At 37.9% G+C, this 973698-nt stretch overlaps 6 protein-coding genes and 3 long non-coding RNA genes across 35 annotated transcripts; 6 read left to right on the plus strand and 3 right to left on the minus strand.

The window, feature by feature from the left end:
• The first annotated feature begins 54644 nt into the window (after positions 1-54644).
• LOC127518817 (uncharacterized) lies at positions 54645-100832 on the plus strand. The gene is made up of 5 exons (XR_007931669.1): positions 54645-54765; positions 57140-57228; positions 96794-96845; positions 98500-98593; positions 100541-100832. It is a non-coding gene; the product is annotated as an uncharacterized LOC127518817 (long non-coding RNA).
• Positions 100833-105881: 5049 nt separating this feature from the next.
• On the minus strand, positions 105882-232454 carry epha3 (eph receptor A3). Of its 3 annotated transcripts, XM_051905926.1 has the most exons (18): positions 232178-232451; positions 223175-223239; positions 214420-215077; positions 164683-164838; positions 158260-158595; positions 150230-150354; positions 141283-141445; positions 138389-138491; positions 137839-137903; positions 135541-135666; positions 133252-133437; positions 129176-129237; positions 125371-125580; positions 121542-121691; positions 119850-120043; positions 115110-115265; positions 111575-111667; positions 105882-109386 (listed from the first exon to the last, which is right to left on the minus strand). In XM_051905926.1, exons 1-17 carry the CDS (start codon positions 232260-232262, stop codon positions 111592-111594), a joined length of 2916 nt encoding a protein of 971 aa, XP_051761886.1. In that variant the 5' UTR covers positions 232263-232451; the 3' UTR covers positions 105882-109386; positions 111575-111591. The 3 variants fall into 3 exon arrangements, with proteins under 3 accessions (XP_051761886.1, XP_051761885.1, XP_051761884.1); XM_051905925.1 differs by lacking the exon at positions 111575-111667 and having other exon boundaries at positions 141283-141442; positions 232178-232454; XM_051905924.1 differs by lacking the exon at positions 111575-111667.
• A 141253-nt stretch (positions 232455-373707) lies between these two features.
• c9h3orf38 (chromosome 9 C3orf38 homolog) lies at positions 373708-378018 on the minus strand. Of its 2 annotated transcripts, none has more exons than XM_051905986.1 (3): positions 377779-378018; positions 377566-377627; positions 373708-375084 (listed from the first exon to the last, which is right to left on the minus strand). In XM_051905986.1, exons 1-3 carry the CDS (start codon positions 377903-377905, stop codon positions 374530-374532), a joined length of 744 nt encoding a protein of 247 aa, XP_051761946.1. In that variant the 5' UTR covers positions 377906-378018; the 3' UTR covers positions 373708-374529. The 2 variants fall into 2 exon arrangements, with proteins under 2 accessions (XP_051761946.1, XP_051761945.1); XM_051905985.1 differs by having other exon boundaries at positions 377452-377627; positions 377779-378017.
• A 2039-nt stretch (positions 378019-380057) lies between these two features.
• Positions 380058-464845, plus strand: myo1b (myosin IB). Of its 5 annotated transcripts, XM_051905892.1 has the most exons (32): positions 380058-380340; positions 389244-389384; positions 393667-393782; positions 417053-417147; positions 419288-419392; positions 421231-421277; positions 425396-425459; positions 431470-431568; positions 434176-434279; positions 436805-436952; positions 438495-438613; positions 439385-439471; positions 439883-439948; positions 442258-442362; positions 444234-444296; positions 444642-444842; positions 445493-445719; positions 446498-446698; positions 447714-447807; positions 451120-451269; positions 451397-451465; positions 452262-452348; positions 452587-452673; positions 455195-455281; positions 456418-456504; positions 458704-458778; positions 460709-460843; positions 460959-461065; positions 461172-461304; positions 462349-462501; positions 462579-462709; positions 462782-464845. In XM_051905892.1, the coding sequence occupies exons 2-32, from the start codon at positions 389259-389261 to the stop codon at positions 462909-462911; spliced, it is 3498 nt and encodes a 1165-aa protein (XP_051761852.1). In that variant the 5' UTR covers positions 380058-380340; positions 389244-389258; the 3' UTR covers positions 462912-464845. The 5 variants fall into 5 exon arrangements, with proteins under 5 accessions (XP_051761852.1, XP_051761853.1, XP_051761855.1 ...); XM_051905893.1 differs by lacking the exon at positions 455195-455281; XM_051905895.1 differs by lacking the exons at positions 455195-455281; positions 456418-456504 and having other exon boundaries at positions 380059-380340.
• Positions 464846-468892: 4047 nt separating this feature from the next.
• upp2 (uridine phosphorylase 2) lies at positions 468893-476143 on the plus strand. Of its 2 annotated transcripts, none has more exons than XM_051905982.1 (8): positions 468893-469079; positions 469167-469238; positions 469669-469783; positions 471145-471303; positions 471968-472082; positions 472325-472534; positions 473781-473927; positions 475761-476143. In XM_051905982.1, the coding sequence occupies exons 2-8, from the start codon at positions 469186-469188 to the stop codon at positions 475901-475903; spliced, it is 942 nt and encodes a 313-aa protein (XP_051761942.1). In that variant the 5' UTR covers positions 468893-469079; positions 469167-469185; the 3' UTR covers positions 475904-476143. The 2 variants fall into 2 exon arrangements, with proteins under 2 accessions (XP_051761942.1, XP_051761943.1); XM_051905983.1 differs by having other exon boundaries at positions 468895-469079; positions 469622-469783.
• On the minus strand, positions 475974-615069 carry LOC127518799 (coiled-coil domain-containing protein 148-like). Of its 3 annotated transcripts, XM_051905959.1 has the most exons (15): positions 615000-615068; positions 614206-614260; positions 605974-606095; positions 586744-586847; positions 545841-545935; positions 545381-545526; positions 544631-544726; positions 542166-542353; positions 540132-540270; positions 521454-521660; positions 503884-504024; positions 503112-503230; positions 492217-492334; positions 491946-492080; positions 475974-479346 (listed from the first exon to the last, which is right to left on the minus strand). In XM_051905959.1, the coding sequence occupies exons 2-15, from the start codon at positions 614258-614260 to the stop codon at positions 479200-479202; spliced, it is 1812 nt and encodes a 603-aa protein (XP_051761919.1). In that variant the 5' UTR covers positions 615000-615068; the 3' UTR covers positions 475974-479199. The 3 variants fall into 3 exon arrangements, with proteins under 3 accessions (XP_051761919.1, XP_051761921.1, XP_051761920.1); XM_051905961.1 differs by lacking the exon at positions 521454-521660 and having other exon boundaries at positions 615000-615069; XM_051905960.1 differs by lacking the exons at positions 614206-614260; positions 615000-615068 and adding an exon at positions 606216-606277.
• On the plus strand, positions 481333-486579 carry LOC127518819 (uncharacterized). The gene is made up of 2 exons (XR_007931670.1): positions 481333-482547; positions 486207-486579. It is a non-coding gene; the product is annotated as an uncharacterized LOC127518819 (long non-coding RNA).
• A 130-nt stretch (positions 615070-615199) lies between the features above and the next one.
• On the plus strand, positions 615200-878693 carry LOC127518793 (plakophilin-4-like). Of its 17 annotated transcripts, none has more exons than XM_051905907.1 (21): positions 615200-615362; positions 679178-679293; positions 691536-691648; positions 726734-726768; positions 741333-741526; positions 761057-761537; positions 784491-784682; positions 791351-791549; positions 793758-793890; positions 819562-819775; positions 827103-827286; positions 845397-845514; positions 845613-845792; positions 858406-858579; positions 863040-863190; positions 863391-863583; positions 863719-863803; positions 863880-863997; positions 876013-876138; positions 876327-876400; positions 877176-878693. In XM_051905907.1, exons 2-21 carry the CDS (start codon positions 679183-679185, stop codon positions 877410-877412), a joined length of 3312 nt encoding a protein of 1103 aa, XP_051761867.1. In that variant the 5' UTR covers positions 615200-615362; positions 679178-679182; the 3' UTR covers positions 877413-878693. The 17 variants fall into 17 exon arrangements, with proteins under 17 accessions (XP_051761867.1, XP_051761868.1, XP_051761865.1 ...); XM_051905905.1 differs by lacking the exon at positions 615200-615362 and adding an exon at positions 655989-656093; XM_051905911.1 differs by lacking the exon at positions 615200-615362 and adding an exon at positions 689853-689963 and having other exon boundaries at positions 679188-679293.
• A 23642-nt stretch (positions 878694-902335) lies between these two features.
• On the plus strand, positions 902336-903619 carry LOC127518815 (uncharacterized). The gene is made up of 3 exons (XR_007931667.1): positions 902336-902555; positions 902986-903107; positions 903227-903619. It is a non-coding gene; the product is annotated as an uncharacterized LOC127518815 (long non-coding RNA).
• Positions 903620-973698: the final 70079 nt, after the last annotated feature.

Here is a 973698-nt window from a genome sequence, read left to right on the forward strand (position 1 = left end):
ATTCAGTGTCTTTCCATCACTAAGAATGTACCCACTCACCCCCAATCTTTTGGAAACCATGAGAGGATCATGAAAGATTATGTGTATTTTCAGTCATCTTTAGTCAGATGCATTTATATTGTGACTCAGGGTGCTTTCACAGTAGCACTTTTGGTGCGCACCCGGGTTCGACTGACGTCAGAGTTTGGTTTGTTTGGATGATGTGAACGCCGTCTTCCGAACTTGGGTGCGCATCTGCGTACCAGAGTTCGCTTAAAAAGGGTGGTCTGAGGTACGGTTCACTTCTGATATGAATGCAATTGTGAAACAGGGACTTAATTACAGTTACAATGTTGCATTTTCTTCTTGGTTCGGTTCACTTTCACAAGGGTACATTTCAAAGCGTACCAAAATGTTTTTATGCAAATCACATGCGAGTAAAACCGTCCTCTTATTAGTCAGAGATTCCCATGCGTCATCCATCAAGATGATTGACAAGTTAGCTTCATGAGCTTATTGTGGCTTTATTTGGAACTGTCGAGACACACAGAAACACTACACTAATGTAGCCGTCATTCCAGCTGTTAAATTATATACTACATTCATATACATATTAATGCTGCAGCAAATTCAAACGTGCTCTCTCTGGATCTCCCAGCACTGTCTAGTAGGCTAACTGTGTCGAGACACATGCAACCACTATATGAATGTTATAATACAGCAGAGCGGGAATCAAGGCTTCGTCAGGACAGCATTCTTGCACAGAGAAGCGTGATTACACAACATTTAAAGATGAAGCTTTAAGAAAAAAAAAAAGTATTAAAGTGAGGCGAGCACAACGCTATGCATTTTGCCACCTTCTCCTGCGGCGTCATTACCAAGCAATGGGGTAAACAGCTGTTGCTTTGAGGACGCAAACTCACCGTGGTTCGGACCCAAATAATATAATATGAACACAGTCCAGCGGGGCAGGGGGAGGGAGGAGCAATCGAACTCGGGTATGGACCAGGCAATCAAACCAAGTGTGAAAGCACCCTCAGATGCAATCAACTCTTTCTGTGTCTGTAAATGTGTGAACCAAATGGCCCATATAAACTGATTGGTGTGAATAACAAAGAAACAGCTTTTCTCCTAACAGTTTTCTATTGTTTGTAGTCCATTTGTCTTCATGTATAAAATTCTGTCCCACAGACAGAACTTTGGGTTAAGATTCTTGAAGGCTGACATGCTAACATCGCTGCTGAAGAACTGTGCTACACTACTACCTTCAATAAATCCACAAGAACTCTGATCAAGCTTACTTATTTTGTGTATTAGAGAAATATAATACATTGGCAAGCCACCCAAACAACTGCCAAATACAGCAAAATCTAACAATCAGTAAACTTGGAACATGCAAGGGGTTCTTTACCCTCACTTTATCCACTTTCTGGAAACAAGGAGTGCAAGCAGCCCGCTTAGCATCTGTAAGAAAGGCAGTGCAGATGACTGAATAATCACGTATGCGCATCTCTGGTGCATATTGATGAGCTCCAACACTTCCTGAAGGCACACGATGACCACGAGCAGCGCTCTGTTGCGCGTAGATTCACTAAAAATGGAGAAGTGAGTGTGTGACATGGGACTGTGCTGCTGAGAGAATCCACCGTGTTCTGAGAGTTTTATACTTGTATTGTGTGTGTCAATGCTGGATAATAAGGGTTTCTACCTTCATCTGTTAGTTATTAATTAAGATAATCATGTTTGTGTGTTATATTTTGATATTTATTGCTAATGTCTGACTGAGTTATTGTGCTAATCCCCTTGTTTATCTTCATTACTCTCCAGTCAGGTCAAGTCAAGTCACCTTTATTTATATAGCGCTTTTTACAATACAGATTGTGTCAAAGCAGCTTTACAGTGATAACTGGTAAATAATATTGGCTGCACAGCAGCTCTAGAAGAAAATGGTGTCATTGTCCAGCTTAAATAAATTCAGTACTGATTCATTCCTTTGTAAAAATCAATAGTTATTAATTTAGTTCATTTATCTACACATTGACAAAACATTGATGTCATCGTCCAGCTCAGTTCAGTTTGTATACAATGGTGTCAATTCAGGCAAATCTAAAACGTTCAATATCAAGTGTCCCCAACTAAGAAAGCCAAAGGCTACAGCGGCAAGGAACCCAAACTCCCACCAGGGGACAAAATGGAGAAAAAACCTTTGGAGAAACCAGGCTCATTTGGGGGGCCAGTTCTCCTCTGGCCAACAACAAACATGCATGATTATGATTCAGGCAGCATTACAGGTCATAAGTCAGATTGGGATCGCAACAGTCAAAATATTTAATCCAGTTCCATCTAGTTGAAGATCGGATTTATCACGCCGGTATGGAAACGGTTTGTTGGGGATCTGTGCCACTGGCTGTCATGTCGATGAGGCCTTCAGAGGGTATGGTCTAATTGACAATCTCTGCTGACACTTCAGGGATGCGTTGTGGTTGTGTCTAGGCACAGGTCATCCATCCGATCTGGATATGGCCCGGATCCGACTGACTACGGCAAACCTCGGGATAAACAGAGAGACTAATATTAGCGTAGATGCCATTCTTCTTCTGATGTAATGAGTATACTGGTGTTATAGGAAGAGGTCCTAGTTCCGGTTGACCTAATTTATGCAGCCTAACAATCTTTTAACGAATGTGAAAATATAAATTGATAATGTGTTATGTGTATGCCAGGTTAAAGAGATGCGTTTTTAGTCTAGATTTAAATTGACAGAGTGTGTCTGCTTCCTGAACAATGCTATGAAGATTGTTCCAAAGTTTACGTACCAAATAGGAGAAGGATCTACCACCTGCGGTTGATATTGATATTCCAGGTATTATCAACTGGCCAGAATTCTGCAATCGTAATAGACGTTGAGAACTATAATACGTTAAGAGCTCGCTCAGGTACTGGGGAGCTAAACCATTTAGTGCTTTGTAAGTAATGAGCAAGATTTTAATTGGGTAACCACCCAGTAGATCATTACAGTAATCTAGCCTTGAGGTCATGAACGCATGAATTGTTCCGCATTTGTCATTGAGAGCATATGTCGCAGTTTAGATATATTTTTAAGATGGAAGAATGCGGTTTTACAGATGCTAGAAATGTGGCTTTTCAAATGAAAGATTGGTATCAAAGAGCACACCCAGGTTCCTAACTGACGACGAATACTTAACAGAGCAGCCATCAAGTGTTAGACACTATATTCTAGGTTATTACGTGCAGAGGTTTTTGGTCCAATAATTAGAATCTCAGTTTTTTCTGAATTTAGTAGTAGGAAATTACTAGTCATCCAATTTTTTTTTAACAGCTATGCATTCCGTTAATTTTGTGAATTGGTATGTTTCGTCAGGGCGCGAAGAAATATAGAGCTGAGTATCATCAGCGTAACAGTGAAAACTAACGCCATGCTTTCTAATATGATATCTCCCAAGGGTACTACTCTGTGTATATTTACATGTTATAGATAAATAATATCTGCATTAGATGCATATCAGTGGTCACCAACCTTTTTAAGCCCAAGATCCCTGACCTCAACCTTTATGAAAGACAAGCTCTACCTATTTAAGAATTGATAGAAAAAGACAGCCCAGATTGTATTAATATTTTTTCATGGCCAATTCATATTCTGATTTATTTATTTTTACAAGCAAATTGGCCGATTCAGATACTGGTTGCAGATGTTTTTATTATTATTATTATTATTATTATTGTTTATTTGCTCTATAACAAGCAAACTGGCCTTAAAAATATCTAGCCATTTCAAATTAGAGGTAACCACTGCATTTTAATCTCGATCCAAACAAAGATGCTACACACGTTGCATGAGCAGTTGTTTTTGATTCGAATTAGATTTAATTTCAAGATTTAAAGCAAAAACAGAACGGTCTGACTTTATCTTTGTGAAATTATATGCTACACACACAAAAAAGCATGAAACAAAAACAGTAGACAGGCTGAATGAGACACAAATTCACTCTCTGACAGCAGGTGCCGCTTATGAAAGAGCAGCAATACAGCATTTCCTTGGTTACTGTTGTAAACAAAGCAGCACTGTGCTTATAAAAACAGGCCTACTATTTTATTCGGAGGTAAGATCGACAGGTTGGTGACCACTGATCTATATTGTGGATTATATCGTTTGAAACTTGGAATCTTTTGAGCAGTTATATTCAGAATAATCTGTTACACGTGTATTATCGCCAGTCACACTTATGTACACGTGACACCACGGCAGTTCGTATGCTTCTGACTGTGTTAATAGTTAATTTCATCTGCTACTGTTTAGTTATTGGAATGTGTATGGATATTTATTTAATAATGCTGTTATTCATACTTGTTATTTGTTTGTTTCAGAACCACACATGCATATAAGTATATACATATTGAAAGACTGTATTGCCCATGCCTACTGCAACAGTTTATTAAACGCCCTCAATTCAGTTATTGGTCTGGTTCCTGTGTTCTGACAGACACCCGGGAGTAATTGCCACACAACAGTAGATCCATCAATAGAAGTCAAGTACAGTCCTTTTAAGTCTCCCCAATATTTGTGGTCCTTCGAGCGGGATCTGTGCATTTTCTCTTTAGAAGATGGATGATAGTTTCAACCAGACATAAGTATCAGACTTATCCACCATGCCATTATGATGAGTATGAGATGGGATATGTGCTGCCGCCACGATATTCGTCTGAAGCAAGGATCAGTAGGCATGAGGAAGAAGAAGTTATATTATCATGAGAAGGGAGCAACCAAGATGACACCCTCCCCTTTTGGCCTCCCAAACAGATCCTTCCTTAGCAGAGAAGAGCAGTTGAGTGCCACCTTAGCAAAAATCCAAGAGACCAGATCAGAGTTTAAGTTACTCGCCGAGGCAAAAGTCTTCACCAGACTCCTCAATCTGCTATAACGCACTCTCAGTCTAGTACATCTGATCCACTTATGCCTGCTCAATCCCCATTATTCCCTCTAGACCATGGATTTGTGTCTCCGCCCTGTGCAGAGCTGGTCAGCGGTGAAGAAGTCAGAGAATGCGACAAAGTAGACTGGCCTGACCCTCCCCCCTGGCCAGAGCCAGAGGAGCCACAGCCATGCGCCTATCATTGGCCTTCTGGAGAAGATGATTAGTGAACTTCAAGTATTAAAGCAAGCTTCCATCCATCCAAGTAGACCTTCTACAGCCCCACCAGTGAGCTTTCCTGTCAGAGACTCCAGCCCTTCAGACCCCCAAAAAAAGCAGAATGAAAAAAAGCAAGGATAATAGCAGATTTTTATCAGAACTCCCCCACAACCTTACAGCGATACCATGGCAGTTCTAAATCAGAAGTTCGGCCAGCCCCATCAGATGGCATTGAACAAAATAGTGTTATGAACTCACCTGATATTCAACGGGGTGATCAAGCTGCTTTTGAGAGGTTCGCCCTACAGGTCCAGGCACTTGTGGGCATGCTTAAATCCCTTGCACCCCCAGGAGAGATAGAGCTAGCACCTGTTGAGTAAGTTACCGAAAGAAATGAGAGCTGAATTCAGGCGCAGTAAGTTCATCCAGAACAACCTATACCCTGACTGATCTCTCCGAGTGGCTGCAATATGAGTCCTGGTGCCAGGAATGAGACGGTTCATCACCAGTAAAGACCACCAAGGAGAGACAAGGGCCTAGAAAGGTGCCTTGACAGAAGAGGTGGACCACTACTGTGTTGCATGGAGCCAAAGTGGTGATGGAGAGACAAGCTTCACCAGTGCATGTGAATCCTCCCTCAAAGAACAGAGTTAAGCCATACTGCACATTCTGTAACAACTCCGACCACTTCTTGAGCCAATGCACAGAGGTTGTAAAACTGACCAGAGGCCAGTTATCAGAGTGGGTCCATACCAACAGAAGGTGCTGGCGATGTGCTAGATCCCACCAAGCTGCGCAGTGCAACTTGCGGAAACCTTACCAGTGCTGCACGATCTTAATTCCAGGACATCTAAGACTGTGGTCAAGTCAACTAAAGAGAAGAGCTGTCTAGTGAATATACCCTCTGAAGTGCTGTATGTGGACAGACCAGTGGATGGCAGTTGTGTGCTATTAAAAGGATATTAAAGTACTAATCCACCATGGCAAGTGCACCCTGAGCACCTATGCCAACCTGGACAATGGCTCAGAACGGACTATGCTCTTACCGGCTGCAGCACGCCACCTGGGCCTCCGAGGGGAGCCAGAAGACCTTGCCCTGTGGACTATATGACAGGACATTCAAATCCTTCACTGGTCCATGGTGTCATTCTGTATTTCCCCTGCTGATAATCCTCAGCACAGCTTCCTCATCACCAGTGCCTTTACTGCAGAACAGCTTGGTCTTGACCAGCCTCACTTGTTTATTCCCATTAAGCGAGCGAGGTTAGGATCCCCAAGAGGACCTGTGGCCCTTAAGACACGGTTAGGATGGACATTACATAGTCCAAATAGACTTGAGCAGTCCATTCGCCTGCAGCAGTGTTTACTGATCTCCACCATTCCCCAAATGTCAGATCTCTTCAGGAACGTCGAGAAACTGTGGCAAGCTGACATACTTGCCTTCAGGAATGAGAAAGAGGTCACCAGGTCCTGATAAGACCAAGGGGCTTGAATCAAAAACCATCCAAGCTGAAGTAGACGCGGAGTCTTGTGTTACACCACCCCTCTGCTTAGGCGCAAAAATATGCCACATTTCCAAGCCCCAAAGGAAATGGTAATGCCCAGCCTCTGGAACACTGACATTCTGAAACTGACCCAAGCAGAAACGGTCAAGAAGTTGAATTCCCACGAGGTGACAGTCTGGCGAATCATGGTACATCTTACATCACATAGTGGCCCACAACAATAAGAACTGCATCGTGTTCAACTGTTCTTATCAGAATCGAGGTTTGAACCTAAATGAGTGGCTGTTACCGGTTACCCACATTAGGACCTTCACTCCTAGGTGTGCTGTTACGGTTCCAGGAACACACCGTAGCCATAAGTGGGGATGTGAAAGCTATGTTCCATTAGGTCCGCCTGCTCCCTGAATATCGTCCCTTTCTGAGATTTGTCTGGCGAGACATGGAGGAAGACCGAACTCAATCAGTGTTTGAGTGGCAAGACCTGCCTTTTGGTACCACATGTAGCCTGTGCTGTGCCACTTATGCCATGCAGCACCACATTATCAGTCACAGCCAGCCAGAGGATGTTGTGAGGTTTTCCATTGAGAGATGCTTCGACGTCGATAATTGTCTGCAAAGCCTTTCCTCACCTGACCAAGCCCGAACACTGGTAGATAAGCTAAGGGAGACTCTAGCCTCTGGTGGATTTGAACTCCACCAATGGGCCAGCAATAAGCCAGAGGTCATCAGCCCTCTACCCAAAGAGGCCTAATCAGACAATCTGGAACTATGGCTCGCTCACAACCAAATAGATAATCCTGAATTTGCTCTGGGCCTCTGCTGGCACTGTTCTACGGATACACGGAGATACAAACATCGACCGATAAATTATGATGCTCCTACCATGCATAACATCTACAAGGTTTTAGCCAGCCAGTACGACCCCCTCGATTTTATCCTGCCATACACCACCCATGCCAAAATACTAGTGAGACAGCTTTGTGACAAACACAGAGACTGGAACGATCTCCTACTGCCCCATGATTTTCTACAAGCCTGGAGAGACTGGGAAGGAGAGTTACAAGTCCTGCCAAGAATCACCTTCCCCTGAGCATACATACCTCCTGCCATGGATGAGAGAAGCATTACTCGTGAGATACAAGTGTTCTGCGACGCCTCAGAGCAAGCCTATGGAGCAGTCACTTACCTGAGGACAGTAGACAAAGTCAGCCTTATCTCTCCTTTGTTGTGGTCCGTTTAAGAATTGCACCTAAATGACTGCACTCAATGCCTAGAATGGAGCTATGTGCTGTCCTCACAGGAGCCCAACTCACTAGATTGCTGGAGCAAGAGCTTACCCTTCCAATCAGCCAATCAGTACCCTCTGGACTGACTCAACCACGGTGTTGTCCTGGCTACAATCTGAGTCATGCGATTTAAGGTCTGTGTTGGCACCTGAGTGGCAGAAATTCATGAGCTCACGGATCGACTTTCATGGTGATATGTTGATTCAGAGAACAATCCTGCAGATGACCTCACCAGAGGTAAGAAGCTAGAAAAACTGGCTGAGCCTAACCGGTGGTGCCATGGACCACCCTTTCTCCATGAAAGCCCAGACAAATGGCTGACCCCGCCAGCACCAGTAGTGGACGAGTGTCATTCAGAAATTCATAAGTCTGTATTTTGTGGAGTTGCAACATCCATACCTGATAATAAGCCTCACCTACCAGATGTGCAGCAGTACACCACTTGGAAGGAACTTCTACAGGCCACAGTGCAGATGCTTCACGGGGCGGCAAGTCAGAGTAGGACCCCTAATGCTGACAACTACCGTACAGCCGAGATTCTTATCCTGAGAGGGGCACAACAGAATAGCTTTTTTTTGCAGAAAAGTTGAGACTACTGCGTAATGGGAAACCAGTCCCATGAAGTAGCCATCTACTTGCACTGTCTCCAGAGCTGGACTGAGGAACTTAGGTTGGTGGAAGATTGCGCCGATCTGAAGACTTGGACCCAGCTGCTGTGCATCCCATCATCTTGGATCATCGCCATCCCGTCACTAAGCTTCTGATTGAAGACCATGATTCCCGACTCTGCCACCCTGACCCTGAGAGAGTGTTTGCAGAGATCCGCTGCAAGTTTTGGATCTTACGAGGTAGAGAAGCCGTTCACTGGTATCAACATACTGTTCTCCTGGAAGTAGAAGGCATGTTGAATGCTAAGCCATTGGGATATGTGTCCTATAACCTTAAAGACCTCGGTGACACCCAATGTTGGGGCGTAAGGATCAATGATAGAACCTACACTAGACCTGTAGCCAGGCTGATTGTTCTACCAGAGGTTCCAGATGAAGAGGAGAACTAAGCCCTTATACCTGTCCCTGGTTACTGAACTGAACATCTATTCAGTTACAATTTTTTACATTTGGGGGCAGCTGTAAGAAAGGCACCGCAGATGACTGAATAATCATGTATGCGCATCTCTGGCGCATATTGATGCACTCCAACACTTCCGGAGCGCACACGACAATCACAAGCAGTGCTCTGTTGCACGCAGATTCACTAAAGATGGAGAAGTGAGTGTGTGACATGGGACTGCGCTGCTGAGAGAATCCACCGTGTTCTGAGAGTTTTATACTTGTATTGTGTGTGTCAATGCTGGATAATAAGGGTTTCTACCTTCATCTGTTAGTTATTAATTAAGATAATCATGTTTGTGTGTTATATTTTGATTTTTATCACTAATGTCTGATTGACGTGATACTTGAGTTATTGTGCTAATCCCCTTGTTTATCTTCATTACTCTCTGTATATTTACATTATGCATCTAATGCAGATATTATTTATCTACATTGTGGATTATATCGTTTGAAACTTGGAATCTTTTGAGCAGTTATATTCAGTATAATCTGTTATATGTGTATTATCACCAGTCACATTTATGTACACGTGACACAGCGGCAGTTCGTATGCTCCTGTCTGTGTTAATAGTTAATTTCATCTGCTAATCTCATCTTCTTACCGTTTAGTTATTGGAATGAATGTGTATGGATATTTATTTAATAATGCTGTTATTCACAGTTGTTATTTGTTTGATTCAGAACCACACATGCATATAAGTATATACATATTGAAAGACTGTATGCCCATGTCTACAGCAACAGTTTACTAAACACACTCAGTTTGGTTATTGGTCTGGTTCCTGTGTTCTGACCGACACCCAGGAGTGATTGCCACACAACAGTAGATCCAGCAATAGAAGTCAAATACAGTCCTTTTAAGTCTCCCCAACAGCATCAGTGTACATTTTGTGTTGTAGCCGCATAACCCTTCGGCAAACAGTCATGTCAGTTGGCTGGTGAGCAGGAGCAGACGGCGAAATAGACAGCCTTGTGCACATTTGACTGCCATAGTTGAGCTGAAAGGGTGCATACCAGTTGAAGCATGTGGAGTGGTAAGGAGCACCTGCAAAAGTCAGTTACCATAGGTTTCCATGGCTGATGTTGCTGGATGGCCATTTGGACAGTGTGTTTGAGCACATGGTTGAAGTTCTCTGCAGCACCATTAGCTGCTGGGTAATAGAAAGAGGAACGGTGATTCCTTCCTTCCTTTTGCTGTAATAGTCAGTTAATGTTATAGCAAACCTGCAGTTGGATGCAGCAGTGTCAAATGGGCCGGATATATCCACATCCACTTTCTGCCATGGTCCATCTGCCAGCAGCTCCAGAAAGGCTGTATGCCCATGCCTACTGCAACTGTTTATTAAACAACCTCTATTCAGTTATTGGTCTGGTTCCTGTGTTCTGACCAACACCTGGGAGTGAGTGCCATACAACAGTAGATCCAGCAATAGAAGTCAAATACAGTCCTTTTAAGTCTCCCCAACATTTGTGGCCCTTCGAGCCAGATTTGTGCACTTTCTCTTTAGAAGATGGATGATAGAGTTTCAACCAGACCCAAGCATCAGACTTATCTGCCAAGCTATTATGAAGAGTATGAGATGGGATACGGGCTGACGCCACAATATTCGTCTGAAGCAAGGATCGGTAGGCATGGGCAAGAAGAGGAGTTATATTCTCATGAGGAGGGAACAGCCAAGATGACACCCTCCGCTTTAAATGGCAATCAGACACTGAGAGATAATGGATATACAGAGGAAGATCCATATGCTGAAACGAGACACTGCAGATACAGACCTGGTCCTGAGAGTCAGCTAGCTGATCAGTACCCAAAGGGAACACATTCCGAGGGAAGTGGAGAATTCACTCCACATGTTTGGTCTACAATGGGGCGAAGTCTGCCTCCAGCTTCCCAAATGGATCCTTTGCATAGCAGAGAAGAGCAGTTGAGTGCCACCTTAGCAGATATCTGAGAGACTAGATCAGAGTTAAAGTTACTTGCCGAGACAGTACGCAGTCTTCAGCAGAATCCTCAATCAGCTATAACGCACCCTCAGTCCAGTACATCTGACCCACTCATGCCTGCTTAATCCCCATTATTCCCTCTAGACCATGGATTTGTGCCTCCTCCCTGTGCAGAGCTGGTCAGTGGTGAAGAAGTCAGCGAATGCAACAAAGTAGACTGGTCTGACCCTCCCCCCTGGCCAGAGCCAGAGGAGCCACAGCCACGGCCTATTAGCGATGTGCCTATCGTTGGCCTTCTGGAGAAGATGATGAGTGAACTTCAAGTATTAAAGCAAGCTTCCATCCATCCATTCAAGTAGACCTCCTACAGCCCCACCAGTGAGCTTTCCTGTCAGAGACTCCAGCCCTTCAGACCCCCAAAAAAAGCAGGATGCTTCCGGGCCATTCGAGTCAACGACGAAGCCTTCATCCTCAGCCACCACCCTAAACACCCTCGGTTTGGTTATTGGTCTGGTTCCTGTGTTCTGACCGACACCCGGGAATGATTGCCACACAACAGTAGATCCAGCAATAGAAGACAAGTACAGTCCTTTTAAGTCTCCCCAACAGCATCAGTGTACATTTTGTGTTGTAGCCGCGTAACCCTTCGGCAAACAGTCATTTCAGTTGGCTGGTGCGCAGGAGCAGACAGCAAAATAGACAGCCTTGTGCACATTTGACTGCCATAGTTGAGCTGAAAGGGTGAAGTACCAGCTGAAGCATGTGGAGTGGTAAGGAACACCTGCAAAAGTCAGTTACCATAGGTTTCCATGGCTGATGTTGCTGGATGGCCATTTCACATGTGTTTGAGCACACAGTTGAAGTTCTCTGCAGCACCATTAGCTGCTGAGTAATAGAAAGAGGAACAGTGAGTCCTTCCTTCCTTCCTTTTGCTGTAATAGTCAGTTAATGTTATAGCAAACCTGCAGTTGGATGCAGCAGTGTCAAATGGTCCGACTATATCCACATCCACTTTCTGCCATGGTCCATCTGCCAGCAGCACCGGTTGGAGAGGAGCAGGATGTGACTTGATAGTTTTGTCATTGAGTTGACACACATGGCAGGAACGTACAGCATCATGAACCTGATCATCCATCCCTGGCCACCAATAGAGATCATGAAGGCGTTGTTTGGTTCTCAACTCTCCCTGAAGTACTTTATGAGCTATGGAGACCAGCACATATCGAAGAGCAACAGGTGCAATCAGCCGTGAGCCTTGGAAAATGAAGTTGTCCTTAACAGACAGTTCTAGACATAGTTTATAGTATGGCAACAACTCAACATCCAGTCCCTTGGGTGAAGGAGGCAAACCATTGGAAATCGGTGTACGTTTGTTTACTTAGAGCAGGACAAGAAACATATGCAGCATCAACATCAGCAGCAGACAGAGAATTACGAGCAGCAAATAGAAAAGCAACAAGCTCCTTATCAACATCATAAACAGGAGCTGGAGCAACAGCATTATCTGTAGCAGAAGCATGCAAGGGAAAATGTGACAGATAATCAGCAGGGACATTTTAAATCCCCTGTACACATCAGGAAGAAGACCTTCCGGTGAAACAGTATGACCTAAGAACAGCAGGCTGGTTTGCCGGAAGCGATACTTGTCTGTATTGAGCTGCAAGCCAGCAGCTTCTAGTCATGGATGATAATGTCGTCCAGGTAATTTTCAACCCCTGACAAGCCAGTCAGGATGATGGTCATCAACTTCTGAAATGCTGCAGGCGCTGAAGCCAATCCATAAGGAGCATAACAAAAATGTAACAGTCCGTCATGAGTAATAAAGGCTGTGAGGTCAAGACTGTCCTCACACAGAGGCACTTGGTAGTAAGCATTAGTCAGGTCAAAAGTAGAGAAAATAGAGTCCATAATCACCATTTTAATTGGCTCTCTCAAGTCAATGCACATCCTCATTTTACCTGACATTTTCTGTGTAACAACAAGTGGTGACGATGCGTTCTATCACCCCAACTGCTTGCAAGTGATTTAATTCCTATGACAAAGTGTGTGGAGTGAGTGGCAGATGCCAAAATTTTTGGCACACAAGTGTGACAGTTTCATCCAGCTTTATGTGGTGTATAAAATTTTTAGCACATCTAAACTTGACTCAGCAACAGTGCACTGAAAGACTGGTATAGGAGATGCAGGCACAGGAAGGGCATTAGGAGGCAGGACCTGACTGTTGTCAATCTTCACATGCAGTGCAGCCATTAGGTCCTTCCCCATGAGTTGTCCTTTTGTCCACAATGAAGAACGTAGCAGGAACTGAGTGGTCATGTAGGGAAACGTTCTTTGACAAACATCCAACCACCGGAATTTGGCCTTTTGAATACGTCACAAGTCAGGCTGTGGGTTGCGACAGCACAACGTTACTGAAATGGCATGCTTAAGTCCTGTAGGACAGGATAGATTCAGAAGACCCAGTGTCAACCGTCAACCAACCAAGTCTGTGAGACAGAAGTAGATATATTCACCGTGCTTGGAATATTTAGCTTGTACTGTAAGCATTATAGTACAGTAACTTCTGGTAATTCAATTTCACAGAGCTTGTGCATATTTGCAAGTGCAGATCGGCACAGTTTAGCATAATGTCCAATCTTTTTACACTTTATACTGTATGTTGCAGTTGCATCTGGGCAGTTTGCAGCGTTAGCTAAGTGTACCTCCAATCCACAGCGAAAACATGACTTCCTCTTCCCCACCTGAGCAGAATTAAGAAGTGCATGTGACGGTTTCCCCGTTGTTCTGCATTTTACTGTGCTGCGCCGCTTGTACAGGGGTGGTAACTTGGCAGGGATTTGAAATGGATTTAGCCTGATCGGCAGCAGATTCCGTGCACTCAGATTTGTAAACCGTACCTTCGGTTTTTCAGTCTGTAGCCACAAATTAACAATCCATGCCCACTCTTTCACAATTCATTCCCACAGTTTTGCAAACTGTACTCACAAAATTTTTGTCCCTCATTTTAGAAATCTGTTGTCTACTGACACAAGATAGACCTCCCACTTTTTCTATGTAATGTGTTACATTTTGTTCACTTTTTTGTACACTGTCACTCAGTGACTTCTTATATTTAAATTTAGGCTACAAATTTTAATAGTTCTAAGCACATTTGTTTTATGATCTTTCCTAACAGTGATTATTTTTTATTTCACAAATAATTAAGATGAGATGAGTTAGGCCTATGTAATATTAAACTGTTTCTTTGCATTTATTTTGGATTTATTGTCAGTACTGGGCATGCAGTTCACATGGGTAGGGTACTTTGTACTGTGTGTGGATGACCATATTCGTCCACCACCACCAAAGACCATTTTTGAACGAAACCCTAACATTATTATTATTATTATTTTAATACATTACTATGTAAACATACTGCAAAAGCAGTCAATGTAACCGATTGAGCCATAGTCGAATCAGTCAGCATAGATTTCTAAAATGAGGGATGGTCACAAATCTGTGAGTACAGTTCGCAAAATTGTGGGAATGGATTGTGAAAGCATGGATTTTTAATTGGGCACGGATTGAAAAACCGAAGGTATGGTTTACAAATCGGAGAGCACGTATTGGAAATTCGTGGGTACGGTTTATTAATCTGTGGGTACAATTTAATAAACTGTGGGAATAACTGAAGAATCTGTGACTATGATTTATAAACTGAGGGGACGACTTGCAAAACTGTGGTCTTGTTTTTTTCTCCTACAGCTGACTTCCTGGGCTCTGTAGTAAGTGCCTACCCTACCTTTAAACAGCAAGTTTAAACATATTGGACAACATTGCCATCTGTTGACAAATAATTGAAGTACAAGTCAATCTGGATATTGGTCGGTCATATACTATTATTGGTCCTGTGAACACACATTTGTTTCACTACTTTAGTGAGGACATCTAGACCAGTGGTTCTCAAACCTGCCCTGGAGGACCCCAGCCCTGCACATTTTGTGTCTTCCTATTTCTGATACACCCATTTCAGGTCTTGCTGTCTCTACTAATGAGCACATGAGTTGAATCAGGTGTGATATATCAGGGAGACATACAAAATGTGCAGAGCTGGGGGTCCTCCAGGACAGGTTCGAGAACCACTGGTCTAGACATATGAACTACCCCTAAACACGACCCCCACAGAAAACTTTCAAAAACATAATTTAATATGATTTATAAGTTATCTTCATGGGGACCAAAAAATGACATTTTTTTTCCCACAACGTAAGAATAACTGAACCACACACACACACACACACACTTGGCCTTGAACAAACAACATCCCATGTGGTTCTATGTCATTGTAAAAAAAAAATGTCCCTGATTTTCATTTGACCTAAAAAGTCAGGTCTATTTTCGAGAAGTCAATGTGGGACATCATCACTGAACAGGTAATGTCATAGAAGTTAAGTCATAATTATGTTGAAGACTACAAAGGCTTTATAATAGGCCTGATTCTTCTAATTAATTCTTATATTATTATGGTTTGTACTCACCGCGTCCACAGAAGCGCGGAAAAAACATCATCGTTGTCTGGGAGGTCCAGCGCTTTGAGTGCGCTTGCCCTCATTTCGCGTGATGGTATGCACGGCAATTTTTGTAACCTTGAGCACTGCTCCGCTTCCGAAGATGCAGGGAGCAGAGCGAGAGTTTTCAAGTAATCCCTATGGAAGTTGAGCTTCACGCTCGCGCGGTGAATTGTGGGTACCAAGCGAAAAACGGAGAAACGAGGGCAGCAGCCACTCGCTGTGAGGTTCAGGTAGTGACGTCTGTTTAAAAATATACAGGTTGTGCCGGAGTTTATGCTGGATTTGCTGCCTTCACGTGCTCTCGGAATTATCGTAAATACGAGTTTCTTAGGTAAAATTGCACATGAATGCCCTCCCATTTCGAAACTTGAATGCAATGAGCTCATAGTCATGACTTCAGTGGCAATTATCAAATTTCCATAGCACGTGAAGGCAGACTTGTTGCGTAAATCATATTGTTTACACATTGGACGCCTTGTAGTTTTTATAAGCCTATGTTACCTTTAATGTAAGGTTAAAAAAAAAAAAAAAAAAAAAAAAAAAATACAAACAGGATAGGAACAAATTTCTTAAAATTCCTGTTAACTCCTAAAAGCTAAGAAAAAAATCATTTTAATTTTCTTTTAAATTATGTATATCCATCCAGTGAATTTGTACGACAAAGATTTGGAATTGATACTATGTATATGTTGTGATAATACTGAAACTACTGATCATTTATTTTTCCATTGCTTTATGGCTTGATATTCATGACTGGCTTTACCCAAAAGTTCTTGGAGTCTGTTGTTATGAACAGCAACAAAGATGATTTTCTGGTTAATAATAGCCTATCCTTATTCAGAGAACATTTTATATACACAAATCAATATTTGAAAGTGAAACGTTTTGTGTATTTCACGATGAGCTTCTTTACAAATGCCCTTAAAATGATAAAAAATTAAACTGCAAAAAAAGTTTCACTATAATAGAAGAATATGATTTACAATATAAACCCTTTAATTTAATATTTAATTCATATTAATTTATCATATATATAGGGTGAATTCAGGTTGATCGGGACACTTTTTTCAATTCATCTCAATGGCAAAAAGTGTCCCAATCACCCCCATATATAGTTAAATGAAGGCTTTTTTTTTTTTTTTTTAAATGAAGGTTTATTTTCATAAAATGTGTGTGCGTGTGCGTGTGTGTGTGTGTGTTTGTGTGGTCTTACATCTTTCGCAGACGTAACGTTACGACTTTTTTTCAAGCTTCATGTCACTGCATGGTGATGGACAGTAGATGGTGCTACTGTACAACAGAAGAGTTTGAATCAACCATCACAACACTGATGCAGCGCAATGAGTTTCATCTAAAAAAAAAAAAAAAATTCCTGAAAACATTGTTTGAGTTTGAATATATAGTAACATATCTATGAACATTTCTTCTAATGAACATCTAGCCTACAATTTATATGACTGTATCAGGGAATATGTATACAAAATATCCATAAAAGTAATGAATGCTCATGTTTCAGTACTTAAAGGTGGATTTTAATCAGTTGTCATTTATATTCTACAAACAAGATTTTATATATTTATTTGTCCTTATATATTGATTTCAATTTAGTCTTTTGAGTGATAGTATAGTAATCAGCTGTTCACTAGTGGAAAACATAAGGAAATGCTAAAGAAACATCACAGTGTTCTCTGCAATAATAATAATAATAATAATAATAATGACACTGATTATAAATAAAATTATTATATTATATTATATTATATCACTGTCTGATGAAAAAACTGTCTGTAAATCACTGTCTGTAAAAATTGTTCAAGAGCATAGAAAAACTCCTAAACACAAGAGTGCTTCTCCTAAACAGTTTTAAATATTCAGAATTCTGTCATTACACACATGTTAGTGAATTGTTCTGTTATAATAAAAAAGAAAAGTCAAAGTTGGAAATAGCTATGCATTTCATTGGACAATGGTATTATATTATATTATATTATATTATATTATGCCATATAAAACTGTGTAATTTTTTTTTTTTTTTTTCAATTTTATTATATAAAATATTGTCAGTCTGATCCTGTTTGATGAATTATTTTATGGTTCCAACTGCAGTTTTAGCTGCAGTGACGTTTTCATTCGGGTTTTAAAAGTTCATCTGGACTGATAGCTGTATAATATGATTAATACACTCAGATAAAAAGATTACACACCCCAATGGCTATATCATGCTATTTGTCCAATTGAATAACTGCTGGGATTTTGTTAGCGGCAGTGTGTTGAGAAAACTCAGCAGTTTTTTCTTTTTCTTTTTTTGCTTGCACAATCACAACTGCAATCTTCAGAGAGTTTGTACTTTGTAAGGATGAAACTACATCCTATTAATTCTTCAAGAGGACAATAAACACCTCTGTTCCAGAGGTTACTTTTAAACAAATACATTTAAAAAATGAAAAATGAAAAAAGAAAGATTTGCTGCAAAAGATGAATGTGCACAGTTCTGAAAAAGCTGGCTGGTTGTTTTTCAGGCCAATTATAACAATGAATTGACCCGTACTGTGATGTAAAGTATACATTACATGTGTAATGCGTAATAACATTATCTCAAGGCATTGATATAAAACCAAGTAGGAAGCAGAAAAGGTCAAAAGTAAATTTGCTCATCCTTAACCATGAATTACATCAGTGATTCAGCTTTTAAAATATCACATCAGTGGTTTAATAAACTTTCACAACCCGACCACTTCGGAAACGAGTGAATAGAGCTCTTTGTTCCCTGGTCCCGGTCTGTAATATTTTGGCTTGAACCACCGGGTCCCGATGTGGTTCATCAGCTCGGCAGACTGCAGTGTACCTGGAAGAGTCTTTCACTGCCTCAGGAAACACTTGCACTCAATAGGAGCCACCCCAGCCCCAGCTGGCCCGTCTAATTTACCGCCACTGGTGACACTCATCCTCTGAACCGTGAATATTTGGAGGGCTAGACTTCCCAAATACTTCTTTATTTTGCTGCCTCATTAGATGAACAGAGCTCCAGGGATGAACTCACTCTCAGTAAGGAGTGAGTTTAGTGGTGGATCATTTAGTAAATGTCACTCAGGTGATGGTTTTCCCACAGTGCTCAAAAGTGTTTTCTAGAAATCATTTTTCAGGAAATAAAAAGGTCAGTTATGAGATTTTAAACTGAAGTGACAAAGAGTGATGGTTCAACCTTAATAATATGGTTACGATAGCATGTAAAATAATATTTATGTATTTATGTGTAATTGATGTGAAATACTTTTGGGAAGATGTCCCGTGACAGGCTTAACCATCTACAAATATTTTGAACTGCATTTTTCTGATTATTTTGCATGAAGTAAACCTTGTGAAAAAGAAGTGCGCTTAATTGTATTGAATTCAAGATTGTACTTCAAATCTTACAAGTATATTAAAAAAAACTGTACTAGCAGATGGTAAAGCACATGTAAAGTACTTAATTATAATTTTAACTGGATAGTGTGTGATTGATCGTTAATTTAATTCCAACGTACTAAATTTCAACTTCATTACACGTGTAATTAAAAATATATTTAAATACATGACATGCAAGTTTCAATAGAAATGACATTAAAGTATATTTTAGTTTACTATAAATGTTTGTAATTTGACAGCACACTTCAATTTCAAAGACAATAGAATTATGAAATTACATACAAAGATGTACTCAAGTGGGTAAAAAAGTGCTCTAAAGTTCAGCAAATTTCATTTATTATAAATTAAACTATAATACATTTTCATTTCATTGGAATTAACATTCAATTAATTCAATTAAGTGTCCAGCATTCAAGTAAGTAATAATTCATAATATGGACACTTAATTAGATGTTAAATCTAATTAAATGAATCCATATTCATTACATTTAGTTTGCACTTAAGTATATTCATTTTAAGTATATTTTCTCTGTAATAAGTAATCTGTTTAAAAATACGCTAAAGTGTACTTTTTTTTGGTAGTTTTTTCACAAGGGTAGAGTGACAGTTATAGCACCTAAAATATTCTCCTAATATAATTCTTAATCTTAATTTAATATTCCTTAAATATCTTATATCAATTTTAACATAAAATCTTGATTTTGATCAAAAAAAAAAAAAAAAATGTGTTAACAAAATCCTTATAGTAAATATATTTTAGCTAGGTTTCTCTGAATAATAAAAGCTCAATTTCCATAGAAATTGCTCCATTTGTGCATTAGGGAGGATAAAAAATCAGAGAGTGACAGTGAGAGATGAGAAAGATCCGTGACATATTACTTTCACTGTGAGATTGATATGATGGCACCAAAAATGAGAGTGAAAAATGCTAATCAGGAAATTGATTCAACCTAAACCATGTGGTGAAGACATTTTATTTACAATGCATCATTTACGCCTTTGCTAAAGTTAATGAGATTTCAAATAATCCAAACTGAACAGCATTTAAACTGTTATTTGGTCTGGAAGCAAGCCTTGCTGGAGATTCGGGAAGGCGACAGATATCCATTATGGCGTGAAATGCCTTCAGTCGATAGCAGGAGTTTTGGCAAAGCAATCAGGAGAAATGTTGTGGTGAAGAGAACATTAGACATTTGGTCGCCAGGAGAAGAGGCCTTCACGAATCTGAAGGTTTGTGATTGGTGGTGGGGAGTGTGGCTTCAGTGGGGTTTGCTCAGTGAGGCCTTAGATCTCCGCCATACTGACAAACTGGGAAGACAGTGAAAATCTTGAGTTGACGTTACAATTTGACAACTCTCTTAGGTGCAGGAGAGCATCAGGAATTTTAATGAGCAGCCAGCAGCTTTTGATAGGACTGTCAGGGCTCAAGGAACGTTTGTCACGTCACACCAAGACCTTAGAGGTTTGCACTGCTGAAAACCCCAAACTTTGTAATTATTCTTGAATAGATAAGAAGGATGAGGACTGTATGGTTTTCATTTGTTTAAATACAGCTGCAAAATGCTTTTTTTTAGTACTTTACTATATATATAATTTAAATAGAATTGAAAATAAACCATCATTTGTAATAGAAGTTTATAATTAATTTTGAAATAATATATAAGCAGATTTTTAAAATTTCACTAGGTAAAGGTACACCTGTTCAACTGCTCAGTTGAATCACATGGCAGCAACTCAATGCATTTAGGCATGGAGACATATGATCTACTGAATTTCAAACTGAGCATCAGAATGGAGAAGAAAGATGATTTAAGTGACTTTGAATGTGGCATGGTTGTTGGTGCCAGACGGGCTAGTCTGAGTATTTCAGAAACTGCTGATCTACAGGGATGTTCACGCACAACCATCTCTAGGGTTTACAGTGAATGGCCCGAAAAAGAATAAAATTTCCAGTGAGTGGCAGTTCTGTGGGCGAAAATGTTTTGTTGATACCAGAGGTCAGAGGAGAATGACCAGACTGGTTCGAGCTGACAGAAAGACAACAGTAACTCAAATAACCACTCGTTACAACCAATGTCTGCAGAAGAGCATCTCTGAATGCACAACACGTCGAACCTTGAAGCAGATGGGCTACAGCAGCAGAAGATCACACCGGTGACACTCATGTCAGCTAACAAACAGGAAACTGAGGCTTCATATGGGCTCACCAAACTTGGATAATAGAAGATTGGAAAAACGTTGCTGGTCTGATGAGTCTCGATTTCTGCTGCAACATTCAGATGGTAGGGTCAGAATTTGGTGTAAACAACATGAAAGCATGGATCCATCCTGCCTTGGATCAATGGTTCAGGCTGGTGGTGTAATAGTGTGTGGGATATTTTCTTGGCACACTTTGGGCCCATTAGTACCAATTGAGCATTGTTTAAATGCCACAGCCTACCTGAGTATTGTTGCTGATCATGTCCATCCCTTTATGAACACAGTGTACCCATCTTCTGATGGCTACTTCAGGATAACGCACCATGTCACAAAGCTCAAATCATCTCAAACTGGTTTCTCGAAGATGACAATGAGTTCACTATACTGAAACCAACTCCACATTCACCAGATCTCAACTGCGTGAGGCAATCATGTCAGTATGGACCAAAATCTCTGAAGAATGTTTCCAGCACCTTGTTGAATCTATGCCACGAAGAACATTTCACGAGTTCACGCTTACAAATAATTAGATAGAGTAAAAGATCATGCGTATTTGGTGTGCTGTCCGGGGGAGGGCTCCGAGCTAGGAATGTGGCCCGAACCCAGAGTTCTCCCCCGAATCCCTGGCTGGGATATAACTAGAAAGAGTGAGGAGTCAGGAGCAGAGGGATGCAGAAAAGACTGTCGAGGAACAAAGGTGCATCGGCTATATATATAGGCCTTCAATCGTACTGATTGGGTAGATCATTTGAACGTGCTCCTCCCGAACTTTGTTAATAAAACATAATTTTGCCACATGTGACATTTTCTTTCAGAAGAGGCAGGTTTGACAAACATTCATGAAATATCCACCCTGTCACATAAAAAAAAAAAACCTACAATTTGACAAGGAAAGTTATATTTATTGACTCTTGAATGATAATCAGAACCCATAACACTGATCACAGGGAAACCGTTTTGTTAAAAACCACTTATTTTCTTTGTCTGATGGAATATTACAGAAATTTATAAAAACCTGTTTTATAGCATGACTTCTAAATGCATCTGAAGGGCCAACCTTTAATCCTGGAAACAGATGAAAAAGTAATCCATTTGCTGAGAGCACAAGAGAACGCCTTGTTATCAGCGCTATAACAGGTCTAATGCACATGGATATTACTCTCACTCCACCCCTTGCTGTTCTCAGACCTGTTTCTTTGCTCACACTGCAGGACATATCAGCACCTGCCCCGAAAACTCAGGATCTGCTAAAGTGCCACATCTCTTTTCCCAAGGTGCCCCAGTCCTATGGCAGTCTGAGGCACTCGGGTGCTGTTCTGTCAGTCCCGGTTTGGGAGAGAGATGGATCCTGGCTTCCAAAGTGAAACCGATACTCGTGAATTCCAAGGTGCAGGCTGAAGAGGACCGTGGCTGTGACATTTTGATGTCACAGCTGCCACAGTTGTACTTCTTGAATTTCTTATTTGAGTAACACTCATAAATATTGCCAGACACTTTAACATACCAACAGCTGTTTTTCTACATCAGCCACATTCTTCCCCAAATGATTTTAAAGTTTGTATACAGACACAGCTTTCATGTGCAGATATTTACAGCAAAAAGGTTAAAGATTGCAAGCAACAAAAAAAAAAAAAAAAAAAGCACTTCCTAAGAACATAGGGATGTCCTCAGTATACTCAGTATATTTAACATTTTTAATATATTGTTAAAATATTGTTTAACATATTGTTTTATTTTCATATTTAAATTCTGAGCTCTGTTTTCATAATCAAAGCATTCCAAATCATTAAATCTGTCTGGTTCATAAATCTTTCTGATATTACAAGGAAAATAAGAAAAGATATTAGCTTAAACATAATTAAATCTATTTTTAGGATTCTTTTGCATCGTGACATAATTTCTAGATAATTAAACACCCCCTCCTCTAAATTCCCAAATGTTAAAATCTCATTACTGTAATGTGAAAAAATAATTATTTAAATATATTTATACAGCATGTAGTACTTGTTGTACTGCCTCTAATTTATGGTGATGTAGATAAAAAAAAAATCCCTTTACATTATTCTTCTACTCTACATAAAATATTGTATAAAAAGAACCATATTATAATAATGTGAATGTAGTGGGATTCAACATTGAGAGGGAATTTTTAATGGAATTAACGGATTAATGGATTTTTTAACGGATTAATGGAAAATTAAAAATATACATAAATACACATTATTGTAACTGGGATAAAGAAGTTTATAGAAGTATGGTTTGATAGTTCAGATAGAAAAGAAAAGAAAAGAAAAGAAAAGAAAAGAAAAGAAAAGAAAAGAAAAGAAAAGAAAAGAAAACAAAACAAAACAAAACAAAACAAAACAAAACAAAACAAAGAAAAAAGAAAAGAAAAGTGAGTCAATGAATTGTGATTTATTTTTTTGTAATATTTAATTACACGTTTACACTTGAATTTCACACAGTGCAGTTCCACAATTTATCATAAACTACACCTTAGACTAGATCCACATTATGACTATTCTGAGGGCCATAATTGCTAAACATACTTACACTGATGAGTTTAGACTAGTTTTATGCAATTCTGCTTATATATCATTCTGCTAAAAGTATATTGCTGCTATAAAATGAAAAACATATCAATATACATATAGATAAAGATTAGAATAAAGACTGCAGTAAGAGGGAAGGTGGGGATCTACTACGGTCTTACAGTGTGGGATAAATTCTTGAGAGTTGGGGAGATCTGAAGAAGAAAAAACACAAAAATAAAAGCTAGAGAATCTGCAGGGTGTCCAATGTGAAGGCCATGTTTTGGTCTGATCCTCTGGCAGCCAGTATTCTGAATCGGATGGACATCCTTTACGCTGACAACCCTCACTGACATCTGTTTGCCAACAGTGTCCACCCAAACATCGATCTGCCACCAGCTTGCGTCCAAATATTTTACAATGTTGTATATCAAACTTGAATCATTCTAACTCAACACAATTACTTATTTATGGCCCTATAAATTATTCTCCCTGATATGAGCCTCAGTCACGTAAAGCTAATTTGGAGTTTGTGCTGTTTGGTCTGGCAGTGCGTAGCTGCTTCTATTCATGACACATACACGCACAAAGTTCTGGCTTTTCTCTATCCTTAATGGCTAAATGCACAAGGGAATGTTTTACTGTTAATTTAGGTCACAATAGAGATGACTGCGCTCTTCGTGGAGTGTGGTCACATTCAGTCTGTATTCGTGTTTTAACTCGTTCCCATGCTTATTAGCTATCTGAAATAGTACCAGGGCTTTGAAAATGTACTCATGCTGCCTTTTTTTTTTTTTTCATTTTATTTTAGGGTTGATTTTATTTTGGGGTTTGATGTAAACAGCTCATAAGAATAAAAATCAAGAGAAACCATATGTTTTACTTTATGCACTACTGTTTGAATCAGATGAAGGATATCTTCCCACATAGCATTAAAATTGCCATCAAACATGTTCAGTTACTGAAATTCATGGTCAGAAAAAAAAAAGCAATTCATGCAGAACTGTTTAATATGTTCTGCAATATTAAAACAATAAGCCATGCAATAAGCCAACACATTTTACCATGTGAAAAGGGTGTATTTAGGGAGGTGAAGCCTGTATACCCTTATGAAAAAGAAGTGTGCTTAATTGTATAGAATGTGCATTTGTAGTGTACTTCAAATCTAACTGCTAATTGTTCACACTAGTTCTTAAGACACAATCTTAAAGGGTTAGTTCACTGAAAAATTAAAATTCTGCCATTAATTACTCACCCTCATGTCGTTCCACACCCATAAGACCTTCGTTCATCTTCGGAACACAAATTAAGATATTTTTGATGAAATCTGAGAGGTATATGACTCGTCCATAGACAGCAATTTAACCAACACTTTCAAGGTCCAGAAAGGTGCTAAAGACATTGTTAAAACAGTCGACGTGACTACAGTGGTTCAACCTTAATTTTACGAAGCGACAAGAATACTTTTTGTGCGCAAAAACAAAACAAAAATAATGCATTTATTCAACAATATCTTCTCTTCTGTGTCATTTTCATGCGTTGTTTACGTCCAGCGCTTCCAGGTTCTACGTCAGAACGCAGACTCATTATTGTCCGGCTACTGCTACAGCATCACATGCATGCGTCGTGCTGCTCACGTGATCAGCTTTGGCCAATACTGAGCCGGCATTCGGACATAAACACGATGACAGGGAAGAGAAGAGATTGTTGAATAAAGTCGTCATTTTTGTTTTATTTTTGTGCACGAAAAGTATTCTTGTCGCTTCATAAATTTAAGTTTGAACCAGTGTAGTCATGTCGACTGTTTTAATGATGTCTTTACTACCTGGACCTTGAAAGTGGTGGTTAAATTGCTGTCTATGGACGAGTCATAAACCTCTCGGATTTCATCAAAAATATCTTAATTTGTGTTCTGAAGATGAAGGAAAGTCTTACGGGCGTGGAACGACATGAGGGTGAGTAATTAATGACAAAATTCTCATTTTTGGGTGAACTAGCCCTTTAAGGGGATTGTTCACACAAAAAAGAAAATTCTGTCATCATTTACTCACCCTCAAGTTGTTCCAAACCTGTATGAAGCTCTTTCTTCTTTTGAACACAAAGGAGGATATTTTGAAGAATGTTGGTAATACAGGTTTGGAACAACTTGAGGGTGAGTAAATGATGACAGAATTTTCATTTTTGGGTGAACTATCCATTTAACATTATGGCTCTTTTTATGCAACTGGCCCCTTTTCTTAATCTTACATGTTTCTAATGTGTGAAATATCATTCTGTTTATTTACTTTGGCAGGAGAATGAGGAGTTACAAGTAAATAAAAGCGTCCATAAAATCTTTAACATCCAGCGAGGCCTTTAAAACCTCTCCCGTCTCTCTCAGATAGGATGGCAGCTCTCCTGAACTGAGTCAGACGCAAAGTTAAAATCCTTCCTCAATGTCGAGAAAATCCTTAGGCATTGTAAAAAGGTTGAAAACTTTCTAAAATTGCAGCATGACAAAGTTTGATATTATGTGATTGATTTGATTTTACATTCGTATTTATGTATTAAGAACCATTATTTTTTCCATCAAGCAAAGCTCACTGAAGCTGATTTCATGAAGACTGCCAGACAGGTTTCTTAGTTGCGTTATTTTGGAAGGAAGGCACACTGAGAAAGGTTTTAGTTTTAAATCTTTCATCACAAAGGCTGTACAACACATTTACTGCTATTCTGTGCCTTTTTTCAATCCAGTTACTGCATTACATTAAACCCTCTGACAACGCTCACCTGAAAATCCATTTCATCCGGCTTCAAATTATAATATCATCTACATTTTTGGCAGGGGGTGATAAGCAATCATCTCCCAGATAACATAGACTTTCCAAACCCTCATTGTATGAGGAAATGGCTGCACATTTCATTACCGTTTCATGCATTTCATCAGCATTAGTGATGTCATTGTCAGCTTAAAATGTGAGTCTGCACTGATATGTGTTACAGCCGACAAAATTAGTGGTGCATTTGTTTCAGTTATGGCTGTTTCTTCAACTATGGGCACTTTTGACCCTCTGGACTTTTTAAAAAGAAGCTCACTTGCTTTTCACTATCTCACTCATTTATTTTGTCAGCTAAACATTGTCCACCGTGAATTTACAAATTTGTTTTTTTTCTAAATGTGATAAACATTTCCACAATAATGGCATTTCCAGCACCAGCATAACTCAAATTATGTAGTGTGTTTAATAGCATTCTGTTATGGAAATTTTGAAAAAAAAAAAAAAAAAAAAAAATATATATATATATATATATGTGTGTGTGTGTGTGTGTGTGTATATATATATATATATATATATATATATATATATTATATGTACAGTGGGTACAGAAAGTATTCAGACCCCCTTAAATTTTTCACTCTTTGTTATATTGCAGCCATTTGCTAAAATCATTTAAGTTCTTTTTTTCCCTCATTAATGTACACACAGCACCCCATATTGACAGAAAAACACAAAATTGTTGACATTTTTGCAGATTTATTAAAAAAGAAAAACTGAAATATCACATGGTCCTAAGTATTCAGACCCTTTGCTGTGACACTCATATATTTAACTCAGGTGCTGTCCATTGCTTCTGATCATCCTTGAGATGGTTCTACACCTTCATTTGAGTCCAGCTGTGTTTGATTATACTGATTGGACTTGATTAGGAAAGCCACACACCTGTCTATATAAGACCTTACAGCTCACAGTGCATGTCAGAGCAAATGAGAATCATGAGGTCAAAGGAACTGCCTGAAGAGCTCAGAGACAGAATTGTGGCAAGGCACAGATCTGGCCAAGGTTACAAAAAAATTTCTGCTGCACTTAAGGTTCCTAAGAGCACAGTGGCCTCCATAATCCTTAAATGGAAGACATTTGGGATGACCAGAACCCTTCCTAGAGCTGGCCGTCTGTCCAAACTGAGCTATCGGGGGAGAAGAGCCTTGGTGAGAGAGGTAAAGAAGAACCCAAAGATCACTGTGGCTGAGCTCCAGAGATGCAGTCGGGAGATGGGAGAAAGTTGTAGAAAGTCAACCATCACTGCAGCCCTCCACCAGTTGCGGCTTTATGGCAGAGTGGCCCGACGGAAGCCTCTCCTCAGTGCAAGACACATGAAAAAACATCTGAAGGACTCCAAGATGGTGAGAAATAAGATTCTCTGGTCTGATGAGACCAAGATAGAACTTTTTGGCCTTAATTCTAAGCGGTATGTGTGGAGAAATCCAGGCACTGCTCATCACCTGTCCAATACAGTCCCAACAGTGAAGCATGGTAGTGGCAGCATCATGCTGTGGGGGTGTTTTTCAGCTGCAGGGACAGGACGACTGGTTGCAATCGAGGGAAAGATGAATGCGGCCAAGTACAGGGATATCCTGGACGAAAACCTTCTCCAGAGTGCTCAGGACCTCAGACTGGGCCGAAGGTTTACCTTCCAACAAGACAATGACCCTAAGCACACAGCTAAAATAACGAAGGAGTGGCTTCACAACAACTCCGTGACTGTTCTTGAATGGCCCAGCCAGAGCCCTGACTTAAACCCAATTAAGCATCTCAGGAGAGACCTAAAAATGGCTGTCCACCAATGTTTACCATCCAACCTGACAGAACTGGAGAGGATCTGCAAGGAGGAATGGCAGAGGATCCCCAAATCCAGGTGTGAAAAACTTGTTGCATCTTTCCCAAAAAGACTCATGGCTGTATTAGATCAAAAGGGTGCTTCTACTAAATACTGAGCAAAGGGTCTGAATACTTAGGACCATGTGATATTTCAGTTTTCTTTTTTAATAAATCTGCAAAAATGTCAACAATTCTGTGTTTTTCTGTCAATATGGGGTGCTATGTGTACATTAATGAGGAAAAAAAATGAACTTAAATGATTTTAGCAAATGGATGCAATATAACAAAGAGTGAAAAATTTAAGGGGGTCTGAATACTTTCCGTACCCACTGTATGTATTAGACATACTAAATTTCTCCACCTATACGATAGCCTACTATTCAGAGCGATATCTGCGATACCGATAATGATACCGATAGTTTGGGGGTTCTGCCTTTTATACCTTCTTTTAAATTAATAATAATTTCATTATAATTAATAATTAATCTTTATATTTTTAATTATTATATTTTGAAAAAAAAATGCAAATAAAAACTTTATTCTTTCCATTTCATCAACTTGTTTCAGAGAAACTGCTACCAGTAAACATAAACACATTACTCAAATTAACTAAATTATGAAGATTAAATTAATATTTCTTAACTTTCTGAATGTTATTAATTCAAATAATTACTATTAATATTGAACATCAAATTGGTTTCTTAGAATTTTCCACCCTCAGCATGTGGTTTTCTGCTCACACCATGGATTTTCATTGTTCAAGACTGAATGTCTGGGTCTGGGACATGGGTAAAACAAATAACATTAATATAAAACAACATTTGAAAAGTAGCAAAAATATATGATAAAGGGATTGTAAAATGTCTTAAATGTGGCCTTTAAAAAAAAAAAATCTGTTAGTGTTAATAAAAAAATCAACCCATGGCAAATAAAAGATCCCAAAGTCCACTCAAATTAAAAAAAATTTATCTTGCTATTTTTTGATGTTTCAAAAGAGATGAGATGGAACATAATGGCATTCCTTACATAGCATTTTTTCATTGCGGTCAGCATTATGTATTTTGAGCAATATATACCAACTGGATGTGCATCAAGCAGGCTCGTCTGGGCTGAATTTGAATTGAGACTTTAGAAAACTATTTAAACTGTGGCTCTGAATCATGATTGAGTCATTCTCTTGTCTATTGCAGACTGAAGTGCTTTCATGTAGACTGTGATTGGGATCATGCTGGGTGACCAGTGGAATCACTCAAACAGTGAGGAAAGCGCCGCCAACACATAAGCAAACCATTTCTCAAAGCCACGACTGTCATCATAAGAAAAGGGAGAGCTGAAAGAAAACCAACATTTTAGAAGTATCCAGGCTTTACAGCTAAATGTTTGAGTTCCTGTGGATATTCTGGACTTGGTTATGACCTCATTATGTCATATGAATGATACATGTCTCACAACAACTCCTCTATTAACAGGAGAGGAACTACAGAGATTTCATGTGGAGACGTTTTGCGCCAATCATTTTTTTCCAGCGGTGTAAAAAGTATAACTCAGCATGCTCACTTCCTTGGTATGAGTGACTAAGCCAAACGGTGCAAACGTGGTAACAGATGCTGAACTAAATTCATGTTCTCAACAGTAACACATTGATTACCAATAATACATTTGGATCTCATATAGAGAATGTGTCACTTGAATCGTGGATATATATCATGTGAATGTTGATAGCTTAAAAACATGTTTTCATATTCCTTGTGATGACTGTTTGATTATAAGTATTTTTCCAATGATCTGACAGTGATATATAAGGGAGGTCAAATATGACCTACAACCCTTAAAAATTTACCACCAAACTCTGTCATTTACTCTAAATATAAAATGAATTCAATTATCATTCCATAAGCTCATTACTGTAGCAGGGAATATAGGGCTCATGGTGTGAGCAGAAAACCACATCTATGCTGAGGGTGGAAAACTCTTAGTACTAGTAAAACTAAATGGGTAAAAACTTCATAATGCCTGTCTGCTTAAATAACATGTGGCCTGATGTTTTTTAAAGAAAGACTATATATTTTCCTTTTTCACTAGAAATTACAGCTCTGAAAGAAAGCTACACATATTCTCAAACATTTGAACATCTCAAACATGCCAAAGCGTAACCAATTTAAACCATGCATATATAAAAGGTCAGGTTTTGCAATAACATTCACAGAACAGTATTTCAATCATGCAAACTTTTGAAATAGATTTTAGCAGCTTTTATTGATAAGAATGTAGTGTTGGTAAGTTTAATCATGGCAAACTAGATTTGCATACTCAGATTTATAGGGATTTGGATACATGCAGCTGCTGCAAGGTAATGTAGAAAAAAACAACATAGCAGATCTAGACAGGTGGTGCTGGGGAGGAGGAGGGCTAAAGAAAATTGAAATTGTCATGGCGCACAGTACTGAGCTGAACCAGGTTGCATAGATTGGAAAGAGAGAACTATTCATTAGGCCTATATAGTATAGTGTGAGGACATTTTCAATGCTATCCTCAATGAAAGGAAGCCATAATCCAAGTGTTTGAATGTAAATGGGCCATTGAGGATGTAGTGCCGGTGTGTGCCACTCAAGAATTATGAACTGTGTACTTTAGACCTTCAGTCAACAGCTGAGAATGTAATGAGATGGTCTGGACCACAGGCTAGCCCACTTTATCATATGCCACAACATGAAAATGACACTGAAGCCCCATATATCACCAGTCTATCCAAATAATACCCTCACACATAAAGTGAGACAGTCTAATAGCAGGGGGTCACGGAGGCTGGGCAAGAACTCTTTTGCAGTTTAAAATCCCATTACTGCTGTTTACAAACCCACCTTACCAAATTTATCATGCTTCAGAGTAACTTGTTTACTGACAGATGGTTTGCCACACAATTCGATTCTTTCCAATACCTTTCTTGCGACTGAGAGCCGGTCACTCTCCAGCCTTGGGCAACATATTGGACATCTGAGGTTAATTCATTTTATTTATCAGCCTGACAGTCAACATAAAGCAGAGAAATCAGCTGGATTTGAAGCTGTGCTCTAGAAAGAACAATAAAAATGCACAGAAACAATAAAAAAGTGTGTCTGACAGGAAGCATGCATAAAGTGTCATGTTTTTGGCTTAGGGATCTTTTTGACATTTCCAAATTCTTTATTGATGGATGACCCACAAACGGGATTCATGACTTTCGAACACAATGTTTGAGTGCCTTTGTATGTCATAAATTAAGCAGGTTAGATATATTGAATAGCATGTCCCTCTCCTCATATTGCAACCAGATGTCACTGCATTTCAATTAAATTCAAAGACAGAACTACGTGTTTCATAAAAGTCGAGTTTCCCGAGCAGATGCAGGATGATCAGAGTGTTGAACAATGCACTGGAGATGTGTGTGTGATCTGTGTGGATCACTGATGACTGCAGACACAGTTCTCTCTGACTCAACATCTCCAGTTCAGACACACATTCTCCACTTTTTGTCTCAAAACTTCTCTGGCGTTTGATTTATTTGTGCTTGTGTCACCTCCAGTTGCTCTGTGATGGACTGGCCATCTATCCAGGGGACAGAGACGCTGGGTAGGCTCCAGCATCCCGGTGACCTTACATAGGAGCAGACTGGAGAATGGATGGATCAGTTTTACTGAAGAGGAAATGTCTCCTTCACATTTCAAAAATCTCAGTTATAAATTGGCTTTCTATAAATATATGTGTCATGGAGAGAGCAGGCAAGCAGATGAGTGGTGGATCCAAATGTAGCAAAACGTGATTTATTTAACAACAAAACAAAAATGGGTATCCAAAGGCAGAACGAACGCAACACCTTTGCAAATGTAAAGAAAATACATGACAAGGAAGTGAGGAAGATTGTGGGCTTAAAAACACATAACAAAGCAGACTAGAAACAGGTGCGCAACTAAATCAGTAATAACCATGGTAACATATGAAGAGCGGGAAAGTGGGGAAGAAAGGAAAACAAGATGATACAAACTAAAAGTCCATGAAAACAGAACATAAACCTGACATTATGAATATAAAATTTCAGCTTGGTTAATTTGGTGCTGCTAATAAGTATGCCTTTGTGATAAAATAAGTGTAGTTCTTTAAAGCATAACAAAAGATTATTAATTTATTACAAGTCAACATTCAATACAATTAAGCACACTTTTTATTTAAGTGATGACTAACATACTAAAACACATGAAAACTTGACTATAATTTTAACTGTAGTGTGTCATCCGATATTACATTTAAAATATGCTAAATTACAACATCATCATTACAAATGTGTAACTACAAATATATTTAAATAAATGACATACCATAAAGAATATATTAGTTGTCCATAAATGCTTGTCAGTACATTTGGCAGTATACTTTAACCATATTACAAAAACAATAGTTTTGGTGATAATGAAATTACATTGCATTTAATAAAATTTCATTTTCATTTAGTTTAAATATGAACTTAATTGAAAATATTACATTCAATTCACACTCAAGTATATTATTTAAAAGCATATTTTTCCATATTAAGTACTCTTAAAAGTATTCTAAGTGTACTTGGGTAAATAAAAAATGTAAAAAAAAAGAAGAAAAAAAAGATTTAGATTTAGATTTTTTAGACAGTTTAAAATATTTTATTTGTTTGCAGCCATGTCCAAGTTGTCAGCATCCGTGCTTCAGTCTGTCTCTCCATCAGACCTTTATCTGTAGCTTGTTAGTGACTTTGTCCCATGACCCTTTTCTTCATGACAGATCAAACCTGGAATAAATCAAGTCAATGAAAATTCCATTATGCTCTCACACCAATGCCCTATAACTCAATAAGCAAATGTGAGCCGTGCCCTTGCTGTTCTGGGGGGAAGGCACGTGGGTGCAGCTTGTTGCAAGTGATGTACACTCACACATGGACGCATACAAATGGGTAATTGCGAGAGTGCTGTAGGCAATGTCATCAAGGACTCTCGGCTGGCCACCTCCTTGCTGAAAATATTACACAAAAAATACATAAACGTGATGGGAAAAAAACAGCCAGTTATTTAAATCCCACAGTCTTTCACACATGCAGATAACCTCCCACTGGTGAAGTGGAAATAAAGTGCACTTTCACTTGCTCATACATAATATGGGATTACCATTTCCAAACCATATATCACTCCAGTGGAGTCATTCAGGGAGCAAGACCCATCCAATCATGCAAGCATCCCTGCCAAAAGCTGTAGATTAAAACCTGCAACTGAGAATCCATACAAAATACTTCAGAAGAAGTGCCACTGTACATTGATTGTTTGTGCATACATGACGTCATACCAGCCCTACATGTTAGAAGCACATGCAGCTGTTCAAATCAAAGACCAAAGTAAACTGATTGAATAAACTGATTAAAAATGTTTATGCATTGTACACAAGCAAGTCATTTTTCTTTTGCCACCTCACTTTGACCTCCAGCTCATTGTTGTCTTTGATCAGTGGTCTCAAAGTATCAGGTTCATGAAAGTCTTATAAGGAAGTAATTATCAGAGTTGCACAGAAGACTTCCCTTGATCTCAAATCTTGTTCACTTCCTTACATTCAAATCAGCAACACTGACAATACATGCAATAACCAATGAAGTTTGTGTGAGTTTTCTGCTTCTCCAGGTGCGAGAGCCATCCGTTCCTGTGGGTGTTCTCGTAGAGCACGAGGGCATGGAGTGGAACCCCGCCAAAGTCCCTTTCAAGGAAAGTCTGTTCACTCGGCAGCCATATTTGCAACTCCTCCGGGCAGCTATTTCGGGCATCCAAGACCAAGTCCTATCTATTTGAATGGGGAAATCCTGAAATCTCAAAACCTGCTTGGTGAACTCACAATTAAATAACATATTTCAAATCAGCAACAAAAATCTGACATGAACTGTCCCATAAATGTTGTTTCTTATGCTCAAATAGCATTAAAAAAGCTTCTTTTTCAGGCTAGACCAGCCAATGCGCATGTGCAGTTCTAAGTGCGAGCCTCAGGTTTCTATGGGAACCGGAGCTTCTAACGGTAGCTGCAGTGACGCAATGACCAATCAGCGATTGGCTCTTTTACTACTCTTTTAAGGTGGGACGTATTCTGCAATATTGCGTGTTGCAGTTTCTCCCATTCATAACCAATAGCAGTGAACCGTCTTTCTATATCTATAGTCTTTGACCCCGTCCATGCTCCTTCCGCTGAGGGTGTACTGTGCCTGGTTTCCATTGCCACTGGTCCTGCCCAGCTCCAAGTCTCCTTCATTGCTGCTGGTCCTAGTCTACTTCGTCAATGATAGTCCCACCCAGCCTCCATCTCCCGCCTCCTTCTGCCTAAACCATCCAGTTCCTTGGCCTCGCCTCTGCTGGCTCTCTTCAGTCCCTCGGCTTCTCCTTTGGTGGCTCTGCTGTTTGGATGTGCCTTAGGCCTTCTGGTCTTCAGCTCCACCTTGTTGCGTGGATTCCCTTGCTCCACCTCGTGCCGCAGAGCCCGTTACTTCACCTCAACCCGTTGACCAGTCGGATCCACCTTTCCACCTCGCTCCCTCGGCTCCACCTGAGACCGTCGCCTTACGGCTCCACCTTGGTCAGTCGTCACTCTCCCTATGCCATGGACCTCTGAGCCTTCGACTGCATCTCCTTCCAGCCCTTTGGCTCTGTCGGGCTCCTCCTTTCCTCCGGCTCCGCCTCAGTCCTCTGGCACCCTGGCTCCACCTCAGCCGCTTGTTGCTCCGTCTTGGCCTCCAGGTCCTACTGTTTCACCCAGCTCTGCCTGGGTCTCCAGCTCTCCTGGCTCCACCACTGTCAGGCCCCGTGTACACTAGTGCATTTTCGTTTTAAAGCACATAACTTTTGCTACAGTTACGCCTATCATTTACACTACTCTGGAGTTTTCGACCCTCGAAAATGGAGACTTTCGAAAATGCTGCAGAGCCCGTTTTAGTTTGAAAATGCTGGGGTTGTGTTTCAGTGTAAATGGACTAAAACAGAGAATTTTGAAATGATGGCATGGCTGCCTATGTTTGCTCTGCGTATCCTTGATGACTGTATAAACAGTAACATGGAAACTGAACTGCAATCTTTGCATGCTTTGTTGTAATTTTTAGCAGCCACTGTGCAATTAAACTCTGCATTTTTTAATACTGCAGATACCTACATGCGCAAGAGGCAACTGTTTACACTTGTATGCGCATGCCCAGTGTGCATGAACGGTCATGTGTGTATTCTGGTCGTGTAGTGTAGACGGAGATTGTTTTTTAAAAGGCAGTGGAGACGCCAGTGTAGATGAAGATCATTTTCATTTAAAAAAAAAAAAAAGGGTTTTAAAACAAAAACACGCTAGTGTAAATGGGGCCTCAGTCAGGTTACATGTTTGATTTCTATGCTTATTTTTCCTGTGATCTTCTGCGTGTTCCCAGTTAGATTTATGATTAAAGACTGTTTTTGTTTAATTCTCCGTCATCATGCAATTACTACAGATACTACCAGGGGCATGAGAAGATGTTTTAGGTTAGGGGTGCTTTGTTTAACTCTTCATTATTCAACAAACAGGAAAACTGAAAGAACATATGCAGTCTTTCTATTGTCAATGGATTGCATGAAAAAACAAACAAAAGCAAAGCAAAACAAAACCGATAACCACTGTTTTTGATGAAGCAAGAAGTTTTGCCATCCTATCATCAAAAAAAAATAAAAAAAGTGTCAGGTGAAAGCAGAGGCAGATGACCTCCTCATGGGAGAGCACAGCCTGTGATTAGCAGCATTAGATCTATGTTATTATATTAGATTAATTGCAGGGGGCTGCGCTGCACCCAGCACACGCATCATTCTTAGCTCTCCTCCAGCCACCTGCTCCCCACGGTTCAGCTCACGCCTCATGAGTCCAGTGCAGCCATGAGAGTTCCAGCAAGGTCAGCCAGATACATCTGCCCCAAAGCTGAACGTCAAATTGCAAATAGGTAGGGTCCAGGTTGAAAAATGGAAAGAGGGAAAACAATCATTTTCTTCTCATGCAATAGGACAATGAGGTAAATGTCTGGCTTTCGACTGCGGAAAACAAGATCTGAATCAAACATACTTCAGCAGATTTAAGCTGTAAGGAAGCTCTTTTCCATGATGAAACCCATTCAATTGGCAATTATTGCTGCTGTGATTTAAAAGTCTCCACAGTTCTTCTGATTAAAAGATCAAATGGCTCATTTAAGCTTCCAGGTTCAATATTTGGCAAGAATTCTTATGTCATACTTATTAAAACAAACATAAAATGCTTTGACACATTTGGATCAATGACCTGACACTCATCTTTTATTGTTCAAACTATTAATTAATTTCTTGATTTATCTTACATGCAATGAAATGTGACTTGAATACATATCTTCTTTGATAAACATGTTTTATATTTCTGAAATAGAGAAAGGAAAATTAACAATTGTATTTTTACTAACATTAAAGGGTTAGTTCACCCAAATTTATTTGAGTAATAAATGACATGAAAATTTTATTTTTATTTATTACTACTGAAATCACGTGACTTTGGCGCTCCGAACCACTGATTCGAAACAAAAGATTCGTAAAGCTTCAAAGCTTCATGAAGCAGTGTTTTAAAATCGCCCATCACTAGATATTGTTGAAAAGTTATTTTGTTTTGTTTTTTGGCGCAAAAGAAGTATTCTCGTCGCTTCATAACATTAAGGTTAAACCACTGTAGTCATATGAACTGTTTTAAATACGTTTTTAGTAGCTTTCTGGGCACTGAAAGTGTTTATTGACTTGCTGGCAATAAAGGCCTCACTGAGCCATTGGATTTCATCAAAAATATAGATGAACAAAGGTCTTACGGGTGTAGAACGACATGAGGGTGAGGAATTTTCATTTTTGGGTGAACTAACCCTTTAACGAAGATTAATAAATGCTGCAAAATATATTGCTCATTATAGTTCATGTTAGCTAAAGCATTTACTAATGTGTTACCAACATATTTTACCAATTTTGTTTGATTATTTTTAATTAATTATTGTTATACATGCAATCAATGAATATATGAACCTAGCATGAATAAAAAGATTACATTTCATCTCTAACTTGTCTGCACATTTAGAGATTAATTATATATGTTTATAGATTAACACCAAATTTCATGTTGTGGCTTTTACAATATTCCCAATGTCACAATAATAATATTGCAAAGCTGGGGGAAAGTCAGTGTGTTTGTCACATTGTCAGAGCATTGGAGGATGTATCAGGCCAGTGGCAGTGCAAGGTCAGCATCCCCTGGTATCGCATGTGCACATGCACCAGTTTCCCTATGCAGGGGCCAGAATTGGGGGCCTCCAGAGGCAGGCCTGAGCGCAGATGCTTTAGCTGATGTCACTGCTGGCCATGCATGAATGGATGCAAGGTTAGGAGGTGGTGCTTTGCCTTTCCCATTGCTGGGAGAGAAAGATGCAGAAGAGACAAAGCTGCTGACAGTGATGGCACAGCAAATGGAGGAGTGAGCCAGGAGACAGACTGACGCTGTGCTGTGAAAAAAAGAAAACCCTACTATGCTCATGTATGTGTCCTTTTATAAAGTTTTAGGAGAGTATCTGAAGTGACATAAATGCCCACAAGGCTATTGGCTCAGACAGTATTACCAATTTTTTGACAGTTCCTGAATATGCAGTTTTGATTTTGTGCTTACAATATTGTTTTGGGAAAATGAAGTATCATTTGAGGAAAAGCATCATTAGCGAAAACTGTAAAAACTGTAAAAACGAGATATTTCAAAAACAAAACACTTCTCAAACATGCAACCAAAATTTTTATAAAGAATCTGAGGTCACACTTTGTCTTTAACTACACTGGGTTAAATGCTGGGTTAAAAACAATCCAAGTTGGGTTAAATTGTTGGACAAACTTAGCGTTTGGGCTGTTTTGACCCAGTGGTTGGGTTAAATGTTTGACTAACCTGCTGGGCAGTTTTATTTAACTCAACTATTGTCTAAAAATACTATATGCCTGGCTTAAAATGAACCAGGCATAGTGAATGGGAATTAAAAATCAGTTTTTACAGTGTACTGTGTACTAACATTTAAATACAGCTGTAATTAATTTATGTAATTACATCTACCCAGATGTTGACCCTTCCCTTACCTTAACCCACCCTTAAACCTACCCATACCACCAAACCTGTCCTATCCTTCCCCATATCCCATCTAAATAGCAGCCAAAGTGTTATACAACATGAACACACAATAACTACATTGTACCTAACATTTTTTTTATATAAGTACATAGTAGTTAAAGACAGTTAATATAAATGTGAAATACAGCATCATTAATGTGGAATATAGCTTTTGAAAAGGAGTCTTTCTTTTAGAAAACGTGTTTAGCATTAAATGGATCTAAATGTTGAAAAACAAAAATGTTTTTACAACAGCTTCTAACGTGGCTCATCCAATCAGAACAATGAACTATCCTTTTACACAAAACACTGTAATGTGAGTTAAGGTGATAAAACACTTTGATTAAAGCACCCTGCAGAGAAGATCTGTGCTGACACTCCCGGTTCATGAAAAAACATTTGCATGGTTATTCTTTATTTTCCTTTCTTGTATTTTAGAGCTTTTTTACCAGAAGACAAGATGGATACAAAGCTTCTGCACTTGGCCAATAGAGGGTGATCTAATAGCATGAGTGTAACCGAAAAGGTTGTTTCTGTCATTCAGAACAGTCACATCAAAATAAAAAGATCAAGTGTGAGAGCAGTTATTACTGTAAGCTTGATTGAGTTTCATTTATTTTAGATCAGACATACAACAGGGTATTGTTTGATAGAAACCACAAAAACAAAACAAAAAAAACATAAGTAACAAATTCTTTTTAATCTGGTTTATAATGTATATATTGAATGCTTTCATTGAATTCACAGATAAAATCTTTGGACTTTGCAATTAGAACCTTCATGGCCGCTGTTGTAAAGTTTTCCCTTTTGTGTGAAGGAAAATTGTGTGTTGAAATTCCATGGTAATTACTACCTTGACATCGTATCTCATTTATACTTCATTTTCTTTCCTATTCTGTGCTCTTGCATTGGGCCATATTTTTTTGCTGAAAGGTCTGCATGTGAAATTAATAGTCTTGGGTAAGAAAGAATAAGAATGATATGCATTTTTTTTTCAATGTAATAGCCTTGAGCCTTGAGCTCACACCATATCTATTCATTACTGCATCAAAGAGACCTCTCCTCCACCAGCAAAGGTAAATAGTTGACTGGCTTGCCCCTTTGAAAAGAAAAATTGAATAATTTCTCCACTCTTTGATTTTATTTTTTTCTTTTGCCAGCACTAGAACCTCTTACCCTGGTTTTATCTAACAGTAATGGTGTCATTTTGCTTTTCTGAAATAGAATTCAGCAGGGGTCATATGTCTAGACTGGATTTTGATGAGGAAATTAATAAGACTTAGGGAATGCATTTGGTGGTCACCGACCATTATGATTTTGTCAAATAGCCTCTCATTTTCTTTATGGAGATATAATTTTAGATTACCACTTTGAGTGAGGCTACATTAGCAGACCTGAATTATTCGAATCCACTGGATAAAATATACGGTCGGACACTTTTGTTACAGGAAATACATAGCCATCTATAACATAACAACTTATTGCGTGAAGCCACCTGAATTCATGCTCTGAACAGCCATTTTCCTGACTGCTTTCATCTTTTAGAATACCTCACTTTCTTTTTTTTCTTTTCTTTAAAAAAAAAAAAAAGAAAAAAGAAGAAGGTTGAGAACAGAGCACCTGTCAAAATAGGCTAATTTTGTTGTTTATTCAGCAATATTTAATCATTTCCATTTTCATTCCCAAACACTAAAACTAGAATAGCAAAGAAAAGAAAAAAAAAAAAAAAAGATTTGAAAAATATGTGCAAATGTTGGGCTTTTTTAACTGTAATAAGCAATAATGTTGCATGAACGGTAAGGTCAACATGCATATGCAGTCGAAAGAAAGTAGAATCTTGTTGTTTGAACTCTGTGGCTGTCTGTTAACTAGGTCATCGCTGGCTGAGTGTATTTAATAGACTCTCTTGCCTGTTGCCTCTCTGTGACGAGAGAGAAGAGAGGACACCTGACCGGTTTTGCTCTCTAAGTGCATAATAGACAAAAATTCAGCTTTGCATCACAGGAATTACATTACATTACATTATTCCTGTAATGTAATTTACATTTAATACTTTAATAAAATATATTTAAATAGAAAACAGTTTTTTTTTTTTTTTTTTACGTTTAAATAATACTTATTACTAATTTTGGTTTAGAAGAATGTGATCAATTTAACTTAATGAAATCTGAGAACAGTTGTGATGGTGATGTGCTCAAACATTAGAGTAAACGTGTTTAACAAAAGTCTCTATTTGTTTGACACTGAATCACATTGCTGTCTAGGAGCAAAAATTGAGATACTGAAGATATACATGTATTTGCTATACCTAAAAGAGAAAAACATGAAAAAGAAGAAAAAAAAAAGAAATAAATAATACACATTTAATCTGTGAATTGTAAGAAAATGTGAGTCACAATAATAATTGTTATCTGTGGAATTACAGCAAGTTTTATTATCAGTGTACAGTGTGTAAGCTTTGTCCTTTATCACATAATGTGATAACTACAAACAGCAGAGGTGACATTCATGTGGGATTTACAGCTCAGGTATCTCATGTTTAAAGTGTAGCCTGAACTCTCTGGAGGGGAATAGCTGTGACTTGTCTTGTACAATCTTAAGAAAGGTAAGCCTCCGTGACTTTCATTACTGGCCCCCCGATTAAAGCTCTGCTCACATCGGATGGAAGATTAGCCCTCAATCTGGATCCTGTGTGATGTCAAAAAATAGACGAATGTGAACGTCAGGATTAAGCTGAATCAGAAGTGAGGGAAAAGGAGAGAAAGGAAAAGAAAGTGGGAGGAAAAAACACTATGTCTCTGTTCTTCAGTTACTGTGTTTTCATGGGTGTAGAGTAGAGCCTTGCAAAACCAAGGGCCAGAGAGCCACGAGTTCTGGCTCCAAAAGTATCAACGGCACAAACAAAGATCCATTTTTGGATCCACTCAAAGTAGTGGTGCAACGAATCACTAAACTCATGGTTCGATCATATTGCGGTTTTTGAGTCAAGATACTAAATAAATAAAAAATAAATAAAAGGGTGGTGGGGAGTTAATGTAACTTTGATTTTCAATTATTACTTAAAGCTCACTTTAAGTACTTCGATACGTTGATACCACAGCAAAAATCTATAGCTTTTAATAATTAAAAATTATTAAGGACAAGTGAACAGTCAGTAATAAAATAAGAACAAATACACAAGCAAAAGCATAGATAAATACAATATAACAAAGTTACAAATGAAGTGAAGTCCAACAGTAGTATTCAGGTACATAAATAACGGCTTTATCTAACTCTACGAACATGGAAAGCAATAATAGATGGATCTCTCAAGTTAAGGTGAAAATCCATCACAAATGTGAATGGACCAAGCAAAACATGATTGTATTTCTGCTAAGCTAGTGACATTGGACATCAACCACACGACAAACGCTAATACTTTTTCATATACTGTCTTTCTTTGTATAACAGTTCTATCTAATAACATATTAGACAGGCTTTTAAACAAATCATAAACTAATGAAGACGGAGAATGTGAGCGCTATGTGCTCAGGCTCTGGTGTTCTCAGCGCTGTCACAATAATGGTCCGCTGTGCCGTCAAAATAAAAGTCACAGCAACAAGCGTGTCTTACATCACTTCATAGTTCCTACTAGTGGTGCGAATGGGTGCGAATGCAACCAGGAAAATGGCCTTAGGGGAACTATTAGTTCATTTTTAACTATTAAAGCCCCTATAGATTAATCTTTGTTAAAGCTGTGTTTTGTTGTTTGATTAACATTAATTACTTATTTATAGGTTGCTTTCACTAATGAACCGATCCAATATAATGATACACATCTGATTTCTTTCTCAACTGTTTACGTTCACGTAAGACATAACCAACTGTGTTTAAGAGAATACTTGCTAAGATGTGTATTTTAATAATTTTGTGTGCATGTTCAAGCGCAAGGAGAAGCAAAAGAGGAATCAATTTGGTATTCGTGTGCTATCTGAAACAAGCCTCTTTGTGTGTGCGGCTGTGCGCTCAGATAATAGCGTATGATTGAGTTCTCTTTCGCCTCTTCTTGCACTTGAATGGTTTAAAATCGCATGACTGCAAATTGTCAAGAAAAAACATGCAAATGATAAACTTTCACTCTATGATTGTTAAGCTTAGCAAATTAATCTGTGAATCACATGTGTACAGAACCGTGGGGCCTGGTCCGTATATGGATCACAGATCAACTGCGATCCATTGCACCCCTAAGTACTGAGTGTGCGATAAACACAAGGGCAACAACCTGTTCAGTAGACCTGTCATTATAAAAGTGTTAATACTGAAATTTTCAATTCTACCCTCTAAAATCTCATGATGGTGAGCGTAACATATGGCAACTATTCAAGCCCTGAGGACAGATGAGTAGTCTAGGGGAAGTGCCACCTACAGATGAAAAAAAAAAAAAAAAATTATAATTTTTTTTGAATAATTTGGTCTAATTTGATTATGGTTCTGGTCTCTTTAGATTTGTCATACAGGGATACAGGGAGAATACAAGATAGTATTTGTTTGTTTTCAAAGTGAACCATGGGACTATGCCCTGTTGGTCAAATTATGTTTACATACTGTATGCTTATATTTTCAGAAGATTATCCTGAAGTCTACAAATTTTAACTATCATACATTTTTATTTAATTGCAATTAACATGCAATTAAGTGCCCAAAAACATTACATCCAGTTCACAATTAAGTTCTTTATTATATTTTAATATTGATGTTATATTTTAAAGTATATTATATTTTTTTGTAAATAGATACTCTTTTTAAAAGTAGCTATGTAAAAGTATTCCTTTTTCTTTAATCAAAAACAAGGATAACATATGTCATTAGTAAGGTGTTGTAATCAAATAAGTCTGACCATGATTCCAGTAAATTACCCCAACACTGTGGTATTTCTCTCGCAACTGCACTCTTCACCTCCTGCATTGTTTCATGCAGCTGAGAGAAGGACATCTCTATGCCAAGCGTGATTATATCCCCATGCAGCTGCCTGTGTTCACAACAAATTTAATGGCCTCCTTCCCTGACTAATGAGCATAGCTGTCTTATGAGCATGGACATTAAGATGTTGTAATTTTGGAGATAATTAGTTTGCTTGTCAGTTTTATGTCCTGTACCTCTGTGGCATCTGAACATGGCCTCGGAGGTGTTCTTTGTTGTTAAGCACTGGGGAATTTAAACTTTTATTTAATTAACAAAATCCATTCTTTTAGTTACCTTCCATGTCTGTGACTGTTAGTTCTTTGGACAAAGTCTTTTCAAACTTAATTTGATTTACAGAAGGAAAAAAGTTATTCGTTCTATGTTAGACATAACCATATAGTTCATGTTTACTGGCTATACAGCAACCATTAGCAAGAGAGTAGTGCAACAAAAATCCTTTGGGCATATTTGACCGGGAATAAAAGGGAGCAAAACAAACAATATATAAAGAATAATCCATAGTATATATAAGGAATTTAAAAAATACTGTGCACTGCATAGATCTAGAATATCTAATTACGGTCATTGCATGTGATCTGTAAAAGGTTGAATTTATTTTCAAAAAATCATTATGTTCTGTATATAAATAATAATGTTCAAGTTATAGTTGAATAAATAATGACAAATAGACTTATAAAGCATCATGCTCTATTTTAAAGAGCAGAACAGAAAATGCCCTGAAAACAAAGCAAGCAACTGGAAATTCCTTTTGGGAATTCCTAGTATACTCTAATAAGAGTTCACAGTGCATACCAGTCATAGCATAAGAGACACATGGATAGTCACTGGGACTGCATAATCTAACCCAACATGTCTCTTGCTGTGTTCCCTACCACAGCCAGCTGTCACAGTGGAAGTCTGCAAGTTTTAGTTTGCTTTTCAAAACAATACTGCAATTACAGCAATTGCATTGAAAGCCCATTATTTGGTATTACAATATGTCTGAGGGGTTCCTTAAAAAGTTGTGCCTCTTTTACACATAGTACTTCAATGACAATCTAGCTTAACCGGGCAGTTGTCTTTCTTCCTTTGATGTATTTCTTATTGAAAGTTTGCATGTGTCATGGCTTGTCCCTAATTCTTAAAATATCCAATAGGCTTAAGTTTGTGTCCACAGCCATGAAGCATGATTTGTTACTTGCTATTGTCAGCGGTAAGTGGAGGAAGAGACATCCCTTTATTCTAGAGAGCATTTCACTGGACAATTGGATAAAAATTGAACATGTCTCTGAATGAAAATGAATCATTAATATTTCTGTTCTGCAGGTTTTCTAAACTAAAGTTGAAAACCATTTGTTAAAGGGATAGTTCACCCAAAAATGAAAATTATCCCACGATTTACTCACCCTCAAGCCATCCTAGGTGTATATGACTATCTTCTTTCAGACAAACACAATCCGAGATATATTAAAAATATCCTTAGTCCTCCAAGGTTTATAATGGCTGTGAATTGTAGGCCAAATTCTGAAGACAGAAAAAATGCATCCATCCATAAAAAAATGAATCCATATGACTCAGGAGGGTTAATAAAGGCCTTTTGAAGCAAAGGGATGCGTTTTTGTAAGAAAAATATCCACATTTAAACCTTTATAAATTCAAATAACAAGCTTCCAGTGGATGACTGTATGCATACTGCGCACGTCAATTTGGGCGGAAGAGCAACCTTTGACCTGATGCGATGACACAATGACGCACGCGGCGGCGCAGAGGAGAGAGCAAAACAAAACACTAGTCACGAATTAGAAGTTTAAAATGAGAAATTTTAAAGAGAAATGTCAGAGGATTTCAATATAATAGAAGAGGAGCTTGAGTTGCCCAGCTGTATTTGTTTGAACCGTGAGAGGCGTCTAAGCTTATGATACCTCTACATCCTGCATCATACATGGCGTCAGAGGATTACTCATTTGGTGCAAGTCGACTTGCGCATTCTGCGTGCGGTCTTTCGCCGGAAGCTAGTTGTTTGAATATATAAAGTTTTAAATATGGATATTTTTCTTACAAAAACGCATCCCTTCGCTTCAAAAGGCCTTTATTAACCCTCAGGAGTCGTATGGATTTATTTTTTTTATGGATGGATGTATTTTTTCTGTCTTCAGAATTTGGCCTACTATTCACAACCATTATAAATCTTGGAGGACTAAGGATATTTTTAAATATATCTCGGATTGTTTTCGTCTGAAAGAAGATAGTCATATATAGGATAGCTTGAGGGTGAGTAAATCATAGAATAATTTTCATTTTTGGGTGAACTATCCCTTTAAGATACTGTATGATCAATTTATTTCCCTCTTGTACCTCCCCCCACTCCAGAACCACAACACAATCGTTGCTCGTCTCCAAGCAACAGACAGTGGTGTTTTATTCCTGAAGTAATCATGTTTTGAACGAATCAGTTAAATGAATGATTCAGTGACCCATTCATGAAGTCAGTCACTTGCTTCGATCCTGAATTGACCAGTTATGAACAAATCGTTGTGAATGATTCAATTATTCAGTCTCATAACATTATTTATTCAATTGCAATTGCACCGTAAATGCATTCATAGCACCTCTGAGCTGCATTAAACAGGCTGTGTAAATACAATTAAATTTCACTTCACTTCGAAGACTTTAGATATACAAAGTGGGGCACTCATATTACTTATGAAAAAGAGAAAGTGCAACACTCAGTATGGTGGAATAAATCCCTCCTTCTAAATAAAAGACCCAATCGCTGATTGATAAAGTCATCACTGAAGCTGCTGTCAGAAGTGAAACAGTTATTGTTCTGAGACGCGAGCTTACGACTGTACATGCGCACTGGTGGATCTAGCTTTACAAAATATGCTTTTTAAATGTTTTTTGTGCACAAGAAACAACATTTATAAGACAGTTGTTGTCAGCTTTCATTGGTGATTTTAAATATAAAATTTAACCTTAAAAGGGGACTCAGTAGTATTTCAAATACACTGTTTGGAAGTTAGTCAGGCCGATACCAACAACAAATGTCTAACCAATCAGCATTAGGGGGTGTATGACGGTCGAGGAGAGAGAACGAGCAAGAGGGATATTTGAAAATAAGAAAGAAAAAAAAACTTCAGAACAAGAAATGGGACACAATACAAAAGAGCTCAAAAGAATATCACTGAAATGAAGGTTTATGAAGCACTTTAGGACCTGCGTTTATATTAGAAAAGCTTTCTAGTGCTGGAGAGAGCTAAGTGGGAAGGCCTGAAAATAGATGCAGAGGCTGCTTTGATCCCGCTTCTCATGTAAGTAACGCTGGGTTTTGATTGTCTGGAGCTGCTGTGCTGTTTGCGACTAACAACAAACGCTTTGTATTTACTCTTGTGTACTGTACGTTCATTTTTTGTGCTTGCTTGTAGTTCGTTCATCAACTGCGCTTTATTTTTTGTGAAGCATTTTGTTGCGCGTCAGCTGTGATAAACAGACATCCACTCGCATTGCGTGTGTCACAGTGGCCAGATAGTGAGAGTTTTGCTGTTAAACTACTGCACACTGACAACCGCTAAAAAATGCGGTGTTTAGCGTCATTGATAGTGCACTCGCCTCGCATGCCAGAAGCAGACAGGCTGGGGTTTGAGACTGACTCGGAGCAGGGTGGTTAGGATTGGAGAATGAGTTTTGGAGGCGGAGCAATGAAGAGAGGGGTGGGTTTGTTTGAGTTGATTTCAAATATCAACAATGTCCAACAGCATTGTTCAAATTCTACTTAGAGCAGCTTTAAGCTTGGTGAACAGCTTTAGAGAATTAGATTTTCCCCATTCGGAGAGATAGGAGCTGTACTTGCATGACTGAAATAGCTGCCGAGAGGCATTTCAAAGATGGCCGCTGAGTGAAATGAGTTGACTTAAAGGGACTTTGCTTCAGATGCAGCCTCTCTGCCACCTCAGTATTGCAAAAAATGGACTTTGTTGTTACTGATTTCATTTGGTTGGTAACAGGCATTTATTCCTATAATTCTAATTGAATGTATTGATTAAATTTAAGAATATGACATAAAAGACACGTACACATTTAGAAAAAAAATTGTCCTTATAAGGAAAAAAGTCCCTGGAAATCAATTTAAGGAGCAAATATTTTGCCTTAAAAGAAGAGGTAATTTCTGTCATAGTGCAGGCATATTTGCATTATTACCTGATGTGCATAATTCCTTCAGTAAATTGTGTGCTAAAACAACAGAGAAAGTGCATACAAGTAAATGACAACACTATCATTAAGAGCAAATCATTCTTAATAATTCCCCTCCTGAGTTTTCTCTTTGTGAGAAAAAAAATAAATCAGTAAATCTATTATTCCTCAATGCCAGTGTAAAACACTGTTTACTGGCACTAATCCATTAACAAGTTAAAGCTGCTATTATTCATTACGTTATAAAAGGAAACAAAGCTAATTAAATTAGCTTTGATATGCACATAATAATTTAAGAGGATAGAAATTGAGGTCTAACCAGAACATTGTTTCCTCTTTTCTGTTTGTTTAAACTGCATGCTAGATGAAGACCCTTGTGAAAAAGCATATTTATACACTTGAGCATATTTTTAAAAAGAGCATAATATATTTAAAATGTTAACTTTAAATGTGTTATTAAATAATACACTTCAATAACACTAAGTTAAAATTATAATCAAGTACTTTGTGATTTAGTGTGTTAGTCAACACATCAAAATACTTTAAAGCATGACAAAAGACTATTAAAACATGATGATTTAAAATGTACTTTAAAGTAAAACTTTTAATTTGACATCATTATTTTTAAAAGTTTATTAAGTGTAAGCAACAGAAAGTGTACTCTCTTTAAAGGGTTAGTTCACCCAAAAATGAAATTTCTGTCATTAATTACTCACTCTTATATCGTTCCAAACCCGTAAGACCTTCATTCATCTTCAGAACACAAATTAAGATATTTTTGATGAAATCTGAGAGGTTTTTTTTATCTCCCATAGAAAGCAACGAAATTACCACATTCAAGGTCTAGAAAAGTAGTAAAGACAATGTTAAAATAGTCAACATGACTACGGTGGTTCAGTGCAGCGCTTCTGTGTTTACATCAGAAAGCTGGCTCATTATTGGCCAACTCCTGCGTCAGCATCACACGCAAGCGTCATGCTGCTTACGTGAACAGCGTCGGCCAGTACTGAGCCGGCGTTCTGACATAAACACGGAAGCGCTGCACTGCATCAACTACGTAGGAGAATGCATGGTAGAGAAGAAATTGTTGAATAAAGTCGTTATTTTTGTTTTGTTTTTGCACACAAAAAGTATTCTCATGGCTTCATAACATTAAGGTTGAAACACTGCAGTCATGTTGACTACTTTAACGATGTCTTTACTTTTGACTTTTCAACAATATCTAGTGATAGGCGATTTCGAAACACTGCTTCCAAGCTTTACGAATCTTTTGTTTCGAGTCAGTGGTTTGGAGCACCAAAGTCACGTGATTTCAGTAAATGAGACTTCGTTTACACCATCCGAACCACTGATTCGAAACAAAAGATTCATAAAGCTTCGAAGCAGTGTTTCGAAATCGGCCGTCACTAGATACTGTTGAAAAGTCCTTATTTTGTTTTTTTGGCATACAAAAAGTATTATATATAATATATAATATTAAGGTAGAACCACTGTACTCACATGAACTTTTAAATATGTCTTTAGTACCTTTCTGGATCTTGAGAGGTTCAGTGACATTACTGGCAATAGAGGCCTCACTGAGCAATTGGATCTTAATTTGTGTTCTGAAGATGAATAAAGGCCTTATAGGTGTAGAACGACATGAGGGTGAGTAATAAATGACATTATTTTCATTTTTGGGTGAACTAACCCTTTAATGGTTAATCAATTAATCATTTATCTATAGATTTCTATAGATACAGATTCTATAGATATAGTTTCTACTTTTTTTTTTTTTTTTTTGCAATTTCTGATACGGATAACTAAAAGTAATTAATTCTTTTTACATTATAAGTGATTTATCTTAGATTATAATCACTATGTTCAAAGTGCGTGTGTGTGTGACAGAGAGATTTGCAATTTGTGAACATAGAGCAGGATAGAGTACAAGGGAAAACAGGAAAACAGTCAGTGACTATATAACATCAGATTGATCAGAGATACATCAGAAGAAGAGAGAAAGATGGCATCAAATACAACATTTAACATAACAGTATGCCATGTGATACTGTAAACAGATTACCATGAGACTGCCACATTACTTACTAAACTCACTCTTTTAAAGGTCAACTACAGTACAGATTCTTGCATTGTTTGCTATTGAATGAATTGATTGTTAAAAGAATTAAACTGAAAGAAGATCGTACTGTTGTGTTTCCGTGATTAAACCAAATGTTCTCATTACACAATGATCTTGTGTTTTGAAACAGTGTTTATGTAGAATGAAAATAACTAGAATGAAAGCATGAGATCAGGTTTTTAAGAATGACTAGCTGTGTTACAAGTGTGATCAGTCTGGATTTTTGTAAGAGTTTTGAAAATGTACACCTTACATGTGTGAATAAAAAAAAACGGTAATGACAAATTTCATTTTTGGGAGAACTAACCCTTTATTTCATTATCTACAAGTAATTTTTTTTTTTTTTTTAAATATACTTTTAAGATTTGAAGTACACATTAAATACAATTAAGCATACTTCTTGTTCATAAGGTGTGATGTGATCCTAGACTTGTTTTGACTGCAAAGTATTTGCTTATTTGCAGTGTTAAAGGACAGATGTGCTTGCTGAGGAGCAGTGCATTAGCACACATCAAAATCAACATTTCAAATCTTTTCTCTCCAAGAGAATCAGCTCACTTTTATAAGCAAAAAAAAAAAAAAAAAAAAAACTAAGAAAATACTGAGATGTCTTTAAAATTGGCAAAAATAGATTTCTTAGTCATTTTCAACATAATGTATAGCTTTTGTGGTATGCTATTTATAAATCATTTTAATTCACAGTTCATATAAACCTATATAGGAAACAAGTATATTAAATATGTTTTTTTAACTTAAGTGATACAAATTAGTATTTTTTCTTTTACATAAATGATAGATACATAAAAGATAGATAGATTTATAAAGAAACTGCTTCCATCAAATGTAGCCATGTGACAATAAAACAAAATTTGAAAACAGTTGGTATATGTTGTAAACAATGGTTACTTATGTTAAAAGAACTTTCACCACACTGAACCAACTACTGGACCCACAAACTGAGCCCAAGGGGTTTCTTTGTCCCAACCAACCAAGGTCTCACTGACCTGTTTCGAGCCAAGGAAACCACACTGATTAAGGTGCTCACCTTTCTGCAGACCCTCTGTCCTTTACAACATATGGCAAACCTTGGAGTTCAAGGACACCACAGTTTCACAGATAATGGCTGATTCATTACCAGCACTGACATCAATCTTTCAACAGCCCCCTCGCTACACCCGCCCCCCTCATTGTCACCCCCACCAGGAGCAGAGGGGACCTCCTCTCCACAATAATCCACTCTTGCATTTTACTATCTGTGTGAAAAGTGTTTCAGTATGCTGCATGATGGCGCTCAAATTATTCCTACAAAATATAGTCAGTGTTTTTCTTGCAGGGAGATTTAAATGTACAGATGTGTATTTTAACTGTGCCTAAGATATTTAAGAGTATTTTTGAAAGGGTGTCTGGGATAAGGTTAAATGTTTTGCTTTAATGGAGACCAGTCCTCCCTCCCTCTTTATCTTTTTTAACTGTCCTGTTTCTAGACCACCCCAATAGACCAAGGGAGACAAAGATACAGTTAGTAAATGCAAATGATAAGTGTGACATCCATTTATCCAGCAACTGCAGGGAGACCAGGTAGTGTTTTATTTCAACATCTGTAACTGTCATAAACATTTATCTAATGCTAATTTTTTCTTCGAATTTTTCAAAAGTTCTTTCAAAATCTACTAACTACACCTAAAATGTGTATCATGTAAAATACAAAGAGGTCGACTGCAACATTAATAGAAAACACAGGCATCAGTTTGCACATGTGCAACTGAGTTCATGATTTTGTCCTCACTGTAGAACTTGGAAATAACACAAAGATTATCGGAGTATGTTTATATTATAAGAACATACTTTCAGTCATTGTACAACAAAATTTGACACTTAATTGTGTTACTTGCCATTTATTTTAATTAATTGTGAAATTTACTAGTGAAAACTTACTAGAGTTTCTACACCATTTTCTTTTTTTTTTTAGTGTGATAAAATGATTTGTTAAGCTTGTAAAATCTGATTATAGATTATATTTAAAATGTTTGTAAATGTAATCTGATTGTGAATAAAATCATTTAATTTGTAAAATTAGTTAGTTCCAGTCCTTAAATTTGATTGGAATTTATCAAACACAAATAAGGCTGATGTTAGGTCCAAAAGCACTGGTACTTGTTTCTATTTGTATCCCTCTGTATGTGTTTGCACATTTCCATACAGGCTGTCAGTCTGTGCATTGGATACGATATTTTGTTCTGCCGGGTTGCATAATTATGGTAGTAGTAGGTAGATGTCAGATGTCAATCTTTTATAAGTCATTGAATAATTCACTCAACCAGGTTGTTAAAATGCACTGATTTAATTTAGGAATGCTGTATAATTTAGGAATGCTCATTCTGTAATTCAATAATTTATTATCTTTACAGAGTTTTGCAACTTCTGTTACCTCAGGTGGTCGTGATTTCATCCCTGCAGCTCATTATAATTGATTAAACTGATGGCATTAAAGGGGTAGTTCACCCAAAAAATGAAAATTATTCCATGATTTATTCACCCTCAAGCCATCCTAGGTGTATATGACCATCTTCTTTCAGACGAACACAATCGGAGATATTTAAAAATATCCTTGCTCCTCAAAGCTTTATAATGGTTGTGAATGGGGACCACATTTTGAAGCAAAAAAAAAAAAAAAAAAAAAAAATTGCATCCATCCAAAATCAAAGTAATCCATACGGCTTCAGGGGGTTAATAAAGGCCTTCTGAAATGAAGCGATGCGTATTTGTAAGAAAAATATCCATATTTAAAACTTAATAAATTCAAATAACTAGCTTCCGGTGGATGACCGCACACATAATGCACATGCGCAAGCTGATTTGCTCCAAATGAGTAACCTCTGATGTGATGTACGACGCAGGATGTAGGAGTAGCGTAAGCTTAGATGTAGAAGCTTAGCTTAGGTTCAAACAAATAGGGCTGTGCAACTAACTCAAGCTCCTCTTCTCTTATATCAAAATCCTTCGACATTTCTCTTTACAGTTTCTCGTTTTAAACTTCTAATTCATGACCAGTGTTTGTTTTGCTCTATCCTCTGCGCTTCTGTGTTCGTCATTGCGTCTAGCGTCGGGTCAGAGGTTGCTCTTCCGCTGCAAATTGATGCATACGGCCCTTTGCCGAAAGCTATGTATTATTACGTTTTAAATATGGATATTTTTCTTACAAAAACCCATTGCTTCACTTCAGAAGGCCTTTATTAACCCACTTGAGCCGTATGGATTACTTTTATTATGAATGGATGCATTTCTTTTTGCTTCAAAGTGTGGCCCCCCATTCACAACCATTATAAAGCTCTGAGGAGCAAGGATATCTCCAATAGTGTTCGTCTGAAAGAAGATATACACCTATCATATACACCTAGGATGGCTTGAGCAAATCATGGGATAATTTTCATTTTTGGGTGAACTAACCCTTTAAGGCCAATTCATACAGCACCGACAGATGCTGACCAATGTGGACAATCACCAGATTAAGTTACAGTATTTCACTTCTCAGACATTCCACGACCCGACAAACATGGTCAATTGGCGAAAAGAAGCACAAACCAATGGCAACAGATGCCAACAGGAGATCACACACTGATCAGACAACACCTGACAAAGGCTACACTGTCAATTTTTGGAATTGACAACCGCATTTACTTACAGATGAGTCTCGAAATGTCCCGTTCACACAGCAACTTGCAGTAGCGTCTCGAATAGGGGTTATGCGCAATCTAACTTCCGTATTCTGTAAAACAGATCAGATCCCTTCCAGTTTAGGTCTTTTGTATGTGCCTCATGAAAAAATTATCTGTTTTATTTAAGATAACTTGAAAGGAGCGAGCAAAGATGAGCATAATTGATGTCCCCCACATATGCAAATTTATATTTAAAAGCTTTTTTCATTTTTCTTCTTTACACTAACGTTTAGATATTTAATAGAATAACAATGTGAACTAGGTAGTTTCGCTGATTACCTTAAAAGTCTATAGATATGCCGTCATAGTTCATACTGCTGTTAACGCTTTCTCTGACAAGCGGATGCAATGAGACCATTTTCCGGTTTGGTCATGTGACGTTCGACATAGAGAAACAAGCGCGCCGCCATCTTTATAATTTTAGGTGTGTCCCAATTTGCATACTTATGCACTATTCTATGACGTTTTTAAGTACAAATAGTGCGTTCACACAGAAAATTCCAAAAAGAAAAAGTGCACTTTAAATACCCGGATGATGCACTAAATTAACGGAAAAAACGAAGTGTGGAATGTTGGACACTTCATGCACTCACCTGTCGCAGCTTTACGTAGCGGAGGGAGAGTATCGGACTCCGTTGTTAAATGACAAAATAACCTTATACAATTCACGCACTACATGGATGAGTACATAGTGCATAAGTACATAGTGTATAAGTGCATAGTGTATAGTGCGTCATTTGGGACGCAACTATTGTCTTTGAACTTTCGTTTTTGCGGTAGCTCTGTATATTTCTATGGCATCGCTGTCAAAGAATATTTAGCTGGTGAAGTGGATTTACTTGTTGTAGAGTTAATAAAAGTTATCATGAGCATTGTAATGTTTAAAGCAGATGTCTTAACAAATGTCAGTAGAACGGGAAGATTTTAAAACGAGCAGTTCATCCATAAATACGTAAGATCACTGTGGAAATACAAACCGGAAGACAAAAGACAACTAGCGCAGTTGTCTTTTATTTTCGGGTTTGTATTTCCATAGCGACATTAGGTATTTATGAATGAACTGCACGCTTTAAAATCTTCTGGGTCTACTGACATTTCATTAATCTTCATTAACAGACAGAAGCTTCGATGTAAATACGCGCCAGCCGGACGCATTTAACCGTTGCACTCGCGTCTCACGTCCTTTGCAGCAGTGTCTCGCGCATGACACGGTATTTGAGTCGCGCAATAAACAAACTGACGGGAGCCGCTTCGCTGGAGAACAGTGACAGGCTCTAAAACCTTCAGATGACACACAGCTCATATCACCGTCGCTGTAAGTTACCGAAAGTGAAACCACACACACGAAACCTCTTAGCATATTGACTCTCTTGCACTGTATGACGTAACAAACAGCGAGTTGTCCAGTGCGGTTGCGTTGACACATCGCGGGTTTTCCGAGAATACGGCTGTGAGTCCTAAAAATTTGCTGATGTGAGTTCAGTTATAGAATGCGGTTGTCACTCCAGTGTGAACGAAACCGCATTAAGGACTCAAATACAGGACTGACAACCATATTCTACTGCTGTGTGAACGTGGCGTGTCTGTTGCAGTTGATCGTCGTCTGTCAGTGCAGTGTGATTGGCCTTTATTGTTACTTCTCTCCCCTACATACCTCTGGAGTAAGACAAAAACAGCATAAATGCTGGTTGCTTTGGGATTTGGGTCACTGCATTCTAGGGCTGATTATGAACTGCTACTGAGAGGGCTTCAAATTTGAGAGTTCAATTTAGAGATTGATATTTTATACTCGTGCTTTCCCAAAAACGACCTTCTCCCTTGAGAAACATAATTAACCTATGTCTATTTGTTTGCCTCAAGACACAACAAACAGACATGAAGTGAGGGAGATGGTGGTGATTTGGGGGAGGGGTGGCTCTACACCATAATACCAAACACCGAAGGAATTTGCTTATTTTAAAAACAGTCTGTTCGCTCCAGGCAGCTAACACAACCTTATTAAGAGTGGTCAACTGATGGAGGTCATCAAACAATCAGCTGAGAGCCTTTCTTTCTACTCCCACGCACTGTGAGTTGAATGAACCATTTAACCTCATCAAATTTCATGCTATTTATGTAATATCACTCTACAATGCAGTGATTTTGATGGTTATGGGATGTTGTTAAATGGTCCTGTAGGTTTTTACTTTATCTTAGTCAAACAAATCAGTGCGCTGGGACATAGAAGCCTTTTTGGTTTTCGTTATTTGTCAAAGGACACTGCGTCCCCAGTCTAGGATGTTTGTAGAAGAAGATACACTCACCTTATCAGCATGCCATTTACATGAAGGATCTTGTGAACTGGCGGACTATCTGTTTAGTAGAATAATACATTCAAAGTAACATCAACAATGGGCCTATGAGTGATGAGCTGTACATGGATGGCTGAAAGGTGAATGGGATGTCACATTCTTATTTTTTTTTCTTTCTCTATTGCTCTCAACTTTGTTTTTTTTCTTCTTCACACTCTGTCTGAGGCCATCTGGACTCTGGCGGTGTCTGCTCACTCAAGGTGAAAGTAAACTACAGCCTGGGCACTTGTACCACCAAGGCCGCTGCAGTAGAATGAATAAATGTATGTGTTTTATGACAAACAAAAGAGGAAAAAAAATCATTTGTATAATTTTTAAATGATACTATTATGGCAATATTTTAGTATTAATATACAGTGGCCACCCAAACGTATTTGGACTGTCACACTTAAAAATGTATGAATTTCATTGCATTAGAATCGGCAAACAAATGTTTTGAGACATTTACTTAGAACTAACTTTTTTTTTTTTTTGGCATTATATAAATTTGTAACAAAGTGTCACAAAGAATCTCCTATTTTCTCCAAAACACACAAAGATTCACACGCACACACACATAGAGTAAGACAGGCATCCTCCTGCAGAGGTGTAAATAGGCTGTAGGTGTTGTTTCTCAGATGGATGATGAGAAAATGGCTTATTTTGTCTTGAGGGCACCATCTGTTTTTCCTTTTTTAATTTTGATCTGAACACTCTGGGTGTTTATTTGTGTTACTCTGTGAATACCGAGAAGATGACAACAAGCTCAAACATGTTGCATGACAATTTGTTGGATAAAAAAGATATATAAGACTCTTTGAGACTCTTTGACTCTTTTCTGCTAAAATTTCTGTGGGATTATTGAACAAAAGACTGTATAAAAAAATAAAAAAAAAGAAGAAAAAAAAAATAGAAAGGAGCTGGGAGTTCCAGGAAATAATAATAATAACAACAACAATAATTTAATGTAATTTTTAGGAACATCCCTTTTACTGTTTTTCATTACAAATTGCAGTTTGTTTGTTTGTTTGTTTTGTTTTTACAATCGCATAACTGAAGGGTGTGCACGTGAAATCAGGTACCCATGTAACCAGTGAGCACTCATCAGTGGCACCTCCAGGAAATTTTTAAATGGGATGGTCAGAGGGGCATAGTCAAAATCATTGGGTGGCACACTAATACATACACAGGAAAAAAGTGGCAACCTGCAATTGTAATTTCAAAGATTTACTTCTACATTATGTAGCTGAAAAAAGTACTTCTGTTGACCTGATGTAGTCAGATTAAATGACATTTTTGACTTGCATGAAACCAGTTAATTTTTATTTTTTTATTTCTTTGTGTCAACCTCTTTTTTAGGCTGCTGATTTCCTGTATTATCTAGTTCAGACCCCCCGACCCCAACTTTCATATGTGAGCTGCAGCTGTACGACTCCGTCTAGCATTGGGTGAGTGAATTTTTTGCATTAATAAGGAATAAGATAAGGTGAGGATATAATGTTTGTTGATTAGGGTTAAAATGGAACATCATTTCTGTGTGCGCACTCCGAGACAGAGTGGAACACCTACAAGTAGGCTATACTTTTGGCTTAACTCGGTCGCGCGGCTAAACAATCAAATACACACAAAAAATATGACGCAATCCGAGTTTTCACATAAACACAGTTGGTTTATGTCTTAAGTAAAGGTAAACACTTGGGAGAAGCGGATGTGTATCAATAGGCCTTATATGGTCTATGCATTAGCTCTTAAGGTGACAGCAGCCTAATATACCTGCTGCATTCTGTCATTATCAGTTTTTTTTTTTTTTAATTGCTTTGGTCAAATTTTCACAAGCAATTGGTACATTTTTAAAATTCTTAGTACTAATATCACAACAGATCATCAAATGTGTATTTTTTTCAAACATTTCAGCATGTTTTCAAACATTTCAGCATCGTGAACGAGTCACGGCTGAAGGGCGTTGTGTGCAACCCCTTCAGCTGTGACTTATTTACGATTGTATTTATGTGTTAATACAATACACAAAATCACAAAGTATCCTTTTTCACAACACAAGTGTTGTGAAAAACTGTCTTTCATAATGCTATTACTATCAAACTTTTCATTTGCACCTCTTTTTGTTCAGTTTATTACATTTGTCTATTAAATCCAAATGATCTTAATGGTTAATCAATAAATAATTTGGTACATCTATAGATTTCTATAGATACAGATTCTATAGTTTTTATTTTGTTTGCAATTTCCGATAAAGATAACCAAAAGTAATGATTTCTTTTTACATTATAAGTGATTTATCTTAGATTATAAAACGGTTAGTTCCTGTCCTTGATTCTGATTGGTCAATAGCTGCGTTTTATTCACAATAAAACACGACTATAACCGCTTCACCCAGCGGTTCTGTGTATCACTACACAATACCTTTAGCAAGCACTCTTAGCAACGTAAACTGTATGTTCTCAATTTATATTGTTCATTGAAGCTTACTGTATTATGTAGAAGAGTGTTGTGAGAAAAAGAGCAAGTGAGCAAGTTTATTACCTGCATTCAGATTTAGCATTTTCCTTCAGGTCAGTCCTATGTTCTGTTTAAATGTCTGCTGTATCATCTTGTCCTTTTAACATTTAAGGGGTTTTCATGTGACTGACAGTCGGTAGTCAAAGCATTTGTCAGTTGCGTCTTGTTCCGCAATTCAATCTTTTCAATATAAAAGTCTTCGCTACTGACTGACACACTTATAAAGACTCATAAAGAAAATAATTATTTCAGCAAGGGTGATTTGAAACATTTATCTTGCATTGTTTAATATTGAATGAACTGATTGTTAAAAGTACTAAACTGAAAGAAGATCATACTTTTGTGTTTCAGTGATTAAACCAAATGTTCACATTACATATCACAATGTTCTTGTGTTTTGAAACCGTGATTACGTAGAATGAAAATATGTACAACTAGAATGAAAGCATGAGATAAGGTTTTGAAAGAATGACTAGCTGTGTTACTTTTTTTTTTTTTTTTTTTTTTTTTTTTTTTTTTTTTTTGCTTTGGTACTTTTTTCACAGGTAAGGTGTACATTTTCAAAACTCTTAGTACAAAAATCCAAACTGATCACACTTGTAACACAGCTAGTCATTCTTTCAAAACCTGATCTCATGCTTTCATTCTAGTTGTACATATTTTCATTCTACATAATAGGTCCAGATAGATTTCCACTTCGCTGAATGGCCAATTTTGATAAATTTTAACTGAGGTATTTTATATTTTAAATACATTTCCATGTATTTATGCCCATCTCTGTTGCTAGGACCCATTTTTTGAGATGAAATTGAAAGACTATCACCTATCAGCTACTTCTAATTGCTTTGATATTATTTGATTTTTTTAGATTTAAAATATATTTCAATATGGTTTTACTGAGTAAAGCAAGGCAATTTATACTTTATACTACAGATTACAGTCTAACTATATAATATCATTTTCATCATGGAAAAGTAATGGACAATTAACAAATTAATAGTTTTTTTTTTTTAACTGCAGTATTTTTACTTTTTTTTTTTTTTTTTCAATTAAAATTACTGAGAAGCTGATTCTGAATAATTACACTGAACTCAGATGGCTTCTCCACTAAGTAAACCCATATCAACAAGCTCTCCATGCAGAGAAAACATGGGATAGATATTTGAGGTGTCTGACAGATGTTCCCATAGAGGAACAATCAGTCTTACAATCCATTACTGTCAACCATCTATAGAAGTTTATTATCTCTGTGCAGTCATTGTAGACACATGGACAACATTCAGAACAACATTCAGGCAACATGATAGGTGTTTTTGAAGAGACTGTACAAATGTTTTCAAAGTTCTCCACTCTGTTGTGGACACACTCACTCTGTGATTGTAAAAATTAAGGTTGTATTATGTGTTAGAACCCACACAGTTCAATGTTTTATTAGTCACTGCATGTCTGGTAAAATGTCACTGAAATGTGAAACTGAAATACACGAAAATGTACTGCACAATGTGGAGTAAGTAGACAATGACAACGTTTACAGCAATAATGCGATTATTTATCATAATCAGAGTAAGGTCTTGATTGCAGTAAGATGTTTACATGACACAAGCAGAACTCTTCACTCCAATTTTACATGCAATTTTCATTACTCTGATTATTCACTAATAAGTATGGTTATACCACACTTAGATAGGCATACAGTGTGCATGTTACCGGCCATTGTTTTAATCTATTCACATCAAATTCGAAATACATTTTTTGCCGAGATGAACATTGCAATGGCGGGTTTGCCTATGCTGCCATCACGTTCTACTTTGTGCCATCTCGATGAAGATATGGAGCAGAGACTGTGTGTCGAGTTGTTTTGACAGAGTTTAGCAATTTGGAGAAAAGAAAACTTCAGAATAATGTCACGGAGTTCATTCATGAAGTTGTGCACATGCGCATTTTGGTCAGAGCGTTAATAATACGATTAAGGTGTTTACATGCCTGTTTATTGCGATTTAAAATCGGCATAAACCACCTAGTTTAATGTGATAGTTACTATGATTATGAGCTCAATCACATTCGTTTGTTTGAAGTATTGCGTTTACATGAGGTAAAGTTTAATCGCAATATTGCCAAAATCGCATTATGAGTGTGCATGTAAACGCACTGTATGTGTGTTAAATCCTGGCAGTCTATCCATCAAGTCAATAAAATGTTCAAATTCTGATATTACATTTAGTTAATTTATTACATTGGAAATAGAACGTCAGATCAAATGCATTGCATTGTGGGATACAATACTCTGTGTACTGTACCTTGTGAACAAGATGCCTAATTGTATTGAATGCACATTTGTAGTGTACTTCAAATCTTAAAAGTATATTTTAAAAACAAACTACTTCATGTACTTCATCATGACTATCTTTCTTATCCTTCAGTACTACATATTAGTCTTAGTATGAATAACATAGTATGCTTTTCTAAACATAACATAGCCTTTATCAGCTTTCATTAGCGTCACATTTCAAATCAGCCCATTTTGTTAACGAGCAACACAAGTCCGAGCAGGACACATTAGCAATCAATGTTGTTCAGACAGGGCTGTAACTCTGTCCTTGTGGCCTACTGAGGAGTATAACCCTACTCAGTAGCCTTTCACATGCAATTAAGCTGTTTGTTTTACATGCATTTGTGGGTCCTGGAGGTCTGACAGACACAGGGCAGACCCTGCTCCCTATTGAGAACCATCTGCCGTACAGCCAATTAATATTCAGTAGGCCTTCTGGTAGAGCTTATATTCACATAACCTGCTCAGAGAGCAGCTGATGAAGGGGAGGTGCCTCTGAGAATCACAGGTTTCTTGTGTGGACAGGCTGTGACAATGTCAGTGCTATTCAACTTCCTGTACGTGTGAGATGTGTTAAACTGCAAAGGAGCAAACAGGTTTTCTCTTGCAGGTTCATGGGGTTCCACTTTTAGCCTGGTGGATTGTCTTTGATTTACTCAGCAGTTCGTATGAGTTAAAGGGTTAGTTCACCCAAAAATGAAAATTCTGTCATTAATTACTCACCCTCACCCATAAGAAAAACAAAAATAATGACTTTATTCAACAATATCTAGTGATGGGCGATTTCAAAACACTGCTTCATGAAGCTTCAAAGCTTTACGAATCTTTTTTTTCGAATCAGTGGTTCGGAGCGTGTATCAAACTGCCAAAGTCACGACCCCCAGTGGTGAACCATTGAAATGTCAAAACACTTATGACGTAACAAAGCCTCGTTTACTGAAATCACGTGACTTTGGCAGTTTGATACATGCTCCGAACCACTGATTCGAAACAAATGATTCATAAAGCTTTGAATCTTCATGAAGCAGTGTTTTGAAATCGCCCATTACTAGATATTTTTGAATAAAGTCATTATTTTGTCTTTTTGGCGAACAAAAAGTATTCTCGTCACTTCATAACATTAAAGTTGAACCACTGTACTCACATGAACTGTTTTAAATATGTCTTTAGTAGCTTTCTGGGCATCTGAAAGTGTTAATTTTCTTGCTGGCAATGGAGGCCTCACTGAGCCATCGGATTTTATCAAAAATATCTTAATTTGTGTTCCGAAGATGAACGAAGGTCTTATGGGTATGGAATGACATGAAGATAAGTAATTAATGACAGAATTTTCATTTTTGGGTGAACTAACCCTTTAAGCAATAATGTAATCACAACATAGTATAGTAAAACCATAGGGTCAAGGTTTGGCTGGTTAGCATGGTCCAGTTAGCCTCTGCTAGAAGATACCGTAACTTGGTCCAAAAACCATCTTCTCCATTGACGGCTATTCACAAGCAACATATACAGTGCTGTTTAAAAGTTGGGATGCATTGAGACATTTTTTGGAAGGAAATTAATACATTTATTCAGTAAGAACACATGGAATTGATCAAAACTGACAGTGAAGACATTTATAAAGTCTTATGATAATTCTTATTTCAAATAAATGTTTCTATTCATCAAAGAATCCTGAAAAAGGTATCATAGTTTCCACAAAAATATTACAGTAAGCACCACAACTGTTTTTAAGATTGATAATTGTTCACTGAGCAGCAAATCAGCATATTAGAATGATTTCTGAAGGATCATGTGATGCTGAAGACTGGAGTAATGATGCTGAAAATTCAGCTTTGACATCACAGGAATAAATTACATTTTAAAATATATTAAAATATAAAACAGTTCAATTTTAATAACATTTTTACAATATTACTGTTTAACTGTATTTTATCAAATAATGCAGCCTAAAGAGCATACTGTCCTTACTGACTTTTTAACGGTAGAACAAATCAATTACAAATCAGCGACGAGAATACTTTTTGTGTGAAAAAACAAAATAAAAATAATGACTTTATTCAACAATTTCTTCTCTCCCCTGTCATTTTCCTAAACAGTTGAAGCAGTGCAGTGCGTTTGTTTATGTCAGAATGCCGGCTCAGTGTTTGCTGACTCCTGCGTCAGCATCACAAGCATGCGTCGTGGTGTTCACGTGAACAGCTTCGGCCAACACTGATCCGGCGTTCTGACGTAAACACAAAAGCGCTGCTCTGCGTCAACTGCTTAGGAGAATGACAGGAGAATAATATATATATATATATATATATATCTCCTTGTGGAAAACAGGCTTTCGAATACCTTCAACTGCATAATCTGTTATCCCATATTAAATTGATATGAATGCCAGGAATTATACACAGACAGTGATTCATTTAAAAACTATTATGTAGAAATGAATTTATGACATGCCCCCTCTGTTTTTTATCAATCTCACTTTATTTCTATGATACGTAACATTAAACACTTGGTAATAAGCAAATCAAAGTATAACATATTTAATCAATCATTTTAAGTATGCAATATATTTTAATAATGCATGCCTCTTTAAGTAGATATAGATACTATAATGAAAAATAGGAGCCATATTCTTTGTGCTTTGAAAAGAGCGAGTTAAAATACAAAAAAGACAAGCATAACACAGGCCCCTCTAAGCTTCTTCTCGCTTGACCGACCTTGAATGAAGCCTCTGATGAGAAGAAAAGCTATTTTCACTTACCTCACCATGCAGACGTGCCAGTCCTGGAGGCCTGTGATCTTCACTGCTCAGCTGGGCTGTTTTCACCTGCCTCTATTTTCCAGTGGATCTGTAACTATAAAACACTGTTAAATTAATATTGTCCCTTCACAATCACACACAGGGCTTGTGTTGTATTAGAGAGCTGATATTACAGCAGGCATGGTACTTAACAAGCAACGGTGGGGAAAAAAGGTGTAAGAATAGCGCATTTAGTGTAGCAATAGAGTTTGATTTCAGTTTATAATTCACAATGCAGTGATGTTCAGGTCCGTAGGCTTTGAAATTGTGATTTGGCAATCATGTTAGTAGAGAATAATGTACAGCAAACTGGTCATTATTGCAGAATACACACTTGATGCGAAGCGGATAAGTTTGGTATGACCTTGAAAGGGGTTTGTTTTGTGATAATGACCGGCTAACTACACGTTATCTGGATTATTACATGGCTAGCTGCTAAATACATGGTTGGCAAATACTGATTTGAGTTATGAGAGAAGACAGAGAATGATAGAGTGATACAAGCAACATGAAACTAACACAGCCATTGTATGAGAAAAGGCAATATTATAGTATTTTTGCTAAAACATACCTATACATACAATTCACTGCAGTTTCCAACTGAAATAAACAATAAAACACCAAGAACTTTTATTCCTTTTCACACAAATTATGATTACAGGGTCAGATTATTGATTAATAGCATTTTTCTGCACTTCCTATTCCTTGCACAATACTGTTATTATGACCTCAAAACACTTTTACCATAATGAATGACTTGTAAACTAATACATTTTGACATTTGCATCACATAACCAGCTCCACATGTATGGCTTTTCTGAAATCAAAATTGATTTTTTTTTTTTTTGGAATATTTCAGTATTTATTATAAATGATGTATCTGTGCACTTCATTATTTTTTAAAATTCATGTGCCCTTGTAATCTTTTATCAAAATAACTTCCCCTCCCTCTTGCGGCAACATCTCTTCTCTTCTCTCTCTTCTCTAAAGACTTGTTTTTTGGTGCAAGGGCAGGACAACCTGAGATCACAGTAATAGCAAACGACAATGATCCAACCATCCGATCAATTCCTGAAGGACTCGGATATGTGTCACAATAAGGAGGAAAAGACTATTGCAACTTCAGTTTCATGCTGACTTTAAACTCGCTCAGTAGCTCATCTGGTACATCATCACAGGGACGAGTCCCGTGAAAGTCATGATAAAAGAAATGAAAGACTTGTAGAAGCAAGCTAAAATGTGTTTGCTTTTGTTAACACTATCGGATAGGTTTACGGTTGGGTTTAGGGTTTAGCGCCACTCACCGAACATATCCAATCCATTCATATCCAAACTGCCGAGATATGTGAAACAACAAACATAATAAAACATTGGCAGATTCACGTTCATCTGTTTCAGATGAAAGTGAACACTCTTTTAGTCCCACACATCGGACATTTCACTTTGAGAGTGTAGTGAAACATTCAAGAAGCAGCATGCTCATTTCCCAATGAGCATGTTTTCAGAAAATACCTGGGATAACAGTCAGTTATACAGTTTGGGATGATTAAACAACAATATTTTATTGTAGAAAGATTCAACTGACCAATCAAAATCATATTTTCTAGAAAACTAAACTGCATTTATTGAGTTCACATTAGCTGTTCTAACATGCACTTTACTTATATTTTTCCTAATGATCTAATAGACTTTACAAACTAAAAAAACATTATCAAGGAAATCAAACATGGATGATTTGACTTATTTCTGCTTTCAAAAATAAGAACAACTATCAGATATGGGCTTTTTATATTGATGAGAAAAAAGTGAAGCATGAACATCTTTTTGGGAAGGGTTCAAGATCCTTGACTTGTCTCTTGCAAATACTTTTGAAATGTGTAGTCACAGCTATAAAATGGACTGTGAAGAGAGAAAGTTGTAAAACAGAGCAATGGGTTGTGTTTCAGAGAGGATGTTGATGTACAAAGTATACCTCCCAGTGTCCTAGTCCTTATAGTCTGCCGGCTATTTACAACCTTGTGGCCAGATCTATCACATCATTTGTGCAGCATCTCAGGGCCCTCATCCCTACAGGCCCAACCTTTGGACCTCTGGGTCCCTCCCTCCCTTTTCCGACCGCCCCATTGTTGCTGTCTTGGAAAATCATCAGCTGACAGATTTACTGGTGTGAGCATTAGCTGAACTCAGGAGAGGGTACAGCCTCATAGAGTTACACTCCAAGATGGCTCACCTCCTCTTTGGAGGCTCAATAATTTACTGTACTGGCATCTCTGTGAATGTAGCAGTAAATGTACTGTTACTGTTAAAGGAGATATGAATCGGACAGCTGCTCTGAGCAGATTCATTGCAGTACAGTCACCCTAATGACTCTGTTTGATGATATATAACAAAGACAGATTGAACTGCTGTTTTTAAGACATCCTGAGAACTTGATTTTCTCTCCTGCCCCTAATCATGATGGGTCTGTGAAAACCATCTTGTTCTTTTCTCTGTTTTTCTTTGATTTTCAGATATTGCATTTTATACAGTGCATCCGGAAAGTATTCACAGCACTTCACTTTTTCCACATTTTGTTATGTTACAGCATTATTCCAAAAGGGATTAAATTCATTATTTTCCTCAAAATTCTACAAACAGTACCCCATAATGAAACATAAAAGAAGTTTGTTTGAAATCATTGCAAATTTATTAAAAATAAAAAACGGAAAAAATCACATGTACAAAAGTATTCACAGCCTTTGCTCAATACTTTGTTGAAGCACCTTTGGCACCAATTACAGCCTCAAGTCTTTTTGAGTATGATGCTACAAGCTTGGCACATCTATTTTTGGGCAGTTTCTCCTGTTCTTCTTTGCAGGACCTCTCAAGCTCCATCAGGTTGGATGGGGAGCGTCAGCGCACAGCCGTTTTCAGATCTCTCCAGAGATGTTCAATCGGGTCTGGGCTCTGGCTGGGCCACTCAAAGACATTCACAGAGTTAGCCCATAGCCACTCCTTTGTTATCTTGGCTGTGCGCTTAGAGTCGTTGTCCTGTTGGAAGATGAACCTTCGCCCCAGTCTGAGGTCCAGAGCACTCTGGAGCAGGTTTTCATCAAGGATGTCTCTGTACATTGCTGGATTCATCTTTTCATCTACTCTACCATACAGGCTTGATTGGTGGAGTGCTGCAGAGATGGTTGTTCTTCTGGAAGGTTCTTCTCCACAGAGAAACTCTAGAGCTCTGTCAGAGTGACCATCGGGTTCTTGATCACCTCCCTGGCTAAGGCCCTTCTCCCCCAATCACTCAGTTTGGCCGGGCGGCCCGCTTTAGAAAGAGTCCTGGTGGTTCCAAACTTCTTCCATTTATGGATGATGGAGGCCACTGTGCTCATTGGGACATTCAATGCTGCAGACATTTTTCTGTAACCTTCCCCAGATCTGTGCCTAGATACAATCCTGTCTCGGAGGTCTACAGACAATTCCTTGGACTTCATGGCTTGGTTTGTGCTCTGACATGCACTGTTAACTGTGTGACCTTATATAGGCAGGAGCTAATGTTAATGGTCTGGGCATTTATATTTTCTGTCAGTCATCTTCTGTTATATCATCTAATAGTCTTTAAACAATGTCAAACATTTATTTTAATTTGTTTCATTAGATTTGCCATCCACCATTAAAGTGAGGCATTATACAAATACTGAGGGTCAGTGAGATTTTTTTTTTTTTTTTTAAATAAATTATTACTTTGGTAACAATTTTTAGAATACTGTTCAGCAATAATGAATAACTACGCAGGAACAAATCAGTAATGCAATATTAACATTCCAGTTAATGCTATTAACTAAGAAGAAACTCTGATTAATGAATTGGTAAGTAATGCTCAGTTGAATGAAGTAGTTCACCATTAACTATGGTCACACTTTAGATTAGGGTTCAATTCTCACTATTTGACAATTCTCCAACTTTTGCCTCAGTAAACTCCTAATTACTGTTTATTAATAGTTAGTAAGTTTTTTTTAATTTTAGGAATTGAGTAGGATTAAGGGATGTAGAATATGGTCATGCAGAATAATGTGCTTTATAGGCACTAATAAACAGCCAATATAGTAATATGCATGCTAATAAGGGTTTGGATAGTAATTGCTTTAGAAGGATGTAGTAACACTTGAGTCATTACTAACCAAAACCTTACAAAAATCTCAAACGCTTACAAAGACTTCAGTTATAGAGAGTTACCATCACTTTATAATAGTGATCCAAATAATTAGTAATTCTTTCTGAAGGATTTGGTAATACTTGAGTCATTACTAGTAGGTTACCATGATCTTTACCTTAGATTTAATTATACATTGTGCATTACTCTCATTAATTTTGAACCTGTTAGTAGTCCTCTGGGAGGTATGAAAAAAATAGTACTGATTAGTACCACATAATAGTGAAGTACCACTGAAGTAACTGTGCACTATTACTTACTAATTCATTAATCAGAGTTTTTTTGCTTGCTAGTTAATAGTACAGTAGTTACTGGGGTGTAACGGTACACAAAAATGATGGTTCGTTATATACCTCGGATTTGAAGTTACTGTTCGGTATGGGTTCGGTACAGCAGGAGAGGAAAAAACTAAACATATATATTCTTTTTTTATTAAACAGTGGTTTACTAAACAAATTGTTTCTCAGTCTTTAAATAAATTCAATTATAATTAAAATTTTCTTAAGGATAAAAAAATCTATCTCTTCTAATGCTGTAAACTAGCCTATATATGGAGCCCTTACTTACACATTACAATAAATATTAAAGGTTACAATTAACAACAGAGCCCAAACTATTTTAAATTCAGTTGCTATTTATTTTTAGATATAATAATCAACACTCACATAGAAATTGTATGCAAACATGTAAATTGCATATAAAGCAGTTTTTGCATTAACTTCTAAATCTTATTATAAAATTACGTTTCTACTCCAATTCGTTGTTATAATATATTCATTTACACAGTGGCCATCATAACTTGTTTTCTTGACAGATTTATTTAAATGTAGGCCTACATGAAACGTATACATTGAATAATCAAGACAGGTTAAGTAAAATATATTGAATATAATGGCTAATATAGTGCATATATTTAGCGAAAGAGTTCACTTCTCTAGTGAGCTAACGTGCTGTGGACACTGAATGACTTGCCTCAGAAACATTTACCTCAGAAATATAATGCTACGTGACATTGTTCACAAGCTGTTTTATTTGAGAGATGAGACTTTGTTTCTTATAGAAAGTAACAAAACACCAGAGCTTATTGCTATTATTGGTGGTTAAAAGTGGTTGATGGGCTACAACTCTGTATTCATTGGTACACGTGTACTGAACCGAAAGACATGTACCAAAAATTCTTTGTACGCATACGTGTACCGTTACACCCCTAGTAGTTACTATAAATGTTAATATTATGTTACTCATTTGTTCCTGTGTAATTATTCATTAATAACTGAACAGTATTCTAAAGTACTTTTTTCAGAAAGGAAGCTTTAAATTGATCAAAAGTAAAAGTAAAGACATTTATAATATTACAAAAGATTTATGCTAGTCTTTTGAACTTTGTTCATCAAAGAATCAACAAATTCAGCTATGCCATCACAGGAATATAGTTTATTATAGTTTATATATACATTTTAAAATGTATTAAAGAAATTTTATTGTATTTGAAATTGTAATAGCATTTCAAAATATCACTTTTCTTATCGTGTGTGTGTGTGTGTGTGTGTGTGTGTGTGTGTGTATAAACTTACCGATCCCCAACTTTTGAATAGTAGTGTGCATATATACATAGAAAAACCAGGTGCTTTAAAGTTGTATCATTTAAGCCTCTAAAACAACAGAGAGTATAGCAAGGAAATTTGAATTTGAACTAACAGCCTTTTTTTTTTTTTTTTTCTTTCTCAGTCAGCAATGTTGCTTTACGGGGAAACCATCTCATTTCTGTTCCAACCTCCTTGTGTTCAGCTAAGTCATAAATAAAATGCATTACGCAAAGGCCTGGATTACAGTATTGAGAGCTTTGATTAAAATTCATAGGAGTTTGATTTGGCAATTCAGTCTTTGAGGGAATAATGGGAAATTAATGTTTAATCCTATTAAGATAAGGATGTGTTCTTGGACGCGTCACTTTCTATATCTCCACAGCGACCATCCACCATAAATTGAATTCCTTCTATGACTGCAGAAGTCTCTGGCTTCCCTCAAGTCATTACCAAATCCATGACCAGCTCAAAACATACAATATTGTTATGATAGGGTGCTTATCTGATTTCCAAATGGAAATCATGTGTGAACTAAATCACTCTGAATAACAGCTCTGATGGTATTAAAGGGATTTTGCCTGACACTGATAAGTAAAAGCAGAAATATGTTTAGATGACATGACTGCCCTTGGTGATATCATCCATGCACATTACATCAAAACTGCTTCTTTGATTCTTAAAAGGGAATTTTTCACAGATTAAAGCAGGACATGTTCACATAAGTTTGTATGTGGTTGAACTGAGAGAAGTTGTTTTGTCAGTTCTTTTGTCAGCATCAGAAGTTGAAAAACAGTCAACAAAATTGTAGAACTGAATTCTAAAGCGTTAAACTGCTTAAATAATATTTCATTCAAATGACCTAAAATAAATATAAAGGATGGATTTACATGGGTTAGCTGTGTGGATCTTGTTTATGGAAAAGTAGTCATGTGTCACATTTATAAACTTGATCTCGGTTATTTGACCATAAAAGTAGCTTCACAGTACTACCTGATTTTCTGGTGGTTCCCGAGTCATTAGTCACATGGCATTTACGGCTTAGTTGTTCGTCTCAAAAAACAAATGTGTACAGAACTGAGCATCCATGAGTAAAGACGGCAAAATTTAAATTACGTACCTCCAGCTGAGCAACTGCCATTGAGATGAATGGGAATACTAACAAATAGCTTTCTCCAGTGGCCTGTTGCATGAAGCTAGTTGAACAAACTCAGAGTATCAGAGTAGGTTTGGAGTTGACAAATCCAGATAAATCCAACCTGGTTTAGATCAGGATCAACTGTTGCACAACACTTGGTATAAACTTTGTCAACTCGGGTTTAATCCAGAGTTTGCAAAGCGCATGCACCTAAAAGTGTGACACGTGCGGCAAAGAGCCAATCGCACGGAACAAGGAGAACGTCAGTTTGATTTACTTCTCGCGAGAGAGCCGCGCAATTCATGTCTCTTCCGAAGATTAAGAGATCGTTATGAAAAATATGATATACATATTAATATAATAGGCCTAATTATATGAATATGTCATGAATTATTCATAATTTTAATTTATTTAATATAAATATAATGAATAATTAACAGCAAATGTTGAGCAATTTTGTCTCTAAAATGTTTTCACTATAAACGGATTTAATTTGGAGCGAGAAATACAGGGGGAATGGCTTTATCGCATCAGATACATGTCACTTTACTCACAGCTGATTGGTCGAGTTTGAGTTTGTGATCTCTAACTCAGAATAAAACCTGCTCCGGAGCAGGTTATCTGTGAAGCGTAAATTACCATAGCAATGAACCCCGCTAAAAACCAATCTACCTTCATAAGCCCAAAAAACCAGAGTTTGGTCAAACTAATCTTGAACTTACCTGGGTAGCAACTGAAACTGGCTTTGTGCAATAGGCCACAGGTATTATCGACCTCCTTGAAAATAACATACCTGTGAAGTGAATCTATAAAAATTTCACTCCACTGCCAATGGCACATTTCTGCATGTGTTTTATGACAGCAATCAATGAACAGAAAATCATCATCATTCCATAAAGGCTTTTATCTCTTCTCACACCACTTCCCACTCTCATTGTTCAACCTTCAGCCTAATCCATCAAGCTCATGGCTTGGATCCTCTCTCTTTATCTGGAAACTTCTATTGCAATACGGTCCATAAAACTCAGCAACAGTTATTACCATCTCACAATAGCATGGCTGAAGATCCCACCCTGTAATTAAAGAGTGAACTAGGAAATTTATTAGCCCTTTTAGACACAGTAGCTTTCATACATAATGAAGCATATCCCAAAACTTAAGTAAAGGACTGTCTGGAATGTTGAGATTGAAATAATGAAGGATAACAATGTGCTGTTACTGTGGAATAATAGGGTGATTAATTGCAATAGATGCAATGCATTTTCATAGACAAATCCGGATAAGTACTTGAAAGTTATTCTGTTTATAGTAAAATTATTTGCACATATGCATGTATAAAAGAAGAATTAAGTATGTTGGTAAGTCTTGATTACGGAATGGACAGGTATCTTTTAAATAAATAGCACATCGTCTATGTTGTTGTCTTCTGTAGTGTAAATGAAGTGGCCTTATTTGCATGTTACACAACTCATGCTCTACACAACTGCAGTGGATGATTTCAAAGCCTGAATAATAAACAAGGATTGTTTAAAAACATACCATATACAATACAGAAACCTGAAACCTTAACTTTAAAAGAATCATTAAGAATAAAAAGGTGTGTTTTTTTTTTTTTTTTTTTTTTTTTTTCATTAAGAAAAAAAAATCCACCAAACCTTGCATTGTTTCTGTTTGTAGCAGCCCTTCATATTTCCTAAAGCATCCCAACTTTGAAAATTGTGGGACATTTTTGCATGGATCATTTTTAAATTTATTAATAAAAGTGCAAAGTTTTATCCAATCTTTTAACATGTGTCATGCAAACAACACCAGTAAACCTATTAACTTTTACATGTCAAAAGCTAATCAACATAGAAAAGTAGGCCCGCCATACAGTAAAGTGAACTCCACATAGTGGAAACCCAAATAATAATCACATTTTACTACTTTAACAAAAAAATTCTAACTTGACCTTTATGCTTTTGAACCCTTTGGAATGCTGACCTGGTGGTAAGTGCCTTACTGTACTCTGAATTATTATTAAAAATAGAACTGAGGTGCGTGTCAAAATATTTTCTGTGGTAATTGACAGCATGTCACAGATGGTGTCAAAAGAGCTTATCTTGTATTGAACCTGGAACATTCCTTGATCATTTTCACACACTATACTAGCTCTTCTTCTGTTTCAACACTTCCTATGGCTCACACTTAAGGTCAGACTTCTTGAACTATCTCACCTGTCACACTTTGTCACCAACTAAATTTGAGCATAGCAAGGGAAGGAACTAACCTCACTTTATGGAATACATTAACAACTAGAACGACTCTGCTAAATGCCACTGGGGCCGAAAATCCACCGCGGCTTGGCGTGACTTATTGAAACGTAGTCCAGCATGAAATACCACCCACCATGCATTTCCCCTCTGTGCGGGCCATGTTCGTAGCTACTGTAATTTCTGGCCGCCAATGGCCTATGACTGCTTTCTGAAGACATTTAGACCAAAACAAAATGGAGAAGAATGCACAATCATTGGAACATAAAGTCCCATTATGGTGTTTTTTTTTTTTTTTTTTTGTATGCTTGATTAGCTTATTGTTTATTCTCATCCCAGAGTTTTGCTACATACTCATGACTTTACACATTGTAGTAAATGTGCATTGTATTGTATTAAATGTGCACTTTCTGAAAAACTGGACATGCAGGTAATATAATATTAATGAATTAAAAGGACACTTAAATGTAGAGAGTACATTTAAGTGTACATTTAAGTATGCATCTTAATACCATGTGTAAACAGGGCCTATAAGTACTCTTTGTACTGTGTCAAGACATGCAACGTGTAACTACATCACCTTAAAATAAAGTGTCACCCAATTATGTTAATGTATTTAGTTTATGGCCCTGTTTAGACCTGGTATTAAGATGTGTTTTGGTTGATCGGATCACAAGTGGACAAGGGAGACATACCGGTTTACACCCGGTATTTTAACTCCTCTCTTTTGTCCACTTTCAACCACTTCTGTCCTAATTTCTTAGAGGGGAGGGTCTATGGGCGGGTAAATGTTTGGGTTTTTTCAGATCTTTCAATCTAATGGACAAAATAAGCTCACGCAATTTACATATGAATGCGCACAGAGACAACGGAAAAACATACAGAGAGCAGCAGCTTTCGTTTCTGCTCTGATAGCCGCAAGACCACGCCAAACACTGTGAGTGTGTGTTAGAAATCAGGAATGGTAAGAGAACATTGTGCTTGGTACTTTTTTCATCTTCTAACTAAACTTGTGTCTTCAGCTGACAAAGTTTAAATCCCGTCTGGCTAACGCGCTTTCCATAATGTTTACGTATTAAGTCAGTAGGCGGAGAGTAGGTGGTCTTTTGCGCAGTTTGAACGCATTCTACCGCATGAACGTTTACACTACGAAAGCAGTCCAGTCGAATGTGTTTTCAACTACCTCTGGAAGTGGTCGAAAGTGAACAAGCTCAAAATGTTTTAGACCCTGTTTACACCTGTATTTAGCTTCATACACTTGTGATCCAATCGACCAAAATGCATCTTAATACCATGTGTAAACAGGGCCTATAAGTACTCTTTGTACTGTGTCAAGTATGCTAAAATGTACTAGTAGTTGCAGTTTGCTGGTTTTTTTTCATATCGCACTTATGAAGTACAAATGATCCTGCCCTTTTAGATGACTAACTAACGTTAATAATTTTAAAATTTCAAACATTTTACAGGTTCTGAAAGGGAAATGCAAACATATGAGTATCTATAACAGAAGTGATAGATGGTGAGTTAATGCAGGGTTGCAGAAGATTTGGATTTCTTTGTCGGGATGAATAGGTTGAGGAATCCATCAGATGACATGCAGCTTTTCTGGCCTTGCTGTGTGGGGGAAAGTGGCAGAACCCAGTTGACCTCCCCAGTGGTAGTCCCCTCTTTTGTTTACCCACAACATCCCACCCTCCACAAACCCACAAGCCCGCAGTGCTGAGCTGACCCTCTACCACCACTTGACTTCTACCCAATTAAACCAATTTGTGTCAGGGAACCGGGGTGATCTGTCAACATCCTGAATCAAAGTGTTGTGTGAGAAAGCCAGCCAGAAGAGAGTGCCCTGGAGCGTGTGAATGCCTTGGGATCATGCTGATGAATGTTAGAGTGTTCGGACTAACTCAAGTGGTTACAGTGGCCTCAGAGCAACAGTCCATATGGAACATTCCCATACTGTCAGAACCCTGTGACTGATTTTGGAGTCGTTTCACAGAATGGATTTCTGATTTGCTATGAAATAATAACAAACTATTCTTTGAGTCAACCATTTCCAGTTGGTCATCCAGAAAAATGCCTGCTTTTCATTATTTTTTCTTCTTTCCTTCTTGAGAATACATTCAATAAGTTAGCGTTTAGGGAGCGGAATCATTTGAGCCAAAAAACACAGTAACAGGATTTATCCTGTCATCTTCACTGGGACATTCCCTATTTGCTGTCATCACTTACGTAAAATCTCAGCATTCTACCTTAAGCATTGACGTATCAATCCCATCATTCCAGTGTGCTGACCCACTGTGAACTGTTGGGTTGATCTGTGGGGCCAATTTCGGAGCCCTTTATTGTGCAGCCAGTTGTTTGCGGAAAACATCCATAAAAAGCGCTGCATAATCCCTAGTTGTTTTTATCTTAAGGGAAACAATCGTTTACAGAAGTACAGCAGTGCTTTGTCTTTGTGATGAATCACTCAGCCGCTGTGTAAATGCCGGGCTTTAAAATGGCCCCTGCTGACTGATGAGAGGGCCCACAACTGTATTTTAAAAGGCTGGGACTGATCCTCGGCCACTAATGGAGGGAATACTTAGTCATCTCAGCGGAAGAGAAGAGCAAATGGAAGTGGGTAGAAGTGTTGCTCAGATCTGTGCGGTGTGAGTAGGTACCAGTGGTGCATACTGCCAGGTGATAAAGAGAGTGTAGCAAAGTCATTTTTCATTGAGAGTTGTGGCTTAAAATTAAGAAACAGGCTAGATTACAGTGATAAATGAATGGGCCAGGCTTGATCTTTATCTAAAGAGTGGAATTCAACCTTGTCCTGAATCCTTCAGATGATTCCAAATAAAAAAATAAGACTAAATGTGTGTGGATTGTGTCCTTTGAAATTAATGGTTTCCAAAAACCTGGAATATTTTCGAAGTGAAATTTAGGAGTTGTAACTTTGCAGTTCCTTTAACAGGTGCTGTTAAAAGTGTATGTGTGTGTGTGTGTGTGTGTGTGTGTATATATAAAATATATATATATATATATATATATATATATATATAAAACTGATAACTCCAACTATAAATTTTGTTTGGATCACCCGAGTTCAAAGGCATAAAATGCTGATAAATGCACACCTATGACCATATAGTCTATATTAATGAGCTCAGTTGCAATGTTACTTGGCAGCTGCAAACAGTCTACAGTTATTATTGGATTATGTGACTTGAAAAAGAATAGCTTATTCAGAATATTATACTTAAAGGATTAGTTCACTTTCAAATGAAAATTATCCCAAACTTTACTCACCTTCAAGCCATCCTGGATATGACTTTCTTCTTTCTGATGAACACACTCAGAAATATTAATAAATATCCTGACGCATCCGAGCTTTATAATGGCAGTGTTACCAAATGAGTATGAGCTGAAGAAAGTGTCTCCATCCACATCCATCCATCATAAACATATTCCACACTGCTACGGGAGGTTAATAAAGGCCTTCTGAAGTGAAGCGATGCGTTTGTGTAAAAAAACAAAAAAAACAACAACCCATATTTAACAAGTTATGAAGTAAAATATGTAGCTTCCACCAGACTGCCTTCCGTATTCAACGTACGAAGAAAGTGTAAAACTCTAGCAGTTCATAAAGCTTACGCTACGTCCTACGCCTTCCCTATTCAACTTACGGAATTGAGGCGACGCCAGTTCCGTTTTTTCCGTAATTTATAATTTGTTAAATATGGATTTTTTTTTTTTTTTTTTTGTACACAAACACATTGCATCGCTTCGCTTCAGAAGGCCTTTATTAACCCCCCTGGAGCCATGTGTAGTATGTTTATGATGGATGGATGTGGATGGAGACACTTTCTTCACCTCATACTTGTTTGGTAAGACTTATTACCATTATAAAGCTTGCATGCATCTGGATATTTATTAATATTTCTCTGATTGTGTTCATCACAAAGAAGAAAGTCATATACACTGAGGATTACTTGAGGGGTGAGTAAAGCTTGGGGTAATTTTCATTTGAAAGTGAACTAATCCTTTAATACATTTAATTGTTAAACATTTTGCAGTATGTTCACTTTTAGTCTTTTATCATATTGCCATTGCCATTGCCACAGTTTTATATAAGCAAAAAAGTCTGGTGGAGACTCGCCACAGCTGCTTCTTTGGGCAAACTGAGTTTGAGTCCTAGCTTGAGGTCCTTTCCTGGTTCTGTTCCAATCTGCACTGTTCTGTCCATAAAACCAAAAATGCAACATAAAAAAGCCCCTCTAAGATGTGCATTACAGTGATTTTAAGGGCGTACCGTATACAGTAAGAACATTGTTTACCTGTGATAAAATTATTGCCTCTTGTTGCTTATTCTTTGATACTCTTGTAATAAAAAGTTGAATTGCTTAATTGCATTAATTGTGCTCAATTGTATTTATTTGTATTGTATTTGCACTTGTAGTGTAGATCTTAACTTTCTTTAAATGTAATGTAAATATATTTAAATGAAATACATGTTTAATTAGAAATGACATTAAATAGGCTATAGTATATTTTAGTTTACATTCAGCAGTACACTTTCACCATATTTCAAAGAACATAGAAGTACTTGTGAAATTACATAAACTTAAATCCTACATAAGTGGGTCAAAAAACACTCTGTTAAGCTAATTGCAATCCATAAAAAATTTAAACTAATACTTAAATTTTCATTTCATTGCAATTGACTTTCAATTAAATGTCAGAAAACATTACGTTCATTTTGCACTTAAGTATATTCTTTTAAAGTATTTCATTTACATAATTAAACATTTACGTAAGTAAACAATGCTTAAGTCTACTTATTTTATAATACTTTTTTTCCATGGCCCTTATTAACAAAGCAGAGATACATTTTTGGATCTTTATAATATGTTTTTAAGAGTTTAATGGATAGAAATTTTGGATGAATGACTGCAGACTCAAATTACTTCATCACAGTTTCCTTCCAGTTATAAATATTAGTTTTCCATTCATGTAGGGCTCCTCTAATTATTTCTGAAATACAATCCAATACTAAAAAGTTTTGACTTGAAACTAATTAAATTCTAAGCAAAAGTTTCCATTTTGAGAACATTTTTAAATGTAAAAACTGAAACTCAACTTAATTAAGGCTCTAATGCTCACATTAATACTACAAATAGCATCATATCGTATTTACAGTAGAATACATTGAAATAAAACACTAAATATATCATGTTTAAGACAGAAAGCTCATTCAGAAGAAAGATGTAGTAAACCACTGCTGGCGACAGTCCAGCAATGCTGTTCTTGTTTAACTGGCTGAATTACACTGTATTGCTCTGTCATATTGCTGCTCAGCTAAATCCACTGATGTTATTAGCTAAATGATGGTGACTGATGCTGGTTGTCTTATGAGGAACAGATTGCAGGGCAGCAGTGCAGCGCTCTAATATAAACCATTGATACTTCTTTTGATGTCAGTACTCTCTCTATAGTCATTAGATTGTGCACAGGATTTGTCTGTTCATGAAAGTGTTCATCCACAAACAAAGCCAATCCATCTCAGTGCATCAGAAACACCTGTTCCATTTGATGCTGGTGAATGAAAGCTCTGTTCAAGATCTCTCCTCTCATGAGTTCAGGTGAGGCTCTGCTCCTTTGTTCTGACTGACATGAAGGTCAGTTCAACACAAGTAGCAGCTGGCTAAGAGTTCACTCGCTGTTTTTAAAGGAGAAAGTATGATATCATGTCAGGTTGCTTGCATTAGGGTAGACCAGAGAGTGTTGAAACATTTTGTCTGTAACTGTTTTTTTTTTTTTTTTTTTTTTTTTTGGAGAAAGTCTCTCAAATTTTGATTCTTTTGAAATTTTATTCTCACTTGTCAACCACTATGCCAACCACTCTAAAAACATAACACACTGTGTTACACAGAGACTTTTACTTCTAATGTCCCTTGAGGAGTGTGGTGGTCATACTGTATAACTCTTGTGAAAAAGAAGTACACTTTTAAAAAGTACTTATTATGGAAATAATAGACTTTAACAGAATATAAATGTGCAAACTGAATGTAATATTTTCAGACACTCAATTGCATGTTAATTGTATTATAGTTTAAATTTATAGTAAATGCAGTTAGCTGAGCTTTAGAGAGCTTTTTTGACCCCCGTAAGTACATCTTTATATGTAAATTACATTGTAATTTACAATCTAGGCAGAAGCTAATTTTACTTTATAACTGTTTAAGTATAGATATTTTTCTTACACAAATGCATCGCTTCACTTCAGAAGACCTTTATTAACCCCCAGAGCCATGTGGAGTATGTTTATGATGGATGGATGCGCTTTTTTTTCGAGCTTTAAACATGTGGTTTCTGTGCACTGCCATTATAAAGCTTTGGAGCGTCAGGGTGATTATTATAACTCTGATTGTATTCGTCTGAAAGAAGAAAGTCATACACACAATGGCTTCTGGGTGAGTAAATCATGGGGTAATTTTCATTTTAAGGTGAACTAATCCTTTAAGAGGCCCTTTTTTTTTTTTTTTTTTTTTTTTTTTACATTTAATATTATATTATCTGCAAGTAAAGTTAAATATACTTTTAAGATCTGAAGTGCACAAGTGCACATTCCATACAATTAAAAGGTTAGTTGACCCAAAAATGAAATTTCTGTCAGTAATTACTCATCCTCATGTTGTTAAACACCTATAAGACATTTGTTCATCTTTGGAACACAAATTAAGATATTTTGATGAAATCCGAGAGGTTTTTTAATCCTCCGTTGAAAGCAATGAAATTACCATCATTCAAGGTCCAGAAAAGTAGTAAAAACATCGTTAAAATGTGCTCCGAAGATGAATGAAGGTCTTACGGGTGTGGAATGTCATGAGGGTGAGTGTATAATGACAGAAATTTCATTTTTGGGTCAACCTACCCTTTAAGCACACTTCTTTTTCACAAGGGAAGCTAATGATTTCACTCCTGTAGTTCACCACTACATAATGCTCTTTTCTGAAGAAACGGCTTCTAACAGATGCATAAAAATGCTTGGACATCCGATGAATAACCCAAAACACAAATCTTAGTGCTAAATTCTGAGTGCTAAACATTTTGAAGATTTTGTAATGAGGCCTATAACCTTGTAGGCACAGAATGTTTCTTTTCGCTTTCAGCAGGGCAATCATGCCGCACACATATGTTGCCCTTTGCTCGTGGCATTACGGTTACAGTCTGCAATCCCCCAAGATTCAGTTCTGTACTTTATTCCACTCATTTATCTCTGATCGTGAGCCATACCCACCCACATGACAGATATTGTTTACACAAGCCTTTCTCCTTCATTTCTGCAATCTTTCCATAGTCCTGTAGAATTGAGCTAATTATTGTCATTCCGGCTTACATGTGATTTTAATTCCAGAGCACATTTGCCCAAAGAAACAGGCACAGATTCATAATTTCTCCAAATACATTATGATGTCACTGACATTTAGCCTCCCTTGAGTCAGCTGTTAAATGTAAAGTTTGATAAATTCTCATTTTGGATATTAATGCTCTAAATTTAAGTGTAAGTTGGTTGTTAGACAATCTCAAGGGACGTCTGTTTTCAAACTTGGTAGGAAAACATAATTTAAGGAGAGAGTTAGAACAGTTCTGTTTCCTTATAGGTGTGACCAAAGAAAACAGACCTCGTCCTAATTTGTAGAAAATATTTTCCCAGGTTACAAATAAGCCTCATGCATTATTTCAATGTCTTTGATTAATTATATGCAAGTACACGTCTAGAAGCATTCTATGAGCCGTTTAGAAACATATGCACCAATGAAAGCCTTCATTGACTTGACCAGAGTTTCTTTTTCCAAGCAAAGTGACTTACCACACTGCAATCAGTCTTTCAGGGGAAAATAAATTGCAAGTTCCGAAGGTAAAACTGTGCCTACATCAAAGTCAGCTCAGTCTAAATTGAAAAGGCATCTGCAGGCTGATGGTTTAAAATGATAGGAAAACATCTGCATGGGGAACAGAACCAAACTTGCATTTTCATTTTCTAATGGTTCAGCAATTTAGCTTCAAGCCCATATCCAAAAGTGATTAGAGAATATAATGATGATGATTGTTTTAAATTGATTATTTGAAAGTAGGCTGTGGGCCACATTATGACTCTTTATTTTAAAGCTCAGTAATTCTTTGAAGAATCTCTCTGTTGATTTGGTCAGGAGCTTGTGAGCAGCCGCATATCTTTTCTCGTCTCTCATCCTACACTCTGAAATAAATTAGCGCTTCAGGCACGCAGGTGCATGAGATCGGCATTTACGGTGTGAGTGCCTTCTGTCACTGGCCTTCTGTCACAGGTGTGATCCACACCACCTCTTACACTAATCTACATGTGAGGGAGCAGACATCACGGAAGCTGCCGTTGCTGTGACTACACCTCTGGTATGATTGCAAACCCCCATGTTGACACTCTAATTCAAGGTGGTTTTCAGTTCTGGTGATGCAGGGTCGCCATCTAAAATTAGACACAGTTTGTGAAATCAAGGTATGCTGCACATCAGCATTGAGTTCCTGATGGTGTAACTGAATGTCCTAAATGCAATTTCTTCATATGTATTTTTTTTCCCCTCTGGACAGGGTTGTGCAGCATTCTGAATATCTCAAGGGCATTTGAGGGGGGTATATTTAGTTATTTAGTAATGTTTCTTAGCACACTTATGTACACTTTTAAAAAGTGCACTTTGTAATAGTCAAATTAAGTTTTACTTTAAAGAGATAGGGACCACTCAGGTAGCAGCCTCTCCATCGAATGAACAAAACAGAGACAGGGGAATCAAAATTTTATGGGGAGTAAGATTTCGGTACAACACCAGCAAGCAATGGTGTTTTGCTTCAGGAGGTTGGGCAGAAGGTGCTCCCCGTTCATTCCAATGTTGCCAACTTGGCGAATTTGTCTTTTCAGTCCCCTTATCGCCCTTTTTTCCAAAAAGCGCCTAGCAACAAATCTAGCGACTTTTGGGCAAACCCCAGTACCTTTTTAAATGTCGCTAGTACTGTCCTGCGTGAGCATGAGGTCTTGCTTTCCCGCTGCAGACACATTTCTCTGCGTCTGTTGCTCTGTTCAGTGAGTGGCAGTGAGAGGAGCAGCAGCACATTCCGTTGACAGCATGGCAGATGACAGACGTGTACGCAGAGTTGCCATGCATCAATCACTTAGTTGCTTCTCCTTTGTTTAATATTTAAATCATTTAGTTTTGATTTACATTCTTTTTGTGTGCGTATCCCTTATATTACTCACTATCACAGGGCTATAGTTAATTCCAGTTTTAGAGACTGCACATATTCAAACACAATAATACATTTTAAACTTTAATTAAACTTGCACATATAAAAAAAAAATAGTCATTACTTTTGTCATATTCGTTCTGTTGTCTGACAGAATATATGTAAATGAGAACAGCTTTATTGGACATTTGTCTATATGTGAGCACGAATTAGAAGAGGCGTGATGACATCACGGATATGCTAATTGACGCATGACATCATTTAGCGACATTTAGCGACTTTTTGGGCCGGCTTTAGCTACCCAAGCATTGCTACTCTGACGCAGTGCGAGTTCCCTCGAAAGGGAACGTCTCAGGTTACGACTGTAACCATTGTTCCCTTTCAAGGGGGTGCTGTGTCAGAGTAGAGATGCTATTGGGACACCCCATAGCATTGCTACTCTGACACAGCGCAAGTTCCCTCGAAAGGGAACGTCTCAAGTTACGACTGTAGCTACTGTTCCCTGAGAAGGGAACGAGATGCACAGCGCAAATTCGCTTGAAAAGGAACAATGGTTACAGTCGTAAACTGAGACATTTTCTTTCTAAAAAACTGAGAGAATGGCAGTTTCAGTTTACCCCTGCGTTTGGCCTAAAACACTGTTTTCATCGTCATCCAGTTTGAAATGGAGACCTCAAACATGGAGGTTTTTCAACTTTTTCGTCACTGTGTTCTCTCCATATTTATGATTCTTTGTAGCCTTTAGCCGCTGGCTACAATGCACTGGATCCTTTGCCAGCAGTGATGGGAATAACGGCGTTATAAATAAACGGCATTACTAACGCCGTTACTTTTTTCAGTAACGATCAATAAAATGAATTACTTTTTCCCCTGTTACAGCGGCGTTACTATAATTGAGCTCACTGAAGCGGGTTTCATCTGAGTAGCCAAAGGACCTGCAAAGTTTTTTCTCTTGTGTGTATGTTGGGGTGGGACACATAGGTTAAAATAGTACAGGTTAGTCATAAACAAATATAATTTTAAACTGATAATAATGTACGATGCTCTGTCAGAGCATGTGAGCGGAGCGTGAGCTCAAACCAGATAAACCGTTGTAACATGCAGGATTGAAAATATGTGAAATAAGTTTTTTTTTTTTTCTAGTCGACTGGTAGTTGTTCATTTAAGCCATTAGTTGACTAATCACATTTATATTAATTTAATTTCTTAAATACTGGAGAGAATAAACCATAATAATGAGTGTTTACGTAATATAGGCTAGTATATATCACTCAAGCGCACTCCTAAAGCTTGCCATAAAGAACTGGCAAAAGTAATGATTATAAATGTGACAAAAAAATAGAAAGGAGACATTTTAATTGTTTATTAATTAACTAATGTTTTCTGAATCCGTGTCGGCTGCAAAGTTAAAGTGGACATTGCTGACTCATCATTTCTGCATAGTGGACGCACCTAGAGAGAGAATGCACATTTCATTCGGATTACATAATCAGAGAGTAGCCTATTTCTTTTTGTTTTGAAGTTTTGTTTAAAGGTAGACATTTCAAGCTTTCTATAGATATATTTCTCATGTCTGTGAGGCAAGCAGCCTATTCGCTGAGTTTCGGTTCATTTAGCCTATAAGACACGCTCCAGTTCACGTTCCAGTGATCGCGCCGGCGCCTCCATGTCATGATTATATTTGCTTCTTATTTATTAAATCCAGGCAATTGGTTGATTAAACATTGATTCAAATTAAGATACAATTTTTACAAAACGAAATTCACTCTAAAGAAAGGCTTTCTACAAAACAAAACTTAATGAAGTGGTCAAAATCATGTCTGACCCACTCCATGTCTCCCGATATATCTTATGATATTCTCTTACTCACTTTTCATAATCAAACAGATGAAATTAAAAAATAACATTATAATAGGCCTATTTATAAATAATATGAAACTAAATACATTTTCTTTAAAGGCTACCAATACGTAGTACAGTACAGAGAAAATTAATGCGAGCAAGAGCGGATCATGAGTCGAGTCGGATCAAGCATGATTTATTTTTAGACTTATTTGTTGGCCATTTGTGGTCTGCAATAAATATTAAAAGTTCTAAACCATCTTTTGTGTTTTATTTTTTTCCAATATAGTAATGATGATATTTACAATAATATATTGAATTTGATAGGTGTCTCTCACATTGTCCCACAGCAACATTAAAATAGTGTAGATTAGTGTACAATGTTTTATAATAATAATAAAAAAAAATTATATTTCGTGTCCATTTCATTAATTTAACATATTTGATATTGGGGGCATCCAAGTTATTTGACATTATTTTTTTTTTAAGTAATGCAATAGTTACTTTCCCTGGTAATTATTACTTTTATAATGATGTAACTCAGTTACTAACTCAGTTACTATTTGTGAGAAGTAACTAGTAACTATAACTAATTACTTTTTTAAAGTAACGTGCCCAACACTGTTTGCCGGAAACCCAAAATCACTCCCGCTAAATGTTTACTGTTTGAATTCTTTCACCTAGGAAAAATACAAGTCGACACCATTGTGACTAAATGTTTGCTAAGAAGTATTTCCTACTAAACCAAGGCAGTATTTGACTGTTCAGACCTATTCAATAGGAGCAGAATGGGAGTGGCTTTGGGTGTTGAAGTTTTCCCTTTTGGAAACCGTGGAGATGAAAGCCCCTTTTCTCAGTTTTTTTTTTTTTTTTTTTTTTTTTCTTTTTTTTTCTTCTGGTCAGGTAGCACCAATTTCAATTTTTTTTCACCTTTCTGCTACATAGGCAGTCAACTTCACCCTTAACTCTTTCCCCGCCATTGACAAGTTATCTCATCTTTATGAGAAAACGCTTTGCTCATCATTCTGACTTGAATGAAGATGACTTGACTTGACTTGATTCAAGTGTTGATAAAAAAAGAATGCATGAAGCTAGATTAAAACAGGTTTGTTTGTTTGTTTGTATGTTTAAAAGCAGAGGGTCTGTTCTTTCTTTTAATATATTGCATGTTCAGATATTTATACAACAAATGTTTTTGGGGGGCCATGACATTTTTGTGAAAATGATCAAAAACGCTGGCGGTGGCTGGCAACTTTTTAAAAAAACGCTGGCGGGGAAAGAGTTAAGTATATTGTTTTAGGGTAATATTCTTTTCCGTGATATGCATGTAGATATATGCATAAAGATATATTTTTAAAAGAATGCTACAGTGTAGGCTACTTCTTTTTCACAAGGCTTTGTCTCTAATAAGACAAAGTAGTACAATTAAAAGACTATCCAGAAGGTAACACTATTTCAAACATATTGGAACAATCTAAACATCCCATCATATTAAGCTAAGCTTCCGGACGTGAGCAGCATGCTTTTCAAACCACTGTAAACAAAAGGATTCCATATGTAGAGTACTTTCAACTGTTATAGTAAGTTTTCTGATTGGTTGCACTCTAAACGGAACTGACAAACCAAGGGTATGATTACGGTGTCAATACCTGCTGTGCAGACCATTTGACTTGTTTACATCTTGCATGAGTGAGGCCTCAAAAACGCTGGTTGCACTCCAGGAGCAGATTTCAATAAGGATTCAGTATTATCAGCTAGCTCAGATGTATTTGAACCTAATTCAAAGGGCCACACATTGGACTCATATTGTTTTGCAAATGAAAGCCACTTCCAGATAAGATTGAATGATAACAAACCAGATTGCTTTTTGTCCAAGTACAACTTCTATGATGAGTTAATTCTATGATAAATTAGCAGATTTTTTTTTTGTCTTGTTAATTGTAAATTTAATAACTACCACATCCCACATACACACATAATATTTCTCCATATATATATATATATATATATATATATATATAACAAGAAACATGTTATGTCCCATTTCCATTCAAGGTGTAATATTGTCAAATTATGCAAAAAAAAAAAAAAAAGAGAAATTTTTTATATATATATATATATATATATATTTTTTATATATGATATAATATAATATAATATATAGTTCAGTCATGAAGCTCTTCCGAGCAGCTGATTGGTTAAATTAAAGACAATGGGTCATCCAGTCATTCCGTTTGTTCAATTTACGCAACCTATTTATTCCTGACTTCGAATTGGATCAGTTCATTGTAGCGCACCATGGGATTTCGCTTGCCCTCCACCTTCCCCAGCACCATCTGCCTAGATCTGCTCTAGGGGGGCTCTACCTATGTTTCCCTGCAGCAGCCTAAATTCACTTCAATGTGTTCATGTGCATTTTAGATGTCACTCATCCAGCAGCAGCAGCGTAGCAGATCTAGTCCGTCAAGACCAAACCTATGTACATTCCATGTATATTAATAAATGCTGTTTAAATTAATTCAGAGAGTTTTCATGATTGGAAAAAAAATAAAATAAAATATATTATATATATATATATATATAAGTTAGGACATCCTATTGAATTCCATGGTTTTCTGTATCAGGGCATAATAAAAAAATCATCTGGTCCTTGGCAGGTCTTAAAATTTGGAAAATAAAACCTCTGATGAATAACAACGCATGACATGCTGGTGGAGGGCTGATGATTTTGAGCTTGTTTTGTAGCCATGGGCCCTGGGCCATCTCAGTCATTGAGTCGACCATGAACTCCTCTGTATACCAAAGTTTTCTAGAGTCAAATGTGAGGCCATACGTCTGACAGCTAAAGCTTGGCCAAAATTGGGTCATGTAACTGGACAATGATCCAGATATCACCAGCAAATCTACAACAGAATGGCTGAAAAAGAAAAGAATCAAGGTGTTGCACTGGCCCAGTCAAAGTCCAGACCTCATCCTGAATAAAATGCTGTGGCAAGAGCTGTGCATAGACAAATGCTCACAAACCTCAATAAACTGAAGCAATGTTGTAAAGAGTGGGCCAAATTCCTCCAGAAAGATGTAAAGACAGAAAGACTGATAAAGTCATACAGAAAATGATTACTTTGTTATTTCTGCTAAAAGTGGATCCACAAGCAATTGAATCATAGGGTGTCCTAACTTTGCCACCCATGGCTTTTCCATCTTGGCTTTATTTTTGTTAAATAAATGATGACGCGGTGTGATATGCCATGTGTTTTGTTCATCTGAGTTTTTATTTTCCAAATTTTAAGATCTGCCAAGCACAATTTTTCATAATGCCCTGATACAGAAAAGCATGGAATGCAATAGGATGTCCTAACTTTTTCACGTGTGTGTGTGTGTGTGTGTGTGTGTGTGTGTGTGTGTACAAACCCGATTCCAAAAAAGTTGGGACACTGTACAAATAGTGAATATAAAAGGAATGCGATGATGTGGAAGTTTCAAATTTCAATATTTTATTCAGGATACAACATAGATGACATATCAAATGTTTAAACTGAGAAAATGTATCATTTTAAGGGAAAAATAAGTTGATTTTAAATTTCCTGGCATCAACACATCTCAAAAAAGTTGGGACAAGGCCATGTTTACCACTGTGTGGCATCCCCTCTTCTTTTCATAACAGTCTGCAAACGTCTGGGGACTGAGGAGACAAGTTGCTCAAGTTTAGGAATAGGAATGTTGTCCCATTCTTGTCTAATACAGGCTTCTAGTTGCTCAACTGTCTTAGGTCTTCTTTGTCGCATCTTCCTCTTTATGATGCGCCAAATGTTTTCTATGGGTGAAAGATCTGGACTGCAGGCTGGCCATTTCAGTACCCGGATCCTTCTTCTACGCAGCCATGATGTTGTAATTGATGCAGTATGTGGTCTGGCATTGTCATGTTAGAAAATGCAAGGTCTTCCCTGAAAGAGACGACGTCTGGATGGGAGCATATGTTGTTCTAGAACTTGGATATACCTTTCAGCATTGATGGTGCCTTTCCAGATGTGTAAGCTGCCCATGCCACACGCACTCATGCAACCCCATACCATCAGAGATGCAGGCTTCTGAACTGAGCGCTGATAACAACTTAGGTTGTCCTTGTCCTCTTTAGTCCAGATGACATGGCGTCCCAGTTTTCCAAAAAGAACTTCAAATTTTGATTCGTCTGACCACAGAACAGTTTTTCACTTTGCCACAGTCCATTTTAAATGAGCCTTGGCCCAGAGAAAACGCCTGCGCTTCTGGATCATGTTTAGATATGGCTTCTTTTTTGACCTATAGAGTTTTAGCCGGCAACGGCGAATGGCACAGTGGATTGTGTTCACCGACAATGTTTTCTGGAAGTATTCCTGAGCCCATGTTGTGATTTCCATTACAGTAGCATTCCTGTATGTGATGCAGTACCGTCTAAGGGCCCGAAGATCACGGGCATCCAGTATGGTTTTCCGGCCTTGACCCTTACGCACAGAGATTGTTCCAGATTCTCTGAATCTTTGGATGATATTATGCACTGTAGATGATGATAACTTCAAACTCTTTGCAATTTTTCTCTGAGAAACTCCTTTCTGATATTGCTCTACTATTTTTCACCGAAGCATTGGGGGAATTGGTGATCCTCTGCCCATCTTGACTTCTGAGAGACACTGCCACTCTGAGAGGCTCTTTTTATACCCAATCATGTTGCCAATTGACCTAATAAGTTGCAAATTGGTCCTCCAACTGTTCCTTATATTTACATTTAACTTTTCCGGCCTCTTATTGCTACCTGTCCCAACTTTTTTGGAATGTGTAGCTCTCATGAAATCCAAAATGAGCCAATATTTGGCATGACATTTCAAAATGTCTCAATTTCAACATTTGATATGTTATCTATATTCTATTGTGAATAAAATATAAGTTTATGAGATTTGTAAATTATTGCATTCCTTTTTTTATTCACAATTTGTACAGTGTCCCAACTTTTTTGGAATCGGGTTTGTATATATGTATATGTGATCTTGAGTGAAAATTTCTATGAATTATTTTTAAACATTAAATAACAAAATTGTTTGTTAATCTTTAAAAAATGTAGCAATGATTTTATGTATTTTCATATAGTTCAAGATTGAAAGTCTAAGGTTAAACAATTAATTATATGCATTTGAAAAACAACAAAAACTAAAGGATGAAGATAAATTAAAATGATTCCAGTTTTTATTTTTTATATAACAAAAAGAAAATCAACCCCTGACACATTAAAGTGACTGTAGTTAAAGAAACACTCTTTAACAAACACCTATGCCTATACACATAAAATATTTTAATGATAAAATGAATTAACAGTGAATATAAAATAAACAGTTTTATAAAAATAGACTTTAGTTGCAGATGTATTTGGCCTGTAATGACTTTATTCCTCATACTGATTTTGGGGCTCACTACTCCTTTCTGAGTGATGAATATCTCACACAATGTGGACCATCTATTGTTCATGGTAAATCTGCATAAAAGGTCTAGTTGAAAGACAAAAATTGAATATTTTAGCTGACTGTATAAGTTATCTCCTCTGTTAACGTTTGCAAAAGTGTTAGTGGACCATCACACAATTAAGAGTCATACCTCTTTTCAAAGAGTAGCATGGCATGTTTGTTTGAAAGGGCCTGCCACAAGAAATCCTTCTGAAGCTGAGATCGGAGAGAGACATCTCACTTCAGATGAGACAGGTTAATCTAATTGCTGCAGTTTCTGACCCCAAAAAACAAATCCTGTTTCCATTCACCACTCTCGTCTTCCCCATGCATGCAGCTCATCTTTTCCCTTCCCATTTGTGGTTGCCGCTGAAGAGCTGAGAGTAAAGATCTGTATTTACAATGGGTTCATCATTGCAACATCTATATTTTGGTAAGCCAATTTAAGAATCCAAGCAGTGATCTGCTTATGACATTAATAGAAAACTGAGAAGCTTTGGCAACATGGCAAAACATGCTTGTAAAGGCCTCTGTGCACACTGTCCCCATAAAGCCCTCCGTGATCTAAGCACTCCTAACAGTGTTTGACAATCCAAAGCACTAGTGAAAGAGTCACGGCCAGAATCCAAATGGTCAGTAATTGTAAATGTCAGGCATAATTAAGAGGGGAATAAATAGCTTTACCTTTGTGCTGGGGATCAACAATGCAGAATCCATGAAAAACACGCTCTCTCTTCCCGACGGGAGGCTTTTGTCTGGCAGTGCACTCTGAGCGAACAAACCCTGTTGTGACAGCGCCTAATTGGAGAAACATGTTACACTTAATGAACAATAGCATAATAAGTGGTTTGTGATTCATGAAAGAGTTTATCGCCACAACATCTGTTTCATCCAAGAAGCAAACATGAAATCATTTCTCACTTTCCCATGAGATAAAGCGACCGTGTCTCAACGCTTTTTTAAATCTCAAAAAATTACTACAGAACCAATATGTTATATGTTTACCAGTATGCAGAGTTAAGAATATTATCACGATTCCAAGAAATTGCACAGATGCATAAAATGGACATAAAAGGAAAGAAAACGAGGTTGCAAAAATGGAAAAATTCCCTTCAGATAAAAATAAATAAGAAAAACAGCTTAGAATGTAATTTGAAAGTTAGTGGTATTAACTCAATGGATTTAATGAAATTCCTTTGAACTTATAATGCATGACTGTTAAAAAGAGTCGCATTTTATGAAACATTCATTTTCTAACAATGTATTATTCAGTATTACTCTGCAGTGTTTTCAAAGAAAACATATTTTTTCTTGCATAAACTTTTGATTTCAGGTGAAAAAGATGATACATTTTCATACTCAGCAATATGTGTGCAAAATCCAGTCCCAAAGGTATCTGTGAGATATGGGAAAGAGGCTAAATATATTGTACAAGTATTTTTGAGACAAATATATGTAATAGATAAAAAAAAAAGTAAATATCATCATCTGCAAAAGCTTTACTTGAAAGTCGATATTTTTTTGTTTTGTTTTTTTAAATGTTTTTTTTTTTTTCTCTTTAAAAAAACTGTTTATAAAATATTTGTAATAGCCTTGACCTCCTGCTTACCAACATTTTATGAAAGTAAAATATCTCCTTTTAACAACCACTTATTGAGAAAAAAAGAGACCATTTTACATAAAGTGCTACAAAAATAGAAAAGAAAAGAAAACAAATAAATAAATGATAGGCCTACGTACATTAAATAATCTCATCTTGGAAGGACATTGTCTTGACCAGATATGAAAAGCCTTATTTGAAATCAGTCCAGCAATGAGATTAGGGTTTCAAAATTCCCAAGGAATTACTATGTTTAAGGCTGGACCGGATTTCATGGTGGAAGGCGGAAAGGATTGGTCATGTCTGAAGAGCATGGAAACATACTGCACATCCAGGGGGAGGCAAGACAAGCTAACGAAAGGAATTAAATTAAAACACGAAAACAAGTGCATTCTTCAAGATTAGTGGATTTGGAAGCCTCAAAGCAGACATTATAGCAGTTCTTCAGTGAATAGTAGCACGTAGGGCCGCATGAACCTCAATGTCGAGAACCTTTAGGTCAAAACAGTCACAGCTTCGTGTTGTTTTACTAGTGAGTTATGGCCTGCATATAGCCGATTCCCCCTGCTCTTCTCGGGCTGGTTAATAGCTCTGCTCTTGTGGGCTCTCCTCCCAGCATGCAGCTTCCAGGCAGCTCTGTAGTGTCTTTGTTTGTTGGCCGCTGCTGTCCACGGGGAGCCTCGTCCATGCCGTCCCCCTGGTGTCCAGATGTTGCCTGGTCAACTGGCCCTTGGTATGACAGCCTGACCTGCTCCAGCACAGTTTACCTCGCAATCCAACCAAACATACTGTAGCATTTTCTGAAATAGAAACATCTGTTTCAATTCAAATTAATATTTAAATAATTGTCTACTTCAAGATCATGTCAAAACTGTCTAGGTTGATTAGTCTTAAAAGTAAAGTGTGCAATGTCTGTCATTAGCATCATCAAATACAATATAAAATACAATATAAAAGCAGCTATATATTTTAAGACTCATTTATACTGTGAGAAGAAAAAAATTATGTGATAAATTAAACATATTCATTCAATGTAATTAATTGGTTAAATATTATTATTAATAATAAAATAGTTATTAATACTTCAAATTTATTCAGCCCTTTTCAAATTAATTTTTTTTTTTTCCATGAAATGTTTCCTAGATCCCAGTTTGAAATCCCTTGGTGTATTTATTTATTTATTTATTATGCTGGTATAATTTATTTGATTGTATTTTTTGGTATATATATATATATATATATATATATATATATATATATATATATATATATATATATAAGATAACATACATAGAAACTGTAAGTATTGTAAGTGAATTTTGCAATTTTCTATAATTGTAGTCACCATAAACTTCAGTAGTCAAATTTAATTATATAATTTTTTTATATATATAATATATATATATATATATATATATATATATATATATATATATATATATATATATATATATATATATATATATATATCTATAAATCTACATTGTTTATCCTTTTGATCTTTGATTTGATTGATCTTTAAAATTTTAACCTATCATTAAAAGTAAAACAGTGGAAAGTGGGAGAAAACTCACACTATGAAATAAATGTTTTTCTCCATGTTGGATGCAATTATTGGCACCCAATTATTGCAACGTCCTTTTCCCAAGATAACAGTCGTCTTCTGTAATGTCTGAGGAGTTGTAGAACTCAAGAGATTAGAGACCATTCCTCCCTATAGAATCTCTCCAGATCCTTCATTTTCCCAGCTCCATGTTGGTGCTTCTTCTCTTTAGTTCACCCCACTCATTTTCTATAGGGTTTAGATCAGGGGACTGGGATGGTCATGGCAGAAGCTTCATTTTGTGCTCAGTGACACATTTTTGTTTTGATTTTGATGTTTGTTTTGGATCATTGTCCTGATGGAAGATCCAGCCACGGTCCATTATAAGATTTCTAGCGGAAGTGGTCAGGTTTTGATTTTTTTTTTTTTTTTTTTTTTTTTTAATCTGTTTTGCTAGAATCCATGATACCATGTATCTGAACAAGATGTCCAGAACCTCCGGCAGAAAAATAGGCCCACAACATTAAATATCCAGCAGTATATTTAACCGTGGACATGGGGTACTTTTTATCCCTGAAAATGCTCTTTTTTTTAATTTATTATTTATTTATTTATTTATTTATTTTTTATAAAGTTTCAACTGACCAGGTCCCTTTTTGAAGTTCCGGTCGTGTCTGACAACTGAATTTGATGGAGTTTGTTTTTGGATGAGCGAGGAGGATTTTTCTGAAAAGCCTCCCGAATGGTGATGTAGGTGCTGTTTGATCATTTTTTTTTAGCCTTTCTGACCCCAAGACTCAACTAATTTCTGCAATTCTCAGCTGTGATCCTTGGAGAGTTTTTGGCCACTTAAACTCTCCTCGCTACTGTGCATTAGGACGCTATAGACACGTCCTCTTCCAGGCAGATTTGTATAAGTTCCAATATCTAGTTGATTGGAACTTCTTAATTATTGCCCTGATGTTGGAAATGGGGATTTTCAATGCTTTAGCTATCTTCTTACAGCCATTTTCTATTTTGTGAAGCTCAACAATCTTTTGCTGCACATCAGAATTATATTTTTTGGTTTTATGCATTGCGATTTAATGATTAAGGGAATTTGGCCTTTTGTGTTTCCTCTTATTTATACTCCTGTGGAACAAGTCATGGCTGAACAATTTCATGCTCCTAGTCACCCTGGTGTGCTTAAAAAAACATAAATATGAATGAGAAGATACTTCAGAGATATTTTACTCATAAGAATTTCTAGGGTTGCCAGTAATTGTGGCCAACATGCATTGGAGAAAAACATGTATTTCATAATGCAAGTTTTCCCCCATTTTCAATTGTTTTACTTCAATGAAAGGTTAGAATTTTCAGAATTTTTTGAATGAAAGATCAAAAGGATAAATGATGCAGATTTATTTTCACAAGGGTGCCAATTATTCTGGAGTTGACTGTATCTTGTGCTCTGTTTACAGAAAGTCCATCCATCCATCAAACCGCTTGTCCCTGTAGGGTCACGGGGACTTGTTAACCGGTTAACTTAATTTTTACCACATGAATTTTTAGTGTAGCTGTGTCTGCATTTTAAGCAGAGATTGGAAAAAATATTTGAACATACCCTTTAAAAAAATAAAATAATAAAGTTGAAGGACAAGCATGCTGAAACAAAGATCAATTGCCAACCAAAATGTCTAAACTCAAGCTACACTCTTAAACTAGTGTCCAGATAATGAATATCATGCTTATTAAAGGGATAGCTGGTAAAATGCGGGAAACAGTCAAGAGCTATGGATCACTGCAGTCACACCTCTAAGTGTCACATTCAGGGTCAGCGGGGAAGTTTTGAGAGATCAGTCAGCAAAAGGGCACTTCATCACCAGCCTCTAGTCCATACCATAAAAGTCAAAGGGGAAAGATGATGATTGTTAGAGGCCTGTAAATCTTCTATAGGGTTCAGTTAACTGCTTTTGATCTGTGGCAGCACTGTATGAAATATATCTCCAATATGAGATCAGAGAGTGGGAGCTTTGGACGGGGGGCCAATTGTAAAGGCTGAACTGCAGTAGCTTCTACGGCGCCAATGAAATGTCATAATCAGGAATATCTTGCTCAGAGACTAGTTTGAGCTGTGGTAGACGGGCTTGGCTATTGTGTGATGAGCAGCCTCTTCAAATCACTCATCCTTTATCTGAAATCAATTATCATTGTGAAGATGGAGGCTGTGCTTGCGATAGACATCACAGACCCAGCTGTTGCCCTCTGTACTTATTAGCCTCACTCTGAAGACAACCATAGTATTAATCTGCAAACTCAGGACAAATGTAATTACACGTTCATTCAATAGCTGTCACACTTAAAACCCTCGTGATGATGTATTGTTGTGGGATGTACAGATTAGAGTTTCATAATTAGTTCATGTCGACATGCATATTGCAAAACAGCAGTGATGTAATGGACCCAGGCTAATTCTCCAAAATGGGGAAGGATGCCTGCTCTGGACCATGGAAATGAAGACGTCTGTTCTTCATCTCCGTGGCAAATGTTTGGAAATGAGTAAGTGTGCTTGAGTGGTTTTCAGTTGTCCCACTTCAGACGATTCAACACAATCAATCATAGGATCATCTGGTAAATCTTTAAGACATGAAAAGAAAAATAAATAAATAAATAAATAAATAAATAAGAATAATAACATCTGCTTAAATCAAGGAGGTCTGAATAAAGCATTTTCATTTATCTCCTGCTCTGAAGGTACACAACCTGTTTGCTGCCATCTTTGCTCATGGGCACTTTGGAAACAAAGAACATGACAACTTCATTGAGACTACACTGGTGTGTACACAAAGGCAGCAGACAAAGAAAAATTTATCTATTTGAATAACCCTCATAATGCATTCAAAATCTGCATCCAATCTTTTCATTTGCAGGGTCTGTTTGGACAACTAAAAGCATATTGTATCTGATCAATAACTTCTTATTAATGTGAATTAATAATGTGAACGCTCAAAATTGTCTGTTTTGATTGTTCCTATGTTATTACCATGTTGTTATGTTATTACTACATTTACTTTTTATTAATTAGAAAATTAGAATTTTTTAGAAATTTCAAATTTTACATGAACTACAGAAAAAACACTTTCATACAAGAAAAAAACTTTTTCATTATTCATGAGAAATTGTATTTGAATATTATATAAAATATTTAAGAACATGTACTGTCATTTGACAATTACCAGTATTAACTTAATGGATTAAATTAAATTAATTGAACATATAACTTAAAAAATAAATAAATAAATAAATAAATAAATATATAAATATATATATATATATATATATATATATATATATATATATATATATATATATATATATATATATATATATATATAATATATTTCTTTCTTTCTTTCTTTCTAGCAAAATTAAATTTCAAATCAGTCTAAACTATGGTACTCTACAGTGTTTTCCAAGATGTGTGTTATGTGGGTCTTCAAAAAATGGTTATACTGTGTCTCATAAAAAGGTGTTTGTACTAAGAAGATTGCATGTTTTAGAAATCTTCACGGTTCTGAATGGACCTGAATGCATTATAAGGGTAAAGAGCCTTTTAAAAAAAATTAAAATACATCTATAAATCAGGTGCTAATTTAGCAATTTATATATTTTTTCTACAAATTATTTAGCCAGAGTACTCTGCTACTTTTGAGTAGTCATTAATAGATAAAAAAAAAAAAAAAAAAAAAAAAAAAATGCTTTTTGCATCTAGAATGATGCAGTTACTGCCTCTACCAGCAGGGGCTAACCGGGCCATGCTAACCAGCCAAACAACAAATAAAATTCTGAGTTTCACAGAAGTGATCCTTTGATTACATCAAGGATTCACATTTTTGTGGTGCAAGAAAAAACAAGCCATCAGAGTGATTAATATGCTTCCCAAAGATGCAATATTAATTGTGCAGTAGAATGTCACAGGGTAATATTCATTACCTGGAGATTTGTATGAAATAGAGATGGAGAGAAAATATTCTTTCCTCTGCAGTAAGTGGAAAAACCTCATTCTCGAGCATTTGTGATGATAATTTCCCCTGCGCATCCGACAGATCATTTGTTAAGCAGACAAGAACAGAGAAGCGTGTTTAATCCCCCGACCTGTTTCCTACTTGGAGTGACATTGACTTTTCCCTTGGTTCCAGTGAGATTGACGAGCCAGTCCAGCCACAGTACCACAGAGACTCCCTCCTCAATGTATGTCTCAGCCATCATCCATTCTGGCACATACAGCGCACGTCTTCTCCAGCCCATGCAGCGTGCGTGATGAAACACTGTTAGGGCAGTGCTCTGGCCCTGAAGCCATGCTTTCAGTTATTCATGCCACCAACCGACAGATTTAATTGTTTTTTTGTTTTTTTTGTTTTTTTTAGTTGTCTTTGCTTTCATTTGTATGTTGCTGAATAATTTTTGAACACACGACAAAAGCTTTCTCACTAATCAGCATTTTGTCTCCTGTTGCAGGTAAAATATCCTTAAAGCAAGTTTTATTTGAGAAGCAAGAGATGTGTATTCAGTGAGTATGATTATTTTTTTCTGCTGAATCCTTTAGCATTTTATTTTCTTATTTAAACATAAATCTAACAAAGTGTATATTTAAAACAAGAACCAAATTATTTGCAAACAAACTCAGATACAGTATATTCTGGAACAAGTCTTAAGGCCCATTCACAAAGAAAGATAGCTATAATGATAACTATATTAAAGTCCACACCAATGCACAAGAACTATAATGCACATTCTGTTTATAATAAGCATGTGCTGCTCTGTCATCTGCTACTTGAAATGCTCTTTAAACTCTTTAAAGCAGGATGGATTCTGATTGGCTATCAATGATTTTATCATTCATCATCTGGAAAAAATAAATTGTTTTGAAAGTGATTCCAATGTTATTGTTCCTTTGTAGCATTATCATTATAGTTTTGGTGTGGATGTCCCTATTTTTTTTAAATTTAGAACTATTTTTAAAAATATATCTTCATTGTTATCATTATAGTTCTCATCCTTGGTGTAAACAGGCCTTTATCCTACACAATTATTATTTATTATTTATATTATTATTAACTTGTTATAAGAATGTTTAAATATTTGGTTACACTTTATTTTACAGTGCTGTAGTTACATTGTAATTACTCAAATAAGTACTGAGTACTATTAATTAACTACTTACTATAGAGTTACAGTTAGGGTTAGGTTTAGGGTTAGTTACTTGTAATTATGAATAATTTACTGTTATTACTATAGTAAGTACATGTAGTAGTGTGTAACTACGGCACTGTAAAATAAAGTGTTACCAAATATTTTGCTAAAAATCCACCACAAAAATAAAAAGTTAAAAACATACTTTTCAGCACGATTATTAAGCATCTATTGAAGCAGAGCTTTTTGCATCGATCCTTCTCCACATTTTTCTTCTTGAAACCCAGTGTCTTTGAGGACAGAAAAACAACAGTAAATGATAAACACATGACATGCCAACTTTATTACTGACCCAAGACCCTTTCCAGGAAGTGACCTATGTGGACAACGCTCAATCAGGCCCGAGACTGCCAAAAGAAAGGCTGCTTATGGCTTTGCAAGGTGCTGTTCTGCTTTGTGCTACAGCTGCAAACAGCTGGAGGCTTTTGAAAGAGCTTGAGTTTTTTTCAAGGAAACTCAGCTGTCTTGTTTGTCATTCTCGTCATCTGATCCGTTGCACATGAGTGGAAGTTTAGAGGTTGTTTGACTTCAAAGTCTTGCCACCTACTTTGTCTCGGTGGAGCGCCCCTAATCCCCCTACTTGTAACCACGCTGTTGAGGACAGTGGACTCTTTTGCAATTTGTTTTGAAATTCATGACAAAGACTACACAAAACCTTCTAAAATTTCACCACTTTGAACTGTAACTTACCATAGCATGGGATTATTATGACCTACTCACACAACCCCGCTGGAATGAAGCCAGCTATGAAATCAGACTGTAATCATTAGAGTTGAACTCTACGACATGTACTGTGAAGTCCAAACTGGTCCGAGACCCTATACTGGAATCCCTCCCCCCACCCCCACCCCCTATTCTAACCTTTACAAAATCCTGAAATGTTTGTTTTAAAAGTTGAACAAAAAGAAAAGGTAAATTGAAAAGAAAAATATTCAAGATGTGAGATTGACCACGTGAACTCTTTTGTACAGATGGACAGATGTTCTTGCAAGGTTCTCAAACTGTTCTGGACAACATGATCTTCAGGTTTTGTTCTGCTGTCATTACAGTTTCATCCAGTGTTTGGTAAGTTACTCTAAAAAAGTAATTAATTACTAGCTACTAAATACATCTTCAACAGTGTAAATACATTACTGTACTAATTACTCTCTCTAAAAAGTATTAAATTACTTATTACTAATTACTTTCTAAATTCCATATCAACCTCGACCAGTTGAACAATACAAGGATAAACACAAAACTGCTCTTTTAATTCTTTCAAATAAATAAAATTGCATAAATTATTTTTGAACTGACCAAAGTATTAAAAGAGAGAATTAAAAACATACATTTTATCATTAGATGTTTAATGTTAAGTCCACTATTGTTTTATACAGAATTGTTCTATGTATACAATATTTAATGCAATTACATCAGAAGTAACTGTAATTAAATTACAGAAAAATGCCTATCTATCTATCTATCTATCTATCTTATCATCTACAGTCAAACCAAAATTTATTTAGACACCTTGAACATTTCATTCATTAATACAGTTTATTCACTATATTAAAAAAAATAAAAAATAAATAAATAAATGGTAATAAAATATGACAAGATCTCGGAGTTAAACTGTATCAGAAAAAAAAAAACTTAATTAAGTCAGATAACTTAAGCAAAACATGGTCAGGTCAAAGTGTCTGAATATTTTTTGATTCCAAATTTTTATCAATTTTACTAGTAGTCAACTGTATGAAGAATTTCTTTGGGTGTAATTTGTGACAGTTTATCAAATGTCTTTATTTATTAATGTCTGAATAAGTTTTGGTTTGACTGTATCTGTCTATCTGTTTGTCTGTCTCTCTGTCTGTCTGTCTCTGTCCATCTATAATAGTATTATAGTATCTGTCTGTATTATAGTATCTTTCTGTCTGTCTATAGATATCGATAGATAGATATAAACTTTTACAAATATCATAAATTACACCACATTACACCTGAACTAACCAAATCTTTTTAGTCACACTATTTATTTAAGCAGAAAAACAGTTTTGTTAAAATATTATTGTCAGGTTTATGTTGTTTTCATGGACTTTTTCAAATTGGCCGCATCTGAAATTGCATACTTCCCTACTATATAGTAGGTGAAAAACAGTATGTAACAAAAGAAGTATGTCCAAATTCACAGCACTCATAAAATAGTAGGCAAAATGACCTACTACTGCTGCCGAGATTCTGAAGTGTGCATTTGACACTTTACGATTGATCCTCTCCTTCATTTCTTTGGACCACGCCGTAACAATTATATAGCTTTTTTTCTTTCTAGGAAACTGTAATTACTGCCAAACTACTACAGTACTACTACTACTACTACTACTACTACTACTACTACTACTACTGGGCTTGATGAGGCTTAATGAGGCTTTTTGTCTTCATTGTGATGTAAGGGTAGTTGTATCACAAAGTTTTGACTTTATACCCCAAAATATCTTCCCCAAAAATATAACTTCCCTAAAAATACTGAAATTTTTAATTAACAAAATAAAGTGAATTAAGCAAATACACGTTAATCATTGTATGTATTCAAATCTTATGTATGAATTGCATTTTTTAATGTGTAATTTAAGTGTTGTGCCATTGACTTGCATAACAAATGCAAGAAAAAATTCAATTTCAACTCTTTTTACTTATGCTAATAAATTTAATTTGTAATAAATACATCTGTATTAAATAAAAAAGAAAAGAAGTAGTATTTTCACTAGAGGCCTTTTGGACCTGCCTTAGCTCAAATCCCTGTACTAGGTGTTTCTCTAACAGTCCTCATAAGGAGTCGCAGCTCTGTATCTGAGGACCACATAAAAGAGCCCATCTCAAATGACTAATGTAGTTTGCCTACCCTGTCTGACCATATTATCACACACAGCACTCCTGTGGCCTTGTTATACTTATGTGGGAAAGATACATTGAGTCAAAGGCGTTGACTCGGTGCTTATACCTGCTTGTCTGCTTTACATTTCATTTCATTATCCTCAGCCCACATGAGTCCTTCTGGAGCAGAGCGGCAGTAGATCACCTGCTGAACAAATTGAGCAGCATCCCACATACTGAATTCATTGCCTCTGAACCAAGGAGGAACGGCCTGATCTCCCCCACTCTTCCTGTGCCTGTGAACATCAGGCACATCTGCACCAGCACATCTGCTCCTTCTCAAGCTCTCTAGGTAGAGCAGAGCCAGCATCATTCATCCTGGGAACAGCCATGTTTGACTGCCTTGGAATTCTAAAGATAGGTTGAATTAAAAACGCACTATAAATTACTCCCCTAACTATATCTGTAAGTGTATGAAATGTTTTATCGACAGCGGGCTGTAACATGGCCTTCTTAGACTATCCATAATGTTCTGAGAACAGAAGCCTGCAAACTAGTGGAGCTGCTAACCATATGTGCAATCCTAAAACTATACAAACCTTCAGTGTGCATCACCTTAGGAAGCCTTCGCTTTGCCAAAAAGTGTTGTCACTTTTCCCAAACACTCTTCTTCATTGTCAGATTAACTGTGGGAATTTTTTTTCATATTACGTTCCAAAAATGTCACTTTTAAAGGATTAGTCCACTTTCAAATAAAAATTTCCTGATAATTTACTCACCCCCATGTCATCCAAGATGTCCGTGTCCTTCTTTCTTCAGTCGAAAAGAAATTAAGGTTTTTGATGAAAACATTCCAGGATTATTCTCCTTATAGTGGACTTCAATGGCCTCCAAACAGTTGAAGGTCAAAATTACAGTTTTAGTGCAGCTTCAAAGGGCTTTAAACGATACCAGATGAGGAATAAGGGTCTTATCTAATGAAACGATTGGTCATTTTCAAAAAAAAAAAAAAAATCAAAATGTATATGCTTTATAGGCACAAATGATCGGAATCTGCTTCCACCAGAACGCGATTCCGTATTCTTCAAAAAGTTTACGCTAAATGTCCTACGCCTTCCTTATTCAACTTACGGGAAAAACAGAACTGGCGCCGCGTTCGTTCCGTAAGTTGAATAAGGAAGGCGTAAGGACATTCAGCGTAAGCTTTTTGAAGAATAAGGAATCGTGTTCTGGTGGAAGCACTTGTGATGTGATCATTTGATTTTTTTTATTTTTTTATTTATTTATTTATTTTTTTAGAAAATGCCCGATCATTTCGCTAGATAAGACCCTTATTCCTCGTCTGGTATCGTTTAAAGCCCTTTGAAGCTGCACTAAAACTGTAATTTTGACCTTCAACCATTTGGAGACCATTGAAGTCCACTATAAGGAGAATAATCCTGGAATGTTTTCATTAAAAACCTTAATTTAATTTCGACTGAAGAAAGAAGGACATGGACATCTTGGATGATATGGGTGTGAGTAAATTATCAGGAAATTTTTATTTGAAAGTGAACTATTCCTTTAAATACTATAGTTTATTCCAAACAATGTCTTCTTTGTTAAAATAGGCCTCCATTTCAACAAATAAGCCAATGAGTGGAAGACTGCAATGCTAATGGAAAGAGGAGGAAAAAGCAGAGTTTCTTTTTTTTTTTTTTAATTGCACACTGAAAACTACAGGAGTCTTAGACATACCGCTGACGGATGGCAAAAATTACATCCTCTAATTAAATCCTTTCTTTGTGGCTGTCAATGGGTACAGCGTGTGCCAAATATCTTGGTGATTTGCAGGTTATTTTAGTTTGTTTGGAATGGAACAGTGGTAAGACAGAAAACTTACAGAGCAGTTAAATCCCACAAATTAGATAGTGCCTCCGAATGTTGACTGTTAATAATAATCCGATGCCTAGAAAAAGATTTATTTCAAAAAGAGAGAAAGTAAGAAAGAAATGACATGTATACAGTGCATGCAGAATTATTAGTCACGTCAATTTTCTGATCATGTTTTTTTTTTTTTCCATCTTACCAATTCCAAACCACATTAATCTTAATAACTATTATTAATTTTGTATTTAGTCATTTATAAGTGGTATATAATTGTTCATGAAGGCTGGAAATGAAAAACGCCTTATATTCAGGTGTGCAGAATTATTAGGTATGTTTTCTTTTCCAGATAAAATGAGCCAAAAAAGACATTTAACTCAGACTGAAAAGTAAAAAATTATTAAATGCCCATGAGAAGGATGCAATACTAATGAAATACTAGAAATTGGGGGTTAAAGCATGACCATTGGACAGTGAAATGCTCAGTAGGGTCAGACAAAAACAGGTGGAGGAGAAAAGACACATGTTAACTGCAAAAGAATTAAGAATTAAGGTGAAGAATTAAGTGTGAAACCATCAGGGACCCTTTAGTCTCCAGCGCCACCATTTTCCAGAACTGAACCTACCTGGAGTCTCCAGAAGTGCAAGATGTCAGGATCTCAGAGAGTTAGGTTAGGTATAAAATCCTTAAAAATTATCCCTACTTAATACGAATCAAAAGCCAAAGTGTTGAAAAATACATGAATACTGTTTTTTTTATTTTTTATTTATTTTTTTTTTTTTATATAGGCTTTGTAGACAGACAGATTGAGAGTGACTCTTGAAGGACCAGCACCACATCCTCTTGTACCACTGTTTGAAGAATTCATCTTCCAGAATCTGGCAGTAAGTTTTGGGAGTTCATTTGTCATTTATGATCAGAAAATCAACGTGCCTAATAATTCTGCACGCACTATAGTATGTCATTGATTTAGGTCAATGGGAAAATCTTTACAAAATCTGTTTGGGAAATTAATAATTAAATCTTTGTATTTATGTTGGTTTTATATACTACTGTTAAAAAGTTTAGGGTCTGAGATTTTTTTAAGGATTTTGAAAGAAGTCTTTTATGCTCAACAAGGCTGCATTTATTTATTCACAAATACAGTAAAAAGCATAATTAATTTTCAGCATCATTACTCCAGTCTTTAGTGTCACATGATCCTTCAGAAATCATTCTAATATGCTGATTTGCTGCTCAAAAACACATTTTATTTTCAGGATTCTTTGATAAATAGAAAGTTCAAAAGAACAGCATTTATTGGAAATGGATTTTTTTTTTTTTTTTTGGTGCAATGTTAACATCTTTACTGTCACTTTTGATCAATTTAATGCATCCTTACTGAATAAAAGTATTCATTTATAACAAACAAAATCTTTTTGACCCCAAATCATTTCAAACAAGTGATTTCAGACTAATTGACTAATCAAGTGAAAAGTAATAAAATATTTTCCATACAACATAACTTTAAAAATAATATTTCAGGTGTGCATTTAACTTTTTTTTTTTTTTTATTATTTATATTAATATGTATAATTGGAAGGAACAAGAATAAATAAATAAACAAACAAACAAACATATATAAAAAATTCATGGCCTGTATGAATTGAATTTTTATAAAAAAGTTTAACGACTTATGAGGAAAAAAAATAGAAAAGACCTACACATCATATACTTATGCTTTCATTGTAAATTCATTTCATTGTTTTTTTGTACTTTTCAATGTAAATACATTAATTTGTGCACACTCTTCATCAACACCGTAACAGTGTGAATATCAGCACAATATCCTGCTATGTTTTGGGGCAATGCATGTGAATCCTCTCACCAGGTGTTAAGGAGGACGCTGGCAGGCAGTCTGATCTGGGTCACAGATTCTGCTAGGCTCAGATAAGACTGAAACACACTATTATGTCTAGGCCTCAGGGAGCCCCACATGGCTGCTCTTTAGATGGTGCTCTGCACTCAGAGGGCTGGACACATGCACTATACACTGGGTGGCTAATAGATTTATTAAGGTCATCTCTGTGGTGCACGGACCGTAAATGAACACCTGCTGATGTACCACCCACCTTGGACAAACAGTTATTATAGGGTCAATGATAAATAAGGATGCCTGAGATAATGAATAAGAAAAATACTTGTAAAATCCATATAAGTTCTTAGAAATATAAAATGCCAAGTAAGCCTACTCAGTTATTAATAATGGTAGCCTACTTATTATTATCATTGTTGAAATGTCTGGAAAACATGATACTTTTTTTTCATGATAGTTTGATGAATAGAAGTTAAAAAAGCAGCATTTATTTAAAATAGAAATATTTTATAACATTATAAAAGTCTTTACTATCACTTTTGAGCAATTTAGTATGCCCTTGCTGAATAAAAGTATTAAAAACATAGCTTTTGAATGGCCATGGTTAAGCTGAATTTGTTAAGCCAGCAAAATTGTTAAGCTGCACTTTTTTTTTTTAACATTGATAATAATAAATGTTTATTAGAATGATTTCTGAAGGATCATGTGACACTGAAGACTGGATTATGGATGCTGAAAATTCAGCTTTGCATCACAGGAATAAATTACATTTTTAAATATATTCAAATGGAAAAGTTATTTTAAATTGTAATAATATTTTGCAATATTAGTGTTTTAGTGTATTTTTAATCAAATAAATGCAGCCTTGGTGAGCATAAGAGATTTCAACACCTTGACGTTTTAAAGTCATTTAACAATTTTTGTTACAATATATAAAAATATGGTTTTCTTGTGTATTACAATCTGCAGACAGTGACAGCTACTTTTTCTTTAGGCCATATATTAAAAAATCTATCAAAATTAATTTAAATGAATTAAAAATCTTAATCATAAAAGTGATCAAGAAGGATTTTTTTTGCAGCCCTTTTCAAATATTTTTGAATGTCTAATTTTTGTACGTCTTTTCAGAATGTGTGTGGGTGTGGGTGTGTGGTTCAGGTAAACCCTATGTTATGGGGACAAAATGTCCCCACAAAGATGCCATTATCCAAAATTCTTGTCATTGTGGGGACATTTTTTGCTCCCCACGAGGAAAACAGTTTGTAAATCATACTAAGTGATGTTTTTTAAAAATGTAAAAATGCAGAAAGATTTCTGTGATGGGTAGGATTAGGGGTAGGGAGAATATACAGTTTGTACAGTATAACAATCATTATATCTATGGAATATCTCCATAAAACATGGAATCCCAACATGTGTGTGAGTGTGCACAAAACAAGCACCAAACGAGACACTTTCTTATTAGCATTCATTCTTTAGAAAATATTTTGAGAATGTTTGTTTATTATAAAAATATAAATGTTTCCACTACAAATCATTTTACATTAGTAGACAAGGCCATCTACACACTCACACACATACACACACATCAATCTAAAGAAGGGGAACAGGACGTAAAACAGTATTGCTTTTCAAAACATCTTCTTCAACAAAGTAAAATATAAAAACACTGATAAGGTTGAAACATAACCATGTCATAACTTACTGAATTCTATGGAGGGAAAAAAAAAAAAAAAAAAAAATCTGCACTGTGTATGGTGGTTTGTTGTTAAGAAATAAATAAGTCATTATAATTGTTTTTATGTAAAAACAAATACAATACAAAATAACATAAAATATAATACAATGGAATTCTGTAAAGGTTGTACAGATATTTTGTTCATTCTTTTATACATACATACAGACATTTGTACAGGGATGGCCAGGTAAATGATAGAGTACCTCTAGAGTAACCATTGCTATCATCACAGGTCCGGTTCACATACTGTATGTACATGCTAACAGCAGGGGTAAAGCAACATTTACAGGCAGAATGAAAGGGGCGTAGAGGAAAAATGGACTGTTCCTTCATAAGGTAGTGCAGTACATGGTCAGACCGGCATGTGCACCATTGATTTTACGACGAGGATGTCTTAAGAAAATATTCAGATGATGATTTGCGATTGTTGAGCCACTTAGAAGTGCATTAGGCCTAATGCCAATATTCAGTCTCAAAATAATAAACAACCAGGAACCTTGTATTTTAAAGATGAGGGCTATGAATCCTGAGTGTTCATGATCAGATAGCCACTGTCCTTTCAGAATACCCCTTTACATGAACCTTCTGGAAGATTTCATAGTCCTGGGGCCTCATTTATAAAATGTGCGTACAAATTTGATTGTAGAGTGTGCTAAAATCCACGCCAATGTTCATATTTGAAAAATGAAAAATGGTCTTTGACGTGGAAAAATGCTTAGCATCATGTCAGGTTCTAAACAGACGTACGCACTTTTCCTTGTGGCAGAGAGTCGGAGTATTGCAGGTATTTGGAAATCTAAGCAAATTTTGCTGCTTATCATTCTCAAGTAAAGTATTTGGATGTTGACTGGTGTTCTTTTATGTGTTAATGCAATGCAATCTCATAGCAATTCGTAAGTATTTGACGAGGTGGCTAATTCGTACAAATTCGGACGACCTCACTCCTCGTCCGAATTTGTCTAGACCTCACTTTTGTCTCGACCCCAGTGATGGGTAGGTTTAGGGGCAGTCCTTCCTGGTGATCCTTTTTGAAGTGAGGTCCTACTAATTCATACGAATTAGCCACCTCGTAAAATACATACAAATTGCTGTGAGATCGGGTTGGTTAATGAAATGAATTAGGTAGCGTTTACAAGGCGGAGATCTGAAACCATTCACCAGCACAGAATTTCAAGATCATTTGCAATTTATAGACTTCACATCTGGAAGAGAGGCGTACACACTTTCTTTTTGTGTGTGTGTGTGTGTGTGCGCGTGCGTGCGTGCGTGCGTGCGTTCTCTGAATCACACATACGCACATTTGAGAAATGATCGTACGATCAAATGTAGGATGGTTTCTACGCAACATTTTATAAACGAGGTCCCTGATCTCAAAATGAACTTTACTACAGGAAACTACAGAGAATGGGTATGTTCGGAATAGCACACTACCATACTACTATTGCTATTTTTAAAGTATACAGTGTATACTGTGCACAGAATGCATATGTTCTGTGTGGAATATCCAAGTGATATACTACTGTATACTAACAGAGTACACGGCACACAGTACTATATGCCACAATGCAACACGCTTGATTTAAACTTCCATTTCCTGTGTGACGCATTGCTGGAAGTAGCAGTGATATTTGCACTATTCGTTTCCCTAAACCAGTTCAGCACACACTCCACCCAGCAGATTTCATTGGTCATGTCAGCAGCATCAGTCATGTCTTGACAGGTGACTGCCTGATTGAGCTGACCAATGAAATCAGCTCTGGGGTGGGGTTTGTGTTTAAAGGGAGTGTTCACCCAAAAAACAGAAATCCTGTCACCATTTACTCACCCTCATGTAATTCCAAACCTGTATGACTTTCTTTCATCTGCAGAACACAAAAGATATTTTGAAAAGTTTTAGTAACTAATCTGTTTTGGGGCTCATTGACAAAAAAAAAAAAAAAAAAAATATTCTCAGTATATCTTATTTATGTTCCACAGAAGATCCATACAGACATACAGGTTTGGAACAACATGAGGTTGAGTAAATGATGACAGAATATTCATTTTGGGTGAACTATCCTTTAAGTGGTTTGGGGAAAAAAAAAAAAAAAAATCATGTGACATTTAATTGTCTTTCTTGACTCATTATTTGATTGGCTGCCAAATGTGAAAAAAATGAGGGCTGGGACTTTAATCAATTGAGAACTGATTGGATTGTAAAAAAAAAATAGTGTTGCCAGAATGCATTCAGGTGATTGGAATGAAGTAGCTGAAAAATAAGAGGGATTTGTGGCGACAAACGAAAAGAGTAGTAGTTTCTGAGGTGGAGCGAGTCAGTGATATCAAGTCAACATCATTTCAATATGAATTTTGCACATATTTGGATTAAAAAGGCAAAGGAACCATATTACTGGATGCTGTTGAATTAAACAAGCAGCGTGATTAGGTCATGTGACAACACTATAATTTGAAATCTTGTTGCAAAATCCTTTGTTTCACCCACTAAACAGGCAGTATGTAGTAAGCTAGTATTTTATTTCGAACATAGCCCATGTCCCTTAACATATCTGAGATCAACACACTGCTGGTATTCTGTCTGGTTTTCTTATGTGATGCAACCATAAAAATGATTCAGTACATTATGATTTACTGACTGTTACTGATTCTAGTAAACATTTTTTTTCTTTGTAGTGTATTGTTTTTATTTGATAATGAATTCATATATCATCTGAACACAGTGGTACAAACAAACATATGTCATGGGCTACATTAACAAATAAACCTTTTAAATGGCAAGTTTACCAAACGCCTCCTCTACTCCATCCCTGATTCTCGAGAATGGCTCTCTGCACTTGCAGATTAATGGTTTATTATCAAATATATAGCCAAATGTGTCAGATCCTAACAAGCATTACCAGATTGCTCTAACAGTAACCAGCTGTATTTCTCCTGCTTTTCTCCAGAAGAATTAAAGGGGGCTTTTCCACAAGTGGCCCAAAACCACCAAAACTATTGCCTCTCTGAAGTGCTACCTTCCAAAAGGAAGACAAATGCTTTTGCAAAGTTTTTCCTGAAGGCTTTTTAATGCTCCCCTGCCACATGTGAAGAGCTTTTCATTAAATCCATTCAGATCGGACCAGCTTCCATCCTCTAGGAGGCTTTTGTCTATAAGAGCCATGTAAGCATGAGCGTAGACTCCTAAACATGAGGCCTACGCTCACCCGCCTCTCCCGTGTCTCACCGATAAGGCAACCTGTCAATCGCTGAGAGACGCGCTCCTTGTCTTTGCACCTCGTGCCCGGGAAGACGTGATCATTCTCCAGGAAGGCTGTTCTGCTTCGCACATGTATTCAAGAATTCTAGTTCCACTTCCTCTTTTCATTTAATGTCTATTTCTGGTCTGTTAAAGCCAAAGCAGCATCAATCTCATTTAAGTATCTTTCTTTTCCATCACTCGTTTTTAATTTTACACAGGAACTGGACCGTTCTTTGAGTGTGTTTCAAGTGTTGTTAGGCTGCTCACGATCTTCTTCTGAGGTCCAACAATCGTCACACCGACTTTCTTGAAGTCCCTGTGTGTCAAAGTGGAGAGAGAGACAGTGAGTATGGGTAAAATAAAGCTCTCACTGTTTGACATATGGTGACATTAATGACAAGCCCGCAGCACCGCTCTGCCTCAGACTGCATGTGTCAGTCATGTAGGACAAAGTATTCCAAGCGGACACCATGCTGCCATACGCATACAAGTCGAGGAGCTGCTCTCTGGACTCATGACAGACCTTTTGTTATAACTTAAAAAAAGGGCTGATTTACAGCTTACAGTGATGAGAAATTGGAGAAGCTGCTTCATTTTCTGAGTTGGTTATTTCTACCGTAATTTGAAAGGAACAGCACTGTCAGTGTTACCCCGGAGGGAAAAAGAACGACATTTTTCATTTAATGAGATCCATGCAACAGCTGACAGAAGCTTGCATTATTTACAATCGTGGATAGACTCTCCAGACTTACCATATGGATGAGTTCATCCTGTGCGCACATATCCTACCTGGTCTCATAGGAAAAACGTGACTGTACATGCGGTTTTGCACAACGTAAAATACGTTGCTGTAGGTAAAGTAGCTGTAGTTCAGGGGTGTCCAGACTTGGTCCTGGAGGGCCACTGTCCTGCAGAGTTTCACTCCAACCAGCTCCAAAACACCTGCCATTAAGTGTCTAGTATGCCTAGTTAGACCTTGATTAGCTGGTTCAGGTGTGTTTAATTGGGGTTGGAGCTAAACTCTGCAGGACAGTGGTCAGTAAAATGTTTTTGAAAGAAGTCTCTTATGCTCACCAAGACTGCATTTACAGTATTTGATCAAAAATACAGTAAAAACAGTAATATTGAATAAAAATACTGTTTTATATTTGAATTTTATTCCTGTGACGCAAAGCTGAATTTGCATTACTCCAGTCTTCAGTGTCACATGATCCTTTAGAAATCATTGTAATATGCTGATTTGCTGCTCAAGAAACATTTATTATTATCAATGTTGACAATAGTTGTGCTGCTTCATTTTTGTGGATTTTTTTTATTTTATTTTATTTATTTATTTATTTTTTGATGAATAGTGTTCAAATTTTCAGGATTGTTGATGAATAAAGTTCAAAAGAACAGCATTTATTTGAAACAGAATTTTTGTAACATTAATTTTAATGTTACTTTCCATTTAATACACCCTGGCTAAAAATAAGTTTTATTTCTTTTAAAAAATCTTATTGACCCCACACTTTTGAATGGTAGTGTAGTTCAGGACTCAACAATAAGGACAGCCTGATGTCTTACAAACTTTATAAAAAAAAAAAAAAAAAAAATAAAAAAAAAATGGTTTTCTGTGTTAAAATAATGAATATTGTTGTTGCAAATTTGGTTATTTTAAATATGTCATCAAGCTGGCTGACATTTTTGTGTAAAATTTCTAACAAAGAATTACATTGTAGCTTTAAAAAAAGAACAATAAATATATAATACATAATAATAATAATAATGAGAAAAATGTAGTTTACACAAAAAATATTTTGTGTAAAAATAACTATATGGGCCAGGCCAGTGATAATGTTGGCAGAAAAGGCAAAATTTGAAAGAGATTTTTAATTTTGCACCAACTATCCATAAACATATTACTGAATTAAATGCATCGGAAAATACAATGCTCTATTCTCAGGTTGAATTTTGGGTCTATAATTACATTTAATTGAAACATCTATTCCTGTGGGTGATACTGACTGATTTAAAGTCACTAGAACATTATTTGGTGATATTCTTGTTAACCTTATTAAAGCCTCATCTGTATAAAAAATAAAATTCCACTTAATGGACATTTCACCTGGAAACTGCAGCTATTTGTACAGCGTATTTTAGGTTTTACAAAAACCTTTGTCAAGTCAATGTTTTTCCCATTAGATCAGACTGCACATTGCAAACATATGACAAACCAATCACTTTCATGAGCTCAAGTACAGGAGTTTTTGCAAAAAAACAAAAAATAAATTCTTAGTATTGTCAGATCAGGGGATGCAAAAGCTGTGCAGTAAACATCATTATAGCAGATTAGTGCAAGCAAGTTTGTCACAACCTAGGTTAGGCTACACACACCTCAGGCATGAGTTCTGTTAGAAACACTTGTACAAAGTGCAGTGTCGATTTAGTCCCGAAATGGACATGAGCGCAAGCAAAAGCTTGAGGGAGCAGCCAGCAATAGAAAAGCTATGATCGAAACCCACCATCCAGTCTATAAGCTTTAAAGTGTTGTAATTCCCATGGACGGCTCCCACTCAGGGCAAGTGGCTGCTGGTCTGACTTCAGTCAGACAGATTCTATGGGCAAAATAAAGCTTTAGATCGACTGACACAGGCTGTTTATTGTCAATGCACTGCTAATGCACTGACATCAGCCAAACAAATGCTCACAATGTCAATCAAGGCAGGCCTGCAACATTTCTGTGTGACAAAACTTTAACTAATCTGTCGTCTGCAGTGCAAATGAAAATGTTAAGATACATTGTGATCAGACTGAAACAGCTGAAATCAAGGAGTTACTGTTATACCATTTTAACAGCTGTAAAACATCTTTACTGCTGAAGGAATCAAATCATTTTCATTTTAAAGCATCCCTTACAAAAAAAAGAAGTATACTTTAAGTAGTAAATACACTAGAATCAATGCACTAGTATATATATTTGTAAGTGTACTTTTTCAATACTTTATTGGGACTATAATTGGTCCACTTTTTAGTTTATAAAATTATACATTTAAGTGTATATTACACATAAAAGTAGTAGACTTTGAGTTTTCTTTAAGAAAAAGGCTTGTTTCCACTACTCAATAAAAAATTAAAAAAGGTAATTTTTATTTCAAACTTTTTATTTTTTCCCCCCTCAGAATTACGAGACGTAAACTCGCAATTGCTTATAAAGTCAGAATAGTAGCATTAACATATTTATATATTTTATAACACTAGCCAAGCATATTTAGAATGTTAAATTATACTTCTCTTAAGTATATCTCGATCAAAAGATTAAGTACAAGTATTGGCCAAACTTTTCCATGTATTTGTCAGTATAAGCAAAGTTTACTTAAGTATAGTTTTTTTCTGTATCTCTGATAAGTACATCAAAAGCAAACAGAAAGTAAAGAGAAAGTTTTTTTTCTTTTTTTTTTTAAGAATACTAATAGCACAGTTGTATTTTATGTAAATGATATCTCGGTGGAACTTTGTTATTTATTGTTATTTAAAACAATTTACAACTTATTTACTATATATAAAAAAGTGTCACTATTAACTACCATTTTTCAAACAAAAACACAAGAAGGTATAACCATTGAATACTGCTTGCCACATAAATTTATATTTGTCTACAGTCTAATGCGACTCGTGCCAAATAAGGTAAAACTTTCAATGATAGATTAAAAGCACAACATTCTGTTCAGTTTAACATAAAATTGTAATAAGAGGCCAAACATCTGGTAAACTAACTACAGCTTCATCAACAACAAAAACCAGAGGCATACAATCAAGGTAAAGTGATAAGTGAATAAATCATCAATAATGATCTATCTCTTACGATTCTTTGTGTTTCTGGCAGATCCATTACACTGCAGTAGCTTTCATGGCTTATTTAAGTTTGAACAATTTTATAAAGCAATTTATTTTGGGTGCAAACGTTGATCTTTATGATCACAGATTTGTCTAGAACTCTCAATTTGGTGCACTCCTTAAACATTCTGCTGAAAAGACCAATATAAATCCCCATGCCGATGTAGAGCTGGTCTCTGATGTTGACTTTTTGCTCATTTTGTGGTTTTTGTACTTGTTAGTGCTGACTTGTAGCTGATTAGCACTGATGAGTGGTAGTTAATGTTGGTGTGATTTTACTTTGTTGCTGGTTTATGTTGTTTAATGCTGGTTTGATGCTGACATGGTTCATGCTAATACAACTGGGGTTACACTTTATTTCGATAGTCCACTTTAGACATTCCACTAACTATAAGTAACTTTGCAACTACATAGCCTATCAGCTAACTCTCATTAATTTGAAACTACATGTCAACTAACTCTCATTAGAGGATTAGTAGACTGTTAAGCTAGGGTTATTGTTGGGGTTTGTAGAATAAGGTGACATGTACTTGCAAAGTTACTTAAAGTCAGTAGAATGTCAGTTAGGGGACCATCAAAATAAAAAGTGTTAGCAGATATTGAATAGACAGTCTCCTAAAAAGTGTTACCTAATTTGGTACAGCTTTTAGCCTGGTTAGTAGTGGTTTATTCTGGTGTAGTTTTATCTGTGGTACTGGTTAGTGATGGTTGTTGTTTATTAGCAAAACTTAGTGAAGCTGATTGTTCTTGCATGGTCTTGCTGGTTGGTGGTTTTGCTGGTCAAGCTAATGAGGCAGCAGAAGGTTAGTGCAGTTGACTATGGTTAAACATTCTGTATAGGCCTGGTTTCACAGACGGCTTAAATTAAGCCAGGATTAGGCCTTAGTTTAATTAGGACATTTAAGTAGCTTTTAACGTGCCTTTTTTAAACATTACTGATCTGCATCTTGAGACAAAACAGAGGCACTGACATATTTTAAGATATGTCAGTGCAAGTTGCTTTCAGTTAAAACAGCTCAAACATGCATTTTAGTCTGGGACTAGGCTTAAGCCTTAAACCTAGTCTGTAAAATGATGTAAATGGTGATCCTGGTCTTTTCAGCAGGTCAGACATATAAATGAACACATTTGACTTTAAAATTCACAAAAATTATAAACGCACACGATTCTGTGGTCAGCCGAAGAGTGGTGTTGTCCACTCACTACAGAAGGCCAAACAAACTGGGGAGACAAACTGCATATTAAATAACCCAATCTAGGTCATGGATGAGGGCTGCTATTTGCATGTGATTATTTACGCTGACATCTGAACAAAATATAAAGACAAGCAAACTTAATTACAGACTGCTCAGTGTTTAGATGTTTAGTCCTGAGGGTACCATGCAGCACAGTACTGCCACTGTTCCAAGACCGGGCCTTTGATCATTTTGAAGTTATGAATGTCAAATTATTTACATTGTCAAATGCCTCGTCATTTGAATCGAAAAGTGGTCTCAGGAGATGCTAACCAGGCTAGGCAAGGTTCCTAATCAACATCTACAAGCATTTCCCATAAAAGCAGATCCACATCGTGGAGCAGAATAGGGTCTTTATTATTAGAATTTTGTTTGACTCAGCTCAGAGCATCCAATACTGGGGATTATGGGAGGGCGGCACTTTTACTTTTGGCAAGAGGTGTTTTTCTTTCTATGATCCATTCCTGTGATGGAAAAGCTGAATTTTCAGCTGACATTCCTTCAATGTCACATGATCCTTTAGAAATTATTCTAAAATCCTGACCTGGTGTTTAAGAAGCATTTCTTATCAATGTTGAAAGGTTTTTGCCACTTAATATTTTTGTGGAAACCATAATATACATAAGTTTGGGCTAAGTTTCAACATTGATGATAATAATAAGAACAATTATTAAAAATTGAGTACTAATAATAACTGATTAATAACAATTAAGTACCAAATCAGCATATTAGAATGATTTCTGAAGGATCATGTGACACTGAAGACTGGAGCTTTGCCATCACAATTACATTTTATATTTACATTTTGAAAATAAATGCAGCCTTAGTAATCATAACCATAAAATAACCAAAAAAACAAAATTAGTAACTTTTGACTGGTATAGTGCAGATTTTAGTTATATAATACAAAAACCTGAAAGGCTCTTACTCTGCTGATGTTTTGGCCAGTGTATCACAGGAGCTATAGCTGACACCACTGAACGCATCTTTACAGGGCAACGTCCTTGCACTCTCCAGCCAATCGCCCATCGTGTGAAAGGAAGTGATATCAGTGCTGGTCCTGTCCAGAAGCAGATTTACTGGTCTAGGGAGAGATGAAAAACACAGAGGAAGTATTGTTAGTTGTATTGTGAACATTAAAGATGAATTGTTTAATTTCTGCACCAGTAGCAGTACTAAATGGTACTGGAAAGTTTTTGGTTGAGCAGGCCAAAAGAAATTACAAACTTCACCCTAATGATGCTGATGCACAACAACTTTTTATGAGAACACACCCCATGACCGTTCCTCTAACTTGCTGACTCTGAAAAAATACAACACTGAAGTTGTGGTCGTCTGCAATTCCCATCACGTTTGACAAATGTCATTTATGGAGAAAACAAGCTTATAAAAGTGCAAGCAGAGGGTACAATAACAACACAAAGGCCTTCAAATCCGATATGCAAGCTTTGCCTTCAGGGTCTCCATAAGGAAATACCTGCAGAGAAGTGGGACTGATTCTCTCCATCTGTGTTATGGCAAGCATTCCCCAGGAAGAAACCAATACATTTAGGAATGTTTATTCGAATACACAGACATCTCTGTTTCTGATGACTTCCCATTGTTCACATTCCAATGCTTGTTTCCATTGTTTATTGGGTAAAAGGCTAATTCATTAACCAAAACCTTTATAAACCTACACGAGAATATGTATTATATGTATTATTGTATAATTAGCTTCTCAAACAAACATTACTTTTAACATGTTACTGGCATATACAGTATGCACATTTTTATATGCAATCTGACAAATACTAAATGGACATTTTATAATGTAAACAGACAACATTATGAAAATAATTCCAGATCACATTGTGAAAGTGAGGAAAAAATATTTCAATAAATCCTTTCAAATATGTTAATTAAAAAATAACAACTGAATTAAATTAAATTAAAAAAATGCATAAATATGTTCTTATCTTTGTTAATTCAGGTGAGACTCTAAAAATGTATGTCGTGTCAAAGCATCTGAAACCCACAATTCAAGGCCAAGAGCACCTGATCAGAACCAGGGGAACAGACAGAAAGGAGATCACAATCCCTGTGGGGACTGATGTTTATGGTCATGTAAATAAACAAATTAGAATACCAGGAAGTCCACTCAGATCCACATGTTCCCAGTGTTCCATTACTGTGTGATGAAAATAAAAGAATAATGTACGCTGAGTTGACTGGAAAAGAATGCTGAATGGATCCAACTTACTTGGCAAAGGGGATCAGTAAGTGCTGACACAGCTCATTGAATAGAGCTGTCTGCAAGTACTGCACTGATGTGCTGAGGATCTTTAGAAATCATTTCCTAATGTCAGGAAAGAGTGGCTGAAGTTTATTTTTAAGAATATCTCTGATGATTTTAGTCTGACCTTCACAGTTTGAGAAGCACATTTATGTGCCGATTGTTTTATGAACCTGTCTCAATGTGATTCGACTTTGTAAAAAGGCTGTTATTTAAGGATGTGACAGTGAAGATTACATTGGACTCAACATCAAACATGCAGCTTAAATTTGTGCACAACAGTGCTGTATCTAATTTTACATGCAAAGAGGGTGTTTACATTTACTCTTAGGCCCCATTTACACTGAAGGTCTTGATGCCCAATTCCGATTTGTTAACTATATCCGATTTTTTTTGATGACCAGCTTACATCTTATTAAAGTGACCCATAGCTGATATCTGCATACTGTATATATATATATATATATATATATATACACACACACACACTGCCCGGCCAAAAAAAAAGTGTTTGGATTTTAAGAGGCAAATACGTAATAGTCTATGGATGGATCATTATTACAGTGATTATACTTTTTCTAGCATGTCATATGTTTGGCAATGGTTCTTAAAAGATGAAGTGTGTAGCTTTTCATTTCTTAAACAACCATGTATTAAGATGTATCATGGCCATATTCCAGGATGACAATGTCAAGATTCATCAGGCTCAAATTGTGAATGAATTGTTGGGAGGGAGCATGAAGAATCATTTTTACTCATGAATTGGCACGGACCTTAACCTCAGTGTAAGTTTTTGGGATGTGCTGGAGTAGACTTTACAGAGTGCTCACCTCTTGCATTGTCAATACAAGATTTTGACCAAAAAATGATGCATCTCTCGATGGAAATAAATGGTGTGATGTTATTTCCATCAAGAGGTGCATCAATTTTTGGTCAAGATCTTGTATTGACAATGCAAGAGGTGAGCACTCTGTAAAGTCTACAGAGTGCTCACACTTTATTTTGACATTCTAAAAGCTATAAGTAACTTTGCGACTATATGTCAACTAACTCTCATTAGAGTATTATTTAGGTTGGTTAGGTCAGCGTAAATAAATAACAATTAAGTTAACGTTAAGTTAACATTAAGTTAATAAGTTGACGTATTAAAATGTATCGAAGTATCACAGAACCCTCAGAGCTGACTGGAAATGAGCAAAGCCAATTATGTACACAATGTGTGGGGAAAAAAATGTTTTATTATTGAACTACTGTTTCACATTTATAGCATAAATTTATGCTTGTGTGGTGTCACCCACACAAATTGCAGAACCTAATAATTACTGTATCAGTGGGCCTATAGTTTTCTTTCATTAAAAAGGAACTGACACATTCACTAACATGTTAACTGTGGAGACATATTAAAACAGCTGATATATTAATGGATTGACAGGACTACTTAAATTATATGTGCATGTAAGCCTACTGCATTAATATTATAAATATGTACATCTTAATCATAATGGCCAACATGGTGGAAGAAAGCAGAGATTTGATAATATGATCTATACTAGTGAAAACATTGACTTGAATCTCTGAAGCAAAATAGTGATAACAAACAGAGAGTCCTCTGTTGTGTGTTGTAGCTACATTCTTATCAAAACTCAGGTGAAAAAGCAGTTGACGAGGAGAAAAATCCTTGTTGTTGGGTATAGAAGTGATAGCATAAACTCTGGTGTGTACACGCTGCATTTGACCGCATCAGCTGCTGGCGTCAGAGATCTGAGCCGTCACTCGACAGGAGCACAACAGGCCAGAGGGTGAGGAAGAAGAGAGGTAAACACTTGGGCTCTCTGCTGGTTCCCTCTCTTTTCTTTTGCTTTCCTCTTTCCCCTCTGGTGTAGTGACCTCTAAATAACCGAGGCTGCTTAGTATCATGTTTTTAAAGTTCTCTTGGGATAGGAAAGGAGGGAGGATGTTCCTCATGGAGAAACATCTGGGTAGCTTCGTCACGGACAAAAATGCATCTCTTGCTGTGAGGAGGCTCTGAGATTGTGCACCTACTCTTGTCCTAAGAGTGCCGACATTTTACTTCCGAGCATCTGCATGCCATCTTTCCAGCTTAAAGGGGTCTGGCCTTTATGTCTAGGGCTCATCTATGAGAATAGCAGGAGTGCTGCCCCATTAGCATGCAGGGCATGTAGATAAATGAGGTGCAAGGGCTTGGATGCAGCTGTGGCTGCAGGCCGGCGGCAGCGGAACCTCAGACTGTGTCTCGCTCAGAGAGCCATAAATCACCTGGGCGCAGTGCCGGTCCCCGATCAGCCATGTTAAAAGCCAATCAGGAAAATTACATGCAAACTCCCTGGGACCCATTTTCACTTTCTTAAGAAACCATTAGTCACTGTTACATACTTCATAATAATAAAGCTCCTGGTCATAGCACTTACGTCCACACCCGTGCCGGACGAACCCTCTGGTCAGTTGAGTCTTATTGCAATAAAGAGAGGAAAATAGGGTAGGATAGAGATCTAAAAACAAGAGCTTTTTTAGGCTAAAGACTCTTTAGTGAACAGAGAGATGGATATATAAAACTTTAAGTTTGGCCTATAATACCATGATATTCACTAATTCAATATACTATTATGGTATTATATACTATACTTTTTATTAATATTATTCAATGTATTTTTTTAGATGACTAATAATTTAAAAAAGCCACCTCCAGAGTCTTGGATTATCGTTCATAAAAATTTCAGAGAATATTTTGTTGTAATATCTGAGCATGTAACATATATATATATATATATATATACACATTTCTTTTCTAGCTTCATGCATTCTTTTTTATCAACACTTGATTGTGGGTAAGTTTCATAAAAAAAGCAACATTTTGAATAAAGTACACAAATCTAGAATGCCATGTGCAAGATTTCACTGGAATCAGGGGCCCTTCCCAAACCCGTTACCCAGAAGGAGTTATCTACTGTATACTTCTGACCATGTTGTGTATAATACTTTGAAAAACATTAGTACTGCATTCTGGATACTGGAGAAACAGGATGTCAGCAAATGTTTATCACAAACACTGCCTGTCTGAGGACTGTTTCTGCAAACTGGCTCCAAAAATAAACTGATTTTGTCTAGTAAAATAATCAGTAGAAAATACTGAGGTCTTATGTACATCTCAATCATAACTCTATGTGACCAGCTGTAGGAGTGTGTGATTATTCTAGACCTGAGGGGGAAGACACAAATTAGAGAGAAACATTTCCTCTCATTATAGGGATCATGAGAAGATGATCTGAGCGTGACATAAAGCAGAAGAAAGAGCAGAAGGCAATTTGGGATCAGAACAAGCATTTAGAACTCGGTCCAAAGGCAGTCCTCCTGGGTACGACAACAGTGACGTACCTGGATGCAGTGCTGGCCGTGATTTTGAGACTGCTGGGGTTGCGGATGAGCTTGTCCAAGATGCTGACAATCTGCTCAAACTTTGGCCGGTTGTTTCGGTCCTTCTGCCAGCAGTCCAACATCAGCTGGTAAAGGGTGGCAGGGCATTCCATGGGTGGGGGAAGACGATAGCCCTCATCCACTGCTTTTATCACCTGAGGCACATAAGAAAATATCATCAAGCTGAAGTTCTGTCTAAAGGCATAGTCACATTAGTGAAATGTTGCTGAAATTTTGTCTATTCATCATCGAGATTCATTGTCTATTGTCAATAGTGTATCGATGTATGAAGCACAGCTCACACAGAAGTCACTTTCAAACCAAGCAGCTTTCTGTTGGTCAATGCAGCAAACTCATGTGACCCCATTGAGAAATCTGCATGGGGAAATCTTTCGCCCTCATGCGAAATTCCTGTTTTCATGAATTCCCATTAAAAATGACTGGATTTCACCCAAGAAAATTTGCTGAACAATGGTAAATGTGACCACACCTTAACATCTCCTCACTCCTTTCACAAGATCGGAAAAAACATATACAGTGGGTGAGTAAATGAAGTCAAAATTTCCATTTTTGGGTGAACTATTCCTTGAAAAGATGAGGCACTGTAATTTGCTGAAATATTTTCTTCAATTTCCTGTCTTTTGAGTGATTCAGTCAGGACATATTTCCTCTTCCCCAAATGTCACCATCCAGTACGATAAACAAAAACAGAGCATATCCGTTCATGCAACTACACAAAATCAGCTGCCTCAGAACTGTTACTCCCTTTTGCTTTTCATCACTTGATCATAGGCACTGCCACAATCCAGTTCAAATAAACTCTCAGGGCCTCATTTGCTCAGGGTTAAGTTACTGAACTGCAGCAATTAGGCCACTGCTCAGGGTCAGTGCTAAAGAACTATAACAATATCAACACAACAAGATTTCATAACAAAACACTACACATTCACCACAATTCCACACATGACTCTTTTTCTTATCTTTCTGTAAAAGCTATAGCATTTCTCTCTGCCTGTGAATCAAAAAGCAGGTTTTCACCATCGGCCGCTTAGTGTGTGTTCGGTTTGATGTCTTTGTGAAGCTGACTGTAGCTAGCTAAGGTATGTTTTTTATTTTTTTATTTTTTATTTTTTTTTATTATTATTTACTACATAAGAGCAGTTTAGAGCAGCATGAATGGTCTAGCCATGCTGTTCACCAGCAAAACTAGCTTGCTTGCTGGTTTATCAAAGAAAATCTTGCTGGTTTAATTAAATTGTTCACCCAGAAAGGAAAATTCTGTCATTATTTATTCACTCCCAACTCAGTCATTTCAAACTCGTAGTAGCTATTCACACAGAGCATGTTTTTGCAGCCTACGGCACTGTTTTTCCTGTTGTTTTTCTGCAAACATTGCCTAGATCAGGGGTTCCCAAGTTTTTTTTTTTTTTTTTTTTTTGTGAGCCGAATTTCATAGATACAAAACATTTACTACCCCTTGAGATTTTAAGTTAATATTTCCATGTTCTGTGTGAATGGCCTCTTATGCTGTATTTTATTTTATTTTTTCTGTGGAAGACTCTTGAAATCAAATCAAACATTGAACATATGCCACACTGATCTATTTTGGCAGGGAATACATTGGATTGCTTTGCTGACAGCCGCTCTACTCACGTCCTGATTGGACATCTCCCAATAAGGCCTTTCTCCGTAAGACATGACCTCCCACAGCACAATCCCATAGCTCCATACGTCACTGGCCGAGGTAAACTTACGATAGGCGATGGCCTCTGGTGCGGTCCATCGGATTGGAATCTTGCCACCCTATAAACAGACAAAATCCATCTGTCAAGGAAACATATTGCCATCTGTGACAATATCCAAACACATATTTTGGAATAACAAGCATATACTCTAACTTTCATATGCCAAATCGTGTAATCTGTATGAATGGTGTTTAAAACAGGCCATATGTAAGGTGTCAGAGATGGTGGAGGAGGGGGGATTTTTGAGAGTGCCATGCATCTAATAAATGAGCGTTTGAAACAAGCTCTGAGCTACCATTAGGATTTGATCATGTTTGAAATGGAATTGATAATATAACATCAGTGTTAAGCCTAAAGTATACTTTGTATAGTGTATGCGTAGAGTCGAACGCGTAGCCTTATTTATACTCAAAGTATACCTAATTTGATAGCGTGCGTAAACGCAGGTGGCCGACACATGTGCTCTAGAAAGTTTCATCTTTGGCCAGCATCTGAGCTGTTTTTCTCCAGAAGTTATGACTGATAAATATGTCATTGTATTCTTTTAAACTAAAGTTACGGCTATCTCATAACCCCCTCATACAAGTGCTTATCAATGCAGGCGTCTGTTGTTGTTGCAGTCTCTGGTATTTTGTTGTTGTTTCGTCTCTTTAGTTTCATTTTCTACTGTGAAACAATGGCCGGGGCCAGTGTTGCCACCTTGTGGAACAACTGATCAGTGCAAAACAAATTCAATGCGCATGGGCAACCTGCGCATGGGAATGAAAGCGATGCTGTGAGGGATACTACATCTCTTCAGTGGGTTGTACTGATATTTAATGTGTTTTTTCATTGTTCTGCTGACGAAACACTACAAAAATATCTTTCCAAGAAATTTCAGTAGACAAAAAACTCCAGACAACATGAGCTGTGGAAAATTATAAGTGATCAAGGAGCTTTATACAGCTTTTTTACAGCAGATGCCATTGAAAACACGGTAAGTCTATCCCTCACAGCCTTGCTTTCATAACTGTCATGGTGCTGCTCTGAATAAGGTCTATTCTGGTGACAAAATTTGTGTCACCACACTGTACGCAGACCCTCGCATACTCTTAAAAACCGAAGTAGGTTTTATTATATAGGTTTTATAGTAGGTTTAATGTGATTTAGTCTCTTTTAAGAACTGTTAAGAACTGTTCACTGAAAGATTCTTTGAGGAAACTGGAATGGAACATTTTGGAACCTTTATATTTAATAGTGTATATATGTGTGTTGATCAATGTTGATATGTGAATAAACATCTAAATTAAATCTGTTCATCATATAAAGCAAGACTTGGAACTGTCAATTCATATGGATTACTTTTTTACTGTCTTTATGAAGCCTCAAGTTTTGGTGGAATGGACTTTCAATGGAGGGACAAGTTTCAAGTTTTATTAAAATGTCTTCATTTGTTTCGAAGATGTACAAATGTCTTATGGGTTTGGAACCACATGTGTGTAAGTAACAGATAACATAATTTCCAGCTGAACTATTCCTTTGAGGTAAAAAAAAAAAACCAAACATAAAAAAAAACAAACAAACATAAAAAAAAACTCAATCAAAGAGTCAACTGGCTCTTTTAAAAGTTGGGACTTTCAAAAATCACCATATTGAGCGTTACGATTTTCAATTATTTTTTCTATAAGTGGTCCATTTACTCCTAGGCTATATAAAATACAACAAAGATTACTGGAATATGTTTTACAAGAAAATACTATTTCAATTTCTGTACTTCACATTTTCACATTTATTTTTCAATGTGTTACTTTCCGTTTCTTTGCATTTGTGAAAATTGTTTCTATACACCAACTTTGGTCATGGTTTGTGGTAGACCACCACCTTCATCGATCCTGTCCTCAGCTCTGAAAGCTGGCTGCATGGGCTTGTTTCATGTGCTCAGGTCCTCTTCCTCAGAGGACATTGCGTAGTATTTACCCAGCTCGGCTGCTGGGGTAACTCTACACTCAACCTTCATGAAGGAGGTAGACTGAGAGAGAACAGGGTAGAGCCAAAGCCAACCAGCAACCTGGCCAAGTCACACAATTCCTACCCACATTCTCCAAACACAAGGCCTTTAAAAAATAAACCCACTTGTGCACAGGCCTCCCCATTGAGTGCGTACAAACAGTCCCTGCAAGATCACTGCTAATGAATGTAAAATGTGACACAATGTATCCTTTTGCTTTAATAGAAGTAGAAGGTGAAAGTTGCCAGCATTCTTGTGGGTTTGAGGTTCTCATAGCCGCACAATGATGCAGTGGGGGGTCTGGTTGTAACGGTGAAAACACACATTTACATTGGCTGTCGGACACAAGTACAACCCAAGCAATTTGGGTTTATCTAACTAATAACATGTTGGACTTCCCCTCCCCAGCATATGCCATATATCAGTGTAACACTTATGTTAGGTGACACTTGTATTGGTAATTTAGGCAGCAATATCTCTTCAAGACTCACATGCTGTGGATTTATGCCCGACTCTAAGTGTATTTATGCATTAGTTATCTCTTCTGAGAATGAATGCTGCTCTTAAGGATGAGAGTGACGAATATGGTTATTAATCCCGGGGAATAACGATCAGACATGCTGGCTGAGAGGTGACAGTGAGCTACATTGGTCAACCATGGCCTGGCCCACACAGAATATGCTCTGCAGATTTCTGCCCATCATTTACAAAGTTCTACACATACCTTGTCCCTTGCGTGTCATGTTGATGCTTTCAGCTACTAAAAGAGTGTAGTCCTCTCAACTCTGTTTAACACATTTTACCTTGTTTGAAATCTTTCCACAGATTCAGCGCAGAGTCTAACCACGGCTGACAGAACCTTCGGTTTAAGGCGTAAAACAATGCACTAAAACATGTTCCTTCCCCAAATCTAACCTCAATCAATCAATCAATCAAATATGTATCTATGTATCTATCTATCTATCTATCTATGTTTTTCACTCTGACCATCCATCCATCCATCCATGTTTAAAAGTTTGAGGTCAGCAAGTTTTTTTTTTTAAGAATTATAAATACTTCATTATTTATACAGAATTTTATTTAGCAGGGATATATTAATTGATAAAAATGACGGTAACACTTTATTTTTAGGGACTTTTAACTAGTTGCTTATTAGCATGCATATTAATAGAATATTGGCTGTTTATTAGTACTTATTAAGCACATATTAATGCCTTATTCTGCATGACCTTATTCTACATTCTTAATCCTACCCAATACCTAAACTTAACAACTACCTTACTAACTATTAATAAGCAGTAAATTAGGAGTTTATTGAGGGAAAAGTCGTAGTTAATGGTTTATATGTGTTCCCTATACTAAAGTGTTACCAAAATGACAGTAAATCACAATGTTAAAAAAAGATTTCTAGGCTGTTATTGTAAAATTTCTATACATCAAAGAATACAATTTTACTGACTTTTGAATGTCACTGCACTGTTTATAGAGCATCTCTCTATCCTCTCAGGTCAACTTAAAATCACTAATAAATATGGTGAAAATAAATTCACCAGACTTATCCTTTGAGCTAGTCAAGAAGGAAACTGGAGTATATTTAAATTTCCAAAAAATGTCAAGTTAAAGTATTATGGGACATGACATCTAAACAGATAAAACATGTAAATCCATTGGGTAACATTTGTTATTGCTTATTGTTTAATTTGACTGCTGAACTGACTAAAAAAAAAAAAAAAAAGTGAGTGTGACTTACTCTTGTTGTGTAGGCAGCTTCTGGGTCATCCTCCAGAACTCTGGACAAGCCGAAGTCTGACACTTTACACACTAGGTTGCTGTTGACCAGGATGTTCCGAGCGGCCAAGTCTCTGTGCACGTAACCCATATCCGACAGATACTTCATACCAGATGCAATGCCACGTAGCATGCCCACCAGCTGAATCACTGTGAACTGGGCGTCGTGTTTCTGAAAGAGATGGGAAGAAGGGAAAAGTCAAATATGTGTTTTATATTGACTGTATAAACAGAAGTCATGCTATGGGTTATAAAACAAAATGGAACATTGGTGACTCATATCTCAAAACACTGCCTGACATTTACAAAGACATCTGTCTTGAGCTAACTCCATCTCACGACTCATGAAATGGTTTTGCTGAGAGTAGCAGATCCTTGACTTAATAAATATGAACATTTGACTGTCTTTTCTGGTTCTATCCACGGTGTGCAGCAACTTGTTGAAGAATATAAATAGGATGTACAGAAGAACACATCGCTGACTGCATATCTGAACTGAAGCCCACTGGCAGGCTCACAGTGTTTACACTGCTGCGTGTGAATAGGCCTTTTATACGAAGAATGATATGCTCAGGACTTGGAGATAAACACCATGGGAGGAAGCGCTTCAGTAGGAGAGGGAGAGACTGGCCGGATGAGTGAGATAGCATTGATTTGTCAGGGAGCTCTGGAGAAATGGCTTTCTATACCAAAGACAGGCAAACTGCAGTCATAAAGAAATAGTTCTTCCAAAAATGTTTTACTCATCTTCATGTAGCTTACTGTAGTTCCAAATGGGTATGACTTTATATCTTCTGAAAAAACATAAAAGGCGAAAATTTGAAGAATGTTCTGGTCAACCTTTTCCAAGCAGTTACAATAAATACAAACCATAAACTATTACATTTTTTGGTTAATTTTTTGAATTAGATTTTTTTTTATTTTAATTAAAGTTTAGTCATTTTGTTGTGTATTTTTATCTTTTTTTTTTTTTTTTTTTTAATATGTCTATATCGTTTTTATAAATGTTTAGTTTTTGGTTTTAGTTATTTTAGTACTTAAAGTGAAACTAAACAAAAATAAGAAATGCCTTGGCAACTATCTGACATAAAATAAGTATATATATATATATATATATATATATATATATATATATGATAGATAGATAGATAGATAGATAGATAAAAGGATTTTTCACTGGATCAAATATTTCGATCTTTGGAGTCATTTTTGCAGCTTGACATCTCCAGTCCCCATTCAGTTTTTCACTTTTGTGTTCCACAGAACAAAGAAAATCATACAGGTCTGGAACGACATGAGAAGCAAACAATGCCCAATCTTTATTATTGTTTGAACTATTCCTCTAGTTGCAAATTTCAAGTTTTTCTCTTTCTTCCTCTTGTTCCTTGTCTCTGTCCACCCTATTTTAACTTTCTTTCTATGTCAGTGTTTATGTACTGCATACAAACTAAGTTTGGATGAAAATAAACCCTGGACCACCTGGAAGAGAAAGGAGCTCTGAGAGGTTCAAAGGCTTGCTAATAATAGTGACATGAGCAGTGGCAAGGAAGCGCGTTCGAGGGAGGATGACAGATCTCTTTGATAGAGTGCAGGCCAGGCTGCAGTGTGCAGGAAATTGCTGCAGAACACTGCAACTTTTCTCTCATTTCTGGGAGTGGGATCCTGTGCAGACACACACGGAACACAGTTCATACAGGTCCTGCTAACTCCATGCCTTGTTTGCTCAGATTGTTTTAATAATCTGCCTTTGCATACTCATTCGGTAGAGTGTAACAGTTAGTGTCCACTTTTTCGATGCTCTTGATTTCGGATGTATTTTTCTAGTTCACTTTCCCCCCACCCCTATAGAACAACTAGCTTTGAGATGACTTACAATAAAAGTATATGAAAATCAGGCTGTGTACTTATGTTCATTGGTCTTATATTGACAAGAATTTAAGTCAGTGATTAGTTTATTGTAAAATATTCTAATATACACAAACACTCATAAGGGTCAGTAAGATTTTTTTTTTAAATTAATATTTAATATTTATTCAGCAATGATGTATTAAATTAATCAAGTGACAGTAAAGACATTTACAATGTTACAACAGATTTACAATAGATAGGATGTTACAAATCCTGTTCTTTTAAACTTTGTTCATCAAAGAATCCTGAAAAATAAATAAATAAATATCAAATCAACATATTAGAATGATTTTTGAAGGGTCACTTGATCATGTGAAAACGACAGTAATGGCTGCTGAGAATTCAGCTTTGCCACCATAAGAAATTGCATTAGAAAATATTTTCAAATAGAAAAAAGTTATTTTAAATTATAATAATATTTCACAATATTGCCATTTTTACTGTGTTTTTGATCAAATAAATGCAGCCTTGGTGAACATATAAGAGACTTATGATTAAAAATCTTTTTAAAAAATCACACCGACCCCACACTTTTGTACAGTAGTGTATACAAATACTGTATAGAAGTGCCACAGGAGTGGGTGGTCAGTGCTGAGCTTGGTCCATGGTAACAGAGACTTCTCTGATTGGTGGATCTCTCTTCACGATTGTGGGTAGTGTAGTTCTCCACTAGGCTCTTTTTAACACAACTTTTTAAAAATGAAGTTTGGCTTCTATATCACGCTGGAGTTCATGTTAAAAGTTCTAAGTAAAGGTTTACACATTCTGGCTAGAAATTAATCTCTTAATGGAGAAAATGAATAGGATTTTTACTTGCATAACCCGAATGATGTACTCCCTGATCACACCGTATATTTATTATTCATTGTAGTGCCCAAGTCTACAGCAATGGACATTTAGAAACTCTACATTGAACCTCTAAATAAACGGTTGGACACCTGAATAAAGATGAATTTGTTCCCAATTTTCAGTTATTTTTATGAGTGCAAGCTCCATCCAATGCATCAAATTCTGGCGTGTTCATTTTGTTCTACAAATAGCAGATTGTCTGGCACGCCCTGCTGGTGGTAAACTGTTGAAAAATGACACAAGGCTGATAAATTCATATGTCAGGTGTATCAGAGCCAAGGCAGGATGGCCACAGCCAAAGGTTAAGCTGACCCATTTAATGAGCTCATTAGCGCATTTATCAGCACTTTTCAGATGGGCCATCCCACAGCCTGTTGTTTGCTTGTTTATTTTCGCAGTGCGAGCGATGGGCTAAGAGGAAGTCATCTGAAGGACAGAGCATGCCCAGTCCGTTTAACTGGCACGGATGGGCTGGCAGGCGGCGAGCCAGTCTCCCCAGTGCTGTTTCAGTCTGCGCACAAGCGAATCCGTGCTCTCTATGAGCGTTTCTTCTGAGCACAAGCCTGGTCTGTTCTGTATGAGAGAATGAGGCCATTGTGCATATAGGCTCAAGTGAAATTCTGACACTACAAAGCGTTTGAAACACAGGTAGTGTCAGTGTCTATTTAAAGAGGCCTGCGCCTCAGCAATGAATGCGAATGTGATGAATTTGTGCGACGTTACGAACACAAAGGCACCGTCAAAAAAAAAAAAACTAATCTCTCTGCAGCAAATAGAGACATAGGTGAGGCAGGGGAGAGCAATTAGTGTCTATTTGTATAAATGAGAATAAAATGTTCAGAGAGCTTGGGAGAATTTAAGGCATGCTGTGATAAGCAGGTACTGTGAGAATGCAGGAGAAGCTAAGATGCAGATGGGTTTTTAAATGATTTTAGGATGAGCCCTCTGTGCCTTTCCTCTGATCATACATAATGGAGTCTCATTAAATGTGCTCAGTGTGTCACACTCACTCGCAGGAAGCCATCCAAGGAGCCGTTCTCCATGTACTCGGTCACTATCATCACGGGTTTACCTGAGGAGAGAGAGAATTCAGACATGTCTTAGTCTAATCGAGAAAAGATGTGCCAAATCTGAGCTGTGCTTTTCTGCAATGCTGTCATTTCTATTGGAAGGTTAAATTACCCAATTTGCAAACTAATGAGCTTATGTTGGACAAAAGAAAACATCTTCAAAGACAGAATCTTCAAGAAAAAAAATAATACATTCAAAGGCATGGATAAGTTTGACCTTAAGTTTAGATATATATGCTCAGCATGACGACTTTCAAAGTTATTTCAATGACGACACTGAATCCATCTAGAAGGGATTTATGAGTACGGGTCATGAAACCTGTCAAGAACTTTTTTTTTTTCATCATGATAATTAAGCAAATTTCTCTACAAAAAGATTTTTTGAAAGAAGTCTCTTATGTTCACCAAGGCTACAGTTACTTGATTAACATATTGTGATATATTATTACAATTTAAGACAACTGATACATTAATATACTTTAAAATGTCATTTATTTCTATGTTGGATTCTCAGCAACCATTACTTCAGACTTCAGTGTCACACGATCCTTCAGTAATCATTCATATATGCTGATTTGGTGCTCATGCAATTAACATTTCTTATTATTAAAACATTATTTTATTTCAGGGTTCTTGGATGTATAGAAAGTTCAAAAGACCAAATAATTATATATTATTGAAATGCTTGAATACAGGTAAAGTGTAACAACTGGTAAAGCTTTTATTCATCTTTTATGTGTAAACTCTTCCATTACTAAAAGTTCTATACTATACTAAAATAAAAGAAATGACACTTTAACAGAAAATATTTTGCTTTACCTGTATAATATGGTTGGTAGTATTTGATGTCTGTTTTTATGTCTGTATTTTTTAATTACAGTAATGAAAATCAGTATTGATATTAATGGGAATTAAATAAAGAAAAGGAAATATGCTTAATTGCCATGAAAATGAGGAAAATCTTAGTAGGCTAAGCATTAAAACATAATTTGTTTCATTTGATTTTGGGCTGAAATGTGACCTGGATGAGTTCCTGACAGGTTTCACAAGATTCACTCGTACAGTTCTCAGCGCTACATGTGGGTGTTATAAAAGGCCCCGGGTTAAGCAGCTGAATCTTTTTTTATAGAGTTTGAGAGGGTGAACAGATCAGGCTGTTGGCTACACACCAGGTTTTCAACACATCACAGAAATTGTCTGAAGCCCATAACAAAAGCAGGGCTGTCGGATCAGAGGTGCACCTCTTCACATGACACCTCTGACACCACGAGGTCAGCAATCATAACCATGACTTACAGTGACTTCAGGTAAATGAGAGTTTCCTGCAGGATGAAAAGAGTCTTGGGCTGAACTTGGAAGGACCACAAGGTCAACTGTCATTGTCTGACAGCTTTATTTTCTCTGTCCTGCTGCTCGTAAATCACTGGTTTTATCATCTGCACTTTATCTGCGCCTTATTTCAAAGCCTGTACATAAAACGGCTTTATATCAATAATAGCCTGATGACCAGCCTGTGTTGTCACAATATGTATGTGCAGTAGTCATAATTTAGTCTTTTTTTCCTCTCAGAGTTCCAACAACTGACAGCACAGCACTGTGATGAATGAAATTTATGAAATGTGTGTAATTAAAATGAGTGGAGAAGAGTAACACTGCATAGCTTATGAATATAACAGTCTTGCTTACATCAAGTTTATTCCACAGAGTGGATGAACACAGCAAAATTATTTTTGATCAGTATTTGCATCCTAAAAGGAGATTAATTTACTTGGAAAACAAAATTGTGTAAAATAATAAGACTATGAATTCATGTGCCCTCATAATCTTTAATCAAATTAACTTGCATATTCTTGCAGCTCATCTCTCTCTGATGATGCGTTTACTGCTGCAAGGGCGGGACACCCTGTCACTCACATGAGATCATAGCAAACCACAATGATTCAACAATCCAATTAATTCCCAATGGACAAAATCAAGTCCCGCCCTACATTTTTTCTTGTTCAAAAAGAAAATAGGAAACTTAAGTAAAGATATTTTCTCTATAATATTCTCAAAATTCTCTGTTTTCTATAAATAAGCGCTATAAAAAGAAAAAGCAAAAAAAAACAACAAAAAAAAACAAGACGAAATGCAGATTTTTTTAATAAATAAATAAATAATTAGTTTTAATGCAGTGCAATACTTTCAGTGTTTTACTGCACACAGTTAAAACATTAGACAATCTGTAATGGCCAGTCTTTAGATTTAAGTTGAGTTGTTTTATGGTTTCTGATAGCAAAAAAATCCCTCCTCCTTAAACCACACATCTATCCTGTAAACTTTTGATCCTGAAATCCCGCTCGTAATCAGTATCCCGGCCCCTTCGTCTCTGTGAAGCAGCAATTGCTGCTCCGCAAATATTTTGCCTAACACAGGGCCAAAATCAGCAGGTTAAATGGGGTGTGAAAGTCTCTGGATTATTAAGAATTAACAGGGCAGAGTTAATAAATCACGTCACGTCAGAGGCTACAGCAGACACATGCCAACCTCCTCTGGCCCCACGTCCCAAACTCGGCACCCCAGACTTACTTTCAAACGCACGCAAAGTGCACCACCTCCCTAAAAACACACACACACACACACACACACACACACACACACACACACACACACACACACACACACACACACACACACACAGTTCCTTCCCAGGAACAGCCACATTTGACAGTCATTTACAATGAAGTTTCCCATTATTTACAGTCAAAAACTCTAGAGCGTGAGCACAGTAAGATTTACTCAACCAACATAATCCTCATTTTATGAGGAATTATGGACATGAAAGGAAACTGTTACATTCCTTTCTGAATACTACTTAAAACAGAATGAAACAAAACTTGGCTGGGAAACAGAATGTTTTTCATTACTTATTTAAAAAAAAAAAAAGTTTGCCTGAATGAAAAACAAGTAATACTAAAATGAAACATTTGATTTTGCTTAAAAATTATCAAGCAAAATCAAAGTTCAAGTTCTTATATATATATATATATATATATATATATATATATATATATATATATATATATACTTTTTATATTTAAAATATAACATACGTGTAATTTATTTTTTTTTTGGATAAAAAAAATGCTGTTAATGATTACTTCAACAAATGCTTTTGAACAATAGACATTATATTGCGAAATGCCCTATTTAAACATGAATTGTTTTTATGGTGCTATAATTTTTTTGGGTAAAAAATTTGAATATCTAGAGACTATAAGTAACACACACAAAAATCAGGCTGCGCACATCACTTGTGTTTTTGTGAGCGATGGAATGCTCAAATATCAAATATATTGAAGACGTCAAATATATAACGAAAACGTCATCTGTGCTCTCCATCAATAGAGTGTACTTCGAAGGCTTGCACACTCAAGACGGAGCAAAATGTGGAAAATTAAATATACCCAGGCCTTAGCAGTCAGAAGGTAAAGTGTGAACATTTTTTTCCTATTTTCTCATATATCATGAAAAAGAGTCCCTGAAGAGGATTGTGGAATGGATTAGAGAATTTCGCTTTGATCATGCTACATAATAGAGACTGATCTAGGGAGATTTACAACCATAGGTGATTTACAGCCCTATGTGAATTGTCTCTCATGCTGGACATTGGCCCAACGTTACAAGAAAGAGGTCAATAAAACAGTGGCTTTCTGTGCAACGGATTTGCCAACTTCATGACATTCACTAATATTCCATAACTGGAAACAGCTAATGTTTTACATGAGATACTCCCAAAAGGACGAGCTCTGAACTAACATATCTGAAAATCTAAACATGATAAATGAATCTTCTGAATAGATTCAACTTACTGTACAGCACAGGAGAATTATCACATGCTTTTCATACAGATGCAGCAGCAAAAAAAAAAAAAAAAAAAAAACCTAATTCATCTTTCTCCTTTTAACGTGGAATAATAATAATAAAAAAATGGTACTGGAACTAAATTTAAAACAGGTGAGTGCAATGTTACTTACTTCGTGTGACTACACCCTCCAACCTGATGATGTTGGGGTGATCAAACTGTCCCATGATGCTCGCTTCACTGAGGAAGTCCCGCCTCTGTTTCTCTGTGTATCCGGCTTTGAGAGTCTTGATGGCCACACAGATCTCCTTCTTAGACGGTAGCTTCAGTCGGCCACTGCACACCTCTCCAAACTCCCCTGGTGAGAGATGCTTATTTTAGAGAAAATTAAGGCTAACAGGAGAAGCATCGATTTCTCTTCTAATTAAACTGTATTCATGTTAATTACCTCTCCTTTCTGCATTTGATAGATTTAAGAATTACATCTAAGCTTTGTCTGTCTAAGAAACAAGACAATCATCTGTGGGAAAATGGGACAAAACATCCAATAGGAATGTACTGGAAATTTCCATGAACATTTTTTGGTACAATATGCTCATAAAGTGGGTTCTTTATGTGGGTTAGAACATTGTTATCTGCCATTTTTATTTTAGATTATTAAATGCAGCAATGTGATTAAACTGTTGAGACTGCATCTCAGAATAGAGGCAAATGAGTCACTAAAAAGGGAAATGTGCTAAGTTAGCAACATTAATAATCTCCACAGTAAAATAATTAAAACGTATATATATAAAGAAAGAATGCGTGAATTTGGTCAAAAATGACAGTAAAGACATTTGTAATGTTACAAAAGATTTATATTCCAAATAAATGCTATTCTTTCGAATTTTCTATTCTTTAAAAAAATCCTGAAAAAAAAAGTATGATGGTTAAGCAGCACAACAGTTTTTCAAAACTGATAATAATGAGAAATGTTTCTTGAACACTAAATTAGCATATTAGAATAATTTCTGAAGGAACGTGTGACACTGAAGACTAGAGTAAACCAGCTTTGCCATCACATAAAGTACATTTTAAAATATATTAAAATAGAAAAGAGCTCTTTTAAATTATAATATTTCACAGTATTACTGTTTTTACTGTATTTATACACTGTAAAAAATATGATCAATAAGTTATGACAACATATGTTTTTACATTGCTTTAACTCATCAAAATAAGTTAAGCAATTTTCAACTTTTTTATAAGTTATACAAGATTATTATTTTTAGTCATTATAAGTAATTATAAGTCAGTTTAATGTAAGTTTAAGTTGAAATGACTTAAACATCCAAATTGATTGTACTTACTTTCTCTTTTAAGGAAGCAACTTTTTTTTTACAGTGCGGTTAGGACAGGTAGGACTGGTCAGTAATGTTTTAAGGTGGAGCATAATGATGAAAAGATACTTAAATTGATTTCCAGGGCACATAAGCAGGTGTAGGGCAAACTTCAAAGTGCTCAGCAGGAGTTCAGATCTCCACAATGGACGATATTGACAGAGACTTGGATGGACATTTGGGTAAAGATGATGTCACTACCTAGACATCCAGGCCAGGGCCGTGTCTTGTTTGCGTAATTCGATGTGCAATTACTTTATTTCCCATGCAAGTTTAGAGAGATGGGTGAAATCCAGGTTTGCTGTCTGGAAAAAGTTAGCCGGAACAATTGCAAGCTGTCTAAACAACAGCCATGCTGGACTTGGCCAGTGCTCAGATGATGTTGACCATCTTAAATATCAACCTGGCTTAATCCTCAGCAGTGATCGCTCTGATAAGCTATGCAGATAAATGAAGGTCTACCAAAACCACGCTAATACAGTAGATCATGTTCCAGGTCACCTTTTTGCACCTTGCCAAAGTGTATGAAAGCTGTAAAATGCAGATTTATAATAGAAGTGACATTTGAACCAGGGAACGTGCTTATTTGTGGTGCGTAAGCCCTGATGTTTGTATGCCGACATTATGGTGGTGCATCAAAAGTGAACGGTTCCTTTATTTGTTGGCCGCTGCTGCATTATCTATAGAGCCATGAATCACAAGGCATTATCTTGATTTGTGCTTCGCTGTTTAAGACATCAGGGATGCGGGGAGAGGGAGAGAGAGAGAGAGAGAGAGAGAGAGAGAGAGAGAGAGAGAGAGAGAGAGAGCTGTGGGGAGTGAAATATAATATCCCAGCCGGAGGTGTGCTCTGCTTACCCATGCTCCTCTGCTCCGGCAGCAGGCAGTCTATTAAAGGCATTGAGGCAGTGAGGATGAGCACTGGGAGGGACCCTTTCCCCATCTCAAAGCCACACACCTCCAGCTGTGGTGCTAAATGATTCTCATTTACACCACCTGCCATGTTTGTTACAAGTGTAGTTTTGTCCCGGGCAGGTAACTTTGTTTCATTGCACCAAAGAGTGAGGGATGACACTGCATACCTGCCCCAACGACTTTGTCAATGGCAATACAAGACGCTTCCAATTCCTTGGCGAATTCGTGCACGGCTTGACTCGGGTCTTCATAAGTATGTGGGTCCACATAGGTCTTGATGCCAGGCAGTCTCACTGAAAATAAAACAAAATAAACTAGATTTAAGGAAATGCCAGCATTTACGAGGCAGGGGGTTACTGATTCAGTTCTGTGTAGCTTTGCTGTTGTTGTGACATTTATTGCTTTTTTCTCCTGCCTGCTACATGTTAGTATCAATAAACAGCGACCATTTGCAGTGTCAAGATGACTATATGGTCAAATAGATACAAGAAAGAAAAGACCAGTAATAGTTTGGCATGCAAATATATGTAGAAATGGTGAACATTCTATTAATGAAATAGGAGATTTTCTTATTAAATAATTATAAAGCTCACAAGACCAAAACAGCACACCTAAAGGTATGGTCATTTTTGCCATTGCTCAGCGAAATTTTGCAGGTGAAAGAATGCGGGAACTGGGGCCGGTTGCATAAACTTAGCCACTAATCTAGTTTGACCAACTTGCAGTTAACCAAGGGGTAATCAATGTTATTTTTCCAATTCCAATTAGACCAATCTAGCTTTTTATGTTACGGACTTTAAAAAATTAGGAGCACTCTTCATGAAAAAAATTTGAGTCTTAACTTTTAAGATGCAACTGGCCACAGATGTGATAAAATACAGTGAATGATGCAGAAATAATAACAACAAAACCAACTCTAAATAACTGCTTTCCAAAAGCCTCTTTTTATTGACCATTTTATAATACTGAAGTGTACTGTTATACAAAACTGGAAGAGTAGATACCACCAGAATGAGTGCCTCGTCCATTTTGGATCTTCAGTTTTGCTTTACACCTAGTATTAAGATTTCTAACCCTAACCCTAACGTTTTGGTCGATCGGATTACAAGTGGACGACGCTAAACACAGGTGTAAATGAGCTTATTTTGTCCATTAGATCGAAAGATCTGAAAAATGCCATATATTTACCCACCCATAGACCATCCCCTCGAATAAATCAGGACAGAAGTGGTTGAAATTGAACAAAAGGCACGGATTAAAACATCAGGTGTAAACGGGTATGTGTCTCCATCGTCTACTTGTGATCCGATCGACCCAAACGCATCTTAATACCAAGTGTAAACGGCCTAAGTTACGAATCTCCGCCCATACAGCGGTCACTGCTGAATCAAGAGGCTTGCTGTTGGTTGGCACTGCGAATTTATGTATCACCAAAGTTGAGTCGAAAGCAAAATTCGCTTATGCAAATTTCTTCGCCACCAGATGTCCATCAGCCGAAATTCTTCATCATGCCAATTAGAATAGAAATGGCTGGATTTTGCTTATGAAATTTTGCCGAGCAATGATAAAATGCAACTGTACCTTAAAGTTGACATGAAATGGAAATTGTGATCGTCTTTTCTTCTGTATTGTGACATATATTTGAGTGAAACAGCTTCTTGAATGAGAAAAAGTAGGGGAGAACTTGATTTTGTTCATCAGGAATTAATTGGGTCATTGTCATTATGGATTATTGGCCAGCCAATGCACTGGTGCACACGTCATCAGAAAAGAGATGTTTTTCCATTAAAGATTACAAGATTATGGTGACTTTACTGAAGCTATATCTACAAATTTTTGTTTGTATGTTTATTAATTCAGGCTGAATTAATTGCAGAAGTTTGACGTTGTGGGTAAGGGTGTTAGAAAAAACCCTAACTAGAATGTGTGAGCAGTGTCAATACATCACTGCTTTGCACTGTAAAATACTGATGCTTGTGAGCAGCATTTGCTGTGCTTGGGAGGTCCAGTGGAAAAAATACCATATTCCGTCACATAGGTTGTTGATTTGAATCTAAACGATAGAAAGCTAAGGTTGTCAAGAAACGCAATTTGCTGGGTTTCAAGATGGATAGGTCTATTATGGATGACCTAATCAGTTACCTAAGCTATAGTCCTACAGGGCAGCTCATGCAGGTTAATCTAAGAGAAATTGTGTGGGCCTCCATTAAATTTCCTTCCTGATACCTCTGCCAGTGTGAAAAATGGTAGCATATGGACAATTGGCTTGCTGTAACTCGGGAGCAAAGGGATATTATAAAAACCTTAGTTGTTACTAGGTTCTTGTGGGCTGTCTGACATTTAAAAATAAATACCACAGCAAAACTTTGTTTTTATTTTTACTATTTGTAAGGAATGAGTAAATCCTTGGAAAGATCCTGAATACTTGCAGGACTGAAGAATTATTGAGATTTATATATACTCACAGTGGCCGTTGCCAAAGGGCAGCCTCTTTTCATCTGGATGTTTGGACTTGCTATATCTACACAACCTGTCAATTAAAGTGATGAAAAGCGTTAATTATTCAGCTTTAATTGGAACATTTTTCTTCTCTAAATGATGTACAAAGGGACTTAAAACCTGAACAGACAAAATTCAGAGCCAGGAACAACTTGACTGTTTTGCTTTGCTATGAGGCATGACAGTATTCTGGGGTCTTATAATAAGCCATAGATTCATGCACTTTCAATGGTGCAGTCTGCCAAAATCAGCCCCTCTGCATGACATGACACTTGACTCTCAGGGTGCCCGTTACATTCGGCAAAGCAGGGGCAGGAAAAATAACAAAGCTTCTGCCAAGTGAATCGTCTACAACTATATATAGGCAACAGACATGAAGGGCCACACATTTTCATACTCATATCTGAAGGGAGGGAGATCAAGGGTCCTGGGGAGAGACTTGAGACAGCAAAGTGACAGCTTCAAGATGGGCACACTTAAACCCCTGTGTGACTGTGGTTTGAGTGACAGACAGACCTGCTAATCACAATGTAGAGCACCACAGTGAGGAGGATGATGGCCACAGCGGAGGAGATAGCGATCAGCACTACCTGACTGTTCTCACTGGAGATGGAAAAGGCTGGGAGATAGAAAGAGAGAGAGAGAAAGGGAGATTATTATGTACACACTGGACAGATAATGTAGCTTTTCAAGGGCTTTCTTTGCTGCTCAATGTCAATTAACACAAATATATAATTTCATTAGATTGTTTTTCTTTATTTGATCAAAATAATGACATTATCTGCCATTAACCCTAAAACCCCCTGTCCACAGATCATAACTCAATACTTCATACAGACTGAAATACAAAAAAAAAAAAAAAAAAAAGTCTTAATTGTATAGAATAGAAAAATATAGAAAATGTATAGAAAAAAAGAGCTTAATTGTATTGAATGTGCACTTGAAGGGTACTTCAAATCTTAAAAGTATATTTAAAAAAAAATGTACATGGAGATTATACAATATTAATATAAAAGGCCACTTAAGTGTATACTTAAAGAGAGTACACTTTCATGTTTTTTGTAACAATTACGTACACTTTTTAAAAATGCATTTTTGCAATAATGTCAAATTAAAAGTTTTACTTGAAGTAGTTTTTAAAATCCTATTTTAATAAACTTTTTTTCGTGTTTTATGTGTAGACTAACATACTAAACAACATGGAACGTATAATTTTAAGTGTAGTGTGTTATTCAATATTACATTAAAGTTAATATTTTGTAAATGTATTAAATTGCACCTTCATCATTTCAACTGTGAAATTACAAATATATTTAAACAACAGATATACAGCTTTCAGTAGAAATGACATTACAGTATATTTTAGTTTACCATAAATGCTTGTCAGTATTTTCAGCAGTGCACTTTAACCATATTTCAATGACAATAGAAGTAATTATGAAATTGCATAAAGTACATAAAGATGTACTTAAGTGGGTAAGAAAAGCACCATAAAGTTCAGATAATTGCATTTAAAATAAATTTAAACTATTTTACTTTTTCAATTAATTGCAATTAACATGTAATTAAGTGCCCGAAACCATTACATTCAGTTCACACTAGTATAATATTTTCAATTATATTATTTCTGTAATATTTACTCTTTCAAAAAATAAGCTAGGTCAATTTCACCTGTCATGAGTTTAACAGGGTCACAGTGAATTTAAATTTTAAGTAATTGTGTGAATATTTTCGTTCACAACAATATGTTAACACAACAATATGTTAACAATATGTTTTTTTTTTAGACTTTTTAGGTAATTTTCCACATGTAGCTAAAACACCAGAAAAAATGTGTAAAATGTGTAATGTGAAAAATACAGTTATTTTGTTAGCTTTATAAACACTGTCTGTTTTCTTTCAGGAGATGACAGTAAGTTTGAAACAATCCTGTATCCTCAATCCATTCTTAATCAAAGCTGAATGCAAGATTTTAAATATTTATCATAAATATGTGACATGACAGCACAGGGTTTTCTTTGTATGGATGGTGTTGACACATATCAATACCTCTGGATATATACTGAACAGATTAATCCAAAATCATTTATATTTTTAGATCTGTAGCTTTTTGTCCCAGTACTCAATAATCAAGATATCAGATTAATTAATAAATCAATGTTGAGAAATAAACTTCTGCCAATCATTATGATGCTACTCATTTCCAACAGATGATTATTTTACACACAACAACATGTTCTCCAACCAATAAGCCTATATAGGTTGTTTGTCACTTCCCTGAAATACGACCCATAGGAGCGTTTATTAAAGTTGCACCCCTATCGACAACAGGACACTTTCATTTTAATTCATGAAATACGACCCATAGGAGCGTTTGCTAAAATTGCGCCCCTTATCAACAACAGGACACTTACATTTTAATGCATTGTTCCCTTTTATCTGCATCATATTTCGGGTTTCGTGTAGCTCAGTTGGCAGAGCATTGCAATATATAACAATATGCAATCATGTGATCATGCGATCGTGGGTTCGATTCCAGGGAACACATGTGCTCATAAAGTGTATATGCACTATAAATCACTAAGGGTAGGTTTAGGGATGGGGTAGGTATAGTATGGAAATAGGACAAATGGTGTAAAAAGTCCACACATTGCATTTAAATGAACACGCATTTTGATTGTTAACGACAGTCATACGTCATTTCATGACAACAGACGTAACACGACACTGTCATTATTTTTACGCCAGCTAAAGGGCACATGACTTTAAAACGTAAATATAGGTCGTAATAAGGTGCTTGAAAAATGACCTATAGGGACGTTTTTTTTTTTTTGGAGGACAGTCTGTTTACACAATATATGCACACTTCGTACACATTTATCTCTTCATTAAAACATTTTCTTTCATTATGGAATATGGTGACTGAGAAACATATTCATATTCAGACCTTTTCTGCATATATTATGATCTCAGTTGTGCCTTGGTGTACATTTCACACCAGCTATATGTGTAGAGGCGCCTATAGATCTCTGATCATGCCCAGAAACCTGTGGAGAGCCACTCACAGTATCATTTCATTATATGAGTGTGCATTGATTTCCTATAAATGTTTCATTAGATAAAAAGGCCTTCAGCAATGCTGCTCCACAATATAGGGTTTACAAGTGCTTAATAGTGTTGCAGACAACAGCTGCCAGCCATCACGGGACAAAAGATGCAGCATGTATCCTTTTAACCATGCGGTTTACTGTGTGAATGACTTGCTAGACAGTGTATGAGTTGAGAAATCAAGAGAATTGCGACGATATTGTCTGTATTGTTCTGTGTTCTGCACAGCTGTGAATGGATTGAATTCGGCATGGTGACTGGTAAATAGAGAACATTATGACAGGAAGTAAGTAAATGCTTACAGTCTGGACTGGTCTCAAACTCAAACTTGCGACTGCTACCACCGTAACCGGCAGCGGTGCGTGCTCTGATCTGCAGCAGGTAGGTGGTGTCGGGTTTTAGTCCGTTCAGTGTAACATTTGTGCCCTTCGACCTCAGGATGGTGTAGCTGGTTTCTTGTTCCTGCTGTAGGAAATAAACCAAGAGGAAAACAGAAAGGAGATAAATTAGTTTCAGCATAAACATCTGAGCATCTGCAATAACAATGCTAGATTAATGATTCAGATTAATGGTGACACAAATACATCTTTTATGATATTTTTGGTTATTATAATATACAGTATAATATTAACTTGAAGTGCTTTTAACAACATATTTTACTTCATAATCTCATATACACTACTGTTCAGACATTTGGGGTTGGTAAGGGTTTTCAATGTTTTTGATAGAAGTCTCTTATGCTCACCAAGGCTGCATTTATTTGATAAAATAAAAAAAACTTTTTGAAGTTGTAAATGAAGCAAAGATTATTGAGTATATTTTGCAAGAAAATACTATTTGTCGTTCTACTTAAAAATTCAATGTGTTACTTGCCACTTTCTGAAATTTACTAGCAATTTCTAAGTAAATTTTTTTAAGAGATCATAACTCTTTTTTTTAAAGTTTACAGTAAAAAAAAAAAGTTTTCTAAAGTTTTCAGTTTTCTATTTCAATATATTTTAAAATGTAATATATTTCTGTGAAGCTGAATTTTCAGCGTCAGTACTCCACGTGATCCTTCAGAAATCATTCTAATATGCTGATTTAGTGCTTGAGAAACATTTCCTATTATTTTTAATGTTGTGCTGCTTAATATTTTTGTGAAAGCCATGACACATTTTAGGATTCTTTCATGAATAGAAAGTTCAAAAGAATAGCATTCATTTTAAATAGAAATGTTTGTGAGTTTATCAGTGTCTTTACTGTCACTTTTAATCAATTTGATCCACCCTTGCAGAATAAAAGTATTATTTAAAAAAAAAAAAAAACAACTTACTGACCCCAAACCTTTGAACAATAGTGTATTTCTGAGTAACAGGATATTTAATAAGAAAATGTAGGCCGGGAATTTGAATTGATTAAGTGGGCGTATTTTTATTTTGATTGAAGATTAAGAATCAAGATTTTTTTTTTAATAATTTCATATTCCAGTAGATGCATGTTTAGCATCTACACTGAAAAAAGCTGCAGGGATTGGTACTAATATGGATTGACTTGCCTTAAAGGGACTTCGGAGCAACTCAAGGCCACTTACGCAAAGCCTTGTCTTAAACATGACTAGTGAGCATTTGAAGTAAATCATATCTCATTAGAGACATACAAAGATATCCGTCTGTCTGAGATCCGACCAGTCGAGCGGACAGGAAAGGGACATCCCGCTCGGATGGGAAAATGCATGCTCATCAGGAGCTACTTGGGACAGTGCCAGCTCATCTTAATATACCACCACCTTCATTTCACATTTTTATGGCTTTCCTAAAGATTTCTGTGGTACGTTGATCCTCTCTACAAGCAAAAAAACCCTAACTGATTTATGGGGCGTCTTTGCTTTCAAACCATTGTTTCCAGATGTTTCTCTGACTGGAAAAAGAGGCAAGAGTGGAATGAGAAAAAAAACGGAGGTTTCAGTTGTTTATTGTAGGAGTCCAGAAAAGGGGGAAAACATCCCACAAACAGAGGGATCACTCATTTGCCGGTATTATCCAGCACATTCATCCATGTAACTTATCAGTCTTCAGTCATAGCTAGTGTTATGGCAAAACTTCAAAAGTTCATTTGTATTTTGCTCCATCAATGACCTCTAAGAATAGCTCACTTGTCCACACTGTAGATATTGAATTTCCCCACGCTGAACTAATTAATGGCAAATCAGATTTGAGAGCATCTTTTCGAGGGTCGGAAAACACGTAACAGATTAAGCTCTATTGGGTTTCATGTCTAGACTACACATGGGATTCTTGATGCGCTCTGGTATGGACCATAATTGTCAGACGTCACTATATGAGAGATGTAGTGTACAGTTACATACGCTGGATTTCTTTGAATATCCTCTGCTTATCCACTAATCAGAAACAAATAAAACAGCAATAAAAGCGCAGCCACATTTATAACAATGTGATGGCAAAAAGACAAGAAACAAGGCTTATAAAATGCTAAAACAGATGTAAAATGGATGACACTATCAATTGATCAAAAGTGACATTAAAGACTTTTACATTGTTATAAAACATTTCAAAAATATTAAGCAGCACAACCATTTTGAACACTGATAATAAGAAATGTTTCTGAAGGAGCAAATCAGCATATTAGAATGATTTCTGAAGGATCATGTGACAATGAAAAATAGTAAGTAATGGATGCTTAAAAAAATTATTACATTTAAAATTACATTTTAATAAAAAAAAAAATATCACAACAGAAAATAATAATATTTCACAATATCACAATGTTTTTTTGATCAAATAAATGCAGCCTTGGTGAACATGAGACCCCAAACCATAGAAAGGAAGTGTTTTAATTTTGAGAAAATATGATTAATGTTAATAGAATGTTGGCATATAAATGATTGTGAAATTATAGTTATGTAATAAATATACAATATAAAATTATATAGTTTATTACATAGTAATAATATAGTATTAATTACAAAAAAAAAAAAAAAAAAGTCTTTTAATCATTTGGCTAAAATGCTGAAATCATGACCTCAAATGTATTTAACATTTCTAAAGCCTAAGAAATGTGATAAGCAAAAAATAAAAGTAACAAATATGCAAACACAATATGCGTCTTTACTGTGCAAACGCAATATGCGTCTTTACTGCTTAAATACACATTTCACCACATAAGTAATAATATTTGATGTTGACCAGACTTATACAATGAAAACCAGACTGCTGGTTTAGTTTGAACATGTTACTTAGAACATTAAAAACAAATGAAAAGCCATATTTTATCAGCATTGCATGGTTTTTATTCACATGTCCTTTCACAAAAAGCCAGCATGTGCTGTGATGACGGCGTTAGATTATAGATGGTCTTGTACTTAGCCTTACATCTGTCAGTGCGGATGAGCTTTGGAAGTTTTGCGATAATGTTGATATTACAGAAAACTAACTTAGAATCCTATATCTTTTTAGCAACTATTGCAATTTCAGGAAGGAAATGGACCTTTTTTAAATCTTAAGTCAAGAATTAAGATAGGATGTTTCTATAATACAGACACAGAAGCCTAAATCTCCAGCAATATTTTGGAAACGGGGTATTTCGACTCCTCTCACAGCACTTTTTGAATGAAGAACTAATCCAAAACAGCTCTTTCCTGGGGTGCCCGAAGAGCCTGTAAGTGTCACCAGTGTATATTTGTTTGTAAAAACTGATTTCATCTGTATATCTAGCAGTTCTATAAATGTGGTAGGACGTCTACTGACACAACCCATGATGGAAAGAAACATCCATATGATGTAGCGGGACTCTAGTGGAAACCCAGTGACTAATGCAAACATCACATTTGATCTGGATCTGAAGACAATTATTTCTACTTCTTTCCCGAATGCAGCACAGAAACCATTTCAAATCTTTGGACTCTGAATGCAAAGCCACAAATGGAGCGCATCAGGTTTTATGGTTTGAGGAGGCCTCGAATATAAATTCACTCTGCCACGGAAGACGAAACCAATACCTTGCGTCGTATTGTATCCGTCTCTGTTTGAGTCATAAATCTTTTCACAGGTTGTCACCGTTCACTGCTCACGACATCATGTGATCAGCTGGAAATCATACACAGGTGTGTCTAAATTTTCGCTGCAAAAAATATATTCTTACCATATGTCCTAGGTCCGCATCAGCCACCTCCCAGCTCTGGGGTTTGACAAGGCGTGCAATTGTTACTTTTCGACAAGTGCGCTATTGGTGGAATTTAATATGCTTGTCATGTTCTACTTTGACAGTCTAAATATTGCAATCTGGGCTTACAGCCTTCCTCTCCACTAAAGAAGAAATTCTGTAAATATGAAATGGCTTTTCCAAAGCATTCCCTCCATTTCAGTTTGAGGAGAAATAAACATTCTCAAATACACTGCGAGATCAATACGATAAATGGACAAAATAATCAAAAATGTGAACCATTTCACATGAAGAACATTAAAAACGGCGCTTTCAGAGTGTTGCCAAAAAGACGAGAGCGATCGGGATGCTGTAACGTCAGGGAAACATGAGCCAGAGCGCTCAAGTATTTAGAGATGCTTGAACTGTAAGGCTCTTTCCTCTTTCATAGCATTGTTAATTTGATATATACACACAAAGAGCAGAGTTTTTCCCCTCTGGCATATAATCAAAAAGAGATTTATTTTAAGTGAAGCAACATGGACCTTTTGGACCTCCGGATTGGATGACGCTTTCTCACAGGAGCTGCATCACTTCGGTTACCACGCATCCCGATGCCTTTTTGAGAATCCATTAAGCGCAGTTTGTTTGATTTTGCGCTATACAACATTATGCAGTGTAAACATCATGGTGTTTTTGAACTCTGCCCGTTGATGCCACATTTCCTTTGAAAAGTCACTTAGCGATTCTGGCTCTCTTTTATGAGGTTTATATGTTCAAGTCTGCGGCCAGTGTGTCAGTGAATCCGGTAAGAAGATTTGGGGCCCCCTTTCCTTCTCAATGTGTGTTTTGTGAGGGTGAAGGTGGCTTGTTATCCTCTGCCAGCCTAGATCAAGGGGCACCAAGGGTCTTACCGAGGGTGTCCCTGGCTTTTCCACATGGCAGCACCAGTTGTGTAGGATTTGGGCGACTCCAGCTATGCCTGATGAAGCAATGCCTCACAAGGTTGTGTAATTAACAGGAATCAATGGAGAGAAGGACTAGATTTTATTGTGAACGGGGAACACTGTGCCACCCAGGGTCAAATGAGACATGGAGGATTTCAGGAGCCCCCGAGTGTACCTGTGCCAGACGGTGAAAATAGCCCACGATGAGCTGCCTTTTGCTTGCAAATAAGGGGATTAGGGCCAAGCGAAAGCATTTCCACAGGCAGAGATTTGGGCCTCACTGATCTCACTGAAAGGCACATCACAAAGGTCCTCTGTAGGAAGCACAGAGTACAACAAATCTAACCAATAGTCCTTTTTTGCTAGCAGATGGAAAAGCAATATCACCATATTTGGATTTAATGTAAATGTTGAATGCATTCTGAGTTTGTAACTCCTCAAAAGGTCAACTCATAAAGTTTGCCCATTCAAAAAATGCAAGTGAAACATGCAGGCCCAACTTTCTTCAAGTAGTTCAAGCTGTTTCTATGGCTAACATATTAGCTCATTCTGCAGAAGCTTAGGTTACATAACAGTTGTTTTTTGTTCAGTGTTAATCTTCATACGGTAAATCTGAGGCCGTGATAAACCCTGTTTGGAAATAAATCCACCATTAACTCTGAGAGCCCTGTCAAAATTACTTAACAGATAATGCTTACTGTAAAATATCCTTTTATTACAACTGGGTGATATATTTAAAATTTATAATATAGTGCCGTTCAAAAGTTTGAGTCAGTATGATTAAAAAAACAAATACTTTTATTCAGAAAGGACACATTAAATTGATAAAAAATGACAGTAAAGACTTTTACGTTGTAACAAAAATAATTTGATTTCACATTCATGCTGTTCATTTGAACGTTCTATTCCTGATAATAATCCTGAAAAAAAAAATCATCATGGTTTTAATATCAAAAAATATTAAGCAGCACAACTGTTTTCAACATATTAATAATAAGAAAATGTGTTTCAGCATATTAGAATGACTTCTGATCATGTAACAATGAAGACTGAAGTAAGGGCTGCTGAAAAATCTTTTTTTTTTTCTTTGCATCACATGAATAAATTACATTTTTAAATATATTGAAAAAGAAAATACTTGTGATAATACTTGTAATAATATTTTACAATTTTACTGTATTTTTTAAATCAAATATATACAGCCTTGGTGAGCATAAGAGACTTTTTAAAAAACATTTTTAAAAATCTTACCGACCCCAAACTTTTGAAGAATATTATTTTGCTGCAATATAAAATGAAGCAACACTGTGCATATTATGTACTTTTTTGGGCCATTAAGTTTCATAAAAAGCATGTGTTTGCATGAATCAGTTAAACTGTTTGTTTTAATGAATCTATTCAATAAACTTGTGTCAACACATACAATTTAAAATAAACAAACAAATAAATAAACAAACATAAAAATCTTAAACATATATCTTTTTAAAAATTTATTTTAACTGTTTTAGTTTGAACATTTTGTTCATATTTGGCCACAATGACTGCTAGGTTGAAAAATTATATATATATATATATAAATTCATTTGAAATCAGCCACCTCAAAGTAAACACATAAATGTTAAAAGTCAGAAGGTTGATAAATATCTAGATATAATTTTTCTTTTTGCTACATCACTCAGCCATAGTATTTGGAGAGTGGAAAGCGCAGACTGAAATGAGCTGCTTGTCTACAATATTGGCATGAGCTTTCAATTTTGAACTTGTAAGACCTTTTTGTCATGATGAAGATGAACCATGTCTTGGAGACAACCAAATCCTGTCTACAATTTCACTATGTGCGTCTCTGTGTGGTCATACAGTCAAGCCATTTACCCACAAAGCTACGGAATGTTTTTGCTGCGGGAAGAATTCTGGATGGTTGCCATTGGAGACTGTTCTAGGGCTTTCTTTCACACCCTCAGATCCCCTGCCAGTTCGGGAGAAGAGTCTCCCACAATGTCAGGACCCAGTTAAGTTCCAAACCCAGAGTCGCGCTTTCTTTAGAGTGAGGGAGACATTACCCACTTCACCTAGGAGCAGAAGACATCACAAGATCTGACAGCATGAAAGAGCCCTCTGAAAACTGACCCTAAAAGAGCAGTGCTGATGTGGCACAACAATACTGACCCTCAATCAAGACTACGGCTCATTAATCATATGGCATCTGTAGGAAACCAGTGGAAGGGCCGACTGGAGTGGGTTGTGACAGGAGAGGAGAGATCGTGTTAAGGCTTTTTTTTTTAGATGGGCAAGCATGGGCTTGCAGCCCACAAGGGCTTTAATGGGCAGGTGGTGTTTAGATCAGTGCCTCCAGTGTTACAAGACCAAAGCCGAGATCATCTGGCACTTTCACAGATTGTTAAGAAGGCTTAAAATGAACTGACCTGGTCAGTGACTACTAAGCAATGTTTCCTCTAAACTGCCTGTGCACTTCCCACACAGACTGAAAGAAATCTGTGCAGAAGGCAGACTCAGAAAGAATAGAGGGGAAAAAAAAGAATAGTCACAAATTACACTGGAGTACATCTGCACGTTCTTATTCGTTGATTTCGAATATGGAACTGAAGCTATGAGAAACTGTGTGCATAAATACACAATGCTGATTAATTGTAAGCCCGCAGAGGCCATGCATTATTATTATAATTATATAATTAATTATTATTTTCTGTCTTGCTCTTTGAACATTGTTACTTTTTTTCCATGATCTATCCATCCATCCATCCATATTTAGACAGTTTATATATTTAGACAGACACACCATTTGTCTACAGTCTAAAGTTAACAAACTGTGGACTGCACAATTCAAGTAGTTGACTATTATTTTGTATAATTTTTTAGATTTAATAATATTAATATTATGAACAACAACCATAATAATAATAATAATAATAATTATTATTTTAATTTGATGAATTATTGATGCTATTATTGTATAATATTAATAAAACTATTATTGATATCATTAAAACAGCTATATATATATATATATATATATATATATAATTTCTGTGTTTTACTTATGGTATAAAACCGAAGGGGGTATAAAAAAAAGTCTAATATAGAAATTAACTGCGCTTTATATAGTTTTCTTTTAAATGTTATATTTATAAGAATTTATATGATATTTTTATACAGAATATATAACAGTTTATTACATTATTACATTTGTGTTATTATATAGCAGTGGTGAGGCTACAAAAGGGCCAGGGTGGCACTGACCCACTCATATTGACGGCTAGTCCACCCAATCAAATGAGACACAAAATATATAAAAAACAAAAGATTTATTCAAATTCTGAATTGATTATATATCGCCTAGAAAGTGCGCAAAGAGTGGCCCCTTTATAATCACTAAAAACTTGTCTCTCATATAACAAGTTCTGTTATAATAAATGAAGCTGTCTACACTGCACAATGAATCCGGTGTTTTGAGTGGTGAGTGGATTCTAACTCAAACACCACTGATTGGCCACTGTGAAAATTCCACACTAGTCTCATGTCCATGGCCAGGGGAAGGCTAAGCCTCACCCAGCCTTACACAAGCTCCACCTATGATTATCTATCTTTGTTTATTGTTCTTATTCTGTTTATGTATGAATAGATTTTGTTATTTTCATGAAACTGTTGGCTGACAATAAATCACATTTAACTAATCTTAATTGTCAAATTATTTGTATTGTAAAATTATATAATTTGAGAGGTCCACCCTATTCAAACAGGTCCACTCACTTTAAAATTTCTGGCCTCGCCACTGGTTTATAGAGTTCCAATAGAGTTTCATAGTAAAGAACGTCACAGTGAACAGTTGGATGATTCTGTTCAGGTGGCTGAAGGGTCTGTCCAACAGAAATAGGTTTTGCTCAGCAAAAACAAAAATAAAGAGAACATTAGTACCTGGTTAAAAATTTCATTTCAGGCAGCAGAGCAGACAGACTCTATTTCACCTCGAACAATCAAATTAAGCCACATAAACTAATGACTTGAAATGCTTCCAGGTATATGGATGTGCACTCTGGACCAAGATTCCTAACAAGGCCTAATAAAAAAGGACAAAGTGATGACTTTAAATTAAAATGTTAATGCAGTGAGTGCCCACAGCGAGTCAAAATTAAACTGCCCCCACCTTCTCATAGTATTTGACCTCGTAGTCCAAAATGATCCCATTGGGTCTCTCTGGCTCCATCCAAGACAGTGAGATGCTGTTCCTTGATGTTCGGTCCTTCCTGATGACAGTCACTGCAGATGGAGCTGCAGAGAGAAACATTACGGATTAGCTGTTTCCACTCTGTATCACAATCACACAAAGCCAAAGGTCACAGGAAGTTCAGCTGACATTTTCATTCAACAATTTGCATCCTGTGAACTGGTTCCTGTTGACCTAATCGAGTTTGCTCTCCACTGGGGGGTCGGTTTCAAAGTTGGGAAAGTTGGAGGACTGAAAGACAAATTGAGTAATCGGGCAATGGCTGGTCCCTGCAAACAGTGGCCACTGTTATGTCAAGTGAATACCTTAAAGTTTAAGGCATGGCTCATTATTTCAGTGTTTTTTTTTTTTTTTTAATGCCAAGGACCCCCAAATGTCATGTGATTCAAATTTGGGATTTTTTTTTTTTTTTTTGGTCTCTTACCAAGTCTGCTCACCAAGGCTGCTGTTATTTGATCAAAATATTATTTTTTTTTAGGAAGTCTCTTACCAAGTCTGCTCACCAAGGCTGCTGTTAATATCAAAATATTACAGTAATACTATGAAATATTATCAAAATGTCTTTACTGTACCTTTGGATCAATTTAATGTGTCCTTGCTAAATAAGAGAATTAATTTCTTAAAAGAAAGAAGAAAAAACTTACGGAGCCCCCTCACATGACGTAGGAAAAAAATAGTAGGCTAAATTGTGGGCACGATTTGCTAATTTGTTCCCTCGATTTATAAATCGAGGGAACGAAATAGTAAATCAGGAGCATGATTTAGTAAATGGAGGGAACAAAATAGTAAATCATGAGCACGATTTAGCAAATGGAGGGGACGAAATAGTAAATCGTCCGCACGATTTAGTAATTCAAGGGAATGAATTAATAAATATTGTGCAAGATTTGCTTTTTTTTTTCTTGCAAGTCATGTGCTCTGTAAAAACTCAATATTTGAGCGATTTATTTATTTATATATGAATTTCTTTTTACAGTTTTAACACATTTTTTTTTTTTTACAGATTTTTTTATCCACGGACCCACCTGCAGATTCCATTTTAAAGAGACTAGATAAGTTGAATCTTTAAATTAATCCCTTTTAATTAATCCCCACTGTAACACGTTTTTTTGATGATCCCACAATGAGCATTGCATTTTTAAGAGGCTATATGAAGTTTTAGCTTGTACAAATGTGTCTCAAAACTCTTCCATTGTGTTCCTTTTAGCTGTTTTCTCACGTAAACACCCCTAAGAAACATATCTGAACAGGGTTAGGTGAACCAGAATAATTATTCACAGCATCCTTGAGACATATTAGCCATCTAGTAGTCGTTTACTGTATGTAACCCACCAATTAGTCTTTTACTTATTTGTAAAAATTTTGCACATCTATAATTGTGCTACATGCATCCGGCTCAAAAGTCTCCCTCCACTCTGGCACTTCACATGGTCACAATCTGTGATCGTAATTCAAGTCAGAGATTGGCCCTGCTCTCCTCCTGCCTGGCACTCATGTTCTTTTTCAAGTTTACAGCTCTGTAATTGCGAGGCAGCAATGAGGCCATTGAGGCATCTGACTTGCCTGTGTTTTAATTTTATTAGACCACAGGAAAAAACATGTTGTTCTTTCAAATGTTCAAGCTTTCCTTGATTGTGATTATACAGTCTTGAAATGCTTCTTTTCCCTTGGAACTTTTTTTTGTTTTGTTTTTTTTTTGTTCCCCATCTATTTCTATTTGTTAATGAATCCAGATGGGCTCAGTCTGTTTCAGTTTGCAGCCCCCATACACAACACTCTTCCTTACGGCACTCTGATAGAGGAGGTATTATTGAAGTTTTAGTGGCCACAGTTTATGGAAGCTATGATTTATAATGTCTGGACAGCAGGCTCATTTGACACTGTGTATCTTTCTCAGGGTTCACAGTGTGAACAGAATGACTTTGTCTTAAAATCACAAGAACACCATTGGTTCCTACAAACCTTCCAAATGAAAGCGACAGTAAAGAGCTATAAGTTTATGGCTTCTAAAATAAGGAGAGCTGCCCAAGTAGGGTCCATCATATGTACAATCTTGAGCAGTGTCTAATATTAATATTATGAATTAGTTTTTATTTTTTATATTTTCTGTTTTCACTTTAATTTTAGTTAAAGTTTTAGTAATTTTGTTGTGTGTTTTTAATATCTCTATATAGTTTTTATTAAGTTTTATTTATTGGTTTACTTAATTCTTGTTAGTACTTTAAGCTAAACTAAATGAAATTGTTTTAGTTTTAGTTATTGTTAATAACCCTGGTGTAAAACTACCCCCAATACCTTTATATAGTGCACTATTAGAGGGGACAGCCATTTGTAGTGGTATCTGGAACCATAGTGGACATCAGGAATCCCACAATGCACCTCAATAGCAAGTATACAAACAATGTACCCTCAACAGATAGCCGCTAGAGCAAACCCATGCACTGTGAGCATCGAATCCCATATCCAGCAAGAAGATGGCATCTGCAGCATATCTGGCACACACAGTGTCTGAATTCACCCACTGGTTTTTATTCAGTCATTCAGTGGACTATATTAGTGCAGTAATTTAAGGAATAGTATATAAAGGCATGGGGGCAGCAATCCAGATAGGCATACAGCCTCGACATGAAGACTTCAAAACATCATCAACATGATTACTCTGCTGTCTAAGATAGAGTACCTTCTTTTGACCAAATTCTAAGACAACATTGCATGTACCATTAACAGAGGAGCAAATCACAGAATTATTTCTGTGATTGTGACAAGCTAAATGAAAAAAATAAAATAAAATGGCGGAGGAAGTGAAAGGAATGTTGAATATAATTTATTCAATAGTGGTACGTATTGATAAAACACTTCAAATAATTTGACTTTTATCTAATACTGTGTATTTTAATGATTTTTCAATTTTGAGTTGTTAGCTTAGCATCATGCTAATGCCAAACTGAATTGAAAACAATTGTGAGTTGTGTCTCTTATGCGTATCAAGTGAGAAGTGCTAATTGTGCGGCAGCAGATCTTTCAACAGGATGTTCACTAGGTTTTGGAACTGTGTATATTTCTTGGCTTTCTCCTTGTGAACAGATCACCTCTAACTTAAAGCCAAAGGAAATCATCAGTTCCCACAAACCTTCCAGAAGAAAGCAACAGCAAAAAGAACCACACCATTATGTATGTGGGATACTGCAAGAATATTCAGTTACGAAAATTGCAGAAGGGAGGAACCTTGCTGTTCTGCTACATTCTGATTGAACCCACAACCTCAGAAAAGGATTGCATTCAGAGCTCTATATTTACAGGTGTGGCTGGCAATATTCTCCAGCACTTATGCTGTATGGTGCAGTGGAGACATAAGCATTTATAAACAATCCTAGTGAAGTGCTGTTGAGATCATGACATGCTGCAGAACACAGTCTCAAAATGTCCTCCACATGGCTCTGCAGATGTGGGACAGAGGCATGGCATTAATGTGGGTACATGCCCATGCCTGAGCTAGACCCTCCTTTTCTTTCTCCCTGCCCTTTCCCCCCAAAAAACTCCACACGCCAAATAGAAGCAACCGCAACAACGTATTTCTGGAATGCATGAATGAGTCATGGAAAACCTTCTGTAATGCCATGATCCAGCTAAACACTTCAATGCAGATCAGGGTCCAAAATCAGCATCTGCCAAGTGCCAAACTGAAGTAAAAATTGGCTTCGGCTGTTGACCAGTAACATTATGAGTAACTGCAACATTTCATGGTTTAAATTGAATTGTTGGAATGATAATCTGACCCTCTCTGATGTTACATGAGCAATTCTAATGAAAAATAAACTGTCTGGTAAAGTCCATTGTGACTTTAATGTCTTCTAATAACTTTCATTATAAATATAATACCTTATTAAAATAATATATATATATATATATATATAGCAATTCTAATGAAAAATAAACTGGTAAACTTTGGCACAGTAGTATGAGACTTGTATTGCCAAAAGTTATGTTGCATGCTCCTCTGGCTTTGTTTCTCTTTGCTGAAAATCTCTGCTGCCCTGACCTGGGTGAATCGGCCTGTTAAAAAGGCAGAACAGTCAGGTCTCAGCACAAATGTTTTACAGCTCTGATGAGGTTGAGAGCCAAGCAGAGAGCACCGTCCTGACATGCAGGGCAGCTTACGTGTTCTGTCTCCCTTGGGCTGCGGAGCACACGCTGGCTGTGTTTAGATGGATTGGGCTGCGCTGACAACCCTCTGAGCCCCTCGTAAATGTGCTCTCTGCAGGCCCGACTCACTGGATTGGCCGTTCACACATCCATCTTCCTTGTTCTGGCTGTGTTTTATAGGACAGTAAAGGAAGCTGGATTACTTGTGTAAGAGCAAGAGTAGAGAAGAACGGAGAGGGGTCACGATCTTCCAGGGTTTGGTTTCTGAAACAGCCCGAACTAAAAAACTGAACTGAAAAGACAGAAAGTGAGGGCGTAGTGCAGTCTCTTTGCTCGGAAATGAATACCATTAAACTAGAGCGCCTACGTCAAGCTATGCTTCTTTGTACTGTGTCGTTTGAAAGCAAGTGAGAATTGTGAGTGGGAGTGTGTATGTCTAATGGGATTAATAAATTGTTAGAGAGTAGTAAGGATATGCAAAGCAACCGACAATAACAAAAACAAATGACCTTAATATGCGAAAATAAAAACATAAAAAGAATGCAATTTAAGGTTTTTAAAATGTTCCTCCAAGACAGCACTGAAGGACTAGGGGAGAGAAGCGTAAAATCCATATTTACTGCCCATCGTTCTGTGGGGCCACAAATCTGTCACCTGAAATCCTTGTCTGAGGAAAAAAAAACCACACCTTTAATGGAGCTGTGTAGCAGCAACACCAAAAAAAAAAAAAAAAAAAATCTGGTGCTTATGGTCAGGGTCATTCCAACAATGCAATACATTTTTATGACCTCATCTTCTGTATGTCTTTATATATTGGAAAAATATCAAACCCAGATTTCTTTTCAGGTGCTATGCACTAAATTTAAAATGAAAAAATGTGTTAATTAATATAATGTATTAATATTAGTCATATATGAATAATTATTTCAGTTTTTATTGCTTCATTTTCCCCCTTCTCTAAGTGAATTTTTTTTTTTGTTTGTTTTTTTTTGGATTTTTCCTGTGTCCTTAATATCACTTTCCATCCTTTTAATTTTTTGTAACATCCCAAAAGCCAGTTTCTTAATGTTATCATCCTCCAGGACTAAAATTATTTGTGTGGGAAAACAACAGCTCAAATACACATAACAATTTGATGAATTTTGATTAATTATTTTAATTATTTATTTATTTTTTTTAGCAATTGCAAAGTTGGTTTAGTTTACAATAAATATATCCCGTGTTGTCCAAAACCCTATAATGTCAAAAATGGCAGAAAATGAGTAATGACTAAATGAATGGTAACACTTTACAATAAAGTTCATTAGTTAACATTAGTTAACTAGGTAACACTTTATTTTACATTTTTTAACTAGTTGCTTATTAGCCAGTTATTGGCATGCATATTACTAGAATATTGGCTATTTATTAGTACTTAGTAAGCACATATTAATGCCTTATTCTGCATGACCTTATTCTACATTCTTAATCCTACCCAATACCTAAACTTAACAACTATTTTACTAACAGTTTATTGAGGGAAAAGTCATAGTTAATAGATTATATGTTCCCTATACTAAAGTGTTACCATTAACTACTTTAGTTAACATGAACTAATAATGAACTGCACTTCTACAGCATTTATTAATCTTTGTTAATGTTAATTTCAAAATGTACTAATACATTATTAAAATCAAAGTTGTTTTTGTTAACATTAGTTAATGCACTGTGAACTAATATGAACAAACAATGAACTGCTGTATTTTTATTAACTAATGTTAACAAAAATTGACAAATACAGTAACAGATGAACTTATTGCTCATGGTTAGTTCATGTTAGTTAATGCATTAACTAATGTTCACAAAATGAACCTTATTGTAAAGTGTTACCAAATAAACAATACACACTATAATTCAAAAGCTTTTGAACAAAGTTTTGATAGAAGTCTCTCATGTTCACCAAGGCTGCATTTATTTGATCAAAAATAAAGAAAAACTGTAATAATTGTGAAATATCATTACAATTTAAAATAACTGTTTTCTATTTTAATATATTTTAAAATGTAACTTGTTCCTGTGATTACATTATATATATTTTGTAACATTATAAATGTCTTAATAGTCTCATTTGATCAATTTAATGCATCATTGCTGAATAAAGGTATACAGTTTTAGTTAGTCATTGCTCATTTTCTTTAATTATTAACATTTAATAGGATTTAATGATTTACTGTAGTTAAAGTCTGAATGTCTGGCTTATATTAATTTTCAAAAGTTACAGAATTTTAAAGGCACTGCATAACAGGAATGACCAACAAATACTGAAAATATTGAAGAAAACATGAATGTTCAGGGAATACAATGTAGCATTGATGGTCAGTACATTTAGCCCTGTAGCGCTGTATCATTCTGAAAGAAGATGCCTTTCTTCACAGATAAATCAGCATCTGCTCTACGACAGAAGATGAAAGATCTACTGAGTGAAATCGCAGTCCTCTCACAATGACAGTAAGGATTTTATGAGGTCTCAGGCAAAGTCAACTGCTCCCTCTGGTAAAAGGGTGCAAAACTATCAATCCCCAGGCTTTGAACCTCTAGTAGTCCAAGTAGTCTTCTGCCTACTATTTCATGACACCAGACCCCAAAGCCTGTAAGCTGTGGACCAAAGCCTACTTTAAATCATCCGGCAGAACCTGTACCTATCACTCCACAGACAGCACTGAACTGACAGTGGCCTGAGCCCCACAGGGCTAAAGAACAGAAACACTAGTCTTCACAAAGGAAGCTTGCATGGAATGAGAGGCAGATGGCCTGCCGTTCAGCATCCCTTTGCTTTAGTAACCTGAGGAGTCGTGACCTTCAGTTAGCCGTACTAGAGGCCAGCACCTGCAGAATGATATGCTCACAGACAGCTGTGATAGCGGGGTGAGCAATAGGCTTGCGGAGGCATTAAACGGTTCTTTTCTTCCTTCCAAATGGAATTTTGAGCTTTGTTGCACATCGCAGAGAGGAAATTGAATTGTCATGTGAATACGATCTTGGGGGACCATTAAAACATTTCACTCAATCAATGGAAACCTTTGAATACATTTTTCTTTTAAGACATGGCTTTGAATGAAGTGTAATTCTTGGGAATATTGTGTTAATATCCCATTAGAAGACCTGGGAGAATTAAACAGATAGTTCACACATTCATTCTCATGTTGTTCTGAACCTCTATGATATGACGTGACAGTAACAATATGGTGGATGTAGTACATCCGAAATTTCATTCATACGACCCATATTCATACTATATAGAACATACTTTTTGAACAGTCGCAAAGTAAGTTAAAAATCAAATGTAGTACCTATTCAGACAGTATGCGATTTCAGACGCAACAAAGGTCTTACTAGGCATACTAGAAACTTGCAGGCAGGTGTGTTGAGGCAAGTTGGAGCTAAACTCTGCAGGACAATTGCCCTCCAGGAGCAGGCTTGGACACCCCTGCTATATATAATGACAAAAGAATTGAAACAATGACAAATTGATGCCATTTGCGGTAAAACACCACTGGTACTGATTTAAAAAATATTTGTATTTAATTCCTTTCCTCACACAAAGGGATGGCTTCAGAAGACTTGGAGTACAGCACTGGAATCATATGTACCTAATACGTATAGACTTTTATAATACATTTAGGGTGCTTTTTGTCATTTTGAAGCTTTTGTGTTTTGTGTTTCACGGCTGAGAGAACATCATAGGGGTTCAGAACAAGATGATGACAGAAGATTTGTGAACTGAACTATTCCTTTAACAATAAGATCAGCTAGGATGAGAGACTCACCTGCTTGGTTGGTAGTGATGGTAACAGCAGCATACTGGCGGATCGTGGGGGCCTGGGAGGACACTCCGTTTTGGGCCTCAATCTCAAAGGTGTAGTTGGTGTGTGCCAGGAGGTCTGCCATGGTTACTGTCGTGTTAGTGAGGCCAGAGGCACGGGGCAGGAAGCGCACAGCCCCTCTGCAGGGTTCGCATTGTCTGGGACCCGGCCAACATCGCTTACAGACTACATTAAATGTCACGTCCTTCCTGCCTCCACTGTCGGCCGGCCAGTTCCAGTCTAGAATCACTGAAGTCTCATTAATGGCAGAGATCACATTGCGTGGGGCAGATGGGGGTCCTGTGGAAAAAAGATATATGATATATTTACTCATCGTTTTTATCAAGCTATAAATATATAGTACAACACAATTAAAATCTATTTGTGCTGTACTGAAATGCATATCCATCATTGACACTGTGAACTAATTATGGAAACCATCTAACTTAAAGAGATTAAAGTCACCATGATATCAAAAATGACAATTCTTATATTTTTATGGAATATCGTGGTGTTTATTATAAATGATTTTTTCATGCAAACTGTCATGTGCCCATGTAATCTTTAATTAAAATAACCGCCCTCCTTCTTGCTTCTTCTCTGACGAGGGCGGGACAACCTGTCACTCATGTGAGATCACAGCAATAGCCAATGACAATGATCCAACGATCCAATCAATTCCCAACGGACAAAATCAAGTCCCGCCCCATATTTTTTTGTTTTTTTTTTGTTTGAGAAGCCGCTTTACTTGGATATACACTATATTGCCAAAAGTATTGGGACAATCATTGAATTCAGGTGTTCCAATCACTTCCATGGCCACAGGTGTATGAAATCAAGCACCTAGGCATGCAGACTGCTTCTACAAACGTTTGTGAAAGAATGGGTCGCTCTCAGGAGCTTAGTGAATTCAAGCATGGTACCGTGATAGATTGCCACCTGTGCAATAAGTCCATTCGTGAAATTTCCTCACTACTAAATATTCCACGGTCAACTGTTAGTGGTATCATAACAAAGTGGAAGCAATTGGGAACAACAGCAACTCAACCACGAAGTGGTAGGCCACGTAAAATCACAGAGCGGGGTCAGCTCATGCTGAGGCACACAGTATGCAGAAGTCGCCAACTTTCTGCAGAGTCAATAGCTACAGACCTCAGATTAGCTCAAGAACAGTGTGTAGAGAGCTTCATGGGTTTCCATGGCCGAGCCGCTGCATCCAAGCCTTACATCACCAAGTGCAATGCAAAGTGTCGGATGCAGTGGCGTAATGCACGCTGCCACTGGACTCTAGAGCAGTGGAGACGTGTTCTCTGGAGTGACGAATCATGCTTCTCTGTCTGGCAATCCCATGGACGAGTCTGGGTTTGGCGGTTGCCAGGAGAACAGTACTTGCCTGACTGCATTGTGCCAAGTGTAAAGTTTAGTGGAGGGGGGATTATAGTGTGGGTTTTTTTTCAGGGCTCCTTAGTTCCAGTGAAAGGAACTCTTAATGCTTCAGTATACCAAGACATTTTGGACAATTTCATGCTTCCAACTTTGTGGGAACAGTTTGAGGATGGCTCTTTCCTGTTCCAACATGACTGCGCACCAGTGCACAATGTAAGGTCCATAAAGACATGGATGAGCGAGTTTGGTGTGGAGGAACTTGACTGGCCTGCACAGAGTCCTGACCTCAACCTGATAGAACGGGATGAACTTTGGGATGAATTAGAGCTGCAAGCCAGGCCTTCTTGTCCAACATCAGTGCCTGACCTCACAAATGCGCTCCTAGAAGAATGGTCAAACATTCCCATAAACACACTCCTAAACCTTGTGGAAAGCCTTCCCAGAAGAGTTGAAGCTGTAATAGCTGCAAAGGGTGGGCCAACTACATATTAAACCCTACGGATTAAGAATGGGATGTCATTAAAGTTCATGTGCACGTAAAGGCAGGCGTCCCAAAACTTTTGGCAATATAGTGTATGCCACATTAGGGAAGCAAGACTATCTTCCGTTTCATGCCAACTTTAAATGGAGACATTCATTTATTGTATTGTTCATTTACAAAAAAAAAAAAAAAATTGCCTAAGCAACTGTCTCATTTTGTCTCTTTTCCTAAGGGATGACAGGAGAAACATCTGGGACAAAGTTTATACTTAAATGAAACACAACTGAGAACTCCATTAAATCTCATGAGCTATGAAAGAGCAATAAAACATCCCTCTGGTGAAGTACGTTTACTTTAAAAAGTGTGGGTTTAATCGTTAAAGTCATCAGTTATGGATGGATACGGAATTTAGGCAGGCATGTCCTTCCCCTTGTTAAAATGTTGGCAAAGCCTCTAGAATTATTCCAGAGTTCAGAAGTGTCCTTACTGGATTGTTATATTAACTTTAAAGATTGTCCCGATAAAAAATGGGGTATGAAGTACGGCCAGCAGGCTCTATACTGATTGAAATAGCAGGCCTACACATCAAGTGACGACTTCTCCATATATGTGTACAAGAGTGAAATCTCAGATTCAAGTAAGGAGATGGACACCAGATCAAAGCCAGATTGTAATAAATAACAATTAGAATATTCTGAGAATTTAATATCTGACCTCTGGGTATTATTAAATAAAATTCCTCCTAGATCTGCCTTAAAGATGGTGGTAAAGTAAGAAATTGAGAGCACAATGTTTGGTTGGTTTGATTTGACATGAATTCACACACTGAAGCCCTGGAGCTCAGAGAAGGTTTCCTGCTTCTTGAACTTGAGAATCATTTTGACAGACATTTTGTCTGAGAAGGAAAGTGGGGGAGAGATAGGATTTGATACTACATTAAGAAATAGAACATTACACAAAGGAATCTCCCCCACAAATTCGCTCTGGAACATTCCAGAACACTCCCTGTTGCTTTCCCTTGATTCTGACATGACAATAAATCAGACGTTTAGCTTCAAGGTCAAATACAGGATTCACCACACTGGCCTTTTTAAAAGCACTTTTAGAAAGAAGAGCAAAAATCCTTAAGGAATAATTCACTCAAAAATGTAATTTTAAAAATTATAATCATATTTGCCAGCTCCTGCGGAGGAAAAGACTTTAAGTGAATGTCTTAAATATCAGTCTGGTCCTCACATGTAACTATGGTATAACTTTAAAAGACATATATCACATAAGTCTTAAAGGATTAGCTCACTTTAAAATTAAAATTACCCCATGATTTACTCGCCCTAAAGCCATCCTAGATGTATATGACTTTTTTCTTTCTGATGAACACAATCGGAGTTATATTAATAAATATCCTAATGTGTCCAAGATTTATAATGGCAGTGAATGGGGGCTACAAGTTTGAAGCTCAAAAAAGTGCATCCATACATCATAAACATACTCCACATGGCTCTGGGGGTTTAATAAAGGACTTCTGAAGCGAAGCGATGTATTTGTGTAAGAAAAATATCCATATTTAACACACCATAAAGTAAAATATCTAGCTTCTGCCAGACCACCTTCCGTATTCAACTTACGAAGAAAGCGTGACGCCTCTTGCAGTTCAAAACGCTTACGCTACGTCCTACGCCTTCCATATTCAACTTATTTAAACAAATACATCACTGCGCTTCAGAAGACCTTTATTAACGCCCCGGAGCTGTGTGGAGAATGTTTATGATGTATGGATGCACTTTCTTGAGCTTCAAACTTGTAGCCCCCGTTTACTGCCATTATAAAGCTTGGATGCATCAGGATATTTATTAATATAACTCTGAGTGTGTTCATCAGAAAGAAGAAAGTCATATACACCTAGGATGGCTTGAAGGGTGAATAAATCTTGGGGTAATTTTCATTTTAAAGTGAACTAATTCTTTAATTACCAGTGGTTCTCAACCTTTTTGATTTGAAAGCCCCTTACTGTCCAACACAATATTTGAAGGCCCCCCAAATACTATATTTCTTCTAGTATTTATGTGTTTATGACAAAGCAGCTTGTTTTCTAACTTGTATATAACATGAACTATGAGTGTTGATGTATTAAATTAATTAACCAAGATTATTTTAAAATCTCAGATTTTGAAAATCTGATTGCATCCTTGGTTGGAAACAACTCTTATAGACTACTTTTTTTGTCCTTTTTTGGAGCTTGGCCATGTGAATTGCCAGACGTTTTAATTTTACAAAGAGCAGCAATGAGGTTATTACCTAAAATTATTAATAATAATTTTGAGAAATAGCAATATAGATGTAATAAAATAAAATCTAAATAACGAGTAAGTAAATGATGACAAAATTTTCATATTTGGTTGAACAACCCCTTTTACCATTTTAAATTATAGTGGACTTTCAATTTTACAACTCATCCCTGATCGTTCGTTCATATAAAAAATGAATATTATAAAAAAGGAGGCTTTCCAGTACAGATTTAAAAAAAAAAATGCATTACATAAAACAAAGTCTCTTTTTATAGGATGGAGGAAAAAGTAGTTATATGTCACTAGGTAACATCTTTGCCAGAGCAAGGCGTCCTTTGATCCTGACATTTAATAGAAATCACAGTGAGCAGGTAATGTTAACAGACTGGCTCGGCTGTTAGCGGGAGGATGTGAGGTGTGCCAGGGTAAGCCATCCGTTACACAGACAGTTCAGTCTGACAAGCAGCTCGCGGAAGTGTGACTACAGCCTTCATATTAAAGCGGACCTGAACAATCACCACCACAACATGACAAACCCATGAAATTCTCTCCATGACATATGGTAGATGTTTGCATTGCTTTTGATAAGTGGTACAATTATATAACATGTCCGGTGTTGGCATTTTCCTCACGTCAAGGATTTACACTGCAGAATATCGCCTTTATGAGGTCATAAAAAAGGAGACAGGCAGAAATAAACAAGTCCATTTATACGTACTAAAAACAGGCATAAATATGTATGCCTTTGAAATGTTCAACAGTGATTAAATGCCGACCTTCACTGACACGACATAGAATGCAACATAAACTGTAAATTTTACAAAGCAATAATTCACGGAACAACTGTGCGTATAATGCAGCCATGACCTGAATACATTCAAAACAGTGAGAAAAACCATCTCTGAAGAACTCAGAATGACCTTCCGCAATTATTTCAGATAATATCATGCATCGTCTTCTTTTAATTGCAGTTCCGCTCTCAGAGCTGCACTTAAAGCGTATCTGTTCCACTGCCTGCATCTGAGCAGATTCTATCAAGATAAATGTATAAACTCGAGGGCTATGACAGTATGAAGTGGAGAAATTAAAGTCGCACACTCTGTTCAAGCGTTTTTCCTCTCACTGTACCCATCAAAGTCTTAAACTAACATTGGCAATGAGTGCTAAAGTGGAAATGAAGACTCAGTATTGCTTTTGACAGCCAAAATAAAATGCGACTCGTATGAGCGTGGTATGATCCGACGTGCTGACTACTTCGGATGTCACGTAAGATACACCCTATTAAACTTGGCCGCAGAATTCAATAAGGCTCTTGGTGGTTTTATGTGATATGAATCAGCACTGATAGCAATGCAATGATTTATGGATAATGTGTTTTGGAATGCTTGGCAGTCGCTGCATGCATCTGTCTACCATCTGCGTGCTTCTCCATAAAAGAGAATGGGTTAGCTTGCTCCGCTGCGCAAACCCGAGGAGGCCCATCGGTTGAAACGGTTAAAAATAAGCAAACACGGACTATTCTCGGTGGGATAGCTTGAAGGCCGCAGAGGGGGTATCGGAAGCTTTGTCAGAATGAGCCAACACAAATTCATCAATCCTTGAACAAACATCATCCTTCAAAAAGCTCCGGCGCTTCTGAGGGCTGCGTGGCGAACAGGAACGCTGTGTTTCAAGTAAATAGTTATCTGTACAATAACATAACTTGTAAATGCTTGTAGATATTTTGCTATTTGCCATCCTATACCTAAATAAAATTCTGTCATTTTCTCTCTTTTGCTGAACACAAAATATGACGTGTATTTTGAAGAATGCTGGTAACTAAACAGTTTCGCTTCCCATTGGACTTACATTGACAAAAAATACAATGGGAACTGAAACATTTTGGTTATCAACATTGTTCAAAATATTTCCTTTTGAAATGACAGAAGACATTTTGAAGAATGTTGATAATCGAATGTTGTTAACTGTTTTGGTTCCCATTGACTTCCATTGATTTTCTGTCCATATAGTGGAAGTCAATGGGAACTGAAACTGTTTAATTTCCAATGTTCTTTAAAATATCTTTTTTTGTGTGTTTGTGTTACATAGAAGAAAGTACTGCAAGTTTGGAATGACACGAGAGTGAGTAAATGATGACAGAAATTACTTTTTTGGGGGGCGAACTATCTCTTTAAATGTGAAGTTAAACCTATAGAATCTGGAGTAAATGTACGTATGTAGGTTAGCAACACTTACGGGAGCAGGCCATAGAGGCGGGATCTTCTTCCGCACGGAAGTAGTTTTTCTCGCAGCCGCAGTGGACGGAGCCCTCCTGGTGCGTGTAGCTGTGCGGAGGACACTTGGAGCACTTGACGTTCCCGGAGGAGGCCTTATAAAAGCCAGGCCGGCAGGCTGTGAAGACAACAACAGGAGGGAAGACAAATTAGGATGCTGGGAGACTCTAGCCAACAGGACCATTCATTACCCCATTACTATGCTGCCACTTTTAATGGAGCGAATCATTTCACATGACCATATGCATCGGCGGACACAATGGAAAGACATTTAATCATCTGTATGGACTTATACTTATACAAACTAATAGCTGTACCAACAGTGCTGAGATGTGCGTACGGTCGGCCACACGCATATACGAGTGTACGTTATGACCTCATAGGAAAGAAATATTGTTTCTAGACGGCAACAAGATTAAATGGAGAGCAAATGGAGACTGCTTCTCAACGATGTCTTGAACTTTGTTCAGATTTGCCAAGATATCAAAGTCTGAAGTGTCAATATGAACTCAAATATTTCTCATTAAATTTTATGAATAAATTATCTAAGCTGTGCTAAATTATCTAAGCTGTGCTGTGCCCCAAATTCACTGTATTGCTCCATACTATAAGACTCTACTTTCATCAGATGTAATTTGTTCAGGAATGCATAAAATGGAATTTATCCATAACATGACTTGAATACACATTTTCTATGATGAACTTTTTAAAAAATTATTGTTATTTTTTAGATTTTTAATAAAGTGTCAGGGTGATATAATTGTCCTGATGTCAAAATGAAGAATAAATAACTGCTTACATGTGTAAACGCCACAATAAAAACAAACAAATTTATAATTACATAGAATAAGTAACAAGTAATACGATCCTGGTTGATGATTGTGTGATGATTGGAACGTTGGAAATGTTCCAACATTCCAAAATTGTTGGAAAACACTGCATCATCATCGCAACGTGATCGGATACTGGAAGTCTTATTGCTTTAGCTAAGCAGCATGTCATACCGCTCCATGAGGATTTTCTCAAGATCTATGAATCGTGTTATGTTGTGTGGGCTCATTTGAATCGAGAAAACCTGCTCTAAATAAAGATGTTAAACTGATTTACAATGGTTTACTAATGCTTTGTGTTACAAGGCAAACCGCGGCGCTAACTGTTTACATGCACATTGGCGGCAGCTTTTCATACAAATATTTGATAGTTTTGGTCACAAACTGAAACATATATGCTTTTTGTATTCTACTAATTGAGACCTTTTTAACTATATATGACAAAAGACTGTAGGCCCTATTTTAACGATCTAAGCGCATGGTCTGAAGCACATGGCGCTGGTGCACTTAGGGCGTGTCCAAAATGAAAATGGTCAGCGCACCAGGCGCATGGTCCGAAAGAGTTGTACCTACTCTCTTAATGAGTCATAGGTGTGTTTTGGGCGTAACGTGCAATAAACCATAGTCTCATCACCCATTTCTTTTAAAATCCAGTTGTGCTTGCCTCAAAATAGCAATGCGCCAACAATGCACCTGAATACACCTCGTTTTCAGACCAGTTTCAGAACAGATGGCCGCGAGTGCATTTGCTATTTAAACAACGTGGCGCTGGACTTGAAAATGATAACTGTGTCAGGCTGAAACTAGCAAAAAACACTTGCGTCACACCTGCCGTCGCATTGTGCTGGGTGTATGATAGGGCCCTATATGTTATGTACTATGATGCTCTTAAAACATATCATTTTATGATAGCAATAGTTCAGGTTGTAAAATGTCATGTGGTGTGATATTACAGTATATATAAGATATATACTGTAATGTATACATATATACTGCATATGTATATATGAATATTATATATATACTGTAATGTATACATTAGATGTGTTCTGTACGTTGAATGTTGTTACGTTTTACCACATCACATTTTTAGAGTTTTTAAATTAAAACCTTTCTTGAATATGGAATACATTTTTTCAAAACAACATGACTAGAGTAGTCCTATTCTAAGGAATTTTAGGAGGAACATTCTTACGTTTAAAGTTTAAGTTTGACTGAAATATGAAACTGTGAAATCTATTTTCCTCAGGGAGGAGACAAATTTGGGAGGCTAAAGTCATAGATATGTGATAAAGTATGTTTAAAAATACTTTTAAAGTCTCCTTTAATGTCATATTCAGTGGCTGTTTCATGAATTATGCAAATACAAAAAAAATATCTCTGCTATTAAAGTGTACTCATCAGCTCATCCATCCCTATTCATGAGAATCCCATTCCATTACCCATAATGAAGAGGGAAAATCATGATGAGCTGGCTAATTACTAGGGCTCACACACATCTGTATTCCACTCCCCTTTTTTGCAGGTTCAATACCTGATACAGTTGCTGAACCAAAGCTTCAAGTCAGCACCATCTTCCTAGAATCAATTGAATTCTACTTCAGGGCAAGAAAACCGAAGGGGCTTTATTATTATAGAACCAGCAAGGTCAGGTTCTTCCCTGGGAATACAGCAGAAGACCATCTTACCATTTAATAAGGCTTTCTTGGGAGGGATGTGTGCATCCACTTCCAACATATCAGTGATGTTTATTATGTATATTATCTCACAGTCGACATTCCCACCACTTCAGCACACCTATGCCTGTTGTTGTTTTTCCTGAGAGGTTTTCTTATGCATAGTGTGAGCAGAAGAAGGCATGGAGAGTACCTGTGATGCATGAGAATGCAAGTTTATCTTAACCTGTTTCTCCTCTGAGGCCCTCCATTTGGGACTGCACAAAATGAGGCTGATGAAAGAAAAAAAAAAAATCAGGTGCTCTTAATAGCATTTGTTACAGGAAATCTAATCCGACATACTGTTACCTCTGCAAATCAGAAAACATTGAGTCCCAGATGTGATAAAAACATTGTGTGGTCAAAAGAGATCTGAGGACCGACCACAGAGGAACATTTTATAGCTCAGAGGTGTCTTTTTCAGACACCCAGAAAATGAATTCATTACCCTTAATTTATTTGACAAAATTTTTTACACACAATGTAATTTATTCCATTCAAATTAAGTTATCATTGGGTCAACACAATTTAGTTGGATTAGGTCAAATTAATGTTGATTTAAATGTAAATTATCTTTCCAATTAAACTAAATCTTCTTATGCCAGACCAACTTAATTTAATTAATTTACTAAGGTATATTTAATTTGTTTTATTTTTTGGGCGCTATTTAATTTAAGTAAATTTACTATTATTTAATTGTCTTAGGTTGGTTTGATTTATATGGTTGATGACATTTTTTATAATTATATAATGTTTATACGTGGTATAGGTAACATGTAACTTCAACTAACGTATCCACAAATCTAAAACTAAAGCTAAAACTATTAAAACAAATTGATAAAACTGAAAGAAAATAAGGTATAAATATTTGATAAAAAAATTAAGCATTTAAGTTGAAGTACAAAAAATACTAAAACAAAAATAAACTAAAGCTGAATAGAAATATGAAAAAAAAAACTAATAAAAATGATAAACTATATTAGTTAACTATATTAATTATATTAGCTATATTAGCTATATTAACTATAATAGTATAATATTAAAATAACACTGGTGAGAATTACAATAGACCTAAATGGTAGAATTGTTGACATCCAGTAAGAATACAGCTTAAATGGACAGTGTCTCACATAATTTGGTCCTGGAGGACATTAATGAGAAATGTTTTGATTGCAGACTTCAGTTGGCAAATCTGAGCACAGTATGAGACATTGTTGAGATCTCTTCTGTTAGATTACTGTTTTTTGTTTTTTTCAGGAAAATTTGTAATAAGCAAACATTTTCCATTTGCTCTCTAGGAGAAACATTTGAGATCTCAATTGTGATTTTCTTTTCTATGTGGATGGTCAGAGAACAAAAAAATCTTATTTTCATCCAATCAGCCTTGATTTTGCGACGCCCTTGACAAGTGATAAGCATTACTTATAAATAGAAATAAATTACACAGGCCAAAAATAAGCAAAGGAGATGCAAGACAAAGAGTCGCTTGGGTCAGTGAAGCAGGTGATGATAAAGAGCAAGGTGCCCCACTTTCCGTCATGAGAGCTCTTGCACTTGACAGCTCTTTAATAGAAGCCTGGGAAGCCAATGGCTCACGACGACATCATCCTCTCATCTCTCCAAACTCTCATACTGCGGTAAAAGGCTATGAAAGACATTACCCAAAGCTGTGCCTGTGCTTCCTCCACGTAATCCAAACACCTCAGATGTTCAGGGGAGCGCTGAGTGTGGGATGATGTATAAGTTTGTGTGTCTAACACGACGTGCTGAGGTGGAAGCGCTTTGTGTATGTGAGCGAGACTGAGCTCGGGGGCTGTTATTGATTACACGTGTGCTGCGAGGAGACGTTGGGGCTCACTCCCGGGCTAACAGGCACGGGAAGGGAGTGAGACCGCTACAGAGGGGCGCGGAGGTGATTTCTCATCCAGGCCTCCCAGCACACGCTCCATACGCACTTGATCTTAACAAGAACACACACATGCTCTCCCTAGAGTGACCCTTAATAAGGATATGAGAGATGATCTTATTACTTTGTCGATCTTTTCTTTGCTATCTTGACGATGTTTGATGGTGGGGCGGTCGAGTAAAAACAAAGAACTGTGAAAGAAACCTTACCATAGGATAGAAAAATCAATTGTTTTAACAATGAAATGAAGAGTAAATGGGCCAACATTTTCAGAAGAGATCTCAACAATAGCCACTTTTCCACCGTCGGGCCAAACCGTTCTTATTGCTTAACCATTTCAATTTCAACTGTGGGGCTGATAACAGAGCTCTTTTGAATGCGTTACAAATGCGTCAGTCATTGCAAGAGTTTAATCAAGTCAAGTCACCTTCATTTATATAATGCTTTATACAATACAGATTGTTTCAAAGCTTTACAGTGATAACAAGAAAATGATTCAATGATGCAAACTGTTATTTTCGGCTGTAAAAGAAAATAGTGTCATTGTCCAGATGAAGTCAGTTCAGCTTTGTCAAAAAAGCATGATGCAGATATGTTGGACAGATTTATAATAAGCGAGATGCTCGCGTTCCCTCTAGACAAGAATGTTACCTTACTGTAATGACACACAGCAACACAGCTAAAAGTTTCCTAATATGTTGGATCTTATATTGAAAGTAGCTTACATTTACCTGTTGAGAGGTGCCTTCACAAGCACCCGTAAGACTGTGATGTTTGAGTTGAGGGAGGCGCGACGCTTGAAAGGGGTGTTTGCAAAATATGCTGTATTTTTGTAATTCTGCTAGGTGCCACTAGTGTCGCAGAAACTACATACTTCATCTTAAGACTCAGATCTAAGACCCTGTTTACACCTGGAATTAAGATGATTAAGATGAAATCCCCCATATGCCAGCAAACCAATGAGAACGCGGGACAGTGATGACAATAAATAACAACAAAGTCTAGGCGGCAAAGCTGCTGTGGATCTGTGCTGTGGAACATCGTTTGGCAAATAAATAAATGAAGGACAGTTACATACGTATTGATAAAATTTTATTATGTGAGCTTTATGTTACACCTCAAACAAGGGAATTTATAGTAATATATAGAGTTATTAATTAGTGAGTCCATGAGTGGCTTGGGTATGCAGAGCATCCATAGCTTATATGGACCGCACACCCCTGATATACAGCAACTCTGGAGAAAACAGTGATGTCTCCATCCAGCTCAGTTCAGTTCTCATCCAATAGTGTCAGTGCAGTCGAGTCAATAATATTGTCCCCAACTAAGCAAGCGAAAAGGCGACAGTGGCAATGAACCCAAACTCCATCAGGTGACAGAATGGAGGAAAAAGCCTTGGGACAAACCAGGCGCAGTTGTGGGGTGGAGAGGGGAGCAGTTCTCCTCTGGCCAATGAATGAACACGGTGTGATTATGATTCAGGCTGCATCACATGTCAGAAAGTCATTATAAGTTTACCGTGAGCTTGGTCAGCTACAGAAGCTGTGTCTCAATTCAGAGGCTGCATTTTTCAAGGCTGCATTCGAAGGCCAATTGTGCCACAGCAGCGCAAAGAAGGCTGTCCCAATACAAAGGCTCGAGATGCGGCCTTTATTTTCCGGGCAACGAAGGATACAACAGATGGATCCTTCACGGCCTGTCCAAACCCCAGAATTAATTGTGCACCGGTGACAATCTTTTTTTAGAGAAATTGCCGGATTACACTTTTAAATGTAAGTATTAGGTTTCAACTTACTCAAATATCTAATTATACAAATGTAATATATATACATATTTTATGTAGATAAAATTTTATGTAGTGTATTCTCTTTATATGTACAGAAATGGACCAAGGTGAACATATTTAGACAGGTTGTGAACCCTGTTTTCTTTTCAGAAAGTTGAATATAACTTTCAAAAAAGTCCAATACAAATGTTACTGCCACTCATCAACAGCAGCTGTCACAGTTGCTAGGCGACAAGACCAATCTAGGCTAGAACGTTCCATTTAACAATGCTCGATCCAAACTTCATGGCCCTTTGAAGTCTGTGTCCTTTGAAGGATGCAGCCTCTGAATTGGGACACAGCTAGAGTAACTGGTAGCCAGGCAACAGACAAGTGACCAATCCTGAGTGGTGACATCACTTCATGCATTCTACCGAAATGCATGTAGTGATGTAAACGGTTTGTAATCGTGCCAAACCAAGCTCAAGTGGAAATATGAACTGTTCCTTACCATTCTTAGAACCGTTTAGCCTGACGGTGGAAAAGCGGCTACTGTCTCAAAGGCTACGTTCAGACTGTCAGTCCAAATCTGATTTTTGTGCATATCCGATTGAAATCCGATCAGATTTAGCAAGTCTGAACGGCCAAAAATCACACGAAATGCGATTTTTACAAATCTGTTTCAAACTACATTCATATGTGGTTTGAAATCCTATTCAAATCGCATTTCTGGAAATCCGTTTCAGTCTGACCGCTCTGATCGGATTTCGCGTGGTTTATGTGACTTTCTCATGCAACGTAAAACGTAAACATCAGATGTTGTTATAGGAAACATGCTGAAAGTCGTTGCAGAAACAAGGCTGTGTTGTAAAGTAAAAAGTTGCAAAGTACCGGACGAGCAGAAATTAGCAATATAACTGAGACATGTTTTGAGACTGGCAGAGACGACAGCACGGAATAAAGAGCGGCGGCTACAAATTGTCATGTTGTAAATAAGACAACATCTGTACTGCAAACCCCTCCATGTTGCAGTTCTTGTTGTTTTTGGCCAACCTACCAACATAACATCATTGCCATAGAAACCAATGCAGATATTCCTGAAAACAAAAAAGCACCGCAGACGCACAAATCGGATCTGAACAGTTGCAATACACAGTGTGGACGTCAATAATTTTAGATCAGATTCCAATCGGATTTGGAATGACAGTCTGAATGTAGCCAAACTGTGCTCAGATATGCCAAGATACCAAAATGTACACTTAACAGTCATCTTAATATTAAATTTTAATTTAGAAATTGTAAACATTTGTAATAGAAGAGGCGTGTTTAACATTGTCATGGATCCAAACAGTTTTAGGGATTTTTTTCTTCTTCTAGTATTAAGCAAAAACCCATTTAATTTTGGTAAAATTTTCAAAAAATAAGACATAATTTTTATTTTGCTTCTCAAATAAATGTAACTTGATTTAAGAATGATTAGATATTTGTACTGGAAAACAAGACAAAAAATACTGATAATACTAAAATACTACGTTTATTGTTGTTGTTGTTGTTGTTTTTATAGCCTGCCAACAGTTTCAAATCTCAAATGTATTTTGTATTTCAAATGTTAACAAATGTATTTCAAATCTCAAATGTAGTCTATTTTTAATTTTCCATAATTTTTTTCAACGCAGAAATATCTGACATAAAGGTGATGCTTAAGTGAAACAAAATTGATATCTCCATTAAATTACCTGAACAATGAAAGTTTCCTGTGGGAAGGGGTAGCTATGTGATAAAATAGAATTTAAAAAATGAAATGTTCCTCTGGGCTACAGGATAGAAACCTGAAAAGAATCTTATGTCATTGGTAACTAGTGATATGATATGAGCACAGACCTCCTTGTGACTAAACAGGATCCTATCAATCAATAGAAGCATAATGTGATGACATGACGGTAAGTGCTGGCTAGATTCACTTACGGTAGTGTCTTTATACAGTAGCTGGCAGTGAGGGAGAGGATACAAGGAACAAATGCATTCATTCAGCACTCCCTGTTCAAACTAATTGCCTGTGAAACTGTATCTGACTCACTGGCTCTCAAAAGAAAAGCCCACAGTAGATGTCCTTCCTCTGGGGAAACGAGAACAAGTCCTCAAAGGTCAGAATCTCATTCCTGTTATCACTTACAAAATTTCTGATGTAAAAGTCTAAAATTAAGACTGTATGAGATAATGGGAAATCTTATAGTTTACAACATGTATAGTAAAAACACCTTTCTTACACCTTAAATAATAATAATAATAATAATAATAATCAGTGTTGGGGATAGTACATTTCAAGTAATGTAAGTTATATAATCAGATTACTTTAAGTAACTAGTAAAGTAAAACATACTTTTAAATTTACAACAAAACATCTCCGTTTTTCAAAACATTACAGTTTTTCAAATAAGTAATGCAAGTTACTTTATTTTCCCTTGTCCCCATGTTGAGAGAAATCAGGAGTAAGTGCAGAGGTGTTGTGTTGTAATGCATTACTTTTAAAAGTAACTTTCCCCAACACTGATGATGATGATGATGGTGTCTTCAGAGTTCCTCTTTTTGATATAACTTCCTGCTTTTGTTGTCACACGACAACAAAATGGCTTCCTGTTTTTTTTTTTTTAATTTGACAGATGAGTCAAATATTCAAAATATATATATATAAAAAAAACAAATGTATATTTAATTCTAATATAATTCTACTTATAATACATGAAATATTAATACTAATCACGAGACTTATAAAACTGTAATAAATGAATTTACTGTATATTAGATTTAAATGTAAAAACTTACATCAAATAGATTTATTTATGAAATCAATTATAAAGCAATTATCAAGTAGTGCATCTTTAACATTGAATATTTATGCAACAGCACAAATAACATCATGTATAATTAAAGTAAAAATCCAGCACACATCAGATGATGATTTGTCCCTTTCTACTTGGAAAGCAGAGCTTGGTTCATTTCCAGGAGAGTTTCATGTATAAAGTTTAAAATGAAGGTTATCGCTAGATGTTGAGTTGAGAACCACTAAGCGAGCATCATGGGAAAAGCCCCAAACCTAATTAAAGTGAATGCATGGGTTTCATTTCCACTGCTAATTCAATCACTGCCAACACTGACACCTCTAGAGCTCTCCGTTCAAATGACCTCTGACCTTGATCAATGCCTGCCTGGCACTCCTGCACAGCCAGAGGCCTGACAGTGCCTCTCTAAGCATATTCACATTGCATGACAAATCTAGTTTGTGGTCCGAAAGTTTCAAGCCACAACGGACTAAATAAAGTTTCAAAGTTTATACATCTTCTAAACATGCTAACAAGTTACATGTGATCATGTGTTGAGGATAAACAAACAGAGGAATACACAAACAAATTCCTCAGCACAAATGCACAATTAAACACACATTCATAAATCACAGATTCACATATGTGTCCGAATTGTGTTCACATAAGCAACCTCTCTTCACTCAGTGGTCCATTTGTAACCGCGGGCACTTAGGAGAGCTCAGCTGTAGCACTCAGAGAGGCCTGAAATGTGATCAGTGCTCCTCTGTTTGTCCTGGAACCTCTACAATGGCGCTCTCAGAGGAGAATAAGGCCACCTCTCCTTGAATCAATACATGCTGCCTTGTAAACAACACCAATGACACCACCAAAACACCCCATTTTTATAAGCCTTTTTATTTTAAAAAAGGACTCAAGAACACAAATGTGGCCAAGGACATCAATGTCACATCATCGCCTGCATAGTTTCATGACCCATATTTTACATACAAAAACAAGCACATTTCAGCCCAATATCAATTTATTTATTTATTTTTTTGCTAGTTTTTTTTGCTAGTTTTTTTGCTAGTAAACCTTTTTTTTTTTTTTTTTGAATGCGACTGGACGTTTCTAAATGGTTAGTGGATAAATTTATGTAGTTGCTGTGGAGTTGATTCAACTCATCGACTAGCATGTGCTGTCATGTAAATCTTTTGTGCAAATCCAGCGTTGAATTGACCCTCATTTGTGAAGCAGTCCAGCGTAAAAAGACGGCATGGCAACAACTCTTCCTCTTCCAACTCTTCCTCTTCTCTAAAGCAGCCTGACATGGCCTCACCCCCTTTGTTGCATGTTCCCGGGGGCTGGGTTTATGTAAATTTTGGGGTTTGTGATGTCACCAACCCGGGAAGAAGCTCGTAGACTCTACCCGTGGTTTGTTGTAGTCCTTAAAAAGCGATTTCTATAAAAGAAAATATCTCCTTTGCTGAACTTTGAGCATTGTAACTTTGCAGATGTTTGTTATGCTCAAACAGCAACATTACACACTAACTAAAGTTAAAAAAGTGAAATCATAATCAAGGACCCCTTTAATAATAAATACTGTAATAGTATAAAAACAATGGTAACACTTTACAATAAGGTCTCATTTGTTAACCTTAGTTAATGTATTAACTAACATGAACTAACAATGAATGAGCAATATATTTGTTACAGTATTTATTAATGTTTGTTAATGTTTGTTAATAAAAATCCAGAACATTGTTTGTTCATGTCAGTTCACAGTACATTAACTAATGTTAACAAATACAGCTTTTGATTTTAGTAAATGTGGAAATTAACATAAATTAAGATTATTAAATGCTGTAAAAGTATTGTTAATTCTTAGTTCATGTTAACTAAAGTAGTTAACTAATGTCAACTTATGAAACCTTATAACACTGATCTTGACAGTTTTCACGACATTCATAGTCAGGAAACAGATGAGGCTGACTGTTTCTCTCCCAACCTTCCCAATCTGAGCATAATATAATATTGCAGAACCTATATGGGACCTAAAGTGCAACTTTTTCATAATTTTCCTGTTCTGAGAACCAAACCCTAACATTCCCTGAACATTCTGGGAACCAATAATTGGAAAAACTATGCAGTTCACAAAGCGGATAAATGTGTTGTGGAGAGGGAGCCAGGCTCTCCATCAGCTCTCTCAGAGTGAAAGGAAAGGTCAGTGAAGGTTTCGCTCCACTTCGATGGTGCCAGCGGTAAACAGAGCGAGTAGTTGAGAGTGTTGACTAAACAAATGATTTCCTGGTTCCATAGACCAGCTCCCACCCCTTCCATTCCACAAGGTCAAAGGGACTCTCGCCCCCCTCCTACTCTCCTCTTCGCGTCTCCTCTCACTCTCCCACCCCAGCTCTGGGTAAAATTAGATTTGATCAGGCATCCTGCGGGACAGCTATTCTTCTGCGTTAGAAATGGCAGAGCGAAGCCCCCGCTGGAGCCCATTGCACTGAAGATGGATATTAGCATTGTAATGCGTGCCGCGCTTCTGGGACTGTTTACAGTTCCAAACATGTGTTTCCACCCTGCTTTTGCAGCACAGCTATAATGCCTCCAGTGTGCCCGCACCTTCCCAATCCGCTCATCAGCGGGCTTTCTCATTCAAATCAGCTTGAGATCAGACCGCTTAATTAGGCCGCACATTTCCCAAAGTGAAGCTCCAATGTGAGGAGCCTCTTTAAGACCCTTTTGAAATGAATGAGCCTCCACTCCAGAAACATTACCTTGTAGTTACCAGCACAAACACCAACAGAGGCCCGAGAAAGCTGATATGAATTAGTGTCGTAGAAAGTGCCAGCTCGGCAGCTCCCTCATGCATCTGCTGGCAAGCTAACAGAGTGAATTTGTAATTTGTTTTGGGGGGTTCGTTTTGATTAGTTCTGGCTGTGATGAATGCACTGCATCAAAGGTAACAATAAACATTTTGCTCTGACATTACTGCAACTTAGTGATGCTCGCTAGTTCCTTGGCGTTGGGTTCCAAACACCATTGACGCACTGTGATATGTTACAAATGTACTCTGCGAGGCTAATGAATAGCTTTGCAGGCACTCCGATAGGAATGAGAAACAGCGACGCCATTTTAATACAATTATCACACAGCAAATGACCACATTGGGTAATGCATTTGCCTTTAAAGATCCTTATAAATTAATTACAGACCTCTGTGGTTGATTCCTCTTTGTAAATCTGTCAAAGAGAATCATAATATTGTGCTTGCGCTAAAAGTGCTCTAATTATGATTCAGTAATGACTCAGAGCAGAGCGGGTCACTCATTGTGAGGGCCCTGTACCATCTAACTGGCATATTTCATAATTAGAGAGCTAGCAAACGAAGGATTTCGAAGCATTTCGTCTGTGAAGTGGGATAGAGATGCAGCTGCACCTCATTAAAAGCAGCATTTCATTCCTGTTCAATGGCATAATCCTGTCGCTACGGACAACAACGTTGTGTCTCACCGCTCTATTAACTTCCTATTTACACACTGTCAGGGCAGCCCGTAGCCCTGCCGCAGGATGGACACACAAGTGCGTGCAAACACACATACTCATCTGCATTAATGTGCCGTCTCATGCGAGCCCTTCAGGCTTGATCCCTCGTCTTGCCCATCATTGTGAGGCCAAGAGCACCTCTGAAAATGAATCCGAATCCAGCCACCAAAAGCTAATTAGAATATATGCCGAGTGAGAAATGTAAAACTCTGAAGTGGGAGAAAACTCTGGCTTTACTACTTTTAAAAAGTGTGTATACTATACATGTACTAATTCGGTAACTCTTTACAATGAGGTATAATTTGGTCTAACATTCGTTAATGCAATAACTAACATTAACAATGAGAAATATATTTTACAGCAGTTTTTTAAAATTACTAGAAAAATTAAGAATTACTAGAAGTTAGCTGAGAGAATACCAATAAATGCAAGTCTTAGGGTTGCAACATTTTTTAATATAAAAAGGAAATAAAAATATGTTATTTTGGCATTTTTTGTTTTGTAAAATAATAATAATAATAATAATACATTTGTACATTTGCAGCACTACAATAAGGTTTGATTTGTTAACATTAATAATCAATAATCACACATTAGTTTGACACTACTAATGTTAATCTAATTACTAATAAGATCAAAAGTTGTATCTGTTAACATTAATGCAGTGTGAACTAACATGAACATTTTTATTAAGTAATGTATTGATTTTAATTGACTAACATTAACAATGTTACTCAATAAAAATCTCATGTTCATGTTAGCCATTAAATCTAAGAAATAAAAATAAAAGTATGATTTTTTTTTTAAAAAAAGGATAAACAAATCAAAGCTTATATATATATATTTGTCTTACTAAAACGTTGCACCCCTAAAACTTGCATGTTGGACATGGACAAACTTCTCTTTCCCCTAAAAATCAGCACTGAAAAAAAAAAAAAAAAGTCCACAGATTCGATCAGGGCCTCTTTATGTGGGACTGTTTTGGTGCACTGCCTGGGCAGTATATGTTATAGAGATGCTATAGGACCACAGATTTATTGAACTCATGGTGATGGACCACCTTTGCAGGGACTGTTGTTTCCAAGGCTTAACTCTACATCAGTGTTCTTGTCAGCAGTTAAGGTCAGTGTGTGCTGTGTGTGTGAAGGAAAGCTTAGCTCTATGTTCACAGCTGGACGCATGTGTACAGATTATAAACTAACGCAGGGAACAGCTGGGAGCCCCAATAGCATCTGCGGATGGCTACATGCATGAGTATGTTGGGGCCGTTAAACAGTTCCTGATATCCACAAACATAAACAAATACACAGTGAACACAGTCATACAGAAACACTATTAAAATAAAGACAGTTTTAGTGATGTGATCCTATCCTATTCCTATTCCTCGATGTCTGATCAAAACGTAGGTATCTTTTTCTAATTAAAAGTGTTTTACAATACTTAATCACTAATCTTAGTGCTATGCAGACTAAGCTTTTAGCTTGCAAATGGATGGTTAACTGAAATCACAAAGAATGAAATGTTTAATTTGATCATTTTAAGCTTTGGTATGCAATTACATGCAATTTTGAATAAATTAATGAACATTTTTCATGATCAAGAGTCAAGACTAAATACATGGAAAAGTTTTTGTTTATTATTTCTAATCAGGCACTATATAGAACACCCATAACAAAGTTGTCTCAGGAATGAAATGCCTTTGTGACTCTAAAATCTGTACTGAATTGAAAAGTCAATATGTCAGACATTCATATAATGACCATAAAATATATTCAATGAAAGATAAATATTTAATTGTGGTTATTATATTACAACTCATGTGATAAGTGATTAATAGAAATATTTATTGGGGTCTTTTATAGCCGTTGCCGCATTTGCATTATGCCTAACAACTCATGGCACATTGATGTCTTTTATTATATTGCTGTTTTATATAAAAAAGTAAACCACAAGATATTACTGTGTTAATATATTACATGAATATTGCTTTAATATAGCATACGAACACATGCAAAACTGAGTGAGACATATGCAAAAATGTTCCAGCATCTTTCTTGCTAAGGCGCTACATGGGACTGGGTCAGTCAGTAATTTTAGGACATCATTTCGCCAAAATCCCCTGACACGTCTCAATAAGCCACCATGATGCCTGTAGCAAATTGAGAGCAGGAGAAGAAGAAAGAGGGAAGAAAAAGAGAGAAAGTAGCTTTGAAACAACTAAGCCTATTAGCATAATTTTCAAAGCTTCTCAGAATGCGAGTCCTCCTGTCGGAGCCATCCCTCTTCCTTGGTGCCATTGTACTGAATGTACTGCTCTGCTACAGAAGCCAGCACAATGGGAGCCCTGCATCGGCCACCACCTAATCCCCTATTGTGGCAGGTTTATGGCCGCCTCTTTTTCGGGGGCCCCTTAGGACCCTCCATTCCTCTGGAGCTGCTGGACCACACGGAATCGGCTGCCAGTGATAAATCTCCACTGCAGACAAAGAGATGGCGGGTCAGCCAAGGGTTCAGGGATTGTGCTGGCCACTTTTAATGTACGCTGACTGTCAGCCACAGGCATGACTGATAACAGAGGTATTATTTTCACAGAGGAGCAGTGCCCAACACCAGCCATAAAACCTCCTATTCTAATCCAAATGACCTCCCTCTGGCTATTGTGGAGAGGACGCGCTTCCGTGCAGAGCTCAAGTGCGATAACCGTGGCCAACACAGCCGTAGAGAGAGGAGGGATCCATCCGCAGAAGAATTACTGTCTATCTCTATTGTGTCCCTGTGTGGGAGGACTAGCTGCCAACAGCCGACAACAAGGAGGTGTTCCATTTGCCCACCTCCGTGACGCTGACAGAACATAAAAATTCAGGTGGCAGAGATCTGCTCAGCGTAGGTCCCTTTCTTCCCCATTGCGTTTCCCCATCTCTGGTGATAAAAAAAAGAGTGAAACACCTAGAAATCTAATGGGCCGAAGAAATTATTCAAATGCTTATGCTATTACATCACCCACGTCATCAATGAATACATGCATATGGGATTCGTATGAGAGTGCATACGCTTTTTGGCTCTGTTCCAAAACCTCTACTGTCTATGTAGACATTTGTTTTTTAAAGCCAGGGACACAGTTAACGACTATTTCCTTTGACTGAAGCAGATTTAAATATTTACACACAGAATTTAAACACCGACTGTAATCGCCAACTGAACGCAACTGGCTCTGACTGGACGCTTTTGAGCGTGATCAGTCATAAGTATCAAATTACAATTATAATCGGCCTTACAATTGTTAAGTGTGTCCCTGGCTTAAGGCAGCATCCTAACCTCCTAATTGACTGTTTTGGAACACTCTACACTCTGTATGGAAGATGCAACTTACAACTCATTCAAATAGAGTGTGATGTTAGCATGTTGCTAAGCTAGCAATGCAACAGTACAATAAGCATAAAAATACACCATACAAACAAATATGAAATGTTGGTATTAATAATCCACATTTCTGCCACGTCCTCCACCATATTGTTTTTTCTTTCTTCTTTCTTCACAGAGCTGGATGGGACAATATCACACTGTCACAATGCATTACAGGAGTGCTTTCTTCACAAAGGATGTATAAGGATGTCTTAGATTTTGGCTAAATTTAGGTATCTTAGGAGGCAGCGTAATTAATGTTATTATCATAATTACCTTTTGGAACAGTCTCTGCAATGGGGACCATTCATTTCAATGCCTACAGTGGGTACGGAAAGTATTCAGACCCCCTTAAATTTTTCACTCTTTGTTATATTGCAGCCATTTGCTAAAATCATTTAAGTTCATTTTTTTCCTCATTAATGTACACACAGCACCCCATATTGACAGAAAAACACAGAATTGTTGACATTTTTGCAGATTTATTAAAAAAGAAAAACTGAAATATCACATGGTCCTAAGTATTCAGACCCTTTGCTCAGTATTTAGTAGAAGCACCCTTTTGATCTAATACAACCATGAGTCTTTTGGGGAAAGATGCAACAAATTTTTCACACCTGGATTTGGGGATCCTCTGCCATTCCTCCTTGCAGATCCTCTCCAGTTCTGTCAGGTTGGATGGTAAACGTTGGTGGACAGCCATTTTTAGGTCTCTCCAGAGATGCTCAATTGGGTTTAAGTCAGGGCTCTGGCTGGGCCATTCAAGAACAGTCACGGAGTTGTTGTGAAGCCACTCCTTCGTTATTTTAGCTGTGTGCGTAGGGTCATTGTCTTGTTGGAAGGTAAACCTTCGGCCCAGTCTGAGGTACTGAGCACTCTGGAGAAGGTTTTCGTCCAGGATATCCCTGTACTTGGCCGCATTCATCTTTCCCTCGATTGCAACCAGTCGTCCTGTCCCTGCAGCTGAAAAACACCCCCACAGCATAATGCTGCCACCACTGTATTGGACAGGTGATGAGCAGTGCCTGGATTTCTCCACACATACCGCTTAGAATTAAGGCCAAAAAGTTCTATCTTGGTCTCATCAGACCAGAGAATCTTATTTCTCACCATCTTTAGCAAACTCCATGCGGGCTTTCATGTGTCTTGCACTGAGGAGAGGCTTCCGTCGGGCCACTCTGCCATAAAGCCCTGACTGGTGGAGGGCTGCAGTGATGGTTGACTTTCTACAACTTTCTCCCATCTCCCGACTGCATCTCTGGAGCTCAGCCACAGTGATCTTTGGGTTCTTCTTTACCTCTCTCACCAAGGCTCTTCTCCCCCGATAGCTCAGTTTGGCCGGACGGCCAGCTCTAGGAAGGGTTCTGGTCGTCCCAAACGTCTTCCATTTAAGGATTATGGAGGCCACTGTGCTCTTAGGAACTTTAAGTGCAGCAGAATTTTTTTTGTAACCTTGGCCAGATCTGTGCCTTGCCACAATTCTGTCTCTGAGCTCTTCAGGCAGTTCCTTTGACCTCATGATTCTCATTTGCTCTGACATGCACTGTGAGCTGTAAGGTCTTATATAGACAGGTGTGTGGCTTTCCTAATCAAGTCCAATCAGTATAATCAAACACAGCTGGACTCAAATGAAGGTGTAGAACCATCTCAAGGATGATCAGAAGAAATAAACAGCGCCTGAGTTAAATATATGAGTGTCACAGCAAAGGGTCTGAATACTTAGGACCATGTGATATTTCAGTTTTTCTTTTTTAATAAATCTGCAAAAATGTCAACAATTCTGTGTTTTTCTGTCAATATGGGGTGCTGTGTGTACATTAATGAGGAAAAAAAAATGAACTTAAATGATTTTAGCGAATGGCTGCAATATAACAAAGAGTGAAAAATTTAAGGGGGTCTGAATACTTTCCGTACCCACTGTATGTAGGCAGTTCACTAGGTTTTGGAGCACAAAGTTTCAGTGTGTTTGTGTGTGTACGTGTGTGTGTGTGTGTGTGTGTGTGTGTGTGTGTGTGTGTGTGTGTGTGTGTGTGTACTGTATGCTAGGTAATGGAGGAGAGAGCACTCAAAACAAAAGCCTGCACGAATGACCAGCATGTGTGAGGAATAAGTGTCCTCCTTTCAAGAGTGCTAAAATAGGTCATCTCCAACACTTCATAAAAACAACACTGAGCTCCAAGTGAGGACAGCTCACTTCCTCTTTCACCAGCTCCTGACCAAAAATATATTAGCATTCCATGCACAGGAAACAAAATACCAGGATTGTCAGACCTAAGATAATTAAAGGCACAGTTAACTCAAAAATGAAAATTTCTGTCATCATTTACTCACCCTCATGTTTTGAACCGGGATCACTTTCTGTGAAATACAAAAAGTGTATTTAAAGAACATTTTAGCTGTTCCTTTTTTTTATATGAAATTCAACGGGGATGACTGCTGTCAAGCTCTGAAAGTCATACGCTTTGGAACGACATGAGGCTGAGTAAATGATGACAGTATTTTTTAATAGCCAAAAATGTGTAAATGTGATTTCACAAATCCCAGTTTTATACATCATAACCTTGATTAATACCCATTCTTACAAAGAGTGACATGTAATTTTATTTTCGCGATTTATTTACACAGCTGAAGTCTTGCTTGGCCAGTGTGTGTTCAGTAACTTTATCAAGGGAACTAAAGTAATGCTCGGCAAGAGGATGTCAACCACTGCGCTAGAATCTGTTGAATTTCTAGAAAGTCATTGCCAAACCACAACTTTTCATTGTAACCATATGGCCAGTCCCCATGGTCACCTTCCCGCTTACTTCACACCTGCTGTTCCAGCCCAAACATGAAGCTATTCAAATAGCAGATGAGTGATCACTCATTTACTGGAGATCATTATCAAGAACCCGTTTAGTTTCCAAATGACCTATGGACCCTGGTAACCCACACTCAACGTTCTGACCAAATCATTAATAAAACTACATTTGCCTTTCCTGAAGGAAATACCAGTGCTTGCAAGGTAGAAAAAAAAAGATAGTATTTTAGTTTCAAGTTTTAGGCGTTGGTTCCGTGCGAATAAAATGCTGCATCAGAGCAGCTTTGCCATTGTCACAGTATGACAATCAGCCCGCATTTCATTTTAAAGTTCAATACTTAATATGTAGAACAAACTGTAACCTGATAGTTGCTGGAACCGTATGAGCCTCAAGTCTTACCGAATTTCATAGTTCTACAGCAGGGTGTCCAATCCTGCTCCTGGAGGGCCAACGTCCTGCAGAGTTCAGCTCCAACCTCCCCAAAATATACTTGGCTGAAAGTTTCTAGTGATCCAGGCTTGATTAGCTTCAGCTGTGTTTAATTGAGGTTGGAACTAAACTCTGCAGGACTGTAGATTGGACACCCCTGTTCTACAGTGATACAAATTCTTGCAATGATGATTTGTCACTTGCTCATAATGAAGCTGTAAGCATGAAAGCTCCTTAGGAGGCCTTGGCTGCCTGAATATAAAATATCCGGAGAAAAGATCAGGTTCTTTAGTGATCAGCAGCTCCTGCGAGGGTCAGGAAGGGGTCTGACGCCCATGCCGTTACGGGTAGCTAACAGAGCGAGGATGCTATTTACTGTAGATTCCTTCGGCAGGTGCCCCGTTCCAGCCTGGGCAGAGGGGCCCACAAATCAATCTTCTGTGTCGAGCCACTCCGCAGGGTGTCCGCACATTTGTTAAGGCTTGCCTGCCAGCCAGTCCCCATTTGTCTCTCTGAGGGGGCCACTCTAGGGGAAAGGCTGTCTCACCAGGGGCCGCGCCGTGCAGGCTGGGTACAGGGAGCAGCGCTGCCATAAATCAGAGGTCCCCTGCACAGAGCTACGCTGTGAGGCTGTCAGGGTCGGAGGAGACATGCCACCGCAGGTGATCCACAGACACCGTGGCAGGACGGCACCGAAACATCAAGAGTCTCTTCTTACCTACCCTCAGACAGCTGTTGAGAATGTCCCTCTCTTTCTTCATAAATACCCATGCTCGCACTGACAGGCGCTCACGCTATGCTCTTCTGTTTGTTAACAGTGTGTTACATAAAATGCCCTCCTGCGGCTCGGTTCCTGAGCCACGGATATTTTCTGATGACACAGCAGAGCGGTAGAATTTATGAGACTAGAATAAACCTTTTCTGAAAAGCACAAGTGCTTGCAAACAACCTCAGGCTTTGTCAGAGATTAAATGTGAATGCGGCGGGTTGCTTGATGCCTGCGCTTTGACAGTGAGAGAAGAGGGGGGAAAAATGCAGAGGTTTTGAAATGAGCCAAACACCAAGGGACCCTCTCTGAGACGAGCGAGCTCCTCTGGGTCCTCCTTAGATATCTTGAGTGCACCAAGAAAGGGAATGCTTGAGGAGGGCTGACATTTCACATAAAACCCCCTCTTTATACAAGGAGAGGGGCAATTATCAGACTGTTTGCACCAGTCAGGGGGGCAATTACCTGAGAGAAAGGTCAGAAGCAGTGTTCTGCTCTGGGTCCTCCTCCAAAGGATTGATTGCTCACCTGGGTTCATCACTGGTGCTGATACGCATGGTCTCACGCGATTTTGTCTCCTTGGACTCACTGAGATATCCTGACACAGTTCTCTGACAGATCTGTGTTTCCACCAACTGAGGTCTTAACATGAATAGTCAGCTGGATGGACTTTCATATGTTGTTATTTAGTTGCTCTGGCATAAAACATTTTAATAAATAAATATTAAAAAATATTTCATATTATAAAATAATAAGATTCATTTTTATTTTATTTTATTTCTTCTATTCTTTTCTAAATAATACTTACAATTCTAATACTAAATAATACAGTCATTTTCATTTTCAAAAGTTACAAAGCACTGTACTTGTAACGTAGACTCGCTTGCTGTCAGGATAATCCTTTATGCAAAATGTAAATACTTATATGAATTTGTAAAATTTACAATGTAATATATAAGTTGTGCGCTAAGGAAAAGCATCTCAAATGCATTAATGCATTAGTTTGAAGCACTTAATATAATGATTTAGCTTTAAGCACTTAATATAATGTACATCTCATGTTTAAAGGCACAATATGTAGAATTTATGGATTAAAATATCCAAACACCACTAGAACAGTGTTATATATTTTGTTGACTTTTTTGTTTAAATCCAGAGAAATAAGCAATTTTTAACCAGGACATTGTCCAGGACAGTGTCCGACTGTCTGATTTTATTTTGTAGAAACCATATTTTGTAGAAACCAGACTCATGTATTACATGTTTTATTAGACAGGTGAGCAACTGTTTGGTTACATTTATAGAGAGAAAACGAATTATTGTTATATAGGTCAACACTTTAAGTCATATTGTTTAAATCTAGTTTTCTTGATTTTCTACGAGTATCATGCTTTTACCATGCCTCAGAGAAAAACATAGTATAATCAGATGCAGCTTTATTTTTAGTAACAGTTTAATACAGCATTTTCTTCATCATACAATACGTTTGTATTAATCACATGCCATTTATCAGCACAAGCCATCCAGCATTTATTAATATGATTTTCTAAAATTGATCTAGCTTACTGCAGTGTGCAACAAGTGTCTCACTGCGTTCGCTCGGCAGCAACTCACTCAAATGTATCTAATATGATAAAACAGTGCTCCGTTATCTCATTCGCTTGACCGGAAGAAGCGGCGCCGGCAACTGTGGCATAATAAAAGTTCCTCTGCTGTCGAGGCGTATGTCGCACTCGTCTCGCTCCAGCGGCCTCGTTCAGCTCCCACAGCACTTGGCCCTGCTTTGCTTCATACTACAGTAACGTTAATAATCTCATCCACGAGCATGATTTCTGTGAGGTGAAGACGACATATCCCAAGATTCCGTGCTCAAACTCGGCGTCATCAAGCTATGCCTTTGTTTTGAATAAGCGACCTCTAGTGGCGAAAATTCTACATACTGTGCCTTTAAGACAACTTGTGCACTTTCGTTTTTTTTTTGTTTTTTCAGATGTGTTCGCAACATCAGAGTATATAGATAGAAATGATATTGTCCCATCCTAAGGGGGAAACATGGAGTTTGAAATTACATTCTGCACATGGTTAAAAGAACACTGTATTCGTTCGGTACACATGTGTACCGAACTGAAAGACCCTTACCGAAAATTTTAGGTACGAATACACGTACGTTACACCCCAATGTATGTATGATCAGAGTTGACATTTTGATTTATAATAAGTCTTGAAACAGTAGCAAGGAAGCCCACTGAAGACAAAACTTCAGACTTCAGTTCTTTCTAAATTTGATCTGGGTTTTTAATATAAAGGGGGACATGAGGCTATGCCTCTTATCACAAAACCCAGTGTTCAGCTTGTTTCTGCTCACACTTCAATCTAACCACCGTGTAGTGCAGAGAGAAAACCTCACACCTCAAGACAGTCCTCGCTAAATTAGTGTTATAAACTCACACATCTCCCAGATTCAATCTCACAACCTACCTAGACTCAAAATTTCTCTTTCTGTCTCTCTCACACACTCTTCCTGTATCCTCAGGGTTACTGCTACTCGAAGAAATGCTCATACAGCAGAACACAACTTTAGATAAAGAATCATTTTGCTAGAAGTTTTGAGACGTCGGCATAAACTCGGATCGAGTGGGAAACAATGGCTTAATCTTCACTGTTACAATACATCATGGCTTCTTCTGTAAAACAGAACAAACGCATTGACAATTTTCAGTTCTTCTCAGTACACAACAACTGTGCACTGACATTAATCAAGACATTTATGAAGACCATGTTTAATTGGCATTGACCAGTCTGCCAGGAAACAATATTGTGGTTACAAGTTAAAGGGTTTGCACAATAAGTGCTTTTGAGGAAGAAATATTCAGTACATCAGACCTACTTTGATTGAAGTACAATTTTGTATATTTATAAAAATATAATAGGCCTATACAAAATTTTCTTCACATGATGTGCAATAATATGTGCATGCATGAGATCACAAAAATCATGTTTTCTGTTAAGAGTGGACATAATACAATAGCTGATATGATCCTGTTATCAGCATGCTCACAGAGGGTTTTTTCTTTTATCTCACAGATTTGAGAATCATAGTGACCAGCTATTGGCCCACACTGGACTGCATGCATACTGACATTTATTTTGTCATTGCATTCTTTCTTAGTAACATTCCTGACTGAATGGCTCATTATGCGGCTCATTAGGGGCAGGGTCTTAATCTCCTCAGGTGTGAATCACAGCATTATTCATGAAGATTCACGCCTCTTCGCATACGGCCTGTGTAAACAAAAAGTGTCTTAGAAATGTAAAATCAATACATTGTTTTTTGTGTCCGAGTAGGCAGGATAATTTCCACATCATTTTGAAGCAAAAACTCTAGACTAAAATATACAGTTCCCAAAAGTCTTGTGAAAAAAAATATTTAGTGTGTATTTTGAGGCCTTATTTCAGTGACTTATTTTTTTAGTTTTTTCAAAAACCACGCATATACATAATTCTCTCAAAAATACAAACATTCACAAACTTGTTGCTCACATATTATTGTAGCCTAGTTTCTGCTGAATACAGTGTAATGAGACTTTTGTCATTAATGTGTTTATAAACAACTGAAAAAAGCACAATGTCAGGGCATGTCAAAACTACACCAAGACCCCAAATCAGCCTCAGATTACATGGGTTAAGTTGCAAACAATAATTTGTTGAGTTCTGTTGACATAATGATGTTGATCATTACATCAACTTAATATCGTTTGTAATTTAAACTCAAATTTCTGTGTTAATTGGCTTTTTTAAATTAAGTTGTTGTTAATGATATTTTCTTGCTAACTTCAGAAATTAGGCATGTGGATTTCTATTTCCCAGCATGCTTTGCATAAGACTGGATAAGGAGAATAAATGTTGAAATTAAGTGTTAATTTATTTGTTTTTAGTGACGGGAAAGACCTGTTGGTGTTTAATGCAGTTATGATTACATATGACATTTAAAAGAGTTTCTGTAATGTTGAAGTTTTTGTGGTTGAAATTATGCCGAAGAGTAGATACATGAAGGCAAACACTACTGACTCTATAAGCAATGACTGCACTAATGCCAGGAACAAGTAATCTTACTTGTTTATTAAATATACATGTCAAATAAGCTATGATAGCTGTTGATTTGAACTGAAATAGATAAGATTAATTGGTTCCAGCGCTCTGGTACTCTGGTAGTCGGATCGACTTAATTTTTTAACTTAACTTAAAAATTTGTGTTTATGCTACAAATTATTAAGTTCCTCTAACTCAATGTAGCTTGTTGGTTGAATGTAAATTCACTCAAAATTGTCATAAAAAAAAAAAAAAACGATATAAAAACTTTCTGTTCATCAAAGAATCATTAAAAAAATACCAGACTTCTTTGCTACACTTCATTATGCACATAACAAATATATAACAAATTTATAACAAATTTCAACTATCATTATAGTAAGAAAGGTTTTACCAAATCAGCAAATTAGAATTATTTCTGAAGGATCACTGAACATAAGAATCTTACTTATCTTTGCCAGATCAGATTTTCACTTTTAAGGCAAAAAAGAGGGACCAGTAAAAAATATTTTCTGTAATAACTGACATCATGCCACAAATGCAATCAAACAGAGCTTGAACAGAGACTGAAACATTCCTTCAACTCATCTGACAACCAACCATCTGGTGGGAGTGTGTGAGGTTTGTAAAGTCGAGAAGCAAGGGGGATTTTATAGATGGAGGCCTATCAAGGGAGCAGCCTTGGTCTCTGGCCTTTAGCAACTCACTATTAGTTACACTGATAGATCTCTTAAGACATCAGAGGGGAGATTAGAACACACTTTACTGTGAAAAACAATCCCTTCAGCGGGCCCCTCTACCACAGCCTGATCGATGCACACTCAAACAGGCCTTGTCAGGCCTGGGCCACTTTGATTGGCTGGCGCTGAGGAACAGACAGCAGACAAGCTGACAGCGACCCTCCCTATAAGCCTCCCATCGATCTTCTGAAGGCCCGGCTGCCGCACACACAGAGATGCTGTCTGTCCCCCGCTGCCGAGCGGCCACTGTGGAGAGCACACAGCATGTCACCCTGGCGTGACACATACATGCCAACACATGCTCACATACACACGTGCACACAGGCTGTCTTTCCCACATGTGTGTTGAGGGAAGAAAGAGAATGAAATGCTGCATAAATGGGCATTAGGCTGCCTGAAAGGCTGTTTTGTTTGGAAAATTCCTTCCATTTTCACACAGATGATGATTGCAGACTAAGATATTACTTTCTACAAAGGCAGAGATCTTAGTGGGTTATAAATTGATATTACAGAAAAGTATTAAAACTAAATGTATGTATGGTGCATTTAAAGTTACATTATACTGTATATTTTATTAATACGTCTTGCAAAACTATCACGCTTCTACTCATTTTACTGAATTACAAATAATACTCTAGTGAAATAGTTTCTAGTGAAATATGCCATTTGCATAAGCACGCACTTAAAGTTTACACAGATGAGAAACTAACAAGGGCACAATTGCCTTATAATTGGTCCCTATACCAGTGAATCATTAAAATAACTACCATATTTTGGATCATTATGAGAGACAGCTGTGAAAATGAACACTAAAGATCATTCCAAAGAAGACCTTTGCATTAAATTAGCTTATTACAACAAGTGTTTGGGTGTCCCAGTGGGGTCTGTTCAATTATCAGAAAGTAGACTGAACTCTAGGGCTGGGCAGCATGATGGTGTAAATCATGTGACAGTAAAAATGGGTTAGCCCGTAGAGATTTTCACGGTACCTTTTATGCCATTGATAGAACTGCATAAACATGGAGTAATATGGAAATACAGAGCAGGACATGTCCTAAACAAGTCAAGTGAAGCTGGATTTGGCTCATCATGCCAAATTAATATAAAATTCAATTTATATTAATTTGAATCCGTCAAATCTTTTAAAGTTATACATATCCAACACAATCTCATGGCAGTTTGTAGCTATGTTACATTATGAAAAACTGGTAACTAATGCATATGAATTGGTACAATCTTATTCGTATGTTTTTGTATGACCTGCTTACACCCCAGTGATAGTTAGTAGGGCTGCACGATTTATCGCACGATACGAAAAATAACATTGAAATCGCGCTTAAACGTGATTCTTGGTGCGGTTATTAAATCACAAAATCTGTGAAAAAAATAAATAAAAAAAATACTTTTTTTTATGCGCAGCTTGTCAATGAAATATGGCTCCAAATGTTAAGATTGAACCACTGTAGTCACATGAACTGTTTTAAATATGTTTTGAGTACCTTTCTGGATCTTGAGAAGTTCAATGACATTGCTGTCTATAGAGGCTTCACTGAGCCGTTGGATTTATTCAAAAATAACCTAATTTGTGTTCCGAAGATGAACGAATACCTCACGGGTGTAGAACTACATGAGGGTGAGTAATAAATGACATTATTTTCATTTTTGGGTGAACTAACCCTTTAACATCTTGTCCAACAAAAGACAACATTTAATAACATGTTTTTACTCCAAACTTCATAACGAGAGTTGAGCATCCTTCTGTGAGATGATGTGGCTTCTTACACAGAATAAGGCAGTCGTATGTTTATTAGTCATGTTTAATCAATCAAAGCGTTTCAATCTTTTGTTTATTTAGCTACAGCGATAGTACGGAATTTCTTGGAATGACGCGTGTTATCTACTTCTGCGGCAGGGCATATTTGTAGTTTCTGCGTGAGAGTGCCCTCTGATTATGAGAGCACATGAATTAAAAAAAGAAAAAAAGAAAAAAAAGATGTGCATGGATAAATAATTTATAATAAAATCTGCAATGTTCCATGAAAAAAAAAAAAAAAAAAAAAAGAATTGTCAATTTCATGGTGACTTTGGTGTACTATGGAGTTCCGATCTCCCTATCGCCATCTGTGGCTGAAATATGAAACTGAAAATTATTTGCAGAGAAACATTTTTTACATTAGTTGCACTTCCACACTGCTCTTCATCATATGAGATTACCATATGAGAGTAGAAGAACACTAAAAAAAGTTACAAGACGTGCATTTGAAAAATATGTTTGTTGTTTGAGCAAATAAGCATCTGCCACCAAATTAGCTGGGCCTTCTTTTCTTTGTTTGCCAAATCGAACTCGATAGATATGAATTAAAACCATTGTTGTAAGCTTAATCTAGTTGCTCTGATCACAATTTATTATGTATTATTTTTTAAGGGTTCGGTTAAGGGTTTGTTTTTTAAACAAAAATCTGTGGTTTACCTTAAAAATTTTGGCTAATTAAAAATAAACGCGTAGTACTTTCCACATTTTAATAATCCATTCTGCATATTTCTTCTGTTCCCTGCAGTTTCCATCTGGCCCTGCATAACAGTCATTTCAGAGGTGTTATGCGGAAAGGAATTGTTGATACAGTGATGGACCCACAACATTTCTGTTCTTTCACAATGTAACATGGGTGGTGGAGTCGACATGCTTCTGATGAGGGGGTTTGTTAGGGGGCTAAGGCCCAGAACAATGCGATTACAGTGGGGCTTCCAGAGAACGAATGTGATGAGGAAATCATAGGATTGGAGGAATGTCCCCCTACTGGGCACACACATGGTATTTCGCTCTGTTCCACCTCTCCTCGCTCACCGCTGTGGCTTGGACAATGAGCCCTGCAAAGCCCATGACCACTCTCGCTGGTGCAGGATTGCAAAAACCGTGTCAGAGAGCCAGTGGGCCCCATAACTCTGCCTGGAGAGCCTTTATGCCATGCAGATATTTGGCGTCCACACATTCCTTTCAGCAGGACAAAACAACAAAGGCTCAATCTGGATGGTTTTTCAGCCAACCGATGCTTATATTTAACATGCATAATGAACATGCATGTAAATGGCTTTTACGCCATCATAAATAGAGCCTGGTGCAGATTCACTGACCCTACGGCTGAACTGGTGTAAGAGTGGGCAATGATGATAAATGGCTTCTATTTATTGGCATGAATCTCACTTGGCAAAAATATTGGCTTTGGATGAACTTCCCTCCGCTCTGTTAATGTATTTCGAGACCTCCTCTGGCATTGATTTATCCTAAATACAGCAGCAATCATAATTAGCCCAATTAAAGTGATGAGTAATAACCATGCCGATTCTTCATACACCTGGAGACAATTTTCTGATGCTCTACACTATGGTGCATTAATTACCATTGATCCACAGCATGCAATTTCCATTTGCACATTGTTCTATAAATCTCGGCTGTAATTTACACTGAGCAAACAATTATACAAGATTAGTATTCCTTTAGTGACGGTTGCACAGAGCTGGTGTGTGTCAAAAACGTATATGTGCAATGCCACTGTGGGAATCTACAGGAAACACATTGTATGTGTCATACTAAACAAAGTAAAGTTTGCATAAAGATATTAAAACATCTGAAAACCCCATGTTTTATGTATGATACTGTGATTAACACCTAATGTTCAACAATCATATGCAGTGTGATCAGATCACTATGAAACACTCATTTGCATAATAACTACATGCAAATGACACTTAACAAGCAGTCATATCTATTTAAATGTAAATCAATGCATTCATAGGTCTGTCCTCATTAAACATGGCAGGCTGTTAATGCTGACGTCAATACCCAGACGAAAGAAATATCATTAATTTCTCAATTGTTTCTCCAAGACAGAAGTGAGATTAAAAAGACCGCAAATGGTCAATGGCTAAAGTCTCTAAATTTGAATTTTTTTTTTTCCTCAGGAGAAAGAGACTCCATTGTGTGTGTGTGTGTGTGTGTGTGTGTGTGTGTGTGTATACTTATTTTTAATATATATTTTTCTTTTGCTTCATATTGAGAGTTGATTCTTAAATGAAACATACATGAAAACTCCATTATGTCCCCTGAGTTCTGAAAGAGGAAACTTTGAGCAATATAATTTTCTTCTGGGTAGGTCTGCCATCACAAAATGATATTACTTTCTAAATTGTGACTGTGCAAAACAGAAAAAAAACTTAGTGTCTGAAAATGGTTAATAGTGCTCTGTTTCAGATATACACAACCTCATAATCTGTTTTCCATTTCTTATTAGAGTCATTGTACTCCGCTGTTGTGGTTTCTAGTCATCCATCTGAATGTACTGTTAAGTCTTAATGTATGGTGAGTGTCAAAACACAGATATAATGCGCAATTAAACATGACTATTACTTGTTTCATAGACATGACTCTCTATAACACAAGTCTGTTTCAGCTGTGTAAACGTTGCAAGTCTTTTTTTTTTTTACTGGGAAATGAAGAGATTCTGATGTCATGGTTTTACTGCTCTGCTCTGGGAGTGAGTCTTTTCTTTGGCATCATAATCTCTGAAGAGCACAATAAATGAGCACAGTCTTTATGCTTTAATTGTGTAACACTGACTCGGTGTGTGACCTTTGGCAACGGGGTTGGCATTCCACTGGCAAGCCCAGAGAATCAAGGGAGGTTAAAGACGGATAAAATATGCATCTCATCAGTTCAAGAGATTTCAGTGGTGATTAAAGATCTACCCTGTCAGTCAAGAGAAGTTTTTGAAGTTTAACAAGTTTTAACAAGGAGCCAGTACTGCTTTTGTGTGATATTGCTTTTATATACATCCACAGTTCAATGAGCAAGACTATATTATTGAGTAACTTGAATTTTAGAGACATTCACTCAGTCAATGTAAATAGTTCTAAATAAACCCAAAGAAGAAACACTGCAACACTGAGCAAAACACAGTAGAGAATGAATCAGAATGAATCAGCATTTTTGAATGGCTCAATTGAATCAATGAGTCAATGACTCACTCATGAAGACAGTCATGAGTCTGATGAGTCTGTGTGTTTTTGATCATTTAAATGAATAATTCAGTGACTCATTCTTAAAGACAGTCATTTGTTTAGTTCCTAAATGAACCAGCATTTCTGAATGAATGTGCTGAATAAATGTCATTATGACTTGTTCATAAAAAAATGACTTGTTTTGTTCCTGAATGAATAGGTGTTTTTGAACAAATTGGTTGAGTGAATAATTTAAATGACTCAATCATAAAGACATTCACTTGTTTAGTTCCTGAATGAATCAGGATTTATGAATGAATCTGTAAATAAATTATGCAATGACTCATTCATAAAGACAGTCACTTGTTTAGTTACTGAATGAATCAGTGTTTTTGAATAAATCAGTTGAATTGAATGAGTCAAATTACTCGCAAAGTCACTTGGTTCATTCGTGAATTAATAAGCTTTTATGAATGAATCTGTTGAATATCATAATAACTCATTCATAAAAACAGTCAATTATTTTATTTATGAATGAATCTGCGTTTTTGAACAAATTGGTTGAGTGAGTGAATAATTCCAGTGACACACACACACCATAAAGGCAACTACTGGCATAATAATGTAACCCAGAGAAAGAGTCACCAAATATCCCAACCACTAATACTAATACACAGAAAATCTGTCTGAACAAGCAAACAAGTGGAGTGATACAAACAGTGAAAAGTCCAAATGCTGTTGGACTTTTATTTCAGAACCTATGGAATGATGTATGACCAATCAGATTTGAGGACTGGAACTAACATTATACATGTGGAATTGACTTTGACAGATTTTTTTCGGCCAGTAGGCAGTTCTTGGTCAAAATAAGCAGCATTGTGGACCAGACTTTACACTGTTAGTCAAAGGTCTGGCTACATGAGAACTAAAACTCAACCAAGACGGCTCAGGAAACCAGTTGGTAGATCATCACCCCTTAAAAACCAATTACCGAACCCTTTATGGGTTCGGTTTCATTCCATTTGACAAATACCTCAACAGGGGAATCTTAGCGGGAAAACGTCTGCAGATTAAAAAGAGAAAACAAGGTTGGAAATGTCTGCCGGTCAATTTTCCATGATGGGTATATTAATCTTAGTGGACTGCTCTCTGTGGCATTTGGAGTCTCTCTCCACGGTCCCTAGCATCAGCCGTATGTGTTTAAAGACACGGCTCACAGACAGTGGCTTCCTGAAAGGTCAATGCACATCTCAAAGGCATCCCACAACCTTTAAAGGTCTTCTCTTTTGTCCCCTCTTTAAGAGCCAGATGCATCAAAGAGCGGTCCATGCTGTTTGGAGCTTTTCGCAACAGATGGATTACAAGTTCAGATGTGCTGGATAAATTAAAGTGCAAAATGACGCCTCGGGGCTGTACTTTACAGCTTTAGCTGCCGATAGCATCTCCACTGAACATCCTAAATGAAAAAAAAGTCTCTCTGTTGAGTCTCTGCTTGGATTCAAGCTCCCGGCTTTCATCATTCTAAGCCTGAGAGTGCAACGTTTTTTCCGGGTAGCTATTGTAGCCTCCACGCACTGCTGCTCTGGAATATCCAGTGTTATGCTTGGCATTCAAGGTGGAGAGCAGACTCAAAGGTTGGAGAGCAGTACAAGTGCACTGGAGCTTGAAATGCTTTAATAAGCTGAGGGTGCAGAAATTGTGGTCTCTCTGGAATGATGCATGGACTCACCAGACTGATCCACACTATGGTGTAAAAGGAAGTGTGTGTGTTTGTCTCTCTGATGTCGACCTCTCTACTTCTCCAGCTGGTGGGGGCGATGCAAAACCATCCTGTGTGAACTTTGGACCTGGTTTCCTCCTGTATTTCTCATCTTTGCTGTGTTTGTCCTGAAACGTATGCTTTTCAGGGCTGGTGGAGGACATAGTGGACAGCTTCACCTCATTGGACAAACTTGTGTCCTTGTGCATTAGAGGTAACTGTAATCAGCATATTGTAGATTGAACTGTTATGCCCTTTGGGCAAGTTCAGAGATATGTGTGAACGCCATCTGTGCACATTTCATTGGGTTTCATTGGGATTCATAGGGATTTGAAAAAGCTCTTAACCTAACTTTTTTGTGTAACTTTTGTGGCAATTTATGTGGCTGGTCTAGGAAAGGTGTCCTAATATAAAAAAAAATTACTTAAATGAAGGAGAGTCATATTTAGGGATTCCTGCAAAATCGAAATATCTAAAAAATAAAATATCTATAAATAAATAATTTGTTATTTATCTATTACACAAAAGTAACAAGTATATCAAAACTATAAAATAAAAAACGATTTTCAGGAGCAAACATAGGTGGAGCATGAGCAAGTCTTAGCCTTCCTCTGCCTGCTGCTGCTTCTGATTGCTTCTGATTTTAGAGGGAAAAACTGCCCACAACTGCTTGTCTAGGATCAGTTTTCTCTGTAATAGCAGCATATTGGCAAAACAGATTTGGCAAGCGATCTAGTGTGTATCCATGTTTGTGCTCTGGAGAGCGTCAAAGGTTTCTATTTACAACACGTTTTTGCAACGTTGAGCAATGTAGCCAATCCCAAACATATCTGTTGGTTTCTTGAATACAATGGCCAATCAGAGGTGTTTAAGTTAGAATCCATGTGAGTGGGAGCGGGAGAAAGTAACATTTTTTTTTTTTTTTTGCGGGAGTGTGACTGAAAAATCCGTCCGCCAAAGTTTGGGGTGAATAAGATTTTTCTTTTTAAAAGAAATTAATATTTTTTAATTTAATTTTTAGCAAGGACGCATTGAAATTGATGTGACAGTAAAGACATTCAGAATAAGAAATATATATATATATATATATATATATATATATCAAATAAATGCTGTTCTTTTGGACATTCAATTCATCATAATCCTGAAAAAAAAAAAAAAAAAATGTATCACGGTTTCCACAAAAATATTAAACAGCACAACTTTGATAGTAGTAAGAAAAGTTTCTTGAGCATCAAATCAGCATATCAGAATGATTTCTGAAGTATCATGTGACACTGAAGACTGGAGTAATGATGCTGAAAAATCAGCTTTGCCAACACAGGAATAAATTATATTTTAAAATATATAAAAATTCCCTTTGTTTACATTGGTTAACTACATTAGTTAACATGAACTACCAATAAACAATATTTATACAGCATTTAATAATCATAGATAATGTTAATTTCTACATTTACTAATGAATTATTTAAATCAAAAGTAGTATCTGTTAACATTAGTTAATGCACTGTGAACTACTGTAACATGAACAAACAATGAGCAGTTGTATTTTTAACTAACATTAACAAAGGTTAATAGATGCTGTAAAAATATACTGCTCACTGTTAGTTCATGTTGACTAATGCATTAGATAATGTGAACAAATGAGACCATATTGTAAAGTTTTACCAAAATCTTTTACGATCTCAAATGTTTGAACGGTAGTGTAACGTTCACCAAGAACCCTCTTAGAAATTGCATAACAATGTGCCTTAGCAACCGCACAGCAACACACTGGTATCATGGCAGCAACGTTTGCACAGGTGATCATCAGTTTTTGTCAGTTTTGTCAGAAAATGTATTTATTTTGAAAAAAATAGTATCCCTCAAAACGTCTTTGAAAATACAGCTTTATTGAGGATAAAGTATTTTGGGAAACTCTGGTTGTTGGATGCCTGCCTCGTTCTTGCAGGAGAGGGGTGGAGCACAGCATGCCCACTTCATCACATGGACACCCGAGGCTATCCCAGGAGGCAATGGTCTATAGCAACCAATATAACTGGGAGGGGACATGTCCTCCTTACTTTTTGGGAGATAATTATTATATTTTAAAAGTTTAATTCTACTTGGCCATAGTTCAAAGAAAAAATAATGCAACCATTAAATCTGCTTCAAACAAAAATGTTATAAATCTGCAGAAATCTGTGGACTCTATATGTAGGTATATACTTTCCAATACTACAGGGTGAACATCACAAAATTAATATTCATGTGCAAAGCAGATAAATTTTATATTGTGTCCCTCCACTTTTCAGACAATACCAATACCCTTGCCAAGATGCCTGAAAAACAAAAGCATGTGGAGACCCATGGGATACTGCCGTATGCGCTCATTTACAAAAGCAACAAACATGTGCAGGACAATGCAGGTGTAGTATTAAGCACTTTTAGTACCTAAAGCATAAACAATGTATATAAAGTGATTACGGTGCAGGATAATTGCCAGAAACAGTTCCGCTGAAAGAAACAGTCTGGGTCAGGATATAAAGAGTGTAATAGTACTGTAAATGTCTGTGGTGTAAATGGAAGTGCACTTTAAGACCTAATGAGAGACAAAGGTTATGCTGTCATGTGCATTACATCTGCACGCTTCTCTCTGGTTAACTGTAACGATCCGACTGAATCGACGACGCTGCTGAGGCGCCACACAAATGAATCCCCGGCAGACATGCTGAGGTCTCATTGCCTAGTGCTGTGATTAAGATGAAGCACTCAAACACAAACAAAGCAAACCCACATCTAACATCAAAGAGCACAGTCAAGGACTTTGGTGCGCTCGTCCGAGTGCTCCACTATGGGAGCTCAGGCGACATGAATGACAGAGCGAACACAAGGTCTGACTTAGAAATACCAGCGTGGCCTCGGATTGTTTTAAAATAAACTTCTCTCCAGGAGAAGTGTCAGAGGATGTCACAGTAGGAGAATTCAGAGAATGGCCCACTTGTATTTGCCCTCACTGTATAGCCATGTTTCTCGCAATCTGATTGGACAAATTGCATGGGCCACTGACATTGCAATATATACATAAATGTTAAAAAATATACAAATATTTATGTAAATACAAATAAAAAATATACATTTTTTTTCTAAAAGTTTTACAAAACATTTTACAAGAAAATACTATTTCAGTCGTTCTACCTAAAAAATCAATTTAATTCAATATGTAAATGCTTTTTCTTTGTAACGTGACCTCTCTAAAATTTTCTAGCAATTTCTGAGTGAAAATTGCTTCTTCTCCAAGTTTTTCAGTGTAAATTAAAAAAATGCATATTATACATACATGCATATATAAATTTTTTATCTTGTAAAAAAATCTAGACTGAAAAACAAAGAGAGATTAACAATTTACAATGAAAAGCATATCAATATTAAATGATTAATATTAATAATTATTTTCAGAGAATATTTCCTAATTAAGTTTATTTGTTTATTTTAGAAGTCTTATTATTGCAATTTTGCTTCTCAAGTAAATGTGTTTTATTAGGATAGCTTGGATACTGTTTGAAAGTTTGGGGTCTGTAATTTTTATTTTAGAAACAGTAAAAACAATAATATTGTGACATATTATTATTGTATTATGTATCTTAAAATGTAATTTATTCCTGTGATGGCAAAGCTGAATTTTCAGCATCATGACTCCAGTCTTCAGTGTCACATGATCCTTCGGAAATCATTCTAATATGCTGATTTGGTGCTCAAGAAATATCTATTATTGCATAACATTTACTATTATTATCAATGTTTAAAACATTGCTGCTTAATATGTTTATTAAAAAATCAATTTTTTCAGGATTCCTTGATGAATAGGAAGTTCAAAATAACATGATTTATTTGAAATTAAAATCTTTTGTAACATTCTAAATGTTTTTACAGTATCTTTTGAAAGATTCATTTCTTTCAATAAAAAAAAATATATATATTTCTGACCCCAGACTTTTGAAGAGAAGTTAAGGATGAATATTTTTACAGGAAAACAGAACAAAAACACCAAGAAACATGTGAGCGCTTTCCTGAAACATGTGAGAGCAATAAAGGACCATAGCCTTCGTCAGGAACTCATTATTAACAGTGCTGTCAAAATTCAAGTATGATTTCAGAAAAACAGACATGCAGCACTGAGAGAGGCTTCCATTGTGTTTGCCCTTGTGAATGGTGTGCTTCCCCCTGTGTGGGAAGAGAGAGAGAGAGAGAGAGAGAGAGAGAGAGAGAGAGAGAGAGAGAGAGGGAGAGAGAGAGAGAGGGAAAGAGGGGGCGAAGTCCGAAGCAGGCCTGGAACAGTGGTTGTCAGAAAGGCCTTGTCCTGCTGTCAGACCAGCACCACGCTCATCGATCACAGTCACACCCCCTTCCAGCCCATGTCCCATCCACCACTGGGGGGTCCATGCCGCATAAACAGCCCTATCCGCCGCTTGCATCTGCTGCCTGGGGCCTGCATTCCAGGGCCTGCAGAAACCATCTTTGAAGTGAAAAGCACTGGGTCTGCTTTAGAAAGAGTCCTCTTACCCTTCGGACTGCCTCTTACTCCAGCGCTTTGGAAGGTGAGGCCATAAAGGAACAGTTGGAAAAGCAAACAAGCTTTGACGCCCTGAAAAGACTCATGCACACAGAGCGCCAGAACAGCCCTGGCACTGTAGAACTTGTCTTGGGCATTGTGATTTGTGTCTTTCTTCGTTTTAATTAATTCTTGGGTCAGGACTTCAGAACGGTGTCTTCAATACAAATGCTGCGTCTGTAAACCCACGCAGGTTATTTAGACGGCTGCTTTCCCACAAGATTCCTGCTCAGCTGATGTTTGGTGGAAACATCATTATTGCTACAGGGGTTTCTGAGATTTAATTAGTTTTTGTTATGGAAAGTGGAATGATGGGATTTTCAAAAGTCAAATATCTCCTTGGGTGTTTACTCTGATGCATCAGGAAAAATGCAGCTGGAAGACTACACAAATAACTCGCTGCTGAATTGATTTGTTTGCAGGATTAATTGACTTTTTGCACTGTAACAACATCCTTTTGGTTTCAGAATTGGATTATACGGACAACACTATTGACCTGGAAAAATAAACAGCATTTCTACTAGGACTGGGCCTGAGACGATATATGATGATATATATTGTGGTGACAATGTAAAGCGTCTGTCGTTAGAGATTTTGCTATATCATATCACGGTATGCAGTGTTGGGAGTAACGCATTACGAGTAAGGCGGGTTATGTAATCAAATTACTTTTTTCAAGTAACTAGTACAATAATGCATTATTTTTAAATGTTCAACAAAATATCTGAGCTACTTTTTAAAATATGAAACATGAGTTACTTTGTTTTCCCATTTATTGACTAAAACCTCTCTTGTACCTTATGTTGAGAGAAAACAGGAGTAAGAGCAGAGGTGTTGTGTGTGCTATGTAAACATGATGGTTATTGTAGTTTTAGACTAAATGTGAACATGCATTTACTCATCTCACTTGCACAAAAACAGATTCAGTATCAAAATGAAGGAAATATAAACTCAGAATATTATGCAAACCTGCAATAATTAAATATGTTTATGTACACAAATATACTTTATATATTTATTCTCAAAATTAATCTAAAAAATTACTTTAGATAAGCATCTCATTTGTGTTTATTTATTTATTTATTTATTTATTTTTATAAAAGTATATTATTTTTTATTATGAAGTAAGAGCGTTGAACTTTCTTCTCCTGCATCCTATTCTTCTTCAATCTAGAATGGCAGCACAGCTAGTTTGTTTGAGCTGCGCCCTCTACTGTACAGGCATGAATTTGCATTTCCTTCAGCCTGAGGCTTTTTCATTTCACTTTTGGTGTAAAAGGGCTTTTACATTTGCCAAGAATTAAATTTTTCTTTTGTTATAAAAAAAAAACAAGCAGAGAAAAAGTAATGTAATGTTCTATTAAAAGTAACTAAGTAACACAATTACTGACACACACCCAAAGCACACAGAAGATTCAGAATTCATTTCTTTTTCAGCTTATTGTGCTGGAATGGTCAAATACACACAATTATGTCAAAATGCCCATTGTGTGGAGTATTTACATAAACACAGTTGGTTATGTCTCAAGAGAATGTAAAGAAATGGGTGAAAATCTAATGTGTGTCAGTATATTAGACACGTGCATTAGGTCTTAAAGTGACAGCAGCCTAATATACCTTCTGCCATCTGTGTCATTAAACAACAACTGACAAATAGAAAATCACTCACTGTTCTTTTTTATAATACATAGTGAAGTCTATGTATTTGATTATTCAATTTCTGTAGTATTTCTTATTACATTTTAAACTGTACCTGTTCTCGTTTTTACTAACAAAAATAAAATAAAACAACTATATTGTGATTTTATATATATATATTTGTTATCAGGAAATACAATTTCTTTTATTGTGAAATAAGATTTTGTTCATCCCACCCCTAATTTCTACTATGTTTCACTATCGTCTGCTGTCAGCAGAACTGCTCTTTTTCATGTCTTGACCATTTGGACGAGTAACCTCTCACGGTTTATATGTTGCAAGCACATCCCGAAGTAATCTCACATCATTTGGCTATGGAAAATGTCAAGACTGAGACTTTATGGTGGAAAATGCTTTGGGGTCACATATTCGTTGGAAAAAACAGCTAAAAAAAATACTCAGGGAGTGAATGTCCCCTCGCTTGAAATTGATAGAAAAACCAAATGCAATGAGTCAGAGGTACAATAATAGCTTCCATCTGGGACCTGACCCTAGTTTACGAAGGATAATTCCAGCATGAAAGGCCCACAGCAAACGTGAAAATGACAGCGCTCTTAAGAACAAAGCTTCAGTCGTGTGTGCGAGAAGCCAATCTGTCCTGCGAAGGTGTTAAACGATTACCAGACCAGGTGAAACCACAAAAACCCAAGGACAAGTCTTATTATTTGTCTTATTTTAAAAGATAAAACAAACCACTAATGCTACATAGATTCTCTGAGTTACTTTGAGTTCTCTGATCAGCTTTGTTCATTGGGCTTCCCTCACCAAACAGATAGACATGCTTCTGAGTTAGCTATTTTTTAACTATGCTTATTTAGTGGATCTGACACTCTGTCATTGTGAATTATAGCACAAACCACTGCCCTCCTGTTTCAAAAGGAGACAATGTCAAGGGCACAATCCCATGAGCTGCGTCCGAAGAAAATACCCAGGTTACATAATGCACACTACACACATATTTTAAAATTACACAAGGTGTTTTAAATGAACATATAGTGCTTAAGGAGAAACTGTGTTATAGTAACTAACAAAGATTCCAATCAGATGCCCTAAAACCCTTCTCTCTTCTCTTCTACCTAAACAACTGTGCTGTAACTATGCACACGTGACCTGATCAATATGAGATTTAAGGGGCGTTATTATATCAGAGCCCCAATGATCATGTGCAGTGCATTTTCTGATGCCTGAGCAAATCCAAGTCCTTTCTGAAACCCATTTTGCCCACTCATTACTGCCAATGGCTCTAACAAAGACCCAAAAGAAGTGAGCCAAAAAGCAGCACATCAGGAACACTGTTTCTCATTTCAAGTAGGGGAGATTTGGTCAGTGCAACCTACAATATCCATTATTTTGGGAACACTGCTGTGGATTGCAGGGTGGTGACTAGGGATCTCAAAATCTCATTCAGAGAAAGGTTAAAGAGTGATGTAAAACACGTGGTATGAGATCGTCAGACAGGCACACAAATACTGCCTTTGATCCACCAGCCAGCACAATCATGCACCGAGACGGCGGCACTAACTTACGGTGAATCAGTCAGAATCCAGTGGTGGAAAAACAACACTCTGGCCTCCCTGTACTACCGTTATTACTGCTTACGATTAGCGTGTACTAATTGTGCAACGAAATGAAAAATCTGCACAGATGAAGATCTATTAAAGTCCCATCATCTGCTTGAGTGAGAGAGCATGACCCTTGAAGGAGGCCTCACTGCTGTTTTAAGCTTTTTCAGGAGTGTTTTTAATTGTCCATCGAGGTGAGCACAAACTATCCTAACTGACTGAACGCTCTTTAGGGACTTTCAGTCTTAGCAATCAGTGCATAAAATTAATGAGCTGTCCTGCTGCTGTGATTTGAAACAAAGCCGGGCAAGCGAACACGTTCCCCATCTGAGCCTCATGCTTTGGGTATTGCAAAACTCAGCCTCATTATCACCACTACCGACTCTAAGGAAACTCAACATTCAGAACACACAAACAACACAACCGCAGCAAGAGACGTTGTTTTTGAGATACTATTCAGAAAGGAACAAACAGTCTATAAATTCATTCCCTTTAAAGCATCCTGCTACAGCCATCAAAGTGCTTTTGTAACAAATCCACCGTCTTCAACAGTGCATTTCAAGATGTTTTTGTCAAATTTAAATTGTCTAAAGTGAGGTGTATACAGTTGAGCTCAAAAGTTTACATACCCCTTGCAGAATACCCCTTTTAACAAAATAAGAAGGATCATGAAAATTGCATGTTATTTTTTATTTAGTACTGTCCTTAATAAACTATTTCACATAACAGTTGTTTACATAAAGTCCACAAGACAAAAAAATAGCTGAATTTATAAAAATGACCCCATTCAAAAGTACCCTTGATACCCTTGATTCTTAATACTGTGTGCCATTATCTGGATGATCCACGACTGTTTTTTTGTTTTGTGATGGTTGTTCATGAGTCCCTTGTTTGTTCTGAGCAGTTAAACTGAGCTCTGTTCTTCAGAAAAATCCTTCAGGTCCTGCAGATTCTTCAGTTTTCCAGCACCTTCTGCATATTTGAACCCTTTCCGGCAGTGACTATATGATTTTGAGATCCATCTTTTCACACTGAGGACAACTGAGGGACTCAGACAAAACTATTACAAAAGCTGCAAACATTCACTGATGCTCCAGAAGGAAACACGATGCGTTAAGAGTCAGGGGTGAAAACTTTTGAACAAGAAGTTGATGTGCAAGTTTTTTTTAAATTTTGTTTAAAGAACATATTTTTTCATTTAGTTCTGCCCTTTGTAAGCTACAAAAGATACTTACATGTTTCCCAGAAGACAAAAAAAGTACAATTTATTATGTTCATCCAATTCAAAAAGTTCACATCCCCGACTCTTTATGCGTCGTGCTTCCTTCTGGAGCATCAGTGAATGTTTAAACCTTGTTTAATACTTGTGTTTGAGGCCCTCAGTTGTCCTTAGTGTGAAAAGATAGATCTCAGAATCATACAGTCACTGCTGAAAAGGGTTCAAATATGCAAAAGATGCTGGAAAACCAAAGAATCTGCAGGACCTGGAGGATTTTTCTGAAGAACAGAGCTCAGATTAACTGCTCAGAACAAACAAGGGACTCATAAACAACAATCACAAAACAAAAAAACAGTCGTGGATTATCCAGGTAACAACACAGTATTAAGAATCAAAGGTATGTAAACTTTTGAACAGGGTCATTTTTATATATTCTGCTATTTTTTTGTCTTGTGGACTTTATGTAAACAACTGTTATGTGAAATAGTTTATTCTGGACAGTACTAAATAAAAAACAACATGCAATTTTCATGATCCTTCTTATTTTGTTAAAATGATTAACATTTTTCTAGATTTTGCAAGGGGTATGTAAACTTTTGAGCTCAACTGTATATAAAATATAAAAATAACATGTAAAAATAAAATAAAATAAAATAAAATAAAATAAAATACAAGAGAACACGTTCCCCTGTGATTTTGCCAAGTAAGACATATTCATGGATAAACATATTTTGTTGATCCTGGAACAATATTCCTGACTGAAAATTTAGTCCTAACGCTAACCCTGGTTGTAAGCCTAACCTTGACATAAACTGTAAACTTGTCCCTCAAATATGATTGGTTGATTGGAATGTTGTTCCAGGATCAACAAAGATATTGATCCAGGAACATGTTGTACTTGGTGAAATCACGTTCACCCAAGAGTTTTTTGGTTTGTAAGATTTTTTTTTTTAAAGAAATTAATACTTTTATTCAGCAAGGATGCGTTAATTGATCGAAATGCTGTTCTTTTGAACTTTTTATTCAGCAAGTAATCCTGAAAACAAATGTATCACTTTTTTTTTTTTTTTTTTTTTTTTTAAGTTGATAATAATAAGAAATGTGTCTTTAGCAGCAAATCAGCATATTAGAATGATTTCCGAAGGATCATGTGACACTGAAGACTGGAGTAATGATCCTGAAAATTTGCAGGAATAAATTACATTTTTAACAGTTATTTTAAACTGTAATAATATTTCACAATATTACTGTTTTTACTGTATTTTTGATCAAATAAATGCAGCCTTGTTGAGCAGAAGAGACTTCAAGACTTGTTGCCGATATTCCATTTGGTGTCAATGTCAATATAAATGCTCAAATCCTAATGTGACTGTTCTTTACGATTGACTATTTATTGAAAAGTGTAAACAAATTGCAAAATTGTACATTGCTAAACCGATTTTTGGTTTGTAGCATAAGAAGTATTCTTTTCAAAGTGAGGGACACCAGTAGAACTACATCAGGACAGAAGTACAGCTACTTTGAGGTGGTGCATCACTAAACCATATCAACCCCCAAATCTGCCTGAAAACCAAGAATAGCCTCCGTCAGGCTGTATTAAATCCAGCTTTTGGCTCAGAGATTTCCATCCAGCGTTAAGGGCTTGTTAAAATAACTCATTGCACTTTCTGCCGCCGCATTAATAAGATCTGATAACTAATCAGGGATAGCGAGCACAGGGATTGTATATCTTAGTAAATCCAGCCGGAATGTAAACCATTGCCACTCTCAAAGGAGCCCCGTGGCAGCTGCGAACATGGGAAGCTTCGCAAAACAGACAGACATCCGGCTCAAATACTCCTTTTATTTGCTGTTTTAAGATCAAATTATGGTTAGAAGAATTTCACACAGATTTTGGATCACTGACTCGCTCCATTTCATTATCATAATGGGCTGTAATTTTCAATCCTGGACCAATTTAACTAAACAGTGCAATACAGCAGCCATACGGCAAAACTTGGATAAAGAATGTGCGAATAACAGCGCAAAGGTTATGATATGGTGCAATATTTCTACACTCTTAGTGCTGACAACGTTACAGTGGAGTCTTTCTGTTAGCGATAATGAACATGTGAAAATCCACTTAAGAATCACCCCTGGGTCTACGGCTCTACCGATGCTGATAATTAAAGTAACCTTCATTTCATCTGTTGGAAATATATCACTTCTTTCCACAAGTTCACACATATTAACACACAAAATCACACTCATTCACACACAAGCTCACACCCACACGTGCAGATGCATACATACATTAGAGAAATGGTTCATTTGCATTCAGAAAGCAAATATTAAAAAAAAAAATATTACAGGCACATTAAGGTTCTCGATTTTTTTTTACGGCTAGCCATACAATAGTACTAAAAGCACCTTAATATTTTTAAGCCTTCAAGGCACAAAATGTAAGATTTTTGAATTAAAATATCCCAAAATCACTAGAACATTGTTATATATTTAGTTGGCTTGTGTACTATTCCAAATATCCAATAATGTTTAAATCCAGAGAAATTTTAACCCGTCTTAACCAGTGTAACAGCCTGTGTCATTGCGTCACCTGTCAATGGACGTCATATCCGTGTTACCCTCAAATTCCGGTTTTACTTCCGTAGAAACCATGGAAACACTAAAGACGCTTTAATATATTATGTGTTTTATTAGACAGGTGAGCAACTGTTTGGATATCTTTAGCCATATTGTTTAAATCTCTTGTTTTCTTGAATCAGAAAACAGCTTTATTTGTAGTAACAGTAATCCCCCTAATGCACTAATATTTCTGATAAAAGTTGTCATTTAAAATCCCCAGCACAGGTTTTGAAAAAAAAAAAAGTCATTATATATCAATTTGACTATAAAATGACAATAACGGCGACCCGAGCTGCTCTGAAACACTGAAAACACCACTCACATGTATTAAAGTGCCCCTATTATGGATTTTTGAAAATTACCTTTCATGCAGTGTGTATTGTAGCTGTATGTGAATGTAAACAGTCTGCAAAATTGTAAAGCTGAAAGTGCATCATAAATAAAGTTATTGTCTCTCAAAAGAAGGAGTCGACCGCTTAAACGAGTCGTTTGTAATTCGAATCCCATTTCCGCAAAGTTCATACGTCACAAGTTAATACATTTGCATAATGCCCGACTATGTTCTGTATGGACATCCCGTGAAAACTTTAACCTCTCTCAAATGCTGTAGCTTGTTAGTGTGGATAACATGTCGACAAGACACTGTGCTCAACGCTATGAAAGGAAATTCGGTTTATTTTCACTTCCAAAGTGTGAGGCTGTGAAGAATCAGTGGTTGAAGATGGGAAAGTACCTGCTTTATTTGGACCAATTTGCTCCTCAGAATCACAACCTGTAAGTGTGATTAATTATTGATGTATTTTATATTGAGTGTTCAAAATACATAGTTTTGTGTTTTAGCTATATTGTGTAGGTCTCTGGCTAACCGGTTAACTCACGTTATTACTGTCTTACTAAAATACTTCTACTAATCAGCTGTTGGCCACTATTACCTAAAATTGTGTCCATTAATTTAGAATGTCTTTCGTTCTTACTATTTTGAGTAATAATAAAGGATGGAGCAAGATTTGTTTTACAAACTTTAATGTTACATCAGTCATTCACATTGCTCGGCTAACATATGCAACGTTACTGGTACTGTAAATAATACAGTTCTTACATTCCTTGCAATGGAGGTTTGGGTTGAATAACTAGTTCTTCCAATATTTCATCATTGGACTGCGCTTGGATTGATATGGTAAAATTGATGCCATCGTTACTGTCTTTACAGTGTGTACAACTGCTGAGATTTAGGAAGCCTCCAGAGCTGTAATGGTAGACCAATCGCAACAGACTGGGCCATCTGGTCAATCAGAGCAAAGCAGGTTCGCGAAAAGGGGGAATTTAGAGAGACTGATTAATCCGATGAGTCGTTTGAGAATCATTGAAAAATGTTTTTTTTTTTTTTTTTTTTTTTTTTTTTTTTTTTACCTTTGATCCATGTTGTAGAAGAACTCCTAAACAGAAATAGGAACCTTTCAAATAGCATAATAGGGGCACTTAAAATGAATACAGTGCGATGCTTTATTCTGAAATAGCAAATATATTTATTAAATCGCAGCCTTTGCAATTTGATAATCACACTAGGCTAATCACACTTCTCACACTACGATTGTGATTCTTCTTTTTATTATTTTAATTAATCATGCAACCCTAAAGGTGATGATACAAAAAGGTCTAATGCTTTTATTTATTTATTTTAAATGTTAAACATCAAAATAATCTCAATCTTCTTCTGAATCCTTGTTTTTTTCTAAGATAAATTGTGTGCTATGTACTATTCACTTCCAGTTCAGATACTGTAATCCAACACCCAAAATTTAACTCTTCTGCATCTCAAGTAAAACTTCTCAATCCAAACATTTACAAAGGCATTACCCAGGAAACTGCATGCAGCAGTTGTACTCCACAAAGACAAATAGCTATTAATTATTTAAGAGGGGCTCCCTCAGTGAAGCATCAAAACCCGCTATATGACTCATCCACACTTGAAGTGTTGAAATGGAGGTCTGCACACCTCAAAATATCTCTGTCAGAGTCACACTCGGGCTCCCTGCCGTAATCAATCCGTTAGCACAGCGGGCCTGCCGAGAGATTTGTGACTTAGACCCTTCCTCTGCACAAGAGTGTACGATGCAGCAGCTGTCTCGCTCTGGTAATATAAGCCCTTATTAGTGTCCATTAGGCTGCACTGAAACTAATAAGAGATTGTCAAATACATCCAAACATTCACACAACTCTTCAGAAAACAGAAGGGCATGGTGAAACATGCTCTTAATGCAAAGCTCGTCAACATGACCACTTCTATTACAGGGTGATCAGGAGGAGGAACAGTAGAGATTTATTGACAAGATAAAATTCATTCACTCAATCATTCATTAACTCACTGAATCAATCAATCAATCAATCAATCAATACGTCACATACTCGATAAATCATGTTATTTTAGTATCATTTATATACTATAATAGTTTACTAAGTATACTATTTACATTTATTTTAGTTTCAATTTTAGTTATTTATTTCCAGTTAGTAATTGTAGTGCTTATGCTTAAGCTTGTTTCAGATAGATGCCAAGGCAATGAATGAACACTGAGCGAACGAACGAACGAACGAACGAACGAACGATAGATAGATAGATAGATAGATAGATAGATAGATAGATAGATAGAAAATCCTGGTGCACTCATTCTTTTAATCACTCACTCAAAATCAAAATAATTTGCTCATTCATCTCATTTACTCTTTCATTACATCACTTGTTTATTCATCACTCCTTCACTAGTTTATTCACTCATGTACTTATCAAAGACCTCCCAATGCCGTCATTATCATTTACATCCTAGAGACACACTGAATCACTTGACAGGCGTCTGGTTCTACACACCACAAATGGGTGTTTGGATTGATAAATTGTATGGAGCAGTCACCTTCAGAGGCATCAGTCCTACACTTCTCCTGCCAAACCACAAGCTAGAAAACTAGCCAGCAAAAATGCATGACCACGCACAACTATTTGAAATGTATGGTCAGGCCTCAGACATCAGCATTTGTATTCAGTTTCATCGTGTTTTGGCTGATCCCACGTTTCATTCCACTCATGGGGTAAAACGAGAAATGCCAAAATCACATGTGTTTCATATAAATCACTTTTGATGAACAAGGAATTAGGAGAGAAATATTGTCTGCTTATGCATATTAATGAGGAACTTTCCAAAAACATATTCTCAAATACTGATGTTAAATCTATGTTAAATCTTTAAATCTAGTCATCAGTTGTTATAGGTAAATATTTATTTATGTGATTTAATGTCACCATTCAGATTTACATATAGCATTATCATTTCAAGGCATCTTTATTTATATTGTTTCATTCTGTTATTCAATGAAGAATTATTTATATATTTTACAGTAATACTTGTTAAAAGTAAATGTTAATACAGTATATAAAATTAGAACTGACCAAACATGCACTACAGTCCATCTGATGCCCTCAAATCCATATTACCTAATGTAGTGGCACATTTTAAGTATTATAAATCATTGTTAATGCTTAATTTAATTAGTTAATAGTAATAGTTCAATTAAATTTTGTGAGAGAAGAAAAAAAACAGTACTTTTTTTTTCCAACAGCTTGTTGAATATAACTAAGTAGCACTGACTGACAATCAAAATAACCACATTGGAATGATGTTAATTTATCTGCAGTTTCATTGGCCATTTAACAAATTTAAAGTGTAATAATTACAAGCAGAGTGTGATGATAATCAGTGATGAAAGGTCTTTGATCTTCAAAGGGAAGGATGTCATCCCTAAACTTAAAGCACCAGGTCAGAGGTCACAGTTCCTTAATGATTTAACCACTATCCTCCGAGTACACAGTAACAATACTAGAACAAGAAGTCAAGTTTAGCCTATCATCTTCCTTTTTCTTAGAGCAGGGAAAACTGTAGTGTGACCTTGTTTTCCTCATCACTTCGCCAATGGCACGCAAGTCTCAGATGCATCTTGATGTAAACACCCTCATGACCGATTTTGCAGCTGTTCCACATATAGTATTCCATAACAGACACAAAAATACACACAAACACAGACGCCTAACTGAACACAAGCCGGCAATCAGGGATACTCTCACATCAAGAGTACAGTTAGACAGAGAACATGGTGAAAATATCAAACATCTCTCAGTAGTGCTGAAGTACAGAGGATAGACACAGAGCATTTTATGAAGAGCAGAAGTGATTTCTCCAGGGAGACTGCGTAACTCAAGTAATACCATGGGCAGGACTGAAGTGCTCAAACCAGCTGCCAGCCAATCTATTATCAGCTCCCTCAACCACAGCAAAACTCACACCTACACACACTTAGTGCACTTTCACATTAAAGCTTAATATGCTTTTTGGGATGAAAACAGATTTCCAAGCTTGGGTGTCCATTTAAAAAGTACAGAAGAATTCATTATTGGTAAAACTGCAATAACAGCTTAACTTGTGCAACTGAACCACTATTGATCACATACCCATTCCCGACCATGTTCCTGACCATTTCTCATGACTGCTTCTCTCTGAATAAATTGTATTTTAGAGCAGCTCTGTATTCTTTCAATGGATCTGTGACAGACAAATGCAAATGTGGTTTTGTGCGTATAAAGTTTAGTAAATTCAAAGGGCCAAATACATAGTAACAGTGAAACAGACTACTGTACTCATGTTAATGATGCAAAAGCAAATAATGTAACTGGACCTGCAGTAGTGGTTCAGAAAAGGCAAGCTGCCTTTCAGGACGTATTCTTGCATTCAAAAAATCAAAATAGAACCCAAAATGGAGAGAAACGCAGGGGTCATTATTTTTAAGATTGTATTTTATATAAACCAGTGTCCACAATTTTAGAAAAATGTCCAAAAACTGTATCTTCAGGGGTACAACAGCTTGTCACTGGGGCAGTACCCTTAAGGGACAACTTTGTACCTTATCTAACCCTAAAGGTGCATATTAGTACCTTAGAATAGTAATATGTTTCTTATAGGTACTACTTTGAACCTTTTTAGGGTAAATAAGGTACCCCTAAGTAAGGATACTGACAAGACGTTGTACCCCTAAAAGTAAAATTGTTGCACAAACATTTACATTTAAAGGATTAGTTTACTACAGAATTAAAATTTCCCGATAATTTACTCAACCCCATGTCATCCAAGATTTTTATGTCTTTCTTTTTTCATTCGAAAAGAAATTAAGAAGGTCTAAATTCCAGTTTTATTGCAGCTTCAAAGAGCTCTACATGATCCCAGCCGAGGAATACTTTTTAACCACAAATGCTCGTCTTGCACTAACCACGCATTACATAATCGTTGGAAAGGTCACATGTGATGTAGGCGGAAGTACCGCGGTAGGGCGAAAAACTCCATCTCATTTTCTCCTCCAACTTCAAAATCGTCAGACATCATTGTTTTACCTTTTTTATGTAAAGGCCGTTTGACTTTGAATGTTCCCTTTTAAACACTTTCTCGGTACAGCCTACGTCATGCGTGAACTTTCCAACATGATTACGTAATTTGTGGTGCATTGCAGAACTAGTGCACAATGAGCATTTGTGGTTAAAATTTATTTATTTATTTTTTTTTTGGAAAATGACCAATCATTTTGCTAAATAAGACCCTTATTCCTCGGCTGGGATCATGTAGAGCCCTTTGAAGCTGCAATGAAACTGCAATTTGGACCTTCAACCCATTGTACCCTGTCCACTATATGGAGAAAAATCCTGGAATATTTTCCTCAAAAACCTCAATTTCTTTTCGACTGAAGAAAAGCCCAAACACTAGCATTACGACTCAGTCTGATCCTCTGAATCTAATGCGAGACCAAGAATGATGGTCAATATATTCTCTTTTCATCAGTTTACAATGTTTGAATATGAGTATATGAAGAGAATTTGTGTCTTTAGACTATAAAAAAGCCCACATAAAGCAGTGGAAGTCTCACATGCTTTACATCAAACGCACACACTTATCCCTCTTCAATGACTAACGTACATCTATTTGTGCGTCTGATGAGGTGATGCAGAGAAGTGTTTCACAAGCTTAACTGCTTCAAGCTGCCCTTTAAGGGGGTCTGCACCACAGATCTCCTCTGTCCTCGGCTACACAGAACTCTCATATTCCTCTCTCTAGAGCATGGCTGACAGATCAGAGGTGTGTCCGTATCTGGGAAAAATCCATTTGCACTCAGAGCGCGGGACAGATACTCAACTCACCATGGAGTTTAGAAACATTTCCATCGTGAGCCAAATGCTTCGCCATTACAGACAATGAGCAGCATAAACAAATGAATGGTATTCCAGGGACACACTCAGTTGTCCTATTTAGAGCTGCTGTATACAGAGCCGGTGCTAGTACATTACGCTGATGAAAGGAAGAAAATGGGCCGTGAAATGAAAAAGGCACTGTAAGAAGAAAAGTGTGCGTGTGAGAGAAAAACTCTACCTTGGCAAGCGACTCCCCGCTCCTCGTAACCTATGTTGCACAGGCATTTCCCAATAGGCACCAGCCACTCTCCCTCAGTACTGCAGTACATTTTTGGTGGTTCCTCCTCCTTGGAATTATTGACGCAGGAGCCCCTAACCTCCACCAGTGACTGAGAGTCCGTGGGTACCGTGTCAGGAAACATAGCCAGGTTCCTCACCGTAAAAGGGCATTTTTTAAAGTACACCCGCACTGAAACCAGGGCCACGCAGGCTCCCACGTCCTGGAAAGCCAGGTAAAAGCCCTTCTTAGTCATGGGCCCCACCTCACGGACCTCTGTGTTTAACTTCAGGATGCGGTCGCCTAGGTCCATCTGAGTAAAGCTCTCATCGGCGGCGATGGTGTCTATTTTAGAGAACTGGTGCTCACGGAACTTACTTCCCTGGTCTTCATCTGTCTCTAGGTAGTGTAAGTTGAATGTCTCTTTGCAAGTCAGGACCATGGGAATACTGTTGCAGTCTCTCAGGGTAAACTTGAGCTCCACATAGATCTTCTGCGCAGAATTGCGAGGAATCCAGTTGGTCCTCAACCAGTTGTTCTGGCTGTACTCCATCACGTTGCACACCTGGAAAGTCCGGATGGGTGTGTAGTGTTCATCCACACCGCTAATTTCCTCCCACTGCAAAAAGAGAAAGAAGTTAATCAAATCTATTCAGAGGAAAGCGAACAGCTACTGTACTCCTACATTTCAGCGGAACCGTGACGAATGTAAAACACCTGAGCAGCGGGCTTATTTATTTCTCAAACACATTTGGAATAATGGATCGTTTCAAATTAATATCTCCCCAGTTCATATAATTAATGTGGGACATAATTAACGAGGCTCTCCACTCCGAGTACTCTCCCTTGTAAGGCGAGCCTGACAAATCATTTTGTTTTGTCACTTGGGGTGTCCGAAGTCACAATGCGGCCAGAAGTCTTGAGGTTTAACGTACACAAAGCAGAATAAATGATGAACTGAGAGGCAGTGTTTTCTATTACAATAATGGAGTAGAATATGGCTCTCCGTCAAGCTGAAGTTTATAAAAGCCCTTGGCTGAGTGAGACAAGGCCTCTGGAGTGGCTGTTCATTACCCGGCAGAACAAGTGTGCCCTCAGACTGAAGAATTGCCTATTTGTATTTCAACTGTGAGGGTGCTTAATGAAACACCCAAAAAAGGAGCTTTCAAATGTTTTTCAAATGCAAACTGACTGAATTAATTGACAGCTGGAATTCCATCCGCATATTTTAATGCACATTTTGGTATATTTCATAATTAATGGTATATGGAAAACCAAAAGGGAAGAATTTTTCCAAAATTCACACAATATATATGTAAGCAGACTAAATGATTGAAGAAGTCTCGGATACGTCACCACCATTGGCATAAATGACAATTTTCACGATTTTGTCACGATTGTGACAATATATGATTTATGTGTGATTTTCAAGCCATCTTAAGGTATTTATATGACAATAAAGTATATGAATAATGCAGTGCAAATTGACAGCCTTTAAAGAAACTATAAAATACAGTAAGTCTACCTGTCAGAAGTTTGAAAACATTATAATTTTTTAATGTTTTTGAAAGTTTTTGATACTCACCAAGGCTGCATTTTTTTAATCAAAAATACAGTAAAAACAGTAATATTGTGAAATATTATTACAAATTAAAATAGCTGTTTTCTATGTGAATATATTGTTAAATGTAATAATAATTTATTCCTGTGATCAAAGCTGAATTTTCAGCATCATTACTCCAGTCTTCAGTGTCACATTATCCTTCAGAAATCATTCTAATATGCTGATTTGAAACAGTTGTGCTGCTTCATATTGTTGTGGAAACCTATATAAGAAAATATAGAAAAAATAGATAATAGAATTATAGATATTATTGTTCAGCAGTGTATTTTATTTCAATGCTAATTAAAAGCAAGAGATGAGATAAAAAATAAATTTATTATTATTTACACAGAATAAATTTATTATTATTATTATTATTATTATTATTTTATGAATAACAGGCATCCTGATTCTGTGTAAATCTGCAAGCCTGGCGTTAAGGCAGGGTCTAAACAAGGCGTTATGATTTTAGAACTATGGTATCTGCTACTGATATTGTGTTTATGAAGTTGTGAAGTGAACAAATATGATGCAAATTGAAATAAATCAATGGAAATTTCAGCTGGTCATTTGTCTCAGAGATATTTACTGAGCCAACCTGTGTTCACCAGCATAGCTGATGCTCCAAATTAAGTCCAGGTGGCTGGGCTGTGCCGCATTATCAAACTGAGAATGACTGTACTGAAACCATGACTGCCAAAATAAATGAAACATCATATACGATGTGTAAATCACACACACTTGAGAATATAGTGTGGACTGTCTGCTGCCATGAATGACATCATCACCAGCACAAGCCAATCTCCTTCAAATAACTCTACTTTATAATGCATAACACTCGGTTATAGAGAGGGAAAAACTGTAAAAGCCTTGTCTGGATATCTCTTTTACGGACAGCAGCTTCTAAAGGCCACATTGATTTCTCGAAGAGCACCAGTCTACGATTGGACACCAATCTGTATTTCCTTCTCCACAGCGGGAGACGTCAGCCATGCGCTTTGCAACTTAACACTCGACGGGAAGACCGAAGATGACTTTAGGTTTCTCCGAATATCACTTTACAATAGTAATCCCCCTCCAGCAAGGAAAGCAGCAGAAAAACGAGGAAATCAGCAGTTGGTACATTTGGCAGGGCTGCGGCCCAACTCCCCCCTGTGTACACTCAGTGTGTACACAGGCCAACTGGTACTTTAAACTAATAGATTCCCTGGCACTTGTGGACAAAGTGGGGCAGAGCTTATGTTTCAGACAGATATATAATAAAATTATAATCCTCCCCTTGCTCATATTACAATGGAATTGCATTAGTTAGCGAAGACTGACATATACTGCTGGCTTTTGCTGGTATCGCATGCATGTTTCCTGTATAGGTGCACACAGTTTCTCTTGATCAAATCCCGCTCTCTTCATTATAATGGACAAAATTGGAGCAGATTATCTTTGTGGCGACTCCATTAGAGTCTCAACAATGGGATGCCAGAGAGGCCATAGAGGAAAAGACATACTTATGGGTACACAGGAGATCTAGTAACGGAAATTGCTCGCTGTAAAAACACACATTTGTACTAATCGACACAACTTGTGCAGTAAGGGTTTGATATCCACTAAGAATACACATCGTTCCAAGCTTGAGTAGTATTAAAGTTTAAGTGACATGATTTAGCTGAAGACAAGCTAATGCTAGCTTTTGTTATTTATTTTTTAGCAAACTTTTGTTTTGTTTCTCAATTGGAAACCATTTAAATAAATTTACTTTCAAAAGTGTAGTTTTTTCTAGTAACAAGCTATTTTCCGCCCAACAAGTAGCGATGACAAATGACAAAAACTAGATCAATAGTTTTTGTCACAGTGTATTGCAAAATGATTTAATAATAAAATACACTGTTTTTTCACATACAATTGGGAAGTACGATTAATTTCATTAAATCGCTTCATGTAAAAAAAAAAAAAAAAAAAAAAGGAAGAAATGCTCTCTGCTAAATACTGATTCCTTGTGAAAAATAAGTACACTTCAGCATACTTTTAAAAAGAGTACTTACTACGGAAATAATATATAGTTTATATATATATATATATATATATAATATAGTTTAAAAGAATATACTTAAGTGCAAACTGAATGTAAAGTTTTTGAACACTTAATTGCATGTTATTTGCAATTAAATTAATAGTTTAAATTTAGATTAAATGCAATTAGTTGAACTTTGAGTGCTTTTTTGACCCACGTAGGTAGCACTTGAGTAAATCTTTGTATGTAATTTCATAATTACTTCTATTGACTTTAAAATATGGTTAAAGTACACTGCCACATTTACTGACAAGCATTTATGGTAAATAAAAAATACAAGTCATTTCTTTTGAATATATATTTGTAATTCCACAAGTTGCAATTTAGTACATTTAAAATATATTATACTATATAATATATTGTAACTTTAACAGTTAAAATTATTAAAAGTTCTTTACACATGCTTTAGTATGTTAGTCAACACATCAAATGTGTATTTAAAGCACAACAAAAGATAAAAACACAATTGTTTAAAATGTACAACCTTTAATTTGACATTATTACTAAGTGCACAAATGTCTACTTAAGTGTGTCAAGAAACATGAAAGTGTCATGAAAGTCATGAAAGTGTACTCAAAAAGTACTTATAGTAATATTATATATGCAAGTACAGTTTTTAAAAAACAGATTTAAGATTTAAAGAACACTACAGGTGTAGATTACATTCAATAAAATTCAGCAAACTTCTTTTTCGCAAAGGATTGCAAAGAAAGAAAGAAAGTACATTGAAAGTACTGTACACTACAAGTACACTAGCTTCAGTGTAATTAGCTTTTTTGATGGTTGCTTGTTGTGTATCTAACAACTTAAGTAAACCTTGCTGAATTACCTTAATTTATGTGTAGCTTGTATTGTAAGAATCTACAGTTTCAAAGCAGTTTACCCAACGCTGTTCAAGAAGCACAAACTCATCCATATTATATTACAAACACCTAACTAAATTTAAGACACAAATCACTCCAAAATGAAAACTGAAAAAGACTTATGTTTATAAGTGAGGCCCATGAGCTTTCATTCCCACAATATAGCAGGAAACACTAGAAATGACAAGTGCTTCACCATCTAAGATTTCCTGCACTAGGTCACAGCAACAACTGTACCCGATCAGTCAATACCTTTTCATCACAGCTTTTACCACAGAGGAACCATAACACATTGTGTGCTGCCCGCTCACCCTGCTGCGGCCATATGACGTGCTAATCCACCTTTATAGAGGGGGTTTTCTTTGCACTTTATACAGCTGGAGACCTTTCACAGTTTCTTTTCGGGGAGGGTGTGTGTGTGGGTGTGGGGGGGGGGGGGGGGGTGGTAAATGAGTTTCAGGATCATGTTGGAAATATTGCCTTTCGCTGCGGGCATTGGCAGAGTGTGACTTCAGCAATGCATAATGAAAATTTGTATTTGCTTCCTATTTTGTCTCAGTCGATTATGCTACGATGCTAGAGATCTTCTAGCTTCTACTTCAGATTTTTAAAGAGCAAAATAAGACAAGGAAATACATTATTATGGGATATCGATGTGCACAATGTGTAGTTTGAATTTTTCTTTTTTCTTTTTTTTTTTTGGATGACATTCATTTATTATGAATAATCTTTTGTTTTGCATCAAAATAAAACTATAAAGAAATCTAATTGTAGTGAAATCTTATTTACTGTATTTTACAAAACACACACACACACACACGTTTTCAAACTTTTCACTCACACTCACGCATTATATATATATATAATCTGAAAAACATTAACATTTTAAATTTTTCAAATTTATCTGTGCAGCACTTTTCTTTTTCACAGTTAACTTTTCATATGTATATCATGTAGTTAAATGAAAAAAAAAAAAAAAGAACCAGGGGTGTTCATAACATGCAGAAAAAATTACGATATATATATGTATATATCATAATTTTTTCTACACGGTATGAACACCCCTGGTTCTTTTATTTATTTATTTATTTTCCATTTAACTACATGATATACATAGGTCAAGACTACTCATACCATAATATATGATTTTGGTCATATTGATGAATCAAATCATATATACATTGCTGGGTAGTAACGGATTATATGTAATCTGGATTCCGTAATCAGATTCCAAAAATTATATACTTGTAATTAGATTATATTACATTTAAAATACTCATAATGAGACTACAGTTACATTTTTATTGATTACATGATTACTTAATATTCACAAAATGACAGTAAATTATTTATCATTTATTGAGTCTCACTCATTTTTATTTTTTTATCTTTTAAAACAGCCTATTGCTTACATATGTTCAGAAAGTCTTCCAGTTTTGTGGAATTATGTGGAAAGTCAGATGCCACACAGCATAACAAATAAAATATATAATCTTTATTGTGTTTTGTTTTGTTTTGATTGTTTGTTAACACTTTACAATAAGGTTCCAGTAGTTAACGTTAGATAATGTATTAACTAACATGAACTAACAATGAACAATACATTACAGCATTTATTAATCTTTGTTAATGTTAGTTAATAAAAATACAATTGTTAGTTCATGTTAGCTCAGGTCCATTAAATAATATGAACAGATACATCTTTTGATTTTAATAATGTATTTGCAAATGCTAAAATTAACATTAACTAAGATTAATAAGTGCTTTAGAATTATTTACTGCTTAATAATAGTTAGTAAGGCAGTTGTTAAGTTTAGATATCGGTTAGGAATTGGATATATTGGAATAGGATTAAGGGATGTTGAATATGGTCATGCAGAATTTGCAGCTCTGAATATTTACATTTCTGGCCAACTATCCAGTACAGCCACCGATACTCCCTCTGCAAGAGATAATTCATTCAAAAATCTTAAATGGAAATAAAAACAATGCCAATGCCAAGCCAAGGCGGTGTTCAAGAGTCATTTGCACTTCTCTTTCTGTTCCTGAGGAGAAACGAGGCATTCCAAACCCCAAAACTACAACCACTAATCAAGCTCTAATCGGTGACTCCACAGACGCCACAGCAAAGATGCTTTTTAACAACTCAAAGAACAATTGCGCAGGGCCCTCAGAGCAACTCAACAGATCGTAGCAGTTCATACGGGTAGTCGTGCCGCAAACAGAGTAATCCGACTGCCTTGGGTAATGAATCCCAGGCTGAGGCCTGATGCAATTTGGAGAGGCCATAATAAACAGCGCTGCATGTTTAAAGAGCTGTCTGCGCAGGGCCGATTTATATTTACTGCCCTTATCTGAGCGTGCGGCCGCACAGGGAGCGTCCGATGGGCTTAGCTCTTAATTTGCTTTAACCGGGCCGATTTGTGCTTACACTGGCAGAAGGCGGGCGGCCCATCCGTCAGTGTCAGCGCTGCAGCGGCACATTATTTGAAATCATTTTTGAGGGCATAGCTTTCAGGGCAAAATGCTTATCGCTCCAAACTAGGGAGAAGTCCTGAGTAATTAGAGTTAATTCACCTTGAGAACCTGATCTTCGGTGTAGTCGTGACAATGGCTACATGTCGACTTAATAAATCCCACAGCATTCACCACATATCTGCGAGGGATTTCCTTTTTCATTCTAAATCACCTTTATGGCTATTGTAAAGATTAATGATGCTTTCTCTGTTGAACCTATGAACGTTTAGAAATTAATCTAGCAAATTAGTGCAATTACTCAATTTTCAATAAATGCAGTCTACATTAAAAAGCACTTAATTTAAAACGCAAATGACCTTTGCTTTATTTTCCTTTATTTTTTGCTTCATGTTTTTCTTTTTCCTGCTTTTCTTCTCCCTTACGTCTAAGAAAGGAAAGCTTCACATTTTACTGTGCCAACAGTAAAAAAGAACGAGGGGAAACAAGGTTTGGCAGCTATATGGAACAAATTACTGGATTACCTTTAGCAACTGCCAGCAAGTCATTTTAACACATAATAAAGTTTAAAGAATGGTTTGGTCTGAGTAGCCCTTGAGACCAATACCTGTACAACTCGACAAATAAACATGGTTATTATCGGAAGTTGCGACCTTGAGGTTTTGACAACAAAAATAAAGTACCCAGACTTGTTCCACGCTGACAGGAGAAACATACCTTGGGTTTATTATGTTTATAATATATGTTATCTGTACATATTGCTGGTCAAAAGTTTGACACACTGAAATCATTCTAATATGCTGGTGCTAAATTATTATTATTATTATTATTAATTGTGCTTAAAAATGTTGAAGAAAACATTTTTTGCTGCTTAATATTTTTGTGGAAACCATGATAAATTTCTTTTCAGGATATTTTATGAATAAAAAGTTCAAAAGAACAGCATTTATTTGAAACAGAAATCTTGTGTAACATTACACATCTTTACAGTCATTTTTGATTAATATATTGCATCATTGCTGAAAAATAATATTTTTTTGTTAACACTGCAATAGTCTCATTCATTAACATTAGTTAATGTATTAACTAACGTGAACTAACCATAAGCAAATTGGTTAGAATTTGTTAAATTTTTTAAATTTTGTTAACGTTAGTTAATAAAAATACAGTCGTTCATTGTTTGTTCATGCGAGTTCATAGTGCATTGACTAATGTAAAATGTAAAACTTTTGATTTTCATAATATATTAGTAAATGCTGAAATTAACCTTAACTAAGATTAATAAATGCTGTAGAAGAATTGTTCATTCTTAGTTAATGTTAACTAAAGTAGTTAACTAATGTTAACTAATGAAACCTTATTGAAAAGTGTTACCTTTTTTTTAATCTTACTTAATCTAAACTTTTGAATGGTAGTGTATCACGGTTTCTAAAAAAAATATTAAGCAAAAACTCTGATAATAACATTGATAATAATAAGAAATGTTTCTTGAACAGCAAATCAGCATATTAGAATGATTTATATAAATTTAATTCTAATTTTTATCTGTTAAAATCTAATTCATTTATAGAATTATTCTCAAGCCTAAGTAGTTTCCACATCTTTATGCACATTGTTTTGGCTCCCCAACAACATCCTCACAGCATGAAACCTCTGTTCTCTTCTTTTCCACTAAGAAATATGGATTAGGGCTGCAACAACACTCACCCCATGGGATGGGGATGATATCCAACCCAGCTCCCCTTGGCTTGCTTTGGAGTCCAACAGGTTAACTGTAGAAAAGGAGAGAGAAGAGGAGAGAAACAAATAAGCAGTTATCCCTTTTTAGATCGGGTTTCACCCCCCCCACCCACACTGCCACTCGGACCGGGATACAGCTCTCAGTGTGCAGCGTCCCGATCAACACAGTATTTACTCAGCTGCGCTGCTCTTGTGCCACAATCCAATTAAACAAACAATGGAGTCAACGGACTCATCCTTCAAACGAACATTATTCAATGTGCCGTACTAGCTTTAACTGGACGGAGAAAAGTTCCCCTCGTTACCCCGTGCGTGCATACATGGGGTCTTTAATGTCAGACCAAACGTTGATCTTGTGTGTGTCAGAGTATTATTTCACTGATATGTATCTTTTACAAGGCAAACAAATCTGAAATGGTTTCTTTCATCTGACAAGCTGAATAGATTTTTAAGCGATATGTTGATAAGAGATTGTTGCTCACCACTATGTGATTTTTTTCACTATCATTTATTTATTATTTATACATAAAAAGGACATATCCTTTATTTTCCATTCATATTTTTCTTATTGCTGTTTTTCTCATTCATGCAATATAAAAATTCTCAGATGTTATTGTTTTATTTAGCTCATACAATGTGTAATCTTTGTGTTCAATATTTATTTGTTTCTGACATTTTCATTTTTATTAAACACATTATCAAACCCTTGTCAGATCCAATCAATTTAAAAATTAAAGAAACAGCAACAAAAACTGAGATAAAAAACAACGGAAAATGAAAAATAAAACAATGGGAGACGACAGAAAGGAAATATTACTGCATTATTAAAAATGGCTGGCTGCCTGCATGGCGTGCTACAGAGGAGAAGGTCACAACAAGCTCTTGACATCTCAGTGTCTCCTGCTCTCATAACAACAGCTCCTGTTTGATTGAGCAAGGCTTCAGCAGGCACAAAGAGAAAGAACAAAAGCCTCCATCGGCGTACAGTAAACGCATAATCCCAGCTGACATGTGGGGCACTCAGCATGGCGTCTATGGCCCCGACTCATAGCTGTGTCACTCATTCTCCCTACAGCGATGGCAAGGAAACATCCAGCCAAATCACAAATGGACATATGGGTCATGGATGACATAAACCTTTCTTTTATAAAAGTGCCTAAAGACTTATGCTTTATTGCCAATATTTATCACAAGCTTATCCTGAAGTGTGACGTGATGTCCAAGTCAAAGACAGTACACCTTCCAAACGTAATAAATCAGTCCATAAATGCAGATTGTTGACTGATAGCAGTCAAAAATTTTCTCTTTCTTTAATATACAAAGATATTTACTCATTTATTATTTTCCACATTTTAGAAAAATAGTAAATTCATCAATATTATAAAATTTTACTTGTGGAAATTTGGTAGTGACAAAAAAAAAAAAAAAAAAAAAAAAAAAAAAAAAAAAAATATATATATATATAATTAAAAAAAAAACTTATTTTTTATTAACATCATATGTCACGCAGGCAGTAGAGTAATAACTTCTTTCAATCCGTTTTGAGATCTTCACTTTTTCCAGATTTTTTGCTATGAATTATGGACATGGCATCTGAGAAATAATACTAATTTTTCTCAGTTATTTTGCTTTATTTCCAGATTCCAGGCTCAGTCTAACGTACTAGAGCACGTACGCACATGCACACTTTTCAAAAACAGTGCTTTAAATCTCTTGACAAACTAAAAGACATCAATGAAATTTGGGTAACATTTTACAATAAGGTTAACTAATGTTTACTAAAGAACTACATTAACTAATACTCTACAGCATTTATTAATCTTTGTTAATGTTAATTTCAACATTTACTAATACATTATTAAAATAAAGAGCTGTATTTGTTAACATTAGATAATGTACTGTGAACTAACATGAACAAACTATGAATAGCTGGATTTTTATTAACTAATGTTAACAAAGATTAACAAATAAGGTAATAAATGTATTGCTCATAGTTAGTTCATGTTAGTTAATACATTAACTAATGTTAACAAATAAACCTTATTGTAAAGTGTTACCGAAATTTGTATCTATTCGAAATGAAAAATATAGATTGCACTGAATGTCAGCTTGCCTGAGATAAGGATTTATTAAGTCCACATGCCATGCAAACAAAAAACTATGCTTCTAACCACAGGTCGAGTGCTGTAGTTCCACCACACAACCACACAACTCTGCGATGCATATTGCGAATGTTAATTGGAACTATGGTTTCTGGAAACGACTCATTGAACTATGCTGATAACGATGGAACTTGCAACCATAGTTGGCAAACAATGCTTTTGGGAAACACACCACAGGTTGATTGAATTTTTGATTGATTGATTATTATTTTTTATATAAATTAAATGAAATGAAATTAAACATATTAGTTTTGTAAAGAACATTTGCCCATCTATCTACAATACTAATTTCAAGCATTTAATTATATGTTTTTTTATAAAAAGTTTTTTAGATTAAAAAACCAAACACATAAATTGACTCAGGTGCATCCATTATTTTGAATGGTAGTGTATATATCAGGGTCTCCAAGGAGGGTCTGTTGGAGACCCCATTATCAAATTCCAGCACAAAACGGCACTGCACCTGAGCGCTAGCCAAACAGCTGGCTGTTCTCATACTGTAGATGATCCCTATTACCTATAATAAAGCTATCTGCTTATGTCAGATAATGGCAGCTCACATCCAGCTCCGTTGGTTCCAATTTAAATTTCTCAATGAGCCGAGCCGGCATCTCAAATTGAGCCGACCAGGGAAATTTGAGACCATAAAATTAGATAGCTACATGGGTGAGGCAAATTCTGCAGCTGTAAGTGAAGGAAATCACAGCCAACGTCATTCCCACCCTCTCCACAAAAAATGTAGCATCAAGCAATGCGTCTAAGCACAAAACAAAGGGCTAATTATGAACAGCTGATTCAACGGCCATTTCATCCAACCAACCACACCAGACAAAATGGGTAAATCAATACAGGAGCGAGACAATAATCTAGGATTCCAACCACAGGCCGCCAAGAGGTATCTGTCTCTCTAATGTATCATTCCTGCACTACTAGCTATTGTTTTCCTTTCATCAGCACATGGCACACTGATCGAATACATTAACAGAGCTGACAACGGAGACAATGGTAATGATTCATTCACAAACTATCTAAGAACAGCTCAATGTGATAATATATATCTACACTGAGATCATAATACTGAACAAAGAAGACAAGAAATCAGTATTAAAACTGCCTATTAATTTTACCCAACCTACAGATAGATAAACAGTTAAATAATAATTTCCCTTTTATATTATATTATGTGTAGGTAGTTGACATGTAATACTATGGGTAAGTAGAAATGTCCTGTTGTGAAAATCCATATACAACTATTTTAAGCAGAAGTTTAAAATATATATATCTATATATATTTTTTAAATCGTGTATATTATATATATATATATATATATATATATGCTGTCAAATTGATCAATATATTAGTGCTGTCAAATCGATCAATCGCGATTAATCATAAGTATTATAAGTATAAGTATATATATATATTACATATATGTGTGTGTGCCTGTGCCTACTCACACACACACACACACAGATATATATATATATATATATATATATATATATATATACACACACAGTCAAACCAAAATTTATTCTGACACCTTTAACTATAGTGTCCTGCACTATATATATATATATATAAAAATGTAATAATATATACACACATATTATGTAAACAAACTTTTATGTTGGATGCGATTAATCGATTTGACAGCACTAATATATATAATATATAAAAAGAAAACTAGATGTCTCGTCACATAAATCTTAATATTTTTACTGTGTTTCAAGTGAGAGGGATAGAGAGCTCACAGAAAATAGCCACTAACCTTAAACATAACTGTGAACATGGTTGTCGATTACGATCTGAATGAGGTTTGCATGAGTACAAAAGAACCACATGGCCCGTAAATGGCACACTGCCTTCTCTTCTCGGCGTCCTCTTCACCTCTCAGGTAGTTAATTAAATCTGTTATTGAATTAAGATGAGAGTCAGGTGTCTGAACACCTCGGAACCGCCGGGCCCACAGAGAGCAGAGGAGTTGATGCCTGGCTTTATTAAAATCTGACTGTGGGTGTATAAGACACATGGCGGACTTGGGGATTATTTTCAAAGGATTTTCAAGTGAGCACGACAGGCCTTAATATGTGTGTCCAAAATACCCACTGCTGCTCCAATGATCCCTTTTCTCACCCACACTAGATCCTCCCGTGCAGCTGGTCTACCTTCACAGACACCCCAAGGGTTGCAACGAACCCCACACGTGCATCGCAAATATCTTTCAGAGAGGTCAATACTTGTATGGGATGTTATCACAATGATTTATGGCTTCCTTTTAAGCCAAACCACATCTTGGGGTTTAGATTCAAGATAATTTGGCACTCTTAATTGACTAATTCCCTAACTTAGCTATCAAAAATAAACAAAATGGAAAACAATAGCAAATTACAGGGCTTGCAGCTTGATCAAAGGTTCCGCCCATAGTGGCAAGATGGCAATGAAGTATTAACCTCTACACTATGAATAATTCAGTCGAGTCTCAGGGTGTCTGCCTCAGCCCCTCTGAATCCTCACAGCTTTTTTTGCCCACCATCTTCATCCAAAACCCACCCATCAGCATGACCATGCACATTACTGTTATACTGATGATACTGTATGCGTTTTATGCGTTTGTATGCATAAGCAAATTTCCATATATCCGAAAAGTAACGTCACTCACAAAACATTAGCCGTCCCAGCTGGAAACTAGTGCATCATGACATCACACCACACCATGTCGTGCTGCCATTACATAGTCTGAGTAAGCGGAGCATTGTGGCTGGAGTACTGCGCCATTTTGGCCACAAGTTAGAAAATGGAAACCCTAGAAATGTAATAGTGTTGTATGATTCGTTTACATCTATATTTAAGTTTTTGGCAGAGGCTTTATTCTGGAGCTGATCGGCTTCGTGAAGATTTCCTGAGATATTTCAATGAGACTTTTGTTATTTTCGTTGAAATCGTCCTGTAAGGATGTGGTCAACTGTTAGCTGTAATCCCACATGCTCGGAAAACTGTCTGCCGTAAGTGTACTGACAGTAGAATAGGCGATATGCATTACAGTAGACTGTAAGTTTACCCACCACAAACTTGACTCACATAGGCCAAGCTAAATGGCAGAAAAATTAATTTGCTTTTTTACACAGAAGTATGTTTCACTAGGCAGTGTGCCCAGATCCAAAAAAAGATGATATCAATTCCATGTGTTTTTTTTTTTCTTCCATGTGTTGTTTAATAAAAAAATATAAAATATTAAGCTGGCATTAAACTCAATGCTACTAATTAAGACAATTGCCTTCATTAAATAAACTTTAAACCAGTAAAGTCTAATGTGTATATTTTAAATATGAAAAATTATTCCATTTTACTCTGAACAGATAGCCTAATTTGTGTTTGAGAAAATAAATAAATAAATAAATAAATAAACGGAGATTTAAAAAAAAAATAGAAACACTGTGTCATGAGCAAAACCTGAGAATACATGCTGTGCGCATCTATAGGATAGTGTTAGTAGGCCTCAAGTGGATACTTCGTTGTTTTCAAACATAGCCTATAGGAAAAAATTCTGTAAAAATAGTCGAGAATATTTTTAGACTATTACTGTGCTGCATAGATACTCAGCATATTCCTTTAGAAATACCTATGTATACCAGAAAAAAACCTGCCTAAATTACAGAGGTCAAGTAGTAAGTCAAAAAATATTGTTATTATTATTATTATTATTATTGTTATTATTATACGTGGGTGTTGTTTTATAGGCCTAGTTGTTGTCGTTTTTAAGTTGTCTAACTGTAGTTTTCTGTTAAATTCTGCTTAACTTTCAAATCGTTAAAAAAAAAAAAAAAAAAAAAGTCACCAGCTATGGCTTTTTAAAATGATTTTAATGCTTAATTATGCTCAGTTAAAATAAAATGACATAGTAACGTGTTTCAGGCTCATATTTATTTTATCCTCCATCTTTAACGACAAATATGCTAATAACACATGGTGACCGACACAAGTGAGGTCGCAGTGAGGTGGTTTTAGTTATTAAAGGTTTTGGTTATTAAAATTCATTAATTGTAAAAAAAGATTTAACTTTAAAGTTTCGATTATTATTATTATTCCTATTTTACGACCTGATGTTGAGGGTTAAAGTGCACGGTCCATGTAGTAAATCGGCCCATTTCAGCTCGAGCAGAAGAAAACGACTGAACTGAGGAGCATGTAGATGTCAGGTCAGCAGTTAGGCTATAGGATTTGTTAACCAAGGAAAGTTTTGTGATTAAATATTATTAAAATTAAATAGAGTGTCAAAAGTGTCCCATTTAACCTGAATTTAAAAAATAAAGACGTTTCAAACTTTACTACTAAAGTTTATATCCTGGTGGGAATAAATAAATAAATAGGCCTAAATAAATAAATGGAAATAGGCTTGAGTTTCGCATCGATATAACTTTTGAATAACATACAACATTTGAAAGGATTTATGAGTCTATTTTTTCCTGAATGAATGCTCGTTGTGTAAAGACTGAGTCAATACATGCATTTCGGGATGTGAATCGCGAATATCAAACTGGCCTTTGACGCTTAATATACGTTCAATATAATATATAAATATATATAGGCCTATATATATTTTTTCTTAATAAAAATAAAACTTTTTATTGGTCATTTTATTCATATTAGGAGATTATAGCCCTATTTTACACTTGAGCTGATTAGGCGACTGCAAGCTGTAAAAAAGCACTGCTCCAAATGATATCAATGGCTGCGGCTCTATACTGACACTCTCTGGTGAAAAACACGTCCCATTACATACTATTTGAGCAAAAGGTAATTCACAGCCTATAAATCACAATAAGAGAGAAAAGTCGTTCTGTTCCACAGAACAGACAGATAAACACCCAGAAACATCTCTTTGAGTTGACAGCATTTATGAACAGTTCTCATCTTTCCACACAGATCAGACTCTAAACTCTCATACAAAAATACCAATTCTAAACTTAATAATAACAAATGGACCTGAATATTTAATCAAACATGAAAAGCAAAATCACCAAAACGAATCTCTCTTCTACATATCGCGTCACAATAGGCTACAGAATACGATAAGCGAAAATCTCTCTTTTTTCTAATTAGGCCAATAGAACACCTGAAGCTTTGGAAATGCTAATATGTAGGCCTATAGGACTATATAATGAATATGCGACAATACTGACGGAATCTTTTGTAATTAATAGCCTATAAAGGGGCTCTACACAAAGGTTTAGATTCTCACGTTATTTCCCCCCCCCCGAACGACTCTAAAAACTTTAGCGCTCTGAACGGGACACAATTCTAATCACTGTGAACTAAACAGTTACAGATACGCAGGAGATACATGTAAACAGGATGCACATGCATTTCAAACAATAAAATAACTTAAAACATATCCGTTGTTTAGGCCTATCTATATCTCGCCTCCGCCGCTTCTTCAAGTGTTTCATAAAGGACGTTTAGATGTCAAAATACAAATAGCCTACAATGCCCTAGAAATATAAAAGGCCGAAGTGTTTTTTTTTGTTTTGTTTTTTAATGTGATTGCTACTGTACCTAGCCTAACTTTGTTGTCTCCAAATATTGATAGGTTGTAGATTTTAAGTTACTGACTACTTTGCTGTACTGTTTTGATTGTTCACTTTATTTGAAGTCTCATTAGTTTGTATAGGCCTAGTGTAGTTATACAGATTATCGAATAGGCCATATGTGACTGAAAATTAAAAATATAACTGGCAACATGCGTTCCAATATGTTTTAGTTAATAGCTAGGCCTACTCGTGTGATTAGCTTTAGACAATTGACATGACTGAGGGTTTCAACAAGGTAATAAACTCAGATGTAGTCATTTTTGAGGAATATTTATAAAGCCGCCGTCCACTTTAAGCAGCTTCACTTCAAAATATGCGACAAGTTAACATCAACGTGTGCTTTATGTCAAATAAATAAATAAATAAAACATAAATAAAAAAGAGAATAGCCTAATATCTAATTATGTGACAGACAGCCGATTACGACGTAAATCTCTGCTTACCCAAAGGGTGCATTTGTAGCAAGGTAGGCTGTATCCAGTAAGTTGAAGTACTTCATGTAGTCTATTACAACAAAAGCGCAAGTGTAACTGAAATAAACTCGGCGTACAAACTTGCAGCGCATGGTAGGCTATAGCTTGACTCTATCATTTACACGGCAAAAATACAAAATAATGAAAGCAATTTCTTAATTAACAAGAAAGTGCAAATACATAAACTGCGCAACGAGTCTTTAAAAATAGGCTATAGCCCATGTTAAGATTATGCTGTATGCTCGGCAGATTTTCGGACTGGATTTCGCGCTCAGCCGGTGCGCGTTCGTGCTTTCCCAACCGATCGATCGTTTCAAAATATGCCCTATCATGTAGCCAGCTGTGACCCTAACAAACAATAATACACAACACTAAAAGTTTGATTAGCAGTTATCCTTTTGTAGCTATTTGTCGCTAAACAAATCAATGCGTCTCGCGCAGAACTGCGATAATATTGATTCATCAAATCGGTTCATTTGTAGCAGCTGGTCTGACATAAAGTGAATAAGCGAGCGATTAACCAATATGATCAAATTCGCCGAGGCTTATTGGATGAGCATCGGAGGAAAATCAGGTAACTATTTCACTTGAATTTCATTTCCCTGTCAACGCTCTGAAGATTGAACAACCCTGTCTGGACCAGCTCAAGTCAACTGACAATATTGTAAGGACAGTACACGCTACAGTATAAGCAGAGATGAAGATAGCCTATAATATGTCTCTCACTCCAGGCGTTATCTTACCTTCATTGGACGGATGAATAATGAATTCTGCGCTGGAAATAAACGTGAAGAGAAAAATGAAAAGTATTAAGGTTTTGAAATCCATGATAGCAGTTCAGGGGGCAAAGCAAGGTACATAACTCCATGAAGCATGCCACTCATGTGAGGGCTTCTGTTCCGACACAAGTTACCATTCTCGGCTCAGAGGCTGATGTCAAGTTTGACACCGGAGACGAGGAGGAGTCTCTCTCCCTCTCTCTCTCTCTCTCACTCTCTCCTCAGTTCTCACCGGGAGCTTCCCTTTTTCGCTGGGTCCTACACACCAGACAGCTCCGTTTATTAGACCGGCAGGTTCAACAGAGGTCATGTCATCTCTTGGAAATTGAAGAGAAGACAAAAACACATGAGGCAGCTCATCAAATTCCAGTTACTTTATGTCACACTGTGGAATTTATGCACTTCCTTTGCCTACAAAACAGTACTAAGCTCTACCCATTTGTAACATCACGAACGCCTGAGCTACAACAACTCGAAGTATAAACACATGGCTTTGTTTGGGCACATGAATGTTGTGGTCACACACTGTTCAGTGTACATAAGAACTGAATAATACAAATAACAACATATTGAGCCTATTTTATTGAGCTGATTGCAAATAGCCTATATTTTGTTAGTATTACACAGTTAACACAATCTATACATTGAAAATGCAAGTCACTGAAATCAAAATGGACAATTGTATTTTTTCTGTGCACATCATTTTTTATTTATTCATTCATTTATTTATTTATTTATTTATTTATTTATTTATTTATTTATTTATTTATTTATGTGCCCTCATAATCTTTTAATCAAAATAACATTTCTTCGCGGATGACGTGTTGACTGGCACGAGGGCAGGACAACCTGTCAATCACATGACATCACAGCAACAGCAAACCACAATAATCCAACAATCCAATCAATTCCCGATGGACAAAGTCAAGCCTCTCCCTACATTTTTGTCTTGTTCGAGAAGCCTGACTGTAGCTGTAAATAATGTAAATACATAATATTGAGTATATTTTATAAAAAACGTTACATTTATGGACACCAATATGCTGTTATTCCACAATGATGAAAATATTTCTAACTATTGTAAGATTTCCATACAGAAACTCAAGGCTGCATGCTGTCATATCAGGCCTTTAAAACAGTCAGCAGATGTTGGGTGGAGAGCTGGCCTGTAGAGGCAGATTGAGCCTGGGACAGACACCATACATAAACTGACTGGAACAACTTTCAAGAGACACTTAGAAAGGAAGTAAACATCACTTGAGTTTCAATAAAAACACTCACAGGAGGTGAATAATGTAGACTAGGGAGGATTTTTCCATTTATTGAACCTATAATATGGGGCCATAATCGTTGCAACATGTTTCATGATATTGGATGTCAATAAATTCATTTAAAAGCAAAATAAGGTAATATTAGGTTTTAAAAAGGTTTTCAATTAGGCAAAATATTATTATTAATGAATATTATTAATTTATTTATTAATTAAAGTTTTATTTTAATACTAGTAAGTTACTTTTAGTAATTTTTTAAGTTTACTGTTCCTCAGTAAAATAATAGGAATATAATTAAATAATAAAATAACATTCATTTATATTTATAAAAACAACAAAAATAAAAATAATATAAATTAAGGTAGAGGTTTGCAGAACAGCTCTACAGTTGCTTAGTCTTGCTGTTTTTAAAATAATAATAGTCAGATTTAAATAAAAAGCCTTATATGCCACTGTGCATATAATTAGGCATGTCCTCTAAAACATGAATACATAAAAAAAATAATAATTGCTTGAAAGAAATATGGAGACTCTTAATACATTTCAGCTGTGAAATATATTGTTTTTGTTTGTAACAATTTAATGTCTTCATTGACAAACTAGGTCTAAAAGTTTAATCCAATTTAACATCATGATCAATGGATGCTTAATGTCTGAACTTATTTACAAGCATACAAAAAAAAAACTATTATATTAAATCTGTTTTTCCATAGCTGAAACAGGCTCAGAAATATTTAATACTTGCCTGCTCTTACTTGTGGTGAAAAAAATATTTTACTACATTTATTTTTCAGAGCAATTTAATACTTTAAAAGGAATAAAATCGGATTAGAAAGTGGAATATATATATACATGAACTGTGATTTCTATTACTGACAATTATATTACTTTATCCTTGTATTTCATTATTTTTCCCCCACTGGTCCCTTTTCTACACTGGATATGATATAAGCTGTCAGACTTATGTAAACCGTTTATAGGCTTTTTTTTTTTTTGTTCCTTAAATGCACTTTTGGGTCTTTTTTGGAAAACTCACTGTCACCGCAATCAAGTCCGAGTATTGATTTAATGTTCCAATGTGACTTAAATACATTGAGAGGAAGAACAGCATTCTTCACTTTTACAAAAACAGAGAAAGCAGATGTTGAAATATATACAGTATATGCCCCTGCAGCTACAGAGAAAAACTGTGCAAAATACAAATACATACAATCATGTTTAATGACAGTATGGGAATCCCTTTCCTGTCTGCTGAGGATACTCTTTTCTTTTTGTTTCTTACAGGGTTGGGCTCTATTCAGTCTTTTCATTCAGTGTTTTCCCCTAGAATCTTTGTCAAATTATTTGGCGGGATAAAAACACACGATTTAAAGCCATTTTCTCACTGACTTTCTGTCTTGAGCACGAAGTTTCAGCTCAACATCAAACCTGAGTTAAAGCTCAAGGCAGTCTAAAGGGATACATACGTTTCTTCAGCAGAATCATTTGTCAATTGAACCCCATTCCCACTCCAAAAGTGCTAACACCATGAAGCAAATCCCAGATTTAACAGTATGTTTAACAAGTAAATATGTCTGGAGCATGATTTAGTGAAGAAAAGTAAAACAAAGAGACAAATCAACTGAAGTAGCGATTAAAAACAGGGAAACAACATTTGGTTTTCCCAGTACCATTGAGGTTTTGTCTGAGGCATATGCTGCCTCAATGTGTGGCCCTTATTATAGCGTGTGAAAGTTAAACACGATATTTTTTGCTGATCTCAGCACAGTCAAAAGAACTTAAACAGGAAAACCATACACCACTTCATAAGATAATACTGCCTCTAATTTTCTCATCAAATTAATTCATACAAATAAAATGTCAAAACAAGTACAGTTAATTTAACATTATTGTTTTTATTGTAACATATTTTAGTATAATAAATACATACAACAATATTAAAAACAATCTGTAATCAACTGCAATTCTGCCCATGTCTAACAATAAAGCAGCCCGGTATGGGACTGTTTGTAGAGTTTTCCAGATCTCCGTAAAGCCTCTCTTTTGTCTTGCACTTTAACGGACTTTGCAGTTTTTGTCGAAGAGCCATGTTGTGTTCTGGGTGCCAGTTTTGGATGCCATCCCTCCACCATCTGCTCCTGGATCATGCCAATCAGAGTTTGGAATGGCACCTCTGTCTTGCCAGCCAACATAACAGTTGCATTGCAATTGGTCAGCTGTAGATTTTCCCTTAGGCCACACCTATCTCTCATTTCACAGAGGATGAGTTTCCCTATTATTTGGTCAGTTTGCTATCGCAAATCATGAATCGTCTGTGCCTCATACTTGTTAGATACACCACTGCATTTAATGAGTAGGATAATGAATCTAAAATGAAAATGTGTGGCCAGTATATATTATCTCCACATATGTGTTTATGATAGCTTTATATACATGCGATTGAGGAATATTTATATAATTTGTGTTGAAATTGATTTATTATTCATGCACTATGATACACAGAGTAGTAATGCTTTGTTTAGCATTCTTTCCACAAATACTATTGGCAAGTCGCAGCGAGCTATTGCTACAGCCTGCAAATAGCTGAGTACACATTATTCATCAACATTGAACTGCAGGGATTTGGGTCATTGCATTGCTTCAGATGAATGCACAAATAGTTCAAAAAGTACACATGAAATGGGTCATCACTTATGAAGCATGCAGTTTCTTCAGATTTACAATAGGACACTTGAGTTTAAGGCAAGACATTAAGTGCAAAATCTTTTTTTTTTTTTTTTTTTTTTCATACACTGGTCAGTTTTGGGTTTTTGTTTCAGGGTTGGGTTGTTTCAGAGAAGCTCACCCTTATGTCGTTCCAAACCGGGATGACATTCTATCTTCCATGGAATACAAATGAAGATATTTTGGAGAATGTTGGTAACCAAACAATTTTGGTGACCACTGACTTCCTTTGTAAACTATAGAAGGAAAAAAAAAAAAAAACACACATTTCTCAAGATCTTCTTTTATGTTCCACAAAAAAAAAAAAAAAAACTGTATAAAGCCACAATAAATGACCAATAATAATAATGTAGTATTTTTTTTTTTCACAGTTCATTAACTTTTAAAAGCATGGATATATGCATGTCAAACATCTTAGGAACTGACAAATTACCCATCGAGGACTAATGCAAGCACAACATTGAGAATTATAATGCTGTATTGTGTTTGAAAAATGGCCAAAAATAAAACATGCTGTACATTAATCACAGTGGGGTATATGATATAGCACAGGCCTCATTTGTGCAAACGATGTATATGAACACTTTGTCTAATAGCACATTACTGGTCTCTGGCTTATTAGGGATCTGTTCAGTGAACACATTTGTGTTGTCTAGACTGTAAAGCAGGGGGGCTCTACCACAGACCTAGTGTTACGGTACTGGATCGCTTGAGACAAGCTTGCATCACACACGCCACCCACATGATCTGCCTCTGCTCAAAGTCAGAGAATTTGCCCTCGTGAGTTCATTAATCATGGCCTTTAATTGCGGCTGATTGAATCATAGCCATGCAGCTGCAATGGCATAAAAAAAGAGATGGGAAAAACTGATACAAGGCAGTCTTTGCAGATGACAGGCCTCAGTTATACTCTATAGCATTACAATGATTACTCTTCTGACAATTGCGTTATTAGCTACAATCCAAACCCGCAGAGTCTGCCGAGCAAATTTTGCACTGGTGCCAATTCAGAAGAAAAGTCAGTACTCATTGACTCCGTAATATGTATTTTCATTGCAAATAAAATAGGCAAAAGCCAGACCACTTTGGAGGTACATTATTAGGAAAACAGAGACCTCTCGGAAGCAATTAGTTGTGTCTACTTCTCATTTAGAGCTAAGTGTAATTGCTCTCTTAATTAGGCTTACAGCCCTGACACAAAGTCTAATCTGGCATGATTCTGACTGGAGGTTACAAGACTTTCACAACTCAAATGGCAGGGATCTGCACTTAATTCTGTAAAGAAAGAGCACACACAAACAAGCGCAGGCACGAGTGCACAGGCTCACATTATTGAGCACACATTAACACACAGGCTGCTATTACTTTAGATAATGGATGGATTCGTATACACGCACACAAACACAAATTAAAAGTGAACTTAAATGGCCTATAAATAATTTGTTAGTTTTAAAAAAAAAAATAATACATACAATTTTCTTATAATAATTAATATAAAAAAAATTATATAAAATATAATTCTAAATATTTGGACAACACTTAAAGGGATAGTTCACCCAAAAATGAAAATTCTGTCATCATTTACACACTCTCAGGTTGTTCCAAACCTATATAAATTTTTTTGTTATGTTGAACACAAAGGAAGATATTTTAAAGAATGTGGGTAACTGAACAGTTCTGGGGCACCAATGACTTCCATAGTATTTTTTTTTTTTTTTTTTTTTTACTACTATGGAAGTCAATGGTGCCCCAAAGCGGCCTGGTTACGAACTTTCTTCAAAATATCTTCCTTTGTGTTCAACAGAACAAAGAAATTTTTACAGGTTTGGAACAACTTGAGGGTGAGTGAGGCTCATTTTCCAACTCCCCTAGAGTTAAACAGTTGAGTTTTACCGTTTTCGAATCCATTCAGCCGATCTCCAGGTCTGGCGGTACCACTTTTAGCATAGTTCATTGAATCTGATTAGACCGTTAGCATCTTGCTCATAAATGACCAAAGAGTTGATATTTTTCCTATTTAAAACTTGACTCTTCTGTAGTTAAATCGTGTACTAAGACCGACGGAAAATGAAAAGTTGCGATTTTCTAGGCCTATATGGCTAGGAACTATACTCTCATTCCGGCGTAATAATCAAGGAACTTTGCTGCCGTACCATGGGTGCAGCATGCGCAATGATATTGCGCAGCGTCTCTCACAAATGTCTCCATGGTTGCAAGGCACGCTCCCTGTGCAAGCAGGGTGTCACAGGCACTGCGTAATATCATTGCGCCTGCTGCACCCATGGTACGGCAGCAAAGTTCCTTGATTATTACGCCGGAATGAGAGTATAGTTCCTAGCCATATCGGCCTAGAAAATCACAACTTTTCATTTTCTGTCGGTCTTAGTACACGATGTAACTACAGAAGAGTCAAGTTTTAAATAGGAAAAATATCGAAACTCTTTGGTCATTTTTGAGCGAGATGCTAACGGTCTAATCAGATTCAATGAACTATGCTAAGCTATGCTAAAAGTGGTACCGCCAGACCCGGAGATCGGCTGAATGGATTCGAAAACGGTAAAACTCAACTGTTTAACTAGGGGAGTTGGAAAATGAGCCTATTTTCAAAAAAAGTGGAGTGTTCCTTTAAGCAAGACCTAAATTTGGTAGTAAAAAAAACAAAAAAACAAAAGTTGCTCCAAATTTATTTTAGAGAAAGATGCACAAACACACTTTACAAGTAAATAATCTGACAAAAGTAAGTTTGTTAAAAAGTATTGTGAAACTTTATTGTCAAACGTTAGTATGTTAGTAGTTATATTTCATTTATATATTTTTAATCATTAAATGCTGTATTATTTATGTATATACTTATATTTGTACTTTATTACTTTTTTGTTTTTTACTAATATTTATTTATAAATCAACAATTTTTATATCAAATTTAAACAGGATTTTTATTTTAAATTTAATAGAATTACATTCAGATCAGCATTACTCGTGTCAGTGTCTTAGAACATTTTAGGGTGACTACATACATATAATCTAAATAAATCTCTCTCTCACTGAAAAAAAAAAATGGTACATTATGAAAACACTGAGCTAAATATACCTGCAAAAAAAAAAAAAAAAAGCTTTTTCTCCCACTCACGCCAAAACAATTTTCCAAGCAAATGATAATTTGTGCTCAATTGAAAGTAATCGTATCAACCAATAATGAGTGGCTGTCAGGTGTATGATTATAGGTTGCCAACTTAAAGCCATTTGCATTTATTAAACTAGACGTGTGGGTGAGTCTACCAGTGCACTGAAACACAACACAGATTCACGAGACACCTTAAACTTGCGCTGATGACAGCAAAGCTCAGCGTTTTTTTTTTCTGGGAGAAGCCTTCGAGTTCTCTCTAAATATAGCAGGATATGCTCCGCTCGATCAAAGGCCAAGGAAAGAGGAGCCCTTGAAAACCTACAAAGCAGAGTTAATTACAACAGAGCGGCATCTGCATATTCAAGGAGACCTCTGCTAAAGATGTGGGTTTCAGGGGGTAATTAACTGAATACAGCATAATTACAGCTGTCTTGCACTGCTCTTTTGGCTGGGCTTGACTGCATGGGGGGTGTCTTACAGTGGCAGCCCATTCCCCATACCCCAACACCAGTGACAGAGCACTTTAATGAGGCCAGCCATGCCAGCTGTGGGGCTGCCCCTGTCTGAGAAAGCCACTAAAGACATCACCCACTAACAGAAGAGATCCCACAGACCCAAGCATTCCCTAGCACTCTTGAAAGGTTTTTGTTGTTGTTGGGGAAACAAGCATGCATATATGAAATATGTGGCATTTAACAGGCCACAAAAATGTTTAGCTGCATGATCCATGATCATCTCATTTTGTAACTGTATTTTAAAGTATAGGCTATAGATAGACAAGGAAATGTACAATATCAACTTATTGACAACATCTAAAACAAATGCAATTTTACAGACACACAAATCTTTAGAAATACTGAACTTGGAACTGAAATCGACAGGACTTTTGTGAGGGTGCCACTGCAGGTGGAAAATATCAACATACAATCTGTAACATTTGGGCCTGGTTTCACAGGCATGGCTTAGATTAAACCAGAATTAGGCCTTAGTTCAATTAGGACATTTAAGTGTCTTTCATAAACGTGCCTTCGAAAAAACATTACTGTTGCGCATCTTGAGACAAAACAATGGCACTGACATATTTTAAAGGGTTAGTTCACTCAAAAATGAAAATTCTGTCATCAATTACTCACCCTCATGTCATTCCAAACCTGCAAGACATTTGTTCATCTTTGGAATACTAATGATGATATTTTTGATGAAATCTGAGAGCTTTCTGACCTCTGATAGACTGCAACATTTTTACCACTTTCAAGGCCCAAAAAGGTAGCAAAGGCATTGTTAAATAGTCCTCTATTTAAAGGGATAGTTCACCCAAAAATGAAAATTATCCCATGATTTACTCACCCTCAAGCCATCCTAGGTGTATATGACTATCTTCTTTCAGACGAACACAATCGGAGATATATTTAAAAAATATCCTTTAGTCCTCCAAGTTACGCTTTTTTTTGTAAGTTGAATACGGAAGGCGTAGGACGTAGTGTAAGCGTTTTGAACAGCGAGAGGCGTTACACTTTCTTCCTAAGTTGAATATGGAATGCCGTTTTTTCTTACAAAAACGCATCGCTTCGCTTCAGAAGGCCTTTATTAACCCCCCGTAGCCGTGTGGAGTATGTTTATAATGGATGAATACATTTCTTGAGCTTCATACTCATTGGTCCCGTTCACTGCCATTATAAAGCTTGGATGCGTCAGGATATTTATCAATATAACTCCGATTGTGTTCATCAGAAAGAAGAAAGTCATATACACCTAGGATGGGTGTAAAGCTTGGGGTAATTTTCATTTTAAAGTGAACTAATTCTTTAAGCCTTGTCTGTGAAACCAGGGGATAATCCACTGAAGGTGAGTTGAGATGAGAACCCAAGTGCAGTTTTATTTAAGAATGGTGAAAAAAGAATCAAATGACCACTTGACTTGACAACGGAAACATGATGGCTATATACACAAGGACTGAAAGTAATGAACACAATGAGCCAATCAAAATATGACACATGAACAGGTGGGGAAAAGATATCAAATGGCTGTATCACATGAGGGTAAGGGGAGTCACATGAGTGCTTCTCAAACGGAAAGCTGCATCCTAGTGAGGTTGTGTCCTTCCAAGTCCAGTCCTTCTGAGGCTTGTTGGCTAGACTCCTGCTCAGCATTAAACACTAGAATGAGACGGTCTAGTAAATGCACATGGCTACGTCAAACATATTCCTGCCCCCACGGTCACGACATGAAAATACTATTACAACTTAATTTTGGAAAAATACTTTGTATTAAAAATCTTTATATTAACTTGCTTTCTATTAATACAATACAGTGAATGACAGCCGCCTATGGTCTCCCAATTAAACTCCCATTATTGGCAGTTTAGTGTCAAGTGACTAATTTACAGGAAAACAAAAGATAACATCTATACTTTAATGTCCAAAAACATTATTTTTGTCTTACATGTGATAATAATCTCAGACAAGCTCAGTATCAAAATGTTTTCCGTCAGTTTATTTTCGTGAATTGGAATGTGTGCAAAGGATTGTGGGTGCAAAGGATGCGTCCTTCAAAACAGGGTGAATGAAGGACGCGAAACGAAGGCTGCCTTCCAAGGATCTTTCAAATTGAAATGACCTTCAGCGATGTTTGATGACGTGGCAGCCGAGATATGCAGCCTTCGTAGGATGCAGCCACATGACTATGACAATATACAACATAAAAGACATGACAACTTGAACTGAGAACAAAAACCTATACAGAAATGACAATCCCACAGTGAAGAAAAATGGAAAAGCATTTACTCAATCATATTATTTGTGGAATCAACGATGTTGAAGTTATGTGAACAAATTATGTTTGTTTTACTTCATTGAGTTATGGAACCTATACATTATTAAATCGTATAAATCCAACACACTTTTTCAGTGCATAGGACAGTGGAGAAAGTTTGAGAATGTTACACTGATGTTACATGAACATGTTCTTAGTGATTTGTGGGTGTGTTAATCTTGCCAAATAAATATGATGCTAAACATATTGAATTAATCTCATGAATTATAAACACAATTAAATTAACTTATGAATTATTTGAATTCAATATTCTCTGAGCCTCAAATGAGTCATACACTTTTGTTTGTTTTTGTTATTGAAGCTCTCGACATTCATGTTGTACATTGTGCAAACATTATATATATGCCACACACATAAAATTAAACACATACATATATAATGAATACAACTGAATGAATGAATACTAATGAGGTCATATTGCAATATCTGGACACAAGTTACAGGCAAAAAAATAAAAAATAAAATAAATTAATTTATATATTATTTGTGGTACACAGTTCTTATATCTTCATGAGTTTTGAAGATAATGGAGAACCGCAGCTGATGCTGAGGCATTCCGCTAATAACCAGACATCATTTCGTGTTTGTGTACGTGTGGTAGATCAGGGTCTCCAGGCATTGTGGATTTGCTTCCCTGCAGAAGGCTGTTGAGCGAACATTAATGCACCCTGGCCAGTCAACAGCAATGCATTTCGACAGGGAGGAGATTACTAGTATTTATCTTCACTAGCACATTAGAATACTGCCCCTCGCCTCTGCTCGTGGGAGGCTGAAGTAATTGCCCGCATGGCCTGCAAATACAACACAACAGAGATCCAGGAAGTTCTGAAGTCCTAGGGCTTCACCTTGACATTTCTTCTCTTGGAGAGGTGAAGTATTGACATGACTAAAGGCCAGCAACACCACTTAGAATGAATTAGTTTCACAAGACCTGCTGTGATGGTTAGAATTTAACAAATGTTTGTCATAATTACTCAAGCATTCCATATTTTAAATAAGAGCCAAGACCTGATTATTCATAGAAACATGTATTGTTCATAAGAATTTGAACAGATATTTAAAAGTAATGGAATTTATACGAATGCATAAGTGTGTATAATTTATAGGTAGTTCCGTAACTGGTCACCTTTTTGTTCATGTTTTTCAAAAAAAAAAATCAAAATTTTAAATCACCTTTTTATCTGTACTGGTTCATTTTAAATAGCCCTAGGGTGTGACTAAATGAAAATAAAGTTTTAGAGCCAATCACCTGAACTATAAATGCCATGTAACTAATCACTATGGAGCTGGTAATACATTACATTACATAAAATAAAATAAAATAAAATAAAATAATAAAAAATAATATAATATAATATAAAATAAATTACATTTTGACTGTCAATGGAGAAAATGCTTTTTAGAAATGACTCAGTCATGCTAAATGAAAGGGCAGATAAACAAATATCTCAAACCCTGTTTCCAAGTTTGTTTTCCCTGGCCTGGGGTTACACGTAAGGGTGTGTTATTTTAAGGTGTGGCTGATCAAGCTTAAAGACAAGTCTTATCCTGGCTTATAGTAGTAAATAGGATGGTTTGGAATGGGACGGTTTAATGATCCAACTCAGCTCTTTCATTCAGAGTGCATGCATTCAGACGAGACTTGAGCAATTGCACGCAAGCTCCCAAGCACGCACCTCAGGCACTGTCAAACTCTAGCACTGTTTTCCTCATGCTCGCTAGCTCCATCAGGACAATTCACCACACAAAATAAAGCCCTGCACAGAGTGCTTGCCAATGACACATAATTAAAGTCGCCACGGTGCAGGAGACCTTGCAGCAGAATCTGTTCTCTTGTCTTTCTATTCTCTTGTCCTGGGGCCGTACGGGATGCGCAGGGGGCAAATGATGCGTGCATAATGCTAGCTGGCTAGTCAGAATGGATGAAGTGAGAACCTGGGTGTGCCGCCAATGGCAGAAGCTCTCTTTTTGCCAAACCACTTTGCCCAGAATCTGCCATACAGCTCACGCAAGAGTCCAGTTTATATTAGAGAATATACTTCACCAAGTTCAAAGAGACACCAGCCATCATGTCCCATTTCAGCCCTCACACAATTTTTCCTTCGTCTATTTAAGGACACCTCAGATGCCAGTGACAAGTCTGGCGGCAACAGTCGCCAAGAGAGTTCGGAAATGAAATTACAGTGTAAATCATGCACGTCACTCTCTGGTGAATTCAAGGTCCAAAATGGTTTCGGTGAAAGCCATTTCACTGATACTGTAAAAGTTTAGAGTGACTTTAAATTTTAATACAGTATGAAAGTACAACTAGTAGCCAGAAATATACTTTAATATTTCAGAAATGCACTTTAGTAAGTTCTTTATTATATTTATTATCTTATATTATAATATTGGAATATGATCAAATTTATCATAAATGAAATGCTACATCTGTGAGATATATTTAAATATGTGTATTTAAATATGTATATCTTATTATACATATTTAAATTATATTATATCATATTTCTTATTATATTATATCTTGTGATATTTAAATATAACCAACAACAAAGGTTATGATAAAAATTGTATGCATTAAGGCATGAATTGATGTTCATGTTTATTATTACTTTTAAATTACTTTTGATTCTGGCTGATAACTGCAAAGCTCACAATCATAACACTGTAAACACTCCATTCATATATTATTATTGCAGTTCTATAACATAATTGCCATGGTCATGTTTAGTTTCATTGTCTTGTTCTGTTTAGTTACTAGTCAGGGTTTTCTTTGTCATAGTATTTGCCTGTGTTCTTGTTTATTCATTTGTAGTTCCCTGTTCCGTTGATTATCATTTCTTGTGTATTAAAGCCCTCAGTTTTCCTCAGTTCAGTGTCTTGCCTTAACATTATTTTATGTGTAGTGTGAATTTCTTCATTCATTCTGCCACGCATCTTTTTATTGGATATCATCCAATCAGATTCGAGGGACAAGTTTACAATTTATATCAAGTTTAGGCTTACAACCAGGGTTAGATGCTTCTACTTCAGTAGTCATTTCCCTCTGATTTTAGTGATAACTTATGGGAAGGGTTAGGTTTAGGGGTAGGGATAGGACTAGGACTACATTTTTTGGACAGGAATGTTGTTCCAGGATCAACAAAATATGTTGATCCAGGAACATGTCTTACTTGGCAAAATCACAGTGACCGAATATAACCAGCAAGGGGTAATGACTTGGATTGTTTTTTTATTATTATTTTAATATGTTTCTTGAGGTTCACTTACAATGTTAATGAAATTTTTTGCACAAAAAAACAAAACAAAAAACAAATATATATTTATGACGCGATCCAGGATGCCAATAAAATAAACCATCCAAAGCGAATGTTCTGTTACTCTTCCATTTGTCCTGTTTTTAACAGACTCAAGTGCATGAAGTATGTCAGAAACTGAACAATCATTTGTATACTGTATCCAGTGTAGACACCGTCAGTGATTATAATAAATTCTGTGCTTTTGACACAATGTTCACATCCAGTGTAGGCAAATGTCAGCAGTTAAGTCACTGAATGCCAGTGGGCGGGGCCTATGGTGTGATGATGCATAATTATTCATCAGTGTCCTGCTCTGGAGTCAGGTATATGCAAATGAATTTCCCTGTGTGACATTACAGGTACAGCAAAATCAAAATGAGCCATTTTTGGAGCTTGATTAAATAAATGCTGTTTATAATGAGGAGGACGTTTTAAGCTATGAAACTTGCAGAATGTTGTAACAGTTCAAAGACTTAAATGTCAAAAGATCAAGGCAAATCTGATTTCTCATGTCATGACCCCTTTAATCATAAAGCTAATCTTACTCTTGTGGTAAAGAAGTGTGCATATAGGGCCAGATTTAGTAAATGGGGCAAATTAGCATGAGAGCGCAATTCCAAAAATACGCCGATGGGAGTGGCAAGTTTTGCACGTGATCTACTGCTGACGCACAAATTAAAGAACATAGACGCAGTCAAATAATTTACACAATGACCAACGCAATCTACCAAGAGCAACGCAAATTAGCATTGGGTCGCAAATAAACAGAGCTCATGCTCATCAGGTGCGGGTCGACACAGACGCAACTTACATGTAAAGTTACATGTAATATACGGATAACGTCTTCCTCTGGTATTCCAAAGAAATTAATACGAGTGGAAAATACTTTCTCCCTTCTACCACGCGCTCTCTGTTCTCTGTGGTGTCTCCTCCTAGCAGCAACAATTGCAGCCATGTCGCAAAATGAGTTAAGACATGCTTTTTTGGGGGGCGTTAAATAATGGCAGAAAAAAACTAAAAATTGACTAGCGCAAACAAAAATTAGTAAATGCCGTTGCATGATTCATTTAAATACTCTCCTACCATAAATTTAGCATCTGAAAGGGATTATGCAATAAATTCAGCCTTAAAAACAACTTAGTCCACGCCTTTTCAGCACTAATTTTGCACTGTGTGTCTTTAGTAAATCCCGACAGTAGTTTTTTTAAGGCCAAAAGAGGGTTTGCGCTGGCGCAAGATGTTAGTAAATCTGGGCCTTAAAATCTTAAAAGTATATTTAAAAAAACTGTACTAGCAGATAATATTATTTTAATTAAATAAAAGGCCACTCAAGACATTTCCATGACTGTTTCTTTTTGTAAATTTTGTACATTATGTTTTAATATTCTTTTGTCATGCTTTTAATTTTAACTGAAGTGTGTTTTATTTGAAATTACATTTAAAGTTAATCCATTTTAAATTAACTATATTGTAACTTCATCATTACAAATACACATGATATTAAAGTATATTTCCTGTCAGTACATTAAGCAGTACACTTGATCTATATTTTAAAGACAATAGAAGTAATTATGAATTTACATATAAATATGTATTTAACTGGGCCAAAAAAAAAAGAAAAAAAAAAAAGCACTCTAAAGTATTTGAAATTGCGCTTTCTGTAACACAATGTAAGCAATTGTATGTAATGCTGCACAGTAAATGGGGCAGTTGTGGCCTAATGGTTAGAAAGTCAGACTTGTAACCCAAAGGTCATGGGTTTGATTCTCAATATTGACAGGAAACAACTGAGGTGCCCTTGAGCAAGGCACTCAACCCCCAATCGCTCCCAGGGCGCCGCATCGAATGGCTGCCCGCTGCTCTGGGTGTGTGTGTCCACGGCTTGCAGTGTGTGTGTTCACTACTCACTGCTCCTAATGCACTAACTTAAATGGCTTAAATGCAGAGGACAAATTTTGAGTATGGGTTACCATACTTGGCCTTCACGTCACTTCACTTATGTTTAGAACACCCCAAGGGAAAAAAAAAACATTAGTGTACAAACTAAACAATTCATATCTGCCTGTTTCTATTTATGCATGCTGCCGAGAGAATATTGCTAAGCCTGATCACACGCATGGGGCTTTCCATTAGCGTCTGTCTATGATGGCACTCATCCACCGCTCCTCAACACCACTAATGAGAAGCACACCCGGCCTGTGCCAGAGCCAGACACTCCACACCTCTCACACAGCTGCCCGCTCGCTGCTGAAGATGAACAGGAAATCACCAAATCAAATCCCCACCACAGTGCTAAGGATAAATTCTCTCCAGATTCCTCTACAGAACTCAAGGTCATAGTTTATCATTATCACTTCAGTTCGTTTTGGTTCACTTACAATCCTGCAGCCTGTGTGACTCCTACCGCATGAAAAGAGCCATAGAAAGGTACGATCAGGGTTTACTGTAGAACAAACACAGCCCCTTAGCATTAATCAAAATTGGCAGCTCAATATAACGTGTTTCTCGTATACATATGGAATATGTTAAACAATACAACATATGTATTTACATTTCAAGCTTGTTTAGTTGTGTGTAGTGTTGCTCATTCTGAGTGCAGTTACGAATGTAAACCAAACACACCGCCTAAACCGAGTGATTGAATACAAAGCTACATTTAGTTGGAGACAGTGACGATCGATGGTTTATTTTATCGTCTCTTTTTGTGATAAAACAAGCAGGATAATATTTCATTGCATGTGTAATGAACTATTGCCAAAAACCAGTGATGATAGTTGTGCATTAGCTTGAAACACTAGTCTCAGCCATATAGCACACTCATGGGCCGCACATAGTCCATTCACCGGCTGGCTGATGCATATTGCCAATCTGAAAATTGGCAGTTCCAATCTGATTGGCTGGTTTCAACTTAACTTTCAGTAGTCTCAGTATACCAATCCACCTGTAAACAAATGGACTTTTCATGTTTCACTTAACAGTGTCTTTTTAAACCCTACTTTTAAAGCAACATTTCATACATTACAATCATATATTGTTCAAAAGTGAGGGTCAGTGTGATTTTATAATGTTTTTGAAAGAAGTCTCATGCTTACCAAGACTGCATTCATTTGATTAAAAATACAAGAAAAAAGTAATATTGGAAAATATTTTTGAAAATTAAAATCTTTTCAAAAGATTCCAGTCTTCAGTGACACATGATCCTTCAGAAATCATTCTAATATGATGATTTGGTGCTTGAAGGATCTTAGGATCTGTTTCAGTAGCAGCCTGTGTGTTTAAGAGAGCAACCACATATTTTTGTTTGAAACCCAAAACCAGTTAACAGCCAGTCTTATCTGGTACCCAAAAATGTGTTAACAGTCTTTTGCCGAAGAGCTGAAGAGGTTAAATATAACAAAACAAGTGCTGTTATACCAAACTACTGCACAAAAACATCCCATAAAACCATAAAAATGGGATATTGCCTCTCTTATTCATGTAGACAAACATTCCATAAAACCCCACAATCATAAGATTAAACAACAATAGCAAGCATTGCAAGAGTAAGGAAATAAGTTAGAAATAAGGCTATACAAAATAAAATATAAAAAATCTATGTAAATGAATGAATGATCAAATGGTAAATGTAGAAACAATCAAATGATAAATTACATAATCATTAATGATAATAAATGAAAATAAAACAAAATTATGAAAATTAAGAAAAAAAAACCATAGCAAAACATCAAAACATCTTCTGACGGGATCTGGATCCAATATTTCTGGCATGGAGATCAAATCTAACATTTTCAATAAACATTTATTATTATTATTATTATTATTATTACTATTATTATTATTATTATTATTATATCGTTGAAAACAGTTGTGCTGCTTAATATTTTTTGTTAAAAATGTGATACCTTTTTGTCAAAAGACCAGCGTTTATTTGAAATATCTTCTTTTGTAACATTAGAAATGTCTTTGCTGTCACTTTTGATCAATTTAATGTGACCTTGCTGAGTAAAAGTATTCATTTCTTTAAAAAAAAAAAGAAAGAAAAAAACTTACTGACCCCAAATTTTTTGAACAGTAGTATAAATCACTCAAAATCTGAAGACTAAAAGAGGTTTATACAGTCACAGAAATTTTCATGTGCAATATTTCATTTCAGCAGTTAAGAAAAAAAATATCAAACAGTGACTACTTTGTGTGAGTTATACTGCTTTTGAATTGACAGAAATTATGATCACAAAGTCTACACACATTTCTGCTTATTCTATTGTGGTCTATTATTGTAGTGTCAACTACAAAACAGCACACAAAAACTAAACGAAATGTGGTTGGTCACTTTATATGTCATTTAGACAGTCTCTTCCTGTCTAAGTAGGCGGTTCTTGTTCAGAATAACCAGATTTCAACTATGCTGCATCGGCCTCCATCATGAATAGAGCAGAGAGGCTCGGTTATGCGTTTCAGCATGTAATAACCCTTTTATTGCACTCTATGCTTAAAGGTTTCACAGGGGAGGACTGACCGTGGAGAGGCCAGAGAAAAGCCTCTTTTTCAAAGGGCTCTGCCCGGGCAAGAGACAAGTGGAGGTGCCGAGGGCATTTTATCACAAACCTCCCATTATAAGGCTTTGATGTCCCGCAGCGCAAATCTCCGTAATAACTCAAAGCAGAGCTGTGTGAGCATGCTCCGGACATCTGTGACAGATGCATATAGGGCCTGGTGTGACTGTCACAAAACCGTGCAGCTCTAACAACGTCTCTGTGGCCTTGTTAGTCACTCGAAAGTCCAGTCGCCACAGCACGGCTGTTTGCTTATTACAAGGCTCACAGGAAATTAAGTCTTGCCGTGTAAGTGTTTGGTTTTGTGTGACAACATGTTAAACTATGTGCATGCATTTTTTTGTAGCTGTGACAGATACTGTAAACTATTTTAATATATTTTAAAATATAGTTTATTCCTGTGATGGCAAAGCTGAACTTTCAGCATCATTACTCCAGTCTTCAGTATCACATGAACTTTCAGAAATCATTAAATCATCAAATTATTAAATTGATTAAAAGTGACAGCAAAGACATTTTTAATGTTACAAAAGATTTCTATTTCAAATAAATGCTGTTCTTTTGAGCTTTCTATCCAGCAAAGAATCCTGGAAAAAAAAAAAAAATGTATCATGATTTCCACAAAATAATTAAGCAGCACAACTGTTTTCAAAATTGATAATAATAAGAAATGTTTTTTGAGCACATTGGCGGCTCGTCAAGTGAGGCACAGCCTACCGAAATTTTGAGGTGAAAATGAGAGAAGGACAATTTAATGTTAAAGGGTTAGTTCACCCAAAAATGAAAATTCTGTCATTAATTACTCACCCTCATGTCGTTCCTCACCCGTAAGACCTTCGGTTATCTTCGGAACACGCTCCGAACCACTGATTCGAAACAAAAGATTCATAAAGCTTCGAAGCTTCATGAAGCACAAAAAGTATTCTCGTCACTTCATAACATTAAGGTTGAACCCCTGTAGTCACATGAACTGTTTTAAATATGTCTTTAGTAGCTTTCTGGGCATCTGAAAGTGTTAATTATCTTGCTGGCAATGGAGGCCTTACTAAGCCATTGGATTTTATCAAAAATATCTTAATTTGTGTTCCGAAGATGAACAAAGGTCTTACGGGTGTGGAATGACATGAGGGTGAGAATTAATGACAGAATTTTCATTTTTGGGGGAACTAACCCTTTAATAAAATTTCCAGTTAATCATTTCATTTCATGTCTCAGAATGTTTACTTCTTGTTTGTAATTTCAACACTGCAACACCAAAGGTTGGAACCACCGCTGCTCTTCCCCGAATGTGATGAATGTGCTGATGTAATTACAGTCATTTGGAAAACTGTGCTAAGGAGAGTCTGAGGGGATAGAGAAGAGCAAGCAAAATCCCTAGCCGGAGACTTTTGCCAGAGATAAACTTGTTATTGGGAGATACGAGTGTTCGTGGCTCTACCATTAGAAAAAGCGTAAAGGCTAACTTGGAGCATGTGTGCCTTGATAACAAATCACATTACAGCCTTGACGTCACTGAATTTGTTGTGTGACAGTCAATCACTGTTTGCGGATACCATAGAAATGAATGAGAAGTGCGGTAAACGGAAACATACCTGTTGCGCAACTGTACGTGACTTCTCTTATAAAACAGCAATTTTTTTCTATGTAAACTCTAAAAATAGATAAATCCAAAACGAATGTTTAAGAGCGAACATGTTGGAGATTAGCCGATGGTGAATTCATACAATGATAAGCTATTTCCTCACAAAAGCAGTTTCTTCAACGTAGTGAAGCATCTCCTTCATTGACGCACTTCCTGATTTTGCCGAGTTTCTGGGTCAACATATTTTGTTGATCCTGGTAACAACATTCCTGTCTGAAATTTTAATCCTAACCCTATGCCTACCCCTAAACCTAGCCCTACCCATAAGTTATTCCTAAAATCAGAGGGAAATGATAGGTGAATGACACTGATGTAGAAGCACCTATAACCCTGGTTGGTAGCCTAAATTTGACATAAACTGTAAACTTTTCCTTTAAATCTGATTTGTTGATTGGAATGTTGTTCCAGGATCAACAAAGATGCTCCACTGACATCCATTTAAAAAAATAAAAAATAAAAAAAAGGCCTTGTTTCTTCGTACTGTAGCGTTAGCAGGCATTGCGCTTTTTTCAACTAAGGTGAAGGCTTGGCATCAAGTGGCTTTGCTTTTGCCTCCATTGGTAAAAAATAAAAATAAAATAAAAAATAGCCAATCACCATTGAGTATTTCACTTTCAGCGGTTAGAGTGTTGAAAAAAAAAAAACATCACAGAGGGGGCTAGCCTCCCTTGGTATGTCAACCAAGCATCGTGATGTACATTACATGATATTATATTCAACAACTACCGCTGATAATGTACTAATTGCCTTAATTAAGGAGAATAGAGATATTGACTATTTGATTGCTAGCAAATTTACCAAACTACCATTCGAACAGCAGCTATGAATTAAAAATGAAGGAAGACTCCATGCCTAAAGTTGGATAGGCTACAGCAATCAGCTTCACTAAACCGCCAAACGTGCTCTTTTAACGCGGACATTTTTGCTTCAAGTGCTAGGTGAATGAAATTATATATTGTCTTGCTGTATATGTGTCATTTTCTTCTGAAAGTGACCAAAAAAAGCCATTTTAAAGCAGTTAAGCAACAAAAAAGTGTGACTCCTCTACTTTAAAACCCACCAGCTGCCACTGCTTGAGCACCAAATCAGCATATTAGAATGATTTCTGAAGGATTATGTGACACTGAAGACTGGAGTAATGATGCTGAAAATTCAGCTTTGCAATTTTATATACATTTTATATATTCAAATAGAAAACGGTTATTTTAAAATGTATTGATATTTCACTTATACTGTTTTTACTGTATTTTCGATCAAATAAATGCAGCCTTGGTGATAATAATAAATCTTAATTATTCCAAACTTTTGACCAGTGTATGATATAAGGTAAATACAACAGTGTGTTCAGTCTTGCTCAGAAAGCCTTGCGTTGGAAAGAGTCAAAGAACAAATTATAGTTTAAGTAAATCTTCTGATGCAAGGTAAGTGGGGGGGAAAAACCCTCTGTTTTGATTGATTACACTCCTGGGTTACGTCTGATAAATCTGGATTCTCATCCTGCTAATAGCATAATAGCTAGCACATGTCAGAGTTAATTAACTGAGCAGCATACCAACATATCTGCATGTTATACTACATCAAACGGGCCAAATACTGTGACTGTGCACCTCAATTTATTTGAAAAATGCATTGCTTCATTACAAGTATCATTACTAATCTTCTACATTGTATGAAACCGCAACCACTTTCCAATTAGCCATCAACATCTTAATACCTTAACAAGCAAAAACACATAAGCCAAGTGTCAGTCATACTGAACTGGTTAGAATGTAAATTGCAACTAAAGTAAGAGCTGGGGTTGGGGGTTAGAGCTGCTAAGCTAGGTCGTTAGCCTCCGTCGTTAGTGGGTCAGTCTACATGTTTGCATTTGGCAGTGAACTGCAGGAGTTCAACTGCCGCCAAATCACTCGCCAATGTTGGGAAAACATTGCACAGATAATTAGTTCAGTCTCTCAGTCCATGCGATTAACTGTGGCGAAGAGGCTTGCAAATGACTAGGCGACCAATATAGCAATTAGTCCAATGTGTGCAGTGAATGGATGATGTCTTTAAGGCAATCTTAGGCCACACTAATGCACTCAGTAGGCTCCAGGCAGACAAACAGCTTTCTCTATTAAACCTGCTGTCAAGCTCACTTAACGGGTGTTAAAAACGGGATATTCTTAAGTTAATTCAGATTCCGTGAAGTAGGGATAGTTGGGGAGGAGCCTGTACAGACACAAAGGCCAACTTAGAGTTAAGCCATCTACAAAGCTGCAACCTGGTCTTACTTGCAATGAAAACTGAAACATGGTCAAGCACCCTGCGTGTCACTAAAGGTACCCCTGGGCTTCGCAATATCGACAAACTTAGAATGACGTTGCGTTCATTTTCTTGCCATATGAGTCTCTGTTATTATAATTTTGGCTAAAATTTCTCCATATTTATGATATTTGTAAGGTAAAACTCATTACACATTTTTATTCTTTTCATATATACAACAATCTTAATTGCTTCGCAATCGGTCATGAAACATTGGCCTGGGAAAACTTGGAATATTTGTATTTTGAATAAATTATTGTGACTGTAATTCTAATCACCTAGCCTCATATCCCGTGTTTTAATTGTTCTATATTGAGAAATGGTTAGGTTTAATGGTATGAGTCAGATTGGGTGCTCAAAATGTCTAAATAGTGCAATCTAAATACAATTACTGTGGCTTTTCAAATTGAAAATAATACCCCAATATATGTGTCATAATGACAAAATTATATCCCAGTATATAATTTTATGATGATAAAATTCCCATGCCCTTCACATCTGTGCATTGATGCCAATGGTTTCTTATTAAAAGCAATGGAGTTCCTACTTCGATGGTATAGAACAACGCTTGGTATAGAACGCTTGACTGTGTTTCAGTATTTAACGCCTTGGGATTGAGATGAGAATTGAAAGTTGTTAGTGAATAGCAATCACGTAAATTGTCATGTGTTTATGGAAAAGAAGAGTAATTCCTTAAGCTTTACATGATGATACTTATGACGTCTTGCAGCTGTAAGAAGAGACGAGCTGTACAAGAAACATGAATGCTAACAATTTGGCCTGTTTGGTGTTGCACTTATTTTGACTAAAGTAATATTAGCAACCAGTGGCATATCATCTGCCAATTTTTAGTAGTCAACACTGGCACTGTATTGTTGATGCTCATTAGGGGCTGTTCAGACAGGATGCATTTTGTGTAATTGCTTGTTTATGTAAACATGCACTAAAAGGTTGTCTTTGGCTATACAGGATGTGATTAAGCATGAGAAAACTGTACCAAGCTGCAGTGTATTTGTGGCCATTACATTATTCTGACTTTTGCGCATCAGATTAAATTCACATTTCCCCATATCCCTCTAAGATGTTTACAAAATGAATATGTAGATGTCCATATGTCCATATGATTCTGGTCACACTAGTCCCAGGTTTTCTTATTTTGGGATTGTTATCCATTATTCATGTAACTTGACTGAAGATAATTGACTTCAGCATTTCAGCAAAGGACATGTTGCCCCTGACACTGCAGAAACTTCACCCTGCTCTCAGGGGAACTATGTTTGCTCACTCTATCCCTATAGGAGCAAATGGACATTTGTTTCTCATTAGAGTTAAAATGTGCATTTAGAACTACCATTCCATCATTTCAATACAATTTCAATGAATCAAGTACAGACGTGCATAATGCACGGAACCACATAATAGCTCCAAGCAGACTTGACTATTGTTTGTGGAGACTGTGACTTGTGCTACATGGTCTTGTGAACTTTAATGCAATCCATGAGGACTTTAAGGTTATCCTGCTGAACTCATATGAGTGTGGAAATATGCACGATTTTTGAAATTCTGGCATGTTGATGTCTTTAAGTAGATCCTTCATGTCATTTGCATTTTCCTCTGTACTTATCCTTGTTAGAGAAGATGGCGCTAAAGCTTAGGCTGTTGAGATTAGTGAAAATGTCTTTTTAACCCTGTCGCATAACAAACACTGTACATGATGCAATTGTTGAAATACTTGTTACGGTATATATATATATATTTAAAAAATTAATCGTAAATTTTGACAGCACTAATATATATGTATATATATATATACATATATATTAGTGCTGTCAAAAAAATTTTTTCTAGTTTAACGCATTAAAAATATTTAACACAATTAACATTACATTATATGATGACACTATCAGTCATTCAAGTGCTATTAAAGGGATACTTCACGCAAAAAATAAAATTACCCCATGATTTACTCACCCTCAAGCCTTCCTCATATACCCTCAAGGTGTATATGACTTTCTTCTTTCAGATTAATACAATTGGAGTTATATTAAATAATGTCCTGGCTCTTCCCAGCTTTATAATGGCAGTGATTAGAGGATGAGATTTTGAAGCCCAAAAAAGTGCAACCATGCATCATAAAAGATATCCACACGGGTCCGGGAGGTTAATAAAGGCCTTCTGAAGGAAAGTGATGCATGTGTAAGAAAAATTCCATCCATATTTAAAAACTAAAATAACTAGCTTCCAGCAGACGGCCGTATGCACATCGACTTAGGCCAAAAGAGTAACCCCTGACGCGATGTAGGAGTAGCGTAAGCTTCGACTCCTCTCACTGTTCAAACAAATAGGGCTGGGCAACAAACTCAAGCTCCTCTTCTCTTATATCGAAATCCTCCGACATTTCTCTTTAAAATTTCTCATTTTAGACTTTGAATTCGTGACCGGTGTTTTGTTTTGCTCTCTCCTCTGTGCTTCCGCGTTTGTCAATACGTCACGCGTCGGGTCAGAGGTCACTCTTTCACCCGTAAATCGTCTGTCGGAAGCTAGTTATTTTAGTTTTTAAAGTTTTAAATATGAATATTTTTCTTATTTCTTATTAAACCCCCAGAGCCGTGTAGATATCTTATATGAAGGATGGACTTTTTTGGGCTTCAAAATCTCATCCTCTATTTACTGCCATTATAAAGCTTGGAAGAGCCAGGACATTATTTAATATAACTCCATTTGTATTCGTTTGAAAGAAGATGGTCATATACACCTAGGATGGCTTGAGGGTGAGTAAATCATGGGGTAATTTTCATTTTTGGGTGAACTAACCCTTTAAACCATTCAAGTGCAATAAGACAACTGAATATGCTGGAGTTTTTGTATGAGCAAGGAGGATTTTTCTTGAAACCCTCCCGAACAACTTTTCGTGATGTAGGTGCTGTTTGTTAATTTTTTTTTTAGGCTTTCTGACCCCAAGACTCAACTAATTTCTGCAGTTCTCCAGTTGTGATCCTTGAAGTCTTTGACCACTCAAACTCTTCTCCTCACCGTGCATTAGGACGCTATAGACACATGTCCTCTTCCAGGCAGATTTGTAACATCTTTTTTTTTTATTGGAACTTCTTAATTATTGCCCTGATGGTGGAAATGGGGATTTTCAATGCGTTAGCTTTTATCTTATAGCCATTTTCTATTTTGTGAAGCTCTTTTGCTGCACATCAGAACTATATTCTTTGTTTTTTGTCATTGTGATTAATGATTAAGGAAATTTGGCCTTTGTGTTTACACATATTTGTACTCCTGTGGAACAGAAAGTCATGGCTGGACAATTTCATGCTCCTAGTCACCCTGGTGTGCTAAAAAAATGTAAATATGAATGGGAATATACTTCAGAGATATTTTACTCATAAGAATTTCAAGGGGTGCCAATAATTGGTGCCAACATGCATTGGAGAAAAACATTTATTTGATAATGTGAGTTTCCCCCCACTTTCAATTGTTTTACTTCAATGAAAGGTTAGAATTTTGTGAATTTTTTTAATAAAAGATCAAAAGAATAAACAATGCAGATTTATTTTCACAGCCGCCTTTGCTCATATTTTCTAAGGATGCCAATATTAGTGGAGGGCACTGTATATAATGGCTAAAATTGAGAAAAACATTCATAGTGCTTAGTAAAAAGATGACATTAAAAATATTTAAAATATACTGTATGTTGTTTCTCCATTATTTTGGATATTCAATGTGAACGTATTATAATATAAAAATATATTAAAAACTTTAATGTTAGATGCGATTAATCGCGATTACAGAAAAATGTGCAATTATCTAGTTATTTTTTAATTGATTGACAGCACTATATATATATGTGTGTGTGTGCATGCGTGCGTGTGTGTGTGTAAATGTGCACTGCAGTTATGTTGTCTGCGGCTTTAAATACTTTAGAGCCCTTAAAATCAGATGCATTCTAATTGGCTGTCAATGTTTTTATTATTCATCAGCTGGAGAAAAAAAAAAACAGTCTAAAACAGATTTCAATTACATTGTTCCTCTCTGTCTGTATCATTACAGTTGCTGTGGATTTATCTAATCTCATAGAATTAGAACGATTAACAAAACTTTATAGTTATAGCTGTCGTCCTTGGTGTGAACGGGCATTTACGCATGATGTTATTTTTTAATTGTTGATCTATGCACACAAGCAGGCTTATGTCTTTATGTCTTGCTGTCTTTCAGCACATATTTAAGAAGAAAATTAAAGTTAAAAATGATTTAACTTCAAAAAATGAGCGGGGTTCCACTGTGTTGTGCTGTGTCAAGCTGTTTTTGAATTTAAGCACTCTGCAGTAGCAACATTAGCTGCACTGATGGCGGCCTTGCAAAAACATCAGTTACTCAAATGATAGGAAAATCCTGTTTGATAGAATTTTAAATATAGGTTATAGGATATGATTAATGACATCATTTCTTTTAATCATTTGATTAATTTAACTACATTATAATAATATTATTAAATTAACATGTTAGATTGACATCCCTCAGAAAATTGTGACTGTATGTCCTGTTTTAGTAAAGTTGATAGCTAATCTAATCTAAAATGGTCTGATTGTTGGAGGCTTTTAATGTTAGAAACAAAGAAAGGAGTTGAAATTTAAGAGCAGGGATGAGAACAGACAACCATTAAATATATGTCAGTTAGGGTCATGGCACTTGTCACAAAGAATTACCAACGCCAGCTGTGTTTAACCCTACTGTCATATTCATTCTAGTTTAAAACTGATCATTTAATTCAGGGGTCAGAGTTCAATGGTCCACAAGGATTATTTGACTCTTTTCATGACCTTCATAGACGTGATTTGTTAATGACTGGCATGAGAAACAGAAATTAAAACTGGCATCACAGCTCTAGTGAAGGTAAAGCTAAAATTCATGTGGGGACAGAATAGAAAGATGCAATGAAGATGATCTTCATGATCAAGAGCATTACATTTGTAATCCAACTGGCCATTCATTTGTTCACTGATGTGGTCTTCTTGAGTTCAACTCACTGACTCAATGATCGGGTCATACTGGTTTCCGAGTTTAATTTTTTTTTTAAATTGTTCTTTTACAGCATATAGGTTTGGAATGACATGAGGGTGATTAAATGACTCATTTTTAGATGAATGATTCCCACCATATAGTTATTTATTATTTTATTTAATGCAGGTTTAATTGGGTTGACAAAAGTGTATTAAAAAGACACCATGTGTATACTTTGAGCATTTATAAATAAAGCCAGCATTTAGCTGTAATCGGGCTGTATTAAACCATGCACTAAAATCAATCATAGAATACATTGAAGATATACATTTTACAGTCATTCCCCCAAATAATGTCTGCCATTTTGAGCGGTATTGAGGGAATTTCTTTTGCGCAAATGGACACATAAGGTCAGTCTTGCCAGCCACCACACCCTAGTACCCATCTCATCCTCTCCTCCCCTCTTTTTCTGGTTTAGTTCATCATTCTCTTCATCTGTTGTCCTCTCACCTCTTATTCACACATACTTTCTCCTCCATCACTCTGCATATTTTTCACTTTACTTACTAATTCACTCTCCTGTCTGTCAGTGTTGTGCATCTCCTCACCTCACCTTCCCTCCATCGCTCCCTGCTTCTCTGTTTATCTCTTTCTCTCTAACACCTCACCAGCACCAACACTTTCTATTAATTAAGTCCTGAGGGGAGGGGAATACTTCCTGTCAGACGCTTTGTACATCTGTTTGCCCTACCAAAAAGATCTATGCTTTCACTGCTGAAAATAACTTAAGTGGAAAAAAAAACAACAACATAAAAGTGCCAAAATAAAGTGCAGCTTCCTAAGAAGCAAAAATATTCTTGCTGGGGAAAGCCTTTATAGAGGGCAGGAACTCAGTCTGTATAGAAACACCACACTACACAACATTACGGTGACTACATCTTAGAATATAGCAGGAGTATTGAACCAATGAATAATTCAGCCACTGCAAGTATTGAAGAAATGAGAACCAAAGTGTAGCTCTACATGATTATTTACAGCACCATTCAACCCACTGCAATACACAATCAAGAAGTGCTGCAACAGTCAAAATTATATTTGGTGAGTCTTTTCCAATTCAAAAAGCAAATAGGTTAATGACAAAAAAAATTACTTTTTTTTTTTTTCCCCCCATTTTCAACAAAAACTTATGGAGATTCTAAAGGGACACTGAGAAGGGGAAAATAAGATAAAAAAATAAAAAATTCAAAGCTTTTCCGTGAACTAACAAAATCATTGAATTGTCTCACAAAAAAGTTTTGCATTCACTCACAAAATGTCTGTGATCAAACTTAAAACTGGTGTTGGCAATAACATGATGTGGGGAAAAAAAATAATTTCAATACATGTAAATGCAAAGTTTTTCGGGGAAAGCAATACTTTTTACGAGAGAATGCAAAAAAGTATTGAAATAATAATAATATTAATTTTCCCTCACCATGTCTCCATACAAATTTGTTTTCATGACTCCACAAATGTCAAGTGGTATAAACACTTGGTATAACCATGTGACATTTTTAGAGAGAAAATATTTTCCTTATATCTGGAATGTTTCTGTATGTTGGTTGTACAAGTTTAATTACACATTACATTCTCCAGACAGTTACACTATCTAGACATTTAAGCCCCACAAAGCTTAATTTCTTTTAATTTATAAATTATAAAACATGTGTATTCAGTCATCTTACAGTAAGACCAAATGATTTAATAAATCTAGACAAAACAATGAGCATTTTGTCATTGACCCTATATATTTGGATTACTCCCAGAATGTATTATGCAAATCTCATTGTCTAAACCTAAGACTGGACAAACACACTTATCTATTGCAGACTTCACTTGCTGAAGGCAAAAAGCAAACAGCAAATGATGAACGTTTAGGGTGACCATGAACAGGCACCTGCACATGACTGGCCAATGTAGACAATCTCCATCTCCAGACTTCCTCTGACCCCTGAGGAGGGAAAGAAATGCCCTTATCACAGGGCCTGACCCCAGTCCCGGTCATACTCAGATAGGAGCCCCCCAGAGAAAAGCCTCCATGCTCCTGAGGAAACAAACATGCTGCCTATCACAACAGTGGGGCCAGATGATGGCCCCAGGTCCCCTGATCTCATTTGGCCTAGTAAAAAACCCATGCTGCTGGTGTGACTCTATCCTATATTAGGGTAATAACCTCAAGATGACCTTGCAGTAGGATGCCCCCTAAGGTTCATGCACAAATCTTTCCTGTGTGCATCCAGCTGGTCTTGAGCTTGCTGACCCACACTCACCTCAGTGAAAAACACTGTCTCTATTTGCATTCTTCAATATTGAGAGAGACATGGACCCAGGCACAAAAGCTCTGTTCCAAAAGCTAGTGAGCTGCATTACTGTCTACTGCCTACTGTACAAAAGCATTTACTTTCTACTTGCTAGCATGCTAACTGTCGTGGAACTTGATATGTCAATATGAAACACTTCACATAAGAAGCAACACTGAGTCACAGAATTCATATGCTCCTAAAGCAAAATTCTCAGTAGATTCATTTTACAATTGAGTTCAAAAGTGTTTGACTTTAGAATGAGGCTAAGCTAACAATGTGATACTCTAATAAACATAAAAATACATAGTACGTCACATTTTGGGTAGCATGATATGTTGCATGCATGGATTTTTTTTTTTTTTTTTTCACTAAGCGGTGTCAGTTTCGTATGAATCCGTACAATATTACGATACTATAATAATTTTGTATATTTTTCCTTGTTGAATAAAAGTATTCATTGCTTTTAATTAATTAATTATCTGTGTGTAAATGTGTCCTTGACTGGCATCTTTGGCTCTTATACCATGTCCAAACCGATCTCATGAGAAAAGGTGGTGATTTTGTACTACTTATATGATGTGATTCGTACAGAAATGCACAATTTTTAGGAAAAAAGTAAGCAAAAAGGTCCTAACCACCAAATGTCAGTAGGGGCATAAGCTGAAAGTACAAAAATGTACAAATGTACAAATTCTTTCAAATTAACCACCAATTTGCCAAAATGTAAAATAAATATGAATTGCCATTAAAGTGTGTTGACTACGTCTCAGTTTTTTAGTCATCTCACATCATGAGTAACACATTTTTAAATCTAAAAGGAGTTTTACTTTTAAAACCGCATCTTGAGATCCTTGTGTTTTGTTCCATTCAGTTCCATTTTGAGCTCCAAAATGTGTGTATAAACGATCCATTAGAGGGTTGCATAATTAGGCCGCTTACCTTTTGGAACAGCTATTGCATCGAGAGCAAACCTATGATGCTTTAAAGTGCTGCTTACGTAGTATTTCGGAACAGTGGCAAAGTAATCATTCTGTCTCTCACCAGTAAGTAATGTCTTATTAATCCAGACCTATTATTCTTTTCTCTGGATGCAGGGAACATAGGTTAGGCTCACTGAGTTTAATGGTCTATACAGATAATAATAAAGATAATAATAAGCATACTGAATAAGCTGTATGACTTAAGCAGAGCATTTCTACTTACACTTACACTGTTAGGTAGAAACAATTTATTTTTCACCCATTTACTATTTACTGCACTAAAGTGGCCAATAAACCCTATAAAACTTGCTAATACTAGCAGGCGCAATTATATATTTGTAATCTCTATACAACACTTTTGTATGTTAAATTGCTATTGTTGCTCGTTACACCTCCACAGACCACCAGTGACCCTCCTGAACTAACAGCAGGTCTCCTTGTGATTTATTTCTGTGCCTGTGATCAAGGTTAGAACAGGATGATATTTTAGCATAACAGAAAAACAAGAATAAACATGGAAAGGAAGGTTCCAAAAGGGGGTATTCGCAGCGATACAAGAAACATTTTTGGTTCCCCAAAGAACCTTTCAGGAAACAGTAAAAGACCCTTTTTTTTCTTAGTGTGAAGATTTAAATAACCTGAAGAACCCATAAAGAACCAATGTGCAATGGAAAGATTCCATGGATGTTAAAGTTTCTTCATGGAATCATAGATGCCAATAAAGAACCTTTATTTTCAAAAGTGTGCAGTCCAGAACCAAACACCTTATCCTTGAAAACAAAGTCTGTTCTCAGAATATAGATCATGAGATACGTCATAAGTAGGCTGTAGTGTAAAACACCACCTAAATAACATCCTTGAGAACCCTTCTGCAAAGTTAATGAATAATTAATTGATAGATAAAAAAAAATGTCCTGCTGTGCACATGTATATAGGTGACATTGGTTCTCACTGTGTCCAGTTGTTTAAACGATCTGACATTGGGTTGGCTCTGCTGATGTGCAGAGACTGTGTGGCCAATCTGTTGTTGTTTTTGAGGCTGATACGGATTGGGAGGGCCGGCTGTCAAGGGAGACGACCCGGCCACACCAAGGGAGCACCTGCTCTGTTGCCGGGGAAACAGCAGGTGTGGGCTGGAAAGTGGGGGTTGAGTGGGGAGGGTGGTTGGAGATCAGAGTCTCCAGAGAGCCTCTCGGAATGTGAAAGTGAGGGACGTGAGAAAACTACAAACGTCCTGACGGTATCAGTGGCAAGTGGGTCTCCACATCAGGGCCAGCGGACAGTCACTTCTCAAGCACTGCTGATAACAGGCCAATAATGATGAGGTTCTGGTTTTGAAAGTGTGACAATGTAATTTAAAATATCAGAAACTTCAAATGTCCTACAAATTAATTACAACATGCAATCTAAATGTTTTTTCTCCTCATTTGGGAAAACGAAGCACTTTTTTTTTTTTTTTTTACACTTATTATTTACATTTATTCACTTACACATATACAATTTTATCCAAAGCAAATAATAAAATCATATACAGGATTAGCATCAAATTTCAAACTGAGTACTGGAATAGTAAGTTAGCTTAAGTACAAAACAGTAAAGAAGGGTTTTATTTTTGTAATATTCTAAACCAAAATGTTGCATGTCTGTATACTGAAACCCAAATCCTAGCCCACTATCAGTACTAACAAAGCAGCACTGACACACTTAATTAGAAATAAAACTCTGTAAATCAACTAGATCCCTTAATGGGTTTTCAAATAAACCCATTAAGGGATCTAGGCACTATCAAGACATTATCACAGCATCTTGGGGTTAATGTTTGGTTGTGAATTCATTTATGTTTAAAGGGATAATTCACCCAAAAATGAAAATTCTGTCATCATTTATTCACCCTCATATTGTTCCAAACCCGTAAGACTTTCGTTCATCTTCGGAACACAAATGAAGATCTTTTTAATAAAATCGGAGCGATTTCTGTCCCTTCATTGACAGCTATGCGACTACCATTTTGATGCTTCAAAAAGTTCATAAAGAGATCGTAAAACTAATCCATATGAATTGAGCGGTTTAGTCCAAATTTTCAGAAGAGACACGATCACTTTATATGATGAACAAATTTAATTTAGGCTTTTATTTACATATACACATTCATCAACACACACATCAGTTATGGTAAACATAAGGTCTTGCATCAAGCATGTACGGATGAGCTTCGGTTTACGTTCGCTGATCAATATTTATATGTGAATAATAGCCTAAATTTAATCTGTTCATCATATAAAGAGATTGTGTCTCTTCAGAAAATTTGGACTAATCCTTTCAATTCATATGGATTAGTTTTACGATCTCTTTATGAATTTTTTGATGCATCAAAGTGGTAATTGCGTAGCTGTCAATGGAGGGAAAGAATTTGCACAGATTTTATTATTTATTATTTATTATTATCTTCATATGTGTTCAGAAGATGAACGAAAGTCTTACGTGTTTTGGAACAACACGAGGGTGAGTAAATGATGACAGAATTTTCATTTTTGGGTGATCTAACCCTTTAATGGCGTTATTATGCAGTTCATTCATAAAAATTATAAAATAAATAAATGTAGTTTACATTTCAGATATTTTAGTGATTTTAAATTCCTTTTAAATCACATCAATTATGATGGTAAATATTAGCAGACCAAATACTGAATCACAGAGCATTTTAACATTTGATGGAAAATGGAAATGGTTCTGGGCAAATTCCCAGATGAATAAAGAGGAGGAGAAAGGGAATGAAAATTAAATACGTAAGAGTGATATGTGAAGCTGTTAAAAATATTTTTAAGGAAACTGTAAAACAGAACCATTTTACCACAGGATAACAGATTATATTTCCCTCTGTATGGACTTTTACTCTGTGTGTGAAAAAGTTTCAAAGCGACTGACATTTCTCAGATGGTTCTGCTAACGAATCAGTGTGTAGACCTTCTTATGTGGTTAAATATACCTGACACATGCATAAAAGAATCACCTCAGAGTAAAGCAGGGGAAAAAATGAATCTATTACACAGCTATATTTAGCACTGATAACACACCGAATAATGGAATCGGGGAGAAAATTCATTACGAAACACATTATGATTTAATCAAACTGCACAAAATTCTATTCATTACTCTCTGACAAAAGGCTCATTTATTCCTACTGTCTTGTTAGCTGGCAGGCACACAGCGTAAGTGCTTCTGCCAGAGAGGTGATCTGACTGAACACCAACTTCCTCTGCGGAGCCGTGAAGGTGAAATTCACTGCTGGATATGATAATGACTTCTGACCAAGGTTCTTCATCTTTGACATTATGTAAAAGCCTTTTTTCTTTTTTATTCTGTCAAGTCTAAATGGTATATCCACTATTATCTACAATAGTCCGACTTGCGAGGTTCTGGTTTTAAACTGAGCGTATTCTGAATAAGTATTGTGCATTATTGTTGTTCTCTTTTTTAAAATGTCTTTAGCATTTCTGCCTTCTCAAGTTGCTTCATTTAAAGTGTGGTTTCTGTTTGAGAAAAAGCACAAAGGTGGATAACAAACACTGACAAAAGAAGAAAAGAAGTGACTTAATTTGCTACGTTCAGTCCATGTTAGTGGTGTTTACACTAAAGCAGCTGGGTCTCTGTTCGGTCTAGTGCGGCTTGGGTTCTGACACGCTCCTGCCCGTTTGCAACAGGTTGTCCAGGAGAGGGCACTGACTGGCACAGTGAGAAGCCTGCTCTCATTCAAGTTTTCCTTCTTACAAGCGGCCTCACACACACCTCATTGAGGGCAGTTTTAAAGAAAACTACATTGGTGAAATAATGAAAAATATTGGGTCACGCTTTATATTAGGTGCCTTTAACTACTATGTACTTACGTCAAAAAAAAAAAAAAAAAAAACGTTAGCTACAGTGTTATTGCTGGGATACGGGAATGTTTTTTTTTTGACAGGTTTTGGGGGTATGGTTAAGTTTAAAGGTGCGTTAAGGGGTAGGGGTAGAATCAACATTAATTACAGATGTAACTACATGCAGGTATTTTTTTTAAATACAAGTACAATGTAAAAAAAAGTGCATTCTGTCAAATTATTAATTTAAATGTAAATACATAATAAAGACATATAAAGTAGGTCCAAATGTTGCACTGAATAATTTTCTAAAACAAGTGTAATTACTTTTACTGATTTTGTTTGGGAAAAGATAACGCAACTTTTAAAAGTAACAATAAAATACATACATACATACATACATACTTTTTTTTACATACATAAGTATCATCGAGATACTATTATAGTTTTATTAATATTTCTAATTAGTTTTGATATTTTTTGTTTTCATTTTAATTTTATTCAAAGTTTTAGTAATTTTGTGCATTTTGTCATTTTTAGATTAATCAATCAATCACCATCATGTTGCTCCAAATCAAACTTTTTTTTTTTTTTTTTGTGGAATGCAGTTATCGGATGCAGTTATTTTAAGGTGTCCTTGTTACAATGTAATTATTAATTTAAGTTCTGAGTAATATTAATTACTCAAATTACATAAACAATTTTCTCTAGGGTTAGGGTTTGCTTTAGGGTTAGCTGCATGCAATTACACATCATTTACTGTTGTAACATGTGTAACAAGAACACTGTAAAATAAAGTGTTACCCAGTTATCTTCCATACAATGGCAGTTTGTGGTGTCTAAATCTGTCAAGCTCTAAAAAGCTTGAAAAAACACAATTAACGTCTAATATATAGCTGCACATTCAAAGTCGTGTATGACATTTAGCTATAACAAATGACATTTTCGCATCAATGTCAAACCATGGCTTCAGAAATCTTGGAATATAGTGCATGTCAAATGGACTACTTGTCCTTTTTGGAGCTTGACAACTGTGGTCACCATGAGCTGTTGCTGTTGATCTGTGAAATTTAGTATGAAAATTTCTCCTTTTGTGTTCGACTGACAAAAATAACAGGATATGAGTTTAAAATGGCATAAAGCTGAGTAAATAATTACGAGGTTTTCATTTCAAAGTGAACTATTCCTGTAAACTATGAATAAAGCTAACTTGGCTCTAAATGATGCTAATGTTTTCCCATTATCCCATCATGCTGGAAGACACATTATTGTAAATGTTCCCATACATGTTCACTAATAAACTTCTGCAACATCCATTAATTCAGAACTTGATCTTTAGCCAAAGCAAATTTGCTTTTGCATCAATATCTCATGCTGAGCCCACGCAGTAAAGAGTTAAAAGCAGGTCTGTGGCAAGGACAAGAATAAAAATGATCGTGCCTAGTTAGGTTTTAGTTTTACACATTTCAGGGCCCCTGCAGCATATGCCCATAACCATTTCACCCTCTTCCTGCGTTACCTGTACACGGATGGCTATGTCAGGAACTGGACCATTAGGTCGCCACATTGTGGTATGCTTTTGTGGGAGTGTGTTTAAGAAAACGGGGGGAGGGAATCTTCAGACCCGAGGTTAACGAGACCCTCGGTGCGATTACCAGACACCCAGGAGCTGCTGCGCACTACCTCATTCTGATGCACTCTACGGAAAGTAAATAAGATTTAAATAATAATAAATTAGATAATTTAGGAGCCTGCCTTCTCCCGTCAACCTGAGAGGCTTGGGGCCAAATAGGAGAACAGTCGTACCTTCTCTTTTATGTTAATGCGGTCTCTGACTGGCTCGAAAGGCCTGGAGAATGGGAAACACATGTCCAGTTCTGCACAGATGGCACAAATTGTTCTTTCATTCGGTGGACATCGGCTCCCTGAGAAACTGCAGTCAGAGCCGGCCCTTACAATAATAGTTTGAGGGGCTTGTCTGCCCTCAGATACTTAGCAGTAAGGAGCCCAACTCACCTTGGGCCTCCGTATGTACTGCAGTCAAAGCGTAGGGGCTGCATGGGGAATCATTTACATGCTCTGCTGTGGGCGTCTCTGCAGACACAAGTGTCCTTCCTGCACACCTCACAAACCAAGTCATTGTGCGCCTGCTGTTGCTGTTAATGTAATTTTATTGTAAGACTGTTCTGTTACTGCTTGAATGTTTGATCAATGCAAAATACCCCTATAGGGTGCACAGCAATGTTTCCTATGAGTTGTGTGCATGTTTCCACACTTTTGATGTTGCTGCCACGCAGACCAGAAAGAATTGTCTTCAGAAGTGAACAGACAGCATTTGAGCTAGAGTTATCTGCATGTCCATTTTTAAAATTTAATGAATTTTTTCTTGTTTTGCAGTAGTAATCTGTAAAAGATCAATTTACTGAGAAGTAAAATATTCATATAAAATATACATAATTTTGAGCCTTGAAGATATATTTACTTGAAAACAAGACAAAAAAAAAAATACTGTTTCTATTTTTTTTTTTTTTTTTTTTTTTTTTACAGTGTACTAAATTTGCAAGAAAAAAAGTTTAAAAATAAAGCAAACACAGTAATATCTCTGCATAACTAACCAAATTAAACAATGATATTTGCAATAAGGTTAATACAGGTAAAAGCCACTTTTTTCAGTTTTTAAATCTAATACAGTATTTCTTCTTGTTTTCCCTTTCCATAGAGTAGTGGATTGTAGATAAAAAGGAATTGTCTAAGCGGCGGAGCCATTTAGCTTAATATTTTACCCATTATTAAACACCATTTATGAGAAATTATCAGAAGGAACTGTTTAAAATGAAGCACTCTCAAAGGGTCTACCAAAATATGATAAAGAATGTAATGAAGAAATGAACTGTTCTGCATTAGATGGTTATTAATATTTATAATTCTTTTCTAAAGCTTGTCTTAGTGGTGCAGTCTGTTTCTACTCAGACGGCTAAAGGGGCTGCCCAACAGAAATACGTTTCAGCAAGAACAAATATTTGAGGTAACAATGGTGAACATTTGGTAATTATTACTATTTTTATTAGTATTATTATTATTCACTGTCAGAAATAAGGTACAGCGCTTGTCACTGCAGGGGCAGTACCCTAAGGTACAAAAGTGAAAAGGTACTAATATGTACCTTTAGGGTACTAATATGTACCATTTAGGGGTAAGTAAGGTACAGCTAGTAAGGTCACTTTTGTACTTTAGGGTACTGCCCCAGTGACAGCGCCGTACCTTTTTTCTCTGAGAGTGAAAATATCAGTATTAATGCTAATATTGTAAACGTCCAGAGCTACATCATGCACAACTGTCTATAAAATGTTTGAAAATGCTTAGTTAGTTTATTGACTTTCTTTACATTAAAAGTCTAATATAAATAAGAGCGGGGATAAAATAAAACTAATTTGACAAGAGTTTTACTTTTGTATTAAATCATGAGAACGTTTTAGCGCAGTGTGCATCCAGACTCATAAATACTCATGAGAAAAGGCCTGCATGTGAATGCTCTAAATAAAAGTGCTTTCACCTAGTGAAGTAATGTGCTTAAATCAGGCCCACGAGAGTGTCCCATTTGTCTATTGGAATGCTTTATGAGCAAGCTTTTGGAAGTGATTGTGTTAGACACTTCGATTTGTGAGGTACTTGTCTATTACTAACAATCATTCCCAGATGTGTTATTTTAATTAAATATATAGATTAGTTTAATTGTTTCATATACTGCCTGTGCTGCGTGTTATTTATCTTGCATACCCAGCACAGTTCAATTCACTCTCTGTAATTAAAAGATTCCCTGGAAAATATCCAGACTTCAAACGGTTGGGTTTGCAGGAGAATGGCAGCTGTATAGCACTCTCTTAATTCCCCCAATTCTTGTGTAATTCATTTTAAAACAATAATTCTTAATTATAACTGTGTCTTAATGTCTGTGTAATATTTTGTTTCATTTGGGTCAAATGTAATTTATTAGAATTCATTGAATTGCATAAGAAATTATAAAACATATAGTTCTGGTCCTGAATGTTGATGCATCACTGTGAGACTAACTAACCTTAGATTACAGCATGTCACTAGTCTATTTCTTTAAAGAACTTGCTTAAAATAACAAATGTGTGCACTTAATATTTTAGGCTAAGAGCAAATAGCAATAGATTCTATTTACACTAAACAGCCGTATTTTCATAGTGATATGCTATTTACACTAAGTGCAAATAGCAATAGATTCTATTTACACTATGTAAAATTAGCAGTTTTTTGCAATAAATAGTAGCTAGATACTATTTGCACCTCAGTATTTTAGTACATTATAAAACAGCATGCAGTGATAACATATGGAGTGTAAATGATTATATTTATTAAATAAATGCCGCCTTATTGGGTCAATAAAGCTCTTCATACACCTACCCCTAATCCTGCCCGATAAACACTTTATTATTAAATAAGAGTTAGGCACTTTAATTCCACTTTTCACTTTTTTTTTCTTTTTTTTTTCTTTCATATTTATTGAAAATAAATGCTTTTCCAATCTGATATATGATGGGAAAAGGGAGAATAATGAGATCGGCAAAAGGCGAATTCGAACTCGGGACGATTGCATTGAAAGTATGTGCTATGCACCTTATTCCATACACCACTGCTGCTGACAGTTCTCAGGTGTTTTTTTGTTTGTTTGTTTGTTTTTGTACTTTTGTCCAGACATTGGTGGGTGGAGTTAGTGTAAATAGCCTCTGCCAACAAGGTTGGCTATTTGCACTTAGTGTAAATAAACACTCTAAATATATTTTATCATATGACAACAATTCTATAAAAGCAATATTGACACTTGAGGCTATCATATGTATATTGTACATGTAGTCATAGCTAAAGGGGTTAAAAGCTAACAACGCCACTACAGTATAGTCACATCCTCTTCTACCTTACTGCTTAAAAATAGAATAAAATAGGTTTTACCTTTTTTTTTTTGTTTTTTTTTTTTAAACATACAAATTTCCCCCACCAAAGTGGTCTATAACAGTGCCTCTCAAACCTGACCTGGTGACTCCCTACCACTGCACATTTTGTATGTCTACCTCATCGGATACACCCAATTCAAGACTTGCAGTCTCCATAAATGCCAAAACAGCATCATGACAACAATCCATAAAATGCATAAACATCATCTTGCAGCAAGATGATGTGGTTAGGACATACCAGTAGCTAAATCATGCTAACCAGTCCAACATTTGTTTCCCCCTCCCCTGGATTGTATTAGTCAATTTTTGAATGACAACTACAAGGCAGTCAGTGAGTGCTGTTTACTTAACGCCTGACAGATTTTGAGCATGGCCTGATCATTCCTCCAGAGGCTGAAATCCTATCTAATTGTGAGAACAGCAGTGGGATACACTATTTAGCCACTACATGTGTAACCGATTTCCACTTCATGAATCCCATGATATGGGAAATGCATAACTTATTCTTAGCTCATATTTCCTTTGGATTCATTCTGAGCGAAATAATAACAGAATGGCCTAACATGCTAATTGGATAGCATTTCACCCATAATACCACCCAGAGCTATTAGATGTTTTTGTTCACAGAAGCAAATCAAGTAAGACGTTTCCCCTGACTTCAGCAAAGTACTCTTCGAAGACTAAAACGAGAATGATGAAGAGTTTGGCCAAAGGCTGAACAGGACAGGGCTTTTGAGAGGTTTAAGGCTCAATTGTAGGTCTCATATTCATTTCCTTTCTCTCTTCAAGCCCATGTGTCACACCGGGTTTTTTCGGAGAGCCTTGTTAGCAGTAATTAACAGCAGTGGGTTCCATTGTACACCCAAGTAATTTCCCCTACTAAATACCACTGCGGCTGCCTTGAGCTTTTCATTCCAGCCCATGCCTTCCCAAAGCTCCCTTAAGTTGGTGAATTTTCCCATGATAGCACTGTGGGTTGTGGCAGGATGGGGCTGGGGCAGTACACAGTGTGTCAACGTGGGGCTGAACCACAGGGTCAGGCCCAACCAAAGGCTTTCACAAACAGGGGCCTGAACTCTATTACAAATGCAAATCCAAGCTCTAAGTAAGAATTGTTTTAAGGGTACAATGGAGCTAAAGGACTTACCAATCCCCTCTCCAACGGTCCCTCTTCTCTCTAGCTCTTTCTCTCCCTTTCTTGCACCTTAGGTTTCCCTCCTTTGCCAACACATAGGTCTCTTTTTGTCTGTCTTACCAAAATTCTGCAGCCTTCCCCCATTGTTCCGGCACTTTCGCTGATTTCCTTCCCTGCCAGCATCCGACAATAGCCTTATATGAACAACTTTGTTACCACCATTGTCTGTATATCAGAGTAATGTTGCACCATTTTGTTCCTAGTTAGAAGAATTAAAACCTTACAACACACATTGCCAAATGAATTGTCGGATTTACATCTCATTTCACTCGATTTTTTACTTGTGATACTGAATGCCTCTTGTCACAAAAGCTGCTCTGAAAAATAGGGGCCAATTTAGATGCACAGTAACAGCTTAATATAGCCCACCGGATACAGCCATTTCATCTTCAAAAAGGGAAGCATTTAGTCCTATGCTCACAGCTTTAATTAGAGGTGGTTCCCTTCGTTATTTAGCATGCACACAAAAGCCCTGCTAGCTGACCTACAAAATGGTGGTCAAGGCATGCTATTATTTGTCTAATGAAAGAAGTGAATGTCCTCTAAAGGGGTGGGTGAGGAGTTCAACAGGCTTGGTAGTCAAGGGCTAAGATAGTTGTGGTTGGACATGTCTCTATTGAGCTGCATGGTACGGCTCAGTGGCTATGAACGGGACAGATGCCCATACATCTCTAGTCTAAACAGGTCACCACCAATGCAACTCAACAAGAGCCTGTTAATTCAATCTCTAGTGCTTAAATGCATAAAAGCAAAGCTTTCCAAAAGATCACGCTTGAGAATTTTTAGGAACCTACAAGTGAATTTCAAGAATCTAATGCAGTGATCATAACCTCTCGATGTGACTTTACCAAAGAAAAAGTGAAAGCAATTTCATGCCACACAGTTGCAAAACTTAGAGACACAGGTTATGTTCAGTTGAAAGGGGTGTTATAGCTGATCCTCTGGGTTAGGTCCTGCTCTCCACACTTTCACAATTCAATGAACGTGTTCTACAGCTCTCTTTCTTAAGTACTACAAAGCACAAGGGTATCAATGAGCCTGAGCTTTGGGAAGGCCCAGCCTGTTGAGATCCGTACAGGCAGAGCAGGAACAGCCATGTCTCTTTAATGATTGCGCTTGAGCACACACGAGCCACCCACCATCTACTGACTACTGAACTGTCACCTCCAGACCACCATCTTAATTTAGCTAATGAGAAAGCACCTCAAAACTTAGCACCCTCCTTTTCTAGCTCACTCCCATCTGCTGCAACCTTCACAAACCTCTAGATCAAGACTCATGGCATTGTTTGTTTTTGTTATATGTAAATTGGTTTGGGATTCTCTGGGGTCCAGTTTGTACCACATGCAGCTTTGTTTTTTTCCTCTTCTCTTTCCTCACACTGAAAATAGGGCCAGTCCCAAGAGAGGGTAGATGGGCTGCGCTGGACTAACTATCATGCTTAGTCACACAGAGGGTCAAGTTATGGGTCTTACCTCTTGCTGTTTCCTAAAGAGATTGGTGGTTTCATGAAGCAGTATTTACATAGATTGTGGGTCATTCACAACAGTTCTGCTTGTTTTTTGAGAAACAGTTGTTTGGCTGCCCAGTTTGCTTTGACAAGAACTGATTATCTGCTGCCTTTGCAGCCTTACAAAGAAGAGTGCCTTTAAAATTGCAAAGTTAAAAAAAAAAGAAGCCCAAAGTACACTTAAGTACACAGAGAACAATAGTTTGATGTTGTTCTGTTTCATCTGTCACACCATACAGAGTATGTGCAGTTAGAAAAATTTGCCAGTGCACGTACAGTACGCAAATACTATGATGATAATGGATTTTAAGTAATGCACACTGTACGCACACTCTAGCATACACATAAAAAATGGAGTACACTTAGGGCTTTACAATGGAGTTCTCAGTTTTGTCTCATTTAAAGGAATAGCTTACCCAATTTTGTGATGTCTTGCCAAATCTGTATGACAGACTTTCTTCTGTGGAACACAAAATAAATTAATTATATGGATAAAAACAATTTAAAAACAAAAGAAAGCAAGTCATACAAGTAAGTCTTAAGTATCAATATTCTTTCCTTAAAAATTCATAAGAAATTAAAAAAAAAAAGACAGTATTTTGTTAGACACAAATGAGACAACTCATAGTTAGGGTATATAACTATAACACTACTGTGGACAGAATATCCCACATAATTTGGTCTTGGGAGAATTTGATAAGAAATGTGCGCTTTCATATGAAACGCTCATGTTTTGAGAGGGTTTTTTTTTTTTTTTTTTTTTTTTTTTTTGGATTGGGAGAAATGTTTGAGACTTTGAGATTTCTTCTCAAAGTCTAGTGGAGTAAAAACATAAACTGAAAGTCTCCATTTGCTCTCCTTTTTATCTTTGTTCTGTTCAAGGAGAAATAGCTGAGATGTGCAAAATAATTTTTGAGATTTGTTTTCTGTGGGATTCCTCCCTTTAAAATTAACTATTCTGAGTGAATTAAGTATTGGAGAAATGTCAACTGGATTATTTTCTGATTATTTTGCACTTACTGTGTAGCATCAGTGACCCTTGATTATGCAAATGGTATGGAGTTGTAAATGTTGGGCAGTTTGTTTAGGCAACACACATTCCAGTGTTTAACCCCATTTAATGGTCTATTATGACTACAAAACTCCACACCAAGAGTCCACGGTCTTTTTCTGCACGACCAACCCTGTATCCTGATATAAATCTGTTTGTAATTTGGGTCGCCCCAAGCAGCAGAAGTGATTCTGTGTTCTGTGGCCTTTCATTCTATTGAGCAAGAGCTGTAGCTAATGGATGACTGGCTCTGTGATTAACTCAGTCAAATGTCTGTGGCTTGGATTCAACAAGATTCTTCTGGTTTTTACAGGTTTGTTCTATTTACTTAAGAGAAGAATTAGTAAGTGCCACAATGATCCCAATTTTTTGCCAACAATTTTATTTTAGGGTTACTGGAGAAGGTTTTATTAATAGTGTGACATTTTGGTGGCTGCTTACCACAATCTGACAAATAACAAATCATTAATCTTGATATGGGCATGCTTCTATCACAGAAAATGGCTGTATTGTTACTTCTTTATAATGATAATTGATGATAGTGTGGGATTTATTTTCATAAACAACAAATACAAACACTGATTTCCCTCACTGAGCACATCAGAGCAGTCAAGTTACTTTTCCCTTCTATGAATGAAGTATGTAGGTCCCAAGAGAGTTTGACCAAACAGCGACACCAGACTTCTCACAAATAGCTCCGGTTGGTAGTAAAATCCTCTCTAGTTGGGGTTTGAGTTTTCTGCACTCTTTTAAAATGGGAAAGATATTTTCTTTCAGATTTATAATAAATAACCCGGCTGTAGTTTACACTTTTTTAAAACTTTTTTTTATCCTATATTTATGCCATACAAAACGGTCACATATAATGAGGCCAACTTAAATTGCTTCTCTGCAACAATGATATAATCCAACCATAATATTTGTTTAGGCACATAGGCATGTAATGGAGGATATGACTGACAGTTGGAGACCTTAATTAATTTCATCAGAGGCAGTATCTCACGGTTTTCTATAGCTTTATAAAAATAAAAAAAAACCTGAACTCTGTTGTAAGTTCTTGCAGAGAAGGCAATCCCATTACACTGAATTATAAAAAAAGAAATCCAAGATGATTATGTTGCTAAGATTACTTGTTTTCTTTATAAATTATTAAAAAAATATGCATAATTTATAATAATTTATACATATACTTAATTTATAATTCACTAAAAATGAAAAGTTGTATTTAAAAGTACTTTACCCAATATTTATGTGTGCCGAGTATTTTATGCGCATTAAAGTATCTCATTGTTAGCTTAGCAACATGCCAATGGCAAACTATTCACATCAAATGTGAAACAATTATTCCTTGTGCTTGTGAGGAACGGTCGCTTTAAGTTCTCTTTCAGTTAAGAAGTTGTCTTTGTAGACAGAAAAACACTTCATAAGGTTTTGGACCACAGCCTATTAATGTTTCATCTCATAACATTTATTGTTTTGTTGCACCTCATTTTCCCCAAACATTTAGTTCAGTTTGTGGAAACATCTGAAAAGTGGTTTACTTTATTGGGTGAAACTCGACAGAGAAGTTCAACACAGTTTCTATGAACTTGCTTGCCCGCTCACTTTGGCTGAACATACGGCTCTTTATGTGTGAAACACTGTCTGCTATTGTTAGCCTCCAGTTCCCACTGTGGTCTCGCCAGATTGGAGCTCCAAGCTCTGCCTGACAACATGGTGTAAAATCCTATTTGCATTGTATTTGTCCGTGGAATCGTCAAGCCTGTGAGCTGTAGAATCACCCACTTCTCCCCTGCCAAGCCCTTCATCTTCATCACCTCTCTCTCTTTCCTTCACACACATTCACACACACACACACTCTTTCTCACTCTCCCTCTCAGTGAGCGTGCCGGCACTCTCTCAGACCACCACCCACCGTCCTTAATCAACACTCTGAAGACACTCTCTTCACAAGTGCTCACATAAGTAATAAAGGAGACCAGACATCGCATGCTGATTAAATCACTCAACTTAGCTGCTAGAGTAATCCAGCCTAGCTTAGTCTTACCTACAGTATAAACTAGTAAATAAACTAGTAAATATAAAACCTATAGGATAAATCTATAGAATAAACTTGTACAGCGCCTCATAACTGATTTTGCCTTAAGACCCATATTTTATATACAGTAGGACATCTAATTGGGACTCACAACCATCAAAACTAGTAAACAAAATTGTCCTTCAATTCAATTATTTAAAACCTATTAATAAAGGGAAAAATATATTTTTAAAAAATATATTATAAATATATAAAGCCTGCACACAATATTTATAAAAAAAAATAATAAATAAAATAAAATGTATATATATATATATATATATATATATATATATATATATATATATATAAAATGCAAAATTCACATTCTAAATGTCTTCATTTCAATGGTTCCGCACTCTCTGCACCCAGTAAAGTGGACGGAGGCTTGGTTCTATCCACCGGTTTTTGATTGGATAAGGCAGATTTGAATGCTACCTTGTAGTCGATTGTAAGAAAGGTACAGGGTTTAAACTGACTAAATGATTGGAGAAGTCTGGAGTACATTACCAGAAAGAATTCCATTGTTTCAGTGGAAGATCAAGTTATGCAAACATAACATGTAGTTTGATTTTACGCACAACCCTGGATGTTACAATGAAAAATATATATAAAGCTGGTACACAATTTTAAGTTGCATTCTATTTGCATTTAGGGTCACACTTTAGGGTCCAATTCTCACTATTAACTAACTATTAACTATGACTTTTGCCTCAATAAACTCCTAATTACTGCTTAATAATAGTTAATAAGGTAGTTGTTAAGTTTAGGTATTGGGTAGGAATTGGGTAGGATTAAGGGATGTAGAATATGGTCATGCAGAATAAAGTACTAATGAACAGCCAATATCCTAGTAATATGCATGCGAATAAGCAACTAGTCAATAGTGAGAATCGGACCCTAAACTAAAGTGTTACCGCATTTAGCATTGTTTTTTTCTGCTATCAAACTTGCGAGCCGATCTTGATCTTGCACCAGATCTCATAAGACCTAGTCTCAAGTAATTATTTCATGAGGTAGTGATTTCATATGAATTTGTATGATGTGATTTTTAGAAAACATAAGCATGAAGGCCCATCCCTAACCCCACTGAAGGAGGTGTAATCAGACCATATAAAAATGTACAAATGAGGTTGTACAAATTCATAAGAATTAGCCATCAATTCATCACACAAAATAGTAATGAATTGACATGAGAGTGTGTTGTGCGAGCCACACGTTGAGAAGCACTGACTTTGTAACCAACTCCAATCCCGATAGAAGTTGTTACTCCTGAATTCCTATCTTGTAACCTGCTGGACTGACAGAAGCGAAAATGGAGGAATTGAAACAATCCCTTTGAGGTATCTGACACAGAGGCCATCCTGGCGTGATCTTCTTTCATAGTCCCTTGCCTGGGGAAAAGACTGGGGCAGCCTGCATCATAGAGAACTCTTTTGGGAACTTCAGGCAAACAAGCATCAACCCTTCTCTTTCACAGCATCCTATCTGCTTCACTATAACCGAGCTATTACAAATTATTTGTTTTCCTTCAGATTTGCTACCATCAGTCTCAATTCTGAGTCAAACTTTCCAAATTATTCAGAATTTTTAATAATAGCTCGCTGACTCCAAAACATGTGGATTAATAGCAAAAGGCATTTATTAATATTCATACTCTGGGATACCAGGAAAATAAAGGCTTATTTATTGTGCACTCAAACTTTAGCAGCAACAGAAAAACAACGAAGCGGCACCATTTTTCTACTGTCCCTCTACAGCTCTGACAGCTGTGTGTAACCGTGTTCCATCTCATGTCTTCATCTGAGTCTCCCTGGAGAAAGAGCAGTGGCCCCCACCCTGGGCTGCCAGTGAAAACAAATCGTCACGGTGATCAGGCTTGCCAGTTACCCACTGTGGGTGGGGATTGGGATATAATAGGGGTGAGTAATGAAAGGCGACAGAGAATTCGAGTGCTGGGGCCGAGGTGCTCCAGCAACGCCCCAGAGAGCAGGTGCGTGAGGATAATGCCGCTAAAACCCGTGTCCACAACTCCACGCAGGGCATGGGGAACTAATGAGGGGTCGGGTAGATAATTGAGTTGCCGTATTAGTCTTTGAATATCAGCTCGGACGTCAAGGTGTACAGAGAGCTCAGCCCCTTCATATCCAGATGCGTCTCTGTGAGGCAGAGCCATTTTTCACCCATCTCATTACTCTACGTTTACAGCCCCCTTCTCAATGTTTTACGGCATACAGTAAACCCCGGCATAAACGTACGCCAGCCTTTCTATTAGGCTTTATTGAGGGAGGATCACTCCGACAAGAGTCTTTTATTTACTGCTTTGCTTCACAATGTCAAGCTCAGGCTCTGGATATTTTGAGGACTTTGTTGGAGATTGAGGCAATTCATTTCATGTCGTCAACATACCTCTTTTGTTCTTTCTACGTCCCCATTGTTTTTTCCCCTGCTAAATTATCTTTTAATGTTCAGATTACCATCCTCAGATTCATGTTCCCTGTTTGTCAATGACTCATCATGGAAAGCTGAATCAGGGATAAAGTGTTTAGCTCCTAATGGACTGAGACACAAAATCTATACACAATAACAATGGACAAATGTGGTATACCTTAAAGGAAAAGTGCACCTAAATACATAAAGAAGAACATTTTAGCATACTTTTAAAAAAGAGAGTACTTTACTTAATAAGAATATACTTTAAATGAATATACTTAAGTGCAAACTGAATGTAATGTTTTTGAACACATAACTGCATGTTAATTTTGAATAAATGAAAATGTATTAGAGTTTAAATTTTGATTAAATAAAGTTAGCTGAACTTTAAAGTGCTTTTTGACCCACTTACGTGGACTTAAGTACATGCATGTAATTTCATAATTATTTTTATTGTCTTTGAAATATGGTTAAAATGTATCATAATATGTATGAATGTACTGACAAGCATTTATTGTAAACTAAAATATACTTTAATGACATTTCTATTGAAACTTGCATGTCATTTAAATATATTTGCAATTACACATTTATAATGACGAAGTTACAATTTAGTACATTAAAATTTAGTACAATAAAATATGTTAACTTTAAATATCAAATATGCATTAGTATGTTAGTCAACACATAAAAATAACTGTGCTTCTATAAAGCATGACCAAAGATCATTAAAACAATGATTTAAAATCTACTTTAAAGTAAAACTTTTTACAAAGTGCACTTTTAAAAAAAATACTTAAGCGTGGTATACTTTAAGCATTAGTATTAGTTCACTTTCATATAAAATTTTCCTGATAATTTACTCACCCCCATGTCATCCAAGATGTTCATGTCTTTCTTTCTTCAGTCGAAGATTTTTGATGAAAACATTCCAGGATTATTCTCCTTATAATGGACTTCAATGGCCTCCAAACGGTTGAAGGTCAAAATTATAGTTTCAGTGCAGCTTCAAAGGGCTTAAAACGATACCAGACGAGGAAAGCTTACGCTGTATGTCCTACGCCTTCCCTATTCAACTTACTGAACAAACGCAGCGCCAGTTAAATTTTTTCCGTAAGTAGAATAGAGAAGGCGTAGAACATACAGCGTAAGCTTTTTGAAGAATACGAAAGTACGGTTTTGGCGGAGGCACTTGGAAGGCGATCATTTGTTTATATAAAGCATATACATTTAAAAAAAAATTTGAAAATGGCGAATCGTTTTGCTAGAGAAGACCCTTATTCCTCATCTGGTATCGTTTAAAGCCCTTTGAAGCTGCACTGAAACTATAATTTTGACCTTCAACCGTTTGGAGGCCACTGAAGTCCATTATAAGGAGAATAATCCTTGAATGTTTTCATCAAAAACCTTAATTTCTTTTCGACTGAAGAAAGAAAGACATGGACATCTTGGATGACATGGGGGTGAGTAAATTATCAGGAAAATTTTAATGAAAGTGAACTAATCCTTTAAGTGGCCTTTGGTTTTATTCATGTATTATTTGCAAGCAGTCTTTGAAATATACTTTTAAGATTTGAAGAACCTTTTCATATGGCTATGTTGTCATTATTGACTCAACCTCGTGCCATTCCAACATCAGCACAACCGATCACTCTTCACACCGATCACAGCAATAATAAATAAAAATCCCTTTGGGCTAAACTTACCTCATTGTCTGTGCCTCATTAGAAACCCACTACAATGGCTCAAGTCGACTTGAAATATAATGTGCAAGTCATATTGAATACTTCTATGACTCTTTTACGTTTTTTTTGTTTTGTTTTGTTTTGTTTTGTTTTGTTTTGTTTTTTTAGAGCTTGACAGCACATGTTCCTATTTCATTATTTGGAAAATAAGCTACCAGGAGAGAGGAACCATGATGATGCTATAAATATTTAAAATATTAAGAAAAGTGTTTGTGATCTTAAAAACTGGATTACACAATGATTACTGTTGGATTTAACACACCCCACACAAACCTAAGTGAAGATAAGGAGAGACTAAATAAACAGGCACCTGGGTCTCCAGCAGATCACAGAAGGAACAGATGGATTGCGTGATGCTGTGAAAGATGAAGAGAGTGTGCCAGATCTAAGCAAAGTACTTTATCAAACTGTAATCCACAGCTTGTAAAATGATAGAAGAACTCAGACAATCTTTTTCCACCTTAGTCAGTACATTTAGACATAAATACATAACAGCAATGTCAGATACAGGCACAGGTGATAGACAGTCATCTACGGCATTCTCTGGGGCAGCATCCCAAAATAAATTGCTTTGACATACATAGTCGCAGCCAGCTATGAGGTCACCAAGGTCCGGACCTCTGAAAATTGGAAGTTCTCTAAATTACTAATTAGCCATTTAAAACTCCTCCTGAGTGACTGCATGTATAATTCAGTTTAGACAGTTCGCTAGATTGTTTAGTGTCTGTGGTGTGAAAATGATGGATAGCGATTCATGTTGCTGCGAGACGCTGACTGAGCGAGAGTTGTTTTTTCCACTTAATGTGACACTTTAGAAGTTAATAAAGTGTTATTTCCAAAACACAAGATTTGAACTTATTTCACTTTATTTCTTTATTGTATTTTTTGTTTTGTTTTTTTTTTGGGGGGGGGGGGGGGGGGGGGGGGGGGCTTGTTTCCACAGCACTTAAACTGACAGTAAAGAAAGAAGGCCCCACAGACAGGATGACAGGATGCCACATTCGGTAAGACAAACGCAATGATCATCTTGATATTATCTGTAAGAAATGGTGTGAACGCTATATAACTCTACTACGATCTGAGGAACAAGTAGGTTACAGAATAAAATATGCCAAATATGCAAACACTGACCAAGAAGAAGACTATGCTATTTCATTTAGTTTAGTAGTTAACCTTCCACAAAGTCATGCTAAAAAACATTCATAAGAGCACAGACAAAGTTCTTATTACTTATCATTCATATAGCAATGCTTATAATTAACTATTATTGCATGAACAATAAACAAATAAAACAATTACCTAGCCTATAGGAAGGTATTAACAAATATGCTGCAATAAATAAATATGATGCAATAAATAAGGTCTAATTTAACAATGTACATCCTCCAAAACAGACAGAACAGAGAGTGTACATGTCTGTAAATTGTAAAACATTATCTTAAATAAAACATCTTTCACAAAACATGCAGTGCATATAATGAGTTACATTTGTAGCTGTTATAATAGCACAATTCTTAACACCCCCACCCCCTGTATGTGTCGATAAAAAAAAGGTGCTCAGTGTAATAAAATATCACCAGGTTCTAAAATATTTTATCCAAATAGAGCCATTTTGAACTATACTGACTACCCCATTAGTGAAGCAGCTCACTAAAATATTCAACATCTGAATGATTTTCAAACCTGCTGAGAAGGTACAACACAAAGCAGTACCACAGGCATTTCCCCCGAGGTGTTTACCTGAATTGCAAAATGTCAAAATGCTAAGATTTCATTTACCTCCGTTCAGCTAAAAAGACAAATTTAAATGCCAATAGATACTGAAATGATACATATATCACCTAAATGCCTCTAAAGAATAAGGAATGTTCCGTGCAGTAATAATATTTAAAAATAACAGAAGCAGTTCTTACGATTCAATTAATGAACTACATAGTCAAACCTGTAACTAAAAAGGGATAGTTTATTAAATAAATATAATTTACTCACCTTCATGTTGTTCCAAACCCAAAGGTCTTTATTTCTTCCAAAGACACAAAAGGTGATTAGGTGAAAATGTTGTCTACTCCTTTTCACATAATGAAAGTGGGCTTGCAAGCTGCAAAATGACAAAAAGCACTGTAAATGCCACTTTAAATTGGTCCATATGATATATTCAAGTGTGTTATATTCATATCCATGTGTTATATTCAAGACTTCTGAAATCATACAACAGCTTTGAGTGTGGAACAGTCATCATTAAAAAAAAAAAAAAAAACTATTTGAATGCACAGCTTGACGGGACTGTGCCAGGATGTCTGGTCACCTTCACGTTTTTTTTTTTTTTGTTTGTTTGTTTTTTTATAAAAAGTAAACTCTGACTAATTACAATACTACAAAGAAGAGACAGTCTCTATGGTATGTCAGTTTTCACTATAGGGCTTTGATGATCAACCATCTTGACGTTCTTTGAAATGTCAGTTGCCGAAAGCTGAAATATCACAAAAGAAACTGCTTATGTTGTTCTGGACTGTTTGAGTTTGAAGTTTTACACATTCTGATCTCTTCATTCTTTAAAATTCCTTTTTTATACTGAAATTTCTATTAAAACACTTAGCAATGTATAGACAGACAAGGTGCAAAATAACTGCCCCTGATCCTAAACATACTTGGCATCTGACATATTGTGTTGACCTCAGCAAACGATCTTCCAACATATTCTTTGGCTTTACAGATGCACACAATACATCAACACAAGGACAAGAGCGTTGTTTTACTCGCCTAAAAAACTTAACACATTGGCTCTATTAACATGTTCACGTCAAACTCGTTCATTGTGTATAGAATGGTTGATCTCGGTAAATACAGAATAATCTGCTCATGATGCTATTTCTTTAGGTTAGCACATCCACAGCACCACTGAAATATCAAAGACAGAATTTATTTAAAAGCTAATTATCTCATTCAGTTATTCAACTGGCCCTCCAGAGCTGTTCACTCATTTACAGTAAAATTCAAATTAGTTTCAGAGAGTGATTACACTGTTGTGGGTATTCAAGCTCAGACTTTGTCTACAGTTCACCTTCCACACCAACAGTCTTGAGTGCACTCATCTGAATTGTGCTATATTCTCTCGCTAATGGTTATGAATCCCCTAAGCGTTTTCATTTAGATTTCTGAATTATACTAAAATATTACTTCAGTTTTCACTTCATTGATTCATCTCAAGTAGAGGTCAGATGCATCAGATGCGGAACGCATTCTTTGTTGACTTTTCAAAGTGAGTCGTGTTGGATACGTTTACGCACGAACAAGCACAATGCAGTCTGAATTGTGGACAATGTCTGTCAGAGCCCTGCTCAAGCACAATTGTGTCCTTTTCAGTAAAAGACACACCAATAAAAATGTCTGGTGAGAAAGCTCAACAATCCATCAGCCCATTGGCCAACGGTCCCTCAGGATTCACAGGCTGCCTGTCTCACAGCTTTATCAATGTGGGGGTGGTCTGAACAAGCCCAACAATTAGTTCACTTGCTTTCTGAATCCAGCGGGAAGACAATGAGAAAGTGGGTGGTTTTAGGGTCATTCTTAGGATTGTGTAAAAAATAATTAAGTGTACTTATCGACATCTGTTAGTATTGAATGCCATTTAACAACCATGGGAACAATTTCTTAATGAATGGAAGCTTTAAAACAAGGCTAGGCAATATATTTTGATTATTCATATTTTTGCTAAAATTAAATGGATGGTTTTAGTGTGCTTAAGTTTCCTAAAGGCATACCCCTGGTTTCACAGACAAGGCTAAAGCCTAGTCCCAGACTAAAATGCATGTTTGAGCCATTTTAACTGAAAGTAACTTGCACAGACGTATCTTAAAATATATCAGGCACGTTTATAAAAGCTACTTAAATGTCCCAATTGAACTAAGGCCTAATTCTGGCTTTATCTAAGCCCTGTCTGTGAAACCAGGTTAAAGGTGATGATACACGGGGCAACTTTTTGAGCAATGTTGCCAGGCAATGTCGCCAAGAGATGATGCTTGGGCGCTTTCCCATTGAGAACGGGAAACAAATTTCGATCTAAAGTATCCAGATAGAAATTTGTTGCCCATTCTCAATGGGAAAGTGCCCAAGCATCATCGCTCGGCGACATTGCCCAGCAATTTTGCTTAAAAAAGTTGCCCCTTGTATCATCACCTTTAGTTTACTTAATTAGTCATTAGTTTGTCAGTTCATTACACTGAAAAAAAACAATAAGTGAAATTTACTTAATTTTTCTTTTGCAAGTTTTTGCATGCATATTTTTAAAGTACATTTCAAATATGGAATTAAGTAACTCTACTTAACTAAGTTAAGTAAAATTAACAAAGAAAATAAGTAATTTTAACTTGGCCAGTATAAGGTTAAGTAATTTCTACTTAGTTGAAGTTTCTTTTGCAATACATTTTACTCAAACAATATAACACTGAATTAAACCATGCTTTTAAAGTGTATGCTTTACTTAGAAACATCTAAGTAGATAATACAATAGATATTGTGTAGACACCATATCTCCCATATCTACATATTAGAAGTAACGTGGCACCTGAACACAGAGACCTCAATACTTAGTACACAATACACAATGATGGTAACATTCAATGGGGTGATTTTCACACTTGGTCCTTTTCAGGGGTCTGAGTGCGGTTCGCGTGATTTTTGGCCCATATGTGAACACTCCAGACGATCTCAGATGGTACGGTACGGTAAAATCACGCAATCTGAACACAAACTGCTCTGCTCTGGGCTCACTTGATTTTTCAGTTCGCAAATTCCAGTGTAGTTTGGTCATCACATGCCTCCATACAAATCAGCTGTTCATCATGGCTTCTGCTTCTCTCAGATTGCAAAATACACTTGTTTATTGTGATTTTAACTGCTTCCAAACTGCATAAGAGAGATGCTCCTGCATGCCTTGCCAGTTTAATTTATATATGTATATTATATATATATATATATATATATATATATATATATATATATATACACACACACACACACACACACCTAGCGCATGCACAGAAAACCAGCTGTCACAGCGCATGTCCTAAACTGAATTATCTGTTTAGCGTCTTATTGCGTTTAAAGTGTCAAAACACTGTAGGTTCACATAAGCAGGCTTTGTCTTAAGTGAATGTATCTGGGAATGAAATTGTGTATGTTTATCAATACATTAAATCCAAGCATTATTGTAGTTCTTAAAGGCCAGCCTAATAAAACAATCAGTAGAATCAGTATACGTTTTATTCATACAGTGAAGAATTTACATTTTCATTTGATTATTCAGTTTCTTACTTGAATGCTGCTTTTAGGTATACCTACTTTACCTAAAAATTTAAAGCAGGTCTTTGCATCTTTCTTTTATTGTATTTGTCCGTTTTTTTTTTTTTTTTTTTCTCTAAATTGAACTAGATCCAAAAAGCAACAGTATGAACACAAAGATGTCTGATACCACATTCATAATTAAGTGGACCCAAAAATGATCTGAGTCCTCTTTCAGGGACAGGGACAGTGTGAACGTAAAGAGAACTGGGTCCTTTTTCACTTGGTTCACCTCTTGGTCCACTTAAAGGGGTATGAGTTTGGTTCTTTTAAAGAGGACCCAAGTATGAAAATACCCTAAATCAATTAATTCAAATTATGTTTCTATTATTCATCATTCATCATTTTGTATAATCACTATACAAATCTTCACAGAAGCTTTGTGGCATTTTTAATATATTAATGTTTTAGTTTTATGTAGGTGAAATTATAAACTAAAATAATTTTGGGGGGGTAACACATAAAAACATGGGGGTATATACAACGATCAAGCTTAACATTATGACCACAGACAGGTGAAGTGAATAACACTGATTATCTCTTCATCATGGCACATGGCACCTGTTAATGGGTGGGATATATTAGGCAGCAAGTGAACGTATGGATTTGAGCAAGTTTGACAAGGGCCAAATTGTGATGGCTAGATGACTGGGTTAGAGCATCTCCAAAACTGCAGCTCTTGTGGGGTGTTCCCAGTCTGCAGTGGTCAGTATCTATCAAAAGTGGTCCAAGGAAGGAACATTGGTGAACCGGCAACAGGGTCATGGGCGGCCAAGGGTCATGGATGCATGTGGGGAACGAAGGCTGGCCTGTGTGGTCCGATCCAACAGACAAGCTACTGTAGCTCAAATTGCTCAAGAAGTTAATGCTGGTTCTGATAGAAGGGTGTCAGAATACACAGTGCATCACAGTTTGTTGCGTATGGGGCTGCATACCCGCAGACCAGTCAGGGTGCACATGCTGACCCCTGTCCACCGCCGAAAGCACCAACAGCGGGCACGTGAGCATCAGAGCTGGACCACGGAGCAATGGAAGAAGGTGGCCTGGTCTGATGAATCCCGTTTTACATCATGTTTTACATCACGTGAATGGAAAGGTGTATGTGCATCGCTTACCTGGGGAACACATGGCACCAGGTTGCACTATGGGAAGAAGGCAAGCCGGCGGAGGCAGTGTGATGCTTTGGGCAATGTTCTGCTGAGAAACCTTGGGTCCTGCCATCCATGTGGATGTTACTTTGACACGTGGCAGACCATGTACACGCTTTCATGGAAACAGTATTCCCTGGTGGCTGTGGCCTCTTTCAGCAGGATAATGCACCCTGCCACAAAGAAAAAATGCTTCAGGAATGGTTTGAGGAGCACAACAACGAGTTTGAGGTGTTGACTTGGCCTCCAAATTCTCCAGAACTCACTCCAATCGAGCATCTGTGGGATGTGTTGAACAAACAAGTCCGAGGCCACACCTCGTAACTTACAGGACTTAAAGAATCTGCTACTAACATCTTTGTGCCAGATACCACAGCACACCTTCAGGGGCCTAGTGGATTTCATGCCTCGACGGTTCAGGGCTGTTTTGGTAGCAAAACAGGGACCAACACAATATTAGGAAGGTGGCCATAATGTTATGCCTGATCGGTGTATACACAGGAATACAATAGGCTAGTGAGGAACAGGTGTATGTGATGAGTAACGTCTCGGTTACAAAGGTAACCCTCGTTCCCTGAAGGAGGGTACGGAGACGTACATCGGACAGACCGACGAATAGGAATCTCGCTAGAGAGGCCAATCTACTTCGAGTGTAACTACAACGAGCCAATGCACATTGGCATGCAATCATATGCATCAGCTGCTCGCCTCGCAGCGCGGGTATATAATGAGCAGCAGGTGCGTTGCATCTTCAGGTTTTCGCTGAGGAGCCGAACTGGATAGGCGGCAGCATCAGCGGGGTACAGCGACTGTGGCGATGGGACGCACGTCTCCGTTCCCTCCTTCAGTGAACGAGGGTTACATTTGTAACGGAGACGTTCCCATTCAGTCGGACAGACCGACGAATAGGAATCCCTACCAAAGCGCCACAGGAGCTGCTCTCTTCCAGCGCTCTGTTGTAAGCCACCTGAACCCCCTTGCCTAAGGACGGTGGGACAGGGCTAACACAGAGAGTGTTGATCACTGCTGTTCCCCAAAACCCATTCAGTGAGACTATTGGATAACGCTGGGAAAGCGTACCCTTCCGCTGGGAAAGGAACGCTGCGGAAGCCACATCCTTCCCCGAAGGAGTTACGTGGAGAAGTACATATGGACTAACCCATAGGGCTGTACTACATATGGAAGAACTGGGGTGACTCCAACTCGATGAGAGGTGGGTTCTCCCAGAGGGAAAGACACGGGCTTCGTTTAGGAGCAACCGTGGAACTAGACATATGGGATCCCTGTAGGGTCACACATATGAAACCCAGCCTAACCCCGGTTCTCAAGGATACAACGGAGTATAGGCCTAGTGCCAGACGCTCCGCCACGTCGGCTGCCGAAGGGAGATCGGAGGACTCAACAGGGTCTGCCTTGTAGGGACTCTCTGGAGTAAAAGCGCATGTAAGCGCAGCAAGCCGACACTAAGCCGGGGCCTCTCCGTGCCTCTGACCTGAGGTGAGAACACGGGAGGAGACCGGCTCGACACGAAGGCTATAGAATCTAGCGAACGTGTTAGGTGTCGCCCAGCCCGTAGCTCTACAGATGTCTGTTAGCGAGGCGCCACGAGCCAGCGCCCAGGAAGATGCAACACCTCTCATGGAGTGCGCATGCAACCTGAGCGGGCAGGGCACGCCCTGAGCTTGGTAAGCCAGGGCGATGGCATCCACTATCCAGTGGGCCATCCTCTGCTTGGAGACAGCCTTTCCCTTCTGCTGGCCTCCGTAACAGACAAGAGCTGGTCTGAGGTCCGGAAGCTTTGAGTTCTGTCTATGTACAGTCGCAAAGCACGAACTGGACAGAGCAAAGCCAGGGCTGGGTCTTCCTCCTCCGGGGGCAGCACTTGCAGGCTCACTACCTGGTCCCTGAAGGGAGTGGTAGGAACCTTGGGCACATAGCCAGGCCGGGGTCTCAGTACCACGTGGCCGTCGCCCTGCCCGAACTCTAGGCACGATTCGTCGACCAAAAACGACTGCAGGTCCCCTACCCTCTTGATGGAGGCCAATGCAACCAGAAGCAAAGTCTTCATAGACAGAATCTTTAAGCCTGCTGATTGCAAGGGCTCAAAGGGAGCAATCTGAAGTGCTCTCAGCACCAGAGCAAGGTCCCAAGAGGGTATGGAGGGAGGACGAGGAGGATTCAACCGTCTCGCCCCCCTAAGGAACCTGACGACCAGGTCGTGCTGACCAACAGACTTGCCATCTATGTGGTCGTGATAAGCGGAGATAGCAGCAGTATGGACTTTGAGGGTGGAGGGGGACAGCCTACGCTCCAACCCTTGCTGCAAGAAGGAAGGCACGACTCCGATCGAGCATCTTCGGGGGTCTTCTCGACGAGAAGAACACCACTCGACGAACAGGTTCCACTTCAAGGCGTAAGCCCGTCTCGTAGATGGTGCACGTGCCGAAGTGATGGTGTTAAGTACCTCGGGGGGTAAGTCACCTAGAACCTCCGCGTCCCGTCCAGGGACCAGACATGGAGTTTCCAGAGGTCTGGACGAGGGTGCCACAGAGTGCACCGTCTCTGAGAAAGAAGGTCCTTCCTCAGAGGAATGGGCCAGGGAGTGGCTGTCACGAGGAGTGAGAGTTCTGGGAACCAGGTCCGGTTGGGCCAATAGGGCGCAACTAGCAGGACCTGCTCCTCGTCCTCCCTGACTTTGCACAGGGTCTGTGCAAGTAGGCTCACTGGGGGAAACGCATATTTGCGAAGGCCCCGGGGCCAGCTGTGTGCCAGTGCATTTGTTCCGAGTGTTCCCTCGGACAGGGAGTAAAACAGCTGGCAATGGGAGGTTTCTGGTGAGGCAAACAGGTCTACCTGAGCCTCTCCGAACTCTCTCCAGATCAGCTGGACCACCTGGGGGTGGAGTCGCCACTCTCCTGGCAGGCCCCATCTCGGGACTCGGCCGTGAAGCCAGTGTTGAAGCGGTCTCATATGAAGCAAACCGAGCGGGGTTACTGCCGCTGCGGCTGCCATATGCCCCAGGAGCCTCTGAAAGAATTTCAGTGGGACCGCTGTCCTGCCCTTGAAAGTATTCAAGCAGTTCAACACTGACTGAACACGTTCCTCTGTGAGGCGTGCTGTCTGCTCGACCGAATCCAACTCCATACCGAGAAAAGAGATCCTCTGCACAGGGGAGAGTTTGCTCTTTTCCCAGTTTTCTCGGGGACGGATGCATTCGAAAATGCGCTTCTGCGTGAGCATTTTGAACGGTAGCTTGTGGAGGCTCCGATTCAAAACTTGCAGGTCCAAGATCAGTCATAACCCACCGCTTTTCTTGGGTACAATGAAGTAGGGACTGTAGAACCCTGACCTCATATCGGCTGGAGGGACCGGCTCTATCGCATCCTTCGCCAGTAGGACCGCGATCTCCGCATGCAAGACATGGGCATCGACAGCCTTCACTGCAGAGAGGTGGACGCCCCTGAACTTGGGGGGGACGCCGGGCGAACTGAATCACATAGCCGAGCCCGATGGTCCAAATGAGCCAGCAAGACGGACTGGGGAGCGCTAACCAGGCTCGCAGAGACCGTACAAGCAGGATCAAAGGGACCGCAGGCGTACCCGCAGTGAGGCAGCGAGGTGGAACACAGGGACGCAGCTCGGGAGGCTCTCTCTGCGAGGCGGCCCGAAGCGGGGTCAGAGTGTGCTGTGCAACACCTACCTGGTTCCACGGTTGGGAAGGGGGCGCAGGAGAGGCTTTGCTGCCTTCTCGACTGCACGCTGCTGCCCTCTGGCGAAGGAAGAGGGGGATGAGAGTGGTGAGGTTTTTCTCCTCCCACTGCTCTCCGAGCCCTCTTCAGACCCAGAGATAGAGGAACTGCTCTCTTTTTGAAAATTTGGGTACCGGGGGGGGGAGCAGCCCCACCCATCTCTGGGTCACCTGTCTCAGGAGTGATTTTTCACTAACCACTTAAACAGTAGCAGAGACGGGAGGCGTCATCTTCCTGCAGCGGACACAGTAGAGCAGGCTGGGCCGGAGTTTTTGCAGGGGACGACACCCTTGGCAACGAGCAGACTGAGGGCCCACGAGGAACTCAATGGTTTGTCGGGGGAGGCTCCCCGGTCTGCCACTAACTGAGGAGAACTGCTGGGCTCAGTCCCCAACAGTGTCACCGAAAAGGCCACCTTGTGAGATGGGAGTGTCGAGAAAGCGTTTAGCTTGACGACCTCTTGCACCTCAGCAAGGTAAGCCAGGGGGGCACTTCTGGACCACTGAGGTGGACATCGTCTGGTCGAAGGCCTGCGCCGTGACTTTGATCACGGTTAGTCAACAAGCGCAGCTCAACCCCAGCTCAGAACTACCCTCATGCATAAAGAGTGCCTTGGCCTCACATGCAGGGTGGGTGTGGTCTGTGAACTGGATGATTAACAAAACTGGATGATTAACAAAAAACTTATGCAGATTTTGGCACTTTTGGTGTTCCATATTTATGGCACCAATATAGCTCCATACTGCGAAGTTTTCCACGCACATCCGGAACACCCGGGAAAGCATGGCTGTAAACTCTGAATCTGAGTCAGCATAAGCACACACCATTACAGTGGGCAGCGTCACCCTCATTTCCAGAGCATAACAGCCCTCTCTCCGATGCTGCAATCGACATCTGACCCTCAGCTGGAGCCCTGAATGAAATGCTAGGTTCCCCTATGAAAAGGACCAGCAATCCAATCCAGAAGCTGCACAGCATGTAGTGCGCTAGAGAGGGAGGGGCCCTAGGGGGTTGGTTCCCCGAAGGAACCCCTCAACCTCAAGTCACCCAAGCCATTTCACCAAAGTAGACCTCTTCTGGTGCACCAGAGAGGGCGCTACAATGGAGATTAGGCAAGGAGACCGCGCATCTAGAGCGCCGAGCGAGCGCTGGGTTGCCGTGACAACCCGCGCTGCAGCCCGACCGCTCGACGGCACACGACACGCAGAGGAGCGAGAGGTTTGCTCTCGCTGATCTCCGCGGTCTCCCAGAGTGTCGGGCAGACCCGCGGCTGTGCTTTTACACACAAACGGCAGCTGGCCAACAACAGACGCAAGCTCTACTTGTGTAAGCTCTTTTAGGGACTGTACTCTTTTAAAGTGCTGAAGCACGCAGGGGAACGGCCGCCGCAACACAGACAGGGATTGTGTGCAGCCTGTCGTGTGCTCTTTCTCTCTTTGAAGGCGCTCACTCTTACCAGCCGTAAAAACGGCTTTCAGCGCTCAAAGCGCACCGTACCGGCCGTGAGAACAGCCTTCTGACGCTGTCAAAACAGCTATTTGCTCAATAATGGCAAACGAAACAAAAAACAGAAAATAAAGAGAGGACTTCGACCCCGCTGCTGTGCTGTTCGCCCGCACTCGAAAAAAAAAGAGAAGTTCAACCAAAAAGCTTGACTCGTCTTCTAGCAGACACTTGCTTGCAGAGAACGGAAACAAACACCGTTCGGCTCCGAAGCGAAAAGCTGAAGATGCAACGCACCTGCTGCTCATTATATACCCGTGCTGCGAGGCGAGCAGCTGATGCATATGATTGCATGCCAATGTGCATTGGCTCGTTGTAGTTACACTCAAAGTAGATTGGCCTCTCTAGCGAGATTCCTATTCGTCGGTCTGTCCGACGTACGTCGAACGTGACCAACTGAATGGGAACCATGGATACTAACAAGGGTAACTGTGGAAACTAACAAGACAACAAAGGAAACAAATTAGGAATACAGGAAATTAACCAGAAACATCAAGGCAACAGAAAAACAAAATAAGAGCCCTTGAACACAGACACAGGGGAATCATGACAATTATATTATATCAATTTTACACATAAACATTTTTTTTACAAATTGATCCGTTTCACCTCTGTGTAGGTCATCATTTAAACATTGTGTCCTTCGCATCGTCGGCTTGCCTGCCTCTAAATTTATTCAGAACTGATTCATCTGCTTGTAGACAAGGTCAACATGGTTTTGCACTGATTAAAACAGGACAATCACATAGCAAAGACTAATCAAACTTTAAAAGCATAAAATGATAAATTGAAGGAAATAGGTAAACCTTCATAAATAACAGCAAACAATCTGGCTAGTAATGAAGCTTTTCCTCAGAGATCATTAGGATAAAAAATAAGCCTTTGATAATGTTTGCTAGAGGAGCCACTCTGTACACACACACACACACACACAATTTTCAGGTCCTTGTCTTTAAGCATCATCTGGGTGGTATAATTTCCCTTGTGTCCTGCATGCTGATAGACTTGCATCTCATCAACTGGGCTTGACACCGCCTGCGCCATGAAGATGAAGAGATAATGGTCTTTCAGTGGCTTCTTGGGATTGGCCCAAGCAGGAGGAGGCCCGCTGCACCACTGCAGCCTCTGCCTTTGTTTGTGCTCTTGCTTACAGCAACATCAATTGCGCACCATCAGTGAACCATTGCTAACAGTCCAGGGGCTGTATTCTTTATGCAGGCAAGACTCTTTCAGCTCCTGCTGAGGGAGAGCAAGGTTAGATTGAAAGGTAATGAGCCTATTAATTAAAGACCTTTCAAAGGGGACGGCTTGGCAACGTGTCCTCACCCCAGTCCTGGCATTCTCACAAGGCTTTTGGGGGGGGTAACAGCAATGACTTCCTGTCCCACTAAAACACACAAACATACTCACACAATTCTTCTCTCTTCTAGCAGGTGTTGCTTTAATGCTATATTAATTTCAACTCATCTTAAAAGTGCATGAAATCAGAGAACCATCTATAATCACTGATCATTCAAATGTATCCCTCAAAAGAGTGTAAAAAATTACACTGACCAAGAAAGAAAGAAAGAAAGAAAAGCTATTATTTCCTAAATGCTTATTTTGGGGTTGTATTAGGATTTGAAAGTCAAATAAACCTTACGAATTATGGCTGTTCACAAGATTCTATGACTTTTAAAGGGGTGGTTGATTACGATTTCACTTTTTTAACTTTAGTTAGTTTGTAATGTTGCTGTTAGAGCATAAACAACATCTGCAAAGTTACGACACTCAAAGTACAATGCAAAGGGAGATATTTTCTTTTAAAGAATTCACTGTTCAAGGACTACAACAAACGGCTGGCAGGGACTACAATGAGCTTCTTCCCGGGTTAGTGACATCACTAACCCTAAAATTTACATAAACCCTGCCCCCGAGAAGATGCAACAAAGGGGGTGAGGCCATGTTGGGCTGCTTTAGAGTTGTTGTAGTAGTGTTGTTGCCATGCCATTACTTTATGCCAGACTGCTTCACAAACGAGGGTCAATTCAACACTGGATTTGCACAAAAGATTAACATGACGGCATATGCTAGTCGATGAGTTGAATCAACTCCACAGCAACTATATTCATTTATCCACTAACCATTCAGAAACGTCCAGATGCATTCTAAAAGCTGCAACTTCTTCCTGAGTCTCTCCATCAGTGTTTGACTCTGGTTTGAACAATGTAAGGCTTAACATCATTACTGACAATCGTCATTTTGACTGTGTGAGATTCTCCAGCTTTGTTATTGTTGAGCAATCGAAGCATGAGCTGTTAAAGTTCCACCTTCTTTTGCAAAGCGGGCTGGGAGCAGCAGCTAATTTGCATTTAAAGCAACACACAAAAACGGCATGTTTTTGCTAACACCCAAATAGGGGCAAATTTGACAAGCTATAATAAATGATCTTTGGGGTATTTTGAGCTGAAACTTCACAGGCACATTCTGGGGACACCAGAGACTTATATTACATCTTGTAAGGTCCCCTTTAAATCACAAAAGTTGGCAGGGTGCTATAGGAGCCCTGGTATTCTTTAAGGGCACTTATTACAGATTATAGGGGTCGATTAGTTCTACCAAAAGTCAGTGTGCTGTGTCTATTATTGTCTTCTCATGCAATCGAAATGTTCCTACTTTCCTCTTCTGAAGTCGTAATTACAAGTCTGTCACGTTCACGTGCTTTATTGTCCTAAATAATAAGAATAATGGAGGATGGCGGGTTCATTGCTGTCTATTTCCTGGGGAAATCTTATTTAAGTTGAAATGTATAGAAAATAGTCAATTGCCAAACAAATTTTGAATAAAATGTAGCATCCCATTCATAGGCAACCACATAAACAATACCCACGCTATTGTATACATTCATTGCGCTATCTAATGTGATCACATGACAAACTGCAAAAAAAAGGGGGACATTTTCCATCCGCAAACTGTGTCCCAGGGTAGCAGCATTTCATTTTTTTTTATAGCAAACTGTGACTGCCAAATAAATTTCGAAATTATTCAGCAGTGAAAATAAAGTGAACCCGCATTTACAAACATGTTTTAAGGAAACCAAACTGCTACTTTGGACATCTAACATAGTCTGAGTTCACATAAAAGCCAAAAATTGCAAACTGCTCTGAAACTAATCAAGTGTAACCCAGGGGCTGACAGAAACTTTATGCGAGTGGGCCATGGCTGTTTTTTGCAGATCACGACAATGTTAAGCAAAACTCAAGACACTGTCCCCTGACATAGTGCTGAACTCGCCAAAAACAGTGAAGACTATATGGTGCATGGCGTATTGCCAGTTATTTACATAAAATAACTTACCGACCAAGTTGTTGACTACTTTTCTGGATGATTAGTAAAAATGAGTAGTTGTGCAATGCATTTGAAGCAAAGATGCATTTAGAAGGCATGGTAAGAACTGTGTCAGTTTGAAATCAATCATTAAAGCAGCAAATTTGATTTCCAAAGACAGAGTTGAACCCAGCTCTCTTAAATTCTCATTGGTCAATGAATGTCTACATGATAATTTCTCAACTTTTGGTTGCATTTTCCAACTTTGGAGCATCACTGCCACAACCACTTTTCGCATTTTTGCTCTACAGTATGTCGTTGCAACATACTATCCATACTAAAATCAATGGATTTGCTGCACTCTCTAATGCAGCATAAACTCTAGTGTGTAGGCACCATGAGAATTTTGCTTAAGATGCTTCGATTTGTACCAAACAGGAAGGCAGTGATGATCCAGAATATAAGGTAATAAAGGTTAGACTGCCAGGCTCTTCAGCCATTGATCAGACAAGGCAACTTGACCTTCCAAAATTACAGCCAAGGATGCAAAGTGGCTCCATCAATGTCAATGTTCATACCACATGCATCATTGATTTTATTGAACAGCATCGCAGCCTATTTAAACAGAGACGCTATGCTAGAAATAATCTTTAATGAAGCTTTGTTGTGACGTGGCTTGTTCAGTGCACTGCCAGGAAAACAACCAAATATACATTGGGTTGTTAGTAAAGTCAAAGATTACACGGTTGGTTTAAAAAGTATACTATTAAAGGAGACCACCGTTTCCAAAAATTCTGACTCACTGTGAAGGAAGATACAAGGCAAAGTCAATAGATTTGGATTGTGTCAACATGTTTCCTGCAACACAGGCTCAGATACAGGGGCAGATTATATTTAAAAAATAAGACTTATTTTCACACATTTCCTTGCACAATACTAGGTTATGAACTCAAAAAATTTTTACCATTGTGTATGATTTGTTAACTAATACATTTTTAGATTTTGAATTTGAACATTTTTGGTTGGATCATATAACCAGCTCCATATGTTTGGCTTTTCTGACAGAGTAAACATGCTCAGTATCTCACCTGGTCCAGCACTGCATTTGCGATTTAAGGCACTTGGGTACGAGACCTGTGAAACACAAGTTACGATCAAAGACTTGATGGCACGGTTGATTCCGAAAATGCATTAGCTCATGTTTGCTTTTGTTAACACTATCAGGTTTAGAGTAAGTTTTGCTATTTTCAAACATGATAGAGCATTAACCTTCTAGAACCACTTCCGGGACTATTCATTTCTGAACTGCCAAGATACAGTATGTGCAACAACCGATGTAATAAAACATTGCCAGGTTCACAGGTTTTTGATAAAACTGCTTTTAGTGCCACTCACTGAACATTTCATTTTGAAAGTGTTGCAAACAACCTGGTCTCATGGAAAGACGTACTTGTGGGAACATTTTTGGAAGTCACAAAATACGTACCAATACGTACATATCACTGCAGTTTCCAACAAAAATGAACACTAGGCAGTAAAACAGCAAGCACTTTAAATCGTTTTCATACACAGCTATGATTACAGGGTCAGATTATGGATTAATAAAGACTTGTTTTCACATCTCCTTGAACAATATTATGTTATGATCTCAAAACGCTTTTACCAAAGTGCACGATTTGTAAACAAATACATTTTGGACTTTGCATCGCTTAACCAGCTCCATATGTTTAGCTTTTCTGACATAAGTTTGCTCGGTAGCTCAGCTGATACGGAGTTGCTGATGCGGAATGGTGGGGTATGAATCCCCTGAAAGACATGATAAAAGAGCTCAAAGATGAGAGATCAAAAACAAGCTAAAATCACATGATTACGAATGCTTTTTATGTCACATTTGCTTTTGTTAACACTATCAGGTAGGTTTAGGTGTAGTGTTTGTGGTACGTTATTTTTAAATGTAATGGAGCATTAGCGCCACTCACCGAACATTTCAAATCAGAACTGCGGTGATACGTATAAAACCAACGTAAAAAATAAAAACTTACCATATTCACGTTCATCTGTTTCAGAAATAAACTGAACATGCTTTTAGTGCCACTCAGTGTACATTTCACATTGAAACTGTAGCAAAACGTAAATGGCGCTATGTATTTTCGTTTTGCAAAAACGTTCCCACAGGTACGTTTTTCTAATGAGACTGGGCTGGTTGCGAAACATGCAAGAAGCAACGTAATATTTAGCAGAAATGTCGCTACAGGCATGTTTCTCCAGTGAGCCTGGGTTGGTTTCTTGTGCTAATGGAAGGTCCGAATTAAATAAATGGAAGCACCTTGTTTTGTTCCTGCAGATGAGTTGTCAGGAAAAACACATATTTTACTGCTTAGTGTCCACCTCTCCACCCTACAGAAGAGTGCTGACAGCTGTTTCTAAACTCTGATTTGCCTTTCAGTGTCAGTCAGGAAACAATGTGGTGGAAACTCTAGACATACCCTGGAGTGCCGCCTGAACTTTACTTCCGTTTATTGGTCGCCTTACTTGCTTGACTGGCCAGGGCTTCTCCCACAAGGCAACAAGCTATTTCCCTGCCCTGCAGAAGGCTTCCCAGGTTTGTCGTTGAGACACAGTGTCTGCCCTTTTTGATTGCATATCACTGTGGCTCATCTGAAGAAAAAAAAATCTGTGCTGTTTCACTAGTTTTGTTTGCTCATTTCAGAATGCCACCTCAATGCCAGCCTGCTCAGCAGTGGAATCAATACTTCCTCTCACACAGCAAAGGCCAGGTTTTGCAACAGTGATGAATATTAGATAGGACACTAGCTGCCAGCGAGAAAGCCCAGAAAAGCCGTCTGCCTCACTTAGACCAGGCTGCTAAGGTTACGGCAGAACCGTGTGTCAACATTGGATGTTTTCAGTGACCCCTTCAACCCAACTTGATACTGCAATGTCATTTCAGAGCAAAGCAATTTTAATAGAGCATACTGAAAAACATCAGCTCCAATTTGTCAGCATCCCACAATGGGACTTCATCTGCACTAAAGCAGTTTTCTTTATTGAAAGGTCAAAGTGCTTTTCACTGTCCTGTCCTGAGAGCGGTTCTCATAGTAGTGCGTGTGAGAGGGTAGAGGGCATGCGCCCATATCATGTGTCACACATGTACACAAACACATAAATCAGGACCAGGTTGAGGAATTAGAGAGATGATTTTACCTTCTATTTACAACTGATGAATCCTGGGACCATGACAAATAACCTGAGACCAACAATACTGGATCCAGAGTTTAACACTGACCCCATGACATTAAACACACATGCACATAAGAGGGTAGAAGACTGCCAGGGCAAAACCCCATCATTACAACTAACACCTATATTATTTAGGATTTACTATGTCCAGGCTAACTATTTCCAAATGGGGAGGTAAAGAGAGAATAAAAATAAATTGAGAAAAGTATAAGAAAGTAAAAATAAAAAAAATAAAATGCATGTGCTTACATCTTGTTTTAAATAGAAACAATACAAATGCAAATAATTATTTAAAAAAATAAAATTAAATATTAATTTACATAAGTGGCAATTAAAGCTTATAAAACTGATCATTAATATTACATATTATTTTTGGAAATACACCATGTTATGTATGTAAATCATACTAAAAAAAAAATGAAATGTATTATTAAAATAACTTTAGCATTTATTTAATTACAGTAGCCTACTTCCTTAAATTCAAATTACATTTCTGCATTCTTTTTGCTACAACTGAAATGCATGCATGCAGAGTTGCATACCCTGTTACAGTCGAGCAGTGAAATCATTTACAGTATAGAAATGTATTAAAGCAATGTCACATGAGTAAGAGTTAGTGACAACAAAAAGGAAGGAAGGAAGGAAGGAAGGAAGGAGTGTAGCCTACTATGCTGCCTTCACTTGCTGTCGGAATAATTGTTTCCCAGGTAAAAATTGCACATGAACGCCCTCCCATTTCAAAACTTGAATGCCATGAGCTCGTAATCACGACTTATCAAATTTACGATAGCGAGTGAAGGCAGCATAAAGCCAATATAGGGAACTGCTAGTATCCATGTTGCTAGTTTAAAAGATTTGTCCAAGCCTCCGTTACGAATTTTGAAAAGTCACGTTAGACCTACTGTAGCAACGATGGCTTGGTCCAGCCCATTTCCAAACAGTTACAGTACACAGCACGATTGTTTGATATTGGTTCTATACAAACAGTTCAATAACCAAAAATATAGAGTAGGCTAACTTACATTGTAGACACAACATTGCCAGTCTGATCCACCAACGAAGACAGTTAAGACGAGACAAAGCAACAGAAGAACCGTTGCAAATTTTGCAACACCAACAACACACAGCAGTATTTTTTGTTTTGTTCCCGAACGAGTCAGTGTCACGATTCAATGATTCATCACGATATCACGATTCAATGATTCAATTTCGTTTTTCGCTCCTAAAAGTCTTTTAACGAATCGTTTGAGCGAACGATTCAGTGTCAGTGACTTTCATAAAGAAAGTTACTTGTGTTGTTTCTGAATGAATCTGCATTTTTAACAAATCGACCGACTAAATGAATGACTCACTCTTGACAAGACCCCTTGTTGCCACCTACTGGCGTAACAATGTAACCTGCAGAAAGAGTCTGAACATTCCCCACTACTAATGCAGAGACTATATAGACACAAACAAGCAGAGTGATATTACAAACAATGAAAAGTCACATTTACTTTATATCAGAACTCTAATTCTGCTGACCAATCAGATTGAAGGACGAATTAGTCAACAATCTTATGAAATTAAGCTATCTGGATAGTTGATGGTGAAACACTGGCAAAATCTCACTCCGGTAAAGATATGGTGTTAATTGGTCCAAGAGGGTTTCTGAAATGAATTATAAGAAGGACGTTACATAAATATTAACCAAAATAATCATATAGGTTGTGGAGAGGACAAATACCTAATGTCTGAGAATGGGTAAGATTAAATGAATTACAATAGCACAACATACTGAATCTGTTCGCTCATGCCTTTACGGTTTCCAAGAAACTGTTTTATCCACCACAGAATGATATTTTGAGTAAAACATCTTAGCACTCCTGGTCTTTGGCCAATGTTTGGCTTAAGGGTTGCAGTTAAAGGTTACCATATGTATAGTGTGAAAATGGTGGTTATTTTGGGGGTTGTAGCATGACATCTTTGAACAGTGTGAATGTATACTCAGAAAACAAAACATACTCAAACATATATTCTGAATTAGTGTTTAGTGCTAATTAATGATACATTTCATGCATTTCTAGAAATTCTTGTTCTACCATATTCCTATTGGTTTAAGTCTTTTTGAGGGTGAGATCTGTTTGGTGGAGGGGGTGGAGGGAGAATCTCTTTCCCTGCTATTTAATATGCTGTTTCAATATTCCGGAGGGTGTTAAATGCAAATTCTGAGGTCACTCATAAGTCAATGTAAAAAATTATTTTGAGTACAGAGAGATGTATAAGAAACTGTCAGAGTCACTTAAATGAAGCAGCTTCCTACTTTCAAATTCTGCTAGGTGAGAAGGGAAAAAAGCATTTGAAAGGATCCAGAATATCTGACATAAGGCTCCCTGATCATACTGATCAAGTAGATTGCAGTATCATTTTCTCATGGTGATAAAATCTCAGGATACGACATACAAATTCTTTGATGACACACAAAGAAACAGCAAAGTGTCCACATTATGCAGATATATTTCCCCTGGAGAAACTTCGGAAGTCATTCAGAGGGGTTCATTAACTGCATGGAGTGAAATTAAAGCGAAAAGTCTAATATGAGAGGAAAATCTCCACCGAGAATAATGTCATGCTCCATCTCATTTCTATTATGCTGCAAAATGTTTCTTGTTTTCATTGATATTTTAATTACCACAAAATCTGTTTTGTTTGAGTAGTTTGTGTTGACGCATTCATCGCTCAATCTTTGTCATGGGGCAAAAAGGCTTTGGAAGCTGCTGGAAAATGATTTGAGTTCTTTTGTGGGGCAAATTCCTCAGATGGACTCACTGGAGCGATTAGTGCTCTGTAATGATCTTCCTGATTCTTGTCTTAATAGCTGGAAAAGCTTTCGGAAGTTAGATCTGCGGGTTTCAGAGGGAGGGGTAGACTAAACGGCTTTTCTCCTTGAAGACTACACTGTAACTTGAACAAGTTGGATATACAAGTTTAAGTACATTTTGCCTCAAATTAATTGTCTCCAGATAATTAATTAAAAGTTGCCTCAAAGTAATTAATTAATCTCCCAAAAACTTGGTAATCATGGTCAGCTAATGTGGTCTAAGAAGTCAACTTCACTGTTTCATTGAAGTTAACTAGATGCAAGTAAACATAACTAAGATTTGCAATTAAAAGTGTTGTTTTTACAAAACTTTAATTGAAAAAATAAAAAAAGTGAAACATTAGCCTTTTCAGGGGATTCAGCTTCCAGCATGCTTTGCATGTGACTATATGGGAAGAGTTTGTTAAAGTCAGTTTATTTTATTTGTTTTGGGAAAAGATAAGTAACTGTGAGACTTGTAGTGTTTAATGTGACTATTATCTGTACATTTAGAGGGGGTTACTTAGAGGGAGGTTACATTAACCCTCAGCATCACACAAAGTCATATTTTGACTTTAAAGTTTGAATCTATTGAATTGTTATTCAATTAATTGTAGTAAAAATTATGGTCCTACTTTATGTTAAGTGTCTTTAAGTACTATGTACCAACATTTGAAATCATTTGATACAATACACTTACTGTGTAAAAAAAAACTAGTTTTTACATTACATTTAAAAAGTACTTGGAGGTAATTACAGCGGTAATTAATTTCTGTAATTACATCTATAATTACACTGTTGACCCTTCCCTAACACTTTAACCCTTAAACCTACCTATACCACTAAACTGAAAACTAGGCAACTGACTTGTTGCCTCACTGCCTTATCAGGCAATGACTTTGCAGGCAGCATTTGTTCACAAAGGTACCTGCTGAAACTGATTTTGGACAGACTTCTGAGGCAGCGTAATGGTTTAATGATCTGCAACAAAATAGAGAGCGCTTCAGTGATAACTAAGCAAATATTTACTACAATAGTAATTTCTCTCTGGAAATGACATCAAAAGTGGAAAATGTTGGCCAAAACCGTACTTTTACACACAAACTGATCACCAACCACATTTTTCAAATGCCATCTTTAATTTTTAACTTAACTGTCACAAAATGGAACGCATAGGATTGTGGGATATGAAAGGCAGTGAAGGATACATCTATGCTGCCTTCAAAAAATGATCAGATGAAGGTATCTCAGGACACAGGAAGTGCAGCTAACTTTGGATTCAGACTTGCCTTGATGCCTTTCTGCCATGGAATGCATCCTCGGAAAGCAGCATTTTTAAGCTTTTTTTCTGACACAGGCTTCTAATGCCAGGCGAGATCTGCCAGTTGCAGATGGGTAGGAGTTGAAAACTGAGACATGAAGTCAGTAAATTAAATGCAGTATTTGACAAATACACAGCTGTTTCAGACGTTTTCATGAAGCAACAGAAACACTTTCATGTAATATTTTTCAACATAGGCCTCTCTCTATTCCTTATACAACCTTCTAAGGTCATAGCGCTGGAGCCATATCCCAGTTTCCTAGGCCAGAGGCAATTACCTTGGACAGATGACCGGTCCATCACTGCATGTCTTTGGACTGTGGGGGGAAACCGGAGTAACTGGAGGAAACCCATGCTGACAACAAGCAAACTCCACACAGAAAGGACTCCTGGGGACTCGAACCAGGACTCTAACTGAGGACCCTCTTGCTGTGAGGCAGCAGCACTAACCACTGAGCCACCGTGCTGCCCAACGTATGCCTAAACTATTTAAATACCAATAAAGTGGGTCTATATTTTTTATGAGCTTTATTTTGATAAAAATGACACAATTGTAGCATCTGAATCGATCAAGCACACAATTGTTACTCACAAAGTTACTTTTCCGACCCTTCACCCATGCAGACTCCATAATGTATAGCCCCCGCTGAGTGCTGTCACCATTTGCTCCCCACATACATTTCAAAGACACTTGGGAAGACAGTGCCTGCTCAGAAAACTACAGGCCACTAGAATCAGACCTTCAGTCCATAGAAATGGAAACCTTGTCACTAATTCATTGACAAATCTGTCTAAACGAATGAACATGCATTTTCCCAGTACATTTTGTGTATTATTACTGTGTGTATATTGTTCTTTTGTATATTGTATAGTGTTAGGCATGTCTGATGAGAGAACTATTAGATAATGTAGCCCATCTAGGTGGTGTTTCATATCAAAATACTTCTTGTTTAATGACTCACACTTTGGTGGACATCACCATCTCATTGTATGTTTGTTTTATTTATCAGAGTATAAACGGACACAAACTGCTAGCTTACTCCCCTCATGCAAATGAGTTCACTTTCAAACAAAGGAACATTTCCTGCTTGGAAATTGCACCTTTCTCATTGGTCAAGCCAAAACTCAAAGGTGTGACTTCTGTAGAGGTTAAAAAAGCCCCCACGCAGATCTCTCTCTTGGTCTTTTGCCTTTGTTCTTGCTGATTCTACTGATTGCTGGTCAACTCACCCGACCAAGCCATGCGTAACTTCCTCAACAACAGGGTCAAATTAACAGCGCAAGTTCATCGTCATTTCTTCATTCAAAGCAGAAGATATTGATTACAACTTCAGACCGAACCATCAAGAATTTCTCCCTAGACTGCAAGTATCATACATTTGAACATGACGATTTAGTATTAAGTTAACAAAGGTGCTTTATAGTGAGAAATTGATGGTTCTTCCAGCACGTTAAATTACTCTTTTCATAGCTTCATTCCCCTGTTATGCTAAGGTTCAAATTCATTTCCAGAATAATTGATTGTAATATTAATTCAGCTACATCAAGTTAATTTGATTACCTGATTCAATATTTATAATTAATTATAATTTTTTAATTATAAAGTTATGATTAATTATTCATATTTCCCTTTTGAGCTAATTTGTTACACAATATAACATTAAGGTTACATGAAAAGAGTTTTTACTGTTATAAAACCATGGAATTGGAGGCATCAGCTGAGCTGAATGTGTCAGAAAAAAAAAAACATGAAAACATGAGAGGATCACATGAGGGAAACAGGGAAATCACATGACATGAACCAGGAAGCATGACTAAAAAGGAAACATGACGACTGCTGCGTCCGAAATCGCATACTCTATAGTAGGTACTGCATTTGGATTGAAACTTCGCAACCGTTAAAAAAAAGTATGTTCTATATAGTATGAATAAATCATAAAGTGATCAGAAAACTAATCCATATGAATTGAGTGGTTTAGTCCAAATTTTTTGAAGAGTCACAATCGCTTTATAAGATGAACAGATTTGGTTGCACTTTATTTTACAGTACGTGTACTTACATGTACTTACAGTGTACTTACCTAAGAAAGTACTGGGAAATATAAGGGAACTACATGGGTAAAGGTTAGGTTTAGGGATAGGTTCAGGGTTAGTACCTAGTTATTACCCAGTTATTGTAATAACTAAAATAAGTACATAGTATGTGCATGGGGAACAGGACTGTAAAATAAAGTTAGGCTATTATTCACCTATAAACATTCATCAATGCACACATCAGTTATGGTAAACAGAAGCTCAAGCATGTTTGTTTGACGTGCGAGAACCAATGATACGCAGTGATGATCCAATGATCTCACGTGATACGCAGCACGTTTGAGCTTCCGCAAGAGCCAGTGAGGTTTGTTCTCATGCATCAAGCAAGTATGGTTGAGCTTCTGTTTTTGTTCGCTGATCAATGTTTATATGTGAATAAAAGCCTTAATGAAATCTGTTCATCATATAAAGTGATCATGTCTCTTCAGAAAATTATGACTAAACAATTCAATTCATATGGATTAGTTTTACAATCTCTTTATGAACTTTTTGAAGCACCAAAATGTAGAATAAGGTCATGCAAAATAAGGCATTATTATGTGCTTAATAAGTACTAATAAACAGCCAATATTCTAGTAATATGCATGCTAATAAGCAACTAGTTAAAAGACCCTAAAATAAAGTGTTACCAAAATATCTTAATTTGTGTTCCGAAGATGAACAAAAGTCTTATGGGTTTGGGACAACACAACTAACCCTTTAACTCTTGGGGCAGTCGTGGCCTAATTGTTAAAGAGTCGGACCCAAAGGTCTCAGTACCGGCAGGAATTGTTGGTGGGGGGGAGTGAATGTACAGCGCTGTCTTCCACCCTCAATATCATGACTGAGGTGAGACCCTTGAGCAAGGCACTGAACCCCCAACTGCTCCCTGGCTGCTGCAGCAAAAATGGCTGCCCACTGCTCTGGGTATTTGTTCACTGCTCACTGCTGTGTGTGTGCACTTGGATGGGATAAATGCAAAGCACAAATTCTGAGTATGGCCACCATACTCGGCTACACGTCACTTTCACTTTAGCACCTCCTTTCACTGATCATTTGTTGAACAGAAAGAAAGAATCTTATTTGTCTTATTTATCTTATTTGTGGAAAGTGCTAAATATATCTGCATTGTCTTAGGTACACAACACATGGTGTACAGAGTGTTTGTTGAGATTGACTAATATGGTTCCTTTGGCCACAAAAAAAAAAAAAAAAAAATGTTTGCAGATGAAACTGTTCCCATCAAACATAAAAAGTGCCAAGGACAGCGCAAGACAGCAGAGGAGTGTGAAATCAAAATTATGTGTCTGGAGCAAGTGATGCAAACATTACGCAACTGACGTGTGGATCAGTGACAGTACGACTGTATTTTATGGTTTGTAGTGGAAGGTTTTCAGCATTATATTGTCTTCATATATCTTTACTCAAGACAGCAGGGAGAGTAAGATGCTTAAAGAGAAAATTAAATGGGACACAACAGTCAAAAGCACAAAAATAATCATTCGCTCTTTATTCATATGATAGAAAGAGCGAGTTCACATGAAAATGAACTCCACGAACTCTTGGGAACATAAAAGCAGTCAGAAATCACTGGAAAATCCTGGCTTGTTATTATTCATACCCAATAAAGATGTCACTTTTAATCATAACATGCAAATACACACATGATGTACATGGTGCTGTGATAAGCTCGGGAGGCAGTGCCGTGCTAATTTGGGTTTGTAACGGCAGATTTGCTGTTTGTTGGCAGTATTCCACAGCGCAGAGGGATCAGACTGCAGGCGGAGATGGCGATGACTTTGTTTGATCTCTTGCAGGGCTTTAGAACTCAGAGAGAAAGAAAAAAATACCCTGAAACACTGCAACCAGCAGGCATTATGGGTAAGGGAAGAGGGATGTCAACAACTCACTGTTAGGTCATTTTCATAAGGTTTCATAAAGTGATTTTTAAAGTATTGGTTTTAAATATTCTATCAGACAAATAATGTTTTTATGTGTAAATGAATTGCATACCATGTAAAGCTAAATTAACAAATATTTAAATAGGATATAATATACCATCGGAAATGTACCAGGGTTGACAGGTGTACAGTAAGATTTGACTTCACAAGTCTTGTGCTCAAGGTCATGAAACTATAAAGTGATTTTTAGAAAGAGAATTTAATGGTAAAATTTTGACAAAAATTCACTTTTCAATTATTAGTTGTTTAAAACATAAATTCATTTGACATTGACATTTCAAGATCATATAAGATCATTCGCTGGACGAATGTGACAAAAGGTCATCTTTTTTTCTTTTTTTTTTTCTTTTTTTACAAAATGTTAGCTTTTTGTCACGTTTGGTTTTGGGCTTTGGTTTCATGACTTTTATTTTGTAGTTTTATTTCTTTTTTTTAATTTTATTTATGTCATGTGATTCCCTTGCGGCTGGTCTTGTTTTGCTCTCACGGTACTTTGATGGCACATGTAATCGTAAGGCGGCTGCAGCGCCGATCAAAGCCGGAAAAATTTTCTGACAACAATCACATGTGTTTTGTGTTTATTCTAACGCCTTTAGTTCCACTAATGCTCACAAATCTGTATTTTTATAACGGTTAAAGCTCTTTTCATGTAGTCGCAATGTAATATTGTGTCATGTTTATCAAAATAAAACTGATTAAAAAAACATAGACCCCACTTCATTGGTATTTAAATAGTATAGATTTATGTTATGTTGAACCTTATTCTTGTACAAACAGACACTGTGTTAAGCAATACGTAAAGTATTAAATGAAAAATGACTCTGAAACATCTGTGTATTTGACAAATGTTGCATTTATTTCACTTCAGCTGTGATAAAGTATGCAAACACAGCGCAAGTATGTTTACAGAGGTGCAAGAAGTGTAAATGCAACGTCAGTTATGCTTTTTCGTAAGTTGAATATGGAAGGCGGTCTGGCGGAAGCTAGATATTTTATTTTGTAACTTGTTAAATATGGATTTTTTTCTTACACAAACGCATTGTTTTTCTTCAGAAAGCCTTAGAAAGTGAAATACACCTAGGTGGCTTCAGGGTGAGTAAATCTTGGGGTAATTTTAATTTTTAAGTGAACTAATCCTTTAATATAACGTTAACACTTTAACATAACATTGATGACACTGAACTGAGAAAATACCTTATAAACACAGATCATTCACGAAACAGGGAACAGGTGTGTAACTAATTAGAAAGCATGACAACAAACAATAAACGAGAACTCAAACAACAACTGTGATAAAGAAAACCATGCCTAGAAACTAAACAGAACAAGATGATGAAACTAAACAGAACATGATTGTGACATTAGTAAACTATAATAACCCTGGTTCAAATATAATAATTTACTGGATTTTTGAGATGTATTCAGAAAAATGTCTACAGTAACACAGTAAAAGTGGCATCAGCTCTTCAGTGTTTTGTAGAATGATCCTGCTGTTATTCTTAAAAAAATATGAATCACAAAGAGATAGCAATATTATGATCATTTGCTGACTATGTAGTGACAAACAGATGAATGATTCCAAATATATTCTCTTTAAAAGCCCTGCTGCTCATCAGTCACCTCATTACCTCTTTAAAGAGCATAAACAATCCCAGCTTTCTGGACACAGATCTTCATTAAGTCGTTATATTGGCTCTGCTTTTCTTGAGGTCAGTGTCTCAGGGGAAGAGACATGAAGTTCATGCTTGAGGAATGTCAGACCCCCCTGATGGAGGGCGTCACTCTCGTCCTTCATATTAGGTGGCCTGAGAAGAGAAGCACACAGAATTCATCAGTGTCATGCTTTCATCATGATATGATCCCCTGAGATCTTCCAGGCCCATCTCATAAGCATTCTCTCCATATAACAGCAGTCACCCGCTTAACTGCCCTGATATGAGTAGCCTACAGCAGCTTCTAAGGGTTTGGAATCATAAGGCATGTGTTCTGTTCCGATTCCAAATCAAATTATATTTTAACAAAATGGTAATCACAAATCGTGACTGAATCGTAGTCATTCGAGTCAGAAGCAGCAGAGGCGATTGGAGTATGTCATAGAACGAGTAGACACACTTTCAGCATGCAAAATTATTATGGAGACCGCTGTGAATATGACATCACATGACAAAGTGTTGTTGTTTTTTTAATCCACACATCACAGATTTCAAATAACGTACAGCAGTAAATATTTCAGAGGAACCTTGAAGCAATTACAAAATAATTTTACAAATATTGGTTTGATTGTTAGAATATAACTACCCATCCAGGCAGCTTCTCTTTTGATATTGTTTTTATATTCTTTTAAAGCTGTGTGGTATAAAATGGGATAGTGCCATACAGCTATAATCAGTGCTTCCTCCATCTTGGGTTTTCTGAAGAGGTCACGCCATGATGTGCCAGTCTGCTATTGGTCACAAGTCTTCATGTGATGGGAATTCGCAGATCAGAGTCTACCAAACTTAAACTGTGGAATGCACTAAAACGCTAAACTTCTTTGCACGAGCTTGCATTTCTAGTCTCCAGCATTTCATGCATAGGAATGAAAGTCAATGGAACGAAAAGTGTTGTGTGAACATCCCTTTACTGACGGGCATTTGTCGCGTTGTGTTTTTTTTTTTTTTTTTGCATCGTCTCAATCGTGTATTTATTATCTTGAAAAGTGTTTATCTGCATGTTATAGCAATCTTTTTTTTATTTTTTTTTTTATTTGTCGCGTTGTATTACGTCGCATTGCATCACGACACATCTAGTGTAGACATCACCATCAACTAATTATATTGGGTTCTACTGTTTTTTTGTCACATTGCGCAACTCGCATCAGGTATAGACATGGTGTCAGAAATAAAAAAAAAATTAAAAACAGCTTACTTGTTCACATTTATTGTGCTAAAACTTTGCTGTCTTAATTTATCTATCCCAAACCCATATTTGGATTTAGCAAGCATGTCATATGCTATGTTTGCATGTACAGGTATGTTCACACTTTTTAATCATAATAAAAAAATTACACATGCAAAAGTTGACTGTTGATTTACACTAACACATCAACAATTTTGATTACTTCACATTTTTCACATTCCGTTCACATCAGTGGAAGTATGCAAATTTTTGAAAAACTGATAACTTTACACGTTGTGAAAATTGTTCTGTATTTTAAAAAATGGATCCAGTTCTGAATAAGAACCATTTCCTACCATTTTAGTAAGAATCATAGAAAATAATATGTATATTGATTAAAAATTGCTAGATGCATAACAACATATCACTTTTTTTATGAATGGAGCAATTTTTTCTCATAAAAATACACGATATGCAAACTGATGAGATAAAGACTAAAGAACTGGCCTAAACCCTTCTTTTTTAGGGCTCTTGGTTCTGATTGGACTTTTTTTGTGTGCTGTCTTTGATGAAACAGCTCAGGCTAGTCGCTACTGAAGGGTTTGGGATTGACTAAAAACTTTAGGGGATCATATGCTTGCTGAGAAACTGGCATTGGGATGAAATTGTTTATCTAAGTATTATAGACCTTCTTAAAGTGAATTAGAAAAATAATCTCCCTTCTACTATGTCATAATGAGTAAAGCCAAGTTACTGCAAGTACAAAGTCCAGAACTTGGTCACTAGCCCATTGGTATTTGGTTATTTGAGCCATCATTACATGGAACCATCATAACTTTCCAGCATAGCCTAGCCAAGAGTGTTGGGCCTGAAAATGCAGTTATAATTTCCGATCTGCCGTACTGAGTGCGTACAAATAAGCAGTCGCAGTGTTTGGAGCACACGCTGCAGCACAGCGCATAATGTAGCTCAACTGAACAAATATGGGCTGTGTTGATCCAGTGAGTCACAGAGAGGAGATTGTGGGACAGGCATTGCTTATACGTAATTGAGGAAATTAGAAACTGCCATGGGACTGGCAAGCAGTTAGCAGAGTCAACATGGCCGTGTCTCTCCGTGCTCTGATTGGGGTGTTTATTGGTAACAGGGCGAAATGACTATTGACATTTGTAATGTGATTGAGATGGATGAGGAGCACAGAGGTCTTGGTCCAGAGAATTAAACCCTGCTAATGAAAAATGACGATCTGATGATGAAAGAGCAATGGCCCCTGTGATTTTTGTTCTTGCAGAGCAAAAATGATTTCTATTTGGCAGACCCTTCAGCCACCTGAGCAGAAACACCTCATGTACTGACAATACAGTGTTCATTGTGCCATTCCTTACAAAGAAATGGTAAGAAAACACTTTATTAGACTTTATTTTAAGGTGTCCTTGTTACAGTGTACATTAAGTACTGTGTAATTTTAATTAACTTAATATAGCATTAGGGTTTGGTTTAGGGTTCGTTGCATGTAATTATGCATACTTGTTATTATTATACTATATCAGGTTTTAGGCCAAATGATGATGAACAGAGGAAAAGAAGATCAATTATAAGTCATCTTATTAAACAAAGTAAACTCGGGTAATTCAATAGCAATAAACTTAAATGAAACAGCATGAACATGCCGCATGAACAATACTTGACAAAGAACTGAATGAAATGAGTAACTTAAATACACAGGGTATATGAACTCAACAGGTGACAACTAATTCATCAAAAACCATGGTAACAAATAAAGAGCGGGAAACTGGAACAAATGAAAACAGGTAACTGAGAGAAACAAACTAAACGCCCATAAAAATGAAAACAAACCAGACAGTCCGTGACATATAAGTACATGTAAAGTGTCATAAAGACACTGTAAAATAAGGTGTAAACAACAATTCTAACAGTTACTTTTTTTAGGCTATTTATTCACTTTTTGTAATTTCTTAAGACTTTAGTTTTATATTATACAGTAAAACAGAATACAGTACAATACAATAAATACATTTTTAATCATTTATTTTTCATAATTTTATCAAGATAACTTTTTTTAAAGAGGAGATTAAAGTTGCAATGTGTAAAATTTGGGAGGATCTACTGACAGAAATGCAATATAATATACATAACTATGTTTTCAGTGGTAGATAAAGATATTACATAATGAACCGTTATTTTTTTATTAGCTTGGAATAAACCATTTTTATCACATACACTGCGGGCCCCCCTCCATGTCAAGTCGCCATTTTGCGCCAACATGTTTCTACAGCAGCCCTAAACGGACAACACTCTACAGAGCACGTTTCGTCACTATGTTGTTCTTCTTCTAAATCGTTTGTGTTTTTAGAGGCAGCTTGCATCGTCACTACGTTGAATACGCATGAAGTAGTAGTAGTAGTAGTAGTAGTAGTAGTAGTCGTCTGGTTTATTAGAAGCAAAGACCATTCTTTGTTAGAAGTAAGAAAAACCTCATTGCTTCACACAAGCTACTCTCTGCTCTCTCAGACGACGACATGTCGGCCAGACGGCCACCGTAGCTTCTCCGAAAGGGAGGGGTGAGAGGGGTGTGCGCCGTTAGATGTAGTTTGCAACCTCACCACTAGATGCCACTAAAATTTACACTTTGCACCTTAAGGGAAGAAATAAAATAGAAAACTAATGTATGTGGGTTTCCATATTTTGCAGTTCCATTTGGTGCATTTGTGATCTTGAAATATCTATACTGTACTGTTTCTTATGTCACAAATTAAGCAATAACATACAGTACTCTACATAGGTACAGATATTAATGAATGATCAAAAAATTGCGGTGCAGTCCTGTGCAAAATACCAAACATGCATATACTCAATGCACCGTCCGCATATAGTCAACACTGACAATGCAACATGCACTTGCGTTATTTTATAAATGCAGGTTTGACACATTTTGGAATGCAATGATGCGTGAAATCATGATTGCCTAACTAGAAGCAGTTCACGTTTCCTCTGTGTATTTCCACACAGAGATTTCTCACATAGTCAATTCCATACAGAAAATCATTCGACATGCATATGAATTTAAATTGCTCATTCATTTAGCTCTGATTCTTGAAGTCTATTGTTTTTTTTCCCACCCATTTTGTAGTCTGCCGTCTGTCCTCCTGATGTTTTCATCTGTGCTGGAGGAAAATCAGAAGTGTGCACGCACAGGAAACATTGTGAACAAGCAGGAGGAAACTAATCTAAAGACAAATTTAATTCTGAAAGTGGTCTTTTTTTGCTGTGTTCTGACTGTGTTCTGCTTTAACTGTTTCTTTTCCTCTTAAATTGAATTGATGGAGTGAGAGAAACACATTTTATTCATCAGTTTTTATTTTCTTTTATATGGGGACACTTTCACCACTAAGCCTCACAACTAAGACTCGCCGGTACCTTTGAAAATGTTAATCTCAAATATATTCATTCATTTTGAACCAAAAGCCAAAATCCACAATATCACATTCTTCTGTCCCGAAGCGCTCTTTAATGCTTCCTCTGTGAGATGTTCAAACGTTCCCTTGAAAGGCTCTTCAAACCCTCTTCACAACTATGTAACATTCAAAAGGCAGAGCTTCATCAGGCCTGCGAGCACAAAGGGAGTCGAATATGAGAGGGTCTGAGAGCACCTTCAACTGCAAATAAACCCTGGAGGTTATAACACAGCTACCGCCACTCTGAGCACCGTCTCAAAGGAATGCAAAGTTACCCAGAGATGTAATGTTAGATGTGGACGAAGCCGAATGCAAATGATATGCAAGGTGAAGAGAATTAATCACGCTCCAGGCACATCTCTTTCCCCTCTCTGCCAGCGGCCTCTGCTTAGTGCTGCTGCTAATTGGTACAAAACGCCGCCTTGTATCTTCATTGCAGGTAATTGAAAGGAAAGCACTTTTACAACGGTGGTGCCTGCAGTCTCGCCGCTTTACCGATGACAGAACACATCCTGCTGTGACACATTAGCCGGGTTCTGTCTGCTGTACCTGATTATAGGAACTGTGTGAAGTTCTTTTGTATAGTTTCTACTGTAATACAGTATAGAAACGTTCTTAAGATTGATTTGTTGTAAAAAAAAATATAAATTTTTCTGAAATATCTGAAACGCTTCCAATACTCATTTTCCGCAGAATAGATACAAGATACCAGCTGCGCTTTCTCGCTCTCTTATCTCTCCATCAGCGAGTTCTCTCCCTCACTCACTTGTTTCATTTGCTCAGGATGAATATTGTTGGTGTTACAGGGCTTGAATTTCGGTGTGGGATTGTGTGTATTGTGCATAATTTTACTCATTCCTGCAGATTTTGTGCTCACACCCAAAGTGAGTGCACATAAAGGCGCCTCTCAGTATTAAATAGAGTTTTTTCGCTGCTTGTTGCGCTCAAACAGTCAAATACACACAAAAGAATGTCAAAATGTGGGTCTTGGCGAGTACTCATGTAAAAACAGTCAGTTATGTTTTAAGTGAATGTAAACAGTTGAGAAAGAAAATTCTCCAGGCAACTCCCCCAGGCAGCCATTTCAGTCACGCAACAGCAACTTCCATGTACTTGAATTGGGGAAACCGAAATCTCAAAAATTGCTGGCCAAACTCAGATTTTACTAATGGAGCTTCTAACAGCAGTTGCAGTGACAGAATAACTTTACCAATTGACGACTGGCTCTTTTATTTAGTTGGGATTTCGTTTATAGAGCCGCCATATATCACTTGGTTTCTCTTATTCATACGATTGAACTGCCTTGGTAATATTCAGTCTTTGTTTGTATCTTTATAGGATTTGATATCTCAGAATATGACTTTATACTGTATCTCAGTGTTGTGCTGTTATTTCTCTTTATTGTTTCTCAGCTTCTTGACATTATGGGCCAGATTTACTCAACAGGGCAAATCAGCGTGAGAGCGCAATTCCAAAAAAGCGCAGATGGGAGTGGAAAATTTTGCGCGTGATCTACTGATGACAAATTAAAGAACACAGATGGAGTCGGATCATTTCCATAATGACCAGCACAGTCTACCAAGAGAAGAGCAAATTAGCATCTGGTTTAAGACATGCTTTTGTGGGCAGTAAATAATGGCACAAATACCAGTAAATTGACTAGCACAAACCTTAGTAAATCACCATGCATGATTCATTTAAATAGCCTACTCTCCTCCAAACTCCTAAATGTATGTGCAATAAGGTCAGCCACAAAAATAACCCTCTCCACACCTTTTCAGCGCAAATTTTTTACTACGTGTCTTTAGTAAATCCTGACAGTTGTTTTTTAATCAAAAGAGGGTTTGCGCTGGCGCAAGCTGTTTGTAAATCAGGCCCTATGACTTTTTTATGATTCACAGTTGTTACTTTTAGTTGTTACTTTTACTTTTTTTTTTTTACTCTGAGGCAGAAACACTTCCATGTATTTCCAATTTGAACAGCAATAAAATCTCCTGTAAATGCTGAAATGACTAGAGTTACCATCCGTACAGGGATTATAAAGCATTATGCAGGTCTACATGCAAATGTTTGCAAAAAAAAAAAAAATATATGCATTTCTCATCAATAGTTAGTATGTGTAAAACACAAGAGTGAGCATATTATATTCTATTGATTTAATTTTAAAGATACCGTTCTTGCATATTAGTTTACATTTTGACCTTTTGAACTGTGATTTCTTCCACACTTTCAGTATTACGCTGTTAATTGCTCCAGATGTCCTTTAAATGAAATGACATAATCCTATTACAACTTCAAATACGATTAATTTTGCATTGCACTGCCATGAGTGGAGTAATGGGATGTTGCAGAAAATTTGGTGTCTTCTTGCTACCCATGTTTTACTGGAGATAGTGGTGCCTGACCAATGGCATGTCTGGGTCAGAAGCCCCTCAGAGGGCTCATGTTAAGAACTTGGTTACGCTGGTTTCAACATAGTTTTGGATCCAGTAATGCCATCCAACTGTACGAAATGCACAAGTCTCTCAGCACAAGTAACACGGTGAGATATAAATAGTTATGACTTCATCGAACTCCCCATGCAGCAGCTAGAGACTCCGGAGATTCTAGTTACACTGCAAAAAAAAAAAAAAAAAAAAAATGACTGCATATTTTTGTCTTGTTTTCCAATACAAACATCTAAACATTCTTAAATCAAGACACATTTACTTGAGAAGCAAAATTACTTAAGCTATTAAGTCTTGTTTTCTGAACAATTTATCAAAATTAAGTGAGTTTATGCTTAAAATATGGAAAAAATATCTGCCAATGGGGTAAGAAAATTAAAACTTAATTCAAAAAGGAAAACAAGTTGTTGATTTTTTTTACCCCTTGGCAGATATTTTGTTTTGTTTTCAGCAGAAACTCACTTAATTTTTTTTATTCATTCATTCATTCATTTATTGGAGAAAACAAGAATTAATATCTTAGGTCATTTAGCATCTCAAGTAAATGTAGCTTGAGAATGTTTAGAAATATGTACTGAAAATAAGACAAAAAAAGCTGAGTAAGAAAATCATTTTCTGAAGTGAGGGAACAAAAACTCAAAACTTCCTCTCATGGTTCACTAAATGAAACAGACTCAGATGATTTATTCCAGAGACAAATGAGAAAAAGTTGACAATGAAAATCAGCATCCTGCTTTGGCCCTCAAAACAGTCTAGTGATGATAACAAATATTTCCCTTTGGTGCCCCACTATCATTAACAAGAAGTAGAAGCCCTGACTCATTTACCATGTGGCAATGACATATCTTCTGTGTGATAAGCCCTGGTTTGCATTCTTGGTGGTGGTCCTTGACTGGATCCAGATGATTCAGGATCTGTCATTCAGAAGCAGATAGAGTCTGGCCTTGTGGTCAGAGTTCAGAGGGCCTGTCTAACATGTCTCCTTTTCACCAGGCAGTGAACATACAAGCTGCTGACTCACCAGCTCCTCTCACTTTTAAACAATGACCTCCACATTAATGTCAGTCTGAGGAAAGATAGTGATGTTGGTGTCAGTGCTAAAGATGCTAAAGGGCCAGTTCTTCTATGTGGAACTAAGTTAAATGGCACTAAATAGAATCGCAAAAATATTATTTTCAAACAGTTTTCCTCTAGCTACTTGATTAGTTAGATTGGTCAGGATGCTAAACAAAACAACTGTTTAGAGTCTCTAGCATCTATACTTTTCAGCTGAATTAGCCTACAAATGGCTTATTTATAGTTGTCTATGCATATTACTCTGAGATAAGAGATATATCACATGCCACATGAGTCTAACTTTTTAACCACAAGTCTAAATTTATGACAATAAGATTTATTTTATGTATATCAACTTTGATATGCATTGCTAACTAATTGCAATAGAGAAATTCTTAAAGTCCCCCTGTGGTGAAAATCAAGTTTTTAATGTTGTTCATATGCCTTATCTGGTGTTTTTAACATGCTTTAAGACAAACCATGTGCAAATTCATAAGTCAACACCACTGCTGAGTATTTTCTCTTTAAAACGGCAGTAAACCAAAGACAGTCTCAAACCCGGGGTTTGAAATCGCTGGTGTTTCTGACGTCACAAACTACCTTGTAACCAATCAGGTTAACGTGCCGGTGGGCTTTAGCATATCATTAACTGACCACGAAAGAGAGTCTCAAAAGAAAGTTATCCCGGTAGGCTATATTTTTCTATTGGTATGAAAAATCGGGTAGATTTAGTAATATGGTGGGTGTATGATGTATATTATGTTATGATGAACTATATGCCTTTCTCCACTGACATTCTGAGTTTAAAGCATTTCTTGGATACTGATTGTTAGAAGGCAGCTGTCTGACTCATGAATATGAACATGGTTTGTGTAACATTAGCAACACATTATTAGCTGTTTGATAATGTAGTCAAGCAAAATGCTAATCATATTAATTACTGTTATGTGACCGATGTTGTAAAAAAGCGATACCATTGTGCAGCGTTTACGGGTAAGTTGACCAAGTGGATCTTGCATGAGCTCGTGCGAGTGAGTGTAGGCGGGATAAATTATTATATTCATAGATCCGTGTATATTAAATAAGGCAAGGGTGTACAGTTACATTCAAGCTATTTTAAGGCAGTTTGTTTTCCTTTTCACAGGAAAAAAAAAAACGTTTAAATATGTAATTTTGGTGATCAAAGATGAGTTTTAGGGGATAAAATTATTGACTACAGCGGGACTTTAATAATTCTTTCTACAGAAATATGAAACCCTACACTATTTTATATGGCAATATTATTGACTTGACTGCACTGACACTATTGGATGAGAGCTGAAGTGAACTGGATGATCACCGTTTTCTCCAGAGCTGCTTTATAGGTGAATTGAACTCATTCCATAATTGATTAACTTTACACAGTTAATGATCCAAACTGAATTAACACTGAACTGATTTCAACTGAATATGACTATTTACTATTGTCTTTTTAGAGCTGCTTTACAGCAGAATTGAATTCTGTTTGCATCATTGAATCATTATTTTCCTGTTTATCACTGTAAAGCTGCTTTGAAATAATCTGTATTGTATAAAGTGCTTTATAAATAAAGGTGACTTGACTTGATTACTTTCTATAATAAGTAATGTTTGACAAGTTGTTTGGCAGTATTTTCATGTTGGGGATAGGTCTACTGGTAAAGGTTTTCACTTACTGTAAGCTTTACTTAATAAGGAGTAATCTACATGATGGCTGAATTGTTTCCTGTACCAAAAACTTGTGCTTTCCCCACAGAATGAGTCTCATACTTTTCAGGTTTAACAGAACTTTAAATCAAAACAGGCTTAGTCAAAACTCAGGACTATTGTAAATCTGTTCGATTTCTACAACTGATCCGATTTTAATGACTTTCCCTCAGTAATGTCCCCACAGAGTCTAAGAGAATGTCTGAGAGTGTGTGTGCTGACAGTCTGAAGTGCTGCATACAGTACACTTATTAATCTGCCATCCGCAGAGGAATCAACAGCAAGAGGATTACACACCAGTTCAGCGTCAACAGCAGCTCAGAGGAAGTATGACTCCCAGCGCTATTTTAAAGACACTTTCCTGTATGAGTCATCTGAGTCAAAAGTCTATTAAACTGAGACCAAGATAATTACCACCACAAAGAAAACAAGATGCATTCTTCTTTTTTGAGGGGATTTTTGCTGTTAATCAGACAAGAAAAATGAGGAGAAAGAGGGGGTGATATCAGGAAATGACCTGTACCAGATTCAAACTTGGGTCTCCCACACATGTAAGTGTCACCGCATAACATATCAGAGCATGATCACTACCCAACAGACCACTCCTTTAACACAAGACTCTGTTCCACATGGCATCCTCATCTATCAGCCTTTGTGATATAAGACACTTCTTTCAAAAACATAAAAAAAAAATCTTACTGACCCCAAACTTTAACTGGTAGTGTATATTAATTCTTCTGTTAAAACATATTATTTGACCTGTAAAATTGTTCTTGTCACAGTCATATTTAGATGTTAAACATCATGCTGCGCATTAAAATCATGTTAACACATATTTTTTTCATCTTGTGGCTCTATTGTTGAGTGAGTATTTTAAGATTTAAGGATTTGCCCCAACTATTGTAAGTGTAAGCAATTTTATTTTATTATTTATTTTATTTTATTTTATTTTATTTTATTTTATTATTTTTTGTTTTGTATTATTATTTTACTGAGGGATGTATGGAAGCTTGTTTCTGCCACGGAATAAAACAATTTAAAAGATAATTGTGACTTTTTTTTTCTCACAATTGCGAGAGATAAAGTCAGAATTGCGAGTTATAAGTCAGAATTGCATGATATAAAGTTGCAATTGCACATTATAATGTCATGAATTGTGAGATATAGCTAAACTCGAAATTCTGAGAAAAAAAGTCAGTCTTTTGTGAGATATAACTAGCAACTTTTTTCTCAGAATTGGAAATTTATAACTCGCAATTCTGACTTTATAACATGCAATTGTGAGAAAAAAAGTCAGAATTGCGAGTTAATATTTTGCTATTCTCAAAAAATGAGAATTGCAAGATGTAAACTCACAATTGCAAGAAAAAAAGCCAGAATTGTGAGATAAAAAGTCGCAATTACCTTTGGTAACACTTTATTTTAGGGTCTTTTAACTAGTTGCTTATTAGCATGCATATTACTAGAATATTGGCTATTTATTAGTACTTATTAAGCACATATTAATGCCTTATTCTGCATGACCTTATTCTACATTTTTAATCCTACCCAATACCTAAACTTAACAACTATACCTTACTAACTATTAATAAGCAGTAAATTAGGAGTTTTTTTATGTGTTCCCTATACTAAAGTGTTACTTTATTTTTTATTCAGTGGCGGAAACAAGCTTCCATAGGAATGAGTCTAAATGAATTGTTGTAGTTTGTGGTAGTTTGAGCCTTAGTTGTATTGAAACCGGTTCAACAGTCATTTAAGTTTAAATTTAAGTTACTTAAGTTAAGATCTGTGGAGTTCTAAATGAGATTCTAACTGAAATCACCATAGCAATTACACATGTGAAAAGTGTTCATAATTAGACATTCTTTAAGATAATCTCTGTCTTTAGTTGTAATTATTTACATTTTTGCATATATTTATGGTTCCTTCCCATGAATCCTCTTCACTGCCCCCGATTTCACCTCTGGTTTGTTGTTCTCTCATCCTAGCAGGCTACGTTTAATCCAAGAGACTGTCAGATTTAAGCGTTCCTTTCAGCGCAAAGCATTCAACAGTGCCAGGCAGAGTGGGAACTGGCAAGATTACAAACACTGTATCTTCATCCTGCTTTAATTAACATGCTGCTTTATCAGGATGATCACAAGTTCGCTGCAGTAAAGTTTTCCTCTGATAAACAGCACACGAGGCTGGCAATGAAAGCCGAGCAGCCCTGAACAAGTCAAGTTAATTGCCTGAAAAATGTTTTCTTCTGTCTTCGTAACATCCCTTCATCAATTTTATGTCTCTGATTCAGTAGAAATGCATTTTGGCAGATAGAGGTAGATGGCCGCTCTCATTCTGCCAGGTTTGTTACAGATGGGTGACTGGGGAACAAGCCACTTCCTCTAAGTAGCTCTTATACTGTTGTTCGCACAGCTTGGGATGTCACACCACCGAGTGCATTATTATATTTTAATATTTGGATTGTATGACATTATTTCAAGTTGCCTGGTTGTGGAAATGAATAAAAAAGTGATTTGTTTAGAGACCCCATAAAGGTGACTGTAAGTGTGTAATCTGGTTTGCTTTCTTTATGGGTATTTTAAGTTATTTTTTATGACTTTATGATTTTAAATTTGTCTAACAGTAGGCTCATGACACTTGGAATATTAAAATCCATCATCTCCCAGCATGGTTTTGGCAGACATGAACGTCAGATTGTTGTTAAAACAATCAGGATCATCAATCCGGGATATTTTGGTCTTTGTTGATTCCAGTTTCTACAGACTCTGTCTGGCCAAACCATGAGCAATACCAATATGCCAAGAGAAAGAACAGATATTGATTATCCAGCGGAGGAATGTTGGCAGTGTTGTGTGTGGTGGAGAGCAGGCTCCAGCCTCAGAATTTCAGGGTTTGTTTCCTGAATTCTGTCCAAATCCATCCTGGATTTTAATTCCAGCGAGAAGCTGTAGCCGCCAAAGTCCAAAAACAGAGTCCAAGTTCCTCAAGGAGCATTACACTGACTTCTGGAGAGGTCAGACATCATCATTCCATCTATGTACATGAAAAGTCATCAACTGAATCATGCCAGAATATTCTGTCTGAGTAATCAAGATTGTCAGCTCTCAGGGTGGACCCCCGCTGGTAATGAAATTTAGGAGAGCAGACTATTTGCTGGATTTCGCATCTCTTACACAGATGCCAGGATACCAGCTGCCTGTTCCGAGAGAACAGTCACACTCAGAAATACGGAGATGACAGCCAGCTCTGATTTCTCCCAGTAATACACTGATGTGCCACCCCTCTTCAAAGCTGCCAGATGGGTGCAGTGGAAGTGAGAAAAGGTTGTGTTAGACAGACACTACATTTAGAGACTCTGATACTGCCATCTCACACACAGCCTCACAAACACCTTGACTAGATGACATCTCGACTGAAGAAAGAAAAAAAAAATTATATTAATGCCATTTTAATGCCAAACATCCACAGCAATATGCGTTATTATGACACACATATTGTGCACAAACCTAATATCCTGCCTAAGCAAGAAATATTTTCAAGATTGCACAAAGATACAAGATAAATTTGCTTTTGGCTTACACATATAAGTTCTGTCATGAAACTCTGGATGGCACAGGCTAATAGGTCCTTAACTCAACCTGCTTGCAATCACATCATAATCTACAAGGCACAGCTGATTGGTTCCTGCTGTATCAGTAGCTCAACCTTCAAATACTCGGTCAGCATTTGCTGTAGCGGTCTGCAGTGCACTTTCAGAAACCCTCCACCTTCCCTGGCTCCACTTGTATAGATTTTCAATGGGTAATTCATGTATGCTATATTGTACAGCAGCAGCATGTCTTTCCTGCTCACAGCAGCATGTCGTGTATGCATTGGCAGTAGCAAGTCCCGTACTTGCTCTGCAGCAGCAACAATGACTTCTTATTATAAATAACAATAACAGCAGCAGCGTAGCAGATCTATTTCACCAAGACCGAACACTGTCATATATATATATATATATAAAGATATATGTAAAGATATTTTAAAGAAATGTGGACAAGCGGTTTGGAAAATAAATAAAATGTATTTTCTCTCATGAGTATATGACGCATAGTTGACTGTATTGAAAGTTATGTCAGTATATATCTATTATAATAGGTATAAAATGGTTCTAACATAAGATAAAATATTTTGATAAAATACTACAACAAGCACAATACCTTGTCAAACCTAAAATGGTGCAGCATTCTGATATATTTCCGGGAAACATGTTTACATTATTTTATTTATTTTTATTAATTTGTTCATTTATTCATTACATTTTATTTAATTTTACTTGTAATATCATCTGCTTTGTTGTAGGATTTACATTGAGACACTTTTCTCTCAGAAATTGCTAGTTAATTTCACAAATAATTACAAACAAATGGCAAGTAACACATTCAATTAAATGCGAAATTTAAAGTAGAAAGAGAGAAATAGTATTTATATTGTGAAATACTCCAATAATCATTGTTTTATTTACAACTTTGAAAAAACATTTGGTATGGGAACAGTGTATGGGAAGCCCTCTGCTCTGAGCTCTTTGTATAGCAATAGAGCTGTTTCAGATATACCCCACTGATACCTTTGCAGGGTGACTTTCCATGAACTATTTATAGCAATTATGATGCAGCAGAATTGTAAGGCACTTCAGCACTGGCAGACATCATGCCGAAGTCTTTGATCTGCTGTATACAAAGCCCATTGAAATTCGTATTCGGTCACAGTCTCCGCAGCCCCAAGTTCTGGCTGGAGAAAAAGAGACAGGAAAAAGATAAAAGTATACAATGCCTCTAGCTGAAAGCAGCATCTGGAGTCTGTATATGAACCTAAGCACCTCAATGAAAGTTGGCCACTTTCATTTGACTCGCCCTGTCAAATAAAACAGAACCCTAATGCTGCACTGACCTCATCTGGCAGGCGTTACTACTTAATATTCAGCCAATGCTATTATGATTCAAGATGTCATGTTTTATATTAGTAACAATGTAATTACATATGTAATTACTGAATAATACAAATGAACAACATGTACTTCATATGTAATTACTTTGTGGAGATGCTTGTAAATATAAGGAATGATGTAAAGTCATTATCACATAATAAACTCTGATAGGACTCTGGCATGAAGCATAAGGGTGTTATAACACTCTGAAGAGCTTTGCTAGCTGAATGTACATTATCCAACTTGTGACTACTTACCAAATAAATAAATGCAATGGACCTGTGAACGACTGTGTCATTTCTTCAAAGTGATTTTTTATATTGGTCTAATAATGTTTATATATATATCAGAAAATATGATGCATATTCTAAAAAGTCATCACAATAAACATTGTCTTTCAAGTTGTCTATACTTAGGCTACTGTAAGTTAACAAACAAAGTGTTTGACAACAAAGTGTTTTTAGTTTTATCAAGAATTGTACTTACATATTATAGCTAATTTAGCTTTTGTTTAAGGATTAAATTATTGACCTACATTAAGTAGTAAGTGTGTAAGAAGAGATTGTGATGTGATTCGAGAGACATGAAACAGTCAATTATATAGAAATTATAGAAAATATTTGACTCTAGAATGCCACAATTGACCAATGATAATCAAGTGTTCAACTGAGCCATGAAATAAGCTTAGTTAGTTATGTTATTATTGGAATTAAGTGTGTTTCAATATAAAACATGGACACCGTGGTTAAAATGTACATTTAAGTAGTGTAATTCTCTCTGAGCAAAAGTACAGGTATACAACAGGGGAGATAAATATCTTGAGGTCTTGCCAAGTGAAGTATTCCACTTAATTCAGCTGCAATATAATATACAACACACTGTAGCCAGCCACATTTATCAATATTACAAAGCAGCATAGTGGTTATATGAGGCAATAACAATAAACAAACAGTGTGCATTTGGAAATGGGCTACTATATATGACAGATGTGTTGCTGTTTGGCATCATATAATAAGAGGTAAAAGGCATATACATGATATTAGACAACCTCACCCTAGCTGCTCATAATGTGAATCGCTTGCGGGTGGAAATTGTTTTTGAATCGTGTGGCTTACATGTTGACATTGTGGTATGTCTTCCTAACCCTTAGTGGGAAAACAGTCTGTGGCTTGTGTGGTTTGGATGCTGTAGTTTGGCATGGACTTTAATGATATAGATCTGCTTTGTGATGCTCGGTCAGAGTTGTAATATTTACAACATGAATAAAATGCTGCTTTCACTGCCTGGTATTGCAATTGCAAGCAATGATTCCCGTATTATTGAAGCTGAAATTTGTGTTTATGAGTGCAACATTTTGCCTGAAGGTACAGGAATAAATAGTATAATTGCTCAGAGATCAAGATGGCTAATGTGTGCTTATAATATCATGTCAGGTCCCTGAATAAGTTTCTCTATGCTGAAAATATTTTGTACCACAAAAGTATCAAGTTTGGCAGACACTTCATGTCAGATTTGACATCAATGATGTTTGGTTACACAAAACACAAAGTCATACAAGTTTATAACAATTATGGTGAATAAACAATAACAGAATTTTCATTTTTGTTTGAAATTTTCCAACAAACAGTAATGGGAAATAACTGGTTTGCGTTTGTTTTAGGAAAGGTTTGGCTAAATGATGACTCTACACTTTTCATCCAGGCTTTCTTCTTGCAATATTTTTTTATGCCTTCAGCTTTTATGTCTTCATTTCATCCAACAAACTGTAGTTTAAAAGTTAATTGAACTATCAAATGTAGAAAATGTTGATATTACTTAAAAATTAAATAAGGCAAATTTTTATCCCCTTTAGTATGAGCAACTTTTTACACACAAACTCAAGTTAGACAAACTGAGAAAGTTTTACATCACTATTATGTAATGTTAATGTTCAGTTTAACTTGCAAAACAAAAGCTTATTGAACTTGGATCCACAAGAAAAAAACATGATTAGTTTGAGCTTGTAGACGTTATCATATTATGTTTGCTGAAAGCACAGACAAACTTTAGCTGTTAAGTTGACACCACAGTTCTTCTACAAGTTGAGTGTACTGAAAACTTCTGAAGCTAGTTGCCTCAAGTGTTTGTGTTTTCTCAACTTTTTGACTTATATATGAGCATCGAGTCTGGTGTAGATGTCAGAGTTGTAATATTCAAAGCTGTTCCCTTTGTTGTAAGTGAGCAGGCTCTTGTCACATGGGTTTTGAAAGCAGTCCTCCCCTGCTGTGACTAATTTGCCTCTTTATTTCTTTATTATCTGTCTGGAACACCTCATTATCATACTACATATTTTGTGCTGTTTTATTTTGTGCATCCTGGATTAAATGCAGGAATTCAATGTTTATTTCTCTTGTGAGTAGGCCTACTATATTTAGTTTGACTGTGATATAGATTTAATTACAGGGACATAATAACCTTCGCAGAGTTTAATACATTGCACAACATGATTCCTGATGGTTTTTAATAAAAAAAAATAAATAAATAAAAAATAAAAAATGTTCTACTCATTTGAAAAATATATTGGCTTGAAAAGAGAGAGGGAATCCTTTTTTCATCAACAACAACAACAACAACAACAACAAAACATCACAATCCTTTATACAGTATACATACTTTTTTTTTTTTTTAGTTTTAAAGTATTGTTAGTAGTAGTAGTAATAGTAGTAGTAATTGAGCTTAACTGAGTAATTGAGAAAAACAAAACAAAATGGCTGCTCTATTTAATATATTGATGAGCAATGTTAAGAATTACCACTTTGAATTATCAATAAGGTTGAAATGTACAAAATATGTTGTCAACACCATCAGACCTAATCAGATTTTCTTCAACAGATGATGCTGAAAGCTTTCTCCCAGTTGATTCATTCACTGTATTTCAGTGGATATCATTCACGGATAGATTTGTCAATATTTATAGTAAATTTAACACGTTTTTGTCTCATGATGTTGGCACATATTGAGAGATAGTAAAGGAAAACACATACATTTTATGATGGAAGAAGCAGGATGTTGCATCCAAAGGTAAATACTTCTGTTGAACAAATCAATCCAAAATAATTCCTTGAAAAATACTGGTCTTATTGGTAAAAAATATTGTATTAATTTTTAGGCTTAAATGAAAATATTCTCACAGTGAGACTTGGTAACCACAGGTAAAACTATACATAGCTACTCACTACCACTGTCAAATGATATGATATTATATTATGATATGTTATATATAGGCCTATAAAAAACACCTAAACACAGGTACAAACTACACCTTAACAAAGACATGAATTATATATTCCCCTACCCACCTAATAAATATAGCAATACAAATGGCTATAACATAGTTTTCAATATAAATATTCCACATTTCCACAGAACCATGGTAATTTACTACAGTTTATTCATGGTAAATGTTTGTAGGGGTGGTGATTTGGTGAATTAAAAGTCTTCTATCTTCATTGATGGCACGTTTCGCCTGTTTTCCTCATCAGTCTTGTTGGGAATGTTGGCTGTTTCATCCGATTTAAAACTAGTTTAATCGTCGAGTGATTTGTAGTTTGTAAACAAAAGGGTGTGTGTCGAATTGAAATGCTAATCTCAGTTGATGTTGCAATGCTGTTTAATAATGGTGACCGAGGATAAACGCAGCTCCTTTAAGCTTTCGTTCCGTTATCCACTGGGCCGTGCTTTGTCGTTCAAAGTAAACTACTGAAACACATGAAAAGAGCGCTATTTGTTCTGTATTTGTTGTTATTGACCGAGAAACAACTTCAGATGATTCAGTGACAGTGCGGTCCGGATGAATCCAAATCGTTTCAGATCGTTATGCAAGTGCGTTTGGCTAATTCACAGAAAAGAAAGTTGACAGAAATATGGGACACGCATAATAACTGCTAAAATATATTCGCACTGAAAACGTTTCTCAGGTCAGTCGGAGGAGCATGCATGGTACGAACCGTGCGTATATAGCCGTACAGCGGCAGGCACCACTGCGGCCACGTATCTAACCAAATTTAGCTGCACCGCCAGGAAAAGAGGAGGAGGGAGATTGAGGTGCCGCGGGCCGGATGAAGATGCCGCCAGTTGACGAGCCCTGCTTTAGGGGGTCTGTTAAACTCAATGGGCTCAGGGGAGGCACAAGAGACGCTGCCTCCCTCTGTATCCTTACCCGCTGGTGCCGCTGTACGACAATGTTACTTTAGGAAAAAACAGTGATTTATACACTTTTTAATGTCACATATTGTAATATTTGCGTTATTTTATCTTTGTAATAAGGATTATTTTCTCATCCTATTTTTTGAGGAGGCACTGCCTCCCTTGCCTCCTCAGAGGAAACACCCCTGGTTAAATGCCATTTTGTGATACAGCATTGGTGTGGACCACAGGAAACACATTCAAAAGTGTATATATTCCTTGGTGCTTGTCTGACTCATAGGAGAGGTTGTTTAAAAGTAAAGTAAGGGATCAAAGCACTTCAAAGCAGCTGTGATTCATAAGCTGTTTAAAGCAGAATCCCCTCTCTGTATAAATGGATGGATGGCGTTCACACAGCAAGTCTGGAAGGCAACGTGCGCTCTGGGCTGTCATTGATGGGGGAGGCGGTGATAGAGCAGCTGGGACTGGCCTTTGCCGGACTGCCCTGTCTCATGCTGAGGTGTAAATCAGGAGGCGAGCGGGCCGCCCGAGGTGATGGATGCCTGGGCCATGCCCACAGACTTGCAGTATTCTCATCTGTCACAGGCTAGCAGTGAGTGAGTGTGACTTTATAGCACCAGGGTCACATTCTGCCATGATGGACTGAAGCAGCCCACAATAGTGGAGTGGATTTATTGCCTAGAAGTTGTTTCTGCATTTCTAAATAAGCACAACCTGTTGATCCTGTGTGGCACTCTAATTAAATTCATGGGAAAATGGGAACCCGTGTAAACCATGAGCAGAATAAATGCACAGCTGATCCCTGTATCAGAGGAAGAAATCACTCCACCACTGCTTTTCAAAACACAGACCTGTGCTCTGTCTTATAAAAGCAGGAATGTAAAGAGTTCATGGGAGGAAAGGGACAATTCATATTTTGAGAGGAACGATAAAATTATAACGCTGGGGACAGTTAATTCATAGTAGTGCACTAAACATTACACATATTGAGAGGGACACATCTCCTTCTCTTCAGATATTACTCAATCAAATTTATTTTTTAAATGACAGATTACTCTGTCACATCCCTGGAACAGTGGTAAAAAAGTACAGAGAAATTATACTTAAAGATCCCATGAAATAGCTCTCCTGTGTTTACAAATTTTTAGGACATTTAAATACAAGATATATGGGTCAATGATGTGACGGTTCATTTTTTTGTCCAAAGGACTTTCTTAATAATAATACAAAGATATGGCATCCAAATTATGTAAGGTAGTACAACTAGATCACTTTTATTGAATCCAAAAGGTTTTAATTATATTTTGCTACATATAAAGGTATTTTAAAGATTATGAAGTGTTAAAAGTTCATTCGGTTTAACCGTCCAAAGGCCAATACAGCCATTTCATTTGTGATTAAATGTAATAAATGTATATATTTTTTATTCTGGCATGATTTTAAAAACATCATATATTAACATAGTGCAAAATGGTATTAAAATTATGGCTAACACTTTACAATAAGGTTCATTAGTTGACATTAGTTAACTACATTAGTTAACATGAACTAATAATGAACTGCACTTATTAACAGCATTTATTAATCTTTGTTAATGTTAATATTAACATTTACTAATACATTATTAAAATCTTGTTAACATTAGTTAACGCATTGTATTGTGAACTAACATGAACAAACAATGAACAATTGTATTTTCATTAACTAATGTTAACGAATATTAGTAAATGCAGTAACAAATGTATTTTAACAAATTATGTGTAGAAATCGTTGCTTTGTTATGAGAAAGAATGTCCGGAAAAATGAATTTCATTGATGTCATTCAGAGTAACCAATATAAAGGGACCATTTTGAAGTCATGCGGTCAGTATCATGTGACAGGATGTGACATCATTCAGACACCTGCAAAGGACCACATGGTCGTGAAGCAAAGTAACTAACTCTCTTTTAACTATATGAAAAATTCATGTTTTTACTTGCTTATACGCATGTCCCGAAACATCAAGTCATTCGGTAAAACCGTTATAAAACATGAAAAGTGTTGTAATATTTAAAAAAAATTGTACTAAATATAAAATGTTTGTATAATGTAAATGTCTCAGGTCAGTCGGAGGAGCACGCAACAGTGCGTATATAGCCGTACAGCTGCAGGCGCCACTGCGGCCACGTATCTAACCAAATTTAGCTGCACCGCCAGGAAAAGAGGAGGAGGGAGATTGAGGTGCCACGGGCCAGATGAAGATGATTGGCGGGCCGGATTTGGCCTGCGGGCCGCCAGTTGACAAGCCCTGCTTTAGGGGGTCTGTTAAAACTCAATGGGCTCATCGGAGGCACAGGAGATGCTGCCTCCCTCTGTAACCTTACCCGCTGGTGCCACTGTACGACAATGTTACTTTAAGAAAAAAACTATGATTTTTACACTTTTTAATGTCACATTTTTTTTGATTGTCCTTTTGCTAGCTAGCTAGCAAGATAACTAGCTAGCTAGCGAGATATCAGCCTGTTAGCATTGTTTGCAAATATCGTCATTCGGCATAACCAAAAGTGTCATTCAGTAAAACCAAAAATTGAAAGTGGGGGGAAAATCACATTATGAAATAAATGTTTTTGTTGTTGGCCACAATTATTGGCACCCCTAGAATTTTTTATGAGTAAAATGGAAAGTATATTCCCATTCATATTTACATTTTTTTTTTAGCACACCAGGGTGATCATGAATATGAAATTGTCCAGCCATGACTTGGAGTATAAACATGAGGAAACATAAAAGGCCAAATTCCCTTAATCATTCATCACAATGAGTAAAACCAAAGAATATAGTTCTGATGTACAGCAAAAGATTGTTGAGCTTCACAAAACAGAAAGTGGCTGTAAGAAAATAGCTAAAGCATTGAAAATCCCCATTTCCACTATCAGGGCAATAATTAAGAAGTTCCAATCAACTAAAGATGTTACAAATCTGCCTGGAAGAGGATGTGTGTCTAAATCATCCTAATGCACGGTGAGGAGGAGAGTTTGAGTGGCCAAGGCTCTCCAAGGATCACAGCTGGAGAATTGCAGAAATTAGTTGAGTCTTGGGGTCAGAAAGCCTACAAAAAAATTATCAAACAGCACCTACATCCCCACAAGTTGTTTGGGAGGGTTTCAAGAAAAATCCTCCTCGCTCATCCAGAAACAAACTCCAGATTCAGATGTCAGACAAAACTGGAACTTCAAACAGGACCGGCTTCTATGGTCAGATGAAACTAAAAAAGAGCTTTTTGGCAGCAAACCCACCAGATGGGTTTGGTGCACACATGGATAAAAAGTACCCCATGCCCACGGTTAAATATAACACTGGATTTTTAATGTTGTGGGCCTATTTTTGTGCTGGAGGTCCTGGACATCTTGTTCAGATACATGGTATCAAATACCAACAGATAAAAAAACAAAACCTGACCGCTTCTGCTAGAAATCCAATAATGGGCCGTGGTTGGATCTTCCATCAGGACAATGATCCAAAACAAACATCAAAACCAACACAAAAATGTGTCACTGAGCACAAAATGAAGCTTCTGCCATGGCCATCCCAGTCCCCTGACCTGAACCCTCAAGAAAATGAGTGGAGTGAACTGAAGAGAAGAAGCACTAACATGGAGCTGGGAATCTGAAGGATCTATAGAGATATTGTATGAGGAAATGGTCTCTGATCTCTTGTCAGGTGTTCACCAAACTCATCAGGCATTATAGAAGAAGACTTAGAGCTGTTATCTTGGCAAAAGGAGGTTGCAAAAAGTATTGAATAAAAGGGTGCCAATGATTGTGGCCAACGTGTTTTGGAGAAAAACATTTATTTCATAATGTGATTCCCCTATATATATATATATATATAGTTTCTATACTAAAATTGCATTTTATTCTATAATATAGTCTGATTTCTGTCCTTTTTGGTTTGTTTTGTTTCATTATAATTTGTTTTCTTTTATTATCAGAACTATGACAAATATATTTATGTCAGTAAAAGACTGAATAAGATTGCAGTGAAAAAAATCTGAAAAAAGCATTTCATTTATTTGCAGTAAAAACTAGAAATGCTGTCAATGGGTAGTGTGTGGTTGAAATACATTGTTTGGAATAGTATGAAAATAAGCAATAATTCATTTTGTTTACGTGAAAGTTAAATGCGTATTGCGATTGTTGACAAATTGCAAAAAGACTGGTATAAAGATAGGTATAACATAAGATATAATAGGGTTGGCCATGATTTAGAATTGAAATCAGAATGTCTTTTAAATTCCAATTCAATTTCTGAATTTGCTAAATTTTTATTGTAGCTACATTTAATTTTTGTCAGCAAGGATTACCCATAAACATTTTACCATGCAGACAATATAGGGTATTTCCAGAAATATTAGATGATCTTAATCATGTTTTTATATGTCATATAAATGTATGTAAATATGTAATAAATAGTGGGCAAACACTTTCTCAGATGGACACCTTTAAAAGAACATTCTCTATTCTCACCATTTTTGTTGTTGAGTTGAACTAATGGACAACTAATTACAAAGAATCATATGACTGTGTTGAATTTCTTTGAATTATATTTTAGTCAATTTCACTTCCTATTATTTATGTCAATATCCTGTGGTTCAGGACCAAATCGATTCAAAATTCACACTGAACTTACAAGGAGCCAATTCTTAAATTCTCAGTTTTATCTGCTACTCTGAAACACTGTGACTGTCCACTTGAACTAAACTCAATAACAGGATTTTGAAGCATGAGAAGGAGAGGGAGAAAGACAAGAGGGGAAAAAAGAAATCGAGGAAGAAAAATTGCAGTTTATCTTAACATTGCAATTAAACTGGCAGCTGTGTTTCAAGCAGAGCCAAGCCACGGATTGCTCGGTGCAGGCAGGCGCCCAGTGGCCTTGCAGACAGGGCTAATCTAGTTTCTCTTTCCTCCTCTTCTTTGCTTTCCGCTCCTTGGCACTGCCCACATTGTGTGCTGGTGGCAGCCATTCAAAGATGACTGCAGGAGGGAGAACTGACCGGCCCCCAGTGCCACATTTCTCCGTCCGGTGAGGAGGGTCTGGAATAACAAACAGGAGTGTCTTTCAGTGGCGAGAGCGCTCTGTCACTCAGTCAATACAGGGGTCCTGGCACGGGCTGTCTGCTTCCATAAATTGGAGGAATCATTAGAGGAATGTCTTCACATATCCCTACTTGACATCTCAGCACGAAAAGGGATTCAGAGGACATGAAAGTGAAACGTAAGCTCAACAAGATAGCTTTTCTCCCACACTGTTAACCCCATCACCAAGCTGTGACAGATCAGGCAAAGAAAAAAGAAACAAGTCTGGAAAAATCTAATAGGCTGACCCAGTGGAGGACAGAAAGTCTTTGAGGTAAAGAACAAGGACAAAACTCCTTAACCGATTCTGTAGTTTTTTTTCTGCTAAGCTTGAAACTTAGAATTACAAGAAATACAAGCAATATATTTATTTATTCACCTTATTAAAAAAATTAAAAATAAAATATTATTAAAAATTATTATTATTATCCAGTGTCAGGCATAACATTTTTTTACCAGGGAGTAATGTTTGCCCCCTAAAACAAAACAAAACAAAAAACATACATTTCTATAAGACCATATTTTTTTCACTTAAAACACTTAAAAATCCCCAATCTCAGTGATTATGGCTGTGAATCTCCTGAGGTGATGCTTGGGTTGTTATGGGACAACAAAAAAAGTTTTGGGGTAATATCAATATGTATATATATATATATTTAATTATAAAGCTTATAATTTGATATACATTTGCGCAATCATTACATCATGATGGTGGACGATCACAACTGTTTTGATTACCACATAATTTTTTTTATTATTATTAAAACAGATTTTTTTTTTTTTTTTTTGGTTTTTGTTTTTGTTTGTTTGTTTGTTATGATCACATTTACTCATGTCCAAGACCCAGACTTTTAGTCTTAAAATATGAAAAATCATTTATATATTTTTAATTTTTTTCAAAAGTTATTGTACTGTAAGTTACTGTAAGTTTGTACTACCAAATAAATATCACTGGTGAACAGAATATTTTTGTGCATCATTTCCCACCAAGAAATGTTGTCAAATTATGCAAAAATATGTGAAAATGCTATATAATTTTGTGGTATTTAGACTAAATAAAAGTTATAAAGCAATAGTCTGTTGTTTTATTAAAAAAAAAAGAAAAAAAAAAAGAAGAAGTTAAAAATGTAATTTCCACCATTGTCATCTACAATACAGAATGTATTTAAACACAATACATCATTTTATATGTGCTGAAAATGACATTGTATTTTAAATGGTCATGACAATGTATATTCAATGAATATTCATTAGTGGACAATGTTTAAAAAATAAAACAGGTGTAAATAAAGTGGCAGACTCATATTTTTTCTATTGAATTTTCAGGAGAAAATGCTTGCAGGGTGTTCTATTAACAAAAATATTTCAGAAATGTCCTGCTTTCAGCCCACATGATGTGATCGCTGGGGCCGTCGTCCTGCTGCATGAGTGGATTGATCAGGTTTGACTACAGGGGTCAGAGGGCAATTCGAAGTCCAGTCTTGTTGTGCAATAAAAACAGCATGACCCCGTGGCAGTGCTTTAATTCCCTGAAAACAAGCACTTATGAGCACAGTGACAACTGAACACTGATGAAAACAGTAAAAATAATAATATGTGTGTTTGTTATCTTTCCTTTAAAAACAATCATATTGTGGACATTATAATGTGTGCTGCATGAGTTCACATAAGTAGTCCTTTTGAATCTGAAATAAATAATGACAGAAAGATTAAAAATATACTTTGTGTTCATCAAATTAAAAGTACATAAAAAATATTACTAGTATTTAGGAAATGTATATTTGTGTGATTTGCTGTTGGGTGCAATTTTTAAATTAAAATAAAAAGATTTAAAAGTTCCTCCGATATGTGTAAACCTTTGGCAGTGTTAACAGCGAGATTTAAAGACAATTTAGATTAAAATATTAGATTTTTTTTTTTTTTTTTTTTTTTTTCAGAAAGCACCGTCACCAACACTTTATTTGATGCAGCTGTTGTGGCCTTATGAAAGTCTAATTTTAAGAGCACGATATTGTCTGTTTATGTGTTCGAATGAGGGTGGGATAGAGATTATCGGGGGTCTGATGACTTTTATGCCCCTCTGAACTCAGTCTGACCCCATTAACACAAACCTGAGTGCTTCTGAATAGACTTACAAATCTCAAAGTCTATTTACATAATAATTGTATATTACGGAATCAACCTTGAATCAGTGTCAATATGTCAGAGGTGAAATCTAAAAAAGTAAAAAACATTACGCACAAGATAAAATTATGCTATCACATGCAATTAAATAATATTTGAACACTTTACACATCATCAACAGAAGACAGCAATATAATCAACTCAATATAATCTAAAGTTTAAGGATGTTAGTGATTTATAATGAACTATAAAAGAGATTTATTGAGAGACCCAGGTGCATTTTCAAGATTATCTTTTTCTCATGTGTATAATATGATTGCATTTCATGCTTTGCACACTTATACGATTATTCTAGACAATAAAGAGACTGATCACGACCGTCAGTTGGACCCTGGGCTCTGAGCAGACTAGCCAGTGGTTGTTGTTGTGATGAAGGTCCACTGCGGTGACCTGGTCCCAGAGGCACAGCTGCGGGTCCCTCTGCCTTCACAGGCCTGTCGTGATTAAGATGTGATTGGGTGTGATCAGTTAACAAGCTGCGTGATGAGGTCAGTGGCTCGATCGACAGTGGCAGATTGCTTGAGCTGCTTAGATTACAGGCGGGAAGAGATGCAGCTTCAGGTGGAGTTTGGCCCACAAGGCCGCTTCTAAACACTGCTGCCAAATCACCTCTCATCTCACCCGTTGACATGACACTAATATCCCTCAAGTAGTTCACGCACCCTGGAGTTAGAGACCCCCCTCTCTCTCCAATTTACTGCTGCTGGAAACGGGAATTAGTGTTTTTGTGCCTTTGAGTGAGATTCAAAGCCCAAAAGCAGCAGAAGCAAACCACAGTATGGGTCAATGGAGTGACCTTCAGTCCACTTCACAAATGACTGCATCACAAAGAAATCTGCACTTCAGATTAAAAATTTTTTTAAAAAGATTTTATTTTATTTATTTTTTTTAGTTATGAACCAATAATTGTATATTTCTGACTTTTTGTTGTTGTTGTTGTTGTTTACATTTACACTCCCGGTCAAAAGTTTAGAATAATGGTACATTATTTAAAGTTTATTTACCATTTTGAATTTTTTGAATTTTATTTATTGTTATTATTATTATTATTATTACTATTGTCATTGTCTTAATATTTTATGTGTTTAATTATTTTGATGAAAAGGGTTATTATGGGGAAAACGTTATAACTTTAATTGTATGAAGCTTTCTGTTAATGCTTTGAAAAAGTTTATAAATCAATTAAAATAAAAAAACAAATAAATAAAGTTTAGAATAATGCAGAATTATTTTAATGATTTTGAAAGAAGTCTCTCATGCTCAAGTGCTCAATCAAATGCTCACTATTTGAACAAAACAGTCCTGAAAAAAAAAAAAAGTAATATTATGAATTATATTACATCTGTTTTCCATTTTTATGTTTTTTAAAATGTAATTTATTCCTGTGATGACAATGCTGAATTTTTAGCATCATTACTCCAGTCTTCAGTGTCATGATCCTTCAGAAATCATTCTAATATGCTGTCAAGAAACATTATTAATATCAATGTTAAAAATAGTTGTGCTGTTTTTTTTTTGGAAACCATGATACACTACCATTCAATTTAATTATTTTGTTTGTCCAGGAAGGATGCATTAAATTGATCAAAAGTGACAGTAACGACTTTTACATTGTTACAAAATATTTTAATTTGAAATAAGTTATTTTGAACTTAACTTTCTATTAATCAAAGAATCCTGAAAAAAATAAGCAAAAACTGTTTGCAACATTGATAATATTAAGAAATATTATTCAAAATTGAGTACTTATAAAAACAACTGATAATTATTAAGCAGCAAATCAGTGTATTAGAATGAAGGATCATGTGTCACCGAAGACTGGAATAATGACGCTGAAAAATCAGCTTTGCATCACAGGAGTAAATTACATATTAGAAAACAGTTATTTTAAATTGTAATAATATTTCACAATATTTTACTGTCTTTTTGATCAAATAAATAAAGCCTTGATGAGTGTAAGAGGCTTTAAAAAATCGTATTTATTCAAAACATTTGACCAGTAGTAGCCTATATATAATTGCAACTGAAAAAGTAGTTAAATACTCATTTTATTCTACAGTGAAGCCTAAACTGAAGTGCAGAGCATACACGTATGGTAATATTTTCCTACATGTTTACTATAGTTTTGTGTAATTTATCACAACCCTCCACAGATTATTTTCAATCATCAGTGACATGCATAATTTCATGATTAAGACCATTTACTACATATACAAGCACATCTACATGTATCAGTAAGTATTTTGATAAACGAGTCAATGACAAATGAACATGTACAAAGTGATGACAAGGAGAAATGTTTTAATGATATAGTTTAAAGCATATGTGTCAAGTGTCATTTTTTTATTTTTGTTGCAAACATTTCCTTTGTTGAATTTTCATGACATGAAAAAAATGACAGTTCAGTGTCAATTTAATGATGTAACCATCAAGTAAAAATGATTAAAATATTTTCTCGTATTCGAATGAACATGAGTGTAATTAAACTCAATCATTTTCAAATACATTTTAAAGGTAAAATAAAATGTACAAAAAGCATTTACAAATATCATGAAAATTATATCATGTTATTATACCATTTAACCTTTGAAACCCTGAATTAACCTTGCCATGTCAAGGTCAAAGATATTATTATTATTATTATTATTATTATTGTAACACTTTAGTATAGGGAACATGTGTTCACTCCTAATTTACTGCTTAGTAAAATAGTTGTTAAGTTTAGGTATTGGGTAGGATTAAGAATGTAGAATAAGGTCATGCAGAATAAGGCATTAATATGTGCTTAATAATTACTAATAAACAGCCAATATTCTAGTAATATGCATGCTAATAAACAACTAGTCAAAAGACCCTAAAATAAAGTGTTATCGTTATTAATATTATTATTATTATTATTACTATTCTTGTTGTTGTTGTTGTTATTATATGTATTATCTATTACATATTATAGTACTTAAAAACAACTGACTTTAACTGTAATATAATTTCCTGTTTTATTATTTTCTTGTCACATGACAACAAAATGGCTTCCTGCATGTTGGTTATACCACACTGACTTTAGTTTGGCAGACCAAACATTTTGAAATGTTATTTTAAATATTATTATATGATTTTGGCAAACTACTTTAGCCAAACATTTTACCCTCAAGAATTTTAGCCTTTTAGGGAGACTTTTTTTCCATTAAAAATACCAAAATTCCGGAAACACTTTATTTAGGGTCTTTTAACTAGTTGCTAATTATCATGCATATTACTAGAATATTGGCTATTTATTAGTACTTATTAAGCACATATTAATGCCTTAATCTGCATGACCTTATTCTACATTCTTAATCCCACCCAATAACTAAACTTAACAACTACCTTACTAACTATTAATAAGCAGTAAATCAGGAGTTTATTGAGGGAAAAGTCGTAGTTAATAGTTTATATGTGTTCCCTATACTAAAGTGTTACCAAAATTCCTTTAAATTTATAAACTCAAAACATGTATGGGTAACACTTTATAATAAATGCATGCTATGAATCATTAGTTAAGCATTAGTAAGTAGTCAATTCATCATTTATAAAGCATTAACAGACATTAGTAAGCAGCTATAAATGCGTTGTTCTTGATTTATAAGCATAAGTATAATGTGTTTAATAATTGTATTTTCATAATTAATGATCAATTTATCATTTCTAAATTAAGTATTACATTATTTACAAACCATTTATTTATAAGTTTATAAGTTATTTATAGTGGTTCATAAGATCATTTAGAAAGTGTAAGTAAATGATTAATAAACTATTTAAATGTACAATTATACATCTTATTATTTAGACATATAGTAATAGTTACTCAGTGTGTTAATAAATGCTTTATTAACACGTATTCCTACTGTAATTCATGATTAATTCAAGTATTTATAAAACATTTAGTAATTTAGCCAGTTAACTATTTTTGTGAGCTCATCTAAAAGACTTGTATAAGCTTTTACAGTGGAGATTTAAAGGCTCAGTTCTAAGTTCTATCTTCTAAACAGAAAAAGGAAACAAACACAACACAGAGTGATACAGAACATAGACAAAATTATTTCAAGATGCAAAAAATGAAACTGTACAACTGTACACTTGATATTTTAACATGAAAAATAAACCTCTGCAATGTCATATAAAAAATGATAAATTATGAATTAACTATTTACTAATGCTTAACTAATGATTCATAGCGTGAGTTATTATAAAGTGTTACCCATTTAGGTTCATCACAGAAGAACACATCAAGACATTTTCTACATGAATTTAATTCATATTATATTTTTTTGAGATATAAATAGATATGAACTGAGCTTTATGTCATTGACCAAAATTCACTTTTGCTAACAGAAAATGCACATGTAAACACATAAGAAATAGATTTTGTAATTATAAGCGTAATTTCTCTCAAAAGTAAAATTGCTTAAACTAGAGATGAATTTATTTATAAAAGTATTTCCAAAATCATTCCCAAATCTAAAATTAGACAAGATTATCATCAAAATATTTGATCTGTTATCCTGCTTTTGTATAAGACTTATTCCCTCATCAACTATATTGGTGAAAAATATCGACCTGCACATTGTTTCCATCATAGCCAAATAGTTAATCTCACTTAGCAGGTCTGATTGGAAAATCACAGCATGACATATCTCACTCATTGATCTTAAATGTCACTCATGTGACTGTAAATCTTATTAATGGGAGCAGCTGAGAGTTGACAGCTCCAGACGTTGAAAAGCTCAAGTCGTCCCTCTGCTTCCTACATTGTCTTCCCCTCAATCTGTCCCAGAAATCAGGGCTGCGCATCTACATGTAGTCTGAACTTGCTATAATGAAGCCATATGGCCTGTCTGCTGGAATGCTTGCAGGCAGTGCTGGGAGCAGAGAGGAAGCACACAGAGTGGACGTGAGCTGCATGTCTATGGAGGCTCGCCGGCTGCCTCCACTGGCCTGCCCGCAGTTTTTTGGCAGCAAAAGTCCGCTCTGGAAACAGGTTGTTTTTATGTTAGTGTTCTGCACCCCAGCTCAATGAAACGGTGTGAAAAGCTAGTTTAACTGCTGTTGCCGTGTCTTGAGAGTGGGTGAGGGGATTGCTGAGGAAACTGCAGCTTGACCTAAATTCACATGTTGGGAGGGAATTTAAATGACAGCGCTGAGGGTGGAAATCAGCATTGCGTGGATAGTAGGAGACGTGCTAAATAGCAAGATGAGAGAGGAGAGACGTCTGTCTAGTCTCTCTGTGATAAAGCAGCGGCCTAAGAAAATTGTACTGAACACTTTTGCTTTAAAGTGAAAAACAGAAAATGTGTGTAAGTAGACAACTACATTAGACATACAGTCAAAGTATGTCAAGACATACTTGAACATTTCATTCATTAATACAGTTTATTCACTATATTTAAAAAAAAAAATGGTAATAAAATATGACAAGATCTCAGAGTTAAACTGTGTCAGAAAAAAAAAATCTTAATTATGTCAGATAACACTTAAGCAAAACATGGTCAGGTCAAAGTGTCTGAATAATTTTTGGTTCCAAATTTTTGTCAATTTTACTGGCAGTCCAATATATGAAGAATTTTGGGGTATAATATGTCACAGTTTACTTTATTTTGCTATCCTCACTTACATAAATGAACTATAGTGTCCTGCACCCACTAGCAAAAAAAATAAAAAATAAAAAAAAATACAATATTATATCTAGTGTCTGAATAATTTTTGGTTTGACTGTATAAATATTCTCAAAATTCCATCTGTTATCAAAAGACCTGTTGCACATGTGCATCACTTCCCAAAGGAGCAAGTATTTCCACAGAAAAAAAAAAAAATGTGACTGGAAATTATACAGTTTTATATTGTTCTATCTATGCCTAATATTACATTCAAAATATCTAATATAACACTTAGAACACTTATAAAATAAACTAAAAATAAAATCTTTCTTTCTTTCTTTTTTGTATTTTTATTTTGTACCTTTTTTACACCACTATATAGTCAAAAGTTTGTACCCTTGACTGAATATATTTTTCTCATGATCTTAAAAACCTTTTTACCTAAAGTGTATGCTTAAATACTGAAATAAATGTTTTGCAGACAAATATAAATTATCTAAGTATGAATTTCTTTACAAAACTTTTTTTGTATGTATGCTTATGTTTGTTTGTTTGTTTGTTTATTATTATTATTATTTTATCATTGTTATTGTTATATCATTCTTATATTATTATTTTATTTATTTATTTATTTTTCATTTATTTGTTTTTGTTTGAATGTTCAGAGCAGAGCAGGAATACAAAAGTATATCCAAACGTTTGACTGGTGTTAGATTTATTATTAAAGTTATTGACCACATTTTATTTATTTATTTATTTATTTACAAAATGTCTACTCTTTACTAAAGTGCAATTTGTATTCATTAGAATTAAAAAGAAATGCTGATTATGCTAAAACAAACTAACAAAACCAGAATAAGCAAAAGTAACTATTGGTAATAATTGTGGCATACTAAAGGTGAATGATTTGTTATTATGGATTTTTATTATTCCATTTTAGGATTTTAACATTATTATTAAGATTATAATTATAAGATTACAATGCAGAAATAAAATTTCATGGTCTAGTCTTCAAATTGCTACAAATAAAATAGAAAAATATGTCTGTGTAAAACATTCTTAATATAAATCTTAAACTAAAATGGCTCATATCTCTCATGTCAGTTCAAATATTTTATTAATTATCTTATATTTTATTAATTATGTATGATTTTAAGTGATATTGCTCTTCACTTTGGAAGCAGTGAGTTTCAGGAAAGTAAACAAAGAGTTTATAAATAGACTAAATAATGTTTTTGTTTGCTTCTAAATAAAAATGACCAAAAGTTGCATTTTAGAGGGTACTGTAGATAAGGGTTATTATCATCAGCTTAAGAACAAAAGTCAATGCGAGTCCTCATTTAGGCAAACATTTTTGTATATGTACAGATGTGTCACATGTGCATGTCACACATGGCTCGTCTCTGTCTCAGTGTCAGAGTGGTAGTAGGTCTGGAGTGCTGCGAGTGCAGTGTCCCTGTGTATTGAAGAGCGGCACCTTGCGTGATCAGAACAAAGCAAGAGAGCATGACAGAAAATCCCTCAATGCCTGCCCTTTAAAAAATGCAGGAGCAGAGAGCATGCAGAAGCAAGTTACGTAGTTATGTGTATAAATTATACACCGAAAAAAGTCTACACTGCAAAGAAATACCCCACATGAGGTACCAAACTTTTTTGCAAGCCAAAATAGAGGAAGGTCTGGTGTCTATGTCACAAAATTAAATTCTACCCAAGAATTAAAATAATGAATTAAGAAAGATTTGTGTTGTGACATTTTCATTTCATTATGAAAACTGTCTTCTCAAATTCTCATCATAACATATAGTATGTTAAACTCTATGATAAAAAAATAATGAACAATGGTATATTTATAAACCAAGATTAATAAAAGGTGTTTTTAGAACTGTAAAGTGTTACAGTTAATTTTGTTATATTATTATAAATAATAATATTTATTATTTAATAAAATAAAATGAAATAAAAAAAAAATTATTTGAATATGTTTTCAAATGGAAATGCATTTGTTCACTTGTAAAAAAACAAAACAAACAAAAAAACAATCCACATTAAAGATTTGAGGAAGATCTAAAAAGAAACAGTACCGCCATTCTTGTGCAGTCAGCTAGAGACATTACAGCTATAATCTTCCTCCTTAAACTGAGCAGGAGGGCATGACTAACATCACTACGGAAGTCACTACGCAAGTCATGTCCCTTATCAGCCATGACTGTGCGAGCCATCCACTTCAGTCCTCATGATCTATATGCTCTCAGTAATGCCATCTAGGGAGTGCACTGTAGTGTAAGTTAAGGGCCATATGAAATGTTCAGCATGTCCTCCAGTCTCAGAGGGATACAAAGGCCGTAAAAACTTGGTCTGCCATTCTGAGTGGAGGGCTATTAACTGCTGTCTTCTATCCTGCAGCTCCTCCACAGGTCGGCATTTACCCCTTTCTATTTGTTGGTGCATGTTGCAAAATATTTGTTTGATATGAAAGGCTCTAAATAATGCATGGATTATTCAATAATGCAGTGAAGTTGAGGTAGTTTGGAGTCAAATACTTCTGTTTTAAAAATGATGTGCCTGCTTTAGCCAACCCTGACCTTCAGCATTTCAAAATGGTAATTTCTTGCCGTTTGAAATGAATACCTTGGAGGCTCATGCACTGCGGGACTTCAGAGGAAATCTATAGCACTTTTTACAGAGTCCTGTGCAAAAGGTACCATTTTATAATAAGAAAATCATTTAAAAAGCATTTCTATCATGACAACTCTCAAAGAGATTGGCATGGTAATGGATATGGCAATGTTAATATATTTGGTCTTGGCAGAATAGATCTGCTATGCTGCTGCAGAACAAGTACAGAGACTTGCTACTGCCAATACATCCACAGACATGCTGCTGCTGCTGCACATACGTATAACATACATGAAATAACCCCTGTAGCAGATCTTTACAGGTGGAGCTGGGGAAGGTGGAGGGCTTCTGAAAGCGCGTCGCAGACTGCTAACAGCAAACAATTGCAAGTATTTGAATGTTGAGCGGTAAGGTCATTGGCTGCTGATGCAACAGCAACCATTCAGCTGTATTATGTAGATAACGATGTGATCACAAACAAATTGAGTTAAAGGGATAGTTTACCCAAAAATGAAAATTCTGTCATTAATTACTCACCCTCATGTTGGTCCAAACCCGTAAGACTTTCGTTCATCTTCGGAACACAAATTAAGATATTTTGATGAAATCTTAGCGATTTCTGTCCCTCCGTAGACAGCTACGCAACTGACATTTTGACGCTTCAAAAAGTTCATAAAGAGATAGCAAAACTAATCCATATGAATTGAGCGGTCTAGTCCAAATTTTCTGAAGAGACATGATCACTTTATATGATGAACAAATTGAATTTGGGCTTTTTTCACATATAAACATTCATGAACTCACACATCAGTTGTGGTAAATGGAAGCTCAAGCTTGACACGCGAGAACCAATGAGGATTGTGTTCTCGTGTGTTACGTAGCACGATTGAGCTTCCGCAAGAGGTTTGTTGTAGTGTGTCAAGCAGGTTCGGTTGAGCTTCTGTTTATGTTCGCTAATCAATGTTTATATATGAATAAAAGCCTAATTAAATCTGTTCATCATATAAAGTGTTCAAGTCTCTTCAGAAAATTTGGACTACAGCTAGCAAAAATATGCTCTGAGAACATTTTGCAAACGTTCCCATTACATTATGAAAACGTTGTTTCTGAACATTCTCTGAATGTTCAAAACGTCCAGTTTTGAAATCAACATTTTCAGAACATCATTAAATACCAGATAACTCTATACGAACATTCTATTAACATTACTGGAAGAAAGTTTGTTCATAACTTTGAGAGAACCTTGCCAGAACATTCTGAGAATTCCCTGTTAGCTAGCTTACCACTGGCTCTTTATGAAACAAATAAATAAATAAATATATTAAGTTAACAAGGCAAACAGTGAAGTGTCAAATATGTTATGCAGTCATAAGAAGCTTAAACCCCTGCCTGAGGTTCTCAAAGAAAATGTATTTCGTAACCAGGCACCACCACGCAACAAAGCCAGTGTATTTATAACAAGCAAGGCGGATCACGTTGATGTATTTGTGACACTCTGAAATATCGTCAGGGCACAGCTCGGATTGTCACATGAAGAGAGCGCTATGATGATATAACCCGGCCTGAAGAGTGACTCATCCACTGCTAAAGCAGCTGTAGGTGGATTTGGCACTCTCTCCAAAGGAAAAGCTTCTAAATCTCCGGAACGTATGGCATTGCGGATTCTAAACCGTTGCACTAGAATGATAAAAAATGTCTTACATCCATCATGGAAGAGGATGGGGTCAAAAAAAGGCCACCAAACTATGGATTCATAATGTATTGAAGCTCTCGGGCAGCAACAAATGTTTCGAGTGATAAGATGACATCGTCCTGTTCATTATCCATGATTCTGAGCCGATCAGTTACATGGGTCAAATACTAACAACTTTCTTTCACCTAATCCTGATGCAGGGCATGATAAACTGTATTTTGAAACTTCACCTCTATTGTCCAGTTTAAGGACCACTGACCTTGTGTTTCCCCAGCTGACTGCAGTTGCTGACTGCCAGTGCTGCATTTCCTCCACACTGCAGATTTTATCCATCAGCCTCAGGCTACTCCACTACGCAGGTAGACATTTCTTCATGCTTGTATGAATTCAGTTCAGCTATTAATAACACTCAAGATATTAAAACTCTCTTTCTTTGAAGCAAATCTTTAAAGGAAACGTTCACCCAAACATGAGAATTCTGTCATCATTTTCAGTCTTTCTTTCTTCCGTGGCACACAAAAGAGTTTATATCAGGATGTTTACTGCTCTTTTCCATGGTATGAAGGTGAATGGTGAGCTGTCAAAAAAAGATATGAAATTTCCGTATGTTCCACACTCACAGAATGTTCATTTTTGATTGAATATCCCATAAGATTGATGCTTTTATTACAAACAACTATTGTTCTTATATTATTATTCAGAATAACTATAAATATCATAAGCACTTGTCTTCATGGCTTTAAAAAAAAAAAAAAAAAAAAAAGCCATGAAGACAAGTGCTTATGAAAACTACCTTATGTGAGTTATAGCTACAGGCCTACAAACATTTCAGTTTTTATTAAAGTGTAATTATTATATCTGAAAATAAAAAGCAGTTAAAATATAATACCTCTGTTGTTAATTGTAGCATCTAATATTATACCAAATGAAATGGTTCTTATATATAACAATATAAGTGCTATTTTAGTATCACTGATATACTATTATAGTTTTTGTTAATATTTTGAATTTGATTTTATTTTTATATTTTCTGTTTTCATTTTGATTTTAGTTTAAATTGTTGTGTTTTGTAACTTTTATTGTTTTTTATATATGTCTATAAAGTTTTTAATATGTTTTTAGTTAATATAAATTTAGTTTTAGTTACTTCAAACATAAATTAGAAATGTTGCCTTGTCAACTAGAGGAAATAAAATAAGTTTAGATTTTTTTTTTTTTTTTTTTTTTATGAGAAATGAGCAAATGAACTTTTTAAACATTTCAACATCTTAAACAGTGGCTGATCATTTCAGTCTGATCTTACCAGTTTGTTTGTTTGTTTGTTTGTTTGTTACTCTCACAATGCAATTCAGGCTTTGTAAAGCTGCTGTTATTGAAGAATGGAGCATTAAACAACAAAAACTGATTATGACTAAAGATGCACCGATGTATCGGCCAATAATTATTTTTACTTTTCAGCCGATTGTTTAAAAACAGTATCAAAACGTGTCAGACTGCAACTCATGCTATGTAAAGAAAATCTCCCGTGTTGAATTTAGGGTAAGTTAACGCAACAATAACGCATTAACAGTTAAACAATATCTACATAAAAGCAGGCTCTATCACCCATAGTTCAAGCCAGGGTTGCCAGGTCCTTGGTTTTTCCCTACACAAAAAATAATTTGTAGCACGCCTCCAATAATCACAAAGAACTTTGCTACTTTGTTACTAAACAAAGTCTCATCTTCCGAATTGTGTCAATTTTATCATGAAATTCAAGCAATAAATGCCGTTTTGATGCTCTTAAATGTGACGTGTAGCGTTCAAGTGGCAGAAGAGAGTCTTTTATTTAGTTTTGTACACTTTAATACAAGTTATATCTCAAAAAACATGTATGAATATTATAAGGTATGTTGAAAGATAAAGTACAACTTACCGAAATTAGTATCATGTCTCATGTAATCACTCAATCTGCGTTTCAACTGTGAAAAGATGTCAATAAAACAGCTTGTGAACATATGTCACTTTGTGTTGCATTTACCCTTAGAGAGGTCATCCGATGTTCCCAGTTGTCTTCATGGCTTTTTTTTTTTTTTTTTTTTTTTTAAGCCATGAAGACAAGTGCTTATGAAAACTATGAAATGTTACAACAACAACAAAAATCATTTTTAAATAAATGTGTTTTTTAAAAACTATTTAAAACTATTTCCTCAAAATTATTTATAAGCACAAATGTTTTCAACATTGATAATAAGAAATATTTCTTGAGCACCAAATCAGCAGATATTAGATTGATTTCTGAAGGATCATGTGACACTGAAGACTAGAGTAAAATGCTATAAATTCAGCTTTTCCATTACAAGAATAAATTACATTTTAAAAATTTTCAATTAGACAACAGTTATTTTAAATTGTAAAAAATATTTCACAATATTACTGTTTTTGTTTGTTTGTTTGTTTGTTTGTTTGTTTGTTTGTTTGGTTGGTTGGTTGGTTGTTTTGTTTTGTTTTTTTGCTGCATGATGTTAGCCAGACATAGATTCCCTAAGGACCAGATTATATTTAAAAGAGAGAAAAACAGAACAGACTTCAGCTTCAAGACCGAAAACAGCAGCCTCATGGCTGGTGCTTTCCCTGACAGCTTCCGATTAAGAAATTAGGTCAAAGTATGCTTGCTTGTATTTGTTAGCCACCGCATTTGAAAACCAGCAAATATACATCTTCATTCAGAACACAGCAATGCAGTTTGCTAAAAGATAAATCATTACTCATGGTAATGTATGTTTTCTGCAGATTTGGTGTCGCGTGAGTGGTTGTGTGATGCCCAGCTAGCAAGTGCCATATGGTCACCTGATCCTCAGCTGCTGCTATCGCACAAGTTCCCTCTAGTGCATGCTGGGACATCACAACAGAGTCTGTCTGGCTGCTCCACTTCATGCACCTCTGCCTCACCAGGAGAAAGTCTGGCAGTGGGAGCTTCCATTTCCTCCAGCTAAGAGCGTGTGTGTGGGGGGGTTAACATGCAGTGCCGCCAAGCATGGCTAATGCAAAAGGACAGTTCCCGCTTATTATAGAACCATTGCGGATAATAAAATCTGAATCAAACTGCCAGCTGAAAGCCACTGGAGAGTTTCCTCCTATTTAATTTTTAAAGTTATGGAAGCACTTGACACTGAGGTGGATCAAATATCACTAGATTGCGTGCAAATACTTACTTAGCAAGAAAAAAAAAAAAAAAAAAAACAGGTGAGTGGCCATACAGTAACAGATTACTCAGGTCTTTTCCGGAATGTTACAATTGGCCCTAAGTGGCCGCGGATGACATCTCATCTCATGATAGTTTTCACAAAGGCAAGTGTTAGGGCAAATTTATGTTTTGGCTGACAGAAACTGTACCATACACAAAACCATCACAACATCAAAATAGATGGCAGAGCTTCTGAGAGGGCTGCAGTCTGCTATGGTCCATCTCTGCTCAGAGCCTTTTGGCTCTCATGAGAAGGAAGTCATTCTGGGAAAACTACTCATAATCTAGAGCAGTGTTTTTCAATTGGTTGGTCGCAAGACTGTTTTGAGTGGCAATGATGATGAGTGTGTAGTCAAAGAAACAACAACAAAATTCAATGTTTTTCTGATGCAAGACTTGTATTTTGAAAAATGTGCGTGAAAATGGTTGACTCTTCTGTCAGGTGATGATATGGAGCAACTTTTTGAGCAATGTTGCCATGCAATGTCGCCGAGTGATGATGCTTGGGCACTTAATGAGTGCCTGAGAGAAACACATTGTCCTGGTTCAGTATTTGCGGTCAGATGAGATAATATCAAGCTATATGTCAGTGTCTTTTTTTTTTGTTTTTTTCCCGTAATTACTTTCTAACATTATAAAAAGTCTCTCACCTCAGAAAAGCGAACTTTCCTGTCCTGTCCTGTCAGCCATAGCGCGCACTCTTCAATGGCATGCCCAAATGCGGCGGCGCGTGCTATATACGTATATCATCATTATAAATGAATGGTTGGGGGCAGATGTGGCCTAATGATTAGAGAGTCGGACTTGTAACCCAAAGGTCACGGATTCGAGTCTCAGTACCAGCAGGAAATATAGGTGAGGAGAGTAAATGAACAGCGTTCTCTTCCACTCTCATTACCCACAACTGAGGTGCCCTTGAGCAAGGGCACCTAACCCCCAATTGCTCCCTGGGCACCGCGGCAAAAATGGCTTCCTACTGCTTTGGGTGTGTGTTCAATACTCACAGCTGTGTGTGTGCACTTGAATGGGTGAAATTATGGGACACCATACTTGACTACACGTCACTTTTCACTCACTTTCACTTTCAATTGGTAAGTCATGAAACTTTATTGTATTAACTAGTTTGGGACTGCTATTTAATAGCCTTGCCTTATATTGTTTTTTATCAGTATTAGTAATATGACAAACGAAGTCTGGCATCTGAGTCTTTCTTGGAGGAACCTGTTAGCTATCTGCCAAGCAGGTCAGGCTCCTCCTAGTAGGGGCACAATATAATATTCTTGCAATTCATGTGTAAGTTAAGTGGGGCGGTGGGCTACTTGTGTGTGTCAACCATTCTTGCGAAATACATTTGCATGTTTTTAAAAGCAAATTTATTTTATATATACAGTATCTCACAGAAGTGAGTACACCCCTCACATTTTTGTAAATATTTTATTATATCTTTTTATGTGACAACACTGAAGAAATGACACTTTGCTACAATGTAAAGTAGTGAGTGTACAGCTTGTATAACAGTGTAAATTTGCTGTCCCCTCAAAATAACTCAACACACAGCCATTAATGTCTAAACTGCTGGCCACAAAAGTGAGTACACCCCTAAGTGAAAATGTCCAAATTGGGCCTAAAGTGTCAATATTTTGTGTGGCCACCATTATTTTCCAGCACTGCCTTAACCCTCTTGGGCATGGAGTTCACCAGAGCTTCACAGGTTGCCACTGGAGTCCTCTTCCACTTCTCCATGATGACATCACAGAGCTGGTGGATGTTAGAGACTTGCGCTCCTCCACCTTCCGTTTGAGGATGCCCCACAGATGCTTATCAGGGTTTAGGTCTGGAGACATGCTTGGCCAGTCCATCACCTTTACCCTCAGCTTCTTTAGCAAGGCAGTGGTCATCTTAGAGGTGTGTTTGGGGTCGTTATCATGTTGGAATACTGCCCTGCGGCCCATTCTCCAAAGGGAGGGGATCATGCTCTGCTTCAGTATGTCACAGTACATGTCGGCATGTACGGTACAGTGCCGGCAGCACTCATGTAGCCCCAGACCATGACACTCCCACCACCATGCTTGACTGTAGGCAAGACACACTTGTCTTTGTACCCCTCACCTGGTTGCCGCCACACATGCTTGACACCATCTGAACCAAATAAGTTTATCTTGGTCTCATCAGACCACAGGACATGATTCCAGTAATCCGTGTCCTTAGTCTGCTTGTCTTCAGCAAACTGTTTACAGGCTTTCTTGTGCATCATCTTTAGAAGAGGCTTCCTTCTGGGACGACAGCCATGCAGACCAATTTGATGCAGTGTGCAGCGTATGGTCTGAGCACTGACAGGCTGACCCCCCACCCCTTCAACCTCTGCAGCAATGCTGGCAGCACTCATACGTCTGTTTCCCAAACATAACCTCTGGATATGACGCTGAGCACGTGCACTCAACTTCTTTGGTTGACCATGGCGAGGCCTGTTCTGAGTGGAACCTGTCCTGTTAAACCGCTGTATGGTCTTGGCCACCATGCTGCAGCTCAGTTTCAGGGTCTTGCCAATCTTCTTATAGCCTACGCCATCTTTATGTAGAGCAACAATTCTTTTTTTCAGATCCTCAGAGAGTTCTTTGCCATGAGGTGCCATGTTGAACTTCCAGTGACCAGTATGAGAGAGTGAGAGCGATAACACCAAATTTAACACACCTGCTCCCCATTCACACCTGAGACCTTGTAACACTATTGAGTCACATGACACCGGGGAGAGAAAATGACTAATTGGGCCCAACTCACTTTTGTGGCCAGCGGTTTAGACATTAATGGCTGTGTGTTGAGTTATTTTGAGGGGACAGCAAATTTACACTGTTATACAAGCTGTACACTCACTACTTTACATTGTAGCAAAGTGTCATTTCTTCAGTCTTGTCACATGAAAAGATATAATAAAATATTTACAAAAATGTGAGGGGTGTACTCACTTCTGTGAGATACTGTATATGTATATATATATATATATATATATATATATATATATATATATATATATACACACCTAGGATGGCTTGAGGGTGAGTAAATTATGGGATTATTTTGGGAACGATCGGGAGATTCTGTAATAATTATCTGCTCCAGTAATAATTTGTGTTAGAAGAAATAAAAGTTGCTGGTGTTTTACTGTCACAAGTGTTCATTTCAGCTGGAAACTGCAGTGAATTGTATGTGATATGTTTTTTGACTTTTGCAAAAATGTAGTTAGAGGCACGTTCTTCCAAGTCTAGGTTGGTCACACTACTGAACATTGTGTTTAGTACTAGTGTCTAGTACAAAACTACTTTTGCAAGTTATTCCTTAACACTGGAGGAGATGAAGTGCTGATTGCTTCCTCTGTTCTCAGAATCCACACACACACACGACTTCCTCACAGCTGTTCTTCTCCTCCTCCTACTTTCACATATCTTCTTCCAATCCTGATCAGAAATTCTGATCTAATTGTCTACGCACATTTATCCCATTCACAGGGAATGTCATACCATTTGAATGATTTTTTTTCAAGATGTCTATTATTGTGGTATAATTTATTACAGATAATCCAACCTCTTTACATGTCAATCAGACAATATCTTCCTAAGTGGATGGCCAAAAAAAAAAAAAAAGCTGCATTGTGAACAAGACCTTATGGTGTTTGTCCAAAGTCTGGTTATGTGAGACTCCCAATCACATGACTTGTGCATTTTCTATGGTGAGAGGAAAATCTGGATCCTGCATCAAAGTGTTTTTGAATGCTATTTGTTATGCACTGTATCATGTAACAGCCAAATAAAATGAAACTGAAACATTATAAATGAACCACCTTATATGCTCTGAGTTAATTTGGAGTGTTCAGAATTGGATTAGAGAAATGATAAGCAAGTTTTTCACCATTCACAACTACAGAACAATGAAGATACAGGAGCTTCAGCTTCACACACACTCTCTCCAGCTGGCCGTCAGACTGCTGCTGCTGTGTGGCATCTCATCTACATGAGATAAACATTGCTTCGCTGACTAGTGAACTACTTTTCTAAACAACCTGTCAACTAGAATAGTCACGCAGGCCTTACCACACACATTGTAACACAAAAAATTGTATGAATATTTAAACTTTAGAAAAGTAGCCTCACCCTCCCTCACTGGTTGGCAACTAATAATTTCTGTTTACAGTATACCATGCAGCAATGTTATTTGCTGGAGGTCTGCTTCACTGTATTGAATGTCAGCAGAGACCATGACAACCAGACGAGTTCTAGAGAAAGACGCCCCAAGTCAATCCACAATCTGACTTGTGATGCAGCCTGAAATCATAATCACACCATCTTGTTTCGTTTGGCCAAAGGAGGACTCTGAGCCTGGTTTCTCCCAAGGTTTTTTTTTTCTCCATTTTCTGTCACCGATGGAGTTTAGGTTCATTGCCACTGTCACCTTTTGGCTTGCTTATTTGGGGACACTTGCCTCTTTCTCTGCCATTGACAGAATTTTACAGTATACAGTATGTTATTACACATCTTCTGAAAGAGTACAGAATCTCCCGATCGATCCCAAAATAATCCCATAATTTACTCACCCTCAAGCCATCCTAGGTGTATATGACTTTCTTCTTTCAGCCAAACACAATCAGAGTTATATTAAAAAATATCCAGGGTCTTCCAAGCTTTATAATGGGAGTGAACCTTAGATTTTGAAGCCCAAAATTTTGAAGTGCCATGCACTTCCATTATAAAGCTTGGAAGAGCCAGGATATTTTTTAATATAAGTCATATACACCTATGATGGCTTGAGGGTAAGTAAATTGTGGGATAATTTTTGGGTGAACTAACCCTTTAAGGTCACAGTTAGCCTCAGTTTGGTAAAGCAGTATGTTCCAGCTCACCTGATTCTTCCTGCTTGCTGCTCATAAACATACAACTCATTTTCTCTCTCACACAGTCATTCACACCCTCCCTCCCTCCTGCTCAGTTATGGGAAAAGTTGCAAAGCAAAAATTTGATGGTTAAGTGTGAATCACTGAGTGAGTCAACATATGTCATAATGTCATAAGCATAATAAAACAAATTTGATGCAATTCAATGTTGCTAAAATGACTGCAATTCAGTGTCCTCCAGTACAATAAAACAAGGTTGTCAACCATGTTTTGTAGAAACAGTAAGTCATACAAGTCATGTTTTGAAAATGAATAGCAATTATTTCAAACACAATTGTGTTCTTCAGTAAATGTAACCAAATGTTTTACTCTCAAATTCAACACCATAACCACATCTACCATGATGGAAATAAACTAAATAAAGATTTGAAAGGTTGAAATAAAATAGGATACAACAAGGCTGAAGGTGCCAGTTAAGTAAGTGTAGTTCCCTTTCAGTAGGTCATGTTCGACGTACGTCAGTAGTGACCGACGAATCGGGATATCGCTAGAGAGCCCTATCAGCTTCGAGTGAACTAAAACAGGCCAATGGAGTTGGTGTGCGATATTTGCATAATGTGCACCGCCCCCGCCAGGTGGTATAAATAGGGGAGCAGATGCCATCGCACTCTGTCTTTCGCTTCGGAGCCAACTAGTTGTTCCAGCTTTCAGACTGAAGAGTGAATACTGCAAGCCTGTGTGAAGTGACAGCGTCTTGTGTTGGTGTTAACCCTCTGGGGTCTGAGGATTTTTGGGCCCTGGAGAAGTTTTGACCTGCCCTGACATTTGTGCTTTTTTCAGTTGTTCATAAACATATTAATGACAAAAGTGTCATTACACTGTATTCAGCACAAACTAGGCTACCATAATATGTGAGGAACATGTAGGTACATGTTTGTTTTTTTGAAGGAATAACGTTTATGCGTGGTTATTGAAAAAACAAAAAACTTAAGTCACTGAAAAAAGACCAAAAAATATATTAAATCTGTGTTCACAAGACTTCTGGGTATTGGAGGTTGTAGACTAGAGTTTTTGTTTCAAAATTATGTAAAAATGATCCTGCCTACTCGTTCATATAAAACAATATAGATATTTAAATTTTGTAAGACACTTTTTGTCAAGAAACACAGTATGTGTGGAGGCGTGAATCATCATGAATAATGCTGTGATTCACACCTGAGAAGACAAAGGATTCACATAATGACCTCTAATGACCTGCATAACAATGAGCTCTTTCAGTCAGGTAGGCTATGTGAAAAAACCCTCTGTGAACATGTCTCAAGCTCATCATGGTGTATATCAAACATACAGAAAAAAACAGCAATACTGTGAAATGTTATTACAATTTAAAATAATGTTTTTTTATTATATACTTTAAAGTAAAACGTATTTCTGTGATGCAAAGCGTCTGAACAGTCATGTTATCTCTATGGCATTTCATATAGCCTTTTAGCTTAAAAGCATGCACATTTGGAGAAATATTGATGGATTCTCATGTGTATGTCAATTTTCTATACAAAGGAGTAATATTTATTCAATATTTATTGTCATCACTATGAGCACTGGATACTGTGTTTTCTATTCATAATTGCAGCCGGAGGGCGCTCTGTACACCTTTAGTCCACAAATTACTCTAAAGAAGAACAGGCATACCATGTGACTTTCCAGGAACTAACAGAGGCTTCCCTGCTCGGGTTGAGAGCCCACTCCACCAGAGGAGTGGCCTCTTCCTGGGTGCCTCGCTCTCAGATCTAGAGCTGCGGGCGCTAGATTCTATAGCCTTCCTGTAGAACCGGTATCTTCCCGTGTACTCGCTTCCAGCAGCCGGTAGACACGAAGAGCACGTTCTAGTGTCGGCTTGCGATGCCACTCCCGCCCCCTGGGCCGGATACGTGCATCCTTTTACTCCAGTCGAGTTCCCCGCTTGGCGAACCCTGTCGAGTTCCTCCGCCTCCCCCTTCAGCTCGGACATTGCGGAGTGTCTGATGCCAGGCCAAACCTCCGTCACTGACGTTGACGTTTGGCTGGGTGCCATATGTCGTGACCCCTCCATGTGAGTGGTCCCATGTGTGTATTTGTCCACGGTCAACTCCCCACGGTGAGCCCGTGTCTTTCCCTTAGCAGAGCCAGCTCTGCTGTCACCTGTCAGATGAGTCTCCCCCTACCCAGGTGGAGCCATCCCAGGGACTCCATATGCGTACTGTCCACGGCCAGTCCATATGTGTACTCTCCACATAAATTCCTCCCCTGCAGGTGGGTAGTGGTCTCCGCAGCGTCCCCCCTTGGGTTCGCTTCCCCAGTGTAGTCTAGTTTACTTAGTGGGTATGTCGGAACAGCAATAGACTCTCTCGGCGTAAGCTCGCCCCCTTCCCCGTCCCATTGGTGCACCGGGTGGCTAGAGCTTGCGCTGGGCACTGGAAGGGGTTCATAACTGTGGCGCTTTATTTGGGATCCCAAATCGTCGGTCACTACTGACGTACGTTGAACGTGACCGACTGAAAGGGAATGTCTCAGTTACGTGTGTAACCCTTGTTCCCTGAAGGAGGGAATGGAGACATACGTCCCGTCACCACAGTTTCTGTTTCAGTTTCTCGCTGCAGTGCAGACTAGGTTGTCTGCTCAGCGAAAAACAGAGTGCGATGGCATCTGTTCCCCTATTTATACCACCTGGCGGGGGCGGTGCGCATTATGCAAATATTGCACGCCAACTCCATTGGCCTGTTTTAGTTCACTCGAAGCTGATAGGGCTCTCTAGCGATATCCCGATTCGTCGGTCACTACTGACGTACGTCTCCATTCCCTCCTTCAGGGAATGAGGGTTACACACATAACCGAGACGTTTTTTTCTGTTCACAACATATATGATGAATGATTTTTTGATGAATGGTAATCAACTGCTGACATTATTAATACTAAAGGTCAAGTATAGATACACTTCATATGCTGGCATTATACATGAATGCAAACATGCAAATGATGGCTAAATTGTCACTGCCAACATAAATAAGACACATCTCTCAGTGACAGAAAATAAAGAGTTTTGACAGGGCACAGAGAATCCGGCAGATTCTCACACCCCGCTATGGTGATAATGAGTTTTGTTGGATGGTGTGAGGAGCCATTTTCAGCAGACACTTGAAAGTATTTTTCCCATGTGCCTCCGCCACCCCTACACAACAGGCAAGAGTCTGGGGTCACCTGCAGAAGTTCTGCACATGCTCCCAAAGCTGTAATTTAGGAAGGTATGAATGAAGCTCGATTGCGCAGAATGACAGCTTAATTAATGACTTGACATGCATGAGTGGCAGAAGAGTTTGGCTTGGGAATGCAAGCGTTGCATTTGCCATGGTGAGATGAGAAAGGTACTTGTTAATTATAATAATATGGGATTTTGGTTCGCTCGATAAATTGTCCCACAGGTGGGAGAGACAATAGCAGATGATGCAGCTGCAGGCCATGATGGGGAAATGATGGCAGCAGTGAAAAAAGGGAAGACAAGCAACTCATCACAGTAAAACACCCAACTGGAAGGTAATTGCACATCAAAGATAAGAACATGGTGCTGCGAGTGTGCTGAGGGATATGCGTTTTCAGACAGCTGCACGATAGTCAAGAGAATTTTCAACTCTGATCAGATGAGGCGAGACTCACTTTTTCAAAGTAACCTCAGTGCTGTCATGTTGAATTATTGTTTATTTTGTTTGAATAACAAAATTGTGACTTTCTTACAGTTGAAGATTCCATCCCTCACAGGGTTGGGGGGAAAATCTGAATTTATTTTTGATTTGGCTTCCTTTTAATTCATGAGTTAGAATTTGAATCACATTGGCCTCATTTCCTGAACAGCAATTCAGAGAAACAGTCAGACAACAGAGGAATTTCATTAGTCAAACACAGATTTTGCAGCAAAACATAATTAGATCATTCAATTCGACTAATTACTGATTAGACATATTCCTCTAAAATAAGTTCAGTACTGTCAAAATAATTAACAGGTCCAAAGATATTTTAATTGTGCCATAAAGCAACACATAATACGGACCACAAAACTATAAAAACATTTACATAAAAATCTGAAATTAATAATTATATTGAGATATAACCACATAATTGTACTAATAATAAATGTATAAGTAAAATGTGCATTAAAGCAATAACATCAGCTCCAGAATGTTTGGCATCCATCACCATAAATTGATCATAAAATAAACAACACATATGGGGTATCCAAATACTTTTTTTTTTTTAGACCCCCATAGTTATTATTTGGTTATAAAAAATGTATTTGAAATTCATTCCATTTTAATTCAACTTCCGTAAACGAAAGGTTCACCAAAAAAAATTACAATTCTGTCATCATTTACTCACCTGCATTCAAACCTGTATGACTTTCTTCTGTGCAACACAAAAAGAGAAATTTTGAAGAATGTTCTGGACACTCATGCTTATATAGTCAATGAAAAGTTTTGGATAAGGTTGCAAAATGAAAATATAATAAAAGTAGTACATACAACTATATTACAAGTCTTATGATAGCTTTGTGGCAGAAACAGACCAAAATGTCAGCTAATATTCACTGATAATTTTAACTGTTCCTCAGATCTTGATCATTGAGTCAGTTGAACTTGAAAACCATTTAAACCTGATTTGTGAACTGGATCAACCAATTAATTGAAAATATAAGACTAAAAGAAACAATTAGATTCTGAATCGGACATTGCTCTTTCTCTCATGAATATGGACTGTCAAGATTTTCAGTCTGTTCCTCAAATAAAGCTATCTTGTGATTTTGGAAGACTTGATACATCGTCACATGGACTACTTCATTTTGGAGCTTGTCATTTTGGAGCTTGACAGTCCCAGTCTGCATTTGGATCTCTAAAATCTCTAAATTATACGTTATAGATTTTAGACCTCATAATGAATTAAAAGCTCCATTGATGAATAAGTCAGTATATCTCCACATTGCTCACTAGGTGGCTTGCAGTTCACCGGTAGTATAGCAAGGGTCGAATTGGGACCAAAAATCCTTTCAACCCCAGTCTGTTTACTGAAATATACCTCCACAGCTTCAGCCTAAGCAAGATCAGAGCACTGCTTTGATGTGTGTCATGAGCTGTGTACAGTCCCTCATCACAGGCAATCTGATAAGTGAATTATCTTCCCTCAGATCCAGACTCTGATAACTGTGCAGTTACTGCACTCCAGGATATCATTTAACAGAGCTGAACCACAGCACGCACATGGACAGGCAACATTAACAATCTGACCCAGCCATCTCTTCTGCTAACCTCTAATAAGAGTGTTTAAACAGAACAAAACAGATCACTCAATGAGTGATTATATGGCAGATTGGCCGTTTGAAGGAACCCACACTCTTGTGGGGGAAGTCAATGTGGCAAAGCCCGGGAGCCAGAAAGAAACGCTAGTCTCAGAAGGCCACTGTGTAAAGGGATGGTCATGCAGAGATGAAAGTGAACTGGGTTTCTGTGAAGACTCGCAAGGTTTAAGAACACCCTGCTAAAAGCAGACCTGCCTTCCAGAAGAAACCAGCCTGTAACAGCAGGAAACCACATGGCTCAGCCTCACCTAAAGCTAAAGACAGGGGTCACCACTGGCTTTGTACCAAAATGTAGTGAGCTGCCTTGATGTACTTGCAGATAATATAATAATGAAATAAAAGGTCACTTAAGTGTGCTAAGAAACATGAACTTAAGTATACTTTTAAAAAGTGCAATTTGTAATAATGTCAAATTAAAAGTTTTACTTTAAAGCACATTTTAAATAATTATGGTTTAATAATATTTGGTTGTTGTTTTTTTAAGTATACTTATTTTGATGTCTTGACTAACATACTAAAGTTCATGTAGCTAATGCACATGATTATAAGTTTAACTGTAGTGTGTTATTCAATATTACCAGGGCATTTGTAGTCTTTTAAAAAGACATAAACTATGAAACTATGAAAATATCGATTTTTCAATACATATCGATACTAAAATATCTGAAACGCTTCCAATACTCATTTTCCACAGAACAGATACATGATACCAGCTGCGCATTCTCGCTCTCTCTTCTCTCCAACAGCGAGCTGACACACAAACCTGCCTCCCCTCACTCACTTGTTTCATTTGCTCAGGACGAATATTGTTGCTGTTACAGGCCTTGAATTTCGCAGTGGGATTGCATGTATTGTTCATAATTTTACTCATTCCCGCAGATTTTGCGCTCACATCCAAATCTGCGCGCATAAAGCCGCCTCTCAGTACTAAATATTACAGTACTGAGTAAAAAAATATTACAATTAAAGTTAATATATTTTTAAACAAAAATATACAAATATGTAATTACAACAAATGTGTAATTACAAATATAGTTCTATGCTTGACAAATTTCAATAGAAATGTCAATATATTTTAGTTTACCATAAATGCTTGTCAATAAATTCGGCTGTACACTACAACCATATTTCAAAGACAATAGAAGTAATTATGAAATTGCAAGATGTACTTAAGGTCTATTTAAGTGAGTTTAAAAAAAAGACAGTAAAGTTCAGCTAATTGTATTTAATACAAATTTTAATCTATAATACATTTTCATTTAATTGTAATTAACATGCAGATAACTCTCTGAAAACATTACATTCAGTTTGCAAGTATATTCTTTTAAAGTATTATTTCTGTAATAAGCTATCTTTTTTATTGATTTTTTTTTTTTAAATCTTTTTTCACTGAGCTTTCAATTTCGTCCAAAACAATTCCTGAATCTCTGAACATGACATGCAGGCTGGCTGCTATGAACGAAGACAAACGACAAATGGCATACCTGACACATTACGGGTGGGCACAAATAACACAGGGGGATAAACAGACCAGAGAGTAATACACACGAGACCACACAATAACAAACAATTTCATCAACAATTTTCAGAAGAACCCACCCAAGCACACTGCACATTGTGCCGTATGAACACTGGTTAGTTAATGATAATAATAATAATAGTGAGGAGCCTATATACCTCAAAAATAAAAATGAAAAATTAAGGCAAATGCACAATAATTTTTAGTATAATATCTGAACATGGTGTTTTACAAGAATAATTAGCCTGAGAAAGCTGCACCCAATAGCTATTTTGATATATGATGAAAATAGTGAACCCAACTGTTACAGACATAACAGTTTGTTCAAATGAAGAGATATAAATCTGAACAATGTGAGCATGAACACATCAAAAAGTTTATCATTTATGCAATTTAAGTCATTCCAAACCAGTTTTTTTTTTTTTGTCCTATGGAGACATGTTTAGCACAATGTCCAAGCCAGTATATAATATTTACTGATATTTCAAATTAGATTTATTTTTATATTTTCAATTTTCTTCTTAATTATATAAAATTGTAGTAATTTTGCCTGGGATTTTTAAAAATAATAATATTTTGTTATTGGTTTTTCTTTTAAAAATATTTTTTATATTAAATTTATATTTTATTTCAGTTTTAGTCATTTTAGTACTTCAACTTAAATTTATTTTATTTCAGTTAGTTGCCAAGGCAACATTTCTACTTTTTGTTAAAGTTTTTTAAGTGCAAGCTTTTCATCTAACATTTATATTATGTACACTTTATATTTTATTTCAGCTTTATTTCAATTAGTGAAAAATATTATTTTTTATAGTTTTATGTTTACATATATATATATATATATATATATATATATATATATATATATATATATATATATATATCACAACACTGGTCCACTGTTTTCAATAAGACACTAAATTGTTCCTATTCCAGGAGCGCTTTATCCAGTAATCATGACTGGATTGGACTGTACTGACCAATATGTATAGCAAGTGGCTGTGTATGTGCTTCTTCATAAACTCTCTAAACATTCAATATCAAGCAAATTAAAATTTCTTGTGAGCTCACCAGATTTGAACAAATGTAACATGTTGTAATTCTTACAGCATGTGCCCAAATGTCCATATGGTTTATCCGACCTTGCTTGTAACAATGCATTTTGGGACTGCAATGGATACAACTATGTAGGCAACTTGATAGGTTTTGATAGAGTCACTGAGTTCACCCAGTAACATGTTACATCCATCTTGATCGCTATTGGGGAAAAATATCAAACAGATATCATGTGAGAATATGACATGAATAATTGAATACACATAGATGAGCACCTTAGCTGAGACCTTGTGGAAAATAATCTTTTTATTTATTCCGTACACCCAGAGGGTGAACTTGAAAGAGATAAGACTAATTTCAAGCAAACAGAGTGATGAGGGAGCGCGGGTGTTATCTGGCTCTGAAGAGAGAACTTAAAACAGTCTGCGATATCGGGCAGAATTAAGGCATTATTAATTGCATAGGCGTATTAAACAGACCCCAGCAAGTGACCTCTTCTAATATGAGGGAAGCACGAGAACAAAATATGTCTTAATCTGCTCAGCAGTGCTTAGATAAATGTCAAGAGTATCTATCACCTCAATTAACCAAGCAGAGAAAGTTGTCAGAGTCTAATTCTCCTTGTGACAAGAGCCTGGCGTTAAGAGGCTCCCACTTCACTGAGCTTCACCGTTCCTGCTGTAGATTAATGCCCCTTCAGACAGCACAGCCAATAGCGCTTAGCCTTTCTGCCTGAGTGTACAGCTAGCTCCCAAACACAAATTCCACATCAACTGTCCAATACCTGTCTCTCTCCTGCTCTCTCTTTCTCTTCACTTCCCATTTTCCACTGAAAGAAGACAATATGCTTGGAATGATTGTTGGTTTTAACCAATAGGCTATCTATAGCACCTGGAGAAAGCTGTCTGTTATTGTTACATTTCATCTCAATGGCAGTTGCTCGGCTGTTGCATTTGGCCCTAGAAGTAATCTGCAAAAAGTACTTCATGGGTGCAGGGGTAAATTATTAAGTGGAGATTTGGTTTGAACTGTTTTGCATATTGTTTTTATCAGAATATGTTGTACTTTATCAGTAATATTTCTACTTAGTCAGCTTGAAAAATCTTAAATCATGTAAATCAAATTAGACTAGCATAATGTTACAAGTTTTAAAAATGAAAAGGAGGTATTCCTTTGTATCAGTCAACATACTACTCCATTAAAACCTTACAAAGCAAGTTTTAAAAACTTGTTTGCCAATGAGCATAAATAAATAAATAAATAAGCCAGAAATCACGGAAATAAATTATTTTAAATTGTAATAATATTTCACAACATAATCAAATAAATGCAGCCTGAAACCTTTTATTATATTCTTCTACATTTATTAAGCATTCATATCTTACACAATTTTGTTTATAAAGTACACTTATCTTGTTTTAACAATGTTTAGATATTTTACTAGAAAACAAGATATAATTAACTATTCATTAAACAACATATATTTTTAACAACAGATATTTACTTTTATATCATTGTAATTTTATTATATGCAAATGGATATTCCATTTTGTGGATCTGAGGCCAGTTTTCTGCTATAGTTTTCATGCAATGTCTTTCCTACATGAATGAATATGTTATCCACTGTGTGCATGCAAAATCACAAAGGAATTCCTTCACCCATGAAGGATTTCTCTCGGCTCTCTGTGGCCAGCACGTGTGCCATATGCATTTCTATTCCCCTATTTAAGTACACACAAACAGATGGCAACCTTCTCTTACTGGATCCAGCATCACCATGTGTGGTCGACAGTCTACACCGAACAGAGTTTGATAATGCCACTTGCACGTTTTCTCTCAGCCAGAAAAACAAATGGTGGAGTTAGGTCCAGATTTATTGCAGCTTCAAACACAGTTGCCAGTTTCATGCCAGAGAGGCTGGACACTGTCACCAAACCATCGTATTCCATAATATATTACAGCAAAACCCGAAAGAAGGTCAAAGCTGTTTTTAAAAACCCCACTATACTCACCGCCTGGCAATATCGGTCTCAAGGGGGGAAAAAAATAAAGTACTAATTTATTTCCCTCTCAAAAATTGCAATTAAAACATCAATTTGGTCACTTTGTAATGAGTGCAAAAGTGGGGGGAAGAAACAGGAAGTCGAGTTAATACAATTTAGCTACACATAAAGAGGCCATACAAGTGGCCTACTTTTTAAGAGAGAGGATAGATTAATAAATCATGCTTTGTAATGGATTTGACTCCCACAGCATTGTCATGACAACACTGTTTTGCATCCGAGAAGCTACCCTAGGAACGTCGATGCCCATATGTGTCCTAGACCACTGACCCAACGATGTGCAATTTCTGCCCCGGCTGACCGCAGCAAATTGAAGCGGTTGCAACATGACACTGCAAACAGTGACTGACATCAAGGCCAGCCTGATTTATCAGACTCTTGATACAATACCAGATACAACCTTTGTTTCTCTGCCCAAATGGCATATGAAGATTTATAACCAGGGGAGAAGAAAGTAGAGGAAAAGTGCAGAAAAAAAAAAAAAAAAAAATCAATATGATTCTTTGGGGGATGAATAATGATTTGAACACTGATCTGACTGCAACGGATCAGTGTCTGGATATCATTCACCACCTCCAAGGAAGCATCACCTGAGGCATATTGGAAAATTTACCCACTTTTTTTTAACTGTTCACCTCATTTGTATTCAATACAAGCTCTTGGAGTAGAAACAGAGCGAGGCGCTTACAGAAAATCTCTTGTATCACTTACGTTCTTTAAAAGCACTTAGGAGACGTCAGGCAGCTGTCACTTCTTTAGGTTGTTGTCAAATTAAAATGTCTTTTTGCAGTGGCTTCACAAAACAGTATCTCATGCCCTGAAGGCTTGATTCAAGAATAAAGCCAATATAGTATTTACTCTCACTTTATTAATGTCTCTAGATTTATAGTCCTACTAACAGTCGACTTTATATCATCATGATTTAAAGCAGCTACAAATAACATTGTCAAGCAGGTAGTAAATTTAAATGCTACATCCGTAAATTTGAAAGGTAGGCTATCTATTTTAGTAGCATCATCTGGATGAGTCCCAGATTCATTCGGTGTCCACCTTGAAACTCCTTGAAAGATCAGACCAATGTTTGACAGTTCCCTCTTCAAGTTTGTTAGCATTTCCTGAAATAAAATCGATGTTATTTTTGAGCTTCTTCTTAAATGAAGCTGATAGAATTCTGTCTGGAATTGACAATAATGGCATCTGAACACCTCATACATCAGTAGATGATTGAACGTATGATTGATAGACAACTTTTCAGACAGTTTTCTAGAATTGCGCAAGTTCACAGAGTTAACAAAATACTCCAAGCTATTTGAAATGGAATTACAGCAAAGAGAGGGAAAATGAAGATAAATGACCTTCATCTAAAGAAAGAAGTTACATAACAAAAAGGATCATTTAAATGACAGCTACGATTACAGTGTAATCCACCCTGATGCACAACCCTCACAGATGAATGCAGCGACTTCAGCTTTCAGATTCACTCATACAGTAGCTTACATCCAAAGTCAGCGTTCACTGCTATCATCTGATTTGCTTAATGCAAAACATTTTGCCTGTGAATTATCATTCAATCATGCAGTCTGCATATGGCATTAAAAGGGAGAGGAGCCATAACCATGAATATCGCTCTTGGGCGAGTCACTGTGTAAACCTTGGAAACATTTTCTTAATTATGATAAAGTAATATCTAATTTCCTTTATCGCTTTGCTCTTTAATTGTTGTTTTTTTGCGAAGTTTAAATTTACTCGTTTCTCCATTAAAAGTGCATTGCCACACATTAAGTCTGGCAACATGTGTTTCTTCATCTGGGTCCCTTCTTAAGCGGTGTAATTCAGGAGTATAGTAGCTAAGTTGCAATTTCCTGTAATTTAAGAGAAATGGCCTTTTCATTTTATCAGATCTTTATTGAACAGGCAGGGGGTTTTTTTTCTCTAAAACTAAGCAAGATGTTTGGTGGCAGGGGGAGAAAGGAGCTAATGTGCTTTGGTCATTTTTTAGTTTTGATAGTTTAATTTCAGTTTTAGTTTTAGTAATTTTAGCATTTAAATTTCAGATTGTTTTATTTCAGTTAGTTGCCAATGCAACATTTCTCATTTTTGTTAGGATTAGATTAATTTTTCATCTAATATTTTCTTTTCATTTCATTTATTTTATTTTGTTTCATACATTTCTGTTTAATTAATTTTATAATTTATTTCATTTCATTTTCTACTTTTTTTTTCAGTAAACTTTTGGGGGGGAAAGCTGTTAAAATTAAGCAATATTACACTGAATATCAGCATGGCTCTGATTCGGGCAAAAAAAAAAAAAAAAGTTCATTTTGAGTAAACTACGTTCAGACAAAAACCTGGAGTGGAGCTTGAGTGGATTATGGAACACTTTTGCTGTAAGCCACACTCATGTACTTTCTTACAATTTGTGTGTTGGTTTGCAACCCTCTTTCTTTTAAAACTATTTCTTTTGTTGGTGGAGACAAACTTACTTGCAAAAATTATTTGAAAAAAAAATAAAAAAAAATGTTACATTAACTTGTTTGTGGAAACGTTTGAATTGTATTAGCCTACAGCTAATAAACATTAGTGGTTAAAAAACTTTTCCTGTAATAGCATTGCTTTTATCGTGTTGCTTTATTTTATACAAGTGTAACAGACTGTTTAACATGTTACCTGCATTTTGAAATATTGAAAATATTATAATGTAATAGTATATTATTTTTTAAAAAATAATTTGGGTTTTAAACTTAAATAAGAGTTCTAACCCAGTTGGTGGCTTTTTCATTTTGTTCTGCACAAAATAATAATGCTATTGCAGTTTCATCTGAGGAATCGGTCTTTCCAGGTAGTACACAACTGCTGTCTCAACAAAAACAACAAGGGGGATAACTCAATACCACAAAATAACTATGTGATCTGGGGGGGGTTACCCATGAGTTATTTATGTGTGTTCGGTACGTGGCATAACAGTATTGAGGGCTTTCAGGTGAACCCTAGACTGAATCAGGAGGAAACACAAACATGCTGACACTCACTTGCTGATCTTTGCTGTGTGCGCTGCCAACTGGCTCTCATGATGATGTATTGACAGATGCAGTTCTCTCCAGTGCTTCTCTGGGCCTGAGAATTTGGTTTACAGCAGCACCATGGGAAATAAAAAGGGGGATGCCCAAGGGCCTGGCTAGATGAGGATGAATGGAGACATTCCTGAATGTCAGCAACGAAACTATCGGGCCAAGCTGAGGCACGCACCTTACAGCTGGAGCTAAACAAACTGAGCTTGGTGTCCATAACTTTCCTCTGCATTCCTTTCAAATGATCAAAGGCAACAGACCATGTTTTACTAACTCTGGCATGAGAACAATATGAAATGTTCTGGGAAATTTTATCAAATTACTTCCATCAAAAACATAAAGCAACCTGAAGCACAAGAAATGCTGCACTTCTGTTTTAAATGAAGTGGAAAAAACAAGCTAAATGACAGCTAGACTTCAACAAAAGTGACCAGAGTCATAGTTTCTATGAAGCTCCTTTGGGTAAATCAAAGGGCTCAGCATTCTGCTGGTGTTGCGCAGTTAGCATTGCAGATATTTTATATAGTAGGTTTTTTTTTTTTTTTTTTTTTTGGTCAATACTCATTTTTTTGGGACAGGACTGTTACATTTATACAAAATAGAATAAACATATTATTATTATTATTGCATTTATATTATTTATTATTTTTAATTTCAAAGGTTAAAAAAAAACAATTCTAAGTTTGTCAGTAAGATTGTTACATATGTTACATATAATTACTAGTAATAACTATAAATTATGCATAATTATATGCAACTAACCCTAAACCAAACCAAACCCTAATCCTAATCCTATAGTAAGTACATGTAGTTATGTAATATTACTCAGTACTAGGGACTCTAGGGTTAGTTACTTGTAATTATGCATAATTTACTGTTATTACTATAGTACGTACCTGTGGTAACATGTAACTACGTCACCTTAAATTAAAGTGTTACCGTTTTTTTTTTTTTTAAAGAAATTAATACTTTTATTCAGCAATGATGAATTAAATTGTTTGAAAGTGACAGTAGAGACATCCATAATACTGAAAAATAAATGCTGTTCTTTTGAACTTTCTTATCAATAAATCATGAAAAAATGTTCAATAAATCACAGTTTCAACTAAAAATATTAATTAGGATGACTGTTTTCTATATGGATAATGATAAGAAATGTTTCTTGAGCAGCAAATCAGCATATTAGAATGATTTCTGAAGGATCATGTGCCACTGAAGGCTGGAGTAATGAAGCTGAAAATTCATCTTTACCATCATAGGAATACATTACATTTTAAAATATATTAGAAAACACTTATTTAAAATTGTACTAATATCTCACAATATGCTGTATTTTGATCAAATAAATGAGCCTTGGTGAGCATAAGAGACTTCTTTCAAAAACATTAAAACTTACTGACTCCAAACTTTTGAAAGGTAATAATATATATATTTTTCCTCCTCTGCTGCTGTCTTAGGACTGCGTACATTGTTGTGGTGCCATCAGCCAATCAGCGTTGTTCCTGCGACTCCAGAATGATTAGTCACATGACATTTATGGTTTGGGTGATTGCCTAAAAAAAAAAAAAAAAAAAAAAAAAATGTGCCTGAAACTTCTGAGTAAAGATGGCAATAAGCAGGTTGCGTAATTCTGGCGGGTCACATGCCAGCTGAGAAATTGCCATGGAGATGAATGGGAATGCTATTGGATACTTTCTCCAGGAATTATACAGACCTCCACGGGTAAATAAACTACTAATGGACATCATAGCAAAACTTCCTTTTTCTACAAAAAAAAGTGGCACTGCAGTTAAACGGACCTCAGTTGGCAAATTAACTTTTGCCATTTTCATTCCTCCGTGAAAATACTGTTCTCTAATTGGATTAGGTCCTTGATCGGAAATGGAGCTTCAGCGGGTGGGAGCGCTTTTCTCTGCCGAGAGCCAAAAAACCACTGACCCCTGAAGTGTCACCCTCATGAGGCCGGTAACAGTACTGCTGTAAAATGAATCATTCCTTCACACTCACTTTCCCAGAATGGCCATGGACTGAGGTGACAAACACAGAGCAGGAGACCGGCACAGCTGGGCTGCGTAAAGTCTGCAAGAAAAACAACGAATGAGACATAAAACATAAAACATAAAACATGGACTTAATGTTTTATGAGCTTTGACTTAATGATGACCACCTCAGAGAGTGTTATATAGCCTGACATCTACGGCCACATGTAGATGCAGGATTGAGCCACTAAAATCACCACAATTAACACTGGTTGAATATGAAAGCTCTCAGAGATTTGTTCATTCCTGGAGGTGAATATGAGTCAAAATACACTACCGGTCAAAAGTTTGGAATAATTAACATTTTTAAATGTTTTTGAAAGAAGTCTCTTATGCTCCAAAGCTGCATTTATTTAATCAGAAACACAGTAAAAACATTAATATTCTGAAATATTAATAGAATTTAAAATAACTGTTTTCTATCTTAATATATTTTAATATGTATTTTATTCTTGAGATGGCAAAGCTGAATTTTCAGCTTCGCAGCAATGTTTCAAATCAGCATATTAGAATAATTTCTGAAAATTCAGCTTTGCCATCACAGGAATAAGTTACATTTTAAAATATATTAAAATAGAAAACAGTTGTTTTAAATTGTAATTATATTTCACAACAATATATATTTTTACAACATTTATCAATCTTTGTTAATATTAGTTAATATAAATATAAATTTATTTTGATTAAAAAATGTTGTAGAAGTATTGTTCATTCTTGTTTACTAGAGTAGCTAACTAATGTTAACATATGAAACCTTAAAGTGTTACCACTAAATCTCTTGCCTTTATGTAATTAAAACAGGAATTATATAGACGCATAATGGAAACAACACAGTGGACGCTGACTATTAACAGCAGCTAACTGCATCCAAATGTCTGTGTGCTGATGTCATGGAGAGAGAGAGAGAGAGAGAGAGAGAGAGAGAGAGAGAGAGTGGGGGGGTTCATGGGGAATTGAAATTAATGAGAGTAATCAGTGGCAAACAGCGAAGGAGGCAAGGGCAATTAATATAAACAGGCTACCAGCAGGCCGGAGATCAGTATTTAGATGCAGCATGGCCGCACTGTGCAGCAGATGTCCTGGAAGAGCCAGAGGACAGCAGCGCAGACAGCCAGCCAAAGCCAACCTGACAGTCTGCTGGCACTCCCAGATAACATGATCATTTCCCCATCAGCAGACACGCTCTCAAGCCTTTTTAACACCCGCTGCGAGCTCCTCGTCCATATATTCAAGACACGCAAAGAGTTTGTCCAAATTTTACTTAATAAAGGATATTTTGACAGACCACCTTCAGCTCTGAGAGGATTGATTTGTTGTGCTGTTAACATTTAAGTGGGATGTAAAGGTCATTAAATGTCACTTGAATTATTTTCATTTATGTTGAATTAGTTTGTCAACAGTTTAGGTTCATTGAACAGCAAGGTGGTTATTCATTGTTAATTGTTTACACAGAGGAAACCTCATCTGCAGAGAACTCTCTGAAAAAGCTCCACAATGAAATAAAGTGTTAATCTACAGCACGATCCACAAATACACTACACTTCCATTTATTGCTTCAAAATAAGGCACAAATTCTGTTTGTTTTTTTGTTTTTGTTTTTTTGCAGTGAGTGATTATGTAACATTAATACATGTTAATAATATACCAAGAAGTATAAAATTAGTTTTAAACACATCAGTTTTATTACCTCCCTTCCAACAGTTAATTAAAATATCCAACAAATAAAATTATATAACAATATTATGACATATTGTAATCTGTTGAATTGATTTTAAGTGTATTGTAGTAAAACTTTGTTTTGATTATTATTAACTTTTTTTTTCTTCCAAAAACTGTTTAGCTTTGTATACAACCATGCTATTGCATAATTCCCATCCAATACAGAAATATTATTGGGACTCAGCATGCTGAGAAAACAACTAAATAAATCTTTCTTTCTTTTTTCATGTTTTCAAAGTGTTTTTTTTTTTTTTTTTTTTTGTGTTTTTTAAGTAAACAAATATTCTATTTAATTTATAGGAAATTTAAACATAGTTTATCAATAACAACAATGTTAAAATAAAAATGTTTAATTGCTAGAAAATTGCATCACACAAATCAGGGAATTTTGGTAAATTCAATTTTGGTAACAGATCAAATATCAACTAATAATATAATATAATATAATATAATATAATATAATAATAAATTAACTCCTCAGATTGGCTCTTTACTCTTTATGGAAAAAAGATTCTTAATTTGTCAGCAATGGCAAAAGCAAAATAAACTCATTCTCATTCAAATAAATCAGCCTGCACTTCATACGAGGGAGTTTGTTTTGATCACTGCTGCTGTAGAAGGCAACATTCCACAGACTAATGTACAAGTGCGGTCAGATGTTATAGGGTGAACAGAGGTCAGATGATAAATGTTGATCACATCTTCAGGTTCTGTCCTTCCCACATGTATAAACACGCCACAGTACACTGATGCACTGCAGAATGCCGTCTGTTTGCTTTGCAGCTCTAATTCTTATGGATGAGGGTCTCTCAGACTTCAAACAATAACTCATTGAATTAAGCAATTGATTTGTCTGGCCTGTCAAAGGTTTAATAGATGGATTACTTGGTTAAAGGAGTTTTTGGTCTTTCTTGCAACCCCCCTTTTACTAAGGACATTGTCAAATACATCAATAAATAATGTTCACTTTTAATATACTTTATCATTGTTTCCAAAAGTAATAATTTAGGCATTTGCAATACACTTAGGATGAAATTGATTTACCAGCAAGCAATCAACAATAAAGTTAAAATTTTACACTTTGGTACATGCACAGCACTATAAAACATTGGGGTTGCATAAAACAAATTGATTTCCTAGAATAATTGCGTTGCCTCTTGAATTTGACACAAAAAAATGGGGCAATTGTGCCCCCATGTGGACATTTCATTGATTTTGTGACCATAGCAGGCCAACAAAGTCCAAATAGTGTGACAAGTTGATATACTAGAGTTGCGCGATCCTGGATAAATTGAGAATCACGATTTAAAAAAAAAAAAAAAAGAAAGAAATCACGATTATCCCAAGATTCTGAATAGACAACTAAACTAAATAACATGTCATTAACTAGAAGTTCTGACAAAATGTTAATTGCTGCAGTCAAAAATATTTGATTGATTTGTTATTATTATTATTATTATTATTATTATTATTATTAGGTATTAATATTATTAAATGTTATGTTATTAAAAATCGGTTTGAATGAATGATTCAAAAGACTTTTTCATTCATTTGTTTCATTACTAGATGAATCAGCATTTTTGAACCAATCTCTTCAATGTATGAGTCAATGGCAAATACATTTTTAACAGTCACTTGTCGCCACCTACTGGCGTAAAGATGTAATTGAAACAATCATTTGAAGTCAAGCTTTAACAGTCAAACTTTCAAAAGGTGATTTACTCTATTTTGATCTCTGCCGTAGACATCAATGTTTATATCCGAACGATAAAATTTTATCCCAGATAATTTGAATTATTGCAACACAGAAATAATGATACTGCATGGTTGAAAGGACAGTTTGTTAAACTAGTTCATATACCTATAGCCTACATGACAACTGCTCTCTTGGGGTCAGCAGCGGCAGCGCCAACGCAGATCTGAATGTTCCACTATGATCGTACTTGTCAAAGATTTATTGGACATAGCTTGTTATTTACGAATAAGATTGCAATCTTTTAATGATTAATCGTGCTCTCTATGATAAACTAGAATAAATTGTCCCAGTAATTAAAAAAGCTAATAGTTTAAGTTTAAATGGTTGGTTTCTATAGGCTACAGCATGGCAAAAGAAGCCCAAACTTCTAAATTCTTTTTAGTTCCACTATGAAACAGAATCATATGTGAATGAATGTCTATAGAGAAATGGTTTCATCATAGCACAGCCATTCAGTTTGAATTCGCCTATAAAAGGCTATAAACAAGTGAACACATTAAAGAACTTATGTGCTATTTTCTAAGCTTTAAAGCAATAATTCAAAAGAAACAACCAAAAAAAAAATAGACTCGTCAATTAAAAAAAAGTTCATTGTTCACCACTCCAAACATATCTGAGAGATTTACCATCAAGACATTAACATGGGCTTTATGAGAAACACACTTCTCCATTAAAGACAATCTGAAGTCGCAATGATCCGCAGACGCCAGTGAACTGTATTTTTGAACCTGCACGTCATAAGTGTGAGCTCGGCCAAACCACTTATTAAAAAGAAAGAGGCCACGGCTATAAAGACAGAAGGCGAGGAGCTTGTTATTTTTCTTTCGGGGAGGTGAACAGGAAAAAGATCAATGGTTGTGGTGGCGTCTTTTGCCACAACTATGGCACTCTGTGGCATTAAAAAACAGCTCAAGAAAAGATATTATCGACGCGTCAGTCTTTGAAGCGAACGCCAAGAATAATTTCCCACATATAACATTCCCCACTGAAACCACACATTGCTGTGGTACTAAACACCCCTCCCAGCTCTGCTCATATTCACTTACATATTCCTCCAGAGAAATATGCAGCTTCATCTACTGCCCAATTAGAGACTGATGAGTCAAAGAACTTGCTTCTAGCCTCTCAAGACCTACAAAAGGTACTTTATTCCTGTAAGGAGCGAATAGTGTTATTGCTCCTTCCGCAATAAAGCTAGAGCTGATGATCATGAGGCCTAATTATGGGAATGAGTTAGGATGTAACACCACTGCTGTACAAAATTGTTATGTGGAAATGAATGAGGAACATACAGTAATAAAACAAAATAAAATTAAAAAAAAAAAAAAGAAGTTCTTGCCAAGATCCATAAAGATGCCAGGATAAATAAAATAAAACAATAAAATAAAATAAAGCCATGAGGCACAGAGAGGTTCTTAACAAATATTTTACTGGGAAATGATTCAAGTATTGATAAAAGTACTCAGATGGAATAAACAGCATTTTTAGGCATTTAAGTGGAATCTTAAAATGTTATGAAGCTAAAGATGATTCTAATACTCCAGACAGTTTGAATTCTAGCCAACCAAAAAACAAGAAAAAATAATAAAAATTTAAAAAAATAAATAAATAAATGAAAATTATATGAAAAGATAAAAAAAGAATATTTGATTTTGGCCCATTTATATAAACTCAACAAGGAAATTCTGAATGTGAATTTAAAAATATCCCTCACACAAAATTGCTATATAAATTAAATTAGGATTTCTAAATTAAACAATAAATCAAAATATAAAGGTAAGACTGCCATCTTAAAGTGGTATTTTTTTTTCCCCACATATGATCTAAAATTACTAAAAAGTCAAAAGTATTTATTTATTGTTTTTTTATTTTTGTTTTTACACGTTTTTAAATTAAAAATTGTGTTAGGCCAAGATCAAGATGCAAATTTTCAGAAAATTACTTCATAAAAGTACTTTATTTTCAGTCCATATCATTAAATCAATTTAGATTTTAAATTAAAAAAATAATAATATTTCTGTAAAATACATTTTACAGAAATCCTAGTATTGAGTAAAGGTTAGCTAGTGATCAAACTGAATGGAAACTGACCTTCAAGTCAACAAAAATGATTATCTTTATGAATGAGTATCTATCCCACAATAAAGTTGTTTACACAGAATATTACATCATCCATAGTGTATTTCTCTTCACTACAGGAAAAATATGTCCTCACAAGAATCTCTGACGTTCACTTGCAAAGCCTCAGCAACTCTTTTGAATCATACGTAATAAGTGGTAACTGTCTGTCTGTAATGGCACTTTGTGCTTCTACTTTTATATATACATACTTTATTTTCCAGCGATTATTGTCCATTGGTGAGCGGATGAGCCCAAACACTTGCTCAAAAATCCCAAGGCAGGCATTGTCACGGTGGATGGTCCCTGCTACGGCAACTATAACCAGTCCATGAGCTGAAGATATACACTTTAACCCATAACCCTCCAAGTTTGGGCAGAACAACAGACGTTCTTCTCCTGCAAGAGCACGTAGCCGCTTGCTGACCAGCTCTGCCCCGTTGAACTCATCTACACGCTGCTCTCCAGAACATAAGAGAAGCTGAAGTCTCACATCCTCCCAGAAATGCTGAGGACCCCAGTCCTGCGCTGGATGCCCTTGACTGGGGTTCTGAGAGTTCAGAAGGCAGTAGAACCACTGGCAAAACTGTTTTCCCAAAGCAGGAAGGTCTGACAGACCATCTCCAACCTCATCTGTAACGACTGTGCTCTTCTCACACTTTGAGATCTGTTAGAAATATGGACCAGGTCAAAATACAACCTATTAAACCTTAACTTTACAAGTGATATTCAATGCAGTGTTCATACAGATTTGAAATTACCTCATTACACAATTCATCACCTTGGAATTATAAGGTATCTATCCATCTAGAAAATATTGCTTCAATTAATGTTTTGCAAGACAAAACCTTATAATTCCAAGCAGAAAGTGATTTTTTTTTTTTTTTAGAATTAGAAGGTTCTATTTGCATTTGACCTGTTCCAAAAATCCCCATTTACAAATTTGAGAGGATTTTGATATTGTACATTTGTCATTTTCATATATGAAAATTATTGAATATATTGTTTCCCTATATCATTTTTGCTATATGGAATGCAAAAACTTTGAAGCTCAATATCTCAAAACCGCTCAGAACGCACATAGAACCTTTTGATTCCAAGGTAGCGTTTTGTCATGACATTCACTACAGTTCAAATGTTTGGGATCAGTAAGATTTTTTTTTTTTTTTTTCTTTTTTGAAAGAAATTAATACTTTTATTCAAAGACAAAAAAAAGATTTATTACAAAAAAAGATTATTAAAATATTAGATCAGAAGGATCATGTAACACTGAAGACTGGAGTGATGGCTGCTGAAAAGTCAGCTTTGCCATCCCAGGAATAAATGACATTTTACAATATATTAAAATTAAAAGTTACTTTTAATTGTAATAATATTTCACAATATTACTATTTTTACTGCATTTCTGATCATATAAATGCAGCCTTGTTGAGGGAAAGAGGTAGTAGAACACTCCATGTACAGAAATATTTTTGAATGACAAGTGCTGTCAATCATGTATGTCACGGTTTAATTTTATTGCCCGCTCGTTGCAAAGTTCTGCCTTTTTAAGAGCTCATCCAACCATCAATAGCTAAGCTGGGCTTCCAGGCGGGACAAAACACAGTGCTTGAAAGCTCAGCGTTTAATGTAGAACCAGATGCCAGTTATATGTACATATCACTATGAATCACAGCATAAATGACGCATTTAAAGCCACATGTTCAATGAACATCGATCTTTGCCCTATTGAAAGCTACGGTTTGTTTTTTTTTCCCCCATAAAACTTCTATTGAATCTCAGCTTTAGTGGTGTTCTATGGGCTCTGATATTATTTAACCTTTCACAAAAATATTGAGATGCACAAAGTGTGATATTTATTATTCAATTATTATTCTTGCAACATGACTTGTTTTCATTAATAAAATGATTATTTATATTATTACACTAGACATTCAAACAGAGATCAAGCATTTTTTTTTTTTTTTTTTTTTTTTTAAAGAAGATATTTAAAATTCAAGCACAATTCAACTATTGAAAGCATAACAGCTAAAATCAAGCATTTTCCAAACTTTGTACAAACCATTTTCAGCAGGGTGAGTCTCAAGAAAACATGTCCAAGCCACATTGCACATCAAAAAAAAAGGAACATTAATGTTCCTTAAACATCGGTTTAAGGAACATTAAGATTTCTTGCACTGTGATGTTGTTATTTTCATAATAATTAACCCCTTCCTAATACTGCAATATAGAGAAATTTTTAACTGTATTAGGGTAGTTGACTCATAATGCATCCATTAATCATCCTCATTATTTAAGGCTAAAAATCATAACCTAAATGTATATTATACTAGTGTACATTATTTTACAAATTATTTCAATGTTTTATAAAATATTTTAGGTTCTTTGCTTCATCACATATGTGATTTTTCATTTTTAATCACCTTCTTCCATTCACTGGTTCATTTAAATGGCCCCACAGAGTGACAAATAAACTTTCAAAACTACAAATATTCCACACAGTATCTTAAGGTCATAAAATCTAAATGCAAAATACTACTACTACTACTACTACTACTACTAATAGAATTAGAAAAACGCTGATTAAAATACTTTAAAATAAAGCATAGAATGTCAGGACAATGTCAACATCCAATAAATATTTAATGTCAACTACCAATTATAGCAAGCAAATAAATAAATAAATTAAAAAAAAAAAAAAAAAATGTATTCTAATACAATTATACTTTTTTTAAGCTCTATCATGATGTATGAATACTTTACATTGTAAAGTAATATCATTTTTTATTACAGTAATTTAAATGAGATTTTTGCAAATTATCAAATGTTAACTGGGGCAAAATGTATTTAAGGGTCATGAAAATAATATGAAAACTATATAACTATATAAAAAACTCCCAACGGTCCTAAAAATAGACTTTTTTTCCAAGAAAAAAAAAATTATGTTGATGGCGGTGCATTACATCTGCCAAACATGTTTTTGACAGATTGTGTTTAAAGAGTCATCTAGTAAAATATCTGTCTCGATACCTACCTCACCAGATGACCAAAACTCAATGGTTCTCCTGACCAGCTGGTGTTTATCACTATTAGGGAGCATGGCCACCCCTTCATTAGCAAGATACTTAAAAATAACATCCCGGTGTACCTTCTTTCTCTTGAGGAGCTCCTCAGCATCTTGTGAGTAAGTTATGATGGCCTCAATGGCCTCTGTTGATCAGGAAAGAGATTTATTATGGCCTGACATAACAGTCAAAAGTCACAGTTGCACAAAATCTAATGTGCTGTCTACCAAAACACTTTTCTAGCCGATGTTTACAGTACAGTTTGGGAAAAGCTTAGCTTCACAGTATTGTCTTACCTTCCGTGCTTTCTACAGCAATCAGTCGATTCGTTACTGTATCTTTAAGGGCGAACAAGTCGTCCAGGGGTAATAATTTTAACAGTTTTCGACAGCCACTTTGCTCTTTCACTGACAACTTTGACATACTTACACCAGTTAAGTTAAACTACACATATCACGTACTTGTACTGGGATCTCCGCGATCTGAAAGTAGAACAAGCAGTTGTTTCCGTTGTTGTGGCGCACCACAGCGCCTCCACAGTCCAGATAAAGGTGGTGCACCAACCGTCCTGTCAAAATAAAAGTTCAAGATACCTAAAAGACTAACATGTCAAGAGCTCGAGATCCACTGAAATATTGGGAAAAATTTGTTCTCTATATCTGATGGCATTGAAGGTTTTGAGTACACCAGCCCACTTAGGGAGAGAGTTCTCAATGGAAGGGGAGTACTGTTCAAGAGGAGAAATAGGCTCAGCCCAAACAGTCAAACAACTTTTATTTCTCATTAAAAGAATCATTTTGTGCCCATATTTTTCTTTACCCACAGTTACACACGTACATTTAATGAGCACATGACCAAACTTCTTTGAAGTTACATAATGATATATACTGCTATAAAAGTTGATTTTTATTTTTTTACTATACAAATAATTGTATGCCAAATACATGCCATATACAACTCTTTTAGTTATAAAAAGCTATTAATTGCTTGCTTACTGGGCACCCACAACAGAGATTTGCAGTGTTATTGGATTATACTTACTGATATTGATTTTTTTTTTTTGTATGAATTTCCATATTGTGGTACATAAAAGATATTATCAGATGGTAAAAGGTTGTTGTGCTTTTATTTGTGCACTACAAAATAAAATTACATCAATGAGGTAGGTGCTTCATCCCATGGAGCTTCATTCCAATTACCGGCTGCTGTACTTTTAATTAACAACTAGATGGCACTGTAATCGATATTCCTAGACTTCGAATCTTTTGAGATGGTCCTCACTGCAGAACACAAGATCCAGGGGGTGGAGTTGGATCTAGACCACCCCCTGGATCTAAACCTACCCATCTCCACCCCCTGGATCTGGATCCAACTCCTCCCACTTTACAAAGCCCTTAACCTAACCTGACTCCGCCCCCTGGATCTTAAGTGTTCTGCAGTGAGGGGCTACTGAATCTTTTCACAATCAGGGAAAGCCTAAGAGCTTCACAAGGCTTCATTCTCCATCCCAACAACGATGCCACTGGAAATAGTCATCACTGTCCCAATGTGTAGTGAGCCAGGGTCCTTATTTTCCTTACTAGTGCCCGAATTTATGTATACGATATACTGGTTCACAACCAGCGAAGCAAGGGAGTTGATTGAGACACACTGCCTGTGTCTAACCTGCCCCCACCACTAACCCTACCCTTAATAAGGCTATCTCCACCCTAACTTCCGGTCTGAGACATCTGGCCTGGCACGGTTTTCCTGAAACTGCAGTTGTTGGTTACATGCATTTACTCAGTCGGAACACTAAGAAACCAAATAGCAACATCTTGGCAACCACCCAACCAAGCAATCATATAGCAACGTGCTAAAAAACAATCCAAACTCCTTAGCAACTGCATAACAACACCCCGGGAAACATTTAGAACGAAGCAACTGTATGGCAACAATAAACCTTTCAGAATAATTTACCAACCGCATAGCAACACCCTGGCAACCATTCAAAACATATAGCAACGTGTTAAAAACCAAAAATCCAGTATAGGGCATCAAGTGACTGACCAGTGTGCGATTCTCGCACCTGTGACTCATATAAGCCTGCCCTTTTTGGTGAATAAAAACTTTTATGAATTATTCGGTTACTGAACTGACTCATTTAACTTAACTGAAAGTTAACTTGCATCACTTTCCGACTAAAAAAGTCAACTCAATGTTATTTGTTCATACAAAATTTATTAAGTAAATGCATGTATTATTGTACCATATTTTATGGTTGAAAATAACATACATTTTGTTTGTTTTTTAAATTTAATTTATTTTACATTACGGTCGCTAGTATAGTCATTTGTTCTTTCATTATGTTCTTTTATAGATTTAATGGCTTACTATTTACTGTTACATTAAAATGGAGAAAATATTAAACAATGAGTAGCTGTGCCCAAACTTTTAACTGGCTATTTTGACTGGTAGTGTGTGCTGAATGAGTTAAACTACCAACAGACTTCTGGTTCAATGTGAGTGGTCAATTTCATCAAGAGGACGCGTGATGGCAGTATTGCAATTAGTTTTTTCCTTACCGAAAGTTGTGGCATTGGCAGTTCAGTTCAAGGGGTTGGAGAAGATGGGCGTTTTTTCTGGATAAGGTGATTATCACAGTGGGACTCCAGTCACCACTCCCCGTGCTCGTGGAGCAGCAATAGTCTCAATCAGTTTCACTGCACGAGAGACGCGTCCCCACACTGCTCACGGGACACAGAGACAAAAGCGCAGGGAAGGCAACACGCGAATCACCCTTTCCCAATTTATTTAGAGCGGGATATTGCTTTGCCTTCAAGAGTGGATTAAAAGGGACATTTTAATCAAGAGCTGAGGCAAGTTATATTTTCATTCATTTAAAAGTTGCCTTTTTCATTTCGGATGAATATCTTTTGGGTTGCTAATTGAGCTTCTATTCGCGGCACATTTACTTATTCATTAATATAGTAAAATGTATATGAAAGAGACGCAAGGGGTGATGATTTTCATTTTAATCTGAACGGTTTCCCGGTGAACTTAATTTAGTTATTGTTGCACAAAGTGTGCGTGGCCTTAAGTTAAACAAACAGAAAATCGCGTGCCGCATGAACTCTCATAGCATCGATGCACAAGAAAACAGGATTGAACTTTTATTCAGAGTGAAAACCGGCTAATTGAGCTGAAGACGCAGAATTATCTGAAGGGGTTAAGGAAGGAAGGAACCATTAGCCTTGATTAATAAAAAATAAAAAAAAAACATTCATGTTTGGGTCAATTGTCAAGCAACATGCTCGTTAACCGGAGACTGAGAATGATAAAGCAAAAAGAGCGCAACAGTATTTGCATGGATGGTAGATATGGCAGTACACACAGGGCGGCGAGTGTCTTAATGGTCTTAAAGTTAAGTGGCAGAGACAAAGAAGCCTGAATCCTGCTGAGTTTAAGCTTGATCTATCAAATTCCAGTGTACTTAGACCACTTTTTTGCCCGTTGTCCCCCACTAGTTAGTAGGGCAAACATCACTATTATTATTATTATTATTACTATAAAGGTTTGTTCAGCTTCTAAACCTATTAAACTTCGACACGTAACTCGGTCCTCTCAGAACTTGCCACGGACTTGAGTGATACATGATACCTCAAATCATTGTTGGGTGTGTTGTTACTTTTCTATCAGATTTTATTTCCCCAGCAACGAAAAAACCGGCGATAAAGTCCCATAGATTTACACTGAATGAACCAGAATATCATAGAGACTTGTGGGTCGGATCACGAAGCAAACACCCAGAACTCTAAGGTGTTATGAAATGAATAGCAATTTAACAATTACTCCGGCCACATAGAAACAACAGAGCAACGCCTTGGCAACCACCCAGAATATCCTAACAACATGCTAAAGCACTCAGAACACCTTAGAAACCACATAGCAATGCCATAGAAAACATCTAGATTATAGTAACTAGCAATGCACTAAAATTCGAAACACCTAAACAACAAAACCCCAACAACCACTCTGAACACCCTACCAACTGAATTGCAACATGCTAAAACACACAGAACGCCATTGCAACCACATAGCAACACCCTGGCAACCACACAGAACATTTTAACCATATGACAACGCTCTAAAACCCAGTCAGAATACATAAGCAACAACTACTCAGAGCACCTTAACAACCATATAGCAACAAGGTATTCTGGGTTTTTTTTTTTTTTTCAACTGCATAACAATGCCTTGGCAACCATCTAGAGCATAGTAACCATATAGCAACACAGAACACCATAGCAACACCCTGGAAACCACTGAACACCCTAGTGTTGTGGCAGTGAGCAACAGGCACTTGCCTTTTCTTCAGAAAATGTTTACCCTGTTTTTCTTTCTTTCTGTTGCTTCTATGTTGCTGAGATATTTAAAGCCATTAGACTTACAATACATAATTGTACTTTTTTTTTTTTTTTTTTCTTCTTCTTTCTCTTTGATCTAACTTAATTAGTACTAGAACACTAAAAGCTACTTTGATTTTATGGGTTTGATTCATTAATAAGTGGCTTAGTATTGTGGAAACTTCCTTATTGGAGTAATTGTAAGTGCTATTTTAAAGATTGATGGGATAAATGATCAAATGGAGGAAGAGAATGGTATTTTTCTTTATGTGAAGCACACACAAAATAAAAACATATTTGTTAGTGTAAAATTAAATGGTCTCCTGTCATGTTAGATCTCTATATTGCTGCCTGCAGAACGTACTCTCAGTGAACCGAGTTTATGGTCTATGGAAACCGCTCATAGCCAACAGTTAGTGCCAAGAAACTGCTCATATTGGGTTTGGTGTAATGTATTCAATCGGTGTAATGTATTTAATCAGTGTAACTGGATTTAACTGCTTTATGTTCTGGCTGACTGTAGTTTTCTATAACTCTCTATGTAATTCCCTCAATGTTGACTAGTGAATAGTTAAGATGCAGCAACAAGAAGTTCACAAAGTCATGCTCTCCTTTCTCTAGCACTAAACATTGTAGAAATGACAAGTACTACATGTAATGCAATTTCTTTGCACCTTACTCTGACCTCACTTGGAGCTTATGCATTAGTCCACCCACTGGACGCCTACAGATACATCGCTCTTCTCTGGAAAGGTGCTTTGCAAACCACAATCAACAGATGTGAGAGACTGAAGAGAATGTTGACTTTTCAAGAGGGTTAGGTCTCACAGGCTTCATACAGTAGAGTCACTTTCTCTAATGGAATGCCCCTTTTTATCGAGCTCTCTACATTTTGTTTTACAGAAAGGGATAGTAAATGTTTGGTTGTTGAGAACTCTTCACAGAAGAGTAAACTCAAGCTTAAAATCATTTTGCCCAATACAACTTGTCACAGTGTAATTAAAATTCCCAAATCTAATTGTTATTACGAGTCAGTCTCGCTGCACTCTCAACTTTGCAGTCAAATTCAAATATATATTAATAAATTTATAGGATACCATTGTTTTTTGATTCTATTACATCATTCGCGATACTTCATGGGATAAACAGTTCATTCACTCGTAAAAGAACTTAAGAACAACTTTTCGTACCTCCTTTTTTTTTTTTTTTTTTTCCTCAATAGTTCTTGCTTCAAATCATATTTTGTGGTTGTGATTCATGTTGGAGCTGGTTGGTTATTCATAGCTTAGAACTCTGTATTGAAGAGTTTTGCTTTGGAGAAAATGAATGGGAAAACAACTGTGATCAGTAACAGTGCTTTTCACCTAATATTTTATGAATATTAATTTAGACATACTGTTTTCCACCTAGGGAAGTAGGCATATACAGACAAGGACTTGATTAGCCTTTCTGTGTATGTTTGATTGGGGTTGGTGCTAAACTCTATTTCTGAAGATTCCTGAGGCCACTGAAGAGAAGTTGTGAATGGCAGTGGAGTGATTTTGTCACATGATAAAGCCAGCATGACAAATCAGTGTCTCAATTTCATTCATAATATATAGAATGCACTCTTTTAACGGTCACAAAGTTCATTCCTAATCAAATGTATGCCTACTCAGACAGTATGCAATTTCAGACACATCTAAACTCTGCAGGATAGTGACCCTTGGGGACCAAATTTCAAAGAACCCTGCTCTTCGCCATCTCCTAAGACACCTTTAACCCAGGTGAAGTTTATTTAATTTTTTAAAGGATATCGGTATGAAATTTCACCAAAGCATAGCTCTTCTCCTGTGTGAACAGTCGAAAAACTGACCTTGTATGCACAAAGTATGAAGTATTCCATGTGGAGCATACTTCAGTTAGGTCTGTGTCTGTTTTTTTTTTTTTTGTTTTTTTTTGGATGGTGTCATTGGCACTTTGAAAGAGAAGTTCAACCAGAACACAATTATACTGCCAAGTGTTTAGCAGCTTCTCATGAATCAGCAGTGAGGATAAGAGCCACAGACTTGAGGTGGCTCTATTGCCCCAGACATGCCTCATGGAAGAATATTGGGAGATGTTTGTCTGTGAACAGAACAGGGATGAAAAATAAAAGTATAAAACAAATGCAAAGTATAGTGTCATAAGCACTAGGCTTAAGCACTATGCCTAAATTGAAACTATTGATGAGTGGGAAATAGAAATAAACTCACATGCCTCTCTCATTCGGCACATCAAATGTGTGCGCTTTGTGCCTGTTTTGCGTGTTTGATGTTAATTGTAATTTATAAGATGCTATTTATTATTGTAAAAGTAGCTTTTGAGGCACTTATATTTATAGGATGCTGATGCTTTTAAATATAAGCCTATACTTTGTGATTGAGAATTTAAAATGCATTTCTTTAAAAGCTGTTCATCTTCATAGGCTTATTTTGGACATGTGCAAGCTTTTATGGTGGCTTAGCAGAAATTCATAATATTTTAGTTGCTGACGAGTTATGAACCAACAGTAAGCTTGTCACACAAATTTTAGTTTTATTACTATTATTATTTTTGTTTTAAATAATAAATGTCCCAAAGATGTGATTCAGGGATGCATTCTAGTCTGCCAAGCCTGGCTCCCGTGGGACTGTGGAAAGTCAATCCTAGGGTTTACCCTGGAAATGGTGCAGACTCGCATAGCAGTGTTTCAGGTCACTGAGCATGCTTGAAAGTACTCACAAATAGCCACAATGGTGTTGTCCCATCGGTTCATTTGGAGCCCAGCTGTAGTTGCCATCACCAGCCATGTGTCTGGCCCTTTATTCAGTGGTCTGTACTCGATTAAACCCTATTATGTTGTTAACTTGTTCCATTGGCATCACTAAGTGTGAGGTTAAAGTTTTGGTTCTGCATTTGCAGATTTTTTTAGCTTGCAAAAGGGCATGGATTGATTTGAAACTGAGCTGAATCCTATTTACTTAAATGTGTTCTAGAATGTAAATGGAGGGTCTGTTTGATCTCAGTTGTTTTAGTGTATGTCTGTCTGGTTGTTTTAGGTGGAGGTTTAAAAAAAGGGACTTTCTGCTCTGCCTTGTCCGTGTGCCGAAATCACACGTGGCTCGCTTCCAGGAATTTTAAATTATACATTATTGGCGTTGCACTTAGAAATGTAGGGCAGCTGCAGAGTTTTGGGGTTGGGCTAGTTCAGAAAGGTGACAGGCAGTCAATCCAGAGAAATACTAATGCTGATGCTGCACATGGTGGCTTCATTTTTAGGGCAGTCATGTAACTAAAAATACTATGCGACTTAATCTGATGGATTTATAAAGAGTTGTGGGGAGCTCTATGCGATGATTCTGAAATCTGGCTTCAACAATGATGCCTTTATTTGCTAATGCACATCAACTGCATCCAATTATGAGCAGGAAAGCATGCCTGACCTGATGCACTGTATAGAAAATGCATGGCCCATTTTGTTTAAAGCAATAATTCCTTTGCAATAGTGAAAATAGGATGTTTTTTCAGGGTGGGGCAATATAGCTAAAAATCTTCTTGACGATATTCAATATATATCTTAGGAGAACCAACATTAAACCAAATAGCCATTGTTGCCTAGAACATAATATACATTTGTGAAAATGCATTTGATATCGTTAACAGTTTTTTGCTAATGAAATTTAAATCAGATCGCGAGACAAGGAAAGATTGTAAAGCTAGACACGCATTATAGAAAGAAAAACACATTAAAATGATCATATTCACACATTTGCCCAGATCAGCAGAAATACCATTACAAATATAGTAAGTTTACATTACATTTACATTACATTCAGTCATGTTTTCATGGAAATACAGAAGCTGAAATCTGGGAACTTGATTTTTATAGTCAAAAGACACATGTTTTGACTTGTTTCAACCTGAAACCAGCCTGCACAGCCATGACTTATGTCCATTTTTCAATTATGCATATTCACATGGGCAACATTGGCAAATATCTATTTTAACCGAAATCTTTGCTGTTTGGATCATATACAATTCAATACAAATTAAAAAAAAATAAATAAATAAATTAAACAAGAAAGCTTTAAAGAGTTTTTCAATCTTTGCAGCGATGTCATTCAAAAAATTAATAACAATAATAAAAAAAAAAAACATGATGTGCTGTCCTTGACAGGAAGTGTAATCCTTCCTCTCTTGATCTGTAGATTGATACTGAAGGATTTAATATATGGTACATGTACTCCAATTCTGTTTCAATGTAGTTATGTCAGTGGAAGGGAATCTGGGCCACTAGGGTACCAGCACACATTCACATGCTTGCTGAGGATTGCACCACGCTTTTGGACATTTTAATAGAACAACCATTTCCAAGTTTCCACTTTTGATGGGACTCACATTCTGATGTTTCTCCCTACTGTAATCTCTCCTGCTAGAAAAGGTGTTATTGAAATAAATGTTATGTTCAGAGACATACCACCCCATCACTGGCAGATTTAATACCACATATTTGGTGGTGCCTGTTTATTACCTGGTTTCCTCCTGACTTGTTGTTCTGGTCTTCCTGTATAAATTCCACAATATAAATTGTCCATTTGTGCCATGTGGCAAACGTGCAACATAAAATAAACAGTAAATGCCATGCTTAAACAAGGTTTCTTAAAAAAAAAAAAGTCTCTGAAACCAAATCTTTACCAATAAGCACTGATGATCATGAATTTAAAAAAAAAAAAAAAAAAAAAAAAAAAAAAACACCTTTTCTGTGAGGAGAGTGTTTATTGGCTAATAATTTACCCTCCTAGAGCAGCTGGTATTTAGTTAGACTTGTAGATTTTGCCAGGAGTTGCTATGCAGTGGGGAGAGTGAGCCCTGGAATTATTCTCTTTACTCGGAACCGCTGGATACATCCAGGGTTTCTCCAAGTCTTGTCTGACCTTTAGTCTGTGGTCTTCCCCTTTGTCCTTTTTCACAGGTAGCTGATTAAATCCCCGGCTGCTAGGTTACAGCTGTTGCCAAGACACAAATTGAGCTAGACATAGAGATAGGTGGTTTTCCCCCACTATTATTCGACAGCAAAGATAATCTAAAACAGAAAGAAAAGAAGAAAGAAAAAAAAAACGGTTCTAAAGAGCTCCTTGTTCTATCCTGATTCCTAAGCAGTTGGCTGAAATAACTGTGATTTATTAGCTGTCAGGGTCATATAAGTAAATGTATCATAGGCAAAACTAAATTTTAAATGAATTTGGCACTTTTAGGGTGCAGAAATGGCATAAATGTGGCAGAAAAGTATGATCTGTAGTGTACTCTTGTTATCTAACAAGATATCTCTTGTATTTAGATCTAGATTTCTCTTATTTAATATTTGACGATATTTCATAAAATTCTATTCGAAGTAGGGGCGTGCAATTATCATGATTTTACATGATAAAAATGTCATCTAAAATGACAATGACAAAAATGTCTTTATGGTCTGCTTTTGAAGAGAGATTGTAGTATCTTGCTACAGTGCACATTCAGTTGCAGTCGGTTGCAATCAGCTGCAGTTCAGCACCTGCATCCTAACATACTGTACAAAGTAACATGCATTCACATCATGTTTAGCAATGCAGCGGTAGGGTTATGTACACGTGACATTGCAGTTCTTCGCAATCACTAAAGTTTATTATTTGCATGTGTTTAAAGGGGACCTATTATGCAAAATTCACTTTTACATGGTGTTTGAACATAAATATATGTGATGGCAGTGTGTGTACACTACACTACAATGCAGGGGTGGGGAACTTTTATCCTGGAGGGCCATTGTCCTGCAGAGTTTAGCTCCAACCCTGAAAAAAACACTCACCTGCCTGTAACTTTAGTAATCCAGAAGACCTTGATTAGCTTTAGGTGTGTTTAATTAGGGTTGGAGCTAAACTCTGCAGGACAATGGTCCTCCAGGATCAATGTTCCCATTTCTGAATAGATGTTCAAACAGGAAGTATAGGTGGCACATATCAGCATGCTCATGACTGAAAAAAAAAAAAAAAAAAAAAAAGAGTCGTACTTATGTCAGCTGTGATTCGCGATTTGTTATACTATATATTGACATTTTCCTTCTAGAGAGAGCATTTGATTGGGTGAAACTTTGTATGATGTGCAAGATGATCAATGTTTTTTTTTTGTTGTTTTTTTTTTTCTGTTGTACAATATTTTCTGCTAAATGTAATGTTGTCAATGTAATGTTGTTTGAGTACACAAGTGGATAAAAAGTAAAAAAAAAAAAAAAAAGTCTGTTTTCGGGCTCTTTTTAATTTCTGACATCAGGGCAGCAAAGTCTGAATGTTGATGACCTATTCTGCCCTAAATACTGACAAGCTTAGCAGTTTAAGATCTGCTGTTATCTTTCACCTCTTAATCCTTCATTTACATTAAACTTTTATTTTTAGTCATGCCTTGTGTGGTGCATGCAAATGACACATGTTTATGTTATCAACAAACCACAATGTATCACACTGTCTTCCCTTTATTTGGGACTTGTTTCATTGCTGACGTTTGACTAGGACTGTCGATGCTGGGTGCTTTGTTTTGTTTTTTTTGCCGGGTGAGCTGGGAGTGAAAACGTAGGCCCCTATTGGAGGAGCTTTATGCTGAGCACTACACTTTGCTATTGCCCGTTTGTTTGAACAGTGCAAAGGGGGTTTAGGGGCTCAGTAAAGCCTGGTATCAAGGCCCTGAATGCGACTGGCATTCAAGTCCCTGGATTAGTGACCAGAAAAGGGAAAAATTGCCATCCCTAGCAGTTTAACTGTGAAATTGCAATTTAATGATACATGATGGGTTTTCTTAAATTAAACATTCAAATAAAGTGCTTTTTTTTTTTTTTTTTTTTTTTTTTTTTTTTCTGTCTTTCATCTTCTTTAGTGAGAAAGTAGCTGAATTTTGATGTCCTCTACTACCCAATAAACTTCTTGGGAATATCTATGGGTCATCAGCTGAGACAAGATTCTTTCGTTACATAATTCCTAGTGGAATATCTTGTGTTCATAGTGTCCTGAACAGATCTGAACATGCTGATCCAGTCAAGTGCTGCTTTGCAAATACATAATTTATTTGCATTATTTTAGTTTAAAAGTGCAAGAAGGTGATGAAGTTTTATTGATATGAACGGACATTAGCTTTAATGCACCTTGGAAGGACAGCTCGTAGAATGCTGGGATAGATGGGTCAGTGAAACAATAGTTTCCAAAAAAAAAAAAGTGGAATATTCAAGCCATTGTCAGTGTAAATAGCATTGTTAATGTATTTTGAAAGAATTAACAAACACAGGTCAATGGAGTTAACGTATAAGTCAAGGTCTACCGTTTATCTGATATGTAATTTTCTTACTTTCTCCCTAGGGGGTGCTGTCCAAAATGGAGGTGAAGACATCACTTCTCGACAATATGATAGGGGTGGGCGATATGGTCCTCCTTGAGCCCCTGTCAGAAGAATCCTTCATTGAGAATCTAAAGAAGCGATTCGATCACAACGAGATCTATGTAAGTATTACTTAAACCAATGCTGAGAACATTATGCAACAATTGCTGTTTCCTTTTCCTTGGACATATTTTCAATTTTAAGCTTTCACTACTTCAGACAGTCACATCACATCAAGAGTTTCTAAGTTTAGTCTGAGTGTGTTCCCACTGCACAAATAAATAGGAGAGGTTAGAGGAACACACTGTAAATCATAGTCCTCTCATTGTTCTGTCCCCTCTCTCATGTCTTTCCCATTCATTTGGACTCGGTCTTGAAAGCAGCTGAATACAAACAACCAACCAAGCTATAAAATAGGTCCATTTAATGGGTAAATAGTTGTTTAATGAATCAGAATATGCAATGTTAATGGATATCAAGAAGAATTGAGGATTTACTTCTTTTCTTAGGGCACAAACAAGCGCTGTGCACTGTTTCGCTATTAGAGCATTGCTCTGTTTGTCTGACACAGCAAAATTGCCTCAAGTCATCTGGCTGTCTCTTGTCCAACCAGTGGCAGATAGTGTGAGTGTTGAGGAAACCTGTTTGAAAACAGTCAGTTATTTTATGCAAGACTTACACACTTCATTCTTAAGAGACCTATTATGCAAAATTAACTTGTACATGGATTTTGAACATAATTATGTGTCTTCATTGTGTGTACACAACCACCGTATAATGGTAAACATCCATCCACTCCATTTGTTATTTTCTCCATAAATCAGAAACAGTGTCTCATAATGAGTTGTTTAGGACTGCACTCCATTGTAACGTCACAGTGGAATAGGCCCTGCCCACAAATGGCGACAGAAACGGCTCTGTAGCTTAGCTCCTTCCCTGAGTGAGCTGTACATGTTTATCTCCACGCTAGAGCCTTCAAACAATTGATTATTATTAAAGCTACTAAAGTTTTTCAGTCCAGAGCAGTGAGTGATTTTTCTGTTTTTCTTTTGTTTGATTCACATTAATAGCATAGACAGCAGTAGGTACTGTATATTAAGCTGCTGTCACTTTAATACACAGATCTAATATACGCATGCAATTTCTTTCCCAGCTGTTTACATTCACAGACATAAACCCACTGTGTTTATGTGAACTTTGTGTGTTTTTGACATAACCTTGTGTGTATTTGTGTGTGTATTATGTTTCAATTTGACAAGTTCAATAAGATGCGAAAGAGTGCTCCAAAAAAAACGTATTTCAGGCATTTAAACTGATATGGCTTTAAAACGCATGCAAATAATAAACTTTCATGAAGACGTAGAACTACAAAGTCACGTGAGCATGACCACGATAGAGATGATAATCAAAAACGTACAGGTGTTTGTTTTTTGTTTTTGGCGGAGTATCCAAGTCATAAACTGTAAAGCCCCAAACATGTGCTTGAAAGATTTTGTTAGATTTACCTTTATGTGGGCCAATGAAATCAATGAAACATGTTCCAAATGTATTGCTGTGTTATAGTCACCACACCTCATGAAAATTTGATTTCAGTATCAGGAAATATCAAGATTAAATGACCCAGCTGAATGGCCGGTTTGCATTTTGTGTGGCACCATTAAAATGGACCCTTATAAAGACTTGCTTATATTTTGTAGAGCTATAATCTGTCCAGTAATAAAAGGCTAAAATTGTGTAGTTAGTCACAAATGGCTGATGAGTGCGTTTAGTCTGTAATTGAGTTTAACTACCCACAACCCTCAATGTTCAGTAGCACATTTGTAATACAACCTCTAGCCTTGTAATTTAATCTACAAATCACACAGAACGTTGCTGACCAGAACAAAATTATGTAGACAGACCACAATATATTTATATGTTCTTTGTGCAACTTATTTGTCTTGTTAGCAAGTTCTAGTCAAATCAACAATAAATTAAAAGTCTGTCATTATTTAGTCACTCTCAAGCTGAATTTACAGTCTTTGCACAGCTCTTATTCTTACAATGACGGTTCACTGAACTCCAGAAAGGACAAAACGGCGTCATAAAAGTGGTCCGTGCAATGTGCACTATTTTTCAATTTGTTACAAACTCGTTCTATGGAAAAGAACTGGGTAAAGACAATTCATCAAAATCCTCCTTGTGTTCGTCAGAATAAAATAACAGCTCACAAATTTGGAATGACATGAAGCTGGGTAAATATACTAATGAATAAATGGGTGAACTTTTCCCTTTAAGCTTATATTGTACGCCTCATGAATTTTCTAGGAGTGTCTCCACTCTCAGTATCATCTATGTAAATGCCAAGAGCTTACATCACTGTCCATCATATCACTTACATTCCACCAATACTAAATTTACAAAGGAAATCACAGAGAATTATCTCCTTATCTAATCAATGCCATGAAAAAAACTGTGATGGGTCCAGTTTTAGATACAGCCTGCAATAAGAGCTGAATTATGAAACAAATGTCCTTGTATTTATTGACATCATTAAACTTTGCTCAGTATAATTGGCTGCAAGAAAGAACAGATGCATTAATGGGAATATGTGTGTATTTGCACATTAAGTGTTAAGGAACATGTAATTGTGTAGCTCAGTCTTTTAGTGATGTTCGTTATTCATCTACATTTGCTTGTGCCAAAATGTAGATGCACTAGGTCTCATTCAGATGTATTTGAGGGCCAGTTGAATTTAGACAGGCCTAGTTCTGTTCTAATGCACTGATAGTCGTCACATCTCTAATGCCCCATATGTCACCATTGTTGACAGTGTTTAAATCCATCTGGGAATGGGAGGATTCTATCATATTCCTCATAGAACAAAGAGATGCTAGTCCTCTTCTGTTTGTGTGAAAGAAGGATTGTTCTGAAATAAGTTTGATTTATCTATGTGTGGTCCATCCATATCAAGTATAAGTTAGACTACAATTCAAAAGTTTGGACAAACCAAACATTAAGTTCCATGTCATTAAAGCTATGAAATAACATCAATTTATGGGAATTATGTAGTTATTTCCTCAAAGTTGCCAACTTCTATCTAGATTTCCTTTCTGATCACATTCACTTAACCAACTTCATGATGTGCTTAATGGATGTTTGTTTGTTTTAGTAGTAATAATAATTAGTAAATAACAGTTTTGGATGAGTTAAAATGTATGCAGACCATTTGATACCTGATTTTTCTTCTATGTAGTTAATATATATATATATATATTTTTTTAGCTAGCTAGTTACTTATTAATTTACTTATTTATGTACTTTTTATTTTCATATTTTACAATTTTGTAATTATAAAATTATACCTATATAGGCACAAATTATATTTGTCTACAAATGTCATTTTAGGAATTTAAGCCTTTTAAGATAAATTCGGTTGTTGGAATTGTCCAAATGTGTCCAAACTTCAAATTTTTGACTGGTAGTGTATGTCTTGATTGTCTTTATGTTTATTTTTTTCTTCCACCTTCAACTTTCACTTTATCTGTGGATTTACATTTGTTTTCTACATCTTAGGCATTTATTATGCCTCTTGTGAACACCTTAACAATAGGTAGTGTTGCAGTAGGAGAGGCTTGATCCTCCAGCTGCAAGCCTTTGCAACACTCACTGTAATGAATGGTTGAAGTCGGCTGCAAGAAATGGACATTGTTCTGAGGTCGCTCAGAAATTTGAGATTTGCTTTTAATGTCATAAGTTGAAAATTGTATTTGTAGAATGAAGAAAAGAAAGACTTAAAGAAAGAGAAGCTGAAATAAATTACTCAGTGTTTGTATGAATCTTCTGAAATGGACAACTTCAGACACCATTGTCCATACTGGCCACTTTTGATCACCCTGTGTTGTTGATGTTTCCTGAGATTCCGAACATTTTTGTTTGTGTTCTCTTGTTCAGTTGCTTGCGGGCCCCCCGCCTGTCTGAACAATACCCAGGAATTCCCATCTGGATTGTGCAGACGGAGGCATATTGTAGCTTTACTCCCCTACACTGCTGCCGTCACTGTTCCTACGACAGAATGACGCAGAAAATGTGCTTGCTGATGTCTGTGTCTCACAGCAAGGGATGAACTAGATTTGACAAGTATAAATACAGTGAACTTTTAGGGTTGTCACAATACCAGTACAAGTGAAAATTCACAATTACCATATTTTTCATAATGGGCACACACTGCTATTTTCATTACAACTGGCTTGACGATGCATATACAGTGTGCGGTGACAACACTCGGGTACCAAAATTAATCTATATACTGTAGTGTACATTGAATATATTGTCTCTTCTCATATCATGTATTTTTACAAATTCTCATGCTTGATTCTTGTTTGTTGATCAGTGATTCATTGCTGCTTTTACTCTCCTCCACAGACATACATTGGCAGTGTGGTGATCTCAATGAACCCCTACAAGTCCCTGCCCATCTACACAGCAGAAAAGGTGGAGGAGTATCGCAATAGGAACTTCTATGAGCTCAGTCCACACATGTGAGTTTAGATTCCTTCTCATCCATTGATCTCTGTGTCGCATGATTTCACACAATGAGGGATAGACGATATGTCAGCACCATATTGGTTATTGGCTGATGTTTGCAAGCATTTAATTTAATTTAATTTAATTGTTTATTTTTCATAATATTTTTCCATCCATTTTTTCAAACTGCTTGTCCTATGTAGGGTAGCCTATCCTAGCATCTCGGGTCATAGGCAGGGAAACAACCTGTTTTATTTTATTTATTTTAGTTTGCTATTTTATATTTTATTTTGAGCCAATATTGGATATTAATCAGAAAATTTATTAGCTTTTCAATTGTTTCTGCCTATTTTAACATTTACTTTTTAGCACTAAAGTTAGCAATAAATTACGGCAAAGATTTTAATCTTTTGGGAGCACTATTCAACAGAGTCACTATCTAGTTTCTTCTAGGCTTGGTCGGCAGAGCACAAACTTGAGAAAATCGGTTCAGACATGAATACACATGGTTGGAAAAGCCATGCAGCTTTTATAAAGCTCTTTAATCAATAATAATGTGAAATTTCCCCAGCAGTGTCACGTTTGTGCTTTTGCAGAGTAGTTGTGCATAAACCGAGTCTACTCTATCCACTCGACCCCTGAGACATGATGTCCAGCCCTGGTGGGGGAGGGGTGGCTCGCTGTCCTGTCCTGCTCTAGCTAATGACCATCTGTCTCTCTAGAGGGCTGCCAGCCGCCTGACCAGACTGCCAAATCAAAACAAAGCAGTCTGCTTTGTTTGATCGGCAGATGCACACTTGCCCTCTGAAAAACATCATGGCCCGGTCTAACTCTCAAAACAAGAGCCATTGAGAATGGAATGGCTGTTCCAGTATGCTTTTCCTACTCATTCTATACACTCTCCCCTGGAAAAGAAAAAGTTCAAATAAACAGCTGTGTACAGCTGTGTTTTCTTTCCCAATGTTTTTTTTTTTTTTTTTTTTATGATCTTTTGATACTTCCGCCTGTATGTTAATAGTTTGCTCTCCTTGTGTTTCTAAATTGATCTCTCTTCTGTTTCTGAGCTCATCATGTTCATTTGATCTGCTTTAAGTAAATATTTTCTGTGGAATGTGAGTTCTCCTTCAGTCTTAGATCCTTCCATATTCATATGTTTTACTCTTAGCGCTGTTACAGTGATGTCAAGGTCGATGCTTCTCTGATCTGAAGCCAGGCTCTGAGCTCATTCCAGGGCAGCTGCTTTTCCTGTCATGCCTGAGAAGCAGACCTCTTAGATGGCTCTGGGTTTACAGGCCTCCCGGGCTCATACATTCAGGCGTCCTGGGACAATGGGCCATAGCCGGTTCTGTTAACAGCACAAACCGTATAGGCTGTATTTATGATCATCACCTCATCACCTCTGTAAACACAGCAGTCAGGCAGGGGAAGTAGCGAAATGGCCCAGAGCCTCTGTGCTCAAAATGCTGTCAAGCTTTTGAGTAAGTTGTTGTCAAGTCTGTGCTTGTTTTATCATTTTCAGAAATATTATGAAGAGCCTAGTGTCATATAGCCAGTCTTTTATCTTGTGGCATAAAGGTGTATAATACTTAAAGAAAGCTATGTCTTATCATTCCCATTGATTTCAATGGCAGTTGCTCAGCTGGTGCAGGACCCCCTGCAAGTGTGCCATTTGATATCAGCCCTCTCATGGGCAGTTGCTTTTGCAGTCAGGTGACATTGAAAACTGAAAATAGTTTACCCCCTGCAACAACACTATGAATACAATGCATGCTTAGTTGCATCATGAACGTCATACAGACGTATTTTGCAATGCAACAATGTGTAGCACATACATGTTACATGTACAGGGATGTCCAGTCCTGCTCCTGGAGGACCACTGTCCTGCAGAGTTTAGCTCCAATTCTAATTATACACACCTGAACAAATGAATCAAGCGGTGCGTCCCAATTTATGTACTTGTACACTATTCTATGCCGTTTTGTAGTATAAACAGTGTGAGTAGTGTGTTCACACTGAAAATTCTAAAAAGAAAGTGCACTTTAAATACCCAAATGATGCACTTAATTAACTGAAAAAATGAAGTGGAATGTTGGACACTTCTTACACTCTGACGCAGCTTTAATTACGTAACGAGGAGGGCCATTCAGACTCTGATGTTGAATGACAAAATAACCTTATCCACCATATATTTCAACGCAGAAGTAAGGTGTTTTTTGTGAATGTGCGAGACTTACGATTTATTAGCCGCTATAGGGAAATAACGAGAAAAATATGAAAGTGCAGTAAACTGTAAAACCATTTCGCTACAAACCAGCGTGTTTATAATTAAGACAATGCATTAAAATAATATGGTAAGAAATACCAGTTTGTAATATCAAGCAGCATAATGAGCTGTTTTGTACAGCTAAAAAGTTCATATAAAGTGTTGAGTACATAGTGCATAAGTGCATAGTGTATAGATTGTAATTTGGGACACAACTAAGGTTTTCAAGGATACTAGGCTGTCTCAAATTGCCCCTATACCATTATGTACACTATTTGAAGGAACAGCTATTTGTAGTGGTATCCGAAACCATGGTGGATATTATCGAGTGCTCTCCATAATGAATCTAAATATCAAGTGTACAACCAATGTACACTTGATGGCTAGCCCCTAGAATACCCATGCACTAGCACTTTTGCACTACCATGCAAAGCACTTCTGGCACACTCAGTGTCTGAATTCGCTCACTAGTTTTCATTCGCTCATTCAGACTATATTACTGGAATTCCAGACAAGTGTGCTGGGGCAAGTTGGAGCTAAACTCTTTAGGACATTGGCCTTCCAGAAGCCAGACTGGACACCCTTATTTAGAACTATATTAGTGGAGTAATATAGGGAATAGGGCATAGGGAGCAATTTCAGATGCAACCTTAGAAAATTCCAGGCAAGTTGGAGCTAAACTCTTCAAGACATTGGCCCTCTAGGAGCAGGACTGGACACCCTGGGCATAGTTATGTTTTAGACTTAAGAATCATTCTTATCTTGGATGAGAGGCTTGGATTAAGGTCTCTTTTAATTAGGTCCTCCTCAAAGACTATGAGGTTCTCTTTTTAAGTGAGGTCTATGTAAAAGACTCCATAATTCGATCTTAATCTCCAAGTCAGGCCATCTGCTTGGGGTTATTGTGGTAGATCTTTTGTAAGATGAGACTATGACAGGGTTTGGAAGTTGTGCTTCCCTAATCATCTCTTCCTATCCATTAAGAGATCATGCAACTCTTAATTGATTTTAACAGCTTGTTCATGACCGTTGGAGTTTATATTGTCAGTTTTGAGTGTATTTGCTGTATAGTGCAGTTATATGATTGCTCTTCATCCACTGTGGTAAGTAAACCTCAAGATCTTCATCTTGTCATGCACAAACAAGCTTATTTTGTTCCAATGGCAAGTACAAGCTTAGCAGCTTGAAAGGCCATTCTGTTAGCTGAGGAACCCAATGAAATGAAAGAAACACAAGATGAAGGCATCTCTAGAAGCTGATCCACAAGCCCACATAAAAGTCCTTTGCACACTTAAATCTCGGGTTCGAAAAAAAGAAAAAGTTAAAAGTGAAGTGTGTACTTTTGTACTCCAGTAGTGTCACCAAACTTGAAAAAGACTTGCAAAAATGATAGTCCACTCCAAACTCCATTGTTATGCCTATGTTATGTCTGCACAATTATGTTTGGTTCTGCTAAAAGCACAAAATGTACACATTTACAAAGACATTTTTAAATGTTACAAACTGGGAAATGAATTAGCTAACCCATGTTTGTTTGTTTGTTTGTTTTATTTTCCTTCTGTTTCTGGTGGTTCAAACATACACATGCATAAAAACTGGTTGGCATTTGTAAGGTGCTAGCATGGTTGCTTTAAGTAGAGCAGTAATTAAAGTAGCCAAAGTCAGTTTATCCTGCTAAGCACTCATTCATGTATATGACTTAAGATTTTCAAGCTATCCGTAAATTATACACCACCTGGGCAGAGCCATGCGATGACTCCCCTGTGTTAAGACCACATTATTTTTGCTGATTTTGAATCATGTATAACTTACTATAGTGTGTTTTTAGAAGAGGACAGTGTGTGCAGATGGGCCTGAGGCATTTTGACCTAATATGCCTACCTGTTTTTAACAGGACGTGTCCAGTTGCAATAAATCTCTGAAGTTAAACAATCAATTGTAAAGGTATTATCTCTAAGGGGTTTCTTAACATTAGAGGTTTGTTGGAGCTGGTAGCTGAGCAGTGGTGGTCCGAGCACTGGAGATAAAGTGGCTGAGACCACCATGCTCACTAATCATGGCAAATGGTAGCGTGTTTAAAGATGCTCACTGGAGGTGACACACATCTGCTGGTTGCCTCTATATCCTAACAAGTGCTATGTGCCCTCACAAGAGGTCTAATTAACAGGACAGCTCAGAGAGAAGACTTGAGCAGCGCTTAAAATGGTAAGATATTACTTTGTGAAATCCAACTCTGTAATTTCATGGTGTATTTTTATTATTATTATTCACTTCAGAGTTGGGTTGTGTTATGATTTTGCTGTATTGTTATTGTTAAATTTGTTATGATTTTGTTGGATACAAAATTTAAGCAATATTGTGAATATGGCATTAATATTGATTTGCCTTGTATTTTATTGATTAGACTAATTTTGCAGTCCTTCCTTGATTTGTGACTTGTAAGGATGAGAATAAATCCTGTGTCAATGAATTCTGATTGAACGATTTGTCAGTCATCACTCAAAAATGTTCACATCAGTGTCTGTATATATTCTATTTACACTAGGTGAAAATAGCAGCATTTTCTTTGCGATATCGCTATTTTCACCTAATGTAAATAGCACAGATTCTATTTACACCATGTAAAAGTATCAGTTCTTTGCAATAAGAGTAAATAGTAATTAGATGCTATCTATACATTATATTGGCAGATACTATTTGCACCTCAGTATTTTTGTACATTAACAGGATGCAATAATATCATAGTGTAAATTATTATATTTATTAAAATTATTAAATAGATGCTGCCTTATTGGGAGAATAAAAATCCTTCCTTCACCTTACCCTAACCCTATTTGATTTATATTGGTAAATATAAATCAAAATAATTAAAAAAAAGAATTTTTCTTTTCTCTGCATTTAACTTGTTTCCTATAAACGTGGCATTGTAAACTACGAATATAGTTGACTCTGTGACCAATTGCTTCTCTATTGTAAATCACTTTGGATAAAAGTTTGCTAAATGTATTATTATTATTATTATTATTATTATTATTATTATTATTACGATAAACACTGTTTGGTTGAAGTGATAGTTACCCTCATAAATCATCTGCTTTAGAGCAAATTCATGCATGTGGAGATAAATAGTGTATGTTATCAGAAGGCTAAAATTGTATTCGATAGGATGTTTGGAAATACTCTGCATTGGATCTTATCTTACTGCTGGAATGTGAGCTTGAACTTTGGTGTTGAGATGGTTTTAGTTAATGACCTAGGGTGAGTGTGAAACGCTTCATTCTGGCAACCACACATGGTTCAAGAGCCCTGGTGTCACCTCTCCCTTCCAAATACTGCTCTGCTGTCTTTGGCTTAGTGGCCATCTGTGTGTTGTAAGAGCAATTCAGTGGAATCAGACTGTGAATGAGGTTGTCTGTGTTCAGAATTCTCGTCTTTAAGGTGAACTGTCCCTTCAATGGTCTTTATGACATCTCCGTCTGAGATTCATGCAGAATGTATCCCATGTGTTCAGCACATTGTGCTTTTTAGCTTTGCTAAACAGAGCTTTTTATAATTCAGGCCTGAAAGTGTTCTCAGGAACATGTCGATTCAGACACCCACGTGATCTTATTCTTAAATGACAACGTTTCGATGTCTGTTAAACCTTTTACAAGTACGAACGCAACGGAACATTCAGATTCATTAAATTTCTTTTGTAAAGAACAAAACATCATATGGATTTGGAATGACAAACAGCAGTAAATAAAGAAACAATTTTCATTTATTGGATGAACTAGTCTTTTAAAAGGGTCCTATTACATTCTTTTTACTTTTTTCAACTTCAGTTAGTCTGTAATGTTGCTGTTTGAGCATAAAAAAAGATCTGCAAGGTTACAAAGCTCAAAGTCCACTCCAAAGGGAGATATTTTACTTTTCAAAAACTACTAAGGCTTGTTGGGACTACAAAGTGCTTTCTCCAGATCTTGTGAAGTCACAATGTCACTCATTTAAATAATCTCCACCCACGGAATACGCAAAAAAGGGGGCGAGGCCTGGTTGAGATGCTGTAGTGAAGATGAAGACCTGTTTTAGTAGCGCGTTGTTGCCATGTCAAAGAGACACTGTTTTTTTTCACCCCAGTTCCAAAACCCCTTTGTTTGGCCTTCATAAGACAGACAAACTCAGAAACTCGTGGTTTTGGTAAGGGGCATGACATTTCTGGAACACGCTCTAAGTGGTTCGCCAATCACAACACACTGAGCCAGCTAACCAATCAGAGCACTTTTCATATTTCGGAAGGAGGGGCTTCACTGAAACAGGAACTAAACAGTGCATTTGACTGGGAAGAGAGGTGCTGCAATAATGTGTAATATTTGAAAAAATAATGCTTTTTTTTAACAATCAAGCATGAAAAACTATTCTAGTACACAAAAAAACAAAATCAAGACTTTGTAAAAGGGCATAATAGGACCTCTGTAATGAACAGACATTTAGACATGAAAAGCCCTGCCACAGGCTTGGTGATTCATTACCTGATCCTTAACCACAGCACACACATTGTCTTAATTAAATGGATGAGCTTTGCCAAATGCTTTAGACAAGCATTGTCTGTCCAGACATCTTTGAAACACTGTCATTGCCCATATGTAATGACTAGGTGGCCCTTTCTTCCCTCTGGGGTCTTCTGTTTCCTGTTGGCCTGCTTGCACCTGCTACCCAATACTGCTCATCTCTCAGCAGTGAGAGTTTGCAGCTGTGTTTCAGTCTATTAGGCCTAATTGTGTTTGATTAGAGAAAAGCATAATAAGTAGCATTAAAGTGATATTTATGTGCCCTGTTCCAAACCTGCTGGTCATTCAGTAACATAAAATAAAAATGACAAGTGATAAATATTGAAAAATGACAAATATTTTAACCAATATTTGTGTATTTTTATGATGTGTATATACCAAGGCATTTAGCTTAGCAACATGCTAACAACAAAGTCAAGTCTCCCTTGCGCTTTGTATGAGGAGCGCTTGAACGATACACAGAGTTGTTGCCAATGTAGTGTGTTCCAAAACACTTACATATGAATTGGTCTACACTGAATCTGCACCTCCAGAACACCTTTTTACCAGGTTTAAATCCATTGCACTGAATTCCAATTTTCCCTCAAAATCTGCACAGAAAACGAAGTGGGAAAGTCTGAATATTCTGTCTGGGTCCTACTTATGAGGTCCCTTTCAGTTAGGTTGGATTTGGGAAAGATTTTAGGAAAGAGCCATAATGTTGTACTGCGCTGGATGCACTAGCCAGCATTCATCACTTTATACATTGACATTAAACATTCTATAAGCCAATCAGTGTCCATGTGTGGCTTTGACGGTCTTTTTAGCAATCTGCATGACAAAGTTGGTGGCAGGTGTTTATCCTCATCTCATTTCTAGAAGATGGGGGTCTTAGATGGTGTTGCAGATGGGGGCTTTGGTCAGTGTGTCGTGCCCAGATTGAGCCGCTGTGTCTCAGGGGGTGGATTGTATTACGTTTTGTGTAATGATGTAATGGGACCTCTCAGCACTCTGCTATTGAGCAGCACCAGGTCATTGTTTGCAGAGAGAATGTACCATGGCGGGGAAGCCACTGTAATGGACTGGCCCCACATCAAGGGTGTTTTCCTGCCTACAACCCCAAGATTCTGGGATTGGCTCCAGCATCCCAGTGTAGGACCCCTAAATAGGACAAGCTGTTTGGAAAAAAGATAAATAGATAGACAATTGACTTTACAACAGAGATTAGGCTACTTAAGCACACCCGGCAAGAATGGTTACCTGATGATTTTGGAATAAATGACTTTAAATGCAGCTTGTCATAGTATCACACAAAGCAAATGTTTAGATAATGTAATGAAGCATACTGCCAAATAAAATTCCATGTATTCACCTAAATTGGATCTAGTGTTAATTAAAACTGCCCAAACTCACATACTTTATTTTGTTTTTATTTAATGGAGAAAACATCACAGAAGTGAAAATTTTCGGGATTACTGGCTGATTTTGGGAACGGAATACACAAAACTCCATTGACTAACCACTCTCGATACCTAGTAACTGAATTATATGCCATAGAAACACCTTTTTACCATAGTCAAAGGAATTTGCCAGAAAAGTTTGTTCGACAGTTTAGTCACCTTTAAAGCTTAACCGACAAAATGATGGATAGCAAAAAGGCTTCTCAGTGCAGTATTTTTATTGGATATCTTTGGGCTGTCATTCATATATCTGTCGTAAGGTCAATTAAATTTTCTTTGATAGTTTTGTGCCATTCTTGTCTAGGAGCCATTTAGCTGGGTGCAGATTCTTTAAGCGATTCCCAAACCTTTAATATTCCAGTAAAGTGTGGATTTTTGCATTGATGATTTGCAGGTCACTGTTTTTATTTCCTGTTTTAGTGACCCTTATGAAAATAACAGTAAACATTCATATCCCATGACCAGTGCATTCATACACAAAGCAGGACCTGAGTTAAAGCATTTGGGTCCCTTTGACCTGCTAAAGGATGTGGAGCAGAGACTCAAACGAGAGCAGTCTTTCAGAGTCGTGGACAATTCTTTTGGCTCATGTTTTGGGTACATGTTCTTCAGTCTGACAGAATTAAGCTCCAGACACCTGGGGTTTTTAGATCGGGGCAGATTCACTCTGGATTTTTCATCCATGCAGGGCACTCAGCCATCAATCTAATCACAGTAGCTTTTAGATTTCTGTTGATATTTATTGTAGGAATTGCCTGATCATCATGGGTTTAACCCTCTAAATTCTGACAAATGAAATAATAGTTAAAAAAAAAAAAAATCACTTTTTTTTTTTTTTTAAATAGAATAGTTTACTGAACCTTTAGACAAATTATAAGAGGAAATTTGCTTTTTTTTTTTTTTTTTTTTTTTTTTTGTGTCATATATGATTTATAGGTCATATTGTATGATACAGTGAGATCATGGAGCTTGTACTCGAAGATAAGGGTGCTCCGATTGATAATAGCTTGATATAATTTAATCTGTGGTCTCTATAAAGGCTGATCAAATGACGCAAAACTTGCGAAACAATTTTTTCTACGCGCAGCTAAAATTGCTTCACTACATTCACAGGTCTGGCAGTTCAATCAGGTGTCTGAAAAGGACAATACATTTGCAACGTCTTTGCAGAGAGTGGAGACATTGGTTGACAGCAACCCTACAGCAATGGCCACAAGAAAGTAGGGCTATGTGATTTTAGTGCATTTCTTTCCTCACAACGGTGCGCTTTCGTTCCTCCCTAAAAGCCAAAACTTAACGTCCAAATCAGTGATTGTCGTAAAATACAGCGTACTGTTCCTAAACTGCAGGATGTGCTCTAATAAAAAAAAAAGTGTTATTAAAACTGCATTAAGCCTTGAAAGTGATAGTGTTCCCCAAGCGGCTTTCTGTGCTGGCGTTCCAAGACGAAGTGGAGCAAGAACAAGCAAAGTGAACTTTAATTGAGCTTCGGGTTCGTGCCTTAAACGAGGTAATTCACACCGGAATATGTCAAAATGCCCAGCTTGGTAAGTATTGTTTTAAACACTGATGTTTATGTCTTAAAGGGGACATATCATGAAATTCTGACTTTTTCCCTTATTTAAGTACTATAATCGGGTCCCCGGTGCATCTACCAACCCAGAAAATGTGAAAAAGGACAACCCAGTGACTTTGTTTTGGTAAGCCTTTCTCTGCAAGCATGTGGAGAAAAACAAAACAAAAAAAAAACAAAAACGAGCCGTTCAGATTCCGCTCCCCTAGTTACGTAGGAAGGGGATCTTATTATATTAATACCAGCCATTAATCTGTAAGTTTCCACCTATGGTGCCGTCATATTGTTTTCGCAAGCAACAACGGTGTACCAGTAACACTGGTCCTGGAGTGCAGCTGTCCTGCACAGTTTAGCTACAACCCTGATCAAACACAATTGAATGTCTTCAGGATTACTAAAGCTATGTGAAGGAATCAAACTCATTCAGAATCGAATGTTGGCAAACATCCACAAAATACATGCCATACCTACGTGATCTGATATGCTGCATCAAGAACAGTTTGTGATAATATATTTTGAGAGTTATATTCGCTGTGTGAGCTTCTCCTGTATTATTTATGCCTCCGTGTATTGGAATCACGAGCTTGGGGACGGGGAGCACGAGCTCATTTGCATTTGAAGGCACACACACATAATCAGAGCATTTTTTTTCTCACACCCAAAAATAGGCAGTTAAAACATGAGCTCAAACTTTAGACACATTCTGGGGACACATGAGCCTTATATATTACATCTTGTAAAAAGGGTCATAATAGGTCACCTTTAAGTGAAGATAAACAGTTTGGAAATAAGTCGCATGCGTAACAGTATTTTGGAGCCGTGCATTCGGTTGTAAAGCGACAGCAGCCTGTAAAGCTTGTCTTTTCACACAGGAGTGCTATATTTAAGCTCTAAGCTGTTCCTAATCACCTCTAAGAGAGGGAATGGAATATGTTGCTTGCCAATAAATAAAGAGTTGTCAATTCATGATACTTTCTCATCTCTTAATTTTTAATTTATTTATTTTTTTATACTGAAAATACATTGCTGTTAAGAATAGTTGGCTTATTATTTATTTCGGTAATCAGTATCATCCAATACTGCTTCCAGTGAGCAGTAATCGGTGAGCGGCCCCAAAAATCCTGATCATAGCACCCTTACTTGAAGAAAAAACTGCAATTTTATTCAGAGGCTCAAACTAAGCAACAGTAAGGTGCAGTTGCTAGTATTTATATGGTCAAAAAGTAAGATGACGTTTTGATAGCTGATAGATTTTTATAACAGTATAGCAGGCAAAATGCATACGAATATCAGTTGTAATATGTACAAAAGATTATCTAAGATAATATTTAATTGCTTAGTTTATGATTAAATTTCATTTTTTGGTGAACTGTTCTACCTTCTAGTGCTTTAAAGTCCATTTTAGGAGCCTTTTCTTGTTTCCTTGAGAATGAATCATATTTGGGTTGTGCCATGTTGCACCTTTTGGTTAAGGCGGTCTGGCCTTCCTTGAGGTTGAAAACTGCAATTCAGGCTGATATTATCCAGGCACTTTACTCCTACTTGTAGGCCAGGCTGGGTGTACATGTAATTTGTGTATTTTTATGTTGTGTTGATTATCTAAGTACTATAACATTAGCCTTTACTACTGTAGTGTAGGGTGTGTCTCTTTGCATGACTATCTTTACAAGCAGAGAAATGGATGTAGAAATTACAGGATGGATTTAAAATTTAAATCATTATTTCAACCCAGAATCAGGGGTCATCATCATCAATAGTAGATCATGATCACCCCGTTCCCACAAATTGCAGGAGTGTGAATTTGGGGAGTGCTGTGTGTGCAGGAGACTCTTTTATTTGACTTAGTCTCTCACTGCCACATCTCACACACATATGGGAAGCAGGAGGCAGGTTTCATCCAGGGTGTGGGCCAGATGTCTGCTTCTCTCATCACGCCTATGCCTAAACTCCAGACTGGCACAAACTTGCTGAAACTGCAGCCTAAAGGGGTCGTATAATGAGGAATCAAGAAGAACTAATGAGAGTTACAAGTTTAAAAAGTTCACCAAGCCTTGTTTGTGTGTGTGTGTGTGTGTGTGTGCTCTGCAGTTCCCAGTATCCCAGTGTTAGACATGAGCAACTGAAATATATTTTAACAAGATTTCTGATCATTTCAGTCTGATCCTAACAGTATGAAGTGCACATTTCATTGCAGATTGTTTTATGAATTTGTTGCAATGGAATGCAGCTTTGCAAAGAAGGATGGAGCCCCTAAAACACAAGAGTAAATCAAAAGAGGGCACTCAAAAACAGCTTTTTTTTTTTTTTTTTTTTTTTTTAACCCTTTAAGACCTGAAGGTGTTTTTAGAGTGTTTTTCTTTCTGAGTGACATGCACAAAAGGAAAGACTCATAACTCCTAAACTTCAGAAATGAGTCAAAAGGTAGGTATCGTTGGATAGAACACTTTTTGATAGCATAAAGTAATCAAAAGTTAGAGCATTTGGAACCAAGATTGCCTTTTTGTTATGCCCCCTAATAGGCATTCTTTAAAATTGTTCCTCCACAAGGAATATCTTCATCAACGCAATGGATTGTGTTGATTTAGGGCTCATTTTAATCATGAGAATCTGCTGTAAATAATGTTGTGCCATTTCTATGATCTGTGCATGTTTCATGAATTTGAGCGAAAATGCCACCTGAAATCTACGTTTGTTTTTAGTTAAATAATTATGAAAACCATTTTATTCTATTTTTTAGCAAATAGCACCACTTAGGAGTTAATCGAATTGGCTACATGCATTGTAAAGTTCAGACTCTAAGCTTTCAAATGACATCTATTTTGTGTTGATCCAAGCAGTAGTTTTGAAAAATATGATTATTTTTTTCATTGGTAGGTGGTTCACTTCGGTTTATAGGGACTTCTCAGCACCTGTTAAGAGTTTGTCAAAATGTTTAGATGCATAAAAAAGCTGAGTTTCTAAGATTTAAAATGATACATATCGTGTTATTCTACATTGGAAAACAAGCATGGACTGTTTCGGGAACATTGGATTACACATTGCATGTTGGAAAGACGAGAGACATGTTTTTAGCCAAGCATGCTACATCACTCCATAAGTAATATCTCGTGGTTGACATAATGGATTATGTTGATTTTGGGCTCCTTTTAATAGTGAAAATCTGCTGTAAAAAGTGATGTGCCATGATCTATGATCTGTGCATTTGAAGTTATGAGCAAAAACGCAACGTGAAATCTACATATTTGTTTTCAGTTAACGCCTGTGTGCTGTTTTTGTTGTAAACTCAATTTGTGCAGACTCATTAGAGGGTGAAAACAACGCAACAGGAGCATGTTGGAGGCATGATCTGAACGTGCAGTTCAGTTTCTATTGGCTCTTAAACAGACACGCAAACGTCGGTCATAAAGGGTTAATTGTTAGTCAGAGAAAATTCAAATAAGTTGACCTTTTTAGTGAAAAAAAAAAAAAAAAAAAAAGAATTAAGTGGACCTAAGGGAGAAAAGTTTTAATAAAATGAAAATAATTTTAAAAAAGTGGGTATCTGTGCTAAGCCTAACCAAACCCCATTTGTTATTTACACCTTTAAGCTGTGTTTGACAAGCCAAGACCTGGAGCTGTTTTCCATTGCCAGACCAGATAGAGAAACTATGATGTTAAAAAAGTTAATTACTGTTAAAGGGATAGCTTATCTGCTTTTCAGGCAATATAATAGACATTAGTCAAAGTGCATTAGATTCAAAGCAGCACTGAAAAAAAATCATAATGAGATGTTTTAAAACAATTGTACACAAAATGGATACGATACAATTATCATAGCTGCTGCATGACAATGTAGAAAACCTACAGTACCACATTTTGTCTCTTCAGCTGCTTTTGTACAGATGTAGGCAATAAGGAAATGTTCAGTTACCTCTGCTGTTTACAGAGCCACGACAGTTGTTTGCTTTCCCAGAATCCCTTTACGATCCAGGGTTTTACAGAAAATAGCCCATTACTTTCTCCCTACACTGTGAAATGTAAATTGCTTGGGTTTGTGCGGTACCATTTCAGTTTGTTGCATCAGTGAGGTTGTCAGAACTATTATTGATCGTACAGTCAATCATGAGCAAAGTTCTAAGGAGTATATCGTACATAAATGATAGTTGATGTCGCATAATCTGCCTTTGCATTTACCCAAGATCTTACCAAGGTCACGTTTTACAATCTGATAAGCAACAATATTGTAAAGGACCGAAAAATGCTTTCTGCATTTAATTTAAATAATTTTCTTCACTATCACTTCAGCACAGTTTTGTAAGCTGCAAGTGACTCTCGTTCATTGTTGCTCATCCCACACATGCTTACAGCTAATATTGTATAACAAGTGTCGGCAAATAGCTTTTAATGTTCACATGGACATTTAAGTGTGTGTGATTATTGTTATCAGTGGTGGCTTTTAGCACAGAGAAAGATGAACTCTGGACTTTGCGTTGGCAGACTTGCTCTTTGGTAGAGTGTGAAGCTTCTCTTCTCATGTAATTGTGGCCACCTACTCTGATCCTTAGGCAGTGAAACACAAAGCAAACCGCCTCTGTTCCTGCAGTTTTCACTGCCTACAATCCGAAGCTGTATATGTTTTATTAAAAAAAAAAAAAAAAAAAAAAAAAAACTGGTTTGGAGTATTATGGGGCCATAGGGATACAGTGAGGGAAAATTCTTACTTCCCAACTGGAAAGTCCCTTCTATGGAATTGCATGAGAGTTTGAATATGTCAGCTCTGTTTGTTCTGGCTCAGGTTGTGTAATAACTAAATCACCTCCCCTCCGTCATCGATAGATATGCATCTGAATGCACATAAAAGTTTTTACACTACTTTTGTCAGCCAGTTAAGTCAGTAATTGTAGTTAAATGTGAATCGATATAGGAGTTTGATGGGCTTTTGCATTCATATTCGCTTTTTAGTATGTTTTTAATATGTAAATATGTAAGAGATAAATATTTAAATCATTGACTGCTTGTCCAGCATTTAAAAAAAACACACATTGTAGGACTTTATCTGTGTGCCAAGTTTCCAAATATTAAAGTATCATGCTTTTGTCCTGTATGGATTTATAATTTGTAATTGTCACATCTCAAGAACTATGCTATGTCATGAACTTGGCCTCAGCCAGTGTTTGCTTTTCTCATTGTTTACATTCTTGCTTTGACTTTCCTTGGTTTCTCAGGGTTGCAGCAATGACTTCACATCTTGACTTTACACTTGACCTTCATTTTTTTTTTCATGGAATCAGACAAACTCTTGTTTGAAATTATCTATCTAGCCATATGTTAAATTACTTGCTGTTTTAATGGAGTAATTGACCCTTCACTAAGCCATGCCTTTAAAATATTACAGTTTAATTTTACCTTACCAACTGTTGCCATCTGTCATATCGCTTTGTGAAGCATTTGCTTGATAAAAAATCTCAACAGTTTGTCTCCAACGACACAGCGACTCCAACAATCTCAACGACACGGCGCTAAAATCAAACTAGAAAAGACACAAAATCACTTACAGTATGTAGATCCTCCTGTTGCTTGACTGCTTCTCTCTAATAAATGTTAAATTACAACTGTTTAAGTACTATAAGCTGGCTTTGGCCATGCCCAAAACAACCCAAGTTGAAAATGGACAAACCCAGCAATTGGGTTGTTTTAACCCAATGGTTGAGTTAAATGTTTACCCAACCTGCTGGGTCGTCTTAATTAACCCAACTATTGTTTAAAAATTACTGTATTGCTTGCTCAAAATGAACCCGAAGTATGTTGGAAATTAACATTTATTAACATGTTTGTTTAATGAACATTTATTAATAAGTTTAATCAATAATTAAACAATAAACATTTATTAAATTGCTTATTAATAAATGTTCACCTTTTGATTATTATTGTTGCCTCTAGTAATTGTCTGATTTAATTTCCAACCTATTTTGGGTTCATTTTAAGCCAGCCATATAGGAATTTTTAAACAATAGTTGGGTTAAACATTTAACCCAACTGCTGGATTTGTCCGTTTTCAACCCAACTTGGGTTGTTTTTAACCCAGCATTTTTTTAGAGTGTAGGTTTTGCAATGTCCAACTTTATTTCACTCTTCATAAGAATAACAACTTTAAGAACATTTATCATATTTGATACTCAAATTTCTAAGGCCTCTGAATTATCAGCATGACCAAAACTTTGCTGAAAAACGCATTGAACACAATCTACTACATGCCTTCTGTTGTCTGATTGATAGTTTGTAGTATTATTATTATTATTATTATTTTTATATATTTTTTTTTGCAAATATCGTCTTAAGAGTGGGAGTGACAACTAATATTTATGTGCATTTTATGTAGATATTCTGCTATACTATTATGAATATCTTATTGATTTACAATACAAGCTATCAGAATTTCATCTTACTTTTTGATCATATAAATACAATATAAATATCAGCAACTGCACCATATTTTTGCAATAAAATTGTTTGTTTTTTTTCCTCCTTCAGGATGAGCGCCATGTTATCCTTATACTGCATAAGCCATTAAAGCCTAATGTATCAAATATGATACTCAATAAAAACACATGCAAACTTTTTTTTTAACATGTATTTTTATAAATATTTATTCTAAAGGTCCAATAATTAAATCCATTTAAAAAGTTCTGTAAAGTTTGTAGAAGCAAGCAAGCTTTGAGGTAGTCAGCCGCGCTATACTGTGCTAAGTTATGACCATTGTATAGTCACCAGATTGCATCATATAATTTTATTTATTTTGGCTCTCAAAATTTGAAGGTGACCCCTCTCCCAGCATGTTCACAATCCCTCTCCCTCATTTCCTGCCACGGGGTTGGATAAACAAGCTTTGGCTCGTGTGGAACAGCTCTCCTTGGCCACAGCTAGCTCGTGCTACAATGGCATCCCAACAGCACTCCATCCATTCAGGGTCACACTTAGGTCACGCCCCCCCTATTGAGACATGTCAAGTGATGTATTTTTTTTGTGGCATGTTCATCTATTCTTTCTTTGTTACACCCATCCACCACATATGTATGTGTGCATGTGTTAACCACCACATAAGCAAATGCCATTTTTAGTTTGAGCTGTAGTCAACTTTGAATATCGGAAAGCCGTACTCTCTCCCTGAGCAGTAAGGGTGAATGAATGAGAGAGGATGTTCTCTCTCTGGGGCATCAGGACACCAGAACACACAAAGGTTTGTGCTGGGCCTCTAAAGCACACTATTATTTTGCATGGAATACATTTTGGGTTATCCGTTTTCCTGTGCATCGCCAAAAGTCTTCTTTATAAGTGCCTAGGCAGCATTTTAAGGCATCATGATGTGCTCCCAATTCGAATTGTTCCAAAATGCATCCAAGATATTCGCTTTGACCAAAATCCATGGCAGAATCATGTGTATCCTTTACTGAGAAAGCAATCCCAGAATGCATTGTGAGACTGCAGAGAAGCAAGAGAAATGTCAACTATGCTTGTTTACTTTGTTGCTAAAATTTTGGTGGAAGAAATAATTAATTAGAATTAGAATAAAACTGCAACATGCATTTGATTCCAACAGCTTTAGATAATTTTGATCATGTTGCTAAGCTAACTCCATGATTCCCTAAAGATTACAGGATGAAAGGTAGAATGAAAATTCTATTTTTGAAATACATGTTATAAATCTGTGAACAAATCATCTTGTGCATAGGTTTCTTTTTCTTTTTTTTCTTTTTTTCTTTTTTTTTTTATTGACCTCATAATGTGTGATCAAAATGTCATAACTGGACCTTCCAGTGAAAACGACTTCTCTCTGGTGACATATGCAAGACTTCTGCAATCATTTCATTTGCTTAAACCCACCCCTGTAAGCTCTCGTTCATCTGCCTCCATTTTTGAGTGTGACACATATCTTAACATCCAATGTATAGAACCAAGTCCCCGCCATACATTTTGTCTTTTTCAATAATCCCCTACAAGATGATCTGTTGTTACTTCCGTTTCACCTCGACTTTAAACACACTAATCTATAGCGCACATAAAAAATAGGCCAATTTTTAATGTTTCAATACTTTTAAGTATATTTATTATCAGTATTTCTGTTCCCTTGTCTGCAATCTTGGGTGGATTTTTAGTAGTAGTAGTAGTAGTAGTAGTAGTAGTAGTAGTAGTAGTAGTAGTAGTAGTCTTTTTACAGTAGTAGTAGTAGTAGTAGTAGTAGTAGTAGTAGTAGTAGTAGTCTTTTTACAGTGCAGATTGTGTCAAAGCAGCTTTACAGTGATAACTGGTAAATAATTTTGGCTCTTAAAGAAAATGGTGTCATTGACCAGCTTAAATTCATTAATGAATAATTCAGACATGTTACTCTTTTCACATAGTGATTTTTGCATACTATATAGTTTTAAAAAGTTAGCATATTTGGTTAGCATATATAAGTTAGCATATTTATTTTTAAAAAGTTAGCATATTTGGATGCCAGGTTTGTTTTCCACTGAGTTCATTGCAATGCTGCCTTCTGTTTCCCAAAAGAGGGGTTATATATGTTCCCTTAAAATGCTTCCCATAGACAGCTCTCTTGGGTTGCCTAAATGTAAGTCTACATAGGTCTCCAAGAAGGACAGATGTAGGACACATGACAGAACATACAGTGCACAATGCAGACATCAGGAAAGCTGAGTCAGTGCAGATAGAGGGAAGCAGTAAAGTCATCCGGTTTTGGGTGACTAAAAACAGACCGACTTGCTACTTCCTGAGGTTGTGAAGGGGCTGATGGAAGGGGGATCCCAAGTGTAGGTTTCTCACACATAATAATATAATATTCATCACCGTTTTAAATTCAGACTTCTATTGAATTGTTGAGAGTCACATTGTCTTATTTCATAACTCTCATATGGAAAAGCAGCACATCCTGTGGCTGTTTACTCTCTCAGCCTGTGCAATAGTATCTCCATGTGCATGTAAAGTCAAACACACTATACTCTATTAAACAAGAGCCATATTTGTGCAGGAAGCAGCTGAGGGGTTTGTGGCCACTTGTTTTTTCGGGTTTCCTTCTCCAGGGCTTCCGTGGTCCATTGTTTGTTCCAGTGTAGTCTGTGATCATTCCACCACAAGTAGGAAAACATTACTTCCACTGTGGCTCATTCAGAAGCAGATATGGATATCCTATTCCAATGTAGCAAGGTGTCCAGCATGCTGAGCCACAATTCATTATTTGGCTACTGTGTGTTTTGTCCTGCCCCAAAAAATAATGTATTTAATGGCCCAGTTGAATTTGTAAAAAAGACTTGTAATCAGATTTGAACTTGATTTAAATAGTTACTGGTTTGAATTAATCTAACAAGTCACTTACTGAGTTGGTCTGTCCGCCAGGCATTACTTTTGGCATTTACAACTCAAAATTAACCAAGAACTGTAGCATGATTGAGGCACATTCAGAATAGAGTTTTGTAATAATTATAATAAATATATATTTTGTTATATTAAAAAAAAAAAAAAAAAAAAAAAAAGGTTACCAAAAATAAACATTTTTGTTTAAGATTTTTATTTGTTTTCTCAATATTTAAAGAATTAAGTGGAATCAGAACCAACATGTTATTTAGATGTGATGGTGTCATACATTGTAAATGAATCACTTCTACAGAAAAGCTCTGTACTTTTAACAGCGTTGAGGCCCGGCTGTATTTTGGGTGTTCCTGCCCTCATGATCAGTTTTCCCTTTTATGTAGGACTACGGGTGGTAGGAACATACTATTTTCTGCCATGTGCATCATGTTGCGGATTTGGGCCTTACCACGACCTTAAGCCAAACTGAAATTACCGTTCAATCTCCTGTAGGTCGTGTGCTAAAGGACATTCCTCCTCCATTCATCATGAAGCTCTCATTTAGCTCCTGGTCACATGTGGATGCTTCAAGCCAACAGATTTCATCTTATGAGTCTTATGAGTCAACCATATTTGTTACGTCTCATGAGTCAGAGTGAAGTATACTGGAGAAAAGGTTCCCTTTTGTAGGGAAGACTTAGCAAACTGACCATTTCTATCTAAAAAAAATGTGATGATTGCACAGAGACATTTAACTGCAGATGTTCTCACTTTACTCTTAATTTCCTCTTTCTCCGTACATAGTGTGGCTCCAGGCGAAGCGTGAAGACATTTCGAAAAACATCTAATGATTCCCTGGCCTTTGAATGCAAACCAAAACTCAATTTTAGCTCAAAGTTGGATCAGGACAAATACCACACACGCATCTCCTCCCTTTTGTCATTGGAATAGTGCTTTTTTTTTTATTTTATTTTTTTTTATTGCTCTTTGTAGACTGAATGCGGAAGCCTAAAGAGTCCATTCATATTCAGATTTAAGGTATTCATATTCACATTGACCCGCCGCCACTTAAAGAGGTTTTGCGGTGCATGCTGGGACAGCCTAAAGCGTCCCGATGATCCAGATCTGCCACTCTGGCAAATTTCCTTCAATTGGACCCTGTCCCCTCCCATGTTTCTCTGTCAGGGTTTGGGTAATTGTATTATGCTTTTCTTTTGTTTGGGTCATGTCGAGCGTTTTGGCCACCTCACAAAGCTCAAACATCTGCTCTCTAGGCTGTGCACGTTTCTGCATTGATGTAATGCCCTGTGCCATTTCTGGCTCTCCTACTCTTCACTTTTCTTCTCCCAGACCTCCGCCCAGAGCCCAAACCAGCATCAGATGGACTCCATATTTTTGGGTTTGGTTCTCAAAGCAATTTGTAGAGTGTCAGTCTGTTCCATTCAAGATTTTGTTTGGAGTGTTAATATAATTAGCGATAAAGTGGACTGAAGTTTAATGATTTTCATATTTATTTGGATTGACATCAACTATTCTGTCTGTTCTGTATGAAGTTTATGCAAATTAGAAGTGACATGATATAGTGGCTACTATAGCTGTGGAATATAATCGTTTTTACGATGCATCACGATGCTGTGAACGATTCTGCATCAATGCATAAAAACCAAAGAATCTAATTTTTAAAAATTTAATTAATACATATTAATGTGCTTTTTTATTAAATAAATAAAGTAGGCTACTCATTATATATTAAATAGTTGCATATGTCCTTAGGAAGCAAAGTGCTTGCGTCTAAAAAGATCTTAACGCTTTACTCGCACTGACTGACTCACAATTGATTTCATTAGAGCTTAGCTTTAGCATGCCGCTAAGCTAACAATAGAAATAATCAATAGAACTATTTTTATCTATACTTTTGGTATTGAATTGTTTATAATGGAGCCCGCTTATAATCTCCTGCTTTTTCCACCATATTTGTGTTGTTGCTGTTGTTGTTGCTGTTGTTGCTGCTGTTGTTGTTGCTGCTGTTGTTGCTGTTGCTGTTGCTGTTGCTGTTGCTGCTGCTGCTGCTGTTGCTGCTGCTGCAACAAAAGTTACATACCATGCCGCTTTATGGTGCGGTCACTTTTACCTTTGTATGGTGAAATTATGCAGGCAAAATTCAGTTAATTAATAGTCATCCACACAGTCAGGAATTTTATGCGAGTAAAAATGTTTCCCCAATTGTATTTCACATCATATTCAAGTTTTTTAAGCTTTGAACACATGAATTCACAGCATTGACTAATATAAAGCTGCTTTGTTTGGAAGCGCCCTCTGAGTAAGTGGTGCTTCATGCATCGTTAAACTATTAAATATGGAAATTGTCCTCCTGTACCTGCAACAGTTTCGCTAATATGATAGAGCCTTTTGGATTTGACTATAATAAAGCATCATAGAAGGCAGCATAATCATCCTGCACACCTTTGGAACAGCCTATGATGCCTAAAAATGCTGTCTACGTAGGCAACTTGAAAGATTCTGAAGCCAACGTATTGCAATATGGTTATTGTTTGTATGGTGTCTTAAAGGATAACTTAACATTTTATTTGCATTATTTTTTGAGAGTTGAATAAGTCCTGACATGCCTTTGACTCATTTTAGGGCATTCCAGTGAAATTCTCAAGTTTCTGAATCTACGGCATGCCACCTCAGACAAGGCAGTTTTGTCATGGTCATTAAGAACATGCCTATCAATAAAGTATTACATCAATTCCGTTCAACCTTGGAACTCCTGATCATTGCACTGGAGTTTTTGTACACTATGACTATATGTGTACCACTATAGCACCTCGTGAACCTGACAAATACAGACTTAGAGGAGGGGAACTACATGCAGCATTTCCCTCACAATCAGACCTATTATTAGTGGTGGTTTTGGAAAATTCCTGAGTAATGATTGTTGAAAAGTACAGACTGTGAGGAAACTGGGAGGTAGAATGAAATGGGTTGAAATTAGCACTGTTTTTAGGCCAATTTATTTGGAGCTGATCACTCAGCCTGGATAGTGTCAGCCAATAGTGGACGTGTTCACGCCTAGTGTCTGCAGCAGCCAAAAACCTACTCATACAGCCTGTGCCATACAAATGTGAACTGACTGATGCTATTGTCTTTTCCTCTTCAAACAAATCATTTACAATTACATCACTGTTACAGAGCTTACTGGGTTATAGAATATGACCCACTTTTCTATTGTTTACTGTAGAATTTGTATAGAATGAATCTAATTACATTTTTAATTGAGAAGATATATCCTGTTTGTTTTCTATCAAGAAATTACATACAAAACAAATGTTGTCATACAAAAAGACTGTGTACACTAAGAAATTTTCGCAAGTGCTGTCAACTGCTGATGTGTCCGTCATTAAAAAGAAAATTTGATGCAAAAGAAGTTATTCAACAGACAGCTGGAGGGTTGTGACCAAAAATGGATCACAGGTCTGTTGTGGTAGAGTTGTTGTGCAGAGCAGAAAAAAAAAAAATGGTAAATGCAAATAATATAATACAACTAACCATATAATCATGCATGCAAAAAATACACTTTTTATTATGGCTTGAGCACAATGTGTTGTGCAGAGATTACTATATTTGTAGCTATTTAATGTATTACTTTTATGCAATATTATCAAGATGAATACATTTCAAAGTTTAATTGTAAGGACATTTTTGTTTACTTTTTACAAAAAAACCGTTTGAACTGTTTACTGTTTGAATATCAATTTTGGTACTGTCTTGGGTCACCACTTGGTGTCCCATGTAAAATCTGGGTCCTAAAGCAACACTATTTGAGATTCACTACTATAATCCATTTAAACATAAATGTGACCTATAAGGTTATGAACATATTAAATCCCTTGCGTGTGACGATCACTTGCAGTTTCCACCTCTAAACTGTGCGCTGCATGTCCTCTTATCAGAGCATATCAGAGAGTGTTCTCGATTTAGGGTCAGTATGATAATAATAGGTCTAGATGGTTGAAGTAAATTGCTGATACAGATTCAGCAGAACACTGAAGACAGATGCCTAATTGCAAATGAAAGATTTGATTTGCCGTTAAATTACCTTTTAAAGTTTGAATATTCTCTCTCTCTCTTTCAGCTTTGCTCTGGCAGATGAGGCCTACCGGTCCCTGCGGGATCAAGATAAAGACCAGTGTATTCTTATCACTGGAGAGAGTGGGGCAGGAAAGACGGGTAAGACTACTGAAAATACTTATACTTGAATCAAGCTATTCAGTAACAAATAACAGTAGTGATGCTGCTAACTTTACTTTTTTCAGTATTGTGATACTAACTGCTTTCTTGATATAGGATTTTGTAACTATGAAGTCATTTCCTGTTCCCTTGAGCTCATTCTTTTAATCCACTCATTCCTAAATTCTCTCTATTTAATCTCTTAAACAATGCCGTCAAAGGGTGATTCACCCATAATGCACTGTTGTTAACTTGCTCCTGTTACATTCTACAGTAGTTCCATTGCATTGTCATTTTTTGGTATAAGTAGAGAGTAGACTGTATGTCATAGACTCTGAATAGATCAACAGTAATATGCTGTAGTTATGCAAATGTAAAGTAATGGCTTGGATTAAATGTAGAGGATTAACTCTTCTTGTGTCAAACTGTTCATCTGGTGTTGGGAAACAGATTAAGATGTACAAATGGGTAACAGGTGCTATGTTCCTTATAATTTATGAGCCAATCATAAATGTATTTGATGTTTTCATTTGTCTCCCATTAAGTGTTTACATATGGTTACCATCTTATATTCTCCCTTTTGAGACATCACATAATTTTCATTTGTGTTTAGAATGGCAAATTGTTTAGAAATTCTGTGTAACAAATTTGTGCCTGCCTATCTGTCTTTAAAAAGGAACATTTGCTTAGAGAAAATAGAGATGATCAAGCTGTGAATGACTTAATCAACATGCATATTAAGTCAATAAATTAAATGATTATTAGTAAACATAAAATCCACACACTTTTATTGTAGTTTTTGAAGTGTTTGAAGTGTTCATCTGACAAGCAGGTGTAATATAGTTCTCTTTTGACTGAACTTTCGCTTGAGTTCTTTAAATGTCAGATCAAGTCTGTCATGTTAATTTGGAAGATGTTCTCTTGTTATTTTACAAATGCTGGAATTTAACCACAGCTGTTTAGCAGTGCAGAATTGGACTCCTCTTGTTTTAAAACGGCCATCTTACTGTGCCAACCATTCAAATACAGGATGTCCAACAGTCAAGGCAATGAGATAAATGGGGATTGTGGTAATCCACACACTACAGAGCAAGGGCTGATGAAAAACATTGACTGTTAGTCAAGGTGACTGTTAATTTCAAAATGCTCTTCTGTACTAATGAAAATCTACCACAGCTCAGGAATAAATTAAATTGGGCTCTCTTACTCAGTATTCAGGATCCATGCTTAAGCTATATGAAATGAGGTGTTATGGCATTATTTTCTATCTGCTTGATTATCACTCTATCTCTTTATGTATTATATTTGATCAAAATGTTTCATAGTTTAAGTCTTGTGAATTGAGCAGAGTCCAAAAATAGCCGTAAATCTCTAAAACATAAGTGGGCGTCCTTCCCTTCAGAAAACATTTCATATCAGCACTTCTGTGTGTAAGTCGCTGCTCTCATAGGTCCAGACATGGGAAAGTCATTAAGCGTCGAACAAGATAAATCTTAAACAGCCATTTGTGCCAAGTAGATTTAAATCATTTCATGTAAAAACTAAAACACAGTTTTAAACAAATAGTTTAAAATAATTTGGGCATGTTTCCACACTTTCACATGGTTTTTACGAAATGAACTAAAGCAAGTCATTTTAACCATTTTCCTTTATACATTCATTTTATTATATTTAAGACACACTGAAACTTTCGTTAATTCTGAACGAGGATACAAACAAATCACTGAATCAGTTTTAAATAGAATCATTTAAACAGGTAGTTTGAACTGATTCACAGAAATAAATGTAACTTACTATGAATCTAACCAACTTAAATGTTTTTATAGCTTCCCTATATTCATTTTTTTATTATTATTTTTTTAATGTAAGACATACTGGACGTTGATGCACAAGCATTCCTCTATATTTGAGTTGTTCTGTCATCTCTTCCTAATTAATAGCAACAGCTCGATGGGATGTTGAAGACTCTTTAAACATTTGATCTCATAGTTGGCTTTGAAGGAATGGGGGAGTTTGAATGGGAAAGGCGTTTGCTCCCTGTAGGATGGGCAGAGTTGATGTAAAAAGGGATTTTTGGGGGTGAGGTCTTGTCTAGAAGAAGGTGACCCCTGACCTCATTCTTCTGTGGTCTGTTTTTCAGAGGCCAGTAAGTTTGTGATGTCATACGTGGCGGCAGTGTGTGGGAAGGGCCAGGAGGTGAACAAAGTGAAGGAGCAGCTGCTTCAGTCCAATCCAGTGCTTGAGGGTGAGTTTTCCGTGTCTTCTGTTTTGTACCAATTGTCTTGTTCACACCTTTAGGATAATCAGTTCCCTTGTCTTGTCCCTTGTCTTAAAACATTCTTGAATGTACCAGGAGATCAGTTAAAGGGAAACTATGTGGCAGATCTTTCAGATTCCTGAAGGCAATTTTGAAAGCAGATGATTTGAGACCTACATGATATATATTTTCCCATAATCCCACCCCAACTAATGGGCCAAAAGCTCCCTGGTCCCTGTTGGCAATCAGACAGTTGTGTTTTTATGTGGGGCCATGAACAGGAAATGCCCATAAGCGGTGAGATGGAGATGGAGTAGGAATGCCCAGTGCTTCTTGGCAGCAGGACTCAGAGCAGAGCGAAGTCCCACATCTGTGAGAGTTTAGCTGCTGGAAGTAATGAGCCCCACACTGGGGGTCCTGCACATTTCCTGCTGCATGTTTCTCTATCATAGACTTTCTGTGTGTGTAGCTTATGCTATGAGATGGCGTTTAGAAGGAAAATGTATAAATTCGTTATATTTAATGTTGTAGTAATGAGGGACATGTTACACTTAAAAATAAAGGATCTTTATTGGCATCTATGGTTCCATGAATAACGTTTAACATCCATGGAATCTTTCCATTGCACACAAGGTTCTTTATAGTGGAAAAAGGTTCTTTAGATTTTCTTTAGTGTTTTTCACTAACAGAAAAAAAAATTATTTTAAGAACTGTTCACTCAAAAGTTCTTTGGGTTACCAAAAAATGGTATATCTATGGCATCACTGCGAAAACCCCCTTTTGGAACATTTATATTTAAGAGTGCTTAATGTTAGTTTCAGTAAAATCATATTCAAACACAAAATAGATCTGAAAGAAATGTGACGGTTCTTGTATGCAGAATTCCCATGGTCATGGAAAAATTTTATAATTTACCAGGCCTGGAAAAGTAATGGAAAATAAACAAATTCTAGAAAGACTCTGTACAGTTTCTATAGCGAAGATTATATTTTTCTAGTTATACTTCTGTTTTTTTATCATCTAGAACATGGTGGCAAAATTTTTGTCACTTTGTAACTCAGTCACTTTTGTAAAAGTCAATCGTTGTGCCATTTTCAAATTTCTCAACTTTTTGCAGTCTAGTCAAATATAATGTAATTATCAACTTCAATCTAATTTGATAATTATTTCAAACTTTATTTGTTACATTGTAAATGGAAGGTTGCATTGTGGGATACAGTATTCTGTGCAATGTGCTGTTTTGTATACTGCAAATGTACTGTAGTTGGTAATCTGAATGTTTCATGCATACAGAACATTTGCATACTGAATGCAGTATACATACTATGTACTGCAGTAATATATTAGTATTCTTTTCTAAATGTAGCCATTGTTTGTTTAATCTGAATGCGCAATAAAATTTTCATTTTTTTGGTGCCATCTTGAAGCTCAAACAGGCATGCCAATGGCAAGGCCGTGAGTTCAAATACCAGGGAATGCATGAATAGATAAAATGTAAACAGCAAATGCAATGAAAGTCACTTCAGATTAAAGTGTCTGCCAAATGTAAATTTCATTCATTGTCCATCACAGTTAACTAAAATACGCATATACTCATTTACTGATTATACTGTTTTATAATGGACACATTATTGATGGACGTGTGGAATTGCTCCTGTTTTATTTCAAATTTCTGACCGTTTAATTATTTTATGTTTTATCAATATGATGAAAGATAGCTGACATGATTCAGGATCATTTTTCCACCAGATGACATCAGTCAAAGTAGAAATGTAGTGCTGAATGAATATGGCATGACTAACTCACAACATGTTTTTCCTCTGCAGCTTTTGGGAACGCCAAAACCATGAGGAATGATAACTCGTCTCGATTTGTGAGTATCTCTTTCTTCTTCCAGGCAGAATATTTTACGACTGTTTTGATGCTGCTCCTCCCTCTAGCGCATGTTTGCTTTAGATTAGATCAACATGGACTTTTGATCAGTGATGTGAACACAGGCAAACAATTCTATTGCTTTCTGTCAGCCCACCCCCAAAGTGTTCTCTCTTATGCAATCCTTTTTCTGGGAGTTTGGTTTTGCTTTGTGTATACATTACAGTCTCCTTATGCAGTACCACTTTGCTTTGTGTTCTGCTTCTTATTGACTGACACATCTGGCCCTATTCTGACATGGCAACAGTAGAGCGATTGCTGTTTGTGCAGTGTTGCGGAAGCTACTCTGAAACTGCAATTTAACAAGCTACAAGCTACACTACAAGTTACTATCAAAAAGTAGGTTAGGGTTAGTTTGGGTTAGGGTTAGACTAAAATAACCCTAAATTGAAACTTGTTTTTTTACAATATACAATACAATGACATTGTATATTACAAATAACTCAATAATTGTTAATGAAGAATGTTATAAGTAAAGATTTGGGCTTTAAAACAACGTAATGCAGTGCAATTATGATTTCAAATATTGTTTTATTTTGTAAACTATCCAAAGACACACACAATACTCAAATATATATCAAATACACAATTCTTTTTTTGGTGAAGTTTCCCTACATGTGAGCTGCATCATGATCTCCATGAGGAATATCTTGTGATTGACACAAGGGATTATGTTTTGGACTCATTTCATTCGTGAGCATCTACTGTAAGTAATGATGTGCGATTTTTCCACAATCGGAGCATCTTTCATGAAGTTAGGAGCGAAAACATGACATAAATTCAGCAACCGTATATGATTTACATATGGATCTTGCGGGGGCTTCATGTATGAAAACTCGCTCAAGTTTAATCAAAGCCCAAAACAATTATGCTTGTTATATTCTACTCCATGAGACCTTTCAAATGACATATGACGCATGACTATATGAGTTTTTTGATGTTTTTGACACATTGCAGTACAAAAAAGTATTTCATAAATTGTGAAAATGTTGTGGTTTTTTTTTGTTTTTTTTGTTTTTATCAGCAAATAACTCAGCATTACTATGGAGTTAATCAAATTGGCTACATTTGTTGTAAAGTTCAGGCTCCAAGCTTTCAAATGACAACTATTTTGTTTTGATCAAGGCAGTAGTTTTGAAAAATGTTTTTTTTTGTTTTGTTTTTTTTTTTTTTTTGTAGCTAGGTGGCACCTGTGGGCGGTACACTCCAGTTTAGAGGGATTACTCGGCACTCATTTAGAGTCAAAATGGTTACATACATTAAAAAGCTGAGTTTCTAAGCTTTAAAATGATACCAAGAATAACACGAAGAATAACAAGATTATATTTGTGTTATTCTTGTAACAAGAATAACACATGATTTTGTGTTATTCATGTCAGTGGTTGCTTAGTAATTTGATTATGAATTTTTTCACCGGCGGTACACTTCGGGCTTAAAGGGTTAAGTTAGTAGCGTCGCCACTTGTAGTTAGCTACCCCCCAACACTGTTCGTGCGTACAGCGGGATTCAAACAGAACTCTGTGTAACCTCTCTGGCAACCACCTCCAGATGTCTTTGACTCTGCCAGAGTCTGTTCTGCTCATTTTTCTATGATTTCTTTCCTGTTGTCCACGAGGACAGACTCCCACAATGCCATTTAGCACAATTCACAAAGATTAGCACAGTTAAATATCTCCATTTATGCAAATATGTTTGCTGCTGCTGCTGCTCTTTGACAGTTTGGCTTTTTTTTTTTTTTTTTTTTTCAGCTGTCTATCTTGGCTTGACCACACTAAATAAACATATACTGAGCTATAGGTCAGACCACACGGCATTGTCCAGCATGTGCTTTCAGAGTTCAACAGAGTTGCTGTTTAATTTACATAACAGGGTAAACAGAACAGTGTTGAGTCAGTGTTGTTGTTGTTGCCATTCATTCTCATTTACTAGATCTAAATTTTAGTAATTTGTGGGTCGAAATGCACAAAAATTAGTTTGAGCACTCTTACTGCACCCCCAACACAAAGGCAGTTACATGATTATGATGCCTCCTAAGTTGTTTCATTTTGGATTTTAAAGGCAGCAGCGTATCGTTTGTCAAAGGCAATCCCGTAATGTATAGCGGCAAACAATAGATCCAAGATGGTTGCTCAGGTGAGAGAAATGTTGGTTATAAATATACTAAAAATGTATTCAGTTCCACAAAGAATAAATACATTAAAAAAAGTAAAAAAATAAAAAATAAAAATAGTTCATTATATTAGTTAATATGAACTAACAATGAACAATATTTCTAAAGCATTTATTTATTTTACACCGTGTCCACACCAGACGCGACCCTTGTAGCGTTGCATCGCGCCGTGCCGTGCTGTGCCGCAACAGCTACAAGCTGTCTTCACTGAACCCGACAAACCGACCGTGGCAAAGCACTTGGACTACACCAGAAATAGAATGAGGAATCCGCTTACTGTCGAGGATTTGTTATCGCGCTGCGCCTCATCACATCCAGTGTAGACAAGTTCTATTGTCTTTTGACACATTGTGCGCGTCCGGTGTAGACACGTTGTTAGTCTATGATAGTCTCACCATTTACTAATACATTTTTTAAAATCCAATTTAACATTTTGTTAATCTGTGAACTAATCTGAACAAACAATGAACAACTAGACTTTTACTATCTAATGTTAACAAAGATTAATAAATGCTTTAATAAATTGCTCATTGTTAGTTCATATTAGATAATGCATTAATTATTGTTACCAAATGAGACTTTATTGTAAAGTGTTACTGAAAAAATATACTTTAAAAGAATATACACTTACAGTACTTAAGTGTAAACAGTTTCGGACACTTAATTGCATTTTAATTAATTTATTTTAGTTTAATTTTTCTTATTAAATGCATTTACCTGAAGTAGAACTTAACTACATCTTTAAATAATTTCATTAGTTTTCTGTCTTTGTGATATTTTACACAAGCATTTATGGTAACCTTACATATACTTTAATGTAATTTCTATTAAAACGTGTATGTTATGTATTTAAATATATTTGTAATTACAAATTTGTAATGTTGCAATTTAGTACATTATGTATGTTATCTAAATTAAAATAATCATAACATCAAAATAAATGTACTTTGAAGAACAACAAAAGATTATTTAAACAATGATTTTAAAAACTAAAACTTTTAATTCGCAACATGCATCCATTTGTGTGGCACAAACAGTTGTAGACTATGTAGAAAAGTATAGATTAGTCACACCACCTTGGTTAGGATGCTGCCTTATAGATGGCATGTTAACACCTTAACATAAAAAAAATCATAATGTTTTGTATATCAAGTACCATTTTATCATATAATTTTTCAACAGCTCTCTGTTATAACTTTTCTCAAAGCAATTTTCAGCTGTTGCTTCCTGTGTTGGCTGAGGATTTTAGAGTTCTATAAGTGTATTCAGCAGCCTCTAAGGCAGTTTCCTTTTGAAGAGCTGTTGGATATAAATAAAGAGGGAAAAATTTTACTGGCTCCAGAGACACTGGGCTTACTGTTCCTTTCCCAAATAGTGTGCAGGGACAGAAAGACAAAAAAAGTTTATTTTACCATTACAGCAGAAGCAAAAAAAAAGCCTTTTCTCACACAGTAGTCCATTACTCCATTGCAAATCTATGTATGATTGGCAGCTTGTGTTATGAACAGGCCTGTGTTTGGAGAATTGACTGCGCTTAGAGGGAAAGTCTTTTTTTTTTTTTTTTTTTTAACCCATCTGCCTCACGGAAGGCTCAAATTTCAGCCCTATTTGCAGTGATCACTGCCCTCGTTGTCATGCGTCTTTTCCTACCATCAGAAACCACTAAAGAGCCACGTGGTTCTCCACAGCAAGCCTGCCATTAGTACTAAAGCCCTTGATGCAGTGTCACCATAGGAGAAGGAAACACTTCTTAGACCTTAGCTTCTTGGTCATATCTTGTTTTGACTACATGAGAAGGCCATGTTAAACAACAATAAAGAACCATGTCATCAACTAACCCACCATGCACTTTTTATGTGACGTGCTAACAATTTCTTCTCTTTCTACAGGGAAAGTACATGGATATCGAGTTTGACTTCAAAGGAGACCCCCTTGGTGGAGTCATCAGTAATTGTGAGTATAATTATAAGGCAGAGACCATTGAGTATCCCTGTAATGATTCCCAAGAAGGAATAAAAGAATAGTTCACCCCAAATCTGTCATTATTTACTCACCCTCATGATGTTGATCCAAGCCTCCATGCTGTAATACAAAACGACGAAACCTTGAAAAATGTTCATGCAGCGCAGTGATAGTTTGTGACTCTAACCAGTTTTCCTCCTTCGGGCCAAACCGTTATGGTTGGCCCAGATCAGGCCCAACCACTATGGATATGGTTTCTTTTTCCACTGTAGGACTGATAATGAAGCTCTATGCAATGTAATACAAATCCATCAGTCATTGCCTTGGTAACGCAAGAGTTTACAGATTGTGTGAGATGTAAATAGTGACCATGTTATGGAGGATGATCAGATATTTATTTTAATTTTATCATTAACTTATGTCTAATTCACTCAAATAGTTTGCTTTGCCAGCTACAGAGAAACTGGTAGCCAGGTAACAGACAAGCGGCCAATCCTGAGTGGCGACGGTTAGCCAACCGTGATGAGAGTCCCGGGCCTAGGATGGTTTGTTTTCGTGCCGTGCCGTGCCATGCCGTACCAGGCTTATAAGTGGAAATACAACTGGAACCGTTCCTTTCCGTTCTTAGAACAGTTCGGCCTGGCAGTAGCAAAGTGACTTATGACTGTCAAGCTCCAAAATGTAAAAAACCACCACCATAAAACTATTCCAAATTACTTGTGTTATACAGTACAATTTTAAAAGATTTTTTTTTTTTTTTTTTTTTAGAAATTCTTTTATTCATCAAGAATGGAGTAAATTGATCTGACAATAGTTAAATTGTTACAAAAACTCTATTTCAAATAAATGTTTTTTTTTTGTTTGTTTTTTTACTTTCTATCAAAGAATCCTGAGGAAAAAAAAAAAAAAAGTATAATCATTTCCACAAAAATATTAAACAGCACAACTTTTTTCAACATTTTATAATAGTAAGGAATGTTTCTTTAGCACCAAGTAAGCATATTAGAATGATTTCTGAAGGATCATGTGACACTTAAGACTGGAGAAATGGCTGCTGAAAATTCAGTTTTGCCATTACAGGAATAAATGACATTTTATAATGTATTAAAATAGAAAAGAGTTGTTTTAAATTGTAATATTTCTTGACATTATTGTTTTTTTTTTGTTTTTTTTTTTGTTTTGTTTTTTTCCTGTATTTTTAATCAAGTAAATGCAAACTTGGTGAGCATAAGAGACTTCTTTGAAAAAGTGAAAAAAAATCCAAACATTTAAACGGTAGTATATATGGATTCAGAACACTTGGAATATTGTGCACAACTGCTTTTATGGTTGCTGTGGTTACCATGAACTTTGTTTTATGGAAAAGAACTGCATGAACATTCTTGAGAATTTCTCTTTTTGTGTTTTCTGAAAGAAAGTCATGTGGGTGTAAAGATGTCAGAGGGAGAATAAATAATGACAGATGTTTCATTTTTGGGCACCTATTTCTTTTAGTATTTTATACAAGTGGCCCTGTCTTTACTCTTGCTTCTAGCGTTGTGCATTTCATATACACACACCCCATCCAGAGTGTGTCCTTATTTTGTATCAGCATAGCAAGCAAATGGCTCCTGTAATATCCCCTTGAGCCTGGCTCTCTGCAAATTAAAATCCAGACCAGCAGTCTAGTTGGTTTGGCACACATACCCTTGACTGTTGAAGCCAGTGGTTCATTTAGCTCAAGGTTTTCTCATGCAATGGTTCATATATAGTCTCCAATTAATGGGTTGTTGAAATGATGAGGAATGGTCCCCAGCAAGACCTAAAATATGTACTTTCTTTAATACATTGATATGGATTTCAACATTAAATTTCAATTACACTTTCTTTTATATGTCAACTAACTTAATAAATAATTCCTGACATAACATAGTTAATTTATAAAGTGTAGAAACATTTATCTGGTCAAAATTGTGGGATTTTGCCACTGAAAAGTGACCTTAAAGTCTTTAAATAGAAACAAAAGCACTACCACTTGGCAATGAGAGATGATTAATCAACCTAACTTTATCCCATAGCAACTTCCTGTAACTGTTGACACAATTAGTCCATTTGCTCATTGATTTAAAGAGTTTGTAACCTACAGTACAGTATATAGTACAGCAGTTTGAGTAACTAGTCGATCAGTTAGTGTCACCATCCATGTGAGAAAATCAATCAATACTTCACTCATCACATACATGGGTGTCACTAGACCTAAATGACAAACAAATGACAACCTTTTTTTTTTTTCGTGCCGATATTTGAAACAACAAGGCTGACTTACTAACAGTTATGCCTTCAGCCCAGAACTAGCAATGTCTCTGTTCATGTATATGCACACAGCGTGACCTTCACCTGTTTCCAGTTATCTCTTATTTTGACTCCACAAACATTTACAGTGAAGTGAAACGTTGCATAAAAAACATACTGATAAAAAAATGAGAAATTTATTTATTCATTCATTTATTTATTATGATTGTTTTTATCTGACATGCATATTAACCTATTCACAGAGAGGAGTGTTTATTCCAATGGAGTCTTCTGTAAATACTAGGGCTTTTCCAGTCTCGCGTAGCCAGACCTTCAGACTGACGACAGCTTTCATTGGCCAAATACCACCCAGAGGCAGTCTGACTGGCATGTAAAGCAATCAATCAGAGTTTGTTTTATTCTGCATCATCTTTAGGGGCGTGAAACTGTAATATCGATGTCCTTACAATAACAGACCGGTGTGTAAAACTTTTAAACGTATTCGCAGAGTCTATGCTGCGAACTTTACTTACTTCACATACTTTTGAAAATTCAGTGTTTAGTTGATCCTGGTACGTGGTCATTGTCATAGCTGTAAACACAACGGCATTCTTCATCCACGAGGGGGGTTGGCGCCACGGCATCTTTGTGTCCAGGCGGACCGTTGAAGAACGCAACACACACGTCTCCCGGACATCCTGTAGAATTTAACCAATCAGATGACGACTTTAAAAAATCCTGAAGTGTTTCCAGTTAAGTGTGCCATATGCATCAGACTTTCAGCCAACGGTCTGTGGGCGTGAGACTAGGGCTTTTCACACTTAAAATGGTTAACCTTAGGTCATTCTAAACCCTGGGTAAATGGAATCTTGCTTCACGTTTCACGCTGCTTATAATTTCCTGGAGTTAACAATTAATCCTGGGTGTTCAGAAACTGATGTTTTATGTTGTACATACCTAAACCCTGGGTTCACGTTCTTATTTGCGTACTTGCTGTGTCATTTATTGGACGAGCACGACCTGTTTATATAAAAGCTCTAGCATTGCGCATCCTCATACATTGGCGACTGTACTATAAAGTTTTTCTCTAATTGCATGTTTGGACTATAAAGGTAAGAATGAAACGGTATCTTCACTCCAACTGACACGTTTTCCATCACTATTTGTCCTTTTCCTCATCAACTTCGAAACAACTGTTTATACAATGCGCTTTGTTTCTGTGTTTCGTGACTGTCCAAAGCACATGAATATGAGGTACAGAAGAGGCATGGAATCTACAAGACCCCTGAAGGTGTCCTCTGGTATCAGGCACCAAGGCATTAGCAGCAGTCCTATAGGTTGCGAGGTAGACCCGCCATGCATCGAACTTGTTAGTCCAGCACATCCTACAGATGTGGTTTAATAGGATTGACATGTTCACAGCAGAACATTGCCAAGAACAGTGCATCCGGGTGCCATTACTTCCCCAGGTAAACGGTGCACATGTGCATGGCTGTCCACAAGACGCAAAAGAAAACGGGACTCATCAGACCAGGTGAACAGCTTCCACTGCTCCAAGGTTCAGTTGTGACACTTGCATGCTCATTTTAGGACATTTTCGACGGTGGACACGGGTCATCATACACAGCCCAATATGCTTTAGAGTGCAATGCACTTTGTGTTTTGACACATTCCTCCCATAACCATCATTAATTTTGTGTGACTTGTGCCACTGTAGACCTTCTGCTGGCTCGGGCCAGACGGGATAGCCTACGTTGCATTGATGAGCCGTGAGCGCCCAACAACCTGTCACCGGTTTGTGGTTTGTCCCTCATTGGACCACTGTTGGTAAATTCTCACCACTGCTGACTGGAAGCAACCCACAAGCCTTGCTGTTTCAGAGATACTCTGACCCAGTTGCCTTGCCATAACAATTTTGGCCCTTGTCAAAGTTGCTCAGATCTTTATTCCCGTTTCTCCTGCATCCAACACATTGATTACGAGAACTGATTGTTTGCTTAACATCTTATCAACTTGAATATGTGGCCTTGTTAGGAGATAATCAATTCCCTTCATATTCACTTAATACAAAAAACAAGTATTATCAGAATTCAGTAATTCGTAGCTAATTCTGCATAGTATTTGTAGTTGTGCATATAAACAATGTTCCATGTCGTCTTCTCTCATACCAACTTAATAAATGTGGTTGATGATAATGTAATCAAGGCGTTGGGCTGATGCTGCTATTTTCTACTGGATGCACATCTGGATGGAGCGTGGGTGGTGTGACACATCCCTCCTCCTACAGATGAATATCTCCTGTGAGACTTCCTTTCTCAATCTGAATACAATGAACAATGAAAGCTTTGCCATGAATATCTAAATATTTATTCTTATGTAAACAGGAAAACACCTTTGTTTTCCACTAAAATAACTGGAGAGAATTGTCTGTAGCCAATAGAACAGTTTTATCATGTTAAATGATATGTCCGTATGATAGACTTTTTGCTTCCTGAAAGAAGGTGATTTTAACACAAAAACAAAACTGTATTTCACAACAAAATAAAATCAAATGATGTAATTTTTAAATCTTATTGCAAAAAATTAAAATATATACAAATATTTAATATGAAAAGTTGAAGTGTGAAGTGTAGGGAGACTCTGTTATTTGTAATACTTTATGGCAGTGGGCAGTCACTGATTTTTTTTTTTTTTTTTTTTTGATTCCATGATAACAGTGGATTCTCTGATTAGTGGATACAGTATAAAAGTAATATATAATATAAAAGTAAAAGAGTAATATTGTAAAATATTTTTACAATTACAAATGTGTATATACTGTATGTATGCTTCATAATTCTTTAAAAGACAAATTTATAACAAATTAAAGCTGCAAGCAGCGATGAAAGGGCCCTCGCACCCAGGCTAACTGCCACCCGGAGGCCTTAAGAAAACATTAACAGAGGGCGACATGCAAGTGTGTAATTATAGGAAAAATATGGCAAAGTCATTTTGATGTGCCACACTTCCTGCTGTCAGCAGGTGGCGCTATGACTAACTGAATATTGGCATATAGATGTCTTTAGGTCAGGACTCTTATCACACATGTGGAGTTTGGGGCAGATCGGACATTGTATGCCTGAGTTACAACAGCGTCCTCTTTCATGGCAAAACATCAAACTTTGTCAGGCCGCCACGGACACGCCCTTCAACGAAAACTCTAGATCTTCGCAATTTAACATCGCTAAGGCCTTAAGATTAGACTGACCAAATATGATGTTGATCTGGTTAAATCTCAATGATGAGTGTGCAAAGTTTCATGAGTTTTCGAGCATGTTTAGGCCCTCAAAAACGCAATTCATTTAGGAGAAGAAGAATTGACTGAGCAATTACAATAGGGTCCTCACACCATCGGTGCTCGGGCCCTAATAATGTTGTTGCAAATTATAAACCCATATAATAGATAAAAGTTAGGTTTATAATCTGCAATAATAACTGTTAATTATGGCTATAGTGTCATTAATTTATGAAGTTGAAAACATGTTGACTTGGCTTTTGCAGTAGTATATCATTGCTTGACAGCATTGTATCATGTTAGGCCTGTCTTTTAGGTTTAAACATTCTCGCCAAAACTTTCTATGGAGAAAATTGATGTTTTTTGTTTGTTTTTTACTTGGGGACAATGCCCCCAGCTGTTGTCATCTGTGGGTGCACATAATCTGTTTTGTGCTTTTGATATTTCTTTTCACAGATCTCTTGGAGAAATCTCGTGTGGTAAAGCAGCCCAGGGGCGAGAGGAATTTCCATGTCTTCTACCAGCTGCTTTCTGGAGCATCAGATGACATGCTCAGTAAGAGACTACTTAAATTTTATTTTGATTACGTGTGTATTCTGGATGCACTATCCATTCAGTGGCTTTTAGAACATAGTGAGGAAAAGACTGTACTAGATTGCACTAATAATTGCATTAAAGGTTGCATTAATAAAAGAGTACGCAATAACAGACTTTGATTTCAGGCATCTGGACAAAAATCCACATAGATTTAACATAATCTGATTGCAACTGGGTCTTATGGAATGACTGATACATAGACAGAAATCTTTGACAAAACCAAACACAGTAAAAGAGAAAGAGATTGACCACTCATAGAAAAACAAACGGGAGAAATTACAGTGCTCAGTTATCTAAGATGTTTGTTGAGTAGTAAATAATAATTAAAAATATATATTTTTATTATTATTACTTTATTACTATTAAAATAATATTTTATTATTATCAGGACCCACAAATATTCCCCCCATTTTATTTTTATACATTATATTTAACATTTTTATATATATATATATATATATATATATATATATATATATATAGTAGTTTAATGTAGTAATGTCACTGAAACTCCGTAAACTTTTTTTTTCCGAAAATTATTTCCTCAAGCAGTACTCGCGCATTCGTTGGATCTCTTGCACAGACAAGCCGCGCACACACAGACTTTCCCGGTGCTGGCTATGTCATGCCTCTCCCGCTATTAATGCACTATACATATAAGAATAAACCATCTAAACGTATGGAATAATCATACTACTAAAACTAAATGTGATATGGTGATTTAAATGATGTTTGCATTTTTACTTTGAGGAGTGCTGTACTGGCAGTGTGTATGCGCTTCAGATGATCAATGCAATCAATCACAGTTTATCATAAAGCCATCATGTCTATTCAGAAGACCTGGATTTGGATTAGACTACTCGTTTGATCATTTTTTTTCTATGCCTTTGACATTTTTTGGTTCTTTAAATGGAGGGACAGAAATCTCTGAGGTTTCATAAAATTATTTTCATTTGTGTTTGGAAGTTGAACGAAAATCTTATAGGTTTGAAACGACATGAGGGTGAGTACATGATGACAGAATTTACATTTTTGGGGTGAATTATACCTCATAAATACAGTAAGCTGTAGGGTTGTGCCGATGGCTGACCGACATTACGATGGAGAGACACCATCGTGATGCCACGCCCCTGCCCCCGCCCAGCTCTGCTGCAAGTCTTGCGAGTCGACACCATACTGTAAAAAATACATACACTAATCCAAGTCTCTTCTATAGACTATAGTTAACCTAAAATCATTGCAGGAAATGCTCTGTAAATTAAATTGAGAATATAACTAATGCATATATGCTATTTTAAATACTGTAGTCTATGCCAGAGACGTGACGTGTGTTAGTCTGTGAAAATACCGTGTCAGGCATTTGATCTTGACATTGTTAGAATCTTGTCTTTTTACATGTCTAACACTGTACATTTAACTTAAAATATTTAATTTTGTACAAGAAAACAGCCCTTATTAATGAATTATTAGTAGCCTATTGCAGGATAGGAGATTGTGCTCATTGTTACATAGCTCTGTGGCTATACTGCACTGAAGCGGTATAGCCACAAATAAATACCTTTAAAGACAATTTTCCTTGGCCATAATGTCAAATCAAATGAAAGAATGAACGTGATTCTGATAACACAAATTTATTAAAACACAGAAGAACAACAAAGAACAAGAATGCCATTGTATCAACTCTTTAAGTGGAAGGACACTACTTTTTTTTCCCCTCACGTGCAACCTATTGGAAAGCCCGGATGACGAAATTATAGTTTTTAAGAAGAAAAAAATATTTATGTAAAGAGATATATTAAAATAAAAAGTGCTTAAAAGTGCACAACTCTTCTTAACTGGAAGAAAGCTACTTTTTCCCCTTATGTGCAACCTATTGGAAAGCGCGGATGAGTCATTAGTTGGGTTAGTAAAATAACGAAATTATAGCTTTTAAGTAGAAAATAGTATTTATGTAAAGAAAATATATTAAAATAAAAAGTGCACAACTCTTCTTAAGTGGAAGGAAGCTACTTTTCCCCCCCTCACGTGCAACCTATTGGAAAGCACGGATGAGTCATTAGTTGGGTTAGTAAAAATAACGAAATTATAGGTTTTAAGTAGAAAAAAAAAAAAATTTGTAAAGAGATATATTAAAATAAAAAGTGCTTAAAAGTGCACAACTCTTTTTAAGTGGAAGAAAGCTACTTTTTTTTCCTTTACCTGCAACCTATAGGAAAGACCGGATGAGTCATTAGTTGGGAAATAAAATTAATAAAGTAAAATAACAAATAATAATTATATAATAACGAAAAATTAAAATACCCCCCGCCCGACAATATCATTGTCCATCGCGATGTTTTACTGTAAACATCGTCAACTGCCAATTTAGGGGACATCGCCCAACCCTAGTAAGCTGAGCCTTGGATAAAACTAACACTATATCACAAATCATATCGTTTACATCAACGATACATATCGTCTCGTTTTTATATTGCGATATCTCGATATAACGATGTATCGTTACAGCCCTATTGTCGAGTGAACTGAATTGCCTTAAAGGGCCCTATAATTGCATTTTTCTTTCAGAAAAACTGAAGCTGGACCGAGACTTCAGCAAATACAACTACCTTAGCTTGGATTCAGCAACAGTCAATGGATTGGATGATGCTGCCAGTTTCAGAACAGTCAGAGTAAGTTTGGTTTCAGTCCTACCCTACATACAGTAGCTGGTTCCTAAACACATTATAGCATGTGAATCATTGGTTCAGACTGGGATTAGCTCCGATCCATGGAACTCTGTATGATGAGAGGTTAGCAAAGCACCTTATCTCCTCAGCTTATCTGGATAATATCATCCTTTACCCCACTGAGGTGGAGTTTGATCTGAGCAAGACACTTTGCCTTGTGGCATTATGTAATTTGAGCTTCATTCAAGCCTCTACTTAAAGACAGGGAGGTTCATTTAAGGGGGAATTCCACCTGCTCTTAGCTGACTTGTGCAAATAGAAATCAGTGCTTCTGTTTTCCTGTCCTTCTCTTATGCATATTTATTGTTGTTAAAAGGGTCATGTAGCGCTTCACACTAAGATTATTTTCTGCTGGCATGGTTGAGACAGTAGTTCAGATTTTTGCTTCCCTTGGGCACCTGTCTGACTTTTTCATTACTAACTTTTATTACAGTATTGTTATTTTTAAACATATACTTTGTTTCATACATTGTGAAAGGTTTGCTAATAGCTGTCAGTTATGTAGTGGGTTAATTTATAGGGTGCAGTTAGTCATTGTTAAATAAACAGGGTGATTTTAGGATCCTGACGCAAAGCTGTATATAATTTCCTCTGCTGTTTAGAAGCATCTGGAATGTTTCAAAGACCGAACTGTTTAAAATCAAAGGATAATTATAATTTAAAAAATCTGCTACAGTTTGTAATGCTATTTTAATTACTTTAATTACTAATTTAGCAAATGGGTATAAAAGTATACTGCCATTCAAAATTTTGGTGTTGGTAAGATTTAATGTTTTTGAAAGAAGTCTCTTATATTCTAAAATGTAATTTATTTCTATGATGCAAAGGTGAAATTTTGGCTTTATTACTTATTAATAGTATTATTAATTTTGCCATCCTTATTGTGGAACCCTGTTCTCTGCTTGTCTTCTGGAAATGAGCGCAGAATGACTGTGTCCCAGCAAACAATGCGGCCCACATGAAACTGGTCGGAATTCAGCACTGTATCAGACAATACAGTGCAGTTCTGATGAACAATAGGTCTAAGCCAAGCTCCATGCTAACATCAGAACACCCTAACTCAGCATGTGCTGGGCCTCTGGCTTTGTCTTTTAACCCCTTGCTTAGGGAGTCAAATCCAATTAATTAGAAACATGCTTTTTTGCAGTGTGGACAGTTGTAGTTTATAAGGTTAAGCATAAATAAGGCTCTGTGTGTAGGAGACAGTAAACACTTCCATGAGGGAGGATGGTTGCTATTTATGCTAGGCTGTAAATAATATACAAAACTCAGCAGAACTTTCATTCTTAGAGACACGACATGCCTGTCTTATTAACATGAAAACACTATTGAAGAGTTTCTCCACTCTGTAAGGATAAAGTTGTTACCATTTATTTAGAGATAAAAGAAGTTATTGGTTTGTCATTCTCTTTGAGCTGCTTCATGTTTGAGCTCTTTACATCTCACTCACTGTTATCTCTGGCCTTTAGACCATCGACTTTGCCAATGAACTGCTTGCACGTTCATTATCAGCAATTCCATGACATTTCAAATGTAATTTATGGCTTTACAAGATCAAATATTAACACAAGCTATTGTAGAAGCACAAGAAACATGAGAAATCATAAGCTGCTGATGATTCTGTTGGTGAAATATTAAATATACTGTAAAAGTTTAATAATGTTACATATTTGTCTGCACACCCATACGATATTACGGTAAATCTCGGGTCATATTTTACCCCAACATCAAATCAAAATAAAGATGTATATATAAAAGAATAAATAAAAGGTATGTTTTGAGTTTGAGTGGAGAACATTTAATTTCCCTCAGATTCTCATTACCATAATGCAAAAGGTTTGGCATTCTTATTACCAAACTATATTTAGTAATTATTGTGCAATGAAATATTTTTTAATTTTATTTTTTATTTTTTTTATTTTTTGTATCATTAGAGAATCACCACTGAGAATGAGATTTCTCCATAGAGATGGAATGAGTAAAATATCCACATTAATTACAGTAATTCTTCTTCTTCTTCTAATAATAATAATAATAATAATACTAATTATTATTATTATTATTATATTTTCGGTAGTAAAGTAATTTGGGAAGTAATTTCGGAAGTAATTTGCTTATTGTCAAGGAAATGATGCCATGATGATAAAAATATTGGTCCTAAAAATGGTATTTATTTTCTTTAAAGTACAATTTCTTATTTCTTTCCTTTTTTTTAAGGTATTGAATGTAAAACAATTTATTATAGACCACCTCCAATGCTCAATCTGTTCTCTTTGACAGCCTGTGGTCTGATGGAAATTTCTGTCATGGTTTTTTTTCCCTAGATTGTTCAACACCCTCCGGCTGTCCATTAGAGGTGGTCATGGGCCAGTCAATCACTTAACAGAAGCCACCATATGTACTGCCATGTTAAATGTCCATCAGCAGACCACTATTGACTAAAAATATTTTCTCTTCTGTTTTCCCAGAATGCCATGCAAATTGTGGGCTTCATGGAGGATGAGGTTCAGTCAGTATTTGAGCTGGTGGCTGCTGTTCTCAAGCTGGGAAATATCGAGTTCAAACCAGAGTCTCGCGTCAACGGGTTTGATGAGAGTCGAGTCAAGGACAAGAACGGTGAGTTCTAGATTCTGTCAGAAAGCATCGCCTATCCAAAAACTTTTTTAAGAGATCTGGTTATTTATTGTACAACTGAAAGCTTACATTTTTTTTTAAACTTCTGATTTGTAAAAGAAAGTACACTTTCCAAGAAACTTTCAAGTGGACGGTCAAACATCCCAATCAGTATTAGACATAATGATGTAAACATTTGCTTGCATGGAAAATGAAATTAATATTAATTGTGAAACAACATGTACTGTAGTCTTGTATATAACAAGCCTTCATCTGCTCAACAGGTTGTTCACTACTGCCATCTATTGATATGTCAAGAGATATTTACAGTAATAGCTTGCAGTTGGTAGTATAGTAAATCAAGACCAACCACACGGGTAATTAACCAAATAACCCTTGCATCTTTTAGCATGCATGCATAAGCTAATGATAAAAGTGTTTTTGTAAAGCCAGATAAATGCCTCCTTGACTAATGCGTAGATATTATATTTTAATCAGTGACAGATGTGTCCTGTTACATGCTGGAATTAATCTAAAACCATTTTACAATTCCTCTATAATTATTTTACATTCAGTTTACCTGTGTTTAATGAACAAATGAAGGCAAAAAGGTCATGCAAAATAATGCTAAAACTTTTACAGGCCTAAAACATTCACTTTCCCATAAACATACAATGCAAATAAAAGTGTCACTAAAATGACCTTGCAACCAGTTGCTTAAAAACTAGTTTTTGTATTTTTCATATAATACAGTGACATTCATGCAGTTTTAAGTGTGACTTAAATTCTTAATCATCTAAATACTTATAATACTTAATACTAATACTTAATAGTCTAAATAATTTACATGGGAAAACAAAAAGTTTAAGCTAAAATTTTGCCAAAAAAAAAACGTCAACTAAAAGTCAACTAAATGTCAGTGTCAACAAATATGTCAACTACTCAAATACATGCACTTCATATGAGGGTTGTTCGTTACTGGTTGTTCTAGTAGTTTCATTTGGCCAGGACAATGGCTGGCCCAGACTAAACATCATAGTCTTATGTCAACACCTCCATTTACATGCTACAGCGTCTGGTTCGTCTGCTGCGCTCAAACCCATTAGCAGTAATGTGCTTTCCTCTGCCCTTTTGACCTGATAGCAATGGGCTGAAATGAGGCAGATTGAGCTGGTGTGGGATATGGGGGGTGGGTGGGGTGGGGGGGGGGGGTGTACCTGATGTTCAGATCCTCTCAAAAAAAGAAGCACTTTTAAAATACTCTTTAGCTTAAACTCCTTGAAAGGGGCTTAACATGAATCAGTCTAAACCTTGACCTCTAGACTCCAGGAGACAAGCATTTGATAAGAATTACTGTAGTTTTAAATTTTAAAGACATTATTACAGTAAATTGAGTTTTTTATTATTATTATTTAAGTCAGAGGATTTATGTTCATCTTTTACAATTGGCAAATTTGTTTAAATTACATAACACGCTGTCTAGTCTATCCATAAATAATTCTTTAATCTGATCTGCCTGGGTTTCTTTTGCATTTCCTGTCCCAGACCTCAAGGAGATGTGTGAGCTGCTGGGCATTGAACAGTCTGTGCTGGAGAGAGCGTTCAGCTTCCGTACAGTGGAGGCCAAGATGGAGAAGGTGTCCACCACACTCAATGTGGCTCAGGTCAGCACAAGCACCCTCCTTCTCTGTAGGTTGAGCTCCTTTTAAATGGTTGATTCTATATCTATATATATATATTCTCAGGAGCGTATTATTAAATTAAGCTTTAGGTAGTTTTAAAGAACAATAATACAAAAAAATATCAAAACAGCCTGTTTGGTGGATTTGCATTGGACATACAGTCAAAAATGATAAATCTATGGAATTTGATTGTAAGCTACAGTAAAATTGTTAACACAGTTTAAGACACAGCAGAACAGACAGAACAGCAGAACAGAGTGGATGCAGCTTGAGCTGTCTAGGAGGGGGCAAAGATTTTAGAAATTTAAATATTTGAAGAAAAAAAAAACAGTAAAAAAAAAAAAAAACTCTTAACTTTGTACAATAACACTATCGAGCCATCAACATAATTAGAAGTCGAAAGATATTACTGGCTAAACCTCATTAAAGGCTGCTGGAATCCATGTAAACCCAAAAGCTTGATTACTGCAATAATTGCATCTGAGTGAGGGGTCCAGTTAGCATCTTGTAATGTGTCCTTGGCGTAGCATCATGCTGTTTAGCCACTAACTCAAAATGCATTTTTGGTCAAAGTTAATTGTTAACAGGCCACAAGATGAGCCCAGAAACCTTCTTTTTTTTTTTTTTTTCAACTGTGATAATTTTGTTTTGTTGTTACATGTTGCAGCCATAAGACTTGGAGCAAGTTAAAGTTAAAAATGAATCAGTATCTTTCTGGACATTTATTGTAATTTGAGACTTGTCCCATTTTAGGCCTATTATGCCCGTGATGCTCTTGCCAAAAACCTGTACAGCCGACTGTTCAGCTGGCTGGTGAACCGAATCAATGAAAGCATTAAGGTATGTTTATCTGGATTTTCATTGAATCTTTGATGTTCACTGTAAAGGTGTGGTCACATTAAAAGGAAGTCCATTGTCTATTGACAGTATTGTAGTGAAGTACTGAATACAACTCACACAGAAGTCCCTTTTAAACAACAAAACTTTCTGTTGGTTAGCGTGGGAAATTTGAGTGACCTGTTGGAACTATTTCTATTGGACTACTGTCATGGCGAGCAACAGTTTGTTGAGCAAATTAGTTAAAGTTAATGGAACTGTTTGATTTGATGTGTTTATAGCTACCTACCTGCCACAGTGACACAAGAGTATTGTTTGTACAATGAGATCCTGCTGTTGCCATGTGCTGCATGGCCAAGTCTTGTTTTCCTTAGAATTGTGATCAATAACTCACTGTCTTCTTTTTTTGATCAGGCTCAAACCAAGAAACGGAAGAAAGTTATGGGAGTCCTGGATATTTACGGTTTTGAAATCTTTGAGGTAAGAGATTCGTTCTGGGATTTTGACACATGAATTTTTATAAGAGACGTAAGAGACCTAACACACTCAGACACCAAACAATTTTTGCATGTTGGTTAAAAAAGAAAAAAAAAAAGTGTCCTGCATTTCTGGGCTAACACACTTACTGTGCAACTCTACCATCGAACCACTTAATATTTATGCACAAAACTTGTGGAAAAGTCTGTCAGTTTAAACACAGAATTGTCCAAATGCATGCTGTTGTCCTAAATTATTTTTTTATGCTAATAATATGGCTATAATGACTTTATTGTTGTTGCCATACTAAATCTCACAAGTGTTTAACATAATACAGAGAACTACTTCACAGGCCCACACTGAGTCTGAACTATATATTTTTTGTTTATTAAGTCTGTTTAATACTTTTAGCAGCATACATTGCCATTAAATACATTCTGCTGAATTTCCAACCAAAAAGAGTGTGAAAAATGTCTGCATATTCAGTCTGGGCCTTCTAATTCACCTTTCAACCAATGGTTTTCATTTGTCCATTGCATGTGTTCTGATATCTGACTGTATCACTCTCTCCTGAATGTTGTTTATGTTGTTGTGGCCATGACGACAGGATGGAGTAAGTAGACCTGCGGAGGAAATCCTGTGGCAGTGTGCATGCTGCAATTTTTAGCACTTAATCCTAGTCTTAATTCAGCTCTTATTCAGCAGCATAAGCCACTGTTAGAGCAGAACCCTGAAGCACAGTGTTTCGTAGAAGTATTGGTATGCCCTGTACACTTGATGTTACAACATTAGCATAATTTATACCGTATTTAGAAGACCTTAATGTAACAGTTCAGCCAAAAAAGTACAATTGTCATTTATTTATTGACCTCAAGTGACCATGATGGGGTTTTTTTTGTTTGTTTGTTTTTTTTGGAGGGTGAAATAAAAATAACAATTGAATTTATTGGGTGAAGTATTTCTTTAAGCTTCACTGAAACCAACCAAAGAACTGCAGTGTTTTTGAGCTTTTTGGGCTGCAGAAAATGCAAGAGTTGTTGAGGTTATTCTTTGAACAGTTTTACTTCTTCAATTCTTGATGCTCTAAGAACACTGCCGCTCCAGGCTGTTGTGCCAGTGCACCCATTCAGGAAAGGCTGCCAAGATAAAATTGGCATTGACAAGTGAAACAATGAGCTGGTGCTTTACAGTGTGCCATATGCTGCTTTTTGGAAGTGATTTTTTTTTTTGGCTTTTCCTCATGCAAGGCCAGTGGTACTGATAATTGCAGTGGCTTTAGTTGCAGAGACTAACATACACTAGGATTGCTCTGAAGATTAAAAAAAAAAAAAACTGACTGAAGAGGAGTATTGTTAATTCCTGAGCCCCAGCATCATGGATAAATAGTACAATCCTAACCATTTATCATAAGCAAATGATCATAAAAATGTGTAGTACTGTTTCTTTAATTTAACAGTGGTGTTGGTTCACTGATTGGGGTTTAGCATGAGAAAGGGAAACGGTTAGTTTTTCTAACCATGTGTTGGTAACCCTAAAAGCATTTATAACAGATTACTGTGGGTGAAAAGTTTAAAGACTTCACCTCTATGAAAAGATGCAGATAAGATTATGCAGCCTTGATGTGTATTGTACCATGCCACGCCTTGTACTTTGCTTAATCTTAGCTATAAAGACCTGTTTTGTAAGAGCAAACTTTGTTCAGGGTTATTTTTGATGTGGCATACAAATTATTTCCTATGAATTTTTTAAGATGGCACCCCACAAAACGACTTGAAATAATTCTGTTTTGGTTGTAGGTGTTATGACATACGTTTTTGCCAAAAACCTATCGGAGATCCATCACATGCCAATTAAGAATGAATTAATAATGACAAATGCATGTGAATTTTCTCTCTGATTCCCCAGCACAGATTGCAGAGAGCCATTTTGGTAGCAAACCAGTGTGAAGTTTGCTGTAATAAGAGCATATGTAAGCATGCGTTATTACGCAGCTACAATGGGATGCCAACTTTTGTTAGAGATTTTTGTATTTTATTAGGGAAAACGATAAAAAATTAAAGATTTTCTAAAGAAGATTTTTGGTGGGTTTTTTTTTTTTTTTTTGTGACATTCCTCCCATTGAAAAAATCAAAAATCCAGCCTGTATTCAGCTTATAGAGGTTCCTAGAGGAAAGTGCTTAGTAAATATTGAGCGAATATTGCTGTATTAGTGAGCTGGTTTGCAGCGTGTTGTGTTGTAGATTGCAGTGTATTTTAATTTTCACAGTTATGATTTGGTGTACTGGTTCTCATTTAACCTTCTGTTCCTGCAGGACAACAGTTTTGAACAGTTCATCATCAACTACTGCAATGAGAAACTCCAGCAAATCTTCATCGAGCTTACTCTCCGCGAGGAGCAGGAGGAGTATGTCCGTGAGGTAGGCTACAACCTATCCGTGAAGACTTGTAGGAAATAGGGCTTGGCAATATTGTGTGTTTCTATGCGTTTCTGGGGTTATCACTGTCAATCATCACATTTTCAGATTCAGTCCTGCATTTAAATATGGTAGTCAATCCAGAACTTTGTAGTGTGTAGCTAGCAGCATGAAAAATAAAACAAATGGGTTATAAACAGAAAATCGAGCAAAGGGTGCTCCCATTATGATGGCTGAACTGAAAACATACTGTAGGATTGTGGGATATCGTAGGCAATCAATGGTGCATCCATGCTGCTTTCAAAGACTAACCCGATAAAAGCATCTGAGTAAATGAAATGTTACATAAACATTGAGTTTGAATGTTCCTTGATGACCTCCTACTTCCCTATACTGCTTGCAAAGGTAGCATTCCCGATCTTGGATACATCCATACTGTTTACTTAATTTTTTTTTTTTTTTTTTTTTTTTTTAAATAAGTGGTATACAGAGTTTTTTTGCACATTATTCATTAATGTAGTAAGCTAGTGTCCTCTTCCAAACAGACTCCGTTTACTGTTTGCTTCCTTCCATCAATTCCTCTCCTTTCGTGTTGTGATTGTGGGGACGGAAACGATCCCTCTCTCCAGTCAGGGTAAACACAATTGTCCCTGAAGAGCTTGGAGCTCTGTTTGCTTTCAGAACTCTTGAGTATGTGCCCTGACGCTGTTGTGACCCCTGCACTGTGATATTCCACTCTCTGGCTTCACTCCAGTAAAGTGCATGGGAAAATACCGCTGCTCTGGAGCCCGAGGAGGGATGCAGGGGTCTAGGGACCAGTCTGCCCCAATCCACATTCCCCATTCTTGAACCCTCCTCCTGCTTGCATCTACCTCCCAGTTTGAGGAGCTTTCACACAGTCCAATTAGCCCACAGCTATTTTCCAGCTTGTTAATCCAGTGTGGCCTTGACTGGCTAGATTTGATGTTTAAATCTGTTGAGTTCCATAATTCTCTAATGGGCCAATCTGCACTCCAGACCCTAAATATCATAGTCAAGTCACCTTTATTTATATATCGCTTTATACAATACAGATTGTTTCAAAACTGCTGTAAATCTGCTCTAAAAACAAAATAGTAAACAGTCATTATTCGGTTGAAATCAGTTCAGTGTTTCAACTGAATAATGACCAGACGAACAAACATTTCTAACAACAGATAGAAAGTGTCATGAAATTGAACAGCATGAACATCAAGCCAATGTATACATGGCTGAACTGCATACCATCATAGAGATCATTGTTGTGTTTATGACAGTTTTGTTGGCAATTAATTAGCATAAATAGCTTTGATTTAGCTTTTTTGTTTTTAATCTCTCTTCAGTGCAAGTCATTTATCTACATTGAACATATATCTAAAATGCATTATTTTCTTTTCAAGCTTTGTAAACAAACATTCCAAATGAATGATAGAATGGCTGAATTAAAATTTACATAGCACATATGGTACTTGGTAATGTTTAATGTTAACTGCATCTATTATTATTAATGATATTAGTAATATTATTATTAATGTTAATATGAATAATTATTAATGTTAATATTGTTCTTGTTGTAATATGTCATTTAGTTTAATAACCTATTCATCTGGTTATCTTCAATTAGACATTATTAAATTTGCTATTAGATAAAATTTAGACGGTTAAGTAATAATCATGACAGGACTACTCCTTAGTGTTATTGGATATTTCTTGTTTACCTGTTCAAGTAAATCTTGTCTGTATCTTTCCTAAACCAATCAGGTTTGTTTGTTGACTCTACAGGATTAAGCTTAAGTCGGTATTCTAGGAATATTTCTCTGTAGAAAGTAAAAACTGATTACTATTTTTGTCTACAGGGTATCGAGTGGACCAACATTGAGTATTTCAACAACGCCATCATATGTGACCTCATCGAGAATGTGAGTCTGTTTCTGACAGTAGTTTTACAAATATTGCAGACATCAATCTGAGACAATTTGTTACTGTGTGTCTTTGTTACTGTGATCCTAAGTATCTTTTCAATGTAGACCTCATGAAAAATACTTGCAAAAATTGCATACACCTTATTTTGCAACACGGAAGCTAATGCATGAGACTTCCAATGTGTTAGCTGCAATAGGTAAATAACTACATTATATAAATGGTTAATTTTGTCAGTTTTAAGAAGGAGACTATCATAAAGATGCTCTCAAAGCTTACAGACGTGTTTAAAACGCAACTTTAATATAGATGTATTTAATCTGATAACCATAATTTGTTTTCAGAACAAGAATGGGATTTTGGCCATGTTGGATGAGGAGTGTTTGAGGCCAGGCACAGTGACAGATGAGACTTTCCTGGACAAGCTGAACACTGTGTGTGCTGAACATCAGCATTTTGAGAGCAGACTGAGCAAAAACTCCAAATTCCTCACAGACCACAGCCTGCCACACAACTGCTTCCGCATCCAGCACTATGCTGGAAAGGTGAGACCATAAACAGCTTCCCTATTTTTCAAAATTACTCTCACTCTCTCTCCTTTTTTTTTTTTTTGAGCTTTACATACAAGGCGATAGAAATGTGCATCACATGCTCACAATACTCTTTACATAAAATGTTGTACATTTTTACATAAAAGTTTATGAAACAAAGACATGATTGCCACATGCTGTATGACCCACCTATGATTTATGGTGTGAATAGTGAACTTTGAACTTTTCATAGCATTCTTCTGCTTAATGTGAAGAAGATCTCTGATTTGACAATGTAGATAGGCATCACTTATTGCAGGTTAAATAGTGTTCTTAAAGTAACAGCTGTTCGGTATAACCCACATGCAACACTATTCTATGGAGTTGCATTGATGGTGTTAAATTTTAATATCTAGATCTACAAAAGCAATCATACATCCCATCCATTCCAAAATTGGCTACAGTGAAATATGATACATGCCCTTAATACATACAAAGTTAGGTGATCATAGCGATAAAAAGTTATAGCTGTTCAAAGTGAGGAAATCTATTACTGATTTTTGGAGAAGCCAGAGGGATCCAGCATTCACAAATCTGAGAGTTTACTTGGACAAAAAAGAAGTGTGTTAAGAAGAGTTATTTAATGTAGTATTCTGTATGTACAGGTGCTGTATCGGGTGGAGGGATTTGTGGATAAAAACAATGACCTCCTCTACAGAGATTTATCCCAGGCCATGTACAAAGCCAATCACAGCCTGATAAAGCTTCTCTTTCCTGAGGGAAACCCAGCTAAAGTGAACCTTAAGCGGCCCCCCACAGCTGGTTTCCAGTTCAGAGCCTCAGTGGGAACACTCATGAAGAACCTGCTGACCAAGAACCCCAACTATATCAGGTAACGATCACAAACCTTCTGACACTGATATTATTATGACATAGACGTAATGGAACATTAAATTGTATTGTTTTTTATGGATTATCATTTTAATTAAACAATAGAGCTTAAAGCAAATAATTTATAAAATGTCTTGTTTATTTAGAAACATTTAATATATTTGCACTTTCCAAAATTGCTTGCCTAGCACTAAATTAAACACATCAGAACCTAATATGGTGAATCTCATCCGAAAATCAAGAATCAATTTTGTGTAAAGAAAGTGAAGCATATTTTAGGATTACTGTTGTTAAACAGCATTAATTATAGGTGGTATGACAAATATTACCATGGTTTATTATAATGTATTTAATGAGAATTTAGGTGGATATGTTCTTATTTATTTTGAAAATGACACAATGGAAAAAATCTTACTGATCCTGAAAAAACAGTTTTTAGTATGATTAATTATACTATAATTATAGTTACAGTAATTTTTATTTTATTTTTTTAATGTATCTATATGGTTTGTATTTATTTCAGTTTTAGTTGTAGTTATTTAGAAGTAAAGTTGTCAATGTCATTTTTTGCAAATAGCGTATTTTTCAGTTGTTTTTTCTAGTAACATTTATTTGTTTTTATTTTTAGTTAACTATAATAACCCCGCTAAAAATAGCAAGGGTTTTTTCCTCCTGAAATAAAATTAAGGGTGAGAATTGATCTGGACATGTTCTCTTGACAGGTTTCTGAAAATTCTCCCAATAATTGGAGAATATTTTTTCATGTCTGTGCTCTTCAGGTGCATCAAACCCAATGACAAGAAAGCAGCCCACATTTTCACAGACTCACTGGTGTGTCACCAGGTGCGCTACTTGGGTCTGATGGAGAATGTACGCGTAAGAAGGGCTGGTTATGCTTTCCGCCAGGTCTATGAGTCTTGCCTCGAGCGCTACAAGATGCTCTGCAGGCAGACCTGGCCCCACTGGAGGGGCCCAGCCAGGTTAGACCACCACTCAAGAATCCCATACAAGTCTTGTGGTTTTGATTTGTTTAAGAACTCTTCTGCAGGCTTGTTGTTGTTTTTTTTTTTCCCTGAACATGTTGTTCAGCTGATGTCATTATATTGTCATCACATTTGAGATTAAGCAGGTCTTTCAATGGCTGTACCTCCACATGCATATGACCTTTTTTATACTCGTTTGTAGATATTTAAACATGCTGTTTCTTGTCTTAAAACTCCCTTCACGCTTTATAAGTTTAACATCACCTGGCTACAGAAAAGCAGACCTCTTTCAAAATATACTTGTATCTGATGGTAAACATGCCAGGACAGAATTGGCCCTTATAACTGTCACCTCTGGACACAGAGTCATTTCACTGAATTGTCTGATAGGAGAATCTAGTGTTCATGGAGATTTGGGCTTGCACATCTTATCATGTTATCTTTCATTGGAATGTTATCATCGTCTCTATGCCGACAGTGGCTAGACTTTGTTTTAATTTTCATTCAGATCACTCAGACACTGTTTGTTATCTCTGATGTGGTGCATTTTTATGTGCTAAATCATACTGTTCACCTTTACTTTGTTTTATTGTCTCCTTGCTTTGTTATTGACTGGATTGTTGTTTAACAGAATCTGTTCAGTGATGTGCCTGAATATACAGTGGGGTCCCAAAGTCTGAGACATTTCTTTTCTTTTTAAACCTGGACATAAATGTCAGTAAAGTCTTTGTAAAATGTAAACCAAGGTTATGATGTAAATGATGAAATACAGATTCTACGCTATTTGTGATATTGATCATGTGTAGATCTAGTAGAGTGTGTCGAGCCAATGTCAGCTCAAGTGTTGCTCTTATTAAAACCAAAGAGGGGCATACCAAATACTAGAAATTTGGGGAAATTTTTCTCAAATTGTTAATTTAGGAGCGATTTAGTTTCGGACATTTGGACCCACCGTATATGCTTTTTGTGAATAGACTGGTTGACTGACAGTTGGTGGCCTGTTTATTATCAGGGAGGGTGTCGAGGTTCTCCTGACAGATCTGCAGGTTCCTGCAGAGGAGTTCGCCTATGGTCGTTCGAAAATCTTCATCAGGAACCCCAGAACGGTGAGTTACTGCCCATTGAGTTCATTGAGTGTGATTTGATGCAGTTACACAGAAGATGGCACTCTCCATGTGAGAAAAATGTAACATTAGCCAGCAGAATATATTATTTGGCTCAATTCCACTTCCAACATGGCGAAAGGCTTGGATTTGTACAGTTGATATGAAAAATCAAAAGGCCAATGCAAGTGTTACGTATGATCTCTCAAGGGTTTTATAAAGCTTTTCAAACAGGAAGTCATGTTCCTTCAGGCTTCTCTCATATAATTAGTAGCAATCGCCCTCATGAAAGAAACGCAAACAGGCAGTCACACACATGGTTTCACTTATCCCCCCTCCACTGTTTGTCAGTTTGCATGGGAAACGAGACTCCAGCTGAGAAATTCCAGAGGAGCCCATGAAACCCCTGCACTGAAGCCTAGGTGTCAATACTTGCATGTATTTCCAAATCCAGTCACTTCAATAGTAATTTGCACGATCGGGAGTTCCAATGAGGGTGAAAAGATTTCGCTCTTCAAGTTGGTCTCGTGAATTTACTGTGTTGACCAACAGAAAGCTGCTTGGTTTAGCTTCTGTGTGAGCTGTGCTTTATATATAGCTTCACTATTGACAGACAAAAGACCTTTTTTGCCCACAAAATCTCGTTGAATGGTGCACCTTTACTCCTGGTTTGTGAACCTGTTTAGACTGATTTGTTGATTTCAACAGGAGCAGTCTAGTTTTGTGTTTTTCGCTGTTGGCCTCTGACATTGCCAGTTCCTGTTTCAAGAAAACCCAGCAGCTTTAAGTCAAGTCAAGTCACCTTTATTTTATGTAGTGCTTTATACAGATACAGATTGTTTCAAAGCAGCTTTACAGTGATAAACAGGAAAGTAATGATTCAATGATGCAAACATGGTTCAATTCTGTTGTAAAGCAGCTCTAAAAAGAAAAGTTTCATTGTTCAGCTGAAGTCAGTTCAGTGTTGATGGCAAGAAGGAACGCAAACTTCAAGTGACAGAATGGAATAAAAAAAAACTTTGGGAGAAGCCAGGCTCAGTCATGGGACCAGTTCTCCTCTGGCTAAACAAAGCAACATGGTGTGGTTTAATTCCAGGCTGCATCACAAGATGTGGATTAGTATCAATCAAAATATTTAATCCAGTTCCTTCTACTTGAAGGTCGGATTCATCACGCTGGTTATGGAGAAGATGGCCATCAGGGTCTGTCCAGAGGACTTTTCTGGTTCTCGTGGTCTTTGCTGAGGATCTGTGCTGATGGCTGTCAAGTAGATAATGTCTTCACAGAGGATTGGCTAGTTGACATGGCATGCTGGCATTCAGGGCTGCATTGTCGTTGTATCAGGTCCACCATCTGGATCCGGCTAACTATGTAATCTTGGGATAAGAATGAGACAGACAGACTAATATTAGCATAAATTCCATTCTGCTTACGATGTAACAAGTACATCGGATGTTGTGGGAAGTGTTCCCTGTTCCGTTTGATCTACTTTATGCAGCCTAACAGTTCTTTAATGGATTTGAATTTATAGAAATGTGATAGTGTGTATGCTAAGTTAAAGAGATGTGTTTTTAATCTGGATTTAAACTGACAAGAGTGCAGTCGATTTTGATATTCTAGGTATTATCAGCTAGCCAGAATTTTGAGACTGCAATAGACGTGAAGGACTATAAGGAACTAAACCATGTAGAGTTTTGTAAGTAATTAGCAAGATTGGAATATGGAGCAAATGCAGTGTTGACGGAACTGGGCTAATATGGTCATACTTCCTGGTTCTAGTAAGAACTCTAGCTGCTGCGTTTTGGACCAGCTGGAGTTTTAAGTGTGCAGGGAAACCACCCAGTAAAGCATTACAATAATCTAGCCTTGAGGTCATGAACAAACTTTTCTGCATAAGAGCATTTTTTTTTTTTTTAGGGTCAGATTTTTAAGATGGGAGGAAATGCAGTTTTACAAATTCTAGAAATGTGGCTTTTAAATGGAAGATTGCTATCAAATAACACACCCAGATTCCTAACTGACGACAAAGACGTAACAGAGCAACTATCAAGTGTTAGACGGTATTCTAGGCTATTACATGAGGTTTTTGGTCCAATAATTAAAACTCTATTTTTTCAGAATTTAGTAGTAGGAAATTACTACTAATTTCTAATTACATCCAATTTTTTTTATCAGCATTCCGTAAATTTTGTAAATTGGTATGTTTCATCAGGCCACAAAGAAATATAGAGCTGAGTATCATTAGCGTAACAGTGAAAACTAATGCCATGCTTCCTAATGATATCTCCCAAGGGTAGCATGCACAGTATGAAAAGCAACAATCCTAGTACTGAGCCTTGTGGTACTCCAAACTGAACTTGTGATTGATCTGATACCTCATCATTAACTGCTACAAATTAATTGATAACAGTCATATAAGTATGATTTGAATCATGCCAGTGCAAGGTGGGAAAGGTTTGGCCGACTCTGTCAATAACTATTTAATACCAGAGGATGCTGGTCCCACTATGGCTGGAATTTATTTTGCTGGCCTTGGCTATCATCATGTGGTCTAACAAATATTCTCTCTATCAGCTCTCACGGCTTTATCCTTGGAAATTTGATCATGTACATCTTAATTTTGCTCGCATTGTGTACAAATCTGATTTGTTTTTCAAATCTGATCTTGTTCAAATCTGAGACAATGCTATCATTTTGCAAGTGATGAAATCTGATCCGTTCATTCAGACATCAGACATTTATCTACATCAGTTGCTATAGTAATGCCATCCAGCCATCAGTGCAATTCCAGCAGCTGAGAGTATGGAAAGAGAACATTATAAACATTTTTTTTTTTGTTTTTCTGCCTTGGCACATGTCCATCATGACATCTCAGGGCAGTGCTGCGGTGTGTCAGCAGTGAAGGAAGTTTTACGCATTCATGCATATGTTGTTTAAACCTGCTCATTCAGGATCCCTCTGTCATTCACTGCCGAATACATAAGCCACAAGTTAGTGTGAACAAATTAAGGCACTGTTGACACTACTGCACTTTGTCTGTGATGTTACTGTCATGTTGCACCCCTAATGATGGAGGAAAAAAAAAAATGGTTTTATTTACTTTCCAAAATATTGATGTGGTTTTTGTCAGGTTTGCAAAAATCTGATTTTATTATCTTGTTTTTTGGTGTGTTTTTGTGTATTGTTTTTGTTTTGTTTTCCAGATTAACAACTAAGCATTTGAGTCACATTTGCCAAAAATATCAGATTTTTCCTGCCTGCCTAAAAAGCCTCTAATATATGTTTTATGTTGTTACTGATGTAATTTTTCTTCAGCTATTCTTCTTGGAAGAGAAGAGAAGGCAGTGCCTAGAGGACTTGGCAGCACTCATCCAGAAGATCTACCGTGGCTGGAAGTGCCGCACTCACTTTCTCCTGTTGAAGAAGAGCCAGGTGGTGGTGTCTGCTTGGTACAGAAGATTTGCGGTGCGCTCCATTTACTACGCCTTCCATAGAAAACATTGATTGTTTTTCAGTATGATTCATTGTTTCACTGGGATCAGAGGCAGATTTTTTTATCTCATGATTGCTGTTGCTTGTTTTTTGATTGCAGCAACAAAAGAAGTACCAGAAGATCAGGTGCTCTGCTTTAGTGGTTCAGTCATTCATCCGTGGATGGAAGGTAGGTTTCTGGTATACTGCATGTCCTTTCCTTTAGCAAACAAAGGCCACGTTCACATAACAGCAGAATACGATTGTCAATCTTGTATTTGAGTCCTTAATACTGTTATGTTCACACACAGTTCAGTTATTTAGGGGAGTGACAACCACATTCCAAGCTTACACCTGTAAATTTTTAGGACTCAAAACCGCATTCTAGGAAAACCCGCACTGTGTGAATGGAACTGGTCTGGACAACTACTTGTCACGTCATACAGTGCAAGAGAGATTCTCTGCACTGCACAAATGCATGTCTACCATGTGTTGTGGGTTTTAGTCTATTTTTCGCTTTCAGTAGCTTAAAGCGATTGAGATATGAGCTGTGCATCATCTAAAAGTTTTAGATCCAGTTTTCTGGAGCTGCTCCCATCAGTTTTGTGTTTTTCGTTCGACTCAAATGCTCCGCTCTCTCCACCCAAATATAAAAGCTTCTGCCAGGTAATGAAGATCTGACGTATGAACTCGCGGCTCGATGGGACTCTTGTATCAAAAGTGATAAGACTTTTCTGTTTTGTGGATGTCGCCATCTTTGATATTACATAGGTGTCGCTATGGTTATTGGTAAGAGAATACGGGCTTGATTTCCCGTTGCACATTTATACAGACAGTATTCGAGACACTACTGTAAGTTGCTGTTTGAATGTGACATTTCAAGATTCACACCTTTAAATAAATGCGGTTGTCAATCCCAAAATCTTGACAGTGTGAATGTAGCCAAAAGTTCTTTCCCCACTATGTAACGGTGGCCCTTTTCACAGGCCCGGAAGCTTCTGCGTGAACTGAAACACAAGAAGCGGTGCGAAGAGGCCGTCACGACTATTTCAGCCTACTGGCATGGAACTCAGGTACTGAACACAGTTTCTCTATGAATAAGGAGGTGAAATGGTAAATTGTGGGGTTAGATTTTCAACACTGGAGCTTCTTCACTGCTTTTGCCTGTTTTTTTTTCTCTAGTCCTAATTTCACTTCTGCTTTTGATGCAACTTACTCTTTTCAATTACTCTTTCCTTGTCATATTTCTGACTTTAACCTTTGCCACCCTGTCTCTGCTTCCACGTGGCCCTCCTCGGCTAACATCCGTAGGCTCGCTGGGAACTGCAACGTCTTAAGGAGGAGGCACGGAATAAACATGCCGTGTCTGTCATTTGGGCAGCTTGGCTTGGAACTAAGGTATTTAACAAGCCTGCCAAACGAAGTCATGCCCCATCCCGCCTCACCTCACTGTTAATGACATACCTTTTGTTTGCATTTGACTAACTGTTTTATCTTGTTGGTAATGGAAAGATGGGAAATAATGGGTAAATAGGCCTACTAACATTGTTCATTTGCTGACATCAAGTTGAAACATCTGCTCTCAGAATTTGAAATATGAAGTTGAGTTGCATGTATTAATCTTATGTTCTTAAAACCTAACCCTTTTTTTCCAACTTCTATTTTATACCCCTTAACAATATTCAAATGTTTTATAACTCCTTTATTTATTTGCATTTTGGAACTTATATGTTTCTCCTTTCATGATTTGAAGATTTCAAGACTGTACTGAAATCTCCAAGTTGATTTTGGTCTTAAGACCTTTGGTCTTCTGCACTTTCTTACCTTTATAATCTTTGAAGACTTTATATCAACAACCTCAGTTTCAGTCAGAGCTGATTGCCAGAGTTGAGCAAAATTCAACATTTAAAAGTTTTGAATTTGAGCATTGGCCACACCCCAATTATGAATTATAAGTACAGTTTAAAGAAATTTACTGAATTGTAATTCAAAGAAGTTCAACACACTCAACAGAGGAATTTAATTAGTCCAACACAACAATGCAAGTGTTGAAACAAATCATGAATAATTTGAGTCCCCATGGCATGGGTCAATTTAGACATTTCAATGTTACATTTAATAGGACTGATGAGCAAGAGTCATAAGTTCAAGTACAAACCCGATTCCAAAAAGGTTGGGACACTGTGCAAATTGTGAATAAAAAAGGAATGCAATAATTTACAAATCTCATAAACTTATATTTTATTCACAATAGAATATAGATAACATATCAAATGTTGAAAGTGAGACATTTTGAAATGTCATGCCAAATATTGGCTCATTTTGGATTTCATGAGAGCTACACATTCCAAAAAAGTTGGGACAGGTAGCAATAAGAGGCCAGAAAAGTTAAATGTACATATAAGGAACAGCTGGAGGACCAATTTGCAACTTATTAGGTCAATCGGCAACATGATTGGGTATAAAAAGAGCCTCTCAGAGTGGCAGTGTCTCTCAGAAGTCAAGATGGGCAGAGGATCACCAATTCCCCCAATGCTGCGGCAAAAAATAGTGGAGCAATATCAGAAAGGAGTTTCTCAGAGGAAAAATTGCAAAGAGTTTGAAGTTATCATCATCTACAGTGCATAATATCATCCAAAGATTCAGAGAATCTGGAACAATCTCTGTGCGTAAGGGTCAAGGCCGGAAAACCATATTGGATGCCCGTGATCTTCGGGCCCTTAGACGGCACTGCATCACATACAGGAATGCTACTGTAATGGAAATCACAACATGGGCTCAGGAATACTTCCAGAAAACATTGTCGGTGAACACAATCCATCGTGCCATTCGCCGTTGCCGGCTAAAACTCTATAGGTCAAAAAAGAAGCCATATCTAAACATGATCCAGAAGCGCAGGCGTTTTCTCTGGGCCAAGGCTCATTTAAAATGGACTGTGGCAAATTGGAAAATTGTTCGGTGGTCAGACGAATCAAAATTTGAAGTTCTTTTTGGAAAACTGGGACGCCATGTCATCCGGACTAAAGAGGACAAGGACAAGTTGCAAGTTGTTATCAGCGCTCAGTTCAGAAGCCTGCATCTCTGATGGTATGGGGTTGCATGAGTGCGTGTGGCATGGGCAGCTTACACATCTGGAAAGGCACCATCAATGCTGAAAGGTATATCCAAGTTCTAGAACAACATATGCTCCCATCCAAACGTCGTCTCTTTCAGGGAAGACCTTGCATTTTCCAACATGACAATGCCAGACCACATACTGCATCAATTACAACATCATGGCTGCGTAGAAGAAGGATCCGGGTACTGAAATGGCCAGCCTGCAGTCCAGATCTTTCACCCATAGAAAACATTTGGCGCATCATAAAGAGGAAGATGCGACAAAGAAGACCTAAGACAGTTGAGCAACTAGAAGCCTGTATTAGACAAGAATGGGGCAACATTCATATTCCTAAACTTGAGCAACTTGTCTCCTCAGTCCCCAGACGTTTGCAGACTGTTATAAAAAGAAGAGGGGATGCCACACAGTGGTAAACATGTCCTTGTCCCAACTTTTTTGAGATGTGTTGATGCCATGAAATTTAAAATCAACTTATTTTTCCCTTAAAATGATACATTTTCTCAGTTTAAACATTTGATATGTCATCTATGTTGTATTCTGAATAAAATATTGAAATTTGAAACTTCCACATCATTGCATTCCTTTTTTAATCACAGTTTGTACAGTGTCCCAACTTCTTTGGAATCGGGTTTGTACATTACTTTAGTTCAAATACAATGAAATTTTTACTGATTTACAACACTGATTTAAAACACTCTTCTGTCTCAACATCTGTTTAATATTTTTGCACCCTCTTTTCCTCCGTTTTCTTAAAAAAAAAAAAAAAAAAAAAAAAAAAAAAAAAAACACCACATTGGATAGGCTCGAAGAGAACTGCGGCGCTTAAAGCATGAAGCTTGCAGTAAACAGGCCGTGTCTGTCATTTGGGCCTGCTGGCAAGGAACTAAGGTATTCACCACTATGTCTGTGTGCCATTCCATCATCCATTTGACCCATCTCACACCTCCATATGTATGTGAGCTGGACCGGATCATGACCCTTCTTCCCTGAGCTCATCCCATATGTTATGCATGCTGATACATTCAGGGCTTTATTATCACTTTATTATAGCTCATTGTACGAAATTAGATGAATGGAATGGCAGAGGATGGGAGCAGAGAGAGTATGGTTGGCGGGTATTACATTGGGGGCAGAACCGAATGCGATCTTTTAAGCTTCTTTTCTTTGACTGCCGATGGATTAAAGCTCATCCAGACGGGCACCCTGCAGAGCTGGCCGATTCCCACGCAGCAGGCTGGCATCACAGCCAGCTGACCTCTGTCCTTACCAAATGCACCATTTTATTAACCTGATCCCTAAGAGTGAGTCTGGACCCTCTGTGTTTGGTCATATCTTGCAATATTCAGTGAATTTCGCAATAGTTTACAGCTTACTATACAGCTTGATAAATTGCAAAACCTTTAAAACAATAAATTATCAATTTAATGTAAATTAACTATAATATGCAAGTTTTAGAACCCATCTGCACTGCGAACGAGTGCTGTGACATGTCAAAACTGCCTGCTGTGTCACCATTTATTATAAGAAGAATGTTCTGATTGACTGAGTAACCTCATTGCAGGCTGGATGTAGATTTGATCCTATAGATGAGAAAAGTAATCTCATTCCATCCACAAGCCCGTGTGAACTCCTCTTTGCATGTTGGAATTGCATTGCACTGCACTGCTGTTCTCCCACTCCATCTGAGTGGCCTTTGCCGCCTTGAGGTTGATGTGGCTTGTTTTATTGTGTGTTTGTGTTGTGTGTGCCTTAAGACAACAGTTGCACTCTTGCTTTCTTTTTATTGCTCTTTTTCCCTTGTTCTCGCTCATGTTTAGTTAACCCCATGAAAAGAAATGTGCTCTTCGCAGGAAAACCTCAATAATGTCCATCTGTCTTAACCAACAGCAAACACAGAATGTCTTTACCAGCTGGTAATGGGATGCAGTTTTGTGTGACGTGGACCTGGTGCTGCTTCTTTGCGCTCCGCTTTTTTCAGTTGATTCCCTCCTTTCTGCATTCATGCCCTTCTCCCTGTTTCACAGGCACGTAGAGAGCTCAAGCGCTTGAAGGAGGAAGCCAGGCGTAAGCACGCCATCGCTGTCATTTGGGCCTACTGGTTGGGACTAAAGGTATCTTCCAACCATCGGTACTTGCCAGGCATTGAAATGAGTGGGAAGCATGCACATAACCTGCCTCTAAGTGTCACTTAACCAGCTGCTCTGCTATGTACTAACAATATAATCTGACCCCATAGTTCAGTTCCACAGGTCCATTAGCATCCAAGTCAGTGACATACATAAGTGTTGTCATAAGCAAGGATGAAGTGTTAAAAAACATGCCACAAGGCTTTAGATACTGCATGTGTCTCCAGAAAGCAGAATCAGATCTGTTCTCATAATCCATGGCTTTATAAAAGCTTCATCTGGATAGATGCTTTTCCCTTCTGTTCTCCTAAAGACTGGCACTGTGCAAAATAGCTGTTAGCATGAGTCTGTGGAGGCTGCCTGATGATACTGCTGTCTTTCTGTCATGGGCTGTTCCAAGGTCAATGGGTGTTCAGGGTGTACCGCAGACATCTGCGGATGTGTATGGGCCGTCCTTTGAAATACTGGGATTTAAAAAACGCATAGTTCTGGTCCTGGATAGTGATTTGTCAATACAGCGTTCTAGTTATTTTTAAATACATGATTTAGCAACAGCTATTATGCAAAACACCTGCGCAACAGTGATATCAACTATTAAACTTATATTACCTGTCAGACTATAACTTCTTGCAGAAAGATGAGAGGCACTTAAAGTCCCCCTGAAGTCAATAATTTTATCCCTTAAAACTCATCTACAAGTTGATGTATCAGAATGGTAATGCGTTTTATGTATGGCTCTTTACAACATCAAGTCACATAATGGTTATTAATATGATTAGCCTTTTTTCTTGACTACGGTATTAAACAGCTAATAATGTTGCAAATGTTACACAAACTATGTTCCCGTTCGCCATCTCAGTCTGCCTTCTAAAAATCAGTGTCCTTAGAAACGCTTTGAACAACTTAGAACGTCAGTGGAGAAAGGCATATAGTTCATAACATTGTAATATGCATCATATACATAATTCATAATTATCATAATCATCCATTATATTGCTAACTGAACATGATTTTTCATATCAACAGAAAAATATACCGGGATAACCAGGCTTCTCTTGAGACCGCTTCAGAGCGGTCATAGTTAATGATATGCTAAAGCCCGCCGACACGTTGACGTGGTTGGTTACAAGGTTGTTTGTGACGTAAGAAACACCAGCGATTTCAAACAGTGTTTTTGAAACTGTCTTTGGTTCATTGCAGCTTTAAGGAGAAAATACTCAGCAATGGTGTTGATTAATGATTTTGCACATGGTTTGTCTTAAAGCATATTAGAAGCACCACACAGACATTATAAACAACCTTAAAAACTTGATTTTCATCACAGGGGGTCTTTAATGAATTTAACAAAAATGCTTTCATAAAATTCTGTATCCTTAATACAGTACATGGCCAACTATTTAATCAACCATGTTTGTGTGTTTTTTTTTTTTGTTTTTGTTTTTTTTATATACTGTTTTTTAAATTATATTTGCTCATAAATAGCCATTTCTACCCGATAAAATATTACAGAGCTTGTTAGAAAATGCGTGTGTGTATATATATATATTTATTTATTTAAATATGGAGGGAATCTCTGACCAAAGCAGACCAAAACACAGTTTCTGCAGGACAGGCCAATGTGAGCTTTCACTCAAAATAATCTACAGGTTATGCCCGGCTTTATGCCAGTAGCCGGGCTTGCGAGATGTAATTCAGACAGAGCAGAATGGCATGAATTTATCAATGACAAAAATGAGTAGACATGAAAACTTTGCCCCAGTAGATCAACAGACAGCCATGTTTTCGATCTGTTGCTGTGTGCCTGTCTTGTCTGCTGTCTGCATGCTGCTCCTAATATACTGTTTGCTTTTATTAAAGGCCTTTCTTGTGTTTTGTTTACACTGTTTTTGTTTGTTTTAACTGTTTTGCTGTCATTATTGGTTTTGTTTTTGTGTCTGGTTTTAGGGGTGACATCAAACTTTCAAGTTCTGTGAAATGGTTATTGTGTACAGAAGTATGACTGTGGATCTCTCATGATTTCACAGTTCTCTCATCTTTGCTTTCCAGTGTGCTGCTTTTTTAGGTGTTAAGACACTGTTTGTCCTGAACCACTTGTCTGTCCAGATAGTCCTGTGCCATCCCTGCTGTCATCACAAGACTTGGTCAATACAAAAAAATTGACTATTTGAACCCACTTTTTCACAGGTCCGTCGGGAATACAGGAAGTTCTTCAGAGCTAATGCTGGCAAGAAGATCTATGACTTCACCATTCAGAGAATTGTAAGTGACTTAAAGTGCCCCTATTATGGCTTTTTGAAAATTACCTTTCATGTAGTGTGTAACATAGCTGAATGAAAACATCCTGCAAAGTGTTAAATCTGAAAGTGCACCGTATATATAGTTATTGTCTCTCAAAAGTAAGAGTCGACTCTGAGTCAAACGAGTCACAACGACTTCACAACGAAACATTAACAAATTGCCTGCCCACTTATTGTGCGTGCAGGCGCCAGGGAAAATTTTATTTTTTCAACAATACCACAGCAGTACAATCTTTTGTTGTGTTCCCGTCATTTTACTGACGACTGCTTCTCAAACCTCGGGGAGTTTAACGCAGGATTCACAAAACACTTGGTCTTAAAATATGAATCAATGCCCAGTTTATTTGGACCAGCTTGCTCTTCTGACTCTCAACCTGTAAGTATGATTAATAATTGATGTTTATATTTTCTAGCGATCGTTCAAAATTCATAGTTTTGTATGTTATGTTGTATACCGTACACCCTAGTCTGTATGTTTCCTGCTAACTGGCTAACTCACGTTTCTGTAGTTCTGCTATTCAGATGTGGGTCCAATATTGTCTAAAAATGTGTCAATTAAAGCAGCTTGTCTGTCTTATTACTTGGAGTAATGATCAAGGATGGAGCATGACTTTTGTTTACAAAGTGTAATGCATTATCAGCTAGTTAGCAGTTTACAACATACTTGTGGGCCCGGTTAGCTTACATAACTGTAAAACAAAACTTTTTTTTTTTTTTTTTTTTTCTTCGTTATTACAGTAGAGTGGAGCTCTCTCTGTATTGTAATAGGATGTTAAGATGCTAGTCTGCGCTAACTAGTTGAAGTATTCTCTCTGTAAACAGTAAACACCCATTGTAATGTCAAACAATGATATAGACATTTTTCTTTGTTAATAGTTATGACGAAAAAGTCTGTGTACACATCTGGCCGAAATGTTTATCTTATGTTAGAGGATTTCAGCTTCACTGGCATTCTGATACAGTTCCCCCAGGTGCACCTACATAAAGTATAACAGTGACGCTGCTATTGCTTCTTATAAATAAGAAAACTAAGGTGACACTTACCATAGACAAACATCCTACTCCAGTCGTCGATGCTATCTTTTCTGTTCATACATTGTATACAATGTCTTGCGAATTAATAGCTGTCATTCAGTTATGGCAATGGGCGCGCAGTAGACCAGTAACAAAGGATTGGGCCATCTGACCAATCAGAGCAATGTAAGCTCACGGAAAGGAGGGGTTTAGAGAGACTTTGAACTGCTTCTAATGAATCGTTTATGAGGTGAAATTCATTGAGGTGAAATTAAATGTATATTATGAGAAAACGAAAGTGTTTTTTGACCTTGCATGCATGTAAACCTGTTGTAGGAGACTCCCAAAACAATATTAGGAACCTTAATGGGGCACTTTAAGATTTAACTAATATTTCTTACTAGTCACCTAGTTATCCAGAAAAGTAGTCTTACTTGTTGGTAAGCCAATGTTTACCTTATGATTTGCCACAAGCTGTACAATGTTAAGTATTTACTATTTGTGGCAAGTCCAATAGTCCTTTGATGGAGAACATTGTTTGCTTATACTTGGTAAAGCCAAAGTGCTTCTGCTTATTTATTTATTTATTTTTTTTCACTTTTATTCCGTATATATTTGGATGTAAGCAGCTATATCAAGCTAATAACAGCAGAAAGAGGAATTCTTTACCTGTTGAGTCCTTGTATAGAACAAGTGCAAATTAACTAAATTAAACATTTAGTTGACTTCATGTGACCCAACGCAGTGTAAGAAATAAATAATAAAACTAGTTGGTGCTACCCCTAGGAAATGGTTTCCTACATTTTCTCTATTTCGTCATTTTTCAGAGAAGAAAGAAAATACTCCCATAAGGGACTGATGTAAGTTTTTGTCTACAGATGCAAAAGTACTTCCTTGGCTTGAAGAAGACGATGCCTTCCATGTCACCGATTGATAAGAGCTGGCCAGCTCGGCCCTACGGTTTCCTGGATGGGACACATCAAGAGCTCAGGAGGGTTTTCCATCTGTGGAGGGTCTGTGTCATTAGACAACTCTGTATATATAATATGAACTGATAAGACCTTTGTCATGTCAATTTTAAATGAATAATAATCTAACCATCTATCCTCATGGTGTCCTTCCTATTAGTGTAAGAAATACCGCAGCCAGTTCACAGAGGAGAAGAAGGCTACCTATGAGGAGAAGCTTGCAGCTAGTGAACTCTTCAAAGATAAGAAGGCCTTGTATCCTAGCAGGTAGGAAAAAGGCAGTTCACCTACGTTCCTTTATGTAATTTACCTACAGAAAACATGTATCTGCCGTGCCGCAATTTATTGCAATGTGATGTCCTCTGCTTTACAGTGTGGGGCAGCCTTTCAAAGGAGACTATGTGGAGATAACCAAAAACCCAAAGTACCAGAAGCTAAATAGCTTGGTAGAGGATAAAGTTCTTCTTGCAGATGTGGTCAGTAAAATCAACCGTGCCAATGGCAAGGTGAGTACAAGTAGCCCTGTGCCGATAAAATTAGCCTTACAACAGATAAATGACTGACAGCCCAAATAGCCAATCAAATTGCTATGCTGATAAGCCTTATCTTTCATTTTTCAGTCAAACTTACTATACTGTCTGTGGCATACAGAGCCTTTTTTGCCAAATTTCCATCATTATGGTAAAAAGGTGTTATGGTACATGTAATTTAGATACTAGGTATCAAGAGAGGCTAGTAGTCACAAAACCAGCAAGTAATCTTGAAAAATGCAAGTATTGGATTAGACTCTGCTTACAAATCTACAAATTTTGAATGATCGTCCAAAAGCAAAATATCTGTACATTTGCACAAAGGAAAAAAGGACAAGTAGAATACTGTATGGCGGATGTTTTTAGAAAACTTTTTAAATATCGCTTGACATTCTTTGACATTTGTCCAGTTTCATGGAAAAGGCTTAAGCATAGTCCCAGTCTAAAATGCATGTTTGAGCTGTCTGAAATGAAAGCAACTTGCACTGACATATATTAAATTATGTCAGTGCCATTGTTTTGGCTCAAGATGCACATCACCAGTAATGTTTTTTCTAAGGTGCATTTATAAAAGGTACTTAAATGTTCTAATTGAACTAAGACATAATCCTGGTTTAATCTAAGCCTTGTCCGTGAAACCGGGCCATAGACGTTCATTTTACAGTTATGTGGTTTGTTTTCTCCATTAAATATAAAGACTGCATACATGCAGCCAAAGTTAACTTTATTTTAAAACACACACAAACAAAACATTTACCTGTTTGCATCTGCAGAAAGTGCCTATTACTTTTTTTTTTTTTTTTTTTCCTTCCCCCCCATGTAAACTGTCTGACTTTAATATTTGGGTAAATTTTCCCCTTTTTATTTCACTATGAAATAACTTATTCCAAAGTCATCAGATTGCAACATTATTTTGTTTGATGTTCCCACCCTTGAAAAGGCTATCATGAGGTCAAGTGAGGTCATTTTCATCCTTTCCGTCTAAACTTTACATTTAAAATCTACTGATTGATTTCTTAGGGAGCTCCAAGAATTTTCCTCCTGACCAAGAAGAGCTTGGTTCTGGCCGATCAGAAGACGGGCCAGGTAAAGGCCAGTGTTCCCCTGCTGGACCTCAGCAGTGTTTCTGTGAGCACACAGAGCGATGGCTTTTTCGCCCTTAAGCTCAAAGAGGTACAACATACAACAACTCATCTCACATAAGGGCACCATGTGAGTCAGGATCACTACTGACCATGCTCTCTCTTTAGGGTGCTATGTCTGCAGCCAAAGGTGACTTCCTGCTAAGCAGCGACCGACTGATTGAGATTATCACCAAACTTCATCGCACCGGTGCAGCTTCAGCTGACAGGAACCAGATCAATATCGATATTTCAGATGAGTAAGTGTCCAACATCTCTGTGCATCTTATTTCCTTTTTATCATTCTTGTAACTTTTCTCTCTCCCTTTCAGGTTCTTAGTGCAGTTCAAACAGGACAAAGTGTGTGTAAAATTCATCCAGGGTACACCAAAGAATGGCAATGGTGTTGCCTGCAAGCGTAAAAACAACCGTCTTCTGGAAGTGTCCGTTCCTTCACCATAAGGAGTGATCAGCTCAGCCCATTGCAGGGGTGTCATCTCTGAGATTCTTCACCCTCCCCCAACCCCATAATGATCATGCAATTATGTTGATCCTGTCATTGTCATTTCTGATTCTATAGTCAAATTAGCAGTTTTTTGGCACCTAAAGATTTTACTGTTCCCCTGTTTTAATGGTTAGGTGGAAGTCCATTGTTCTCTCTTCCTAATTCTTGGGAATTAGCCTTAAATTAAAATAACAATGAAAACCATTATGATTTCAACTAGATGCTTTCTGCCCGACATTGGCAGAAGATTATCTTGGTGAATCTCACCTCATGCTTTGCTCAACTAATTTTAGTTGGCATGCTCTGGGTGAAACTATGTAAATGGATATGCTGAAAGGTTTTGTTGAGCTCTTAGAAAGAAGCTGAAAAGCTACAACATTTATGATTGCACTTTTTCACTGGGGTGGTGGTCAGGAAAGACTGGTTTCTTGATGTTTATTTTTCTGTTCTATTCTCATCTTGTTTCTCTAGTGCAGAACAGTAATTTATTTGAAAAATACTCATCTGACTTTTGCCAAATGATAAGGCATTTTGCGATCCAAATTCTTGTGCCATTTAGCTGTTCCTCCCTAGGAGAAAGACATTATTTTGTAGACGTTATATTGCAGACACTTTATTTATAAGCCAAATGATTCAGTTTCATGGTAAATGCCAAACAATATCATTTAAATCCTGCTTTTTAGTATGTATTATGTTCATCAATGCTTACTTTATTTTTTACATACATTAAATTATCATGAAAACCACTTCCTCACAATTTTAATGTCACTGAAATGCAGTGTACTATTCCTACATTGTTCATATATATTCATGCAGTTCATCATTTGAATTCACAGGACCTAAAGACCGTCCACAGCCTGCATTTATAATGGAATCCCCAATGCTCTAAAGATCTCCCATAAAAAGTAGGCACAACATTTATATATATGTGGAAATGTCTCCATGCAGCAGGAAGACTTGATTCTTACATCTGGGATTACTTAGACCGGTAGTCAAGACAGTTTGTTAGCGCTCATTTCAGAAGGCCTCGTAGAAGTAAAGCTGACACTAATAACCTGAACGCTAAAGCCCTGGCTGGTACGATCTTTGCTAAGTCCGCTTCAGTGAGTCCCTTTACTTAAAGCTGCATGTACATGAGCTGTAGAACTTGTGTGGACCTTGTATGGAAGGAGGCTAATAATAGTAGGTGGTATTTGTTGTCCTATAGCTGTATCTTGGCAAAATCTATATGCTTTTTTGCCACTGGAATGTGGGCTGCATCATTTTATTTTTGGCTTGCTCACATATGCTAATAATAAATGCAGTGTTTTTCTTAAGGTCTGACCCACATGGTTTTTTTGGGGGTTTTTTTTTGGTTTTTTTTGGAGTGCAAGCAGCAATGCATTCGTTGGATGCAAGGCCCACGGTGTACTCTGTATATGCCGTTCACCAAGATTGTGGATGATACTTTTTTCAGTCGTATTTAATGTGATATTTTCTCACAGTTTTAGTGGACTTTTTGTACTCCTGAACTTCTGAAGACAAGGCCCGCCAAAATAACTAACTCTGCTTCTGCTTCAGTTCCACTATGCTTAAGTTTAGTAACTTAGTATGCACTAAGTTTAGGGGAGGGGGTTATATTCCTCTTCAGTACAGGACAATTGTGGAAGCTGAATTACTTTATGATCTAAGATTCTGCATTGTGTCTGTCTTTCATGCAGTAAGATCTGGGTTCTCCTCCTCTTCCATGTCAGGAGTTTGAATTCAAGGAGAGGAAAATATTTGTTGTATGCATTGTGTGCCTAATTGTAATCTGTTCTGAATGAAAACAAGTGTTTCATCAACTAAGTGTAATAAATGACAAGTAATCTTTTTTTAATTAAAGCAATAAATAAATGACTTTGGATAATCAGTGTGGTTTGTTGGTTTGATAATTGTGTATTGTGAACTTAAGATGAATGAGTCCGAATTTTGAATGCGTTTAAAAAGAATATTTTCTTTATATATCAGTCCTACGCATTGGACATAAGCTGGAGTTATCAATTTAGCTTAATTATATGTACAATATCTATATTAGAAAGCAACTACAAAAACTGAATGCATCAGGGGCCCATACTACCAGCACTTTTAAGAGTAGTAATCATTTAATCAGTATGGGTTAGGCAAGATGGAAGGTTAGCTCTCAAAAAATATTACATAATTAACTGTGTGCAATTATTCCCATTTGTTCCCTGATTAGTCCCATTTCTCTGTGTTCAGTACTGTCAATATAAACAGTTTAATTTTACCATGAAGCAACACAGTGTCCACCACATTGTTTATGGTAAATTTGTATGGAAAGATGAAATTAAAAATGTTTACAAGTTACATTTTTAATTTAATCTCATCTAACTTTAATGTTTTCCTTTTTTATATACCAATTTCTTTTATTTTCCCTTCTCTAATAGCAATTTTGCTTAATCTTTGTTACCTTAATACAAATCCAATCAATTTAAACTCGAATTCAGTTTACAAGGCGTTTTCAAAGCAATTATGAAAGGTACATGACCCTGCAGAACACACATGTATTTACCAAACTGACTAACATCACTGATTCATTTCTATCTGGGACTGAACTTCTAACTTGCCATTTAGTTGTAATAATAGTGAGTATAGATTTTCAACCATGTGACTAATCAGAACCCTTATTAATATCAGAGGTTAAACCCCCAAGGAAATGTAGTTTCTATAGACACATCTTTTAGTACAAAAGTAGCCTACGTATAACAGAGAGAGAGAGAGAGATCCCTTTTGCCTGTTTGCAGCTCAGTCCAGATGTTTTCCATCACATCTGGAGAGTTGTCCCGAGTTGAATTCCGTGGCTTGAAGAGACTGCTGGTGGCAGGTCTCTGTGGAGCAGGCCTTGACAGATTGTGGATGTAGTGTTTAAAAATAGCACCCAACTGCAGAGCTGCCCTCCCATGGTTCCCACCATTGTGCAGTCTGGGAACACAGTGGAGGGAGGCTAAACCCCCTGAAATAGGCCATCCCATAGACACACCCAGAAGAGTTTGTTTGCTCAGCCCCTAAAAATCCTGTGATTGAATTGTGCTGTTATGTTTGTTCAACGTGCATTAGACCTGAGCAGTGTTTTCTTTTTCTTTTAGTAGTCAGCAATGTTTCAGGTAAGTAGGCCCTACAGTCAGGAGGACTGCCATCAGTCTTCAACCAGGAAGTCTATCGTATAACCAACTGCCATAGTCCACCCATAGTATTTTTCCCAAGCTCTGTGAATTTTATTAATGACCCTGATTACACCTACAATAACTAAGGATAGTCATTGCGTTATTTACATGACTAAGCCTACCTATGCTCTGTAGCTTCAACCGTGATGTTTGTGAATGAAAAGCATACGTCTGCTTCTTAATCACCAGCTATAGATATGAGCTGCGCGAACCTCTGACACCCTCTTGTGGATAAATTACAGGCGCTGCAACTGTTGATTCAAAACAGATTAACCATTTCATTTTTTACAGTTTGTTTACACTTTTTGCAAAATAATATTTTCCATGAACATGGCCATTCTCATTAAAATTTGCGGCGCTGGGAAAATCAGTCACTTTGCGCTGAAAACTTTGAGAAACATCAGCCATGTTTTACACAGATGTGCAATGAAACATTTTTAGTTGTTGTCCAACCACCTATAAGAAATCCTAAATAACAAAGACCCTGTTTACCTAGTATTAAGATGCGTTTTGGTCGATCGGCTCACAAGTAGAGTAGCCTACACATTCTCTTTTGAATAGGGTATTCCTGCAATACTGGATGCTGCGGTTTCAGGACCGCATATCTAAGACCTTTCTTTCTTTTTCTTTCTTTTTTTTTTTCTTTTTTTTTTTTTATAATATTTGGATATATGTTTGGTTTATGTTGAAGTGCGTGGGACATGGCTTTTAATTGTGAGAATTTTGTTTTTGTAATCAGGCTCTCAAAAATTATATAAACATTTGGATTTGGATTTAGATTTATCAGCCAATATGTCAGTTATCGGCTTTTAAATATAATCGGCCAAAATTTTCATATCAGTGCATTATGTCCTGTTTAAGGGTATAGGGGCGATTTCGGACACAGCCCTTGTCATAGACACAAAATGCTACCTCTGGTGGTTAAGAAAGTGAACTGGATTGTTCTAGGGATTTAGAACATTACATAATTCCAAGAAATTGGTTCCAAGTTACTGTTAACCCCTATTCATTAATTTCAATTAAAAAAATAAATAAATAAATAAAATAAAAAAAGAGGAATTAGTACCATGTATTCCAACCCATTGAAAATATTCCATGAAGTCAGCCCATAGTTCTAGCATGAAATAGTAGTTGAGTTGGCTTTGTCAAGACAACATAAGTAGCATTTCTGTATGTTTTCTCAAGCCAGCATAATTATTTACATGACCGTGAATTATAAAGTTGTAGCTTCTAAATTTGAAATTGTTACATCTTTGTGGCTTTTCATGATAAAGCATATGGGGGAAAAAAATAGCTTGAGAGTACTGTAAGCAATGTGAAATTAAATGTTTAGGATGTAAAGTATACAGTGTGCTTTTCAAATTCAGTTTCATCTTGTTTTGCTTTGACTTAATGTGTAATCTATTGAACAGCTGTTGCAAAACCCTGTGCTGTATGCAGATGGAGGTAAATATACACTTACCATGTAGACAAAGTGTTGTGATCTTGTATTTTTTCCAGAATGTAGCTTTAAGAGATAAAGGTGATTATATTAGCTGAAAGACCTTTTAATGGGTACTTTGTTCAGTGCCTACAAATTCGTTTTGTGATATATGCTGTCTTAACTATGCAACCTAAGTACAAACTTTAATGTCTTATATAATATATAATGATAGCAATGAACATTGTATTAATCATGCCAATTATGATGTCTCACATCTGGAAGACTGATATTATATCCTGAATCTGTTTCACAGAGCTCAAAATTGATGATCTTTACAACGGAACTGAATCAACACTGTACTGACTTCAGCTGAACAATGACACTATTTTCTTTTAGAGCTGCTGTACAGCCGACATGAACTGTTTGCATTATTAAAAAATTTTTCTTTTATCACTCTAAATGCTGCTTTTGAAACAATCTTGATATATTTAACATATATGTGGTAAATTTGCCACAGACTCATGTTCTGAACTTTACATTCTTCTCCTTTCAATTGCACACTCATGTCCTAATAATAATAGCCTAATAATAATAATAATAAGTTATCTAGTTACTAATTTATTTAATGTTAAAATCTAGGTTAGCAGTAGTGAAATCCACAGAGAAAGAATTGTTACAAACTAACTAACTTTTAATAAACACTAGGAACACAGAAGCACTGCACACTTAAAACTTAACATTATTGGAAGACGAAGAACAGGGGCAAACTTTAACGGTTTAAATACACAGAGAGAGTGATGAACAGAAAACAGAACAGGTGTATAACTAATTAACAACCAAGGAAACAAACAAGGATCAAGAACATCGGCAAATGAGCACAGGGAGAACCAATCTAAAACACACTGAAACTAAACAGAACTAAATATAACTGTTGCACACTCTGCAGTGAGTGTCAATATTTTCTTAAATGAACATGTGAACAACATTAATTTTTAGCATTGAGTTTTGCTAGCTCTATTTGATTATGTTACATAATCATTCAAACACTGATGCAGTCACCATCTAGAACTTTTACACTTAAATGGATGGGTTGGAGCAGATGATGGTGTGGTCAAGGTCACTATCAGTTACCAGGATACAAGATACACGTTTAGATAAGCTAAAAACACACACACGAACATCAAACCGTGCACACACTTCAAATCCGTCTGTGTTCAGAGGTGATGTTGGCACAGTGCTGCATCTCGCTGTAGAGCATACGTCTATTTGTTAACATATCACAGGAGATCAGTAACCAGGTGGAGACAGAGGGAGCAGGTGCTACACCTCCCTCTATAACCAATCAGTGAATACTGAGTTCTGTATAAGAGCTTGTCTTAGAGGGACACATTTTTATTCTACAAAGGTCCTGATGACACAAAGATCTGCATAGTAAAAGGGCAAAAATTAGCAGTGGAACAAATCAAAAGGATTTTCTTGAAAGATACAACTGCTGCCAGGTATGAAAATTTGGTATATTATGCATATTTCTTTTTCCTATCTATCTGTGAACATATAATGAATTTATATTTACTGCTTTCTTGCAGATTGACGAGAACTGCAATCATGGCTCCTATTTTACTGAACAGCATGGGAAATGAACACAGCAGTTACATTCAGTAAGTAATTTACTCAGAAATCATGCATCTTTAACAGATCAGAGATGAGCTAAGTAGCTGGACAATGTCTGTTTGATAAATGTGTAAAGACTTCATGTTTGGGCTTGTTTGGGTCTTTGGAGATACTGGGTTTGGATCAGTTCTGATGTCTTAAATAGTCAGAATATTGAGAAAATGTGATTGTTCCTTTGCAAAGATATTTTAATGAGATAATCTCCTTGGTCTTTTGACTTTATTCTATTTCTAAAGTATTTTTTCATCATTCTTTTTCTCATTTTTTTTTTAATTAGATACTTTTTGAGTAAAACACTACCCATACTTTTACATTTTGACACTATCTACACACATGGATGTAATATGAGTTATAAATATTTGTTTTTCAGAGTCTATTCTCTAATTCCACATCAATAACAGATGTGATGTGTCATAGACAGGTTGAGTATGTGAAGAACCCTCACTTAGACGGCATGGAAGAGGACATCCTGTACCACTTCAACCTGGGCACCAAGACCCATGATCTGCCCCAAATGTTTGGGGATGTGAAGGTGAGTACAGTAAGTCCTGACCACGTGAGTTAGGCTACTTGTACATCTACATTAATCCAGATATATTTGAAAATGCATCCTTTTCTCTATTTTTTGGCCTTATTCTGTCCACACTAAAACAGCTTCTTTGTCCTGTGAAAACTGAACTTTTTGAAGACACTCTTCCAAGTGGATACATTTTTGTGACGCACATTGCACCATATCTATGGTTATGCTGGCATTGTTGTGCCTGCTATTTACTTCCATAATGTTGTTAAAAATAACTGTTACTTTGTACAATCTTCATATTACATTCCTGCAAAAATGACAGATACTTTACACTGCTATCCTGCGTCAAAACATGAGGGTAATTGCGTTTTAGACTATATATGGATAGTGATTGAGTCGCACCATTGTGCCATGATAATAGCATGCAAACTTTATTGTGTTTGGTTTCCTGTATCATCTCAGTGAGCTTTTATTACATTTTACACATGCGCTGTAAGATGATTTAAGTGTTTTCAGATGTTTCAGTGTGGACAAGCATCTTTTGGAAAATGCTTTAAAAATGCTAGTATGGATGGAGAGAGTTTTGAAATGAAAATGGCATTTTCAAATGTAGACCTAGCCTTAGACAGTAGATTAAAGGTTAAATTAAATTAAATACTCTTGAAGTAAGATAGTCTTTAGGACTGTACAGAGTATGATTGATGAAATTGATGATCTGTTTATAAGGGCTGATGTATAGTCAGCCTGTCATTATCACAAAATCAAAATCCTGCATACTCGAACTCTTGTATCATCCCAAAGGGGTGATAATCACCAGCTGATTATGCATTATTTTCATTTATTATTTGGATAATAAATACTAACATAAATAAATAAGACATATTTATTTGAGTCAGAATTATTTTATTTGGACAGCTATGTCAGAAAATCAGCCTGAGACTACTTTCATTTAGCATAATTATTTTTTACTAATCCAATGGACCAATTCTTGCCTGAAGATCCTGAAATGTATGTAGTCTGTTACTATTAAATATATTACAGAAAGTAAATACACCTTTTGAGGAGCAGGGAGGATAATTGAAAGGATGATTGACTTATTACAGAAGGGTATTAATTCCAAAAAGGGGACTTTAAAGTGCAAATATGAATTAGAGTGGCCTTGTTTTCTTCTCCATTAAACCAAGATTTAAATAATACATCTGAATTCCCCCCCCCCCCTACACACACAAAAAAACAAAACAAAACAAACAAAAAAAAAAGTCCACAGAACAAAATAAAAGCAACATGTTACAGATAGTTTAATGCAAAATGTTACTTTTGGTAGGAAAGTGAATCATTTTGCTCTATTTTTCTTTCTGTCATCTCTTCTGCAGTTTGTTTGCGTTGGCGGAAGTCCTAATCGGATGAGATCTTTTGCCCAGTTTATCCATGAGCAGCTGGAGCTGCCTGGCAACATTGCAGACATCAAAGACATCTGTGAGGGAACGGACCGATATTCCATGTATAAAGTTGGACCTGTGCTGTCCATTAGCGTGAGTGTCTGAAATGTGGATGAGGCTTGTGTTTGAATGAGAGTTTATTCATCATACATACCTGTAAATTGATTTGAACAATTTTAATGAAGATCATGTGATGTAGGTTTATGTACTGTTTATGTACTGAGCATTTCACTGTATCCAGGATAAATATGATCAAATAGTAGTTGGCTATATGTCTTCGTCTCAAAGCAAATGAATATGAGGTAATACTGTATTAATACACAATGAAGTGGGAAAATGATGGTGTTTTACTTATGGACAAACCCTAACCGTACATAATATACTTAAGTGCATAACACATACAGCACCATTTGTGCCACATGAATGAAGCCTCAAATCAAATTAATCAAATTAACTTGTTGAGAATAGCTGTATTACTACTTTTCTAAGAGGCTGGACCTTTTTTGGCAGACTCTTTGACCTGGGCCAGTAAGCAACTACCTACAACATTTTAGCGTTGTGTGGAGAACTGGTGGTCAGACTTACTGTATAGGCTATATATGCATAAGCTATATATTTACAACAATTAATGATTTGATGAAACGTGGTATCATTAGCATCATATAATCATCATTAATCATATAATCTGTAGTGGGCCTGCATCACTTTTTTTTCTCTTGCATCATAGTTGATATATTCTCCATTATGTCTCTGACAGCATGGCATGGGCGTTCCCTCCATCTCCATTATGCTGCATGAGCTCATTAAAATGCTCTATCATGCTCGTTGTCGTGATGTCATCATCTTTCGCATTGGCACGTCAGGCGGAGTTGGTGAGCACTTCCTTCTTTATTGTATCATTGAATTATGAAGCACAAATACATCACCTTAAGGAAGCGGTTTTAACTTTAATGGCATTTGTGGAGACTCAAAACTTAATCAGTCAATCAATCAATTCTGAAGCATTACATATGAAATTTAAAACTGCTGGATGGAGGGGGACATGAAGTATATGGGTTTTCTACAGTATCCTCTGGAAAAAAAGGTAAATTTTGCCTTTTCTTTGAACACACAGGTCTGGCTGCAGGTACTGTAGTGATCACAGATAAAGCTGTGGACTCTTTCTTCAGGCCACAGTTTGAGCAGGTGGTTTTGGGGAAGGTAATCATCAGGAGCACAGAGCTAGATGAAGATGTAGCCCAAGAGCTGCTGCAGTATTCATCAGAGCTTCCAGATATTCCCACTGTTATTGGAAACACAATGTGCACGCATGACTTCTATGAAGGTACGATTTTGTATTTTGTTTTATTTATTAGCCCATACTGGGTTTGGTCCTGTAGCTCAAACAGTAGAGTATGCTGCTAGCAATGCCAAGATCATAGGTTTGATTTCCAGTGAAAGCATGAACTGATCAAATGTATTGAATGCAAGTTGCTTTGGATAAAAGAGTCTGCCAAATGCATAAATGTTAATGTAAAAATATCTTTATAAAACAGATAGTTGCGGGCCTGGATGTTGATTGGTCAATATAGTGTTCCAGCCATGCAATACATATATATACATGGTATAGTACTGTATATGACATCAAACCTACTGTGTAACACACCCATTACCATAGTTTATATGTCAGACTTGCCTAACAATTGCTTAAAGGGTTAGTTCACCCAAAAATGAAACTTCTGTCATTAATTACTCACCATTACAGACCTTCGTTCATCTTCAGAACACAAATTAAGACTTTAAAATAGTCGACGTGACTACAGTGGTTCAACCTTAATTTTATGAAGTGACAAGAATACTTTTTGTGCGCAAAAACAAAACAAAAATAACAACTTTATTCAACAATTTATTCTCTTCCATGTCAGTCTCTTACGTTGTTCTTGTAGTAAGCACAGTGCAGCGTTTCCGGGTTCTACGTCAGAATGGCGACTCATTATTGGCCGGCTCCTGCATTAGCATCGCACGCATGTCTGCTGCTGCTCACGTGTAACAGCATCGGCCAATACTGAGCCGGCGTTCTGAAGTAAACTCAGAAGCACTCCACTGTGCTTACTATGTCAACTGTGTAGGAGACTGACATGGAAGAGAAGAGATTGTTGAATAAAGTCATTATTTTTGTTTTGGGCACAAAAAGTATTCTTTTCACTTGATAAAATTAGGGTTGAACCACTGTAGTCACGTGGACTTTTTAACATTGTCTTTACTACCTTTCTGGGCTTTGACAGTGTTGGTTAAATTGCTGTCTATGGAGGAGTCAGAGAGCTCTCGGATTTCATCAAAAATATCTTAGTTTGTGTTCTGAAGATGAACGAAAGTCTTACGTGTTTGGTCTGACATGAGGGTGAGTAATTCATGACAGAATTTTCTTTTTTTTTTCAATTTTCATTAATCATGACTGTATGTACAGTACAGCATGGCCTCTCACACCTCTCACACAAGCATTCAAAAACAGATGTCCTGTGATCTATATCTATATCTGCTTTTGAAGACAGCACACCTCAGACATACCTCACTTCCTTTTCCTGTTGTAGGCCAGGGGCGACTGGATGGAGCCCTGTGTTCATTTTCCACTGAAGAAAAGTTAGAGTATCTGAGGAAAGCCAACGAGGCAGGCGTTAGGAACATTGAGATGGAATCCACTGTCTTTGCTGCCATGTGTCGTGTCTGCAATCTTAAAGGTACTCCAGAAGTTTACATTGTCTGTTGTCATCATCACTACTATAACACAGAGTACCAGTGTAAGCAGGTATGCACCCTTTTTTTTAAGGGGCTGATATTTAAATTGACGTATAAGAAATATCAACAAAACAAATTGCAGGACTTTTTTTACAAAATGTAGAAATGGTGAACTGTTTTTTTTTCTTCATTACTACCTGGTTAAGTTTTTTGTTCTGCCACCTTTGGGCTGCTTATTGAGGGCATAAAGAAAAATAATTGTCAGTATAAACTATTGTTGAGCCTATAATTGAAACCACTGCAGCACTTAATTTACTGACACTGTTTCTGAAACTTAAGTTTTTATTATTTTACTATCTAAATTGCATTAAGCACTATATGAATACTTGACTTGAAAAGATACAATCTTTTTATATAATTTTAATTTGTATGTTCACTTTCAAATCGCATCAAATCTTCAATCAACTCAGAGAAAGCTCAAATCAAATATAGTGACTGGCCAATACCATTTAACCTCATTGTCATTGGTGCTTGTTTCATGACATCATGACATTAAAGAGATAGTTCACCCAAAAATGGCATTCAGTAATTATTTACTCACCCTAGTGTTCTTCTAATGCTGTATGATCTTCTTTGTGTTTCAGGAGAGATTTAAAAAAAAAAAAAAAAAATGTCCTGCTTGTGCACATCTATTTAATGATAGTGAACAGCGACTAGCTTCAAGCTTAATAAAAGAATACAAAAGTATCACAGATTGATCATATACGATTTATGCATTATAGTGTTCTTCTGAGGGCATACGATATAGGATTTGGTGAAAAACAAACAGAAATGTAATTTATTATTTAGCGTGGTGGGATGACAGTGACAGTGACAATGATAGGGACAGTGCTCATCAATCAACAGACACTGTAAATAAGCCAGAGTTAGCCCAACAGGCTAATTCTCATCTGTTGCTCCTTGCCAAATTGGCAACCTAAAATTTAAAAAAAAACATGGAAAATTATCATAAATAAAAATCACAATTATCCACAATTGATAAAACATATGTCAATATTAAAACCTTAAAACATTAACATTAAAAACATTAAAAGTAATGATTCAAAAAACAACACACACACACACACACACAAATTGAACAAACCTCAAAACAGTATAATATAAAATCTAATACATACATTATCACTTCTAAAGATAATAATGGCAGTATCAAAAAAAGATTATTTATTTATTTTCATGATTACAAGTTTGATTTGCTTTCAGCATGTCTTTAATTTATATTTAAATGTTGAATAATTTGTAATTGTATCTCTTAACTCAGTTGGTAAAGTTTTCCAATAATGAATGGCTCTAACTAAAAAAGACTGATCGGCTAAATGTAGTGTCTAAATTGTACAATATAGTCTTCTCTAGTAGTTGCTATGCCACTATTATATGCATTATAAACTGGCTGAATGGGGGAGGTGCATGTCCATTTAAAATCTTAAAAAATCAAGCAAGCATTGGCAAATTATTTAATATTATCAAAACTCAATAGATTGTATTTTTGTAAATGTAAATGAATAAATGTAAAGGGATTCAATTGATTTTAAAATTGTTGTGCTTGCTTGAGACCAAAATATGTGATCTCACATATTTTTAACACACTAAGATCTCCCTTTGTGTTTCATGGAAATAAGAAAAAGTTACAACATCATTTTATCTTTGTGTGAACTAACCCTTTAAGTACATATAGTCCTGCTTTACTGCTTTCAAAGCCTCACTCATACCTGCTTCAAGCAGCAATGAATTACCTCAAAACTACTAGTGGTTAATGGCATGGTATTTTCTTGCAGCTGCAGTGGTGTGTGTGACTCTGCTGAACAGGTTTGAGGGGGACCAAATTTCTACACCTCATGATGTTCTTCTGGAATTTCAGCAGAGACCGCAGCGCCTTGTGGCTCATTTCATCAAGAAACGCCTTAGACTCATCTCATAAAAATCTGTAATGAATGCCTACAGTGTACATAATACTGTTCATAGTGTGTTTGTGTTATTTAAAAGTGACATTCTTAAACCATCCTCAGCTGACCTCCTAACATTTAAAACCAATGAACATACACCTCATCTGTGTAATTTTTGTATTATAACTTATAAATCCAATATGATTTAAATTATATGTAGTAAGCTTATCAGCTTATTGGAAATAAGCTAAATAAATGATGTGTTCATGAAAAGAGTCATGGGTTTGTACTTTAGTAACACTAGTAACTCCTGAATGTACTTGGCTGCAGGCCCAGGGTGAAACTCCACTGGCAGGAGGGCTCTGCGTCCAGGGTAGGCGTAAGCTCAGATTCGGGGTCTGTAGCGGGTGTGGGCTCAGGCTCTGTGTGCAATGTGAGTGAGTGGCAATCACAGTCCTCCACCTTACCCATGGTGAAAGAGGAACCACTCTTGATGAGCACTAACTTGACAAAATCCTCCCTCGAGCACCATCAATAGGCAAGGGGACTAATTGTTTTAATTTGAATCCAGTCCAAAAAAAAAAAAAGTAATCAGAGAGTGGTCAGGGTAGTGGGTTTAAAAAGCTAGGTCCAAAAACTCTGGTGTGGTCCTCGAGGGAGCAACTATCCTTTAAACACACAAGACATACTGAGGAACTAAACTAGACACAGGTACACATAATCGGAAACCATGGAAACAAACAAGAAACGGAAACAAAGCAAACAGGAATATACAAACTAAAAGTTAAATTTGTTCTTTAAAATTGTTCTTTAACAAATCTTAATCTGAAGCCTGTCAATAATAAAAAACCAAACACACACACACACACACACACACACACAAAGCACTAAAAACCCTACTTTCCTGTCTGTCATCTAATGTCCTATATTTATATACAGTGCCCTACTTAAGTATTGGGACAAGACAAAATTACTGTGGTGTCAAGACATATATAAATATGATTAAAAGAATAATATGAGGCATATGAGATTTAAATCCTATTGAACAAGCATTTCACCAGCTGAAGAGGTGAATAAAGGCAGAAACTCCTCAAAACAAGCAACCGTTGAAAATGGCTGTATTAAAGGCCCGGAAAATAATTTCAAATTGTGAAACCAAGAGTCTGGTTATGTCTATGGGTCACAGACTCGCTCCTGTGATAGCTTTGCAAGGGATTTACAATTAAATATTAGCTTTTACACTTTTACATTTACTTTAAGTTAAACCGTCCCAATACTTATGCTCACATTAGGCAGAGGGATGAAACTCTAAAAGTGCTGTACTTCTTAGTTGGTAAAACTTTGTGTTGAAACAGTCAATAATAAAATGTGACATTCTGTACTTCTGCCTCATATTAATCTTTTAATCATATTTATAGATGTCTTGACACCAGAGTTAACAGAGCAATTTTGTCTTCACTGTCCCAATACTTATGGAGGGTACTTTATATATAAAAGAAAATATAAGCCTAAAAGTGGAAAAAAGAGTGTTAGGTCTCGATTCCTCTAACATGCTGTGTCATATCATGAGGCACCGATTCCGAGCACCCACGCAAAAAAAACAAGATATTCACCATTCATTTTAAGCAATCAAAAAATCAATTGAGATTCAGGAACATCTCTGATTGGTGGATCTCACGTCGGGTCTCGATGAATCGTAATACACATAGTTCTACCATAATATTTAGTATTACAACATAACAACCTGACACAAAAATTGTATTTTAAGTAATTAACAACAAAATCAACTGGTATGTCAGCGAGAGAGCGATTTGGAACAACACTCATGGACTGCAAATACACTACCAACCAAACAAAAACACAGTTTCTCTTCGTGAAACACAATGGGGTATGGTGTATAGAGTGTGGGCACCCACCAGCAGAAACATAAATTGGTGCCTATGTCATGAGGAATTAAATATTCCTTGATCTTTTGAGATTGAAACTTTGATGTACTAATAAAGCATCCAAAAAGACAGTCTACTGTAACTAAGCTACAAAAACAGCTTGTTTTGAATTTCTGCAACTTACTAATGTCACACATACGAATACAGTGGATATAAAAAGTCTACACACCCCTGTTAAAACAGCTGTTTTTTGTGATGTAAAGAAATGCAATGCCACTGAAAACCAAAATCTCATTTCAGAATAATAATAATAATAATAATAATAATAATAAACTGGGAATAGCTAACTGCACAAGTCTGCACACCCCTGAGCTAATACTTAGTTGAAGCACCCTTTTATTTTTATTACAGTGCTCAAAGCTTGGCACAACTTGACTAGAATATTTTCCCATTCTTCTTTGCAAAAACATTCTAGGGGCCATATTTACAAAGAATTTTATCTTAAAGGGATAGTTCACCCAAAAATGAAAATTCTGTCATCATTTACACACCCACATGAATTGAGCAGTTTAGTCCAAATTTTCTGAAGTGACACAATCGCTTTATATGATGCACAGATTGAATTTAGGCTTTTATGTAAACGGAAACTCAAGCTTGTTTGCTTGACGTACGATGAGGTTCATTCTCGTGTGTTATGCAGCACATTTGAGTTTCCTCAAGAGGTTTGTTCTCGCATGTCAAGCAGGTTTGGTTGAGCTTCTGTTTATGTTCACTGATCAATGATTATATGTGAATAAAAGCCTAAATTAAATCTGTTCATCATATAAAGCGATCAAGTCATTTCAGAAAATTTGGACTAAACCGCTCAATTCGCTCAAGATCTCTTTATGAACTTTTTGAAGCATAAAAGTGGTAGCTGCATGGATTGTTAATGGAGGGACAGAATTTTAATTTTTGGGTGAACTAACCCTTTAATTCTGAACAGCGCCACATACCCAATTATAAAAAGGTGTGCACACTTATGCAGTTAGGTTATTTAAAGTTTTTATTTTAATTTTTTTTCTCTGAAATGTTTCACTTTGGTTATCAGTGGAATTGCATAGGTTGTAATTTTTTACATTAAGATGCAAAAGTTCTGATATAATTTATTTGTTTTTTTACATCGAATAATTTATGACTTTTTTATATACATATATCCATCATCATAATGTACACATTTACATGTTTTTATGTAAAAACTCTAAATTGGAATAAAGTGTCCAATTCATTAAAAATTAAAATATGGCATGGCTCAAAAAGTCACTAACATGTGGAACATGTGGATCATGTGGAACAAAAACTTTCATAATTATTCTTTTTTATTATTATTGTAAGACAAGGTAGACAGCCGTATGACTGATACATGTTAAAAGATGTATAAAAGAATATATTTATTTAATTAATGGTCAGGTTCTGAAGGCAGTGGATTCCATGTCTCGTCTGTGTGGTTTTGGAGGTTGGATCTCATTCAGAATCTGTCTTGCATAAGGGGAGTTATGGAGACCTGCGGTTCTGAGTGCCTGTTCAATACGCACTCTGGGATCAGACACAATCTGAAAGACAGACAAAATAAGATACAAAAAATATATAAATAAAAAAGATATAAATAAAATAAAATAAAAAATAAGGTTCAATTATTCATATAATTATTGATTCATTACAAATCCATAACCAAGTCACATGATTGAGCCTTCAAACTGAGATGCTCAAGCAACAGTCAGGGAAGTAATGTAAATAGAATACCTATAATAGTTAAATGTTTTCTAGGACATAATTTTGTAACTGGAGTGGCTGTTGACCGGTCGGTCTGCTTTGACATGACCAAGGTTAAAGTCAGTAACTTATCTCAGTTTTATGTTTATTTACAGGATGTGATGTTAAACCTCCATGTTATGAAACAAATGTCTGAAAAAAAAAAAAAAAAAAAAAAAAAGGCTGTTTCACAGTTTGGCCTTGGCCAATGACTTTGTAAAGGTCAGAGTCCCAAAATGTCATCACAGGTTAACCATTATTATTGGCAGAAACATAATGTCCCATGTACATGAGCAGACAGGGTTGGGCAAACTTCAGAATTTAAAAAATCTGCCTTTTCAAATCAAGAATGTGATGATTAAAATTAGCCACTCTCCACAGGATGTTTAAAAATGAAAGGAAGTCTACCTTGTACAGCAAACACTGAACCAGACTATTTAAATGTTGTGCAGTAAATAAATGACTGGCTGCGAGATCAACAGAGGCCAATCATCTTGTGTAATGATGTGACTGCTTGCAAATTGCATGTAAAGGACCTATCAGCCTGCACCCTCTAGAGTATAGAGTATAGTGTATTTAAATATTTATCACATTTGTTATCACTGATTAGACAGACATAAAAGTTTGAGTTTGTTGACTGATTATATATATAATTACATTGAGAAATAAATTGTGAAATTTAAGTGAAAAAAAAGAGAGAGAGAGAAAAAAAAAAAAAATCCACCATAGTCCACCATTTCACTATCCACCTTTTTCCTATGCCTCATGACACTTTGCACGAATTATGGGAATAACCAGGGATGGGCAGTATTTATGATACATGCATTTCAAATACAAAATAGTATTTTGTAATTTGTATTTGATAGGGTTGATGAAAATGGCTTTGTATTTTGTATAAAAATACTTTAGTGTTTTGTATTTTTGTAGTTTTAAAATACTGTAAAATACTTTGTAAGAAGTCTACATGATGACATTATAAAAATGCAGCCTCTGATTGGTGCCTACTCAGTAGTTTGCCCAGACTTGTTGAGTTCAGAACAGATGCTAAGTTTTGGAATAGTTTACCAATTTACATAATGCTCTTGAAAACTATTATACCGAGCAGCAGCCCCCTATATTTATGATTTACAATCAATTGATTAATTAGTTAGAAACTAGTTGCTATAAATACAGGTGCCATCAGTTGTCTTTAGGGATGCACTGATACCATTTTTTAAGGAACGAGTAAGAGTACCGATACTACTAGTACTCGCCAATACCGATGCCTATACATTTATTAATTTCTCTCTCTCTCTCTCTCTCTTTTTTTTTTTTTTTGGGTGATGTTGCCGTTTTCCAAGCACAACACAGTGAGACTAATGAATGTAGGACAGCTTCTTTATTATTACTCTTATGAAAAAAGTAATAATTTTTATGTGCTTGTCACAAATTTAAAGAACAAAAATTTCACAGTGTCCAATAACCTTCAAAGGGTGTAATTACCAATATATATAATTGTTGTTATATAAAAAGAAATTTACAAACAAATATTTCAGATATAGTAGATTTATTTACCATGTATACATTTATTGAACATATTTTGTTGTTTTATTAACAGTAATGTCAAATATAGGCTACCTGGCTACGGTCCCTTTAAGACCGAATCTATGGAATGGATACGGACACATATCCAGTTTTCACCCAAATGTTTACATACACTTAAGCCATAACCGACTGTATTTACGTGAGATACTCCACACGATGGACATTTTGACAACTATGTGTGCATTTGACCATTCAGGCGCAAGGAGAACTGATCGCGCGCTGTCTGAGAGAACTGGGATCGCGCGCAAGAAAGACAGAGCAGGCACGCGCGAGAGAGTGCTTCTGGTCTGTGTCATTCAGCGCGATTCCACCTATCCCGCTTTCACTAATCGATAACAAATTGTGATTGAAAGCATGCAGTTCGCAATGTGTGGGTTGTCATCATTAATTTTGAAGTATTTCCACACCTCTGAGGCTGACATTGTTTCTGCTGCTGCCGCCGGTGTCTCTGTGTGCGGAAAATTCCGTCAGTTACGTCACGTGAGGTATTGGTCTTTGGTATCGGGGGTATTTTTACGAGTACAAGTACATGAGCTTGGTATCGGCCCGATACCGATAGTGGTATTGGTATCATGCATCCCTAGTTGTCTTCTTATGAATGAGTCAGTATTGCTGATGCAAAGTAGGCCCTTCGTTACCAAACACCAAGTAACTAAACTAGGATACAACTATGAGTCATTCGAAACTGTTAAACATTTAACTGTTGGTTACTTTAAAACTAACCATCTGGTAGATCACAGGGATATGTGAATATTTGATCTGTTAAAGCCACAATAAGTACATTTTCGCCGCTAGAAGTCACTTGTCCTTGATTTTGTGGAATCATTGGATGTGTTGTCTTCACGTCTACAGTCAGTGGAAAAGAATCGGGATGGGACTCGGGCAGAATTCATGTTCATGGTTGAGATTATTAATGTTACTGTGGTATGAAGCAGAGCAAGGTCGAGTGATGTTGGAGCTGAACGAGGCCGATGGAGCGATTGCTAATGAGAGACGAGCGCGACATGTCTTGAGAGCAGCGGAACATTTATTATGCCACAGTCGCCGCTTCCGCTTTTTTCGGTCTAGCATATGTGGGGTAAAACAGCGCTGTTTATCATATTAGATACATTTGTGTGTTGAAAGTTGTTATAATGCTACTCTGCGTTCACTTGGCAGCTGCTATGAGACACTTGTTGCACACTGCAGTAAGCTAGATCGATATTAGGCATGGTAAAACATGGTACTCACAGTAACAAGAAGCTATATAACATGATTAGTTTTCTGTTGTGGGATTACAAATTTAAGAATCTGTTTAAGATCTGCTGATCCTACATCCTGACATAATGTCACATGAAATACTAAGGTGAAGTATATTGTATTTAACATTTTGAGGTAAAGATAATGACAATTTAAGGAGATCAAGGCAGGCAGCCCAGGTGTCTGTAACATTAACCTTTTGTCTTCATGCACTTCCTAACCATTTGGCAGGACAAGCTCAAGATACAGCGGTGCCTTTGTCTCTATGATAATGTAAAGGTATAGGCGATACTGTCAGACTGAGTGGATTAGCACCTATGCATTTGAATGACACTGTTATGCTGATTAGATCATGGCTGGGAAATGTAGGGAATGGGCTGATTCCTGCACTGCATTTGCATGCTTTGTTTAGATTGTCTCCACCTCTACTCTATGTATCCCTCCCCCTTGAATGTATATGAACTACCAAGTACACTGCCTTAGTTGGACTTGGATGACTACAGCGACGCACAGCGCGTTCCTCAATAAAGAGTAACTTCTGCTTGAAAGATATCCCAACGTCTCCTGGTCTCTGCTTCGACAAGGAAAAGGTTTCCTACAGTTTTAATGCCGTGACCCGGATAGAGCTTCTCACCTCAATCCTGATTGAAACTTCAAGCACAACAAAGATCTGATCCAAAAGAAGATCCGAGCTGAATTTTCCTGTACACCCAAGGGTTGGTGAGTGATACTCTATCCAAAAGAACCATTAAGACCAGTACCAAGTTGTTATCCTCTGTGCCGTCAGAGAAGAGTTAACAGACAGCTGTAGGGTTTGGTTAACTAAGTTATCCTCTAAAAATGTTCTTTTAGAGATGAAGTTTATCCTCTGTTCAGGCAGGGAAGATTAGCATTACGTGCTAATATTGGTATCCTCTGTTCAGGCAGGGAAGATTGGCATCACGTCTAATATTGGTTTATCCTCTGTAAAGTTAGGGAAGTTTTATCCTCTGCTTTATAAGGGAAGGTTGTTTATCCTCTGTTTAATCAGGGAAGGTGGTGTGTTAACAGAATAGTCATCCTCTACTTTTCTAGAGAAGAAGGTTCATCCTCTGTTAATTCAGGGAAGGTTACAACTGTTACAGTGTGTAAGCAAGTTGGTTCTACTCTGCTCACCAGAGAAGGTTGAATATATTACGATGTGTATTAACTAGGTTAACCTCTGCTCTGTCAGGGAAGTGTTGAAGTGTATTGTTGTGCCAGAAAGACATTACAAAATGTTGAGAAAGAACGCTAGACTAATTCCAACAACTGAGAAAGGTGGACTAGCTACCCCTTTATGGACAGATAGTGAGTTCAAATCATTGTTAGGAAAGCACATGGAGTCAATAGTGACTGAGTCAGTCAGATTGGATTTGACAAAGAAATTTGGGATTCATCCAGAAAAAGTTTGGTCTATTGAAGAATGCAAAAAGGTACTTGGTGCTTGTATTCGGAAGAAAAATATGAAGGGCATTATCTGCTGCCACAGAGAATTTACTCTATCCATTGCACAAGAACAAATCCAACGTATTGCTAAGTTAGAAAAGCAGAACAAACAGTTGCACACTCGAGTGTCTTGCCTCACTCAGAAGCTGGGCCTTAACAAAGCCTCAACCAAATGTGACTCAAAAGACCAACAGTCAGATGAAAGCTATCCTGACTTACAGTCTTTCTGTAGACTAGAGGGCAATAGCAATACTGGATTCATGGATAAAGATGTAAATGCAGTTGAAGTGTGTGGAGCGAGACAAAAGGCTCAGAGTAGGGTAAAAGGGGTTGACACAGTTACATCTGTAACCCCCATACTGCAGTTACAAGCAGTCAGTACAGCTCTAGGTCCTGAAGACATAGAAAGACTTGCTGAGAGTTTGCCATCAGTGCAGAGAAATTTCTCTGAGTTTAGGACAGAGTTGTCCAGGAAAATGAAGCTCTATGATATGTCCCTAGCTGAAGTCACCCAGCTAATGTCACAAATCCTGAAAGAGTCAGAATTCAGTGATTTTGAAAGTGCTGTAAATAATTCTGAGTTTCAGCATTCCAGCAAAGGTGAACTGAGAGAAGGAGTTCTGAGAGTGTTACAGAACCTTGTTGGACTAAAGGTGGACTGGTCAAAGATCACTAGTTGTGTACAGAAGAAGGATGAAACTGTAAGTGAGTACACTGAAAGATTTTGTCAGTCAGCTGCAGCATACAGTGGAATAGCTGACACTCCAGAGAAGGTGTTAGAGGATAATGGACCACTGGTCCGCATGTGGTTTGATGGGCTCTCATCAGAATACAGAAATGCATTGCCTTTCTTAGACCTCACGTGGTCCAATGAAACCCTACAAAACAACTTGGATAGGTTAGCTATTTGGGAAAGAGACTCGGATGTCAAGACAAGAGTAAAGATTGCAGCAGCATCCTTTAAGGTCAACACAGAGAATCGACAGAAACGTAAATGTCCTAAGAGAGAAGGCAGTTGTCATTACTGTGGTAAACCTGGACATTGGATGAAAGAGTGTAGGAAAAACAAAAAGACATTTAAAGAAATGAACAGCTTTACTCAGCTCCTACTCAGTCTACTTGCTACATTGAAACTGCCCCTCCCCTCTTCTCCAAACACTTGGAGCAACAGCTTGCTGACATGCTAACCATTTGGGCTGTGAGTGCTTAATTTCCCCAGTAATCTACAAGAAAGCTGAAAGACTCATTCTGAACAAAAGAAAGTTGACTGTCACTTCCACCATTTGGGGTACACTGGTTAAGTACACTCACAGCCTTAAATGTTATGCTACAGCACACTCCATTCACTTATCCATCCTCTATGGGTTATGATGTCTGCTATGACTGATGTTTCATTGGAAGATGGAGATGTAGCACAGTAAAGTTTACAAATTAACTACAGGGAGAGAATAGGACACACAGACCAGTGAGGAGCCCAGGGAAGAACCGAAGTGCATAAGGCCTCGGGGGCCAACCCTGTGGTGAAGACTTCCTCATAGGTTTCCCCCTCTCAGTAGTTTATCCCCACCTTACTGGTCTATAGGTGTCAAATTGATTAAGACTAGGTTTAAAAAAAAACGAACAAAACCACTATACGATCACTAGAAGTTTATGATGATCAGAGTTAGACAGAAAAACTATACGATTATCAGGTCTAATGTACTAAAGCCTATGCATGAATACTGCTGGTCTGCTGTTTCTTTGTTTTCTTGTGTTGCAGGTATGTGTATATGCCATGACGGCTCATAAGCAGCACCTGGTGTAAAGCATCACCTCAGATATCCATGTACAACCTTCATGACAATATCTGAGCAACTTGGAACAGACATGGAAATGCATTGGAAATGGACTCTACAGGGAACAGACTCCACAGCTATTCAGGCGCCATGGACTTTTAGGACTTCCACGCTTATGCTACATGGTTTTCTGTGTCATCATGTAGTTTATACAACATATTACCACCCTGTGTTGTATATGTGTGTCAACAGTATACTCAAGTTAAAGAACAACACTTATGTAAATGTTGGACACGACATAGAATAAGATGTATGTGCCTGTATCTGTTACAAGTTACATGACTGGAAGATGGGACTTATGTTAACAAACATAGGTTATAGAAGGGATTTAAGAAGGTTTAAATTTGTATTATGTGAGCGTTATTAGAACTCTCAAAGGGGGGACTGTGGGATTACAAATTTAAGAATCTGTTTAAGATCTGCTGATCCTACATCCTGACATAACGTCACATGAAATACTAAGGTGAAGTATATTGTATTTAACATTTTGAGGTAAAGATAATGACAATTTAAGGAGATCAAGGCAGGTAGCCCAGGTGTCTGTAACATTAACCTTTTGTCTTCATGCACTTCCTAACCATTTGGCAGGACAAGCTCAAGATACAGCGGTGCCTTTGTCTCTATGATAATGTAAAGGTATGGGCGATACTGTCAGACTGAGTGGATTAGCACCTATGCATTTGAATGACACCGTTATGCTGATTAGATCATGGCTGGGAAATGTAGGGAATGGGCTGATTCCTGCACTGCATTTGCATGCTTTGTTTAGATTGTCTCCACCTCTACTCTATGTATCCCTCCCCCTTGAATGTATATGAACTACCAAGTACACTGCCTTAGTTGGACTTGAATGACTACAGCGACGCACAGCGCGTTTCTCAATAAAGAGTAACTTCTGCTTGAAAGATATCCCAACGTCTCCTGGTCTCTGCTTCGACGAGGAAAAAGTTTCCTACACTGTCAATGAATGAATCCAGACAGTTCCTCATCTGTCTAATAAAACATGTAATATGTTTTATTAGACAGATGAGGAATATAATGCGTCTTTGGTGTTTCCATGGTTTCTGCAAAATAAAACCAGAACCTGAGGGTAACACGGTTATGATGTCATTGATAGGTGACACACAGGCACAGTGTGTCGCCTATCAATTGTGTCCTGGTTAAAATTGCTTATTTCTCTGGATTTAAACATTCTTGGAAACATCTGGGATAATGTAAATACACAACTCAACAAAATAACACTGTTCTAGTGGTTTTTTGATATTTTAATCCAAATCCTACTGTACATATTGTGCTGTGAACTGGTTGCATATGTCAGATTTATTGCATGACTCAGGCAGTTGCTATCAAACATTGTTTACTTAATCAACTGGGTCAGTGTAATGGTGAAGGGATAGACCTAATAGGCCAGTATATGGAAGATTTGCGAAGAAATTTCATGCTCCCTTGTAAAAGTTTTTTTTAGTATTTTTAAAATACAAAAATACAGTAGTTTATTTTGATACATGGTGTGGCTGCTGTATTTTGTAGTTTATTTTGATACACTTAAAATTAAGGTATTTGGTATTTCATTGTAAAATACATTTTGATGTATTTTTGCCCAACCCTGAGAGTAACTGTAAAACTGTGAACAATCAGCGAAAGGTTCGCTCTATGAATAAGATGACATTATTCTACTCACCCTTTAACCATCGAACATTAAAAGGGCATTTAAAAGTGCAAAAGCATTAACAAATTACTACCACAAGACCACGAATAACCCCTGATTACTTCCGCAGCAATATTACGGACATGTGAAATATCACTGTAGTAATATGTCTGTATTATGTAACACGTTGCCTTAATCAAAAATGTTAATTAACTGGAACATTGACTGATTATAATTCAAAGTGATTTCTGGATACCTACAATATAAAAATTAACTGCAGGCGGTAGATTCTTCTCCTATTTGGCACCCAAACTTTGGAACATTCTTCCTAGCATTGTTCGGGAAGCAGACACACGCAGACACCCGTTAAAGGATTGTTAGGCTGCATAAATTAGGTCAGCCAGAACCAGGAACACTTCCTATAACACCCAATATACTCATTACATCAGAAGAAGAATGGCATCTACGCTAATATTAGTCTCTCTGTTTATCCCGAGATCTACCATAGTCAGCCGGATCCGGGCCGTTTCCAGATCAGATGGAGGACCTGTGCCTAGACGTAACCACAACGCATCCCTGAAGTGTCAGCAGAGATTATGTCAACCATCCCCTGTAAAGCCTCATCGACAAGACAGCCAGTGGCGCAGATCCCCAACAAAACCGTTTCTATACCGGCGTGATGAATCCGATCTTCAACCAGACGGAATTGGAATAAATATTTTGATTGTTCCGATCCCAATCTGATTTATGACCCGTAATGCTACCTGAAACATAATCATGCACTATTTGTTGTTGGCCAGAGGAGAATTGGCCCCCCAACTGAGCCTAGTTTCTCCCGAGGTTTTTTCTTTTTTCTTTTTTTTCTCCATTTTGTCACCTGATGGAGTTTGGGTTCCTTGCTGCTGTCGCGTTTGGCTTGCTCAGTTGGGAACACTTGATATTCAACAATGTTTTAGATCTGCCTGCATTAACACCATTGTATGCGAACTTAACTGAGCTGGACAATGACAGGTCCAGATAGGTAACACTTATTGTTTTTTAACGTACTCGGTTATAACGTAACCTCGGTTCCCTGAGATACGGAACGAGTACTGCGTATGGGGGAAAAGCTCCTTTTTCCTCGATGCTGAAGCCTTTTTCAATAGCGCAGTGTAACAGCGCGGCCACTGGTTCAAACTGGAAAACTTTTTGAACTAATGACGACGTGGCGCGGTGTAGCTGCGCGAGCCTCTGGCGATGCAGCGGGCCAAAGCCCGCCAAAATGGGCGGCGCGTCTGGCTATATAAGCGGGCATTTCGCCATAGGATTTCAGGTCATTCGACTGAAGCAACGACACTGAAGCCGCAGCCTCGTGGCACGGCATAGAACACAGTACTCGTTCCGTATCTCAGGGAACCGAGGTTACGTTCGTAACCGAGTACGTTCCCTTTCGATACTTCACTCGTACTGCGTATGAGGAACGAATTCAACCGTGCCGTGCCACGGGAGGGAACGACTGGACTTATTCTTGGACACCGTAGGGGTCCAGGGGACAAGTGAGAAGGTTGGAGCCGTCGAACCCTTATGTTACACTTGCTAAGAGGAAACTAGCTAGCTGGGAGTGGCATGATGACGGAGCTCGACAGAAGCCATCGCATCATACCGAGAGGACCCGAGCATGCAAGGTCGGAACGTCCAGGTTATAAAATCTGACAAAAGTGGACGGCAAGGACCAGCCGGCCGCCTCACAGATGTCTTTGATAGAGACACCACTAGACCAGGCCCACGAGGAGGCCATACCTCTAGTGGAGTGGGCTCTTACTCCGATGGGGCAATCAAGGCCCATAGAGGAGTAGCATAGAGCGATAGCGTCGACTATCCAATGCGAGAGTCGTTGCTTTGAGACCGGAGACCCTTTGGTGCGGCCGCCAAAGCAGACAAAAAGCTGGTCAGATTGCCGAAACGGCTGTGACCGCTCAATGTAGGTCAGCCATCAGCCCTAGCATCCTCTGGAAAAACTTCAGAGGGAAACAGGCTTTGTTCCTGGTGGAAGCCGCGAGCTGCAGAATTGCCAGGGCACGGATCTGTGATGGTCTAGCTCGGTTCGCAACTGGGCCAGAATGAGCCAGTCGTCGAGGTAATTCAGAACCCGGATTCCCATCTGTCTCAGAGGGGAAAGCGCCACGTTCATGCACTTCGTAAAAGTGCGAGGAGCTAGGGACAGCCCGAAGGGAAGGACTGTATATTGGTAAGCCACGCCCTCGAATGCGAATCTCAAGAATCGTCTGTGATGGGGGGGCTATCTGGATGTGAAAGTAAGCGTCTTTCAGATCCAGCAAGAAGAACCAGTCCTCGAGGCAAATCTGTGTGAGGATCTGCTTCAACGTTAACATCTTGAACTTCCGTCTCATGAGGGAGAGGTTCAGGAGTCTGAGATCTAAGATGGGTCTGAGACCGCCATCTTTCTTGGGGACAAAGAAATAATGGCTGTAGAACCCCGATTCGCTTTCTGAGGGGGAAACTATTTCTATGGCTCCCTTCCCTAGCAGAATCATCACCTCGGCACGGAGGACATGAGCGTCGTCCGGTTCTACTAAAGTGGGAATCACCCCATGGAAACGCGGGGGTCTTCGGGCGAACTGCAGAGAGTAGCTGTGATTTATTATCCCTAATACCCACTTTGACACCCCGGGGATGGCCTGCCAGGCCTCGGCCCTCGTGACAAGGGGTTGAATAATATCGGATGACAGACTGCTGTTCATGGGCCTGAACACTGACGAGTGTGGAAGAGGAAAATCGCTCTCTTTTTGAGAATGTAAAATATCTACTGTGTTCGCCATAACAACTGCGTTTTGCGTGGGCGCAACAGCAGTGGGCCCAGGGCACAGAACAAACACTTGGTCCCCAGCACCCGGAACTGAACGGGGTGGCGGGGGAACTAGGCGAGAGAGCTTTTGGGGTGGTCCGGCCGCGGCGGGACTTTGCCCCTTCCTCTTTCTTCCCGTGGGATCAGAAAGACTTTGGAGGCATCGGGTCCAGCACAATCCTTGGCCGGGGGCCCTGACGTCTCGGGAAGGTAGAGTCCTCGACGGCTTTAGAGAGGACGCGGAATAACACGGCGTCCATCCCAGCTCTGGCGTCGATGGGCTCAAGCGACGGCAGGTGGGTGGGGTCTTCAGAGTCACCGGCCCACTCCGCCGTTTCAGAAGCCACCAGTGACATGGAGTCATCAAGTGGCTCGTCCTCTGAACCACCAAAAGAGACGAGGTCGCTCGCTTCAACCGAGGGACGCTGCTCAGGGCGGGAGAACAGGACGGGGGACGGCTCTCTCGTGGGAGAGGGTGAGGCACGTGGGAGCTGAGCCGGCATGAGCTCACCCAAATCCGGGCGCTGAACCCCTCTACCCCGCTGTCTCTTCCTAGCCGGCTCGTGGGAGGAAGAAGACGGGAGGGCGCGAGGGGCGGGACCGCTTTCATTGAAGAAAGCGATCCGTGAGCGCAGAGAGGCACTCACCGTGCCCGTCATCGTCATGCAGAGGGGCTCTGCATGTGCCACAGCTGTGGCGCGGCATTTGCAACAACACCGCTGCCGTGAAAACGGCATTTGTGGGGCTCTTTTAGAGCGGGGAGAACCGCTGGAAAAGCTCTTATAGCAAGCGGCCATTAAACCACGGAAATATGCTATTTTAGAAGCGCCGGATGGCGGCAGGAGACTCGCTATGAAGGCGGCCGGAAGCGGGAAGCGGGCGGCTCGAGAGCGGCGCTCGAAGGCGGCAGTCTACAAGGGCGCCGGCGCTGCAGGCGTTCGGCGATCTCAGCTGGTCCACTGCGGTGCCTCTTCAACGGCGGGAGAGCTCGTTCCAGCAGGCGAAGGCGTTCAGCAAGGAGATCCAGCGAAGAGAAGTCGTCGCTGAAGGAGAGAGATCTGAAATCCTATGGTGAAATGCCCGCTTATATAGCCAGACGCCCCGCCCATTTTGGCGGGCTTTGGCGCGCTGCATCACCATACCAACATAATATTAAAGATGGCGGCATCCATAAAACTGAAAAGTCTCATCACATTTGACATGACAAGAGACCAAATGAACCGAAAGCGAAACCACACACAAAACACCATAGAAGAGCGGCTCTCTCGCACTGTATGACGTGACAGATGTTGTCCAGTCCTGTTCCGTTCACACAGCGCGGAATTTCTGAGAATGCGGGTGTGAGTTCGGTTATAGAATGCGGTTTTCACTCGTGTAAATAACCGTACTGAATGTGAACGTAACCGTATTAAGGACTCAAATACAGGACTGACAACCGTATTCTGCTGCTGTGTGAACGTGGCCATAATCTAAAATGCAGCAGGCTCGTTAGGAAAAAGGTGGATAAAAATAAATGATTTAATTTATAATTTATTTAATTAACATTTGAAATACAAATTATAGGTGTCATTCAACATCTAGTGTTTCTGGACATATTTTATGTGCATGATACAGATGAATAATTAATTCTGAAAACCAACACACATTCCGGTTCAACAAAAATGCAGGTTGAATTGTTGGTCTCAGTGTTGACTGATAAAAGGCTTCATGTGTGTTTGTGTGTGGGAGGTGAATGTGTGTGTGGTATCTACAGTATTGCTTTGTGTTGTGTGCACGTGCTACCTGTTTATCAGTGTATGTATTTAGCTGGTACAGTGGTCTTTGCAATGCAAACACTTCTTCTGGAAGTTGACGTACTCTCCATGCCACTGTGTTTCCCATCATTCTCTCTGGATTGGCCTCAGCTACTTTAGAGACCTGTAAAGCAAACAAATAATCACAACGGGTTGTCACTGCTTCACAAAAATGAAGCTATAACCTAGACTTGGGCCCTGATACAGATCATTAGGTGGAATTTTATGAGTGTATGGGCATTTGTATGCAGTGTATGCACCTGGTTGCATAAAGCTTGCAGTCTCTCCTCTCTCTCCTTATCATCCTTCTGTTTTTGTTTTTCTTTAGTTTCACACATCTGCAGTTTCTGCTGTAATAGTTCTTTCCTGAACTTCACCCTGCACAACATATACAATCAATGATACAGCTGAAACAATTATATGATGACATTCTAATTATATTTGTCAGCATTTTGACAATATTAAGCACAGAGTATTTCTCAATATTGTATTTGCTCTGAAAAGGCTTAAACTTTTTTTTTTTTTTAGAGAAATCATAATCATAATTTAAGCAACACAAGTCTCCAAGTAGATTCAATATATTGAAAGCAAAAAGTAAAATACAGTTTAAAAAATATATGTATATATAAAATAATAAAATGATTTCCCACTGTTTCACTAAATGAACATAACGAGGAATACAATTTTATTATTATTATTATTATTATTTTTTTTTTTTTTCAGCCAATAAGGCACTTATAATAAAGTCAAGATCAAATAGAGTCCCCATCTCTAAGGTTCACACCAGTGTCGTGACAAATTCCCTACGGCCAAAGCCCGAGCTAAAGTCGTCGGCGCCTTTGCTTGCTTTTTTTTCTTATCAGTGCAAAAGATAGTCCTCAGAAAATGAACTGTAACTTAGTGAATACTAATCACACAAACATGAGAAATATGACTAAAGAAATGTTGAAATGCACAGTTTGGGAATAATTCTGGAAGAATTTACCTCAGAGGAACTTTCATTTTAAGGATCAACTTGATCAAGCCGATGATTGTGAATGGTAAGTTTTTTTTATTCTTAAGTTCTTTATTGTAATCGCGATATAGTGTCTGTGAATATTAAACTGCAAAAAGACCGTTTAAATATGATTGCACGTGTTTCGTTTACTACAGAGTATGTGAACATTAGTAAATTGCCATATTGGCTATTCCCAAACTATTTTGCTATACTGAGATAAGTGAAATCAACGGAAATAAGTAATAAATACTGAAATAAAATTTGTTAGCAACATATTAAACTGCACATTAGCATTTAGGCTCTATAACATAACAAATATAATACATAAAATGCCATAGAGGTAATATGAATGTTTAGATGCTTTGCATCACAGAAATAAATTATATTTTAAAGTATATTAAAATAGAAAACCATTATTTTAAATTGTAATAACATTTCAGAGTATTGCTGTTTTTTTCCTGTATTTTTGATCAAATAAATACAGGCTTGATGAGCATGAGACTTCTTTCAAAAACATTAAAAATAGTAATATGTCCAATCTTTTGACCGGTACTGTAATTTAAAATATAATAGGACTATACAAAAATTTCTTCACATGATGTGCAATACGTGCATGCATGAGATCACAAAAATCATGTTCCCTTTCGAAAGGGAACTTCTACTCTGCGTTTGCAAACGCTATGGGGGATCGTCACGTGACTCTGTGTCTGAAAGCCAACTATCCAATAACTCCAATGCCTATGACGTCATACGGCGTGACCCGGAAGTATAAAAGGCGCGCCTGGGGAAGCAGTCATCATCCATCGTCTTTCGGGACTGTTTGTGTCTTGCCACTGTCGTGTATAACTCTGCTATACTTGTGAGTACATCTCTGGTTATGTCTGAGGACAAACAGAAACGTTTTAGGAAGTGTGCGGATCCATGCCCGAGATTTTTGACTCCGGAGGATTCGCACACTTTGTGTGTACACTGTCTGGGAGAAGAACACGCACGGACAGTGCTTGAGGGCGCTGTCTGTGAGAGTTGTGAGCGTTTTCCCATGAGAACGCTCTGTTCCCGCCTGGCCCTCTTCTCAAGGGAAGAGGCGTCAACATCTGCGCCTGGTGGGTCCGGCCCTGCTCGTGCCGAGGCAGAGCGGCGGCTGCACTCATGGGGCACGCAGGTAGAGCTCGCTGCCAAGTTTGAGAGAGGCGTCACAGTCTCTCAACCTCTGGCGGCGGCTGGCGGGGATGAGCTCCTGGATGACGATGATGTCTTATCTCTGACATCATCGGATCCAGGAGCGAGTGTTCTTCTGGCTGCTAGCCCCCGTGAGCAAGAGATGGCAATGGAGGAGGAAGAAGTTGCGACTTCTTCTTTCTCCAAGCCTCCTTGCCCAGCATATGCTGAGTTATTGGAGGTTGTGGAGCGCGCCGCCGGCAGGCTGCAGCTGCCGTGGGAGCGCGCAAGGAAAGAGCCCGTTCGCGGCAGGTTAGACGAGCGGTTTCTTTCTGACCACAACCCCGTAACTCCAGTGAGCCTTCCATTCCTTCCAGATCTTCACGTAGAGATCAAAAAGGCATGGAAGAACCCATACTCGGCCAGAATTCATCCACATCAGCGAGGGAATTTCGCTGATGTGGAGGGATTAGGCCAGCATGGGTATGTGTCGCTGCCGCCCATTGACGAGACGTTTGCCAACTATCTCGTCACGGGCAGGGCACCGACACTGAAAGCTCCGGTTCTGCCGTCCAGACCCCTTAAACTGACATCTCGTCTGAACGGCAGAGCATATGCTGCTGCAGGTCAGGCTGGCGCGGCTTTGCACACTATGGCGGTGTTGCAAGCCTACCAGGCTGACTTGCTGAAAGACCTGGATCAGGGGCAGGGTTTGTCCCCTGATGCGGTGGCTGAGCTGCGCCGCACCACAGATCTCGCTCTCCGGGTCACCAAGCAGACGGCTGCCTCGATTGGGAGATCGATGGCATCTGTGGCTGAACATGGCGGACATCGGGGAGAAAGAGAAGGGCTCTCTCCTCGATGCCCCGGTTTCGCCAACTGAACTTTTCGGCGGCTCCGTTGAAACGGTTGTCGGAAAGTTCAGGGAGGCGAAGGCGCGCTCAGCAGCATACAAAAATTGCATACCGCTTAGGTCCGATCCTGGGCCCAGACAGCCGGGAGGCCCTGGCCCGTCTCGAGCCGAGGCTCAGAGGCAGGGCCAGAAGTCTAGTGTCGCCACTCGAGCGCCTCCTCCACCTTGGAGCAAGTCGCAGAAGCGGCGGGATATAAGGAAGAGGAAGATGGACTTAAGGGAGGTGATTGATCACCGGCGCCAGCAACGCCGCTGATCGATCCCCTCTCTTGGCGAAGGTAATTCTACATCTGCCTTCGCCCCTCTTCCTCGGCCTCCCCGGCGTTTTTAATCACTGTGCATGTTCAGGACGACACCTTTGAACAGTCAGGCTGACGGCTGGGCCCATGATGAAACTTTTCTGAAGGCCCGCCTTCTGGCTTGATAGTGAAAGGGTTCTTTGGGCTTCTAGAACCATGGATTTCATCCTTCCCATTTCAAATAAGTGAAGGAGGAGTCTTTGGTCTTCAAGCCACAGGAAGGTAAGACAAGGTCTGATTTAATTATTTAAATGTTTGACCTTGTGTTGTTCCTGTATAATGTCCTGAACATGTAACAGTAAAATGTGAACTATTTAGGGGTTTTTGGGCAAAACTGGAGTGTTGAGACTGACTGAGCAGGCCACAAAATGGCTGCCGCTTAGTTTTTCTATATATGAGTAGCCTCTTGGCTATTTTTCAGTATAGTTTGAGTTGGCACTCATTACTTCAGTTTATATGTCTACGGCGGCCCTAACCGGCCGCCTGACATTTTAGCTTTGAGCTTCGCTTTATTTCTCTCATCATGAGACTTGGAAGTGAAGATCAGGCTTTGTTATGGGCCTGTTGTAGTGTATAGGCCTATAGCTTAGCGGCCAGGCTAGAGCTAGGTGATGTGTGGTATATGAAGTAACCCCATATGTATTTACTATCCTTTCAGGATGTGTAGTTCCTAGTTCTGGCTTCCTCCCGAGGGAGTTGTTTAGGCCGTATGCCCAATTATCCATTTATACATACGTAACCTGAGACGTTTTCTGTTAAGAGTGGACATTATATTAATGTTAATACAATAGCTGATATGATCCTGTTATCAGCATGCTCACAGAGGTTTTTTTTTTATCTCACAGTTTTGAGAATCATAGTGTACTCCAAATGTGTCTTTGATTCTCATTTATATAGTTAACTCCCTGGAGTCAGCGGTATCGGTGGTACCAGTGTGAAAGAGACTAAAAATACTCTATCAATTTTGGACATATCAATTAAGAGTTATATACCATTCTAATCTGTGAAATGTCCTCTTTTATTTGTGTACACTAAGAGTAAAAAGAAAATGTTGTGCTTTTTGCAAAATAAAGAAAACTAACATGATGCACGAGCCGCACTCTCTCTCAATATGAAGTCCAATCTGATACTCCTCAGGAAATGAACTGTAACGTAGTGAATACTAATGACACAAAAATGAGACATTTGTCTAAAAAAACGTTGAAATGTCAGGTTTTAAATCATGTAAGTCAAATCGAAAACAAATATTCTCTGTTTATGTAATCTGTATGAAAAGAGAGACATGTCAGATGTCGCGGCTCAGCTCATTATCCGCTAATGCGGCCACACCCACGGAGCGGGCACGCTATTCAGACGTGTGGGATTACAAATTTAAGAATCTGTTTAAGATCTGCTGATCCTACATCCTGACATAACATCACATGGAATACTATGGTGAAGTACATTGTATTTAGCATTTTAAGGTAAAAAGGATGACTTTCTAAGAAAATCAAGTCAGGCAGCCCAGGTGTCTTTATGCACTTCCTGACCATTTGGCATGACAAGCTCAAGACACAGCTCTGCCTTTGTCTCTATGATAATGTGAAGGTATGGGCGATACTGTCAGACTGATTGGATTAGCACCTATGCATTTGAATGACACTGTTATGCTGATTAGATCAGGGCTGGGGAAATGCCGGTAACGGGCTGATTCCTGCACTGCATTTGCATGCTTTGTTTAGATTGTCTCCACCTCTACTGTATGTATCCCTCCCCCTTGAATGGATATAAACTACAATGTACACTGCCTTAGTTGGACTTGGATGACTACAGCGATGCACAACGCGTTTCTCAATAAAGAGTAACTTCTGCTTGAAAGATATCCCAACGTCTCCTGGTCTCTGCTTTGACGAGGAAAAAGTTTCCTACAGACGCAAATTCTGAGGCGATCAATGCAGCATAGTGAACTCATCAACAGCTCAGAAAAACGCATCAAGTTTAGTCAGTTTCATACTTTTCACTGTTTTGAGATGCGGTGAGGAATAATTCTAAAAGGATTTACCTCAGAGGAAGAGCTGGTTTCACGTTCATTTCGAGGATCAACTATCGAGCCGATGATTGTGAAAGGTAAGTTGTTTTTTATTCTTAAGTTCTTTATTCTAATCGTGATATAGTGTCTGTGAATATTAAATCGCAAAAAAACTGTTTAAATATGAATCCTGCAAGTTTTGTTTGTCTCAGTGTGAATTAATGGGGCAGATCGACGTGCAGTTCTGTTTACTATACCCAACTTACATTAATAAATTGCCTATTCCCAAACTATATTGCTATACTGAGATGAGTGAAATCGACTGAAATACGCAATAAATACTGAAATAAAATGTGTTAGCAATGTATTAAACTGCACATTAACATTTAGGCTCTATATGTATAAAATAAAATACCAAAGAGGTAATATGAATGTTTAGGCGCTTTGCATCACAGAAATACATTATTTTTTAAAGTATATTAAAATAGAAAAACACTATTTTAAATTGTTATAATATTTCACAGTATTGCGTTTTTTTCTGTATTTTTGATCAAATAAATGCAGGCTTGATGATCATGAGACTTCTTTCAAAAACACACAAATAGTAATGTGTCCAGTCTTTTGACTGGTACTGTCATTTTAAATTTATGCCTATACAATTATGTTTTCTGTTAAGAGTGGACATTATATTAACATGATATGATCCTGTTGCTCACTGAGGGTTTTTTTTCTTTTATCTCACAGATTTGAGTATCATAGTGACCAGATATTAGCCCACACTGGACATTCTGAATGAATATAATGGTGAGATCACTGACTGGAAGCAGGAAAGGTTTTTTTTTTTTTCTTTTTTTTTTTTTTCTCCTCCAGTGTAGAAACACCAAACACATTGGAATGCCAGGTAAGTAATGTTCATTTATATCTTTGAACAGGATTTATTTCCAGGTAAAACTCTAAATCAAAATGTGCCCTCATTTATTCAAAATGTGTCTCATTTATATTGTTAACTATATTCTGAATAAAATATAAAAAAAGCTAATTTGTACTTTGATTTTTTTTAGTGTCCTCTCACATAGCCTACCTGACTGAAAGGGCTCATTACGCGGGTCATTATGCAGGTCATTATGCGGGTCTTTGTCTTCTCAGGTGTGAATCACAGCATTATTCATGAAGATTCACACCTCCCGCATACTGTCTTTCTTGACAAAAAGTGTCTTACAAAATTTAAATCAATATATTGTTTTAGATGAACGAGTAGGCAGGATAATATTTACATCATTTTAAAGCAAAAATTCCCAGAAGTCTTGTAAACACATATTTTGTATTTGTTTGGTGGACGTATTTCAGTGACTTCAGTTTTTTGTTTTTTCAATAACCATGCATGAAAATAAATTCTCTCAAAAATACAAATATGTACATACATGTTGCTCACATATTATGGTAGCCTTGTTCGTGCTGAATACAGTGTAATGACACCTTTGCCATTAATATGTTTATAAGCAACTGAAAAAAGCACAAATGTCAGGGCATGTCAAAACTTCTCCAGGGCCCCAAAAATCCTCAGACCCCAGAGGGTTAACTACATTCTAAATAAACTACAAACAAAAAATAATATATTTCTTTTGTCATTGCATTCTTTCTTAGTTAGCAGGGTCTTAATCTCAGGATGATGAGATGAGGCAGGATGATTTTTACAACATTTTGAAGCAAAAACTAAATGTAACACTTTATTTTAGGGTCTTTTAACTAGTTGCTTATTAGCATGCATAATACTAGAATATTAGCTATTTATTAGTACTTATTAAACACATATTAATGCCTTATTCTGCATTACCTTATTCTACATTCTTAATCCTACCCAATACCTAAACTTAACAACTATCTTACTAACTATTAATAAGCAGTAAATTAGGAGTTTATTGAGGGAAAAGTCATAGTTAATAGTTTATATGTGTTCCCTATACTAAAGTGTTATCAAACACAAAATATACAGTTGCTCTAAATATACAGTTCCCAAAAGTCTTGTGAAAAAATGTTTAGTATGTGTTTTGAGGCCTTATTTACATACATGTTGCTCACATATTATTGTAGCCTAGTTTGTGCTGAATACAGTGTAATGAGACTTTTGTCATTAATATGTTTATAAGCAACTGAAAAAGCACAAATGTCAGGGCATGCCAAAACTACTACAGGACCCCAAATCAGCCTCAGACCCCAGAGGGTAAAGGGAATATTGTCATAGCTTCTAAGGAACGGAGGCCTTAACAGAATAACTTTAAAAGAGAGGAGGCCTAACTACGTTCTATATTCAGGCTTTCAAGGAGGCTCACAGAGCCTAATTACTCATAACTTCTGTTCAGACAAAGCCCTGAAGAGTGGAGGCCTCAAAGAGGACTATCTCAAGTATGAGACCTAGCAATGCTCTAACCCAAAGGCAGCAGCCAAAAAGGCTCAGCAAGAACTAGCAACTTGGCACTACTACCTATTCCGGCTCTATGGACGGCGGCCTCAACAAACTGACTCTCGAAGTGAGAGGAAGCCTAACTACGTTCTAATAGAGAAAGTTATCTGGGAGCCTAACAACCTGATACAACTGGCCTGTGAAGCTCTGCAGAGCAGAGGCCTTGGTACAATGACTATCATAAGGAGAGGAGACCTAGCAACACTCCACATTAGGGTCAGTAGCCAAGGAGGCTCACAGAGAGCTGTCTACCTGTCCGAGCTTTAAAGATGAAGGTCCTCGCCCAGGGGAGCAGAGGCCTCAGCAGGATGAATTTCTATAGCGAGAGGAGGCCTAATAATGCTAACTTTTTACAAGCAGTACCCAAGGAGGCTCACAGAGAGCCTAAAAACTTGGTCCCTAGCTGAACTCAGAGGACAGATTTCCTAGTAGTATGCCCTACATCTGTCAAGAAGGCTACATAACGGCCTACCATTAATAACAGGCGGAGCTCAGGGGAGCGGATGGACAAGAATGGCTAAAAACACTCCCACACCAGAGGCACCAAAGGAGACTCACACACAGACAGCCTACAACTCAGTGCTATGGCATAATCTGGCTCTGAGAACAGAAGCCTCAGCATGACGACTCTCTAAAGCAAGAGGAGGCTTAACTAAGTTCTATGCTCAGGGCAGCTTCCAAGGAGGCTCAAAAAGAGCCTAACAACTTGGCATTACTGCCTAGCTCTAAGGACAGAGGCCTCAGCATGACGACTCTCTAAAACGAGAGGAGACCTACTATGGCCAGTGATAAGAATAGCTCTCAAGGAGGCACACAGAGCTCCTAGCAACTTGGTACTGCTGCCCAGGCATTGATCTGAGGAGTGAAGGCCTCAGGAGAAAGAATCTCTATAACGAGAGGAAGCTTCACTTCTCTGTAAAGGCAGTAGCCAAGGAGGCTCACAGAGAGCCTAACAACTTGACACTACTGTCCTGCCATTCAGTAGTGATGAGGACTTCAACAAGGATGCCTTAGCTACTAAGAAATAGTAGGGAGGCAACTGAAATTTCCATGCTCTCACAGTCCTTTCACATTTCCGTAATAAAGGATAAGTGTGGGACGAATATGGATTCCCTTATGAACTCTCTGTCTTAGCATGGAGATCAAAGGAAAAACAAAAGGCTCACAGGAGCAGGGCAATTATGTTCGGACAGAAATTATTTTCCATAAAGTCTGTCTCATGCTGCCAAATCAGATCTAATCTGTCATTAGGAGGCATTCCCCATAATGTCCTCTAGAGCAGTGGTTCCCAAACTGGGGTACGCGTACCCCTGGGGGTATGTGAGGTGACAGAGGGGGTATGCGAACAAAATGCCAAATTTTGCCGTTCATTTAATTCTTCCCTACCTTAAAATAACATTAAAACCAAGCATGTATATTTTCTAACAGGCACAATGCCCTAACTACATGACATCCAATCAAAATACCACATCTTTTGCGGTCAAATCTGACAGCTTCCATTTCTACATAAACAGCGTTCATATGGGTGCGTATGTGTTGCATACAGAGTCTACATTACTGCCGTTCTTGACAATGTACAGTAGATTTAGCACTTACTAGCATGAAGAACAAATAACCTGGCACAAAAGGTGCATAAAGATCAATTTAAGATTCAAACTCTTGATACAAAACATACCTTTTGTGAGTTCTTGTTTTTAATGTTGATAATATTTTACGAGCAAGAATGCAAATCCAAATATCCACACGATTGCAAATGGGACATTGATTTTAACAGCTGAACAAACAAAAGGGTAATATTAAGTGATGTTCTTCACAGTATTGGCAGTATTTGCTCTATTGTGCACTGAAAGCCACAGCAGAACTACAACACAGCAGTAATTGTGAACGAATCTGCAGCTTTGAACGAATCGTTTGTGAAAGTCATTGATTCAATGATTCATTCATAAATCTAGCCACTTGCTTCATTGAACAAATGACTCGATGACTCACGCATTAAGACAGTGACTTACCACCATCTACTGGCAGTTTTAGCATTTAAAATAATCACTTTTCATGTTTTTATCATTGCATGCACTACCAGTCAAAAGTTTGGAAACATTACTATTTTTAATGTTTTTGAACAAAGTCTCTTATGCTCATTAAGGCTGCTCATTAATAATAAATACAGAAAAAAACAATAATATTGTGAAATATTATTAAAATTTAAAATTATGGTTTTCTATTTTAATATACTTTAAAATATAATTTATTTCTGTGATGCAAAGCTGAATTGTCAGCATCATTACTCCAGTCTTTAGTGTCACATGATCCTTCAGAAATCATAAATCACAAAATTATTATTTTTTCTGTATTTATTATGAAATAAATGCAGCCTTAATAAGCATAAGAGACTTTGTTCAAAAACATTAAAAATAGTAATGTTTCCAAACTTTTGACTGGTAGTGTATGTCTCTATTGATTTATTTATTTTTTTTATTTAAAACTTTATTATTAAAAATTATTATTTTTTCTGTATTTATTATGAAATAAATGCAGCCTTAATAAGCATAAGAGACTTCGTTCAAAAACATTAAAAATAGTAATGTTTCCAAACTTTTGACTGGTAGTGTATGTCTCTATTGATTTTTTTTTAATTTTTTTTTTATTTAAAATATTAATATTGCAAAGGTACTTATAAAGATAAAAAAAAAATTCACTGGAAAGTCAATTTAGGGGGCAAATATTGTCCCTTAATGGAAAAGGTGCAGTCTAAGTGGAAGAGAGAGGGAACGTGGAAGGATGGTAAATGCCTCAGGGGGTACTCCACTCTAAAAAGTTTGGAAACCACTGCTCTAGAGGACATGGTATGAGTTCCCATTCGAAAGGGAACAGTATCATTTACCTTTTTTTTTTTTTTTTTTTTTTAACCTATTTTTACTAAATCTTTGTAATATATGAAACATGCTATGCAGAGACTTCCATGCACATTTTTGGGTGATGCAAAAGTGAATTGTTGTATTAAGACTTTTGATTCAATTCACTGAAGAAAAAAACTTGATAAAAAAATAAACTGAATATACCAGCTCTAACAATTGTTTTAAATCTGTTGAAACATTACTGTACTTTTTGATAATGTGAACTGCAAGATTTTGAAAAGAAAGCAGATAGTATGTATTTGGTGGAAATGTATGAAATCTCATGATAAAATTCATGATAAAAGTTTGTCTCATCTTTAGTATCTGTAGATGTATCGTTTGCAAGGCTGATGTGTTATTGGTACTATTGTGTGCTGGTTATTTGGCTTTTTTGCCAATTTGTTTCTCCAATCAAAGTACTTTACCTTTCTTTATCTCTCTGCATCTGTTGTTCTATCTCTCTCCTTAGTTCTGCAAGCCTCTTCATATCCCGCTTTCTCTGCTCTTCTCTTCTCTTCTGCTTCTCTGCATGGAATCTATTTATCTGAGAGAGAAAAGAGACAGAGAAAGTGAGATGAAGAAAAAAAAGAAAAAAAAAGAAAAGTCATGGGATTTGTTTTAAACTAGATAAACTTTCGGCAGAACCATAAGCCAAAAACAAAAGTTTACAGACTTCAGTCTGTCATTTGTATTGTTTCGGATGAAAAATTACGTAGACATTTAGAGATTAATTTATGTGTTGCGTAAACGGAGAGAGTACAGATATTGGTATAATCTATTCCTTTCTCATAAACATCATTAATCATTGACATAACACAGCTCTGCAGGAAGTGAAAGGAAACGGGAAAAAGACAAGGCCACACACATTTTAAAATCTTAACACAATCACACAGCGTTACTTTCACACGACATTTATTAAGCTAATGGGCTAAAGACAGAGTCCTGGGGTTCCCATTCCCCTCACTATTTTACTAATGCTCACTCTGGACTATACTGGGTTTTGCAGAGAGCACTAATAATGATAATGCATTAATGACTTACAATCATTCAATTAATGAAAATGGCTCATAAAAATTAAATTCCATCATACTGTTTTCTATAACATTACATCACATTATGGATGTAAATAGTTTGGTTTTCATGTTGACTTTAATTAACGATGACATGTTGTACTGTCATGAATTTTTTTGCTATTACCTGCTGTGTCAGTTGAGCTCTTCTAGTTTTTTCTCTCTGCTGTTCTTTCCTCAGTCTCTCCTCTTCCTCTTTGTGCCAATAAGCAGCAAGAGTAGCCTCCAACTCCGCAGCCTGCTCCTGCTGAATGCGCCACTGCTGGAGCTAAACCCACAGAGTGACAGTTAGCTTCAACAGCAATCTCTCTGTAGTGTTTTGACCACTGAAGTGTTAAGCTGGAAATATGTACAGTAGACTTTACCAATCCATCAAAAAAAAAAAAAAAAAAACATAGCATATTTTTGTAGGCATGCACAGCATTAAAATATGATTACACACACAAATTAGAGAAACTGAGTCTTAAACACACATGCACATGGATGGAATACTTGCATGGGTCACTGGTTACTCTATATTGCAGACTATATCTATATATGTATAAAATAGTATGTGAAAAAATATGCAAAATGCAACAATAAAGAATAGTATGTTACAGTGTTATCACATGACCTTTGAGTGGTGTTCTGCTTATCATACAGCAGGTGTTCTGAACTCCAGCCCTCGAGATCCACTTTCCTGCAGAGTTTACTTCCAAACTTATTAAACTCACCTATGTGTAACTTTCTAGTAATCCTGAAGACTTTGATTTTTTGTTCAGGTGTGTTTCATTAGAGTTTGAACTAAAAGTCTTCAGGAAAGTTGACCATGAAGGCCAGAGATGAGAACACCTGATCTACAACATATCCTAAGACAGTGTTTCCCAAACTAGGGTAGGTGTATCCCTGGGTACGTGAGGTGACAGAGGGGGTCTGCGAACAAAGTGCTGAGTTCTACTGTTCATTTAATTCTACCCCACCTTAAAATAACATTAAAACTAAGCATGTATTTCTAACAGACAAAATGTCGGCTCTAATGTAAAAACAGGAAAATGGTAGTGCTGTAAAAAGTCAAAAACATGACATACAATCAAATTACCTCATCTTTTGAAGTCAAAACTGACTGCATTCCCAAAAGCAGTGTACAAATGTTAGGTTGTGTACAGAGTATGCTGTCTTAACCAATCGTGATAGCACGATACAAAAACATATCCTGTGTGAGTTCTTGTTTTCAATAATTCTTTAATAGTTCGTTTTGAAAATATATTATACGAGAAATTTTTATTTATCCCGAATATCCACACAATTGCAAATGTGACATCGTTTTTATACAACAGTTCAACAAACAAAAAGGTAATGTTAAGTGATGTACATTTTAAACACAGTATTGTCAGTATTGTTTGCTCTATTTTGCAACTAAATAATAGTTCCAACAAAAGCCACAGCAGAACTGTTGTGTGTCTCCAAGCAACACATGACAGTGTTTCGTTAGTGAACAAATCTGCAGCTTTGAACAAATCGGGAGAGTCAGTGATTCAATTACCCATTCATAATACAGCCACTTGCTTCATTGCTGAATAAATCAATGATTTATCATTAATCATTAAGACAGTGACTTGCCGCCACCTACTGGCAGTTTTAGTTTAATATTTAAAAGTATCACTTCGTTTTTACCATCATTTCATATTTCTCTATTTTTATACACATTTTGACATTATATCACACCATTATTTATGCCATTGTAATCGCATTCATGCCACTTTTGAGCAGCATTAAACTGTGTAAATATAGCTTGTACCACTAGTAAAAAGATAGCTTTTGTTAATACTGATTTCAGTTGATTAAAATTATCGATTTAGTTTAATTTATTGCTTTATTTATTATATTAATAACTAAATAAATGGAATTTTAAGAATTTGACATAAAACATGTACATTTAATAGTGTTAGAAAAACTTGGCCTTTTTAAAGGTAAAAAATATACCTGAAAATTCACCAAACATGTACCCAACAAAAAGAGAAAAATGCCATCACCACAGCATTCTATGGAGCAGTCTGAATGTTCTGATATAGCTACCAGTTTCACATAGATAATTATTTCAGACAATACTGCATATCTGAGAATCTCATCATCTTGTGACATATGCTGTAGATTTTGTGAAATGTGTATTAAACTTTTTTTTGAAACTCAATATCTGTTCACCACCTCCAAAACTGTAAATTGTGCAAGCTTGTTTTGTCCATTAGATTGAAAGATCTGAAAGAAAAAACAAACAAACATAAATTTACCTGCCGACAGACCCTCCCTCGAAGAAATCAGGAGAGAAGTGGTTGAAAGTGGACAAAAGAGACGGATTAAAACACCAGGTGTAAACAGGTGTGTGTCTGCCTTGTCAAAACACCTCTTAATACCATGTGTAAACAGGGCCCTAGTTTTCTAATACATGGATATACATATGTAACACTCAGCCTTCAAAAGGGAGATCACAACAATAAAGATTGTTCCAGACTCTCATAAAAGTAGGTTAGATTGACATAGATTGGTTATATATATGAATAAAAAAAAATCACAACAAAGCCCCAAATGCCAGCATCTCCAAGTGTATTGTACAAATAAAAGTTATCAGAAAAAATGAGTAATCATATATACATACAATTCACTAGTTTATGTGTGTGAGGCAATTGTACGTATAATCCAAATTATAAATGTTGGAAGTCCTTGTATGTGTGTGTGTAGAATCGGTCTCACCGGCAAACGCTAGTCTGTGAGCACGAAGGAACAACGCTGTCCTTTGTAAATCCCTGAGAAAAAGTCCAATAAATCAGAAATAATTCCTCCAAGGGTATAAATCCAATCACAGGTTTAAACAGCGGGAAAGTGTGTGACCGTGCAACACGATCGATCACTTTAGTCCGTTTAAACAGCCCGGCAATTCCTCCTGAAAGCTGGAGAGTCTTCTTCCTATAGCCTGAGTACCAGATCAGCTGATTCAATTACGTCATAGGGATTCCCTGCCAGATCGCGAACAAAGTGTTAAACGGGAACTCAACCACACGCGCTGGGCATAAGAACACAGGGTAATACTTATATTAAAACAGCTGACATGCATGAATAATAATGTTAATACACAGCCTTATAAATATAACCCATTTTTTTATTTGGCTGTGCCACATAGATCCAGGAGAGCACCCGTAATAGCGCTTCAAGTTTACCACATTAAAAACATCAGTTCAAGGTGGGTTGCCACAACACAATTTGTCTGCCCAACATGAGCTCTGCAGATGTTTTACTGGTGCTCTCCTGTTGGGTGGTGTTGAGGGCAAAATGGAACTCTGATATCCACTGGTCCCAGGTCTGATGTTGTTGACCCACATATGCAGCAATCATGGTTTTTACAGTCCTGTTGATCATTTCTGTTAGGTTTGAATGTGGATGAGAGCTGGTGGTTAATTTTTGTACACAACCCCATGTCTTGCACAGGTCCGCCAAAACGATAGATGTAAACTGGGGTCCCCTATCGGATACCAGGTACTTAGGGACCCCCCAATGGGTAAAGATCTTTTCTTTGAGAACTTTTACTATTTTCTGGGTTTTGGCGTCTCTCAGTGGGAACATTTCTACCCACTTGGTATAACAGTCAACAATGACAAGAAGGTAAGTGTTCTGTTTTTTTACTAGGAGGAAATGGTCCCATTAGATCCATTCCTAGGGTGTGTCCAGGCTCTATAATTTGGGTGCTCTGTAGGAAACCAGATGGCTTAGAATTACTGGGTTTGTATTTTTGACGTTTCACACCCTTTTACATGCTGCCACACGTCCTTACTCACAGTCGGCCACCATGCCATCTCTAGGATTTTCAACAGAGTCTTTAGTTGTCCCAGATGACCCCCAAGAGGATTGTCATGATAGTAGTACAAGCAATCTGAAATTAGAGCCTGTGGTACCACTAACTGATACTTTTCTCCTCTGTTTTTTAAAGGGACTCTCCAATACAGCACTCCCTGCTGTTCCTCAAAGGAATAAGACCTTTCTTTGGTCGAGCGAGGGTTAATGCCATCTTTCAGGTGAGTGAGGGTACTGACTGTTGTGCTTTCACTATTTCTTCCAGTGAGTGAGGTAAGGTAGTTAAGTGGGGTGACGTTATGGAGACAAGGGGCAGTGTCAATGGATGAAGGCGCATAAACCCTGGATAAGGCATCAGGTCCCATATTTAGACAGCCCTTCCTATGATGGACCTGGAAATTGAATTGTTGGAGTTGAAGAATCCAGCGTGTTAGACGTGATGAGGTTTTGGGGCAATTGAAGGCCCAGACAAGAACTGCGTGATCAGTAAACACGATGAGCGGCCTACCCTCCAGGTAATGCCTATACTTTTCTACCACCCAGACCACTGCTAGACACTCTTTCTCAGATGTACTGTAATTCTTCTCTGCGCCTGTCAAGGTCCTTAAGGCATAGGCCACCACCTTCTCCCCTTCGTCAGAGTGTTGGGTAAGAATTGCGCCGAGTCCCACATCACTCGCATCTGTATGGACCTGGAAGGGTTTATTGATGTCAGGTTGTATTAATACAGGTGGGTTTTGAAGAGCTTGTTTAAGGTCATCCATACTGGCTTGACACTCTGAAGTCCACTCCCACTTTGTTCCCTTCTTTTTTAGGTGGTTTAATGGAGCAGTGATGTTCGCGGGAATGAACTTGTGGTACCACCCGGCCAAACCCAGGAACTGTTGTAGTGCCTTGAGATCTTGTGGTGGTGGAAATTCAGCTACTGCTTTAGTCTTCTCTTTGTCAATCTCCACTCCCCTCTCAGAGACAACATGACTGAAAAACTTGAGTTGACGTTTGAAGAAGTGGCATTTCTTCATATTAAGTGTCAAGTAAGCTTAGGTAAGTTTATTGAAGACTGTGTTTAGATGTTGAATATGGTCTTCAAATGTCCTGGAATAAATGATGATATCATCAATGCAAACAAAGCAGAACTTTCCCCTCAAATCAGTCAAAACCCTTTCTATCAACCGTTGAAAGATAGCAGCAGCATTCCTGAGACCATACGGCATAGATTTGAAATGGAATAGCCCCTTAGCGGTGATAAAGGCTGTCTTCTCCTTACTCAGCTCCTCCATCTCCACCTGCCAGTACCCTGACTGCAAATCCAATGCGCTAAACCAGGAGGCGCCTTCCAGGAATTCTAAGATGTCATGAATCAGCGGCATTGGGTAAGCATCAGGTACCGTCTTGCTGTTCAACCTTCTGTAGTCTGCACAAAACCTGAATGAACCATCAGGTTTGGGGACTAGGACCACCGGTGAAGACCAAGGCGAGAAGGAGGGCTCAATGATGTTGTCTCGCAGCATCTGGTCTACATATTCCTCGACGATTTGCTTTTTTAGAGGAGAGACTCTGTATGGACAGGATTTTAAGGGTATGTCATCAGTTAATACGATTTTATGCTGCACAACCAATGTTTTACCCAGGCTGTTCGAGGTGATATGTGGCCAGGCGGAGATTAACTTCAACAGCTCTTCCTGGTTATCAGAGTCCCACTGAGTGTGCTCTGGGGTGAAGGTGGCTAGTTTAGGAAGTCTACCTGTAGGGGGTAAGGCATAGTATAGGTTCAGCTTGGCAGCTGTGAGAGAATGTGCAGGTTCAGAAGGTATAGCTGTTCCTGCTATTGGGCTTAAGGTTGGTAAGAATGGGTGATGGATGTATCCCTTTCCCGACCGTAAGCCATATCTGCCTTGCCCCACTTCCAAAATAGCTCCTGTGGTGCTCAAGAAGTCCAGCCTGGCAATTGGTGGAAAGGCGAGGTGGGTATCCTTCAATATATAGGTGTTCACATTGCACTCTTTATCATGCCACATCTTTCGCAGTTCTCTGGTCTGGTGAATGGTACCATCAGCCATGATGAACCTTTGAGGGATGGAGGTAATAACAGGGAGCCTCACTTTTTAGCTGATTCCACAGCTTATCTTGCATTAATGTAAAGGTGCTCCCTGTTTGAATCACTGCCTTCACCTCTTGACCATTCACTTTCACAGGCACGACCAGGAGAGAGGTAACAGGATGGGCTTGCACCAGGGTTACCCCAGCGAGATTCTTGTTGGAGGTACGTTCTGCTGCTTTCTTTGGATTCTTGTCTTTGCTTCCAGTCAGTTACCTTTGCCTTCTCTGCCTTCCACCAGCTCTGAGCTGGTCCCCTCAGGACAGTAGTCAGCGTTCCTAAAAGCTCGGTGCTGGGGAGGGGCCCGATCTCCAAGAATTTCTCGCACTGCTCAATGAAGTTGAGCACATCTGCGGTCTCATAGGAATCCCCAAAAACCAGGAACTCGAGGCAGATCGGAATTCTTGCACAGAATGAGGATGACCCTGTCATAGCTGAGGAAGTAAGAACATTGGGGGGTTGAGAATATACAGTAGGGGAAACATCATAAGTGGCACTAAGAGCTTTCTGACTTGTTTTTTTTTTCTTCTAGATACTGTAACTGGAGTTATCTTTCGAAAGGAACTCAACTCTGCGTTGACCGCATATGGGGGGAACATCACACTTGAACCGATGTCTGAAAGCCAAGGAATCAAACCACTCCAATCCTATTGGCCGGCAACAGCCTATGACATCATCATAGTGCGACACGGAAGTATAAAAGGAGCGCCTAGAGAATCAGTCAGTATCTTTTCATCTTTCGGGACTGTTGTGTCTTTGCCATTGTTTTCAAATCCGGTAAGAAATTTTTTCTAATATGTCTGACAAACGTTTTACAAACGATTGACAAAAGTGTGGTGACCCGTGTCCGAGGTTTCTGTCACTGGAAGATACACACAACCTATGCGTTTTCTGGCTGGGCGAGGAGCATGCACGGACAGTGCTTGAGGGCGCTGTCTGTGTTAATTGTGAGCGTTTTCCCATGAAGACGCTCCGTTCTCATCTGGCCCTCTTCTCGAGGGGAGAGGCGTCAACATCTGTGCCCGGTGGTTCTGGCCCCCCTCGTGCTGAGGTTGAGCGGCGGCTGAAATCATGGGGCTCGCAGGTGGAGCTCGCCGCGGAGTTTGAGAGAGGTGTAAATCTTTCTCAGCCCTCGGCGGCTGACGAGGATGAGCTTTTGGATGACGATGAAGTCCTGTCTTTGACGTCATCGGATCCGGGAGCGAGTGCTCTTCTGGCGGCCAGCCCCAGAGAGCAGGAGATGGCGGTGGAGGAAGAAGCAGGCGAGCCTGCGGCTTCCTCTAGGGCTCCCTGCCCAGCGTATGCTGAGTTACCGCACGCGGATGACTTGACGAGCGGTTCCTTTCCGGCCATGGTTGTGCTCCCCTTGTCAGGGTCTCTTAGCGCATAGCCTCCTCAGTGCAATTTTAGGCGCTGAGTAGATCCTAGGATTGAGCGGATTGTACTCCCCTTGATATGAGGGTTCATAGCATTCAGCTGAGTTCTGCTCTCCAGGATGCCCGTGTCTACGCGTGGGTTTGAGTTGCTTAGTGCCTTTTTCGCAGTCGCTCTTACTTGCTGTCTTCTCTGAATAATGCGTTGTTGAGACTCTGTATTCAGACAGGGCTGGCCAAGGCTGAGTTTGTCCTATGTCAGATTAGGTTGGCCTCCCTGGTGGCATTGGGGTGACTATGTCCCCCTTGTAGTGACTGGCCGGGGTTCCCTTCGGTTCCTTGGCCACATTCCCTTAAAGGGACCTGCTTTCTGCAGATGTTTTGGTTCCAGAAGCCTTTGAGCAGCCTTGGTAGGCTTTCTACGGAAGGCCTCTTTGAGGTTCAGCTTGGGCTGTTGGCCATAGGGAATGCTGTCACTGACAGCCTTTGTGTGACCCGAGGGTCACTTTCAAGCGTCTGTACTTTCTGATTAAAAGCCAATAAATCCACCTTTACCTGTGCCATGTCATTTTGCATTGATTGTAACATACTCACATTAAAACCACAGCTCTTTCCATCAACATCGTCATCACCATCATCAGACTGTTCATGATCAGAAAGATACAAAGAACTAATCATTGAAGTTATTTCAGCTGTAGGATTGTATCTAGTTATTCATATATATATATATATATGGAAGAAGGCCTGGTCTGATGAATCACGCTTTCTTTTACATCACGTGGATGGCCGGGTGTGTGTGCGTCGCTTACCCGGGGAAAACATGGCACCAGGATGCACTATGAGAAGAAGGCAAGCTGGCGGGGGCAGTGCTTTGGGCAATGTTCTGCTAGGAAACCTTGGGTCCTGACATCCATGTGGATGTTCCTTTGACACGTACTACCTACCTAAACGTTGCAGACCATGTACACCCATTCATGGAAACGGTATTCCCCTTTCATCAGGATAATGCATCCTGCCACAAAGCAAAAATGGTTCAGGAATGGTTTGAGGAGCACAACAACAAGTTTGAGGTGTTGACTTGGCCTCCAAATTACCAAGATCTCAATCTATAACGAAATTCCAGTCAGATCGCATCAGTAAGACACTGGGTCTCATTCACTAAGCATGCATACGCACAAATTTATGAGTGAAATCTGCGTACAAATGTTTTCTTTAATGTTTCAAACATAGTTCTATCATGACAGAACTGTATTTCTATCATGACAACTCTGGGAAGATTGTTAGTGTGGTAATGAATATGACAATATTAATGTATTTGGTCTTGGCGGAATAGATCTGCTACGCTGCTGCTGAATTGCTGCTGTAGATTATTGCTACTGCTGCAGAGCAAGTACAGGAACTTTATACTGCCGAACGCCGATACGCTGCTGCGAGCAAGACATAGTGCTGCTGCACTATATATATATATATATATATATTAGGGGTGTAAGAAAATATTGATACACGTGAATATCGCGATATTATGTTTGCCGATACTGTATCGATTCGATATTTATTTATTTACATCCAAGATTCGTGGCTTTATGTTCGGTTTAAACCAGAGACTGTATAAAACCCAACCGCTAGATGTCAGTGTTATCTCAGAACATAAATTGACGCGGAGCCTGAGAAGCGCAAGGTGCATCGCTAGCGTTAGCATTGGCAAACCCAGCTCACAACACGACAGAATTATTCCACTCCCGCGGTATACAGAGCTGAAGTGTGGACTCATTTTGGCTTCAACTATAAAAAAAAAACACTAAGGAGATCGACAATAGTCTATTGTTTACAAAATAGGCCATGTTAAAATCCAAAACTCGGGAAACGCATTGAATCTGAGAGATCACTCAATATCCCGACGCCATCTGCGCTGCTGAGAGAGGCGTTCGATAGAATATGTAATATGTACTGCACGTTTTCCTCTCAGTAACAAAATAAACACACAACAACGACAGTGGTGGTAGCAGAAAGAAAGCATCTGATCGTTGCGATGTGGATGTTTTTACAGTATTAAATATAAACAGACATTCAGTTATGAAATGGACTACACACTTTCTGTTGTTACAAAGTTTAGAAATTAAAAACTGCTATACTGTGAACCTTTAAAACATATACACCTAAAGAATCCTGCAGTCACTTTACTATTTTCCCTTAAATTGCACAAAATAGTGATTAGTGATATAAATGCAAATGATACTGTATTGATTAAATAAAATAAAGTTGTTTGTCAGGTTTTAAGCATATGGTGATGTCTTTATGACAGTTTTTTCTAAAATTAGATCCTCTTTCTAAAAAAAAAAAACATGAAATATCGCAATATATCGCCTTTCTTACAGTATCGCAATATGTCACAATATATCGTATCGTAACCCCTGTATCGTGATACGTATCATATCATCAATTCTTGGCAATACACAGCCCTAATTTTATATATATATATATATATATATATATATATATACACATTACATACAGAATCTGCAAAATGTTTATTATTTTAACAAAATAAGAGGGATCATTCAAAATGCATGTTATTTTAAATTTAGTAATGTCCTCAATAAGTTATTTTACATAAAAGATGTTTACATATGGTCCACAAGACAAAAAATAAATGAATTTATAAAAATGACCCCGCTTAAAAGTTAACATACCCTTGATTCTTAATACTGTGTGTGGTTCTTGGATGATCTACAGCTGTTTTTTTTGTTTTGCAAAGTTTGTTCATGAGTCCCTTGTTTGTTCTGAGCAGTTAAACTGTGCAATGTTCATCAGAAAAATCCTCCAGGTCCTGCAAATTCTTTGATTTTCCAGCATCTTTTGCATATTTGAACCCTACACAGCACTGATTGTATGATTTTGAGATCCATCCAAAAAAACAAAAAACAAAAAAACAAAAAAAAACAAAGAATTTGCAGGGCCTGGAGGATTTTTCTGAAGAACGGAGCTCAGTTTAACTGCCCAGAACAAACAAGGGCAGGAACAACCATCACAGAAAGGTTAGGAGGCCTCCAGGGTGGTGCCGGCAGTTCAGGTGACAAGGGCGAAACCGGCCGTTCAGGAGACCAATGCGGAGCCGGCAGTTCAGGAGACCAGGCCGGAGCCGGCAGTTCAGGGCGCCATGGCAGTGCGACCTCCGTGGCCTTGGCCCAGACCCCAGGCTTGGCCACTATCGCCAAGGGGATATGGCCCCCGCAAATAATTTCCTTGGGAGGAGCTATGGGTTTCTGGGCTGGAATGGACCTTGGATGCGGACTCTGGGACTGGATGCGGACTCTGGGACTGGATGCGGACTCTGGAGCGGACTCAGGGACTGGAGCGGACGCTGGAGCAGACTCAGGGACTGCAGCCATCACTGGTCATTGGTCAGAGGCTGAAGCAGACATTGGAGCGTATTCTGAGGCTGGAGCAGACACTGGAGCAGACTTATAGGCTGGAGAAGATACTGGTGCGGACCTAGGAGCTGAAACCATCTCTGGGCTCCAGGACATACCCTCATACTCCACCAAAATGCCTACGGGCACAAGTGTGGTGGCCATAACGGCTGAGGGCTCAGGCGTGGCAGCCATCTTGGAACGAGACCCTGGAGTGGCGGCAATCTTGGGAAGAGGCTCAGGAGTGGTGGCCATCTTGGGAAGAGGCTCAGGAGTGGCGGCCATCTTAATCGCTGAACTGAGGACGTGGATGGCCCTGAGTCCTGCAGATGGAGGAAGGCAGGCAGCGCTGTTGGAACCCCATCTTCGGACACGGAAGTGCCAGAGGACAGAAGTGGAAGGATACATTGGAGCGGTATGTGGAGGGAACAGGCGTGGGGTGAGCTGGTGAGGCCACGTGTGTTTCCGATGGGGCTGGATGAAGAAGATACTTCTTACTTTAACTTCTTCAACTTCAAAATTTAAACTGTTTAAATAGAGAATAAGATTTATCAACTTGACTAGGGAGAAATAACAAGCAGGTTCGCTATAGCGAATTGTATCCTCATCCAGTCCCATCCGAAAACACACATTGAGAGAGGCGTCAGGCCAGCTCACCTGATGGGAGAGCTCAAGAAACTCCTCCACATACCTCTCCAAAGGACGACCACTCTGCCTCAGGCCCCACAGGCGGTCCTCAGCCAGGATCATCTTTTTAAGGTTGGTTCTTCTGTCATGGAACATGGTGTATGAACACTCATGACGAGGAGAAATGCAGAAATGCAGGCTTTAATGACGAAATACACAGGAGCCAGGAATTAAACAGGAGAAAACCACATTCACAATAAACGAGAACTGACAGAGACCAAAGGAAAACACAGAATTTATATACAAGAGACAAAGGACCTTAACAAGATAATTAACAAGACACACCTGAACTGAAACTCAAATCAATCTGTAACTATGACAACTAAAGAGTGGTGGGAAAAACTGAACAAAGGAGGACATGTGACAAAATGAAAAACAGAGTACAAAACAGACGTAACCCTGAGAGAAGATCATCCAGGTAACCACACACAGTATTAAGAATCAATGGTTCACAAACTTTTGAATGGGGCCATTTTATTTATTTATTTATTTATTTTTTGTCGTGTGGACTATATGTAAACATCTTTTATGTAAAATATCTTACATTTTAATTTTTAATTTAGCACTGTCCTAAGTATTTCATATGATCCTAAGTATTTCATATTTCATATAATATATATATATATATATATATATATATATATATATATACACACACACACAGTATCTCACAGAAGTGAGTACATCCCTCACATTTTTGTAAATATTTTATTATATCTTTTCATGTGACAACACTTAAGAAATTACACTTTGCTACAATATAAAGTAGTCAGTGTACAGCTTGTATAACAATGTAAATTTGCTGTCCCCTCAAAATAACTCAACACACCATTAATGTCTAAACCGCTGGCCACAAAAGTGAGTACACCCCTAAGTGAAAATGTCCAAATTGGGCCCAATTAGCCATTTTCTCTCCCTGGTGTTATGTGACTTGTTAGTGTTACAAGGTCTCAGGTGTGAATGGGGAGCAGGTGTGTTAAATTTGGTGTTATCACTCTCACTCTCTCATAATGGTCACTGGAAGTTCAACATGGCACCTCATGGCAAAGAACTTTCTGAGGATCTGAAAAATTTTTTTTTGCTCTACATAAGGATGGCGTAGGCTATAAGAAGATTGCCAAGACCCTGAAACCGAGCTGCAGCACGGTGGCCAAGACCATACAGTGGTTTAACAGGACAAGTTCCACTCAGAACAGGCCTCGCCATTGTCGACAAAAGAAGTTGAGTGCACATGCTCAGCATCATATCCAGAGGTTATGTTTGGGAAATAGACGTATGAGTGCTGCCAGCGTTGCTGCAGAGGTTGAAGGGGTGGGGGGGTCAGCCTGTCAGTGCTCAGACCATACGCCGCCCACTGCATCAAATTGGTCTGCATGGCTGTCATCCCAGAAGGAAGCCTCTTCTAAATTCACATGTCCTGTGGTCTGATGAGACCAAGATAAACTTATTTGGTTCAGATGGTGTCAAGCGTGTGTGGCGGCAACCAGGTGAGGAGTACAAAGACAAGTGTGTCTTGCCTACAGTCAAGCATGGTGGTGGGAGTGTCATGGTCTGGGGCTGCATGAGACTGGGCCGCAGGGCAGTATTCCAGCATGACAACGACCCCAAACACACCTCCAAGACAACCACTGCCTTGCTAAAGAAGCTGAGAGTAAAGGTGATGGACTGGCCAAGTCAACTGCACGAGTGCTTCTACAACGTGTCCAGTAAAACATACCAAAATCATTCCAAACACTATCAACGCAATTTCTTCTTGCCTATCGTTCGTCATGTTTATTCTGAAGTCTGAAAATTTGTTCGTGTGTGGTGTGCTGTCTTTGTCACACCACAGCACACCACACCACACACTATAGGAGCAAAACGGTTAAATCTAGGATTTTTTTGTCCTAATGTTTGTGGTCTCTCACATTTTGAAAATCTTGTAAGTTTTCAAAAATCTTTTAGTGTGTACCCAGCATAAACAAAGCCTATTTCACTTAACTCTGTCTATGCCAGGCGCGAGCGGCACAACGCAACAAATCTGCCAGAGGAGAACTGGCCCCCCGACTAAGCCTGGTTTCTCCAAAGGTTTTTTTTCTCCATTTTAACACCTATTTGCCACCTGTCTGCCACCTGATGTCACCTGTTGGAGTTTGGGTTCCTTGCCGCTGTCGCATTTGGCTTGCTTAGTTGGGGACACTTGACATTTGACATTTGATATTCAACAGTACTTTGCATCTGCCTGTATTGACACCAGCCAAAATTATATACCAGTTATCTCTGTAAAGCTGCTTTGACACAATCTGCATTGTAAAAAGCGCTATATATATATATATATATAAAAAAATTCGATAGAACACGTAAATGAAGCTGTACATTGAACAGGGCGTGATGTGAGCAACATGACACATTTCTATATATTGTACTATATATTGTACAAATGAATTTGAACAATCACTTGTCATGTCCAGTGTGAACAGCCTTTAGCTGTCACAGCGTGCACTCCATTGCAGTCACCATGTAACAAGTTCACTATCACAAAGCTTTTCACTGTATCCTTACACAACTACATAGATTGCTACTTCTGCCACTGCTGCTATTAATTTTTACTTCATGCAATACTGAATTTGTTGCTGTTGCTGTTAATACAATGTGCAATGTTGCAGTATGATTTTGCTATGCATGCTGCTGCTTTTAATACTATTCACAAACATTGCGATCTGAATTTGCTAAGAATAGCATACTACTGCTGCATAAAGTCAGTGAATTTATTATTATTATTTTGCAAATATTGTCTACTTTTACGGAAGCCCTAAACGGCCATGGATCTTGTTTTCTCCTGATCACGACTTATTTTTTCGTGATCTCGAGATAACAAAAGTTGTTTTCTCATCATCTCAACATAAAAGTTCTTTTTTCAATGATTGATTCTGAAACACACTGCACCCGGAGTCTACTGTTGCTATAGTAACGAACGCATCTGATCGACGGATAAATCATGCGATCTTATATCTTGTGGATATTTCAGAAAAATGTTTACTTCGCTTAATAATAAAGTCTAAATTAAATAAATAAATATAGACTAATCAATCACTGTTCAATCAATGTACGCTAAACATTTTATTTGTGTAATTAACATGTTTAAATGATCAACAGAGCATTCAACATCTCAAGCGCAGGCGGAGTGCCTTCAGAAGGATGACAGATTATTCTATAACTATTCTAAAAACCTTTAGAGCTGCTTGGATTCAACCCACTTTATTTTCCTCATTCGTTTGAAATAAAATTTTATTACATAATGTGTTTATTTTTATTCATCATGTAGGATAGGCTGTGATATCATGTGCGTTAAACTTCCTCCTCCTAGCTCTTCCATTAAAAAGAGTTGCAATATTCCAGATTGCTCCAGACTGCGCCTAAAACAGTCGCATTTGCGACTAAACATATTAATTTGCGAGTGATATTTTTGCTGAGGTCGCCATTGCCGACCATACAAATTCACACGTTATGACTGTAAAATTTGAATGTTATTTGCGTGTTCTGTGACCAGTAGCCTATCATATCATTTGCTGTGTTGACGTAATTAAATGAGATGCTGCGTGTGAAAGTTTCACTGATTTAGAGCGCCAAAATATGAACGGGTAGGGAAAAAAAAAAAAAAAAAAAAAAAAAAAATCACACACCAAACAGACGCCAATTACTAGCGCTGATGAAAGCCGACTGTGTCCCCACCTATGTCGGTGCAAAAAAGCTGCATTTGAACACACTGTTCTGCTCCTGCGTAAAGAAGACAACTGCCTATTTCTTCATATAAATTTGTCTATATTCGTCATTCAAAAGGGGAAACTGGCTCTACAGACTGCAGATACACACACAATGCAGCGCGTGCTTACTGTTTTGAATATCAATCATGCTGATCACTTTCATTATTCCACTCCGCTCATGCTCATCAGATAAACTTGAGGTCATAAAAAGTCTTCAGTACCTTAACAAGAGTATTAATGATCATTTTAAGGCGTCATATTTTGTGGATGGAAAAACAAATCGCGATAGTCCCTAATGTGATAACTTTAATTTTATTAAATAAATGTGAGCACTGCATGTTTTAAAGTCAAAAGATGGCGCTGTTGCGCCTTCTTCAGGCTCTCGCAACAGAGCTTCAGTTCAGAGCAGCTCGCAATCAATAGGGGTGTAACGATTCACTCGTTTTCTCGATGCATCGATTACAAATCCTGACGATGCATAGCCTATGCATCGATCTTGAAACATGTTTTTTGAATCGTGAATCGTTAATTTAGGCCGATAATCGATGTAAAATGCTAACAATCGGATTAATCGCGATTCTATAGCGATTCAGTGCTTTAAAATATATAAACATTAAATTACTACAAGCGCGAATTGATGGAGACGTTGTGCGCCGTCATTTGCGCTCTCCCTCACAGCTCACTTTCACAGATACGCGCAGATGCACTCTTTACCGCCTCTCACTGGATTGCGCTCGCGCTCTGTCTGTAGCCCACGTTTGAGCTCTCCTCAGGACGGCCACTGCTATTCACAGATGACAGCTCTGTGTTAAGACAGCAATAGCCCTATGGCATGCTTTAAATACTGAATTTTCCATGTTTTAGATAAGCAGTGATGATACTACATCACTTGTTAAATTGTTATTTAACAATTAGCCTATTCATTCCTGCATCTCTAATTCTTTTTTTGTTGTTGTTCTTTCAGAATCATCGTAAGGAAAAGTTAGTATAGGATTAGTTAGGAAAGTGCATGATATTTTAGGGTAGTCTCTCCATGTATGCATTAGCATGTTTAATGTACCTGGAACACTTTACTAAGGTTGTGTAGCCTTTAACACTATCCTCAACTAGTATATGAACTAGGCCTAACAATACTTTTAAAGCCCTTTTAAAGTTTTGGCTTATGTAAATTTCTACAAATGCCAATTTTTATAGGCTATTAAAAAAAAGTTATGTACCATCATTAAGAACTAACATGAAATAACATTAACAATGGACAAAAGTTTTTTGTTTGTTTGTGTGTTTTTTGCCCTTACTCTCTGACCTCCTGAAGGCCTCACCCTGACTAAGACACATTGAGGGAAGCATTTCAATAACCTTAATGAATGCATATTAAAATGAAGAACCGAATCAAATTAATCAAATCGCATCGAATTTTAATGTGAATCGTCTCATATCGAATCATTCTGAATTTGCAAATATCATTCTTGAATCAAATCGAACACCAATGAATTGTGAATTGAATTGAATCGCTGTCTAACCAAAGATTCACAGCCCTACTTTCAAGCACAGGATTCAGTATTTAGTATTTATGTATAAAATATCTGTATTTAGTGCCTGTAATGTCCATTTATAGTCTTTACACATCAGCTTGGCTCCTTACATGGTTAAAAACCAGTTAATTTCAAGACGCTGGCGTCACGTCAGGTCGGCACGTGGGTCACCCGCTCAGTTAGACGCTCAAAGTACAAGACGTTCGATCAATCGGTTGGTCGTTCGGACGCTTGATTTTGGTACGCAGTACGCGACAAACAGCGAGAGCGATTACAAAGCAAACAGAGCCGTCTACTTTGATGTAATACACCCATCATTCTGTGTAGCCTAACAAGCCTGAAGAGAACCATTTATTTCACTTCGGAATGAATCAGCCGTTTGAACGAATCAAATGAATGAATGAACAGCTTAATCTTAAGACCTACTGGCAGTTTTAGTTTCTTATTTAGAGTCTAACTTTATTCAAAAATTATTTTAATATTTCCATATTAATTAAAAAATTAAAGGTATAATTCATCCAAAAATTAAATTTCGGTCATCATTTCCTCAACCTCATGGTCCAAAAGTTCATGTATAATAAATTCTATGTTGAATCAAATAAAATATTTCTTTCTGAAGCTATTTTTAGTAATGTCTATTCGATGTTTAACACGAAAAAAAAAAACATTAAAATTATCTTTTGGGGTTAACTTCAAAGCCAAAATTGATGTGATTAGATTAATTAATTGCCACATCATGTAATTAGATTAAAAATTTTAATCGCTTGACAGCCCTAATATATATATATATATATATTCACTTTATTTTTCTATTTTATTTTAAGCAAGACACAGCACGACGCAGGCTTTTCAGAGAGACTAAAAAATAAAAGATGATGCAGTGCCAACTAAATTGGATCCGAAAGTAATGTCACAACACACAACTGTGAGTAACTGTATGTTATAATGTCACATTATAAATGTATTATTTGTGATGTATTAAAAACAGAAGACCTAGTTTGGCTGTGTCTTAAGATGGTAAATGTAAAAAACCTTTTCTCTCAGCTTGAGGCAGATATTCTGCTGATGTGAACGCTGGTTCTGAAGTTCTTGCTGCTGTATGTGAGAGATCCTGCAGTCCTCCAACACACTCAGTGCCGTCAGGAGCAGTTCTGAGTGATCACGCTGCCAGCCCTGCAGTACCAGACTCTTCTGTGTCATGCTGAAATGATACCAGTCACTCCAACGCTCATGTGCACTCTGCAATATAACAAAAGCCCACAGATACAACGGTTGCACAAGCAGGAACACAGTGACACAAGTATTCAGACCCTAGCTTATTTGACAAACCTTTGGCAGCGATTGCAGCTTAAAGTCTTTCTATGACTTTGATGCGAAAAGCTTTATACACCTGGAATTCTTTCTTTCTTTATAAACAAGTGTATATAACTTGATGTTCAGTTCTATTATTATTATTATTGTGATTTGTCCTTCATTCACAAATTAGCAGGGATTTATTTTATTTATTTATTTTATTAGTTTTCACTTGTGGTCTTAGAGGTAATACAAATTGTGTTAATCTGTTCTAATTTACGACAGTGAATAAAGGAATATTTCCTAATAAGAAATCACTGGGATCATATTTTAAAGCTTACTGAACTTTGCATGATTTGAATATCTACAGTTTTTTGGATAAACACACAACATAAGATTGGCTCCTCTGTAGTAACTGCAGCCCCTTTTGTACCCCACGGTTAAAAAAAAATCCTAGAATCACCTATTTAATTTGGTTTCATTTTAACTAATTTTAACTAATTTTGAAATCTTAATGTAAAGTGTTTTCACTGTGATGACATCTTAAACCTAGACATAACGGGGACAAAGTCTATCATCTTTGTTTACTGAACTTGTTTGTGGATGTGTTTATTAAAATATTACTAGGTGAGATAACAAGGAGGAAAAAAAAACCTCCACATGATATGACAAGAACCGTTCCTGGGCCAGTTTAAAGCCTGCTTTCAACAAATCTGATGCATCTAAGCGACTTGACAGTACAGTACATAATAGAAGTTAGTACACCCCTGTGCAAGATGACTTAAAGTCCCAATGAAATAAAAATGTAAGTTATTTTGGCTTATAATGAGTATGTTATAAGCTTGTGCTCCAAAAAGATGACAAAATTTGCATTTAGAAGATATAAGCATTCACCGTCTGCTCTGGTCCAGAGACACGATAGCAGAGTGGATAGCAATGGATTAGATTAGGAGAAGAAACAGACAGACTCAGCATTAGAAACAGCACAAGAGATGGTGCCTTGCACCAACATAAATTACATACTGTTCACTACACAACTACACACCCTCAGCAGGACTATGTTCACAGTTTTGCTTTAGTAACAGTTTCATATTTAATCTAAAAGGGGAATCTATTAGACTATGGCTGTCATAGCTGTCAAATGCAGCTTTGTCGAGTTCAATGGCTCTGACCGAGCTGTGATATAAACAAAACGCTATTGGCTATTTAAAAAAAAAAAAAAAAGGGGAGGAGCTGCTTGATGTGTCCTGCCTTGTCTCCGTTTCAGTGGAAATTACGTCAATACATTGAATAGGTACTTTAGTGGGCCTTTTTCACCTTGCAACATTTTAGATTTACAGTATTAAAAATTCAGGCCCCAAGAGTAGAAACTTAATCCAACAAAAGCCAATTCACCATTTTCTTCTGTAAGATGTAGCCTTTTACTCAATGATATTCCACCTGACCTTTCTGTTTCTACCCTCTCTGATTTCACCCCCACTACCCCACTGGCTATAAGTGCACTTATCAAAAATTAAAACTCCACTTCCTGTCATTTCGACCCTGCTCCGACTTCCCTGCTCAAGCACTCACTGCATATCATTTCTCTCACCTAATTAATAGGAGTTTTATTTAAAATGTAGCTCAAATGGTGAAATATATATAATATATATATATATATATGTATATATATTTCACCATTTGAGCTACATTTTAAATAAAACTCCTATATATATATACACATATATAATTAAATAAATAACGCCTTATGGTCAATTATAAATATAAATCAACCATAAAGGGGGAAATATATATATATATATATATATATATACACACACACACACAGCGCCCTTCATAAGTATTGGGACAGTAAAATTGCCCTGTTAGCTGTGGTGTTAAGACATCTATAAATTTGATTAAAAGATTAATATGAGGCAGAAGTACAGAATGTCACATTTTATTATTGGCTGTTTCAACAAAATATGTTTTATCAACTAAGAAGAACAGCACTTTTAAAGTTTAATCCCTCTGCCTAATGTGACCATAAGTATTGGGACGGTTTAACTTAAAGCAAATGTAAAAGTGTAAAAGCTATTATTTAGTTGTAAATCCCTTGCAAGCAATCACAGGAGCGAGTCTGTGACCCACAGACATCACCAGACTCTTGGTTTCACATTTTGAAATGCTTTTCCAGGCCTTTAATACAGCCATTTTCAATGCTTGCTTGTTTTGGGGAGTTTCTTCCTTTAGTCTTCTCTTCAGCTGGTGAAATGCTTGTTCAATAGGAAATCTGGAGACAGACTTGGCCAATCTATGTAGCGTCTGGAGCGATCAAACACAATTGTAAAAGGCAATCACCCATGCAGGCCCTGTAAGGTCTGGCTCCCCCATTGAGCACTATCACCCCATCTGCACCATTTGCTCTTTACACACATTTCAAAGACACTTAGGAGACAGGCCACTAGAACCATACATTGTCTATAAAACTGGATTATTTGCCATTAATGCATTGACAACCTCGTCTAAATGAATGAACATGCATTTCCCCAGTACATCTTGTGTATTACAAACCCGATTCCAAAAAAGTTGGGACACTGTACAAATTGTGAATAAAAAAGGAATGCAATAATTTACAAATCTCATAAACTTATATTTTATTCACAATAGAATATAGATAACATATCAAATGTTGAAAGTGAGACATTTTGAAATGTCATGCCAAATATTGGCTCATTTTGGATTTCATGAGAGCTACACATTCCAAAAAAGTTGGGACAGGTAGCAATAAGAGGCCGGAAAAGTTGAATGTACATATAAGGAACAGCTGGAGGACCAATTTGCAACTTATTAGGTCAATTGGCAACATGATTGGGTTTAAAAAGAGCCTCTCAGAGTGGCAGTGTCTCTCAGAAGTCAAGATGGGCAGAGGATCACCAATTAAAACCATACTGGATGCCCGTGATCTTCGGGCCCTTAGACAGCACTGCATCACATACAGGAATGCTACTGTAATGGAAATCACAACATGGGCTCAGGAATACTTCCAGAAAACATTGTCGGTGAACACAATCCACCGTGCCATTCGCCGTTGCCGGCTAAAACTCTATAGGTCAAAAAAGAAGCCATATCTAAACATGATCCAGAAGCACAGGCGTTTTCTCTGGGCCAAGGCTCATTTAAAATGGACTGTGGCAAAGTGGAAAACTGTTCTGTGGTCAGACGAATCAAAATTTGAAGTTCTTTTTGGAAAACTGGGATGCCATGTCATCCGGACTAAAGAGGACAAGGACAACCCAAGTTGTTATCAGCGCTCAGTTCAGAAGCCTGCATCTCTGATGGTATGGGGTTGCATGAGTGCGTGTGGCATGGGCAGCTTACACATCTGGAAAGGCACCATCAATGCTGAAAGGTATATCCAAGTTCTAGAACAACATATGCTCCCATCCAAACGTCGTCTCTTTCAGGGAAGACCTTGCATTTTCCAACATGACAATGCGAGACCACATACTGCACCAATTACAACATCATGGCTGCGTAGAAGAAGGATCCAGGTACTGAAATGGCCAGCCTGCAGTCCAGATCTTTCACCCATAGAAAACATTTAGCGCATCATAAAGAGGAAGATGCGACAAAGAAGACCTAAGACAGTTGAGCAACTAGAAGCCTGTATTAGACAAGAATGGGACAACATTCCTATTCCTAAACTTGAGCAACTTGTCTCCTCAGTCCCCAGACGTTTGCAGACTGTTATAAAAAGAAGAGGGGATGCCACACAGTGGTAAACATGGCCTTGTCCCAACTTTTTTGAGATGTGTTGATGCCATGAAATTTAAAATCAACTTATTTTTCCCTTAAAATGATACATTTTCTCAGTTTAAACATTTGATATGTCATCTATGTTGTATTCTGAATAAAATATTGAAATTTGAAACTTCCACATCATTGCATTCCTTTTTTTATTCACAATTTGTACAGTGTCCCAACTTTTTTGGAATCAGGGTTTGTATTACTGTTTGTATATTGTTCTTTCGTATGTTGTATAGTGTTATGCATGCCTGAAAGTTGGAACTATGAGATAATGTATTTCATCTAGGTGATGTTTACTATCAAATTACTCCTTGTTTAATGACTCACATGTTGGTGGACATCAAAATATCATAAAATGCATTGTATGTTTGTTATATTTATCAGAGTATAAATGGACACAAACCTACTGTAATGATGGGTCGACAGAATGTGGATCCATTTGCAGCTAGTTTATTAAAAGTACTTACAGAGTAGACAGGGCAAAGGCAGAGGCATAAACAGTAACAGGCAATGGTCGGGGCAGGCGGCAGACAAACAGAGTCAGGGTACAGGCAAGGATCAGGGCAGGCAGCAAACAATCACAGTCCAGGAAACAGGCAAAGATCAGGGTAGGCAGCAAAGGGTCGCAGGGAATAAACAGTCCAATCGGTAACAGATAAACAGTCCACAGAAAAACGCTCAGAAATGATCACCTCGGCAAATCAAGACTTCGCGATGTGTGTGTGTGTGAGTGTGTCTTATATAGTGTGAGTGTGATGCGGTGCAGGTGTGTGTGCAATCAGTCCCAGGAGTGAGGGCCCATGGGAAACGTAGTCCGAATGAGAACTGATCAGTATTCCGGTGATGGCTCCCTCCGGTGGTCCGGAGGAAGGGCCGAAGGAGCCATATTCGTGACAGAGCCCCCCCCCCTGTGAGCGGCTCCAGACGCGAGGAAGCGGACGCCGGGGTCTACCACGTGGTCGAGGGGCCGGTCTCTCCGGGTGCGTCCGATGAAATTCCTCTGTGAGTGAGGGGTCCAGGATATCATCCGCATTGACCCAGGATCGCTCCTCCGGGCCGTACCCCTCCCAGTCGGCTAAGTATTGTAGTCTCCTACCCCGGCGCCTGGAGTCGAGCAGCTCTCGTACTTGATAGGCTTCCTCGCCTTCAATCATCAAGGGTGGGGGGGAGCGGACCTCGGCTCCCTCTGGCTCCCCTCTCGGACCCCCGGAGGGTTTCAGCAGCGAAACATGAAAAGTGGGAGAGACACGGTAATTAGCAGGCAAGTCTAAACGAAATGATACTGGGGTGATTTGTTTGATAATTTGAAAGGGCCCTACAAACCTGGGACTGAGTTTCCTGCATGGAAGTCTTAGCCGGAGGTCTCTGGTGGACAGCCAAACCCATTGTCCCACGGCGTACTGGGGATTGGGACGTCGGTGACGATTGGCCTGCATCTCCTGCCTTCTTACGGCGCGTTGTAGGTGATGGTGAGCTTGGTCCCAGGTTTCTTCGCTTCTTTGCATCCATTCAGTAACAGACGGTAGATTGGATGGTTCACCAGACCAAGGAAATAATGGAGGTTGGAAGCCCAAGATGCACTGAAAGGGCGTGACACCAGTGGCAGGTTTCTGTAGGGAGTTTTGGGCGTACTCCGCCCAGAGCAGATAACGGCTCCAGTCAGTCTGGTTGCGCTGGCAGTAGGTGCGTAAGAATCGTGTTAATTCTTGGTTCATGCGCTCTGTTTGGCCATTGGATTCTGGATGGTACCCTGAAGTGAGGCTGACGTTGATATTGAGACTCTTGAAGAAGGATGACCAGACTCGAGATGTAAACTGTGGGCCCCTGTCTGATACAATGTCCTCAGGTAGTCCATAGAAACGGAACACATAATTGCATAGAAGCTCAGCTGTTTCGAATGCTGTGGGTAGCTTGGCCAGTGGTATGAGTCTGCATGCTTTTGAGAAACGGTCGATGACTGTGAGTATGGTGGTGTGGCCCTGGGATTCTGGGAGATCCGTGACAAAATCAATGGCTATGTGAGACCAGGGACGTTGAGGAATGGGTAATGGTTGTAACAGTCCAGCTGGCGCTTGGTGTGAAGCCTTGGTGGTTTGACAGGGTGTACAGTTAGTGATGAAGCGGGTAGTGTCGGATAACATGGAGTCCCACCAGAACTGATTTTGTAGCAGATGGAGAGTGGCTGTAACACCCGGATGACCAGAGCTTGGGAAGTCGTGCACGTGATGAAGTAGTCTGTCCCGAAGCTGTGCTGGGACGTAGGTGCGGTCCGGCGGGCATGTTGGAGGAGGAGTGGTCTGTTCGTTGGCATGTGTGATCTCTGTGATAATGTCCCATTGAACTGGAGCCAGCAGTAAGGTGTCAGGGATTATGTTCTCTGCGATTTCTGTCCGTTCCACCTCCTCATGCTGCCGTGACAGCGCGTCTGCCTTGGTGTTCTTAGAGCCTGGTCTATAAGTTACAGAGAACTGGAAGCGCGTGAAGAACAAGGCCCACCTAGCTTGCCGTGGATTTAGACGCTTGGCGGAACGCAGGTATTCCAGGTTTTTATGGTCTGTGAGAATGGTGAACGGATGTTTTGCTCCCTCCAGCCAGTGACGCCACTCCTCCAGTGCTGCCTTCATAGCCAGTAATTCCCGATTGCCCACATCGTAATTACGTTCAGCCGCCGACATTTTCCGGGAATAAAAAGCACACGGGTACATCTTCTCTGGGTTACCTTGGCGCTGAGAAAGGACGGCCCCTATGCCCGTGCTGGAGGCGTCCACTTCTACAATGAAGGGAAGTTCAGGGTCTGGGTGACGGAGAATGGGTGCTGACGTGAAACGCTCCTTTAGCTCTTGGAAAGCCTGTATTGCCTCAGAGGACCAGATGAGACGTGAGGACTGCCGCTTGGTCATGGACGTTAACGGGGCTGCAACACCGCTGAAGTTCCGTATGAATCGCCTGTAGAAGTTGGCAAACCCCAGGAACCGTTGTAACTCCTTCAGTGTGCGAGGTTGTGGCCAGTCCTGTACCGCCCTCACCTTACTGTCATCCATGGCCACGCCCTCACGGCTGATAATGTAACCCAGAAAGGTTGTGGAGGTTTGGTGAAATTCGCATTTCTCTGCTTTTGCATAAAGTTTGTGTTGTATCAGTCTTTGGAGTACCGCCCGTACGTGCTGAACATGTTCCTTGAGAGAGTTGGAGTAGATGAGGATGTCATCTATGTAGACTATGACCCAGCGATTAAGCATGTCACGGAAGACGTCGTTAATAAAGGACTGGAAGACAGAGGGACTGTTGGCTAGCCCGAACGGCATGACGAGGGTCTCGTAGTGACCAGTGGTGGTGGAAAAAGCTGTCTTCCATTCGTCCCCTTCTCGGATGCGAATCAGGTTGTACGCACAGCGAAGGTCCAACTTGGTAAAGTATGTGGCCTGCCTGAGTTGTTCGAGGGCTGGAGGAACTAGAGGTAAGGGGTACCGGAACTTGATTGTGATGTCATTGAGTCCACGGTAGTCGATACAAGGTCTTAATCCGCCGTCCTTTTTCTTGACGAAGAAGAATCCTGAGGCTGCCGGTGATGTGGACGGGCGGATAAATCCTTTGGCTAGTTCCTCCTCGATGTAGGCTTTCATGGCTGCTGACTCGGGTTGTGACAGGGGAAAGATCCTGCCCTTGGGAGGTGTGGTTCCAGGCAACAGGTCGATGGCACAGTCCCCGGAGCGATGAGGAGGAAGTTCGGTGGACTTGTTCTTACTGAAGGCCACAGCCAGATCGGAGTATTCTTCGGGTATGTTTAATTTCTCGGTGTCAGAATCTTGGAGTGCAGCGGCTTGAACTGGCAGGGGAGTAATTTGTTTCAAGCAGTTTGCATGGCAGTTGGCGTCCCATTGTACAATCTGGCCCTCCTTCCAGGAAATGTGTGGGTTATGGGTTCTGAGCCACGGCAGACCAAGGATCACGGGGTTGTTGGGTGAGTGGATAACGTAGAAGCGAATGAGCTCATGGTGAAGGGCCCCTACTTGTAAAGCGAGTTCGTCTGTGATATGGATCACTTTGCCTCCGCCGATGGGCTTCCCATCTAGCGCCTCCACTGTCAGCAGGGAATTACAGTCTGTTAGTGAGATGTTATGACTTTTGATGAAAGCATCAGACATGAAGTTCCCGGCGGCTCCAGAATCCAGCAAGGCGTGAGTGGATAGACGTTGGCCGTTTACGGTAATCTGAATGGGAATTTTAAAGCAGTTGGAGTGTGGTGCAGAACTCACCGCTTTGGGATTGGAAGACTGAGGTCGTACGGGGCAGTTAATCTTGATATGGCCGGCCTGGCCGCAGTAGAGACACAGATGTAGTTGTCGTCTCCTTTCTCTCTCTTCGGGAAGTAGCGGAGTGTAGCCGAGTTGCATGGGTTCCAAAGCGGGTCCGGCTGAGGCGGATAGCCGAACGGGTCGTCGGGTGCGTAGCAGATTGTCAATGTGAATGGCCAGTTCGATGAAAGCGTTGAGCGAGCTTCCCTCATCCCGGCACGCGAGTTCGGCTTGTAATTCCAGTGATAGACCCCTTCGGAAAAGCAGTTTTAATGTGTCCTCAACCCAGTTCGTCTGAGCGGCGAGAGTGCGAAAGTTGAGCGCGTACTCAGCTGCTGTTTGTTTACCTTGGCTGAGAGACAATAGCTGATCGCCGACGCTCTTGCCTCCTTCGGGATGTTCGAAGACCTCTTTAAAGCTTCGCAAGAAGTCCTGGAAGGTGGGGAACGCAGGACTGTCATCTCTCCACACCGCGGTGGCCCAATCCAGTGCTTTGCCAGTGAGCAGGGAACACACAAACGATATCCGACTGGATTCGGTGGGATACAGAGACGGTTGTTGGTTGATGAACAGGGAGCATTGGAGAAGGAACCCCTTACATCTGGCGGGACTGCCGTCGAACTTTTCTGGGAGCGCTAGGCGAGGGTTGACCGCAGGGGAGGCCGCGAAGCCTGGATTGGCGGGAACAACGGGCGGCGGTGTGGCGATTTCAGCAGGGCTAAATCGGAGGCCTTGGAGCGTTTTCACCAGTTCTTCGGTAAGAGAAGTTAAGCGGTTAAGCTGATGTTGATGCACCGCTAGCTGGTTGGCCTGGGCAGTTAGTTCTGACGAAATCTGCATGAGGGCTGCTGGATCGCTGATAGGCGAAGTCTTCTGTAATGATGGGTCGACAGAATGTGGATCCATTTGCAGCTAGTTTATTAAAAGTACTTACAGAGTAGACAGGGCAAAGGCAGAGGCATAAACAGTAACAGGCAATGGTCGGGGCAGGCGGCAGACAAACAGAGTCAGGGTACAGGCAAGGATCAGGGCAGGCAGCAAACAATCACAGTCCAGGAAACAGGCAAAGATCAGGGTAGGCAGCAAAGGGTCGCAGGGAATAAACAGTCCAATCGGTAACAGATAAACAGTCCACAGAAAAACGCTCAGAAATGATCACCTCGGCAAATCAAGACTTCGCGATGTGTGTGTGTGTGAGTGTGTCTTATATAGTGTGAGTGTGATGCGGTGCAGGTGTGTGTGCAATCAGTCCCAGGAGTGAGGGCCCATGGGAAACGTAGTCCGAATGAGAACTGATCAGTATTCCGGTGATGGCTCCCTCCGGTGGTCCGGAGGAAGGGCCGAAGGAGCCATATTCGTGACACCTACAAACCCAGGCAAATGAACTAACTTTCAAACAAAGGAAATCCCCTGCCAGAGAATTGCACCTTTTCTCATTGGACAAGCCATGACTCAAAGGAGTAGACTGTCTGGAGAGTTCAAAAAGCCCCCACGAAAATCACACTTAGTTAGTTCTTCTGGTTCTTTGTTCTTGTTCCTTGTAACGACTGAGACAAATCAGACACAATTATTTGTTATAGGTAACCAATAATTGTTTAAGGCACTCTGGGGCCTGTCCCCCATCCCCCGAGAAGTTCTCTGTTACAAGTTTTATTGCGCTAAAGAATGTGGTTGCCACATGGAACAGCAGAGAAGAGACACAGAAATGTGCATCTTTCCTGCATTTTCCCCACAGAACACAGACTTTCCTGCATTAATTTATAGACAGACCGTTCTATAAATGAACATGCACATCCCTAGGAAATGGTATCCATTATTGCTGTTGTTGTATTGCACTCATTGTATTTGCATGTTTTATGATACATTTAAGGTAACTTTAATTATGCCATGTTTAGTGTCTATGGGTTCGTATCGAGAAGATTTAAATGCTTGTGTATGCGGTATGTCCATACCTGTGCAACACATCAGTATTACAAGAATCTTTAATAGTTCTTCTTCAAAAACTCAGCCAGTAAATCTTGCTCGATCGTAAAAGCCCTGACAAGAGGCGTGTTATCGCCCGGAAATACAACATCTTCATTGGTCCAGGTCAACAACTAAGAGGTGTGACTTTGACCAGAGGTTAAAAGCCAGTGAACAATGCCACTCCCTCTCTTTCCTTGCTTCTTGGACAACTGAAGAGACCCCCTTCTTGCTGCAGGCCTGTAGGCCTAGGCCTGCAAGCGTCGGCCTACAACCCGGCCATGTGCTCATCTATAAGTTGTTTCATAGTACTTCATCTAACGCAGAAGATACTGGCAACAACTTCGGACCGAACCATCAAGATTACAACCCAGCCTGCAGATCCGATGCTCCTCAGCCTAAAGGCATCTTGCAAGTATCGTACATTTGAACACTAAACAGCGATTTAGTATTGATTTGTAAAACTTACCTTTGTCAGCAAAGGGGTTTTATTACTGAGGAAACTGATGATTCTTTTCCAGATTGTCTATGACTTTTTCCTATAGCTCTATCAACAGTTCCACTTCCGGTTCAACTCTATCATTGCTCATTCTTACCAACGTATGTGTGTGACCTGCGTGTATGTTATGTGTCTGTTAGTTTAGTTATGTGTTTCTGAGTTAGTTAATAAAGATTGTGCTTTATAGTATTGAAACTGATGGTTCGTCCAGCAATTGTTAATTTACCCTTTCCATTGTTTCATTCCCCTGTTATGATGCGGTTCAAATTCATTTTCCACTCTCTCACTGCGTGAATGGTATGTTTGTGTTTGTTAGTTTAGTTATGTGTTTGTGATTTAGTTAAATAAAACTTGTGTGCACACTCTTGCGAGTTGATTCTGATCTACTTATAAAACCAATGTCCCTGATAAAGATTCGATCACAGCTACCTGCTAAGAAAGCAATGTTTTTCTGTGGCCACGGAAAATATCCTTTCTAAGAGTTGATAGACGATCAATACTGAGTGTTCGCTGGCCGAACAGATTAATTGATTGTAATATCAATTCAGCTACATTAAGTTAATTTGATTAACTGAATCAAATATTTATAATTAATCATAATGAGTTATGACTAATTATTAATATTTCCCCTTTTGAGCTAATAAATACTGTTACACTAAGACCCAAAAATTCTTTACCATGATAATCACCTTCATTGAGTTGGCAGTAGTGTTTTGGGTCATTGTCCTGTTGCCATATGAATCACTTCCCAGTGAGTATGGTGGCATTTTCTTGAACACTGGTAGGACAAGATTCATTCTTCTGCTACCATCTTTGAATAAGTCATCAATAAAGATGAATGAGCCTGTTCCAGATGCAGACATGCATGCCCATGATATGATACTACCTCCACCATGCTTTCCAGATGAGGTTGTATGCCTTGGATCATTTGCAATTTTTTTTTTCTCCACACTTTTGCTTTCCTACTTTGATAAAGGTTAATCTTTGTCTCATCTGTCCATAAAACTGTTCTAAAACTCCACTGGCTCATCTCTGTGCATTTTTGCAAATTCAAATTGGCTTTCCTATTTTTGGTACTGATCAGATGTTTGATCTTGCTGTGTAGCCTCTGCAATTCTGTAGGTTAAGTCTCCTGCGAACAGCAGATTGTGAGACCATCACCCCAGCTTTCTGGAGGTCGCTGGTGATTTTACTGACAGTTATTTTAGAGTTTTTTCATAGAGTTTTTTACATGATATTGTTTATCATCAACTGCTGTTGATTTTCTCAGCTGACCTGGTCGTTGTCGGTTGCTGAAGCTTACCAGTGGTATCCATCTTTTTCGAGACTTTCCAAACTGCACATTCCAAGTCAATCTCCAGATTTAAAATGCTATTGAACAAGCATTTCACCAGCTGAAGAGGAGACTAAAGGCAGAAACTCCCCAAAACAAGCAACTATTGAAAATGGCTGCATTAAAGGCCTGGAAAAGCATTTCAAAGTGTGAAAGCAAGAGTCTAGTGATGTCTATGGGTCACAGACTCACTCCTGTGATTGCTTGCAAGCAATTTACAGTTAAATATTAGCTTTTACACTTTTACATTTTCTTTAAGTTAAACCATCCCAATACTTATGCTCACATTAGGCAGAGGAATGAAACTCTAAAAGTGCTGAACTTCTTAGTTGGTAAAACATTTTGTGTTGAAACAGCCAATAATAAAATGTGACATTCTGTACTTCTGCCTCATATTAATCTTTTAATCATATTTATAGATGTCTTGACACCACAGCTAACAGAGCAATTTTGTCTTTACTGTATATATATATATATATATATATATATATATATATATATATAAACTTTTTAATCAGAGAATAGCATCAAGACAGTTAAACTCTTGGGATATTGATCTGGTCAGTTAAGTAGCAGAGGGTGTTGTTAATCAGTTTCAGCTGCTTTGGTGTTAATGAAATTCACAACAGGTGCACTAGATGGGCAACAATGAGACGACCCTCAAAACAGGAATTGTTTTACAGGTAGAGGCCACAGACATTTTTTTTCCCTACTCATCTTTTCTGACTGTTTTTCACTAGTGTTTTTCACATTTGGCTAGGGTCAGTGTCACTACTGGTAGCACGAAGCGATACCTGGACCCTACAGAGGTTGCACAGGCAGTTCAACTCCTCCAGGATGGCACATCAATACCTGCCATTGCCAGAAGGTTTGCTGTCTCCCCCAGCACAGTCTCAAGAGCATGGAGGAGATTCCGGGTGACATGGAATTACTCTAAGAGAACTGTACAGCAGGACTGGTATCTGCTCCTTTGTGCAAGGAGGAACAGGATGAGCACTGCCAGAGCCCTACAAAATGAACTCCAGCAGGCCACTGGTGTAAAAGTCTCTGACCAAACAATCAGAAACAGACTTCATGAGGGTGGCCTGAGGGCCCGAAGTCCTCTAGTGGGCCCTGTGCACACTGCCCGGCACCGTGGAGCTCGATTGGCATTTGCCATTGAACACCAGAATTGGCAGGTCCGCCACTGGTGCCCTGTGCTTTTTTACAGATGAGAGCAGGTTCACCCTGAGCACATGATAGATGTGAAAGGGTCTGGAGAAGCCGTGGAGAACGCTATGCTGCCTGTAACATCGTTCAGCATGACCGGTTTGGTGGTGGGTCAGTGATGGTCTGGGGAGGCATATCCATGGAGGGACGCACAGACCTCTACAGGCTAGACAATGGCACCCTGACTGCCATTAGGTATTGGGATGAAATCCTTGGACCCATTGTCAGAACCTACGCTGGTGCAGTGGGTCCTGGGTTCCTCCTGGTGCACGGGAAATGCCCGGCCACATGTGGCAAGAGTATACAGGCAGTTCCTGGAGGATAAAGCAATTGATACCATTGAATGGCCCCCACGCTCACCTGACCTAGATCCAATAGAACACCTCTGGGACATTATGTTTCAGTCCATCTGACGCCACCAGGTTGCACCTCAGACTGTCCAGGAGCTCAGTGATGTCCTGGTCCAGATCTGGGAGGAAATACCCCAGGACAGCATCCGTCATCTCATTAGGAGCATGACCGATGTTTTCAGGCCTGTATACAAGCACGTGGGGTAGCCAACTACTGAGTACCATTTTGAGTTGTTGATTTTGAACTTCAGCAAAATGGACTAGCCTGCTGCATCATTTTTTCACTTTGATTTTCGGGGTGTCTTTGAATTCAGTCCTCTGTAGATTGATAATTTTCATTTCCATACATTTTCATTCAGGGGCTGGAGCCATCACTGGGCTGCATAAGCTGAGGACTGTTTCTTCTTCCTCAACCTTCTCTTTTGGGCTGTGGTAAATGTACATCTTCTAGACGGGGCTTACAGGTTCTGGACAGGGCTTACAAACTGGATTAAATTCTGAAGTGGGCTCATGTGCTGGAGTGGATTTTGGAGTGGACATACATACTGAGGTAGATTCTGAGGTGGACTCTGAAAAGGACTCAGTAACATCTGGGAGGAATTCAAAGACAGGTTCCAAAGTGAAGATGGTTGGTACCAGGAGGTCTGTAATGGGCTGGGGATGATGTGGCAGGCCAGTGTTGGTCTTGTCATCCACCTCACCGACCGTGTAAGGTGAGCCAAAGCACCTCAGCACCAAATCAAGATACTGCTGAAGTGTCATGCTAGCATCTCCCACTGGTACGAATGCCCATAATTCTGTGTCCAATCCACTCAAAAATAAGTCCATTAACTCACCCTCAGTGCATGATGACAAATGGCAGAACATTCAAATTCTTGCATATAGTCCTCAATCCTCCGGCCGTGTTGTTAAATTGAGCACAACTTCTCTAAAGTCAAAGAAGACATTTTTGTAGCTCCTCACTCTTTCAGGTCCTGTATTCTGTCAGGGTACTGGTGTGTTCTAGTCACCACAGATGAGGAAATACTGATACATAGTCTTTATTCTAAATGCAGGAGGTAATAGGAGAATCATACGCAGGAGAAAACAGGAGAATCAAACTATCTTGAACACGCTACATTAATACAATACAGGACGAAGAACTAACTCAAACTGAGGGTTTATGCACACAGTAGACAAAGGGAGAAACTAACTAGACATACCTGAACTGAGGAACCTAATCACTTAGTAACCATAAAAACAAACAGAGGAGAACTTAACTAATTAACAGACTAGAAGATTAACAGGAAGCACAACACATTGAAACCTGAATGAAAACAGAACATACACGTGACAGTTCACATGGTCTTTGTGCCTAGCATGGGGTCTTGCAAAGAGATCTTTGAAGTCACTTAGGGCGTTCCATGAGGACGTTCCTGCTTACAGTGGGTACGGAAAGTATTCAGACCCCCTTAAATTTTTCACTCTTTGTTATATTGCAGCCATTTGCTAAAATCATTTAAGTTCATTTTTTTTCCTCATTAATGTACACACAGCACCCCATATTGACAGAAAAACACAGAATTGTTGACATTTTTGCAGATTTATTAAAAAAGAAAAACTGAAATATCACATGGTCCTAAGTATTCAGACCCTTTGCTGTGACACTCATATATTTAACTCAGGTGCTGTCCATTGCTTCTGATCATCCTTGAGATGGTTCTACACCTTCATTTGAGTCCAGCTGTGTTTGATTATACTGATTGGACTTGATTAGGAAAGCCACACACCTGTCTATATAAGACTTTACAGCTCACAGTGCATGTCAGAGCAAATGAGAATCATGAGGTCAAAGGAACTGAAGAGCTCAGAGACAGAATTGTGGCAAGGCACAGATCTGGCCAAGGTTACAAAAAAATTTCTGCTGCACTTAAGGTTCCTAAGAGCACAGTGGCCTCCATAATCCTTAAATGGAAGACATTTGGGATGACCAGAACCCTTCCTAGAGCTGGCCGTCTGTCCAGACTGAGCTATCGGGGGAGAAGAGCCTTGGTGAGAGAGGTAAAGAAGAACCCAAAGATCACTGTGGCTGAGCTCCAGAGATGCAGTCGGGAGATGGGAGAAAGTTGTAGAAAGTCAACCATCACTGCAGCCCTCCACCAGTTGCGGCTTTATGGCAGAGTGGCCCGACGGAAGCCTCTCCTCAGTGCAAGACACATGAAAAAACATCTGAAGGACTCCAAGATGGTGAGAAATAAGATTCTCTGGTCTGATGAGACCAAGATAGAACTTTTTGGCCTTAATTCTAAGCGGTATGTGTGGAGAAAACCAGGCACTGCTCATCACCTGTCCAATACAGTCCCAACAGTGAAGCATGGTAGTGGCAGCATCATGCTGTGGGGGTGTTTTTCAGCTTCAGGGACAGGACGACTGGTTGCAATCGAGGGAAAGATGAATGCGGCCAAGTACAGGGATATCCTGGACGAAAACCTTCTCCAGAGTGCTCAGGACCTCAGACTGGGCCGAAGGTTTACCTTCCAACAAGACAATGACCCTAAGCACACAGCTAAAATAATGAAGGAGTGGCTTCACAACAACTCCGTGACTGTTCTTGAATGGCCCAGCCAGAGCCCTGACTTAAACCCAATTAAGCATCTCAGGAGAGACCTAAAAATGGCTGTCCACCAATGTTTACCATCCAACCTGACAGAACTGGAGAGGATCTGCAAGGAGGAATGGCAGAGGATCCCCAAATCCAGGTGTGAAAAACTTGTTGCATCTTTCCCAAAAAGACTCATGGCTGTATTAGATCAAAAGGGTGCTTCTACTAAATACTGAGCAAAGGGTCTGAATACTTAGGACCATGTGATATTTCAGTTTTCTTTTTTAATAAATCTGCAAAAATGTCAACAATTCTGTGTTTTTCTGTCAATATGGGGTGCTATGTGTACATTAATGAGGAAAAAAAATGAACTTAAATGATTTTAGCAAATGGATGCAATATAACAAAGAGTGAAAAATGTAAGGGGGTCTGAATACTTTCCGTACCCACTGTATATAATTGCTTTGTATACTGTGGCAGTGGTCGTGGCAGCCCTCATGTGAAGACTGAAGAGTGTAAATACCAGCGAGTCTACCCGTGTGGGTCCACTTAGCAAGGACACTGACAAGGTCAGTGACACCATCTCCAAACACATTCTTCTATCTCGTCTTTCCTGTTTGTATCTCTGGCACTGCTCTAGTTTTGTTCATCTCTTACCTTTCTGAGTGAGAACTAATACGATAACTCTTTAAAACAGTCAGTGACCTTTTTATTTAGTGTCTCAAGTTGCCTTAATTATTTTTACTTATTCCCTTACTTATTACATACTTCCTCTTGGGCAAATTATTCAGAAGAATGTAACAGTCACTGCCTGTCACAAGGTTTATTTATTGCAATTATGGTTGCTATGTTCTTCCTAGCCACTAAGGGGGACACAAGGGCATATACTGTATGGTATATGACAGGAAGCAGTAGAGTAAGTGTTAAGGCAAATTCACACCACACAGACAAACACCAACAAACAAGTTGGCCGTTGGATTTAAAAATTCAGTGAGAAAAAACTATGTTCACATTGCCACTACAAACACCGACAAACGAGTCACAGAGAGTCAAGTCTGACTGGGAAAAATTGAGATCCACAGCTACATACATCCATTGTCAGGCAAGTTTATTATATTAATAATACAGTATCATATATATTATATATGATTATATATCATATATATTATATACAGGCCTATATACAAACATTTGTAGCTAAACAAGCCAAAACAAATTCATTTAAAACGAAACTGAAGGTAAACCTGCGTTGCTCTCATGCTTACCTCTCTCTTTCAGCACAAATCCAAATATTTCTCCTCTTCACATGAGCAAAAATGTGCTCGGCAACACCACAGTGGAGCAGTGCTCTTGCTGAATGACATGGATTGCACAACGGACTATTTAAATTGAGCACTGTAGGTCAGATTACATCCGAGTTTGTTGTCGTTTGTTGGAAAATCATATCACACTGCTCAGACATTCCACGACCCAACAAACGCTGATTAAACATGTTCAGTTGGGTAAAAACAAACTCCGACCAACGGCAACAGACGCCGACAGGGATATCACACTGATCCAACAAACTCCAACAGACGTTTGTTGGCGTTTGTCTGATCTACAAGATCTTGACCAAAAATCAATGCAAAATAAATGTTGTGATATTATTTCCATCAAGAGGTGCATCAGTTTTTGGTCAAGATCTTGTATTGACAATGCAAGAGGTGAGTACTCTGTAAAGTCTACTCCAGCACATCCCAAAGACTTTCAATGAATTTAAGACTCAGAGGTGCCAATTCACATGTGAAAATGATTCTTCATGCACCCTCCCAACCATTCTTTCACAATTTGAGCCTAATGAATCTTGACATTGTCATCCTTGAGTATGGTCATGGTTCCTACATGTTTGTTTAAGAAATGAAACGCTACACACTCCATCTATTGTTGCTAAACATATAACATGCTAGAAACATAATAATAACAGCAATAATGATCCAGTCATAGACTCTTAAGCATTTGCCTATTAAAATCCAAACAGTGACTTTTTTTTTTGGCCGGGCAGTGTATCTCTAATTTCCTTCACCACTACTCTTAGCTTTACTTGCTTAGGTCCTCCACTAAGGGTTCTTTAGCCACCTCTCGCTTTAAGCTGTCAACATTTTTGGCGGCAGGGCGTTTAGCATTGCCACCCCCAAATGATGTAATTCTCTTCCTCAATCCTTCTAGGACATCTAATTATGATTTCAAGAGAGAAATGAAAACCCACCTTTTTCTTAAATGCTTTTCTTGTTTTGTACTTGTGTACTTCTGTACTATATTGTTGTATTGTACTATTGTCAAGCGTCCTTGAGTTGTTAGAAAGGCACTATATAAAATAAACTTTATTATTATTCTTATTATTATAATATATGAGTACTGACCATTTCCTGTTGGGTTATATGTGGCAGCAATCTCTGCAGCATGTCAATGTAAAGTGAGCGCTGGTTCCTCAGACTTGGGGAATACTGACTCATTATGTGCTGGAAACACTCATGATCTGCTGCATTCCAGCCACAATTCCTGAGACACAAAGACACATAGTATACAAATGACCCTTCTCAGATAATACTTTCTAGACTACATAAGTCCATACTATGGATGTTCACTTCTGCCTCAGAGTAAATAAATAAATAAATAATGCTAATAATAATAATAATAATAGAATAAAAAGGGAATTGCAACATTATTTTTGTAATTGTGAATTTACATCTCAAATTATTACTTTATATCTCAGAATTTAACTTCATATTTACCCATGTGACTTTAACTGTGTCTTGATGTCTCATAATAATTATTCTCAAAATTGTCTTGTGTTTGCAACTTTCTTCTCTACATCTCACAATGTAACTTTTTAAAAGTTTTAAACTTTTTCCTCACAATTACCTATTTCATTTCTTACTCTGATGTTTTATATCATATGACTGGTACTATATACTAAGTCTTCTGAGGGTTTTGTGAGTAACTGGCACTAATTTAATTAGTTGTCATTTCCCCACCATTGCTAATGTCGTGACTGGTAATTTCATACATGAGAATCAATGGCATTTGGTACATTTGAAGTCAAACTTGGTGTGACATCTTAATGTGTCATATTATATATACACAACCTCAAATAGGATTTGAGATGTGTTGAAGAGGAGAAGATTATCAAAGATTAACAAGTCTGTTGACTTGAAATATAGTGCACAAAATGTATGTGCCACTTTTGTCCTTGAACATTTCATGGTCTACTTTCACTGTATGGAAAAGAGCAGCATGAGCATTCTTCAGAATTCATCTTTTTGTGCTCCATGGAAAGGAGTCATACTGTTTGGATCCTGGCCTGCTACTGACATTGACTCTGACTCACTCTTGGTGACTTTGCTATGGTTTGAACTGTCTATCCAGCTCTGACCCTTGCCTACCCTGACCCTTCATATTACTCTGCCCAGCCAGTCAGAATGCGGCTCGGGACTTGATGACCCACCGTTTGTTTTTTTATTTACTCTCAATAAAGTTTCTCTTCAGCATCTCTTTGCTCTTGGCTCTTTTCTCATAAAAAAAAAGAAGAAAAAAAAAGAAAGAAAGAACATAGTCTGTGTTTGTGTGTTACATCACTCATTTCCCATCAAAGTCATCAGATTACTTTGATTAACAATTTCTTTAATCATCTGAATTTATCTGACATAGGCTAAGTGTTGGTGCTGAAATGTGGTAACACCCTCTCTATTTCTGGCTGAAATAAAGAAATTGGCTGAAACCATGTTTGCTACTTAACAGTATTTGTTTACTAAAAAAAAAAACAATTTGTGGTATAGACATGATAATTCAAGTTTTGCACCCTCTTCAAGAGAACGGTTCAAGTACTCTTCTATGAGATCAAACTTATGATTATACTGATAGATAAAATTTACAAAAAAACATCCCATGATAATATCACAAAGACTTGGAGGTGATTTATTTTTTAAAATACTAAAATTCTATCTAATATTAAGCATACTGTAGCATACAGTTGAAATATATGGAAGAATAATGTATTATCGTTCTTCTTATTATTAATACTTTTAGTTATTTATTTAATATTGGTGTTTTAAAGATAATACTTGTTCAAGACCTGATCATGTGTATTGTGGCAACACTATCAACACCAAAATGAACATGCAGCGGTCAGGTGGCACAGCAGTCAAGTTGTACAAGTCAGAGCTCTCAGAAAATTACAAGTTTGCAAATTATAATTACGAGTTCTACAAGGCCATGAATGCTTTTTACAAGTTGGAATCTTGTCATTATGGTAATCATGACATGGCGTGAACTTACCTTAAACATGGGGTCATGTGTTACAGTGAGGTTTTTACATTCATATTGTACATACATTTTAACAAGTCATGTCCACTACATATACAGATTATAAAACAGATGATAATTAAGAGTGTTACCTGTTCAGGCCCTGCAGTCTGCTCTCCACTATTGATAGTCTGAGTTTATATTTCTCAGTGAGAGAGTGGAAGCTGTGAATAAGATCTGATCTGAGGTCAGGGTACGGGCAGTCTGCAATTAAGATCTCCTCTGGAACCTTCTCCAGATATGCTACCTGGTCTCCCATTGCTGCAGACAGCAGGTGCTCCTGTAGGACAAAGTTTTATCTTCCAACATGGCTGATTAAATGTTTTACTACAATTTAATTACATTTTGAACACATACTTGTATACATTTCCACAACAAAACTCGCTGATTAATATATCATTGAAGACACAGTTAAATCAAAATTAAAGTTTTGCGGCTGTCCATCATGTCTTTTTGACATAATCTATATGTTAGTGTATTCCTGAAAAATAAGCATATATGTGTTTAAAATTGACAGTCTTTCTTTTTCAGGAGAACGGACCAAAAATATTGATGGCGTCATGTTGGACTAAAGAATGTCCCTTCCCCAGACCTTTTGCCACCCATCTTGATATAGCAAGTAGTCAATTGTAGCAATGTAACTAAAGGCTAATAATATATACAGTGGTGGTCAGAATTATTGGCACCCTTGGTAAATATGATCAAAGATGACTATAAAAATAAATCTGCATTGTTTATCCTTTTAATCTTTAATTCATAAAATTAGCAAAAATCTAACCTTTCATTGAAGGAAAAGAATTGAAAGTGGGGGGGGGAAATCACATTATGAAATAAATGTTTTTCTGTTGGCCACAATTATTGGCACCCCTAGAATTTTTATGAGTAAAATATCTCTGAAGTATATTCCCATTCATATTTACATTTTTTTAGCACACCAGGGTGATCATGAACATGAAATTGTCCAGCTATGACTTCCTGTTCCATGGGAGTATAAACACGAGGAAACACAAAGGCCAAATTCCCTTAATCATTCATCACAATGAGAAAAAACAAAGAATATAGTTCTGAAGTACAGCAAAAGATTGTTGAGCTTCACAAAATAGAAAATAGTTAAAACATTGAAAATCCCCATTTCCACTATCAGGGCAATAATTAAGAAGTTCCAATCAACTAAAGATGTTACAAATCTGCCTGGAAGAGGATGTGTGTCCTAAATCGTCCTAATGCACGGTAAGGAGGAAAGTTTGAGTGGCCAAAGACTCTCCAAGGATCACAGCTGGAGAATTGCATAGATTAGTTTTTGTTGGCGTTTGTCTGATCTACAAGATCTTGACCAAAAATCAATGCACCTCTTGATGAAAATAAATGTTGTGATATTATTTCCATCAAGAGGTGCATCAGTTTTTGGTCAAGATCTTGTAAAGTCTTGAGTCTCAGAAAGCCTAAAGAAAATGATCAAACAGCACCTACATCCCCACAAGTTGTTTGGGAGGGTTACAAGAAAAACCCTCTGCTCTCATCTAGAAACAATATCCAGCATATTCAGTTGTCAGACAAGACTGGAACTTCAAACAGGACCAGCTTCTATGGTCAGATGAAACTAAAAAAAGAACTTTTTGGCAGCAAACCCACCAGATGGGTTTGGTGCACACATGGATAAAAAGTACCCCATGCCCACGGTTCTGTACCCCATGCCTGCTGGATCTTTAATGTTGTGGACCTATTTTTCTGCTGGAGGTCCTGGACATCTTGCTCAGATACTTGGTATCATAGATTCTATCAAATACCAACAGATAAAAAAAATCAAAACCTGACCGCTTTTGCTAGAAATCCAATAATGGGCCGTAGTTGGATCTTCCATCAGGACAATGATCCAAAACAAACATCAAAACCAACACAAAAATGTGTCACTAAGCACAAAATTAAGCTTCTGCCATGGCCATCCCAGTCCCCTGACCTGAACCCTAAAGAAAATGAGTGGAGTGAACTGAAGAGAAGAAGCACCAACATGGAGCTGGGAATCTGAAGGATCTGTAGAGATTCTGCATGAAGGAATGGTCTCTGATCTCTTGTCAGGTGTTCTCCAAACTCATCAGGCATTATAGGTGAAGACTCAGAGCTGTTATCTTGGCAAAAGGAGGTTGCAAAAAGTATTGAATAAAAGGGTGCCAATAATTGTGGCCAACGTGTTTTGGAGAAAAACATTTATTTCATAATGTGATTTTCCCCCCACTTTCAATTATTTTCCTTCAATGAAAGGTTAGATTTTTTGCTAATTTTATGAATTAAAGATCAAAAGGATAAACAATGCAGATTTATTTTAATAGTCATCTTTGATCATATTTACCAAGGGTGCCAATAATTCTGACCACCACTGTATATTTCCAATAAATATCTCCAATATTAAGATCTTTATGATATGAAGGCCTGTGGCCCATTAAGATGCTTTTTAGAGGCCACATAGCATACAACAACATAAAAAAATTACAGGTTACCAACATTTTCATGTTTAGTGCAAAGTGTATAGGCCTATAGTATATGCGTAATCTAAAGTGACCTTGAGGTCAGCAACACAGATGTTATGCTGTAGAGTTGCACATTCACATTGCAGTCTGTCCATCACCTCCTTTTGCTGCTGTCTGACAAACAGAACCTAAAACACAATGAGATTAGCAAATTAATGTATATTATATATGAAATATATACAAATTTCTTCTTAGAGCAGCCAAATGTCTACATGCAGACCACACACATTAGGCTTCCATGTTTTATAGGGACTTTCCATAGATATAATGATATTTATGCTGTACAAACTGTATATTCTATTCCCTAACCCTAAACCTATCCATCACAGAAAACTTTCTGCATTTTTCAATTTTCAAAAAACATAATTCTGTATCATTTATAAGTGGTTTTCCTCATGGAGACCAAAAAAAAAAAAAAAAAAAAAAAACATCCCAGGCCCACACACACACACACGTTGGTACCTTATCATTATGAGGACTTTCCACGGGCATAGTGGTTTTTATACTGCACTAATAATATGTATCCCCTAACCCTAACCCAAACTCTGAACATTACCCCCACCAAAAACTTTCTGAATTTTAACATTAATAACAACAATAATAATAATAAAATGTTTAGTATGTGTATTTAGCTAGTTGAATTTTGGGGCCAGAAACCTGAATACACACAACATTATGAGGACATTGGGTACAGTACACACACACAGTTAATTAACACCATTGTCCAAAATGGATGTACATGTTCAATAAAAATGTGTATATTGCTAATTGTGATTGGGTACCTGCTGTAAGACTTCCTCTAGCTCATTGATGTCATTGGCTGTAGAGCAGTGTGCTGTCAGTCTGTACTGCAGATCATCTCTTAGGTGATAAACAGGTTCTACTGTGGTTAATCGAAACTTTTCACGTTCCTTTTCCAGCTCCAATTCTAAACACACACAAAGCATGCACTTCATGTTGCCTACAAACAACTAGTACTGACTGTCAGTTTAAATAATATAAAACATACTGAATAAGGAAAAGAAAATGTTTGCTGGTCTAAGGGGTGGTCAGGCTAGTTAAAGAGGGGTTTTGAAAACCATTTTGGCTATGCTAGGAAATCTATGTGAACCCAATGTGATGGGGCAATAAATATAGTAATTTATCATTATGTTACATTTATATTATGATTTCAATATGGATATGTAGCTAACAGTATTTCACATTTTTCAATATTCCAACAAAAACCAAAGGGAACTTTACCATACTCCTGTAACTGAGAAAGGCTATCCATGTCTGCTGCTTCTTCAAGTCCAATTCCATGAAGAAAATGTTGAAAGTCTTTCTCAGTCTTGTGCCTGATACATTCAATAAACATCACAGTTTATATGAGCTCCAGAAATTAGTATTTTAAAGTTACAAATTATGAGTTATAAGAGTAACAGTGCATGTCCACTGCAGCGAGAGAGATCCACTCAGTGCTGCTCAAAATGGCAGAGCTCACTTGCTTTACAATATGTCTGTAGAAAATATGTATAAATTATGGCTGTTTTCAGTACATGACCAATACCATATATAAATTACATCATCATATACAAATAATTACAGATCAATGCTTATTTTTCAAATGTCCAAAATAAAGATATGGTGTCAATTTAATAAATTTTCATTCCTGTCAGTGTAGTCACAAGTGTTCAAACTGCATTTGAAATATTAATTAATTATATATATATATATATATATATATATATATATATATATATATACACACACACACACACAGGTGCTGGTCATATAATTAGAATATCATCAAAAAGTTGATTTGTTTCACTAATTCCATTCAAAAAGTGAAACTTGTATATTATATTCATTCATTACACACAGGCTGATATAGTTCAAATGTTTATTTCTTTTAATCTTGAGGATTATAACTGACAACTAAGGAAAATCGCAAATTCAGTATCTCAGAAAATTAGAATATTACTTAAGACCAAAACAAAGAAAGGATTTTTAGAAATCTTGGCCAACTGGAAAGTATGAACATGAAAAGTATGAGCATGTACAGCACTCAATACTTAGTTGGGGCTCCATTTGCCTGAATTACTGCAGCAATGCAGCGTGGCATGGAGTCGATCAGTCTGTGGCACTGCTCAGGTGTTATAAGAGCCCAGGTTGCTCTGATAGTGGCCTTCAGCTCATCTGCATTGTTGGGTCTGGCATATCGCATCTTCCTCTTCACAATACCCCATAGATTTTCTATGGGGTTAAGGTCAGGCGACTTTGCTGGCCAATTAAGAACAGGGATACCATGGTCCTTAAACCAGGTACTGGTAGCTTTGGCACTGTGTGCAGGTGCCAAGTCCTGTTGGAAAATGAAATCTGCATCTCCATAAAGTTGGTCAGCAGCAGGAAGCATGAAGTGCTCTAAAACTTCCTGGTATACGGCTGCGTTGACCTTGGACCTCAGAAAACACAGTGGACCAACACCAGCAGATGACATGGCACCCCAAACCATCACTGACTGGAAACTTTACACTGGACCTCAAGCAACGTGGATTGTGTGCCTCTCCTCTCTTCCTCCAGACTCTGGGACCCTGATTTCCAAAGGAAATGCAAAATTTACTTTCATCAGAGAACATAACTTTGGACCACTCAGCAGCAGTCCAGTCCTTTTTGTCTTTAGCCCAGGCGAGACCCTTCTGACGCTGTCTGTTGTTCAAGAGTGGCTTGACACAAGGAATGCGACAGCTGAAACCCATGTCTTGCATGCGTCTGTGCGTAGTGGTTCTTGAAGCACTGACTCCAGCTGCAGTCCACTCTTTGTGAATCTCCCCCACATTTTTGAATGGGTTTTGTTTCACAATCCTCTCCAGGGTGCGGTTATCCCTATTGCTTGTACACTTTTTTCTACCACATCTTTTCCTTCCCTTCACCTCTCTATTAATGTGCTTGGAGACAGAGCTCTGTGAACAGCCAGCCTCTTTTGCAATGACCTTTTGTGTCTTGCCCTCCTTGTGCAAGGTGTCAATGGTCGTCTTTTGGACAACTGTCAAGTCAGCAGTCTTCCCCATGATTGTGTAGCCTACAGAACTAGACTGAGAGACCATTTAAAGGCCTTTGCAGGTGTTTTGAGTTAATTAGCTGATTAGAGTGTGGCACCAGGTGTCTTCAATATTGAACCTTTTCACAATATTCTAATTTTCTGAGATACTGAATTTGGGATTTTCCTTAGTTGTCAGTTATAATCATCAAAATAAACATTTGAAATATATCAGTCTGTGTGTAATGAATGAATATAATATTCAAGTTTCACTTTTTGAATGGAATTAGTGAAACAAATCAACTTTTTGATGATATTCTAATTATATGACCAGCACCTGTATATATATATATATATATATATATAATCAGTGGTGTTCTGAAATGGAGGCAAAGTTTTTATTTATTTATGAATCAATGTAAATTCATATGCATTACTCTTAACGTTGACACATCTTCCTTGTTAAATTAACATTACTTTACATTACATCAAAAACGAAAAAAAGAAACCAAATACAATTCTATTTTGTAATTTTACATTAACAATGTATTGTAATAAATATTCTATTCATCAAAACCAAGTCAATCTCATCAAGTTAGTGTTTTAAGCATTTCTACATTCATTCCAAAATAATAATTAAAGGCAATACTAATTTAAACAATATATTTTATTTGTGTATTGATGTTTTTCTTTTTAATAGTCAACTTAGGCTATTTTGGATCATCAGTCATGCTCCGTAAACACCGTCTGTCACAGACAAGAATTGTATTTTTAATTTCACCAAGCTGATTGCACTAAAAACCCCCGCAGTCATCGTGTTTTCAGTCCATTTCAAGTTTGATTTTGACGTGACATAAAGCAGTGATATCTAACTGGGTGATCTGTTTACTTACTTTTCAATTAGTCTTCATTGACGCCATCATTTGTTCATTCAAACTGACGCGCGGAACGTGCACATAAACAAGAGGCGGGATTTATCGCACAAACCAATCATATCCAATCATAACCAATTACATCCAATCATAGCGCGATGGAGTCACTGCCTCCTCTCACGTGACTTTCCCCCATTTATTCTCAATTACGCCCCACAAAACCCACCGCACGCCGGGGTCGGATGGTTTTCTATGAGAGCAAAGGGAGGCATGACTCCTGCTGTAACTTTACCTGTGGATGTCCCTGTTGGGCAGTGTTCCTTAAGGAATACGAGTGACTTGCGCTCTTTTTAATGTCATAATTTGTAATATTTGTGTTGTTTTATATGTAATATGGATTATTTTCTCATCCTATTTTTTTTTTTTTTTTTGAGGAGGCACTACCTCTCTTGCCTCCTCGGAGGAAACGCCCCTGATATATACATATATATTACACACACACACACATATATATATATATATATATATATACACATATATATATATATATACACACATATACATATATATACACACATATATATATATATATATATATATATATATATATATATATATACACACGCACACACATACATAGCACAATCGGCATGTTTTTGCTCATGACAGATGTCTGCACAACTCACAGTGATTCTTTGTCATCCAGTGTTTTATGTCATTCATTTGCATAAAGTTGAGCATTTCTCAACTTTTGGACACTCTGCCACTCTCAACCTGTTTTCAATCCCACATTCCCACATTTCCCCCCATGAGCATGTACCTTGGCTCCCATAGCGTATCTTTTCATTTGTAGCCCCTCGTGCCCGTGACAGCATTCAAATGAAGTTTGAATAATTTGTTATTATTAATAGGCTATATGTTAAAAGAATATTTAAGCAACATACATACATACATATCGTTATGTATTATCTAATAGCCTACTTACAGTACCATATAGCCTATGTTTTGTAAATACTGTATATGCCCAACAGCCATGCCAATAAATCTTTGACTTTATAGTCTTATGACTTTATTTCTGTAGGCACATGGGAATTTTACAGGAAGTTCACTTTAAGGGAATTTAACATATTTAATTTTATTTAGGTTTAATAGGCATAATAATAATAATAATAATAATAAATAAAGACATGATTAGTGAATGGATTTAAAAGGCTGCGAGATGGGATGGATAAAAATGTTTACTTGTAGGTCTATATTATTTTTGTTCATACATATTCTTTTATCATTTATTGATAATAACAAACTTCATTTGAATACTGTCTATAGGCAACATCGCATGCAATATAATATATTAATATAACCATTTCTTAATTCTGCCATTATTTTTCATTCCTAATTAAAAATAAATATTTTTATAGGCCTATCTATTTCTGATAATTCCAGGATGCTATGGTCGTACAGGTTGTTTACGCGTTTAACTCGTGGCCATGGGAAATAGATGTTATTCCCTCATAATAAAGTCGTGGCCAAAAGAAAAATATGTCATTCCCTCAACGTAGGATCTCGAGGCCATGCCTCTACATTGCGTGGTCATGACATAAGGATGTCGTTACCTCAAAAAAATTATCTTGTGGCCACAACTTATCACGTTCCCACGAGTTAATACTTGTCATCCGTGCCTACCGTCTTTTTCTCTCACGCGCTCCTTTTTCTGAGTCAAGTCAAATTTTATTTATATAGCACAAATTTAACACAGCTGTAGTTGATCCAAAGTACTTTACAGTAAATCAGAAATGTAAAATAGAAAAGCAGAAGAAAAAAATGGAGATAAAAATCAAGTATCAAAACCAATCAAGCAAATTGTATATACATACATAACAAAGAACACCAACTATTAAAAAATACATGCAAAGCATCACTCGAACACTAAAGAGTAAAAATAGGTCTTTAAACTGGTTTTAAAAGCATCCAGTGATGGAGAGGCTCTGATACTCAAAGACAGACTGTTGGGCCGGCTACAGAGAAAGCGTGATCACCTTTTGATTTGCAGCAAGAACGAGGGACAGATAAAAGTAACTGATCACAAGATCTTAATGACCTAACAGCTGTGTATGGCTTAATAAGATCAGAAATATAATCCGGGGACAAATTGTGCAATGCCTTGTATGCGAAAAGAAGGATCATAAAGTCAACTCTGAATTTTGTGGGAAGCCAGTGCAATGAGGCAAGGACAGGGGATATTTGATCCCTTTTCCTAGTTCCTGTCAACAATTTGGCTGCCGAGTTCTGAACCATCTGTAACCGAGACTGTAGATTGAGGTAGGTGTAGACTGAGGTAGGCCAACATGCAGAGAGTTACAGTAGTCTAATCGAGAAGAAATTAGTGCATGAATCACAATTTCTTTATTCACAATGTCTTTACTAGAAAGAAAGTGTTTCACTTTTGCTACGGATCTGAGTTGAAAAAAGCTACTCTTTACAACTGCATTTATATGCTTGTCAAATTGGAAAACACCAAGATTTTTTGCATGATTGTGCAGGTTGTTACTTAAGAAACCAAACTGTGTTTTAATGGAGTTGTTGGTAGCAGCAGGACCCAGTAGAAGCACTTCGGTTTTATTTTCATTCAGTTGCAGTGAGTTATTTGTCATCCAAGTCTCGACTTCACTGAGGCATGAGAAGTGATGATCTAATGAAGTCAAAATGATATAAAACTACTGATCTAATATAATGAAGTACTGGTCATTTCCTTGTTTGATTGGAAGATATAGTTGGAAGTCGCCAGCATAACAATGATAATTTGTGTTTTATTTCTGGAATATTGAGCCTAAAGGGAGCATGTAGAGGAAGAATAAAAGAGGGCCGGAAATTGATGAGTGAATGAAGCGAGCGAGCAGAGAATGCTTCCCCAGTGGTACCCCATCAATCATAACCCTGAGGGCATGTGTCTGCTGATAATTTCTCCTGCAGAAAGTCCAGAACTGAAGCAATCCGGCAGTTGACTGGATCTGCATCATGTGCAGTACACCACCTTTCAAAGACACCCCATCAGTTGGTACCCATCAGGGGCCAAACATGAAGGTTCCACAGGTCGAGCTGGGGATGAAATATCGTCCCCTGCGCTTGAGACAGAAGGTCCCTCCTTTCCTGTATCGCCCAGGGCGAGCCGTCGAGGAGAGATATTATCTCTGAGAACCATACTCTGTTCGGCCATCGTGGTGCCATCAGTAAGAGGCAAGCCTTTCTTTCAGCAGGTCAGCCTGGTACGCCTGCAACACTGCCATAGTGTGCAGAGCAGCACCAGTCTGACATGCTGACCAAAACACCTTCCCCACCAGCGTGGATGTTGTTACGCATGGCTTGGTGGGGAGTGCTGTCACTTTAAGTGACAATGAGCTCCAGAGAAGAGATAACTTGAGAGCGTCTCTTCAAACTGGGGCAGCATCGTATAATCACACGCCCTTGCACCCAAGATAGTCGAATAAGTTGACATTGAGGGCACAAAGGCACACGAAAAATAAGGTTTTCCCCATGAATGAGTCATGGAGGTCCTATTTTGTTTTGCTTATATATAGGGATGCACCGATACCAAGCTCATGTACTTGTACTCGTACTCGTAAAAATACCCCCAATACCAAAGACCGATACCTCGCGTGACATAACTGACAGAATTTTCCGCGCACAGAGACACCGGCGGCAGCAGCAGAAACGATGTCAGCCTCAGGGGTGTGGAAATACTTCAAAATTAAAGATGACAACCCACACATTGCGAACTGCGATTAGTGAAGGTGGGATAGGCGGAATCGCGCTGAATGACACAGACCAGAAGTGCTATCTTTCGCGTGCGCGCTCTCTTTTTCTTGCGCGCCATCCCAGTACTCTCAGACAGCACGCGATCAGTTCTCCTCATGCCTGAATGGTCAAATGCACACATAGTTGTCAAAATGTCCATCGTGTGGAGTATTGTGTATTCGTGTAGAATACAGTCGGTTATGGCTTACGACGTAAACATTTGGGTGAAAACAGGATATGTGTCAGTATCCATGGATTCGGTCTTAAAGGGACCGTAGCCTATATTTGTCATTAATGTTAATAAAACAACAAAAGATGTTAAATAAATGTACACATGATAAATAAACCTACTGTATCTGAAAAACAAGTTTATTTAATTTGTATCTCTATAGTATTTGTTGTATTGTTTGTAACTTGTAATATATATATATATATATATATATATATATATATATAAAAAACGACTCACCGTTTTTTTTTTTTTTGTTGTTGCTGATTGCTCATTTTCTTTTTGTCTTTCTTTTTCTCATTTGTATGACAGAGATGGAAAAGAGAAAGTTTCTGCACACTGCCTGACAGTGTTACCAACTGATTTCAATTTAAAGGGTTAGTTCACCCAAAAATGAAAATTCTGTAATTTATTACTCACGCTTATGCCGTTCCAGACCCGTAAGACCTTCGTTGATCTTCTGAACACAAATTAAGATATTTTTGTTTAAATCCGATGGCTCCGTGAGGCCTACATAGGGAGCAATGACATTTCCTCTCTCAAGATCCATAAAGGTACTAAAAACATATTTAAATCAGTTCATGTGAGTACAGTGGTTCAATATTAATATTATAAAGCAACAAGAATATTTTTGGTGCACCAAAAAAAACAAAATAATGACTTATTTAGTGATGGCCGATTTCAAAACACTGCTTCAGGAAGATTCGGAGCATAATGAATCAGTGTGTCGAATCATGATTCGGATCGCGTGTCAAACCGCCAAACTGCTGAAATCACGTGACTTTGGCGCTCCGAACTGCGGATTCGACACGCTGATTCATAAAACGGCACAAGGGTGAGTAATTAATGACAGAATTTTCATTTTTGGGTGAACTAACCCTTTAATGTAGCTAAAACCGGTAGCTAAATGTCACTAGAAGACAAAATAATGGCAAATTTATTGATCTATATAAATATGAATATAGATCAGTGGGCAAAATAAGAATCTAGATAAGGTTTGTCTAAGTAGTTGCTAGATTTGTCCCTAAACTTTTGAAAAAAGTCTCAAAAGAGGCGGGGAAGTCACTAAATGTAGTGACAAAATCCATAAATTGGCAACACTGCTGCCTGACAAATCTAACTCCTAACAGAGAAAGAGAGAGCTTGAGCAGAGCTTGTGAAGCACACACACATCACAGTATGATCTGAAGACAAAAAGACCTGACTATGCACCTGTGGCACATCTAATTATAGCCTCTGATGCGGGCACATGCTGATGATGTCACTGCCAGAGGCTATAAAGCTCTGAGTCAATTCTATTGACGTGTTACACACACACATTCACAGCTGGTCATCTAAAGACGTTCCCATAGCGCTGAATCAAGTGCAGCATTAAGTGTAGCTTTTGAAAGGGAACTGTATTCAAAGTAGTACAACAAGTGGAGTAGAAGATTTCAACCAGTTGTTCAGTATCCATACAAGTTCATAAAGAGACAGTAGAATTTGAAAGGAACTTGGAATAAGACTCAGAGAATTCAAAGGCAGTGGTAGCATGAAAGGCACGAGAGTAATGTACAGGCAGAGAATTTAGGGGCTGATCATATGGAATAACAGGCTAAAACACCACAGGGCAATGATCAGAAATGCCAGCATCAAATACTTCACAGATATGCAGACAAACCACGAGTCAAGACAAGATCCAGTGTATGGCCTAAATTGTGTTTAGGGCTAGAAACCGACTGTTCAAAATTGATTGAGTCCATAAGGCTCATAAAGTTTTTAACCATAGGTTTCGATGGGCAGCAGACATGAATGTTGAAATCCCCCAAGACCAACAGCCTGTCACAGTGAGACACTTGATTGGACAGAAACTCAGAAAACTCATGAATAAAGGTCATACTGACTTTAGGAGGTCTATACACCAATACACAGAGTATGGGGCCATTTAGATAAATTTTTAGGAGCTGTGCCTCAAAACTAGAAAAGGTGTCTACAGGCAGAAGTCTGCATGAATGAGTTTCTAAAAATCATGGCTAAGCCACCACCATGTCCACTTGGCCTAGGAGTGCTGTAGATAGAACATTCAGAAGGGGATAGTTCACCAAGATATGACAGTTCACCATTCTTTAACCATGTTTCAATCACAAATAAAAAAATAAAAGGTGATATGGCAAAAAAATAAAATCTTGATATTTTCAGAACGATTGACCGATTCACGATTTCGATTTTTTTTTTTTTTACTGTTTAACTAGTCAACTTAAAAACGTAACTACAATATGATTCATATAACATTCTCTTTATTAACAGTCTGATTAAAAAAGTTCCATTCTAAGTGCACCACACATGAAGTGATCAACATGGTGTAAATGTAAAACAATTTGTTAAATATCTTTGCAGAAATATGACTGAAATATGAAGGAAAATGTTGTACAAACTTATCTTAAACACATCCTGTATACTAAGAAATAATATAAAGTAAGAAAATGCTAAATATTTCTTAGCCAAAAAGTAATAGTAATAAATAACACCAGTAATAGGCTATTATTAACAGCAAAGCTTTGTAAGAACAGAAAACAACAGCAGCTTTCAGCCTGTCACCATCATGCAAACATGAAATATCAAACAGGTTTACAGGTTTTTGCATTCCATTGCGCTATTTGTCCTATTGTTTTTATGTTTGGCGGACATGTTTAGGTGTTGACGGCGGTCAAGTTAAAAAAAAATCTCAACTCCCGTTTAATAACTTTGCCTTTTTTTCCTCATTCCACTGCCTGCGTCTCATTTTTATAACGCAATAAAGCATTTTTGAATGAACAGCCGCTTAAGACTAGTGAGGTGTTCTACGCTCATAGAGCGTCACATGAGAGCGGTTAATCAGGCGCGCCGACGCCATCATGAGGTCAGATCATTTTCTTCTCCTAATACGGTTATCATTGCTGTATTGTCAACATGTCCAATTGTAACGCTTGCTAACATTTTTATTCAAAATCGCGATTTCTCGATTTAAAAAAGAATAAAATCGAGGCAAAATATTAAATTCGAATTAATCGAAAAAAATCGGAAAAATCGCCCAGCCCTAATCCAAGGCATGAGAGGTAAAAAAAAAAAAAAGTCATTTAAAATGAAAGTTTTATTTGACAATGACCTCGCATTCACTAGAGCCATTTTAATTGTCGTTAAGAATGAGGTAATGCCTGGCGGAGCACCTGACAAAACATATTTTGGACGACGGAGGTTCACAAAATGTACAAAATTTACATTCCCATCCTCATGGCGTGCTTTAGTGTGCAGTCGGCGAAAGGAAGACTAGATGATGGGTATAGTACATCCATCAGAGTTGTAGAAGTCTATCAAACAACTGTGGTAAGCCTGCTAGCTGTCTCACGTCACAGAAGTCAGATAAATCTCAACACATAGAGACTCTTTCACCTAGATATCATCACATAGAGATCGTGTCTGTTCCCCAAATTAGTAAATACAAAAAAAACTCCCAAACCCATTTAGGGTTAGTTCACCCAAAAATGAAATTTATGTCATTAAGTACTCACCCTCATGTCGTTCCACACCCGTAAGACCTTCATTCATCTTCGGAACACAAATTAAGATATTTTTGATGAAATCTGAGGGTATCTGAACCACAAATAGGCAGCAACATCACTGCACCTTTTTAAGTCCAGAAAGGTAGTAAATACCTTGTTAAAATAGTCAACGTACCTACAGTGGTTCAACCTTAATGTTATGAACTGATGAGAATAGTTTTTAAACTGTTGTCATACGAGCCGGTGTTCGGACGTAAACACGGAAGCCTGCACTGCGTTCCCTTCATCAACTGCGTATGACAACAGTTCAAATTGTTAAATATAGTCGTTATTTTTGTTTTGTTTTTGCACACAAATGTATTCTCGTCGCTTCATAACATTAAGGGTGAACCATTGTAGTCACGTTGACTATTTTAATTATGTTTTTAATACCTTTCTGGACCTCAAAATGTGCAATGACGTTGCTGCCTGTGCATGTGTGGTTCAGATACCCTCGGATTTCATCAAAAATATCTTAATTTGTGTTCCGAAGATTAACAAAGGTCTTATGTGTTTGGGACGACATGAGGGTGAGTACTTAATGACAGAAATTTCATTTTGGGGTGAACTAACCCTTTAAGGGTAAAAATTTAATTGATGTTCAACAAATAAAAACCAATATAATACAGATGGACAAATGGGTTGCTGAATATATGATCTCTTTCTTCAAAAGTACTTATTACAAATGATATGATTACATATTATAAACTAGATGTGCTGTGTTTGATAGAAACCTGGCTAAAATCAGACAATTACATTACTTTAACTCTCTGGGGTCAGCAAACACGCCGGCGCGTTTTGCTGGATTTTCTTCACATAGCAGCAAAATCGACTTAAAATACTTTGTAATTTTTTGTCATACAGATAAAAGTAATGCATCAATTGAAACTATAGAATAGCTGCTTTTCTACCATTGGGCCGAAAGTGTAACCGTTCTATTCCGTGCTGATCCGTGCCAGCTGGTACAGTTACGGTTTTATTTTCCACTGTGGGGCTGATAACGGCTGCTCTTTGGAATGTAAAGCGTCAGACATTGCCTTGGTAGAGCAACAGTTTACTTATGATATGAGATGTAAATAACGGCCGCTTTATGGAGGATGATTAGATATTTCTTTTAATTTTATTATTAATTTGTGTTTACGTCGCTCAATTAGAGCGCTTAGCCAGCTACAAAGAAACTGGTAGCCAGGCAACATACAAGTGACCAATCCTGTGTGGTTTAGTGATTTTGGAATAGCCTCACATGAGGGCACCACAAATGTAGTGATTTTGGATTAGCCTCACTCGAGGGCACCACAAATGTAGTGACCTGTGGTCTTAAATATTAATATTTTGTATTAATATTAATATTGAGTCAGAAGATTCCTTCCAATATTTCGGGGCACCAGCCAAGGGATCTCACCTTGACAATAAAGAACAATCATGGAAGATTGTTGACTGAATTAGAATTTTATAAATTGGAGGAAGTTTATGATTTGACCAATCTGAAGGATTTATTAAGATTTAGGCGAGCTTGTAGAGCCTCTGAGGTAACACTTTATAATAACTGCACACTATGAAGCATTAGTTAAGCATTAGTAAACAGTCAGTTCATCATTTATAAAGCATTAACAGACATTAATAAACAGTTTATAAATACACCTATAAATGCTTTCTTCTTGATTTATAAGCATATCTATAATGTGTTTAATAATTGTATTTTCATACTTTATTAATGATCAATTTATCATTTCTAAATTAAGTATTACATTATTTACAAACCAGTTATTTAGGAGTTGTCAGTGGTTCATAAGATCATTTATAAAGTGTAAGTAAATGATTAATAAACTATTTAAACATACATTTATACATATTATTTAGACATATAGTAATAGTTACTCAGTGTGTTAATAAATGCTTTATTAATACATATTCCTGATTATTCATGATTAATTCAGGTAGTTATAAAACATTTAGTAGTTGTCAGTTAACTATTGTTGTGAGCTCATCTAAAGTGAGCACTACTCATGCCTCGTAAAGCTTTACAAAGAAGATTTAAAGGCTCAGTGATCTTCTGCACTGCTGTTCTCCAATGTTTTAAAGTTAGTACTGAGGTAGTTTCATTTTACTGCACAGTTATGTTTTCTGGAGGAGTACAGGGATTTTTACTTTCTGTGAAATTGCAGAGGTTTACTTTTAATTTTATATCAAGTTACCCATCGTAAAGTTTCATTTTTTTCCTTGAAATAAATATTTCTATGTTCTGTATCCTTTTTTAATCTCCCTTATAAAAGCTTTACGAGGCATGAATAGTCCTCACTTTAGATGAGCTCACAAAAATAGTTAACTGACAACTACTAAATGTTTTATAACTACCCGAATTAATCATGAATTACAGTAGGAATATGTATTAATAAAGCATTTATTAACACACTGAGTAACTATTACTATATGTCTAAATAATAAGATGCAAAAATGTACATTTAAATTGTTTATTAATCATTTACTTACACTTTATAAATGATCTTATGAATAGTAACTGGTTTGTAAATAATGTAATACTTAATTTAGAAATTATAAATTGATCATTAATAAAGTATGAAAATACATTTATTAAACACATTATAGATATGCTTATAAATCAAGAACAAAGCATTTATAGGTGTATCTATAAACTGCTAACTAATGTCTATTAATGCTTTATAAATGATGAGCTAACTATTTACTAATGCTTAACTAATGCTTCATAGCGTGAGTTATTCTAAAGTGTTACCAGAAAGGTGACTAAACTACTAAAGGAAAAATTACTAAGCTACTAAGAAAAATTGAATCAATAATCAAACAGAAAATACAAACTACAACACAAATGGACGTTAACAAAATTGAATGCCAAGTAGATGAGCAACGGATTGGACGAAGCAATTAATGGGTAATTAGCAGTCTATGGGGGAGTCAATTGTGGTCTTTCTGGAAATAGTAAATAAGCATTTACTATGAATACAGATAACATGTCTAATGTCTATCTGTGTACGCTGACCCTAGATAAACAGTCTCCACACAAATAGCAATCTCATATTGCAACAACCTAATGCTAAGGCCTTTGGAAAAAGGTTTGGTTAGCTTATATTTACGTTTCACTTGGTCGGGTAATCAGTCCGGGGATGGGAAACTGGTATCCTTCTGTTTGCAGTGGGAGAGACTGGATTGCTTTCCAACAGCTGCAGAGCTGCACTGAGTGCTGGAGGTCTTTGTGTAATCCAGAGAACTGTAGGTCAGATGGTCAGTCTGCAGGATCTTTTGTAGATTGGAGGTACTTGAGTACCTGGTACTTGAGGTCAGGAGGCAAAGTCCTCTGCAGAAGCAGTTGGGCTGCTTGAAGGCCCGTGCAGTGAAAGGTTTACTCGCAAGAGTATCACCTTGGTTGCGCTGTTGTTCTTCCCTCGTCAGGTCAGAAGCTCAGAACAAGGGTTTGTTCACTTGGGAAAGCTTTTATTCCTTCCTGTTGGGGAGGGGATCACTAATCCCCACCTTTCCTGCTGTGGTGATGTGATTGGGTCATACCATTCAAGATGTCTGCCCATCACATCACCTTTGCATCCTGTGGAACTTGTTGTATTGTCCCAAAATACACAGTTAAATAAGACAGTGTCTTTAGGACCTTGAAAATGCTTTATTTCTTTTCAAAACCTTTCTCAAAGTCCTTGTGGCAGTGTTCTGAACTCATAGAGTCCAAACTTGATGTGGATTGGTTGAGGTATCACATTTCTGTCTCAGTGGGTGCGTTTGCATTGGCTTTTATTCCAGGTGCGGTTTCTAATGTGTGTGTACACACATTAGAATGAATAAAAAGATGTATAGGACATGTTCCTTAAAGTATTCCTGTCCATTTTTGGTGGTTTCAAGCCAATATGTATAGAAATTTTATTTCTTTTGGAGCATTTCTTTGCTTTTGCTGTGCTTTAGCCAGAACTGGTTTGGTAACTCTTGGAGTCCATAGCCATTCACACCTTAGACTCAGGCATGGAGGGCTGAGATGAACAAAGGCAATTTGTGATGAGATTAGCCTGTGATCAATGGGCCACTGATGTCATCCTTCCTGTCCTCCACCTTTGGCAGTCCTAATTACAATAGTCATTCAGTTGTTGCTGAGGGTCCTATTATACTGTTTTGTATTAATCAGAGTGGGACAAAGGGATGTCTGATGTGAAGCTCTGGTGCCATCACGTCTGCTGTTCACTACAGTGGCAACGTCACTTCACGGATTCTACCAGCACGATTCAGCACGGTTAGACAACCATGCAGAGAATTCCAAGCCGAGAACGGTTTGTAATCATGCCATGCCGAACCAGGCTCCAGGTAAAACACAATTGGAACCATTCCTTTCCATTCTAAGAACCGTTCGGCCCCACACTGAAAAAGTGGCTAATGTCCACTTTCATTTTTGTGCACTCACAGTAAAAACAAAATGTTGTGCTTTCTGCAAAATAAAGAAAACTAACATGATGTGTGATCTGCCGTCACTTTCTCAATGAAGTCCATTCTGATAGTCATTAGAAAATTAAATTGTAACTTAGTGAATACTGCATACATAGGCAGTACGATTTGAGGAACGATATAGACCGTACCATAGTACTGAGACTGCTCTCATTAGAGTTACAAATGATTTGCTCTTATCATCAGATTGTGTTTGCATCTCTCTATTAGTGTTACTGGATCTTAGTGCTGCATCTGACACTATCTACCACAACATTCTTTCGAATGGACTCGAAAATTGTGTTAGCATTAGTGGAATTGCATTGGCATGGTCCAAATCATACTTATCTGACCGTTATCAGTTTGTAGTAGTAAACGAAGAGATGTCATACTGATCACAAGTTCAGTGTGGAGTACCGCAAGGATCAGTACTGTTGCTTTTCACTCTGTACATGCTGGGAGATATCATTAGGAAGCATGGCTGTAGCAAATCAGCTCAAAATAAATATGAATAATTAATTACAACTAGTTATAGTTAATTATACATATTTGGATCAGTTAATAGAATTGATTTAATGTAGTAAAATTCATATTACAATCAATTAACCTGTTTGTCCAGTGAACACTCAGTGTGATATCAATAGACTTTTTTAACTAGACTAAACACTTAAACTACTCTAACATTCACACACATACATGCATACAGTTTACCAAGGGAAAGAGAGAGAAGAAGCAGAATACAGAAAAGCAAGAAGTTATAGCATTGTTTGAAATTCAGCAGATCAACAGCCTTGAGCAAACCATCAGTTTAGTTCTAACATGCCCTTCTTCAAAAAGGGGTAAGGATACTTAATATATCAAATAATGAGACAAAGTTTGATACTGGCATGTCTCGCCCATTTGAATTAAACTGTCCTGATGCAATTTGTGGAGGCTGATCTTTGCTGATGTTGTCTTGATGAGAGAGAACCAGTTGGATTCAGAGGATCTTTGGTGAATGGAAAGACAAGGCCGTAGCCTGGCAAAAGCTTGGGGTTCTTTAGAAGACTTCTAGCTCAGCATCATCTTCATATCAGAGTTTTTCAGTAAAGAAACCACTGTGATCTTTTGATCAGTGATTTTTAAAGTGTGAAGATGTCACACTCTCTAGAGGTGACTGAGCCAATAAGAAGTTGTTCCTTTGGAGGGAAATTTTTTACGACTCTTTGTCCTCTAGCAGGATGTTAGCATAAGACATTTGATTTAGTGTTTGAGAGAAGAACCTTCTAGACTCTTATAATACTAATGTGTCGCAGAATTAGCAAAATGTAATGTAAATTAACCCTCTAGAGTCTGAGGCTGATTTGGGGTCCTGGATAAGTTTTGACATGCCCTGACATTTGTGCTTTTTTCAGTTGTTCATAAACATATTAATGGCAAAAGTGTCATTACACTGTATTCAGTACAAACTAGGCTACCATAATATGTGAGGAACATGTATGTACATGTTTGTATTTTTTAAGGAATAACGTTTATGCATGGTTATTGAAAAAACAAAAAACTTAAGTCACTGAAATAATGCCAAAAAACTAATGTTATATATGTGTTCACAAGACTTCTGGGTATTGGAGATTGTAGACTAGAATTTTTGCTTCAAAATGATGTAAAAATTATCCTGCCTACTCGGTCATATAAAACAATATGGATATTTAAATTTTGTAAGACACCTTTTGTCAAGAAACACAGTATGCATGGAGGCGTGAATCATCATGAATAATGCTGTGATTCACACCTGAGAAGACAAAAGATTTGCATAATGAGCTGTAATGACCTGCATAATGAGGCCAGTCAGTCAGGTAGGCTATGTGGAAAAAACCCTCTGTGATCATGCCTCAAGCTCATCATGGTGTATATCAAACACACAGAAAAACAGCAATACTGTGAAATATTATTACAATTTAAAGTAATGGTATTCTATTATATACTTTAAAATATAATGTATTTCTGTGATGCAAAGTGTCTGAACAATTATGTTACCTTAATGGCATTTCATACAGCCTTTAAGCTTAAAAGCATGCACATTTGGAGAAATATTGATGGATTCTCATATGTTTATGTCAATTTTCTATACAGAGGAGTAATATTTATTCAATATTTATTGTCATCACTATGAGCGCTGGATACTGTGTTTTCAATGTGTTTTCAATTCATACTTGCAGCCGGAGGGCGCTTTGTACACCTTTAGTCCACAAACTACTCTAAAGAAGAACAGGCCATGTGACATTCCAAAAATAACTCAACACACAGCCATTAATGTCTAAACTGCTGGCCACAAAAGTGAGTACACCCCTGAGTGAAAATGTCCAAATTGGGCCTAAAGTGTCAATATTTTGTATGGCCACCATTATTTTCCAGCACTGCCTTAACCCTCTTGGGCAAGGAGTTTACCAGAGCTTCACAGGTTGCCACTGGAGTCCTCTTCCACTCCTCCATGACGACATCACGGAGCTGGTGGATGTTAGAGAACTTGCGCTCCTCCACCTTCCATTTGAGGATGCCCCACAGATGCTCAATAGGGTTTAGTTACCCTCAGCTTCTTTAGCAAGGCAGTGGTCATCTTGGAGGTGTGTTGGGGTCGTTATCATGTTGGAATACTGCCCTGTGGCCCAGTCTCCGAAGGGAGGGGATCATGCTCTGCTTCAGTATGTCACAGTACATGTTGGCATTTATGGTTCCCTCAATGAACTGTAGCTTCACAGTGCCAGCAGCACTCATGCAGCCCCAGACCATGACACTATCACCACCATGCTTGACTGTAGGCAAGACACACTTGTCTTTGTACACCTCACCTAGTTTCCACCATACACGCTTGACACCATCTGAACCAAATAAGTTTATCTTGGTCTCATCAGACCACAGGACATGGTTCCAGTAATCCATGTCCTTAGTCTGCTTGTCTTCAGCAAACTGTTTGCGGGCTTTCTTGTGCATCATCTTTAGAGGAGGCTTCCTTCTGGGATGACAGCCATGCAGACCAATTTGATGCAGTGTGCGGCGTATGGTCTGAGCACTGACAGGCTGACACCCCCCCCCCCAAACCAAACGCAACCTCTGGATATGACGCTGAACACGTGCACTCAACTTCTTTGATCGACCATAGCGAGGCCTGTTCTGAGTGGAACCTGTCCTGCTAAACCGCTGTATGGTCTTGGCCACCGTGCTGCAGCTCAGTTTCAGGGTCTTGGCAATCTTCTTATAGCCTACGCCATCTTTATGTAGAGCAACAATTCTTTTTTTCAGATCCTCAGAGAGTTCTTTGCCATGAGGTGCCATGTTGAACTTCCAGTGACCAGTATGAGAGAGTGAGAGTGATAACACCAAATTTAACACACCTGCTCCCCATTCACACCTGAGACCTTGTAACGCTAACAAGTCAAATGACACCGGGGAGAGAAAATGGCTAATTGGGCCCAATTTGGACATTTTTACTTAGGGGTGTACTCTCTTTTGTGGCCAGCGGTTTAGACATTAATGGCTGTGTGTTGAGTTATTTTGAGGGAACAGCAAATTTACACTGTTATATAAGCTGTACACTCACTATCTTCAAAAGATAATAAAATATTTACAAAAATGTGAGTGGTGTACTCACTTCTGTGAGATACTGTATATTGAATATATAGGATTAAAAGGGTTTATTTGTCCTTCTCAACAAGAATTAAGTGAGAGTCTCTGCAAATTCCTTACGGTCGTAAACAGTCTTATCAGTTTTCCTGTGTCCTGTAACCAGAGACTTGTGGTTAGCTGCATTTGTTGCAGTTTTGGGGGGATGGTTCACAGACCTTTGTTGGGAGAGTGAGTTTGCTGGATTATTCATTAAATATAATGAATAATTTGTGTGTCTGATTGGTCCAGATTAGAGGTTTGCGCGGGACTGTTTTTTTCGTCCCGCTCCCGCAATGGTTCTATTCCGCACGCACCCGCTCCCGCCTAAAATTCACTCTGTGTTCACCCGCTATCTGCATATAGTGATTTTCTTCCCGACCCGACGGGTCCCGCTAAAGATCGTTTCCAGAATCTCGCGTTTAAACTTCCCATAAAGAAAGAGTGATTGGGGATAACAAATATAAAATGTTGCATATACAAGATTTGTATTTGTTATTTGTCTATGATGCTGTCAACACCCTAAAAAAAATGTCACAAAGAATAATAGGCTAAATATCACAGAGAAAAATAGGCTAAATTAAATAGCCTACAACATGTCCTTTAAAACTATAGGCTAAGCCAGAAATACATATAAACGAAAACTGTTGGCTTACTAGCTATTCTGCAAAATGAAATATTTTTTTAACATCCACGCAAGAACAGAATGACGCTGACTGCACGACCGTTTCAGAACGTCTCTCCTCCAAAATCCGATCACAAAGGTTGAATGTTCTCTGAAGGTGCACTCGCGCAGACCTCTAATGCAAAGAACATATCATGCCAGGTTCCTCAGGACAGGGAACTGGGGACTGTGTGAACACCACTGCAGAATGTTTTGTTCACTTCAAGTTCAAGCACAGATGCGCTGATGTCAAAGCATCTCAGGAGCGACAGGGTTATTGTCAGACTGCCCGCTTCCGCCTAAAGTACACTATAGTTACCAACCGCAATCCACCTTTAATTCAAAATTTAATCCCGCGCAGCAAGAAATCTTATCGGGTCCCGCGGTTCCCATGGGAGAGCCGCGGAAATGCAGACCTCTAGTCCAGATGCTACATGGCATTAGTTTTCACTATTATGCTGATGATATCAGTTCTATATTTCTTCACGCCCTGATAAAACTTACCAATTCACAAAATTATCGGAATGCATAGCTAATATATTATAAATATATATATATACACACAGTGGGTACGGAAAGTATTCAGACCCCCTTAAATTTTTCACTCTGTTATATTGCAGCCATTTGCTAAAATCATTTAAGTTCATTTTTTTTCCTCATTAATGTACACACAGCACCCCATATTGACAGAAAAACACAGAATTGTTGACATTTTTGCAGATTTATTAACCCTCTGGGGTCTGAGGATTTTCGGGGCCCTGGAGAAGTTTTGACATGCCCTGACATTTGTGCTTTTTTCAGTTGTTCATAAACATATTAATGGAAAAAGTGTCATTACACTGTATTCAGCACAAACTAGGCTACCATAATATGTGAGGAACATGTATGTACATGTTTGTGTTTTTGAAGGAATAACGTTTATGCGTGGTTATTGAAAAAACAAAAAACTTAAGTCACTGAAATAAAGCCCAAAAATATATATTAAATCTGTGTTCACAAGACTTCTGGGTATTGGAGGTTGTAGACTAGAGTTTTTGCTTCAAAATGATGTAAAAATGATCCTGCATACTCGTTCATTTATAACAATATATTGATTTAGTTTTTGTAAGACACTTTTTGTCAAGAAACCCAGTATGCGTGGAGGCGTGAATCATCATGAATAATGGGTGATTTACACCTGAGAAGACAAAAGAATTGCATAAAGAACCTCTAATGAGCTGCATATTAATGAGGCCTTTCAGTCAGGTAGGCTGTGAAAAAAACCCTCTGTGATCATGTCTCAAGCTCATCATGGTGTATATCAAACATACAGAAAAAACAACAATACTGTTAAATATTATTACAATTTAAAATAATGGTATTCTATTATATACTTTAAAATATAATGTATTTCTGTGATGCAAAGCGTCTGAACATTCATGTTACCTCTATGGCATTTCATATAGTCTTTTAGCTTAAAAGCATGCACATTTGGAGAAATATTGATGGATTCTCATATGTTTATGTCAATTTTCTATACAGAGGAGTAATATTTATTCAATATTTATTGTCATCACTGTGAGCACTGGATACAGTGGTTTCAATTCATACTTGCAGCCGGAGGGCGCTCTGTACACCTTTAGTCCACAAATTACTCTAAAGAAGAACAGGACATTCAGGAACTAACGGCATGTCTTCCAGAGATCGCTAACCATGGCTTTAACATACAGATAAACACTTTTCAAGACAATAAATGCACGATTGAGATGATATATACATGTATTGCCTCAGAATTTGCATCTGAATAGCGCCTCCTCCGTGGGTGTGGCCGCATTAGCGGATAATGAGCTGAATCACTGGCGTCTGACATGTGTCTCTTTTCATACAGATTACATAAACACAGAATATTGGTTTTCGATTTGACTTACACGATTTAAAACCTGACATTTCAACGTTTTTTTAGACATAAATCTCATTTTTGTGTCATTAGTATTCACTAAGTTACAGTTCATTTTCTGAGAACTATCAGATTAAACTTCGTTCAGAGGGAGACGAGAGATCACGCATCATGTTAGTTTCTTTATTTTGCAAAAAGCACATCATTTTGTTTTTACTCTGAGTGTACACAAATAAAAGAAGATATTCCACAAATGTTAATGGTGTATAACTCTCAATTATATGTGCAACATTGACAGAGTATTTTGAGTCTCTTTCACACTGGTAAGAAAAAAACCGAGGTGGTATCGCCGGCGTGACCGCCGACCCGAGGGAGTTAAAAAAGAAAAACCGAAATATCACATGGTCCTAAGTATTCAGACCCTTTGCTCAGTATTTAGTAGAAGCACCCTTTTGATCTAATACAGCCATAAGTCTTTTTGGGAAAGATGCAACAAGTTTTTCACACCTGGATTTGGGGATCCTCTGCCATTCCTCCTTGCAGATCCTCTCCAGTTCTGTCAGGTTGGATGGTAAACATTGGTGGACAGCCATTTTTAGGTCTCTCCAGAGATGCTCAATTGGGTTTAAGTCAGGGCTCTGGCTGGGCCATTCAAGAACAGTCACGGAGTTGTTGTGAAGCCACTCCTTCGTTATTTTAGCTAAGGTAAACCTTCGGCCCAGTCTGAGGTCCTGAGCACTCTGGAGAAGGTTTTCGTCCAGGATATCGCTGTACTTGGCCGCATTCATCTTTCCCTCGATTGCAACCAGTCGTCCTGTCCCTGCAGCTGAAAAACACCCCCACAGCATGATGCTGCCACCACCATGCTTCACTGTTGGGACTGTATTGGACAGGTGATGAGCAGTGCCTGGTTTTCTCCACACATACCGCTTAGAATTAAGGCCAAAAAGTTCTATCTTGGTCTCATCAGACCAGAGAATCTTATTTCTCACCATCTTAGCAAACTCCATGCAGGCTTTCATGTGTCTTCCATCGGGCCACTCTGCCATAAAGCCCCGACTGGTGGAGGGCTGCAGTGATGGTTGACTTTCTACAACTTTCTCCCATCTCCCGACTGCATCTCTGGAGCTCAGCCACAGTGATCTTTGGGTTCTTCTTTACCTCTCTCACCAAGGCTCTTTTCCCCCGATAGCTCAGTTTGGCCGGACGGCCAGCTCTAGGAAGGGTTCTGGTCGTCCCAAACGTCTTCCATTTAAGGATTATGGAGGCCACTGTGCTCTTAGGAACCTTAAGTGCAGCAGAAATTTTTTTGTAACCTTGGCTAGATCTGTGCCTTGCCACAATTCTGTCTCTGAGCTCTTCAGGCAGTTCCTTTGACCTCATGATTCTCATTTGCTCTGACATGCACTGTGAGCTGTAAGGTCTTATATAGACAGGTGTGTGGCTTTCCTAATCAAGTCCAATCAGTATAATCAAACACAGCTGGACTCAAATGAAGGTGTAGAACCATCTCAAGGATGATCAGAAGAAATGGACAGTACCTGAGTTAAATATATGAGTGTCACAGCAAAGGGTCTGAATACTTAGGACCATGTGATATTTCAGTTTTTCTTTTTTAATAAATCCGCAAAAATGTCAACAATTCTGTGTTTTTCCAATATAACATAATATGTTTCTGCAATATAGCAAAGAGTGAAAAATTTAAGGGGGTCTGAATACTTTGCATTGAAAAAAACCCCCAGAGATTCTAATTATTGGACCAAAAACCTCCACACGTAATAACCTAGAATACTATTTAACACTTAATCACTGCTCTGTTAAGTCTCCATCGTCAGTTAGGAACCTGGGTGTGCTCTTTGATACCAGTCTTTTATTTGAAAGCCACATTTCTAGCTTTTGTAAAACCGCATTAATAAATATATCTAAACTATGACATATGATCTCAATGACAAATGCGGAACAGTTAGTTCATGCGTTCATGACCTCAAGGCTAGACTACTGTAATGCTCTACTGGGTGGTTGCCCTGCACGCTTAATTAAACTCCAGCTGGTCCAAAACACAGCAGCTAGAGTTCTTACTAGAACCAGGAAGTAAGACCATATTAGCCTGGTTCTGTCAACACTGCATTGGCTCCCTATTAAACATTGTATAGATTTTAAAATCTAGTTAACGTACAAATGCTACTTACAAAGCACTAAATGGTTTACCTCCCAAGTACTTTAAGTAAGTTCAGTATTGATTCATTCAGTTGTAAAAATCATTAGTTATTAATTTAGTTAAATTATCTATACAACAGCTCTGGAGAAAACAGTAATGTTATCGTCCAGCTCAGTTCAATTTGCATTGAATGGTGTCAATGCAGGTAGATCAAAAACATTGTTGAATATCAAGTTGAATATCAAGTGTCCCCAACTAAGCAAGCCAGAGGCAACAGCGGCAAGGAACCCAAACACCTCCCATCAGGTGACAAAAATGGAGGAAAAAAAAACAAAAAACCTTGGGAGAAACCAGGCTCACTCAACAATAACCAACTGCAGAACCACAGAACCATACATTATGACAGTCTGAGGACGACAGCGCCAGACTAACAGCCTGAGGTCGGAAGTGGGCGGAGTAACAGTCTCACGCCGGATGTGGGCAGAGTTAGCGACAAACAAACAAACAATGGTGGAAGAAGAGAACATGGTAAAAAAGTTTCTTTGTGTTGTGTTTTTAATCGATCACGTTTATTTGTTGTGTATTTAATCGATCGTTAACACTTAACATGACTCAAATATTTTGTAAATGGGCTTCAAAGTCACTTTATCGCATCTTTTGATATTTTACAAATCGTCTCATGTTGCTTGCACCCAGGTGAAAAAATACTATAGTAATTTATAGTAAATACTATTGTTACATCCACGCCTTCCCGGACTCCAGTTCCCAGCATCCTCCTGTTCCGCGCACCTGTCTTCACTCCCATCATCAGTCTTCCCGCCATCTCCCCGGATTCCCTGCACCTGTTGTTCCTCGTCAGCACTCCCTTTAAGTTGGACTCACTCCTAGCACTCCCTGTCCGTTGTTGTTGTTTTATACGTGTGATGCTGTGCACTTTCCTGGATTGTCTATTAAAGCCTATTGCATTGTGGATTTCCGTATTCGCCTCGTCTTTACAGCAGCCTCGGTGACAGAACAACGGACCAAACCGCTGGAGATCCACTATCAAGATGGGATTGTTCATAGTCTCCGAGGCCCCTACTTCTCCCATGCCTCCCACGCCTGTTTCTGCCGCGGATCGCCTCATTGGGCTGCTTCAGGACAGCCGTTCACTGGAGAGGTATGTGGAGGAGTTTGTTGAGTTGGCTTATGTGACGAATTGGCCAGATGCTTGTTTAAACGCCCTTTTTCTGGAGGGGCTGGACGAGAGCACGATCCGTTTTGATGAACCTGACGATCATTTATCCTTAGTCGATACCATTAATTTGATTTTGTATTTAAATGGTTCTAAGTTTGTTATCGAAGAGGTTCCGGATATAGCATGCATTTCTCGTTCAATTCCTCCAGAAACACGGGCGGCCTGGCCAGTTTGTCGGCCTCCATCTTCCTCCGCATGCCCCTCCAGTGAGCTTTTCCCCTGTGTCCTGCCGGACCCACAACCCTCTGCTGGGTCCAGACGACCAAAGAGAAGGAGGAGGAAGACCCAGCCGGCCAAGTTTCCTGAGTTTTCAGCCTCCGAGCAGCCCAAGTTCCCTGAGTTGTCTGTCTCCGAGCAGCCCAAGTTCCCTGAGTTTTCTGCCTCCGTGCAACCCAAGTTCCCTGAGTTTTCTGCCCCCGTGCAGTCCAAGTTCCCTGAGTTTTCAGCCTCCAAGCAGCCCAAGTTCCCTGAGTTGTCTGTCTCCGAGCAGCCCAAGATTCCTGAGTTTTCTGCCTCCGTGCAACCCAAGTTCCCTGAGTTTTCTGGCCCCGTGCAGTCCAAGTTCCCTGAGTTTTCTGCCCCCGTGCAGTCCAAGTTTCCTGAGTTTTCAGCCTCTGAGCAGCCCAAGTTCCCTGAGTTTTCTGCCTCCGTGCAGCCCAAGTTCCCTGAGTTTCCTGCCGTTGAGCCTGCTTCAGTTCCAGTGGGGCTTTTAATTGAATTTGAGGGGATGAACTGGACCCCATTTCCAGGCCCTGCTCCAGCCTGTCACGAGCCCGCTCCAGCCGCCGCCGCCGAGCCCGCCCCAACCGCCGCTGAACCCACTCCAGTAGCCCACGAGCCCTTTGAACCCCTGAGTCTCCCAAAGAATGTTTTTTGGGGGGGAAGGGTATCCGTGGGTGGGAAAGATGGGGGTGGGCTCGGAGACCTGCCATGGCCGACCACAGCCTCTGACCCGTCTCGGCCACCTGAGACTCTTGACCCGCTGTGGCCGCCTACAGCTCCTGACCCGCCGTGGTCATCCCTGGCTCCAGACCCGCCGTGGCCATCCACAGCTCCTGACCCGCCGTGGCCATCCCTGGCTCCAGACCCACCGTGGCCGCCCACAGCCCCTGACCCGCCGTGGCCATCCCTGGCTCCAGACCCGCCGTGGCCATCCACAGCTCCTGACCCGCAGTGGCCATCCACAGCTCCAGACCCGCCATGGCCGCCCACGGCTTCAGACCCGCCATGACGGCCGAGGACCTAGTACCGCCCTGGAGACCTCCGCACCCGCCTGCACCCCCCGCACCTGCCTGTAGGTCTCCAGGGCGCCCACCCCCCCTCCCCGCTGTTTCATCTGAGGCGTGAGGACACACCTTCCGGGAGGGGGAGGTAATGTTACATCCACACCTTCCCGGACTCCAGTTCCCAGCATCCTCCTGTTCCGTGCACCTGTCTTCACTCCCATCATCAGTCTTCCCGCCATTTCCCCAGATTCCCTGCACCTGTTGTTCCTCGTCAGCACTCCCTTTAAGTTGGACTCACTCCTAGCACTCCCTGTCCATTGTTGTTGTTGTTTTATACGTGTGATGCTGTGCACTTTCCTGGATTGTCTATTAAAGCCTATAGCATTGTGGATTTCCGTATTCGCCTCGTCTTTACAGCAGCCTCGGTGACAACTATAGTGTTTTTGAACAATACTATAGTCCTATAAGTACTTGAATTAATTTATTGTGGTATTTCTATAGTTGCTGTGATAATATAACAACTATAGTAATATAAACAAATTACTTTACCCAATATTATACTAAGTTTTCTACAACTTTAGGGTATATTAAACTACAATATACACTACAGTTTACTGTAGTAAAACCTAAAGTATACTACAGTATTTATAATAGTTTATCAGTTCACTATAGTTAATACTACAGTATTCTGTAGCATTCATTAACAAAGTGTTGTAAATACTATAATATATACAGTATACTACAATTCACTATAGTCTTTTACCACCTGGTTGGTTATATATTCATGGTTTGTGATTTTACTTTGTTGTTGGTGCTGTATTTTATTTCCAATACTACAACACAAAGTATTGGTAAATACACTTCTAACATTTCATCCCATTTGTTTGTACTTGAATGGCTGCACAACAACCAAAAGTCTTCAAGCGTTTAGTGGAAGAGCTGTGCTTTCTGATATTGAAAGAGGAAGACCAGGGAAAAGCCCTTCTTTAACTTTCACAGGCTGAAACGGATGATGACAGACAACTGGCCAAAGAGCCTTTAGTGTTTTGCTTACAAATTAAGGATGATATGGACATTTTTCTTAATGAGTGTCTGGACAAAATGAGTCTTGTAACTAATTGCATGTTTATGGAGATTTGATTTTTTTTTTTTTTTTTTAAAGATTTAGTTTGTCATCATGTACCTGCTGTTCAATTTACACTCTTTGGTTTGATTTTGTAATTTTTTAGAACAAAGCACAGCAAGTAGCTATATAATGCTTTAGCTACTTAGGGGGAAAAGTACATTTTATTAAAATTAAATAAATAACTTTTGTGTTTTGTTTTTGGGTTTGATGGATCTGAATTTGCTTAAAGGGTTAGTTCACCCAAAAATGAAAATTCTGTCATTTATTACTCACCCTCGTGCCGTTCCAGACCCGTAAGTCCTTCGTTAATCTTCGGAATGCAAATTTAGATATTTTTGTTTAAATCCGATGGCTCCGTGAGGCCTACATAGGGAGCAATGACATTTCCTCTCTCAAGATCCATAAAGGTACTAAAAACATGTTTAAATCAGTTCATGTGAGTACAGTGGTTCAATATTAATATTATAAAGCGACGAGAATATTTTTGGTGCGCCAAAAAAAAAAAAAACAAAAAAAAAAACGAATTATTTAGTGATGGCCGATTTCAGAACACTGCTTCAGGAAGCTTCGGAGCGTTATGAATCAGCGTGTCGAATCCGCAGTTCGGAGCGCCAAAGTCACATGATTTCAGCAGTTTGGCGGTTTGACACGCGATCCGAATCATGATTCGACACGCTGATTCATTACGCTCCGAATCTTCCTGAAGCAGTGTTTTGAAATCGGCCATCACTCAATAAGTCGTTATTTTGTTTTTTTTTGGCGCACCAAAATATTCTTGTTGCTTTATAATATTAATATCGAACCACTGTACTCACATGAACTGATTTAAATATCAGTTTAGTACCTTTATGGATCTTGAGAGAGGAAATGTCATTGCTCCCTATGTAGGCCTCACGGAGCCATCAGATTTAAACAAAAATATCTTAATTTGTGTTCCGAAGATCAACAAAGGTCTTACGGGTGTAAAACTGCATGAGGGTGAGTAATTAATGACAGAATTTTCATTTTTGGGTGAACTAACCCCTTAATTCATGCAATCTAGTGTACAACTGTGTAATGTGTATTATATATTATGAAAAACAATGGTTCATTCTGAAATGCTTGAGTAAAATATACATTTTATGACAAATTAATAAATGTTTATAATTTTTTGTGTTAAAGCTTTGTGTTCAATTTATATTCAGTTAATCTTTTAAGACATAAAACAAATTGATGAACTTTTAACTTTTAAAATATTTAAAAGGTTACAAGGGGTTTTAATACACACACATAGGCTGGCTATATATATATATATATATATAAATAATCGTAACTTTTTTGTGTTTGTGTGTATATGATTAAGCTATTAACACAATGCGAGTATCTATCTATATCATTTCAATTAGATCGTTTTAATAAAATATTTGACATTAACATGGTTACGAAGCAATGCCTACGAAGATAGATTTGCTCCGCCCACTTCCGGCCTCAGGCTGTTAGTCTGGTGCTGTCGTCCTCAGACTGTCATGACGTATGGTTCTGCAGTTCTGCAGTTAGTCCTATCTCGGCTCACTTGGGGGGGCCAGTTCTCCTCTGGCCAACAACAATGATTATGATTATGATTCAGGCAGCGTTACGGGTCATAAGTCAGATTGGGATTGGAACAGTCAAAATATTTAATCCAGTTCCATCTGGTTGAAGATCGGATTCATCACGCTGGTATGGAAACGGTTTTGTTGAGGATCTGTGCCACTGGCTGTCATGTTTATGAGGAGAGGAAAAGAGTCTCTCTTCCATGTAAGAAGCACTTATTGGCCCAACCATGGAATTCAACAGAGTGGGCAAAGGCATCCTGCGTGTAGCTCTTTTTACTTGTTCCTGTAAAGTTCATTTATTAAAATTGAGTTTCAGTTGGATTCTAGAGTTTAATTTTACTCCAATTTCAAATTATAGGGTAGAATTATGTCCCTCTGTTACTGTACACAGTCTACTCAATTAATTTTCTGACTGAGATTAGTATTAATTTAGTTCTGTTTAGCTTGTATATTTTATTATTATAGTATTCCCTTACTTTTTAATTATTCATTCATTAGGCACCCGATGGTGCACAGAATCCTGCACCGGCTGAGTCACAGGCCTCATGGTCACATTATCAGAGGATGCAGGGCTAACTAATACTCTTAAGTCGGCTGTTTCATGCAAATAAATTAAATATAATAATACACAATTAATCAATAAAAAACAAATTCAGAAAAGATATACACAACATCAATTGTGCAAAGATGAATCTAAGAGAGGGAGGGAATCAAGTTTGATCCTAGTAAGGTATGGGATGTCTCTAAATGATTTATTTGACTAATGCAAGGCATTGCAGCAGTTCCTGGGTTTGCCAACTTTTACCAGTGGTTCATTAGGAACTACAGCCAGGTCACTGCACCCATGACGGTGCTCATTTCCAAGAGGGTGTTAATAAAGGTGCAGTATGTAGGATTTCTGTCCGCTAGAGGTCACTAGAGGCCTATTCAAAACAAAGGCGTAGCTTGATGACGGCAAGTTTGAGCGCGGAATCTTTGGACATGTGGTCTTCACCTCAATGGACGGTGCAAAAGAATAGGGATAGGACTGCCTAGTGGTTTTTGGATATTTTACTGCAAAAATCTTACATATTGGACCTTTAACGTGATCTCAGCAGGAGACCTTTGAACTGCATAAATCTTGTTTTACCTCTGCATCTGTCTTGTGTTTTTCATATCTGAAATGGCAGTTTATCGTGGATCTGAACACTTCAAAGGTTGGGGTCAGGGCAGTCCTGTCTCAGCTATCCACAAGAAATGGGAAGATGCATCCTTCTTGGAAAGGTCCACCCTTCCTCTCTCACCGCCTGACCCCAGATCAATGGAATTATGATGTCTGTAATAGGGAGCCGTTACCAGTAAGGTTGAGAAACCTTCCTGGCCTAGACAGACCACAAGAACACAAAGTATATTCTGGGTAGGCCAGTTGGGCATTGGGCACTTCCACTTCTTCATTTCTTATCAACCTGGCTCCAAAAATACCAAGCTGGATGATCTGTCCTCGATCTTCGATCGCTCAGGGGGCAAGTCATCACACTATACCATTGTCCCTCTGTACAGGGTGGTGGCAGCCATCTTTCTGGTGGTTCTCCATGGCCAAGAATGTCAGAAAGTTGAGAGCATCCTGCTCAGTCTGTGCCCAGACCAAGGTTTCTAACAAGGTACCCTGTGGGTCACTGGATGCCTGTCCCCACTTATGTCTGTGGGCACTGGGTATGACTCTCCACTAGGGACCTGCCACTCAAGCCTGTCTGTCATTCTCCTGGGTCCTCCAGCTCCCACTTCCCCCAATGACACTGATTCGTTTGATTAGCTTGTTTCCAATACACTGATTAGCCACAACATTAAAACCACTGACAGGTGAAGCGAATGACATTGATTATATCTTTTTACAATGGCACCTGTAGGCATCAAGTGAACAGACAGTTTTTGAATTTCATGTGTTGGAAGCAGGAAATATAGGCAAGATCTGAGTGACTTTGACAAGGGCCAAATAGTTATGGATAGACAACTGGGTCAGAGCATCTTCAAAATGGCAAGTCTTGTGTGGTGTTCCCAGTATGCAGAGGCTACTACCTACTAATAGTGGTGCAAGGAAGGACAACCAGTGAACCGGAATCAGGGTCATGAGTGCCCAAGACTCAATGATGCACGTGCTGCTTGGAAACCTTGGGTCTTGGCATTCATATGAATGTTACTTTGACACGTACCACCTACCTAAACATTGTTGCAGACCACATACACTGCTTCATGGCAATGGTGTTCCCTGATGGCAAACACTGTTGAAGAATGATCCTGACATGGAGTTCAAGATGTTGCCTTAGCCTCAAAATTCCCCAGATCTCAATACGATTGAGCATCTATTGGATGTGCTGGACCATCAAATCCAATCCATGGAGGCCCCACCTTGCAACTTGCAGGACTTAAAGGATCTGCTGCCAGATACCACAGGATATGTTCAGAGGTCTTATGGAGTCCATGCCTCGATGCACCACAGCTGTTTTGGCAGCACAAGCAGGACTCACATGTTATTAGGCAGGTGGTTATAATGTTGTGGCTGATCAGTGCTTAGGTCTCATATCAGATTGTTGTCTGTTTTTTTTTGTTTTTTTTCAACCTGTTGCTTTTTATAGGATTTTCAAGTCAAATCACCTTTATTTATATAACGCTTTTTACAATGCAGATGCAGAGTTTCAAAGTAATAATGCAACAAAGTTTGTTTTGGCCATACAATAGGTCTAGAAGAAAATAATGCAATTGTCCAGCTTAAGTAAGTTCCATTGTTAAAATCATTAGTTAATAATTTTGTTAATGTATCTCTACAGCAGCTCTGGAGAAAACAGTGATGTCATTATACAGCTCAGCTCAGTTCTCATACAATGGTGTCAATGCAGGCAGATCAGTAATATTGTTGATTGTATTTTCTAGATAGCCTGATTCCTGTTGGTTGCCTGATCCTGTAAGCTTTCCAGTCACTCTGATTCCTGTTGGTTAACACCCCTCTGGGGGTTTCCCCTCATTGGCTCTCCTCAATCTGATTCCAGCCCAGCCTGCCATTCTCAGCTCTCCTCAACCCAGGCTACCATTTCCTAGCTCATCACAGTCCCATCCACCACACTCTGCTATTATTTAGCTCAGTTGGTCTCCTATTTGGCTCAGTTAGTCTGCAGTCTGCTCTGTTCCAAGGCTCATGACTGTTGATTCCAGTCCAGGTTCCATTCCTTTGTCCTGTATTTACTCCTCTCCCTTTATCCCCCAGTATTGTTTATCAGTTCATCCTGCTCTCCTCTTTATTAGTGCTGTAGTCAAGTCCACCTTTGTCGAGTCCAAGACAAGTCCAAGTCCAGGACTAGTCAAGATCGAGTCAAGACCGAGTCCAAAGTGGTTTGAGTCCAAGTCAAGTCCAAGTTCAAAGAGGTTCGAGTCCAAGTCAAGACCGAGTCCAAATGAGACCGAAAAAAAAAAAAAAAAAATCTTCTTCAAGACCACAGACTTGACTATTGATAATTTATGTGGTGTGAGAAACAGCACATCTTCTATTCTAAGATAATCATTTTGCATTATTATTAGGGATGTCCAGATCCGATCACGTGATCGGAAATCGGGCCCGATCACATGGTTTCAGACTCGATCGGAATCGGACGTTACCTCCCGATCAGTACTCGGATATATATGTATATATATTCTCATTATTTTTAACACATCTATAGTTATGCGGTGGCACAGAGTTAGACCCTTTTGACTGTGTGCGGCATGACATCACTTTGTTGCAGAGACGCTATTGGTTAAATGCTGGCAAAGTAGAACACGGAAGCAGCTTGAAGCAGAAAGCGCGAGTATGTCTGCGGTCTGGAGGTATTATAAAGTTGATGACAACAACATTGCCATAGCAAACTGTGAGATATGTAAACTTGGGATTGCAAGAGGTGGAAAGGAAAAGGCTACATTTAACACAACAAACCTGATACGGCACCTCAAAAACAAACACCCGACACAATACAGCGAGTTTACCCAGGCAACCCAGCCGAAGACAAGTCAGCTCACGCTGCAGGAGAGTTTGAAGAGGAGAGAAAAAATGCCCAGTGACAGCGTGAAGGCGCAGGACATCACAGCCAAGATAGCACAAATGATCGCAATGAGTGACCTGCCATTCGCCTTTGTAGAGAACCCTGGATTTCTTATGCTTATGGAGCACGTAGAACCTCGATTTGAAATGCCGTCTCGCCACTATTTCACCGAGAAAGCTCTGCCAGCCCTTTATAAGAAGATTTCTGACAAAATACTTGTCCTGTTATCAGATGTACCCCATGTTTCGTTCACCACAGACATCTGGAGTTCGTCCGTAGCTCCCATGTCTCTACTAAGCCTTACCGCACAATGGATTGACTCAAGTTTTGTTTTACGCCGTGTGACCCTACATGTCCAGGAATTTCCCGGATCGCACACCGCAGAGCACATCCAGCAATCGATGGAAAAGATGCTAAACAACTAGAGAATTGACAAGCAACGGGTCCACGTAATTTTGAGTGACAACGCGGCAAATATGAAGAAAGCTATGAGGGATATGGGGGTGCCGAATGTGGGCTGTGTCGCCCATTCCTGTCAACTCTGTGTGCATGAGGGCCTGCTGTCTCAGCGCAGCGTGACAGAGACCTTGGCCAACGCAAGGAAGATTGTAGGCCATTTTAGACACTCCCTGTTGGCCTACTCTCGACTAGAACACATACAGATGGACCTAAATATGGATATCAAGCGCCTACAGCAAGATGTACAGGTGAGATTCCTCTCGTAACATTCTTTAATGTATTTCTATTTTATTATTATTTCCCATACACTTGATTTAGTAAGCCACTAATACATTACGTGCTCTGCACCTAATTTGCACAAAAATAAAGTGAATCATGTTCTCTTATGTGCAGACACAATGGAACAGCAGCCTCTACATGCTGCAGAGCCTGCTGCAACAAAAACATGCTCTTAGTGTCTTTGCAGCTGAGCGCACTCTACAAGCAACACGGACAGCTCACCAGTGGGAGCTGATGAATAAGACTGCTGATGTGCTATCCCCCTTTGAAGAGCTGACCAGGGATGTGAGCAGGGAGACTGCAACTGCAGCTGATGTGATCCCTGCCATAACAAGTAATTTGTATTTTTATTTATTACTTTATACTGTAACATTTATTGATGTTGTTTGAAACAAACTATTTAGACACATTTTAGACCCACTTCAGTACTGGAAAGAACATGCTAATCAATTTCCCTCTATGGCTGCTGTTGCAACCCAGTATCTCAGTGCCCCCTGCAGCTCTGTGGACAGTGAGAGACTTTGCAAATGTCCTTGATGAGAACAGAAACTGGCTCAAACCTGACAAGGTAGAGATGTTAGTTTTCATTAAGAAAAACATACATTTCCTTATGTGAAACTTACTACTGTGATGACAGTAAGAGTTAGGAGTGCAGTTCCTAAAAGCACATTACTGGCTTTGCAAACACTGTGGCACTTTTATTTTTTTATTTGTTTACATGCCTGCCGGGTATTTTAAGTTGAGGTGCTATTTGTTTTTATATTAGACTTTTTTTATATTTACTGTTGCACTAAAGTCCAAAAGTGAAGAATTTATGTTATTTATTACTTGATTGTTCAAGCTACCTCACAGAAGTGCTCTGTTTGTTAACAGAGTTGTTGAATGTTAAAATAAGGTGAATTAAATAAAAAATAAGGAACATCCTGGACTGGATCTGTTTTTTCGCTCTTCTTTATTCTTTTTTTATGTATTATAGTATCGGATCGGGACTCTGTATCGGTAGATACTCAAAATCAAATAACTCGGACTCGAGGGCAAAAAAACCTGATCGGGACATCCCTAATTATTATTTTAATGATCAAAAAGCATGTGCAGAGTAACAACACTGCAGGATCAAATTAGGCCATTTTATATATTTTAGGTATAGCAATTTCACTGAAGTCACATAAAGCTGAAGTGCAACATTACATTTTCAGAGTTTTTATTAACATTCAATGGAAAATGTATCAAATAACAAATAATAAAGGAGCATTTTCAACAGCATTTATGGCATAAGGCCATATAATATACAACATATTCAGGACTACTAGTCAAGTCACAATCCATTACCATTATTATCCATTATTTTAGTGCAGAATTGGATGAAAGTATGGGATAGCAGATCCTGACCTGAACTGGCTCTGTATCTAATCCTCATACTGTACATGCTTCTCAGTGTCCTTTTCTGTGTTACAGAAGTCCTTTGTTGCACTTCAGAAATATAAGAGATGTGAGCATTTTTGATCCTAGGCTTGCTCGATGGGGCCTCATAAGAAGTCCTACAGCACTAAAAACTCTTTCAACTGGTGCTGAGGATGCAGGGACAGACAGCACTTTAAGAGCAAGTTCATGCAAATGTGGATATTTGTCCTTGTTGTAAAACCAGAACATAAGGGGGTCATTCTCTATCGGAGAGCTCTGGATATCTTCAAAGTATTTCATTATCTGAGTGACAATGCTTGCCTCAGTGGGATTGCTATGTTTCTTTTTATGAGTTTTATACTTTGCCAGGAGTCGTGGAATCTTGGAATTTGGAGGAGAATCCTGAGGTGGTTCTGTTGTAGACCCCTCTCTTCTGCCTCAGCTATCAAGCTGTCTGGAGGAAATAAGATAGAAATACATATCTTCTTAAACAACTTGAAAATATAATGTAATGTGAATACAAATATTAGTATCATGAATAAAATGCTTTTATTCATGCATTTATTTTTCTGAATTGTATTCATTTTATTTTATCTTTTTTATTTCTTTTTCTATATTGCATTTGCGTTGTTTTTATGTCTGTGAAGCACTTCTTTTTGTAAAGTGCTATATAAATAAAGTTTATTATATTATTTTTATTATAGTAGTAGTAGTTCATAATAATAGTAGTAGCTAATACAACTCCTCACAGGAGGACACACAAACCTGTCAGAGACTTCCGTATTTCCTCCCTTAGTCTCTTTATCAGTCTGATCAATGGCCTACAGAGGCTCTTTGGCGAATCCATCTGAATTAGATGAGTGTTCAGGTCAAGCACTGTTGGAACAACCATGCTGATTGTGATGATCTTTTCTCCCTCTGTTAATTCTGTTGCTTCAGCAAAAGGTCCAAGAATCAGTTCAGTTCTATCAACTGGGCCCACTATTTTGTTGTGATAACAATTTTCTTCAAGTCAAGAGAGCACATCTCTGTCAAGGCGGTGTGATCCAGTTGTGTGACAGCCTGTATTTGCTTGAAGGTGGAATTCCATCGAGTTGCACTGGCCACTGAAATGCTTTTGCCAACGCCAAAGACTGCCTCAAACTTGTTTTTGAAAATTGTACTGCTATGCAGTAGAGTTAAAAGCTTTGGCACTTTGGAGATTGCTTGAGAAAGGTACCTCACCTCCTTTAATCCATCGCCTACTACTAGCTGTAGACTGTGAGCAAAACAGGACAGCCTTTGACGGGAACCTAGGGGAAAGTTCCTATCCAACGGTTCACCAACCGTGTCCTCCTCATCCTCACTATCATCTGAGAGGTCTTCTGCAATCACAACTTCAAAAGCTTTTTTTCATGTTAGATGCGTTATCTGTGATAATAAATTCTACCTTATCACTTATATTGTATTCTTTCAATATTTCATCAAATGCAGCTATAATGTTTTCAGCACTGTGACACCCTTTGAATCTACAGAGATGAATTTCTGATCTGCCAGACTGGACTTGATACCCTTTTTGACTCTGGTCACTAGTTGAGTTATCTATTTGAAGGTTATGGTTGTTCTGGCGATTGGGATGTACCTCTCATCAATGGTGTGTAGAAAATGTCGGAAATGTTGATTTTCCACTATTGATAGTGGCAGGCAGCAGCCAATGATAAGGACATGGACGATTGCTTGGTTGATGGCAAGTTGCCTTGATGAAGAAGCACTGTACACTTGAACTTGCAATGTTTGCCGCTGGAATGTATCAATGGTCGGCTGTGGAGTGGGGGGACCGTTGCTGGCCTGCCCGATACTCCTGCAACCTGGAGAGAAGAAATGCAGTATTCTATATTAGCGCTGGAATTGAAAAGCAGGAAAACAATTAACTTTATTTATTTTTAAATCATTATTAGCAGACCTATCCACTGATTTGCAACACAACCTGCCTTTCTAATAGGGCTTCACGATTTTTTGCAATGACTTGCGATAAACAGTTAAGTGTGCATATTAGTTGTCTGGTTGTTTTTAAACTCACTATTAGAATAGAATATTTGAATACAACATTCCCCTGGTTTCACAGACAAGGCTTAAGCCTAGTCTTAGACTAAAATGCATGTTTGAGCTGTTTTAACTGAAAGCAGCTTGCACTGACATATCTTAAAATATGTCAGTACCATTGCGTAATCCTGGCATAGTCTAAGCCCTGTCTGTGAAACTGGGCCTAAATGTTGTTTCTAGACCCACAACATTAAAGTTTACAGCTGCAAGTCACTATATATAAAAACTGTCTTTTTACTCACAAAGGTTTTATTGTATTATATTACTAACAGTAATGAATATAATGTTAACTGTTGTCAACTCGCTTCTTTACTTTACTTTACCGCTGTGTGTGTGTGTGTGTGTGTTAGAGGAGCCGACACATGAGCGATAGAGAGAGAGAGCAGAGGCTGCCGGTCTGCAGGCCCATGGCCCGTTTAGTAGCATGTCGGTGCCCATCGCTAAATAACATGTTCATATCGCAATGACTATGAAAATACGAATCATCTTTTAGCCCTACTTTCTAACCTCATAAAAAGACTCAAATGCAAAGGCTAACTCTTATGTTTGGGATGGAAAATGCCTACTGTTAGCTAGCTGCAGGCTTAATAACTTACCTCCCTTTGTGGTGCCTCTGCAGGTGTCTTACGAAATTGGATGTTGTCCCACAGGTTTCTGAAATTGTTTTGTTGCAAAATTTGCAGTTGGCCTTGTGTTTCCTCCTCTTCAGTTTACTGTCAACAAATTCTCTATGGTTTGTAAAACCAAATTGTATTATGCCGCTGTTCACCGACATCGTGTCTGTGGCTAAAACGAAAATGATTGATGTACACGCAGAGCCAGGCATATGATGCAGCCAGGCTTATACTAAAGCAATGAGCCCCAAGAAAGCAACTCCGCTCCGCGTCGTGCCTAATGACTCCCCTTAGCTGTTAGAAATTCCCTGTAAATCACAGCTTCATGGGGCTTATTGCTTTTATAAAACGACACAAATATTAAAGCCAAAAAATATGTATCAATACAACTTTCATGAAGTAAAAATCACTAAAAGCCTTCCTTCCGCTGGACAAATTAGTCCCTGACCTTGAACAGCGACAAATGTTACATATTTGACGGCAATAGATATCTTGAGCGAGTAACTCAGTCGCAAAGACTTTTATATTTGAAACTTCTGAATCTGAACATGGAACAAGACGCAAATGACAAATGCTTTCACTAGCGCTGTCAGAGTCAGCAGGGCACGGGAAACCCATTAACTGTTAAAAGTACAAGATCGCAGTGGACATTCAAATGGATTTTTTATTATGAACATAGGACTGGCTTGAAGGAAAATGCTAAATCTGAATGCAGGTAATACACTTGGTCACTCGATATATCTCCCATAGTACACATAATACAGTAAGCTTCAATGACCATGACAATTGAGAACAAACATATGTTTACGTTGCTAAGAGTGCTTGCTCAGGGTGTTGTGCAGTGATACACAGAACCGTTGGGTGAAGCCGTGTTTTATCTGAACAAGTGCGCTCATATAGTGCTGAACTCGGTCGAGACAAACTAGAACATTTGGCGAGACCAATGACCAAGTCCGAGACAAGTCAGAGTGCAAATACCAACGAGTCCAAGACAAGTCCGAGACAATAAAAAAAAAAGTCTCTAGTCCAGACTCGAGTCCGAGACCGGACTCAAATACTACAGGCACTGCTCTTTATACATCACTGACACCACTACTTTGCCTCACTGATGGTCATAAATATGGCAGATGAGCGAAAAAATTCTGGAACTTTTGAAGCAAAAAAAAAAAAATCATTGTAGGCATTTGGTAAAGGGATGAAGAAACATTTTATTTCATAATTTCATATTGTCAAAGTAAATTGTATCATTCATTCTAGTCTTTAAATGTTTGTAGAAGCAGGACAATTTCTCAGAGAGACAGAATAAGAGGTAGATAAGATATGTTATGCCTGAACCACCCATGTTTTTTGTTAATTCTTTGCCACACTATAGTACTTCATCCACATATACAAATACATTTTCAGGGACTTCCAGTTTGGTAATGCGGTGTTAGGATGCACAGTGTCTAAGCTCCACATTACTTCATGTAATTTTTTCAAAATATACCTTATTTGTATCAATATGTCAAATTCATTACATTCTTTTTGTATTTTATAAACAACCCACCTTTAGAATTGTCATTAAAAATGAGAAAGTCTACGAGGACAGTCGGTAAGCAACAGACTCAGGTTCAACATGCACAGGCCAGCCAAAAAGCAGCAAAATGGTTACTGAGTCCATATCCGCACAGCTCACAATTGAGTCTTTAGTCAAAGAGCTTGAAAAATTCAGAAGGGACATGACTGGGGAGTTTGTTGCACTTATAAATAGCTCTTTGGAACCAATCCAGTCTTCAATCGAATTGATTGGTGAAATCCGACAACACAGGCAACAACCATCAGCGAGATGGAAATGGGTCTCTCAGAACATAGCCACAGTTCAAACATGATGTGAACACTCTTCAATCAAAACTGACAAGTATGGATCTTCGATTTCCTAAGGCAGCGGAGTTGTTTTATCATCAGAACTTTCCTAATTAAGTCATGGACTAATACTGGCGCATTTTCGAAACAGTATAATGAATTTGACAGGTATAAGCTGCTATAAATAACCTAAAGACATTATTAAGCTTTCATTTTACTTTATTATAATTGAGCTTAAGGAAAATCAGACTCGCACTAAGAGTGCATCTGCTTTATTTTGATGCTGTTCATACATCCCCAAAATATGCAGTTGTTAATATGTGATGTTAATTATGCTATTCGGTTAATGATTATATATGCTATACCAACTGGTCCTTGTTGGCAATGCCATCTTGTGACGGGTTATATAATTTGCCAAATTTAACTTTCCTAATTTTTTTCTTTCTTTTTTTTTTTATCTACTTATTTTTTCTTCTCATTGCTTTTCTGTTGATAGCTGTTTTGGGTGTATATTTAAGTTTTAGGAGTTGACAGTTCTACGTGGTTAATCAGTTGTGTAAATAGATGTTCTGGCTTCTCGTCATGTTCAAAAAGATGAGCATCAGAGTTGTTAGTTTGATGGTCTTCCTCATTCCCTCAACTCATAGTAAAATAATAATACAACAGCATAAATGATTAGTCATTAGTTGAAAGTGAGCAGAGGGGCTAGCCGGTCACAGTCAAACTTGTTACTTAGAATGTGAGGGGTCTAGGTGGTAAAATTAAAACATCAAGGGTGTTCTTACACTTGAAGAGTCTGTCTACAGATATTGGTTTTCTACAGGAGACTCACTTTAGGATTAGTGATCAGGTTAGACTAAGTAATCCATGGATTGGTCAAGTTTTTCATTCAAATTTTAACAGCAAATCTAGAGGCACTGCTATTTTAATACACAAACGGATAAAGTTTGTCTCACACAATGTAATCTCTGATCCCAGTGGGCGTTATGTAATACTATCTGGAATTCAAACACATACTATCTGCTCACAGCCCAAGTCATCAGCTCTTTAACGTCCAATTCTTTCTCATCTCTATGGATCAGTTGGGGTGCATAGACCCTTAGCGATTCCTCAATCCAACTGTAAAAGTGTTTTCTTTCTTTTCGAATGTCCATCACGTTTATTTGCATATTGATTATTTTTTATAGACAGTTATATTATCTCTAGTTAAATCCACAGAATATTCAGCAACAGTTCTCTTCTTTCTACTCTTTACAAATCAGAATCCTGCTCAGACTTTGCTGTTATTCAGTCCTTCTCTCAATTAGAAATACCTAAGATAAGCCCAGATGTAGGAAGTTGCCTAGATGAGCGTTGCATCTTAACCACGAAAAACAAAAAAGCTCCTGGCCCTGACGGCTTCAGTACGGAATTTTTTAAAAAGTTTTCCACTCAGTTATCCCTCTTATTATTAGAACTATAAAGTCATTCCCTAGATCAAGGCTTTTTACCATCATCTTTAAACCAAGCTTTGATTTTCTTTAATATTTAAGAAAGACAAAGACCCTAAACTTTGTAGCAGCTAAAGACCTGTTAGCCTAATTAATAATTATGTTAAATTACACATAATACACATGAAGAAAATAATGCTATAGTTTCTCATGGAGAAAATAATGGTATAGTTTTCAAAAGTTTGCATTTTTAGGCCCCCAAAACGCCATTGTCGTGTAAATAAATGAAAGGCCAAAACACATAAAAAGTTTTCAGTTTTTAGTTAAAAATTGTGTTGTGTAAATGGCCCCTAACAGTGCACATTTCCCTTCCTGATCAAACCCACCTGATGAATGGGTCAGGAGACATCCAAAAGGTGTGCCTCCAGGAACAAGGTTGGGAAACACTGACAGGAACCAGTTAAGATGTTTTTATTTATTTACAAACAAATGTTAAAAAATGAGAAAACACATGCTAGTGTTTTTAAACAAAGATGTGAAAATACAGTTATAGAATTCACAGGTGTGCTACCTGGCTATGTTGAGTCTGTGATGTTCTTGGAGCCACACTTGTCTATGCAGTCTTAGAACACTCCTTTCCTTATTCACCTGAGCTGTATCCAATACCTTCTGCACCTGAAATAAACACAAACTTATATTTCAAACAAGATATTCAATGTCAAACAAGATATTTGCTTTTACTTGCAAATAGTGAGCAGATAGTGACTAATGGGGCATGAATGTGAGTTTGCAGTGGATTGTGGAGAACTTTCATTGTTAAACATTGCCAGATCAACTGGGCTTGTGCATGTGAGCTATTTTACTTCACTTCCAGCAGATTCGTCGGATAAAAACTACAAAGCTGGAAAGAAAACACATTTGACACATTCTTAACATTTTTCTAACACGTGTTGAAACAATGATTACATCGTGTTGCTTCTCTATATATGTTTTAATGTATTCGACACAGTTTAAGAGACATTTTAACTTTTTCTTTACTTTTTTCTTTTCTTTACTACATTTCAAAGCATAATATTATACCTTTTACTCCACTACATTCAGTGATGATGGGTAGTAACTGATTACATGGAATTTGGATTAAGTAATCATATTCCAAAAATGAGGTACTTATTAGATTATATTAGGTTTTAAAATACCCTTAATCAGACTAGTTACTTTTTTATTGATTACATAATTACATGTTATTTTCACAATGGCAGTAAATTATTCATAATTTATTAATTCTCTCTACTGCTTTTTATTTTTAAAATTTTACTTTCTAAAAAAGCCTACTGCTTGTTTACGTTCAGAAGGTCTTCCAGGTTTCTTGAAGTGCACACACAGGGTCAGGGTCATTCAATGCATGTATTTACATAATACTACATGTCACCTGAACATCTTTGACCTAATGTATTTACCTAAAGTCTCTTCCTCTGTGTTATTTGAGCTTTACCCAAAAAAAAAAAGACTATTGGGGAAAGAATGGGCTTCCAAACCATTCATTCAGTACTCAATACAGTGACACATTTCTCAAAACTATAAACATTTCACCTGTTTTCACACACATTCCAATTTTCTCAATAGCCTAAATTGCTTAACCGTTCCATTCCATGCTGATCCGGGGCAGCTGGTATGGTTATAATTTCATTTCCCACTGAGGGGCTGATAACAGAGCTATTTGGGGTGTAATACGAACACGTCACTCTACACAAGAGTTTACAGACGAAATGAGATGTAAATAGTGACCACGTTATGGGGGATGATCAGATATTTCTTTTAAATTTTATTATTAATTTGTGTTTACATCACTCAAATAGCACACTGGTAGAAACTGGTAGCCAAGCACCAGACAAGTGACCAATCCTGAGTGGAGACATCACTACACACATTGTACCAGAATGGTTCAGCACAGTTAGCCAACTGTGCTGTGAATTCCAGGCTGAGAACTGGTTGTTATTGTGCCGAGCTGTACCAGGCTCAAGTGAAAATACAAATGGAACTTACCATTCTTAGAACTGTTCGGCCCGACGATGGAAAAGCGGCTAATATTTTCTGCAAAACTTTACACAAAAATGTAAAATGTTCTCATTCAGAAGACACAAGTACAGAATATAATTAACTCAAGCCATCACAATGTGACCTCAAATAACACACATTTTTTTTCACGTGTAAACATTATGTAGCAAAACTGATGACACACTAATCAGAATCTCAGGATAATATAAAAAGGGCCACGGGTGATTATGTGCTTTGGAAAATACATCCTAACTAGGGGTGGGAGAAAAAAAATTGATGCATCGCGATTCTCTCTCCAAAGATTCTGGATTCTGAGAATTAACCGCAGACGCATAATGACGCTGCACGTGCTTTATGGTGCATGTCCACTGGCGCGGATCGAGTGGAGCAGAGCGAGCATTTTCAATTCATTGCTGTGGAAGTTGAAGTGGGAATGAAGTGAATACGCTCGCTCTGCTCTGGGCCAGTGGACATGCACAGTCAGAAACACTTGTATTCTGGTTGTTTCCATTTCCTCACACACCTACACCACTCGAACCTTTCATAAAAAAAAAAAAAAAAATGTGGTTAAATGTACTTAATCTCAAAATGCTTTTATGATGCAAAATTAATGTAAACACAGTTATGTCTTGAGGGACTAAACAGACAGGACAAAAACATCTTATATTTCAAAAGAGATCTGCGCTTTAGTGTGAATGCAGTTTATTAGATCTTCCGCTGTCTATGATGTCATCAGTAATATAAAAAATAAAAAATAAAAAAAAAACAGTAAAGAGAAAGAGAGCTCTTGAATGGAAAACGTTCAGATACTCTTAAATACTGAAAGCCCTCTTTGTTTATTGCTTGTAATGTTTCGTTGTTCCTCTTTATTATTTACTAGGCTACTTGCTGGAATAAGGTGGGAAAAAGAGGAAGAGGAAAAGTAAAATAAAGGGTAGGGGACACAAAGAACATTTGTTCCTGATGAAATATAAAGCACTCTAGTTGACCATAAGGGATACTGGCCTACATAGTCATCTAAATATATTACATACAGTCAAACCAAAATTTATTCAGACACCTTGAACATTTCATTCATTAATACAGTTTATTCACTATAGTAAAAAAAAAAAAAAAAAAAAAAAAAAACCATAATAAAATATGACAAGATCTCAGAGTTACTGTCAGAAAAAATTAATCTTAATTATGTCAGATTTTTGGTTCCAAATTTTTATCAATTTTACTGGTAGTCCACTGTATGAAGAATTTTTCGGTATAATATGCCACAGTTTACTTTATTTTGCTATCCTCACTTATATATGAAAATATATATAAAAATATATGAAAAATGTCTAAATAATTTTTGGTTTGTCTGTGTGTATATATATATATATATACATATATTATATATATATATATATATATATATATACACACACACACACACACACACTATTCAAAAAAAATTAAAGGAACTTTTTTATAAATCAGAGAATAGCATCAAGTCAGTTAAACTCCTGGGATATTGATCTGGTCAGTTAAGTAGCAGAGGGGGTTGTTAATCAGTTTCAGCTGCTTTGGTGTTAAAGTACCCCTATTATGGATTTTTGAAAATTACCTTTCATATAGTGTGTAACAGCTCTAAGTGAATGAAAACATCCTGCAAAGTTTTAAATCTGAAAGTGCACCGTATATAAAGTTATTGTCTCTCAAAAGTAGGAGTCGACTCAGAGTCAATTAAACGAGTCGTTTGTAACAACGAATCCCAAGCCGTTTCGTTGTGACGTCACAACGAAACATTAGAATATTGCCTGCCCACTTATTGCGCACGCAGACGCCAGGGAAAATTCATTTTTTCAACAATACCACAGCAGTACAATCTTTTGTTGTGTTCCCGTCATTTTACTGATGACTGCCATCATTTTACTGATGACAAACCTCATTGATTTTAACACAGGATTCACAAAATGCTTGGTCTTAAAATATGGATCAATGCCCAGTTTCTTTGGACCAGCTTGCTCCTCTGAATCTCAACCCGTTAGCTAACCGGCTGTAGCGAATCTGTACAGGTATTTAATTAATTTATGGGTGAAATATATGAATATAATAAATCATAAAGCTTTATGATTAATTATAATACATATACCGACCCGAGAGGGAATTATACATATATTGTGAATTAATTACAACGAATTATAATCAATCACATATATGATTAGTTCTGGTTTGATAATAATTTAGAGAAACTATTAGTTTGTCCAGCAAACCGTTAGCTCCTCATAGCTGATTATAAAAGGAAGGTTTTTCTCTGGCCACGAGAAAGACTTCCTATTCTAGCATCAATGCGTAAAGCAAGGATACTGGATCGAAACGTTAAAGTGACCTGGGTTTGTTGCATGAGCAAAAAAAACAATCGAGCATGAATATAATGTATTTAATATATGAAACTACGGATACAGAGACTATACTACTAGACATACACAAACAATACACATATATGGAAAACGAAAGTAAAGTCAAGAAAACAGAGGTGATCAAAGGATTGGCAACTTACTAACAGTTAAAACCTTTGAGAGCCAGCAAGGAAACTCAGCTTACACATCGAGCTTAAAACGCTTTGGAAAGAATGGTTCTATACTTGCATAGGTTCAGGTGCTGTGGTCGTTTCGTGTTTCTGCAGGAGTTTCGGTGCGTGCGGCTGAAGCGATTGGTCCTTTTCCGAGAAGGTGTTCTTCGGCGGGATTTTCAAACAAGGGTTTAACTTAAGAGTAAGATAACCGGAAAAGAAAGAAAAAGAGTCCGTCTCCTAGGCGATGAAGAGTGAAGACTTAGGGCGACGGATGAAGAGGGTTTGACAAAGAAACTTGTTGCCAAAAGATGGTCGTCCCGAAGAGAGGGGGCGCGTGATGGAAGCGCGGTCGCCGAGACGTGTGTTAAATGGCGAGAGACAATCGAGAGACAATTGAGAGACGCGTGTCATTGTGTTTTAAGGACAACAGGCCAGAACGCCTCCTGGGATACATCAGCCAATGATGAGGGTGCGATTTTGGCGGGCAAACTCTTTCTTTGTCTCCATTTATGACCTAATTTGCATGGTTTACGAAGTGTCCGATCTGAGTACATTTTCTTCAAAGTACCATTAAAAATAGAAGAATGCATTTTACAGTCATGTGACATACATTTTCAATTAGAGCATAACGAAAGCTTTACAATGAGACCAAACTTGTCAGATGGCAAAGACATAAAAGGTGAGATACAGTTTATACTTGAGTTTTATCGTTTAGAAGAAAACTGATACAACTACAGTCATAGCTAAGCTTATATACTAGGGATAAATACATGCACCTTTAAATACAGCGACGGGTACATATTGGCACCGTCATATTTGGAGGATAAATGTACATTCACAATCTCCATGCGTGTTTGTGAGTGTCTGTATGTGTGTGTGTATTGGGGTTGTGGCCAGTGTCTGTGACCATATCACCTTTAGTCCCACCAGGGTGACTCTTTGAAGTCTCTGGAGCTGGTGAGAATATGTTCTGTTTTTCTTTACTGGGGTAACAAAGGTGCCAGTGGGGCAATTGGTCCCGGACTTGCCGGAGCCGATTCGTGATTTACATGCACAGTTCAGGAGGCTAAAAGCATTCTGAAGATTCTAAAGTTGATTGACTCCGCCGTATCTATCCAGACGCTACACGGCTAACTCACGTTTCTGTAGTTCTGCTATTCAGATGTGGGTCCAATATTGTCTAAAAATGTGTTGATTAATGCAGCTTCTCAGTCTTATTACTTGGAGTAATGATCAAGGATGGAGCACAACTTTTGTTTACAAAGTCTAATGCATTATCAGCTATTCATGTTTGTGCTCGGCTAACTTTAGAGTTTACAACATACAAAAACTGTTTTTTTTCCTCTGCATTTTTATTATTACATTAGTGGAGCTCTATCTGTATTGTAATAGGATGTTACCGTGCTAACTAGTTGAAGAAGTATTCTCTCTGTAAACAGTAAACACATATTGTAATGTCAAACAATGATATAGCCATTTTTCTTTGTTAATAGTTATGACGAAAAAGTCTGTACACATCTGGCCTAAATGTTTATCTTATGTTAGAGGTTTTCAGTTTCACTTGGCATTCTGATACAGTTCCTACAGGTGCACCTACATAAAGCTTAACGTGACGCTGCTATCACGTCTTATAAATAACTAAGGTGACACTTAGCCTACCATATAGAAACGTCGTACTCCAGTCGTGATTGCGAATCAGTTTCTGGTTGATCAACTACTTCAGACGTTTCATCGTCGGACTTGGGCTCGAATTGATACGGTAAAATCGATGCTATCTTTTCTGTCCATACATTGTATACACAATGTCTTGCGAATTGATGGCTGTCATTCAGTTATAGCAATGGGTGTGCGATGCGTGCAGTAGACCAATGTAGCGTCTGTTTAAAATCGGATCTGCACGTCAACTTTAGAATCTTCAGAATGCTTTTAGCCTCCCGAACTGTGCGTGTAAATCATGAATCGGCTCCGGCAAGTCCGGGACCAATTGCCCCATTGGCACCTTTGTTACCCCAGTAAAGAAAAACAGAACATATTCTCACCAGCTCCAGGGACTTCAAAGAGTCACCCTGGTGGGGCTAAGGGCTATGTGGTCACAGACACCGGCCACAACCCCAATACACACACACATACAGACACTCACAAACACGCATGGAGATTGTGAATGTACATTTATCCTCCAAATATGACTGTGCCAAAGTGTACCCGTCGCTGTATTTAAAGGTGCATGTATTTATCCCTAGTATATAAGCTTAGCTATGACTGTAGTTGTATTAGTTTTATTCTAAACGATAAAACTCAAGTATAAACTGTACCTCCCCTTTTATGTCTTTGCCATCTGACAAGTTTGGTCTCATTGTAAAGCTTTCGTTATGTCCTAATTGAAAATGTATGTCACATGACTGTAAAATGCATTCTTCTATTTTTAATGGTACTTTGAAGAAAATGTACTCAGATCTGACACTTCATAAACCATGCAAATTAGGTCATAAATGGAGACAAAGAAAAAGTTTGCCTGCCAAAATCGCACCCTCATCATTGGCTGATGTACCCAAGGAGGCGTTCTGGTCTGTTGTCCTTAAAACACAATGACACGCGTCTCTCGATTGTCCCTCGCCATTTCACGCACGTCTCTCCCGGACGTCTCGGCGACCGCGCTTCCATCATGCACCCCCCCTCTTCGGGACGACCATCTTTTTGGCAACAAGTTTCTTTGTCAAACCCTCTTCATCCATCGCCCGAAGTCTTCACTCTTCATCGCCTAGGAGACGGACTCTTTTCTTTATTTTCCGGTTATCTTAGTCTTAAGTTAAACCCTTGTTTGAAAACCCCGCCGAAGAACACCTTCTCGGAAAAGGACCAATCGCTTCAGCCGCACGCACCGAAACTCTGGCAGAAACACGAAACGACCACAGCACCTGAACCTATGCAAGTATAGAACCATTCTTTTCGAAGCGTTTTAAGCTCGATGTGTAAGCTGAGTTTCCTTGCTGGCTCTCAAAGGTTTTAACTGTTCGTAAGTTGCCATTCCTTTGATCACCTCTGTTTTCTTGACTTTACTTTCGCTTTCTATATATGTGTATTATTTGTGTATGTTTAGTAGTATAGTCTCTGTATCCGTAGTTTCATATATTAAATACATTATATTCATGCTCGATTGTTTTTTTTGCTCATTCAACAAACCCAGGTCACTTTAACGTTTCGATCCAGTATCCAGTCAGAGCAGTGTAGGCTCACGGAAAGGAGGGGTTTAGAGAGACTGATTCTCTGAACTGCTTCAAACGAGTCGTTTACAAAAGATGTAAAACTCAGGTGAAATTAAATGTATATTATGAGAAAACGAAAGTGTTTTTTGACCTTGCATGCATTTAAACCTGTTGTAGGAGACTCCCAAAACAATATTAGGAACCTTAGAAAAGGCATAATAGGGGCACTTTAATGGGCAACAATGAGACGACCCCCAAAACAGGAATGGTTTTACAGGTGGAGGCCACTGACATTTTTTCCCTACTCATATTTTCTGACTGCTTTTCACTAGTTTTGCATTTGGCTAGGGTCAGTGTCACTACTGGTAGCATGATACCTGGACCCTACAGAGGTTGCACAGGCAGTCCAACTCCTCCGGAATGGCATATCAATACGTGCCATTGCCAGAAGGTTTGCTGTATCTCCCAGTACAGTCTCAAGAGCATGGAGGAGATTCCAGGAGACAGCCAGTTACTCTAGGAGAGCTGGACAGGGCCGTAGAAGGTCCTTAACCCATCAGCAGGACCGGTATCTGCTCCTTTGTGCAAGGAGGAACAGGATGACTACTGCCAGAGCCCTACAAAATGACCTCCAGCAGGCCACTGGTGTGAATGTCTCTGACCAAACAATCAGAAACAGACTTCATGAGGGCCCGATGTCCTCTAGTGGGCCCTATGCTCACTGCCCGGCACCGTGGAGCTTGATTGGCTTTTGCCATTAAACACCAGAATTGGCAGGTCCGCCACAGGCGTTCTGTGCTTTTCAGATGAGAGCAGGTTCACCTACTGAACCGGTGGTGGGTCAGTGATGGTCTGGGGAGGCATATGCATAGAAGGACGCACAGACCTCTACAGGCTAGACAATGGCACCCTGACTGCCATTAGGTATCGGGATGAAAACCTTGGACCCATTGTCAGACCCTTTGGTGGTGCAGTGGGTCCTGGGTTCCTGCTGGTGCCTCAAGTGGCGAGAGTATGCAGGCAGTTCCTAGTTACCCAGTCCATATCAGAAATCCATCATGATATTTTTCCCCATTGAGATTTGATGTGTTTTCAAAGTGTTCCTTTAATTTTTTTTAGCAATGTGTGTGTGTATTATATATAATATATATATATATATATATATATATATACACACACACACACACACACACACATATAGTGCCCTACATAAGTATTGGAACAGTAAAGACACAATTGCTCTATTACCTGTGGTGTCAAGACATATACAAAGTTCAATCATGACAACTCTCGGAGTGGATTAAATTCAACCAGCATTTATTGGCATGGGGCATGAAGTATACATGGCTCGATTTTGGCGTACGAGATCTGCTACATTGCTGCTGCTGTTGCTACTGCTGCTGCTGAGCAAATATAAATTTGTTCAGCTTAGTCGAAGAAAACAACAAGGAAAAGGCTGCTGCAAGAATGGTAGAACCCCCCCATAGCAGATTTCTACAGGTGGCGCTGGGGAGGAGGAGGGATAACAGCGCTTCACATTGTGCAGCTTGTCGAACGCAGGCTAGGGTACGATATATATGGTTGCGTGGATTTGGAATTACTTCTGATTGGCTGGTGCCACGGCATAGAAAGAACCAATCAGCGCTCGGTTAGAGTTTCATGAATGAACTTTGTATTTCTGGCATGAAACTCTAATGGGCAGGCTAATAGGTCCTTTAACTTAACCTGCTCGTAATCACTTCATTATCTATAGGACAACAGTCCTGTTTTAATGCTTAGAGTGAATTACTAAGCACATTAGCAGCTAGCGCATATACAATGTTGTGACAAGCTTGCTGAACTCTTTAAGTGAAAAACAGGCTTCGCTTTCGTATTCGCATATTTCACAGAGCTACAGCAATTCCAGTATTTTATACAGCAGCAGCAGCAGCAGCAGTATGGATAACAAATTCAGATTGCAATGCAGCGAATATCGACAACAATAGAACACAGCAGACATTGCGGTTTAGTAAACACTGTGTGTGTGTTGCTAATTTGAGTGAGAAAAGTTGGCTAATAAGTTGATCATGCAATGTGAATATTATCATGAATTAAAACGCAAACAATGTTTTCACTTTATTTACATACAAAGTACGTGAGCAGCTGTATTTGGATTTATATTGGGCATATTTCATAACTACAGAAGGAACAGCGATTTATGCCAATGTCGGATATGTTATCGTCATCTTATTAATAGATTTCATGTAGAATGATTTTTCATTCCAACTTACCTAGAGTGTGTGGCTGATCACGGACATGCGTTGTTGATCCTGAGCGGTGGCATCAGGTGTTTTATGTGTCAGAAATCACTCTCTGCTTAAAACACAGAGGTATTCGTTTAACAGGAGTGTTGATAACAGACTCGTTGCAGTATGGGCAGCCCATTGATGTAGCAGCACTTTCTGAGTTCACTACTGAGATGAGTGAATGGTTTTTTCACGCTCTCGCGGCCATACGTTTTCATTAATAAGTGTTTATGCTGCTGTGAGGACCGAAAGTCGGTTGCACACTGCAGAGTTTAGGAAGTGATATGGGATTCACTCACTGTCAAATTGCATCAATTGACATAACCATTGCATGAGACAAAGATATAATATACCATAGTAACGCATTTGCATGTAACTCAGACAACAGATGTATAGAAATATTGATTCAAAAATATTTTGAGTTCTATTCAATATCATTCAATTAATGTCACGTAAATCAAAATTTTTCACAGCACATTGCTATTCTTATGGTGGAGACGTTGCTTGCACAGCATCTGTATTAATGTCTAAACATAAACCTTTTCTTTTGATCTACAAAACATCATCTATGCCTTATTTGTCTTAGAAGGGTGTTTACAGTCTTCCATATCGATGTAGAAGTAAAATACAAGCATACAGCAGCAGCGATATGTATTTTTATACAGCAGCAAGCCATCACTGCAACTAAGCATAGTGGACATGAGAAAACATATTACCATTTAACCAGGGCTCACCTTATTTGCTCAACTTCCAACAACACTTTTCAAGGCTGATGTTTTCATTTACCTACATGTGTTTCAGGCTGGGTTCAGCTGAACGCATGTTAGAGCCATGCTCATTATTTTTCTGTTGTCCAGTGACCTCCACTTTTAAAATAGGAGTATAGAGGGTTTGACAATGACAATTATCAAATGATGCTAAATCATTATACTATTTATTTGCTCAGGTGGTTGTGGGGGGTTTCTTTTCTCATCTCTAATAGCCTGCAACGTGTTACTATTTGTTAAAGCCACACATAATGAGCGTTCAAATTGGTTATGTTTGAGCCTTTTGGCTCATGCACACATAGTCATAGGCCACTAGAGTTAAGCCATTTGGCGTGGTAGCCCAGGCACACATAGTTATATTGTTCACTAGAGCTAAGCCATTCGGCGTGGTTGCCCAGGCACACATAGTCTAATAGGCCACTAGAGCCAAGCCTTATGGCCCAAAATACTTAGTTTAGTGGTATGCATACACTGGTATGTAGGAACATATGTAGCTAACACCACATTGGTAAGTCACCAGGGACACCCTTTAAAAAGGGGGTACACTAGTTCACATACGGCTACACTGCAAGATGCTTCACATGCCTTATATGCACCTCTTGGCAGCCCACATGTCTAATGGCTAGATCTGCTTGGGGGGAATAATGCGTAGGCAGATCTAGTCCGTCAAGACCAAGCATATGCCCCATTTTTTCATACTCAAAACTAATGAGTGCATATGTTTTGGCGGTAGATCTGCTGGAGGGTGAGGGCTGAATCGTCATCTTGCCTTCTGCATGACGGGGGATTTTCTGACATACAGTACACTTGGCTTGTATTGTTCAAATATCATGTCACTTGCTCTGTTGGGGGGTAATTCATGTACGCTATATTGTACAGCAGCAGCATGTCTTACTTGCTCACAGCAGCATGCCGTGTATGTATCGGCAGTAGCAAGTCCCGTACTTTCTCTGCAGCAGCAGCAGCAATAATCAACAGAAGCAGCAGCAATAAAAGCAGCAGCAGCGTAGCAGATCTATTCCACCAAGACCAAACATATCAACATTGTCATACCCATTACCATGCCAAACACCCATGACAGAAATACAAAGTTCTGGCATGAAACTCTAACGGGCAGGCTAATAGGTCCTTTAACCCTTTGACGCGTACGATCACACCAGTGTGATCAGTCTTGGCTGGTCCCAGGAGCGTACGATCACACCGGTGTGATTAGAACATTCAGCGCATCACGTGATCAACTGCCAAATTCAAATGTGCGTGCACGCTTTGGCTGGCGCTAAACCAAAGACGGAAGCGTGCAACGCTTTCATATCACATATATGCAGTGTTTTCAACCAAATAATGTTTATTTTAGGTTTCAGACATTTAAATACACATGAGTGCTAACAAAACAATATATTTAGAGTTTGTATAATACACAATGATGTCTATAGAAGCAGAAATAACAACCCTTTCCATTATAATTAGACGACACGTTTCATTCATATCAGATATACATTGTGTAAGTAACTTTAAAGTTTACTCTATTCTTCCCCAGTTCAACGACTCACTTACTTTCATGTATTTCGGGAGAAGTGGATGAATTCACATGTTGTAAATCCAACAGATCCAGTTCTCTGTGCGGCGCAAACTAACATGGTGGCGCCCATCGCGCATATGGCTCAACTAACGTGATCGTTATAAAGGTGTTTAAACAGCAAAACACATCCACTTGCTCATATTTGACAATCAGAATATCAGATATTTCATGCTATAGCTAACAAATTTGTGAATATTTTGAGTAAAAAAGGAAGAATGAAATAAAAGCAGATCATCAGTCATACAGCGCTGTGGTGCGTTACGTGACAAGCAATGACGCGTCACCATTTAATCAATAAAGTGATACGTTCTAAATAACAGTCGCCTTAAAAAAACTCACGCTGAGGGGTCAGCCAGAATATTTTAAACTTACGTGCAAAAGGGTTAACTCAACCTGCTCGTAATCACATCATTATCTATAGGACACAGATGATTGGTTCCTGCTGTATCAGTAGCCAATGAGCTTGCGTGCTCAATCTTCAAATACATGAATAGCATTTGCCTTAGTAGTGCAGTACGATTCAGAAACCCTCCACCTTCCCCAGCTCCACCTTTATAGATCTGCTACAGGTAATTCATGTATGCTATATTGTACAGCAGCAGCAAGTCTTACTTGCTCACAGCAGCGTGTCGTGTATGTATTGGCAGCAGCAAGTCCCGTACTTGCTCTGCAGCAGCAGCAGCAACAATTAACAGCAGCGTAGCAGATCTATTCAGCCAAGACCAAACATATCAACATTGTCATACCCATTATCATGCCAAACACTCACAGAACTATAAATATGATTAAAAGATTAATATGAGGAAGTACAGAATGTCACATTTTATTATTGACGGTTTCAACACAAAATGTTTTATCAACTAAGAAGTACAGCACTTTTAGAAGTTCATCCCTCTGCTTAATGTGAGCATAAGTATTGGCATTTCACCAGCGAGGAGACTAAAAGCAAAAATTCCCCAAAACAAGCAACCATTGAAAATGGCTGCAGTAAAGATCTGGAAAAGCATTTCAAAGTGTGAAACCAAGAGTCTGGTTATGTCCATTGGTCACAGACTCGCTCCTGTGATTACTTGCAAAGGATTTACAATTAAATATTAGCTTTTACACATTTATAACTAAGTTTTCTCAGTGTGTTCCGCACCATTGGCTGAAGTTGGTCCTCGTCGGCTTTTTTTTGGCCAATTCGAAATGTTGAATCGGCGTCGGAGCTCGTCGGTCCGTCGGGCCATCTGATCATTCTGATTGGCCGTTCAGCTACTGCCACCTGCTGGTACGGAAATGCATTTCATCTTGTGCAGGTGCAGAATGACGTGCTACTTGGCCATCGGGTGTCGAGCGTCTGTTTGGTGTGTCAGGGCAACTTTGGACACAGACACTGCCAACGTGAGCCAACCCCGCAGTCTGCTTTCGTCGCCACTAGTTCGTCAGCGTCGGCTTGGTGTGTTCCAGCCTTTAGGCAGAAGGATGAAACTCTAAAAGTGCTGAACTTCTTAGTTGGTAAAACATTTTGTGTTGAAACCAATAATAAAATGTGGCATTCTGTACTTCTGCCTCATATTAATCGTTTAATCATATTTATAGATGACTTGACACCACAGCTAACAGAGCAATTTTGTCTTTACTGTTCCAATACTTATGGAGAGCACTGTGTATATTATTTATATTATATATATATATATATATATATATATATAATCAGGGGCATGCGGCCCATATAAGCTGTGAATGCTCTGCAAACCCAAGCCATTCGTGGACTTGTTAATTAATATTAACACTATAATTTACTAAAAATTCCCTCGTTTGAGGTGTACCATAAAGCTTACATGATAATATTTTGGTAATACTTGTGCAACTGTCCGTCATTTATTTATTTATTTGCCAAACAACGTTAATTTTCTTCAAATTCGCCATTTACGGAGGGTGTGGGGTAAGCAGAATCCACAGCAGCTTTGGCGCCTTCCCTCTGTTGTTATGTATCGTCATCACTGTCCTGCATTCTCATTGGTTTGCTGGAATATGGGGGATTTAATGTGCAGGGAAAACTGTGAGCGGATCGCTCGCCTGAGAGAAAAAAAAATGACTTTTTTTTTTTATACAAAGCTAACTAGACTAAATCAAATGGGAAAAAAATCCTAACGGAAACTGTCTTCATAGTATTTCACTTTCTCCATTTTTTTTTTTTTTTTTTTTTTTTTTTGTTAAACTGTTAAAGACCTGACAGTAAACTTATAAACTGTTAAAGACCTGGGTAGGGTTGCACCAGCCATTCGTAAGTTCTTTCTTAAATTGGAACATAAAGTCTACACTAGAGGCTTAGTAACTGCTAGTTAGTTTGTAACTAACTCTGTACTTTATTCGGTTGCACCATTTGTTCTTAAGGCAGAACGTAGCTAGTGGGTCATAAGCTCTCCGTAAAGTAATGAGTAATCACATAATATGACGTTTACCCTCAATGATCCAATAGCAGCCTTCAAATATGTGAGCAGAAGTTGTTAAAATGCCGTGAATCAGTTTATCATCCTAACTTACTTTGCCTCACGTAACTAATGGAATAAATAAGTTTCCATTAAATACAATACTACTTAACCATGAATAACATAAGTGTTTTTATATAACATTCAGAAACTGTATTTGAAATTAAATGAATAAGGATCAATAAAAAAATTTAAAAAATGACATTCATTGATTATGACTGATTTTATTTGACATGCACAACAGGGAACAATGGGACCTATGCACACAGTGGGGCACTGTTTTAGGACGGGTTTGTTTTGAAGAGCCGCTAACAAAGTAATCTGTTCTCTCTCTGACCATTGACATCAGAGAACCGTGAACTTCATTTTATTATTATTTATTTTATTATTAACTTTATTTCATTATTGACCTAACTTATTAACTTAAAATCTTCTTTCAAGTAAATATATTAGGGCAAAGAAATGTAGTGAACAGCAGACATGATGGCACCAAAGCTTCACAACAGAAGTTGAAACATCAAAACAAGAATCTGTTTTTCCCACTATACTTAAGACCAAAGGGTGTGATGGGACCCTCAATGACAGCTAAAGCCCAAAGTATAATTCGGCCGTCCACATTCGGTGCGCGTACAACAGCGCATGCGCAAGCAGGACATAAGAGTCAGCTAGGTGGCAATACACACAGTACTGAGCATAGTGTGCAGTCATCGAAGAAGAGTGATTCAAAAATAAGATGAGTAAACTTAGAAGCATATCCTTCTCCATAATTTTTGATTCTTGTTCTCTTGGTGTATCTTCTGAATTATGTTGCAATGGTGGATGCACTATTTTTCTTCTTTGATCCTGCCCAGCAAATGCCCCATTGATGACACGATGTCAGGTAGAGTATAGAAAAAAAATTGTACTGCGCATGTATCGAACTCAGTCATCCGCGCGCAAAATCGAGTATACTTTGAAAGATGCGCGGACACAACTGTGCGCGAGACGCGTCCCGGCGCAGAAAGTGAAGTATACCCGGGCCTTAAAGGTCTATTGTAATCAGGACTGCCAAAGGTGGAAGGCAGGAATGACGACATCAATAGCCCATTGCTCATGAGTTGCCTTTGTTCACCTTAGCCCTCCATGCCTGAGACCAATGTGTGAACCAGTGTTGTCACGGTACCAAACCTCCAGTAGTCGGTACCAATACCATGAATATTTTATGGTTCTCTGTACCAATTTCGGTACCACAGCAAAATCTGTTGGAACTATTTTACTTTTTTATACAGTCTATTTTAAAAACATTAAATATGATTTGGAGCATGTGTGTATGTTTGTGTGTGTATATATAGGCTACCTCAATGAAATAAATTTTGAAATATAAAAAAAAACAAATAAATGCTCAAACATCCATTTTGTACTGTTGAAAAAAAACAGCATATGCTGGTTAAGGTTTTGAAGCTGGTATGCTGGTTTGAGCTGGTTTATGCTGGTCCTATGGAGGTCCATGCTGGTCCTATGCTGGTGCTGGTCCTAAACTGGTCCTATGCTGGTCCTAAGCTGGTCATGGACCCGCTCAAACCATACCAGCTTCAAAATCTACCTTACCAGCATATGCTGGTTTTTTCAACAGGGGTAACAGACGTGTGTGTTTATTTTAGCTATTCCGTCAGTGAAACAACACACTACAGCCTGTAAAACTATGAAATAAATATCGGTAAATAATGGTAACCTAAATAATAAGAAAGTTAAATATTATTTTAAAACATTTGTTTTTTTATTTCCACACAAAGATGCGTCATATAGCCTACCGCTCTGCTTTTTGAGAGGGATGTGGGACACGAGCAGGAAAGAGACCATTTCTCTTTAATAATATCTTCATGTTATCTCCTGATGTTACAAGCAACTGACACTTGTTGTAAAAGGTCTGAAGAGCGAGTTTTATCCTCCGCAGGGGCAAGACATTCAGGCTATGTTTGATTTTGCACTGCCAGAAAAAAGCGAAAGTAAAAATCACCAGCGTGTGTGAAACGCGCTATATACAAATAAACTTGATGCGCCTTATAAATTCTAATAACAAACACAAACTGTATTAAATAGAAATTGACGTGCAAGCAAAAAGGTTTCTGTCCTACGGTGTTTTTTCTACTGTACCACAGTAAAGAATGCGAATAGCCTATAATAGGCCTAAATGCGAACGAAAGAAAGAAACGTTTATAATCCCCTGCGTGAGTGAAGATTTGGGAAAAGAAACAGAGATTCCATGTTCAGTGGAATAACTAATGGAATATTGTTAAATTCTCTGCTAATCAGGTGACCAGATCGCAATTCGCAAAACAGAATACAAAGCTTAAATGTATGGACTCACGTACCTCTCTCATTCGGCATGAACCAAAATGTTTCCATGGCTGCGATGTCACATTTAATTGCTAACCTATTATTTCTTTTGTAAACAAAGCTTTGTGCTTCACTCATGTCATATTGAAGTAAATACTGCCACAGCCCTATCAGTGGGTACCGATTATACCCAGATTCTCGGTACTACAGAAATGCGGGTATCGTCACATTTTCAAAATTTCAGTACCGACTTGGTACCGAAGTACCAGTACTTTTGACAACACTAGTGTAAACAATCATGGACCCTCAGGGCCACCAAACCGGTTCTGGCTAGAGCACAGCAAGAACAAAGAAAGGCTTTAAGAGAAAGATAATTTCTAAACATATTGCCTTGAAATCACCAAAAATGGACAGGAATACTGTAAGGAACATGTCCTATACATCTTTTTATTCATCCAGTAAAACTGTGCACACAGTGGAAACCGCACCTGGAATAAAAGCCAGTGCAACTGCACCCACTGAGACAGAAATGTGGTACCTCAACCAATTCACAAGTTTGGACTCTACGAGTTCAGAACACTGCCACAAGAACTTTGAGAAAGGTTTGAAAAAGAAATAAAGCATTTCCAAGGACCTAAAGACATTGTTTTATTTAACTGTGTATTTTGGGACAATGCAACAAGGTGGGCGTGATGGGCGGACACCTGGAATGCTACGAACCAATCACATCACCACATCAGGAAAGGTGGGGATTAGTAAAACCCTTGCTCTGAGTTTCTGACCTGATGAGGGAAGAACAACAGCACAACCAAGGTTATACTCTTGTGAGTAAACCTTTCACTGCACTGACCTTCAAGCAGCCCAAATGCTTCTGCAGAGGACTTTGGCTCCTGACCTGCATAACTCAAGCACCTCCAACCTACAGAAGATCCTGCAGATCGACCACCATCTGACCTACAGTTCCCTGGATTACACAAAACCCCAGCACTCAGTGCAGCTCTGCAACTGTTGGAAAGCAATCCAGTCTCTCCCACTGCAAACGGAAGGATACCAGTGGAAGACCTCTCCTGTCGCCGGACTGATCACCCGACTAAGTGAAACGTAAATACAAGCTAACCAAACCTTTTCCCAAAGGCCTTGGCATTAGGTTGTTGCTATATGAGATTGCTATTTGTGTAGAGACTGTTTATCTAGGGTTAGCGTATACAAATACACACATCAGACACGTTATCTGTATTCATAGTAAATGCTTATTTACTATTTCATACCAGAAAGACCACGATTGACTCCCCCATAGACTGATAATAACCTATTCATTGCTTCGTCCAATCCGTTGCTCATCTACTTGGCATTCATTTTTGTTAATTTACTGTTCGATTATTGATTTTAATTTAAATTTTCTTAGTAGTTTAGTCATTTTTCCTTAGTAGTTTAGTCATTTCCCTTCGTAGTATTTAGTGAGTGTGATATTTTACTCTTAAAATATCTTATATCTTTTTTGTAAATAAATTCATTTTTATTTCAAACTGTGTCAAGCTCGCCCGAATCTCATTAAATTCTTCAGATTGGTCAGATGACAAACTTCCTCCAATTTATAAAATTCTAATTCAGTCAGCAATCTTCCATGATTGTTCTTTATTGTCAAGGTGAGAGTCCTTGGCTTGTGCCCCAAAATATAGGAAGGAATCATCTGACTCAATATTAATACAAAATATTAATATTAATATTTAAGACCATAAATAACTACATTTGTGGTGCCCTTGGTGAGGCTAATCCAAAATCACTACAGAGATTCAGCTGACAAAAAACTTGGGGAATCCCTAAATTGCATGTAAATATGAAATGATGTGAATTTGTACATTTTAATGTGTTTGAAAGACAAAAGCCTTCTGAAGACAGTAATACGTGGTTAAATGACTCAATGATTGATAATTTAAATAATAATTAATGTGTTTGTCAAGAGTTGATTAGAAATGCAATGTTGAGAAAACACTTCTTAAAAGTGAAATGATTTATGTAAATCCAGTGATCAATTGCTGTGTGGGTCTCAGTTTCCACAGACCCGGAAGACCATCTGAACATACATACATATATATATATATATATATATATATATATATATATATATATATATAGTAGACTTTTTTTAGACTATATAGTAGACTTTTATAGAAAGGAAAATTAAAAATGTAACAAAGAAGTAGAATCAATAAATTTACTGTCATTGTGAGAATAACATGTAATCATGTAAGCAATAGAAAAGTAACTGTAGTATTCTGGTCAGAATTCTAAAATGTAATATAATCCAATTACAAGTACTTAATTTTTGGAATCTGGTTACGTAATCCAGATTACATGTAATCGGTTACTACCTAGCACTGTTTAAGATTAAAATTTTACTATGAGCAGCTTTATCTTTGAAACCCCTCTTAGGCATTTTAACAACTCTGATGAAACATCACAATCCATGAAAGCTTTATGATTCATTTATAATTGTGTTTCAATTATTGATCTATTTGCTATCATGGAAATGAACAAAGGTATGCAATCAAAAAAGCAAAACACATTCATTACCTTCTGTTGAGAGAGCTGAGAGGAGAGGCGTTTGGCTTCTACCATGGTCCGCATTCGCTCATATTTGATCAGTTTACATTCTGAGTGTCCCTGGCCCACTTGTATTCTTCCAGACAACTTTTCTACGTGATTCAAAAACATACAATAAACAAATTATTGTATATGTAATTAATAATTAGTTAATCAGGGCTCGACATTAATGCTTGTCCGGGACAAATGAAAGAGAAAAAATAGGGAATTACCAAAACGCGAGAATGACTGATTTTATTACATTTAGTGTTAAGTGGATGGCGATCGATAGGAGTAACCCCAGGAATGCGCATGACCTCTGCTGTATTATAAACCAATGAAATTTGGTGTAACGTGTTGCCACGCCCCAATCATCCAGACTGCACAACTCCTACACAAATGACTAAATTAGGTTGCTTTGTTGAGGCTCGCGCAGCCTCTCGAGGAGAAATTGAAACAAATGAGAGCAGCACACACAAAGTAACTCAGTTAACATACTGCGGTGAAAATTCAAAATGTGGAGTTTTTATATTTACAACATATGATACAGTTAAGCAACATCACATGACCAAGAGTGTTGTCTTCCTGAATACCATTATGATTGAAAATGTGACACTGATGTTATACGACAGTTCAATATATACAGGTAGTAAGTCACTTACATTTAGACCCAATATTGTCTGTTTTCGTTCTATTTCAGCAGCGATATATAATAGATCCAAACAAACAAAGATCACAGCAGAAGCATAATACACACTCAGTTGCCTTTCATTACTGAATGATTCAGCGTTTTGAACGAATCAGTTGCGTCAAAGATTCAATGGCCCGTCCCATTCATAAACAACTGCCTCATTCTTGAATGAATCAGCCGTTTGAACGAATTGTTTAAATGAATGACTTAATGAGTCACTCATTAAGACGGTCACTTGCCGCCACCTACTGGCGGTTTAGCAATCTCATAACATTATTTGATCCAGTTATAATTTTTCAGCGTAAATTATTGAATTTGATTGGAAACAGCCTATAGTGTCTTATTATTCTAATTTAATTTATTGATCAAATTTAAGAATTTAAAATGAAAGACAAAGCATACATTTAAAAAGGTAAAAAGGTTTAAAAAAAAATGTCCTCAGTGTAAAAAAACACAAAAATGCAGATTTAAATATGTCAAAGCTGATAGAATATTGATGAGAATATTGCTTCACAATAAGTTATATTTACACCACACACACACACACAAAAAAAAAAAACGTTTTCATTTTTCTTTTTTTTTTCTGGACAAGCAACTTTTTTACTTGGACAAGTGAATGACCAATTATCTTGTTTAAAGGACAAGCACATGACAAGTCTTAATGTCAAGCCCTGGGTTAACTGTAGCCAATTAATTAATTAGTCCATAGTTTATCTGAATTTACAGTATATTTATAGTCTATACACAGAACAACACTAAACTGTATGATTCATGAATGTCTGTAAAGAAGTTATATTGCAGGGAACAGATGTATAAGAAGTCCTATAATAGACACACACTTATCTGCAGCTCATAATGAAGTTTTATTTTAAAAAATTAGGGAGGCGCACGTTCAGGTAATCAACCAATCAGTGCAAGAGGAAGCCGGTATATAAAGCCGTCTCTCACCTCTATCCCACGACAAGTTTCACAGCATCTCTCCACCACCCCATCACCTCACTCTTGGCACGCTTCTATCCCAGTTAAGGAGGGGGGGTACTCTGGGTTCGGGCCAAATTCCGAGCTCAGAGCCCTCCCCCGGACAGCACGCCAAATACGCATAAATTACTATACAAATTACTTTATTTTGATTTCATGTATGTGTAAACTCATGAAATTGCTGAAGGGAATGAATGACAGATGAATAAAATGTTAAAGTTGACATAAAATGGATATTGTAATAGTCTTTTCTTCCCTATCACAATGTATATCCTAGTGCAACACTTCTCGAACAAGAAAAAATGTAGGGCGGACTTGGTTTTGTCCATCAGGAATTGATTGGATCGTTGTCCTTTGCTATTGCTGCAATCTGTGAGGGGGACAGAAATGTCATGTGTAATACCATTTTTTTCTGACCTTTGTCTAATTAACAGGTATTATTTTTCCTTACATGGACCATTCTACAGAATTGGTGCAAACTGCTGTCCCACACCAAAAACACATTTAAAAAGCATTTAAGTATTATCTATTATCTATTGAATCCCACAATAATGTTTAAAATATCAGTAAGCTTAATATATATAAAATCACCATTTATTAGGTACTTTCAATTGAGAGGTGGCTGTCCCAAACCCTAACCCCTAAATTTCAACTTGTAAAAAATTATATTGAATAATATTGAAATATTTTTGGCAATTTTTTTCATTGTTGTTTTTAAAAAATATATTTTTGATTTTTTTTTTTTTTTTTTTTTTAAAGGTGAAGTTAAAAAATATATATTTATTTTATATTTTATTTTTAAATCATGAAACTTTATTAAAAAAAAAAAAAAAACGTGTGCCGCATTTTCATGTCACTACCGAAACAGTGTATGTTTTAGTCCATTGGCTGAGACTGATTTTAACCACACTTCTATGATTTTTATCAGGAAATATAGCCTCTCTTTCATAGTAGATAGGTACCATCATTTTGAGTTAAATGTGTTTAAAAGTCCGAAAATCTGTGTGTAACTTTAAGGAACGTTACTATCAAACACCTTTTTTTCTGCAATTAAGCAAACTTTTTTGGGTGTTATTCCATAAAATTTAGTTTTTATGTGTGTACAACTGTTCAGAACTGTGCTAGGTAACTATGTGCTGATTATCATCTTTGAGCTAGGCTCAAATGTACCTAAAATTGTCACTACCGAAAGTCATGGCCGAAACATGTCATCATTGTTTTGGTAGTGACAAAAGGGACATAATCATTTATTTGGGTGAAATAAACAAAATTTTAGAACAGTTATGCAAATCATTAGTATTTTAATATGTTTTAGTAGTGTTTTAATATGTGAGTTAAAATTCTTAATGTTATGTGGTGGCTACCACTAAAATTTTACTCTGAAAAATTTTAGTGGTAGCCACCACAGATAAGAACCATGAGATTTGTTTACAACAAATCTCCTAAATTACAATTGAAATATTGGTAAAATTGTAATTGTTATTGATTTACCTGTAAAAACATGTTTTTTTAAAAATATCCAAAAATATATTTACAAGGTAGATGTAAACAAAATCTTAATAGGTCAATGTAAACCTTCTTATTAAATTATTTATTATTGTGTTTCGGTTGTGACAAATTTGGGGAGAGGAAAAATATTCCAAAACAATACAATCCAATACAAAATACAATATGAGAATGAACTGCACAATTACTAGAAATGTGTACCTTGGATATTATACAATTTGCATACATACAAAATTTGTAGAAAAATTGTATATATATTATAGGGTGAATTCAGGTTTATTGCGACACTTTTTTCAAGTCATCTCAATGGCAAAAAGTGTCCCAATCACCCTGAATTCACCCGATAGATATTCTACCACAAAGTGATTACGCCACTGATCACTACGTGTGTACTGCATACTGCTGACATTTGCCATATCGCGCCGCTTTATTGACCAGGTAGAAACAGGCCCGGATTAACACAGTGTATGTTTTAACACAGTGTTTTTCTCACCCGCTGTGTCTCGTATCGGTAGAAATGAGTCACACACTTCATGTCCCGAGATGACTTTTTGAAATGAGAAAATTGATCTCTGAGTGTTGCCACAAACAAATGCAGAGATTCCAGCAATAGCTGCAGAATCTAAGTTTATGTCCTGCTTCTGTAACGTGTCACTTGTGGCTTTGAACCTACTCAGCACAGTATCCCATAGATTCGCCATTATTGCAGTCTCTAATTTATCAAGTTTATGACAGAGCACAGCAGCCTCGCACTTTGCGTCATTCTTCTCCTCTGCATCTGTTGCGAACCTTCCCAAGGCCTCTCTTATTGCACTGTAGTTTTCTCTCAAAGCTTTGGTGGAGTCAGCTCTACAACTCCATCTAGTATTTGACAGTGGTTTAAAAGCTGATCTTCACATCCTTGTTGTTAAATATCCGACTCCAACAGTGAGGGGATGTGGCACAAAATGCATACAGTGACTGAAGCAGATCAAAGAAATCACTTGCATTCTTACAGCTGTTGTCAATGTTGTTTACACCAACAATATTAAGCGAATGTCCAGCACAAGGCACATAATGAATCAGAGGGTTTCCTTTTTCTGAGATGAAAAGATGAGCCTGAAGACCGTTATATTTACCAGCGATGTTACTGGTACTGTCGTAACTTTGACCCCGGCAATGTGTTGTGATATTTTCTCTTTTTTAATTTACGTTTCACACAATCGCTAAGCTGATGCCTATCCATTTTGAATTTAATATTATAAATTCGTGGGCTCAACTCTAACTGGGGGGAGGGGGCAAATAGGGCCGAGCAACTCATAGAAAATAACCAAAACAATCCAAGGTTTTTATTCAGTACAGTGGCTAGAATCTAGATTAAAGGGTTAGTTCGCCCAAAAATGAAAATAATGTCATTTATTACTCACCCTCATGCCGTTCCACATCCGTAAGACCGTCGTTAATCTTCGGAACACAAATTGAGATATTTTTTTTGAAATCCGATGGCTCCGTGGGGCCTACACAGGGAGCAATGACATTTCCTCTCTCAAGATCCATAAAGGTACTAAAAACATATTTAAATCAGTTCAAGTGAGTACAGTGGTTCAATATTAATATTATAAAGCGAAGAGAATATTGGTGCGCCAAAAAAAAAAAAAAAAATAACGACTTATTTAGTGATGGCCGATTTCAAAACACTGCTTCAGGAAGCTTCGGAGCATAATGAATTAGCGTATCGAATCATGATTCGGATTGAAATCGGCCATCGCTATATAAGTCGTTATTTTGTTGTTTTTTTGGCGCACCAAAAATATTCTCGTTCCTTTATAATATTAATATTGAACCACTTTAATCACATGAACTGATTTAAATATGTTTTTAGTACCTTTATGGATCTTGAGAGAGGAAATGCTCCCTATGCAGGCCTCACGGAGTCATCGGATTTCTCAATTTGCGTTCCAAAGATTAACGAAGGTCTTACGGGTGTGGAACGACATGAGAGTGAGTAATAAATGACAGAATTTTCATTTTTGGGTGAACTAACCCTTTAACAAATAAACAGACATCACCTGAACTGAATAGCATCAGAAATACAATTGCAAATGTACAACCTTTGACAGCGTTTTATGATTCAGCCTCAATTATTGGCCTTAAAGAACAAATGCAGTGCTTTACAACTATAGGACAGGAAGAGCTAAATAAACTTATTGCAACTAAACTAACAACATGTTTATTAAATCCAATACCCCCTAAATTACTGAAAGAGTAATTTATCAGAAGAGCCCCTTTTCAATATTATTAACTCATCTCTAGCTCTGGGTCATGTCCCAAGACCCTTTAAGCATCCCTCTCATTAAGAAACCACAACTAGATCCAAATTAATTGTCAAATTACAGACCCATTTTAATTCTTCCATTTATGTAATAACTAGAAAAAGTTGTGTCTGATCAATTGTGCTCCTTCTTGCAAAAATTATATTTATGAAAAATTTCAGTCAGGATTCAGGTCCCATCATAGCACAGAAACTGTGCTTGTTAAAATTACAAATGACTTCTGACCAAAGCTGCATCTCAGTACTAGTTTGACTTGATTTTAGTGCTACGTTCGACATGACATACACTTAGATCAATTACAAAATTACACTGGTATTCAGGGATAGGCATTAGTGTGGTTTAGATCGTACCTATCTGACCATTACCATTTTGTTTTTTTTTTAAATGAGGAATTATCCAAGTTAATGTCAATAAATTATGGAGTGCCGCAAGGGTCTGTTTTAGGCCCTCTCCTATTTTCAATATACATGCTGCCCCTTGGTAATATTATTAGAAAACATGGAATTAGTTTCCACTGATATGCTAACGTTACTCAGTTATATATTTCATCACGTCCAGATGAAATCTCTGAATTATCCAAGTTGACAGTGTGTTAAAGATATAAAATATTGGATGACCAGTAATTTTCTTCTATTAAATTTGGATAAGACTGAGGTATTACTTATTGGACCAAAACCTGTACACAGAATCACTTAGAATACAATTTGCATCTAGAAGGATGCACTGTTACTTCATCCTCTATATTAGACAGCAACTTGTCTTTCGAAAATCAAATTTCATTTGTTCCCTCCCGGAAGGCGCGTCCTCGCACCGTGGATGGCACAACCGGGGAGGGGGGGTGGGTGCCCTGGAGACCTACTGGCAGGTGAGGGTGGATGTACAGACGGGTAAGGAGGTCTCCAGGGCAGGTCCAGGGACTCTAGCCACGGCGGGTCAGGTGCCTCGGGCAGCCACGGCGGGTCAGGTGCCTCGGGCAGCCACGGCGGGTCAGGTGCCTCGGGCAGCCACGGCGGGTCAGGTGCCTCGGGCAGCCACGGCGGGTCAGGTGCCTCGGGCAGCCACGGCGGGTCAGGTGCCTCGGGCAGCCACGGCGGGTCAGGTGCCTCGGGCAGCCACGGCGGGTCAGGTGCCTCGGGCAGCCACGGCGGGTCAGGTGCCTCGGGCAGCCACGGCGGGTCAGGTGCCTCGGGCAGCCACGGCAGTTCGGAAGCCTCACAACGGCAAGGCGGGTCAGGAGTGTCGGGCAGCCATGGCAGTTCGGAAGCCTTGGAACGCCAAGGCGGGTCAGGAGTGTCGAGCAGCCATGGCAGTTCGGAAGCCTTGGAACGCCAAGGCTGGTCAGGAGTGTCGAGCAGCCATGGCAGTTCGGAAGCCTTGGAACGCCAAGGCTGGTCAGGAGTGTCGAGCAGCCATGGCAGTTTGGAAGCCCCACCCACAAATTCCCCACCCTCAGGTATATATATGGACACCGGCGGAGCGGCCATCTTGTCCGTAGACACCGGCGGAGCCGCCATCTTGCCCGCAGACACCGGCGGAGCCGCCATCTTGCCCGCAGACACCGGCGGAGCCGCCATCTAGTCCGTAGACACTGGCGAACCTGAGTACGTAGCGACCGGCGAACTTGAGTGCGTAGCGACCGGCGAACTTGAGTGCGTAGCGACCGGCGAACTTGAGTGCGTAGCGACCGGCGAACTTGAGTGCGTAGCGACCGGCGGGCTTGAGTACGAAGCGACCGGCGGGCTTGAGTGCGAAGTGGCTGACTTTGGGCGATCAGCGGAGACATGACGTGACTCTGGGCGATCAGAGTTAACAAGACCTCACAAAGTGTATGTGGATGTGAGTGGCTTAAATAGTCCAGGTAATGTGCTGCAGCTGGGTGTGGTGATTACTGATTGGTAGAGTGAGTGCAGGTGATAACCAGGGAGGATTGTGGGAAATGGAGTCCGGGAATGACTGGAACCGTGACACACATATTGTTGCAATAGTGTGTTTATTGTCTTCACGTTTCATCAGTCAAAACGTTTCTGCTTTTCAATCGGCTACAGCGATAGCTGGATACCTTTGTCCATATATTTCCTGGAACGTCAGCTGCATCAGAAATCGCATAGGCCTACTTCCCTACTATATAGTAGGCAAAAAACGGTATGTGACAAAAGAAGTATATCTGTATGCACAGTACTCATAAAAGTGTAGGCAAAAAGTAACCGGATAACCTACTACTTCCGGAGAGATTCAGAAGCCTGCATATGATGGACACTTTACTATCCCACGAGGCCACAGGAGAGAATTTGTGAATGGCAGTGTAGTGACGCAACAATGTTGTCTCTTTGAATTTAAACCTATATTAAACCTATATTTATATGTTTGTACATTGGCCTGTGAAAAACTCTACATGAACAAATTTGCCCAAAAAAATCAGGGGGAATTTACATTTTATTAAAAGTTCTGGGGACACGCAGGGAGGGAAAGCTAATGTTATTTTGATTCAACATTACAAGGGCACATGCATTAAAAACAAACAATGATGTATAAATCATTCATATATATATATATATATATATGAATGATTTTAAATATATATTATATATGAATGATTTTGGGCAAATATATATATATATATATATATATATATATATATATATATATATACACGAATGATTTATATACATCATTGTTTGTTTTTAATATATTTATATATATAAACTTTTTTGTCAATTTTGATCACAGCTGCCCTACCTTTATCTTCAGAGCAGTGGTTTGTGATGAAGGTACAACAATCTCTGCTACACATCTGTTAATAATTCAGGAAAAAAGGTAAATATGATTCCAAATATAGGACTTTGTATAAATGTAAACAATGTTATTCATATAACAGGTTTAAAAGACAATATTTAGTTATATTATTGATTTAAATGCACAGACACTATCACAAAAATTTTGAACTGATTTAGTTTATCTGAATCAACACTGACTGTATAGCTGAATAATGACATTACTGTAGAGCTGCTTATAGCTGAATTTAACTTGTTTCATAATTGATCGACTTTGCAACATTGATTCAATTATTGAACTGAACTGAAACAATATTGAACTAAACTTAGCTAAAAACAATTACAGATATTGCGCTGCAAACATCAATAACAGCTTTAATTTGTCAACACTGGCAAATCAACGGCCACTAGCCGTGGATTATCCCTTGCATAATACATACCGCAATATTCCATAAAAGTACGAATTGTAAATTTTGATTTAATTCTAACTTTAGCAAAATATAATTTACAGTGGTGAAATCCGATGAGCTTTACACATACAGCCTTATCTTATGAGGTCTTATCTACGATGTCACTCATTTACATTACAGGTTAGACATAGCTTACATAGAAATTATGTAGATCTAATTAAACATCTTCAAATCTTTGTAGACATTTGCAGAGATTCTTCGTAACTAATAAAAAGAAGAAAATATCTTCAAACAGCACACCTCTAAAAGCCCTAACACAGAATAAACGCTTATTAAAAACATGATTTACCTTAATAATGGTTCTGTTGCAAAAACTGTTATTTGTGTATCCAGTGTAACCACGGAAACAGTTTTCTTCCTTCCTATTGGCCAGAGCCTCTCTACATGGCTCTGACCCAACCAAGCTTCCGTTCTACAGGGTGTGAGCCAATGGCGAGCGGGGGCCTAAATTCCAGGGTGCGCTGACGTCATGCGTATTCCTCTTTCCCGGAGTGCTGTGCAGTGCAAGAGGGGAGGACAGTTTCGTCGAACTCCTGGAGTATGACAGTGGTTCAGGGAACTGACGAATGAGCTCCTTCAGTGGGAAATATTTCGTTTCGATGAGTTCTTATTATTTAAACATATCGGCTGGATTAAACGAGTGCTCCGAAAGGTAATGATAATTAATTATTAGTAGTATTTTTGCGACTTTATTTAACGTTGCAAGTTTGAGCTGGCTTATGACTGGAGTTTGGCAAAGAAATACGAGTTTAAACTACAGTTTTCTGACATGAAAAGTTTTTTTTTTTTGTTTGTTTTTTTTACTGTTGCAGAGGGAGATAAATGCATGTGGAGGAGGATATCAAGTTAGTACTTACTTAATCTGTCTCCTTAAAATAGCTACGTTATCTCGCACGCAGACCTTACTAAGAGGATTCGTGCAGTACTAGATGCGTCTGTTCTGTACTTATCACAGTTAGGGAACACGTATTAGTGGGTATAATACGTGTTTGCTGAAGGTGAGTGGAGGGCTTTATTGAGAAGAGACAGGTGAGTAGCGCGCAGGAATTCCAGGAATGCGAGATTGTCAGGGGCGGAGTTAATACACTTAATTCTTTTTCTGTGGTATTGATCATATGACGTGATCCTGAATTGTGATGCATGGTGATCTCTTCAGGAAGTTTCTGGTTGTAATGTAGTATATTCCAGACTAATCTTTATAAATTTCGTTGTTCTGCTGTACACAAAGGAAGACATTTGGAAGAATGTTTGTAACCAAGCAAATCTTGCCCCTCATTGACCGCAATAGTATTTTTTCCCTGCTATAGTAGTCAATGGGGGGCGAGATCTGCTTGGATACAAATATTCTTCCAAATATCTCCCCTTGTGTACAGTAGAACAAAGAAATTTATACAGGTTTGGAACAATTTGAAGGGGAGTAAATGATGGCAGAATTTTCATTTTTGGATGAACTATCCCTTTAAAGGGGTGGTTGATTATGATTTCACTTTTGTAACTTTAGTTAGTGTGTGATGTTGCTTTTAGAGCATAAACAACGTCTGCAAAGTTACAATGCTCAAAGTTCAATGCAAAGTTAGATATCTTCTTTTAAAGAAATCGCTGTTTAAGGACAACAGCAAACGGCTGGTCGGGACTACAACAAGCTTCTTCCTGGGTTAAACATTTACAGTTTAACCCAGAATTTAATACAGAATTTCGTAGTAAAATTGACAGAATTTAAAAGCTGAGACTTTGTTTCATATCATATTCATATCAAGTAACCTGTCTTGTCTGTCGGCACGTTGTCTTTGTCCTCTTAATTTCTTAGTTTCTGCATGTTCTAACAAGTAATAGTTTGTGTTTTCTGGCTTTGATGACGTGTATCTTCAGCACAGTTTGCTGTGCAGGCTGCAATATTAATAATATTACATGTTTTTCTTGTCTCTTAGAAATGCACATTTGACAGTAGCTTGAGTTGACAATAGCAGTAGCTTGAGTTGGGAAGCAGATGTAAATTTATGTTCATTAACAAAAACAGTAACAACTGTAAAAATTGTAACAACCTAATTTTTATAGGGTAAAATTTATATAGTCTGTTTAAGTTCCGACTCTACTTTTATTAAAATTAACCATTGATCATCCATAGTATACATACATTTAGATCATCATAACCACTGGTAAAACCATGCAAATAGCACTATAATGCTATAATGCTAAATAGTAACTATAATGTTTCTATGATAAGACATTTATAAAGACACTTTTAGTATTAAAACAAATGCACCACAATACCATGGTGCAGTTCTGGAGCGGTCTGGAAATCTGGAGTACCGCAGCTTTACATTGATAACTGGTACATTATTTGGCTGCACAGCAGCTCTTAAAAGAATAGTGTCAATGCAGGCAGATCAAACCACTGTTGAATATCAAATGTCAAGTCAAATGTCAAGTGTCCCCAACTAAGCAAGCTAAAGGCGACAGCGGCAAGGAACCCAAACTCCATCAGGTGACATCAGGTGGCAGACAAGTGGCAAATAGGTGTTTAAATGGAGAAAAAAACCTTGGGAGAAACCAGGCTTAGTCGGGGGGCCAGTTCTCCTCTGGCCAACAGTGCTTTGTTACGATTCAGGTAGCTATCATAAGTCCGACAGGATCGCAACATTCAAAGTATTAATTCCAGTTCCATCCAATTGAGGATCGTATTCATCACGGCGGTATGGACGGTTGTTGAGGAACTGTGTCGTGTCTGTCGTGTCGATGAGGCCCTCACAGTGGATGATCTAGTTGACTCAATCTCTGCTGATACTTCAGGGCTGCGTTGTGGTCGTGTCAAGGCGCAGGTCCTTGGTCTCACCTGGATACGGCCCGGATCCGGTTGACTACGGTGAACCTCGGGATAACCAGAAAGACTAATATTAGCGTAGATGCCATTTTTCTTCTGATGTAACGAGTACATCAGGTGTTATAGGAAGTGTTCCCGGTTCCGGCTGACCTAATTTATGCAGCCTAATAATCCTTTAACAGATTTGAAAATATAAATTGGTAATGTGTTATGTGTATGCCAGGTTAAAGAAATGCGTTTTTAGTCTAGATTTAAACTGACAGAGTGTGTCTGCTTCCCGAACAATGCTAGGAAGATTGTTCCAGAGTTTAGGTGCCAAATAGGAGAAGGATATACCGCCTGCGGTTGATTTTGATATCCTAGGTATTATCAGCTGGCCTGAATTCTGAGATCGCAATAGACGTGAAGGACTATAATGAATTAGGAGCTCGCTCAGGTACTGGGGAGCTAAACCATTTAGTGCTTTGTAAGTAATTAGCAAGATTTTAAAATCTATACGATGTGTATGTCTGTTATGTCTGTTCACTTTTCAGAGTGCCGTCAGTCAAATCTATTTCACTTGGTCATTCAGAGCCACTATTTTCACCCCAGTGTTGTTGTTAAATATTAAATTGTATGCAGTAATATCATAGTGTAAATGATTATTTATTAAAATTAAATGGATTCCACCTTATTGGGACTATAAAACCCTCCCTAACCCCTAACTGATAAACACTTTATTATTAAACACACATTAGACACTTTATTTCCACTTTTTAGAATATTTCTTTTATTTTTATTGAAAATAAATGCCTTTCCGATCTGATATGTGATGGATAAAAAGGGAGTAGAGCAAGTTCGAATCTCGGGTTGATTTGCGTCAAAACTCCCTACTCCCTACACCTACACTATTGCCACTATAATCAATCTGGTGTCTTCCATAATTTTCTCTGGTCCAACCAGACATCAGTTAGTGTAAATAGCAAATATGGGCAAATAGACACTCCATTAATTAAAAGGCACCCGAATAAAGGAAGTGGCATCGAGACCAATCAGCAAGTAAATGCGTCTATTCTAGAAGCTAAGCTTGCGCTATGCTGCCGTTTGAGCCGAGCAAATAAATGGTCCATGTGGCATGGTTCAAATGAGTGTTTCGTTCTGCTTCTGGCACATAAACATTGTACTGAACATTTATTAAACTGTTGGTATAATTTTATCGAGGAAAATTAAATTGCGTTAATTATCGTTATCATTTTATCAGCCAGCCCTACATTGCATAATTTGTTTTCATAGCCTTTATATTGCACATTGTTTGAAGGACAACATTGGGCATGATGTGTAATAACATTATGTTTTTTAAATTTTGGATTTAAATTAATATTTTTTTGGTAAAATATTATTTATTAATAATATATATATATATATATATATATATATATATATATAATATTCATTCAGGTGCTGGTCATATAATTAGAATATCATCAAAAAGTTGATTTATTTCACTAATTCCATTCAAAAAGTGAAACTTGTATATTATATTCATTCATTACACACAGACTGATATGTTTCAAATGTTTATTTCTTTTAATTTTGATGATTATAACTGACAACTAAGGAAAAACCCAAATTCAGTATCTCAGAAAATTAGAATATTACTTAAGACCAATACAAAGAAAGGATTTTTAGAAATCTTGGCCAACTGAAAAGTGAAAAGTATGAACATAAAAAGTATGAGCATGTACAGCACTCAATACTTAGTTGGGGCTCCTTTAGCCTGAATTACTGCAGCAATGCGGCGTGGCATGGAGTCGATCAGTCTGTGGCACTGCTCAGGTGTTATAAGAGCCCAGGTTGCTCTGATAGTGGCCTTCAGCTCTTCTGCATTATTGGGTCTGGCATATCGCATCTTCCTCTTCACAATACCCCATAGATTTTCTATGGGGTTAAGGTCAGGCGAGTTTGCTGGCCAATTAAGAACAGGGATACCATGGTCCTTAAACCAGGTACTGGTAGCTTTGGCACTGTGTGCAGGTGCCAAGTCCTGTTGGAAAATGAAATCTGCATCTCCAAAAAGTTGGTCAGCAGCAGGAAGCATGAAGTGCTCTAAAACTTCCTGGTATACGGCTGCGTTGACCTTGGACCTCAGAAAACACAGTGGACCAACACCAGCAGATGACATGGCACCCCAAACCATCACTGACTGTGGAAACTTTACACTGGACCTCAAGCAACGTGGATTGTGTGCCTCTCCTCTCTTCCTCCAGACTCTGGGACCCTGATTGCAAAATTTACTTTCATCAGAGAACATAACTTTGGACCACTCAGCAGCAGTCCAGTCCTTTTTGTCTTTAGCCCAGGCGAGATGCTTCTGACGTCTGTTTCACAATCCTCTCCAAGGTGCGGTTATCCCTATTGCTTGTACACTTTTTTTCTACCACATCTTTTCCTTCCCTTCGCCTCTCTATTAATGTGCCTGGACACAGAGCTTTTTGCAGTGACCTTTTGTGTCTTGCCCTCCTTGTGCAAGGTGTCAATGGTCGTCTTTTTCTGTCAAGTCAGCAGTCTTCCCCATGATTGTGTAGCCTACAGAACTAGACTAAGAGACCATTTAAAGGCCTTTGCAGGTGTTTTGAGTTAATTAGCTGATTAGAGTGTGGCACCAGGTGTCTTCAATATTGAACCTTTTCACAATATTCTAATTTTCTGAGATACTGAGTTTGGGATTTTCCTTAGTTGTCAGTTATAATCATCAAAGGAAAAAGAAATAAACATTTGAAATATATCAGTCTGTGTGTAATGAATGAATATAATATACAAGTTTCACTTTTTGAATGGAATTAGTGAAATAAATCAACTTTTTGATGATATTCTAATTATATGACCAGCACCTGTGTGTGTGTGTGTGTGTGTGTGTGTGTATATATATATATATAAAATTTTCATTTTCATCAATTTGTTGATTATTAAAATAATCATTAGCTGCAGCCCTAACTGCCAGCATTTTTGATGATATTCACAAAATTTTCATGGCCACCAGAATATCTGTTGTATGTAAACAGTAAATATTTCAGAAGAAAGAACAGAGCCTCTACTTTTAAACAAAAATACATTTTATTATAGCTTTCGATCGGGGCAGGCAGATATCAATCAAAAGTCCAGTAAACAATAAACAGTCCAAGGGCAGGCAGCAGAGAATCGTAAACGGGGAATAAACTGGGTCGATAACAGGCAGACAATCAGAATAGTAAACGCTCAGAAATGCACACCGTAGCAATACAAGACCTCACAAAGATAGAGAGGTTGAGAGCGTCTTAAATAGTCCAGATAATGCGTGGCAACTGGAGGTGGCGATTAGCGCCAAGGTACGGGGCTTATGGGAAATGTAGTGAGTGTAAGTGAATGTGTGAGTGTCAGTATTCTGGTGATGGCGCCCTCTGATGGCCAGAGGAGGGAATCACGGAGTTCGTCTCTGTGACAGAAACCACCACCCCCCCACCCCCCCGCGAGCGACTCCTGGCGCGGGGAAGCAACCGACGTCGAGGTCTCCCATGTGGTCGAGGGGCCGGTTTCTCTGGGTGGTTTTGGTGGAACTCTTCCACAAGGTTGGGGTCTAGGATATCATCCGCGTTGACCCATGAGCGCTCCTCAGGACCGTACCCCTCCCAATAGACCAGATACTGGAGCATTCTTCCTCGACGTCTAGAGTCCAGCAGTTCGTGGACCCGATAGGCCTCCTCGCCTTCCACCATGATGGGTAGGGGACCCTGCTCACCGGACACCTCCTCTCCCTCCTCGCGGGGGCCATCAGCAGGCTTGAGCAGTGATACATGCAAAGTGGGAGAGATACAGAAATGATTAGGTAAGGCAAGACGGAATGAAACAGGTGTAATTTGACGTGTTATTTGAAATGGACCTACGTACCTTGGGCTAAGTTTCTTGCAAGGGAGTTTGAGACGCAAGTCTCGGGTTGACAGCCACACCCACTGACCAGGCTGGTATTCTGGACCAGGACGACGATGACGATCAGCTTGTTCTCTGAAACGGCGGACAGCACGTTGGAGGTGGGTATGAGCTCGGTTCCACGTGGCTTCACTCCTGTTCATCCAGTCGTTGACTGCCGGTACATCAGTGGGCTCACCTGACCAGGGGAAGAGAGGTGGTTGGAAACCAAGGACACATTGGAAGGGAGTTAATCCTGTGGCTTCTTTACGTATGGAATTCTGAGCGTATTCTTGCCCACATCAGGTACCGGGCCCAGTCATTTTGATGCTGGCTGCAGTAGGAATGAAGGAAGCGTGTAAGTTCTTGGTTAAGGCGTTCAATTTGTCCATTGGACTGTGGTTGGTACCCGGAAGTGAGGCTGACGTTGATATTAAGGGCTTGGCAGAAGGATGACCAGTGGCGAGAGGTGAACTGTGGTCCCCGGTCCGAAACTATATCTACTGGGAGGCCGTAGATCCGAAATACCCAGTTGCAGAGGTGTTCAGCGGTTTGCATGGCGGTTGGTAGTTTAGACAGAGGAATGAGGCGGCAGGCTTTGGAGAAACGGTCTATGACAGTAAGTATAGTTGTGAAGTTGTTGGAAGGTGGAAGGTCGGTGACGAAGTCTATAGCTATGTGGGACCAGGGTCGTTGAGGCAGAGGTAGAGGCTGTAGAAGGCCAGTGGGAACTTGATGTGAGGGTTTGTGCATGTTGCAGATGAATTGAGTGGTGTCTTTGATAAGAGTCGGCCACCAAAACCGGTTCTGAAGAAGTTGGATTGTGGCTGTGATGCCTGGATGACCTGAGGCTGGTAAGCTGTGGACTTGTTCCATGACACGGAGGTGGAAGGGTTCAGGGACAACGACTTTCTCTGGTGGACATTCGGGAGGAATTTGGACTTGAGCATTTGCCTGTTCTAATTCAGTAATGATATCCCACTAGATGGGAGCAACCACAAGCGTTGATGGAATTATGGTTTCAGGTTGTTGGTCCACTTGTTCTCCCTCATACTGCCTGGAGAGGGCGTCAGCTTTTGTATTCTTTGAGCCGGGGCGGTAGGTTACAGTGAAGTTAAAGTGAGAGAAGAAGAGTGACCAACGAGCTTGTCTGGGGTTGAGTCTCTTGGCAGTTCTGAGGTATTCAAGGTTCTTGTGGTCTGTGAGTACAACGAAAGGATGTGTGGCTCCCTCCAGCCAGTGACGCCATTCTTCGAACGCAGCCTTCATAGCCAGCAATTTGCAATCACCCACATCATAATTCTCTGCTGCGTTGAGCTTTCGGGAGTGATTAGCACATGGATATAGCTTCGGAGGGTTACCTTGTCTCTGTGAGAGGATGGCCCCGAGGCCAGAATTGGAAGCGTCAACCTCGACCACGAATGGGATGTCTGGATCTGGATGACGTAATATGGGGGCTGTAGTGAAGCGCTCCTTCAGTGATTGGAAGGCTTGGACGGCTGAAGGTGACCAGGTGAGACGATGATGTCCTTTCTTAACCATACTCATCAACGGACTGGCTATCGTGCTGAAGTCTCTTATGAAGCGACGGTAGAAGTTGGAGAAACCCAGGAATCGCTGTAGCTCTTTGAGTGTTGTAGGTTGAGGCCAGTTAAGAACGGTAGTTACCTTCTTCTCATCCATTGCGACCCCTTCTGGGCTGATGATGTACCCCAGGAAGGCGGTGGAAGTCTGGTGAAACTCGCACTTTTCTGCTTTGGCATATAGCTGGTGTTTGATGAGTCTTTGGAGTACAGCACGGACCTGCTGGATGTGTTCTTCGAGGGTATCGGAGTAGATCAGTATATCATCGATGTAAACTATTACAAACTTGTTCAACATGTCCCTGAAGACGTCGTTTATGAAGGCCTGGAAGACAGACGGACTGTTGACTAGCCCGAACGGCATAACAAGGTATTTATAGTGCCCAGTAGCAGTAGAGAAAGCAGTCTTCCACTCATCTCCTTCTCGTATGCGGATGAGGTTGTAAGCACTGCGGAGATCGAGTTTGGTGAAGAACTTAGCGGTGCGTAGTTGTTCTAGAGCTGCAGGTACCAGGGGTGGTGGGTATCTGAACTTGATGGTTATGTCATTTAAACCTCGATAGTCAATGCAGGGCCGAGAAAGGAGACAGGGGAGACAAACAACTGAGGTGACATGCTTCGCTCCAGTGTGTGATTTGGCCATCTCTCCAGGAGATCTGCGGGTTATGGTTGCCTAGCCAGGGTAGTCCCAAGATGACAGATGTTGATGTGGGTAGGATGTAGAACTGGATGGTTTCTGTGTGAAGCACACCTGTCCTCATGATGAGCTGTTGGGTGAGAGCTGTGATACGTCCGGCGCCCAGTGGACGGCCGTCTATCGCCTCCAGTGTTAGAGAGGAAGAGCATTCAATTAAAGCAATGCGATGGAGTTGAGCAAAGCCTTGGTACATGAAGTTACCCGCAGCACCTGAGTCCAGTAATGCAGTTGTCGTAATTTGTTGATTATTAACTGTGAGAGTAATGTGTACTGTAACACACGTCTGGATCTGGTTTCTGGTTAATAGCACTCACCGGCCTCGGCTTCTCTGGACTGGGATGGACAGGACAGGTATTTCTCATATGACCGGGGTGACCACAGTATAAACAGAGACGTTGTATAATTCTTCGATTCAAATGAAGGAAAGGCAGATCCATCCTCCCTCCATACTGCCGTAATCCATTCCAAAGCTTTACCAGTAAACAGTGAGCAGACAAAAGTGATCTTCCCTGCCTCAGTGGTGTATAAAGCAGGTTGCTGATTGATAAAGAGAGAGCATTGCAATATAAATCCCTTACATTTAGCTGGATCACCGTCAAACTTCTCGGGAAGCAACAGGTGGGGGTTCCCCTGAGACGGCGTCTCTGCCGCGTGTGTTATGGCGGCCGCAGCAGGTGGTGGTGGCGCCGCGGGAACAGTGGTGTGCAGATTCTGCAAGGCTTTCACCAGCTCCTCCGTGAGAGAGGTGAGACTGTTCAACTGGTGCTGATGGGCGGCGAGTTGGCTGGCCTGAGCTGACATCGTACCACACAGATGAGAAAAAGCTGCTGGATCTTGGGTTGGCGAGGTCTTCTGTAACGAGTCGTCACATGAAGTGGGATCCATAAGCAGGCCTTTATTTACAGAATACGTGGTCAAACAGGCAGGGGTCAAACAGAGGCAGACGGGTATAGCAGGGAACAGGCAGAATCGTAGTCGTAATACAGGCAGAAGATCGGGGCAGGCAGATATCAATCACAAGTCCAATAAACAATAAGCAGTCCAAGGGCAGGCAGCAGAGAATCGTAAACGGGGAATAAACTGGGTCGATAACAGGCAGACAATCAGAATAGTAAACGCTCAGAAATGCACACCGTAGCAATACAAGGCCTCACAAAGATATAGAGGTTGAGAGCGTCTTAAATAGTCCAGATAATGTATAGCACCTGGAGGTGGCGATTAGCGCCAAGGTACGGGGCTTATGGGAAATGTAGTGAGTGTAAGTGAATGTGTGAGTGTCAGTATTCTGGTGATGGCGCCCTCTGATGGCCAAAGGAGGGAATCACGGAGTTCGTCTCTGTGACAGTACTATAGTAAAAGTATTACTTATTACTTGTAATTGTACCTTGATCATTCATGTTAGTTCATAGTGCATTAAGCAAGGTTAACAGATAAAATAAAAATTAAAACTCAAATTAAAAATGTATTAGTAAATGTTGAAATTAACTAACTAAGAATGAACAATTCTTCTACAGCATTTATTAACCTTAGTTAATGTTACAAATTGAATCTTATTGTAAAGTGTTACCATTTCATATAAATCCAAACAGTCATCCTTAAAGATGGCCATCTTTAAATATCTACGCAAAGGCCTGAGCATTAAAATTACATAAATGTATATTATGTATAGTCTCTCACTTTATGTGCGTCTATTTTAGAACATTTGATGATTATCTAATCAAAATAACAAAATGTATTGCAGTGATTAAAAAAAAAAAATGAAATCGAATGCATTTCTGGTTTGTTTTTGTTTATGGTTCTGTCGGCTGCATGAATATATCAATGTTGAGAAAGTAATCACATCACTAGGCCTATAGCTTTAAATATGCAACTTCATTGGCTTGTTTTTCTCTGCTAATGCAGCATCTATAGTCAACAAATTAATTACTTTATAATGATATGGCAACATGTACTATAGTGTTCTGTATTCATACCATTTTGCCGTTTTGAATACCGTCTGTATTTTAAACGCGCATCTGTGTCAGTTCTCTCCGTGCAGCGCGCAGCCTCGTGTTAAAATAAACACGAGGCGTCAGTGATAGTTTTTATTTCGCCTCTAGAGGCCGCTCTCGTTCTGTGTAATGGCAGCAGACCCTTCTCAGCACTCCTGTTCTTTATAATGACAGCGCATCCTTCTTAACTTCTCCAGCAACAGACGCACCCCTGAAAAACTATCGGTATGGATTTTTGCCGATAACCGATTGTTCCACTAATCAAATATCGGTGCCTATTAATCGGCAAAACCGATGAATCAGTCGACCTCTATTCTTTATCACTCTAACGTGTCAGTAACAATTTGCCCACTGAAAGCTGCGCAGATATATTTAGACAGCGCAACATAAAACGATATAACAAAATGTATATTGATTTTTGTACAAACCCGATTCCAAAAAAGTTGGGACACTGTACAAATTGTGAATAAAAAAGGAATGCAATGATGTGGAAGTTTCAAATTTCAATATTTTATTCAGAATACAACATAGATGACATATCAAATGTTTAAACTGAGAAAATGTATCATTTCAAGGGAAAAATAAGTTGATTTTAAATTTCATGGCATCAACACATCTCAAAGTTGGGACAAGGCCATGTTTACCACTGTGTGGCATCCCCTCTTCTTTTTATAACAGTCTGCAAATGTCTGGGGACTGAGGAGACAAGTTGCTCAAGTTTAGGAATAGGAATGTTGTCCCATTCTTGTCTAATACAGGCTTCTAGTTGCTCAACTGTCTTAGGTCTTCTTTGTCGCATCTTCCTCTTTATGATGCGCCAAATGTTTTCTATGGGTGAAAGATCTGGACTGCAGGCTGGCCATTTCAGTACCCGGATCCTTCTTCTACGCAGCCATGATGTTGTAATTGATGCAGTATGTGGTCTGGCATTGTCATGTTGGAAAATGCAAGGTCTTCCCTGAAAGAGACGACGTCTGGATGGGAGCATATGATGTTCTAGAACTTGGATATACCTTTCAGCATTGATGGTGCCTTTCCAGATGTGTAAGCTGCCCATGCCACACGTACTCATGCAACCCCATACCATCAGAGATGCAGGCTTCTGAACTGAGCGCTGATAAAAATTTGGGTTGTCCTTGTCCTCTTTAGTCCAGATGACATGGCGTCCCAGTTTTCCAAAAAGAACTTCAAATTTTGATTCATCTGACCACAGAGCAGTTTTCCACTTTGCCACAGTCCATTTTAAATGAGCCTTGGCCCAGAGAAAACGCCCGCGCTTCTGGATCATGTTTATATATGGCTTCTTTTTTGACCTATAGAGTTTTAGCCGGCAACGGCGAATGGCACGGTGGATTGTGTTCACCGACAATGTTTTCTGGAAGTATTCCTGAGCCCATGTTGTGATTTCCATTACAGTAGCATTCCTGTATGTGATGCAGTGCCGTCTAAAGGCCCGAACATCACGGGCATCCAGTATGGTTTTCCGGCCTTGACCCTTACGCACAGAGATTGTTCCAGATTCTCTGAATCTTTGGATGATATTATGCACTGTAGATGATGATAACTTCAAACTCTTTGCAATTTTTCTCTGAGAATCTCCTTTCTGATATTGCTCCACTATTTTTTTGCCTGCAGCATTGGGGGAATTGGTGATCCTCTGCCCATCTTGACTTCTGAGAGACACTGCCACTCTGAGAGGCTCTTTTTATACCCAGTCATGGTATAAATGACATGATGACATGATAGCATCAGAGCTTCACAACAGAAGTCCACACGTCACAACAAGAATCCTTTTGTCCTACTGTGGTTAAGACAAAAGGGTGTGATAGGACGAGGGGTGGAACGGTTCAGATTACTCACGGTTCAGTTTTTATCACTGTTTTAGGGTCATGGTTTCGGTACGGTTTCTGTAAAAAATAGGACAATTGTCAAATAAAGATAAAGAAAATAAAAACAAATATAGCTGCAAGCTGCGATGACGGGCCCAAGCCCGGTGGCACCGCCAGCCCAGAGGCTTCAGGAAAACTGTGCACAACGGGCAATAGGCATTTAAAACGGGTAAACATAAAAGGAATATGTCAAAGTCATTTGAATACACCACATTTACAGCTGGTGCCCATATGATCACAAACCACAACAGCCACATCCATGAGATCATTTAAATCCAGATGAATTTCATGTCATAGAATGTCATAGGTCAGTTTCAAATGAGTGCAGAATATCATCCTAATCTTCCATGTCCGTGTTTTTCTCAGACAACTTCTATAAAAATTCCAGAACAATTTACATAGTTATTTGCGCAAATTCAACAGTACTCTGAGAAATGTAATCCAGTCTTAATGCCAGTCTGTGATTGCTGATTTTGTATTATCCTAACACTTCTCTTCATGTGTTTTGACCTCCCTGAGCTATCGTTTGTGCACCAATCTTAAGCACCAAAAGCATGCTTTCATTTAATTTCAATATGTGTGGTATAAAAAATAAAATTATAAAATTAATAAATAGAGCCAAATCACAGAACCTGCAAAGACGATTTTAACATCAGTCTCAGGTAATAGTAAGGTACGTCTAGATTTTTCTGCTCACTTATGCAAGTTTATTTTAAACAGCCACTTTTATAATCATGTAAAATTTACTTAAACAGGGTTTTTTTAATACATTTGAATTATATCAATAAAAAATAATTAATTTAAAAATAATTTTAATTGTAAAAATAATAATTGTAACTCAAACGACATTTAGAAAACTAGTCCTTTCCTAATAACGATATAGTGTCATGGTTCAATTTCAAATGATTGTGAAGTTATCATTTGCAGTTCATCAATAAGTGGGTAATCAGTAAAAGGGTTAAAGACCACTAATCAAGATTGTAACACACACACACACACACACACACACACACACACACACACACACAGACACACACACACACACACACACACACAGACAGAGACCCACACACAGAGACCCCCCCCACCCACACACACACCCTGTAGAGCCCCTCCTCCCCGCCCGTTTCTAAGGCTTTGCCCATGTCTACTGGATGACAGTATTGAAGTGTGTTGAGTTTCATGCAATTTGAAAATTTGGGTTTGGACAGAGAGAGAGAGTCTATGTCTGTGTGTGTGTGTATGTGTGTGTGTGTGTGTGTGTGTGTGTGTGTGTGAAAAATCCACATTCAAACCAAAATATCTGACTTCCTGTTGGTCGGAGCTAATGACTGTATATTAAAAAGTTGTCCGGCTTAATGAGAACAATATGTGTACCAAGTTTGGTGACTGTAGTTTAAACTAACCCCCCACTTTTTTCAAAAGATGGCGCTATAGAGGCCCTCCTCCCTGCCTGTTTCTACGGTTTTGCCCATGTCTACTGGTTGACATCTCTGACGTTTGTATCGAGTTTCATGCAGTTTGAAGCTTGCTAAGCATCACAAAATCATCCAAAATGAATATTAAAGTTTGATGCGTTGCCATGGCAACAGTGTTTGAAATATCACAATTCTTTTCACAGGTCTAAAAAAAAAAAAAAAAAAAAAAAAAAAAGTAAGATGTTAGTCTTGTATGAATCAATACATGATATCACAGGTGTCGGGTAATAATAATTGTAACTCAAACAACTTTTAGAAAAAAAGTTGTGTTCTGCTGTGTATTGACATTACACTGATTAAGTTTGAAACAAATCGGGTAAAAAAAGAGGGTGATCTCAAAGCATTTTGAAAGTGACACGCTTCCTGCTGCCAATTGGTGGCCCCATAACTTTGACTCACAATAGTCACATCCATGTGATCAGCCTCCTATAACGAACACACAGGTGAAGTGTCAAAAAGCAATCAATGTATGCAGACGTTATAACACATTTCCTGTTTCCCTTTTCTCGCCATAAATTCGTTGCCTCACCACGGCCAAACCATTCGAGATATCAAAAATCTGCTCGCAATTTATCATCCTCAGTGTCTTGACTTCAAGCTGACCGAGTTTGGTGGTGATCGGATTAATCGCCTAGGAGGAGTATATCAAATTCCAGAGCATGTGTTTTTCCAAACAACCCATAATAGCAGACTTCCTGTTGAGGTGACGTATAACTTAGAGCATGAAAGTTGTTAGGCCCGATGAGGTCTATATGTGTACTGAGTTTCATACAAATACGTGCAAGCGTGTTTGATATATGGACCAAGTTTTTAGACACCGATCAAGGAGGCGCTGTCGAGCCCCCCTGCCACGCCTGGGTACCAGCTTCTGCCCAGCCCTGATGGCCGACGATTCCGATATGTGTGCAATGTTTCAAGAGTTTTTGAGCATGTGAAGGGTCCCAAAAATGCCTGAATAGTCAAAAAAAAAAATTATCCTAAAGAAAACAATAGGGCCTTCGCCTTGGGCCCTAATAATCCTTAGGGGAACAATAGGGCCTTCGCCTTCGGTTTGGGCCCTAATAATCCTAAAGAAAACAATAGGGCCTTCGCCCTTTACAGGGCTTGGGCCCTAATAATATTCCTTAGGGGAACAATAGGGCCTTTGCCCTTTACAGGGCTTGGGCCCTAAATAATCTAACTACAAGAAACAGCACAAATAAATACATGACAGCTAAGATACAAATAAAATAAACAATGCTTTACAGGTTTTTCAGCTAACAGTAGCTTTTGGGTACAGAAATTGAATAAAATAATGAAATATAAAATAACACTGCACATAAACTTCTTTGAATAATTAAATAAAGATGAAACATTATTTAAGTTACAAAAGCTATTCAGTCAAGAGTGATTTCTTCGTCTTTTGTTGTTTGATTAACATTAAAAACACAGAGCAGGAATATTAGACTGCTGTCTAGGGCTGCACGATTAATCGGAATTTTAATCGCGATAACGATATCTGCTTCTCTCGATTGATTACAAATAATCGTCACGATACTGGCCCGCTCATTATTTATCCTGAAAACGTGTTTTTTCTTTGGGATATGCTTGTGGTTGCCAGATGCAAAGAGCTTAAATCCCCCAAATAGAGCTTTTTCCTTTTAAAGGATTTACTTTCTTCCCAGTGTTTTACTTAATCTGTGCAATCTGGAAACTCTGTGCATGCGCTCCCTCTAAATGCGGAAGAAGCGCTGATGAGCTGGAGTTTAGCGATCTCCACAGCTAAATTCTGCTTCAATGAAAGTGTCATACAGCCAGTCTTTGTTTCTTCACAAGCCACTTGTTCTATTTGTGTGACTAAATCTGCCATGATCAAACCTTCAGTGATGAATTTCAACAAATGCAACACGGATCTCCACCTTACTGTTTGCAGAATGCACTTTTGCAAACTATGTGACAATTTGATCGGGAAAATGAACATAATTTGGAATTATTGGAAATATTAGGAGTTTCGCCGTTTTATCTTTTGAAGTTCCTAAAGGTTTTTACCAGTTTTCATAATGTTAATCAGTTGATCATATCATATCGCCACTGGGACGTTCTAATGCTGCGTTCACACCGAATGCGTCTGGGGCATCTGATTTTCATGTTTAGTCAATGTAAACGTGCGTCTAGACGTCCTGCGGTGCGAATCAAGCGTCTAGCGCGGCGCAAATCGGCCGTTGATGCGCGAATCGAGCGTCTGACGCCCTAGACGCCCCAGTTGAAAAATCTGAACTTTGGCGAAAATTCGCGCCGCGTTAACCAATCAGGAGCTTGCTCTAGTAGTGACGTGACGTAGCGAGCTGAGGCAGAAATCCGAAACAACAATGGAGGACAAAATCATCGTCGCTGTACATCTTCATACTTTTATAGAAACAGGAAAAAAAGAGGATCTTGCTTGAAAGAAAGTGAGTGAGGAGGTTGGACAATCTGGTAAGTTATAAAAAACGGTCTTTACTCAATTTGAGCTATATATATACATATTGAGACTACAAGCTAGCTAAAGCTGGCAAATTGATCTTATTCGCTGTAATTTACAACTATTTTCCTGCTGACGAGTTGTGTTAATTCAGAAGAAGTGTGCAGAAAGAAGTGGAAGAGTCTGGGACACATAAAGGAGCGGGAGAGCCCCTCTCATGACGTGAATTCGCGTCTGTTGTGAAGTCAATTTCACGCGCGAATGAAGTGAGTAAACTCAAAATGTTCAAGCGTCAAACTAGACGCGTCTGACGCGAATTTGACGCGCGATTCACGTTCGGTGTGAATGCAGCATAAAACGCTTAACGTGAAAAAGCTTAACGTGGCTTAATTTACTAAGACAGTGTTATTAACAAACCAAACTTAGTGAACACCATACTAATAAAGCATACTATGTACAGAAAAGCAGATGAGCCCAGAATATGAATGCAACATGTTTAATGAAGCATTTTCCTCCCATAAAGAAAACGCTTAATGTGGCTTAATGTACTAAGACAATGACATTAAAAGACCAAACTTAGTAAACACTATACTATTAAAGCATACTATACAGAAAAATACTTAAGTAAATACTCAGTACATTAAGCCATGTTAAGCGTTTTTCACGTTAAGCATTTTAGAATGGATTTGGGGATCCTCTGCCATTCCTCCTTGCAGATCCTCTCCAGTTCTGTCAGGTTGGATGGTAAACATTGGTGGACAGCCATTTTTAGGTCTCTCCAGAGATGCTCAATTGGGTTTAAGTCAGGGCTCTGGCTGGGCCATTCAAGAACAGTCACGGAGTTGTTGTGAAGCCACTCCTTCGTTATTTTAGCTGTGTGCTTAGGGTCATTGTCTTGTTGGAAGGTAAACCTTCGGCCCAGTCTGAGGTCCTGAGCACTCTGGAGAAGGTTTTTGTCCAGGATATCCCTGTACTTGGCCGCATTCATCTTTCCCTCGATTGCAACCAGTCGTCCTGTCCCTGCAGCTGAAAAACACCCCCACAGCATGATGCTGCCACCACCATGCTTCACTGTTGTGACTGTATTGGACAGGTGATGAGCAGTGCCTGGTTTTCTCCACACATACCGCTTAGAATTAAGGCCAAAAAGTTCTATCTTGGTCTCATCAGACCAGAGAATCTTATTTCTCACCATCTTAGCAAACTCCATGCAGGCTTTCATGTGTCTTGCACTGAGGAGAGGCTTCCGTCGGGCCACTCTGCCATAAAGCCCCGACTGGTGGAGGGCTGCAGTGATGGTTGACTTTCTACAACTTTCTCCCATCTCCCGACTGCATCTCTGGAGCTCAGCCACAGTGATCTTTGGGTTCTTCTTTACCTCTCTCACCAAGGCTCTTCTCCCCCGATAGCTCAGTTTGGCCGGACGGCCAGCTCTAGGAAGGGTTCTGGTCGTCCCAAACGTCTTCCATTTAAGGATTATGGAGGCCACTGTGCTCTTAGGAACCTTAAGTGCAGCAGAATTTTTTTTGTAACCTTGGCCAGATCTGTGCCTTGCCACAATTCTGTCTCTGAGCTCTTCAGGCAGTTCCTTTGACCTCATGATTGTCATTTGCTCTGACATGCACTGTGAGCTGTAAGGTCTTATATAGACAGGTGTGTGGCTTTCCTAATCAAGTCCAATCAGTATAATCAAACACAGCTGGACTCAAATGAAGGTGTAGAACCATCTCAAGGATGATCAGAAGAAATGGACAGCACCTGAGTTAAATATATGAGTGTCACAGCAAAGGGTCTGAATACTTAGGACCATGTGATATTTCAGTTTTTCTTTTTTAATAAATCTGCAAAAATGTCAACAATTCTGTGTTTTTTTTGTCAATATGGGGTGCTGTGTGTACATTAATGAGCAAATGGCTGCAATATAACAAAGAGTGAAAAATTTAAGGGGGTCTGAATACTTTCCGTACCCACTGTATATAAAATCAAAAAGCATCATTCTTTGCTTTACGAATTTGCAGGGCAATCTGAATCTGTGGTTTGTCTCATTTGCAAACGAATTTTGTTCCTTTAAAATCTAATGTGAATACAGATTACAAAGCACTCACCGAAACCATGTGTTTTGTATTGATTTACCATCTAACGAAGTTATCATAGTTGGTTAAATGAAATCGGTGTGCCACCTACACAGGCCTTTTGGGTGAAGTGTAGGTTGGTAAAGAACGTGCAAAATGGTAACTACATAACTACATTACCCTTTTTGATAGAATAATCGTGATAAATAATCGTGATTATGATTTTGAGCAAAATAATCATGATTATCAGTTTAACCATTATCGTGCAGCTCTACTGCTGTCCCTTTAAGACATAATTGAAAGATCCAGTATACTGATACACGTGTTGTCTGTCTCGTTTTTCTCTTGAGACATAACCTACTATGTTTGTTAGCATACTCGCTAAGATGGGCATGTTGACATAATTTTTGTGTGAATTTGTCGGTTTAGGTGCAAGACTTGAAAGAGAATTTGCGCGCTGTGACGTGGCTCTCCATGTACGTGCTTCGGATGAGTACACAAACACACAATTCTCCTCACAGCGCGCACAAGTTCTCTTTCGCATCTTACGGATGAATGTTTAAATGGGCTATATGCACAGTTACTTCCTGGTTGTCGTTAAGCCAGCTCGGGCATTTCCGGTGAACTGCTTGCTGTTCATTCTGTAGTCGCTGTACATCGACACAAAACCATCAATGGTTGACTTTTTAATGTTGTATTCATATTTTAATGCACTTATCACATTTACCTAATGATTTCAGCACACTTGTAAAAACACACATTTTATTCAATTAATCTAACTAAAGTGCACAATAAATATTTAATTTTTGAAGCTTTTTTCACATAAAATTGTGAAAACTGATGGTCGAATTGAATTTAGCCGAGGAGGAACAGTGAGGTACGTCTTTATTTATTTATTTTTTATGCCGTCTTACGTTTAAATAACTAAATTAATGCTATGCCTGACTATTTAAGTGACTATATTCTGATTATAAACTAAGTATTACACTACTGATGTTCAACACACCAGCAAATGACATCTCACCGGAAGTTTTCGAGCTGGCTTATATTAATGCGGAAGTTATAAAGAACGCTCCGTGCATATAGCCCTTTGGCGAGGTTTAAATGAATTTAGTTTAAACAGATAGCAATGTGAGATGTTCAGGTCTCACCTGCGCTCGCGCGCTATCAACACCTGGGTGATGACGGCGTAAATGACTGGTCATAGAGCATTCGGCACGTCATTGCACATTTGTTTACAAAGAGTGACTGTTTTGTCCATGTTCTTTTGAACGTCGCTGTTGTAATGTATTGGGAGACCAGAATGCATATCCATCGACTGAAACATGCAATAGCCAAATCTGTCTGTCTGTTTTACACGTTGTTGTTTTCAACAAACCATATTATAGATGCGTCATCAGATTTGGGATGAACCGCAGTGCAAGTGCGTGCCCAACCGTGGGTGGAAAACCGAATGATTCTATGGAAGTAAAATAATGCCATATGTTTTTGAAACAAAAAGCATCTTGAATTGCACTACTTGAAAAAAATATGCATTGCATTAACTGTGTTTGTATTTTAATGCATTGTATTTTTAGGGCTTGCATTTTTATGGGCTGAAATTCAACATGGTTGCATATTTAAGCTGTGAATATTTAAATTCAAAACAGTTCACACACATTTTCATTGTTAAAAATTCAATAATCCATATTCACCTTTCAGATTTCACTTCCAAAATATTCATTCTGTTTAAAAATACAACCTCTAATATTCAGCAGGCAATTTTCTGTCCATTTTATTTCGTGTCTGCAAATTCAGTGGTTCAAATTTCAACATTTCACATCCGGGAACTGCAGGAATAGCAGTAGAGTACCAAGCATAATCTTCATCTGCTGTTAGTCGACCTCACCAGCAGGTGGTGCAAGTGCATGTTGACAAAGAGCAGAGAGATGGGTAGAGAGAGTAATTCATTCATTAAAACAGATTTACATTAATGGATCAAGCGGTAAGTATGCATGATGGTTATCAGGGCCAGTATATATGCAGAAAAGCTGATAAAGACAAAAGTTGTGTTTACATTTAGTTTAATGTCTTTAATGTTACTTTCCCTGTGTAGCCTACATGTAAGCAGCTTTCTCTACAGTGAACGAGATTATAACGTTATTCTCCGATGCTGATGTACAATTTAAACTTTAAAACTGAGGTAGACATATAACTTTACTTAACTTTATATCGCAGCTGTGCTGCAGTACTGGGGTCCCTCAATACGTCATACTCAGGATTAACTTATCTTTATAGACTAAAGACTGAACTCGCACCTATACTATACTATTTAGGCTACAGGCAAGCAGGTGGACTCAGAATATGGACGTAATGTGCAAAGTTTGACGCTAAGCATTTCCCAGTGAAATACTGGCATAAAGTTGGCTTGACATTGGACGGTCCATATTCGCAAATTTAGGGACCGTCTCTAAAGTTACATACAACATCGGTGTACACATTTCTAACTTCAATAGCATTTGAAGAGAATGACTTACAGTCATGAAACCAACTGTAAAGTGTTCATGTAGATGTCAGGTATAATGCACACCTTTTAGATTCTTGATATTAATTAAAATAAACTGTCAAGTCATATGTAAATATCAGAGGTGGGGGACTCGAGTCACGTGACTTGACTCAAGTCAGACTCAAGTTGCAAATTTTAGGGCAAATATTAATAAAAGACTTGACTTTGACTTGACATTCATGACTTGAGACTTGACTTGGACTTGAGTTAAATGACTCGAAATAACTTGTCGTTTAATAAATATCAGTTTTTGAACGCACTGCAACCTAACCACGTGACGCAGCAGGCAAGCAGAGATAGTTAACATAGGAGCATGGACAGTCGTGACTGAACATGGAAGGCGTCATTTTTTCTGTCATAATTTGTCTAGCATTATAAAATATGATCACGCTCTTATTCATGCAAATGCTTTTAAACCATTTAAGCACACCAAAAGAGAAAAAGAGAACGCGCTGTCTGTGAATGTCCTGTCACACACAACGCACAGAAAGACGTGCGCCAGAATGCCATGCTTGAACAAACAATAACACACCCAATAATGCCAAAAATGTCCGTTTTGTCGAGTATCCTCATTAGAGCAGCCTTGAATGAGTTAAAGTCTTAAACGAAAGTAAAGAGTTGTGAGAAAGAGGGACGTGCGTGAGATCCGCGTCAAGTCAAGTCAAGTCAAGTCACCTTTATTTATATAGTGCTTTTTACAATGTAGATTGTGTCAAAGCAGCTTTACATTGATAACTGGTACATTATTTGGCTGCACAGCAGCTCTTAAAAGAATAGTGTCAATGCAGGCAGATCAAAGCACTGTTGAATATCAAATGTCAAGTCAAATGTCAAGTGTCCCCAACTAAGCAAGCCAAAGGCGACAGCGGCAAGGAACCCAAACTCCATCAGGTGACATCAGGTGGCAGACAAGTGGCAAATAGGTGTTTAAATGGAGAAAAAAACCTTGGGAGAAACCAGGCTTAGTCGGGGGTCAGTTCTCCTCTGGCCAACAGTGCTTTGTTACGATTCAGGTAGCTATCATAAGTCCGACAGGATCGCAACATTCAAAGTATTTATTCCAGTTCCATCCAATTGAGGATCGTATTCATCACGGCGGTATGGACGGTTGTTGAGGAACTGTGTCGTGGCTGTCGTGTCGATGAGGCCCTCACAGTGGATGATCTAGTTGACTCAATCTCTGCTGATACTTCAGGGCTGCGTTGTGGTCGTGTCAAGGCGCAGGTCCTTGGTCTCACCTGGATACGGCCCGGATCCGGTTGACTACGGTGAACCTCGGGATAACCAGAAAGACTAATATTAGCGTAGATGCCATTCTTCTTCTGATGTAACGAGTACATCAGGCGTTATAGGAAGTGTTCCCGGTTCCGGCTGACCTAATTTATGCAGCCTAATAATCCTTTAACAGATTTGAAAATATAAATTGGTAATGTGTTATGTGTATGCCAGGTTAAAGAAATGCATTTTTAGTCTAGATTTAAACTGACAGAGTGTGTCTGCTTCCTGAACAATGCTAGGAAGATTGTTCCAGAGTTTAGGTGCCAAATAGGAGAAGGATCTACCGCCTGCGGTTGATTTTGATATTCTAGGTATTATCAGCTGGCCTGAATTCTGAGATCGCAATAGACGTGAAGGACTATAATGAATTAGGAGCTCGCTCAGGTACTGGGGAGCTAAACCATTTAGTGCTTTGTAAGTAATTAGCAAGATTTTAAAATCTATACGATGTTTAACAGGAAGCCAATGCAGTGTTGACAGAACTGGGCTAATATGGTCATACTTCCTAGTTCTAGTAAGAACTCTAGCTGCTGCATTTTGTACGAGCTGTAATTTATTTATCAGGCGAGCAGAACAACCACCCAGTAGAGCGTTACAGTAATCTAGCCTTGAGGTCATGAACGCATGAACTAACTGTTCTGCATTTTTCATTGAGAGCATATGTCGTAGTTTAGATATATTTTTAAGATGGAAGAATGCGGTTTTACAGATGCTAGTAACATGGCCTTCAAATGAAAGATTGGTATCAAAGAGCACACCCAGGTTCCTAAGTGACGACGAAGACTTAACAGAGCAGCCATCAAGTGTTAGACAGTATTCTAGGTTATTACGTGAAGAAGTTTTTGGTCCAAAAATTAGAATCTCTGTTTTTTCTGAATTTAGTAGTAGGAAATTACTGGTCATCCAATTTTTTATATCAGCTATGCATTCTGTTAATTTTGTGAATTGGTAAGTTTCGTCAGGGCGCGAAGAAATATAGAGCTGAGTATCATCAGCATAACAGTGAAAACTAACACCATGCTTCCTAATGATATCTCCCAAGGGTAGCATGTACAGAGTGAACAGCAACGGTCCTAGTACTGAGCCTTGCGGTACTCCATATTGAACTTGTGATCGATATGACATCTCTTCGTTTACTACTACAAACTGATAACGGTCAGATAAGTATGATTTGAACCATGACAATGCAATTCCACTAATGCCAACATAATTTTCGAGTCTATTTAAAAGAATATTGTGATCAATAGTGTCAAATGCAGCACTAAGATCCGGTAACACTAATAGAGAGATACAACCACGATCTGATGATAAGAGCAAATCATTAGTAACTCTAATGAGAGCAGTCTCAGTACTATGGTACGGTCTAAATCCTGACTGGAAATCCTCACAGATACTATTTCTTTCTAAAAAAGGAACATAGTTGTGATGATACTACCTTTTCTAGTATTTTTGACAGAAAAGTGAGATTTGAGATCGGCCTGTAATTGACTAATTCTCTAGGATCAAGTTGTGGTTTTTTAATAAGAGGTTTAATAATAGCCAGCTTAAAAGTTTTTGGTACGTGTCCTAGTGATAAAGATGAATTGACGATATTGAGAAGAGGATCTATGACCTCTGGAAGCATTTCTTTCAATAGCTTAGTCGGTATAGGGTCTAACATACATGTTGTTGATTTTGATGATTTAACAAGTTTAGACAATTCTTCCTCTCCTAAAGCAGTAAATGAATTGAATTTTTCCTCAGGGACACTACAATGCACTATCTGACGCGATACTGTAATAGACGGTTGCATGGTTATAATTTTTTCTCTAATATTATCAATCTTGCAAGTAAAGAAGTTCATGAAGTCATTACTGCTGTGCTCTTTGGAAACATCAGAAGTTGAAGCTTTATTTCTCGTTAATTTAGCCACTGTATCAAATAAATACCTAGGGTTGTGTTTATTTTCTTCTAAAAGTTTTGAAAAATAAGCAGATCTAGCAGATTTTAAGGCCTTTCTGTACTCAATCATTCTCTCTCTCCACGAAATGCGAAATACTTCTAGTTTTGTTTTCTTCCAGCTACGCTCCATTTTTCTGGCTGCTAACTTTAGGGCCCGAGTGTGCTCATTGTACCATGGCATTGGATTAATTTCCTTAATCTTTTTTAAGCGCAAAGGAGCAACTGAGTCTAATGTGCTGGAAAAGACAGAGGCAATAGTTTCTGTTACAACATCGAGGTCTTCTAAGCTTTCTGGTATGCTAAGGTGATGAAACTGATCAGGAAGATTATTTATAAAGCAATCTTTAGTGGTAGAAGTGATGGTTCTACCATATTTATGGCATGGAGGCAGTTTAGCCGCCTTGACTAAATGTAGTATACACGAGACTAGATAATGATCTGAGATGTCGTCACTCTGCTGCAGAATTTCAACAGCATCAATATCGATTCTATGTGACAATATTAGATCTAAAGTATGATTACGACAATGAGTGGGTCCTGACACATGTTGTCTAACACCAATAGAGTTTAGAATATCTGCAAATGCCAATCCTAATGCGTCTTTTTTATTATCTACATGGATATTAAAATCACCAACAACAAGGACTTTATCTGCAGCCAATACTAACTCCGACAGAAAATCAGCAAATTCTTTGATAAAATCTGTATGGTGTCCTGGTGGCCTGTATACAGTAGCCAGCACAAATGTCAACCTACATAATGTTACGTAAAGTACCATCACTTCGAAGGAATTATATTTGAAAGACTTTTGACTAATACTGTAAATATTACTATAGATTACAGCAACACCTCCCCCTTTGCCTTTCTGACGGGCATTGTGTCGATAATCATAACCTTGAGGACTAGACTCATTTAAAGTAATGTAATCGTCCGGTTTTAGCCAAGTTTCTGTCAAACACAGCACATCTAGATTATTATCTTTGATAATATCATTAACAATAAGTGATTTTGAAGAAAGGGATCTAATATTTAACAACCCGAGTTTTATCATTTGTTTAGCATTATTATCTCTATTTTTTATTTGTTGAACATCAATTAAATTTTTACCATTAAATGGGTTTGGAAGTTTTTTGTTTTTACTAATTCGGGGTACAGACACAGTCTCTATTTGAAAATATCTAGGTGTAAGAGTTTCTATGTGTTGGGAGTTATCTGAATTTTCTGACTTCTGTAACGTGAGGCAGCTAGCAGACGGTCGGTTTAGCCAGTCTGTCTGCTTCCTGACTTGGGCCCCAGTTTGTCATGTTTCAGTTCTAAGACTATGTGCCATATTACTAGAGAGAAGAGCAGCACCATCCCGGGAGGGATGAATACCATCTCTTTTCAACAGGTCAGGTCTGCCCCAAAAACTTTTCCAATTGTCTATGAAACCTATATTATTTTGCGGACACCACTTAGACAGCCAGCCATTGAGTGATGATAATCTGCTAACTATCTCATCACTCCGACGAACAGGAAGGGGGCCAGAGCAAATTACTTCTCCTGACATTGTACTTGCGAGTTCACACACCTCTTTAATGTTAATTTTAGTGATCTCTGACTGGCGAAGTCGAACATCATTAGTGCCGACGTGAATAATAATCTTAGAGTATTTATGATTAGCATATAACTAGGGCACTTTCAACAGGATTCTCAGTGGGTGTATCACTGAGTGGGGAGAACCTGTTTGATGTTCTTATTGGAACGGAAGAGTGGTGTTTTCCGCGGCTAGGCCGCCTCACCGTTACCCAAGTGCCCTGCTGCACGGGCTCTACAGCCGGAACCGAACAATGTACACTAAGTTCACTAAGCTAGTCGCATCCAAAACAGTATCTGAAGCCCTTGCATTCTTACTATCCTCGATTAAAGTTTGGATGCGTGTCTCTATTTCTGAGATTCTCTCTGTCAGCCTGACTATTTCCCTACATTTATGACATGTAAATCCCTCATCGCTGACAGAGAGAGCTATGGTGAACATGTGGCAAATGGAACAGGTAGCAATGCTGGGAGAGGATGACATGACTCACCGTGTTTGTAGACTGATCCGACTTACCACAGCTGTTTGAAGAACGCGTTGAAAAAGGAGCGCGCGAGAGACTGTTAACAAGTTAACAAGCTAGCACTGCAAATGCGTTGTAACGTCATGTGCGACAGCTCTTAAAGTGACAGCAACAACTGCTGACTGTCATTGAAGATAATCAAAGAACAAAGGTAACAGAGAAAATTATCACATTTAATTTTTTGCAAATGCATTGTAAATGGTTATTTACTGTTTATAAGGAAATGTCAGCTTTTTTTTTGCAATATCACTTAGTATATGCATGTGTACAGTGTCCAATAATTGGTCTTCAGTGTTAGACAGAGTGAAAAGCCTATGGATAGTATATGGGATGCATAGACACATATTGTATACATATACACACACACACAAAGAAAAAAATAATACAGAGTTGCGAACCCAACCATGCATACACAAACAAACAAAACAAAACAAAACTCAAACTTGCAAGCACAACCATGCACATGAAAACAAACAATACACTTTTCACTCACAAATATTAATGAATCACACTCAATCAAATCACCTTTCTCCCTCTCTCTCTCTCTCTCTCTCTCTCTCTCTCTCTCTCTCTCTCTCTCTCTCTCTCTCCTCGCACACACACACACACGCACACAAATAAAAAGAAAAAAAAAAACCCAACCAAATATATTTTTATTGTAATAACTAAGCTGTATGTGGAAACCTTTTGAGTAGAAATGCAGATTTCAATGTTTTTGTTGCAAATAAAACTCCCATAGTCCATAACTACTGTAGTTTTAACTTATTTTAATATAAATTCAGTTAAATCATCAAACATTTGTATGACTTGCTTGACACAAGCTACGACTTGACTTGAATTGCTTGACATAAAACAGTGACTTGACTTGACTTGCTTGATTCTCGCAAAAATTGACTTGGACTTGCTTGAAACTTGAAGGTTAAGACTTGAGACTTGTGACTTGCACATGTGTGACTTACTCCCACCTCTGGTAAATATAGTTATATATTTCACTTAGCCCATTGTATGCTCATACACAAAATATACCATATTTTAAAGCTCTACAGTATTTGAAGAGAATGAATTACAGTCCGTAAAGTGTTCATGTAGGTGTGATGCACAACTTTTAGACTGTTGATAATAAATATGAACTCATGCTGTAGTGAAAAATAGTAATATTAAAATAGAAAAATAGTAACATGATTTGACAGTTTATTTTATTAAATATCAAAAAACTACCATATACCATAATTTTAGATTATTAAAATAAATATAAGATCATGCAGTAGTAAAAAATTAGCAATATTTTTTCATTTGTTTATTTTATTGAATCTTGAATAAAATATTGAAATTGACTTTCGCTTCTTGTCAGTGTATATTCTTTGGTTCTAGGACCGCATTCCTAGGACCCTAGTTTTTTGTGACAGCGCCACCTACCGAATCGGAGAACCGCAGTGCCAGGACCGCATTTCCAGGACCCTAGTATTGGAGAACTGAAAAAAGTGCCACCAAGGCAGTATTTCCACCCAATTCTAACTAATTAGAGCTTTTTTAAAGGTTTTACCCAAATACTACTTTCATTCTTGCAATTAAACCTGGTTGCTAAGAGCTGAATGTTGAGTAATTATTGTGACTAACTAGCATAATATAATAACTCATTAAGTAAAATAAATAAGGAATCATGGTATAGCCTTTTTGGTCAGATCAACCACAATTTCAAGTACAGAGGCAAAACACAAGGATGACTCTGGGGGTAGATTTAAGATTGTGTATATTTTATAAAATAATATATTACAACAGTTGAACACACAAAAACAAATTTGTTCGTGACGTGAACCACACAGAAAGAACTTCAGCGACAATGTCTTCACTGACTCCTGAGAGAGAGAGAGAGAGAAAGAGAGAGAAGTGAATGAAATAAGGAACATTTAGTTGAACATGTTCTCTAATTTTAAATTTCATATTTAAAAGATCTTAGTGACCACAGAGCACACACATTATATACGATACAAAAATAATTATATCAATCTTCATACCAATTAATGTTCATATTACTGTTATTGCATACTATTCAAAGATTTGGAAAAAAAAAAAAATATTTTGATGCTGTGGGAACAAAGGTTTTCAAGAAAATAAAACTTTCATGTCAATACAGCCCATCTGAACTGAGAAAAATAAATAAATAAATAAATAAGAGAGAGATGCAAGAAATCTGAATAGAAATAACATGTTATTGACATGACTTTTCCTGACCTTTGAATATTTAAAGCACAGATTCACAATCCGTATGCAGCAGCACTACCTACCAATTGGATGTTCTCCCCTCTTTTTTCAATTGTTTCTCTATCACTCTATTAAATTCTTCATGATGATAGAGAAAATTGTTCATTGAAATATACACAGATCTAGGAATTGAATTAAATCATCAAATTAAATTAATCATAACATTGCATTTCCCAAAAGAATGTTTGCAAATGTTACCTTCATAGAGAACTGTGTGTTTGAAATGGCTTTCCAAATGGGATTACACTTTGCTCAACTTTGTTGGGTGAAACAAAGCAGAACTGCAGAACGGGCAGAGGAACTCCTTGCAGCATGTGGTACATCTCTTTAGTCCAGGAAAGGATCTCCCTTCTTGGATTGGTATGTGTTTCTTGAAAAAGAGAGAGTCCAATTGGTCAAATTAAATATTTTAAGTTAATTTCATATAAATAAATAGACATAAATTAGGCCTAAGCCTAGTACTTGACCAATTTATTTATTATCTTTTGTCATATATTGCCTGCACTGATATCACTTATAGAGTACACAGTACATGACAAAATCTAACATGGTATTTTAACAATCAATTATTATGATGGCCTCTCTGTTATGTCTGACTATTAAAAATGTCAAATGCCTCAATCAACATTATAAAAACAATGTCAAAATGAAGAGACATGCTCATAACATGTATTGTGGGGTAAACAGGTGAAAAAACAGTATAGTAATTTATAGTAAATACTAACTAACTATACTAAAGTACTTGAATTAATTTGTTGTGGTAATTCTATAGTTGCTGTGGTAACACAACTATAGTAATTACTTTGCCCAATACTGTACTAAGTTTTCTACAACTATAGGGTATATTATACTACAATATACACTACAGTTTACTGTAGTAAAAAATAAAGTATACTACAGTATTTATTACAGTTTATCAGTTCACTGTAGTTAATACTACAGTATGCTGTAGGATTCATTAACAAAGTGTTGTAAATACTATAATTTATACAGTATACTACAATTTACTCAGGGAAATTCATTGGTTCAAAAACACTATAGTATTTACTATAGTATTTTTTTGACATGGGCAGGCTGACAGTGAGCATGTACGTGACAGTTGAAACATTAAGATTATTTAACTTAAAATGGAAAAACAATGAGTAACTAACAAGATTTTACAACGAAGTGCTACAATTTATTGTACTGGCTAGGATTAATAATCATACCATAGTCACTAAGTCAACACAAGCTAGCCGAATATGCTAAACGAATATGCTAACAAATTTGTTTTACAGCAATAGAAGCTAATATTTGATGGCTAAAGTGCATTCAAGACTATTTAGCAACTCACAATCGCTTCACTGTGCAATTAAATGCATCACAATTGTTTTTAATGTTAAACAAATAAAAATTGATTCACATTTGATACTCACACTCTGAATATCGTCCATCTTCCACAAAACCATGCGGTCACTGGTCCTGTAATTCGGTAGGTGGCGTTGTCACTAAATATCTAGGGTCCTAGAAATGCGGTCCTAGAACTGCGGTCCTGAAAATGCAGCCTCCGGTTGTGCAGGCAGATGCTACTCGCTGTAATACCTGACCGCTGTTGATTCATTTAGGCCCTGTCCCAAATGGCACCCTGAACACTCACGGCCTTCCTACGAGTCCACACTTTCGTGACGTAATGTCGCTTTGACTGTCGGAAAGAAGTCTGCCGTAAAGCTTGCACCAGTGAGGGCTCAGGAAAAGTGCGCATTGAGGGCGCATATCGGCCGCAAAGGGGGCGCTCGCGAGCACCCTTCTGAAGCCTAAAATTGACAAATGGGACACCCTACGAAAGACCGAAAGTGCATAGAAGTGTGCCATTTGGGACAGGGCCTAGTGGTGCCATAGAAACGCATAATTCCCAGTCAAAGGTCGTGAACAGCTCCGAAAATAACGTCATGTGTTGTCATCTTAAGATTGCGGTAAATACGAGGTGGCGTGAACGCAGCATATGGGTGCGTCTCAATCAGCTGATTCAGGGAATCAGACACATTTATTTACATGATATACTGATTCACGACCTAGGAAGCTAGGGAGCTGATTGAGACGCAGGGTGTGTCTTGTGCTTCCCTAGTCTTATGTGTCATGTTCTTACTGGTTGAACATCTTGATTGTTCACAGGTGTTTATTGTTGTTCATTAGGCTTGGTGTATAAATAGCCCTCATGTTTCCATAATATTTTGTGCTGTTGGAGAGTCTCATGCTTCTAGTCTAATCACATCAATTTCATGCTTATTTTCACGTTTATTGTTATGTTTATTGTCAAGTCTAGTTTAAGTTATCGTCTCACACACACACACACACACACACACACACACACACACACACACACACACACACACACACACACAGGGTTGGGCAAAAATACATCAAAATGTATTTTAAAATGAAATACCAAGTACATTAATTTTAAGTGTATCAAAATAAACTACAAAATACAGCAGCCACACCATGTATCAAAATAAACTACTGTATTTTTGTATTTTAAAAATACTGAAAAATACTTTTACAAGGGAGCATGAAATTTCTTTGCAAATCTTCCATAAACTGGCCTATTAGATCTATTCCTTCACCATTACACTGACTCAGTTGATTAAGTAAACAATGTTTGATAGCAACTGCCTGAGTCATGCAATAAATCTGACATATGCAACCAGTTAACAGTACAATATGTACAGTAGGATTTGGATTAAAATGTCAAAAAAACACTAGAACAGTGTTATTTTGGGTTGAGTTATGTATTTACATTATCCCAAATGTTTCCAAGAATGTTTAAATCCAGAGAAATAAGCTATTTTAACCAGGACACAATTGATAGGTGACGCACTGTGCCTGTGCGTCGCCTATCAATGACATCATAACCGTATTACCCTCAGGTTCTGGTTTTATTTTGCAGAAACCATGGAAACACCAAAGACGCATTATATTCCTCATCTGTCTAATAAAACATATTACATGTTTTATTAGACAGATGAGGAACTGTTTGGATTCATTCATTGACAGAAAACTAATCATGTTATATAGCTTCTTGTTACCGTGAGTACCATGTTTTACCATGCCTAATATCGATCTAGCTTACTGCAGTGTGCAACAAGTGTCTCATAGCAGCTGCCAAGTGAACGCAGAGTAGCATTATAAAAACTTTCAACACACAAATGTATCTAATATGATAAACAGCGCTGTGTTACCCCACATACGCTAGACCGAAAAAAGCGGAAGCGGCGACTGTGGCATAATAAATGTTCTGCTGCTCTCAAGACATGTCGCGCTCATCTCTCATTAGCATTCGCTTTATCGGTCTCGTTCAGCTCCAACATCACTCGACCCTGCTCTGCTTCATACCACAGTAACGTTAATAATGAACATGATTTCTGCCCGAGTCCCATCCCGATTCTTTTCCACTGACTGTAGACGTGAAGACAACTCATCCCATGATTCCACAAAAGCAAGGATAAGTGACCTCTAGCAGCGTAAAAAAAATGTACTTATCGTAGCTTTAACAGATAAAATATTTACATATCCCTGTAATCTCCCAGATGGTTAGTTTTAAAGTAACCAACAGTTTAATGCACGTGTCTTTCTTGCACGCGATCCCAGTTCTCTCAGACAGCTCGCGATCAGTTCTCCTTGTGCCTGAATGGTCAAATGCACACATAGTTGTCAAAATGTCCATCGTGTGGAGTATCTCACGTAAATACAGTCGGTTATGGCTTAAAGGTGCCGTATGTAAGAATTCTGTCCGCTAGAGGTCGCTAGAGGCCTATTCAAAACAAAGGCGTAGCTTGATGACGCCAAGTTTGAGCGCGGAATCTTGGGACATGTGGTCTTCACCTCAACGGACGGTGCAAAAGAATAGGGATAGGACTCAGGAAGAAATCATGTTCATGGATATGATTATTAACGTTATTGTAGTATGAAGCAGAGCAGGCCCGAGTGTTGTGGGAGCTGAACGAGGCCACTGGAGCGATAGCGCAACACACGCCTCACGAGCAGCCGGTCATGAGTATGAGGTAACGCAGCTCTGTTTATTGTATTAGATACATTTGAGAGTGTTGAAAATGACACTTGTTGCACACTGCAGTAAGATTAGATCGATTTTAGAATATCGTATTAAATGCTGGATGGCTTGTGTTGATAAATGGCTTGCAATTAATTTTAAAACGTATTGTACGATGGAGAAAATTCTGTATTACTGTTACTAAAAATAAAGCTGCATCTGATCATGCTATATTAGCTACTTGACAAAATAGTGGTTTTTCTCTGAGGAATGGTAAAGCATGGTACTCGCAAAAAATCAAGAAAATTAGATTTAAACAATAAGACTAAACGTGTTGAGCTATATAACAACAATCAGTTTTCTGTTTATAAATATATCAAAACAGTTGTTCCCTTGTCTATTAAAACGCGTATTATATTAAAGCGTCTTTGGTGTTTCCATGGTTTCTACAAAATAAAACCGGAAACCAAGGGTAACGTGGGTATGACACAATTGACAGGCAACTCCTCACACGTCCCGGAGCCTTGGTTAAAATAGCAATTTTCTCACGATTTACAAATAGTTGGAAACATTTGAGATATTGTAAGTACTCAAGTGAACAAAATATATAAAACTGGCATAGTGGTTTTTGGATATTTTACTGCAAAAATATTATATGTTGCACCTTTAAGTGGATGTAAACATTTGGGTGAAAACTGGATATGTGTCCATTCCATAGATTCGGTCTTAAAGGGACCATAGCCAGGTAGCCTATATTTGACATTACTGCTAATAAAACAACAAAATATGTTAAATAAATGTATACATGGTAAATAAACCTATTGTATCTGAAAAACAAGTTTATTTAATTTGTATCTCTATATTTGTTGTATTGTTTGTAATTTGTTTGTATTTTTTTTTTTTTTTTTTATATATATATAACAACAATTATATATATTGGTAATTACGCCCTTTGAAGGTTATTGGACACTGTAAAATTTTTGTTCTTTAAATTTGTGACAAGCACATAAAAATTATTACTTTTTTCATAAGAGTAATAATAAAGAAGCTGTCCTACATTCGTCTCACTGTGTTGTGTTTGGAAAACTGCAACATCACCCAAAAAAAAAAAAAGAGAGAGAGAGAGAGAGAAATTAATAAATGTATAGGCATCGGTATAGGCATCGGCATCGGTATCAGCGAGTACTAGAAAAAAGTATCGGTACTCGTACTCGGTCCTTAAAAAATGGTATCGGTGCATCCCTAAAGACAACTGATGGCACCTGTATTCATAGCAACTAGTTTCTAACTAATTAATCAATTGATTGTAAATCATAAATATAGGGGGGCTGCTGCTCGGTATAACAGTTTTCAAGAGCATTATGTAAATTGGTAAACTATTCCAAAACTTAACATCAGTTCTGAACTCAACAAGTCTGGGCAAACTACTGAGTAGGCACCAATCAGAGGCTGCATTTTTATAATGTCATCATGTAGACTTCTTACAAAGTATTTTACAGTATTTTAAAACTACAAAAATACAAAACACTAAAGTATTTTGATACAAAATGCAAAGCCATTTTCATCAACCCTATCAAATACAAATTACAAAATACTATTTTGTGTTTGAAATACGTATTTGAAATACATGTATCATAAATACTGCCCATCCCTGCACACACATATATCAGTGCTTCCCACACATAGACTTTACTTGGGCGGGCCGCCCAGGTATATATTAACGGCTGCCCAAGTATATTTGGAGACACATTTATGCTTTTATTATTTTTATCCTCTTATACTTTTGTATCCACCCAAGATAATGAAACCATCCGCGATCGATTAACTAGTAGACAATCTCCCCTGGCCCTACGCGTTTCATACCTGCTTGTTCTGTGTGCGATAACTGTTTACTCCCGCTAACATTGCCACATGCGCTGCAGAGATGCGGTGGATATTTCACAAAGAGTGCTGCATGTTGCAAAGTCACAAGGCGTCGCTGTTGCGCGTTCTACACTTCTACAGGCTCGCGCAACAGCGCTTCAGACTGCTTCAAAGTGATTCTCAATCAACGAAAAGTGCAGATGTATGTCAAACGATTGCTAATAAACTCAAGTTGATGAATTATGACAATGTCTACTTTATGTCCTTTATATAATATGTTTTAGATGGTTGTAAGAATCTGAAGGATCAGCCCGCAATTGTGTAGACGTTACAAAATAAGAGTCCTGGTGTATTTCGGGCTTGTTTATAATTAAGTCACACGCTAAGTTTTTTCTTCTTCTTCTTCTTCTTCTGGGCATTATTGGTATTTTGGTTACACAATAAATTGTATTTAATTTGATTTCCATTTAATTCATAGTAAATTATTGTAGTCTCCACCACAGGAAGACTAAGAACATTATTTGACCCGTATATTATTCATTATATAAATTTTACTCGTAAAATCTATGTCCCATTCACTGAGAGAGACACTATATGACATAGCAAGGAGAACATAGGAAAAGGATAACCGTTTAAATGCTGTAATTTTGCATAATTTACAATGCATAATAATGCATAATATTAGTATATAATTAAATGTAATAGTATGCTATGTAATTAAATTTAATTTTAATAAATAAAAATACTGTTAAAAATCAGAAATTATTTGTTGTTTGTCACATGTTTGTCACTGTATATGTATGTATATATATATATATATATATATATATATACATACATATACAGTGCTTCCCACAGGTTTGAAATATACTTGCGGTGGTAGCCGGGTGAAAAATCCTCCTATACCCATGGCACAAAAATGGTCTACTACATGTGACAAACAACAAATAATTTCTGATTTTTAACAGTATTTTTATTTATTAAAATTAAATTTAATTACATAGCATACTATTACAAACCCGATTCCAAAAAAGTTGGGACACTGTACAAATTGTGAATAAAAAAGGAATGCAATATTTACAAATCTCATAAACTTATATTTTATTCACAATAGAATATAGATAACATATCAAATGTTGAAAGTGAGACATTTTGAAATGTCATGCCAAATATTGGCTCATTTTGGATTTCATGAGAGCTACACATTCCAAAAAAGTTGGGACAGGTAGCAATAAGAGGCCGGAAAAGTTAAATGTACATATAAGGAACAGCTGGAGGACCAATTTGCAACTTATTAGGTCAATTGGCAACATGATTGGGTATAAAAAGAGCCTCTCAGAGTGGCAGTGTCTCTCAGAATTCAAGATGGGCAGAGGATCACCAATTCCCCCAATGCTGCGGCGAAAAATAGTGGAGCAATATCAGAAAGGAGTTTCTCAGAGAAAAATTGCAAAGAGTTTGAAGTTATCATCATCTACAGTGCATAATATCATCCAAAGATTCAGAGAATCTGGAAAAATCTCTGCGTAAGGGTCAAGGCCGGAAAACCATACTGGATGCCCGTGATCTTCGGGCCCTTAGACGGCACTGCATCACATACAGGAATGCTACTCTAATGGTAATCACAACACGGGCTCAGGAATACTTCCAGAAAACAATCCACCGTGCCATTCGCCGTTGCCAGCTAAAACTCTATAGGTCAAAGAAGAAGCCATATCTAAACATGAACCAGAAGTGCAGGCGTTTTCTCTGGGCCAAGGCTCATTTAAAATGGACTGTGGCAAAGTGGAAAACTGTTCTGTGGTCAGACAAATCAAAATTTGAAGTTCTTTTTGTAAAACTGGGACGCCATGTCATCTGGACTAAAGAGGACAAGGACAACCCAAGTTGTTATCAGCGCTCAGTTCAGAAGCCTGCATCTCTGATGGTATGGGGTTGCATGAGTGCATGTGGCATGGGCAGCTTACACATCTGGAAAGGCACCATCAATGCTGAAAGGTATATCCAAGTTCTAGAACAACATATGCTCCCATCCAGACGTTGTCTCTTTCAGGGAAGACCTTGCATTTTCCAACATGACAATGCCAGACCATATACTGCATCAATTACAACATCATGGCTGCGTAGAAGAAGGATCCGGGTACTGAAATGGCCAGCCTGCAGTCCAGATCTTTCACCCATAGAAAACATTTGGCGCATCATAAAGAGGAAGATGCGACAAAGAAGACCTAAGACAGTTGAGCAACTTGAAGCCTGTATTAGACAAGAATGGGACAACATTCCTATTCCTAAACTTGAGCAACTTGTCTCCTCAGTCCCCAGACGTTTGCAGACTGTTATAAAAAGAAGAGGGGATGCCACACAGTGGTAAACATGGCCTTGTCCCAACTTTTTTGAGATGTGTTGATGCCATGAAATTTAAAATCAACTTATTTTTTCCTTAAAATGATACATTTTCTCAGTTTAAACATTTGATATGTCATCTATGTTGTATTCTGAATAAAATATTGAAATTTGAAACTTCCACATCATTGCATTCCTTTTTTATTCACAATTTGTACAGTGTCCCAACTTTTTTGGAATCGGGTTTGTGTATATATATACACTATATTGCCAAAAGTATTGGGACACAACTCCAAATCATTGAATTCAGGTGTTCCAATCACTTCCATGGCCACAGGTGTATAAATTCAAGCACCTAGGCATGCAGACTGCTTCTACAAACATTTGTGAAAGAATGGGTCGCTCTCAGGAGCTCAGTGAATTCAAGCGTGGTACCGTGATAGGTTGCCACCTGTGCAGTAAGTCCATTCATGAAATTTCCTCACTACTAAATATTCCACGGTCAACTGTTAGTGGTATCATAACAAAGTGGAAGCAATTCGGAACAACAGCAACTCAGCCACGAAGTGGTAGGCTACATAAAATCACAGAGCAGGGTCAGCGCATGCTGAGGCGCACAGTGCACAGAAGTCACCAACTTTCAGCAGTCAATACCGACAGACCTCCAAACTTCGTGTGGCCTTCAGATTAGCTGAAGAACAGTACGTAGAGAGCTTCGTGGAATGGGTTTCCATGGCCGAGCAGCTGCATCCAAGCCTTACATCACCAAGTGCAATGCAAAGCGTCGGATGCAGTGGTGTAAAGCATGCCGCCACTGGACTCAGTGGAGCAGTGGAGACGTGTTCTCTGGAGTGACGAATCACGCTTCTCTGTCTGGCAATCCGATGGACGAGTCTGGGTTTGGCAATTGCCAGGAGAACGGTACTTGCCTGACTGCATTGTGCCAAGTGTAAAGTTTGGTGGAGGGGGGATTATGGTGTGGGGTTGTTTTTCAGGGGTTGGGCTTGGTCCCTTAGTTCCAGTGAAAGGAGCTCTTAATGCTTCAGCATACCAAGACATTTTGGACAATTTCATGCTCCCAACTTTGTAGGAACAGTTTGGGGATGGCCCCTTCCTGTTTCAACATGACTGCACACCAGTGCACAAAGCAAGGTCCATAAAGACATGGATGAGCAAGTTTGGTGTGGAGGAACTTGACTGGCCTGTACAGAGTCCTGACCTCAACCCGATAGAACACCTTTGGGATGAATTAGAGCGGAGACTGCGAGCCAGACCTTCTCGCCAACATCACTGCCTGACCTCACAAATGTGCTTCTAGAAGAATGGTCAAAAATTCCCATTAACACACTCCTAAACCTCGTGGAAAGCCTTCCCAGAAGAGTTGAAGCTGTTATAGCTGCAAAGGGTGGGCCAACTCCATATTAAACTCTACGGATTAAGAATGTCATTAAAGTTCATGTGCACGTAAAGGCAGGCGTCCCAAAACTTTTGGCAATATATAGTGTGTGTAATATGTATGTGTGTGTGTGTGTGTGTGTGTGTATATATATATATATATATATATTATATACATACACACACACACATACATGTATTAAAATGTTGAATGCACAGGTAGTTACAGTTAGGGATGCACCGATACTATTTTTTCCATAACAGATCCGATACCAAATTCTGAAAATCGTAACGATTACAGTGCTGTTTTTTTTTTCTACAACACTATAGAATATCTGTACATCTGTGTTTGTGGAACTAATGGTCCCTCTTTTATTTGTTAAACATAAAGGGTTGGGAACCGAGAACCGGTTCTCATCTGGAACCGGTAGGCCTAGTGTTTTTTGAAAAGAACCGGAACCGTGCAAGATTTCTAAGTTTCGGCTCCGAAAACAGTTCTGGTGTGATGGGTGGGCGAAGTGCGGGGAGCGTATCCTTTAATAGAGACATCTCACATCATGAATATTATAGCAATGAATGCACTGAAATGCCATCGTGTTACTCATATAGCCTACGTCAGATTTCAATGCAGAGAGAGAGAGAGATAGAGAGAGAGAGAGGGGTGCACAAAGCTGCAAGATTAATCTTTAAAAGATCGCGTTCTTGATTTCATCACCCACATGATCTAATTCCTAAATGACAATGATTCGCCCGTGTATATTAAATCTTTGACAAAAATAAAATCGCGACATTCAAATCTGCGTTCGCGCTGCCGTTGATCTAAAGAGAGTTGTCGTGTAGATATAAACAGCTTCACAAACAGTCAAACGCACAGTATAATTATTTCTGTGTGACAAATAGGCCTATTCCAATTATAACAGAAGTATACAAAAGTTTATTATTCAGATAGAAACGCTTAAATGTTTATGTATAATAAATTACCTTCTGAAAGTAACTGGACTGCAAATAACGACTGTATCAATTGCATTGGTACGCCACTAGGTGGCAACAAATTTACTGTTAAAATAAGTCTATCACTGAATCATTCTTTCAGAAACAACTCTTTATGAATCCAACTTACAAAAATATTCTGTTTCACCTGTCTGGATCTTACATGTGTGTTCAATCATCTTATCTAATTTGTGGTAACACTTTACAATAAGGTTCATTTATGAACTAACCATGAGTGATACATTTGTTGCTGTATTTGTTAATCTTTGTTAATGTTAGTTAATAAAAATACAGCCGTTCATAGTTTGTTCATGTTACTTCACAGTGCATTAACTAATGTTAACAAATACAATTTTTTTTATTGAATTTAATAATGTATTAGTAAATGTTGAAATTAACATTAACAAAGATTAATAAATGCTGTAGAAATGCAGTTCATTATTAGTTCATGTTAATGTAGTTAACTTATGTTAACTAATGAACCTTATTGTAAAGTGTTAGTGAATTTGTTGAGATTAACAGTCTGTTAAATTCATTTTACTAGAATAATAAACACAAAAAGGACTGTTTGAGTCGAGTATTGTGCATTTTTCCCTTACTACTATTTTTATTAGTTGTTTAATTATTGTAATGGAACCGGAACCGGAATCGTTAGGCAGAACTGGAATCGGAAAATTTCTCATGATTCCCAACCCTAAACATAATCCAGAATCCACTAAATACACACTACTTCATTATAAAGAAAAAATAAATAAATTAAAAATATTGTCCCTGTACAAATAAACAATAAAATAAGATGAAACCACACAATTGTGCTTTATGTTTTATTTATTTTTACAATCGCTAGGACACATTTCTCAACATGGACCATGTAACATACTGCAGTGAATTACTGAAGTAGGTTATATGTTCATTTACTGAAGTTATGTTAAATTTACTGGCCTGCCAAGCTGAGGCTTCTCTTGGTAAAGAGAACTGTGTGAAGAGTTTTGAAAAAGTGACCTAAGCATTGAGAAATGGGTCCTAGCGATTTAAAAAAAAAAACTGTAGTGTACAAAATTATTCTTAAGCTGTCCATTTTTGCATAGATAGTAATGAAACTGAAAGACTACCACCAGTGTAGTATGGAGAAGACTAGATGGGAGTACACTATGGTATTAGTGTAGAAATGTAGCATATTACTGTCTTATTTTTTTGTATATGTTAGGTTTGAAAAGAGCTCAGTTTTTATCCAGTAGTGTCAGTGCAGTCATATCAATAATACTGTTGAAGGAAAATATTTGTGGAAGGCTGTTAGTAATGAACCACCAATAAAACATGGTTTATTCTGTCATAAAGTGTAACTGTATACAGGTAGTAAAAAGCCAGTGTAGTGTCTAAATCATCTCTGTATTTGCTCTTTTTATTGCTTAGCAGTTAATGCTACCAAAGATAAGAAAAGTCACCACAACAGGCCAGTAAGTTAGATGTCATAGCCTGACACTAAAATTGAGGCCATTGTGTCAGATTTGTGTCAGAGTGTAATTAAGGGGTGTGTTGGTGTGAGGTGTGTGTCAGTGTAGTTTAAAAATGATGTGAGTATGGAACACTCCTTTATGTGCTGAATGACGCTGCTTCCTATGTAAGGTAACTGCAGGCCCTGCCCATGAAAGGTTCAGCGGTATCTGATGTCTCTGAGTGAGCCTTGCACAGAATGCTCCGGCTGTGCTCTTTCCACACAAGGAAGAACTGGGAGAGCGTGGCTTTCGGTAAGACATGCTCTGAGTGGGGGAATTTGGGTGCAATTTCAAAGAAGCTTAACTCACATTTTCTTCAGAACATGTGAAAAGCTTTGTGTTGAACCCTGTTGTTTATTGTGGTATTTGTGTGTGTGAACGTGTGTGCATACAAGTTTGTGCTTTTGGTTTCTCTCTCTGTTGGTCTCTTTTTTATTTCTGTTTTTAAACCATGTTGTGTTTGATGTAAACTGGAACATTTAGAGCTGGGATCTATTCCAAAGCCTCTGGGTGTGTCAGACAAAGTTGAATGTTTTCAGCTGTGCCTCCTTCAGTTTTTATTTTCTTCGCTCTGTCTTGCAGAAAGTCAAAGCAAAGGCTAATTAATTCTCAATATCACAGGCATTACCCCTCAACTCAACCTCCACTTCCTCACCTATGAGTTATGCTCAGTCTGTTCCATGGCTCTCAAAGAAGTTTATGGGAATTTAAGACATTTTGCTCATTATTGGATTGCTACTGTCAAATTTCTGTATATATGTAGGCCATTTTGCATCACCATTTTGCATGTTCTTGACCTAACAGCTTACATTTCACATAATAGGCCTGTAGATGGCACTTGAACTAAATTTAACCAACTGTGTTAGTTTTATTAAATGGTAAATCAATATGCAGTACATAATTTGGAGTAAATTGAGCACTACTTATCAATACGACTGGTGCTGCATGGTTTTGTGGAGTGCGTTGTAGTCAATTCACATCCAATTTTTAAACAATACAATTCAATTGTAAAATGAGACAACCCATAGATCGCTCCACAAATGCAAATACTTTGTTTATTCAGACTGACTTAAGCCCTGGGTATACTTCGTTTTTTTTATGCATACGCTAGTGTATGGGCACAATCAAACGCACAGCCTTGGAAAGTAGTATATTTAATTTAATTCATACGCATACACAGGCGTTCGACGCATGTGCAGTTTTGAGCAATCTCTCGCCATGAGTTATAATCCATGTACATACCTGCAAACTAGTCGCTTGTCGGCGAAATTCGCCGTTTTGAATCAAAATATGTAATTTATGTGAATCGTGTAGATCCGAAGAGTTTTTTTTTTTTTTTTCCTCGGGGGTGGAGGGTGTTAGGGTGAGTTTGCAGGCACAATAAATCGAAAATGGGCTACTTTCCCATAGACTGGAGTGAGACCATAAATGTCTCTTGAGCTGTTGTGATCTTTTTTGGCGCTCTGTGGTGTGAGTGACACATCGCTGTAGTGCTTCAGTTCAAACAGAGGCGGAGCGCACATGAACGGATCAACACGGAATAAACATGAATGGATGTAGGATGAATGAATACTGAAGGTATGTTGAAAGATCCAGTACAACTTACTGACAGGCAGATCAAAACACTGTTGAATATCAAAAGTCAAGTGTCCCCAACTAAGCTAGCCAAAGGCGACAGCAGCAAGAAACCCAAACTCCAACAGGTGACATCGGGTGGCAAACAGGTGTTAAAATGGAGAAAAAAAAAACCTTGGGAGAAACCAGGCTCAGTCGGGGGGCCAGTTCTCCTTTGGCCAACAGCGAACAGTGCTTTATTATGATTCAGGCAGCTGTCATAAGTCCGATGGGATCGCAAAAATCAATCAAAGTATTTATTCCAGTTCCATCCAGTTGAGGATTGTATTCACGCCGGTATGGACGATTTGTTGAGGAACTGTGCCACTGGCTGTCGTGTCAATGAGGCCTTCACAGTGGATGATCTAGTTGACTCAATCTCTACTGACACTTCAGGGTTGCGTTGTGGTCGTGTCAAGGCGCAGGTCCTCGATCTCACCTAGATACATCCCGGATCCGGCTGACTACGGTAAACCTCGGGATAAACAGAGAGACTAATATTAGCGTAGATGCCATTCTTTTTCTGATGTAACGAGTACATCTGGTGTTATAGGAAGTGTTCCCGGTTCCGGCTGACCTAATTTATTCAGCCTAACAATCCTTTTAATGGATTTGAAAACATGAATTGATAATGTGTTATGCGTATGCCAGGTTAAAGAGATGCGTTTTTAATCTAGATTTAAATTGACAGAGTGTGTCTGCTTCCCGAACAATGCTAGGAAGATTGTTCCAGAGTTTAGGTTCCAAATAGGAGAAGGATCTACCGCCTGCGGTTGATTTTGATATTCTAGGTATTATCATCTGGCCTGAATTTTGAGATCGCAATAGACGTGAAGGACTATAATGCATTAAGAGCTCGCTCAGGTACTGGGGAGCTAACTCATTTAGTGTTTTTAAAATCTATACAATGTTTAACAGGAAGCCAATGCAGTGTTGACAGAACTGGGCTAATATGGTCATACTTCCTAGTTCTAGTAAGAACTCTAGCTGCTGCATTTTGTACGAGCTGTAGTTTATTTATCAAGTGAGCAGGGCAACCACCCAGGAGAGCGTTACAGTAATCTAGCCTTGAGGTCATGAACGCATGAACTAACTGTTCTGCATTTTTCATTGAGAGCAGTTTAGATATATTTTTTAAGATGGAAGAATGCGGTTTTACAGATGCTAGAAACATGGCTTTCAAATGAAAGATTGGTACCAAAGAGCACACCCAGGTTCCTAACTGACGATGAAGACTTAACAGAGCAGCCATCAAATGTTAGACAGTATTCTAGGTTATTACGTGAAGAAATTTTTGGTCCAAAAATTAGAATCTCTGTTTTTTTTCTGAATTTAGTAGTAGGAAATTACTGGTCATCCAATTTTTTATATCAGCTATGCATTCCGATAATTTTGTGAATTGGTAGGTTTCATCAGGGGGCAAAGAAATATAGAGCTGAGTATCATCAGTGTAACAGTGAAAACTAACGCCATGCTTCCTAATGATATCTCCCAAGGGTAGCATGTACAGAGTGAAAAGCAACGGTCCTAGTACTGAGCCTTGCGGTACTCCATATTGAACTTGTGATCGATATGACATCTCTTTGTTTACTACTACAAACTGATAACGGTCAGATAAGTATGATTTGAACCATGACAATGCAATTCCACTAACACCAACATAATTTTCGAGTCTATTTAAAAGAATGTTGTGATCAATAGTGTCAAATGCAGCACTAAGATCCAGTAATAGAGAGATACAACCACTATCTGATGATAAGAGCAAATCATTAGTAACTCTAATGAGAGCAGTCTCAGTACTATGGTACGGTCTAAATCCTGACTGGAAATCCTCACATATACCATTTCTTTCTAAAAAGGAACATAGTTGTGATGATACTGCCTTTTCTAGTATTTTTGACAGAAAAGGAAGATTTGAGATCGGCCTGTAATTGACTAATTCTCTAGGTTCAAGTTGTGTTTTTTTAATAAGAGGTTTAATAATAACCAGCTTAAAAGTTTTTGGTACATATCAAAGTTTAAGTCAAACATCATTAGTGCCGACGTGAATAATAATTTTAGAGTATTTACGATTAGCATTAGCCAGCACTTTTAAATTTGCTTTGATGTCAGGTGCTCTGGCTCCTGGCAAACATGTGACTATGGTGGCTGGTGTCTCTATTTTCATGTTCTATGTAATAGAATCGCCAATAACTAGGGCACTTTCAACAGGATTCTCAGTGGGTGCGTCACTGAGTGGGGAGAACCTGTTTGATGTTCTTATTGGAATGGAAGAGTGGTGTTTCCCGCGACTATGCCGCCTCACGTTACCCAATTGCCCTGCTGCACGAGCTCTACAGCCGGAACCGAACAATGTACAGAGTTCACTATCCTCGATTAAAGTTTGGATGCGTGTCTCTAATTCTGAGATTTTCTCTGTCAGCCTGACTATTTCCCTACATTTATGACATGTAAATCCCTCATCGCTGACAGAGAGAGCTATGGTGAACATGTGGCAAATGGAACAGGTAGCAATGCTGGGAGAGGATGACATGACTCACCGTGTTTGTAGACTGATCCGACTTACCACAGCTGTTTGATGAACGCGTAGAAAAAGGAGCGCGCGAGAGAATGATGACAAGTTAACAAGCTAGCGAAATGCAAACGCGTTGTGATAGCGATTTAGATTAAAAGATTAAAAGCTAGTGACGTCAGATTAATGTGATAGGCAACATTAGAAATATGGTAATGATAATATAAACAACAATGAATGATAGTAAGAGATTCAAAACAAAGCTATACAGAGTTATAGACGCAAACCACTCTGAGCAGCGAGGCAGACAGGACCAGACAGGAGCAATCGATCAGGAGCAATCTGATCGATCAGGTTTGTGTTGTCCTAGTTCCATTGGCTAAACTGGGGTAAAAATATAAATGAGCCACAATTAGATCAATCAAATCACCTGCTCTTTGGAGATAAGTTGGTTTAAGGTCTATCTGTAATTCTGACAGCCTGAGTTGTCCTGTCAAAGTCCTCTGGCTTCATTGCACAGAAGACTCACTTGCGATTTTGATTAGTTAATGGTATAAACTATAATATAATCTCAGACTTCATAAGAATCATGTAAACTTTATATTATTTCTTATAAAGTCTCAGTTTTTTATAGATAACTAGCATTGTCGTTAGCTTTTAATAGTCTGACTTTGGTGGTCAACTAGCTGTCAAAACAATGTTATAATGACCAAATACAACCAGAAACAACTGTTCAGACTTGCATGTGAAAGGTAATTCCCCGATATGTGGTTTGGATTGTGCGACGATTTGTAAAATCTCAAAATAGTCAGGCATCTTTTCTTCAGTCCATTTATGAGAGTTACAGCATGTTGCCCCGCACAATATGGCGGCGCCGTTGGCGTGCGATCCAGCGGCTAATAGGGCATCTATGTATTTATTATGTCTATGTTTTATAGCATTATTTGAGAGAGATTTTTTCTTTGAGGAAATTTGCACTGTACCTTCATTATTGAATTGAAGGCAATCAAATCAAAATCAAATCACAAGCTTCTGAATCAAAATCGAATCCAATTGTGAAATTTGTGTCAATGCCCAGCCCTAGTGTCAATAAATTGTGTTTTTTTTTTTTTTTTTTTTTTTTACAGATTGGTTAGCTAGCCCAGTGTTTTGTACTTTGCTGAAGCGTCTGGAAACGCCATGCCCCTTACCATTAGTTGTTACATGTGCTTTGGTGAAAATGTAAATAATGGTGTCTATATTGCCGTATCAAATTGAGCCCGAATCAGACCCAGATAGCAGTAATGAAGAGGGTCAAGCAGAACCTCTGCAAGCACGGTTTTTAAAGGACGTTTCTGAATGGTAAGCGTTTCCGTTTGTACTTGTGTCAAAGTGCTTAGATATGCTGTCACTTGTAAATGTTACTGCTGTTTATGTTAGCTTTCATTATACAGTTTTATCCTGATTAAAGATTTACTGTAGCTGAATACATGACTGAGTAGTAGCATTTTTGTAAAGGTATCGTTTAATTTATAGCATGAACAACTGTTTGTCTATGAACATGGAAGTTTGTTGGTGTTTGTTGGCGTTTGTTGGAGAAGTATGCAAAAGAATTTAGCTAACTGGCTAGCGAAGCCAAATCACGTTGGTCTTTGTTTACGTCCTTGATGCAACCAAAAAATAGCAACAGAACTATACATTTAAAAGACATGTACAAACAGTAAAACATACTTACAGTTTGGGGCCCATAAACAGCAGCTTCTGTTTTTAAAGTGGGAACTGGGAAATGCTGGGGATCCAGCATTGAACTCGTGTAGATTCTGGAAGCTGTCTTCCACGCCGCATCCAGTGTAGACAATATCACTGATTATAATAGGTTCTATTATCTTTTGACGCGACGCGGTGCCTGGTGTAGACAACTCTTCTGCTTCCATAATGCCACGCGACATGGCCTCGCCCACTTTGTTGCGTGTTCCAGTGGGCATGGTTTATGTTAATTGCAGGGTTTATTATGTCACCAACCCGGGAAGAAGCTTGTTGTAGTCCAAACTGGTCATAATGTAGGCATTCAACTGCCATTACTTTAAAAGACAATATCTCTGTTTGCATTGAACGTTCAGTGCTGTAACTTTGCAGATACTGTTTATGCTCAAGCAGCAACATTACACACTAACTAAAGTAAAAAAAAAAAAGTGAAATCGCAATGAACCACCCCTTTAAAACTGCATTGTACCAAAGACAGTCTCAAAAATGCGATGTGAAATTGCTGGTGTTTCTGATGTCACAAACTACCTTGTAACCAATCATGTCAATGTGTGATTGTCAAAGAGTGCATCTCTGAGCTGGTGTGAATGAGTGGGGGCGGGGCTAATTTGTATATTCATAGAACCGTGTGTACTAAATGAGGCAAGGGTGTAAAGTTACATTCAAGCTATTTTAAGGCATGAAGGTTTTTTTTTTTTTTTTTTCCAAGGAAGAAAAGTTTAAATATGTCATTTTGGTGATCAAAGATGAGTTTTAAGTCATAAAATTATTGACTACAGGGGGACTTTAAATGTATGTAATCTGACAGAGCATATGTGTGTAATTCTGTATTTTCAGCAAAGCAGAATATGAATTGGGGACCAGGACCATGTCCAAGCCTATTCAAGTGTTGTGATTTATGCTTAAAATGGGCACCAATAATGTAAGGTTTTGGTCTATACGGATTGTGAGTTTTGGTCATGTCACTTAAAGTCCCCCTGTAGTCAATAATTTTTTCCCTTAAAACTCATCTTTGATCTCCAAAATGACATATTTAAACATTTTTTTCCTGTGAAAAAAAAAATTCTTCATGCCTTAAAATAGCTTGAATGTAACTCTACACCCTTGCTTCATTTAATATACATGGATCAATGAATATGCAAATTAGCCCTGCTAATTCACTCATGCCAGCTCAGAGATGAACTCGCTCAACTTACTGAGGTAAGCGCAGCACAATGGTATTGAACACATAACAGTAATTAATATTAGCCTTTTGCTTGACTACGTTATCAAACAGCTAATAATGTGTTGCTAATGTTACACAAACCATGTTCCCGTTCGTCATCTCAGAGTCAGACAGCTGCCTTCTAACAATCAGTATCCTTATAAACGCTTTGAACAACTCAGCACGTCGGTGGAGAAAGGCGTAGTTCATAACGTAATATACATCAAACATATTGCTAATTCTACACGCTTTTTCATATCAACAGAAAAATATACCAGGATAACCTGGATTCTCTCGAGACACCCCTGCTAGTTCACTGTTAATGATATGCTAAAGCCCGATATGCTAAGGCACGTTGATGTGATTGGTCAACATGGTAACTGGTCAACTACAAGGTAGTTTGTGACATCGCAGACACCAGCGATTTCAAGGAGAAAATACTCAGCATTGGTGTTGACATATTAATTTGCACATGGTTTGTCTTAAAACACCCCATAGACATATAAACAACATTAAAAACTTAAAAACACCACAGGGGGTCTTTAAGGTCAGTGTGAAAGTGTGATGATTCCTTCTCAGATTGCGGGGCAACAGCCAGGAATTTCACTATGACATTAAAGATTGTTAAACAAATAAAAAAATATGTAGATTGAAGGAAGTTTGGAACACCTGACCAACCAGAAGGATTTGTGAGATATCGGTTGACTTGTATATCCTCTTCTGTATCAACACAAAGAAGACACAAGTGTAATAAAATAAATTTTATAAACAAAAAGATAAACAAGACTGAAAACAACACAACTACTAAATGAATATCATGAATTATAAAGGAATAAAGTGCATAAGATTCATGAAGTAGGCCTACAAGTGATTAAGTTGGGTGTGGCTATAGCAGAGTTACGTTATCTAATGGAAAGATAAAACTAAGTTGAAGACCCTTATTATACATCAAACAAATTAATGAAATATTATTTATTATTAACTAGCATCAGGTATATTACTTCTAATGTACATTAGAATATCATATACTGATATACAACAATGTCAAGGTCTCTAGAAAGAGGTTTGGTTAAGTGATTATTTACGTTCCACGTGGTTGAGTGAGCAGTCCGATGGTGTTGACATCTCCCACTGGTTGTGCTGGGTAATAATGCAGTGGGAAAAAGAGCCGGAATCTGTTTTAACAGCCTTAAACACAAAGCTCTGTGGGATGCTGAACTCCAGGACATGTCGCTGGACGAAGACTCTGAACGTAGTGTTTGTTAATGTCTAGGGCCCTATGAAATATGTTTTATTTTTTCTAAAATTTCGTTTTATTTTTTCCAAATTCTGTTTTTTCCATTTTAGTTTTTCTGGATTCCATTTTTTCCCATTTTAAATTTTTTTTTTTTTTTTTACTCTATTTTAATGGTTAAAATAAATTTTAATAATTAAAAAGCATGTCTAATTAATTGAATTCATAAAAACAACATTTTTTTTTTATTTCATTTCAATGAAATGTTTTTTTCAGAAATTCTAATTTAATTAGATCTTTTAATCATATGACATTAAAGGGATAGTTCACCCAAAAATGAAAATTTGATGTTTATCTGCTTACCCCCAGGGCATCCAAGATGTAGGTGACTTTGTTTCTTCAGTAGAACACAAATGATGATTTTTAACTAAAACCGTTGCAGTCTGTCAGTTGTATAATGCATGTCAATGGGAACACCATCTATAAGAGTCAAAAAAACATGCACAGACAAACCCAAATTAAACCCTGCGGCTCGTGACGACACATTGATGTCCTAAGACACGAAAACGATCGGTTTGTGCGAGAAACCGAACAGTATTTATCATTTATCATTTTTTACCTCTAGTACACCACTATGTCCAACTACCTTGAGCGCACGCACGGCATCCGGTCTTTAAACGATACCAGACGAGGAATAAGGGTCTTATCTAGCGAAACGATCGGTCATTTTCTCAAAAAAATACAACTGTATATGCTTTATAAACACACATGATCGCCTTGCACGTGCTTCCGCTTTCCGTATTCTTCAAAAAGCTTACGCTGCATGTCCTACGCCTTCCTTATTCAACTTACGGAACGAACGCGGCACCAGTTCCGTTTTTTCCGTAAGTAGAATAGGGAAGGCGTAGGACGTACAGGCTTGATGCCAAAAAGACTCTTTAGGCTGTATCTCTGCAATGCTTTCACATATTGACACCAAGCTTTGCGAGTGTAATTGTCACCTCACTCTGACGATACCACATTAATTTGGTCAGAGTGCCACCTATTGTTTGAAAGTGATAAACCAGTAATATTTATTATTATCTTTATTTATGATTTTTTCAGCTCTTTTCCTAAAATAATCTTTATAAGACTTTAATTGCTCCCCGTTGCAGATGGTCTGATGCTCACAGCCATGTTGGCTGGCTTGTTGTGCTTGGCCCCGATAATTGCTGCTTGCAGCTATATTTTATTATTATTATTATTATTAGCGTTAATATTTTTTATTACATAGCTGAGACGTGGCTAAATTCTACAATACAACAGTAATATATTTCTGTCACAATTTCTTCAAGTTAGTTTAAATCTTTTTTATTGTTTTTCAATCAGAGAGTTACTAAAAAAAAAAGGACAATACAGCATGTTTCTCAACATATTGACCAAAAAGATCCAGATGAGATTAAACAAATGCATTCCTTACTCTCTGAGTTAGTTACAACAAAATAAAGAAAAAGAAAAGAAAAAGCAAAAGAATTATAATTGCTTGCTCCAAAATATATTAGTATATTACAAAGCAATATAATTAAAATAATATTAAATTAAAATATAAATGCGCTACATACATACAGTGTGGAGGCAAAAAATAGATAAAATACAAATAATAATAATAATAATAATAATCATAATACAATCATTATACAATCACTGCCAACCTTAAACCAGATACAACTACTTTCCCTTTTTTATGTACTCTGTTTCTTAATCAATCAGGGACATGAGAAAGGACAAGAACAGCAAGGGTTAAATGCAGAGGCAGGGCTACATATAAGGTTACTTACAAATAAAAGTATTATTTTTTAAAGTACAAGAGGCAAGGTTGCCAAATCAAGTAAAATTGATCTGTTCTGCCGAGCATTGTAAATCTAATTTTTTCTATTTGAATAAACTGTAATAGGTCGTGCATCCAATGTAGATAACTGGGTGGGGATTTTTCCAGTTCATTAGTATAAGCCTTTTAGCAATAATTAAACAAAAAGCTAGGGCATTTGACTGTACAAGTGATAAGGACACCTTTATGGGATTCAGACCAAATAGCACCACTAAGGGGCACGGCTCAACATCTAAAATAAAAACGTCAGAAATTGACTTGAAGATTGATGTCCAAAAAGAGGTCAATGCAGGACAAAGCCAAAAAGTATGATAAAGAGTAGCCGGAGCTTGTCGACATCGATCACAAGTGGGATCAAAATCAGGGTTTATTTTAGGTAGTTTGTCTTTTGACCAATAAATTCTGTGTAACAACTTAAACTGTATTAGTGAGTGACAAGCACAAATAGAGGAGGTATGTACACGACGAAGGGCCTTAGACCATTCCTCTTCAGTAAAAACATGGTTAAGATCTGACTCCCAATTCTGCTTTATTCTAGATATAGGTGAGGATTCTGAGAATGAAGTAAATGAAAAAATTATTTTGTAAATATTAGCGACAACACCTTTAGAAACTTTTATGTCCAAAATTTTATCAATCTCTTGTTTAGGAGGTTCATGAGGAAAGTGGGAAAATTTATTTCTTATGAATTCACGAGTCTGAAGATATCGAAAGAAGTGAGTTTTTGGAAGATTGAATTTTTCTGATAGATATGAAAAAGTTACAAAAGTATTCTCGTGAAAGAGGTCATTAATATTTACAATACCCCTTCTAAACCATAATGCAAAAGCTCCATCTGAGATGGAGGATAAAAAAGAGGGATTTTTATATGAAGGAGATAGGCCTGACATTGCTTGAAAGCCAAAGTGTTTTCTAAATTGTTGCCAAATTTTTAAGCTACACAGTACTAAAGGGTTGGAAGAATAATGGGAAAATTTAATAGGTATCGAAGAACATAACAAAGCATGTAAAGAGACACGGTTACAAGAATCACATTCCATTACAACCCATGCCGGAACCCACTGACAAAGACCGTAATGTGACTGACTCCAATATAAAATGCTACGAATGTTGGCCGCCCAGTAATAAAATAAGAAACAAGGAAGTGCAAATCCACCTAATCTTTTGGGTTGTTGAAGAAATGTTTTCTGGATTCTTACGGGGCCTCCGTTCCAAATAAAATCAGAAATCACACGATCTACTGACTTGCATTAGGATTAGGAAAGAATGCATTAAGTATAAATACCGGAATATTTTGAAATAGAAAGAGAAATTTGGGTAAGATATTCATTTTTATGGCATTAATTCCACCTACAAGTGAAAGTGGCAGGGTTGTCCACCTAGCTAGATCCTCTTTTATTCTCTCCAGGATTGGAATAAAGTTATGTTTGAAGAGATCTACATGCTTCCGTGTTACTGTAACTCCCAGGTAACGAAAATTATCTGAGTCTGTTTTAAATGGAAGAGCTGATGTTGAAAGTACTATTGCGACGGAATTAATTGGAAAAACTCACTCATATGTAAGTTTAATTTATAACCTGAAACACTACTAAACTGTTCTAAAATATGCAAAACATAGGGAAGACAAGTTTCTGGATCTGAGACATATAAAACTACGTCATCGGCATAAAGGGAGATTTTCTGTTCTTTTCCTGCTCTAAGAATGCCAGTTATGCTACAATTAGTACGAAAAGAGATTGCAAGAGGCTCTATAGCGAGAGCAAACAAAAGTGGGGACAGGGGGCAACCCTGTCTTGTCCCGCGGTGAAGAGAAATATATTCAGAACTAATACAGAACTAACAGTTTTTACCAATGCCAAGGGGGAAGAATATAAGAGTTTTACCCAGGACACAAATTTATCACCAAACCCAAAAATTTTTAATGTATAAAATAAATAGTCCCACTCAACATGGTCGAAAGCCTTCTCCGCGTGAAGAGAGACTAGGGCCTCTGGCATAGATGAGTCTGACGAGGTGTAAATTATGTTCATCAGCCTTCTCAGGTTAAAAAAGCCATGTCTATTTTTTATGAAGCCTGTTTGGTCTGGATGGATGATATCTTGAATAACAGTTTCCAACCTTAGACCTTAAACCTTTTTTATTAGGTTTCAAAATCAGTGAAATCGATGCCTGACGCATGGAGAGGGAAAGATGCCCATTATTTAAGGATTCTTCAAAGACCAAAAGAAGTAGTGGGGAAAGCTGAAGAGGAAACTTTTTAAAAAACTCTGTGGGAAAGCCATCTGGGCCTGGGGATTTTCCACTCTGCATCTGTGTAATAGCTTGCAGAATTTCAGTTAGACTAATGGGATCATCTAATTTAGTTTTTGACTCATTACTGATTTGAGGGACATCAAGATTTTCAAAAAAATTATCAATAAGATTAGAATCTTTGAGGGAATTTGACTGATACAGAGAAGAATAAAAAAAATAAATTGATTATTAATTTCTTGAGGGTCTGATACAATATTTCCTACTGGGGTTTTGATTTGAGCAATCAAACTTTTTGCAGTTTGCAGTCTAAGTTGTAATGCAAGTGCTTTACCTGGCTTATCACCAAACTCATAGAAATGGTGTTTTGACTTAAGTAAAAGGTGCTCAGCATGGCTAGTGGAAATAAGATTATATTCCGATAACAAAAAAGCCCTTTCATTATATAGTGATGGGGTTGGATGTTGTGCATATCTCTGGTCCAATTTGCCAATCTGTCTAGAGAGTTCACTGAGCTTTTTATCACGCAACTTTTTAATATAGGCAAAACAAGAAATTATTTCTCCGCGCAAGTAAGCTTTGAGCGTTTCCCAAAGGATAGATACAGAAATCCCTTGCGTAGAGTTCATCTCAAGAAAACTAGAGATCTTTTCAGAGATAAACTCAACAAAGTGGCTATCTGATAAGTGTAGCAAGTCAAGTCAAGTCACCTTTATTTATATAGCGCTTTTTACAATGTAGATTGTGTCAAAGCAGCTTTACATTGATAACTGGTACATTATTTGGCTGCACAGCAGCTCTTAAAAAATAGTGTCAATGCAGGCAGATCAAAGCACTGTTGAATATCAAATGTCAAGTCAAATGTCAAGTGTCCCCAACTAAGCAAGCCAGAGGCGACAGCGGCAAGGAACCCAAACTCCATCAGGTGACATCAGGTGGCAGACAAGTGGCAAATTGGTGTTAAAATGGAGAAAAAAACCTTGGGAGAAACCAGGCTTAGTCAGGGGGCCAGTTCTCCTCTGGCCAACAGTGCTTTGTTACAATTCAGGTTGCTATCATAAGTCCAATAGGATCGCAACATTAAAAGTATTTATTCCAGTTCCATCCAATTGAGGATCGTCTTGAGTATCACGCCGGTATGGACGGTTGTTGAGGAACTGTGTCGTGGCTGTCGTGTCGATGAGGCCCTCACAGTGGATGATCTAGTTGACTCACTGCTCAGATTGGTTTGCGTCTGTAACTCCGTATAGCTTTGTTTTGAATCTCTTACTTTTATTCATTGTTGCTTATTTTTTTATTACCTTATATGTAATATTGCCTACCACACTAATCTGACGTCGCTAGCTTGTAATATTTGAATCTAAATCGCTGTTACAACGCATTTGCATTTGCAGCGCTAGCTTGTTAACTTGTTAACAGTCTCTCGCGCGCTCCTTTTTCAACGCGTTCTTCAAACAGCTGTGGTAAGTCGGATCAGTCTACAAACACGGTGAGTCATGTCATCCTCTCCCAGCATTGCTACCTGTTCCATTTGCCACATGTTTACCATAGCTCTCTCTGTCAGCGACGAGGGATTTACATGTCATAAATGTAGGGAAATAGTCAGGCTGACAGAGAGAATCTCAGAATTAGAGACACGCATCCAAACTTTAATCGAGGATAGTAAGAATTCAAGGGCTTCAGATACTGTTTTGGATGCGACTAGCTTAGTGAACTCTGTACATTGTTCGGTTCCGGCTGTAGAGCCCGCGCAGCAGGGCACCTGGGTAACGGTGAGGCGGCCTAGCCGCGGAAAACACCACTCTTCCGTTCTAATAAGAACATCAAACAGGTTCTCCCCACTCAGTGATACACCCACTGAGAATCCTGTTGAAAGTGCCCTAGTTATTGGCGATTCTATTACACGGAACGTGAAAATAGAGACACCAGCCACCATAGTCACATGTTTGCCGGGAGCCAGAGCACCTGACATCAAAGCAAATTTAAAAGTGCTGGCTAATGCTAATCGTAAATACTCTAAGATTATTATTCTAAAGAGGTGTGTGAACTCGCAAGTACAATGTCAGGAGAAGTAATTTGCTCTGGCCCCCTTCCTGTTCGTCGGAGTGATGAGATAGTTAGCAGATTATCATCACTCAATGGCTGGCTGTCTAAGTGGTGTCCGCAAAATAATATAGGTTTCATAGACAATTGGAAAAGTTTTTGGGGCAGACCTGACCTGTTAAAAAGAGATGGTATTCATCCCTCCCGGGATGGTGCTGCTCTTCTCTCTAGTAATATGGCACATAGTCTTAGAACTGAAACATGACAAACTGGGGCCCAGGTCAGAAAGCAGACAGACTGGCTAAACCGACCGTCTGCTAGCTGCCTCACGTTACAGAAGTCAGAAAATTCAGATAACTCTCAACACATAGAAACTCTTACACCTAGATATTTTCAAATAGAGACTGTGTCTGTACCCCGAATTAGTAAAAACAAAAAACTTCCAAACCCATTTAATGGTAAAAATTTAATTGATGTTCAACAAATAAAAAATAGAGATAATAATGCTAAACAAATGATAAAACTCGGGTTGTTAAATATTAGATCCCTTTCTTCAAAATCACTTATTGTTAATGATATTATCAAAGATAATAATCTAGATGTGCTGTGTTTGACAGAAACTTGGCTAAAACCGGACGATTACATTACTTTAAATGAGTCTAGTCCTCAAGGTTATGATTATCGACACAATGCCCGTCAGAAAGGCAAAGGGGGAGGTGTTGCTGTAATCTATAGTAATATTTACAGTATTAGTCAGAAGTCTTTCAAATATAATTCCTTCGAAACTATGGTACTTTACGTAACATTATGTAAGTTGACATTTGTGCTGGCTACTGTATACAGGCCACCAGGACACAATACAGACTTTATCAAAGAATTTGCTGACTTTCTATCAGAGTTAGTACTAGCTGCAGATAAAGTCCTTGTTGTTGGTGATTTTAATATTCATGTAGATAATAAAAAAGACGCATTAGGATTGGCATTTGCAGATATTCTAAACTCTATTGGTGTTAGACAACATGTGTCAGGACCCACTCATTGTCGTAATCATACTTTAGATCTGATATTGTCACATGGAATCGATATTGATGCCGTAGAAATTCTGCAGCAGAGTGACGACATCTCAGATCATTATCTAGTCTCGTGTATACTACATTTAGTCAAGGCGGCTAAACTGCCTCCATGCCATAAATATGGTAGAACCATCACTTCTACCACTAAAGATTGCTTTATAAAAAATATCTTCCTGATCATTTTCATCGCCTTAGCATACCAGACAGCTTAGAAGACCTCGATGTTGCAACAGAAACTATTGCCTCTGTCTTTTCCAGCACATTAGACTCAGTTGCTCCTTTGCGTTTAAAAAAGATTAAGGAAATTAATTCAATGCCATGGTACAATGACCACACTCGGGCCCTAAAGTTAGCAGCCAGAAAAATGGAGCGCAGCTGGAAGAAATCAAAACTAGAAGTATTTCGTATTTCGTAGAGAGAGAGAATGATTGAGTACAGAAAGGCCTTAAAATCTGCTAGATCTGCCTATTTTTCAAAACTCTTAGAAGAAAATAAACACAACCCTAGGTATTTATTTGATACAGTGGCTAAATTAACAAGAAATAAAGCTTCAACTTCTGATGTTTCCAAAGAGCACAGCAGTAATGACTTTATGAACTTCTTTACTTGCAAGATTGATAATATTAGAGAAAAAATAATAACCATGCAACCGTCTACTACAGTATCGTGTCAGATAGTGCATTGTAGTGTCCCTGAGGAAAAATTCAATTCATTTACTGCTTTAGGAGAGGAAGAATTGTCTAAACTTGTTAAATCATCAAAATCAACAACATGTATGTTAGACCCTATACCGACTAAGCTATTGAAAGAAATGCTTCCAGAGGTCATAGACCCTCTTCTCAATATCGTCAATTCATCTTTATCATTAGGATACGTACCAAAAACTTTTAAGCTGGCTATTATTAAACCTCTTATTAAAAAACCACAACTTGATCCTAGAGAATTAGTCAATTACAGGCCGATCTCAAATCTCACTTTTCTGTCAAAAATACTAGAAAAGGCAGTATCATCACAGCTATGTTCCTTTTTAGAAAGAAATGATATCTGTGAGGATTTCCAGTCAGGATTTAGAGCGTACCATAGTACTGAGACTGCTCTCATTAGAGTTACTAATGATTTGCTCTTATCATCAGATCGTGGTTGTATCTCTCTATTAGTGTTACTGGATCTTAGTGCAGCATTTGACACTATTGATCACAATATTCTTTTAAATAGACTCGAAAATTATGTTGGCATTAGTGGAATTGCATTGTCATGGTTCAAATCATACTTATCTGACCGTTATCAGTTTGTAGTAGTAAACGAAGACATGTCATATCGATCACAAGTTCAATATGGAGTACCACAAGGCTCAGTACTAGGACCGTTACTGTTCACTCTGTACATGCTACCCTTGGGAGATATCATTAGGAAGCATGGCGTTAGTTTTCACTGTTACGCTGATGATACTCAGCTCTATATTTCTTCGCGCCCTGGCGAAACTTACCAATTCACAAAATTAACAGAATGCATAGCTGATATAAAAAATTGGATGACCAGTAATTTCCTACTACTAAATTCAGAAAAAACAGAGATTCTAATTTTTGGACCAAAAACTTCTTCACGTAATAACCTAGAATATTGTCTAACACTTGATGGCTGCTCTGTTAAGTCTTCGTCGTCAGTTAGGAACCTGGGTGTGCTCTTTGATACCAATCTTTCATTTGAAGGCCATGTTACTAGCATCTGTAAAACCGCATTCTTCCATCTTAAAAATATATCTAAACTACGACATATGCTCTCAATGAAAAATGCAGAACAGTTAGTTCATGCGTTCATGACCTCAAGGCTAGATTACTGTAATGCTCTACTGGGTGGTTGTTCTGCTCGCCTGATAAATAAACTACAGCTCGTACAAAATGCAGCAGCTAGAGTTCTTACTAGAACCAGGAAGTATGACAATATTAGCCCAGTTCTGTCAACACTGCATTGGCTTCCTGTTAAACATCGTATAGATTTTAAAATCTTGCGAAATAAATACTTTTAATGTTGCGATCCTATTGGACTTATGATAGCAACCTGAATTGTAACAAAGCACTGTTGGCCAGAGGAGAACTGGCACCCCGACTAAGCCTGGTTTCTCCCAAGGTTTTTTTCTCCATTTTAACACCAATTTGGTAATGTGTTATGTGTATGCCAGGTTAAAGAGATGCGTTTTTAGTCTAGATTTAAACTCACAGAGTGTGTCTGCTTCCCGAACAATGCTAGGAAGATTGTTCCAGAGTTTAGGTGTCAAATAGGAGAAGGATCTACCACCTGCAGTTGATTTTGATATTCTAGGTATTATCAGCTGGCCTGAATTCTGAGATCGCAATAGACGTGAAGGACTATAATGAATTAGGAGCTCGCTCAGGTACTGGGGAGCTAAACAATTTAGTGCTTTGTAAGTAATTAGCAAGATTTTAAAATCTATACGATGTTTAACAGGAAGCCAATGCAGTGTTGACAGAACTGGGCTAATATGGTCATACTATCTGGTTCTAGTAAGAACTCTAGCTGCTGCATTTTGTACGAACTGTAGTTTATTTATCAGGCGAGCAGAACAACCACCCAGTAGAGCGTTACAGTAATCTAGCCTTGAGGTCATGAACGCATGAACTAACTGTTCTGCATTTTTCATTGAGAGCATATGTCGTAGTTTAGATATATTTTTAAGATGGAAGAATGCGATTTTACAGATGCTAGTAACATGGCCTTCAAATGAAAGATTGGTATCAAAGAGCACACCCAGGTTCCTAAGTGACGACGAAGACTTAACAGAGCAGCCATCAAGTGTTAGACAATATTCTAGGTTATTACGTGAAGAAGTTTTTGGTCCAAAAATTAGAATCTCTGTTTTTTCTGAATTTAGTAGTAGGAAATTACTGGTCATCCAATTTTTTATATCAGCTATGCATTCTGTTAATTTTGTGAATTGGTAAGTTCAGCACATTCATTCTCCAAACAGAAGAGGTCATACAACCACCAGGGAGGGACAGTTCGAGAATTACTGGGGCGTGGTCAGAAATGACTATGCTATCATAAGAGGAAGACTTTACTAAAGGAATAAGTTTGTTGTCAATGATAAAATAATCGATGCATGAATAAGTACAGTGGACTGGAGAGAAAAAAGAAAAAGTTTTAGTGGTAGGATTCAAAAGACGCCATATATCAGATATTCCGTACCACTCCAAAAAAGAATTAATTGTTTTAGAAGACTTAGACAAAGGAGCTGGTTTGGGAGATGACCTGTCTAGATCAGTCTTCAAAACACAGTTAAAGTCCCCTCCCATGATCAACTGGTAAAAATTCAGGTCTGGGAACTTAGAAAAAAGTTTTACAAAAAAGTCTGGATTATCCCAATTAGGGGCATAAACACTTGCTAAAGTGACTTGATTATCATAAAAAGTGCCTGAGACGATAACATATCTACCATTGGGGTCTGAAATAACTTTAGATGGATTGAATTGAGTATTCTTATTAATTAAAATAGCTGTACCTCTAGCTTTACAATTTAATCCAGAGTGGAACACCTGTCCCACCCATGACCTCATCAAGCTTTTATGACTTGAGTTCTTAAGATGGGTTTCCTGTAAAAAACATATATTGGCCTTCAACTTTATTAAATTGGAAAAAACCTTTACACTTTTAACTCTGTTGTTTAAGCCTTTTACGTTCCAACTAATTAATTTAACCCTGCCCTCCCTCCCCTGAGTTATATTATACATTGGTAACAAACATTAGCTTAATAATGTTAGGGGAAACTGATTTTTGCAGAGAACACAACAAAAAGGGTCGGCCAAATAAGAGACAGCTGAAGGTAAAAAAACAAAGCAAAAAACAAAAAAACAACGCATGTGCCCAAAACTGACACAGGATCTAACATTTGTGACATTAACAAACCTAACTGAAAGGAACGTAACAGTCAGGTGTGGAAGAAAAAAGTTAACTAGTTCTTGCAACTTTAGCTGCCCTTTCGGCAGAGCTCCGTGAACAGGAATACATTATACTATTTATTCTCACAACAGTATACGATGCATGGCATCCAACTAAAAGTTACAGTTGACTGTTATGCAAAGGGGGACAGTTTTAGAAACTTCTAAAGTGACCAACCTTATGTGTGGGCTACCTCACTTTTCATAACACAAGCTTAGAAACGCTTACTAAACTTAAGGATGGCAGACTCAGACTCTTTCCAAATTTAGATCATGTCCGTCACACCTTGCTCGCTGTAGTTTTAATGACAGAACTGACAAAGTCCATTGCTGCCAGCGGAGTGTGGAATATTTGACGCTGTCCTTGGAAATCAACGCGGAGTCTAGCGGGATGCAACATTCCGTAGGTGATGCCAGCGTTGAAAATACGAACAATCGCACGTTAAACTCCAAAGAGCCCAGCTCGTGACTCAGTTTCAGTATGAGTTCTTTGGTTTGGTAATGGTGGAGCCGGACCAGCATATGTCTAGGAAATGTATTTTGTTGAGACCTTTGACCGACACGATGGGCCCGATCGATTTCCAAATGACGCTTAAAGGCGCCGTCTCCAAACAGTTCAGTAAAGAATGACGACATGAAAGCAACTGGACTTTGCCCCTATGATCCCTCTGGGATTCCAATAATCCTTAAGTTTTGCCTCCGCGAGCGGTTCTCCAAGTCGTCAAGCTTGAGTTTGAGGCTGGTGTTTTCTGTTTGTAATGTGTTGCACAACTTCTCCACCGCTATCAAACGGCCATCTGAGTCGTTAAGTGCCGTTTCAATGTCCCCGATCTTTGGGCTTGCGAAGACAGGGAGGTTTGTAGAGTGGACATGGCAGAGCGAAGTTCAAACAAAAATTCGGACCGTAGTGATGAAATTAAGTCCTTCAAGGAAGCTGACCTGATCACTTTCTCCACTTCTACTGGAGCATTAGCATTAGCTGTCTGCTCACTCCCGTTGTCAGTAGGCATTTCTACAATGTTTCGCCCCGATTTTCCTGGTTTGGGCATTCTTTTTTATGAGTGTGTAATAGAGTTGATTATTTGGTATATATAAGACAAAATAAATGAATACTGCTGAAAAAAAACAATGAATGTTCACGGAGCGACTTCCACTACGTCTATTCACCATGAAGCATACCGGAAGTCCGACAATTTCTTCAAGTTAAACTGAACATTTATTTTGACAGGTTGCCATGAAGACTTTCGTTTCGTTGTGTTTATGATATGACGATAGTTTTTCTCAAATGAAATGGTAAAATGCTCATAAAGTGGCGGCTCTGGAGATGAAGTTCATGCATTCATGTCCTCATTTAGTGAGGCGGCAGAGGATGAAAACACCACGAGCAAGTGCTTCAGTGTGTGTGTGTGGTAAATGAAACCGCGCGCCTGTGCCATTCATTCACACAGAACATGCAGCAGTCATATTTAAATAGTCTTTAAAAAGTATTTTTGCAGTTTAATATTCAAAAACAGTAGTCTATATCATGATTTAATTTAAGTGTACTGACCTACTTTTTATTTTTTCATCAAAAATTTCATTCCTTGTTATGCAAATTCTGTTTTTTTTTTTGACTGAATTCCGTGAATCTGTCTGCGTTTCCTGCAGAATGATTTCTGCAGAAATCATATGGCCCTAAGTGTCTCTTTCCTCACAGACTGGAGGCTCAGAACATTTTCATATCTGTTTCTGTCTCACCTTTGCAGGCTGGAGACTCGGGACGGCGTATCTGTTGCAGTCTCTCTAGATGGGAGACTCATAACCTGAATGTATCTTTTGTAACCTGAATGTTTCCCTGTTACAGACCGGAGATTCAGAAGAGGGAGTGTCTGTTGAAAGGGTACATTTATCCCTTTCCAATGAGGAGGAAATTGCAATTTAGCAGTTCTCCATTCCAGTGCTGTGATTGCTGGGGACACAGTGTGTCCCACCCTTCTTTCCTCTATGGAACTCATTTGCATAATCTAAAGCACACAGTTATTACAGTGACTATAAAGTTTTACCAGTGCATGTCTCACTTTTCAAATCACCGCCAGAGTACCTTTGGCAATATTCTAAACGAAAAGAGTACAAACAAGGTGGAAAAAGATTAAACTGTCATGCATGCATTTATTTGTACATTAACAGATGTTGCACTAGTAGCTGCACTAAAAATACTTATTTCTCTGAATAAGTATGACATGGATGTGTGTAGTTTACATCAGTTTTAAGGTTTGAAAACATATTTATGAATGGATTGGATGGACCATTGTGGCCTCTCTTTATTTCAGCCACTGCTCTTGCATCCAAAAAGAATTTTTATGGCAATTGGCTTAAATTAGTCTCATGATGGGTACAGGGCAGAATCTGCCCATGGATCAATGAGAAGCCCTGTCCTTCCCACCCTTGAGGTGTCTGTCAGTTGTCATAGCATCCTTATCTGATGGTGGTGGACATTTGTTTGTGCTAGTCCACCAACATCCAATTGAAATATAGCAGACCTTGCAGCACTGTTGCAGTAAGAGAGGGGCCCTGCATAAAACTGGGCCCTGGAATATGCTGCTCCCTACACAAGTCCATCCCATTACTCTGTGTCATAGAAGTAAAAACTTCCCATTAATGCTTCTTTATTATTTATTCCTTTGTTTAAAGTATTGTGGGAGTATCATATTGCAAGATCAGTATCGTGTATTAAACCAAATCATGACTTGAATAATATATTACACCCATAGTTCATGAATTGCAAACATTTTAAAATGAAAGTGACATGTGAAGGCCAAGTATGGTAATCCATACTCAGAATGTGTCTGCTGTATTTAACCCATCCAGTTATTGCAGTAGTGAATACACACACCGCAAACTGTGGACACACACCCCCGGAGCAGTGAGCAGCCATTTTTGCTTTTGTTAGGTGTCTTGCTCAAGGGCACCTCAGTCATTTCCTGTCGGTATTAAGACTCGAACCCGCAACCTTCGGGTTACCAGTCTGACCTTTTCAAACTGATCTATTGTTTGCGGTACAAAGGCCACAGCTCTAGTTCATTTTTAATGCCAGTTAAATGCCAGTTTATTTTTAATGTCTAGTTTTGTTTTGTTTTTTTGTTTTCAGCAGAGTATGTGAGTGGAGCAACAGCTATTTCCCCTCCTCGCTCAAAACATTCCCTAATCACTCTGCTCCATCTCCAGTCTGAGTTTTCTATTTCCTGATCCTCACTCGCTCCTGCTTACCTTTAAGAGAAACATTACTCTGAGTTTGGCCCCATTCAAACTTTTGTTCCTGCACACAGCTTTAGTGTAAAGTTCTTTTTGTATCCCCCCACAATGAATCTTTGCATTCACATTCTTTAATGATCACTAACCATTAGTGGGCTTTTTTTCTTTCTGATAATATTTCACAAATTATTTCTGCTAATAGTTTATTATTATAAACACATTTTAATGTATGGTGGATACTTGCTGAATTGCATTTGGAATTTTGGCTTTTAACATGCATTTACGATTTATGATGGAATGGTATCGGACCTATCTTGGAACACAGAGCACACAATGGGGACTGTCAAAACAAATCCTCTACTACTGGTAAAATTCACCCCTCTGCCACTCTGTACCAAATAAAAACACTTGGGTGTGTTGAGAAATAAATATTCGCTCCAGGTATAAACATCTCCATAAAGAATACGTTGATTAAATCGCATTTGCACCGAATATTTGTGTTTGGTATAAAAGCACCTTTATAACAAAGAGATTTTTATTAAGCAATTTTCAAGCACAGTTTACAGACTTGTGCGAATGTGCAAATCACAGGCATGTGTTGTGTGTTGACAGGAGGAATGCCAACTCTGAAGCCAAGCCCAGGCATGCAGGAAGGTGCAGTGCCAGCACTTCACACCATGGAGTCGGACAGCACTGCAACAAACATCCTGGACTCTGTCAAAGAACAGGTAGGGACTGACTTCACATATGTTTGTTCTATATGTATTCTATATTGTTTAGCAATAGACACATGATGGACACAGAAATTATTTACACATTTTGTGCAGTTGCAGACACTTTTACATTCTACTGCAATAATAAAACTTCACTCAAAAAGTCATTTACTCACCCTCATGTCATTCCAAACTTGTATGATTTGAGATCAATTTATCTGTCAGTGAGAAACAGTGTTTAATTTACAAACTTTTATTTTGAAATGTAAGTCAACGACATTAAGTGGAAGGAAAGTCTTTGCGTGTGGAGACTCCGCCCCTTTTTGGAGGTAGCGCACACTTTTGGAGTTCACATCCTGTTTTGGAGTTCTCCGGTCTGCAGCTATATCTACTTGCATCCACTAGCAACACAGTGGTGTATAGTTCCTGAATGAATTTTCGTTTTGAAAATAAATAAAGTTTATATATATGTTTTTGTTAAAAATTGAGGGAGGAACAGATTTTGTGTGAAAATAAATCATAAAAGTGGTTTGTTTTGTTTAAAAGCTTTATAAACGTATGAGGTGGCAAAGTGGGCCTTTTACTCCATACTAGAGATCAATCGATATATTGAATTACCGATATTTTTCCCGATATTTAAGCATTTTACCATAATCAGTTATCGGTTTTGTTATATCGGATTTACCGATAAACGCCGCCATCTTGTGGGTGTTTTGAGAATTGCGCGCAGGATCGCCATTACAGCGCATCTGAGCGGAGACGAGACAACTGCGTGCACTGGTAAAGTATATTTACTTGCTTTGCTGTAATTAGTAAATTTTATTTAACATAACAGCCATTAATGCACAAATTAGATGTGTTATATAAATGCCTGAAATGTAGCTAGTTTATGCAGACAAGCTCACGGAGTCACGTAAGATAATCCGTCAAGTCCTGTTCCAATAAAGATGTAACTTTGCATGAATTAAATAATACAGCCATGAATGAGCACATGTTGGAAATAAAAGCGCTGAATTTAATTCTCTCTCTGTTGTCTATGCTCATCATTAGTCTTGTGAAGACGTCTGCATTTTGCTATTCACTCAGCGGGTTGATCAGGAAATGGTCCAGCACGGCCATGATTCACTTGTTTAAAACACGGTTAGCCTATATAGTAAATGTTTATATAATTACGATTAATTCGCTAATAAACGTCCAAGTAAACACAACTCAATGGAAATTAATTATTTATTATATCCGCGAGCGATCGCAGTTTGAGTATAGTTCTGTGTTAATGCATAGATAAACAGCGCTTTGTCAGCAGATATTTCATAATCTAGAACGACAAAACATTATTAATAATTCTGATATAACATACCAGTTGAGAAATGCAATAAAATACGATGTTTTGTTTGTTATATTCCAGTATTCTAAAGAATATTATTCAGTTATTTAACATTATCCAGCGAATTATTCTTCATTCTTTAGCCTATTAAACAGTTTATAAAATCTACTAAAACTGTAGTTTAAAATGAAGTATTACATTTCGGCAAAGTTGATATGACTCCTGTCTTTAATTTCTTATCTCCATTTGAAAACATTAGACATTCTACATTTATTTTGCTTATTGTTAACATTAGTGTTGCTGCTGATGCATTTTATAAATAAAATTATTTTTGTAAGAAATTAACATGAAAGACTACTAATTTTCGACAAAAAAACGAAGCAGGCTTACAGGGCAGAAAGACTGTTTTCTACACTACAACCTAGTTCTGCTCAACTGGGAGTATTAAGCTACATTAAAATAACAATGCTATTTTTCAGGTGGTTTAGATTGTTTTATTTCTTATTTTTAATTGGTTAGAATTACTTTTATGTGCTTTATTTATTTATTATTGTGCTTTATTTATTTATTATTGTGCTTTATTTATTTTTTTTATTGCTATTATTTATTTATCTTTTTGTTTGTTTGTTTGTTTGAAGATTTTATTTTTAAACAAAAACAGTTTAGTAAATGTGCACTTTTTTATTTTTTGCACTTTCAGACCCCTCTATTTATTGGTGTATAAATAAGATGTTTTCTATGCAAGGAGGGAGTGATTGTTATAAATAAAATGGTTTGTTCAGTTCAGTGGTGTTGTAATCGTGTCAAAAACAGAAGTATAACAGTAAATAAATATAAAAAAAAAAAAAAATAGATCAAATTAGCACAGAATCAACTTTGTGTTGCAGTCTGCAATCACATCAAGGATTTGATTTGAAATTTCCATGTGCATAGTTGTTAATAAAAAAAGCTGAGGTGAATTTTTGTGCCATCTAGTGATTTGAAGGAGAATAAAGTCAAATGCACCTTTTACCCCAGAGCGCCTTTAGCCACATTGTACTAGATATTTGACTGGTACTGCACAATTCCAAATCTATCTAGCTAGATTTAATTTGAACTGCGATGTGGCCCACCATACGGGTGGGCCCCCCATGCAACGCTGGGGCTGCAGGGATGTCCCATACGCCCATGTCTCAGAGCTGTTCATAGTAAATGCCACACAAACTACCGAAAAGAGTTTGGGTTGCTTATAATGTGCATTTAGAACTCAATATGCACCAACAATATTCCAAAATTTATAATGATAATAGTTGTTAAATTTGTTGTCAACAAAACAGAAGCTCCAAGGTCTCCCTGCAATTGTGTGATGCCTGGTTATTGATCTTGTATATGTGCAAATAAGTATGTTAATCCGGGGTTTACAGTGTACAGTGTAAAACAGGGCTCCAGACTGCACCTAAAACGGTCGCATTTGCGACTAAAAATATTAATTTGCGAGTGATATTTTGCCATTAGCGACCATACAAATTCACACGTTATGACTGTAAAATTTGAATGTTATTTGCATGTTCTGTGACCAGTAGCCTATCATATCATTTGCTGTGTTGACATAATTAAATGAGCTGCGTGTGAAAGTTTCACTGAGTTAGAGCGCCAAAATATGAATGGGTAGGAGAAAACATCACACACCAAACAGACGCCAACAAACTAGCACTGATGAAAGCCGACTGTGTTGTCACCTACGTCGGTGCAAAAAAGCTGCATTTGAACACACCGTTCTGCTCCTGCGTAAAGAAGACAACTGCCTATTTCTTCATATAAATTCGTCTATATTTGTCATTTAAAAGGGGAAACTGGCTCTACAGACTGCAGATACACACACAATGCAGCACGTGCTTACCATTTTGAATATCAATCATGCTGATCACTTTCATTATTTCACTCCGCTCATGCTCATTAGATAAACTTGAGGTCATAAAAAATCTTCAGTACCTTAACAAGAGTATTAATGATCATTTTAAGGCGTCATATTTTGTGGAGAACTAATGTGATAACTTTAATTTCGTTAAATAAATGTGAGCGCTGTTTTTTTTTAAAGTCAAAAGATGGCGCTGTTGCAGCTCAGAGCAGCAGTTCAGAGCAGCTCGCAATCAATGATTAGTGCACATTTGTCAACCAATTGCTTATGAACTAATGCTGATCAATTATGTCAAAGTTTACTTTATATTATTTATATTATAATGTGTTGTAAACGGTTGTAACCAGGTCGTAACAACGTAATTTTTTTTTTATCTTCCTCAATGAGCAGCAAAAGTAAAGCACATGCATTTCAGAATAAGAGTCCCGCTGTATTTCGTCCTGTTCATTAATCAAAGTGAAGTAGAATGTATATCAATTTCCCCTGTTATTTGGTTACCCAAACCAAATTTATTATATTTATAAATTTATTTCTATATATTTATATTTATTTTCATTTGATTCAAAAGTAAACGTTTGTAGCTTCAGGAAGGAAAGACTAAGAATATTATTTGACACATATTATTCAGTATAAAGATTTTACTAGCATCAGGGTTATTATAGTTGACTAAAAAAATTTTTTTTCATTGCTTGAAATAAGTGTTAATACTGAAAAATGTATACAAACTGAACAGACATGTTTAAAAAAAATAAATAAATAAAACTAAAATAAAAAAAAATATATTAAAACTTAACGAAAAATGAAAGCTAATCAGATTCAAAATATTAACTGAAACTATATGTCACAGACACGCCAGGCTCCACAGTCACCCAATCACATCGCACTCCCTCTCCTGAATACTGACAAGCCTCACCTGACGCCAATCCACACTCATCACCACTGCCACATAAAAGACACGCCAGTTCACTCAGTCACTGTCCGGTCTCGTTAACACTAACCTGTGTTCACTTACCTCCTGGACTCCCTTGCTCTCTACTTACCTGTCTCCAGCGTCCTCAGTGATTCCCAGTGTCTCCTCGTCTCCTGTGTTTCTCCGGTGTGTCATCTGTTCCACGTCTCCTGGCATCCACGCTCCCTAAAGAACATTCAGACAAGTATCAGTTCCAGTTCATCTGCTCAGCGATCCATTCATCTGCCATCTCTTACCTGCACTCTGTTCACGCTCTGCATTACCTATAATAAACCTGTTAATCCGTACCTGTGTCTCCGCTCCCTTCTGTATGTAACAGAAGACCGGACCAACACCGCCCAGGTAACAGCATGAGCACCCCGGATCCCATTCAAGAGCTGGTCACTGCACTTCGTCGCACCTTCGCCAGCACCTCCACGACAACAACACCAGCGAACACTTCCGCATCCACTGCCGCAGCTCCTTCACCTCCCGTGGTCGCCAGTCCCATGGCCAAACCGGCGCCCTTCTGTGGTCTGGCGGAGGATTGCAACGGTTTTCTCCTACAATGTTCGCTGGTCCTGGAGATGCAACCGCACTTGTACCCCGACGATCGTTCTAAGGTGGCTTTCATAATCTCTCAACTTCACGGAAAAGCACTGCGATGGGCTGAACCTCTCTGGAACTTAAACAACCCTGTAGTATCATCCTTGTCAAGTTTTACAACCCACTTCAAGGAAGTTTTTGGTAAACCCGCCTGGGACTCGTCGATTGGTGCACTAACTGTGTCTGATTATGCCCTCCAGTTTCGTACCCTCGCTGCTGCAAGTGGCTGGAATGAGCAGGCTTTGATCACTACGTATCGTCAAGGCCTTGATCCACGTGTGCGGTTGCATCTCGCTGCATACGAGGATTCCATCGGGCTCGAGAAATTCATTCAACTATCCATCAGATTCGCCACTCGTATGCAGCTGTGCTTAGAAGAGCACCAGGGCCAGCCACTATTCCCCTTCTTTTCCCGCCAGCCAGAGTCCGTCAGCTCCCCAGAACCAGCGAACGACAACATGCAAATTGAGCACTCACGTCTTTCAGCAGCTGAGCGACAGAGGAGGCTGACCCAGAATCTCTGCCTGTATTGTGGTGGTGCCGGGCATTATATCGCTGAATGCCCCCTACGTCCTGCTCGGCCCTTGGTGAGTGCCATCCTGCCTACTCTGAATAAAATGAAACCACTCACAATTGAAGTAACACTTACTGCCGCCGATTTTTGTCTTTCAGCCAGTGCGCTCCTCGATTCTGGGTCAGCTGGAAACTTCATCTCCGGAGCCCTCTGTCGCCAGCTGCATCTCAAAACCACCCCCACGCCGAAGATCTACCAGATCCACGCGATAACAGGAAAACCGTTACGGAAAGTACGTTACAGCGTGGGACCCCTCCGTCTCCAGGTGGGCATGCTCCACACCGAAGAGATTGAGCTGCTGATTCTGGAGGAGTCTACATCTGACGTGATTCTAGGGCGCCCATGGCTTGAGCAGCACAACCCCACCATCTCCTGGAGGACAGGAGAGATCCTGAAGTGGGGTAACCAGTGCTTCCAGAACTGTTTCCCCGAACTCCCTGCGTCCAGTTCTCCAGGTTCCCAAGAAATCCAAGTCGGGGCTACTACTGTGGAAAGCCCTCTCGAGAAACGTTCCACGGACATCCCAGCCTGTTACTCCCACTTCAGAGATGTCTTCTGTCCAAAACAAGCCTCCAAGCTGCCTCCCCATCGGCCATGGGACTGTGCCATTGACCTCATCCCAGGTGAGCCAGTGCCCAGAGGGAAGATATATTCCCTATCCGTTCCGGAGGAGAAAGCCATGGAGGAGTACATCGACGAGGCTCTTAAGCAAGGTTACATCCGACCGTCCACTTCCCCTGCTGCTTCTAGCTTCTTCTTCGTGGCCAAAAAGGACGGAGTTGCGGAGGTCCTCCAACGCCTGCGAAGTTACCACCTCTTCCTGAAAGCCGAGAAGTGCACCTTCCATCAGCCTTCCGTGCACTTCCTCGGCTACATCATCGACCACAGTGGCGTCCGCATGGACGAGAGGAAGGTCACCGCAGTCAAAGAATGGCCCATCCCCTCCACGATTAAAGAATTACAAAGATTCCTAGGATTTGCTAACTTCTACCGCCGTTTCATCCAGCACTATAGCTCCATCACCGGTCCACTCACCAACCTCCTCCGTGGTAAGCCCAAGTCTCTGTCCTGGACCCCAGCCGCCACCCAAGCCTTTGAGACCCTCAAGATCGCCTTCACGACCGCTCCCCTCCTGGTTCACCCTGACCCAGAGCTCCCCTTCATTGTCGAGGTTGACGCCTCAACCACCGGAGTGGGAGCGGTGTTATCCCAGCAGCAGGGGAATCCCAGCAAACTCCATCCATGTGCTTTCTTCTCCAGGAAACTCAACCCGGCGGAAATAAATTATGACATCGGCAACCGCGAGCTCCTCGCCATCAAACTCGCCCTGGAGGAATGGAGGCATTGGCTTGAGGGAGCTAAACACCCCTTTACGGTCTTGACAGACCACAAGAACCTAGGATACCTACGTGATGCCAAGAGACTAAACCCCCGCCAGGCCAGATGGGCTCTCTTCTTCACCAGGTTCGATTTCACCATCTCCTACCGCCCTGGTTCTAAGAACGTGAAAGCTGATGCCCTTTCCCGTATCCATTGCCTCGAGGAGAACAACGAAGATCCAGAGCCCATCATCCCCGAACGACTCATAGTAAGCCCCATCTCCTGGTCGGAAGAGACGCCCCCCAAGTCCAATGCCTCCACCAGCATTCCGCCGGGTTGTCCCCCCGGATTGAAGTATGTACCCCGGTCACGACGCACACCCCTCATCCACTCAACGCATACTTCACTGGGCACTGGCCACCCCGGGGTCAACGAAACCCTCTCGCTGTTAAAACAACTTCTGGTGGCCCAGCATGATATCCAACGTCAGGAGGTACGTACAAGGGTGCAGGGAATGTGCCGTCTCCAAAAGTCCACGCCATCTTCCTTCCGGCAAGCTCCAACCTCTGCCCGTTCCCAATCGTCCCTGGTCACACCTAGGAGTGGACTTCATTACCGACCTTCCTGTCTCCAATGGATGCACATGTGTACTGGTCATTGTCGACCGCTTTTCCAAGTCCTGTCGCTTAGTTCCCCTGCCTGGACTCCCCACTGCCATGGAAACGGCAGAGCTGTTGTTTAACCATGTCTTCCGCTATTTTGGGCTACCTGAAGACATTGTATCGGACCGTGGTACCCAATTCACATCCCGAGTCTGGAAAGCCTTCTTCAAACTCCTAGGTGTGACCATAAGTCTCTCCTCCGGTTACCATCCCCAGACAAACGGGCAGACGGAGAGGAAGATACAGGAGATCGGCCGTTTCCTACGTACCTTCTGTCACGGCCACCAGGACTCCTGGAACCAGTTCTTGGGCTGGGCCGAGTACGCCCAAAACTCACTCCGTCAACCCACTACTGGCCTTACACCTTTTCAGTGCGTGCTCGGCTACCAGCCCCCACTCTTCCCCTGGGATGGGGAACCATCAGACGTTCCGGCGGTGGATTACTGGTTCTGGGAGAGCGAGAGGGTCTGGGACTCAGCACATCTGCAACTCCAGCGAGCCCTACGCAGGCGCAGGTTGACAGCCGACCTTCGACGCTCCCACGCACCCAACTACCAGCCAGGGCAGAAGGTTTGGCTGTCAACCAGGGACATCAGGATGCGCCTGCCCTGTAGGAAGCTGAGTCCTAGGTTCGTTGGCCCCTTCACCGCCACACTATAATAGTATTTAGTGAAATTAGTGACATTCATTTCCCAGAAAAATCACAAGATGAAAATGCTGAAACTGTAAAGGGGAGATATATAAACACAACAGGATGACTAAAAGTAAGTGATTTAAAAATTTAAGTTCATTGTTGTGTGGCTCTTAAAAAAATTATTTGGCGCCTGCTTTTTCGCCCTACAGGAGCCAATGGCTCCTTAATGAATTTTTTTGCCTGGAGCCCTGGTAAAATCACAAATTCTGACTATCCAGGACAAATTACTAGCATAAGTAATAACAGTGTGAAACATAAAACAAGATAGGACAGGATTATTTTATATCAAGGTTAAATATGACACTAGGTGATTTAAGAGTGGAAAAAATCATTCTTTATTCCCTTTACCCGTTTATGGCGCAAAGCCAGATCTTATTGTTGACTCTTGTCAACAGGAAATGAATTTCTGTTGAAGGAACACCTGGCCAATGTCACTTCCTCTTCCTCTAAAAGGAATTTCCTGGAAACTTTCACTCTTTTTGTCACTCTAAGCAGTCACTCTAAGTTAAAGAGAGCTTGTTTAACTGATCAGAATTTGGACAGTTTAAACCAACAAAGGAAGGAATGAGGAAGAAAGAGAGGGATGTCAGACTGAAAGTTTTTTTCTTGTGACTGTAGTTCAGAGCTGACTGTTGTGAAAAATGCTTGAGTGGAATCCAATCCTGGAATGAGTAATCTCACAGTAAGCTTACAGGTGTTTTGTTCTTTTCTAGTTTTTCTTGTCATGTTCGCGCAGGGTTCTCTTCCCCCTTCCCCACTCTCTCTCTCTCTCTCTCTCTCTCTCTCTCTCTCTCTCTCTCTCTCTCTCTCTCTCTCTCTCTCTCTCTCACACACACACACACACACACACACACACACACACACACACACACACACACACACACACACACACACACACACACGCACAAAAAAAAAAAATCAATTTAAAGGTGCTTTATTTGCATGGCAGTTGCTAAGCATTTCTAATGTTTGCAGTGAATCTAGAACAGATTAAAACAAATAAATATAAATATAAATGAGTAAATAGTACAATCATTTTAGAATAAATATTGAAGTTGTGTATTATTGTTTAATTTTCTGAAGTCAGGGCAAAGGATCACAGATTGATGGCCTAAAGTAATATATTATTCTCTTTCCAGAAGTCTTAAAAACACCTGTAGTGTATGTTTTAATTTTGTTTTAATTTACTATATTATTGACAGCATTCAATCATTGTACTTCATTGTCTTTTCTTTTTTGGGAAGAACACTTTTTATATTCATCTTAAATTATGTTATAGCATATTCATATTATATTAACAAACTATTTAATAAAATGAGTAATAATCTAGTGTATTAACATAATATCAGCAAACAAGATATCACAATTGCACAAAAAATGCTATGAGTTTAATGTTTTAAAATAAATACAATTTTGAAAAGTAAACAAAAAATATACTTTTAAAATTAAACCAACACCACCAGCAGGTGGCAGCAAATAATAGAATTAACGAGTGAGTCATTGGAGTCATTCTTTTAAACGATTTGCTCAAAATGCTCATTTATAAATTAAGCATCTTTAAGAATCTTTATGAGTGGGTCACTGAATCACTTTCTCAAATGACTAATTCAAATATGCAGATTCATTTAGAAACTAAACAACACTTGTGTGTTGTTAAGAAATATTCTACTCCGGCTTTGTTTGGAAATATTTTTGCTACACTTTCTAGGGCCAGTGCTGTCATGCGTGCTGTAGTTTGCCATGCCGACCTCTTGGGTTTAACATATCAAAATTATTAGTTTGCAAAAATAACAAGGTTCGCTGCAAACTTTCGAGCACTTAACAAGGTTATAGATTTGAACAGCAAATGAGAATCGCTAAAATTATTGAATATATTTTGAGACAAAGGTCTTGTTAATGATTTTCAGTTTTGTCCAAAGTAATTACATAAAGTTTTTACTACTAGTTACAGCATGAAATAAACATAAATAAACATGAATGAAGGTGAAAGATACAGTACAACTTACTGAAATCCATATCATGTCACATGTAATTGCTCAGTCAGTGTTTCAACTGCAAAAAAAAGATGTCAATAAAAGAGCATGTAAACGTAATGTTACATTTACCTCAGAAATGCAATTCAAAACTTGTTCGTCAGCTAGGAAAATTCTAGAGAGGAGTGTTTTGCTAAATAAATGCACTATATTGCAATGTATTTTTACTTAACCTGTTCTTCAATATTTAAAGTAGCAGTCTGAAACTTGTTTTTGTTAAAAATGATCCAAAATGAATTTTTGAGCAAGTACACAAACTATCTCCTTACCTTAGCCCGATTCACAACGGTAAGCTTGTAATAATGTTTCCTAATCCAGATGGTACTGGTGGGTTTCTGCGGGAAATTCGAGCATGCAGCTGTTCGCCTTTGCATCACTACATCACGTCTGTTTACATAGAGAAGGAGTCCCAGCTAGTAGGCTATATGGCATGTGGAGGATGCTACAGGCGGCGGATCATTTATAGCCTTTTCTCACAGCAGCTGCAATAATTAAACTTTTCATTTTGATGGCAGATTATAATCCAGAAAGGTCCAAATGACAATCATCAGTGACAACTGATTCACCCGTAGTCAGAAGCAAAAGACTTCGGACTGCGGAGTGGCTACCGAAATTGAAATCTACAGGTAACGCTAATACACACTAATAGTCACGCAATGCTGATGTTGTTAACATTAACAATTTGAGAACAAAGTATAACAGTAATAGTAATTTGCATGGTTTGACGTGATCCAAGCTAAGTGATCGTTAAATTTAATCACCATTGCCAGCGCAATTGATTGCTTTTTTCCCTCAGTTGGTCAGAACAAAAGTGGCAGACATGTTACTTACTTGTTCAGATGACATTTTCCGGTGAAAATTCTTATTTTGGTCATACTTCAAGATGTAGAATTTGTGATTCCGAAGTACAGTATCCACACTGGTGCGGTGACTGACAGCAAACAAACGTTAGATTCATCTGCGCTGCGGAGCCGTGCCGATGCACAACCCACGTAAAGATAATTCCGCAAATAACTGCAATTGCAGGTTTCAAACAGAGATGGCGACAAAGACGCAAAACTTAATGACTGCAGCTTTAATGAATAAATCCGAATTATTTGAATAAATCCGTTTTATGACAGCCACCATTTAGATGTTTTTTTTTTGTTTTTTGTTTTTTTAACGACTAGAAAGATAATTATGTCATTAAAAAATTATTATAGCATTATTATTAAAAAAACGTCCTTTTTACAAATCAGTTAATTTTTACCTATAAATTATAGTCATGTGCCAACTGGGGTTATTTGTATAGTTTACAGCATTAGTTGAGAGATATTTTTTTTCTTTGAGGAAGTTTGCCATGTACTATACCTGATAGGCCCCAAATTAATCGATACCAATTTGAACTCAATCGAAATCGAATCGAATCACAAGCTTGTGAATAGAAATGGAATTGTGAAATTTGTTTCAATGCCCAGCACAAGTGTTTTGTTTTTGTTTTGTATTTTAACTTGAACCAAATGTTATCTGTTCCCTTATTTTTTCCTGTCAGAGTGTGAGAGTTGGCACTATTACTACAGTAAAGTCATATTATATTTTTATGGGATCTTCTTCAAAGCTTCAGAATCTTTAGTTTTTTAAAATGAACATTTCAGTGACTAAATGGGGGAAATAGTAATGTAATGACTAAATGGTTCATGCATCAGTGTTATATGTTACTACATTGTCATTTATCAGATGTTTTATTATCCAAATAACTGTACATTTGCTACAGGCAAATAGCCACTGAAATGCAGTATTTAGGGCCTGTTTAAAAAGATTGTTGACAGGGTTTGAGGTGGTATCTAAGGTCCTTCCTTTTCTGGGACAGTGGAGTGTGAAGCTAATGTCTCTGATGTCAAGAGATTGCTCTAGAGCGCTGCTCTGTGTGTGTATTAGATAATTATAGCTGTCAATTTTCAGAGCAGTGCATTAGCTTCTCATAGTGTTGCAGAACCATAACCTTTCTCACAATTACACTAGTGTGTGTGTGTGTGTGTGTGTGTGTGTGTGATATGATTTATTTGTTGTGATGATTTTAAAGCATTTTTATGTTTCACTATGATACACTGCTGCAGTGTACATATCTGCTGGTTTATTTTTTATTATTATTTTCTCAATCGGCTCAATCATGCTGTTCTTCATCAGAGACATAGACTGAGTGTGTGTGTTGTGTTTAGGAGCTGCAGTTTGAGCGTTTGACTCAGGAATTGGAGGTGGAGAGACAGATTGTGGCAAATCAACTGGAACGATACCAACTGAAATCAGAATCCCCAGACGCTGCTAATGGCGGGTACACAGACACACATACTCACACACAAATGTTTGTATCACCCCACTGACCACTGATAGAGTGCATTTACATTACTTTCTTTTTCTATTTAGTAGCCAGAAAGGGGAAACAAAAGTAAAGAAGGATTTAAAAAATATTTCTCTGGACAACAGCATAGGGTCAACTTTTCATCTAATACATAGGCCTAATCATTATACCAAATAAAGGGCAAGATGACTTAAAATGCTAAAAAATACACAAAATCGCAAAATAATTTCTTAAAAATAATTTTTCTTGAAAACTTAATGAACAACAAAGTTCCCATTCAATCGGTCACGTTCGACGTACGTCAGACAGACCAACGAATAGGAATCTCGCTAGAGAGGCCAATCCACTTCGAGTGTAACTAAAACGAGCCAGTGCACATTGGCATGCAATCATTGAGCGCCTTCAAAGAGAAGGAAGCACATGACAGGCTGCACATTTCCTTGTCTGTGTTGCCTCGACCATTCTCCTGCGTGCTTCAGCACTTAAAAAGAGCAAGTCCCTGAAAAAACTTACACAAGTAGAGCTTGCGTCTTTTTAAAGATGACATTCTGCTTGTGTGTTTCTGGATGCGGTCGTTACCTGGCGCCGAGGGATGGTCACGATTGCTGTCTCACGTGTCTGGGCGTTGAGCATGCTGAGGCAGCGTTTGTGGATGAGTTGTGCACCCATTGTGGGAAGATGACTATCTCTGAGTTGCGGTCGAGACTTCAGTTCCTGACAAGGGGCGGAGTCCCAGTGCCGCTGCCACGATCTAATACTCCACAGAGGGTTGCTTCGGGCAGTGGTACCGGTGATCTGAGGATCACAGTGAGCACGCTTCCTTCAGAGAACCAACCCCCTAGGAACCCTCACTCCTCTTGCACTCCGCAGCCAGCGAAGCTGCCAAGGGAGCTTGCTGGGCCATCTCAAAGGTGTTCACCAGCCGTATCCTTTGGAGCTCCCCCCGATGACCGGATGTCGATCTCACGTCACAGAAGTCATATAAATCCCAAAACATAGAAACTCTTTCACCTAGATATCATCACATAGACTGTGTCTGTACCCCAAATTAGTAAATACAAAAAACTCCCAAACCCATTCAAGGGTAAAAATTTAATTGATGTTCAACAAATAAAAAACAGATATAATACTGATGAATAAATGATAAAGCTTGGGTTGCTGAATATTAGATCCCTTTCTTCAAAAGCACTTATTGTAAATGATATTATCACAGACAATAATCTAGATGTGCTGTGTTTGACAGAAACCTGGCTAAAACCAGACGTTTACATTACTTTAAATGAGTCTAGCCCTCAAGGTTACTATCATCGACATAAGCCGCGTCGGAAAGGCAAAGGGGGAGGTGTTGCTGTAATTTATAGTAATATCTTTAGCATTACTCAAAAGTCTTTCAAATATAATTCCTTCAAAGTGATGGTGCTTTATGTAACATTATGTAATGTAAGCGACACATCCCATTTGACATTTGTGCTGGCTACAGTATACAGGCCACCAGGGCACCATACAGACTTTATAAAAGAATTTGCTGATTTTCTATCGGAGTTAGTACTGGCTGCGGATAAAGTCCAAATTGTTGGTGATTTTAATATCCATGTAGTTAATGAAAAAGACGCATTGGGTTTGGCATTTACAGACATTCTAAACTCTTTTGGAGTTAGACAACACGTGTCAGGACCCACTCATTGTCATAATCATGCTTTAGATATAATATTGTCACATGGAATCGATATTGATGCCGTTGAAATTCTGCAGCAGAGCGATGACATCTCAGATCATTATCTAGTCTCGTGTAAACTGCATTTAGCCAAGGCTGCAAAACCACCTCTCTGCCACAAATATGGTAGAACTATCACTTCTACCACTAAAGATTGCTTTATAAATAATCTTCCTGATCAGTTTCATCTCCTTAGCATACCAGATAGCTTAGAAGAACTCGATGCTGCAACAGAAACTATTGACTCTCTCTTTTTCAGCACATTAGACTCAGTTGCTCCTTTGCACTTAAGGAAGATTAAGGAAATTAGTCTAACGCCGTGGTACAACGAGCACACCCTGGCCCTTAAGAGAGCAGCTAGAAAAATGGATCGCAGCTGGAAGAAAACAAAACTTTTTCGCATTCCGTGGAATGAACACACTATTATGTACAGAAAGGTCTTAAAAACTGCTAGATCTACTTATTTTTCAAATCTCTTAGAAGAAAACAAACACAACCCTTGGTATTTATTTGATACAGTGGCTAAATTAATGAGAAATAAAGTTTCAACTTCTGATGTTTCCAAACAGCACAGCAGTAATGCCTCTATGAACTTCTTTACTTGCAATATTGATAATATTAGAGAGAAAATTATAACCATGCAATCATCTACTACAGTATCATGATAGACATTGCATTATATTGCATTGTAGTGTCCCTGAGGAAAAATTCCATTCATTCGCTGCTATAGGAGAGGAAGAATTGTCTAAACTTAGTAAATCATCAAAATCAACAACATGTATGTTAGACCCTATACCGACTAAGCTATTTGAAAGAGATGCTTCCAGAGGTCATAGATCCTCTTCTTAATATCGTTAATTCATCTTTATCACTAGGATACATACCGAACACTTTTAAGCTGGCTATTATTAAACCTCTTATTAAAAAACCACAACTTGATCCTAGAGAATTAGTCAATTACACACCGATCTCAAATCTACCTTTTCTATCAGAAATACTAGAAAAGGCAGTGTCATCACAACTATGTTCCTTTTTAGAAAGAAATGGTATCTGTGAGAATTTCCAGTCAGGATTTATACCGTACCATAGTACAGAGACTGCTCTCATTAGAGTTAAAAATGATTTGTTCTTATCATCAGCTCATGGTTGTATCTCTCTATTAGTGTTACTGGATCTTAGTGCTGCATTCGACACTATCGATCACAAGATTCTTTTAAATAGACTCGGAAATTATGTTGGCATTAGTGGAATTGCATTGGTATGGTTCAAATCATACTTATCTGACCATTATCAGTTTGTAGTAGTAAACGAAGTGATGTCATATCGATCACAAGTTCAGTATGTCAACAGAAGTGTCAACAAAGATTGTGTCAACTAGAACATCCCCTGTGAAGGCCTCACAGAAATAACAGCCAGTACCACAGATTCCCAACAAACTGTCCTATACCGGCTTGATGAATACGATCTTCAACTAGATGGAACTGGATTAAATATTTTGACTCTTGCAATCCCAATCAGACTTATGACCTGTAACGCTGCCTAAATCATAATTATGCACTGTTCGCTGTTGGCCAGAGGAGAACTGGCCCCCCGACTGAACCTGGTTTCTCCCAAGGTTTTTTTCTCCATTTTTATCACCTGTTTGTCACCTGATGTCACCTGTTGGAGTTTGGGTTCCTTGCCGCTGTCGCCTTTGGCTTGCTTAGTTGGGGACACTTGATATTCAACAATGTTTCTGCATTGACACCATTGTATGCAAACTGAACTGAGCTGCACGATGACATCACTGTTTTCTCCAGGGCTGATATATAGACAAATTAACTAAATTAATAACTTTACAACGGAATGAATCAATACAGAATTTACTTAAGCTGGACAATGACACCATTTTCTTTAAGAGCTGCTGTGCAGCCAAAATTATTTACCTGTTAGCACTGTAAAGCTTTGACACAATCTGCATTGTAAAAAGTCCTATATAAGTAAAGGTGACTTGACTTGACAACCCTTTATGGCGGGGCGGCGAAGGGTTACACGCGCATCCCTCCTGTGGAGCGGGCCATTGCTATGCAGCTGTGCCCTAACTCCACCTTGCAGGGGGAGCTGTGTCTCCCGTCCTGGGCTTGTAAGCACTCTTTGGACCTTACCAGCAAGGCCTGCGGAACTCATGCTCCTCGCTACAGCTCCTCTTTGGCGCATTCCTCTGAGGAAAGACCTTATTTCTCAGAGACGGGGCACTCTTTGGCACCTGTGTCCAGACCTCTGGAAACTCCATGTCTGATCCCTTGATGGGTTCTAGGTGACTTACCCCCTAAGGTAATTAACACCATCACTTCGGTTCGAGCACCACCTACGAGACGTGTTTACGCCCTGAAGTGGAACCTGTTCGTTGAGCAGTGTCACCAAGAAGACCCCCGAAAATGTTCGATCAGAGCCGTGCTTTCCTTCTTGCAGCAGGGGTTGGAGCGAAGGCTGTCTCCCTCCACCCTCAAAGTTAATGCTGCCACAATATCTGCGTATCATGACCACATAGATGGTAAGTCTGTTGGGAAGCATGACCTGGTCTTCAGGTTCCTTAGGGGGGTGAGACGGTTAAATCCTCCTCGACCTCCCTCCATACCCTCTTCGGACCTTGCTCTTGTGCTTTGAGCACTTCAGAGTGCTCCTTTTGAGCCCTTGCAGTCAGCAGACTTAAAGATTCTGTCTATGAAGACTTTGCCGCTTGTTGCATTGGTAGGGGACCTGCAGGCATTTTCGGTTGATGAATCATGTCTAGAGTTTGGGCCACGTGGTACAGAGACCCCGGCCTGGCTATGTGCCCAAGGTTCCTATCACTCCACTCCGTTCAGGGACCAGGTAGTGAGCTTGCAAGTGCTGCCTCCCGAGGAGGCAGACCCAGCCCTGGCTTTGCTCTGTCCAGTCTGTGCTCTTCGAGTGTACATAGACAGAACTCAAAGCTTCAGGACCTCAGACCAGCTCTTGGTCTGTTACGGAGGCCAGCAGAAGGGAAAGGCTGTCTCCAAGCAGAGGATGGCCCACTGGACAGTGGACGCCATCGCCTTGGCTTATCAAGCACAAGGCATGCCCTGCCCACTCAGGTTGCATGCTCACTCTACTAGAGGTGTTGCATCCTCCTGGGCGCTGGCTTGTGGCTCCTCACTAACAGATATTTGTAGAGCTGCGGGCTGGGCGACACCTAACACGTTCGCTAGATTCTATAGCATTCGTGTTGAGCCGGTCTCCTCCGGTGTTCTCACCTCAACCAGTCAGAGACACAAAGAGGCCCCGGCTTAGTGTCGGCTTCCTTTGCTGACATGCGCTTACTGCTCCAGAGAGTCCCTACAAGGCAGACCCTGTTGAGTCCTCCACCACCCTCGGCAGCCGGACATTGCGGAGCATCTGGCGCCAGTCCTATACTCTGTTGCATCCTTGAGAACCGAATTTAGGCTGGATTCCATATGTGTGACCCTGCGGGGAACCCATATGTGTAAATTCCACAGTTGCTCCTAAACGAAGCCTGTGTCTTTCCCTTTGGGAAAACCCACCTGTTATCAGGTTGGAGTCACCCCAGTACTTCCATATGTAGTACGGCCCTTCGGGGTAAGTCCATGTGTACTTCTCCATGTAACTCCTTCGGGGAAGAATATGGCTTCCGCAGCGTTCCCTTCCCAGTGAGTGGGCACGCTTTCCCAGTGTTATCCAATATTCTCACTGTGTGGGTTATCACGGAACGGCAGTGATGGTCACTCTCTGTGTAAGCCCTGTCCCATCGTCCTGTTAGGCAAGAGGGAGCAGGAGGCTTGCACAGGGCACTGGAAGGGGGCAGCAACTGTGGTGAAGTATGTCGAACGTAACCAACTGAATTGAAACATCTCTGTTACAAAGGTAATCCTCGTTCCCTGAAGGAGGGAACAGAGACGTACCTCCCCTTGCCACAGTTGCTGTATCCCGCTGCGTGCCGGGTCACCGGCTCGGCTCTTCAGCGAAAACCTAAGGAATGCATTGCACCTGTTGCTCATTATGTAGGTACTTTGGGATAATTATGTGGGCACAGCGTGGAACAGCAGGTGCTGCAAATGATTGCATGCCAATATGCATTGGCTCGTTTTAGTTACACTCGAAGTGGATTGGCCTCTCTAGTGAGATTCCTATTCATCGGTCTGTCCGAATCATGGTCAATTCATTTAATATCAACATAGTTTCTGTTAATAAAAAAGTTTGAAAATGAGTAGCTTATACATAATTACAACAAAAATACTGGAAATATGTAATAGCTTAAAAAAATGATTCTCCAATGAATCATAATTCTTTCTCGTCGATTTTCTTTTGTGTATTAAGTGAATATAAACAGTTGGGGAAAAAATTGGATATGTCAGTATAGTAGATCCTGAGCTTACAGGGTTAATTCACCCAAAAATGAAAATTCTGTCATTAATTACTCACCCTCATGTTGTTGCACACCTATAGGACCTTCGTTCTTCTTCGGAACACAAATTAAGATATTTTTGATGAAATCCAAGAGGTATCTGACTCGTCCATAGACAGCAATTTAACCACCACTTTCAAGGTCCAGAAAGGTACTAAAGAAATCGTTAAAATAGTTCACGTGACTAGAAGAATACTTTTGGTGCACAAAATCAAAACAAAAATAAAGACTTTATTCAACAATTTCTTCTCTACTGTGTATTTCTCTATTACGCTGTTTACATTTAGCGCTTCCAGGTTCTACGTCATGTAGCGAATTACAGGTATTTAATCAATTAGCTCAAATCATGGGTGAAATATATATAATAAATCATAACACGTTATGATTAACTATAATACAGATCGACCAAAGAGGGAATTATGCACAGATATTGTGAATTAGTTACAACGGATGATAATTAATTACATATATGATTAGTTCTAGTTTAATAGTTGTTTAGAAAAACTATCCTAGTTTGTCCAGCAAATTATGGGTTTTCTCATAGACTATTATAAAAGAAATGTTATTCTCTGGCCACGAGAATAACTTCCTATTATAGCATTAAAGCGTAAAGCAGTGTTGCAGAATCGAAACGTAGAAGTGACTTGGTTTTCTGAATGAGCAGCAGAACAATTGAGCATGAATATAATGTATTTAATATATGAAACTACTAATACAAAGGTTATACGTATAAATATACACAAAGGATATACATATATACAAAAGCAAAAGTAAAGACAGGAAAAGAGAGAAGACAAGTAGCAAAACTTACAGACAATCCTTGAGAGCCAGCAAAGAATCAGTATCACTTTGTTAGGTCGTGTAACTTATCGCATCTAAGATAGAGAGAAGCTGTACTTGCATGAGTTTGCGTGCTGAGTTTCAAAAAGATACAGGTGACGATTCTGTGCGTCCACGGCTGCAGTTCGTTGGCTTCTTCCGTTTCCGCGGGAAGATTTGAACTGAGGACTTGAAAGTTTGTTTCGCCGGAGATAGTCGTCCCGAAGAGAAGAGGAGCGCGTGATGGAAGCGCGGTCGCTGAGATGTCCGGGAGAGACGTGCACGAGATGGCGAGGAACAATTGAGAGACAATCGAGAGACAAAGGGAACATGCGTGTGGTTGTCTTTTTAAGGAAAAACAAGCCAACACGCCTCCTTGGGTGAAGCAGCCAATGTCCAGTGTGGATTTTGAGGAGGGAAAAGTTCTCTTTGTCTTGTCTTGCGGCTCGATTTGCATAATTTATGATGGTTTCAGAATTGGTAACTTTTACTCCAAAAGACCTTAGAAATAGACTAATGCATGGTATCGTAACAGAACATGCATAGTTAATTAACTCATCCTGACAGAATTAATTCAAGACTAAACATGCCAGGGTGCAAAAGACATAAAGACATAGATAGTCTTACACTCGCATATAAAGGTTTGGGTACAATTCACACAACTATAGTCATAGCTAAGCATATATACTAGGGATACATACATGCAACTTGAAATACAATGACGGGTACACTTTGGCACAGTCATATTTTGAGGATAAATGTACATACAATCTCTATGCGTGTTTGTGTGTGTGTGTGGTGTGTATTGGGGTTAGGCTGGTGCCTGTGACCACATGGCCCTTAGCCCCACCAGGGTGACTCTTTGAAGTCCCTGGAGCTGGTGAGGGTATTTTCTGTTCTGCTTCACTGAGGTAACAAAGATGCCAATGGGGCAATTTAGTCCCAGACTTGCTGGAGCCGATTTGTGATTTACATACACAGTTCAGGAGGCTAAAAACATTCTGAAAATTCTAAAGTTGGTTGGCTGGCTGATCTTGTACAGACGTTACAGTCAGAATGGCTGTTCGGGATTCATTGATGAATAAAAGGTTAAAAAGAACAGCATTTATTCAAAATATAAATCTTTTCTAACAATATAAATCTTTACTATCACTTTTTATCAATTTAACACATCCGTGCTGAATAAAAGTATAAATTTCTTTCAAAAAAAAAAAAAAAAGAAAGAAAAAAAATGACTGACCCCAAACTTTTGAACGGTAGTGTATATTGTTACAAAAGATTTCTATTTTAAATAAATGCTGATATTTTTTTAACTTTTTATTCATCAAAGAATCCTGAAAAAGTATCACAGGTTATAAAATAATATTAACTGTTTCCAACATTGATAATAAATCAGCATATTACAATGATTTCTGAAGGATCATGTGACACTGAAGACTGGAGTAATGATGCTGACAATTCAGCTTTGTATCACAGAAATAAATTATATTTTAAAGTATATTAAAATAGAAAACCATAATTTTAAATTGTAATAATATTTCACAATATTATTGTTTTTTTCTGTATTTATTATGAAATAAATGCAGCCTTAATGAGTATAAGAGACTAGTGAATTGTAATAATTGTGGAGGATGTCTGTGATCTTAACCCTCTGGAGTCGGGAAAGTGCCAGCGCGTTTTGCAGGATTTTTTTCACATTGCAGCAAAACAGACTTAAAATTCTCCGTCATTTTTTGTCATAGAGACAGAAGTAATATATCAATTGAAACTATAGAATGTCTTCTTTTATTTGTGTACACTTAGAGTAAAAACAAAATGTTGTGCTTTTTGCAAAATAAAGAAAACTAACATGATGCGTGATCTGTCTCCCTCGGAACGAAGTCCAATCTGATAGTTCTCAGAAAATGGAGTGTAACTTAGTAAATACTAATCACACAAAAATGAGACTTATGTCTAAAGAAACGTTGAAATGTCAGGTTTTAAATCATGTAAGTCAAATAAAAAATTCTCTGTTTATGTAATCTGTATGAAAAGAGAGATATGTCAGCCATTTGTGGACTAAATGTGCACAGAGAGCCCTCCGGCTGCAAGTATGAATTGAAAACACAGTACATAAGAGTATCCAGCACTCATAGTGATGACAATAAATATTGAATAAATATTACTCCTCTGTATAGAAAATTGACATAAACATATGAGAATCCATCAATATTTCTCCAAATGTGCATGCTTTTAAGCTAAAAGCCTATATGAAATGCCATAGAGGTAACATGAATGTTCAGACGCTTTGCATCACAGAAATACATTATATTTTAAAATATATTAAAATAGAAAACCATTATTTTAAATTGTAATAATATTTCACAGTATTGCTATTTTTTCTGTATTTTTGATATACAGCATGATGAACATGAGACTTCTTTTAAAAACATTATAATAGTAATGCGTCCAATCTTTTGACTGGTACTGTAATTTAAACTATAATAGGCTTAAACAAAATTTTCTTCACATGATGTGCAATAATACGTGCATGCATGAGATCACAAAAATCATGTTTTCTGTCAAGAGTGGACATTATATTAACGTTAATACAGCTTATAAGATCCTGTTATCAGCATGCTCACAGAGGGTTTTTTCACATAGCCTACCTGACTGAAAGGGCTCATTATGCGGGTCATTATGCAGGTCATTATGTGGGTCTTTGTCTTCTCAGGTGTGAATCACAGCATTATTCATGAAGATTCACACCTCCATGCATACTGTGTGTCTTGACAAAAAGTGTCTTACAAAATTTAAATCAATATTTAAATCAGTAGGCAGGATAATTTTTACATCATTTTGAAGCAAAAATTCTAGTCTACAACCTTCAATACCCAGAAGTCTTGTGAACACTTATTTAATATTTGTTTTTTGGCCTTATTTCAGTGACTTAAGTTTTTTCAATAACCATGCAAAAAACGTTATTCCTTCAAAAATACAAACATGTACATACATGTTGCTCACATTTTATGATACCCTAGTTTGTGCTGAATTCAGTGTAATGACACCTTTTCCATTAATATGTTTATGAACAACTGAAAAAAGCACAAATGTCAGGGCATGTCAAAACTTCTCCAGGGCCCCAAATCAGCCTCAGACTCCAGAGGGTTAATCCCTTGTGAATTGGCCATGTCTGTAAATTGTAAAGTAAAAATTCCCCTGCAAATGACCTACTATATTTTGCTGAACACCGAGGTCCTGTGATAATATTAGTCTCGTGTGAATCGGCATCTCTGTGATTTGAACAGGATTTGGCGGAGTCGTATATCATTTTTTCAAGGTTTTTGTTTTGTTTTTTTTTGCACCTTTTTATCCATCACGAAGAATGGAGGCTGCGTTGGAGTGTTTTGATAGCATTTTGGGTGCTGGGTCATATCGCTATACACCATACAACTGTACAATTTGCAGAAAGAAAACCATCAGAAGAGTGAAAACAAAAAGAATTTTCAGATGGAGATGGATGACATGTATAGCAGCATGTGGTAAGGAACATTCTTCTGTTTATGATATATCATACAGCTAGACCTATAATGACAAGACATTTCCAAGCAATAGCTTATCCAAAATAGTGCACAATCACGCGAGGAGGTTCACTTCATAATTCGAGGTTAATGTGTTACAAAAAAAATTGAGTGTAAAGCTTGAGCTATTAGATTTGAACCTAGTGAAATGTAAATGACACAGGGCACAAAACTCTATATTTGTTTCTTTTTTCTTTCTTTTTTTTTTTTTTTTATTTTTTTTTATCATGTAACCGGACCATAGAATCTTAACCAGGGGATATGCCAAAAAGGCACAGTGCCATCTAATCACCTAGTGAAAACAGAATTCCACTGGGCTACAAGAAATATAATTTGGGTATAACTGTTTTATATGGTTATAGTTTATTTTGTTAAGTATTTTTGTTTATTTATTATTGCTGTCCGTATCATGGTCCATATCTTGGTACATTTTAATGATAATAATAGCCTAACAATAATTATTTAAAAAATAATAATCTCAGCCTTAAGCCCATGTGTAAACTGTAAATATGCAGTGAAGACTACAGACTACAGTAAAGATATGCAGTAAAGTGTGCTACACAAATGAAAGCAACATTGACAGTTGTGTTTTCTGATTGGCTTCTTTTAAAATTATGCAGTGTAGTCAGACAGGGCTGGGTTTAATTATTAACTTTAGATAACCTTTGAATCAAAATGTCATCCTTAAATTTCTTAATACTGTTTACATCACTGTTCTCATTCAAATCGTTTTCTGTAGTTTAGGTACTTAAATTTGTAATAAAATGTAGGCCTTCCCCTGATTTTAATTAATTGAACATTTGTGTTGAATATAAACACTGCAAACTGACAATGTGCACTGACTGTCTTCTCTCTTTTATAGCAAATTCATGGTACAATGAGAGAATACCACGGGAGCGTGGCCCTTCCTTCTGGGAAACAGAGGTGCTTTTCAGAGATTAATTTTCAAGAGAATGGTTGGTACCTCAACTTCAGAATGCCCAAAGAGGCCTTCAATATCCTTTGTGACCAGCTGCACCTTTACATTAACCCCCAAACTACCAACATGTTGGATCCAGTACCTCTAGAGAAGAAGGTAGCAGTTACCATCTACAAGCTTGCCAGTAATGTTGAGTTTCACGATGTTGCCAACCTGTTTGGTATTGGAACCAGCACCGCCTGTAACATCTTCTGGGAGGTGTGTGAGGCACTGAGCAACTCAGGAGGGTTTTTGTGAAGAGGCCAAAAACTGTCCCTGAAGTCCAAGCCATCATCACAGGATTTGAGAGGAAGACGGGATTCCCCATGTGTGCTGGTGCTTTGGATGGCACGCACATCCCAATCATTGTCCCAGCAAGCTATCCCACTGACTATTATAACAGAAAAGGATGGTACAGTGTTCTTCTTCAAGGACTTGTAGACCAAACTTACTGCTTCCTTGATTTCAATGTTGGCTGGCTTGGGAAGTGCCACGATGCATATGTTTTTGAGTGTTACCATTTGTGCCGCAAGCTGGAGGATAGTACGTTTTTCCCTCCAGTCAGCAGGAACATCCAAGGGGTCGACATAGCAGTCCTGATTGTGGCCGATTCTGCCTACAGCTTGACTAGCAACATAATGAAGCCATTCCCGGAAGGTACAGCGAGGGGACCCAGGGCAGCCTACAATGCCTCTTCGAGCCGTGCACGTATCCACTTTGAACATGCATTTGGTCGTCTCAAGGGCCGCTGGCGATGCATTATGAAAAGGAATGACTGTCAAACCCAAAATGTGAAGTACGTTGTGCCTGCTAGTGTAGTGTTGCACAACTTCTATGAAATGCAGAAAGTTGCTTACCAGGAACCCCAGGAAAGTGTGTTGGATCAGCCAGAGGCAGGACCAGAACAGCATGATGTACCTGCTCTCTCCCCCAGCAGAGCACATCTGGGAGGCCTTGGTAGCTCATATTCACACAAATCAGTAGAGAAGAAGCCTTGGAAGCTCATACCCAAACTATGCAGTCAAGACCCACGTGAAATTGAAATCAAACATATATTTATACTGCAGAGCATCCTTCATTTCTTAACTTAGCAATTCACAAAACTTTTTTACCCAGTGTTTGGATATTGTTATTAAATATAACTTTTTCAGTGTTTTAATACAAAATAAAGATTTTGTTACAAAATATAAAACAAATGTGCAAATATTGCTTTCCTAAAATAAAAAAAGGCACATTCAGAATTTGTTCAGGCAAAGTTGAGTCTCAACTTTTTTTCTTTTTCTTTTTTTACCTTTTTCCCTACATAAAATGTGCAAAATACTGCTTTCTCTAGGGTAACCAAACAAAAATCAAAGCAAAGTCCATGCTCTCAGCTGATGAGCATTGGGGAGGTGGTGTATAATGGAAGGAATAAGGGGCCGAAAAAGGTGAATGGTGGGACTGGGGCCTAAAGCACTGAAACATCTGGAGCAATAACGCACTGTTCTCTTTTGCCCTCTTTTCATCAAGCTTCCATCTTCTTCATTTCAAAATCAGGATGTTTCCTTTTTTTTCTAGCTCCATTCTATATCTCTCCATCTCTTTTTCCTATTTAAACCATTCCCTGTCGTAGTCATGGGTGTTGTCATTTTGCAGGAGACGGTCCAGACCCTTTTCCATTGCCTCTATTAGCTGGGTTTTTCGGCCCTTTCTTCAGCGATGTGCTGCAAAAACAAAACATTTATTTCAGCAAATTCAGATGGTAAAACCTATAAATATCAGGAACATTCAATGCTACAGTGATTAAATTCAGTTTCAATTCCTTTGGTAAGAACTATGTAATGGTCAATTAATGATTTGTGAATATACCTTTGGGACACTTGTTTTGGTTACATCTGTGTTCCTGGCAATGTCACTGCCCCGCTCAATGTGCCAAAGTTCTGTTGAGCGATCATAGGCTGAAATCGGGGGTTCAGGACACCCCCTCCCCCCCATCTGAGGGTTGTCCCCCCCTAAAAATATCATTAAATACCATGCTGTGTATTGTAAATAATGTAATGATATTTACTTAACATAATTTTGTAAGAGGTAAAATAATACAAACGGGGCAAACGTTTTGAGTCCCCCCTCCCTTGCTTCACAGTGCTTTGGTCCACTGCCTTTTCCTTTACCTCACCTACACACAGTGTTGCCAGGGTGGGGGGTGGGGGGAATTTTATTATAATGTACGGCAGCCGCCAAAAAGTTTATCTGTAGACAAAGAACATGAAAAAGAATGCTTTTACTAGTGTGTGTTATCCTTGTAATGAATAACTGGTAGGAGGAGAGACGGTACGCTTGAAGTCACAAACTAATACCCGAAACAACACTGCGATAAGCCTATGTGTGAACTGATATTAGGTTCCCTTTCGATACTTCACTCATACTGCGTGTGGGAAAAACTCCTTTTTCCTCAATACTGAAGCCTTATACAACAACGCAGTGTAACTGCACGGCCATTGGTTCAAACTGGAAAACTTTTTGAACCAATGACGGCGCGGCGGAGCTGCGCGAGCCTATGGCGAAGCAGCGCGCCGAAGCCCGCCAAAATGGGCTGGGCGACTGGCTATATAAGTGGGAGCTTCGCCATAGGATTTCAGATCTTTCTCCTTCAGCAACGATGACACTTCTCTTCGCTGGACTTCGAGAACTGAACGCCTTCCCTCACCTGCTGGAATGAGCTCTCTCCTCGCCGTTGAAGAGGCTTCACAGCGGACCAGCTGAGACTCGCCGACCGCCTGCAGTGCCGGCGCTCGAGGGCGGGCAGTCTGCGAGGGCGCCGGCTCTGGAGGCGGTCAGCGAGTCTCAGCTGGCCCGCTTTGCGCTTCCGGTTTCTCAGCGCTTCCCCTGCCGCCGTCCGGCACGCTTTTAAAAGAGCTTATTTCAGCGGTTTATTACCGCTTTCTAATAGAGTTATTCCAGCAGTTTTCACCGCTTTAACCCTCTGGGGTCTGAGGATTTTCGGGGCCCTGGAGAAGTTTTGACATGCCCTGACATTTGTGCTTTTTTCAGTTGTTCATAAACATATTAATGGAAAAAGTGTCATTACACTGTATTCAGCACAAACTAGGCTACCATAATATGTGAGGAACATGTATGTACATGTTTGTGTTTTTGAAGGAATAACGTTTATGCATGGTTATTGAAAAAACAAAAAACTTAAGTCACTGAAATAAAGCCAAAAAATATATATTAAATCTGTGCTCACAAGACTTCTGGGTATTGGAGGTTGTAGACTAGAATTTTTGCTTCAAAATGATGTAAAAATTATCCTGCATACTCGTTCATTTATAACAATATATTGATTTAGTTTTTGTAAGACACTTTTTGTCAAGAAACAGTATGCGTGGAGGCGTGAATCGTCATGAATAATGGGTGATTTACACCTGAGAAGACAAAAGAATCGCATAAAGAACCTCTAATGAGCTGCATATTAATGAGGCCTTTCAGTCAGGTAGGCTGTGAAAAAACCCTCTGTGATCATGTCTCAAGCTCATCATGGTGTATATCAAACATACAGAAAAAACAGCAATACTGTGAAATATTATTACAATTTAAAATAATGGTATTCTATTATATACTTTAAAATATAATGTATTTCTGTGATGCAAAGCGTCTGAACATTCATGTTACCTCTATGGCATTTCATATAGTCTTTTAGCTTAAAAGCATGCACATTTGGAGAAATATTGATGGATTCTCATATGTTTATGTCAATTTTCTATACAGAGGAGTAATATTTATTCAATATTTATTGTCATCACTGTGAGCGCTGGATACTGTTTTCAATTCATACTTGCAGCCGGAGGGCGCTCTGTACACCTTTAGTCCACAAATGACTCTAAAGAAGAACAGGAAATTCAGGAACTAACGGCATGTCTTCCAGAGATCGCTAACCATGGCTTTAACATCCAGATAAACACTTTTCAAGACAATAAATGCACGATTGAGATGATGTATACATGTATTGCCTCAGAATTTGCGTCTGAATAGCGCTCGCTCCGTGGGCGTGGCCGCATTAGCGGATAATGAGCTGAATCACGGGCGTCTGACATGTGTCTTTTTTCATACAGATTACATAAACACAGAATATTTGTTTTCGATTTGACTTACACGATTTAAAACCTGACATTTCAACGTTTTTTTAGACATAAGTCTCATTTTTGTGTCATTAGTATTTACTAAGTTACAGTTCATTTTCTGAGAACTATCGGATTAAACCTCGTTCAGAGGGAGACGAGAGATCACGCATCATGTTAGTTTTCTTTATTTTGCAAAAAGCACATCATTTTGTTTTTACTCTGAGTGTACACAAATAAAAGAAGATATTCCACGAATTTTAATGGTGTATAACTCTTAATTATATGTGCAACATTGACGGAGTATTTTGAGTCTCTTTCACACTGGTAAGAAAAAAACCGAGGTGGTATCGCCGGCGTGACCGCCGACCCGAGGGAGTTAAAAAGAGCACTTTAAACGCCGTTTTCACGGCGCTGCAACGTTTCTCAATGTCGCGCCACAGCTGTGGCACATGCAGAGCCCCTCTGCATCTGGACGATGGGCACGGTGAGTGCATTTTCTGCCTGAGCAAGCCCCACGCAGAGGCGGCGCTCACCGGGACTTTACATTCTCATTGTGAGAACATGAGTCTCGCCTCTCTGCGCTCGCGGTTCGCTTTCTTCACGGAAAGCGGTCCCGCCCCTGGCGCCCTCCCGTTCTCTTCCTCCCACGAGCCTGCGAGGAAGAAACAGCGGGGCAGAGGGGCTCAGCGCTCGGAGACAAGTGAGCTCACGCCGGCTCTGCCCTCACGTGCCTCACTCTCTCCGCCCAGAGAGCCTTCTCCCATCCTATTCTCCCGCCTCGATTAGCGTCCCTCGGCTGAAGCGAGCGACCTCGTATCGTTTGACGGTTCTGAGGAGGAGCCGCTTGATGACAGCATGTCATTGGCGGCTTCTGAAACGGAGGAATGGGCCAGCGACTCCGAAGACCCTGCCCACCTGCCGTCTCTGGAGCCCATAGACGCCAGGGCAGGTATGGACGCTGAGTTATTCTGCGTCTTCTCCAAGGCTGTTGAGGAACTCAACCTCGAGTGGGCTCCCTCTGAAGAGCCGACACGCAGAAGACTGGACGATTGGTTCCTACCCGGACGCCGCCAGGCCCCTCGCCAGCGCTCTGCACCATTTTTTTCTGAGGTGCACGACATGCTGAATAAGTCGTGGCGCGCCTCCTACTCGGCCAGGTGTTCCAAGCCAAACTTCTCCGTTCACTGGACGAGTCTGGAACTGACACACCTACCTTTCGCGACTTCCGCAGCGCCACGGATTTAGCCCTGCTTGCCACGAAAGCCACAGCCCAGGCCATCGGGCGATCGATGGCCAACCTGGTTGTGTTAGAGCGCCATCTCTGGCTCAACTTGACGGAGATCAAGGAGATCGACAAAGTGGCCTTCCTTGACGCCACTGTCTCTCCCGCCGGTCTCTTTGGGCCAGTTGTAGAGGGATTCACCGGGCGCTTCACCGCTGCACAGAAGTTGTCCCAGGCTATGCGACACTTCCTGCCCAAGCGCTCCAGCTCAGCCACTGCCTCGAGTCGCCCCAGGACTGCGCCGACTCAGCAGCAGAACAAGCCTGCTCCCTCTACCTCCCAGGCAGCGCCCCCTAAGGAACAATGTCAGCGATCTCACTCCTCTAAGCGCCCGTCTTTCCCGAGACGTCAGGGACCCTGGCCTAGGATAACACTGGACCCAACGCCTCCTAAGTCTTCCTGATTTAACAGGAAGGAAGAGGAGTGGGCAAAGTCCCGCTGCGGCCTGACCATCCCCAAAGCTGCCTCATCTAGTTCCCCCGCCACCCCGTTCAATTCCGGGTGTTGGGGACAAAATTTCTATACTTTCACATCCAGATAGCCCCACATCACAGACAATTCTTGAGATTCGCATTCGAGGGAGTGACTTACCAATATACAGTCCTTCCCTTCGGGCTGTCCCTAGCTACCCGCACTTTTACGAAGTGCATGGACGCGGCACTTTCCTCTCTGAGACAGATGGGAATCTGTGTCTTGAATTACCTTGATGACTGGCTCATATTGGCCCAGTCGCAGACCGAGCTAGAGCATCACAGATCCATGCTCCTCAGCCACTTGGAGTGCCTAGGACTCAGGGTCAATTTCGCCAAGAGCTCACTGCTCCCCAGCCAACGTATAACGTTCCTGGGTGCAGTTTTCGACTCAGCCCATATGAGGGCCGCAGTCTCGCCAGAGCGCGCTCTGGCCATTCAGCAGCTCATGGCCTCTGTCAGTATCAAAACCCGTCTCCCTCTGAAGTTTTTCCAGAGGATGCTAGGGCTGATGGCTTCCGCCTCCCCGGTTTTGCACCTCGGCCTCCTACGGATGTGGCCTCTGCAATACTGGCTAAACCTTCGGGTCCCACCTCACGCTTGGCGGCACGGCCGCTTTTTTGTCAGGGTAAATCAGGCCTGTATAGCAGCCCTGAAACCCTGGAAGGACCCTCTATGGTTCAGCCGTGGGGTTCCCTTGGGGGTGGCATCCAGAAGGATGGTGGTCTCGACAGATGCGTCCAACTGGGGTTGGTGCGCTCTGTGCGAGGGCAGACCAGCCTTCGGCTCATGGTTGAGCAACAAGAGCCATCTGCACATTAACTGTCTAGAGATGCTTAGCAGCGAGTCGAGCCCTTCACTCTTTTCAGACGGTCCTGAGGGGACCCCGTGTCTTGGTCCGGTCGGACAGCATGACAGTGTGTCCTACATAAATCACCAAGGCAGGGTTTCATCCAGTCGCCTCTGTGCACTGACAAAGCGGATCTTGGAATGGGCCCTGCCCAGGCTGCGATCACTAAGAGCGTTGCACATACCAGGCAGATTGAATCTGGGAGCAGACATGCTATTTCGGAGCAATGTCCCCTCAGACGAGTGTATGCTCCATCCCCAGACGATTCTCAGAATCTTGGAGATCTTCGGGAGGGCAGAGGTCGACCTCTTCACCTCAGAAGACAACTCTCACTGCCCAATCTTCTTTTCGAAGGACATAGATGCGCTGGCCCACAACTGGCCCAGCCTCCTTCTTTACGCTTTTCCCCCGATCGCTCTGATCCCTCAGGTCATCAGACGAATCAGGGAAGACAATCACAGAGTCCTCCTGGTGGCCCCACAATGGAGGAACCAACCTTGGTCCTCGGAGCTGTTCAGGCTTTTAACAAAAGCCCCATGGCCGATCCCCTGAGACGTGACCTCCTCTCTCAGACAAACAGGACAATCTGGCACCCCCAGCCAGTGAACTGGGCTCTGCACCTGTGGTCCCTCGATGGGAGCCTGTTAACCTCCCAGGGGACGTGCTGAATACCATTTCTCAGGCAAGAGCCCCGTCTACTAGACGCCTCTACGCCCAGAAATGGTCAGCCTTCGTCGACTGGTGTGCAGCTCGAAACGAAGACCCTGTTATTTCTCCAGGAGCATCTGGACAAGGGCCTCACCCCTTCCATGCTCAAGGTATACGTAGCAGCCATAGCAGCGTTCCAAGCACCTATTGCTGGCCAGTCAGTGGGACGAAACAGCCTTGTAGTGTGTTTCTTAAGAGGTTCTAGGCGGTTGAATCCCCCCCGTCCTTTCACTGTACCCACTTAGGACCTTTCCACGGTCCTCGGAGCGCTCAAAGGGGCCCCCTTTGAGCCGTTGCGGTCAGCTGACCTTCGGCCCCTGACGCTTAAAACCGCTCTGCTACTTGCTCTAGCATCGGTGAAGCGTGTAGGTGATCTGCAGGCCCTCTCCGTGAGCCCTGCATGGCTTGAGTTTGGGCCTAATGACTCGAAGGTCATTCTAAAACCCAGGCATGGCTACGTCCCCAAAATGCTCTCGACCCCGTTCAGAGCACAGGTCATTTCCCTCTCAGCACTACCTCCCTCGACGGACGAGCAAGAGTTGGATTTACTCTGCCCAGTTAGGGCGTTGAGGACCTACATCGAGTGGTCGCAGCCATTTTGGTAGTCTGACCAGCTCTTTGTCTGCTTTGGCGGCCGCACCAAGTGGGCTTTCGGTCACAAAGCAACGACTCTCGCATTGGATAGTCGATGCTATTGCTCTATGCTACTTGTCTATGGGCCTAGATTTCCCCATAGGAGTAAGAGCCCACTCCACTAGAGGCATGGCCTCCTCGTGGGCCTGGTCTAGTGGTGGCTCTATCAAGGACATCTGTGAGGCGGCCGGCTGGTCCTCGCCGTCCACTTTTGTCAGATTTTTGTCAGAACCTGGACGTACCGACCTTACACGCTTGGGTCCTCTCAGTATGATATGATGGCCTCTGATGAGCCCCGTCATCATACTATACTTAGGGAGTTAGCTCCCTCTTTAGCAAGTATAACATAAATGGCTCGACGGCTTCGGCCTTCTTACTTATTCTCTGGGCCTCCTTGGTGCCCAAGATAGGTTCAGTCGTTCCCTCCCATGGCACGGCGTGGTTGAATTCGTTCCCCACACGTAGTATGAGTGAAGTATCGAAAGGGAACGTACTCCGTTACGAATGTAACCTCGGTTCCCTGAGATACGGAATGAGTACTGCGTTAGTTGCCGTGCCACGGGGCTGCACGACTCAGTGTCGTCGCTTCAGTCGATTGACCTGAAATCCTATGGCGACGTGCCCGCTTATATAGCCAGTTGCCCCACCCATTTTGGCGGGCTTCGGCGTGCTGCTTCACCATAGGCTCGCGCAGCTCTGCTGCGCCATCATTGGTTCAAAAAGTTTTCCAGTTTGAACCAATGGCCGTGCAGTTACACTGCGTTGTTGTATAAGGCTTCAGTATCGAGGAAAAAGGAGTTTTTCCCACACGCAGTACTCGTTCCATATCTCAGGGAACCGAGGTTACAATCATAACTGAGTACGTTATATTGTAGATCTACCGTTGTGTTAGGTTTTGCTCAATATGATGCTAAGTGGCATATCAGTGAGCTTGCTGCAGAATATATTAAGAGACATTCTCTGTCCCAGACGAAAATACTATGTGGTGTATGCAAAATAATTTAGTAATTATAACATGACCACGTGGTGAACCTATGAACCTAACTTGTATTTAACCCTCTGGGCCCTGAGGTGTTTTCTGGGCCCTGGAGGTGTTTTGACATGCCCTGACATTTGTGCTTATTTCTGTTACTTTTAACATTTTCTGATTACACTGTATTCAGCACAAACTCTGCAATAATATGTGAGCATAACGTTTATGCATGATTTGTGAAAAAAAATTAAGTCACTGAAATAAGGCCATAAAACCGATACTGAATATATGTTCACAAGACTTTTGAAAAATGTATGATGTAGGCTAGAATTTTTGCTTCAAAATGATGTAAAAATCATCCTTTATTCCTTTATTCCTTTATCCTTTATCATACTTAAAATGATTTCAAACACTTATAACGTGAGCACGTTTGGTTTTTCAAATGCACATCATAAGTGACTCAAACTCACAGCGCATAGAGAGACCATTTACTCTATGAAACATTATTATTTACTTGGCACATAATAAACATGCATTTGAGCATATATTTATGAAAACGGTATTTCACAGTAAACTCTGTCTAAACATTCTATCATGTTACAGCTTATGTAACAATAATACGTTAACTAATGTAAGTGGGAATATATGACTTACCTCCGCTGGATATCAATCGCGTTCTTCTTCTGAGGTAAATTCAAGGTAAGCACTCAGCACGTCTTCCAAACTCGGTGAAAAGCAAATGAATGATGAAGCTAAAGCTTTGTTTTGAAGTGATGTGGGCATTTGCAGGTTAGCGTGCCTCGCACATGGACGATTTGCGTGTCAAAGCTGCGCTGTGCGCGGGTGTGGTCACATTACAGATAATGAAGCCAGAGAAGATTGTACCTCTCGTTGGTTTCATACGGATTACATAAACAGAGAATATTTGTTTTCAATATGACTTACTTCATTTAAAAGTAGACACTTCAAGCTTTCTAAAGACATATCTCTCATGTCTGTGTGATAATTATTGGCTGAGTTTCAGTTCATTATTCAGATGTGTTTCAGAAAGTTTCTCGCAGAGACAGAGACAGCTGAAAGCGCGCACTGTTTATTTATTTTACAAAAACACAAGGTTTTGTTGTTATTGTGAGTGTACACAAATAAAAGTAGAGCCTTTATATTTTATAATGATGTCTTACACTAATCTGTAGGGCCACAAATGACGGAGTATTTTAAGTTTAAGTTTTTAACTTGGGTGCCTAGTGTGTGGTAGCGTTGTTGCCTCCGACACATGTATGTAGCCAAAACAAGTGTTGCCCAAAGGTACATTCACAAAACATTGATGGTTTTAAGTATCATCTACAGCTAACCATATCAACCACTCGCTCCTCAGTTACTACCTACATTTATGTATCTTATTGAAAAGTGTTACCAACATGAGAGCCCACCTTGTTCCTTGGGTTCAGCAGCAGGAGGAGGAGGTGGGGGTGGTGGTGCTTTGGAGGCTGAGCCATGACTGGATGCCTCAACCTCTGCGTCATTTTCCCTTGAGGTGTTGTGATCTCTCAGACGAACCTGTTGAATACAAAATAAAATCGAGCAGGTTTACTCAGTAATGATTTACTAGTAATGCTTCTACTAATTTCTTTATTTAACTATAGAGAAGATATTAGGGATGTAACGGTACTATCAATATCGTGGTATTGCGATAGCAAAATTGTCTCTATCATCGTGGTCACACGACTGTATGAAACGATATGTCTTCCGGGTAAAAAGTGTACTTTTTTCCAGCTCAGTGGAACAGAACGGAGGGAAGTGGTAACTAGGGTTGGGAACCGAGAACCAGTTCTTAACGAGAACGAAGTGCAAGGAGCGTATCCTTTAATAGAGACATCTCACCTCATAAATATTACAACAATGAATGCACTGAAAAGCCCTCACACTACTCATATGCCTCGCCCTACGTCAATGCAGGGAGAAAGAGAGAGGTGCACAAAGCTGCCACGATTAGTCTTTAAAAGATCACGTTTGCGATTCCATCACCCATATGATCTAATTCCTAAATGACAACGATTTGTCCGTGTAGGCTATATTAAACCTTTGGCTTTGACAAAAATAAAATCGTGACATTCAAATCTGCGTTCACGCTGCCGTTGATCTAGAGAGAGTAGTCGATATATAAACAGCATCACAAACAATCTTGTCAAACACACAGTATCATTATTTCTCTTACAAATATTCCAATCATCACAGATGTATACAAAAGTTTATTATTCGGATAAATGCTGATGTCTACGTTACCGATCAAAACAGAATAAATCACCTTTTTGAAAATGCTTCAAATAGGCTAATATATCGATTGCATCAAATTACTGTTGAAACTGTATCACTGAATCATTCTTTTAGAAACAAGTGATGTCTTTATGAATCCAATTGGTGTTGAATTTGTGGTAACACTTTACAATTAGTTAATTTATTAATTAACATGAATTAACCATGAGCAATACATTTGTGTTACTGTATTTGTTAATCTTTGTTAATGTTAGTTAATAAAAATACAGCTGTTCATATTTTTCATGTTAGTTTACAGTGCATTAAACAAATACAATTCTTGATTTTAATGATGTATTAGTAAATGTTGTAATTAACGTTAAAGATTAATGAATGCTGTAGAAATGCAGTTCATTATTAATGTAGTTAACTAATGAACCTTATTTGTAAAGTGCAGTCTGTTAAACTCATTTTACAAGTATAATACACTGCATTCCAAATTATTATGCAAGTGACATATCAGTAAGATTTCAGTACAATAAACATTCAGATTTTAGTTTTTCTAAGAAAATGTTTGTTTATTTATCCATGTCTTTTTAGATAACTGGTATCAATCTCAGACAAAATAATTTGCCAGGTCTATGGAAATCCTACTTAGAGGTTGTTCCACATTATTAAGCAAGTCACAGTTCTCATGCAATTTGGGGAGGAAGAAAGATCTTTCTGAAGATGAAAAGCATGAAATGGTCCAATTTTGTACAAAAGGCATGAAAACAACTAATATTGTGTGAAAACTGAATGGAGATTATCAAATTATCGTAAGATTTGTGAGCGATTTAGAGCACAGCAGAACTCGGTCAGATAAAGGCTTATTAATGAAAGTTCCTTCAAAAAAATTAATTGTATTAAAAGGGCAGCTATAAAAAAAGCCAGTGTTGAGCAGCAGACAGGTATTTGAAGCTGCTGGTGTCTCTGGAGTCTCAAGAAGCTCTCCATGCAGGCTGGCAGTTGTGCGTAAAGATGCATTTTAGCCACCACTAACCAAACCTCACAAAAAGAAACATTTCTTAGAAAAACTAAAATCTGAATGTTTATTGCACTGAAATCTTACTGATATGTCACTTGCATAATAATTTGGAACGTGGTTTAAACACAAAAAGGAGTTGAGTATTGTGCATTTTTTTCCCTTAGTACTATTTTTTATTGTTTTTTTTTTTAACATTTTTTCCTTATTATGAAAACTGAAAACACTACTGACAAAGTCTTCATTTACCTTTTTTTCTTTAAATATCGCAATAAATTATTATTACTTTTCAACCCCATGTTATTATTTCTTTAAAGAAGAAACTCAAGATAAATTTAAACCTTCAGAGTTCGTTTTTGCAAACATACATTGCAGACATTCTTTACAACTTAAAAGTACTTACTCTGCTCAGTTATACAGTAACTTGTACAAATACTTGTACAATACCACAGGGAGATACCAAAGGACTGAATTTAGATACTGTGCGGATCCATTCAAAATTATTAAACAAGTAACACCACTGATCCTCTCAAACTTCTCCAAAACAAGCATGTTCGCCGAGCATCCGTTATAAAACACTCACAGTACATTAATTTTGTGTTCATGCAGAAATACGATGTTATAGCGATCAGTGTTCAGTATGGCCGTGTTAGTGTCAGTATTCACAGAATACGTACGAGAGAGGTGGTGCCTTGTTTTAAATGTATTTTTTAATTAATTTAATTTATCTTTTTTAATGTATCATATTAATAATTAAATTAATTAATTATATTAATATATTTAAATTAATTTGTAATTTAATTATGTTTTTTAATTATGTAATTTAATTATTTTGCATAATTTAATTAATTATGCAAAATTCCATCCAGATAATTTGTCATTTAGGGTATGCTCAAAGAATGCATCTTTTTATCTTGATATCTGATTGGTGATATTAGCAAAGGTTTTGTTTTTTTGATACACTTCTGATATCTGTTTCTGATATCAGATGACCACTTTGCATAAACAGGATAAAGTAGGCAATACTTGATTGGAAGCAAGATTTGAGGAACCTTGGTATAAATTAAACAAAACCATATATGTGTACTAGATGTGTGGGTAACACTTTATAATAACTGCATGCTATAAATCATTAATTAAGCAATAGTGAATAGTCAATTCATCATTTATAAAGCATTAATAGACATTAAGCAGTTTTTAAATACAGCATACATGTGTTTAATAATTGTATTTTCATACTTTATTAATAATAAAGAGGTAATCATTCGTTTCCGGGTCGAGAACGCTGTGCGCGACTGTCTGCCGCTTCGTATTGTTTGTATGTTTTGCTGCACTGATCGGATTACTGCTTCATTTGGATTTCCATATCACCATTCAGATTACTGTGCTGTTCAGATTACTCCAATTCTAACTGTTGGTACTTTGGACTTGATTGTGGATGTCAGTTTTTGCTGCCTGCAAGTTTTGCCATCGGGCTGCTGCGAGCTCTCTACCCTGTTGCGTCTTCCGCCACTTTCGGCTCATCAGATGGGTGAGTTACCGCTCTCTCAGTTGCGCGGTGTTTGTTTACTGCTTGCTGTCTGGGTGTGTTGTCTCCCTCTTAGCCTGCTGTTTTTGGTGATGTAATGTACAGGGTTTGGCTAATGTGGTTTTTGCTAGCGATTGGCATTGCTCTGACAAAAAAAAAAAAAAAACATGCCTCGGCCAGCAGTTTTTCAGTTTGTTTTCTTTCTATTTTGCCTCATTTTTTGTCTATTATCCATAATGGAATTTGGATATTCTCTGGCTCAGCTAAGGGCCTTGAACTGCCGTCCGCGTCTTGATTATCTGACGTATGAATACTGCGTATTAATAGTCTAGGAATTCTCCATCGTCCACGATATATACATTGCTCACCATGAGTCCCATGAGTATCCACTGCTCCTGATGCTCTTCCATGGATTTGGTCTAACAATAGGATATCGTCCAAGTCTACCTTACCACCTGCTGGCTATTCTATGTGCCGCTCTCACTGGTAATGACCAGCAATGTACTACCTCATCGTCTGATTTGAATACCTCACATCGTCACTTTGCTTTTCTGAACTGTCAATCCATCTCAGATAATGCCCCTTATCTCAATGAATTTATCAATGATAACAAACATTTTTCTTCTTACTGAAACATGGCAAGTTCCTGAGGATTTTCTGCCGTTAAATCTACTCAAACCAGATGGATATAAGTACTTGTCTAGACCACGACTGCACGGTAAAGGGGGTGGTCTCACTGTCATCTATCGAGATAACTTCCGACTCTCACAACTTGACTTTCATGACACTACCACATTTGAATATATGGCTTTAAAGGCTGACTCTCATGGCTCTCTCATAATCATTTTACTCTACCGTCCTCCTAAGACCTTGTCTAACTTTTTTTCCGAACTCAGTGAACTGTTGACCCTTGCCTGTTCCTTGACATCTCCTGTTCTCCTGCTTGGTGACTTTAATATTCATGTTGATACTGTCTGTTCTCACACAACTCAACTACTGTCAGTTTTTGATTGTTTTAATTTGACTCAGCATGTTCATTTTCCTACTCATACTCATGGTCATATTCTTGATCTAATATGTACATCAGGGGCTGAAATCTCTTCTATCCCTCCTTTTAACATTGGTATTTCTGATCATAAACTTACTGATTTCAGACTAAGTTTGCCTGTGTATAAGAAATGCCCTAAGACAGTTATATCATATCGCAACCTTAAATCTGTTGATATTGCATCATTTTGTGCCTCTATTGTTTCCTCTACTATTTCTGAAATCTTTGATATTAATTCTCCCTCACTGATACTCTTTAAATACCACTCCATCATCTCTGATATCTTGCACGAGCATGCTCCTGTTAAGATCAGATCCATCCCTTCCACCCACACTTCCTCTTGTTACACTCCTGAGCTATGTCCATGTCCTTCTTTAAGAAATTAAGGTTTTTGATGAAAACATTCCAGGATTATTCTCCTTATAGTGGACTTCAATTGGCTTCAAACAGTTGAAGCTCAAAATTAGTTTCAGTGCAGCTTCGAAGGGCTTTAAACGATACCAGACAAGGAATAAGGGTCTTATCTAGTGAAACGATCGGTCATTTTCTTTAAAAAAAAAAAAAAAAAAAAAAATTACAAATTATATACGTTTTAACCATAGACGCTCATCTTGAACTAGCTCTCTTCTTCTTCTTCTCTATTAGAATTCCGGCAGTGTAGAACTAAGTGTATTACTGCCCTCCACAGGTCAAAGTTTGAACTAAATTGTCATATACAATATGCTAGTGCAAGGGTATAACAATTAGTTCAAACTTTGACCTGTGGAGGGCAAATACTGCAATATGTGATACTGCAGACTGCAATATATTCAAAACTCTGCTGCAAGAATACTTACCCACACCAAGCGTTCTGCCCATATCACCCCTATTCTGTTCAAGTACAAAATACTCCTGCTCATACCACTCATAAGTTGTGTTCTGTTTTCCTCTGTCCATGATTATATGCTGCTGTGTCTTACCCTGTCTATGTAATGGTCCCTTTTACTGTCTTTGTACTATCCTTGTTTAATCTTCTATTACTGTCTGTCTTTATTACCTGTTGTCTGTGATTACCTATTCTTGGTATCTCCTTTGTAAAGCATCCTTGAGCAATGGAAAGGTGCTATATAAATAAAACATTATTATTATTATTATTATTATTATTAATGATCAATTTATCATTTCTAAATTAAGTATTACATTATTAACAAACCAGTTATTTAGGAGTTGTCAGTTGTTCATAAGATCATTTAGAAAGTGTAAGTAAATGATTAATAAACTATTTAAATGTACATTTATACATATTATTTAGACATTATTCAGACACAGACGAAGGCAGACGAGGTAAGGAACAGCTTAAGTTTATTTGCAGATTTGCAGGTAGAGCAGAGTCAACAGTGCAATGCAGGTGAGTAAGACAGTCACTGGAATATAGTGGTGAACTTAACTGAAGGCAACAGAGTTCTTTGTTTGTTGCAGGTATGTAGCTGGCGGTAAAGGTGACTGAATGATCAGGTGGACACAATTTTCTTGGTACTTCTCACCAGGACGTCGCCACACATGCTGGACACCATCTGAGTCAAATAAGGAACTCAGGAACTCCCGGTGGAGCAGGTTCAGTGATGGTGGCTTGGCAGATTTGATTGTCAATAGACCATTGTATGGGATTGACTACCATGGCTGGAGGGAGGATGGTCTCAGGAGAATGAGGTTCAGGATCAGGATGGTATAATCGTGAAAGTGCATCTGCTTTTACATTCTTGTAACCAGGTCGGTACGTAACGATGAAGTCAAACCTTGTGAAGAACGGGCCCATTGAGCTTTGCAGGTGTTGAGACGTTTGACTTCACGTAAGTATTCCAGGTTTCTATGATCATTAATAACTTCAAACTGATGGGTGGCTCCCTCCAGCCAATGTCTACATTCTTCCAAGGCAAGCTTTATGGCCAGCAGCTCACGATTGCTGATATCCAGGAATCTTTGGAGATCTTTGATAGATGTAGGTTAGGGCCAGTTCTGGATGGCGTCCACCTTCCTCTGGTCCATTTTGATGCCATGTTGGTCGATAACATATCCTAGGAACTGCACAGAGGTGGTATGAAACTCACACTTTTTTTTTTTTTTTTTTCAAATATATTTGAGGTTCTCTGAGTCGTTGGAGCACTTGCTTGACATGGGTCTGATGTTCAGTAAGTTAGCATGAATAGATGAGAATATCGTTGATGTAAACTATGACAAATCAGTTCAAGAAGTCTCTGAATACCTCATTATGTAATTCTGGAAGATGGCTGGTAAGGCAGATGAGGTAAGTAACAACTTAACAAGTTTATTTGCAGATTTGCAGGTATAGCAGAGTCAACAGTGCAATGCAGGTGAGTGAGACAGTCACTGGAATATACTGGTAAACTTAACTGAAGGCAACAGAGGTCTTTGTTTGTTGCAGGTATGTAGCTGGCGGTAAAGGTGACTGGATGATCAGGTGAACAAAGAACAGGAGGACAGGCAGAAGACGAAGACAGGATCGGGAACAGGAAGGCAGGTAAGTAGCACATATGGGATCCAGGTGAGTCTGTGACGTCTTGACGTAGACGAGACCAGACATCGAAGTGGAGTGAACATTGAGCTTAAGTAGTGTGACTTGATGATGGTGTGTAGGTGCAGGTGATCAGTATTCTGGTGATTGTGAATGAGTGGGCGGATCTGGTGTAGATGGCAGGACTGGTGTGGTGACTGAATCCGTGACAGACATATAGTAGTAGTTACTCAGTTTGTTAATAAATGCTTTATTAACATGTATTCCTACTGTAATTCATGATTAACTCAGGCAGTTATAAAACAATAAAATATTTAGTATTTGTCAGTTAACTTTTTTTTTTTTTTGAGCTCACCTAAAAAGAAGGTGCCTCTTAAAGCTTTTAAAAAGGCTTGGTTATCTTCTAAACAGAAAAGGGAAACAAACACAGCACAGAGTGATATAGAACATAGAAATATTTATTTCAAAATGCAAAATGCAAAAAAAAAAAAAAAAATGAAACTGTGCAATGTCATAGAAAAAAAAAATTCCTGTACACCTCCATAGAACATAACTGTGCAGCAAAATGAAATTAAGCCTTTGCAATCTGATATAAAAATAAATTTAAAATGTAAACATTGCTGAATAAAAATTTACCAGTGCCAACACTGGATTACAGGAGTGCCAAAATACAACAAATAAAATCAGACTGAGAGTTTGCTTTCTGAGCAACTTTCAGTGATTAAGTGGAATAAATAGTAAAATATAAGAAGTGTGAAATGTGAAGAAAGAAAACCCAGGAATCCATTTACCCAGGGTATACAATGACCCAGGGTTAACTATTTCAAGTGTGAAAAGCCCTAATTTGTGACTCACTGTTGGCACTGAATTTTTTAACTTGAAACTGAAACAAGAATACCTTCTTACTACACCAAAATATTTTGCTCATTTTCTTAATTTTTTTTCTTTTTTGTTCATTTTGTTGCTTATTTTGTTGACGTATATACATTTTGTATGTTTTTTTTTAAATTTTATTTATATTCACTTTGTAAGGACGCTGAGGCGGCATTAAAATCCATGTGCAGTGTTTAATGTATCCACAGCAAACAAATCCAAAACAGCAGGCAAATAATGGTAAACGTGAGGCAGGCAGAGGTACAAACACAGTAAGGCAGTCCAATCCAGGCAACAGAACAGTGGGCAATCCAAAAGGCAGTAAACAGGTGAAACAGGCAATGATCATACACAATAAGGCAAAATAATAGCAATGGGAAAACGCTCGGTAAGGCAGACAGGCTGGCAATACTTCGCGAAGTACAAGGAGCAAGGCCATGCTTAAATGTCCACCAAACAGGAAGTAACCAGTGAAGCAGAGGGAGCGGCATACAGTCAGTACTCGGGAGAGGGCTCCCTCTGCTGGCGTGGCGTTACACACTTGCTTTTTTATTTTGTTCTTTTTTGTTCATTTTGTTGCTTGTTTAGTTCCTTTTAGTTTTATTTTCAATGACATTGCAGAGGTTTATTTTTCATGTTATATCAAGTGTACAGTTGTACAATTTCATTTTTTGCATCTTGAAATAAATATTCGGAGTGTCTATTTACACTAAGTGCAAATAGCGTTCCTTGTTGGCAAACACTATTTACACTAGCTCTGCCCACCAAAGTCTGGTTGGGCCACTCAAGTTTTAAAAAAGATGCATGGAATTCAACGTCTTCAGTAGAGCAGCAGTAGCGAGTAAGGCTTGCAGACCTGGCTTTTAACACGATTGACGCGTGTTCGAATCCGCCTTTTGCAGAGTTCGCATTTATTTTCGATAAAAATTAAAATAATGTTCTAAAAGTGGAAATAAACTGCGAACGAGTGTTTAATAATATTAAAAGTGTTTATTGGGTAGGGTTAGGGGAAGGTGTAGGGAGGGTTTTTATTCTCCCTATGAGGCAGCATCCATTTAATAACTTTAATAAATATAATCATGTACACTCTATGATATTTGTAACGCAGTTCGTATGTACGGGAAGGAGGAGGCGGGAACCAGCGAACGTTCAACACAACTTTAATATATAAAATAAACAAATACAAAATGAAAGTAATGCCGGCAGACCCTCACGGACGTCTGCCGGCCACACAAACATAATAAAACATAACTTAAAGTAGGGCTGGGCGATAAAACGATAACGATATGTATCGCGATAGACACGTGATCGATATCAATAAAAAATGTGTTCGATAAAACGTTCGATATTTTTTTTATTCTTCGTCGGAAGAAAACAGAGGTTGCGAAGCAAGTTTGGTTGCATTAACAAAGGCACTCGCTCTCTGGTAACGTAGCAACGTAGGGAGTGACACGCTAACAGCCAATCATGTAACAGTATCAGTTTGGTTGCGCCATATCGTTGTCTCGTGCTGGTCTGCTGGATTCCTCTTCAGTAACCGGCAACTGATAAGCAGAAAATGAGTGCCGCAGCAAGCGAGGAAATTGTAAATAAAAGAGGAAAAGTCAGCTCGCCAGTATGGCAGTTTTTTGGATATTATAAGTCTGACCGTAGTCAGACCAATGTCGTCTGCAAATTATGCAAGACTGGTAATACCACGAACTTGATGTACCACCTTAGCCGCGCTCACCCTTTGGAGCACAGCCGTATTCAACCAACAACATCTGTAGCTGCAACACCGCGCAACATTTTAATTATTTGACTTTTCCATGGTTGTTGACATTTCTGTCTTAATAACTGAGGGGATTATGATCAGAGGAAGGTTAAGTTTAAAATAAAAATGTTTAAATGTAATATATTTTTCTCCTGGTCCTTATTTTAAATGGGTCAGAAAAAATTATCAATAATTATCGATATCGACCGATATGAAACACTGATATCGTGATACAGTTTTCAGCCATATCGCCCAGCCCTAACTTAAAGTCCAGGCCTGGTCCTCTCTCGTCCTTCACTGTCGTCGCTCCCCTTTTATGCTTCCGGAGCGCTCATTAACACTCGCGTCACCGGCCTCGCGCCGTTCCCTCACAGCTCTCGCCCACCCTGCTCGTCACAATATTATTGCTTCTTGTTAATGTACAAAAATACTGAGGTGCAAATAGTATCTGCCAATATAAAGTATAGATAGCATCTTTACTCTTATTGCAAAGAACTGATACTTTTACATGGTGTAAATAGAATCTATCACTTTTTTCACCTAGTGTAAATAGCATATTGCTAAGAAAATGCTGCTATTGTCCACCAAAGCGTTTTTTTTCCAGCGGCTAGCATACTTTTTCAATTGTTTTCAATGGGAGCGCCGCGTTTTTTAAACGCCAGAAGCGTAACGAGGCGCTGAGCTCTGCATTTTTTACCGGTCGCCTCAAGTTGAAGAATGTTCAACTTTGAGTAAAACGCTGTGCTCATCACTGTCACTTTTTCAGAGTAGAGGAGGGGCGGGACAAATACAACTCCGACCAACTGTCACAACATTCTTGCTGTACAACGACATTAACAAGCAGAGAACGGAACAAAATGGATGAGAAATTAATATTGCTGGTCTCCGAACATACATAGCAAGTACTCTACATCGTGTCAACGTTTTAAGTCTGAAATAAATTACCTGCAAAATCAGTTATAAGTAACAGTGCCTCAGATATTCCGTATCATAGCAACAAAGCGTCTCAACTGAAAAAAAACGTTGCGCTGACGAAGCACTCTGAAGCACTCACAGATAGGCGTTTTAAGCAGAGCGCCTAGCGTTTTCAGCTGGTTAAAAACGCTTTGGTGGACACACGGCCTTAGTGTAAATAGCATCTAATTGCTATTTACACTTAGTGTAAATAGCATATATCGCTATTTGCACTTAGTGTAAATTGCATCTATTGCACTTAATGCAAATAGCCATAAATATTTCTGTGTTCAGTATCACTCTGTGTTGTGTTTGTTTCCTTTTTTCTGTTTAGAAGATAACCAAGCCTTTAAATCTCCTTTGTAAAAGCTTTACGAGGCATAAATAGTTTTCACTTTAGATGAGCTCACATAAAGAGTTAACTGACAGCTACTAAATGTTTTATAACTACCTGTATTAATCATGAATTACAGTAGGAAGACGTGTTAATAAAGCATTTATTAACACTGACTAACTATTACTATATGTCTAAATAATATGTATAAATGTACATTTAAATAGTTTATTAATCATTTACTTACACTTTCTAAACAATCTTATGAACCACTGACAACTCCTAAATAACTGGTTTGTAAAGTAATACTTAATTTAGAAATGATAAATTGATCATTAATAAAGTATAAAAATAAAATTATTAAACACATTGTAAATATGCTTATAAATCAAGAATAAAGCATTTAGAGCTGTATTTATAAACTGCTTACTCTGAACCACAAGTGAATTTACACAAACTGAGAAAGTCAAAATGTATTATTAACTCACCCCTACATTACTCAGGGGTATAAACAGATAGAGTTGTGTATCAGCAACAAGTCACAATATTCTCTACACTGATCAGCCATGTTGAAACTACCTGCCTAATATTATGTAGGTCCCCTTGTACTGCCATAACAGCTCTGATGTGTCGAAGCATTGACTTCACAAGACCTCTGAACTTGATCTGTGCTATTTCGCACTAAGGAATTGGCAGAAGATCCTTTAAGTCCTGCAATTTGAAAGATGAGGCTTCCATGGATTAGATTTGTTGGTCCAGCACGTCCAATAAATGCTCAGTCGAATTGAGATCTTGGGAATTTTGAAGCCAAGGTAATACCTTGAACTTTGTTACTCAAACCACTCCTGAACAATTTTGTATTGTGGCAGTGTATTTTGCAGTGTGCCAGGGTGCTTTATCCTGCTGAAAGAGGCCACTGCCTTCAGGGAACACCACTGCATCCTGCTGCCATCTCTTCCCCAGGTATACAATGCACACGCACCCGACCATCCACCTCATCTAAAAGAAAACGTGATTCATTGTGATTCATATTCCTAGATGCTTTCAGTGGTGGACAGGGGTCATCATGGGCACTTTGACTGGTCTGCGGCTATGCGGCCCCATATGCAGCAAACTATGATGCACTGTGTGTTCTGACACTTTTTATCATGGGCAGCATTAAGTCTTTCAGTAATTTGAGCTACAGTACCTCTTCTGATGTTCTACCAACCAGACAGGCTAGCCTTCACTCCCCACATGCATCAGTGAGCCTTGGGTGCCCATAACCCTGATGCTGCTTCATCGATTGCCCTTCCTTGCACCATTTTTGATTGGTAACCACTGCATTCCAGTAACACCCCACAAGAATTGCCGTTTTGGAGATGCTCTGATGCAGTCGTCTAGCCATCACTATTTGGCCCTTGTCAGAGTCTTGCTTGCCCATTCTTTTTCTACTTCCAACACATAAAATTCAAGAACTGATTTTTCGCTTGCTGTCTAATATAGGTGCCATTGTAACAATATAATCAATGTTATTCACTTCACTTGTTAGTGGTTGTTTTAATGTTGTGGCTGAGCAGTGTACATTTATGAAGACTAATAAAAATGAAGATTCTCTTAAAAGCTGAAACACAGTAATATAGCTACAATTTCATCATTTCCAGATTATATTTATATATATATATATATATATATATATTTTTTTTTTTTTTTTTTTCCCTATTAACATAAAGAGCTCATGCTATCGCTAACCCAGAAATTTTTTTAATGTGGAACAGAGGTTGCACAAATGTGTTTATAGGGAACCACAGTCGCAGACATATAAATGAACTCATACTTGTATTAAACTTTTCTTTTAACAGATTATTGAACAGAATAAAAGCGCTTTTTTTGAGGCTGTGCACATTGCCATGGAAAAAATAAGTATAACACTTTCCTATTTTTTTTTTCAAGTGTAAAACTCTGATTGTAGCCTATATTATTTATATTTCATTCATTAATTTAATAATGAATTTAATAGTGAGTTTTGTTCACACGTGTAAAACATACTCAAATTGAGAAGGTGAAGGGTCATTCACACCTCTGCAGTTTTAGAACAGTATGCTAGTCTAGATGTACTGCTCAATTATTAATATGTTGTTAATTATGTTTTGATATATTATCACTTGTTAATTGTCATAATTTACTCACCCTCGTGTTGTTTTAAATTAATGACTTTCTTCCATCGAAAAATCTTACTCTTCACTCATTTTTTGGGCAGTGATTTTATGTGACAGAAACATAAATAAGCTCTTTTTTTTCCTTTTTTAGCTCCTCTGAGATGTCTCTTCCCTGGAGATCTGTAGGTATGGATTAAATGAATGAATGCTTTGCAATGCGGGTTTTACATGTAAAAAGGAGCCCTGTTTAAAACAGTTAGCTAAATTCTTGTTTTTTTTTTTTTGTTTTTTTTTTTTACATATTATAATCAGCATTTATCATGATTTTTAGTTGACAGTAAGTTAAGTAGTTGTGTAATATTTAAATAATCTAAAAATAAATGTTTCTGCCACAGTAGAAATAGGGGCTGGGTATTGCAATTTAATTTCGGTTTGATATCGATTAATTTGGATATATATCAAGTATGGCAACTATTCTCAAAGAAAAAAATTGACTAATGCTGTGAACTATACAAATGAGTTGGCTGGTACATTACTATCAGTGGTGGATCATACCATAGGCAATATAGCTTTCACGCAGCTTTCAGACATGGCTTCTTTTTTTTATATAGTTCATTTGAGGCAGTTTCTATGGCGTAATTTTAATGGCAAATGAGAGCTTGAATCTCTCCATTCGCAGGCGAATTTCCTTCACTTATCAAAATGATTCCTTCACTCTCATACAAAACTGGAGGCGCACTTTCAAATATACAGCGACTCTGCTATCGCTCAGAAATCGCGTGTACACGCTCAAACTTTGTCCAGTGCTCCCACCATCTCTATGTTCTCTTGCTCTAGAATTCTCTTCCCTCCTGAATAATGCTGTCAGAAGTTATTAAACAATCAGAATAGACTTACTGTTTTTTGCAATATAATAAATTGCATTTTAAATAAATCAAAAATCAAGTATACCAGTGAAAGAGCGACTCGCAGCAACACTCATGGAAAGAATGTGTGAATGTGTGTATTTGTGTGTATTTCTCTTCTAACTTTTGAGTAATGAATTCATTAAGCCCATCATCTCGCAGAGAAAAAGACTGTGCTCTTGCACAACTAACACCATAATTAGGTATTGAGTAATAAGCAGAGATGGGCACTCGAGTGACTCGGACTCGAGTTGCACTCGAGTCGCATTGTAGACTTCGGACTTGACTCGGACTTGACCTGAAAAGACTTCAGACTCGACTCGACACAAAAGACTTCTGAATATTTTAAAAACAACCCAAGTCTTTTGCCCTTAACTACTGATATAATAAATAAAGAATTTGTGTTTTATTTGAATGGTTTTATAATATCTGCATCACATATATTTCCCTATGTGTCATGGTAGATCGGACTCTTGTCATAGAATTTGATTACGTATGTCCATGTATTGCGCATAAACTCCAAAATGTCATAAGAGTCCCACAAAGCATGACGGGAGCCACCGTGCATTATGTTCTTTCGTTTGGGTTTATTACAGTTTTTTTCAACTGCTTACACACATTTTTAAAACTTTCTCTTTTTTTCAAAACTTTACACACAAATCCAAGAATTACACACACAAAATGCAAAATGCCTCACATCTCTTGCAAAATGAAGCACTGCATTCAAAATATCACAGACACATCTCAAAAGCAAACATTTGTCTTACTTTGCAAACACATTTGCCATAATATTCTGTTTTTGAATATATCATATACACACAGTTATTCAAAACATAAAGCTCTTCTTTCACGAGCTTCTATGTACATTTCTGTACAAGATTGAAAGTAAGCATGAAAGCAAGATTGAAATCAAACTATTTTTTTTTTTTTTTTTTTTTTTTTACTGTAAGCATGTGTGGTTGTGAATACAGTATTACACAGTACGAAAGAAAAAATATATATCAACCATGTGTAGTTGGACAAAAAAAAAAAAAAAAAAATATAGCAACCAAAAAAACTAGCATAATTTTGAAACAGGTGAATAATCTAAAGGAATGGTGTGTATGTGTGTCCTGGTAGGGGACCAAATGTCCCCACAAGTATAATAATACCAGTGCATTTTGACTTTGTGGGGACATTTTTTACAGCAAGTCCCTATGAGGAAACAAGCTTATACATAAATCGCCCCGGGTTACTTCACTGTAATCCTGTTCCCTGAGAACGCGGGAACGAGAAGCTGCGCTTTATCAGCTCTATGGGAACGTCTTTAGTCGTGACCAGCTGTGAATATATGTGTAAAACAACGTTAGTGAAATTGACCTATATTTATAGATGTGCCACAGGTGCATCAGCAGGTATTTTGTCTGAAGAGCAGTCCTGGGACATCTCAGTGCGGCAATGAAGCACAGCTTCTCGTTCCCACCTTCTCAGGGAACAGGGTTACAGTGAAGTAACCCAGGGCGTTCCCTTTCAAAGGCTACACTCTAAGCTGCACTTTATCAGCGCTATAGGAACGAGAATACCGACGCCGCCGCACTGTGTCCAGACCGCTGTGAAGTGTGTCACAAAGCGCAGAGAATCTCAGACACTAGCTTGCGATGTTGACTCAAGAACGCAAGAGCCCGGAGTAACATGAACATCCAAACTATAAAACCTTATGAATGTGTGTGGAGAGGACCAACCTGCCGCATCACAAACATTTTGTAAGGGGGTGCCCCCCGCCAAAGCTCTAGAAGAGGCAACCCCCCTGGTGGAATGAGCCCTGATGCCTGTTGGCGAAAGTGTGACCACGCGCCTCATAGGCAAGGGCAATAACATCTCTCACCCAATGTGACATGGTGTGTTTCGTGGCGGCCGCACCCCTGTTATGGCCGCCATGACAAACGAATAGTTGCTCTGACTTACGCCACTGGCTAGTGCGGTGGACGTAGGCCTGAAGAGCACGGACTGGACACAGTCTGTGAAGTCTCTCCTGCTCCGGCGTAGTGAACGGTGGAGGACAGAAAGCTTCAAGAGTGACTGGATGCAAGTTCGAGAAAAGGAACCTTAGGCATATAGTCAAAATGAGGATGCAAAATAGCTTTCACCATTCCTGGGGCAAAGTCTAAGCAGGATGGCACAATGGACAGAGCCTGCAAGTCCCCAATTCTTTTCAGAGAAGTTATAGCCATAAGAAAAACCATTTTCAGAGTTAACAGCTTGTCAGAAACTGACTCTAACGGTTCAAAGGGGGTCTCAACCAGGCCCTCTAGGACTATTGCTAGGTCCCATGAAGGGATCCTGGTTCTAGAAGAAGGCTTAAGCCACCTAGCTCCTCGAACGAAGCGAGAGAGCAGGACATGCTTGCCCAAAGGCACCCCGTCAATCAGAGCGTGGCAAGCCGAGAGAGTGGCCACATAAACCCTGAGAGTGGCGGGGCATGTACCTGCCAATAATTTTCCCTGCAGGAAATCCAAAACTGTAGCAATTTGGCAGTTTACTGGATTTGCATTGTGTGCAGTACACCATCTTTCAAAGACACCCCATTTGTTGGTATAACTTGCTCTAGTGGAGGGAGCGCTAGCATTTAAAATAGTCTCGATAGTGTCAGGTGAAAGCCCTGTATCCCTCAGTTAGTTCCCCTCAGGGGCCAAACATGAAGATTCCACATCTCCGGCTGGGGATGAAATATTTTCCCCTGCGCCTGAGACAGAAGGTCCCTCCTGCTTGGTATCACCCAAGGCGAGCCGTCGAGGAGAGATATTATGTCCGAGAACAATATTCTGTTCGCCCAATGCGGCGCTATCAGTAAGAGGCAAGTCCCTTGTTGCCGAACTCTGGCTAGAACTCCCGGGAGCAGAGCAACTGGAGGAAAGGCATACAGGTGCATCAAAGGCCATGTATGCGCCATCGCATCCAGACCTAGGGGGGCTGGGTGACTCAGAGAGAAAAAAAGGGGACATTGCGCTGTCTGATGGGAGGCGAAGAGGTCCATCTCCGCTTCGTAGAATCTCAGCCATATCTGTTTCACCACCTTGGGGTGAAGTTTAAACTCCCCGCTCAGTAGTTTCTGTCTGGACAGTAAATCCGCTCCCACATTCTGGTACCCAGGAATGTACACTGCCCTCAGTGACAGGAACTTGTCCTGGCCCCAGAGGAAGATCTGTTGCACTATCTTGTTCACATGGCGCGAACGCAAACCTCCCTGGCGATTTATATAAGAGACTGCTGTTGTGTTGTCCATCCGCACTAGGATATGACAGCCTCTCAGCTGCTGGAGAAAGTATTTCAGGGCCAGAAATGCAGCCATCAGCTCTAGGCAGTTGATGTGCCAGACGAGCTGATGGTCCTCCCATTCCCCTTGGGCTGGACGGCCATTTAAGACCGCTCCCCAGCCCATCAGGGAGGCGTCTGTCGTTAGCAAACTGCGACGACATGGCGCCCCTAGCGTGGGACCCAAGGTAAGGAACCGGGGTCTGAGCCACATAGATAGGGTACGAAGCCCTCGACGCGTAACCCTTATTTGACTCAGGGGTTTGGCCCTTGGGTGAAACCCCCTGGCTTTGAGCCACAACTGAAATGGTCTCATATGCAGCAGGCCCATAGGAATCACCGAGGACGCTAACGCCATGAGACCTAACATTCTTTGATACTGTAGAACAGTGCAATCTTGGCCTAGCCTGACATTGTTCAGGGTGTTTAGAATAGTCTCGACTCGAGCGGGAGACAGTTGTGCCCGCATCGTGGTTGAATCCCATATGACCCCTAAATATCTCATTCTCTGGGTAGGACAGAGATTGCTTTTCTTCTCGTTGAGTCTCAACCCCAGAGAAACAAATGAGCTAGTACGACATCTTTGTGTTGTAACGCCATCTCTTGTGACTGTGCTAATATTAGCCAGTCATCTATGTAATTCAAAATGCGAATGCCCTGGAGTCGCAACAGTGCCAGTGCTGCATCCATGCATTTTGTGTAAGTGCGGGGTGATAAGGCTAGGTCAAATGGAAGAACCCGATATTGGTAAGCTTCGCCCCCGAAAGCGAACCTCAGGAACCTCCTGTGTTGTGGCAATATTTCTATGTGAAAATATGCGTCCTTGAGATTGATCGTGATGAACCAATCGTGATGTTGGATTTGCGACACGATCATTTTTACGGTTAACATCTTGAACTTGAGAGCTTTGACTGAACGGTTTAAGCCTCGAAGATCTAAGATTGGACGCAGCCCCCCGTCCTTCTTGGGAACTAGGAAGTATCTGCTGTAATAACCTGACTCTCTCTCTAGAGGGGGAACATGCTCTATGGCCCCTTTTCCCAGAAGAGATTGCAGCTCTTGTGACAGTGACGTCACTTGCCCCGGCTTCACAGTAGTGGAGACCACGCCGTTGAAGCACGGAGGACAACGAATAAATTGGATTCTGTATCCTAATTCTACTGTCTTTAGAACCCACGCAGACACTGGCAGTAGTCTTCACGCTGCCAAGTTCTTTGAAATGGGCACTAATTTTGATACTTCCTTTTGAGGGGATGTTAGGTGTTCCGTGTCCTGATGTGTTACAGGAATCAATGGAACACCTAACATTTCGCTGGAAACCGCTGCCCCCCGAAGCACCAGAGGTGGCAGGGAAGGAGGGTTTACATGGAGATGTCGAGAAGGGGCAGGTTTTAGGTGTAGTACGCACCCCGTCCCGAGGGGGCCATCCCCACAGGGCTGGGCACAAGACCATCAGGACTTTCTCTTTTTTTGTAAAATAGTCCTGAGGTCTTGCCTGGGAGGTTGCTGTGGGCGGCAAGATGGTCCCCAATCTTTACGAGGGGGAGCTCGACTCGCCACACTTTGTTTCTGCACCTCCCTTTTTGAAGGACCGGGTTGGGACTGGGTGGCCGACAGCCCCTCCCCCTGAGTGCAGTGAGGAAGGAATTGCACGAACACTTCCTCAGACTTCTTCACCTCCCGAAACCTGTTGACGACTGTGTTGACCGAGTCGCCAAACAGGTCGGAAGGTGTCACTGGCGCATCAAGCATAAAGACGTGGTCTTTATCTTTGATACCAGTGAGATTGAGCCACAGGTCTGTGGCACGACGGAGCTCTGAGAATGCTTCCTCGTCGATGGTAGCACCCGCACTCAGGTCCTTCAGCAGGTCAGCCTGATATGCTTGCAACACCGCCATGGTGTGCAGAGCAGCAAGGACGATGCTGATCCAGGTGAGAGATAGCTCGCGAGCGTCTCTTCGACCTGGGGCATCGTCGTATACCCCTGTTCCTGAGCACCTACGATAGTCCAATAAATCGACGTCGAGGGCACAAAGATCCGGGAAGTATATGGTTTTCTCCATGACTTAGTTATTTCATCATGGAGGTCCTCAAAGAAGGGGAGAGATTGGCGTTGAGATCCCTCCCCCTGGCCACCGGACAGAAACCTATCCTCTAGTTTTGAGCGTTTGGGGGTCTCTTTTTCCTGTGGCCAGTCTAGCTGTAATCTGGCCACAGCTCGAGTTTCTACCTCGAGTAGTTCCTCAACAGCTTTTTCATCACGTGAGGAACGCTCAGAGGCAGCACACTCGAAAAGAGTTTCGTCATCCCCGCGCTAACTGAAGAAGCACCAGAGTGCGCTTCAGGATCGCGCGAAGGGACGCATGGATCAGGTGACAGAGCGGGCGAAAGGGCAGGACCCGTCTCCCGCTCGTCAGCCAAATCCATGTGCAAGCCCCACGATCGTACAGTGGGTGCTGACTCTTGGAGACGAGCGCGAAGCATCTTAACTGTGAAAAGATCACAGTGCTCGCACTCGCCGCCTTCTAATGCAAGAGCAGCGTGCTCTTCCCCCAAACAAACAAAGCAATATTGGTGTGTGTCCACGTCGGAAATAGGACGCGAGCACGGAGGCAACACACTGCTTGCTTTGTTTGCTCATACTTTCTCTCTATAATGATATAAATATATATGTTCAATTTCACTTGCAAGCAGAGATGAAAGAGGAATAGAGGAGAGAAAGTTCTGCGCACTGCCTATCGAATCTAACTCCTAACAAGTGTTGAGGAAAGAAAGATGACAGAGCTTGCTTATTAACAGACTGAAATAGTACTGTTTGTAACACACAGAGATCACATACACACAACTTCACAGAATGGCCTCTGAAGACAAAAGACCTGCTGATGCACCTGTGGCACATCTAATTATAGCCTCGCTTATGACGCATTCCAATGACGTCATGCAAGGCTATAAATATAGGTCAATTTCATTAACGTTGTTTTACACATATATTCACAGCTGGTCACGACTAAAGACGTTCCCATAGCGCTGATAAAGCGCAGCTTGGAGTGTAGCCTTTGAAAGGGAACATACAGAATGATGTTTTCTGAAAATCTAAAATAGCAGAATGTTTTCTGTCATGGGTAGGGTTGGGTATCGTTTTAATTTTAGCGATTCCGATTCTGCTTATCGAATCCGGTTCTTATCGATTCTCGGTTCCGATTCCAATATTTTTTTATGGAGAGAAAAAAAGAGCAAATGCTTCAAGAATAACGTTTTTACCTTTTATTCTTGCTACATTTAGACTAAAACCAGTAGGCTGTAACTGTTAACTGTGACAATTCGTCTAATAATGAAATAAATAATACTTTCAATAAGGAATGATCAGAAGCAAATACAAACCAAAACTGTTTAGGTATAACAAAAAAATACAACATAAAATATATAACAAGGCAGTTGCTATTGGAGGTAGTAACATAAGTGAGATTAAAATGCAAAGTCAGTAATATTGAATATATTGCTACACAACATTTTATCACTTTGATAAGAAAATCTTATTTTCCTGAATAATTTTAACATGCTTCTTTGGTAATTGATTAAGCAGACTTGCTGGAACATTATATCTCTAAAGAACCCTAAAATGTCTTCTAAGTAAATGAGTAATTGCTGACTTTCAGAAGTTTCAGAGGGGGTGTACTCATTTATGCTGTGCACCGTGTGTGTGTGTGTGTGTGTGTGTGTATATATATATATATATATATATATACAGTGGGTACGGAAAGTATTCAGACCCCCTTAAATTTTTCACTCTTTGTTATATCACAGCCATTTGCTAAAATCATTTAAGTTAATTTTTTTTCCTCATTAATGTGCACACAGCACCCCATATTGACAGAAAAACACAGAATTGTTGACATTTTTGCAGATTTATTAAAAAAGAAAAACTGAAATATCACATGGTCCTAAGTATTCAGACCCTTTGCTGTGACACTCATATATTTAACTCAGGTGCTGTCCATTTCTTCTGATCATCCTTGAGATGGTTCTACACCTTCATTTGAGTCCAGCTGTGTTTGATTATACTGATTGGACTTGATTAGGAAAGCCACACACCTGTCTATATAAGACCTTACAGCTCACAGTGCATGTCAGAGCAAATGAGAATCATGAGGTCAAAGGAACTGCCTGAAGAGCTCAGAGACAGAATTGTGGCAAGGCACAGATCTGGGCAAGGTTACAAAAAAAATTCTGCTGCACTTAAGGTTCCTAAGAGCACAGTGGCCTCCATAATCCTTAAATGGAAGACGTTTGGGACGACCAGAACCCTTCCTAGAGCTGGCCGTCCGGCCAAACTGAGCTATCGGGGGAGAAGAGCCTTGGTGAGAGAGGTAAAGAAGAACCCAAAGATCACTGTGGCTGAGCTCCAGAGATGCAGTCGGGAGATGGGAGAAAGTTGTAGAAAGTCAACCATCACTGCAGCCCTCCACCAGTCGGGGCTTTATGGCAGAGTGGCCAGACGGAAGCCTCTCCTCAGTGCAAGACACATGAAAGCCTGCATGGAGTTTGCTAAGATGGTGAGAAATAAGATTCTCTGGTCTGATGAGACCAAGATAGAACTTTTTGGCCTTAATTCTAAGCGGTATGTGTGGAGAAAACCAGGCACTGCTCATCACCTGTCCAATACAGTCCCAACAGTGAAGCATGGTGGTGGCAGCATCATGCTGTGGGGGTGTTTTTCAGCTGCAGGGACAGGACGACTGGTTGCAATCGAGGGAAAGATGAATGCGGCCAAGTACAGGGATATCCTGGACGAAAACCTTCTCCAGAGTGCTCAGGACCTCAGACTGGGCCGAAGGTTTACCTTAGCTAAAATAACGAAGGAGTGGCTTCACAACAACTCCGTGACTGTTCTTGAATGGCCCAGCCAGAGCCCTGACTTAAACCCAATTGAGCATCTCTGGAGAGACCTAAAAATGGCTGTCCACCAATGTTTACCATCCAACCTGACAGAACTGGAGAGGATCTGCAAGGAGGAATGGCAGAGGATCCCCAAATCCAGGTGTGAAAAACTTGTTGCATCTTTCCCAAAAAGACTCATGGCTGTATTAGATCAAAAGGGTGCTTCTACTAAATACTGAGCAAAGGGTCTGAATACTTAGGACCATGTGATATTTCAGTTTTTCTTTTTTAATAAATCTGCAAAAATGTCAACAATTCTGTGTTTTTCTGTCAATATGGGGTGCTGTGTGTACATTAATGAGGAAAAAAATGAACTTAAATGATTTTAGCAAATGGCTGCAATATAACAAAGAGTGAAAAATTTAAGGGGGTCTGAATACTTTCCGTACCCACTGTATATATATGTCACAATCCCTGTGCTGTGTCTTGTGTTTTGTAGGACTTTTATGTTGAAGTGTAATCTTAGTTCTCTTTGTTTCTGTCTTCACTTCCTGTGTTTGGTTCCTGTTTTGCCTTGTACCTTGTGTGTCGCTATAGTTACCCTCATTAGTTACCATGACATCAAATCACCAACACCTGTCCCTCATCAGCCCATTGTTAACATGTCTATTTAAACCTCTGTGCTTCAGTTGTTGTTTGTTGGTCATTGCTCCTGTGTGTGTGTTCCTGCTGTTGCTCTCGCCTGCTGTCTGTGGATTACACTTGTTTATGGATTACCTGTTTGTCTTTGTTATTAAACGTTTGTGCTTGCTTTTGGATTCTCATTCCTTCTCATGCCTGCTCACACGTTACAAAATATAGGTAACACTTTACAATAAGGTCCATTGGTTAAACATTAATGTATTTTGTGTGTGTGTGTGTGTGACCCGTGCTGGCAAAATGAGTCAGAATGTGCACAGGCTAATTACGAGCTACAGGTAAAACAAGTGAAAATGTCCATTTTGGTCGAATTTGAGGTTTGAGGTCACAAAAATGAGTTAATTAAGCCCTTGTCTAGCCGTCCCAGTGCTCCAAATAGCAATTAAACATCTAAAAGTATCGGTAACACTTCAGCATAGGGAACATGTATTCACTATTAACCAAGACTTTTCCCTCAATAAACTCCTAATTTACTGCTTAATAATAGTTAGTAAAGTTAGTAAGTTTAGGTATTGGGTAGGATTAAGAATGTAGAATAAGGTCATGCAGAATAAGGCATTAATATGTGCTTTGTAAGTACTAATAAATAGCCAATATTCTAGCAATATGCATGATAATAAGCAACTAGTTAAAAGACCCTAAAATAAAGTGTTACCAAAGTATCTTTATTTGTATGTTTTCTGAGAGAAGTAACTTTCCTTTGTCCATGAAAAATGCTGTTTTTCTCTGCTCGCTTCTCGACTACTGGCGCTTCCCCTCAGTTTGGTGTCGTTTTAAAGGATTAGTTGGTAACACTTTACAATAAGATTCGTTAGTTAAAATTAGTTAACTACATTAGTTAACATGAACTAATAATGAACTGCACTTCTACAGCATTTATTAATCTTTGTTAATCTTAATTCTAACATTTACTAATACATTGTTAAAATCTTGTTAACATTAGTTAATGCACTGTGAACTAACATGAACAAACAATGAACAACTGTATTTTTATTAACTAACGTTAACGAAGATTAGTAAATACAGTAACAAATGTATTGCTCATGGTTATTTCATGTTAGTTAATACATTGATTAATGTTTAACTAATGAACCTTATTATAAAGTGTTACTGATTAGTTCACTTCGGAATTAAAATTTCCTGATAATTTACTCACCCCCATGTCATCTAAGATGATTATGTCTTTCTTTCTTCAGTTGAAAATAAATTTTTGAGTAAAACATTCCAGGATTTGTATCCATATAGTGGACAACAGTTAGCAGCGGGTTGAAGGTCCAAAGTGCAGTTTCAGTGCGGCTTCAAAGGGCTCTACACGATCCCAGCTGAGGAATAAGGGTCTTATCTAGCAAAACAATCGGTCATTTTCTAAAAAAAACGTGATTACGTAATGCAATAATCTCAATGGCATGAGTCGGTACCAATGAAATGTAATTTTCAAACTCATGCTGATGTAAACAAAACGATATTACTTTCGCTGACTGACAGATCCGAAGGCCGCGCACAAATATGCCTCAGCATTATCTGTTATATCTTAAGTGAACATTTGGTTCACTGTTGATGTGTAACATTATATTAGATCCATGTGGTACAGACTTAATAGGCTGTCTGTTTCATTAATGTTAATTAAACAATTGCTGTATCATGGCAAAAAAATAAAAATTTGAATATATATTTTTCCTGTAGATATTTGGTTTTGGCCAAATTTGTTGATATTACCTTGGATTTTAAGGTAGGGTTGCTAGGTGTGTATGTGTGTGTGTGTGTGTGTGTGTGTGTGTGTGTGTGTGTGTGTGTTTGTGTGTGTGTGTGTGTGTGTGTGTGTATATATATATATATATATATATATATCACACTCGTAGCCATGCGATATGGCTGTATATCAGCACTTTGTGATTGACAGTACTCGGCCTGCGGCCTCGTGCCTAAGGCCGAATCACAGCCGTGCTGATATACCTGCCATATCGCACAGCTACGAGTGTGATATTGCATTTATACAATAGTTCAACAGCACAAGTGTGTAAATAAATAAATACTTCCTTCCACCACGGATTAAAATCTCAAGTTGACAGTTTAACAGTTGAGCCCAAGCCTCTGTTACTAATTCTAAAACGTCACTTTAGACCTAGTAATAAAAAAAAAAACGTTGAGTCGCTTCATTGAAACTCATTGTAATATGTAGAGTATTATGACAGAGAGATCGCCTGAGTTAGTGTATTACCTGCATCTAGCTGATATTCTTCAGATTAATCTTATATTCATAATCACAAAATCAGTTTGAATGTCTGCTGAGGAAAGCGGTCTTTGTCCTTTTAACATCAGGCTGTCATCACTCCCATGACAGCGCTAGTCAATGCATGTGTCAGTTGCGTCTCGTAGGATGTTGTTTAAAGTAAAGACAACTTCCTTGTTTCAGTCCATTTCAATATAAAAGTCTTAGCGACTTCTCATAAAGACATCTCGTGGCATATTAATGTCACTTTCACTGAAGTCGAAATCACTAACGGACTGTTTCTTAATACCAAAAAAATACGGCATGTTATTTATGTAAAATATTATTTATTGAACAATAATATTTGAATCAACAACAATAGCCATTATAACAGTATAACAAGTAAAATATGAAATAAAAACAAGCACACCGTTCAGTCAAATGTACAAAAGCAGCGCTCTAGTTAGTACAGGATTTAATTTCAATGTAAATATAAAGTTACAAAACTTAATATTGCCCTTAAGCCAAATCTATTAGCTCTGGAACAAGTAATATATTAATAGGACCAAAGATCGCCTGTTTGATATAGCGTGAGTATTGTACAAGATGACATTTATCAGACGCTTAGGCTTTGTTGCGAAACGAATCCTCCACCATGGTCTTGTCAGTCATCTTGTCTTACTCTCGTCCCATTATCTAGCTGAATTAAATGTTTTTCATTTCTATAAACAGAGCAAAATGACAGTGGAGGCAAACATAGCGGAGACATATTCTATGCTAATTTGGCACTAGATCTCGTCACACCCATAATCCCACCGCTGTATGGCCAGATGATATGAAAACTATGTTTCTCGGCTGGATAAAGCAAATCAGCTTCTTACTATGAAAGTTTTGATGAATGAGGATTGCAATCAAAGTAAAGACGATTGCAGTGAAGTACAGAAGCACGCGTGAGTCTGTTATATTGATGCGCATACAAATCATGTATGACCGCTCTCGACGCACTGATTGCACATTGTCTTTATTCACAGACATTTCGGTACATTCACATTGTTTTCACACATTCAGGATAATATTTGGATTTGTCCTGTGTATGTTGCTGTGTACTTCGTATATATGCAATTGAGAATGAATGGGGGGAAATCACGTGAGAGGTGGCAATGAACAACATTATCGCCTTAATGGGAAGACTAATTACAAAGTAAACAAATCCACTTAGATATCACCGCTTTATGTCACGTCAAAATCAAACTTGAAATGGCCTGAAAACATGATGACTGTGGGAGTCTTTCAGTGAGCAATCAGCTTGGTGAAATTAAAGGTACATCTACGTGTCTGTGACCAATATTAAATGAGCTTGATGAATGAAGAAAATAAGTTGACTATTAAAAAGAACATCAGTTCACAGATAAAATATATTGTTTAAATTGTTACTGCCTTTAGTTATTATTTTGGAATAGATGCTTTAAAAATGCTTTTAAAAACTAAATTGATTAGATTTATACTTGGTTAAAAAAAAAAAAGAATATTAATTTCATAGTAAATGTAAAAATACTAAATATTGTATTTGGTTTCTCTTTTTTTTTTTGATGCAATGTTTATTTAAGCAGGAAAAGAATGTGACAACATCACAAATATTGCAAATATTTAACCAATTAAAAGTATTAAATCAGCTTGTGACTAAACCTCGTAACTCCATTGGATTCTTAAACTGTCTGTCAAACCTCATAACTCCACCCCACCTCTATCCTGATGACGTAGGTGGGACTCTATGTCTCTGCTTGTTTGCAGTGCAAAGGGTAAATAAAGAACTGGTTATATGAAGTTACAGCATTTTTTTTACTCAAGAAACACTTGAGTAAATAAACACTTGATGCACAGACAGCTCAGCACTATTCTTAACAACTGCTTTTGATGGTGCATGTGAAAATTTGGCTGATTCTTGACGTGATCACAGACAGCAAAGCAAAGTTGATTCTGCACCAATTCAATCTAATTAGAAGCATATTAGGAGCGTATATAAGCAGCAATCACTGTGCCATCCCATTGACAACTCTTCCGAGAGCCCTCCTCCTCCCCGTCTCCTCCTCTTATTCTCTTAATCCTCCTCTGTGCAGTTCTGCTATAGGGGGGTTTAGCTCGGAGCTTGAGCTGAGCCTCGGGTTCGAGCCTCCTCAAGGACAGCAAGCCAAGTTAATTTACTATTAACTATTAAAGCTAAATGGGCAGGCAAACTTGTGAAACAATGTATAAAAAGCCTTTATCAATGTGAGTCATCAATATGAATACCACCCTGAGCACTAGTGGCAACTGTTTACCACTGTAACTTAGTGATGACTGTTAATCGAAAGTTTTTCAATATTCAAAAAAAAAAAAAAAAAAAATCCTTTTGGATTCACTACCAAAACGCACAGATTAATTGCAAGAGAAGCAAAAAATTGTAGCTCTTCAAAGCAGTATATTCAGATACAAGAGGCTATGAAATGCATTATGTAAGTATGAGTGGACACATGCAAGGTATATGTCATCAATACCAGTCTACTTCCATAAGATAGGACAGATGTGCTTTCATAACTTGCTGTGAAACTATTCACATGAAATAAACCCCAAATCACCTGTTTAAGCAATACCACACCCATCAGCCAAACAAAGCTTGTAAATCAAACTGGTGTGGGTCCACACAAAAAGTTTTAGTGTGAAAACACCCTAAAATTAAAATTTTCTTAATACTAATATTAAGTGTCTAACCACTTTACTGTTTTCCCAGGGTCTGTGGGGAACTCCCACAGTTCTACCCAGATGAACTCTTACTCTGATAGTGGTTATCAAGATACTGTCAGTTACTACAGCAGTCGGACACGGGGCAAGTGTCAGCTGAGACTACAAAACTCATTCCCTGGTTCAGGGGGAAGTTCCACACAGCAAAGAAACTCCAGGGCAGAGGGCCAGGCTGCAGGACAGGTACATTACAGCCACCACTGAACAACTGAGCTTCAGACAATTATGCACATTCACTCCTACATACAAAATTCCAAAAATAGAAAGCTTTTGTAACATTATACACTACCATTCAAAAGTTTGGGGTCAGTTTTGGGATTTTTTTAAAGAAATTAATATTTTTATCCAGCAAAGATGCATTAAATGAGAGTAAAGACAGTATGTCACAGAAGCTTTCTATTTCAGATAAATGCTGTTCTTCTGAACTTTCAAAGAATCAAAAAAAATTTAAAAAAAAATGTACACAACTGTTTTCAACATTGATAATTTCTTGAGCAGCAAATCAACATACTAGAATCATTTCTGAAGGATTATGTGACCGTAAATTGCATTTTAAAATATATTCAAATAGAAAAGTTATTTTAAACATATTTTGTAAAAATATTTTGTAAAAATATTTCACAATATTACTGTTCTTGCTGTATTTTGGATTAAATAAATGCAGCCTTGATGAGCAGAAGAGACTTCTTTTAAAAACATTAAAAAATCCTACCAATCTAAAATTTTTAAACGTTAGTGTATTAATACTTCACATAGCTATTACACCATTAATTTTTGCTTTACCGTAATGAGAGTTTTTGGGACAAATGTGCTTAATGCTTAATTGTCATTAAAATAATGACTTTTTTTTGATAATGGGCTGAGATATGGCAAGGCGACGGTGGCAAGGAACCCAAACTCCAACAGGTGATAGAATGGAGAAAAAACCTTGGGAGAAATCAGGCTCAGTTAGAGGACCAGTTCTCCTCTGGCCAACAAACGAGCAGTGCATAATTTATGATTCAGGCAACATTTCAGGTCAGGAGTCAGATTGGATCAGGACATTCAAAATATTTAATCCAGGTCCATCTGGTTGAAGATCGGATTCATCATGCTGGTAAGGAGACGGGTTTGTGGAGGATCTGTGCCACTGGCTGTCGTGGCGATGTGCTCGTGTTTAGGTGCAGGTCCTCCATCTGATCTGGATACGGCCTGGATCCAGCTGACAACGATAAACCTCGGGATAAACAGAGAGACTAATACCATCGTAGATGCCCATCTTCTTATGATGTAACAAGTACGTATGTTGGATGTTATATGAAGTGTTCCCGGTACCAGCTGACCTAATTTATGCAGCCTAACAATCATTTAACTGATTTGAAAATAGAAATTGATAATGTGTTATGTGTATGCCAGGATAAAGAGATGTGTTTTTAGTCAAGATTTAAACTTACAGAGTGTGTCTGCTTCCCGAACTATGCTAGGAAGACTGTTCCAAAGTTTTATGTGCTAAATAGGAAAAGGATCTACCACCTGCGGTTGATTTTGATATTCTAGGTATTATCAACTGGACAGAATTTTGAGATTGCATAAACGTGAAGGACTAATGCATTAAGAGCTCGCTCAAATTCTGAGGAGCTAAACCATTTAGAGCTTTGTAAGTAATTAGTAAGATTTTAAAATGTATACAATGTTTAATAGGGAGCCAATGCAGTGACAGAACTGGGCTAATATGAGGGGCTTGCGGTGCGCAGTTCTGTCACTGAAACTGAAACTTTTCATAGTTCCTAGAACTATTGGCTGAAGTACCCAGATTTTGCTGTGTTCAGACACTTTTTGCACTTTCAGTCACGTAAATTATGCATTAACATTCCATCTCCGCATAGAATGCAGGATGTAGTGCAGTGCCATGTTGTCAGCATCATACATGGACCTGTTTGCCTGATAAGCAAACTGAAGAGGGTTTAGCAAGAGGCCAGTAATGTCCTTCAGGTGGGCCAGCACCAGTCTCTCAAATGACTTCATGACCACAGTCGTCAAAGCAACTGGTCTGTAGTCATTTAGTCCTGTGATTTTTAGTTTCTTGGGTACAGGGATGATGGTGGACCATTTGAAGCAGGAGGTGACTTCCCACAGCTCCAGTGATCTGTTTAAGATTAGTGTGAAGATTGATGACAGCTGAACAGCACATGCTATTAGACAGGCTGGTGAGACACCATCTGGCATTTGGCGTTCCTTATCTTCTGTTTCCTGAAGACCCTGCATACATCCTCCTCACAGATCTTAAATGCAGGCTGAATCAGTCACGTCAAGCAGTAGGGGGGAAGGTGGGGGTAGGGGGTGTTAATGGTTGTGTGGTGAGATGGTCAGAGCGGGTGTGGGGTGTGAGACTGGGCTTTTCAAACCTGCAGTAAAACACATTCAAGTCTTCAGCCAGTTGTTGATTTGCCACAGTGCTGGGGGATGGTGTCTTGTAGCTGGTGATGGCTCTTTTCACACAGATGCAGGGTTGTTGGCTGAAAACTGATTTTTCAGCTTATCAGAGTAGCTTCTCTTAGCAACTCTTATCTCCTTTTGTCAGTGTGTTTTTGGCCTGTTTGTACAAGGCTTTATCCCCACTCCTGTAGGCATCCTCTTTGGCCTGGTGAAGCTGTTAGAGTTTTGCAGTGAACCATGGCTTATTGTTGTTTTATGTTAAATAAGTCCTGGTGGGAACACACGTGTCCTCACAGAAACTGATGTAGGGTGTCTCATCCAGATTAGTGCCTGCAGCTTCAAAAACACTACAATCAGCGACTGTTTCGTTGGTCCATCTGTTGTGTGGGTGTGAACATTCACTACAAGGTACTTCAGTTTCTTAATAATGTAGGACCAAAATTAGCTCAAATGAAGTAATTAATTTATAGGGAATTATAAAGAGTCATTTAGTTTACGACCGAGCAACTGAATCGTCCAGCGTTCATCTGCTCGGATCGTAATAAGCTTTTGTAGTGGATGTGAATATCCAACTATCGTGACACTAATTAATAGCTCGGTAACAAGATCGACAGTTTAAGACATTACATTTTACGAGCACATAATACAAGACACTTTCTTTTAAAATCTACAAGAGACTTTATTCTAACACAAACTAATCTAACACAAACACGCACACACACACAAACATTCATACGCGTTGCAGAAAGAAAGGAAATGAGAGAGAAAGAGTTTTAAGAGAGAGAATGATATGATGAGCATTTATAGCAAAATATGCACTTCAAAAGACCTGACCTGAATGAACCATGAATCATTAATTTAGATGCACCAGTTCATCTTTAGAATCTGGAGGTACTTGCTTGTCAAGTCGACTTTAAATGGGAAACTCCTCGTCGGCGTGGAGATAAGGGTTTTCCGAGTCGATGATTTGTTGCAGAATCTTTTCAGGTCCGGATGGTGGTTAGGTAAAAACCAAGCCATGATTTAGACATGAATTAGAGTTTTAAATGCATTCCAAACACGAAATACTTTCGTTCAACCATTCAAAAGTTATCACATTGGGGGGGCGCACGTGCGCATATCATAGAGTAGTCGCCTTTTTCTGAGCTCTTCTCCGTTGACATTACATTTTGAATATTTTTGTAATTAAAGTACCATCAATCCACTTCACAGTCGATGATGACTAACTGAGAGTCAACTTTAGTAAGTTGTTTTGAATATTTAGTGAAATTTAAGTGCGTTAAGGGCGATTTTCGTTACTTTGCTGACTCGTTCTGTCAGAAAAAATGGCGTCTAAGAAATCTTCCAGAACGGTTGCAACTAAGGAGGACGCCAACCCAGGTGATCCTATTTCACAGGGAAATGTGAATGCGATACTTGCCGCAATCGGTGCCCAAGGGGATGATTTAAAAAAGCTGATAGAGGACAAGATGACAGCATTAAGTGCTCGCTTGGATACGTTGGATGCTACGCTGGTCAACCTGCAGTCAGAACAGGCCGGCGTTAAACAAAAAATGGTGGAGATAGAAGGTGCCCTGAACGGTACTGATTTACGCCTTGGAGAGGTCGAAAAAAAGGTGTGTGAAGACTTGCGTGTGGAAAACAAATCTCTCTGGGCTAAACTGAACGACTTGGAAGGACGCTCTCGAAGGCTGAATCTCAAATTTGTGGGAATAAGTGAAGGTGAGGAGCGGGGGCGCCCTTCAGTGTTCATTTTGGACTTGATTACCAAACTTTTCAGCCGAGACAACTTCCCCAAACCCGTGAAGATTGACCGAGCTCATCGGGCGCTGTTACCTAAGCCGTCTGAAGGCCAGAGACCTCGCACCATTATCGCACGGATCCACAATGATTGGGATAAAGACTTAATCCTCCGTTTGAGCCGGGATAAGTTTCCTCCGGAATATAAAGGAAAGCGGATTCATGTCTTCCCTGATTACACACCGGAGGTGACAGCGCGGCGATGTGCTTTTAGTTCGGTAACGAAAGCTCTGCAAGAGGGGGGGTTGAAATGGTCCGTGCGTTTTCCAGCAAAATTGATGCTGCATTACAACGGTCGCGAGCTCTCTTTTGAATCTCCGGGAGAGGCCAAGAATTTTGTTGATAACTTGTCGAATGACTCAGCATAGCCTCTAAGTATGCTTTTACTCAGCTTGGTCTGAGTATGGACTTTGACTAATGGAAGTGGACTATTTTTGGAACATTCTGTTAACTTTCACTGTGGTACGTGATTCTGATTACTGACTATTTTTGCGGCGGAGAACTCCTTGTGTACTCTGGAGTACTCCTTGTGTGTTTTTCATAATTTCTGCTCTTCTTTTTGGCTAAGGTAAGCTAAGGTTCGGTTCATGGAGCAGCTGTGGGGAGTTCGTGAGTTCTTTTTTATGTTTTCTGTTGCACCAGATAATGTTTATTCTTGCTACGCTTGATACTGATTTTGTGTTTGCTATGTTCTTGAAGATGATGTATGACTGGCACTATTACTAATAATATTAGCGATGCTGGAGTGAATATTACATTTGTTAGTTGGAATGTAAGAGGAATGGGGCACCCGATTAAGAGGGGAAAAGTGTTTTCACATTTAAAGTCACTGTCGGCTGACATTATCTTCCTTCAGGAAACCCATATTAGACCCAATGAACAGATGCGGCTTAGGGCAAATTGGATTTCGCAAGCTTATCAAGCCACTTTTTCCTCTAAAGCTAGAGGTGTGGCTGTACTTTTTCGGAAAACAATTCCTTTTCGAATGCACTCCGTGGTGTCTGACCCTGCGGGAAGATACATTATTGTATCTGGATTCATTAATAATTTCCCGATTACATGTGTTAATGTGTATGGGCCGAATATAGATGATCCTGTTTTTTTTGGGAAATTATTCAGGCTCATTCCAGATACTAACTCGACCAATTTGATAATTGCTGGAGATTTTAATTGCTATTTGGATCCCCATCGTGATTGTCACTCTTCACAAGCTCCTCCTTCTATTCAGTCTGTAGGTGTTTTAAATAATTTGATAAAATCCATGAATCTTGTTGATGTATGGAGATTACTTAACCCGACTGCTCATGATTACTCTTTTTTTTCTCACGCTCATAAATCCTATACACGTATTGATTACTTTATTATTGATTCTAAACTCATTCAGGGGGTGACTCAGTCCAAATATCATAATATTCTCATTTCTGATCATAGCCCTATTTCTATGGGTCTGAAAATTTCACTACCAAAAACGCAGTATTGTTGGCGTTTCAATCCTCAATTATTAATGGATAAACAGTTTCAGCCTTATATGTCTGAGTGTTTAACCCAATTTTTGGAGACAAATGACAAGGGGGATGTTTCAGACTCTTGTTTGTGGGAAACCTGTAAAGTTGTGTTAAGAGGTCATATTATTGCATATGAATCTTCGTTGAGGAGGGAGAAGTGTAGGCGTCTGTCTGAGATAGGTTCCAAGGCAGCTGTTCTTTCTTTGGACGCTGAAAAGGCCTTCAACCGTATTGAATGGAGCTATATGTTTTCTGTTTTGGATCGGTTTGGCTTTGGTGAGAATTTTAAACTATTGATAAAAATGCTTTATTCTTCCCTCAAATCTGCAATACTTACTAATTCAGACAGGTCTTCTTTTTTTCCTTTTCAGCGTGGTACACGACAGGGCTGTTGTTTAAGCCCACTGTTATTTGATCTAGCTTTAGAACCCCTGGCCATCCATCTTCGTAATCATTCTGAGATCAGGGGTATATCATACGGTCATACTGAGGTTAAGCTGTCCTTATATGCAGACGATCTGCTTTTATATTTGAGTGATCCTTCTTCTGCTTTGCCACTTTTAATGGAATCACTTGAGGTTTTTGGCTCTTTTTCTGGTTATTCTGTTAACTGGGAGAAGAGTGTATTCATGCCCTTGGGTGAAGGGCTGGATGTTCACTTTCTGAGGTCATTACCCTTTAGAATAACAGAGGATCACTTTACTTATTTAGGGTTAGTCATTCCTAAAAATTTTAAACATATTTTCAGTCTAAATTTCACGGAAGCCATAAATAAGTTAAAAATCTCTATAGATAAATGGAGGGTTCTTCCGTTATCTTTAATTGGTCGGGTTAATGCCATTAAAATGGTCTCTCTGCCTCGATTTATCTATCTTTTTCAAATCCTGCCTATATATTTGCCACATTCTTTTTTTAAACAATTAGATTCTGTCATTTTGCCATTCATTTGGGGCTTTAAATCACATAGAATTTCTAAGGCCCATTTGCAGAAGCCGAAAGAGTTAGGTGGTCTAGCACGCCCTGTTTTCTGTCATTATTATTGGGCTGCTAATGCAAGAGCTATGATGTTCTGGCGGATTAGCGATCAAGCTGCTGATAATTTGATGGATACACATCCAAAGTGGCTGTATATTGAGGCTAGGTCAGTTGTTGTCACGAATACGGCTCCCGCGGCTCCTCCTCCCGGCCGCCGGAGGGAGCCATCACCTGAGTTCTGAGTCACTTCCTTGTGGACTACGTTACCCATAGGCCCTCATTCCTGGGACTGATTGCACACACCTGCATTGCATCACACTCACACTATTTAAGACGCACACACGCATCCATACACTGCGAAGTCTTGATTTGCCCCGGTGATCACTACTGAGCGTTTTCTTGTGGACTGTTACCTTGCTATCGATTGGACTGTTTATCTTTTGTGAACCTCTGCCGCCTGCCTTGAACCTTGCCTGTTTCCTGGATTACGTTTGTCTGCTGCCTGCCCTGAACTCTGCCTGTTGTAAGTTTCTGTTTGTCTGCCGCCTGCCTCGACCCAAGCCTGTCCCTGTTACTGCTACTGTCTTGCCCTTGTCTGCCTTGTGCTTTGTTGTCACAATAAAGAAACTGCAAATGGATCCTCACGCTGTCAGCCCATCATTACAGTTGTTGGATGCTCCCTTGCTGCTATTCTTTTTTCTAATCCTGTATCTTTAAAGAAATTCCAATGTAAGAATTTTGTTGTGCTCAATTCCATTAGAATTTTAAAACAAATGAAGACCGCGTTGAATATTATGTGTTCTTCTGTGCACCTGCCCATTTGCTATAATCAAAATTTTTGCCCGGCCTTTCGGATAAGGTATTTTCACTGTGGAGAGGCAAAGGACTAGAAAATTTGCCACCTTTGAATACTTGTATAAAACCTTTGATCTTTCCCAATCGCAATTTTTCCGATATTTACAAGTGCGCCACTACATAAAACATTCTTTTACTGAATTTCAGGATTTTCCTAACGATCATTATATGTATGATCTTTTGGGCCAACCTTCTGTGGACAAACATTTGGTGACACGATTTGTTTCTTTGTTTGTTTCTCATTCTACAGTGTCTACAGATCACCTCAAAGTAGCATGGGAAAATGATACCGGAATTAATATCTCAAATGAGATTTGGGAAGAAGGACTGAAACAAATTCATACCTGCTCTATTAATGCTAGATTACAACTTATACAGTTTAAAGTATTGCATATGTTACACTATACCAAAACTAAACTCAATAAAATTTACCCTTCAGTTTTTTTTTTTGAGGGTTTTTTTTTGTGTATAATATATTTTTGTATACATTGAGACTTTCATCTGTTTTATGTTTATATAAAAACTTATAAATAAAATTATTTTAAAAAAAAAAGTTATCACATTTACATGAATTGTGGGTGTTCTAAAGTATAACTGGTCACAAGTAGCATGTATAGACATGATATAAAATTTATGCAGTTGAAAGATGTTTGATAAGTCTGTTTCAAATTTTTTGAAAAAATTTGATGCAGTTTTAGTTGTAGAAACAGTCTTTGTTGGTTTTTCTGTAAAGTTAGGTCTCTCAGAGAAACAGGCCTGCATTGTCTCTCTGTCTGTTTTGATCTGGAGATCAAAGACTCTTTATCTTCTGGTGACCATTGTTTGCTACAACTATCTTAAGTTTGTCACCTCTCCTTCAGTCAGGAAGCATGGGTGCCATAAAAGTACGTAGCAGGGGTTTGTTCTGTAGACAGACTGGAGCCGAAAATTAGAAACTCTGAGCTTAGGTTTCTGGAATTATGTTTTGAAAGAATCATCTGAATGATTCATTTGTCTGGTTCGTCAACGGTTGCTACAATAAATATTCTCTTTATTAACACATGTTCTTTAAAACCCTATTTAAAATATCCACCTTCACGCAGGAAAGGAACAAAATAATCAAAAAGAATAAAGGGTCCTTAAAGGTCCAACTTTATATTAGGTGGCCTTAACTACTATGCACTTACATTTAAATTAATTATTTGATACAGTGCACTTATTGTGTACACGTTTTTACATTGTACTTATATTTGAAAAAATACCTGCATGTAATTACATCTGTAATACATTTCTGTAATTACATTTATAATTAAAGCTGCAAGCAGTGATGAAAGGGCCCTCGCACTTTAGGAAAACAGTGAACAGTGGGCGTTAATCGCATACTTTAGCACTTAGCCAAGTGTTGCATGATTAAATGTGTTTCTAGCATGTTTAGTACTTCATGGCATCTTTAAATGTGTTTCAGGGAATGAATTACAGTGTGAAGCATGCCATTTCCTGTTGCCAACAGGTGGCGCTATGACTAACTGAATATTTGCATGTAGATGTCTTCAGGCCAGTTTGGGGTAGGTTGGACATTGTATGCCTGACTTACAACAGCTTCCTTTTTCATACCAAAACATCAGACTTTGTGAGGCCGCCACGGACACGTGACATATATCTGATTAAAGCTCTAGGAGAAGTTTGTTAAATTACAACGTATGGAAATGGAAAAAATTCAAAATTCAGTTAATTCAAAATAACTGACTTCCTGTTCAGTTTCAGATTTTGCTCCAAGAGATTTTTTTTTTTAGGTATTGGGCTGTAACATGTGTGTACCAAATTTCATACTTATATATATGTGAAACATATAGGCACTTCGTTGAAAATATATAAGTGGCGCTATTGAGCCATTTTGCCACACCCAATTCTGAAACACATATCAGACGTAAATTTTCACCACTTCTGATGCGTGTGCAAAGTTTCATGAGTTTTTGAGCATGTTTAGGCCCTCAAAAATGCGATTCATTTTGAAGAAGAAGAAACCTGTCCCTAACTTTACCCATATCCCACCTCAATTTGCAATACAATATGAACATAATAAGTACATTGTACTTATTTTTTGATGTAAGTACACAGTAGTTAAGGCCACCTAATAAAAAGTGGGGCCAAATAAAGAAAATCTACCCAAAATATTCAACTCCAAATGATAGAGCAATTAACTCAACACAGTGAGACACATTAAATCAAAACCATAGCAATTTGTTAAAACACCAGTATTACACTTCGGCTGCTCTGGTTGCCGGGATTCTTGGGAGCGCTCACAATCCTATCTTTCATCAGTGCCGTATTACTGTGGTGTCTTCACTGCATTTTTGTTTGGTGCATCACTGTTCCATGTATGTTTCTCTTAAATATCCGCATAGTTAATTTAAACTGTCAAATATACAAGGTTCTGTCAAAAATACACACAGTTCACATAAACACAGTCAGTTATGTCTGTGAACGTAAATAGCAGGCAACGTTACAGAAATCATATGTGTATATTCATATGTGATCATATGTGATCTGTGGTGCATTCCCTCCAAAAATAAAACTAATCCACTGCATTCAGCGGCTCAGATGTCAGTAAATGAAGACTGTTATGTTCACTCTTACATCCAACAACAAAACATCTCAATTACTTACTAGACATTGTTGTCGCTACAGCTGCTCGAGCGCGGAGAAAATGGTGGACAGCGTACAGCTCGCTGAGGGCAGAAACTATGGTAATACAGGACTGTCAGTCAGTGGCTGTGGGCGGGGCATGAGGAATGTGATGTCACATTTCTCAGAGAATCAAAACAGCTTGTCTAATGAGACTGCTTTGGTTTAATGGGGATTTTAAAAAAGGAGTGGGTGGATTTTTATCATTGTAGGGTGGTTGTGTTCACACACTGCCAACACACATTTATATTCAAACACCTTGTAAAAGTGGATTTAGCATAATAGGTGACCTTTAAGTTTCTGCCTGTAGGCTAGGATGAACCAAACAGTGATCAGAGAGTCCCAAAGCTGCTAGGGGACCGAGTGCTACGCATTCATGAAGCAAAGAGTAGCAGAGTTTGAGAAGTCTTCGTTTGTGCAGGTGAGGAGTAATAGTTCATCTATTTTGTTTGTAAGTGAGCTGAGATTCACCAGATAAATATTCGGCAGCGGGGTCCTAAACCCGCATTGTCGGAATTTCACCAGCGTGCTTCCCTCATTTGCGTCTGTTGGAGCACTTGTATAAGATCACAGCTCCTCCGATTAGAATGTCCAGTAAAAAGTCTGAATGCTCAAAAGTTGGCAAAAAGTTTGGTGTGTATGTCTGATGTCTAGAAGTTTGTCTCTAGTAAAACTAATCAGAAAAAAGGTTACTTAAAAGTTAATACTTAATAATACTTAAAAGTATTATTATTATTATTATTATTATTATTATTATTTCAGGAAGCATTATAAAAAAAGTAATTCATAACCCCTTTAAACTTCTCAACTTCAGCCAATATTATATTATCTACAATATTTTTCTCATCGAGGTGAACAGCTGTCTCGTGATATCAACACGTGACGTTCCATTTGGAGCGATTCACATTCTCGGACTGGGAATTATGCATTTCTATGGCAACACAATCAACACCTAAATTAATCTGCAGTGGTCAGATGGTACAGCTGTCACGTGGTACAAGTAGGAGGTCTCAGAAATATCCCATCACAAGCTATAATTATGAGCTCTACGAGGAAGTGAACACTTTTGTGAACAGTTTAAATCTCCTAATTACGGTAATTACAGTATACAACATGTATACAGCATGTTGTGAATGCATCTAAACTCCTTGGGTGCTTCTCAGTACTCAAATTGATGCTTCCTCTTTTCTTCCCTCCTCCATCCACCAGCCCGTGACCTGGAAACTGATTGAACTCAGTCATCATGAGGGGCATCACAATTCTCTAATTGCACTGCAAGGAGGCATGGAACAAGGGCCGAGGAAACCCAGGTGTGTCCTTCTCTCGCATCCTAAGGGGTGGAGCTAAGACACAAGGAAAGGAAGCAATGAAAGGAAACGAGGAAAGGAAACGAGGATGCACAAATTAAAAATGAGAAGCACCCCATCACCTACATATGCTGTGAGTTTGGGTTGCTAATAACAAGAGTTGTCAAAAGTACTGACTTCAGTAATAAGTCGGTACTGAAATTTTAAAAATGTGACGCTTTGAGCACTGTTGAGCGGATTCGTAAACACCTCTGATTGGCCATTGTGTTCACGGCTCATCGCATATGTGACTGGCTTCAATGATCAACACTTCAAAAACGTTGTAAATAGTAATCAATGATGCTCTTCACCGAACACTTACACAGATACACATGGGAGCGTTTTAAAGCAAGTGTCTATCGTGGACCAGTCCGCTGATAGAGGCCTACTTTCAAACGTTCCTGCTTTCAAAGTGCTTTCAAATTCAAACGCTTCCTTTTGCTTTCAGATGCTCCCATGTGTTGATCATTGTAGCCAATCACAGATATAAAGATAAATATCCAATGAGCCATGAACACAATGGCCAATCAGAGTTGTTTATGAATCCGCTCAACAGCGTCACATTTTTAACATTTCAGTACGGATTGGTACCAAAGTCTGTACTTTTGACAACTCTACTAATAACATTAATCTAACAATGCAACGTGTGCCATTTCACCAGATTTGTAACGTAAACATTTATAAACACCAACACAGGAGAATGCATTAATATATTTCTAAATATGCAAATTGTTGTTCATCATGGTTTCAAAATAAAAGTTTAAACCCTTGCTTTGAGTTTGCATGTTTTAATGTCCACGTGTTCTTGTTCAAAAAATTAAAGTGTCTGTAGCATTTCTATCCTAAAGAAGTGGCCAAATATTAAGGATTAAGTGGACAATTAAATGTTTTAATTAAATGTTGTTTGGCCAATATTAAACAAGGATTTGATTATGCTGTAAAGTGTAACAACAACAATCACCAGGCCGTTGAAACCCTCTGCTGGCATTTGTTATAATACGTAATGTACAGAAGTTGATTATGTTTATATTATGTATATTACATTATGTATTTTAACAGTGTTGTTCAGTAAAGCCATATGATTACTTGCTTTTGATACTTTATTTGAACCAATTATTATTGCCTCATTGTTTATGTATTTTAAGTGATTTTAAAGGCACTTAATTATTACATTGTTTTGCATTTTGTCAAATAAAAGAATTTTTCCAGTCAGATATTTATCATTGAAGATTTCTTAAAAATAGTGTAAAATATTGTCTTGTCTCGTGAACCCAATATTGTGTATCATCTCATCTTGTGAGCTAAAAAAAACATGTGTATATATATATATACACACACACACATATACAGTGCTCAGCGTAAATGAGTACACCCCCTGTGAAAAGTAACATTTTAAAAAATATCTTGGTGAATACAAAAGCAATTTCCAAAATTTTGACAAGACTGTTTTATATAACATCTGTTTAACTTATAACATGAAAGTAAGGTTAATAATATAACTTATAAATTTTCAGTTTTACTCAAATTAGAGTGATACAAAAATGAGTATACCCTACTCAAAGTCTCTGGAGCAAAGCTAAATTTTAGACTACAAATGTAATTTAACAAGAATTCAACCACAGGTGAGTCTAATTATTCATTACAGAGGTGTCCAGAAGACAGTTGACTATAAAAGGGTGTTAAAACCCCTTCCCATTTCATGCTGTCAGCAATGGCACCACATGGAAGAGAAATGTCACAAGAAAGAAAGTAAAATAATTTCTTTACACCAGAAAGGTGAAGGCTACAAGAAGATCAGCAAAGCTTTACTTATCAGTCAGAATACTGTAGCAAAAATGGTACAAAAATTTAAAAAAGATGGAACTGCAACCATCTCACAGAGGCGTCCAGGTCGTCCAAGGAAGTTAACACCTCGACAGAAGCGTCTTCTGATGAGAAGGGTTGAAGAAAATCGGCATGCAAGTTCACTGCAGTTATCTAAAGAAGTAGAAAGCCAAACTGGAATGACTATTTGCTGTGACACAATACGGCGTACACTGCAGAGGAATGGCATGCATGGGTTATCCTAAACACATTTCTGAAGAAGAACAGGGTGAAAGTGATTCAGTGGCCAAGTGTGTCTCCTGATCTGAACCCAATCGTACACCTATGGGTAATTCTGAAGACACAAGTTGAGCATCACTCTCCATCCAGCATCCAATCTCTAAAAGAGGTCATTCTTGAAGAATGGAAAAAGATAGATGTTGCAAAATGTCGCCAACTTGTTCCCTCCATGCCTAGAAGACTTGGTGCTGTCATTAAAAATCATGGAGGTCATACAAAGTACTAGATGTAGTAGTTTTTGTTTTGGGGTGTACTCATTTTTGCATCACCCTAATTTCAGTAAAACTGAAAAATGTGTATTAAGTTATATTATTAACCTTATTTTTATGTTATAAGATAAACAGATGTTATATTAAACTTAGTCTTGTCAACATTTTGGAAATTGTTTTTGTGTTCATTGAGATATTGTTTAAAATGTTACTTTTCAAACTGAGAAATATATTTCATTAATAGCCATAAAATAAGTAAATCAGCCAATTTTGTTTAAATTAAGGATTGCAGAAATGAGTACACCCTAGATTTAATTCAACAAATGTATAATATTCTAGTACTTAGTATGCCCTCCATAATTTTGAATATACTGCTCTGACCCTTCTTGGCACGGAGTGTACAAGTTCATGACAAATTGTCACATCTGTCCTGTTTAACTCCTGAATGATGAGCTCCTTAAATGCCCTGATCTTTAATGGGGAGTGTTGCTCAACTCGTCTCTACAGAATCCCCCACAGGTGCTCAAGAGTGTTAAGATTGAGTGCAATACATGTCCACAGAAAGTTTTTCACCTTGGGAGAATGCATATCCTCATTGTCATGTTGAAAAAATGCCCAACAATGCAGGGAATGAGGAGAGGGTAACAACTTCTGTTTCAAGTTTGTGTATTAAATTACACAGTGGTGTGGGAATTCATGACAGCATTGATGAAGCACAACTCCCCACACCTTCAGCACTCGTACATCCCTATATAAGAGCTTTACTACCACTGAACTTTACTGTGGGAACCAGGCACTTCTCACTGTACTCCTCCACTAGCAACACCATAACATTTTGGATGCTGTTAGATCCCAAATGATTGATTTGGGCCCCATCCACACAGAGACGCGTTTAGGTGTATACGCAAAAATTTTGTATCGGATAGGCGTTTCGTCCAGACAAATCCAGCGTTTTCAGAAGGTGAATCCGATATTTTTTCAAACCGGGTCCCAGAGTGGATAAATCTGAAAACGCCGCCCTTGCGTTTTTGTGTGTACAGCCTATCCGCATATTTTGTGAAATGATGATGTCATCACCCCACGTGTCGACCCTAGTCAGACACTGCTAACAGCACAAAACAGCAACAACAACAACAATAGCAGACTCTAGATGCTTGTGTTCGTGCTGCAGATGCTACTGAGCCAAAATAAAGCATTATTTCTAAGCTTTACTAAAGTTTGTTTACAGCGCGCAAGGTTTATGCGCATGCTCCAAGTCTTATTCTCTGTTTTAAGTTTATCTCTGTGGCAGAATTACAGTGCCACATACTGGTCTGGCATGTATACTACATCGTTTTTAGCCGGTTTCAGCGGTTTCGTGTGTACGTAGATATTTCTTGAGACGAGGGAAGAAAAAGATCGGATAGGGAAAGATCTGGCTTCGTGTGGACGGGGCCTTGGTCTCATGAGACCAGATTATTGATTCCCAGAATCTATATTTTGTAAATATGGGCTTTGGAAATGGCTAACTGACTTTATTGTGCTTTGGCTACAATAGGTAGTTCCAGTGAGAACAACAACCATGCATGCCATTTCTGCAGGCTGCATCTTACTCTGTGAGATAAACAGTCACTCTTTTCATAGCTTTTGCTGGCTCTGAGACACTTGCTTGGTATTTCTCCTGCTCTTTGTCTAGCAAAAAAAAATCCCTTATCACTAAATGAAAGCTTAAAATGAAGGCCTGATTATTTCAGGGGCCTTGTCACAAGTCCACTGTTTTTGAATTTCTGTGTTACGTTTGCTATATTTTCATACTTAAAACAATGATTTGGTAATCCTCTTGTACCACTGTCCTCTTTTGTGCTAAAAAAATAAGTCCCAAGTGGTTCCGTTGTTGTCAGCATTAAGTCTGAGAATGATTCAGTGGGCTGTATAACACTTTTAATTGTCAAGAAATTACTTCTCTTTAAATGTTTTGGTTCAGCATACTTACCTGTTGATCAAACATTGCCTTAAACTTACACGAGAACATTTTTATTTCATTTTATTTAGTAACTTTTAGGAGGGTGTACTCATTTTTGCTACACAACATTTTATCACCTTGATAAGAAAATCTTATTTTCCTGAATAATTTTGACATGCTTCTTTGGTAATTGATTAAGCAGACTTGCTGGAAGATTATATCTCTAAAGAACCCTAACATGTCTTCTAAGTAATTGAGTAATTTCTGACTTTCAGAAGTTTCAGAGGAGGTGTACTCATTTATGCTGTGCACTGTATTACTGACTTTATCCATCATTTAAACTGATTTTTTATACATCATTTACAGAAAAAAATCTTTAACCAGTCATTAAAAATAAAACAAATATTTAACAAAATGCATGCATTCCATTAATTCAACTTTAAGGTCCTATAAATACATGTCAGCAGTATTAACAATCATTAAAAATCTTAATCTTATAATCTTTTTTTGGTAACATTTTACAGTAAGGTCTCATTGGTTAACATTAGTTCATGTATTAACTAACATGAACTAACAATGAGCAATACATTTGTTACAGTATTTATTAATCTTAGTTAATGTCAGTTAATTATCCAGCTGTTCATGTTAGTTCACAGTGCATTAACTAATGTTAACAAAAACATTTGATATTCATAATGTATTAGTAAATGTTGAAATTAACATTAAGATTAATAAATGCCATAGAAGTATTGTTCATTCTTAGTTCATGTTAACTAAAGTACACTGCGTGCATAATTATGTAAGTTGATTTTCTGATCATTTTTTTTCCAGGCACATTTTACCAATTCCAAACCACATTAGTCTTAATAACTACTATTAATTTTGTATTTATTAATTTATAAGTGATATAAAATTGTTCATGAAAACTGGACATAAAAAACACCTTATATTGAGGTGTGCATAATTATTAGGCAGGTTCACTTTTAGTATGGAGGTCAGGAAAAAAGGGTAAGCCCTTTTTTGCGCGGTTGTGCTCGAGAGGTTGTGCGCGAGAAGGGAGAAATCTTTCATCAAGCAGGCTTCTCTGACACACTTCTTGTCTCTCGGCTGGCCATTCAATGTTTAACTTGGCAACAGCACGGGTTATAACCTCCATAAGCTCCTCATAAGCTGGAGTGTGAGGTGGCGAGTCCTCAACATCACCAGGATCCATGCTCACCACGTCCAGTTCCTCAGAACCAGACAGATGCAGCACGGGTGCTTCCCCCGGGATGGAAGAAACCGCAGCGTGGACTTCCAGATTCTCAGAAAAAGCACTGGATCTAGTAGGTGAGGGCAGAGATAGGGCAGGACCCATCTTTAATCCCTCTACTAGATCCATTTATTTTAGCCCATACCCGACCCGACCCGTTTGACATAAAAACCGCAACCCGACCCGTACCCGCATTAAATCTCCTACATGAGGTAGACAAAAATAATTTTCTCATGTAGCCTAACACAAGCAATAAAAAAAAAAACATTAGGCACTGTATGTCACTGCATTTAATTAAACATTGCATTAAACAACACGAGTAAAACAATAGAACAAAGAATTTTTTAGTAGGCCTATTTAACTGTAAGCTTAAACCTAGTAAATATTTTAGCAGATTCACTCGCATTTAAACGCGGTTGTCTCTTCTGAAACTCAGCTGTGTTAACCTGGCTGCTGGTCCTCTTTGTAGCAGCGCGAAAAAATATTCTAAAACTTTTATTCACATTGTGAATAGCCTATATTAAATGCATAAAGCGAGCAAAGCACTCTCCCTTTAATATAATTACTATAGCTACAATGCTCAGCGTTGCAAATCGTGCTGCCTTTAACGGTCTTCAGACAGAGCGTGAACACAAATAAGCACAGGACCATTTGAAAGCAGCTGTCAAACGCACCGAACTGAGTTGGAATAGTCTTGGCTATTGGACCCGCAGTCCGCTTGTGCCTACCGCTCGTCCGACCCGCACGTAAATATTATTCCACCCGTTACATAAAATTTGGTGGGTCACCCGTCGGGTAACCGCGGGTACCCGCCCGCGTGCAGGACTCTGGCAGAGCGTTCTCAGAGGAAGAAGCTCACAGTGCTCACAACTAGCCCCCTCAAGGGCTGTTTGAGCATCCTCTCCCAAACAAACAACACATAAATCATGTGTATCCCCGCCCAGGATGAAGCAAGGGCAAGGAGGAACACAAGATTTAAATTGCTGTTTGCTCACCATAATATATTTGTATATATATGCTTGAAACAATGGTGGTAGACAGACAACAATAAATAGGACTGACAGTAACACAGATCGCTTGCTGAAGACACAGAAGCTAACACTGTTTGGTCTGGGTATGCTTTATAGTTTCCTGGTCGATGACGTCACCCGCCTCTGACGTTCCGTCACGCCATTGGACTGATTTTACATGTGCTTCACGACGCAATCATGGAAAGGCGTTCCCACAGCGTCGAAGATTCTGACGCTGATTCTGACTCTTCTCAGGGAACCAATCTTCATGTATTTCACAACACCTAAGCTTGTGATTCTTATTAAGTGTGGGTCATATTTCAGGATTCTTTACCTCTGAGAACCTGACACCTTGTACTTATGGAGACTCCAGGTAGGTTGCAGTTCTGGTAAATGGTGGTGCTGGAGACTAAAGAGTTCCTGATGATGTCACACTTAATTCTTCACCTAATCCTTAATTCTTTTGCAGTTAACATGTGTCTTTTCTTCTCCACCTGTTTTTGTCTGACCCTGCTGACCCAATGAGCATTTTGCTGTCCAATGGTCATGCTTTAACTTTGCAGTTTCTAGTATTGCATTATTATTGCATCCTTCTCCTAGGCATTTAATAATTTTTGACTTTTCAGTCTGAGTTAAATCTCTTTTTGGCTCATTTCATCTATAAAAGAAAACCTGCCTAAAATGCACACTTCAATTTAATGGATTTTTTTTTTCATTTCCAGCCTTCATGAACAATTATATATCACTTATAAATGATTAAATACAAAATTAATAGTAGTTATTAAGATTGATGTGGTTTGGAATTAGTAAAATGTGTCTGGAACAAAAAAAATATGATCAGAAAATCAACTTGCACAATAATTATGCATGCAGTGTAGTTAACCACTAACTAATGAAACCCTTATTGTAAAGCATTACCTTTTTTTTTTATAATAGTAACCAGTTTAATGGATTTTCATGTCAGTCGGCAGTATTAATACAGGAAAACAAGAAAGTGGCCATTCTGAAAATTAAAGCAACACTATGTAACTTCCAAATTGTGTGTGTGTGTGTGTGTGTATATATATATATATATATATATATATATATATATATATACACAAAAACAATCCATCTTCCAAACTGTCTTTATCCAAATATACTTTGAAAACCTATAATAATGATTTATATTTTGTCAGGAAAGATTTCAAAGGAAATTGTAAAAGTCATTTGCCTGTACATGTAATATCATATTCATGCAGAGAAAAGTAGCTCAGGCTACTGTGGCGCTTGTAAGGTGTGAGAGAAACGTCAAGCTGAAATTTTGTTGTCACAACAAATGATAAAAATTGGCTATGCAAAATAGCAAACCTCCAAATCACCGGTTTTAAAAACAAAGAAAATGTTATTTATTTCTCCATTCTCTCTGATATGTCCTGTATCCATGCTTACACTGTTACCTCGAACGAATTAATCCAGGCAGAGCAGCAGAGCCAAAGCACACCCAAAACTGGAAGACACAATGACAGGCATATGCACTTTTTTCTGTGTAATTTATTATGATGTGAGAAGATTACTGTTAAAGTGATGCCTATCTTTTAGATAGATCAGCAGATTTTTTATGATGAGATGCAATAAAGGATTTTTACTTTTTGTAGGCATCAGGAGTGATGGACGGGGCTAAACCAGGTCTACGAGTTGGTTCGATGCCCATTCGTACTCAAATGCTGTATGAAAGCAGCGTCTCTCCATCTCGGGGGTCCCTTCAGACCATAGTAAGCTCCTATGGGTTGCCCATCATGACAGAACCCAAACCTATGCTCTCCATTTTCACAAGCACTACACTATCTGGAGTCCCACAGAAGAACTCTCCTGCCACCCTGCATAGAATGGGCTCCTCTAACTCCCACTCGGGCAGTGCAAGCCGCACCATGTCACCCTATTCCAGAGGTGTAGGCTCTGTGAGTGGACACGGGCAGGTCGAGTCTGGGTCACCAGCCAGGCCAGTGATGACAGCAGTACCACAGCATCATGGGTCGATGATGTCAAGAACGTTTCTGCATGACGGATCTAAACCGTTCATTACAGACAGCTATGAGATCTATGAGCGGATAGACCCACGACCAGACAGCTTAACAGGTAAGAAAACAGGAAATGCTTTGTTCTCCCTTATTCTTATCCTCAAGTGTGAACAATCATAAATTCCTTACGACTCTCAAGAAAAACAATTACCTAATTTGCCTGGCCATGTGGCTGAGAAAACCACAAAGAAAGGACAGATCTTCACATTTTTGCAAAACAAATTTAACAGTCGGTGTTTTATTATATGCATATTTTATTTGATAGTCAAACAAGCATAGTAACTAGGCTATTACCTTTTGTCTGTGATAGTTTCTGGTGCCCCTGGCCCAGTCTTTGAAGTTGTGGCTATTGCAAAGGATAACCCCTTATTTACCCCTTATTTACACAGCACGCATCTGCGGTGCGTATGGCTCCGACGCATCCACTAGAATCGATCGTGGCCACTCTAGTCAATGCTTGTGTTTATACCAGCCGTGCCGTGGCACATTTCAGAAGCATCCCAGAAGCGTCTCGCTGCGTCGCTTCTCTAAAGATAGGGGCTTTTTTACATGTCGCATCTAAAAATGCGTGGAAAGCGCAGCCATGCTGCTTTCTCCTTCTTTCCAAAGCCCTTGCACTCCCATGGCGTCTGTCATTGCTATGCAACCATCAACTGCGCTCTCCACTCAAGGAAGTTTCAGCAAAGGATAACCCCAATTGATTTCTAGGCCTTGTATTAGCTCTACTACTAGATATATTTATGGAGATGAGAAATAAAAACCCACCCTGTACAGCTATGATCAGCTGTTTGGCTGAGCTCGATGTTTTGTTACAGAAAAAATTTAAAGATTACAGATTAAAATGTGCAATTAAGTTGCAATTAATCATCAGTTAACTCATGACAATCATGCGATTAATTGCGATTAAATATTTTATTTGATTGACAGCCCTAGTTAAAAAACATAGCTAAAAGTGAGAATATGTGTATCTTGACTGTATTATTCTGCTTGTTAAAAATGTATTATGCAGTAGCTTACAATATTGCTCTGAGCGTGTGTGCGTCAGTGATTCACGCGCATACATGTCAGTCAATGAGGCCTCACACGTCAGCTTTGTAAAGAGCTTTATTAAGACCATTTTAAATTCTGATTTTGGCCACCTCTGAAATGGGTCAAACCATAGATATTACCTGAGAAGTTCAAGTAAATACGCTAGAAACCTGCGCTCATTCAAGGATGTGCAATTATTGCCTGGACGGAGAAACCATGGACGCCTGCATGATTTCATCTGATTCCACAAAGGTTTTTTTTTAACACTAAAAAGTTAAATTAGCATATATAGCCTAACTATTAGGCACCTTTCGGTCCTTCAATGAGAGCAACGGTACCGCAGAACGAGGTAGACTATCTCTAGACGTTTTAAACTTTTTTAAATCCAAAAATTTAAAAAAGCAACGAAATTGTCAGACATTCATTTAGTTCACAGAGGAAAACAACTGAAAAACAGCGCTGGTTGTTCTCTCGATACTGTATGTTTGATTCAGTGTGAAAGCACTCCAAACAAATGCGAGTGAGTGGATTCAGACCATTTTGCAAAAGCATTTGACCAATTCATAATTTAGAACATAATTTACGCGTCAAAAATATTGTGCGCAGTTCAGTTACACAGCTGTTAAACTGAATATACAAAGCGAAGCAGACTTTTTTCTTAAATATCCAACCCCCCCACCCCACCCCCGGGCCTCGCACATCAAGTTCGCACAGGGCCTCGCACCCCACCTTGCGACGGGCCTGAAAGTAGTCATACCCACAAATGTGACAAGGTTTTAAAAATGGATGCAGGAAGAATAAAGGTGCATCATTTCACTCTCCAAATAAGAGCCCTGTCAAGTCAGTACTTGTGTTCTTGTGGACTTGAGAAACGTCATCAGTCGCTGCCCAAGTACTGTTCCATTTCAAAGTTCACATCTAGCTAAGTAGACTTCAGATCCCTGGATGTGTTCTTGCTCTGCCCATTTTATCAAAGATGCATCACGATAAAGCCAGATATCCCAGAATGCATCTCGCACCAACCAGTGAGCGTCAATAGCTGAGGAGAAAACCCACGTAATTTAAAAAAAAAACTACTGTTAATGTGTCTTGAAATGTAGTTTTAAGAGTTTTTCAGGTGATAATGTAGTTGTTTAAAGCTCAAATCTGTGGTTTATTGATAAAGATAGCGCCTATCTGAAAATTTGATCTGACGTTTCCGGAGTTGTGAGATCCAGGCGATCACTGGGTGCTCAGTGCTCATGTACCCAGCCGAGATCAGCCTTACCTCGGCTAGTCCTTCTGACATTTGACGCTGGCTCTGATGTCTTTGTATTGGTTAAATATGAGATATAATTCGTCTTGTGTATATATAACAGACAATCCTTGGTCTCGTGAATCTATCATTTGTTCCCCGGCAAATCTTTTTGGCTGAGGGCAAAGTGGCATTTCATAATTACCTAGTTCTGCCATGAAACTCTTGACGGTGCAGGCTGATAGGTCTTTAACTTATTTGGTAGCGATCACATCATTATCTACACAGCACAGCTGATTGGTTGCTGATGCATCTGCGGCCAATGAGCTTGCTGCTCAAACATTCAAATACATGGCATTGTTTGCTGTTAGCAGTCTGCAGTGCGCTTTCAGATGGCATCTGAATCAACATCTAAGATAAGTAAAAATTATCTTTTATTCCACATCTGTGCTTTTGTGTGGTCCATGTTACATCCCTATTTAGTCTAGGGTTGGAGGAACACGTAACATAATAATAAAATGGTGTGATGTTTGGAGGCAACAAGGTTCAATTCCCAACCCCAGTGCCTTAACAAAGACCAAAATCAACTCAATGTAAAAAACAAGTTATTTTATTTTACAAATGTGGGAGGATTTCAAGGCTTCAAGGGGGCAAGGCCAAAATAACAAACTTAAACCCTCTAACTATTAGGGAGAAACTAACTAAAGAAAAGAAAAGAAAAGAAAAGAAAAGAAAAGCTACAAAAGAAAAGAAAACAAAAATACAATAAAATAAACTAACTCCCTAACTAGATTAAACAGGAGAAAACAAGATATTAAAAAAAATGTCACCTCTCTACTAATCCCTTCCCAGAGAATTAACAATATAAACTTAGTAGGTAAAGAAACAATGACAGAAGTATATATAAACAAGATAACTTACAAAACAAAAAGGATTTCTTGTCGTAGGCACCAGGTACAACAAGAGTGTTAACACAATAACACTAAAGAAAAATCAATCAGCAAGGTATAAATTAAAAATAAAAAAAAACAATAAAGCCTCACGATGCAGCCTCCACACACACTCTTTCTCAATCGTACTGTAATTCTGTTGACTCTTAGAAAACTTCTGAAAGAAAAAAGATACAGGATGTTCGATGCCCGCTTGATCTTTCTGCAGCAGAATGCACCAGCTCCGGTAGCGCTGGTGTCCACCTGTAACTTGAAAGGTGATGCAAAGTTGGGAGCAGAGAGAACAGGAGCAGTACAAAGAAGGTCTTTAGAAGCGTTAAAAGCACTTATACACTCTGATGTCCACACAAACTTCCTAGATGTACTTAGGAGGTCAGTAAGGGGTGAAACAATGGCAGCAAGTTTCTGCAGAAGCCACGATAGTATCCGGCCATCCCTAAGAAGCGCCGCAACTCATGCTTGTTAGTCGGTGTGGGAAACTCAACAATTGCAGAAACTTTAGCTTCTGCTGGTGGCACCTGACCCTGTCCCACACACTTACCAAGATATACAACTACAGCTTTAGCAAATTCACATTTTGCTAAATTTAAGGTTAGTGAAGCATCAGCTAAGCGTCCAAACACTTCATCCTATTTGATCAAGTGATATTCCCATGAGTTGGAGTACACCACAACATCATCCAAATAAACTTCAGTATTCTGCAGTCCTGACAATACTCAGTTCATGAGTCTTTGAAAGGTGGAAGGTGCATTTCTCATGCCGAAACCCATGACAGAGTATTGCAGGAAGTTATCAGGTGTTACGAATGCTGATATGTCTGAAGCACGAGGTGTTAGGGAACTTGCCAGTACCCTTTTAGCAAGTCTAATTTTGTGACATAGCATGCACTACCAACTCGGTCTACACAATCTTCCATTCTTGGAAGTGGGAAGGAATCTGGCTTGGTCACAGCATTGAGTTTACAATAATCAGTACAAAATCTAAAGGTGGAGTCAGATTTAGGTACCAGTATACAAGGGGAACTCCATGGACTTTGGCTAGGCACAGCCAGACAATGGTCAAGTGGATATTGAACCGTAGATTTCATAAAGTCACATTTCTTTGGGTTCACTCGGTAAGGATGTTGCTTAATTTGTTGACTGTTACATACATCAATATCATGACATAGTGCAGTAGTTTAAGATGGCACATCAGCATAAAGGCTGGGATATTTACTGATCAAATTACTAATGGCTTCAAACTCACTTGCAGACAAATGAGAAAGGTAGGTCTTCAAGTTAGCCAAAACAGCAGAATTCTGCAAGCGGGCACACAAAGTTTGTACATCTCTTGCCATTAATCTATTCTCCTCAGGGCAATACTCTGGGGGCAAAACTACAGTAGACACAGGCACTGGCTTAGGAGAACTCACTTTACTCACATCCCGTGCAACATAAGCCTTTAACATGTTCACATGACATACCCTGCTTTTACGCTTCTGCTCAGGTGTACAGATCACTTAGCTTCCTCTCTACCGTGTAAGGTCCAGAGAACCTAGCCTGCAATGCAGATCCAGGTACAGGAAGCAGGAAGAGCACAGACTCACCAGGCTGAAAAGTATGTGCCACACTTTTACGATCACACTGCACTTTCATCTTAGTCTGGGAGTTAGCAAGAGGAGCTTTAGCAATCTCACAGGCTTTGTGAAGTCTTTCACAAAAAGAACTGACATAGTCGAGGATAGGCATAGGTGAAGAACTCTGTGACAGCAACTGCTCACTGATCAACTTAAGAGGACCTCTTATGGTGTGTCCAAACACCAGGTCTACTGGACTGAAACCCTGTGACTCCTGGACACTCTCCTTTGCAGCAAACATAATCAACAGTAAGCCTTCAACCCATCCCTTACCAGTCTCAATGCAGAATTTCTGGAGCATCGACTTAAGAGTCTGGTGGAATCACTCCAATGCACCTTGGGATTTCGGGTGGTAGGCACTGACCAACTGGTGCTTAATACCCAACTCATTTAACATCTGTGAAAATACTTTAGATGTGAAATTAGTACCTTGATCTGATTGGATCAACTTTGGATTCACCAAATATAGAGCAGAACTTATTGAGTTCTTGAACAACTGTCCTTGCTTTAAGAGTGCGAAGGGGAACCGCTTCAGGGTAACAAGTTGCCGCACACATAATGGTCAGGACATACTGGTAACCTGACTACTTCCTGGTATCAATGCAGGCAGATCAAAAACATTGTGGAATATCAAGTGTCCCCAATTAAGCAAGCCAAAAGGCAACAGCGGCAAGGAACCCAAACTCCAGCAGGTGACAAAATGGAGAAAAAAACATTGGGAGAAACCAGGCTCAGTCGGGGGGCCAGTTCTCCTCTGGCCGACAATGAACAGTGTATGATTCAGGCAGCGTTACAGGTCATAAGTCAGATTGGGATCGCAACAGTCAAAATATTTAATCCAATTCCATGTAGTTGAAGATCGGATTCATCACGCCGGAATGGAAACAGTTAGTTGGTGATCTGTGCCACTGACAGTCGTGTCAATGAGGCCTTCACAGGAGATTGTCTAGTTGACACACTCTCTGCTGACACTTCAGGGATGTGTTGTGGTTGTGTCTAGGCGCAGGTCCTCCATCTGATCTGGATATGGCCCAGCAGACACTCCTTGTTCTGAGTCTCCCATCGGGTGAGACATAACAGATATGCCGTTCTGGGTCTCAACTCTGTAAGGAGTGAGCCATTAACAGATATACCAAATTCTGAGCCTTTGGTTCATCCAGAGAGACAACAACAGATCCCATGATCTGAGTCTACAGCTTGTGAGGCAGCAACAAATACAACCACATTCTGAGCCTCCAGCCTGTGAGGAAAGAGTCATTAACAAACACTACGTTCAGAGTTTTTGTCCAGCAAGACAGTAACGACCACAGAGAGACAAAAGTGGATTGACCAAGTTCTGCATGTCTGGCCCAGAGAGGCAGAAGTCACACAGATACATTTGCAACAAGGTTAAGCTCAGGAGAGTAAACCTTCACTTCAAGGTACCTTCGTCTGTGTGTTCCAAATTGTTAAGGACCTTCTGCACCTATGCCAAGGCCTCATCTGCGTGTTCCGGATTTTAGGAGCCTTTGGTGCTCCAGGATATCAGCATCCCACAGAGCTTCGTGTTCAAGCCTGTTGATTCCGGCTACTCTCCCCACTGCATTGCCACCCTGCACAACCAGTGGAAAACATCACCGTCATCGGACTCAACCACGTGGAACGTAAATATCACTTAACCAAACCTTTCCAGAGACCTTGGCATTGTTGTATATCATCAGTATATGATTTTCTAATTCACATTAGATGTAATATAGCTGATGTTAGTTAATAACAAATAATCTTTTTATGCACCAATCTTATGCACCAATCTTTATGCATCAAAAAAATTTATTTGTTTAGTGCATAATAAGGTTCTCCACCTTATTATTTTCAGAGAAACAGTTTATCTTTCCATAAGACAACGTAACTCTTCCATAGCCACACTCAATTTAATCACTTGTATTTTATGTATCTTATGCACTTTATTCCTTTATTTTCATGGTATTCATTTAGTAGTTGTGTTAGTTATTCTTGTTTATCTTTTGTTAATAACTTTTTTTTTTTTACACTTGTGTCTTCCTTGTGCTGATAATACAGAAGAGGCTCTATAAGTTAGCAATCTCACCAATATTTCATATAAATCGGCTGACCAGTTTACATTATTATCTCATACTACCAAGGTAAAAGACCTTGACTGGTGCCCTAGGAGAAGAGGGAAGTGGTCATCTGATGTACTCATAACTACACCTTAAGTGATGTGTGATCCAAAAATCACAACATCAGCGGTGACGTAAGTACTAAACCCTATTTTACTTAGCATCCTTGAATGAGCAAAAGTAAAATCACTACAATCAACTGGCCAGAAGTGCTTTGTAAGTAATTAGCAAGCTTTTAAAATCTATACAGTGTTTAATAGGGAGCCAATGCAGTGTTGACAGAATCGGGCTAATATGGTCATACTTCCTGGTTCTAGTAAGAACTCTAGCTGCTGCATTTTTTACCAACTGTAGTTTGTTTATCAAGCGAGCAGGGCAATCACCCAGTAAAGCATTACAGTAATCTAGCCTTGAGGTCATGAACGCATGAACTAACTGTTCCGCATTTGTCATTGAGAGCATATGTCGTACTTTAGATATATTTTTAAGATCGAAGAATGCGGTTTTACAAGATGCTAGAAATGTGGCTTTCAAATGAAAGATTGGTATCAAAGAGCACACCCAGGTTCCTAACTGATGACGAAGACTTAACAGAGCATCCATCAAGTGTTTTATAGGTTATATAGTTTTATAGACAGTATTATAGGTTATTATGTGCAGAGGCTTTTGGTCCAATAATTAGAATCTGTTTTTTAAGAATTCAGTAGTAGGAAATTACTAGTCATCTAATTTTTTATATCAGCTATGCATTCCTTTAATTTTGTGAATTGGTAAGTAACAGTGAAAACACCATGCTTCTTAATGATATCTCCCCCAAGGGTAGCATGTACAGAGTGAAAAGCAACGGTCCTAGTACTGAGCCTTGCGGTACTCCACACTGAATTTGTGATCGGTGTGACATCTCTTCGTTTACTACTACAAACTGATAACGGTCAGATAAGTATGATTTGAACCATGCCAATGCAATTCCACTAATGCCAGCATAATTTTCGAGTCATTTCAAAAGAATGCTGTGGTCGATAGTGTCAGAAGCAGCACTAAGATCCAGTAACACTAATAGAGAGATACAACCGTGATGTGATGATAAGAAAAAGTCATTTGTAACTTTAATGAGAGCAGTCTCAGTACTACGGTACGGTCTAAGTCCTGACTGGAAATCCTCGCAGATACCATTTCTTTCTAAAAAGGAACACAGTTGCAATGATACTGTCTTTTCTAGTATTTTTGACAGAAAAGATAGATTCGAGATCGGCGTGTAATTGGCTAATTCTCTAGGATCAAGTTGTGGTTTTTTAATAAGAGGTTTAATAATAGCCAGCTTAAAAGTTTTCAGTAGTATCCTAGTGACAAAGACGAATTAATGATATTGCGAAGAGGATCTGTGACCTCTGGAATCATCTCTTTCAATAGCTTAGTCAGTGTAGGATCTAACATACATGTTGTTGATTTTGATGATTTATCGAGTTTAGACAATTCTTCCTCTCCTATAGCAACGAATGAATGGAATTTTTCCTCAGGGACACTACAATGCACTGTCTGACACGATACTGTAGTAGACAGTTGCATGGTTATAATTTTCTCTCTAATATTATCAATCTTGCAAGTAAAGAAGTTCATAAAGTCATTACTGCTGTGCTGTTTGGAAACATCAGAAGTTGAAGCTTTATTTCTCGTTAATTTAGCCGCTGTATCAAATAAATACCTAGGGTTGTGTTTGTTTTCTTTTAAGAGATTTGAAAAATAAGTAGATTTAGATAAGCAGTTTTAAGGCCTTTCTGTACATAAAAATGCTTTCTTTCCACGAAATGCGAAAAACCTCTAGTTTTGGTTTCTTCCAGCTGCGCTTCATTTCTAAAGCAATGTTTATTAGCAATGCTAATGTGTGTGGTTGATTCAGATGCTTGTGTGTCTGAGTCAAATTAAAGGAACCATCAATTCAGTTAATTCTAAGTGTCATGTTTATTGTTTATAATCTGGTGGAGTCCAAGCATAGCTGGATCGTTATGCAGTTGTCTATGCAGCAGCAAATGGTTGTTTGACTTGACATTTGATATTCAACAGTGTTTTGATCTGCCTGCATTGACACCATTCTTTAAGAGCTGCTGTGCAGCCAAAATTATATACCAGTTATCATTGTAAATCTGCTTTGACACAATCTGCATTGTAAAAAGCGCTATATAAAAAAAGGTGACTTGACTTGACTTTTGTTGAGTATGCTGTCTAAGCATGGATGAGAAGGTTGTAGCAATTCTGTACAGGTATTTAATTAATTTATGGGTGAAATATATGAATATAATAAATCATAAAGCTTTATGATTAATTATAGTACATATACCGACCCGAGAGGGAATTATACATATATTGTGAATTAATTACAACGAATTATAATCAATTACATATATGATTAGTTCTGGTTTGATAATAATTTAGAGAAACTATTGGTTTGTCCAGCAAACCGTTAGCTCTTCATAGCCGATTATAAAAGGAAGGTTTTTCTCTGGCCACGAGAAAGACTTCCTATTCTAGCATCAATGCGTAAAGCAAGGATACTGGATCAAAACGTTAAAGCGACCTGGGTTTGTTGCATGAGCAAAAAAAACAATCGAGCATGAATATAATGTATTTAATATATGAAACTACGGATACAGAGACTATACTACTAAACATACAAAAACAATACACATATATAGAAAGCGAAAGTAAAGTCAAGAAAACAGAGGTGATCAAAGGAATGGCAACTTACGAACAGTTAAAACCTTTGAGAGCCAGCAAGGAAACTCAGCTTACACATCGAGCTTAAAACGCTTTGGAAAGAATGGTTCTATGCTTGCATAGGTTCAGGTGCTGTGGTCGTTTCGTGTTTCTGCAGTAGTTTCGGTGCGTGCGGCTGAAGCGATTGGTCCTTTTCCGAGAAGGTGTTCTTCGGCGGGATTTTCAAACAAGGGTTTAACTTAAGAGTAAGATAACCGGAAAATAAAGAAAAAGAGTCCGTCTCCTAGGCGATGAAGAGTGAAGACTTCGGGCGATGGATGAAGAGGGTTTGACAAAGAAACTTGTTGCCAAAAAGATGGTCGTCCCGAAAAGAGGGTGGCGCGTGATGGAAGCGTGGTCGCCGAGACGTCCGGGAGAGACGTGCGTGAAATGGCGAGGGACAATCGAGAGACAAATGAGAGACGCGTGTCATTGTGTTTTAAGGACAACAGACCAGACCGCCTCCTGGGGTACATCAGCCAATGATGAGGGTGCGATTTTGGCGGGCAAACTCTTTCTTTGTCTCCATTTATGACCTAATTTGCATGGTTTATGAAGTGTCAGATCTGAGTACATTTTCTTCAAAGTACCATTAAAAATAGAAGAATGCATTTTACAGTCATGTGACATACATTTTCAATTAGAGCATAACGAAAGCTTTACAATGAGACCAAACTTGTCAGATGGCAAAGACAAAAAGGGGGAGATACAGTTTATACTTGAGTTTTATCGTTTAGAATAAAACTAATACAACTACAGTCATAGCTAAGCTTATATACTAGGGATAAATACATGCACCTTTAAATACAGCGACGGGGACACTTTGGCACAGTCATATTTGGAGGATAAATGTACATTCACAATCTCCATGTGTGTTTGTGAGTGTCTGTATGTGTGTGTGTATTGGGGTTGTGGCCAGTGTCTGTGACCACATGACCCTGAGTCCCACCAGGGTGACTCTTTGAAGTCTCTGGAGCTGGTGAGAATATGTTCTGTTTTTCTTTACTGGGGTAACAAAGGTGCCAATGGGGCAATTGCTCCCTGACTTGCCGGAGCCGATTCGTGATTTACATGCACAGTTCAGGAGGCTAAAAGCATTCTGAAATTTCCAAAGTTGATTGACTACGCCGGATCTATCCAGACGCTACAATCCCCCTTTCGGCCAACGAAGTTCCTGTGCGGACTTCGTTGGACGGTAACAAGGTTCGATGGCACATGGATCCGGATGGTCAAGCAGCAGGTGGTTCCTACTGGTTCTCTGTCCATCTCGATGAGGCTGGGCATTTTCTTTGACTTGAAACTTCCTCTCCTCTGTCTCCTTTTGAAGCCTTGAGGAAGGGCAGATAGGCACTTGTCCATGGACTCTTGCATCCCTTCGGATAGGATGGAGGCAAGGCCCAGGGTGAGTGCGTACTTGATTGCTATGGAGAGGCAGAGGGCTGTGTCAGCAGCTGTCCAAGCCTGGGCTATAGGTGAGCTGGTCAGGACGGGCAGTCGGGAGAGTGCTTGGAGGGCTGTATCAACGGGAGTAATGTCAATTAGCTGGGACCCCCCTTCCTCAATCCTCAGTTCCAGTTCTGGGTCTAAGGTGTGGTTGTGATTTCCGGAGGAGGATGGGATTTCCAGTTCTGACGGGTCCTCTTCGCTTGAGAGACAGTACACTGCCAGATTGTTGAGGTGAAGGATGGAACCCAGGGGTACCTGGATCCACATACCTTGATTGGGCAGGCTGACACAAGTGGCCGTGTCGTGCTGATTGTAGGTTAGTGCGTCGATGCGAGTGGGGGTGTGGACGAGCAGTCGATCGCCCACAATCTTGGCTTGTGTTCCGATGACTGGGGTGTGAGGCTTGGCCTCGACGGGGCAGCATGTGTCGCTGATCACGGGCTGCGACCGGCAGATTCCTTCAGTGTGTTCTCTGAGGGAAGGCTTGTTAGAGCCGAAGCAGTGAATGTCTTTGGTCAAAATGCACCTGCTCAAATGGGGAGCCAGATACAGCCGTGGGTCACTGTAGTGGTAGACTACCACATCTGAGGTATGTATCTTGGGATGGATGTTACCTTGCCACCACCTGACATTGACCTTGTCTTTGGGTCTGTAGATGTTATCTGGTTCACCGATGGGTGGATTGAGAAGGACGGCCACCTCATTCTGCTCGGGGTTGGCGCGCAGTAAGATGGCAGCACCCAGCGAGTCAGCGAGGTGGGCTGGAACAGTCTTGGTGGGTCTGCCAGTAGCAAAGTCCAGCATAGTTTGTACAGGGTACTGAGGAATCCTATTTACAGCCACGCTCTCCATAGAGAAGCTAACTTCTTGCAGCAGGTCTGTTATCAGAGCTATGCCCAGCTGACTTTGGGCAAAGTCATTTTGGAAGACTGTAAACAGTTGCTTCATTGAGTTCACCGTTTGGATCAGCAGCAAACTGTGAGTACAGAGAACCACCCCAATACCTTCCCAGGATTTGCTGATGATTTGCTGATGGTTTGCAGGGTTTGACGCTGCTTTGCAAGTTGTTTTCTCAGCTGTGGGCGGAGCTCGTCGAGGTGCTGGTGAGTGGAGTAGGCTGTGATGATGCTGGGGTCTCCTGGTTGGTACAGGTGCACCGGCAGAGTCACTTGCCGCGCCGTCATTAGTTCAGCGGGGGACACCCAAGTTGACTCCGGTATGGTGTCCATGGTGGCTATGAACCCCAGAGGAAGTTTTACATTCCAGTCTTTCTGGTTGACTGACCATGAGAATGTGACTCCTCTGCATTGCAGTGGGGTTCTGGGATTTGCAGTTTGGACTTGACAGCAAACCTGACATCCTCTGACATCCTCTGCCACATCTTGCTGCATGCTGGGCCAGTACGCCACTTGTTTTAATGTCTCATCAGTGGTTCTGGTGCCATGGTGTCTGGCACATGGTGTATCGTGGGCGTATATCAGTTCACCCCCCTTTTGGCCTTGTGGCATTACAAGCTTTGGCGCTGTGAGGTCGTCAAGGACATGTTTTAGGATGTTTAGTCCCACACGCAGCATGTGGTTGATCCCATGCAGCCGTTTGTGGCTAGGGGTAGCCGTGGGACCAGATGCCGCGATCAGGAGGTTGGAGGGGTTTGAGTGGTGGTTTAAAACAGTTCGTAAGGAAGTGTTGGTAATTTTGGTTGTCAGTGGCAGTGGCCGTAAGGCGGGAAATGTTGCAGGAACAGAGCGCTGGCTGCGGGTTGCTGCTGCCACACTAAGGGTGGGTGACTGGGGTGGGGGCGACCGTAGATTGTTATGCAGCGTGCCAGTCTTGGCACAGGCAGTAGTTTGGTCGTTTGCGCCTTTGCCACGCCCTGGTTGTTTTGAATGTCTTTTCATCTTTTCCCAGTAAACGATCATGTCGTGTGTTTGGGTGATGTCATCACGTGTTTGGAACAGGTGTTGATGTTTCACCGACATGTTGTATTCAGTCTTGAAATTAGTTTGTTTCCAGCCTGGAAGATGGCATGTGAAACTAGGTCTGGCATTGTGTGAGTCTGTGCAAATGAGTTCTCTGATGTTATGGGCTGAGGCAACTTGAAGGGTTATGAGAGTAGCTGCTACTTCAACATACTGACATGACTGGAGACCCCACCTGAAGTTCTGTGGTTGGCAGGGTTGGTTGTTTAACCATCGCACCCCTGCACCTGCCTGTAGGATGCCCTCATGGTTGTAGGAACATCCATCGACGTAGGCAGTGGGCATACCTTGGCACGCATTCTCTTTGAAGTACTTGTGACAGGTTGGTTGTTGTTGTTGGGGTACTTCTACCTCCAGTGTCGAAGCTGGTGTGTCATCGGAGCAGTTTTGGCAAGCAGCCAAGCCGTCACCCAGTGCAGACTTGTGATTTTGGGCATATCGTGCCTCAACGTTGCGCCCCTGGAGGGCCATCAGCCACGTGGCAATGCGTGAGTTGGTGACTACACCATCTCGGATGCGTTGGCTGCTGAGGAAAGTGACAGGCTGGTGGCAGGTCTCTGTGATAACCTTTTGTGCCTCAATGTAGTTGGAAAGTCTTTGGATGGCCCATACAGTGTTTTGCTGGCATACGCTAGGACTCTTTTGTCTTGATCATGTTGTTGATAGTGACCAGCGCTCAGGCCGTCCTTTTTCAACAGAGCAGTTAAAGGTCTTGCAATGTCCGAGTAGTTCTCTATGAACTGCCGTGAGTAGTTGCACACACCTAGAAAACTGCGCGGCTCTGAGACGTTAGTGGGAGGTTTGATGGTTTGAATAGGTTGAATGCGGCTGGACTGCGGTTCAATGCCTTGTGAACCGTCAAGTAGACCCACGTAGTTGACCTTGGTTCGGCACCATTGTCCGTTGTGGAGGGCAATTTTGGTGCCAGCAGTGGTCAGTTGGTTCAGAACATAGTCTATTTCTATCAGGTGGTCCGCCACAGTCGTACTTTCCATGAGCACATCATCCACATAGATGAGGTTCCCTCTCATCCTTGCATCTGGACATGCTTTGTTCAGGAAGATGTTGAATTCAGCTGGCGAGTTGGCATAGCCAAATGGGCACCACGTGAAAGTGTACTGTCGGTTGCCACAGGTGAAAGCCAGCTTGTGTTGATCCGCTGGGTGTACAGGTACGGTCCAGAATCCTGATACCACATCCAGCGTAGAGAAGATAGTGGCTCCTTTGATTCTGGGTAGTTCCTGTTCCAGCTGTGTCATAAGCCACCGTGACAGAGGCACTTGCCGGTTCAACTTTCTGAAGTCAGTGGTGGGTCGCCACTTGCCGTTTGGTTTGACAATGGGCCAGATGAGGGCTGAATAGGTGCTGTTGCCTGGGCAGACAACGCCTTTTTCTTCCCTTGAACGACCAATCTCCTGCGCTGGTTCATGTGAGGTGATGGGAATTTTGTAATGCCTGACGAAGGTGGGAGGAGCATTTGGGTGGTTTGCACTGTGCACCGTGTGAGGGTTAGGGATGCCACAGTTTAAAAGGTCTTTGGCAAATGTCACTTTGAATTTGATCAGGACCTGTCAGAGTTTTTGACAGTCTGCATCATTCTTTATGGCATCTGCGTCTTCCTGAAGTTGTTGGCCTTTAGATTCAAACCTTGGAATGGCTCCTCCGTTGTGGTGTCAGCTGTAAGAGGTACAGCGCTTTCCTGAGTTACACAGGCAGGCTGGTTAGTGACTGCGGGTACTGCAAGGTGTTGGTCCTCCATCAGCTCCATTCTGCGCACCTGTTCTGTGGGTACCAGCCTGATGGAAGTGATGGAGATGATCTTGAAGAATGTTGTGAACCTTGTGTTGTCTGAGCTTCCTTCTGGGACCATTGCATCTGGTATTGAGCTAATGACTGTTAACCGGAGTTCAAAGTCATAGAAGTGCCGGTTCAAAGTCCATCCCAGCTGATAGGCTTTAGGACTGCTGATGTCTGTGACCATGCAGTCGTTGAACCAACTGTGAACTACACGGGATGACACTTCAGTGAGGTGTGTGGCTTCCAGAGTGAGTCCAAGTTCCACGCCTTCAGGTGAAAGTGTGAAGGAGCCCAGCGTGTGGTTCAGGGTTTGACCACCTTGCATGTTGAGCCAAATAGCACCCCCTTTGGTGTAAGCTGGTACTACAGCTTCCTGTATGTTGAGCAGGATGCAGACCTCTGGGATGGTCTGGCCTGACAGGAAATTGGCAGTGTTGACAGGAACAACAGGGGACTGTAAAGTCATTGGAGCCCACACTACCCCATTAATAATGTCCACATGAGCTTTGAGGCGGATCAGGAGGTCTGCTCCAATGTAGACGTCATGCGTTAGGTCCCGAAGGACCAGGAAGTAATGGGTTAGAAGGCGGCCGTTCCATTTCAAGTTCAAAACGCAGATGCCCTTGGCTGTCGTCATGGTTGACAGGCGACAGTCTAAGGGGAAACGTGTGCGCTTGTTGGCAAATGGGAGGTCCGGTGTGTTTCCAGTGAGAGCATCGAACAGGGTGTGGCTGATCGCTGAGTTGTCTGCCCACAGTGCGAGAACAATGTCTGTCGTTGTTAAACCATTCAGCTGCAGGTCTGCTATGACCTTGGGGCAGAAGGAGTCAGAGTCTGTGGTGCGTTGAAGGGTGCAGAGTAGCGAACTTGAACTTTGCTCTGGTGCTAAGACGGTGTTCCCGCGGCTAGCTGCAAGATTTCCCGTGACCTCTGTGACCTGACAGTCTGGCTCAGGTGACCTGGGTGACTGGAAGGGCAACGGTTCTCATACTTGAGCTCAAATTTTCAGCTATCTGAAGTCCAATAAGGGCTCAAAGCGATCTAGCAAGTCTTTGCCAATGAGCAAGGGAAACGTGTCCATTGGTGAAATGTATACGGGGTGTACCAAACTCATTGGCCCGATGGTTAGCTGAATGGGAGCTATTTGTTCAAGTTGGACCTCATTTTGGCTGTACGACTGCACATTTAGCTCACATCTTTGTGGTTTGAGAGTCTGATTTTGTCTCTTGGCTTTATCTCTGAGTATTTCAAAAAGGTTAGTTGACATCAGAGTGAGATCTGCTCCGGTGTCTACGAGGGCTTCAATTCTCACATCATTTTCCACAGTGATGGCTATGTACAGCTTTCGGGCCACCCCCTTTTCGATAAGGTTCCCCAGGAGTCTTGGTACCGGGGCTTGGGTGCTGACCGGTAAGCAAGTGGGGCTGGTGTCATGTGGTTTGTTAGGGAGGCAGACAACCAGAACAGCACTTTCTGGTAACTTGGAGTCTTGGTCGTCGGTGTGATGGCGTGGGTTGGTTTGCTCTGGATGTGCAGTCGTCAGCTGAGGTGGTTGGGTGACGTGGTCACTTAGTGATGCGCTAACTGATTCTGTGGTTAGTGGCTGGTCAGCAGTGATTTGGGTGTGAGGTTCTGTTGGAGGGTTGTCAGGGCAGACGTTGGGGGTAGGTTTCCCTCCTAGTCATAAGGAGTCTGGCTTGTCTTTCTGGTCTTCCTTGTGGTGCTTTTCCTGAATCAGCTCTTTTAGGGCCTTCAGGATCTCTGCAGACTCAGACATAGCTGCACTGTTCTGCTCCTGTGAACGCTCGGACTTGGGCTTGTTCGGTGCATGTCGAGAGGCATTCTGTCTTTGGCGGTCGGGGCTTGAAGTTCTGGCCGATGAAGATCTGCCATTTCTGGGTCGCCGGCTGGCCTCCCATGTGGCGCCGCCCTTTGGGTTGCTGGATGGCCGGGGCTTGTCCCAGACTCTTTCAGAACGCCCAGTCTGGTGCTTGGGACGGACACCCTCGTAGTGAGGCTGCCCTCTGTTGGCCGGGAACTGTCTTGACTCTCTGTTAAACGGTCTGTCACTGTGGTGCGGGTGTGGGCCAGTTCTGGACAGTGATCAGAGACCGGGTAAATGGTTGGATTTTTAACAGTCTTTTCAGATGCAGCCTTTTGCTTAGAATAAGCCTTGTGGGCTAAATCTCACAGCTGTTGAGTAGACATACTCCGTGGGCAGGCCAAGACTCCCAGATGATGACTCACCGCAGGATGCAGATTTCGGAGAAACAAAGTCTTAAAGTTGAAATCTTCCTCCATTCCTGGCTCGTTACGTGCTCCGAAGTAGGCCCTTCGTATTCTGTTGTAGTACGCTTGTGGGGTTTCCAGTCGGCCCTGTTTAAGGTCCATGGCTGCGAGGAGCCCTTGGTCCGATTCAGGGTCAGAAAACTCTCTGATCAGAGCCTGTCGCAGCTGCTGGTAGTCTGATTTGACAGCTTCTGGCTGCCAATCTAGAAAGCTGCGCACATCACGGCTAGACGTGATTCGGAGTAGGTACAACCTGTCCCATGCATTCACGTTTGCCACATTTTGCAGCAGAAAGTCAATGTCCTGCAAATACGCGTGCACGTCAACGCCCCCTGCTGGGTTTGGGGTGAAAGGGGGGATGTTCTTTGCTAGCTTGTCCAGATCTTTGGGAGCCATGCCATGGCTAGTGGCACGGGTTTTCTGGAGAGGCTCCCAACCTTTTGCTGTTGGAGAAGGTTCTTGGCCGCTCGCGGGTGGCATCTTGGGCAGTGGACTTTCAACCCCCTTTTGAACTAGGGATTCTTGACTGGGCCTACTGGCCAGGAGAAACTCTGTGAAGTGAGCTTCCCCTCCCAAGTCACCTTGCAGTTTATAGGAATGTTTCAGTTCTCTGTGAACAGTGTCCAATTCATCTCTTTGCTGTTTCAAAGCAAGGATCTCACTTCGGGCCTGTTTAAGATGATTTTCGCAGGCCCGGGCCTTAGCGTCCCTTTCTTTCAGTTCGATCTCTGCTCTCGCTAGGAGGGTTTCACCTTGTTGGAGTTTTCCAGTTAGTTCCTCCCTGGATTCCTTTTCCAACTGCTCTTTACGCTCCACCTCCAGGTGGAGCTCTGCAAGGGCTTTTTGGAGTCTCTCTACCTCCTCTTGTAGCTCGGGGTCGGATTCATCCGCTGTCCCACGCTGGTCCTGGGTCTCGAGGAGTAGCTGATCGAGGTGATGTTGAGTCTGGGCCTGATTTCTTCGGGCCTCCTCGGCCTGAAGCTTGAGTGCCGCTGCTTCCTGCTCCAGGAGAGCGTTGCTCCTTTCGCTAAGCCTCACTTGGGCAATGAGGTTGTGGGCAAGGCCGCCAATGAGCTTGGCCCATTCTTTGTGGTTGTAGCTCTGCGTCGGATCGTGGGCCATTAGTCGATTTAGGTCCCCGTCCAACTGCTCACGGCTCAGGTGCTGGAGGTCGCCGGCGGCGTTGGGCAGGAATGCGTTGGTCATGATGCCCAACCAGGTCTCGAGATGATCCCAGTGGGCGTCAGGGCTGGATGCTCGCGACATAGTGGCTTTACTGTTTACGAGAGAAAGACAGCACAAAAAGAACCAATGCAAGCTCACGCAGGACTAGCGGGTTACGTAATACGTAATTAGCTAAACTTTGTGTGTGATTCCAGTTAACTGGTGTAAACAGTTAGTGGAATATAGGCCAGACACTTATTGTCGATGGCCAGGAACGACCACGTCGGTTAATTTGTGTCGGCGAGTGCTGGATTTAAATAAAGATCTTGACAGGCGGGGGCTCTACGAGTCTACTAATGACTTTGGCTGCTCGGCCGTCTATCTATTATTCAGCTTCCGTGATGGCTCTCACAGGCTCTGCCTTTACGTGAACTGAAAGAGACAAACAGTAGAAAAACAGAACAGAACAGGATGGCTGCAATTTATGAGAAATATAACAGTAAACAAATAGGAAGGAATGAAAATAGAATAGCAATAAAATACCGCAAGAAGGGCTAGAGGGGAGAAGTGAAACTTCAACTTATTACCACAGCAAGGGTTTATGACGGGGCCTGGCGAGGGCGCTGTCGCGTCCTAAAACCTAGAAGGATGGTATGGCTTAAGAGCAAAAGGGGTTTTGCCAACACTTCTGATTGGAGAATATCAAATATTCTGTGGCTTTCACTGAGTGAAGGGACTGTATGTCCTTAATCTCGGCCTGGGGTGATTTGTGATTGCTCAGACAAGAACTCAGTGGCGGGGGCAACCTCTCCTAGACGTTCCAACACTTGGCTGCCGTGTTCCTCGGCACCCTGTACCTTTTGCACTGCGATGCAACCTCTCAAACGGACTTTCAGGACAATTGCGTGTTTGGGCAAGGTGTTTGCGCCAACGGCCAGATTGGCGGCCAAAATTGAATTTTTCCCAACCCCAGAGTCTGACCCCGCAGGCAGTTACTCAAAGGGCGGTTCTGTCGTGCAGAAACAGGGAAATTAAACAAAATTGCCTTTGTTGCCAACCTGGACTTGTTGCCTCCTTGCACCTGACACACCCAACCTGCTGATGTCCCTGCGTGTTGCCCGTGGTACGAGGTCAGAAGTGACCGAGGTTCACCCACAGCCAGTGAGAGATCCGCCAGGCTAGTTTATTCCGCTCACTGGAACTCACTGGAACAACCGTCAACTCACCACCGATCGCTAGAGGGCCCTATTTGCAAATACACAAGTGGTCACGCAAACACAGCTTAATTGTAAATTTGAATCTCAATTTAAATCTTGTTTAAACTGAATTTAAATAATCAAGTGTGTAGGACAAAAGAATAGGGGTCTAAAATGATAGTCAGAATGAATTAGCTAAAAGCAGAAAAGGAAAAAAATAAGGCAAGGTAAAACACAACAATTCAGAGGCACTTGATTCAAATTTGAATTAAACTCTGTTCAATTGAATTTAAATAAGTGCGTAGAATAACAGAATCGGAAAAAGAAAGGAGAAAGTCTTCCCTATTTGAGAATTCCCTAAAGGGAATTGCTTCTTGATGAGCAAAATGCCAACTGATTGACACTACTTAATTTTAAATTTCAATTAAATGTTATTTAATTAAATTTAAAAATAAGTGTATAAAATAAGGGAAGCTTGGATGTGAGAATGCTGTTACCAGCAAATCACAAACAGGACACAGACCTAAGAGTGGATAAAAATAAAACAGTAAGTAATAACAAGAAAGGAATTTCCAAAGTAAAAAAAAAAGAAAATAACTCGAGAGAAAGAGAGGGAAAAGTATAATGAAAGAAAATCAAGTAGAATAATAAAATAACATAGAACAGAGAAAATCTGTAAACACAGGAAAAGCAGGAAAAGGGACAAATACTCAGAGACGGGAACTAACTTCTCTGGGAGTGTCCACCAGGGGGAGCACTTTCAGAAAGTGAATTCTCTTGTTGGAAGGGAAACTTAATTTAAATTAAAAATTTAAACGTATTTAAATCAAATTTAAATCGGTAAACCACATTCCAAACACGATTGAAAAGCATAACCATCAACAAACATTTATAACGGCAAACTAGATTAAAGTAGCCAAAAGGAATTTGGAAACACTTCAGCTCAACGTATGGAGAGCAGAGCTAACCCAGAACGTCCACACAATGGCGTTAATGAGTCCACACAACAATGAAGTAGGGAGGGGTGCAACACACCTGAACAGATTGCCCTCTGGCGTCTGGTCAGAGGTACTGCATCCACCTACTTTAATTCGTGATATTTTAAATTAGCGCGTCTATGGGGTTCTGATTCCCTTACGGCTGATTTAACTGCACTATCACGGTTACAAACTTTAGAATCTCGGCGGATTCTTTTGGTGCCAGTTCACTGGACACTAATATGCCCCTTTATTACGGGTACACAATTTTGGGGATTAGTGGACCCCTGTTTGTGCAAACTTAGTGCACACGAATATGTAACTTTGCAGGATTTCTTCACTGCTGTTACGAGTCACGCTGGATCAGGTCGTGACTTGAGATATGAATTCTTGATATCAACTATTCAATTCTTAATATCAGGAATTACATTTCCACTAGTAACAATGTTAATTCTTGATACCAACAATTCAATTCTTGATATCAGGAATTACATTTCCACTAGCACAAACTAAAATTCTTGAAATCTGTAATTGTATTTTCACTAGTGAAATGTCACCATAGGCTGCCATTCAAATTCAATTGTTGATATCAAGAATTGATTTCTTACTAGTTGAAATTCTAATTTCACATATCAGAAATACAATTCTTACTAGTAAAAATCATAATTTTTTATCATTAATTACTTTGTTACTAGTGCAAATATCTATTCTTGATATCAACAACTGAATTGCTAGCAATGTTAATTTTTGATATCAATAATTTGATTGTCACTAGTGACAATGTTAGTTTCTGATATCATGAATATGATTGTTACTAGTAAGAAAGCCATTTTAGATATCTTAAATTATATTGATATCAGAAATACACTTTCAGATATCAAAAATTAACATTTTTACTAGTAGCAATTCAATTGTTTATATCAAGAACTGACGTTTCAACTAGCGTCATTTGAATTATTGAAATCAAAAATTTGCATTTTTAGTAGTAACAATGTAATTATTGATATCAAAAATTATGATTTTTACTAAGAATTGTATTTCAGATATGTGAAATTGAAATTTCAACTAGTCAGAAATCAATTCTTGATATCAACTATTGAATTTGAATGGCAGCCTATGGTGACATTTCACTAGCAAAATACAATTACAGATATCAAGAATTCTAGTTTTTACTAGAGGATATGTAATTCTTTATATCAAGAATTGAATTGTTGATATCAAGAATTGAATTGTTGACATCAAGAATTGTTACTAGTGGAAATGTAATTCCTGATATCAAAAATTGCCATTGTTACTAGAGGAAATGTAATTCCTGATATCAAGAACTGAATTGTTGATATTAAGAATTCATATCCTGAGAATGAATAAAAGTCAAAACGGTTTGCCATAGCTTGACTTGACTTGGCATATGTGGTCAGTTATATGCCCTCATTACTGACTGTGGAAGCCAGTTGAGATTGGCGCACATGTGCTTCAGACACTGGCTCATGAGGAGCATTCCCATAGTGTCAACTCCTTGATGCAGTATTGAGTTCCACTTCGAAAGGGGACTGTTGATTTAATTATCTTGAACAAAACTGAAAATCATTAACAAGATCATTTCTTTTGCAACATAAATCTATAAAAAATAATAATAAAAAAATAAATAAATTAAAAAAAATAATATGTTAGATCAACTTAGAGCAAAAGCGACTTTGCGTTGCTACCTGCAATCGCATCAAAGATCAGCCAAATTTCCAAGTGCACAGTAAAAGGTGGATGTTTAGTGCTTCTGTGAGTATTTGTGCCATCTAGTGGTTAAGAGGAAAATAAAATCAAATGTGCCTTTTGCTCTGGTGTGATTTTAGCTTCTTTGTACCCCACATACTACTGAAATTATATAGCTACTTTTTAATCTAAATTGAAAATTATATGAAAATGATTACAGTTAGTTCTAGTTCTAGTTAAAGTCTAGTTATATAGCCATAGTTATAGTTTGCACAAAACTGAACATGAGAACTGATCCATTTACTTACCCTCATGTTGTTCCTGGGGTGCGTTTCCTGAAAGCATTTTTAGCTAAATATGTTTTGCAAGGATTTATCATTTCCCAAAACCTTTTTTTTTTTTTTTTTTGCTGTTGTTAAGTTATGCTTTTAAAGTTGGTCTCTCATTCGCTTTACTTGTCTGTGGGCTTTTTTGTTATCTTCTCCTGTGAATATACCATTTACATCAGGGATGGGCAACTTAGGTCCTGGAGAGCCACTGTCCTGCAGAGTTTAGCTTCAACACTGATTAAAACTCACCTACCCTTTAGCTTTGTAATTACTCTGAAGATCTTGATTAGCTTATTCAGGGTTGGAGCTAAACTCTGCAGGACAGTGGCCCTCCAGAACCAAAGTTCCCCATCCCTGATTTATATGAACCAGAATTTAATTAGTGTATGTCAGTAAGTATATGAGTGACGGTCTCTCTTGTTTGTCATCAGGTGTACGAGCATCTAACACCAGTCAACACAGTCAAATATGTGCTGATATGAGGTCAGTCACTTCCCCTGACCACCATATTGGACTTATCTATGAGGGCCGCACCTTCCAGGGACCCCTGTATCACAGCCTTGGCCAAACAGCTGCAGACCTGAACTACAGCCCGCAGAGTGCTTTCTACGGGTCATCTGTTGGTATGCACCTACCGCAACTTTTGTAATCTTTTTCTCTTTACTTTGAATTGTATTAAAAGAAATTATTTTACAGTTAAATAGATAAAAAAAATAATTAAATGTGTATAACATCTAGTGTTGGGTTTGAGTCCACATTAGTCAAGTCTGAGTAATGTGCAAGTCAAATCAAGTCATCTTCATTTATATAGAGCTTTCCACAATACAGATGGTTTCAAAGCAGCTTCACAGTGATAACAGGAAAATTAATGGACAGAGATTGTTTTGGCTTTACAGCAGCTCTAGGAAAAAGTTATTATCGTGCTAAAGGAAGTTTTTGATTGAATCACTTCCTTGTAAAAATCATTAATTATTAACTTAGGGGACACTTAAATGACACCTTTTAACTGAAAACAGAAGACTTTTAATGCGTTCTTGCCGTTCATTTATGTGTTTAGTCTATAGATATGCACGTTTGAATGTGTATGTACCCAGACACTTAGTCTGGTCTGCATAATATCTCAAGTGGTTATACATATAGAATATATAGGATTAAAAGGGTTTATTTGTCCTTCTCAACAAGATTTAAGTGAGAGTCAAGATTCTGCAAATTCCTTTGGGTCGTAAAATGTCTTATCAGTTTTCCTTTGTCCTGTAACCAGGCACCTGGTGTTAACTGCATTTGGGAATTAGTAGCAGTTTTGGGGGATGGTTTACAAACCTTTGTTGGGAGACTGAGTTTTCTGGATTATTAACAAATATAAATAATAATTTATGTGTGTGTCTGATTGGTCTAGATGCTACAACAGAGAGAGACTAAGAATGGCTTAGATGCCATTCTTCTTATGATGTAGTGAGTACATCAGGTTGTTATGGGAAGTGTTCCTGGTTCCGGCTGACCTAATTTATTTATAGGGAGCCAGTGCAGTGTTGACAGAACCGGGCTAGTATGGTCATACTTCCTGGTTCTAGTGGGAACTCTAGCTGCTGCATTTTGGACCAGCTGGAGTTTGTTTATTAGGTGTGCAGGGCAACCACCCAGTAGAGCATTACAATAATCTAGCCTTGAGGTGATGAATGCATGAACTAACTGTTCCGCATTTGTCATTGAGAGCATATGTCGTAATTTAGATATATTTTTAAGATGGAAGAATGCGGTTTTACAAATGCTAGAAACGTGGCTTTCAAATGAAAGATTGGTATCAAAGAGCACACCCAGTTTCCTAACTGACGATGAAGACTTGACAGAACATCCTTCAAGTGTTAGCCAATATTCTAGGTTATTATGTGCTGAGGTTTTTGGTCCAATAATTAGAATCTCTGTTTTTGCAGAATTAAGTAGTAGGAAATTGCTAGTCATCCAATTTTGTATATCAGCTATGCATTCCGTTAATTTTGTGAATTGGTAAGATTTGTCAGGGTGTGAAGAAATATAGAGCTGAGTATCATCAGCATAACAGTGAAAACTAATGCCATGCTTCTCCCAAGGGTAGCATGTACAAAGTGAACACCAATGGTCCTAGTACTGAGCCTTGCAGCACTCCATACTGAACTTTTGATCGATATGACATCTCCTACTACTACTCTACTACTACAAACTGATAACGGTCAGATAAGTATGATTTGAACCATGCCAATGCAATTCCACTAATGCCAGCATAATTTGAGTCTATTCAAAAGAATGTCATAGTCGATAGTGTCAAATGCAACACTAAAATCAAGTAACACTAATAGAGAAATACAACCACGATCAGATGGTAAGAGCAAATCATTTGTAACTCTAATGTGAGCCGTCTCAGTACTATAGAATGGTCTTTATCCTGACTGGAAATCCTCACAGATACCATTTCTTTCTAAAAAAAAAAAAAAAAAAAAAAAAGGAACATAGTTGTGAGGATACTGCCTTTTCTAGTATCTTTGACAGGATTGGCCTGTAATTAACAAGAGGTTTAATTATAGCCAGGTTAAATTTTCGGAAGTATGACAAAGATGAATTAATGATATTAAGAAGTGGATCTAGGACCTCTGGAAGTATCTCTTTCAGTAGCTTAGTCGATGTAGGGGTAATTCTTTTCTTACCTCTCGGAGATAACCGGTTAAGTGCAACAAAATCGCCACACTCAACGCGACCTGCAGCAGTCCTATGACAGCGAGGGTGCTGAATATGAGCGTTCTGTGCGTGGAGCCCGTGTGCAGAGAGCGCGCCAGAGCCTCTTCCATATCGATATGATTCCGCAGGTACGCGTGATAATCATTAGCTGTCATGAGTGCTCGATCGCGGCACAAATCCTCTCTCAGTGGGAGGACTCGAGAAATGATCAACGATTCATATAAACATGGGGGTGGGCAATGCAGTTGGCTTCAGAGACAGCCAATCAGATAATAGACAGATGATCTCGCTTTTTCAGGCGTCTTTTTTTCTTTCCTTCACTTCTTTTTGCGTGAGTTCAGTCAAGAGCAGGTTGGTAGAGTAAGCTGTCATAATTCTATCTAAAAAGTGGAATATATTTGTAACCGGGAGTCAGCTTTGATGGGGGGGTTCCTCCATGGGATTAGGCTCTGTGGGGTAGTCAGACACAGAAGAGTGGTAAGGTTTGAGCAACGAGACATGGAAGGAAGAGTGAATGATAATGTGCAGGAAATTGCAGCTGATAAGTGACAGGGTTGATATGGCGGATTATGGGAAAGGGCCAATGTATCTGGGACTCAGCTTCTTGCAGGGTAAGTGCAGCTTGATGTCCTTCGTGGAGAGCCACACCTTCTGCCTGGGTAGATGTGTTGGCCCTCCGGGCACCCTTCTGGCATTGTGCTGCCCGCTGGAGATGGTGATGAGCCGCATACCAGACCCTCTCACTCTCCCAGAACCAATAGTCTACAGATGGGACATCCAAAGGTTCCCCGGACAACAGGAACTGAGGGGGATGGAAACAGAACATTTACTCTAAGGCCGTGAGTCCAGTTGCTGGTTGATGGGTACTCAGCCCAGACTAGAAGTCAGTTCCAGGAGTTCTGGTGATCGTGGCAGAAGGTTCTCAAGAAATGTTCAATTTCCTGTACCTTTCTCTCTGTCTGCCCATTCGACTGAGGGTGGTATCCTTATGAGAGGCTCATGGTCACACCCAGGAGGGTGAAGAATGCTTTCCAGGCTCTGGAAATAAATTGGGGCCCACGATCAGAGTGTCATATACAGAAGAGCACAGACGAGGTAAGATATAATAACAAGTCTTTATTGGCAGAGGCAAGGGAAGCAGAGCGGGAATGCAACATAGTTAAGGATATGAGGCTGATAATAGATATTCTGAAGACTTAGCTGGCGGTAATACTGTGTTCTTTGTGCAGGTGGTGAGCGGTGAAGGCAACAAGCAAACTGAAGATCCAGGCAGGCAACAATGGGGAACAAAAGAAGGCAGACAGAAGACGGAATCAAAAACAACAGGTAGGTATCTCAGGTGAGTAGAGCTTGGCGAGTCTGTAACTTGTCATTGACGAGACCAGAGGAAGAGCTGAAGGGAATGTCAATATAAATGGAGAGTGCTGATGAAGGTGATCTGTGGCAGGTGTGGTGATGGCTGACAGAGTGCAGGTGTGAATCAGGAGGGATGCTGGGAAATGTAGTGCAGACGGGTACTGAGCTGGTGACTGTGGACCATACTGGTGACCATAACACAGAGATTATGTCCTCTGGAAGGCCAAAATTACAAAATACGTGGTTTAATAAAGTGTCAAGATAGTGCCGTGAATGACAACTTCAGTAATCTGCTCCTACATGGTCTTATTCAACTGTCTCAGTTGCAGTGGGGAATCCCTTAAGAGAAAGTGAGCCTTGGAAATTCTATCTACAATTACAAGGATACAGGTATTACCATCAGATGGGGGTAGATCCGTGGTAAGGTCCACTCCTTATCTTGTAGCAGTGAGAGGGTACGATTGGCCCCTCGGTGGCCATTGCCTAAAAAAGAGTGGACATAAGTCACAAAGGGCTGGTGGAATGTGCACTTTTCTGCTTTCAGGAATAGCTGGAATTCTCGCAGGCGTTGTAGGACCTCTGAGCTTTTTCACACATGGTGTGGAAAGGGGTTTGCCATCCTAATTAACAAAGTGTTGGTTCCTTTCATTCTATCCATGTCAAAGATGACACAATCTCTGATTAATTTTAGCAAAATCAGCTTTCAAATGGTATAGTTTATGAAGATTAATTGAATAATTGCTGGTAGTATAAAACAAAGCAATTGGCTGGCAGCAATAAACTGCTTGTTAAGGGACTACGGAACTTAGCAACAGACACATTACAGATTGATTATTGATACTGACAATGTTGGGAATTACGATTACAAGATACCGTATTTAAAATCTAGTGCAACTATTTCAATTAATTTATTAAAGTAATGTAACTGATTACATTTGATTACTTTTTGATTATTTTTCTAAATTTCTAATGTTTTCAACTGTTAATCATTTGCAAACATTTAAACCAAGCAGGGTTAACCTTACAGTAGTAGCCTCAATACTGATTACTGTCAGACTTTCAAAATCCTTCATCACTTGAATGAAGATTATAATAATTTAATTTTAAAGCACAGCCCCACAAAATCAGACTTTGGCACCTCTTTTTACTTTGAGATCCTTCTGAGTTTAAATATAGATTTCAAATCATAACAAGAAATAGTCAATAGAGTTTTAATAGTTGGCAACATATTTTGCACTGAACTGTTATATTTGCACCCTTTTTTTCTGATTTCTGGATGAAATTATTTTTACATTTCCAGCACTGGAATGCATTTTTATCACTCGCCATGGTGGCACCTCTCAGACAGTTTGTAGCCTAAAGCTTTCAGCAGGAATGTGGATTGATGTATTTAGGCTTGTTCAAGATGCATTGGTGCTGCGCAGACCGATCGGTGTATGACATCAAAATGACATCAGCGCAGATGCATCTCGAACAAGCCTATTGGCAGACGTGGTGCGCTGCAAAATACAAACAAGAGAACCAATCAAAAGCATCAGAAAAGCATCGCTTTACTAAATGGTCTTTAAATGGCAGTAGGCATCGTGTACATCAAAAACAGGCAAAGCAACAAATTAATATTACTCAACTAGTGCTGCCAATCGATTAAAAAAAATAACTAGTTAATCGCACATTTTTTTCTGTAATTAATCACAATTAATCGGACCTAACATTAAAAGTTTTTAATATATGTTTATATTGTAATAATTTCACATTTAATTTCCAAATTAATGTAGAAACAACATAAAGACAGTCTAAATTTTAAATATTTTATCTAACATGTTGAAAATATACAGAAATTGAATACATTTATCAAACACTTCACAGTCTTCACTGCATAAAATATAAATTAAATATAGATGAATCCGTATTAAAGCTACAAAAGTTCAGTCAAGAGCAGTGAGTGATTTTCTCTTTGTCTTTTGTTCTTTGATTATAACAATAATGGCTGCTGTCACTTTAAAGGATTAGTTCACTTTCAAATGAAAATTACCCTAAGCTTTACTCCCCCTCAAGCCATCCTAGGTGTATATGACTTTTTTATTTCTGATGAACATAGTCAGACATATATTAATTAATATCCAGATTGCCTTCCATATTCTACTTATGAAGAAAGTGTAAAACTCTCGCAGTTCAAAAAGCTTATGCTACGTCCTACACCTTCCCTATTCAACTTACGGAAAAAGCTTTACTGACGTGACGCCAGTTCCGTTTTTTCTGTAAGTTCAATACGGAAGGCGGTCTGGCGGAAGCTAGATATTTTACTTCATAACTTGTTAAATATACTTGTTAAAATTTTTTTTTTTTTACACAAATTCATCGCTTCACTTCAGAAGACCTTTATTAACCCCCCAGAGCCGTGTGGAGTACGTTTATGATGGATGGATGTGGATGGAGGTACTTTCTTTAGCTCATACTCATTGATCCCGCTCACTGCCATTATAAAGCTTGGATGCTTCAGGATATTTATTAATATATCTCCAATTGTGTTCATCAGAAAAAAGAAAGTCATATACACCTAGGATGGCTTGAGGGTAAGTAAAGCTTGGGGTAATTTTCATTTGAAAGTGAACTAATCCTTTAAGAGCTGCTGCACATGACGTGGATCTGACACACATCATTTATTCTCACAACTCTTTACCGTCATTTAAGACTTTATTTAACTAATTTACGAGGATACTCGACAAAGTGGATATTTTGTCATAATTCTGTGTGTTATTGGCTGTTCAAATGCAAAAGCACTGTTCAAGTGCTGTCTGTGCACACGAGTGTGTCTGTGTCTGTCACACAGACACTAGATTCACAGACGCGAGCCAGTACAGATTTAAGTTCTTATTTTTGTCTTATCGCAATGGTTTAATAGCCCTTGAATGAATGATAGCGTGATCATACACTGTAACATGTCCTAGCTTTTTACAGAAAATATTCAGATGTAACCCCTTTTGTAATCGTTAACAGTTTGTAACAATTGTTATTAACAACAGTCGTTAACAATTGTAATTTAATTACACTTTTTTTTTTCTCAGTAGGTAACTGTAATGGATTACAGTTACATTTACTTTGTAATTAAATTGCATGTAACCAGTTACTCCCAACACTGGATACTGATTATATAGATCTCTATAAATCAGAGAATCCAAGGTTCAAAACAAAAATCTTAACATCTGCTGTGTTTGTTGTGTTTCAGGTATGAGTAACTTGCAGCGTAAATCCAGTCAGCGCAGTAACATGACGTGCCAAAGAAATAACTATGCTTTAAACACCATATACACACAAGCATACCAGTCTGCCCCCTGCTGGCCCTCTGATCCCAGCTACACACGTCAGCCCATGGATGATGATGCCACACGCTCCCTTTCAATAGACAGCATGCAGAAAGATCCAAGGTAGACGACACTACTAATGCTAATTACCAGAGCTCAGCAATTTTTACATTTCTTATTTTAACATCAGCAGAAATGTAAAAAAAGACACAAAGAGAGCTTAACTGACACCTCACTCACAGCACTTGTTCAAACAAACACTTGTGCTTTTTGTCATGTTTACACAGTGTGATTGTAATCACATAATTTTATACTTAAGCTGTAGTGTTCACTCTTGCGATGGATTTTATAGACAGTGTTTTGGCCATCTGCTAACATTTGTCCTAGTTACTGTACATCAAAGCCAACTTGTGATGTTTCTGAATCACAGCTAAATTGGTGGCTAGTAAACTTTTTCGGTCTGTGAAACAAGAAAGTGGTCTTCATATCAACCTCAACCAGTTGAACAATACAAGCATAGACATGAAACTGCTCATTTAATTCTTTCAAACAATTATTATTCTTGAACTGACTAAATTATTTGAAGGGTATATATATATATATATATATATATATATATATATATATATATATATATATATATATATATATACAGTGCACAGCATAAATGAGTACACCCCCTCTGAAACTTCTGAAAGTCAGCAATTACTCCTTTACTTAGAAGACATGTTAGGGATCTTTAGAGATATAATGTTCCAGCAAGTCTGCTTAATCAATTACCAAAGAAGCATGTCAAAATTTTTCAGGAAAATAAGATTTTCTTATCAAGGTGATAAAATGTTGTGTAGCAAAAATGAGTACACCCTCCTAAAAGTTACTAAATAAAAAAATTCTGGTGTAAGTTTAAGGCAATGTTTGATCAACAGGTAAGTATGTTGAACCAAAACATTTAAAGAGAAGTAATTTCTTGACAATTAACAGTGTTATATAGCCTACTGAATCATTTCTCAGACTTAATGCTGACAACAATGGAGCCACTTGGGAAAGAACTGTCAGGAGACTTATTTCTTAGCACAAAAGAGTACAGTGGCACAAGAGGATTACCAAATCATTGTTTTAGGTGTGAAAATATAGCAAAAGTAACACAAAAATTCAAAAACAATGGACTTGTGACAAGGCCCCTGAAATAATCAGGCCTTCATTTTAAGCTTTCATTTAGTGATGAGGGATTTTTTTGCTAGACAAAGAGCAGGAGAAATACCAAGCGAGTGTCTCAGAGCCAGCAAAAGCTATGAAGTGACTGTTTATCTCACAGAGTAAGATGCAGCCTGCAGAAATTACATGCATAGTTGTTGTTCTCACTGGAACTACCTAATGTAGCCAAAGCGCAATAAAGTCAGTTAGCCATTTCCAAAGCCCATATTTACAAAATATAGATTCTGGGAATCAATACTCTGGTCTCATAAGACCAAACCAATAATTTTGGATCTAACAGCATCCAAAATGTTATGGTGTTGCTAGAGGAGGAGTACAGTGAGAAGTGCCTGGTTCCCACAGTGAAGTTCAGTGGTAGTAAAGCTCTTATATAGGGATGTATGAGTGCTGAAGGTGTGAGGGAGTTGTGCTGTTATGAATTCCCACACCACTGTGTAATTTAATACACAAACTTGAAACAGAAGATGTTACCCTTTCCTAATTCCCTGCATTGTTGGCCATTTTTTCAACATGACAATGAGGATATGCATTCTCTCAAGGTGAAAAACCTTCTGTGGACATGTATTGCACTCAATCTTAACACTCTTGAGCACCTGTAGGGGATTCTGTAGAGACGAGTTGAGCAATACTCCCCATTAAAGATCAGGGCATTTAAGGAGCTCATCATCCTGGAGTTAAACAGGACAGATGTGACAATTTGTCATCAACTTGTACACTCCGTGCCAAGAAGGGTCAGAGCAGTATGTTCAAAATTATGGAGGGCATACTAAGTACTAGAATATTATACATTTGTTGAATTAAATCTAGGGTGTACTCATTTCTGCAATCCTTAATTTAAGCAAAATTGGCTAATTTACTTTTTTTATGGCAATTAATCACATATATTTCTCAGTTTTTATCATGTATATGTTTAATACAATTTAGTTTTGCGATCTTTCCATGAATTGTATTAGTGATCATAAAGAAAATACATCTTTTGTATTTGTTCAGAGTGGGTGTACTCATTTATGCTGTGCACTGTATATATGTATTTGTTCCTGGTGGGGTAAAATAAAATGATAAAGCATAACCTAGCTTCATGTGAATTTTTTGTATTGGGTAAATGTGTTTTTGTAGAGAGTTTGCATGGCGTGACCCAGACCTGTCGGAGGTAATCCACATGCTACAGCATCAGTTTCCATCTGTGCAGGCTAATGCAGCGGCATACCTACAGCACCTGTGCTACAGAGACAACCACATCAAGACTGAGGTAAAGAATGCACTATTTTGTAAACTATGATATATATGGAAGGTTCTGCCCATTTTAAATAAATTAATAAATTGAAAAGAAATAAAAATGAAACCCAGGTTTACCATTTCATTATTGAAAAGTGTCCTCAGAGTGAACATTTCATTTTCATTTCAGTCTCAAAGAAAGGCAAATTTAAATAAAATTGCAAATGCATATTTACAAAGCAGTTTCTTAATGTGAACGCAATAGTGACATGATTAAAATTTAAATTATTGAAAGTACAAACAGATCATGTTGAGATTAGTATAAGGTCATGAAACTTGCTTGTATAATAATCAAGTGTACAGCGTTCGTTCTGGCAGGTCACGTTAGTCAAGCTCGCATCAGCTGACACTGATTCACATTGACCTATAGGAATACGACGCCTGTCACCGCATGTGTATATATATATGGTCCATTCAGTATTATCAGTAGCTTTATCGCATTGCTCAGGAGCTAATTAAACAGCGAATTCAGTGGGCGAGACCACTATGAATTGTGTAATCCGGAAGAATTGTGTATGAATTAGTGAATTCACACGGATTTCACTTCATGTTCAAGTCTTGAACAAACACACAAATTCGCCGCATTGATTATAAGCTGCTCGATTTGGAAGTGACCTGAAACATGTTCAGATGAGTTCTGCACTCAAAGGGGAAGGATATCAAGAAGGAGATAAGAATCCTGCTTCACAGGCTGGCTGTTTTTCATCCTCCATAAACCTCAACGTCTTCACAAAGCAAAATTAAGTTTCCTTTTTAAGCTCTTTCAGTGCTTCCCACATTTTGTGGATGGGAGAACATAGATCGCGATACCTGATGTGATTAAATTTCAAGGCTATAATTTCATGTATGTGCCGCACGTTTCAAAGTTAAATGTGGCGCTGTTGCGTGTTCTACCTGCTCACGCATATGGCAAGCCAAAAGGTTCAGAATTACGCTATAGATTAACGGCGTTTTAAACAGTATTCGTGCCGCAAAATAAAAAACGCGTAAAAATCCGTCAAAGACGCTGTATTTAACGGCGTTTTAGTGTGCATGAAAAGCGCCGCTTTTTACGCAGTCCATCTTGCCATATGACGCCGTAAAAAGTGCCATTTTGGTTGCACAGAGCGTGCGTCTTTTACGGCATTTCACGCCCCCTGATTTCCACAGCCAGTAGGTTTAAATGGTTAAACTGAGTCAGACCAGACCAATTCGGCACGGATCATTTTAGCCAAAGGAGTGCCTTTCTGAATTGATAGGATATATGTACAATATAACTTTTTGGATATTTTCATCTCTACTAACATTAAACATATTAATTAAAGATCGCACCTCTTTATCATACTTTAATGTCATTGCTTAGATTTCATGTTCAGCAATACCTACCCCATTCTGTGTTCAACTTATTACCCAGATACTTTTCACATTAGTAAATAACTGAACACTATCTTTAAGTAATATTTCCAGAACGAGAAATCGTCCCTAGTATAACAGAAGCGAGATAGTGTTTAAAAGTTGTGCAACAAATCATGTGGTAGCCGAGTCAATAGCCTGCTTGTTAAAGTGCCTGACTCCCAAACCGCATCGATCGCTGGTGTGGTCCGCTCTTAGCAGATCTGGTTTGAAAGAGCGTATTTGCTATGTTAAAGAAATAAATAATCTTTTTTTTTTGCAAGCTTTTTTTTTTCCTAGTGTAGACGACATGCGAACTAAATGGTTGTAATTCATGAATGCTTTGGAATACAGATCTAAGGTCTATTTTGAAAGAAGACATTTGGCAAATTATTGCTGAAGTGGAATCAATAAAAAAAATAAAAAAAAAAAAATATGAAAAAGTTAAGTTTAAATGTATTATGAAAATGTACAGAATTATTATATTTTTCCTTTATTAAAAATATATAAATAAATATGTTTTAGCCCAAAAATAAATAAATAATATCAAGTCTAACCAAGTTTTATGGAAAAAATGCCTTTTCTGAGAAACTTTTAGCTGCTAGAGACCAGATAAATCCATCAACATAGAAACTAGTATATTATTGCAATATATATATATATTATATTTAATTTAATTAGAAAATGAACATTATAATTCTGATTCAAGACATGGGGATAGGATACATCATTTCATACAACATTTAGCTTTTTTTTTTTTTTTTTTTTTTTTGATGCAGACTCTTGTCAGAAATTAATCAAATACTGTTCCTACATAATTTATATTGTAAAACATGTATTCTGAGACTTGTAGGCTATACCTTTTCAACGATATAGCCTATAGTTTGTTGTGATTCGATTAGAATATTAAAGTAAACTGGAGTGTTCCACTGTCACAACGGGAAACTAAAAATTGACACTGCGCGGGGCTCACAAGTAAGCATCCTCCTGCAATGGTACAGTAGGTGTGTCGTGGTTGATAAACACCATCAAAATGATGTTGATCGATGTATAAATTAATAGGCTAATCCCACGACATGAAATTCAGACAAGGTTCTGAATTCATGTTGAATTCGAGACTTTGAGACCCAGTGTCCGCGACACCAAATGGAAGGTCTGCTGGGTTTTAAATAATTATCCAAATATGTGAAATAGCCTATAGCCTAATTTTATATTTTCGACTAACAGAGAAAATGCGGGAAGCATCCCAAACGATTAATGTTAATGGGGCAGTCAAGCAAGCAGATTAATCAGGAAAAAAAATGGACACAGTAAGGTGTAAACAAGCAGCAAAATTAGCCTATATAGTTTGGAGCTTCAGACACATTGAAACCCATAGGCCTACTAATATTATTATCACAGTTATATTCATTTTTAGTCACCATGAACTTTCAGTTTGTTTACATTTGTCACATGTTCCTTTGTTCAGTTATTCCCACTCCTCATTATTAGTTCATTCCATTCAGGTGCACGTCTTTAATCATCTTGTTTGAGTCACTATATAAGTTCTCCCCTCACAGTCAGCCTTTGTCCGACCAAAGACCAGGCTGACCTTCATAGACCAGAAACCTTATGTTTTATCTTTTAAAATTATGAAAATTGTTTTGCATTATCCTTCAAAATTCGATTAACGGCTTTGTTCAGACCGAACTTCTCCCACAAACGGTGGACTTTTTTCAAGTCATTTGTTTTGCTCTAAACTGGACGATCGAAAGGGCAAAAATATTTTAATCTTCATGTTACAAAAATATATTGGATATGGCGAAATGTATTAATGTCATTTAATGAATACAATGTAATATGAATAAAACATGAATTTAAGTAAAAAAACACAAGTAGCCTATTTGTTTAAATATTATTTTTTTAAATTTGTTCTATGTTGATTATGGAAAGAGAACAGCATGAGCAAGATAGGATCATAAGATGCGCAATATGTCGGGAGACACTGAATGGGTCAGACATAATTTTGACCATTTCATTAAGTTTTGTTTTGTAGAAAGCCTTTCTTTAAAATGAATTTCGTTTTGTATAAATTGTATCTTAATTTTAATCAATGTTTTATCAACCAATATAAATAAGAAGCAAATATAGCAGACAAAATAGGCCTAATCATGACATGGAGGCGCCGGCGCGATCACCTTTGTTGCACATGAAATGGAGCGCGCCTCATAAATGAACCAAAACTCAGGAACTGTGTGAGTGAGTCCAAGAAGAATAGCACAGGTTTTAGCCAGATTGCAAACATGACTTGCTGGCCCTCAAAAACAATGCTGATCCTCCTCATTGCAGACAAAAATCTCCATTCTCACACTATAAAACAAACATGTATTTTATCTTGAAAATCTTTCCAGCATTAGCTATAATGTTGATTTGTTTAAGGTTTTAACAAAACATGTAGGTACAAAATGCATCCAGGGGTGCATTTCTCAAAAGCATCGTAAATAGCATTTCGTTGTCATCGTAGCACCAATTAGCAACAATGGTCTCCATGATCAGCTCACCATGCTTTTGAGAAACGCAGCCCAGAACAGTAACTGTTCTTGATACTTATTTTGTACTCCTGGATGAGGTCATCGTCTTCTATAACATTAGTTTTTTTATTTATTTTTTTTATTATAACATTATTATTTTGGGATTGCACATTTCAAATGAGTTTTAATGGATATTATGGTATAGCTCAATCAGCTGGATGTTGTCTTTCGATGGCTTTTGTTTATCATATAAAAAATAATTACTACGACATTCTAATATTGACAATGTAACTGAAACACCAAATTCTACAATATTTTAATAGATAAACAAAACAAGGTGGATATCGTAAATCAGCTCGCAAAAAAAGATTAGGGTCTTTTTTTGTTTCTTTAACATAGCAAATACACTCTTTCAACCTAGACCTGCTAAGAGCGTACCACGAACCAGCGATCCATGCGGAACAGGCAGGCTATCAACTCGGTTACCACATGATATGTTGCACAACTTTTAACACTATCTCGCTTCTGTTATACTAGGGAAAATTCCTCGTTTTGGATATATTACTTAAAGTTAGTGTTCAGTTTTTTTACTAGCGTGAAAAGTGTCTGGGTAATAAGTTGAATACATAGAATGGGGTAGGTATTGCTGAACATGAAATCTTAGCAATTAATGTTGTTAGATGAAAATATCCACAAAGTTATAGGCTATTGTACATAAATATATCCTATCAATTCATAGGCACTCCTTTGAACCCGTTTGACTGTAAACATGATTAATCTATAGCGTAATTCTGACCCTTTTGGCTTGCGATACACGCAGCGCTCAGACTGCTTCTAAGTGGTTCGCAATCAATGTAGCCTACTATAGTGCACGTTTATGCCAAGCGATTGCTTATGCTGATATGACTAATGCTGTTCAGTATTGACAGAAGTTTACTTATGGTATTGTAAAATATTGTAAATAGTTGTAAGAACATATATTATTATCTACCTCATCTAAACTTGAATCAGCAGCTAGCAATAGTAAGCATACACACTTCAAAATAAGAGTCCGAGTATATTTAGGTCTTGTTCATAAATAAGTAAAAAATGTATACAACCCCCGGTTATTATTTGGTTACACAACTGTATTTAATTTGATTCAAATTTCAATTAATTATATTAATTCCGTTTCATATAATTTAATTTCTCATTAATTCGAAGTTAACTAGGTAGCTTCTGACCATTTTTTGCACTGTGGGTAGAAGGATTTTCCACACAGCTATGTATTTCAAATCTGTGGGAAGCACTGTTCCCTTTCGAAAAGGAACTCTACACTGCGTTCAAAACGCATATGGGGAACGCCATCATGTGAATCGGTGTCTGAAAGCAATTGTCAAATCCTACCAATCCTATTGGCCGGCGACAGCCTATGAAGCCATCATAGCGCGACCCGGAAGTATATAAGGAGTGCCTAGAGAGTCAGTGTCTTTTCGTCTTCAGGGACTGTTTTGTCTGTTTGCGATTACTTCGAATCCGGTAAGAGTTTTTACTATGTCTGACAAACTTTTCAGAAAGTGTGCTGATCCATGTCCCAGGTTTTTTGACACCTGGTGACACACACAATCTGTGTTTTTTCTGTCTGTGAGAAGAGCATTGTGAGCATCTGCCTCCGCTCTCGTCTGGCCCTCTTCTTGAGGGGAGAGGAGCCGGCATTGGTGCCTGGTGGTTCTGGCCCCGCTCATGCTGAGGCAGAGTGGTGGTTGAAATTGAAATCATGGGGTTCGCAGATGGAGGTTGTGGAGGAATTTGAGAGAGGTGTAAAACTCTCTCAACCCTCTGTAGCTGACGAGGGTGAGCTGTTGGATGATGACGATGTCTTGTCTTTGACATCTTCAGATCCAGCAGCGAGTGCTCTTCTGGCTGCAAGCCCAAGAGAGCAGGAGATGGCTATTGAAGAGGAAGCAGGTGAGCCTGCTGAAACTTCAAAGCCTCCCTGCCTTGCGTATGCGGAGCTGCTTGAAGTAATGGAACGCGCTTCTCGCAGGCTGCAGCTGCCATGGGAGTGTGCATTAAGAGAGGAGCCGCACGCGGACGGCTTGACGAGCGGTTCCTTTCTGGCCATAACAAAGCAGCCCCCGTGAGCCTTCCATTCCTTCCTGATCTTCATGTTGAGATCGAGAAGGCATGGAAGAACCCATATTCGGCTCGTATTCATCTGCATCAGCGGGCGAATTTTGCTGATGTGGAGGGATTGAGCCAGCATGGGTATGTGCCAATGCCCCCTATTGACGAGGGGTCACAGGGCAGGCCCCGACACTAAAAGCACTGGTCCTGCCTTCCAAGCCCCTTAAAGTGACTTCTCGCTTGAATGGCAGGGCATACGCGGCAGCGGGTCAGGCTGGTGCGGCCTTACACACCATGGCGGTGTTACAGGCCTACCAGGCTGACTTACTGAGGGATCTGGATCAGAGGCAGGGTCTGTCCCCTGAGGCGGTAGAAGAGCTGTGCCGCACCACGGATCTGGCTCTCCCAGCCACTAAGCAAACCGCTGCTTCGATTGGAAGATTGATGGCAGCGATGGTGGCCACGGAGAGACACCTGTGGTTGAACCTGGCTGACATCAGGGAGAAAGAAAAGGGCTTTCTACTCGATGCACCGGTTTCGCCCTCTGAACTTTTCGGTACCCCTGTCGAGGCGGTGGTAGGAAAGTTCAGAGAGGCGAAGGCGCGCTCGGCGGCGTTTAAGACCAGCATACCGCTCAGATCCGATCCTGGGCCCAGACAGACAGGAGGTCCTGGCCCGTCCTGATTCAAGGATCGGAGACAGGGCCAGAGGTCCAGTGTTGCCTCTCGGGCACCTCCTCCTCGGAGTAAGTCCCAGAGAAGGCGGGACTCTAGGAAAAAGAAGCAGGATCTGAGGGAGGTAATCAACCACAGACGCCAGCAGCGTCGGTGATTGGTTTCCTTTCTGTGAGGGTAGATCACTTCTACCCTATCCTCTCTTCTTCCACCTCCTGGTTATGGAATTTTAAAATGTAACACGCTCAGGCTTTCTTACAGTCAGGCTGAGGACGGGGCCCATGATGAATAAAATTCTGATGGCCCACCTTCTGGCTTGATAGTAAAAAGGCTCCTTTAGGCTTAATAGGACCCTAGATTCCATCCCTTACATGTTAGGTGTCTTCGGTCTTCGAGCCACAGGAAGGTAAGTTGGGTCTATATTTAAATTATAGAATATCTGACCTTAAGTTTCCTCTATGGTTTTTTCCTGGGCGTGTAGAGGGAAAAATAGTAAGGGGTTTTTAAGGGCTCTGAAGTTTAAAAACCATTAGGTTGGCTTGAACGATTTATTTTGGTTTGGCAAACAAGATGGCCGCCTTTACAGCCACCATTGGTAGAGTAGCTTCTCCTCTGGTCATAGCTAGAGTTGTTTTGAGATTAGCACTCTTTACTTCAGATAGATCTATGTTTAGCGTCAGCCTCCTGGGCCGCCTGACATTGTTGGCTTGGGTTGAGCTTTGCTCCTTTGAGCTCTTATGTTAGAGTTTTTAGAGTAGCCTCTTCTCTTATGAGATTTTAGGCTGAGTTTTAGCCCCCAGGCAGATCTATGCTTATGTGTGGCCCTATGGGCCCACAGCTTAGCTGGCCTAGGCAAAGAACTAGGGTTAGGTGTTTGCTTTGCATTCCTCCTTGTATCATTACTTCCCTTGTCAGGTTGTATAGTTTCCTAGTTCTGGCCTCCTCTTTCTGAGTTGTCAGGCCAAAAAGCCCTTTACCCCTTTAGTGTAGGTGCAAGACAGATAGCAGCTAAGGTAGCAGGCTATCATTAGCCTCCCTGGTGCCGTTGTCTCAGGTGGTAGGCCCCTTATCTTTAGGTGGATAAGAGAATGCTAGTGTTGCGTAGGCCCCACTTGTCTAGAATTTTCAATCATACTGTGTTTGCCTTTCCCTTGAACCCCTTGAATTAACATTCAAGTTTGAGTGTAACGGTGTCAGCTTTTATCTAGCTCCCGTTCCCTAGGGTTCAGTACAGATGTGTAAACTTCTGGTTGGTGTAAGGCATCCATCCTTGTGTTCAGGATGGCGTGAATGAAAAAATAAAGCATCACTTTTATGCTTTAAGTTCTAGTTTTTTCCCTACACAATGTGAGCTTTGCTCTATTGCTGCCACAGGTTAGCACCTGTTTCTGTAGTAGTAGGCTTGTTTATGGCCTTCTTCAGAGCATGGTGATTAATTTGTACTCCCCTTGCATTAAGAGTAAAGGTGTTTACTGAGTACATGGCCTGTTGGAATGCATAGCTCAGGTTGAGTTCACTTTGGGAACCTCACTATTCAGTTTGGTTCCTTTTTTAGCTCCCTTAGAGTTTAAACACTGCCACAAGAATTCTGTTGCATTGTCGGAGTTGAAGGCTTTCATCAGATAAGCCTCCTTCTAAGCACTGTAGCTTGTTGTGTCACAAGCTCTTGTTGATGGATGTTTTTGGTCAGAGTTTCGCTCACTTAGAACTTAGACACTGCCACAGGTTTATGTCCGTGTCTGTTTGAGGCGGTAGGCCGTTTTTGGGCCTCCTTCAGTGCATGATGCCCTGACGCCCGTGTCTCCTGGAGTAGTAGGCCCAGTCTGGGCATCTTTTCGGAACATGTTGGCAGAGTTTTTTGTACTCCTCTTGCTTTAAGAGTGTTAAGTGCTTTACTGAGTACATTGCCTGTTGGAATGTGTTGTTTGATATTAAGCTCAGGCTGAGCTAATAGTTAACCTCACTGAGTGGTTTGGTTCTATATGTGGCTCCCTGAGAGCTTACCACTATTAGTAATTGCCACTAGAAGTGACAACATGTGTCATTCTGAGTTGTAGGCCCCGTTTGGGCCTCCTTCAGAGCATGATGGCGTATGCTGTACTCCTCTTGCTTTAACGAGTAAAAAGTGTTTTTACTGAGTGCACTGCTCGTTGGATTGTGTTAGATAGACTGTTATGTGGGCACCCTCAGTCTAATCTGCTGGATTTGCTTATCAGCAAGCAAGCTGTTTAGGTGTGTGGCCTTCACAGGCCTCCCTTTAAGCTTCCTCCTCCCATTTCTGGGTGTTCTCTAAGCAGATTGAGTGCATGCTGGCCTTTAGCAACGCTGCTGTATTGTATTTCCACACGTGTAGAATTTGTGTCATGTGGCAGGCCCCCTCTTGGGCCTCCATGATTTTGTGCCTACAGTACGGTTTATCTGTTAGGTCGAGCTCTGTACTCCTCTCGTTTGAGGGTAGTCCTGCATAGTACTTAGCTCCCTAAGCTGGTCAGTGGTTGAAGGCCTCTCTGAGGCCTCCCTATTGAGGATCAACCCCCAGGCTGTTAAATGTACTCCCCTTGTTGGGTTCCTTTGGAGTGCACAGCCTCCTCAGTGCAAATAATCATGCGCTGAGTAGATCCTAGGATTGAGCAGAGTATTACTCCCCTCATTAGTAAGGGTAAAAAAGCGCTAAGCTGAGTCCTGCTGTCCGGGATGCCCGTCTCTACGCTCTGGTCTGAGTTAGTTACTGCCTCTTTGCAGTCACTCTTACTGGATATCTTCTCTGAAGAAATGTGATTGGAGACTCTGTGATCAGACAGGTTGTTGGCCAAGACTATGTTTCTGTAAAGTAGACCAGGTCAGGCCTCCCTGGTGGCAATCAGGGTCGAGTACGTTCCCCTGACAAGTGACTGGCTAGGGTTCCCTCGGGCCCCCTGGCCACATTCCCTTAAAGGTACCCTCTTTTCCTGAAAAGAAGCTGGTTCCAGAAGCCTTTGAGCGGCCTTGGTAGGCCTTCTGCGGAAGGCCTCTTTGAGGATTATATGTCTTGGGCTGTTGGCCATAGGGAATGCTGTCACTGACAGCCTATGTGTGACCCGTAGGGGGAGTAGTTCTGGCACTTCAGTTGAAGCTGCTAGTTCTGACGTTTGTCTAGCCATTTTGGCATGCACTCCCCTCAAGCATGGCGCGTGGGTATATCGTTCCCCATATGCGTTTTGAACGCAGTGTAGAGTTCCCTTTTGAAAGGGAACGTCTCAGGTTACGTATGTAACCATGGTTCCCTGAGAACAGGGAACGAGACACTGCGTTTCCTTGCCATGCATCGGGGCTGCTTGCTGAACAGTCTCTTCAGGCGATAAGGCACTGACTGGTTCTCTAGTCGCTCCTTATATACTTCTGGGTAGTGCTATGATGGCGTCATAGGCTGTCGCCGGCCAATAGGATTGGTAGGATTTGACAATTGCTTTCAGACACCGGTTCACATGATGGCGTTCCCCATATGCGTTTTGAACGCAGGTTACATACGTAACCTGAGCCATTTTGATGAATGTTATCAGGTTATTGACAACATGATTTTTGAGGCATCTGTTTCTTAAGGTTATCCAGCTTGTTCCTTAAAGTCGTCATGAAATCAAAATTGACCCAATTTACTTTGTTAGCGCATATTACTAGTCTTGTGGTGAACAATTAATCCTTGCAAAATGCAGCAGTTTTAGTTATAATATCCAAGCAGTGCTGTCTGCGTTTTATATCCTCCTGCCATTGTCACTGTAGTAAGTCTCACGAATAAAACTTTTAGCCAATGCCACGATCCAACAACGTGTGTTAGGTTTATCTTCCGCATGCGTGCACATCTACACAGACGCACATCTGTCTCGAGTCTCGACCATTAACGCAGCAAGCCATATTATTTTATAATTGTATATATTATTATTTTATAATTGTATAAAATAATCCCGAAAAAAGCACAAACACGGCAGAGATGCCAAACTCAGCGGCTGGAATTAGCTGAGGTAAAGTGACGGCTCACAGACAGCAGCGGCAATTGACCCGTCACTCAAGTGACCACGCCTTTAATTATGCAGAACTTTAAGGCTTAATATAATTTAAACAGATGAGTTATAAAAAAAATTCACCGCCCTCAGAGTTGTCATAAAGGGCAAAATTAAGCAGTACAGACCAAAACCACAATTTGTACCAGCTGTAAACATTTTTTTTTTCTGCTGTTATGTTGGGCATTTTAACATGGGGGTCAATGAGATTCTGCTCTCTTTTGGAGCCTGTCCCTAGCGGCCAGTCGATGAATTGCAGTTTAAGTCACTTCCGTATTAGCTTTAAGAGAAACTGGGGGAGGTTGCCGCTTGGTTGAAAATGGTTAAACCACTCCCCTCCAACCGTTAGTCTGCTATGAGCCAGAGATGGAGAGGAGGAGCGTTAAATTAAAACCCTGCCCTCTATTAAATATTCAGTTTCACTTGGAAATACATCACAATAGTGTTGTCACGGTACCAAAATTCCAGTAGTCTTGGTACCAATTTCGGTACCACAGGAAAATCTGTTGGAACTCTTTTACTGTTTTATTTAACTAGCTTATTTTTAAAAACATATTAAATATGATGGTAATCATACATATAAATATTTGGAGTGTGTGTGTATGTTTGGGTGTGTATGTATACCTCAATGAAGTAAATTTTGAAATATAAAAAAATTAATTAAACAAATGCTCAAACATCCATTTTGAAACAGACGTACATGTTTATTTTAGCTATACCTTCAGTGAAACGACACACTACAGCCTGTAAAACTATGAAATAAATATCAGTAAATAATGATAACTTAAATAATAAGAAAGTTAAGTATTATTCTAAAAAACATTCGTTTTTTATTTCCACACAAAGATGCGTCATTAAGCCCACCGCTCTGCGTTTTGAGAGGGATGTGGGACATGAGCAGGAAAGAGACCATTTCTCTTTAATAATATCTTCGTTATCTCCTGATGTTACAAGCAACTGACACTTGTTGTAAAAGGTCTGAAGAGCTAGTTTTATCTTCAGACATTCAGGCTATGTTTGATTTTGCGCTGCCAGAGAAAGCAACTAAAAATCACCGGCGTGTGAAACGCGCTATACAAATAAACTTGACGTGCCTTATAAAGTCTAGGCCTAATAACAAGCACAAACTGTGTTAAATAGAAATTGACGTGCAAGCAAAAAGGTTTCTGTCCTACGGTGTTGTTTTTTCTACTTTACCACAGTAAAGAATGCAAATATAATAGGCCTAATTAAAAGCGAACTAAAGGAAGAAACGTTTATAATCCTCTGCGTGAGTGAAGATTTGGGTAAAGAAACAGATTCCATGTTCAGTGGAATAACTAATGGAATATTGTTAAATTCTCTGTTAATCAGGTGACCAGATCATGATTCGCTAAACAGAATACAAAGCCGACAAAGCTTAAAAGTATGGACTGATGTACCTCTCCCATTCGACATGAACCAAAATGTTTCCATGGCTGCGATGTCACATTTAATTGTTAACTTATTAGCCTATTTCTTCTGTAAACAAAGCTTTACACTCGTGTCATATACACGTAAATACTGGCACAGCCCTATCAGTGGGTACCGAATATACCCGGATACTCAGTACTCCCGGTACTACAGAAATGCTGGTATCGTCACATTTTCAAAATTTCAGTACCGACTTGGTATCAAAGTACTGGTACTTTTGACAACACTACATCACAACACTGGAGAAAAGTCGTTTGCAACTGCCGGTTCACAGGGACTTTAAGCTTTTTGGGTATTGGCCACATGCTGTTGTCTTAAGCTCATTCAGGTAACTGCTTTTAAAGGGGCATGCTGCTCTCCTCAGCTGCTTGTAAGAAGAGCACCCCTTTGCTGCTACTCTTCTTCTCTAAGGGGCATGCTGCTCTTCTCAGATGCTTGTAACAGAAGAGCACCCCTTTACTGCTACTTCCCTCCTGTAAGGGGCATGCTGCATCCAGTTTGCTATTCAGAGGGATATGCTGCTCCTTTCCATTATGTCCTATTGTCTTTCCGTCTTTCCAGTATACTTTTTTCATTCAGATTTCACTGTCAGTTTGTGGTTGGGGGGTTGTGAGCATATGGTTTTGTTTTGGGGGGTTATCGCTGCTCAGAACAGTTTTTTCCCAGAACAGAACCATACCGCCAGTACAAACTGTATGCTAACTGCCAGTCATCTTCGACGATAGTGATCCTGACAGAAATTGTATTATAGAATAAAATCTGAAATTTGACATTTGAGTGCTTGAAACTCGCATAACTATATGTAAACACTTATTTAGTGTAGAAAAATAAATGTACATAAATAGTGTATACACAAAAAAATAAAATAAAATCCAGGAAACCAGGCAGAAAGTCAGAACTGTTACATGGGAAAATCAGAAAGAGTGCTTAGAAATTCAGTGGTGACACAATCAAGACTTCGCAAAGAAAGAGTAAAAACACAGGCATGGCTCAACAAGTTTAGTTAATGTGCATATAGATTTTCTCTTTTTTTCCCCCCTCTTTATATTTACTTTATGTAGTCTTTGAATTCATTTCCCAGATTATTCTTGATAACTTCTGAGAAAGTTTTGAAATCAGTGCATAATAATACAGTACTACATATACCAGCGATACTACATGACATGAAAAAATTATGCAGATTACCAATCCTTTTTTTTTCTTCTTTTTTTTTGTTTAACCATTTGCTGTGTTACACCCTAGGACGTTTTATTATTATTAAATGTTGTATGGGGATGCTTGTGTTCCCTGCATTTGTGTTTTCCCCCTTTTCTGTCCTTCACTCTCTCTCTCTCAGGTTAATTACCATCAGCTGTAGCTTGTTGTGAGAATGCTGTTGGGAGAAACACTTTTGCCCGGCCTTAGGCCGGGTTCACACCGCACGCGTCAGCAGAGCGTATTTTTTTTCGGCGCCCATGTTAACAGATGAGAGCATTCACACCGCACGCAGAGGCTGCGCGGCAGCGCGTTGCAGGAGCAGAGCAGAAGCAGCAGTGCCGCGATCGTTTCAGCGCTGGGTCTATTTTTGCTGCGCTGCTAACGCTCAATTAAAGTGAAAGTACACCTTTGATGGACAAAATAAATATGATTTCACACAAAAAGTGCTCAAAATGCACAAAATAAGCATATCTAGTGTGTTTTAACAAGAATTGAAGTATGTCAGGAAAGAAAATTAATATTAAAAAATATTTATAGAAGATTTACTCATTTAAACAAGTTTTTAATTATTCAGTTTGGGTTAAAGTATGGTGTATTATAAAAAACTAAACTAAACTAGCCAGAAAATATGATATATAAACATTATTTTAGTTATTACACAGACAGCAATATAGGCTCTTGCATACCCAAATCAAACCCGAGTTTGCTGGCTTTTCTCGCTGAGTTTGCCGTGAACATGTTCACGCATCAGATGATGTAAAACACAAAGCTTACCTCATTTGTGTGCAGCAATGGATAACACAAGGCTATTTATTTTTATTTAACGTTTATATGCGAGTGTTGTACACCTTGCATGTTAACAAACTTTCAAGACTATCAAGTTTATAAATGACCAACTTATAAAAACAAATTTATAGCTGTCTTTGTAAAGTAATGCTCACTTTATATGCAGCTTGGAGCTGCTGCTGTGACGCTGTACAAACGCTTCCAGTGTGAATACTCGTGCGTCTCTGCAGCTGCAGTTCACGCTCACGCGCTGCTAACGCGTGCGGTGTGAACCCGGCTGAAACCTTGCGTGTTTTAGTAAGAGTATTTGCTGATAGCTCTGAGGAGTCGCCTTAACTCTTATTAGTTGTGTACAAGCAGTTGTTGCTAACTCTCCTTGATAGTGACTCTTACCTTATTTCCTTGTTTTGTGGGTAATTAAAAGGTATTGTATCCTCTCATTATTGTTTTTATTTGCTAAGCCACAGTGTTAAGTGGGAAGAATAGGTAGAGAGTGCCACCTTTTTTTTCTCCTGTTTTTAGTCAGAGAGAGAGCTCAGGGAAACTTATGTTCATTTGTTTTCTTCTTCTTCATTTTACCTTTAGTAAGTAAGCTAAGTAGCTACAGTGCTCAGCGTAAATGAGTACACCCCTTTCAAAAGTAACATTTTAAACAATATCTCAATGAACACAAAAACAATTTCCAAAATGTTGACAAGACTAAGTTTAATATAACATCTGTTTAACTTATAACATGAAAGTAAGGTTAATAATATAACTTAGATTACACATTTTTCAGTTTTACTCAAATTAGGGTGATGCAAAAATGAGTACACCCCACAGCAAAAACTACTACATCTAGTACTTTGTATGGCCTCCATGATTTTTAATGACAGCACCAAGTTTTCTAGGCATGGAATTAACAAGTTGGCGACATTTTGCAACATCTATCTTTTTCCATTCTTCAAGAATGACCTCTTTTAGAGGCTGGATGGAGAGTGATGCTCAACTTGTCTCTTCAGAATTGCCCCTAGGTGTTCGATTGGGTTCAGATCAGGAGCCACTGAATCACTTTCACCCTGTTCTTCTTCAGAAATCCAACAGTGGCCTTAGATGTGTGTTTAGGATCACTGTCATGTTGGAAAAGTGCACGACGACCAAGGGCACGGAGTGATGGTAGCATCTTCTCTTTCAGTATAGAGCAGTACATCTGTGAATCCATGATGCCATCAATGAAATGCAGCTCCCCCACACAGCAGCACTCATGCAGCCCCACATAAGGACACTGCCACCACCATGTTTCACTGTAGGCACCATGCATTTTTTCTTTTTTTTTTTGTATTCCTCACCTTTGCGACGCCATACAGTTTTGAAGCCATCAGTTCCAAAAACATTTATCTTGGTCTCATCACTCCAGAGTACAGAGTCCCAGTAGTCTTCATCTTTGTCAGCATGGGCCCTGGCAAACTCTAGGCAGGCTTTTTTGTGCCTGGGCTTTAGGAGAGGCTTCTTTCGTGGACGGCACCCATGCATGCCATTCCTCTGCAGTGTACGCCGAATTGTGTCATGGGAAAAAATCACTCCAGTTTGGCTTTTTTACTTCTTTAGGTAACTGCAGTGAACTTGCATGCCGATTTTCTTCAACCCTTCTCATCAGAAGACGCTCCTGTCGAGGTGTTAACTTCTGTGGACGACCTGGACATCTCTGTGAGATGGTTGCAGTTTCATCTTTTTTTAAATTTTTGTACCACTTTTGCTACAGTATTCTGACTGATAAGTAAAGCTTTGCAGATCTTCTTGTATCCTTCACTTTTCTGGTGTAAAGAAATTAGTTTCTTTCACAGGTCTTGTGACATTTCTTTATCATGTGGTGCCATTGCTGACAGCATGAAATGGGAAGGGGTTTAAACACCCTTTTATAGTCAACTGTCTGCTGGACACCTGTGTAATGAATAATTAGACTCCCCTGTGGTTGAATTCTTGTTAAATTAGACATTTGGACTGAAAATTTTGTTCTCCAAGTTATATTATTAACCTTACTTTCATGTTATAAGTTAAACAGATGTTATATTAAACTTAGTCTTGTCAACATTTTGGAAATTGTTTTTGTGTTCATTGAGATATTGTTTAAAATGTTACTTTTCAAAGGGGGTGTACTCATTTACGCTGAGCACTATAAGTCTATGTTCTGTCTGTTATTTTAGGCACTGCTCCCTCCTGAAGTTCCCTTTCGAAAGGGAACTCAAGCTGCGTCTGAACGCTAGGGGAACGGCCTCCACGGGAACCGGTGTCCGAAACACATATCCAATCTCGGCAATATCATATTGACCGGCGACAGCCCATGACATCATAATGCAACCCACAAGTATATAAGGGGCGCCCAGATAACATGTCATCCTCTTTTCATCTTCAGGGACAGTTTTGTGTGAAACACTATCATGGCAATTATGAAACACACAGAGTATCTAGTAGGCTTAATAAGTGTGTAGATCCGTGTCCTCGTTACCTGACACCAGATGACACACACGAATTGTGCGTTCTCTGTCTGGGGGAAGAGCACGCACTGGGAAATCTTGAGGGAGTTGCCTGTGCAAACTGTAGCGTTTTCCTAAGTTAAGAACGCTCCGTTCTTGTCTGGCTCTCTTTTCGAGGGAAGAGAGCTCAGCATCTGGACCTGGTGGTTCGGGTCCCGTGCGCATTCGAAAAGGCATGACGATCAGTTTCTCTCTGGCCATAATCCTACAGCTCAAGTGAGCTTTCCATTCCTTCCTGACCTGCATACTGAGGTTGATGGGGCATGGAAGAATGCCAAGACATATTTTGAAAAAAATATATAATGCCCTTTTAGGCTTGAAAAGAGTGGTAGACCTTCACGTAGACGCCACCCTATGGCTGCAGGTTGAACTGTTTGAGGTCTGGTTACTATTTAAATACTAAAGTATTTTCTGTGTAGACCACTGTTCCCTGTATAGGGTTTGTGGAAGGAATATGGGTATGTGTCGATGCCACCGATTGGTAATAATAATTATAATAATTATATTAATAAGTGTTATTATTTAGCACTTTTCTTGTAAAAAAAAAAAAAAAAAAAAAAAAAAAGAGCAGACATCGACACTGAAAGCTCAGACTCTGCCATCTAAGCCCCTTAAAGTACATCTTGCTTAAATGGAAGGGCATGCGCGGCAGCGGGTCAGGCTGGTGCTGCTCCTGCACATGATGGCTGTGTGGCAGGCGCACCAGACTGACCTGCTGAGCAACTCAGACCAAGGCGTGCATGCCGCTGAGGTCTGAGTCCTCAACCAGACAGGTTGGGCCTGGCCTAGCCCGTTTCTTACATCAGGCCTGTGGCTGGGCCAATAATGAGTATTATGATTCTGATGGTCTGCCTTTGGCTTTGATAGCGAGAAGACCCTTTCAGGCTTGTAGGGTGGAACACACCACGTTTCCATGGTGGAGGTCGCCACCCTGTGGCCGCAGGTAGAACTGTTACCAGGTCTTGTATCTATTTAAAATGCTAATGTATTTCTTTGGAGGGCTGTTTTTGCAAAGAGACGAGCACTTTGACTTCAGATAGATTAAATGTCTAGCGTTGGCCTACAGGGCTGCCTGACATTGTTACCTGGTTAGCGTCACTCATCCTAAGATTAATTTAGGATAGCTAAGGCTTTTATGGTAATTTTAGCCACCTTAGCGGTTTCATTTTGAGTGATTTTGCCTCCTCTCAGCTGAGAGTTGTTCTGTAGAGGCCGCTGCTCTGAGGAGTGCCAGGTAGATCTATGCGTTATGGGCTGGCCCTCACCCGGGCCACCATGATAGCTGTCCTAGGCTAGTACTAGGGATAGTGAAGGCGGTCTGTTGAATATTCCTGCCTCTGACCCCTCATTAGGTGAGTGTAGGTTCCCTTTTGTATCCCTAGTGCTGGCCTCCTCTCATTTGAGAGTCGTCTGGCCAAGGCCCGCCCCCCTTCTGCATAATGCAGATTAGTGTAGAGGCAGAATAGATGAGTTTCCTTTTTCTATTTTGTGATTAGTAAATGTTTTTGCTGCAGCCCGCATTTCAGAAGTTGAGCTCAGGTAGGCTTCGCTAGGCTCCTCTTAAGCCCGCTGTACTAGACATTCAAGCATTGGGTTGATTGTGGGTAGCTTTTCTATGAAAGGCCCCCATTCCCCTGGGGCTTTTGTACAGATATCATTTCTGTCATGAGTAGAGTCTTGGTGGTTGGCCTCCACCCTGGTACTTCTCAGGATCAGGCAGATAGTACTTCCTTGTAAAACAAGGTGTTTTCTGAGTGCTTCGCTTATAGCTCTGTTTTATCTGCCCTGCACCATTGTGGCTTAGGTTGAGCAGTATTTGAAATTCACTACGGGCTGGTCATTTAGTTCGCTCCCTTGCAGCTCAGCATTGCCATGAGCTGACGCCCGTGTTCATCGGGAGTAGTAGGCCCAGGTAGGCCTCCTGCAGGGCATGTTGGCGTATGTTTGTACTCCCCTTGCTTAAAGGGTAAAAAGTGCTTTTACTGAGTACACCGCTCGTTGGCGATGTGATAGGTCCCAGGCATTGTTTGAATAGTAAAACTATCTCTGCTACTAGACTTTCTATAAGATAGTAGGCCTTAACAGGCCTCCCTTCAGAGTGAGTCCCCACCATGATGGGCCCCTAGCAGCCAGCACATGCGCTGTCAGGTAGCTGGCCTTAATAGGCCTCCCTGTTAACAGCCCTAGTAAATGGGTTTTCTGGTAGCTATTTTGGTATGCCGTCAGATAGTAGGCCTTAGCAGGCTTCTCTGTGGCGAGCCCCCATCAGTGTGGATGTTGTAGCAACAAGGCAACGAGTCTTAACGGGCCACCCTGGAGTCCCCCAGCAGTATTGGGGTTTCTGGTAGAGGTGCATGGGCTTGCTTCAGATTGTAGGCCTTCTCAGGCCTCTCCTAAGGTCGAGTCCCGAGCAGCGTGGGTATCTGTCAACCAGCTATTGCTTGTTTTCAGATTATTGGCCTTAGCAGGCCACTCTGAGAATTAGCAGGCCTCCCTGTGGGCGGGGCCAAGATTGCAGGCTTTGGACAGCTAGCTAGACTTGCTATCTGGTAGTTGGCCTTAGCAGGCCTCCCTGAGAGCCAGCCCATAATAAGCGGGCACACGGCAGCTAGCAATGACTACATTCAGCCAGTGAACGTTTGCCATCGAGATGTTTAGCCTTAGTAGGCCCCTCTGAAGGTGAATTCCCCCATAGTATGGTGACTTCTCTGCCAGTCAAGACTCGATTCCAGGTAGTTGGCCACTGTTGGCCTCCCTGATGCGAGTCCCCAACAGTTGGGTATCGGTGAGCAAAGTCTTGTTGTCAGGTGGTTAGCCTTTCTGGCCTCTCTGAGACCGCACGCTACTAGGTGTTGCTGGCTTGGCTAACCTAGCTCACCTTCGTATTCTAGCTATAGCCTAGTCGACCTAATAGGTCGAGCTTGTACTCTCTTCATTCTGAGGGTGGGTTTGAGTACTTGGCTTCCTAAGTCTGGTCAGAGGTTGAAGGCTTCTCTTGAGGCCTCCCAGTTAGATCAGCCCTAGCCTGTGAGCATTCCCCTCGCGAGGGTTCATTTTGAGAGTGCACGGCCTAGGATCCTAGATCCTAGGATCGTGCAGAGTAACTCCCCTCGCTTGCAAGGGTCAGTAGCACTTCGCTGAGTCCTGCCCGTTTCTAAGATCGGTCTGAGTTTGTCTACTGCCCTTTCTGCAGTCTCTGTTTCTGGATGTCTCTTCATGAGACTTCTGTGTTTAGAGACTCTGTTTCTGAGCAAACAGACAGGTTGCTGGCAGACTAGGTTACTAGTCAAGTCAAGTCAAGTCACCTTTATTTATATAGCGCTTTTTACAATGTAGATTGTGTCAAAGCAGCTTTACATTGATAACTGGTACATTGTTTGGCTGCACAGCAGCTCTTAAAGAATACTGTAATGCAGGCAGATCAAAGCACTGTTGAATATCAAATGTCAAGTCAAGTGTCCCCAACTAAGCAAGCCAGAGGCGACAGCGGCAAGGAACCCAAACTCCATCAGGTGACATCAGGTGGCAGACAAGTGGCAAATTGGTGTTAAAATGGAGAAAAAAACCTTGGGAGAAACCAGGCTTAGTCGGGGTGCCAGTTCTCTGGCCAACAGTGCTTTGTTACAATTCAGGTTGCTATCATAAGTCCAATAGGATCGCAACATTAAAAGTATTTATTTCAGTTCCATCCGATTGAGGATCGTATTGAGGATCATGCCGGTATGGACGGTTGTTGAGGAACTGTGTCGTGGCTGTCGTGTCGATGAGGCCCTCACAGTGGATGATCTAGTTGACTCAATCTGCGTTGGGGTCGTGTCAAGGTGCAGGTCCTTGGTCTCACCTGGATACGGCCCGGATCCGGTTGACTACGGTGAACCTCGGGATAAACAGAAAGACTAATATTAGCGTAGATGCCATTCTACTTCTGATGTAACGAGTACATCAGGTGTTACAGGAAGTGTTCCCGGTTCCGGCTGACCTAATTTATTCAGCCTAATAATCCTTTAACGGATTTGAAAATATAAATTGGTAATGTGTTATGTGTATGCCAGGTTAAAGAGATGCGTTTTTAGTCTAGATTTAAACTGACAGAGTGTGTCTGCTTCCCGAACAATGCTAGGAAGATTGTTCCAGAGTTTAGGTGCCAAATAGGAGAAGGATCCTGCAGTTGATTTAGATATTCTAGGTATTATCAGCTGGCCTGAATTCTGAGATCGCAATAGACGTGAAGGACTATAATGAATTAGGAGCTCGCTCAGGTACTGGGGAGCTAAACCATTTAGTGCTTTGTAAGTAATTAGCAAGATTTTAAAATCTATACGATGTTTAACAGGAAGCCAATGCAGTGTTGACAGAACTGGGCTAATATGGTCATACTTCCTGGTTCTAGTAAGAACTCTAGCTGCTGCATTTTGTACGAGCTGTAGTTTATTTATCAGGCGAGCAGAACAACCACCCAGTAGAGCATTACAGTAATCTAGCCTTGAGGTCATGAACACATGAACTAACTGTTCTGCATTGAGAGCCTTCTGTTTTTCATTGAGAGCATATGTCGTAGTTTAGATATATTTTTAAGATGGAAGAATGCGGTTTTACAGATGCTAGTAACATGGCCTTCAAATGAAAGATTGGTATCAAAGAGCACACCCAGGTTCCTAACTGACGACGAAGACTTAACAGAGCAGCCATCAAGTGTTAGACAATATTCTAGGTTATTACGTGAAGAAGTTTTTGGTCCAAAAATTAGAATCTCTGTTTTTTCTGAATTTAGTAGTAGGAAATTACTGGTCATCCAATTTTTTATATCAGCTATGCATTCCGTTAATTTTGTGAATTGGTAAGTTTCGTCAGGGCGCGAAGAAATATAGAGCTGAGTATCATCAGCGTAACAGTGAAAACTAACGCCATGCTTCCTAATGATATCTCCCAAGGGTAGCATGTACAGAGTGAACAGCAACGGTCCTAGTCCTGAGCCTTGCGGTACTCCATATTGAACTTGTGATCGATATGACATGTCTTCGTTTACTACTACAAACTGATAACGGTCAGATAAGTATGATTTGAACCATGACAATGCAATTCCACTAATGCCAACATAATTTTCGAGTCTATTTAAAAGAATATTGTGATCAATAGTGTCAAATGCTGCACTAAGATCCAGTAACACTAATAGAGAGATACAACCACGATCTGATGATAAGAGCAAATCATTAGTAACTCTAATGAGAGCAGTCTCAGTACTATGGTACGGTCTAAATCCTGACTGGAAATCCTCACAGATACCATTTCTTTCTAAAAAGGAACATAATTGTGATGATACTGCCTTTTCTAGTATTTTTGACAGAAAAGTGAGATTTGAGATCGGCCTGTAATTGACTAATTCTCTAGGATCAAGTTGTGGTTTTTTAATAAGAGGTTTAATAATAGCCAGCTTAAAAGTTTTTGGTACGTATCCTAATGATAAAGATGAATTGACGATATTGAGAAGAGGATCTATGACCTCTGGAAGCATTTCTTTCAATAGCTTAGTCGGTATAGGGTCTAACATACATGTTGTTGATTTTGATGATTTAACAAGTTTAGACAATTCTTCCTCTCCTAAAGCAGTAAATGAATTGAATTTTTCCTCAGGGACACTACAATGCACTATCTGACACGATACTGTAGTAGACGGTTGCATGGTTATTATTTTTTCTCTAATATTATCAATCTTGCAAGTAAAGAAGTTCATAAAGTCATTACTGCTGTGCTCTTTGGAAACATCAGAAGTTGAAGCTTTATTTCTTGTTAATTTAGCCACTGTATCAAATAAATACCTAGGGTTGTGTTTATTTTCTTCTAAGAGTTTTGAAAAATAGGCAGATCTAGCAGATTTTAAGGCCTTTCTGTACTCAATCATTCTCTCTCTCCACGAAATACGAAATACTTCTAGTTTTGATTTCTTCCAGCTGCGCTCCATTTTTCTGGCTGCTAACTTTAGGGCCCGAGTGTGCTCATTGTACCATGGCATTGGATTAATTTCCTTAATCTTTTTTAAACGCAAAGGAGCAACTGAGTCTAATGTGCTGGAAAAGACAGAGGCAATAGTTTCTGTTGCAACATCGAGGTCTTCTAAGCTGTCTGGTATGCTAAGGCGATGAAAATGATCAGGAAGATTATTTATAAAGCAATCTTTAGTGGTAGAAGTGATGGTTCTACCATATTTATGGCATGGAGGCAGTTTAGCCGCCTTGTCTAAATGTAGTATACACGGTTACTAGTTCAGCTAGAAGCCAGGTGGCATTCGGGGTTGACTTTGTTCCATTGAGAAGTGACTGGCTGGGGTGCCTTCAGGCCCCCTAGCCACGCTCCCTAAAAAGGGACCCCTTCTGTTGAAGTTGTTGGTTCCAGGCCTTTGTGCGGCCTTGGCAGGCCTTCATATGTAAAATATGGAGGAAGCTTTGAAGCTTATAGCTGAGGCTTTGACCGCTGGGAGCACTGTCACTGACAGCTCATTTGTGACCCGTAGGGTGAGTGGGTCTGGCATTTCATTTGAAATTGCTTGATTCTGACAGTTGTCACTGCCATACGTTGGCATGCACTCCCCTCAGCATGGCAGCGTGGGTATATCATTCCCCTAGCGTTCAGACACAGCTCGAGTTCCCTTTCAAAAGGGAACGTCTCAGGTTATGCATGTAACCATGGTTCCCTGAGAACAGGGAACGAGACGCTGCATCTCGTAGCCATGCCTTGGGGCCCGCCTGCTTACAGTCCCTTCAGATGATAAGCGGATGACATGTTATCTGGGCGCCCCTTATATACTTGTGGGTCGCATTATGATGTCATAGGCAGTATGATATTGCCGAGATTGGATATGTGTTTCAGACGCCGGTTCCCGCGGAGGCGGTTTCCCTAGCATTCAGACGTAGCGTCTCGTTCCCTGTTCTCAGGGAATCATGGTTACATGTGTAACCTAAGACGATTTATTCCCTTTCCTTTTGTTACTTTTGTATATCAAAAATAAACATCCCCTTGTTTCCTTTTTTTTAATCGCACTTTTTTTAAATTGTGACATTTTGAGGACTGAAGTGCATTCTTCCCTTATTTTCTCTTTTTACATTACTTCAATTTTTTCTGCACAAGTCAACTTGTATTGCCGTATGTACAAGTAAAATGAAATTCTTACTTGAATGCTTCTCCATAGACTATTGACAAAATAAATACAAAATACAATACTATTAAATACAAAATAACAATTGTAACTAAAATAATAATTGCCACACAATAAAGTGACACTGGCAGTAATGAGAAAATGAGAAAAATCAGAGCAAAAGTACAGTTCCATTATTGATATTACAAATTTTACTTTGTGCTGAACATTCTAATAATGCTAGGGTAGAAACTTTCCATAAATCTTTTAGTGCAGATTTAAATAGTCCTGAGCCACTTACCAATGACTGCACTGATGCTAATAATTAGTACAAAACTTGAACTAAATTGAACTGGATGATGACACCACTGTTTTCTGCAGAGTTGCTTTATAACTGATCTGAATTTGTGTAACAGTTGATGATTGTTGCAATATTGACACTTATTGAACAGAATTGAATCATTAAACTTAATAACACTATTTTCTTCAGTAGAGCTGCTTAGAGCTGATTTGAACTTTCACTTTACACAGTTGATGAACTTCACATAAGTATTGAACTGAACTAAATCAACACTTAACTGATTTTAGCTAAAAATAAAAAAAATGACACTTGTCTTTTTGTTTAGAGCTGGAGAATTGAATTCTGTTTGCATCATTGATCATTATCTTCCTGTTTATCACTGTAAAGCTGCTTTGAATCAATCTGTATTGCATAAAGTGCTATATAAACAAAGGTAACTTGACCAGCTTATATCAAGATGACATATTTTACTTTTAATGGCCGGTAGTCTTGTGTAGCTAGACCTTCAGACTGATTGCAGAAGGTCTGGACTCTAATGCAGTTTTCATTGGCCAAGGACCGCCCAAGAGGACGTTTGACTGACATGTAACGCAACCAATCACAGTTCGTTTTATTCCGCATCATGTTTAGGGGCGTGAAAATGTAAAGTCGATGTCCCAACAATAACAGATCATGTGCATCTAATAAATTATTCGTTCAGGAATGTTGTGCAAGTTTACTGCAACAATGGAGCCGCGAACTTCACATACTTTTGAAAATCCAGCATTTAGTTGATCCTGGTAAGTGCTCAGTCACAGTTGTAAACACAACAGTGTTCTTCTTCCACAAGGGGTTTTGGTGTCACAGCATTTGTTTCCAGCCGGATCATTAAAGAACGCGACACACGTCTCCCTGACATCCTGTAGAATTCAACTGATCAGATGATACCTTCAAAAAGTGTTTCCAGTTAAGTGTTCCATATGCATCAGGAGTTCAGCCAGCAGTCCATGGGCATGACGTCTGAGGCTAAGACTAAATACCTGGTACACAATGTATGATTTTGGGCTGTCCCAGACAAAAGATGTTCAATCATGGCGATTTTTGTGATCATACATCGTACAGTGAGAGAGGTTCAAAGGCGGACATTGTCATGATCTTGTGACCAAAGATAGCCAGCCAGCGATAATTATCTGACAGTGTCGGAAATTTAGCATGATCATCTCACGATGTGTTTGCTGCTACGATCTACATCTACTTGACTAGCCAATAAAAATGCAACATGAAATGGCGTCATCAACACAACATGGTGCTAAAACTTAAAACTACTTACCTCAAGCTCCTCTTTTTTTCAGCGCACATAAAAACCACAATTGCTAAAGTGTGACTCATCTTACTCTATTTGTTTACCACTAGCTATATTCTATACTATCTTGCAGTCTACATACATGTCGTACCCAAGTTTATTTGATCCAGTCATACAGTGTGATTTGTAATGATCTTGTAGGATTGCCGAAAGCACACAGTCTGTAGCAGGCATCATGCAGATTTACTGAATAGCCCCTGAGCAAAATGAAAATCTTTTATTCTTTGCAGGTGTGTCGTCTGGGTGGTATAAAACACCTGGTGGATTTGTTGGATCACAAGGTTCTGGAGGTGCAGCGGTATGCATGCGGAGCCCTGAGGAACCTTGTTTATGGCAAAGCCACAGACGAAAACAAGATTACAGTGAGAAACGCAGATGGAGTTTCTGCACTGCTCCGTCTGCTCAGAACAACAGTGAACACTGAAGTACGAGAGCTTGTTACAGGTCAGCCAGTCTGTCATTACATGTATGCACGTGTATGTGTGTGGTTTGTCATATGATCACATGGCATAGCTTGTCTCTCTTATATACATGCATTCTCTCAATACACACAATGTAGGGGAGCGCGGCGCACAAACTAACTCGGGGTTAGTTGTAACAAACGTGGTTTAAATACTTCCACACACGCTAACATGAAGAAACTTAGCATATTTACTAGTTGCTATATCGACAATATATAGAGAAAAAATTATGCCAAAATTCAAAAATCTTTACAAGATATCACTGAACATTTATTTAACAATAGCAAAAGTAAATTTCTTACTTAAGCTCATTTTTCATCTATATTTTATGTTTTTATTTAAAATGAAACAAATCTGATATTATTTCAATCTTCTATCTGTTGTTTAGCAGTTTGGGTTGTTCTTTAATGCTTCACTAACTATCAGAAGTCACTAACCAGGTTTAAATTCCAGTTGCGCAGATAGGGTTCGTTGTAACACTGCGTTACAATGTGCCCCGCTATTAGAACTATGCTATTATATACAGTTACGATACAACTGGCATAATAAACTTTTATGAATTTCTGTTGATAAACTATGGAAAAAAAGGTGAATAAAGACTGAGAGGAAGAACCTGAACATCCAGAAAATATTATTTCAAGAAATGTTCAGCATTTGTACTGGCTCGTCTATTTGTCTCGTGTTCTGTGAGAGCTGTGAGTGGAGGGAGAGGAGTGTTTTGTTCAGCTCTGTGTTTTTATGAATGTCTGAATATGTTTCTTCATCTGTTTGCCTGTATTGTTTTGACCAGTGCTGTATAGCTGTGTTTTGCAGAGTGTTCATTGTCAAACTACAAAATTATTTAAATTTGAATTTCTAAAAAAATGCTATTTTATTTGAAAAAAATAATGATTGTCTTTTATTGACAAAATATTTTAGTTTATGTATATTTTTTTAATTAAGTCGGATAAAATTTTAAGCTGTCCTATGGTCATGTTGCAACATGCCCCATCACGTTACAATGTGCCCCACCTATGGGGCATGTTGTCACATTTCACGTCCCTTCTTTCGGGGTTAATAAAGAAAAAAGTATACACTGTATTAATGAAACAAAGCCACATATTTGTACCAGACATGTGTGAAATTAATGTGGAACAAAAGAAATTCCCTGAACCTTAAGTAGATTTACACAAACTGAGAAAGTCAAAAAGCGTTAGGTTGTGCCCCGCTCTCCCCTACACCCTGAGTGTATCTGCAGAAAATGCCTAACACATTCAGCCTGTAATAGTATGAAATGGCACATATTGTTACTCTGTGAGAGCATCACACGACTTAACTAGTGGAGTTCCTGGAATTTGATAAATGCTATGACAAATAGACAATATTTTGCATAGTGCGTGCTGGTGCCTTGGTTCCCTTTCGAAGGGAACTCAACTCTGCGTTGACCGCATATGGGGAACGTCACACGTGAACCGATGTCTGAAAGCCAAGGAATCAAACCACTCCAATCCTATTGGCCGGCGACAGTCTATGACATCATCATAGCGCGGCCCGGAAGTATAAAAGGAGCACCTACAGAATCAGTCAGTATCTTTTCGTCTTTCGGGACTGTTGTGTCTTTGCCATTGTTTTCAAATCCGGTAAGGAATTTTTTTAATATGTCTGACAAATGTTTTAGGAAGTATGCTGACCCATGTCCAAGGTTTCTGACACCGGAAGATACACACAACCTATGCGTTTTCTGTCTGGGCGAGGAGCACGCACGGACAGTGCTTGAGGGCGCTGTCTGTGTTAATTGTGAGCATTTTCCTATGAAAACGCTCCGTTCTTGTCTGGCCCTCTTCTTGAGGGGAGAGGTGTCAACATCTGTGCCCGGTGGTTCTGGCCCCGCTCGTGCTGAGGCTGAGCGGCAGCTGAAATCATGGGGCTCGCAGGTGGAGCTCTCCGCGCAGTTTGAGAGAGGTGTAAATCTTTTTCAGCCCTCGGCAGCTGAGGAGGATGAGCTTCTGGATGACAATGACGTTCTGTCTTTGGTATCATCGGATCCAGGAGTGAGTGCTCTTCTGGCGGCCATCCCCAGAGAGCAGGAGATGGTGGTGGAGGAAGAAACAGGCGAGCCTGCGGCTTCCTCTAGGCCTCCCTGCCCAGCGTATGCTGAGTTACTGGAGGTTATGGAACGCGCTTCTGGCAGGCTGCAGCTGCCAATGCGGCAATGGTGGCCACGGAGAGACATCTGTGGCTGAACCTGGCGGACATCGGGGAGAAAGAGAAGGGCTTTCTCCTCGATGCCCCGGTTTTGCCCACTGAACTTTTCGGTACCTCCGTCGAGGCGGTGGTTGGAAAGTTCAGGGAGGCGAAGGCGCACTCAGCAGCGTTTAGAACCTGCATCCCGCTCAGATCCGAATCTGGGCCCAGACAGCCGGGAGGTCCTGGCCCGTCTCAAGCCGAGGCTCAGAGGCAGGGCCAGAGGTCCCGTGTTGCCGCTCGAGCGCCTCCTCCTCCTAGGAGCAAGTCGCAGAAGCGGCGGGACGCGAGGAGGAAGAAGCAGGATCGAACACAGGTGCCAGCAGCGCCGGTGATCGATCCCCTCTCTTGCGAGGGCAACTTTACACCTGCCCTCGCCCCTTCTTCCTCCGCCTCCCGGGGATTTTTGGATAACTGTTAACATGCTCAGGCGCTTCTAACAGTCAGGCTGATGGTTGGGCCCATGATGAATTTTTTCTGAAGGCCCGCCTTCTGGCTTGATAGTGAAGAAGTTCTTTTAGGCTTTAAAGAACCTTAGATTCCATCCTTCTTATGGAAAGAGTGAGGAGGAGGAGTCTTCGGTCTTCAAGCCGCAGGAAGGTAAGCTGGGACTATATTTATGTTCTAAATATGTTGACCTTGTTTTTCCTGTATAGTTTTTCCTGAGCATGTAGCCGTAAAACATTAGAAGGGTTTTTGGGCAGACTGAAGTTGTTAGGCTGGCTAGAACGATTTCTGTGCAGGCCACAAAATGGCCGCCGTTTAGCCACCTGTGTATAGAGTAGCTTCTCAGCTAGTGTTTGCTAAAATAGTTTGAGTTAGCACTCGTCACTTCAGTTATTTATGTCTAGGACGGCCCTAACCGGCCGCCTGGCATTATTGGCTTGTTAAGCTTCACTTTATTTCTTCTTTTCTGTGAAGATTTAGAGTGAAGCCCAGGCTTTGCTAAGTGTGTGGCTCTGTAGGCCCACAGCTTAGCGGCCTAGGCTAGAGCTAGGTTAGGTGTTTATTGTTATTGTTAGGTTGTATAGTTCCTAGTTCTGGCCTCCTCCTGAGGGAGTTGTTAGGCCTTATGCCCATTTCCCTTTACTTATGTAGGTGCAATTACTGAGGTTAAGAGCTAAGGTTGCAGGCTGTTACTAGCCTCCCTGGTGCTGTTTCTCAGGTGGTAGGCCCTTATCATTGCGTAGATAAGTTTATGCAGTGTATGCTAGGCCCCACTCTCTAGAACTTTTTTCAAATGCTATGATTTGTCGTTTCCCTGAGCCCCTTGAATTAACATTCAAGTTTGAGTTACGGTGCAAGCTTTTTAGCTTCCGTCCTCTAGGGTTCAGTACAGATCTGTAGTTCTGTTTGGTGAGAGCATTTATCCTCTTTGGGATGGCATGCATTTACAAAGCTTTTGTCTGCTTTGAGTTCTAGTTTTGCCCTACATGTATGTGAGCTTTACTCTAGTGCTGCCACAGGTTAGCACCTGTTCTCAGAATAGTAGGCTTGTGTTAGCCTCTATTTGAGAGCATGGTGACTTTTGCACTTCCCGGTTAGGGTTTGGTGCTTCACTGAGTGCATCACCTGTTGGATTGCACACTCAGGTTGAGTGTAGAGAGCCTCTTTTTCAGTTTGGTTTCTGTTAGCTCCCGCTAGGTGATCATTGCCACAACAGCTCTATTGCATATGACTGTAGGAGTTGTAGGCTCTAATGTATTTAGCCTCCTTCTAGTTTACAGCTTGGGTTTACAAGTGTTGTTGGTATATGGTCATGAGTTTTGCTCACTTAGTTTAGCACTGCCACAGGTTTATGCTTGTGTCTGTTTGAGGTAGTAGGCCTTGTAGGCCTCCTTTAGACCGTGATAGCATTTCATTGTACCCCTATTATGGTACATTGCATATTGGAATGTGTAGGCTTAACCACTGGCTGGCACCACGTGTGGCTGGAGTTGTAGGCCCTGTTTAGGCCTCCTTTCGGATTACATGTTGGCACAGTTCTGTTTGGGTTTTGGATGACCCATCACCTTTGATGTGGTCATGACTGCCACTAGCTGATCCACGTGTTTACAAGTTGTAGGCCTTCTAGGCCTCCTGTGTAGCATGTTGGAGTTCGGTTGTGTACTCCTCTCACTCTGAGAGTAAAAAGTGTTTTTACTGAGTACGTTTCTGAGTGGCTGACCTCTCAGGGTGTGTTTTTTTAATTAACCTTACTGTGGTTCGGTTTTTCTACATTTACTTCCTTGAGCATGGTTTATGTTTATCCTTTAGCTCTAGTTGAGCTAAGTAGCTACCTCGTAAATACGTTGGTTCTATTTTGCTCCTAGAACTTTAGTGGCCACTAGATTAACGCCGCGTGTTTTCAAGTAGTAGGCCCTCGGGGCCTCCTTTTTAGAACATGCTGGTGTATGTAATAGTGTACTCCTCTCGCTGAGAGAGTTAGAGGTGTTTTGTTGAGTACACTGCTGGTTGGCCAGGGCCCCAGGTGACTTATTAACCTCCTTGTAGTTCAGTTGTTTGTCCTTCCTGGAGCTTGAAACACTGCCACGAGCTGACGCCACGTGTCTGACTGAAGTTGTAGGCCCGATTTTTGGGCCTCCTTTAGTTCATGATGGCGTATGTTGTACTCCTCTTGCTTTAAAGAGTAAAAAGGTTCTTTTACCGAGTACACTGCTTGTTGGATTGTGTTAGGTGGACTGTTATGTGGGCACTTTACAGTCTTATCTGCTAATTGTGTAGTTTCTACTTCACGTAGAACTTTGTCATGTTGTATGCCCCTCTTTGGCCTCCATGATTATGTGCCTACAGTATGGTCTATCTGTTAGGTTGAGCTTTGTACTCCCCTGTTAGGGTTGTTTATAATAGTGCTTAGCTCCCTAAGCTGATCATTGGTAAGGCTTCCATGAGGCCTCCAGTTGAGGATCAGCCCCAGGCTGGTTTGTGCTCCCCTTGTCAGAGTCTCTTAGCGCACAGCCTCCTCAGTGCAATTTTAGGCGCAATTTTTAGATCCTAGGATTGAGCGGATTGTACTCCCCTCGATATCAGGAATCATAGCATTCAGCTGAGTTCTGCTCTCCAGGATGCCCGTCTCTATGCATGGGTTTGAATTGCTTACTGCCTTTCTCGCAGTTGCTCTTACTTGCTGTCTTCTCTGAAGAATGTGTTGTTGAGACTCTGTATTCAGATAGGGTAGGCCAAGACTGAGTTTGTCCTATGTCAGATTAGGTCGGTCTCCATGGTGGCATTGGGGTGACTATGTCCCCCTTCTAGTGTCTAGCCGGGGTTCTCTTCGGTTCGTTGGCCACATTCCCTTAAAGGGACCTGCTTTCTGCAGAAGTTTTGGTCCCAGAAGCCTTTGAGCAGCCTTGGTAGGCTTTCTACGGAAGGCCTCTTTGAGGTTCAGCTTCGGCTGTTGGCCGTAGGGAATGCTGTCACTGACAGCCTTTGTGTGACCCGAGGGTGAGTTGCTATCTGGCATTTCTCCTGAAACTGCTGGACGTTTGTCTAGCTATCTTGGCATGCACTCTCCTCAAGCATGGCGGCGTGGGTATATCGTTCCCCATGTGCGGTCAACGCAGAGTTGAGTTCCCTTCGAAAGGGAACGTCTCAGGTTACTCATGTAACCATGGTTCCCTGAGAACAGGGAACGAGACTCTGCGTTGCTTTGTCATGCTTTGGGGCTGCAGTCCCTCAAGACGATAAGATACTGACTGATTCTCTAGGTGCTCCTTTTATACTTCCGGGCCACACTATGATGATGTCATTGGCTGTCGCTGGCCAATAGGATTGGAGTGGTTTGATTCCTTGGCTTTCAGACATCGGTTCACTTGTGACATTCCCCATACCAGTCAAGTGAAATCAGTATCAAAGTCCATTTTTGTGCTGCACAAGTGGCACAGATGCTGCATCTAAAACACTATTTAGATGTATTCACACTGCAATTACAATGGCGTAAATAATGCTATGTGATTGACGTTTTATAAAATTATATTTTTAATACTAAAAATTGATTTATTTCAGTAGGTGGTGTCAAGTCACTGTCTTAATGAATGAGTTATTGAGTCATTCAACTGCCTTGTTCAAATAGCTGATTCATTCAGGAATGAAGCAAATGACTGTCTCTATGAATGTATTATTGAGTCATTCAAAAATGCTAATTTATTCAGGAACTAAACACTTTGTGTTGCTCGGAGATGCATAATGGTTCTGTTGCAGCTTTGATACTATTTCATTTTATGAAATAGAGCAAAAACATACAATATTGACAATATTTTGTCTAAGGGGCTGTTTACATGACACTATTTTCAAATAAAAACGAAAAACTTTTTATGCTTTTTGGCCGTTAATTTACACAAAAAAAGCATTTTGGATTGTGAGTATATTAACTTATCTGTAGATATCATTCTGAGAAAATTGTTTATCCAAAAGACTGGTCTGGTCACTAATTTGAATGGGCTCCTCCCTCTCCTACAGAAATGTAATGGTTATTTCTACTTAATATAATCATTGCACTCAATATTTTGTCTAAATACTGCCAAAAACTAATTTGATTTAGTAATGACAAAGTTAAAAAAAAACAAAAAAAAAAACAAGAAAGAATAATGTTAAAATCAAATCCGGGTTTAGAGTGCAGAAAGGGAACGTCTCAGTTACTGATGTAACCACTGTTCCCTGATGGAGGGAACGAGGTGTTGTGCCCTTCCTGCCACAACTCTGAATAACCTGCTGAAGTGGTCAAGATGCCATCTCGGCTCCTCAGCACAAACCTTAATGTGTGGAGCATACTGGCCTCCTTTTATTCCTGTATGTCCGGAGAGTGGCCAGGCATGCAAATTCCACACGCCAAATTCAATGGCCTTTTCTGAATATGTCAGAGGGGTTTGGGACTGCCAAGGGTGACACCTAGTGTCTAACTCATTCGACACAATGTCTTGTTCGCTCTACCAGGGAACGGAAGTTACAACAGTAACAAAGACATTTCTACTGCTGGATAGACTGCAGCCTTTACCTCCATGTTTTGAGCCTGATGGTCAGACTACAACCCCTACCTTAATGATTTCAGCAAGTTCTATTGTAGCATGTGAACTAATTTCTGTGTGTAGGTGTGTTGTGGAATCTGTCTTCGTGTGATGCAGTGAAGATGACAATCATTCATGATGCCTTAAGCAGCATGACTAACACTGTGATCATCCCTCACTCGGGCTGGAGCAGCACTGATTTCCATGATGAGCAGAAACTCAAGTTGCACTCTTCACTCGTGCTCTGCAACACCTCTGGCTGTCTCAGGTAACAAAACACAGTGCCAGTTCATGGATGAGTGGTATAGAGTCAGAATATTTTTAATTCATATTTACAAAACATTATTAATAAATGTGTGACATAATTCATTAAAAAATGAATATTGTTGCACAGTTTGTTTAATTTACAACGGACTGTGTTTTTGCAAATGAATAACACAAAACATGTTTTGAATAGTTAAAAAATCTTTTGATTAAAAATGTTTGGTTTATCTTAATTGATAAAAGGGTATTAAGTGGAAAGTTGGAAAAAAAGTTTGAAAAAGTACAGTATCTTAAATGATCAATGAATAACAATTAGATCTGGAGAGAATTAGCAGAAAGTCAGCTTGTGTGGTCGGAGATCCTTTTTCCTGTTCATACACATTCCAGGGCCCAGTTTATGGCCGGGCCCCTCTCTCTTTATGGCGGGCAAAGGTTTGCTACATTTTGATTGGATCTTGGTGGACCAACACAAACAAACTGTCCAACGCCATCAGATAAAGGTGTAATGACAACATCCAGACACCTCTTAGAGGGCAAGAAGAAGACCTCTTGTACCAAGCCTGGGAAGGACAGGACTTCTCATTGGTCCACATGCAGTTTCTGCCCTTCACCCATCTAGGGACTACTTCCTAAGGTTGGCCAGAGACTGCCATAAAAATTCCTCGGGACCTCAGCAGCAATGGGTGAAACAAAGAGAGATCACAAAGATCCATCCAAATCCATTCAAAACTATGTTTGAAAGCCTTAGAACTGATGCAAACTACACATCCATTTCATACTTATTCACAGAAATAAGTATTCTCAGTGACAGCTATTTGTAATGCAACATCAGACACAAATTCAGCTGTTAATGTACAATTGAATGATTGCATGACAGTTCAATCTTTTTTCATCATGTTTAGTCTCTATTTGTTTAGAATATTGCCAAAGGTGTTCTGGTGGTGGTTTGGAAAGTGAGAAATGCATTGGTAAACTTTAAAGACACTGTAAAGACTTCCAACTTTGTGCTTTATGCAAATGAGTTCCACAGGGGAAAGAAGAGTGGGCCACACTGTGTGTGTGTCCCCTCTGATGCCAGCAGCCAATCACAGCACTCAAATGGAGAAGCGCCAAATTGCAATCTCCTCCTCATCGGAAAGGGATAAAGGTACCCTTTAAACAGACACTCCTTTTTCTGAGTCTCCCATCGGATGAGACATAACAGATACACGGTTATGGGTCTCAACTCTGTAAGGAGTGAAACATTAACAGATATATCGTTCTGAGTCTCCCATCGGGTGAGACACAACAGATATACCGTTCCGAGTCTGTCCTGTACGGGGATAGACACTAACCGATATGCCGTTCTGAGTCCCGGCTTGCGAAGCTGAGACAGTAACAGATACAACACCCGTTCTGGTCCGTCCAGAGAGAGACAACAACAGGTCCCACAATCTGAGTCTACAGCTTGTGAGGCAGCAACAGGGACGACCATGTTCTGAGCCTCCAGCCTATGAGGAAAGAGACATTAACAAACACTACGTTCAGAATTTCCGTCCAGTGAGACAGTAACGACATTTGCAACAAGGTTCAGCTCAGGAGAGCAAACCTTGCTTCCAAGGTACCTTCGTCTGCGTGTTCCAGATTGTTAAGGACCTTCTGCACCTACGCCAGGGCCTCATCTGCGTGTTCCAGATTTTAGGACCCTTTGGTGCTCCAGGAGATCAGCATCCCACAGAGCTTCGTGTTCAAGACTATTGAAACAGATTCTGGCTCCTCTCCCCACTGCATTGTCACCCAGCACAACCAGTGGAAGAAGTCACTGTCATTGGACTCAACAACAGGAAACGTAAATATCACTTAACCAAACCTCTTTCCAGAGACCTTGGCATTGTTGTATATTATCAGTATATAATTTCTTAATTCCCATTAGATGTAATATAGCTGATGTTAGTTAATAACAAATAATCTTTCGTTTATTTGTTTAGTGCATAATAAGGTTCTCCACCTTATTATTTTCAGAGAAACAATTTATCTTTCCATAAGATAACGTAACTCTTCCATAGCCACACTCAACTTAATCACTTGTATTCTATGTATCTTATGCACTTTATTCCTTTATCATTCATGGTATTCATTTAGTAGTTGTGTTAGTTATTCTTGTTTATCTTTTTGTTAATAAAATGTATTTTATTAAACTTGTGTCTTCCTTGTGCTGATAATACAGAAGAGGCTCTACAAGTTAGCAATCTCACCAATCTTTCAAATAAATCAGCTGACCACTTTACATTAATTCTAAATGAATGAAAAGCCCCTGTTGAGAGTGTTCTCATACTGCCAAGGTAAAAGGCCTTGACTGGTGCCCTGAACTAGGAAAAGGGGGGAAGTCTCATCTGATGTACTCATAACCACACCTTAAGAGAAAAATCACAACGTCAGCGGTGACGTGAGTACCAATCCCTACTTTACTTTGCGTCCTTGGATGGGCGAAAGTAAAATCACTACACAGTTTCTTTCTTCTGTTGAACACGAAAGAATATATTTTGAAGAATATAGGTAACCAAACAGTTGATGGGCCCCACTGACTTTCACAGTATGGGAAAAAAAAAAACCTAAGAAAGTCAATGGGGCCTATCAACTGTTTGGTTACCGACATTCTTCAAAATATCTTCTTTTGTGTTCAGCAGAAGAAAGAAATTCATACTGGTTTGGAACAGCTTGAAGGTGAATAAATTATAAATTTTTGGGTGAACTATCGTTTTAACCACGAATGTGCTAAGTTCTCATCCTGAATGGACCAATTATCAAGGCAATATGACTGAAGCTCGGTTTATTTAATTGTTCCCGAGTGGTGTGCAACTTTTTACATGCTCAAAAACTGTAAAACGTTTTGTATCCTATTGAGGCGCTGAAGATAAACTAAATTATGTGCAACCCATTTGAATCTATTGAGAATTTACTACTTTAAAACACTTTGAAGAAAGTCAAACATGTTTTAAAACAGCCACATAAACTAAAAAGACATCATCATGCACCAACATAAATTAGAAAGCTTTTTAAACTACTCATGACAACCCATACTAGAATTTATTATGTTTTAAGTTGGCTTTAAGTGGAAACGTGAGTGCCCACTGCTACGCATCCTCACTAATGTTCGTCATTCTCATGTATTTTTTAACCTTGCTAAATAAGACAATCAAACGGTTGGACAAGATTCTATCACAAGAATGCATTAAAGAGGTACATTTAGAGCTTGCAAGTGGTTTTGTGTGACACATAGAGATGCGTATTTTGTAAATATTATGACGAAATGTTTAAATAAACCTTGAAATATTAATAACAAATTAGTGATTATTTATTGGTAGGTTAATTAAGGTTATACTGGTAAGCCACTATATTTGACACTATATCAGAAAATAATAGATTCAATTTAAAAAAAAAAAAAAGGTCACACTTTATATTATGTGTCCTTGTGTAATTAAAGAAATAACTAAAGCTGTAGATATATTCAGTACAAATATAAGTACGATGTAAAAACATTTACACAATAATTAAATGATCAATTTAAATGTTAGTACTTAGTAAGTAAAAACACCTAATATAAAGTGGGGCCAAAAAAAAAATCGATAGAATAATCAATAGATCCATCGATCATCAAAATAATTGTTTGTTACATCCCTAAATACAAGAAATTATTTCATTCATTCTTTATTTATTTGTGGCAGGGCCAGCTCCAGAACACCGAACAAACATGTGCGTTGACTCTTTTGACTCAGGCTGCCCATCAAGGCTTTCTCAAGCCAACATCAAAGTTCATCTTCGAACTTTAGCTTCTAGTTAATATTATTCTTCTGACCCTAAATTTCTGACTCTAACTCCTCCTAGAGCTTTAACTCTACAACCACCAAACTCGGGTCAGAATATGACTCAGGTCATATCATTCATACCAGCAAGCAGCCTTTGGAGTATCATTGACATCTGCCAAGCCACTCCTTAGCAACCAAAGAGTACCCTATCTATCTATCTATCTATCTATCTATCTATCTATCTTCTTGAATTATTGACCAAACAATCAGTTTTCCCCATGTGCAAAATGTGTTCTGTTCTAAAGATGACTGACAGGATAAACCTGACATAGCCGAAAACATTATGAGCCTGATGGAGACCATTTCAATATAAGAAAATGTTGGCACTTTGAGGTAGGAAGTTTAAAAGAATTGTTAAGGTCCCAGGTGCTTAAGTAATATAAAATACATAACCATATCTATCTATCTATCTGTCTATCTATCTGTCTATCTTTCTATCTGTAGTATCTCACAGAAGTGAGTAAAGCCCTCACATTTGACAAATGACACTTTGCTACAATGTAAAGTAGTGAGTGTACAGCTTGTATAACAGTGCAAATTTGCTGTCCCCTCAAAATAACTCAACACACAGTCATTAATGTCTAAACCGCTGGCCACAAAAGTGAGTACACCCCTAAGTAAAAATGTCCAAATTGGGCCCAATTAGCCATTTTCTCTCCCCGGTGTCATGTGACTCGTTAGTGTTACAAGGTCTCAGGTGTGAATGGGGAGCAGGTGTGTTAAATTTGGTGTTATTGCTCTCACTCTCTCATACTGGTCACTGGAAGTTCAACATGGCACCTCATGGCAAAGAACTCTCTGAGGATCTGAAAAAAAGAATTGTTGCTCTACATAAAGATGGTGTAGGCTATAAAAAGTTTGCCAAGACCCTGAAACTGAGCTGCAGCACGACCATAGACCATACAGCGGTTTAAAAGGACCGGTTCCACTCAGAACAGGTCTCGCCATGGTCGACCAAAGAAGTTTAGTGCACGTGCTCAGCATCATATCCAGAGGTTGTGTTTGGGAAGTAGACGTATGAGTGCTGCCAGCATTGCTGCAGAGGTTGAAGGAGTTTTGAATTTAAAAAAAAAAACACTGTTTAGTATGTGTTTTTTTTTTTTTTTTTTTTTTTTTAAGCCATTTGGTTTACAAGGAAACAAGAAGTGTCTGCATAAACCATGTTTACGTTGTAATACCCATGTCATTATACACATTTGTGTCCTCAAAACACACACACACACACACACACGTTTGAACCAAAACTACGCCCTTGCATATTAACATTGAACAGAAATCTTCATAGTTGGGTAAATTTCTATAGCGGTGAATGGGCGAGGACAGCAAATATAATTTTTGTATTCCCATTTGCTCCAATAGTAAAAGAAAAAAACATGCGTTTCAACGACTTTCCAAAAGAGGGAAAATATATAGAGTATGTATTTACACAAAAAATGTATGATGCAAATTAGTAATAGTGATCATTACTGTCTTTTAATAGAATGCTTCTGTCGTGGAAAAAAATCATGTCATATTCTGGCCACAGACAAAGCAATAAGAATCGTTTATGAATTTATTAGAAAATTAAGACTTCGCATTGGTTAGTTCAGTAGCTGGTGTCCTGCAGAGTGTAACTTCAACCAGCTTCAAAAAACCTGCCTGGAAGTTTTTAGTAATCCTGAAAACTTTGATTTGCTGATTCAGGTGTGTTTAATTAGGGTTGGAGCTAAACTCTAGCACTATGTCAGTCAACTCACAATTATAGCTTCATTATAAATAAATATTACTTTGATATTATGTGTAGAATGGTTTATTAAAATTATATGTTAGATTATCAAAGGTTTATTCACCACGGTAGCAAGAAGTTCTTCTGGTCTTCTCGCAATTTGTAACACAAAAAGCCTGCCAGGTGTTGTCATTTGATGAAAAGATGTGCGTGTCTTGAAACTCATATAGTAGAAGTCAAGTCAAGTCACCTTTATTTATATAGCGCTTTTTACAATGCAGATTGTGTCAAAGCAGCTTTACAGTGATAACGAAAATAATTTTGGCTGCACAGCAGCTCTAGAAGAAAATTGTCATTGTCCAACTTAATTAAGTTCAGTATTGATTCATTCAATTGTAAAAAATCATTAGTTATTAATTTAGTTTAATTATCTATACAGCTGCTCAGGAGAAAAAAGTGATGTCATCGTCCAGCACAGTTCAGTTCGCATACAATGGTGTCAATGCTGGCAGATCAAAAACATTGTTGAATATCAAGTGTCCCCAACCAAGCAAGCCAGAGGCGACAGCGACAAGGAATCCAAACTCCATCAGGTGACAAAAACGGAGAAAAAAAACCTTGGGAGAAACCAGGCTCAGTCGGGGGGCCGGTCCTTCTCTGGCCAACAACGAACAGTGCATGATTATGATTCAGGCAGCATTACGGGTCATAAATCAGATTGGGATTGGAACAGTCAAAACGTTCAATCTAGTTCCATCTGGTTGAAGATCGGATTCATCACGCCGGTATGGAACGGGATTTTTTTGTTTTGGGGATCTGTGCCACTAGCTGTAGTGTCGATGAGGCCTTCACAAGGGATAGATGACACAATCTCTGCTGACACTTCAGGGATGCGTTGTGATCGTATCAAGGCACAGGTCCTCCATCTGACCTGGATACGGCCCAGATCCAGCTGACTACGGTAAACCTCAGGATAAACAGAGCGACTAATATTAGTATAGATGCCATTCTTCTTATGATGTAACGAGTACATCAGGTGTTATAGGAAGTGTTCCCGGTTTAGGTGCCAAATAGGAAAAGGATCTACCACCTGCGGTTGATTTTGATATTCTAGGTATTATCATATTATCCAGGTATATGCTGAGATCGCAATAGACATGTAGGACTATAATGCGTTAAGAGCTTGCTCAAGTACTGGGGAGCTAAACCATTTAATGCTTTGTAAGTAATTAGCAAGATTTTAAAATTTATATGATGTTTAATAGGGAGCCAATGCAGTGTTGACAGAACTGGGCTAATATGGTCATACTTCCTGGTACTAGTAAGAACTCTAGCTGCTGCATTTTGGACCAGCTGTAGTTTGTTTATTAAGCGTGCAGGGCAACCACCCAGTAGGGAATTACAGTAATCTAGCCTTGAGGACATGAGCGCATGACCTAACTGTTCCACATTTGTCATGGAGAGCATAAATAATCAGAAATAATGTTAAAGTTCCCTTTAACCACTTTAAGCTTGTTTCATTATATGAATTAAATCATTAATTTCCAAATTTAGCTAGTTAAGAAAAAAGAGAATGTGTGAAAAAAGGAAAAAATAATAGCTTTTCTGAATTGCTAAAATACATTTCTTGAAACCATCACAACTAAGGTGGATATATTGTGTACTGCAAGTACAGTATTATATTGAATATTATATTGTATTGAATGTCTGTATATACAGCAGTTGCATGCTGTAAAAATACAGTAGTCAATGCAAAAGTCTAAAAGGTTGAATAAAACTCTAAATGTAAAGCATGTTACAGTACACTCAAAAAAATTGTGCAGCTGCAAAACCAAATTCAGTGAGAAATTCATTCTGCCTCAGCATCACGTCTTCATGTTGGGTCTGACCTGAGTCAAGTCACATTTATTTCTGTAGTGCTTTATATAATACAGATTGTTTCAAAGCAGATTTACAGTTGTAACAGGAAAATGATTCAATGATACAAACAGAATTAATTTCGCAGCTCTAAAAGAAAACAGTTCAGTGTTGATACAGTTCCATTGTAAAGATCATAAATTATTAAATTAGTTCATTTCATCTATAGCAGTTCTACAGAAAACAGTGATGTCATCGTCCAGCTCAGTTCAGTTCTCATCCAATAGTGTCAGTGCAGTCAAATCAATAATATTGTTGAAAATTAATGAATATTGTTGACATCACAGGCAATGTTGTCTCTTGCCCGTAATCGGGCCAAATGTGGCTAAATGTGCAATGTCTCAGTGCAAATCGGGCCAAATCCACACATCCAAAGCATTGCCAAATTCACTTTTGGTGAGCCGCTGCCAGAACAATGTCAAGTGAGCCGACACAATTGGCCCAATTGCGCTGGCTACATGGGTATTACTTTTGTGGTGTATATTAGAGATTTCTGTCAGCAACATACATCTCATTCAACCATGACTTTGAAATTGACTCTTGAGTGGCTTGAGAAAGAAATCTTTGTTATTGAAAAGAACATGATAGAAAATTGTTCTGCTAATCTTTTAAAATAGATTGAAAAGAGAGACTTATTCTGTTCTAAATGAGAAGGCTAAATATGCTCTAGTAAAGAATAGGTTTTTGTCAGTGAAAGATGAATGGTCCTATCTAACTTTTTAACATGGAACATAAACCTGTACAAGAAAACGTTTTGGTTACATATGTAACCCTCATTCCCTGAAGGAGGGAATGGAGACGTACGTCGGAACTGACCGACGAACTGGGGATCACTTTGAGAGACCAATCTACTTTGAGTGTAACAAAAATGAGCCAATGCACATTGATGCGATAATTGCATCAGCTGCTCTGCACTGCAGCGTGAGTATATAATGAGCAGCAGGTGCATATATGCATATTTGCCAAGCTAGTGACTTGGCCGTACAGAGAGCAGAGGTACAGCAACTGTGGCAACAGGATGTACAGACATTGTTCTTGGGGGACTCCCGCCGGAGAAACGAAGGGTCCGGCTATGAAGGTTTGGTGACAGTACGGGGTGATGGACACCCAGTGCATGCCGCTCTACCACGCCCATCTTGGGACTTGGCCGTGAAGCCAGTGCTGAAGCGGCCTCATATGAAACAATCCGAGCAGCGTTGCTGCGAATGCCATATGCCCGAGGAGCCTCTGAAAAAGTTTCAGTGGGGCCACTGTCCTGCCAATGAACGAATTCCAGCAGTTCAACACTGACGGGACGCGCTCCTCTGTGAGTTGCACTGTCCGGTTGACTGAGTCCAACTCCATACCGAGAAAAGAGATCCTCTGCACAGGGGAGAGTTTGCTCTTTTCCCAGTTGACCCGAAGTCCCAACAGGCTGAGGTGATGGAGCACCATATCCCTGTGTTCACACAACTGGTCCCGAGACTGTGCCAGTATCAGCCAGTCGTCGAGATATGTGAACGCCACGTTCTCTGAGCGGAACAATGGCTGCCTTCGTGACCTTCGTAAAGACGCGAGGCGACAGGGACAGCCAAAGGGTAGGACTTTGTACTGATATGCTCGACCCCGTGAATGCAAAGTGTAGGAACGGTCTGTGTCGAGGGAGAATCAAGATGTGAAAGTACGCATCCTTCAGGTTGATCGCTGCAAACCAATCTCGGGGGTGGATGCATTCGAAAATACAAAGTTCTGGCATGAAACTCTAATGGGCAGGCTAATAGGTCTTTTAACTCAACCTGCTCATAATCACATCATTATCTATAGGACACAGATGATTGGTTCCTGCTGTATTAGTAGCCAATGAGCTTGCGTGCTCAATCTTTAAATACATGAGTTAATATTTGCCTTAGCAGTGCAGCGTGCTTCAGAAATCCTCCACCTTCCCCAGCTCCACCTGTATAGATCTGCTATGGGTAATTCATGTACGCTATATTGTACAGCAGCAGCATGTCTTACTTGCTCATAGCAGCGTGTCGTGTATGTATTGGCAGTAGCAAATCCTGTACTTGCTCTGCAGCAGCAGCAGCAATTATCAACAGCAGCAGCAATAAAGCAGCAGCATCGTAGCAGATATTCTGCCAAGACCAAACACATCTACATTGTCATACCCATTACCATGCCAAACACTCAGAGTTGTCATGACAGAAATGCATTTCAGCATTAACATCTTGAACGGGAGCTTGTACAGGGCCTGGTTAAAGGTTCGCAGGTCCAAGATTGGCCATAACCCACCGCCTTTCTTGGGTACAGTGAAGTAGGGGCTGTAGAACCCTGTCTTCATATCGGCTGGTGGGACCAGCTTGATTGCGTCCTTCGCCAATAGGACGTCGATCTCTGTCTGTAAGACGGGTATCGCTGCTCCGCACAGAGGTGAAATGGATGCCCCTGAACTTGGAGGGATGCCAGGCAAACTGAATCACATAGCTGAGTCTGATCATATAGAAGAGCCAGCAAAACTGGGGAGGCACTGGGAGCCAGGCTCCCAGACACCGTGCAAGCGGGGCAGCAAAGTGGAACACAGGGACTCGACTCGGGAGGCACTGGGGCGGCCCACTTCATCTCCAAAGTGGTGTCTGAGTGTGCTCTGTTCCAAGGTGGGGCAGAGGGTGTGTGAGAAGGCTTGGTGGCATCCTCAAACCGCACACTGCTGCCCGCTGGTGATGGAAGAAGGGGAAAGGAGTGGCAAGGCGTTTGTACCACATCGCACACTGCCTACCGCGCTCTCTTGTGACCCAGAGATGAAGGAAATTGCTCTCTTTTTAAAAAAAAAAAATGTGGGTACAGAAACAGAAAGAAAACAAAAGATTCTCCACCCGGCCCTCCTCCGGGGGAGGGAGTGGTGCCATCACCATCTCCCGAAGACCACATCCTCTCATCTCAGAGCCGCTTGCCGCCTGGTCTGGTGGGGGCCTGGACGGGCTGGACGCTCCTTTGGCTGCAGGGGGCACCCTTGGCGATGAGCAGGCAGAGGCACTGCAGCCGATGACCGGATAGAGGCAGCAGCTGGTCGTCAGGGCAGGATGTGCTTGATCACCTCCGTCTTCTTCTGTGCTGCCGAAAACTGGGCAAAGTTTTCAACAGTTTCGCCAAAGAGTCTGGCCTGACAGACAGGGGTGTTGAGGACCAAACCTTATCAGGCTTACGCATGTCTGCCACAGGTGGCGCTCCTGGATATGGACATCGCCCGACTCAGGGAGCGTGCAGTGACTTTTGTCACCCATAGGGCAAGGCCCGTCGCTGTACGCAGTTGCTGCATAACACCTGGGTCGGAACTACCCTTGTGCAGTTCCTTGAGCGCTTTGGCCTGATAGACCTGCAGGAGCGCAATGGCATACAGGGCGGAGGCAGCTTCTCCACAATCAGTTTAAGCCTTGCCTGCCAGAGAGGACGAGAACTTACATGCTCGGGAGGGGAGATGTGGATTACCCTGCCAAGAGGTAGTGGTGCCACAGCCGAAGGGGGCAGCGCAGCCAAATCTTTATCCCCGGAGGACATAAGCTTACCCTCCGATGCAGCGACCAGTATCTGGTCATCTGGCGGAGCTTTGTCACTGCTGTGTCACAGATTTTGTCACAATCTGTGACAAAGCAGGTGAGAACCAATGAGCGTTCAATATCAGTGCCGTAAACCATGCCATAAAGGTTCTTGAGGGCGCAACTTTCGAATTTCAATCATAATGAGCGCGGGCTTTGATTGTGACGGTCGCTCCTGAGAGATCGCCGGATAAAGGGCTAAATTTGGATCTGTTCCTTACAAACATATGGATTCTAAAGATTTGGAGTACAGCGAACAAATAAAATTGATGTGATTTTGTGAATTTATGTTGTGCTTTGGTGTAGCTTATGTATTGTCAGTCGCTGCATAGGAGAAAACGCCTTCTGTGTCGCACAGCAAACAAACAAAATATTACAAAATGGTTAAACAATTACAGAAATTTTATTCATTTAAATGCTTTGTTAATGGTAAGTCATGCTAATAAAGGGTCTAAAAATGTTAGTAACACATCAGTTAATGTTGAAATAGTGTACACCAGGGGTCTGAAATTTAGTTTGGCATCAGCCCCAAAAAAATGTTCACCACTAGATTGCGGGCCAGAACATAGTCAAAGGATAATTTGAATTAATTAATGAAAAATGCAACTAGAATTGCCCGTGACAGACTGTTACAGTGTCTTTTGTAACTGGTAGTGAGCTGTTACTCCTGTAGTAGGACAGTCATTAACAAATGCCACATTTGTGTGGCGGTGTCGGGGTTTTACACTGGATAAATTAATAAAGTGGAGTAGTGACCTGACAAGTATCTTCATTCACCAACTTGCAAAACAGACCGCCTTGCTAAAACACACATATGTGGAAGATGCGGAATGGATAAAAATAACTAAAAAAAAATAAAAGAGGACTTGAATAAGCCCATTAATGGCATGTTTGAGTCATGCTCTTAACAAACTATGTTTTATTTCCTTTTTCCATATTGTGAATAATAAATGTGTAACATTTTAATTTGCTTGTTACACAATGGAGCCTAACTTATTGTAATAATTATTTGATGTAGCCTACTTTTACACTCAGAATTATTCCTTGGCATCCTCACGTACTAAACTGCATTTATTTAAATTGTTTGTGTGCTGGAGGTACGCTATTACGTCATGTGCAGACTGATGTTAACATTTAAGCTAGCTGGTGAGAGAAAATGGCACTATCAAAGAGTCTAAAGAGGAAAGTTGACAGCGAAAATAGGGAATACAAAGAAGAATGGAAAGACAACTATGCGTTCTTACCTAGTTTTGTGAATGCAAAGCCGGTGTGTTTTATCTGCAACGAAGTCGCTGTTTTCAAAGAATATAACACCGTGGCTACACCGGACGCGAGCGGCGCGATGCGACGCGTCAAAAGATAATAGAACCCACTTTAATCAGTGATATTGACTATACACTGGATGCGGCGCGGTGCGACGCAAGTCACACAACACAACACATTCCCGACAGTAAACGGATTCCCCATGCTTTGCAACAGTCGGTTTGTCAAGTTCAGTTTAGACAGCTTTTAGCTGTTGCGGCGCAACGCGAAGCGAAAAAAGTCGCGTCTGGTATAGACACGGTGATAATATTAGACTGCACCACAAGACGAAAATCTATTTCAGAACCAGCCGCTATCAAAATAACATGGCTGCGGGTGTGGGCCAGATATTATTGCTGGCGGGCAGTTTTGGCCTGCAGGCCACCTATTGCCAACCACTGGTGTACGCTTTACAATAAGGTTCACAAATTCCATTAATAAATGCTTTGTTGAATGTAAGTAATGATAGTAAAGTGCATATAAACATGAACAACATATCTGTTAATGTTCAGATGGTTTCCACTTCTGAATTAGGTTTACAGCCCAAATCAATGCCTTATTAATAAATAATGCTGATAAGGTACACAATGGCATTTTAACCTTTAGGGTAAGATGGAGAGTTAGAAATGTTCACCCTTAGTGTGTCAGCTGCTACATAAACTAATGTAAATATGTACAGTAAGTTAACCTTAAAACATTAAGGCTATTTACAGGCGTTGTTCATGATTAGTTCATGTTATCTAATGCATTAACTAATGTTAACAACATGCGCTGTTAACGTGAATAGATGCATTAAAATATGTGTGAGTCAGTGTTAATTTTGTTGACGAATAATTTTCGTCATAATTTTCGTCAACGACATTTTTTCACGGACGAAAACGAGACGATGACTAAATAAAAATGCGTTTTGAATGACTAAAACTATGACTAAAATCTACTGTAATTTTCATCAACGAATAAAAACGAGACGACAATAATAGAGAGGGACGATTTGGGAAGATTTCCAGTCAGGACTGCTGTCCTATGTGGAAGATGCACACATTACAAGTGTAATGTGCTGATCTAACCGCGGGAAACGCAGCACTGTTGCGCGCTCTACAGGGTCGCCCAGCAGCACTTCAGGCTGCTTCGCAATTAATGAATAGCGCACATTTATGCCAAGAGATTGCTTATAAGCTTATGTTGATGAATTATGACAATGTTTACTACACGATGTGTTTATATGGTAATATGTTTTAGATGGTTGTAAGAATGCATATTTTATTTCCCTTATCTGAACTTAATGAGCAGCCTGCTACAGTGCAGACTGCAGACATTTCAGAATAAGAGTCATGGTGTATGCGGGATGGTTTATAATAATTATTTTTTCTTGGTCAAACTGTATTTAATTTAATTTAATTTCTATTTAATTCATAGTAAACTACTTCTGACTATAACTAACTATCTTCTGTCACAGGAAGAAAAGACTAAGAATATGATTTGACACATTATTCTATATATTTTACAAGTATAAGGGTTATTATAGGTTAACCTAAAATAATAAAAAAATCTTCATTACTTGATATAAACATTAACTGAAATTAAAAAAAATTAATATATAAAAAATGTAAACTTATTTTATTTAATCTAGTTTCCAAGCTTTGGCTTAACCTGATGTACTAAAATGACTAAAACAGATAAAAACTATAATGACATTTAAAAGCAAAAACTAAAAGACATAAACACACAGAAAATTACTAAAACTTTTAACTAAAATTACAATGAAAGCAGAAAAACTAAAAATCAAATCTAATAAAAAAAAAAAATTAACAAAAGCTATAATAGTACCTCAATGATAAGTGTGTCAGTCCCTAACAAGTACTGAATTGAGCTCTCTTTCGTGTCTTTTTGCACTTAAATAGTCAAAAAATGTCCGTTTTGGCAAGTAAAGTACAGTTGGTTGTCTTAAGTGAACATAAACAGTTTGGAGAATATCAGATGTGTATCAGTGCATTGGATTTGTGTATTGTTAGAGAAATGCTTACTTATTTAAATTTAATTAGATTTTAGTCGACTAAAATCTTATATTTAGTCGACCAAAACTAGACTAAAACTAAAACAATTTCCGATGATTAAAATATGACTAAAACTAAATCAAAATTTGCTGTCAAAATTAACACTGGTGTGAGTTAACATTAACAAAGATTAACTAATGCATTAACTAATGTTAACTTATTGCGCTGTTAACATGAATAGATGCATCAATATATGCATGAGTTAACGTTAACAAAGATGAACTAATGCTGAACAGAGGTGTTGTTCATGATTAGTTCATGTTAACTAATGCATTAACTAATGTTAACTAATTGCGCTGTTAACATGAATAGATGCATCAATATATGCATGAGTTAACGTTAACAAAGATTAACTAATGCTAAACAGAGGTGTTGTTCATGGTTAGTTAATGTTAACTAATGCATTAACTAATATTAACTAATACAAGCTTATTGTAAAGTGTTACCCATATGGATAACATTGAATAAATATCTTTTCGTCAGGTTAGATACTGATTATTAATCAATCAAACCCCTTTATCTAAAAATCTCTACTTAAACCTTCAGACTCACACATCCACCATGTTTATAGTTTTTTTTATAACACTTTTTATTTGTGTTTGTAGTTCTAATCGAATCCTCATCCAATGGGTTGTGGGCAATATTAGCCGTTAGAGTGTGCACGGATCTGCACTTCGGATTCTAACCGGAAAAAGTAGAACATCTGGGTGTCTTTGGAATACCATTTCAACATACTACGATTTGGGACACACTAATTCTAAATACCCTTTAGGATGGATAGTATGTGAATTGGTATGCAGCATATAACTTTCTTTTGAAAGTTTGATAGCTTTTGGGTTAGGAGATAAATTTATTTCCTGCTATGTGCACAGGGGCGATGTTCTGTCAAGAATCTGGGTGTGTTATTTGATCACAATCTCTCTTTTAAAATCCACATTTATGGCATTTGTAAAACATCTATGCATTTTTCCATCTTAAACATATGCATTTTTCCATCTTAAAAATATCATTATATTACCACTTATGCTCTCAATGTCAAATGCAGAAAAGTTAATTCATGCATTTATGACTTTAAGGCTAGATTATTGTAATGCTTTACTGGGTGGTTGCCCAGCAGGCTTAAAAAACAAAAATGGTCCAAAATGCTGCAGCTAGAGTTCTTACTAGAGAACCAGGAAATATGACCATATTAGCCCGGTTCTGTCAACACTGCATTGGCTCCCTATTAAACATTGTATACATTTTAAAATCTTGCTGATTACTTATAAAGCCCTAAGTGGTTTTGCTTCTCAGTATTTTAGCAAGCTCCTGATGCTTTATAGTCCTCCATGTCCACTGCAGTCTCAAAATTCTGTCCAGCTGATAATACCTAGAATATCAAAATCGATTGTGGGCGGGTAGATGCTTTTCCTATTTGGTAACAGTCTTCCTAGCGTTGTTCGCAAAGCAGACATACTCTGTCAGTTTAAATCTAGATTAAAGGCCCGTCTCTTTAACCTAGCATACACATAATACACTCACATTTCTATAATTAAAATCCATTGTGGCAATATTACCTCAAAGGGGACATATTAATAATTCATAACTCATTATGATTATTAATTATGATTAATTGTTAATTTTTGAATCAGTTAATAAGATTAACTTGATGTAGCTACCTTAAAATTACAATCAATCAGTTTCATTCTGTGAACATTCAGTATTGATTATTAATTAATTCTAAGAGAAGGGTATTTTTCATGGCCATAGAAAAATAATATTTTCTTAGCATTTACCGCACTGTAGCAAAATCTAAATCATTTAAGAGGCAATTTATTGCGGACAGTGAGTCAGAATCAAATATGTATTGTGCACAAGTTTTATTAACTAAATCACGAACACATAACTAAACTAACAAACGCATACATACACACACGTCACACGTACATGGGTAAAATGATAAATAATGGAGTGAACTGGAAGTGGGAAACAGGAGGAGCTATGGAGAAAATCGCTGGTAGTGTTCAAATGTACGATACTTGCAAAATGCCTTTAGCAGTTGAGGAGCATTGGTCTGTAGGCTGAGGAGAAATCCTTGATGGTTCGGTCCGAAGTTGTAATCAATATCTTCTGCATTGGGTGAAGCAATATGAAACAACTTAAGCTGTTAATTTGAGACTTGTAGTGGGAAAGAGTTCTTTCTCTCCTCTAGGTGAGCACATGGCCAGGGTGCAGGCTTAGGCCTACAGGCAGCACCCCGCAGCTGCGGCGTCGTCAGAGTAGGCAAGAGAGAGAGGAGGAGCATTGTGCACTGTCTTTTAAGATCTGGGAGAAGTTATACCCCCTAAGGGTTGACCTGACCAATGAGATGAGTAGGATTTCTGAGTGGCAAAATTCCTCTATGGGGGCTTTTATGAGCATTTGTGTTTTCTAGCAGGGAATCTGCATATGAAACTGGTTGAGTTGTTTTGAAAAAACTATTAAAGATTCTTGTCATGCTAATATGTTGCATAGGTATCAACATCTCATATACACAAGCATTTGAATCTCCATGATACGAACCCATAGGCACCAAACTTGGTATAGGTTAGTTTATGTTAACCATTGGTTTTTATCACAAAATACCATACAAAAGATGGTGCACAAAAAGATGGCTGGGGTGTTCACTTATAGAACAGATAATCTATAAGTTAATGCAGGAAAGTCTGTTTATACAGGCTTTATGTCTTATCTTTGTAGCCTGACTCACAATGACTGAACTAACCAGAGGCCTGCATAGTTTCAGCTCGTAAAACCATGACAACTAGTTTTATTACCTTGGGGGGGTCGGGCAGACACCCTGGTTTGCACGGGGTTTTAAGAATATTTGTTAAATATAACAAATATTTGTGTCTGATTTATCTCAGTCATTACGCCATTAAAAGATTATAACATACTTGTTACATTTTAAGTGGAATGGCATCTACGCTAATATTAATTTGTCTGTCTCATTCTTATCCCGAGGTTACCGTAGTCAGCCGGATCCGGTCTGTATACAGACCAGATGGTAGACCTGCACCTAGAAATGAACACAATGCAGCCCTGGATGTCAACAGAGACCACAACAACCAGTCAAGTCCTCTGCACAGACCCAATCTTCAAGTAGAAGGAACTGGATGAAATATTCTGAATGATATCAATCCACTATCTGACTTGTGGCCAGACGAGAACTGGCAATTCGTGAAAACACTCATTGAAAATATATGTGAATTAAGATTTCACATATTGTTTAGTCTGATTTGTTTGGTTGGTATTGTACTTGTCTGCGTGTTTCTCTTCACAAGATACAAATAACTTTTGTGCAATGAATTCATCAAGTGTATCATTGCACTGAAAAAAATGTCTGTACTCTTGAAAAACTAACACCAAGTATAATTAAGTATTAAGGGGCATGTGTATGTGTCAGTGTAAGCACCTTGCTTATCCCAGTTATCATTTGCTTATAGAAAGCAGACGTGAATAAAGATGTATTTATATTTTGTTGTTAATGTATTTGTACTTGCAATGAAAGACACACATTTCTCATCACGTTGGGGTTATGGAGGTGGACGTCCACCAGCAGAAACATAAATCGGCGCCTATGATTTGATGTTAAAGAGTTTTTCATTGACTTGATAAATAAAAAAAACTATACTAATAATTTAAATCAGAGCTGTAATTCTGGTTGTGAATACGTGTGCATTGATTTTGTGTTTCCACAGGAACCTGAGTTCAGCTGGAGAAGAAGCCAGGAAATGTATGCGCTGCTGTGAGGGACTCGTGGACTCACTACTGTACGTCATCAAAGCCTGTGTCAGCACCTCTGATTTTGACAGCAAGGTACGCACCCCACCAAACACACATACACACTCAGTCACATAAAATCACACTTAGTCACTAAAGTCATCTTCAGTCAATGAAGACTGTCTCTCCCTCAGATTGTAGAGAACTGTATTTGTATTCTGAGGAATCTCTCCTATCGGCTGGAGCTGGAAATGTCACCCTCCTTGCTGACAGCCAATCAGGAGCTTGATGGGTCAGAGTCGCCAAGTAAAAAGGCATATTACAGCTGCTGGGGAAGGAAGAGCAGAAAAAAGAATAGTTTACTCGAAGAACAGGTGAGATTGACACTATTACACCTCCAAAGATGGTTTAACAGTACTTGAAATTAACTCCTTTAGCTGTCAAAAAAGTAATCCAATTTGATTTACAAATTACTACTCTAGTAGTATTCTGATAACTCATTACTTAATAGAAGTAAACACATTACTTTTAAGTAACATTAAGTGTGCATTTTTGTGATTTGAGGACACAAATTTGTATAATGACATGGGTATTACACTGGTATTATGACGTAAACATGAAATATGAGGACATTTCATGAGTCCTCATATTTAAAATAGCTTTAAAAACATACTAAACAATGTTTTATTAAAAATATAAAAATGCGGAATGGGGGATAGAATGCACAGTTTGTACAGTATAAAAACCATTACACCTGTGGAATGTTCTCACTTTGATAGCAAAACAAACCTGTGGCTATAGGAAAACAATGTACATGCATTTAAGTGGTTACTGCTGCCAGATGGTTGTGCCTTCCTTGATTGTGACCCACAATAGCCACATTTATGTGATCAGCCCCCATGACCAAATATATAGTTCAGGTTTGATCTAACTTATAAGGTGTCTAAATTAAACTGTTTTTGGATTTATATAATCATGATAATCATGTTATAGGCTCCTAAAACCTTCTCTTTAAGGCATGATGTCATTGTCATGGATCACAGTCTTTTTAACTTTTTAACACAGTAGGCTAAATTAATTTGTTGCTAACATTAAATAATGTGATAATGTGATCCTTGGTGCCATCTTTTTCAGTTTTGATGATTCTGGTAATGTATTGTCTTTATTAGCACTTGATGACTGTTTATGACTTCCCCATACCTTATACAGGATACAGTACTGTGCTTATGTTATGTTCATGTCTTGTTCTGGTCTGTTTTTAGTTTTCATTGTCATCATTGCCTGAGTTCTTGTTCACTATTAGTTGTCCTGGTTTCTAATTAGTTCTCACCTGTTCCCTGTTCCATTAATGATCTTCCTCTGTGTATTTAAGTCTTCTGTTCCTTCTGTTTGTTGTCTCATGTTAAAGTTATGGTAGCTGTGTTCTCTTCTGTGTTTATTAAAGTTATTCAGTCAATCAGACAGGGTATAAACACTCAGTAATGTCCACCTAGGCAAAACAAGACTTCGCGGTGCACTGAGGTGAGTGGCAGTCTTTTATAGTCCGGGTTATGGGTTACAGCTGGCGGTGTAATCAGTCCAAGGTACGGGCTTATGGGAAATGTAGTGCAAGTGTATGCGTGTGTGTTAGTATTCCGGTGATGGCTCCCTCTGATGGCCAGAGGAGGGAACCACGGAGTTCGTCTCTGTGACAATAGTAATAGTTGCTCAGTGTGTTAATAAATGCTTTACTAACACGTATTCCTGCTGTAATTCATGATTAATTCAGGTAGTTAAAAAACATTTAGTAGATGTCAGTTAACTATTGTTGTGAGCTCATCTAAAGTGAAGAGTATTTATGCCTCGTAAAGCTTTTATAAAGGAGATTTCAAGGATACAGAACATAGAAATGTTTATTTCAGGCAAAAAAATGAAACTTTACAATGGGTAACTTGATATAAAATTAAAAATAAACCTCTGCAATGTCACAAAAAAAACATAACTGTGCAGTAAACTGAAACTAAGCCTTTGATCTGATATAAAAAATAATCTGATATAAAAAATATATTTCTGTAAAGTGTAAACATTGCTGAACAAAAATTTACCAGTGCCAGCACTGGATTACAGGAGTGCCAAAATACAACAAATAATTTTTTTTTTTTATAAAAAATGATAATATAATAAAACATTTCACAGTGTCAAAACTACCTCATTACTAACTTTAAAACATTAGAGAACAGCAGTGCAGAAGATAACTGAGCCTTTAAATCTCCTTTGTAAAGCTTTACGAGGCATGAATAGTCCTCACTTTAGATGAGCTCACAAAAATAGTTAACTGACCACTTCTAAATGTTTTATAAATACCTGAATTAATCATGAATTACAATAGTAATATGTGTTAATAAAGCATTTATTAACACACTGAGTAACTATTACTATATGTCTAAATGATAAGATGTATAAATGTATGTTTAAATAGTTTATTAATCATTTACTTACACATTCTAAATGATCTTATGAACCACTGACAACTCCTAAATAACTGGTTTGTAAATAATGTAATACTTAATTTAGAAATAATAAATTGATCATTAATGAAGTATGAAAATACAATTATTAAACACATTATATAAATCAAGAACAAAGCATTTATAGCTGTATTTATAAACTGCTTACTAATGTCAATTAATGCTTTATAAATTATGAATTGACTATTTACTAATGCTTAACTAATGCTTCATAGTGTGCAGTTATTATAAAGTGTTACCCAAGAAAAGTAATAATAAATATATCCGCCAGATTTTCCAAAAGAAAGACCAAATATTGACTGAAGGAAGCATGGTTGTTGCCCCATAAGTATTGTATTTGCAACAAGACCAAATAAGTCTACTTTAAAATCATATACAAAATCTCCTCTGTAAATCCTCTTACTACCTGTACATTTTGTGGTTTTGTGGATGAAATGCATTTAGCCCTATTACATGTGTGTGTGTGTGTGTGTGTGTGTGTGTGTACTGTATGTATACATATATATATATCAGTCAAACCAAAATTTATTCAGACACCTTGAACATTTCATTCATTATTACAGTTTATGCTCTATCACACTCCAATCTAGAAGGGTACGTGCACAGTAATGCAACTTTGTTATGGAGGATGAAATCTGCAAAAACAATAAATGAATAAATGTGTAAATAAATAAATACATAAATAAATAAATCCACAAAATTATACATAAATAAATATATAAATAAATAAATAAATAAATGTGCAAATAAATACATACATAAATATATAAATCCACATATTCCTGCATAAATAAATATATAAATAATTAAATGTGCAAGGAGATAAATAATTAAAACGAATGTTGGGGAAATAAAAAAAAAAAAATGTTAAAGGAAATGCTAAGCTGAAAGTTGACTTTTTTACTTTAAACCATTTAATTATTTTTTAATATAGCTTCTTATTTTTCCTTGGTGCAACATGCTAATAAGAGGGTGTCAATCATACATCAGAAGGCGGTCTGTATGCCACCATAGTCTGGTCACTAGGAATGTACTGCAAGCTTTGGAACATGAAAAAACCCAGGTGACTTACAGTAATTTTTTTTTATAAAAATAATTGTGTACTGAATGATTGGATGTTTATATTTTTGAACTATGAGTGGAATTTGCAGATGGTTCCTTTAGCAGCCTAGGACAAATAGAAAATATCAAATCAAAAATAACTTTACTGCGCTCTTTTAGTGGACAAACAGATCTACAGCCACATCAAATGTAGCTGCTAATTGACCTAAAGCGTGTATAGATGAATCTACTCTGAATAGAATATAATCACCAGATAGCACTTCAACACTGTCAGCCAATTGTGCTTTTACAATGATCAGCCAATGGTGGCATAGAGATCGCCTTCTGATGTTTGATTGACACCCTCTTATTAGCATGTTGTGCCAAGGAAAAATAAATACGGAGCTACATTAAAAAAATCAATAAACAGTTTAAAGTAAAAAAGTCAACTTTAAGCTTAGCATTTCCTTTAACATTTTAATTTCCCCCAGCATTCGTTTTATTTAGTCTATTTATCTCCTTGCACATTTAATTATTTATATATTTATTTATGCAGGAATTATATAGTTATTAATTCATTATATATTTATGTATGTATTTGCACATTTATTTATTTATATATTTATGTATAATTTTGTGGATTTATGTATTTATTGATTTCCGTATTTATTTATTTATTTATTGTTTTTGCTGGTTTCGTCCATACTCTGTTTTCTAACCACCACAACAGGAAAAAGAGCAAAAGAAGACAATATATGCATCAACCCAAAACAAGAATTCAGATGGCACGCAAGAGCTTGCTTGTATCCTATACGCTGAATTTCTATTAATTTTTGTGGCGCGAAAAGGAAACCAGAAATACATAAAATATATGAGACAAAATCATTTGGCATTGTGCCGATTTGTGCTGTGAAAGTCTCACTACTATAGTCCAGTGATGAAATAGGTGTTGTCTGGAAATGGGAAGCCGCAGGTGCCGCTTCACTTGCTGTCTCCTCGTGAAAAGGTGACTTACTAAATCAAACAATTGATTCAAAGCTATATTATCTTTACACAAAACCAAACACTGTCATCAGATAACACAACCATACAACGCATAAACACTACGCAGCAGATTTTTTTTTTTTTTTTTTTTTTTCTCAGTAATTTGATTATAGTAAGCAATGTATCAATCATTCATTCTGCCTCAGCATCATGCCTCTGGTTGTTGCCACCACACTGCCCAAGCACCTCTACAATTGCACGTTGACCAATTATGTTGCAACCTCTTTTTCTCCTCTTCATGAGATTGAACCAATCCAAGAAAATGCATTCATGGCCACGGGTCTTGTGTATGTCCTGTCCTTGACTTGGATATCAGCAACCCTACAACAGTCATCCTTACTGGGATGGAGGTGACCTTACCCACTGACCATTGGGATCGGGGAAGTTGAAGATCAAGAATCAGAAGAACAGTATTAGGTTGCAGGTTAGGATTGACGGTGCACCGTTTCTGTATGGACTGAAGAGAAGGGAGGTAATTTCTGAGGAAACGGGTCCAAAAATGATCAGAAAGGATTTGACTATGGCGCCATTGACGACGACTATGCAGCTCAGTGTCTTGATATGTTACCAGAGGAAGAAAAGCATTGTACCGCCCCATCAACAGCAAGTTCACAGGTCACAGGGTCAGGATCAGCAATGTCAGATGATGCATAGTCTAAGTGCTTCCACAGAATAGTCTTTCTGATAGAGAGGGTGAGCTCTGTCTGGAGGAGACTGAATAGCTGAGCTCCAATGAGAGCAGCACACAATTTACAGAATTGATAGCTGTTTTTTGGCAGCAACACGGGACCACTAGGATTAGCACCCACTCCTCACAATCTCACTCAGCATCTCCTCGCCCTGATAGCCTTAACCTTCAGCCAGTAGTATCATCACAAGCCCGTTAGACTACAGATGATCATAGGCCCCCTCCTTTTCCACCTCAGCTGCAGCTTCCTTCTCCCTCTCCTGTAAGCTGTGCCCCTCTTACCCAACCTATGGCACAATCCATGCAGCTCACGCATCCTCCTGGCCATGGCCAGTTTCCTGCCACATCTCAAGTACCAGCCTTGTATAACCCCATGTTATAGCCTATACACTGCCAGGTCAACCCTTGCCTGGTGTTATGTCTTATCCTGCTCAGTCGGCATACAATGTGCAGCCCCAACACCTGACATCTGATACCCCTCTAAGCCAGCTAGTTCCTACAATGAGGGCAGCTACAATGAGGGCAGGGAGTAACTAGACATATCCACTGATCATCAATGAGCTCCGGCTCAAAGGACCATGAAAAGGAGTAAGGGGGAATGCTTGGGTAGCTAGCTTGAAGCCAGTGGGTCTGTCTGTAAGAATAGGTCCAGTGTAGCCAACTCGGTTATAGAGGTCTTTTATTACACACCAGCTGGTATTGTGTATATGTATGTGTGGTTTCTACAAGGGAACAAAAATACAGAGTTTTAGTTTCCCAATAAACAATGTCAAATCAGGTTAAAGGCAACTACAAAATAATGTTACATTGAATTCACAGGCAATAAAGTAATCTAAACAATACATAAGGCTATCTACTCATAATATAAGCTCACCAAATGCACATTTAAATAACTAAAGCACATGCCTGAACAGGATAATATATATAATATAATATATATATAATATGGCAAGCATGAAAATAAACACATTTAGGCCAAACTTAAGTCAAACAAAATAATCTTTAAATATCAAATAAAAATACTTACATGGTCAGTTACACAGAGGAGAAAACAAAATGAAATGAGTAAAACTTAGTCCTCTGCGCAGTACAGCCACATGCAACAACAAAGGAAAAGCTGTGGGCACAGGTGCAGCTAATAAAGCCTGTGAGAGAGTCCTGATTGGGTGGGTGGAGCTTGGGGCTAACAGGGAAATGAACAGGCTAAGAGGGGTGTGGCACTTGCTTTGAGGGTGCAGCTTAGGGACACAAAACTTCCCAACACCAGGGATAAATGTAGATATTGCCTCATTGACAGGTGATAAGTGACAAGGGATGGACACTATTTTAAATTTGTGAATTTTTCTGAATTTACAAATTGATAACATTTAGGATAATGTAAGTACACAATTGAACGAAATATATAACACTGTGCAAGTGGTTTTTGTATGTTTTACAAATTGTGCCTTTTAAAGCTGCTAAAGTGTTTTTCTCTTTGTATTTCGTTGTGTGTTAACATTCATGACACAGAAAGCAGCAAGCCTGCTGTCACTTTAAGATTGAATGCGCGGATCCCCTATAATGATACACATCAGCCATGTTCACTGTGTTTACAAGGACATTTTGACATAATTCTGCATGTACGTGTCCGTCCAAGCACAAATAGATGGGGAAGTAAATGCAATTCGGTGTTCATGTGTGTCGTGCGGCTCCGTGTGCACACACAGAAAACAGCGTGCACAACTGATAGGACCTAAACACGTGCAACTTTGGTTTAAATTCTGCAATTCCTGTGATGTGACTATTGTGGATGCGCACATCGCGATATCTATGCTAACACGATACATCGTGCAGCCCTACTGCACATCGAACATCAGAGTTACTCTGCGCTCAGTACTCTGTGCCTGCCTGGTCATAAGCATTTCGCTTGTGCTTATCATGCCCCCATCTCCTATGCAGGGCACTTTCGAGTAAGCTTTATCTTTTCACTAAGGTGAACAACGATGCTTGTGTTGTTATCCTTTTGCAAAGCTATCTACTGGTGGTGGTGTCATCGTTTATCTACTATATCTTCGGCTTCGGTCTTCACAAATTCATCCCTTTACATCATTGGCTTATCGTGACCTTTCATCAATTATTTATAATGGCCATATCGTGGCCCTCCGCATGTAACGGCCTATTGTGGCTTTTGCGTAACATGGCATATCATTGCCTTAGCTTTAAATGGCCTGTCATGACTCTTTGCATTACATGGCATATCGTTGCCATCGGGAATATATCGTTGCCAATGGGCATATCGTTGCCATTGTGCATATCGTTGCCATCACATTAAATGGCCTATCGTTGCTCTTCGCATTATATGGCCTATCATGGCCACCAGGTAAGTCTGACTACTACTGTTTTATGTAACTCTGCCTATCATGGGCCTCCACAAATTTCTCCTATATTGGCTTTTCATGTTACATGATCTCTGTGGTCTTTCTGAGTTAAAGGATTAGTTCACTTTCAAATGAAAATTACCCCAAGCTTTACTCACCCTCAAGCCATCCTAGGTGTATATGACTTTCTTCTTTCTGACGAACACAATCGTAGAAATATTAATAAATATCCTGACGCATTCGAGCTTTATAATGGCAGTCTGCATTACCAAACGAGTGTGAGCTGAAGAAAGTGTCTCTGTCCACATCCATCCATCCATCATAAACATATTCAACACGGCTCTGGAGGGTTAATAAAGGTCTTCTGAAGCGAAGTGAGGTGTTTGTGTAAAAAAAGAAAATATCCATATTTAACAAGTTATGAAGTAAAATATCTAGCTTCCACCAGACCACCTTCCATATTCTTCAAAAAGCTTATGCTGGGTACACACTAAAAGATTTTTGAAACCTTATAAGATTTTCAAAGTTTGAGAGACCACAAACAAGAGGACAAAAAATCCTAGATTTAACCGTTTTGCTCCTATAGTGTGTGGTGTGCCGTGATGTGACAAAGACAGCACACCACACACAAACAGATTTTGAACCAGAGTCCCGACTGTGAACACGGGAAATCTCGCAAAATCTGTCGAGACTTCAGAATAAACATGACGGACAATAGGCAGGAAGAAATTGCATTGATAGTGTTTGGAATGATTTTGGTATGTTTTACAGGACACATTGTATAAACACTCGTGCTGTGCTGTTGCTACAAATCGACAAGCTGATCCTCCATCTCTGCTGTCCAAATCCATTTAACTTTGTGCTGTGCCATGACTGCGTTTGTTATGCTTCTGTCAGCTTGCTTTCTGATTGGATATTGTTTCGTTTCACGTCATAATCACCAGAGCGTGCATGCGTTTGTCCTCGGGGTTCCCCCCACACATCAGGATTTCTGATCGTAAATATTCAACATGTTGAATATTTACGATTCACCATTGGGGCGGCTCCGACATTCTTCCAAGCAGATTCAGTTACTCTTAACACATCTCACACCACAGGAAAATCTGATAAGATAATCTGTAGAACCATCAAGATAATCGCAACATTAACTAGGATTATCGGAAGGGGAGAAATCGGCCCAAAATCAGCCCGATTATCTTGTGGTGTGTACCCAGCATTACGATGTACGTCCTACGCCTTCCCTATTCAACTTACGGAATTGACGCAACGCCAATTCCGTTTTTTTCCGTCATTTGAATATGGAAGGCGATCAGGCGGAAGGTAGGTATTTTACTTCATAACTTGTTAAATATGGGGGTTTTTTTTACACAAACGCATCCTTTATTAACCCTCCAGAGCCATGTGGAATATGTTTATGATGGATGGATATGGATGGAGATACTTTCTTCAGCTCATACTCTTTTGGTAACGCATACTGCCATTATAAAGCTTGGATGCATCAGGATATTTATTAATATTTCTACGATTGTGTTCGTCAGAAAGAAGAAAGTCATATACACCTAGGATGGCTTGAGGGTGAGTAAAGCTTTGGGTAATTTTCATTTAAAAGTGAACTAATCCTTTAATTGGTTTAACGTGGCCTGTCACACTATAGCTTTAACAGCCAATGCTTATAAATATTTATTTATGCCTTCATTCGTCATAATTTAATACTAACCTTTTGGTTGTTAAATTTCAGGTAATCCAATTAAGAAAACCTCAACTGGTGGGTATCAATTCAGATTTCTCTTTGGGGGTAGGCTTCGCCCCTGCCTTCATCTTCAGGCAGGATCAGCCAAATCTGCATCCCCAGGATTCGGACAGAGGACGGGGCTTACGCCAAAGAACTTTTTCTTACAACTAAACATGAAACATTGTACCTCACTACCATCTGTTTATACTTTATGGAATAAATAACATGTAAACATTCACCTGCCCTCTGAGTCTTAAAGGGGACCTATTATGCAAAATTCACTTTTGCATGGTGTTTGGACATAAATGTGTGTTGGCAGTGTGTGTACACAACCACCCTATAATGATAAAAATCCAACCACTCCTTTTTTTTAATCCCAATAAATCATAAGCAGTTTCTCAGAACAAGCCATTTCCAGATCCCTGGCAATGTGACGTCACTTTAGCCACAGGCCCCGCCCACGAACATTGACAGACACTGCCATTTTAACATAGAACCGCCCTGATCGAGTTCATAGCCAGTTGTACAGTCCGCCATTTCTGCACTGATGAGAATGTCTCCCAAGCGTTTTAGGTGTTCTGTAGATGGATGGATTAATCCACATAGCTCTCTCCATTTACTCCCTAAATCTAAGCCACTGAAGACGAGGTGGATTAAATTTGTTTTCACAGAAATTACTCCCTCAACTCTACAGTAATTCGTTTATGTCTGCACAAATCATTTCACACCGGACTGCTTTGTGAACGAATTTCAATACAAAGGGACAATACAAAACAGAGGTTGTGCTAAAAAGTTGTTACTCAAGGATAGATCAGTAAACTGTTCATGATCCAGCTTACAGCCTCCAGAGTGATACTGGATATTGCAGTAATGAAGGTGAGAGCACTTTATTACAGTTCATCGGAGTTGATTTACGGATATAAAGTTTACCAGTTTATTAAGCACCACCCAAAAAAACATAAGGTCTTTATATATTTGTTTACTGTTAGTTGTAACAAGTGTTTCTGTGTAATTCGCTGTGTATGTTGATGACAATGCAAGGGAGAGAGAGAGGGTTTATGGATAATATTTTAATGCACACTTGCACTGTGTTTTATTAAGCTCTTACAGTGATTTTCTAGAGTGAAAACAGACGCTTCATATTTTGTGTGAAGTACAATAAACGTCATAAAACTCATTGGTAAACAGGCTTGTACTAATATAGTGGATAAAAACAAGAAGACAATGTAAGTTATGACCGTAATTAAACTAAACTATACCTGTTCTATCTCCATGCAGCATATATTCACAGTTTCTGACATTATAGTGCGTCCTGACTGAATCCTGACACCAGAGAATCAGCTCTTGAAGCTCCACCCACTGAAACGGCGCGTTTTTGCTCAACCCCAAAAAGTGGCAATTTTAACATGCTATAAAAAATTATCTGTGGGGTATTTTGAGCTAAAACTTCACATACACACTCTGGGGACATCAGAGACTTATTTTACATCTTGTAAAATGGGGCATAATAGGTCCCCTTTAATGGTAGAACTTCTGTTCATCTTTTATCTTGCATTTAACTGCTTTATTTAACTCTTTTACTTTCTGCTGATCATTCTGCAAAAAAGCTGGGGTTTTTTTTTTCATATTTAAATAACATCTCAAATCTTTCTTAATCCATGGTTTGTTATTTGGGTAGATTCTGACATTCTTTGTTTGAACAACAGAATGTACACAGAAATTGACATAGCAGGTTATTGTATCATTCAACAATTCATTGTTTCTACAACAATGAAAAATATTTATTCATATTTGTTCAGTGATATTACACATTTATGCCAGTAAGTGGCTACAAATGAGTCTTTTATGTGACACGAGTGAGTAATTGTATTGATTTGTACCAAAATCAACAAGCTTTATTATACTTTATTTAAATGTGCAAATCTATACTTAGCATCACAGCAATAAAGTAGATCTATTTTTCCTCTGAACTGATGATAACATGACTTTTATCAAGCTATAGATGAACAGTGATTTTGGATTCATATTGCCAAGCATTGCTTGCAAACTTGCTCACTAAACGATAAAAAATTCAAGTTTATTGCTTAGAAATGATTTAAGGTTTAAAAAATATGATTTTCATGTTATTCATTTCCATTCTGGATCGTGATCACCCTTGTGCTTTGGCTTGATGAACCTGCAATAACGCCATAGCGTGTAAGGCAGAGGCGGCTTCTCCACAGGCCTAGTATGCCTTGCCGGTTAGAACAGACTTGTGCTCACAGGCTTGGGAGGGGACACACGGATCACCCTGACAGGTGGATTTAGGGCACAGTTGCATTGCAACACTGGGGAAATCTGTATGTACCCCTTAACCGCCCTTCTGTTGAGGGTGGTGAGGGGCAAAGAGAACTAGGTCTCTTTCTGACGGTAAAAGGTGCCGTCCAGGACTTAGTGAGCTCTTCATGCACCTCCTGGAAGAAAGGAACCGGGGTGCAAGCCGCCCCGAGAAACCAATCATCTAACCTCGAGGGCTCGGGACATGGTGGAGGATTCCATGCAAGCCAGACCCTGTCAGCGGCCCGGGAAAGCATAGCCATCATCTCTGGTTCTGACTCAGACAACACTACCGTTCCCAAAGGAGGACACAGCCGAGTCATCATCCCCAGATGTAGTGATTGACATCTGGTCGTCGGGGGGAGGCCCAAAGGATATGGCTGGTACACACCTTTGAGATGGCCCAGCGCATTCCTCGGGCAGCTCCACTGGCTGCGGAACACAAGGAGAAGCCCTCACCATGATCCTCAAGTCACCCATGCTACTGCCCAAAGCAATCCTCTGAGGAGGATTAGATTGATTCAGAGGCATGGGAACTCGACCGCAACTCCGAGATGGTCATCTTCCCGCAGTGGGTGCATGACTGATCCAGGAAAGCCACCTCAGTGTGCTAAGTGCTCAGACATAAGGCAGTGATCGTGACCATCCATCGGTGCCAAGTAATGACCACATCCAGAAACACACGGGTGGAATGTCATCTTTAAAAAGAAAACACTGCTTGTAGATTAGAGCAGGAACAAACGAACCGCTCGACTCTGAAGTGAACAGCTTGCACCTGCTGCTCATTTATACCCATGCTGCTAGGCGTGGCAGTCAGATGCAAATATCGCATGCCAATGTGCATTGGCTCGTTTAGTTAACACTCAAAGTAGATTGGTCTCTCTAGTGAGATTCCAATTCGTCGGTCACAAATGTAGAACGTGACTGAAAAGGAACCAGAATTGTTATAACTTTTGTGTTCCACGTCCATATAAATAACCTTGTTTTAGGCATGTTGGTTCAGATGAATCTCTGGCCCTTATGAAACCATAAGTTATTTTCATTGTATTTCATTATGTTAAATGTTTTTGAGAGCAGCTCTGTTTTTTCAAACGTTTGATACTTATAAATACAAGTCTGTGTGATTGTTTAATGTCACTTGATAACCAAACGACTTCCATTTTATGGAAGACAAATTGTATGGACAAAAAAAAAAAAAACACATTGAGAAATTTCTCAAAATGTGGTTATAGGATTTTAATTTTTGAGTGAACTGTCCTTTTAAGTCATTAACAATTCCTGTGTGTTTTAAATCTCTGTCAGTGGGATGGTGTCGGGTCAATCCCTGGTTTCTCAAAGTCTCCTAAAGGTGCTGAGATGTTGTGGCACCCATCTGTAGTGAAGCCCTATCTCACACTGTTAGCTGAGAGCTCAAACCCAGCCACACTAGAGGGCTCTGCCGGGTCACTCCAGAATCTCTCCGCAGGAAACTGGAAGGTGTGTAATTGTGTTCTACAACCCACACAAGACCAGGTGTTACAGTCTAAATCTGTCCCTTTACTTGTTTAAACAAAAAATTAACCACATTAAAACTAAATGTCAGATGCATCATTTGAAAGCCTGTTTTTGCCTCAGAGTAGAAAATAGGAAATAATGTCACAACTGCGAGATACAAAGTCACATTGTGAGATATATAAAGATTTGAGATGTAATGATATGTGGTACGTGATGTGAGGTCACATTGTGAGATATACAGCTGCATTTACCTTTTTTACTCTGAGAAACAGGATCTTTACAACAGGATCTTGTTTTCATTTTGTTTTTGTTTAGAGATATGCAATTTTGAATTTTTTTTTATGTTTATTGCTTAAATAGCATAACTGTGTGTAGAGTCTGTAGATGGCCCACATTTTGCTTATAGTGTTGTTTATTTTGCAAACATAAAATAAATGTAAAACAAATATAATGTAGTGAAAATAAAAAGTCCAAAGTCCAAATCACACATATAAATCAAAAGAATGGCTTCAGCAAAGAAAGATTAATGTTTTGAAATGGCTCAACCAGAGCCCAGTGAATCCAATAGATAATCTGTGAGGGCACCTGAAGAGGGCTGTGTACAGGAGATGCCCTCACAATTTCACAGATATAGAACATTTTTGCAAGCAAGAGTGGAAAAATATTCCTAAGTCAAGATGTGCCAATTAAGCTGATCCAACTCCTATCCAAACATACTGGGTGCTGTAATAAAAGCAAAGGGTGCTTCAAGTATAATTTTAAGGGTGTGCAGACTTATGCAGTTAATTATTCTAAATTTTTAGAAGAATTTTTTTTTTTTTTTTTTTTTTTCTAAAATGTTGTAATTGGCATTTTTACATTAAACATGCAAAAGTTGTCATGCGATTTATCTATTTTTCATGTTTTACATTATAAATACGTCTCAGGTTACGTATGTAACTTGACACGCTATGGGGAACATCACACGTGAACCGATGTCTGAAAGTATATAGGGAAGTATATAAGGAGCGCCTAGAGAATCAGTCAGTATCTTATCATCTGAGGGACTGTTCATCAGGCAGCCCCGGAGCATGGCAAGGAAACACAGAGTCTCGTTCCCTGTTCTCAGGGAACCATGGTTATATACGTAACCTGAGACGTTCCCTTTCGAAAGGGAACTCTACTCTGCATTTGACACGCTATGGGGAACAATATACCCACGCCGCCATGCTTGAGGGGAGTGCATGCCACAATGGCTAGACAAACGTAAAAGCAGTTTCGAAAGAAACGCCAGAGCACCTCACCCTCGGGTCACCGGAGGCTGTCAGTGACAGCATTCCTACGGCCAACAGCCCAAGCTAAACCTCAAAGAGGCCTTCCACAGAAAGCCTACCAAGGCTGCTCCAAGGCTTCTGGGACCAAATCTTCCGAAGAAAGAAGGTCCCTTTAAGGGAATGTGGCTAGGGATCCGAAGGAACCCCAGCCAGCCACTAGACGGGGGACATAGTCACCCCAAATGACACCAGGGAGGCTGACCTGGTCTGACAAAAACCTAGTCTCTGGCCAGCAACCTGTCTGTATACAGAGCCTCAACAACGCATTCTTCAGAGAAGACAGCGAGTAAGAGCGACTGCAGAAAGGCAGTAAGCAACTCAAACCCGAGCATAGAGACGGGCATCCCGGAAAGCAGAACTCAGCTGAGTGCTTTTTACCTTTTTACCTCTTATTAAGGGGAGTAAACTCTGCTCAATCCTAGGATCTACTCAGCGCCTGATTATTTGCACTGAGGAGGCTGTGCGCTAAAGAAACCCTGATAAAGGGGAGCACAAACCAGCCTGGTCTTAAAACGGGAGGCCTCATAGAAGCCTTCAACCAATGACCAGCTTAGGGAGCTAAGCACTATATAGGACAACCCAAACAGTGGAGTACAAAGCTTGACCTAACAGATAGACCATACTGTAGGCACACAATCATGGAGGCCAGGAAGGGGCCTACAACATGACCATAGTTCTACACAGAGTAGAAAACAATACATGATATGCTGCTAAAGTTACAGCCCCAGAAGTGGGAGTGGGAAAATCCAAGGGAGGCCTGTGAGAGCAAGAACCTACCACATGAAAGTAACAGCAGATAAAACTGTAAAGTGCCCACATGAAAGTCTACCTAACACAATCCAACAAACAGTGTACTCAGTAAAAGCACCTTTTACTCTTAAAAGCAAAAGGGAATACAACATACGCCATCAGGACCTAAAGGAGGCCCAAAAAACAGGCCGACAACTTCAGACAGAAACATGGCGTCAGCTCGTGGCAGTGTTTCAGGTTACTAAATCAACTCAACCTGGGCCAACGGCCATCCAGCAGTGTACTCAGTAAAACACCTTTTACTCTTTAAGCGAGAGGAGTACACATTACATACACCAACATGCTCTCAAAGGAGGCCCAGAGGGCCTACTACTTGTAGACACGTGGCGTTAGCTAGTGGCCACTAAAGTTCTAGGAGCAAAATAGAACCAACTTACTTATGAGATAGCCATTTAGCTCGACTAGAGCTAAAGAAAACCGACACAAACCAACAAGCTATGTACTCAGTAAAAAAACCTTTTACTCTCTAAGCAAGAGGAGTACAACATACGCCATCGCGTCCTAAGGAGACCTCAGGACAGGTCTAAGATTCCAAACAGACACGTGGCATCAGCTCTTGGAAGTGCTACCAAGCTCAAGAGAGCAAATGTAGAAAACCGAACCACCGTAAGGTTTACTAAATAAACTCACCCTGAGAGGCCAGCCACTCAGCAATGTACTCAGTAAAAACACTTTTTACTCTCAAAGTGAGAGGAGTACACAAACATATGCCAACATGTTCTCACAGGAGGCCCAGAAGGCCTACAACTTAAGACACGTGGCATCAGCTAGTGGCTATTATCTCCACACAAGCCATCAGGCCATGCACTCAGTAAAGCACCTTTTACTCTTAAACAAGAGGAGTACACACTCCGCCACAATACTCTGAGAGAGGCCTCAAAGAGGGCCTACTCCTATCTTTTAGCAGAGAAACAAACCAGCACAGAACTGTGCCAACATGCTATTTGAAAGGAGGCCTTAACGGGGCCTACAAACACGTGGCGCCAGCTACTGGTTATAAAGGGGACCAAGCTCAAAGGGGACCAGCTCTTAACCCAACCAACAGTTGTGGGTAACTAGCTTAACACAATCTGAGCTAAGTCTACACATTCCAACAGGCAATGTACCAACTACAATTACAAAAGGCACAATAGCATGCTACCATGGTCTGAAGGAGGCCTAAAAAGGCCTACTACCTCAAACAGACACGGGCATAGACCTGTGGCAGTGCTAAATTAAGTGAGCAAAACTCATGAACATCTACCAGCAACGCTTGTAAAACACAAGCTACCATACTAGAAGGAGGCTCAAACTGATAGAGCCTACAACTCCTACAGTATATGCAATATAGCTGTTGTGGCAGTGATCAAACCAAAGGGAGCTAACAGAACCAAACTGAACGTGAGGTTCCCTACACTCAACCTGAGTGTGCAGTCCATCAGGTGATGCACTCAGTGAAACACCAAACCCAAACGGGGAGTACAAATAGTCACCATGCTCTTAAACAGGTTAAACACAAGCCTACTAATTATGAGAACAGGTGCTAACCTGTGGCAGCACTAGGAGTAAAGCTCACATACGTGTAGGGCAAAACCTAGAACCCAAAGCAAACATAATGCTTTGATATTATACATGCTATCCAGAAAAGGATAAATACTCTCACAAAACAGAAAAACATCTGTACTGAACCCTAGAGAACGGGAGCTAAATAAGCTAGCACCGTAACCTCAAACCTGAATGTTAATTCAAGGGGCTCAGGGGAAAGACAAATTCATAGCATGAATGAGGTTCTAGAAAGTGGGGCCTAGCATACACAGCATAAACTTATCTACGCAAAGATAAGGGCCTACCACCTGAAACAACAGCAACAGGGAGGCTCACAACAGCCTACTACCTCAGCTGTTGTCTTCAGCCATTGCAAGTACACCAACAAGGGGAAATGGGCATATGGCCTAACAGCTCCCTCGGAAGGAGGCCAGAACTAGGAGCTATCCAACCTAACAAGGGATAGTAATACAAAGGGTGATTTATAATGAAAAACACCTAATCCTAGTCCTAGCCTAGGCCGCTAAGCTTCACCTCTGAACTTCACGGAAGAAGAGGAAATAAATAAAGCGAAGCTCAACAAGCAAACAATGTCAGGCGGCCGAGAGGCCGACACTAGACATAGATCTAACTGAAGTGACGAGTGCCAACTTAAACTTACTCTAGCTAAAACCAGAGGAGAAGCTACTCTATAAAATGGTGACTAAGAGGCGGCCATTTTGTGGCCTGTGCAAATTTGAAAAGTTATTTCTCTTTTCTGCCTTTTAATGTGTGTTAATCTGAATCTGTCTGTAGTTTGCAGCATATATTCGCGCAGCGGTCCGTAAGGACAAAGGTTTGCCCATTCTGGTTGAGTTACTGCGCATGGATAATGACAGAGTGGTTTGTTCCATTGCCACAGCACTCAGAAACATGGCCCTGGACGTGAGAAATAAAGAACTGATTGGTGAGAGTGCCATTACCAACTTATAATATTGTACTCATGCATTATTTGTTATCTGTTAACTTTGTTGACATCTGTTTACTTTAATCATGATAGCTGCCACAAATAATTCTTACAGTTCACACAAATATCACATCAAATATGTCAGAAGATTCATAATCCTAATCTTGTGAGTTTGAAGATTCATGTTGTTTCTATCTCAGGAAAATATGCTATGCGGGACCTGGTAAACCGTTTGCCTGGGGAAAACACCAGACTGCTGTCAGATGATACGGTGGCGGCGATCTGCCGAACTCTGTATGAGGTCACCAGAAGAAACATTGAAAATGCTAAAGCCCTGGCAGACACGGGTGGCATTGAAAAACTCGTCAATATCACCAAGGGCAGAAGAGAAAGGTGAGTGACTGGTATGAACACTACACAAATAAATGTTTATTTTGTTCATCTTTGATGTTATCAGTCAGTACTGCACACATGTACAAATCATATACTTTCTTGATCTTCATCTTGTTTTTCACGTGTGTGCTGCAGATACTCTATGAAGGTGGTGAAGGCTGCCACTCAGGTGCTGAACATGCTGTGGCAGTACAGAGACCTGCGAGCCATCTATAAGAAGGTGAGCAGCAGCACAGTGAGGCAACAATTGCTCCACATCAAAGTGTGTGTTTTTATTTTTTCTTGTGTTTGAGCAGGACGGCTGGAATCAGAATGACTTCCTTACTCCTGTGTCAACTCTGGAGAGACAGCGCTTTAAATCACAGACAACAGTACCATCAACCACACTGCAGATGTCCTCTGTGCACCACACAAGTTAGAATCACACCTCACACAAACACACTCAAACACATTAACATTTATATTTAATCATTTTACTCCAGTGCTGATATAGATAAATTAACTAAATTAATAACTATTGATTCTTACAACAGAATGAATCAATACTGAATTTACTTAAGATGGACAATGACACCATTTTCTTTAAGAGTTGCTGTGCAGCCAAAATTATATACCAGTTATTACTGTAAAGCTGCTTTGACACAATCTGCATTGTAAAAAGCGCTATATAAATAGAGGTGACTTGACTTTACTTGACTTAACTTAGTATTGATGGGCCAAATGTTCACAAAAGATGCATCTTTAGCAGTTTCACAAACACATACATTAATGAGCACTGTTGACTGAAGATGAACTTCGGACAGTAGGATGATGGAGATCTTGGTATAATGCACCCCAGAAAAAAAGTTGATTTCCCCCAGATTGAGCTGAAAATTATGTGAAAAATGTTGTGTTTGAAACATTTACAAAGGACTGTTGGAGATAATTTTGATTTTCATCATGATCGGGGGATCAGGACAAACTTAGATTTGACACAAATTGGCAGGGCTTGGCATTTCTGCTCACCAGCCACTGTGGTTAGTGGTTTTCCAAAGTCATTTTCACTGGCCACAATTTTGACATTGAGACCATGGGGAAAAACTACCATATATATATATATATATATATATATATATATATAATGCACAGCATAAATGAGTACACCCCCTCTGAACAAATACAAAAGATGTATTTTCTTTATGATCACTAATACAATTCATGGAAAGATGGCAAAACTAAAATGTAGAATAGGTAAATTAGCCAATTTTGTTTAAATTAAGGATTGCAGAAATGAGTACACCTTAGACTTAATTCAACAAATGTATAATATTCTAGTACTTAGTATGCCCTCCATAATTTTGAATATACTGCACTGACCCTTCTTGGCATGGAGTGTACAAGTTCATGACAAATTGTCACATCTGTCCTGTTTAACTCCTGGATGATGAGCTCCTTAAATGCCCTGATCTTTAATGGGGAGTGTTGCTCAACTCGTCTCTACAGAATCCCCCACAGGTGCTCAAGAGTGTTAAGATTGAGTGCAATACATGTCCACAGAAGGTTTTTCACCTTGGGAGAATGCATATCCTCATTGTCATGTTGAAAAAATGCCCAACAATACAGGGAATGAGGAAAAGGTAACATCTTCTGTTTCAAGTTTGTGTATTAAATTACACGGTGGTGTGGGAATTCATGACAGCATTGATAAAGCACAACTCCCTCACACCTTCAGCACTCATACATCCCTACAGTATATAAGAGCTTTACTACCACTAAACTTTACTGTGGGGACCAGGCACTTCTCACTGTACTCCTCCTCTAGCAACAACATAACATTTTGAATGCTGTTAGATCCAAAATGATTGATTTGGTCTCATGAGACCAGAGTATTGATTCCCAGAATCTATATTTTGTAAGTATGGGCTTTGGAAATGGCTAACTGACTTTGTGCTTTGGCTACAGTAGGTAGTTCCAGTGAGAACAACAACCATGCATGTCATTTCTGCAGGCTGCATCTTACTCTGTGAGATAAGCACTCTTTTCATAGCTTTTGCTGGCTCTGAGACACTCGCTTGGTATTTCTCCTGCACTTTGTCTAGCAAAAAAATCCCTCATCACTAAATGAAAGCTGAAAATGAAGGCCTGATTATTTCAGGGGCCTTTTCACAAGTCCATTGTTTTTGAATTTCTGTGTTACTTTTGCTGTATTTTCACACTTAAAACAATGATTTGGTAATCCTCTTGTACCACTGTCCTCCTTTGTGCTAAGAAAGAAGTCTCCTGACAGTTCTCTCCCAAGTGGTTCCATTGTTGTCAGCATTAAGTCTGAGAATGATTCAGTGGGCTATATAACACTTTTAATTGTCAAGAAATTACTTCTCTTTAAATGTTTTGGTTCAACATACCAGTTGATCAAACATTGCCTTAAACTTACACCAGAAAATCTTTATTTTGTTTTATTTAGTAACTTTTAGGAGGGTGTACTCATTTTTGCTACTTATTTTATCACCTTGATAAGAAAATCTTTTTTTCCTGAATAATTTTGACATGCTTCTTTGGTAATTGATTAAGCAGACTTGCTGGAACATTATATCTCTAAAGAACCCTAACATGTCTTCTAAGTAATTGAGTAATTGCTGACTTTCAGAAGTTTCAGAGGGGGTGTACTCATTTATGCTGTGCATGATATATATATATATATATATATATATCATAATTTGGCAGCAGGTATATTAGGCTGCTGTCACTTTAAGACCTGACGCACAGGTCCATTATAATGCTATACATGCGTTTTCTTTCTCAACTGTTTGCATTTACTTAAAACATAACTGACTGTGTTTACGTGAATACTCACCAAGTTCGCTGTTTTAACATTATTTTCAGTGTATTTGACTGTTTAAGCACAATAAGCAGCGGAAAAAGTACTCAATTTAGTACTGAGAGGCAGCTTTATGTGTGCGCACTATGGGTGTGAGCACAAAATCTGCAGGAATGAGTAAAATTATTCGCAATAAGCGCAATCCCACACCAAAAAATAATCACACGACTGAGATGAGGCGGGTTTGTGTGTCAACTCGCCGTCAGAGAGATGAGAGAGCGAGAAAGTGCTGCTGGTATCGTGTATCAATTCTGCTGAAAATGAGTATTGCAAGCGTTTCAGATATTTCTGTATTGATATGTATCAAAAAATCAACTTTTTAAAAAAAACAAAAAAACACTACATTGCACTTAGTTTATTATTTCAGAAGCTTTTTTAAAAAAAAAAACTACAATTGAAAAATGTATTTTATATATATAAACTTCAACCAGCCGAAGTGGCTAGTAGGAGTTACTGTTACACACCACTGCTGAAATCTACCAACATTTAGCAGCTTGGTGGGTGTTAATGTCAAGCTTCGGCCATGATGATTGCTTATGCGGCTTTGAGCATACTGTGTCCTTATGTGAAATTGCATAATTCATTAATTTATTAAAATTTTCTGCCATTTTAAATTTTCCCAATTTACTTTTCCAAACTCCTCCTATAGGCCATTCATTCAATTCACATGAAACTTGACAAGCATTATCCCTAAAAAGTTATCAAAAGAATTTTCATCCATTTAACCATTTAGTGCATGTTAAACCATTTAGTATGGAAGTTAATTAATGCCAAAAGTGTTTGAAATAAAATGTTGAATTTTCTGTCGAATTTGAACCACTGAATTTGTGGAAGCAAATATGTAAAGCGAAATAAAATGGACCGAAAATTGCCTGTTGAATGTTTTAGGTTGTATTTTTAAACAGACTGAATATGTTGGAAGTGAAATCTGAAAGGTGAATCTGAATCTTTGAATTTTTAAAAATGAAAATGTGGGTGAAATGTTTTGAATTGAAATATCCAAAGCATAAATATACAACCATGTTAAATTTCAGCCCACAAAAATGCAAGTCCTAAAAATACAATGCATTAAAATGCAAGCACGGTTAATGCAATGCACTTTTCTTTTTCTTTTTTTCTTTTTTTTTTTTCCAATTAGTGAAATTCAACAGGCTTTTTATTTCAAAAACATTTGGCATTAATTAACTTCCATAATTTAGTGCCCCGTGTCAGAGTGGGTTTCTTCTGGGTACTCTGGTTTCACCCACAGTCCAGAGACATGCAGGTTAGGTGAATTAGACAGTCAAAATTGCCTATGTGTGATTGTATGTGTGAGAGAGAGCCCTGTGATGGACTGGCCATCTGTCCAGGGTGCTTTCCCCTACCTCTGGCCTAAGAAACTGAGGTAGGCTCCAGTCCTATTACTTAGAAGGTGGTTTAAGAAATAAAGAGAGAGAGAGAGAAACTATTTAACAGGTACAATCTGACATATTTCCTAGATCTGGTCCATTATGACTAATATGGACACTTTACTATACCATGAGGCCAAGGGAGAGGATTTGTGAATTGAAGTGAAGCGAAGCAACTAACAACTTTTTAGCAGTCATGAAGTCTACTTATTCAAAATTAAAGCTGCAAGCAGCAATGAAAGGGCCCTTGCACCCATGCCTCCACCACCCGGTGGCTTTAGGAAAACAGAGCACGGTGGGCAATATGCATTTAAGTATATAAATATAGGTTGACCATGTCAGTCATTTGTATTTGCCACCCACACTACCTGCTATCAGCTGGTGGCGCTATGACTATAACTAAATTTTGCCATGTAGATGTCTTCAGGCCAGGGCACTTATCAAACATGTGAAGTTTAAGGCAGATTGGACATTGTATGCTTGTGTTACAACCTCCTGTTTCATGACGATAGTAGCATGCTTGAGGACTCAGCTAAGTGTTGCTAGCATGTTTTAGAATGTTTGTAGCATGTTTAGTACTCAATTGCATATTTTAGTATGTTGCTAATAGTGCATCACAGTGTTAAACACGCCACTTCCTGTTGCCAGTGGGTGTTCAGGGCATGACTCTTCTCAAACATGTGAAGTTTGGGGAAGATTGGACATTGTATGCCTGAGTGAAAACAACTTCCTGTTTCATGGCATTAATCGCATACATTAGCTCTTAGCCAAGTGTTGCATGATTTAACATGTTTCTAGCATGGCATATTTAAATGTCTTTCTGGAAGTGAATTACAGTGTAAAGCATGCCATTTCCTGTTTCCTGGAGGTAGCGCTATGACTAACTGAATATTTGCATGTAGAGGTATTCAGGCCAGGACGCTTATCGAACGTGTGAAGTGTGGGGCAGGTTGTACATTGTATTCCTGACTTACAACAGCTTCCTGTTTCATGGCGAAACATCAGGCTTTGTCAGGCCGCCACGGACACACCATTCAACGAAAACTCAAGATCTTTGCAATTTAACATCACTAAGGCCTTATGATTAGACTGATCAAATATGATGTTGTTCTGGTTAAATCTCAATGAGGAGTTAATCACAGTGTAAAACATGACATTCCCTGTTTCCTGCAGGTGGCGTTGTGAATGTAACTGAATATTGGCATGTAGATGTCTTCAGGCCAGGATTCTAATAAAACGTGAAGTTTGGGGCAGATCGGACATTGTATGCCCGAGTTACAACAACTTCCTGTTTCATGGCGAAACATCGAATTTTGTCAGGCTGCCACGGACAAAGCCTTCAACGAAAACTCAAGATCTTTGCAATTTAACGTCGCAAAGGCCTTTAGATTAGACTGACCATATATAGTTGTTTATCTGAGAAAATCTCTGGGAGGAGCTTGTTAAAGTACAACGTATGGAAATGGCAAAAACTGCAAAAATTTTGCAGAAAAATTTAAAAATATCTCACTTCCTGGTGGGTTTTCAGATTTTGCTTCTGGGGACTTTTTTTGTTACATGCATCTACCAAATTTCATACTTGTAAGTGAAACGTTTTGGGAACTGTATATTTTAGCCTAGAGTTTTCACTTCACAATGATGTAAAAATCATTCTGCCTACTCGTACGCATAAAACAATGTATTGATTTAAAATTTCTAAGACACTTTTTGTTTAGACAGGCTATATGCAAAGAGGCGTGAATCTTCATGAATAATGCTGTGATTCACACCTGAGGAGATTAAGACCCTGCCTCTAATGAGCCACATAATGAGCCATTCAGTGAGGAATGTGACTGAGTGAACGTCTCCGTTACGACTGTAACCTTAGTTCCCTGAAGAGGGAACGAGACGCTGCATCGAGATGATGCTTTGGGAACGCTCCGCGTGATGTCGTTATAAAGCACACGTGAAATCAGTCCGATGGTGTGACGAGACGTCAGAAGCGGGGTCCACTAGATAGTGCGCACAAACTCTTTCTGCGCTTAATAAGGCCAAAGGAGTATAGGCTACTTTGAAAGGCTCGTGCGTTCAAGAGATGGAGCAGGACGTGGAAAATGAAGTAAGGCCTATACCCGCGCCTTAAGACAACTTTTTATTTCCTCTCACACACGGCACAGAGAAACAAATTTCTAATAAAGCGACCAAACTGCCTGTCAAGTGATAGACAAAACTGACAATGACTTTTTAACTGAAATGAAAGGCAATGTGTATAAACATTCACAGCCACTACAGAAAACCACACAAAATATAGAAGAAAATGAATAAAAACATTTTGGATTATAAAATATATAGGCCTATATAAATAATATAGATATGCATTTCACATGTCGGCAAATCAAATTAAATCGGCTAAATTGCCTGTGCGAGCAAGCTTTAACTCTACAGCGCAACATCGATGCACCGAAAAACAATCAAAAATTAATTTACAGAATTAAATTATAACAGAATATACCGTTCTAATAAATAAAAATATTAATAAAAAAATGAAATAGTCAATCAAGTCACAAGTGCAAAATGCCTAAAGTGCAGGGGAACATATAGGCCTATTCAAAACACAAGCCACAAATAGTTAAATTAGATAACCCAGAGTGATCAATAAATAAATTAAAATTATTAAATTAAAATAATGAAAGTATAGCCAGAATTGTCAACTTTGTCTTTTTAACTGCAATGACAATATATTGTTTATAAACATTAAACTGGAGTGGCAGTCTTTTTAGCATTCACAGCATCCAAAAATCAAATTAGAACCGGCTGAAATGTTTTGAAATCACTTTTCTCCTACCTGATTGGGAAAAAAAATCCAGTCAGATTCTTTCTTTTCACATTTTTTTATTTATAGCATTATCATAATAGGCTGTATATTAACTTATTGGGAGAAAACTGGTAGGTCTATGTAAAATCAGATATTGAGCACCCCCATATCTCGTCTCATAACACCTCTGCGAAGATTCGACTGTGAGATTGGTAGTCGAATCGGGCTCCTCCTATCGAAGCTACGAATCGTCGACTATTCAGGGTCACCCCTACCCTCAGCTATCCACTTACTCATCCTCTGCTTAGATGCTGGGGACCCCTTTCTAGGAGACCCAAAACAAATGAACAACTGTTCCGCCTTGCGCCACAGGGCAGCTCAGTGGACATAAGCATCCAACGCCTGAACTGGGCACAGCAGATTATTTCGTTCCTGGTCTGGATCCCCGAAGGGAGGAGAACAGAAGGCTTGCAGCACAATAGATCTAGCCACATTAGTGGGGACCTTAGGGATGTAACCTGGTCTGGGATGAAGAAAAGCCTTTATTTTGCAAATTCCAAGCACGGTGGGGCAACCGACAAAGCTTAGAGATCTCCTATCCTTTTAAGAGAAGTAATAGCAAGGAGGAACAATGTCTTCAGAGTCAGAAACTTGACTGGAACCTCCTCAATAGGCTCAAAAGGAGCTAGGGAAAGGCCTTGGAGCACCATGGCCAAATCCCATGCCAGTGCCCTAGTGCGTACTGCAGGCCTCAGGGTGCCATGGAGAAAACATGTCACTAGAGGGTATCTCCCTAGAGACATACCACCTATAGGTATGTGGCAGGCCGCTATGACCGCCACATAGAACTTCAAAGTAGATGGGGATAACCCTACAGTGAATCGCTCCTGCAGGAGCTCCAACACTGTAACAACAGGGCGTCTGCACCATAGCATTCAGTCCGAGAGGAGCCGGATGCGTGAGGGAAAACCAGAGTGGACAGTGAGACGTCTCTTGAGACGCAAACAGATCCACTTGTGCCCGGCTGAACACCCTCCATATCTGCTCCACCACATCGGGGTGGAGCCTCCATTCCACGGGCCGCAGAGTGGATGCGAGCGCAAACCCCCCTGGTGATTTATGTAGGCGACCACTGATGTATTGTCTGACCGGACAAGAACATGGTGGCCCCTGAGTTTTGGGAGGAAATTCTTGAGAGCAAGAAAGACAGCCAACATTTCCAGGCGATTGATGTGCCAGGAGAGATGGTGTCCCCTCCACAGATCCTGAGTTGAGTGACCATCTAAGATCGCCCCCAACCCATGAGAGAAGCATCCGTCATTAGCATCTTGCGACGACAAGGAGCTCCCAGCACGGGCCCTTGAGATAGGAACCAGGGTTTCTTCCACATAGCCAAGGCACGTAAGCATTGCCGCGTGACCTTGATCATGCGAAAAGGATTTCCCCTACACTGGTACACTGCACTGGTAGTGTACACTGCACTGGTACACTCCCCTACACTGGTAGCGTCAGGACTTCTTCCCCACAGCCTTCTTGGCGATAATGATGGCCCTCAGGTCTGTCTTACCCCTCGAAGGCTGCGGCTGAGAGCGTCCCCCCGATCCCCCTTGTTTCTGGGGGGGAGCTCGGGTGGCAACGCTCTGTTTTTGAGTGGCACGGTGTTGTGAGGAGCTGGCTTTAGATGTTTGGGGCTGCTCCCGCTCAGCAGCCCCGGAGACTTGAGAGCGATAGGGGAGGAGCTTCTGGAACACTGCCGCCTGCTTACTGGCCTCCTGAAACCTCTCAACAACAGTGTTTACTGCGAAGAGGCCAGGGGGCGCAAGCGGGGCGTCCATAAGGAAGTTCTTATACTTATCTTTTATGGCACTCAGATTCAACCATAAGTGCCTCTCCGTGGCCACCGGGGCTGCCATAGTTTTTTTCTTGTTTGTTTTTTTTTGTTTTTGTTTTTGTTTTGTTTTTTGGGGAATATACAAAGAAAACAACAATATTAATGAATCTATACATTCCTTTTTTTTCTATTGACAACTCCTAAGAGTGGACACAAAAATGAACAATCACAACCCTCAGTGAGCCCTAAATCCCCACCCACCCCCAAGAAGGAGAATAAAACTTAAGTACATTTTCAGAAAAAAAAAAAAAAATAAGACTATGAAACAGAAGAATAAACAAATGACTCCATAGAATAATTAAAAATATATATATATTACAAATCAACAAAAATAAGTGCCATATTTTTGACAAAATAAAAGTAGAGGACCCCAGTTTTTATAAAATTTTTCAGTGGAACCTCTTAACGCAGACTTAATTTTTTCAATATATAGAAAAGACAACAAATCTTCTAACCATGAAAAAGGAGGAGGAGATTTAGAAGACTTCCAGTGTAGTAGAATTTGTCTGCGAGCTATCAATGAGGCAAAGGCAAGAACATTAACATACTTTTTTGTGTTTTTATTTAAAACCGATGGGACACCAAAAATAGCAATCAGAGGGCATGGTTCAAGGGAAATATTCAAAACTTTAGAAAAAGTATCAAAAAAGGAATACCAAAAATCTTCCAGCTTTGAACAAGAAAAATACATATGGGTATGATCAGCAGCAGCTAGAGAACACCTATTGCAAGTGGCATCCACACCCGGAAATAGCTTACTTAATTTGAGGTTTGTAAAATGAATTCTATGAAAAACTTTAAATTGAATCAGACTCAGTCTGGCACAGGATGAAGAAGAGTTAACCTTGCCTGCAGCTAATTCCCACCATTCCAAATCCAAACTACATCCGAGTTCTTCTTCCCATTGATGTTTAAAACGAGAGGATGACGGCAAAACATAAGGAAGAATTAAATTGTATAAAAAGGACATAGAGCAATTTAGAAAAATCATACTGATATAATAGATCAGGGGAATGCGAAATATTTACTCCCAGGTAACGAAACTTTGTGGATGATAACTGAAATGGGAACACCCCAGCTGGAATTTGTTTAGCCAAACTGTTTACTGGGAAACATTCACTTTTATTTATATTAAGTTTGTATCCAGAAAAGGATCCAAAGGTGTTAAAAATATGCAACAAATCAGAGACTGAACCGACAGGGTTTGAAACACAGAGCAGGTCATCAGCACAGAGAGAGACACAATGTTCTATCCCTCCCCTAGTGATACCTGAGAAAAGCAAGGAGTTTTTCAAAGCTATAGAAAGATTATTAAGAAGCTGCCTGTCAATTTCAATGTTGGAATTAACCAGGTCTTGTAATTTTTGTTTTTTTTGCTTGTACTTATAACCAGTGTATGAAATAATATGACCTCGGATTACTACTTTGAATGTTTCCCATAATAAAGAGGGAGAAACGGACTCTGACTTATTAGTCTCAATAAATACATCAATATTATTACTGATATAATCGCAGAATTGTTCATCTGATAATAATACTGAATCACAACTGAACTACAGAACTACAACTGACTTCCAGCCACAACCTTAGATGAAATCAACTGAAGATAAAAGAAGACATTAAATCTCTCAAGATCTCAACAGAGGATGATTAAACAACTCCATAAACAGCATTACCAGCTTCACTTATTATTACTAACCAGATTGTCTTTATTTCTGTCATGCATCTAAGGAAGTTCTTATTGAGAATTAACAGAGGTTAAGATGTTTTACTGAAAATGTTTCATATGAAGTCACCATTATAGTGATCATTGTTTGCTGTAGTTGGGCTATTGACCTTAGTTTTGTTTCTAAGGCACCTTTGTTAAAAGCCAAAAGAAGTGAGATCTAGTCATGATGGCTGCTTATTGATGATGTAATTATCATTTAGTGGTCTGATTCGCTAATCTTTTCCAGAGTTTAATCTCTCATTGTTTGTGTGATGTGTTATTACTCGCATTAGTAATATATTACTTGTGTTATTCTCACATTATTGATTATAACAGCCCTGTGATGCTACAGCATGAGATCCTGCAGTGCTGTGACAATAAGATAATTTGAATGAGTTTAAAAACACTGTGAACAGGAAGTTTTGAACATCTGTTCATCTAGACACAGTGGATGAATCTCAACAATGGTGACAATCAACATAAAGCTTCATGCCACAATGCATGATGGGAGCCACCATAGTACAAAACTCATCCATGGCTCCCAGCATGCATTGCGGCATGAATAAATTATGCAGCTGAATTGACTTACTACGTTCCTTTATTCTTCTTAATTTGCTTTTATTTTGCTGTTGATTTGTTGTGACTTTAGCTCATTTTATGTTCAGAGTTGTTCAGTTTATCTGAATTTGTTGAATTTCACCTTTGTTGAAATTCAAATGCTGATTCTTTACACTGTTTTGCTGGGCAGGCATTTTGCAGTATGACGTAGTGGGCATTCAGTTCCCCATAGTATTGGCCGATGAAGCAGCATCGAGTTTCTACAAAAGGGATGACTTGGTTACGCATGTAACCTTGGTTCCCTGAGTGGGAACAAGTGCTGGGTAGCGTTGCCATACTCCATCATGCCTGCTGCATCTTAATCAGAGAAAAATACATCAGAGTATGTGATGATCCAGCTGCCCTTTTATGGGGCTGGTGACGCAAAGTCATTTGAGGTCATCAGCAGCCAGTGGGGTTGGCTTCTTTGTACACAAGCTTCAGACACTGTCCTGCCAGAGGCGTTCCCCATAGCGTTACCTGATGGACGTAGTGTCTCGTTGTTCTCAGGGAACAAAGGTTACAACAAAGGTTCATTTGTGCTCTGTGTTGCACTGTCAGTATATTTGAATTAAACTTACTTGTCACTTTTAAGATATGAGTTTAAAATTTCTGTTTACCAGAAAGGAGTTTTATCAGTGTACAAAAACACAAATGTTGTGTGTACCCTTTTGAGCGATATGATAGAATAATAATAAGAATAATATAGAACATAGAAAACTTTCAAAATAAAAAAGGGGCCTAAGAAAAAGAAAAAAAAGAGCTGTAAATGATCACTTCACACTTCTTTGAAACTGACCTATGTCATTTAGTAGTAGTAGTAGTAGTAGTAGTAGTATTTTTTTCTGGAAACATATAAATGAATTAATTTTAGTGATGTTGTTCATTTGCGCATATAATTATATTAATGCATATTGTGATCGCTTATTCATTTTTACATTTTCATAAACAATGTTGAATTAATTGAATTACTGGATTTTACCATGGTTAAGGCGTTTCAGCTGCTTTGTGCCTAAGAACACCTTGTACCTAAATCATTGTAGCCTCTCATAATTGTTTCATTTTAAACATATTTTTTGCTTTAAAAGAGCAAAATATCAATGTTAATATTACCTCATTCACAATTTACATGATCTCAATATTGGGTTAATTATGTGACATCCCAATTTAAGTTGTGAACTGTTGTTTTCGTAGTGGGTAGCACATCATCATCTCCTGCCATGCTGGACATCAAAGAACACTCTGATAATCAGAAGACTCAAACTATGCAGTGCTATAATTACCAAGGAGAAAAGGACATTGATAAAAGCAAATATATAGGTATGAGAACTTCCTTTAACAGGTTGTTAATTGATTTTTGTTGTTAACCCAATTTTACTGTTCATAATGATTTTCTTTTGAAATTCTATTGTAAAGTAATCTGGTCTCCAAATCTAAAAACTGACTGGATGCTGTTTCTAAAAATGAGCTACATGAATCCACCTAATTCCAAGTTGATTTTATTTAAGGGTCTGCAAAAGCCTCTCAGTATTACATTGGGCCATATACTTCCCTAAGCAGAGAGGGGTCAAGACAAGAACAGGTGAGACAGCTTAACTGGACACTCAGCCACTCAGCTCATAGAGAGAAAGCATGCTCTGTTCCAAAACACAGTGTCTTGTCTACTAAGAACGCATTATCTTTCTTCACCTACTTTTCATGTAATACTATGAGTGTAAATGACTAAAATAGACTGTTTCACCTGATATGAATCTCACAAAAATGTCCAGGTCACATTTCACCCTAAATTATTATTATTATTATTATTATTATTATTATTATTATTATTATTATGTCCAGTAAACTTTTTATTGTTACATTTTCATGACAAATAAGCTTATTTTCATCAACAACAAAAAATTCCCATTACTGCAATGCACCTTGACAGTGTACATTTTTATTGTAATTTTCATTAAATCTTGATTTTTGTAAAACAGTAGATAATTTGGACTATAATTTCATATACTGCACTACAAAATTATTATTGAAACCAGTTAAAAACACAAGTCTTAATTGTTTTAAAACATTTTTTAAATTTTTTTTTTTTAATTTAATTTTTTAAAACTTTATGAAAAGTATAATTTCTTATGTAGGTTATTATACCTTATGTAGAGTGTGTAAATTCGTTCACTAATAATAACCCCATTTGGGTTAACATGCCGCCATACAAGGTAGCTGCCTATGTACATGGCAGCTCTCAAGGGTTTTTGAAACAGAGTTCTTTTGTAGAATGCCCTGTAGGTTGTCTGTGAATGATTCAAACAAAATTTGCCGAAAGGCAGAATAAATAAGACCCTGATTGTTCTGTTTGTTTGCAGGTGTATCATGCCAATGAAATAGGCCACAGAAACTATGACACTTACCGCACATACCTGCATTCACCACATGCCTATGAGGGCTCATGTCTGGAAAAGATGGTGCACTATTTTCCCACTGATTACAGCCAGACACATGGCTTTAAAACCAGAAGCAAGTATGTGGAGTTTTACTCTTCTACCAGGAGATCATCGCACTACAATGAACATTACCAAGGATCCCCCGATTCATGGGTATAGAGACCCAGCTTACAGGCTAACACAGAAATGGATGTTGGAATACATTGTTTTTAAAAAGATGTGAGTAATGGATGTAAAGCTGATGAACGTGATTTAGAATGTCTGTCAGAATGTGTGTTAGGGTTAATGGAAATGAAAATTACTCATGAACTCTGTATGTAGAGGGCTGGAGAGATGTTGTATAGATTTGAACTCAGTGTAGATTTTAGATGATTGTTCTTATTGAAAACTTTAGCAAGTGAGGAAAAAGCTGAGGGATTCTTACAAACTTGGAGCACTTGACCATAAACTACAATTTGTCAAAACAATAAATAAATGATCATAATGATTAATATGAAGGATTTAATTCATACAGAACATTGTACTGGTACCTGTTGTTGATATTGTGAATGTTATGGAGTCTTGTACATATCTTTCATTTTATTTTAGATTGAGTGGGGTAAAAAACTGCTGCATGGTCTATGCTTTACTACACTGGTAAAAAAAAAAAAAAAAAGTTGTGCCATGTTTTTATATAGGTGTTTTTTATTTGTTTTATTTTATTTGTTTTTATTTGTTTCTTTTTTTATGGTGTTGTGTTATTATGAGTAGACACAAAATATGAACTTAATGTGTATGGCTGTGTTTACACTTGGCATTAATATGCGACCTGTATCCAGATTTTGTTCACATACACATTGAAAAGATCACACATTGTGATCTGTCGACACATTGAAAAGACAGTGTAATCTGTGTGTTCCGGTCCAGAGGTAGTAGAGGACGCATTGTGATCAGATCTCAGTGTTCTGTAAGTGCAATCTAGCCATCATATCTGCATTCACTGCTCGACATCACACAAAACACTGCCCACCATAATTATGCCCACTGCTCTCTCCAGTAGCTTTGCCATAACATGAAATGCTCAGCATATGTTTGCAGACTGTTTTTTAAAGAAATGCTAGGATTTCACATGAAGAGAAAGAACGGCGTAATTTATAAATTTATCAAATCAAGGGAACTAATTAGTATGTCGTGTGCACGATTTAGTAAATCTAGGGAATAAATAAGTATATCATGCGCACGATTTATAAATCGAGGGAACGACTTAGTAAAGCGTGCGCACGATTTAGCCTACTATTTTTTTTCCTGCATATCATGCATCCGTATATAGTATGGCTGTGAATATATGCCTGTGTTTCTAGACACATGCCTGTTTTCCCTTTCCCTTTGGGTTTAAATATTCAATTCACCTTTTTGTATTGTTTGTATAGCACGTTTCACAATACATATCATTTCAAAGCAGCTTTTTTGTCCAAATTATGTAATTTCAGAAATGTACATATACAAATCACGTTAATTGTTAGCTAACAATGTATAGCTAACAATGTATTAATTTAAACAATATATTAATTTAAGGCAGAAAAAATGAGCTTATTGAAGTAATGAATACATGTTAACAATGAATAGGATATATAGCAAAATTTCGAATGGTGCATGTTGATCCAGACTTTGCGTCATCTGAAGTCCTCGCAGGGGTTGAGGTCATCTCTTCACAAGTGTTGAGGCATATGAAGTCTTCATAAAAGGCTGGATCCAAACTGGAGCTGATGTACTCTAGTCACCTCGGGATGGGCATCCAGAAATAAAACAGAAAAGCAAATGGAGAATTATTAGCCTAGCTGCTGTTCATAACATTAAGCAAAGATAGTCATGTGCAGTTGATCTGATATAACTGAAGTACAATGATATGAGATGCATTATGTGAGTGTTTGGCAAAAGAGTGTCTTTAATCTAGATTTAAACTGGAAGAGTGAGTCTGAGCCCCGAACATTATCAGGAAGGCTATTCCAGAGTTTAGGAGCCAAATGTGAAAACCTTAAATGTGAAATCCTTTAGTGGACTTCGATATCCTAGATACTACTAGAAGCCCAGAGTTTTGTGATCTTAAAGAATGTGATGGATTGTAGGGTAATAGAAGATTGGTTAAATACACAGGAGCTAAACCATTTAGGACCTTACAGGAGCAATACTTTATAATTGATACCAAAGTTAACAGGTAACCAGTGTAGAGATGATAAAATTGGTGTTATATGACCATAATTTCTTGACCTAGTAAGAACTCTAGCAGCTGCATTTTGGACTAATTGTAGCTTGTTTATTGAGGATGCAGGACAGCCAGCTAGTAATGCATATAACAGATAACATATTTCGTAGCTTAGCAATGTTTCTGAGGTGGAAGAATGCTATTTTTGCAACATATGAAATATGATTTTCAAAGGACAAGTTGCAGGTCTTTAACTGTAGAGGATGAAGTAACAGTACATCCTTCTAAATGCAAATTGTATTCTAAGATTTGTTTTTGGTCCAAAAAGTAATACCTCAGTCTTATCTGAATTTAATAAAAGAAAATTACTGGTCATCCAATATTTTATATCTTTAACACACTCTGTCAACTTGGAAACTTAGAGATTTCATCTGATCATGATATATATATAGATATATAACTGAGTATCATTGGCATTGCAGTGGAAACTAATTCCATGTTTTCTAATAATATTATCAAGTGGCAGCATATATATTAAAAAATAACAGATCCTTGCGGCACTCCATAATTTACTGATGTTATCTTAGATTTTTCCCTGTTTAAATAAACAAAATGGTAATGGTCTGATAGGTACAATCTAAACCACCTTAATGCCCTGAATACCAATGTAATATTGTACTCCTTGTGAGTGTTGAAGTTGACTTCTGCTGATGAAACTATTCTTCTGTAAAATTTTCTTCAATTTATTTGTTTAACTCTGACTCCTGGTCTTCATTCATCATATAATAATAATAATAATTCCTTACATTTATATAGTGCTTTTCTGGGTACTCAAAGTGCTTTACATATGGAAGGGGGAATCTCCTCAACCACTACCAATGTGCAGCATCCACCTGGATGATGCGACGGCAGCCATATTGCACCAGAACGCCCACCTCACACCAGCTTATTGGTGGAGAGGAGACAAGAGTGATGAAGCCAATCAATATATGGGGATGATTAGGAGGCCATGATGGACAGAGGCCAATGGGCAAATTTGGCCAGGATGTCGGGGCTACACCCTTACTCTTTTTCAAGGCCATCCTGGGATTTTTAATGACCACAGAGAGTCAGGATCTCGGTTTAATGTCTCATCCAAAGGACAAGGAAATGGAGTGAGAGTTACTCATATCATATCTGGTCTTTGAGTCTTAACTGTAAATTCCCCTACACCTTTTACTACCAAAAGGAATGTGAAGAGTAACTCTCACTCCATTTCCCCAGAGGAAAGAAACATAAGGCCCATAAAACTGACTTGGTAACACTTTAAGGGTCCAGAATAATGCATTAGTTAAGCATTAATTAATGATTAACTTGTTCACAAATAAGCATTAGTTAAGAATGAACACACTAGTAATTAATGATTAACTTTACATTTTAAGGATCCTGAATTATGCATTAGTTAAGCATAAATAAATGAGTAATTAATGATTTACTTGTTCACAATTATGCATTAGTTAAGCATGGACACAATAGTAATTAATGATTAACTTAACATATAGTAGGGCATATTAGCCATTATTTACAAATTATTAAACATTTAAAAAGACACACATTTATGCTATAAATAAACAAAAATATCCTAGTAATTAATGATTAACTGAATGTACAGTTAATCATTAAGGGGCGGGGGGGGGGGGGGGGGCCAATATGTTAGTTCTTGTAAACAGTGCAATGAAACAGTGCACAACAGATTCAGCATACTCAGTTCATATGTCATGTATTATCTCTTCAATGAACAACAACGGAATAAGTCAGGTCTTGTATGCAGTGCAATTCAACAGCAGCACATACAGTATGCGTGAAATGTAACGAAACAGAGTATATTTTGTGTTATTCTTTTTCCCCCTTTTTTATTGCCTTTTTTCACAAATTAGAAGCCAAGTCAAGTCACCTTTATTTTATAGCACTTTTTACAATGCAGATTGTGTCAAAGCAGCTTTACAGTGATAACTGGCAAATAAACTGGCTGGACAGCAGCTCTAGAAGAAAATGGTGTCATTGTCCAGCTTAAGTAAATTCAGTATTGATTCATTCCTATGTAAAAATCAATAGTTATTAGTTTAGTTAATTTATCTATACATCGGCTCTGGAGAAAACAATGATGTCATCATCCAGCTCAGTTCAGTTCGCATACAATGGTGTCAATACAGGCAGATCAAAAACATTGTTGAATATCAAGTGTCCCCAATTAAGCAAGCCAAAGGTGACAGCAGCAAGGAACCAAAAAAAACTCCAACAGGTGACAAAATGGAGAAAAAAATCCTTGAGACAAACCAGGTTTAGTCGGGGGGCCAGTTTCCCTCTGGCCAACAACGAACAGTACATTATTATGATTCAGGCAGCGTTACAGGTCATAAGTCAGACTGGGATCACAACAGTCAAAATATTTAATCCAATTCCATCTAGTTGAAGATCGGATTCATCCCGCCGGTAAGGAAACGTTTTGTTGGGGATCTGTGCCACTGGCTGTCGTGTCGATGAGGCCTTCGCAGGGGATGGTCTAGTTGACACAATCTCTGCTGACACTTCAAGGGATGCATTGTGATCGTGTCTAGGTGCAGGTCCTCCATCTGCTCCGGATACGGCCCAGATCTGACTGACTATGGTAGACCTCAGGATAAACAAAGAGCGAAGATGCCATTCTTCTTTTGATGTAACGAGTACATCGGGTGTTATAGGAAGTGTTCCAGGTTTCGGCTGACCTAATTTATGCAGCCTAACAATCCTTTAATGGATATGAAAATATAAATTGATAATGTGTTATGTGTATGCCAGGTTAAAGAGATGCATTTTTAGTCTATATTTAAACTGATAGAGTGTGTCTGCTTGCTGAACAATGCTAGGAAGATTGTTCCAAAGTTTAGGTGCCAAATAGGAGAAGGATCTACCGCCTGCGGTTGATATTGATATTCTAGCTATTATCAACTGGCCAGAATTCTGAGATCGCAATACACTTGAAGGGACTATAATGCGTTAAGAGCTTGCTCAGGAACTGGGGAGCTTAACCATTTAGTGCTTTGTAAGTAATTAGCAAGATTTTAAAATCTATAAGATGTTTAATAGGGTGCCAATGCAGTGTTGACAGAACCAGGATAATATGGTCATACTTCCTGGTTCTAGTAAGAACTCTAGCTGCTGTGTTTTGTACCACCTGTAGCTTGTTTATCAAGCGAGTGGGGCAACCACCCAGCATTACAGTAATCTAGCCTTGAGGTCATGAATGCATTAACTAACTGTTCCGCATTTGTCATTGAGAGCATATGTCATAGTTTAGATATATTTTTAAGATGGAAGAATGTGGTTTTACAAATGCTAGAAATGTGGCTTTCAAATGAAAGATTGGAATCAAAGAGCACACCCAGGTACTTAACTGACGATGAAGACTTAACAGAGCAGCCATCAAGTGTTAGACAGTAGGTTATTACGTGCAGAGGTTTTTGGTCTAATAATTAGAATCTCTGTTTTTTCTGAATTTAGTAGTAGGAAATTACTAGTCATCCGATTTTTTATATCAGCTATGCATTCCATTAATTTTGTGAATTGGATAGTTTGTCAGGGCATGAAGAAATATAGAGATGAGTATCAAAAGCGTAACAGTGGAAACTAACGCCATGCTTCCTAATGATATCTCCCAAGGGTAGCATGTACAGAGTGAAAAGCAACGGTCCTAGTACTGAGCCTTGCGGTACTCCACACTGAACTTGTGATCGGTGTGACATCTCTTCGTTTACTACTACAATACATTCAAAAGAATGTTGTGGTCTATAGTGTCAAAAGCAGCACTAAGATCCAGATGATAAGAGCAAATCATTTGTAACTCTAATGAGAGCAGTCTCAGTACTATGGTACTGACTGGAAATCCTTGCAGATACCATTTCTTTCTAAAAAGGAACATAGCTGCGATGATACTGCCTTTTCTAGTATTTTTGACAGAAAAGGTAGATTCGAGATCGGCCTGTAATTGACTAATTCTCTAGGATCAAGTTGCGTTTTTTAAAAAAGAGGTTTAAAAATAGCCAGCTTAAAAGTTTTTGTTACTTATCCTAGTGACAAAGATGAATCAATTGTTACATCCCAGAGTGTTCTAATGTCACTTTATTGTCAAATGCCTGTGTGCCCTGTGTTGTGCTCTGTTTCTCTCCCTCACTCTCTTACTCAGGTTAATTACCACCAGCTGCAACTCGTTGTGTGCATGCCTGAGTCTGAGCAGAGCAGTATATATGGTGCATTCAGAAGATCCTGTGCTGAGGAACCGTTCTCCCCAGCCTTAGAGTGGAAATTGAATTGTCTGTGCTTGTGTATGCTGTGTGAGAACAAGTGCTTATATCTTTGAGTTATTGTGGGCCTATACTTATTTGCTGTGTGTCAGCAACATTCCTTAGCTTGTTTACTGGTCTATCCTTGTGTGGGTAACTAGAATGTATGGTATCATTTAGCTCTAAGTAATATCTGGTTACTTGGGAAATGTAGGGAGAGAGTGCCTTTTTATTTTCATGTACAATTGTTTTCTCCTGTTTATTGATCAGAGAGGAAGCTCAGGGAAGTTTGTGTTGTTGTTTTTCATCTTTGTTTTTGAGCAGGGTAAGTAGATTCTCTAAACCTTAGTTAGCTTCTGTTTTGTTTATTATTTTAGGCCATACTCTCTCACAAAGATTTATTCCGTCATGTTTTTCTTTTTTGTTAAGCTCTTTTTTCATATAAGGAAATAAACATTCTTACTTTTCCTTAAAGTGGTGTTACGTTTTCACTCTGAGACTGAGGCTGAAGTGTGTCCTCCACATTTTTTTTTTTTTACATCCTTGCATTACCTTTATTAGCATATCTTATTTTCTTTTGTTACCTTCCCTCCTAACCCCTAGATTGGGAGGGGAGCGTAACACAATGATATTAAGCAGAGGAGCTATGACCTCTGGAATCATCTCAGTCGGTATACAGTCTAACATACATGTTGTTGATTTTGATGATTTAACGAGTTTAGACAATTCTTCCTCTAACAACGAATGAATGGAATTTTTCCTCAGGGACATTACAATATGACACGATACTGTAGTAGATGGTTGCATGGTTATAATTTTCTCTCTAATATTATCAATCGTCCAAGTAAAGAAGTTCATAAAGTCATTACTGCTGTGCTGTTTGGAAACATCAGAAGTTGAAGCTTTTTTTTCCGTTAATTTAGCCACTGTATCAAATAAATACCTAGGGTTGTGTTTGTTTTCTTCTAAGAGATTTGAAAAATAAGTAGATCTAGCAGGCCTTTCTGTATGTAAAAAATGCTTTCTTTCCACAAAATGCAAAAAACCTCGGTAACACTTTATAATAACTGCACACTATGAAGCATTAGTTAAGCATTAGTAAATAGTCAATTCATAATTTATAAAGCATTAATAGACATTAGTAAGCAGTTTATAAATAAAGCTATAAATGCTTTATAAGAAAGATTTATAAGCATATCTATAATGTGTTTAATAATTGTATTTTCATACTTTATTAATGATCAATGTATCATTTTTAAATTAAGTATTACATTATTTACAAACCAGTTATTTAGGAGTTGTCAGTGGTTCATAAGATCATTTAGAATGTTTAAGTAAATGATTAATAAACTATTTAAACATACATTTATACATCTTATCATTTAGACATATAGTAATAGTTACTCAGTGTGTTAATAAATGCTTTATTAACACATATTTCTACTGTAATTCATGATTAATTCAGGTAGTTATAAAACATTTAGAAGTGGTCAGTTAACTATTTTTGTGAGTTCATCTAAAGTGAGGAGTATTTATGCCTCGTAAAGCTTTACAAAGGAGATTTAAAGGCTCAGTTATCTTCTGCACTGCTGTTCTCTAATGTTTTAAAGTTAGTAATGAGGTAGTTTTGACACTGTGAAATGTTTTATTATATTATTATTTTTTATAAAAAAAATTATTAGTTTTATTTTAGCACTCCTGTAATCCAGTGCTGGCACTGGTAAATTTTTGTTCAGCAATGTTTACACTTTACAGAAATATATTTTTTATATCAGATTATTTTTTATATCAGATCAAAGGCTTAGTTTCAGTTTACTGCACAGTTAAGTTTTTTTTTTTTTTGTGACATTGCAGAGGTTTATTTTTAATTTTATATCAAGTTACCCATTGTAAAGTTTCATTTTTTTGCCTGAAATAAACATTTCTATGTTCTGTATCCTTGAAATCTCCTTTTTAAAAGCTTTATGAGGCATAAATACTCCTCACTTTAGATGAGCTCACAAAAATAGTTAACTGACATCTACTAAATGTTTTATAACTACCTGAATTAATCATGAATTACAGCAGGAATACGTGTTAGTAAAGCATTTATTAACACACTGAGAAACTATTACTATATGTCTGAATAATAAGATGTATAAATGTACATTTAAATAGTTTATTAATCATTTACTTACACTTTATAAATGATCTTATGAACCACTGACAACTTCTGAATAACTGGTTTGTAAATAATGTAATACATAATTTAGAAATGATAAATTAATCATTAATAAAGTATGGAAATACAATTATTAAACACATTATAAATATGCTTTTAAATCAAGAACTAAGCATTTATAGGTGTATTTATAAACTGCTTACTAATGTCTATTAATGCTTCATAAATGATGAATTGACTATTTACTAATGCTTAACTAATGCTTCATAGTGTGCAGTTATTATAAAGTGTTACCAAAACCTCTAGTTTTGTTTTCTTCCAGCTGCGCTCCATTTTTCATTTTTAAAAAATTAAAAACACCATTCATCATATAAACATTATACAAAAATTATATATATATATATATATATATATATATTAAAAAAATAGCTCAGAGAATACAAACTACCATTACATCATATTAGCTCATATTATATACAAAATGTTCATCAGTAAAATCCAAACAACAAAATATTTGCGACTCTAGGATCCAGATAATTCAAAAATGGCTCCCATATTTTATGAAAAAAGTCTCTCAGAGTGGATTAAGCATGTAAGGTATTCCAATTCCCAATAACAGTGACAAGGGGTCCAGTTCCAGGTAGAATCTTTTGCATTTCGTTAAGTGTTATTCCAGTAATTCTGTATCTGATGACATGACCATAAACAGTGAGTCAGTGTGCCAATTTCGGTCTTGCATTTGAGGCAAAAAGGGGAAAAGGAATTATTAAAAGCATGTCTATGATTGTAATCTATGTAAAATCTTCAGCTGAATTGATTTTGTATGATTACACACTGATTTTAGCATTTTCCCAGACGTTGTCCAAAATATCCTCATCGATTGGAATTAACAATTCCCCTTCCCATAATTTCCGATTTCTCTGTGCCCGTGGCTGTTCGATCACATAAGGAAATATAAAAAAAGAGTTAGTTCTTATATACAATGCAATGAAAAAGGACATATTTTATGTTATTTTTCAGTGCAAAAGGGATTAAGTTAGATTGTGCATGCAATGCAATGCAACAGCACATGTACTGTCTCTTCAATGCACAACGGAGTTAGTTAGTTCTTGTGTAGGCTACAATGCAATGAATCAGAGCATGACACACTATATTGCCAAAAGTGTTGGGACACCCCTCCAAATAATTGAATTCAGGTGTTCCGATCACTTCCATGGCCACAGGTGTATGAAATCAAGCACCTAGGCATGCAGACTGCTTCTACAAACATTTGTGAAATAACGGGTCGCTCTCAAGAGCTCAGTGAATTCAAGCGTGGTACCATGATAGGTTGCCACCTGTGCAATAAGGCCATTTGTGAAATTTCCTCACTACTAAATATTCCATGGTCAACTGTTAGTGGTATTATAACAAAGTGGAAGCAATTGGGAACAACAGCAACTCAGCCACGAAGCGGTAGGCCACCGTAAATTCACAGAGCAGGGTCAGTGCATATTGAGGTGCACATTGCGCAGAAGTCGCCAACTTTCTGCAGAGTCAATAGCCACAGGCCACCAAACTTTGTGTGGCCTTCAGATTACCTCAAGAACAGTGTGTAGAGAGTGTGTAGAGAGCTTCATGGAAACATGGGGTTGTTTTTCAGGGGTTGGGCTTGGCCCCTTAGTTCCAGTGAAAGGAACTCTTAATACTTCAGCATACCAAGACATTTTGGACAATTTCATGCTCCCAACTTTGTAGGAACAGTTTGGGGATGGCCCTTTCCTGTCCCAGAATGACTGCGCACCAGTGCACAAAGCAAGGTCCATAAAGACATGGATGAGCAAGTTTGGTGTTGAGAAACTTGACTGGCCTGCACAGAGTCCTGACCTTAACCCGATAGAACACCTTTGGGATGAATTAGAGCGGAGACTGTGAGCCAGTCCTTCTCGTCCAACACATCCACAACCCCCCAAATATCCCCAAACCCACAAAATCACAAAATAAAAGGGTGAGAAGACCCAAGTCGCTCTGTTAAAAAAAAAAAAAAAAACAGCTACAAAGTAAAAAACACACACAGAGAAATGATGATGGACTGACACCACAACACCATGATGAAGAACAAATGCAAACACACATGTGTGTTCAGTACTCACTGCTGTTTGTGTGCACTTGGATGGGTTAATGCAAAGCAGAGTATGGGACACCATACTTGGCCACACGCAACGTCATTTTCACTTTTCACTTTCACTTTATAACATACAAAACACCATGTTCAGTTTTGACTGTAATAATATGTCATAATTGCAAAAAAAATATACTTCAGTACAAAAATTGCTAAACTTTGACAGAGTCATTTCTATTTAAAATAATGATTTTTACAATGTCGAAACATACATCTAAATTAAACACTTGTGAAAAATGTAGGCAATGGCAAACGAGACATTGAGTAATGATCTGCAGCCATCTAGTGGCTATAGTTGAAATTTCATGTTATTTTAAGTTTAAAATGGTTTGATCTTTTTAAAGTGAATTTTACATTACAAAAGTTGTAATTTTATAAAAAAAAATAATAAAAAAACTATTTCAAAAATTATTTCTAATTTATTTATTAACTGAAATGACATAATTCCCCCATAACTGCACACATGTACAATAAAAAATTAATAGAGTGTTACATTTGTTATTATTGTCTTACTGTGTGCAATGTAATGAGATGAGCTCAAACTTACTGATAGTTTCTTGCAACTGAAGTATTGTCGTAAATTTAATTCTACCCCACTTAAAATAACATTAAAACCGTGCATGTATTTCTAACAGGCATCATGCCATAAAAGGTTAAGTAGATGACATCCAATTACCTCATCTTTTGCTGTCAATACTGACTGCATCCACGCAAGCAGTGTGCATATGATAGCAAATCACGCTACATTACTGCCGTTCCCAACAATGTAACTTTGTAAAATTGGGGATTTAGCACTTATTGGAATGAAGAACAAATATAGACTGTGCATAGAGATTAAGACTCAAATTCTCTTCATTACAAAAACAAACCCCGTATGAGTTCTTGTTTTTAATGTTAATAATATATTAGCAATAATACAAGCAATAATTCACTATTTTTCCCAAATATCCATATTGCAAATATGACTATAAATAAAAATGAATTTAAGCTGGCAAATATTGTCTCTTAATGGAAAATGTGTGACTGCAGTCTGTAGATGAGAGAAAGATGTTAAATGCCTCAGGGGGTACGCTACTCTAAAAAGTATGGGAACCACTGGACTACTAAATGGTTGATAATATCAGAAGCAGTCAATGAGTATGTATGGGAAGTTTATTATCGAGAGCTCTTGCCAAAAAATATGTTCAATCGGTCAAAGATGGACTACTCTCTGGCTGATGTAACATAGGAAGGAGTCAATGAATATGTATAGTAAGTTAATTTTCCAGGACTCTTTGGCCAGAAATATGTTCAATAGGTCAAATTTGGACTACTGTCTGGCTGATGTCTTTTATGCAAATGCAAAAGAATATATTTTATATTATCTCTTCAGTGCACAAAGGAATAAGTTAGTTATTGTATACAGTTGTCTAGGAAAAAATGACTGGGGGGCGCCGCACAAAAGTTTTTTCCTCTTGTGACCATCGTGCGCTCCTACACCCATATATTAAGCAAATACTGACAATTGAGAATTTTAGTATTGATCGATCATCAAACTGATTAAAATAATGTTAGAATAAAATAAAATTAAAATAAAAAAATCACAAGATCTGACATGTCATGTTGGACTAATTTAAACACTTTCTGCATCATGACGTAATTATAATACATCATCATAACGCAGTAATTATGCATGGCGCACGCAGTTAAAATTTTTGCCATTTATGTGCACTGAAAGTATCATTTCTAAAAAATGAGTGAAAAAAAAGAAAATTATCAGGGGCACAAGGCAGGAAGCGACGCAAAGAAGAGGAGCAGAAAAAAAGAGCAATATAGAGGTAAGAATCACAAGTTAATCACTGTGTATTAGCCCGTGATGTTTATGCAGTATTTTGAAATAGCCTTTTTAGAACATCTTAACTGGCAACAATTCACATTTATTTATTCACATTTATTTGTATAGCGCTTTTCACGATACATATCGTTTCAAGGCAGCTTTACAGGAAATGCATGTCAACAATACAATTTAGAGTGATCTGTTATCAGAGGGGACTGAAATGTACATATACAAATAATGCAGTTAGCTAACAATGTATTAATTTAAACAATGTGTTAATTTGATGTAGAAACAATGAGCTCATTAAAGTAATTAATAGGCTACGTGTTAAAAATTATTAGGATATATAGCAATATTTGGAATGTGCATGTTGATCCACTGACACTGTGGAACGTTTTTGCTTGAGTTAACTGCTTATTTAATTTTACTTTATTTTCTTTGAAATAATTGTAAGCTTCTGTAATGTTGTTGTTTTAATTTCAGTTACATTACTACTTGCCTTTATTTCACCAAAAAGTGCACTAAATGTCTTTTGAAAAAGACTAGGACTATAATCTAGCATTCATGAATTAAAATAATTTAAGTTTAAGTAGGTTTTTCCCCCGTTATTTGCACGTAACGTCAATGATATCATGTCACTCTGTGGGTAAATTAACCTGGTCGGGAGGGACTCGGAGTGTGCACCCGGAGAAGACAACTCACTCAAAAGTATACGAGAAGAAGGGATGAGGTGACGTCTGTAGGGACAGCGGGACAAGTTCTAAATCAACACTAAATTATGGTAAGACAAAAGGTCTAAGGAGGCCGATTTAAGTAACGTAAATAAAAAGGAAGAGGGGAAACATGCAAAAGATAAAGGCATGTATGCAGCTATTACTCTCATCGTAATAATAGTAGGCAAATAATAAAATATAGGGCCTATCACCTATGTTATGTTGCTATTACACATTGGCCAATTTGTAATAATTTAAGTATATACATTTATATAAAATAGCAAAATTTTATGTTAAATCCACTTTAATAAAGATCTACATTTCTCAATTTCATTCATAGTGATAGACATGAAAAATGTGCCTGGGTTTAGTGGACGATTGCTGCCATCTACTGGAAAGCAAACACTTAATTAAATGAAAATTAAAATAACATTAATTTTTAACTACAGCCACTAGATGGCTAGAGAATTAATCAATGTTTCACATTATAAAATCATTATTATAACAATAAAAATTACGCTATATCAAATTTTAGCATTTTTTTACTATAATTTTTATTTTATTTCTTTTTTTTGGGGGGGGGGGTATTTGAAGATATTTTTGAAAAATACAATTAATTACAAGGCTGTAGAGAACAGTGCACTATTGCAGACTTTTATACTGAAGTTTTAATTACATTATTTTAATATAGTCATTCACGAGTTCACACTTACAAATAATCAGATAGTAAATTGTATGCGTAATAGTATGCGTATTTGGCGTGCTGTCCGAGGAGAGGGCTCTGAGCTTGGTATTTGGCCCAAACCCAGAGTACTCCCCCCGTATTCCGGTTAGGAAAGTAACCAGGCAAGTGTGAGGAGACGGGGTGGTGGAGGGTTGCTGCAAAACTGAATATGACTGTGTCTATGTATATGCTTTTACTCATGCTGATTGGGTAGATTGATTACTGATTGCTAACAGCTGGCTGAAATGGCGTGATGATTAGATTATTTGAACATTACTCCTCCCGAATTTTGTTAATAAAACATCATGTTGTGAATTAAAGTGGGCCGGTCTAAGGCATGAAACTCCAGGGCTGAAAATGAGTCCCAATCCGGCCCTGCTTTGGCCTGAATAGTTAGGGTCATGTCTGGAGGAAACCAGGCACCGCTCATTACCTGGCCAATACCATACCTACAGTGAAGCATGGTGGTGTCAGCATCATGCTGTGGGAATATTTTTCAGCGGCAGGAACTGGGAGACTAGTCAGGATCGAGGGAAAGATGAATGCAGCAATGTACAGAGACATCCTTGATGAAAACCTGCTCCAGAGCACTATGGACCTCAGACTGGGGTGAAGGTTCATCTTCCAACAGGACAACGACCCTAAGCACACAGCCAAGATAACAAAGGAGTGGCTATGGGACAACTCTGTGAATGTCCTTAAGGGACCCAGCCAGAGCCCAGTTGAACCCGATTAAACATCTCTGGAGAGATCCGAAAATGATTGTGCACCGACGCTTTCCTTCCAACCTGATGGAGCTTGAGATGTCATGCAAAGAAGAATGGGAAAAAATGCCCAAAAATAGGTGTGCCAAGCTTGTAGCATCATACTCAAAAAGACTTGATGCTGTAATTGGTGCCAAAGGTGCTTCAACAAAGTATGGAGCAAAGGCTGTGAATACTTATATACATGTGATTTTTTTTTGTTTTTTATTTTTAATAAATTTGCAAAGATTTCAAACAAACTTTTTTCATGTTGTCATTATGGGGTATTGTTTGTAGAATTTTGAGGAAAATAATTAATTTAATCCCTTTTGGAATAAGGCTGTAACATAACAAATTGTGGAAAAAGTGAAGCGCTGTGAATACTTTCCGGATGCACTGTATTAAGAAATTAACCTTTAGTAATGGTGAGATATTACCAGATCCCTACGCTATTTCAGACAACAAATGGATCACAGATATGTCCAAGTGGCCAGCAATCATATGGCCCGATATACACTTACATATAATAGTCTCCTTATATAATAATAATATAATATATAATAATATAATATAATAATATATTAATATAATAATTAATATAATATAATAATATATTGTATATAATAATATAATATTTAATAACATAATTTCCTTCTGTTTTTAGCAAAGGCATGTGATCCCCTCGGAATATTGAACATTTTAAATCCATCTTTTTGGCAGTTAGTGCAAGTTTACAGCACAACAGCTTCGTGTCATATCTGTTTCTGCTAGATATGCCGCAAAGAGTGCTGCTTTCTGCCCCTTAGTTGCACGCGCATCTCTGTGATGACATTGCACAGAAATCCGTCTATAAAGTTCGGCTGTACATGCGATGCAATGCAACAGCACATTACATTATGTGTTATTTCTTCAGTGAACAACGGAATAAGTCAGCATAGCTCTTGTGAAATTCTTCAATGCACAAGTCATTAAGTCAGGTCTTGTTTGCAAATGCAATGCAAAACCTCTTCAATGCACAACGTAGTAAGTTAGTTCTTGTGTGCTATGTAATGAAACACCACAACAGATGCAAAATGCGCAAAGTTAGATCGTGTATGCAACAGCACTATGTGGTGTTATCTCTGCAATGAACAACGAAGTTGCAATGAAAAGAGCATGTTTCATGAGTTACTTAAATGCACAAACGGAATAAGTTAGTTCTTGTTATTGAACGCAACGAAACAGAACATAAGTGTTATTCTCCAATGTACAAATCAATAAGTCAGGTCATGTATAAGATATGCTCTGTTTCCTTGCATTATATACCGTATGTATTCCGTTGAGCAATATAAATAACACAAAACATATGCTTTGCATACAAGAACTAACTTATTCTGTTGTACATTGAAGAGACAACACATAACATATGTCGTGTTGCTTTGAATTGCCATTCACGATTAATTCGCAGTGCATTGAAAAATAAAAATAAACTATGTTATGTTTATATGTTATGCTCTGATTAACTGTATTGTATACAAGAACTAACTTATTACGTTACGAGCATTGTAGAGATAACACATAACAGGTGCACTGCATTGAGTACAGGATCTCGTGAATGCAAAAGCAGTGCACATATGTTATGTGTTATCTCTTCAATGCACAACGGAATAAAGTTAGTTCTTGTATACAACAGATAATAGATTTTATGTTATTTTTCAATACACAATGGATGCACAAAGCACAAATTGTGCATGTAATGTAATACAAAGGCAAATGTGTTGTGTAATATATATTCTTCTCTTTTTCACTGCATTGCCTATAGAATTAACTTACGTTGTGCATTGCAGAGACATAGATAGAATAGATAGATAGAATCTAACTTAATCCTTTTTGTATTAAAGAATAATATGTTATGCTCAGATTAATTGCATTGTATACAAAAATTCCTTTGTGTGTTGAATAGACAAAACAAAACAAAACATTTGTGTTGTTTTGTCATAGGTTATTTTATTTTAGATTGTTTGATATCACTTCATTGCATTGAAGAATAAAACATGACATTTGTCAGTGCATTGCATAGTGTCAGGGCTGGTTGCAAACAAGGTTAGGATGCAGGATCTAATCGCAGCAGCAAAGGTTTATTCACAATAACTATAAAACAAAAACACTCTGGAGCAGGAACAAAACAACCAACTAAACAATGACGAGGACAGATAAGGGAGTGCTGGAGGAGTGAGTCTTTAAAGGAAGTGCTGAATTCCCTGCACATCGCAGGTGCAGGGAATCCGTGTGATGAGATGATGAACTGACTGGCTGCAGGTGTGGATCAGGAGGGATGCTGGGAATTGTAGTCTGGGGAAGGTGACAGAGCTAGTGACCGTGACACATAGAAGAACAAACTTATTCCATTGTGAGAAAAACACATTAAGAATAACATAAAATATGCTGTTTCATTGCAATGCATACAAGAACTCATTCCTTTGTGCATTGAAGAGATAACATATGTGCTGTTGCAGTGCATTGCATGCACAATATAAACTGTTATTTATGTGTATTGACAATAACACAAGAGATATCGTCTGTTTCATTGCATTCCATACAAGATGGAATTAGATGGAATAGAAGAGATAAGACAAATTATTATTATCTTGCATGCAAGATTTATAACTTAATCCATTGTGCATTTAAGAATCACATAAAATATGCTCTGTTTCATTGCATTTCATGCGTATGTGCTGCTGATTTATTGCATTGCATACAACGATTCCATTGTGCATTGAAGAGACAACAGATGTTGCATTATAGAGATAATACATAACATGAGCTGTTGCATTGCAATGCCTACAAAAACTAACATAACCTGCTGCATTTGCATACAAAAGCTAACTTATTCCTTTGTGCATTGAAGTAACAGATAACTTTTGCATTGCATTGCATATAAGATCTAACTTAAGAATCACATAAAATATGTTCTGTTTCATTGCATTTCATGCATATGTGCTGCTGATATATTGCATTGCGTTACAAGACCTGACTTATTCGGTTGTTCATTGAAGATATAATGCATAACATAGGGTAAACATAGGGTGATTGGGACACTTTTTGCCATTGAGATGACTTGGAAAACCTCAACCTGAATTCAACCTATATATTGGATTGCATGCAAGACCTGATTTATGGATTTATACATTGAAGAATAACACATGAGACATGTTCTGTTTCATTGCTTTTAATTCAAGAACTTGTGCTCAAACACATAATGTGTGCTGTTACATTGCAATGCATACAAGAATTAACTTATTACATTGATTATACTGATTGGACTTGATTAGGAAAGCCACACACCTGTCTATATAAGACCTTACAGCTCACAGTGCATGTCAGAGCAAATGAGAATCATGAGGTCAAAGGAACTGCCTGAAGAGCTCAGAGACAGAATTGTGGCAAGGTACAGATCTGGCCAAGGTTACAAAAAAATTTTTGCTGCACTTAAGGTTCCTAAGAGCACAGTGGCCTCCATAATCCTTAAATGGAAGACGTTTGGGACGACCAGAACCCTTCCTAGAGCTGGCCGTCCGGCCAAACTGAGCTATCGGGTGAGAAGAGTCTTGGTGAGAGAGGTAAAGAAGAACCCAGAGATCACTGTGGCTGAGCTCCAGAGATGCAGTCGGGAGATGGGAGAAAGTTATAGAAAGTCAACCATCACTGCAGCCCTCCACCAGTCGGGGCTTTATGGCAGAGTGGCCCAACAGAAGCCTCTACTCAGTGCAAGACACATGAAAGCCCCCATGGAGTTTGCTAAGATGGTGAGAAATAAGATTCTCTGGTCTGATGAGACCAAGATAGAACTTTTTGGCCTTAATTCTAAGCGGTATGTGTGGAGAAAACCAGGCACTGCTCATCACCTGTCCAATACAGTCCCAACAGTGAAGCATGGTGGTGGCAGCATCATGCTGTGGGGGTGTTTTTCAGCTGCAGGGACAGGACGACTGGTTGCAATCGAGGGAAAGATGAATGCGGCCAAGTACAGGGATATCCTGGACAAAAACCTTCTCCAGAGTGCTCAGGACCTCTGACTGGGCCAAAGGTTTACCTTCCAACAAGACAATGACCCTAAGCACACAGCTAAAATAACGAAGGAGTGGCTTCACAACAACTCTGTGACTGTTCTTGAATGGCCCAGCCAGAGCCCTGACTTAAACCCAATTGAGCATCTCTGGAGAGACCTAAAAATGGCTGTCCACCAACGTTTACCATCCAACCTGACAGAACTGGAGAGGATCTGCAAGGAGGAATGGCAGAGGATCCCCAAATCCAGGTGTGAAAAACTTGTTGCATCTTTCCCAAAAAGACTCATGGCATGAATGCAATGATCAAAAGGGTGCTTCTACTATATACTGAGCAAAGGGTCTGAATACTTAGGACCATGTGATATTTCAGTTTTTCCTTTTTAATAAATCTGCAAAAATGTCAACAATTCTGTTTTTCTGTCAATATGGGGTGCTGTGTGTACATTAATGAGGGGAAAAAAATGAACTTAAATGATTTTAGCAAATGGCTGCAATATAACAAAGAGTGAAAAATTTAAGGGGGTCTGAATACTTTCCGTACCCACTGTATAACACAACATATTTGCTGTTGTATTGCATTAAATGCACATTAGTTCTTGTGCAGTTCTTGTGCACGTTATTTCTTCTTGTATACAATGCTACAACACATAAGTCTCTTCAATGCACAACGTAGTAAATTTGATCTTGTATGCAATGTAATGCAACAGGACAAATTTGTGCTATCTCTTCAATGCACAAAGGAATTAGTCCTTGAATGCAATGTAATGAAACAGTGCACAGTTTGCAAAGTTAGATCGTGTATTAAATGCAATGAATCAGAACATAGCTCATTGTGTTATTCTTCAATGTACAAATCAATAAGTTTAGGGCTTAGGTCAAGTAAGGTCTTTGCATGCGTAATCGTGTTATCTCTGCAATGCACAAAGGAATATATTAGTTCTACAGTGCACATTAATGATACTCTTCAGTGTACACCAAATTAAGTTCTATTGTACATGCAATGCAACGCAAAAGCGGCACAAATACATGAAATGAATATTTTAGAACCTGTCTTATGTGTTATCTCTTCAGTGCACAGCCGAATAAGTTCCTGTACGCATAGCTTATCTGTTATTCATTAATGCACAACGGATTGAGTTATATTGTGCGTGAAATGCAGTGCAACACTACATATATGTGTTACCTCTTCAGTGCACAACAGAATAAGTTAGCTCTTGAATTAAATGCAATGAAACAGAATGTCTCGTGTTATTCTTCAATGTAAAAATCAATCAAGTCAGGTCTTGTATGCAATGCAATGCACATATGTTATGCATTATCTCTTCAATGAACAATGAAAAATCAGCAGCACATACGCATGAAATGACACGAAACAGAGCATATTTTATGGGATTCTTAAATGCACAATGGAATAAGTTAGATCTTGTATACAATGCAATTCAGCAGCGCATATTTTATGTGTTACTTTTTAATGTAAGGGATTAAGTTAGATGGTATGCATTTGTGCATGTATGGTTTGCATGCATGCAATGCAATGCAAAAGCACGTTATCTGTTATTTCTTCAATGCACAAAGGAATAAGTTAGGTCTTATATGCAAATGTAGCACTATATGTGATATCTGTTCAATGCACAATGGAATGAGTTGTGCAATGCATGACAGAGCATATATCTTATGAAATTCTTCACTGCACAAGTCATTTCATCAGGACCTGTTTGCTACGCAATGCAAAGCCTCTTCAGCATACATAGCTTGTCTTTGCAGTGCAATGCAATACGACGTATTCTTGTATGCAATAAAACATATGTTTTGTGGTACCTCTTCAATTCACAACGTAAGTTAGTTTTGTATGCAATGTAATGAAACATTACATATGTTATTTTTCAATATACAAGGATCAAAGTTAGATCATGTATGTAATACAATGCAACAGCACATATGCCATGTGTTATTCTTCAATGTACAAATCAATAAGTCAAGTCACGTATGCAATGCATTGCACATATGTTATGTGTTATCTCTTCAATGCACAATGGAAGTTAGTTTTTTATGCAATGCAATTCAACAGCACATATGTGATAGCTCTTCAGTGCACAACAGAATAAGTTCAATGCATAACAGAGAAAGTTAGTCCAAGTTAGAGCAAGTAGCATTGAATATACATAACACAACATTATACATACATGATTTAACGTTGCGCATTGTGCATCCGTTGTGCATTGAAAAATAACATGCATACAATGTTTCATTACGTTGTATAATATTGTGCATTGTTGAGATACCACAAGATATGTGCTGTTGCATTGTATTGCATACAACTAACTACTTGCATACAACTTACTACGTTGTGCATATTGAAGAGATCCCACAAAGCAAATGTGTTGTTGCATTGCATACAAGAATTGTACATTGGACAAAGCATATATGTCGAATTGCATTGCATACACTGTCTAACATCCAGTATGCATTGAAGAGTTTTTGCATTGCATTGCAAACAAGACCTGACTTGTATACTGAAGAATTTCACAAGATTGAGATAAGCTCAATGCAAAGCACGTGTTATGTGTTATTTCTTCAATGCACAAAGGCATGAGTTAGGTTATAATGAAATAGTTCTTCTCTGCATTGCAATGAAACAGCGTGTTTTATGTGTTATTCTTTAAATGTGCTACTCTTAAATGTGTTTTTCTCAAAACGGAAAAAGTTTGTTCTTCTAGGCGATGCACGTGTTATTCTACAATGCACAACATATTAAGTTGTGTTATCTTTTCAATGTAAAAAGTAAGCTAGCTCTTCCATGCAATGCTTTGAAACAGAGCAATATTAACTTGTATTATTTTCAATGCACAAGTCAATAACTCAGGTCTTGGTTGTTATGTTAACAACCAATCTAACTTATTGTATATAGATCTCCAGTGCACTAAGTTAGATTATAAGTATAGATTTGTTTACAATTTAAATGAATCACTGCATAGTTTACATGTTACACACACAGAGAGATAGGTCTTGCATGCAGTGCAATACAACAGCACATATGTCATGTGTTATCTCTTCTATTGCATAAATGAACTATTTCTCGTTGTGATAGATTTTTTTACAAATAATATAGGCTTTGTTTCATTGCATTGCGTGCAAGCACTAACATAGTATTGCTGTGCCTAGAACATCTAACACATGAGAAAAGGTATTTTGCATCTCAAATAAGCACAATTTTATTGCATCCAAGAACTATTTCCCATTAACACAAAATATATACTTTCTTTTATAGTATTGCATACAAGCAAAAACTTATTCTTGGATGTATGTTTTAATTGCATTACAAAAACCACTAAAGACAATGAAAGAAATGGCTTTTTATTTATTTATTTTTTTTTTAGCGTTGCAAGTAAGTACTAACTTTAACTGCAGGAAGCGCTCAACAAGTACGAGCTATGGTAATTGCATTGTATAAAAGAACTAACTGTTGCATTAATAAAAGCGTTAGCACATTATTCATTGCATTGCTCAGAAGGACTAACATGTTCCTGTTGCGCAAAGACAAATTAATCAACTGAAAAAAATGCTTTTAATTTGCAAATAAAAACAGTTTTATTGCATACAAGAACTAAATATTTCTTGCTGTGCAACAGTATATATATGCCTTTTGAATCATAAATAAGCACAATTTAATTGTTTACAACTATCTAATTCTTGCTGTGGCTGAAACAATAAGATATTAAATATGCTTTCTTTCATAGAATTGCATTAAAAGCAATCCCATATTCTTGCTGTGCTCTAAGATCCACTCATTCCATTGCATGAAAGAAATCACACTTTGTTTCACAGGATTGCACACAAGCTCTATATAACCTTGCAGTGAACAGAACTTCTAACACAGGAGAAATGGCTTTTTGCAATAAAACTAGTGCTAAAACTAGTCTTGCTAAATACATTCTCACTACGCGCTTGATCAATTCATCTTATTCTCTTGTGAACAGAATAGAAATTACATATGACATGCTCAAAATATTACACTTAAGATTGTTTGTTTGTTTGTTTGTTTTTAACCACTAGTAGAGCTGATGGTGTTAATGACCAAAAGAGATCCCGACAAAACTGAACTGCACCCCTGGACAATTCTGCTCCTAATCTGCGTAGCGGGAGACACAAGCAACGGCAGTTAATTCAGTCAGAATCACATTCCCACGGCACGTATTCCCACGGCACGTACTCCCACTGTACTGGATGAAAGCAATGTCTCAACAAGTCTGAGGACTCTCATTCATAAGATTGCTTAACGGGATAGTTCACCCAAAAATTTAAATTCTGTCATCATTTACTCACCCTCAAGTTGTTCCAAACCTGTAAAAATTTCTTTGTTCTGTTGAACACAAAGGAAGATATTTTGAAGAAGGTTTGTAACCAGGCCGCTTTGGGGCACCATTGACTTCCATAGTAGGAAAAAAAATATTATGGAAGTCAATGGTGCCCCAGAACTGTTCAGTTTCCCACATTCTTTAAAACATCTTCCTTTGTGTTCAACATAACAAAAAAAATTATACAAGTTTGGAACAACCTGAGGGTGAGTAAATGATGACAGAATTTTCATTTTTGGGTGAACTATCCCTTTAAGTGTACTAAAGTTTCTGCCAAAGAAATTTTCAGTAAGTGCACTAGAATTTTAAGCAATTCCTTCAATATATGCTATAATAAAAATATATCATTTATAACAATGCTTAATCGCGTTAATTACTATTTTGCTAAATACCACAATCTGCGTGCTTCTATTTGTTAAATGCATATGGTATCTAACCTATTTTCAGTGTATATATAATTGCTAAAACTTAAAATATGCTCGAAATAATGGGTAACTTACAATAAGGTCTAATTTGTTAACGTTAATTAATATATTAAATAACAATGAGCAATACATTTGTTATAGTATTCATAAATCTTTGTTAATGGTTTTGTTAAAAATCCTGCTGTTCATAGTTTGTTCATGCTAGTTCACAGTGTATTAACTAATGTTAAAAATTACAACAATTAATTTTAATAGTGTATTAGTAAATAATAATAGTGTTGTAAATAACATTAACTAAGATTAATAAATAATATTTGACCTATTTAAAAAATTCTGTCCGAGGATTCCTGGAACTATACATACTCATAGACTCCCTTTAATGCTACAATAATCAGACAGTTAACATAAAACAAATGTTTGACTTGCTGAACATATTTCCCGGGGAAAGAGTCCTCGATCTGTTACTTTCAATACATTCTCAAAAGACTTCTTCTGATATTACATCAACCTTACAGTAGTCCATATTTGACAGATTGTATTTCATATTTCTGGAAGAAGAGTCCTCGATTACTGACTTTCGATACATACCAACAGACTTCTTCTGATTTTAAATCAGAAAGACAGAAGTTCATTGACCTACTGAAAACATTCCTGCATAAGAGTCCTCAATTGTGAACTTTCTAAACATGCTCATAGACTCTTCTGATGTTACATCAGCCAGACTAGAAGGTCATATTTGACCTAGTGAACATATTTCCATCTCAAACATTCTATACAGACTAATTAAATACTTCTGATGTTGTATCAGCCAGAGAGTGGTCAATAAGTGACATACTGAACATATTTCTGGCCCCAAGGGTCCTCCATCTCAAACCTTCTATACAAATTCATTGAATACTTCTGATGTTACATCAACCAGACAGAAGTCCATTTTTGACTTATTGAACATATTTCTGGCCTGAATCCTTGATTTTGTGAACTTTGTATTCATGATCACAGAGTCCTTCTGATGTTACATCAGCCAGACAGTAGTCCATATTTGACCTACTGAACATGTTTCTGAACAAAGAGTCATTGATCTTGAACTATATTCTATATGTACTCATTGACACCTTCTGATTTTACATTAGCCAGACAGCAGTCCATATTTGGCCTGCTGAAAATGCTTCTGACCAAAGAGTCCTCAATCATGAACTTTCCATGCCTACTCATTGACTCTCTTCGATGTTACATCAGCCAGAAGATAGTCTATATTTGACCTACTGAACATATTTCTGACCAAAGTGTCCTCGATTTTGAACTTTCTGTACATACTCATTGACTCTTTCTGATGTTACATCAGCCAGACGATAATCTGGCTGATTCTCACGGCGAGATCCACATCCACATCGTAGTTGTTAACACATCAACAACTACATTAACAATTTTGAATCTACATTTAAAATTGTTAACATAGTTGTTGATGTGTTAACTCACTTCTTATCCAACACAAATGTTCCTTCATTTATCAACAGTACTAACAGACAAATAAAATAGATAACTTATGTCTAGTTACTGAGCAAATAAATCACAGAGGAAACTTGAATCTTGTCTGGATGTTACAGGGTCAGATGAGCACAAGTGTTTATCCGGTGGAGAGAGGCTGATGAAGGAATCCTGCCATCAAAGGCTTTGAGTGAGTATACTACAGAAATGAATAAAAAATCTGTTTAAATCATAATTTGTAGTTTATTTTCATTATTGTAATTTTAAACAGAGTTATTACAGCACTTTTCTGATTCTTGATGTCTGTATGTTTGCGGCATTTGTGGGTGGAAAAAAAAGGGGAAAAGAAACCAGCAGGGATTGAACAGCGTGAAGGCGAGTAAATAATGATGAATTTATATGTTTGGCTAAACTAACCCTTTATGCCCCCAAATAGAAACTGTATGAAATGTATGTATGCATTTATATTATAGTAGTACCTTGAAAAAGTTTAAGAAATAAGTAGCTTTGAGTGTTTGTACCCAAGACACTAACAAAAAAGGATTTACAAAAATAAAATGTACATTTATGCTTTTGGCAGATGTTTTTATCCAAAGTGACTTAAAGTGCTCTTATTACAGGGATGATCAATGTGGAGTAACCTGGAGTAAAGTGTCTTGCTCAAGGACGGTGATGGCTGCGGAGATCAAATCAATAACCTTCTGCTTACCAGTTCAGTGGTTTAGCCCACCACACCACAAAAGTAATAAAACTACAACAGAAATTAGCATGTAATTGTAAAAATAATAAATGAAATTATGGCAAGAAACAGAATTCTGTCATGAATTGTAAAATGTTTTAATCTCTTTAAATGTTTTACAGGTGACTACTCATGGAGTATGCTCATGGAGAGCAGGCACACAAATGTTTGGAACAGACACAGCGGCAGCCAGATTGTCCCGCACATCTTCTCCCACTCTTGCTTCGAGGTAATGGGGTTCAGGGGGCATCACCATAGTCTTCCTCATCCTCTGGATCAACTATGTCCCCATTGAGAAGAGCAGCAGTGATGGATGGATGGCAAAGACAGGCGAAGGTGTTCACGGTGGTCAGATGCTTAAATACTATAAATAGGTGATTGTTAGAACAATAAGTTTGAATAAAGCTTTGTTTCATGTGTTGTTGACTTGTATTGTGATGGTTACTTTTATTCATTCTTTAACTCATTTATGTTTCCTATTGCTGTCAGTAAATAAAATATAATTATTTTATTAATTCATGCGTTAATTCATTGCTTGACTGCAAATTGAGATGTATTCACCTTAGCTGCATTTGTCTAGTGTGTATTCATGCATAGCTATGTTATATGACAAAACATTACATTTTGCTTGTTTTACTAAAACATAATTTTCAGTAAAAAAAAAAGTAATTAAGTAATTAAACTTAATTTTTGATCAGCATTTATCATTATTATTGTGCGTAAGTGTTGGGGTGTGTTAGCAATGCAATTCATTCTGGGGTAATCTTATCTTTAGTAGTAAAATTTTAATTTTCTGAGTACAAAATCAGCAGTCCTCTCCAAAGGCGAGATCTTCAAGCAGCTGCCCGATGTCTCCTTTGTGCAGACATTGCAAACGCTGAGGAAAAACGTTCTAGGTAGGGTTGTCGAGTTAATGGTTCTATGAGGTGTTAGTGCACCTATCACTCATATCTTTTTTTCTTTTTTATTGTAGAACTTATAATTACATACAAGATCAGGGTAAATACCATGGTTGTATCTTTAACAATGAACAATCATAATGACAAAAACAAATATCATGGGTTTGTGTACATCATTGTATGAGATTATATACACAGAAAAAAGCACATTGACAAGGTTAAATATTGGAATAATTCATCATAAGGCTTCAAAAAATATATTTTTTTATTTTTTATTTTCTTATTTATAAGCCAGAGGGATGAAACGACAACAAGAAAAAGAGGAAAACATAGGAGATTTACTACTTTTGCTTGTGGATGAAAATGTTTGCATATAAAATAAAGAAATTAACATATATTCAAGAGATCACAATTTTGGGTTTTCATAATAAAAAAATAATATATTTAAGGATAAAACTGTGGGTCACATTAGTAGGGTTAAAAATATAAGAACTTAAATTAACCCCAAATTTTTTGGTTATACTACAATCACAAAATAAATGTGCAGCTGTTTCTTCAACAAGACATCCGGATGATGTCCGGATCGCATTCATACTCAACGAGATCAGTACATACTCTTTTAGGCTCGTTAAGTAAGTACCTACTCATTGAGTAGGCGGTTTCGGACGCAGCCACTCTCATAGACTCCTTTTGATGTTACATCAGCCAAATGGTAGTCTATATTTGACCTACTGAACATGTTTCTGAGCAAAGAGTCCTCACTCATGAACTTTCTGTGCCTACTCATAGACTCTCTTTGATGTTACATCAGCCAGATAGTTGTCGATATTTGCCCCACTGAACATATCTTTGGTCAAAGAGTCCTCAATCTTGAACTTTCCATACATTGTCCTCTAATACTTCTGATGTTACTTCATCCAGACATTAGTCCATATTTGACGTGCTGAACATATTTCTGGCCAAAGTGTCCTCGATCAATAGAACTTTCTCTGCATTATTCATTGACTCCTTCTGATGTAACCTCAGCCAGACAGTAGTCCATACTTGACATGCTGTATCATGTCAACATTTTTCTGGTCCAGGATTCTCGATCTTGAACCTTCTGTATACTCTCATTGATTTCTTCTGGCCTTAGTTTAGCCAGAGAGAAGTCCATATTTGACCTACTGAACAAATTTCTGGCTTATGAGTCCTTGATCATGAACTTTCTATACATACTCATATACTCCCTTTGATGTTACATCAGCAAAATTATGGTTATTTCTGACCAAAGTGTCCTCGATCTTGAACTTTCTATGCATACTCATTGACTTCTTCTGATGTTACATCAGCCAGACAGCAGTGAATATTTGACCTACTAAACATATTTCTGGCCAAAGATTGCTTGAACTTGAACTTTCAATACATACTCATTGACTCCTGATGTTACATCAGCCAGAGGATAGTCTATATTTGACCAAAGAGTGCTTGATAATGAACTTTCTATAAATACTATTAGACTCTCTTTGATGTTACATCAGCCAGAATGTAGTCTATATTTGACCTACTGAACATACTTCTGACGAAAGTGTCCTTGACCATGAACTTTCTATACATACTCATAGACTCCCTTTGATGTTACATCAGCCAATGGTAGTCTATATTTGATCTACTGATTCTTTGACCTACTGACCTACTGTATTTCTGGCCAAAGAGTCATCAATCTTGAACTTTCTATGTATAGTCATTGACTCCTTCTGATGTTACATCTGCCAGAAGATAATCCATATTTGACCGACTGAACATATTTCTGGCCAAAGATTGCTCGATCCTAAACTTTCTATACATACTCACTGGGCCTCATTTATAAAGCGTGCGTACGCATAGATTTGATCTTAGAGTGTGTGTACGCTTAAATCCACGCCAACGCTCATATTTATAAAAACGGTCTTTGACATGGAAGAGTGCTTAGCGTCACATCAGGGTCTGAGCAGACGTACACACTAAAGTTGGAAGACTCTTTGGCAAGAAATATGTTAAACAGATCAAATATGGACTACTGTATGGTTGATGAAACATCAAAATGAGTTAAAAAGTATGTATGAAAAGTCTGAAGACTCTTTGGCGAGAAATATATTTAATAGGTCAAATATTGACCACTGTAGGAGTATGACCATCAGTAGGAGTCAATGAGTATGTATGAAATGTTTCACCAGAAATGTTCAGTAGGTCAAATATGAACTACTGTGTAGTTAATGTAACAGAAAAATGAGTCCAAAAGTACATATGGAAGGTTAAAGTCAAAAAGTATGTATGAAGAGTTAAAGTTCCACCACTCTTTGGCCAGAAATATGTTCGTAGGGCAAACAATTACTACTGTGTGATTGATGAAACATCAAAAGGAGCAAATTAGTATGTATGAAATGTTCAAGATTTAGAACTAAGATCGAGGACTCTTTGGCCTGAAATATATAGGTCAAATATGGACTACTGTATGGTGTATGAAACATCAAAAGGAGTCAAAAAGTATGTATGGAAAGTTAAAGTTCGACCACTCTTTAGCCAGAAATACGTTCAATTGGTCAAATATGGATTACTCTATGGTTGATGAAACATCAATAAGAGTCAATGAGTATATATGAAATGTTCAAGATTAAGGACTCTTTGGCCGATAATATTTTCAGTAGGTCAAATATGGACTAATGTGTGGCTAATGTAACATAAAAAGAGTTAAAAAACATATATGGAAAGTTAAAGTTCGAAGACTCTTTAGCCAAAAATATGTTCAATGGTTCAAATATGGACTACTCTATGGTTAATGAAACATCGTTAGGAGTCAATGAGTATGTACAAAATGTTCAAGATTGAGACTGGACTGAAATGTTCACGTCAAATATGGACTACTGTATGGTTGATGAAACATCAAATCAGAATCAGAAAGAGCTTTATTGCCAGGTATGTATACACACACTAGGAATTTGTTTTAGTGACAGAAGCTCTACAGTGCAACAGAGTAACAGTGACAAGACAAGACACAGATAACATAAGAATAGAAGAATAATACACAAATATACAAGATAGAAAAAGTGCAAAAAACAATATATAATATAGACAATTTGTATATACAGTTATGATGTGTGCAAATTTGAAATATAAAAAAGTATGTGTTATTAAGTAAATATATAACAGTGTTGTGTGTTCCGTGTTTGTCAAGTGTTCATGAGATGAATTGCTTGAGGGAAGAAACTGTTCTTGTGTCTGGTCGTTCTGGTGCTCAGAGCTCTGTAGCGTCGACCAGATGGCAACAGTTCAAAGAGGGAGTGTGCTGGATGTGAGGGGTCAGGAGTGATTTTCTTTGCCCTTTTTCTCACTCTGGATAAGTACAGTTCTTGGAGAGTGGGGAGAGTTGTACCAATGATTCGCTCAGCAGACCGGACTACCCTTTGTAGTCTTCTGAGGTCAGATTTGGTAGCTGAGCTGAACCAGACAGATATAGAAGTGCAAAGGACGAAGATATATAAAGTGCAATGATGGCAGAGTAAAACTGTTTCAGCAGCTCCTGTGGCGGGTTGAACTTCCTCAGCTGGCGAAGGAAGTACAACCTCTGCTGGGCCTTTTTCACAATGGACTCAATGTGATTGTCCCACTTCAGGTCCTGTGAGATGGTGGTGCCCAGGAACCTGAATGACTCCACTGCAGTCACAGTGCTGTTCATGATGGTGAGTGGGGGGAGAGCAGGGGGGTTTCTCCTGAAGTCCACGATCATCTCCACTGTCTTGAGCGTGTTGAGCTCCAGGTTGTTAAGACTGCACCAGACAGACAGCTGTTCAACCTCCAGTCTGTAAGCAGACTCGTCACCATCCTAGATGAGGCCGATCAGTGTGGTGTCATCTGCAAACTTCAGGAGCTTGACAGAGGGGTCTTTAGAGATGCAGTCGTTGGTGTAGAGGGAGAAGAGCAGTGGGGAGAGAACACAGCCCTGAGGGGCGCCGGTGCGGGTGCTGGATGAGAATTTTCCCAGCCTCACTAGCTGCTGCCTGTCTGTCAGTGGATCACCAGCTTCCTGACAGAGCTTCCTGTGCACGGAGAGCTGAGTTAATTTGGGCTGGAGGAGTGATGGGATGATGGTGTTAAAAGCAGAGCTGAAGTCCTCAAACAGGATCTTCACATAAGTCCCTGGTCTGTCCAGATGCTGCAGAACATAATGCATAATATTGACTGCATCATTCACAGACCTGTTTGCTCGATAAGCAAACTGCAGCGGGTCCAGTAAGGGTCCAGTGATGTCCTTCAGATAAGCCAAAACCAGTCTTTCAAATGATTTCATGGCCACAGACGTTAGTGCCACAGGTCTATAGTCATTAAGACCAGTAATTTTGGGTTTCTTTGGGACGGGGATGATGGTGGAGTGTTTGAAGCATGAGGGGACTTCGCACAGCTCCAGTGATCTGTTGAAGATCTGTCTGAAGATGGGGGCCAGCTGGTCAGGGCAGGTTTTCAAACAGGCTGGTGAAACGCTGTCTGGGCCTGGTGCCTTTCTTCTCTTGTTCTAAAAAGAGCCAATGAGCATGTCAGTAGGTGAAATATGGGCTAATGTATGGTTGATGAAACATCAATAGGAGTCAATGAGTAAGAATGAAATGTTCAGGATTGAGGACTCGACTTATGTTCAATAGGTCAAATACGGACTACTGTCTGGCTAATGTAACATCAAAAGGAGTCAATGAATATGTATGGAAAGTTCGACGACTCTTTGGCCAGAAATATGTTCAATAGGTCAAATATTGACAACTATATGGTTGATGAGACATCAAAAGGAGTCATTCAGTATGTATGAAATGTTCAGGATTGAGGACTCTTCAGCTAACAATATGTTAAATATGTCAAATATGGACCACTGTATGGTTGATGACACATCAAAGGAGTCAATGAGTATTTATGAAATGTTCAAGATTAAGGACTATTTGGCCTATAATATGTTCAGTTGGTAAAATATGGACTACTGCATGGTTGATGAAATATCAAAAGGAGTCAATAAGTATGTACAAAATGTTCAAGATTGAGGACCCTTTGGCCTGAAATGTGTTCAGTAGGTCAAATATGGACTACTGTATGGTTGATGAAACATCAAAATGAGTCAAAAAGTATCTATGGAAAGTTAAAGTTGAATGAATTTTTGGCCAGAAATATGTTCAACATTTCAAATATGGACTACTGTATGGTTGATGAAACATAAAAATTAGTTCAAAATTATGTATGAAAAGTTAAAGTTTGAAGACTCTTTGGCCAGAAATATCTTCCTGGGACCCAGGAATAGACTTTTGTCCTCTGTAGTGGACATTATATTTTAGTGAATTTCTCTGACATCATACATGTCACAGTTTTAAGTCTGGATGTCCTGTAAAGAGCAAATGTTTGGAAGTTTCACCATGACAACAACTTCTCATTGGCCTTTAAAAATGACTGACATTAATTTAGTGATCAAATTTAGCACTCTTATGGAAATATGATAATATTTTGTAATTATCATTTAAATTTGATTAATTTTTAAATTGTTTGTTATAAATTAACATGTCAGGAAAATGTTATGTGGTTTCTAATCAAAATATGACTTTCTGTTACTAAACAGGGCATTGATTTCATACATGTCCACTGTAGAGGACACCAGGACTTAAATCATGATTATCAGGCATTTTGGGAGACAAGTGAATAGGGAAATAAATTATATATCAATATTCCTATTAATTATTAGATATTATTATGAAAATGTTGCCAATTTTTACTCCCATTATTACACTTCTTTTTTCATTACATGTTGCTTCAAGAACATATTAATATGCAAATTAGATACAGTGTATAAATCCCATTGAATGGGAAAACCCATGTATTTTACCCACATATTGCATAAAGTAAAATGGTATATTGATTCATTCCGTTCTATCTTTCATAACATAGTTGAGAATCATCTTTAAACAAAATTTAGTTAAAAAAAACTCCTGAAACCTAAAAATTGATTGGTGAATAAAAAAAAAATCCATTGTTTTTGCCTGTACATGTAATTTCATGTCATTTTTTAAACAACTTAGTCCTGGTGTCCACTACAGAGGACATCGCATAAAATATGAATAAAATATAATTTTTCAAAAATGTTATTTTTCCATTTTTTTCTTATGCTCTAAATAATGTAATGATGTGGAAAAAAAATATTAAATTCAACATTTTTTTTTTTTTTCTGGGTACCTTGAGGATGTTTAGTATGTCAAATATGGACTACTGTCTGGCATAATCAAAAGGACTCAAAAAGTATGTATGGAAAGTTAAAGTTTGAGGACTCTTTGGCAAGAAATATTTTCAGTAGGTCAAAAATTGACGACTGTATGGTCAATGAAACATCAAAAGGAGTCAATGAGTATGTATGAAATGTATGATTGCAAGATTGAGGACTCTTGTGATAATATGAATGTATGAACGGTAGGTCAAATATGGACTACTGTTTGGTTGATGAAACATCAAGAGTCAATGGGTATATATAAAAATGTTCAAGATCGAGGACTCTTTGGCCTGAAATATATTCAATAGGTCAAATATGGATTACTGTATGGTTGATGAAACATCAATAGGAGTCAATAAGTATGTATAGGACTCTCTGGCCTAACATAAGCTATCCACTATTTCATTACATTGTATACAAGAACAAATTCTGATGTACACTGGAGAGAGAACACAACATATGTACTGTTGCATTGCATTGCATGCATTAACTAACTTAATCTGTTGTGCAGTGAAGAGATCACATTTAACGTATTTGTTATTGTATTGCATTGTATACACGATCTAACTTAATTCGTTATACAGTGAAAAGCAACAATTATAATGCTCTGTATCGTTAGTTTGCATACAAGAGCTACAATTATTTAATTGTGCATTGAAGAGTTACAATATTTGTGGTATTGCATTGCATTGCAAACAAGAACTAACTTATTCTGTTGTGCAATGAAGAATAACACGAAATATGAAATATGAAACATGGCACTTCATACAAGACCTAACTTGGTTAATTTTGCATTGAAGAATAACATATAAGCTATGCACTGTTTCTTTGCATTGTACGCAAGAACTAACTAATCCATTGTGCACTGAAAATATATCACAAAAGTGCTTTCGCAATGCATTGCATACAAGAACTAACTTAATTTGTTGTGCGTTACAGACATAACACATAACATATGTGCTGTTGCATAGCAATATATATAAGAACTAACTCATTTTGTTGTGCAATAAAGAGATAACACATAACATGTGTTGTTGCAATGCTTGCACGATCTAACAATGCATTGTGTATTAAAGATATAACACAACCTATGTGCTATTGTATTGCATTGTATACACAAGCACTTAAATTGTATTGTTATACAAAGAACAATTAAAAATGCTATCTTTCATAAGTTTGCATACAAGAACAAAATTATTCCATTGTGCTTTGAAGAGATAACACAACATGTGTGATGTTGCAATGCATTGCATTCAAGAACTAACTAATTCCATTGTGCATTGAAGAATAACACAAGATATGTTCTATTACATTGCACTTCACACAAGACCTAACTTACTCCATTTTGCATTGAAGAATATAACATATATAACAGCTGTTAACTGTTTCTTTGCATTGTACATAAGAACTAACCTATTCCGATGTGCATTGATAACATATGTGCTGTTGCATTGCATACAAAAATCAACTTATTCCGTTGTGCATTTTATGCTCTGTTTCATTGCAATGCATACATTAACTCATTTTGTTGTGCAATGAAGAGATAACACATCACATTCATGTTCACTGGACTACTATCAAGAACTGTGCATTAAAGCTAAAGTTGAATCTTATACATGATCTAATTTGTGCCTTGCGAATTGAAGACTTAACACATATTTGCAGTTGCATTGCATTTCATACAATCTAAAAACAAAATTCTTTTTTTTCAACACTGTCTTTATTGATTTTGAAACATTACCACCAGAAACAAAAATAATAATAATAATAATAATAAATAATAATAATAACAAAAAATTCAATACAATGGTACATTAATATCATAACACATGGTGCATGTTAAGCCAGGTTACACAGGAAACTATTAGGATCGGTTTCCTTCAAAAATTCCATAAAAGGATTCCATACTTCGAAAAACTTTTCAGGTTTTCCCTTAACAATATATGTAAGTTTTTCCAAAGCCAAACAGTTAGACAATTCCTGTAACCATTGTTTAAAACTAGGGCTTTCTATATTTTTCCAATGACGTTTACTGAGTTTTGCTTGTAATAAACAGAAAATCAACATTTTCTTACCAGAACTGGATAAAGTGCAAGTTACAGGGAAAATATTTAGTATACAAAGTTTAGGACATTTAGGAACATTTTGTTTCAAAACCAGTGATAAAAAGTCTAAAACCTTTTCCCAAAAATTTTGAACTTGAGGACATTTCCGTAAGCAATGGTATAATGTTCCTGTCTCTAGGTTGCATTCCATAGATCTGGAATATTTGGATTAAATTTATGTAGTAATTCTGGAGTTATGTACACTCTCATAATCCATTTGTATTGTATAAGTTTAAACCTCGTATTAATTGTCTGGGTCTGGGCCTTTAGACAGATACTCTGCCATTCATCCTCAGTTATATTCTCATTTATGTCTTGGCACCAAGCCAAACGCTTGTTGTCTGTATTTTCCCTGCAGTTAGTGGAGATTAGTCTATAAAACATGGAAATTTGATTACCACATTAAGGTGGTTTAAAGTATTTTTTTCTAAAGGGGACAGATCCGGTAAGGTAGGAGAGTGATTCTGTGCTTTATTAATAAAATTCCTAATTTGTAGATATTTAAAAAAAAAAAAAAAGAGTTTTAGGTCAATCAAACTTTTGTCTTAAATCCTGAAAACTGAGCATAGTTTTATTGTTGAATAAATCTACCACCTTATTCAATCCTTTTAATGCCCAAATTTTAAAACCAGCATCATGCGTTCCTGGTGTAAAAGAAGTGTTTCCCCAAATAGGGGTAAACTGTGATAATTGTGGAATTTCTCCAAGATGTTTCAAAACTTCATACCATACCACGATAGTATTTTTAACAAAAGGATTAGGCTTTTTTCAATTTGGGCAGGGGAGCAGAGTACAAATCATACAATCTAAATTAACCCGTAATGCATTGAACTTATGCACCACTGTGTGGTTGATGACTGTGTGGTTGAAATTAACCCATTATGCACTTAAAACTTTTGCATACAAGAACTAACTAAGTTAATTGTGCATTGTGCATTGAAGAGATAACGGAATATTGTGTGCTTTTGCATTGCTTTGCATACAAGAACTCATCCCGTTGTGCATTGAGATATGAGACACATACAGCTCTGGAAATTAATTAAGAGACCACTGAAAAATTAGCAGTTTTTTCTGGCGTCATTCCTTACATATGTATCTGTTTGCCAAAAATGAACATTTTTTATTTATTCAATAGTCCATATTTGACCTACTGAACATATTATAGGCCAAATAGTCCTCAATCTTGAACATTTCATATATACTCATAGACTCCTATTGATGTTTCATCAACCATACAGTAGTCCATATTTGACCTACTGAATGTATTATCACCACAAGAGTCCTCCATCTTGAACATTTCATACATACAATGGCTCCTTTCGATGTGTCATCAACCACACAGTGGTCCATATTTGACTTACTGAACATATCATAGGCCAAAGAGTCCTCAATCTTGAACATTTCATATATACTCATAGACTCCTATTGATGTTTCATCAACCATACAGTGGTCAATATTTGACCTGCTGAACATATTTCTCACCAGAGTCTTCGAACTTTAACTTTCCATAGATACTTTGTGAGTCCTTTTGATAGTAGTCCATATTTGACTTACTAAACATATTTCTGTCCAAATAGTCTTCAAACTTTAACTTTTCATATATATGTTTTTAACTCATTTTGATGTTTCATCAACCATACAGTAGTCCATATTTAACCTATTGAACATATTTCTGGCCAAAGAGTCTTCAAGTTTTAACTTTCAATATATACTTCTTGACTCATTTTGATGATACATTAGCCACGCAGTAGTCCATATTTGACCCACTGAACATATCATAGGCCAAAGAGCCCTCAATCTTGAACATTTCATACATACTAATTGACTTATATTGATTTTTCATCAACCATAGAGTAGTCCATATTTGACCTACTGAACAAATTTCTGACCCAGGAGTACTTGATTTTGAATTTTCTATACATAGTCATTGACTCCTTCTGATTTTTTTCAGCCATACAGAAGTCCATATTAGACGTGATTACATTTTTTCTGCTCAAGAGTCCTCAATCATGAACTTTATATACATGCCTCACTCTGATGTTACTTCAGCCATAGAGTGTTGTTGCATATTTGACCTAATGGAAATATTTCTGGCAAATTAGTCCTCGATCTTGTACTTTCTATACATACTCATTGACTCCTGACAGCCATAGAATATTGCATATTTGACCTAATGGACATATTTCTGGCCAAAGAGCACTCGATCTTGAATTTTTTATACATTTTCATTGACTCCTTCTCATCAGAAGTCCCCATACACCCATACAGAAGTTACACCCATACAGAAGTCCATATTAGACTTACTGAACATATTTCTGGCAAATTCAATCGATCAAGAACTTTCTATACTGACTCATTGACACCATCTGATGAAACGTCAGCTATAGAGTATTGCATATTTAACCTAATGGACATATTTCTGGCCAAAGAGTACTCGATCTTGAACTTTTTATATATTCTTACTGACGCCTTCTGATATCACATCAGCCATACTGTAGTCCATATTTGACCTAATGAACATATTTCTGGCCCAAAAGTACTCTTTCTTGAACTTTCAATACATACTCATTGATTCACTCTGATCTTACTTGAGCCATATATGAACCCATTTTGACCTACTGAACAAATTTCTGGCAAATTAGTCCTCGATGATGAACTTTTTATTGAAATTAGTCATCGATCAAGAACTTTCTATACTGACTCATTGACTCCTTCTGGTGATACGCCAGCTATAGAGCATTGCATATTTGACATAATGGACATATTTCTGGCCAAAGAGTACTCAATCTTGAACTTTTTATATATACTTACTGACGGCTTCTGATGTCACATCAGCTACACAGAAGTCCATATTTGACCTACTGAACATATTTCTTACCCAGGTGTACTCGAGCAAAACATTTGTTACAGTATTTACTAATCTTCATTAACATTAGTTAATGAAAATACAGTTGTTCATTGTTCATGTTAGTTCACAGTGCCTTAACTAATGTTAACAAGATTTTAATAATGTATTAGTGAATTTTGAAATTAACATTAACAAAGATTAATAAATGCTGTTATCTAATGAACCTTATTGTAAAGTGTTACCAGTTTTTCTGTCCCAAGAGTACTCGACCATGAACTTTATATACATGCCTAACACTGATATTACTTCAGACATAAAGTATTGCATATTTGATCTAATTGACATATTTCTGGCAAATTAGTCCTCTACCATGAACTTTCTATACATACTCATTGACTCCTCATTGACGCCATAGAATATTGCATACTTGACCTAATGGACATATTTCTGGCTAAAGAGCGCTCGATTTTGAACTTTTTATACATTATCATTGACTCCTTCTGATGTTACTTCACATATACAGAAGTCCATATTTGACCTACTGAATATATTTCTGGCAAATTAGTCCTTGATCATGAACTTTCTATACATAGTCATTGACTCCTTGTGATGATATGTTAGCTATGAAAGTATGTTTGACCTAATGAACATATTTCTAGCAAATTAGTACGTCACCCATACAGAAGCCCATATTAGACCCACTGAACATATTTCTGGCAAAGTAGTCCTTGATCATGAACGTGCTATACTGACTCATTGACTCCTTCTGATGTAACATCAGACAGACAGTAGTCCATATTTGACCTAATCGACATTTCTCACCCAAGAGTACTCGATTTTTCACTTTTTATATGTACTCATTGACTCCTTCTGATTTTATTTCAGCCATACAGAAGTCCATATTAGACCTAATTAATTTTTTTTATGACCCATAAGTCCTTGATCATGAACTTTCTATACATACTCATTGCCTCACTCTGATGTTACTATAGCAATATTATGAGCCCATTTTAACCTACTGAACATTCTGGCAAATTAGTCCTTGATCATGAAATTTCTATACATACACATTGACTCCTTGTGATGTTACATCAGACAGACCGTAGTCCATATTGGACCTAAAGAACATATTTCTGGCTAAAGAGTACTTGATCTTGAACTTTCTATACTTTCCATATTAAACCTTCTTAAAACAATTTGTCCAAAGAGTCCTCAATCATGAATTTTCTGTACATACTCTTTGCCTCACTCTGATGTTACTTCAGTTCTCTTTGGCCGAAAATATGTTTAGTAGGTCGAATATGGACTTCTGCATGGCTGATGTAACATCAGAATTTATATGATTTAAAAGTTCATGATCAAGGTCTCTTTTGCCAGAAATATGTTCAGAAGGTCAGTTTTGGACTACTGTCTGGCTGATGTAACATCTGATGGAGTCTATGAGATGTTCATGTTCAGGGACTCTTTGGCCAGAAATATTTTCAGTTGTTCAAAAATGGACTGCTGTCTGTCTGATGTAACATTAGAATGAGTCAATAAGCATGAAATTTAAAGAAAGAGCACTGTTGGCCAGAAATATGCTCATTACGTCACATATGCACTATTTTATAGCTGACATATTATCAGAAGGAGTCAGTGAGTATCTATAAAATGTTTATGATCAAGGACTCTTGGGCCAGAAACATGTTCAGTAGTTCAATTGTCTGTCTGATTTAACATCAGAAGGAGTCAATAAGCGTGTATGGAAAGTTCAAGATCAAGTACCCTTTGGCCGGACTTTTTGGCCAGAAATATGTTCACTTGGTCAAAAGTGGACTTCTGTATGGCTGATTTAACATCAGAAGGAGTCTGATTATTTATAGTAAGTTCATGTTAAGGGTCTCCTTGGCCAGAAAGGTGTTCTTTTGATCAAATATGGAATTCTGAATAGCCGATGTAACATACTCTTTGAAAAAAAAAGTTCATGATAAAGGACTAATTTTCCAGAAATATGTTCAGAAGATCAAACATGGCTGGCTGAAGTAACATCATAGTGAGGCAATGAGTATGTATAGAAAGTTCATGATCAAGGACTCTTGGGACAGAAAAAATTTAGGTAGGTCTAATATGGACTACTGTTCTTCTGATGTAAGATCAGAAGGAGTCATTGAGTCTGTATAGAAAGTACATGATCGAGGACTCTTTGGGTCAGAAATATGCTCATTAGGTCAAATATGGACTTCTATATGGCTGATGTGATATCAGAAGGCTTCAATGAGTATATGTAAAAAATTCAATATCAAATACAGTTTGGTCAGAAATATGTTCTGTCAGTCAAATATGGACTACTGTATGTACTGATCTAACATCAGATGGGTATGTACAAAAAGTTGAGGACTATTTTGCCAGAAATATGTCCATTAGGTCAAAAATGCAATGTCAGTTATGTCAAATATACACTCTATTGCTGACGTATCATGAAAAGGAGTCAATAGTTATGTATAAAAAGTTCACAATCTCTTTGGCCAGAAATATGTCCAGCAACTCAAATATGCAATACTCTATGGCTGACATATAATCAGAAGCAGTCAATGTGTATGTATAAAAAGTTCATGATTGAGGACTAATTTTCCAGAAATATGTTTAGTAGGTCTCAAGGTTCTCAAACTTTTTCAGCGCGAGGCCCCCTTTAGGTAGCATGCATTCTTTTGGGGCCCCGCAAACAAAATTGATGACAATACTCTTGGAAAAATACACTCTTACCAGAATAATTATGTTTTTAGTTTGTGTAAATTTAGTTAAAGCTGTTTAAGTTATCAAGCTGTTGCATGTGAATTCTTCCTTTAAGTTCTTTAAGATTACCACTAGGTGGAGCCCTAAGCATATGTTTTGTATTCTGGTTCTTTTACTGAAGAAGAGATGTACATGTTGTTTTGAACACGTAGTAAAGTGTGACGCACTTTTTGTTCTGTGTTTAACAAGGAAATCAGTGCTCCGAGTCTTTATTAAAACCAGCAAAAACAGTCTCAAACTTACAATTTTAAGTTGCAAGTAAAAGCATATTAGGTCATACATGGGCTCATCATGTACGGCTGAAGTAACATCAGAGTGAGTCAATGAGTATGTAAAGAAAGGACTAATTGAGGACTAATTTGCCAGAAATTTGTTAAGTAGGTCTAATATTGACCTACTTAACAAATATGAAGTAACATGGGAGTGTTCATAAGGAGTGAATAGAAATGAATAAAAAGTTCAGATTCAAATAATCGTGGGCCAGATATACATCCATTAGGTCAAATATGCAATTCTCTGTGGCTGACATATCATCAGCAGTCAATTTGTATGTATAAAAAGAAGATCAAACATGGGCTATTTTTCCAGAAATGTGTTCAGTAGGTCTAATATGGACTTCTGTATTGTTGAAGTAACATCAGAATAACATGTGCATTGCACTGAAGTAACAATCCGTTGTGCAGTGAAGAGATAACATATGACTGATGAAAACAAATCACATATGCTGTTGCAATGCATCGAAAACTGGTTTCAGTGCATTGCATACAATAGTTAACTTATTACGCTGTGCATAGAAGAAATTAATATAACATAATTGCCACATGCAAGTTATGCACTGTTTCATTGCATGAAGAGAATATGAATCACATGTGCTGTTGCACTGCAATAAATACAAGAACTATCTGTTTCATCGCATTGCATACAATAACTTATTACGCTGTGCATATAAGAAATTAATATAACAAATGTGTTGTTGCACTGCAATGCATACAAAAACTAACAGTCAAGTTATGCACTGTTTCCTTGCATTGTATACAAAAACTAACTTATTCCTTATGCATTGACGAGATAACACATAACATATGTGGTTTTGCGATGAATTAACTAATTGATCCGTTATGCATTGAGATATAACACATAAAGAAGAGATAACACGACAGGTGCTTGTTGCACTGTGATGTATACAATGTATTATGCAATGAAGAGAAAACAAATCACATATGCTGTTGCATTGCAGTGCATCGAAAACTGGTTTCAGTGCATTGCATACAATAGTTAATTCATTACGCTGTGCATAGAAGACATTAATATAAGTGCTGTTGCATTGCCACATGCAAGTTATGCACTGTTTCCTTGCATTGTATTCAAGAACTAACGTATTCCTCGGATGAATTGAAGAGATAACACAAAACACGTTGTGTTGCGATGAATGAACTAACACATCCGTTATGCTTTGAGAGATAACACGAAACATATGCTTTAACTTAATCCGTTTTACAGGGAAGAGATAATACACGACAGCTGCTTGTTGCACTACGTTGCATACAAGAACTAAATCTTTCCTTTGTGTATTGAAGAGAATAAAAATAAGAGCTGTTGCATTGCAAGGCATCAAGAACACATATAACATGTGCATTGCATTGCAATAACTTAATCCGTTGCGCAGTGATGAGCTAACATATGACAGGTGCTTGTTGCACTGCATTGCTTACAAGAACGAACTCTTTCCTTTGTGCAATGAAGAGAATATGAATCACATGTGCTGTTGCACTGCAATAAATACAAGAACTATCTGTTTCATCGCATTGCATACAATAATTAACTTATTACGCTCTGCATATAAGAAATTAATATAACAAATGTGTTGTTGCATTGCAATGCATACAAAAACTAACATGCAAGTTATGCACTGTTTCCTTGCATTGTATGCAAAAACTAACTTATTCCATTGACGAGATAATGCATAAGGAATAAGTTTCACAAGAACTAACTCATCCGTTATGCATTGAAGAGATAACAAATAACGTGCATTTCACTGCAGTAAGTTTTTCCGTTTAGCAGAGAGGAGATAACACGACAGGTGCTTGTTGCACTGCGATGTTCACAAGAACTAATCTTTATGCAATGAAGAGAAAACTGATGTATCATTAAAAGGAGTCAATGAGTTTGTATAAAAAGTTCATGATCAAGAACTCTTGGACCAAGTCTGAAGTAACATCAGAAGGAGTCAAAGATAATGTATAACAAGTTCAAGATCGAGTACTCTTTGGCAAGAAATATGTCCATTAGGTCAAAAATGCAATATTCTATGACTAACATATATACAGGAGTCAATGAGTATCAATTAAATTTCTTCAGTAGGTCAAAAATGGGTTCATATATATGGCTGAAGTAACATCAGAATGAATCAATTATTATATATTGGAAGTTCAAGATCGAGTACTATTTTGCTAGAAATATGTCCATTTGGTCAAATATGCAATACTCTATAAGTTGACGTTTCATCAGAAGGAGTCAGTGAGTCAGTATAGAAGGTTCTTGATCGAGGACTAATTTGCCAGAAATATCTTTTGTAGGTCAAACATGGGCTCATGTATGGCTGAAGTAACATCAGAAGTAATCAAAAGTAATGTATAAAAAGTTCAAGATCGAAAACTCCTTGGCCAGAAACATGTCCTTTAGGTCAAATATGCAATACTCTATAACTGACATTTCATCGAAAAGAGTCACTGACTTTATATTAAAAGTTCATCTTCGAGGCCTAATTTGCCAGAAATTTGTTTAGTAGGTCAAAATGAGTTCATATATGGTTCAAGTAAGATCAGAATAAATCAAAGAGTATGTTGAAAGTTCAAGCTCGAGTATTTTGGGCCAGAAATATGTCCATTATGTCAAATATTCAATACTCTATGAGTTGATGAGTCAGTATAGAAAGTTCTTGATCAAGGACTAATTTGCCAGAAATATGTTCTGTAGGTCAAACATGGGCTCATGTATGGCTGAAGTAACATCGGAAGTAGTCAAAAGTAATGTATGAAAAGTTCAAGATCGAGAACTCTTTGGACAGAAATATGTCCTTTAGGTCAAATATTCAACACTCTATAGTTGACGTTTCATCAGAAGGTGTCAATGAGTCAGTATAGAAGATTCTTGATCGAGGACTAATTTGCCAGAAATATGTTCTGTAGGTCAAACAATGGCTCATGTATGGCTGAAGTAACATCAGAATGAATCAAATAGTGTGTATTGGAAGTTCAAGATCGAGTACTAATTTGCTAGAAATATGTTCATTTGGTCAAATAAGCAATACTCTATAAGTTGACGTTTCATCAGGAGTCAGTGAGTCAGTATAGAAGGTTCTTGATCAAGGACTAATTTGCCAGAAATATGTTCAGTAGGTCTAATATGGTCTTCTGTATGGTTGAATTAACATCAGATGGAGTCAATAGTAATGTATGAAAAGTTCAAGATTGAGTACTCTTTTGCCAGAAATATGTACTGTGGGTCAAACATGGGCTCATGTATGGCTGAAGTTACCTCAGAGTGAAGCAAAGAGTATGCATAGAAAATTCATGATCGAGGACTCTTGAGACAGAAAAAAATTAGGTCTAATATGTATATGTTCATCTCATGTAACATCTAAAGGAGTCATTGAGTTTGTATAGAAAGTTCATGACTCCTGGGTCAGAAATATGTTCCGTCAGTCAAATATGGACTAGTGTCTCTACCAGGAATATGATCAGTAGGTCTAGTATGGACTACTGTCTGGATGATCTAACATCAGATGGAGTCAATGAGTATAGAAAGTTCATGATTTAGGACAAATTTTCCAGAAATATGTTCAGTGGGTCTAATAATGACTTGTTGACATTAATGTATTGTTGAAGTAACATCAGAAGGTGTCCATAGTAATGTCTAGAAAGTTCGAGATCAAGTAGTCTTTCACCAGAAATATTTCCATTAGGTCAAATATGCAGTTATGCACTGTTTCCTTGCATTGTATACAAAAAATTGCATTGCAGTAACAATCCGTTGTGCAGTGAAGAGATAACAAATACATACATGAACTATCTGTTTCATTGCATTACATACATTATTACATTACATTATTACATTATTACATTACATTATTAACTTATTTTGTTGTGCTTAGAATAAATTAATATATGTGATGTTACATGCCAATACAAGCACTAACACTGTTTCCTTGCATTGTATACAAAAACTAACTTATTCCTTATGCAGTGAAGAGATAACACATAACATAACACTGTATACAAAAACTAACTTAGTACTTATGCATTGAAGAGGTAACAAATAATACGTTTCATTATCTAACATTTACTAACATATTGAAGAGCTAACACACAACTCGTGTTGCGATGAATGAACTAACTCATCCGTTATGCTTTGAGAGATAACACAAGTGCATTGCATTGTAAGTTATTCCGTTTTGCAGAGAAGAGATACGACAGGTGGTTGTTGAACTGAGTAGGATAGGATCTCGTCGCATTGAAGAGAAAACAAATCACATATGCTGTTTACATTGCAATGCATACAAAGAACTAAAATGTAATTTATGCATTGTATACACAAACTAACTTATTCCTTATGCACTGAAGAGATAACACATTACATATGTGGTGTTGCGATGAATGAACTAACTCATCCGTTATGCTTTCACATATGTGCTTTCTGCATTGCATTGCAGTGAGTTATTACGTTTTGCAGTGAAGAGATAACACATGAAAGGTCCTTGTTGCACTGCGTTGCATACAAGAAATATCTCTTTCCTTTATGCATTGAAGAGAAAATAAATCGCATATGCTGTTGCATTGCAATGTATACAAAAACTAACATGCAAGTATGCACTGTTTCCTTGCATTGTATACAAAAACTAACTTATTCCTTATGCATTGACGAGATAACACATAACATGTGGTTTTGAGGTGAATGCACTAACTGATCCGTTATGCATAGAGATATAACACATAACGTGCATTTCATTGCAGTAAGTTATTCCGTTTAGCAGAGAAGATATAACACGACAGGTGCTTGTTGCACCGCAATGTACACAAGAACTAACTCTTTCCTTTATGCAATGAAGAGAAAACAAATCACATATGCTGCTGCATTGCAATGCATCGAAAACTGGTTTCAGTGCTTTGCATACAATAGTTAACTTATTACTTTGTGCATAGAAGAAATTAATATAACATATGTGCTGTTGCATTGCAACATGTAAGTTATCTTATTCCTCATGCCTTGAGGATATATAACACATTACACGTGGTGTTGTGATGAATGAACTAACTTCATCCGGTATGCATTGAAGAGATAACTATAACGTGCATTGCATTGCAGTAACTCAATCCGTTGTTTAGTGGAGAGATAACTCATAACTGGTGCTTGTTGCACTGCATTTCTTACAAGAACGAACTCTTTCCTTTGTGCACTGAAGACAAAACAACTAACATTTCTTATGCATTGAAGAGATAATAAATAACATATGTGGTGTTGCAATGAATGAACTAACTCATCCGTTATGCATTGAAGAGAAAACACATAACTTTTGCATTGCATTGCAGTAAATTAATCCGTTGCGCAATGATGAGCTAACATATGATAGGTGCTTGTTGCACTGCATTGCTTACAAAGAACGAACTCTTTCCTTTGTCCACTGAAGAGAAAACAAATCACATATGCTGTTGCATTGCAATGCATACAAAAACTAACATGCAAGTTATGCACTGTTTCCTTGCATTGTATACAAAAACTAACTTATTCCTTATGCATTGACGAAATAACACATAACATGTGGTTTTGAGGTGAATGCACTAACTGATCCGTTATGCATTGAGCTATAACACATAACGTGCATTTCACTGCAGTAAGTTATTCCGTTAAGCAGAGAAGAGATAACACGACAGGTGCTTGTTGCACTGCGATGTATACAAGAACTAACTCTTTCCTTTATGCAATGAAGAGAAAACAAATCACATATGCTGCTGCATTGCAATGCATCGAAAACTGGTTTCATTGCTTTGCATACAATAGTTAACTTATTACTTTGTGCATAGAAAAATTAATACAATATATGTGCTGCATACATTGCAACATGTAAGTTATGCACTGTTTCCCTGCATTATATACAATAAATATCTTATTCCTCATACCTTGAAGTTATATAACACATTACACGTGGTGTTGCGATGAATGAACTAACTCATCCGTTATGCATTGAAGAGATAACTTTAACATGTGCATTGCATTGCAGTAACTTAATCCGTTATGCAGTGGAGATAACACATGACTAGTGCTTGTTGCACTGTATTGCTTACAAAAACGAACTGTTTCCTTTGTGCACTGAAGAGAAAACAAATTACATATGCTGCTGCATTGCAATGCATCAAGAACTGTAATAGTGCATTGCATTCAATAGTTAACTTATTACGCTGTGCATAGAATAAATTAATATAACATATGTGCTGTTGCATTGCAACATGTAAGTTATCTTATTCCTCATGCCTTGAGGATATATAACACATTACACGTAGTGTTGTGATGAATGAACTAACTTCATCCGGTATGCATTGAAGAGATAACTTTAACATGTGCATTGCATAGCACTAAGTTATTCCGTTTTGCAGTGAAGAGATAACACGACAGATGCTTGTTGCACTGCGTTGCATGCAAGAACTAACTCTTTCCTTTGTGCACTGAAGAGAAAACAAATCACATATGCTGTTACATTGCAATAAGTACAAGAACTCACTGTTTCATTGCATTGCATACAATAATTAACTTATTTTGTTGTGCTTAGAAGAAATGAATATATGTGCTGTTGCATGCCCAGTACAAGCACTAACACTGTTTCCTTGCATTGTATACAAAAACTAACTCATTCCTTATGTAGTGACGAGATAACACATAACATAACACTGCATACAAAAACTAACTTATTACTTATGCATTGAAGAGATAACATATAACTTGTGCATTGCATTCCAGTAAACTTAATCCGTTACGCAGTGAAGAGATAACATATAACAGGTGCTTGTTGCACTGCATTCCTTACAAGAACGAATTCTTGTGCACTAAAGAGAAAACAAATCACATATGCTGTTGCATTTGTAGAAAACAAATCACATATGCTATTGCATTGCAATGCATCAATAACTTTCAGTGCATTGCAAACAGTAGTTAACTTATTACGCTGTGCAGAGAAGAAATTAATATAACATAATTTCCTTGCATAAAGAGAATATGAATCACGTGTCGTTGCACTGCAATAAATACAAGAACTATCTGTTTCATCGCATTGCATACAATAATTAACTTATTACGCTGTGCATATGAGAAATTAATATAACAAATGTGTTGTTGCATTGCATTGTATACAAAAACTAACTTATTCCTTATGCATTGACGAGATGATGCAAAAGGAATAAGTTTCACAAGAACTAACTCATCCGTTATGCATTGAAGAGAAAACACATAACATTTGCATTGCATTGCAGTAAGATTGCGGATTAAGATCCGTTGCGCAGTGATGAGCTAACATATGACAGGTGCTTCTTGCACTGCATTGATTACAAGAACGAACTCTTTTCTTTGAGCACTGAAGAGAAATAAACACTTCACATATGCTGTTACATTGCAATGCATATAAAAACTAACATGCAAGTTATGCACAATTTCGTTGCATTACATACAAAAACTAACTTATTCGTTATGCATTGACGAGATAACACATAACATATGTGGTTTTGCGATGAATGAACTAATTGATCCGTTATGCATTGAGCTATAACACATAACGTGCATTTCACTGCAGTAAGTTATTCCGTTTAGCAGAGAAGAGATAACACGACAGGTGCTTGTTGCACTGCGATGTATACAAGAGCTAACTCTTTCCTTTATGCAATGAAGAGAAAACAAATCACATATGCTGTTGCATTGCAATGCAACGAAAACTGGTTTCAGTGCATTGCACACAATAGTCAATTTGTCACGCTGTGCATAGAAGAAATTAATATAACATAATTGCCACATGCAAGTTATGCACTGTTTCCTTGCATGAAGAGAATATGAATCACCTGCTGTTGCACTGCAATAAATACAAGAACAATCTGTTTCATCGCATTGCCTACAATAATTAACTCATTATGCTGTGCATATAAGAAATTAATATAAAAAAAGTGTTGTTGCATTGCATTGTTTACAAAAACTAACATTTTCCTTATGCATTGACGAGATAATGCATAAGGAATAAGTTTCACAAGAACTAACTCATCCGTTATGCATTGAAGAGAAAACACATAACATTGCATTGCATTGCAGTAACTTAATCCGGTGCGAAGTGATGAGCTAACATATGACAGGTTCTTGTTGCACTGCATTGCTTACAAGAACGAACTCTTTCCTTTGTGCACTGAAGAGAAAACAAATCACATATGCTGTTGCATTGCAATGCATACAAAAACTAACATGCAAGTTATGCACCTTACGCATTGACGCGATAACACATAACGTGGTTTTGCGATGAATGCACTGATCCGTTATGCATTGAGCTATAACACATAACGTGCATTTCACTGCAGTAAGTTATTCCGTTTAGCAGAGAAGAGATAACACGACAGGTGCTTGTTGCACTGCGATGTATACAAGAACTAACTCATCCTTTATGCAATGAAGAGAAAACAAATCACATATGCTGCTGCATTGCAATGCATCGAAAACTGGTTTCAGTGCTTTGCATACAATAGTTAACTTATTACTTTGTGCATAGAAAAAATGAATACAACATATGTGCTGTTGCATTGCAACATGTAAGTTATGCACTGTTTCCCTGCATTATATACAATAAATATCTTATTCCTCATACCTTGAAGTTATATAACACATTGCGATGAATGAACTAACTCATCCGTTATGCATTGACGAGATAACTTTAACATGTGCATTGCATTGCAGTAACTTAATCCGTTATGCAGTGGAGATAACACATGACTGGTGCTTGTTGCACTGTATTGCTACAAAAACGAACTGTTTCCTTTGTGCACTGAAGAGAAAACAAATTGCATATGCTGCTGCATTGCAATGCATCAAGAACTGTAATAGTGCATTGCATTCAATAGTTAACTTATTACGCTGTGCATAGAAGAAATTAATATAACATATGTGCTGTTGCATTGCAACATGTAAGTTATCTTATTCCTCATGCCTTGAGGATATATAACACATTACACGTGGTGTTGTGATGAATGAACTAACTTCATCCGGTATGCATTGAAGAGATAACTATAACGTGCATTGCATTGCAGTAACTCAATCCGTTGTTTAGTGGAGAGATAACTCATAACTGGTACTTGTTGCACTGCATTTCTTACAAGAACGAACTCTTTCCTTTGTGCACTGAAGACAAAACAACTAACTTATTTCTTATGCATTGAAGAGATAATAAATAACATATGTGGTGTTGCAATGAATGAACTAACTCATCCGTTATGCATTGAAGAGAAAACACATAACTTTTGCATTGCAGTAAATTAATCCGTTGCGCAATGATGAGCTAACATATGATAGGTGCTTGTTGCACTGCATTGCTTACAAAGAACGAACTCTTTCCTTTGTCCACTGAAGAGAAAACAAATCACATATGCTGTTGCATTGCAATGCATACAAAAACTAACATGCAAGTTATGCACTGTTTCCTTGCATTGTATACAAAAACTAACTTATTCCTTATGCATTGACGAGATAACACATAACATGTGGTTTTGAGGTGAATGCACTAACTGATCCGTTATGCATAGAGATATAACACATAACGTGCATTTCATTGCAGTAAGTTATTCCGTTTAGCAGAGAGATATAACACGACAGGTGCTTGTTGCACCGCAATGTACACAAGAACTAACTCTTTCCTTTATGCAATGAAGAGAAAACAAATCACATATGCTGCTGCATTGCAATGCATCGAAAACTGGTTTCAGTGCTTTGCATACAATAGTTAACTTATTACTTTGTGCATAGAAGAAATTAATATAACATATGTGCTGTTGCATTGCAACATGTAAGTTATCTTATTCCTCATGCCTTGAGGATATATAACACATTACACGTGGTGTTGTGATGAATGAACTAACTTCATCCGGTATGCATTGAAGAGATAACTATAACGTGCATTGCATTGCAGTAACTCAATCCGTTGTTTAGTGGAGAGATAACTCATAACTGGTGCTTGTTGCACTGCATTTCTTACAAGAACGAACTCTTTCCTTTGTGCACTGAAGACAAAACAACTAACTTATTTCTTATGCATTGAAGAGATAATAAATAACATATGTGGTGTTGCAATGAATGAACTAACTCATCCGTTATGCATTGAAGAGAAAACACATAACTTTTGCATTGCATTGCAGTAAATTAATCCGTTGCGCAATGATGAGCTAACATATGATAGGTGCTTGTTGCACTGCATTGCTTACAAAGAAGTGCTTGTTGCACCGCAATGTACACAAGAACTCTTTCCTTTATGCAATGAAGAGAAAAAAAAATCACATATGCTGCTGCATTTCAATGCATCGAAAACTGGTTTCAGTGCTTTGCATACAATAGTTAACTTATTACGTTGTGCATAGAAAAAAATTAATACAACATATGTGCTGTTATGCTGTTCCTTGCATTATATACAATAAATATCTTATTCCTCATACCTTGAAGTTATATAACACATTACACGTGGTGTTGCGATAAATGAACTAACTCATCTGTTATGCATTGAAGAGATAACTTTAACATGTGCATTGCATTGCAGTAACTTAATCCGTTATGCAGTGGATATAACACATGACTGGTGCTTGTTGCACTGCATTGTTTACAAAAACGAACTGTTTTTGTGAACAATGCACTGAATGCACAAACCATTGTGCACTGAAGACTAATCACATATGCTGTTGCATTTCAATGCATCAAGAACTAACTTTTTCATTGCATTGCGTACAATAGCTAACTTATTATGCTGTGCATAAAAGAAATTAATATAACATATGTTCTGTTGCATTGCAATGCAAACAAGAACTAACATGTAAGTTTATGCACAGTTTCCTTGCACTGTATACAAAAACTAAATTATTACTTATGCATTGAAGAGACATATGTGGTGATGCAATGAATGAACTCATCCGTTATGCTTTGAGAGATTACACATGTGCATTGCATAGCACTAAGTTATTCCGTTTCGCAGTGAAGAGATAACACGACAGATGCTTGTTGCACTGCGTTGCATGCAAGAACTAACTCTTTCCTTTGTGCACTGAAGAGAAAACAAATCACATATGCTGTTGCATTGCAATAAGTACAAGAACTAACTGTTTCATTGCATTGCATACAATAATTAACTTATTTTGTTGTGCTTAGAAGAAATGAATATATGTGCTGTTGCATGCCCAATACAAGCACTAACACTGTTTCCTTGCATTGTATACAAAAACTAACTCATTCCTTATGCAGTGAAGAGATAACACATAACATAACACTGCATACAAAAACTAACTTATTACTTATGCATTGAAGAGATAATAAATAACATATGTGGTGTTGCAATGAATGAACTAACTCATCCGTTATGCATTGAAGAGATAACATATAACTTGTGCATTGCATTCCAGTAAACTTAATCCGTTACGCAGTGAAGAGATAACATATAACAGGTGCTTGTTGCACTGCATTCCTTACAAGAACGAATTCTTGTGCACTAAAGAGAAAACAAATCACATATGCTGTTGTATTTGTAGAAAACAAATCACATATGCTATTGCATTGCAATGCATCAATAACTTTCAGTGCATTGCAAACAATAGTTAACTTATTACGCTGTGCATAGAAGAAATTAATATAACATAATTGCCACATGCAAGTAATGCACTGTTTCCTTGCATAAAGAGAATATGAATCACATGTGTCGTTGCACTGCAATAAATACAAGAACTATCTGTTTCATCGCATTGCATACAATAATTAACTTATTACGCTGTGCATATGAGAAATTAATATAACAAATGTGTTGTTGCATTGAAATGCATACAAAAACTAACATGCAAGTTTATGCACTGTTTCCTTGCATTGTATACAAAAACTAACTTATTCCTTATGCATTGACGAGATAATGCAAAAGGAATAAGTTTCACAAGAACTAACTCATCCGTTATGCATTGAAGAGAAAACACATAACATTTGCATTGCATTGCAGTAACTTAATCCGTTGCGCAGTGATGAGCTAACATATGATAGGTGCTTGTTGCACTGCATTGCTTACAAAGAACGAACTCTTTCCTTTGTCCACTGAAGAGAAAACAAATCACATATGCTGTTGCATTGCAATGCATACAAAAACTAACATGCAAGTTATGCACTGTTTCCTTGCATTGTATACAAAAACTAACTTATTCCTTATGCATTGACGAAATAACACATAACATGTGGTTTTGAGGTGAATGCACTAACTGATCCGTTATGCATTGAGCTATAACACATAACGTGCATTTCACTGCAGTAAGTTATTCCGTTAAGCAGAGAAGAGATAACACGACAGGTGCTTGTTGCACTGCGATGTATACAAGAACTAACTCTTTCCTTTATGCAATGAAGAGAAAACAAATCACATATGCTGCTGCATTGCAATGCATCGAAAACTGGTTTCATTGCTTTGCATACAATAGTTAACTTATTACTTTGTGCATAGAAAAATTAATACAATATATGTGCTGCATACATTGCAACATGTAAGTTATGCACTGTTTCCCTGCATTATATACAATAAATATCTTATTCCTCATACCTTGAAGTTATATAACACATTACACGTGGTGTTGCGATGAATGAACTAACTCATCCGTTATGCATTGAAGAGATAACTTTAACATGTGCATTGCATTGCAGTAACTTAATCCGTTATGCAGTGGAGATAACACATGACTAGTGCTTGTTGCACTGTATTGCTTATAAAAACGAACTGTTTCCTTTGTGCACTGAAGAGAAAACAAATTACATATGCTGCTGCATTGCAATGCATCAAGAACTGTAATAGTGCATTGCATTCAATAGTTAACTTATTACGCTGTGCATAGAATAAATTAATATAATATATGTGCTGTTGCATTGCAACATGTAAGTTATCTTATTCCTCATGCCTTGAGGATATATAACACATTACACGTAGTGTTGTGATGAATGAACTAACTTCATCCGGTATGCATTGAAGAGATAACTATAACGTGCATTGCATTGCAGTAACTCAATCCGTTGTTTAGTGGAGAGATAACTCATAACTGGTGCTTGTTGCACTCTTCCCTTTGTGCACTGAAGACAAAACAACTAACTTATTTCTTATGCATTGAAGAGATAATAAATAACATATGTGGTGATGCAATGAATGAACTCATCCGTTATGCTTTGAGAGATTACACATGTGCATTGCATAGCACTAAGTTATTCCGTTTTGCAGTGAAGAGATAACACGACAGATGCTTGTTGCACTGCGTTGCATGCAAGAACTAACTCTTTCCTTTGTGCACTGAAGAGAAAACAAATCACATATGCTGTTACATTGCAATAAGTACAAGAACTCACTGTTTCATTGCATTGCATACAATAATTAACTTATTTTGTTGTGCTTAGAAGAAATGAATATATGTGCTGTTGCATGCCCAGTACAAGCACTAACACTGTTTCCTTGCATTGTATACAAAAACTAACTCATTCCTTATGTAGTGACGAGATAACACATAACATAACACTGCATACAAAAACTAACTTATTACTTATGCATTGAAGAGATAACATATAACTTGTGCATTGCATTCCAGTAAACTTAATCCGTTACGCAGTGAAGAGATAACATATAACAGGTGCTTGTTGCACTGCATTCCTTACAAGAACGAATTCTTGTGCACTAAAGAGAAAACAAATCACATATGCTTCAATAACTTTCAGTGCATTGCAAACAGTAGTTAACTTATTACGCTGTGCAGAGAAGAAATTAATATAACATAATTTCCTTGCATAAAGAGAATATGAATCACATGTGTCGTTGCACTGCAATAAATACAAGAACTATCTGTTTCATCGCATTGCATACAATAATTAACTTATTACGCTGTGCATATGAGAAATTAATATAACAAATGTGTTGTTGCATTGCATTGTATACAAAAACTAACTTATTCCTTATGCATTGACGAGATAATGCAAAAGGAATAAGTTTCACAAGAACTAACTCATCCGTTATGCATTGAAGAGAAAACACATAACATTTGCATTGCATTGCAGTAAGATTGCGGATTAAGATCCGTTGCGCAGTGATGAGCTAACATATGACAGGTGCTTCTTGCACTGCATTGATTACAAGAACGAACTCTTTTCTTTGAGCACTGAAGAGAAATAAACACTTCACATATGCTGTTACATTGCAATGCATATAAAAACTAACATGCAAGTTATGCACAATTTCGTTGCATTACATACAAAAACTAACTTATTCGTTATGCATTGACGAGATAACACATAACATATGTGGTTTTGCGATGAATGAACTAATTGATCCGTTATGCATTGAGCTATAACACATAACGTGCATTTCACTGCAGTAAGTTATTCCGTTTAGCAGAGAAGAGATAACACGACAGGTGCTTGTTGCACTGCGATGTATACAAGAGCTAACTCTTTCCTTTATGCAATGAAGAGAAAACAAATCACATATGCTGTTGCATTGCAATGCAACGAAAACTGGTTTCAGTGCATTGCACACAATAGTCAATTTGTCACGCTGTGCATAGAAGAAATTAATATAACATAATTGCCACATGCAAGTTATGCACTGTTTCCTTGCATGAAGAGAATATGAATCACCTGCTGTTGCACTGCAATAAATACAAGAACAATCTGTTTCATCGCATTGCCTACAATAATTAACTCATTATGCTGTGCATATAAGAAATTAATATAAAAAAAGTGTTGTTGCATTGCATTGTTTACAAAAACTAACATTTTCCTTATGCATTGACGAGATAATGCATAAGGAATAAGTTTCACAAGAACTAACTCATCCGTTATGCATTGAAGAGAAAACACATAACATTGCATTGCATTGCAGTAACTTAATCCGGTGCGAAGTGATGAGCTAACATATGACAGGTTCTTGTTGCACTGCATTGCTTACAAGAACGAACTCTTTCCTTTGTGCACTGAAGAGAAAACAAATCACATATGCTGTTGCATTGCAATGCATACAAAAACTAACATGCAAGTTATGCACCTTACGCATTGACGCGATAACACATAACGTGGTTTTGCGATGAATGCACTGATCCGTTATGCATTGAGCTATAACACATAACGTGCATTTCACTGCAGTAAGTTATTCCGTTTAGCAGAGAAGAGATAACACGACAGGTGCTTGTTGCACTGCGATGTATACAAGAACTAACTCATCCTTTATGCAATGAAGAGAAAACAAATCACATATGCTGCTGCATTGCAATGCATCGAAAACTGGTTTCAGTGCTTTGCATACAATAGTTAACTTATTACTTTGTGCATAGAAAAAATGAATACAACATATGTGCTGTTGCATTGCAACATGTAAGTTATGCACTGTTTCCCTGCATTATATACAATAAATATCTTATTCCTCATACCTTGAAGTTATATAACACATTGCGATGAATGAACTAACTCATCCGTTATGCATTGACGAGATAACTTTAACATGTGCATTGCATTGCAGTAACTTAATCCGTTATGCAGTGGAGATAACACATGACTGGTGCTTGTTGCACTGTATTGCTACAAAAACGAACTGTTTCCTTTGTGCACTGAAGAGAAAACAAATTGCATATGCTGCTGCATTGCAATGCATCAAGAACTGTAATAGTGCATTGCATTCAATAGTTAACTTATTACGCTGTGCATAGAAGAAATTAATATAACATATGTGCTGTTGCATTGCAACATGTAAGTTATCTTATTCCTCATGCCTTGAGGATATATAACACATTACACGTAGTGTTGTGATGAATGAACTAACTTCATCCGGTATGCATTGAAGAGATAACTATAACGTGCATTGCATTGCAGTAACTCAATCCGTTGTTTAGTGGAGAGATAACTCATAACTGGTACTTGTTGCACTGCATTTCTTACAAGAACGAACTCTTTCCTTTGTGCACTGAAGACAAAACAACTAACTTATTTCTTATGCATTGAAGAGATAATAAATAACATATGTGGTGTTGCAATGAATGAACTAACTCATCCGTTATGCATTGAAGAGAAAACACATAACTTTTGCATTGCAGTAAATTAATCCGTTGCGCAATGATGAGCTAACATATGATAGGTGCTTGTTGCACTGCATTGCTTACAAAGAACGAACTCTTTCCTTTGTCCACTGAAGAGAAAACAAATCACATATGCTGTTGCATTGCAATGCATACAAAAACTAACATGCAAGTTATGCACTGTTTCCTTGCATTGTATGCAAAAACTAACTTATTCCTTATGCATTGACGAGATAACACATAACATGTGGTTTTGAGGTGAATGCACTAACTGATCCGTTATGCATAGAGATATAACACATAACGTGCATTTCATTGCAGTAAGTTATTCCGTTTAGCAGAGAGATATAACACGACAGGTGCTTGTTGCACCGCAATGTACACAAGAACTAACTCTTTCCTTTATGCAATGAAGAGAAAACAAATCACATATGCTGCTGCATTGCAATGCATCGAAAACTGGTTTCAGTGCTTTGCATACAATAGTTAACTTATTACTTTGTGCATAGAAGAAATTAATATAACATATGTGCTGTTGCATTGCAACATGTAAGTTATCTTATTCCTCATGCCTTGAGGATATATAACACATTACACGTGGTGTTGTGATGAATGAACTAACTTCATCCGGTATGCATTGAAGAGATAACTATAACGTGCATTGCATTGCAGTAACTCAATCCGTTGTTTAGTGGAGAGATAACTCATAACTGGTGCTTGTTGCACTGCATTTCTTACAAGAACGAACTCTTTCCTTTGTGCACTGAAGACAAAACAACTAACATTTCTTATGCATTGAAGAGATAATAAATAACATATGTGGTGTTGCAATGAATGAACTAACTCATCCGTTATGCACTGAAGAGAAAACACATAACTTTTGCATTGCATTGCAGTAAATTAATCCGTTGCGCAATGATGAGCTAACATATGATAGGTGCTTGTTGCACTGCATTGCTTACAAAGAACGAACTCTTTCCTTTGTCCACTGAAGAGAAAACAAATCACATATGCTGTTGCATTGCAATGCATACAAAAACTAACATGCAAGTTATGCACTGTTTCCTTGCATTGTATACAAAAACTAACTTATTCCTTATGCATTGACGAAATAACACATAACATGTGGTTTTGAGGTGAATGCACTAACTGATCCGTTATGCATTGAGCTATAACACATAACGTGCATTTCACTGCAGTAAGTTATTCCGTTAAGCAGAGAAGAGATAACACGACAGGTGCTTGTTGCACTGCGATGTATACAAGAACTAACTCTTTCCTTTATGCAATGAAGAGAAAACAAATCACATATGCTGCTGCATTGCAATGCATCGAAAACTGGTTTCATTGCTTTGCATACAATAGTTAACTTATTACTTTGTGCATAGAAAAATTAATACAATATATGTGCTGCATACATTGCAACATGTAAGTTATGCACTGTTTCCCTGCATTATATACAATAAATATCTTATTCCTCATACCTTGAAGTTATATAACACATTACACGTGGTGTTGCGATGAATGAACTAACTCATCCGTTATGCATTGAAGAGATAACTTTAACATGTGCATTGCATTGCAGTAACTTAATCCGTTATGCAGTGGAGATAACACATGACTAGTGCTTGTTGCACTGTATTGCTTATAAAAACGAACTGTTTCCTTTGTGCACTGAAGAGAAAACAAATTACATATGCTGCTGCATTGCAATGCATCAAGAACTGTAATAGTGCATTGCATTCAATAGTTAACTTATTACGCTGTGCATAGAATAAATTAATATAATATATGTGCTGTTGCATTGCAACATGTAAGTTATCTTATTCCTCATGCCTTGAGGATATATAACACATTACACGTAGTGTTGTGATGAATGAACTAACTTCATCCGGTATGCATTGAAGAGATAACTATAACGTGCATTGCATTGCAGTAACTCAATCCGTTGTTTAGTGGAGAGATAACTCATAACTGGTGCTTGTTGCACTCTTCCCTTTGTGCACTGAAGACAAAACAACTAACTTATTTCTTATGCATTGAAGAGATAATAAATAACATATGTGGTGATGCAATTTGTTGTGCAATAAAGAGATAACACATAACATGTGTTGTTGCAATGCTTGCACGATCTAACAATGCATTGTGTATTTAAGATTTAACACAACCTATGTGCTATTGTATTTGCATTGTATACACAAGCACTTAAATTGTATTGTTATACAAAGAACAATTAAAAATGCTATCTTTCATAAGTTTGCATACAAGAACAAAATTATTCCATTGTGCTTTGAAGAGATAACACAACATGTGTGATGTTGCAATGCATTGCATTCAAGAACTAACTAATTCCATTGTGCATTGAAGAATAACACAAGATATGTTCTATTACATTGCACTTCACACAAGACCTAACCTTACTCCATTTTTGCATTGAAGAATATAACATATATAACAGCTGTTAACTGTTTCTTTGCATTGTACATAAGAACTAACCTATTCCGATGTGCATTGATAACATATGTGCTGTTGCATTGCATACAAAATCAACTTATTCCGTTGTGCATTTTATGCTCTGTTTCATTGCAATGCATACATTAACTCATTTTGTTGTGCAATGAAGAGATCACACATCACATTCATGTTCACTGGACTACTATCAAGAACTGTGCATTAAAGCTAAAGTTGAATCTTATACATGATCTAATTTGTGCCTTGCGAATTGAAGACTTAACACATATTTGCAGTTGCATTGCATTTCATACAATCTAAAAACAAATTCTTTTTTTTCAACACTGTCTTTATTGATTTTGAAACATTACCACCAGAAACAAAAATAATAATAATAATAATAATAAATAATAATAATAACAAAAAATTCAATACAATGGTACATTAATATCATAACACATGGTGCATGTTAAGCCAGGTTACACAGGAAACTATTAGGATCGGTTTCCTTCAAAAATTCCATAAAAGGATTCCATACTTCGAAAAACTTTTCAGGTTTTCCCTTAACAATATATGTAAGTTTTTCCAAAGCCAAACAGTTAGACAATTCCTGTAACCATTGTTTAAAACTAGGGCTTTCTATATTTTTCCAATGACGTTTACTGAGTTTTGCTTGTAATAAACAGAAAACTAACATTTTCTTACCAGAACTGGATAAAGTGCAAGTTACAGGGAAAATATTTAGTATACAAAGTTTAGGACATTTAGGAACATTTTGTTTCAAAACCAGTGATAAAAAGTCTAAAACCTTTTCCCAAAAATTTTGAACTTGAGGACATTTCCGTAAGCAATGGTATAATGTTCCTGTCTCTAGGTTGCATTCCATAGATCTGGAATATTTGGATTAAATTTATGTAGTAATTCTGGAGTTATGTACACTCTCATAATCCATTTGTATTGTATAAGTTTAAACCTCGTATTAATTGTCTGGGTCTGGGCCTTTAGACAGATACTCTGCCATTCATCCTCAGTTATATTCTCATTTATGTCTTGGCACCAAGCCAAACGCTTGTTGTCTGTATTTTCCCTGCAGTTAGTGGAGATTAGTCTATAAAACATGGAAATTTGATTACACATTAAGGTGGTTTAAAGTATTTTTTTCTAAAGGGGACAGATCCGGTAAGGTAGGAGAGTGATTCTGTGCTTTATTAATAAAATTCCTAATTTGTAGATATTTAAAAAAAAAAAAAAAAGAGTTTTAGGTCAATCAAACTTTTGTCTTAAATCCTGAAAACTGAGCATAGTTTTATTGTTGAATAAATCTACCACCTTATTCAATCCTTTTAATGCCCAAATTTTAAAACCAGCATCATGCGTTCCTGGTGTAAAGAAGTGTTTCCCCCAAATAGGGGTAAACTGTGATAATTGTGGAATTTCTCCAAGATGTTTCAAAACTTCATACCATACCACGATAGTATTTTTAACAAAAGGATTAGGCTTTTTTCAATTTGGGCAGGGGAGCAGAGTACAAATCATACAATCTAAATTAACCCGTAATGCATTGAACTTATGCACCACTGTGTGGTTGATGACTGTGTGGTTGAAATTAACCCATTATGCACTTAAAACTTTTGCATACAAGAACTAACTAAGTTAATTGTGCATTGTGCATTGAAGAGATAACGGAATATTGTGTGCTTTTGCATTGCTTTGCATACAAGAACTCATCCCGTTGTGCATTGAGATATGAGACACATACAGCTCTGGAAATTAATTAAGAGACCACTGAAAAATTAGCAGTTTTTTCTGGCGTCATTCCTTACATATGTATCTGTTTGCCAAAATGAACATTTTTTATTTATTCAATAGTCCATATTTGACCTACTGAACATATTATAGGCCAAATAGTCCTCAATCTTGAACATTTCATATATACTCATAGACTCCTATTGATGTTTCATCAACCATACAGTAGTCCATATTTGACCTACTGAATGTATTATCACCACAAGAGTCCTCCATCTTGAACATTTCATACATACAATGGCTCCTTTCGATGTGTCATCAACCACACAGTGGTCCATATTTGACTTACTGAACATATCATAGGCCAAAGAGTCCTCAATCTTGAACATTTCATATATACTCATAGACTCCTATTGATGTTTCATCAACCATACAGTGGTCAATATTTGACCTGCTGAACATATTTCTCACCAGAGTCTTCGAACTTTAACTTTCCATAGATACTTTGTGAGTCCTTTTGATAGTAGTCCATATTTGACTTACTAAACATATTTCTGTCCAAATAGTCTTCAAAACTTTAACCTTTTCATATATATGTTTTTAACTCATTTTGATGTTTCATCAACCATACAGTAGTCCATATTTAACCTATTGAACATATTTCTGGCCAAAGAGTCTTCAAGTTTTAACTTTCAATATATACTTCTTGACTCATTTTGATGATACATTAGCCACGCAGTAGTCCATATTTGACCCACTGAACATATCATAGGCCAAAGAGCCCTCAATCTTGAACATTTCATACATACTAATTGACTTATATTGATTTTTCATCAACCATAGAGTAGTCCATATTTGACCTACTGAACAAATTTCTGACCCAGGAGTACTTGATTTTGAATTTTCTATACATAGTCATTGACTCCTGATTTTTTTCAGCCATACAGAAGTCCATATTAGACGTGATTACATTTTTTCTGCTCAAGAGTCCTCAATCATGAACTTTATATACATGCCTCACTCTGATGTTACTTCAGCCATAGAGTGTTGTTGCATATTTGACCTAATGGAAATATTTCTGGCAAATTAGTCCTCGATCTTGTACTTTCTATACATACTCATTGACTCCTGACAGCCATAGAATATTGCATATTTGACCTAATGGACATATTTCTGGCCAAAGAGCACTCGATCTTGAATTTTTTATACATTTTCATTGACTCCTTCTCATCAGAAGTCCCCCATACACCCATACAGAAGTTACACCCATACAGAAGTCCATATTAGACTTACTGAACATATTTCTGGCAAATTCAATCGATCAAGAACTTTCTATACTGGACTCATTGACACCATCTGATGAAACGTCAGCTATAGAGTATTGCATATTTAACCTAATGGACATATTTCTGGCCAAAGAGTACTCGATCTTGAACTTTTTATATATTCTTACTGACGCCTTCTGATATCACATCAGCCATACTGTAGTCCATATTTGACCTAATGAACATATTTCTGGCCCAAAAGTACTCTTTCTTGAACTTTCAATACATACTCATTGATTCACTCTGATCTTACTTGAGCCATATATGAACCCATTTTGACCTACTGAACAAATTTCTGGCAAATTAGTCCTCGATGATGAACTTTTTATTGAAATTAGTCATCGATCAAGAACTTTCTATACTGACTCATTGACTCCTTCTGGTGATACGCCAGCTATAGAGCATTGCATATTTGACATAATGGACATATTTCTGGCCAAAGAGTACTCAATCTTGAACTTTTTATATATACTTACTGACGGCTTCTGATGTCACATCAGCTACACAGAAGTCCATATTTGACCTACTGAACATATTTCTTACCCAGGTGTACCTCGAGCAAAACATTTGTTACAGTATTTACTAATCTTCTTTAACATTAGTTAATGAAAATACAGTTGTTCATTGTTCATGTTAGTTCACAGTGCCTTAACTAATGTTAACAAGATTTTAATAATGTATTAGTGAATTTTGAAATTAACATTAACAAAGATTAATAAATGCTGTTATCTAATGAACCTTATTGTAAAGTGTTACCAGTTTTTCTGTCCAAGAGTACTCGACCATGAACTTTATATACATGCCTAACACTGATATTACTTCAGACATAAAGTATGTGCATATTTGATCTAATTGACATATTTCTGGCAAATTAGTCCTCTACCATGAACTTTCTATACATACTCATTGACTCCTCATTGACGCCATAGAATATTGCATACTTGACCTAATGGACATATTTCTGGCTAAAAAGCGCTCGATTTTGAACTTTTTATACATTATCATTGACTCCTTCTGATGTTACTTCACATATACAGAAGTCCATATTTGACCTACTGAATATATTTCTGGCAAATTAGTCCTTGATCATGAACTTTCTATACATAGTCATTGACTCCTTGTGATGATATGTTAGCTATGAAAGTATGTTTGACCTAATGAACATATTTCTAGCAAATTAGTACGTCACCCATACAGAAGCCCATATTAGACCCACTGAACATATTTCTGGCAAAGTAGTCCTTGATCATGAACGTGCTATACTGACTCATTGACTCCTTCTGATGTAACATCAGACAGACAGTAGTCCATATTTGACCTAATCGACATTTCTCACCCAAGAGTACTCGATTTTTCACTTTTTATATGTACTCATTGACTCCTTCTGATTTTATTTCAGCCATACAGAAGTCCATATTAGACCTAATTAATTTTTTTTATGACCCATAAGTCCTTGATCATGAACTTTCTATACATACTCATTGCCTCACTCTGATGTTACTATAGCAATATTATGAGCCCATTTTAACCTACTGAACATTCTGGCAAATTAGTCCTTGATCATGAAATTTCTATACATACACATTGACTCCTTGTGATGTTACATCAGACAGACCGTAGTCCATATTGGACCTAAAGAACATATTTCTGGCTAAAGAGTACTTGATCTTGAACTTTCTATACTTTCCATATTAAACCTTCTTAAAACAATTTGTCCAAAGAGTCCTCAATCATGAATTTTCTGTACATACTCTTTGCCTCACTCTGATGTTACTTCAGTTCTCTTTGGCCGAAAATATGTTTAGTAGGTCGAATATGGACTTCTGCATGGCTGATGTAACATCAGAATTTATATGATTTAAAAGTTCATGATCAAGGTCTCTTTTGCCAGAAATATGTTCAGAAGGTCAGTTTTGGACTACTGTCTGGCTGATGTAACATCTGATGGAGTCTATGAGATGTTCATGTTCAGGGACTCTTTGGCCAGAAATATTTTCAGTTGTTCAAAAATGGACTGCTGTCTGTCTGATGTAACATTAGAATGAGTCAATAAGCATGAATTTAAAGAAAGAGCACTGTTGGCCAGAAATATGCTCATTACGTCACATATGCACTATTTTATAGCTGACATATTATCAGAAGGAGTCAGTGAGTATCTATAAAATGTTTATGATCAAGGACTCTTGGGCCAGAAACATGTTCAGTAGTTCAATTGTCTGTCTGATTTAACATCAGAAGGAGTCAATAAGCGTGTATGGAAAGTTCAAGATCAAGTACCCTTTGGCCGGACTTTTTGGCCAGAAATATGTTCACTTGGTCAAAAGTGGACTTCTGTATGGCTGATTTAACATCAGAAGGAGTCTGATTATTTATAGTAAGTTCATGTTAAGGGTCTCCTTGGCCAGAAAGGTGTTCTTTTGATCAAATATGGAATTCTGAATAGCCGATGTAACATACTCTTTGAAAAAAAAAGTTCATGATAAAGGACTAATTTTCCAGAAATATGTTCAGAAGATCAAACATGGCTGGCTGAAGTAACATCATAGTGAGGCAATGAGTATGTATAGAAAGTTCATGATCAAGGACTCTTGGGACAGAAAAAATTTAGGTAGGTCTAATATGGACTACTGTTCTTCTGATGTAAGATCAGAAGGAGTCATTGAGTCTGTATAGAAAGTACATGATCGAGGACTCTTTGGGTCAGAAATATGCTCATTAGGTCAAATATGGACTTCTATATGGCTGATGTGATATCAGAAGGCTTCAATGAGTATATGTAAAAAATTCAATATCAAATACAGTTTGGTCAGAAATATGTTCTGTCAGTCAAATATGGACTACTGTATGTACTGATCTAACATCAGATGGGTATGTACAAAAAGTTGAGGACTATTTTGCCAGAAATATGTCCATTAGGTCAAAAATGCAATGTCAGTTATGTCAAATATACACTCTATTGCTGACGTATCATGAAAAGGAGTCAATAGTTATGTATAAAAAGTTCACAATCTCTTTGGCCAGAAATATGTCCAGCAACTCAAATATGCAATACTCTATGGCTGACATATAATCAGAAGCAGTCAATGTGTATGTATAAAAAGTTCATGATTGAGGACTAATTTTCCAGAAATATGTTTAGTAGGTCTCAAGGTTCTCAAACTTTTTCAGCGCGAGGCCCCCTTTAGGTAGCATGCATTCTTTTGGGGCCCCGCAAACAAAATTGATGACAATACTCTTGGAAAAATACACTCTTACCAGAATAATTATGTTTTTAGTTTGTGTAAATTTAGTTAAAGCTGTTTAAGTTATCAAGCTGTTGCATGTGAATTCTTCCTTTAAGTTCTTTAAGATTACCACTAGGTGGAGCCCTAAGCATATGTTTTGTATTCTGGTTCTTTTACTGAAGAAGAGATGTACATGTTGTTTTGAACACGTAGTAAAGTGTGACGCACTTTTTGTTCTGTGTGTTTAACAAGGAAATCAGTGCTCCGAGTCTTTATTAAAACCAACAAAAACAGTCTCAAACTTACAATTTTAAGTTGCAAGTAAAAGCATATTAGGTCATACATGGGCTCATCATGTACGGCTGAAGTAACATCAGAGTGAGTCAATGAGTATGTAAAGAAAGGACTAATTGAGGACTAATTTGCCAGAAATTTGTTAAGTAGGTCTAATATTGACCTACTTAACAAATATGAAGTAACATGGGAGTGTTCATAAGGAGTGAATAGAAATGAATAAAAAGTTCAGATTCAAATAATCGTGGGCCAGATATACATCCATTAGGTCAAATATGCAATTCTCTGTGGCTGACATATCATCAGCAGTCAATTTGTATGTATAAAAAGAAGATCAAACATGGGCTATTTTTCCAGAAATGTGTTCAGTAGGTCTAATATGGACTTCTGTATTGTTGAAGTAACATCAGAATAACATGTGCATTGCACTGAAGTAACAATCCGTTGTGCAGTGAAGAGATAACATATGACTGATGAAAACAAATCACATATGCTGTTGCAATGCATCGAAAACTGGTTTCAGTGCATTGCATACAATAGTTAACTTATTACGCTGTGCATAGAAGAAATTAATATAACATAATTGCCACATGCAAGTTATGCACTGTTTCATTGCATGAAGAGAATATGAATCACATGTGCTGTTGCACTGCAATAAATACAAGAACTATCTGTTTCATCGCATTGCATACAATAACTTATTACGCTGTGCATATAAGAAATTAATATAACAAATGTGTTGTTGCACTGCAATGCATACAAAAACTAACAGTCAAGTTATGCACTGTTTCCTTGCATTGTATACAAAAACTAACTTATTCCTTATGCATTGACGAGATAACACATAACATATGTGGTTTTGCGATGAATTAACTAATTGATCCGTTATGCATTGAGATATAACACATAAAGAAGAGATAACACGACAGGTGCTTGTTGCACTGTGATGTATACAATGTATTATGCAATGAAGAGAAAACAAATCACATATGCTGTTGCATTGCAGTGCATCGAAAACTGGTTTCAGTGCATTGCATACAATAGTTAATTCATTACGCTGTGCATAGAAGACATTAATATAAGTGCTGTTGCATTGCCACATGCAAGTTATGCACTGTTTCCTTGCATTGTATTCAAGAACTAACGTATTCCTCGGATGAATTGAAGAGATAACACAAAACACGTTGTGTTGCGATGAATGAACTAACACATCCGTTATGCTTTGAGAGATAACACGAAACATATGCTTTAACTTAATCCGTTTTACAGGGAAGAGATAATACACGACAGCTGCTTGTTGCACTACGTTGCATACAAGAACTAAATCTTTCCTTTGTGTATTGAAGAGAATAAAAATAAGAGCTGTTGCATTGCAAGGCATCAAGAACACATATAACATGTGCATTGCATTGCAATAACTTAATCCGTTGCGCAGTGATGAGCTAACATATGACAGGTGCTTGTTGCACTGCATTGCTTACAAGAACGAACTCTTTCCTTTGTGCAATGAAGAGAATATGAATCACATGTGCTGTTGCACTGCAATAAATACAAGAACTATCTGTTTCATCGCATTGCATACAATAATTAACTTATTACGCTCTGCATATAAGAAATTAATATAACAAATGTGTTGTTGCATTGCAATGCATACAAAAACTAACATGCAAGTTATGCACTGTTTCCTTGCATTGTATGCAAAAACTAACTTATTCCATTGACGAGATAATGCATAAGGAATAAGTTTCACAAGAACTAACTCATCCGTTATGCATTGAAGAGATAACAAATAACGTGCATTTCACTGCAGTAAGTTTTTCCGTTTAGCAGAGAGGAGATAACACGACAGGTGCTTGTTGCACTGCGATGTTCACAAGAACTAATCTTTATGCAATGAAGAGAAAACTGATGTATCATTAAAAGGAGTCAATGAGTTTGTATAAAAAGTTCATGATCAAGAACTCTTGGACCAAGTCTGAAGTAACATCAGAAGGAGTCAAAGATAATGTATAACAAGTTCAAGATCGAGTACTCTTTGGCAAGAAATATGTCCATTAGGTCAAAAATGCAATATTCTATGACTAACATATATACAGGAGTCAATGAGTATCAATTAAATTTCTTCAGTAGGTCAAAAATGGGTTCATATATATGGCTGAAGTAACATCAGAATGAATCAATTATTATATATTGGAAGTTCAAGATCGAGTACTATTTTGCTAGAAATATGTCCATTTGGTCAAATATGCAATACTCTATAAGTTGACGTTTCATCAGAAGGAGTCAGTGAGTCAGTATAGAAGGTTCTTGATCGAGGACTAATTTGCCAGAAATATCTTTTGTAGGTCAAACATGGGCTCATGTATGGCTGAAGTAACATCAGAAGTAATCAAAAGTAATGTATAAAAAGTTCAAGATCGAAAACTCCTTGGCCAGAAACATGTCCTTTAGGTCAAATATGCAATACTCTATAACTGACATTTCATCGAAAAGAGTCACTGACTTTATATTAAAAGTTCATCTTCGAGGCCTAATTTGCCAGAAATTTGTTTAGTAGGTCAAAATGAGTTCATATATGGTTCAAGTAAGATCAGAATAAATCAAAGAGTATGTTGAAAGTTCAAGCTCGAGTATTTTGGGCCAGAAATATGTCCATTATGTCAAATATTCAATACTCTATGAGTTGATGAGTCAGTATAGAAAGTTCTTGATCAAGGACTAATTTGCCAGAAATATGTTCTGTAGGTCAAACATGGGCTCATGTATGGCTGAAGTAACATCGGAAGTAGTCAAAAGTAATGTATGAAAAGTTCAAGATCGAGAACTCTTTGGACAGAAATATGTCCTTTAGGTCAAATATTCAACACTCTATAGTTGACGTTTCATCAGAAGGTGTCAATGAGTCAGTATAGAAGATTCTTGATCGAGGACTAATTTGCCAGAAATATGTTCTGTAGGTCAAACAATGGCTCATGTATGGCTGAAGTAACATCAGAATGAATCAAATAGTGTGTATTGGAAGTTCAAGATCGAGTACTAATTTGCTAGAAATATGTTCATTTGGTCAAATAAGCAATACTCTATAAGTTGACGTTTCATCAGGAGTCAGTGAGTCAGTATAGAAGGTTCTTGATCAAGGACTAATTTGCCAGAAATATGTTCAGTAGGTCTAATATGGTCTTCTGTATGGTTGAATTAACATCAGATGGAGTCAATAGTAATGTATGAAAAGTTCAAGATTGAGTACTCTTTTGCCAGAAATATGTCCATTAGGTTAGATATGCAATACCCTATAAGCTGACTTTTCATCAGGAGTCAATGAGTCAGTATAGAAAATTCTTGATCGAGGACAAATTTGCCAGAAATTTGTTTAGTAGGTCAAAATGGGTTCATGTATGCCTGAAGTAAGGTCAGAGTGAATCAATGAGAATGTAGTGAAAGTTAAAGTTCGAGTACTGTTGGGCCAGAAGTATGTTTATTTGGTCAAATATGCAATACTCTATTAGTTGACGTTTCATCAGAAGGAGTCAATGAGTTGGTATAGAATGTTCTTGATCGAGGACTAATTTGCCAGAAATATGTTCTGTAGGTTAAACATGGGCTCATGTATGGCTGAAGTTACCTCAGAGTGAAGCAAAGAGTATGCATAGAAAATTCATGATCGAGGACTCTTGAGACAGAAAAAAATTAGGTCTAATATGTATATGTTCATCTCATGTAACATCTAAAGGAGTCATTGAGTTTGTATAGAAAGTTCATGACTCCTGGGTCAGAAATATGTTCCGTCAGTCAAATATGGACTAGTGTCTCTACCAGGAATATGATCAGTAGGTCTAGTATGGACTACTGTCTGGATGATCTAACATCAGATGGAGTCAATGAGTATAGAAAGTTCATGATTTAGGACAAATTTTCCAGAAATATGTTCAGTGGGTCTAATAATGACTTGTTGACATTAATGTATTGTTGAAGTAACATCAGAAGGTGTCCATAGTAATGTCTAGAAAGTTCGAGATCAAGTAGTCTTTCACCAGAAATATTTCCATTAGGTCAAATATGCAGTTATGCACTGTTTCCTTGCATTGTATACAAAAAATTGCATTGCAGTAACAATCCGTTGTGCAGTGAAGAGATAACAAATACATACATGAACTATCTGTTTCATTGCATTACATACATTATTACATTACATTATTACATTATTACATTACATTATTAACTTATTTTGTTGTGCTTAGAATAAATTAATATATGTGATGTTACATGCCAATACAAGCACTAACACTGTTTCCTTGCATTGTATACAAAAACTAACTTATTCCTTATGCAGTGAAGAGATAACACATAACATAACACTGTATACAAAAACTAACTTAGTACTTATGCATTGAAGAGGTAACAAATAATACGTTTCATTATCTAACATTTACTAACATATTGAAGAGCTAACACACAACTCGTGTTGCGATGAATGAACTAACTCATCCGTTATGCTTTGAGAGATAACACAAGTGCATTGCATTGTAAGTTATTCCGTTTTGCAGAGAAGAGATACGACAGGTGGTTGTTGAACTGAGTAGGATAGGATCTCGTCGCATTGAAGAGAAAACAAATCACATATGCTGTTTACATTGCAATGCATACAAAGAACTAAAATGTAATTTATGCATTGTATACACAAACTAACTTATTCCTTATGCACTGAAGAGATAACACATTACATATGTGGTGTTGCGATGAATGAACTAACTCATCCGTTATGCTTTCACATATGTGCTTTCTGCATTGCATTGCAGTGAGTTATTACGTTTTGCAGTGAAGAGATAACACATGAAAGGTCCTTGTTGCACTGCGTTGCATACAAGAAATATCTCTTTCCTTTATGCATTGAAGAGAAAATAAATCGCATATGCTGTTGCATTGCAATGTATACAAAAACTAACATGCAAGTATGCACTGTTTCCTTGCATTGTATACAAAAACTAACTTATTCCTTATGCATTGACGAGATAACACATAACATGTGGTTTTGAGGTGAATGCACTAACTGATCCGTTATGCATAGAGATATAACACATAACGTGCATTTCATTGCAGTAAGTTATTCCGTTTAGCAGAGAGATATAACACGACAGGTGCTTGTTGCACCGCAATGTACACAAGAACTAACTCTTTCCTTTATGCAATGAAGAGAAAACAAATCACATATGCTGCTGCATTGCAATGCATCGAAAACTGGTTTCAGTGCTTTGCATACAATAGTTAACTTATTACTTTGTGCATAGAAGAAATTAATATAACATATGTGCTGTTGCATTGCAACATGTAAGTTATCTTATTCCTCATGCCTTGAGGATATATAACACATTACACGTGGTGTTGTGATGAATGAACTAACTTCATCCGGTATGCATTGAAGAGATAACTATAACGTGCATTGCATTGCAGTAACTCAATCCGTTGTTTAGTGGAGAGATAACTCATAACTGGTGCTTGTTGCACTGCATTTCTTACAAGAACGAACTCTTTCCTTTGTGCACTGAAGACAAAACAACTAACATTTCTTATGCATTGAAGAGATAATAAATAACATATGTGGTGTTGCAATGAATGAACTAACTCATCCGTTATGCACTGAAGAGAAAACACATAACTTTTGCATTGCATTGCAGTAAATTAATCCGTTGCGCAATGATGAGCTAACATATGATAGGTGCTTGTTGCACTGCATTGCTTACAAAGAACGAACTCTTTCCTTTGTCCACTGAAGAGAAAACAAATCACATATGCTGTTGCATTGCAATGCATACAAAAACTAACATGCAAGTTATGCACTGTTTCCTTGCATTGTATACAAAAACTAACTTATTCCTTATGCATTGACGAAATAACACATAACATGTGGTTTTGAGGTGAATGCACTAACTGATCCGTTATGCATTGAGCTATAACACATAACGTGCATTTCACTGCAGTAAGTTATTCCGTTAAGCAGAGAAGAGATAACACGACAGGTGCTTGTTGCACTGCGATGTATACAAGAACTAACTCTTTCCTTTATGCAATGAAGAGAAAACAAATCACATATGCTGCTGCATTGCAATGCATCGAAAACTGGTTTCATTGCTTTGCATACAATAGTTAACTTATTACTTTGTGCATAGAAAAATTAATACAATATATGTGCTGCATACATTGCAACATGTAAGTTATGCACTGTTTCCCTGCATTATATACAATAAATATCTTATTCCTCATACCTTGAAGTTATATAACACATTACACGTGGTGTTGCGATGAATGAACTAACTCATCCGTTATGCATTGAAGAGATAACTTTAACATGTGCATTGCATTGCAGTAACTTAATCCGTTATGCAGTGGAGATAACACATGACTAGTGCTTGTTGCACTGTATTGCTTATAAAAACGAACTGTTTCCTTTGTGCACTGAAGAGAAAACAAATTACATATGCTGCTGCATTGCAATGCATCAAGAACTGTAATAGTGCATTGCATTCAATAGTTAACTTATTACGCTGTGCATAGAATAAATTAATATAATATATGTGCTGTTGCATTGCAACATGTAAGTTATCTTATTCCTCATGCCTTGAGGATATATAACACATTACACGTAGTGTTGTGATGAATGAACTAACTTCATCCGGTATGCATTGAAGAGATAACTATAACGTGCATTGCATTGCAGTAACTCAATCCGTTGTTTAGTGGAGAGATAACTCATAACTGGTGCTTGTTGCACTCTTCCCTTTGTGCACTGAAGACAAAACAACTAACTTATTTCTTATGCATTGAAGAGATAATAAATAACATATGTGGTGATGCAATGAATGAACTCATCCGTTATGCTTTGAGAGATTACACATGTGCATTGCATAGCACTAAGTTATTCCGTTTTGCAGTGAAGAGATAACACGACAGATGCTTGTTGCACTGCGTTGCATGCAAGAACTAACTCTTTCCTTTGTGCACTGAAGAGAAAACAAATCACATATGCTGTTACATTGCAATAAGTACAAGAACTCACTGTTTCATTGCATTGCATACAATAATTAACTTATTTTGTTGTGCTTAGAAGAAATGAATATATGTGCTGTTGCATGCCCAGTACAAGCACTAACACTGTTTCCTTGCATTGTATACAAAAACTAACTCATTCCTTATGTAGTGACGAGATAACACATAACATAACACTGCATACAAAAACTAACTTATTACTTATGCATTGAAGAGATAACATATAACTTGTGCATTGCATTCCAGTAAACTTAATCCGTTACGCAGTGAAGAGATAACATATAACAGGTGCTTGTTGCACTGCATTCCTTACAAGAACGAATTCTTGTGCACTAAAGAGAAAACAAATCACATATGCTTCAATAACTTTCAGTGCATTGCAAACAGTAGTTAACTTATTACGCTGTGCAGAGAAGAAATTAATATAACATAATTTCCTTGCATAAAGAGAATATGAATCACATGTGTCGTTGCACTGCAATAAATACAAGAACTATCTGTTTCATCGCATTGCATACAATAATTAACTTATTACGCTGTGCATATGAGAAATTAATATAACAAATGTGTTGTTGCATTGCATTGTATACAAAAACTAACTTATTCCTTATGCATTGACGAGATAATGCAAAAGGAATAAGTTTCACAAGAACTAACTCATCCGTTATGCATTGAAGAGAAAACACATAACATTTGCATTGCATTGCAGTAAGATTGCGGATTAAGATCCGTTGCGCAGTGATGAGCTAACATATGACAGGTGCTTCTTGCACTGCATTGATTACAAGAACGAACTCTTTTCTTTGAGCACTGAAGAGAAATAAACACTTCACATATGCTGTTACATTGCAATGCATATAAAAACTAACATGCAAGTTATGCACAATTTCGTTGCATTACATACAAAAACTAACTTATTCGTTATGCATTGACGAGATAACACATAACATATGTGGTTTTGCGATGAATGAACTAATTGATCCGTTATGCATTGAGCTATAACACATAACGTGCATTTCACTGCAGTAAGTTATTCCGTTTAGCAGAGAAGAGATAACACGACAGGTGCTTGTTGCACTGCGATGTATACAAGAGCTAACTCTTTCCTTTATGCAATGAAGAGAAAACAAATCACATATGCTGTTGCATTGCAATGCAACGAAAACTGGTTTCAGTGCATTGCACACAATAGTCAATTTGTCACGCTGTGCATAGAAGAAATTAATATAACATAATTGCCACATGCAAGTTATGCACTGTTTCCTTGCATGAAGAGAATATGAATCACCTGCTGTTGCACTGCAATAAATACAAGAACAATCTGTTTCATCGCATTGCCTACAATAATTAACTCATTATGCTGTGCATATAAGAAATTAATATAAAAAAGTGTTGTTGCATTGCATTGTTTACAAAAACTAACATTTTCCTTATGCATTGACGAGATAATGCATAAGGAATAAGTTTCACAAGAACTAACTCATCCGTTATGCATTGAAGAGAAAACACATAACATTGCATTGCATTGCAGTAACTTAATCCGGTGCGAAGTGATGAGCTAACATATGACAGGTTCTTGTTGCACTGCATTGCTTACAAGAACGAACTCTTTCCTTTGTGCACTGAAGAGAAAACAAATCACATATGCTGTTGCATTGCAATGCATACAAAAACTAACATGCAAGTTATGCACCTTACGCATTGACGCGATAACACATAACGTGGTTTTGCGATGAATGCACTGATCCGTTATGCATTGAGCTATAACACATAACGTGCATTTCACTGCAGTAAGTTATTCCGTTTAGCAGAGAAGAGATAACACGACAGGTGCTTGTTGCACTGCGATGTATACAAGAACTAACTCATCCTTTATGCAATGAAGAGAAAACAAATCACATATGCTGCTGCATTGCAATGCATCGAAAACTGGTTTCAGTGCTTTGCATACAATAGTTAACTTATTACTTTGTGCATAGAAAAAATGAATACAACATATGTGCTGTTGCATTGCAACATGTAAGTTATGCACTGTTTCCCTGCATTATATACAATAAATATCTTATTCCTCATACCTTGAAGTTATATAACACATTGCGATGAATGAACTAACTCATCCGTTATGCATTGACGAGATAACTTTAACATGTGCATTGCATTGCAGTAACTTAATCCGTTATGCAGTGGAGATAACACATGACTGGTGCTTGTTGCACTGTATTGCTACAAAAACGAACTGTTTCCTTTGTGCACTGAAGAGAAAACAAATTGCATATGCTGCTGCATTGCAATGCATCAAGAACTGTAATAGTGCATTGCATTCAATAGTTAACTTATTACGCTGTGCATAGAAGAAATTAATATAACATATGTGCTGTTGCATTGCAACATGTAAGTTATCTTATTCCTCATGCCTTGAGGATATATAACACATTACACGTGGTGTTGTGATGAATGAACTAACTTCATCCGGTATGCATTGAAGAGATAACTATAACGTGCATTGCATTGCAGTAACTCAATCCGTTGTTTAGTGGAGAGATAACTCATAACTGGTACTTGTTGCACTGCATTTCTTACAAGAACGAACTCTTTCCTTTGTGCACTGAAGACAAAACAACTAACTTATTTCTTATGCATTGAAGAGATAATAAATAACATATGTGGTGTTGCAATGAATGAACTAACTCATCCGTTATGCATTGAAGAGAAAACACATAACTTTTGCATTGCAGTAAATTAATCCGTTGCGCAATGATGAGCTAACATATGATAGGTGCTTGTTGCACTGCATTGCTTACAAAGAACGAACTCTTTCCTTTGTCCACTGAAGAGAAAACAAATCACATATGCTGTTGCATTGCAATGCATACAAAAACTAACATGCAAGTTATGCACTGTTTCCTTGCATTGTATACAAAAACTAACTTATTCCTTATGCATTGACGAGATAACACATAACATGTGGTTTTGAGGTGAATGCACTAACTGATCCGTTATGCATAGAGATATAACACATAACGTGCATTTCATTGCAGTAAGTTATTCCGTTTAGCAGAGAGATATAACACGACAGGTGCTTGTTGCACCGCAATGTACACAAGAACTAACTCTTTCCTTTATGCAATGAAGAGAAAACAAATCACATATGCTGCTGCATTGCAATGCATCGAAAACTGGTTTCAGTGCTTTGCATACAATAGTTAACTTATTACTTTGTGCATAGAAGAAATTAATATAACATATGTGCTGTTGCATTGCAACATGTAAGTTATCTTATTCCTCATGCCTTGAGGATATATAACACATTACACGTGGTGTTGTGATGAATGAACTAACTTCATCCGGTATGCATTGAAGAGATAACTATAACGTGCATTGCATTGCAGTAACTCAATCCGTTGTTTAGTGGAGAGATAACTCATAACTGGTGCTTGTTGCACTGCATTTCTTACAAGAACGAACTCTTTCCTTTGTGCACTGAAGACAAAACAACTAACATTTCTTATGCATTGAAGAGATAATAAATAACATATGTGGTGTTGCAATGAATGAACTAACTCATCCGTTATGCATTGAAGAGAAAACACATAACTTTTGCATTGCATTGCAGTAAATTAATCCGTTGCGCAATGATGAGCTAACATATGATAGGTGCTTGTTGCACTGCATTGCTTACAAAGAAGTGCTTGTTGCACCGCAATGTACACAAGAACTCTTTCCTTTATGCAATGAAGAGAAAAAAAAATCACATATGCTGCTGCATTTCAATGCATCGAAAACTGGTTTCAGTGCTTTGCATACAATAGTTAACTTATTACGTTGTGCATAGAAAAAAATTAATACAACATATGTGCTGTTATGCTGTTCCTTGCATTATATACAATAAATATCTTATTCCTCATACCTTGAAGTTATATAACACATTACACGTGGTGTTGCGATAAATGAACTAACTCATCTGTTATGCATTGAAGAGATAACTTTAACATGTGCATTGCATTGCAGTAACTTAATCCGTTATGCAGTGGATATAACACATGACTGGTGCTTGTTGCACTGCATTGTTTACAAAAACGAACTGTTTTTGTGAACAATGCACTGAATGCACAAACCATTGTGCACTGAAGACTAATCACATATGCTGTTGCATTTCAATGCATCAAGAACTAACTTTTTCATTGCATTGCGTACAATAGCTAACTTATTATGCTGTGCATAAAAGAAATTAATATAACATATGTTCTGTTGCATTGCAATGCAAACAAGAACTAACATGTAAGTTTATGCACAGTTTCCTTGCACTGTATACAAAAACTAAATTATTACTTATGCATTGAAGAGACATATGTGGTGATGCAATGAATGAACTCATCCGTTATGCTTTGAGAGATTACACATGTGCATTGCATAGCACTAAGTTATTCCGTTTCGCAGTGAAGAGATAACACGACAGATGCTTGTTGCACTGCGTTGCATGCAAGAACTAACTCTTTCCTTTGTGCACTGAAGAGAAAACAAATCACATATGCTGTTGCATTGCAATAAGTACAAGAACTAACTGTTTCATTGCATTGCATACAATAATTAACTTATTTTGTTGTGCTTAGAAGAAATGAATATATGTGCTGTTGCATGCCCAATACAAGCACTAACACTGTTTCCTTGCATTGTATACAAAAACTAACTCATTCCTTATGCAGTGAAGAGATAACACATAACATAACACTGCATACAAAAACTAACTTATTACTTATGCATTGAAGAGATAATAAATAACATATGTGGTGTTGCAATGAATGAACTAACTCATCCGTTATGCATTGAAGAGATAACATATAACTTGTGCATTGCATTCCAGTAAACTTAATCCGTTACGCAGTGAAGAGATAACATATAACAGGTGCTTGTTGCACTGCATTCCTTACAAGAACGAATTCTTGTGCACTAAAGAGAAAACAAATCACATATGCTGTTGTATTTGTAGAAAACAAATCACATATGCTATTGCATTGCAATGCATCAATAACTTTCAGTGCATTGCAAACAATAGTTAACTTATTACGCTGTGCATAGAAGAAATTAATATAACATAATTGCCACATGCAAGTAATGCACTGTTTCCTTGCATAAAGAGAATATGAATCACATGTGTCGTTGCACTGCAATAAATACAAGAACTATCTGTTTCATCGCATTGCATACAATAATTAACTTATTACGCTGTGCATATGAGAAATTAATATAACAAATGTGTTGTTGCATTGAAATGCATACAAAAACTAACATGCAAGTTTATGCACTGTTTCCTTGCATTGTATACAAAAACTAACTTATTCCTTATGCATTGACGAGATAATGCAAAAGGAATAAGTTTCACAAGAACTAACTCATCCGTTATGCATTGAAGAGAAAACACATAACATTTGCATTGCATTGCAGTAACTTAATCCGTTGCGCAGTGATGAGCTAACATATGACAGGTGCTTCTTGCACTGCATTGATTACAAGAACGAACTCTTTTCTTTGTGCACTGAAGAGAAATAAACACATCACATATGCTGTTACATTGCAATGCATATAAAAACTAACATGCAAGTTATGCACAATTTCGTTGCATTACATACAAAAACTAACTTATTCGTTATGCATTGACGAGATAACACATAACATATGTGGTTTTGCGATGAATGAACTAATTGATCCGTTATGCATTGAGCTATAACACATAACGTGCATTTCACTGCAGTAAGTTATTCCGTTAAGCAGAGAAGAGATAACACGACAGGTGCTTGTTGCACTGCGATGTATACAAGAACTAACACTTTCCTTTATGCAATGAAGAGAAAACAAATCACATATGCTGTTGCATTGCAATGCAACGAAAACTGGTTTCAGTGCATTGCACACAATAGTCAATTTATCACGCTGTGCATAGAAGAAATTAATATAACATAATTGCCACATGCAAGTTCTGCACTGTTTCCTTGCATGAAGAGAATATGAATCACCTGCTGTTGCACTGCAATAAATACAAGAACAATCTGTTTCACCTCATTACATACAATAATTAACTCATTACGCTGTGCATATAAGAAATTAATATAAAAAAGTGTTGTTGCATTGCAAAGCATACAAAAACTAACATGCAAGTTATGCACTGTTTCCTTGCATTGTATGCAAAAACTTACTTATTCCTTATGCATTGACGAGGTAACACATAACATGTGGTTTTGCGATGAATGCACTAACTGATCCGTTATGCATTGAGATATAACACATAACGTGCGTTTCACTGCAGTAAGTTATTCCGTTTAGCAGAGGAGATATAACAGGACAGGTGCTTGTTGCACTGCAATGTATACAAGAACTAACTATTTCCTTTATTCAATGAAGAGAAAACAAATCACATATGCTGCTGCATTGCAATGCATCGAAAACTGGTTTCAGTGCTTTGCATACAATAGTTAACGTATTACGTTGCATTAATATACAATAAATATCTTATTCCTCATACCTTGAAGATTTATAACACATTACACGTGGTGTTGCGATGAATGAACTAACTCATCCGTTATGCATTGAAGAGATAACTTTAACATGTGCATTGCATTCCAGTAACTTAATCCGTTATGCAGTGGAGATAACACATGACTGGTGCTTGTTGCATTGCATTGCTTACAAAAACGAACTGTTTCCTTTGTGCACTGAAGACTAAACAAATCACATATGCTGTTGCATTTCAATGCATCAAGAACTAACTTTTTAATTGCATTGCGTACAATAGTTAACTTATTACGCTGTGCATAGAAGAAATTAATAAACATACGTGCTGTTGCATCGCAATGCAAACAGGAACTAACATGTAAGTTTAGGCACAGTTTCCTTGCACTGTATGCAAAAACTAACTTATTACTTATGCATTGAAGAGACATAATATATGTGGTGTTGCGATGAATGAACACCCCTTCGTTATGCTTTGAGAGATTACACATGTGCATTGCATAGCACTAAGTTATTCCGTTTTGCAGTGAGATAACACGACAGATGCTTGTTGCACTTTGTTGCATACGAGAACTAACCCTTTCCGTTGTGCATTGAAGAGAAAACAAATCACATATGCTGTTGCATAGCAATAAGTACAAGAACTAACTGTTTCATTGCATTGCATACAATAATTAACTTATTAATTTGTGCATAGAAGAAATTAATATAACATATGTACTTTGCATACAAGAACTAACATGTAAGTTATGCACTGTTTCCTTGCACTGTATACAAAAAACTAACTTATTCCTTATGCATTGAAGAGAAAACAAATCACATATGCTGTTGCATTGCAATGCTTCAAGAACTGATAAGTTAACTTATCATGCCGTGCGTAGAAGAAATTAATGTAACAATGTGCTGTTGCATTGCAACATGTAAGTTATGCACTGTTTCCTTGCATTGTATATAAGAACGTATTCCTCATTCATTGAAGAGATTACACAAAACACGTTGTGTTGCGATGAATTAAATAACTCATCCGTTATGCACTGAAGAGATAACATAACATTGGATTGCAATGCATACAAGAACTGTTTCACGATGTGAATAGAAAAGATAACACATAACTAAACTAAAAATAAATCATTTCGTCTGTGCGTTTGAAAAGATAACAATGCATGCATTGTATTTCATGCACGATCTAACCTTAATCGATTATGCGGTGAAGAGATAACACAACATATATTCTGTTGCATTGCATTCAAAATCCTAACTTATTTCGTTTGCAATAAATAGGTAACACATGTGCTGTTACATTGCAATGCGTAAAAGAATACATATAAAGTATGCGCTTTTTTATTGCATTGTAAACAGGAACTAACTTATACCAATGTGCATTGAAGAGATAACGTATAAGATATGTGCTTTTGCATTGCATTGCATAATGATCTACTTTAAAGCGTTGTGGTAGTGATGAATAACATATAAGCTATGCACTGTTGCATTGTATACATTACATTGTCTGCATTGTTCCGTTAACACATAACACAGGTGCTGTTGAACTGCATTGCTTTCATAAACTTTACGCAATAAATAGACAACACATAACATTGCCGCTGTTGTATTGCAAGGCATGTAAGAATAACGGATTCCGTTGTACATTGAAGAGATAACACATAACGTTGCTGTTGCACTGCATTGCATTCAATATTGAAATTATTCTGTTGTGTATTAAAGAGGTATATGTGCTGAAGAGAAAACACTTTTGCATTGCAATAAATACAATAAATAACTCATTTAATGTGGGCATTGAAGAGATAACATATCCTGCGACATTGCATTCAAAATATTAATTATTGCATTGTTTACTGAAGAATAACATATGAGGCATGCGCTGTTTCATCGTGATATACACAATTACATTACAATACACTATTATCAATGACTCTTGATGTTACATCACCCTTACAGAAGTCCATATTGAACATACAGTATCTCACAAAAGTCAGTACACCCCTCACATTTCAGCAACCATTTTAGTATATCTTCTCAAGCGACAATACTATAGAAATGACAATTGTATATACTTTATAGTCAATGTGCTGCTTGTATAGTAGTACAGATTTACTGTCCTCTAAAAATAACTCAACATACCATTATTGTCTAAATAACTGGCAACAAAAGTGAGTACACCCTAAGTGAACATATCAAAACTGTGTCCAAAGTGTCAATATGTTGTGTGAGCACCATTGTTATCTATCTTCTTTTTGGGACGAAAGCCATGCAAACCAACTTGTTGCAGTACCCTGCGTATGGTCTGAGCACTGACAAGCTGACCTTCCACTTCTGCAACCTCTAAAGCAATGCTGGCAGCACTCATGCGTCTGGTTTTTGAAGCCAGCTTCTGCACCTGACACACAGCACAAGGACTCAGCTACTTTGATCAACCCTTGCGAGGCCTGTTCTGAGTGGAACCCGTCTTGAAAAACCTCTGTATGACCATGGCCACTGTACTGTACCTCAGTTTCAGGGTGTTACCAATCTTCTTAAAGCCTGGGCCAACTTTGTGGAGAGCAACAATTCTAAAGAGTTCTTTGCCATGAGGTGCCATGTTGAACATTCAGTGGTCAGTAGGAGAGAATTGTACTAAAAGCATTAAATTTTAACTGCTCTAATACAAGATACACAAATTTGTATGGTCCTATCAAGCAGACAAAAACATGAACATGATGATTAGGTCACGTGGCTTTGCATGGTTAAAAGATGTAGAGCTGTTATCACTTAGGGTGTACTCACTTTTGTTGCCAGCTATTTAGACAATAATGGCTGTATGTTAAGTTATTTTCAGAGGACAGTAAATCTATATTACCATACAAGCAGCACATTGACTATAAAATATATACAAGTTCCATTTCTATAGTATTGTCCCTTAAGAAGATATACTGAAATACAGTAGTCAACATTTGAAGTGGATCAAAACCTTTCATCAAAGTTGTCCTAAAACCTTCTTCTTAGGACAACTTTAGTTCTTAGGACAACTTTTATTAACTTTTCTGATCCACTTCAAATGTTGACTACTATAGTTACTGAAATGTAAGGGGTGTACTCACTTTTGTGGGATACTGTATATCCATCTGGCTAAAGAGTACTCGATCCTGAACTTTATATACATAGTCATTGACTCCTTCTGATTTTTTTCAGCCATATAGAAGACTATATTAGACTTGATTACATTGTTTTTGTGTTCCAAGAATCCTCGTTCATAAACTTTATATACAAGCTTCACTCTGATGTTACTTCAGCCATAGAGGATTGCATATTTGACCTAATAGAAAATTTCTGGCAAATTAGTCCTCGATCATTAACTTTCTATACATACTCATTGACTCCTTCTGATGAGAGGTCAGCCATAAAATATTGCATATTTGACCTAAAGGTCATATTTCTGGCCAAAGAGTACTTGATCTTGAAACTTTTTTTACATTATCATTGACTCCAGATGAACCGTCAGCAATAGAATATTGCATATTTGACCTAATGGACATATTTCTGGCCAGAGTACTCAATTTTGAACTTTTTATAAATACTTACTGACGCCTTCTAATGCCATATCAGCCATACAGTAGTCCACATTAGACCAAATGAAGATATTTCTGGCAAATTAGTTCTCAATGATGAACATTTTATGTAAATTTTATAGTGACTCCTGATGATACGTCAGCCATAGAGTATTGAATATTTGACATGATGGACATATTTCTGGCCAAAGAGTACTCGGTCTTGAATGTTTTATATATACTTAATGATGCCTTCTGATGTAACAACAGAAGGCCATTTTTGACCAAATGAACATATTTCTGGCCCAAAAAGACTTGATCTTGAACTTTCAATACATACTCATTGATTCACTCTGATCTTACTTCAGCCATGTATGAACCCATTTTGACCTACTGAACAAATTTCTGGCAAGTTAGTCATCGATGATGAACTTTATATATAAACTCACTGACTCCTGATGATACATTAGCCATAGAGTATTGCATATTTTGTCTTAATTAACATATTTCTAGCAAATTAGTATTCTGTCTTGAACTTTCAATACATACTCATTGAATCATGCTGATGTTACTTCAGCTACTGAACAAATTTCTTGCAAATTAGTCCTTGATGATGAAATTTCTATAATAGACTATCTGAGTCCTTCTGATTTTACATCAGACAGACAGTAGTCCTTATTTGACCTAAGGAACTTATTTCTGGCCCAACAACGCTTAATTTTAAACTTTCTATAGATACTCATTGACTCCTTATTTTATTTCAGCCATACAGAAGTCCATTTTAGACCTGTTTAAACATTTTTTTTTGTCCTCGATCATGATTTTTGTATACATACTCTTTGCCTCACTCTGATGTTACTTCAGCCATACATGAGCCCATGTTTGACCTAAAGAACATATCTCTGGCATATTATTCCTCTATCATGAACTTTTTCTACATACACATTGACTGCTGCTGATGATACCTCACCCATAGAGTATTGCATTTTTGACCTAATGGACATTTTTCTGGCAAATTAGTCCTCAGTCATGAACGTTTTACACATATTGACTGACTCCATCTGATGTTAGATCATCCAGACAGTTGTCCACATCTGACTGACAGAACATATTTCTGACCAAACAGTATTTGGAATTGAACTTTTTACACATGCTCATTTAAGCATTCTGATGTTACATCAGACAGAATGTAGTCCAAATTTGACATAATGAACATATTTTTGACCCAAGACTACTCGATCATGGAATTTCTATACAGAATCATTGACTCCTGATGTTACACACCCAAAGAAAAGTAGTCCATATTTGACATATTAAACATATTTTTGGACCAAGAGTACTCTATCTTGAACTTTCCATACATATTCCTTGACTCCTTCTGAAGTTATATCATTTTTTATGATCTTAAACTTTCTATACATACTCATTGCCTAACTATGCTGTTAATTCAGCCATACATAAGGTCATTTTTGACCTTCTGAACATATTTCTGGAAATTTGGGCCTTGATCTTGAACTTTTTATACATACAAATTGACAGCTTCTGATAATACGTAAGCCATACAGTATTTTATATTTGACCTAATGGATATATTTCTGGCACTAGATTATTCTAATCTAACTTTTTATACATTTCTATTCATCATTCTGATGTTACGTCACCTATACAGAAGTCAATATTAGACCTACTGAACATACTTCTGGCAATCATGAACTTTCTATACATACTTACTGACTCCATCTGATGTTAGATCTTCCAAACAGTAGTCCATATTAGACATACTGAACATATTTCTGGCCAAAGGGTACTTGATCTTGAATATTTTATACATTGCGATTGATTCATTCTGATGAAACGTCATCCATAGCGTATTGCAAACTTGACCTAATGGACATATTTCTGGCAAATTAGTCCTCAAACATGAACTTTCTATATATACCCATTGACTCCTTCCAATGAAACATCAGTTATAGAGTATTGCATATTAGACCTACTGAACATATTTCTGGCAAATTAGTCCTTGATCTTGAACTTTTCATACCTTACTATTGACTCCTTCTGATGTTACTTCACCCATACAGAAGTCCATATTAGACCTACTGATGTTAGATCAGTACAGGCATTAGTCCATATTTGGCTGACAGAACATATTTCTGACCAAACAATATTTTTACATACAGTGGGTACGGAAAGTATTCAGACCCCCTTAAATTTTTCACTCTTTGTTATATTGCAGCCATTTGCTAAAATCATTTAAGTTCATTTTTTTTCCTCATTAATGTACACACAGCACCCCATATTGACAGAAAAACACAGAATTGTTGACATTTTTGCAGATTTATTAAAAAAGAAAAACTGTAATATCACATGGTCCTAAGCATTCAGACCCTTTGCTCAGTATTTAGTAGAAGCACCCTTTTGATCTAATACAGCCATGAGTCTTTTTGGGAAAGATGCAACAAGTTTTTCACACCTGGATTTGGGGATCCTCTGCCATTCCTCCTTGCAGAGCCTCTCCAGTTCTGTCAGGTTGGATGGTAAATGTTGGTGGACAGCCATTTTTAGGTCTCTCCAGAGATGCTCAATTGGGTTTAAGTCAGGGCTCTGGCTGGGCCATTCAAGAACAGTCACGGAGTTGTTGTGAAGCCACTCCTTCGTTATTTTAGCTGTGTGCTTAGGGTCATTGTCTTGTTGGAAGGTAAAACCTTCGGCCCAGTCTGAAGTCCTGAGCACTCTGGAGAAGGTTTTCGTCCAGGATATCCCTGTACTTGGCCGCATTCATCTTTCCCTCGATTGCAACCAGTCGTCCTGTCCCTGCAGCTGAAAAACACCCCCACAGCATGCTTCACTGTTGGGACTGTATTGGACAGGTGATGAGCAGTGCCTGGTTTTCTCCACACATACCACTTAGAATTAAGGCCAAAAAGTTCTATCTTGGTCTCATCAGACCAGAGAATCTTGTTTCTCACCATCTTGGAGTCCTTCAGGTGTTTTTTCATGTGTCTTGCACTGAGTAGAGGCTTCTGTCAGGCCACTCTGCCATAAAGCCCCGACTGGTGGAGGGCTGCAGTGATGGTTGACTTTCTACAACTTTCTCCCATCTCCCGACTGCATTTCTGGAGCTCAGCCACAGTGATCTTTGGGTTCTTCTTTACCTCTCTCACCAAGGCTCTTCTCCCTCGATAGCTCAGTTTGGCCGGATGGCCAGCTCTAGGAAGGGTTCTGGTCGTCCCAAAAATCTTCCATTTAAGGATTATGGAGGCCACTGTGCTCTTAGGAACCTTAAGTGCAGCAGAAATTTTTTTGCAACCTTGGCCAGATCTGTGCCTTGCCACAATTCTGTCAATTCTGTGGCTTTCCTAATCAAGTCCAAACAGTATAATCAAACCAGCTGGACTCAAATGAAGGTGTAGAACCATCTCAAGGATGATCAGAAGAATTGCGGTCCATATTTGATAAACTGAACTTATTTCGGGCTAAAGAGTCCTTGAAAATAAACTTATGATACATTCTTAAAAGACTCCTTTTAATATTAAATCAGCCATAAAGAAGACCATATTTAACCTACTGAACATTTCTGGCCCAAATGTCATTGATCATGAACTTTCTATGCATACTCATTAAATCTATGCTTACTCATTTAATCCCTCCTGCTGTATGTCAGCCATACAGTAGTCCACATTTGACCAAGTAAACATATTTCTTGCCCAAGAGTACTCAATCTTGAACTTTTTATACATACTCATACAGAAGTCCATATTTGAACAACAGAACACCTTTCTGGTCAACGAGACCCTGAATATCAACTTAGATATCAACTTGGACTTCTGTATGGATGATTTAACATCAGAAAAAGTCTATGATTATGTATAGAATCATAGACTTTTTCTGATGTTAAATCATCCATACAGAAGTCCATATTTGATATACTGAACATATTTCTGGCCAAAGAGAACTCAATCTTGAACTTTCTATACATACTCATTGCCTCTTTCAGGTGTTACATCAGCTATTCAGAAGTCCATATTTGACCTACTGAACAAAATTCTGGCCAAAGTGTCCTTGAACTTTCAAAGGATCCTGAACTTTCAATACACACTTATTGTCTAATTCTGATGTTGCATCAGAAAGACAGTTGTCCATATTTGAAAAACTGAACATATTTCTGGCTAAAAATTCCCTGAACATGAACTTACTATACATTCTTAAAGACTCCTTCGGACGTTACATCAGCCAGACAGAAATCCATATTTGAATATGTGAACACATTTCTGGCCCATGAGTAATAAATCTTGAAAAGTTTGTACTCATAGACTATTTTAGATATTACATCAGCCAGACAGTAGTCCATTTTGACCTAATGAGCATTTTTCTGGCAAGAATTCTTGATCTATGACTTTCTATACCTACTTATTGACTACTTCTGATGGTACATCAACTAGACAATAGCCCATATTTGACCTACTGAACATATTTCCAGCCAAAGAGTACTCAATCTTGAACACTCTATACATACTCATTGACTCCTTCTGATGTTACATCAGCCATACAGTAGTCTAAAATTGACCTACTGAACATATTTCTGGCAAAAGAGGCCTTGATCATGGAATTTCAAATCAAACTAATTCTGATGTTACATCAGCCATGCAGAAGTCCATATTTGACCTACTAAGCATATTTTTGGCCAAAGAGTACTGAAGTAACATCAGAGTGAGGCAAACAGTATGTACAGAAAATTCATGATTGAGGACTCTTGGGACAAAAAAAGTTGAATATGGAAAGTATAGAAAGTTCAAGATCAAGTTCTCTTGAATCAGAAATATGATCTTTAGGTCCAATATGGACTACTGTCTGTCTGTTGTAGCATCAGGAGTCAATGAGTCTGTATAGAAAGTTCATGATCAAGGACTATTGGGATATAATAAAATTGGTCTATACGGACCTCTGTATGGCTGAAATAATATCAGAAGGAGTCAATGAGTACGTTTAAAAAGTTCAAGATCGAGTACACTTGGGCCAGAAATATGTTGATTAGGTATAGGTATAGTAGGTATATATAAAAAGTTCAATATCGAGTATTTTTTGGCAAGAAATATTTCAATTAGGTCAAATATGCAATACTCTATGGCTGAAGTAACATCAGAGGGAGGCATTTATATAACGTTCATATCGAGGATTCTTGGGAAAGAATATGGACTTCTGAATGGCTGAAAAAAATCAGAATCAATAGTCAATAACTATGTATAGAAAGTTAAAGATCAAGTACTCCTGGGCCACAATAAAGTTCATTAGTTCAAATAAGGACTTCTATGTGGCTGATGTGACATCAAAAGGTGTCAATGAGTCTATATAAAAACTTCAGTGATCATGATTGAGGACTAATTTGCCAGAAATATTTCCATTAGGTCAAACATGCAGTACTCTATGGCTGAAGTAACATCAGAGTGAATCATGTATCTGAAGTTCATGATCTGGATTCTTGGAACAGAAAAAATTTAAGTCTAACATGGACTTCTGTATGGCTGAAAAAAAAAATGGAGTCAAAGACATTGTATAGAAAGTTCAAGATTGAGTATTCTTGGGCGGCAAATATGTTCAGTAGGTCAAATATAGACATCTATATTGGTGATGTGACATCAGAAGGCATCAATGAGTGTATTTAAAAACTTCAATGACGAATACTCTTTGGCCAGAAATATGCTCCTTAGGTCAAATATGCACTACTGTCTGTCTAATGTAACACAAGGACTCAATGAGTCTGTACTGAAAGTTCAAGATCGAGTACTAATTTGCCAGAAATATGTTCAGTAGGTCAAAAATGGGTTCATATATATGGCTGAAGTAACATCAGAAAGAGTCAATAGTAATGTATGAAAATTTCAAGATAGAGAACTTTTTGGCCAGAAATATGTCTTTAGATCAAATATGCAATACTCTATAACTGAATTTTCATCGGGAGTCAATGTGTCAGTATGGAAAGTTCTTGATCGAGGACTAATTTGCCGACTAATTTGTTCTTCAGAAGATTCTTGATCGAGGACTAATTTGCCAGAAATATGTTCTGTAGGTCAAACATGGGCTCATGTATGGCTGAAGTAACATCAGTCAATAGTAATGTTTGAAAAGTTCAAGATCGAGTACTCTTTGGCCAGAAATATATCCTTTTGGTCAAATATGTAATACTTGGCTGATGTATCATCAGAAGGAGTCAATGAGCTTATATAAAAAGTTCAGGCCTGAGGACAAATTTGCCAGAAATATGTTCAGTAAGTTTAATATGGACTTCTGTATGGGTGACGTAACATCAGAAGGAGTCAATAGTTATGTATGAAAAGTTAAAGATCGAGGACTAATTTCCCAGAAATATGTTCTTCATAATATGGACTTCTCTATGGGTTAAGTAACATCAGAAGGGGTCAATAGTAATGTATGAAAAGGTCAAGATCGAGTACTCTTTGGCCAGAAATATGTCCTTTAGGTCAAATATGCAATACTGTATGGCTGACGTGTCATCATCAGGAGTCAGTGAGTTTATATAAATAGTTCATTCCTGAGGACAAATTTGCCAGAAACATGTTCAGTAAGTCTAATGTGAACTTCTGTATAGCTTATGAGAAGGCTTTAATGACTATATATAAAAAGTTCAATATCGAGTACTCTTTGGCCAGAAATATTTTCAGTAGGCTAAATACGGACCACTGTCTGGCAGATGTAACATCAGATAAAGTCAATGAGTATGTATAGAAAGTTCATGATCAAGTACTCTTGGACCAAAAATATGTTCTTTAGGTCAAATATGGACTACTGTCTGTCTGAAATAACATCAGAAGGAGACAATGAGTCAGTATAGAAGGTTCTTGATTGAGGACTAATTTTCCAGAAATATGTTCTGTAGGTCAAACATGGGCTCATGTATGGCTGAAGTAACATCAGAAGGAGTCAATAGTAATGTATGAAAAGTTCGATTACTCTATGGCCAGAAATATGTCTATTAGGTCAAAAAAGCAATACCGTTATGGCTGATGTATCATCAGACGGAGTCAATGAGTTTATACAAAAAGTTCATGCTTGAGGACAAATTTGCCAGAAATATGCTCAGTAGGTCAAAATGGGTTCATATATGCCTGCAGTAAGATCAGAGTGAATCAACGAGAATATGTTTAAAGTTCAAGATCGAGTAATTTTGGGCCAGAAATATGTCCATTAGATCAAATATGCAATGCTCTGTTGCTAACATTTGATCAGAAGGAGTCAATGAGTTTGTATAAAAAGTTCATGATAAAGGTCTAATTTGCCAGAAATATGTTCAGTAGGTCTAATATGAAATACTGTATCGCTGATGTATCATCAGAAGGAGTCAATGAGTTTATATAAAAAATTCATCATTGAGGACTAATTTGCCAGAAATTTGTGAAGTAGGTGAAAATGCGTTCATATATGGTTCAAGTAAGATCAGAGTAAAATAATGAGTATGTATTGAAAGTTGAAAGTTTTATGCCAGAAATATGTTTAGTAGGTCTAATATGGACTTCTGAATAGCTGATGAGAAGGCTTTAATGAGTATATATAAAAAGTTCAATATCGAGCACTCTTTGGCCAGAAATATGTTCTTTAGGTCAAATATGCAATACTCTATAAATGACGTTTCATCGAAAGGAGTCAATGAGTCAGTATAGAAAGTTTTTGATCAAGGAATAATTTGCCAGATATATGTTCTGTAGGTTAAACATGGTCTCATATATATGGCTGATGTAACATCAGAATGAATCATTGAGTATGTATTGAAAGTTCAAGATCGAGTTCTTTTTGGCCAGAAATATATCCATTATGTCGAATATTCAATACTCAATAGCTGACTTTTCATCAGGTGTCAATATAGAGTTAGTATAGAAGGTTCTTGATTGAGGACTAATTTGCCAGAAACATGTTCAGTAGGTCAAAATGGGTTCATGTATGCCTGAAGTAAGATGAGAGTGAATCAATGAGAAGGTGTTGAAAGTTCAGGATCGAGTACTTTTGTGCCAGAAATATGTTCATTAAGACTAATATGTAATACTCTACTGCTGAAGTTTTCAATGATTCAATGAGGTTGTATAAAAAGTTCATGATCGAGGTCTAATTTGCCAGAAATATGTTCAGTAGGTCTAATATGAACTTTTGTGTAGCTGATGAGAAGTCTTTAATGAGTATATATAAAAAGTTCAATATCGAGTACTCTTTGGCCAGAATTATGTCCTTTAGGTCAAATATGTAAAACTGTATGGCTGATGTATCATCAGAAGAAGTCAATGAGTTTATATTCAAAGTTCATCATCGAGGACTAATTCCCAGAAAATTGCTCAGTAGGTCAAAATGGGCTCATATATGCCTGAAGATCAGAGTGAATCAATGAGAATGTGTTGAAAGTTCAAGATCGAGTAATTTTGGGCCAGAAATATGTTCATTAGCTCAAATATGCAATACTCTATTGCTGATGTGTCATCAGAAGTCAATGAGTTTATAGTAAAAGTTCATCATCGAGGTCTAATTTCCCAGAAATTTGTTCAGTAGGTCAAAATGGGCTCATATATGGTTCAAGAAAGATCAGAGTGAATCAATAAGTATGTATTGAAAGTTCAAGATCGAGTACTTTTGGGCCAGAAATATGTCCACTAGGTCAAATATTCAATACTCTATAGTTGACGTTTCATCAGAAGGTGTCAATGAGTCAATATAGAAGGTCCTTGATCAAGGAATAATTTGCCAGAAATATGTTCTGTAGGTCAATCATGGGCTCTTGTATGGCTGAAATAACATCAGACTGAAGCAAAGAGTATATATAGAAATTCATGATCAAGGAGACTTGGGACAAAAAAATATTTAAGTAGGTCTAAAATGGACTTTTTTATGGCTGAAATAAAATCAGAAGGAGTCAGTGAGCATGTATATAAAGTTAATGATCGAGGACTAATTTGCCAGAAATATGTTCAGTAGGCCATACATGGACTCATGTATTGCTGAAGAAACATCAGAAGGAGTCAATAGTAATGTATGAAAAGTTCAAGATCGAGTACTCTTTGGCCAGAAATATGTCCTTTAGGTCCAATTTGCAATACTGTATGGCTGACGTTTTCAATGATTCAATGAGCTTATATAAAAAGTTCATGCCTGAGAACAAATTTGCCATAAATTTGGTCAGCAGGTCAAAATGGGTCCATATGTGCCTAAAGATCAATGTGAATCAATGAGAATATGTTGAAAGATCAAGATCGAGTAATTTTGAGCCAGAAATATGTTCATTAAGACAAATATACAATACTCTACTGCTGACATTTCATCAGTAGGAATCAGTGAGTTTGTATAAAAAATTCTTGATCGAGGACTAATTTCCAAGAAATATTTTCTGTAGGTCAAACATGGGCTCATGTATGGCTGAAATAACATCAGAGTGAAGCAAAGAGAATATATAGAAAATTCATGATCGAGGACTCTTTGGACAAAAAAATGTTTAAGTAGGTCTAAAATGAACTTTTTTATGGTTGAAAAAAAATCAGAAGGAGTCAATGAGTATGAATGTAACATTAATGATCGAGGATAAATTTGCAGGAAATATGTTCAGTAGGTCTAATATGGACATCTGTATGGGTGAAGTAACATCAAAAGGAGTCAATAGTAAGGTATGAAAATTTCAAGATCGATGACTAATTTGCCAGAAATGTGTTCAGTAGGTCATACATTGGCTCATGTATGGCTGAAGTAACATCAGAAGGACTCAATAGTAATGTATGAAAAGTTCAAGATCGAGTACTCTTTGGCCAGAAATATGTCCTTTAGGTCAAATGGAATACTGTATGGCTGATGTATCATCAGAAGAAGTCAATGAGTTTATATTAAAAGTTCATCATCGAGGACTAATTTGCCAAACATTTGTTCAGTAGGTCAAAATGGGTTCATATATGATTCAAATAAGATCAAAGTGAATCAATAAGTATGTATTGAAAGTTCAAGATCGAGTACTTTTGGGCCAGAAATATGTCCACTAGGTCAAATATTCAATACTCTATAGTTGACGTTTCATCAGAAGCTGTCAATGAGTCAATATAGAAGGTTCTTGATCAGAGAATAATTTGCCAGAAATATGTACTGTGGGTCAAACATGGGTTCATGTATGGCTGAAGTAACATCAGATTGAAGCAACGAGTATGTATAGAAAATTCATGATCGAGGACTCTTGGACAAAAAAATGTTTATATAGGTCTAACATGGACTTTTTCATGGCTGAAATAAAATCAGGAGTCAATAAGTATGTATATAAAGTAAATGATCGAGGACAAATTTGCCAGAAATATATTCAGTAGGTCATACATTGGCTCATGTATGGCTGAAGTAACATCAGAAGGAGTCAATAGGAATGTATGAAAAGTTCAAGATCGAGTACTCTTTGGCCAGAAATATGTCCTTTAGGTCCGATATGCAATACTGTATGGCAGACGTGTCATCAGGAATCGTCAATGGGCTTATATAAGAAGTTCATGACTGAGGACAAATTTGCCAGAAATTTGGTCAGCAGGTCAAAATGGGTCCATATATGCCTAAAGATCAGAGTGAATCAACAAGAATGTGTTGAACGTTCAAGATCGAGTAATTTTGGTCCGGAAATATGTTCATTAGGACAAATATGCAATACTCTATTGCTGACGTTTCATCAGAACGAGTCAATGAGTTTGTATAAAAAGTTTGTGATCGAAGTCTAATTTGCCAGAAATATGTTCAGTAGGTCTAATATGAACTTTTGTATAGCTGATGAGAAGTCTTTAATGAGTATATATAAAAAGTTCAATACCGAGTACTCTTTGGCCAGAAATATGTCCTTTAGTTCAAATATGTAATACTGTATGGCTGATGTTTCATCAGAAGAAGTCAATGAGTTTATATTAAAAGTTCATCATTGATGACTAATTTGCCAGAAATTTGTTCAGCAGGTCAAAATGGGTCCATATATGCCTGAAGATCAGAGTGAATCAATGAGAATGTGTTGAAATTTCAAGATCGAGTAATTTTGAGCCAGAAATATGTTTACTAGCTCAAATATGCAATACTCTACTGCTGATGTGTCATCAGAAGTCAATGAGTTTATAGCAAAAGTTCATCATCGAGGTCTAATTTCCCAGAAATTTGTTCAGTAGGTCAAAATGGGTTCATATATGGTTCAAGTAAGATCAGAGTGAATCAATGAGCATGTATTGAAAGTTCAAGATCGAGTACCTTTTGATCAGAAATATGTCCATTAGGTCAAATAATCAATACTCAGTAGTTGCAATTTCATCAGGTTTCAATGAGTCAGTATAGAAGGCTCTTGATCGAGGACTAATTTGCAGAAAAATGTACTGTAGGTCAAAAGCCCCGGGTTACTTCACTGTAACCCTGTTCCCTGAAAAGGCGGGAACGAGAAGCTGTGCTTAATACAGTGCAGCTTAGAGTGTAGCCTTTGAAAGGGAACATGGGTTCATGTATGGCTGAAGTAACATAAGACTGAAGCAAATAGTATGTCTAGAAAATTCATGATCGAGGACTCCTGGACAACTAAAAATTTAAATAGGTCTAATATGGACTATTTTATGGCTGAAATAAAATCAGAAGGAGTCAATGAGTATGTATATAACTTTTATGATCGAGGATTAACTTGCCAGAAATATGTTCAGTAGGTCTAACATGGACTTCTGTATGGGTGAAGTAACATCAAAAGGAGTCAATAGTAAGGTATGAAAAGTTCAAGATCGAGGACTAATTTGCCAGAAATGTGTTCAGTAGGTCATACATTGACTCATGTATGGCTGAAGTAACATCAGAAGTACTCAATAGTAATGTATGAAAAGTTCAAGATCGAGTACTCTTTGGCCAGAAATATGTCCTTTAGGTCAAATGGAATACTGTATGGCTGATGTATCATCAGAAGAAGTCAATGAGTTTATATTAAAAGTTCATCATCGAGGACTAATTTGCCAAAAATTTGTTCAGTATGTCAAAATGGGTTCATATATGATTCAAATAAGATCAAAGTGAATCAATAAGTATGTATTGAAAGTTCAAGATCGAGTACTTTTGGGCCAGAAATATGTCCACTAGGTCAAATATTCAATACTCTATAGTTGACGTTTCATCAGAAGCTGTCAATGAGTCAATATAGAAGGTTCTTGATCAGAGAATAATTTGCCAGAAATATGTACTGTGGGTCAAACATGGGCTCATGTATGGCTGAAGTAACATCAGATTGAAGCAAAGAGTATGTATAGAAAATTCATGATCGAGGACTCTTGGACAAAAAATGTTTATATAGGTCTAACATGGACTTTTTCATGGCTGAAATAAAATCAGGAGTCAATGAGTATGTATATAAAGTTAATGATCGAGGACAAATTTGCCAGAAATATATTCAGTAGGTCATACATTGGCTCATGTATGGCTGAAGTAACATCAGAAGGAGTCAATAGGAATGTATGAAAAGTTCAAGATCGAGTACTCTTTGGCCAGAAATATGTCCTTTAGGTCCGATATGCAATACCGTATGGCTGACGTGTCATCAGGAATCGTCAATGAGCTTATATAAGAAGTTCATGCCTGAGGACAAATTTGCCAGAAATTTGGTCAGCAGGTCAAATGGGTCCATATATGCCTAAAGATCAGAGTGAATCAATGAGAATGTGTTGAACGTTCAAGATCGAGTAATTTTGGTCCGGAAATATGTTCATTAGGACAAATATGCAATACTCTATTGCTGACGTTTCATCAGAACGAGTCAATGAGTTTGTATAAAAAGTTTGTGATCGAAGTCTAATTTGCCAGAAATATGTTCAGTAGGTCTAATATGAACTTTTGTATAGCTGATGAGAAGTCTTTAATGAGTATATATAAAAAGTTCAATACCGAGTACTCTTTGGCCAGAAATATGTCCTTTAGTTCAAATATGTAATACTGTATGGCTGATGTTTCATCAGAAGAAGTCAATGAGTTTATATTAAAAGTTCATCATTGATGACTAATTTGCCAGAAATTTGTTCAGCAGGTCAAAATGGGTCCATATATGCCTGAAGATCAGAGTGAATCAATGAGAATGTGTTGAAATTTCAAAATCGAGTAATTTTGGGCCAGAAATATGTTTACTAGCTCAAATATGCAATACTCTACTGCTGATGTGTCATCAGAAGTCAATGAGTTTATAGCAAAAGTTCATCATCGAGGTCTAATTTCCCAGAAATTTGTTCAGTAGGTC

Source organism: Ctenopharyngodon idella, chromosome 9 (assembly GCF_019924925.1).
Source record: "Ctenopharyngodon idella isolate HZGC_01 chromosome 9, HZGC01, whole genome shotgun sequence".
Taxonomy (NCBI): Eukaryota; Metazoa; Chordata; class Actinopteri; order Cypriniformes; family Xenocyprididae; genus Ctenopharyngodon; species Ctenopharyngodon idella.

Excerpts from the sequence above, each read along its gene's own strand:
- epha3 (XM_051905924.1), bottom strand. The coding sequence starts at position 232,262 with ATGGATTTCAAAACCTTAATACTTTTCATTTTTCTCTTCACGTTTATT. Across the intron at positions 158,596-164,682 it reads CGCCTCTATGGCCTGCTCCC|GACCCCCATCTGCCCCACGC; the intron begins GTAAGTGTTGCT and ends TTTTTTCCACAG. Across the intron at positions 121,692-125,370 it reads AAGCTGCCTACACAACAAGA|GGTGGCAAGATTCCAATCCG; the intron begins GTAAGTCACACT and ends GTCTGTTTATAG.
- c9h3orf38 (XM_051905985.1), bottom strand. The coding sequence starts at position 377,905 with ATGTCAAAGTTGTCAGTGAAAGAGCAAAGTGGCTGTCGAAAACTGTTA. Across the intron at positions 377,628-377,778 it reads TGCTGTAGAAAGCACGGAAG|AGGCCATTGAGGCCATCATA; the intron begins GTAAGACAATAC and ends CCTGATCAACAG. Across the intron at positions 375,085-377,451 it reads AGTTTTGGTCATCTGGTGAG|ATCTCAAAGTGTGAGAAGAG; the intron begins GTAGGTATCGAG and ends TATTTCTAACAG.
- myo1b (XM_051905892.1), top strand. The coding sequence starts at position 389,259 with ATGGAGGTGAAGACATCACTTCTCGACAATATGATAGGGGTGGGCGAT. Across the intron at positions 444,297-444,641 it reads TATGTGACCTCATCGAGAAT|AACAAGAATGGGATTTTGGC; the intron begins GTGAGTCTGTTT and ends ATTTGTTTTCAG. Across the intron at positions 452,674-455,194 it reads CAGCTTGGCTTGGAACTAAG|GCTCGAAGAGAACTGCGGCG; the intron begins GTATTTAACAAG and ends CACATTGGATAG.
- upp2 (XM_051905982.1), top strand. The coding sequence starts at position 469,186 with ATGGCTCCTATTTTACTGAACAGCATGGGAAATGAACACAGCAGTTAC. Across the intron at positions 469,784-471,144 it reads AAATGTTTGGGGATGTGAAG|TTTGTTTGCGTTGGCGGAAG; the intron begins GTGAGTACAGTA and ends TCTCTTCTGCAG. Across the intron at positions 472,083-472,324 it reads TGGCACGTCAGGCGGAGTTG|GTCTGGCTGCAGGTACTGTA; the intron begins GTGAGCACTTCC and ends TTGAACACACAG.
- LOC127518799 (XM_051905959.1), bottom strand. The coding sequence starts at position 614,260 with ATGTGTAGCAGAGATTGTTGTACCTTCATCACAAACCACTGCTCTGAA. Across the intron at positions 545,936-586,743 it reads CACAGACTCAACATAGCCAG|GCACAAGACTGAGAAAGACT; the intron begins GTAGCACACCTG and ends TGAATGTATCAG. Across the intron at positions 545,527-545,840 it reads TTCTCAGTTACAGGAGTATG|AATTGGAGCTGGAAAAGGAA; the intron begins GTAAAGTTCCCT and ends GTGTGTGTTTAG.
- LOC127518793 (XM_051905905.1), top strand. The coding sequence starts at position 656,039 with ATGCTCCGGCTGTGCTCTTTCCACACAAGGAAGAACTGGGAGAGCGTG. Across the intron at positions 656,094-679,177 it reads CTGGGAGAGCGTGGCTTTCG|GAGGAATGCCAACTCTGAAG; the intron begins GTAAGACATGCT and ends GTGTGTTGACAG. Across the intron at positions 793,891-819,561 it reads ACAACCACATCAAGACTGAG|GTGTGTCGTCTGGGTGGTAT; the intron begins GTAAAGAATGCA and ends TATTCTTTGCAG.